This window comes from Rattus norvegicus, chromosome 8 (assembly GCF_021556685.1).
Source record: "Rattus norvegicus strain SHRSP/BbbUtx chromosome 8, alternate assembly SHRSP_T2T, whole genome shotgun sequence".
Taxonomy (NCBI): Eukaryota; Metazoa; Chordata; class Mammalia; order Rodentia; family Muridae; genus Rattus; species Rattus norvegicus.
In genome coordinates this window covers 115006342-116149024 of record NC_141541.1, presented here as the reverse complement: position 1 = coordinate 116149024, position 1142683 = coordinate 115006342, and the positions used below count along the sequence as shown (strand labels likewise).

Sequence of the window (1142683 nt, the reverse complement as noted above, 5' to 3'; positions counted from 1 at the left end):
GGCTCACAACCATCTGAAATGAGATCTGATGCCCTCTTCTGCTGTGTCTAAAGACAGTGACAGTGTACACATATACATAAAATAAATCTTTTTTTTTCTTTTCTTTTTTTTGGAGCTGGGGACCAAACCCAGGGCCTTGCACTTGCTAGGCAAGCGCTCTACCACTGAGCTAAACCCCCAACCCCAAATCTTTTTTTTTTTTTTTTTTGGTTCTTTTTTTCGGAGCTGGGGACCGAACCCAGGGCCTTGCGCTTCCTAGGCAAGCGCTCTACCACTGAGCTAAACAAATCTTTTTTTTTTAAGTAGATTTAATTAAATCAAAATCAGAACATGTTGTACCTCATCACCCTCAAGGAAGCCCTAGTCATTTCTCTTTCAGAGGTTGCACCCCAATTCAAGGGGTCCAGGTCTGGAATTCGCAGACAAAAGCAGATAGGTTCTTCTTCCTCAAGATGGCCACTCAATGCATATGTAATGAGGTATAGCCAACGGTGAGTTCAAGGCCTGGCCCTAGGACTCCACAGATCTCCAATAGTCCAATGGAGGCTTGCTCCCTCAGCCTCGGATGAAAGGTTGGAGACCACAAATGGCATGGGCCCCCATTCATCGTAATCACATCTGAACATCAAGCCCCGCCAGGACAGAGAGGATGCTTGGCTGGGCAACTACATCAAGCATGGAGAGGCAAAGTGAGCCAGGGTCGAGTTAGCTCCCTGCACTCATGCCTGGCACTGGACCTGGTGCCCTGCCACCCTCCAAAGCACAAAGGCTACGCTCTGCAAAGGGGAGGTTTCTCTAGAAGCAGCGTTCCTGGTTGGCCCATCCCATGGCTGCTGTACCTCAGAGGCCTTGTGGAGGAAGCCTCGAAAGTCCCTTGATCAAGGGAGGCTAGGGATCTGATTGGGATGCGTTGGCCTCAGCTCTCCGGAGGGAGAGCAAGGAGGGTGACCTTAAATTGCAATCCCTCTTCTAGGACGACCTGTAGCCAGGCCTTTTGAGGAAGGCCTAATGGCCTGGTGCCCAGTGTCTGTGCACTCGCCCTTCCCCCCTCTTATGGGGGGCTGCCTTCATCTGGGCCCCACTCCCCTGCTGGGAGAGAGGGACTGGGGGGGGGGCGCCACAGCCGCCACCACTGTCACGGAAGGGACATTCCCCAGTCATTTGGAACTAAGTAAGTCCAGATTCCAGCTTGCAAGCCTGGCCGCGGAACCCTCTTTGGGCCCCCCTCCCCCAGGACGGGGCCACACAGACACATGGAGGGAGTGTGCACAGCAGATGCGGTCCTGGGAGGCAGCCAGAAACCTCGCAAGACCAGAGGCTGCCATGGTCTGCTTTGTCAGTGAGCCGCTGGGGTCTCTCCTAGTCCCGAGGTCCACCTCCGCCACGGTGTCTGCCCCTAGAAAGCTCACCGCACCAATTTCTTTGCTAAGACTCTGCTTCTCTGCTTTGTAGAGGTGGAGCAGAGTCTACCTCAAGCCCTCGAGGCTGCTGCTGCTGTTGCTTTCAAGAGAGTTTCTACCGAGGCCGAGGCCGAGGCCAGTTCTTATGGGAGAAGCGTTGAACATGTACCCTTCTTTGCCCATCCCCAGCCCCAGTGCAAGCAGAGGCCCCAAGGTGGGGAAAGCCACTCCCCTGCCCATGGTCAGATGGTGGAACACCTTCTACCCAGCTGAGTCTTTCCCTTACTATCCGGTGACGCAACTTACAAAACAGATCTGCCTGCCTGTCCTCTTGGGGCAGGCTGACCACTGACCATGAAAACAGGGATGTTGGGAGGAGAAGAGGAGGGAGGAGGAAAGGAAGATGGCTGGGAGCATCTTGGTCAGAATGGACCACTGAGGAGCAAGAGCTGGGCACAAGTCAGTGAAGGTGAGGCACTCGGGTGTCTGTGGGAAGAATGTGCAGGAATAGTTACTGTGAAGGTCCCAAGGCTGGGAGGGCCCAGGTATGGAAGGAGAAGTTTGTAGCCAGGAGGACAAGAGTTGGAGGTAAGGACAGGCCGAGACAGAGACAACCATCTTTTTTTTTTTTTTTCTTTTTTCTTTTTTTCGGAGCTGAGGACCGAACCCAGGGCCTTGCGCTTGCTAGGCAAGCGCTCTACCACTGAGCTAAATCCCCAACCCCCAGAGACAACCATCTTAAGACAGCTTTCAAGGACAACTAGAGGGAGACTGTTCTTTGCTTCTACCATGTGGATTCTGGGGAGATCTCTCTCTCTCTCTCTCTCTCTCTCTCTCTCTCTCTCTCTCTCTCTCTCTCTCTCTTCCTCCCTGTTTCTCTCTGTCTCTGTCTCTGTCTGTCTGTCTCTCTCTCCTTTTTGAATCAGGGACTCACTATGGCCAGGGCTGGCTTTGAACTCCTTCCTCAGTCTCCTTCCTGAGTCTAGGATTATAGATGTGTGCTACTAAGCCCAACTTGGATTTGACTTTTAACAAAGTAGGAGCCATGGAGATCTTTGGATAAGCAGAGAAACCAACGCGACCTTGCACCCACCTTACCCTGAGATCTTGCTGAAGCTGTAGGAGGAAGGAACAGTAGCAGGGACAATGAGGGAAGAGGCTTTCACATAGTCGGATAAGAGGTGAACCAGCCTTGGAGGTGGTAGCTGTGGCTGCTATGCGGTGGTAGGGGGAGGTAACCTGTGCTCACCTGGTGGTAGGGGGAGGTAACCTGTGCTCACCTGGTGGTAGGGGGAGGTAACCTGTGCTCACCTGGTGGTGGAAGAGGTAACCTGTGTTCACCTAGCACTTTTTTTTTTTTTCCACGTGGAGAGGTTTAATGAGAGAAGAGTAGAAGAAGAGAGGAAAGGCGGCCGGCCATGGGCACATGGAGGGGGCATGGGGGCAAGAACAGAGAAGAACAAAGAGCAAGGGTAAGAGAGAGTAAGAGAGGGGTTGGGGATTTAGCTCAGTGGTAGAGCGCTTGCCTAGGAAGCGCAAGGCCCTGGGTTCGGTCCCCAGCTCCGAAAAAAAGAACCAAAAAAAAAAAAAAAAAAAGAGAGAGTAAGAGAGGGTAGGAGGGAATAAGAGACTTTTTTTTTTTTTTCCGGAGCTGGGGACCGAACCCAGGGCCTTGCGCTTCCTAGGCAAGTGCTCTACCACTGAGCTAAATCCCCAACCCCGAGACTTTATTTTTTTTTAAAGATTTATTTATCTATTTATTTATTTCATGTATGTGAGTACAGAAGAGGGCGTCAGATCCCATTACAGATGGCTGTGAGCCACCATGTGGGTGCTGGGAATTGAACTCAGGACCTCTGGAAGAGCAGTCAGGGCTCTTAACTGCTGAGCTGTCTCTCCAGCCCATATTCCACACTTAAAAGGTGAAGCTCAACGTATTTGCTAATGTGAGACTCCAGACTGGTTTAGGCTTTGGGCCTGAGCTGCTGAGAGGAAGACCTGCCCACAGTCAGGCAAGGCCAGGCCTACTAGTGCGGCCGGTGGCCTGTGTCCTCCGAAAATTCACTGCCTTGCTTGTCTGTCAACCATCACTGACCAGGTTCTCAGAGGAAATGTCTATGCTATGGAAGCAGAGGGACACTGAGTTCGCACCCCAGCTCTTGTTGGGGGTGTGGTTCTGCAGAGCTAGGTACGATGGAGTTCTAGGCCTGGCTCTTGGCTCCCCATGAAGGCTGGTCAGGCTAGATGGGTTGCAGGAGGGCTTTATGGCCCCTGTCTAAACAGGATATGCTCAGGATGGCCTTCAGTCATGGGTCACTTCAAAGCTGGCGAGCTTAGGTCCTCTCAGCTCCACTTTCCTTACCAACACACGTGCATGCGCGCACGCACGCACGCTCACACACACACACACACACACACACAAGCTCTAACATACACACAAATGAAAGTGTAACACGCAAGGATCTTAGCTCAGCGTGTGTCTGTCTCTGTATTACTCACACTGAACTCACATGGGCAGCAGTTGCTGATAGTTCTCTGGCCTAAAGAATGTGCAGAGTTTAGGATTTTCTCGTATTTGGATGACGGACCACAGGAAATTCTGATTCAGCCATCGTAAGGACTGACTTTCTGGGTGATGGGCCTCTACCCAGGGACCTGAAGGATCTAGAAGGAGACTGGAAAGACATTCTGGATGTAAAGGAACTACATGTGGGAAGGCTCCAATACGAGAGTCCAGGGGTTCTAGAAGAGGCTATGGATGCCTGAGAGGTCCAAAAGCAGAATAAGAGGAGGGGGAGGCGGACAGCCTTGAGGAGGGAGCCTGAGACCCATGTTAATGGGTGAAAGAGATGACCCAGGCTCAGTACTGGAGGAAGTGCAGGACTCCAACTGGCATAGATGTCCGGTAAGAGCATTCCTAGTGAAGGGAACAGGAGTAGAAAGGCTGGTGAACAGCCAGGGAGGTGGGTCACTCCAGCTTTTGATCGGCTCCTTGCCAGCCTCTGGGGCAGGCTGGGCAGGAGGAGGGTGAACCAAACCTCATTCTGGCCCTGGGCCAGGGGTGACTCCTCACTGCCTCCCCCTCTTGGTGCTGCCCAACCGGCTGCCCCACTCCCCCTTCAGGCCCCTTCCCAATTCTCCCCCTCACTGGTTCCAGTTCCGGGGGTGGGGGCTGGGCGAGAGAGCAGGCAGTGGCGCCTGGGGCAGGGGAGATGAGAAAACCAGAAAGTAAGGAAATCTGAGCCAGCAATGCGGGGCGGGCCAGGGCCTGCTCTGCCTGCTAGGCCCGGGAAACAGGTTCCCTGGAGACTGGTGCAGGGGAGGGAGTGTAGACACCACCTTCGTCCAAGGGGCGTGGCAGGTCTCTGAGGTCTTCCAAGTCCAGCCTTCCTAAGCAGAGGGCTGAAGACAGGGTCCCTCTTAGGTTAGCTGGGGCAATGCATCTTCAGGCTTCTGTCTCTAGCCTGCGGTGGGCCTGGCAGCCAGATAGAGGATGTATAGGCAGCAGGAGGCCAAGAGGCTGCAATGCAGTTCCCACAGAACAGCCTGGAAGAGCTAGAGAAAGAGAAACAGATACAAAAGCTGCCAAAAAAACAGTCGGATCAGGTTGAAGGGCTGGAGGACCTGAGGAAGGAGCTTTTCTCTTGCTTTCTGGGAGCGGAGCGCCATCACCCAGGGTGGGGACTAAGCCAGTTCCTGCCCACCTGGAATCCCTAGAAGGGTACAAGAAGCTAAGTCACAAATGCTCTCCCCTGACCCTGTCCTGTGACTGGAGTGGGAACTACAGAAGATGCAGGTCATGTCTGGAGCCTTGGGTCTCACAGAGAAGATGTGTGTCATGACTGGAGCTTAGGGTCTCTCAGATGAGGCAGAGAGGGCTTTTTATTCGCACCTAGGACATCCTTTCACGGGGAACATTAACAGTTAATGGGTATGGGGGGGTGACAAGAAGGCTCTGGGTGTCAGGGGTCATAGGGTGAAGACAGCCAGTCCATGGAGCTAGGTAGGATGTCAGCTCTCTCAGTTCTGTCTGAGCCTCTTGGCTCATGTTATCCTTTGAATGGATCTGGTGCTACTACTCCAGCTTGCTCTCACGGTCACTCAATAATGATTGAGTTCAATCAAAATACTGAACTCTGTAAGTGAGGCTTGGGGCTCCAGCTCTGCCAGACCCAGAGCACCTGTCTGTTGCATGCCTTTGGTTCCGGTAGGTACCATGAGCCTGGCCTTCTGTTCTGGGGCTTTCTCTCAACTCCTGAAGATGCCTGTTCTCTTCAGCCTGGTGGTCACATGTCTTGCCCACTTCTCTCTTCCATTCTATGACCAGGACAATAGGACCACTTCCTTCGCGATGTTGAAGATCACCCAGAGTAAGGAACTGGAATCCTTGCTGGAGTAGGAGTTCTCCCAAAACGTGGTTGCTTTTCCTTTGTTTGTTTGTTTAGCTTTCTGAGATAGAATCTCACTATGTAGCCCTGCCTGGCTTGGATGTTAGAATATAGAACAGGCTGGCCACAAATCCACATAAGTCAGCCTGCCTTTGCTCCCCAAATGCTGGAATTAAACCAGAGTTGGTTTTAAAGGTTCTTTGAATCTCTAAAATTGAAGACAAAGTTGTAGAAAATGATCTACTATTTCGTCAGATAGTATTATATATTAAGACTATAGGCTGGCAACGTCGCTTGGTTGACACAGGCTGAACAGGCATGCACAAACCCCTGGTTTGACCCTCAGTACCACGTGCTGCTACAGGACTGCAACCCCTGCATGGTGGAGGTGGAGGTAAAAGGAAGTTCCGTTCAAGTCATCCTAGGCTACTAGTAAGTTTGAGGCTAACCCAAGATACATGAGACTCTACCTCACTAAGATCTGCTAGCCTAGGCTTCCTGAGTGCTGGGATTAAAGACCTATGCCACACCCCCACCCATACATCCCCTATTTCACTATGTAGCCCCTACCTCAGACTCACTCGGAAGTGTTGGGATTATAGGATAAGCATGTGCTTCTGTGACCAGCTTAGTACTTGGGTATTGGGGGCTTTTTTCCCCCTCTTCCTCCTTTTCCTTTAGGATTTTTTGCTGGGTTTTTTTTTTTCTTCTTCAGAGCTGGGGACCGAACCCAGGGCCTTGTGCTTCCTAGGCACACGCTCTACCACTGAGCTAAATCCCCAACCCCTCCTTTAGGATTTTTTTAAAAAAGATTTATTATATATAAGTGCACTGTAGCTGTCTTCAGACACACCAGAAGAAGGCATCAGATCTCATTACAGATGGTTGCTGGGAATTGAACTCAGGACCTCTGGAAGAGCACTCAGTGCTCTTAACCACTGAGCCATCTCTCCAGCCCTCCTTTAGGGTTTTTGAAAGCTTAGGTTATCTTCCAACTTGCTATGTAGCTGAGGATGACCACAAATTCCCAATTATCCTGCCTCCACCTCTCATGTGCCACCATGCTTATCAACACTCAGTTTTAAAGATAGTTTTTTTTTTTTTTTTGGTTCTTTTTTTCGGAGCTGGGGACCGAACCCAGGGCCTTGTGCTTCCTAGGTAAGCGCTCTACTTAAAGATAGTTTTTATTCACTCCTCTTGACCCATTCAGGGGGACCTGGCCTTCCACTCTGCACATAGTCAGGTTCAGTTCTCGTTCCTGGCTCCCTCCCCATCATCCCATCACCTGAGGCCTTTGTGTATAGACTGTTCAGTGGCTGAGCCATTCTTCACACTAACAGGTTAGTTAAGCGACAGGGGTTCACGGAGCCAGGTGGAGACCGTGCAGTAATGGAAGAGATGGTCCTAGAAGCCGTAGGGATGTCTATAACCACTTATTTATCTTATGTGTGAGTTCTCCGTCTGCACATATGCCTGCACAACAGAAGAGGGCATCAGATCTCATAGATGGTTGTAGTGGCTGGGAATTGAACTCAGGACCTCTGGAAGAGCAGCAGTGCTCTTTCTTAACCACTGAGCCTCTGTCTCCCCAGCCGCTGGGATAGCCTTGTAATCACAGCAAGGAGTCAGGATAGGCCTAAGCTGCCCATGGTGGTGGTGGTGTTGCCGTGATGGTGATGGTGACCACAAAGATGGCCCTGGTGATATCAGTGAGGATGAGGGAGGTGGTCAGCTATGATTTACTTGACTCTGGCGCTACAGACAGAATACAAGCGTTGTGCATGCTAAGTCTATCCTCTACCACTGAGCAACACCCTTTGGCACGTCAGTGTGTGCACGTGTTTTGTTAGTCCGAGCAGGATTTGACTCTATAGGCCTGGTTGGTCTAGAATTTGCCATGCAGGCCTGGAACACAGAGACATGCCTAGATGAAAAGCTAAAGGCACATGCCAGCTCACTTAGCCTCTTGTCAGTGTTCTGAATGAATCGTGACATTAGGGAGAAAATAGGCGCTGTCCCTCACTACAGTCACCACAAACAGCAGGTAGACGTTTGTTTCCTCAACTTGAAAACCCGGTCCTTCTTGGAAGCATAGGTGGTACCCTGCTTGTGAGTCAGGTGATCCTCAGCAGTACCCCAATACCCCTCTGATACCCACAGTCAGCCAGTCAGAGGAAGAGTGGCTCTTCCGGGGGTTGGAGCCAGGAAGGGGAGGATGGAGAAAGAAGAAAAGAGAAATAGAAAAGGAGACAGGAGGAGAGAGGGGGGGGAGGGGGGGATGGAAGAGGACAAATGAAAGCAGGCATAAGAAGAGTGGAAGGCAGAGAGAATGAAAGGGGAAGAAAGGAAGACAGAAGAGAAAGAAGAGGAGGAAATAGGAGATGAAGGACCGGGAGGAAGCAGAGGACAAAGAGGGTCAAAGCCTCCTGGGACAGCAGCAAGACTGTGTGGGGAAGGGCTGAGAAGTGGTTCTGGCTGATGAGGCCATGACCTTGGGGGATGGGCTGCTCAGAGGGACCCTTCCGGGGGTCACAGGAGGCTCTTGCTCAATTGTTGAGGAAATTTGAAAGCAAGTGTCCTTTTCATAGCGGGGAAGTCTCGAGTCGTCCTCGTGTCATCTGGGTTGCCTAGAATATGGCACTGTAAAGGGAAAGTCTGTGAGGGCCGCTGGCTTGAAGGAGACTTACTGGTGTTTGAGGTGGTCACTTGGAGCATTTGGTTAGCTGGACAGAGCTAGTGGCTGGGCTGCACCGACTTGACCTACTCTGGAGGTAGCCATCTGTCGGAAGGTCCAGAAGTGCCAACCGTCCCAAGGGCTGCATCGCCACCTGCTGAGAGGCCTGGGCCGTCCCAGGTCCTTCGCTGCGGGGCCGTGGCTGGCAGCAAGTAGGAAGGAGGAACGCGGAAGGGGGCGCACAGGTGAGTGCAGGTTGGTTGCTCCCTTGCGCTCCAGCCCTTCTCACCAGGGAGCTGAATGCCCGGGTAAACACCAGGCGCGATGTGCGCGGTGTATCCACGGAGAGACAAAGCCAGGGCGGGGCGGGGGCGCCGCCCGCGATGCCAGGGCGGGGGTGCAGGGCGCAGAGCAGCCTCCCCTGGCGCGGGTTGCCCACCGCCTGGGAACCCTGAGCCCAGCCCGCGGACAGGTGGAGCGGGGGCGGGGCGGTGGCCGGGAGGGTCCCGCCCCGGGGGTGGGGCCGGGCGGGCCCGGCGGGGCGGGGCCGTGCTATGCAAATGTCGCCCACGGGCGGCCAATTGCCTGCGCTCCGCGCGCGGCTGCGAGCGTCCTGTCCCGCCAGCGGCCTCGAGACCCGAGCAGCTAGGGAACAAACCGCAGCGGTCCAGGGAGCCCCGAGCGCAGCGTAGAGCCAGGGTACGCTTCGAGGACCCGCGCAGCCCCGCTCGGTCTCCGGGCCCTAGTCAGGCAAGCGCACCACCACCCGGCCGAGCACAGCGCAGCGCTCCGTAGCCTAGCGCGCGCCGCCGCCCGCGCCCCGCACCGGGGAATGCGCCCTCGGCGCGCAGGCCAGGGGGCGCCCGCAGCCCGCCCCGGGGGAGGCGGCCCCGAGCGCCCCTGAGCCTTTCCATGGCCCGGGCTAGGGCCCGGGGCCTCGGCTGCTGACGTGCACGAAGCCAGGGGAACCAGTGAAGCCGAGACCGCGGTGCGGATCCCGGCTCAGGCTCAGAGACAAGAGGGCGCGGACAGGGCCGTGGCCCCGGGGGGCAGCTAAAGCGGACCGGCCGGACGCGGACCTCTTCGCTGCTGCGGCGGCCACCGCTGCCCGGGCGCCCAGGCCCCGTCGCCGTGGACGAGGTGAGTACGGAGGGAACGCGACCTCCCGACCCCACTAGGACCCGCGGCACTGCAACTCCTTAGAAGTGCGCGAGGTCTGGCGAACCGTGCCACACTGTCTGAGGGCACTAGGCGACAGGACTAGGATGTGCTTCATACCTGTCCCGGCGTCCTGAACCCCTCCACTCCCGGGCTCTGTAAAGATGTGTGACTAGGTGATGTGGCCTGCGGGGTCACCGGTGTGTGAATCAACTTTTTCCATCCCCCTAAGGTTTTGGGTGGGTACTCTCACCCTCGCGGAGTGGGAGTTCGGATCCTTCTGTTTTAGTCCTCTGCTGACGCCTGCAGCAGCACTCTTTCCCAAACGGCGCGTTTGCACTGCCTCGGTCTGAAGACCAGGGTAGCCCCAAGGGAAGGTCTAAATTGGAAGCCCCCACGTGGAGGGTCGCCCGGAACAGCAAGACAAGGGGATCTGTTTCGAAATGGGCTTTTCTTCCAGCCATTTGCGGATCTCCTGGTCCCCAGCTGTATCTTGGTCCTGTTTGGATTCAGGGGTCTCCGTGTTAGGTGAGGTGTTGTTAAGTTGGAAGAGCCTGGAGTCAAGCTCCAATTTGAACCACGGGCCCTAGAGGTGAAGTGGGCAAGGGTCCATGGGGTTAGCGGGTTTTTAGAGCAGGTGAGGAAAGGAAAGTGTCAAGATGAAGAGTCCTTTGGAACTATGACTGGGGTCCCACCCGGACCGATGGTAACTCCTTATTCTTGAAATAGGTGCATTTTGCCACCAGTCCGTTAACATCTGGGGAGAGGACAAACTGAAGCCTTCCTGTGTCCAACGTGGAGCTGGGCCAGGTAGAAGGACTCCTGTTTCCCCGAATTTACTCTGTTTCTCCAGTATCCACTACCCTAGTTACAGATATAGGAAAATTGTGCCCAGGGGTGAGATGGAGCCGGGGCTGCTTCTCCGGCTGCTCGGGGGTGTGTGCCTAGACCCAGTGGACTATCTTGTCTGGGCCAGGCAAGAATGCAGTCGTATCTACCCTCGCTGTTTTCCCCCCCTTAGTTCCAAAGGAGCCAGGCCCGGAAGTAGGAAGGTGGGGGTTGGAGAGGCCAGGAGCCCAGCCTCAGCCCCCGCTACTCTGCGTACCTTGGGGGTGGGGATGGAGCCTGGCCCAGGTGACCTTGACTGGGAAACCCTGGCCACAAAAGGGGGTTTCGGTCCCAGCCCGTCTGCTTCCTGGTCTATGAGATGTTGGGGGAGGGGGAAGCTGAGGCTCCAGGAAGGAGTCTTGGGGTGTGTGTGGGGGGGTTAGCTGATGAGCTGATGGGGTGCTGTTAGTAATTTCCTCCGTGTTCCTCCACAGCCCTGTTCTTGCTTTGCCTGCTTTCAATAGAGGCAGTCCTCAGCTAGAGGAGCCAGCCTTCCTTTGCTAAGACAGGCTCCCCCTGACACACACATACACACACATAGACACACACACTATGAGCTTGGGAGGTCTGGATCAGGCTGGACAATTTGACCACCTGGCCCCCCGTCCCGCCCCCAGGTGCCTCTGGACCCCTTCCTCCGTCCGCCCCTTCTCTGCACCCCTTGCCAACCCCAGCTCCTCGTTTCTTTGTTCAGGCGTCTCTCCTCCGTCCCTCCCTCTCTCCTCCCTCTCTCCTCCTCCCGCCTGCTGCCTCCCTCCCTTGTTCCCTCCCGCCAGCTTTCTTCTCCTCCTTTTTCGGGTTTTCTCCTGGTGGGCTCCCAGGTGGCGGTGACTGTTCCTCCCCTGTCCACCTACTCGAGCTTGTTCAGACTTGGGGGCTTTAAGAGGGCTGGGGCTGAATGGAAGGTATCCAGGGGGTAGCCGAAGGGAAAGGACTGTAGCCGCCCCCTCCCCCTCCCCTCTCTGTCCCTCCTTTCCTCTTCATCCTTCTCTTTCCTCTGTCCTCACCCCTGGGTTCCCAAAGAGCGGCCCTGGATTTGGTCTTGAGGCTCTAGCAGACTTCATCATACACACACACACAAACACACACACACCATTGACTCCTTCAAGAGCCAAAGAATTGTGGGAGCTCCCTGTAGGAGCCTCATGGGAAAGGTCCCCTACTTTCTTGGACACCTTGAGTGAGTCCAACACTGGTTTTGGTGACCCTGACCATGTCATTGTGGAAATGGATACGAGGAAAAATGAGGTCACGGGTCGGGGGAGGCTGTTGACTTGAACCCCCTGATCAAAGACCTCAGGGACTCAGACTACATCTTGTCCTTCTAGCTTCCTTGAGCCGCACCCCACTAGCAGGTCAAGTTCTTGAGCAAACTCATGCTTGTGAGGACGTGCGTGGGCATGCAGGTGTGGATGTGTGGATGTATATACAGGACTGCTCATGGGGGCCTCCTGGTGCACCCTTAGGGTGATGGAAACTGCTTAGCCCTTTACCCCTCCCACCTCCGTGCCGGAGCCTGTCTTGAATTCTGTCAGCACTAGCTTTGTGCCCCCAGCCGATGGGGGAGGGGCTGGGCCTGTTTCTCCCCTCCCCCAGTCAGCCAGCCTGGGTTGGGGAGATCTTGGGGAAAGGAGAGGTGTGCCAGGCAGAGCACCGCTGGAGGAGTCAGCTGAAGCTGCACTTCCTGTCTGAGGAACCACCAAGTGGTTTTCCTTGGCAGGAGAGGCAGGGCTCCGGGGCTGGGGGGCTGGGTCTGAGGAGGGCATTGGAGTCTAGGAGTCCACAGTGGAGTCTAGGCCTTGTCTCAGCCCCACAGGCCCGGCTGGGGGAGTAACGAGTCACATCCTAATACACATACCCTGGTGTCCTGGAAATGGGTCTGTCATATTGCTTCCCATGGGGAAGGGGAGAGACAGGGCAGATCTGGGGGGATGAGGCTGTTATTCCTAATGCCCTCACCCTCAGTGCTTTCTGGTTGGGGGGTGGGAGTTGGCGCAGACTTGTATCGGGAGGGAGCAATATGTTACAACAACTGGTGCTGGGCTGCGTTTACCCAACAGCCAGCCTGCCTGGGGAGACAATATTTGAAAAACATGGTATTAAAATTTGGACTTGCCAGGGATATGGGTGACTTTGAAGGGAGCAGTGCATCTGGAGTCCACTCTATCACAGATCTGCCGGCCATTCTAGCATCCTTTCTGACCCCTGAGCTGGTACTTTTTCATGGAGGAAGTCCTTCTGCCTGTCTAACCTGAGTGCTTCCTGCTTCCTGCTCTTTTAGTAAATGTGAGTCCTGTTATTATCTGTCTGTGCTTTTTTGACTGATGCCATCCCTCCTGCGTTGGGCCATCTGTGTGTCTCTTTCCTGCTCCCCATCTTCCCATAATTATCTTCCACTCAAATATTAGGTGCAGACTCTCCTACTCTGGGAGGAGAGCATTTGCTCGAGCAGATCTAGACATGGGAGAGAGCGGCCATTCTATAGGTTGTGAGCAAAGCTTGGAAACTTGCTGTGAGCCACAGAGGGTTCTGCCATCTGCTTGTGTTCCAGCATGGAAGTGAGGGGATAGTAGGGGCAAGGCTTGGCCCTCCAGCTACTCCCCTTAGTTCTACCACTCCCTGGTAGCCCGGTAAAGTGGGCTTAGTGACACTTCCTCAGACAAAGGTAGGCAGAAGAAAGAGCAAGCTTTGTCCTGAGCTGAGGGTTGTGAGCATGGAGACTCCAACATTCTGCTCAGGAAGGGAAACTGAGTTACAAGGAAAGGTAGGCAGGGTGCTGCACTCTCACAGTCTTGGCCCTTAGGAGGCAAAGGCTGGAGGATCTTCGTAAGTTCAAGGCCAGAGGGTTATATAGTGAGGAGAACCTGTCTCAAAATAAAAGGCGGCCTATGGAAATGGCTCACACATTCTAACCTTGCTTTCTTTCCAGGTGTCCACAGAGCTGGAGCCTGCTTCCTGGGCCCCAGGCCCCTCCCACAATGCTTGTCACTGGCTTCATCCTCTGGGCTTCCCTGCTGACTGGGGCCTGGCCAGCTGCCCCCATCCAGGACCAGCTTCCAGCCACACCCAGAGTCCGACTATCTTTCAAAGGTAAGGGACTTCTTTGCTCCTCTCTCAAACCATCCTTTCTTACAGTGCTATTCTCCTGCAGAGGGAAGAGGAGCAGTCAGGGCACAAGGACTGACGACAGTCTCTTGGGGTTTCCTAGGGCAAGCATGAAGAGAGACGCAGAGCTTGCTGGGAAAGGCTGAGACCCAGAGGCCTGAGATATTCTGGGAGAGGGTCCTGAGCCGCATACTGAATTCTTTTTTTTTTTCCGGAGCTGGGGACCGAACCCAAGGCCTTGCGCTTGCTGAGCAAGCGCTCTACCACTGAGCCAAATCCCCAAACCCCGCATACTGAATTCTTTGAACTCTGGGAGATAACTCGGGGGATTTGCTGGTGTCAAGCCAGTCTGTGTCCCAGTAGCTTCCAGGGTGGAGGGTCAGATGATAAGGTAGATTCAGTCAGCTGGAGGAGCCGGAACATTCCACTGGGTATGTTGTGGTACAGGGTGAGTGTTCCACGGTCCCCGAGGAAGGGCACAGTGTTGTGCCTAGAGGATTGTGGGGGAATAGAATCTTTGGTGGGCTTAGGGAGGGCATCTATGTCGTGAAAGGCATTAACGCCCCAAGTCCCCAGTGAGTTCTTTAATCCGTTGTCTTTGTGGCTAGCACACCTGGCAGGTGAACACAGAGAACAGAGAATCCAGCACCTGTGACTTATTTGCTAGACACTTCCTCAAGGGACGTGTGTGTGTGTGTGTGTGTGTGTGTGTGTGTGTGTGTCTGTGTGTGTGTGTGTCTGTGTGTGTGTGTCTGTGTGTATCTGTGTGGTGTGTTTCTCTGTGTGTGTGTGTTTGTGTGTTGTGTGTGTATTTGTGTTGTGTGTGTGTGTGGTGTGTGTCTGGTGTGTATCTGTGTGGTGTGTGTGTGTGTGGTGTGTGTCTGGTGTGTATCTGTGTGGTGTGTGTGTCTGGTGTGTGTCTGGTATGTATCTGTGGTGTGTATCTATGTGGTGTTTATCTGTGTGTGTGTGTGTGTGTGTGTGTGTGTGTGTGTGTGGTGTCTGTGTGTGTATGGTGTGGTGTGGTGTGTGTGTGCTGTGTGTGTGTGTGGTGTGTCTTTGTGTGTGTAGAATGCACCATAGGACTGAAGTGAAGAACAGTGGCTATGCTGGGGTTAGGGGATTTAGAGTTACTGCTGAGTTCTGTCTTGGCTATCCTCTGGCTAGAAGCAACGTTGGCTAGCCTCCTGCCCTGGGTGGGGCCAGTTCAGCCCAGACTAGCCAGATTTCCCAGCAGCCATATTGGGTGAAAGGCTGGGCTGACCTTTCCTTCCTCAGGCTTGGCTGAAGCCCAGCCCCTATCTCAGTACCGTGGCCCCCTGGCAGGGCCCCTGGCCTCATCCCACCCCACCCCCACAACTTGATTAGAGGAGGGGGAAGGACCCGGTTAACTTTCCCAGTCCTGATGGGCAGACAAGAGTTAATGGGTTCTGGTTCTTAAGGGCCTCCTCTCCCAGGCTGGGGAAGGTGAGATATTTATTCGGCTGATACTTCAACCCTTCCCTGGTGGAATTCCTCAAAGCAGATTAATAAATCTTGACGGGGCCATTTTCTCCTCTCACCTCCCTGCCTAGGGCCATTAAGTGTCCCCTCCCCCAGCAAGAGAAGGGAGGGGGCTTGAACAGCACACCTCAGGACCCTGCTGTGTCTACAGCTTTGGATATTGTTATTAACATTCATTCCAGAAAGCAAGCAAGCATAGGGCCGTCTTCTGTGCTCCTTTTAAATTTACTGGACCTGTAGGGGCACAGGCTTCATTCCCGATCGCAGAGAGAGAAACTGAGGCTCAGGCAAGAGCAGGGCCAAGGTCAGGCAAGAGGCAGAGAGGAGGCCAGAAATAGAACCCTGGAGTCCTGGGCTTGCTGGCGCCCACATCGAGTTGGGTCGATTCCCTCTCAATTAGCTCTGAAGCCGACACCCACAGTGACTAAAAGCCCAGCTTCCTGGCAGCCAGCCTACCGTGTTGTTTGCTGTGCCTCTGCCTGCCTAAGGTAGGGCTAGAGGATGCTTGGGGCCACCCCATCCTGGAGCCTAGCACCTTCCCCAGGAAGGGACATCAGCCAGGGTGACCTCTCTGTTCTCACCTGACCTTATGCCATACGTAGCATGGTGCTTAGGTGTGAGCTCAGTTCAGCAGTTACTTGAGCACTTACTGTGCGCTGTACTCTGCCGGAACACTGAAGTAAACATGATGGAGGGCACATGAGACTAACTGTGAAAACTCTTACTAGGTGACCCCACTGTGGAGCCCAGGCCCTGCGTGCCCTCTCCCCTTTAGCTCCTCAGGCCCACAAGAAGTGGCTGTCAGTGAGGAAAAATGTTTGTGGGATTTGAGTGGAGACTGACTTAGAGATGGGGGGCAGGTCTCACAGCTGGCTTAGGGGCTGGAAGGAAGTGGGGGTCTTCCCTTCCAGTGTCCACATTCAGGGTTCATAGAGAGTTGCTCTCAGGAGGAAGCACTGCTGGGCTCCATGACTCTCTTTCTTCTTCATGCTTAGATGGATACAACAGCCGGAAGCCAAGTTTGAGTGAAAAAACCTGCCTTGGGTGTTACAGTGGAAGGTGTCACCTCATGCTGGGTTTAGCTAAACTCTCCTAAGCAGAGGTGCTGGTGTGAGGGGCCCGCACTTCTCGGGAAGATAAAAGAACAAAGACAGGAATCAGACCAGATTCCAGCGTGCAGCCCACCCATCCGCCCAGGCACCCCAGATTTAGAGCCAGGAGGGCCTGAAAGCAAAGGGCTCATTCAGACGGAGAGGTTTCTGTGGTCCATCTCCTGGGCTTCCATTAGCAGCACAGAGAATGCCAGACACAAACAAGGAGCCAAGTAGGACCAACTTCCAGGGCACCAGATGTGTCTTTTCCTCCTGCTCTGTAAGCCGCCCCCCTCCTGATGGTGCCTGGGGTCCCTTTGCCCAGAATAGCAGGCCGAGTTGGGATGAAAAGCTTTTCCATCCCTGCCCTGGGCCACTCTAAGTCCTGGACGCCACCTCCCTCACAGCAGCAGGGAGGTGCCAGGCTCTGCCAGGGCCTTTGTTCAGTGCAAGGAATGTTTACTTTTTGTCAGGAAGCCCCCCACCCCCACCTCCATGCCACTGCCGTCTGGACTAGCTTAGGCCAGGATTTAGGGCTGAGAAATGTTTGGTAGGAGAGAGGGACCTTGTGATGACGTGACACAGCTGGGCTATTAGGGAAACTGAGGTGTAGGAATCCAGAGAGGGAGCCAAGTGGTCACTGTGAGAAGAGAGATCAGGAAGGAGACAAAGAACAGAAAGGAAAGTGGATGCCTTTGCCGAGGTGAGAGCCAAGCAGGGCCCTAGAACCTCAGGTGGAGCTGGGCCCTGACCTCAGGTGCACCTAGCTTCTCAGTGGGGAAGAGTGCTGTACCCTTGGAGGGGCAGAGCTGATGTCTGCCCACACACTTCATTTGCATGTGACATCACCGGTGGACCGGGTTGCCGAATCTCCTGTTGGGATTGATGAAGTTGGAGGTCAGGCGTGCTCACAAGTCATCGGCTTCACCTGGGGGCGGTGAATATAGGTTAAGGTGTAAGGGTTTGAAGCAAGCCTTGACAGAGCCTTGGCCCAGGCTTAACTGGGGGGTAAGGGTGGGGCCCTAAGGGTTCACTGAGTCTCCAAACTTTGAGGAGCTTCTAATTGTAGAGAAATAAGAAGGAGGAAGGGGTCCAGGACTGAGGCCATGGTGCCATCAAGAAGCTGGACAGGGGGTCAGGTGGCTTTGACAGCTACCGTGGGTTCGGAGCTCTTAAACTAGGGAGGGGCGGATGTTCCAGGATGAGCCGGGATGACAGTTGGCTTTGGAAGAAATGGAGGCCTGCTTTGTGTGACTGCAGGAGGCCCAGCTTGAGGCAGTCAAGCCAGGAGCCTTGGCCTTTAACCCAGACCCTTCCCAAGCTTCGGACGGGACGCACTGGTTGGGCCTTCCGAGGCCCAGGCCTTGGCTCAGGCTCTGGCATGCTGCCCACCCCGCCCTGCTGGCTCCAGCTTCCCTTGGCACCAAGTGGGGAGCTGGTGCATGCTCGAGGAGTAAATCATGTTCCCTGGCAGCCCTCACGGCTTCGTAATCGTAAAGAATTTAAAGAGAAACTGCCAAGATACAGATCTCACCCGGGGCCCCTAAAGGCATCTTTTACCCTGTGGCTTGGGAGGCAGCAAACCCCAAAGAAAGGTTCTTGGCTGCTTAACCTGTATGTGTGTACACACCTCTCACCCTTCCCGTTCTCTAGAGGTGAGAGCTCAGAAGATGGCTTCCTGGTCCCTGATTACTAGGGGTCCCGAGTGACCCCCTTCCCTTAGAGAGTATTAATACATATGTGGTCAAACTCCAAACCTACCCCTGTTGGCTCTGTGAATTCCATGAAGTGGCTTAGGCTTCCTGAGCTCTGCTTTCCCCTCTGTAAGGTGGAAATGGTAGTAGCACCCTGAAAACAGCATCAACAGTAGACCAAGCAGTTCTCGGATTTGAGATCCTCTTGCCTCAGCCTCTGGGGTGACTGGGATTAGAGGCCTGTGTTGCCAGGCCTATCCTGCCAGGCCTATCCTGAGGGCTGCCTCGTTTGCATCGTAATTATCAATACACCTTGAACAGTGAACTTGCCTGTTCCCACTGCCTTCTGGAAAGTGGGGCCGGGAATAGTTCTGAGTTCATTGTGGTGTTGAGCAGATTTAATTATGTGGATACTGTCCCCGGCAGAGAAGAGAAGCTCAGTGACCAGGATGGTGGCTGACAGGTGAGGGTTGATGGGGCATGCCCACCTTTCCTCACCTTTCCAGAATTCTGACATTTGGTTAGGGAGGCGGTGCCTGGGAAGGACCTGCTGGGGTAGAGGGGTCAAGAGAGAGAGCATTTCTACCATGGGTGGGTGGAAGGCAGGCAGGCTTCATGGTGGAGGTGGTGCTTCAAACAGGAAAAGAGAGATGGGGAGGAAAGAGATGGGGCAGAGGCAGGGTTCATACCACCCAGCATCCTTTAGTTCTGTTCCTTGTAGCAAAGTCCTAAATATATAAGTGGTGAGGAAACTTCATGGTGGATAGATTGCTGGGAAGCCGGTGTCCTGAAGCAATGGCCTCCCAACGACAGAGGCATCCCGAGCTTGGCTTGAACAGTGGATCCTCTGCAGTGACATCCACCCACCCACCCACCCATCCATACCGACACCACGGAATGGGTGCTGCTCTAGCTTTTGCAGCTTGTCTTAGGGTGGCCAGTCCCAGGCTGCTCAAAGGGGCAGAGAGAAGGTTTGTTGGCCTGGCCCAGTGCTATCCTGGGAATCTGAGCCCTGCCTCAAGGGAGCCCTCGGAGAAGCAGAGAGAATTCCTGCTGCATTTTTCTTAGAAATAGCAAGAGGGCCTTTGCCAGAGACTTGGATGCCAGAAGGCTACAGCCTGAATCCGAAGCCCAGCTCACGCTAGCGCCTGAGCTTGGCAGGCCTGTAGCTCCCACCCAGGCTGCTCAGGCCCCAGGAGAGAATAGATGCTTTCTGGGCTCCAGACCCTGACCTATGGTTCTGACCTAGCAAAGAACAGACCTTGGGCAGTAGCTACTGGTCTGGGATCCAGGGGACCCGTCTGGGGTTGGGCTCAGCTCGGCCCACTGAGGTATTCCCTGCTCTGCTTACCAGCGCCAGCTGTCTAGGGCTCCCTCTACCCAGGCAGGGACAGACACGGCATCAGTGGCTCTCCAGGGACCAGGAATGCTGGGAGTCTGGAGAGTTGAGCTCTAGGAGCTCCAGCTCCATTCTTCTCCCCTGTCCTCCCTCCACCTTTCCTCTTTCCTAACTGCCACCTTGCTGTGACTCTCTAGTTTGACTCCCATCTTTCCTCTGAAGTCTCCATAGTCAAGAACCCAATTTCTTCTCACTTGGGGGCTTGGTGCTGCACCCTCGGTTCCCTCTTTGGGCCAAGTCTTAAGGATTGTACACAACAGGCAGTTAGAATCTGGGGATTTGTGGGTTCCGGAAGCAGTCAGAAGACTAGGTGGGTGGCTCTCTAGAGGGGCCTGCAATGGAGCCGCTGTGATTTTTAACCCTTTCCCAACCTGGCACCACGGTGACTCCTAAGCCTGACCCTGGAGCATCTTCGTCTTCTGTTCTCTGCTCGATTTCCCCATAATATTGTGATGGGGTGGGGGCTCAGGTTGGGGCACACGGTAAGGGTGATGGGAAGGAGCTGCAAGGACTCTGGAGATCTGAGGAGGACAGCAGAGAAGGCTAGGGCCAGGGCAGGGGGGAGGGTCTCTACGCCCACCAGCCTGTTGTCCCATCCTGGCCTGTCTGTCTGAGTGATTTATAGCAGTAAATGAGCCATGGGGAGTTTGTTGTCTTTTGCAGTCATGGGGAAGGAGAAGGAGGAGGAAGAGGTGGAAGAAGAGGTGGAGAAGGAGGAGGAGGAGGAGGAGGAGGAGGAGGAGGAGGAGGAGGAGGAGGAGGAGGAGGAGGAGGAGGAAGAAGGAGTGAGAGGTTTCCGGGCCAGGTCTGGAATGTGGGAGGAGGGGTGAGTCCCTGGGGCCTTTGGAACTGAGACCTCTGAAGACTGGCTCACTCTTTCTACCTGAGGAAAGGAAGAGCGGCCCCCCTTTGTTACTCCTCTCACATTTCTTGAGGCACATTCTGAAAATCCACCACTGACTAGCCCTAGTTGCCCTATCCTGGTCACCTTCTTTGGGCATCTCTGAACTCTTCTGCATCTTCAAGCCGAGTCAGGGTTGGCTTCTGCCTACTTGGCATGCCCACACGTGTTTTCCCATGGCACCTGTGCATGGTAAGGGTCCTGGTAGGACCTCCTGGCCAGTCCCAACAGACCAACGGTCCAGTCGTCAGATATCGTGGGGCCGTGGGAAAGACAGAGGCAATGTGAGAGGGCATCTGGGACCCTCTTCTGGGATGGAGGGAGGGTCAGCAGTGACTGGACATCCTAGTACACCATGCGGCCCTCTGGCTCTGTGCTTTGTGGGTGTCGTGACCTTGCTGTGCCTTCCCTCCGGCTCTTCCCGGATTCAGGATGAGCTGGTTCCTGGTCTCTGGTCTGCCCTCTCCTGGGCGGAGCAGGTGGGCAGTGGGGCAGAACGGCCGTGGGAAGAGCACGCCTGGGCCTGCTGGCCCCAGCCCCCAATCCTGGCCCCTGAAATGGGAAGGAAGAGTGGAGGAGCTTCGTCCATCTGGGTGGCTCATACTCGGTGTGGGTGTGGTGTTTACTGAACTGCTGGGATGTTTACAGTAGCCCTTAAGGAGAGCCCCCTTGTTCTAGAGGATTTCCCATCTGGAGAGACCCACCAGGGGCTCTTCCTACCTTTCTACCTCCCTGCTCCTCTGGGATAGAAGTGAAGTGATGCTCACCCCCCTTTCCCCCTTCCTCTTCCCTCCCCTCCCCTCGAGTCGGTTTCCTGGAAGTGGCAGCTGTAGGTGGTGAAATACGGTAACTGGGTTCCCAGTTCAGACATTTAAATTAAATTCAATCAGAGTGGTTATTGAATATAAACACGCGGAGTCATTTACATGTTAATTATGTTGAACGGACTATGAGGCCATAATTAGTTGCTAATTGGGTGAGAGCGGTTGTAATTGGTTTTGTTGGCACCGACCTGGCTCACCTGCCTGGTGGGGGGCGGTGCCTGAGACTCCTGGGAAGGCTCTGGGCTCCAGTCTCAATGCCTGGTCAGGTTTGGGATGGTCTACTCCCCCAAGGACTTGCACCTTATCACCAGGTCAGAGGAGATCAGCAGTGAGGCCTCCCTGTGCCCAGCCCAAGTGATTCTATCCTGAGCACCCACGGGAGGGCCCATGATGGCAACAGCAGACACCACTGCTGCTGCTGGGCCCAGAGTTGACCTGGTCAGTAGGTGAAGTCTTGACTTTGGTTTGGGTGCAATAAATATGTTGAGCTTGGGGGCAGAACATACTAAGGCCTCTGGGACGCCCTGCCCCCAGCGCAGCCTGGCTGGGGCTCTCAGGGCTGTGGAGCTGTGGCCAGGGGCTGAGGCCTTCCGGCTGGCCGCTCATTAAAAGAGGATTAGGCCGGGAGCCAGGGGGCCAGGCCAGCCCCTGGGCCTTCCTCTGAGGCCCCTCATAGCTTTGGAGGAGGGAAAGATGCTAAGGGCGACCCTTCCCTAGAGTCCATGGGAGTGTTGGGTGGGGATTGCCTGGGCTCCGCCATGCACATCACTGCCACTGTTAATATATGTATGTAGATATTAACTTAATTTAACATATAAGTATACATGTGATGTGTGTATATATACATACATATATACATATAAATATACATACATATATGCGATCTCCTTGTCTACTTGAGCTTCCGTCCTCGGGTCAGGAGGCCTGTCTTCCTTTTGGATAATGTACTGACAAAGATCTAGACTGGCAGCCCCTTCACACCCACTCCCATTTCTCTTCAGCTCAGGGATTAGGGCTGCCACTCGCCCACAGGAGGTCAGAGGTCAGAGCTAGGGTACAAGGACCTGTCTATCACTCCCTCATCCCCAGCCCTTTTAGGGGAGGTCACGCTGTCAGTCAGAACCTACTGCTTTGTGGAGCTGTAACCAAGGGGGCGGGTCACCCACCTCTACTCCAAGATTCCTCCTTTTGCCACAGCCCTGCCTCATTGGTAGCAGGCCTGGTGTCCTAGAGACAGACAGCAGGGGGTGAGGCCCGCTCATTTGGGGGTCTCTGGCGAGGGCTGTGGATATGCCTACTGACTCCTTTAAAGTAAGGCATCAGTATTGCTTCCCACAGATGAGGAAGCAGAGACCCCCCCAGGATCAAGCCCCAAAGGCAGTGGGGATTGTCCCTGCCCCTGGGACCTTGGCCAGGACAGTGTCTAACAGTCATGGGAGAGGTCTGGAAGCTGGGAAACACTGCGGATGCCAGAAAAGGCTCTTCCTTCCCATGACGGGAAAATCCTTCCCGGATGCCACCCCACCCAACCTGTGCCCAGCTTGGGTGGAAGCAGGGGTGTGGGGCTCTCCCCAGGAAGCAGCACCCAGGCCCCCACCCTCCCCTGACGAGCTCAAAAAACGTATTCAGGCTTGAGCCTGGCTGTCACACACTGAGCAGAAGTCAACCCTGGTCTGATGGCATGACCAAGCTGGGTCTGAATCAGTAGTACCCATGTGCCACACAGGCTCCTGGAACTTTTGGGCCCAAGTGTCTTGAAGGCAGTAGTTCTCACCCTTCCTAGTGCTGCCACCCCTTAGTATATATGGCTCCCCATGTCGGGGTGACCCTCAGCCATAACGTTATCTTTTTTGCTATGGTTATAAATCATAACTTAAATGTCCGACATTCTGATGGTCTTAGGCGACTCCTGTGAAAGGGTCATTCAGCCCCTAAAGGGGTCACAACCCACCAGTTGAGAACCAAGGCTTTTAGAGTACTGGGCCCAGGAGGACCTGATGTAGTAGGATCTGCTGAACTGCAGGTGCTGTCTAAGGATACCTGCTTGAGCCCCCTTCCGCTCTGAACCGGGCTTCTTCCGGGATGGACAAAAGCCCCAGGATTCTTTGTCCTGTGGTACACAGGTTAGGGCAGCTAACTCTACTTCCTAATCTTGAGCACAGCTGTCTTCCTGTGTGCAGCTCAGGATGTGAGACAGTCGTGGGCTTCTCGGGACATCTAGCAAGAGTGGCATTAGCACTCCAGCTTCGAGTTAGCAAGGCTAGACCCTGACTTGTGAGTCTCTCGACCCTAGAGAATTACCCAGCTCTGCCTTTCGCTTCTGTAGGCTGCCTGACGAACTGAATTAGGCCTGCTTCTGGCGGGGGTGCTGTAGGATGGGGGGGCTGAGGGAATATGCTGGCGATACGACATGGAGGTTGGACTGAGTCAACAGGAAGCCTCTTCCTTCCCTGTAGCCCTCTCTGCCTGTCTCCCCAGCATTAGGAAACGGGGCGGCAGGGATGTCTGTGACTGGATGTCCTTCAGGTGATGCTGACATCTGGAAGGAAGCCTGCTTCCTCAGGAAAAAGATCTGGGAGCCCCAACCCATTCTCTGGTCCCCCTCAAGACAGCTCTACCAGGGTCACCTCGATGTCAGATCCAGGAGGTCCATGAAATGCTCTGATCTGTAAAATGAGGTTCAGAGAGCCAGGGTGCTTCAACAGTGGGGTTAATGCAGCCCACAATGGAAATGGAACCGTAGCCAAGGGTTCCTGACCTTCCCTCCCACCTCTTCTCCAGCCTGCCTTGCCTCCTGGGGGCTCCCCTCCTCCTCACTATTTTCACAGCAACTAAAGCATCACGTCCTGTGACACCAGAGTGTCCCATAATACCAGAACCATTGACGCCATATCCCGAGGCCATTTAGAGGAGTCCCTGGGGTTCTGAATCAAGTGTCTGGATGATGGAAGACGTCACCTTCTGGCTCTCCATCTCCTGGTAGGCAGTCCCTATCACAAGGACTGGCTTCCACGGCTTCCCCATCTTTCAGCCGTCAATCTTCATGCAGTCTGCCTGTTGCTTCCCGTCCCTGTACCCCAGCTTCCTCACCTGTAAACTGGGTGTGAGCACAAAGCTCTGAGGAGAGTGGGTACGAGGTTGAGAGGCACCCTCTACCGAGGGACAGACTGGAGGAGATAGAGGCTCTGTATGTTGGGTCAAGGAGAGTCTCCTGTCCCTTTTCTAGAACTTTCTTTCCTTCTCTGCTCCATGATATCTCGTCTTTCTCACGGGGAGCTGGGGCCCTGGGAGTTTATTGCTGGTTTGGACTTGGATCTTGGGTCCTGGCAGTCATGGCACAGCATGGAGCGGGGTCTAGACTATGGGGTCAAGAGTGAGTAGGGATATGTGAGCACAAGGCTTTGGGATTATGGCTATGTGTCTGGGGGCTAGCTCTCTGAATCTTCCCCTGCCCACCTAGGTGCTATGTTAGAAGGAGTCCATCTTCTGCCCTCCTCTTCCATTGTCCCTGAGGTGCCCCCCAGTGTGGCAGAGTGAATAAGGGCACAACCAAGGCCATGCCCCCAGCCAGGGTATAAATAACCCTTGGCAGGCTATCCCAGCCTGGGGGGGCTCCACTGGCAGCCCCACTTCCTCTCTGGCCACTTCCCAGGCCTGGGGGTGGGGGAATGTTTACTTTCCTGTTGTCACTATGACTGGGTGGCCAGGCAGGAGACTCCAAGTGACCCAACAACAGGTGCAGGACAGGTGCCCAGGCTGCCCTGCCCAGGACTTCAGAGGCACCGCCGGACAGGCGGGCGAGGCCGAAGCCAGGCAGGGATTGGCCCTTTGATCTTTTGGCGTCCCTGCGTCCCTGTGTCCCAGTGGCTGGCCAAGGTCATCACCTATATTCCCTTGTTGCTACATAATCAGGTCTGAGCAGGGTAAGGCTTCTCTTTGCTCTGCAGCTCTACACACAAACGTCCTGAACCAGACACTAGGGGGACCGTCAGATCATCTGCTGGCATAGCCCGCTCAACCCGTCTCCCCACCACCACCTTGTTTTTTGGCTTTTCAAGACAAGATTTCTCTTGTGTAGTCTGGACTGTTCTAGAACTGACTCTGTAGACCAGGCTGGCCTCTAACTCAGAGATCTAGCCTCCTCTGCCTCCCAAGTACTGGGATTAAGGGTGTGTAGCACCACCAGCCTGCTGGCCTCAGACAAATTGCCTCTAGCTTATCCTAGGGTCTCTACACAGCAGTTGGAATCAGAGCCAGGCCAATCAGGGACAGCCACTTGCTGGTGCCGCCTTCCCGCTAAGTTCAGAGCTTCGGATCTCAGCTGTTCTCTCCCCAGGTGCCTAGTCTGCCCCTCCATTGTCCCATCTGTGAAGTTGGGTGCCAGCTGTGGGATCAGGCAGAGGGTATAACATGCTCCAGTGGAACCTCATCTGTTGTAGGACACATTTGCATACCTACTACACGTATGTGTATGTTGCCACCAAAGCCCCCTGTGCTGGTGAATATTCGATCACAATTTTCTCTCTCCTGAGCTAAAAATAGCTGGGGGGTGGGCAGAGGGGTAAGGGACAGACTTGTCAGGTGAACCGTTCAGCTCCTCCAAAGACAGGTTCACAGCTTCCAGGCGTCCTGTGTGTCACTGGCCTGTTGTTGGCTGAGCTACCTATCGTTCACCCCAAGAAACTTCCTCAATGTCCTGAGGGAGCCAGGGCTGCTGTGGGCAAGCTCAGAGAAAACAGAAGGCCCAGTTGTACGTCTTCAGCCCCTGCTACAGTGCTCCTAGAGTGCTGCTGGGAAGAGCCCCCTTGCCCTCCATGGTTCCTCCTAGGTAGTTCAGAATGGGCTGAATGCCTTGTAGGGTCTGGTGGACCTGAGTTCTGTGGGATATTAGGGCTCCTTCAGGGCTTTTTGGTATCTGGCTAGCCTGTTTCAGGTCAGGTAGAGATACTGGCTATGTCCCCTGCATGGTGGTCAACTAGGGTGAGAGCAGGGTATCCGGCCTCTGTGCCAGCGTTTGTAGCATCTCGTATCCAGTACTGATCCCACCTGCTCGTTAACCCTTCCAGCCCCATATGGCAAGTTGGCCCCACCCTGAGTGGAAGCATCTGCCCCCACCTGAGCAGACTCTTTGATGCCATCACACACCCTGGCTTGCACCCACGGCCCTTTCATTAGGATTAGCTTGGGCTGCCTGTGAATCAGGGTTTAGCTTTGGGTGTGGCCCCTTCTCTGTCCTGCTTACATGTTCCACTTTCTCCTCCATGACTGGCAGCAAATGGACAGGGAGCAAGCAGGCCCTGGGAAAGGGATGGGACGTTTAAGACAGCTGTGGCCTCAGTTTCTCTCTCAGAGGGAATGTGTCCCTCTCCTCTCATTGGTGTCCTGCCTTTCATTCACAGAACTTAAGGCCACAGGTACTGCCCACTTCTTCAACTTTCTGCTCAACACTACAGACTACAGAATCCTGTTCAAGGACGAGGACCATGACCGCATGTATGTGGGCAGCAAGGACTACGTGCTGTCCCTGGACCTGCATGACATCAACCGAGAGCCCCTTATTGTAAGGGCTGGCCTGGAAGTGGGACGAGGCAGGGTGAAGGGCGTGGAGCCCAGGGTCAGGGACCTGGCCAGCAGGCTGCCTTCTCTAACCTCCATCTTTGGCAGATCCACTGGGCAGCCTCCCCACAGCGCATTGAGGAGTGCATATTGTCAGGCAAGGATGGCAACGTGAGTGCAATGGGGTCCACGGAGGGCGAGGCAGTGGCCTCCGAGAGGGACGGACATGGGCGGGTGTTGGGACATCTACACAGCTTTCTATCCGGCCACAGGGAGAGTGTGGGAACTTCGTCAGACTCATCCAGCCCTGGAACCGGACACACCTGTACGTGTGCGGGACCGGTGCCTACAACCCCATGTGCACCTATGTGAACCGTGGCCGTCGCTCACAGGTAAGCGCCTGCCAACCCTGGCCCTATGCTGTCCCCTCTGGTGACTGCACACCAAGGTCCTGATGGGAGGATGGGCTTGAGCCCCATCCTTACCACTTTCAAGCCCCGTGGCCTTGGGTGAGTAAGTCATTGAGCTCTCTGAGCCTCAATTCCCTCACCCGGAAGTCGGGTTCACGGTTCCTTTCGAACAGGTCGGTGTGAGGAAGAGGCAGTGAATTTAGTGCTCTCCAGCTAACACTGTGCCTGGCCCATAGTAAGCATTTGCCCTGCATGGGACCACAGTCCTCTTGGCTATGTCTGTGAAGCTGCCAAGTCAGAGGGTCCGGTGGCATCTTTGGTATTCCAGAAGGCTGGGGGCCTGAGCCAGCTTCCACCCTGGGGCCTGGCGGGGAAGAGCTGTCTTCCTCCCCTGGTCCAGGGCTTGGGGGAAGCTGCTTTTTCCCCAGCTCCGCTCCACCCCGCCTGCTTCTGCCCTTTCATTTCCATGTGGGCATGTATGTGAGTTGATGTGACCTCGTAGGGCATGTGTGAGAGTGACCGGACATAAGTGGCACATGGTGTGCAGGCGTGTGCCAATCCTGTGTGTGTGTGTGTGTGTCTGTGTGTACACATGCATATACGGTCTCTGGGGGCCCATGTGTTCATGTGTGTTCCTGGCCTGTGTGGTATGAGAGGCTGGCAGCCCAGGCCCGCTCCCCCAGCCCCTGCCACCCCCAGCTCTAACGTCTATCGCTCATCTTCCCAGGCCCCACCGTGGACCCAGATGCAGGTGGTCAGAGGCCGAGGCAGCAGGGCCACAGATGGTGCCGACCGCCCGACGCCCACAGCCCCACGCCAGGTGGGCCTCATCCTTCTAGTCTTTCGCCAAGCTAAACGACCTCTGAGCTCAGTTTACCCTGGGCCTGGCCCCAGGGCCAGCCTCCCCAGTGTCTCCCTATACCCTCATGCCCCCACCCCATCCCCACCCTTCCCCTGCAGTGCCCTCAGGTTCTGAAAGCAGTTCCAGCTGGACTCTTGTCAGCCTCAGTGGGACCCCCAGCAGGCAAGAAATCCTGAAGCCACCAGGTGGGGAAGACAGGAGTCCTGGGGACAGTCATGCCTCAGCCCTGAGAATATGTGTGGAGACACACTTGAGCACGTGGCGACTCATGTCTGGGCACGTTTATTGTCCACAGTGGGTCTGGCACATGACTCCTACGTGTCTGTTCCCATGCCTTCCGTGGGTCATGTATGTAGATACAGGTGTCCTGCACACTCACGTATGTGGGGTCTTGAGATAGTGTGTCTGTCCATTAGTCAGGCCTTGGGTAGGGGGATCTGGGCCGGGTAAGGTAAGGTGGGGCTGGGCAGGGGCGGGCAGGGGGGCAGAGGCTGCCGGTGAATGACAGCATGTGAGTATGCGTGAGAATATGTGTTTGTGCGTGACTGTGTATATGTGTGTGTCGTCTGTCTGTCTGATGGGGAGTGCTGAACATCTCAGGCTATCTAGGTTCTGTGTGTGTGTGTGTGCACTTGGGTGAGCAGTGGGCTAGGTGCGCTGGTTGTGTTTGCCGGATCTGTGTGCAGCCCACGTGTGTACAGGAAGTTATGTGAGCAGAGTGTAACTGAAAGCAGACCTGCGTGCACCTTCCCGTCACCATCCTGCCACCTGCTGCCACTTCCTCTGTGCGTCTCTCCTCTTCCCTTTCCCTCCCTCTTCCTTGCCTTTGCCCCCAGGCCTGTGAGCTCATCCTGGTCCCAGGGACTTCGAAGGCCTTCCTTCTAGCATCTTCCGGGGTGAAATGGGCAGTGTGGGGTTGGATTAGCTTTGTGAATTCCATGTGGTCTCAGCTGGATTCCCCCAACTTGGCTGTCTGGGGAGACGTGGAGGGGTAGGAAACCCATGACCTTTTGGTCCATCCTGAGGTCCACAGGTAGAGCAAAAACCTGGAGACATAACCTTGGAGTTCCCTGATTGGACCTGATACTAGGACAGGACCCCGGGCCCTTGCACTATGCCCCCTACCCTACCCAGGTCTGCAGCCCCGCCCCCCACGCCCAAGGTAAACAGCTGTAGCTCAGAGTATCCAGCCTCTGTAGCCCAAGGGGTTTGCTCACACCTTCCAGGCTAGTTGGCCCAGAAGTAGTTTAACCTCTATAAGCCCACCTCTGGTCCCCAAGACCTGGACCTCTGAGGGTTGATTCTTGGGTCTTGCCTGAGGCATAGGATCGGAGTGTAACCCCTTGGAAATGCCATGGACTTCCCCAGGAGACCTGGCTGGCCAGAATTCAAACCGGAGGACCCTGCGAGAGGGGTAGGGGGCGGACTCAGGGTGGCCCTTAAGGCTCGTTCCTGCCCTCGGAACCTTATGAAACATGTCCTTCTTGTCTGTGGGACAGGCCTGGATGTGCTGAGCCCCTCTCTACCCTGCAGGATTACATCTTCTACCTGGAGCCTGAGAAACTTGAGTCAGGGAAAGGCAAATGCCCATACGACCCCAAACTGGACACGGCCTCAGCCCTCATCAGTGAGTGACCCCACTCCACCCCGGTTCTATGGTCCCAGTACGTAGCCCTTACTGCTAGAACGAGGGGGGTCACCCATACTCCAGGTCAGAGACCACGACCATGTCTCATTAGCCCCCAGTGGGGACGTGCCCAGTACAGTCCCTGGGATGTGCTGAGAAGTAGAGACGGTGTAGTCCTCTACTCAGCCCTTTATGGATGGGACACTAAGCAGCCAGGTTTTCCCCTGGGATACCAGGTGTGGTCTTTGCAAACCCTAGAACCCTCAGAGCCAAGGAGAGAAAGTAAGCTGGTTCATACTAAGAGTGGTTGGTATAAAGGGTTTCATACCTCCTTCTTGTGCCAAGGAGACTGGGAGAGGTTCACATAGAACCAGAGAACACCCTTTCAAGCAGGTGTCTGGGTGACTTGGGGGCTCTTCTTAAGGAAGTGTCCTATTCGAGGCCCAAGAGCAGCTGCTGCACCTGTGCAAGGGTTGGGAAACTTGCCCCTGGTCTAGCACTATGCCTGCTTTCCGACTGTCCATCCCCAGGGTCTCATCAAGAAGCTGCGAGGTGCTGTGCCACCTGCCACCATGGTTAGGCCCAGGGTTGCGGGGCTGTGGGGAGCCGGTGTTTTCTCCTTTGGTGAATGAGAAGGTTCTGGCCTGATGACAGAGTTCAGACCAGGGGGTATAACTGGGAGAAGGTCAGGCTCACTACCCTGCAGATTCTCGGAGGGAGGGAGTGGTGTACTGGAGCCAGCTCAGTGGTTAAATTCTCGGGAATTTAGTGATTCAGTTGTTAAACACAGCCATTATTGAAAATTCAATTATAAAGGCTCATAACCAAATAAATTGTATTAAGCCAGAAGTGCTGGCAACAAAATATAATAAACGCTCAAAATGTATTACTTCCTAATCGTTTGACTATATTGCTACATAGTAACCTGTGCTTTTGAGGCTATTTAGGCCTGTTGTGGGGTACAAATCCTAGGGGGCGGCATTGGCATATCTCCCCAGCTCTGTGTAAAGTGACCTCGGGCTATCAACTGGAGTTAAGCAGGGATGGAAGGATCGTAGGAGTCGGCCATTGCCACCGACAGTCTCCTCCCAGTATAGGTTGCAAGCACTTACTGAGAGATAGGATAGGATAGGATCAGATCGGATCCTGCCCTATGCCCCAGGACATCTTGGAGGGAGAGGGTCACAAGGTGGGGGAGGGGGTGTGTGGTGGGGGAGGGGCAGCGGAGTGGTGTGGGGGGTGAGGGACATGGGGAACTTCACCCAAGCAGTCCCCCTGACTGACCCACCAATGCTCCTACAGATGAGGAGCTCTACGCAGGAGTGTACATCGATTTTATGGGCACTGATGCAGCCATTTTCCGTACGCTTGGAAAGCAGACAGCCATGCGCACAGATCAGTACAACTCCCGGTGGCTCAATGGTGAGCGCTGCCCTGCAAGACATTAGGGGGAAGTGTGGCCAGATGTGCAGAGACTTCTGTCAGAACATGCCTGGGGGAGAGTTTAAGCCTGTGACTAGTCCGGGGCAGGGCTGGTTTTCTCTCGGGGATTCTGGTGGGGGGGGAGAAGCCTCGCTAGGGTTCTTGCTGCTGACCCCCTAGCCACCTGTCTACCCACAGATCCTTCATTCATACATGCTGAGCTCATCCCTGACAGCGCTGAGCGCAACGACGATAAACTCTACTTCTTCTTCCGAGAGCGCTCTGCAGAGGCTCCGCAGAACCCTGCGGTGTACGCCCGCATCGGGCGCATCTGCCTCGTAAGTGTCTATAAGGCTCGGCTGCCACTCCCCCGACCTGCCCCGGCTGGTCCTGGGGTGATTGATCTAATGTGTCAACCCGCCCCCGCCCCCAGAACGATGACGGTGGCCATTGCTGCCTGGTCAACAAGTGGAGCACATTCCTGAAGGCACGGCTCGTCTGCTCTGTGCCAGGCGAGGATGGCATTGAGACCCACTTCGATGAACTCCGTGAGTGCTCAGCGAGCAAGCAGGGTCCTGTGGCTGTGGCAGGAGGGGTGGAGGCTGGATCAGAGGTCAGGGTGCCTTTAGGGGACTGCCTCCCGAGGGCGGGAGTGGATGAGTTCATGGGCCTCGTCCTGAGGCAGTGTCCCCAACACCTTCGCCTCTTTTTCAGAGGACGTGTTTGTCCAGCAGACCCAGGACGTCAGGAACCCAGTCATTTATGCTGTCTTCACCTCTTCAGGGTAAGGCTGGAGTTAGGATAAACAGCGGAAGGATTTGGGGGTTATGGTTTATGGACGACCCTGGCCTGGTTCTGAGCTATGAGCTGGGGAGGACTGTGGGTCCAGGCTCTGCCCCAGCCATAGCCGTAACCTCTTTACACACAGCTCTGTGTTCCGAGGATCTGCAGTGTGTGTCTACTCTATGGCTGACATCCGCATGGTCTTCAATGGGCCTTTTGCTCACAAGGAGGGCCCCAACTACCAGTGGATGCCTTTCTCAGGAAAGATGCCGTATCCCCGGCCTGGCACAGTGTGTACCCCTTTCTTCCTCTTCCTTCCTCTCTTCCTTCCTCTTTCGTTCTCTTCCTCCTCTTTGTCCTCCTCCTTCTGTTTTGTATCTTGAGACAAGGTCTCACTGTCTCCCTGGCTGTCCTAGAAGTCCCTATGTAGATCAGGCTGGGCTCCAATTCCAGAGGTCTGTGTGCTTCTACCTCTCGGGTGCTGGGATTAAAGGCTGGGATTATCCTCTGTTTTTGTTGTTCAGTTTGGTTCGGTTTGGTTGGTTTGTTTGTTTGGTGTGTGTGTGGGTGTTTGGCATGTATAGACACATGCATGGGTGTTGGGCATGTATAGACACATGCATGCTTAGAGCCTGCAGAGGCCACAGAGGACATGCCCTGGAGTTACAGAGGTTGTGAGCCTCTGTGTGTGTGCCGGAGACTAAGGAGCCAGTACTCTTACCTGCTGAGCCATCTCTCCAGCCTCTCTCCTACGTGTTTAAGAGGCCCACTCAGGGCTGACCTCTGCAGACAGGAACTCCACTGTAATGAACCTCTAGCCCATAAGGGCAGGGAAACACAAGATACTTAGAAACTACTCCTCACAGCTGGACAGTGGTGCACACTCCTTTAATCCCAGCACTCAGGCAGAGGCAGGTGGATCTCTGTGGTTTCAAGCCAGTTTGGTCTACACAGTGAGTTCTAGAACAGCCAGGGCTATGTAGAGAGACCCTGCTCAAAAAAACAAAACAAAACAAAACAAAAGAAGAAGAAAGAAAACTGTTATTTACACAACACATGCCAGATTGTAAAGAGGGCAGTATCCCAGGATAGAGACGGATAGGGGCCAGGTGTAGTACGCTACTCCATGGAGGGTTCTTGGCAGCTTTCGGGGAGGGGAAGGTTGAGGTAGGCTGAAGTCAGATTGCCTGGCTAATGGCAGGAAAGGAGATGAGAAGTGGGTAGGTCCAAGCTGTGCTCACTCTATCGTCTTGGGTGCCCGTTCACTTGACCCGAGTAATGGCCTGGACCTGCCACAGGAGGCTCAGACAGTGATCTGACCTAATGCGGTGGCCCACGTGACTGTGCGTTCCATACCAGTCAGCATTGGAATTGGAAGGATGACAGGCTGAGCCCAGGGCGTAGGAACAGCATCGGGGAAAGGGGTGAACATGCCCCACTGCACAGGAAAGAGCAGTGAGACCAGAGGGACGAGAGGAAGGAGACAGCTGGGTGGGGATGAGAACATGGGAAGGGAGTGGTCAGCTCAGGCAAATGCTGCCACAGGTCATGATGCGTGACAGCATAGATCTGTGGAGGACAGAAAACAGGAAAGGGTTTGGAGAGAAGCAGGTGGGTGTTGTGTGGAAGCTTCTCGGCGAATGGGTACACAATGCGCCCCACCTAGGCAGCCCAGGACTGACTCCCTCGCCGTCTGCTTGCAGTGCCCTGGTGGAACCTTTACGCCATCGATGAAGTCCACCAAGGACTATCCTGATGAAGTGATCAACTTCATGCGTACTCATCCACTCATGTACCAGGCCGTCTACCCGCTGCAGCGGCGCCCCCTGGTGGTCCGTACAGGCGCTCCCTACCGCCTCACCACTGTCGCTGTGGACCAGGTGGATGCAGCTGATGGACGCTATGAGGTGCTTTTCCTGGGCACAGGTACCCACTGCTGCTCTCAGACCCTCCCCCATTGGGCCCGCCAGATGGGAGGAGCTGATCCTGGGGCCGGATCCTGTCCAGCTAGGGGTTGCTCCCTAGTCAGAATAGCCAAGACTAGGAATGGGAAAACTCCATCTCTCCTCCCATTTTGAGGGGTCTACCCAGGGACCCTTACAAGGACTTAAAAATAACTTGGGATGCAGGGATTTAACTGCTAGCCTGTGTACACACACATGCAAGCGTGCACACGCTTGCTTAAATACATTCGTCGGAATCATAACAGTGTCCAACTCAGTTGCCCATTTCCTGTTCTCAGTAGGGCCCAAAATGAGAGTCTGGGTGCAGGGGCAGACCCTGGCCATGACCCCCTTTGTCCTGTTCTAGTCCCCCCCAAATTCTTCCCTTCATCCAAGGGAGGCCCTTGAACCTCAGCCTGGAAGCCCTGCTCCAATGCCCTAGAGGAGATGGGGCTTTGGTGGGGAAGGGGCTGAGGCTTTGCCCCTTCCCCAGCATCCTCAGCCCCACTGAGGTCCTGCCCGGCCCGTTCCAGACCGCGGGACAGTGCAGAAGGTCATCGTGCTGCCCAAGGATGATCAGGAGGTGGAAGAGCTCATGTTAGAGGAGGTGGAGGTCTTCAAGGTAGGTGGTGGAATGCCGCCCAGGCCTGCCCGTGCCTCCTTGACCCTCTCTGGTCCCATCCTTTGACCTTACACTTTTCTTTTTTGAAAAATTTTTTATTAGATATATTTATTTATTTACATTTCAAATGTTAATTCCCTTTCCTGGTTTCCTGTCTGTAAGCCCCCATTCTCTCCCCCCCCATATGGGTATTCTCCCCCCACATTCCCCTACACTGGGGGTCCAAACTTGGAAGACCAAGGGCTTCCCCTTCCACTGGTGCCCCAACAAGACCATCCTCTGCTACATATGCAGCTGGAGCCCTGGGTCAGTTTTTTTTTTTTTTTTTTTTTTTTTTTTTTTTTGGTTCTTTTTTTTCGGAGCTGGGGACCGAACCCAGGGCCTTGCGCTTCCTAGGTAAGCGCTCTACCACTGAGCCAAATCCCCAACCCCCCTGGGTCAGTTTTGACCTTAGACTTAAGCCGGGGCTGGGAGGGGTCCTGAGCTTCCCCAGGAGCGGATGCTGACCCCTGCTTTCTTCTAGGAGCCAGCACCTGTTAAAACTATGACCATCTCTTCCAAGAGGGTGAGTCCTTGGCAGTGTGGGCTGGAGTGAGGTTGGAGCCTATGTCCCCTTGGGGTCATGCCCTTGGCATAAGGACTAGGAGACAGAAACAGAAAAGGAATCCAGCCCAGCTGGCTGCTGACAGGGCTGTCTGAGAAGGGAACTGACGCTCCCTGCTCCCACTCCCAGCAACAACTGTATGTGGCCTCCGCCGTGGGCGTCACACACCTGAGCCTGCACCGCTGTCAGGCCTATGGAGCTGCCTGTGCTGACTGCTGCCTCGCCCGAGATCCCTACTGTGCCTGGGATGGCCAGGCCTGCTCTCGCTACACAGCATCCTCCAAGAGGTATAGTTGGCCAGAGCCTTGGGAATACCGAGGTGGAGGCGGGAGTGGGTTATGGATAAGACACAGCTCTCCTGGGGCCCAGGACCCTGTTCTAGAATCTTAGGGGTACAGAAGCCTCCCAAGAGCACTCCTTTAAGAGTTACCCTCTTCCAGGCGGAGTCGCCGACAAGATGTCCGCCACGGGAACCCCATCAGGCAGTGCCGTGGTTTCAATTCCAATGGTAAGTTAGCACGTTGCTCCTCCTGTAGGCTGCTTCTCATGGTGTGGAGTCCTATGCAGCCAATGCGCACAGGCACCCTCACAGTCCAGACTTACTTATGGTTCCCTAGGTGGCAGGATCACCTTAGGCCTGGGATTAAAAAGTCCCATGTCACCTCCTCAATGAATAGATACCCATCGATGTTGCCCTGGTTTTGCGCGTGGATGCCCCTTGATGCCTGCCTCCCCCTACTGGACAGACTGCCTTGCAGCAATGCTGCTTCCACTCAGGGTCCTCTTGATCCACAGCAAACAAGAATGCCATAGAGTCTGTGCAGTACGGCGTGGCCGGAAGTGCGGCTTTCCTTGAGTGCCAGCCTCGGTCACCTCAAGCCACTGTTAAGTGGCTTTTCCAGCGAGATCCCAGTGATCGGCGTCGTGAGGTGAGTTCCTGTGTCCCCCAAGGGGCGATGCCGCACCGTGGATATGGGGGTTCTTTTACAGCGGTGAGTCCATGAGAGAAATTAGATAGTGTGGCCAGCCTGGGTCAGCCCTCGTTCTGTGAAGTTCTCTTTTAAGCTCACCCTTAACACCAGAGTCGCTTGAGTCTCATAGAAACTGGGATAGGCTTCAATATGCGGAAACCATTTGTAGACGGGCTTCCTTTCAGACAAATTCCATACCAAGCCATGAGTGGTGGGGCATGCGTTTAATTCCAGCACTGGGGAGGCAAAGGCAGGCGGATCTCTGAGTTCGAGGCCAGTCTGGTCTACAGAGCAAGTTCCAGGACCACCCTGCCAGGGCTACACAGAGAAACCCTGTCTCAAAACAAAACAAAACAAAAAAACCCAAAAGAACAAAAAATTCCATATCTGTCCTCTGTCGGGGTAAACCTCCTTGTTTGGAACATCGTGTGGGTGAGCTCCAGTATATGGAAATTCTGTGGATATTTTCTGGAAAAGCCTTACAGGTGCTCCTCTTTACGTGGAAATGCTATGTGGGTGCCGCAATCGGGTTTTCTCATTAAATGAAAATTCTGTGTGCTCCAAAACTTTCTCATTCATTGTTCAGAAACCACTCCCACCCCACCCCCAGGGTTGTCGCTCCTCCTGAAAGTGGGAATGCTTGGGGGTAGCTTATTCATATCCCTCTCCTGTGCAAACAGCACGTGGGCTTTTTTCTTGGAGTATGGAAATACCACGTGGGTGTCTCTACTTGGAATGGTCACAAACGTGGTGGCCTCACCTGGAAGCTGGCTAGGGCCGTGGAGTGGTGACCCAGCCCCTGAGCCCCACCCCCTGCCCCTGCAGATTCGCGCAGAGGACCGCTTCCTGCGCACAGAGCAGGGGCTGTTGCTTCGCGCCCTGCAGCTTGGTGACCGCGGCCTCTACTCCTGCACGGCCACTGAGAACAACTTCAAGCACGTCGTCACGCGGGTACAGCTGCATGTACTGGGCCGGGACGCCGTCCATGCTGCCCTCTTCCCCCCACTGGCTGTGAGCGTCCCTCCACCTCCTGGCACAGGCCCTCCAACACCTCCTTACCAGGAGCTGGCCCAGCTCCTAGCCCAACCGGAAGTGGGCCTCATCCATCAGTACTGCCAGGGTTACTGGCGCCATGTGCCCCCCAACCCCAGGGAGGCTCCAGGAGCTCTCAGGCCTCCTGAACTCCAGGACCAGAAAAAGCCGAGGAACCGCCGCCACCATCCTCCGGACACATGAGGCCAGCTGCTGGAGGCCTACATAGGACCAGCCTAGCCCCTCATCCCTTTTAATATAAAAGATATATATATATAAATATAAAATATCTATATTCTATACATACCCTGCCCCTGCAAAGACAGTATTTATTGGTGGGTTGTATATAGCCTGCCTGGGTGGCAGCATTATTCCAGAACTTAGACCCAGATTGGTCAGCAACGGCACATGACTGAGCACGCCCATCCTGGCCTAGGGAGTTGCCAGGGCCACCCCAAGACCACACAGTCCCCAGACTCCGTGGAAATCTCCTTGCTGAACAGCTGCCAAGTTCTACAAAACACAGGGAGGGAGCGAGCCCTACTTGTGGGGGCATGGACCATAAACCTTTGGTGACGAGCATTGTCAGCTGTGCCTTGGCATAGACGCGGACACCGGGATTGCTCTGGAGTCTGGGGCGGGGGCTCAGGGCACTCAGAGGCGGGAGAAGGGGGCCATCACAGGATACAGGCCCCTGCCTGGGTCAGAGGTGCCCAGTCAAGGCCAATCTTTCCCAGGTATTTATTCTCTATTTATTGGGGACAGAAGAGAAGTCTGTCTGGGTGAGGCAGAACCTTCTCTTCTCCCTTCCTTCCTTGCCTGTCCTGGAAGGTCCAGCCTATTCTACCTCCTTAGCTTTGCCTGTGCTGCCCCAACGCACGGGCGGGGCTGGGTGCAGGCATGGTTTTAAAGAACCCCCAGTCCTGAGGATAGATGGGCCATGGTGGAGGCCCAGGGCCTGTCTGACATCCCCAAGGCTCACGTCTGCCCACTGCCACAGGTGATGGGTGTAAATAGCTCTGGTGGCAGTGGCGTAGATGGTTGGGGGGCTCCTGCAGCCTCTGCTGCCCAGGCCGCAGTCTCTCTTGGGTTCCATCTTGCTAATAAACGCTGGCTCTGGGACTAGACTTTGGTTTCTCTCCTTGGTGGCTGGAGTGGGAATGGAGGCGGGTTAGGCCCACAACTGCTGAGAGATGCAAGCCAGGTGGAAACTTGAAGGCAATGGATCTGCTACCCTCGGGGAGCAGAGGCAGGCAGATCTCTTGAGTTTGAGGCCAGCCTGGTCTACAGAGTGTGTTCTAGGATAGCCAGGACTACAGAGGAACCCTACCTTGAAGAAACAATCTGTGTAGAGGACAGGTTTGGTTGAATAACGAGGGCTCAGGCATTTCCTAAGCTACAGAGACCACTCAGGTCTCCATTTACACTGTGCCATTGAAGGTGGGTGGAGCCCAAGGGCTGAAGTGACAGAGGGAACTTGCTTCTGAATAGAGCCCTCCTCACTCAGGATGAATGACAAAGATTGCCAGAGTAGGGTATCTACTTCCTACCACCCTTAGGGACAACTCGATGCTCAGTGCTTGGGACCCTAGCACCCACCCCCTTGTAGTCTGTCACAGAGTTGAGTCTGGTTTCAGGAAAGGGGTTCTAGACCAGCAGAGGGAGCCCAAGATAAGGTTTCCAACTTTAGAGTCACAAACCGACTTTAGCACCTTGCTGCTCAGCACAGCAGACTCCAGACTTCAACTGCTACCCCTGACCCCTGAGTAAAGGCTGTCAGGTTATAGTGGCACCCTATGTAGCCCCCACATTATGAGTGAGACCCCACTCTTCCGTACTCTGGGGTGCTCCAAGTCTGCAATAGACTTGCCAAAAATACACTGAATCTAGCCACCTCTATAGTGGTCTTTGTTACACCTAAATGCACATGCACACCCAGACATGTGCATGGGCTGCCACAGACAAGCATGTATGCACACGTAGGGACACAGGTGTGCATCTAAATACTTAGGCAAGTGCACTGTAGTGCGAACACCATAGTTGCCTGTATTTGAACGCTCAGGCACACGTGCACAGCTGTGAATCCACACAAAGCACAGCACAGTGAACACACAAACACCGGTGCCTACACAGAGAAATGCACAAGATGCTGGAGATGCAGCCCGGCAGTGAAGCACATGTGTAGCACGCAGGAATCCCTAGATTTGACCTTCAGCGTGTACACACACAGGGCACCAGTTTACATGCACACATTGCATGCATAGCCATGCAAACAGGTATGTAAGGGCACGTGCACTTAAAAAGCTACTAACAGGTACACATACATGCAGATAACAGGTACACATACATGCAGGTAACAGGTTCACATACATGCGGAATACAGGCCCCAGTGTGTCTACTCATTACTTCGCTTGATCCTAGTAAGGAACGGAAAGACACACACAGGCCTGTATGTGTAGCAGACTCACCCATCCACCAGCAGAGGACATGTTAGAAGGGTCACATTTAACCCTGAGCGTGAGGCAAACAGAAAGTCACCTATTCCCTCCTGGCTCCTGGGAGGCACAGAACCCTCTGATCTGGAGACACCCCACTCTTCTAAGCCACTGCCAATTATGTGACCCTGTCAGCTGCTCCTAATCAGTAAAATGGGGCTGTGATTTGGGCACCACCTTCCTCCAAGTTCATGTAAGCCTACAGCATAAGGAGTGGTGACCTCAGCTGGGCAAGCAGGAGGTCCTCTGGGCCAGCTTCTCCAGTCTCCTGCCAGCCCTGCTCCCAGTCCCACCACTTCTGTGCTAAAGGGTCTGTTCCCTCAATTCCACCAAATAAATGCATATAGGACGGGGGAAGGACTCTCTAGGATCTCTTCTGGAGAACTGGAGGGGGGTAAAGGGGTGCCAAGTCAGCAGTTGATGGATTGGGGCCTTGCCAGACTGATTAAAAGGCTAGGAGACTGAGCTTCACCTGTCCTTGTCTCTGATTGGCCCTCAGGCAACCCTAACTCTCAAATCCCACTGAGCAATCCCACCAGGGCCTGTGCAGGTCTGTGGAAGCGCCAGTTGACTGCTGGCTTTGGGGCCAGAAGGTTGTCTGAGGAGGCCAGAGGCTGCCTACCCTGTCCCTTTGCCTGCTGCTGGGACCATGGGGGCTGGGGCCAGCGCTGAGGAGAAGCACTCCAGAGAGCTGGAAAAGAAGCTGAAAGAAGACGCTGAGAAGGACGCACGGACCGTGAAGCTGCTGCTTCTGGGTAGGGGTGCGGGCCAGTGTTAGAAGGGGACAGCTGTGGGTCAGCGGCCTGGGGCTGGACAAAGAGCCTTTCCTTAAAGCAGGGATTCCTTTGGGGAAGAATGACAGTGTGGTGGGGCAGAGAGCACAGAGCGAGCCATTCCCAGGCAAGGCCTGACAGGTGATGGATGTCCTAGTCCCCCAAGGCGATGTACTTGGGGCAACTTCTTTTTTTTTTTTTTTTTCTTTTTTTCTTTTTTTCGGAGCTGGGGACCGAACCCAGGGCCTTGTGCTTGCTAGGCAAGCGCTCTACCGCTGAGCTAAATCCCCAACCCCACTTGGGGCAACTTCTTGAGGACACCCTGAAGTGTATACCAAACACACCGTTGTATAAATGTGTGTCTTCAGACACATTTTTGCCCTTGAGCTATAGCCTATGGTTTTCCAGGCCTGCTCAGCTCTTCTTTCTCCCTTGGGAATGAGGTCTGAGAATAACTCTTGGATCACCAGGTCCACAAAGGCACTGGGTGCCAGAGCGTGGTCATCGGTAGACCCGTGAAACAGCTTTAAAAAGTGGAACGATGCCAGGCAGTGGTGGTCTATGCCTTCAGTCCCAGCACTGGGAGGCAGAAACAAGTGAATCTCTGAGTCTGAGGCTAGCTTGGAGTTCCAGAACAGCCATGCCTACACAAAAGAAAAAAAGAACGTGGAAAAATAGTGAAGCCTACATGGGATAAATAAAGCTGATCCCATGATCCCATGGATATTGAGGGGAGATGGGGGGACTGCCATTGCTTAATTCAACAGAAAGTCACTGTTTCAGAAGGACAGGCAGAGGTACTAAGCCAGAGCCCTAGGAGAAAGGCCACGGCTAAGCCGGAAATCCCATTAATTGTATCCAGCACCCTTAAGGAGCTGCAGGCTCAGGAAGGATGTCAGTTCTGTCCTCTCCCCCACCTAAGGATGCTAATTCCCTCTGAGCCTCTCAGAGACACCTCCCTAGGAAAAGCAGAGGCTGCCGGTCCCATTCAGATAATCTTGTGCATGCAGTACTGACCAACTCCACAAGGTGGCACTAGAGGGTTCCTTATTTTGGTCTCAACATAATTAAGACTTTATACATCAGAGTCTTGGGAAACCTCCTTCCCTCTGGGCACAGTTGAGGTCACTCAACAGATGTAGGTCCCCTTTGTCACCTACAACCATTTTCTTCAGCGGTCTTAAAGGCTTTACTTTGACTAGAGATGAGGGCAATTGTATCTAGAGATCTAGTTGGCACCCTAAGGCTCTGATCCAAAAGAAGTGGTGGTTAGTGCGGCTCTGAAGCACCACCTCTTTCCTTTCAGGTGCGGGTGAATCCGGGAAAAGCACTATTGTCAAGCAGATGAAGTGAGTGTTCCCTGTCCATCCTAAGGCCCCTGGTGGTGGGCGGGTACATGCACATTAGAACCTGTCCTTTCCTACCGACCCTGGAGACTGACTTTGCTGGTCTTGGCTGTAGGATTATCCACCAGGACGGGTATTCGCTGGAAGAATGCCTCGAGTTCATCGCCATCATCTATGGCAACACTCTGCAGTCCATCCTGGCCATCGTGAGGGCTATGACCACGCTCAACATTCAGTATGGAGATTCGGCTCGGCAGGTGAGGCTGGAGGCAGGCTGATGTTAGGCTTCGAGGGCTCGTGGCACCTGGCTAGGCTCAGATTCACAACCACTACCTTGCCCTACCCCCAGGACGATGCCCGGAAGCTGATGCACATGGCGGATACTATTGAGGAAGGCACAATGCCCAAGGAGATGTCAGACATCATTCAGCGCCTGTGGAAGGACTCCGGTATCCAAGCTTGCTTTGACCGAGCCTCAGAATACCAACTCAATGACTCTGCTGGCTAGTGAGTACACCAGTGGATGCCAGGGGGCAGAGGGGGTGGGTGGGCAGGACCCTGCCGGTGTGAACACCCACGCCACTCACCCACTCATACTGGGTGGTCTTCTTCAGCTACCTTTCAGACCTAGAGCGTCTGGTGACTCCAGGATACGTGCCCACTGAGCAGGATGTGTTGCGTTCTCGTGTCAAAACCACTGGTATTATCGAGACTCAATTTTCCTTCAAGGACCTCAACTTCAGGTAAGACCCCTGCTCTAAGAGCTCAGCTGGCCTGACTGGAACTTCACTGTCTTGAGTGAAGGTCCTACCTTTGCCAGGAGAAAGGCCGGCCATTTCAGATGCCAAGTGGTATGAGGGCTCTCCAGCCAGCTTAGGATGACAAAAGGGTAACAGTGGGCATATCCAGGTGACCTGATACACCGGTCTAAATCTGGATCTGGCTATGCCTGACAGAATGTTCGATGTGGGCGGGCAGCGTTCTGAGCGCAAAAAGTGGATCCACTGCTTTGAGGGTGTGACGTGCATCATTTTCATCGCTGCGCTGAGCGCTTACGACATGGTGCTGGTGGAGGACGACGAAGTGGTGAGTTGGGCCTGAATGTTTGAGAAGGGAGGTGGAGCCTGGGGGAGCCAGTGAGACTCACGAAAACAGAAGTTGTCTGGGAGCGGTTAGTGTCGGGAGGTCAGGGACCAAGGGACAGCAGCGACCTGTGTAGCCTGGTGCCCAACAGCCGCTCCCCTCCCCAGAACCGAATGCACGAGAGCCTGCACCTGTTCAACAGCATCTGCAATCACCGCTACTTCGCCACGACGTCCATCGTGCTCTTCCTCAACAAGAAGGACGTTTTCTCCGAGAAGATAAAAAAGGCACACCTCAGCATCTGCTTTCCCGATTACGATGGTGAGATCCCTAGTCCCGACCGCCAGGCGGTGCCACAGCCCCACGATTCCCGCCGCGCTCTCCTTCCCGCGGGAAAAAGCCTTTCCTCACAGAGAGAATGCTGCCCTCTGCCGCAGGACCTAACACTTACGACGATGCCGGCAACTACATCAAAGTGCAGTTCCTGGAGCTTAACATGCGACGTGATGTGAAGGAGATCTATTCCCACATGACCTGCGCTACCGACACACAGAACGTCAAGTTTGTCTTTGACGCCGTCACCGACATTATCATCAAGGAGAACCTCAAAGACTGCGGGCTCTTCTGAGGTGGGGTGCTAGCTAGCCAGACCTTCCACCATCCTTCGCCTTAATCTCAGGGCCCTAACCCTGCCCCTAGTTCCTCACTAAGTTCACTGCCTCAGACTGCCGCGTTCCCTGTTGCCCACCCCTAAACCCCGCCCCACTACTCTCAGGTTCCACCCACTACCAGAGGCCCCTCCCCCCACTCATTAGTTCCACATCCTTTTTTTTTTTTTTTTTTTTGGAGTTGGGGACCGAACCCAGGGCCTTGTGCTTGCTAGGCAAGCGCTCTACCACTGAGCTAAATCCCCAACCCCGTTTCCACATCCTTTTTATCCCTCCCCAACCTCCGGATGCATAAATTCCAGGGCTGCCCCCACTCCCACCCCAATGCCTAATCCCATTTATTTTGCTGTTCAAGGGGGCTGAGGTCCTATTTCCTGTTCTCTTCACAGATACCTGAATTCATGTCTGCCCCGTACCCTGAGACTCTGTATCCCTACAGCCCTGTAGTCCCCTTAAATAACGTCTATTCCTCAAGCTGCCTCTCCCATAGCCGCACACCCAAAGCTCTGAGGCTTGACGTGCAGACCCTCCCCCAAGTACCCAACTCTACCCTGCTTTTCACCGCCTGGCTGCACTGGCCTCTTGGACCTACGGCAGCCAGCCTCAGCTAGGACACCGCAGGACTTGGGACAGCTGGAGCTCAGAGTGACTCAGCAGTGCCCTAGTGACCGGTCTCCAGCATCATCGGCCACCCCCATCAGCAGCAGCTCACCAGCAGATCCCGGTTCACCAAACAGCCCTCCCTCCCCAGTTTCCACGAAGGGCTTGAGGTCTCCCTCCCTCAAGAAGTAGGCCGGTCCAGCCTGCTGCCTGCATATGACAACTCCAACACCTGTCTACCCAGTGGTCAGTGGCTGTCCCTCCCAGTAGCCTGAGGAGTCCAAAGTCCAAGCTCTGGTCTTTGAAGCCTCGCACAGAGAAATTAGTGACTTTGACTTGGGTGCCAGGAAAAGATTCAAGCCAAACCCATTCCCAAATACTGGGCTCAGGGTTTCTCCTAGTCCCTTCTCCCTCTGGGTCTTGCCCCTCTGTCCTTGGACACTTCCACACCACACCTCGTCCACCCACACACAATACGCAGGGCTTGCTGGTTAAGGTATGCTGTATCGAAGGACAGTGTTATTGACATAGGGATGACCAATAATGAAGCCACACTGAGGGGTGGCTCAGAGCAGAGTCCAGCCCCTATTGATCAACCATGGGTAAAGAATATCCCGTGTAAGGTTACAGGCAATTCCATGTGACCACGTCGTCCCTTCTGATTCAGGCCCTATAGCTTGGGAGGGAGGACTGAAAAACCATGCCTAAACCATTAGAGACAATGCCCCACATCTCCCAGCCACTTCTCCTGCCACCTTTGCTTAAGCCTGCAGACCAGAGACAGTGTTGCTGGTAGAGGCAAGCTCTCCTTCCCTTAGCTAACTACAGATTCAGCAATAAATCTTTGCACCAGGTCTGCTGTCCTTCTTTGAGTCAGTGGGGGAAGTTTAGCCCTCATGCGTTCCTAATACTAGACATCAGTGATGTAGGGATTTCAGTACTAGACATCAGTGATGTAGGAAGAGGACCCCCTTCCAAGGTAAAGTGTCTGGCCTGACCCGGGCTGTGGGATCACAGAAGGGATTAGTGGGTCCAACTCATGAAGTCAGACCGAGTCTGAGAGATACAGGAAACGTGATTGGGACAGGTTCAGATCAACAGGAAGGTTTTGTTTACTTGTTTTATGAGACAGGGCCTTACTGGGTAAACTAGGCTGGCTTTGAACTCACCATTTTCCTGCCTCTGAGTGCTGGGATTATTGGCATGCTTCTTTGATGACACCTAGTGACAGGGAGATGTGAGACAAAAGTTTGTCTGACAGACAGTAGACTGCACTGGCGCTGGCTGAGCACTTGGACCTGTGGGCACAGGAGCAGGAGCAGAGATGGTGGAAGAGGCAGGCAGGGCCAGATTCCAGGAGAAGGTAATGGATCTCAAAGTGTGGATGTGAATGTGGCCAGGACTAGGGTGAGGCAAAGGAGGTATCATCTCCAGAGCAACAGTGATAGCCAAGGGCTGGTGCCTGGCTTTAAACCCAGCACTCAGGAAGCAGAGGCAAGTCTCTGCGAGTTTGAGACTATCTCAATCTACAGGGCAAGATCCAGATCACACACACACACCCCACATGCACACATCCCACACGCACCTTTTTAGGGGAGCTGGAGAGATGGCTCAGCGGTTAACACATAATGCTTTTACAGAGACCTGAGCTCAGTTCTCACAGCTGCCCACAACCACCTGTAGCTCCAAGGCCAGAGGCTCTGATGCCTTCTTTTAGCTTTAGAAGGTGCCTGAACTCACGTCCACATATCCCCGCATACAGACACACACATAAAGATAAATAAATAGGGGCTGGGGATTTAGCTCAGTGGTAGAGCACTTACCTAGGAAGCGCAAGGCCCTGAGTCTGGTCCCCAGCTCCGGAAAAAAAGAACCAAAAAAAAAAAAAAAAGATAAATAAATAACAAAACAGTATTTAAAAAAAAATCAGGGAACTGGAGAGAAATGGTTTGGCATTTAAGAGGCTATGGCTGCTCTTCCAGAGGACCTGGGTTTGGTTCTCAACACCCACATGGTAACTCACAACTGCCTGTAACTCTCAGTTCAAGGGACCCAATATCTTCTTCTGTCTTCTGTGAGCACACAGCACACAGATGGGACACAGACATCCATGACACCCATCCAGGCAAAACATCCATTGGCATAAAGTAAAATAATTGTTTTAAAGATTTATTTATTTCATGTATGTGGGTACACTGTAGCTGTCTCAGACACACCAGAAGAGGGGATCAGATCTCATTACAGATGGTTGTGAGCCACCATGTGGTTGCTGGGAATTGAACTCAGGACCTCTGGAAGAGCAGTCGGGTGCTCTTAACCACTGAGCCATCTCTCCAGCCTGTAACATAATTTTTAACATGGCTTAACCACTGAGCCATCTCTCCAGCCTGTAACATAATTTTTAACGTCTTTAATCCCAGCATTCTGAAGGCAAGGCAGGTGAATCTCTGAGTTTGAGGCCAGCCTGACCTACATAGTGAGTTCTAAGACAACCAGAGCAACATAGTGAAATAATGTCTTAAAAAAAAACAAAAGCAGGGGTTGGGGATTTAGTTCAGTGGTAGAGCGCTTGCCTAGCAAGTGCAAGGCCCTGGGTTCAGTCCCCAGCTCCCAAAAACAAAAACAAAAACCCCAAAAAATTTAATCTTAAAAAAAAAATTGAGCGGGTAATGGTGGCATAAGCCTTTTTTTTTTTTTTTTTGGTTCTTTTTTTTCGGAGCTGGGGACCGAACCCTGGGCCTTGCGCTTCCTAGGTAAGCGCTCTACCACTGAGCCAAATCCCCAGCCCCGTGGCATAAGCCTTTAATCCCAGAGAAGGGGATCTTTGTAAATTTGAGGCCAGCGTGGTCTACAGAGCAAGTTCTAGGACAACCAGACTATACAAAGAAACACTGTATCAAAAACAAAAACAAAGTCACAGCTAAACAAAGGAATCAGGAGGACTGGAGAGATGGCTCAGCCATAGAGAACACTGACTATTCCTCCAGAGGCCCTGAGTTCAAATTCCAGCAACCACATGGGGTGACTCACAACCATCTGTGATGGGATCCGATGCCCTCTTCTGGTGTGTCTGAAGACAGCTACAGTGCAGTCGAATACATAAAATAAATAATTAATTAAAAAAGAAAAAGAAGGGGTTGGGGATTTAGCTCAGTGGTAGAGCGCTTGCCTAGGAAGCGCAAGGCCCTGGGTTAGGTCCCCAGCTCCGAAAAAAAGAAAAGGAAAAAAAAAAGAAAAAAGAAAGAAAAAGAAATCAGGAAGTGGCAAGGTGGTACAAGCCTTTGTGTAGGCTGATTTCCTTGAGTTTACGGTCACCCTCATCTGCACAGCAAGTTCCAGGCCAACCAGGACTACACAGAAAGACTCTGTCAATATATTTTTTTTCTTTTTTACAAATCACGGTCTGGTGTGGTGGCTCACAGCTTTCAAATTGGAAATAGGACTAGCAAGATAGCTCGGTGAATCCATTTCCTGGGTAAGTAGAGTTCCATCCCCAGAACCCACATAAAGGTGGGGGAAGAGAACCGACTCAAAGTTGCCCTCGGACCTCCACATTTCACTGTGGTACGCAACATAACATGCAGACAAACATCTGCTCCTAGATGTGTTTTCTCTCTCTTTTTCTTCTTTTTTCCTTCTCATTTTTGGTAGTGGTGGTGAAATATATATACCATGGAATTTACATATTATTTATTTTTCGATTTGTTTTTGTGACAGGGTTTCAAAACAAAACAAAACAAAACAAAATCTGTGTTGCCCTGGCTGTCCTGGAACTTGCTTTGTAGACCAGGCTGGCCTCCAACTCAGAGATCCCCCTGCCTCTGCCTCCTGAGTGCTAGGATTAAAGAAATGTGCCACCACTGCCCAGCTAAGCTTTACATTAAAAAAATTATTAGTGGGGTTGAGGATTTAGCTCTGTGGTAGAGCGCTTGCCTAGCAACCGCAAGGCCCTGGGTTCAGCCCCAGCTCTGAAAAAAAAAAATTATTAGTGTGTGTGAGAGACAGACAGATAGACAGAGGCAGACAGAGACAGAGAATGTGTGTGTGGGTGTTGGTGCACACATGCCGTGGCCTATATGAGAGGGTAGAGGTTAGTTTTGCCTTCCCACCTTGTTTTTTTTTTTTTTTTTTGGTTCTTTTTTTTGGAGCTGGGGACCGAACCCAGGGCCTTGTGCTTCCTAGGTAAGCACTCTACCACTGAGCTAAATCCCCAGCCCTCCCACCTTGTTTTTGAGGCAGAGTCTCTCATTCGTGGCAAGCCGAGTACTCCATGAGCTTCCCGGCCATTGTGCCTCCCTCCTTGCTACAGAAGCACTCCGAGGCTACAGATGTGAGCTGCTACATCTTCTCCTACAGGTCCCAGCTCAGGTCCACAGGCATGTGCAGCAAACGCTCTTATCCCTCTCCACAACTTCATCTTAACTGTTTTACTTATTTTGTTTTCTAAGACAGGGTCTCTCTGTGTAGCCCTGGCTGTCCCAGAACTCACTCTGTAGACCAGGCTGGCCTCGAACTCAGAGATCCCCTTGCTTCTGCCTCCTGAGTCCTGTGGCTAAAGGCCTGAGCCACCAACCACAGCCTGGCCTCTCTCTTTAAATGTGCGTGTTGGTGACCCTGAATACGTTCATAGTGTCGTTCAGACATCATTACCATCTCTCACTAGAACCTTTCCCATCCTACACATCTGAACATTTTTATCTTTTAGACAGTAACTCCCACCTCAAGCCCCTGGCAATCAGCAGTCTTGTCTCACACAAACAGGATCAGACAACATGTCTGTCTGTGTGTGAGATGTTTGCTTCACTGAGGTAATACTGATGTTTAGCCATACAGTAGCCTGTGTCCGAGTTCCCCTCTTTCTTTTTCTTTTTCTTTGGAGCTGAGGACCGAACCCAGGGCCTTGCGCTTGCAAGCCCTCTACCACTGAGCTAAATCCCCAACCCCAATTCCCCTCTTTCTTATCGCTGAATAATATTCGGATGCGTTTTGTTTTGTTCTGGTTTGGTTTGGTTTCTTCTTCTTCTTCTTTTTTTTTTTTTTTTTCTTTTCTTTTTTTCGGAGCTGGGGACTGAACCCAGGGCCTTGCGCTCTCTAGGCAAGCGCTCTACTGCTGAGCTAAATCCCCAACCCCGGTTTGGTTTCTTGAGCCACTGTTCTCTTAGCTCCGGCTATCCTGGAACTCACTATGTGAACCAGACTGGCCTCAAACTCCCAGAGATCCACCTGCCTCTGCTCCTCAAGCGCTGGGATTAAAGGCGTGTGCCATCACTGGCAGACCCTGTTCCTAATTTTTTATTACATTTATTTATTTATTTTGTGTGTGTGTGGAAGGGGAGGGGGACGCACACACCTCAGTGCACATGTGGAGTCAGCCAACTGAGCGGGAACTGTTCTCTCCCCTTTACCAAGCCATTGCCAAGCGATTAGGGCTTAACATTAAAACCCTTTACCCCTGCTGGGGATTTAGCTCAGTGGTAGAGCGCTTACCTAGGAAGCGCAAGGCCCTGGGTTCGGTCCCCAGCTCCGAAAAAAAGAACCAAAAAAAAAAAAAAAAAAAACCCTTTACCCCTGATCCATCTTGCCAGCCTAATTTTCAGGTTCTGCAGGCCTTGCCACGGCACCTGACTTCTTTTGCTTTTCAGCCTTGTTGTACTGTGTAGCCTAGGCTGACTTAGAACTAGCAACTCTGACTCCACCTATTAAGTGCTAGGAACCCACAAACCACCATGCCTGGCTCCTCTTGCATAACACCCCCATTTTGCTCTTGGCCTTGGGATTAGAGCCAGGATTTTGTCCATGCTAGAAAATTCTCAGCCACTGCTTTCTTTTTGAGATGTGTATATCTGTGTGTATGAACAGTAAAATAGCTTTTAAATTTTTAATATTGATGTCAGGGACAGGGGCTCACATCACTTTAAAAGAAGAGGGTTGGGGGAGGGGTGGGGACTGGAGAGATGACTCAGTGGTTAAGAGCACTGACTGCTCTTCCAGAGGTCCTGAGTTCAATTCCCAGCAACCACACGGCGGCTCACGACCATTTGTAATGGGATCCGATGCCCCCTTCTGGTGTGTCTAAGGACAGTGACAGTGTACCCGCATACATGAAATAAATAAATAAATCTTTTTTTAAAAAGGAGAGCCAAGAAGGTCAGCCAGCTCTACATAGTGAGTTCCAGGCCAGCCTGGATTACAGTTGAGAATTTATTTCAAAAACAAAAACAAAAAATTCAATCAAGGGGCTGGGGAGATGGCTCAGTGGTTAAGAGCACTGACTGCTCTTCCAGAGGTCCTGAGTTCAAATCCCAGTAACCACATGGTGGCTCACAACCATCTGTAATGAGATCTGATGTCTTTTCTGGTGTGTCTGAAGACAGCAACAGTGTACTTATACATAATAAATAAATAAATAAATCTTAAAAAAAAATTCAATCAAATAAATGAAACTCAAAAAACTAGTCATCTAACAGTCATTTCTGTCAGTGGTCGGGATTGAACCTACTGCCTCACTACGAGACAACGTGTCCGTGCTCGCTGAGCTACAGCCATAGCCCAAATGTCACTGCTTTGTTTTGTTCTCCTCGCCTCAGTCATACCTGGCACACATGCTGGGCAAGTACTCTGTCACTGTCTGCCCCCCAACACACACACAGGCACGCACACACACAGGCACGCACACACACAGGCACGCACACACACGCACACATGCACGCAAACACGCGCACACACACACACACACACACACACACACGCATTCCTTGAATCTTAAGAATTTTATTTCTATGCAAAACATAATTTTATTTGCCCTGTTTTAGTGGCAAATAAAAAAAAGCAGTGATATTCATGAGATATACTTCAGGAAAAGTCATTAAATTTTTTTAAACTCTGAATGTGGTGGTACACATGGTTAATCCACGGTATGTTCGTGTAAGGTTCTGGATTAAGTCCCCGGGGAAACACGGGTGCTAGGCAGGTGTGTGTGCACACACTCACATACTTAAAGAACAAACACGGGGTTGGGGATTTAGCTCAGGGGGTTGGGGATTTAGCTCAGTGGTAGAGCGCTTGCCTAGCAAGCGCAAGGCCCTGGGTTCGGTCCCCAGCTCCGAAAAAAAAGAAAAAAAAAAAAAAAAAAAAAAAGAACAAACACACATATTCTAGCAGAGTATATAGTAGTGCATGCCTCGGTATTCAGTTTGGGAGGATCAGGGTTCAGGACCACCTCAGATTCATAGGGAGCGTGAAGCATGTGAAACTCTGTCTTCACAAAAAGATCAAAACATCAAGGATATCACAGGAAGACCTACAGGATCAATTTACCTGGGCCCATGCTCACAGAAATGAACCACCAACCAAAGAGCATGCATGGGCTGGACCCAGGCTCCTGAACATGTATAAGAGACGTGTAGCTTGGTCTTCATGTGGGTCCCCTAACAACTGGAACAGGGGCTATCTCGAACTCTGTTGCCTGTCTTTGGATCCCTTTGCCCTAGCTGGACTGACTGGTCAGGCCTCACGGGGAGAGAAAGGGCTCAGTTCTGCTGTGCCAGGGTGGGTTGGTACCGATGAAGGGTGGGGTGGAGGAGGTGTAAGGGTGGGACTGGGAGGAAAGGAGGGATGGAGATAGGGTGTGATCAGGACATAAAGTGAGTAAATAAATTAATTCGTGAGAAAAAAAGATCTAAACAAGAACAAAGCAGTGATGGTTTAGAAAGCAACCTGGGTTTTCTACTAAGCGCAAGTGCAAACTCTTTTGAAGGAAACAGAGAAAGGCAGGCATGATGGTACAGAGAGAGTTCTCTGAGTCAAAGGTCATCCTGGTCTATATACAGAGTTCTATACAGTGAGGCCCTGTTTCAAAAAGAGAGAGAAAGGGGTTGGGATTTAGCTCAGTGGTAGAGCGCTTGCCTAGCAAGAGCAAGGCCCTGGGTTCGGTCCCCAGCTCTGAAAAAAAAGAAAAGAAAAGAAAAGAAAAGAGAGAGAGAGAGAGAGAGAGAGAGAGAGAGAGAGGAAGAGAAAAGGGTGTAGGGAGAGGAGAGGGACTGAGTGTGATTTTTTTGTTTTTAGTAAACCAGGCTGACCTCAAACTCCTGAGTGCTGGGATTAAAGGTCTGTGTCGGGGTTGGGGATTTGGCTCAGTGGTAGAGCGCTTGCCTAGCAAGTGCAAGGCCCTGGGTTCGGTCCCCAGCTCTGAAAAAAAAAGAAAAAAAAAAATAAAGGTCTGTGTCACCACTGCCCAACAAATGTACAAATTTAGTAAAAATTTTTAAGAAAATTAGAAAGATATATATGTATATATATCCTACCTTTAATCCAGGATTAGGGAGAGGCTGGAGGGTCTCTGTGAATTTGAAATCAACCTGGTCTACAGAGTGAGTTCCAGGACAGCCAGGGCTACACAGAGAAACCCTACCTCAAGCCAAAAAGGGAGGAGGGGCAGACTAATGGTATCTCCCTCATTAGCTGCCCTGTTTTCGGAGAGCTCTTGAGTAAGGAGGAGAGAAGAACTTCAAATCTATACGTGAGCTGGACTCCACCCACCAAGGATGGTCCTGAAGTACAGTGTCTGGGACAGAAGAATAATATTTCTGAGTCTTCTGTGATGGTAACCATGCCTGGCCTTAAGCTGCACTGTGTGTGAGGGAAGTCTTCTAGGCAGAAATCCTTAGCCCCACTTACCGCCGCAGTGTAAACACACGGTGAGGAATCAGCTCAGTTAGTGCCTGGTGGCTGATACATAGTCCAGGGCAGAGGATTGGACAGAACACCACGGTCATATTTGTCATGTAGTGGAGGTATTTACTATGTGCCCTCCAGCCATCCTGTCTGTCCTACAACCTCAGAGTGTCCCTGAGGGCCCTCATGATCTTTCACTCTGGCTCTCACAGGTCTCGCCTGGCCCGGCCACTGACCAGAGATTAGACAAGTGGATGGTTAATGCCACTGACGTCAAGCCTGGCTGGATGACCACTGGGAACCCGCCCATGGGCAGCAGCACGGTCCATGTGACCTGGGCTCATTAAACTGCTTCAGTGGCCAGAGAAGCTAGGGGCCAGATCTCAGGGGAGAGAGAGGGCAGGCATACCAGACCTGCAGAAGCAGGCCTTGGCCTGGAAGCTACCAGCTCTAGGGGCCCAAGCTGGGGAAGACTAGATCAGGGGACTTGTGCATTCTGTGGTGTGACATTCAACTCTGATTATGCCCGGAGAGAGCCTCCTAAACACTGAACAACGAACGAGTGTAGTCAGGAGCACAGCTCTGGGTCTTCCCCTCTGGAGTGTGAAGCGAGATTCCCCTCTTCTGTGAACCCTTTTAAGTCCCCAATTTGTTTCCTTAACAAGTATCTCACCCTTATACATAGCCTGGAACCTACGAGTGCCAATCATACAGTGTACAGGGCTCTCCCTAGAGAGCTCTTGTCCAGCCCCGACTTGTTGCTTCCATCCCCTCGGCTGAGTCTGGTCCTCAGGCTCCTCCTCCACTGCGATGTCATTCATTCATGCACTGATTCCGAAAGACATTTGTCATCTACGTGTCCCACGCAGAGCGCATGAAGATGCTGACGCTAGAACTGAGTGCGTTGGGGGGGGGGGTGTTGATTGGACAGCCACTGCAAGGCCTAGAAGAGCTGGTTCTTTGGTGATTTGGGTACCTTTGAGTGCTAAAGGACAAATCGGAGGTTGCCAAGGACTTAGGACTGTGAGGATCTGAGGCCGGTGAAGCAAGGGCAGAGGCACAGAAGCATGACATTTGGCATGTTCTTAAAAATGGAAGGACCGAGTGTGGTCAGCCAGGCCGTGTCAGGAGTGGGCTGACCAGCAACAGGTTGGGGTGTGTGTGTAAGGGAGGAGCCTGCAGATGCCCCCAGAATGTGTGGATCCAAGATGGCCTAGGTTAGAAGCGAAGATGGGGCATCAATGTTCCAGAGGGTCTGGAAGAAATGGGTAGCATGGTACGGTGAGAAGGGCCTGGCCTCATTGGAGGTTGGCCAGGTAAGGGCTAAGGAAGAGGCAAGGGGGCGGAGCTAATACGATCTAAGGAGACTCTGTAAGATCCTAGGATTCTAGGTTCTATCCCACATGGCTGGCAGTCTTTTAGGCCTGTGTCGGAAATGTGGAAACCAGGGAATACAGGCAAGGGCTGGCCTAATGCCACAGATAATAAAGCTTTGCCTTTCCTGAGAAAGTTACCCCAATATGGCGGTGGGATACAAGGACAGGCATTTTCTCAGAGCTCTGGAAGAAGGTGCCTGGCTGCTCTATCCTGGCTGTGCAGCTAACATAGACTGGGCTGGGAGATTCCGCAGGTGGTGAGGAAGGCCTCAGAGCTCTGTTTACCCTGGCAGGGTTCCAGGCCTAGCAACAACAAACACTGGCCCTTCCCCCAGCTTAAACATGATTGGCCTTACCCAGGGACCCCCTCATCACATTAGTCTCCAGTCCTCCCACAGCAGCCCAGCCCAGCCAGTCTCTGCCTGTTCAGTTTGGACCAAGGACTCCAATGTGCACATGCTGAGTGACCTTGAGCATACTTAGGACCCTCAGGAACTGCTTGTGGGTGCCACTACCCCTTGACAAATATCTCCTTTGAGTATCCAAGGTGAATCTGTCTCAGCCATTTCTTCCTCCCCGCTCCGAGGTGCTGGGATTGCAGGCATGTGCCACCCTACCCACTTTCTCATGCTTTTTTCCCCGAGGTTGGGAGTCTAATGGCCCTTCACAACGTGGTAAGTAAGCTCTGGTCTGGCAATTATGTCAACCTCGGCTAAGGATGCAAATCTTTCCTTCCTGTCATCTAGCTACCGGAAAGGTAGGTTGGATGGCCTGAGTTCCTGGAGCTGTCACCACCCCAGGGCCGTTTCCCGCAGTTCCCTCAGCTCCCTGGCCCTCCTAGGCGGCATCTAGTCTGTTCATGGCTTATAGCTTTCTCTTTACCCTGCTTCTCTCTGGCCAGAGGGCAAGTCAGATATTTCTTTCTGATACAGAGGGAAACTGAGGCACGCTTGGGCTTGGCTGTGGTGGTGCTGTGAGTCAGCAGGAAGGGAATCCAGGACTTCTAGATTTGAGGAGTCCTGACTCCCAGCCCGGGGCAGGGAAGGGCTGAGACCTGGCCTCTGAAGGCTTCACAGCATCCGGAAGTAGATATGACATCAGGAGGTAGATATGACAGAGAAGTCCAGCTTGGTGGAGAACAGCAGAGGCCATGGAATTCAACGGATCAGAGCCAGTGGCTGAGAAACAAGGGGCACAGCTGTCCTGAGAGTCGTCTCCAGCCCCTATAGCCTGAAAGGTCAACACCTCCCCTACCTTCCTACCGGACCACCTGCCTCTGAGCACAGGAGCCCTAGGTGGGAAGCAGGTAGAGGTAGCACTGCCTGCCTGCCAAGAATGAGCCCCCTCCTCCAAAAGTCTCTTCCTCACAAGTCCTGCCTCCCTCTCCCCATTTCTGATGAGCAGGCTGACGGCAGTCACTCACTCCTAGAGTGGAGGGCATAGGGTAGGGCTTGAAAAGAGGCAATGTGCTCTCCCCTTGTTTTTGCTGTCCCAGCCCATATCTGCTTCAGCCTCAAGGATACTATCTCGGGTGAAGAAAAAACTGATTCAGATAGCCCCTCTCCCACCACTGACAAGCAAAGGCGGCCCAGGCAAGGTAGAAAAGGCGTAAGTCTGAAAACCATCCATTCCAAGCCCCTCGCTGAAGTTTTAAGCCTATCGGTATTCCTATTCCTGTTGGTTGAAGATCTCTCTCTTGGGGAGGCGGCCGGGGGTTGGCGGGGGTGGGGGTTGTGTTAGAGAAATGTAGGCAGAGTGTTTCAGGGGTTCAGGGCAGCCGCAGTCCTCACAAAGATATCTGCTTTGACCATCCTTCAAGGCTCAAGCGACCCCAGTCAGGCTTTTATACTTATAGGCTCCGAGGGCACCGAGGGCACCAAGGGCACCGACTGCCCCTTTGAGACAAACCGGCCAGGGCCCCGCTCCTCCCCAGACCAGCCCCTCCTTCCTCGGGCAGCCTGGGATTGGCGGGTCGGGGGCGGGCCAGGGGCGGGGCCGGGAACCCTTCATCCCCTGCCGCTGCAGTTGCTGCTGCAGCCCTGCGCTCAGCCTGGAGCAGAGCAGATCTCACCCTCTGGAACGGAGTGCTGAACGTGCCCACCACGAGGCCAGGTACGGCCGGGGATATAGAGCCACCAGCCCAGGGGTGCTGGGCGGGCCGAACCCACTATAACTCCCCCAGTCCAGAGTGGGCTCTGGGCAGCTTTCCTTGTACCCCGAGACCTGGGCAGGCGTCCCAGCTTTCCGAGAGTCAGAATCTTGCGAGCTCCAGAGCATAGGTTTGTGAGCCTGCCGGTAGGCACCCAGCTCCAAGCTTGCGCCAGAGTGCCGGGAGGGGCACTTCGTTGATTCCGCTTCTTAGAAGAGCTAAGCAGGACAGAAGGGGACAGCAGCCCGGGGTTAGATCCACAAGACGCCTAGTTTGAGGCTCAGTGGACCGACTTCCCGAGTCAGGACCCGCGGGCACCAGCTAAAGAACGGCCGGGAGTAGACTCTGGAGCGCTGCCCCGACGGGCGCCTGAGAGGCAGATCTGCCGGCTGGCACGCCGGCAGTCCGGGTATATTTATCCCGCTCTCTGGGCAGTTTGAGGGCAGATCGGGCCGGGACGCCTGAGGGGCCGCGGGGTACATGCTGGCCCCAGAACCAGTGCCATTTGCAGTGAGGCCAGCGGGCACTGCTTGTGGCTCTTATGGCTCTTTGGCCTGAGGGCGGGGTGCAATGGTCGCTCCTGTCCACCTGTGGACCTGGCTGGCCGAGGTGTGAGTACTAGCCAGGGCCCAGGATTCAGTTTTCACGAACCCGCCCCTGTTGGACTGGCCCCTTCTATTGGCTACAGCGAATGTGTGCCGTTTGTTTACACTAGAGAAGGGGGCCAAGGATGGGCACGTGAGAATTGCGCCCCAAGCCCAGCTCCCCCTCGCCACGTGGCCTGAGACCTGCATGCAGGTCTTCCTTCTCCTGTTTGCAGAGGGAGGGGGCCTACATCAAAGGCTCTTGCACCCTGAGGGTGGAGGACATCTCCAAGGCACCCTTCCTTTAGTCCCCAAGTCCTGTTCTTACCCATTTTGCTTTCTCCATGTCCCGCCATTATTTTGTCCCCTGGCACACAGTCTGGGATGGGGGCTTATTTTCCTGAAGAGAACCCAGGCCCTTAGAGCGCTCGTTGTGTGTTAGAAAGCTGGATAAATCCAAGGATAGTTCGATTTAGAAATAGCGAACATCTGCACAGCTGTGGAAACCTGGGAAGCCCCATCATGGGAGGGATCAGGAGTGCATAGGGCCATGCCTGGCACGTTAGGGAGAGGCTGGGATAGCTGAATCAGGAATGGTAATCTCTGATTTCTTGAGCTTGAGCACGGACCGTGTCTCTAGGAAAGATGAGAACGGTATGTCTCAGAGCTTCGTTCTGCCTGAGTCTGGGGAGCCCACCTCCTCACTGACTCTCGAGCCATCCTGTTGAGTGTGGATTCTTACCCCAGGCTTGCTGTATCCCACAGCCCAAGGCTCCAGAAAGCCAGGCCGAAAGAGTTGCTTAGTCCTGTACTTGTATCATGGTCCTTGGAGCCCTGGCAAATGGGGAAGCAGCCCCAACGAAGGCAGGTAGATCATGAACTCCAGACTGGACCAGGAAAAGATCTGTCTGAAACACACCCTGGGAGTCTGCACTGGGTGTGAGTGGAAGCACAAAGAGTGAGGGCAAAGCGTGTTTGCATGGTAGTGCTTGCTAGGGACTAAATGCCGTGTAGGCATTTGTGTGCACAGCAGGCTGGAATGTGGTGTGTGTGTGTGCGCGCGCGCGAGCGCTGTTGTAGGAAGGGGCCCTGTGGGAAGAGTTCTATTGTAGACATCACCAGGGACCGGGTCTCACAGAGTAGGAAAGTTAAACTGAGAACTTATAGAGAGGGCTTTGAATCCATTCCATTCACTCAGTAATGTTTATTGAGTACCTACTATGTGTCTTACTCACAATGTGATGGGTGGAAGCATACTGAAGAGTTGGGCCTTTGACTTTGTGTGGGAAGACAGACAGACACAGGAGGATAGGGTGGGAGCTCTAAAGGACCAAGCAGCTTTTCTGGGGGCCAACGGGAAGGACCAGCTGCTGGGGCAGGAGGGGCTTTCCTGCCAGTGGCCCACGGTTGCTTGGCTTTGAATTTCCGCTCTGCGGGCCACGTCCTGTACACAGCCTCTCAGCCAGCACGTCTGCACCTGTGTATGACCACTGACAATAGGAGTCACTTCAGCTGACCACCGCTTCTGCTAGTCTTTTCCTTTGTTCAGGTAAATAAAGTCTCAGGAACCAGCCTTGAGGTCTCTGAGCTTTCTAGTAGATCCTGGCCTTGTGACCTTCCTGGACTTGGCTCCACTGGATGTGACATGGCATCTGGTTGGCTGGCTATAACTTGAACTTATGGAGACCTGAAGATGCAGTGGTGGCCTTGTGGAGTCCTTCCTGGGTTCTGCCTAGACACTCCATGATACCTACAGAACCTGACACACACCTGCCTCATACCCTACACATGGCCATGTTGGCGCCCTCTCCTTTCTTGCTCCTTCTAGGACTCTGTCTTTGTTGGAGCAGGGGTTGTTTGATTGTTTGCTTTGGTTTTGTGTGGGGTTTTTTTTGTTGTTGTTTTTTGTTTTTTTGTTATTTCAAAACAGGGTTTCTCTGAATCCTGTCTGTCCTGGAACTTCTTGGCAGACTAGGCTGGCCTTGAACTCACAGAGATCCACCTGCTTTTGTCTCCCAAGTGCTGGCATTAAAGGTGTGTGTCACCGCTGGCCCAGCTCTGTTTCTGTGGTTTTTTAAGACAGAGCTTTGGCTGCGCTGGAACTTGCTATATAGATCAGGCTGGTCCCTAACTCATAGATATCCCCCTGTCTCTGCCTCCCAAGGGCTAGGGTTTAAGGTTTGTGCCACTACCCTTGTGGAGCTCTGTCTTTTGCTGGCCATTTCTTGGCACACCATCTTCTTAACTTCTCTCATTGTCTCTATCTCCCTGGCTGAATAGCAAACCATCTACTTATGTATGATTTTTGATTATTTCTGTTTTCTTTTATCCGTGACCCTGTATATCCACCCATGTTTCTCTAGCTCCCTGGGCCCCTATCTGTCTGGCTGGTTGTCTGTCTAGATCAGTATGCATGGGCGCATGTGTGAAATGTGTGTTTTCTTTTGCATTCTCTCCCCTCAGATCTTTCCTCTATGCCTCAATCCTCCTGACCTTGGATGTCTCCCCTCCTCCAAGCTGACCTTACTTTAGCCCCCCATCAGGGTCTACAATGAGTCCCAAACTGCCCCAGGCCTGTGTTCCAGTTTTCCTTGAGGCCAGAAGCCCGGCTGTCCAAATATTTGGCCACCTCCAGGGGATTCCGGGTCAGCCCGGAGGAAGATGGACTGGCTGGCGTGGGGTCTCCCCTGCCTCTTGGGGGCCACAGTCACGTGATGTTCTGTCCTTTGCCTCAGCAGGACTTCTGGCTACACATCCCTCTGAACAAGCTGGCAATGGGGTTGGGGGAGGGGGCTGCTGCTGGCTCTGGACAGCTTGGACTGAGAGGTGCTGGCAACAGTCTCCCTTAGAGACTGAGCTGCAAGAGTCCAGGTCTCGGTGGGAGATGAGGCCAAGGTGGCTTGTAAGCATCTGCCTTGTCTAGGAAATGTACCCTGTCACAGGAAAGTCTACCTTCCGGCCCCAGCTGGGCTTCTTAGATCCTCCTAGATGCTTCCGGATAGCCAGAACACAGGCACAAGCTACACAGATCCTGGGGCCAAGGAGCTGAGGCATGGAGTGGCTAGGGTGTCAGTGTTCCAGACTGTCACCTTTTCCCTGACTTTGCCTGCTCTTGCACACACACACCTCTTCATGACAGCTGTGCCGGCCACACACTGGCCACATGTCTCATCCTCCTGTTCTATTGTGTCAGCAATGAGGTAGTGGTTAAGTACAGGCTGGGGTCTTCTATCACCAAAGTATGAAGCTGCGGCCTGGGGGAGGAAGGAGGCATGACTGACTGCTCTATCAGTCTACCTGCCCTGGAGCTCAGTCTCCTATAGCAGCGGCTCCCAGCAGTCCCTGTGGCGGTGTGTTAGGGACCTACAATTCAAACATGTCAGCCATGTACTAATTCCCCAGTAATGCACATTTACTCCCAAAATGGAGTCCCCTCTTTAAACCTGGAGAAGCAGGTCTCTAGAGATAATCTGACATAATGGCTAAACTGGAATAGCAGTTTCTCTACCATGAAGCCCCTACTAGGAGGCTCTGTGACCTTTCACCCCAAGCAACTTGCTTCTTACCAGGTCTTCCTTGGGCTAAGGTCAAGGCTACCAAGACGTAGGAAGGCTGAGCTATAGAAGTGAAGTTCATGGGGTTGGGGATTTAGCTCAGTGGTAGAGCACTTGCCTAGCAAGCACAAGGCCCTGGGTTCGGTCCCCAGCTCCAAAAAAAAAAAAAAAAAAGAAGTGAAGTTCATATGACATCCACACCCCCATCAGAACATATGTTTGCAGGACTGGGAGAAGTACTGTCCACCCTGTAGCCAGCCCACACCTGCAAACCCACTTAGGTCCCTGAGAACTGAGGAGAAAAATGGAGCCTAGGGACTCGGATGGGAGAGAACGCTGTGGTTCCCATAGTGGCTGATGCAAGCAACCAGCCCATCCTGGCCTGGATTCCTGGGCCTAGAAGTCTTTAATTAGCCAAAGTCAACACCTGCCGAGGTGTGCCTGATAAATTCTCACTCTGTGATGCCTGCGTGGGCAGGCAGGCATTACTTGATGCACCGTCCTCCTGATGCTCCTCCCTCCCATCTCCCAGCAGAGCAAACAAGCCTCCAAGTGGTGTGCTGGACCAGGCCCTCAGCTAACTGCCCATACTGCTCTGACTGATACCATTCTGGTGGCCTGGCCGAGGGCTCAGCGATCTCCCTATCCTAAGGCTTGACCATTCTTTGGAGTCCTCTGACCAGCCCTTGGAGGTGAAGCCTCACAAGAGCTCCCTCATTCTGTCTTTGGCTTTGGTCTAGCCTCCCAGGACCCTTAGATATCAGGGGGCAACAAGGTCCTGGTTGAGGGTCTCTGCGTTGTGAGGCTGATCCTGGCTGGGGGCTAGTGTGGGTTCTCACCACCATTGGAGACAGCAGGCTTAAGGTAGGAGCCGTGAGACGGGCTGGCAGCCTTAGGAAGTATTTGAGATCCCCCTTATAGGATAAAAGCCAATCTCCACTCTGCAGCTCTGGTCCTGAAACCTGCCTACGCTGAGGTACAGACCTTGACTTAGCCTCTATGGCTCTGGAAGGTTTGCCTATGCTCACAGACTCTTCCCTCTCCCCTCACCGCCTGCTGGTACCACACCTCAGAGCCTATGTGCTCCCTGCTTAAGCCTCTCTTCCTTGCTTCATACTTTGGAGCTTCTGAGTACACTGCCTCTTCCAGGAAGCCTTTCTTGATATCTCTCTCCCCTAACTTTTTTTTTTTTTTTGCACTGGACTTTTAGGGATGGAACCTTTGGTCTTTTGCATGCCAAGGACTCTACCACTTAATTATATCCCTAACTCCCCTCTCTTTTTTAAAGCCCCAGAAGAATTGCCTCACATCCAGTTGCAGCAGAAGATGTAAAATGTTGGCGGTTGGGGTTGGTTGTAGTGGAACATGGAAGGACATCACTTCTACCCGATTGGAGGTCATTTAAGGACAAAGATTCTGCATCCTTCCTGGGATCTCAGGGCAGCCTGAGGCCCGGCAATGACTGGTTATGAATAATAGCCATCAGGACTCAAAGGCTTTAGCCCACATCCTGAAAGGGGACAGGGAACCTAGAGCCAGAACCTTAGGCACCTCCCATAGCCATTCCACAGACTTAGTCTCCCTGGATGCAGTGCTAGGCTGCTCCATATCCCGATGCCAGAATAGAATGAAGCCCTGCACACACCAGCCCAGGCAAGCCCTTGGGGGCCTCTGTCATTATGACAGAAACAGTTGCTTGGTCTAGACTGCTGACTCAGCACACACCGAGGGCTTGTCCCAGCTTGCCCAGGGTGGGGACCGAGCAAGGGCAACCTACTGAGTGTCAGGGGGCTTTGGAGACCTGGCAGTGGTACCTTACACCTAGGTGAGATCCTGGCAAGGTAGCATAGAAGGGCAGCATGAGGACAGCCTAGGGATGATGGGTGATCTACAAGAGAGAACCCTAGAGGACAGGTCCACATGGCCAGGGTCCTGGGTAGGTAGGCTGGGGTGATAAAGGACTCAGAACTGACAACCAGGGAGACAGACATAGGTAATGGTGCTGGGCGTGGAGTTCCCAGAGCTAAGGTATTCGAGGTCTGAGCTCTGGGCTAGGGCAGTGGGTGAGGGTGCTCTCTGGTGGGTGTCGGGAGAGATGTCTACATGGTGTGGGGACCTAAGGCTGAGCCTGGCTCCCTGTAGGATTGAGGATCAATCCTGGGTGTTTATTTGAGCTCCGTGGAGCATCCCACTTCATAGAAGGTCCATTGGGAGCCAGAGTAGGGGGAATGGATTCAGAGCTGCATTTGGGGTACTCCGTTTGCTTCAGGTGCAGCCTCTGGCGTTCCTGCCTTGCAGAGACAGCCCTTTCTGGTCTCCCGTCTGGCTCAGTGCCCCTCCTTGCCACTTTAGCCTTTTAGGATGTCCTGACAGAGCCTGGGTTCAGTTTGCCCAGACATCTGGGCACGGTAGGTAACCCCTGGCCCCAGGGACGGGAGGGGAGCCAGTGAGTTGTCTGGGCAGTGCTCGCTGCGGGGCAAGGAAGCTGGATCATCTGCAGTTCAGCCTGGCCAAGCCCAGAGAGAGAAGGGGCACCCAGCAGTGACATGGGCTTCTCCTCAGCCGGCCAAGCCCTGAGCAACTCCTGGTCCAGGGACATGAGAACTCTGTTCAGAGAGTGGCTTGGATGGCAGGCCCCGTGGATTAGGGGCTCCCTGGCAAGAGAGGAGATGTTAGAAGGAAAGCAGGGCTGTGAGGAGCATGAAGAGCAAGTGGCCCATGAACTGTGTGCCCTGGGGCATCCATTTCCTGGAAGGGCCCCTGAGGGCCTTTCACCACAGCCGGGCTGGATGAGCCCAGGTGTCCAGCCCCAGCACTGCCTCAGGCCTCCTGGCTCTGGAGGGGGCACCCTCTGCGCCTGCTGTCCACAGCGCCAGCACTCAGCCCACAGAGAGCCCTTTGTTCTGACTGCCAACAGAGCCCGCCGGGCAGCTGGGAACAGAGCCCACACCCCTCACCCTCTCCCAAGGCCTCCAGCCGTCGGGTAGTGCCATTCTAGGTTGGCCAGGAGGCCCCTGGCACACAGGACCAGTTCAGGAAACTGTGTCCCAGGACTACTGTGAGGAAGGGGATTCAGTCCAAGGCGCACATGCCAAGTGGGGTCAGAACCTAGGGCTTAGCATTCAGGGCTTCTGGTGCCATTCAGGTATCGGCTCAGATCAGCCAAATGACCCTCACTTCACAGGTAGAGAAACTGAGGCCCCTGCAGCTTGCTTGGACTAGTCGATGTAGGGGACTTATTGTCCCATCAGGATGTCCTAGGAGCTCAGGTGTTCAAGTTCTGCTCCACACCCCAAAGGCCTGGGGAAGTGGCAGGTCTCGGTGAGCTTTCATGCGCCCGTCAGTCCCAAGTGACATCTCAGAGATGTATTACGGCCATTGGCTTCATGTGGGAGACCAGACCGTGACCCCAAGGATAACCAGAAGAACTGATTGATCCACAGATACCTGACGGTGTTTGTGTGAGAGCGGTGCTCTGGGGTGGTTTCAGAGCCATGGAGATACCCCGACAGACAGAGATGGTGGAGCTGGTGCCCAATGGCAAACACCTGGAGGGGCTTCTACCAGTGGGCATGCCCACGGCAGACACCCAGAGGTAAGCAGAAAAGGGAGCTGGTGGTGGCTCAGAGCATCCCTGGGCAGAGGGACAAGACACAGGGCTGGGACTGAGTCCCATGCTCTGGCTTCCTCTTACAGGGCTGAAGACGCCCAACACTGTGGAGAGGGCAAGGGCTTCCTTCAGCAAAGCTCCAGCAAGGAGCCACACTTCACCGATGTGAGCCGGGCAGCCTGAGGGAATTGGGGGGCTGTGGGGAAACTGGCCTCTGGTGCTGAGGTGCTCTGGGGAATGCCATGGTAGGCTGGGAGGCAACAAGGAAGAATACCACAGTGCACCCCGCTTCCGCTAACTCCCCACTTCTCTCCATCCCGCTTTGGTGCCTGCAGTTCGAGGGGAAGACATCGTTTGGGATGTCGGTGTTCAATCTCAGCAACGCCATCATGGGCAGTGGCATCCTGGGGCTCGCCTATGCCATGGCCAATACGGGCATCATCCTCTTCCTGTGAGTGCTTCTGAAAACAGCCCTAAATAGCTGCTGACCAGGACCTTCCAGGACCTTCCAGCTCACTTTCCAGTGGGTGGGCACTTCTTTCCCTGCACCCAGTCCACCGCTGCAAAAACACCCACAGCCAGGCAAAAATACCTCACTGTTCTTCAAACCCACAAGCCCAGGCTTACAGGCCTGACTCTGTTCTACTACGTTTACACTCGATGGCTGAACCCGTGTGGCCAGCCCTTGTGTGGCCACACGAGGCCTTGATTTGGTGGCTCTGCCCTGAAGCCTGACTGGAAAACATATTTGTCCCAAAGACTCAAGAAGAAGAGGTGCTTAGAGGACAGGCACAGGACACTCTTGACCCAGAGTGCCCCGACCCGGGTCGTACTGCACCCTGGGTCAAAGAGAGTAGCGTTCACAATGTCTCTTGACTTGCACCCTCTCCGTCGGGGGAGTTCAGACATTTATGTCACAGACCCCTCCCTCCTAGCCTCCTCTAGCCCATCACTCCTTGTTTGCCAACCCGGTGGCCTTTTTTCCTCCGTGTCCCCTAGGTTCCTGCTTACGGCGGTTGCCCTGTTGTCTAGCTACTCCATTCACCTGCTCCTCAAGTCTTCTGGGATTGTGGGTGAGCTGTTTGTAGGCTTGCAAAGGGGTGGGGCTGAGGTGACGAGGGCCAAGCCCCCCAGCTATCCTGACTTCCTGTGTCTGCAGGCATCCGTGCCTATGAGCAGTTGGGCTACCGTGCCTTTGGGACCCCAGGAAAGCTGGCAGCAGCCTTGGCCATCACGCTTCAGAACATTGGAGGTGAGGCAGTGCTGGGGCAGCAGTAGGCAGACTGGGCAGGTCTGAAGGTTGGTTGGTTCAGCTGACCTCAGCGGCTATCCTCCTGCCTCCTTCCCAGCCATGTCCAGCTATCTGTACATCATCAAGTCTGAACTGCCTCTTGTCATACAGACCTTCCTGAATCTGGAGAAGCCAACCCCGTGAGCATGGGAAATGGGGGTGGATGTAATGGGTACCCAGCTAGCTTGATAGAAACAAGGCAGAAGTACGGCTGGGGAGAGCAGAGGGCTGCAAAGAAAGCTGCATTCAGTTCCTGCTTGTGTGCAGAGCATCCAGGGAAAGCCCGGAGAGACCGAAAGCGGGCCCATGTGACCCAGGACCCTGCATATGAGCAGAAGGGCCTCAGGCTTAACTCTAAGCACCTGCTATTCCTGACCATGGGGTCACCCGCCCTAGCCGCCACTACCAAGAGATTAAACCCAGGGCCTGTGTGGGGGTGCCTGCTACTTAGCTAGCACGGGCTGAACATCAACCTTGTTTTGTATTTAGGGGAAGGGATCAGAGGCTTTCCCCTGCTGTGGACAACACAGTGCCCACAAGCAAAGGGGCTGTGCCTGAGAACAATGCTGAGAGGAAAGGACTGGGGATGTGCACCTAGGGTCCCACTGGCTTTTCCCTAGGAAGGGCCTTGAATTTGCCCAAGTCCTGCTCCTCTTACCCTTATCTATGCCCCGAGTTCATCTCCAGGAGAAAGAAGGGCCAGAATAATGCAAGATGCAGGTGCCGAGAGAGACCACAGGGGGCACACATTACTTGCAAGTTCCTGAGACCCCCACCCCCCCTAGAAAATAAAGATGCTCCCTGAGCCAGGTCCTTTCAGGGGACTGGACCCAGGCCTCTAAGACAACACTACCAGCAACTGTAGTCACAGGGGACCTGCACGAGCTCTGTCCCAGGCCAGCTCACCCAACTGAGGAGTGTGGCCATGGGCCCATTTTAGATAAAGCTTAGGCAGACTTGGAGTTAGGGTTAAATATTCATTTGGGCACACAATGAGGGTCACTGGTGTGCAACTAGAGAAGCTGGTGGCCCCATGGCAGACTGAGGAGCTTCTTTCTGACCAGGGATTCTGTTGTGGTAAAAATATAAAAAATTTAAATAAGTATGGATGTCACTTATCCCGCTAGACCCAGCACCTCAGTGCCCCAAGATATCTGCTAGATATCACATCCCAACTCTACAGCGGCCCAGTATCTCCTGCTGCCGCACACTTTCCTATACTCAAACCGTCACATAAAAGAAAACACAACACAAAAACCTTTGGCCCAATTGATAAGATATAATTGCCCACCTAAACATACAAAGCCTGGTACCACCCATCCCTTAAAAAACATTAACAACAACCTGTAAATACATAGAGCAGAATCTTTTTTTAAAAATATTTTTATTTATTTATTATATATGAGTACACTGTAGCTGTCTTCAGACATACCAGAAGAGGAGGGCATCAGATCTCATTACAGATGGTTGTGAGCCACCATGTGGTTGCTGGGATTTGAACTCAGGACCTCGGGAAGAACAGTCAGTGCTCTTAACCACTGAGCCATCTCTCCAGCCCTTTTTTTTAAACATTTTTATTCTGAAGTGGAATATGTGTACAGGCTCAGGAACTATATGCTGCACAGATCTGAGAAGAAATGGATGGAGTGATGCTGAAACAGTTTTGAGACAGGGTAGTCAGATGCTTCATTTTAAAACAGTTTTTTTATTTTTTTTTTATTCTTTTTTCTTTTTTCTTTTTTTTTTTTTTTCGGAGCTGGGGACCAAACCCAGGGCCTTGTGCTTGCTAGGCAAGCGCTCTACCACTGAGCTAAATCTCCAACCCATAGAGCGGAATCTCAATGTCACCAGCCATGGCTTCTCGCCCTCTCCCTCCAGTCTCTCTCCCTTTTCCAGTCTCCTCCTCTTTCTTCAAACTTCTCTCCCGCCCATCCTTCCTCTCACCCAATGACAGGCCTCCTTCTATCCTGTACCTGCCCCTCACCTGTATTTTACAGATGCAATGGGGAGAAGGTTCTGGTGAAGTCACCTGAGTCCTGAGCATGTGACTAGGCAGCAGTCCTTGGGGCAGTGGAATTAGCATCAAAATACAGATAACTCCAGGGCAAACCACAACAGGATTCCGTCTATTCCTACAGGGTGTGGTACATGGATGGCAACTACCTTGTGATCCTGGTATCCGTCATCATCATTCTGCCCCTGGCACTAATGCGACAGCTTGGTGAGACAGCAGGGTCACACTTTAGGGGGACACCAAGGGACACCGGAGAGGCCGGAGTCTCACAGTTTCCCTCCTTTGCAGGCTACCTGGGCTACTCCAGTGGCTTCTCTCTCAGCTGCATGGTGTTCTTCTTGATCGCAGTGAGCCACCCTCCATGTTGGTCAGAAAGATCAGTGGCCCAAGGGAGTCCTTTATCAGAGGGAGGGGGTCAGGGTCTCTTGGGAAGCTGGAGTGAGAAGACAGCTCTTCTAATCTTGAATATGGTTTCCCAGTCCCGTTGCTGGCAGCTCTGCCTGACTCTGCCGCTCTCGCGTTTCTCCACCCCAGGTCATCTACAAGAAGTTCCAAGTGCCTTGCCCACTGGCACACAACTTGGTCAATGCCACAGGTAACTTCAGCCACATGGTGGTGGTGGAGGAGAAGTCGCAGCTGCAGAGCGAACCTGACACTGCTGAAGCCTTCTGCACCCCAAGCTACTTCACACTCAACTCACAGGTTCCAACAGGCCACACTGGGCCAGGGGAGTGGGGAGGGGCCGGGTGGGCAGGACTGCCTTGACATAATCCTCTGTGTCTCCAGACGGCATACACCATCCCCATCATGGCCTTCGCCTTTGTCTGCCACCCTGAGGTGCTGCCCATATATACGGAGCTCAAGGAGTAGGTGTCTGCGGCTGGGGGAGGGGCAGCGGTTGCCTTGAGTTGGTCTGGAGAGGACAGATGTGCTCTTGGATGTCTGTCTGGAGGGAGATAAGCTGAGACTCAGATCACCGGACCAGAGGTCTCCATGGTTGATAAGAGTGGGAATCAGAGTCAAGAAAGAGACTGGGGGTTGGGGATTTAGCTCAGTGGTAGAGCGCTTGCCTAGCAAGTGCAAGGCCCTGGGTTTGGTCCCCAGCTCCGGCAAAAAAAAAAAAGGAAAAAAAAAAGAGACTGGGGAGCGGGGTGGGGGGACCCTCCAGTATAAACGGGTGTCACCGTATGGCTCAGCATGCTACTAAGTCTTGTCTCTTACTGTCTGCAGCCCCTCCAAGAGGAAGATGCAGCACATCTCCAACCTGTCCATTGCTGTCATGTATGTCATGTACTTCCTGGCTGCCCTCTTCGGCTACCTCACCTTCTATGGTATGGCTGGATCGGCGCGGGTGGGATCAGGGGCCAGGCTGGGAGGCAAGGGCTAGTCGGTGGCCACAGTGACTATAGGCACTCGCTAGGTGTGCAATGCCTGACTGTCCTGCAGCTGTGGAGGTGAGTCTGAGTACCACTCCCCACAGTGTCAGGGTCCACCGCCCCCTGGCCTGCTGACCACCCTCCCTGCCTGCCACAGACGGGGTGGAGTCAGAGCTGCTGCACACCTACAGCAAGGTGGACCCATTTGATGTGCTGATCTTGTGTGTGCGCGTGGCCGTGCTGATAGCGGTCACACTTACGGTTCCGATCGTTCTGTTCCCGGTGAGCCAGCAGGCAGGTGACTGGGCAGGCTGAAGGGAGGGTCTCACGCAGGCCACTAGACTGACGGTTCTTCCCCCTGCCCCAGGTACGACGGGCCATCCAGCAGATGCTGTTTCAGAACCAGGAGTTCAGCTGGTTGCGGCACGTGCTTATTGCCACCGGCCTCCTTACTTGCATCAACTTGCTGGTTATCTTCGCCCCCAACATCTTGGGCATATTTGGGATCATTGGTGAGAATCGGACCCTGCTGTGTGAGCTGAGTAGAGCCACACAGCATTTCACTTCTACAGATCCTGGTAGACCCCTGAGTTCACACCCTACATTTGTGAGAGATGTCCCGCTGTGTACACAGTTTGGCCTCCTGCCTGAAATCTTGTCCTTACTATTATAATCCATTTGGAAGGCTCAAAACCCCCGAGTTGGTACTTTTTAATAGATGATGGTGTGGATGCCCAGGCCAAAGTCTCCACAAAGGATCTCACTGGGTTGGGCATGGTACCATGTACCTGTAGTCTTAGCTTGAGAGGATACAGGAGACTCGCTTGAGCCTGTTTAAAACTACCACAGACAGCATAGCAAGACACTTCGGACAACCACAAAAGATCTCATAATGTCTTAGCCCATTTTACATATGGGGAAGCCAAAGTCCAGTGTGATAAGAGGGACATAAAAGCTACAGTTGATGAGTGGAGAGACCCAATTTAGCTCCAAGACTGTTAGACTCCAAGTTTGATGCTCTGTGACCCAAGTCATAGAACTGATTCCTTAACCCTACTCTTCAGTCCGCCTTACTGATCTGGGGGCTGAGAATTGTGATTCTCTTGGAAAGATTGGCTTCCATATGTTCAAAATCTGAGTCAAACTGAAGTCCACAGATTGAAATGCATTGTTCAAGGGATGGAAAAGTCTTTCAGGAAACTGTTAGTCAGCTCTTTGTCTCTATAACAGAATACCCGAGGCAATTAACTTATAGAGAAAAAAAATGTAAGGCTGATGAGGTGGCTTAAAAGTGCCTGCCACCAAGCCTGACAACTTGAGTTTAATCCCTAGAACTCACATGGTGGAAGAAGAGAACTGAGCCCTGAATGGTTGTCCTCTGATGGCCACATGTGCACAATGGCACACATGCAGCTACACACACACACACATATACCTAGCAATAAATATAAAAACTGAAAACGAGAGAGAGAGAGAAGGTTGAAGGACTGAGGACATAGCTCAGTTAGACTGTTTGCCTGACTATGCATGCATGATGATCTGGTTAGACTTCAGCACATGTAAACAAGCGATTGCAGCGATATTCCCAGCATTGGGAAGGTGGGGACAGGAAGAGCAGGGGTCCAAGGTCATTCCTGGCTATACAGTTTGAGCCTGTCCTGGGATACGTAAGACCTTGTTCCCAAACAAACAAAAAGGTTTATTTTGGCTCATACTTTTACAGGTTTCAGCCATGATTGACTGGTACCAGTTGATTTGGGGACTGTTGTGAGATAGCCCATCCTGACAGAAGTGCATGGCAGAACAAAACTCCTTACCCCGTGGCCAAGAGCTAAAAGGGAAAGAGGAGACAGGGCCTTACAGACAGTCCTCTTAAGGGGCTCATATGCGTGCCTAAGGATCTTCCTCAAGGCTCTGCCTCCTAAAGGTCCCACCCCCTTCCAAACAGCACCAACTTCAGAACCTAGAGACACCCCCAAGCACTTGGGCCTCTGAGAGCATTCAAAATCCAAATTATAAAAAGCTGTGTGAGGAAACCAGTATTCTTGCATGTGTGTGTGTGTGTGTGTGTGTGTATGTATGTATGTATGTATGTATGTATGTATGTATGTGTGTGTGTGTGTATGTGAGTGCTCTGCTGCATGTACATCCAAATGTCACAAGAGGGCATCAGATGCCCTTATAGATGGCTGTGAGACACCATGTGGTTGCTGGGAATTGAACTCACGACCTCTGGAAACTGCTGAGCCAGTTCACCAGCCCCAGGAAAGGGCTTTGTAACTTTCTTTTCTTCATTCATGCATGTTTTCTTTACCCACCAACACCATCAGCCTTGTAGCTGGTGGAGAGAGAGCAAGAGAGAGAGGTTAGTGGGCTCCTCAGAGTCAGGCAGAGCTCTCCCCCAACAAAGAATATTTGACCTCCCTGGGAGTCCACTTCAGACCCTGGCCGATAGGCGAGCGTGAGCGGCTGCCGCTAAGTTCTGCTCTTTGCAGGTGCTACATCTGCTCCGTGCCTCATCTTCATCTTCCCTGCCATCTTCTACTTCCGAATCATGCCCACTGAGAAGGAGCCTGTGAGATCCACCCCCAAAATCCTGGTAGGAGGGGCCTTGAAGCCCAGGGGCTGGGGTAGAGCTAGGGGAAGTGTCCGTATCTCAGGCCTGACTCTCCTTTCTGATCCTCCACAGGCCCTTTGCTTTGCTGCGGTTGGCTTCTTGCTGATGACCATGAGTTTGAGTTTCATCATCACTGACTGGGTCTCTGGGACCAGCCAACATGGAGGAAACCATTAGGATGACCTCCATCTTGCTCTGTTTATTCCTCCTAGTACCCCCTGCCCTCTCTCTCTCCAGCCCCTGCTCCCAGCCAGGGGCTAAGGAAGGGGAGAAAGACAGGGGAGAAAGACTCTGTAAATACTATGGCATTTGGCTCCACCCATATCCTCTCCGTCGGAAGGTTTTTGTTGAAGAGCCAAGGCCCTTGGACCACCCCTGCTGGGCTCCAGAGCTGCAGGGGCTTCCTGCACTAGGAACAGGGTGGGGCTGTCGCCTTAGATCCCACCGAAACCCTCCATCCTCCTCCAGCAGCTGTGTACACTGAGGCCTAGCAGCCACCTCCTGAGGTCACACAGGCTGCAGGGGCACACAGAGCCAGAACCCAGGTCTGAAGACATCCCCTAGTCCTGCTGGGAGCCCACAGTCCCTGGTCTCCAGCTCCTTTTCCAACACTTGGGGCCCCAAGTCTTAGATACAGGGGCCCTTCCTCTTCCATCTCGTCCGTAGGAGACACTGTCCCAACCCATATCTGGGGTCAGCAGGTTCTGCTGAGGATGGGGCTGGTGTGTACCCCCAGAGATCCCTGCTGTTGGACCTTCACCAGTCCTGGGGAGGCTGGGACTCCCACACCTCAAGCCCGAGCTATGACTTACATTCCACTGCTGGGAGAAGAGAGGCGGGGCCCAGAGTATCCTGCCCTTGGGAGTCAAAGACCCTAGGAGCCAGGCTGGCACAGGGATGGGGAGGCTGGCCTTTTATAAATATTATATGCAGACCGATTGTGTTCTATATTTTTGGTCTCCACAGTCGTCGGGTTTCTTGAAAATAGGGTAGGGATCAATAACGATGGTTGGGGGTGGAGGGACTGGAGGTTCTCCTGTTCGCTTGCCTGTGTGAGAGTGGGAACTGAACAAGACCCTCCACCCCCACCCCACCTCCCGCCTGTCAGACCAAGCAGTGGCGTGCTCAGACCCAGTTCTGGGCCTGGGCCAAGTTCAGCACAGACCTGGCTTTCTCACGGGGTGAGGTGGGGAGGAATTAATGAGCTCCAGGAAGTGGGACAGAGAGAAGCCTGCGGAAGGACGCAACGTGAGGTGCATCCCCAGCAGCTCCACGGGGTCTGAGCTGTGGGTAGCTGAGCTGTGCAGAAGCCTCGGGATAGGGCCCGCAATCTACCAGCTCTTGGGCTTCCTGTCAGCTCTCGGTCAGGCTGAAGACAGAAATCCAGGGATCCTTTCCCTTGTAGGACTGATTTTTTTTTTTTTTTATTGATAATCAACACCTCTATGAATGAAGGTAGGCTAGCGAATCTCACTGGAGTTGGGATAGTCCTGAATGGCTAAGTCCGAGGCAAGGCAGGGACTTCGAGGAGGCAGAGTCAGATATCCTGGCCCAAGTGGGACTGGGAAGCTACCCACGGCAACTCGCAGGCCTGAATCAGCTACAACCCAAAGGGATAGAACTGCCCAGACCTTGGCACCAAACCCTCATTAGGAAAGACCCTGAGCTGGGATAGGCCACCAGCGAAAGGACAGCAAGAAAAATCCAGTTTGAACTTGAAAGGCAACTGCCAGCTTGGGAAAGCCCTGAAGAAAGAACTTCTTCAAGCTGGTGGCTGCTTGGCGCACAGCTGTGCCAGCTAGACAGAGGGGAGCTCCTGAGTCCTATTCCCATCGGTTCCAGGGGCCTGACTTCAACCACGAGCCCTGTGGCCACCAGAAACGTCTGGACGCTGACCTAGGGGTAGATGGGACCTAAGGTAGACTGTCAGAAGGGACTGTCCCCTGTGGGCCACCTGTTTCTTCTCCATTAGATGGGGCACATCACATCGTCTTGCCTGGAATGCCTGGTTAGCTCACTCGGGTGCTGGTAATCAAAGGAAGATGCTATCCTGTGGGCAGATCTTAGAGCCTTTTTATATCTCCTACTCAAAGAGGGATGCAGGACAACACAGCAACGAGACATCAGCCAAGCTGAAGGCTTCTCAGTCCAGATGTGATGACAGTAGTCCCCACACAGAGCCAGGGTGGGAAGGAGGACCCACACCCTAGAGCTCCCCTCTGCACGCCCAGCTAGAGCAGGGAGGTAGGCTCCAGTAGGAACGGGGGCAAGTGATGTAGGCACTGTACTAGATTCTGGAGCCATGTATGTATCCCCATGACTGTAAAATGAGGATTCCTGTCGCTGGCCACCAAGTCTGGGGACAGGTTGATTGCGCCTCTGTGAGGATAGGTCCATGGTCCTTTGGGTCTCCTTAAGGATTGTATGTTTTTAATAACTTCTGAGGTTTTCCCCGCTCTTCTTTATGCTTTTGAGAGGGAAAAATGTTCTCTGCTTAGAAGCTTAGTGGTCGAGTATTTGTCTAGCATGGGAGAGGTGCACATAAGCAGAGGCTCTGGAGAAAATTATTTTATTTGAAATATTGATGTTAGACCACCCCAAAAGCCTACGTCTATATTTCCTTTACTCTTTCTTTCCCTGTTGAGGGACAGAAGATGAGATCTCACTGGGTAACTCCGGGCAGACCCAAGCTTCCAGTTCTCCTCCCGAGAGGTGAAACCAAAAAGATAATACAGACTAGGAAAATATATTGGTCCCTCGCTGTCCAGCAGCTGGCTTTACCCACATCTCCTCGCCGATGTGTACACTCCAAAAAAAAAGGACTCACCCATTCATTCTTTGCTTTGTTATCAAGGTGTTGGGTATTGAACCCAGGGTCTCATGTATGTTAGACAAGTGCTCGACAAAATAGCTATATTCCCGGGTCCACTTCTGGGGAGGGTGCTGGGATCAAACCCAGGGACTCACACACAATAGGCACAAGGTCTCATACCAAGCTATATTACAGTCATCCCAAAATATTTTATGGAAACTTTTCCACATGCCAAACACTCTTAGATGACAGTGACCAAGGATGGAGGCACCTTTAGAAGAGAGGCATTAGGGGTTGGGGACTTAGCTCAGTGGTAGAGCGCTTGCCTAGCAAGCGCAAGGCCCTGGGTTCGGTCCCCAGCTCCGAAAAAAAGAAAAAAAAAAGAAAAGAAAAGAAAGAAGAGAGGCATTAATCATGAACACAGTTACCTCACTTGTTAGAAGATACTTAGTATGAGCCTGGGGCTTAGTGGCACACACTTCTAGCCCCAGCCTTCGGGAGGCAGAAGCAGGTGGATCTACAGGCTTGCCTGATCTACAGGGTAAGTTGCAGGACACAGAGAAACCCTGTCTTGACAAATCAAAACAACAACAAAGCAAACAAACAAACCCAAACAAACAAACAAAAAAGCAAGTTCGTGGATTTCTGTAGTCAGCAGGACCAGCCAGTGGAACATACCTTAGCATATGAGGGACAGCCAGGAGTTCACGGAGGCTGAAGCTGAGAGAAGCAGATAAAAGTAGACATGTCCAGTGGGCACTGGAGGGGGACATACTCTGGGCCCTGTCAACCACAGGATGTTTAGATTTTTTTTTTTCCAGCATGAGAACCAATGCCAGGCCCTGAAATGGAAGAGGAGAAAGGTCTGATTTACTGGACTCTAAGGGTTTTTTCATTTTCTTTGTTTTGATTTTTGGTTTTTATTTTTGCTTGTTTGCTTGTTTTCCTTTGTGCTTTTGGTTGTTCTTTTTTTTTTTTTTTCTTTTCTTTTTTTCGGAGCTGGGGACCGAACCCAGGGCCTTGCGCTTGCTAGACAAGCGCTCTACCACTGAACTAAATCCCCAACCCCTTGGTTGTTCATTTTTTTCAAAATAGATGATATATATTTTTTAAAGATATTTATTTATTTATTTTATGTATATGAGTACACTGTAGCTGTCTTCACACACAACAGCAGAGGGCATCAAATCCCATCACAGATGGTTGTGAGCCACCATATGGTGCTGGGATTTGAACTCAGGACCTCTGGAAGAGCAGTCAGTGCTCTTAACTGCTGAGCCATCTCTCCAGTCCCCCGACAATATATATATATATATATTTTTTTTCTTTTTTTCGGAGCTGGGGACCGAACCCAGGGCCTTGCGCTTGCTAGGCAAGCGCTCTACCACTGAGCCAAATCCCCAACCCCGACAATATATATTTTTAAGATTTATTTAGGGGTTGGGGATTTGGCTCAGTGATAGAGCATTTGCCTAGCAAGCACAAGGTCCTGGGTTCGGTCCCCAGCTCCGTAAAAAAAAAACAAAAAAAACAAAAACAAAAACAAAAAACAAAAACAAACAAAGAAAAAAAAGATTTATTTATGTATTCATTGAGTGCTCTATTTGCAAGTGTGCCTACACGGCACAAGAGAGCATCCCATACAAGAGGGCATCAGATCTCATTACAGATGGTTGTGAGCCACCATGTGGTTGTTGGGATTTGAACTCAGGATCTGTGGAAGAGCAGTCAGTGCTCTTTTTTTTTTTTTTTTTTTTTTTTGGTTCTTTTTTTTTTTCCGGAGCTGGGGACCGAACCCAGGGCCTTGCGCTTCCTAGGTAAGCGCTCTACCACTGAGCTAAATCCCCAGCCCCGCAGTCAGTGCTCTTAACCACTGAACCATCTCTCTAGCCTCCCCTGTCCCCCAACCTTTTGAGACAAGATCTCTGATATGTAGCCCCGACTAGACTGGAACACCCTCTGTAGACCAGGCTGACCTTGAACTCATAGACGTCCACCTGCCTCTGCCTCTCCAGTGCTAGGATTAAAGATGTGCACATTTTTTTTTCCAGCTGGAAAATCTAGGTGTTATATAGATCGCTCTGGTTGCTGAGTTGAGAAATAGCCTAGAGGTTTGGAGTCTGTACTGCTCTTCCAGAGGACCCAAGTTTGAGCTCCAGCATCTACATCAGAAGGCTCACGACAGCCTCAAACTCTAGCCGCAGAGGGTTTTTGAGCCTCTGCCCTTCATGGGTCTTGCGTGTATGTGTTTATACACATGTTTTAAAATTTAAATCATGGGATGGAAATGAAAAAAAAGACAGAAGACAGACAGAAACACAGACAGACTGATTGGAAATCACTGCTGAAAGGAGATAAGAGATGGGAGCTTGGCTCGGGGGTGGGCTGGAGTTAGGTAGAAGGAGGCTGGAGGAACCGAGCTAGAAGACAGCAGAGGAAGGGGGAACAGTGACAGCTGGGAATCAGAGAGTGTGATGTGGCTGGGGACCTCCTAACAAGACTGGAAGCCAGCACACACTGAGTCCCAGATGAGCCCAGTCCAGTAAAGGGACAAGTGGGAAGACGCTAGAGGACACAGGATGGGGATCTGCCCTGACCTCAGTGTAAGTCTAAGCAATGCCTTTCTTTCAACAACGTGTAGCAGTGATACTTCATTGCAAGTGAGTGACTTAGAAAGAACAGCCCAAAATCTGAAAGGATAAAATGGCTTTCAGGGAGCTGGAGAAGAAGGCCCAGCAGGTGAGTGCTTGCTGCTCTTCCAGAAGACCTGAGTCTAGTTCCTCACATTTATACCTGGTGATTCACAGCCACACGAAGAAACTCTGGTTGGGAGCATCTGACACCTTCTTCTGACCTCCATAGGAACAGTGGGGGGTGGGGGGAAGAGAGAGAGAGAGGGAGAGAGAGAGAGAGAGATCTGCTCTCAAAATCTCACAAGAGTTTGGTGAGGGAGTGGTAAATTTACAGTCCTAATAGGAGGTAGTCCACATAGGGAGTCCTAGACAAACCAGGTTCTGTTCACAAAGCAAAACAAAACTAACAACTTCCAATCAACAAGCCAAGGCCTTTAGATCCAAGCCCAAGCACAGCCCGCCTGCTCATCCCTAACCTTGAGCCCTGAAGCCCAAATGTACAGCTGGCGGCCTCTGCTGACCTCTGGTGGTCAATAGCCAGAGTCTGGCTTGTGCAGGGACCCAGATAATACCCTAAGAAGCCGGCAGAAAAGGGGGAGAGGGGGTGGAAAAAAAATCCGGCTGATCCCAGAAGGCTTGCATCTCACCAGGGTAGTGTGGACAGGTAAATACCACCGGGATCCAGTTTGGACCCACTTGCTACCTGACCTTGGATGAGACCCCACAATGGACCTTTTCCCCCTGCCTCTGTCTGCCAGATGCTGGGATCACAGGCATGTGGTGACATCGTGTCCAGTTTATGTAGTGCCAGGGACGGATTCAGGGTTTCATGTATGCTACGAAGCCCTCTATCAATTGAGAATTCAGCTATATTCCCAGCAAATACCCAGATCCCCTCTCTCCCTTGGTGGGTGTGGAACCCAGGGCTGTGCACATGGTTGTCAGGCATCGAGCTGCTGAATACTTTCAACCCAGTCCCTCTGAGCCCCTTCAGGTATAACTCAGTTTCTGTCCTTATCCTACCCATGACTTTAGGGTCGAACTCCATGGTGCATTTTTGCCTCCACAATGCACATCTTGGACTGGGTACAGTGACTGACCTGAGCCTCAGTCTTCAGGAATCAGGCAAGAAATCCAGTGGAGATCTACCTAAATCACCTTCTAATCTCCAGTTTCAGCTGTGAAGTAAAAACAGAGAGGGAGAATCCTGAACGGTGTATGAAGCATCAGAAAAGACAGTTGTCACTGGAGGTGTTCTAAGGACCAGTTAATAATGGCTACACAGAAAAAAAAATAATGGCTACACAGGAAGACGGCTTGGATGGATGGATTCTGGTACCAGACAAGGGAAGAGGGACAAGATACCACAGAGGATGTAGGGCAAGCAAGAAGATGCCAAACAAGGGCTGCTCTGTGGAACTAGGCTTCAACGGCGGCCACGTACTGACGCTTCCGCGGAGGGGAGACCAGAGCCCAAGGCAGGAGACAAGAAGACCTGGAAAGGTGGCAACAGCCACAAGTGCTGGCCGAGGCCAGAGTAGGACTACAGAGAGGAAGATGAGGAGCCTGGTCCTCTACGGTTCCTGAGCCGCGTGCGCTCTGAGCCCGCCAGAGGGCGCCGCTCCTCCGCGGAGGAGACCTCCGAAATCGCGCGCTCTGGCCTAGCGATCCCGGAAGAGGCGGGCAACTCTCCAGGAGACCACTTCCGGCTTCAACTCGTCGTGGGCTTGGTTTTGTGGGAATGTAACCAGAGAATCAGGGAGGGAGGAAGGGAGGGAGGGATGTTGAGCGCTGAGATGTGTTAGAGGAGTGTGGTGCAGAGTCTGAAGACAAGCGGCACCCCATGTGGGTGTTCATTGCGCAGATATAAGATCCACGCCAGAGCAGCTCACAGTTTTTTTTACCGAGTGAAGTAGTCTGGTGGACTCCGTCAGGCTGGCAGGAATACTTTCTGTAGATGGAGAGGTTCAGAAAGGTGGAGAAACCATTATGGGGATTTTAGAAGTGTTCTTAGGCCGGCTAGATGGTTCAATGGGTAAAGGCCCTTGCGTGCAAACTTGACAATGTGAGTTAAATCCTTGAAACCTACTTAAAGGTGGAGGGCCAGAACCAACTCTACAAGTTGTCCTTCGTCATCCACATGTGCGCCCCACCACACACCTACAATAATTTAAGACCAGGTATTACCATGTAGCCCCAACTAGCCTGGAACTCATTCTATAGACCAGGCTGGCCTCGACTTTACAGAGATCTGCCTGCTTCTGCCTCCCAAATATTGGAATGACCACCACGCCCGGCCTTAAAAGGTTTTTCTTTATAACCGCCTGTATTTGGAGAAAAGGCTAAGCGGTCAGGGAAGGCCAAAAAGAGACCAACCAGTCCCGGGCTTGCTGGAGGAAGCGAGATAAAAACCAATCTCTGGATGTATTTGTATACACGTACCTAAACTCTTCTCACAGACAGCACAGACTTCACTACATCATTCTCACATGACGGCTACTCCCTGCCTCCCGGCTTTCCCTCCTGTCCTTAGGCTATATTGTTCATAGAAGTCAGAGAGGTGTTTAAAATATTAGATTTGAGGACCGGAGAGATTCCCCCAGCTGTTTAGAGCACTTGCTGCTCTTGCAGAGAACAGAGTTCAGTTCCCAGCACCCAAGTTGGGCTACTCACCAACGCCAATAACTCCTGTTCCTGGGGATCTGACACCCACCTTCTAATCTGCAAGGGCATCTGCATTCCCATGCATGTACTTACACACAGATACTTACACATACACAGAATAATTTAAAAGTGTTAGGAGGCACAGGAAAGCTGACGGCTCAGTGATTAAAAGCTGGTTTTCAGGAGGTCCGGGCTTTGGTCGCCAGCACCCACATGGTAGTTCACAACTGTGTCCAGTGCCAGGGGATCCTACATGGCTCTTCGGACCTTCAAATGCATGCATGTAGGCAAACCCTCATATAAATAATTCTTACTTTTTTTTTTTTTGACAGGGTCTCACTCTGTAGCATTGACCATCCTGGAACTCATTTGTAGACCAAGCTGGCCTCAAACTCAGAGATCTGCCTGCCTCTGCCCCCCAAGTAGTAGGATTAAACGTGTGTGCTACAATGCCCAACTTAGATCTTTTTTTAAAAAAATGTGCATTTATATCTGTGTGAGGGTGTCAGATTCTTTGGAACTGGAGTTATAGACAGTTGTTAGATGCTATGTGGGTGCTGGGAACTAAACCCAGATCCTCTAGAAGAACAGCCAGTGGTCTTAACTGCTGGGCCTGGAGAGATGGCTCACTGGCTGAGAACACTTGTTTTTGCAAAAGACCCACGCTCAGTTCCCAGCACCCACAAGCAACTCACAATCAGAACTCCGATCCCAGGGGATGTGCCAGTTTTCTGGCCTCCAGAGATACCAGGCACATACACATGATGCACATATATGCATGTAGACAAAACATAGATAAATGTTATAAAACAAAAACTGGGGGCTGGAGAGATGGCTCAGTGGTTAAGAGCACTGACTGCTTTTCCAGAGGTCCTGAGTTCAATTCCCAGAACCCACATGGTGGCCCACAACCATCTGTAATGGGATCCGATGCCCTCTTCTGGTGTGTCTGAAGTCAGCTACAGTGTACTCACATATATTAAATAAATAAATAAATAAATAAATAAATAAATTTAAAATGACTGGTAGCACATGCCTTAATACCAGCATTTGGGAGGCAAAACAGGCAGATCTCTGTGAGTTCAAGGCTAGCCTGGTCTACATAGTGAGTTCCAGGCCAACCAAGGCTACGTAGTGAGACATCGTATAAATAATTAATTAAAAAACAAATCTTAAAATATACAATGTCAGGTCTTATCACTCTGCCTAAGGTACTTAGAATTCAGAATACAGTCTGACTCTTTGGTTTCCAAACAGAGTTTCTTTGTGTAGCTCTGGCTGTTCTGGAACTCACTCTATAGACCAGGCTGGCCTCGAACTTAACAGAGAGCCACCTGCTTCTGTCTTGGAGTGCTGGGATTAAAGGTGTACACAACCATTGCCTGGCCTCTTTTTTCCCCCCACCACTAAGAGTCATAGATTTGATTCTTTCTCACCCCATGGCCTTTTATTTTTTTAAAATTCATTTATTTATTATATATAAGTACACTGTAGCTGTCTTCAGACACACCAGAAGAGGGCATCGGATCCCATTACAGATGGTTGTGAGCCACCATGTGGTTGCTGGGATTTGAACTCAGGACCTCCGGGGGAGAGCAGTCAGTGCTCTTAACCGCTGAGCCATCTCTCCAGCCCACCCTGTGGCCTTTTATGATCTGACCTCCCCATTTCTGGTGCTAGTTTGCACGCTGGCCTGCTGTGATGATACTATGATGACTCTGGTCCTCATCTTAGGGCCCTTTTACTGGCGAATGGCTTCCCGGAGGCTGCTTCTCCAGCAGCCTGCATAGCTCCTCACTAGGCTCCTCTCAACTGTCTGATTCACTTTGGTTGTAGTGTTTTGCTTCCTACAGGGCAGCTCAATGGCCTGTCCTTTTCTGGCCCAGTGACCAGACTTCCTCCCCAGACAAGCTCCTCTCTCTTTCTGTTCCGGATCCCCATCCTCAGAAAGCTCTCGTGCCCACATGGCAAGGTGCACACAGCTCTCCCGCTCTTGTTACATCACCTTCATTAGAGCTGTTTTTGCCTCTTCATTAAATTAAATTCCAGGAAGCAGTGCTAATGACCGCACTAACAAGTCACGGGAGAGGCTAGCAGCCATAGCCTTTGGACAGCGTAGAAAAGAGGACAGGGCAACAACCTGAGCAAAGCAGAGGCTCCTGGGATAAGGCTGATTACCATTTCCTAGGCCCTCCGAGGACCCTGGGCGTCCCACAGGAGGTAGCCTTCTGAGTCTGAATGTTGGGCAGGCACAGTGAAAGACTGGGCCATGAACTCTTCCAGCACTAAGAGAAAGGAGTCTCAGTCCTTGGGCGTAAAGCCCTGAGAGCCATCTTGCAAGGTACCAGGGCCATTCCTCCTGTTTATGTCGGACATGTTACTGAATGCCTGAACAAGTGAGACAAAGAGACATTTTTGACACGGGTCCCTAGTTTGGAGATGCTAGGTGTTCTTCCTCCTCAGTGACATCTCTCACATTGATAACCTTACTCATATCTCAGGTCACTAGCCAGGCTCTCTTCTGGTCCAGGAACAATACCTTTTTGTTTGCTACAGGCTGAATCTGTTCCCCCTTCTCTGCTTGTCACAGAACGGATCCCTTTCTGGGATACACAGCTTCCTTCCTCAAGCTGGCATCCGCACATACCTCCCTGTAATTCTGGTGCTACCCTGAAGGTCCCTGTTTACTTGTTCAATGTGTGCTCCTGACGGTGGGGGTTCCCCTGCCTTCCCTGCTCTAGGGTTCTCAACCCCATTTTGACACTCAGTAGGTTCCCAGGGCTTGAGCAGGTGAAAATTCCCATATGTTGGGGGTGGAGGGTGGGAGGAAAGAGGGAGTACAATCTTTTCCTTTTCCATTCCAGAAACTTCTGGGCAGAGTTGGGGTCTTCAGTTCTCTAAGCTGAAGTTAATTATTTGTAAAGAGAAGATCAAGAAGGGGAAATTTAGGGTCTAGGCCCCCAGGCTTGGTCATTCCTTTTGGGAGAAAAGTGTCTTGGCAGGGACTGGGAAGATGGGAAGATAACGCACTCCAATCTCAGAACCAGTGCTAGGCCAAGAAGCACAAAGAGGGAAGTTCAGGGGATAGACCAGGGGGCGGAGCTCCGTGGGGACAGGGGGAGGGCGGTGGCAGCGGGCGGTGGCTGTGTGTGTGTGTGTGTGTGTGTGTGTAGGCAGACAGGACAAGTGTTCTGGACACTGAGATCCTCAAGCAGAAGTTGCTAAGGTCTTGTTTCCAGGTAGTGATTTGATGGTCACAGGTCTTTGTCTGGGATTCCCTGCCACCTAATCGCCATGAAGGTGGGGTATTCAGGATCTTGGACTCTAGACCTCCCTGGGGTCCAGGGCAGCACACACACCCCTTCTGAAACTGTCTTTGGGGAAGTGCTAGCAGCTTCCTCTTCCTGGTGCCTGTAGGCTTGAGTGTCATAGCCCACTGAAGGGGGTCTCTGTTCCTCACCCTGTCAGGACTGTGGCTTGACAGGAACTCAGGACAAGCTGGACACGATCTGTGGCCTGTGGTGAGCCACAAGGCTGCTCTGGCTCAGGGGGTGAGACAACAGTTCCTCTAAGTGCTCCAGCTGGGGGCTGCTCGCTCCCACTGTGGGACCTACGCTCCCTTCTTTCATGATCAAGTCTAGGTGGTGCTGGGCTCACTGGACCGGGGACAATTCAGGTTTCCTCTGGTGCTCAAGACTCCCTCTACACTGTAGCTGTCTTCAGACACACCAGAAGAGGGCATCAAATTTCTTTTTTTTTTTCCGGAGCTGGGGACTGAACCCAGGGCCTTGCGCTTGCTAGGCGAGCGCTCTACCACTGAGCAAAATCCCCAACCCCCAGACAGTTTCAGTTTCTTTACAGGTGGTTGTGAGCCACCATGTGGTTGCTGGGATTTGAACTCAGAACCTCTGGAAGAGCAGTCGGAGCTCTTAACCACTGAGCCATCTCTCCAGCCCCTCCCCCCCCTTTTTTTGAGGGAGAGGGTTGAGACAGGGTTTTGCTGTGTAGCCCTGGTTGTCCTGGAACTCATTCTGCATAGACCTGGCAGGTCTCAGACTCATAGAGTTCCACATACCTACCTCTGCCTCTGGAGTGCTTGGATCAAAGGCCTAAGCCATCACTGCCTAGTTCGAAGCCCATGCTCCTAACTGCTGAGCCACCACTGCAGCTCCCCAGGCCTTTTTCTGTAGTGTTCCCCTCACTGTTCTCTTTTCCACCGAGAAAGTCCCTTGGACTTCCCAGGCAACCTCAGTTTTCTCTTTCTCTGCATGTGCTATAATGGCATTTTTTTTTCTTATTGTTGGGAGAGGATCTGAGACAGGGTGCCCACTCTGTGACCCAGGCTGCTCTCAGATGTGTTATGGAGCTGAGGATGATCTTAAACTTGATACTCCAGCCTCCACCTCTGAATCGCTGGGATCACAGGTGTGGGCACCACAGCCAACCTAGGGCGAACATTTGTATAGTGGTATACACTCACCTCTAAGACAGGGATATCCCGAGTAAGATAGAGTAGATTTGGGGTAATTTATTAACTTAGTTTGACAAATCTCTACCTATGATCCATATACAATCTAGAGACAGGAGCCTGGGTTGGTGAGACCCACTACCAGACTCACTCCAGTACAGAAGAGCTGGAGGAGGGACAGTGAATGAAGAGAGATCTCTTCCACAGCCACGAGATGAAGAAAAGGTTTGGGGATGGAGTTGGACAGTAAGGCAGGATAGGGTGGTGTTGTAGTGGCCTGTTCCTGTAATCCCGGGGACAGACTTCGCCTTGCTCCTGTGATACCATCTCAGTGTCACACACACATCACACACCACACACAGACACAGTAGTTGGAAGCAGGGGGATTGCCACAAGCTTAAGGTCAGCCTAAGGTAAGCCTGATTTATTTTATTATTATTAGTAGTAGTACTATTACTAGTTACTACTACTATTATTATTTTGAGACAGGCTTTCTCTGTGTACTGCCCTGGCTGTCCTGGAACTTACTATGTAGACCAGACTGGCCTAAAACTCAGATCTGCTTTCCTCTGCCTCCTCAGTGCTGGGACTGAAGTCATGAACCGACATACCCAGCCTGGCCCTGATAGACACAGAGGTTGTCCTTTGAGTGGGGACAGCTTCTTCAGAGTCTTATAAAAATCACTATTTTAACAAGTTACCCACATTGAAGTATTCAGTGTCACACACACACACACACACACACACACACACACACACACGAATCCTGAACAATTCACTGACTTCCTCCCTTGACCCTGCGCATTGGGTATAGACCCATTTTGCAGGTAAGGAAGCCAGGATGTAGAAACCATCAGTCACTTGTCTAAAGTAAAACAGCAAGCCTCCCACCCAGAGTCCTTTTAGGCAACGACTGCTCTACCTCTAGCAAAGCTTGCTTGCTTGCTTGCTTGCTTGCTTGCTTGCTTGCTTGCTTGCTTGAGACAGAGTCTCTATGTATCCCTGGTTGACCTGGAACTCTTTTTGTAGATCAGGTTGACTTTGAACTCACAGAGATCCATCTGCCTCTGTCTCCTGAGTGCTTGGATTGAAGGTGTCCACCATTACCCCTCTGACTTCTAGTGAAGTTTAAACCACTCTTTTGCCAGCTTTATCCTCAGGGAGCCAGAGGAGGTTTGTAAAACGGAAGTGATGTGCTTTCCTTCAGTCACGTTAAAGTGTGTATATTTGGTGGCTGTGAAGGGCTAGCTCTGGCTAGTGGGAGGAACCGTGAAGTGACTGCCCAGGAACCTGTACCAGTAGGGCAGGATATACTCAGTTCGAGGCACCATGGGTTTGAGAGAGTCTGAGGTATCTGGGAGAGGCTAAAACGTAGGACTGGAAAAAGTCAGATGAGATAACCATGTGAATAGTTCTGAGTGGATAGGAAAGGAGGGTAGTGACTGGAGGGCAGAGGCCTGGTCATAACCATGGCAGCGACTCACATGGAAACGAGCAGCCAAAGCATTGGAAGTAGGAGTTGCCAGACTCCCTAGGAAGAGCATCAGACTGGGAGGCAGGGAGCTGGCCGCTGGGAAGGGGGCAAGAGCTACAAGCTACAGGGTCTAGCTCAGGCCAGGGGAAAGCAAAACGGCAACGGCTGCAGGGGAAAGGCAACAGCAAAGGCGGCTGCTTGCTCTTCCTCCACAGACTGGGGTCTGTTTGCTGCCCACCTCCCTAGAGTGGGGCCTCCAAGGGGCTGACAGGTTCGCTTGTTGCCTGGCAACTGAGAGAGCTGTTGGCTGTTGCTAGGAGCAAACTAGGAGGCCAGAGGAGCAAAGCTCTGAAGCACAGGGCGGGGCAGAGGGGGAAGGGGCTGGCTGGAAGAGAGATTTGTCTGTAGTCTGTGTGTAGTGGACCATGCTCTGCTGTGGGCTCATATTCATGGTGCGTTCTGTGAATCTGTCGTGTTGGAGGTAAGTCCTACAGGCGGGTAGATATGTAGAGCCTATCACTGTCCATAGGTAGCGATATATGTTCATATCCTATTTATTGCATGCCTAGGGCAAGGCCTGCTTTGGCTTCAGGCAGGTACCCTGAGGGAACCACTGGATGAGCGCAGGCTAATGACTCCTCAACAGGGAAGACAGACATTCTGATGATTGAGACACACAGACACTCCAGAGTGAGCAAGCAAGTTGAAGGGTAGAAACTGGAACATTCTCTTCATCCAGGGAGTGCTGTATTAACAGGAGGCTATGACCAACTCTTGATGGCAATGTCCCTGTCTGCCTTTAGTCTGGGGCCGCTCAGAACACCTTACTGGGTAATGCTTGGAAAACACTTCAATCGTCCAATCGAAGTTGGGGGGCGGGAGGTAGGTCACAGGCCCCTGTTAAAAAGCAGATCACAATTTGAAGCATCTCCACTTCTACCTTCGCCCAACCTCAGGATTACAGCCACTATTCAGAAGAGACACTGGACTGAAGAAGCCTCTAGAAGCTGACCGAGGATGGAAGGAACAGATTTATAAATCATGCATCGTTTGTTTCCCTAAGTCCAATGGCAATTTCTCTTCCGTCTATCTCTCCCGCTAGAGTCCAGTTTCACTGGTCTTTGGGTGAAGCCCCCGACCACTGCTTGCAGGACGATGCTTCCCAACCTATCGGGCAAAAGAACTAAGTTTAGATGACAAAAGATAGTCCACTTAAAGGTGTAAAAGCGGCAGTGAACTGGTTTTTGTTTTTGACGTTGTTCAACCTAGACAGGAATGGGGAAAGAAGCTGCCTTAAAGAAAACCGAGGTCCAGAAAGACATCTTGTGCCCTCCGCGGAGTTTAGGAGATCTTTAAATAAGATTGGTTCACTTTTAAAAAGCAAGTGAAGAAGACACACCTCCTCCATCTTACTCTCATAATTCATAAATGCTGAGAGAGTCCTGGTTTCTATTCGGCCTGTGGCGAGGGCAGGTATTCCTGACCCTTGGGCTACTAGATCAACTGGTCCTTCAGTCCAGAAACAGAGCCCCAGGCTCTCAGCGTCCAATCGGAGACGAGCTCCTCCTGCAGCCCGCCCAGAGGCCTAAGCCTGTGTTAGCTCTACCCCTGGTGTCTTCCCTCGTTGCGGCCCCGCTCTCAGCCCAAGCCTAGACTGAGCTTAACTTCTCCCTTGGCTCCGCCCTCCAACCAATCACCAGTCCCAAATTTCTTTTGGCCCCTCCTCCAGACCCGCCCCGGCCCAGTCGCGAGCTTGGTTCGCCCGGGCCCCACCCCTGGCCCGCCCCGCCGTCGGTGCGCGGCGGCCGGGAAGGCGCCTCCCGCAGTCGCTCGGAACTGCGGACCTGAGAGCTTCCCGCAGAGGGCCGGCGGTGGGAGCGGAGTGGGTCGGGCGGGGCCGAGCCGGGCCGTGGGCCGTGTGGGGGCCAGGCCGGGCCGGCGGACGGCAGGATGGGCTGCACCGTGAGCGCCGAGGACAAGGCGGCAGCCGAGCGCTCTAAGATGATCGACAAGAACCTGCGGGAGGACGGCGAGAAGGCGGCACGGGAGGTGAAGTTGCTTCTGTTAGGTGAGGCAGCGCCCCGTTCTGGGACCCTTGACTCTCAACGCTAATCCCCAGAGAAGGACCTGAAACTACTCAGCCTAGCCTTGGACCCTACACCTGCGCTTGAAACCCCTAGGACCCACCCTTTTAAGATTCGAAACTCCGGATTGGTCTAGATTTATAATCCTAGTCCAGACTCTAGTTCAGACCCTCAACTCATCCCAGATCCCAGACACCAAACCTTGCATGGCTATCCCCCCCCACCCTTACTATCCAGTCTCAAGAGAACTTAACCCCTGCCTTTTAATTCCCCACTTTCTTAGGCTTTACTTAAACCCTCAGTACCCTACAGGTTCCCATCTTCAAGCCCTACCTGTTCTGTTTCTATTGGCATGAGCATTCCTTGGGACCCCTGTCAAGCCTCAACCCACTCCCTCTTTTCCTCACTCTGGAATCTGTATTCTCCCTCTGTGCACTCTGACCCCTTAAGAACCTCTTGAAGAGGGAAACTGACCACTCTCAAGTTCTCTGTAGCAGGATTCCCCTCAGGGCCTCTGTTCCAGGTCACCAGATATCTCTCTCTGCAGGTATCATCTGGCCCTCTTTTAAGTCTTTTCTCACACTCTGGCATTCCCTTGATCTGCACCCTCTTGCTCCAGGTGGACCTTGATAGGAGGGGAACCGGGGGGCTGGAGTGGGCCTAGACTGAGCTGGGCAGACCCTTTCCAAGAGGTTGGACCGAAGCTCTTAATAGTCACACTGGGGGAACGGGGCCAGGCCTCAAGCATCTGTGGGAAGTTCCGTTCTTTGGGAATGTGTTCCCTAGGTCCCAAGGCTTGTCTGGGCCAGGGCCAGGGGAGTCTGGGCAAGAGGAGGGAACATGGAGGAGTTAGGGTTGTAGCCACTTCCAAGGCCAAGGAAGATGGTGGCTGCTGGGATGGGGGGGAAGTGGAAGTAGTGAGCCAACCGACATATTGCTGCCCTCTATGCCTGTAGAGATCTGCTGACGGGTGCTGGGGTTCTCATACTCGGGGCTGAAACGCCTGAGATATGGCCTAGGATACTGAGTGGACCTGTTGGTTCCCTAAAGGAATACTGTGATGGAGAGTGGTGGGCAGGCTGAATGAGGGGCTAGTAGGAGTCAGCTGCCTGTAGCCCCGTGTGCTCTCAAGCATCCCAGTTAGGCTTTGGCAAAGGCAGTGGGCCTGATGCTGTGTCCAGACTCCCACTGGTAGTTAGAGTGGTTCCCTATGGGGGCCTGACTTGAGAAGATTGGGTCCTCTGGATTGTGGAGAGGAAGGCCCTAGCGGTAGCAGAAGCCGCGCAGCAGCGTAATCGGCTGGATAGTATGTGGGGGGGTGTGGCCCCTCAGCCCCAGGGCCGCCTTGGGGCCTGCATGTTGTGAAAAGCCTGGCTTTTTTGCCAGGCCTGTGGCCGAGAAACAACATGTATGTCTTTATGGATCCATCTGTTGACTGTCCCGGCGGACCCGGCCTGGGGGCACAGCCCCGGAGGTTTCAAAATGGCATCCGCTCCACTGCTGCCGCGGGGAGGAAGAGAAGGGGCGGGAAGGGGCGGCGGCCCAGCCTCCTGGGCTGCTTTGCGTTGGGCGCTTGCCTCTTCCTGTCTCTGCTGCGAGTGCGGCAAGCAGTGAGTGGGTGTCGACGCGGCGGCGGAATGTCCGTTACTGCTGGGCCTAGGGAGGGCACTTCCGGGATCGCTACGTCCCGGTGCCCAGCCGGGAGCCCCTTACCAGCCCCTCCCAGGTTTACTGCAGTTACTGTGGTGGCCAAAGAGATGTGGATCTGGACCAGAGAGCAGGGGGAAGGGGGTTGCACAGGACTCCTGGCCTGTTTTTCCTCTATGCTGACAGGCTTGTCCCTTAGAGCTCTGCTCAGCTTTTGGGCCAGGCTGTGTGGGACCGGGTATTCCTTCTTACTTAGCACTTTCTCACGGATCAGCCTATCCCAAGATCCTGTCCCTCTGGCCTTTCCTTCGTCTAAAATGAAATTCCTAGCTTGTGTCACAGGAGTACCCATGGCGAGACTAAGACCCTGCAAAAGGTGTGCAGCCAGGGAGCTCCGCCTGAAGTGGACAACCCAGTCTGCATGACCAGTCTGTCATTGCTACCTGGGAAGGGGTCTTGACTTGAATTAATCAACTTCCCATGAAGGAGTAAGGTGACACTGAGACCCTAGCTGTAGCAGTTTAGAAATTCTGAGCACCAGATCTACATAGCCAGAGACTCTGTCCAGGCAACGGGGACTTAAGCTGGAAAAGTGCCAATCTTCCCTCCCAGCCAGAACCACGCCTGCTGCCCCACCCGCACACTGTCTCCCTCCATACCCTGCATCCCTGCCAGAAGGCGGGCACAGTCACTGTCACCAGGGCTGAGGCAGATGTGGTACACACTGGCAAGCTAGTTTCCCCTGGCAGCTTGGCCGGACAACTAGAGAAGCTGATAGCAGTCTGACTGCAGGTCCGCCCCCTAGGGAATCCCCCACCCAGTTCAAGCAGACCGACTAGCTAAGCCCAGATAGATTTTGGGGGCTCTGGTGACAACCTGAACTGGACACACCAGGAGAAACCGTGTCCATTGTGGGCTCCACGAAGTCTCAAGAGTGTAGATGCTGCATTTGTCTTGCTGTAAGACTTTGTATTTTCCGTACTTAATTGTTCCTTAACATTCCATTGACGGATCTCCTCCCAGAACCCTTCCTGAGGTCCCACCAAGGCTAATGTGGCCTCTTTGCTCCCTGGGTTCCCAATTTCCCACTAGAGCATGGTTTTGGCCCTTGAGGCAACAAGTCAGAGCGGTGTCCTTTTCGTTGTGTGCTGAATGGAGGATGTACTTGGTGAACTTGGGTTGGGGGGTGAGTAGGTGAGTTCACCGAGTTGAGTCATGGTTCGGCACACTGTGAGCAGGTGACGAGTGCTCATTGGAACACTAATGGCCAATGAGGAGATGCTGAAAGAAAAGTTCTTGGGTTCTTGGCCCATCACGGGTTGTGCAGGTGCCTCGGGGCAGTCCTCACCCTGTCTACTGCAGAGCCCCCACTGCCCAGCCTGCAGCCTGTGCCAGGGCGCAGCACATAGTAGGGACTATATGTGAGAGCGTGGCTGTACAGACTCCTCAGTTCACCTCTGATTGGGGACAGCTGCAGAGCTCCAGCCAGTGACAGTCTAGGCAGCTGAGAGCTCTGGGGCTCAACCTGGAACAGTGCTGCAGGAGATCCAGGCTCGTTCATCAAAGCCAGGCCTTTGTAGATTTACAAAAGGAAGAGAGTTTTGTGTAGCCTGTGTCCTATCTGACTAGCAAAAGGCTGGCATGCTGTATGGGTGCATACTTAGTACATGTGTAGAACGTGGAGCTCCTGAACACATCTTGGAGCAGGCCACATCCTTTAGGGGTGGGAGAGAACAGGAGTGAGAGAAGGAAAGGGTAATCCTGGGGCTGCCAACTGAGAGACAGATGGGAGGGCTAGCCTGGGAAACTGGCTAGCTAGGCACTGGGGACAGAAACCCAGTTCACTGAGGGCACCAAGACAGGAGTTGTAGCCTAGATTCCCAAGACTCTGGTGGATGTTTCCTGGCATGAAGTTGGATGCTCACCCTGGTTGGACCACCCGGAGGGCCATGTAGATGTAAGTTAGAATCCTGGGGTTGGAGAGATGGCTCAGCATTTAAGAGCACTGACAACTGCTCTTCCAGAGGACCCGAGTTCAATTCTCAGCACCCACATGGCAGCTCACATCTGTAATTCCAGTTTTGGGGGATCTGGCATCCTCACACAGACATACATACAGGCAAAACACCAGTGCACATTAAAAAAAAATTAGAATCCTGGTCCCATCTTCTGCCTCATTTAGAAATCGGCTTCAAGTGAGAGCCGTGCCTATTCTGTATAATTCAGGGGACCATGGGCATGGTGCACCAGAGCCTGGAGGTAAACAAACAAAAGCCAGATGAGGGACCCTCTCCTATCTCTGACAGAGCTGCCTTGGTACATACATAGAGTATGGGGACCCTCACGGGGAACTCCCTTTCCTGCCTCCAGGAAGCTCACAGCAAGTGGGAGGCCAGGGTTTGTAAAGAACGGAGTAACTGACGGTCCAGAGACTTAAGGCCCAGTCTCTAGGGCCCAGCCTTGGGGGTGTGGCACAGCTCTGCAAGCCAGGTGGGCTGGTACAGAGATGGCCTCCCTTCCCTAACCCACTTCTCCCTGCTGGGGCTCATTAGCACTTGAATGGGGGGCTGGTCCGCTTGGGCTTCCAAGTCTCTTCCCACCCCTCCCCCAGGCTGGGCAAGGCTTTGTCTGCCCAGACTGGCCTGGACGAGCTCCCACGCCAGGGAGAGAGTGGGGCGCGGGGGGGGGGGGTGTTCCCGAGCCATTTCTAACCTCCTCTGTCTGCCTCCTAGCCCTGCCCATCACTCCAGTGCTGGTATTGCAAATAAAAAAAAGCTATACACAGTCCTGGGCAGGCACAGGAATCAGCAGAGACTAAGGGGTATTCCTGAGCTGGTGAATCAGAACATCTCAGCCAGGGTCATCCCTGGTGGGTGGAGGGGGAGGTTGGGGCTTTGAACAGAGTCTAACAGGTGGTCAGTACTGGAATTGAACTGTTGCTGTGGCTGAAGGGTGGTAGTCCAGCCAGCCGAGGGACACAGGCTTCTACACAGGCCCTCAGGCAGCATCAAGCCACCTACTGTTGTCAAGTCAGCCTGAGCTGCCAGGGCTTGGTCAGGGCTCCTTTTGAGTCTGCAATATGGCAGGGCTGGCCCTGGGATCTGAAAAGTAAGGTGATTATTTATTTATTTGTTCACCAAGCGACAGCCGGGGATAGGGCCGTGGCTGCCATGATCTGTAGCAGCGAGGTCTCAAGGCCTCTTTAGCAGTTGGATAGAGGATCGGGCACTCGGACCGCTTGCGAAACACACTGATCCCGTAGATCCTGCCCTCGAGCTTCTGCCCTCACTGAGTCTCTCAGACTGTTTCTAAAAGTTCCTGGTTCACTTGGCAGGAAACAACTTTGTTTACCCAAGTAGCTACCGAGGGACCAGGGCACCCATCACTGCTACTAGCAGAGGTTGACAGGTGACTTGGAGTGCTGCTGCCTGTTCGCTCACCTTCCTGCTGAGACAGGAGGAGGAGTGGGCCCCAGGGATGGGGTACAGGCCTGCAGCAGTCTCAGCCCTGAGGGTTCCATCTGGGATTTGGTAAGAGAGGCAGGAGTCAGTGGGCTCTTGTCAGGCCACACCTACCTAAAAATGTTCTTCAGGGGTGCTTTGGTGTGAGCAAAGGATTGGACCCTTTAGAGCGCCCGGTACCGATGCTCTCAGGAAGCCCCTGCCTCAGCTACAGCTACAGGTGCAGGGTGGGGCCTCCACTGTCTGGCCACACCCTGTCTTTTGCCTAAAGCTCTTGTTCTTACTAAACCCAACCCCGCCCTCACCTTGTTGCCGCTTCAGGGGCCTGATGCTTGGTGGTTTGGGAAGGGCTAAGCAGTGACTGCTGGTCTACCTTTCAGGGTTGGCTCTCAGAATTTGCATACAAGGCCCTGACGGGTACCGGTTTGAGGTTTCTTTGAGCCTTGGAGGATGTGCTCCCAATCCAACTGCTTCAGAGTGTGCCTACCGTGCCTAGGCAGGAGTGGGAACAGTCATGTAGTTGGGCCTCTTAGGGAAATGGTGTCCACATCAGAGAATAAGGAGGAAGCAGCTGGGGGAGGAGGAGCCCGAAAGGGGAAGAGGCTAGAGGGTGCTAGTGCAGAAGGTGGATCCTGAGTCACCCAGGTCTCTGCCAGCCAGAAGGTCTAGAAGGTTCACACCTGCCCAGGCTCACTTGTGAGCTTCTGCCGGCCTCCACACTCCATCACTGAGTTAGGGCCAGTCCAGGGGGTGGCTTCGGCCTTGTCCTGTCCTGCCTTAGCAACTGCTGGGGCCAGGATGTCAGAGGCGGTGCTTCTGAGGATTCTAGGCCCCTCCTTTAGCCACAGGAAGTGGTGGCTGGGAGAGGGACACCAGTGGGAGGTCCAGCAGGAAGGCCAAAAGCTGCTCTTAGATTCCTGAGCGGCCATTGCCCCCCAAGCAGGAAGGCCAGCCACAGGCAGAGATGAATGCCTGGAAGCGGCACAGCAGCCTGTATTAGCTCACTCTGGGTTTCCCCTGCCTGGGGGTTGGTGAGGGGCCTTCAGCCCATCACGACTTCTGAACCCGAATGGATACCGTCAGTGCACCTCAGTTTCCCTTCTCATAACACAGATGCCTCTGATTGAACCTTGGCTCTTTAATCTTGTGAGGCTGGAATAGGCCTTCTCCACCAGTGGAGAGACAGGGCATAGAAGCAGAGGTGCTAGCCTAGGATGCAGCAGCCACTGTACCTGTCCCACCACTGTAGCCCTTGCCGTCTGTGCCCTGCTGCCAGGATTGGTGTTAGGATGACAGGCCGATGCTGGTGCACCTGTTCTAGATGGATGCACGGATGCTCTGTGGGTGCTTGGGGTTCTAGCCTAGAGGTGGAGGAGTCTTATTTGTATGTTTGTTTTCTTATTTTGCTTTTTCAAGACATGGTTTCTTGGTGTATAGCAAATTCTCGGACCTCACTCTGTAGACCAGGCTGGAGTTCCGCCTGCCTCTGCCTCCCGAGGCTAGGATTAAAAGTGCACAACACCGGGGATTGGGGATTTAGCTCAGTGGTAGAGCGCTTGCCTATCGAGCGCAAGGCCCTGGGTTCGGTACCCAGCTCCGCAAAAAAAAAAAAAGAAGAAGAAGAAAAAAAAAAGTGCGCAACACCTCCTGGCACCTTGAGGAGTCTTAAATCCTTTTATGCCCTCAAGGGTGAGACCCATGATTCTGTCTTAGCCTGTCTACTGTTCTGACAGAAGCCTGCCTGCTGCTGTGACTTCTTTCCACAGCTGGCTACTCCGGAATCACTCCCCACCTTCCTCTCAGCCCACCTTCCTTATAACATCCGTGTCACAGTCACTAACTTAGCATTGTGTCTTCCCTGTTGTGCCTCTTCCTCCTGTAACCTCCAATCTGAGGAAAACAGACCGACCAGAGAAATGCTGGGAGGCGCCGAAGTTTCTCGCTGGTGGCCTCAGTTGGGGATTGGCCAGACAGGTGGAAAGGCAGACTGTCTACAAGGCTTGTGGTGACTGTTAGCTCAGTGGTGGCCTCAGTGTTTATGGTACTTACTGTGTGCTGGCTGCTGTGTGGGCTGAGAGCAATGGCACCGGATGCTCGTGCTTCTTGACCCCCAGATCTCGTGTCTGTGGGGCTTCTCCTTCCCGTGGGAGGTTCCAGAGGATTCCGCTGTGTTGTCAGAACGGGCCCTCTTGGTGAGGTGGCCGTGCAGTGTTCCTCCTTATCACCCAGGCCTGGGTACAGAAGGACCCAATCCTTTGTGTGTGTGTTCTCAGGCTGTCCCTGCCTTTGTGCTCAGTACTGGGGCCTATGTGGACACAGACAACTGCTGGCTCCAGCTGGGCCCTCAGGCAGTTTGAAGTTCCTGAAAACCATAGGAAAGCTGCTCTGGGCAGGCTTTGGACTTGGCACATTCCCACGAGGGGTGCATTTTACAGATGGGAACACTGAGGCCTGGGCTACAGGCACCTCACTTCCGTCTGCCACAGTAATTCAGGACAGGCAGCCATTGTTCAGTCTCTTGAAAAAAAAAATATCTAAAGGAGTCTTTTCAAAATGCTGTTAGGAAGAGAGGTGTACCAGTGACCTGTCCAGGCGCTTCACGGGTGGTCAGACCTACAACCTAAGGAGGCATGGCATGGCTGACTTGTTGGGGCATCTGGTGGAAGGTTGGGCCACAGCCTTGGGTGGAAGTGTTATAGGATCCTTCCAAAACCCGTGTCATCCTCCTTTGCCCCAGTGTGAGACTGTGTTGAGCTCCTTGGGGGCTTAAGGGGGTCAGGGAAGTACACCTGGAGGAAGGAAGAGAGGCCTGGGGTGGAGCCGACAGGGCCTTTGTCTGGCTGGGCCCTCTCCCCCTCCTTTCTTCCCTCCTGTTTCCATTGTTCCTGTGTGTTCCTCCGACTCTGAAGCTGGCTGGGGGCTTCCCAGGGAGGAGGTTGTGGCTGAGGGTCTGGGCACCTCCCCCAGCCACCCCCAGCAGGGAAGGCAGCTTTGCTGAAACAAAACATTCCCCATGCTGCCCAGCCTCCATCTCCTCTTTGTCTCTGGCTGCTCGGCTCCCCCTGGTGGTAGCTGAGCCTGAGACCCTCGGCTATGGGGCAAGGAGGTGACAGACTGGATCCAGAGTGGCAGAGATCACACAGCAGTGAGGCCACAGCACCTCTCTAGTGGCTGGGCTACCTGTGGGGTGGGCATACCAGGGCTCAAACCCATCTCCACTGTGCCCCACCGGGTTGGTGGCAGCGTGGGTGTGCCTGGTGCTGTGGCTTTGAGCTGGGCTGCTGCCCAAGCCTACCCTGTGGTCCCAGCTGCTCCTGAGAATCTCTGCCCTCGGGCTGCCACGTCAGCTGCCTATTCTCCTTAGCCCAGGAATGCCAAGGGAGCCCACCAGCCCAGGAGCTGCCTCCAGGGAGGCCGTCTCCCAGCCTTCTGAGGGTGTGGAGTCAGCGGACGGCACCGCATCAGCTGGGGGACCTCTCTCTCTCTCTCTCTCTCTCTCTCTCTCTCTCTCTCTCTCTCTCTGTGTGTGTGTGTGTGTGTGTGTGTGTGTGTGTAGGCTCAGAGCACAGTGCCAGTGACAGGAGAGAGCTCTGACCTCTGACCCATGCCCCCGGGTGGCACTATGGCTCCCCAGGGTGCCCTCCCCACCCTGTATTCGCCTGTTACCCCTGCTCCTTCTGAGTCTTCAGAAGCTGTACTTGAAATGAGTTATTGTGGCACTCCACTCTGTGCCGTGCCATTACAGTGACCAGAGCAGCTGGCCGTTCTGCATGCTGTAAGTAGTGATGTTTGGGGGAAATCTGTATTCTTCCCCAACTAGGAAAACAGTGGCGACTGACTTCCTTTTGGTAAGGTCTCACATGTAGCCAAGGCTTTCCTTACCTTCAACATCCCCTGCCTCACAGCCTCTGGGTGTTGGGATTGTAGGCACGTGCCACCATGCCCAGACACTACCTTCTTAAAAAGTTTTTTTATTTCATTTTTTTTTTCGGAGCTGGGGACCGAACCCAGGGCCTTGCGCTTGCTAGGCAAGTGCTCTACCACTGAGCTAAATCCCCAACCCCACAATGTCTTTTTTAATTATTTTAAGTGTATGCGTGTTTGCCTGCATGCATGTCTGTGTAGTACATGCTTGCCTGATACCTCAGAGGCCAGAAGAGGGCGTCAGATCTGCAGTTGTGGTTACAGATGGTTGTGAACTGCCCTGTGAATGCAGGGAGAGAGTCAACCCAGGATCCTCTGGAAGAGCAGCCAGTGCTCTTAACTGCTGAACCAAGTCCAGCCGCAGTTACAACTTTTATCTGCGTCCTAGCCTTGAGTGAGGCACATGGAGAAGGGCTTTGACTCCAGTTCTCACTCCTTTCCTGTTAGAAGGTAACATCGTTGTTTTACTTCACAAGTGATCTGAAAGGGTTGAAGCTAATGGAAATCTCAGAAAAGATCAGTTGGGCAGCAGAGTTGGACTAGACCCATCTAGATTCCCCTCCCCCCTGATCCTGGGGAGGGAGAAGATCCAAAAGTAAAAAGGAGGCCGGCTGGCAACTTGAAGAAACTGAGGCCTGAAAGGACAAGAGCAGGCCCCAGCTTCCCTGCAGATCAGACCTAAGCATCAGGTAGGAGGTGGAGGGTCCAAGAAGGGCACACAGTAGAGCCCTACATGCTGTGGCCTAGATGAACACCAAGTGTTTGATCGTAATAGGCCCAGTCTGTGGTGAGGTCTTGCCAGGGAGTGAGGTAGAACGGTCTTTCCCTCAGTCTGTTCTCTCCCTGGGAGCTCCGTGCTGCATGTAGAAGCAGATGTTCTGTGCCAAGGAGCCTCTGAGATCACTGCCCTCCTGCAGTGTGCCCAGCAGCTGTACTCAGGGCCAAAGCTACAGAGGTGTTTTCTTTGGTGGGAAGAGATGTAACCTAGTGGGAATGTCAGGGCCACCCCCAGGGACCCTCTGTCGATCCCCACTGGCCTCATCCAGCTGGGGATGGAGCAGCTGGTGGGGACAAGAGAGGCTGACTCCTGCTTCTCTCTGTTTGGCTGGCTTCCCTGCCAGCACCTTCGTCTGCAGAAGTTCTCCCTGAGGTAGGCATGGGGCTATCAGGGAAGGAACCTGGGTGAGTACAAGCACTCTCCAGGCCAGTCGGAGCAATGTGCCATGATGGAGAAAAGACCATGGGGTTGGGGGGGTGGATCAGAATGATGTGGCCCCAGGGCTCCTGAAACACCAAGTCTGGCCTACCTGAGAGCCAAGGTCTTCACCACCTTTCACTGCCCGTCCCACTTCTACTTCCCCAGCTCTGTCTGATGTATCTCTACTTCCTGCTTGGTTGCCAACCACACCCTTGTCCTGCCTCTCACTACTTCCTGCTTGAGTCACAGCTGCTGCCGCAGTGACAAAAGGACCTCCTTAGGTCCCAGGGAAACCCCATAACCTTGTTTTGTTCACCTGTCCAATGGGGCTATTTGCAGTGACCCCTGCTAGGTAGAGAGAATACTACCTAACTCAGAGTTTGAGAGGCCTGAGAAAGGGAAACTGAGGCATTAGGGAAGTGTGGAAGCAGGCCTTCAGCTGACTCAGGCAAGAAATATATGAACCTGGTTCCTGGCTTGGCTTGCTCAGGTGTGATCCTCTTCGTGTCTGCCACTTTGCTAGGGAAATCAAATGCAAAGCAAGTTTGTGCCATCATCCTGGGCACTGGGCAGGGTCACAGGAGCCCACAGTACCTATGAAGAGAGCGGTCAAAGGATTTGATGCCCTCTTTACCCACAATGACCAGTAGAGAAACCAGTGTTTCCCATAGTCAGGAATTCCAAAGTCATGTAAAAGGACAACCTTCATCTAAGGTTTCCTGTGCCCTGGACGTCTACTGCCTCTACCCTTCCCACCTGTCCTTGAGTCTGGTAAGTGGGATTTGTCTGGCTAACCCAAGTTTCATATCTTTAGCCTCTATTCTCTGAATCAGGCCTTGGTCCTGGCCAAGCCTGGTTCTCCCTCGGCTCCAAGATGAATCCCCTTCCTTCTGCCCTGTGGAATCATGTAGGAAGGCTAGCTAGAGCCACTGTGCCCATTCTTCTCTAGGTAGATATTAAGGCCCAATGGCCCTAGTACTCAGTGATCAGGTGGTGTGGGCAGGGTTTACGGACCTTCTGAACTCACCTCTGGGCTTGTAAAATGTGAGGGAGCCTCATTCCACTGCTGTGCACAGCCCCCTTTGGTGGGATGACTGTAACCAAAGAGAACAAATCCCACAGAAGCCTGCCCAAGCCTCAGCATTTGTCCCATAATAGCTCCCGCACCATCCTGGGAAGCAGGATTGGGACAGTTGGATACTTAGTAATTATAGGCACCTGCTAGCATTTGTAAGGGTTCAGACCTTTCCCCTCAGAGAAGCTGCTGGATTGAGACTTACTCTTGTGAGGGTCACAACTGTGCCTCAGTTTCCCCAATGAGATAATGTGTTTGGGTAGAGGAAACTAAAACTTGATAAAGTCTGTCTTCACTTACTTGGTGCCTACCACCTCTCGGGCACCTCAGAGACTGGGGTCAGAGGGAGCACAGTGACAAGTGCAGCTGGGCCCAGGCACATATGAACTCTAGGAGGGATTGTATAGAGCAAAGTGGACGACACTCAGAAAGGACTAACTATATTATGGCATGTGCCTCAGTTTTCTTGGAGATGAGGTCAGAATAGAACCTCCCTCAGGTTTGTTTTGAAGATAAAAGTACCTAGTAAGCCAGGCAGTGGTGGCCTACGCTTTTAATCCCAGCACGCAGAAGGCAGAGGCATGTGGATGTCAGTGAGTACTAGGCCAGCCTGGTCTACAGAGTGAGTTCTAAGACAGCCAGGACTACAGAAAGAAACCCTGTCTCAAACAATAACAAAAGGCACCTAGTAAATTCCGTAGCATTCTACAGGTGTACTAGAGTGCTTATCTGTGTGAACCCCTGGTTCAGTTGAACCCCAGCACCACATAAAAACCTAGGCATGACTTGGCGGGAAAGATGGCTCAGCAGTAAAGGGTGCTTCTTGCTCTTTCAGACGACCTGAGTTCAGTTCCCAGTACCCACATTAAGTGAGCTCTGTGGGTACCTGCATGCATGTGCACGTAACCCCCCCCCCCCCACATACACACACAAGCAAATATATACACATAATTACAAAAATAAATAAAAATTGGGCATGGGAGCTGGTAAGACAGCTCAGCCGGGGCAGGTACTCATTACCAAGCTGGTAACTTGAATTTGATCCCTGAGACCCACGTGATGGGAGGAACTAACTGCTGCAGGTTGGATGCATAAGCACTTACACTTACAAGCATGCATTCACACCTACAAGCATGCATTCACACCTACAAGCATGCATTTTCACTTAGAAGCATGCACATGCACACACATCTTTTTAAATGTGGGGGCTGGAGAGATGGAGGACAGGAATGTGACTCTGGCCCTTGTAGGCTGCTACACAGCTAAATCTCAGGGTTGGGAAAAGGAGGGTTTCCTGCCCTTTTGCAGTATTGAGGGAACCTTCCAGCCAGCCTCCTTGCTCTTGCACAGGGTGGCAAGCCTGTGTGAGAGTACGCAATGTGGGCCTGCGTCTTTGCCAACTTCCTGAACTCATACAGGACAGAGCACTGACTGCTCTCCCAGAGGTCCTGAGTTCAATTCCCAGCAACCACATGGTGGCTCACAACCATCTGTAATGAGATCTGATGCCCTCTTCTGGTGGACCTGAAGACAGCTACAGTGTATTTATAAACAAAAACAAATAAAGAACTTTTTTTAAAAAAAGTATTTGTTTCTCCTATAGAGGAGAGCAGCCAGTGCTCTTAACCACTGAGCCATCTCTCCAGGCCCCAAAATATTTTTTAAAGCCTGTAGAAAGGGCTTCGTATGTGGTGCCTGCCTGCAATCCTAATACTTGGGAGATAGGTATGTCTGTGCGTTTGAAGCCAGCCTGGTCTACATATTGAGTTCTAGGCCAACCAGGGCTACATAGTAGACCCTGCCTTAAATTTATAATACTGAAAAAAAAAAGTGGCTATGTTGATGAACATTTATAATTCCAGGAGGGAAGATCAAAAGTTTAAGGTCATCTTTGACTTCATTGCAAGTTCGAAGCCAACATTATTATTGATGGTGGTTTCGTTAACACGTTAGCCCTATTATATGATCCTAATAGAAGGGCAGATTGCCAAGTTCGACCCATCCGTAGGTCAATTCTGTGAACTGCTTGGAGATGGTTACTGTGAAGAGAACACAGGGCAGGTTTACCCAGGAAAAGGTATAAGCAGGTAGCAAGAAGCAGGCAGTACCTGGAAGGCACAGGACTGAAGCTGGCGAAGGGACAGGAGCAGAGGCTGGGAAGGAGGCTGGGGCCTCATCTTGGCATTGTGATGCCATCTTGAATGCTGGCTGTATGATCCTGCTCCAAGAATGTACGCTTCTGAACCTCAGTGCCCTCTGTAAAGTGAGACCAGAAAAGATACTTGTTTAATGGAGTCGCTGAGGCAAACACAGGAGAGAAAACAAACCACAGACCCAGTCACAGAGAAACGAGGAAGACGGGGCTCTGCCATGCGAGAGAAGCTTGAGTCCGAGCTTGTGTACATGTGAGAGGGAGGAGGTGGGAGGAGTGTGTGAGTGTGTGTGTGTGTGTGTGTGTGTGTGTGTGTGTGTGTGCGCGCGCTTGCTTCTATTTTCCATCTGTTTAGGACAGAACTGGTCCAGAACACAGAGGCTGGGTTTTGGGCCATGTCCAAAGGACAGGAATGTGACTCTGGCCCTTGTAGGCTGCTACACAGCTAAATCTCAGGGTTGGGAAAAGGAGGGTTTCCTGCCCTTTTGCAGTATTGAGGGCACCTTCCAGCCAGCCTCCTTGCTCTTGCACAGGGTGGCAAGCCTGTGTGAGAGTACACAATGTGGACCTGCGTCTTTGCCAACTTCCTGAACTCATACAGGACAGAGGTGGCTGGTGTGACAGGAATCCTGACAGACAGTGGAGCGTAGGGAAGCAGAGGCCTGCAGGGAGCCTGCCAAGGAGCAGATGCTCTAGGTTTCCCTAGCCACTGTGGCCCCTGTAAGCCACAGCTCCCTCTGCCTCACTGTGCTATCGATGTGTGGACGGTAGGAAGGACCTTCAGAGCTAATGGCAGCTAGGCTGTGCCTGGATACGGAGCCCACTGTGCCCGTCCTGATATCTATCCCCTCTGTTCCAGGTGCTGGAGAATCAGGGAAGAGCACCATCGTCAAGCAGATGAAGTAAGTGGTGTGTGTGTTGGGGGGGGCGTCACTGGTGTTTGTCATCTTCCTCTGGACCTGTAGTCTCCCCTGCTTGGTCTCCACTTGTCCCAGAGGGCCTCATTGCTACTTATATCGCTGACCCCATGGGCCAGGGGTTGTTCCCCATCTTTGGAGCAGTCCCCAGCAGTTCCAAGGTAGCCAGGTGATTTCTTGTGGTTTGTGGACCATAACCCTTGGTCTCTGTTTGTCAGGATCATCCACGAGGATGGCTACTCAGAGGAGGAGTGCCGGCAGTACCGTGCGGTTGTCTACAGCAACACCATCCAGTCTATCATGGCCATCGTCAAAGCCATGGGCAACCTGCAGATCGACTTTGCTGACCCCCAGCGTGCGGTGTGTGCATTTCCTCACCCCTTCTCTCTCTGTCTCCCAGAAGCCTTCAGGGCAAGTCTTGTCCTAGGGAGCCTGAGAGTACACCAGCCTGGGCCCTGGTCTAGAGTGTTCCCTTCCTTTAATGGTCAGAGAGGGGTCTGCTTCTTTACCTGTCTTGACTGCCCCCCGTCTTTGTGCCCAGGATGATGCCAGGCAGCTGTTCGCACTGTCCTGTGCTGCCGAGGAGCAAGGCATGCTTCCGGAAGACCTGTCGGGCGTCATCCGGAGGCTCTGGGCTGACCATGGTGTGCAAGCCTGCTTTGGCCGCTCACGGGAATATCAACTCAATGACTCAGCCGCTTAGTGAGTACTGCAAGGGACCGGGCATGTCAGGGTCCCAGGGTACTGAAGCTGATGACTGTCCACTGAAGTTTTGGTAGTGGGTTGGGTGGGAATGCTGGGATTGCTATCCGAAGGTCTGAAGAAATGACAGCCACAGAGGCTTTCAGGCTACTTTAGCCTTATCTGTCTTCACACATGATCGTTCTGAAGAACATTTGCAGCCACCTGCTCTGTGCAAAGTGTCAGGGACACAGTGATGAGTGCAAAAGACAGGTCCTTAAGCAATGACAGCTGAAGGTGTCGGTAGGAAATCAAGAAGTGGGAGGGGTTTGAGGCTGGGACATGGCACATGTTAAACTCCAGACTGTCACTGAGGATGCAGGAAGGAGTTCAGGCCTGCTGCTCAGAGCCTCACAGAGAAGGAAGAGTCTGTCTTTGAGGCGACAGATGTGTGTACAGCTGGAGCCTGGACTTTGCTTCTGACCTTTTCTGGATCCAAGCCAAGCCCAGAGCTCGGCTGGAGAATCACAGAGTGTCCCAGGAATTTCAGAGGCACAACAGACTTGGATCCTTTAGGCCAGAACACAATTCTAAATTCCCCTGCAGACCAGCCATGTGTCAGGACTGAGGCAGGGTGCTGAACTCGTCTTCTGCTTTAGTCAGCCAGCCCAGCCTCCAGCCCTCCAGGTCTCTGTTGCCCATCCGATCCTGAGCCTGCTCAGCAGGACTAGACCTCACAAGAGTTGGGTAGAAGATCTGCCTAATTAGGATTCCCAAGTCCTGCCTCAGTCATGTGACCAGGCTTCTTCTGTCCTCTCTGCACGGCCTAACTTCCCCTGTGTCATTCCTACCCTCGGGTAGTTTTGGGATCATAGCCAAATCTGTAGAGGCCTCTGGGCTTCAGTACTGCTCCACCCTGAAATCACGGGCTTAGCCACCAGCTGAGCTTGTGGATTATAGAGGCAGGGAGCGGGGAACCCTGTCAGCTTCATAGTTGACAACCAAAACTACTTCATTGTCCCCAGTACTCAAGGAAGGAAGGATGGGGCCATGTCCGGGCCCCTTTCCACACCTCCTTGACTTTCCTTTGTCTTTCTTCCCTGAGTATTAAGCTCCTCCTGTTGCTCGCCCGGCTCTGCTTTAGGAGTTGGGGTGGTCACCCCGGGCCTGCTCAGCCTGTGTTGTGTTTGTCCTTACCAGACCCATCTAAAGGAGTGTGGGGTGCTACACTAAGCTGTCCCAGTCCAGCAGGACCACAGGAGAGCAGGGGATCCTAGGGTGAGCCCGCCTGTTGAGAAGAGAGATCTGTGTGGGACTCACCTTGAGGCTTCAGGCTAGGGGCTCTGTCACAGGGTATGGAACACGGTACGCAGGTCACAGCAAGTGCGTCATGGTCCCCTGTGGCCCTTCCTGTTATTCTGTTCTGTCCCTGCTTCTCTGAGGTCATTTCCCTTTGGCCCAGCTTGGCTGGCTGCTGGTCCCAGCACCCCTGCCCCAAGAACAAAAGTCTAAGAGAGGGCAGCCACTTCAAGGCCTGGACCCAGCCTGAAGTCAGCGGGGATATTGAGGCAGATAGAGAGCTGGGCCCTGGACTCTGCACAAAAGGCATTGATACTAAATAAAGAGTGTGTGATGAAGAGCCCCAGGGATCTCTGCCAAGCAGGTGTCTGTGCTCCCACTTCAGCTCAAATCTTACTGAGTGTCAGGCAAAGGACCCACTGGGGCTGGCAGGCTCCAACATGTTTAGTCCCCTATGAAAGGACCACACCAGGTTGCTCTGCAGTGGGTATCTTAATTACACCGATTAGCATCATGATCTCTCCCTGAAGGACTAATTTGCCCCCTCCCACTTTTACCTGCAGTTCCAACATTCTGTCTGACTCCTCTTGAATGCAGGCCAAGTTGAGAACCCTACTGCTAGGGTCACAGAGCCATAACCTCCCAGTCCCATTCTATATAGATGGGAAACAAGGGGACTGAGCCCACATTTCTTAATGAAGCAAGAATGGCAGGCACAGCAGTGATCAAAGTGCTTGGGGCTGAGGCAGGAGGATTATAGGTTTGAGACAAGGTTGGACTTCATAAACTAGACCCTGCCTGGAGTAGAGGGAAGGGAGAAAAGAAGAGAAGGAAAAAAGCAGGCTTTTGTATGTTGGTCAGGATGCTCTTTTTGGGCCTCTCTGATCTCCTCTCTTCCTGCAGCTACCTGAATGACCTGGAGCGCATAGCACAGAGTGACTATATCCCTACACAGCAGGATGTGCTGCGGACCCGTGTGAAGACCACAGGCATCGTCGAAACACACTTCACCTTCAAGGACTTACACTTCAAGTGAGTGTGTGTATGGACAGGGTCAAGGGCAGTATCATTGGACCCAATTCCCCAGTCCCACTGAGGGTCCTCAGGATTGTACTGGGAAGGCAGGTCCTTGAGGTTCATCACCTAGTTATCAGTAGAGACTTCCTACTAATAGCTTCTCCCGCCTCTGTCCCATGTGGCTCCAACCTGTCCCTCTGACCAGCTCAACCAGGATTGTGGTGACTCTGATGGCAGCTGTCCCACCTTGGCCAGGTCTCTGTCCTTGGTCTGCCAGCCTGCAAAATGCAAGGATGCATCCCCTGGGGCTCTGCTCCCTGGGTTAAGTTGACCCAATGTCCACAGGATGTTTGATGTGGGTGGTCAGCGATCTGAGCGGAAGAAGTGGATCCACTGCTTTGAGGGTGTCACGGCCATCATCTTCTGTGTCGCCTTGAGCGCGTACGACTTGGTGCTGGCTGAGGATGAGGAGATGGTGAGAGACTTAGAGCCCTGGAGGTGGAGGCTGAGCCTGGTAGGCAGTGATTGGGGATCAGTACCGACTCGCATCTTTTTCCTTAGAATCGCATGCATGAGAGCATGAAGCTGTTTGATAGCATCTGCAATAATAAGTGGTTCACAGACACCTCCATCATCCTCTTCCTCAACAAGAAGGACCTGTTTGAAGAGAAGATCACACAGAGCCCCCTGACCATCTGTTTCCCTGAGTACACAGGTCAGTCTCCTGGAAGACTATGTCATGGGAGAGGGTTGGCCATCCCAATAGATTCTGGTGGCTCACATATGCCCCCATCTGGACAGAAGGAAAAACACAGGATCTGCAGTACCTCACTCTGGAATATATACTGTCTACACACAGAAGGCTTGTTACCACCCATGGGCCTCTTCCCTTGAGCATACACACATGGGAAATATCCTTCATACTCAACACGCACTTACACATGAACGTGCTGTGTGCGTTATATGCTTGTCTATCGTGCACAGATCTTTGCTGTACATGCACATACAGAATTCTTCATTTGTCTTCCTTAGGGGCCAACAAGTATGACGAGGCAGCCAGCTACATCCAGAGCAAGTTTGAGGACCTGAATAAACGCAAAGACACCAAGGAGATCTACACGCACTTCACATGCGCCACCGACACCAAGAACGTGCAGTTTGTGTTTGATGCCGTCACTGACGTCATCATCAAGAACAACCTGAAGGACTGTGGCCTCTTCTGAGGGGCAGTGGGCCTGGCAGGATGGTGAGTCAGGGGCCTGTCAAACAACATAGTGAGACCGCAGAGTTCAGAGAGGGTGAGGGGCTGGGGACTTAGAGGAGACCCTTGGGGAGTACTCAGCCTGAGAGAAAAGGTGGGACAGGGCAGTCAGGGACCAGAGGACAAGGGAGGGGGGGAAAGGACATGGCCAGAGCTAGAGGAGCGGTCAATGTTCTTTGGAAGAAATTGCCTCCTTGCCACCGTGGTGTACTAGCCTAGTCTAGACGCAGAAGGAGACCCAGCCACCCCACTGCTCACTGACCAGCTTTACACTTGTTCTTAGACGTCTGTGTCTCAGTCCTGAGAGTCCTAGGCCCAGACCAGCCCCACTGGCCCTGGTGTACATTCAATGACCGCAGTGACTGATAGACATCCTGTAACCCAGCAACAGAAGCTGGCCCCTGGGCACAGCTGTGTCCCTGGTAACTAGTAGGTGGGGGAGAAGGTCATTGTTTAGAGAGGCAAGAAGAGGAGCCACATGTAACCCAGGCTGTGTCTGTCCTCCACCTCCAGGGCCACCGCTGACTCTGCTCCCCACTACCTGTGAGGAAGATGGGGGCAAGAAGACCATGCTCCCTGCCTGTTCCCCCAGCTGCTTCTCCCCTGTCTCTTCTCTCTGTTCTCAGCTCCCCTGTCCCCTCCCTCGGCTCTAGACTTGGGGGAGGGGTTGCCACAGGCCTCCCTGTCTAAAACCCACCTTTGTCTGAGGTGCCGGGAGTGGCCATGGTACCTCCTTACTGGGCATCCATTCGGGTTTTCTAACCATTGTCTTGTTCTGGGGTGAGCGGGGAGCGCATGCAGAGTTTCCCAAGGCCTATGTCTGGAGGAGTACCAATTCCTCCAGCCTAGACCCCTGGCTTTGTCCAACACCAGCCCTGACCCAAGTCCAAATGTTTACAGGGAGCCTCCTGCCTACCCCACTCTCTGCCGCTTGGAGGCCCCAAAGGAAAAAGCACAAGAAGCGTGAGAGACACCACCATTCCTGGAGACAAAGCCCACCTGCTCATTCTCGTAGCTTTAAAAAAAAGGAAAAGGAAAGGAGAAAAAAAAAGGAAAACTGCAAATCTAGAAAACTTTTTAGAGAAACCTATTTAAAACTGTCAGGTCCTGACCAGCATCCCTCCCCCCGCCCCCAGCCCCTTTCCAGTGATTCCGTGCCTTGAGTGTGTCTGCCTGTTTACACCCATCCCTCTTTGGGCGGCCCCCTGCCCTGCCCTCCACGGAATTGGATTCCAAGGGCTGTTCCAGACAACTGCCAATGTCACTGAGGGCCCTGCCCTGAAGCCCTGGGCCCAGGCTCCATTAACCTAAATGTAGCTCCTTAGCGCTAATCTAGGAACCGCCGCTGCCTGCTGAGGGTCAGGCCCCTCACGCCCTCGCCCCAGGCCCGGGACCTCCAGCGTTGAACACTTCCTTGCTTTTTTCACATGTTTTATGGAATTGTTCACATGATTTGAAATAATAAAATGTAGAAAGAAAACAAGAACTGCCGGGTGTTCCTTTCTCCTTGGGACGGAGCAAGAAGGTAGCTCAAACCCTGGACATTCAACTTTCTAGGCAGAGTTCCGTCTGTGTCAGTTCTCTGAGCTTTGGTCAGCGTACATGTTAGAGGCTATGCAGCCTCCTGTTCCTAATTTTACAGTTTGCTGACTGGGGCAGCCTTCAGATCTTCGGAACCTTGAGAGGTCTTCTAGAGGGTTCTTGACGTTCGGAGTAGGAGAGGTATCTAGCCAGTCTTTAATGTAAGAGATAATGACTTTTGACTTGCTGGCTCAGAAACCCAGCTTAAAGGGGCTGAAGTCACACAGATAATCAGGCTGCACTCCTTGGCTTAACCAACACTCAGAAGTTAGGAGTGGTGGCTTATGCTCTTAATTCTAACCTGCAGGAGGCTGAGGCAGGAGGTTGACCAAGAGTTCCAGACCAGCTTGTGCTATATATTGAGACTCAAAACACCAAGTCACCTCCAAGACTCAGGGAACTTTGAAAATCAGGACAAAGAATATAACAACCACAGAAAGGTGGAATGTTGTAAAACACTCTTCCAGGCTGGATGGGGCTGGTCAGCATCCTGTCATGGAATGAGGTGGTGGTTCAACAACTGTCCCCCTAACTGGTTGACGAGGAAGGAAGAGACATTTTCTTCAGTGTTGTAGGCCCTGGTAAGGTATTCATATTCCTGGAAACAACCCTGTGGAGCAGCTCAAGTCATTTAAAAATCAAACAAGGTGGAGGAGAGGCTAGTTGGGAAGGGAAGGAGGTCAGTGGAGGTGCAAGAGAGTAATAGGTGTTGGAAAAGAACGCATTTTATACATGCCCGAAACGTTATAATGAAATTCATTATTATCAGTAATTAACATATGCTAATCATTTTGTAAAGGAAAAAAAGGGCCAGAAAACCACGTCGCCAGATCAGGGGTGGGGACCGGCTGTCAAGGCGGGGTTCTTGGGGGTCTGTCATTGGCTGCATTGGAAGGTTGATGCAGGAAAACAAAGCCTAGGGAAGTGCTGAGTGCTGGGCGGAGCGCAGTGCTGAATGCCTGGGTTTTCTCCCAGGAACTGCAGGGGCAGCCTCGGGCTACGTCTGCAATCCGGACGACAAGGCGAAAGACCGGCCCCAACTGGGCGGGGCTCCGAGGCCTCTTTCGCCGGCCGCGAGGGGGCGCCACAGCCCGTCCTCTCCGCAGCTGCTGAGCTGGTCACGCAGACTGACGTCACCGGGTCCCGTGGCGAACGCTTGACACAAAAGCAGCTTTGTGTGGCACTGGAGGCCCCGCGCCCGCGGCCTGACAAAGCGGCTGGATCCTGGGGCGGGCGGGGGTCGGCGCCGCGGAGGCGGGGGAAGGAGGGATTGGACCCGGGACCTGGGACTTCGCCTCCTTACACCTGTCAGTGGCCACAGGCCACCGAGTCTCTGATGCTGGCAGGAGATGAAAGGTTGTGGCGGCGAGTCGGAAGGAGTGCCTGCTTCCTTAGGCCTCTCCCCCGCCCCAGTTCCTCAGGCCATTCCGGCTACCTCTACCAAAGGGTACAACTGACAAGACCAGGATCCTGTGCCATTCCCAAATCCCTGTCTTTCTTTAGAGGCTCAGGCCTGAACCCCAATGTGCGCAGGCGGGCTGGAGCTTTTCCAGAGCCTCCATACCCGCCCATCAGGAAGCAAGCACCGGAGATGGTTCCTTCCTTCTGTCCTGAGGGGAACCCCCGCACAGAGGGCCATTGAGGGACTGGCATTGTCTTCCTGATGCACCCGGTGCCTCCCTGCCTGGGTGGGCCATCTAGGGCTCTGTCCTGTATCCCCTGGGATCTCACTTGGCTCTGGGTCTGGGTGTGGTTCTGGCAAGCAGGGCTTACCATGGTACAGACAGTTAGGCCCCCACCTGCCTTTGGCCCTTCTACTGCGGCTCTGATTTGGAGGGCATAAGGCTCCATTGTCCCAAGACTGGTGGGGGCGGCTTCTCAATTCAGCCTTTCTTTGGCTGGTGGGAAATTCCCAGCCATGCTTGGAGGGCAAGGGGGAGGCAAGAAGGACCTCCCAGGTATCCTGAACACTAACTGGAGGTACCCAGTGAGGTAGGCATCCCCCACTGCTTGGAGCTGTTCTTGGCTGGGTCCCAGCAGTTTCTTATTTCTTGGGAAACAGCTGAGTGAGGAAAGAGAAATTGAGTCCTTTCCCTAGAACTCTCCCCATGTCCACACCCATGGGCAGCTGCAGTATGAGGCCCAAGACCCTTAGCAGGAAGTGCAGAGCCAAGTAGGGGCCTGAGCTGCTGTTTCCAGAGTAGGATGGGCAGTCCCCAGCCTATGAGGACTGCCACGAAGCTGGTCGGCCTTCATGAGTGCTTGGCTCACTTGAAATAGTTGCTGGAACTACTGATGTGGTTGGTGGTGGTAGCCTTGGTATTTTTAACCTATTCGTAGGGCAGTGGAGCAGCTGGGAAGAGAGAGAGGAACAGGCTCTAAGAGTCAGAGGCCCAAAGAAGGGAGCTTATGGGAAACTTTGTAGGGAGGAGGCAGGCCCTGCAGGCAGGTGGAGACAGATGTCCTGTACAGAATAGGAAAGGGTCCCTTCCTGGGATTACAGCTAGAGCTTTTGAGACTGCAGAAGCTACCTCGTCCTGATGGAATCTCAAACTGTCTTTCCAAGCAGACTTTTAGTATTATGGGTATATCTATCTGATAGTATGTGTATGGGCATGTGTGTGCCCCAACATGCTTGTGGAGGTCAGAGGGCAACCTGTGAGATTCGGTTCTCTCCTTTCGCCATATTATGCTCTGGGGACTGTACTCAGAGCATCAGGTTTGGTGGCAAGCCATCTAGACAGCCCTAGAGCCCTAACTTCTCATGTCCCTCAGAAATCATTACCTGTATGCACACCCTTTAGACCAAGATCAACAGACTAACCTAAGGCTAAAGCTTAACAGCCCTGACTTCAGCTTCCTGGCTAGTGGCATGGTCAGCCAGGATCCCAGTGGCTTTGGATGACAGAAAGGGATGAGGATAAGGCTACATTGTCTCAGCTGGGTGGTGGTGGCACATACCTTTAATTAAAGCCCTTGAGGGGCAGAGGCAGGTAGGTCTCAGAGTTCAAGGACAGCCTGGTCTACAGAGTGAATTCCAGGACAGCCAAGGCTACACAGAGAAACCCTGTTTCAAAAAAAATTAAAAAAACAAAAACACTGTAGTTGTCTTCAGACACACCAGAAGAGGGCATCGGATCTCTTTACAGATGGTTGTGAGCCACCATGTGGTTGCTGGGAATTGAACTCAGGACCTCTGGAAGAGCAGTCAGTGCTCTTAACCGCTGAGCCATCTCTCCAGCCCAAAAAAACAAAAACAAAACAAAACAAACACCAGTGTCTCTTGGCTGAATGTGGACTGATGTTTAAGCCCATCCCCCAACACTGACCTGAGTCCCCACGACTAAAAGAAAACCTAGGACCTTCACCACTGTGATGTGGGTCTGCATCTCCCAATTCCGTTTCCATCAGAAGCGAGGGTAATGGCCTCCAGCCGCTTGGGGCGTGTACAGCTGTGTTACAGCACCGACGCGCTTGACTGCCAAACATTCCATCTCAATCACACAGTGAGGTGTCAGGGTTCAAGGGGGACGGAGGTGAAGAACATGGCTCCTCCTACATTTTTGCCCTAATTTCTCACTCAGTGGAGATGCAACCTTGCAGGTAATCTCGGCTGGGAGAGAAAAATCCTGCTTTGGTATCATCTCCCATCTCTGCTTTCTGGTTTCATTAGGGTTGTGGGAAGTCAGCTTTGAGAGGCTGGGGGCAGAGGGAAAGAGGGACCTGCTCTGTGTCTTCCCCATTAATTCCTGAGCCTCCTGGTAACCCATCAGGACCAGGAAAGTGGAAGGGTTTTCTACAGACATGCTCTCTCTTGCTTCTTTATGCTGGGCCTCTCCAGAGCTGTAGGGTCTCCAGTGATGATGGTCTCCTCGTTGCCTCCACAATGGAGAGCCTAAGGCCTGGTCCTGCAGTTCAACAGGAATCTTCTACAGAGGAAGAATGATGGCGGAGGAGGCTAACGAATTGTGACAAGTCCAGCAGGTGACACTAAAGGGTTCAGGGCACAGCCCAGGTAATGTCTTGGCAACAAAAGTTCCACACATTCTAAAACGGAGCCACTGAGGCGCTAGAAGAATGGCAAGACGGAGCTAGTGGGGTGCTGTGGACCCCAGGAGCTTCGGTCTCTATAAGCTCCTGCAAGACAAGTCACAAGAAGGAACTGTGAAGGATGACCCCAGGGACCCAGCCCAGGGGCAGGAGGCAGGTAGAATCTTATCCTATCTTCAACAAGACTTACGATAGGATCACCAGGAGGAATGGGTTTGAGTGCTGCTAGGAGTGGATTGGGGACTTTTAAGAATTGTGGCGAAGGGCTGGGGAGATGGCTCAGTGGATAAGAGCACTGACTGCTCTTCCAGACGTCCTGAGTTTAATTCCCAGCAACCACATGGTGGCTCGCAACCATCTACAATGGGATCTGATGCCCTCTTCTGGTGTGTCTGAAGACAGCTACAGTGTCCTCATATACATAAATAATTTTTTTAAAGAGAAAAAAAAAAAAAAGAATTGTGGCGAATCCCCAGAGGAGGAGCCCCTGAGCATAGTAGTTTGAGGGTGGAGAAAAGTAGCTACGCCACCGGGTAGGAAGTGGAAGCAATAGGTGGGAGCTGAGCCTGAGGCTGGGACAGTAGCCCCTGAAGGCCCTCATCGGAGGATACCCAGAGCCGTGCTGGCAAGAGCACACACCGGCACTGCACCTCTAGCATGCGCGCCCAGCTCCCAGCCTGCTTGGCCAGGGGGCTATAGTAGCGGCTGACCAGGGAGAGTGAGGGAGAGTGAGCTGTAAGGTTGGCGGACAGTGGTGCACGCCTTTAATCCCAGCACTTGGGAGGCAGAGGCAGGCAGATCTCTGAGTTCGAAGCTAGCTTGGTTTACAAATCAACTTCCAGGACTGCCAGGGCTTCACGGAGAAACCCTGTCTTGGAGATTGGGGGTTAGTCGGTCACTAAACAGGTTCTGAACAGTCTCCCCAGCATCTTTAATTCCTACCAGACCATACAGAGGATGCTCCCCCACCCAACCTCAAGTTAAGGTTACCAGGGAGGCTCTCTACATCCGCCTTAGGGAATGTAGCATTTATGCAAATGTCTGTTGAAAGGTACAGAGTGCTATGCAGTCTATTTTTGCAGTTTTCTTGGTATAGCCCCTCCCTCAAAGGCTGTAGAGAACGAGCCCCCACCCCCACCCCATTCCACCACCCCCCCACTCCGCTGGACAATGAAGAAAACAGGAGTGTGGAACTGTGATGTGGCTGGTGGAGGGGGGGGGACTCCCCATCCCAGAGGGGCTGACCTCAGCCTGGGAGGAATGTGCACGAGGGAGGGAGGGAGGGAGAGACGGAGGGAGGGAAAGCAGGGGTGGAGCCAGTAGGGGGAGGGCCACAGGGAAAGGCCTAAGGCTCCTGGTGGTGGCCCCTCCTGCCACCCCTCCACCTCAACTCTGACATGGCCCACTGAAGGGAAGGGCAACAGGCAAGGAGGGGAGGAACTGATCTTTCCAAAAGGTGGGCCGGGGGTCCCCTGGACCATGGAGACCAGGCTTGGGGTTTGTGGGTGGGGAATGTCCTGACAGACCCTTGACTTTTTCCCAGATCTGCTGGGGGCAGGTGGTACACTGTCGGGGGAAGTTAGGCTTCTGTGGGCTCCTCGTGGCAGTGCCTTGCCATCCCCTGGCACCAAGCTTCAGTCCTCAGTCTCATGACCTAGTGCCCACGTGGCCAGTGGGGGAAGGTTGTAAGGTGGAGCCACCAGCCCTGATTGCAAAAGCAGGTGTGAGTAAGGAGCCTGCGATCCCACCCAGCCCAGGACACTGGCATAACCAGCACAATCTTCATCAGATGGGTGCTGGGTGTCCTAGACAGCCACACCGCCACAGGGAGTCCCAGCATGGTGCAGAGGGGTAGGCTGGAGGTGGTGAGGTGAGGAGGTGGGCAGGCCAGTGCTGTGGCTTGATGCAACCACCATCCAGTTATTTCCAAAGGGAAAAGGCAAAGCTTCGGGAGGCTGCGTCATCAATGGGCCGTCTGCAGGAAGAACCCAGGCTGACCTGTGGTAGTGGATGTGCCCAGGACAGAGGTTCAAGCAGGAGAGGGGACCCCAGCTGCCTCTCTGGGTTTCAGACCCAAACCAAGATGGTCTTATTCCAGAACCTTTAGAAAGTCTGATTGTGACACCCGTGTACTAACACCTGAAGTGCTGCCTCTCAGGGGACCCTTCCCCTAAGCCTAACACAACGAAACCCAGGACTAGGGAGCGGAAAGGAGATCTGTGAGGAGCCTGCTGTTCACCTCTTACTCTTGAAGGGAGGAGATAAATCTACAGGAGCAAGTCACCGGCTAAAGAGGGCCAGAGGCAGCTCAGCTCATTCCCTTGAACTGGGAAGTGAATCTCTGGTTGTCAGAAAGAGGGTGGGCTGTTCTGGCGCTGTCTCCGGCTGTGAATACTGGGCATAAAAGAAAAGAGCTTGGGTCCCTGAGTCTGGGGAACTGGAGGCAGTGTGGGCAGACCAGTGACACAGCAGTGGTGGCCAGGGCCTCAGCAGCACTTGCTGCTGGGTGGAAAACCGTAAACAGCCAAAGAATGTTGTTTGCTTGCCTGAGGGCCAGAGGAGGCTGCCCAGGTCCTTGGAGAGAGGCAGCCAGCCCAGGAGCAGGGCAGGGCCTCATCCTAGAAACCTAGGTTCCTTTCTAAACACCCCTGGTCCTTCTCCCACAGCAGCTAGAGAGGTCTAGGAACACTAGATCCTAAAGCATCTGGAGAGATAAGTCTCCCCTTATCTCTGTGTGTCTCCTTACCTCTGATTGGATGACGTCCAACGTATGTAACAAAATTCCACAGTCGAAGTGCCACAGCACCTGTGGCATAGAACCGTGGCCAGAGGCCTCCTGACCCCTGAGGTCAGTCTTGGGGCGATGGAGGGAACAGCCAGCCCTTTAAAGTGCTCCTAAGAGTTCAGACCAGGGAGTGGTTTTCAGAACAAGCTATACAAGACCTTAAGTACTTCCCAACCTGGGCACCGAAGTCAAGTGTAGGAGTCCACCCTGTCTGAAAACTGTCTGCCAGACACCTGGCCCAGTCCCCAAGAAGCAGAGGTAAGTGAAGCAAGAGTCGAAGGCCATCCTTAACTAATGTTAAGTTCGAGGCCAGCCCAAGCTACAGAAGACCCTACCGGCCAACAAACAAAAACTACCCTACAGACCTCCCTCAGATATTGGCTCTGGGTTTGATAGACAGGGCAGCTTGGAAGAGAGTGGGAGTCCATAGGCCATCTGCCCCCCAAACCCCCCGAAATCTGCCCCAAGATCCAGGCTAACTGGGCTCTGAGGAGGGGCCCACACTCTCAGCAGAAGCAACTCCTGAGCCTTCCCCTGTCACTGCAGGGCCAGCAGGCTGAAGTTTTAAGAGGTCCAATTGGTAAGAAAGTGCCTGGGGCTGGGACCCAGAAGAGGAGAGGAAAGCTCCTTCCCTGACCTCTGACCCACTGTCCCAGCCAGCTCCCAGAAACTGAGCTGAGTGTGCAGTCATCCCTTAGCCGTGTGGAGGGACAGGTAAGGACCCAGAGTTCTTACTTAAGGACCTGGCCCACCGTTCCCTCTGCCTCCTGCACAGAGCTTTCAGGGAGGGACCCGGCTGATGCTTCTCCCTGCTTTGCCTTGACCTACTGCCAGGTTTCTGGGACTACCACCTGGGGCACCCTTCACCTTGAGACCCAGCAAAAGAGGGCCATCTCTACCTGCCCAACCCTTGCTCTCTTTCTGCTCATGCGGGGCCACTGTCTCCAGCCAGTTCCAGCTGCTTGTGCCGGTCACCCGATCCACCCTGTAGCCCTGCAAACTTTATGGTATTCTGGGCGGCGGCTGGCCTGGTGGAGGCGGGGGCTTCTACTTAAAGGAGCCATCAGAGGGTGCCCTGTGGGCCCTAGCCTTCTTCCCTTCCTTGACAAGAAGGGTCAAGGTGAGAGACACCTTTGCAGAGTTCTTGGTGGAGAACGGGAAGGCAGCCGTGTCAGCCTCACAGACTTCTAGAACCTGAGAAGAGGCTCAGGCAAGTGCAAGCAGATGAAAGGAAAGGGGGCGGGTGTGTGTGTGTGTGTGTGTGTGTGTGTGTGTGTGTGTGTGTGTGTGTGATACGGGTCCTGGCCTGGGAGGGGTCCAAGGAACTGGTGGGGAGAGGGGGGTATACAGTGAAGGGAGGAGAGGTCTGAGACCTACCCTGGTAGCTAATTTCCTTCTTTAATTCACACTGGGACCTTGGTTCGTGTGCCCCACTTGTCCTGTGTGCTCCTATAAAGGAGGGGCACAGAAGTCAGAGCCTGTCTCCACCTGAGTGTGCCAGGCAAGGCATCTGGTTCAGTGGAGGGGCTCAGAGACGGGGAAACCCAAGGTCCTGAAATGGCAGGGACGTTCAAAATCACTGTTCTACCTGGAGCTTAAAGTGAGTCAGAGTGGTCACCTTGCACTGGCCTCAGTCCTCTCTTGGGTCTCAAGCCTGATGGAGGTCTCTGCATGCCTAGCTCCTTCTTCCCTAGGGCTGCAGAGAGGAAACAGCCTCAAAACTGGACCTGCCAGATTTGGCCTGGGTCTGGATCGGGGTCCTGAGAAAAATAGATAGCGCTTATCAGTGGAAGTGATTGTTACGGCTTGTGTCCACCTGTGTGTCCGCTATGTGTACACATACCTGCCCATGCACACATATGTGAGCCGTGTACTGAACAGGCATACTTATTGCTGGTACGCACTGACTGCATGTAAACGAACATCACATGTAAATATACAGATTCGTAGTCAACTTTTATCTACATAGGTGTGGCACCTGCCTTGCTCCTAGACGTTTATAAATATGTACACGTGCTCATGTACACAGATATAGTTCCTGTATGTGTGTTCACAAAGGGACCCTCAGGAATATATTCATATCTGTAGTCACCCACAACCTTGGATTCAGTCCCAAAAGTACCCCTGCCTTTCCCTGCCAGCCTGTGGGTACACAGCCGTCTCCAGAGGCCTCCACCCCTCCTCCCACTCTCCCTTCAGCAACTGCTTTGCTCTTTGCCCTTGGTGCCCTCTGAAATGACCACAGGCTCTGACTCCGTTGGCCCTTTACTGCCTGGGACCTTGTCTACATCATCAGTATCCTTGTCTCTGCCCCATGCTGGCATGAAGTGGGTGCATAGTGTTTGTGAATTAATGTCTGTGAGTGTGTGCGCAGAGGGGAGGTTACAGAGGAGGGTGACGTGGTGGGGCGGGTGCCTGCCAGTGCAGGGTGACCCTGAGGGTGTGCCCGGTGTGGGTGTGTCTCTGATTGTGGCCAGGCGGGGCACCCTTGGTGGAGAGGAAAACGGTATGCGACCCCCCAGCCTCTATCCCTAGGGGCTGTAATCTGATCCCTTGGGACTCCCCCATGCCCTCCCACCCGCCCTTACCCTCTCTGCTTTGCTGCCGACTCTTCTCTTCCAGATCCCGGGGCAGAGTCCAGGGCTGCCGAAGGCTCCTCCACACGCCTGCTGAACCCTGAGCGCCCTGTGCTGCCGGCATGGGGCGGGCTGAGGCCGCCGCCATGATCCCAGGCCTGGCCCTTCTCTGGGTAGCAGGGCTGGGGGATGCTGCCCCTAACCTTCCCCGCCTTCGGCTCTCCTTTCAAGGTAGGTGCACCTGGCAGATGGAGGGGCCGGCTTGAACAGGAAAAGGGCCCAGGATGGAAAGACTCGCTGGTGCCAGTATGCGTACCCTCATTACTTGTTGGATTTCGGGTATTCTTGGGCCATCTCCAGTTAACCCTGTCCTAGCCTCAGCCCCCCACCTCTCTGCCTACATTCTGCTCATGCTTTCCCAAGGAGGACCCCTACTGTCTCCATAGCAACAGTCCCTGCCTTCGTCTCATCCCCCCCATCCCAAAGCAATCCATGACTCTTTAGTAGTTAAGTCCAGGTTTGGGGGCTGTCAGAGAGTCCTTTTCTTAAACTCCTTGCCCACCGGGCATGGAGTGGCATTTGCTGGTCAACTCTGCTAAATCCAAGCTAGTGATAAGGTGACAGGGAAGGGACCCTCAGCGTGACATTTTAGGGATGGATTCTGTCCTGTCAGTTCATCTTTCCTTTGCCTTTCCTAGGACCCTGGTGTCCACAAGCCTGGCCTTCCCGCATACCAGCTCACTTGTCTACACACGTTTTCCTAAACCTGTTTTCCCCTTTCTGGGGCATGCACGGCCCACCCTGAGACTCTATACATGCACCTGGGTGGGCCAGTCTTCATACGTGTAAGCTCACATCCACATCAGTGTCCATGTGTACATCTTGGGTCACACCTTGGTCTGCAGATAGACAACCAGGCAGGGCCTTGAGGAAGTTTCTGTCACGTACTGAGAGGTATCTCTCCCTGCAGAACTACAGGCCCAGCATGGCATCCGAACCTTCAGGCTGGAGCGGACCTGCTGTTATGAAGCCTTGCTGGTGGATGAGGAGCGGGGGCGCCTGTTTGTGGGTGCTGAGAACCACGTGGCTTCCCTCAGCCTGGACAACATCAGCAAGCGAGCCAAGAAGGTGCCAGGGACCCCTAACCTTACTCAACTTCAGCGCCACCTCAGGAAAAAGCCTGAGGGTCCCAATCCAGATTGTCCAGACTCTAGAGAATCTCAAAGGGGTGGGCAAGTGAATGGAGAAACTCACAAAGTAAAGAGCACCCTGAGTCCCTAACCTGTGTTCCCTCCCCACAGCTGGCCTGGCCCGCCCCTGTGGAATGGCGTGAAGAATGCAACTGGGCAGGGAAGGACATTGGTGTGAGTGTGGGCTACTCAAAGGGGAGCGTGCGGAAGAGGGTTGGGCCCCCATCCCGGTGCTGAGAGAGAGGCTAGCCTGTTATGGCTGGGGTAAGGGCAGAGAGGTCAAGGCTGATGAGAGGGTGAGTCAGGGTGGGAGTTCATGTGATTCTTCTCGGGGGGGGGGCCTCTGAGTCATGGGGGGCGGTGTGTGCATATGTGTACTTGCACGTGTAGTCACCCTGTGAAGGTAGGTTGTTACGAAGGCCAGTCAGGTCCCTGTAACCTGTGTTAGTAGTTCCCTGGGCCAATGCAGAAGAGAGGAAGGGCAGGGGTGCCCCTAGTGAATTGCTCAGGCTGCCTCCTTGGAGAAAGCCTGAGTGCACCCCCACCTGCCCACCAGACGGAGTGCATGAACTTCGTGAAGCTGTTGCATGCCTACAACCACACCCACCTGCTGGCCTGCGGCACAGGGGCCTTCCACCCCACCTGTGCATTTGTGGAGGTGGGCCACCGGCTGGAGGTAAGACCAGGACGGAGGAGAGGCAGGAAGGGTGACAGACAACTTGGTATTAACAACTGCCCTACCCCCAGGAACCCATGCTCCGCCTGGACCTGAGGAAGCTCGAGGATGGCAAGGGAAAGAGTCCATATGACCCAAGGCACCGGGCTGCCTCGGTGCTGGTGGGTGAGTCCAAAGGCTCACACCTAATAGAACTCTTTAGAAGTTCTAGAACTTCATGTGTCCCAAGGGCACCCCCTCAGATGCCCTATAGCCATGACCCCCCAAGCACCATCCCCCCCCCCCCCCGCCCCCAAGAGCGCCCTACACACTTTTACTCTGAGAGCTCATAGCTGGCTGAGCAACCCTTTGCCCTGTCTGCAGGGGAAGAGCTGTATTCCGGGGTGGCGGCGGACCTTATGGGCCGGGACTTTACCATCTTTCGAAGCTTGGGTCAGAATCCGAGTCTCCGAACAGAGCCCCATGATTCCCGCTGGCTCAATGGTGAGATGCTGGTGGGGCCCCTGGGAGGAGACTGCCCTCCTCCGATAGGGAAGGTGAGATGAGAAAATGAGAAAGCAAGAGAGCACTGTTGAAGTCTCTCCGAGTATCTGTTATTATACCTGAGACAGGCACAGAGGCAGAGGCAGGCAAGAGTCTGAGTCCGTGGGTCTCAGAGAAAGCACACGATGAGATACATTCCTGTGGCCATGAAAGATGAAAGAACAGAAAAAGAAAAGGGGAGGGGAGGGGCTGGAGAGATGGCTCAATGGTTAAGGGCACTGACTGCTCCTCTAGAAGTCCTGAGTTCAAATCCCAGCAACCACATGGTGGCTCACAACCATCTGTAATGAGATCTGATGCCCTCTTCTGGTGTGTCTGAAGACAGTGATAGTGTACTTATATAAAATAAATAAATAGATCTTTAAAAATAAGGGTGAAAGAACAGAAAGGGGAAAAAGGTGTCTGGGTTGAATAAGGAAAGCTATTTTTTTAAGGAGCTGTGAGTTATTAGTAGCTTCCAGAACACAAGAAACCCAGCCAAAGAATTGGATGAGCATCTAGGTAAGGGAAACGATTAGTGCAAAGACCCTGAGACAAGAGCCAGCAATGATAAGGCTCAAACAACCAGTATTGATAGGAAACCCAGACTCTCAAGGTCTGGAGTCCTTTACTATGTGACAGACAGCAGGAGGAACTGAAGCAGGAACAGGGAGTATTTGATCTGCCAGGGAGGAAGATTTGTGAATGAAGGTGAAAACAGATACCCAATCTCCCTCTTCTCCTGGCAAATTAAGGAAAAGTGTGGCATGGTCAGAACTCCTGCAGAGGGGAGAGGGGGCAGCCCACTTGCGCTCGAAGCTGTGGTCTCTACTGCCCCCTCGTGGCAGTTTCTTGCTTTGCAGATGCTGATCGTAATGGGGGGGGTGCGGGGTGTGTGTGCGGGGGTGGGGGTGTGTCCTTGTCGAGGAGGACCAGGAACAAGACCCGCTGATACCGTGCCGTCTGTTTTGGCTAGAACCCAAGTTTGTCAAGGTCTTTTGGATCCCAGAGAGCGAGAACCCTGATGACGATAAAATCTATTTCTTCTTCCGTGAGTCCGCAGTGGAAGCGGCACCAGCAATGGGGCGCATGACTGTGTCTCGTGTTGGTCAGATCTGCCGGGTAAGGAGACATTGGGCCAATTCATCCCTTGGCTACCTTTGCCCCTGACCCTTTGCCTGCTATGGTCTTGTTCTCATCCCTTCTGATCCTGTGAGCAGAATGACCTGGGTGGCCAGCGGAGCTTGGTCAACAAGTGGACCACATTTCTGAAGGCGCGGCTTGTATGCTCAGTACCTGGAGTTGAGGGTGACACCCACTTTGACCAACTTCGTGAGTGTCTTGAATGACGGGCGACATCAGGGGAGGAGTCAGGGTGCAGAGTCCAGGAGCCTGAGGTGTATGTGTATGGCCCCACCACCTCCCTTGTCTTTCTCTGCAGAGGATGTTTTCCTTTTGTCCTCCCGAGACCGCCAGACACCTTTTCTCTATGCTGTCTTCTCCACCTCCAGGTGAGGGGCAGGTAGCAGTTCCCTTGGGCAGTCAGTTGAGCCTGCTGGGGTTGCTCACTTCGCTGTCCTTGTTGCCTCCAGTGGCATCTTCCAGGGCTCTGCTGTGTGCGTGTACAGCATGAACGACGTGCGCCGAGCCTTCTTGGGACCTTTTGCTCACAAAGAGGGGCCTACACATCAGTGGGTGTCCTACCAGGGTCGGGTACCCTACCCAAGACCTGGCATGGTACGTTGCTAGGGACTGCCTGCAGTAAGCAAGTCTCAAGGGTAGAGAACTTGACTTGGCCTGGGGGTTTTGGCAGGGGTAGTGATGGTGTTGTGTGATTTCTTTCTTTTGGTATGGGTTGGGGGAAATGCCGCCATCATAGAAGGCTGTGCCCCCTCAGCCTAAGGCTCACCAGGGAAAGGCTCAGATACTCAGCCCCTTTGTCGAGTCCCACCTTTCACATTCCCAGAGGCTTTGAATGGAGGACTGATGACAAAAAGCCCTGTATCTCTGTCTGACGTGCCTTGCCTTCTCTAGTGCCCCAGCAAGACCTTTGGCACCTTCAGCTCCACCAAGGACTTCCCAGATGATGTTATCCAGTTTGCTCGGAACCACCCCCTCATGTACAACTCAGTCCTGCCCATGGGGGGGCGCCCTCTCTTCCTACAAGTGGGAGCTGGGTACACCTTCACCCAGATCGCTGCAGACCGGGTAGCAGCAGCCGATGGACACTACGATGTGCTCTTCATCGGCACAGGTCAGGGTCCCACCACAGTGCCCACAGGACTGAGAGCCCCTCCAGGTTCCTTGGCCCAGAGTAGAAGTTGTTCTTGGTCAATCTAATATCTACATCTTTGTCTGAGCTGTGGCCCCGCTTTCTGAGGTCTCCCCTCATTGTTTCAACCCATAACTGTTACTTTTTCATGACCCAATCATGATGAAGGTAGAGGGCACAGGGCTAGAGCACATGTGCATGCACTCACACACACATGCATGCACACACACACACACACACACACACGCACACACACATGCACACACGCACACGCACATATACACACATGGCTCGTTAGGGAAACCCAATAGTCACTCTTTCCTTTCTTTTCTTCAGATGTGGGCACGGTGCTGAAAGTCATCTCAGTCCCCAAGGGCAGCCGACCTAACTCGGAAGGACTTCTCCTGGAAGAGCTGCAGGTGTTTGAGGTGAGGCCTCAACCCTAGTCACCCTAGGACACATCACCTGAAGCCATTAAGCCCTGATCCATTTGCCCTGCTTCCCTTCCAGGACTCTGCTGCTATCACCAGCATGCAAATCTCCTCGAAAAGGGTGAGTAACTCAACTTGGGGAGGAACTGAATTTGTCCCACAGCACCTGAGTTGTCTTGTTTCTCTTCGGTTTTCAAAGCCCAGAGTTTCAGGTCTAGCTTCTTTTTGCTAGACAATGAGACCTCAGTGTTCCCACATGTCCAATGGGGGGAAATGGCTATTTGACTGAAGGGAGCCAGGTAAGGGATGTCCTCAATCAGACTGGAGACTCTTGTGCCCTTTAGCACCAGCTCTACATAGCATCACCCAGCGCAGTGGCCCAGATTGCTTTACATCGCTGCCCTGCCCTAGGCCGCGCCTGCGCAGAATGCTGCTTGGCCCGTGACCCCTACTGCGCCTGGGATGGATCAGCCTGCACACGCTTCCAGCCTACTGCCAAGAGGTGGGTCTGGAGGCTGGATTGGCTTGGAGTCTGGATTGCGCTACTGGGAGGGAGTCTCTGCTGCCAGCAGAGAAGGGCTCATATAGGTTTTAATGCCTCCCTCAGGCGGTTCCGGAGGCAAGACATAAGGAATGGCAACCCCAGCACCCTGTGCTCTGGGGGTGAGTACCCCATCAGCTCCTACCCCCAGGCCTTGAAATTGCTACATCTAGTCCTGCCTTGTCTGAATTTTTACATTTTTGTCTCAAGACCCCTCTCACTCTGTGCTGCTGGAGAGGAAGGTCTTAGGTGTGGAGAGGGGCAGCGCGTTTCTGGAGTGTGAGCCCCGCTCGCTCCAGGCGCATGTGGAATGGACCTTCCATCGTGCAGGGGAGGCAGCTCACACCCAGGTGTGCCTCACTCCACCCTTCCTAACCAGGCCCATTTAAGAGAAGCCATCCCCTGCCTAAGGAGGCCTTTGACCTGTACCTCTTACCTATGTGAAATCCCATTCGGTGAGGCCCTGTTCAGATACCCTTATCATAGGTCTCATCCTATTCTGTCCTTAGTTGCACTCTACAACCTAGTGACGCCTCACTGTGCCCAACTAGACTCCTGACCCACCCTCTACTATCTGGAGAGAGAAGGCCCCACGCATTGACGTTTCTAATCTACCCCATGCCCCACTCAAGTGATCCCTCTCACCTAGATCGACTCATCCTCTAAAGGCTACCTATTCCTGTGCTCATACCCTTTAAAATGAGTAAGTGCCAGCACCTATTTTCTTTGTCCACCTTTGGCTTCCAATGACCCTTTGTTTCTGTTCCTGCATTCACACATAGGTGCTGGCTGAGGAGCGGGTAGAGCGCACTGCACGGGGGCTGCTGTTGCGGGGGCTGCGGCGCCAGGACTCTGGCGTGTATCTGTGCGTCGCGGTTGAACAAGGCTTTTCACAACCACTGCGTCGCCTGGTGCTGCACGTGCTGAGTGCGGCACAGGCTGAACGACTGGCGAGGGCAGAGGAGGCAGCAGTTCCCGCACCACCAGGTCCTAAACTCTGGTACCGGGACTTCCTGCAGCTGGTGGAGCCAGGCGGTGGTGGAGGTGCAAACTCCCTGCGAATGTGCCGCCCGCAGCCCGGGCCCCACTCTGTGGCAGCAGATTCACGTCGTAAGGGTCGCAACAGGCGGATGCATGTCTCTGAGCTGCGTGCTGAACGTGGACCACGTAGCGCAGCTCACTGGTGACTCGGCTGTCCCCATACTGGGGACCAGGCTGGATATGACACACCGAAGAGGGGGCAGATAGATGCCAGGAAGACAGATGAGTTGTGGCTGGGGCACACTGAGATCGTTGGGCCAACGGAGACAACTAACCCATACATGAACCCTGGCCCAAGTGTAGCTTATTTATTAACAAGATAACCCGTGAATGTATTCCTGGAAGAGTGGCCCAAGCTCAATTCAGGATCTAACCTGGAGGGAGGGGACAAGAAGTGGGGCTCCAGAGTGGAGCGGAACCAGAGAGATGTCTTGGGTGGCAGCCCTGGGGAAAGCATTCTCTTTCTTGGGCATCGAGGAGAAAGCTGTGAACAGATTAGGCTGTCCAGTGTGGGGTGAGGCAGGCCAACTGTACTAAAGTAATACAATAAACACATTATCAGCTGATGTTGGAATGGCCCCAGCAGATAGCAGCTAGTCCTAGACCTTGCTGGGGGTCTCGGACATTGTCCTAGCGGTCTCAAGGCCTGTACTTTTCCCATCCAAGAAGGCTGTAGTGGAGATTAAAAGTGTTAGTAGATGATTACGCTGGTTCTAATGAGCCTCTGGGGCTCAGTGCATTAGCAGCAGGGCCAAGCTCTCTGAAGTAAAAACAAACAAACAAAACAAACAAACAAACAAACAATACTGGATGTTGTGGGCAAGAATGTATTAAGAATTCACTGAGTGGGTGATGTTTGAGCTGAAAGGAGCCAGTCACAGATGTCCAGTGACAGAACATTCCAGACTAGAAGGACCAAAGTCTTGGAGCGGGGGACAAACCCTCTCTGTCTGAGGAACACCAAGGAGGCTGATATGGTATCACACTATGGATTCCGAATGGTTTGGAAGGTAGACCTGCCATGGTCTTGCTTTGCACAGCTGTGAAGAAGCAGAACAGAGTTCACTCACAGACTAAGGCTGCAAGCTGGAACGGCACCCTTCAAGAGTGAGCAACAGGCCTCCACATGGCCTTATGGAGAGGAGACAAGAGCCAAGACCGTTATGTCTAACTCTTAAGCCATTCCTCTGCATTTGTATTCTCAGTACGGTTGGCCAGGAACCCTTGTTCCTATTCTATAGGTAGAAAAGTAAAGGCCACTCTTTTTCCCCATGGTTATAGTTTAATACTAGAAATAGCAGTTTCTAATCCCGGTCTGACCACTGTATGGGTGCCCTTGTAGAGCTGCCAGACCCTTGGCATTGGGCTCCAGTTGCACCCAGTCCACCACCCCCAGTATCTGGTACTAGATGGTCACACAGTGGTGGGTGGTTGTCTCCAATTGCTGGGAGGAGATGGCTAGTCTGTGGGTAAAGGGTCTGAGAGAGAGGGATGGCTGAGCGGACCTGTGCAGGGTTCCTTTGCTACCATGCTGCATGGTGCGTGCTGAGCATTGGGATGAAGGCTCCCAAGTCTGGGTGTGTATAAAGTTGGTGTGGTTTTCCGAGAAGTTCCTTCTGTCCATGTGCTAGCAGAGGCTTGCCCTTGGCTGAGCCCCATCACTAAGTAGGTAGTTTAGGCCGGCCCATCCAGGTCACTCTGCCCCTTTTCATGGTTCAGAGCTGCCCTCTCTAAATATAGTTCAGGGAAAGTGAGCTCAGGCCTATTTCAAGACCAGGTTGGGAGGCAGCCAGGCCTCTCCTAGAATCTGAAAGAAGCCACTGCTGCCTTTGTCCAGTTCTGCTACTGGGCACTCTCATTGGGCCTCTGACTACCTACCAACTGCCATGCCTGAGGAGATCCAAGAAGGTAGGAGAGGGTGGCCACTGGGGAGGACAGGGCTCAAGTCCTATGGGTCAAGGAGAGACCTAGCTTCATGGGGAGAACCCTCAGTCTTTTCTTACCTCAGCCCTAGGGACCTACCCTATGTACGGAGAAAGAATACCTAAGGCTCCTCCACTTAAGGTCCTGGCTCAGGGAGGGGCTCAAAGCTCTCCACTTAGGAACAGGTCAGCTGTAGGCTGTGCCCAAGCAAGTGTGGGCATCTAGGGGGCTCCTAAGCAGCCCTTTCTAGAAGAAGCCAGGATTGGGATGAAGACTGGTTCCAGGGAACATTTGGACACCTGGCCCAGGGGACTATGAGGTAGAGAGGCTGTCCTACACCTCTCAGCCTGGTCAAGGCTGACACTTAGCTAGTCAAGTGCCTTTACCTGCTGAGCCATCCTGTCCCCCCTCAATATTTTATGCTGCAGAGAAAGGGCCTGCTCTCTACTAAGGGAAGGTGTTTATCTTTTTGGGGGGAGACGGGGAGACTTAACTGTAACACCTACCATGTGTCTTTTTCTGTAGCGAATAAAACATGTCCAAATATAAGGTATGGGAGAAGCACAGTGAGGAGCCAAGAGGAGGTTTAATGTGGCTTGGAGTCTACTGCCGGGGCTTAAGGACTGACAGCCTCGGGTTTTTTGTTTGAATTGCTTGTGAGCCTGGCAAGGGGCAGCTTCAAGCATGTCATAAAGGGCTGAGTTACTGTCCTGAGATGGGAGGGCCCAGAGGACCAACAGCCAGCCTTACCCAGTTCTCTGCTACACTGTTACCTAGGTTCCTGGCAGGCATCTGGAGCTCTTGTGGAGTGGAGACAAAACAAAACAAAGTAACAAACATCCAATAAAAGACCTTGGGGGGTTGGGGATTTTGCTCAGTGGTAGAGTGCTTGCCTAGGAAGCACAAGGCCCTGGGTTCGGTCCCCAGCTCCGAAAAAAAGAACCAAAAAAAAAAAAAAAAAAAAAAAGACCTTGGTGGTACACACTCAGGAGGTACAGGCAAGCAGATCTCTGTGAGTTCAAGGCCAGCCTGGTCTATATTCTGAATTCTAGGCGGCCAGGTCTACATAGTCCCTGTTTTGAAAATTAATTAAGCAAACAAACACACCAGCAGAAAGTATAGTTATAGTTATTTAGAAATCACAACTATTTTGGTAGTAGTTGGAATGCTGAGGCAGAGGGATCACATGAATTAACCAGGTACTCAATACCAGTCTGGAAACTTGCTGAGACTGTCTTAAACAGGGGAGGGGGCGGGAGGAGGACGAGATGGCTCAGTAATTAAAAACACTTGCTGTAACCAGGAGATCTGAGTTCAGATCCCAGTACCAGGCGACAAGCTGGGTGTGGTCTTGTGTGCCTTAGAACCCCAGTGCTGTGTGTATTGGGACAGGAAGATAGGAAGGTCACTGGAGCTTGCTGGTTGCTGCCCTTGTCAAAAACAAACAAACAAACAAACCCCCCTGATTTCTGGACTTGGGAAGAGTCCCGTCTCAAGGAATAAGGTGGAGAGTAAGAGATGGGGCAGCTGCAAGCGTCTAAATGGGAGCGAGCATTCACCACGCACATGTCGCTAACACATAACAAAGCTGGGTAGAGAGAGAGAGAGACGCGCACATTTAATACCAGTAATAGGCTGAGGCGAGAGAATTTCGACTTTAAGCCTATCCTAGCTTAGGCAATGAGTTCTGGGACAGCACAGTGAGTCACTATCTCAAAACAAAACCAAATCTGAAATATAACCGCAAGGGAACCGTGGCCAGTGACCACATAGGCAGAACCTGTGAATGGTAATTACACCCGTGGTCAGCCTCCCCAGGCAGCAATCTAGGCAAGCTGTTTCTCATCTTAAATTAGCAAATACAGGTAAAGGTATGTGCATACAGGGTCTGGGGATGGTTCTGTAAAAGATTTGTCTAGCAGGTATGAAGACCTGAGTTCATTTCTCCGGGGACATGATGTGTGTGAGGCTGCCCCATGACATGCTCAGAAGCAAGACAAAAATCAGATGCTGTCTGTCAGTCTTTAAGTCTGGGAGGTAGACTGCAGATCACGGGGTATACACTTCTGATCCCAGGTCTGGTGAGGTTAAGAGTTCCTGGGGCTCCATAGTGAGCCTAGGCTGTTTGTTGAGCTCCCGAGCCAGGTCAGCAAGACCTCTGGCTTCTGTGCAGGCACAATGCACACAAACACACTTTTCCCCACAGTGGGATGCCTAATGGTGCGATGTTGTACTGCTGGGCTCTGGACAGGCCTTTTAGAAGACAGTTTTGATGATAGCTTCAAAGAGAACTCTCTGTTCTTGGGTCCAGTGATTTCAACTTCTGAGAAATGCCCTCAGTAACTTTCAGGAAAGTGGGGAAAACCTTCTTATTTAATGATGGATGTCCTGGGGGTTAATTCCACAGAGAATTGGAAACTACCTAAAATGCCCAGATAGCCTCAGAGGGAAGCCATGGGGAGGAGGCCTCAAAGTTGCATGAAACTGTGGAGAGAGAGTGGACTCCTGCCATGCTGTTGAGTGCAAAACAGCAGGACTCCAACCTTCCTGGAAGAGAGGCAGAACCACTGTCCAGGAAGGCAGAACAGAGGCCAGGAGGAATACGCAGGCAAGGCAAAGCGGGGGAAATGCCCAAATGTGGCCATTGGGAGCCTGTCAAGAGACCCTGTGCACGGAGCCCTGGACCCAAACTAAGAGTCATTCCTGAAACTGTAGGGAATTTGGAACCAAATGCCACAGGTGCAGTCCTCATATCCCAAGTCCCTACAGCCCCAGTTTGCCTACAAAGTAAGGACTCTTTGCTCCAATTGTTCCACTGCCCCTGTAGATACTGTGTTGCCAATGCAGAACCAGAGGCACAGGCCAACACTGGCTCCTAACCACGTGCAGGAGGTGCATCTGCATCGAGTGGAGTCCATCAGTGACCTGCACAGTGGAGGTAAGGGCGTTCGGGGAGGGAGCAAGATGGATGCTTTGGGTGCCACTTTCCAACGAATCGCTCTCCCTGCAGGCTCACTACGGCCCTGTCTGGCTGAAGAGGCGCAGGCCTGGGAGGAGCTTCTGGGTGTCTTACCACCGTCACTGTGCACCCAAGCTGCTTGCAGCCCCATGTGTGGCCGTGGGGGGTTCCTTCTGCTATTGGCACTGCTAGTGTTCACCTGCCTGGCACTAGCCATCGTAGCTGTCTACCTAAGTGGTAGGGACAGGCAGAACTGGGACCCCAGGGCAACTGGAAATGAAGCAACAAAGGGTGGGGCATGGGTCAGTGGGCAACCCCATTGCAGGGCCATGTGGGGATCTGAGGAGGCATGGAGTCTAACAAGGTCCCACAAATGTCTTCCCACCCCCAGTGCTGCAGAGTGAATCCCTGAGGGTGTTGGCACACACGCTGCGCACACAAGAGGAGACTCTGCTCAAATTGCGTCTGGCTAGCCTCAGCCAGCTAAGAAGGCTCAACTCCAGTGAGGCTCGGGCACCCAGCTGAGATACCATCTGTATGTGAGACTGTGATGGGGGACAAAGGGACTTCTGGCAGGTCTCTGTTCTCCCACTGATGGCCTCATCTGCACTATTCCTTGGGGAGATTTCTTCACAAGCCTGACGTTCCTCCACAGCTGCCTGTCTCTCTTGACCGCTTCAGGCCAGGCCTGAGCAAAGCTCTTGGTGCCAAGGCCCTGCTGTGGTTAGCCAAAGGTCAGAGGATGGAGCACCAGTCTTTTCCTGGTCCCCCGTCAGCACCCTCTGGTCACCCCCAGATAGGAAGTTCAGAAGTCTAGAAATAGCTGTCCCAGCTCAGCCACCCACTCTGCCAGGCCTCCTAGCAGGGGGTCCAGCCTCAGCTCAGGCAAGCCAGGCTGAGTTGGGGAACTACATGTCCTGCCATGGAGGACAAAGGTGAGGTAGAGCTAGTCGGGGCCAACCTGGGGTGGCAGACGGAGGGAGGGCAGGCACAAGACTCAGGAGAGAGAGGGGTTGGGGATTTAGCTCAGTGGTAGAGCACTTGCCTAGCAAGCGCAAGGCCCTGGGTTCGGTCCCCAGCTCCGAAAAAAAAGAAAAGAAAAAAAAAAAAAAAAAAAAAAAAAAGACTCAGGAGAGAGGCCACAGGGGGCTAGGTGTTGCTTAATCTCTTATCTTTAATAAATCAGCACACGCATCCATTCTAGGCAGCTTTGCCTACCCTAATGCCACAGTGGCCAGGTGCCAGACCTGAAAGGAAGCACCCAGGGGGCAAGGTCTAAAAGACACAAGGGACAGCCCTTTCTCACCCTCACCACGAGGACCAGCACACATTTGGTTTCACCTGAGACAGGACAGGAAGAGGCCTCAGCCACATGGCTGAGTGCACGTACAAAGGGCTTGAGTCGTAAGTGTCCTGATCCCTCGACCCTCCCACATTTGTCTATTTTTGGTTTCATTATTAAAAAAATAAAGTGACAATTACTGGCAGGGACCAGTTCTTGCACTGTCTTCTGTTAAAAATATGGTAGGGGTATGGGTAGCCTTCTCGTTGGCCAATCTACTTCACAAGATATCCGCCCGCTTGTCCCTTGCACGACTCCGGGCCTTGGTCCGGGCTTTGAAGGCCGCAGCATTGTACAGGTGCTGTCGAAGAGGCAAAGAAGGGAGCACGGTGAACCCAGGAAGCCTACTCACAGCTCCAGACCTCCGGGTAACAGAAGGCAAGATAAAGGTGCCCAAGATGCAAACCTTTTCAAAACGTGAAATCTTGCAGGCCTTCAGGGCAGCAGCATCCAGCACCAGCACAGGGCCCAGGCCGAAGATGTCACGGAGAAGTTCATTATTCTAAAAACAAGGCAGTTAGCTACGGCCAGTCTGAAGCGGTCAGGCTGGGTGGCCCTCCCTGTGTCCCCTCACCTGGAGGTGATAGTGCATGCCGGAGCCCAACACATCTTTGAAGGCTGTGTAGATGCGGTGGCGAGCCCAGCTGTCTATGTAGAGCACTTCCAGTCCAAAGCGGATTGTTTCCTCCTCACATTCACCGCCCTAGAGAATAGAGGGCCCTACTGGGATTGGCTGCCATGCCTGGTGCCTGTGTGTGTGTGTGTGTGTGTGTGTGTGTGTGTGTGTGTGTGTGTGTGTTGAGACAGGGTCTATGTAGCCCTAGCTGTCCTGGAATTTACCACCATGCCTCTGTCTCCTAAGTGCTGGGATTACAGGTGCCTAACCCTCGGGGACATATTTTTATGGGACACTCATGTTCTCACACACACCTCAACAAAGTGCAGCACGGCTCGGAAAATGGAGCGCTGGCGTCGACGGTCAATCTTGGCACGGTACTTATTGCTGTCGGTGGCGAGAGTCCGCAGAGATCCACACAGAGCCTCCATGTCCTCATAGATGAAGTCCTCCTGTGTGGGAACGATGGAGGCACTGGGTGGAAGTTTCTCTTTTGGAACTGAGCGAGGTGTTCCCCAAGGCTTTTCTTCCACTCGCTTCTCTCCTCTTCTCTGCCTAGCCCCTCCTCAGCCTCTCCCTAGCAGTTCACCCCTACACAGAATCCCCACTACAGTAACTAGCATGTGAGTAAGAGTTAGGGTCACCTCCCCTGCAAATGACCCAAGACTGCTGTTATATCCCCACCCCCACCCCACCCCGCGGCATGCGTTGCAAACAGCCTGGGATGGTCGGCAGTGCCAGCCGGCTCCTTCTGCTGTCCCTCGCACCTCGAGATCCCGGGCAAGCTCGAAGAGCAGGGCGATGGCTTCACCAGCAGCAATCCGCAGGTTCACACTTTCACTGGACAGGAGCTGGGGCAGCCGGGGCAGCTGCCTACAGACAGGGAAAGCTAAGCGTCATGAATGGACTGAGGGTCCCTTCCCAAATTCCCTTTCGCTCCCAGGAGGCAGCAGCCCCTACCTGTCAAGGATGTGGTTGATGTGGGTACTAGGGCAGATGGTGAGCAGCAATGCCCAGGCCTGCAGGGTGGCACAGAGCAGGCCATGTAGGCTGGCAGGAACCAGAGAAGCAGCAGAGCCGCCGGTGCCACAGGACCAGCTGAAAACACCTTCCAAGCAGGCCAAGCAAGAGACCAGGTCCTAGGAGGACAGGGAGACAGGCGTGGCTCACAGACAGAGCTACGGAGCTAAGCTGCACCACCACTTGTGTTCAAAGTCCACTTACCTGGACATCGGTGGCAGCCACATAGCAGCCCAAGCCAAGAGCAGAAGCACACTGTTGGAAAGAGGACAAAGCTAGGCCACCGTGGGTCAACACCGGGAACATCGTATTGAGTAGAGAATCTGAAGACAGAGAACCCGACACCCTGCTCGGGGATGAGGGACCAGCGGCGGGGCACGGAAATACTCACATGGAGCCGGGCAGTGGGGCTTGCTGTACTGTCACTGAGCACCGAGATTAGCAGGGGCTGCAGGCTATGGAACAGCTCCTCGCCCTTGGGTCCAGGGCCCAACTGCACACAGAGCAGGCCTAGTACAGCAGCGGCCAGGGCCTGTTCTTCACCCTTCCCTACAGGATGCTTTGCAGTTAGCGCATGCAGCAAGCGTCAACACCTGCCTAGCTAGGGTTCCCCAAGTGCCCAGGACTTGACCTTTCTTAAGGCACTTTTCCAGGGCGTCGGCCAGAGTGAGGCTGCGCTCCAGCAAAAAGTCTGGAAGTAGGCGGGAGGCCAGGGCCACGCGCAGGCTCTCCAGAGCTCCTTGCCGGGTCTTGGCGCTGGGAGGTGAAAAAGGGTTCGTGTGGGTGACGGGAGCCCTTGGTTCCATTTGTCACCGGCTGAACGGGGCCCCAAGTGTAGGAGTTGGCCAGCAGCCAGGGGTACCTCTTGTCAGTCAGGCAGTCCACATAGTCCTTCAGCTTTTCCTCCAGGTTTTCCTGCTGGCTCTGTTCGTCCACAGCTTCCCCACCTGCAAAGCCAGTCGGTCATCACTGGATCCTGCCCTTGTCCAGTGGAGCCGTCCTCGAGCCCCTGCCAAACTTCAACCTGCTCTCACCCAGGCAGTCTTCTGCGGCGGTGCTGAGAAGGCTGGGACATTCACTGGTGGTGCTCCGGGCCTCGCTGGCCGCGTCGTCCTCACTGGAACCCGAGTCAGCTTGAGTACAGCTCCTGGCACCTGGGGAACATAAAGAAGTCCCTATCTGAGCAGTTTCCACTGGTGAGGGATGACTCAGGGTACCTCACTTAACTTCATGAATGCTATCCCATCTCAGAGAAGATGCAAACCAAGGCCTGGTACCTATGACTTGAATTAGGAAGCAGGAGAAAGGGAAGAAAGTCTATCTGCTAGAGGACACAGGAGCTAGGCCTACCCGGGGACAACCTGAAAGACTCTGTGAGGGGGGACCCCAGGAGGGCCCAGCTCCCCCCTCACCAACCCCTAGACAGGGTTTCTTCCTGTAGCTCTGGCTGTCTTAGAACTAGCTCTGTAGACCAGGCTGGCCTCGAACTCACAGAGATTCACCTGCCTCTGCCTCTCCAGTGCTAGGATTAAAGGTGTGTGCTAACACTGGTTGGTGGGCACAGTCTGCTTTAAGGACAGCAGGAACCACATAGTGGCAGAGGGGACTGGGATGAGTCCCAGCGAGGCCTGTGGCCCACTCTAGGGTACGGTCAAAAGGTTAAGACAGTGCAAGGGTTAGGGCTCAGGTTATAGTACCAGACAGACAGGGGTTTAAACTGAGCCAAGGTCTGGTGAACTCCGTTGGGCTGCACTATTAGCACCCCTCCCCCTCCTCGTTTTTAGCAGAGGTATAATTTGATGAGTTGCCCAGCCTTTAAAGTATGGACAGCAAAGTACACCTCTCAGGTGTAGCAAATAAAGTCAAGTAACTCGAAATGGCTCTGCCACAAGCCATCACACTCACTATGCTATCAACTCTGGCCCAGGTCCTAGTGGATGTGCTTGGGCACCTTGTGCTTCAAATACATTGTTTTCTGAGCTTCCTTTGGTCCACTCAGGGCCACCAACTTCAGGTATGGACACAGGGCACCTTTTAGCCTTGGAAGACCAGAAGCTTGTGACTGTGTGAGCATTTGAAAAAGTAAACACAGGGAATCTCAATGTGTCAGTAGGGGCAGAACAGACCGTGTGTGAATTCTCTCCAGGGCTGAGGACTGGCTTTGAATAGGGTAGTTTCTATGATAGGCGCCCTGGGCAGGTTCTGACCTAACAGCAGACCTTACCTTTTAGGGACCACTAACATTACCTGCTTGTAGGAAAAAGTTCGGCCCACACATTGATTTCTGTGCACCTCTTCTCTTACTATCCTACTTGTCAAAACCCCCCCAGACAATCTCATTTGCTGCACTGTATTGTGGTCCCTTTGATTGCCGGGCCTTTGTGCACAGGTTCCCTACCAGAGCGTCTTTATCTTCTCAGGTCTTATCCAAGAGCCCCCTTCACAGGACCTGCCATGATTCTTTCTGAGACCACTCAGTAAATGCTGTCCATTCTAGTCTTTGTGGAACTGTCAGCACCCTATTAAATGCCCCCAGACCCAAGCCACATTAGGGTAGCAGTCAGGTCAAAGGTATGCTCGGCAGGCACTCCTTCTCAGCAGTTGCTTGTTTAGGGCGGCGACGGGACAAGCTTCTGGTTGAGGCTGATAAGAAGTCTCCAGACTGCTTAGGGTTCTTTGATGTCCACCCGGTCTCCAGCCCAATTGAAAGAGCCCCATTCTGTACCTTTCCAATTACACTTCCCCGTTTTACAGGACAGACAAGGTCTCTCTACTAACTTCCTTGTGCAGGCTACCAAATGCACTAGTATTTGGCAAAACGGCTGGCTTCACGCTCTTTCTAGTGTGGTTGTCTACCCCAGTGGCGGTGGGAGAACTTAGATCCTTAATGCTGATCAAATCACCATTGCGGCGCGGGATTTCGAAAAACAGCTGGCAATGAGCTCAAGTGAGGCGCACACGTGGCCAATGCCAGCTGAGGCACGTGCGAGCCTTAGCAGAGTTCTGGGAGGTTACGATGGGCTGATCTGGGAAGATCGTCAACTCAGGACCGTCAATGACATCGAAGGGGAACCACGGAACACCCCCGCTCACTACAGAACAATTCTACTGGAGCCCCCGGACTCACCTCCTCCACGGCGCTGACCGCCCTTGCGGAGCGCATTGCCCTTACGAGCGCGAGGCATTCCTGAACCCGGAATTGGGGACAAGGGAAGGGGGCGCGGGGTCAGGGACCCGGGGGGCGGGGACTCCAAACCAGCGAAACGCTGGTCCGTGTGCTGAGCTGAGACTCGCGAAGACGACAGGAGCCACACGCCGCGCGCGCCACCATCTTCGTGAGGCGCCCCGCCCTGTCAAATGGGGCGCTGGGAAGGTGAGTTCCCGGCCACCAAGTTCAGATCCACATCCACGCGACCGAAACTACTATCCCCAGGCGTCAGCGTACACAGATTAGCACCGCCCGAGTTGCGCGCAGTGCACGACGGGAGTAGTAGTCCACTCTGGAGACAAATTAGCCGACGCCGCTCCAGCTAAACTATGTACCCACAATGCCCTGCGTACCCACTTCGCCCCTCCTTCCTCTACCTCCGCCCGCGCGGCGTCTGGGCTCATAGTTAACTCAGTAGTTTCCTTCCTCCCTAGAAGGAAGCATCTGTAGGCTCTGGTAACAAAGCACCTGTCTTGAGGCGCCAGGGTTTGACGCTAGGCAGAATAGTGAGAACAGACAAACTTCAAGTAATGAAAGTGACTTTATGGATGAAAATACAGATAATAGCTTAGCATTTAGCAGATCTTAGAGCTTAATTTTGGGGTGTGTGTGTGTTGGGAGTGTAGGGGTTGTCTGCCCCTAGATGTTACTTCTCTATAGATACACTGGGGTATAGGAACAAAGCCCTGAGCTAGTGACCTTAGATGCCTGGAACTGACTCTGAAAGCGTCTTTATTGCTTTAAGTCAGATGATCTCAGAGGGCTCTTGAGGCTGGTTTTATATATTAAAAAAAAAAAAGATTTATTTATTTTAGTTGTATGAGTAGTTGTACAAGTAGTTGTCACTGTCTTCAAACACAAGAGGGCATCAGATGTCATTATAGGTGGTTGTGAGCCACCATGTGGTTGCTGAGAATTGAACTCAGGACCTCTGGAAGAGCAGTCAGTGCTCTTAACCACTGAGCCATCTCTCCAGCCCTGGTTTTATATTTTTATTAGGCCCTATCTATTCCTCAGGAATTCCTACGGAAGGTGTGTTGATGGAAGTGGGATATGTACTTGGGGAAGTTCTATAAGCTAAACAAAGCATAAATGGGAATTCCTCTAGGACTAGGAAAGTAGCAACAGGGTCAAGAAGCAAAGACAGGAACTCCTGAATCCATGTTGTTTTCTTGGGCTCAGGGTTTAGGCTCCAGGCAGGTAGGGCCAGACCAGCCCAAGTAACAACGGCATCTGAAGGACTTCCAAGCTCCAAGATTGTCATCTGGCTGCAGATGTAGAAAGGCTTCCATTTGTCCTGGGTCTTTCCAGGAACAGCGACCGTGGCCATGGCATCGCTGGTGACTGCAGGCTGTGGCAGCCTTGGTCACGTTGATCACATAGGGGCCTAAAGTGCCCACTAGGTAGTCATGGAGACGCCAGCACTCTTCCTACAGAGAGAAAAGATAGGTCAACACTCTTTTCTATGACTTGGCATGGTTTCTCCCCTATCTTGGGGCTCCAGTATGTGCATGATAAAGTGGCAATGCTCACCTCAGAGCTAGAAACACTCAGGTCCCCCCAGAGCACTACGCCAGCTGCTCCCAGTGCTGCACTCACACCAATAGTCTGCATTAGGTCATCCTGCAGGCAGAGAGCTGTTAAGCCAAAGCTCAACTGGCCAGATCCATCAGAGCCCAACTTTACCACGACACTGTTTGGTTTACTGCTATGATTCTGCCTCTAGAGTAAAGCCCTTTTAACAGAGTCTCTCAGTAATTTCTCAGGACTTCCGTTCAGAGAGTAACTATCTTAGACCAGGTTCCACTGAAATCTCCCACAACCATACCTCCCTACTCCAGGATAGGGCTTTTTTGTTTTTTTTTCAGAATAGGGTTTTCTCTGAGTAGACCAGGCTGGCCTCAAACTCACAGAAGAGATCTGCCTGCCACTGCCTCCCCAGTATTGGGATTAAAGGTGTGCACCTTTCTAGGACAGGGCTGTTTCTCTGGACTCAGATCCTTAGACCTTAGCTTCTACTTACCAGAGACAAGAATCTCCCAGAGCTCCGGTGTGTGAGGCGAACATAAGCCAGAACAGGTAGGGGATGGGCATGCCCAGTGAGGGCTACACGGAAGGCCTCCTCCAGGCGGTGTCGTACAAAGGTCTGATGGTAGGCAGGTGGAAGTCTGGGTGGGAGGTAGATGCTAGGGAAGAGAGCACTGGAGGCAGCCCAGAGCCAACGCAGCTGGGTGTTTCGGGTAATGATGGCTGGATGGCAGTGGCCTGTGTAGTTGGAAGCCATATTATGCCAGCCATTGCCACAGACTGGGTATCGATAAAAGCCCCAGAGCCCATGTGGGCGAAGCATCTGGCCCAGCCGCAGTGTGTGTTCCATCAGTGCACGGGCAGCCTGCTCAAAGCCAGTTTGGGCTTTGTGGAGCTGTTCCTGAGGGTTCAAGTCAGGGAACATCTGCTGTGCCCAAGCCCAGGAGGCTGCCTGGTAGACTTGTCGATGGGTGCCCCAGTTCCCAGCCCAGAGTGGGTACCATTCTTCCCAGTCCAGCACTGCCAAGCCAGCAAAGCTAGATCCTAGGTTGTGGAGGATCTGGTGGGCAGCTTGTGCCAAGTGGTGGTCTAGGGACACAGCCTGAGGGATTCCCCCATTGTGGGCTGTGCCTCTAGGTCCAAAGTAAGGATAAAGACCGAACTGGTTCTTATAGAAGATGGTGATGTTTTGGCCATGAAAACGCTGGCCATGGTTGGCTATGATGCCAAGAGCATCGAGAGGCAGATGCACACCAAAGCGGGTCTTACATCTTGCTGAGGGTACATTCCACAGCACAGAAAAGGGAAGCTCAGGAACCTGCAGCAAAGCCTGGACGTGTACCAAGCATAGGGTTAACCCCACCACCAGGGTTAGGCCTAGCTGCGTGATCATGCCACAGAGATGGGAACCTGCAGGAAAGAGGGGGTATGGGCTTAGAGTCCATGGCCAAAGACAGGCTGCCTTTTGCACAGCAAGAACAGCCATTAAAGCTTCCCTCCTTGCTCTCCTCAGGAAATGGAGCAGAGCTGGGGATGGGGGTGTAAATATGGCCTCTAAGTATTCCATGGGTCTCCCAGAGAAACCATACCCTTAGCATCCTGGGCTGTTCCCTTCCAGGGTCCTCCAACTGTGTTAGGGCACCATCTTGTTCTCTGAGGCCTTGCAGACTCATGGATGTGATAAGTTCCCTGCCCACATCGTCTCTTTTTCAGGAACACTCAGTTCTTGCCTTCTTGTTTCCCTACCTTAAGCCATACTCAGGTCTCTGACATCATTGTTCTCCCAGATCCCTGAGGGAAGTGAGGGATCCTGGGTTCCTTTCATGAGCCCTGCTACTCTTTTCACCCCTGCCTGTCTCCAGATTCCTCATTGCCCACAGCACCTGACACATTGGAAGTGCTCCATGAGTGGTACTGAGTGAGTGGAAAGGGAAAGGAACAGTTACCCTGGGCCTGAGAGAGGAGGTACAAAAGACAGATATTACCTCATCAATGGCTCTTGAGCCAAGTTGGGTAGCAAGGTTTCTGTCAGATACAGGGGATATGGGAATGGGCGTTAACCAATAAACTGTCACAGCCATACCTAATGGAAGCCTTTATTTTAGCCAAACTGACAGCTCTGAGCCAAAGCTCCAAGTCCACCTCCTGGCCCACTGGTACCCAGAAAAGATACACAGGCTAAGGTTGTCCCCTAGGGGGAGGGGCTGAAGTATATGGCCTGTGGGCTGAGGCTGGCTCTGTTCTGGGCAATCCAGTGTCCCAGAGAGACAGGGCCATCAGATGTCTTTTTCCATCCAGAATATAGGGCACCCCTTCAGATCTCGATATCGTGTCTCTAACGGGCTTTGAGGAAGGGGCTCGGGTGAAGGAGGGGGTGAGGTGGTCAGAGGCAGAGGAGGAGGTGGTGGCAATGGGGGTCCCTTGGAGCTCCTTGGGATAGCTTGGGCAGCTAGGACAGGCGCCTTGCAGGGTGGTTGGGGACAGGGTGGCTTAGAGAAGGCACGTAGGACATTGGTGGGCAGCCGACGGTTGGTAAAGGCCAAACCCTGCACAGGCTCACCCAGTTGGTAGCCCAGATGGGCGTAGAAATATAGCTGATCATGAGTGGTGAGGTGCAGCCGTTGGAAACCCCGGGCTCGGGCAAAGGCCTCCAAGCCCTCCATGAGGCGGCGGCCAAAGCCACGGCCCCTCAGAGCCCGGGCTACCACCACTGTCTCCACTAAGAGGCTGTGGGGATGGTCCAGTACCCGTGATAAGCGGGCATGGCCCACCACAATAGGGGCTGCTCCAGGTGTGGGCTGAGGGCTCAGCAGCATCAAGCAGAGGGGGAAGGCGTCTGAAGACTGGCCCAGGGAGTGGAGACGGGAGGCACGACTACGGGGCCACTGGTCATTGATGAGGTCAGCACAGGCACTCATGAGCTCCGGTCGGCAGTGCACAGGCTCCAGGGTCAATTCAGCCAGCTTGGGGACCAGGCTCTCCTTTGCCTGGTGTTGAGGATCCCCGGTAAGCTCAGCTGGGCCAGGACTGAGGCTCATCTCTGGGTGGCATGTGGAATCCAGGGTCAGCTCAGCTAGTCTGGGACTCAGCGACAGCTCTGACTGGCGTGCAGGATCCAGGGTTAGCTTGGTCAGGTTGAATCTCAGGGTCAACTCTGGCTGGCATGCAGGATCTAGAGTCAGCTTTGCTGGGCTGGTACTCAGGATCAGCTCCATCCGGTGCACGGGGTCTAAGGTAGGGGTCAGCTTGACTGGGCCAGGGCTCAGAGTCAGCTCTTGCCTACAGGTAGGATCCAGGCTCAGCTGTGTCACTTCCTGTTAGGTTTCAGATGGCTTAGTGCCTGGCTGGAGGGTAAGGCCACAGTCCCCAGGCAGTGGCATCTCCTCATAGAAGGGTTTAACCTCCTGTACATAACAGCCGTGCTAGGCTGGGTCAGGAAGACACAGTTGGGGCAGGGAAGGGCTGATGAGTGGAGGAGAGACATGCATCCTAGGACTGGGGAACAGTGTGCTTCACCTTGTCCCACATGCACTGAAAAGTACAGGTGGTCTGGAAGAGACCCAGCCCTACTCTTGTGAGGAGAACTCATGGAGACTAGGTGAGTGTCCCGCCCGCCCCAACACTGGAGGGAAACTGGTGGTATGAGAAGTACTGACGGCTGGGCTAGGGCCCAGAAGTCCTGGCTACAAACCTCTGATCATTTGCCACACCCATTTGCTCACTCTTTTTGCCTGGGTTCCCTACCCCACCCTCCCTACTTGTCCACCGTATGGAGCCTGTGTTTGCCTCAGAGTAGTGACCCAAGTGCCTCAGCCTCCTAGTAGCCCATGACTTTAGCTCAGTCAGTCCTTTGGCAGGCAGTCCAAACCAGTCAGACCTTTAGCTTGCCCCCTTCTGAGTTTTCCTTTTCAGAAGTAGGCTCCCAGGAGTCCCCACCCTCGACCCCTACCCCCACCCCCAACGAGAGAGCGCTTTCCTCTACTTATGAGCTTTTTCAGCTATCTGAGCCACACCTGCTGTCAAGTGGCTCCTGGGACACTCACACCCACCCCAAACAGGTTCAGGTTTCCCTCCCTCTACTGCCTACCTTCCTCAGAACACAGAGCCTATGGCCCTCCTCTCCAGTTCTGTCCAATTCAGGACGCTTTGGACTGGAATCCAACTGTTCCTATATATGGGGCTCAGATGGCACCGCCATGGCTCTTGGCCCCGTCACACATAATGTGGCTTTTGCAAGTCTGCTTGCTTCTGGTCTGAGTTTCATAGTCACCCTGATAAGGACCATAGCTTCCTTCCTAAATTTACAGGTGTCCAACGGCCACTAGGGTGGGGACCTGGGCCTCCATGCTGAAACTCCACTGTTTTTGGATTTTTTGTTTTGTTTTTGGTTTTTGAGACGGGGGTTTCTATGTGTAACGTCCTGGCTGTCCTCGAACTCACTTGGAGGTGTCACTCTGGCCAAAAACTCACAGAGATCTGCCTGCCTCTGCCTCTGGTGCTGGGATTAAAGGCATGGGCCACAACGCTCCAGCTGTTAACCCCATTGCTTACCTACCGTATTCTAGGATCTGCTGCCAGGAGGGTCTATGTTGGGGGATTTCTTGCAGCAGGTTCCATTCCTTTACTTACTCACTCTAGAACGTGCCTCCAGACCCCCTTTCCCAATTTTCCCTGAGCCTGAGGACAGCCCTCTCTCCTCACACAAATCCCACACACCAGGCTTTAAGCCTCTTACCTGCCTCAGTTGACTTAGCAGACGCAGCACCCCCTCCCCAGCTTCCACACCTTCTAAGTAAGGTCAGAAAGGAGGAACCTCAAGGGTCCGCCCCTAGCTCAGAGCGCCAGAGTTCCTCCCCCACCCCCAGACAGATTTAACCCCTTCAGTTCGGACCCCACCACTGTAGGTGGAGCGAAGCTCCGGGTCTTCAGGGAGGGTGTGCACCTGCCCCTTGCGGGACACAGGCCACGGATCTTTTGGGAGTGGGAGGTTTGAAAGCGAGATTATGGGTGGGTGTGGCTCGGCAAGTTCTAAGCGGGAAAGGCCGACATTGGGAAGACTTGAGGAGCAACACAGTAACTTAGGGACCACAGGCGCAGGGAGGATAAACGGGCAGCATGTGAGAGGTGAGGGTGATACTGACATGTTCAAGTCGAGTTCCAAGATGCTCCGCGTCCTGCCTGCGCACGGTTGGTTAACTCGCTGTCTCTGGCTCCAACTCTTCGGTCTGCCTACGCTGGTCCCAGCAGTACGGAGGACTCGTTGCAGTCTTTGCAGGAGACAGCGCACCTCCTCCTATGTTCTCAGTGCCCGGAATGTCACCACCTAGACACCCGCCCCTGGTTCTGAGCGTCACAACAGAACTAGTGTAGGCCCATTCTGTCCCTGACTTCTTCCCTTCCGGTGGCGACTAGGCCCGTAGTTTCCTCTCGTTGGCTCCGCCTCCTCTCCGCTCAGCCTCTGGCTTCTAGCGGCTTTCCTGTGTTCAGCTCCGCCTGCAGCTCTCCCAACTCCAGCCTCAAAGAAATGGGAGTTTCGTTTTGTTTCTGCTCTAGTAGCGTCTCCAATCCTAGTGGGTCGGTGGAAATGGTCCGATCAGGCGGGACTTCCTCCTGATCATGAGAAGCAGTCGTCTTCAGACAACACAATTGGATGAAAGTGTAGAGCTCCAGTACCTTCTGTGTTCTGGGGCCTGCCTATTTTAGGAGCTAATTAAACAGCTAAGTACTATAGGACAGCTTCGTTTGCTGGATTGGGGAATGCTAGTACTCTGAGCAGATTCAGGGACCCTTACAGTGATGTTGTTGTGTTCCCTAATCCTTTTAGGGCACCATCAACACACAGTAGGTGTGCAATGTTCTATCTTTAGAGCTAGATAGCCTAGATTTCAATATGCATCTCTCCTGGCTGTTTTGTTTTGAGACAGTGTCATTTTGTTTTGAGACAGCTGAAATTTGCTCTGTGTAGTCCTGGCTGTCCTGGAGCTCAATATGTAGACCAGGCTGGCCTTGCCTCCTGAGTACTGGGATCAAGGGTGAGCATCATCAATGCCTGGCCTTGCTTGTCTATTCTTGCTGGGCAACATTGGACAGTGGCTGGGAATATAGCTTAGTGTTGGAGCACTTGCCTAGTGTGTGTGAGGTCCTAAGTTTATCTCCCAGAGTAAGTAAATAAAAAAGTACTCATCTTCCCAGCATGTCGATTGTAAAGACTGAATGAGTTGGCCCACTTCTAGTGTTTGCTTAGCACAGGGCTTGGCACAGAGCAAATGTCAGCTTTTGTGACTGCTGACTCATAGGTTCTGGAGGAACTGCCTATGAGTAGGTCCTTATAGATACAGAGTTGATAGTACCTAGCCTAAATTCTGATTCACTATGTGACTATCCCCGTGAATGTGCCCGTGTGATTGCGGCCATGACAGCGCTTGAGTGTACTCCTGACTGTGATTTGTGCGCGTGTGACTGTATGTAAGGAAGTCATAGGTAGGCCCTGGGTATGTCCCGTGTTCAGTATATGCAGCCTGGTGCAGCAAATCACTACATATCCTGCTTCTTACACCACTCTCCACTCCATCCACGGTAGCATCGACACTTGAATTTCATAGCCATCTGTGCCCGATCCTTAAGCGAGAGGGTACCCTTGAGGCTCAGGGGTCTGCCATCATGTGTTGGCTCAATGGAGAAGCTGGCAGGGCTGAGGGTGAGGAGAGCCTCAGGGTAACTGGGATGGCGGACACAACGACCACGGCCAGAACACAGAGCTTCGCTGCACAAAAGAGCTGCACTGGTTACGTTCAGGATAAAGGGTCCGAGTGTGGAATCCATGTATGCTTTAATGGCTTGGCATGACTCCTGAGTGGGAAAGAGCATAAGCAACATGGCAGCCATGTGCTTGCCTGGTGCTTAGCCAGGACCAGGACGGCAGGGGTAGAGAGGAAGCCACTCTCTCCTCATCCCTACCATCCTCCCAGGTCTCCCCTTACCTTGGTACTTGTTTTTTCTGAGCTTATCCAGAGCACTGCTCCTGCCGCTCCCTGGGCTGCACTCTCTCCCAGGCTGTGCTCCAGCTCCTCCTGGGAAGGAGATTGCAGAATTATAGGAGACCTACGGTCCTTCCTCCCTGTGCTGCGAGATCACTGGATGGGACAACTAATCTCTAACCTTCACCTAAGGCCGCTCCAGTGTTGCTGGCCAGGGGCAAGCCTGTGCCCTGTTCTGAATCTCTCATGCTTCACACAGAATTTAGCGTGAAGTAGATGTTCTGAGTATGTGGGAATGAACAGACAAAGCACTGGAGTATTTAAGTCAGTAGTAAACCAATTTGGACAAAGCCCCAAGAACCTCCCCCAATTCCCCCGAAGATATCCTGAAGCTAAGTGGACTCACCTATTACCTAACAAGCAAGGCTGACAAGGTCACAGGACTCACCAGGGGTAGAAGATAATCTGTCTTTTCATAGAAGATTTGGACGTAGGGCATTATGGGCACATGAGGGTCTCTGGAAACTAAAGCCAAACGGAACGCCTCTTGCACACGGTATCGAACATACATCTGTGACTTCCCTGTGCCCATCAGTGCTGCAGGCAAGTAAATACTGGGGTAAAGGGCATAGCTCTGGTTCCACAACCACCCTAGCTGGTCATTCTGATCATGGATGCTCAGTGAGCACTGGCCTGTGTAGTTGGGACTTAGAAAGTCGTAGTTGTAGCAGTCAGGGAAGCCATAGTAGCCCCAGAGGCCACGGGGACGCAGTACCTGCCCCAGTTGGAGGGTGCCTGCCATCCAGGCCTGTGCAGCTTCCTGGAACTGGTCTTGGGCTTCTGCTTCCACTAAAGTTTCTGGCCAGTCAGGGTGTTCTGCCCGGACCAGTTCCATTGAGCGCTGCTGATAAATGTCCTTGCTGTCCCAGTTGAAGGCCCATCGTGGGCGCCAAGCCTCCCAATCAATGACCGCCAGTCCCGAGAAGTCAGGTTCAGGCATGGCAGCCTTGATGTCCTGGAATGCGTGAGCAAGGTGGGTAACCAGGCTGGCATTCTGGGGCAGACCACCAAATACGGGTTCCCCGGTGGGTGTATAGTAGGGGTAGGTGCCCAACTCCTCTCGGTAGAAAATAGTCATGTTGGGGCCTTGGAAATTCTGCTCCTTGTTGGCAACCACGTCGAAGACACTGACATCCACATCCACTCCGTGGTCCTTCAGGCACCAGTGAGTGTCTGCATTCCAAACAGTGATGAACGGCCGGTTGGATACCATGGAACCTCTGCAACCTTGGGCCAACTCCAGCAAGGTCAGGAAGAGCGTGTAGGTGCGAAGCAGGTGGGCTGCAGTAGCAGGGCATGGGTCTGGGGAAACCTGGTCAAGGGAGGGCAGAGTTCAAGGCATATCTCAAACTTCCTGACCCCCACTTGAAGTAGTTGGGTCCAGTCCCTTGATCACAATTTTGTGCCTGCTGTGATTTCAGTTGGACATTGATCTGCAGGGCTCAGCAAGGTCAGAGAGCAGAACAGAGGCTCGGAAAAGGAGCATTGCAGTGAAGGGTACAAGTGAGTCAGTCGCCTCTGTGACCGGAACCCCACCATCTGCTTCCCTCAAGCTTTGCCTTGACCTGACCTTCTCCACCTTCCCCCCAAGCGCGAGAGGAACCATTACGTCTGTCCTGAAAGAGGAGCTGAGAGCTGGGCCCTCAGTCCCAGGCCAACCTGGTGAACAAGGGAGGCTGTTCTGTTTCTTCCACCAGAAAAACTGGCAGCCATTGGGAAAAGGGATGCTCAAGTAGCCAAAACCAGCCCAGCCCTGGAAACCCTCCAGCTGCCCACTCATCCCTGCTGACCTCAGGACTGAAGGGCTTCATTCTCCAAACTTTCTGAGCACACTGTGTAAGCCGGAATATGGCTTGGCTGGATTCTGTCCCACAAGTTGGTCCTAGTTGCACCAGCTTAGAGAGGCTGCTGCTGCTGCCTCTGCTGCTCAGGGAAAGTCTGAGCTTTTGGAGACAGTCACCCCACCCAGCCAATAGGCTGGCCTTGGCACGGGGCGGGACTGGGGCTGGATTAGCAACAGCCCCTCCTACTCAAACACACACTTGGGGAGGTCTTTGTGTGGACAGCCACACACAGAACTGGGCGAGCAAATGTGTGGTCCTGCTGTGTGGTCCCTGAGGACTACCTGCGTGTAGAGTACTTTCTCCACACCACTGTGACAGTTTAGGGCCCCGGGCACTTTTGTGTTTGTGGGACCCCTCCTCATTAAAACAAGTTGGGGTTTTGTTTGTTTTTGGCCTTAGGCAGGCAAGAAAGGTCAGAGACATATCTTCATACAGTGTACAAAATCATTTCTCCAACAGTTAGTTTTTGGTTGTTTGTTTTGGGCTGGGAACAGGACCCAGGATCTCATGCTTGCTAGAGCACTTGTTCTGCCCACCAAGCTCTGTTCCTAATCCCTTCAGCAAGAGCAAGGCCCTGGGTTCAGTTCCCAGCTCCGGGGGGGGGGGGGGGGGGGAAAGGAGAAAATATGAGAAGGGCCAGTAAAAGTACCTGCAGCTGAGTCTGATCACTTGAGTTCAATCCCTGGGGCACACACATTACAGCTCTTACAACTGCCACCCAAACTGCCACACAGACATATAAGTAAATGTAAAATGCTACCTCAGGGAAAAATGTGGGGAGCAGTAGAGGAACATACTGAATTGACCCTTGACTTTTACACCACATATATATGCACACAACACACACACACACACACACACACACACACACACACACACACACACACACACAAATACATAAGCCAAACAAAAAAACCCTTTTGTGGATTTCTAGAAAGAACTCTTACATCCTGTCTGTGCCTGTTATGCCTAATGGTTAAACCGTCCCTATATGTTTCTGGGAGGTTCTGTGTTCGTGACGTTGAGTTGGGTCGTCACGCTCTGTCTATTCTAGGTCAGTGATTTCATCTTTGTGAAGGTCTAGTTGGTACTGGCTACTGCCCAAATTCCCAGGGATTTATATAAGCGAGTGTGGGAGTCAGTGCCTGGGATCATGCTGTTTGGTGACCATGAGACCCTGTATTTGCATGACTATGGAAATGAGCAGGGGCGTCTTAGTGAGTACATGCATAAGTAACGTGTGTGTTCATGCCTTCCTGATTTTACTGGTTCACTGAATCACTGGCTGCTTACCGAGATCTGCCCGGTGCTCAGGCCCGGGCTTGCCTGCCAAGGTTGGGAAAGTAGGAGAAGGGGAGGACATGGCCCTGCCCAGGGTGAAATGTTGTCTGGGCCTGCAGCTGTGTCTGATCCTGAATCGCTGAACCCCTTACTCAATGGCCCCTGAGCTCTGGCATTCACAGTAGGGCTACCCTAGGGGTAGTGAGTGCATTTTTAAAGATTCTATTTTTTTCTTTTTTTTAAGATTTTGTTTATTTCATGTATATGAATACACTGTAGCTGTCTTCAGATACACCAGAAGAGGGCATCAGATTTTTTTTTTCTTTTTTCTTTTTTTTTTTCGGAGCTGGGGACCGAACCCAGGGCCTTGCGCTTGCTAGGCAAGCGCTCTACCACTGAGCTAAATCCCCAACCCCAAAGGGCATCAGATCTTATTACAGATGGTTGCGAGCCACCATGTGGTTGCTGGAATTTGAACTCAGGACCTCTGAAAGAGCAGTTAGTGCTCTTAACCGCTGAGCCATCTCTCCAGCCCCTTCCTTAGCTTTCTAAGGTGTTTGTTTGAGACCGGGTACCTCTGTCCTGGAACTTAAGAACCAGGCTGGCCTCAGACTCAGTGATTCTCTTGCCTCTGCCTCCAGAGTGCTGGGATCAACCACCGTCACCACCACCCCTTGGCAGCTTTCTGAGTTTTATGTGCCTTGTTCAACCTTCTTGGAGGGAATATTTCAAGTTAGAGGAAAGAGTTACAGAATACCTGGGGTTTTGGGGGAAGAAATGTGAAGTGGTGGACATGAATTGCACCAAGAGGGAGTTCATAGGTCACAACTTTGTAGGACAGATTACAGGCATGGAGAAGGTACAGATGTTTCTTCTGTCCTTCCATGCCCATTCTTGGGATGACAGTTGTATGTGTATCCATACATGTTGGGGAGTCCATGTTCACAGAAGGTTGACAGATACCATAGAGGTCATGGCTGGATAGAAAAAGTTACAGCAGCGTAAGTCACAGGCATGGAGGAGACACGAGGTCTCCCTAGTCCTTGCCATTCTTTGCTAAGCTCCACTGCTTTTTTTTTTTTTTTCCTTTTCTTTTTTTCAGAGCTGGGGACCGAACCCAGGGTAGCAAGTGCTCTACCACTGAGCTAAATCCCCAACCTCTTTTTTTTTTTTTTTTAAGACAGGGTTTCTCTGTGTAAGAGCTCTGGCTGTCCTGGAACTCACCTTGTAGACCAGGCTGGCCTTGAACTTTGAGAGATCCACCTGCCTCCACCTCCATGTGCTGGGATTACCCAGGCCTTATTTATGTATTTGTATGTGTGCTCATGGATGCCCCAAGGTGTGTATGGAGATCAGAGGACAATTCTAGGGAGTCAGTCAGCTGTTTCCGGAGTCACGCTCAGGTCACCAAGCTTGATGGCAGATAACCTTTTACTTACTCTTCCTGGCTCCTTGCTTTTTAAAGACAGGGACTCAGAGAACCCAGGCTGGTCTCCAGCCAAGGCTGGGTTTGAGTTCCTGATCTTTCTGCCTCACCCTCCTAAGTCACAGGGATAGCAATAGGTGCACATTACATGGCTGTTGTCCTCACTCACTTTCTGGTTCTGACCAGTGAACTCAGGATCTAGTGCAGAGCCACTAAGTTTCCTGAGGGCAGGGCTGAGGGAGTGAGTCACACTGAGCCTCTCTCTAGTGGTTCTGAGTGAAGGAGAATGATGCCTGTACCACCTGTCAGAGGCAGGCCAGACAAAGCAGCTCAGAGCTGCTCCAACTACTCCGGCTACTGTTTCTCTCCTCTGTGATGCCCATTAGTCAGTTTGTCCCATGGGCAGGAGAGTGAGTGTGTGTGTGTGTGTGTGGTGCTGGTGATTAATCCCAGGGCTTTCACACATGCTAGGCAAGTGCTCTATCACACACACACACACACACACACACACACACACACACACGTGTTCTGGCTCTAAAGCTGACCTTTGAGGATGACCCTGCTCCCCAGACTTGGACAGTTCCCAACAGTACCACTTCGCACTCACATATTGACAGACTGAAATCTCAGTCCCCTGCCAGCCTCCTTAAGTGCCAGACCGAAGGGAAGGCTGTGACCCAGATGGGGAGAGGGGCAAGTCCACTGCCTTTGGGAGCAGGGAACAGAAACAACAGGGAAGATCATGTCCCCTTTCTCTGTGTGCGGTTGAGATAAGGGAACTGGCATTGGCCCTGCCTGGGGTACTGGGGTAGGAGGCAGACACATAGCTAGCTCCATTAGTCGTACGGTGGTGGGCCCAGCTCTTTTCTTCTTCCTTAGGCCCCAGTGAACAAACTGTTGACCAGTTCTAACATACTGTTTCAAAGAGCTGAGCTCACGGACAGCCCTGAGGTCTCACACGAACTAACCCAGAAGCAGAGAAAAGCAAGAAGCGCAGTTGTTTTGTATTTAATTTACAAAAGAGACCCCAAGATTATAAACTATCCAGGAACAGAGAGTAGAGGTAGGCCTTCCCCGGCCTAGCTGTATCCTCGTCTTCTCTGGCAAGATGAGGGCATCTCAGGGGATGTTTCTCTCCCCCTTAGAACAGGGGGGTGACAGGTGGTATGGATGCTCTTCTAGGCATCCTGGGGGTACTGCCCACTCCAACTCCAGACTCATTTGCCTACCCCCTAACAGGCTCCTTGTGCCAAGGAGATCCTTGTGCCAGAGGCCAGCTGGACTGCTATCTGCGGGGAGAGATCCCTTATAAGGTCCAGGTGAGAGTCATAGCTACCAAACCCAGGAGACTGGCGAGGTGGGCTCCAGCCCAGGCTCTACTGGCATCCCCAGCTGCCCGTTTATGGTTCCACTGGCACTGCTCACCACCCCAGCCCAGATAGCAGTGGCAGCGAAAGTGCATCTGCAGGTAGCTGAGGTCATCTTCGCTGAGCTCCCCCTCAGGTCGAAGCTGGGGTTCACTGGGCGTGCGGCCAGGCACCAGGCGGAAGCTGCTGGGACTGAGGTGCAAGAAGGTACTGGCGCTGGGATTGCGGCGCACACAGCGCCCATGGCCATGGCACTGGGTCCAACTGCAGTACTGGGTGGCCCAGGACACATTGACTATGTAGGGGACCAGCGTCTGCGTTAGGTACTTCTTGAGGTTCTGGCAGTTCTCCTGGAGGAAGAGGCCAAGGTTAACGGATGAGCATCTGATGTTAGCTGCCTTTGCCCAAAGCCCTGACAGAAACTGTCTCTATTGCAGTACAACACCTCTTCCTTTTGGTGGTGGTGGAGTTGGAACCCTAGACTAGGCAAGTACTCTGATGTACTGAGGTACATCTCTGGCACACACTTATTTGTATGTATATGTAAACATCGTGCCCAAAGAGTTTCTGAGCCTTTACAGTCCCCTGTCCCTAGTGAGAAGCAGGGTTGAGACAGACTGGAGCCCGGCTGGGTGGATGAGGAAGGGTGGAACTCCAGCTGTTCGGGACTTCATTTCCTCTTCCTGGGAACGGGGTGGGGGTGCCCTTCTTCTCTCTTGGGTCCAGGGACAAAGCCTCTATGCTTAGGAGATGGATAAGCTGTACTCAATTTGTACACCCTGGTGAGGGCGGAAGCCAAAGTATCCATCCCCCAGCAACAAGGTGGGTCTCCCTTACCATACTTGAAGCGTACACTGAGTCGCCCCAGAAGATAACACCAGCTGAGCCCAGGGCGGCGCTCTCACCGATGGTAGAGATGAGGTCCATCTGTGTGGGAAGGGTTGATTACTAAGGAAGACTGACATCAGACAGTCGCACACGAGACTCAGAACAGACCTGCTCTAACCTGCTGACCTTAGCACAGCTCTCCCCTGTGCGCCTCCAGGCAGGCAGAGGCCGCTTTGTCCCCCATTTCAATCCTTACCTTAGTCTCCAAAGCCAAGAGCCCACGCATGAGCCCAGAAAGTCAAGGATTACACATTCTGACTTCAGAGTCAGGATGATTGGCTTAGTCCTGCGTACTTTTCACGGGCTTGCTCGAGGCTCTTGGCTAATTCTCAGCATCTCTAGGCCTCAGTCTTATCTACAGAATGGGGGTGACATCACCCTTTCCACAAGATTAAAACAGGGGCCGAATAGTACTTTTGGTCCCTGATAACCCAAGCATGCAGTGGCTCCCGGAGGAAGGAGGAACACGTACCTGGCTAAGTTCTGTGAGCCCTCGGGTATATGTGGGACGCGTGAAGACATACACGGGGAGTGCATGGTTTGCATGGTGGGTGTGAGCCACACGAAGGGCCTCCTGAACACGGAAGCTGACAAAGTTGCGGCTGTGTTTGGAGGATGCCAGTGTCTCGTCCAGGTACACGGAGGGAAAGAGAGCCGTACTCTCAGCCCAGAGCCAGGCCAACTGGTCATTTCGTGCCACCTCCACGTCAGGACAGCGGCCTGTGTAGCTATCCCAGTTCTGTACGTAATCATGATTATAGCAGTCAGGAAAGAGGTAGAAGCCCCACAGGTGCTGAGGTCTGACTGCCTTGACGTAACGGAGTGTGTTCAACATGAACTGCCGAGCAGCGAACTCGAATTCGTACTGCGCCTGCTTCACTATTCGGTCTGATGGCCAGTCAGGGTGTCGACTGGCCACCAGCTGGCGTGAAGACTGCCGGTACACATCTTTCTCCTGCCAGTTTCGAACCCACACTGGTCGCCATTCCTCCCAGTCAATGACCGCCAGCCCCGCAGGCTCCTGGGTCTGAATGTAGCGTTCCACAGCTTCCTTCAGCATGGGCAGGTGTGCACAGAGGCTACCGTTCTGAGGCACGCCACCATGCACAGACATCCCAGCTGCATCAAAACGTGGATACAGGCCTAGACGGTCATAGTAGAAGGTGGTGATATTCTGGTTGAAAAAACCCTCGTTAGGTGTAGCCTCCACATCGAAGGCCCTAAGGTCCAGGGGCACTTTGTGGCGCGGGGCACATTCTTGTGTGGGTACATTCCATGCTACCACAAAGGGTCGGCCGGTGAAGATGGGCGGCGCTGTGGGCTTAAGCTCCGAGGCCCATGCTACCTCCAGCACTAGGGCCAGTGTGATGATGGGACCCAGTCCTGCCCGCATGCTGGGGGCTACAGGAAGTGTCACCTGCCTGGTAGCAGCTCAGGAACTGAAGAAAGTATGGGAGAGAACAAGTCAGTCTAGAGAATTCCAGAGATGTGTATGTGTGTACTTTAATCCCATGTAAACTCCCCAAACCCATACTGTGCGGCACACCATGCTCCCGCTCAGACCGACAAGGCTGTAACAGGTTTGAGAGATAGCAGGATACTGAAGGACAGGCAAGAGACTTTAGGAACTCTACCAAAACCACAGAGTTCTTTCCAGAGCAGGGAGCTGCCTGTGGTTGGACAAGAATCTCCTTTAGGTCTGTGTCCCTTCTCAAAAAGAGACGGATTAGGCTATGGACTCAACTGCTAGAGTCACTTACATGCCTGTATACCATACAGTAAATGGTTTTGGAACACCCTGAACCCAAGCTCCACCCTATATCACCCCATGTCCCCCCCAACCCCATTACGAACTCAGAATGATTCTGAGAAGGGAGAGCATTGGGCACAACAGCATACAGAAGCTGGAAAGCAGTTAGGTACACTGCAGAGGAACTGGTATCTGTGTAATATGAGCCAAGCAGAAGAGTGAGAACGTCAGGACTTAGTCTCGGGCACCGACACTCTCTTAGGCTAGGAGGAGGCGCCCCGGGGACAAAGGGGCAGCGGACTTCCCACTGCGGTGCTCGCCGACCTGCCCTTCCCTCCACAGCCACCACGAAACTGCAAGCACTCGCGACCGGCCCACACCCTCACTTCCCAGCACAAGGGGTCCGGGGTACAGAGTATTTCACTCTGGTCTTTGTGCGGGACCCCGCCCCCGCCCCGCACGTGGGGCCAGAGTTCAGCCGGGTGGGGGTGGGGTTCCTGGGTCACTTAAGAGGGCGCCCCTAGAGATTCAGAGCCCAGCTCACAGGGAGAGAGTCACCAGGCTTGCACCGCCCGCCCTCACCTCGCACCAGGCGCCGCCAGGACCCACGCCAGGGCCGCCGCCATCCTGGTACCAGCTAAGCCCGCTCCGGCCCTTCGCCCAAGCACTGCCCCAGCTCGAGCCTCTGTTGGCTCCGCCCCGAGGCCCGCGGGCCCTTTAAGAATCCTGCCTCGGAGGTGGGTGGATGGCAGGATTTGCGGCCTCGCAGGGAAGGCGTGTCCGCCTTCCTTTCTGCCAGTGCTGCGTTTTGAGTTCGAGAACCCTTAGATCTTCTGTAGAGGAACATAGTCATATATCTGAGATTTAATACTTCCTGGAATGAGGATTCCCGCTAGTCTTAGCCAGAAGAACTAACCAGCCTGAGACACTACCCCCACAATCTGTCGTCAGTGGTACAATCCACTCTTTGCCGCTGGCCTCTTAAAGGGATAGAGCATTGGAAGGGGCGGGCGCGCGCGGAATGAGTGGGTGGTGGTGGTAATGGTATTTGGAATAAAAGCTTACAGCTGAAGCCTTGACTGGGGGTAACTATGGGTTCAATCCCACCTGTCTGAATATGGATTCTAGCAGTGTGCGCCCTTTGTCTAGTGTAAACGATTTTGATCCGAGTGGATCCAGAACCTCTTGGAACATTAATGACCCGCCTTCTCTGAGCCCAGGTTCCCTCGGCTAGTCTGCGGTCAGAAGGAAGCCCCGCCCCTTGCCCCTCTAGAGGAGAGGAGGGGGCCTAGTACAGCCTCTGAGCCCTCCTTTGGCAAAGCAGGCGAAGTGGTTGTCCTGGTAACCAGGGGGATGGGTCGCTGCCATGCCAAAGAGGAAAGTGGTCTAGCCACTTTCACCGAATCCACGCCAGGGCATGCCAATCCACTGGATTCTCCCTGGAGCAGTCTCTGCGACGAGGTGAAGGTGGGATGGTTGTCCATAGGAGAACCCACTCAACTCCAAATAAAGTGCACTTCGCAGAAGTTTCAGGCCCGACTTCGTGGAAAGTAGGCTTCAGTGTCTCCCTAGTACCTCCATTCCACATTCTGAGCCTTTCTGCCTTGCAATCCCCTTCCGGTGGGGACTAGGCTTAGAACTGTACCCTCGCCTCTTAGATCTGCTCTCCTGTGAACGACTCAACTCTGAAAACCCGCTTCTAGCCGCCAGCTCCATTCCCACCCGCAAGTCTGGAAGCTAGGGAGCGCCGCAAGAGTAAGCGCTTTTATAGCAGCGCGGGTTAACTTGATGTGCTCTACTCTGGGCTCACCTGAGTGGGAGTCCGTCGGCCCAATAGGTCGGCGGTCTCCCTCCTTTCTGAGAAAAGCCTCTCCAGGCAGTTCCTTGCGCCAGCTGCTGCCCTCTGGGCAGTCTGCTGGGGACTTGATAAACCCCATTCCTTCCCACCCACTCCGCCTCCCATCCCTGCCCTTTCTCCTCACTTCCTGCTGACCTCTTGGCGGAAAGGGCCAGGAACAGAGGCGGGAGGAGAGCCCCTTGACCCCTGTTTCCCTTGGTGGCTGGCTGCCCTTTGCACCCTTCCTCTGAGTAGGATCTGGTCCCTACAAGTTGTGCCAGGTGATAGGAAGGATATGGCTAGGAATCAAGGACTCATCTTTCTTGAAGTCTCACATCATCCTCAAATCCAGTAGGGTGTGAGTGAGCTCAAGTGGCTGGCGGCATTCCTGGGAGTCACACAATTTCCTGGGTTGTTTGGCTAATGGTACCCTAGAGCAGGTGTCAAAGAAGAAACCATCCTGCATGAGGGGAAAATGGTTGGGGGTAGGGGTGGTGGGTTCTTCCAGTAGCTGAGTCAACTTTTTTTCCACTGAGAGCGGAAGTATCTGAAGTGTGACAAAGACAATGTGACAATGTGTTGATGCCTGTGGCTGTGTGATATGGAGTGGGGGAGAATGTATGTCCCTGTGGGAGAGGAAGCTCACAACAGGAATTCCTGGAAGACCTCTTTGGAGGTCCGGACAAATTTGCCTACTCTCAAATCAACCTAAACTGCCCACCCCTCACAACCTGAGGTGCTCATTCCCCGCACCCGGCATGCTAGGGAGTCCCTCTGCCAACAGCTGTATGGGAGCTGGGTATACAGGTTTAGGCTGTGGCCTTACCCAGGAGTACCCCTGAACCACTGTGTTGGCTTCGCAAGGGACAAAAGTCTAGGAAGCTCCAAGGGTGGGGACTACTGGGAAAACAAAGGCCAGGCCAGACTGTCCAGGGCAGGGACACTTCCTTAGGCTGCCAGCAGGAAGGAAGTGAGCCCAGCCCAGCCGGATGGAGTGAGGAAACACTGCCCTGACTCGTCTATTGTTCATAGCTTTGGGGTTAGCAAGGTTGGTCCAGAACAGGGAGTCCCCTGGCAGGATGGCGGTGGTGAGAGATAGGATACTGTCTGCTATGGGGAGCCTAGGCCCCTGAACAGGAGCCTAACTCCTGGTTTATTACAGGGGATGACAGGTGCTCTGCTGGACTGCAAATCTATGCTGAACAGGATACTCCTACTCAAGACCTGACAAGTTCCAGCCTTTGAGCAACTTGAAGGTCAACTGCCCTGACCCTGGGCTGATGAACTAATTGGAAGTTTTTTTTGTTTTTGTTTGTTTTGAACTTAGTGAGTTTATTCTGGCCAAAGGCTAGGGGAGGGACAGAGAACCTGTCCAGAGCAGACCTTGAGAAATACAGGCAGAATGTCCGTTGGCAGCACAGAGCTGAGGAAGTGTTGGGCAGAGCCTTTCAATGGAAGGTGCAACAGAAGCCTGAGCTCTCTCCCTTCCGATGGCTGACCGGGAAGTCAGGTGAGTGTGGACTTTGGAGCCTGTAAGGAGGCCAAGGCCAGCAGAAAGTGTCTGTTGTTCCAAGTATAGCTGGGCCTTTGAGGGCTATGGGGCTTAGGTTGTAACCTCACTTTAGATAATCTGGTACTGTTGGGACCAGAACCATTCCACAACTCTATGTGGCTACACTCACTCCTTAGGCAAGGCAGCTAGGCAGGCTAATCTCCAGAAGGACCCCATGACCTTCCGTTTCCAGATTCCTAAACAGAATGGACAGGTGAGTGGACACTGCTGCATCTTGAGGGCTGGAGATGGTGTGTGAACACAGCCACCTGTTGGCCGTGCCTGGTATTGCTACAGGCAATGTTTGGACTCTTTCTAGCCAAGGCTTGTTTTGCTAGCTTTATGGATCAGCTCAAGTGGCAGCCTAGAGTTAGAGCCTCACCCCAAGCCACTCTCAGGTGCAGGGTCTACAAATAATTTTTATTGAAATTGAACAAAGAACACAACAGTCTTCCTATGCTGGGGTTTACTCTCCCCAAGCCATTTCCCACACTCTAGAAGCACAGAGCTTCCACAAATAAGTTTTTTTTTTTAAAAGCCATCTCTGTATAGAAATCAGACTCTGCCCCAACATTATCATAGTCTAGACTATTTACAAACCTTCACATTTTAATTACACCTGTTCTGTATTTCCCCTTCCTTCCTATCCTTACCAAGGAGCTCTGGTACTTTTCCTTAACAGACCCTGAAGGAGTAAGATGCTGTAGAAGGGGTGATGGGCTCCTCATAGCTACTGGCACCAGCCCCAGTTGTTGTGTCTTGCCACTGGGTGGTGGACCGCCTCTCCCCCACCACTGGAGATTTGTAGGACTGGTGCATAGGCAAGGGAGACGACAGAATGCGGTGGTGGGGTGGGGCAAGACCCCACAGCTACAGGCGTCTGTAGCCTGTACCCTCTCGACTTGAGGGTGACTGGTTGAAATCAAGAGAGATCAGTCCAGCCCTGGCTGGGTGAAAGGAGAAGCCTCCCACACTGGTCCCCATTCTCTGTTAACAGCCAGCAAAGTGTCCGTCTTAGAGTGGGAGCACGTGGCAGGTAGGCAGGAAGGAGGAGGCTGGTACATGTCTCCAGTCTGTCCAATACAGGAGGAATCGAGGTAGCAAACGGCTGAAATGCTCTGACTACAGGTAAGGGAATGAGGGAAAGGAAGTTCCCACTTGGGTAGAGCCCCTACAGGCCAGGGGCCGGAAGAAGGCAGACTCTGCTTGTAAAGTGCTGTAGCTTCTAGGAGGGCTGGGCCCTAGCCAAGCTTGGAAGAAAGCAGGTCAGACAAGTAACTAGGAACCAGGCATTCCTGACCGGCATGTGTCCTGCCATGCTTCTTGTAGAAGTGGCTGGGGGAGACAGGCTGGTAATTCTGTCATTAGCTCTCACCAGCCACCAACCACTTATTGTTCAGACATAAACCAATACCAGTTAACACTGAGGGACTACCCCTCTTACAACTGAAGGTTCTGGGCCAACGGAGTTTAGTTTATTCAGGGCTGTGGCGCCAGCCTGGACTCCTGAATGGAAGCTACACCTGGATCCTGGGAGTTTCTTGCTGGGGCAGTGGGTGCTTGTGTCTGCCATGCCACAGGCTCATACTTCATAGAGGATCACGGGGAAATCCACGTGGATTCGGGGGGGATCCAGCTTCACGATGCCCTATTATGGAAACAGAGGCTAGTGAGGATCAGCTCTGGGCCTCTATGCTAAGAGCCTTCCTGTTATTCCCAGCCCCTCCCCCGGAAGCCCCATCCGAACACTGATGTAGGCTTCATAACCACTGCCCAGCCCCCTCACCTGAGGAATCAGATTCTTGTGTACCCGCCTCAGCTTGGCTCGCTTCTGCCCATTCTTGGTGACGATTGTCTCCTCGTAGAATTCGTGAGCCAGGTCCCCATCTTCATCATAGAACATGGAGCTGCGCAGAGAAGGAGACAGGCTGGGTTGGAGCCCCAAACACCACAGAGAAGTATGCTGAACCCCAAGAGAAGAGGCACAATGTTAATCTCCATGGAAGAACAGGATGCCTGAAGAACTCTTCGCTTGGTGCGTGAAAGGAGGCAGGCAGTATGGCAATGCCACTGTTGCCCTGTCATGCCAACAGGACAGCATATCAGAGCACCCTGTCTAGGCAATTAAGCTAGTTCTCATCTCTGTTCTTTTGCACAAAGGTAACGATGCTAGTAGCAGGCCCTTCAAGTAGGGCTTAGAAAGTGGTGGGGTAGTGGCCTGGGCATACTGGTCTCACTTCTAAAGAGACTGCTGATCCAGGGCCAAAGACCAAGATCGAGGATGACTGAGCCAGGAAGGCTGCAACCCAAGTCATTCCCAACTGCTGGTACTAATCGACTGTTTGGTCTCTGGTATTTATGGTCAAATTTCCATCATAGGGAGTGCCAGTCCCTAGGAGCCCACTAGGTCCAGGCCATTTTGTGTGAGCACCTGGGGAAAAAGAGGTTAGGTTAGTGCTCCAGATCTAGAGAACCCAACTGGCTAAGGGCCCTTTATCTGTTGTGGCCCCACCTTCAACATTGAAGCCTATCTCTGCTTTTCCAGACACTATTCTCCGAGGTCCAACTTCACAGTGAGGAGGGCAAGACACCTTAACAGAAGGTCATTTTCCCTTAGATTCTTCTAAGGCTTAGAAGAACAGAAGGAACATAAATGCCTTTAATTTGCAGGCTGAGTTGGATGAAACAAAGATCTTAGACTCTCAGAGGCCGTCTTCGCTGTATTATGGAGGAGCTTCTCCCTAAGAGACAAGCCTTAGCCAATTCTCTTAAAAAGACCATCTGGGCGGTCAAGAGCTGAATGCCGCTTGGTTTTCCCTTCTCCTTGCTTTGACTGGGACCCAAAATATGACAGTCGTTCTGATTCAAGGTAGGGGGGCGTTCCTCATTCCCGGATGTCCTCCCAAAGGCAGATACCCATGCCCTTACCCGCGGCGCGTGAATACGAAGGGAGGCACTGCTCGGGCTCGAGACCGCACCAAAGATTGCTCAGCGCCTGCCGCCTCTGGGCCGCCGCCCCCCGTAGTGGAGGCAAAGGGCCAGAGGCCCCGAGCTTTGGAGCCGCTGGCGCCCATGTCAGCGCCGCCGGCGCATGGCGGACCGAGCGGCCGCTCCGCTCTCACAGCGCTGCGGGCGCGACCATGCCCTGCCCCAGCTTCCACTCGCAGGTGCCGCCGCCGCCGCCGCCTTCCGCAGGCTCTGCTGTCTCCACGGAAACCTCACTTCCGCTTCCGCACGCCCTGCACGCTGCCGCCTCTGAGTGGCTAAAGGTCTCATCAGTCTGTGGAGTTGAACCAATGGCCACTCTCAGAGGCTGAACACCCCAGGATGCGCTGCCTCCAGGTCCCAGAAGCCTATGGATCTCAAGGGTCAGCTGGGACAGCTCCCTCCCAGAAAGGCGGAGGCAATGTGTTGTTGTTGACTTTAAGGTTTGACCCGGTATAATTGCCCCAACGTCCCTGACGCAGCCCAAAACTCAGGCTCAGTAGCAATAGTCAATTAGGTCACTCCTCCATCCCCAAAGAGACCTTAGCCCTGCCCAGGCTAAGGTACAGTTAGCTTGTTTTCACAACTGTCTTTGCAGTTGTCACATTTGCTTGTAAAGAAATTAAAGAACTTGCTAAATGACTTATCTTTTGTTGTTTTGAGACAGGGTCTCAGTATGTAGCCTTAACCGGCCTGTTACTTGCCACATATCAAAGGCTGACCTCAACGCTTATCTATCTGCCTGTGCCTCCTGAATGCTGGGATTAAAGGATTGAGCAACTACACATGGGGCCAAATTTCTTTTAAAAACATCTTGGTCGGGTTGGGGATTTAGCTCAGTGGTAGAGCTCTTGCCTAGCAAGTGCAAGGCCCTGGGTTCGGTCCCCAGCTCCGAAAAAAAGAAAAGGAAAAAAAAAAAATCTTGGTCCATTTCTTACAACTATATTTGAGGTCTAAATTGTGTTGTAAACCCACCAGATAACATACTTCAGGAAAAGAATTGTACCAGCTCTACCCTTGTAGCATGTAAAGTGTAGTTATATGGTGAAGGGGTTATTGCTATGGTTTCTCTGAGTTGGCCTATGAGAAAAATGGTTTCCCTGTGCAGTAACTGTAGCTTAGTCTTGTCTCCACCTTGACCAGAGCCGAGGGTTGAAAGACATCTGAATCCAGGCATACATTTCCTAAACATATTGGCCACTGCAACCTTGGAAAGGATTCACTCTGGATGTGTCAATCATGTTGGCAGTCACTCTCAGTAGGCGTTGCCCTAACTGGGGCCCACATCTATGGAGTCCAAAACCAGAGAAATTCTTACATCTTTATTCAGCCAATTATCTCAGGCATCAGACCCTGATGATGACTGTCACACCCCCATCCCTTTCCCAACAGGAGGCATTCAGTTGAGGCCACAAAACATTACATACATTCATACACTTCCATCAAAAATATCTGAGGGAGACTCTGGCTTTGGCAAACAAGAGGGGGTCTGGTCTGGCAACCTTTCCCGTAGAGAAGGCATTGAGCCACCGCAGTTGTATTGGCCAGCCCTCCCTGACCCCAGGGTGTGTGAGTCAGAAGGCACGGTAAAGAGGGAAACCCAGATTAGACCTTAGTGCTTCTATTATTCTCAGCAGCTACCCTTGGCTCTGACAGGGCTATCCTGAGACTTATTCAGGACCCAAACAATGTTTCTCCATAGGTAAGGGCCCTCACCCTTGAAAACATAACCTTGATCTGTCTGTCTGTAGGGTCATAAGATTCTCACAGCTGCGGCGACCCTGAGGAAAGACTGGAGCAGCTACCCAGAGTATGACCCAGTATAGAAGGACAGAGGGACCCAAAGCCACGCCCCGCCGTGCCGCGCCATATCCACTGGTAGAGGGCCAGCGCCTTCACTGATCTCTGGGCTCATCCCTGTCATCAGAGGAGGACCTTCACGCACACGCACTCCTCAGGCCCCACGGGCCCTGTCACACTCACACGGCACGCTCTTCGCACTGCCTGTTCTCCTCCTGTCACCCAGGGCCACACAAGGTCACCCCAAAGGACAGGCGTGCAAGGCCTCCTGGATCTTCTGGCGACACCGAGAATACTTCTGCAGGATCTGGCGAAGGTGTTCCTCTTCTTCACGCTGCAGGATGCGCAAGAAATTGTGCAGCTCAGGCATGCTGAAGGCATCCCACTGGAAAGGGCAGAGGAGATTCACGGGCTGCAGCAATGCATGGCTAAGTAGGCAGACCCTCCTCAGAGACTGGTCCCTCATGGTCCCCGTAAGCAGGATAGGGCCTCCTGACAGTCCCTTCTTCTGCATCCCTCCTCGTTTTGTTACTATCTCATGTGTTTTGTCATGTATCACATGTATGCATGTCCACACAGAGGTCAGAAGAAGGTATCAGATCCCCTGGAGTTAAGAGTTACACATGGTTGTGAGTGCCCTCTGGGTGCTGGGAATCAAATCCAGGTCCTCTATAAGAGCGACATGTACTCTTAACCACTAAGCCAACTCTTTTTGTTGTTGTTTAAAGGTTTTATAATTTATGTACATTGGTGTTCTGCCTGCATGTATGTCTATGTGAGGGTATCAGATCCCTTGGAAATGGAATTACAGATAGCTGTGAACTGAACCCCAGGTATTGAGCCCATGTCCTTCGGAAGAGCAGCCAGTACTCTTAACCACTGACCCATCTCCCCAGCCCTCCTGAGCCAACTCTTTAAGCCCCTTATTTTTTTGTTGTTTTTTGAGTCATGGTCTTTCCACATATAAGAGGCTGGCCTTGAACTTGTTATGTAGCCAGGTTAGTCTCAAACTTGTGATTCTCCTGTTCTGCTTCCTGAATGCTTGGATTACAAGTACTTATCACTACGCTAGGCTAGATGTTAGGCTCTTGACTAAAGAGTCTGTGCTAGGATCCTCGTGAGCAGTCTGCAGAGAAAACAGTTGCCTTGTAGAGAAATATCTCTATCTGTTGTCAGGTGCACTCTCTCACATATCCTCTGTCTGTCTGTCTGTCTCTCAATACAATGGGCTATGACTCACACCTAAGGTGTCATAAATGTTAGCAGTTACCTTTTACATTTCTTTCCCACTAAGCTACATTCCCAGACAGCCCCCTCACCCGCCCTACATTTTCTTTATCTTTGCTGCCCAGCCTTGTGGATGCTGAGCGTCCATTCTCCCTACTGCGCCACCGCCACAGCTAACCCCTTGGTAAAAATTTTTTATTTTTTGCATTACTGGCAATTGCACTGTGCTGTCTAGTTTTCTGTCAGCTTGACACGAGCTAAAGTTATCTGAAAGTTGGGAATCTTAGTTGAAAAAAAAAATGCGACCATAAGATCTGGCTGTAAGGCATTTTCTGAGTGACTGATAGGGGAGGTACCACCCCTGGGCTGGTGGCCATGGGTTCTATAAGGAAGCAGGCTGAGCAAGTCAGTAAGCAGCACACACCATGGCCTCCTCCTTCAGCTCCTACCTTCAGGTTCCTGTCCTGTTTGAGTTCCTGCCCTGACTTCCTTCAATGATGGACTATGATATGGAAGTGTAAGACAAATCCCCCAACTTACTTTCTGGTCTTGGTGTTTTATCAGAGCAACAGAAAACCTAACTAAGACATGAACCAAGGGATAAGCATGCTGAGTACTTGACCACTGAACTATAGCCCCAGGCCTTTTATGTTTGAGACAGGATCTCATTCAGTTAACCTGGACTGGCCTTAAGTCACTCTGTAGCCCAGGGAGGCTTTGAACTAGTGATCTTCCTGCATTCCAAGTAGTTGAGATTAAAGGAGAGTGTATGTCACTAGGCCTTGCTAGGAAGAATGTCTTGTTTGTTTGTTGGTCTTGAACTCTAGGCAATTCTTCTGCTTTAGTTTCCCCAGTAGATGAGATTACAGGCCTGTGCTGCTAAAACGTCTGTCCAATGCTTCAAAGAGGCCTTTATGTTTTCCAGGTTATACCTGTGAAACTTTGTTCATTTGTTTTAGGGGCTTGAGAGACAGTTCAATGGTTAAGAACATTGGTTGCTCTTACAGAGAACCAGAGTTCAATTTCCAGCACCAACATGGTGGGTTCCAATCATCTGTAACTCTGTTCCAGGGGAGCCAACACCTTTTTCTGACTCCTCTGGGCATGTGTACACCTATATACAAATATATACATACAGGCAAAAGAATCATACACAAAGTCTTTTTTAAAAACTGTTTTATGTGGATAAGTGTTTTGTCTGCAGGCAGATATGTGCACTGTGTGCATGGTCTGGAATTATGGACAGTTGTAAGCTTCTACATGGGTGCTAAGAACCAAATCCAGGTCCTCTGCATGAACGACGAGTGCTTTTAACCACTGAGTCATCGTTCTTGCCCTACTGTTCTAGGTGTGTGTGTGTTAGAGTGGGGTTACATGCACATAAGTACAGGTACCCTCTGAGGCCAGCAGAGGAAGTCAAATCCTTTGAGAGCTGCTGGACATGGTCCTTGGGAAAAGCAGCAAGCACTCCTAACTGTGGAGCCGTCTCTGAGCCCACATAATACGTAGCTCTGAACTTGTCTTGGCTCAGCATGAGTTGGTCAAGTCCTCAATCTTTGGAGTAGTTTTTCTTTTTCTTTTCTTTTTTTTTTTTTTTGGAGCTGAGGACCGAACCCAGGGCCTTGTGCTTGCTAGGCAAGCGCTCTACCACTGAGCTAAATCCCCAACCCTTGGAGTAGTTTTTCAACATCAGGAAACAACAAAGTCCTAAGGCAATTCTTCCTAGCTTGTGTGTTTTTTGTTGTTATTGTTGTTTAGTTTTTGTTTGTTTTGTTTTTTTTTTTGTAGCTCAGACTGATCCCAAACTCACAGCAATCCTCCAGTCTCAGCCTCCCAAGTACAGTGATTAGAACATGAACAACTCACTAGACTCAGCTTCTTCTAGTTTCTTGGGATGGGCTCTAGACCTTGCTTGGGCTCTAGACTTCCACTTGAGGACCTGCATAGTCTTGGAGAAGCTGTGCAGGGTTTGGCCTCTAGGCCAGTTTCTCCTGAAATTCCCACCATAGCTATGCCCCACTAGCTTTGTCTAGTGATAAAAAAGAGTAAGAAAGGCTATGTACTCACATTCACCTCCCCAGAGTCATTCTCCTTCAGGACAAAGCTCAGGGCTTTTTCACTGGGCCCTGCAAGAAGCCGTAGCTTCAAGGGCTGCTCCTCATCTGACAGTTTCCGGAAGTATACTAGAGGTCAGACGGGGTTGGGGGGGTGGAGGGAATAAACAGTTAGAGGCAGAACCTGATGCCTCAGCCCCTTAGTGCACAGATATGTGGTATATACCCCCTTACATAGGGAGACTTAAGACTGGAAACCTACTTTGGCCATGGCGTTCAGTTCGTTCAAAGAGTGCAAACTTGCGAGGATCATCTACTACCATGAATTTTCGAAGCAGGGCCTCAATGACCTCACGCGCGCGTGTTCGTGACAGAACGTGCAGATGCTTAACAGCATCCTTAGGCAAGTAAAAAGAGGTGCGGCGCTTCACAGCTGAGCTCCGCCCCGTGCCCCTCCGGGCATCCTGCAAGGAAGGCGGTTTCTTGCTGGAAGGCACTGAAACAGGGCGTACCAGTTTCAGCTGAACCTTGATGAAGCCGGTGTAGGAGCCATCCTTATTCTAGAAAGAGAGAAAGAACCACGCCACGTGTCAGGAAGTTCTACTGGAGATGGCTGAGGTAGGCTGAGTCCACCTGGGGCAGTGCAAAGACAGGTATGCATAGACTGCTGCTTGGGTCCACCCACAAATACGTGGCTCGGACTCTCTGGACCTCTGGCACAAGGCTGGGCTCCTGTTCCCCCACACTCCTAAGCAGACAACTCACCAGGCTCATGAAGAGGTTGCTGTTGATCTGGCCATTGTAATCCTTGATTTTCTGCTCAGTCTCAGCTTGGGAAAGATCAGGTGTCTCCCGCTCCACAGCCTCATCCTAGAAGACAGGCCAGCATGGACTCAAAGCCCTGGAAAAGCCCAAGGCTTTTTCTTTTTCTTTTCTTTTTTTTTTTTTTTGGGGGGGGGGTGGTCTGGCTTGGAACTTGATTTTGGTCCTGTACCAAACCCATCCATCCTGAAGCCATCACGGCTCCTGGTTTTGCACGATATAGATGGAGACAGCAAAGAAAGGTAGGATCATTTGGCTGCCTGCTGTCTGGGGCCACCTCAGCCTGGCTGTGACCCCTAACAACATTACAGAAACAGACAAATGAAGGCACATAGCAAGGGGCCAGGAAAACATGAAAGCATGAAGGACTATGAGGGAAAATCTTGTTTAAGGATGTTTTTTGGGGATAAAGTACAGCACAAGGATGAGATTACTTGCCTAGTACAAGGTCCTTCCATCCCTGGTAAACCCCCAAATCCCCCCCCCCAACACACACACACACACACACACACGCACAATTATCTCCACTGCATAGCCAATCCCAGAACACGAGTTGGGTCAGTTTGTTCTGGAGAGGGCCATCACTCTCCCATTCTGTACCAGCACAGACTATGACCTACTGCAGGGTGGGAAGCAAGGAGCTTACGCACATCAGCAGTCTACCACTAGACAGGAAAGGCGATCTCTTTAATGTAACATGCCTTAGAGGGGTTCTTGGGGCCAGCCATATTTCAGACAGTGAAGAAATCACTGGGACATAGCATTTACCCCCTGACTCAAGCTAGGTTCCAATCTGCCAGAGGTAATAAGACGATTTCCTGGCAGAGCCTGTCCTACCAGTAGCAAGCAGGTAGGCTTCTGCTCTTCTCCTTGCTGTCTGACTTAACCCAGAGACAAAATTCTTCAGGGACTGGATTTTGCTAGAGGGTGGAGCACTGCTCAGGGCAGTCAGGACTCTGAATTGATTTTCCTCTACCAAACTCACTTGACCTCACTGGTGCAGTTTTGCTTCCGGTTGGTTTCAGAAAGGCCCTAGCTGGAACACAATTGGAATAAACATGGCTGGGATCACTACTAGGCAGTGCCTTGTCCCAGGAGAATTCCCATGAGGTCCCGGCTGGGGATTGAACCTGCAGCCTCACAAGTGCTGAACCACATTCCCAGCCCTCATGCTTTATTTACTCTTTGGGACTTCTCAGCTTCCTTTTTCTTTCTTTCTCTTCTTCTTTTAGTTCCTTAATGGTTGGAAACGAGGCCATCACACATGCTAGCTAAGCGCAATTGAGTTAGCTACAAACTTCAGCTGATTTTAAACAATTCTTTTCTTTACATGCCAATATCCTGTATTTTTTTTCCCCACCTCTCTATAATAAAAGATGACTCAGGCTGAGTGATACGGAGACAATCTCAGAGCCCCACAGTGAATCTAAAGTCTGGACTAAGGTTTTGGCGGTAGCAGCCCACCTATAAGAAATTTGTATCAAATCTTACCTACAGCATCACAGACAATTCCATTTTCTTGGCTCAAATAAGGAGTTCTAATTCTAGGAGTTCTTGCTCAAATAAGTTGCTCAAGTTTTCTAACCTTCCCTCTCACTTTTCTGATTCGAAGGCCTCTGTGCTGTTCTGAGGGATTCTGGCTCCAGAACAAGTTAAGTTATTTGAGCTTGGTGGCCACAACCACAATATTCCCAGAAAAGTCTGATAATTTGGGCACATCTAGATTTTTTAAAGAGGTTCAGCTGCCCTGGTACCACACTTTCGGGCATTTTACAGTTTTCTTGCTCCCTATGGGTAAAATGATCCTAATGATTAAAGTCCAAAACAAGGCCCTCTACCTATGTTCCCCAAATCCCACTGCGCCCTGGAGGGAAGAAAGATAGGGAATCTGTCTACATTCCAGCTGCTGGTGTCAAAGAGTTGGTCCGGTAACGGCTGGGGAACTTTGCTGGCTGATCTATGACCGCATAAGACACGGACAAAGTCCCCTCCCAAACTAACTTCTCACTTCCCGGTGGACTCCTCCTCCACTTCCTTATTTCCCCCAGGGAGGGAGTGGGAGCGCCCAAATGCGAAATCAAGACGCCGGTTTGGATTGTGAGGCTGGCTTTAGTCATGGGTGAATAACGCCCGCCTGTGGTCCACCCTTCAAGCTTCAGAGTTGCTTCCCCTGGCTCAACCGGTCTGAGAATGCAAGGGCAGGGTAGCCTGGGTACTCAGTACCATCGCGCTGGAACTCGGTTTCTACCCGGAACAGAGACCCCTACATACGTTTCCCCGTTTTTGTCTGGACCAACCGAGAGGCTCGCGATGAGAGGTGGGGAGGCTGCCCACCAACTAACTCTCCAGGCCGCAACTTACCGGGGAGGGGCGGGGTTCCAGCGACCGCCCCTCACCCGCCGGCGGCATTCCCGGGCTCCCACCTGGTCCCGGCGCGGCCTGCGGACCAGCGAGGTACGCGCCGTGAAGTACTGCTCGAGCTCTGAGTCCGAGTCCTCCTGGCTGCAGTAGCCACTACTTGTCGTGCTGCTCCAGGTCATTTCGAAGGAAGGTGTTTCAGCCTCGCCCATCGCCTTGCCCGCCCGATCCCTAGTCCACTGCGTGGAGAGCTTCCAACCACCGCCTCGGGCGCGTGCGTGCGTGTGAGCGTGTCAGTACGCGCTTGCGCCGAGGCCAGCGCCGCGCCGCAACCGTTAGGACTGAAACGTAGGCAGCCCGACTCCAGCTCTAGTGTCAAGGGGGGGTGGGTGGGGGCGTTGAGGGGCGGGGACACAACGCTACAGCTGGAGGAATGACCTCATCTCAGAGGCATCTCAACCTGGCTCCGCCCCTCAGGCCCCGCCTCCCAGAGGGCCGGGGCGTGTGCGCATGTGCACCGATGTTGCCTCAGGGCCGGAAGTGGGGTGTGAGAGGCGCGCGAGCACCCTGCCAAGGCGCGTCTTTGCGGTCGGTAGTTTGTGGGCTGTAGATTTGGCGTGGAGTCCGCACCTGGCAAACCCGCAAGCAAAACTAGCGTCTGTGATGCCGAGAAATCGATAATTGGGATGTTCAATGTGCACGGCGTCGGGATTAACCCCGGAACACCTCCTCTGAGCCCCGGCTTTCCTCCCGGCCCGCCCTCCCCCAACCCCGCGCTCACCACGTTCGTGTCCCGCTCCAGTGCAGGGTCCCAGCCCAGGTCTCGGGGCCCGCAGCAGTCCAGGCAGACGAGCGCACGACATCGGTAATGGCAGGTGAACTTACAGTCTGCAGAAAGGACTGGCTGTGAGGCGGGGAAGCTGGGCGAAGTGACCCACTGACTGAGGGAGCCTCTGCCCGACAGATTTTTGGACTTGGCTGGCCTTTTCTCAAGCTGGGTTACCGCCCACTGCTACACAGATCCTCGGTTAGGCACCTCTGGACACTTTAATGGAAGGCCTCAGGCGGTTAGGGATCCAAGCATGCGAAACACTTGTGCTTGCCTTCCGCAGAGCTACTACTTAGCTTTGCCATTAACTTGAAAACAAAGGCATTTAATTTACGACTTCCTGTATTTGTCCTTTGTCCTTGTTGGGTTTCAGACAAATGGCAGAGGTGGCAGAAGTGCCTGTGTAACGTATCAAAGCAGACCTGGCCTCCGAATTCTAGCATCCCTCAGTCTAAACCTGTTGCAGGACATAGCTGGCATACCCTGCCCTTTACCCTGAACTTTTCAGCCCAGGGACTGGGCTTCCCCTCCCCCAAAGGCTCTTCCCTATATAATCCAGACATTTTGTGCTGCCTCCCATCCCAACCACTTTCTCTGTGTGTCTTTCTGTCTCTGCATTTCTTTCTCCGTGCGTCCACATCCTCCCTCTCTCTTTCTCTCCCTTCCTCCCTGTCTGCTTGGCGACTTCCCTAGCCTCCTTCCTTGGAATCAGTGGACCTGCTGCCCCCAATAAACCTACTTTCAAATTTGATTCTGCTTGACTTGGCCTATTTCTTCGGCTGAAAAAAAAAAAAAAAACAAAAAACCTAAAAACTATTAGTCTCCACTTGTTTACAGATTATTTTGTTCAAGTTAGCCCCAAATGGTAACCTTGAACTTGGTGATCCTCCTGCCTCCAACCGCTCCAGTGCTAGGATTATTGGTACATGCCACAGTGTCTAGTGGACACGTCTAACGTTTTCTCTTCTTTACCCATTATCAGGATTGGTAAATCTGTCAGTTTCTGCTTGCTCCCCTTGATTCCCAGGGGTAGCACCCACTGGCCAGGTGTTGTCGTTTCTGCTGCTCCTTGTCAGCAGCCCTTTCCTTAGTTCTGTCAAGCATCCAGGTCTAATAGTTGATGTCCAGGTTTCTGTCCCAGCTCTGTCTACACTCACCTGATCCAGATCCAAGGCAGCACTGATTTGCCTCTTCAGACCAAATCCTATATGCAGTGCCTTCACTTTAATGTCTAATAAAGATTTCAGATGAACGTGGCCAAAAATTCATTTTTTTCCACTTCACTCCACCCCAGGGTTCCTATCTCAACAAGTTATCACTGTAAGCCCAGCTTGAAACTAAACCCCACATTTACCTTTGATTTCTTCCTTATTTCCCAAACTGTCTTCTTTCTTAGACAAGAACTCTAGAGCATGTCTCTGTGTGAATGTTGAAATGCCGCAGCTCTTTCATGTGGTATTGTCACAGACTGCTGTCCTAGCTGAGTTTGTGACATACTCGTGTAGTGAATAAGAAGGTCTAGAGGCATGCACAGGCCTATAGAACCATCCTTAAGTTCCTACGTGGCCTACAGCACTGATTCTAAACTCAAAACTACACATCAGAACTTGGGAGGCAGGGGCAGGTGGGTCGCTTGTCACAGCCTAGTCTGCATAGAGAGTTCTAGGCAAGCCAGGGCTGCATAGTGAAATCCTGTCTTAAAAACCAACCAGCCGGGGTTGGGGATTTAGCTCAGTGGTAGTGCGCTTGCCTAGGAAGCGCAAGGCCCTGGGTTCGGTCCCCAGCTCCGTAAAAAAGAACCAAAAAAAAAAAAAAACCCCAAAACCAAAAAACAAACAAACAAAAAAAACCAACCAGCCAACACACACACACACACACACACACTCTGCACATGCACACACACACACACAGACACTGCACACGCACACACTGCACACGCACACACACTCCTCTCACAAGGCCTTGAGATACTTTCACAGGACAGAAGAAGTAGATCCGAACTTCTACAGCAAAAACACGCTGCTTTTAGGAAAGATATACTTGAAGCTAAACAACAGAAAGCTTGCTGCGTTCTGGCTGGTAAAAGCTAAGAGTTACCCAGCACACGAAAAAGAAGATAAACAGATACAGACAGAAACTGCTCAGTTGCTTACAGGTTTGTGACAAGAACTGAGAACATTGGAGAAGGGGACAGCATACCCGTTACTTTGTATTTCACTGATCTATAAACATGATACATTAACCATCAAAAAACAAAAAACAAAAAAACCCCAAAAAACAACAACCACAACAACAAAACCAACCAACCAAACCAAAGCAAACAAAAACCCAGAATGCCTGAGGTTCACTCTTAACAATGGACTCAACAAGTCTGAGAGAAGTAGGCGTGAGGAGACTGGAGGGTATAAATTGTCCTGGGTGACTCTCTTTGCTGGTAGTTCTTAGGTCAGAAGGACCACTCAATGTATGGCTGTACTCCATGTTTTAGCCTCTCCATTCTTGACTCAAAACAACCTTGAGTGAAGTTTCAGTAGAATTCCTACTTACAAGGAGCCTAACCAAGGTTCTGACTTTTTTTTTTTTTTTTTTTTTTGGTTCTTTTTTTCGGAGCTGGGGACCGAACCCAGGGCCTTGCGCTTCCTAGGTAAGCGCTCTACCACTGAGCTAAATCCCCAGCCCCAGGTTCTGACTTTTTTCTGGCCTCCTGATATGTGGGAGAAGTCACCCAGGAATCTAGAGGGGAACCCAGTGAGCCAATCGTTGGGAAGAGGCGGACCTCGGAATGTAGGCTTAGAGCACAGTAGGCACAAAGGCTTTTCAAGAAGGGCCCAAGCTCTTTAAAGACAAACTTGAAAGCAGCACCTTATTCACAGACAACTAACTCTGCCCAACTATGCACGCACAGAGTGTGACAAGTGATAAATCATTTTCTCAAGCACTCTTCCTGATGGGGCAAGGTAAAGGGATCTGGTCTGCAGGATCATCACTGCTGACCAGCCCTCTGCTGCGGCTTGACCCGCAACTATGGTGCTGCCTTTGACCTCCCGTTCCATAGTCGCTGGTTGTGTGGGGCCGCTACTCACGCGCGCACTGTAGGCCTTTGCGCACGACGCCCCAGATGAAGTCTCCACAGAGGTCGCACCACGTGTGCGTGGTGGGCCCTGCAGGCTGGAAGCGGTGGCCACGACCCGGGACGTGCTGCTGTGACGGATTGCGTGTTGTGCCCGGCGCGATGCGCAGAGCGTTGGCACGCTCCAGCCGGGTACGGCCTGGACCGATGCGCCCGGACGGTGCCAACTCTCGTAGTTCAATGAGTTCTGGCTCCGCCGACATGGCCCGGTCAGGCCGGTGCTGTAGCGGACTAGCAGCTAGTGAGTTCGTAGCGGGCGAGGCCGCAGGGCGGGCCGCGACTTCGGCACCGCCCCCAGGATCAAGGCAGGGCGGCGGGAAAGAGCCGAGGAGGACGCGCTGGAAACCCAGGCTAGCCGACCGTGTGGACTTGTGGGCGGGGCACAGCACAGGGGTGGGCCCTTTCAAAGAGCCCCTTCCCAGTCTTTCCTTCCAGTCTTCGCCCCATCGCCCCTTCTCCCCCGCCCCCAAGGATGACTATCAAGCGCCACACTGATGCGTTTCATGAGTCTGCTTTATTGTGAGAAAGGAAGAGGGTCTCCACATCCGGCCCTTGCTCACAACCCCCCAACCCTGTCTGCTAGTTTGCTGATGCTGTGGCCTGGTCCTCTACGTATTTGCTGGGTGGGGCAGGAAGTGAAGAGCCTTCGCTTCTGTGTAGTGGTTTGCAGCTCTTCTTGACTCAGCTGTGCTCCTCAACCAGGGAAATTGAGGTCTGACAGGGGCCAGGCAAGAGTCCCTGAAGCTCAGAGTCACATTCTGGGTGCACTCTTCTGTCGGCCCTCAGCAGCTACTGGCCTTCACTTGGCTCTGTCACCCTGGGCTGCTAGAACACACGTCTTTCCGTGCTTCTCCCAGTGCTTGACTTGACACTCCCTGCAGCGAGGTGGGTTGCATGACAATGGGCTCGTGGGAAGACCCAGGGTTGGAGCTTAGGGGGAAACTAAGGTCCCAGGATCTTCTCACCTGCAGCAATACCACACTTTCTGGCATCTGGAGCAGCGCTTGGAGGCCTCGGCACTGCAGTAGGCACAGCGGGGCCTCTCCGGAGCTACAGCCTCTAGGACGTCCAGCCTGTAGGTTTCAGCCCACCTGGGGGAGGAGTCAAGAAGATCTGAATGGACCTGGCAGGTTGGAGCACAGAAACCCTCGTGACCTTCCCTTCTTCGTCCTGTGCACGTGACTTGAGCCGCTTAGCGGGACTTTACCTCTGTGCTTGTTGGCGAAGATCCTTCTCGGAGAGGCTGAATACGTGCTGAAGCTGGTGCTTGGCGATAGCCTGCCACTTGCCTTTGTTCTCTCGCTCCAGCCGATCCCAGATTTCTGGGATCTAAAAGAGTGTAATGGAGATAGGAAGGAAGGAACCAGAAAAGTGGACCGTGGTCCCAAGCACTCAATTTCTAGGGGCTCACCTGTTCTAACACTAGGTCCTTCTTAGGGGGTTGAGTTTCAACCAGGGCCAGGTGGGCCAGGAAACTCTTCAGATCAGCAAGGTTGGGCAGCTGGTCAAGCAGTGTGTCGGTGAGGAAGGCCTGAAGCTGCAAGGTATCCAGGGAAGGCCATTGGGAAACTGTTCCTAGCCAGAGGGCCCAAAGACAGGAAGTCCTGAAGTTGGGGCTGAGAGTACTTGGGAGGGTTTGCATCTTTCCAACTCCCTTGTCCTCTGAAGCCCAAGTGGTGGAAAGAGGGCGGGGACAGACAGGGATGCTATGGGGGCGGGGCGGGGCGGGGCTGGGCGGGGCACAGTGGGGATGGGTAGGGTCTTTGAGTTCTCCACCTTAAGCAGCTGTCCCTTGGCAAAGTTTGTAAGGCAGTAACGGGTTCGGGCCTCAGGACTGAGCAGTAGATTGTACAAGGCGATCCATACTTGCCCATCCAGTTTGTTCAGCTTTTGATGCTCTGAGGGGGCCACTGTCTGCCATCGGCCACTCTCAAAATGCTGCAGCTTGCCTGGGGAGGAGAATGAGGTGTTGTGTTCACTTTGAGAGTGTGTCGTCCTGGGGTTGGGGATTTAGCTCAGTGGTAGAACGCTTGCTTAGCAAGCGCAAGGCCCTGGGTTTGGTCCCCAGCACCGGAAAAAAAAAGAAAGAAAGAAAAAAGAAAAAAAAAAAGAGAGTGTGTTGTCCTTACCTGGCATCGTTTGAAAGCCTGGACCACCAGATTTGTCAGAACAAGGTTGATTTTCAATAAATGACTCAGAGGCCTTGCCTGCCTCAGAGTCAAAATCTAGTCCCCTCTAGGGTGAGGCATCCCAGAATCCTCAGTGTGTATGCTGTACACTTCCATTGATCTTGAAGGAGGTTCCGGAAGCAACCAGTTACAGTCTTAGGCAAGTAGGGGGAAGAGAGCCTTACCTCCTTCCCGCCGGCTCCAGGGACTGTGCTCTAGCAGTTCCACCAGGAGGCAGGGCAAGTTGTGTGTGGTAAGCATTCGGTTCAGTGTGCTCAGGGAGAGGCTAGGGGTTCGGGAGAAGGGCGGTTGGTTAGAGAGGCTACGGGCCAGGACGCACAACCCTTTATCGTGTGCCCAGGACCTGGAGGGTGGCCCACCTATCCATGCAATCTGTGATGTATCGAAGCACGGAGAGGGCTTTCAGGGAGATCTCAAACTCCATCATCTCTGCCTGCTTCTGCAGCTCCTGGGGGTGGGGGTGGGTGGGCAGAGGCACACAGTATTCACCCTCCTCCCTGAGGAGGCCAGAGGGAACTCACATCGAGATTTTGCTAAGTCTGGGGAACCTGAGCTTACTTGCATAGGGGTACTGTCCTGGAACCGTTCTTCCTCAGACAGGTCACCACCGCCTTTCCGAGCCACTAGCAGTATCAGCTTGCGGTGGCAGTAGTCTACTAGGTCCAAGACCGTGTCATCTGCTGATTCACACACTTCCTGGGGGGGTAAGGGAGGGAATGATTCTGGGATTTGATGCCTTTCCCGACAGACAAGGAGTAGAGTCTTTCAGGGAGAATGTCTCACCTTGTGGAAGAATACTGTCTCTAGGAGATTGATGATGGAGGCCTCATGATGTACCTGTCGAAGAGAACAGGGCTGGGCTGAGAGGGAGAGGTGGGGCTGTTAACTACCTTTCGTGGCCTAGGACTCCTGAGGGCCCAGCTCACCACCATGTATATGGGGAAGGTGTTCTGGGGCTTGAAGTCCTCCAGCCGGCACAGCACCGGGAACACCTTCTGTTTCCACATCTCCACAGCAATCAGCTCCTCCACCAGCGTTGGGATCTGTGAGGGGCAGGGGAGGGGCAGGGGAGGGGCAGGGGTTAAATGGACTTGCCTTGCCTTCCCAGCTCTCCTGTCTGGATTTTAGACCAGGCTAAGTCTCAGCTCTCTTGGGTTTCCACTGAATGACCTTCACTGTGCCTTCTGCTCCTTACCCCACCTCCATCCAGGCATCTCCCCTTTTAGGGATGCTCTCCTCTTCCTGTCCTTACTTTGGTCTTTGTCACCTGGTCAGCTGGTTGGGTGCCTTGGCCTCACTCTTTTTTTTTTTTTTTTTTTGGTTCTTTTTTTTCGGAGCTGGGGACCGAACCCAGGGCCTTGCGCTTCCTAGGCAAGCGCTCTACCACTGAGCTAAATCCCCAACCCCACTCTTTTTTTTTTTAAGGATTCATTTATTATATATAAGTACACTGTAGCTATCTTCAGACACACCAGGAAAAGGCATTAGATCTCATTACAGATGGTTGTGAGCCACCATGTGGTTGCTGGGAATTGAACTCAGGACCTCTGGAAGAGCAGTCAGTAGTACTCTAACCACTGAGCCATCTCTCCAGCCCTTGGCCTCACTCTTACTGAGACCCTTTACTGCCTTGCTCCTAGACCGACCCCTGCTACCCAGCTCTGTCTTTCTCTTGCAGGGGAGTGAGTACCGCCCTTGGCCCATCCTCCAGCCTGGCATCTTCCTGGCTTGCTTCTACTTTCTCCTCTTGTGTCAGAAAGGCTACCTTCCCCATTTGGAAAGCTGCTTCCTCCTTAGTAAGGAGCTCTTTGGCCTTACAGTCAGTTCAGGCTCATGTCAGCACTTGAGTGCTCCCCCTGGAGTCTAGGATCCACTACAATAGGAAATGTAGCCAGGTACAGTGAGGCACGCCTGCAGCCCCAGCACTTGTGAGGCAGAAACAGGAAGGTAATAAGCTCATGGCTGTCTGGGCAACAGATCGACACCTTACCTCAAAATGAAACAAACATATTTTTCTTTCCCACTTAGGAATGACAGGTGTCTGGGGTCGGAAGGAAGAACAGGGGCCCAGTGTCCCCCGAGAGGTACAGTAGGAAGGTGGAAATCCTGCCTGGGGCCTGGATCTACCTTCCCGTGGGTGACCAACAGTTCCTGGATGGGCTCAGCCTGGCTGACAGTTGCATCGAGGATGGCTTGCATGTTCAACTTCTCCAGGTTCTCATGTTGCTTACTCCACCTGCCCCGGAAGAGATGCATATGTGCATTGGGTGTCCAGATGTGCAGCGGGAGTGAGGGTGGGGCTGGATCCTACTAAAGCCTACCATGATCCTGTCCCCAGGCCCTACGCTTCTATCTCTGAGAGCTTTCCCTACCCACCTGGAGACCCCTCCACACTGGCAACCCCTTCTCCAATGTCAGTCCCAAACTCCTCCACTAAACGACCAGGTGACTCCACCTGTTGCAGCTGCCTCACCCTTCAGATCCCATCTCCCGAAGCTGGAAGCTGTGCAGGCCCTGCACCAGCACCTCAGCCTCCCCAGGCAGCAGCAGCTCCAGGTCACCCATGCCAGGGACCAAGATTCCTTTGGCTTCAGGAAGCAGTCGGAATGGAGAAGGAAAACTGAAATATTTAAGGACGACAGAGTCCAGCGGCAGGACCAAAGTCTTGGGACAGAACAGTTGCTAAGCCGTTGAGGCGTGTGAGTCCTCGTCGCCACGGAAACGAGGGAGCTTGGCGCCTGCGTAGTTTTGTCCCGATGCCACGCCCACCTCACCGCCAATAAGCAGCCCCAATGCGAGACCCACTCACCACATCTCTCTGGGGCTTGCGCAGCTGTGAAGTAACTCGGATCCTCACCAACTCCTGCAGCTGCACTGTCTTAGCCGTTTCTGCAGCCGAGTCTTTTTGGTTGTTTGTTTGTTTTTTGTTTTACTTTATGATACAGGCTGGCGGGGAACTTCCTATTTATACCAAACTGGCCTTCAAGTCAAAGAGCTCCACCAGTCTCTGTCTCTTTAGTGCTGAAATTAAGGCATGCACTACCGTGCTCAGGCCAGGAGCCCTAATGATGTACATCTAACATTCTTCCTGGATCCCAAAATACTTGACCACAGTCACAGTGGTTTGCCAGCTACTCCCAAGAACCTGCCCTCAGCCTCTCTCCTACCCCCGCGCTTCAATTTTTGTCCCACCTCTTTTACTTTAAAAATGTTTGTGTGTGGGCCATCTCCCCAGCACCTCTTCCTCTTTTTTTTGAGACAGGGTCTCATAGCCAAGACCAACATGAGCTCGCTACAGAATCAGGGCTGGTTTACATTTTTCTTTTTCTTGGTCAGCTTCCCAAGTGTTGGGGATTCAGGCGCCCACCGCCATGCTTGTTTCCCATGTTCCAGCCTTGTAGGCTTTCCCTGGACACAGGGTCTGACTGTGTCACCTAACTTGGTTTTAACTCGTTATGTAGTCCAAGCTGTTCTTGAACTTGGGGCAAATCTCTTGTGTCAGTCTCCTTAGTGTTAGTATTATAAGCATGGGCAAACATGTTTGGCCCTTGACTTATTTCTTCTGGAATAGTCTTATTCCTTCAGGGTTCAGCTTAAGTCACCCAGATCTTCCTTGGCAATCAGTTTACAGGCCAGAGCTGAGTACTTGCCTGTCTCGCATGCACAAAGCCTTGTCTTCAATGCCCAGGACTGCATACGTGGGCTGTGGGAACAGAAACCTATAATCCTAATCCCCAGGAGACCAAGGCAGGAGAACCAGAAGTTCAAACCAGGAAGTTCCAGGCCAGCCTGTCTATATAAGAGCCCGTCTCAGCTCTATCGGCTACTCACCACCAAAACAAAAAACCAAACCATTAAAAATCTAGGTGTGGCTAGGCGGTTCAGTGCCTACCTTTAATCTTAGCACTCTGAGGCAGAGGTAGTCAGCTCTCTGAGTGCGAGGCCAGCCTGGGCTAAATAGTGAATCCCAGGACAGCCAGAGTTACATGGTGAGACCCTGTCTCAAAAAAAAAAAAAAAAAATCAACCTCCTTCCCCCTCAAAACAAACAAACAAAAATAAAAATAAAACAAAGCCTCTTGGCCTGTTTATTGACATTTCTGTCCACTAGATGGCGCTCCAGTCAACCCAGTCGGTTGACATAGCTTTCACATTCACTGGCCTTTATATTCCACAGGATGAAACACATGACTTTATTTACAAAACAGAGGCTCACCCCTCCAGACCACATGTACTAGCCTACTTGTCTAGCTCCCATGGACCAATGAGGGCTTAGTAGGGGCAAGTAACCACAGTAATATGCTCCAGCCAGCCAGCCTCACTTCCAGCAGATGATGATGTTTGGGTCATTTTCTAGTCGCTCGTCCAGCTCATGGTAGCTCATGCCTGGGGGTGTGAGCAAAGCAAGGTCAGCAGGCCTGGCATGGCCAGTCAGTCCTCCCCTCCCCCCACCTGCCCTGCCTGCCTCTACCTGTCTTGCAGCAGATCTCATCATAGCTGTGACAGCCTGTGTAGAGCCGGGCAGGGTGGCTTCGTTCCTCCCGAGACACTCGGACTGGATATTTCTGTAGTCTCCGGATGAGGTTCTTCATAAGCCCAAACTGGATCAGCTTCCTGAAGGATTGTGGGGGGATATGTTGATATTCCAGACACACTAACCCTCTGGCGAGTTTATGGTCTAGAGAGGCCTCCAAACTCACCCTCTGCCTGGACAGGCAGGCTTCATACTTCTACTCTCAGGGGATCCCCTACTTCCTATTCGACTTAAGGCTCTTCCAGAGAGACCCAAGACAGTCCAACCCGCCATGCCTGGGAATGCCCCTCTGACCTTTCATCAACATGTTGTAACTGCTGGGGGTGGCGGCCGATGAGGTCTCGAACAGTGGTACCAGGGCTCAGGCTGCAGTACAGCTGGAATACATCTCGGAGACTGGCTCTTTTGTGTCCTGTGGGTGCCAGGGTTAGTCCTACGTGATCATGTCCTTTCCAGATTAGTCTGCCCCAGGGACTGCCATTACCTTGTTTGGTGACGTAGGATAGACATGCCTCCTGCAGGGACTTGTCATCCACCAGGTCCTGGACTTTTGGCGTTGGGCAATACACATTGGAGTACTAGAACACAGCAGGGGCATAAGGGCCTGAGTAACGTGCTTTGGAGACTGGATGGGGCCCAGCCATGTGGCTCTCATTTTACTTAACGGCATCCTTGACTCACCTACCTGGAGAATGGATACCAGTGTCACAACACCATAGTACCTAAGGGGAAAGAGCTCTGCTTAGCTTCCAGACACCCCGTTTCCCTCCCTCATACCCAACATCCTTTGGCTCTCCTCGGGCTGTGTCCCTGCGATGGACAGTAACTGTATCTTCACTCACAGCAGGTTCTGAATGGCAATGCGCACCAGGTTGAGCTCCACGTCTGCCTCAGCGGAGATCTTTTGGACATGACGAAATCCATCGATGTAGGGGAGGATCTGTACAGAGCAAGGCAGGGGCAGCAAGGGTGACACAAGGCTAAGGTCGGGGACAGCTCAAGGTGGTAATCCCTAAGAGAGGGCTGGCATACCTGCTGTGTGGTGAGGTCCCACTGGGAGCTGAAGAAGTCCTCTTTGTCCTTTGTAAAGACAGGCACATCATATTCCTGCGCAACGGGAGGGTCAGGCCGCTGCTCAATCACCTTCAAGTGGATGGTGTTGGATTCATCTGCAGGGGACCCCAGCACATCATCAGTGACATCCTTCCCAAGGGACCCTCAGCTACTCTCTAGATCTCCCAGCGTTAATTAACTGAGGTGGCTCTTGGGAGGATCATTATTCCTCTTTTATGGGGCGAGGAACCGAGGTCCAAAGAGGGCGATGATTGTAGCCAAGAAGTAGAACTGAAGGGAGTTCTGCAGGATGCTCCTCCAATCCTGGCCCCATTATACCCTGGACCCTCAGATGCCACTGTTTCAACCCGTGACTATTTCTTGCCCACCCACTTATTTAAGAATCTTCTCCTCCTCCCGTGGCCATACCGATGGGTAGAGTGCACCGGCCAGAGGCATTTAGCTCTTCCAGTAAGATAGTCATGATGGGCACTAGCTTCTGCTTGCTCTCCTCGGTGGATACAAAGCTACTTTCGAGCTGGGTAGAACACGGACAGCATAGTTGAGTGAGTACACCTTAAGCGCCCGGCTGGACTGGCAGCATTCTGAGCCAGATGCTGGAGGCTGGGGATTAGAAACCCAGGAACTCTTTCCCCACCCGTGCCCATCTTGCTGCAGACCTCCAGTGTGGTTAAGTAGCCGGCCAGCTTCTTAACAATGGGTTCCAGGGCACAAGTCTTAGCCTGAGCATCACACACGAAGCCCAGGTTGAAGAGGAGTGCGTTGCGGCTGTACTTCTTGTGTTCGATGCACACGGGGCAGCCAATCAGCTTCTTCTCCATGGCCGTGCTGGGTGGGTAGAATGGAGTCAGCCTGCACCCCCAAGCCAGCCTGGGACCCATTTGCTCCCACCCGACTAAGGCCTCACACAGTGATAAGCTTGTTCTGTAACTCGGGCTTGGTGATGATGTATACTTGGACAGTGTCAAACAGCTCTCGGGAGATGAAATCCTCAGGGACCTGGAGAAGGCAGCGATGAGAGTTCCCTCAGTGGACATCGGGACTGGGTGGTATGTTCTGGCAAGTTTCCTTGGCTTTTTTGTTTACTATTCCCACTACCTGGAATTTCCTTTTACAGTCATTTGACTCTGAGATAGCATTTATGTCTCAGTCCAGTGTTTCTCTTGGGTCATCTAAATCTTCATGAGACCTAGCACCTCCCCAAAACCTATAGCCTGATTCAGTTTTGGGGCCAAAACTCCTCCCCCACATTAGAAACCAGAGACCATCTATGTACCCTTTCCAATCAAAGTTATCTGTGAATGCAATGGCATGTGTGGATGCACCACAACCCCTCCAGGCAGCCAGCTGAGCTCCAGAGAGCAGCCCCCCCAAGCCCCACCCCCGCCTAGTCCCGGGAGTGTGCAAGGCACCTGATAGGTAATTTTGGGTCCCAGCGTGGGGTGGAACTCGCTGAAGAATATGCATTCGATGCGGCAGCTGCTGCCCATGGCGCTGTCCGGACCCAAGTCTGTAACCCCTGCTTTTCGTGTGGTGGTCGCCTCCACCCCTTAGAATACCTGTCAAAAAGAGAAAGAGGCCTGGCTAGGTCACACAGGTTTGAGAGCTCAAACCAAAAGAGCCGTCAACTCAACGGCGCCTGCGCAGGACGACTCAGGGGGCGTGGCTGCCTCTGTATGGGATGGGAGGGGGCTTGTCCCAGGAAGTCTTGGGTGGGTAGACATCGCACCCGGAAGTGAAGCGCCTCCGTAACGGAGCGGTGGCGCGGCTGGCGGGCCCGAGGGTCCAGTTTATTTTGGAGGAAGTCACTGCGTCGAACCTGAGAAGCAGGTGAGGAAGGCAAAATTCTACGGTGGAGGTACAGCGTGCCAGGTGCACATGGGGAGGCACTGTGCAAAGAGATTCACGCTTAGGTAGGAAAGCAGCTGGGAAATACAATTCCCGTAGTGCTCCACGCCTTCCGTTCCGGCTAGCGATGACGTGCTGCATTCTGGGATTTGTAGTCTTCCTCCTCCCGCTTGGAAGGTGCGATCAGTACCACTTCAAATACAGGTGTTTGACAGGTAGACTCTGCTAAGTTGGGACTGTTGGTGCCGGCATTGTTCTGCTCCTGTCATAACTTCTCCGGGAAAAGGTGCCATTTCTGTCCTGAATTACTGTCCCCAGTGAGAGGCGTGGACAGTGGGCACTCTTGCCAACGCCTACGATGCTTTCAGGCTGTACAGCTATCGGCTGGGCTGACCATGGCCCTTTCTGTGGAGACGGAGTCGCACATCTACCGAGCTCTGCGCACTGCCTCCGGGGCTGCAGCCCACCTTGTGGCGTTAGGGTTTACCATCTTCGTGGCTGTGCTTGCCAGACCTGGCTCCAGTAAGTAGAATTCATAGTCGACTTATGGTAAGGGGAAAAAAGCCAATTCTTTTGGGGAACAGAGAGCAGTAGGAAATGATGGGCTTAATTCCTGGGAACAAGTTTGACTGGCTGAGGAATATTCTTTGTTGAAGGTATTTCACATCCTGGGTAGAGCAGATCAGTGTGGGGGCTCTCTCAGCCTGGCTAAGCTTTAGAGTACATGGCTTCTCTTCCTTTGACTTGACATTTCATTCCTGACTGGAGACGCTGGAGGAAGAAGCCTCCTCCAGAGGAGTGGCAGAGCATGCTTTCTGTGTCAGGGGGATAATAGGGGGTTGGTAAGAGAGGGGGCTCCCATTTTGACACACCCTCAGGTGATGATCCAGTCTATAGACAGCAGTAAGCTGGTTCTTTCCCCTCAGTTCCATGGTGTCCTCTTCTCATTCCAGGTCTATTCTCCTGGCATCCTGTTCTTATGTCTCTGGCTGTAAGTAGTGGCTCTGGGCAGCTTTTAGGGGTAGGATGTGGGCATGGGTGATGACCCTCCTTGAAGGCATTTAATGCCAGTTTAGAGGAGGTGCATGTTCCCACTACTACTTCTAACATATATCCAAGGCTTGAAAAACAGTATTCAAGGCCCAGGACAAATGGGTGATGCTCACCCAAGCACAAATGGAGGCTTCTGTTACCTCCAGCTAGGAAGCTGGGAAATGGCATTTGGAGGTTGCTCTGTCCCTAAAAACCTTAATTTATGGGGATGCATCTAATTTTCCCTGAAACAGTGCACCCATGTGGCCAGCTCATGCCAAGAAATTGTATCCTGCCCCATGGGAGGGAAACAAAGCCGGTGAATCATTTATAACTGCCACGTCTCAAACCTTGTTTGCTGGGTAATGTAGCAGAGGTGACATTTCAGAAAAGCACCTAGGAAGAAGTCTAGAAGAGGCAGCACTCCCCAACTGCTCAGGGCAGCTGCTTCGTGCCACACAGTGCCTTCTACCATCCCACCAAATGCAGCTTTTTGTCCTTGGAGGAAGGCAGTGGAAGGGGGTTGCACCATTGTGGAAGGTTATCTAAAGTGCTCAGAGTTCACTGGAGTTTCTCTGTCTCCTCAGTTCTCCTTCCTGATGACTGAAGCACTCCTGATGTTCTCTCCTGAGAGTTCACTGCTGCGTTCCCTCTCAAGGAAGGTCCGAGCACGCTGCCACTGGGTGCTACAGCTGCTAGCCCTACTCTGTGCTCTGCTGGGTCTAGGTCTCGTCATCCTCCACAAAGAGCAGCTTGGCAAAGCACACCTGGCCACTCGACATGGGCAGGCAGGGCTGTTAGCTGTGCTGTGGGCAGGTCTGCAGTGTTCAGGGGGTGTGGGGCTGCTCTACCCAAAGTTGCTGCCCCGGTGGCCCCTGGCAAAACTGAAACTCTACCATGCCACTTCTGGGTTAGTGGGCTACCTGCTGGGTAGTACCAGCCTCCTACTGGGCATGTGTTCACTCTGGTTCACCGCCAATGTCACTGGTGGTGCCTGGTACCTGGCTGTGTTGTGCCCCATCCTCACCAGTTTGGTAATCATGAACCAAGTGAGCAATGCCTACTTATACCGCAAGAGGATCCAACCGTGAGCACCGGCCAGCTGTTGGAGAGCCTGGAGTTGGACCTCAGCTGGGGACCTGTTGGACTCTCACAGCTGACTGGGTTGGGGGACATTTCAGGTACTAGGGCACTCAGGGGTAGAAATGTGACATTTTTGCTCCTCCCTTTCTTGCTGTCAGCCCAGGGGAGCGTGGGTCACATGTCTGGATAAAGGTGGGGTGCAGCAGTCTCCCAGCCACACAGCTTGTGTTTGTACTGCTGTGTCCAAAAATCATGGAGGAAAGAAGTAAAATAAACAGACAAAACTTGACCGCTGTTGAGAAAATGGTCAGCCGGGTAAGGTGGGAGTCCTCAACCTGCTGTGACCCTTCCTATGACACCCACTGGTGTCATATGACACCCAGTGCACTGGGAGGCTACATGTGGGGCACAGCTGTCTCCAGCTGACCGTGCTGGAGTCTGGATACTATGGTTAGTGACTAGAGATGGACTGTGTCACACACAGGACACAACTTAGGAGTTGAACCAGGGTCAGTTGTGGCAGGGACATCTGTGAGCTCTAGGCCAACCAAGGCTACAGTAAGACCCTGTCTCAAAAGGAAAAAGGGGACTCATGAACAAGAGAGACTCGGCTTCTGTTCTTGAGACAAGGTTTCAAGTCGCCCAGGTGGGCTTTGGACTGTGTAGCCAAGGACGACACCCACCTTCAGATGTTCCTGTTCCACCTCAGTGCTGTGATTACACGTGTATGTATGTACCATGTGTGCACATACCATGGCCCATTTATGTAGTGCTGGGACTCAAACCTAGAGTTCTGAAATGCTAAGCAAGTGCTCTCTCTATCAACTGAGCTATACCTTCAGCGCCTAGTTTCTGTTTGTTTGAGACATGAATTATAGATGTGAGGCACCATGCCCTGCCTAAGCCAGTGCCTAATGGAGAGGCCTTCACGTGCCAGGCCCACTGGCTCAGGTCTTTCTGATAGACTGAGGAGAAGAAGGAGAAAGGGACTCAGGTGATGGCTCAGGCAAGACCACCCAGCAGCAGGCATGCCCTAATAACGGACAAGGTGTGTGGGTGGGGGAATCCTTAGCCAGGTGGAGGTGCTATGGAACTGAGCCCTGGGACCCCGAAAAGTTACCTTTGCACTTGGTAAAGTTGAGAGAGCTGCACAAGGTGGCCTGACAGAGTCCAGGAGCCACACCTCAAAGAACCGCTTTATTGATACTGTGAAGCTGGGCTTGCTGCCCGCTTGGGTGGTCCTGTAGAAAATACCTGGGAACTGTGGCAGCCCCGGCTAGGCACGGTCGTCACTGCCACAGCAGAAGGGCACAAGAAACCCTGATATGAATGCAGTCTGGGGGTGGGTAGGGATGTGCAGACCCACACTGGCTGGGTCCCCAGAATGTTTTTGGCAAATACAAATCCTTGCCTTGGCTCAGCGCTGTTGGCAACCAGTTTCAGACATAAGGGCTGGCCCAGGAGCTGTGGCACCAGTGTCCCTGCAGCCACTTCCTTGGTGAGGAATTGTACCTGCTGAGGTACAATCTTACTGCAAATGGGGTCTGGACGGCTGACGCTCAGAGGCCCCATACCTGGCATTGTGGTTGTCTGGAGTCAGAACCAGGTAGCAACAAGGGTCCTGTGTAGTGTTGTCGAGACACAGCAGAAGGCCACAGGAACCCCCAGCAGACCCTCTCCCCTCTCCTCAGAGCAGTAAGTGCTCTGCAGTAGCTGAGACGGATCAGGGACGGCATGGGAGTAGAAGAACTGCACTCAGAGTGATTTAGAGGAGGGGAGCTGCCTCGAAGGTGATGAGAGTGGATTCTGGGGCAGTCCCCTTCCCCGGGGGTGTGGAGGCTTGTTCTGAGGGCAGAGGACTGTCCGTTTTTGCCCCAGCCTCCTCTTCGTCATCATCCATGCTGGGCCAGGCTGACTGATCCTCCACTCTCTTCAGCCGCTCATTGAGAGCCTTCAGGGCCAGTTGCCTGGAGCCAGAAGAGAAAAGGCGGGTCACAGTGGGTTTGGGAGACCGACATACTCTGCAGCCTTCTTCAACAAGGCCGAATCCTCCCACCAGAGGTTTGTCCCCAAACTCCCACCTTTCCCTTCTTCATGCAGCATCCGAGAGCCTGGTTCAGGATCTGCTCTGGCAACTGGAATGAGGACCCAAGGCCTCTGCAGACCAAGGCACCTTCAACAAGGCTACCTCGATGTTGGCAGCCACCTCCCAAACCAGCCACACGGACACTTCTGAGTTTGCTAGCTAACGATGGGTGGCTGTGGTGCTGCTGGGTGGGAGAGGCATGCTGTCATCCCTAGAAATGAGTGCGTGTGAGCACTGGTGTCATTTCCAAGGATGGGGTTTTTTGCTTTTGTGGAACTAGGGATGAAACCTAGGGCTAGCACTCCACCACACAGCTATATTCCCAGCCCTTAAAACAAACACTTTTTTTTTTCTTTTTTCTTTTTCTTTTTTTCCTTTTTTTTCGGAGCTGGGGACCGAACCCAGGGCCTTGCATTTGCTAGGCAAGCGCTCTACCACTGAGCTAAATCCCCAACCCCCACTTTTGTTTTTTTGAGGCAGTCCATGCTGGTTTCAAGCTACTAGCTCCTGCCTCGGCCTCCAGAGTAGCAGGGATTAGAGGCCTGTACCCAGCTCAGCTCAGGGAAGGGCTATTAATGAGGTAGCTTCAACTTGCATCACCCTTCCTGTGACAATCTTCCTACAGAGACACCCAGACCTTAGCAGAGCCTCTGTAGGAGGAACAGCTATGTGGTGGGCAGGACACCAAATTTCCACAGGGTAGACGTTTGCAGGCATTATTTTGAGAAAAGGTAGGGAATTTTCACAAAAATTCTCAAAAAAGGAGTCTCAAGCTGTAGGGTCCAGAACGGGCCTGAGGTGTGCTTTTCCATACCTTGAACACCAGCTGGAAACTCTTTCAAGGAAGACGTGCCCTACACACTGAGCTACCCAGCCTCAGTGGAGAACAAGGTTCTAAATATTCAGCACTCTGGCCCACAGAAGGTGAAGTGGCCATTTCCGCTGTTTGCTGTGGATCCTGACGACTCACCTCTCTGCTATGCAGGCAGACCAGCCATCCTCTCTCTGGCTTTCCAAGATCTAAACTTCTACCACACCAAGCAAAGAGACAGGGAGGGCAGCAGTGATACAGGCACTGAAAACCCCAACCCCTGTCATTCCACAGGCTACTCTTGGGGGTGTCCTTGCCAGCACTTACTTTGTCACAGGGTCAGAGACCTCTGTGGAATGCTCTTTTCTCCTTGTAGTCCTTTAGGTCTGAGAGTGGCATGCAGTTGGACGACAAATTGTATGGCAGAGTATTAGCCACCCCATGTGAGCTAACAACCTTCAGACTGGGCCGGAAACCCACGTCTTGGGCCAATTCCCACTCTTCCTTTTCCTGATCGAGGATAGAGGTTTTCTGAATGACCAACCAACTGTCACAATGCAAGATTTCTCTCTGGGACAAGGGCAAGCTCTGGCCCAGTCCCATCTGAACAGCTTCAAGGGCAGCTTTGTCCCTCAAAAATTCAGCCCCCCAGCCCATTGCCCCTATTAAGCAAGGTCGAGATGGAGTCGTATCCAGGACATTCCCCCAACACTCAAGTCGTGGGCCCAGAATCAGGCCTGCAGCATGCCCTGGCTGTGTTCCCACACCCACCAACTGGTAACCCCTTCAAGGAAGGGGCCACACTCAGCTCTATAGTCTCAGTGGAGAAGAAGCAGAGAGCTCTTCCACTGAGGTCAGGAACCCCTTTCACAGGTGAGCAGAAGCAGGGACCTTTGACAAATGCTCAGGAATAAGGCTGCTGAGAAACTTCCTGGACAGTCTCAGGAGTAACACTGGACACAGAACTGTGGATCTCCCCGGAGCTGGGAACACTGTAAAGAGTCCACAGGTCTCAGAAAGTAAGGCCTGAATTCAAAAAGCTTTCTCCTGTTTTGGCCAAAGTGCCCAGCGAGTAATGTAGTAAAACTACAGATGCTGCCTGGTAGGTAACACAAAGGCCTCTGACCTGCCCCGTGTGGTCAGTAGGCTCCTGCAGTGGGTCATACGGCCTGTTCCCTCTATTTGGTGACACGTCTGAAACGGGGGTGAATTTAGTAATACCCCAACCGTCCTGCATTAAGATGGGAAAGACGGGTTGGGGATTTAGCTCAGTGGTAGAGCGCTTGCCTAGGAAGCGCAAGGCCCTGGGTTCGGTCCCCAGCTCCGAAAAAAAAAAGAACTAAAAAAAAAAAAAAAGATGGGAAAGACTTTAAGGACAAAGACATCCTTCCCCATCTCCTATCACAGGAGAAAAGGGCCAACAGTTTCTGTCTCTCACAGAACCAGTGCTTAGAATCTGGAAATCCTGAGGCAAGACCAAAGGTGACTGGGTGTTCTGCAGACAGGTTAAGTGGCCCAAGTTATGAGAAACACACACTAGAGCCCAAAAACCTACATACTGAGTTCCCTCAAGGCCAAAACCTGAGTCCTTTTTTCGGAAGCCACCCCTAACACCTGTCGAAGCCACCCCTAACACCTGTCCGTGGCTCTCCAGCCTACGTAGTGCAAACACCTCAATGCCTGGTTATGTGGCCACACCAATAGTCTAGCTAGTCAAGAATTTGGAAAAGTTCCTAGTACCTTCTCCGCTCCGCATCTTGAGGGTCTGTGCCTGGGAGGCTGATAGTGATGGACGATGGTGCTCCGACATCGTAGCGCTTCACTGTCTTCTGACAAATCTTCACCTTCACCAGGAGGCCATGCACCAAGTTCGCTAGCAGTCCCACTACCGGTTGCAGGATCTCAGGGAAGAAGGTGGCAAAAGCAAAATGATCAGCCATGTCCCCTCGGCCTCGGCTGTGCCGCTGATAGAAGCGAAGATACACCCAACTTGATAGCAGCCCAAAGCCGTAGGAAGCCAATGCCGGGCTCTGGAGCAGTGTGGCCAACCGGAGGAGTAGCAGCAACGCCAGCAATAGCATGGGAACTACGCTGACGCGGACCTGGGGCACTCGCAGAACCACACAGTCTCCCATAGTTTGCTTGAGCGCTACCAGGACACCACCTAAGAAGCCCAGGGCGCCGTGGATACGAATAGTGAACAGGTAGACCAAGTTGAAGGAAGCCATGTAGGTGAGGAGGTAGGCGAAGGCCCCCAGAAGCCCCACTGACACATTCACCACCGAGAAGAAGATGAGCAGCTCCAAGGCTCCCCAGAGGGGCTCCAGTAATCGTCCGGCCACAACTACTGTGGCCAGACTAATGGCCACGTCCCACACGTGCTGTTCCATGAGCCCATGGGTGGCCAGGGTCCAGATCCAGAAGTTGGGTGGAAAAAGGTAGCCTGGGGTGACGGCCAGGCAGCCCGTGTCCACAGCGAAGGAAAGCAGATAGAGAAATAGTACCACAGCGCACAGTGCCTTCACTACCACGCTGGCGCTGGCCAGGATGGCCCCCAGATGCTGGCGGGCACCGGGCAGGGCGCGTTGCATCTTCCTGGCGGGCGTTGGCTTGAGGGAAGGTGAGGAAGGTGGCCTAGGGGCCTCCCCGGGGCCTCGTCCCAGTTCGGCCCCGACGGGAGGCCCGGGCCCGGCTACTTCACTGGCTTCTGTTCCGTGTGACGGCTCTGGTTCCGGTCTGATCCGGCTGTAGTTCCAAAGCGAGGAGAAAGCCTTCTTGCCGGGGACCTGACGTTAGGCCCTGGGTGGCTTGGGCACGCCTGTCTGCCGGTTCCGTCGGCCCAGCGGCCAGGCTAGCGTTGATCTCAAGGCTGGGCTTCCTCCATCCACTCTGAGACTCTGCGATCTGCCGGGACTGATGCCTTGTTCCAGTTCAAGTCAAGCCCGTTTAGCTCCGGCTGGGCTAAGGTTTTGACTTGACGGTACCTCCTCCCCTCTCCGGGGCGGACAAACAGGGGCGCCGCGCCTGCGCGCCCCCGCCGGCGGCCGCGACTGTACGCCCTCTGAGCTCTTGCCTTCCGGCTCCTCGGCGTGCTGGGATACGGAGTCCTTGAGACCTAGCCGACCGGTTTTGGCATAGAACCACAAGTCCCAGAAGCCGTGCACCGGACAGGTCTCGTAGAATGTAGAGGCTAGGGCACTTGGGAGTTGTAGTTTTCAGTGCTTATTCCTCTAGTTCTTAGAAGTTAGGGAAGTGGAGACCAGTATTCCTGATCTCGGAAAGCAAGGCATTGAGTGGCCGGGTTCAAGAGGCAGCGCCGCCTTGGGCCGCACACTTGCTGCACTCTTTGGAGGAGGAGATTGGCTCTATTTGTGACTTGTACAGGTACAGCAATGTTTTTGTAAGCGGGTACAAAAGAATGTGAACGGTTCTGATGTGTTGTATCAATGCGCGTGAACTAGCCAGAAATCCTGTCGTCTGGCAAATGGAGCCCAAGGCAGGCCAGAACCCTTGTTCCATCATTTGTAGTTAATGTGATATTGATCAAGTTCCCGAACATTTTTGAAGTGCAATTTCACGAACCTTAAAAATGATGGGGACTGGAGAGATGGCTCAGTGGTTAAGAGCACTGACTGCTCTTCCAGAGGTCCTGAGTTCAAATCCCGCAACCACATGGTGGTTCATAACCATCTGTAATGAGATCTGATGCCCTCTTCTGGTGTGCACTTATATATAATAAATAAATGAATCTTTAAAAATGATGGCGATGGCAGGCTCTTACTATAGTTTTAAGGATCAAAGAAGGCAGCTATCTATGTAAACGACTTGCCATGTTGTGTTGGGTGTTCACATTGCCCTGATTCCAGCCAACTGTACTTGCTACATGAACTTAGGTTTTCCATCTCAGGGGGAATAAGGGGCAAGGCTGTGCTGCTTCAGTGACTCTTCTCCCACTTGATTCCACTTGCCAGAGAAATCTCCCTTGAGCTGGAGAGATGGTTTAGCGGTTAAGAGCACTGACGGCTCTTCTAGAGGATCCGGGTTCGATTCCCAGCAACCACAGGGCAGCTCATAGTTGTAACTCCAGGTCTAGGGTTTCTGACACCCTTACACACATGCAGGCAAAACACCAATGAACATTAAAGAAAAAAGATTATTTATAAGTCTCTCTGTAAGTGCCAGGTTGGCCTAGGCTCAATTTTACGCTTACAGTGGTTATCAGCAGGGTGTTTGAGATTTATTTAAAAGCTATTTTGTTTACGTGTATGTGTGTCTCTGTATGTATATGGCATTAAGTGTGCAGGCCACAGAGGAAACACAGGATGTTGAATGTTGGGAGCTGGACTTCTGAGCCACCAGATGTGGGTGCTGGGGGTACAGGTTCTCTGTAAGAGCAGCAAGCACTATTAACCATAGAGCCATCTCTCCAACCCTGAGATTTTTGTTGTTGTATCTAGATTTTTAAATGTGCATATTTTAAAAATGTGATTAATTATACGACAAGGGACTTTATTATAAAATCCCTTTAAGCTATTGCTCAGTACACCTGCCTATGTGTTCAAAACTACCTTTCACCTTTTATTTTTGTCTGGGGTTAGGGTTCCTACTGTATATCATATACTTGCAGGTTTGCAAGTTTGACTTAGCAAATCAAAATATAGAGTCACTGGGCAGTGGTGGTTCAAGCCTCTAAGGTTGATCTCTGTGAGTTGGAGGCCAGCCTGGTCTGCAGAGTTCGTTCTAGGACAGTAAAGACTACACAACAAAACCCCTATCTTAGAAAACAAACCAAAAGCAAAACTGGAAACAAAATAGAGTCAAATACTCAGTCAGATTTGATTTTTGAATAAGCAATTTTCAGGATAGGGACAACCCATGCAACATTACACACACACACACACACACACACACACACACACACACACACTCGTGCACACACAAAACAAAACAAAACAAAACAAAAACCCAACTCAGTTGTCCCTAAAGAGGCAAGAATAAATTTATTGAGATTACAGTGACAGCACAGATTCTAACGATAGACTGTCACTCCTGATAGTGGGCCACAGGGGTGATAGTAACCATGGACCAAAAATCCTATTGTTAAAAATGTATCAGAGTCTGGGGCTGGAGAGATGGCTCAGCGGTTAAGAGCCCTGTCTGCTCTTTCAGAGGACACGGGTTCAATGCCCAGCATTCACATTGTGGCTCACAACTTCAGTTCCAGTGAATCTGACACCCTCACACAGAAATACATGCAGGCAAAACACCAATGCACATAAAATAAAAAAAGAAATAAGTCATTAAAAAATGTACTAGATTCCAGGTGGTGGTGGTGTATGCTTATAATCCCAGCACTTGAATGGCTGAGGCAGGAGAATTGAGGCCGTTGGTAGTGATACAGTGAGTTCCGAGCCAGGCTGGGCTACATGAGACATCAAACCATGTGTGTTGTTCCAAGACACCGTCTCGTGTGTGTGTGTGTGTGTGTGTGTGTGTGTGTGTGTGTGTGTGTATGTGTGTGTGTATGGTAGCTGAGATGAACATTGGATGTTGTCCTCCATCACTCTCTAACTTGCAGGATCCCACTGCACAGCCATGGGTGGCCTGGAACTCACTATGTAGACTGGACGGTTCCCAAACCCACAGACCTACCTGCTTTGTCTTCCTCCGTGCTGGAATGAAAGGGACATCACCTGCCTCCACCTTATATTTTGAGAAGGGAGCCTCCTTGCTGAGCCTGGAGTTCATCGGCCTAGTTAGGCTATTGGTTTGATGAACTCTGGGGTTCTGCCTGTCCCCGCTCTTCATGCCTCCAACCCCTAGTGCAGAGGTTACGCACCACTGCGCCTGGCTTTTTACATGTGTGCCAAGAAAATGAACTGAGGTCTTCGTGTTTGCAGAGCAAGCCCTTGGCTGACGGAGATATCCTCTATGGCCTGACATTTCAGACTTTGGCTGAACTTACTTTTCTTTTATCTTTCAATTTTGAAGAAGCTCATGTAGCCCAGGCTGCCTACTGTACAGTCCAGGACGGCTGTGAACTCCTGATCCTCCTGCCTCCAGATCCCTCATGCAGGCACCATTACACCCAGCTTTCATTGATGTTCTTAACCCTTCTCACCTAGTGAGGTAGAAGGTGTTTCTCCTCCCTGGTTGCTCATCTGTGCTATGGGAATATACTTAAGATCATGGTGAGGATGTAGCTAGGTAACTTCAGGAACACAGAGTGAATGACTCTCTTGCCCCAAAAGAGTGAGCGTCTAATTCAGGATTGTCTAGGTCAGTTTTCTCCCCATGAAGAGAATGCAGGGGTCAGGCCGGTGAGATGCCCAGTGGGTACAGGCATTTGTTGTCAAGTCTGACAACTGGAAGAGGACAGTGGGAGGAGAGAATGCCTGCAGGCCGTCAGTTCTCTGACCCCTGTGTGCTGTGCCACCTCCGGGCAACCAGGTCAGCCTGGCTGGTGTAGGAAGACATAGTCTCTCTTCAGCACAGCTTGATGTATGCAGGGAGACCTACACACACACACACACACACACACACACACACACACACACACACACACTCTCTCTCTCTCTCTCTCTCTCTCTCTCACATATGTCTGTCAAAAGATTTGCAGGAACTGTGTCCTGGCCTCTGACCTCCCTGAATCATGGTGTAGTCCACACTTACTGGCCGGTGGCCTGATCCTGGCACCCCTCGGGTGTCCGAGCACAGCATCTGTTCGGTTGCTCCAGGGGAAGGATCTGGTTGTCTGGTCCTGGTCCGCTCTCAGGGATGGATCTCAGCCTGACTGGACATCTCTCATCGGTCTCTTTCTTTTGGAGTCCTGACCTTGCCTTGAGGCTCTGGGTGGTGGGGTTTTTGTCCCTCCCCTAGTTTCTTTCTTAGAGTCTTGTGACTTGATATGAAACAAAGTGTGTCAAGGGTAGGAGCCTCTGAGGAACAGGAGTGCGCGGCTTTTCCTCCCAGCAGAGCAGGGTAGTGCTCTGAGGTAAGGCCACCTGTGGTCATAACCACCCAGTCCTCAACCAAGGCCCACACAGTGGATGGAAACTGGTTTGAAGTGAAAATATGAACATTATTTAATAACTGATCTTCTGTAATAAACCATTTGAAAATATTTTACAAGGAATCACACACACAATATTTTACAAAGTTTCTCGACTTTTTTTTTGTCGCTGTTGTTTTCCCAACTTGTCTGTACAAAATAGAATAACAACCAAAACAAAACAAAACAACAACAAAAAAAAAACAAAACAAAAAACGGGGCAAAGGAAATGGCCCCCAAGTCCCCCAGCCCATGGTGAGGGGACAGCTAGGTCAGGTGTGTGATGAGAGGATTGAACCCAGCTGGGGGGGTGGACAACTACCTGATGGGAATTGTTTTGTCTGGTTCCGTTTGTTTTTTTAAACTTAAAATATATATTTATTTTTCTGTATACGTTTGTTTCTTTTTTCGTTTGTATTCTCCGTTGAGCACCTGACTACACTACAGTTACACACACGCCCCCACAGGACACAGCTGACATCCAGGCTGGGCACACATCATGGACACCCACCCTGCCACCAGCATTGGGCATGGACCATACACACACTGAGAAAGCAACACGCAACATGACATTAATTAACGGAGCCATTAATTAATGTACCACCCTCCCACCCTCCTCCCAGTCCATCTGAGCCTCATGGCCACACACCCCCCCACCCTGCCCTCAGTCCCCGCCTGGCCCCCAGGTTACGATGCCTTTGGGAGAAATGACAGAATGAATGGTGTGAAGAGATGTGTCCCAGGCCCAGCCTCTGTGTGTGCAGTATGGTTGACTACACATGTGCTTGGTGCAAGTGTGTGTTCAGCAAGGGAGGGGCAATATGGCCTCCTAGGGGCAGGGACTGTGTGTGTGTGTGTGTGTGTGTGTGTGTGTGTGTGTGTGTGTGTGTGTGTGAAGAGGGAATTAGGCCTGAGTATGTAAGAACCAGATTGGGGATGGGATGGCCCAGCCAGGAGAGACCAAGTCACCCCTGCTAAGGCAAAGTACAATGTCTGGCGGGGTTCTTCTGCCAAAGGGGTTCAGGCAGTGACGTGTGGTCCTACTAGGGGCCTGACACTAGTGAGCAATGGTTACAATGAGCACCTGGCAGGGTGAGGGGCATTTGGGGACACTGGTGGCTAGGGGCGAAACAGAGGCCTTCCCCTAGCATTTGGCACGGTCTGACATTCAGTTCTAGAGATGGGAGGGCCTGCCAGGCTGCATCTCAGAGTGGAGGCAGAGGTGAGCGGAGAAGGAACACACAGGTCAGCCCCTTCACTGACCTCTCGCCCTGTGTAAGGCTTTGTGGGTCCCCCATGGTGTGTGTCTGTTTGTGTGTTCCCTCTCGGGCATGTCTAGTGAGAGTCCAGTTTCTGCTCTCTGAGGTCCAGGTGTCTGTGGGGTGTGCCTAAGCTGATGTCATCGTGAGGCTGTCCTGATACCTGCAAGGCCGAGGTGTGGGTTTGTGGTGTAGCCTGGAACGGCCCGAGGCCTATGGGGAAGGGGTGCCCCCAGAATCTCTCTCACCACTACCATCTCTCCTAGTTTTTTCCCCAGAGAAGGTAAGTTTGGGCCTGGGTGGGGCCAAAGGGCCAGTTAGAGGCGCCCAGCAGTGGCAGGGTTGCCTACATAGAGAAAATCTCCAGGCAGGTGGGTTGGTGGAGGCCTGGTTTGGCATCGGTACTAGTGGCCTCCTGTCCCAACCCACAGGGGTGAGTCCAGGGACTGTGGGCACTTGGACAGTTCAAGGGTGAGATAAATCTTGAGTGCCAAACACCATGGCACCTTACTTTGGGGCTCCCCTGCCCCAAGGCACAGGCTCCGGGGAAGGGGCCCAGTTCCTTCAGGAGAGACTGGCCAAGGATCTAGATTGGGGAATGTGGCATGGGAGGGTGAGCGAAAAGGCTAGGAGGCCAAGGCGGGGTGGGGGTGGGGGCTATGATGTGTGTGTGTGGGTAGTTCAGAGGCGGCGAGAGGCAGCGAAGGAATGGATTTGAGGCTGCGGCCGAGGTGGCAGGCCTAGGAGGAGCAACAGCTGCAGGGAAACCAAGACGCCCAGCGACGGAGGGAAGGAGGCTCCGCGGCCACAGTCTGAGGTATCTTCCTGCAGGGAAGGAAGACGAGGAAGCGGTTGGTACCCAGCGGGTAAAGGCTCGCAGCTGTCAGCAGCGCCGCTCCCCCGACTCACCGTCGCATTGTAGTCAAAACAGATGTGCGGGCCTCTTCGGTATCGCGGTCTCTGCACCAGCTCACACTGCTCCGGGCCGTCCGCTGGGCATGGGTGGGGAGTCAAGGAGAGGGCAGCAGAGATGTTGGGGGGAGGATGCGCGGGGCAGGAGGGGAGCGGGCGGCAGGGAGGGCTGGGGCAGGATACAGTGTGTCTCCTTTTGTAGCAGCCGGCCGACCTCGCACTGGCTGCACAGCGGCTTCTCCGCCACCACGAACAGAAGGTTGGTGTTGGTCAGTCTCTGCGCGTGGAACAGCCTGGAGGAGGGATGGGGGGGCGGAGCCTTGGAGGTTCGCCCCATCCGGGAGTCATCGCCCCGCCCACACCCGCTGCAGACCACGCCCCTCTAACGTGCCTTGCTCCTCGCCCTGCAAGTACCTGCTGCAGTTTCCGCAGTCGATGATGGCGTTATAGGACGCGTTCACCGAGCCGAAGTAGTACTGGGTTTGTTTCATGACGCAGCTGCTCTCGCGCGTCTCGGGGCTGCCCTCGGCTTCTGCCGGGTCTGCGGGGCCCAGACGCCTCAGCCCCGCCCACAGACAATGACACGTCGTCCGCCTCTTCTTGGTGCAGCCTTAAGCCCCACCCTCCCAGTGGTGCGAGCGTCTGTTTCCACCCTGGACTCAGATTTGGGGCTGAGCCTCCCAAGCCCTACTTACCTGCCTGGAACCAGCTGTGATAGATGAGACCATAAAGTAGTTGCTGGAATAAGGACCTGTAGAGCACGGGGCAACCAGTACAGGCGGTCAGCACGTGGCCAGTGCCTTACAGGCCTCCTTAACCAACCTCTCCTCCAGGACTCACCAGGCGGCAGCAGAGGTCCACCAGGCCAAGTTAAGGAAATCTGCAATGGTGGGCTGCAGTGGAGAGAGGAGTGCGGTTGCCTCTGGTTCTAGGTCAACCCTGGCCCTCCTCGAAAATATTAGAGGGGTGTGTGTGTGTGTGCGTGCGTGCGTGCGTGCGTGCGTGCGTGCGTGTGTGTAGTGTCTCAAACTCTAATCTAAATTTATTTCAAGTATGTGAATACACTGTAGCTGTCTTCAGACACACCAGAAGAGGGCATCAGATCTCATTACAGATGGTTGTGAGCCACCATGTGGTTGCTGGGAATTGAACTCAGGACCTTGTGCTCTTAACCACTGAGCCATTTTCCCCCTTTCCCCCAAAACTCTAATCTGGTAGCTTACCACAAAGACACCCCTGGGTGCAGCACCCAGGTTGCCAGGAGGCTGAGGGGCACAAGCTGCCTGATAGTCATAGGACTCCTTTCTGGTGTAGAAGGAGTTATTGTACAGTGCCAGCATCAGGTTGGCATCCACCTCACTGAAGAATCTGCCAACCTGGGGATGCAGGGAGAAAGCCATAGTCATGGTGCTGACCGTGGCATGCTCTAGAAGGCTGTGACCCATACTGTCCTTCCATTTTCTTCCTGACCCTTCTTACCTGGTCCCACTGGTGGTTCTGGTTTGACAGCACCAGGAATCCCCCGTCATCAATGAGGACACAGAGTAGGTCCTAAGAGGTAGGGAAGGGAGATCAAAATGGTGAGGGGGCCTACCCCAGACTATTTCAGGCCCTGGCAGTCCAATGGTTCAGAGCAAGGCAAGACTGAAGTCAGGGTAAGGGGTGTCAAGATCGAAAGACTAAGGGGCAGGCTAGGAGTCACAGTTGAGACCAAGGAGTCTGGGGATGAGGGACACTGGGGTCCAGGTCAGAATCAGAGCACACGCACCTCGTTGTTTACCTCGCAGTCCATCTCACAGTGGCTGCTGGGGCCGCACTGCTGGGCAGAGAATGGGGACTGTAAGGCGCCCACCGGTTTTCCTCATGTCTGTTACCCCTTCATAACGCCAGTTCCCCCAGGTCATTGGCAGCACCCCCTGCCTTCCCACAGGCACTGGAGCCAGTCTGAGGGGCAGGCTTCTTCCTTGGAGACTCCAGAGAGGCCTTACTCCCCTTTCCCTGCCCAAATACCTTCTGAGGTTGGTCCTGATGGGTACGGTTGCTGGCAAGCACCTTGAACTTTTCAGCCCAAGCCTCTAGGTCCAGTTTGACACCCACCACTGTGGGAGAGAGCAATGGCTGTCTGTGCCACCTGCCTGGTCAGTGTCCTCACTATTGCCCCAGTCCCGCCTCAGTCTTAGCATTTACCTGCTGGCCTCAGTGTGCGGCGACCCAGACTGAGCTCTACAGCTGTGCTGACGAGGACGCCTACTGTGTCATTCTCCAGCTCCAGTGGCCTTAACAGGGCTGGGATGGATGGGCAGAGCAGTCAGGAGTGAAGGCTGACCGTACTGACCACTCCAAAACAGGGTTCTACCAAAACTGGACTGGACCCAGCTTAAGTCTATAGCACCCCATACGGTGTTTGGCATAGCCTTTCTCTTCACATGTCCCTGGTCTCAGTTAAGGCCTCCCACCTGCTGCTGGGCTTACGGACAGACACTCACAGTCCTGGTGCGGGGGCTTGAAGATATAACCACGGTTATCCAGGCTGCGGCGGTAGAAGCTGGCATTGAAGGGTTCAGGGTTTTCTGTCCAGTCTTCAGCTGCCCTAGAGCACCCAAGACAGTCAGAGCTCAGTGGTGTGCAATGGTCTTGGCAGTGCTGAGGCTTCTGGGTAGTGAAGTAATAGCAAAGTCCCAGACAGGGAGAGTTATTGCTGCACGGGGCTGGCCACTTACTTGTTCGGGAAGACACGTGTGATGCCACCGTCAGTGGCAGCAAATACAGCTAGCAGGCTGTACCTGGGGGCGACAGGGAGATGGGGTCACGGGCCTGTCTTCTACTGTGCAAGGCCAGGGCCTCTGGGCCAACCCCAGCCTCCTTCTACACAATAGCCATAGCTTGGGTGGCTGCGTGCGTACGTGTTGAGATCTTGGTCCCGCCAGACGCGTTCCACTAACTGCTGCGTAATGCCCGTGTCCAAAATCAAGTTATGCAGAAGGAAGTTATTGCCTGGAATAAGACAGGATGGAAAGGTGTCTTACTGCAGCTCCGTGGCGTCCCTTCCTCTAGTCTCCAGGGCTCTGGTGAAAGCCTTCTCTATGCTCTGGCCCAGGTCCTGCCTGCTTGTCCCCAGACCCCTCACATCTCTATGCCCTGACGCCAGTCCCGATGCCCTGACATATACTCACACTGCTTGGAGTCCGGAGTCACTTTCTCCATGAGCTCAATGAAGTTTTTCAGGAACTCGGTGTTGTTGTCTGAGGCATTCAAATCCTTGCAATACTCTCTGGGGGTGGGGAGGGGCAAGAAGAGTGGGCTTGGGGATCTGCATGGGGCAGAGGGATCCAGGCTTCCCGATCCGGTTGCCTGGACGTTGGGTGAGAAGTCCCAGTTGTGGGGAGGGGCATGAATGTTCTCATAGGCTGTGGTCACCATGAGCCTGAAGGCTGCTGGGGCTTAGTTGGGGTAGGCAGAGTGGGTAGAAGGAAGGATTGCTTCTTCTACCGGATGACTTTTCTCTTTCCTGGTCTTGGCCCTGACAAACCTGCTATCTTTCGTGAATAGTTGGACCCAGATGGCACACCCAGGTGGCCCCGGGAAATGCAAATGCCAGTGGCTGGCTCATCCACCTGTATGCCCTACAATGTTCCCATGGGCATGAGGTAGGGTTGAGTATCAGCACTTGCTGTTGTCAGTGTCTAGGACCTCATCTTGCCTCTTCCTAGCCTTGTGCCTTTGAGCAATGCATTCTGGTCTCCTGGGGTTCACTTTTTTCATCATGACACAGTTGGGGTATCAGCAGAAGTGAGTGGGTTCTTCAGGGTGGGCAGACCTCACCAGGCTCAGACACTGGGTCCAGAAAGCACGGGTATGGCAGAACCTCGAGTGGGTTCTTGGAGAACAATGACTCTCTTTGATGGATGGAGCCATCTCTCTCCCTCAATTCCTTAGTCACTACCCTGCCACCAGGGATCTCCCCAGTAGCCTAGATGACAGCAACTCTGTGGACAGTTTAAAAAACGAGCAACTCTCTCAGGCTGTGGGAAGACCCATAGTTTAGTGTGGGCACCTGGGACTGGATCCGTAGCCACACTGATCCACTGGCCCCAAGTATCTTGGTAAACTGTACTGTCTGGGTGGACATGCCCAGTGACAGCCACACAACTGTGCATAAGATATACCACACACGTGAAATATACATTCACATCTGTTGGGCACTTCGTTCACTCATACACACTTATTCAGTGCTCCTGAAGCAGTTATAAAAATGACATATCTTCCCTCGGCTCCTTCAGGATTATGTCTCCCAGACCATTTCTGATCACTAATTTCTGATCACTAATGCATACGGAGGACCACCCCACATTTACACTTGGCCTCTTGCACATGTACACAATGACTCACAGGTACAAACATCTACAAAGAGTCAGAGCTTTGTGGGTGCATGCACGCAATGTGCCTACGCACAGAGGTTAGGAGTGCCCAGAGCCCCGTGTGGTGCCGGAGTGTGCTCTCATTCCAAACCCAGGTCACAAGAGAGGGCGTCAGCACCAGGGGCCATGGCCTCCTCAGATGTGTGGAGTTCAAAGCAGACCGTGTGCACGCACTAGGGTGCATGTGTTCACACCAAATGTGCACTTCTGGGATGGCTCCGGGTCCTGATCCCTCCCTTGCCAGAGAAGCTCCTCGACTCCTTGCCCTCCTTCCCGTTTCTCCCCCATGCTCAGTGAGCCACCACACCTAAGATGAGCAGCACTGGCAATGGCCACAGGGGCTCTGGCTCTGGCTGGCTCGGCCCTCCGACCCACACAAACACTGACTGACACAGGACAACAACAGGGAGCAGGTCAGGTATGGGCAGGACACCACAGACCAGAGCAGCAGCTGCCCAGCGAGGGTGTGCCGGGGGACAGCCAGCCCAAGGTGGAAAAGGCTCCTCCTTCCTGGCTGCCTGGGAGGGCACAGAAGGTAGCAGAGAATCCAAAGCCCATCTGCCCCAGGCCTGGTGGGGGAGAGTCTGTGGGCTACTGGCTACTGCTGCCTGGTGTGGCTACATGGCCTGGGTATGTACACAGCCGTACATACAGGGCTATGTATCAGGGTTGGGAGCAACACTGCACAGGACATAGACACACAGAGCTCCAGGCAGCAGTGCAGGAGGTAGGGCCAGGACGGTCAGGGCAGGGGAGGACGCCTCAGCAAGGCCACACACAAGCTACCTGGGAGCAATGAAAACATGTCCTTCAGACTCAAAGCTGCTGGGGAGCAGGAACTCAAAATCTGCAACAGAAATGGGGGGGTTATCCGGCGGGGGCTGGGGAGGCAGGAGGCCAGGGGGCTCAGAGCTGATGGGGCTGGTGGGACAGGTGGGGACAAGGCAGCTTGAGGGAGGGGGAGACACTGGCAAAGAGGGAACCCGCCACGTCCGCGTTCAGGTTTGAGCCAGAGAGAAGGGAGGGGCGAGGAGGGTGTAGGGCCTGTGGAGACTACAGCATCGCAGGAGAAGGGCAGTTATAGCCAATATGTTGCCCGGGCCTGGTCCTCTGTCGGCAGTGAGTCCCTTGGCGTGGCTGTATATGCTTCCATACTGCTGTATAGCACATATACACGGACACACACACACACATATATATATACACACACTGCTATATATATGCATGGTCTGGGGGAGGCGCCGGTCTTGTTCTTATCACATCCATAATGGAAAAACCGCATGCTGAGCTTCCTTTGCCTCCAAAGAGACTTCGAGGAAGGGAATTGGCTTTTGGCTGCGGAGTTTTATCTCTCTTTGCCGCAGCTGTTAGCATTTTGGTAGGTCTTGCTTTTGTTCTGTGTCAGGCATCAACATGGCCAAACCGAAAGGGTTTCTTACGGGCACAGACAGTCCAACCAGAGACAGGGTTGAGCAGCTGCTGGTGGTGGTGGTACTGCAGTGCATCGTGGAGGTCTGGGGGTGGAACAGGATGCTGGGTGTCGGGAACCCACAGGGGGACAGGGACTGTTCTGTAGTGTGAGGAGATAGGTCTGCTATCTCCTCTGAGCCCTTGCTTTCCTGGCTGGGAGGAGCAGGGCACCTAAGGAAGGTCTAGTTTCCTCCCTTCCAGGGAGTAGACAGGAGGATGCTGGGAGTGTCTGGGTGGATGGTCTAACAGCTGGGCCTGTGCCTCGGGCTTATGAGCTGTGCACGTGTGCGGAATGGATACATAAGTGTGTGTACGTGTTTGTCTTTATATGGGCTTGTGCTCACAGACCTGAAAATGTGGCCCCAGGGCTCCACTACGGCCCCTCTTTCTGCCCGTCTGGACCAGATTACCCTGCTGTGTGCATGTTCTAATTCTTTTGAGACAAAGCCTGCAGTCCATGTTGGCCTGGGACTCCCTTATATGGCTGAGGATGACTTTGAACTTCGGATTCTCTTGTATATACCTTAAGAGTGCTGGGCTATGGGCATTCGCCATCACACTTGGTTTATGTGAGGCTGGGGACCGAACCTGGGACCTTGTAAATGCCAGGCAGTGACAAGTACTGTTGTGACCGAGCTGTGTCCCCAGCTTTATGTGCATCCGTGAGGGCCCTTGGCTTCTGTAATCCCAGCAGCCCACCTCCCTTTGTTTCTAAAAAGATAGCCTTGGTTACCTTGACTAGCCTCCAATTCTTGCCTGAACCTCTTGAATGCTGGGAGTTTAGGCCTGTGCCACACTCACTTTCTCTACTCCATCCTCACCAACATCCCAAACTCTCATTTACCACAGAGCTTTCATCATTCCCAAAAGAGGGATTTTTCACTGTTCCCAAATACTCCCATGATGCACTGCAAAGTTCTGAACATGGGAAACTAGGGCTGCTTTGAAAGGCTGGGCAGTCACTGGTTGGACTGTTCCTTTCTGATAGGACTGTGAGGCAGGGTTTGAACACAAGCCAAAGGGGAAGGAGTAGGGTGGGAAGAGGGGGGGGGAGAAAGAAAAGAGAGGGAGGAGGGAGGAGGAGGGAAACTATACTATGTTTGTTATGATACCAGGGCTTTGAAGCTCTAGAGTCAGAGGGTGGGAGGTGGGAGACGGTAAAAAAGACAACTCAAGCCAGTGGGATTGGGGTATGCACCCGACCCTAACCCCGGCCAGCAGGGAGAGCTTACTCCCTTTGTTGGACTAGGCTAGACAGGGCCCTGGGTTTCTTGAGCAATCCTCTGCTTCCAGGTTTGGGGACAGCCTCATGTGGTTCTCCATACCTCACAGGGTCAAATGTTCCCTGGAAAGGCAGCCGTCTGCATGCTGAAGGCTGACCTCATCATGTGCCACCCCCTCTAACTCCCACTGTGCTGGGAACTGATTCAGGGGGCCCTTTTCTTTGTCACTAGGCTGTTTTCCTCTAGATTGCTTGGTTGGCTCTTGGGATCCAAAAGATCCCACCCCATGCCTGGAGAAGAATATAGTTCCTGACTCTGCCTTTATTTTCCCAAGCGAAGTAGCCTTCCCATACCAATGGGCCCTCCCTAAGGGCAGAGATAGCCCAAGGGTCCTTAGCAAGGTCTCAGGAGCAGCAGTACACACTTTACCCTGATGGCGGGACAACCTTGTCCTGTGGCCAGGCTGCCTGTCCTCTGAGACCCCCACTAAGGCTTCTGAGCCTTGCCACCTCTCTTCTAGTAGGGCTGTGAGCTCTGGGGCCACTCCAGAACCAAGAGACCTGAGAGAACTTCCTTCCCTGCTGGGTGGGTGGTGATAAAGCATGCAGCTCTGTTCTCACTGTTGAGTTGTCTTGGAGGACCAGAGAAGTTGGGGAGGCAGGGGGCTTCCCATGGGGTCCCACAAGGACTAGGGGATGGGAGGAAGGGGTCTGGGCCCCCAGGACACACTGGAGAACTCTCTGCAGACAGCCCCAGAAGTGGTCTACTGGCTCTAAGAGGGGTGTCAGGATCAGAGGAAAGGCACGAACTGAGGATGCTGGGAGGGAGCCCCAGAGGGCAGGGGTGTGGCTGGTCCTGGGCAGGAAGGGGGGGCAAGCAGGGGTGTGAGGGTGGGTGGGGTGGGGAGAGGAGGGAGCACTGGTTCTGAATATACTTGCCCTTCAGTTTGCTGATTGGCACTGGGACAGTCCACCAAGAGAGAAAGCGAGGAAAACAAAAACACAAACACAAAAACAAACGAAAAGGGGGAGGGGTAGGGGAGGGGCACAAACAATATTTTATTCAATGGCTGTTTGAATGAAAATATTGTGTCTCATCATCATACCGAAAGGAAACTTCTTGCAAAAAAACGACATGAGAGAGAAAGAGAGAGCAAGAAACTCAAAGGAGATGAGCCCCAGTCGGCCAGGCAGGTGGGGGGCGCCCGGTGGGGCCGGAGCCCCAGCCTCCCTCCCAGTGACCTCTGGCATTGGGCAGGCAGGGCCAGGTCTGAGATCCAGGCCTTTCCACAGAGGCCCGTGGTGAGCAGGCATGCATGGGGAGCCACAGGCAGAGGAGTGGGAGAGCTGGAGGAGAGAGAGGGAAGGAGGCAGAAAAGGGAGGGAGGGAGATAGGGAGGGAGGGAGGGGAGAGAGAGAGAGAGAGAGAGAGAGAGAGAGAGAGAGAGAGAGAGAGAGAGAGAGAGAGACACGCCAAGGGGAGGAAGGAGAAGGGTATAAAACAGGAACCAGGGAGCAAAGAGGGAGGGAAGGAGACAGACAAAAGGAAGACTAGAGGGAAGGCAGGCAGGGGTTTCTAGGTTAGGGAGAAGGGACCGAGGGACTTAGCAGATTAGCAGAAAGGAGAGGGGGTTAGGGTGAAAAGAAGGAGAAAGGAGGAAGAGGAAGAGAAAAGTGAGAGGAAGAGACGGAGGGAGAATGTGACCTGAAGGAAGAGGAAGTAGAGGGGGAGGAGGAGAGGGAGGGGGAAGAGGGAGAGGAGGAACAGAGGACAAGAGACCTTGGGACAGAGGTGGTACCACAGAGGGAGGTCTAAGGCAAGGGGACTAGAAGAGAAGGGAGAGGAGGGGGTGTCTTCCAGGAATATAACCCCCAGGAGTGTTCAGGGCAGGCAGGCTAAGGAGGGAAGACACAGGATAGGAAAAACCAAAACAATCCTCAACAGAAACCATGAGAGAATGGTCTAGAACCAAATCTGAGAAAAGGCAAGCATGCAGATTTCCACAGACTTTCGAAGGCTGGTTTCCCCAGCCTGTGGGCACATCTGAGGCTGGGCAGACTGGGCAGGAGGGGCTGCCTTGCCCACAAGCTCGGCTGGCTATGCTGCCTGGGGCCGGCCAAGGGTGCAGGGGCAGAGGCAGGGGTGCAGGACGCAGGCAGGGGCCAGGCCACTTACACTTGACCTGCAGGATCTGGTCGCTGAGGTTGGCTTGGAGGTAGTAGGTGCTGTAGGGTGGGAGCACCAGCCCCAGGCTGGGGAGGAGGGGAAGGGAGAGCACAGGTCACTGATGAGAAGAGGTTCACCACACTCACCCTTCTTAGGGCTTTGGAGCCAAAGAGGCCCAGGGTGTGGCAGCCGCAACTCCCCTGTATAACTTAGTCCCAAAGTGACTCCCCACCGTACTGTCCACCTCAGCACCCACCTGCCCCACCATCTCCTGGCTCACAGGAAGCTTTTGAGGGGCAGAACATGAATCCCATGAGAGCCAGGAAACAGTGTGGGCTGGTCCTAAGGTGTGACAATGCTCTTGGCATTCCAGAATGGACCGAGGAGCAGTTGTATAGGACACAGTGAATACAGCCTGGCACTGAGGCCGCAATGCTGATACCCAGGAGACCCTCCAGGTGGGGGGGAGTTAGGTGCATTGTCCTGTCCTCAGTCCTGTTCTCCCAGGACCTGCTGCTTGTCGCACAGGGGCCAGAGGAGGCCCTGGAGAACCAAACATCTCAGGGTAAATAAATAGTAAGGGGGGGGGGGCGCAAAAGGAGAGAAGCAGCTAGGTTCAGACTTCGGGGTCACTTTCGCCCTTCGCTGTCTGCCCACTCACCTGTAGTTGGTACTCCTTATAGGCACCCAGGTGTAGTTCCGAATCACTTCATCTATGTACCTCTGGGAGAGGAGGCTCCATCAGGTTCTTGGGTGAGCAGGCAGGGGTGGGTGGGTAGGGATTGGGTGCCCATTCCGATGCCCTTGCTCCCTGCCCCGTGCCTTCATACCTCATCCAGGGATTTGACCAAGGTTCTGATCTGCTTGTGGCCTTTGTCTCCGTCAATCATACTACGACGGATCTGCAAGGGCCAAAGGTGTGAACCCCCCTGCTCCGGTGCCAGCCATTCTCTCACTCCTCCCCGCCTTCCGCTCACCTCCTCCTTGTTCTCATCTTCCAGCTCTGCATCCAGGAAGTCCAAGGTCACAGGCTCCCGGAAGTTGGTAGTCTACCGGAAGCCAGATAGAACATCAGGAGTCCTCGTCTCAGAGGGGTTCCCAGGCCCTCGGGGGGCAGGGTTACCTCACTTGGCTCACCTGGGGCTTGAGATTGGGATGTAGCAACACATAGCCATTCAGGTCGATGGCGAACACGTAGCCATTGGCGCCAAGCTGTGGGGTACAATTTGGGGGCTCAGAGGGCTGTGCAGGGATTTCTTAGACTCTGAAGTTCTGAAGTGTCCTCTCTTCTGTTTCCCACACTGCTTGCCTTTGGCCACAGGCCTCCTCCTGCCATAGGGCCCCTAAGTCTGCCTCTGAGGCCAGGACTTACAGGCCGGATGTTCCTCATACACCAGTCCGCACCGAGGTTGACTAGCCCTGTAGGTAGGCGGGCATTCCTCATCTCCCCGTGGAGGAAGCAGCCATCCCTACCTCTGCACCCGCTTGAGGCTCACAATGCTACTGCTTTTGTGCCACTGCGTGGCTCCCTCATACCTACTTTCTCAAATTGTGCTGTCCTGTCTCCATTTTAGTGGTGGTTTACAGGAGGGAGACTCTTAGGCAAGCAGGTGGGAATGGCATCCGGGGACAAGCCTTTGCCTCGGATAGTTTCTAACTGTATGTGGGACCTCTCAGGCCAAACAAAGGTTTCCCATGGTTTAGGCTTGAAGTTGTAACACACATTTTGCAATGTCCTTGCTTTCATATCTGAGACCCAAGTTCTCTAATCATAGGATCGGAATAGCCAAATTGCCATCCCGTCCCTTTCCTGGCTCCAGTTTCAGTCTTCCATTTTCAGGCTTTTATTTGGAAGAGTTCCCTGTGCTTCTGCCCCACCCTCACCCCACTTCCAGCACACTTCTGGGCAGGGCTGAATCTGCCTGCCACCCATTGCTGTTAAATGGGTTTTATGGAACTCCCTCTGTAGACCAAGTTTGCCTCAAACTCAGAGATCCTTGTGCCTGTCTCCTGAGTCCTGGGATTAAAGGATTGTAGCACCATTGCCCACTGGGGTTTAAGTATTTAAAAAGAAAATCGAAAGAGGGAACTGAGGGGTTGGGGATTTAGCTCAGTGGTAGAGTGCTTGCCTAGCAAGCGCAAGGCCCTGGGTTCAGTCCTCAGCTCCGAAAAAAAGGAAAACAAACAAACAAACAAACCACTTTTTATAGGCCACCAGGCATGGTGGTGCACACCTTTCATTCCAGTGTCTGGGAAGCAGAAGTAGGTAGACTACTGTGAGTTTGAGGCCAGCCTGGTCTATGTAGTGAGTTCTGGGATAGCCAGAACTATATAGAAAGACCCTGTCTCAAAAACAAACAAACAAACAAACAAACAAAAAAACACCCCCCAAAACCAAAACTAACCAATGAAAACAAAGCAAATCTGTGTGGGACATAAATCCATGATGTGTCCACAGCTGCTTTCACAGTACAGTGTTAGCATGGAAAATGAATGTTAAGGTCAGCAAGGCTTGAAGTAGTCACAGACTAGTCCTTCACATAAAACTTGCTGTCCCCAGATTTGTCCCCCCCCCTCCTTGGGAAGTCTTTCTTGGTTCTCTGAGTCAAAGGTCCCTGTGAAGGTCTTTCAGTCCCCACATCTCCCTGGCTTGTGTCATTATGGACAGCAAACCAGGGCAAGTGGGTCAGGTGGATACTTACTGTGTAGTTGGGAGTCAGCCTTTTGATGTCATTCAGGGCCACATCTATGCCCATGACACCCAGGATTAGCTGGTTCTGGGCACAAAGGAATGGGACAGTATGCTGTAATGAGTCAAATCTGTAGTGGAGCCCCTGGCCCTGGAGCCCCCTGGCCTAGCCTTCATCCTAAGGTCTAAGCTGCCGACACAGAGAGCTGCTTTGCCAAGTCTGTAGCATGCCCTATCCCTCCCCCATCCCCAGACCTGCTAAAGGCATGCCAACCCCTCCCCAGATAACCCACTGGGCAACTTACCTTCTTTTCCCCAGGGCCATCCTGTGTCAGGTTGAAAACAGGGAGAGTCCCTGTTACCACCAACCCCAGCCCCTGAAGGGAGAGGAGGATGGGGTCTCCTGTGGCCAGCTCTGTCTCCACTCTGAGTGCTCAGAGAAGGGGCTCAGGCATGGGCCACCTGTCACTTTCTTTTACTTGGTCAACACCAGTAAGGGGCCCCTCAAGGGTCTTAGTGTGGGTTCATCCCTTGGGGGAAGGCCGCCAGTCCCCTTTCTTTGCCCAGATGCCTTACCAGCGCATCTTCATACACGTTTGTCCATTGCACTTGCTTGGCGTCCTTGCCTGCCAGGACCATGGGCCTACCCAGCACATCCAGGTATTCCTGGGAGAGGAGAGGTACTAAATGTCCTTTCCAACTTACTGTTGTCTCAACTGCTGCCATGTGCAACAGCAACCACCAGGGGTCGCTTTTGGCCCATGGCTGGAAAGCACGCAGCCACAACCAGAGGGAAGTCAAGCCCTGGGAGGGGCGGCCTCCTCCACAACCTCACCTGTGTGTTGATGCGGATGGCTCCGATGGAAGGGATCTCAAAATAGTAACCTGCAAAGGGAGGAGATATAAGTTTGACTGGCACAGCAAGGCCCACAGCACAGGGGGTAATGTCCCCGGGGGTACACCTGCAGCTCTCTGTGTCGTTACTCTTCCAACTCCTTGATGCTTGCTGTCACTGCTCTGGCACTGTGACCAATGCTACAGGACAGGATGGATTGCAGGGGTCGAAAGAGGCAGCAGAGGTAGGAGTTGTTAACAGAGATGGGGTGGGGGAAGGAGCCTCAATGGAGGATGTCGGTAACCTGAGTTTACCCAAATGCACAGAGAGATGGATTTATCAGCGAACAGATGTAGGAGCAGAAAGGCCGGGAGACAGATGGACAGTGGACATACAGCCAGATGGGCAGAGAGACGCTTTGTCAGACGGACGAGCAAGACAGCCCACCAAATAGACAAAGCAATGGACAAAGGGTATGTATGGAAGGACAGACAGACAGTGAGTGAACAAACAGCTGGACATATGGACGGACAGCTGGCAGTAGGACAGAGCATGCAGATGCCCCAGTGAGGTACCTTTGTTAGTACAAGCCATCCACTGCAGGGGTGTGACATCATAGTTATGCTGTCCTACGGAGAACGTGAAGACGCGTACCTGTGGGGGCAGTGAGGTTAACTGCCGTGGCCACCTGCGGACAGCCCTCTCCCATCCTGAACCCAGCTCAGGGCTGAGCCTCACCGTCCGATTGGGCCAATTATACTTTTCAAAGACGTCCTGCACGCGATCCTCTCCCCCGTCCGTGAACATCATGATCATCTTATTGCAGTTAGCACGGGTGATGTTGGACTAGCGAAGGGTGAGCAGAGTCAGAGAGTCCTTGATCTCTCACAGGCCCAGCATGGGGCCTCCTCCCTCACAGCAGATGGTACTGTCTGTCTAAGCTGCCTGCTGACTATTAACAAGGCTATCCATCTTCATCTTCCCCTGTCACCAATCCTGGTCCCTCGCCCACCCCTGGCTCCCCACTTGCCCACCCGTGGGGCTCACATTCTGTAGCTGGTCAAAGGCATACTCAAAGCCAGCCTTGTAGCCTGTGGTGCCCTTGGCCACCATGCCCTGCACAGCTTCCTTGAACACCTTCTTGTTCCGCACATTGGCCTGCACCAGGTGTGTGAAGCAAGACACAGGCTGCGCCTTCTCGTTGAACTGTGGGGATAGTGGGGGTGGTGAGTGGCCTCAGGCTGGTCACAGCGGACAGCTGTTGTACAAGGCTGATGGTTGTCATGGGAGCGGGTTGGATGGGGGTGAGTGGTACCCAGCCTGCCTGCCACCTTGCCACTCACTGAGGCCACATTCACATAGTCATCATCGGAGAGTGTGTCTAGCATCTCACAGACAGACGTCTTCATCAGCTTCAGCGTCAGGCCGCTCACACTGCCACTCCTGGAAACCAGGCGGGGAGGGGACATGTGTGTATGGGCTCTGGGGTTTTCCTCTCCCTTCCCTCGTAAGGTTCCCAGGTAGCAGAATGCAGTCCTATCCCCACCCCACCAGCCTACAGGGCTCACTCACACATCCACAATGATGACCATGTCCTTGGGTGATGAGGCCCCCTGTATATACCTGCCAGTGAGAAGACTCAGTTAAGGACGGCACCCCTGGGACCTGCGGGGTCTTCCTTCTGATTCATGTGTTTCTACCGACCGCGCACTACTTGGGTTAAAATGGGTCTGGGCACCGGGGAGACCATGCTCAATAAAAAAGACAGTTATTTTTTTCGTGACGTAAGTGATCTGGTTTCCTCATCAAGTAAACGGGGGAGGGGGCAGGTGATGCACAGGGGCAAAAGGCTTCAGTGGCTTGTGTCCTCTGTCCTAGAGACACCCCAGAGAGTCTGTCTGGACATGAATTGGGGAGGGAGGGAAGATCATGGAGACGTGTGAGAAGGGCAGAGCAGAGGGTCAGGGTGTCTAGGGGTCAAATGAGTAGGTGGGGCCGGCAGACTTGACGGAGGCTCTGGCTACCCTTGGAAGCACCCTCACTGGTCTGATCTCTCAGTTCTGAGTGGGTGTGGGGGGACTGGGTAGTGGACGATATGCATGGGGGCAGAGGCAGCTGGGCGGCTTGCCTGGGTGATGGGATCCATTTTCCAGTGGCAGCGATGTGTGAAATGAAAATTGGATAGAGCTGGCTGCGCCCTGCTCGGAGGTCTGGATATTGGGAGGGAGGGGAGCAGGCACTCGAGATGGGGAGCTGAGGGGGTACCTCTCCTCGACCCCTCCTTGCTCACTCACCAGGGTCGTCTTCTGACATCGTACAGGTCAATCTTCTTGGGGGCTCGCCACGGTGTGGCTGTGGAAAGAGAGGGTGAAGGAGTCTGCTGAAGGGTCTGACTGGAGCAGAGGGGATTATGGGAATTCACTTGGTTCATTGTGCCCCATGTACCTCAGGGTGGGTAGGCTTGGAGCAATCTAGGTGCTGGATGGGCCAGGGAGACAGTGGTGCCTACCTGGGTAATAGCGGGTGACTCCCGTGGCACTGCCGAAGACTTGCCACAACAGTGTAGGGTCTTGCCTACGGTTCTCAATGAAGACATTCTCCAGGGCCTCCGTCCAGTTAAGCTCATTGAGGATGACGGTAGCTGGGGGGCAGGGCAGAAGGCTGGGGTGGGGAGTTCAGGCTCACCCCCTGCTAAACCCACCAACGTGACCTTGATGCCCAAGCCTCCCCTGCTTTCTGCCTGCCCAGGCGTTCTTTGACTTCCCAGATCATACCAGCCCTCCCAGGAAGATTTGCTTGCTCTTCCCTCCTCTAAATCATCAAAGGAATGTCTCAGCCTACCCCTCAACCAGGCCTCAGTGAGCAAGCAGGGCTGATGTGGTTTGTGGTCTGTGGAGAAGGGCCGCCTGGGTGGCAGGGAACTGTGAGCTGGGCCCCCATCTAGCATGCTGCCTGGAGCCTGCATCTGGTCCCCAGGGAGCTCACCCACTCAGCATGCACTCCAGGCCGCAGCCACAAGAAAGCAATTAAGGGCCCGCTGATGGGGCTGGAATTATTCAGCTATTAAGGTACCTGATAAGCTGGAAGCCACTCAGCTCCATGATTAATCAACTGGGGCCAGGAGCAGGCAGGGGCAGAGTGGGGGGCTGCAGAGGGGCAGGGGTGGGGCCAGGATCCTATTCCGACACAGGCACATGTACTTGCACACACATGCGGGCACGTACATACAGCCTGCACCCTTGGCGAGTATTGCTTGCTGTCTCTAGTCTCCATGCTTCCAGTCAGATATAGGAGCCCCAGCCCCTTACCCCCAAACCCACCTACCTTAGCAACACAGTTGCTACCATGGGCAAGGGGCACACAGGAGCTCTCATATGCTATCACCAGACCTCCCTAACCCCTGTAGTTACACGTGGGTGACCCCTCCCTTCTGCCAGGCCTACCACTCTACACACTCAGACTCAAAGACTGATCTCTTACTGTTGACCAACCTGGATGGCATTCTTGTCCTATAACTCAGGGTGCCCTTAAGTCTACCTGACGTGCGTGTGGGCACGTTTTTAATCTATGCACTGTATCAGGCCACTATACCCTCTGTGATCCCTATCAGAGATCTCAAGTGACAGGCAGGGAAGGTTCTCTCGGGCCTTTGATTCCCTGAGAACAGATGAGCTGTGCCTGCCAGTGCCCAGGGGTCTGACAACCCTCACCCACCCCCCTGCCTTCCCTTTGTATGTGGGCTCCGCTGTGCCTCTCTGTATCTGGCTCCTTGTGCTTGGCTTTCACCTCTCCCTGTCTCTGTGGTTCTCCTTAACTGACTGCAATACAAACATGAAACCTATTTCTACCATTGGCTCTGCCTATTGAACGGCGTGTTATGGTCCTGTTTCTGATTTAGAAGCCTAGTGAGTTGAACACTTTCTATTTTTCTTTTTAAGGAAAAATGAAGCGTGGACCCCCAAACGTTTCGCACGACACCATTTGTCCTCGAGCCTGCGCGGCATGCCTGCCTATCCTTGGGCCTCAGTCTTCCTGTCTGAGAAACTTGAAGTCCCTTGAAGAGGGGTGAGACTCTTGCTGCATGTGGATTGTCCCTACAGATATCTCTGACCACGAGGACACACGTACATGGCACACTGAAGCAAATGGCCCCACAGGCACCCACACCCGCACCCACACCACACCCCATGTGCGAGCTCTCTCAGATCACACTGAGTTGGGAAATGGGGACCATGCCCCCTCAGGCAGGCGATTACAGATTTAATTAAAAGTGACACAGTAAATAAAAAACATATAAAATGTAATTTGTGTGGGTAGTGAGGGGTGACTGGGGAGGGTGGTGTGGCTCCTGTTTTAATTAGCGTGCTGGCCTGTGATAGTGCCTCTCGACTGGCTCAAGCAGGTGGTCTGTGGGCAGCCTGCCGGTGGGGGGGGGAGCATTTTCCTGAGATCACCCAGAAGACTTGGCTGACGTTGAGGGTGGCAGGAAGGGATCCTAGGATTCCCTTTTCCCCTGGAACCTATACAGTAGCTCTGCTACCTCTCTCCCCATTTCCCCAGCATCCCGGCGCACCCTAGCCCCCACCTCCACCAAACCCAGTGGAATCTGAGGCTGCCTATAGGTAGGTGCTCACACGGTTATGTTGGAACGGGGACCTTCAGTCTACTGCTGGAGGAAATTCCTTTTTTTTGTTTTTCGGAGCTGGGGACCGAACCCAGGGCCTTGAGCTTGCTAGGCAAACGCTCTTCCACTGAGCTAAATCCCCAACCCCGGAAATTCCTAAGGAATTGGCGTAGTACATGGAGAAGATGCCCAGAGCTGAACATCAGATGAGGGGCCCCAGCAGTAGACTGAAGCTATAATGAGTCCGTTTCCCTGTTGTGCAAAACTGCCCCGCCTCTGGGACTTAGAATCTCAACCACATTTTCCTGGTCCCCCTTCACCACACTCTTGGCTATTTCAGGCTAGAAACCCATTTCCCAACTATTTCAGTTCTGTGCCGTAGAGAAGAATGGGTTAATCAGCTCTGTGTCTGTTGCCTATGGCGACTGTCCTGCTGCCCTTAATCTCTGTGTCCACCTTATGCTGGCATTTCCCAGTCCCTCCTAATAGAGTCAGAGAAGGGCAGGGATGACGAGGGGCTGACTAGGGGGAGTTCATCTCAGCAGTGAGAAGCAAGGTACACATGTATGTGTGGGACATGTGTACACGCAGGATCGAGACCATACCAGCAAAGAGGCTGTGTTTCAAGCTCTGCTGAGCATGAAGGCCTATATGTGGGTAGGTCAGAGAAATGAACACGTATGACCTTGGGTCCAGGGGACTGGCTAAAGGTAGGTGGCACTAGCTTTGCATCTCAGGGACCCGGAATGCTTGGGAAGTGGGCCCTGCGCCCATGTGGGTGGGAAGGGCTCCCCCACTAACACGCACACTTACAGCCTTTGTAGATATCTGTGGGGATCTGCACCGCCGTGTATGAATAGTTGACTTTGTTCTTGAAGTTTGGCTCCTCGATGAAGTCCAGCCTTAAGGCGCTGGTCTTGGATCCCCTCTCCATATCCTCACTCTCAGGATCATCCTGCGGAGAGCAACCCCACCCGTGCTCGTCAGGGCTGGAAAGTGGCAAGTGGGTTGGTTAGGCTTGCAGGCGAGGACAGGGAGGGCCAGAGCCCAGGGTCATCTTAAGGGCAGAGGTTATTGCAGAGACAAGGGACAGATGGAGAGGCTCCCGGGACAGGAGAACATGGCTACAGCATACCGACTCTTCACCTAGAAGGCTTCCCTGGGTGAATTTGCCTGCCCTTGTCCACCGCATCCACCATCTGTTTGCCAAATCCCAGTTAAAACCCAAACCGAAATGAGCCCTTCTCTATCTCCTTGCAAGGCAACTGTCAGTGAAGGAGGCAAACGGGCAAGCCAGTTAGGAGTGGGCTGCAGACTTCTGCCTCCAAGGACACGCCTTATGCAAGTACAGCGAAGCCCCCACGGCCTCACACCCCCACAATTCTCGCTGGGTCCCACCCTTCCCCTGTACACAGGTTCCTTTGGTACCAGACAGTCTTAGCCCCATTTGGGGGAACCATCTCCCATAACAGGGTAGTTCTAGAGAGGAGTGGGGGCTAGCACAGAGACCGAGTGACCTACAGAGGGAGGGTCCACCATGCCTGCTAGCAGCAGGACTATAAAGGCCCCCGTTGATTTTCTAAAACAAGCTGCAGCCGGCTGACAGGTGCCAATTATGGTATCTCTTGGCCAGGCAGGCTGGGCATGCGCTGTGCAACGCCCCCAACCCCCAGCCGCCTACTACCACAGGCTGATAGGAGTGGAGCTGTGGCTACAGAGACGATGCTGCAGCCCATGGCGGGGGGGGGAGAGCACAGGCTCCAGTGCAGGTGTGCAAGCAAGGAAGGGAGATGCTGGAGAAAGTACAGGGGAAGAAGAAAAAGCCAGACAGGGAGGCAAGGGAGACGTGTGAAGTGCTCCACACACACCCACACCGTTTCCCCCACCCAAGACCCTTTTGACTAAGCTCAGCAAAGGCTTCATTCATCCTCTCTTCCCAGTGGGTCTCCAGGGTTGCTCCTCTGCTGCTCCCTGAAGCCCAGACACGTCCCTCCTAGTGTACTTCCACCTCTTGGTTGTTGTCCAGGTCATTTCCACCGGGCCACACCCTAGGACACAGCTCTGAAGTGACCAGAGTCTATCCCTATCCATCTTCTAGGGACGGACAACAAAATTCAAGCTATTGTCCTTCATGCCCTCCAGCAGGCACACGCACCTCCTGCCCACTTTGGGAAGCTCCTGGAATGCCCTCGGGTGCTGCTGGGTAAAGCCAGAGTAGGCAGCTGCTGGCTGAGCTTACGGGCCAGAGTAGGGAACTGGCCGTCTGGGAGGCGTAAGCCACGCATGCTCCACTCGGACGGAGAGGCGTGGGAGAAGAAAGCCCCCCAAATGTCAGCGGCAGATGAAGGGCACTGAAAAAATTTAATCTTCCAACTTTCCCAACTAATGTGACATTTGGATTCCATTCTGATAAGCCTTCAGCCGGCGAACTTTTTTCCTTTTCTTCCCTCACCCCCCACCTTCTGGCTGGCAATTTAAAAGTAAATGGTCTAGAAAGATCTCTAACTGTACCTCTGGCAAAGATTAAAACAAAACAAAACAAAACAACACAACACACCAAGCAGGGGACTTGGTGTGTGCGTGCGCTGTTATTTATATCAGGCTTGGAGCTTCTGGCCTCACTGACCCTAGCCCAGGCCTGTCTAGAGCAGTGCCTCCCTACAGGGTAGTTCCAATCCCCCCTACCCCCACAGGGGCTGGGAGGCAGAGCAGCAGGCATTTGGAGCCAGGGTTGGGGTCCTGGATAGAGTTGGGGGCTACTGGAAGCAGGGAACAGTGTCCTGGTTGGGATTTGGGTACGAGGCTGTCCAGGCACCTTCTTGGTGCCAGCCAAACCCAGGAGTTCAGTGCTTTGGGCGACTGTAGTCTCCTGGTTTATATTTAATGTACTGATTGCTAAAATTACAGCCCGCTGCCGAGGGGGGTAAGGAATTAGATTCAGGGTCTAATTAAAGGTTCGCTCTTCATTTGAATTTCAGATTCCAGCTTTAATTTTAGCAACTTCTCCGGGAGCCACGGAGCTCAGCCAAGGGGAAATGCACCTGCTTGAGCCCACCCCCTCCTTCTCGGCCTCCCCCCCCTAAGGCTTCCTAGGCTAACCTAGTACAATGGCCTCCCACACAAGTATCCTTTTCAGCCTTCCCTCCTCTTGGTGTCACAGGCTACCTCTGCTTAGGACAGGAAAGCCTCCAGGCCAGAAAAGGGGATGCTGGACCTTGAGTTTTCTGTATCAGCAAGCGCAGAACAGTACTAGACACTATACCACTGCACCAGCCACCACTGTTTACAGTTAGGCTCAACCACTGTGCTTTGGAGGCAGACACGGGTAAGTTCACAGAACACTAGCTACTCCCAAGTGTTCAAACCCGCAGACACTATTGGCGTTCTCTGTGGCTCTTTGTCACCCCACAGTCATTCTTGCTGAGCCCTCTCATGATGGGGACCTCACCACCTTACAAGCTAACTCAAGCAGACCCAGGGTCATGGGATTTGGAAATAAAATGGTTTAGGTCCGGTGCTGCCACTTCTGGGAGATTATCATGGTTTATCTGAGCCCCGTCTGAAAACAGATGTAGGAACTGGGCTGCCTCTGTGTCTGAGGCCACCAGGCGATGCAGGGCCAAGCAATGATAGTGAGGCCAGGTCATGGGTCCTCTACATAGCTTGATGCAAAGTCCCCCAAATCACAGGGAAGGGAGCCTCTACTGTCCCAGGGCGGGGGGCTTAAATGTCACTGTGTCTCACTCCCATGTACCTACCTCCAGGAGGCCCTAGGGACTATTCCTCTCTTCCCTCCACTCCCATGGTGCCCAGAGAACCCCTCATACTGGGACTGAATTGCCCGATATCCAACACTTTACCACCTTGCCCAGAGAGGGAGACACAGTTTGCTCCACACTGTGCAGGGTAGCTTAGCCTATATTGGTGATGAGGACACAGCCCCGGAGGGTCAAGGACCTCTAGGGAGATGTGAACAATGACAGGCTGACCAAGCCCAATGCAGAATGGTTGAGTTCAGAAAGGTTAAGTATGGATTCGTGACACCCATTTTACAGCTGAGACCGTTGTGGCCCAGAAGGACAGGCGTGGCTCTGGCGGCTCCCTGTCCTCTACTACGAAGGTGGGGGCACTTACCAGCTCGGCGTCAGCCTTGGCGTCATAGTACATGATGTCTTCCTCCTGGTGATGAGAGAGAAGCTTTAGTGCTCATAGCTCAGGGGCTCCCAAGACGCAGCCTGGACCCCTCAGGTCTGCCAAGCCCTAGGACAGGTCTTTGGATTCCTCTAGGTCTGATTCAGTCCCTTCCTCCACCCAAAGCCACCCCCAGGAAAAACGGGGTGAGTCAGTGTGGCTGCTACCCTGCCCCCGCCACCCCAAGGCCTAGCCTCAGGTCCTTCAGTCTCTGGAAGGATGTTGTATTCCAGGTTCCCCTGACACAGTGCACCAAGGCCCTGCCCTGTGGGCCAATTGAGGGCAGGGTCAGAGCCAGCCTGGCTGCTGAGGGGCTGGCTGAGGCAGGACCAGGGAGTGAGGAAGATAGGAAATCAGAGCAGGCCTGGGAGACAGCAAAATAATGACTTCACACTGCATCTTCCAATTTCTTCTATTAAAAAGCCTGCTCATTACGGGCATGTACTTATTAATTATCTGTGATTTGTTGTGAAATGCAAAGGGGTTTACACAACAGGAGCGGGAATAAACAAAGCTGGGCCCGTATGCCTGCCCGTGGCCCTCACTCACATGTGCCTGCCTGCCCATCCTGGCCCGTGCCTGCCTGCCTGCCTGCCTGCCTGCCGCCTGGGTTCTTGGCCATCTGCACGTCATAATCACCCGTCGCCCCGGGGACCCGTAACACAAACGGGCTAATTTCATGTTTAATGATCTTTAATCAGAACCGAGTGCAGCTGATAGAGGCCGCCAGAAGGTGAGCCTGGTGTCAGCAAATGCCACTCGCCCAGAAGGGGCCGTCCCACTTTGCCCTGGTGGGCTCTAGGGCCAGGGCCACTGTCCAAGTCACTCCCCAGGTGTTCCTCAGCTGTTTTCTTTTATACTACAAGATCCTTCCGTGTTGCCCCAGGGGCTCCTTACACAGCTGGGGCTTTTCTTTGTGGCCTGATCTGTTCCCTAGGCCCTGCCCGAAAAGCAGCCAGCATAGAGGCCACACTCACTCCATGAGGGTTGGAAGTCACATAGGCTACCCTGCCCAACGGAGGCCTAGCCAGAACATACTATGTGACCTTATGGTTCCATTACACTTTTTGAGCCTCCCTATGCCTCCAGGGGAGGGTTTGGCCAGATGCTATGTCTGTGGCCAGTGATTTTAGTTGGTCAGTATTTAAGAATGTTTAAGGTGGGGCTGGAGAGATGGCTCAGCAGTTAAGAGCACTGACTGCTCTCCCAGAGGTCCTGAGTTCAATGCCCAGCAACCACATGGTGGCTCACAACCATCTGTAATGGGATCTGATGCCCTCTTCTGGTGTGTCTGAAGACAGCTTACGGTGTACTCACATACATAAAATAAATAAATTAAAGAAAAAAAAAAGAATGTTTAAGGTGATAGTCTCATGTTGCCTTCTTCAGGAGTTCCGGGGTTACGGACAGGCTACTGGCTGGACACACTGATTTAAGTCAAGCATTCTGGATCAGTGACTGAATGCCTGGTACAGTGCTGATATCTCAAGAGATGTCTACCATGTGTGACACTTTTGGTGACTCAAATATACAGAGACAAGAGGGCAGGGACAAAGAAGAAGGCTTTATATCCAGGATTTGACCTGCCTTCCCCACTCATCTCCAGCCTCATCCAGACTTGCCACCCATCCACCCATCTAGGAGGCCCGGGTAGGGGGCTGGGGCAGAGCCCAGGCTCCAGGGGGCTCAGCCTTTCCCTATGCCTGGCTCACACAGAAGCACGTAATGAAAGCTGACATTACATCAAACACAATAAGGAGTTTCGGTTGATGAAGATCATTCCTGAACACACAAACCCATTAAACTGAGGGGGAAAAAATATCAATTCAACACACTCGCAGGCGAAAAGAAAATGTGATTTGTTATCTAAAAGGGGGTTATAAACACGGCTCTGATGCTCTTTCCCACCGTAATGAAAACAGGCGGGCGCAGTGGGAGGACTGCAGATTACGACCTGGGGCTTCACTTGCCAACTTTTGAGGCAAAGCTCCTGCAAGGACAGGAAAGGGCGTGGGTGGGTGGGGGCTGGCCATTGTCAGGCTGTGGAAGGGGGTCCATCTGTACCCTAGTCATCCTTGAAGTGCCTCCTTACTCACTCTGGCCGTCTCTTCAGCAGTTCCCACATTTCTGTTTATTATTATTATTATTTTTTTTGCTGTTTCACAGTCTCAAGATATAATGTTGGTAGCATAAGAGATAAAGGGAAATAGCATATGAGATTGTTGGGTTCCTATGGGTGGGGCCCAGGTCTCTGTATTCTTCCTGCCCCTTGCCTTGGCTGGCAGCCTTGGCAAGGTCGCATGTGAAAACACACAGTACACACAGCTGTGATTTCTATTCGAGATGCGATATGGGGCTGAGAGAGGCAGGTCGAGCCATCACAGTGTGTGGGAGCAGGTCTCTGGGAAGGAAAGCTGGCATCTGCTTTTACCTGAGTAGCACCAGAATGTTGGCTTCCGTGACTCATGTCCTGAATTAAACAAGGAGGCAGACTATCTCGTGAGTGAGCACAGGAGCCTTGAAGAAGAGGCTGTGACTCAAGTTTTGATGAGCACCTCTCAGCGAGTAAATACAGGCTGAGTAAGCTGGATGTGGTGGCCCTTTAGTCCCTGCAATTGGGAGGCAGAGGCAGGTGGCTCTCTGTGAATTTGAGGCTATCCTGGTCTACGTAGTGAGTTCTGAGATAGCCAGAGCTACATAGTGAGACCCTATCTTAGGGTGAAATAGAAACAAAGACATAAAAACCAAAGGCACCAGCCAGATAGATTTGCCCCAGTAGGCCTATGAGGATTTCCAGGATCCACCCCCACGTTCTTGATCAGGCAACATAAGATCATGAAGCCTCCGTGAGCTTTGCGTCCAGGAGTCTGACATCCACCATCAAATTTAGAATCAGAAAGAGAACAGAGAACATCAGAACTGGAGGCCAAGGCCACAGCTCACACGAGGGGTTGAGTGTGGGAAGGACCCTTGGATGACACAAGAGAGGTGACATCAGTGTTGAAAGCATGTCCTGATGACTTTATCTATTCCCCCCTTTTCGGGGGTCTTTTGCTCAAGCTTGGCAAAAGGTGGGTAACTCCCACATATGATCCCTCCAGGAACCTGAATACACAGGCGGCTGGCGAAGGGCTGGACCCAGTGTGTACGGGAGTGTGTAGCACATTCGCTCCTTCGTAGGAGCCGAGCCTGAAAGGACGTGAAGCATATTTGAAGTTGTGGAGCAGGAGAGTGAGGAAGAGTCCAGGATGCATGAGGTGGAGGGCTGTCATTTAGTGTTTTGCAAGGCAGCTGCCAAGGCTGCCCAGACATGACTGTCACCTGCCTACCAGCCCCTGTGCAGAGTCCAGGCAGCCACTCAGCCACCCCAGTGAGGTCGTGTGGCCTTCCTTCCAGGACATACTGCCAGCTCAGTTCGACCGAAAAGGATATTTTTTCCTGAGAGCCGTCTGTTGTTGGCTTGACAGAGACAGGTGGTGAGCCCTATGGCTGGGTTGGACCCTCGGGCCAGGGGGGCCGCCTGTCTTGTCCACCTGGCTCTTCAGGCCTTACTCCTGGCTTCACAGGTCTCCCTCTAAATTCTGTAGCTAGGGTTACCTCCCCCATCAGACAGGAAGGGCCACTACCTCCACCAGACTCCAAGGTCTCCTACTGTAGGTTGAGACAGAGGGTTTGTCGTCTCTCCCCTCTCTCTCCAACCCATGCCCTGGCCCAAATCCTCCCTGGTGGTGGCTTAGGTGGCAAACAATGCTGGCTCAGTGTGATGTTGGCACCGGGCATAGTCCGGCAGGTGGCCCATCTTCATCTAATGTTAAGTGTTATGGGTACCCGACCACCTGCTGCCCATCTGTGTAGAGCCAGGGGAGGTGCTGTCTATAGATCAGTGTCACGGTCTCTCTAGTATTCCCAAGTCTAGGCTGTGGCTACTGGTTTCCTGGCCCTGCCAGGATCAAATGAGTATAGGCATGGCCTAGAATTAGAGAGTGTTTTATCCCCTCCCTCTTCCCTGTCATTTATTGATGGTATCTCAGCTCTGATCTTGTGGATTCAAGGGTTCCCTAAGTCCCTGGCTGGTGCCATTGGTATGTATGTGTGTGTATATACAAATATACCACAATTATCTGTTCCCTGCTCTGTACTGTCCACACTGGGTAACACACACCTTACTAACAATGCAGTGAATTCCTGTCTAGTTCCATGAGCCCAGTACTCTGTGCCCACAACTTCTGGATAACGTGTCCCCCAGAAGGAAGAGTCTGGTCACTTTGCCACCAGAGCACTGGACTGGGGACAAGGTCAGGTGATAGATGGCACTGACACAGGTCTGGCTGCCCCTGATCTGAAGGAGTCATGACTGAGGCAGACAAACAGGACACTGGCCTGGGTATGTCTATGATATAGAGTTTCAAAAGGAGGTGCTGTGGGGGGACCAGCCCCCAGGCTGGGGCTGGAAAGGGGAATCCTGGGCTTTGCCTTATGAATTAGGGGACAAGAATGTCCCTGTGAGAAGCCTGGGCCTGGGAAGGGACTTGAGCTTGAGGCTGGGATTGCGACATGGGTCAGTTGTCCCTCCTGAGCACAGAGGAGGAAGGTGACTCCCTGTTCACTTTCTCAAGGTCACTGGATTTCAGGGTGGACTTTATGCTTGCAAGGGACAACCCACATCCTTTCCCCAGCCACGTTTGCTGCATGGCCTGTCATGGACAGGCCCTGCCAACTCTCCCTAGCAGTGCTGGCTGGCAGGTGGGCTAATGGGCCACCATTAGCACTAATGCCTTTCAGCCTGGCAGTCGCAGCAGCAGCAGTAGCAGTAGCAGATCTTCACGGGAACAGCAGTGACCTTGCAGTTTGGAAGAAACAGGTGACCACAGGCCTTACTCCTGGGGATCTGAGGCATGCGCACTGATGGGCTGATCAGCACAGGGAAGAGGGCACTGAGCGAACAAGGCCCTGTTCTCCCAGTGGCCAGTGCAGCCTGTGGCCACAACCACATCTGTAGCAGCTCAGGTTAAGCAGGAGGGTGGTTAGCCAGAGCCCATTTCTGCTTCAGCGGAGGGCAGTTACAAGCAAGGCAGGCATGGACAGAGATGTTTCGTAAATCACTGGCTCAGCACCCGTGCAGCCTGGTGAACACACCTCAGAGGCCATGCTAAGCTGATAGGTAGCACAATGTCAGCTAGCCAATGGGGCAAAGGATCCCTTGCTTGTGTCCCAGTCATATAGAAGTGGGTTTTTGAGCAGCATCTCTCAGTGCCCTTGGATCCCCCTAAGCTCCAGCATTCTCTCAGACATCCCCGGTGCCTACCCTGGCCCAGAATAAGTGTTGAGACCCATGGACCAGGGGCCTGGCAGAGGATAGCACTGGGAAATACAGGTGTTTCCTTCTTATGAAGAACCTGGAGGAGGAATAGGTTTCGTGCTATGGTAGCCTCTTTGTCTCCCTGTCTGGGGCTTGAACTGGGAGGGAAAGAAAACCAAAGGGAGGGCAGGGCCTGTGTTTATTTCTCAACTCCTGCCCTGCTCAACAGGCTTGCTCATGGGAGAAAACAAGCTGACAGTCAGGGGAACAAAATGAGGAAACGGAGGAGAAGTTGAGGGTCTCAGACACTCTGAGGACAGAGTGAATGGTGGGCTGAGAAGAGATAATAGCTTAAGGTGAACTTTCTAGGAGGAATGAAGGGGATTCCAAGCAGAGGTCAGGAGAAACCAAGGCCCAGGCACAGGAAGGGTGGTGAAGCATGAGAGGAGGAACAAGGCTGTGGAAGGAAGCAGGGAGTGGGCAGATGCGTGGCCTGAGTGTAGCAGGGAGGGGCAGGGGAACTGTGAAGTGGGGTTGTCTGGGTGTGGCAGCACAGTCTGAGTGTCAAGTAAGAGCCTCTGTCTACCTATCTATCAACTTATCTACTACCGATCTGTCTGTCTGTCTAGCTACTTACCTCTCTTCCTGTCTATCTACCTGGTTATCTACCTTTCTTTCTCTCTCTCTCTTTTTTTTTTGAAACAGGGTTTCTCTGTGCAGCACTGGCTGTTTTGGAACTTGCTCTGTAGAAGAGGCTGGCCTTGAACTCAGAGATCTGCCTGCCTCTATCTTCCAAGTGCTGGGATTAAAGGTGTGCACCACCCCCACCTGCTATCTTCTTTCTTTCTCTCTTTTTACTTTTTAAAAAAGATTTATTTATTTATTTATTCTTTATTATGTATATAATAATATACATAATATATAGCATTCTGCCTGCCTATGTGACTGCAGGCCAGAAGAGGGCATTCGATCTCATTACAGATGGTTGTGAGCCACCATGTAGTTGCTGGGACTTGAACTCAGGACCTCTGGAAGAATAGCCAGTGCTCTTAACTTCTGAGCCATCTCTCCAATCCCCATCTCTTTTTACTTTCAAATGTATAAGTGTTTTGCCTGCATGTATGTCTGTGTACCACATGAATGCCTGTGATGCCCATGGAGACCAGAAGAGGGCACTGGACCTTCTAGAACTGGAGACGGTTGTTTGCTGCCATGTTCTGAAAATTGAATCTGGATCCTCTGAAAGAGTAGTCAGTGCTCTATTACAGTGCATGTGCATGTATACCCCTGTGTTTCTGTGTATGTATTTGTGTTTGCATGGATGTGTATGTTCTGTGTTTGTGTGTATGTGTGTGTTTATATTTGTGTGTATGTGTATGTTCTGTGTGTGTGTATTTGTATTTGTGTGTATGTTTCTGTATTTGCATTTGTGTTTGTGTGTGTGTATGTGAATGTTCTGTGTGTGTGTATTTGTGTGTATGTTTCTGTGTTTGCGTGTGTGTGTATGTGTATGTTTTTGTGTTTGCATGTGTGTGTGTATGTGTATGTTCTGTGTGTGTATTTGTATTTGTGTGTATGTGTATGTTTCTCTGTGTGTGTGTGTTTCTGTGTTTGTAGTACTCATGCTGTAAGGCAGGTGTGGAGGCCAGAGGACAACTGTATAGAGCCACCTCTCCCTTTCTATTTTAATGTGGGTTCCTGGTATGACAGAGGTTGCAAGTGCCTTTACCCACTGAGGCATCTCTCTACCCACCCATCTCCATTTTTGAGACAAGGGTCTCATGTAGCCCAGGCTGGCCTTGAACCTGCTATGTAGCTGAGGCTGGCTCATTATTCTCTTACTTCCATTTCCTGAGAGCTGTCACTACAGACTTCCAGAACCATGACTGAGGAGGGACTGTGATGGAGTAGGGTAAGAAAAGGGTTTCTCGGGCTGGAGAGATGCCTCGGTGGTTAAGAGCACTGACTGCTCTTCCAGAGGTCCTGAGTTCAAATCCCAGCAACCACATGGTGGCTCACAACCATCTGTAATGAGATCTGATGCCCTCTTCTGGTGTGTCTGAAGACAGCTACAGTGTACTCATATGCATAAAATAAATAAATCTTTAAAAAAAACATGAATTAAAAAAAAAAAAAGAAAAGGGTTTCTCTTGGTCCTAGGGAGTCCACTTAGTTTAGGGGGTGGGAGCCGGTAACTATTTTACTTGTTCATTGAAAACATCATCTTGGGCTAGGGGCATGGTTCATTCGTAGAGTTTGTCCAGCATGCTCAAGATGCTGGTTTTTGTGAAAGAGTGAAATAGAGAGGAAAGAGAAATAAATTAGCCGTTGTTCCCAGCTCCATGCACCTGTTTAGCTCCTCCCACCTAACCTGTGGTGAAAGAGGCTACTGTGAAGGCAAGGCAAAGACAGGGGAGGGAGTCTGGGGAGACAGAGCATGGGGAGCAGGTTCAGGGGGCTGGATCACAGGGGAATGGTTGGTAACAGCTGTAGATCTCTGTTGCCCATAGGCGACCTCAGCAAGTGGAACTCACGACCCCAGCGGCTTTCTGGGGCACACAGATCTACACCAGCTTGGCTGAGAGCCAGAAGGAGTCAAGATATGTCTCACCTCCATCATATATAGTAGTTCCTAAATCCTGGGGCCAGCTCTTTTTTTTTTTTTAAAGATTTATTTATTTATTATATATAAGTACACTGCAGCTGTCTTCAGACACACCAGAAGAGGGCATCTGATATCATTACAGATGGTTGTGAGCCACCATGTGGTTGCTGGGATTTGAACTCAGGACCTCAGGAAGAGCAGTCAGCGCTCTTAACCACTGAACCATCTCTCCAGCCCCCCCTGGGGCCAGCTCTTGATGCTTCCCTCTGCCTCTCCTCTAGCAAGGAGACTACTGGGAGTCATGGCCCAGACCCACAGAGCCCATTAATTGGTCTGGTTGCTGAGGGCTCCATGGCCCCTGGTTCCAAGGCTTCCCTGAGTCTGGGAACAGTCTTGTCTTAGACACTAGCCCAGCAGGAGGGGTCAGGAGTGTACAGCTCCAGCCTGGCTGGTATGGCTGCTCTGTTTTGCCCGATTCTCTGGGCCCTACAGTGCCCTGCACTTGGCTTCAAGGTGTTTGAGCCTTCTGGATTTTCACTACAAAAGGAAAGGCATGATGACTTCAGCAGGCCGGTCCCTGGGGCCCAGCCAGAGGACATCCTAGGAAGACAGACTGCTGCTCACAATCAAGAGGAGGACACAGGGGGTTGGGGATTTAGCTCAGGGGTAGAGCGCTTGCCTAGCAAGAGCAAGGCCCTGGGTTCGATCCCCAGCTCCGAAAAAAAGAAAGAAAAAAAAAGAGGAGGACACAGACAATGCTCTGTCCTAGGGCCTCTCTTAGGTCAGGATGTTAATGTCTTAGACGAGTCCTGGTGTCAAGAGGCAACTATGACCCTGTGACTCTCTAAGACTCATGGGATCATGGGATCTTCTTGGGAAATGGCCATTTTAGCAAAGCTTCCGAACCCAGGGCCTTGTGCTTGCTAGGCAAGCGTTCTACCACTGAGCTAAATCCCCAACCCCTAGCAAAGCTTTTCTACTCATGAGCCACCCCAAGACTACTCTGGGCTTATTTCTACATTGCATTCCCTAACACTGAGGGAGAGCTGGCTTTTTTTTTTTTTTTTTTTTTTTTTTTGCTGAGGGTTTGACGAAGGATTCTGTACTCCATCAGTGCCCTTCTAGAGTGTGTGCAGCACACACTGCTTCCTCTGAACACCATCCTAGCTCAGGTATCAAGCCTTGGGTGTTTGGAGGGTGGAATGTATTTTGGTTTTTTTAATTACATTTGTTTGTTTGTTTATTGTGTGTGTCTGTATGCACAAATGCCACAGTGCATGTATGGAGGTCAGAGGGCCACATGTGGGAGTGGGTCTTCTCCTCTTACCAAGTGGGTCCTGGGTATTGATGTCACTAGGCTAGAGGCAACCACCTTTATCCACTGAGCCATCTTGCTGGTCCGACATACGCCATGGCCCTTACCTTGATGTTGTCTTGCCAGCGGTGGGCTTTCTGGAAATTCTCTGCAGCGTCAGCCAGTCTCTGAGGGACAGAGCACATAGAAGTCAGAGGCTGAGGTAAGCTGACTGCCCCATGTCTACCCCAAATCCTTCTCCATGCTCCATCCTTCCCAGGACCAACCAGGCTGACTCAGGACCTCCCTCTTCCTCGTGTCATCAGAGCCTCAAAAATCCTAGATAGGGCTCAGCTTGTAGGAGGGACACTTCACTAAGTACAACCGGGTCCCTACAGGAGACAGGAGGCCTGCCTGCCTGACAGTCTAAGAGGCTTTTCCACAGGATTCTCAACACTGACTCTGCAGTCCTTCTAGAAGGTAGGATAGACATCCCTCCTGCCCAAGCTTCAGGGCCACCTTCTGTCCTCCCTCCCAGGGTGTGTGACACCTACAAGTTATTGAGTGTCTCATCATGTAACTGTGCCTTGACCAGGCACTATTCACTTCTATTCATTCAGACTCACTGTCCTCTCCCAGGCTTCCTGAGGCCCTTCCCACAGGGCTCCCAGATCTCCACTCAGAGCCTTTCTTAGACTTTAGTGCTACTTTTAGTGACCTTTGACCATGGAGCCCAGTCCTGAGGGCTTAGTGCCAGACTTTTCTGAGATGTGGGCATGTGACAGACCCAGCCAGCCCTGCTTCTTACAGTGTGTGTGTGTGTGTGTGTGTGTGTGTGTGTGTGTGTGTGTGTTGCAATATATAGGCAGGGAGCTTCACCAGGGCAGGAGTAGCTAAGGCTCAGTTTTACTAGTTTTGGGAACATCACAAAAGCTTACGGTGAAGGCCCTTGGACCTGGCCACCCTCTGGGCTTAAACCTGAAACTCTCATGGATTCTGTGTTCAGGAAGGGCTCCAAGGATGAAACCTTCTCAAGAATTCAGTGCTGTTTTGAGAACTGCAGTGTGTGATGGTTTGTATATTCTCATTCTCGGCTCAGGGAGTGGCCCTCTTTGAAGGTGTGGCCCTGTTGGAGTAGGTGTGTCACTGTGGGTGTGGGCTAGAAGACCCTCATCCTAGCTGCCTGGAAGTCAGTATTCTGCTAGCAGCCTTCAGATGAAGATGTAGAACTCAGTTCCTCCTGTGCATGCCTGACTGGATGCTGCCATATTCCCACCTTGACGATAATGGACTAGATCTCTGAACCTGTAAGCCAACCCCAAGGAAATGTTGTCCTTGTAAGAGTTGCCTTGGTCATGGTGTCTGTCCACAGCAGTAAAACCCTAAGACACAGTCATAACCACCACCAGGAACTGGAGTCCAGCTGGTGGGGTGGACACTGCATGCCAAGCCCTTCCTCTGGCCAGTGACACATGTGGACACTGCAAATTCTCCGGCAAGGATGTACCAGACTTGGGACAGTGAGCAACTTGCTTAGGATGCACAGTGAGCCTGGGTTAACCTGGAGCCCTAGCCCAGCCTCCACTATCACATTCACCTTGCTTAGCCCATGGGGTCTCAAGACCAGTCCTTCACAGGGCTCCCTATACCTAGTGTTCCTCGTTTTGGCCCCATCCATCCCATGTCCTGACTCAAGGTTTCCCACTTGAATTAGAAGACCCCAGTGTCTTGGGTATTCAGGACAACTCATCCTTGCCCATCAGTCCTGTGTGTAGGTCCCAGAGAAGAGGGTCTAATAAAGCTTAAAGAGGCCTACTTCCCTGGGTTGATCTTCAGTCTACCCAAGTTGCCATGTGTCCTCCTGTAACAGGCTCTCTTTTTGTTCCATGGGAGTGAGTGTATGTACATGGAATATATGTGCATGTATGTGACTTTAATTAGGCAGGGTTTCTCGCTGAACACAAGGCTTGTGGATGTGTGGGTCTTGCTAGCCAGCTTGTCCAGGGATCCCATCCTCACCTCCTGAGTGCTGGGAGTACAGGCTGGCTCCCACACCCACCCAGCTTTTATGTGGCTTGAACCTGTGTGTTAATCCTGGGAATTGAACTCTGTTCCTTACACTTGGGTGGCAAATGTTTATACACTAAGCCATCTCCTCAGCCCTGGTATAAACCTTCTTCTCTTGAAACGTCTGCTGCCTGCCTTCCGCATTGCCATCACTCAAATGACTGCTATCCACTGCCCTACTCAGGTGGTCCTGCCCCACACATTGAGTCTTTCTGAATTCACTTCACTCTGAAGACCTGGAGCCTTATCTCAGAGTGTGGATCTGATAATTTGAATGTCACTAGCCCTCATGCCCTTCATCTGAAAGGCTTCTGAGGCTTTGCCAGACTCCTTTTTCTTCTTCTTTTCTTTCTCCCAAATCCTGGATCCCCTTTTTGGCTTGAATCCTTAGAATGGATGAGACCTGCAAACTCACAATCCTGCAGTACCTTTCTGTGAAGGTATGTGTGACATTTTAAGTGGGTTGGGCTGGAGAGATGAATAGCTCATTGGTTAAGAGCACTGACTATTCTTCCAGAGGTCCTGAGTTCAATTCCCAACAACCACATGGTGGCTCGGCTCACAACCATCTGTAATGGAATCCGATGCATCATCTGGTGTATCTGAAGACAGCTACAGTGTACCCATAAAATAAATAGTATTTTTTAAAAAGTGGGCATCACATTGCACCACACCACATGTAAAGCTCTATACTTGGGCTCAAAGATCCACAAAATCCAGGGAGGTAGCCCCTGATGGTACACCTCAGAACAGGAGCCTCGACAATCACTGCATCTCCCTTTCTCTTATCTAGTGGACTTCTATCTTCCCTGGGGTCCCAGATGTACCTCAGAGTGGGACTTGAGGCTATTTGGGGGCCCTGTAGAGGCCCCTGCCTTTCATAAGTGCCGTGTCTAAGGCAATGTGGGAACCAGACTAAGGCTTCTTAGTATAGAAGAGAAGGAGAGAAAATGGGGCTGCAGACCCCACACTGAACCATGGCTCTAAAGAATCTGCTCCCTTATGCTTCTACTTGTGGCCAGTGTGTGTGTGTGTGTGTGTGTGTGTGTGTGTGTGTGTGTGTGTGCGCGCGCACGCGCGCGCGCGCATGCGCTTATGTGCTTACTCTTTCACACTCTTAGCACACAGCTTTGACCCTAGGACTGACTCATGGGTCCCAAGAATATGGGAATCCTCAGACTTCATAACCTAGTGGACAAGGTAAGGGAGCACCCTGGAGGGAGGGTTCAGTCCTTGGTCTCCTTAAGCTCACAGAGTCCCCTGGGCTCAAAGGCCTGGGTCAGCCCGCTGAGTCGTGAATAACGGAGTTGCAATAGCCACAGCAGAAGGATTACTTTTAATCCTCAGTAACGATCAAGCCATTATTATTTTTTCGGTGTTACAGATCAATCAGTCCATCCCCGGGCGCTGGACGTGTGGAAACTGCTAAATAGGCAGGTCTAGTGGTGTGGGAAGGGAGGGCCAGGCAGTGGGATAGGGTGAAGTGGGCAGGCCCCTGCTGCTCAAGGTCCCATCAGGCCTGAGAGTGAGGAGGTGAGGGGTAGGGGGACAACCCCGAAGCCCTGGCCTGCGTTCAACATAGTTTCCTCCAGCAGTGGTTTCACGTCTCTGGCCATCCAGATCTTTCTGTGAACTACAGGAAGTAACTGATCCACATGGAGGGTAAGCAGGCTCTCCGCAGCCCCATTTCTCCAACCCCAGCAGCCCTCGTAGGTAGCCTGTCCATGGGGGTTTTTCTTGCAGGCTCTTGTCCACTTGAGAACTTTCCTCTCGTATCTGCTCCTCTGCCTGATTAGCTGCCTTCTCTGGAAGTTTCCTTTAGCCCTTGTCCAGCCTGTGGGCTTCCTGCTGTCTCCACTAGGTGGGCACATCCTTGTGTATATGTGGGGCTATAAGCTTAGCACCCTCTGCCCTTGTCCTCACTCTTTACAAAGCCCACAACAGTCAGGCCTGTTTTGGGGTATCAATGGTCCTCCCTGCCTCCCAAGACTTACCTTCCTCCCACCTCTCTAGTTCCTTTGTGATGGACCACAGAAAGGCAGGCTACTCTGGGCCAAGCTGGAGCCTCAGTTTTGTCCTGTCCCCAGGGTATCTGCTGTGTATGAGAGACCCATTCTGTTCTGGGCCCTGAGCTTAGCCTGGTCCCTGAGTGACAGTCCTCTGGGAGTGACTCCCTTTTCAGACTCGGGCTGTGCTCTTGGAGTTGCCCTTAGTCCTCCTGCTACCAGGACTCTGCTGCTCCCCCTTCATGTACTTCTGACCCCCTCACCCATGACAAATCCTTACTCCTTCTGGGCACCAGAAGATGTTTCCTTATGACACCCAGGGAACCTTCCTTATGCCTGTCATCTTGATCTCTGAGCTCAGTGAGGGACAGTACCTGGTTGCTATTAAATTTAGGGTAACTCAGATCCTAGCATATAGTGGGTATATAGTAAACATTGTTCAATCAAGGCCAGATCATCTCTGGATCTGTATAGGGGTCTGGGCTTGAGCCCTGTCCAATCAGGGCTGGGATCCCAGGTCTGTGGTTTGGCCTCTCGGGACTTCTTTTCCTTACCCCACCCCACAGGGTAATGGCCTAGGGACCATACTGCTGCTGTGAAGTTGTTGATGGTGTCTTGCCTGGCTTGCAGTGTCCCCACCATGGTCAGCATTGGAGGGAACCACAGTGGGATTCTGAGGAGGGCTGTTCACAGCCAAGTCCATCATGATAACAGCAGGCATTTCAGAGGCAATTATCAGAGAGTTTCACTTAACAATCAATTTCCCTCAGCTCTGGGAGCCATTCTTACAAGAAAAGGCAAGAAAGAAGGGGACAGGCTGTGCGCTGGGCTGGGGACAATACTCTCCTGGGGAGTAGTGGGCCACTGGTACCTTCAAATTTCAGTAAGTTAAATGTCCTTAGCTTAGGGGGACTGAGACAGACGATGGTGTGAGATAAGTGACCCAGGCTGTGGACAATACCTGGAGGGTCAGAGTCCCTACATCCTGGGCTGGGCTGGGCTTGGGTGTAGTGGGGAGGCAAGAGCCCTCAGGTGGGCCACCCTCTTAAAAACCCTGTGCTTTCCCACAGCACCCCACTTGTTGTCTTTTATATCCTCTTTCACCCAGGAGCCCCTCAACCCAGAGCTGATGGCAGCAGGCCCTGGAAGCAACTGCCCACAGGACAGGACTTGTTCAATTGTGTAGCCTAGAGGGAAAGGCTTTAGAGAGTTTTGGGTTTTAATTAGTTACAGCTACTGCTGCTTCCGAGAGGATATGAGAAGCTTAGAGTGGAAGGCCCTGAACTTGGGATGAACAGGATGTTGAGCTCTGGGGTCCAGGGCGTGGGATGAGCCAGGTGGGAGCTGTGGTGGAGAGGGAGCTCTGGGGTAGAGGCCAGGGCCAGTAAGTCCAGAGCAGAGCGGCAGACCAGATAGATGCTCTGAGAAACCAGAGGAGGGCTGTCAGAGTGTTTACAGGCTCAGCCTGGCTAGCATTAGACATGCCCCGCACCTTCCTAGGCTGAGGCTTCCCAGACCAATGCAGTTTATACGCCAGATGGAGGATTGTGGGGTGCCTCAGACAGGATCCTTTTGTAGCTGAGGGGACTGAGGCAGAGTATTAGTGCCACTGTCACAGCCCCCTGATCAGGGAGCGGTAATGGGGCATCTTTAGGTCTACCTAATGCTATAGCCCAGGAGGGATGGGCAATGAGCCCCTCAGGGCAGGGGCTGATGAGGCCAGGTGGGCCTGGCTGGCTAGGTTTACCTGCTGTTCCCTAATTGGTTCCTTTGTCCTTTACCCAAGGGGAGAGACCAGTGAAGTGGTCCTTCAGAAGTGTCCAGAGTTCACCAACTAATCCTGATGTCACCAGGCCAGACCTGATGAGGGCATGCCCAGAAGCCCCACTGAGTTAGCCTGGCCCAGCCCAGCCCTCTCCTGTTGTCTCCTTCCCTGGGGCCCCCACATTAGATCCGTATTGTGCACTGCTAGATACTAAATACAGATTTCCAATTTCCAGAGCTGTTATGGTCTAATGAGTAAATAATATACATATTTAAAACTGTCTAAAAACATATCTGCATAATTAAAATATCTGCATAATAACCAAGCGAGATGCAGTTCAGCATAGGGGGAGTTGGAGACCCAGGGCTGACAATAGGAGCAGAAGGGAAGGCTGAGTTGGGGTCCCGGCACTGCATATTTCTCTTCCCTGCCACTCCGGCCTTGAAGAGGCAGTGGTGTGTCCATCGAAGCACTCCAGTCAGGGAGTAGAAGAAACCCCAGCTCAGACCCATGTCTGCACCTCTCATGGTCTGAGACTGGGCACGTGCAAATGGACAGTGTCCAGTATGTGGCCTGTTGGTGCCTTCACACCTCTTACTGCAGCATCTAATGAGCTCAGAGCTTTGCACACTGACCATGATTTTCTGAGGGAAGGTCTTGTCCCAGTCTCCTACTTTATACAATCCCAAGGGATGAGGAGAAGTGCACCAGTTTGGGCAGAGCAGGCCAGCCAGACCCATAGCTTACATGTCCTGTGATGGGGACACATCAATCCCTCCCTTCATCCATCCAATTCTACTTCCAACATAAAGATAAAAGTGCCACCAGAATGATGGGAAACAAACCCTAAACCCCTCACCCAGATTCCAGCTACCAAAACAGCAAACAGCCCTGGAGGACGGCCAGTGCTGTAGGAAAGGGCCTTGCAGCTCTTGACAGCGACAGGTTTCTTAACCTTTTCCCTCACAGGCCACGCACACACGACACGAGTTGCTAAAAATATATAAAATAGTAGAGTGGGTTTGTTTTCTTATAAAAAGGTCAGAACAGATGTAACACGGGAAAACTCATCAGAGTGGCGGTCTCTCTCTCTGCAGGTGGGAAGCTGCTCCTCTGCTTCTGGCCTAGGCCCCCGAGTCCCCTGTGGGGAGCGTCAGCTTGGTTATCGATTCCTGAACTTCTCTGTGCCATCTGGGAGAGACAGCGTATGTTTCCTTTTCTCAGAACAAAAGGGAAGATATAAAGTGTGGTCTGGGAATGGAGATGGGGGTGGGGTGGGGGCAAGACCATGGCCCTATCTGGTGTCCCCAAGGTGTGACTTTCAGAACACACAAATTTCCCCAGAAAATTACTGGGTCCTTAAAGACTGGGTCCCTAGGGAAGACACACATGCAAAATACCACATTGTTTTGTAACAGGTATGTTGTGAGAAAAAGAGAAAGACGGGGAAAGAGAGAGGGAGAGGGAGAGAGAAGGGGGAGAGGGAGAAGGGGAGAGAGAGAGAGAGAGAGAGAGAGAGAGAGAGAGAGAAGGGGAAAAGGGAGAAGGGGGGAGAGAGAGAGAGAGGGAGAGAGAGAGAGAGAGAGAGAGAGAGAGAGAGAGAGAGAGAGAGAGAGAGAGAGAGTGTGTGCATTTTAACACTGAGAAGAGGAACGTTATTAGCTTGAAGACACTTCTTCCGAGGGAGTGGAGGAGGCAAGCATGCCCACAGGTGGCCATCAGTTCCACTGGTTTGATTGCTTTAACTGGAACTCCAGTTCGCACAGAAAGAGTGGGTTGTATCACTGGAGGACAGCCAAATATATCTACAAGAGGAAAGGGAACTCTGCGGCTTAGCACGTAGTGTTGGGATTAGCTTGTTTCCAAAGCAGGTTCCACAGGACCCAGGGGAAAGTGGACCTTCTGGAGAGTTCCACTCTGGCGAAGGGCTGCCTTAGGAGGGCTGGGTGTAGACCTAGGTAGTCACACAGGGTCAGGGTCTCGAGGTCTTGGGGTCTCTCCTCCTCCTCTTCCTCCTCCTCTTCTTCCTCCTCCTCCTCCTCCTCCTCCTCCTCCTTCTTCTTCTTCTCTCTCTCTCTCTCTCTCTCTCTCTCTCTCTCTCTCTCTCTCTGCATGTGGGCATGTGGGTGACGTTTCATCCCCCACTCCCCCATTGGAGACCTGCGTTTCTGAGGCTCGGCAATTGCCGTCACTTCTCTGGCCTCAGTTTCTCGTCTATATAATGGGAACTCTTCAAAGCTGCGGAGACATGGACAGACTGGGTCTAGACAGAAGACAAGACATGGTTTCATTTGGACACAGGTCCTGACTTTCCTTTTCCCTTGACTCTGATGACTGTTCCCTCCTCCTCCTCAGTGCACTTGACCATCTAACCTTGGCTTGACCTGGCTTCTGCACCTCGTGTCCATGGACTGCCTCTCTCTTTGGCATCACCTTCTCTGAGAGTTGTTATTAACCCCCAACACCCTGGCCTGACCTCTAACCTGGTGCCACCACAGCAAGGGCCCAGAAGAATGTCACCATCCAAACCTACCAAGTTATAATGTACCTTGTGATAGACATCCCAGTGATGACCGTTTCCCCCTCGATCAGACTTACAGAACCCCCAAACCCAACCTTAGACACCCTATACCCACAGCGTCTGGCATAAATGCATCCATCTCTACAGCTCTATGTCACCATGTTGGCCCCTATGTCTACACCAGTGTATTCTGTATTCTCTAATCATGTTTCCTTCCTGTTGCATTTTTGAAATTAATTAATTTGTAGTCTCTGAGAGAGGGTCTTGCTATATGACCCTGGCTAGCTGAAATTCAGCACGTAAACCAGGCAATCTTTCTGTCTCTGCCCCCTGAGTTGAGATTATGGGTAGGTACATATCATCATATTTAGAGCCTGTTGCCATTTTTTCCCCCAAATAGAGGATTTTCCTGTATAGCACTGGCTGTCTTGGAACTCACTTCGTAGGCCAGACTGGCCCCAAACTCACAGACCCACCTGGCTCTGTTGCCATTTTTAATAGGGCTGTCTTAACCTTGTCACTTCCCCACTGTGATGACTTTGAATGCTACCCTCTTTCACACTTAGGTTCTACACTCTTGTTGGTGCCTGAGCCTGGACTGCCCTCTGTATTTCTTTTAGAATTGTGTTTACCAATGCCCTTCAGCAAGCCTGGTTCTCTGGCTAGGTTAGGCTCCAGATCCTTTCAGACTCACACCATGGTATTCTGTGTCTGATTCTATCCCAGATGTTATCCTCTGGGCAGGGACCTGACTCGTGAATCTATGTAGTCTCCGTACCAGCCATGGGCCAGCTCAGCCAAAAGTACTGAGTGACCTCAGGCTACTAGAGTGGTCAGTGGGGTCAGAGGTAGATCGGGAGGTTTCTTAAGGAGGCTGTTGACTCAGAGGCACTGGGTTTCTCTGGAGCAAAGATGGCAGAGACCAAGTCACAGTGGCACTGATGGCAGAACGGAGATCCAAGATGACACAGAAGGGAAGGTGTGGGCAGGGCGAGAGGCTGAGTCACACACAGTGTCACCTGGTACCATGCAGACAGGATTGCTGCTCCTGTCTCTCTGGGATCCAACCCCACTCCAGACTCGAGGGGGTCACCTGCTGCTGTCGAGTCAGTGATGAACAGGAAGGGGAGCCTCTGGAGTCTGTTGGAATCTGAAGCCGTGTGTGTGTGCACGCGTCATGCACACCTCATCAATTCAGTAGATCAGTCCTTGGGGGAACATGGACTCCCTGGGAAGCAGACACCCCATACCCTAATCCAGGACCACTACATTCTCCTGACACATCCCTGACATCCCCCAGTGTCTACTCAGATGTCTCTAATACTCACTGTGGCTCAAGGAAGTGACTGAGAGCTCACTGGGTAGGTTGAGGGTGGTGACTCCTGAAGAAGGGCATTAACGTGGCTCTCTGCTCTCTTGTCATCAAATGTTTACTGAGCACTTCCTGCATGCTTGGCCTGGGCTAGGCATGTGTAGGCTGGTGAGCATGGCTCTGCTGTTGTGCGGCACATGCCCCGGAAGTTTGTCATTACATTCTGCCTAACTTCTCCCAAGTGCACTGAACATGGAACTTGCCTAGGACTCTTACAGTAAGAACAGCCTGGGTTTGAAAACTCACTGGCAGAATTTAGGGTGCTAGGCGGACCTCTTGCTGTGCTTATCGGGAAGCCGAGCTTGGGCCACCAACCCCAGCGAAAGCCCTCACCCAGCCACCGTGTTCTCTTCTCATGATGTTATTTTTATACTTTTCCCTAAAACTCAGCCTGAGCAGGCCCTTCTCAACTCTATTAACATTAGAAATCTAATCAGTAATCAGGCAGCTCATAATTTTCTGATTAGCTCTGATTAGGCCCAACCTCAGGAGAGGGAGTGGGACAGTGAAGAGGGAGGCGGGGCTGGACAGGCTTTGGGATGTGCCTAAGGGGCCTCTGGCTAGGCTGAGGGTGGAGGGCAGAGGTCAGAGGGCAGAGGGGAAGAGCCTCAGTCCCATTACTGCCTGTTAAAAGGGAAGAGGCATGGCTTGAAGTCAGGGCCTATGCTGGATCAGAGGGACTGCAGGCTCAGAGAGCAAGGGCTGCAGGGACCTAAGGCCGGTTCTGAGCAAACGTTCAGTACCCTGGACAGAGACACGAAGCCGGCTGTGTGGACCACAGGGTTGGGTTAGCTATGGACCTGGCAGCCACTGTACCTAGGTCCTTCAGAGTTCACAATCCATGCAGACCGCAGGCAGAGCGTTCAGTGACAGTGACAGTGGCGACATCGTGTTCAGAGGGCTGCAACATGCGATATGGACCTAGGCCACTTTTGCCAAGCACACCACAATGAAGGCCTTGCTGGGTGATCATCATTTTTAATGTGGAGGCCATGAAGTTGGGGCCTACTGGCTCCACTGCACACTGGAGGAGCCAAGGCCTGGGAGGACTGCCAGCCACATGGCCACTTAGGGACAGAACCTGGGTTTATACTGAGGCATGCTAGGCCAGGGCCCGTTTTCTCTCCTACCTCTGGCCTCCGTCAACTTCCTCCTGCTTAGATGCACATAATATTAACCAAAGCAAACCCTCTAGGTCTAGCCCTTGCAGCCTCTTCTTGACTGACCATGAAGCCCCTTAATTCACTGCATTTTCCCACAGCCCCCGACCCTTTGGAACCACATACTGGAGCCCTGTTTGGGTTAGGGTCAGGGTGGCCCTGCACTGGTCCTGTGGTCCGGGATCACCGCCTCTCGTAAACTGTAAGCACACAGGTGACCTCTGGTAAAGTGCACAAGCCCTATTGGAAGAGACGTGTACAGCTAATGCCATGCAAATTGGCACGAAGGCAATCAGTCTGACTCTAGAGGCTGCCCCACCGGCCGCAGGCTGGCTCATTGTCTTTTCTGTCAATTTGCATCTCATTACCCACAAGGCTGTGCTCACGGGAGGTTAAAAGAAAAAGGGAACCAGGCAAGCCCCACCGTGTTCTGCCTTCATCTGGAGCACAACCCACCTATGGGTCAAGGCTGCTTGGGCAACTCTCCCCAGGGGGCCCTACCATCTTCCCAGGGTCACGGCCACCCCACCAACCCTCCCTTTCTGTCTTCACAGTTGTTACCACCACTGCCATCACGATGTCCATGGCTACCGCCGCCACCACTTCTTATTATGGCATCTTTATTGCTATCTTTCCCGTCACCAACACCATCATCATCATTAACTTCATCCCTGTCTGTCACCTTTATCATCCACCACCATTGGCTCTACACCCATCGTCACCATTACTACCTCTACTGCCAGGATCACCTCTGTCACAGCCATCACTCCAGCTCTGTGGCTGCCTTCCCTCTCACTTCACATCTCCTGGTGGGCAGGACCACTGCTGCTAACCCCAGTGACCCAATAACCTCGTCCTCAACCCAAACTGGGCCTGAACTCTATGCTTAGATCTGGTGTCCCGGGAAGGAAGCGCTCAAGGCTACAGTTCAGGCCAGGTGTTCATCCACTCAGGTCCATCCACTCTGGCCTGGAGAGAATGGGGCTCAGTTCCAGCAGAACCTGGGGCTCCATTTATTGACGTGACCACCAGGATGCTCACCCATGGCATGGTTGGCTGATGCTGCTGAGTATGGGTTACCTCACCTCTAAAATGGGGCTTCTGTAAGTTTGATGCAAGACTGAATGAGGGTAAAAGGAGCCGATGAGGAGAAAGGTTGAGCATCCCCAGTAGCTCCAAGGGGGAGGGTGGCTTTGGGAAAGGAGGGCAGCAGACAAAACCTGAGGGACAATGTCAGACAGAGGGGAGGGGTCCCAAGTGGGAGCCTCTGCTGGAACAGAGGTGTGGAGTAGAGATGCATGGGGCAGGTCAGGGTGAGCAGCTTAGTTCTTTGTTCTTGCCAAGGGGCCCCGGGGTGTTGAGCCGCATGGCCACGCCTCTTACACCGAGCTCTTCATTGCTATCCGTGCCTTGCTCCACCCAATCCTTCCTCTCAGCTCTATGAACCCCAGTCAGTATCCTCATTCTACAGACAAGGGGAACCAAGACTCAGAGAGTGTGAGTCACTTGCCCAAGATGACGCAGCGATGGAATGGCAGTGTTCTAACCAGAATATGCCTTTATCCACACCAGCACCAGCCTCTGACCTCTCTGCCTCCCTGCTGGACCAAGGTGAAGACAGGGCTCCCCACAGAGGTCACGGAAGGGTGGGAATTGAAGCCATGTATTTCCACCCAGGATGTGGCTTTGAGTGGATGCCTGAGACTGCCCACTAGCTTTGGTGGCAGCCAACGTGGGTCCTACCCTGGACATAAGGCTGGGCACCAGCTGCCCGGGGGTCATGTTGAGAGCCTTGGCAACAGTGACAACCAGACAAAGGCCTGGAGGTGGAAGGCAGGGTGGGCACAGCCTGGTTGCCAGGTGGAAACGCCCAGTGTAAAAGCCGCTCTGAATACTGGCTGCGTCCCGCTGCTGCAATCAGCCTCGACACTTGGTTATTATGAGGAGTAAAGGCGGCCGGCGGGACAGCTGGAGCCGTGGCGACAACATTTAAGGCGTTTGTCAGAGCTGTGGGACACGGACTGCCAGGCACTAATGGCTTCTGTGTGCTGCTGCCAAGTGAGAGGAGGGCGGGCAGGCGGAGGCGGCCTTGCTCCTGCCTGGGCCTCGTGCCTACCTCATGCTGCGTGGCCGCTCCATGACAGGTAGAGCCCACCTGGGCCCTACAGATGCCTAGCAACCACCACATAGCCTTGGTACCGCTGGAGAGGGTGGGGTGGTAGCTGTGCAGTCCATACCTGCCTATTTAGGGCATCTATACCATCTCCACTTCCATTCAGAACTCAGCTCCCCTACCCACTGGATCAAGGGTCTGGGAATCAGGTCCCCACTATGCTATGCCTAAGGAAGAGACTCCTAAATCCAGGTTGGCTCAGCCTCTGCTTTCTCAGCCCTTTGGTTTGGACTCTGTGTGAGAAAGATCCTCCAGGTGATAGCCCCACACTGCACTCACACCCATCCTAACAGAGAGATTTCAGCCTTTCGAGCCTCCGTTTTCCTTCCCCGTGAAATGGGACAATAGAAGCATCTACTTTTGATTGTATTGACCAGAAAACAGAGGAGCTGCGTGTTGAGCCTCGTGCCGGCAATCCCGGCACTTGGCGTTCATACTGAGAGATCTGTGGGGCTGGGAGTGGCCTCGGGAATTCCTGCACCTGGAAGAACATCGATTGGACTCAGCACCAGCATTGTGCGCTGCAACAAGCGATGACATCACCGGATCTCAGTGCTGCTCACTAAACCCCCAAAAGCAGATCCATCCTCACCCCATTGTACAGATGAAGCTGAGACTCGGAGGTACTCGGAGGCAGTTACCAGTCATAGCTCACTGTGAACAGAGCAGGGGTTCTCCCAGGGGCTGTGTGGGTACGTTCCTCCCCCCACTCATGGATTAGCTCAAGAGATAACTTGGAAACTCCTCAGAGGAAGAAGGGGGTCTTCAGCTGCCCATGGATCAGTAATATGAATATGGAAACACTGTGGATCTAGGAAGAGACCCAAGGGGCAGGAGGAGAGCTTGGTGGCCCAAGCTCTTTGCTAGGATAGACCAAGGCTGAGGTGGCAAGAGGACCCTGAAGGCCAAATGTAGAGGCACACGTCTTTAATCCCAGCACTTGGGAGGTGGAGGCAGGAGGAGCTCTATGGGTTCAAGGCCAGCCTGGTCTACATAGTGAGTTCCGGGACAGTCAGAGCTACATACTGAGACTATGTCTTTATAGAAAGCACTCTAGAGAAGGTACATAAAGCTTTGTGTTCACCCACGGTCAGCCAGAAGACCTCTTCCCATAGTGCCCTGTTGGTAGGCACAGCTTGGGACCCTTGTGGCACAAGAGACTGGGACTGGGGGCACTGTTATAGTTTAGTTGTTGATCACTGACCCTTTGGAAGCAGCTGCAATGGCTCTGTCTTTTTACATTTTTATTTTCTGTGTCTGCTTTTGTCTGCATCTGTGTCTGTGTATCACATGGTACAGGACCAACCGGAGCTAGAGAGAGCCTTAGATTTCCTGAAACTGGAGTTACAGTTAGCAGTTAGCAGTCATGTGACTGAGAGCTGAACCCAGGTCTAGAAGAGCAACGGATGCTCTTAACCACTGAGCCATCTCTCAGCCCCCAGCAGCTCTGTCTTGATAGAGGTCACTGCCTGCAAGGACCTCTTCACTGGAAGAACACAGTGGAGTTGTGGAACGGCTTGGGCAGCATCGGTCATCCATGCACATCTGTAAAGGGCTAAGGGAAAATGCTGTCTGCATCCTTATCCCACTTCAGAGAAGGAGAAACCGAGGCAAAGGGGGAGGGGTAAGGCTTGCCTGGAACATACTCGCTCTTGAGGTCTGTTTGCTTCTTTGAATCCATGGAGCCAGGACCTCTCCATGCCAACTCAGCCTCGGCCCATGCAGAGGTCTCCAGGCTACCTCATTCAGAGCCCACTGCTTTGGGGTCTGGACTTCTCCTGGGGTAAGGTCTTTTCCAATACTCTGGAGCCCTATGTTGCTACCTTATTTCCAAGACCAGCTCCGCAGGAAAGGGGGTGACTATGGTCTCTTGGCTCTCCACTGAGGGACACAAGGGGATGTTGGGGTTGTGGCTAGTTGAGAGTGGGTAAGGGGTTTCATCCTGACTTTGTGACCATTAGCTTTGCCATTCTGGGAGTGATAGGCTTCTAGTTAGAGGAAGAGGTTGTGTGCACATATGAACAGAATATGTGTAGACTTGGGAATCAGCACGGGAGAGCATACAGCCATTTCCACACATGTCCACATGGCATTTGGGTCTTAACATTTGGCCAAGCAATTACCTTTGTGTGCTTGATTGTTTCTAAGGAGCTGGGTGATGGAACTTTCTTCTGGGGATGGAGGTGAAGGGGTTACTGAGCGCTGGCTCCTAGACACACAGGTCTCAGCCCTTGCCACCGAGGCCCAGCCAAGTGGGTTTTCCTGACTAAGGCCTGCTTGGTTCCCACCTCCAATGAGACCTTAATCTGTCCACCGCTTGTCCTCCCTCCTGGCCTTCGTCCTAGCCTTCGGATCATGTTGTTTTGTGTTATCTCATCACAGCCAACACAATGAGGGATAAATGAAATGGTGACACTGAGGGCTCTTCTTCTTTCTGCTACCGGCCAACACTATTTGTGGGGTGTTGGGTGCTGGAGACACAGGAAGGGTAAGTAGGACCTGACCCCAACCTCACAGAACTCATAGTACAGGGGAGGGGCTTCTGCCTGTCTCCATGACACCCCATCACCATCCTGTGAGCCCCTAACCCCTGGGCAAGTTAGATGAGGCTCCCAGGGGAACTGACCTAAATGTCTTCTGGTTAAAATACAAAACCCTGGATCTCCCTTAGCTTTTAGGTGACTCAGTGTCACAGCCTGTCTGCTCAGCTAGGCTAGGTGCCTGATCATGGCCCCGGTGTCTTATCTTGTCCCTTTGCCCTGTCTTTGTTACTCATCTAGTATATGAAAAAGCCACTCGACGTGCTGCCAAACGAACTGAGGACTAGGCCCAGCCAGGCAGCAGAGGCGGCGAGGTGGGGTTGGACTGCCTGTAGGGCCCTGTGCCGAGCCACCACCCTGACTAGACAGGCAGGCAGGCCAGCATCTGGCAGGCACAGCCGTCTCCCTGGAAAACAAGATGCTTCTTATCGAGATAACGAATCGCTCCATTTAGATCCAAATTAGCCTCCCCCATTTCCCCATTCTCCACCGCATCTCACCAGATCGAAACCCCCTCTGCCCGCACAGCTGAGTACCCAGCCCTCCGCAAGGCCAGGTCACGTGTTTCCCAAAGTCAGGACAGCTCGACAGCCTCAGCCCGGCCAGCAGGCACCCTTCCACAGTGGGTCACGTTTCCTTCCCTTTCTTTCTGTTTTTGGGGTGGAGGTGGAAAGCTTGATGCAGCTGCTGCTCTGAGGAGTGGGAATTTTTATTTTATTTTTTTTTTAGCTCGTTCTTTGAAATAAGGATGCAATATGGGATCAATTTTTGATGACAGTGAAGTAAGAGGGGAAAATAGTAGCAATTTTCTCTTCTGAACATGCCCTATTTAATGGAAGGATGTCAAGGTGGAGTTTTATACAGAGGAGAGACTGCGTATTCCCAGGGACACATGGTCAATCAGAAATGCCTGGCACGGTCTAGGTCTCGGCTTGAGGACGGCTGGGAACCCCTCCCTGTTCCCCAGTGTCTTCCATTTAGGGGCTACCAGGGGCCAGAAGTGGGGCAGGGAAAGGCTGAGTTTCTGTCCTGCCTTACCTGGCTTCACAATGGACCTTCCTTACTTTGTGCTCTGCAGGTCTCAGTTTGCATCAGGATTCTAGAGCTGAGACCCCAGGGAATCTTGTGTTAATTAGGGTTATAAAATCCCACCCAGCTGCTGTCGCCTTTATCAAAAACCTAGGAAGCTGAGCTTTAGTTGGGCCTCAGCTTCAGGGTAGGAGGTGGGAAGAAGGTAAGGACCGGGTGGGGACTGGGTAACATCCCTGAGCTGACAGAGATGGGACAGTCAGCACACCCAGCCTATTGTCTGGAGGCTCAGGATCCGGGCTGGGGGAGGGGTGGAGGAAGGGGCTATTTACAGAGGCTACTGTAAGAGACTGCCAAGTGTCAGAGGGGAACTGCCACACCCCCACTCCACCAGTGTAAGGGACAATTCAGTGGATTCAGACTCAGGTGTGTGCAGTCACAGTGAGGCTCAGGCCCAGATTAGAAACAGACCAGAGGTCAGGGCTCTTACCTCGAAACCCATCTCCTAATTCAATTTCCCTCATTGGAATCTGGGGTTCTCTGCAGGATCTGAATGGTGCCATGGCCACTCCTGGCCTATTCCTCCTGAGGTCTAGTCCCCAAGGCCTCCTTCTCCTTGCAACAGCAGCAGAAGTAGTATATCTTGATGCCCATGCCCCACAAATATATATATATATATATATATATATATATATATATATATATATATATATATATATATATATATATCAGATTCACAAAGCCACACCAGCCTGTGTGACTTGAAACAGTGCTCAGGCATATTAAATCTCGGCAGACCTGCACAGAGCTGTGGTTCCAAAGATATGTACACCTCCCCACCCCCACCCCCACCTGTGGACCCACTTAACACAAGCAATTCATATCCCGAATGTGACCTTCTAGTATCTTTGCCATAAGGTCAAAGCAGTGCCGGAACAAAAGGCCTTGCTGCTCTTCCAGAATACCACACAGAACAGAAACCAAAGGGCGGGCAGGGCAGGTCTTAATCCAAAATGTCTGCAGATTTGAGGAGGGCATGCAGGGGCCTCTAGTCTCAGCACCTGCCCATCAACAGACTCCGCCCAAAGCCACGCCTGCCACCTCCTTTCCTTCTTTGGCTGTGGCCAGGCCTCTGAAATAATTAGCAATTCTGCTCGACAAAACGCAAGCCCGATGGGATAATAAACTCCAACATCTGTCAGAAGAGCGAGCTCCTATGGAATTGCCAAGAGAAACATTTTTCTCCTCATTCAATTCACATTTAAATCGAAAACAACCCCTGCAAGTCTGCGCCAGGCCTGCGGCGCGGGGCTCCGGGAGCCCACAAGCTGTTCCTGGGCCTGCAAAGAGGCTTGGACGAGTGGCGATCACTCACTCAAATTAACAAATCATTTTATTTAGAAATGAAGAGAATTTGTAAGTGACGAATGGCTTCAGGGCCACTGAGGAGGAGGAAAAGCCAGCCATTGGTCCACCACACAGGGTAGGCAAGCTCTATGCCCCCCTGAACAGAAAGCTCTTCTGGGGAGCACAGGGCTCTCCACTTTCACAGCGGCCCAGTATGACAGACAGGCTAGGAATCATGTTGCCACTCTATGGGGGTACATGGAAGGCCAGGGGATGCCCTGGGTCCCCAGTTGTACTTACTGGCTTGAAAAAGACACCGGCTTCACTTTGAGGGTGTCTAGCCACATCTGGTTCTACCCCAAAACGAGTCTCTCAGGCCTGCAATTCAACCTTTGGGCTGTAGGAGATGCTGTGCAGAGAGGCAGGAGCCTCTTCAAGGTTGGATTTGGATATGGAAAAGCCTCACCAATAGGATTATATTCCTGTTACAGGAGCACCAGGGACTTGAGTCACAGGCCCAGGGCTGCAGTTCTGCCATTTTTATAATGAAGGGTATACACTTGGATTGTCATGGGCCTTCCCATGTACGAGGATCTCTGAAAGCTTGCTACCAAATACCAAATAAGGGCAAATTGCTGGAAACAGGGCTGGGACCTTGCTAGACACTCCTTAAGGCTCTACACACCTCTGTCATACCTCTGCTCAGGGCTTGTGGAGTGCCTGCATGCTAGCAAGCTCTCACAGGACTTAACTTTTCTCTTTTCTTTTTCTTTTCTTTTCTTTTTTTTTTTTTCGGAGCTGGGGACCGAACCCAGGGCCTTGCGCTTGCTAGGCAAGCGCTCTACCACTGAGCTAAATCCCCAACCCCTTAACTTTTCTCTTCTGCCATTTTTCCAACAGGCAGGACAGCCTTCTGTGGGACACAGGGGTATTTCCCACCCCCCCTACAATCACAATCATCTCAGGGCCCAGTAACTACCTCTTCTTAAATAAACAAATGAATGGATGATAGAAGGGCCTTGGCTGCCTATACAAGCACAAGACAGAGGACACTGAATGTCTGTGTATTCTGATACATTTTCATTCTTATCATTTGTACAGACATGTTCCTTCTGCCCAGAATGCTATTCCTCTCTATCTAATATCTCTTCAGCTCAGTCACCCTCATTGTGGAACCTTGTCACTGCTATGGCTACAGCTCACTCTGAACCAGTCTCCCACCCCCACCCCAGTGTTGGACACTGAATACAGGACCTCAGGCACACTAGACAAGCCCTTTACCACTGTGCTACAGTTCCTTAGACTAGATTTTCTCAAGTCAGCTGGGATCTGGTTCCTCTTTGTCCTTCCTTAGGCCATGGTTGGGCCTCTTCAGATTGAGGGTATGACCCTCCTCTGAGAGTTCCCTGGCTGAAAACAACATCACATGCTATTAAAACAAACCTAGAAACATCTCCAGAAGGTAGAGGGGCTTAAAGAGGAACGAGAAGAGAAGATGGTGTTAAAAGGATGCACCATGGGAGGCAAGGTGTCTAGGAAGGCAGAGGGATGCTGGGGCTGGTGGTGGGGTCTGGAGGCTTCTGGAAATGGAGACCATAGGCACTGGTTTTGTCTATGTGTATGTGGTGCCCAAGCAGGTTCACCTGGAGACTTGTCCGATGTCGGGTTGCTGCAGCAGGAACCTTGAAGGAGCTGAATGAACAGTGCTTTTCCTTGCCTCTCCCAGCTCTCTAGGCTTTTCTAGCATGCTTGGGGAATGAATAAATGATGTGGTTTAGGGAAGACTGAAGTCTGCTACAGTGGGAGGAAGAACACTGCCATCCTTAGGCCGGGAATTAATGGGTCCCCACAGAAGAGCCAGAAGCTGGCGGTACTACAAGAGGCAAGGCCATATCTTTGCTCCTTTGGCCAGAAGAGGGACACTCAGGCTCCTTTCTTATGACTCTACATCTTTAGAACCACAGAAGACCTGCAGTGCAAGCAGGTGCTGCCCAGGGCTCAGCAGGGCTGGACAGCCTGAATGGGCACAAGTCTTTAAGAGTGAACTCGGCCTTCCCAAAGAGGCCGTCACGGTTCCGATGCCTGGATGCAATCCCGAATCTGAGGTTCAGGTCTCCAATTGCCCTCTGCCATCTCACCCTGCACAACCTCTACAATCCCTACTGTGTGCTCCTCCATACCCTTCTGGTTTGTTGTTGTGTGTGTGTGTGTGTGTGTGTGTGTGTGTGTGTGTGTGTGTACCTGTCTTCCTCAATCCCTTCTCTGCCTTATTTTTTTTTTTTGAGATAAATTTGCTTATTGAACCCTGAACCCACCAATTGGCTAGACTGGTTAGCCAGCAAGTTTCAGTGATCCTTCTGTCTCCACCTTCCTGTGCTGGGATTACAGGTATGTGCCACTTTGCCTGGCCTTTCACATGGGTGCCAGGGTCCAGAACTTAGGTAGCTGATGCTTGCACAACGAGCATTTTACCAACTGAGCTATCTCCCTAGCTCCTGTTCATTTATTTATTAGTAGATAAGTAGCTCAGGCTAGCCTCAGATTCGCTATGTAGTTGAGGATGACTTTGAACCTCTAACTGTTCTGCTTCTACCTTTGAAGTCCTGGCACTGCAGGCATTTGCTGCCATGATTGCTTTCTGCCTTTCTGAAATGGCCCCCAAGTTACCCCTATTACCGTGGAGATACCCCTTTAGCATTAACTCGAAGGCTAGCTGGGGTGCTCTCAGAGGTCTGCTAAGCAGGAGGCATGCGGTGTGTCTCAGGAGGGATGTTGAGGGCAGCCTAGAAGGTGTGTGTGTGTGTGTGTGTGTGTGTGTGTGTGTGTGTGTGTGTGTGTGTGTGTGATTCTAGCTCCACAGGGCTGACACATCCATCTCAGCCCCTTCTCTGGGACCTCCTGGCTGTGACTATTGCTATTGCTTCAGACAGAGTAGAAGAGGGGCAGGGAGGGAAGGGGTCCCCTAAAGGCATTCGATCCTTTGGTAATGACTCTGTTCCTCTCATGGCTGGAGCCTGCCAGTCTTGAATCCTGAGTTTTTAAGCATCTAGGGACTTATATGGGGAGGGCCTTTGCCTTGAGGGCAGAGAGATAAACAACCTGTAGGGAACATCTCAGGATATCCCTGGGTAGATCTCTGAGTTTATGAACCACTCAAACTGCAGAAGTGTGGAGTACTAGGAATATGGGGGTGGAGGCTCCATTCCATTCTTGGGGCTACGGGGAGCTTTTGGGAGAGAGTACCTCCTAAAATTCTCTAGAGATGGGGCTGAGGACCTGCTTAGGGTTCAGCAAGAACAACCATGGTTTGACCCAATGAAGAACTTTTAAACAATTCTAATGGTGGAGCAGGGACCTGGAGACATGGTAGCAACTCCCTCTAGAGTCAGTATAGAGTAACAGGTCACTGGCCTGGAGAAAGAGATGGACTAGCCCCCTCCAGTCTTGTGATTAAAGATTCTGTTTTGGTTCCCTGATGTCACGAACCTGAATCTTCCACATCCCTGGGGCCTTGATCTTGTGAGCCAAGATCTGACAACGTGCCCCTGAGCTCTAACTTGGGAATTTGACATGTGATGCTTGGGTGACCTCACTAGTGACCTTGAGACTCCTGGTGTCAGTCCTGGGCTGTAACTTGGTTGGTGGGTACTTGCTTAGTTTGCAACCCGTGGACTCATATATGACCCTGAATCCACCACAGCTAACGGCACCTTCACGGAGAAGCAGGAGGCCCTTTTACTCAGGGAAGTCCTGTTTAATGGGCACATGCTATGTCCCTGAATGACAATGCAAGATGGAGTGGTGGCACACGGGAGGCCCCCAGAAGCTCCACACTGAACATGACTAGACGTTATTCCCCTGGCAGAGTTGGGAAGCTACGGTGAGGGGCGGGGCAGCCTCCTTGGGGCCAGAGCCTGGTTCCCAGGATCCATCACTGGAGACCCAGACAGTTCTGACCTCAACTCCTTGCCTTCCCCCATCCCGTCTTCTAAGAGGAAAATCACAGGGAAGTAAACCTTGAAGGGAGAAAAGAGAATGTTTTTAATTAAAAGTTTAAAAGGATTCACATCCCGAGGGAATCACAGCAAGAAAAGGCGGGGAGACAAGGGGGGCAGGGAGCAGAAAAGTAGGCCATGCCAGCTAAGACTCCAACCAGTTTTTCCAGTTGCCTTGTGCACTGCACAGCATCAGTGGCTTGGACCCTGTGCAGCAGCCTCAGTAGGGGAATGGGTACATGGGGCTCAGCTCTGATGGCTGACCTGGAACAGTTCTGATTAAAAGCTTAACGCCGGGCATGCTAGCACATTAATACTATGAACACTCAGAAGTCTGAGGCAGAAAGATCACCAAAACTGGAGGCCAGCCTGGGTTACCTAGCAAGACCTTGTTTTAAAACAATATCAACACAAAACCAACCAACAACCAATCAACTTTAACTGAGGTTTTAAACCATTCCCTCTGCCTAACCCCAGACATTTCTGATCCCAGGACAATGAGGCTGGTCTGGAGCTGTCCTGTTTGGCTAAGGGCCAAGGTGCATGCACCCCACTTTGGAGTTCTATATGTATCTTGTCCGTAGTCGATGGCTCCAAGTAGCCCCTGCCAGAGGGCTCATCCATCACCTCTGCCCACTCCCGTACACCTAGCTTACCACACCCTCCCCTATCACATGCTGCGTCCTGGGCGAGCAACGCCACCATGTATTTTACTAGTCTGAACCTTGCAGTTGGGCAGTGCCTGGGGGTGAACAAAATGGGTGAATCCTCTTGGGAAGGGGTTCGGTAAGTTCTGTGTAGTCCTTTTGTCCTGGCATGGGAAGAGCTCTGACATCTTCAGGCCCAATCTACTGACTTCCATTTACTTAGTGGGCTGGAGCTGGAATGTATTAAGGGGGTGGGGTGTCACTGCTTGGGGGGTGGGTAAAGCTGACCTATGAGATGTCCCTACACCCAGAAGTCTCTCTCTACCCTAACCCTTTCCTCCTTTCCTGGAAGAGAAAAAGGTGAACAGAAAATATGACAGATGTAATAGTTTGCAAAATGAACTAATTACACGGTAGTCACTCAGAGAGATGAGATTAGCAGAGGAGTCTTGGATAAAAGGAAGCCCAGGTGTGCAGGTCAGTGGTAGGAAAAGGTCCGTGTCATTGTGGAACTTGGTATTCCTGCCTGAGGCTTGGAGAACGGGGGGGGGGGAGGAGTCAGTGGTCCCCTGAATTAGACCATGTTCACAAATCCGGGTTGTCACTGTTCATAGACTGTGGCTTACCTCCTGGCTCCAATTCTCCCAAGTGGCTAGGACCCTGGACCCTATCTAAAAACGGTCTAGAAGCAGGACCCTGAGGTCCCCAGCTCTGGGAGTAAGTAGGGCTGCCAGCCCTGTGAATGGCAGGCAAGGCTGTGTGCATTCACTGCACACAGTTATTACAAGTTATACGAGACCCTGGGATTTGAGAGCGTCTATGCTCTCGCCACTCCTTGCCCATGAGGATCCGACTGCTCTATCCCATAAGCTCCAGGTTTGCCTCTTGGAGAGGAGGCCAGCAAGCATTTGAGGAAGGTGGCTAGGAGAAAGGCAGCAAGTGCCCACTTCTTGACAATGTCTTTAGGTTCTTGGGGGTTTGGTCTCACCATGCAGCCCACACTCATCCAATATCTCCTACCTTTTATATGCCAGCACCAGGAAGTGTCCCAGACTCCTACCTCCCAACCCCACTGCAGTCAATCCACTTGTGCTGTCCCGCTTGATTCTAAGATTCCTCCACTCTTCCACATAAGGCTGTAGGCCTTGAACCCCTCTCTTGACACCTATGATGGTCTTTCCTTTCCCTTGAGTACCCCCACTTCCTGTGAGTCCCCCACTTCCTGTGCTGGAACTAACTGCCCACTCACTTCAGAACTCAAGCACTTAGCTCTGCTCCTCTGTTTCAGTGAAGCCATCCTGGACTCAGCTGGGTTGTCCACTACCTTGAGGCGTTTTCCTCTTTCAGAATCTTTTCTCCTGCTCTCTGAGGGGCAAACATAACACCCCAAGTTAACCTATAAGCCCCACTTGCCCAAGGACCAGGTAACTGCCTGGAATGCTGGAAGTTGTAGACTTTGTATGGACTTTAACAGCAGCTTCAGAGAGAGTATGGTGGCCTATGGGTTTGTGTTTATAACCCCTGCAGCACATGTCTTGGAGCCACTCAGCTGGGAAATTCCAGGGAATGGTCCTGACAAAAGTCCATCTCTTGATCAATATTTAATATTTAATAAAGCTTGCTTCAAATCTGGCCCAGAATGGTGGAATTGTATTTTTTTCCGGTGAATCCCAGGATTAATGGAGGCCCCACAACTGCCTTCTTTTCTCTAGCCTTGGGTTCAGTGCCACCGTTCTGTGCTTCCAAGTAACGGGGATGCCTTTCCGAAGAATCCCAAAGTGAAGTGAGGACACCTTCCTCATCAGGTCCCCGAAGGCAAGTTCAGAAAAGCCCAAGTCTCTCCCTCTAGGCTTCTCTTCCTAGGCACAATTCTATGGAGTCTCAGTCAGAGGGGATCAGTCAGAAAAGCCACTGGACGGGCTTTTCACACCCATCTCCCACGTAAGGAAACCAAGCAGAGAAATGAACCAAACGAGTTAGCAGAATCCCCTGACGCTGATATGACGGGGCTGCACTTGTGACCTCACCTGCCTCTTTACCCAGGTACTGGCCCTGCTCCCAGCACGCCATCTCCAAGACACTTCTGGAGAACCTACTCCTTCATTGCCCTCTGGCCTTCTGTTCCCATCTGCTTCTGAGGACAAGCCTCGGCACCCTCTCTGAGGTATCGGCTCATTCCCACTGCGCTAGGCTGATACAGCTCCTGTATGGACATCGGCTTCCCTGGCTCATGGCCTCCTGGAGTCTCTGTCCCTCGTCCTGTTTCTGCTTACCGCCCATCTATTCCTCTGGTCACCTACCTGACGCTTAGGTTTCTTTTAGGCTGCTGGACTTGGTGACTGGGGACACACAGGCAGAAGAAAGGGTCTTGAGGTTATGGGAGGTTGTGCACAAAAGGCTGGGGACCCTCCACTTAGTCTCACAGCCTGGAAGACTGCATATGCCCAGAAGTCGAAAGTTGTGTACAGGGAGCCGGCCTTCCCCGGCTCCAGGTCTCTGCTTTATTATCTATACTTGGCATTCCTGTGGACCTGCCTGGGTTGTGTGTGGGGAGACCTCACTGACCCTGATCCTGCCAGGTAAGGCTGGAGCCCTGGTCCTGGGCGGCAGGAGGATGAAGCCTCACGTTCAGCTATCTCCACAGCTTGACTCTAGCTGGTGTTGATACGGCCGCTGAGGAACAGAGTGGGCAAACACAGAGAGGCTGCTACACAGAGTCAGTGGCTGTGAACCAGCCTCCCAACACCAGGAGGTGGGAAGCACCACGTACGTAGCCTGGACATTGGGAGCCAGGGAGATGCAAGTTGGGAACAGGGGTTCCTTGTCAAGACCCCAGAAGAGTGAGGGCAGACTGGGTGGGGTTGAAGGTCGACTTCTGGTCCCTGAACTTCTGTGTTCCTTCCTTCTTCTTCCTTCTCCCCTGGCTAAATCTTTCTCTTCCTGGGTCCCTTAGGCTTAGCCCCAGGTACCATACTTTGTGACACAGATCACAACACTGTCACTGCCAGCAGACTGTACTCCCGTAAGTCTATTCACCTTGCTGTACCCGTGGTGACTTAGGACTGGGCCTGCACACAACAGGGCAAGTCCTAGGTACTCACTAAACAGAAGCTGAACGAGGTGTCTGAAATGCTGGGTATCCTGTGACCTGATAAGCCCTTCTTACTGCCCCTATGTCTACCACCCCCAGGGCAGTGACACCAACTTTAGTCCCAGTGCTTTCTCCCAAGGGCAGCCACTGTCACCAGGGAGGTGCTGCCTATTGGACGGCTTTGAAGCTTAGAAAACGGGGTGAGACTGCTCCCAGAGCATGCTGGGAGAACGGACCATGCTTAAAGAGGCACACTCCAGATATCAGGCAGTGAGTGAGTCCTGTCCCTAACTTCACCTCTGCCACATCACCTCTTCCCTGCAGTGGAAACTGAGGCACAGGCTGCACCCTTTGCTCATGCTCCTTATTGGGGCGATATTGGACTAGACATTGCCGGGATATTCCTTCTTTTTGCTTTTGACAGTTGCGTCTGTCTTCTAAGGCCCAGTTTAAATTGCCACCACCTCCAGGCTGTCCTCTTAGACTTCTCAGTCCCATGGTAGCAAATCTGCACGCTGACACCCTAAAGGTGACTGACTGTCTGTCTCCTTGAGATCTGGGGCCCAGAGGGCCAGGATCAGCCTGGCTGGCACACTGCTACCCTCCCCAGCCCTGTCACACAATGACTTCAGAACAAAGGGCCACATGCTATTAAAAATCAATTAAATTTCTCACTTCTGTGATCCTAAATTAGTCTGGTTTGTCCCTGTGGCACCTGTAGGTCCTTTTCCTCTACCTCTTAGGATCTGTCCGTTTGCCAGCTAGGACTCCCTACCCCCACCAGTCCCAGAGGAGTGGGCCCAAGTAGACAGTAGTCGCCCCTGAGCTTAGGCCTTGTCTGGGGAGCAGAATAGAGGGTCTGGCGTCATTTATTTGGTTCTGTCCCTGGGTCAGGGCGACGTTGCTTCCGGATATACATACAAGCCAGCAGTCCCTGTCTGACAACCTTTCGCCAGGAGAACTCAGCTATAGGGTGGAGTGTGCCTCCACCTTTTAGACCTTAGAGCTGTTGCACCCCAAACCAATCAACCTCTTCCTTTGATTGGCAGGTGCTACAGGATGGCAGTAGCCCTCTTCTCGGCAGGTCCCAGGTGAGCAGACTGCTGCAAAAGGCCACTGGAGTCCTGAGGGGACCAGATCCAAACAGGCAACCTGGCATTTCGGGAGGCCCGACAGGTCTGAGTCAGTTGGCAGGTGAAGGCCAAGGAACGAAGGGACATTGGAGGGCCCTTGGCTATGCCCCAGCCACACTATACCTGCATGGTCCTTCTAACAACCTGGGAGACTAGCTCTTGGCTCCACCAGGACAGCATGGAGTCTTGAAGGATTTCAGGATCTCCTGGCCATCCACCCTGGATATAAGTAGGAGAGGAGGGCTCCGCTCTCAATATTCACCGGGAACGTCTTTCTCTTGTTCGTGCTGACCGACTCCAAGGACAGAATGCTTGGGGGTGTGTGGAATGACCATCAGCTTCTACACACATTTAGGTCACCTCCTCTGAGGTGCCTTCTCTGATCTCCATCCCCAAATGGTGGTTTAGAAGAAACCTCACTGCTACCTGGGCCCCTGCTACCACCATCCCTGACCCCACCCTCTCCCTTCCAGCCACACATATGAAAGACATTCAATAGATACCCATTTGCTAATCCAGTCCTTCCCCTGTCCCCAGGGGCCCCCAGCCGGCTCCTCTGGGTGGCACCTTGCCAGGAAGCAGCACTGTTTGGGTGAGGGGAGAATAATCAGCTGTAAACGCCGCAATCAGGGAGAAAAGGCTGCTCAGGCCCTTGGCGCCCACGCGTGCGCCTAATTGGCTCCACGTGTCTGCAGCTCCTTTCAAGAGCAGGAAAGTGGAAGGGTCAAGATCTCTTAATGTTCGTAATGGAGGGGAGGCAGAAGCCACTGCCAGCCCCACATAAACACCTTTTAATTGCTCCGAGAAGGGTGGGCGGAGGCAGTGGGTGCTACAGGCTCCCTCGCCTGTCAGCCCGCCATTACTGTGCCCGGTTCAGCTTCTTGGAACTGGAGTCCGACCCCAGAAGCTGAGCTCCAGCGGAACCTGGAACCACGTGTTTGTTCCACAGATGTGTGCAAAGTTCCTACCAGGGGCCAGGTCTTGGCGGATGACTCTTGGCCTGGATTTCCCAGGAACAACCTATTTGTTGAACCCTCATCAATGAATGCACCACTGGATCCAGCAGAACTGGCCTCTAGCCGCTGCAGTACCCAACCCTCATCCCTTTGCTGCCTCTTCCAGGCAGTCTTCCTTCTTGCCCCTTTAGAAGAAAGGGAACCTTTCTCTTGCCGAAGCTGCCCTACGGCTTCTGCACGTCCCCGCTGCCCCACTGCCTGTCACATCACTCGTGCCATCTGACCTGGGAATGGCGGGCTATACTGTTTCTTAACAGAGACACAACTGTTGGAGTGTTGTGCTACTGGCATCTAGTGGGTAGAGGGTAAGGATGCTACCAAACACCCTCCAGGGCTGGGAGCAGGCCCTGCAGCAAGGACGGATCCAGTTCAAGATTCCTCTGGAGCTGGGAGGCTCTGCTTTAGACAGACAGGAAGCGGTAACTGAGTCAGAGCTGGGAGGAATCTTCTCTTCCTGACAGGGAAAGGAATCTGTCCCTGAGCCCTTGGCCTTTACCTCCTGCCTTTGAACGCCCAGCTCAGAGCTCCATTCCTGAACAGACCGGGCCGCGCTGACAACATGCGTCAGCTTAATTGGGTTAAGTGGCCATTAGTGGCAAAAGCAGGGCGACTGCGCACAGAAGGGTTTTTAATTTTATTCTTTAAATGACGCTAATTCTCCAGAGGCCACTGGCAGCGGTGGTGCTGTCCACTGGAACCCTCAGATCTGAAGGCTACGCTTCCCTCTGCCCCACCCACGTGAGCCTCGTAGGGGACTTTGGGAGGAACACTCATCATCTAAGAAAGAAAGTGAGGGGTTGAGGATATGTCCAAGGCTACTAGGTCATCACGGGTCAAGGTCTTGTCAGAGGAAGCCAATGCCTCATCTTCTTTTTCCTTAGTCCTGGTCTTCTGTAGACAGCTAACGCTTCATGGTCATAAAATGGTGGCACACATGAAGGTGCTGCCAGTTTGTATGGCTTGCTGAATTTCTAGGTTCAGGAGTCCCAGCAAGGCTCCTGCCCTCGGCTTGTGAGTCTGAAGGCAAAGGAAAAGGCCTTCTTGGAGCAGACTGCCAGTTTCCACTCTGATGTGCACAGTAACACTTTGATCTAGGTGCCATGTCCTGAGTTCCCTGGCCCTGACCTTTCCATCCTCTGAGAATCAGCGAGCCACAGTCCCTTAGCTTCGTCTGTGGGTTTGCCTCTCACTTCACCCAAGCCGTCTCCTCTGAGACACAAAGTAAAGATGCCAGGGATGGGTGGTAAGTAACACAGCACTCAAAGACACTTGCTGTCCTTTGTGAATGACAGCCTCCAGAGTTGGGGAACCGAGGTACTGGGCAGGGAAGGGCCTCAAGACCTTACAAGCCCTTGGTTCAATTTATGTTTCTGAGACATGGCCTCTTGATGTTGACAAGTGGTCCTGGGACTCAAGCAGTCCTCTTACCATAGCCTCCCGACTAATAGGCACAAGTCGCACAGAGGAGGGAGTTGGGGCCTGAGAGGGAAAGGTGTGGGCACACGAGGGCGGGAACACGTCCTTCCCTACATGCCTTTGGCACCAACTCACAGAGATTACCACATAACTGGCCACACGTGAACATTGGTGACAGCATTGGGCGGAGGGGGGTGGGACAATAACGAATAAATGACCTTTCCAAGAAAGAGACTGTGTGCCAAAATCCCAGCTGAGAGGATGGGGACCTAACAATTGTACTTCAATTCTGCCCATGTTCTCACGGTGTATCATAGGTACTCGGGTGCCTTCTTGTGCCTTTTGGGATTCAAGTCCCTAGAAAGCCTCATCTCTTTGGGTAGTTGAAGTTTCAAGAAGACAGGGTTCCCAAAGCAGAAAGATTAGCATGGCTCCTGGACCTGGGGACACTGCTCCCCTGTGTTTGTAAGGTCCTGGTCTGGCTGGTTTCTATCTGACTCTTGACTTCAGGTCAAGAGACATCTGCTCGATGCTGATTGGACAACACTGTGAACTTGTGGCCTGCATTGCTCAGTTCCCTCTTTGCAAACCCCAAATTAAGATTCCAGACCGGATCAAGGGATTTTAAATTGGATTACTGGATGGGGTCCAGGGAGGGAGGAACAATGGAATAGAGGATAAGGGTCAAGACCCCCCCCCCAAACTCCTCCCCTCATTTGTGCTCAGGCTGCATACAAATGTGGGAAGGAAGAAAAGGATCAGAACTTGATTAAAAGCAAGTTTAAAACATAATCAAGTTCAAAGCTGGCTTTGAACAATTAGAACCAAGGGGGTAGGCAGTCCTTCTGTCCTCTGGGGGGATAGGGTAAGCCTGGAATCAGGCTGCAGCAGGTAGACCCTGGCCAGGGCAGGGCTGGATGGCCATGGTTGTAGCCTTAGTGCATGCCTCAGGAATGTGGGGGAGCCACAGGCTGGGATCAGAGTTAGGAAGACCTGTGTTCAAATTCTGGTCTCTTGCATCCTGTCCTGACATATGACCTCTCCAAGCCTCATGTCCCCTTCTCTAAATGGAGTAGTATAGACTTCCTATGGGAGGTGCTATGAGAATGGCTCGTGATAGGCTGACCAAATGGTGAGCGCCCTTTCCCATCATTCTTCCGTTGAAAATCATTTGTATTTGTCATTGAGTGAGTGCCAGGGAATGGGCTGATGCTGTTGGTTTAGTGGAGAGGAGGCAGATATCTATCCTGTCTCTCAGCCATGGATGAGTATGTGGGGTACGGAATGAGAGTTACACCAAGACTCCACGTCCCTGGTCATGCCCCAACCTTTTCTGTTTTTACAGTTGGCTGTTCCTATAGTATTGGGTTAATGGGTAGGGAAGGACTCTAATTGGGTGGGCAAGTCAGGTTTGCTAGTCTATGTTTGTAATCTCAGCTCATGAGGCAGGGGCAGGAAGATGGGAGTTTGGGGCCAGCCTGGGCTACATACTAAATACTTATCTAAAATAGAAGTTTGAACAAGTCAGCCATGTTCCATAACTTGGAAAGGGACAGGAAACAGTGTGCAGACTTGGGGTCTGGAGTGAGTGAGGGGAAAGGAAACAGAAGAGGAGACATGTGGGAGAGGCAGTGGGATGGGTGTGATGTGCTGGCTGGGTGGACTTGACATGGCTTGACACTCGTAGGTAGAGACCTTTGACCCCTTCTGTGACAGCCTGTATTCTGACTGACTCCTCATATCTGTGACCAGGAGATCCCCAAATCAGATGAGACTAGGCTTTCTAGGCACAGTTCTGGGTTTGCTGGGTTCATAATTGCAGGGAGATCCTTAGAAACCATTTCCACCAGACTCAGATGCCAGCCCCACCACTCTCTTCCAAGCACATAGGCACTCAAGACAGAGGAACCATGAGGGACAGCAGGGTCCAGCCACTGGAAAAGGGGACGCCTTCTCTATTGGGTCTAAATATGGAGGATCTAGGTTAACTGTCTTGACTGGACCCTGGCCATTGTTGTGGATGGATGTACTAATTTTTTTTTAAAAATTACTTTATTGAGATTTAATTGACAGCAAATCCAGTCACATTAAACACACATTTTAGTGGTTCTTAGTATAATTAGAGTCACGCAACTACCACCATAAGTTAAATTTAGAAATTTTCATTACCATCAAAAGAAACCCTGTATTCACCAGCCCTATCTCCTCCCCAGTAGCCCATAGCAATCAGTAAGCTAGCTTTCCATTTCTGTGTGTTTGCTGAATATTTCATAGAAACGGGATCACGTGCATGGCCTTTGTCACTGGTTTCTTTCACTTGGCGGTATTCATTTGAGTGTATCCATGTTGTAGGGCACATCAAAACTTTTCTCCCTCCCTCCCTCCCTCCCTCCCTCCCTCCCTCCCTCCCTCCCTCCCTTCCTTCCTTCCTCTATTTCAATCAGATGTTGCTATCTTCTATTCTACATGAACTGGGGCAGCTACGATGGTGCTGCTGGTCTAGGGGCAGAATGGATGCTTCTTGCCCATTTATGAATGACTCTGTAGCTCCTGAGGGGCCCTCCCACCTCCTGTCCTTGGAGTGAGCAGGGCTCTGATTGCTTTATCAGGCTAGTCTGGCCACGCATGAAAACCCAATGCCTGCGAGCTGCTACCTCCCTGAGTATAAATGGGAAGACGGAGGCCCGCAACAGACGGAGAAATAGTTAAGATCTGGGCAGAGCAGGGACTCCAGACCCCTTCCTCCATCTGCTTCTATGCCACACCCTCCCCACCAGATCCTGCAGCCCACCTAGTGGCAGACTCTACCAACAAGTCACTGTTCTGACCCGGTACTCATTTCACCATCTACAGACAAGCTGGAGGCCAAGAGGAATGAGAAATCTCCAGGCCCTGCAGGAGGGAGAGGCAAGGCAGCCTAGGTCTGCCAGGTCACTTCGCATGCAGCCAAACCCAATTACAACTGTCACGGCTGCCCACAGCCCCATAGGCACAGCCGACTGCTGATTTTCCTGCTGGAATCCAGGGATTCAAGTGCTCTGTGACAGTGAGGGTTGGAACACTGCCTTCACTCAAGGCCACTCCACCCTGCCTTCCCTTAATGTTCTCAAGCTCCCAACACACTGGCCTACCTTCAAGGCCTGGACCTTTCTGTCCAGCAGGCTCTCAATGTCCCCTGCCACCTTCTCCACTAGTTTCTGTGGTTCATTCTCCTGCACATCAAACAGGTTCCGATTGTCCTTGTAGATCTAGAAGGAAGCAGAGGTTAAGGGTGAGGCCAGAATGGTCCATCACTCATCTACTCACTGCATACATACCTCAGTTCAGCCCCTGTCCCTGTAGGACATTGGTTTTGGCCCCAACAAGCACAGAGTCCAGGGCCTTCATGATCTCAGGGGAGAATGCAGGCCTGGGCTCTGTAGCTTGCATCTGGGTTAGTTGGTGGCCAAGTTTGCCTGATGGGAAGTTTGCCTTGTCTCAGGCCCCTCCGGGGCTGTGACTAGCACCCACTGTGTGCTATGAGCAGCAGCGGGGAAGGGCAGACTGCACAGGAAGCAGAAGACAAGGGTGTGTGGTGAGCGAGGTGAAGCTGAAAAACATGTATCATAAACCACACCCATACATGTACACGTATGTACATATCCACGAATGCATCTCTTCCGTGTGCATACTCACAGCAGCGCCCCCACGCAGCCTCAGGCAGCTGTGCTCCTTTCGTGGGTGCTGCCCCAGGCCATTTGCAGAAACTATGGAGAGTTCTAGGAGCCCCTGGGGGCTCCTCTGACATTCAAGGTGCAGAATATTGATGGAGACCCGGTGGGGAGAATTAATCTGCCCATTCTTCCTCCTTAGGAGGCACAGCCTCAGTACACATGCACGTGTTGGTGTAATCTGATGGTGAGTATGTGACAAGGCCTGACGTTGTCATCTGCGTGCACATGCCGGCATGTGGGCTTTGGAGTGAGTAAGGCTGGGTCCTCTAAGAGGCAGCCTGGGAGCCTGTACGTGAATCCCAGAGGCATCTTTGTTCATGCTTGGGGTCTTGGGTATGTGCCTGCATGTGCGTGCGTTCTACACCAGTGAGTGTCTCCAAGCCTGACCTGGTCTGTGTGCCCATTCAAACAATTCCAGGAAGCCTGTACCCCAAGTTGGCTCCTTCCCCACTAGAGGTCATAGGCCCGGCTACCATGACAGAGCCTTACCGCCAGGCTGTGCCAAAGTGGGAACACTCAGAGACAGGAAAAACTGGTGGTGAGGGGCAATAAGGAGGTGACAAAGGCACCTGATGAGAGACAGACAGGCAGGGAGCGATAAGGTTGAGAATGACAGAAGACGTGCAGAGATAAGGACTCTGCCATCTGACAGGAGGAAAGGCTGGGGGCTGGGGGCTGGGGGCTGCCAGAGCCTCAGCCCTGCCGTCTGCCTAGTGCCTGGCAGTGCGAGGGTTAAAGCAACACAGACCACAGGCTCAGGAATCTTCTCCTTCCATCATCCTCATCCCTCTCTGCTTCTCTTTTCTTTTTGTCTTTCTCTTGGAATAGAATAATTGGGGATGAAGTCTCTCCTTCCCACAGAGCTGTGGCAATTAGGGGGGCGAGTGGCAGGGCCTGGTTGTGCAGCCAGAGAGGAGTGAGGCTCTGAGTGGACACCAGGGCCGGTTGTTCCATAGAACCCATGCTCAGCCTCTGGACCAAGGTCCTCTGCCACAGAGGCAAAGGAAAGGCAAGCAGAGAGCTGCGTTTCCCTACGTTAGGGAAACGGAGAATCAGACAAAAGAACACAATTCTAGACAAAGGACTTAGTGACAAAGCCACGCGCTCCATCCCCCCTGATGTTTCCTTCTCAGGTCTGGAGGTTTAAAATACCCTCCATTCCCTGCTTTGGAGCAGTCTGACTGTGTTGCAGCGGGGGTCTGGGCGACACCGCTGAAGGAGCACCCAGCCTGTTTTGCCAGCAGGGGGCGCAGCTGCCTGGCTTCATCAGGGCCAACGGATGCAGTTCTGACACATTCGATTCACTTGTCAAGGTCATTCCTAGGCTCTGAGGCTGGACTACGCTGGTTTCCTGTGGACTGTGCATGCCTTTTTGAAAAGCCTGGAACCCCCTTTCTCAGGCATAGGGTACACTTTGAAATCCACTTGGCTACTGGGTTGGGGCCAGCATGGGGAAGAGATCTGGTGCCAGGGCCACACTCCAAGGTTCCCAACAGGTGACACAAAACTGGGAGGCTGAGGTTCTTCTAAAAGTCGCCATTTCTGAATCCCCAGTGTTTGATATATTTGTGAGAATGGGAGTCCTTACAAGCCAACGAACTACGGCACAGTTCATGTCTTTGGAACTCTGTGCCCTTGCCACTAACACTACTGCTTACTACCACTCTGGGGCCGAGGGAGTAGTTTCAGTCCCCGCCCTGCCCCCACTCTTCTGCTAGATGTGCCTGCTGAGCTGAGCGCTGTCGAAAGACATCAGCTTTCATTCCCAGCTAGCCAACCTCTTTCTCCTGAGTTTTAGCCAAGTCAGGCCCCACACCCTTAACTCTCTCCCTCAGCCACCCTGTCCTTTTCCCTAACACCTCATTCTGGGCCCTGGAGGTGATAACAGAGGAGCCCAGACACCAGGGAGCCACTGATAGCACACAGAGACAGCTAGCTCTTTGGCTGTCCCCCCAAGCACCATGTCTGTGTGCGGAGGACACTCGACAAAGGCAGATGCCGGATTCCATGTTTAAGAGCAGAGCTCCAGGACATGGGTTTCACCCCTTAGCTTCTGCTCGCAGAGCCTTGTATGCGTCTGGCAGGTTTTTTTCCCATTCCACTTCTACCCAAGGACTTAGCACGGGGTTCTTTTGCTGCCCACCCTGGTGCCTGCATTTGAGGTCTCTTTGGACTGTTGCTAGCGGGCCTCAAAGCCATGCTATCCTGGCTGCTGTGTCTTCCCATGAGCTCTAAATCCTACATGAGTGAGGAAACGGATTGTAAGGGGTTCTGTTGTAATGAAGACAGAATCCTAGTGGCTGCTCAAGCTGCCAGCCTAGTCAGTTCCTATTCCCAAATGAACCCCTGATACATTGACATAGCCACTCCTGAATGGCAGGACCCTGGTGTCTCCTACTTTCAACATTCCTTTGGGCCTGTTCCAGCTCCTCTGTTCCCTGGAAGGGCTCTGAGCTCAGTCTTGAGCCCAAGGGAGATCCAGATGGCACAGTTCAGCAGGTGTCCCTCCCCAGGAGATAGGTCATCTCCACATTGATGTGGTCCAGGGAGCTGATTTCTAGCATGGATCCAGGAGGGAGCCCGGAGAAAGTGCAGTGCTTGGACCCTGCTAGCTAGCCTCCCACCAACACCAACCCCTAATCTTGGGACCAGTTAGGACATGGCAGAAAGGTCAGGGCACAGAGTGCAAAGCCTCAACCACAGCAAGACCACATCCCTGCTGGTTTCCTTGTCCCAGAGAGTTATTTGGGGGGAAAAACCCACAATAGTTCCCATGGCAACAATGCTTTAGTGGTCTTCACCTTTATCTAGATAGCTGGTTTGATTTGAACAAAGGGACCAGTAGGTACCCAGGCTGCTGCAACTCTAAGCCATCCATGTTAGTGGTGCAAAGAGGCTTCGTCCCACAGGGGATGGAAGGAAGGTGCTGGGACAGGGGAGGCAGACAGAGCTGTGCAGGCACATGGAGGAGGGAAGGAGACAGTGGCAGAGGGCCTGAGGAACAGCAGGGATGGTTAAGGCAGGAGGGACAATTTATGGGGTTGTACAGAGTCCCTCGTATCACGAGCTTCTACCATCCTCTACCATGGACTTCCGATCACTACCTTTAAAAATGTGTTTGTATGATGTGCAAGTGTGTGCATGTGGAGGCATGTCCAGTGGTGCTCCACCTTCTCTAGAGGTGGGGGATGTCTCTCACTGTACCTGGAACTCACTGATTTGAGTAGACTGGCTAGTCAGCTAGTCCCAGGGATCCTCCAGTCTCTGCAAGTGTCTCCAATGTTCACAACGTGCTTGAGGTATCTTCTCAGTCCCCACCTTCTTTCCCTTAGGGTACTCATGCTAGCTCTGTGGTCCCTTTGGGGGTTCCAGACCCTCTGCACAACCTCTTGCTTCCCAGGGCAGCTACATAAACGAGAAGTGAGCCTGCAGAACCTCGGATGGGAAACTTGAACACTTGCAGGACGGAAAAATCCAGCCTCATCTCCAAACACCAGGAACCTTTACAAAGCTGCCACAGGAAATGAAAGACCTCCGGACAAGTGGCATGGACAGACTCCATCAGGGGTACTTTATAATGTTCCAGGAAACTGGCAGCAGTGGGGCCTGGACCTGAGCCAGCTCTAACCTGCTCAGGTTAGGTGAGGAGGTTGAGAAGGGAGAGAGAGGAGGGAAAAGAGCAGAAAGGGAGGAGGACACAGAAACGTCCCACTGTGGGGCAGGTGCTTTGCAAGCTTGCCCTCAGTGATTCACATCTTGTCATCCCCACTCAACAGCCAAAGGGAGGTGAAGCCCCACAGCAGAGCTTTTCTAGCTGAGCAGGGCCCATTTGATCCAAAGCCCTCGCCTTAGGGTACTTTGCAGTTCTGTCCTCTGTATCTATCCCTAAACTTGAAGATAAGACTTTTGAGAAAGGGGTCATAAAGGTTTCAAGGAATGAACTGGGAGTCTGACCAACCAGAAAGGAGCTTGAGGCAGAGGAGTAATACTGAAAGGCTCGGGGAGAGGTCGGGGTGGGAGTGGGGTGGGAAGCCAGCCACTCCAGAAGGGAGGGGGCAGAGGACTGGCAGACTTAGCTGGATCCTCTAACCAACCACATAACCCTGGGAGTGAAAACAGGCGCGCTCTTGAGGCTTCTCCGCAGTGAAGGTGAACGGGCCCTAATCTCTGGAAAATTAAATCAGAAAGAAAATGGAACAAGAAAGATTTGATGCAGGCTCGCCTCACTTCTGTTTGTCTCCTCAAAGGCCCAGACTCAGCGTGGGGCCCAGCTAGGTGCGCCAGCATCCCAGCCCCCATTCCGAGCCTGCTCTCCCCTGATGAGCAGCTGTTCCCTAAACCTTCTTTTACTGCACCTCTTGGTGTCTGACATAAAACAGCCAAGGTGGGTGTCTTAACTACCCAGTCCCTCATGCATCCATGCTCCTAATGGGGTGGGCAAGAAGTAGACTGCAAACGGCAGACTAGAGCTATGAAAGGGGTTCCTGGAGTCTGCCACCAAGGATGGGTGTTGACTGCTAGACCAGGCGTTAGACATTAGGGAAGCCATAAATGAGGGTCATAGATAGCCCAAGAGCGGCAGGAGGTTAGAAGAGTGGAGAACACGCTGTGACCAGTTCAAGACTCCCTAAGCCAGGCACTCAGAGCCAGAGTGAACCCCTGGCCTCACCCCCAGTAGGCTGCTTAACCAGCCTCCTTTCTTCATCAAGAGTCTGTACATCCCGCTAATCACCATTGGCTGGGAAGAGTGATGCATGGCCACGCAGCTGGATTCCTTCCCACATAAGCACCTGAGACAGATCTGGTACAGGCACCACCTTATTGGGACTAAGACGGTGCCCCACATTAGGTACATGAAAACCCTGATGCAGGGGATTCTGCAGTAGTGCGTCTATGACTGAGAACTCCCTAGGCTGCTTCAGTTGCCAGGATCGAACTTACAGCCCAGCAAGGGCAAGGGGGCCACTGGAGCCCTCAGAACACAGTCAGTGCCTGGGCACCAGAGTGCGCCACTCACCAGGCTTCCTCACTTGCTCACCGCTGTCAACTGCCACCATTCCATGGAGGGTTGGTTCCATGGTGGTGGGTCCATGTATGGTGTATTGTCACAGTCAGGGTTTGTATACTGTGACATTGGTGGTCACACTGCTAACAAGCAAGTAGAGATTGCCCAGGGAACACTGTCTAGAAGGGATCACAGGCAGATGTAACCAGGGCGTTACAATTCAGTCTTGCATACAAGGGAGGACTTTCTGCCACAGGTGATCCCTTTCTTGGCCACACCCTACCTGCACAGCCCACATCCCCGAGGGGGCAGACCACATTGGTGACATATTCTGCATGAGCCTGGGCAGGGGAGTAGGGCCCAGTGGCTCTGTGGTTTGGGCCCTAAGAGTCAGCTGCTAAGAGCTCTCATAGGCAAGCTCCCCCATCCCCTTCACAAAACTCAAGGAGGGGGGATAAAGTCCCTCTAACCACCCCCAGCAACGCCTCCCTGTTTTTAAAGTTAAAGTTTAGTTGACTGTCATCCATTACTGCAATTAGTACATTATGTCTAATTATGCAATTAGTGTAAAAAGTGCACTTGCCGCTGAGAATGGGAAATTACGCTGCCTCGTTACGCTGTAAAATCCATGTCATAAAAAGGCTCAATCTCTTGTTTTTCAAAAGCACAAAACGAAACACAAAACAATAAACCAAATAAAATAAAATAAAATAAAATCCTCCCAGCCAGGCTGGGGCCAGTGTAAGAAAATGTCCCTAAGGTGGCTCTCGGAAGGTCCCTCTCCCTGTATGTCCAACCCTACACAGGAATAAAGGAAACAGAAACCATTCCTGGGTGTGGTCCTGTCTTTGCTTCTTTGACACAGATGTGGGTTTCTAAAGGGATTCATTTTCAGTTTGTTTCTTTTTTGAGACGGGATCCTTGCTACTTTGTAGCACAGGCTGCCCTGTAATTTATGGTCTTGTTACTTTAGCCTCCCAAGTACTGTGACAGTAGGCATTTACCACCCTTCCTACTCTGATTCTAAAGCCTTGGTAAACCTGATTGTCTACTGAAGCCTGTATTTCATGTGGAAAAAGCTTGGCTTCCACCGCCAAGTTCCAAAATGAAGGGTCCTTTCTCCAGCGTTCCTAGGGCTACTGAGAACAGAGGAACATATCTCACCTCAGGAAAATTAAAGAAACCTTTTTACATCCAAGATTCCCAAATCCTGGAAACATTCATTGCTTAGTGAGTAACAAGTTCCCTGTCACAGGAACTAATGCGAGCCCAGCTGTCAAGGAGGCCAAGGGTTCACACAGAGTCACCCAACACGGTGGCTTGGCTCCAGGCTACTATAATTAGATAACATGTTCCCATGGCCATATGCCTATGTGACACTCGAGTGTGTAACTAAATTTTACCTACATTCTGGCTGTCTGTACTGAGGGAATGTCTGGGACAGGCAAGGGATGAAAGAAACTTGAAAAAATATTTTTTTTTTTGTTTTATGTCTACGGTCTTTTAGTTGCATGTATGTCTGTGTGCCATGTGTGTGTCTGGCCCCACATAGGGCAGAAGAGAGTGAGCCCCTGGAACTAGAGTTACAGATGATTGTTAACCATCATGTGGGTGCCGAGAATAGAACCCAGGTCCTCCGAAAGCGCAACAAGTACTCTTAACCACCTATCCATCTCCCAGCACTGAGAGAGGAATTATGGCTCTCCCTACTAAAATGATAGCAACCTCTCCCAAATGACCCAGTCCGTGAGGAATGGGGAGAGAGTAGACATTATTGTATTTCAATACCAAATTCTTTATTTTTTTTCTGGATTTTTCAAGACAGGGTTTCTTTGTGTAGTTTTGGCTATCCTGGAACTTGCTCTTTTAGACCAGGTTGGCCCCAAACTCAGAGATCCTGCATCCCTCTGCCTCCTGTGTGCTTGGATTAAAGGTGGGAGTCACCACTGCCCAGCTTCAATATCAAATTCTGATTGTCCAAAGCCTCGCATGACCCATCATCAAGGTCACAAGTGATAGCTCCAGTATGGACCACTTACTGCCTGCTAAGGAGGTCCTGGGTACTAAGTCCCCACCACTCTGACTCAAAATTCTCCACTGGGCCGAGAGGTATATGATGAGTGATATGAGAATACCCTCATGATGAATATTTGCCCTGCCTCAAGGGTTGAGCGGATATGTCTTTCTGCCACTACCACTGCCTAGATCATGTTCACAGGGCAGAGAACCAGAAACACACACCCTTCAGCACCCCCAGGACATGGTCCCAACAGAGCCCATGCCACAGGTGACACCTCCTGCACGTACGGCAGCCACAGAGCACCCACTGCAGCACGCACCTTTCTGCTTGGAGTGTGCTGAGATACCAAGAAGGTAGCTGGGGTATAGACGGAGTGGATTTGGACCCCACTGGAGGCCTTCCTGTTGTTCAAACTCAATACAGGGGTCCCTTGAAGCTCTGACCGGGAAAACAGCTCTCACCCAGCCCAGTCATATGACCAACTGCCAAGGAGACTCTCAACACCCTGTCTTCCACATTTGACTTGGGAAAATAATAGTGATTTAAGCCTGAGGTGAACCAAACTGTAGGCAAGATCCAGGGGCCTCTCACACTCCCCTCCCTGAGCTGGGAGCTGCCGGCTGTTGAGGCAGCTGGGAGTGAGGCTGTGCCCAGCATACCAGCTGGCACGGGGGAGTGCGAGTAAACACACCCGCACTTTCCCAACTCGTACAAGTCGCGGTGGCGGCCGGCTGCTGTGGGTGCCCATGTTTATGAGAAACAGATTGTTTGTGTCGGCATCTGTGGCCCCTTGCCACCCACCCTGGCTGCACTCTCTCTCACTGCCTTCCCATCCAGTTGGCTCGTGTTTTCTTCCCATGGGAATCATATCAGCCACAGAAGGACAGTGGCACTGGTGACAAGGTCCTCTGTGCAGCTCCACAGGGCTTGGTGTAACACCCTAAGTCTCCTTAACAATCCCACAGCTACTACTCCCATTTTACAACTGTGGAAACCAAGGATGTGGGAGGTAGAAATTCTGAAGGAAGCCTCTGTGGCAGGGGGTTTCTCCGAACCACCATCATCGCTAGCCCCTGGGTACTTTGCCATTCTCTCGGCTGCCAGAGGAGTCAGGTCTGCTCTGTACCCTCATTCACTTGCATGGCCCTGCCTCTGCTTGTCTCTGCGTGAGGACCTTGCCCTCAGAGGAAGCAATGAGCCTTCTTCCACTGATAGCCTTACCAGAGAGACCAGGCCCCATGACTGCCTTGCTGCCTTGTCTCTTTAACCCTTTCTCTTCTCTGCCTCATTCTTGAGTGTGGGGGGGTGTCTATAAAATGGACTGGAGTGAGGCCTCTCTATGACCTCTTAGGAGCAGAATGCTATGCAGGGTCTGCGATCTGCTGCTTAATGTGCCCTTGGTGGGCTGGGGAGGCTTCTAATTATTTCATAGATCCAAGACGTGACCTCATTCAAAATGACGGCTTTGAGAAGCCCTTTGGCTATACAGATCTCATGGAAGATGCTATCCCCTTTCTTATCCCCTAAAGCGAGCAGAAATTCACCCTGTAAACTCTCCCATGAGATGGGTTAGAGGTTTGGCCTGAAGCATGGTTCTAGAAGCCAGAGAGCAAAGGACAAAAACCTGCTTCGTCTGCCTGCATGACCTCTATTTCAGTGGTATAATCCAGCAGAGAGGGCTTAGTGGCACAGAGGCTGGGGCAGGTCTCTCAGGGACTCCAGAGTGGTTAGAAACAAGCCTTGCTCTGAGAGAGTCCCCTAGTTAGGCTTCCTTGTTCATACTCCATCATAACTGGTGACAAGGCTGGCTGCTTTGTTGTCCCGATGATGAAGAAACAGAGGTGCCACAGGGGTCAGAGCCTGTCCAAAGGTAAAATCTCCCCATCCCTCATACCAGTGCCCTACAATGTTCAGACACATGAGTTTGAATTCCAGCCCTGCTCTTCAGAAGGAACATCCATTTTCCCTCAGCCTGGCTGCTCTAAACATTCCTCAAAGACTGAGGGTCAGGATGTAGGGTCCCGGAGACTTCTTGTGAGGTCCCTCTTTCAGGGTGGCTTCCAAAGCCCTGGGTGTCTTGCTTGCACAGGTTGTCCTCCAAGGACCAACTTTCTGGTCTCGAAGGCTATCCTTTACTGCTAAGACTTACTGCTAAAGGTGTCACCAAACTGTGACCACATCTGTTACAGCCTTGGTCATGAGAGAGGCTGCCAGGGTCTTGGGGCTGGCTGGATTCTGTGAAAATATGAGACCCTCACATGGTGACAGTGGGGCATAAAGGCAGAGACGGCAGTAAGCCTCGGTGTTGACTGTGGCTTCCCACGCTGCGCCAGGAGGTCCCATCCCAGTGTTTTTGTCTCATACCTGTCTCCACAGACAGCTTCAAACACACCTGCTAGGGATGGAGAGATTCCCAAGCATTTGCTGCTCTTGAGGAAGACCCGGGTTCAATCCCTAGCCCTTGCGTGGACGCTTTAACTATTCATAACTCCAATTTCAGGAGATCTAGCCCCTTCTGGCCTCCACAGGCACAAGTCATTCACATGCGACACCAACATAAATGCAGACAAAACACCCATACATGTAAAAAATTGATTAAAAAGTAAAGGAAGAGAAGCACACACACCCAAGACTGTGTCATGCTATCGGCTTTACCTCCTCACTCACACTGGGCACCCAGGAAACCATTGACAGATCCCGCTTGTATCTTGTGTTTAGACTCACAGAGGACACCTGGCGCTGACAGCCCCAGACCTAGGTAAGGCTCTGTGGGTCTTCCATCTGTACCTCAAGAGGTGTTCCGAAGCTACCCTAAAACGTGAGCAATGGGGTTGGGGATTTAGCTCAGTGGTAGAGCGCTTGCCTAGAAAGCGCAAGGCCCTGGGTTCGGTCCCCAGCTCTGAAAAAAAGAAAAGAGAAAAGAAAAAAAAAAAAACCGTGAGCAATGTTTTAAGCAGCAGAGCTTTGCAGCTTCCAGAGGGCCGGGGCTACCTGAAGGTCACAGCCCCAAATCCTCCTGTGGGACACACCACTGGAGAGGCTCCTAATGGTGTGGGGTACCTGGCAGGAGCAAAGACACAGCAGAGTCATCAGTGGTCTCTGAGTTGGGTCCCAGGAGGTACTGGGCTTGCCCCCTAAGTCCCTGACGCAGGTGGATCACATGGCTGGAATCTGAGGTAGCAACAAGGCAGTGGGCACCAGAGCCAAGCTGGCACTGCCCAAGGGAAGGGTGTTAATGAGTGTATGAGGAGCCTTCATGTCTGATACAAGGAGCACTCACGCCTGAACCACTATTGCTTACTTCCTCTGTCAGCATCTCCCAGCTCCGTTTTTCACTTTTCTCTCTTTCCCACTCTCAGTTTATAGCTCTTCTTGAATTTTATGTGTCCCTGTAAGTGCCTTTACATCTTCCGCAGAACAAGTTGGAAGCATAAAGAAACCAACAGGACCCAGACACCGGGGCCTTTCGCACATACGGATGTGCCGAGGATGGGTACACTTTGGGGGCACGAGTGCACTCGGGACACACACACACTGGGGGCACAAACCTAGAGAGGATGCTCTCTCATCACTTATCGCCTTTCTAAGCCCTCACGGAAGCTCCCTACTCTGAATCTGAAAAATGCTGGAGGCCATCGCTCGGAGATTTCCTGAGCTGGGGCCCGTGAGCTGCAGACCCGAGTCAGAAGGCGCTGGTCCTTCTCTGCACCTTAGTCTCCCTTTATTCCACTGCTGACACCTGCGGCTCCAGCTTCCTTCTCTCTAGATGCAAGAACCCCAGCAACCGCAGGAGCCAGCATTTACCTTCCGTGGGCCTGAGCAGTGTTTGCCATGCAAACCAACTGTGCAAACAGGACCGGGAGCCTGACATGCTGGCAAACACTGGCAGGCCCTCAGCCTGAATGGTCATGAACTTCTAAATAAGTGTGCGGTACTCAGGAGAACAGATGCTATGCATGGGCTCCCATTCCATGTGGCCATCCCCTCACCCAGCTTTGGGGACTGCTAAAAGGGGTTGACAATTATCGCAGGGATGCTGGCAGGACTGAAGCAAACCTCTATTCTAGTCACACACTGTATACCGTCCACACAAGCCCCTGTTGCTGTCCCTGCTTCAGAGATGGGACAATGACACACAGAGAGAATCACCTCAATGTTTATGAGATCTAATCATGCATATAGACAGAGACCCTGGCCCAGTCCCAGCCTTATGTTCCCACCAACTAATCTTCAGGAAACCATTCAACTGCCCCCCTCAACCTTAGATCTTGGGCCAATTGTCTCAGGCTATGAAAGTCATGACGACAGCTGTGTCCTGAGTTTCCAAGTACACCCTGTTTTAAACATCCTATGGAGAGCTGTTCCTCAGAGAGAGCTGAAGGAATGATCAACAGAAAGCCAACCTCCTCACATTAAAGAGTCCTTTGTCATCTGCCCCAGGTTGTCCGTTGAGATTTACTCAGGACGTCCACTGAAGCCTTGGTCTGCGCAGTGGCTCCTCCTATGGGCCTCAGGGTGATACTGCATGTGTTCTAGGCTGAGACCCAGAGGGAGTGTTGAAGTTCTGCTTTTTCAGAGGGCTTGTGGGAAAACCCATCCTTAGACAAAGTCAAGTGTCAACTTCTGGAGGGAGGTTCAGGGTGGAGAGGGACATTTTTGTCTCCTACCCCTTGTTGAGACCTGGCATGAGTGTCTGCCAGTGCAAATTCTCTGGGAACGTAACAGGTTACCAGGCAGACTTAAGGCTACTGACCTGAGTCCCCACATATGCTGTGACTTAGCCCCTCCATTTTCTCATGACCTAGACATCTGGCAGCTCTCAGCAGTGACACAGCCTATGGCTCCCACATCCTCTGTTCAGCAACCCCCAGCTGGAGGGAGGGAGGCCTGAGCTTCTCGCTCAATCAAGGACTCCCTTGAGCAAGGAGATGGTGATGGTCATGATGCCAGGAGGACAAGAGTGACACAAATTGCCCCAATTATGTAAGTCGGCCCCATTTCCCCCTTAGCAGGCACAGGAGAATGGACAGCTGTGTCCTTCCTTACTTCATACCAACTGGGCCTGCTGGGAGACCCCCTAAGGTACCCACTAAGAGATGTATTAAGCAGGAGCTGTGACCTGATCTTCCCAGGAGTGCCAGAGAAGGCTCGTGGGCTGAACTCAGCCAATCACTTGGCCATCCTGCCTGTACTCTGAACTGGGCTTCACCTTACACTCTTGCCTCTGCCACCAGAAGACCCAAAGCTCCTCCAGAATGTATCTGTCGTCTGCCCTGTCACACTCCAAACTAGAGAACTGCCCAGGACTGTTCCCAGTACTCTTGTTCTGTCCCCAGAGCCAGGGTAAGAGATAGACCATCTGTGTCCTCTGCATGACCTATAGACTGTCCTGCCTCCAGCCTGAGCTACAGTTAACACTTCCCACTCTAGGACTAGAGATGTCTGAAGCTGGAGTCCCCAGGTGGTGACCACAGCCTGACTCTTTCCCCCTCCCCAGCATTACCTAGGCAGTCCCCGCATAGGCCCCTCTGCCAGTTAGACCTGGTATATTCTGCCGCAAAGCATGCTGGGAAACCCTTCCTGTACAGCGTGTTCTCAGCAAGACTCACTGGAGCCCAGGCTATCCACTCTTTATGGTTATACTCTGGCAGGTTTAGGGCTGCTAAACTGCAAATTTATTTCTACCATAAACCCAGATAATGGAGGAGCCAGTGTGTGTGTGTGTGTGTGTGTGTGTGTGTGTGTGTGTGTGTGTGTGTGTCCCTCCAGTGCCTGTGCTCATGTGCATAAGCTATTCCACATAGGTTGAACGCACACCACAAGGGTGGTACCTAGCAGTATGTACACACTTTTGTGTATATTAGGAGAGCAACAATGTTCCAATGGGCAGCACGTGTCAGACAAATGTCTCAGTGAATGTGTGTTTCCGGGTACTTGGAAGAGCCATTACTCATGTCTCTAGATACATATGTGTTCTAGGGTGTCTGTATCCAGGTTCACATGTGCATGCTGGGAAAAAAAAATCTGTAAATGACCGGTGAGGAATCCTTCCTTCCGTGGACAACTCCTCATGCCCTGGAGTCTTTCTGCTCAAACCCAGGAGGCCTCTATCCCTTCTGCCCGTTGTCTTAGAGACTAGAGTTCTTCCTTTGTCACATGTTCAGCCCCAGGCAACCCAGAATCTCCCACTAAGGATGCCAGGCTGCAAAAGAGCCCCATCACAGAAACTCAAGGGCAGGACACAATAAAGGACCCGTCGGACAAAACGTCCTCCCTACCACCCCCATTTCCAACAAGAGTATCTAGAAACAGCACGGAAATGGCTGACCGCCTGCTGGTGGTGGGCTAGAGAAAACCACCTCTCTCTGAACACCACAAATAAGGACTGCTTCCCCCAAAGCAGGGCCCACCCTGGTCCACAGCTTAGAAGAGGCTCTGTCTCAACTGCAGATGTCACTGAAGTCCATGGGTAGGCTTGTTGAACTCCAGACTGTACTTTTAAAGGTTCCCTCCGATGCCTCACTGAGGGGATCCTCATCTGATTAAGATAAAGCCCCCACCAGCTCATGACAAGCCTGCACTGCAATGAGCGCATCTGAGGCAAGCAGGAAGGCAACACAGGCAGGTAGGAATCAGATCCATATGCTGCTAGTGCCCAGCTAATGGGCTAACAAATTAGCAGGTCTCCCCTCTAAAAGGTGATGAATGAGCGGCAGGCCGGGAGAGCTGGGGGATGGGCCATCTCCTTCACAGCAAGCCTTAGGCTCAGCCCTGTCTAGTCTCTCTGGGGCAGCCAGTTCTGACACACTGAGGGGGGTATGAATTTTGGGTGGAGGATGACTATAGGCTGTGGGCAAGTGGAAGAGAGAATGGGCAGCCCAGTAGAATGGAAGGAAGGTTCTGTCTGTGGTCCTGAGGGTAGGAGTAGCCGGAGGCACAGCCCTCCTCAGACCCTTTGGATAGCTTCCAACACACACACTGTGAACTTATGGCCTTGAAGGGGAAAGCAGGCAAGTGGGAGCCCAGTCCTACGTCATGATCTCTACACTTGATACATGATGACACCTTAGACTCGGGAACTGGTGGGCACAGGGAGAGCCTTGATGCTGGGTCCTGTGGGTCTGCTCATGCTTCTCCTATACAGTGACAGGGCTGTAGCCTTTCAAGTGCATGGACCACAAAGGAGACATGGAGTTGGAGGCATAGGCTGCAGGCAGGGGAAGGAATGACTTCCAGAGATATTAAGCCCACACGCAGAAGCTGGTCGAGCAGAAGTAGACCCTCTGGTTCTATCTAGTCTTCTTTGATTGACAGTTGGGCTGAATGGTCCCTTCTAACTAGAGGTCCTGGTGTCTTCCATTTGTCCCTTAATCATCAGAGTCTTCTTTTATGCACCTGAAATGAGTGGGACTTAACGCATTCTGTGATAGGGGATGATGTGGGTCCTTTTGAGAGCCTCTGGCTAAGGAAGGCAGCCTCAACCCAGGACCCAGGCTCTCTGTGGGCTCCTTGTGCAAACAGCCCCAAGCCCCTGCCTGCACCCTCACCTCCTGCCTGCCTGCCCGCCCTCCGCCCTCCCCGGGTAAACAGAACCCGCCCGCACTCTCTCCCAGGGGCTGCTAATTCCTCGCCAGAACTGCTCGGACGTGAAATTGGAGTGAGACAATGTGTGTTTAAGGAAATGAATCTCGAATCTTAAGAGGCTCGGGGAGCCCGCCCTGCACCCCCATCACCTCACCCACCCACCCACCCAGAGCTGGGAAAGGCACACTTGGCATCCTGGAAGAGATAGGCGGAGGTGACATCCAGTGCCAAATTAACAGCCGCCACAGCCAAATATTGTACTTGCCTCCAATTTTCTTTTATTTTTTGAAAGAAAAGGCTTTTACAAAGTGAGAGAGGCTGTTGGAACACTAAGGCTGATGATGGTTTTTAACTGGCATACCAGCCTGCGCATGCCCGGCTCAGAGCCTTCCTTTTTTTCTGGCATGCCAAGGTTTCCCTACGCGCAGTCACACTCACATAAGGCACAAGTCCTTATGTCCCAGCCCTTCTACACCAGCCATAGGCTGATGCTGCAGGAATACGTAGCCAGTGTGCCAGACATGGACCCAGAATACACCTGTGAGCACAGGGCTCTTTCAAACGAGGAATGTGCTGCGGGCGCTCGGATCTGCCTTGTTCACAAGGCTTCCACCCACCCATGGCCTTGGAAGTGCTCTTTGACCAATCCCTGCTGGCCTTCAGTATCTTTACCACAGACAGTCGCCTGTCTGAGGTGGCCTCATCACCATTGTTCTTCTCCTTACCAGGGTCTCTTTCTAAGCTTACCTCATTGGCTGCCTAACGATTCTTTACTCTTTGGTCACTTTGTTGAGCAAATGTCACTAGTGCCATCCCTGGAGTCCAGCCTGCCCCCATCTGCCATTAATTAATTAACCCACTGAGAACAGGCTGAGCAGACTTCCCCACTCACCCGGTACGCAACACTATTTCCTTCTCAGACTCCTTGCCTGAAGACTCAGACAACTTTTTCTTTGAGCCAGGGTCTTTCTTTATAGCCCAGGCCGGGTGAGGAATTCTATCTGCTTCCCAGTTCCTGGGATGATAGGGCATTCAGACAACTTTGGCTTTATTAGCAAGGACTTGACTCATGTCTCCCACTTCCTCAGACCCAGACTGCCCTTGGCATTGGTTTGCCTGTATGACGCCCAGCTAGATTACCAATGAAGCTCAGCCCTGGCCCGTGTGTGTGCAGCCCAGAGCTCACACCATGCACCAGTACCGCTCTCAGATCTTGCTGTATTCGGGGAACTGGAGCTGTGGCACTGCCCTGCTGAAATGTGAGCCACTGGCTGAGAGGACCCTAGGGGCTCACATGAAGGCTCGGAGCTGGGAGGAGACAACGTAGAATGTGGGTAGGAGTTACATATCAGGTCAAGTTCTTCTTATCCCCCTCTCTGCCCCCAGCTATGCCAGGGGCTGCTGTGGACACTTTCCTTTGAGTCCTTTCCTAGTCCCTGCCGGAGTAGCAGGGGAGCAGCCCCATTGTGCTCTGGGTAATATAAGAAAGGACAAAGGCTTGGTATGCTTGGCCTCAGCTGGGGACACCTCTGAGGGCTTGGTCCATTCTAGGTGGAACCAATTCAGGCTTTGGTCAAGAGAATGTCACAGTCAGACCTACTCAGCTACCCAATCAACCCTGCTGCATTTGTCAAGCAAGTAAACTGCGGACCATCTCCACCTCGGGTTCTGACTCCAGGGAACTGACCCAACACAGCTATGGCGGAAGGCAGATGCTATAGTGGGCGCTGTCCAACTGTCGAAGAGAACCTCACTGTGGAGGTAGGTAGGGGACTAGCAATCCTGGCATGTGACAGGTACAACTGATCAAACGCTCACCCATCAGGAACAGAGGTGAGATACTTAGGAATGGGTGCAATATTTCAGGCAGTTGAGAGGCTCCGGGAAGTGTAATTATAAGGACTGTGGAATGGGATGGCTGTTGCTGTGGGCTATTGGTACTTTGGAGAGACAATCAAAGACTGAGTGCGATTAATCATGAATTTAAGGTGAAATGTGAAAGTCAGAAGCTCCTTTGGCAGGATATAAAAAGACTCTCTCATCTCTTGCAGCCAGAGGCAGAGAAACTGAGGGTCAGGCACAAGGCTTAATTTTAAGAGTCAAGGATCCTGAGGGGGTTACCGTCACAATCCCACCAGGTTGGTGACACAACAGCCAGGACCCTGACTGGAGTCCTGAGTCGTGGGATGGGGGTATTTGGGTCACTGCACTTGGGAACCTTGAGGTCCCATAAACTCTGAGCTTATGGAAGAGACACCTCACCATTCCACAAAAAGCTGAGATTTCCCATGACGGACTTTTGGAAAGGCCTCCTGTATCCATGTCTAAGAGTTAATTTCCAAGGAATATGACCCATAACAAAGGCTTTGCTCTCGTCCTCCCACCCCTCCACACATCACTGCTCCACACATCACTGCGGAACCAACACCATGCTCTCTCCCATCCTCACTCTCAGGCTTCTGACTCTGCTTCTCACTGGAAGTTCTCTTCTCTTTGCCCCAGCTGCCTCCAGAGCCTTTCCTAACCCCTGATAGTGTGTCTATCCCACCTCTTAGCCTCTCTGTGACATACACACGTGTGTGCCTGCATGTACATGTGCACGTGTGCACACAGAGTCTCTAGTGTGTTACAGCTTTGGTCTCTTGACATTCAAATATCACCCGAATTGGGCAGAGACACTGGACTGCCAAACTCTTGGCCAGTCAATAGAGGCTGGAGAGCTGTAGGCTGTGGGATCTCCACACCTCTTCCCAAGGCCTGTGTTTCATGTTTCCCAGCCCCAAACTAAGGTCACGCTGCCTTCAGAGAGGTTTGATTACTAGGCCCTTGAACAGGTAAGGGGAATAAAACTCTGAATTTTGTGATAGGAATTCACCAGTCCATGGCCTCAGGACAGAGGATTGAAAGTTTATCTGATCCTGATGGTGGTGGTGGTGGTGGTGGTGGTGGTGGTGATGATGATGATGATGATAATGATGATGATGATGACAATGACGACAATGATGATGATGACGGCAATTCTTCCTGCACTGAAGATTGGCTCCATGGCGTTGTGCATGTGAGACAAGGGCTCTAACACTGAGCCATATATCCTTAGTCCTTCCCTCCAAGACAGGGTTTCTCTGTGTTGCGCTGATTGTCCTGGAACTCACTCCATAGACCAGGCTGGCCTTGAACCTGGTCTGTGCACCACTACGCCCGCCTCCTCTCTTTACTTTTTGAGACTCAGTCTCATTAAGTTGCCCAGGCTGACCTAGAACTTGGGATTCTCTCTTTTCAGTCTCCCGAGTAACTGGGATTGTAGGTCTGAGCCATCAGGTATATCTTTCTGATTGTTTCATGATTTCTGCAATTGCTGGTGGAGCAAGCCAGAGGGCTGTCAAGGGGGATCTGACACCTTAGAGGAACTGGCTCACGTCTGGTTGGAGAGATGGGTTTCCTGAAGCAAGTCTTAGGTTTAGACATGCAGAGGTACGTGGCAAGGTGTTACAGAAAGAGGGAATCGTGACGACAGTTGTGAGGTGGGAGTGGGTAAGAAGTCCTGGTTTGGGGTGATGAGTCAGGGAATGGGGGTGTGACCCACGTGAAGGTCATGGTGGACGCAGACCAGGTTCGGATCCTGCATCTGTTCCAGAGCTTTCCCCGTCACTAAGTCCCGTATCGTATCCATCCTACCCCCCACCCCCAGGTTCCGGTGCCTGCTCTGAATGGCCAATGAGGCCATCTGATTGGCTCATCAAGGGCAAATAATAGCTTTTGCTGAATTCAGCTGCAGCCAATCAGAGGCAATCAAGCACACAAGAGGCCTGATGGGCCATACGGGCGGGCGCACCCACAGACACCAGAGCTGGCCCCTCTGCCTGGCTGTGGAACCCTCCCCCAACCCTCACGTGTTTGAGAACTAGTGGGGGGTGGGAAGAACAGTGTCCAGGAGGTCTCAAAAAAAAAAAAAAAAAGCAAGAGGAAGGGGCCCAGCTGGACTCCAGAGCATGATCTTGGCACCTGCTGTGCCTGAGAACTGGAAAAGCTGTTAGCTGCTGGGGGTAACTTGGGAAGAAGACACTCCTAAGCCCAGCACAAGGCAGCCTGACTTTCAGGACCCACAGCAGCCTCCCAGGATTTGTCCCTCAGTGTCGGTACAGAGTCCTTGCCTCTTCCCTAAGGAGAGCGGAGCCTCCAATCAGGCCCCGGGAAAGCAATTTTTCAATCTTCAACTGCAAACACTAATACCGCTGAAGCTAATTTTACAGATTTCTACTTCCAGGCCTTGCCTTTGTCCCAGAATCCCTTAGCCTGGGAGATTAGCAGTTTAGAGACTGGAAAAAATAAGGTATTTTAAAATTCAGCATAAAACTCTCTCTTAGACTCAGTGAGCTAAAAAAAAAAATTTTTTTTTTATTGGAAAAGAGCCTGTTAGGGAGGGAGGAGCCAGGTCAGTTCCTGCTGGCATTGGACTAATAGTAGTGGTAGGAGGGATGCTTTCGGAACCCTTGGACCAGACCCTGCGCTGTGGCTCACATCCGCAGCTGTGGATGAGGGGAGAGAGTTGGGAGACCTGCGTGTGGGAAGCCTTTCTGGCAGCTCCCTCAGGCCCTCCGCCTGAGCTCTGCATGTGCTCCTTCTGAAATCTCCCAGGATCTCCCTGACCCTGACTCAGAAGCCTTTCCAGCTGTAAAGGCAGGCTTCCCACACCAGGGCTGAGACAGGCCAGCGGCCTGCTGCCCATTTTGCCAATAAAGTTGATGCCACTCCAAAGCAGACCCTTTCTGGGCCTCAGTTTCCCTGCTAAATCGAAGTTCAATGTGACTGGCCACATGTCCTTCCAGTGCACATGAAGTTCAGGAATGTATATCCCAAGCCCCGCACCCAGGCCCTTGCCAACACAGACAGGCACAGGATGCTCTGGGCGGAACTCATTCTGTGAGGGGCCTTCTATTGCATCTCTTGCAGATGAACAGCGTAATCACTCCGCTCTCCGGGGGCCACAGGCTCAGAAGCATCCTAATGAAAAATAAATGTATTTACAGGGAGACGTCAAAGCCGCCAGGACGAGTCAAAGTAATACGCCTGCGACTGGCACGCGGACTTTTATTTCTTCCCCCTCCATGCTCCAGAGCTGCTCCTGCGGCGTAGAGAGATAAATATTTTAAATAGCGACACTTTGGCAATGCATGGTTATGCAAGACAAGGAATAATTAGAAAATAAATTACTTTTTTTAAACACAGCGTTACAAACATCGGGCGCATCAGATTACTGCTTTATGCGGGCCGAGGGGCAGCGTGGTTTGAGGAGGCCAGCGCAGCGAGGACCCCAGGGAAGATCTTAGCCTGTCCCCAAAGCCCCCAGATGGAATTGCTCCTCCCTCCCTCTCTGGGAGGCTCCCAGAATTGAGCTGAAGACCACACTTGGCAGCCTCCAGAAAATCTCGGCGATAGAAAGGCTTCCTCCGGCGTCTCACCAGCAGTAGGCACGGACTAAAAATAGTTTAATCTCCTTGAAAGCAAAAGGAGCAATCAGCAAAACAGACACTCGGGCCTGCGTGCCCACTCCCCCTCGTGCTCCGCTCCATGCATCCCAGCCTGTCCCCAGTGCCAAGCATTGTCAACTTCTGACAGATTCCAGGAGGGCAGCGTTCCAGCGTCCATTCACCTCCCTCTGGTGACGCCACAGAGGATGTCCATCAGCCACAGACCAGTGCTTCCTCTTGTCATCAGTCCAGACCATTATGTGTTGTTTAAAATCTGAGACACCCCAGGAAAGGATACTGTTAACCCAGCTTTCTAGGTAAAGAAACTGAGGCACAGAGAGATGCACTCACCAGAGAAGGTCCCGTGCAAAGGCGAAGGGCTTGGCAGATGGGAGGGGGTGATGGGTTTTCATAAGCACTGAACCAAAGTCTCCATGGTTGGTTCCCATAAAAAAAAAAAAAAAAAAAAAAAAAAAAAAAAAAAAAGGCAAGGGCTTATTGGGTGGGGGAGGGGAGCAGTTCACAGGATGGGCCAGCTCCCTTCACGGCTGAACGCATCTGTCACACAGATGTAGCTCACCTACAGCACTAGCACAACAGTTTGACTACATCGTTTTCACCCATTGACCTGGGATGTGTGGATCTAGTGTTCTGGCCCCAGCTTGCTGTGTGACTGAGAGCCTGTCTTGACCCTCTCTGGACCCCAATTCTCTAGAAGGACAGTTCCCCAATGTCATGCCAGGACTCATCAGGACTCCTGCTGTCTTCCTAGGTCTGCTCCTATATCTGTCCCTCCTCATACAGTCCCACCTACTTAGACTCTGTCCACCTGTCCTTCCTCCATGGCTAAACACCCCACACCAGGAGCATAGAGCACAGCAGTGGCTTCTATATCACCATCCAACTTTGCAGGAGAAAAAACAAAAACAGGGAGAGAAAGTTCCATGAAGAGGTCAGAATAGGCACAGCATAGTAGAGCCTGGCCTCTCATCGTAACCCTACACCTCCATGACGGCCTCCTCCAGAATATCATGGCTGGGCTGGGGAAGTCACTCGTGTGGAGGACTTGTGTAGTACAGGTGAGGCTGAGTTTTATTCCCAGTGACACAAGCTCTCTCTTGCACACACACACACACACACACACACATATACAACACATATATACACACACATATACACACATTCACATACGCACACATATACAACACAGATACACACATATAAACACATACACACATACACACACACATATACAACACACACATACACACACATACAAACACACATACACACATATACAACACATACACACATACACACATATACACACAGATGCACACATACACACACCCACATACACACATATACACACATATGCACACATACACACACACATATACAACACATATATACACACATATACACACATTCACATACGCACACATATACAACACAGATACACACATATAAACACATACACACATACACACACACATATACAACACACACATACACACACATACAAACACACATACACACATATACAACACATACACACATACACACATATACACACACATGCACACATACACACACCCATATACACACATATACACACATATGCACACATACACACTTACACACACATACACACACATACAAACACACATATACAACACATATACATACACACACATATATACACATACACACACATACACACATACACCCATATTCACACATATACATACACACACATATATACACATACACACACATACACACATACACATACACCCATATTCACACACATACACACACACACATACACATCCTCAACAAACCACACTCAGCACTGACTCGTTACAGGTCTGAAATGCTTCAGTCCCCTCTTCCATCCTTTACAGAACAAAGCTAGGACAAAAAGCAATAAAGTTTGCTCTGGCAGGTGGTCCAGCCAGCCTAGCCTCTGGAAATGCCATCAGAGAAATTGGAAGTGAAGGCTCTTTTCCTTCTAAACATCTTTCCTTGTAACCAGCAGTCGCCTGCAAAAACTCATTCCATTATCTTAGCTCTGAGTTTTTCAAGAACAACCAGCGGCTCCACGTAGAGAGAGTGAGGAATGTCTCCCATCCCCTCCTGGACCCCTCCACCCTGCTCCCACTTGCCCTTGGGCGGTGGGTGCTCCAGTTTAGCTGTATCTTCAGCTCTAGCCTCTGTAGCTCCACGCCCCTTTACACACTTGTAGCTTGGTTCTCTTACCTCTGACAACATCACTTCCTTCCTCGTCTCAACTCAGTTCCAACGGCTGAGACAACCTTCCCTTTTACAGATAAGGAAACTGAGACCTGCGACATCATCTGATCTGAGTGACTGATTTTGCTCAGACCGCCCTTAAAACCCTACCCAGCCTCACTTATTCAGCTTCGGGGTGAGTTCCATTTTAGTAGGCAGGGTTGGCAATGGGGAAGGCTCCCAGGAGGGCAGAATTGTTCAGATAAGGGATGGCTCTGGGTGGGGCTCAGGGAATCCGGACTGCACTGAAAAGAGAACCTGTCCTGGATCACTCAGAACCAGCTGAAGCTTGGGGAACTCCTCCAAAGGGTAATGTCCTCTGGCTGTTGGAGTCTTATTTGCTAGATTGTAGTTACAAAGGTGTTGGGAGCTGGGACATCCCAAGAACAGCTGATGCTTGCCATCCAAAGCACAACGTGCGCTTCCAGGAAAGCCCTGCCCACTGAATGTGTGAACCAGGCCTGTCAGGGCTTTCTCTGCAGATAGAGAACTTAGACTCAGGGTGCAGGACCATAGGTAGGGAGAAACACAAGTTGTCCAAATGTCTCTCTGAGGTTGGCACTGCCCTTCGCCTCCCTTTGTCCTCTCTAACCAACTTTGATCTCGGAAGCTTCTCTTCTGCCAGAAACTGGGGGAATCCCAGTATTATGGAACCATGAGGCCCAAGTGGGATATTGGAAATATCTTCTCTGGGGTGGCAGTGGAGGACCTGCAGCCCAAGATGGCAATTTGACCAGATTTCACTCAAGGAACAAGTCCTTCCACCACACCCAGAACTGCTGCACACAACATTTGGTGGTACTTTGACTTGGGGTCTCTAGGGTTCTGTCCGTGCCATAGTCCTGTATCACACAACCTCCCACATCTGCTTAAAGATGTCCAGAGCAAGGGACACCACAACATGGAGCCGAGGGAACACGCAGACCCTCAGAACCAGAGACCTATCCAGCACACGGAGAGTATGCGATATAAAGTATGCACACTGGGGCTGGACTAACAAGTGCATTATTGTGCATGAGAACTGGGTTCTTGCTGTTGGTGAAAGAATTCTCTAGAAGGAAAGGAAGAAGAATTGAATTAGCCTCTGGGTTGCTACACTGGAGCCAGTCCATTGTGGCTTCACAATTCAGAGATGTAGTGAGGGACAGATACAGGTGTAATTATGGATGTTGTGCTGACTTGGGTGAGTGTGAGTGTGTGTGTGTGTGTGTGTGTGTGTGTGTAATTATATATATATCATATATATATATATATATTAACCTATTCCTGATCACAAGAGGGCCCAGAGGCAGCAATAACACACAATAACTTTAAGCACACACAGCACCTAGATCTTAATGTCTAAATATTCTCCGATAAATATTGGAGTAGTGCACAGTCTAAGGGTGAGACAGAAAAAATACAAAGTGTGCTTTGATCATCTTGTGATGACAGAAATTAAAATAAGGGTTCATGCGAGGATCAGGGCGCTCCCAGAGAGCACAGGAGCCAACCTGAAAGGGCTCCAGAGTGAGCAATGTGCACGACAAAACTATCAACAAGGCTGAGTGGTAATGGCAATGGTGGGTGCCTTTAAGGTATCTGAGTTCAAGGTCAGCCTGGTCTACAGAGTGAGTTCCATGACAGCCAGGGCTACACAGAGAGACCTTGTCTCAAGAAACAAACAAACAAACAAACCAAAAACTAATACCGATCTTATTGGATTATATCTAGAGACTACAGAGCACCCGAGAGTCCGCGCTGAAATACATGACTGAGAAAATAAACAGTAAAGGAGACAGCTCTCCCTTACAGAAGAGTTCCCGCTAATACATGCAGAAGGAATGGAGAAACCGAATAGCACCGTCTGAGCACTCCAGTAATAACCGCTGCAGGCGAGCGGCAGCAATGGGAGGCCGCAGCTGACAGGCAGAAGTTGGAGAGAAATGGGGTGTTTGCACAGCCTCAAAGTATGTCCTCCAAGAAAGGCTTTTAAAATTATAAATGGAAAAGCAGCACGTTCACTATGGAGGAAGCCCACAGAGACCCCCCCTCCCCCGTTATCGAGAGACCAAGACTAATGCCACCAGTGCCAAGACATACTGACATCACGCAGCCCCAGTACGACATGCTGAAAAGGACGAGCGACTCTGTTCTTCTTTAAAATGTAACCCCGCAGTCTAATCCCGAAGGATCTTCAGAGGGAGAAGAGGGGGAGGGGCACTGAACAAAACGGCTGAGGAATAGTTTTTCTGTTTTATTTTTTTCTTAGTTGATGATAATATTATTGAGTTATAACCAATGATGGGTTTTGCTATGTAGCCCAGGTTGGCCTCCAAGTCCCTATCCTCCTGCCTCACCCTGTCAAATGTGGGGACTGTAGGTGTAAGTCACCACACCTAGCTTGGGCTACTACTTTTTTTTTTTAAGTGTTAAAACAGGGGCTGGAGAGATGGCTCAGTGGTTTAGTCTTTCAGAGGACGTGGATTCAGTTCCCAACACCCGCACGGTAGCTCACGACCACTCATGACTCCATTTCTCGGGAATCACATGCCCTCCCCTGATCTCCACAGGTACCAAGAATACACACAGAGCACATACATACATGCAAGTAAAAACCTCCACACACACCAGTTTTTTTAAGTGTTAAGGAAGGATAGGCTGGAGAGATGGCTCAGTGGTTAAGAACACTGGCTGCCCTTCCAGAGGTCCTGAGTTCAATTCCCAGCAACCACATGGCGGCTCACACCTGTCTACGCTGGGATCTGATGCCCTCACATAGGCAAGACACCTGTGAACTTGAAGTAAAAATAAGTACATTTAAAAAAATAAGGAAGGGGGCTGGGGATTTAGCTCAGTGGTAGAGCGCTTGCCTAGGAAGCGCAAGGCCCTGGGTTCGGTCCCCAGCTCCGAAAAAAAAGAACCAAAAAAAAAAAAAAAAAAAAAAAGAAGAAGAACAAGTAAAGATGTGGAATCTGCTACAGATTAGAAGAGGTTAAAGAAATATGACAGCGAAATATAAGGGCTATCTTAAATTTGGTCCTGGAAGAGAAGGTGATGGTAAAACCTAGTAAAGTTTTCCACCAGGTTTTCACTGCGGGCGGAGAGCGGAGTGGCTCGCGTCTTGGTTGACATTTGTGCTGTGGTTCTGCAAAGGCAACAGGAAAAACCCGGGGAAAGCATCAGGGCACTTCTTTGCACTCTCTCTCCAACTTCTCCAGTAAGTGTTTCCTTCCTTCTTTCTTTTTTTTTTTTCAAAATAAAAAGGTTTTCTAAAAAAGGGACACTACTATGAGCTAGCGGACGCCGCAGAAACAGAGAAACAAGAACAAGAGGTTATTTTTAAAAAGGTGCAAAAAGCCTTCGGAGAAACTTAAAATGTGGTGGTAAAAGGTAAAGCTTGATAGCAAGATTAGAACACAAAGCTGAGAAATTGCCAGACAAAGGCACAGACTTGGAAAGCCAGAGAGGAGGAGGGGGAGGGGCAGAGTAAATAATGGAGAGGGGGAGAGGGAGGAGGGGGAGGAGGGGAGGGGAGGGGAAGGGAGGAGGGAGAGGAGGGGAAGGAAGGGAGGAGAGAAAGGAAGGGGGAGAGGGGGAGGGGAGAGGAGGGGAGGGGAAGGGAAGGCTGGAGGGAAAGGAAGGGAAAGGAAGGGGCGGGGAGAGGAGGGGAGAAGAGGGAGAAAGGGAGGGGAGGAGAGAAAGGGAGGGGAAAGGAGGAGGGGAAGAGAAGGGAGGAGGAAAACGGGAGTCTTAGAGGGAGAGAAGTGTCTGAGTTCAGGGGTTTCAAAAACCAAAACAATTAAAGTACAAAGAAAGGAATGAAAGAAAAGTGTAAAAGAAATCATTGAAGAAAACTTAAAAACAAAACCAAAAAACCCCAGAGGTAATGGAGGTGGTGGTGCAGGCCTTTAATCCCAGCATTCAGGAGGCAGAGGCAGGTGGATCTCCCAGTTTGAGGCCAGCCTACAAAGTGGGTTCCAAGACAGCTAGGGCTACACAGAGAAACCCTGTATTGAAAAACCAAAACCAACAACCAACCAAACAAACAAACAAAAAAACCTTCCCCAAAGTAAAGGGCATGAGTATGCAGTTTGTGAGTGTGAGTGTCCACTCAGTGGTAAGAAAGAAAGCAAATAGCATTAAGGGGAGTGTGGAATTGTTTGAACGCTGTGCAGAGGGGACATTTTATCTTTCTGGTTAAGGAAACAAAGCAAAACAGGTCAGGGCTCTGAATGCTTTCAGACTCTGTCTCAGGCTGGAAGGAACTGCTTGACTCTAGTGGAGGCAAAGGGTTTCCAGCTGGACTCTAGACCACCTCTGATCGCTGTGCTGGGCACAGGGGCAAGAAGGCTGAGACCTGCAAGCCAAGAGCCAAGTTCCCTCTAACCTTTCTCAGGAAGACAATGAAAATATTCTCTGTCAGAAAAAGAAAAGAAAAATCAAGAAACCAAGAAAGAAGAAAGAAGTCACAGGACCCAGGAAAGAGGGGACTCATTCTAGAGAAGTCAAGAAAATCCCAGGGGCAAAGGCTTGTAAGCAGAGTGTTAGAGTTACAGGCTTGAAAAACAGCCATTCTTTGTTGGAGTAAGCTGGAAGGCCTCAGACGAGAACTTCTTGTCTTGTGAACAGAACCTAGAAGCGTCGGTTTGAGGGAGAGGAGGGTCAGATAAAATGGCAGGGGTCTGAGATAGAATAAAGTACACATTCCCAGACAACTAAGCAAATAAACAAACCCTCCACAGTTGTCGTCTTTAGAAACAACTGAGAAACTGTATGTGCTATGACGTACAGTTCTGAACAGCATTTGAGAGGTCAGGACAAGGTCAGTAGTGAGTTCAATTCTAATGATCTCACACGGTCACACTGGAGGGCCAGGACTGGGAGAGGGCAAGTTGTCATCTCCCACAGTGGGGCGCCTGTCTAAACCTGAACAGCCATCCAGAGGCAGCGAAAGTGTGTCATTCTGAGATACAGAGCTTGGGGAGCCGAAGTGCCAGCCTCTGGGGAGTTGGCAATGCAGGGTGGGGGGGCTGCCGTGCTAACACAGCTCGCCCGGTGTAACTGACTTTACACCAGGTGCCTTGTAATGCAGACTTAAAAACCCTAAATTTTGAAATCCATCTAGAAATGTCAGGGGGGCAGAGAAGGCGGAAGAGCGAAGGAGAGAAGAAGGCAAAGAATGTAGGTGAAGGACGGGAGATAGGGAATTACTTTGACCTTAGTTTTGGCCTCAGACCAGGGGCCACGGAAGGGGAGGAGCTAACCATTTCCCTCGGCCTGAAAGTGAAGACAGCTTGCCTTTTTAATTCTCTCATCCACAGGTACAGACTAAGCTCTGCGGTCCAAAAGACCAATTTGCTGTTCGTGACCTCTGTTCTGGGGGTTCCTCACCTACGTTTCCCGATGTTGGAAGTAATCAGTAAGGGATAGCAGCCCTGGGAGTGATATGGCAGATAATGCCACCCATCTCAAGGGGCTCAGGGACAGTGCCAAAGAGGGCTAGAGACAACCTTAGTCTTTCATAATCATTGGAGCTTATACCAAAGGCCCATCTCATGTGGACTCATAGGCAATCCTGCCTGGAAAGGGAGGGTTTGGGAAGGAGAGTGGCTGCTTGGGAAGCAGGGAAGTTTGTTAACCCTCATGGCCCTTGTGGAGTGCAAATCCTGTGTAATGTATAGAGAATGTACAAATCACCGTCCCTCAACTTCATGGCCCCTTTCTCAGGGGACAGAGTGAGCGCTCAGGTCCTGGGACAGGAGGACCAGTATGTGGCCTGTACTGGTAGGGCCCTCAGGCCAAGGTCAGGCTCAGAGGAGCAGCTAGGAAAAAACTCAGAGCACTGAGTTCTTCAGACACTGACTTGCTGGGTGGGCTCAGTTCTCCCAGAGGACCGTGTTTCAAAGGGACAGGAATTGTGGCTACACCAGAATCCCATCGTTGTCCTAGCCTTTACGAGGCTTGAACACTTCCACACCCCCATATGCTTTGGTGCCACCACAGCCCCTCCAAGGACCCTCCACAGCTGCTGCTGCCCCAGGATGTTGGTATTGTCCAAACAGTAACCCTTTCACATCACATGGCCACTGGTGGTTCCTAAGGGGCTCCAGGGAATAGGAGCTCCCCTGAGTGAACTCCTTGGCTAGATATGACCTTTAAAATATTACTATAACTATCACCACCACCACCACCATCATCGCCACCATCACCACCATAATCATCATACCACCACCACCACCATCACCACCAACATCACCACTACCATCATCATCACCACCACTACCACCACCATAATCATCATACCACCATCACCACCATCACCACCAACATCACCACTACCATCATCATCACCACCACTACCATCATCATCACCATCACCACCACTACCATCATCATCACCATCACCACCACTACCATCATCATCACCATCACCACCACCACCACCATAATCATCATACCACCATCACCACCATCACCTCCAACATCACCACTACCATCATCATCACCACCACTACCATCATCATCACCATCACCACCACTACCATCATCATCACCATCACCACCACTACCATCATCATCACCATCACCACCACTGCCACCACCACCACCACCACCACCACCATCATCAGTATATGTGTTCATTCATGTATGATAGTACATGTATGTCATGACATATGTATGGAGAAAGAGGACAACCCCAGGTATCAGACCTCACTTTCCATCTTGTTCCATAGTCTCTTTGTTCTTCGTGGCCAGGCTAGTTGGCCAGTGATCCCCCAGGATTCTCCTGTTTCTGCATTCAATCTCCCTGAGATTTCACATCTACTCTACTGTACCCGGCTTTCCGTGGTCTCTGAGAATTCAACTCAGCTCTTTATGCCTGCCTTTACCCACTGAGCTATCTTCCCCGCCCTGAACCTTTCACGGCTCCATGATGAGTTTCTATAGAGGCCCTGTGGATATGGGGTTATGTCCTACCCAAGATGCTACTCTGAGGTAGGAAGTCTCATCTAATGAGGCAGCTCATTCGGCTCCCTGGGAACCCCTAGTTTGTGCCCCCAAAAGCTGTGGCCTGAGGAATAAACGGTGTGCAGGCTCCTGGGGGTCCTAATCAGAAATAGTTTGCCAGACCCTCCTTGATGCAAAGCAATGAGTTTTCAGGGCCCAGTTTCCTCTCCACCTCCCAAGTAGACTCCAGACCCCACCACCTCCCTCCCCCAGTGGATCTCCCCCTCCACTTAGCAATGGAGACAATTTACATAATGCATGGGTGGCGTGGCTGTGTGGTGGCGTGTGAGCGTGATAATGGCTGGAAAGCGGGGTGCCCTAGAGTGGCCCCCCTAGTGGCTCCTAGGGAGGGAAAGTACCTGCTCCCACACCACTGTCTCCTTCCTCAAGGAGCAGGCCTGCATGGCTACTGGGAAGCCGGGCCTCTTAGGTGCTCAGCAGCTGCCAAGAAAGAATGTACCCAGCCCAAGACAGGGACTGAAGCTGCACACGGGAGGAAATTTCCAAAGTACTCAAGTTTGGAACACAAATCCACCCAGCCATGGTCCTGGAGTCCACACCCCTGCTGGGCCCAGGCCCTGTGTGCTGATCCTTCCTGGAAGAGGCCACTCCTCCGGGCAGGAAGCTTTAGCTAGTCTGCCATGGAGCCGGGCTGCAGCTGCCCAGGAGGCGGTCACATTCAAACACAAAGGCATCGATGGAAGGGGGAGAATACATAAAAATTACTGGCATGGTAATTGCTTTTCATATAAATGTTCCTTTTAAAAGTTTTCCCCAGTGGTAAAGTCCCTCTTTAAAAAAGAATAAATTCACTGCACACCAATTTATTCCTCGCCTATAGACGGAGCATAATGAAATCTCTTCTGTCAACACCTGATCAAGAGGCAAGTGGTTGCCTCTTGACCCAGCTACCCAGTCTGACTACGCAATGATGCGGTAGAGTGCCGGGGTGGGGCTGGGGGCTCTTTGAGGAGTGAGGGCAGGAGCCCAGACCGCAGGACTCTCGTACAGAGCTCACCAGTGTCTCAGGAGCTGCATCAACCATACAGTAGAGCGGCTACAACCATAGGAAGGAGGGCGGGGCTATGGTTGCTGGGAAATGTAAGGTCCTCCTTTTGCAGGGATAGGATAGCATAGGCATTAACACAGGGAAGCCATGATGGCTGGTAGAGCTGACCGAAGAATCACCCAGCAATGCCTGCCGACGAAAGAGCCCTCTGCACACATCGGGAGGCACAGAGCCTGTCCCCTCTGACCAGCCACAGTTCCATGGGGACAAGGTGCAGCCTCTGTCCTGGATCAGGGACATCAAGAACTACCGCGCACAAGGTCCCTGATCTCCACTGTGGGGTCATTATATCCTGGGCGCAGACAACTGATGCCATCCTGTCCCACGGCAGGGAAGATGCACACAGTATCGGGGAATGACTGGGGGGTGGGGAGGTGGGAGCATGTGTGTAATGTGTGTTCCTCAGCCACAGCTGAGACTTCTCAGCTTGGATAACGAATCAACTAAGTAGTTCTCACCTGCTTAGGTGACAGCACTCTTGGCATCTGCCTCCTCCAATCCCACCCTGCCCTGTGTACGCCTGCACACACTTCCACAGGCAGCTCTCAGAACCTCACGTTGATCCACATGCACCCTCTTGCCTGGTCACGCCTGCCATGCGGGATACGTGCAGGCATGGCCATTCCCTTCTGTGGACACACACGCACTCATTTGTGCAGTGCTCATGCACAGGTGTCTGTTCAGTATGAACATGCGTGCACGCTCGCACTCCCGCTCGGCATCATGCATATTTTATCCTCTCTTCCGTACACAGTGGTCAACCCAGGTGCCGCTTCATGCCAGTTCAGCATGACGGCACTGTCTCTCAGTGAGTCACCGGGGTCCATGGCCTTCCCGGTTGTTTGGGTGGATTCTGGGAGGCCTGGGCATAACCCTACCCTCTTGCTATGGCTTCCGTACTCCATATGATGAAATCACAAGACTGGGCCTCCCACAGGCTTCTGGCAGCCTGTGTGTAAATTAAAGATGCAAAAGCTGATGGGAGTGGGAAGTCTTAGGCAGCGTGGGCTTTGGCATTGGTCTAAAGGGCTTCCTGGAAGAGGAGAGCTGTGATCTGTGTTTAAATCAGCAGAGAGGTAGGGAAGGTGAATGAGGAAGGATATCAAGTGGATTTGGAAGACAACCCAGTGAGGTTAGGGGCAGGCACAGGGCAGCTAGGAGGCCCAAAGGCCTAAATAAAGTTTCCTGCTACCTCTGCGTGGAGCTTCTACCTTAGCTAAGACTGCACCCTACTCCAGAATGGCCCATAATCCCTCACTTCAGCCAGATGCCAGCTCACCCCTGTGCAGTGCAGCCAGCTCCTCTCCCAGCATGCCTCTCCTGCCGGCGTCCATTTCCTCAGGGGGGTCTCTCATGTAGGGGCTACATGGTGCTTAATTTCTTGTGGGACATTCAGAGCCCAGATGCCTCCTCAGTCTTTAGATGTCTACCTTTGCTTATCCACCCACAGAATAGTCATTAGTTGATCACGTGCTACGTGGTACGTGCATACATAGCACATACAGTAATCATGTATGTGCATAGCTTGTTTCTCATCCTGCTGTGCACCCTGAAGCTAGGCACCCAAGCCTAAGTGCCAGTCATGTGGTTATCTGGCTTATGAGAAGCCAAGGATAGACAAGGACAGGGCCTTAGGGGTCTACTCGGGATCCAGCTACTTCAGTCTCCTCCCTCTGTGTGAAATAATAGGTCAGCCAGCCTCCAGAATCACCAGGTCCCAAGGCCAGAAAGACATGTAGGGAAGACCACATCTGGGGCATCACTTTCTCCAAACGCGATGCCTCTACCCATACAGAAAAGACATCTGTACTCAGGAGAGGTAGAGAAAGGACACCTCCATTTTCAGCTGGATAGTGGGAAACACTGCCTGTGCTACCCCTGGGGCCGGCTGTGGTTTGTCAAAACCAATTACTTCTCTGCTTCTGCCAAGTGCTTGGGGCTCCATGAATCTGAGTCAAGTGTCCCCATGGCTGCCACTGATCCAGCATGGATAAGAAGGGAGCAGGGGGAATATAGACTGGGTCAACTGTCCCCCATGGCCCAAGATAGAAACCCATAGGTCCTTCATCCCATTTCTCATCTCCAATCCCAGACTACCAAGACCAGCCCCTGGCTCTAGACTCATCAGTCCAGTCACTCTTCAAAGACGAGTGCAGAAGTTGGGGGAGGGGGAAAGAGCAGAGTCCCTGGCTACCTCCACAAGCTAGGGCTGGGTCTTCATAGAAGCTGAGCCCTGTTGTTCTGTTACAAAGCCAGCCTCTCTGGGGAATCTCTGAAGGGAGCCCATGTGTTCACCAGAACATTCTTCCCATGTATGTGTGTGTTGGGAGGTGTCTTGCTTTATAAATAGGCAATGGGTAGGCATTCCTTATCTGTAGGCATCTCCAGAATTCCTGAGACAACAGGAATGTCAGGGAAGTGCTGTCTATCTGGAAAGGTTTTTGTCATCTCTCTTCCTTAAGATGAGGGACCCCAGGCAGGAGACCCTGAGATCCCTGGACCATCCACCTAAAAACCCCTGATCCTAGGTGTGGCCTGACCCACCAACCTCCCCATTCCTGGGGACTATCCTAGAGCCTGGTGGCTTTGTACTGTCCCTGAGTCTATGCTAGACAAGTTGCCATAGCCTTCTTATAGGGCTTGGGAGGCAAGCGGGTGACTTGTTGGCTAACTGGATAAATCAAGTCAGAGTCTTCTGGGATGTAAGGGTCCCCTTAACTTCTATCTCCTCCCCATGGTGCCTACGCATTTGGCTCCCTAGGCTTCTGGCCAAGAACATTGCCACCCTTTGTTTGCTCATAGATGCTATTTATTCTGGCCCTACCCAAGCTTGGTGACCGTATGCCTTTCTCAGTAAAACTGTGTTGTGATCAGCTGGGATGAGAAGCCCAATTTTCAAAAGCAAGGACGACACTCTGATATCCAAATTAAAAAAAAAATCTTTGGGGGTTGGGGATTTAGCTTAGTGGTAGAGCGCTTGCCTAGGAAGCGCAAGGCCCTGGGTTCGATCCCCAGCTTCAAAAAAAAAAAAAATCTTTGGCCAACCCTTGGAACTGCCATGAGCTTGTCCTGGACATATAAAAGGAAGACACCCTTTCTTGCAGGGCTCCCTCACAGCTTTCCTTGTCTCTGCTCCCCTGAAGCTTCTCCATCTCCCATGAAGACAGACTGGATCCCCACTTTCCAGGTGGACATGCTCCAGGTTCCACAGTAACAATCCAGTCCTGTCGTTCCAACCCACATTATCCTTCAGGTGCTGCTGATGGCGTAGACCTTAGGTTCAATCCCTGCTCCGCCTGAGTGTGAGCTCAGGGCACGGTCTGCCTTCAGAAGACACGAACCACCTAACATGTCTCTCTCACTCCAAGCTATTCCTCATGCCCTAGAGCTGACCTTGGATGTGCTCCACAGCAATCTCTTGTCAAAAGCTAGAAGCCAGAGATTTCTCTCCCTACGCATGTATCATTGACCAATCCCATCTGAGACTGTTCTTCAAGACCCTTCAGTGCATATGGACTCCCCAGAAACCTTGGCAGTACCTTCCTACAGAGATGTTCAGAATCCTAGAAGCCCCCTAGCAAGGCTCTCTGCCCCCGCCTTTCCCTGTTGAGACTCCAGGGGTGAAGGGCATGTGCATGTTTGTGCCCAGACCTCTTCTGGGTTTTCCTGTCACCATATCTTCCACCTGCTGAGGTAGTTCTGACATGGCGCCCTCACACTCCCAGAAGAAGGAAGAGGGGGAGGGCTGCGCTGGGGGAGGGGGAGGGACTGAGAAAGGTACAGTGCCCAGCCAGCCTTAGCAGACTTGCAGGAACTGCCAGCATCTCGGGAACTTAGGTTGTTGGTGCTTGAAGCAGAAGTTAACAACACAGAAATCCTACCTAGAACAGGTGTCCCGGGGCAGCCACCCTCCAACCTACTTCATGCCCTTTCTAGTGTGTTGTATGAAAGGGTAGGTAGACCTTATCCATAGGCAGCAGCAGATCCTATGATAGACAAGACAGCTTTTAGAAAAACGCTTCCAGTACAGAAACGTTTTCCATTAAGTCTCATTAGAGAGTGTGCATTTCAGGGTGGAGCAGAAGGGCAGCTCTTATCTAACACTGTGCATCCCCACTAGGGAAAGCTCCAGACTCCATGATGTCGCGTGTGGGCTGGGGAGGGGGAGAGTTGCTACACCAAAGGTAGGAAACGGAAGGGAAAAGGTAGGGAAAGGGCTAGGTCCAGACAGGGCTTGGCCAGGCTCTGATGCACCCGCCTCTCTGTAACCAATTATGCTCGAGCAGCGGCCTCATCACGTTTCAGACGCCCTCCCAGGAGCCCCCCCCTCAGCCCCATGCATCCCCGCTGGGTGCCGAGCAAGAGGACCATATGGAGGGAATAATAAGACAATTAACTTTCCATTAAAGAATAATATATGTGGGTTTTTAGGGAGGCAAGCGACAGCAATCCCTACCCAGCGGCATATTTCACACCCGAGCCCCTTACCACCTCCCACAACCACGACAAGCTCCACACCATCATCATCTGCGCCAGAAGAGAGGAGGGTGTCGCTGGGCCCTGATGGGAGGCAGGCAGCTCGGTGGAGGGGTGGGGTCTGTGTGATAAGCAAGTGCAGAGCCACTAGGATGATGCTTCTTTGTGGGTGGTAGCTAGTGAGGATCTGGGAGGGGAAGTGTGGGGTTCCCTCATTGTCCCCCAGCAGACTCTCAGTGTACTGCACACCCAAGGAACTGCCTGCTGCCAGCCTTTCAAAGGCACAAACGAATCAGTTCTTGGCGGAAGGACCCACCGTGGGACCAGGGGTCACAACCTCTGCCTTGCCTGGCCCTTCTTTCTTGGACTTCTTCAAACCCCTGGCACCTCCCCTGACCCAAGCTTTTTCCTTCCTCTTCAGATCCCGCCCTCTGTGATTCTGAGGTTCTGTGTCACCTCAGGGCACTGTTAACCTTGCCCTGGATGCCCAGTGTGCATGCTCCTCAAACGGGGACAGATCACATCTTCGGCAAATGCTAGGGCCAGAGTGTGGCTTTGCAGAGGTGCCAGCTGGGGAGGAGGTGGGGAGGGGACAGAGAGAGATTTCTCAGCGGCATCTACAGAGGACCCCGGATGGTTCCAGACTTTGGTCCCTGCTGATAGCCAGCTCCAGATGTGGCACTCTGCAAATATTAATTACACATTCCTGGGAGCACGGAGCTGATGAGCAGGAGGCATAGCCAGGGGCGGACAAGACGGAACAGGATGGTGCCACTGGCACTGGTTTAGAAATGCTATTTTTGGTTCTCATAAGAGGTTGACACCACAGACACCAGAATCACCTGGTTTGAAGGATGTTAGTTAGTTGGAGGGACCCAGAAGGAGCCTGGGACTGGGGGTTTCCAAACCCAGGGTCCTGCTCTTTGTGGATGAAGGCTTCACAGTTTGGGGAGTTGCTGTCTAAGCTGGTTCATTTACCTTGCCCTCCAGCATTCATGCTGGCCTGTCTGAACTCCAGGACAGGACTGGCTGCTAGAGATGATTGACAGGACCTTGGTTTTCCCTCCTCAATGATAGGCCTGTGACGATAACCCGTAGCATGTACCTGGGCTAAGATCATCATGCTGGTGAAGGCAGTTTGGGCTATAGGCAGGGCCATAGGCATTTCTGCCCAGATCAGCCAATGAGGTACGTGGAGTTTGACATGGGTTTTCAGAAGATAGGCCATAGTCCCCCTGACAGGACCATCTCAGGCCTCTGCTCCAAGCCAGCTGTGTCAACAGTTCCTCCTAATTCTAGTCTAGAGCAAAGGGTCTTCCCTGTAAGGGGGTTTCTTTCTCATCAGGTCAGAAGCTTATCCCAGGACTGGTGAACCGGACGACTGTCCCATGCCTGACGACAACTCTCCCGCTTTGCTTTCCACAAGGACCTCAGAGTTGTTCTCCTTGCACCCTGGCCATCCACTCAGGAGTGGAAATGTCCCTGACCTAGGCTTCAAAGAGGAGAGGCCTGCCCTTCTCCTCATCCTCCCCTTGCACCCCCCCAGGCACCTGATGAATTATTCATTTGATATCCTCATTATGCAAATGAGCTCAGAGCCCAAGCATATGTTCTCCGCTCTCCCCCTAGGATGGGGACAATATGGTGCTGATGGGGGAGGGTGGAGAAGGGGCTCCGGAGACCTCACTGGGTCCTGTGGGCTTAGGAAGGGGGAGGGAGCTTAGAGTTCCTACTTTCATGGACTGCGCAAGGCAAGCTTGGTCACTGGCTGGGGTGGGGGCTACAGAGCGTAACTCAGGGGTGTCTGGCTAAATTAAGGATGCAGAGAGAGCAGAGTAGGTGGCCTAGGGTCACTGGGATGGGGGATCTTCCCAGGCAGCTTCCTTACCCTGGGGTATAGGTTTCTAACCTATAAATGGGCCACAGTCTGCCCCCAGTCATGCCCCCATGGGGTTGTGATAAGGTCGGGAGGAGGAAAATGCCAAGGCAAGGAAAACTCTCCCAAATGCCACTGTCTGCAGTTTCTGCTCTCTTGCAGCTGCCAGCCCTTGAGGCTCCAAGCTACTGGGGGTGGGGCAGCCTGTAGGAGTAGGGCAGGCAAGGAGTGGAGCCATGGAGGGGGCTCTCATCACCCCAGTGGCAGGAGTTTTGGGGAGCTCAGAATGGGCTCAGAAGCCTGAGGAGGGGCAGCCCCAGCAGCACCAGTAAGAGGGTCTGTGGTAATACTGGCAGCTGGGTCACAGCTCTGCGCCAACCGTCCTCCTGACCTGTCAGAGCCCAACGCAAGCAGGGTACACCAGCCCTCACTCAGGCATTGGGAAGAAGGGGAGAGGTGTGAGGGTGGGAGTCAGATGTGAAGTACGGAGCAGGTGGGGAGCTCACTGGTTAGCTCACTGCTGCTTCCACAGGGTTGCTCCCTTCCCCTAGAGCTGTACACCTGTCCCCTCCCCCACAGACACATCTTGGCAGAATATTCTGTGCCAAGAAGCAGTCCCAGAGCTGTCAGCAGGAGGAGGCTGAGGAAGCAGGTGAGAAAAACTGGAGCAGGACAGAGGCCCCGAGAGCTGGCAGCCATGAGCAGCGGAGGGGTTGCCAAGAGAAAGGGACGCTGGGTCAGCACTTCTCTGCCCACCCTGCCACACCAAGCACATCCCTGCCCAGGTCCCCACAGCCCCAGGCACTCCCTGTGCACCCAGAGGACCGGCTGGAGCAGGAATCAGGAGCCCCAGCTCTGCCCTAAGCCAGCTGTGGCAGCCTGTTCACTTCTGGGCTGGTGAGAGTCAGAGATGATACACTCAAACTCCATCCAAAAGGAGAAAAATGTCCTAGGAGAGAAAATGACCGATGAAGAGAACTCTGATGATTTCTAGGGGGTGGAGCGGTATTATCGGCTTGTCACTACCTCATCTTCCAGGCAAACCCCGGATCCAGGTCTCTTAAAGGTGCATACAACAGGCTCGCCGAGTCAGACTCATGCCTGGTGTTCAGCGTCCAGGGAGCTCAGCGGTCCACACAGATCCACATCTCATGCATGGAGTATACATTATTTTTCCATAAACACATGTTCCGAGTTGCCCACAAATGCAAGATCCTGGAGGGCTCTTAACTGGTACATTCAATACCCCCTGGGGAACTTGGAAAAGCAGGCACCACACATTCCAGGGACCCACCGTTCCTCCACTAACCTACGCCATTGCACTTGGCAGTGCCCACTGATAGCCTGGTTAGTGCGGAATGCTATTCCTGAGCCTAAATTGACTTCTGTTCCGGAACAGCTTTTCCTACAGTGCTTTCTCTGGAAGCTCTGGCGGCTTCCAAGTGCAGCTGAGTCATTTAGAGTTCACAGGAAGAGTAGGATGGGGCTACTGCTGATCAAGCCCAGCACCAGGAAAGGGAGGTACAGAGGCCCCAGCGATCTGAGGAGGAACGATGACCAAGCTAGTAGCTCAGACCTTCAGACCCAAGTGCCCCTCCTTACCATGCCACCCCCGAATTAGCCATCTCTGATTAGCATCCCTTATGCCAGGGGTCCCACATCCATAAGCATTGTCAATATGTTCAGTCCAAGTTACCACTTCCTGGTAACTTGAAGTTAAGAAGCTAAGCCTGACAATCTGAGGATGATCCTTGCCTGGCCCCTGCCCCGCCCCCAGGTTACAGCTCCTGACCCTGATACTGGCCAAGGAATGTCAGAAACAATAGTTACTGAACCCTGGGCCTAGACCCTTACTTGAACCCCCAGTGGTAACTGTCTTCTCTGCTGTTCCCAGGCCAACTACGGGAAGGAGAACTCCATTAATTCCTCTGTTGATCCTGGCCAGGGTCTCCCTTACAGGACCCCAGCAGAGATATCGTCCCATTAGTCTTACATTACTGGAAGAGCTTGGCTCTCTGAGCTTCCGCATTCCAGCCTGTAGCCTGTCAGCAACACATTTCGCAGCCTTCTGGGGGTGACGGATGGCCCGCTCTTCACATCGCTATTTCAAACATTAACATAATCTCCCAGGATGAATGTGGTCGCTGGCGCCTAATCAATCACCCACCCCCTGCACCTTGATCCCTCATTCCGACACTTAACGGAGATAGACTTGCCACTTCACGGAGACTATAGTGTCTGGAGTACCGGCCCCCCTCCTGTTTCCTGGGTCTTGCTTGGTTTGGTCATACTATGTACTTGCTGACGAGACTTTTGGGCTTCTGTGCTCCCTGTAGCTATGGCCCCTCAAGGGTCTGGGTTCCCTCTCAAGGCACTACCTCAAATACAGAGCTCACCAAACTTAAAAACTGAAAAGCCCCAACACCCTTTCAGGGACAAGGTTCATGACAGTGGGCCACCATTCCAACAGGTCTCTGAAGGTCACACCGAGACCTAAGGATCACTACTTGAGATCCGGTACTATACCTCACTATGCCAGGACTTCAACAATGTCACCTTCTCCTTACTCCCTCATTATGTACCCTTTTCTCATTCCTGCTGGGAAGTAGGTCTCCACAGGAAAGCAAGTGCACCAGCCTTACCTCTCGGAGCTGCTGCACGCCTCCAAAAATCCGCATCACACCGTCAATCTCCTGCTCCAGGCGCCGGGCCCAGTGCTGCATCCTGCAATCCGGGGAAGAAAGAGATGTCAGGAGGGCCTGCTGGATTTGCAGCTGCAACAACCAATCCTGGCCACCCAGGGGGACCAGGACAGCTACTCACTCAACTCAATTTTCACCAGAGAAGGAACAGACACAGGAACCAGAGTGAGCCTGTGATTTTTTCCCTTTGAAGTCTGGCCTGGTGGCCTAGGCTTTCCTCACATTGACTGGCAGCCAGGGAGGAGAGGAAAGGGTATTGTGGATTAGCCAGAGGGAGTTAAGCAGGTTGGAAGAAGCCTGCAGGGAGACCTTTGTTCACTATAAAGACAAGTCCTTGATGTGGCTGTTCTGAATGTGGGGACTTCCAGACACAAGGGAGGACAGAGACCAGACACTAGGGAGGACAGTGACAAGGCAGGTGAAGGTTGAGGAAAGGGAGGGACACAGCTGTCACCTCCAACCCATTATATAAACAGGAGGAGGTAGAGGTACCTGCCTCCCTGGGCCTGAAGAGAGTACTTCTAACTCAGCTGGATGTTGCCTTTCTAGTTCCCTGCTACGAGATGCTCATCAGAGACCCTAGGCTGGATACCCACCCAGGGCTCCAGGACAAATCATCCAGCCCCTTTCTGGAGGTCTGGCAAGCAGAGGCTCTGAGCCACAAGCCTTGACAGGCCTTCTGTACGCTGGTACCACACCACCACGGGATCATTAAACACCATCTCTGTCTCTCTCGGCTTCCTCTTCTGGAATGTGGAGATAATTGGGGCCATTTCAGAGGGGCACAAGAAAGCACAGGACTTTGGGAGCCAAAGATGCTGGAAAGGAATCTCTGTAAGCGGTAAGATGACCAGGTGTCCCCACGACCTCGTACTCTCAGCCTTACGTCCCGTTTTAGCATGCTGTTGCCCTATATGGAACCCACCACAGAGTTGTAAAGAGGCCATGGGTTCACAGGGCACAGTGGTCTAGGGTGATGTCAGAAAAGTTGTAACAGTCCCCCAACACCCTTCTCAGGCCAACACCACCCCCTAAGGTCACCTAGGGCCAGGACTATCTTCTGGCTCCTTGTCCTACAGGCCTGTGCTGGGGGGGTTGGGCTCATGCCATTGTGTGTGCCCCGGTCGGTTGGCATGGGAACTCAGAGCAGGAGGCAGGCAGATCACTAATTGCAATTTGCCAAGCTGAATGTCAGGACCGTGATGGAAAAAAAAAATCAACATCAAAAGAAAGAGGTATTTGCTTCAGCTTGTTGTGGGCTGAACCACAGCCTGACTCCCCAACTCTGTTCCCCACCATAGAGGAAAATCTAACCTCACATCATGTAGAGGACAGGCTGTAGGCTCAGCTGTCAGTCTGGAGAGAGAGAGTTACAAGAGAGCAGCACCGTCTCAGCCTGACCCCTGTCCACCAGCAATGACGTTATGGCCCTGACGGCACCTGGACAATGTGGCAGATGGCTCTTTTGTTATTTAGTCTTGGGGGCTAATAACGGAACAGAGTCTCACACAGTCATATATCTGGATAGAACGGGCAGGGTCAAGGACCCAGCTTCAAAAAGACCCATCAGCCCTGCCCTGACCCTAAACCTGACCTCAGCCATTCATTGGTTTAGGGAACAAAATACCATCCTGCATGAATCTACAGGAGAGTGCCCACTATGTACAAAGTACAGTGCCCACACGTCCTGTGCTCTCTGGTTTCCATCTTCACAGAGGCAAACAAAATCCCCAAATCCCAGATGAGGAAGCCAAGATACTATCCAAGGTCATTCATCCAGGAGTGGGTGGACACGGGAGTTATTACTGAAGTTTTCTGGAGTCGCAGGAACTGACGCGTGAGAGTCAACTGTGTGCGTCTCTTTCCAGTTCAGCATATCACCTTCAGCACTTGCAAACAGCCGCGGTGGGGACATTTACACCACGGGAATAGGCAAAGGCCCGAAATCACAGCCCCACTCCCACCCCAGAAGCACACTGAGACGCGTTCTAAAATTCTTTGAGAATTTCTTACAATGTGTTCTGGTCACATTTCCCCCCTCCGCCTCCTTCCATGTCTATTCTTAACTCCCAACATTATGACATTTATGTGTTTATTTATGTATTTATTTGATTTTAGACGGAGTCTTGCTATGTCACTCAAGCCAGCCTGGAACTTTCTTTGTAGACCAGACTGGCTCTGACTCACCTGCTTTTACTGCCTAAGTAGAGAGATTAAAGTTGTCTTCCACCAGCCTGGCTCTCCTCTCTCTCTCTCTCTCTCTCTCTCTCTCCCCCATCATTCACTTATTTATAAATAACTCACTGAGCCTCATTTGTGCCGCCCAGATACTCATGAGTGTGGGACCATCTACCGCAGTGTGGTCCACCTACCTGGGGTCATACCTTTCAAGAAAACCAATTCTCCCTTCCTCAAAAGCCAACCATTGCTAATGGCTTTTCTCAAACTGGTCACGGTCACCAATGATTCCACCTGGGTATGGACTCTTTGCTAGTAGGCAGATGGGCCCTTGTTTCTGGAATCTCACAGATCAGTAAAAGACAATTAATTGGAAAAGCAGGCACGGATGCCAAGTTTTTACTCTGCTTAGACAACACACTATTAATGTAATCTCCATCATTTCGTGGAAGAAGGCTATTCCAACACTAAAATAATTTTTAGAAGAACCAAATCTTAGGGCAAAATCAAATTCTCCCCTAAGACATACATATGCACTCCCTCTCTCTGAGTCTCTCCCACCTCAGTCTCTGGGGTTCAGGAATAGCTCTGGTCCTCGTGGTGTGGTGTGGTATCCTGGGCCTCACAGGCGGGCTGTAGGCCCTAGCTTCCTGCCTATCAGGGCAATGCTAAGGAAAACAAGTTCCTCTGATTCTTCACCTAAACCAAGCCAAATTAGGAAGGCAATATCTGTGTCCTGGAGCTAAAAGGGACTTGACAGATAATCCATCTCGTTGTCGCGGGGATATGACTTTGTGGGTTCTAGGGCTTTGCCAGTGACCAGTGCTAGCTGGGAGGGAGGCGGATACACGGCACTGAGGAGCCTGATGAAGTGAGCATGTCTCAAGCATCTCTGTCTGGAGGCCAGAGCAACCACACACTAAGCCACGTTCAACCCTGACAGAGGCATGGTCGAGCTCAATCCCACAGAATGGTGTGGGGGCTTTGGGAGATGTATGAGAATCCATAATCTCACTCGCTCAAAGGTAATTGGAGCAAATCCTGCCAGTGTTCCTGTGGACGTGGACCCACAAGTCCAGGCCAATACCCCCTGGCCAGATAGTGCAGCTCACAGGTCATGCTCCAACAAAGAGGTCCCACTTGCTAGCGCCCCAGATCCTGGGGATTTTCCATCCTCTTCGCTGAAATGCCACTGCTTATCTCTAAGTGCTTGTAAGCGCCGAATTAGCAAGCTGGGGAGTCTGAGGGAGGAGGCTGAGGGCAGTGCAGCCAGGGCTGCAGCACTTCGTGACCAGTGTGAGTCGGAGAGGGTGGGAACTGTGTCTTGTCTTCCCAGGTGCCTGAACTTAGGGGCGGTAAAGACGTCACAGCCCTACTTCACAGATAAGAACAACAAAAAGACACTGGTGAGATGGGTACAGGGACATCCACTTAAAAAGAAGCCAGCTCCATTGGGTCCACCTGCCCTTCCTTCCAGGACAAGGCAGCGCCTGAGGAGCCTCAGGGGAGAGGCTGATACTGCCAGCTGCAGTCTTCGAGAGCTCTGTCCCCTTGGAACCTCAGCCTTCCCACCTGTCAACAAGGATAATAACAATTGTCTAAAAATTGTAATGGGGAGCCCGGGGGTATAATTCAGTTGGTAGAGTGTTTGCCTAGCTTCATATCAACCGGCTGTGGTGAAGCATTCTTGCAGTTGCAGAACTCAGGAGGTGGAAGCAGGAGGATCAGAAGTTCAAGACCAGGCTAGAACACACCCATAGGGGCTCCTTGATAAGCAGTAATCATATGGGACAGTCTCCCAAGGGCTAGACATCCGTACAGTATGACCTTTATTCTCACGATCTAAGGGCCTACTGAGGGCACGGCGGGGCACAAAGGGCGAGCGTGGTGTGGCAGATTGACTCAGATCAGTAGGGAAGAAGCTGGAGTTGTGGAACCTCAGGCCTCAATCTCTAGACCCAAGAGGGAGGAGGAGGAGGAAGGGAGGGAGGGAGAGAGAGAGGGAGGGAGGGAGGGAGGGAGGGAGGGAGGGAGGGAGGTATCCCCATCAGGCAAGAGAACAAAGTCAACCCCATGTGAGGTGAAGAGCTGGTGCTGAGAAGCCTTTCAGTAAACAGAACCATCCAGAAGCCCTTTGGGAAGGCTGGGAGGTTCTAGTTCCAACCGCAGGTGGGGGCATTCCAGCTAAGGGGCCCCGCTGCAAATGCTCACCCCGAGGAGAGGGGAGGAGAGAGGAGGGCATGGGGGAGGAGAGGAGGCAGGGAAGGGACAGGAGAAAAAGAGAAAGAGCCCGTGTGCAGATGCAGCAGCATAGATTAAACTGTTGTTGGTTGTTAATTTTATATGTGAAGTTGTTGATCAGAATGTGATTTAATTGTACAGTATAATCCAGGCTTTTGGAATAAATTATGCAGAAAACTCATCTATAATTAAACAAATCAAAAAACCAGAGACAGGTGACACTGCAGGTTCACCCTCAGAGGGCACGGACAGTGTGGGTAGAGCTTGGACCCGGCAGAGGGACCAGAAAGGAAGGGAGGGAGGGGACTTCGCTCAAGAGCAGACAGAGGCCCAGAAGAGGCCAAGGCCTGCTGGGAGTAAGGGACTCAGACTCCTGAGTTTGCCTCTGCCAGCCTTTCTCACCACACCTGGAGGTATTTTTCCTCCCCATCAAAACCCTGCCGCCCCTGCCAGGCAGCCTGTTTCACCAGGGGCTTTGACTGAGCGGAACAGCCATCCTTCGAAAGGGCGAGGGGTGCATCCTGCGGGTGAGCAGCATGTGGAGCAGGAAGGCAGGTGCTAGGACCAGGCTCAGCTGGTGCAGACAACAGTGTGAGGGAGCAGGCATGCAGCTGAAGCTTCTGGCTGCCAAGGGCACAGTGAACCAAGCTTGGCACTGGTAAAGGCCCCAGGTCTCTTGCCTCTCTCGTGACAGGCTGGCCAATTATTCTCCCAGCTTTGGGGGAGGTAACGATTTAAAATAAAGTGCTATTCAATTATTCTGATTATATTTCAATTGGCCTGCCACCTCCACCTCATCTCCTTCACGGGCTTCTGAAAGAGAGAAAGACAGGGCAAGCCCGCGAGTAGGAGATGGGGAAAACGGACCAAAGATTCCTGAAGAGCCCCAGCCGGGCTAATCTGGCCAGAGGAAGATAAGCTGGTGGTATTCAGGGAGTCTATTACTCCGTGCTGGCCATGAGGGATATGCCTTCCTCAGTGGCATTCAGAGCTCTAATAGCAGCTGCGAACAACCTCCCCTCTCCCAGGCTGCACCCCTACCACAGGCAGCAGAAACCCCAAGGCTGTCTTGAGAATCATAGCATCCTCAGGGCTACCTTTCACACCATGTGTGCGGACGTTCCACTGTACCCTGATGCCTAGGTCCAGCCCTTGCTATTCCTAACTCTTCAGTCAGATGTACGCTCTCAGGTTTTCCCATCTGGAAAAGGAAGATGAAGCCAACTATTCTCTTCTACTTCCAGGCCCAAAGAGAAGGCAAGTGGAAGTTTGCCTCATGCAAGGTGCTCTACCAAGGACAGCTATCCTATACATATATTCAGCTTTCTGGCTGCAGGGCCATCTTCCCATCTTCCAGTCACCCTCAGATGGGCCTCCAGGAAGGCTATACCCTCCCTGTTTCCTGTTTCTGAAAGCCCTAGGGAAGAGAAGGTACTGCTGGGCCCACTGCACCCTTCTTACTACTGGGCTCCTGCATTTTTCAAAGTTCAGCACTGGAGGGGGCCCCACCCCGATCTGATCAGTCTCTCATGGATGACAAAACTGGCAGAGGGCAACAGGCTAAGTCAAAGTGACTAGTTCTCCAGAGGCCTGATGGGCAAAGCCACCAAAGACGGTTAAGACCAGAGATGTGGCACTGGCTTCATACAGGATGTGCCACGGTGGGCACGAGGCCAGAGCAAGATGGGAGCACTCGTGCTGGGCTGATCATGGTGGTGTAAGACTTCCCACCTTACACCCTCCACCCTCGCTCCAAATTCACAAGCAGATAAACTGAGGTACAGGGCTCAAAGAGGTACTAGGCATCATCAACCTGTCTGTGACTCAAGGGGACCTTCAGAGTGAGAAACACAAAGCTCCCCAGGGCCACCCCACCCCCAGCCGGTGCAGCCCATTTGTCACTGGGGACTCACAGACCCTGGGAAGCTGGCAGAGGCTAGAGCCACTGATGCTTGAATTAGTACAAATCCACTGCCTCGTCTACTCATCTACGTGTGTCTTGGGACCCTGCCCAAATACTGCTTCTTAATGAGGTTATTAATTATGGGGCTGTCCCTTCCTTTTCTTTGCTGAAAAAGAACTTTTCCTTCTAATTGGTTGCCTGGCTGGGAGGCAGCAAACTTGTACCCTGCCCCTGCCCCCACCCTTCCCCAGACTAGTCTTTCGGCTTTAATTAGGGCACTGGGTCCATCCAATATTTACTCATAACAGCCTGCTGGGGGCTGGGAGAGGGGCAAAGGAACAAGTGTTGGAGTCAGGGAGTCTCCTCACTCAGGGTCAGGAGAGTCCAGGTGGCCCACTTGGCCCAGACAGGCATGGAGGAGAGCCAGGTCACAAAGCAAATAACCACACCTTCTCTCATCACCAATAGTGAAGAAGCTGGTCCACGAGCAGGAAGAAGCATGAAAGTTGGGTAAGGCTTTAGTTAGGGACAGGGGACTGAGAAAGATTTCCCAGTGGCTGTTAGGGATGCTGTTGAAGGTCTAATTAGGGATGGTGTTGAAGGTCTAGTTAGGGATGATGTTGAAGGTCTAGTTAGGGATGGTGTTGAAGGTCTAGTTAGGGATGGTGTTGAAGGTCTAGTTAGGGATGGTGTTGAAGGTCTAGTTAGGGATGGCATTGAAGGTCTAGTTAGGGATGCTGTTGAAGGTCTAGTTAGGGATGGTGTTGAAGGTTTAGTTAGGGATGGTGTTGAAGGTCTAGTTAGGGATGGTGTTGAAGGTCTAGTTAGGGATGGTGTTGAAGGTCTAGTTAGGGATGGTGTTGAAGGTCTAGTTAGGGATGGTGTTGAAGGTCTAGTTAGGGGAGCTGGAGAGATGGCTCAGTGGTTAAGAGCACTGACTGCTCTTCCGGAGGTCCTGAGTTCAATTCCCAGCAACCACATGGTGGCTCACAACCATCTGTAATGGAATCCGATGCCCTCTTCTGGTGTGTCTGAAGACAGCTACAGTGTATTCACATACAATAAATAAATAAATCTTTAAAAAAAAAAGGTCTAGTTAGGGATGGTGTTGAAGGTTTAGTTAGGGATGGTGTTGAAGGTTTAGTTAGGGATGGTATTGAAGGTCTAGTTAGGGATGGTGTTGAAGGTCTAGTTAGGGATGGTGTTGAAGGTCTAGTTAGGGATGGTGTTGAAGGTTTAGTTAGGGATGGTGTTGAAGGTTTAGTTAGGGATGGTGTTGAAGGTTTAGTTAGGGATGGTGTTGAAGGTCTAGTTAGGGATGGTGTTGAAGGTCCATCTGAGTCTCACTTCTACGTCCCCAGGTGTAGGTATGATCCCCTCTTTCAGGTCTCGATGGGGTTTTCTGTAACACTGAGAGAGCCCTAATGTGGATTGCTCTAGCATCCAGGGGAGCAAATTCTACACAGTAGGGAGATGAGCTGGAGAGACCAGATGGCACAGGGGAGAAGGAAGGTTTGCAGTGGGGAAGAAAACAGGGTGCAGGAGACTGAGGAAGCACTGGTTAGGGGCCCTGACCCTGACAGAGGGCAGGCCAAGGGGATAGCCTGCTGGGTAGAGAACCCAACATCCTCCATATACCAGGCCATTCTCTATGAACCCACGCACATCTCAGTTTTCTGGTCAAACAGGGGAACCCCAAGGTCCCCCAGACCATGAGAATTCATGTCTCAAGAGGTGTGATGCAGTTCTTTCTGCCAGGGGTCTCCCAGGGACTGTGCTGCATTATCTTAATTAACTTCTACAGCCAGATCCTTGTCCCCAGTCCTCGGAGGGGGACAAGACACCAGTCTTCAATGTCCAGCTGCTGGTGTGATATGGACACTTGGGCATCTAGCAGGTCTCTGAATGTGTATGAAGCTGAGACCTTGACCTTGCCTCTGGGGCCACTCCATATCCCTCAACTTCTTACCGCTGCTGATGGTCACCCCTCTGTTTAGGCCAAAATTTTTGGAGTGACTGGGAACCTATTTTCCCCTCACACCCACATCTAACCTATTGTGCAAGTCCTACCAGTTCTCCCTTCTCATTGCGCCCTTCCCATCCCCATTAACCACCTCTGCCTCTACCCTCAGTCTCCACCTCCAGTCCGGCCTGGGTGACCATCATCTCCCCTGGCACTGGATGCAGCTAGCTTACTGGTTGCCAGCTTTTGCCTTGGCGTCTGATCTCCCCAGTTTCTTGATCACACATAGCCGATTCCCTTTGGAATGGTGTTCCTCCCTTCTTACGGACACAGCCTGGAGCTCACAGTATGTCTTAGAACATACTGTTCCCCCCGCCTAGAAGAGTCTCATTGGTAGCATACAGTCCTCTTCCCGTCTTCAGACCTCCACATACACACCACCAGCTCAGCAAAACCCACCTTAATTCCATCTTTAAAAAAAAAAAACGCAATCTCTCCCCTAGCAGCAACTGGTCTCCATTCCTCCTGGAAGGTCAGTGCTTTTAACTAGCCATTTTCTCCTCTGCAAATGCTTCTGCCTTGGGCTGTGAGCCCTGAGGGTAGACACTCCAGATCTCTGGGCTAGAGAAACAGGTCCTTGACTAAGCAAACACACTTCCCCTGAGACCAGCTGACCTCCCGGCTGACCTGCTCCAGCCTGTGAGAGGCCAGCTCTATGCGCTCACGAATGAAGGCTGCCTCAGAACTAACCCAGGAGGCCCTCCCTTCCCCTGGCTCCTCTGTATGAATTATTAAGACTCATTTATGATAGGCCTGCCCAGGCCTGTGGCTTCCCTGCATAATTCATGGCTCTCTCAGAAGGGTGGTGCGCTGGCACGGACACTTCGTCCAGGAAGCAAGAAGAAAAGTGCAGAGGAGTAACCCAGACGGGGCTGTCCTCCATCCTGTGACCCCCGCCCCCAGAGAAGGCCATTCAGGGTCTTCACCGACCCTGTGGCCCGAGGTGCTCTCATGTCCACTTGGGCTCTGGTGCCCTAAGTCAAAATATATTGGCTTTGTGCAAGCATACATTCTTTCCTGTCTGTGCCTCAGTTTCCCATCTGTAGACCGATAAGTTTGGGCCATACAAGTGGTTTTCAACAGCCCTGGCAGTGGGGCCTTTTGTTTTCCAGATAAATTCTACGTAGAGTCCCAGAGTCTTGCTTAGAGGTGTACACACTTTAGTTTCCCTGCACTATGTTGAGAAGTCCTGATGTGTGTTTATAGCTCATTGCGTAAGGGTAGGGTCTGGAATCCTTTCCTGAGGTCCTGGGAAAAGCCAGCCACTTCCCTGGTCGCAGTGACTGCCAGCACTCAGGTATCATTATCTGTGACGGTCCCAGTCCTGAGCTTGGACTCAACAGTGAGCAGGAACAACTTAGGGAATAACTGAGGCCTCGGGACAGAGGGGAGGGCTCCAGCCATGGTACTGGGGATAGGCTATTATTTCACAGGCTTCCTAGGCCTGCAGCTACCTGCACCAGGCACTGAAACCTCTTCTGCTGGTACGTTCTTGGAGTCAAGCTCCACCCAGACCCATTTCACAAACTGGTAAGCTGAGATCCCTCAAATTGGCTCCTAGGAGGTTGCCACATGACCACCACCCTGTGTGCCTAGCTAGGCAGGTGCCAGGATGGAGTAGCCTAGCTAGTCTCTGGAGGTACAGAACAGGTCTGAGACACCTGTAGAGGTCACCAAATAAGCCAGGGACAGCACGTGTGTGACACCTTCCCATCCCTACCCCACTCAGGAGCTCAAGCCTCCCTAGGGGTGTCAGGACAGACCCCATTCACATTTCACCAGCTACTCTGGTCAGATTCTGTGATTCACAGTCCCCATCTCCCCTCCGTGCATTCCTCCCCTCCCCCAGTGTGAGTCAATTCCTCACTGAGCTACAAATAGCCGTCCTGTTTGTCCTCAGTGTGGTTTCATGCCTCAAGGAGGACAGAGACCCCCATCAAGATCCATTATTTCCCCCTCAGTTCCTAGGCCCCCTGAAGGTCTTCAAGTACAGAGGGGAACACAGGCCAAGGCTTCAGAGGCCAAGCTATTAAGGACAGCTCTGTTCCCTAGCTTCGTGCCTCCTCTATCGGGCCCAGTCACCTCTGGCAGAAAGCCCTCCTGGATTTTCCTGGCACACACCGGCACACCACCACCCTACAAATCCACAGTCCTTACCATGTTTTACCAACCTCACCTTAGATTGAGGCTGCAGTCTGGGTCTATAACCGTCCTTCTTGTAGAGCTTAGTTTAGAGCTTAGCAAAGAAGTCTTGTGGAAACGTCTGGGGACGACAGATATCTTCCCAAACTGGTGCCAGGTCTGACCCCCCTCCCCACTGCAGCAGGAGAGAAGCTTCACCCTCAGCAGACACCCACCCAGGAAACAGGGGTGTAAAGCACCCACTGTGTGCTAGGTATTCTCTGTGATTGCTACCAAGATAAACAGGCAGGTGCAAACCAACTCATACCCACTCCACAGACACTTCACAGACTCTGACGCCTAGAGAGGCGGGCCAACTCACCCAAGGACGTCCACCCAGTTGGCACAACCAGATTTGAACCTGGTAAAGTCTGACCTCAGAGTCCTGGCCTTGCCCTGAGACTACAGACCTCTTTACCTGCAAGGTGGATTTCAATAACCAAAATTAGGGAAGAGGGGTGGTCATTTAAAGGCTGTCTTTCCTTGATTACCTTTTCCACCCCTGCAGCAGAGACCTTTGTCACCTCAGGCTAAGCCAAAGCACAATGAAGAAGCCGTTCCTCGTATCCCAGTGGACATACGGGGCTATAGAGTGTTGTCTCTGCAGGGTAGAGGTTGCCCCACAGAGCCTCCAGATCCACAGTAGGAGCCCGATGCAAGGAAGAGTCAAAGACTCACTTCCTCTGATTTCCTTCCTCATAGACTGACTTCTCCAAGTGAGCCAAGCCACCAGCGGCACCTGCCTTGCTTTGTACCCCTGGCCAGTTAGCGACTTGGAAGCTCAGTGTGGGTTTCCCTCTGAGACCTGCATCGATGACGCACACCAGCAGAGGAAGGGGTTTCGCATGAGTTCCTCCTCCTCCGGCATCCCTAGAGTGACCAGGCAGAGAGGAGATCGCTTTGCTTGGTGAACCCACACTGTCCCTCAGGGTTGACTCAAGGACAGGCAAGTGGGTGAACCAGCAGGACTCAGAACTAGCAAATGCTTCACAGGTATCTCCAGCCTTCTGCAAAGCCCTAACTCACCGTTTCACGCCGCACTCGCCATTAATCCGTGCGTCGGGATGGTTAGTGAGCACCTGCTATGGGTGTAAGGGTGGGACTCTGTGGTCAGCAATGCAGGCCTGCCCTTGGGAGCTTGGGATTCAAGCAAGGCGGGAAGACTTCTGACCATGAAGAGGAGCCCCGAAAGCCCTGGGGGACGAGGTGATTACTTAACAGTCTGACTTTAGCCTGGGTCAGGTTGGGATAGTTCCACTGAGCTGGAGGGCGGTGCATAATAGGGCATGGCTTCGCAGAGCTGGGAGTGAGCTCTGTCCGGTGATGCTCATTGGTACCCACCTGCCATTCCTGGCACCAAAGCAGGCTGCTCCCACACAGAAGCCTAAGAAGTCCAACCCTCAAGTACATGCTGAGAAGGGTTGCAGGCTCCCAACAATGCGGTCTTAGGAAAATAGACACGAGCAGAGGGTAGTAAACTCAGGAGTCATGGAGCGGGACCCTACTCAATTCCTGGTCCCCAACGTAGACAGGTAATAGCTGAGCCAGGACCAGGAGGACCAGGAGGAAAGAACAGGCTGGCAGGTAAGGACACCATGTCTCAGGAGTGGACTCCGTTTCTTCTCTCAATCACTCCACAGGACACGAATCTGTGCTCATCACACCCGGGCCCCACTGGTGACCCTGTTGGCCCATGCATTTCAATATTGCAGCGTATACTCTATCACTAGTAACCTTATTCCTGAGGCAGGGGCGTAGGTACTAAGGCTCAGTCCCGGTGGCAGAGGCTGGGTTCAAACTTCATACGTACTTGAGGATGACCTTGAAATTCAGAGCCTCCTGTCTCTACATCCAGAGCTCGGGGTTACAAGCCTGTGCCTCTAAGCCCAGTTCGCATAGTGCTGGGACTTGAACTCAGGACCTTGTACATTCTAGGCAAGTGCTCTACAAACTGAGCTACATTCCAAGCCTAAGGCTAGAGTATTATCCTCCTCACTCTTAGCCCTGCTGCCTTTCTTAGAACAGCCCACAAGGCTCTTAGCATTTTTCTGGTATTTTTTTTCTTACTTTCTGGTTCTCTATGTGAATCCCCTCTGTAGACTTCTAGGGATCCAGAGGTATATCAAGAAGGGGCTTCATGGACCACCCAGAGGCTCCACTTCCTACAGCACCTCCAGGGTGGTGGTCAGGCAGAGAGGAGCTACGTGTCATTAAAACCTCAGCTGTTGAGAACAGGGTTAAATGAACAGGACCAAAAAAACAAAAACAAAAACAAAAACAAAAACACCCCATCCAATCCCCTTTAAAGATGACATAACTACAGCACCGAATAATTGGAAGTCCATAACTTAAGAGGCTGACTTTGTGATTCCTTAGTTCCTTTCCACCCCAGCCCTTGCCGCTGCTTCAGATCTTCTAGCCCATAGTAGGTATACACACCAAAGAAAACAAAAATCAAAGCTACAGGTCCCTCCAGATGGGCACGTGGAATCTCCACCCTTCTTCATTTTAGAGTAATGGCCTCATCCGTACGCCACCAGTCTGGAAATCACCTGTGAAATATATTTCTCCCGGCACTAGCTCAGGAACCATGTAAATCACTCGATTTAATGGCCTCTGGGATTGTTCCCTGCCACCCACTTCCCAGAAGCTCTGAGCTAAGAAACCGGGACTGTGGGGCAGCAGGCTGCCTGGCCCCAGTCATATGGCCTGGCTTCTAGGAACTGCTCAAAGGGGCAGCAGTATCTAAGAGCAGGGGAAGGGAAACGGATCAGCCTGTCAGGGGCTTCAGCACCTGGGTCTGGAACCACGCACAAGGTGCACATCTCTCAGATTCTACTCTTGCTTTCTGCCTGCCCCCACAACAAATCTTCAGGGGAAAGAAGGTCTGTGTGGTTTTCCAGAGCCTCTATGACCTCAGCTGAGGAGGGTCCAGGGCCATTGGAATGGCCAGGGACAATAGGTAACATGGACTATGGTGTCTCCACATTCCCTGGATATTCCATGATGCGCTGGCCAATAAGGCTTACTCCTTGTTCAGTTACACTTATATGTCTTCTTCACTGTCTATCTTCCCCACAGACTGTGAGCAGGAACCCTCCAGAGAGCAGGAACCCATTTAGCTCAACACACAGCGAAGGGCTTAAGTTAGGAGGTGGATGTAGAAAGATAGGCAGGCAGTCCATGAAGTGTTCATCAGGGCAGATGGGACTTGGGCAAGCATCTCTGCAGAGGATCAGAATGGAGGTAGTGGGTTGGCCTTCTCAGGAGGCCAGGACACCCCCACCCCCAGGAAATGTGGAGAGATTTGGGAACAGCATGTCCTCTTACCATGGACAGGGAGACTCTTTGGGGCCAGTTCACCACCCGCTTCACCCTTGTCAAGCAGAAAGGTCATTTACTTGCCTATTTTTTCCTCTAGGCTAACCTGGGCTCTAGCGAAATACTAGTTCTGGTTTGGGAAGGTAGCTCAGTGGGCAGGGCATTTGCCTGGCATGCACAAGGCCCTGTGCTTTGTCCCTGGCACCACAGAAGCCTGGTGTCCTGGCGCATGCTGTAATTCCATTGGAGGTAGAAGTTCAAGGTCCTTCTTAGCTACACAGTGAATTTGAAGCCTGTGGCCAGCCTGGGCTACCTTGTCTCCAAATGAACAAAGAAGGAACCTGCTAATCCACACCCCCACATTAAATGCTATATTCCCCTTTCACCTCTGAGCAGCCACTGCAACAACATCACTGAAAGACAGGAGTGTGGGACGCAAATTGTACAACCAGCAGCCAAATCAGGCCCCCGGGAGGCTCCACCCCAAACTGTGGAGAAACCTGCTCCAGTTTCTACAGACGTGACTGGTTTGCCCTGGGGCCACCCATGCGGATCATGAGCTACTTGCTTTGCAAACATTTATTGAGCACTTGAGAGGCAGGATGTGGGAGCTGAAGGCAGTGGCCATGGGCACACAACCTTGATGGTCACATATGGGACGCAATGGATCCTGAAGTATTCTAGACTGTCGTGACCCTCATACGGAGTTGTGGGGAGGTTTCGGAGGACAACGATTCCTTGCCAGGAACTAAGAAACAAGCAGACATTAGCTGCACCACAGGTGAGCTTGCTTGGGGCTGATTGGACCCTCTGAAGTCCTTCTCAGCTGCCCCCATCTTCATAGTAGGTGGAAAGCCGTATCTGGTACCACAGTGGGCAGAGACTCCCGTGTTAGCCCTGGACAGTATCAGTGTCTTCCAGACTCCTGGACTGTAGGCACCGTAAACATCAGCTTACAGGGCAGGATACAGATGACAGACACACAGATGAGGAGTGTCTTCAGCTGCTGTAGGATTATTGCTTTGGAAGGGCCTGGAAATGGTGAGACCCCTGAGACCCCTGAAGCTATCGAGGCTTGGCAGGAGGCACAGACTGCTGCAGTCAGCTGGGCAAGGCTGAGGCTAAAGTGGTCCAGGAGAAAGGGGGAAGAGGGGATTCCTGAGATGCTCTTACACAAGCCGTTGGGCTTTCTGGGCCTGACCAGGGTTTGGTTTAAGTAAGTGGGTGTGTTGCCTCACACCCTCAGGTCTCCCTGCCTGCCAGATGCTGGGTGCGGCCTGGAGCAGAGGGACTAGAGTGGGTATTTGGGAATGAGCCCTCACAGCTCTTCCCTCTACTCCACATGCACACAGTGCCATGACTTCCAGCAGGTGTCAGAAATAGGTGTGGCTCACAGGACAGAAGAACTCAGGGCTTTGCCAAACAGAGTTCAAGTCCTTCCCTTTCTGGACCCAAGCGGCTCTGGAGGACCATACCCTCATGTGACAGGTGGGGAAGCAATAACCCAGGAGCACCAAACCCAGGAGTTAGAAAGAAGCCACGGATGAGTGCAATGAAGACCCGGGAAAACGGGCATCAGCTCACGGGAGCACAGCTTATCAGAGCATGTGTGATTCATCGGGAGAGCCAATCAGTGATGCCCTAGGTATTTCCTAATGCCTAGGCACTAATACAGTCCCACTATAGGCACAGGTACAGCCCCTCCTGCAGCCACCCTCCCTCTAAAATGAGGAAGAAGTCTCACAGACACTGAAGTCTGGGTGTTCCCTGTGGTCATGGCCGTGGGGTATATATGGCAGCTCATTTAAGCAGACCTGCCGCTTGGCTCTACATCATCAGGATACGCCCCTCTGCTGGTGGCTCTATAATATCCAACAGCTTCCTGCTGTCTAGAACGGACTGTCCTTGCCTTCACGGAGAAACAGAAATGGCCTGAATGACCTCCTCCAGGCCATGACTGACCAATATCAACTGGTACAACATAGCATCTTGGTGGGTTGAAGTCTAGGCTCTGCCTCAACCTCTGGAAGGTTCAAGCATTGTCCCTTCATAGGGCTCTGTTTCTCCATTTATACCTCACAGGAGTTAAAGTAGACAAGCCGGCACAACAAATACCACTGATCCACGGTTACACCGCAGGTGAAGGCAGGGATGTCCTACTGGGTCCGTCAATCTCTGAGATGCCTTCATCTCCAGAGCTGCTGCAGGCCCAGAGAGAGATCCAGAGGCCCCCATGACAAATCTTCCCAGGCCTTCATCAGAGAAGGTCAGCCCTTGCAGACCGCCATAAGTGATGACATAACCCAAAGGTACTGTGGCCAGCGGGTGCCTGGAGTGCTTGGGTCCTGAGTGCAGAGTGGGAACCCTGACCCGCCACTTGCTATCTGTGAGACAATAGCATCACTTAGGCTTGCCGAGAATGCCATCCTCTTGTGTGTGTGTGAACTGGCTTCATTGGACAGCATGTATGAAACACACTACCAGGGCCCCGGCTCTCAGAAACTGATGATGTGGATAAAATAACTACTTCCTCGCTTTCTTGACTACGTCTCCTTTCCTCTTGTCTTTTCTCCACCTCTTCTGCTTTCTTAGCACCTCCCTGCACCTCTTGCCTAACTCCATAGCAGCCACGGTCTTCCTATCTTCCATCAAGCCAGCCTCCTTGCTAACAGAACCCAAGTCTGCCTGCAGAATCTCCTCCTCCAGCCCCAAGGTGACCCCATCCTCAGCTCAAGGGTAAATCCTGATTAGCCTGAACCAATCACAGCATGCCTTCTCCATTGCCAGTGATTGGTTTAGAGTGGGCATGTGACCCAGTGCTAGCCAATGAGGTGTAAGGGAAAGTAGGCTGGGGGGCTTCTAGGCAAGGCTTCCTCTCTTAAGAGAAACTCGAAATTTCTCCTGTTCTGTACATAAAGTCTGGTTCTGATATGATGCCTGGAGCTTTGGCAGCCATCTTGTTGCCATTAGGGAAGTTGACCAAAGATAGCCAGCCGTCGCCAAAGTAAAGCCAGCCAAGCAGAGCACAAGGGGAGGACTCGGTTCTCATTGACAGCCCATATTTAGCAACTTTGTCAGAGGAGGAAAGGCCTCACCACAGGAGAAAACCTCATCTAGGGGTTGCCAAGGTGAACAGAGATGTAGTTTTGTTTCCTCATCCCCATCACCAAATACTTACGTTCCTCGGATTCAGTGTCCAAGGTGGCGACAGTCAGTACAATCCCTTCCTCTTCCACAGATCTCATAAAGAGACCTACTACCGGCACACTACTAGTGCGGGATTATAGGAGAGACAGACAAGGTGTGGGGAGCAGAAGCACGGACATTCAGAAGACCAACTGTCATGGTTACAGAAACCCCCGTAAGTCGAGACGTCTGGGTGAAGGCCAGGAATCGGAGAGGTCAGAAAGCCTACTAGGACCTGCAAGTGGCTCTACCTAGCTGGAGAACAGACATTCCCAGGGTTAGTGGCAGCCTAGGCAAGGATCTGAAGTCCAGGATTGGACTTCTGGAGTCTAGGTCACTACTAATCCTCATGAGGGGACGCTGCAGCATGGGGAGGAGGGGCCCCAGGAAAGAAGGGAGCCCGCCCGGCCCCTGCTCACAAAGAAGACAGGGAAGGGACCTCTGTGAAGGCTCTGCCAGCTCCTTCACAGTTTTAATAACTGAAGTTGGGGGCGGGGCCAGAGTGGTGCCTGGTTGTTTGTTTGTTGGAGCTGATGGCGGCACTGAGCCTGACCTTTAAGGCTTCAAATGCAGCATTTCAGGCAGCGCCAGCGGGAGAACGCAGCTGCGGAAGGAAGTTATCAAGACTGAAATGCCACGTCAGGCTGGAAACTCGAGGCAGAGCAAGGGTCTCTACCTGTCTGCGGCACACGCCTGTCCCTCAGTGCCCACCCTCCCACTTAGTGGCAAAGATGTCCTTCCCAAGGAGACCCAGAAGGCTTAGGTGACCCTTTAACAGCACAGGGACATTGGCGTCAAGTCCTGCCTCCCCCCAACCCCCAAGCTGAATTAGGAATTGGAGCATCACACCACTAAGGCCCTCTACTGAAGTGTGCCCAAGGAGACCTGCTTGGTTCCAACTGCTCCCAGGCCACAGATACGGCTATTTAAGACAAATGATTGCATGTTCCAGTAAGCAGATGGCTATGTGAGGGATCATCCTTTAAGCTCTACGCACTGAGCCTGAGTGCCTGAAGGCTCACTTCCCTCTCCTTGGGCCTCAGTTTCCCTGCATATGAGACCAGGGCATCTGGCTCTCCTGCTTTGGTGGCTGTGACCCTCCTAAGTCCAGGATACATGCAAGGCCCATAGTGCCCAGCTGATGTCACCCAGGTTCCTTGCCCCTTTAGAAACACCCTCTGCCCTACAGGCCCCTGGGCCAGTTGTAAGGACCTCCTTCCTCCCTTACAGAAACCCCTTCTCAAATTGTATAGAACCTTGGGCCATCCCACCTTCCAACATACTGACCTTGAGAACACTAATGAAGTTAAACTTACTGGTCCTTTCAGACACAAGGACCATTGGGTCAGAATCTGGATCCCCTCCAAAGGCCAGTGTCCTAATGTAGGGTACCAGGACAGCCAATTTCACAAAGATTCAGCACATAAAAAAAAATCCATCCTTGGATCTCACTAGAGATACTCTGCATTGAGCACACAGGGTCGACAGGTTCAAGTTTAGATTCTGAATGGTGACTGCTGACTGCCTGGGTATCTTGCATCGGGCAGGCACCTTAACCCTGCTACAGATGTCCCTTGCCTTTCAGTATGCCAATGAGAAGTGTGCAGAGAGGGAAACCTACCATCTTAGGGTCACACAGCAATAGGCCTTCCAAATTGCCAGAACCCTGCCCTTCTCCATGTGACCCCCCTACAGCCTTTCTCCACACCAGGGCTACTTGCAAAGACACTTCACTTCTCAAAGGCCGCACACAGCACAGAGCTCCTCTGAGTTTCGAGTCTTCCAGTGAATCTGAACACTGTTCAGTTTGCAGAAATTTGAATTACAAGGACATAGCCTCTGCGTGTTTTCTTTGCAGACTGTCATCCTGCCAGTTGGTAGATGATCAAACTTTCTAACTCAGCCTTAACTCAGGCTGTTCCTGACATAAAAGTTTGCAAAACATGGGTCTTCACAAGCAGGAGGCTTTGTTTCTCACTGCCAACGTTCGCCCACCAAGTTCTGGCATTCACATCAAAGGCAGGTACAGAAGGTGGGCACTGCGAGCACATTCTGGCTGCAGAGATAAACTGTCATGTGCCTGCACTACGCACACATATGGAGGCGTGAGCACAGGCCACATCTGAGTTCATGTGTGCCTGTATGCATATACCTGCACCTGTGCATATATACAAGCAAGTATACATATATACACGGGCATACAAACCTCACGCTAGCACAAATACACCTAAGCACACACCTACTCACAGGCACACAAGTAGATGTGTAAGCAAGTAAGATGTATGGATCCAATACATCTGCAAAGGCATCCACGAACACAGGGATGTAGACAATCCTATCTACAAGCCTACAAGCTTACATACACACTCAGGCCAAGGTGGGCCCAGGTCCTTATCGGATCTAACTGAATACTGGATGCCGTAGGTAAGGGGACAGGTGCACTCAGGGCAGGCACAGCTGTGTTTGAGTACCCAAGGTCATAAACTACTGGACAGAGCGCTCTCAGGGGCATTTCGAGAGGGCATTCCTCAGAAAGAACTAGCCACCTATCTGGAAAGGAGTAGCCCAGTAGAAACAAGGGGCCCAGGATCTAAGGAAATGGAAGGGAGGTGTATTGGGGTGGGGACGTCCCCTTTCCTGTCCCCTTTGTCTGATGAGCATCACTTTTCAGGTTGGGAGAGATGGTTAATGACCAGCAGGAAAGATTTCCTCTCCTCCTCTTTCTCTGCTAAACAATTAGGCTAATCTGAGCCCAAAGTGGGTCAGTCAGAAGCAGAGAGACTTCAAGGAACCCAAGGCACCAGGCCCAGACAACCTCATGCACACACAAAGAACAGGCCAGCTTGGGGTGGGTCACACTTCATCCCTGCCAGAATGGAGTGTAGAGAGGGGACAGAGAAAGATCCCCACACCTTGTCCTCTTAGAGTGCTGGAACATCAGAGTCATAAAGATCTGAGAGGAAAGAAAACTGAGGCCCAGGAGGGAAGGACCTTTGCCCAAGGTCACCGGGGAAGCTGTCTCCCTGAGTTTGCTGGGTTTGCTCTTGACAGCTGAAACCCAATCAAAGCAAGGAGTCCCACCCCACACACACACACACCTCCCACCCACCCACCCCCAGCTAAGCAAGGTCTCCTAGTAAGCCTCATTCCCACCAGGCTGTCACTAGCGCCAACAGTAGCCGGGGACAAAGAAAATCAGACCAGACCAGATAGCTAAGAGAGTCTGTGGGGTCATAGGGAAGAGCAGAACCAGGATAGGGGGATAGGATCTGGGGTGGGGACAACCACACGAACTGATGAGTCTCACAGGGGCAGGACAGGACTTGTCTGTATAAGGTCAGGCTCAAGCTGTGTGCATCCAAAGGACAGAACTCCTGATTCCTTAAGGGAAGTCCCAAGAAGCCTTCAGAAGCACTTGTGGGCCTTTCAGTCTCAGTGGTCACCTGTATTGACACCCTCCCCACCCCTGAGGTCCTTAGTGACATTAATGTGGTTCTTGAGGTTGCAAAGAATGAGAGGGGAAAAAAAAAGGAAGGTTAAAAAAAATTTTAAAGAAAAAAAAAGTACAAACCACACACACACTTCCCTCGGGGGATCCGAATATTGATTCTGTAGCTTCTTGTTTAGATAGTGGGGACCAGGAAAAACAAACCTGTCATGAGGAGAATCTCCCCAGCAAGTTGCAGGCCTGCATCTGTGACAGGAAGGCCATCACTATTACCTTGGGGACCTTAGGCACCAGTGCCCCTCCTGGGCTACAGCCCAAATCACCGGAAGACACAGATTAAGGATTCCCAGGACATTTTGGAATGGGTCCAGGGCTGTAAGAAAGAACCTTTCCCAGAAAGAGACCCACCCTCATCCCATACACAATGTGACCCTGCAGGGCCCAGGCCTGCCTGCTTTGACCCCTAAAGCTGCAGGTAACCTCTTAATATCAGTGGGCCCTTAAGAACCTAGGGCCTTCCATCCCAACCCCACCTGTTGTGTGCAGACAGCACACTCTCTCGAGCACCCAGAAGCCTGGAGTCTTCTGAAGTCTTGTGGGCCTGGCAAAATAGTGGAGAGGCACCAACTTCGTATATGCATTAAAAAGCAGGCCTTACCAGCCCCCTGACCTTTTTTTATAGAATCATAATAGAATCTGGAAATGGAGTCAACACACACACACACACACACACACTCACACACACACACACACACACACACACACACGCTGCGGCTCAGCACCCTGCTTCGCAGGCTTTGCCACAATTAAAGTACTAGGACAAGGACAATTCTGGGGCCATGCCATGATGGCCAGCATGCACATAAGGAGGGTGGCATGTACAGTAGAGCTGATAGGGTAGCCTTGGCCAAAGATGGCCCCTCAGGCTTGCAGGAGACCCAGAGGAGAAAGAGGGACAAAGCAGGAAAGGTCACAGAGGCACGCTGTGGTTGGGGATGGGGAAGGGGGAGGGGGCGGGGTTGGGGAGAAGGGAGAAGGGAGGGTTTAGGGGAGGGTTCACCCATTCCGCCACATCCTCACCTTTTCATTTTTCTCCTAAAACACTTGGGTCTTTAGCTACTCTTCCCACCTCCTGGGCTCCCATCCTGACGTTCCCTTGGGGTTGACAGAACATCCTCCCTCAGTCCTTTCAGGAAATGTAGGCTTTTGTCAGGTCCTTCTCTCTTTGTGTCTCAGTACCCCAGTCTGGGGATCCTGAGGACAAGCTGGTAATACAGGTGAGCATGGGCTCAGTGAGGGGAACCCCATGAGCCCCGTAACTTCCTCCACCACCAGTCACCAATGATGGTCGGGCATGGGCCAAGGGCGATGTCTATTAGAGACAGGAAGGAAGTCAGAATCAGGCATGGGGGCACACAACTTTAATTCCAGTACTTGAAGGTCTACATAGTGAGACCTTGTCTCAATAAATTAATTAATAAATTAATTAATTTTTAAAAGTTAACCCAGGGGGGTACTCTGAATGACAGCCAGCTGAGGTTCCACGGCCTTGGCTTGTGAACAGTCACAGCCCTAGGGCCCAAGAGAGAGTTGTAGCTGCTCCCCGGAGGCTGCCCTTCCCCCACCGGCTCTCCCTGCTAGCCCTAAGATTGTATTATTTCAGTATGGAAAGATCAAGGCAAGGTCATCCCAAAAGAGAGGCCCAGCTCTAGAGGCCAAAATGGAGCATGGGAGGCTTATCCTTGACACCCAGCACGCCTCCAAACTGTGTCCTCCAAGAAGTTGACAGGGTCGCTGGATGCATTTGAGGCGCTGAGAACCGGCAGCATCTCCCTGCATTCAAGCAGAGTGGAGAAGGAGGCGCTTACTGCTGAAGGGCTCACTTGATCTACTTGTGATTCCCGGGTTACTCTGGAGTCAGTGTCTCCCCAGAGACGTGTGTGGTGAGGAATCTGGAAGAAGATTCCTCAGGCTGTGAAGATACCCATTTTAAAGTGGGTCTCTTCCCTTTCCAGGAGGTTAGCCCCACATTTCCAACCAAGAGGAGTAGCCAGAGGGTATGGTGTGGAGGGCAGAATGGTCGAAGTTCTCCCCCAAATTCTCAACCCCAGGAGGGGTGCAGGCACCTGGCAGTGGTGCATTCTACTGACAGCAGCAGCAGGCCTGGAAGCTTCGACCCTCCCTGAGAAAGCTGAGGCAGGTTGTTGGGAAGATGGGGGGATCCACACATGTAATATTGCCTCCCACCAACAGGGAGAGCCACAGAGAGGTGGAGATTTACTCCGAGGCCCAGACAGACACGCGTCACCCACCATTAACCGTAGCTAGACTGACGCATGCCCCGTCACTGCGCTGTTCCTCATTTGCCCACCCAGAGGAGAAGCACTTATGTACTCTGACAGGTAGTCATTTGTTGGGGGGTGCAAGCCTCTGGGGCCTCTCACTGCTCCCCAACCATGACAGAGGAAGGCAGGCACAAAACCTACCCCATCACTAGAGCAGAGCTGGGTTAAGAGATGCAGCCGGGCGGGTACTCTATTCCACACTTAACCATTACTCCACTAAGCAGGGGACAGAGAACCCAGGGATAGCTCAAGACTGGGTGCAGGGACCCAATAAAAAGGACAAAAAAATGCAAGCAGGCCAAGTTAGGTACAGAGTGGTGAGAGAAGGTAAGACGAGAGGGGGCAGGGAACCCCAAAGCTGGAGTGTGGGGCAACAAAGAGAGACAGAATACATCAGGGTCATTAGCAGCAAGAGCTGCCTCTCAGCCAGCAGCACTGGCTGGCCCGGCCACTGGGGTGGGCATAAATGGGAACAGAATAAAGCAGGTAAGACGGAGTGTGTGCTGTGCTAGGACTCCATTCTCCAAGGCACAAGAATATACACAGCCTGGCATGACACATATATCTGAAACCCCGATGCAGATGCAGGTAGGGTGAGAGAGGCCCCTCTTCCTAAAACCAAAGTCCCCGTTCCCCCTCCAGGGGCAGCTCCTCTGCCCTTTGCAATCTAACGACTTGGTTCATTTCGCCCGATGGCAGACAGCCACGCTGCCAGAGCGATCACAGGGATAATGGCCACCAGATCCTAAACCTGCATTTGATTAAAACCGAGCAGTTGGAAAAGCTGAGCCCCTTCCCACGGCGCCACGCTCTGGAGGGTATTCTTCATCGCCGAGGGCCCTCCCCACGGAAGGCTTGTTACCCCAGACCATAAGGCTGATAATCCTATCTCCCATCTTGAAAATCCACCTGTATCAGTGTCCCCCTAGCCTGGCAACTCTGACCCAAGGAAAGGTTAAGGGATGCCACCCACCCCTGAGCGGCCCTTTTTGCCCTGTGGCCCCAGCAGCAGCAGCAGCCTTTTACGCCAGTTTAACAAAAGCCCTAACTCAGAACTAGCGCAGTCATTGGGAGGGGTCTACAGAGTCCCCTTCCTCCCTCCAAGGACCAATATCTGCATCTGTGGGACCAGGGCAGCTGAAGGGCGCTGCCTGTCATGGCAAATCCTCCTGGATGTCACACATTCGTCACCTCTCCCAAGAGCCTCAACCCCTCTCTCATCCCCTAATTACGGTTTGCAAGACATGTCCCAAACCCTCGAATTAACTCCAACTCCATCAACAAGAGGAGAGTGTTCAGCTGGAAATGTGCGGCTGTAGTCACACCCTCCTTAACATCTTCTGGCTGGGAACAGAGGGGACAGGTGTACCCCGTGGACAGGGTCTTACAATGTCCTAAGGGAGACCCAGCAGCTGTGTGAAGCAGTGCACAGGCAGGGAAGGGGAGAGAGGTCAGAAGAGGCAGAAAGAGATGACTACTTCGAGGAGCTGGGAAGCTAAGAAAGAAAAAAAAATGGCTTGGCTTTGAAAAAAAAAAAGAACAATAAAAACATGCTTTTGCTCTTTTTAAACACTGTAGTTTCGATCCAGCCTCACCACAGCAAATGAAAGACAATACCACAACCCACTAACCCTTAAACTTCCCCACACTCCCCCCATCCACTTGTGAAAAACCCAGACAGCTGACAGAGGACACGTCCGTGCGGCACCTGTAATTTGCCAACTGATCACCCTCCTGAACACGGGCTGTGTGAGGAGAGCGATGGTAAGGAAGAGGACAGAGAGGCAGACTCCGAGCCGAGCATCATCTGAGTTTGTTTTTTCCTCATCTGAGAGAACCTACCAGCTGAAGTAGGCAGGCTCTGTGGCAGAACCGGGGTCTCCTACCCAAGGGCAGAACTGCTCTTATGACGCAGACTAGTCAGGCTCTTTTCTGGGGCCAGACCCTTCCCTCTCGTGCCCAAACCTAGGCCAGGACATTCGTGAAGGAGTCTGGGGACAGGTGTCTCCTCAAAGCCGAGGACAGAAAACAGAAGCACGATGGTTGCCATGCCCCAAAGGGTGTCTGGACACTGGCATATGGCTAAGGCATGGTGTTAAGAAACAGATGTTGTCCTAAAGGCCACATGCAGAATACCCACTCCTTATCCAGACACATCTGCCCGACTTTGCCAGCTCTTGGGGAAGGTGAGGAGGCTCAGACTGACCATAACCACTAGCAGAACCTGGAAATGCTATTACCCAGTTGCTAACAGGAGCGACAGTGTCAGCATCAGGGGCAGGCAGGGGTCCTCCCCACCATTCACCTTCTGACCCAACCCCAGCACCTCCATCTCCTTATTGAGCTCTCCAGGGACGTCCTCTCAGGTGGGTGACCAAGAACAGGTGACATTGGCCAAAGCAAGAAGGTGCTGGTACCCTCTGCATCCAGCATCGCCCCCCACCCCCGCGAAGGAAAAGGCCCAAGAAGACAGGTGTGGATGTAACCCCACGTCTGATTCTAAAGCGCCAGGTTTCCACCAGGGATAAAACGCAGGGCAGATGCGTGGCTCTAAGTCTACCGGGCCCGGGTCGCTGGCCATTCTCTAGACCTACCCCAGGTTCCTCTATCACCGGACAGTGGCAGGAGTATCAGCTAGCAGACTCGACCCCCGCCCCATCTCTAAGCTTGAAGATGTTTTGCTCTGTCCCGTTGCGGGGGGTGGGGGCGATCTATGGGAAGCAGGGGCACCGCAAGGAAGTTTCGCGACGCAGCCAGAAGCTCCGGGACCCTGGCTGCCAGCCCACGGGGGTTTGTAGCCTCCAACCTCACTTGCAGCATGCCATGGGACCCAGAGCCCCCTCCTCGACACCCGGGGTGGAGGGGCAGACGCGGGCTGAGGGGCGCAAGGGAGCGCGGGGCTCCGCGGGGTCCCGCGGCTGGCCGAGGCCACTTACGTGTGCTGCTGGGGGAAGCTGTAGGCAGAGGCGCCGGGGGCGGTGAGCAGCGGTAAAAGCAGCAGAGGCGGCAGCAGTAGCAAGAGCGGGCGTGCGGGCCCGGACCCTGGGCCCCGGGGGTCAGGGCAGGGCCGGGGACCGCGACCGGGCCAGGGGCGAGCGGTCCGCACCGGGCCGGGCCAAGAAGCGCCGCAGGTCCGAGCCGGCACCGCCATGTTTCCATTCAAGATGCGGCGCCGCGGGGAGGGAGGGGGGACGGCGGCGGCGGCGGCGGGATGGAGGGGGGGGCGCGGGCGGCGGGCTGCGGGCGGCAAGCCGGCCTCTTCTCCACCTCCTTCTCCGCGCGGGGCCTCCGGGGCTGCACTGGCCGCAGCGCCTCTGCGGGCTGCGCGCAACGATATCCCCGCCGCGCTGGCTCCGAGCGCTTTGAGCGCCTGGCCCGGGACCTGCGCTCAAATAGCGGCCGCCGCCAACCTGCCGGCGCCGCCCTCCCCTGTCTCTCCCTCCCTCCCTCCCTCTCCTTGGCCGGCCCGCCTCCGCGCGCCCCCGCCGCGGCCACGCGCCCGCCTGTGCCCGCGCGCCCCTCGTCCCCGTTCACCCCCGAGCCTGCCCTACTGGCTCGCGCAACCGATCCGAATCCAAGCTCGCGAGTCCTGCGCCCCAGCCGTGGTCCCAGCGCCCAGTGCACGTCCCTGCCCCCACACCTCAGACCAGGGAACTCCTCTTGGCCCTTTGAGTGGTAACTCTCTCCTAGGCAGTCGCCCATATGACCCTTGTGGGGCTCGACCTTCAACAGGCTTAAGGCCTGGAGTCACAGGTTTAATGGTGGAATGGCAGGCTTCTGCAGACTACAGAGGAGGATGGGAGTACTGTCACACCCACAGTAGCTCCAGCTACCTCAAGATTTCTCCCTGTGGGGATCGGGGTGTATGTGGGGTTGGGGCGGGGGGTAGAGGGGTTGCACTTCCAGCCCTTGGTAGAAAAACGGATCTTGGTTCTCCTGCTTCCTTGGGAGGCAGTCTGAGTCCAGCGGCACAGATGTGAGGACTGAGGGAAGCAGGATGCCTCAGCTCTTGCTTTGCTCCTCTTTATTGACCAGACAACCCGTGCTGGGGAGCCCAAGCCTCAGCTCTCTGGACTTGCACAGCCTCTGGTCAGACTAGTCTAGAGGCAGGGAGCACAGCCTGGCATAAACCACTCCTTTTTGTCCTAGTGGGCCCTGGCACTTCTCTACCGTAGTTATAAGGATGAGGTGTGTGTAACAGTCAGCTCCTCAGCCTGTGGGTCACCTTCTCAGAGCCCGCCTTTTTCTTATGAATACTCCTGTAGGTCCGCAGTGCCGGTTCCAGGATGCAGTGAGAAATGTTTGGTAGCAGAAGTGCTCACAGTTGGGAGGAGCATCGTAAGGACCTGTTCAAGTTGGCTCTTGAGCCCCACTTTGCCGTCCTTCCCCCCCCCCCCCCCGCCCCAGCCCGGACCCACACTGATGAGAATATTCCCTGCCCACCTGACACAGAGCCCCTTTAGCAGTAGCTGCCCACAGACTGCCAAACACGACGGCAAGAGCTTATTAACTGCTGGGTGGCTCAGTTCAGAGATGCCCAGGGACTCCCATCTCATGCCTGGGTAGGTTGCCCATCATCGTTTCATAGCAGACTTTTCAGAGAGAGGAGAGAACAGTGGTCGTTTCTGGACTGAGGAGTGCAGAGGTGGCATCGACTTCGGACAACTCTCATTTGGTTTTCAACCCTGCTGTGGTTGTGCTTTGCCCCGCAGGTTAAGTCTTGACACTCTCTCTCTCTCTCTCTCTCTCTCTCTCTCTCTCTCTCTCTCTCTCTCTAATTTTTTTCTCTTCTCTTGATCTGAGTGAAGTCTCCGGGGACAGGTTCAGTATATTATACTGAACGCCATGAGGCGCCATCAATGACATCAAAGAGGGCCCTAGGTTCTGGGCTCCACATAGTTTCTGGGACTTGATGGTCAGGAAGGACCTAGAGAACTATAGGATGCTGCATCAGGCCAGCTCTCCAGGGAGGTGAGCAGGGGTGTCACTGAGCCAGATGTGGGACTATGTTGAATGCCCACCACTCCTTGTCCCCAGCTCTGAACAGAACAGTTCGTCACCAGGATGGATAAAGAGAGTGTCCTGCACCGGAGACTCAACAAGCTTGGGCTGAGCAGTCCCCTCCTGTCCTGCTGACACCTGCCCCCCTCTGATGACATCTGTACCCCTCACCTGCAGGCAGGATTGGCCTGAGATGTCCACAGCTCCTCCTGGGTGGGTTCTTTCTCATGGCAGACTGTAATGTCCCGACACATGTTAGAGAAGGGCTGGCTGACCTTTGATACAAAGATGCCAGTGCTATCCTTGGAGAAGACCCAGGCCATCAAGCACCTGGGGCCAGTCAGTTCGGCAGGGAGCGCTGGAGGTTGGGCATTTCAGTCTCAGCCTCCGCAGATGTGCACCTAATTGAGGCCGCTGGCGCCCGAGGGAAAGGCGGGAGATTTTGGTTGACAGGCCGTTAAAGGAAGACAAATAAGGAGGGGAGGTAATTAAGAGTAAATGGGTAGTAAGAGTTTACACATTCCAACTTTGGAGGCTCACAGTATCCTCAGCCTCCTGGCAGCTGGCTCCAGCCGCAGGTTAGGATCTGGGGAGGGGAAATTGTGGCTTACCAGAGAATAAGATGTCCACAGCAGGCAGCCGGGCTCAGCAGGAAATGGCTAATACCACCCACCTGGTCAAGGTGCGTATCCCGAATGATGTGGGGTGGCGGAGGGGGGGCATGTAACACTGCAGTCAGCAGACAGGAACCCATCCTTGCCAGGGACCTGGCAGGGGCCATCTCCATGTGTAAGCTTACAGGATGTCAGCTCAGTGTCCAGAGAGGCTGACAGGGCTTTTTGGAGAACCTACTATGTGCCAAAAAGGTCCTAGGCTCAGCCATAGTACCCAAGGGGAGAGGAAGCCTATCAGGAACGTTGTATATCATGCAGGGCAGCAAGATTCCCACTCTAACCTGCCCGGCTTCCAACCTCCCCTTATCCCTCCCTCAAGCCTTAGGACCGGACAGCAACCTGCTCAGTGAAAACCCTTGCGCTGTGGCCTTACTCCTGCAGTTTCTCCTCCCTGGGGCATGCTCCTTCTTTACCATTTGGACCCAGGATATTCATGAGCCCATCAAGCTGTCTATGCCAAGAAGTACTCCTAGAACAGCCTCTCCCCAATCGCATGGGCCTCCTAATCTCTCCTGCTCTCTCTACAACCACACATACATACAGTGGCTTCTGCCTTGGGGTCGCAAGCACACCTATAGTCCCCACTCGGGTCCTATATAGGATAGGGTATGGCCATTTCAGACGGCAAAGACAGTTTGGGATAATTAGTCAAACAGGTGGCAGTTTAAGGAGCCTGGCCAGGAAGAGCATCTGACCTGGGAATGGGACGGATCAACTTTGGCAACAGGCATTACGGGTTATATAGGTAAGTCTACTTTGTCTCTGTAAGCCTGTGTCTTCATCCACCTAGTGCCAAACATGAGCCTCATCTGGCAGTAGGAGACTCAAAACCCAGAGCATGTAATACCCTGAGGGCAAGACCCAGCATTTAGCAAGTGCTTAATGAAGGAAGACATAGGTTCCACACATCCCCTAGGAAGGGCAGGCTCTACAGGGAGGCAAATAGATGTTTCCTGGGAAGTGAGGAGAGATTCCAGCTCAGCCTTGCAAGAGAGTGGGAATATGCTCCCCAAAATGCCCTGGTCTAAGCATGGGGCAGATGAATTGTAACCTCCATGTGTAACCAGAAGAGGGCCTCACCTCTGAATACAGTGGAGAATGCTGGTTAATTAGGTAGGACCTAGGCTTGATTTGTGGTTCCTAGAAACTCCCTTAGTAGGGGAACATGACACACAGGAAAAGACACGACAGACACCTCAAACATTCATGATGAGTTTTAAAAATATGCACATGATCAAATAGGAAGTATGATTATTCAGCATTGTGAGGCCCGGGTCAGGAGAGGCTTCCCAAAGGGGAGGACCCCTAACAAGGTACAAAAGGGCAGGAAAGAACATGGGTGGCTATGTGCTAGGAGGAGGGCAAAAGAGCATACCTGGCAGACAGGTTATACGTATACAGGCTGAGGGAGTAGCGAGCTGGACCCTTTCTCTAGGAAAAGTATGTGTAAGTCACCAAGACTGAGCCCCTAGCAGAGACCGGAAGATGGACAGTGTGGTGTCATGGACAGCATGAGATGAGTATGATAAGATGTCAAGGCAGGCAGTCTACTGTCATACTCAGGGCTCCAGGACCCTGGGTAGTCTCATCCATAAAGAAGGAAAGCAAAAATATGTCAATCATTGTGCGAGCTTAGGGAAGCCATGTCTATGATACTTGTAACTGGGCTCATCCCAGCTCAGGTTCCGTATAAACAGACTTGGTTACACGGCCAGGAAGCTCCTGTCTTGGCTACATGTGTAGTCCTTCAGCAGGTGTTCCTCAGTGAGATCTGGACCGATCTGTTCATGTTACAGATGTGGAAACTGAGGCTTAGGGAAAGGTGGGCTCATCCAAGGGTTCAGTAAACGCAAAGATTGGAGTACCAGACTGGATGTAGGTGTGGTTCAGTGATACAATGTTTCTTTGCTGGTTATACAGCAAGGTAGGGAGTTCAATCTCACCAACACACACACACACACACACACACACACACACACACACAGAGAGAGAGAGAGAGAGAGAGAGAGAGAGGCAGAGACAGAGACAGAGACACAGAGAGACAGAGACAGAGATAGAGACAGAGAGACAGAGAGAGAACAGGATCCCAGGTTTGGGTTCTGTCCTCTACGTCCCCTCCCATAAAGGCTACTGCCTAAGGACTTTGAGTCCTTAGGAGGACATTGAGCACAGTGTCTGCCCAGTGTGGAAGGGGTCCTTGGCACTGTTGCCGAGTCCCACTGCTATGGCAGAAATGCCCTGATGCCGGTCTTGTTCCCTTTCCTCTGACCCTCATCCCACTCTGGAAAGAGAAAATGAGGACAAATAAAAGAGAGAAATTGTCCCCTCAACAGAGCATTAGGTGTCTGAACGGTTTTCAAATAAATAAAAGTCTCCTCGGGGCTCCCTGGCCAGGGCTGACAGCAGCTCTAACTCTTTGCAAGATGTGGTTTTCTGTCTCTAGGTGGAAGTGAAGGGGTCCATGGTAGGCTAAGTCAGGCTCTGACAGAGGCAGCGTTTTATCACTGCCTAATGTCCCATCAGCACCTTCGCCCAGTGGCCACAGCAAATTGCCCCCCACTGCACCAGCTGCCCCTCCATGCTAGTCAGAAGAGGGTGAGGGGCAGGTACTGTCACCATCAAGGGTAAAAAAGATCATTCTGGGCAGGACTGTGTCCCCACTGGGTTGCAAGCACCCAGTCAGTAATTTTGGAAATGATTTGTTCCTAATGTGCTCATTCTGCAAGTGCAGAAATCGAGGCAAAGAGGACCTTTGTGAATTGATCAATTAAGCCAACAAGATAGGGCTGTGTCCCCTGAATGAGCCACCTCTGCACAGTGTGGCAGAAGTGAGGGACCCCTGTTCTATATACTTTTTTTTTTTTCGGAGCTGGGGACCGAATCCAGGGCCTTGCGCTCGCTAGGCAAGCGCTCTTCCGCTGAGCTAAATCCCCAACCCCGGGACCCCTGTTCTAAAAAGGGCTTCTCCAAGACAGAACCAAACCCCATACCAACCACCGTCCCTTTGGCACTGGAGGATGGCACTTGTGTATTGGGCAAAATGGTAGTACGCCTTTAATTCCAAGGCTCGGGAGGCAGATCTCTGTGAGTTTGAAGCCAGCTTGGTCTACAGAGTTCCAGGCCAGCCAGGGCTACATGAGAACCTACAGGGGGCGGGGTGAATAAAAGTGGAGAAAAGGCTCAAGCTGGACTAGCGAACCAAGGTTAAGTGTGAGGAAGGGCAACCTCCAGCAAGAGGTAGAGGACTTGCCCTGGGAAAATTCCTGAAACTGCTTCCTCTGCTGGACCTGTCTGCTGGCCTTTGCTCCTCAGTCCCTTAGTGAATTGACCTCTGACCTCTGATAGCCAGTTAAGGGGAGGGCGGGACCCAGTTCCACCATTATTTCATTTACTGATGATAAGAGAGAAGCTGGCAGAATTTTATTTGTTGAGCATTGGAGATGAACAGGGCTCGAGGCTTCTGTTTTGATTCTGGGCAGAAATTCGAGGCTGTTCAAGATGGTAGCGTGACTAGTAGAAGCCGGGTGTTGTAAAAGGTTGGAGCCAGCCCCGCCCCATTTTGTGAGGTCCCTACTTCTTGGAGTTGGGACTGGCTCCTTTTGTTGTTTTTGTTTTGTTTTGTTTTGTTTTTCGGGGCAGGGCTTCTCTGTGTAGCCCTGGCTGTCCTGGAACTTGATCTGTAGACCAAGCTGCATTTGAACTCAGAAACCCTCTGCCTCTGCCTCTGCCTCCCAAGTGCAGGAATCAAAGATGTGCGCCATCTACCTGCCCAGCTAGGTACTGGCTCTTTTGAACCCTGGACAAAGCAAACAAGGCACATCTCAGCTCGGAACTGTACGTGCTTTCGCACTAAGGTCAGGTACAGCTTCGCACTGCTGGGGTCTCAGTGCCATCTGCAGACCTCACATCTATCCCTGGGACAGGCTAAAGGGAGGTAGGGTAAGGATGAAGCAGGAAGGAGCCTCCTCCTGAGGGGTTGGAATGCCCTCTGAGCCTGATGTGTTGCCCCAGAGCCAGAATACCAAGTTCACGCATGCTCAAGGGAACTTAGGATTCTTATGATTTAGCACTTCCTTGAGCCCTCTTAAGAAGAAAGTGCTTCCTAGCCCCAGCTCCCATGAAATATATTTTGTTCTTGTTGCTGTTGGGCACTAGGGATTAGGCAAGAGCTTCGTGCATATTAGACAAATGCTCTCCCATTGAGTTACATCTCCCAGCTAAGCATGAATTCTTCAGTGATGCTGGTCCAAGAAGGGAATGTCTGACCAGGGCATGCAGGGGAAGGCCATGTCACACTGGGGTTACTCTGTTACCTTGGGGACTTGGTGGAGTTGAGCAACACCAAAGAGAAATGGACTGTCAGGGCAGGTGACAGGACCAGGAGCTCTAATTCTTCAGGCTACATACACAAAAGGGCAAAGCCAACAGTGCTGTGGCTTCCCCGCCCATTTGGAAACACACTTCCCACCCTCTCTGCTAGAGGGAAGCAGCACCCACTTGGGCAAGTGGAACATCTCACTCAGCACGCGTGACAGGAAACAGGGATGAGAGTGGCCAAGTTTAAAAGGAGGGGAGAGGTCAGGGCCTTAGCTCAGCATTTTCCCCAGAGCAGGCTAGCTGACAGAAGGGCCTTGATGCCTCGGAAGGTATGATGTGGGGAAGAGGAGACTGTCAGGGTACAAGCCTGGTAACAGTCATGGCTTGTGAGAATTCTAGGTCCCATCTCCCCTGGGTCCTGAATGTGGGCACACTTGGACCGCTCTAGAGATGACCGTGCCTCAGAATTCCTTTCAAAGAATAGCAGTGCCTCTGTAGATGCTTACTCCGTTCCATAACAGGGCAAACCGGGCCTCAGAGGTTCTGTAGATGGCACCTTAAGTCATACACTAAACAGCGGCATCCCTAAGACCACACCTATGCCACAGATACTGACTTGGGGCTAACCATGGCCTCACCTGATGATCAGAGATGGCCGTGTCATCATGCTCACGAGGACCATCAGAAGATTTCTGTAGCTCCAGGAAGGTAGAAGGTAGGATGGCTGGGTGGGAGGCCTTACTAAGGAAGGAGATATGGGAGCAGAGAGAATAGGGAGGCTTCTACCTATTGATCCTCACTAGCTTGTCAGGAAGTTCTCTCTGGCCCTGTCTGGGAGCCCCACCCTATCTTGGTGAGGGCTTGACTACTAAATGAGAAAGAAGAAGACTTAGGGAGGCAGAAGTGAAGAGATACGCTTTCCGAAAGAGAGGCTTTGGGGAGAAGGACCAGGATACGGACTCAGAAGAATGCAACAACTGAGGTCTTAACCTGAAGACCCAAGCCAGCTGCCAGGGGGCAGCTGACCCTAGACAGGGTTCATTAGCGGTGATTTAGACAGAAGACAAAAAAGGGGCTGGGACTCCATCCAAGGAACAGTAGGTATGCCAGGCATGCCCAGGCCCTTCAGAGGGCAGGGCATTAGCAAGTGTGGATGAATGAATAAAAACCTGGGATAGGGGTTGGGGATTTAGCTCAGTGGTAGAGCGCTTGCCTAGCAAGAGCAAGGCCCCGGGTTCGGTCCCCAGCTCCGGAAAAAACAAAACAAAACAAAACAAAACTTGGGATAATACATCACCTCTTGCTTGCTACTCCTTAGAGGCAGTCCTGGTAGTCCTGCAGATCAGATCCCGAGGAGTGAGGTTGGACACTGTGCTCGGAACCCTGTGTGACCACCTCCTCTAGGTCTGCTCTCAGCAGTGTCTTGAGACCCTACCTACACCTCAGTGAGGTAAAGAGTATACAAGTCAGAGGGGGTGGGGGACACCAAGGAAACAAGGCCTTTAAAGTCAACCGGATCCACACACACACATGAACAGACTGAGGCAGCGCACACAGGGCCTGCACAGGTCTGCACAAGATGGGGTTGTAGAGCTGAGAGGAGAAGTGGACACATGTCCCCACCCCAACCCAGAGACAATTTCTAATTGATAACGACTTGCAAATGAAAAATTAGTTTTCTCCAAAGGAGTCTCACTAGGAAAACGATTTTTTAAAAAGATTTATGTATGAGTACACTGTAGCTGTCTTCAGACACACCAGAAGAGGGCATCAGATCCCATTACAGATGGTTGTAAGCCACCATGTGGTTGCCGGGAATTGAACTCAGGACCTCTGGAAGAGCAGCCAATGCTCTTAATCGCTGAGCCATCTCTCCAGCTCTATCTAAATGGCAGGCCGCATACCCAGGAGTAGATGGTCAACAGAACACAAGTTCACTGACATATTTGGAGGCTCCTGGTTGCACAGGCATATTTTTTCCATTAATTTATTTATGTATCCACTTAACATCCATTCACAGCAGCCCCCGCCACGGGCATATTTTTTAAATGAATCTTAGATGTTGCCTCCTGAAGGAATTTCCAACCACCATTCCTCCACTCTGCTCCAGTGCCTTTTCTACTACTACCGAAACTGAACCAGAAGATTTCCGATTCTCGAAAGAGCCTTCTGAATAGAGAGCATTAGCCCAACTGGGCAGACCAGTAAACTGAGGCACCAATAGTTCTAAGCAACTTATTTCAGCTGGCACTAGATAGGCTGGCTGGCTGTTCAGCTTCTCCTTCATTAATGCAGGAGGAGCATGCTGTAATCTTTTTTTTTTTAATAAGCCCATCTTATCTCAATATGCAAAACTATGCACATAGCATGCAAATTAGCATCTCCTGCCTGCTCCTAGGGTGGCAGTGCAGCCTTTGGGTTTTACCAATGATCTGACAGTCTGCCCTCCCTACATCCCCTTCGTGTAAGCGTCTCTGCTCTGCCTGCTCAAGGTACCTGTAGGCTGGGCTCTGCCAAAGAAAGTTGGGGATTTGATGTCGTGTGGTTGGCAAACGGGTCTTAGCTCCCAGGAATGAGTCAAGAGCCCTCTGAACATCCTACCCCTGCCATTCCCCAGAGCCCAGCCCAGCACAGTTGAACGTCTGCATCCAGAGGAACGTGAACATAAGGATTCCAACTTTTGCTTTCTGGAAGAAGAGGAAAGGAAAGTTCAGGTGATGAGAACCTTGGGCAACTAGTTAAAGGTGTCAAGATAAGACCTGCGCCAAAGAAAGACAGTGAAGCACTTTGAGGCTGCTCTGTTGTGAGGAGCTCAGCTTCTCTGTGATAAAGGAGCCCACCACACTGGAGTTTGACAGCCAGGAGGCTGGGAGGCGAGTGACCGGGCTGCATCTGAGCTGTGGCCACAAATCATGGGAGAAGTGTCCCATGAGCACAGGGTGGAAAGGACAGTCATCTGGTGTTCCTATCTGATTCATGGCCAGGGAAGCACCTTACCGGGCCCAGGTAACCTTGAGCTTGTTGCCTAACTGTACTCCAGTCTCCATGGAGGGAAAGTGGCCTCTACAAGATCCTCATCTTCCTCTCAGAGATGCTGGCAGATTGCTGGGGGTTTGACCTACAGCTAGGTTTGGAAGCCCTCATGGGAAGCTCATACTCACCATGCATTCCAGGGTCATGACGGCATGAACACGGTCCCCAGCCCTGCACACACTGCACGCACGCGCTGAACCACGCACACACGGCGCATGCCAGGCAATGTGGAACTGAACCCCAAGCCAGAGGCAGGACCAGGACGAGGGTGGGGGGTACCCTCACAATGACTGTTCAGTGAACGGGAAGCCACAGGCAGAACCATACAAGTCGCCAAGGCGTACAGGGGAAGGAAACTGGAACACGAAGTTTCCCACAGGGAAATATGAGACTAGAAACGGGTGGTAGGTTCTAGGTTAGTCTAGAATGTTCTGTTAGCAAGGCCCTGGGAGAGTCTCTGGGATTGGTTCTGTTTGCCCCTGGGAACGTAAGCGGATAGAGCTACAGCCAAGCTGTAAGGGGATCTACAGAGATCAGTTCTGCCCCTTCAAAGACCCACCCCCAAGAGACAGGGAAGTTCTTTTAGAACTAAATTTGATGGAGACCCCAATATATGACAGACTGAAATGGGATTGCTCTGATGGAGGAGATGAAGGGGTCTCAAGGTTCCCTGAACAGAGTTAAGTTGAACATCCTGTACCAGACTGGGGGGGGGGGGGGACAAGGAAAGGCTGGTGCTGGGCAGGCCTCAGTCATTTTCAACTTTCCATGATGACCTTGGGGTAACCTTTGTGCATCTGCAGGCTTCACACTCTCATCTGAAGAATGGGGAGGCTCTTGGACCCCGGGGCCTGCTTATCTCTCAGTTGCTGGAACTGATGTTGGGGCTGCACCCCATTATGTCGCAGGGGCTGTTTATTCATCTTCCAGAGCTGAGGCTCTGACTAGCTCATCTGCTTCCTGGCTCAGCTAATTGGAATCACTTTCCCCCCTTTTCCTTCTGACTCTCAGTAAATTATTCGAATTCTCCCAGTCAGAGGCCTGGGTGATGGACAGCCCTGTCACAGCAGCCTAAGTGTTTAGAGAGCAATTGTTCTGTGGAGGGCTGCCATTCTTCAAGCTTGTGGTGTGCAAGGTGCCACCAGGAAAGTCTGCCAGATCCTGTCCTTGCCCCTACCCCGGCCCCTGACTCTGCCCCTGCTCCAGCTACCAGAGCCTGCTTGGCCTAACCCGCCAAGTGCAGGCTTCCGGTACGTGATCCTTGTCATAACAATCAGAGCAGCCGAGAGGTATTGCTCTTAAACCCTCAACACACATTTTTATAACCTTTCTGTTTAATAAGAAAGAGACAGCTCCAATTAGCTGGGAATATTCCACAGAAATGGGATTATTTTAAAAGCTCCGGCAATATTATAATAGCTTCAGTGAGTGAACAGATGTTGCCGGCCCCGCCCGCCATGCGCACTGCGCCTCCCGCCTCCCGCACCCTGACACCAGGGCTGGGGCCTCATCGCTCCCCAGGCACTCTAGCCCTGAAGCTGAGAGCTGTGCTCCTTTGCCTCATAATCCAAGGCTATTTCTTCAAGTAGTCACACGCGAGTCGTGGTATGCAGAGAGCAGGGACCCCCTTGTCTGGACAGTTGAGGGGGAAGGAACAGTTTATAGTTTTCCTGAGGTTGGCTATAACCTTGCTGGAATCCTATTTTTCCAGAAAAGTACACAGGAAGACCCCGACGCACTCCTTAAGGAGCCTCCAGGGGCTGAGATGTAGGTCAGTGATAGAGGTCTTGCCTAGCGTGTGTAAGACATTGCTAACTCTCTGTCCTGAGAGTCAGGAGTGGGCAGGACTCCAGGACTGGGAAAGTATAGGCAAAAGCTGGGGTATGTGGTAGGCAGGGACAAAACCAAGGCAACAATCCAGCCAGTTGGAGGTCTTTGGGGTCCTCAGAGGCCCCACTTACCTATCCTGTCCTGAGTATCCCTGAGGCCAGGCAGAATCGGAAGGTTAAAGGCTCCAGGAGTAGGGCAGCTGCCTCGTGGCCTAGAAATAACTATACAGTGAGTTCCTCTTGGAGTTGGGGTCCTTGCCTTGCTAGGTCGAGGTCTTAGGCACCCTGCCTGAGGAATGGGGACAATTTGGGGGCATTCTTGGGGAGAGACTGTAGCCTAGGAACTGCAGCGGGAGGCAAATGCACCATGTGCTAAATGAGGAAAATGAATTTTACACCCAGACAAAGTGACTTTTATCATGTTAACGACCATGGTTTGCTCATCGTGTCTGGTGCAGTGAAATGGGGCCTGTGGATGTTTTTCTTTTAGTTCTGCTTTTAAATGGGAGCACTCCCCCCCCCACCTCACCCCCTCAGTGCAGGCAAGCCAAGCCCCCTCAACTAGGGAATGACAGAAATGCCAATTCAGCAAAAGTAGAATGTACTTTTTTGTTTGTTTGTTTTGTTTGTTTGTTTCTGCCTCCTACCCCCCTAATTTTCATCTGCGTCTTCCAGTGAAAATTAGAATGAAGTACTTGGATGTGGTGTGAGGTGTCCTGACTGGGAGGCAGGGATGAGGCTCTGGTCCAGCTCCTCCCTGTGTGACCTAGGATCTGCCTCATCCGTTTCTGACCCTAGTTTGCCCATTAGTATCAGGAAGTAGGCTGGACATGGAAGTACAGTCAAAGACCTACTCTGTCGGGCTGGAGAGATGGCTCAGCGGTTAAGAGCACTGACTGCTCTTCCTGAGGTCCTGAGTTCAAATCCCAGCAACCACATGGTGGCTCACAACCATCTGTAAAGAGATCTGATGCCCTCTTCTGGTGTATCTGAAGACAGCTACAGTGTACTTATATATAATAAATAAATAAATGAATCTTTAAAAAAAAAAAAAAAAAGACCTACTCTGTCCCGTCCCTCACTCAGATAACCATGTCAAATGCGTCACTCTGGGTGTGTCTGGTACAGAACTTCCTCCTCTAGTAGCCAGAGAGTTAGGGCAATCATTCCTAAATCCGTGGTGGGCCCCCAGAACTAAGGAGAGATCCTGAGAGGAAAGGACAAAGGTCCTGACGGAGCCAAGGCTGTTTCCCTGAGCTCTGTGAGCAGCTCTGTAAGTAGGCTCTGCTGGCCATCCGCTAGCTGCCCCCACCCCCCACTTCTTCAGTCTGCACACAGAGCACACCATTGGCACATGGCAACTCCATATTGTACCCATCCGTTTTTAAAAAAACACCATCTGATGCCTTGTACAGTTGCCCAGGCGGTAGCACCCAGCTCCCCAGGAAAAGCCTGCCCTGGGCTCACTGGGATATGTGCATCTAAGGAAATAAAGAGGTCTTGGGGCTGGCATTTCTGAAGACCTCTGCCCTGACTCCGAGCGATCCTGCTCTGGAAGGTTTGCCACAACCAGACAAGGAGGGCCCCTGAACAACAGAGATCAGTGGACAATTAGCCAGTCCAGTGGAGGTAATTAATCAATGTTCCAGGCCTTCCGTCCATCCAAGGCTATGGGCACATCTTGTCCTCTTTGCCAGCACAGACAGTATCACCAACTACTGCTAAGAGCTCAGAGCTGCTGTTACTGTTGCACTTAGTGTGAGTATCGCTACCTTGTGTCGCTCTCACAGTGGTAACAGCAAACACCTCCCAACCAGGGCCACTGATCCATTGCCACCTTCCCCACCTACACTGTGTTCACTCTTCCATGGCTCAAGGACTTCACATGGTCCCCTTATCTGTTCTCCTACAATCCCAAAAGACAGACAGGTCACCAAGGGAAAGCCAAGGCACAGGGAGGTATGCCCATTAAAGCCTGGTGAATATATGCTGATTCCTATAGGAGGGTCCTTCTTCCCCCTTATGTCAGCCAGGATGGACTCTGTTAGACTCAGTCACAGTCATCTAAATCTTAGTGACTGAAAATAATGAAGGTTTATTTCTTTTCCTTGCTTCACGTCCTTCATGGGTCAGCTGAGACTCTGCTTCATGACATCTTCACATGGCGGCCAGGCTGACCAAACTGCTAAGCCTGGAAGATTGACTGTTGTCATGGCAGATGAAGACAGGGCCTCTAAAGGACTCATGCCAGCTGATGAATTCCTTGGCCTGCTTAGAAATAGGACAGGTTTTGTTTACAGCTCTCATTGGCTGGATGGCTAGAGCCAGATGTGCAACCCCACCTGACCACCAGGGGGCAGAAAAGTGCACACCTACTTTTAGCTTGATCAAGGTGACGAAGTGACAAGGGCATCAGATGCCACCACCCTCCTTCCTTCTCCCTTTTACACCCCAGCATGTTTATAACAATGTCTCCAGCCCGCTGGTCCAGCAGGATCCTAAGGGTTGCGATGAGATGTCCCCAATCTCCCTGTGTAAGCCTGTTGCTCTCTTCTGCCTCCCAGATGTAAAAGGCACTCAGGTAGACAGACAAGGAGACTCGGGGATTCCTAGAGCAGAGGTCTCTCTGGGCAGAGGCTTATGAGAGAACAGCACTTGAGCACGCTTGAGCACCTGTCCTGTTCCCAAGGAGCCTCCTGGAAGTGGAACTGGCGAAGGCGCAGCCTCACCTGGGCTCAAGCAGGACATTTGGCCAGGATGCTGTGACGGTTACCTACCATGGGAGAGGCTGAGATGGAAATCAGCTGGAAGAGTATAGCGCATTCAAGAGGGAAGTTCACAGAACCTTGCAGTCTGCAGGCATTTGTAACACACCTTCCGGGATACCTTAGTCATACATTGCTCCTCCAAGCCTCTAACTTGGGTAGGGGTCCCCTGAAGTATGAGCTGTAGGAGAAACCCAAGGCTAGAGAGTGGGGAGAAAGAGGGAATTGGGTTGCAGATCTGGGAGAGTAGGACTCAGCCTTGGGGCTCCATTATCATAGAGCAGGGCGAAGTGAGGTGGTAAAACGGGAATGGGACCAAGTAAAACCGTCTCTCGTTCTAGCATGGAGGGTGCCTGCACCGAGAGGATGTGTCTCCTCTCACATCCTCCATCACTGAGCCACAGAAGAGTGGCTGTGATCAATAAAGCAAACAATTATCCTGTCATTACTGATTGCAGGCCTGCGGCCTGTCGGCAGCAAGGGGGTGGAGGGTGGGGTTCGGTGTGGCTACAATCCACAGTCTGATGGAAACCGTGCACTCCTGGGTATTGGTCCAGGGTTGGGGTGCAGGGAATGAAGACTGAAGACTTGAGCTGCCAGGCAGGGCTGCCCCAGAGTGGGAGGAAGGTCCAGGAAGACTGAACTCTATCTGGCAAAACCACCCCTAGAGAAGTAGGGGCAGACCATTCCTCATGTAGCTCTAAGTGGGGTGGGATGGGTCCATCCTCTACCCTTCCCCCCTTTTAACATCTCTCTTTCTGCAGCAGCTCACGCTAAGGGCCACATTAGTTAGATATTAAGAGCAATCTCAGCTGCGAGTTACGCACACTCCTTTGCCCGTCTATCTCACCTCCCTCGTCTCAGGATCCCCAAACACTCAGCCAAAATAATAATTTTTCACTACTGCCCTCTCAAGGCCCTGTATTTGGGCTGCCTAGACAGGGAAGGTATCCAAGGCAGCCCAGAGAAACAGGCAGGAGTTATTATCTTCCTGAAACCTGGGTCCTCCGCTCCTGAAAAAAATGCCTGGAGTCTGAGAATGAGGAAGCTGTGCCCTGTGACCCCGGAAAAGTAGGCTCAATATCTGCCCACTCGGTCGGGAGGAGCTGAGGCCACACAGCCATGGCTACCTCATCCCTACCAACCCTGTTCCCTGCTGTATCCCCAGCCTTGCAGAAGGGAAATCTCTCTCCATCAGAAGGAAGGGACGAGAGAAGTGATTTATTATTCTATTCCATTATGCCTGTTTCCAGAGAAACTAATTATGGTGCATTGTTGTATTAGATACTTTCAGAAAGATTACATTTTCTTACTTTGGCCGATAAAAAAATTAAATCCATCAGTTTTCCTAAACACATTACAGTAAAGACAGACTTGTGCCTCGTAATTATTAATCAGTCGGATTTGGGGACGCAAAGCATTTGACTTAAGCTCAATACAGTCACGAACAATGTCCTGGGATCGCATCTGGTATTGAAACAATTTTTCAATTTATTAAAAAGTCATTAACGCAGTTGGGATGGTAGGCAGAGGGGAAAGCTAGACTAAGACACTGGGTCAGAGTTCTGCACAGGGGAAGAAACCCCAGGTATGTTCCCCCCCCCACCCCCCACCAAGCTTGCTTTAGTTCAAGGAGCTGATTCAAGTTGAAAATGAACCTGGAGAAGTCATCCCCTGCCCCCAGTCCAGCTGCCCCACTAACCTGTCTGTCCAGAGTCTACCCTCCAGGTTATGAACTCTATCGGACAGTCTGGTGGCAGGAACAGGTTACTTATAGGGAAGTTTGCACAGCTGAGCCCTGAGCCTGCTGTTCCATAGTTCCGCACAGAGCACTGAGTTGGCTTGACTCCCACTGTGGTGGGAAGACAGGCCCTCCTGCAGCACAGTTCTTGGTACCCCCACGTGGGGACATGTGGCTATTTGGAAGGACACCTGGTGTGGCCGGGTGCCTCGTTCCAGTCACTGCCCCTGCTCATTCAATCATTTAATTACTCCTCTGACACTTCCTACTCCCAGGAGGGATTTGCAAGGGTTTCAGAGGCTGGCAAACCACAAGCCTGAGTTTAGTCTGAATCCTGGCTCAGGTCAGAGCTGAAAAATGGCAGTGGGACCTGGGCATATGTCACAGCTCAGCCACTCAAAAATTGTTGACCTTGGACAAGTCCTTTAACGCCACAGAATCTCAGTTTTCACTTCTGGAGGAAGAGGGTGCGTCTATCTGTCTCCTCACACAAGACAAGGAGAGGTCACGTGATTGGTGTTTATTCTTCCTCAGCTAGAGTTCTGTCATGCTTTCCCCAAGTCTCATAAACTCGGATTCCTTGAAGAATCCACTCCATTTATGCTGTTCTCTCTGGCTAAGATACCTACCTTTCCCACATGCCCTTCTTCTAGAAAATTCCATCTATCCTTCCTTTAAACCTCTCCCCGAGAAAGCTCTACCCATCCTTCCTTTAGATCTCTCTCTCTCTCTCTCTCTCTCTCTCTCTCTCTCTCTCTCTCTCTCTCTGTTTTGTTTCTTTAGTAATCTCCCTTAAATCTGGGGCAGGAGTCTCAGTACCAAGGAAAGCTTCATTTTCCTCTATTAAGATTAGGTCCCAGAAAAGTCAAGTTTTGTCCCTGATACCCTTCAAGCAGTGTAATCAATGGTCCCCTTCCATTTGAAGCCTGTTTCACTCCAGCTCAGCCCTTGGAGCTCCCCAAATGGAGCAGCCTGGTCTTCCTGCTGGTGCACGGCAGTTATATTATCTGGTCTACTAGCTTAAGTATCTTAAAACCAGAAGACCAAGCCAGGAGGTAGTGGTGTATGCCTTTAATCCCAGAACCCGGGGAGACAAAGGTAGGTGAATCTCTCTGAGTTCAAAGCCAGCCTAATCTACAGAGTGAGTCCCAGGACAGCCCAGGGCTACACAGAGAAGAGGGGGGGAAAGCAAAGCAAAACAAATAATGCTGGGCCAAGAAAGCCTTTGCAACAACTGGACTTTCTGCCTCTGTAATCTACCCTCAGCCTGATGCCACAGAGGAAGTGAGGAAGAGAAGACAGCCTCATTCTCAAGATGTCTATCCCCTGTCAACCTTAATAAGCCCCATCTTCGTACACCTTAGCATCTCAATATAGATACAGTTTCCGCAATTTTTAAACAGAGATGGAGGTAGGAGACGAGCCATCTGAGTAGTGGTAAGACCCCAGAGAAGGGAAGAGGGCCCAAGAGGGTTGTGTTCAAACACCCGTAGCATTTGGGGATGACTGGTGTGACTGCTCTTGAGGGCAGATGCGTTCCAGGCCCGACCTGTCCCCTGCTGTCATAGGCCACAGGCTTCAGAGAGGGACCCCAGGGTACCAGGCTTCTGTCTCCTCCACTCCCCTCTCCCCTGTGCGGGTGGAACAGCATAGGTTACAGGTTCTAGACGCTCTATTTCCTCGGTATTTATGGGGGATTTTATTTTCTCTCCTTGATCACCGGTGAGGGAAAAGAGAGAGCATGCTTGGATCCCTTCCCCTCCAGAGGAGCAAGGAACAGCAGCCTGGCCACCCTCAAGCTTGGAAAATACTGTCTGAACCCCACCTAGCAAACCCTGCTTCCCCCCATGGGGCCTCGTCAGGGCCGGGTGGATATGGGGAGGAGATGGCAGCCATTTAAGCTGTCACCGGCTCCATCAGAGGATTTAAATCACTGACACAGAGTAACTGCGCTGTAGATTACAGTGCGGGAGTCACGAGGGCTCAGCAGCACAGCAGCAGCGTAGAGGCAGAGGAGGGATAGGAGGGGATTAAAGAGATACAGGCCAGAGTTATTGCCCTGGTACCTGAGTGGTGAGTTCTTTGCAGCTAAAGCCAGCCCCAGAGGGGGATCTGAGCGCCCCACCTGTCTCTCCACCAAGATCATAGCCTCACAGGAACCCACAGACCCCTGAGCTTCCCCAGGGTCCGCCCCACTCATAGTCATTCTCCGAGTCTTCCAGATAAGAGTTAAGGGCTTAGCTTGAGTTTCCCCCTGGCTGCCTGTGGACCTCACACCCAGAGGTCTTACAGCGATGGGTACCCCCAAGAGGGGGTAGGGGCACCTGACAGGGAGCCTGTCTGCTCCCCGCTCACAGGCGCCTAGCCATTGTCTCTGATTGCATGGTATTAGTCGTAAATTACAGCCTTTGGGAGGCCGCATGTAAAAATAAAATAAAATAAGTGTCAAAAGACAGAGAAAATATTGATTCTTCAGGGAGAAGAAAGGATGGTTTGGTTAAATTAAAACTTTGAGAGGAAATGGAGTATAGGCAGGTGATCCCTTAGATCCAGGAGCAGCCTGGGGCCCAGTGGAGGTAGCCTGAGGAAATCATCATTCAATACACCCATGAGCCTTGAGATCAAGCCAAGCCAGCGTGAGAAGGGTGAAGATAAGGGGAGGCCTTTTCTTTTGGCCAGACGCGTTTTTTTTTTTTTTTTTGGAGACGTAGGCATTGGCTCACAAGTGGCAGGGCAAGAGAGCTCTGGAGCTGTCCGTGGTGCTGATGGGCATTTCCTAAGTGAGAAACCCATCTGGCTGCTTCCTCTCCACCCCTACTTCACAGACTGAGGTCCCCATCACAGCCCAGTTTACCTTGCTCAGGGACCCTCGACAGTCGTTTCTCTTCTGGTTCTTCCCCACCTTTGTGGTCTTCTCTCCCACTGAAAGATGAGAATTCTGTCCAGGCAGTGTCAGCACAAAGGACAGAGATAAACTAATAGACTGAAGCACTAACTACAGGGCAGACAGATTATGTCCTTTGTACGTGGCACTTCCCATTAGGAAACACTGTCCTCGGACCCACGGCACCTTAAGACCAAGGCCAGGTACTAAAGCAATCATATACTCCTGGATTGAGAGCATGAAGGTATTACAGCCAATGAGACAAAGAGAGTCCCTGAACGTGTTCCTTTGGTAACAAACAGTGGCAGGAAACATCCATATAATCACATGCAGCCTGGGCTCCCTTGGAGGGACTAGGCAATTTTGAGGCTCGTGTCTTTCTAAAGGAATGGTTCTCAACCTTCCTGACCTGATGCTGTGACCCTTTAATAAGGTTCTTCATGTTGGGATAACCCCCCAACCACAAAGCGTTTTTGTTGCTACTTCATAGCTATAAGCTTGCTACTGTTATGAACCATAATATTTGGGGAGATAGAGGTTTGCCAAAGAGGTGGTGCCCCACAGGTTGAGAACCACCTGCAGCCCCTTGATCTTCTCATCTAACAACTCCCACCTCCACAGTCTATTGCTCGGTCCTGATGGACCTTAAACCACGGCAAGATAAGTCACTGAGGTAGGCTGGTTAGATAGGCCCTGGTCTGGCTCAGACTTTGACACCTGCTTACCCATCAACAAGTAAGCTTGGGAGTCCTGTGGCCTGATCCCCTTGCCTGGAAGCAGCTCATCTGCTGAAGGTGCCTACACTGGAGAGAGGAGCAGCCTCTGGTGCCAGGAATTCCTGCTCACTAGCCCCATGGGCTGGTCCTCTTTGAGTCTCTACGAGCATCACACTTGGCGGAGGCTTTGCCCTGGTTTCCTCTCAGTGCCTGTGTTTTCCTGGCCACGCAGCCTGATTACCTTCCCTGGGTATCCATGCTAGATTTGGGAACCTAGAAGTTTCTTAAGATGGATGACTCCTCAAGGATCCACAGTCATTGAGCAAGAACACCCCGCCCCCAATTCCATCACACTCTCTTATATAGCCATACGTCTCTCATGTTCTTAAACTGTCAGTGGTTTGACCCCTAGGGTGGCCTTTCCCTCTGTCCTCTCTCCTCAGGCTCCCTCAGCTCAGTCTACACCTCATAACCTGCTCTTGCTTTGAGCATATCCCCCAAGATGAGGCCCCATGCTGCTAGCTTGAAGCTCCTTTATCCTCTCCACCTCTGCTTGCCCTAGGTGAAGGAAAGTGTTTTCCTTTGTACCTGCTCAAAGGGTACATCTAAATTTGCCAGGATGCATTCCTGTTATGGAGGGTGGAAATTTAGAACCTGAAGCCCAGGGACCTTCTCTGGTCCGTTCATGTCCTATTATATTGGGTGCCAGGCACAGCGTGGCCCTGCTCCCATCAGCTGCTCATGTCTACACTTACTCTATCATCTTGGTTTTACCCAACCTAACAGATCCCTGAGATACCTACATTACCCAGTATGGATAAATGCTCTCCGCCCCATTGATGCAGGTTTTAGACTCAATACATTGCTCTTATGGACTCCATTGATCTCTTCAAAAATTCCATGTACCTACAAACCTGTTCATATTGCTCAAAGAAGCCCAAAAGTCTACCACTGTTTGGTAACCCAGAGTAGGTATCTTACTGTGCAGATAAAGACCAGAGGCCCACAGGAGTGAAATGCAAGTAGTTGCCTTGGTGGGAGTTGGGTTGCAAAGTCGGAGAGATGGGAGTCTCCTGCTTTATTCAAGGCAAACCTCCTACCTAGATCACTTACCTGGTTCCAATCCTGCTTCAGTCTTTCTTCTTCTTCTTCTTCTTCTTCTTCTTCTTCTTCTTCTTCTTCTTCTTCTTCTTCTTCTTCTTCTTCTCCTCCTCCTCCTCCTCCTCCTCCTCCTCCTCCTCCTCCTCCTCCTCCTCCTCCTCCATAGCCCTGGCTGTCCTGGATCTCTTTATGTAGACCAGGATGGCTTCACTCATAGACACCCACCTGCCTCTGTTTCCCAAGTGCTGGAATTAAAGGCATAGGCCACTACCACAGGGTTCATTCTTGCCCAGAGAAAACAAGGCCTCAATCATTCACCTTGGGGAGTACCAGGCTCTCATGATCCCTCAATTCCTTCCCTGCTTTCCCCAATTGATTACCTTCTTCCTTCTAGCTCTCTCCTGCTTCCCCTCTCCTCTTCCTACCACCTTCTCATAGGGAAATCATTTCCAGGTCCAACTGTGCTCCAGTCTCCTGCTGTGTGACCTCAGCCGAGTCACCTTACCTCTCTGGATCTTTGTTTCCTCAGGAAATGGGATAATAACAGATCTGATCATACATGGTGCCCTGGGAAGGCTCGCTTGGAAGGGACTTAGTTCAGAGAGTGGTCCTGTGATAATATGGCAGTAGCAGCAACACTGATAGCAAAATGGCTGCTCTTCTCTAAGTCCTCCTCCTTAATCCCCACCCATGAGGGTGTTTTCTTTATCAAATGTCTTGCAAAAGCTGCCTACATCCTCACTGCTCCTTCTTATCTGAGTTCCTATCCCTAAGCACTTGTGTCTTCCCGTGGGAGCACGCCCCTCACCAGAATAGACCTGAAACCCATTCCCCACGTGGCATACATGCACACAAATACACACACAAATGGTAAACAAAATATAATTCATTTGTAAAGGAGACTCTAGTCGTGCCATCCATCTTAAGCTAAAATTCAATACTTCTCGGCGCAGCCTGCTGCGCCTTGATGAATGGAGAGGACAAAGGCTGCTGAGCCTCCCTCTCTCTACAGCAAAGGAACGCCAGCCACAAGATCTAGTGGGGATAGAAGAAGCCGAGTCCCAGCCATCGCAAGAGGTCAACACCCATCCTATCCTAAGTGGTTCCAACAGGACATGCTCGGGGTTCACTCTCTTATCTGGAGCCTCCCTTAGGTACACATCATCCCTCTATGACGCTGCATGCTTTCCTGGGCACTTCGGAGTTATTGAAGCCTGGCCAAGTGTGGGCTGAGGTACCTCCGACTACCAAGGTGCCAGCTCCCGCTTCAATTCATTTCTCCAATCCGAGCCTCCTTTTCTCTAGCAACACCTCCCCATCCCTGCACAGACACATCGCCTTACAGCCTGTGATCACTTTCCAAGAACCCTTGGCCTCGAGGTCGAGTTTAAACTCTTCTTTCTGGAAAACAGTCTTGACCCTTCTGAGCATAGCCGAGTTCAGGTCAGGATGGCTAGAGTTTTGAGGTCTCTGCCCCACTGGGCAGGCTCCAGTAGGCTAAGAGGGGACACATAGTGAGCAATGGTGGAACATGAAAGGGATTTAGGGGCAAGCCGTGTAGTACACAGGAGGTGCCTAGGCGGGGCTTTGCACTGACAAGAGAGGCCCTTTCCTCCATCTCTGCCTAGGGGAGGAGTCCCGGGCGTCTAGTGTCACAGCACCCGAGTTAGCGCTGCACCCTGCCCGGCCTCACTAAGTGAACATTCCTCCGCTCGGGGGAGTTTTATGGCTCGCTGTGCTTCCTCCGCAATGGCCTGTGCTGTTTACGAACCTCTCTCCGGCTTGGAAATAGACTGTCTTTCCTGAACGATTTTCTCTTTTCCCATTTACTAAACATTGATTTCCCCCCTCCTGCGCCTCTAATAGAGCAGAAACCAATACGTCTTTGTTTGCTTTGCTCGCGCGTTCCGTGCACAGGCGGCGGGGGGCACCGGCTGCTGCGGCAGGGCCAGGCGGTTGCTCCGCGCATGTGCGTCGGTCCAGGTGGTGCTGCCCTCCGCAGCGGCGAGCTCCAGCAGCGCTGCCCGTTGCCCGCAGGAGGCCAAAGTCTGGGACACCGGAATAGTGGGGACGCACAGAGCGGTAGAACCGGGGGCCCTCCTCCGGTCTTCTGGGACTGCTGTGGGAGCCGTACCAGGTATACTAGGAAAGCAACCATACCAGTAGTCTGTGAATTCTTCAGTTCGGCTTGCGATGCCATTAAGTGATGCCTCGCCTCCTCCAGCTCAGCCTTTGAAGTCCAACGGTTTAGGATGAAGAGTGCACGAACACCGGGATGCTTTTAGCAGAGGCCAAGTTGGGGCCAGATGCGCATCTCTTCCCTCTTTGATGCAATCAGCAAACTGTCAAACTACCTGCTCCAAGCCGGGAGCCGGGAGCCGCATCTCTCCACTTGGGGGCTTGGCATGGAGGAGGGCTAGCCTGACAGGCGATGTCTCTGCTCCCCAGGTCCCTTACAGCTTTCTTCTCACAAAGGGTTGAGGGGGAGATGACTCTCTGGCTGGAGCACATACTCCAGTCCTTAGCTGAGGAGGACAGTTCTGGCTGGTACCAAGAGTCCTGGAGCTTGGGACTGCCAGGAATGGGATCAAGATGGGTCACTGCCCCTAGTTGAGCCTGAATCCGCTCCTCTGGCTTTAGGGATTAAATGCTGCCTTGTCCATGCTCAGTAAAAGTGCCTTTATAAACTGAGCATGGTGGCTTACTCCTCCAAAGCCAGGACTCAGGAAGCTGAGGCAGGAGGATTGCTTCAGGCTTGAGGCTAGCCTGGGCTACAGTATGAGATTCCATCTCAAAGCAAACAAAACCAATGAACAAAACACTAATGAAATACCTTTTCATTCTGCCCCTTCCTGACTCTCTGTAACAGCACAGACTAAACAAGGTGAGTCCGACCTCAGTCGTCTATGGTTACAGCCATTCCTCTTTCCTATGCTGGCCACTGGTATGTTCTAGTTCATCTCACCAACAGTAAAGAGGCCTCTTAGATGAAGCCCTATGAGATCAGAAGTCACATTCTTTGGACCTTAGAGTCCCCATTGGGAAAATGACTTCAGGGTCTGCTGACATTTCAGACCAATGGGACTTCCCATCCCAACCCCCAGGAGCACCCATATTCTCCAGCATCCCCTGAACAGTCCCAAAAAGACTGCCACAATCCTGGGTTCAGTCTATCCTGCCTTTCTTAGCAATGGGTTCTGAGCACATCCCATCTCTTTTGGGAGCCAGTGGGTAGTTCCTATTTTATGACTGTAGGGACCCAGTGGCGTATGAGACCTCAGTATCTACCACCCAGTAAGGCCACCGCTAGGGGACAAGACTGAACTTTCCCAGGCACTTGGCTCTAGAACATTTGTGATTAGATGAGATGTGGGAGAGTCCTGCACAGAGTTGTGCTTTATGGTAGAGGAGAACCAGAGGCCCAGGGAAGATGTCTGGGGAAGAACAGGTTAGAGCAGAGGCACAAAGTGTTTGGGCAAACTAAGGGGAAAAAATATCAGGATAGGAGGCCAGATACAGATCATGCAGAGGAAAGCTGAGAGCAACTCTCGGGTTGGAGACAGAGGGTGTAGTTACAGTCATGTTCTAGTCAGTCTCAGAGACCCAAGGCCCCAAGAAAGCAGAGTTAAGGCAGCAGATGGATGGGATATGTCTGTGTCCCCCAGGCCTCCCCCTAAGAGAACAAAAGCAGTTCTCTCTGCACCCTGTACCCCATGGATCCCCTCAGTGCCTCTTAGGAGCCTCTGACCATTTCTAGGACTGAATGCTGGGTGCCCAGTGTATGTTTGGAGGATAGACTAGGCTCAAGTTCTATCGTCGTACCAGGGGGACTGTGTCGTGACCAGTAAAGACTGATACTGGTGGTACCACACCCTAGCTACGGGAAGGGAGCTGGCTATAGCTGCAGGCTTGCCCGGGAGAGGTCTGGACCAACCAGGGAGAAAAGAGGGGTAGTAATAATTAAAAATTAAAAGCCAACATGACGGCAGTTTAAAAATGGGAAGAATGAGTAAAAACAATTAGCAGAGATAAGCAACCGGGCAATCGCGATACAAATGGAACCAATCACGAAGCACTAATGATACCAGGAAACCCAATTTTTACAGTGTCAGGCTTGTGTGATTGAAACACCAAGCCTACTTCTCTGAAACTAGCTGCGTGCTTGTCTGGGGGTGGTGGTAGGGTTCTGTCTCCAACTGAGTGGAGAGGCCACAGGCAGAGGGCAGCAACTGGTGGGAGGGGCTTGTACTCATGGATTCCGGGCGATGGTGTTAGGGGTTGGAGCAGATAGGTTGGGAAACTGAGCAAGGACCAAAGTGGGGTAGATATGTCCCCCCTCAGAGTCCCCATCAGCAACAGCAGTGGTGGCAGTGCCACAGTCACGCAGTCACACATACTTGGTTGCCGCGGAGACCGGGGGACCCTCCTGGCAGAGGGAGGCTGAGGCAGTTTGAGTAATGGCGGAGAACGCTGCCGCTGATGGGGAAAAATACATCTTCATAACAGGGTGAACCTTTTGGAAAATGGAATAAGTAAAATAATTGAGAGAAAGAAAATTGAGTTTTTATTGCTTTTTAAGTGTTTAAGTGGAGGTTTCATTTAAGGAAATTATTGTTGCTTTTATTTTTAGCCACTGGTAGGGTGGGGAGGGGTCGACTTAGGGTGGGGCTCCTGTTTCCTGCACCTCTTCCTGGCAACCGCAGGGTACCCCCATTTCATAGACGGGAGAAGGAGAGCCCCATTGTGAGTCTGAGACAGTTGGCGGCCTGTGCGGACTCCACTAAGTCTTCTGGATCCTCAGCAGCAGGCTGACTTCCAAGCTTCCGCTGGTCCGTCCCCTTACTCAGTCCCGTTCTAACCCCACCCACTACGCCCGTAACCTTTGCCTCTCCAGCCCTTGCTACCTTATAGAGGGATCCTTACTGGCTGTCTAGAACGAGCCCCATCTCACCTTGAGCTGCTCATTTGACTTTCCCCTCCCCCCAATTTCCTGTCTCTTCCTACCTGTTCGCACACATCCTTTCCTTATCCTGTGTGCAAATCAGGGAGGAGCTCAGCAAACACTTTGTTGAGAAACACCCTTCCTTCACTGGGTGGTGGGGGAATGGAATATGGCCCTCAGTCTACATACCTGAGATGCTGACTGAGCTCCACAGCGCCTCCTGCCGACCTGGGCTGCTGAAGCCTGGATTTCTGCCGAACTTGACTGTCCTTTCTGTACCCCAGAAATGGCTCAGGTGAGGGCTCCCAGAGACCACGCTTGAACGATCACACAATGGACAAGGTTCGCCCCCTCCAGACTCCACAGTTCTTCCCTGTGCAGCGTCTGACACCACTCAGAGCCATCTATAGATCCATTCTTGTACCCCCTTTCCTTACTTGAGTTAACATCCCTGACAGCTTTCTTTCATCCAACCCACTTGCTCCGTTTAACCCGAATCCCTTTGCTTTACAGATCACTCCATATCCCGTGGTCTGGGGCATTCCAGTCCCCTCCTCTGCCGCTTCTTTCCTGGACAGCTTCACATTTCTCCCTCCACATGCGCTCGCTTTTCTGATCCCCTCCGCTCAACCTAACCAACCCTATAGTGCAGTTCACCCCTCAGAAGATGAGACTCAAGGCAAGACTCTGACTCGAGTTATTTCGAAAGTGGAATTTGTTGAAACAATTAACTGAAAAAAAGGAAATCCAGATCGATGAATTTCGGGCATTGCTGAATACAGGTGCCCTGGCAGTGTTTGAGCACCTGTACCCAGATTGCCACAACTCACTTAGCCTTTTACTTCTCTTAGTACTTCTTTTTATTTTTTAAAGATTTATCTTTATTTGTGTGTGTGTGTGTAAAACATAGGTTTCCGATTGCCCTGAAGCTGAAGTTACAGAAAATTGGGAACTCCCCAGTGTAGGTCCTGCGTGTTCTTTTAACTACGGAGTCATCTCTCCAGCCTGTGTTTGTTTGGTTTTTGTTTAAAGGCTTTGCTTTTGTTTGCTCAACATAGGCTTTTGCTGTGTAGCCCAAGCTATCTCAGACTTGTGAACCCCCTGCCTCAGACTTTCTAGTGCTGAGATCGCAGCTATAACTTTCTGTTAGCCTCTCTGCTAATACATTTATAAGAGTGTAAACTTCATGGCCAACTTTGCTTGTGGCCTCACTCCCATCCCTAAGCACTGACGCATACACGTTGTTTTCTCAGGGGCGGGGCTGGCCTGTCTCCATTCTCCCCACGGGGTACTTACCCTGGATGTGTCTGAACAGATGGGAACTGGCAGGAATATGACCCCGCAGCTCAGAGTTTGTCCTCAGGCATGCCTACAAAACGTTTCTGGCTCCCTAACTGTTCCTAGGACCAATGCAACAGGCTTTCCCCACCCTGCCATGCTGACTACTCCATCTCCAACCACATGCCCTGGGCTTGGCCTCTAAGCACAGGTGATCTTCACCTCAGCAGGGTGTTCCCTTTAGCCCTGTATTGTGGTCTGGGCTGTCCTCAATACCCAAGTGGCATCTCTCTCCAAACTCTCCTCTAGTTAATTCCTTATTCAAATAGTAACTCAGAGACCACCATCTGCAGTGGTGAAGTATTCTGGGAGCCCTTCACCTGGCCTGCCTCCCCATCTTCCCTCTGCCATAGAAGACTTGTCTGTGTGAGATCTTTTTCTCCAGTGGCACACGGCCCAGCCAAGGGCAGCCTACGTATTACTGCTCAAGTCATCTGACCGTATGCAGCTCTGAGCCTGACGCTCAGTGTCTGGTCTTACAGTTGAGCGATGGCTTTCCATTGTTGGGGCCAGCAAGTCCTCTCACAGGTGTCATGGGGCAAGATCAATTAAAAAGAAATTGAAGGGGCTGGGGATTTAGCTCAGTGGTAGAGCGCTTGCCTAGGAAGCAGAAGGTCCTGGGTTCGATCCCCAGCCCCGAAAAAAAGGAAAAAAAAAGAAATTGAAGAATTAAAAGAAAAATTAAAACTTCTCTGGACTCCCCCTCCTCTGCAGAGCCAACAGGACAGACTCATACCTGCTAAAAGAACCAATTGCAATTATCTCATCTTGCCTCATACTATCATAGAGTCCTCAACAACCTGAGAAGGCTGAGCCCCTCCTCCCTTGCCTCCTTCCTACTCTGTCCACACACAGTCCCACCCGGGTGTCCTGGTCACGCCTTTCCTCCCTGTAGTGTGGCATCTTGACCAACCACTGTTTTCCCTATACACATGCCCAAGGGCTTCCCTAATTCCCAAGAGCAGTCCCTAAGACGCCAGTCTCCGTCGTCCACAGTACAGCTGCTTTACTCCAGGAAGCTAGGTTGACTCAATCTGCTGTGTCATTGCCCTGTGTGCGCGTCACCACAGAGCCTGCCAGCAGAAGTGGGTAGGGCTGGGGGCAGAAGGGCAGCTGGGGTGTCTTAGCATCTCTGTGAGTTCTTACCTGTCCACACGGGAGCACAGGAGAGCAGAGGGGCTTCTCAGAGTGGAAGTGTGTGTACATCCAGTCACATGTGCACAATCACGCACGAACTCACAACCACACACTCCTTGTGTTCCCATAGCATGACACTTGTACCGCCACATCCCACATAGTTAGTGTGTGCACATGCACCTACACACACACACACACACTGTCTCCCACAAGGTCCCGCCCACACCTATACCTGCTGAAATGCCTCCGGCTGCGGCTGACAGCTGTTATTAGCCATCAGAGTCCTAGTCCTACCGTTAGAGGCCTCCGTAATCAAATTTCAACAGACCCTTTCAGCCACTCTGTTTGAGGGATCCCCTGACACAGGAGACATGGGAGTGAAGATGAGGCTGGAGGTGGAGAGTCAGGAGGTGGGCAGAGACAGGAGGTTCTCCATTTCTGTCCACCAGTCTGTCTATGGCTGGGGGAAACATGTTGGCTGCTTTGGGGGATTCCCCTCTTTAGCATCTCAGCCTTCGAGGGTATACAGAGCAAAGAGGCTTTCCACTTGAACATCACTGCTCCTTTTCTGGTGCCCTGACCTAGGTGGTACCTGGACTCTAACCCACGCTGAGCTGATCAAATGCAGCCGAGGTTAGTGCAGGGAGAGCATGTCCTGGAGAGAAGGTGAACTCAGAGGAAAGTGACCCTTTCCTGTGCTGCTGCTGGTCACTGGACCCTCATTGTTTTCCTTGGCTCTTCCCATATTTCCAACCATCCTTACCTGCTCTCCCATCCCCCATTGTCCTCTCCTTAGAGATAAGTAGTCAGCTCCTCAGGACAGCCCTGCTCCTCACAGAGGCAGGAAGGTCCCTCTTCAGTGTGCTCTGGTTGTTTCTGAAAGATCAGGAGTGTACCAGAGGCCACTCTTTTGGAGAGGGGCACTCACTGTCATCCTCCAGTTGTGGCTCGGTGGTCTTGCCTCCTATGGACCCTCCGGGTTCCTCGCCTGCTCTGTGACAGAGACACACTCCAGATGAGGAAAGTTAGGACTTGGCAAGTTGTGATGACTTGTGATGCCTGTTAGAAATAGCAGGCGAGACTTGACCTTGAGGTAGGTCACCAGCTGGGCCTGGCTGACACCCCACTCCCTCCACTGTTGTCCTTGGAATGCTAAGGGGGAAAAGTGCATGGTGGCCCCAAGCACAGTCACACATAGAAAGAATCCTTTAGGTGTGAGATGCATGGCATTCAAAGCTGTTGTCAGGGAAAGGCATCCCAAATATGGCACCTTGGAGGTCATTCTGACCTCTTAGGGCCTACTTTCTTCTGCTTCCATTCTCCTCTGGAAAGGGTCATAAACCAATTTCCTGCTTTCCCAAAGCTGGTCATAAAACCCAGAGAGGCCACTCTGATCGATCCTCTTCTCCCTTAAAGACCTCGTGTGACAGGTGTCTTGCCCCTTATTTGGAAAGGTGGAGAGCTGGGCTTTCACACAGAGGCTGGGGAAGGCAGCACCGAGTCCCTCTAGTTTATCACCTCGAGGTCACACCCCTTCCCTTCCTTTCCATTCGCATTTCTCCACAGCTGTGCACAATACATAAACAAACAAATAGAAATGTAAAAATTAGCATAGAAATTCCATCTAGAAATCCTAGTCTCTGAGCCCTTCCCAGGACTCCCACAGCATGTAATACTGGTTAAAAAGAAAGTCCTGCTTTACTCTGGTTAATCCATCTTTTGTTAGAGGGATATGGGCTACCACCCTAGCGATAGGTAAGAAATCATAGGACATTTTCTCTCCTCGCTATTCTTTCTGGAGCTGCGTGACAGGGCTGCTGCCAGAAGATTTCCTGAAGATTACATTCTGTGCGGTGGGATACAAACGCTTCTAGGTCAGTCCAGCTCACATTTGAAATGGGTAAGCGTGCCCACCCCCCACCCAGTGCTTGCCTCTCTTATCTCCATAAAAAAATAGCCCCAGGTCCTCTCTTTGTCGGGTGTCATTAGCTGCTCTTCCCTCACTTGGCCAGATTAGATTGGGGCTTGTTAAGGAAGTGGCCCAGGGGTCTTTGTCAGCTGGTGATGTTAAGACTGACCTTGGACGGGGGAGTGTAGTGGCTGCTAGCCAGGGTCCCCTCAATTCTCCTCAATCCCTAAGGCTGGGTGGGGGAGTGGGGGAATGAAGGAATGGGGGGAAAGGAGGAGGGAATGAGGGAGGGTAGGGAGTGAGAGAGAAGGAAAGAGGGAGGGGAAGACAGGAAGGTGGGAGGGAGAGACTGACAGGAGGGAGGAGGTAGAAGGGGAGGAGGAGGGTGAAGGGAAGAGGGGGGAAAAGGGAGGAGAGAGGACACAACTGGCTGACCTGCAGGGGCTGGAAGGAGGGGGAGCCTGGGCCGCAGGGGAGTCAACCGTGGCTGCAGGAGACAGATAAGGTTGGGGAGAAAGACTCCTAGTCACAGAGCAGCTGATGGGAGCGTGGGGATTAGGGGCTTGTCTTCTGAGTGGAAACCCAGGAAGAGGAAGGCTGGAGGAAAGGAGAGAAAGCCCCTATTTAAGGGAACCCTTCTGCCCTTGGGAAGAATAAGAAAGCCCCCACCACCGCCCCATCTGTGCAGCCTAGCAGACTAGAAGCAGGGACTATCTAAGCAGCCCAAGTGGCTGGACCTACGCAGGCTTCAGAGGAGTAGGGGCAGGTGCAGAAGAGTCCCTGTGTGGAAGGATGTCTCCCAGCCAAAGAAAAGCTGTAGCTGTGGCCATCCTGACAGGCCTGGCAACCCATTCCAGCCACTGGAACTGTCCCTGCCCCGTGGGGCTTAGCTACCCTTGTGTATCTTGTGTCCCATCTGGCTGTGTCCTGCAGGCCCTCCGCATACAGTCATACTCCTCAGCAGTTTGCCTCAGCCTGGTGCCTGTGGCTCTTACTTGCCACAGGTAGGTAAAGATGGGTCCCAGCCAGCTGGGGTTTGGCTGGGTGCCTGGTGAGGGACAGCCCAGTGTGGCCTGAAGGCATTTTTACTGGCTGGTTTTGTATGTCAATGTGACACAAGCCAGAGTCATCAGAGAGGAAGGAGTCTCAGTTGAAGAAATTCCTCCATGAGACCCAGTTCTAAGGCATTTTCTCCATTAGTGATCAATAGGGGAGGGCCCAAGCCATTGTGGGTGGAGCCATTTCTGGTCTGGAAGTTCTGGGTTCTATAAGAAAGCAGGCTGAGCAAGCCAGGGGAAGCAAGACAGCAAGCAGCACCCTCGATGGCCTCTGCGTCAGCTCCTGCCTCCATTCCTCCTCTGCTTGAGTTTCAGTCCTGACTTCCTTTGATGAACAGCAATGTGGAAGTGTAAGCTGAATAAACCCTTTCCTCCCCAGCTTGCTTTTTGGTAATGGTGTCTCACTACAGCAGCAGAAACCCTAACAAGACAGCATTCTTCGGACCAGATTTTGAATACTCACACCGCCTTACTTTCTAATACAGGAGATGCTCCTGTCCAGGTCTCCAAGACCAGAGACACTGGGCCTTAGGAAAGCCTAGCCTGAGGCTCCCAGAGCCTGCCTTGTTCAAAGGGCTGTGCCTCAGAAACCTAGTCCTTCCTGACCAGTTAATACACTGTGGATGGGTAGGACCCTGGCTTCACTCCTTAACTCTTCCTGATACCAACATGGAGGACAGGCAGCGCTAAGATGTTAGAAGCTAGGGCTTCTGAGATATAGTGGGTGGGAACGCTTCTCTAGGGAACTGAGCAAGGTACTTGCCTGCTGCAGCGTCTTCCTGAGGGAGTCCAGCCAGTGAGAGTCAGAAAGGGCTGCGTGGAGATAGGACCTGTTGGCTGAGTGTCTGGCTCCTGAGAACAGCTGATAGAGATAAATGGTCCTTGTCCCAGGTAGGGGTCAGGGCTGGGTAAGGCAGTATTGGGCCTGATGGATGACTCAGGGCTGGGCCAGGAAGAAAGGGAGGCCTCTTGGAGCAGCTCTGCCTGGATATCAGGGATCCAATGCCACAGCTTTAAGGTAGGAGCTAAGCTTTTGCAAAAACACCTGGTCCCAGGCCCTGTTTGTTCACTCGCTCACACAGTTGTTCTCATGCCTGCTCTTGCTGGCCTACCTCCTTGCCTGCCGTGACCTTTCTCCATCAGAAAGGCCGGGTCATCCGTGTCCCCTTGCACTGTCACCTTTGTGTGCCTCCTACCATATTGGCCTGTTTCTTGTAAGAAGCTTCTGGACTTTTGCTTTTGCCATCTCCAACCTGGTCTAGAACTTTCCCTTGCAATGTCCCCTTGGGGTTAGATTCTGACCATCCGGCTGGTACTGGAGATGGCCTCTACTCCTCCCTTCCCTCCTCAATCTTCCCATCTTGGAAACATCCATACAGCTTGTTTATCACCCCGTCTCGACCAGGAATTGGGGAGCCCCCAAAGAGAAGCCCTCTCTAAAATGTGGGAACCTGGCTGTTTTCCCTGCAAGATCCCTAGGGCATTCAAGTCAGGGCAGAACAAGCTCAACCCAAGGACTGTTGTCCCTCTCTAAGGGACTCTACAGAGGCTTATGGTTTTGAGATCCAGGCTCTAGGAGGGGCTGTCTATACGGTGAGGATCATGAGAATACTGAACAGCCAGAAAGTAGATTCTTGGAGCCCTGCCTTGGCTAGACCCTGTGGCCAGAGCCCAGAAGGGATGTTGACATAAAGTCAGGGCGTCTCCGCCCCAACATGATGGTGACAAATGAGAGGTGTCTGGATCTTTAATAAATGACAGGAAGGCTGGAGTAGTCTGACTGAAGCAGGGCTTTGTGAGGTGGCCAAGGTGAGGTGCATAAGGAGGGGAAGGGAGGAGGAGGGGACACGGGGACAGGACACATGGCAAGATGCTGCAAGATTCCATAAACCCTTCACAACACTGTCCTTGATGGAGAGGGGGGTCCTGGTGGCAAACAACGATGTAAATGTAGGGCCCAACTCAGCCTCAGCCGTGGAGGGGCCACATCGGTCCCCTCAGTGTCACCCTGGTACTGGCAGGGGACAGCAGAGAAACCACACCCACTACTCCTGCCTCCTATTCCATTCTACCCTGCCCTCTTCTCTCTCCTTCTGCCCTTCTAATATCCTTGACCTCCAGAAAATGTCCTTTCTGGGTTACTGAAGGTATCAGCAGGCCTGGTAGATGTGGGTGTCTCCTTAGCCAAGCCAGAGACCCGCCCCAGAACGTCACTACGCTTCCTCCAGCCTGGCTTCTTCTTCGATTCTTTGCTTTAGAGTATATACGTCATCTTTCTTCAACTTTTTTTGGTCCAGACCCATCAGAGACCACCCCACCCCCACCCCGATCTCTTTGGAGGTTGAGTCCACGGAGCCAAAGGGATCAAGCAAGACAGCTTCTCACTGCTGCCACCTGCTGGTTAGAGGAGGTAATACATGTTAAAACAACAATAAACCGAGCTGTTATGACTCCTGGAAGTGAGGTGGGTAAAAGAAGAAATTTCACAGGCTTGAGGTAGAGACATGCAGTTGTGGGGAATAGTATTACAACGCCTCTTCTAGACCAGTATCCTGAGCCTTTACTTGGCTTTGTCTAGGTGTCACCAGAACCTTGCAGAAAGCTATAAAAAGTGGCTTGACTAGGATCAGAGATGGCCTGCCCTGCCTATACTCTATTGAGCTCCAATGGCACAGAGGGCCACACCCTGCATGTCCTGGTGATTGAGAAGAAAGACAAGAATGAGACCAACAAGAGAAGGAACAGGAAGAGCTGCTGGGAGGAGGGTGCAGCCCAGTCAGGCCCTTCCTTTTACCATCCCTTCTTCTTCACAAGACTTTCATCTTATTCCTCTCTCTGAAGGGTCCGAGGTGACCTCCACAGGCCCCGCTTAGCACCTGGCTGTTACCCACTTTTATCATTACAGTGTTGTGCAGGGTTGGTTTTTCTTGTTGCTGTGACCAAAGAACGGACAGGAGTAACTTAGGAGCACTTTTGGTTCACGAGTTTAAGGATACATACAGTCCATCGTGGTGGCAGGAGAATAGCATGGCTGGTCACATTACATTTGCAGCCAGGAGGCAGCTGAATGCTGTCTTCTGCCTGTTTTCTCCTCTGTATCTGGTCTGGGCCCCCAGTCCATGGAATGGCATCACCTCTTATCTCCGACAAGACACTGTCTGGGGTATCACAGACACTCCAGAGGCTTCCCTCCCAGGGGGTTCTACATCTCCTCAAGCTGACAGTGAAGATGAATTATCCTGAGCCACAGACTGCTCAGTCTAAAAAATCACCCGCGACACAAGCCCAAGGTTCTGTGTTCAGATTCCCAGTACCCACGTAGAAAGCCTGGCAGAGTGGCGGGTGTTTGTAACTCCCCGAAGAGAACGTGAGGATAGACGGATCCCTGAAACTCACTGGTCAGCCAGCCATACTGAACCAATAAGCTCAAAAGGTTTAGAGAGCCTATCTCAAAAAAAGAAGGTTGCTTGTCTTAGTCAGTATTGTATTGCTATGAAGAGACACCATGATCACAGCAACTCTAATAAAAAGAAAGCGTTTAATTAAATGGGGATGGCTTACAGTTTCAGAAGTTTAGTCTATTATCCTCATGGTAGGAAGCAAGGCAGCATGCAGGCAGACTCAGTGACAACAGGAAGAGAGAGAAAGTGCCCACCCCCAATAACACACTTCCTCCAACAAGGCCACACCTCCTAATCCACTCCCTAATGAGCAAACATTTAAATATATGAGCCAATGGGAGCCTTTCCTATTCAAACCACCACAGAGCTCTTTTCCCGTCCTGTTGCAGCCGGTCCTGGAGCCCCTCCCCCCATACTGCCTCCATTCTCTGAGGACCCAGGATCTCTCCCCCCCACACCCTTTCACCTTCCCCTCTATTCATTTGCATTCCTTTGTGTCAGCTGACCCTGAGAAACACTCTATCCCGGACCCCAGTGGGCACACAGAGCTGAATGCCGAACAGTGCCCTATTCAACCCTCGTCAGAGAAGCTTCTCACAGTAGATGGGAAGTCACACAAAGAACCACACCTGGACAACGTGCAGAGAGTGAGACTTGGAGCCCTCTGTCCTAAAGGGGATGTCTCCATCAAAGCTTTCCCTCCCCTCTAGGCTCAGGGCTCTATCTATTCAGCACAGGAATAAGAAAGATCTCAAGAGCCTGAGGTAAGTAAGCACAACAGGGCTCATGCATGAACTCACCAAGACTGAGGCAGGGTGCCTCAGGCAGACCTGCTCAGATTGCAGCTAGATGTGCCCAGCTCTGAGAAGGAGAAGTGGGCATGGGTCTCATGCTTACTCAAAGAAGCTCTCTGCAGCTGGTACCCACTGGCAAAGATAAAAATCAGCTTCTCCAATGAGTGTCACTGGGTTTATCAACCACAAGGGCAGACCCCATCCCCAGAAGTCATTGGCCAACACCAAACCAACTCAGTGGCATTCATTTCTGTGGACTCTTTGTTTTGTTTTGACATTTTTGTCTTTTTAGTCTTTTGCTTCTTTGTTTTGATTTTTATTTTTGTGAGTTTTTTTTAAAAAGCTTTATTTATGCACTGTAGCTGTCTTCAGACACACCAGAAGAGGGCGTCAGATCCCACTGCAGATGGTTGTGAGCCACCATGTGGTTGCTGGGATTTGAACTCAGGACCTCTGGAAGAGCAGCCAGTGCTCTTTTTTTTTTTTTTTTGGTTCTTTTTTTTCGGAGCTGGGGACAGAACCCAGGGCCTTGCGCTTCCTAGGTAAGTGCTCTACCACTGAGCTAAATCCCCAGCCCCGCAGCCAGTGCTCTTAATCGCTGAGCCATCTCTCCAGCCCTTGTGGGGTTTTCTTTTTTAAAAAATGTTTCTTATTCTTTTGGGGTGCTTGTTTGTTTGTTTGTTTGTCTTAGAGAGAGAAAGAACATAAAGTTGGAGATGGAGAGGACCTGGGAAGAGTTAGAGGAAGGGAAAGCATGATCAAAACATATTGTATAAAATTTTTTAATAAAAATAAATTTTTTTTTAATTTCTTTTTTTCGGAGCTGGGGACCGAACCCAGGGCCTTGCGCTTCCTAGGCGAGCGCTCTACCACTGAGTCAAATCCCCAACCCCCAAAAATAAATTTTAAAAAGTAGAAAATAGTCTTGGAAGACAATAGCGACTAATCCATAACATACACAGGCATGCACGCACATGCACACTCATACACATGGGAACATGCACTCACACAGGTACAGGCACACACACACACACACACACACACACACAGGCACTCATATGTGTATAGGAACACTCACCTAAACAAACACATATAACACACACACACACACACACACACACACACAAGGGAACATGCACTCACACAGGTACAAGCACACACACATACACACACACACATGCACTCATGTGTATAGGAACACTCACCTAAATGAACACATATATAATACACACACACACACTCTCTCTCTCACACACACCCACACACACACACACACACACACACACACACACACACACACACATCAATTACAGTCTTACACTCCAGCTCAGCTTCTTCTTGGATTCTTTGCTTTAGAACACAGATTCTGGGTCCTTGCTTTTGCTATCCCCAGGCCATTCTGGAAACCTCCTAGGCAAGATCACCTGGTGGTCTATGCAGAAAATTAGGCTACAGAGATGGTGTTTCAAAAACAAACAGAAAGAAAAAAGAGGAAGAGAAATGTGGGTGAAGGAGACCCAAAGGCATACCCTTGAAGACACAACCGCACTCCCCTCCGAGGAGCGGTTAAACAGGCAAAGCTGGAAGCTTTGTGTACCTGCTGACCATGGTGGGGAGGCCGAAATTAGAGCTACTTGTTGGGAGGAAATTGGTCAACTTCCCTGAAAGCAATTTCACAATGTCTGTCAAAATTTAAAATGCACAACCCCCTTGACCCACCACTACCCATTTCTAGGAAATAGCCCACAGATGAACTCACACACGTGTGAAATTATGCCCAAGGGTGTTCACTATGTAATGTTTGGAAGAGTAATTGGAAACAGCCTGGGGAGCATGGCTGGGTAAATAGGGAGCCCTAACTTCATGTATATTTTGCAGCTACTAAAATGGATGAAGGCTGGTGACCGCATGCCGTGACAGAAACACAAGTTGTCCTGAGCCTCTTGGACATTAACCTGTTTGTTTCATTTCACTTTGTTTGTTTTTAAGAAGCCAGTGGATCCTGGGGAGATGGTCCCCTGGGTTAAGTGTCCTTGCTGTGTAAGAATGAGGTTCTGAGTTCTGATCCACAGCCTTCGCATAAAAAGCCGGGTTGCTTCTCCGCACACATCTGTGACCTCCTCTGGAAAGCTGTTGGGGTTTGTTAGCCACCATGGCCACCAACCCAGCTGAAGAAAATGTTCAGCTCCAGGTTCAGGGAGAGACCCCATCTCAAGGGAGTAAGGTAGATATGTTCAGCATCTTCCTGTGAATTGCAACTGCACACAAACATGCATACACATGCATACACATGCATACAAGACATGCACATATAAATACATAAGAAAAAGACCAGCACATTACTTACCAGTGTCCTCTGGGCTTCTCCATCTCTATCCTTACTGTCCTGTTCCAAGAAATCTAACTGCATCTAGTTCTGCAGTCTGGTGGCCAGTGTGCAGGAGTTTAGCAGGCAGGAGACAGAGGCCACATTTATCACCTTGGGCTCCTCCTACACTCCTATCTCCACTCTTTCTAGTCTCTCCTCTCCTTTCCTTTCCCCTTCTCTCCTTTTCCTCCCCTCTGTGTGTGTGTGTGTGTGTGTGTGTGTGTGTGTGTGTAAAGCATTGTGGTTCCCCATTGCCCTGTGGGTGGAGGTCAGAGCTCTGTAAGGCATCCAACCGTCTATTCCAGTCAGCATTCTCTGCACTCTACAGGAGCTGTTCTCAACCTTCCTAATGCTGCAACCCTTAACGCGGCTCCTCACATTGTGGTGGTGACCACCAACCATAAAATTATTTCGTTGCTACTTTGTAACTGTAATTTTGCTACTGCTATGAATTTTTTTAAAGATTTATTTATTATTATATGAATACATTGTAGCTATCTTCAGACACACCAGAAGAGGGATCCCATTAGAAATGGTTGTGAGCCACCATGTGGTTGCTGGGATTTGAACTCAGGACCTCTGGAAGAGCAGTCAGTGCTCTTAACCATTGAGCCACCTCTCCAGCCCCTGCTATGAATCTTAGTATAAATATTCAACATGCAGAATATCTTATATATGATTCCCCAAGGGAGTTGTGACCCACAAAGAACCTCTTCATCCTCCTCTGGCTTCTGTCCTCCTGCCCTCACAATGTCAATCACTGGTCCACTGCCTGTTTCCGATCTGAAAGCAGGAAGTGTGCCCACCCAACTCCAATGTTCCTGCAGTGCAAAGCTGGCTAAATGGACAGAAGTTTTGCAGGACTCCTTATCCCTGAGGCCCTTCAGATTGCACTGAGCAGCCCTGCTTGACTCACCTTGGGAGACCATTTATACAGATGCCATGGGAACCTAGATACTGGCCACCTGACCCACCGAGATCAAGGCTCTGGTGTCCGGCAGGAAGATCCAGTGGCTGAGGCAAGGTGGAAGAGCTTATGTGTGTAATCATTACGATGCTATGTTTTTCAAAACTGACTCTACTGCCCATGATGGTGAAACAATGTACTAAATATGAGAAATAAATCTCGTTACCATGTAATGAGCTGCCTTATTAATGTGTTAAACTTGTAAGAAATACTTAAGTGTTTAATTGGCACCTAATGAGGGTGCCAATTAAGGATCATTATGCATTTCTTTAAAAATCATAATTGGCAGGGGGGGCATTTCAATCAATGCCACAGGGCTGGCTCCACAGGGACCCCATCTTGGCAGTACATCTGGTGGCTATAAATGCGGGCCACCATCTGGTGGCTAGCCCTGTAGGAGCTCACAGCAAGGTCAGGGCCACCTACGTTGGACCTAACTCCTAAACCCCTCCACACACCAAGACTCACTTTCTCCTCTACCACCAAGTCTCGGTATTGATCAAAGCTAATCTGAAACGGACCCTCTACCATTCTTCCTGGAAGGTAGGAATCCTCAGAAGGATGGGTACCCACTGAGGACCAGGCTCAACAGTTCTCCATCAGTGACTGGATCCTGAAAGAAGGTTCCAGAAGGCTGGGCAGGAGGTGGGACAACTACCTCAGGATTAATAACCGATCACGCCTGGATTCAGGCTGAGAAACAGAGCTGAACTATAGCTTGTAGCTCCCTCAGGGCCTCTGGAGGTGGGATTGGGTCGTTCTCCTGCTATATTGAGTTCTGGATGGTTTTGCAGGAGCTGTCGTGTGCCTGCGGTTACTCAGGATCACTCAGAATAAACCAGCCCCCTCCCCACTCTAGTGTTCAGCCCCCCTTGCCAGGAGAACAGAGCTAAACAGATCTATATTCTAGGCCAGGCTACTGAAGAAGAGCATCTTGAGAAGCCAGACCATGATTAATTACTAAATTAATTGCCAAATTAATCACCCAGGTAATTGCCAGAGAGCTGGGTGGAGGGCAGGGAAGAAGGCCACTGCCCACCAGTGGCAAGGCTGGGCCAAAGCCCAGGCAGAGGGTGAGAGGGCAGAAAGAAGAAACTGGGTGCTAAATGGTTTAGGCACAGTGAGAGGCCGCATGTGGAGGACCTTGATGGCCAGACTGGGGTCTTCCTGAACTGACTTGAAACCTCTTGGGTGTGGACTGTGGAAAGGTGAAGCCAGGTGCGGAGGGAGCATGGCAGGGGAGGCTGGGAGGCTCAGGGAAGGGTGAACAGTTGGTCACACAGGTGCTTATCACACCTGAGAGCAGAGAGTGACTGGCCTTTGGGACTGGATAAAGGATGGTGCTTACTTGGGCACTGGGGAGGGAGGGAGTGCCCTAAGCCAGAAGCTGGGGCGCCTTTTGTGAATGCTGTGTTGGCATTGATCTCAGAAGCAGCTGAATGACTCCTACCCTTTGCCAGTGTTCAGGAATCTTAGGACCCTCATCTTTGCCCTGCAAAAAATGTTCTAATGGACTTATGACCCAAGGCTGTTGCTGGAAGCCAGGTCAGAGGGTTCCCGGGCCCCCCTCTCAGGCCCTGCTCAAGAGTTCCCAGGCCGGATCCAAGAACTACTAGGTCAGTCTGAGTTTGAAATAGGGAACTTCCTTGGTGGGCTTTGAGGAACTTAGGGGAATCCATGTTTTCTGTTAATCAGTGGCTATTTATAGCGCTAGGGGTCAAAATTAATCAGGCCTTTGTATGTGGCAAAGAATGTTGTAGTTAGGGTTTAACTTCTGTGAACAGACACCATGATCAAGGCAACTCTTATAAAGGACAATATTTAATCAGGGCTGGCTTGCAGGTTCAGAGGTTCAGTCCGTTATCAACAGGAAGCATGGTGCTGGAGGAGCTGAGAGTTCTATCTACATCTTGTTCCAAAGGCAAACAGAAGACTGCCCTCAGGCAGCTAGGAGGAAGGTTTCAAAGCCACTCCCACAGTGACACACTTCCTCCAACAAAGTCACACCTCCTCTAAAAAGGCCACACCTCCTAATAGTGCTACTCCCTGGGCCAAGCATATTCAAACCACCACAGAGGAGCAGTCTATCTACCCCTAAAGTGTAGCTTAAGTCCCCTTCCCCACTTTGAAGACAGGGAGGGTCTCTCACTCAGTAGCTCAGGCTAGCCTGCCTCAATCTCCCAAGTGCTGGTGGTAGGTAGGAAGCCACTTTAGAACTTGAACCACTTAAGAGAGTCAGAACAGAGGCTGAGTCTGGAGTGTAGCTTAGATCTAGGGGAACCTGTGGCCCAATAAACTGCAGGATTTTCCAAAGACTAAGCCGTGAATGTGGCTCTGAGGTCTTGTCCCTACAAAAGACACAAGATCCCCTGAGCCACCCTTTGGACACCTAGAATGTTATTTATTTACTAAGTATTTATCTAAAGTTCCTCTGTGCCAGGTTCCATCAAGCTCCCTACAAATATGAAGTCTTTTTAACCCCATCAAGGATGGAGAACCTGCCCCATTTTGCAGGTGGGAAAACTGAGGCAAGCCTTTAATCACTTGGTTGGGATTTCATGGTAGTAAGCTAGAATTCAAACCAGATTGTTAATACAGAAAGACACACCCAGAATAATTCAGTTGTCACAGGTCCTTGGACAAGGCCTCTGGGACACCTGGGTTTGGCATCCAGGGAGAATAGTTGAGGTGATTCTTAAGACTCAGAGGACCTCAGCCCATCTTAGCTTCTTTGGTGACAGGCTGCCTCCTGCCTGCTGCTTGTGGCATCGCTTTGACTGAGCTGTTGCCTCACAGAAGGTGATGTACAGGTGACACTGTTTCTGTACCGCTTGGGCATACAGCTCAGCAGGGACATGGGTGTGGTCTCGGAGCAGTGTCCCCACAGATCCATGATCTCTTCTATTGTTGTGACAAGGCATCATGACCAAAAAGCAAGTTGGGGAGGAAAGGCTTTATTTGACTTCAGTTCCATCACTGGAGGAAGTCAGGACAGGAACTCAGCCAGAGCTAGAACCTGAAGGCAGGAGCTGATGCGGAGGCCATGAAGGGATGCTGCTTGCTGGCCTGCTTCCCCTGGCTTCTCAATCTGCTTACTTATAAAACCCAGGACCATCAGCCAATGGGTGGCTCCACCCACAATGAGCTGGGCCCTCCCCTATCGATCAATAATGAGAAAACGCCTTACAGCTGGATCTCATGGAGGCATTTCCTTAACTGAGGCTCCTTCCTTTCTGATGACTAACTTGTGTCAAGTTGACACAACCAAACCAGCCAGTGCACGTATTTACCCGCACTGGTCCCAGTTGGAGGGATTTAGGAAAGGAGGCAGAGTGAATATATCATGTGGTACAGGCCCAGTACAGTGAGGTCTTCACATTTGCAGGCAACAACGGTGAGATCCTTGGCCTGCTTCTGAAGAAGTTCCTCATCCTTTATAACTTGCTGTTTGTTTGTCCTTATCTGAAACCCAATTCACGATGGTGCAAGGTCAACAAATGCCTCTGCCTTTTCTGTTTAGGGAGGCCGGAAAAGAAAGGGAAGACCTCTGATAGGCTGGGACCCCTCTCAGAACAGGCTTAAGCAGAACCCACCCCGAAAGAGGTACAGATACACTATGGGAGTCCAGAAGAATTGAATCTAGATCCCCCATGACTTTGAACAAGTTATTCAACTTCTCTGAAAGTTGACTCCAGTTGGGATAGCTGATCAATGTCAGGGCTCAGTAGAAAGTGGGGTAACACAGATGTTTATTACCATGCTGAGTGGGGCACCAATGATGCCGGACCCCCTGAGCCCAGGACCTTCTCGAACTGTCTTTGCAGAAAGAGCCATCTGCCATAATAAAAGTACAGTAGCTGCATGCATTCCGTGAAGGCTCTCTGATTATTTGAAATGCACTAACTCATCTAGTTCCCATGAGGCAAGAACCACTTATCCAATACTCCACTCGATTAAAAAGCTCTAATCGTTTACTAGGCACCCGGCTCTACTCCGGTGGCTCAGGCTTCCACAGCAACCAATCGCCCTGACCCAGCCCCACTCCAGAACTGCTCCTGGCAGACAATGCAGGCAGCTTTTGTACACCAGCTGCCAGGACCTCTGAAATGCCTTCCAACAATCTCCAGGCTAAATTTCAGTCAAGGAACTCCTCTCCCAGTTCCAACCCCACTCCCACTCATCACCCCTACGCCACCCTTCGACCCATGAACATATACTGCCACCTGGTGGTCAGAGTGGGAATGGCTCCAAACACTATCTCTGTCTAGGAAACTTGATTCTATCTCACCATTTAGAGGATAGGAGCTGGGGACACAGGTGTGGTCTCAAAGCAATGCCCAATAAATACATCTCTACCAGCACTAGTCCCAGGCAAGGTGATTTAGAAGGGTAAGCAGAATGGATATGTTACGTGGTGTGGGTCCCACATCGTGAGGTGGGCCCTGCTGTATGCTAGGCACGCCTATGGTTTTGTGCCTTTGTTTTCCCCTCTATAATCCAGACACACAAAGGATGCTCACCAGGTTCCTGGGAGATCTGATGGTTCTGGTTCTGTCTGTGAGTATCCAGGAGGCTCCCACACTCTCACTATACTATACCCAGGCTTCAGAGTGGCATTTTATCGACTTACTATTGAGCTGATGGTAAATCTCTGAAATGTCTCAAAATCTTGTGTCCTTGGCTTCCTTCAGTGAATGAGTCTTTCAGTGAATGCCAGGCAGGGAAGCTTTGCTCCATTCTGTGACTCTCTGGGCCCTGCAGTCTGCTGGCAGAAGACTAAAATTGGGCCTGCTAGGCCCTGACCAAGAGAAGGGGTGGAAGCATGGGTACTAGGGGGAGGTGAGAGAGGCATTCAGGGCATAGGGGTAAGGGTTCATGCTCTAGTTGGTGGGAAGGCAGTGCCAACTCATGAGAGTGAAGGTCGGGGTTGAGGAGAGGAGAGGAAAGGAGAGGAGAGGAGAGGAGAAGAGAGGAGAGGAGAGGAGAGGGGAAGGGAGGGGAGGGGAGGGGAGGGGAGGGGAGGAGGGAAGGTGATGGGAGAGTAGGGGAGGGAAGGAAAAGTGAGAAGGCAAGGGAGGGGAGTGAAGAGGAGAGGAGGGGAGAGGAGGGGAGGGGAGAGGAGGGGAGGGGAGGGGAGGGGAGAGGACAGGAGAGGAGAGGAGAAGAGAGGAGAGGAGAGAGATAAGGGGATGGGATCAAAGGATTGGGCTAGAAGACAACTTTTGGGCTAACCGAATGGACTTGTCTGATGCTGTAAGTGCCTGAGGCTGCCAGCAGGTGGCATCATAGTTGCTATGAGACACTGTAAGGCAGATTGGGATCTGTGTCCCTGCTGGGGACCTGTCAGGCTCCAGATCCCCTACATCTAGACCTTATCTGTCTGGAATTTCCCAGCCCAGATGGAGGACTGACACTCCCAGTCTGTGGTCAGGATCTCCTGTGCAGTGCAGGTGACCTGCCTCCCAGAGGGGACAAACATGCAGAGTCACAACAATTAGGGGTGACTGGGATCACCACACCCTTCCCTGTGCCTGGATCAAGTACCCTGGGGCCAGAGTGACCAGCTGAAGTCATTGCCAATACCGACCCCATGCACTAGAGTTGAGGGGCACAGTGGATATTTGTGGGTTTCCCCATTGTAGTGAACATAGGTGAGGCTTCTCCTCGGAGCCAACTTTCCAGGTGTAAACTCCGCCTCTATTCCGACCTGGGGCTCAATGTGTTTTTGTGCTCATCAGGGCCAAGTGGAGCCAGCTATCTCTTTGATATTGATGGGGTGGGGAGTGTCTGATTAGAAAATGTCCTGGGGCTTAAGAAGCCAGCAACCTTCCTGGGTATCAACTCTACCAAGAGTCAGGCATGTTCCCAAGCTGTCCCCCTGCCACCCTACTTCCCGGCTGTGTGGCCCTGGATTAGTCCCCAGGCCTCTCTAAACACACCTGTGCTTTTTCTCTGACCAAGCGGCTGAGGGAGAGGACGGGTGGATGTGCATGGTGTGTAGCTGGTGCTATGTGTCGGGCTGGAAGTTGGGTATGGGGCGTGTGAAGTTACTCTCCAGTACTACACCTGGCACCTTTCTCTTCCTTCTCCCTCTCCTTAATTGTGTCTTCCTCCTTGTTTTGGTTTTACACAGGCATTTCCTACAATAGTGCCCAGGTGGGTCTCAAACTCACAGTCCGGCTGTCTCTACCTCTAGAATGCTGGGGTTGCAGATAGACAGACACATCGTGTGCTCAGCCTCCCTTTGACTTGTTTCAGGCAAAAGAGAGAACCTGTTGTCTGGGTCAACGATAAAAAGGCACGTGAGTCTGGAAGAGAAAGGTTGAGGGGACTGAGGGGTCAGGAAGAGCAGCCAGGTGAGGGATGACCAGGGGAAGGTCCCTAGGAGGGTGATCTGTACCAGGATTGTGTGTTCTTCTTGCTGTCCCTTCCAGATCATAAGGCAGCTCCCTGAGTTGTGACACCCTGCAGGTACATGCCCATGGCAAGATAGTATTCCAGGTTCCAGCACCACCAATGCAGGCAGCTGGACTCCAGGCCTTCATCCAACCTCCAGTCTTTGCTAAGCGTGTCCTCTCTCATCATGGGTCAGGCCAGATGGGTGCCCGCGTGCAAGCAGGCAGGTTTCCTAAGTCCCTTCAACAGCTTCCGAGGGGTAAGCCAGCATCTCCAGCTTTAGATTTAAAGGGCTCTGGGACCCAGAAAAAAAAACTTTAATTTGTAGGACTACAGAAGTTTGTCCCCAGGCTGTGGATGAGGGAAGCCTGTGTGACCATCACAAGGGAATCTGCCTAGACTGTGGCATCTTCCAGATACCAACGTGCTTGCCGGGAGAGAGAGCTAACTTCCACAGGATTTCTTGAGGAAAGTCGTAGGTAGAGTCCTGGCCAGAGCCATCCCCACATCCTAGCCAGCAAGCAGAAAGAGAAAGTGACTGGACATGTTTCCAAGCCTCCTCTGGGCAGCCTTCCCTGACGAAAATAGAGCAGCTCCGTTCAGTACCCTTTTTCTAACACAGCAGAGTGGGTCCTGAAAGGCAGGGTGTCCCTTACAGGTCAGACGCTTGCTTCATCCTGTGTTCTCTGAGTGAGGTCTGGGAGGCCCAGGGAAGAAAGGATACCACATGTCAGATGACTCTTGTTTCAGGATCTGAGAGCCACCCACCCAGCCCAGCCCACTGCACTGTAAACAGGCTGTCTGCAGAGGGTTCTTGTCTGAGCACCCGGCTGGACTGAAGGAAGCACTGGGGGCGGAGGGCGTTGTGAGTAGCCTCACCAAATAGAATCTAGCCCAAATCTCAGCCTCTGGGACAGGCGAGGTGGGTGGTGAGAGGGCTGGCTGGAGTCGTGTGACATCAGACCTGAACTCACAGAGAGATCTTAAGGCCTGCCAGTCACCTGAGGAAGCGAAGCACCAATGGGCCTGGTGGCCAGGGGGACCGGAAGAGGCAGTGGGTGCTTGGCCCAGGGACCCTCCTGTCTTGCTCTGGGCCAGGCCAAGCCTCTGATGGGGAGGTCTAGGCTGGAGATCATATGGCAATGGGATCATATGATCATATGGGAGCCTCAAGAAACACCTCCCAGAGACAGAGGGCCATTCTTTTCAGCTGGGTGTTCCAGGAGGAAAGAGAGTCTCAGCTTCTCTCCAAGTTCACCACCCACCAGGCAGATTCTCCGTGTCTTTCAAAGCCTCCACAGCCTGTTTACATCTCTGGCCACTTTGGGCAATGCTTGCTATTGTCACCTTTAGGTCACTGTGAAGATCCGTGTCTCCCCTGTGTGGGTCCACCAGGGAATATTATTTAGAACTCAGAATCCAGAGCCCGGTGAGAAGCTTAATGGGTTCTGGGACTCACTAGTGATATCGGCTGCATCCTGGGTCTCCTCCTGCCCTTCTGGTCCCCTACACAGTCTAGAAACCTCACACTGTGGGGGACACTAGGAAGGAGGTCCTCCTGCGAGTGATTCTCTCTGCTTCGAAGCTCATAGGAGTTCAGGCTCTTTGGAGTTTGCCTCTAAAGGTGAGGACTGAACTATGCTGGGTAGTTTTATGTCAGCCTGACACAAGCTAGAGCCATTTAGGAAAAAGGAACCTCAATTGAGGAAACCCCCCCCCCCATCCCTTTGGTCAGAGGACAAGCCTGTGGTGCCGTTTCCTGACGGATGATTGATTTGGGAGAGCCCAGGTTACTGTGGGAGGTGCCACTCCTGGGCAGGTGGCCATGAGGAGCAAGTCAGTAAGCAGCACCCCATACAGTGCCTCTGTACCGGCTCCTGCCTCCAACTTCCTGCCGTGACTTCTCTCAATGACGGCCTACAATGTGGAACTGTAAACTGAAATCGAACGTGTTCTTTGCCAAGTTGTTTATGGTTGCGGTGTGTTACCATAGCAATAGAAGCCCTAAGACACTAGCCCAGGCAGTGACTTACTGATCAGAGCTAGCCTGGGCTATCAGAGATAGAATCCTGACCACCTCTCCCAGCTTCTCAGCCTTCAGGTTCCAGCTTCTCAGTGCCAGGCAGAGAAACACGGACTTCTGGAGGACCTCCAAGTGCTCTAGCTTCTTACCTCCTACTGACCCGTTTGTCATACAGGGATCTCAGCTCTGCTGTTCAGGGTCCACCTAAGTTCCAAGGATGTCACCTTCCTAGATGTACCGTAAGAACTGGAAAGATCTGAGACGCAGGCTTTTTAACGCACACTCCTGTATCTGGGGCAGGGGTTAGGGAAGGAAACTCCAGAGGCATGGTCAGTCATGTGTGCACAACCCCATGCACACAGATAATTTTACAAAGAACAAATAAATCTTTTTTTTTAAGAATCCCAAGAATCCCATAGTGAAGCCCAGTAAGTCTCAGTCCCTCTGACTCCTCTACCTGCTCTATTAACCCTCTCTTGAATGAAGGCTCTAACACTGGGCTTCACTATGGGATTCTTAAAAAAAAAAAAGATTTATTTGTTCTTTGTAAAATTATCTGTGTGCATGGGGTTGTGCACACATGACTGACCATGCCTCTGGAGGCAAGAAGAGCAGTCCTCTGGAGCTGGAGGTACTGGGGGGTTGTGATCCGCCTGATATCAATGCTGAGAACAGAACTCAGGTCTTCTGCCAGAGCAGTACAAGCCTTAACCACTGAGCCACCCAGTCCTCGAAGATTCTTCTTACCCTGTATGTTTGCTTCCCTTCACCTTGGGGACTTAGAGAAGGAGGGTCATCCAGATGTCCTTAAAGAGTCCTGTCCCCTACCCTGATCTGCCTCTGCAGGACCCAAGCTAAGGAGTAAGGGACAGTAACCACTGCCAACTAGCTCTGAGGGTGAAGGGAGGTGGCATGCCAGGGACAGCCACCCTGGGTGAGATGCCATCTGTTTTTATTCTGCTTGGTCACACCTAAGGGGCCCCACGTTCTTCCCTAACCTCTTCCTCTCCCTGCTCCTGATGCTCACATACTCTGCTTCTTTCTCTGTATTTTATGGCCTTTCATGAGTGTTCTCTGGTAAACCACAGCTGTCTCACCTGTAGTTGTCCCCCAAGTCCTGAGCCCTCAGAGGCCATGATGTCCTGTGGTTTTCCTCAGGTACTCTTAGAGAAGTCCCATCACCTATTCACACACACACACACACACACACACACACACACACACACACACACACACCTGTCAAATGTGCACGGCTTCACAGGCTAGCAAACAGAGAGCTGCCTGAACCCCCCATCACCCCATGCATTCCCTGGCTTAACCCTGAGCCTTTCTTTCTATTTAGCTGTAAATATAAAGATGTGGACACATAGGACCCTCGCTCATAACACTTCTCCTCCTTTCTTTCCCACCAGGCATCTTTCTCTTCCATATAGAATGAAGTACAGTGTGGGTTGCTTCACTGATGGGATGCTAGACCAGAGGGAAGTGTTTCTAGAAGAAGTCTACAGGTCAGAGCACTGCAGGGGTTTCTGAGCTCTCCCCCGGAAGAGCATCCCTTTACATTCTGAAGGCATTCCCACAGTCTGCCTGCAGCCAGGCAACGGGATTACTTCACTCACTCTGGCTCCAAGGTGACACTTCACTGTATTAAACAAGGGAAGGCCTCCTTTGAAGGCACCCATCCACATCCACCCTGATACCACCCACTACCAGCCACTGCTGCTTCTGACCTGAAGCTCTGGTTGCTATTCATAAAGAGAGATTTCATGCATGAGAGAGAGAGAGAGAGAGAGAGAGAGAGAGAGAGAGAGAGAGAGAGAATGTAGAGAGTGGGGAGGGCCTTCTTCAGAGGGACCCAACTGCTAATTTCAGAAGCAGAAACGGGGGGCAATTCTATCTTACCCCATTCACCACTGAGGACAGCCAGGCTTAATTCTTCAAGGAGAATAGAACCACTAAAACCTTTCATCTCAATTGGGAATCTGGACTTTCCTCAGGGAGTAGGAAAAAGAGCTAGAAAACAGGACAATGTGGGTAGAAGGGATGAGGTACTGTGAGGACAGAGTCTATGAGTAGGCGGCCTGTGTCACGATATAGCAGCCTGTGCCCATCACTTAGCCAGGTCCACCCCTCAGAAGGCCTGGATCATGCAGCAGAAGCCGTAGGGCTTCTGCCACATCTCTCGATATCCCTGGACCCTGGGTGTTACCCTTCAGGTGCTTTCTTCAGGATACCAAGAGGTCTTCAGCACCCACACTCCTGCACCAACTAACAATAGGGATTGACTAACAATGTGGAAACACACAGCCCACTTGCTCACCCCACGCCCCTTAGAAGTCCTGCCAATCTTCTCAGAGGCCTTCCCAAGAGCAAATAGGTCACTGACAGGTCCAGCTGTAACCCGGTGGGGTGGTCCCCGGGGTACTCATCCTCAGTCTTACCTACAGTCCTTTCCTACAGCCCCCACTTTCAGCCCAGCCCTTATCATGGAACGTAAAGGCTAAGGCCCTCCACATTTCCTTCACGCTAGTGTGAGAATCAGCTCTCTCACGAGCCTTCAGCATGGACACTGGGGCGTTTCTGGGCACACTGGTCACCTTATTGTCATTCTTCTCTAAATCGTTCTGAGCCAGATTGTTGGATGGTGCACATAACTTTATTGACTCTCCCTTCCATTCCATGTACTTGGTGCTCTATGGAGACCATTTTACGTTTGTGTTTCAGACATAGCTCCAGTGGACCCTGAGACAACACATGTCACCCCATGATCTTTGGGGATCGAGCCCTCTTCCTAATCTGATCTCCAAAGATTCTATCCACTTGACCTCCCCACCCCCAGGTATTGCAGCCATTGCCAGCCCCTTCTCCATGTCAAAGCACGAGGGCCCCAGGCCAAAGCATTTCCAAGGAGAAACAGCTGGGCTGCCTGCCATCTCATAGCCTGGATCCAAACGACTGTCCCCAGGCCTCCCACAGATCCTCACCTCACCCATTGTGTCCCTTCCTGGGGTTTTGTACCCCAAGTGTCACAGACTCCATTCTCTTTGTGTAAACATCTTAATTACATCTTTAATGCTCTCGCACAGTGAGATGCTGGAGTTAAATTACAGCTTTGTGCATCCTAAATTACTCACAGCTTTCCAGTTGCTGGAGTGCGAACATATTTATAGCAGCCAGAGGCAGGAATAAAACCAGAACCTTCCCTGAGGGATCCTCCTAGCCCCTCACCTCCTGACATGTGATATCTGCCCAAAGCACATGTCCACCCCCACATCCCCTCTAACCAGGGGATGACAGTGAAGTTGGGGACACGACTCCGTGCATGCTCAGAGTTCCTTTGTCCTAGTGTAGAAAAAAACGCCCTGTCTTTGTGGTCTACTCTGCCCAGATGCCCCTGGTGTCAGTCCTGCACCTTCAAGACTTCGAGGGAAGGCCAACACAGAGACTCTATTCTATATTCCATGAACTCTGAGTGGCCCTTCCTGCAGATACAGTGGAAGAGAAAAGCTAAAATCAGACTCACTTCCTTGGGGCTTTTCCTCAAAGGACACTCCCTTTCGGGTAACCATAGTTTTCCTACAAGCTTCTGGCCTGTGACCACCTTTAGGCCAGCAGCATCTCCCAGAAGCCCTTATAGGAAGGGAGCCATTTCCGGAAGCAGGTGTGCCCAGCTTTTGGAGCCTGCTGAAGAAACATGGTGAACAGAGGAACCCAGCGTAGTTCCTCGCTTCCGTGGTGTAGCCCTGAGCATTGACGGAGAGGAGGCAGCCTGTGCTAATGCTCCCCTCCCTATCATTGGGTGGGAATTAGCTTGCAAGGTGGAGCCAATGCAGAGAGCCTCTGTCTCACTCTCATGATGGAACAGGTACCTGTCTGTGTGCGGCCACTCCCCACATCTCGGGGAGTTGCATCTTTCCATACCCAGTCTCCCAATTTCATCTTCCTCAGCAGCTACCTTGGCTGCCAGGGATGTGGCAGAGACCTCTGGGAGGCCTCATGCTTACCCATTCACCGTAATATCTTCCCGGGCCATCTACTGGGCATTTCCGGCTCTCTCCCTGGGCCTCTTGGACTTATAAATGGTGTTGCTCTAGCTGCATGTGGAGGCACATGCCTCTAATCCCAGCACTCAAAGAGGTAGACGCAGGTAGATCTCTATGAGTCGGAGGCCAGCCTGGTCTACAACTTCCAGGCTAGCCAAGACCCTGTCTCGAAAGTAAAATAAAATGAACTCTTCCTCCCCTCCCCACACCCACAAAACAAAACAAAACAAAACAAAACAAATAAACAAAAAAAGTGCCCTGCCCTGTCCCAGTCATCTGGCTGTTTGCCTCTCTCTCTACCCTAGAAAAGGCTACAGCTTAAAAAAAAAAAGTCACTCCCCTTCAAGCTTGTGCTCTTCCGCCCCATCAGAGAAGCAGACCTTGATGCAAGGGATACCAGAGACCAGGAAACCGGCAGTGGCTCTTGTCTTCCTGCATAAAGGCTGCCTTCTGTGCCAGAGCCATGGGTTCAGAAGTCAGTGGCCAGATGACTAGCCTGGTCAGGACTCTCTCCGAGAGCTTGAGAGTCAGTGGGCGGGGTCTCAGCACAGCTGGGGTCTGTCGCAGCCCTTTCCGGCTTCAGTGGTGGTGATGGCTCTGGTCCTGAGAATAGGTCTTGACAGTCAGGAAGTGGGCAGCGCTGCCGGCACCGTGGCAGTTGTCTTTTGTAAGAGGTCCAGGCTTGTTCTCGGGCCTCTCACGCGTGGATGGCATTGGCTACGTCGGTAAACACCAGCCTACTGGGCCTCTGCAGTGGGCCCTGGGAAGGGAGAGTGCTCTGCAGGGAGACAGGCAAGTGCATCAGAAACCTTGACCAGGGGCTGGGGATTTAACTCAGTGGTAGAGCCCTTGCCTAGCAAGCACAAGGCCCTGGGTTCAGTCCCCTCCGGAAAAAAAAAAAAAAGAAAAGAAAAGAAAGAAAAAAAAGAAAAAAAAGAAACCTTGACCAAAGGCAGTCTCTTGTCCAGTCATTTCCACCTTCACTTCCTGGTGCCTGCTTTTGATTGGCACCGGCTATGCCTCGTGTCTAGAGTGCCCATCCACCAAGCTCAGTCTAGAAATATGATCTGGCTCAGAAGACCTCCCTCCCCCAAGCCCTTCCCAACTTGCCCTGTCACCTTGGCAGCACTTCCTATGGGCTTAGTATTGGATTAATTATGCATGTATTTTTTTTTTTTTTCTGTCAGCAGGAAGATCTGGTCTTCTTCCCTCCGAGGACAGGGTAAAACACAAGGGTGGATCAAGGACAGGCCCAAGCCTTACATGGAACCACGTTGAGGATTAGGGAAAGTGGTAGCAAGCGGTTTGGTTGGTTAGTGACTCTGACAGGATGAGGGCATGGGTGCCCACTCCCTTTGCATACAGGAGGTGTGTTTGGCTTGGGCCCCCACTTCCCTGGATTGTCAGGGACTCAGATTCATCTGCCAACTCACCTCAGTGGGGTCACTGCTAAAGAGTCTGATCTCACTCACAACCCACTCAGGTCTACGGACCCTCGTGGAGTAGAGAGACTAAGGGTATTTGCCCATCAATCCTGTCTTTTAAGTTTTGTTAGTTTATTTTTCTGCTTGCCCAGCTAGCACACGAGGGCTCACTGGGCAAGAATTAGGATTTCCAACTGTAGATGAGGAAACCGGGTTCTTAACTGGGCCTCCATGATCTACAGGCTATCAGAGCTGAGCCAGACTGAATCCCACAAAGCCCGGCTTTGCACATCAAGTCTGAGAGCCACAGAAGAACCTAGCAGTTTCTGAACTAATCTGAAGAGACCCACGTGCTCGAAAGTGCCACCTCTTCACCTGGCAGGTGCCAGCAAAATGCATGGAGAAAAGGATGGGGGGGTGAGTGTAAGAGAAAGGGCAGCTCCAGGCTGGATGGGAAAATTAGCCAGTGCCCACCTTGCCCTGTGTGGCCTGCAGGGAGGCAGCAGCCTGCAGGGAGGCTGCATCTCGTCCGTGCTCCAGTAGTTCCTGCTCCAGTTCGTCTTGCTCCTCCGTGGGGTCAAAGTTGTACATAGGCATGAGCTGGTGGCGTAACTTCTCCAGCCTAGGGGTAGGACAGAGGCTGTTTAAGCTCTAGCCACTAAGGGAGCCACACACCAAGTTTAAGGTGCCTAAGTCTTCCCTTAGGGTTCACTGACAGACATCTTTGAACCTCCAGTACCAATTTGACTCTCAGAGGGGTAGCCTTAGAATGAGCACGGAGCTATTCCTGGGTCTGGTGGGACCGTCACCCACAGGATCCACAGGGGTTACTTGGGCCAAGATCCTATTGCAATCCTGGGAGGTGGACATAGACCCGGGCAGAAGCAGAGATGGGGAGCCAGTGGCAGTCAACTTAGGACATCAGGACAAGGGTAGCTGGGGTGGCCATGATCCTATCCTTCTTTCCTTTCCCCCCAATACCAGGGCTACACTTGTTTTCTCAGAGTCTTCCTCCCTGCCTGCCTGTGTGTGAAAGTGGCCATCCCCAAACATGAATGGGCAGAAGAGCCTTGATTCCCTGCCCTGCCTCCATGCCCCCAACCCCCCAGAGAAAAGACTTAGTGCTGGGGCCTGTTTCTTCTTTCCCACTCACATCCCCTGGATCCCAGCCCAGCCCTTCCCACAGTTATAGCTTCAGGGCCGTCTGGGCAATTACCTCTTCTTCTTCCTGATGTATAAAACCTGCAAGAGAAGGAACAGCATCAGACGGTGAAGGAAGAAGGTCCCCATTAACCCAGCATGTCCTCATGGTAGGGGAACTGCAGGGAATGAAGCATGGGAACCTGTGGGTCCCCATGTCCTCAGGGTCAGTCCCATCCCACACAGACATCTTACATACATGGGTCATGCTCATTGTCCCTGTTCTTCAATAAAGTCTGGCTAAGCAGCCCAGTCTTGCCTGGAACGCCTTAGGTAATCCAGGCTGGCCTTGAACTCTCTCTCCATCTCCACCCTTCTACTTCATTCTGAGTGCTTGAATTACAGGTCTGCATAACCCCACCCAGCTCCTTTGATATCTTTTGATGCCAGGAGATCCCACACTAAGTCTGGAGATTCAGAGATGGGGGCCAGGCATAGGAAAACGAGTTAGGCCTGTCTGGAATTGGCTGTTTCCGGCTCTCCAAATCCTAACTGCCCACTCAGAATCTGCCTGGGCCTCCTCAGTGCTGAAGGGGAAAGGGAATACTTCAGCATGTCTCCTGCCCTCAATTCTCACCAAAGCCACTTACAGGTAAAAAGAGCAGCAGATCAACACTAGGCAGACATAGCACAGAAAGACTCTAGGCAATGCTCAACACCCCTGAGCCCCACTGAGGATCATCCCTCAGAGCCCTGCACCCCAGGGTCACCCCTCAGAGCCTTGTACCATGAGCCCCAGGGTCACCCCTCAGAGCCCTGCACCATGAGCCCCAGGGTCACCCCTCAGAGCCCTGCACCATGAGCCCCAGGGTCACCCCTCAGAGCCCTGCACCATGAGCCCCAGGGTCACCCCTCAGAGCCCTGCACCATGAGCCCTAGGGTCACCCCTCAGATCCCTGCACTCCTAAATCCCATGGTCACCCCTCAGAACCCTGCAACCCTGAACCCCAGGGTCACCCCTCAGAGCCCTGATGCTAGAGGAACCTAAGAAGGTCCTTCGGACCCTCCATTCCTTGTCAAGGCACAAAAGTAAAGGATTACAACCAAATCCTATCTTGACCCACAGGCAGGAGCAGGAAGCCTTGGAAGTAAGCACCAGAGAGAGGGAGTGGGGGATATTTGGGAGCCCGTGACGGGGCAGGGACTCCGGGACTACTGCCAGCATTTGCTCTTCCCCAAATTGGCGATTTTTAATTATCAAGACTATGACAGCCTGGCTGAGTGGTGGCGGCACAAGCCTTTAATCTCAGCACTCAGGAGGCAAGGGTAGAGCTCTGAGTTTGAGGCCAGCCTGATCTATAATAGTGAGTTCCAAGACAGCCAGGGTTATATAGTAAGACCCTGTCTCAACCACAAACAAAACAAACAAACAAACAAACAAGAAACAACAAAAAATAATATGGCAGCTTCTGCCTAGGGAAAAAACACATCCTTGAGTTTGTCCTAAGACCCTGTGGTTCCCGCAATCTTTGTAGCCCACTCATAGCTTTTTTTAAAAAAACTTTGTGTGTGTGTGTGTGTGTGTGTGTGTATGTGTGTGTGTGTGTACACACTGCAGCCATCTTCAGATACACTAGAAGAGGGCATCAGATCTCATTACAGATGGTTGTGAGCCACCATGTGGCTGCTGGGATTTGAACTCAGGACCTCTGGAAGAGTAGTCAGTGCTCTTAACCACTGAGCCATACCTCCAGTCCCACTCAATAGCTTTAATCTGTTTGTTTAATTCCCAATCTGGCTCAGAGCTTTTCCTATGTGATGTCAAGTGGAAAAATACTGAAGTGTTTCTAGCTCATCTACCTGCTTCAGAGTGACCCCCTGCTGTCCTATGGGTAGAAACAACAGAACCTCAGATCTCTGGGTCATCCCCAGCCCCCTCCCACCCTGAGCTCCAGCCACAGTACCCGAAGCATGCTCCTTGGCCTCATGACTCTTGCTCCAAATGTCCTCCTCCCTCCCCTGTGGCCTGTGACTCAGGATAATCTATAGGAAAAACCAGATGAAAACGCAGTGCCTTTGCCCTGAGGCCCTTCCACCCCAGTCAGGGACAGGCTTCCCTTTCCTTTCCAAACCTCCCTGCCTCTCACTGTCCACCCCACATCTCCCAGGGAGCTTTCCTGCTCTGTCCTGGCCTGCACCAAGGCCTCTTCACGCTCCTGGGTGAGGCATGAGGCTGGCACCGACTTCTCCATGCACCCATGGCATGGCTCAAGGCTGGCACAAGGGAGAAGGAAGAGGCACTCAGGGCACATGTCTAAAAGTCCCCTCTTCTCTGTGCCCTCCCATATCTTTGTCCCATCACCTTCTGCCTCTCTATCTTTGGTGGAAAGGTCATCCACTCTGGCCCGAATGTCCCTTGGGGACAAAGCAAGGCAGCCTTATCAAATTTCCAGGTCAGAATCTTTTGTTCAGAATCAAGACGGATTCTAAGTCATTTGCCCTGAGGTTAGGGTACCTCGAGCTGTTAGTCACCACATAGGTGCCAAGGGGAAGCACTAGAAGTTTGCCTTCCTCCTGCCCCAGGAAAGCTCTCCTTCCTGGCCTCCCTCTGCCTGTCACATACCCTAGCCTTACTTGCTGGTCAGCAGCTGTTCCCTGGCAGCTCTCCCAAGCCTGCAGGGCCCATATGGCAACTCTAGTTTAACACTGGCTCTGGTCAGGCCATGGATGACTTTCCCTGCCCGGCTTTTGTGTTTCTGTTGTTTGTTTTGCTTTGTGTGTCTCTGTGTACGTGCTGTTTGCTTGTTTGTTTGCTTTTAGTTCAGTGCTTAAGATTGAATTTAGGACTTTGTACCTGCTATGCATGCACTTGGCTACTGATCTGAATCATCACCACCCCTCGACCCGTTCCCCCACCCCTCGCCCCATCCAGCCCCATTTGTCAGATCCATATGCTCCTGAGCTCAAGGCTAGCCATCATTGCTTGTAAAGGGCAATGGGCAGAATACCATTATTACCAGCCCCTCTGGGGGGGCTTCAGGTGTACCTCGTTTTTCTTAGTCTTAACTTTATGATCCCTAGTGGCTTTTTAGTGACACCCTCTGTGTCCGTCACTCTTGAAGGCTACCTCTGTTCTGATGGCTGCCTGACCCTGCCCTTTCTCGTGACAATGAGTTCAGGCTCCTACCTGGAGTCTGAGCTCTAATGTTTCTCCCCAGCAGTCTCTGACCATCCAGCCCAGATTAAAGAACCCCTTGCCTATTAACCTAGTCTTCAACAGACACACAAGTCAGGACCCTGTCTCTTCCAGCCCTGTTGTGTCCTAAGGGTGAAGGAAGAAGAGCTGGTATATAAATGAATGCATAGGGGCTGGGGATTTAGCTCAGTGGTAGAGCGCTTACCTAGGAAGCGCAAGGCCCTGGGTTCGGTCCCCAGCTCCAAAAAAAAAAAAAGAACCAAAAAAAAATGAATGCATAAATTAACTGCTAACAGCCTCCCACCCGGACTCTGCATCCCACACAGCATCCCAACTATCTCTGGCCTCTACTGCTATCAAGACCCCCACACTCCTCTGTTTCACTGCTCTGCCTGCTGCTCACAGAACCTCCTACCTGCTTCAAACATCTGCCTGTGTCTGGACCTCAACCCCAATCTTAAAAGTCCCAGACCCAAACACCATGTGTCATTCAGACTCATTTCTGGTTCTCCCAATTAGAATTGCTCATCTGGACCCCAGTAAATAAATCTTAGCGAGGTGGGATGGGAGGGGGTTGCGTTATTGTTCATAGACATTCTAATTCACTTGTCTGTAGATCTAAACACTAATCACCCTCCCGCAAAGGACAGCGTTCCAGACCTTCTCCAGCTTGCCCCGGCTCTCACCATGGCCACAGCCAGACCAATCACTGTGATGATCCCAAAAGACAGAAGCATGGTACCCACACCAGCTGTACCGCCTGCCATATCAGGCATTCTGGTGTCATTGAAGCTTGTGGTTTCGGGGCTGAGGGTGGCGGTCTCTGTGGTAGAGCCTTCGGTGGCAGGCTCCAAGTCAGGCTCAGTGGTGGGCGGGTGGCTGCTGAACCAGCTCTGAGTAGCTGGGACCCTGGAGTTCATGCTGATGCTGGGAGACAGCCAGTGCTCAGTCAACTTGCCCACTGATTTCTGATGCTAGGAGTGTCCAAGGCTGTCGTTCCCACCACGGTGACGACCACTGGCACAGCCAAATTCTTACCAGGAGACCCCTGCCTTTCTCAGTTCTAAAAAGACAAGAATAAAAGCAGGAGTTACAGCTAGGGGGCATGTCTGTGAGATCAAGTCCCTCTAGGATCTGAAGGCACCAAGGAAGTAAAGGTTTCAAGAGCTAAGTCAGGCAGAGCTAAGTCAGGCTCATGGGGTAATAGGACACAGGCTTCTGTAGGGACATAGGGACATGAAAGCAAAGCCCTGTCATCCCTGCACGATGACTACAGTGATCGCAATTGGAAGATAGGAGAAGATGCAGGAGGCCTGGAAGAAAAAGTCCACTCCTTGCACAATTATCTCTGTAACTGCTACTTCCCCTACCCCTATCTTCTCACTCTGCATCCTACATCCCTCATTCTGCTTGGGAATCGCCTGCCTAAGATTCAGAGAGACCTGGTATAGCCTCAGGCAAGTCACCCCTCTTCACTCTGTTTAGTTTTTCTCAAAGTGGGAAATAATGAAGAACAACCCCATGATGTTGTAGGGCTAACGGCATGTCAGAATGAACAAGTCCCCATGGGGGGCGGAACCTAGCCCAGCACAATGCCTGTCCACAAAGGCATCCGGTAAATGTTCCAAATCCCCATCACTACCACTGACAACCCAGGAGGAGTTGAGCACATCAGTCTCTGGACAGAGTTGGCTGTGAGACCCAGGCTGTGGTTGGGGCTAGGGTGGGGCTGGTGTGGAAACACCAAGAGGCAGGAAGGATAGGCTGAGCTAGATCCTCTGGCAAGGCAGTTGGCAGGGGTGGTCCAAGAAGTAAGGCACTGAGTTATATCTTCAGAGGCAATGATGGAATACCCACTTTGAAACACCTATTTCCCTCCTATTTTGGAAGCAGAGGATGGGAGATCACACAGCTTCTGTGGGTCTTGGGTAAAGCGGGGTGGGAATGAGTCTTAGCCGTGCTGCAGAAGGGGCAGACCTAGAAAGAGAAAGGATTGATTACTAGCTTATGGCTACATATATGTTTCTCCTTGTGGCTCATAGGTGTACGCGGGATGCCTCCTCTTGCAGGTGTGCATATATGTGTGAGAAGTGTGCACATATCGTTCATGGTCCCTTAGGAAGGAGCAAAGCTGGCAGAGGATCATGCATGGAGTAGACGCATTCCCTTCTGTCCTCTCCAGCTTGGCTCAGCAAGAAGTCTCAGGTTCTCTTCTGGGCTCTGCCACTGATCCCAGCCATGACCTTGGACCAGACCCTTAATTTGCTCTGAGTCTGTTTATTACTGGCCAAAAAGGAGAGAAGCCATCCTGACGACTATTTTCTTGGCCTGCCTCGGGGTCCAACGGGGAAGGGAAGAACAACCGGAGTACAAGTGGTGGGCACCATGACCTCCAAGAAGATGAATGCCATCAGGTCTTATTCCCCCCCCTATCTCAATCCCCACGCCCGCCTCCACGACCCTGTGATTCCTCCATTCCTGTGAAGCAGCCGATCTCAGCACTTACTTAATCCTCTCCGGGGCGCCGAGCTCAGTCTGAGAAGCTAAGGGTGGTAGCGACGGGCAGGAGGCGTGGGCGCGGGGAACACCCAGGCCCGGGCGTAGGGGGCGACAGGTCCGACTCAAGTAAGGTCCGCCTTGCGAGCGAGCAGGAATCAGCTAGTATTAGCCTGCGCCGGCTGACAACCTGAGCTGGGGTGGGCTGGGCCCCGACCACGGAGGGGGTGGGGCTGGGATGAGCAGCCTCGGGGGATCCCCAGGAGCCGGAGTACCTTGCCTCCCGGCCCTCTCCGCGCCCCCGGACCTTGATTGGCCGCCGCGCCTAAAGGCCGACCAGCATTGGCTCACTCGCCTGTCGCTCGGATATAGCTCCGCTCCCAGCGGGAGCTTGGAGCTGAAACCGGACAGCTAAAAGAGATTCTCTGAGAATACCTCTAACCCTGGTGGCCTGCCGGAAGTTGGGCAGTGGACCGTAGGTAGCCAGGCCCTTTCTGGGCCAGAATTCTGGCTCCCGGACAGCTCCACCCGCACTGGGGCAGACTTGTAAGCAAAAAAATATAGGTACAGAGATTTGATAAGAGCACCACCAGACTTGGAGTATTTGAAACCTAAAACGAACTCAGTTTGATCTTCTATTGAGCTTATGACCTTGAGCAGCAAATTGCTTCTCTTCTTTTGTCTCAGTTTCCTGCCTTATAGGAACTCTGATGAAAGGGCGTTTTGGTAAATGACTCCAACTATGGGGAAGACTCTTCAGTGCAAAGACGCGTTGGGAACAGAATGGAATTATCTGCATGATAGCCCACCTATACCTCTCATAATAGCTTTCATTCACAGCAAAATTTATCTCAGAACAGAAGTACCAATTTCCTAAACCCCAGAGCTGAACCCCCCCCAACCACTTAAAGCTACCCCCACCCAGTCACCTAAACACTGTTGCCCAGGATAGCCTGATACTATGTTGCCCAGGTTGGTCTTGAACCAAGGCAATTCTCCACCTCCTGGGTGCTTGGGTTTTAATGCTTAATTTTATGTGTAAGGATGTTTTGTTTGCATACATATGTGTGCACTACATATGTGTCTGGTGCTCAAGGAAGCCAGAAGAGGGCACTGGATCCTCTGGTACTGGAGTTACAGACTGCTGTTAGCCTCCATGTAGGTGCTCAGAATTGAACCTGGCTTCTCTGGAAAAGCAGGCAGTGCTCTTAACCAATGAAACAACGTTCTGGAACCCCTTGTACTGGGACTTATAGGTGTGCATCAGTACACCCAATTCCCAGCCCCTCTCCCTTTTTACTCCAATATTTTATTTTTTGAAGTAGGGTTTCATGTAGCCCAGTCTGGCCATGAAAAATAAGCTTCTGGTTTCCATGCCTCCACCAGCTGAAAATTGGGACTTATTAGTGTGTGTTACCAAACCCCATTTATGGGCACCAAACCCAGAATTGTGTGAATCTGGATTGGTGAGCACATCAATTGAGCTACTACATAAACTATTATTCTTAAATATTTTATTTTATTTCTTAAAATTATGTGTATGAATGTTTGGATGGGTATGTGTACATGGGTGCTTGGAACTGAATCCAGTTCTCTGCAAGAGCAATATGTGCTCCTCACCACTGAGCCATCTCTTCAAGGTCCCTTCCCATCTTTTAAATTTTACTAAATTACTCAGGGTGTCTTTGAATTTATGATCCTCTTGCTTCAGCTCCTCCAGTAGCTGCGATTATGTGCCCGCACAACCAGGTCCTGTAAAATGTTATGAACATTATAAAAGATACAACTGAAGCCTAGAAGTTCTGGGCATTTACACAAAATTAAGCAACGAGCTGCCAACTGGATTCAAATCCAGTTCTCCAGTATTCGCTGTTTTGCTATCTGCTCCAAATTCTATGTGCGTGTGAGGTCAAGAGGGTCCTTAGATACTCAGTCCCTTTCCAAACAGAGACTGCCCTTAAACACTGAAATTCAACCACATGCTGCTAGAACCAGCTTACACACACACACACACACACACACACACACACACACACACACACTCACTCACTCACTCATACTCCGCCCCAAATAATCTGACTCTCCAAGCACACGTGGGTTCAACCACATGCTGCTAGAACCAGCTTACACACACACACACACACACACACACACACACACACACACTCACTCACTCACTCACTCACTCATACTCCGCCCCAAATAATCTGACTCTCCAAGCACACGTGGGTTCAACCACATGCTGCTAGAACCAGCTTACACACACACACACACACACACACACACACACACACACACACACTCACTCACTCACTCATACTCCGCCCCAAATAATCTGACTCTCCAAGCACACGTGGGTGACACCCTCGCGGTTTATTTTTTGCCCACACACCGCCCGAGCTGGATATGTAAACGTTTGCTTCAAGCAATCAACGCAGGCTGGAGTCATATCTCGGCTGCGATCTTAAGGAAAACTAGTGGGTCTGGGACCCTACAGAGCACCTCTCACATCCCTGCACTTTCCCTTAGTGGGGCTGCAGGTGGCGGTCAGTTGAGTTTCCTCAGCAACCCACAATCTTCAGAGGGGAATCTGGTCACTGTAGGAACCCTAGACCAGGGAAACGCGATTCACCGGAGCTCTTTCTCAACTGCACCGAGGCGGAAGCAAGGTGCTGAGGGAATGCACTGTAAGTAACGCACATCCGGGGGCCGACCCTGGGGCTGTAGTCTGGTACTGGTGTGTGGGCAGAGCAAGCGTGCATGCCCTCTTGCAGGTATTCGCCAGGGGTGGAGAATCCGGGTGGGAATGAATGGGCCGCAACGTTGACTTTTGAGACAGGGATGGTCCTATCTCTCACATTCAGGGGTGGAGAGAGGGCGCGCTCATTTGAATCGCTGATAATGTCCTCGTGGATTTGGCTGTGTAAAGACTTCGAGATTTGGTTCCTTCCGGATCTGGGTACAGGTGGACCCAGTTGCTTCAGGAGTCTGGCAGAGCCGGATTTGTGTTCTGCCCGGGAAATTTTCTACCCGAGTTACCGTGGGCAAGTTGCTTCCCTCTTGTGGACCCCTGTCTCAGGATGTGGCAGTTCGAAGGTTCTCAGCAAATGTTAGTTTGCACATTACTTAGTTTGGAAATAAAGGGGACCACAGATTTTAAGTTTTCAGATAACTTATTTATGCTAACTTAAATGTAACATTGTTGATTTCTTCAGCCTTCGATTTATGCCAATATCTGGGATTATGGGTTAAAATAGAGGAAAAGTTTCAGCTTCTAAACAATAATGATACGTACAGAATGCCACAAGCAAAACTCTCAAGCATGGCAATCTCCTTCCATCTATTAGAGTCCCTGGTGTGCCCCTGGTATTCGTTGGTCAAGGCACCACTCACCAGAAAGCTGGTCTTATTTCTCCCACATTATGAGCAACTGGAAGTCAGAAACAACGACTCACATTGGGGTCTGACCTAGATCTACCCTACTCCCAAACCTACACCTTGACTGTTAACAGGGACAGAGCTATGCCAGGTCAACCTACATCCTATGAAATTAGCAAAACATTACTGGCCAAGACAAGAAGGAATCAGATAGGTGTTTGGGGATATGAATATAGTCCAGGAGGGGACAGACTAAGACCACACCCTTTCCTGGCACATTTTGAATCTTTCCATATCCTTCTTTAGGTTGACAGCAACATCTTAGAAACAAAACGATGGAGAACTGGAACGCATGACTGATTCTTCTTCACCCAGCTCAGGGATCATTCCCAGCCCCTACCTCAGTGACTGATAGCACAAGAGAGACTCAGGAGCTTGGAAAGCTTTCTCCAAGAATGAAGTTCTGGGGACAAATACTTTGGACCCTTCTATCTGGTCCCCGAGGAAGGAGGGGAGCCCCCCAGGGCTGGGCCTTTAACTCATGGAAGACTTATTCATCTCCAGCTGGGCTGTCGAGTGCCACAGGGATAGTCAACCACTGGACACGGGTCTTTGAGGAAAGAGGCATCCCAGAGGCCCGGGAATCCAGTGAGTACATCGTGGCTCATGTCCTTGGAGCCAAAACAGTTAAGTGTAATGTTAGGGGGGACAGGGAGAGGAAGGAGGGTGGTTTCTGAGGAACAGATAGTAATTAATAATTATTATTATTAATTTCATTTTATTTTAATTTTCGCCTCAGTAAGGCTGCTTGAGACTGGTGGAATTTTGCTGAATGAATGTTTTAGGCAGAGATGTATTCACTCATCCAACAAAGCATTGCAGTGTGTTCCAGGCACTGCGAGTTCCGGGCTGATTAAGTGGCTAGGGTTGGGTTGACAGACATTGTCCACACGAGAAACCTGGGTATGTGTCCCTCGACCAGGGGAACCAGCCACTCACATTCTCCATGGGGATAGTTTCAGAGCCTGAGACCAGCACTTTGGACCAAACCATTGACCCCTCAACAGCTGGAGTGCATCCAGGAGCTGTGTAACCATAGATTACAAAGGTAAGCACCCATGGATAGATCTGAGGACTCTATAGAGATCTGTCCTTCGCCAGTTCCACCAAATTATGGTCGGGGAGGAGTAGAGTGTCTAAGGACTAGGGGTCTGTTGGGATAAAGAAGTAGCAAGATGGGGACTGGTGTTGTAAATGGGAAGAAGGAAGGCCTAGACTGTTTGTCTGAGGGTATTGCTGTCAGGACTGTGCCCGATACCCTTAGCTACAGTAGTCCTCAGTACAGCTCTGGCCCTATTAATCCTGGTTCTGGAACTGATGACTCCCTGGATATTCCTCCTGCAGGATGCCGGTGCAGTATATCCTTGGGGAATGGGACTTTCAGGGGCTCAATCTGAAGATGGCACCCCCAGTGTTCATTCCTCGGCCAGAGACAGAAGTGAGTATCACTAGGACGGAATGGAGTTGAGAAAAGTGACAAAGCACCTGTCCTTGCCCCAGACTTCCTCCAGGGGGTGCTGGGGCCCCATGACTGCCATCCACAGCACCCTTCCATACATATGTCTTCTTGCTGGCTATGTTGGCTTAGGATTGAGGACCCTTCTTACCCCCTCCGTTTGACTGTCTTTACATTCCAAGCCTCCACTCCAGCCTCAGTGATCAGAAGTGACATAGAGTGCTCCAAGTATTGCTGTCCCACTCAGTGTATTGTGTTCATTGGGAGCTATCCTATAGGCCCATGGCAAACTCAACCCATGGGAAATAAATGGCCTTCAGCAACATAGAGGGGTCTGGGAGAAGTAGGGAGGGCTCTGCTGGAGGCCTGGTTTGAGCAATGTGATCTTACAGGTGGTTGCTGCCTATTCTGGACTCAGATGGACTGTCAGGGCATGCTCTCTGTGACCTGGGGGTCTGCACAAGTCCATTCTCTGGTCAGGTGATACTTGTGTCAGTCCTTCAGATGACTAAGACTGGCAGTCGTGTGGCCCATGCATGCTGCCCCTTGGGGACACACCCCAATCTTCGAGAGAGGTTTCTCTGTTTTTCTTGGATTTCCCCTGACTTTGTTTATGGCAGAGCTAGAAGTTAGAGAAGGGACTCTAAGGTGAAGTGGGGTTGCATTAGGGGATGCTGAGAAAAATCAGAGGGCACTGGACTCTGAAAAAGATTGATTTCTAGAAAGATATCCTGGCACGTAAACACTCTTGGGAAAAGTCTATCCCCTTCTACCTTTATGGAAATCCCTTGATCATGAACCCTCTGATCTGTCTGGAGAGATGGCTCAGTGGTTAGGAGCACTGGCTGCCCTACCAGAGGACCTAGGTTTAATTCTCAGAACCCACACAGAGTTTTACGACCATTTCTAACCACAGTCCCATGGGATCTTGACACCCTTTTTTGGCCTTTCTGGGCATCGCTTGCTCACAGTACTTGCACATACATACATACAGGCAAAATACTATACACACATTAAAAAAAAAAAAAAACCAAATCCATTGATCACCTGGTTTACCCGTTGCCATGTGGCAGGACTGGGAGAAGTCCTAGGGTTGTCAAGGAAGGGGCACAAGCAGCACATGAACTTTCTGACTCTATCCTATTTAGAACTGGCATGACCTGGGCTAGGGTACAGATACTCCAGACATGATGTGGTCCGTCATCTTCAGGCTTTGGGGGGATTGCCCAGTATCTTCTTCCAAATATATGACACCTGTGACACCTGGCCAGGGAATCACTAGCCATCCTTGGAGACTGTATGGTTCAGAGCATAGAGGGACAGCTGTCATGGTGACCTTTGCATCCCCTTGGAGCTAACCTGGTACGTGCTGTGTGTTTTTGGATTCTGAGTGTGGGGCTTTCAGCTCCTGTGTGACCCACCCACTCAAGGTGGGTCTGGGCCAGGAAGACACCGTTGCTGCTGGAGCAGGGGGAGTGAGGATGCTGTGGTTGGCTGGGAGGCGAGGTCTGCCTCACTGTACAGACATTTCTGAGAACTCCTCAGGTTTGCCCCCATGGGAAGCCACATCAGACGGGGGTGCTTTACTAAGAAATCAAGAGGACGTGGCCTGTGGTCGGGAGTGGAGAGAAGGGGCACAGGGGAGGAGGGGTTCACGGAGTCTGTAGTCTCTGTCCGTCAAAGGGAGGGTTTTGATGGTGGGTGTGAAAGTCTGAAATGCAAAATTGCAAGTGGCTTGTGGGCTGAGGAGTTTGGTTTTCCCTAGAGGGTGAAAGGGTGATAAAGTCTCCAGTGTGGCAGTCTTTACAGTGGGAAACCCACCATCGGGGGTGGGAGCTATTCCATCCACATCTGGTGGTGTGTGACTGTGTGGGCTGGGAGAGGCTCAGTGCTATAATTGTTTTAGGGAGGCAGTATGCCTGACTAGGACCAGCCCACCAGGGATAGGATGGATCCTAACTAGGGTGTGCTTATACCCTTGTATCCTGCTGAGACCTCAGGGCTACCTCTGTAGGAATTGTGCAGTCCCATTCGGAGCAGTGGCCCCATGCAAAACCACCAACTGCCCATTCCCTGTCTCTGTCCTATGTTTCTCTCCTGTCATACCATGTTTTGAATTCTTGCCGGATTCAGTTGGAACAGATGACCTGGGACTGTGGCTGGCTTGACTAAGAGCCAATGGCTTTAGGTAGAAGAAAGATCTTCACTGTATAAGAAAGAACTTTCTAGATTTCCTGGATGTGGTCTCAACATAGATAGTTCCCACGTAGTCACCAGATGCTCCTCCAATTAAATGAGCTTCCCATGGTCTCTGTGGTAAAAGGAAAGGAAGAAGCCACTGTCTCTCAGCCTCACACCCTGCCCCAGAGGGCCATTTACATAGACGGTGTGTGTGTGTCTGAGGTCAGGGATGCCTCTGTGAGGTGGCTAGCCAGTGTGGGCTGGCTGAGGGGTCATCCTCCAGCCAGAGTGGGCCATTTGTGGCCAGGAAACCCATAGAAACTTAGTCACAGCCCTAGATTTGAGAGTTCTTTGCTGGCCATAAGCCCAGCTTGCTGCACACACCCCAGTGTTTCCCACCTATACCTGGCACAGGACTGAATCAAGTTTTCTCACCTATGAGCAGTAGCTCTTTAGTACAGAAGGGGCTTGAAACAGGGAGGGCCGGTCCAGCTCTTCAGCTTCTGTCTGCCTGGGACTTGTTTCCTTTGGTGTGAATAAGCATCACCACTGAGATTGGGGTCCTAGAAGGACAAATGCTTTTTTGAACTCAGCAGGATAGACTTCAAAGAAAAATAGGCTTGGGTGATCTGATACTGTTTGCTCCCCTGGGCCTGGCTGGCCAGTCAAGCCCAAGATTTTCTTATGATTTAATATGACGAGAGGCAAACCCAGTCCTGGATCTTCAAGTCAGGTTAGAGATCCTTGGGTTGTAGAGATGCAACTGGTCTCACAGAAATGAAGATGTTCTAAAGAGACAGCTGTGTCCCTCAATTTATCAGTCTGTTGAAGCAAGGGACCCCAAAGAAGTAGGAATGTCCTGAGGAATCTCATGCACTAGTCAGAGGGAGAGCTTGTCTCTCGCCAAGAGAGACACAGTAGTTCTAATCACTTGTCAGACCACCCAACAGGATGAAAAGACTGAAACCCAGACAGTGGTGGGTCAGTGTGGGCAGGACCACTCCTTGGCCTGCACTGCTCAGATGTGCACATTCTCGCCTGCCTCTTAAATTTTGATCTCCCTTCAGGATCTGAAAACAGACTCGAAGGGTTTGTGGATCTCTTTGTCCTTCCTGTTTGTGGATCTCTTTGTCCTTCCTCCCAGTGTGGCCATGTTGAATACCACCACCCCCCCCCCTTCTGCTTTCTACTTTTTTTTTCTTTTTTCTTTTTTTCGGAGCTGGGGACCAAACCCAGGGCCTTGGGCTTGCTAGGCAAGTGCTCTACCACTGAGCTAAATCCCCAACCCCTGCTTTCTACTACACTGGCTCTTTTTGTTGACTTATTGAGGATGGGTATCTAGGTTTGATTTGGGGGCACAGTTTGTAACCTCCAGGCCTGATAACAGAGATACCTCACAGGGGCACACTTCTTCAAAGTGTGTTTCACACACCACTTCCCTCCCAGTTCCCTGAGCCTTGAAGGGGCCCTCTGCTCACATCCGAGGCACGGGGGGTTGTCTTTGAGAAGAGACCACGTTGCCCTTCCCTGCTGCACATTTGGATCCCCTGCTCTACTCTGGGAAAAACATTTCAGCTCTGGGGCAGCAGCAGCCGCCAGCCTTCACTTCTAGCTCACCCTGTGTCGATGACCGTGTGTAGCCTGCATGAGCAGCAGACTCCAGCTCTTTCACATCCATGCTGATGGTATCTAAAAGTGTCCCCCTGCTGCAGTGGTGGGTACCGTCCAGACAGGCTCTTACCACACTGTGCCCCTCCACCATGTTCTGTTCGTGGCACATCCACCAGCAAGACTTGGGCAGGGCTATCTCCCTGCTCTGTTAAGAGAGTAGCTTGTCCTTTTGGCCTAGGAATCTCCAGGGAAATTCTCACACTCAGCTCTGTGAGAAAGCTCAGGACACACAGCCACCTCTGCTTTATTTATTTTTTTCCCCATGGTACTGGGGTGGAACCCAGTGTCTTACACATGCTAGGCAGTGCTCTACATCTGAGCTATATCCTCAACTCCAAGCCTGGTTCTTGACCACTGGGAACCACAGTTCAGGCTCCAGGTAGGGCCTTGACCCTTGAGTAGTGTCTATATGAGCCAGTGGTGATGACCTCACAGATTAATATAGGTTCTAGAAGCAGGACCAGACACAGAGAGACTGGATGTCAAATATGGCTCTCAGCATTTCTGTGAGTATAAAAATGGGAAAATGTCTGGAAGTGCACAGCTGGGATTTACTGTGCATGTATGCTGTGCATGTATGCTGAGCATGTATGCTGAGCATACATGCTGTGCACGTGTGCTGCAGGTGATGGTTCAGGTATGTGATTCTGATACATCTCTTCTATGTTCCTGAGAGGAGAACTTGGTTTCGAAAATGTGTAAACTGAGGCATGGAGGGGCAGAATGACTCACCGAGGGTCCTTGCTGACGTGAAGATCAGTTTAGCCTTGGCTATCCCCCACTGTTCTTCAGTAGGAGCCAGCTGCCTAGACTTCCTTGTAAAGGTTCCTCAGGAAAAAAGATGGCAGCTAGTCTGATCCAGACCCTTTGCCTTCCAGGAACTGGTTGAATGGGTTTTAGAGGAAGTGGCCCAGAGGCCCCCTGCAGTGAGAGCCCAAGATGGTCCCCTCATTCTGGAGATGGGCTGTGGATCAGGAGCCATTGCTCTCAGCCTGCTGAGCCAGCTCCCTAAGGTAGGCCGTCTCTGCGTCCCCCTGCCATGCCTTTAGCCACTGAGATAGTCGCTCACTGTCCTTTCTGGTATCCCTTCCCCCACATCCCTGTGTAAGAAGCATTGAGGGAAAGTGGCCATATAAGGTCGTGTGCCCAGCCCAGCATGGTCACAGCCTCTAACTTCCATCCCTGTCTGTCTGGCTAAAGGAACCATAGGAAAAATTTGTTACATATTTCTTTCCTCTTGAGAGCTGAGGGAAGATTCTTAGATGGGCATCTCCCAGAGCGCCACCTCTCTTCCTTTGTTCTTGGGGCAGACTCAAGTCATTGCTGTGGATAAGGAAGAAGCTGCAGTGAGTCTGACCCTTGAGAATGCTCAGAGGTACGTGAGCTGGGATGTCCAGAAGGCCAGCACTGGGGAGTTGAACTCTGGGAGTGTCTGACTTCACCCTTGAGGGAGAGATGCCGTGAGGGAGGCCTGGCAGTGGTTTGTGAGTGGATGGACTGTAAACAGTGGCTATTGCTGATCCAAGAAGGGCTCCCTTTCCCTCTGTTCTTGTAGCCAAGGCTCATACCCTATGCTCACCACCATCTCCCCATCTCTCTAGGCTTCAGCTGCAGGACAGGATTCGGATTATCCACCTTGATATAACCTCAGGTACATCTATCTCCTGTACATCTTGGAATGGGGTGCTGCTGGTGGGTGAGACATTACAGAAATGTGGGCCATCTCACACCAACCCTTGCTGAGCTTACTGAGGACTGACAAGGTACTATTGCTTCCTTTGCTAACCTGACCTTGGCCTGTGAAGGGACTAGCCATGAGGCTTCTCTTCTCTTCTCTTCTCTTCTCTTCTCTTCTCTTCTATCTGTCTGTCTTCCTTTCTTTTATTTGTTTTTTGTTTTGTTTTTTGAGACAGAGTTTCTCTGTGTAGCCCTGGCTGTCCTGGAACTTACTCTGTAGACCAGGCTGGCCTTGACTCAGAGATCCACCTGCCTCTACCTCCCCAGTGCTGGGATTTAAGGCCTGCACCACCACTGCTCAGTCACAAGGTCTTCTGGATCCCCTATACCTGATAAACTTAACCAGGATTTGTTTACTGGGAAGAGGTAAACAGGTGTTCAAAGGAAAGCAGTTGAGAGCCAAGTATGGTGGCTTATACCTGTATTCTTAGCAATGATGAGGCAGGAGGATTCCTGTGAATTCAAGATCTGTCTGGGGAATGTGGTGACTCCTAGACCAGCATAGGATGTAAAGCAAAACATCTCAAAAACAAACAAAGGAAACAGCAACAACAACACTGCACATGTGACCTCCCTGCCCCCCTGGCCTGGACAAGCAGGCCCAGCAGTGCCTGGTGGCTGCAGGCATTGTGGTGTCTTCAGGTTTCCAGCTCCAGTTCTGATTCTTTTGTTATCCAAGGAGTCCCCAAGCTCTCTGAGTGTTGGACACCGGCTTTAGCATCTGGTACAGGTGGGACCCAGAAGCAGCCATTAGGGGTTGTGAGGGCATCAGGCCTGCCCTCCCTGTGCATTCAGACTATATCGGTTATAAAGCTAAGAATGGCAAGGCCAGGGATCACAGAGCTGAGGCACCTGCCTTTGCCTTTGCAATCAGGAAGGGCTTACTGGAGGTGGCAGTTGAATGTGGCTTAATCAGGAGGCCTTGACAGGGAGGAGAGAGAACATAGATATTGTAGGTGAACATCTACAAGTCAGATCATGTCCACTCCCAGCCATCCTGCTGACTGGCTCGAGTCTGGCTTATCAGGTCTAAAGAGAGTTTTGGAGAGAGGGACTACCTAAGGGACAAGGTGGCAAATGGAGCTGCCAACTTACACAGCTTATGCATGTATCCTCTTTTTTGCCCACAGAGGGGTGCTGCACACACCTCTTACCCTGGGGCCCCATGGACTTGGTGGTGAGCAACCCTCCCTACATCTTCCGCAAGGACATGGAACAGCTGGCTCCCGAGATCCGCAGGTACAGGCGGGTGAAACAGCAGAGACGCGCTAGCAGGATTGGTTGGGGCTGGAGGTCTTCCATCTGGAGAAGACAGTGCAGTGTAGGTGAGCAGTGTTGAGAGGTGCACTTCAGACTCTGCAGCCTCCCTGGGGAAGCTGTTGCCTTTGCACTCCGACCCTTGAAGGCCCCTCGCCTCTCTGAGCCTCCATTTCCCACTTTGAAAGAGGAGGGAATGGTAGTGCTTGTGGGACTGTGGTGAGGACTTAGTGTTGGGCATAGTGGGGCCTGTAGAAGGTGCTCACCGGGGTGTGTCATTCTGCACAAGACCAAGGCCAGAGGAGGGAAGATGCCTGTTAAAGGTCCCTTGAGGGCTTGGTGGGAAAGCCAGCACTGGAGCCTACTCTGGCTGTGGGAAGCCGTCCTGTGCTCGCATGGATGGAAAACCCAGTGTAACCGCATATCTACATGAGCATGGGTGGTATGGATCAGGCGCTGCCCTCTTTTTCCTGGGCTCAGACCAAGAGCAGGGGCTGCCTTGTGTGAGAGCCTCATGCCCCAAGGGCTTTGTCAGTGGGACTCGGCGAGTCCATCCAGCCCTGCTCTGTGAGGTGCTATCTGCATGAGACATGAGGGACCACTTGCTGATGGATCTCAGCTCACCTCTCAACCCAGAGTCTAAGTCCCACAGGGCCCTTGTGAAGGCCTGCCTGGCTACACAACACTTTCCACACCCCTCCCCCAGCCGATCACCTTCCACTGTTTTCCCGTTTAGTTACGAAGATCTGGTGGCACTGGATGGTGGTGACGAAGGCATGGACATCATCACCCACATCTTGACCTTGGCACCCTGGCTCTTGAATGCCTCTGGGTATGGACACCAGCCCTCTCCACCTCCATTGTGTAATTGATGTGACTTGGCAGTCATTGTGCCCAGGCCTCTGACAGGCCAGACAACCTGCCTTGTTGAGCTGAACCATTTCTTCTTCATGTAGAAGCATCTTTTTAGAAGTGGACCCAAGACACCCAGAGCTTGTCAGCAGTTGGCTTCAGAGCCAGCCTGACCTGCACCTTAGTCTTGTGGGTGTCCGTGAAGACTTCTGCGGGAGGTAAGGCCATTCTCATAGCCATATTGCTTCTGTGTGCTCTCACAGCTCCCACCACATTGCATTCCTCAGAGCTTAGATGCTACCCAGACACTCATCCTGTCTCCTCAGACCCCGGTTCCTGCATGTCCAGAAGTCTGCACCATAGTGTGGCTACTCTGTGAACACCTGGCCAGGATGCTAGCCTGCTGGGTGCCTGACTCACCCTGCATGGAGTGCTGCCCAGGGGGAGGTGTACAACGCTTTCCTGAACCCCTGGCACGGCCCATGGTTCTGTGATTCCCCATCATGGATATTTCTAGGAGACTCAGAAACACAGATGGAGAGTTCTTCTGGGTCAGCAAAGAACAGAGACTCAAGAGCTGGGTTTCCAGCCGAGCTCTGTCACCTCAGTGTAGCAGGCTACTTGGTATTCCTCTTGGTGAAATTGCTGTGTAGATGTTGGGAAGTGTGGCAAGTAAGGTATTGAGAGAGCAATAAATGGTGAACCAGTATTTTGTTATTAACATTTATGGGCCCTTGTTCCCCATGTAGGACTAGGTCTGAGAGCCTCCCCCTACTGCAACAAGTCAAGCAGACTGGTGTAAGGATACCATGTGATGGGGATGGGGGATGGGGAGGCTCATCCCGGCCTTGGACCCCATATGGCTTACACAGAATAGCTCACTCTGGTTAACATCTTCTACCTCCAGCCTGGGAATGCCTTCGTACTCTTTCTTGACTGGGCTTAGGCTGAACGTGGGGACCATATCTGAGGATGAGGATGGGGCTGAGGGTCTCTGACACATGATCTTGGGATTGCATACCTATACTCATGTAAGTTTAGGTTTGAGACAGTAGGGTAGAAAAAACCCCACAGGACTTTTGTTTGCTTTTATTGATCATCCTTTCCAAATGTGGAAATTCAAATTCGGGGTTCAAATAGCCCATGTATGTCTCCCTGGTTGGTGCACCCAACCATGTCTGGGCACTGAATTGTACCTTCACTCCAGCTCTGGGCAGATTGCCAGCTTCCAGGAGACCCAAAGACCAGCCTGTCAGTAGCCGCAACAGGAAGCCTGTCCAGTTGGTGAGTGTGGATACCAGACTGCATCTGGTGGTTCATAGGTGTGTTGGAGACTATGCCCCAGCACTTTCCAGGGCCTGACCTAAGGTGCAACCGCCAGAGGCAGTGTGCTCGGATAGGCAACAGCTCTGCCAGATAGCCGAGCTCCAGAGCAGAGTCTTGCAGTTGGACCTCATGAGTCCAACTTCTATGAGAAGCTGATTCCTCAGCGTCCAGGGCCAGTGCAGGAAATAGCCTCATTCTATTCTGTTCTAGATCACAAAGTGGAATATGCATGCTGGTATCTGAATGCCCACAAGAGGGTCAAGGGGGCAAATCCTGCTTAAGGTCCCACGGTACAAAATAGCTAGATTGAAAAAGGAAGCTAGGTCCTTACCTTCTGGGAGTCTATTTCTGGACTCATCTGGTGTAAGCAATGTCTGCTGCTGTGGTTGAGGGGTGTATTTGTGCTGTCAGAGATCACACTGAAGGTCTCAGAGCCCCAGGATATGGCCCTAGTGACCTGGACATATGGCCCTGTGTCCAGCTTTACATATGTATGTGGCCTTCAAGCTGCCTCTGTCTTCCTTTGAAAGAAGGAGCCTGGTCCTTTGTTCATGACTGTTCCAGAAAGAACCTAGGAAGATAACAGGGTGCAACCAGAGTAAGGCTCCTCACCTCCTAAGCCTCCGATGCCATTTGAACTTTGCTTGCCCAAGCTTGTATGAATATTGCCTCCTCTCTTGCCTTTGCCCTTTGGCTCTGACTCTCTGCAGACATCTCAGGCAGCTGCTCTGACCTCACAGCAGTCTGTTGCCCTCTTCTCTTACTGCGTGGGTTGCCCTTAGTGCTGATTCCCTGACAGCTTTCCCTCCTGGCCTCAGGCCTGCTCCATGGGGAGCTTGTGGGTCTGACACCCAAGAGAGAACAATGGTGGGGAGTGACGGTGGAGGAACAGTTGGGGTCACTGGAACAGGAGCCACCCTGGGGACAACTTCCTTCCCAGAAAAATGTGGGGCTTGACTCCACCGGGATAAAAGTCCAAGCCAAGTAGAATGGCCAGGCAGGCCTCTAGACTGTAGCTACCAGCTTAATTTGACTAGACATTGCATTGCTACGCTGGAGCCATACCAACCCAGGTTTAGATTTGAGTCTGTCCCTTACCAAGGTGTGACCTTGGGTAGATGACTTTGTTTTATTCAGCTTTGGCCTCCAAACCTTCAGAACTGTAGAGAGTGGCGGTGAGATCTTCTTGGTGCATTGTGGGTGTTTCTGTTACCTTGAGGACAGAGAGGGAAGGCCCTGTACCCTGCCGGATCAGCTCAGCACCCACATGAAACAGGCAGAGATACTCACTCAGCAAGGGAAAGATGGCAGGTTTCAGTCCTGGGCTCTGGTGACTGCCCTCTGGAGATGGAGCTGCCAGGAGCAGCCTCCTCCGCCCCTCACTGATTATCCTCACTAGGGCCTGAGTACGCGAGGCCCAAGCCATGGCAGCCAGTGGCTCCACTCTCAGAAAGCCAGGCTCCATGCCATGCCTTCCCCTTTGTCCTGTTATCAGTCAGAAGCTTAGCACAAGGAAGCCTTTGGAAGCCAGTGCAGGAGGACTCGGTGTACACTGTGCAGTCCAGGCTCTGTCCTCTCCAGCAGGTGGAGAAAGTATGGTCTCACCTCACAAGTGGATGCTTTCTGTAGCTCCCTATGAGTTATTCCACGAGGACTATTTAGCTACCTTATAAAATGTGTCCCTAGCTCCAAATATACTCTTTTCTGCATGCTCATTTCCATGGACCCCAGCAGCTTCCCGATCCCTGTTCTAAACCTTCACTGGATTCCTAGCACCTAAGTCCGCTCTCTGTGAGAGTACTGTCAGAAGAGGCAAGGTGAAGACAGCTCTGGGAAGGGCCCCAGGATGCCCCTCCTTTGGCCCCATAAGTGAGCTGCTGTCAGGACACAGGGTTCTACCACTGACAAGTCTGAACTGCTGGACTGAAGCGGGAAGCCCTTTAATCCCTGCGGCCTGTCCTGTCTTCTCCCTAGCCACCTTCAGATTCTTTCCTTCCCTGGACCTCCGCTACCCTCTAGTACCCTCTCCTAAGCACCTCCCCCCGGACACAGCAGGGCATCCATCTGGAGTAAGGCTCTTGCCCACCAAACTAACCCATGTCATACCTGCTGAATTCCAGCACACCTGCCATGACTCTCTTCTAGCCTTCCCTACCCATATCTCTGTCAGTGCCCTACCTATGTATTTGTGCCCTGAATTTGGAAAGCTTCCCGTCTCATTCTGGGAACTCCTATAAGATTGGCACATCAGGTTCAACAAATGTCCACCAATAAACTGACGGGATATCCATTTTCTAGACTTGAGGCTAGAACTTCCTGAGTGGCCCCCCATCTGACCTGACAACAGGGCTCACATACTCCAGTCAGCAGAGAGAGGAAGCCATGAGGTCTGGCCTCCTGCCTGAGCCAGGCAGCTGTTCAAGCTGAGCCATAATCTCTTTGAGGCCCAAGTGCACCTGATCCCCGCCCTGCAGCCATGCCAGGAGGACAAGCTGTACTTGGTGGCAGCTGGAGCAGGCGCCAGATTTCCTGGAGCTCTTGGCCTTAAGCAGCCCCCAGTCAAGGTGGTGACTAGGATGGTGGCCTGATATCTCTTTATGAACCCTGCCCTGAACAAGGCAACCCTAAAGGCAACATAATGAAAACTAACGACACCAATGTCCTCATCCCCCAACCCATGACTATTATCTTATATGGCACAAAGGACTGTGCAGAAAAAAGATCCTCTGTGTGTGTGTGTGTGTGTGTGTGTGTGTGTGTGTGTACATGCACATGGGGACGAGAGGCCTCAATCACCACCTTGTATTTCGTTTGAGACAGGGCCTTTGACTGACCTAGACCTCACCAATTACATAAACCCTAGGGCTCCTCCATGCAAGGCTGGCGTTGCAGGTGCATGCAGCCATGGCTGGCTTCTTCATGCTTGTGTAGCAGGTAGTTTACCCACTGAGTCTTCTTCCCAGACTTGTAACTAAAGACCTCGAGAAGGAAAAATTGTCCTGAGTTGTTCACAGAACGGAATATGACCACAGGTCTACAGGACAGAGACAGACAGTGGTACGAGGAAACGAGTCACTGTAGTGTGATTGTCGTGGACAGTGGTATGAGGAAACGAGTCACTATAGTGTGATTGTCGTGGTCCCTGTGTGTGAGCTCAGGAGGAAGGAGCCACGAGCCAAGGAATGCAAACAACTTTTTCCTAGAGCCTCAGGAAAGAATGTAATCTTGCCCACACCTTCATTTAAGTACTGTGCAATTAATCGGGGATTTCTAAGTTCTACAATCACACAGTGCAGTAGTGTGTATTGTTTTTAAACATATTTTATGATTTATTTAACTTTATTTTATGTGCATTGGTGTGAGAGTGCCAGATCCCTTGGAACTGGAATTACAGACAGTTGTGAGCTGCCATGTGGATGCTGGGAATTGAACTCAGGACCTCTGGAAGATCAGTCAGTGCCCTTAACCACCGAGCCACCTCTCCAGCTCTGTGTGTATTGTTTTCAGTTTCAAAATCTGTAGTAATCTTCTACAGCAACTGCAGGGAACTAATACAGATGTTGGTGCTCTTAGCCACTTTGCAATTTTTCTTTTTTAATTTTTTAAAATTATATATATCATATTATATATTAAACTCAGTTCTTCAGGCTTACCCTTAAGTACATTTACCCAGACTCATCCTGGCTAGCCTGTCTTCTTACAAGGAGGAAAAGTTAGTTTTTAGTTTGGCTCAGAGTTTCAGCCCAAGGTTGGCTGGCTCTGTTGGGCATGTTACAGGCAGAGACATGGAGGAAGGAAAGCACCTCATCTTATGGCAGCCAAGGAAGCAAAGAGAGAAAAGAGTCCATGGACAGTGCATACTGTGATGGCTAATCTAGGTTGTCAATTTGACACACCTAGGAAGAGGAACCCACAAGTGAAGAATCGTCTCCATTAGATTCCATCGGATATCTATGGGCTAATTGATGTCAGAGGGCCTGTCCACTGTGGGCGGTGCCATCCCTAGGCAGGTGGACCTGGGCTGTATTAGAACGGCAGGTAAATGTGAACCTAGGAACAAGCCGGTAAGCAGTGTTCTACCGTGTTCTGTGTGTCAGTTTCTGTCTCGGGGTTCTAACATGAACCTCTGCCCTGGCCTTGCTCGGGGATGGACTATAAGCAGAAGCAAACCCTTCCTGCACAGTTGGAAGGGGGAGTTTCTGATCAGTCTACCTGGGTCCTGGTCCTGGCTTCTCCTGGAGTCATGCGGTTGGTCTGACAGCACTGGAGTGTGAGGAAGGCCCACTCTATATGCATGTCAAGCCTGTGAACTGAGCACAGCAGCATGTGGTGAAGCAGGGAGCCTGACCACACCTCCATGTCAGTGGAGAGTTGGGTTCTTTCCCATTACGCAGGCAGTCTTCAGCTTGGCTAGGACCAAACCACCACTCTGTCCTGGAATTGATAGACGGCATCCTTCCTGTCAGTTTCTCCTGTGTGTCCTGCCCCTGAGGATCTTAGCATTCTGGCTGTCAAACATGGAGTATCGAACTGGTACCTTTGGATCCTGTCCCTGGCCAGTCTGAGGCTGAGACTACACTCAGAATGAGGACTAAGGGACTGTGTGGCAGTCTGAGGCTGAGACTACACTCAGAATGAGGACTAAGGGACTGTGTGGAAGTTATCCGTCATGGACAAAGTGTGGCTGTCCGGAAGCCACAGTCTTTTTTTTTTTTTAAGATTTATTTATTAGGGGTTGGGGATTTAGCTCAGTGGTAGAGCGCTTGCCTAGCAAGCGCAAGGCCCTGGATTTGGTCCCCAGCTCTGAAAAGAAGAAAAGAAAAAAAAGATTTATTTATTATATATAAGTACACTATAGCTGTCTTCAGATACACCAGGGCATCAGATTTTTATTACAGATGGTTGTGAGCCACCATGTGGACACTAGGATTTGAACTCAGGACCTCTGGAAGAGCAGTCAGTGCTCTTAATCACTGAGCCATCTCTCAGCCCCTCTGAAGCCACAGTCTTAAACCAGGTGTCATGAAGAGCTTCTGGAAAGCCAGTGGCCATTCTGGGTTTAAGAGAAGCTGAGGACAGATAGTTCAGATTCTCAGGGTTAAGGGGGTAGGACACAAATCCCTTTGATACACGTTGGATGAAACCTCAAGGACTTGTTGGTACTAGAAAGAGTGAACTATAACAAGACTTGTATCTAATTCTTTTTTTTTCTTTTTTCTTTTTTTTTTTGGAGCTGGGGACCGAACCCAGGGCCTTGTGCTTGCTAGGCAAGCACTCTACCACTGAGCTAAATCCCCAACCCCGACTTGTATCTAATTCTTTATTCTCCCTCTTCCCAAGCGGAAGTCTACATAGCAGACTAGAGGGGGTTGAGGCTGCCACTGAAGCTCATCTGACCATCAGAGACACAGGGATTGGCATAGCTAGGTCCTGAGCCCTCTCTTGCAGAACTCAGTGCTAAAAGCCACCTGTCGGAACAGGAGCAGATGTTGCCAGAGCTGTCCCTCAGTGCTCCCCACGAGCCTTCCCACAGCAGCTGCCTTAATCCTGGCATAGGCAATGCAGAGTCAGGATCTCAGTCTCTCAGGCCAGGCTCCAGAGGTATGGCCAAACTCAAGGTCTTACTTAAGCTCCTGTGTTCGACTCCTGGTTCAGTGCTTTCTGCTTCCGTTGTTTCCTGTAGCATATAGGAGGTGCTTCTATGATTATCTATATAGCTTAGTGGTTCTCAACCACTGTGGTTTGTGACCTCTTTGGTGGTCAAAAACCCTTTCAGGGGTCACCTAACTCCATGGGAAAACATAGATATTTACATCATGGTTCATAACAGTAGCAAAATTACAGTTATGAAATAGCAATGAAAATAATTTTATAGTTGGGGGTCACCACAGCATGAAGCAGGTTGAGAACCACTAATATAGCTCTTGTCTAGGGATTTTGACGCATAAACCCTCTGAGCTAGGTTCATGAATAGACATGAGGCACATTAGCTCAACTGTAGCACCAGGTATATGAATGCCCACACCATGGTCCTATCTGAAGCCCTGACAGTGGTGAGGAGAGCAGATTCCTTCAGTAGACTGTGTGTGTGCCCCCACTCCTGAAGGGACTAGCTGTGTACTCCCACCCTGGTTCTCTGGGCCCCCTGAGGTACTCTGTCTTAGTTAAGGTTAAAACACCATAATCTGGGGGCTGGAGAGATGGCTCAGTGGTTAAGAGCACTGACTGCTCTTCCTGAGGTCCTGAGTTCAATTCCCAGCAAACACATGGTGGCTCACAACCATCTGTAATGGGATCTGATGTCCTCTTCTGGTGTGTCTGAGTATAGCTACAGTGTATTCACATTCATAAACTAAATAAATAATTCTTTAAAAAAAAAACCACCATAATCAAACACAACTTGGGGAGAAAAGGATTTATTTCAGCTTGTAGATTCACCTCATAGTCCATCCTTGAGGAAAGGGTGTTACAGGATATTTAAACCCATTTCTAGTTAGGGTGAGGCTCAGCCCTTAGGACTCACCTTTAATCTCAAACAATGAAGGTAAAGTTAGTTTGTAGAAGGAAGTAGTCATGTTTGAAAGTGACATGTAATTGCGTGCAGACAAAGATCAGAGACAGATTTGACAGAATGGGATAAGCCCAAGTCTCACAAGAAGAGAGGGAAGAAAAGTTACGTAAGGGAGAGACAGACAGTACAGGAGGAAGAGTGCAGTACAGAACACAGTAGCATTCATGGGAAGCAGTACAGTGGAGTGGAGAGGGAGGGTTGAGCAGTCCAGAGGGAGAAGGAGGCAGTTTCACCGGGAAAGTTTTACAGAGACAGGTTGAAGAGAACAAACTAGACATAGGTGAAAACAGAATGAGCCAGAGAATGAAAAGGAGCCAGAAGATCAGGACAGATCGCTAGAGTTAGTTCGAGGCCATTCAAGAGAAAGCAGAGAAGCCAGACTGAATCAGCATGGAGAGGCGTTTTGACCCAGCCAGAGTTAAAAAAAAAAAAAGCTAAAAAGGGTGAGCTTATTCAGCAGAAAGTCTCAAAGGCTGAAAACAGTCTAGGCCTAGATAAGATTGTATGGAGGTGAGAAGCTTCCTGGACTAGGCCTAGGTTAGCAGACAGAGGCAGTAAACCTCAGAGGTGACAATTACAAAGAAGAATTTTTTTTACTTTTACAGAAGGGCAGGTCAGGAATTCAAATAGGACAGTCACCTGGAGGCAGGAGCTGATGCAGTATTATGGAGGGGAGCTGCTTACTGGCTTGCTCCTCATGGCTTGCTCAGCCTGACTTTTTTTTTTTTTTTTTTTTTTTTTTGGTTCTTTTTTTCGGAGCTGGGGACCGAACCCAGGGCCTTGTGCTTCCTAGGTAAGCACTCTACCATTGAGCTAAATCCCCAGCCCCTCAGCCTGACTTCTTATAGCATCCAAGACCACCAGCCCTGGGGAGGCCAAGCCCACAGGGAGCTGGATTCTCTCACATTATCAGTCAAGAAAAAATATCACAGGCCAGTCTCATGGGAACATTTTCTCAAGTGAGGTTACTTTGGTCTTGTTAGGAGCTTGAACTAAGCTCTCTAGAGCCCAGCTGAGACGGCTTAAAGCAGCCCTGGCCTTTGGAAGGCTTGGCCAAGTGGCCACTTTCCCAGGGCCTGGGGCTCCCTAGGGATTCTGCTTCTCAGAGCAGAGGCAGCCACTGCCTCTGTCAGTTCTGCAGCCTTCTCCAGGGGCAGCATCTGGAAGAGCGGACAGACCAGAGGTCCCCACTCTCGGTCCAGGTAACAGGTGCCATTGTTGGGGCTCAGTGTGCCTATAGAGGTCCCTGTGCAGGTGAAGTTAAGGTACAGTAGGACAGGAAACAGGGCTGTTTCTTGGAGTTCCTAATAGCCCATCTTTCCTCCACCCACTAAAAGCTCGTACCCTACCTTGCTTTCCAGCAACAGTCTCTCTCACCTATTGAAGAGGCAGTTAAGTCCCTCTGTCCTTCCAGAAGTTAGAGAGAAGCTGAGTTCTATGCAGAGCAGAACCTGAGCCTTTTGCCTGTCCTTGGGCCTTACACTTCCTTAGTGTCCAGTGTCCAGCTGATCTGTATTATTAGCTATAAATCTCAGGGAACCCAACATGCATTGTAACTGAGAACACCCCAGCTTAGGTTGCACAGAAAACTCGGAGGGAGGACAAGCCCATATAACCACCAGAAGCCCCAAGATGAGCATAAATGGATCTTGGGATGAGCCCTACAGAGCTCAATGCTAAGGTCCACCTTTCAGAGCAGAGGCAGAGGTCGCTGGAGCTGTATCCACGGAGCTTTTCAGAAATGCAGCAGCTCAGTGAGCTCCTCTCTGAGGCATGGGAGAAGCCGGTGCCCCCTCAGAGCCAGGACCTCAGTGTCCCAAGTCCCACTAGGTGCCAGGCTCAGAAGGGCTTTAAAACTCAGAGCTTGAATGGTTCACAGTGGGGCAAGAACATCAGATTATCGTTTTGCATGTATGCTTGTGTGAGGGCATTGGATCCCCTGGGACTGGAATTGAAGGCAGTTGTGGCTGCCTCTTGGGGGCTGGGAATCGAACCTGGGTCCTCAGGAAGAGTAGCCAGTGTTCTTAACCACTAAGCCATCTCTCCAGCCCCACGTTGGATTATCTTAGTCAGACTTAATACTGTCTTGTAAGGTGGAAGCTGTGAAGCCCTCTTTTACAAATAAGAAACTAGAGTACAGTCTAAAGATAAGGCAGGCAGCGGAGAGAGCCTGGGGAAACGCTTAGGGGCCGGAAGGCACATGAGCAGGCATGTGCAACACCAAGTGAGTAGGAATGGAACATCCTGGCTGGGGTCTAAGTGCATGACCGGGGACCAGGGGCTAATTTATTTATTACATATTTTTGTATTAGGAGTGCTTTTGTATGTCTGTGCATCCGGTGCATGCCTGGATCCCCTAGGACTGGAGTTACAGATGATTGTTAGCTGCCATGTGGATGGTAGGAATCGAACTTGGATCCTCTGAAGAGAGTAGCAGTATGCTTAACCATTGAGCCATGTTTCCAGCCCTGGACAAGGGGGGCAGGGCACTAAAAGCAAGGTTTTTGAGCTGAATTACAGGGTCATATAGGCATTGAAGTTGCTCCTTCTTGGTTACAGGAAAAGGGGACTCAGGAAAGTGTCCGCAACTGTCCAATCTCTGGAGTCTGCTAGGGCTACCGTGGAGGAAAAGGCATTCTGATCAGCTGACTCACAAATATTACCGAAGAGCTGAGTGGGGCTGGGGGTGGGATGGTCAAGACCAAGATTCTGATTGGGAATCTGGAGACAATGAGTCTAAGAGTAGAGGATGTTCTAGAACATCCCAGAAGCAGTATTAGGCATCCAGAGATCTAGATGTGACCATATGGGAGCACTGCACCCAGGCCATGGGACTGGTGACAACAATATGACAAGGCATCTGTCATGCATGAGCAGTGAGGAGCACCAGACATCAGCAGGTCCTGCCTGGCCCACTGTCAGGATAGAGTGAGGCCTGACCTGTCCAAGGTCATAGCAGGTGCCCATACTGGGGTTTGTACCTAGCCCCCTACCATCTGTACAGGAGATAAGGTGAACAGGCCCCAGAAGTCACCTGAATCCCAGGCCTTACCTCACCAAAGTTTTGGCAGCTGGTTAGAGGCCCAGAGCCAACATAGGCCAGGCCCTTAGGCAAAGGAGAAAATTGCCAAACCAAACAACACCAGACTCTGGTGAGCTTCCTCTTGGCTGCCCTTGGGTGCCCAGCTTTCATAGCCCACTGCAAGGAGCCCTGGGTGTGGGGAAAGAGGCAAGGCAAGTCATGGGTACTGAAACAGGAGTCCTGTACTCTGGATGTGAGGTGGGGCTGGCAGACATCATGCTCCATTAGTTCTTGACTGGCAGGTGAGTTAAGGAGGTAAGTCCCCACCCATCTCACTGTGAGGAGGAAACATGTCAGGTCCCCAGGCCTGGAAGGTTCTAGAAGAAGGCACTGGATGGATGTGCCTAAAATTTCCTTTGCAGGCACTTCATTGAGGAAGACTTTCTCTCTCTCTCTCTCTCTCTCTCTCTCTCTCTCTCTCTCTCTCTCTTTCTTTCTTTTTAAAGACAGAGTCTCACTATGCAACCCAGGCTGGCCTGGAACTTGCTGTTTAGACTGGACTGGCTTCCAATTCAGCAAAGATCCATCGCCTCTGATTCCTGTTTGCAGGGACTAAAGGCATGCACCACCATGCCTGCTAAAGCTCTCCTTCCTTTCACTCCAGCCCCTTCAGCTCAAGAGCTTATTCCTACAAACTGGAACAGGGCATGAAATACATGTTTTAAAAAGGTAAAAGCAGCATTTTAATAACATACCATTTAGAAGTTGAAACTTTTTTCTTTGCATAAAATCTAGCAAAGAGCACCAGGGCCTAGGATGGGGTGGCATTTTTTTTTTTTAATTTAAAGATGTATTTACTTTGATTTTATATGTACAAGTATTTCCCCTGTATGTATGTTGTGTACCATAGGTATGCAGGATTGTGGAGCCCTGCAGAGAGGCTTCAGATCCCCCGGAAGTGGAGTGATAGGCAGCTGGGCATGGGTACCACGATTCGAGTTCCAGTCCTCTGCAAGAGGAGTTAGACTGTCTCAGATGGGTGCTGGGAACCAAACCTAGGTCATCTGGAAGAGCAGAAATGCCTTCTCACCATCTCTCCAGCCCCAGGGATTAGAATCTTCGAAGCTCCCATATTCTCTCAATGTTTGCTTTTCATAACACAGGACCAACGGACTGAGCTCACAGATTAGTGGTTGGAAACAGTAACAGTGCCTCTGTAGCCTACGTGACAGTCTCTGGCTGTGGTGACAGGAGGCAGCTCACTTCAAGCTCAGATCACTGGGAGGACTCTGATGTGTTATAATTCCAGGCTACACTTATTTGAGTCTGTGGTATTTAGATACCATTACTATTGGTTATTTTTGTGTGTGTGTGAGTGAGGGGGGGGGTCTACATGCTACAGTGGACATGTAGAGGTCAGAGCACAGTTTTGTGGAGCCTGTTCTCTCCTTCCACATTTACATGGGTTCCAGGGCTTGAACCCAGGTCATTAGGCTTGCACAAGTGCCTTATGCACTGAGCACTATCACTCGTCCTAAAATCATTTATCTATTTATTTACTTACTTAATTCTTTTAGTTAGCATACAAAGTAATGAGTTTTCATTTTTGGATTTTCATATATGCATTTTTTTTTCTGGAACAGGGTTTCTCTGTGTAGCCTTGGCTATTCTGGAACTCACTCTGTAGACCAGACTGGCCTCAAACTCAGAGATCTGCCTGCCTCTGCCTCCTGAGGGTTGGGACTAAGGGCATAGAAGGGCACACCTGGCTACATTGTACACCTGGCTACATTGTACACCTGGCTACATTGTATACCGGCTACATTGTATCTTGTTTGTATCCACTCTCCACTGCTCTCCCACCCCTCCCCCTACTTGTTTGTTCTTCCTCCCAAATGGGCCCCTTCTGCTTTCCTGTCATATGCAAATGAGTATGCGGGCATAGATTCTGCATATGAGAAAAAACACTTGATATTTTGTCTTGCCCCTCATTACCCCTTTCTCCCCTCTCATAATCCCTCTTCTTTTTTCTTCTGTGTCCTATGTATATCCTGTCCATGTATTCTGCTTACGAGAAGAAACTGGATATTCGTCTTTCTGAGCCTAGCTTATTTTACTTAGTGTGATGAACCCCGTGCCCCTCCCCCATTCCATCCACTTCCCTATGATGTTTATTTTTCAAAATGATTCATTATTATTATTTTGATGTGAATTGGTGTTTTGCCTGCAGGTATGTCTGCATGAGGGTGTTAGGTCCCCTAGAACTGGAGTTAGAGACAGTGGTGAACTGTCATGTGGTTGCTGGGAATTGAACTCAGGGACAGCAGCCAGTGCTCTTAATCACCGAGCCATCTCTACAGCCCACATAATGTTTATTTTTAAATACGGCGGGGGCGGGGGAGAAAAGGAGAGGTGAGGGGAGAAAAAGAAGGGAAGAGAGAGAAAGGAAGAGGGAGAGAAAAGAGAAAGGAAAGAAAGAGTCAGCAAGATGAAGGTAAAGGGTGCTTGCTACCAAGCCCAATGATCTGTGTTACCCATGAAAGGAGAAAAATGCAAATTGTCTTATGACCTTCACACACACACACCATGGCATTCACATGATTGGCATGCGTGTGTGCACACACACCGTAAATGTTAAAAATTTTCCCTTGAAGGGAGGGAGAGGGGTTGGGGATTTAGCTCAGTGGTAGAGCGCTTGCCTAGGAAGCGCAAGGCCCTGGGTTCGGTCCCCAGCTCCGAAAAAAAGAACCAAAAAAAAAAAAAAAAAAAGGGAGGGAGAGAGGGAGGAGGTTGGAACGTGTGGGCAGGACATTGGGGGTATTTTCTGTGTTGGCTGTTCCGTTCCTGAAGCCTCCAGTCTCCCCAACTCTCCTGTCCCGGGGACACCTCCACCCAGCCTCTGCCACAGCAACTGAATCTGGGCCACCTATTTCTGAAAGGTCCCACGAGTCCTCATCCCAGACCTGACGGCTCGATACGTGTGCCAGGTACATGATCCCTGGTTTGAAGCAGTAAAAATAAGGTCCGAGCAGTAGGCGTGGCCTAGGGGCTTCCCCAGGCTTTATGGTGCCTTTAAGGTGGGCAGGCTAGGGAACCCAGGGCCCCACAAAGCCTCAAGTCTCTCCGGTTCTGGGTACCTTCGTTTCTGGGAACTGACTGTGCTTTGGAAAGAGAGAAATGAGAAGCAAAACCCTTTTGGGGCCCAGCACCCCTCCTCCCCCCCCCCCCCCCCCGCGCGTCTTCTTCCGCTGAGTCACAGTTAAGAGCCAGGCACCTCATCCTCCCTAGCCACCCGGGTGGGGCAGGATTCAGGGTCAGGTGAGGACACAGCATCTGAGTTCTTCTCCCTGCCAGTATCCTCTGCGGGCGGTAGAGGGCAGCTCCCCTCTGGGGCAGCTAAGGGCTGAGACCACCTCCCGAAGCTTAGGTGATGCTTTATGTCCCGTCCCTCCCATTTCCTTCTCACTTTGTTCATCCCACAAGCTTAAGTGCCAAGTGCATGCTGGAGCTAGGAAGATAGGATGGTCCTGGTGGTCCTTAGGTTCCGTGTCTTAAGGAGCTCATGGATGTAGTAGATAGACACAGACCCCTCCTAATTGGCCCCTAGTAAGGAATTCTGGGTCTTTACACTTTTTCTTGTCAGCAACGGGGATCCATGCAGGTTTGTGCTCCAGAGAGAGCCGGCCATGTTATATATGCCTATACAGAGAGCTATACGCATGTCTCTGTACAGAAATGCATGTATATATGCATATGCATGGGTGTGGAACTTGAACAGCGGCTGGCATTTATGATCATAGGTATCTATACAGAACCTCCCTTGGGTGGTGGAGCTCTAGGCTCTGGAAACTGGGTCAGGGCTCTTTGTGTGAATATGTGTGTGCAAGTGTGTGTGTTCCTGTATTATATGAGTATGTATATGTGTGTGAGTGTATGTGCATGTGTGTGTGAGTGTGTGTGTTATTATCCTGTCTCAAAGGCCCAACCACTACTTTTGAGTCATGGCTGCCTGTGGAAACTCCAGCCCATCACTCCCATTTCATAGGAAAAAGGGCTGAAACTCTGAGGATCTCCATAACTTGGCTTCCTTAGTGTTACCCAGTGTTTTGGGGGTATGTCTGGGATGGGGATTACCCAAATCCCTGAACTTTTGGCTTGGTAGTTGCACCCTGACACCATATGTTTGCCAAGGCCATACTAGCCTCCGGGCATCCATACTTTCTATCCCGAATGCCTCCCACTTCTGCTGAAATGTTCCCCACCTTCCCTGGAAACCTCCTGGGAAAGTTCCCCTGGAACTTTCCTGTGACTCCAGCCTTCTCCCTTCTAGCCTTTGTCCCCTTCATGTCTATCCACTAAGGCTAAAACTGGCCCCTGTAAAATCTCCCATCCTGTATATTAAGAGCTGTGTTTGGCCTGGGTTAGATATCTCATTGAGGGAAATGCTTACCATATAAGTATGAGGACTAGTCACACATAAAAGCCAAGCTTGTCGGGGTTGGGATTTAGCTCAGTGGTAGAGCGCTTGCCTAGGAAGCGCAAGGCCCTGGGTTCGGTCCCCAGCTCCGAAAAAGAGAACCCAAAAAAAAAAAAAAAAAAAAAAGCCAAGCTTGTCTGTGCCCCTTTATCATCCCATTGGCTGTGGAGGTGGAGACAGGAGGATTCCTGGGACTCACTGGTCAGTCAGTCTAGCCTACATTGGGAGTTCTAGCCCAGTGAGAGACCATGGTTTCAAAAGAGAAGAGTACCTAAGGAATGACTCCCAAGGTTGACGTCTGTTTTCTACATACATGTACACAAAAGCACACATACACAGACACACACACACATGCTTGTGCACATGTGCACAAACACACCACACACACTCACATACACATGTGCATGCACATATACAAGCACTATAAAAACTGAGTTTGTATCCACCTTGTAAGCAAATGAGTTAACCCACCATGTTCTCAAAGATGCTGGCAGAAAACATAAAAGTTCCAGTTTAGAAACAAAGGACCGATTACCTCAACTTTATTGGGAACAAGGGCTGTCAGTGCCTCAGCTGAGCTGGCAAAGGTACAGAAGTGGGAAAGAACTGTGGCTCTTAGCCTTCCCATAACCTACTGGGGCTCCTTGGCATCACTTCCAAGAGAGCTACTTGCATTAGGGTCCTTGTCGCAGGATATGTACTTCATGGGGATGCGGGGGACTGAACCTCTGTCCTCTAAAGACCAGCAATGTTTGCCAAATATGCCTGATGGGTTCCCAGCACTGTATAAAACCGTGGTGACACATGCCTATGATCCCAACACTACGGAGGTGGGGTCAGGAGAGCCAGAAGCTTAAGGCTCTGTCTCAATAAGTAAAAATAAATAAATATTGATCCTATGTTTAAGATATTTTCAGTTTTTGGTATTTTTCATTTAACCTAACTTTTTTTTTTTTTTTTGGTTCTTTTTTTCGGAGCTGGGGACCGAACCCAGGGCCTTGCGCTTCCTAGGCAAGCGCTCTACCACTGAGCTAAATCCCCAACCCCCTAACTTTTTTTTAATAGTCTTTGGTTATACTGTGCTAATTTAACCTTGAGAGCCATTACTGTCAAAAACAATAATTACATGCAAATCTTATAATAAATGAACTTGCAAATGATTATAATAGCATGATCATCTTTTCTACAACAAATACAAGAGCAACTAGTGCTTCAGGAAAAAAGAGAATGCATTATGAGTTAAGTTTCTCTCTGTTTTCTTACTTAACCATCAGAGAACACCTAGACACAAATATTTACCATGAGGTTCATCTCCTGACTTTCAGACTAAATGTCTGAACTATAAATTACAGATCTATCCATCTGTTGATAGGTACTTTTTCGCTATGGAAGCAGGTTGAGAGGCTAGCATATACTTTATCAGCAGTGTGCAGTTTATGGGTTGTCAGTGCTTAGATTTGTATTAGGACCTCGTTTGTCCCTTTGCCCAGAGCACTGTACACATCAGGGCCTGTGATCCAGAGGGAAGGAAGCACATCCATAAGAGTTCTGGCTGCAAAGGGACCCATGTCTACATGGGCCTCTTGATGGAGGGGAAGCTGGAGAGATGGGGTGGGGCCCAGAGAGAAGACCTCAAAGAAAAATAAAGCAAGCAGATGTACAGTGTATTCAGTACTCACTACGATGGTTCCATTGCAGAATGATGCCCTGTCCTCATTTAACAGAGGGGGGACTGAGTTTCAAAGATGTTTATGACTTACTGAAATCACAACACTGGTGACACAGCTGGCTCTGGAACTGGTCAGCTGGGCATGAGCATTCCCCACAAACCTAGCAAGGCTAGCCACTCTGCTACCTGAATTGAGTGGGCCTCAAGTTCTCCACAAGTCAAGGTCAGCCTACCCAGGGACAGGAACCAGGGCTGCAAGGGACAGAGAAATTGTAGTTCTCTGGCTTTTTGTCAAAAAGGAGTCGGGATGATTGGCCTCTCCAAGGTGAGTGCACATCGAGGGACTGTGTCCTGGGCCACCTGTCCTGCTATTCTACAAGGCTTTAAGAATCTCTTTCTTGGGGTTGGGGATTTAGCTCAGTGGTAGAGCGCTTGCCTAGCAAGCGCAAGGCCCTGCGTTTGGTCCCCAGCTCCGAAAAAAAGAAAAAGAAGAAGAAGAAAAAAAAGAATCTCTTTCTTATAGACAACCTCATGGCTGCCCCCAGGCACTGCCCTGGCTTTCAATCCCAGAACCAGCCTTGGGAGGGGGCTGTGATTTTCTCAGAAACATGTGAGTGGGTAGGTTACAAGGTATGAATGGTGCTGGGGTCGGGGAGGGGCAAACTGGGACTTGCAGAAGTGAGTGGAGAGGCAAGTCTCTGCTCACAACTGAAAACCAAGACACCGGTAAGCACATGCCAGCTCAAGGCTTGCTCTGGGTGACTCCATACTGAAGCTGGGGCTGCACCAGGCTGCAGGGATCAAAAGCCAGGGACAAAACTAACACGGAGGCTGCCTGTTCAACAGGAAGTCCCCTCAGCAAAGCTGGCACTGCTTTACCTCGTCTCGCACCCCCACTCTTTTATACCTCTCTCTCCTCTGAGCTAGCAGTGCACTCATATTTAATATACACACGCCCTTCATCTGTGCACATGCACCCCCTTTTTTGCTATCCACACACATTTCTAGTTATTCCATCTACCCTAAGCTAGACACTAGATACCCTAGAGGTCACATCAGACCTGGGCCTTCCCTAGAAGAGGCCTTAGTGTGACAATGGAGTTGAAGGAAACACCTTCAGTCATGGAGGACTTCCTGGAGGCGGAGACCTAAGCTGAAGCTTTTACACTTTGTCTCTTCCTTGGGTCACTGGATGTCCTCTGAGCCTCTCCCTTGAATGGCCGTCAGGTTCCAAGAAATGTCCCCTGTCTCTGCATTGCTGGTTCCAAGAACAGCAGCTCCTGGCAGCACTTGCCTGGCATTCCTTCTTAGAACTCACTTAGGTTTCCAGAGCCTCAGGACAGGAAGAGTTTTAGGTAGAAAATGGATAGGGATGGGTTCCCTGCCGAGAAGACCCCTTCATGAACTGGATAGTGGGAGGGGGGTGGTCCTAGACTGCCAGACAAGAAGGGATAAACACACTGAGGCTGGGCACAAGAGGGGGTAAACACACTGAGGCTGGGCACAGGGGTCAATGAAGCCCTACCTCCGGGTCAGTCATGTGGACCGGTCAGCCATATCTATCTCCCTGTCAGCCACGTGGACCAGTCAGCCATATCTCCTGGTAAGCCATGTGAATAGCCATGTGTATGAGTTCCTCTAACACACAAAGGAAAATGATACCCTGGGCCCGTCGCTTCTGGACTCTACTCCCCATTCCACTAGTCTGGTACCTAGAGTTCCATCCCACAGAGAATTGTCCGAGACCTTCATCAGAAAACACCCAGAGGCACAGGCCAGGGGACAGTGTGGCTGGTTCTAAATGGTGACGGGGACGAGAGCACACATTCTGGGGCCTTGAAAGAATGTGACACCCGCACTATGGATTCTGTGGTGATGTCACTTTGCATGCTTAGAACTGCCCTCCAAGGCCCCTAGCACATTGGGTGGGTGATTGGGGTCGGGGGAGACAGGCCTTGATGGATGAACAGAGAATGGGTCCAAATTCCCTCAAGGTCAGTTGGGCCTCTGATCTGGGTGTCTTCTACCCACTCCACCTCTGAGCTGGCACCGAGCCTGCCCGCTCGCCTGGGACCTGCCCGAGCACATTGAGCAACCAGTTCCTGAGAAGCGTGGAAAGCTGTTTGGTTTAAAATTAACTCCCCCGCGCACCCTCCCACCCGCCCTCCTCAGAGTTCTTGGAAGAGGTACTCTGCTCTTCCTGGGAAGAGGTCTCTAGCCACAGCTGCTATGATTCTGGCAAAAACACCTCACCCAGGGTGGGGGCGGAGCTGCCTACACTGGGCCTTCTCTGACTTCCACGAGCATCCGCAGGTAACATAACATGCTGGAACCCAGGAGAGAGACTGGGGACCTGGGCACGGTCAAGTTGCTAGAACGGGGTGCTGTTGTTTCCAAAGCCCACACCTCCCAAACCCGAGACTGACTGACTGGCCGACTCCAAGTGAAAAGGTACAGGACTTGCAGACCTAGCCTGGGCACCTCTCGGGTAGGACGCACAGCAAATGGATTCCACAGACAGCGACCCCAGAGAATTTTGTTGACAATGTGTGTCTCAGGAAGATAAGAACAGCCAGCTCAGAGTCACCGGGCTATGTCTGTCAAAGCTGAGCCTACTCAGTCCATGCCAGGCTGATGATGGCAAGATCCGAGGGGCACAGATACACAAGTGCCAGGGTTAACAGGACGCCCTTCCAGGAGGTCTCTCCCTGTGCCCCCCGCCCCCACCATTTCAGACTACCTTGGGAAACAACTCCATCTTCATAGACCTTCAAGTCTCTGAGTTTTGAGGAAAAGTTTTCTGACAACCTGTCTCCTCTATTGCTCCTTCTCCCAAAGTGTCCCTTGGAAGGAGCTGAAGAAAACAAAGGAATGTTGGCCAAGGGGAAAGGTCAGCACCCGGGGCACTCAAGCATGTGCACAGGCACACACACACACACACACACACACTCTCTCTCTCTCTCTCTCTCTCTCTCTCTCTCTCTCTCTCTCTCTAATGTGTTCAGTGGGGAGTGTACAATGCTGAGGGGCACTTAGATCATAGCTTGCCTAATACAGGAACTAACATCTGTATCTCTGGTGGAAAGGGAGCCAATGTCTGGTGACAGGAAAAGTCTAGTCTGGTTTATTGATGCTAGGGCTGGGGAAATCCCCAGGGCAGGGTTCTGCCCCTGGAAAGCATTTGCTAGATGCTATGCCCCCTTCAACCGCACCATCGGAATATCTTTGGGGACAGTACGTTCCTGTGTGGGTGGAGCAGTTCTGGAGGGCTGCCTGGAGGCACTGTGGTAGCCCCAAGTTTCCCCAGCCTTTAGAGCCTACCTGCTGCACCCTGAGCTGCTTGCTTCGACTAGTCTTGGTTTGGAGACCACTGTCTTTCCACTGAGCAGACAGCTTTGGCATCCTTCTGCCTTCAGCCTGCTTCGTCTCCCGCTCATAGATGAGTATTGGCTTCCGGGTACTTGGCTTTCCCCCAAAGCCAGTCACAGACAATCTCCACTCACCCTCTGGTCTACAGTCTGGCCAGAATTAACCCTCCGGGGACGGCCTCTAGCTTGTGTCCCAGACAGGGAGCCCTACTCTGCTGCCCTACAGTGACCACTGGGTGCCCCCTAGTTGGCTGACTGTGCTGTCCTGCCCCACTGTGCCAAAGAGGGATGGGGAGGCCAAGTGTAAGTCTGCTTTAAATTAAAACTGGCCAAACAGGTTGGTGTGAAAAGGGCTGCTCTGGCCTGCCCAGGCTTTCTTTTCTGAATGCGGACAGCCTCGGTGAGGTGGGGGGTTGGGAGGTTGCCCTGTGCACACATCCCAGATCTTACTGCCTTCTGGACTTGATTTTAGGAACCAGACCCCTGGCCCTTCACGTCACCCCAGACACATAAGAGGGTTTCCATCTGAGAGTGAAGACAGCCGGTCTTGTTCTCTCCTGTGTCCCCAGGGCCTTGATGGAGTCTGGCTAATCAGAAGCCAAAGAGCACATACATATGTGAAGGGATTCAATTCGGTAAAGGGTTAGGATTAATTACTGGGTTTTGTGCAGGGTCCTGCATGCCCACTTCATGGCTCAGCCTCTCCCCCTCCCCCAGCTAGTGCCAGCAAGGTTGCTCTTTTTAGTAGCCCAGGGCCATTCAGGGGTAATTACACCAGGCAGCTGATTGTCCTTTCTCTTAGGTTTGAGTCTGGGATCCAATGACGTGTTTTATGGTCTCCCTATCAATCCTATTGATTCCTCTTATGTAAAGACTGAAATGTCAGTAGCTGGCAGTCCTTTCTCAGGAAAGAGCTGGTTTGAGGTGAGTCAGGGATGGCCCACTGCCAGGTCCGTGGCTCCAGAGCTCTCAGCAGTCAGAGCTGAGGTGGATAGACAATTGTCCAAGCAGCCACTCGGCTGCCTATCTATCCCCGTCTCATGGGGCAGTCTGGGACAGAAGCGGCAGTTAGGGTGAGTGCTACTCTGTGCTCAGATCTCTGAACGCCCTGAGCCAGCCCCTGCTCCTCGTATTTGAACACAGGGTAGTATCTGGACCCTGGTCGCATAGCGTGGCGTCCTCAGTGAGAGTCTTGCGGGAAGAGGGGGGTTTTCTGGACTTTCTCTAGTGACAGCGGCTGAGCCTCTAGGTTGTGACAGCAGGTGCAGAGCACCAGCTTCTGACCCCTACGTCCCTACGTGCCCACGACTTTCCTCCTAAATGACTCAGAGCTGGAGGTGGGGGGACAGTAGGGATTACCTCACACATTTTAGGAACCACACGAAGGCTGAGATCAAAGCTGAAGAAAGACCCTACCCAGGCCATGGTGACACTTGGATGAGGTACACTGTGGGCCCACCCCATAGCCAGCAAAAGGTTTTGCCAGCTGCCACCAGCAGTGGGGAGGGTGTCAGGCTGAGGAGGTGGGCTTGAACACTACTCACGGCTTTAAAAAATACCATCCTCCCTTCACCTACCTCTTCACTCTAGCCCAATGTCATTCCTTATCAAAAAAAAAAAGTAGTTACTTTTTGTGCATATGTTTGTGTGCCTCGAGGTGCACAGAGATCTGTAAGAACCATTAGTTTCTCTGGAGCTGGGAACACTGATTCTCTGAAAGAGTAGCAAGCACTCCTAACTGAACCATTTTTCTAGCCCCCACAGTGTCATTCCTATCCTTTGTCAAAGCTGTCTCCTTGTCCCCAGTCCACGGCCTCCCTGATTCTGGTTGTTTACTTTTTCAGCCTCTTCCTTATCGAGATGCCATTCCTTACAGCTTCTGGCTCTCAAGTCACTATGGTTGGCCTCTTGTAATTTGTGACTTTTAATGGTCCGAGGACTAGGAACACGTCCCGTATTGTTTCTAAAACAAGGTTTAAAAGGCTCTGGGCACAATTTGGAGGAGCTTTGCTCTGATACTCTAGCAGGATCCCAGCAGCCTACACAGTCCCAGACTCAGACCATCAACCCCAATAAGGTTTTCATTTTCATTGTATTTCTGGTGTACAAGATCTTGACTAACAGGAGAGCCTGAGCCAGAATTCAGACACTGCCCGGTCCCACCTTACCAGCTCATCCGTCACTATCCCTGCCTGACTCAGCTGATCTACCCACTGCCCTGGAAGAAGCCTGTCAGGCTCTTGTCCGGGATCCTCATCACACTTCAGTACATTTTTACCCACTGTACTTTCTCCTTGCAAGGCTGGCCTGAGTTCTGTGGCTCCTCTCGTCAAGTTACTGCCCGCCATGCCCCACTTGCACTTTGAAAGGACCCTTCCTCTTGGGCTTGGAGCACCTCTGCTGCCTGCTCCCCACGTATCCAGCAGTGCAGTGGATAGCACCCTGGAAGGCACACCAATGGACATTCACCCCTTGTCTTTCATCTCCCAAGAGGAACAAGGGCGAAGGCACCCGGCACTCTCCTGGCAGAGTCTATGGGGTCATTAAAGCTCTAAACATTGGCTTTTCCAGATGCGGAGTGGATCGTCAGGCTAGAATCACAGGGGACGAACTGTGTGCAACTCCAGACACCCCACCGAAGGCTTCATAAGTGGAAGGCATAATTTTATTATCATTACAGAAAAAAATCAGCGGAAAAAAAACTCCCAAACCGGTTCTTGTGTTATAATACTTGTTTTATAAAGTCTAGTTAGGTATGTATTTCTCCCTCTCTCACGTGCAGGCAGTTTCCTGGGCAGGAAGCAGACACAAAAGAGCTGCAGCTGCAGCCCTTGGACTAGCATCCTCTTCCTGACCCAGCACATGCACCTCAGCAGGGGCTGTACCATAGAGAACCCAGCTCTATGAAGCCGTGGCGCTGCCCTGTGAGGAGATGGGTGGGAGCCCTTGTGTTTCTGGCTCCTGTCTGTCTGGTCACTCAGTCTCCCAAAAGAGGCTTGGGAGAAACAAGCAGGCAGGTTGGCAGGCCTAAGGCATTTGGGACTACTTTGGGCCCAACAATGTCTCGGGATGGGGGTCTCCACAGGGAAGAACCAGAGCTGGGGGTCTTTGGACCACCCAGGGCATAGGGCAGAGAAGCGGGATGGCTCACACCATCACCCCACCCCCAAACCCTGCAAGGAGAATAAATAAATAAATAATGTATAACTGTGTAGTCCTCTAGCCCAGCCTGCTCCCCGACAAGGGGCCTTGGCATGATCAACCTGTGGCTGACAGTCTCCCAGAAACAGGCTGGCTACTCTATAGATGGGTAGGGGGCCTGCCCTACTCAGCAGATTGAGAAACCAGGGCTGGGAGAATAGACACAGTTCAAGTGGCTAGGGCAGGCAAGTGAATGGAGGCCTAGGTCCAGCCTCTGGGGAGAGACGAGGCCCTGCCTGTCTCCCTCTGCTCTGATAGGGCTTACCACAAAGCCATATGGGACCTGGAGAGGCACTGGCCTCAGAGTTGTATGATAACCCCTCCTCCACCTGCTTTGTTCTTGCTGGCACTTTCTGGTCCAGCTGTCACATGCATGCAGGCACCAGGATGACTGAGGAAGGGACAGCAGAACCCCAAGTCCAGCTGGGGGCCTGTGTCCCCTCCGGGATGTCACTGTGTGAGGCAGGGCAGGGTGCCTGGCCCAGTCAGAGCTGGAACGGGTACTGTCGGAGGTAGTCGGCCATGCGCCGGGGCAGGGGTAGGCAGTCCACATCGGTCACCAGTCGGTTGATGACTAGCCGACACAGGTGTTGTAAGCTGCGGGCGCTGCTCCTGCGCACAAAGGGCTGCACCAATTTCAGGTGCACAGCAGTAGCCACGGGGATAGGCAGTACTGGGTCACCAGGTGCATCTGGCTTCGACACAGGCAGGGCTGGGGTGGGAGCAGGATCTGGGCTGTCACTCCGGGTGTCAGCCGTACAGGAGGCCACGTAATGCTGCACAAGGCTGACCACATCTGGGAAGGCCAGGATTCGAGGTCTCGACAAGCAATTGGAGTCCAGTCGGAAGCTAGAGTCGGCATACTCGATGCGTACATTGGTGGGGCCACGGGTGGTTTTGACTGACAATGTAAACAGGTAGCTGGGGTGGGTGCTGTCTCGCACGAGGAATGTGCCCTCCGGCATCTTCTGTAGATGCTGCCGGGCCTCACTGGCTGTAATGGAACCCCAGTACCAACCTAGTCGAGTAGAGAAGAGGACCAATCAGAGTGGAAATTACCAAGGGCACCAACCCAGGGTAGGTCAGGATGAAGCGTCCTTTTACATTTCTCTGGAGATGTGTATCTATGCCATCAGTCTTAGGGGCAAGACCATGCTTCCCAAATCAGACTCCAAATCCAAAGCCCTAAGCTCTGCCACAGACTCCCCAGGACAAGGTCTGTGTCTCCCCCAAGACTCACCAGATTCCCGGAGGTAGGAGAACGTCTTGGCTATGCACAGCAGATCTCCCTCAGGGTCTAGCACCTTCGGTTCATTCTCTGACTGGACAGGGGTCTCCTCTGTCACCTCCTCTGGGAATGCCCCAGTGGGTAAGGGCTGCATGGCTGGCCCGGGCAGCTCCAGGGACTGGGCCCACAGAGGCCGCTGCCCAATTTGCTCCACAACCAGCAAAGGACAAGATCTAGAGTAGGCAGATAGGCAACAGAGGTCTTACATGGTCTCCACTTTTGGAAAAGTCCTTTGACTGCTTTCTCCAAATAGACAGATTGGGGTGTGAGGGGGGTGGGGGACAGTCTCACTATGTAGCCCTGGCTGGCCTGGAACTTGTTATATAGACCAGGCTGGCCTCACAGTCACAGAGATCCACCTGCCTCTGTCTCCCAAGTGCCACCACACTCAGCTCCTAGATAAAATTCTTTCTTATTTTTGTGTAGTGTTGGGAATTGAACTTGGAGGCTCGCACATGCTAAGCAAGTGTTCTACCACTGAGCTATGTACACTCCCACTTCCACAGAACCTATTGTAAAGCATTCTTTTCTACTCTCCTACACGTACTATATACAAATTAACCTGAGACCTGTATCGCCAGAATCACAGACAAGCACTTCCAGCATTCCGACCACAAGAGTGAGGAACCTGTCAATTCCAAAGCTGTCTCACCGTTGTGCCCTTCCTGGCTAAGGTAGCCTGCTAACTGCCACCTGTACCTGGTGGAGTCACAGAATGAACTAGGGTGGAATTCTCAGGGAGCCCTCAAGATTACCGTAGAAAGCCTAAGGTTACAGGGTGGCTCTCTGTCAATAGGAGTATCTGTTGGGGGTGGGGGCGCACAGCACTCACTGGCTAGGACTTCAAGATTTAAAACAAGCTCCTACCCATACCAGCTAGATACCCATCCTGGGCTCTACTCCTCCCAGCTGAGGGAAGGCAGTGTCCTCTAAAGGCATTGATGAATTTCATCTCTCATAAATATGAGCTCCCACCACCAAAGGGCAGGGTGCTCAACCCACATTCCAGACTCCACCCTATGGAGTCAGCCTTACTGTTGTATGATTTTCATGTACAGTGCGCTCCTCTCTGAGTTGTGGTTTCTCCTCCATCCAGATGATGGCCTACCTGCCCTGAGGGGTTTGGCAATATTAGAGGGCTGGGGTTAGGGTAACTTAAGTGGCTGAAATCTTCCTAGCAGTCCACCAGCTGGTGATCCAGTGGCTGAAATCTTCCTAGCAGCCCACCAGCTGCTTCTGGGGAAAAAAAGAATCGGCTCTCTCTAACTTCTAATAAAATGTGTCCCCAGAGGTTGGGGATTTAGCTCAGTGGTAGAGCATTTGCCTAGCAAGTGCAAAGCCCTGGGTTCGATCCTCAGCCTAGGCTCAGCCCACATTTGCTGGGGAAAGCAACACTGTATCAGGTATTCCTTGTAGTTAGGAGCTGCCAGCAGTCAGATCTGACAGTGTAAGTGGTGTTTAGAAGGTCATAGTCCTGTGACCACTCAGAAGAAGGGGTGACAGACTCTAGCACCTATACGCTGCCAAGGGTTTTTCCGCACCTGCTCTTGACCGAGCTATGAGAGCTCTGGAATCCCACTTAGTAAGCTACAGGCAGAATTCTGAGGTGACCTGCTTGCTGGGGCCCACAGCTTGATCCAGGCTAGTCAGACATTCCCCAGCCTCTGTGGTAGTTTTGACCAGTCAGTTTAGTTAAGTCCCCTCCACAGGTCCCACAGGTTTATGTAATAGGTACCTCTGGGGCTAGTATGGTGTCTAGGTATAAAATGACTATACTAATCCCTAAAGGTTGCTGGGAGGGACTAAATATCTAGGGAGGGGTGTGTCATCATGGTGACACATGTAGGACTGGTGTGTTCCAAGAACCTGTGTGTGCATGTCTTGGAGTCTAGCCATGAAGTCCTGCCTGAGGACACATGCCAATGAGATGAACCAAGCCCGGGGACGATGGGATATATGTGTGTCTTTTTCCCTACTACCCCAACACTAGTCCCTTGGTTCCCAGGGGCCTTCAGTTAAGGCAAAGTCAAAGAGGCTCTGGGGAACCAGAATGGAGACGTGGGGGCACCCAAGAAGGAAGGCAGTGTGTGTCGTGGGTCTGCTGAAGAGTCCAAAAATTCAGAGACTAAAGGAGCATGGTAGGAACTACTAGGGAAGAGTCTTCCCTACAGCTCTCTTCCTGGGACTCAGGGCTGCTTAGAGCAAGGGCACTTCAGCCTGGCCCCACCTTCCACTCTTCCTCACTTGGCACCATTCCCTTGTGTTATAACAATTGCTACTGGACTTGTAACACACACACACACACACACACACACACACACACACACACACAAAATTCCTCTCTTCTTGGGCTTTCCTGTATTCCTGACTGATCAATGTTTGAAGGGGACCCTGAAACCTAGGGTAAACAGGTGTGCCAAGTTCACTCAGCTGAAACCAAGGCTGTTTTATCAAAGTCTCACTTTCACCATGGTCCTATATTCCCTGTCTTCGGGAAACCTTGGAGAAGGCAGGGTGAAGTCTTTATCACACTGAGATGTCAGTCTGAGCTAAGAGAAGGTATGGGATGCTCCTAAGGGGTGCTGTTTATTCGGTGCCAGCCTGGGGAGAGTCAAAGACCTCAGGCTGGCTTCCCAAGAACCTAATCGCTGGCCTGGGACGGAGGAATGAGCTTCTGAACACAGAGGGGTCTAAGGCTGGCTCAAGGTCACCGATATACGGTCTGGAGCCTGAAGGCCAGGTAAGCTATGAACTCAGCGGTCTAGACTTGTGAGTCCCATCCTGGAGAACCTCCTACACTTTGCGCTAGTGAGATCTCAGGAATGGGGGCTCCTCCCACCGTTTTCCTATCATACTAAGTGTGTGTGTGTGTGTGTGTGTGTGTGTGTGTGTGTGTGTGTGTGTGTGTGTGTCCTAGGCGCACCACCCAAGGTCCTTTCGCACTCCATCTCCAGCCGGTCAAGCCCTCTCAAATCCCGCAGCTAGCTCGAGGCCTGAGACCTCCGGCTTACCGCATGAAGCCAGGGCAGGGAAAGAACTGAGCTTACCCCTGTACGCAGAGGACCATGTCCTAGAGGCAACGGCGGCTCGAGAGTCGGAGTTCGGCGGGACGGAAGAAGAAAGGAGCCAGTGGGTGCCAGGGGTGCGAAGGTCAGGGTCCCGGGGCGTACCGGCGGCGATCGGGGACTGAAAGGCTGTGGTGCGAGCAGCTTGGAAGAACGAGGGGGGACGGACCGGGAGAGTGGGGCGGGGCTAGGCGCCTCCTAATCTTTTGTCCGCTGAGTCCCAGCCCTTCCCGGAAGCCGCATCTTCCTAGAACCGCGGGCTTTGCAGCAGTCGGGAGGGGAACAGGGGCGCAGGCATCTAGTGTTTTGGACTGAGAAAGGAAACACCTTTGACAGATTTCCAAGAACTTTCCAGGAAAACTGGGCGGGAGCTCCTACAGTTGACCAATCGCATCGCTGGACGTGGGACGAGCAGCTGAACAGACCAATTGAAGTGCATGGACCCTGGACTCACGTAACCGGCCGGGGCGGGACCCAGAGACTAGTAGGGAGAAGACTGGGTTAGAAAAAAGTTAAGAAAGAATATAGATGCGACTCCTGCAACTTGAGACCAGATTGTCTTCCCTCTGCTTCTTTGGGGATGGGTGCGCTTATCTCCCCCTTAGAACTTTAGCGCGGAAGCAGGGTCTGGGCCGGTCCTCCTAGCTAGCCGCTCCTAGCCGATCGGACACTGCATGAAGGTGGGTGATATGCTGTGAGAAAGACTTAAGGAGAGGCGCTTAAGAGAACCGAAGAACTAAGCGGGTCCATTGTAGTCATCACAGCTAAAAGCGTTCAGGCTACAACTAATCTTTTGTAATCAAATGAGCTCATCCATCCCATCTTTGCCTAATCTCTGAGTGGACCGCCACTTGGGAAATTACCCTCTTGAGTCACAACCCTGTCTATGGTTTGGTGAGGTCCAACCAAATGCTGCGAGAAACCTGAGTTCAAACAAAGGGAGATCAAACAATAGGATCATAGAACTAAGGGACAGAATGCTGCTTCTCGTACAACAAAGAACTTGCTATATTTTATTTTCAGTAACTAACCAGGGAGGTTTTTTGCTTGTTTTTGTATTTAAATAGAATTCAGACTACCTCGGAGCTCAGTATGTAGACCAGCCTGGTCCCAAACTTCTGAGCAAAAGTTTACAGTGTGAAGTTACAGGCTAAGTCACCAAGTCTGGTTTACCAAGGAACTGTAGGGTCTATGTGAACTCCCTCCAAATCCATGATTCAGGATATGGGGAGATAAGACCTGAAGAGCCGGGGCTGAGGATTTAGCTCAGTGGTAGAGCGCTTACCTAGGAAGCACAAGGCCCTGGGTTCGGTCCCCAGCTCCGAAAAAAAGAACCAAAAAAAAAAAAAAAAAAAAAAAAGACCTGAAGAGCCAGTACACCCACTCCTTCCACACCGTCCACTGTCCAGTATGGGTGTCTCTTCTCTCCACACATGTCACGCCACCCACATTCCTCAGAAAGGGCGGCTGTAAAGTTCTTGGCAGAGATGACAGGCTTCTGGCAGTGTCTAGAATCTGGGCAGTGTCTGGGCTTTCCCCAGCACAGGCTCTGGGTGCCCCACCCAAGATAGAGAACCGAAGATAAAACCCTGAGAAGTGGGAGGAGGACTTAGTGAAGATAAGAGATTACTCTGAGGGACCCAGTTCTCCATAGATGCCTTGGAGGGGAAGTTAAGCTCGGTGTAACCCCATTAGGGCTCGCAGAGTATATCAAGAAGCCAGTTTCTTGGAATATGGATAGGGTGGTGTAGGAGTACCCAGAAATGGGATCCCTGTATGTATGTTAAGAAGATATGGGGGGGGGTTGGGGATTTAGCTCAGTGGTAGAGCGCTTACCTAGGAAGCGCAAGGCCCTGGGTTCGGTCCCCAGCTCCGGGGGGGGGGGGGAGAAGATATGGGGGATGGGGGATTTCACAGGTGTCATGCAACAGAGCTGTATTTTCTTTTTATTTACTTACCCCCCTTTTTTTTTCTTTCTGAGACATGTGTAATCTTGGCTGTCCTGGAACTCACCGTGTAGACCATGATTGGTCTTGAACTCACAGAGATCTGCTTGCCTCTGACTCCCAAGTGCTGGGATTAAAGATGTATGCCACCACTCCCCAGAGTGATTCCCTTTTTAAAATTTTGTGTGTGTGTGTGTGTGTGTGTGTGTGTGTGTGTGTTCAACATCTGTTTATAGCCACAGCACTCACGTGGAGTCAGAGGATGACCTGAGGGAATCACTTCTCTGAGTCCCCTCTGTTGTCAGTCGTAGTGGCAAGCACCTTGATCTGCTGATCTCTTTCACCACTGAACCCCAGAGCTGTGATTTTGGATTTGGATCTTTTTTAAAGGTTTATTTTACACACACACACACACACACACACACACACACACACACACACACGCACGCACAGAATATAGCTATTTTCAGACACACCAGAAGAGGGCATCAGATCCCATTGCAGATGGTTGTGAGCCACCATGTGGTTGCTGGGATTTGAACTCAGGACCTCGGGAAGAGCAGTCAGTGCTCCTAACCGCTGAGCCATCTCTCCAGCCCTGAACTTGGACCTTTATGATGCTACATTTCAAACACTCTACCCCAACACTATATCCCTTTCACGGTGCCTACTGGACACTGAGCGTGTGCTAGACACAGTTACCACAGATAATGCTTTTATGGGAGGACACTAGGACACGGGTTACGTGTGCCTTGGATCTTACAGCTAGCAAAGTGAGGGTTCCAGCCAAGGCCCTGCATCATTCCACATACTTCCTCTCTGGGTCAAGATAACCTGCAAACTCTTAGGCATCCTTATCTGTCCTCACTCCAGTCTGTATCAGAACACCCGGATATCCCCTTGAAAGCATCTCCTACAGAGGTCAGGGATTAGGATGTTCAGTGCAAACCAGCGTCTCAGGGGGTTTGGCTCTCCAGTAGTCTTTTGTGAATTTGACAGTGTTATGTATCTCACCTATGTGCTGGGAATGGTGATGTGCCCTGTTCTGCTCAAACAGCCTCTGACCATTTCCTCATTACCAGTCCAGTTCCTGACCGCGCCCCTTGAAGGGACCCCTCCCTGACTGCTGGGCCCACACTGCCACCCAGTGGCGATCCTTAAGACCTCACTAGCCAACTACCCAGAGCTAGTTCTTCCGAGGGCATTCCATCTCAGGCGCTGCCTGAATTCCTGTTGCTGCAGGAGACTCCGGCCCTTCCCTTCCCAGAACTATCACAAGATGGGTCACAAGAATCCACAGCAATGTAGCCTCAATATATGGCTTCTATCCTTTCATCATGAACTGCTCCCGATCATCAAAGGCAGTTGTGGTAGGAAGCAGGGATTTCCCTCCACCAGCACTTCACTGGATGACCTATTTGGTCATTATAAGCTACTTCAAAGGCTTCAGTTTCTGTTCCCTTGAATACCCAACTACTACTGTTACTGTTACAAAGGCCTAAGTGCCAGAGTCTGCTGTCACAAACCCAATTTGCCCAAACTCAGCATCCTATGTTCTGAATCTTTACAACAGTGTGAAGGTGACATGATTCCAAGTGGTTGCTACAGCATGAGCATTGAGGGGAAGACAGCTATGTATTCTGATTTCCTGGGTCAAATGAACAGCTGGCAAAACCTCTGTTTATGATTGGTATGGGAACTATGTGTGTATAATCATAGAGATTTACATTTACAATTTTATTATTAGTGTGTGCGTGCGCACGCGTGCTTGTGGCACGCACATGCATGCACGCATACACACACACACACACACACGCATGCATGCCACAGTGTGAATACAGAGGGCTGTGGAGTTTATTCTTTTTTTCCTTCCATAGATCCTAGGTAGGTCGCTGAGCTTATGTAGGACGTAAAGCATTTACCCACTGAACCACCCCACCAGTCCTGAAAGGGCATTTTTTTAATGGGGCTACTTGCTTTTTATACTTCAGTATGGCCTGATCACTTGCAGCAAACAAGTTTGACCTCTTTGAATATAATTTTTAAACAAAACGCAGTGTATGGTGGCTCACATCTGTAATCACATCTGTAATTATAACACTCCAGGTCGAGGCAGAAAGGTCAGGAATTGAAGGCCATCCTTGTCTATTCAGTGAGTCTGAAGTTAGCCTGGGCTAAGTAATCTGTGTTGCCCAGGGACAGGTCCATACAGCGTTGTTCTTGATTCCTGTCGTAACTTGAAGGAAAACTTACAGGGTTGGGGATTTAGCTCAGTGGTAGAGCGCTTGCCTAGCAAGCGCAAGGCCCTGGGTTTGGTCCCCAGCTCCGAAAAAAAAAAAAAAAAAAAAAAGAAAAGAAAAAAGAAAAGAAAAGGAAAACTTACACAATGTCTGAAGCCGTTGATGTCCTGAAGGTAGAGAAAGAGGATGTTTCCAAATTCCTTGCCACAGAAACCCACTTAGATAGCCACCAACCTTGACTTTCAGAGGGAGCAACATCTACAGAAGGAAATGGGATGGCATCTACATCGTCAAGCTGAAGAGGACCTGGGAGAGGCTGGTGGTCGAAGCTCGAGCTACAGTTACCATCGAGAACCCTGCTGATATCAGCATCATCTCCTCCAGAAACACTGGCCAGTGAACTGTGCTGAAGTTTGCTGCTGCCTCAGGAACCACTCCCATGGCTGGCTACTTCACTAACCAATCCAAGCAGTCTTCAGGGAGCCACAGCTTCTAGTGGTGACTGATCCCAGGACTGACCACCAGGCCCTCAGAGAGGTGTCTTAAGTCAACCTGCCCACCACTGCTCTGTGTAACACAGATTCTCCCCTGAGCTACGTGGACATTGCCATCCCATGCAACAAGAGAGCTCACTCAGTGGGTATGATGCTGGCCCAAGAAGTACTCCACATGCGTGCTACTGTCTCCTGTGAGCACCCGTGGGAAGTTACACCTGACCTCCATTTCTACAGAGAACTAGAGGAGGTTGAGAAGGAGGAACAGGCTACTCCTGAGAAGGCTGTGACCAAGGACAAATGTTAGGGTGAATGCAGTACACCAGTGCCCAAGTTCACTGCTGCTCAGCCTGAGGTGGCTGACTGGTCTGAGGGTGTGTGGGTAGCCTCTGTGCCCATCCAGCAGTTCCCCCAGAAGACTGGAGCGCTCAGCCAGCCGCTGAGGACTGGTCAGCAGCTCCCACAGCTCAGGCCACTGTGTGGGTTGGAGCCACCTCTGAGTGGTTCTGAGCTGCTCTGCAGAACACCTGAACAAAGGGGAAAAAGGTGGAAGGAAAATAAAACTCCTAAAAGCTGGTAAGTCATTCAGTTAATTAAACACTCAAACTTAGAAACACAATTATAAAAATTTAGAGTAATTAAAATCTAAGCCTGTTTTAAATTTATTTTATCTTTAACTATGTGTATGTGTTTGTGTGGGTGTCTGTACATGAGTGTGGATGCTCAAGGAACTGACATTGCAGGTGGTCGTAACCCACCTGATGTGAGTACTGGGAATGGAACTTGGGTCCTCTGGAAAAACAATATGTGCTCTTAACAGCTGAGTCATGTACGTACATATGTATGTATGTATGTATGTATGTATGTATGTATGTGTATATATGCATGTATGTATTTATGCGAGTATGTGAATATGTGTGTGTATGTGAGTATGTGTATATATATGTATATATGTGGGTGTATGTGTGTATATATTTATGTATGTATGTATGTGTGTATGTGTGTATGCATGTGTATGAATGTGTGTATGTATGTGTATATATGTATGTATGTATGTGTGTATGTGTGTGTATGTGTATGTATGCATTTGTGTATGTATGTGTGTATGTTTGAATGAATGTGTGTATGTGTGTATGTATATATGTATGCATGCATGCATGCATGCATGCATGCATGCATTTATCAGGGCACACACAACCCAGACCCAGCCTCTACTGTCAGTTACCTAACTTTCTGTTCCTTGTGGAGCCATGTAAATAGAGAATGAGGCCTTGCCGAGTCTTGGGCTCATCAGCTCTAAGCTGGTTGCAGTGCCTGCCCCAGCCTCCCGGAAGCAATACTTTAAAAAAAATTTATTTATTTTATGTATATGAGTACACTGTAACTGTCTTCAGACACATCAGAACAGGCATTGGGATCCATTACAGATTGTTGTGAGCCACCATGTGCTCACTGGGAATTGAACTCAGGACCTCTGGAAGAGCAGTCAGTGCTCTTAACCGCTGAGCTATCTCCCCAGCCCCAGAAGCAACACTTCCAGATTGCATGCCTTCCTTCAGTCTCTTAGATCTTGGGTCTGATTGTTATGATCCCACCTGATCCTAGATACAGCTAGGCACAAATGTGTGTGCATACATGTGTCTGTATGTATCTGTGTATGTGACTATCTCTGTGTGTCTCTTGTGTGCACTGTGTGAGCGCATGTATAAGAATATAGTTGCACATGGCAATTCATAGAGCAAAGAAAGAAACTTCATGTGAGGAGGTCATTACTTGACCTCCAACTTTGAGCCCAACTTTGAGGTTGTGCTTTGGGATTGAGATGGGGGGAGGCGGTTCTCTCTTGCTAGTTGCTGACTTCAAGCAGGTCATGTGACTTCTCTGGGCTTGTTTTTCTTGTGTGTTTTCAGTGTGTATCTAAAGGGATGGTCATATCTTCCTTCCTCTGCCTCAGTGAAGCATTCAGGTAGAGCATTTCCTGGTCTGCAGGAAATTCTTCCTAATGGTTAGCTGAGGCTTTTATTTAGGGACCTCTGCTTCACTATGGCTAGCTTGAAGGTTGCCTGGAGAAGACAGAGTTACCAATTCTGAAGAAGACAAGGTACCCATGAATAGTTGAAGCACTCCTCACCAGTGGTTATCAGGAACAGATAGAAGGGCACCGGGTTCCTGCTGGCCTCTGACAGTTGTAGAGTGCAGCCCAGGCACCTTTGTGGGTGTTGTGTGCAAGGTTGGACATAGCTGCCTTTGGGTGGGAGAGATCGATCCTGGTGGCTGCACTTCTGAATGCAGTCTGTAGATGGCAGCAGAGACCTGCTCAGAAGGCGCTTGCCTGTGGCGTCACCTGCTCTGTAAAATCTGAGCTTTGTGGGAAGTGACCTCGAAATATCAGTTACAGGATAAGATGGGATAAGAAGTGAAGGTCTAAGCTCAGAAGGGGAAATTTTTTTATTGTTATTTTTTAATTTTTTTCTTTTATTGGATTTTTTTTTAAATTTACATTTCAAATGTTATCTCCTCTCCTGGTTTCTCCTCTGGCAACCCCTTATCCCAGTCCCCCTTCCCCCTCCTCCATAAGGGTGCTCCCCCACCTACCTACTCACTCCCTTCCTCTCTTCTCCCTGCCCTGGCATTTCCCTACACTGGGACATTGAGCCTTCACAGGACCAAGGGTCTCTCCTCCCCTTGATGCCAGACAAGGCCGTCCTCTGCTATAAATGCAGCTGGAGCCGTCAGTCGCTTCATGTGAACTCTTTTGTTGGTGGTTTAGTCCCTGGGAGCTCTGGGGTGTCAGTTGGTTGATATTGTTGTTCTTACGGGGTTGCAAACCTCTTCAGCTCCTTCAGTCCTTTCTCTAACTCCTCCATTGGGGACCCTGACCTCAGTCCGATGGTTGGCTGTGAGCATCTGCCTCTGTATTTGTCAGGCATAAGCCTCTCAGGTGTCAGCTACATCAGCCTCCTGTCAGCATGCACTTCTTGGGATCTGCAATAGTGTATGGGTTTGGTGACTGTATTTGAGATAGATCCCCAAGTGGGGCAGTCTCTGGATGGCCTTTCTTTCAGTGTCTGCTCCACATTTTGTCTCTGTATTTCCTCCTGTAAGTATTTTGTTCCCCAGAAGAGGAAATTTTAAAGTTAATAGAGAATCTGTCTTTGGGATGGAAGAAAGGAATTTTAATGTTAATATCGATTGATGATTGATTGATTGATTCATTGAGATTTTGGAGACAGTGTTTCTCCATGTAGCAGTTCTGGTTGTACTGGAACATCTCTTTGTAGGCCAGGTTGGCCTCAAACTGACTGAGATCAGCTTTCCTCTGCCTTCAGAGTGCTAGGCTAATTTTATTTTATTTTTAAAAACATAGCCTCAGGGTTGGGGATTTAGCTCAGTGGTAGAGCGTTTGCCTAGAAAGCGCAAGTCCCGGGTTCGGTCCTCAGCTCCGAAAAAAAGAAAGAAAGAAAAAAAAAACCAACCAACCAACCAAACAAACAAACAAACAAAAAAAATAGCCTCACGATGTAGCCTAGGTTAGCCTCCTAATCCTCCTGCCTAAGCCTTCCTCGTGCTGCAATTACTGGTGTTCATCACCAGGGCCAGTGGCTTGAAATAGAATCTAAAGCTCAAATCATGACAAAGTGAAAAGTTGATGCAACTGACCAATGGGAAATCAAGATTTCTGGGTCAAGAACGGCCCAGGTATGTTCAACTTACGGCTGCAGGCTGTAAGAGGTCCAGGAAAGCACGAGTGTGGCCCAATACATTTGCGACAAGTGAGTTGCAAAGTCAAAAGTTTGGTGTATAGAAAGGAAAGCTGGCCAGTGTTAGACAGATGCCCTAAACCACCAGGGAATGAAGAGTTGCGAATTGAACAACCACATGTCCCAGGGCAGACTGACAAAAAAATTCAGAAGTTGAATTCTGAAGCGCTTAGCTATCTGGAAAGTTGGGAGTCTAAACCGCCCCCTGGCAGCAAGCAAAAAGAACACTTCACTCAAGAGCCCTCAAGAGAAACAAAATGTCGTGTGCTGTAACTTTTCAAGATCAGGGATAAAATCCGAGGCTGGTACAACAGTTGGAGGAGTTCCTACCAGTGTCACAGGGCGCTGAGAAAGTTACAGACACTTGAGGAGGCTACGCCCCATTTTGTCCCGACTCAGGGGCGGAGCTTGCCAGGGGCTCTGCCTTGGCCAACCCAGCCTGGACTTGTCTGGCCCTTTAAGGCTGACCTAGCGGGGCCCCAAGTCCAGATGACGCGCCCAGAAGGGGGATGGGGGGTCACGTGGGGCGCGGACCGCGAGACTCTGGGTCCAGGGCTCCCCTCCGCAGCGGACTCCAGGCCTCACTATCTCTTGCCCCTCTCGCCTACAACATGACTTCCGTCTAGTGCTTTGCCATCAAGTGCGCCTTCGCCTGGCACGCCTTTCCTGGGCCCCTATATGGCCGTTTCTCAAGACCTGGCTGCTTCACTGCGCCGGACTCCTCAACTCCACATGTGCCTGGGCTGAGGGATCACCTCCCCCTGCTGTACGTAGGTACTCTCAGGCAGTTTCCAGCTTGTCTTGGCCCAGCAGCCCAGTCAATCTAGTTCTGGAGAAACCAAAGCTGGGGTGTGTCCAAAAAGTCTCGATGGGGAGTGACTCTTTCCCTTTCCTTCAGGTGCCTCTGGACGTGCCAGGCTGGGGCTACCTACAAGCGCCCCGTGGGGGCCATGGATGGCGAGACGGCGGGGGAGAAGGGGAGTCTTGTGCCCCAGCCAGGTGCGCTCGGTGCGCCCGCCTTGGGCGGTGCTCCGGCCCCAGGTGTGCGACGGGAACCCAAGAAGTACGCGGTGACTGATGACTACCAGTTGTCCAAGCAAGTGCTGGGTCTGGGTGTGAACGGCAAGGTACTAGAGTGCTACCATCGGCGCTCTGGGCAGAAGTGTGCCTTGAAGGTTAGTGACCCATCATCTCTCGGAGGGCTGGGATGACCTGGAGGGTCCAACAGCAGATACCTGTGGGTGTATCTATATTCGGGGCCTCTATTAAACATCTACACTCAGCATCATGTTTTATTTTTATACTCTTCCTCTAGCGTCAGACTCATGGTCCTCTCAGCCTCACACATGCGGAAACAGGCTAACACAGGCTGACCTACCTAAGCTCAGGGTGGGTCCCAAAGAGCAAGGGGGAGGAGTCAGTGTGAGTAGAGCTGTTGTACCGGAAGGCAGGAGGGAGTGGCTGTGCGCTCTGGTTCTGGTTTGGGCTTGTGTTTAGGCGCAAAGGATGCTCTTACTCTTAGCCATCCTCTGCAATTAGCTCCTGCTACAGGAATGGGTCTAAGTTTCCCTCTGCTTGAGGGCTGAGCTCCCAAGGCTCAGAATGGGGTTGCTTCCTCCTCACGGCTTCCGACTGCTGAGGCAGGACTATAAGCCTCTTTGACTGCTGGGCTCTTGATGAGTTGGTGGACCCTTGTGGAAAGGGGCAAACTTTGCTCCTAGGCTGACCCACCCCGGGCAGACGATGAGGAACCACTTACCATATCATACTCCCTAGAGGCTGGCACATTGATGTAGGTGGAAGGGGGAGTGGCTTGGAGTAGTTGATCTCACTACCTGAATCTGGTTTGGGCAGTCCAAGAGGCCCTACTCCTACCCGTGTCCTCACCCCACCTCTACCCCGTACTCCAGAACACCTTGAATTTTTTGTCACTGGGAACTAGACTCAATTAGAGGTGGTGCCATTGGCACCTTCCTGGAACATCAAGGTGGAGAGCGAGTAACTCCTGGAAGTTCGTAAAGTTCTGTTTTTCAGGAGCCCAGGGTGCAGAGTCCTGTAGCTGTGGCTGTAATCTCTACCTTGTGTCTGTGCCAGCTCTGTGACCTTGGGCGATAGCCGATTTTGTTCAGGGAGAGAACGGGAGTTGATGTGAACTCAAAATGAGATAAAACACGTGGCGTACTTGATCTAGGCCTGGAAGAGGCCTAGAGAGGAGGCTTCAGCAGTTTCTTCAAGCACAAGATCCAAAAGAATTTTACTGAGCGCCTGGGCCCCGTTCTTTGTCGTTCCCTGGTGTACCAGGCTGAAAGCAGAGGAGGTTGGCTCTCAAGCGGGACCCTAGAGGGGATTATGACGGTGGGTCGAGGGCAGGGTAAGGACTGACTTGAGGGCTGGACCCTAGGTTCTTTATTCGTTAACCCAACAGTAGAATAGCGCTTTGGGGTCCCAGGCAGGGGTGAGAAGGTGGCTTTCCTCGTGGCAGATAGGTCTGAGGAGATGAATAATGAGCCTTATCTTCTCCCTTACCACCAGTTGTCCTGCTTGAATTAAGAGGCAGCCTGCGTGAGGGTGAGCGGGTGATTGAGGCCAGAGAACCTCTTCTCAGGTTTGAGGCTTTGACCCTGACCTTCTGGGGATCACATATTGTGAGCACAGTGGGGATGAGTGAGAGCCTGTAGCCTGTAACCCAGGCAGTTGCAGCTTTAAGCAGGGCTGGGCCTACGCCTCCCCCATAGATGAAGTGTCTGACTAATGACTGGGGGAACTTGTGGCTACAGCAGCTTCCACTCTAGCTCCTCCTATTTTAGGGCCCCACCTTCTCCCTGTCCTGGTCTGGGAACAGTGGAGTTCTGAAGTAGTTTCACCTCTGTTCCCCTTAAGATTATGGGTCAGCATGACTTGAAGGCTCTAGGATCTGGCCCTAAATTTACCCTCCAGGGAGAAAGAGATTAGATGTGGCTCTCATTCTAATTCTTTCTGATCTTGGCTCCTACTCTCCAGAAGGGACCTGCTCTACCTCTGTGTATGTGCTGTTTTAGTGGCTTGGCCTTGGGGAAGGAACTAGCACCTTCTCATTTAACAGTTTCTGTCCTCTGCCCAGGAGAGGAAGGATGTATGGGGAACTTCAGCAGAGTAACAGACCGGAGCCCAAGGAGCTCAGCCAGGCCCTGAGTGGGTCCTAACCCTCTCCTCAGCTGCTCTAGTTCAGCCTAGGAGGTCATGGGCTCTGTGCCTTCCTAGATCCATAACTCAGATAATTAGGCTGGCTTGGCTTGATCGTGTAGCCTGAATTTTTCATGCCCATCTTTGGGCTTTATTGCCTGAGGGGTTAGACAGAACCTAGCAGGAAGCCTAAATGCAGCAGGCATCCATGAAACAGGAAGACTGTGGTCATTGTCCCTGTAGCTACTGTCATTCAGTGGGGCCCTAGCGGAGCAGGTCCGCCTGCCCCCTTCCCCTTTCTCTCAGCTTCCGACCACTGCTCATTCTGGTTGTGTCCCATGCACAGCAAGGCCTCTCTTCCCAGGCCAACTTCTGTGACCACTGGAGCTTTTTGTGGCTCCCCAAGCCCTTTTGCTGTATCATTGGAACTGGAAAGGGGGAGTGTGTTCCTTCCTAGGCCTAACCGATGAAAAGCAGATGTGACCACGGCACTAAGTACCTTCAAGTAAAAACATGGAAGACCCTGGGGAGACCGGGGAGGAGTACACGTAGGAGGAGTAATAGGATCCTTTATTCTGCTTCTACTGCTACACAACAGGACTAGGGACCCTTCTCTTCCCCGCTCTGGGCTCCCAGGGCCTCCTCTTCTCTTCTTTGTTAAAGAGAACAGAATGGCTGGCTGGGTGGGGTATCTTCCAGATGGGGTCTCTCCAGGGAGCATCCTCCTTCTAATCTGAAGATCAGAGGGTGACTGGGCTCCCTCATGCTCTTTCCATTGGTGCTGATGGCAGGTAAGCTAGGCTGATCTAGATGTGTCCTGTGTAGGAAGGACCACAGCGACGTTGTCCGGAAGCACATGCCACAGAGAATCTATTTCCCCTGATAAGATTGGAAATGACACCCTCGAGACCAGGAGAGCTTGCTTGGCGTCACCAGGGTCTTAGATTTGACTCTATATACTTTGAGCCTCTGAGTATGGCAGACAAGACTTGAGCAGTTCAGTCCTTTGGTTTTTGTACCCATAGGTCTTTCCTCTGTAATGGTGCCTGCCATTCCCACCTATGCAGGCTCAATCCTGCTTTCACCTCTCCCAGGAAGCTGACCCAAGTTTGTGAATTTTGGAGCAATGGAGCCTTCTTTGCCCCTAAAGCTATTCTGTCATTGAATCAAAACTACCCCCAGAGCACCTAGGTCCAGGGCTTGGCATATAGCAGTGGCTCATAAATTCTTATTGACATCACCAAACTTGCCCTTCAGGGTTTTGGAAGGAGTTTTTTCCAGTCTCTATTAACCACAGGGAAGGCTGTTTCCCAGCCTAAAGGCCTGGAACTTCACAAAGGAATCAGCAGCTTCACTTTCCCAGTCAGAGGTACTGAGGAGGTCTGCAGAGGAAGGGAGTGTCCTTTTGTATGGTCCTTTCTGTCACCTACCTGCCATTGGGCCACACCTGTGAGCACAGGCTCTCTCCACCCAGAATGGCAGGGAGAAGCCTGAAAGAGAGTCAAAGGCCAAGTGTGTGTGTGTGGGGGGAGTTAGGGTGAAGAGGTAGGGATTACCCCGCCCTATAGATCCATGGGCAGAGATGGCCTGTTGAGGCTGGTGCTGTAGAGGTGGAATTGGGGCTAGGTGGGGCTGCCAGGCAGGCAGGCTTTCTCTCCCTAGGCAGCCACCACCCCCTCACCTACCGTTTCCTTATCAGTCAGATCAGCCCCTGCTCCTTGTTACTTCCTCAACAGGTCAGAAACACATGGATGGGCCAGAGGCCCTGCACAACAGAGTCCCTGGAAAGGAAAGGGGTTCACTGCTCAAAGGTCCTCAGCACTTAGAAGGGAAATATCTGGTAGAGGTTCCTGAACTGGTGGCGCCTACCAGTTTGGTTAAACAGGTTTCAGGAGAGCATCCGGCCTGCAAAGTGTCTTAAAAGAGGGTTCAGATTGGGCTTGAGTGTCCTGAGATTGTTATACTAGGGGCTTCTCAAAAAAAAATTTTTTTTCCCACTTGGCTGGAGAATGTTTTACATGACACTGGATCTATAGATATATAAAATAGGTATACAGCCTATACATTTGCTGATAGTAAATTGTAAGACATCTATTTTAAAATAATTCTTTGTCATGGCTACAATATGACTAGTTACCAAAGATGAATGCAGAATGTCATATTATTGAGATAATGTGCTTTTTAAATTTTTGACATAAAGACATTTTGGCTGAATATTTGATTTCATAGGGCTTGGGGTATTTTCCAGAGCTGATCAATATTGTGATTTTATAGTTGTTAAGGCTTTTTTTTTGGCATAAATATACAAAGTGACAGAGAGTAGTAGTAGCACAGGCCTTTAATCTTAGCTCTTGGGGGCTGAGGCAAGTGGATCTCTGTGAGTTCGAGGCCAGCCGGCGATGCATTGTGAGATCCTGTCTCTAACAAAGAAGAATGGGCTGGCCAGATCGCTGAGCACTCAAGAGCACTGACTGGTCTTACGGAAGGGTGGGAGTTCCGTTCCCAGCACCCACATGGCGGTTTACAACTGTTTATAACTCCAGTTCTAAGGTATCCAATGCCTTCCTCTGTGCTCTATGGGCATCTCACACGCACACACAGGGTGCACATTCATACATGCAGATAAAACACATAAAACAAGAAACAGAAGAAGTATGTTTGAGCCCTTTTCAGAAATTGTTGGAAATTCTGTCCTAATCTCAAGCCAAAATCCATTTTAATGAAATTTTTTTTAAATGTAACTCAAGTCAACTGCTCTAACAGCAGTTCTAAAAATCAAATATTCTAACAATGCGATCCAAGGATGTAATCGTGTAATGCATGCTGAGGGATGCAGGTAGGGAAATAGTAAAGGTCTTGTTTTCTGTAATTAAACCATCGTGTGTCTGTAAGAGCAGACAACTAGAGCAGACAACTTGGTAAACGTGTTCTTTTAAAGCCACTGCCATTCATAATATACGATTGTATTAACTCTCAACAGAGGTGGCTTCAGGCAGGCGGCTTCTGTGTCGCCTGGCATGATGGTGTGCACATCGCAGAGTTGTGTTGTGTTCAGAACCAAGGATGCAGGGAAGGAGTGTGGACAGCACAGGCCACACGGCAGCAAGCACCTTGGCTGGCTTTATGTTCAGGAACCTGTACTGTCGCCAATGTTTTGGCAACTCCCACTTTCAGTTAGGCAACCCCACACAGGGTCTAAGCCACAGTTTTTTGTTTTTTTTTTTTTTTGGTTCTTTTTTTCGGAGCTGGGGACCGAACCCAGGGCCTTGCGCTTCCTAGGCAAGCGCTCTACCACTGAGCTAAATCCCCAGCCCCTCTAAGCCACAGTTTAAGAAGCTATACTTTAGGGGTTGGGGATTTAGCTCAGTGGTAGAGTGCTTGCCTAGCAAGCGCAAGGCCCTGGGTTCGGTCCCCAGCTCCGAAAAAAAAAAAAAAAAAAAAAAGAAAAGGAAAAAAAAAAAAAAGAAGCTATACTTTATATCATGCTCCGATGAAAAGTGGGCTGCCAGCATACCTTTGAGATCCCCCCTGTTCTGCCAGTCTTCCAGAATCTTCTCGCCACTGTACCGTTTCATCTAGGAGCTAATGCCAGCATCCCTTGGTATTATAAACTTAAAGGTTTTCTTTCTTAAAAAAATATTTATTCATTTGTATGTATATGCACACACTTGGTTGTGTGCATGCCATGGCCTGCATGTGGAGGTCAGAGGTCAATATGTAGCAGGAAATTCTTTCCTACTTCCATGTGCAGTCAGGATTGAAGTCAGATTGTCAGTTTGGTGGCTTACTTGCTGAGCCATCTCAACAGCCCTGGCTATATAGATTTTTAAAATTAAGAAACCTCGTGTAGCTAGACAGTGGTGACATTCCTTTAATCCCAGCACTCAGGAGGTAGAGGCAGGCAGATCTCTGGTCTACAGAGCAAGTTCCAGGATCGGATTATAAAGAGAAACCTTGTCTCAAACAATCAAACAGACAAACAGACAAACCCCTATGTATATACATGTGTATCTGTATGTGGGTACCTACGGAGACCAGAAGAGGGTGTTAGATCAGTTGTGAGATGCCTGCCTGACTTAGGTTTTCTGGGAAGTAAACTCAAGTCCTCTGGAAGAGCAATAAGTGCTCTAACCACTGGACTATCTCTCCAGCCCCTGGTTCTGTGGATTCTGTAACTCCTGTGAATAGCTGACAGTTTTGTAGAGAAGTCTATCTGGCAGGTCCTGTCTCCAATGTACAACTATGTATTGTTTTAATGAGTCCTTATCATTTTCCTTTTATGAACGAGGACATTTAGGCTCAGAGAGACCACAGACTTGCCCCAAGTACAGATCTAATAGATAGCAAGACTTGAGCAAAGCCCAAGAAATTTGATGCCAGTCTTGGCACAACTTGCAAGTCCTTGAGGACGGGAAAGTCTCCGAGACCTGACTCTAGAAGGATGCAGGCTTTGCCCTCTATAATTGTATTGGGAATCTTTGCAGTCCCAGTTTAGCCCTGTGTGATAATGCTGGTGTTTGCCTCTATCTCTCCAGTTCACTGACTGGGTGGATGTTTCTATCTGTGAATTCTCAGATGTGATTGGATGAGGTCAGTATACCAAGGTTATAACGAACCTGGGGCTCCTTGGACTGTATCCATCTTGTCTCAGGCCTCATGAAGCTGAGGCCAGTGTATCATAGACACAAAGTCTGACTGTTGAGTGGGCAAGAACTCTCTGCACTGGGGTACAGAGGTGTGGTGGTTTGAATATTCTTGGCCCAGGGAATAGCACTATTAGGAAGTGTGGCCTTGTTGGAAGAAGTGTGTCACTGTGGGGGTGAGCTTTGAGACCCTTCTAGCTGCCTGGAAGCCAGTAGGATGCTGCCATGCTTCCGGCCATGATGATAATGGACAGAACCTCTGAACCTATAAAGCAGCCACAATTAAATGGTGTCCTTTATAAGACTTGCCTCGGTCATGGTGTCTCTTCCACAGCAATGGAAACCCTAACTAAGGCAAGGGGTGGGGTGGGGCTTTCTGGAAGGTGTTACCCTCTTTAATTCAGACCCCTGGTCTGAGAAAGAAATACAGTGACAGAGAATGGTCTGGCGTGTGTGACAGTATGTCTGGTTTAGGTCCTTAGCACTTGCTGTGGGGTACCACTTCCTCACTCTTAGATCAGATCCTGGCAGGATGTGGCTGGTTTCAGTGACCAATGTCACAGGCTTGTGAAACAGTGGAGGGACTGAAGGGTGTTGGGGGGGTGGGGTAACTGGTGAAGCATCATTGCTAAGAGTGCAGAAGAGATGTCTGGGTCAAATGGGCTATTGTTCAGGGTCTGGTCTCCATGGCAACAGGTGTCTCTTTAGCTTCAGATTTGGGGTAGTAGTTTTCCTCTTTGCATTATCACGGGAACTGGATAACCCTGGTTCTCTTGTTCTTCACCCTCCCGTGTCCCCAACCTTGTGGCTGTCAGCGGATGTCCAAGTCTGCCAGCCGGCCATTGCGCAAGAGGTGAGAATGGTAGTAGTTATCTCTGTGGTCGAACCTGGGTTTGTGTGTATGTCAGAGAGCAGGATTTACCCTTGGCTGTATTCATCTTTGCATTGATAAGGAGACGGCTAGCACACACTCTCAGAGGGTAGGGGCTCTGGCACAGTTTTTTTTTTTTTGGTGGTACGTTATTGGCCCATATATGGACTCTACTGAGTTCCCTCTGCATCCGGAGGAACCAGCCCTCACAGGGTGGAGAGAATGGTATGCAGGAAGCTGGGGTTGCCCAGCTCTCCCCTCCCCTTGGCCTTTTGGAACTCAGTGGATTAGATTGCAGGGTTTCAATTGTGATAGGAACCCTGCTGTGTGAGAACCACAGAGGCTTTCCCCTGAGCTGGAATACAGGGCTCTGGAATCCAGGACACCCTGAAAGCCTTCTCAGCACAGGACAGACAGAAGTGCTGAGAGCATGGCTTTCCCTTTTAGTGCAGGTTTGGGGCTAACTTGCCACTTTGTTAAGATCAGGCCTTAGTCTTTGCCACTTCTCTGCAGGTGCCGTTTCTTCACTTCTTTGTCCCTTCCATTTTTCCTTTCTCACCTATTCCTCCCACTGTGGTTCATCCTTCCTTTCTTAGGCCTTGCCACTGCTTATTTCTGGCATTTCCGGCCTGGACAGGCTCCCTCTGCTGCAGACCACAGGCTAAGGGCAGGCTGAGGACAGGGCAGGACAGGTGCTATGGATTCATTCTAGTCAGCCTACCGCTCCCCCATTCTCAGGGGAGGGTGGGGGTGAGACAAGAGCAAAGAGCATCTGGCCGTACCCATGCCACTCCCAAGGTCCCCTCCTGCTGTCAGCTCTGACCAGGTGCTGGCAGAATAGTGGAGTCAGGCGCACTTGGGCTGTAACTTGAGGCGTCCCTGTGGAGAGTGGGAAGCCAACTTTAGCTGCGGCCTCTCCTTATTGGACCTCTTTATGGCCCAACGGTCTAAGATTATTGCTTGGACAACAGTGTGGCTAGGCGCATTATTACTCCTGAGGTTACCTGGCCAAAGTCAGGGAAGGAAAGGACTGGGGTCTTACCAGAACCTCAAAGCTAGCAGAGGATCCTAGGAGAGACTGGGTGGACTTAGAATGTGAGTTACAGCCTGATTCTGTTTCTGCAGGGTGGGACAGAATGTGAGCTGTCCCTACACTATCTGGCATGATCCCCAAGACTTTTTAGACCATATTTAATTACTCCAGTAATCTCAGAGGCTATTTCCAGACTCTTCAGTGGCCTGATCAGTCACACCCATTGCTCCCTTCCCAAGGGGATCAACCTCTACAGAGGACCGAGAACTTGTCTTACAGGTTTCCCCAGCATGAACATGACTCTTCTTGAGATGTGTCTCCTTGGTCTCTGAGGCAGTTAACCAGGTGAGCTGGCTGAGAGCGCCACTTGCAGTCAGCAGAGCGTGAGAATGGTCACCATTCCCTCCGTCATGGCTGCAGCCACAGAAGTTCAGAAAGGCAGAGTAACTCACCCACGTTCACAGAGCAGGGTTGTGTCCAAGCTGGGCCAGAGCCCAGGCGTGGCAGGTGGCCAATTCCTGACTCTCCGCTATCCCTCCCTGTGTGCCACAATCGACCCATCTGTAAAATGAGGGGCTGGGTGCTTTGGTTGGCAAAAGGTCTTCCTTCTGACTGGGGTGCTTCGGGTGGGCAGGGATCATGAACAGTGCCAGGGAAGTGGGCAGGAGGGAGTCCTGCTCTCTGTTGGGGTTACCCTTACAAGCAGTTGAGCTGCAGGGTGGAGGCTGGCCAGAGGATGCTCCAGAGAGGCTGTCCCTATCCACTCAGTGAACACTGCTGCCATAGAAAGTGTCAGATACATGATGCTACCAGCAGGGTCTGTAGACAGTTAAGAGACAGGAAGCTCTGGGGTTATGACTCAGATTTGGGGGACTCCTCTCCTTTCTCTTCCAGGGCTCAGTTAAATATTTGAGTCAGGCTGACCCAGTGCCAGGGAACATTCCCCCAGAAGGCTCAAGAGAGCAGAAATGATTCACTATAGCCCATTCCCTTCACAAGGGTGTCCCTTGGCAGTGCCAATCCACCGTCCTGGTCCCCAAGAGGGTAGGGTCTCTCGCAGTCTCCTGCTCATGGCCATGACTCCATGTATGGCTCTTGGAGATAAGAAAATTCTTCCAGAAGGGTACTGGGGACTTAAGCATACTCTGGATGGACAAAAACAGGACGATAGAGGGCCTGGGAATTGGGGAGGGGGGTCATGGTTTGCAGGAAGCTGGCAGCCTGGACACATCACTGGTGCTTCTGGAGGAATCTGAATGGAGAGATCGCTGCCTACACTCATGCAAACCTGTATGGGGAGCTGCAGAGACATGGACGAAGCCAAGGGAAGAGGGAAAGATGCTAAGCTGAGCGGTTACAGACTTCAGGAACTGCAGGGCTGGAGGATAGGCTCAGAAGGTCGCTTGCTATGCCTGTGAAGGGACCTGGGCCATCTTCTCTGTCATCACTTCATTTTAAAAAGTTTTTTATTTTATTTATGTGCATGGATGTTTGGTCTGCCTGTATGTCTGTGTATCACATGCATGCTTGGTGCCCCAGTAGCCCTGGGAGTGGAGTTACAGACAGTTGCAAGATGCCTGATATGGTGAATTGAACACAGGTCCTCTGGAAAAGCAACCAGTGCTTGAAACCCCTGAGCTGTCTCTCCAGCCTCTCCAGCCTCTCCAGCCTCTCCAGCCCCACGTCTTCCTTCATGTCCGTGACATCCAGAGTACGAGAGACTATCCACCATTCTTCTGGGAGTTACAGATGTACTGGGTCCCTTTGCTTTAGAACTGGCTAGAAGTTGAGTACCTCAGCACATGTCATCTGTGCGTGGCCTCACTTGCCCAGGTCACCCATGCTTAGATGGAGTAGCCACTGTCCCCTCTAACCCTGTGCCAGCTACGTGGTCATGGCTATAACACAACTGACCACTTGAGGCACCTATTTTTGGCCAGGTTTAGATCTGCTTGTGAAGACAGACCACCAGAAAAGGGACATTATTTCTGAGATCAAAACAAAACACTGTACTTACTAAAGTCTCTGCTCTTATGATGAAAACATCCTCTCTTTTATACTGTTGTAGAATAAATAGTACTGGGGTAATGTCTGACAAATGTAGTAGTATATTTTTTGTATAGTTTAAACACACACATACACACACACATACACACATACGCACACACACATTTGTTTTTTTTTTTTTTTTTCTTCTTTTTTTTTGAAACAGAGTTTCTCTGGGTACCCTTAACTGTCCTGGAATTCTCTCTGTAGACCAGGCTGGCCTTGAACCCACAGAGATCTGCCTGCCTCTGTCTCCCAGTGCTGGGATTAAAGGTGTATGCCACCACCGCCCAGTTTAAAAATATAATTTGGGGGGGGGGGCTGGAGAGATGGCTCGGTGGTTAAGAGCACTGACGGTTCTTCCAGAGGTCCTGAGTTCAAATCCCAGCAACCACATGGTGGCTCACAACCATCTGTAATGGGATCTGATGCCCTCTTCTGGTGTGTCTGAGGGCAGTGACACCATATACATATATATACACACACACACACATATATATAATTTTTATTGAATAGAATTTCATCTCTTTCCCTTCTTTCTTTCTATGTATGAACAAATATATAAATACTACTTGCTGAGCTCCCCCCCCACTTTCTTTGTTGTTGTTGTTGTTTTTGAGACAGAGTTCTCTGTATTTAGTTCTGGCTGTCCTGGAACTCACTCTGTAGACCAGCCTGGCCTTGAACTTGGAGATCCGCCTGTCTCTGCCTTCCAAGTACTAGGATTAAAGGCATGTGCCACCACCGCCTGGCCCTGAGTCCATTTTTTTTTTTTTCAGAGCTGAGGACCAAACCCAGGGCCTTGCGCTTGCTAGGCAAGTGCTCTACCACTGAGCTAAATCCCCAACCCCCCTGAGTCCATTTTTATTGTTTGTGTACATACGGTTTTAGGGCTGACCACTTTGCATTGTAGTTCTTTGTCTAAGGGTGGGACCTTGTGAAATTTCTCCCTGCTGATCAGTATTTGTGTTTATTTTTTATGTTTAATTTAATTTTATGTGTATGAGTGCATGTATGTCTACACATGACTTGTGTGCCTGCTGTGCACTGAGGCCCAGACAAGAGCTTTATTACCTGGGACTGCATACAGACAGTTGTGACCTACCGTGTAGGTATTGGGAGTCAGACTCTCTGTCTTTTGGAAGATCAGCCAGAGCTCTTGACTGCTAAGCCATCTCTCCAGCTCCAGTAGAGAGAGAAACACACACACACACACACACACACACACACACACACACACACACACACACACAGAGAGAGAGAGAGAGAGAGAGAGAGAGAGAGAGAGAGAGAGAGAGAATTTTTCCTCTGTGAAGGTAGTGGTAGACATTGGACAGCTGTATGAGTGTAAACTTGTAGGACTTCCAGTCTTGCTTGCCCCTTGGAAGATCCGAGACTGTTTTCTGACCAATTGGATTTCTCCCGGGGTACTCCTAGCTTTCTTTAAGTTCTGGGAAACAGGGAGGAGGGTGTAATTTTATCTCAAGGCAAGGCCTAGAGGAAGCCAGGAGTCATCAAACAAACTTGGAAAGCCATTTCCATCCCTGATACAGTAGTCCCCCAGAGCACCAATATGTGCTTATCCCTGTGCTCATGTGAACTCTGTGTGTCTTGAGACCACCTGGAGAATGAGTTGGCCACACTTTTCAGAGGTATGGAATGGCCTACCGGTGGTAAGTATGGGGATGAATTAGCCTTCAGTGTTCAGGTATGTCACTCCTGAAACTCTGTAGTCACAGCTGCTCTTGCCCTGCATGACCTGAGGCACTGGAACCCCAATTCACCCCAACTAGCACTCACATGCCCGCTCTTGCCTACAAGACGTCTTGTTCTCTTTTTCTGGCAACATTTCTCCCCTTTCTCAGACCCACCAGACCTGGCCCTTTTGTCTTTATTTCTCGATTGTCTGGGACTGGCAGGAAGCAGACGAACTGAGACCGTCAAAATTTAATAAATCAGAGGAGTCTGTTCTGAGACTTGCTGACATCCAAAAGTGCCTTGGCGCTGTCATCAGCTGTGCGTCTTAGGGAGGTTAGAGTTTGGCACTGCAGCTGTTCCTTTCCTCTCAGAACTCGGAGGAATCATGGTCAGAGAGGTCCCCACCTGCCAGGAATCCTGGCCTTGATCTGGAAGGGGAGCTGTCATTTGGAAGCCCTCTGTGCTTCTGGGTTCCCTTGCAGTGGCGAGTCTTCCCCATCTTGCCTGCTCTGCAAGAGTACCGCTCCTAAAAGAAGGTAGAAGAGAGGGGGCCAAGGCCGGTTTCCCAGAGCAAATCTCCTCATCAAACACAGCAGTGACTCAGGCACAGACACCCCCCACCCCCAAACCTTGAGGACAGAGTGTTTGTGACAGCATTGCTTGCCAAGTTTTTGGACTGGCACCAAGGTAGGGCCAGGAAATGTTTGTGGGATCTGGGAATGGACCGGCCTTGGTAGGGAAGAGAGCAGAATCTGGGATCCCAGGGACTTCTCAGACTTGGAGATGGCCTTATACAAATCACGTGACCCAGGGAAGCCACAGAACCTCTGAGCCAGTCTCCTCAGTGGAGCATGGTGGGTAACAGTGCAGCTGACAAAGGGTAAGAGCTAATGCGTATAACGTATCTAGGACAGGGCATGGGATCCGCAAACATCTGCCGCTGTCGACATATCTACCAAGCTTGGTTCCCCCCACTCTGCCCTCAGTATGTATTTATGTGTGTATATGTGTGTACTTAGAAGCCAACAGTTCTGGGTTCAAGTGTCGTCTCGCCAGCTGGCTGTGTGACTTTGGGTAAGTCACTTAACCTCACAGAGAGAGAGCCCCCTTCCCCTGCTCTGTCTTCTCCAGAGATGGTGAGGGAAGTGTGAGATGTATCAGCACAAGTGTGGGGCTGTGCACCAGGGGAGAACAGTTGCTTTGTAAGGGGGTGCTCATGCTGACCCCAAACTGTCCTTCTCTAGGCATCCAGCTTGGGCCTGGACATTTGGGGGTCACTGGTATCATATGGGCTGACCTCCCTGGAACTTTGCATCTGAGGAGGAGAAGGTAAATGACCAGGGTGCGACAGAAGACAAGCTGTGGTCAGAACTTAATGAAGCGCGGCCTGATCTGGAGCCAGGCCAACTAATCCATAGCTGCAAAATTGGTTCCATTAGCTCTCGTAATGAGCTACAAAAGCTGGGAGAATGAGTGTGAGAGAGTAATGGCACATGTCTGAGGCTCTAATTCGAAACTGTGGCTAAGAAGGTAGATTTGACATCACCACCAGCTCTTTAAATAGCAGGGGTACTCTTGAGGATACGGCCGCAGGGAGTGTGTGGGGGGGAAGAGGGGAGTTGTGACGACTTCTGTTTTGTAAGGTCCACGCTTAAAGAAACTCTTGTCAAGCCAGTGAGATGGCTCAGCAGGTAAAACGCTTGCCACCAAGCCCAGTGGTCTCAGTTTGATCCCCAGGACCCACTTGATGGAAGGAGAGAATAGACTCTAGCAAGGACCTACCCTATGTTACTACTATGGCAGTGCACAATCCCACCAGCTTACACACGCACACAAAATAATAGTAAACAAATACTTAAAAATATTTAAAAGAAAGAGGCTCTTGTCTGTGTACCCTGAACTGACCTGGATAATGTTTGCACCCAGCTTTGAGGCTGAGACTGTGGCTTGGGCTGTCAGTAGGCAAAAACAGGAAGCAGGGCACACTGGCAGGTGAAGGCCAAGGGCAAGTGTCTTTTTTTTTTTTTTTTTTTTGTTCTTTTTTTTCGGAGCTGGGGACCGAACCCAGGGCCTTGCGCTTCCTAGGTAAGCGCTCTACCACTGAGCTAAATCCCCAGCCCCTGGCAAGTGTCTTAATAACCCTTCCAGAATGCCAGGCAGGGTGGTCCCATAGGTAGGCTGGAGTCAGGTGTGGTGGCATAGACCTGCAGTGTCAGAACTCGGGAGGGTGAAGATCCTGAGTTTGAGGCCAGCCTGGGCTTCATAGGCTTCATCTTATAAATCAAGCCAAAAGGTTGAAAAATGAATCCCAGTATTCCAATGGCGTCTTTTATAAAAACAATAAAGTAGTCCCTATAGGGGTTCCCAGTCCCCAGTCACTGTAGAATTAGGAGCCAGGGGCCCTGGGAGATGGCTGAGCTGGAAACCTGTCAACAAGGAAGCCTAGGAGGGCTTGTTAAGGCAACACACACATTGGATTTCATTACGGTGTTTTCAAATGTACTTGGTCTTTGTTGCTTCTCCTTCTCCCTCCTTCCCTGTGCTCTTCTCTTCCCCCTCCACCTCCAGGAACTCCCTTTCGGTTTCCATGTCACGTGTGTTCACATGTATTACCCTCAGAGACCTTTCCTGTCCCTTCCTGGTATTAGCAAGACACCAAGACCCTTGCCCATGGTCCCCTTTCTAATTTTTGTGCTATGCTTATCTGTAGCCTCCTCTGGGAGTCAAAAGCTTTTATTCTCCAGAACACTGTTTTGCACCAGTGCTTGACCCTGGGCATACACAGCCCTGGTTCATCAGCAGCTGAGAAGTGTTTCAGCTTCCTGTCTGCCCGAGGCAGGATGAACCTCTTCTGTGGGCAAGGAAGTGTTGGAGGGAATATACCAGTCCTTGGCACTCCCCTCTGTCCTCCTGCCTAGAACACAGCTGGAATCCAAGAAAGTAAAGGGTCTGGCTGGCTGGCTTGGGTGCCAGGCAGGTACAATGTGTTAAGTCGTCTTTATAGGGGAATCCATATTACATATGTCCATTTGTATCTTCCTATACCTTTTTCAAAATTACCATAGAAAGGTGTTGCTAGACTGTTTGACTGTTGACTTTCATGGGAGGGTTGATACCAAATCCCTCTTGGAGTTTGGTCTCTTATAAAACCAGGAGCGCGTACCTGGTTTGTTTCTTTGCCAAAACTTCCAGGAAGCTCAGAAACCTGTCTTTGTTTGTACAAACAAACTTAAATGGGTTTCCAGTAATTTTGTCTTTTCATTCTAGAGACAATTGGAGGGTTTCTTTCTCCCCTTGGCTTCGCTCCGGCTTTGGAATTATATAATGCTGAAATCTTGTGGTCAGTGCCCAAGGTATAGGGAGATAATGGAGTTTGGAGTGCTTCGTGGATAACTGGGAAAAAAAAAGACTCCAGGCTTGTGTCTGTGGAGTTGTGTGTTAGCAAGACACCTAGAGCTTCATCTTGAAAGATTAAAAGTCAGCCCACTTCCCCTGGAACAAGCAGGCGTTCCACCCTAAGCCAGAAAACTATTATGCCTGGGTGAACTGGCTGGGGCACGTGGAGGTGGTGGATTTGTTAGTAGGGATGTCCAAGGAAGCTGTCCGTCCAGACCGATAGTCTTGATGCCTTCTGTGTGTGTGTGTGTGTGTGTGTGTGTGTGTGTGTGTGTGTGTGAGAGAGAGAGAGAGAGAGAGAGAGAGAGAGAGAGAGAGAGAGAGAGAGAGAGAGTGTTGGTGGGATCACTTTGATTTGAGAGAAGCCCAGATCTAGAGTAAGCTGAATCCAGGGACACAGGCTGGGAGGGTGGGTCTCCAGATAAGCGGCCCTCCTTGGGCTACAGGCGACTGGGAAAGAACGTTTAGAGCTGGTTTCCAAGGCTGTTTTTGTTGCTGATGTCTCAGCTTTGTGCAATGATAACTCTGGGAAGATAGAACATATTTCCAGGCCATGGATAATGCAGGCTAACAACTCTCCTGCAATGGAGGACGTCAGTGGGAAAAGTGGGAAGTTTCCAGGCTCCATCTTGGGCAAGGCTATCATAGGTGGAGTTGTGGCCATCATTCTTATTTTGAAAACCTCCTGGTGGCCAGTTCTCTGCTAGTCACTTTGGAGAAATTGACTTTCTGTACACCTTGCATATTGACATGCGTGTGCACACCTCCATTTGCACGCACACATATTTACCTCCACGTGCTTGTACGCCTACTCACACATCTACGTAAGAGTTTAGTCTCCAGAGTCTTAGAGCTGTGACTTTCCAACCCCTTTCTCTCACCTCCCCCTTAGATGCTCTTTCAAAACTCAGTTCTCCTCTCCCAGCCTCCACACTGAGGCCCCAGGGCAATGACTTCATCTTCCTCAGTCTTGTCTCCTTAATCTGAAAATTGAGGCTAATGGTTCCCACCCCGATTGCCTCACAGGGTGGCACCAAGCATTCCCATGAGATAAAGGACAACAGAGTGCTTTCTAAATTGCAAACAAACAGATGCTGCTGTTGTGTTCTGAGCCCTGGAACTCAAGAATCAATCCACCCTCAATTTAGGCCTTCTTTGGGTGGGAAAGGGCAGAATTCTGAGGTTCTATGGGGAGGGAGAGGAGCTAGCTTTTCTGAGGCCCAGTTCCACCTGGGGATGCCAGAAGGGCACCAGCAAGTCCCTAGCTTGCTAGGGTCTGGCCATTTGGCTGCCAGTTCTGAGGGCAGGAGAGAGAATTTGGCAAAGGTCGGTGAGGGAGAAGGCAAGGTGGAAACCGTTGCCTCAGAGGCATAGACCAGAGAAGTGTCATTTATCCAAGAGCATGCTGCTTCAAATTCAGTACTTTGCTGAGCTTCAGTGGGATCCAGACTTCAACAACAGACAGGAGCCTCGATTCCTCAGAAGGAAGCCCTATAGTGTATGTGTACATGTGCATAGAGGTCCCACTTGTGTAGCTGTTTACATCTGTTGGGTGCTAGCTGCCGTGGTGGAGCTGCTCAAGTGTGTCACTGCTGTCACCCAGCTTTGATGGACCACCAGGGAGCCCAGGAGACATAGGACTGATGTGAAGCAAGGGTTCCAGCCTATTGGTTTGCTATAAGCTTTTACCCTAATCATTTTGTTCATCCCACAGCTGTGACTGGGCACACTGTTGCCCATTCTGAATAGACCTGAGTGGGCTCAGGTGTGTGGCTAGGCGGTCCCTCCTTGGGCGGTACTGTAGTAGTGGCTACAACAGGTACTTTGCAAGTAGGCCCTGTTCTCTTTGTTACTAAGGCTTACAGTCTTACAGTTTTACATTTGGGGAAACAGAGGCCCAGAGAGATAAGGACATGCTAGGGATAGAGTTTGGGCCTCCCGTCCCTGGGCCTGTGCTCATCCTCATGCTTAGGGACACCTTTTTTTTTTTTTTTAATTCTGATATAGAGTTTCTTTGTGTAGCCCTGGATATCCCGGAACTCACTCTGTAGACCAGGTTGGCCTCGAACTCAGAGATCTACCTGCCTCTGCCTCCCAAGTGCTGGGACCAAAGATGTGTGCCACCACCACCTGGCTTGGGGACACCTTTTAAGAAGACTCATGTAGAATCATAAATCTGCGTGAATGACGTCTACTTGCTGTAGGGACATGAGTAAGTTCTCCTGGGTCCCTGGAAGAGGAAGTAAACTCTAGTTTGCCAGGGAGAATGGAGGGGAAAGTACAGAAAGTTTGGCCATGATGTCATTCCTGATCTTTTCGGAACCTACCTCTTGTTCTTATCTTGTTCTCATAATGCATTGTGAGAGTTTCCTTCTTTCTGGGCTCCTTTATGGATGTATTCACCTAATTTGCAAGTAATATCAGAGACAGGGTGGGGCTCTGTGGCAGGCCCTGTGCCCCAGGACTGGCAACCCAAGGTGATCAAGCAGACAGACTCTGTTCTATGGCTCACATTGTAAAGTCCAACCAACTCTGTTTTTTTTGTTTGTTTGTTTGTTGTTGTTGTTGTTTTTTTTTTGAGACATTCCATTTTGTGAGAAGGGGCTAAATTCTACTTCTAGGAAGGAAACCATAAAGTCCACTTGAGCAAACATCCTATGGCAACCCACTGTAAGCAGCAGCCAGTCAGGCTACAACAGCAGAGTCAAGGTGTATAGAGATAGCCTAAGACATTCTGTTTGTCAGGTGGTTTTGCCCCCGTGTTTAGGTCTTGCAAATTACACCAGAAATGCAGTTTTAAAAATATTAGCTTGGGGGGCTGGGGATTTAGCTCAGTGGTAGAGCGCTTACCTAGGAAGCGCAAGGCCCTGGGTTCGGTCCCCAGCTCCAAAAAAAAGAACCAAAAAAAAAATATATTAACTTGGGGGTTGGGGATTTAGCTCAGTGGTAGAGCGCTTGCCTAGCAAGCGCAAGGCCCTGGGTTCGGTCCCCAGCTCCGAAAAAAAGAAAAAAAATATTAACTTGATGGCCCATATGGAAATTCCCCAATCTTGCTGTAACCACAATAAATAACCTGCACCCTAGACTTAAGGCTCTCACTTCTGACCCACTGTGACGGTGACAGTGTGAGTTCTTGCTCACGAGCTCATTAATAAAGACCTCTTTGTGTTTGCATCAGAATTGGCTCCACAGGGATATTGGGGTCCCTGTGATTTGGGCATAACATCTTGGTGTGTTCATAGGGAACCCCAAGATCCCCAGGATTGCTAACTGAAGGGTCGGATGACCGTCTGATAAGAAGTTGTCTCATTGTTGATCTTTGTGTCAGTGACTTGTCTGTCAGATTTGTGTCTGTGTGCCTTGGCTATCTGGTTTTTCTTGATTTTTCATGGTGGGAGACTACTAAAGAGGACATGGAACCCCATTACGGCAAACGTGCTGGAGGGTTGTAGCCATGGATGCTTAGAAGATGGTCCAGAGCATGGCATAGGGGACAGAATACCCCTGGTGTTAATTTCTGGGAAGGACAGAGCAAACATGGATCCCTGCTCCATGACTCGCGGCCATCCATGGTCCTGTCTTCATTTTCTCCTCTGTACAAGTGGAGGGATCTGCTGGCTAGCCTTTACAACCCCCTTCCTGCTTTTGAGTGTAGCACTTTACTATTCTGTGACTGAGATGGATGTCTAAGGGAAGTCACGGTCCACAGACACAATTTGTCAGTGAAGATTAGAAAGGGAAGATGGAGATCTTTTTTTAGAAAAAAATCATTTATTTATTATATAAGTACACGGTAACTGTCTTCAGACACACCAGAAGAGGGCATCAGATCTCATTACAGATGGTTGTGAGCCACCATGTGATTGCTGGGATTTGAACTCAGGATCTCTGGAAGAGCAGTCAGTGCTTTTAACCACTGAGCCATCTCTCCAGCCCCCTCCTTCGTAAATATGAATGGCTTGCTTGTAACGTGGGGTGGTCCCCTGAAGGTGCCTTCTAACTGGATATCATCCAGGAAGTCCACAGAAAGGTCTTTGCACATTGGACAGGTCATCCTGACCTACATTGTTATTCGAGAGGACTTAGTTACAAACTCCTTACTTGGGTTAAATCCTTCTGACCAACAGGACCTAGACCCACTGTATTGGCTGTGACAGAACGTTCTCTGTGACAGTGGCCAGGGCAGAACCAGCCTGCAGCTAGACCCTCAGCCCCTCCCTACCTGTTTTATAGGGTGGAACAGACGAAGACCTCATTTTTCCCCTCTCCTTCCCAGCCAGGTCAGGACACTACCATAAAAGGAGCTGGAGAACCATCATGTGATCAGAGCCTACTTATTTCCTTTCTTAGTGCTTCAATTTCTTATCTAAAAAAACAATGATAATTATGTCCTCTTTGCCTAATATTTGTATCATGTTCAGAACAAAGCCAGGCACACTGGAAACACGGTATCTGTGTACATTTGTTTAAGGAGTGATCAAAAGGACAAGCTAATTGTAGGCTGTGAGCATTTCGGCAGAGGAGGTAGAAAGGACTCTGACGTGGGAGCTTTCTGGGGAGCTGGGAATGTTTTCCATCTTGATGGGGGTGTGGCTCCCCGGGTGTGTGGGATTGTCTAAACTCATTGAACCAGACCTGTGAGACCTGTACATTTTAGTGACTGTAAATTATACTCAATAAATAAACAAACAGAAACTATATAGGCAGAAAGAGAAATAAAGGGAGAAAGAAGACTGTTGGAGATCTTTCTTGGAAAGATGATCGGGAGGGCTCATGAAAGGAGGTGACTTTAAGGAGACTCTTAGAGAAGGGGGAAGAGCTGGGGAGAAGGAAGGAGGAGGAAGAGGGAGGAGCTGGGAAAAGGAGGGAGGAGGAGGAAGAGGAGGAGGAAGAGGGAGGAGGCGGAGACTCTAGCTATGGGGAAAGGCGATGAGGAAACTTAGGTTTATGAGATTTGGAGGCTGACAACATAGCTCCAGTTGGTAGAGCTCTTGACCCCTAAGGCTTCCTAAGCCAGGTGTGGTGGCGCATGCCCAACTCTCAAGAGGCAGAGGCAGGAGGGTCAGGAGTTCAAGGTCATTCTTGGCAATAGAGTAAGTTCAAAACTACCCTGGGCTCTATGAGACCTTATTTCAAAAAACAGAAATAACAAACAAACAAACAGATTTGTGGGGCTAGAGAGGTGTCTCAGTGAGCAGGAAAACACTTCCTGGGTAAGCTTGGGCACCTGAGTTGGGAATCCCTAGCACTGGTAACAGAAGGTGGGTGTAGTAGGATTTGTCTCCAAACCCAGCACTGGGCAGGGCTCAGACGGCAGATCCTAGGACTCACTGGCCAGCCAATATGGCTGAAATAGAGAACAGCAGGATCTGAATAGAGACCCTGTCTCCAAGTAGATAGATAGATAGATAGATAGATAGATAGATAGATAGATAGACAGACAGACAGAAAGGATGATAGAGCTGGAAAGATGGCAGCTCCAGGGGGTCTGATACCTTCTAACTCCCTTGGATACCAGGCCCACATTTGGTGCACATACATGTGTGCAAACACTCGTATGCATAAAATAATTTTTTTAAAAAAACAATGGAGAGGAATAGAAGAAAATACCCATTGTTGACCTCTGGGCTTCACAAGTTCACGAACAGACAAGTGTACTCACACATACACATCCATTTACATACAAGACATGCATATAGATTTGAGGTTATGCTGAGGGACAAGTCAAGGTGACAAAAGCAACAGTCTAGGAGATTTCTTGACAGCTGGGCCCGAGTGGGCCTAGGTTCAGGGCTCTGACCCCTGCGGCCTCACCTGCAGAGAGAACAAAGGAAACATTCTTTGATTTACTGGGAATAGCACTGTCCCATGCCTGTGCCCATTCTCAGGGCCTGGGTACTAAAGGACTAGTTAGTCTACTTGGGAAGTAGGGTAGGGCAGGTGCACAGCTTTGTCCCAGAGCTGCCCCACCCCCACCTCTGCTCCTCTGTGTGAGGCCCAACTGTGAGCTTCTGTGGCTCCGCTGTACCACCCTCTTCCCTCCCTCATTTCTCTCTTCCTCCAGCCTCTGCCATCCCACCCTCCTTTGTTTCCTTAGGAGCCCAGTGTTTGCTTTGAGAACAAGCCAGGGAACCCCAGTTTGCCTGCTATAATCTGGCTGGTAAAATGGAGGGAGGGGCTGTTTATAAATAGCAAGTGCAGCCTTCCGGCCTGGATAAATGATTTAGGGCCCAGGGATAGCAGATCTGGGCTCTGGGGTAGGGAGGGTGGGGCACTGTTTACCTAGAGGGTCTGTGGAAAAGAGATCTCTGTCCACAGATGGAGATGAGAAAGGGCCTCGGACCCTACTGGATGCATTTCAGTGGTGAGCTTGGGGTTTCTGAGAAGAAGGAGGGAGGACTTATGTGGGAATGAATGTCAGAGGGAGGCAGAGGGAGGAGGTGTCTAGAGCCAGTCTGGGAGGCCTGAGCAGAGACACATCAGCTTGGGGAGGAGGGATCTAGGGAGCAAGAGGTAGGGGACAGGGAAGATAGATCATATCCCCACCCCGCCCCAGGATACAGAGGGGAGGGTGGCTGCTGCAGTGGTTTCTGGGTCTGAGATAAAGGCCATTAGCTCTGACGGCAGGAAGCTGGTGCTCCAGTGTGACCCCAAAGGTGTTCTGAGAGGCCAAGCTCCATGGTATTCAGACCTTGGCCCACAGCAGTCTCGGGCATCCCTACCCTAGCCAGAGTAGCAGAGTAGGGATATCAGAGCTGCAGAGGGGCGTAGAAAGCCCTGCCTCCCAGTATTTCTGTGCAGGGACTGCCTGTGTTCCCAGGCTGAAGCAGAGAGGAACACCTCCAGAGTTGGGGGAGCAGCCAAAGAGCAGAGGATTCCAGAAACTACTACATTCCTCTCCCTTCCCTGGGGCACTCTTTATCTGAAGACCTTGGTCCCATAGCTATCTTAATTGGGCCCTGTGTAAAGTGGCCTGGCTCCCCCCAATACCCCCTTGTAACTAAGGCCGGATGTCCTGGGTTCCTACAGGTGCTGAGCAGGGCAGAGACGATTGGATCGCTGGTGCATAGCCTTCCTCAAATAAGAAATAAAATATAGCTGGTCCTCGAATGGGCCAGCCTGCTGGGGATGGCTTGTCACTATTGTCCCCATTTTGGGCCCTCTCCCCTCCTGTGCTGACTTCTTTCACGACTCCTTCAGGCTCCCTCGCTGCAGGCCTTTGCTCATTTCCCTCACTCTTGCTCATTCCCGATGACAGCCTTAGGGAAGGCAACCATAGCCCAAGGCTGTTAACCTGAGTGAGATTCCTGACACCCACCTACCTCGTGCCCGCTTTACCTGAGATGAATCTCGTGGGGTGACTCTGTTGTTGCTACATTTTACTGAGTGGTGGGCTGTGGCTTGGAGCTGTGCATACTTAGCTAAGGTCACAGTGAGTCACCGAAGGAATCCAATCCCAAACCTACATCAAACTCCACCAGGCTGTTATTTCCCTCAATTAAGGTCCTCCCTGCCCTGACTTTAAAGCTCTGTGTTATAACCTGGGGTCTGTAGGCCTGGGATGAGGGTGAGATCATCTTGAGGTGGATCCATCTCTCTAGCATCCCTTTCCACAGAGGTCTCAGGGACGCTGCAGAGTTACGGGAAAAGTCCTGACCAGACAACTGATTTTATTTATTTGTGTGTGTGTGTGTGTGTGTGTGTGTGTGTGTGTGTGTGTGTGTGTGTGTGTGTGTGTAGAACAACTTGCAGGGTTTGGTTCTCTCCTTCTACCTTGTAGATCCAGGGATCAAATTTAGGTCACCAGGCTTGGCAACAGGAACCTTTACCCACTGAGCCACCCCACCAGCTCCAAGCAACTCCTTTTAGAAGTGCTTTTCTCGGGAGTGACAGTTTTATTTCTGCACCCACTCCTGGAGAATGTGATGTCTTAATTGCCTTTGCTCCTGCAGGAGTACAGCTTTGTCTGAGTGGAGACCCAGGGCCAGGTCTCAGAGAGTAGACGAATGGACACAGGCCCCGCCCCCCCCCCCCCTTCGGACAGCCTCTGTATGGGTTCCAACAACTTCTCTGTGTTCTAAGCTTTTCCCTTCACCTTTCTCTAACACTCCCACTTTCTCACAGAGAGATGATACGAGAAACAGGGAGTTGCCAAGGGCCTGGCATAAGCAGATCCCAATCAGCCTGGATAACTGGGTAACCCTGTCATCAAGGGTAAAAACGAGGCTCAAAAGATATGTGGTCCCTGGCCCAGCGCCCCGTGACTCATGTGATTCACCACAAACCTTGCTCAATCTCCACTTCATTTCTTTCCCCTGAAAAGAGAAATAGGGACTTTTCTGACCTCTGATCTCTAGCCTGTCACCTACCTCCCAGGGCCATCTAGACTTACCGGCCAAGCTGCTTGTGCCCAGGGCTGACCCCCTCAAGTCTAGAGGTTCACTGGACTGCAAGGCAGGAAAAACTGGATTTGAATGGGGTTCATTCTGCTCCTCACAGATAAACAAATGCCTGCTACTCGGGCAGGTCAGGGTCTCTTTGAGCAAAGGGAGGGAATTGAGTCTGATGCTCTTGGTGCCTGCCTCCCACAGCTCCTGTATGACAGCCCCAAGGCCCGGCAGGAGGTGGACCACCACTGGCAGGCCTCAGGCGGCCCCCACATTGTGCGCATCCTGGACGTGTACGAGAACATGCATCACGGCAAGCGCTGCCTCCTCATCGTCATGGAATGGTAGGCAGGCCCCCTGCCTTCGAACCCCTTTGCTGTCCTTTTGCCCTGGGGTTACCGCTATCCAAGGAGTTCCTCCTTCAGGTAGTGGCGCTAAGTATCACTCCAGCTTGGCTCTGTGGAACTGGCCGCTAGGGCGTTTCCACAAGGGTAGGAAAAATACTACGACAGCTCTCTCTTTCCTTCCTGGACAGGGCTTCCACTCTGCAAGGAGTTGTCAGAAGAAGCTGCCAAGTCCTGAATGTGTGGGCAGGGAGCTTTGGGGAAGAGTGGGATACACACAGCCCTTTGGCTTTCTCCTTTCTGTCGGATGCTGTCAATGAGTCCTGGGACCGCCATGACCTTTCTCTACTTTGGGTTTCTGCTGCCAGCTCTGGGGCTCAACCTTAGCCTTCCTCAGACCCTATGCCTCCTGTCTGGGTTCTTTTCATCTACCTTTCAAGTCTATCCTCCCTCTGTAGGTTAGCTAGCTGTTCACATTGGGGGTTCAGTCCTGGCTCTGCCACCCACCCGTTAGGACTGTGGACACCTGTTAATCCCTTTGCATCTCTGTAACCCCCATGTTAAATGTGGAGGAAGATCCGCAAGGAGGCACATTCACCCCGAGCTTGACTCTGCTCCAAGCTCTCCCTGTATATCACACAGTCAATCTTCATGACGAGTTGGAGGTTGGCGTTATTATTCTTCTTTAACAAAAGGTAGCCGAGGAAAGGAAGCAGACCGGGGTTGTGTAGCCATGTACATGAAGGGTGGATGGAACCCAGGGAGCTGCCCACACTGAGCACTCAGAGAGCAGTGGACTATGAAGATGACAACCGACGTCTCATTATGCATCTGGGGGATACCGTTGGATAGGGTTGGGGGTGTTCAAGGTCTCACAGCCAGGTAGAGCTAGCACTACAGGGAACCTAGGAGTTTCTGGGCAAGGATCCAGGCTCACTATCTTTTCTTAGTTCTGAAAGTTCAGATCAACCCACCCGAGCTGACAGCCATCTGCCAGGTTCTCCATGGTGCACAGACCCAGGCCTCTGATCCAGGGTGGAGTGAGTGAGTTGGGGTATACTCATGTCTCCCCCTTTCTGCTTGTCTTGCAGCATGGAGGGTGGTGAGCTGTTCAGCAGGATTCAGGAGCGCGGTGATCAGGCTTTCACTGAGAGAGGTTTGTGTGGACCCTGGGACCAGTGGGGAGTTAGGGTGGGAAGGCTACACTGGGGTTGCTAAGACATACTAGCCAAGGCCTGCCCCTCGCTGAGCCTCAAGATTCACTTAAGAGCTAAAAGGAGGGAGACAGAATGTCTCATTCCCTCAACGGTTTTTTTTTTTTTTTTGAATCTGTGACATTGAAGATGGACTATCTATGGTCTTGAGACGAGGAACTCAAAGGCTCTCAGTGCTGACCCACTGTGGAATAGCACTGATATAAAGCAGTCTAGGCCTGAGGAAAGAACCCTCAGGACATCCTTGGAAGAAATCGGAATGTCTGGATGGGTATCTAGGACGGAAGACCTGGGTTGTAGGACTGCCATCTAGTGTTGACCTGCTAGGCCATGCTCAAGAGAGATTATAGGTGGGTCCCCCTCAGGTCCCATGACTTAGAACTGACATTGTGTCCCCACTCCTCTCTCTGTGTCTGCAGAGGCCGCAGAGATAATGCGGGACATTGGCACTGCCATCCAGTTCTTGCACAGCCAGAACATTGCCCACCGAGATGTCAAGGTGAGTTGCCCAAACTCAGCCTTGGGGACAAGGAAGGAGTTACTCAGTTGCAGCCTTTGCTGCCCCCCCCCCCCCCAGCACTCACTGAATTGAGGCTAATTTCCTTGCCTCAGCTTCTCAGCTCAGACTGCTCTTCTCTCCTCCCATGGCACAACATACTCATTCTGCTCTCGCCAGATGGACGTCCTTGTTTTCTTCAAACACTGGGCACTCCCAATAGTAATGACAGTAACTGCCTATTTCCAGCCAGTGGGCCCCGACAAGCATCTCTTAATCCTCACCTGGCTTTGTGGGATAGGGGCCACTTACCCATTTCATAGACAAGCAAACTAAGGCTCTCAGAGAAATTAATTGTCTTGCCTTAGGCTGTGAAGTTGCTGCTTTGGGTTTCCTTCATTTGTTCACTTGATCAATGAGAAGATTTATGACCATCTATCTACGTGCCAGGCCTTAGAGAGGGACTGCCTTGTAGCATCAGGTCTTCTGGGAAGTTAGAGATATAATTTAAACACATTTGGCCACCAAACAACAGCATTTAAATAGAACAAAGCCATTCAATGGCTATTTGAGGAAGGAATGAACCCAGGTGGTCCCGGGGCTGGGCCTCCTTGCCTTCTTGGTGCATGAATCTGAAAGACAGGAAGCAAACTGCTCCAAAATTTCTTTCCTGAGAAAACTGAGGTCTCCTAGGCAGCCCTATGAACATATAACTACATGCATGCACACAGAAGCATTTGTGTGCACGCCACTGTTAGCACAGAATCTGTTTGTTCCTCCTCGCCTTTATGCACAAGGTTTATTTCCTCCTAAGCCCAGCCCTAGGAAAGCTGAGAGACTAGCTGTCATGTCTCTCTGGTTAGCCCATGCAGTTACCCTTAGATTCAGGCTACACCCTCAGCCAAAGCAGGCCCACCTTCTAAATCCTTGCTTTATTTTAGCCCCCGAGTTCTCTTCTTCCTATGGGAAGAAAAGCCTTCTTCTAGCAGAGTATGCCAAACTGCTCCTCTGTTTATTCCAATCCAAGGTCAGATTGTCTCAAACAGAGCCTACCAAACAGCTCCCACTGCATCCAAACGGGAGCACCATTCTTCCACCCAAGTTTTGCTTGGGCACCATCCTTTCTGCTCTTTGGCATGGACCTAGAGCCTACCTGTTCACTAAAAGCCAGCTTTCGGAGCTGCCTCTTCCCTGGAACCCTACTGCCTGTCCCCATCTGCCAGCCCCATCTGTGCTTTGCAGCAAGGAAGATTCCTTCTGTGTAGCTCCTGGGGTCTGAGTTGGGGGCACGTGCTTCCTTGAGCAACCTCAGGTGGGCCTGGCCTGCTGCCTTTGTGGGTTTCCTTCTGGGCTTGGTGACACTGGCTCACGAGTTGTCTGCTCTCTACCCCAGCGTTGCCTTTCTGGCATTTCATGGTATTCACACCAACTCAGGAACAGAAGTTTCTGCCTAGGGTCTTTCTATGGTACCTGGTCACTTACGGTCTGGGCTGAGCACCTACTTCGCTTTTCTCTCTGCAACTGAAGGTGTCAGTTCCGTGTTGTTAGTGACTAAAGCCCAGAGCTTTACATAAAACAGAGCTGGCTCATCATGTACTGGGATGGAGGCAGGGAATCTGGAAGAGGGGGCTCCACCACTCCCAGTACCTTCCTTCTTACTAATGCTTCCTTTCTCCTGGATGCAGCCTGAAAACCTACTCTATACATCCAAGGAGAAGGATGCTGTACTTAAACTCACTGATTTTGGCTTTGCCAAGGAAACCACCCAAAATGCCCTCCAGACACCCTGTTACACTCCCTATTATGTGGGTGAGTCTTATGCCTGTGGCTTGTACACCCCCCCCCCCCCCCGTCGCTGTGTACTGCTGTAGTATGGGGTAGCCAGTGGGCTGTGGAAACCAAAGAGTTAAAGCCTTGGTGAGGAGGGAGGAGGGAGCGCTCTTGTCTGCATGGAGGCGGGTGACGTGGGGGGGGGGGGGGCCCGGAGGCTGCAAAAATATTCTTCCAAACTTCAGCTTCTGCTTTTGAAAATAGATCCAGGAAAATTCTGGCTGTGGCCTGTGAGCTGAATGACGTCACAGCAGCTCTAAATATATACGTGATAAAAGGCCGCCATCAGCTCGGGGGACAGAGCCCAACCTTGGTTGTTTTTTCTCCGGTTTTCATCTTCATATTCAGAAAGTGGGCAGGCTGTTTCTCCTACATTAGAGGGATACAGGGTACTAGTAAACTGCCTTGTGGGAAAGGGTCCCTTGAGCCAGGAATTAGGTGGGGGTAAAGGGTATCCACACACTTATACCCTGGCAGCCTCCAATACAGCCTAAGGCCCCTGTAACAAGTGCCCCTTCCTTGAGAGCTGGTCAATGACAGAAGCTCTTTTCTCTTTTGGGAGGGCCGCTAAGGGGTGCAAAGAAAGCTCCAGAAACGGCCCCTGTTTATCTGAGTGTACTCTGCAGTACATGATAAGTCTGGCCTGCTGACCTCACTGCACTGATGGGAAGACTGAGGCCGATGGGTGGGTATCCAAGCTGCCTGGGAACACAGAATCCTGGGATCTAGGCTGTGCGTTCAGGGAGATGAGAGACACAACACAACACAGCTGGCAGACTGAGCTCCTCTTGTCAATGTCGAGGCCTCTCCAAACTTGGGGCTGGCCTTCTCCCTTCCTCTCTCTTACCAAGTTGAGACTGGCAGAGGGGCCGAAGCAACTGGGGTGGGGGGAGTGTCTGAATGCAGTTTTTTTCCCCTGGTAGCTGTCTCTCCTCCCCCTACTTCACACACATGCTGCCTTTCCAGTAGGTGCCAGACACCAGTCTGCTCTGCCCTACCTCCCAGTCTGGGTACCTGTTCCTCACCTTACCCAGGCTTAAGACTCCTTCCTAGTCCCCAAGACCCTTGGGGCTGAAAGATCTTCTATGCCCTCTGCTCTGGTAGCTCCTGAGGTCCTGGGTCCAGAGAAGTATGACAAGTCGTGCGATATGTGGTCCCTGGGGGTCATCATGTACATCCTGTGAGTACCACTCCCCACCCCCCACCCCTGCCTCAACCCTCTGCCTCTACCTTTCTATAAGCTATTTCAGCTTCTCACTCCCTGGGTCCCTAGGGAGGGATTTTTTTTTTATGTGTCATCCCTTGGCCAGGTTGTCTTTTGTTTCTCGTGTTGTGAGAAACAGTCCTTGAAACTGCCTGCAGGCTTCCTCATGTCAAGGCTGTTGGCAGTGTGCAGGAGTCCACAGGGCTCGTATTATCGCTGTGGTGTCTGGCTGCCTGTCTCCCTAGGGAAAGGGAGAGAATGGGTCTGTCTGACCCTTGTGTGCCCAACCCTTGTACCAAATGACCTCTTCTCTTTCTCAGTTTGTGTGGATTCCCACCCTTCTACTCCAACACGGGCCAGGCCATCTCTCCAGGAATGAAGAGAAGGATTCGCTTGGGCCAGTATGGCTTCCCTAAACCTGAATGGGCAGACGTCTCTGAGGATGGTGAGTAAACTTCTCTACCCAACCTGGCCCTTTCAACCTTCATTTTGGCAGATATCCTGTTTTTGTTGTTGTGTTTTATGAAATGGTGGCGTGAGGGGGTGCCTTGGCAGACCCTACCAAGGCAACTCCCTGAACAATCAAGTCACGTGACAGACCTCATGCAAAAGAGAGTTTCTTTGGGACCTGGAGAAGGATAGAGGCAGAGGACAGGGGACAGAGAAGGACAAAAAGAGAGAGGAGAGAGAGGAAGGAAGAAAGAGGGGAAGAGGCCAGCTGGGACACGTGGGGAAGGGGCAGGGGTGAGAGGAAAGAGGGAAAGAGAGAAGCCAGGCAGATTGAGGCTCATACCTGGCAGGTAGCTGTTGCTAGGTAAATGTTGGATGGAGCCTAGAGGAAATGCTGATACCTTTGGCTGTCAAACTGACTTGTGTTCAAATTCTAGCTTGGTGAACCTAGACAAGTCATCTGAACCTTTCAAGGACTCAGTTTCTATATCTGTCAAGTGGGCTCAATATTTGTCTCCCCAGCCAGGAGACAGCTCCAAAGAGTTCTAGTGCAGCCAAGGGTACACAAAGAAACCATGCCTTGAAAAACATGAAAAACAAACAAACAAACAAAACAACAACAACAATATTGACTTCCCAGGACCCCTTCCATATTTTCCCTCCCAAGTAACACATATGATTCTGCCTTCTATTATCTATTGTTGCTTAACAAATTGTCCTGAGCACTTAGTGACCTTGAACGAGAAACAGTTGTTAGCTCTCCATTTCTGATCATGAAGAATGTAGGTGCATGTATAGCCTTGTCTGACAGAGCTTGTGACTCACGTTAAGGAGGAGGAGGGGGGTGAGGGACTGCGACTCACTGCTCTCTCTTTTCTGGGTCCCCTAGCCAAGCAGCTAATCCGTCTGCTCCTGAAGACAGATCCCACCGAGAGGCTGACCATCATGCAGTTTATGAACCATCCTTGGATCAATGTGAGCATGATCTTGACCTGGAGTAGGGCTGGCAGGATGGGAGGGGATAGCCCTGGAGGCAGGCCTTCTACAGTGATGTATGGTAACACCCCACCTGTGGTCTGGCTTTGCCACTGTCCCCTTCGGGCTCCCTCACCTCTCTGAGCTACCATTTTCCCCACTTGAGAATGGGAGCAGGGTATGTGGCAGACGTAGCCTATGTTGTACCACACAGTTCTAGGCAGTAATCCATGGGCTTGCCGTTCCTTCTAGCAATCGATGGAGGTCCCACAGACCCCACTCCATACAGCCCGAGTGCTGGAGGAAGACAAAGACCACTGGGATGACGTCAAGGTGGGTAGATTTTGTCTCAGTCTCTATACATTCCAGGATGGCATCTCCTTAGAATCTATAGAGTTTAGTTCTTCCCCTGTGCCTGGAGGATGTCAGTGACTGCCCCAGTGATCCAGCCATGGGATACCACTGAGCACTGGGCTACTGCACTTTCCCATTTAGGATGACGCTCATGGGTCACTCTTTAGTGAGGGGACTTTAGGTTAGGGGCGTGATGAAAGGATTTGGGGCCCAAGCATTGGTCGTAAACTTTCTTACGACCAATAGGCATTTGAGATAGGAACAGCACAGTTTTAGACATCATAAGTGTCAGGCAGGTCCTATGAGATAGCATCATAGAGCACTAGGGTTTCAAGCTTCAGACTCTTGGAAGTCCAGGGAAATGTCACTGTCTTCAGACCTCGAGGTTCTATACAAATGCCACTGGTTCAGTTCTCTGTCCAAGTAGAACCTTGCCTTTGTGCCCAGGGCCAAGGATGTAGCGGGTTCTGGAGTCACACACACTGTTCCTCCTGTTAACGCTATTATGGAGGGGCTTCCCAGGCATGGAAGTGATGTTTTTTTTTTTTCTTTTTCTTTTTTTCGGAGCTGGGGACCGAACCCAGGGCCTTGCGTTTGCTAGGCAAGCGCTCTACCACTGAGCCAAATCCCCAACCCCAGAAGTGATGGTTTTTAAGGTCAGTCTATACCAACCTCTTCTTTTTCCCATGCTAATGCTATGCAGGAAGAGATGACCAGTGCCCTGGCCACGATGAGGGTAGACTACGACCAGGTGAAAATCAAGGACCTGAAGACCTCTAACAACCGACTCCTCAACAAGCGGAGGAAAAAGCAGGGGGGCAGCTCCTCAGCCTCACCGGGATGCAACAACCAGTAACTCGTGGTGCCTTGGAGGAGCCAGACTGACAGACTCTAACGTCCTGAGGCTCTGGCCAGGAGGGGCTGGAGTCATTCTTAAAACAAAAGGAGAATTTTGTTGTCTTAATGTGTCACATTGAACTTGAGGATAAAGAGCTTGGCCCAAGAGTCCCGGCCTAAGTCTCAGGCTCTAGAAAGCTGTGGGTCCTCGGGGATGGGAGCTCTCTGCTACAGCTGAGGCAACTTTGTACACTGGCTTGACTGAGGCCACAGCTCTGTTTTGCCTTAGGACATAGCCTTACTTCTAGGCCACTGGGAGTTGTGGTGGATCTACCCTTTTTCTATAAAGGATGTATCCTGCTGTGTGGGCAGATGGGTCTGGCCTTGAGGAAAGTATTGGGCCATTGGTTGCTATGGTGACCAGAGGCCATGTTGCTGTCTGAGAATACTGAACAAAGGCGGAAGGAGGGACAGTCAAGGGTCTACCTTCTTGGGGAGGTTTGTCTCTCTCACACTGGCTGTCCTTCCCCAGGCTCACTCCTCTGTGGTCTGCCAGAGGCTACAGAGTCCTGCTTGCTTATTTTCCTGGATGGTCCAGCCCTGGCTTACTATAGCATGAGCCCATGTAACACTCAGAGAGACACTAGGGTCCCTGGCACCAAGCATCCTGTCATTACCCCCTGATCTAAAAGGTAACTTCTCATCTCAACTGGAGAACTTCCCTGTGACAAACGCTCCCATCTCTTCCTACTCACCAGATCTCAGGTAGGAAAGCCTGTCTCTGCGGCTAGCACTGGCTACCCTTGGGTTTACTTTTGTGAAAGGGAGTGCTTGGCTCCCTGTGACCCAGGACCTTTTCCTGTACTCTGGATCAGACCTGGGTGGTGAAGAGCTGCTGAGCCACGCCTTCAAGGGGTCTGGTCCTGGCTGTAGCCTGAGTGGAGCAGAGAGGGTTTTCCTTGGCGGAGCCCAGACTTAGCCAGCTCTGCCCTGTCCTGCGCAGGGTAACATCCAGGTGCTGAGTGGTTGATTGGTGACCTAACAAGTGCCTGGCACCCAGTCTCCTTCCTAGATGATCCTAGATCCTGGCCTTTCTCACTGGCTGGGAAACCTTAGATCTTGTCAGCCACAACAGTGCTGCTGGGTTTTATATTCAGATATTAATAAACACATTTTTAACGTTTTTTCAATGATTCCTGGATTTCTCTTTGTCTACCCAGTTGGACAAAAGTGCTCAAAGGGCAGCTCCACACCCCTACCGGTGACTTTAGCCTGCCTAGAGAGGGTGCCTCTGGCCTGGTAAACACGCCAGGCAGACTCCAGCACCCCTGTCTCATTCATTGTAGAAAGGTCAGAAGGACCGAGGGATGGTAGCCGCCCCATGCCTCCAGCTCTGTGCCGCCCCTGTGCGCTGGATGTGTGACACCCACCCCCGGCCCTGTGCGTGCCAGTGTCTGCCCACAGTGGCCACCCCCAGCTGCGTGCCAGCCTGCTGAAGGGCGGGCAGAGTGCCTGCTGCAGCACGGAGCTATTTTCAGAAGCTGCCAGGTTTCATTTGGCAGTGAGAATATCGGGGAGGGGAGGGGGGTATGCTGGAAGACGATTCACTACTCCAGCAAGAGAGCACCCTTGCCCCTTGGGAGCCCTGAGGGCAGCCTCAAGGGGCCCTCGCTGTGCCATTTCTCCTCCCAGCTTCAATCCTGAAACCTCCCAGTTTTCCAAGAGCTCATCTGGCTCAGGAAGGGGCTCACTCCTCCTCAGCTGCCCCTCTTCCCTCAGGGCACGGGGGTGGGGGGTGGTGAGGGCACAGAGATGTTAGAAGGCAAGTACTCTAGAGATATCCTGCTGCTTCCTAGCTTGGTGACCTTGGACAAGTCCCTCAGCTTCCCTGACTTCAAGTTCCTCGGCTGAATACTGCAGAGGAGGGTGCCCACCTCGTAGTGTCAGCCAGGGGATCAGGGTAGGTGTCATTTGTGCAATACTTTTAAAAGGGTGCCTTGGCCCAGGATGCAAGCCTAGCCCGCTTTAACTAATTTGGCATTCCAATCCATTTGGAAGGGGAGAACCCAGTGTGGTCTGAGGAGGAGGGAAGCCCAGTCCAGACCCACTTCTACCTCTGGGACTGTGCATTTGGGAAATCAGATCTTCCATACTGTGAGATTTCACTTCCAAGGACTTGCACTTCAAGGACATGTAGCAACATGTGGGCTTTGGGGGCCTTTACTGCAGCTCTGGACTTCAAAGGAGGGCAATTAGATGACTTTGAGGGTCCCCAAAGTGCATACAGTTCAGGCCAACATTCCTCGCGTGCTCTCTAAGGCTAGCGAAACGCTGAGCATGCAGGGAGATACAAATAGCACATAACGTATGGACAGATTCTTCGCTTCGGCTGCCGGAGTTCCCACTATGCCTGAGACTAGTGTTAGGTACAGAGTAGGTGCCAGTAACAGCCTCAGGTGGGGTTCTCACCTCAGGAAGTTTACATTCATGGGGGGAGGGGCAGAGGGTGGCTCATAGGAACTGGACATCCGCTGTGTACCAGACATTCCCCTTAAGTACCACACAAATGTATAGAATTGAAGCATGGCTTTCAGGTGGCCTAGGATGAAAATTCATGGGCAGTTTAAATCAAAGAGCGTTTAGGGGACAGGAAGGGTACCTGGTAGGGTTTAAAAGTAGAATAGCTGGGACCAGATACTGCCCTCCGGCTCCCTCTGGACCTATGCTCTTCCAGTTTGGAATGGCTGTTAGAGATCTAGTGTTTTCCCGCTGGCCCTGAGGGAGCATGGTTTAGTCAGTCACACTTGGCCCATCACTTCTTGCAAGGGAAGGAGCTTGCCCTCTTGTGTGACTCTTAGGGAAGAGGTGCTGTAAGGCCAGTTTAAGTTAAAGAAGAGGAGGAAGGCTTATTCCTCTATCCCATGTGTCTCCGGTGGTCACGCACGATCCCATGAGAAAACCTGACTCAGGGACAAACCCGACTCAGTGCTTGCCCCCCTGGCTTCTGGCATGGAGTTCCCACAAGCCAGGACTGAGAGGTTGGAAACCAGGGCCTCCGGGTGGCTACCTGGGAAATGGACAATGGAGAAGGACAATCAGATGGTAGGTATTAGATGAGCTAAGAAATGAACTAGTCACACATTCACATGAGCAAATCTAAACACAGGCATTTATTATACATAGTTACTGTGGTGGCCGCCTTAGGAGCTTTTAGTGATGAGAAGTGTGTGTGTGTGTGTGTGTGTGTGTGTGTGTGTGTGTGTGTGTGTGTGTGTGTGTTGTGTGTGTTGTGTGTGTGACACACAGAGATTTTCATGTGTATGTGTGTGAGAGAGGTGCATGTGTGTGATAGATCTCTCTCTCTCTCTCTCTCTCTCTCTCTCTCTCTCTCTCTCTCTCTCTCTCTCTCTCTCTCTCTCCCTGAGTGTGTGCGCTCGCACGTGCAGGAGCTGGGTGGGGGAGCCCTGGCTCTGTCCTCAGAACCTGAGTCTGGCTGGCTTCCAGCAGTCTGGCTCATTGCTATTCTATCCCAGCCCCTCTCCGCCCTCGCCCTCGATTCAGCCCCTCCACTGCAGCATCAGAACTGAGCCTCAAAATGCAGCTTGCTACAGCCTCTGCAGGGGTCTCAATGTTTCCTAGCCTCTTGAAGCTGCCTCTGGAAGGCTTGAAGGTGCAGTGGGAACTGTGTAGCTGTCTTTAGACCTTGTTGTCTTAGGTGGAGCCTCTGTGCTCTCAGGGATTCTCACAGCTGCCATCTAGCCCATAAGTGTAAAATTCCTCCTTTTGTTCCATTGAGTAGCTGGCCTGCTTACACTTTGGAATCAAATCAGCAGGCAGGAAGCTCACCTCATATCCAATATATAGGATGGGGTCTACCCTTAACCAGACCTGAACTTAGGCCTTGGTCAAGACTGTACTGGTTTTTGGAGGTTCCCTCTCAGGAAAACAAGATGTTGATGAAGCAGGACCAGATTATTCCAGTTGCCACCATTCCAGTTGATAGACTGGGAAGAATGTTGTGTGGTCTCAGGCATGCCATGAGCTTTACTCAGTCTTAGTTTTCTTATCTATTAAATGGGAGAAACCCCTCACAAGGGTAGAGGAGGACTATAGGTAAATGAACCCCCAAAAGACTTGGTCACCAGTATTGGTTGCTGGCTGAGTCCAGCTGCCTGGCATTCTATTACTTCTTGCTCTCTATGTCCCCTGCCCACTGCCCTCCTTTAATGGAGGAGACTAGTTTCTTGGGGCTCAGGGTGCTAGTGAACACAAGAGGTGGGAGGCCTGGTTAAGCATTTCCTTGATCCCTCCTATGTGTCAGAACTTGAAAGAGGGTGCCACCACATCATGATGTGCAGTTTCTGCTTGCTGAATACCTACTGTGTGCTGGGCTTTATCTGGGTCACTTAATTTAGTCCTCGTATTCCTACTGTATAGATGGAGAAAACTGAATCCCATGCTCTTAGCTTCTGTATACTCTCCCCACCTCCATGCTGCAGGAGGCAGAGGAAGGAAATGCTATTCCTGGCCTTGGTTGTAGACAATCACGGAAGGCCTCTGAGATGTAGTAACATTGGGAACTCAAAGGGTAAGCCAGATTTAGATGGAGAAAACTAGGCAAAGGGCACTGCAGTGAGCAGATGCGGGGTGTGGCAAGTCTTTCTGTGAGAACAGAGAACACGTCCGTTGAACAGCTGAGAGGCAGCCGTGGCAAGGAGCCTCTCATTTCTTCATCTGCCTGTAAGAAGTTTGAAGGGCACTCTTGTGTCTGCCACGTTACCCACCCCTACTCCTCACCCCTGTCTCTCCTAGAGGTACACCCATCTTGGATGCCAATTTGTCAAACAAGCCATCCACCTCCTCTTGCTGCTGTGGCATTTCCAGTTCCCTCTAGAGCTGGCTGTCAGAGTTGGAAGCAGGGCTCGTCTATGTTGGACTCCCTGAACTCCTAGCATTTGGTGGAGGAGCCCTAGCTCCTCGCCTCACACCTCCGCTGCCAACAGAGCTATTTTATATACTGGGATTTTCTCTTGAGATTTAAATCGAGCGTGAATTTATGTGCTCTAAAAAAAGTTTATGGACCACTGAACTAGACGTTATCAAAATACATCTTCAATCCTTCAAGGCAAGCGCTACGATCCCTCATTTACATGTGGAAAAACAAAGACTTAGAGTAGTTCAGTGGCTTTGCTAAGGTCCATAGCTGGAGAGGACAGGAGGCAGGCTCTGATATGGCGAAATGACCTCCAGGTCATTCTTTCTCCTACTGTTCCTACCCTCAGAGAGTCCAGATTTCTACAGGGATAAGAAGAGGACAGTTGCCTGCACTCTCTGACAAAGAGACCAGAGATGGCTAGGTGACCTTGGTCATCTTGTGGTGCCACTTTTGGGGAGCATTTCACTCTGGAAAGAGAGAGTTGGGGTGAAGAGGAGTAATGGGCACGAGGAGAAAGCAGGGAAGGTACTGGGGAGTCTGCTTCATTTTGCAAAGGTGGCATCTGCTTCAGGGACTGTAAAGTGTCCACAGCAAACCGGGGGCAGTTGACTCTCACGTCTGGCAGAGAGATTCTTTGTGCAAGAACGAGGCATGCTTCTCAGCTCCCCACAAAGCAGCCTTTCATCCCAGTGTACGTACATATCCCGGTCCAGCTTCCCTTTCCGGTGGTAGGACTTTGGCTTATAGGCTATTCTCCCCGACATAGCTAGTATAAAAGAAGGGTGAGGGGTCTTGAACCACAAAGAAGGCCAATCCATTGAGGGGATGGGCCCATTGCAAGCAGAGTTTTCAGCTCAAGTTTTGTATGCCAGATATATCTCACGTGGCCTTCCTTGTGTTTCTGTTCCTCCAATAGCTTCCAAAGCAGAAGCTATGCCCATATTGCAGGCAAAGTCGCTGGAACTTGAGCAGCTTTGTCAGGGCCAAGGGTGTGGATTTCCATCGTCTCCTCCCAAAGAAGTGTATCTCTAACCAAAGAGGGATGAGTCTCTCTTCCCTTCCCAGGTCCATCCTAGCTGAAGTCTGTCCTCCCCTCCCCTGATCTTTGTTACCTCTGGTTACCAGGAAAAGGTGATCTTCTGTGGCTCTGGCTTCACTCTGGCTATGGGCAAATGGTTGAAGTTAAGGGGGTTCCTTTTTGACTCTCCTTCGAGACTGATACTCCCTCTAGTCACTCTGGTCCATTTCTCACTAGGATATACCAGTGCCAATGCCTGACCCTCATACTATGAGGCCAGAAAAGGTGAAGCATGGTATTCTGTAGAACTCTTGGCTTGTCACAGGACCAGAAAAAATACACGGCGCACGCATCTCTGTGTGGGGCATGGTGGCATTCAGAAACGTTGAGTCACGGGTGAGAGTCTCAGAACGGAGGCAGTCTCTGAGAGAGGAGCTGCATCAGAGCTCCTGTCTGAGGGAGCTGCCCACATCTTTTGGGCCTCTCTGTGAAGGCTCCCTGCCAGGCCTAGTAGGCTGTGTAATGAGGCTGCCAAGGCTGCTAGGGAGACAAGAAAGGCGGCGGGGGTTGGGGAGGTATGGTATGGAGGTCTAGAGACCCTCTCTTGACATAGTTGTAAAGAGAGCGAGAAAAAAGCCTTGCAAGGCACAGGCCGCACATGAATAGAATGAACTGGTTCCAGATGCAGGCAAAGCAGATGGGACTCCGTGTCCAAACTTGGAGCCCACAGCTGAGGAGTCAGGCCACAGATAGGGACAGGAGGGTCAGAGAAGGCTGAGTAGGGGACATTCAGCTAGGGACTAATGATCAAAAGTTGGATAGAAGAAGAGGAAGGACATTACAGAAAGAAGAGGAAGTGCTAAGGCTCAAAAGGTCTTGGGGTACTGAGGGTAGAGCATGTATGCTGCTCCTGGAGAGGGCTGTTTCCTACTAGCCGCTTCTAAACAGGAGAGAACATGTAGCAGCCTAACAGGGCATCAGGAAACAGCTTTTCTTCTTTTGGGGCGGGACATGATGGAAGGGGATGGAATGGGGTTGAGGCAGGGTTTCCTCATGTGATTCTGGTTAGCCTGAGACTTGCTATGTTAGACCGGGCTGGCCATAAATTCACAGAGATCTGCCTGCTTCTCCCCACCCCACGCCCTCTGTCTCCCACCAAGCGCTGAGATTAAAGGTATGGGCCACTGTACCCGGATGGAAACAGCTCTCTGGAGGTGCTTTTCCCTAGGTTCTGCACTGACCACACAGAACAGATCAGGCCCAGGACTTGGGATAGCTTGGCTAAATGAATATCAGTTCTCTTCTAGCCTTCGACCCTACAGAAGAACCTTTGGCTTCTGAAGTGGTTTTACAGTTGTACTGTTGGTAATAAATTGAACTCAGTTACCTGTGGATACACAGTTTTCTGGGGTTGTTGGTATCAGCAAACCCAATGGCTATGTCTTTTTATACCAAGATGTAAAAAAATATAAGAGGTCTGGGGGGAGTGGTGGTTTAGCAATTAAGAGCATGAACTGCTCTTCCAGAGGACCTTCCTTCCTTCCTTCCTTCCTTCCTTCCTTCCTTCCTTCCTTCCTTCCTTCCTTCGGCTTATAGGCTATTCTCCCCGACATAGCTAGTATAAAAGAAGGGTGAGGGGTCTTGAACCACAAAGAGCCAGTGCTCTTAACTGCTGAGCTCTCTCGAGCCCCAGAGAGGATCTGAATTTGGTTCCCAGATCCCAAGTTGGCTTGCTCACAACAGATCGTAACTGCAGTTCCAGTGGAAATCTGATGTCTCTAGACTTTGAGTCTACCTGCACTCAGTCCCACCCCACACACATACAGACATTTGGATATAGATTTGAGTATGTTTTTTCATGTGCATGCATGTGTGGTTGGAGGTCAACACTGGGTATCATTCCTCGATTGCTTCTCCAACCTCTTTTTTGAGGCAGTCTCTGACTAAACTCAAGTTTGTTAACTCACTTCGTCTGGTTGGCCATCAAGCTCAGAATTCTTCCTGTCTGCCTCCCCAACCTGGAACTATGGATGTGCACAACCACACCTAGTTTTACATGGGTTCTGGGGATCCAACTTGGGTCTTCATACTCACACAGAGGACATTTTACATAAGTGAGTCATCTCTCTAGCCCTGGAGATAAAGTCTGTAAAGATAGAATGTGCTGGGCTGGAGAGATGGCTCAGTGGTTAAGAGCACTGACTGCTCTTCCAGAGGTCCTGAGTTCAATTCCTAGCAACCACATGGTGGCTCACAACCATCTGTAATGGGATCTGATGCCCTCTTCTGGTGTGTCTGATGACAGCTATAGCTTACTTATAAATCAATTAAGAAAGAAAGATAGAGTGTGCTCTATCTAGTAGGTCAGGGCTCCTCCTGGTGAGCTCTCAAAATCGGCATTTCATTTTTCCGGAGTTATGTGCTTGGTAGGGAGATGCTCAGCTTGGAATCAGCGAGTCCTCAGTAATAGTCATACATCAAAATCTCAACCAGGTAGAGTCAAGTGCCTCCTTTCCCCAGCTTGTGATCAGGACTCCCTGACTGTACGGTTTCAGCTGTAGAGATGTTGAAAGCCATAGCCCGTCTCTAATGGAGCCTCTTTATCTGAATGAAGATATATGGCCAGCCCCTACAGGTTAGCCTAGGATGTGTTCCTGGCTTCTAGGCTGTGGAGATCAGGGCTTGAGGTAGGTTTAGAAGAAAGAAGGGACTTGAAAAAGGTCCTAACTCTGGTTAGGGGCTCCTGAACCTGGCTATAAGAGGTGTGGCCTTAAGAGGATGGGGGTGTTGTCGGGGGTGTGTGTGTGGGGGGACTAAAAAATGTTGTTACAGAACAGCCACTCCGCCTACACCTGCCTTTCAGAGGTTTTGGTCCTGTGGCTCTGGCAGTCAGGTGGCTTACCTCTTGAGAGCCAGCTTCAAGGAGTAAGTGTTCCCACCTGACATTGCCTGGAGGAGGTAAGGGCGCAGTGAATTCAAAGGAGTTTTAGGAGATTTTATGGGTGTGATGGTTTGTCTTGGTAATCAGCTCTATGGGATTTCGAATTGCCATGGAAACATGGGCATGCCTGTTGGGAGTTTCTAGATTAGTTAATTGGGGTGGGAAGATGCACTATGAATGTGAGCGGCAGTGCTCCATGGATGGTGTTGCTGTACTGAATAAAAGGGAGAAAGTGAGCTGACCACCAGCATTAATCACTTCTGCTGATTGTGGCCAATTCTGCTACCACGCCTTCCAGCCATGTTGGAAGGCAGCCCCTAGCTGTGAGGTGACATCAACCTTTGTCAGGCATTTTGTCACAGCACTGAGAACAGTAACAAATGCAGTGGGTGATGCTATTCCACTGTTGGGTCTGGGGTTCGTAGATCCACAGCCAACCCTAGTGGTTGCCAATGACCCGAGTCACCTTTGCTTTCTCCACCATTTAAGAAGCCATTGGGGTTGATTCTCTGCGTGTAGACATGAGTTAAAGCGTATAGGCTGTGTCCTGCACCGGGAAGGGGAAAGAGAAAATGTCTCTTCCCCACGGTATGTTCCACAGCTTTCAGATTTGTTCTTTATCAGTGCCATAGTCCTAGATGGGGCACATCCCGCTCCAGGTGCTGCAGAATTTCCAGGTCCAGCTCCTTGAAGACTGGCCCTTACCAGGAAATGCTGGCGCTCTGGGACCAGCTGTTACATCATTTCACTTGTTTGTGTGTTTTGTCTTTTTCAAGCCAGGGTTTCTCTGTGTAGCCCTGGTTGTCCCGGAACTCAATCTGTAGACCAGGATAGTCTCGAACTCAGAGATCAACCTGCCTCTGCTTCCTGAATGCTGGGATTAGAGGAGTGTGCTGCCACCACCTGGCAGTTGCATGTGCTCTTAGACAAGCCTCTTTTCTCTGGGCTCTTTTTTATTGCCTGTAAATGACCACAGTGATGCTTCCGGGGTTCTTGGAAGAAGTCAATATGAAAGCACATGAGAGGAAAAACCCCACAGTTTTGAGCTCAATTGTAAGTCTAATAATGGAGGTTACTCCTGGGTTGGGGGATAGTTAGGAGATGGCTCTAAAGGGTGGAGAGGGAAAAAGAAGGTAAATGAAAGTAACAACTGATAGGACCGGAGGACCAGGGCAGTTAAGAGTCTGAAGGTCCTGAGTTCTGCAGAGGACTCTATTGTAAAGACACCGAAGAGGTTCAGGGATTTCTGGGCACACATTGCAGTGAGGCCAGTAGGCATCCTGGCCAGTAGGTATTTGGAGTCCTGTGTTTCAGAAACCACACCTGGGCTCATGAACTTGAATCACCTTCAGATCTTTTGTATGAGGAGTTGGGTCAGACTTCCATCCCTGCCTACAAGGTGGACTGGCAGACAGGGTGAAGAAGCCTCTCAAGCGAAAGACAAGTTCCAAGAGTTTCCAGCTGCCTGTCCCCTTGTGCTCTGGCAGCCCTGGCTCAACTCATCCAGTGCAGATCAAACACATGCTGTCATTTCCAGGCCCGATTCTTCCTGTCCCTTAAGATCACATCTAAGAAGGAGCTACGGGATGTACATGTCCTGGTTCTCACGGGGGCACTTCACTGTTTGGGTATGTTTTGCTCAAGTAAGTGGCTTCTGGAGTTTGTGTTTTGAGATAAAATTTATATAGAATGGTTGGGCATGGTGGTACAGGCCTTTAATCCTAGCAACTGGGAGGCAGAGGCAGATGGATCTCTTGAGTTCAAGGCTGGGTTGGTCTAAGAGTGAGTTCCAGGACAGCTAGGGGTACACAGAAAATCCCTATCTTGAAAACCCAAAACCCAACCCAACCCAAACCAACCCCCCTCAGACAACAAACAAAGAGATATAAAATGAAATTTGAAGTGAAAACGTAGATAATTTTGACCTAACTCATATGACCATGAGACCTAACTCATATGACCTTATCAACCAGGATCTAGAACATCTTCATCATATCAGTTTCTAGTAACTTCTTTTCCCACATCCAGCAAATAGGGTCTGGTTTCTATTATTATAGTCAGGATTTGCCTATTTTAGAAGTTCATATGAAGGGAATTTTACAGGCTGTACTTGCATAGCCCATGGCTTCTCTTGGAGATTTATCCTAATTGCATTAGCAGCTCTCTCCCTTGTATTGTTCCTAGTATTTTTAGTTTTTGGATGCTATCATAAGTGAAATTTAAGAATGTTTTAATTTCCCCAGTCGTTTATTGCTGGTTTACGGAGGTATAATTGTTTTTCTTACGTTGATCTTGCATTCTGTGATACTACTAAGTGTATTTATTTGCTCTTCTATTCCCCACACATAATTATGCTATCTGTGACTAACGACAGCTTTATTTCTTCCTTTCCAATCTTTCCCCCTCTCCATTCCTTTCCTCTCTTGTGCAGTGGGGCCTTGTAGCACAGGCTGGCCTTGAACTCATAATCTTCTTGTGTCTACCTCCTGTGTGCTGATATTAGAGGTCTGTACTACCATTCCTGGAATTTCCTTTCCAGCCTGTATGGCTCTGTTTCCCCTGCCTTGTTGACTTGGTGGCAACTTTAATTCAACACAATGTGCAGGCTGGGACTTAAGCTTTGAGAAGTCATGGTTCCATGCGGTGGTTCACACTTAATTCCTCTGGCTGCCTGGGAAGAATCTCAGGGGACAAAAGGAAGAAAGCAGAGGAGAGCAAGGAGACTGAGGATTCCAATAGAAAGAGGGAGATGGTTTGGCTTGAGAGGATGGAAGAATTGGATGAATTTGGAGTTGGAGTCATAGAACTCACTGTGGATGAATGTGGAGAGGGCGAGGGTACCATGGGTAACCAGTGAAGTCCACGGGAGAGGTGGAAATGCTTCCTCTTGACCTGCGGGCTGGGACGGCAGCTTTACTACTTTCTTTTCAAGATACTGGTAAACATACTTGGTCTTTGGAAGGGGCCATAACCATCAAGTTTAAGACACTGGGAGACAGTCTAACTTAGATGTGGTTCAAAGCTCTGAAAGCAGACAGGAGAGGAGCGAAGCAGGGAAGAGGGTTGAGAGGAGTAAAGAGATAAAAGAAGCCTATGGTGGTTCGGATGAGACTGGCTTCAACAGGCTTATGTATTTCAATGCTTGGTCCCCAGTGGGTGAAACTGTTCAGGACGGATTAGGAAGTGTGGTGTGACCTTGTTGGAGGAGGTGTGTCACTGGGGCCAGGCCCTGAAGTTTCAAAAGTCCATGCCATTCCCAGCAAGCATTCTCTTTGCTTCATGCTTGTGGACTGAGATGTAGGAGCTCAGCCGCTGCTCCAGCGCCTGCTTGCCTGCTGCCGTGCTTCCACCATGACAGTCATTGCCTCCTACCTCGTGGAACTGTAAGCCCTGACAAACTCTTCCATCTACAAGTTGACTAAGGTTAGGGCGTGCTGCCACAGCAACAGCAAAGTAGCTAAGACAGAGCCCCAGTTCTGAACTAGAGACTGCAGAGAGATGTATTCACTGCCCTTTTGTGACCACTGACAAAAATGCAACTTCAGAGAGGAAAGGTTTATTTGGACTCACAGTTCAAGGGATATGCCCACCATGGCAGGGGTAGCGGGGAAGCTGTTCTTTCACATCACAGAGGATCAGCAAACAGAGAGGAGGGAAAACTGTCTCAGCTAGCACCTCTGCAGACACAACCAAGATTGCGTTTTGCTAATGCTCCAGATATGTCTCTTAATCCACTCAAGCCGACACTTAAATCAACCATCACAGGATATGGGAAGGTATCACAAAAGTAAATGAACAGGGAGCAGCCACGTAGAAGGAAACCCAGGGAGAACAATTGTCTTTTGATATCAATGGAGTATTGATTCCGAGATCTCTGCATATACAAAAATCTGTAGATGCTCCCGTCTCTTACATAGTATGACATAGTATTTGCATGTAACTTATGCATACCCTCATGAGTACTTCAAATCTTCTCTATATCAGTTTTTATACTTGGTACAATGTAACGGCTGTGTTAATAGCTGTTAGAGTGTTTTGTTTAGGGAATAATGATGAGAAAAATTTTGTGTTCGTTACAGATGTAATTTTTTTTTAAAAAAAGTCTATTTTTCCAGTGTTGGTTTAAGCCACTGATATGGAAATCCACGAATCTGAAGGCCTGACTATATGGTTTATTATAAGTCTCTAAATGCAAGTGTTTCCAGAAAGGGCTGGTTAATGTGTAAGATGCTGCTGAGTAGGAAAAGTAGGGCAAGGACAGAGAAGCAACTGTGAGAGCCGGCGTTACAAGAATCCTCTTTAGTGTCAAGGAGGGCATTTCTGTGGAGCAATAGAGCTAGAGGCCTGTCTGAGTGATGTGAGAACTACTGATGTGGAGGTAGAGCTATGCAGCACAGCACGGGTGATGGTGATGGCAGTGATGGTGATGGTGCTGGTGATGGTGCTGGTGATGGTGCTGGTGATGGTGCTGGTGATGGTGCTGGTGATGGTGATGGTGATGGCGATGGCGATGGCGATGGCGATGGCGATGGCGATGGCGATGGCGATGGTGATGGTGGAAACCTTTTTCTCCTACCTCCTGAGGAAGCATTGAGGAGCTCTTGGTGATCAAAGGCCTTACTTATCACAAAGAAAAAAATAGGTCCGGTGTCCTTCAAGGCAGGACTTGGGATTGGCAGGCAGGATAGATCAAGCACACTAGAAAGGATAAAGCAAGTGTAGGAATCCCTTCTCAGTGTTGTACTGTGTCTCTATCACAAGACCCTCATTGTGAAAGTTGGTCCTTTTCGTTTCCAGCAGAGGTGAGCACCAAGGAAGGTGGAAGGTGGGCTCCAGTGTTGTTCAATGCCTCTGTATGTTATCATCCTAAGAAAGTTACAGTGCTTTATATACTTGATGGCAACTATGCATACTCATTGGGAAATTGCAGAAAAATGAAGGATTGTCTTTTGACATATTTTACTCTAGTTGGTATCCACATACATTTGTTTTTGCAGAAGCTTTATTATTTTTATTGAATGTTGTATAGCACATATTTTCCATGTTTATGTATGACTTTCATAGTAAAGTTGCATGTTGTAATGCCTGTTGTTTAAGCAATTCCGTTGATGATCGTTTGGGTCATATCTATTATTTTATAAACAGCACCACATTGAATATCTGTAGAAACAGAACTTACTCTTGATCCATTTCCACAAACCTAATAATTGTAGGGCTCTTTTGGTACTTACTAGCCATATTATTGGTGGGAGATTAACTGGAGCCACCACCCTTGGAACCCAGTTCAACACTCCCAACACATTTGCCATTTAATTCTTTAAAAGGTTGATGCACTAAAGAGGGGTCTCATCATACCTTCAATTTGTCTTTCTTTGGTGGTTAAAAAAATATACCCATTTCCCTATCTGTTCATTTACTGATTCTATTTCTCTCTTCGGGAGCAAGGAGCTCCCAGGTAGTGATTCACATTGGTATCTTTCTCATCGAAGTCTCTGAATGGCTCACTGAGCCCTGCCCGGAGTGTCCTCACCTACTGAAGTAAATCAAGTCAAATGATTGTGGCCTTCTGCTTGCCCCCCACCTCCAGCCACTCTCCATAGTCATGTTCTTCCCATTGAAGGCCCCATAACAGCCTTTCTTGGACTCTCCTCTAGGTCACCATTGGCTTTCTCTGTATCCATTTTCCATGGACTTCAGAGAAATGTCAGGAAATATTTCTTAACCAATTTATTAGTCTAGTCTCTATGACTGACCGCTCAGAATTCTTTTGTCTGTCTCTACCTACTGCTACCTCCCCAATTGAAATCCAGGCTTTAGTTTGACTTGTTTTATTTCCCTCTGTAGACCTCTATTTCTTCCTCCCTCCATATCTTGCTTTGAGAGACCCTCTTCCTAGGGTGCCTCTATTCATGACCTATGTCAAATCAAATATTATCTGAGACATAGGTTCCTCAGCCCAGCTTTCCTGAGTTTTTTCTAATCCACCTAGCTTCCAGCATGCCTCTGAGTATTTGAAGCCTTTGCAGAATGTAGGAATCTCTTAAAGAGCCATCAGTACTTCAATAAGTAGTTTTTCCCTCCTTTCATTCAACTTTCAAATAAGTTATGAAAGGAAGTCTATGTAGAGGTCAAAGCATATCTTCTTCCTCTTCTTCCTCCTCCTTCTCCTCCTCTTCCTCCTCCTCCTCCTCCTCTTCTTCTCCTTCTCCTTCTCTTCTTCCTCCTCTTCCCTATCCCCCTTCTCCTCCTCCTCACCACCTCCATCATCATTATTTCAGTGATACAGGTTTTGTGGAGGATGCAGCTTAGTGCGGAGACAAATTGAACTGTGAACTGACCTCAGAATTATTTTTCCCATCTCTCCCCAGTCTCAAGTGCTCTGAGGGGGTGGGGCTCATATTCCACAGTCTCTGGAAACACATGTATGGGAGGGGACATCGGGGATGGGGGGGATGCTCCTCTCCTCGTGGAAGATCCCCCAAGAAGAAATGCTAAATCTTGTCTGCAATTATAATTTTGTCACTTCGTGGATGTTATTGTCTGAGCTATGCATTTATCAACTTAAGGCCCAAAGTATGTAGAACTTCTCTTATCTACCCCATGCTTTTAGGCAGGTGGAAAAGACTCACTTAGCAAGCACACCCACTCCAGCCAAATCTGAGATTCTGTTCTGTTTTGAGGGCCTCATTTCTCTATTGATGACAGCCTAGTTATGTAAGCAGAACTCATGGGACTAGGTTAGGAAGCTTCCACGAAGGTTCAGGAAATGAGGGCACTGTTGTCCTTGCACTAGAATGGGGTGGGGGATACCCAAATGAGAGGTGGCCTAACTCACAATTGTGTCAAGAGCTTCCCAAACCTTTACTGGACTTTATTGGATGATAATCACCCAAGGCACAGGGGAACGGCATATTTTTCACTTGTCAGGGATTCATGGACAAGGCCAGATTACAGATTCTGCTGCTCCACTGGCTGCTGCTTTCTAGAGGAATTTGAGCCCTCACAGGGTTTGGAGCCCACCTGCTAATGCCTGGATTCCAGAGCTGTGGGTGCACACACATCATTGCACCATGTAGACTTAGAAAAAGATCTCTCTAAAAATAACCACCGAGGAATATTTAATTTGATAGCAAGACTGTGACTAATCCATGAAACAGAGAGTCTGTGTGACAAGACACAGTACAATAATGGGGAGAAATTCATGTTTGACCTTTAAGCAAGTGCAAAACGAAACACATCTGTGCCTCAGCAGCTAAGGACCCTGTGGCTATAGGGAGAGTGACTATGAGCAGGGGATTTGATGGTCATGGAGGAGAACGGATGGCATTTATAGATCTCGAGGGTGTTGTATCATGAAAACAGAATGGGGAAATCAATACTTTTGGTGTTAAATAGAGAGAGGAGGCTAGTGCTCAGCTAAGTGCTGGAAGATGTGGATAGCCCAGCTGGGCAGGAGCGTCCAAACCAGTTCTCTCAGCCCAGCTTGGTAGAAAGGCAGAGGCTACAAATTCGAGGAGAGCCAGTGTTTCTGGGTCTAACATAAGGAAGAGGAACAAGATTCCAATGTTGAGTGGACTTTTACCCCGTGCCATGCTCTGTGTTGAAGGCATTATAATTTTCACTTGTTAGAGGTAACTGGGTTCAGAGAGGTTCAACTACTTGCCTAGGGTCACACAGCTTGAACGTGTCCAGAGCTGAACGCGAGCCTGGTTTGGAGTCTAGATCCTTGGTTCTATTCTCTATTGCCAAGTTACCTGAAATTTGAAGCAAGGTTAGAAGTGGGCTTAGCGTAATTGTGGTCGGCCGTGGGTGGCTGGGTGCAGAAATGGCTTTAGCAAAGCCATTCGATGATGAGTTCTGAGAGGATCCTGGCACAGCAGGTTGGTAGACCAATATTACTTCTCTGATTGTTTTATAATTCATGACTGTGCATAATAAAATCTGATCCACCGTCCTCAATGCTAATTGAAGAATAGTGTCTATTTCTTCAAGTTTCTCTTCCTTAGTGGCAACAGGGTGAATACTGTTTCCATTGCTCTCTGGGTCAGGACCTTGGATTTTCTAAGCACGTATTCAAGATCTATTATCATGAAAGAGTCTTTGGCCCTTTTTTTTTCACTCTCTAAAGAATGTTTCTCAAGGAAAGAATGAGCAATGGTCCCTGATTTTCAGGCCCAGTTTTTTCCCAGCATGCTCAGCGATTCTTCCCACCGACCCTTTAGCATGTGCAGAGTTGTAGGAAGATAGACAAATTGCTAAGTCTGCACCTGAAGCAGTGCGTCCCTGAACTCCTCTGCAGCTCTGTAGATTAGGCTGCGTAAGGAGATAGGCCGCCCTTTCCTTCTGAGCCTGGGAAGTGAGAGCTGGAGTCTGTACAGGTAGGCTATCTCCAGGATAAAGGAGGGATGGGCTCAGGGAAGAGAGAGAAGCCTGGGTGAAGAGTGGCCCTAGATGGTTTTACATAGTTAGTCTTCATTGGGTGCTCGGAAAATCAGGAAATGTACAAAGTAAGCTCTGTGCCCAGTACTCAGGCAGATGGGCCTTTTCCTAGGCCTTTCCTAAACACTAAGAATTTCTCCTAAAAGCTTTGTCTCAGGGCCCTACCTTACTCACATGACTCAGAATGGCTTGTTAGGGCCTGACAATGGCTAAAACACAATGTCACAAGACCCACGAGGGCTTATTGCAGACATACCTGTTCCCACACCCCACTTGCCTGCTTTCAGATCACATCCTAGGTATCTTTTTTTTTTTTTTATTAACTTGAGTATTTCTTATATACATTTCGAGTGTTATTCCCTTTCCCGGTATCCGGGCAAACATCCCCCTCCCCCCTCCCCTTCCTTATGGGTGTTCCCCTCCCAACCCTCCCCCCATTGCCGCCCTCCCCCCACCAGTCTAGTTCACTGGGGGTTCAGTCTTAGCAGGACCCAGGGCTTCCCCTTCCACTGGTGCTCTTACTAGGATATGCATTTACATGGACTGACCCTGGACTCTGACCTCATAGGTATCTATGAGGTCAGAGTCCAGGGTCAGTCCATGTATAGTCTTTGGGTAGGGGCTTAGTCCCTGGAAGCTCTGGTTGCTTGGCATTGTTGTACATATGGAGTCTCGAGCCCCTTCAAGCTCTTCCAGTTCTTTCTCTGATTCCTTCAACGGGGGTCCTATTCTCAGTTCAGTGGTTTGCTGCTGGCATTCGCCTCTGTATTTGCTGTATTCTGGCTGTGTCTCTTAGGAGCGATCTACATCCGGCTCCTGTCGGTCTGCACTTCTTTGCTTCATCCATCTTGTCTAATTGGGTGGCTATATATGTATGGGCCACATGTGGGGCAGACTCTGAATGGGTGTTCCTTCAGTCTCTGTTTTAATCTTTGCCTCTCCCCTGCCAAGGGTATTCTTGTTCCCCTTTTAAAGAAGGAGTGAAGCATTCACATTTTGATCATCCGTCTTGAGTTTCATTTGCTCTAGGGATCTAGGGTAATTCAGGCATTTGGGCTAATAGCCACTTATCAATGAGTGCATACCATGTATGTCTTTCTGTGATTGGGTTAGCTCACTCAGGATGATGTTTTCCAGTTCCAACCATTTGCCTACGAATTTCATAAAGTCGTTGTTTTTGATAGCTGAGTAATATTCCATTGTGTAGATGTACCACATTTTCTGTATCCATTCCTCTGTTGAAGGGCATCTGGGTTCTTTCCAGCTTCTGGCTATTATAAATAAGGCTGCAATGAACATAGTGGAGCACGTGTCTTTTTTATATGTTGGGGCATCTTTTGGGTATATGCCCAAGAGAGGTATAGCTGGATCCTCAGGCAGTTCAATGTCCAATTTTCTGAGGATTCTCCAGACTGATTTCCAGAATGGTTGTACCAGTTTGCAATCCCACCAACAATGGAGGAGTGTTCCTCTTCCTCCACATCCTCGCCAGCATCTGTTGTCCCCTGAGTTTTTGATCTTAGCCATTCTCACTGGTGTGAGGTGAAATCTCAGGGTTGTTTTGATTTGCATTTCCCTTATGACTAAAGATGTTGAACATTTCTTTAGGTGTTTCTCAGCCATTCGGCATTCCTCAGCTGTGAATTCTTTGTTTAGCTCTGAACCCCATTTTTTAATAGGGTTATTTGTTTCCCTGCGGTCTAACTTCTTGAGTTCTTTGTATATTTTGGATATAAGGCCTCTATCTGTTGTAGGATTGGTAAAGATCTTTTCCCAATCTGTTGGTTGCCGTTTTGTCCTAACCACCGTGTCCTTTGCCTTACAGAAGCTTTGTAGTTTTATGAGATCCCATTTGTCGATTCTTGATCTTAGAGCGTAAGCCATTGGTGTTTTGTTTAGGAAATTTTTTCCAGTGCCCATGTGTTCCAGATGCTTCCCTAGTTTTTCTTCTATTAGTTTGAGTGTGTCTGGTTTGATGTGGAGGTCCTTGATCCACTTGGACTTAAGCTTTGTACAGGGTGATAAGCATGGATCGATCTGCATTCTTCTACATGTTGACCTCCAGTTGAACCAGCACCATTTGCTGAAAATGCTATCTTTTTTCCATTTGATGGTTTTGGCTCCTTTGTCAAAAATCAAGTGACCATAGGTGTGTGGGTTCATTTCTGGGTCTTCAATTCTATTCCATTGGTCTATCTGTCTGTCTCTGTACCAATACCATGCAGTTTTTATCACTATTGCTCTGTAATACTGCTTGAGTTCAGGGATAGTGATTCCCCCTGAAGTCCTTTTATTGTTGAGGATAGCTTTAGCTATCCTGGGTTTTTTGTTATTCCAGATGAATTTGCAAATTGTTCTGTCTAACTCTTTGAAGAATTGGATTGGTATTTTGATGGGGATTGCATTGACTCTGTAGATTGCTTTTGGTAAAATGGCCATTTTTACTATATTAATCCTGCCAATCCATGAGCATGGGAGATCTTTCCATCTTCTGAGGTCTTCTTCAATTTCCTTCTTCAGTGTCTTGTAGTTCTTATTGTACAGATCTTTTACTTGCTTGGTTAAAGTCACACCGAGGTACTTTATATTATTTGGGACTATTATAAAGGGTGTCGTGTCCCTAATTTCTTTCTCGGCTTGTTTCTCTTTTGTGTAGAGGAAGGCTACTGATTTATTTGAGTTAATTTTATACCCAGCCACTTTGCTGAAGTTGTTTATCAGCTTTAGTAGTTCTCTGGTGGAACTTTTGGGATCACTTAAATACACTATCATATCATCTGCAAACAGTGATATTTTGACTTCTTCTTTTCCGATCTGTATCCCCTTGACCTCCTTTTGTTGTCTGATTGCTCTGGCTAGAACTTCAAGAACTATATTGAATAAGTAGGGAGAGAGTGGGCAGCCTTGTCTAGTCCCTGATTTTAGTGGGATTGCTTCGAGTTTCTCTCCATTTAGTTTAATGTTAGCAACTGGTTTGCTGTATATGGCTTTTACTATGTTCAGGTATGGGCCTTGAATTCCTATTCTCTCCAGGACTTTTATCATGAAGGGGTGTTGAATTTTGTCAAATGCTTTCTCAGCATCTAATGAAATGATCATGTGGTTTTGTTCTTTCAGTTTGTTTATATAATGACATCCTAGGTATCTTAAGCGACTTTTCTATTAGACCCACCTCCCTGGCGCTCCTTCTGTCTGGAAGGCTTTCTCCTTTATTTGGCTGATTCATGTGCCTCATCAGGCTCCAGTTTTAAATACCGTTCCTCCAGGAAGTCTTCCCTGATTTGCAAAGTTCATCAGGCCCCCTGACTGATGCTCCTTTCCCACATTAGTCTTACGTCTCTGATGAGAGATTTGCTTGTGTGGTGCCTGGTTTAATTTCTCTTTCCCATGAAAGACCATAAACCATATGATGAACACGTTCAGTCACAACCCTCGCCCAGAATATGTTCTTAATACATTTCTGGTGAAGGAACGCTGTGAAAATTTCACATCCAACGTGAAAAGCCAAGGAACCGAAGTTCCCTTCTTAGTCCCAGTTCCACAGCCATTCCGATACTGGGTAGACGGGGCTGTTTCAAGCAAGGCGGCTTTGTTTTGCATTCAGTGAGTTGTGGAATGCATTGCAATTGGTTGCTTTTTATGTATAGAGAAATTACCTCTGTCCTGACTTGCAATATCTGTGCTATTTTGGGCTGTTTTTCTCTTTTGGGCCTATTTGTATTAGAGCAATAATTTCACCATTTGGCTACACAGAGGCGCAATTAATATTACAAATATGGTCCCGTAAAATTCACTGCTTGACATTAGAACGTTTTGTTGCTAATTACTCTCCAAGGTTTTTAATTTCAATCCCTCCTTGGTGACTTAGTATAGGAATTCAAGGGCGAAGTTATTTCCCCCAAGAGGAAGGAGAACTAAGCAATGCCAAGTTTCTATCTGTTTGCCCTTCCTTCTGGGGGTATCTCACTTTGTATTCTGTTTTTGCTCATTCCCTTACCTGCAAAATAACAAGCAAGTGAACGCTTTATTGAAACAAAGACACACGTTTCTGAGATAAAATGAGAGCTCTTTTTTTTTTTTCCTCTCTTTTTTCTTTTTTCTTTTTTCCGGAGCTGGGGACCGAACCCAGGGCCTTGCGCTCGCTAGGCAAGCGCTCTACCACTGAGCTAAATCCCCAACCCCCCCCCTTTAAAAAAAAAACTAGTGTATCCATCTAAAGGATATTTCTTTTTACTGAGTGCCTACTATGTGCGACATGCTATGGGTGAGACAGATAAGGACATCATGCTACTGTCTCCAAGTAGCTCAGTGTTGGGTGGGGCAAGAAGCACTTTAGACAGCCAGGCACATTTGTATGCGTCTTAGGGGTGTTCCTCTTGGTGGACTAGATAATTACAGTCCACCCCGAAATGCCCTGTCCATCTTCAGGGGACGAAATCAGAAGAACCTTGACTCTTCCTCGTTTGAAGACACTGGCTAACTGCAAAGAAGCTGCATTTTAATAATATTTTGAATGGGTTGATTAAATAGGAACAGATGGTTAAAGTTTGTCATTTTAGGAAAAATAATGAAATATTGCACTGTTTATTCTGCTTCTCTTTCACACTCTTCCCTATTCCCTCCCCACCGCATAGATATTCATTGCAAAAAAACTCAAGGCAAAATGCTAATGATGCTTTTTTTTTTAGTCACTTTAGGTCTCCTTACCTAAAAGGACCCCAATTTGGGTGGCTATCTCTGTGTGCATGGGTTAGCCTTTTGTTCCTGGGCTGCCTCAGAGGAAGCTTCTTACAGGGTGTCAGTTTGGGTGGGAAAATGGCTACCTTAGGTGTTTTTTTCCATTAGGAAAACTATCTCTGCATGTATTTTCAGCAATCAGAGGAGGCTCATACCCTGAGGGTACCAGTGGAGCAGAGGTTAATTGTGTCCCTCTAGTCCTTTGCTCCAGGGCTTTGTGTAGGTAGAAGCCCTGATTACAGGTTCCTCCTAGTCAAGGGAAGGCAGGGTGACACTTCTGTTACCTGCATTCTATTTGGGTTTGCCTCTATGCCAAATACATTTCTCTGAAGTTTTCTCACCACTCTGTTCAGACAGAGCAGCATATGAGATCAACTGCTGGGAGGGAGAAATGAAAGCTGCTTCTCACTGCTACCAGAAACTCTTGGGAGAATGAGCATCGTGTGCCATATACCCACAGCTTGCCGACTTCAGTAGGGAGAGCCCCCAGAATGCTCCTGGATGAACATCATCTTGGTGGCCACACATTGTTTTATGAGCTGAGTCATCAGGCTGGCTGGCTCCTTAAATGCTGCTGTCTGAATCTTCAGGCAGAAGGAAACGAGAAGGCTTGGAGCCCAAGCTGACAGAACTTTATGGAGGGTCAGTCTGATCTGCCAAAGGTGATGATGGATTTACCATTATAGAGTTTGCTCACGATGAAAGGATTATTGATCAATGGAGGAAACACGATGCTTTTCTGCATTTCTTATACATTATTTAGGAAATCTGTTTCATTATAGCTACTTTTAATAGCCACTAGTGTTAAGGGATTTCCTGCTGAAAAATCTGATTCCTTCCTCAGTCATTGAGTTGCAATTTATCACTTAATGAGGCAAAGCCAAAAGGAAGGGTGGCGCAATGGGTCAAAACTGTTTGCAGACTTTCTTGTTTCTTACACTGTTCTACCATGGTTATCTTTTATAAAGCTGCTCAGAAAGATGTCTCTCAATTAAAGCTGATATTCTTGTGATGGGGAAATTTCTTCTGTGTAATTTGAGCTTTGTGATTGTTAGAGTATCCTGGTTCTCTTTTTCAGCCTAAGTTGATTATGGTTTCAGTAGAAACATAGGTGGAGAACTTACTGGAGAGCATATGTGACGTTTTCATTAGGTGTCAAGTGCTATGTTAGCCTCTGTGTGGGGCTAAACTAAGTGAAATCCTTGTCCCTGAAGAATAAAATGCATTGCTGTCAATGTGCCAAGCAGACACACTCCATTTTTAGCGTAAGGTGGAGGAGTAAATGATGCAGGGAAGAGAGGTCCTGGTGGTAGGAGAAAAAAACAAAACTTCCTTTCAAGGAAGGGCAGTTGGAGAGTCTTCTTGGAGGAAGTGGTCCTGTGGCAATCCTTGGAGGGTGAGAATGACTCACAAGTTTCAAGTGAAAGAGGTTTTGTGGGTTGTGGGTATTGTTCCCAAAGCCCCATCAGATCAAGAAATGGTGGATGCCAACATTTGGAATTCGGATAGCCCTGGTGAATTCTGGGAGAGCAGTTTTCAGGTGATAAGCTTAGAAATCAGATCTTGAAGGGCTGAGAATCAAATAAATTACACTGACATTAAAGGACCCGAGTTACACAGTTCTCTGTCCTAGTCAGATGAAGAGAGGGGGAAGAGGAGTGGGTGTGGCTATGGACACGTTGGTCTTCCAGGGGTGACCTGTGGGGCAGGGCAGGGTGGAAGTGGGAGACAGAGGCTTCCCAAAGCAAGAGCAAGAGCAAGTGCCTGGCTGGGTCCTGGCAGGGATACAAGAAACTGGATCAAGAGGAGGGGAAGGAGAAGGAGGAGGAGGAAGAGGAGGAGAAAGCAGAGGAGGAGGAAGAGGAAGAAGAGGAAGAGGAGGAGGAGGAAGAGGAGGAGGAAGAGGAGGAGGAAGAGGAAGAGGAAGAGGAAGAGGAGGAAGAAGAGGAAGAGGAGGAAGAGGAGGAGGAGGGTGAGGAAGAGGAGGAAGAGGGGGAAGAAGAGGAGGAGGAGGAAGAGGAGGTAGAAGAAGAGGAGGAAGAAGAGGAGGAGGAAGCGGAGGAGGAGGAGGAAGATGGAAGAGGAGGTCAGTGAGGGTTCTGATTTTTCAGATGCACGCTGGAAATCAGCTTATGCCTGGGAGGGTTGTGTGTTGGGGGTTGTCAAGTGGACTAAGAGCCTGAGGAAGGGAAAGCTCGGAGCAGATGCTAGGGACAGAAGAGCAGGTGCACAGTCCTGCTGAGGTCTAATTCTCCACAATATATGCTGTGTCCTTTTGTGTTATTTCAAGAAAACAATCTAAATTTAGTGCAAACAGCTAAAGTAAACGAGTCCAGACCTTAACCAAATGTCCCCTTTATTCTCCTTGGCCCCCTTTCTTCCTTTCTCACCCGTTGGAATTGGTATTCTCTGACCTCAGAGCTGAGATGGACAGCAGTACAATGGGTTGTCTTTGTTTGGAAATGGGAGTAAACTTTGGGAAAACCGGACCTTAGGCTCTGTAACCGTCATATGTACAGCAGTCAGGGGATGGAAACAGTGGGTGAAATGAGAGCTTCCTGGGTGTTCAGAAGACCTGCGCTGCTTGGCTGCTGCTTGGCTGTGCGGGTTGGTCAGAACTCTCTGGAGAGAGCTTCATGGGAACGTGGCTCCATTCTGTGGTATGCTCTTCCTGACTGCCATTTCTGGAAGAACTCGCTAAATAAATAAGGGCATCTCTGCTGTTTTGCTTTTGGTTCCTGATTCTCCCTTCTACTCTCAAAGTGTATCTGATTATTGGGAAATTCAATTGTTCACAGAACAGACATTTTCTCTTGGTAGATGAAAGAGTCCATAGACCATGGGGTGGTGGCAATAATCCAGGTGTGGATGAGGACGGTCAGGATACTTTGAAGGAGGAATTAACAAGGTCAAGCAATTATTAAGATACTTATTTTAAATAAAAAAATGAAAAAGATGTCTGTATGTAGCCTAAGCTAGCCTCAAACATAGGGTTCTTTTGTCTCACCTTTCAGAGTGGTATAATTACAGGTGAGTGTCACCATGCCACTTGCACCAGAATATTCTAGTCTTGCTTTTTCAATTAATGGCCATGAACTAACTGTTGAGTTGGGTAGAGGCTGAGAGGCCAGAAAGATGACTTTAGCCTAAAGCTTGCCTATGGGCCTATATGCTGACAGTTCTAGGGGAGGAAGATTAGAGTTGTTGGATACAAATGGATACCTGAAATCTCAGACAAAAGAGGAGGCTGGAGAAAATGGTGTTGGCTACTGATCTTTCAGGGGGCCTTATTCATATTCTCTCTCTCTCTCTCTCTCTCTCTCTACACACACACACACACACACACACACACACACACACACACACACACGCACGCATGCACGCACACACACACACACACACACACACACTCATTTTAAAATAAGACACAATTTAAAACGAAAGAGAGGAAAAATGTCACTGTATTGACACTTCCTGGAACAGAGATGCTGAGATGGGCTTTGAAGAATAGGACATCCAAGAATGACAGCGAGACAGGGCTGAACTTACAAGGTTTTGAACTTACAGTGCTGGTGACAAGAGATGATTGGATATATGCTGAGTCCAAATATAGAGTTCACAAGTTCCCAATTTTTGCTCAGCAGTTGACGGTAGGGGTTCATAAGGTAACGTTGGCAGCTATCAGAGGGGATAAATTCTTAGGAGACAGAAGAAGAAAGTTCCTAGGAGGGATCCAGACCTCAGGATGGCTGGAGGTGGAGACCTGTGTCCCACAGAGGCTGTGGCATATGGCATAGGTCTGGGGTACACAGATTGAGAACTAGGAGAGGAAAAGAACTGGGGGAGGAAAGACTTCTTTACTAGGAAGGCCACTAAAATTGTTCAGGTCACACACACACACACCACAACAGTCAACTCAACAAAAGAACTCAGGAGATGTTTGAGGCCTTGGCCTATATGCAGCACCCTAGGAGCCCAAGAACTCATGCACATCACTTAGTTGCTTTGAGCTGATCTCATTCTGCCAGCTTCTCCCTCGATACCCACGGACCCTCGGACATGGCAGAAGAGGATCTTATGAAGGATGTGGCTGTGACAGTACTGTGACAATGAGATTAGTTTAATGACGATGCCCCCATTTTTTACTGGTTCTCCTCTCTCTGACCAGAGGGGGAGCGGCCATCTCCGTATGCCTGGCAGGAGACACTGTGGCCTTCCACACGCAGGACCGCGACCCCGTTCTGCGGTAGCTGCAGCCAAAGGCTCTGGGTGGGCGGAGGGACCTGGCCTCCCGGGCCAGGCTATCCAATCGCCTCTCGCAGATTTCCCTCCGCTGGCCCGCAGCGGCGTCTCGTGGATTCGCGCGCGGGCTCGGGCGGGCGGCGCGAGCCCGGGTATTGCGAGCCCCCGCGCGCCAGGGAGCGGCGCATGCGCGGGCGTCCCGCGAGCCCGCTGAGGCGATCCGAGCCGCGGCGGCGCCGGGAAGCCAGCGACTGAGCTGTGAGGGACCGAACGGCGGCGCGGAGACTGTGGCGACGGACAGGTGGTGAGCCTTCGCCCGTGTTGCCAGGGGCTCTTCGGCTGCCCGTGGAATCTCGCGGTCGGTCAGGACGTGGCATCCGGAGGTGGCGGTGGCATCCCGGACGGCCTGTGAGGGATGCGCCGCCTACTGCCCCGCGCCGCCTGACCGCCCCCGCCTTGCCTCGCGGTGCGCCACAGCCGGGCCCGCGGCCGCCCCTGCGGCCGTCCCCTGCGCGCTGTCACCCAGCCGCCGCGCTCGCGGGGCTGTGCCCGGCCCGGCCATGTGGACCCCCACAGAGGAGGAGAAATACGGCGTAGGTAGGTGAGGCTGGGGCCTGGCAGCGACCGGGGTTCAGGGGCATGTACCCGAGTCCCGGGCCCCGCCTCGATTGCTGCCCCGGGCTGGCTCCTCCGCCCCTGCCTGCAGACTGTGCGGCCTCGGCGCGGGGCGGGTGCGGTACAAGCGCGGGGATGGGCCCGGGGCTCTGGGTGCGGGAGGGCGGCAGGGGGCGCTGGCGGTGCGGCCTCAGCAGGTGCGGCGGGCGGGAGGGGCCGCAAGGCTGGGGCAGTTGCGGGAGGTTTGTGGTTGAGGCGCAGGACAGTTTAACCACGAAGCTGCATCTTGAGAATCTGCGTTTCCCAGCAGTCAAAACCTCGATTTTAATGAATTTCTGCACCAAAGTTGATGAGCTTCATGGTTGTTTATTTTCCGATTGGAATCTTACGAAAAGGGATGCAAAACGTTGACATCATTTTCCCAGTCCAAAATGTTGCGGACCTTTGTTTTGCTTTAAGTATTAGAAATAGTTACCCTACTGCCGTGGGAAGTGTTTTGGACATAAATCATTGTTAAAGTTTAGCGTATTTTGTTGACATTGTTTTCTTTAAAAAAAAATCTGTTTTCAAATAAGAACGTTACTCTTTAGTTTCTTCTTACACTTTTAGGTGAAACTCCGGATGATTTCTTTTAATATTCCATTTCTTTAAAAAAAGAATATTCAGTTTTTAAGGGACTGAGTGTTTTTTATTTTTACTTTTACAGTGTTAGTATTTCGTGGTAAGTCACTATGCATTATTGTAAACAACCTATTGGATTTAGTTACAAATGTTTAAAATGTGGAGTGTGCAGGGTTTTTCGTTCTTTCTTAGCTTGCAATGGAAAAATTTTAGAAAATTTATAAGAAATATATCGCTTAAAGGCAAATTATTATTTCAATTATTGCAACAATTCTATTAGTACTTCGTTCATAATTCACTATAAAGTAACTTTGTAAACTGCAGTGGTTTTGTAAAGTGCAGATGTTTTATAATACGGTCAGGTAAGGTATGTAAAAATAGTATTCATAGCAGAGAGGCTCTTTATCTTCTTCTGAAAAGTAACATTCTAAAGTTTGTAATTAGCTATGCTACAGTGGACCTGGTTAAAAAAAAAGTCCCGGAGTTCTAGAGTCTTTTGAAAAGGAATTAGGAAATGGTGCACAGGCTGTATTCACCCCCTAGGGACTCTTTTACCTTTTCTATTTAAAGCATTCCTTGAATACTAAGTTGCTACTGGGAAATGAGGAGTTGATGGTTTTTCTTCTGTGTTACTTGTTATCAGAACTACTTAATTAGAATAACAAGCAATCTGTGCAAGTGGTCAACTGTCCAGTGGTACTTGATAAATTTTTCCCTTCTGGGGAGGTTCTCTCAAGTAAAGCTGATAGTGGGATTCAGAGTGCTGGCTTCTTTTTACTGGTGCTTTGAAAAAATTATGTAAATGATCTTCTTAATGTGTAAATGAGGCTCCTGTTAACATACCTTACAGGGTTGTGAAAACCAAACAAGTACACACTAAGTAGTTTGTAAATGCTAATCTCCCCATTAGTACTTAGAGAATGTTAACACTGTAACAATAGGTATGTTAGTTCTGAGACTGGTAATTCAAACCAATCAGGATAGGTATATGTGAATCTTTAAGTACTAGAATTTGAAGTGTGATTTACCAAAACAGAAGATGGAATGAGATTACTTTTAGAAAAATTGTTATTCCCTGCAGAGGAGCATAGCATTGAGTACAGGGTAGATCTTAAATGCCTGTTGTTATTTGGAAGACAGTTTCTTTGTAGCTGTGATCTGGTATAATTTTGATGCTCTTTCTGCCTGCCTGCCTGCCTGTCTGTCTGTCTTTCTTTCTTTCTTTAAGTAACTACTGTCTTTTTTTAAAGTAAAGAAAGTTTTCCTCAACTGTCTCTTCCTGTCATGATCTAAAGTTTTTGTTTAAATTGCTTAAAACTCTGAACTTTCTCCCCTTCATAAACTTAGGGGCCATACTTCTAGGTGTTTTCTTTTTTCTTTTTTCTTTTTTTTTGGAGCTGGGGACCGAACCCAGGGCCTTGCGCTTCCTAGGTAAGCGCTCTACCACTGAGCTAAATCCCCAGCCCCATAAGTGTTTTCTTAAAATCTAATTCAACCTGTAAGATATCTTCAATTTTGTATTTAATAATGATAAAAATGTCAATCAAAATGATTTTTCTATTAGTCCCATTGTTTGATGGCTTTAAGAAGTAACTTAAAAGTTTTAACGATTACCACTGTTTCTATAAGAAAATGTTTCAAGTTCAGCTTTTTAAAATTAAACATTCATTTATTTGCTTGTGTGGAGAATGGTTGTACCCATGCTATGACATAACATGTGGAGGTCATAAGACACCTTGGGGAGTCTTTTTTTCCTCTTTTTCTTTACCATGTGTGTGTTTTGGGGATTGAACTCATGCCATCAGACTTGGTAGCAGGTGCCTTAGCCCACTGAGCCATCTCATTGAATTTTTTTTTCTTTTTTTCGGAGCTGGGGACCGAACCCAGGGCCTTGCGTTTGCTAGGCAAGCGCTCTACCTCTGAGCCAAACCCCCAACCCCCATCTCACTGAATTTAACAGGGATTTAATGTCTAAAGGTTTGTGGTAGAGCCTGGTGGGTTCATATTTTTTTGAATTCAGGAGATCCAAGGATCAGTATTTTGAGGAGGCATCAGAAGTAGTGAAGACAGAAAGAAAGGACGAAAGAAGGAAGGAATGGGGGAAAAGATCTGTAATACAGAGGAGTCTGAGGTGGAGCAAGAGCCATGTGGGAAAGATCCACTGTCCACAGTAGTTGAGTAAATTTACTGGTCATTAGAATAGCTTGAAGACAGTGGCTTCATTAGTTTTGTTATGGCCCATCAGTCCCAAGAAGGAAGCCTAGTTTTTGAAGCCTCTGAAAGAGAACTAGTACCTCTTTTTGAGGCAAATCCAGAACTTTATTTTGTTCTTAAAAACAAGGATATAGGGGCTGGGGATTTAGCTCAGTGGTAGAGTGCTTACCTAGGAAGCGCAAGGCCCTGGGTTCGGTCCCCAGCTCCGAAAAAAAGAACCAAAAAAAAAAAAAAAAAACCAACAACAAAAAACAAAAAACACCAAGGATATAATCTGCACTTATTATAATGATAGGTTTAATATCAGCAGGGGTTTAATTGAGATTTAAAATTTTACCTGAGCCTTGAGACAGGAGTAAAGTGACAGATCTAAGGTATTTGGCTAGTACCTAAAATTCAAATTTGAAATTTGAACCCAAGATTTCAGAATTCTAAACTATAGAGTCTTCCCTTTTACAAAAATTATTATGGTTATTTGTGTGGGCGTGTGCGTATATATGTATGTATGTATGTATTATATATGTGTCTGAGTGTTAACAGGTAAGGTCCCATGGTGATAGGAAACAAATTTTCCAAGTTTGTCCATCCATCCAACCGTCCTTTTGTCCGTCCGTCCGTCCATCCCTTCCTCCCTCCCTCCCTCCCTCCTTCCCTTCCTTAAAGATTTACTTATTTAATGAATGTGAGTACATTGTAGCTGTCTTCAGACACACCAGAAGAGGGTATCAGATCCCATTACAGGTGGTTGTGAGCCATCATGTGGTTGCTGGGAATTGAACTCATGACCTCTGGAAGAGCAGTCAGTGCTCTTAACTGCTGAGCCATCTCTCCAGTCCTGGTTCTTCTTTCCAACATGGATTCCAGGGACCAAACTCAGGATGTTAGGCTTGGGCAACAAGTGCTGTTTTATTTGCTGAGTTACCTTGCCAGTTCTGCAGATTCTTTTATTACACCCCTTGCTTTTGAATGGAATTTGTCAGTAATATATGTCTAACTTGAAAGTTGAGACATAGTCCAGAGCAGTAGTCCTCAACCTTTCTTTCTTTCTTTCTTTCTTTTTTTTTTTTCTATTTTTCGGAGCTGGGGACTGAACCCAGGGCCTTGCGCTTGCTAGGCAAGCGCTCTACCACTGAGCTAAATCCCCAACCCCGTCCTCAACCTTTCTAATGCTGTGACCCTTTAATACAGTTCCTCCAGACCCCAGCTATAAAATTATTTTTGTTGCTACTTTGTAACTGTAATTTTGCTACTGTTATGAATCATATTGTAAATACCTGTGTTTTCTGATAGTCTTAGGAGACCACTGTGAAAGGGTTGTTCCACCCCCAAAGGGGTCATGACCCATAGGCTGAGAACCACTGCTCTGAGTCTTCATTTTAAACTAGGTAACTATATTAAAGGAATTTTCCTACCTTGGATATTGTATAAGGTTATATAATATTACTATTGCATTAATGAAAATAATGGTTTATTTTGATGGGTACATGGCATGAGTTCAGAAAGCAAGTTTTTAATAATGCCTTGAAGACTATATTAGGTGAAGACTATATTATTATTGTGATGGTGGTGGTGGTGGTGGTGGTGGTGGTGATGGTGGTGGTGATGATGATGATGATGATGATGATGACAGGGTCTCACTTCTTTTTTTTGTTTTTTTGTTTTTTTGTTTTCTTTCTTTTCTTTTCTTTTCTTTTTTTATTAACTTGAGTATTTTGTATATACATTTCGAGTGTTATTCCCTTTCCCAGTTTCCGGGCAAACATCCCCCTCCCCCCTCCCCTTCCTTATGGGTGTTCCCCTCCCCACCCTCCCCTCATTAGGGTCTCACTTCTTAGCTGGCCTGGAGCTCACTATGTAGACCAGGCTGGCCTCAAACTCAATGAGATTTGCTTGTTTTGCTGGAATTAAAGTTGTGTGCCACCATTTCCAGTGTATTGTTCTTTTTTCAAAAGACACTTAGGATAGAGGAAAGAAATTGAATTTAGCAAACATTTATTGAATGGCTTTTTTAAGCTAAAAAGAGTTGTTTTAACCTCTTCTCTAAAGCAAACAGGAACTAACTTGCATGGAATTATCAATTAAAAGTTTGTGTTTGTGTGTGGTATATGTGATGTATGTGCATATGTGTAAATGGAGGTTATCCCCTAGGAGTCTTATCTCAATTGCTCTCTGTCTTATTTTTTTGAGCTTTTCTTGTTGAGCTTGGAACTCAAGGATTCAATTAGATTGGCTAACTGTCCAGAGAGTATCTGGAGATCTCTGTCTTCATCCCTGATTCCAACACTGGTGTTACACATGTGTGCCACCATGTCAGGCTTTAACATGGATCCTAAGGATCTGAAATTATGTTCCCAGGCTTGTGGGACATTTTATTGATTGCCCCCCCTTTATTTAGAAGGGTGTTTTGCTGTATTGTTCAGGTTAGTCTCCAGTTTCTGGCTCCCACCTCAGTTTCCCCTGTAGTTGGACAACAAGTGTACATGAATTACCATAGTCAGCTTCATATTTTAATAGAAAATTTAGCATATAGCAACATTTAGTAGACTTCATATTTACAGATTATTTAATCATGCAGTATTAGATCATACATTAGAAGCATTAAAGTACATTGTAAACATGGTAATGTTTTCAATGTAACATTTAAAATTTTTGTGTCCATATTTTTGGGTCTGCTAAGTGTGTTCCAGTGTTCGCAGAGGGCAGAAGATGGTGTCAGAACCTCTAGAGTTGGAATTCAGGCATTGTGAGCTGCCAGACATGGGTCTGGAAATCTGAACTCCAGGTCCTCTGGAAAAATTGCACATCTCTTTAACTCCTGAGCCATCTTTCCAGGTCCAGATGTAGTATTTTTAGACACATCCTAAAGCATGATAGTCTGAAAAAAAAAACCAGCCATTGAGGTTGGAAGTACCTCATATTCATACCTTGTGTTTATATTGGTGCTGAATATTAATTTTTAATAGCTTTTGAATCTTCCTTTGAATTTTGTCTTTAATTTTGATAGTAAGAATGTTTAAAATTATTCCTACTATGTAAACAAGCAGTTGGTCTGCTATATTAGGGACTTATTTCCAATATTATGATTTTACTGATGTGAACAAGCCTATTTATGATTGTGCTCTCAAGTCTCTTGCATACCTCCCTCTAGACAAATTATGTATAGAGAAGCAATGTTTTGTAAAGGTTTTGCACATAGTCTCTGAAGACATTTTTAATTTTTAAAACATACATAAATACATCACCACTTATTTTAGCTGTGGTCCAGGTACTTGCTATGTTACACAGTAGGATACTTTAGTGAAGATAATGACTTCATTGGGAAATATCTGTCAGAAACATCTCATTTTCCTGTTTGTCTACAGTGCTACAAAATCTCAACCTCCTACTTCCGCATACTTCCCCCTTTCAGTACTCATTTATGTGCTCTTGCTAATGAGTGAGAGCCAACATTTGTGCTGAAATTAAAGCATGATAAACATAGATGTAGAACTATGATGTACATTTTACTAGATGTGTATTTGACCTTCACTACTCAATTGGAGCCCATATTATTATTACACAGCTGTAATAACAAGAGTAACCCCCTCCCTGAGACATGTTCTCTCTGTATAGCTTTGGCTATCCTGGAACTTGCTCTGTAGATCAGTCTGGTCTTAAGCACACAGAGATCTGCCTGACTCTGTCTTCCAAGTGCTGGGATTAAAGGTGTGCACCACCACTGCCAGTTAGAATATTGTTATTGCTGACTAGAATTGATGACTTCATGTACATTCTTATAAATTTTTGTTTTTTTGCCTCCATATAAATTGCTTGGATTATACCTTTCACTAGTTCAATTTAGAATATAAAAAATATGTGTCTGGGTATTTCGACTACATATTTCTGTATACTCTGTGAATGCCTGGTCCTAGGGAGTCACAAGGGGTACCAGATCAGAATTAGAGAGGAATGTGAGCTGCCGTATGAGAGCAGCTAATGAATGCTCTTAGCCATTGAGCTACCTCCAGCCCCACTAGTGTAAATTTTGGCCTTTAACAGATCATAGAGAAAATACTGCTTAAGGTTCTGTAATTTGATCACTAGGAAGGACCCATGTGGTGGAAGGAGAGAACCAACCCCTGCAAGCTGTCCTCTGACTTTCGCACACCTTTCATGGACACGTGTGCTCAGATACACTTGTGCACAGGATAAATAAGAATGTAGTAAAACAATTAAAACATGTTGGGGGTAACTTATTGATTTTTGGTTAAGCCAAACAACCAAAACAGCAACAACAACCACTAGTGTTTCCGTGTAGATTTGAGAGATAGTTTATTAGCTAAGAATATTGGTTGCTCTTCTAGAGGACGCAGGTTTAATTTCCAGCATTCACATGGGCTCACAGCAGTCTATAACTTCAGTTCCAGAGATGCTGACTTCCTCAGGCAATGCATATGTGCAGCATACTGACACAAGGCAGGCAAAATACCCATACATGTGAAATAAAAGTTAAATTTTAAAAAACTATTTTATAACCTTGTTTGTTTTACACCCCCCCCCCCATGCTTGTTAATTTGGTTTTTGGGACAGGGTTTCTCTGTAGCTTGGCTGGCCTGGAACTCATTATGTAGGTTAGGCTGGCCTTGAACTCACAGATCTACTTGCCTCTGCTGAGTGTTGGGATAAGGGCCACCTACCTGGGTATTTTATAAACTCATAAAAGTTGGGAATGTGCCACAGTTACCTCAGTGTTCTTGAAAGGTAGAACTCAGTGTTAGGATATAGAATGGTTCATACATGTACTTGAGAATTAAATTGAATGCTTTTTTAGTGTGGTATTACATTTGATTTTTGGTGACTTTGTAGACATTATTCCATATTGTTCATATTGAACTTAAAACCAGTTTAACTCTAGGACTCATTTCATTTGAACCAACATCAAACTAAATTCTGAGTTTATTCATAATCTTAAACAAAAATGTTAAATGTTATTTTTTTTTTTGGACCTGGGGACCGAACCCAGGGCCTTGGTGCTTGCTAGGCAAGTGCTCTACCACTGAGCTAAATCCCCAACCCCTAAATGTTATTTTAAAATACATATTTCATCACATTTAAGTTACTGTATGTAGCTTATCAGTTCAACTTCTCAAATATTTTTTTTTTTTTTTGGTTCTTTTTTTTTTTCGGAGCTGGGGACCGAACCCAGGGCCTTGCGCTTCCTAGGTAAGCGCTCTACCACTGAGCTAAATCCCCAGCCCCCCAACTTCTCAAATATTTTTGAAGTTTGTGATTTTACACATCTTTCCTCGTTGATCATTTATCTATACAAGTAGTAAGATTTTGTTATGCAAGTGGTTTGTTTTTTTTTCAGCTAGCTAATAAAAGTATTAAAAGACAATATTTAATTTTCAATAAACACCAGAGGGAGGTATTTAGTACATAAAATTGTGTTTTTGCTGTGTTATTTTTTTTTCTTTTTCTTTTTTTCAGAGCTGGGGACCGAACCCAGGGCCTTGCGTTTGCTAGGCAAGCGCTCTACCACTGAGCTAAATCCCCAACCCCTTGCTGTGTTATTTTTTGAATACAAATTATCTGGATGAACATTTCACGACAATGTCAGCTATACCATCTTTGTGAACTGGATAGTGCTTGAGATTAGGGCAGGTTCTAAATTATGGCCTGTGGAAGAAAGATGTAGTTACAGGGCATGTCAAAGAAATGTTAGAATTGAAAAGATTTGTTTTTTTTTTTTAATCTTCATATGTAGGAGAAATTGAATCTAAAATTTTATTGTCCTTTGTTTCTGATACTCTTTCCAAATTCCAAATCGCTATAGTTTGAACTTGGAATGCTCCTAATTCTAATGCTCCTAATTCTAAGGTATTAAAGATGGCGCTTAGCCCACCCAATTAGACAAGATGGATGAAGCAAAGAAGTGCAGGCAGACAGGAGCCGGATGTAGATCGCTCCTGAGAGACACAGCCAGAATACAGCAAATACAGAGGCGAATGCCAGCAGCAAACCACTGAACTGAGAACAGGACCCCCGTTGAAGGAATCAGAGAAAGAACTGGAAAGCTTGAAGGGGCTCGAGACCCCATATGAACAACAATGCCAAGCAACCAGAGCTTCCAGGGACTAAGCCACTACCCAAAGACTATACATGGACTGACCCTGGACTCTGACCTCATAAGTAGCAATGAATATCCTAGTAAGATCACCAGTGTAAGGGGAAGCCCTGGGTCCTGCTAAGACTGAACCCCCAGTGAACGTGATTGTTGGGGGGAGGGTGGCAATTGGGGGGAGGATGGGGAGGGGAACACCCATAAAGAAGGGGAGGGGGAGGGTTTAGGGGGATGTTGGCCCGTAAACCGGGAAAGGGGATAACACTTGAAATGTAAATAAGAAATACTCAAGTTAATAAAAAAAAAAAAAAACGTTGGGGATTTAGCTCAGCGGTAGAGCGCTTGCCTAGCATGCGCAAGGCCCTGGGTTCGGTCCCCAGCTCCGGGGGGGGGGGGGGGGGGGGAAGATGGCACTTAGCTTGGGCTATTGGGAAATGGCAGATGCAAGGCTTTGTGAGTAGTCCTCTGGCTATTGGGGGTGTGTCTTTGAAAAGAGTAGTGGGAATTAAGCTGCTGCTTCCTTTCTGTTTCTTGCTTCCTTGTTTACATAATTTGCTGTGCTATGTGCTCCTGCTTCTCTCTCTCTCTTTTTTTTTCTTTCTTTTATTCGGAGCTGGGGACTGAACCCAGGGCCTTGGCGCTTGCTAGGCAAGCACTCTACTGCTGAGCTAAATCCCCAACCCATGCTCCTGCTTCTTGAGAACACTAGTTTCATTGGCTTAATCATGGGGTAAAAGTTCCAAGATTGTGATTAAAATAAATCTTTCCTGTTTAGAATATATATATATATTTAACTTTTTATTCTTTGTGAATTTCACATCATGCACCCCAATCCCACTCATCTCTCCATTTCTCCATATTCCCCCTCCACTCTTGCAACCTCTCTAAAAGAAAACAAAAACAAAATCTCGCCATGGAAGCTCTAGTATGTCATGGTGTATTGCATTGTACATCCCTTTGCCCAAACAGCTTTACTTGCAAATGTTCATTATAGTGAATTAGTGGTCTGGTTCAAGCCCTCTAGCTTCTGCTATACTGTCAATACTGGATCCTAGCCAGCATTCCTCTCAGATATCCTGCTGGTGCTGCTTTGATTCTTCAGGATTAGCCCCTTCAAGAGCTCCAGCAGTTCATAGGAGGGGTAGATGTTAGGGTAAACCAACTCAAAGTCCTTGAGGGGGCAAGGGGTGGAGTAGCTGAGTTGCTCAACCTGCAGGCTCTCCTGTACCTGTGCCATCAGAGTTTTCCCCAGTGCCCTGGCAAGGGCAGGGCCAGCTCACTCTAGTGTCCCAGCTGGAAAGGGGTGGGGCTAACTCTCCCACCTGCCTCAGGTACTCTTGCCCTCCATACTGTACTGGCCTTTGGTGGTAACATGGACCATGGACATCAACACAGATGGGCCAGGACATCACCTTGACATCAGGTGGCAGTGCAGGTACTCACATCAGGCTGTTCCTTGCCACTCTTGTGTCTACAGTTCCAACTTTCTTCATAGTGCATAGACTGTTATGGATGAGGGCCTCTGGGTGTCTTCTGCCCGCCTGTGCTTATAAGCTAACATATCTCAGATATTTGTTGATTATAATATATCTATGTTCTTGGTATGGCCCTATTCAGAAAGACCTTAATTTCCTACCTTTTTGGCTTGTTCAGGTTATAATATGACCAAGATTCTACGGCTGCCATTTTCTGCTTGGGGAATGCCAGCTGAAAAAGCTCAGATGTCATCTCTTTAGTGCCCTTCACAGCTCTGCCTGATGTACATGAGTGCTGCGTCTGATATGTCCTTACTCATTTACAATACGCTTAATTGCACTTCTTTGCCACAGAAGACTTAGAAGCTTTTGGACAGGGACTTTCTTCATGTTGTTTGTTTGTTTGTTTATTTAATATTGAGGCTGATTTTGAGGGAAGTTTGTGAATCTAGTGTTGTTTTTAGGTATGTGACATTGTGAATATAAATTTTTGCTTGACCCTTTTCTTTCTTGAGCCTGTTAGGAATTTACTGCTTATGACTGAGTTCAAATGACTGATTTTGGGTGGGAGCCTGAGGATTCCAGTTGCAATTCATCTCACCTTGAATAGCAATGATTGCAACAGTGATTAGGAAATCATAAATCAGGTAATTGTAATATAATTTGACTTTTCTCATTACCTTTTCTTCAGCATCTTTAGGGAATTCTGTGTTTTGGATGAGTGGCTTTTCCACTCTTAAAAGCACCACAAAGAGATTTTTGTCTATTTTGGTTGAAGTGTCTTCAAAATTTAATGTATTTTAGTTTTCTCTAAAGTATGGCTTTAGCATGTTGAATTCATTTGATGTTTATTTTTCTGTATTCATTTTTATTATATAAGATACATATTCATTATAGAAATATCAGCTATGGAAAAACACAAAAAGAAATTAACCATGATTTCTTTTACACAGATATAACTCTAGCTAACACATTGATATAACTTTCTAGTCCTTTTTAAAATATGTGTAAATAGTCGTTTAAATTAACTTTGGATCATATTGTTTTACACACACCCACAATTAATTTGAAGTTAGAGCACTACTTGTGGAGTTAGTCTTTATTTCCACCACCATCACTTCCTTGATCAGTTTCTCCTTTGGAGAAAGAGTTTGCTGAACTTCAAGTTTATCAGGTCAGGTAGGCTGACTGGCTAGTGATATTTAGACTTCTGTTTATTTCTGTCCCTGTCTCACAAAGCTGTGATTGCACATCTTCCCTGCTCAGCTCTTGTGCTTGAATGGCAAGCACTTTACCAACTGTTTTCTTCTTGACTTCTTTAATGAACCATTCTTCATTTAATGGTTTGTCATTTAATTTCTGTGAGGTTGTGAATGTTCCATTTTTCTTGTTGTTGATTCTAGTTTCATTCTATTATGGCCAGATAGAATATAAGAAATTCTTTTTTTTTTGGTATTTGTTGAGATTTGTTTTGCGTTCTATTATATGACCTATTTTTGAGAAATTTCTGTGTGATGATAGAAGGCTTATAAGATGTCTGGTAGGTCTATTTGACCTACGACATCACTTAACTCAGATGTTTATTTTTATCAGGCTGGTCTGTTTATTAGGATGATGTATTAACATCACTCATTATTATTGTGTTGTGATTAATCTGTGACTTTACATCTAGTAGTAGTAGTAGTTTCATGAAATTGAGTGAGTATATCAACATTCAGTGCATATATGTTTGAATAAAGTGATCTTTTAGAAAAATACCTTTCTGTTTTTTTTCTAATTTTAATTTGAAATATTTTGTCAAAGTGAGTGCCATCTAAGTGTTGTCTACAAGAAATATACCTCACTGGTAATGTCAAACAAAACCTGGGGGTAAAAGGATAACAATAAAATCTAAACAAATAACACTAATATTTTGTCAGATACTAGAATTGTTGTACCTGCTTGTTTATACAATTTTGTCTCAATGTGTGGACCAGGCTGGTCTTGAACTCAAGATCTACTTCCCTATCCCATCAGGTGCTTGGATTAAAGGGGTATGTCATCATACCCAATGGAACCTGTTTTGTAAATCCATTCTGTTTGTGCCTCTTGGTTGCAGAATTAGGAATATTAACATTTAGGGTTTTTATTGAAAGGTATACATTTATGCCTGTCATCATCTTATTTAAGGACTATTATTACTTTGCATATCTTCATTGCCCTTTTTATGATTCTAGCACATCCCCTCTGTTCCCCATAGTCTCTTGAAATGTGTTTACCTTTCTTTTTTGTGTATAAGATTCCTTTAGTGTCTTCTGTAGTGATAGCTGAGTTGCCAGGAAATTTTTTAGTTTGTAATTATTATGAAAAAGTTTTTCTTTTCTCTTTTGGTGATAAAGGATAGCTTCACTGGGTATAGTAACCTGAGTTGACAGCTACTGTCAGTCATTCAGAGGTTAAAACGTGTCTGTCCTCTTATGCCCTTTTGGCTTTTGGGTTTCTGTTGAGAAATGTGCTGTTACTTTGAAGGTTCGCTTTTATATCTTTGTTGGTATGTCTCTTGGTTTTCATTCAGTAAACTTTATTTATATGTTTAGTTTTAATATTTTTGGTTATTTTAATTGTATTACTGTTAACAGAATTACTTTGGAGTAAAACTCTGTAGACAAAACTCTGAACTGTGTCTGAGGGAATTTGTAGGTTGGGTTACTGGAGGTGGGAGGACATACTCTTGATTGTGTGTAGTGCCATTTCATGGGCTGGGTTCTTAAGCCAAATAAAAAGAGAAAAATGAGGTGGATATCAGATTTGATGTATCTATGCTTCCTGACTACAGATACAATGTGCCAGTTGCCTCATGATCATGAGTTCTCCAAAGTGGTGGGCCGTACTCTCAAACTGTAAACTGGAGAGACTCTTCCATAAGTTTGTGTTCTAGTTTTATTTCTGTTGCTATAATAAAATTCTCTGAGAGAAAACAACTTAGTGGAGAAAGGGTTTATTTTAGCATACAGTCCATTATTTTGGAGAAGTCAAAGTAGCAGAAATTCATATCACATCTCCTGCTTGCTTATGCTCAATTCAGTTTCTCCATTTGGAAACAGTTCAGGACTCCCTGCCTATGGAAGACAGGCACCCATAGTGTACTGGATCCTCCCACATCAAACTAATTAAGACAACCCACCATAGACATCCCCGTAGCCAGTGCAATGCAGGCAGCCTCTCAGACTGTCTGACCAGGTAATTCTACATTTTGTCAAGTTGACATAGTTACCTGTAACTGATTGTCGGGTGTTCTGTCAAAACAATTAGAAAAGTGACTTGTAGTGTTTTAGCAGCAATATGGTATGGGAGATTATTTTCTAGTCTCATTTAGTGTTTTAAATGCCTCCTAGGTCTGGATATATGTTCTTTCCCTAAGTTTGGAAAGTTTTCTGCAAATGATTTTATTCAGGGTGTTTCCATGCATTCTCCCTCAATGTCTGAGTCATAGACTTGGCCTTTTCTTCTTATTGGATTTTTTTATTTACATTTTGCCCCCCACCCCCCAGAGCTGAGAACCGAACCCAGGGCCTTGGTGCTTGCTAGTAGCAAGTGCCTTACCACCGAGCTAAATCCCTAATCCCTTTTTATTCACATTTTGAATGTTATTTCCTTTCCCAGTTTCCTGTCCATAAGCCCCCTGTCCCCTCCCCCTTTCTTCTATAAGGGTGTACCCCTCCTCATCAATCCCCCTCCCCCATCCTGGCCCTCCCCACCCTCCCACCCTGACATTCCCTTACACTGGGGGTCCAACCTTGGCAAGACCAAGAGCTCCTCTTCCTTTGGTGTCCAACAAGGCCATCTTCTGCTACATGTGCAGCTGGAGCCATGGGTCAGTCCATGTATAGTCTTTGGGTAGTGGTTTAGTCCCTGTGAACTTTGGTTGGTGGGCATTTTTGTTATGGGGTTGCAAGCCCCTTCAGCTCTTTCTATCTTCTTCCAATTGGGATTCCCATTCTCAGTTCAGTGGTTTGCTGCCAGCATTTGCCTCTATATTTGACATGCTCTGGATGTATCTCTCAGGAGACATCTATAACCAGTTTGTGTCAGCATGCACTTTTTAGCTTCAACGGTCTTATCGAGTTTTGGTGGCTGTATATATGGGCCACATGTGGGGCAGTCTCTGAATGGCTGTTCCTTCAGTCTCTGCTCCAAATTTTGCCTCCCTATCCCCTCCTATGGATATTTTTGTTCCCCTTTTAAGAAGGACTGAAGCATCTGCGCTTTGGTCATTCTTCTTGAGCTTCATGTGGTCTGTGGATTGTATTTTGGGTAATTCGAGCTTTTAGGCTAATATCCACTTATCAGTGAGTGCATACCACATGCATTTTTCTATGATTGGGTTACCTCACTCTGGATATTTTCTAGTTCAATTCATTTGCCTATGAATTTCATGAAGTCATTGTTTTTGATAGCTGAGTAGTACTCCATTGTGTAGATGTACCACATTTTCTGTATCCATTTCTGTTTTGCCTTGATATTCATAAGGGAAATTGGTCTGAAATTCTCTTTCTTTTTAGGGTCTTTGTATGGTTTAGGTATATGCATAATTGTGGCTTCATAGAAGGAATTGGATAATGCTCCATCTGTTTCTATGTTGTAGAATATTTAGACACTATTGGTATAAGGTCTTCTATGAAGGTCTGATGGAATTCTGCACTAAACCCATCTGGTCCTGGGCTCTTTTTGGTTGGGAGACTTTTAATAATTGCTTCTATTTCTTTAGGAGTTATGGGTTGTTTAGATGGTTTATCTGATCCTGATTTAACTTTGGTACCTGGTATTTGTCTAGAAAATTGCCCATTTCCTCTAGATTTTCCTGAATATAGACTTTTGTGGTAGGATCTGATGGTTTTTTGAATTTCCTTAGATTCTGTTGTTATGTTTCTGTTTTCACTTCTGATTTTATTGATTTTGGATACTGTTTCTGTGCCCTCCAGTTAGTCTGGCTAAGGGTTTATCTATCTTGTTGATTTTTCCAAAGAACCAGCTCCTGGTTTTGTTGATTCTTTGTATAGTTCTTTTTGTTTCTACTTGGTTGATTTCAGCCCTGCGTTTGAATATTTCCTGCCTTCTACTCCTCTTGGGTGTATTTGCTTCTTTTTGTTCTAGAGCTTTGAGATGTGCTGTCAAGCTGCTAATGTGTGCTCTTTCCTGTTTCTTTTTGGAGGCACTCAGAGCTATGATATTTTTCTTAGCACTGCTTTCATTATGTCCCATAAGTTTGGGTATGTTGTGCCTTCATTTTCATTTAAATTCTAAAAAGTCTTTAATTTCTTTATTTTTTCCTTGACCAATTTATCATTGAGTAGAGCGTTGTTCAACTTCCATGTATATGTGGGCTTTCTGTTGTTTTTGCTGTTATTGAAGACCATCCTTAGTCCGTGGTGATCTGATAGGATGCATGGGATTATTTCTATCTTCTTGTATCTGTTGGGGTCTGTTTTGTGACCAATCATATGGTCAATTTTGGGAAGGTACAGTGAAGTGCTGAGAAGAAGATATATTCTTTTGTTTTAGGATGAAATGTTCTATAAATATCTGTTAAGTTCATTTGCTTCATAACTTCTGTTAGTTTCTCTGTCTCTGTTTAATTTCTGTTTCCATGACCTGTCCATTGATGAGAGTGGGGTGTTGAAATCTCCTACTATTATTGTGTGAGGTGCAATGTGTGCTTTGAGCTTTAGTAAGGTTTCTTTTGTGAATGTAGGTGTCCTTGTATTTGGAACATAGATATTTAGGATTGAGAGTTCATCTTGGTGGATTTTTCCTTTGATGAATATGAAGTGTTCTTCCATATCTTTTTTGATAACTCTTGGTTGAAAGTAGATTTTATTTGATATTGGGATGGCTACTCAATGGCTACTGTTTCTTGGTACCATTTGCTTAGAAAGTTGTTTTCTAGCCTTTTACTCTCAGGTAGTGTCTGTCTTTGTCTCCAAGGTGTGTTTTCTGTATGCATCAAAATGCTGGGTCCTCTTTACGTATCCAGTCTGTTAGTCTATGTCTTTTTATTGGGGAATTGAGTCCATTGATGTTAAGAGATACTAAGGAATAGTGATTGTTGCTTCCTGTTATTTTTGTGGTTAGAGGTGTAATTATGTTTGTGTGTCTCTCTTCTTTTGGTTTCGTTGCAAGGAGATTACTTTGCTTTTTCTAGGGTGTAGTTTACATCTTGTGTTAGAGTTTTCCATCTATTATCCTTTCTAGGGCTGGATTTGTGGAAAGATAATGTGTAAATTTGGTTTTGTCATGAAATATCTTGGTTTCTCCATCTATGTTAATCGAGAGTTTTACTGGATGTAGTAGCCTGGGGTGGCAATTTTGTTCTCTTAGGGTCTGTATGACATCTGCCCAGGATCTTCTGGCTTTCATAGTCTCTGGTGAGAAGTCTGGTGTAATTCTGAAAGATCTGTCTTTTATACGTTACTTGACCTTTTTCCCTTGCTGCTTTTAAAATTCTTTGTTTTGTGCATTTGTTGTTTTGACTATTATGTGATGGGAGGAATTTCTTTTTTGGTCCGGATTTGGCTTTTAAGTAGTGTCTGTAGTTCTCACATGTTTGGTTCATACATTGTTATTAATTTTAATATTTGCTGATATTTGAATGTTGTAATTCTTCTTACTTGTTGTCTGTCTGAAGCACTGATATTTGATACTGTTTTCCTGATCCATTCTCTTGGAAGGCTTTCACTGGGTTTTTGTCTTATTGAACTTTTAAAATATGTCAGTAAGACTTTTCTAACGTTTCTATCTCTTTGCTGAAATCCACATTCATATCTTATATTTGTATAGATAGTTTTTGGTTTCCTATAATTCTTAATAAATTGAAATATTTTATATTTTATTACTTGCTTCTATATGTAGTATTAAAGCAATTAAATAAATCCTGATGGCATGTTTCTGCTACCTGTTCTAGTGGCTTACATTCCTGAATGAAAGCACCCACTTTATATTTTGTGATGCCTAAAACAGCTCAGTGGCTGGGATACATTCTAATCTCCATGTGGCTAATCCACCTCCCTCCAATAATCCCAAGTTATCACTTACTACATTCTGTAGTCTACCTTGGCTGCCCTGGACCTATTTGGGCAGCTTTCTGGGGCACTCTCCTTGCTCCTACATGGTGGCTGTGCCTCCCTGTCTTGCACCTTCTCAGGCACAGTGTCTTCCTTTCTTCCTTCTCTGGGCATGGCAGATCTTTTCCTTCAGTCCCAAGCTCAGGAATCCTTAAGTCTCGCCTCTGTCTGCCCTACCCAGCCATGGCATTGTCTTCTCTGCATGTTTCAGGTATCCTATCTACTTTTGTAAATTATTTGAAATTCTTATTATAGAAAAGTATTTTTTTCTTCTTATTCTGACTCTTCCTTCACTGGGTTACTTGAAAGCACCTTCTGGTCTTACCCAGAAGTCTGTATTTCTTTATGATTCAGATTTGGTTGGTTATAGTTTTTAGGAATATTTTCTTATTTCTTCTGAGTTATAAAGTGTGTTTGTCTATAAGTTTCCTAATAGTATCTTATGGAATTTTTGCATTTTTATGGAGCCAGTTGTGATGTCTCATAGTTCACATTTTTTTTTCATATGAAAATCACATGAAATGTCTGCTTTTTTTCTTGGTCTATTTGTTTTTCTTTTCAGTAGTACAAACCTTATTTGCATTTCACTCTTCTGTTTTCTAGTTTCTATTTTTTTCTTTTTCTTTCTTTTTTTTTTTTTTCGGAGCTGGGGACCGAACCCAGAGCCTTGCGCTTCCTAGGCAAGCGCTCTACCACTGAGCTAAATCCCCAACCCCTCTAGTTTCTATTTTATTTTTGCTTATATCTTTATTTTTTTCTCTTATCTATCAAGCCATTGCACTGGTTCTCAAGAAACATTTTCATTTTTCACTTATTTACTTAAAAATTTTGATTTACACTTAGACCCATGGCTTGTTCAGAATGTGCTTTAATTTCCATGTGTTTGTAAATTTTCTAATTTTCTTCCTTTTACTGACTTCTATTTTCATGCAGTTGCAATTAAAGGATGATTATACTTTTAGTCTTGAATTTATTAAAACTTACTTTGTGTCCTAATGTGATGTATTCTAGAGAATGTCCTGAGTGCTTGAGAAGAATATTTATTCTGCTATTTTTGGATGGTTTCTGATTGTTCAAGTCTAGTTTTACTCTATTGTTTTTATATTTGTGTGGTATAGCCATTGTTGAAAGTGGTATGTTTGGATTTAGATCCCCTAATGGAACTGTATTGCTTTCTATTAGACTTCTCTTTAGATTTGTCAATGTTTGCTTTAAGATGTTGTTGGATGCATATATATTTGCTAATATTACAGCCTTTTTCTGAATTAATCCTGTCTCAGACATTTATGTCTCCTGTGACAGATTTTTTTAATCAGATGATTTCGATGCCTCTGCTTTCCTTTTGAATGGATTATCGTTTATATCCTTTTACACTCATCTTGGTTTGTAAAATACAAATACTTCAACTGAAAGTGGTTTTAAAAAATAAATTTTGAGTTTATAATATCATTACATAATTTCTTTTTTCCCTTTCCTCCCACCAATTCCTCCCATGTACCATCGCTTGCTTTCTTAAAATTCATGTCCTTTTTGTTGTTACATGGCATGTGTATATGTATGTGTTTCTAAATACAAAGATATAAATTGCTTAGTCTGAATGAATAATGTTGTCTATATACATATATGTTTTCAGGGCTGACCATTTGATATTGGATAATCAATTGGTGTGATCTTCCCTGGGGAATACTTGAGGCCCTGTGAGAGCTCCTTCTTCCACGTTAGCATGTCTACTGGTGTGGTCCTTGTTCAGGCCATATTTAGGCATCTATGTTGGTGAGACTTCAAGGAGTAGCTTCTTCATATTTCTGGAGACACAATCTCTCAACACTGCCTGCACTCATGTTTGTTTTTTATGCTTTGATAATACCATTAGGATCACTCAAGATAGCTCATAGGTCTATTTAAAACTGGTAAGTAAGAAGTGTCTGTGATAATATCTAAAAAATTCTACACTTACAATATGGTGTGTAGTTTATAGTAATATGTTCTTGAAAATTGCTAAGAGATTTTTAGTGTTATACAAACTATAAATATGTGAGTTAATATATAATTTGAAATAAGATTTTGTACATAACTGAGATGTATACTTTTCCAGTAGTTATAAAATTCAACTCCCCATGATATCTTCTCTCTTTACATTTTAGTTAATAATTTTATCTTTTTTATATTATATGTTCATGAACAGAGAATGGAGATAAGAGTTACTTTTAACTATTGTCTTTTTTTTTTCTTTTTTTCGGAGCTGGGGACCGAACCCAGGACCTTGCGCTCGCTAGGCAAGCGCTCTACCACTGAGCTAAATCCCCAACCCCTTAACTATTGTCTTTTAACTTTTGTACTAGAATGATACATTATATTATTCCCAATTTGATCATATTCTCTCACATTTAGAATGTTTTTCACTTTGAAGAACTTTAATATTTCTTATGAGGTAAGTCCAGCGGTAATGTAGTGTCTCAGCAGTTTTGTCTGGAAATAGAAACTTTTATCTCATATTTCTGAAGGACAGCTTTGCTGAGTAATCTGTTCTTTGTAGCAATTTTTTTTTTATGGATCATTCTACTTGTCTCGTGCTTAGAAGATTTTTGCTGAGAAATTCACTTAAGGCTATAGAAGAACTCTTAGATATGATAAATTGCTTTTGATGCTTTCAAAATTCTGTGTTTGACATTTTAAAATTTGATTATAATGTCTCTTAGTTAAAAGCTCATTATTTTTTAGTTACTGTGTTTCACGGCTCTTTGTTTGTGACAGTGATCAAACTTAGGACCTTGGGGCTGGGGATTTAGCTCAGTGGTAGAGCGCTTACCTAGGAAGCGCAAGGCCCTGGGTTCGGTCCCCAGCTCCGAAAAAAAGAACCAAAAAAAAAAAAAAAAAAAAACTTAGGACCTTGAACATTCTGGGAAAGCACTCTGCTAACTGAATTATACCTCCAGTCCTGTCAGTTAGGTCTTTGTTCTTTTGAGACAGTATCTTACCAAGTACCCAAGGCTTGACTAGAGCTTGTTATCTATTTCAAGTTGACCTCAAACTTGCAATTCTCCTGTCTTTACCTTTCTTTTTTATTTTTAAAAATTAAAAAAAAATATTTTTTTCCTGTCTTTTCAAGTGCCGGAATTATAGGCATGAATCATTTCACACCCAGTTTTCACTCATTCTTTACAATTTTTTCTCTACCCCCTCCTTATGAAATTTCTATAAAGATACATAATTGGTTTACTTTTTTTCATTAGATACTGAACTGATATTGTACTGTTGAAGTTCTTATGAAGTTTTTTTCAGCTTAGTCATTGCTTTCTTCAGGGATAGATTATTATTTTCAGTGGTGTTTATTTGTTGAATTTCTCATCTTGTCTCCTTAACTCATTTCGAGATGTCATTTTGTCCTCATAGCTTACTCTTGTTTTTGTTTTTGTTTTTTGGTTGTTTGTTTTTGGTTTTTTGAGACATGGTCTCTGAATAGCCCTGACTGTACTGGAACTTGCTCTGTAGGCCGGGCTAGCCTCTGCCTTTGCCTCTGCCTCCTGAGGACTGGGATTAAGGCATGTGTTACTACCACTGGGCTTCCTTTTCTTTTGGATAAGATTTTGCTGTGTTCTCTAGACTTACTCTGCTTCTTTATTTAAGATGTGTTTTGGCATGGTGGTGCCATTATTTATTTATATTTTAGAGTCAAATCTTCAAGTTAATTTATTAAATTTTTTCTTTTATTCAAAATAGCTTTTTTCTCTCATATATCCTCATTACAGTTTTCCCTCGCCATACTCCTCCTCTTCTCCCCTCCTATCTAGACCTACCCCCTTTCTATCTCATTAGAAAACAAATGGACTTCTAAGGGGCAATAATATATGATATGATATATGTTGTTGTTGTGGTCTGATTTGCTCCAACCCCCAATAGCTGTAACCATTTTGTTCCATGCTTAACAGTCATTTCATATTGTTGCTGTAATGTGCTTGCTTGCTAGTCTTTGACTCAGAAAAATAACTTGATTCAGAACAAGGTCATGCTGATCACATGTTCTGTTCTGTTCTGTTCTGTTCTGTTCTGTTCTGTATGTCCTGAGGCTTGTTAATCTTAAGGAATTCCACAAAGCTTTACATTGGACCCATCAAATTAAAGGTCAATATGAACTGTTTTAATGTGAGTCAGAGCAGACCACTGGGCAGCCCTTCCTGCACCCGCATATGAGCTCACTGTGGTTTTTGTGGCAGAATGCCACTAATAAGCCAAAAAGTTATGATTATAATACTCATGCTCTGCTATCTCAATGTTGTGAAATTCCCCTTTTGAGCACCTGTTCAGCACCTCTCTAACCTCACTGAGGACCAGTCAGCTTAAAGGTTCACCACCTCTCTAACCTCACTGAGGACCAGTCAGCTTAGAGGTTGGCTGATGATACTTTGTCTAGTAAGCCAAAACACAGCACTGTTCCCCTCCTTGTCTTTTAAACCTTTGAACATGGGTCTTCCTATAAAAGCCTGTCCTGAGAGCATACTGGTACCACAACTAGGTTATTCCTGCTTATGGTCTTGACTTGATCAGTATTAGGGTGTGTGTTCAATAAACCATCCCTGTCTGACTGAGATTGGTGTTTGTGTGGTTTGTAGAGTGGCTTCTAGACCACAACAATGTGATGTGACATGATATATGATAAAACAAAAACTAACACATTGGAATAGGACAAACCTCTCCACCCCAAGAAGGAGCAGCTACCTCCAAAGGCACAAGAAATAGATACAGAGACCTACTGTATATACACTGAGGAATCTTATAAAAACACAAAACTGGAAGTCATAATAAATATGAAAAGAACTTATAGGATAAAAAGAGAAAAATATAGACAGTTTATCCTGTTGGGTTGCCTCATCCAACCTTGATATGAGGACTAATGCCATGTCTTATTGTAACTTGTTATTATATCACTGGGAGGCCTTCTCTTTTCTGAAGGGAAATGGAGGAACAGTGGATCTGGGGGAGAGTGAAGGTGGTGGGCAGGGGAATGGTTGGGAAGGGGGGGATGTATTGTATGAAAAAATAAAGAAAAATTGAAACAAAACAAAGATAAATTAAAAAAAATCAGGTGGGGCTGGGGATTTAGCTCAGTGGTAGAGCACTTGCCTAGCAAGCACAAGGCCCTGGGTTCGGTCCCCAGCTCCAAAAAAAAAGAAAAGAAAAAAAATCAGGCATGGTGGTGTGTGCCTTTAATCCTAGCATTTGGGAGGCAGAGGCTGGCAGATATCTGTGAGTTCGAGGCCAGCATGGTCTACAGAGTGAATTCCAGGACAGCCAGGGTACAGAGAGAAACCCTGTCTCAAAAAAGCCAACCTACCCTCCCCCTGAAAGAAAGAAAGGAAAAAAGAAAGAAAGAAAAGGAAGCCCTGACATACATTGAGAGAAGGAACACAGAGCTCTGTCTGCCTCTGCCTCGCAAGTGCTGTGGTTAAAAGTGTGTGGCACCACTGCACGGCTTCTTTTTCTTTTTAATTAGGTTTCGTTGTATTCCACACACGAGCTGAATTCAGCAATCTTCCCATGTTATCAGACTTCAGAGTCACAGCTTGCCCCAACAAGCCAGGTTCAGCCTCCTATTTTTAATATAACAATTAGAATAGCCAAATTAATGGTGAGAAGCAGAAAAAGAATTATTCAATGTGGCCACATTGGGAAGAGAGACAAAGAGTCTAGTGATCTATCTTTTGGGTTTTGACATGAGGTATAGGTGTCAGAAGAGATCTAGGGTTTTATAGGTATTTGAGTAGTTCCTGTCAAGGTGTGGGTCGTTCCCCCCCCTCCTGTTCCCTCCATTGACCTATCAGTCTCTCTTCTGTAGAGTGGTCTGATAAAAAGTTGTAAATCTCGTTCAGGTACTTGGCTTCCCAAGTGCTGAGATTAAGAGCAAGTGTTACTATGCCCAGTGTGACTTCATTTCAATTCTGACAACTCCCTGCCTTGCCTCTGAAAGCATGAACTATTTGGTAGTTTGATTTTTTTTCTCATGTTGATATGACAAAGTTTATCTCTACTGGTAAGATTTGATCTGATATTGGGGGAAATAAGTTACAGATGTTAAGGAGCTAGTGCCAATATTAATCCTTTACAGCCAATAAGAAAACAACTATGTCAGACAATCCTAAAGTCCATTCTACTTGTCCTGTGGACACTGCAAAAGTATTGTTCAGTTTCTTCACCAGAAGTTGTACTTCTACAGAATGTTCATAATCTAAATTTTTATAAAGCACAACTATGAATTGTGTACTTTCTTAGAAATAGTGTTCAGAAGTTATAAAGCTTTGCGGTAACAACCAATAAAAACAAACCTGATTTGAAAATGAAGTACTTACTTATAGATTTATCAGTGTTCAATATTGCCAAGGAGGAAAGAGGACTCTCTGGCTGGTCCTGTGGAGGAGAATCTTTGACTGGACAGCAGTAGGCTTGAGCTTGGTGGCTGCTGTTGCCACTGGGAGCGCAAGGAGACTTTCTTAGGGGGATTAGATGGCAGCTCTGTAGGAGAAGGTCCTCTCTGTGGCTTCCCACCTCAGATCCAATGAAAAGAGACAGTCCATGGTTTTAAGGCATTTATTGTCATGGTGGAAAGTGGATGAGTAAAACCGTACCCCCCTTCTCAGAATGGGCCTGAGATTAAATACCTTTTGCAGGGAGGAGTGTCTGGGAAGGAAAGGTGATTGGTTAAGCCTCCAGGCCTTTCCGTAGCTCATTATAATGGAGATCTGTCTTGAGCCTACTTGACCTGTGGTCATGTCCTCTACCTATGGAGGGGCTCAGGGTGTTGCCCTTATGTGACTGATGGCAACAAGTTTATGGAGGGCTGCTCTGCAGGCTAGTGACATGTCTGGTTTCCTGGGAGTCAGGCGAAACACCTATCGTCACTTTCAGGGTCACCGGGGTTTCAAACCTCCTCAACCTGGAACCAGGGTGCCTTTCATGGTCCCATAGTTCTGTACCACACATATTGCACATGTACCCAGCACATATTGCAGACAGGACACATTGTAGGTTGAAGGTAGCTGGGTTGGTGTCCCAATCTCTCTGCTGGAAGCATTGCATGGTGACAGAGGTTTGATGGTTCAGGCCAAATCCCCCATCACTAGGAGTTTTTGCTAGAGTCAACCTATAGATTCCTGGGATCTATTACAGTAGGTTTCTATATTGTAGCCCAAATGTTCCCTAATTACAGTTGTCTCTTTCAGTACTTTCTCTCTCTATCATTGCCCCATCTATTCCCTCCTATTCCTGTTTCCAGCTTCTCCCAGTCCACCTGCAAAATCTGTTCTATTTCCCCTTCACAGGTAGATCCATGAATCCCACAGGCCTTTCTTGTTACTTAACCCCTCTGGGTCTGTGGATCGTAGCATGATTATTCCTTACTTTACAGCTAGTGTCCACTTATACGTGAGTAATATCATGTTTGTCTTTCTGGGTCTGGGTTACCTCATTCAGAATGATTTTTTTCTAGTTCCATTATATGCCTGCAAATTTCATTTTTTGAATGCTGATACTCTAATGTAGAAATATACCACATTTTCTTTCTCTATTCCTCTGTTGAGGGACCATCGAGGTTGTTTTCAGTTTCTGGCTGTTATGAATAAAGCTACTGTGAATGTAGTTGAGCAGATGTCCTTGTGGTAGGATGGAGTGTTCTTTGGGTATATATGCCTAGAGTATATCTGGGTCTTGAGGAGATTGAGTCCCAATTTTCTGAGGAACTGCCATGTTGATTTTTATAGTGGTTGTACAAGTTTGCACTCCTACCAGTAATGGAGGAGTGTCTTACTTTCTCCACATCCTCGCCAGCATGAACTATGACTTGTGATCTTTGCCATTCTGATAGGTATAAGGTGGGATCTTAGAGTTGTTTTGATTTGCATTTCTCTGATGTTAAACATTTCTTTAATTGTTTTATTTTTTCAGCCATTTGAGATTTCCCATGTTGAGAATTCTGTTAGATATCTAATCCATTTTTAAATTGTATAATTTCGTTTGTTGATGTCAAGTTTCTTGAGTTCTTTATATATTTTAGATATTTGTTCCCTATTAGATAATGGAATTAGTAAAAATCTTTTCTCATTCTGTAGGCTGCTGTTTTGTCCAATTGCCCATGCCCTCTGCCTTACAGAAAGAAGGTTGTCAGTTTCATGAAGTCTTATATATTAATTGTTGCTCTTAGTACCTGTGATAAGTGCCTATAAATTTTTGATGAGGATTGAGTTGAATGTGTAGATTGCTTTTGATAGGATGGCCATTTTTACTATGTTAATCCTACTGGTCCACGAGCATGGGAGATCTTACCATCTTCAGAAATCTTTAACTTCTTTCATAAAAGTCTTGAAGTTATTTTCATACAGTGCTTTCACTTGCTTGCTTAGAGTTACCCCCAAATATTTTATATTATCTGTGGCTATTGTGAAAGATGTTGTTTCCCTGATTCTTCCTCAGTTTAGTTTGTTTGTCATTTGTATAAAGGAGACCTACTGATTATTTTTTTAGTTAATTTTGTGTCTAGTCACTTTGCTGGAGATGTTTTTCAGGTATAGGAGTTCCCTGGTAGAATTTTGGGGGTTGCTTATGAATAATATCATCTGTGAATTGCAATACTTTGACTTCTTTTTCAATTTGTATCCCTTTGATCTCCTTTATTTGCTCTAGCTATAATTGGAAGTACTATATTGAATAGATAATGGAGAAAGTAGACATCCCTGTCTTGCTTTTTATTTTAGTGAAATTGCTTAGAGTTTTTGTCCATTTAATTTGATGTTGGATATAGGTGTGCATAAACTGTCTCTATTGTGTTTAGGTATGTTCTTTCTATCCCTGCTATATCCAAGACTTTTATCCTGAAGGGCTGTTAGATTTTGTTAAAGGACTTTGTGGCATCTAATGACAGTTTGTTTATATGGAGGGTTACATCCACAGATTTTTGTTTGTTGAACCATCCCTGCATTTCTAGGATGAGGCCTACTTGACTATAGTGGCTGATACACACACACACACACACACACACACACACACACACACACACACATATATATATATTTTTTTTGGTTCTTTTTTTCGGAGCTGGGGACTGAACCCAGGGCCTTGCGCCTCCTAGGCAAGGGCTCCACCACTGAGCCAAATCTCCAACCCCATGGCTGATATTTTTGATATGTTCTTAGATTCAGCTTGCAAGTATTTTATTGAGTATTTGGTATCAATGTTCATGAGAGAAATTGGTCTATACTTCTCTCTCTTTGCTGAATATTTGTGTGGTTTGAGTATCAGGGTGACCGTGGCCTCATAAAATGAATTTGGCAGTGATCCTTCTGTTTCTATTATGTGAAATAATTTGAGGAGTATTGGTATTAGCTCTTATTTGAAAATCTAGTAGAATTCTGCCCTAAAACATCTGGCCTTGGGTTTATTTTTGTTGGGAGACTTTTAGTGACTGCTTTTACTTTGTTAGGGGATATAGGCCTATTTAAATTATTTATCTGATCTTGATTTAACTTTGGTAAGTGGTATTTATTGAGAAAATAAATTGTCCATTCTTTTATATTCTGCAATTTTGTGGAGTACAGGCTTTGAAGTATGACCTAATGATTCTTTGAATTTCTTATCTCTTTTGTTATGTCCCTCTTTTTGTTTCTGATTTTGTTAATTTGTATATTTTCTCTGTCTTTTAGTTAGTGTGGATGGATAAGGGTTTATCTATCTTGTTTATTTCCTCAAAGAACCAACTCTTTTAAAAAATGTTTTTTTTATTTATACTCCATATGTTGCCCCCCTTCCTGATCTCCCTCCAAGAGTTTTTCACCCAATTCTTCCTCCCCATTGCCCCTGAGAGGGTGCTCCCCACACTCACCCAATAACCCCTACCTAACCCCTTTTATTCCCTTTCCCTGGGATATCAAGTCTCTACTGGATTAGGCCCATCCTCACCCACTAAAGCCAGACAAGGCTGTCCTCTACTACATATATGCCAGGGGCCTAGGGTTAACAGATGTATGCTCTTTGATTGATGGCTTAGTCGATGGGAGCTCTGAGGGTCCCAGGTTAGTTGGTATTGTTGTTCTTCTTCCTGTGGGGTTGCAATCCCCTTCAGCTCCTTCAATCCTTCTCCTAACTTCCATAGAGGTCCTCGACCTCAGTCAAGTGGTTGGCTCTTAAGTATCTGCATCTGTCTCAGTCAGCTGAGCCTTTCAGAGGATAGCCATGTTAAGCTCCTGTCTACAAGTACAACATGGCATCAGTAATCGCGTTAAGGTCTGGTGCCTGCCCATAGTTTGGATCCTAAGTTGGGCCGATCACAGGATGACCTTTCCTTCAATCTCTGCTCTATTTTATCCCTGCATTTCTTTTAGACAGGAACAATTCTGTGTCAAAGTTGTGAAGGAAGTTTGGTGACATCATCCTCCACTGTAGGCCCTGTATATCTACTGGAGGTGGTCCTTTCAGGTTCCATTTGCACACTGTTGGGCATTTTGGCTAAGGTCATCCACATTGAGTCCTGAGAGCCTTTCACAACCCAGGTCTCTGGGACGTTCTAAAGGTTCATCCTGCCCGCCACCCCAGGCAGCTGCATATTTCCCTTCCTCCTTCTGGCCCTCTGCGCTTCTTTCTTGTCTCCCTATACCTGATCTTGCTCCCATTTTCTCCTTGCCCTTCTTTTCCCTCTGAACTCCTTTGCCACCCAGATCCCTCCCTTCCTCTGCTTCCCATGATTATTTTGTTTCCCCTTCTAAGTGGAATTGAAGCATCCTCACTTGGGCCTTCCTTCTTGTTAACCTCCTTGAGTTCTGTGGATTATGTCCTGGGTATTCTGTACTTTTTTTGGCTAATATCCACTTATTAGTGAATACATGCAATGCATGTCCTTTTGGGTCTGAGTTACCTCACCCATGATGATATTTTCTTGTTCCATCCATTTGCCTGTCAAATTCATGATATCCTTGTTATTTAATAGCTGAATAGTATTCCATTGTGTAAAAGAGCCACATTTTCTGCATCCATTCTTTGGTTGAAGGATATCTGGGTTGTTTCCAGCCTTTGGCTATTACGAATAAGGTTGCTATGAACATGGTGGAGCATGTGTCCTTATGGTATGGTGGAGCATCTTTTGGGTATATGACCAGGAGAGGTATAGGTGGGTCTTCAGGTAGAACTATTTCCAGTTTTCTGAAGAACTACCAGATTGATTTCCAGAGTGGTTGTACCAGTTTGCAATCCCACCAGCAATGGAGGAGTGTTCCTCTTTTTCTACATCCTTGCCATGTGCTGTTTCTTGAGTTTTTGATCTTAGTCATTCTGATGGATGGATCTCAAGGTTGTTTTGACTTGCATTTCCCTGATCACTAAGGATGTTGAACATTTCTTTAAGTGCTTCTTGGCCATTCGAGATTCTTCTGTTGAAAATTCTCTGTTTAGTTCTGTCCCCCATTTTTATTTTTTTATTATTTATTTATTTTTTTGGAGTCTAAAGTTCTTTATATATATTTTGGATATTAGCCATTTTGGATATTGGATATTATATATTTGGATATTCACTATTAAGATTAGTGATTAGTGAAGATCTTTTCCCAATTTGCCATTTGTCCTATTGACTCTGTCTTTTGCCTTACAGAAGCTTTTCAGTTTGATGAGGTGCTATTTGTAAATTATTGATCTTAGAGCATGAGCCATTGGTGTTCTGTTCAGGAACTTTTTTTTCCTGTGCTAATATGTTCAAGACAGTTTTCCACTTTGTCTTATATTAGATTCACTGTATCTGGTTTTATGTTGAGGTCCTTGATTCATTTGAGCTTTGTATATGAGGTGATAAATATGAATCAATTTGCATTCTTCTACATGCAGATTACCAGTTAGACCAGCACCATTTGTTGAAGATGCTTTCTTTTTTCTGTTGTGCCATTTTGGTTTCTTTATCAAAGATCAAGTGCCCATAGATATGTGGGTTTATTTCTGGTCTTGAACTCTATTCCATTAATTGATTTCTCTGTTTCTGTATCATACCATTCAGGCTTTTTCACTATTGCTCCATAGTACAGCTTGAGGTCAGAGATGGTGATTCCCCCGAATGTTCTTTTATTATTGAGAAATGTTTTAATTTTCCTGTTTTTTTTATATGAAGTTGAGAATTGCTCTTTCCACATCTGTGAAGTATTGTGTTGGAATTTTGATGGGAATTACCTTAAGTCTGTAGATTGCTTTTGGCAAGATGGCCATTTTTACTATGTTAATTCTACTGATTCATGAGCTTTGGAGATCTTTCCATCTTCTGAGATCTCCTTCAGTTTCTTTCTTCAGGGACTTTAAGTTCTTGTCATACAGATCTTTCACTTGCTTGGTTAAAGTTACACCAAGACATTTTATATTATTTGTGGCTATTGTGAAGTGTATTGTTTCTCTAATTTCTTTCTCAGCCCATTTATCATTTGTATAAAGGAAAGCTACTGATTTGTTTGAGTTAATTTATATCCAGCTACTTTGCTGAAGTTGCTTATCAGCTGTAGGAGTTCTCTCATAGAATTTCTGTGGTCACTTAAGTATATTAACATATTATCTGCAAATAGTGATTGCTTGACTTCTTCCTTTCTAATTTGTACCCCAAGAATCTCTTTTTCTTGTCTAATTGCTCTAGCTAGAACTTCTAATACTATATTGAATAGATAGGGAGGGAGTGGGGAACCTTGTCTTGTCCCTGATTTTAGTAGGATTGCTTCAGTTCTCTCCATTTAATTTGATGTTGCCTGCTGGTTTGCTGTATATTGTATTACTTTTATTATGTTTAGGTATGTGCCATGAATTTCCTGATCACTCCACGACTTTTAACATGAAGGGGTGTTGTATTCTGTCAGAGGCTTTTTCAGCATCTAATGAGATGATCATGTGATTTTTTTCCTTTGAGTTTGTTTATATAGTGGATTATGTTGATGGATTTTTGTATATTGAACCATCCTTGCATCCCTGGGGTATAGCCTACTTGATCATGGTAAATGATGATTTTGATGTGTTCTTGGATTTGGTTTGTGAGAATTTTATTGAATATTTTTGTATCTATGTGTAAGCGAAATTGGTCTGAGGTTCTTTCTTTGTGTGGTTTAGTTATCAGTATCTGTGGCTTTGTGTAACAAATTAGGTAGTATCCCTTTTGTTTCTGTTTTGTAGAATAGTTTGAGGAGTATTGGTATTACTTCTTCTTTGAATGTTTTGTAGAATTCTACACTAAAACCATCTAGCCCTGGGCTTTGCCTTTTTTTTTTTTTTTTTTTTTTTTTTGGTTGGAAGGTTTCCTTAGGGGTTATGGAACTGTTAGTTTATCTGATCCTGATTTAACACTGGTATGTTGTATCTGTCTAGAAAATCATTCATTTCATCCAGATTTTCCAGTTTTGTTTAGGCTTTTGTAGTAAAATCTGATTTTTTAAAAAAAATTTCCTTCGTTTTTGTTGTTATGTCTGTTTTCATTTCTGATTTTATTAATTTGGATACTGTCTTTGTGCATTTTAGTTTGGCAAAGGGTTTGTTTATCTTGTTTATTTTCTCAAATGATGGGCTCTTAGCTCTGTCGACTCTTTGTATCAATCTCTTTGTTTCTAATTTGTTGATTTCAGCCCTGAGTTTGGCTGTTTCTTGCCTTCTACTCCTCTTAGGTATGTTTGCTTCTTTTTGTTCTAGAACTTTTCAGGTGTGCTGTTAAGTTCGTAATATAAGATCTCTCCATTTTTTTTTAAATGAAGGCACCTAGTGCTAAGAATTTTCCTTTTAACAACTACTTTTCATTGTGTCCTATAAGTTTGGGTATGATATGCCTTCATTTTCATTGAATTCTAGAAAGTTTTTAATTTCTTTCTTTATTTCTTCCCCGGCCAAGGTATCATTGAGTAGTGTTGTTAGTTTCCATGAGTATGTAGGCTTTCTGTTGTTTTTGTTGTTATTGAAGTCCAGTTTTAGTCCCTGGTTTCAGTGAGTATTGTTCTCTTTGTTTCTATTTCAGCCTCCAGTTTATTTCCTGCTGTCTGCTTGTAGGAGCTCTCTCCAATGTCTTTTTTTTTTCTTTTTCTTTTTTTTTCGGAGCTGGGGACCGAACCCAGGGCCTGAGCCTGAGCTAAATCCCCAACCCCCTCTCCAGTGTCTTTATGCAGGCACTTAGTAGTATGAATTTTCCACCTAGCTCCATTTTCATCGTGTCCCATAAATTTGGGTATGTTGTACACTCATTGAATTGTAGGAACTCTTTTAATTCCTTTATTTCTGTCATGACCCAGTCGTTGTTTAATAGAGAGTTAATCAGTTTCATAAGTTTGTAGGCTTTCTCTTGTTTCTTTTGTTTTCAGAACTTAGTTTTAATCTTTGGTAGTCTGGTAGGATACAGGGGTTATTTCATTTTTTTTCTTGAGTCTCTTGAGAAATGCTTTGTGACCAAGTATGCGATCAGTTTTGGAGAAAGTTCTGTGAGGTGCTGAGAAGAAAGTACTTTCATGTTTGGGTGAAATGTTCTGTAAATATCTGTTAGGTCTATTTGGTTCCTAATATTTGTTAGCTCTATTATTTCTCTGTTTGGTTTTTGTCTGGGTGTCCTGTTCATTGGTGAGTGTGGGGTGTGATTGAAGCTTTATAAATGTTTCTTTTACAAATGTGGTTGCTGTAGTTTAAGTCATCTGTAACCTCAGGCCTTTCCACCCAGGCCCAGGTTCATGAAATAACAACTTCTTATATATGAATATATGCTTAGTAGGCCAACAGCCTTGGCTCTGTTCCCCAACTAGCTCATAACTTAATTACCCATTTGTCTTACTCTAAGTCATGCCATGTGGCTGGTTACCTGGTTCTCAGTTTCATGAGACTGTCTTCTTTTGTGTCTGGGACTAATCTCTTATGCTTGACTGTCTCCCAGAATCATCTCCCTCTGCTAGATGTTCTACCTTCTAATCCTGCCTCAGCTCATTACTTACAGGTGAAGCTTCTATATATTACATAAAAGATCATCTTTTTTTTTTCTTTTTTTCGGGGCTGGGGACCGAACCCAGGACCTTGCGCCTCCTAGGCAAGTGCTCTACCACTGAGCCAAATCCCCAACCCCATAAAAGATCATCTTAATAGGTTGTTTTTGCATTTGGGACATATATGTCAAGAATTGAGATGTCATCTTGGTGGATTTTTCCTTTGATGAGAATGAAGTGTCCTTTCCTGTCTCTTTTAATTTTTGTTGGAAGTCTATTTTGTTAGTTATTAAAATGGCTACACCAGCTTGCTTCTTGGGTTCATTTGTTTGTAAAATCCTTTACCAACCCTTTTCTCTGAGGTAATGTTTATCTTTTATGTTGAGGTGTGTTTCTTGTATGTAGCAGAAGAAGGATCCTGTTTTCCCATCCATTTTGTTAGCTTGTCTTTTTTATTGGGGAATTGAGTGCATTGATACGGAGAAATACCAATGAACAATGATTAATTCCTGTTACTTTGTTGTTGCTGATGGTGGTTTTCTCTCTTTCTCTCCCCTTACCCCTCGTGTGTGTGTGTGTGTGTGTGTGTGTGTGTGTGTGTGTGCATGCATGCATGCACATGTGTGCATATACCCATAGTTTCCTTTGTCTTTTTCTGGTATGAGATTACTTATTTCCTGTGTTTTTATGGGTATTATTAATACTTTTGGGTTGCAGCCTTCCTTCTCATACCTTCTGTAGGTTTGGATTTATAGATATTGTTTAAATTTGACTTTATTGTGAAATAGCTTGTTTTCTCCATCTGTGGTGATTGAAAAAAAATTTTTGGTATACTAGTTTTGGCTGGTATTTGTGGTCTCTTAGAGTCTTGCAAGACATCTTTTTAGCCTCTTCTGGCTTTTAGAGTCTCCATTGAGAAGTCAGGTTAATTCTAATAGGTCTGCCTTTATTTTATTTTTTTTTAATTTTCTTTTTTTCGGAGCTGGGGACCAAACCCAGGGCCTTGTGCTTCCTAGGCAAGCGCTCTACCACTGAGCTAACTCCCCAACCCCCCGGTCCACCTTTCTGACAGTTCCTCATCCCATTCTTCCACCCCACACCTTGTATCCAAGAGGATGCACCCTCCCCACCTCCCGGCCCCATGACAGGCCTCCCCACTCCCTGGAGCCTCAAGTCTCTCTAGGATTAGGCAAGTCTTCTCTCACCGAGGCCAGACCAGGCAATCATCTGCTGTATATGTGTGTGGGGGGGCCTCAGACCAGCTCCTGTATGCTGCCTGGTTGGTGGCTCATCGTCTCAGGGATCTCAGGGATTCAGGTTAGTTGAGATTGTTGATCTTCCTATGGGGTCACTCTTCAGCTTCTTCCAGCCTTTCCCTAATTTAACCACAGGGGTCCCAGACTTCAATCCAATGGTTGGGTGTAAGTATCTGCATCTTTCTTAGTCAGCTGCCGGCTGGGCCTCTTGGAGGTGTCTGTAAGCACACCATAGTATCAATAATAGTGTCAGGCATTGGAGCCTCCCCTTGAGATGGATCCCCATTTGGGTCAGTCACTGGACCTCCTTTCCCTCAGTCTCTTCTCCATTTTTGTCCCTGCAGTTCTTTTAGACAGGAACAATTCTGAGTCAGAGTTTTTGACTGTGGCATGGCAACTGCATCTATCCCTACACTTGATGCCCTGTCTTTTTACAGGAGGTGGACTCTACAAGTCCCTACAATGCCCATGGTTGGGCATTTCATCTAAGGTCCCTCCCTTTGAGTCCTGAGAGTTTCTCACCTCCCAGGTCTCTGGTACATTCTAGAGCCAGCTGCCCCAACCCCCCCAGGTTGCACATTTCCATTCATTCTGCTGGCCCCCAGGGAGCCTCTCCTCTCCCATATAGGTCCCTTCCTCTCTCTGCCCCCATTGATTGCTTTCTTCTCCCTCCCAAGTGTGATTGAGGCATTCTGACTTTGGCCTTTATGCTTGTTAACCTTCTTTTTTCTTTTTTTTTTTTTTTTTTTTTTTGGAGCTGGGGACCGAACCCAGGGCCTTGCGCTTGCTAGGCAAGCGCTCTACCACTGAACTAAATCCCCAACCCCGCTTGTTAACCTTCTTGTGTTCTGTGGATTGTATCCTGGGTATTCTGTACATTTTTGGCTAATAGCTCCTTATTAGTGAGTACAGACCATGCATGTCCTTTTGGGTTTGAGTTACCTCACTCAGGATGATATTTTCTTGTTCCATCCATTTGCCTGCAAAACTCAAGATGTCCTTGTTCTTAATAGCTGAATAGTATTCCACTGTGTAAAAGAGCCACGTTTTCTGTATCCATTCTTTCCATGTGGGGCATCAGGTTGTTGCCAGCTTCTGGCCATTACAGATAAGGTGCTATGAACATAGTAGAGCACTTGCCCCTGTGGCATGGTGGGGCATCTTTTGAGTGTATGCCCGAGTGGTATAGCTGGGTCTTCAGGTAATTTGAGGTCTTCTTCTAATTTTCTGAGGAACCTCTAGACTGATTTCCAGAGTGATTGCAATTCCACCAGCAGTGGAGGAGTGTTGCTCTTTCTCCACATCCTCCCAGCATGTGCTGAGTTTTTGATCTTAGCCATTCTGATTGGTATAAAGTGGAATCTCAGGATCATTTTGATTTGTATTTCCCTGATCACTAAGAACTTTTAACATTTCTTGGTCATTCAGAATTCCTCTGTTGTGAATTCTCTGTTTAGCTTTCTACCTTATTTTTTATTGGGTTGTTTGGTTTTTTTTTTTTTGGAGGTTAGCTTCTTGAATTCTTTATATATTTTGAATATTAGCTCTCTATCGGATGTGGGGTTAGTGAAGAATTTTTCCCCCAATCTGTAATTTGCTGATTTGTCCTATTGACTGTGTATTTTGCCATACAGAACATTTTCAGTTTCATGAGGTCCCATTTATCAATTCTTGATTTTAGGAGCCTGAGACATTGGAGTTCTATTTAGGGAACCCTTTCCCCCAAACTCCCCTTGTCAGGGAGTCTGAGGCTGTTTCCCACTTTCTCTTCTATTTGATTCAGTGTATCTGTTTTTTTTTATTTTTTATTTTTTTTGAGGTCCTCGATCTACTTGGACTTGAGCTTTGTGTAAGGTGACAAATAGGGATCTATTTTCATTTTTTCTGCATACCTATTGCCAGTTAGACCAACACCATTTGTTGAAGATGCTTTCTTTTTTGCACTGTATGGTTTTGGCTTCTTTGCTAAAGATCAAGTGTTTACAAGTGTGTAGTTTTATTTATGGGTCTTCAATTCCATTGATCAACTGTTTGTCTCTGTATCAATACCATGCGGTGGTTGTTGTTGTTGTTGTTGTTGTTTTAATCACTATTGCTCTGTGAGGTCAGAGATGGTGATTCTCCCAGAAGTTATGTTGTTTGCTCTTTTCTCCCTGCAGCGTTTAACAATTTTCTTTGTCCTGTATATTTAGTGCTTTGATTTTTATGTAGAAAGGATTTTCTTTTCTGGTTTAATTTAATTGGTGTTCTATAAGATTCTCGTACTTTTATAGGCATCTCCTTCTTGAGGTCAGGAAAATTTTCTTCTATGATTTTGTTGAAAATATTTTCTGGGCTTTTGAGCAGGGATCTTCTATTTCTATTATTCTTAGGTTTGATCTTTTCACAGTGTCCCAGGTTTCATACATCTTTTGTGTCAGGAACTTTTTAGGTTTAACTTTTTTTTTAAACCAAAGTATCAATATCTTATGTTCTTTTATACCTGAGTCTTCTCTTCCATCTTTTGTATTCTGTTGGTGATACTTTTGTCTGTATTTTCTGTTTGCTTACCTATATTTTCCATCTCCAGGGTTCCCTCAGTTTGTGTGTGTGTGTGTGTGTGTGTGTGTGTGTGTGTGTGTTTCTTAATTGCTTCTATTTCCATTTTCTGGTCTCGAGTAGTTTTATTTATTTCCTTCACCTGTTTGTGTTTTCTTTGCTTTCATTAAGGAATTTATTCATTTCCTCTTTAAAGATCTCTGTCATCTTCATAAAATTGGTGTTAAGGTTGTTTTCTTTTATCTCAGCTGTGTTAGAACTTCAGGGGTTTCTGTAAGAGGTTAGCTGGGTTCTGGTGTTACCATATTGCCCTGGCTGATGTTGATTGAGGTCTTACACTGGTGACTAGGCATCTTGGTTTGGGATGAATATAGATCTCTGTGCTTATTTTTGAAGTTGTTTTTGTTAGATGGGTGTTTTGTTCCTTGATTTCTGTTTTATCTAAAGTCTTTTTGTCCTTGTGGTCTGTATTTCTGGTGGGTTATGTGACTTCTGGTGCAGCAGAGAGTCTCCATTTGAGTTGGGGGCTGGACTTCTGGGAGCTAGTATGGCCTTTCGTTCAGCAGGACATCTCTGTTCTTCTCACTGGTGTGGCCTGCACCTGTTCTGACTGAAATATCCTGTACTTGAGCAATGGATATCTGTCTGTGTACAAGTGGGGTATGGCCATGGGGTTGGGTGTGGGAGTGGGTGGTGGAGTGGAAAATGGTATCAATAGGGTTGGTCTTTGGGCTCCCATCTTAACTGTTTTGACTGGAATGACTTACATCTGCACAGTGAATTGAGCATTCATTCTTTTTTTTTTTTTTTTTTTTTTTTTTTGGTTCTTTTTTTTCGGAGCTGGGGACCGAACCCAGGGCTTTGCGCTTCCTAGGCAAACACTCTACCACTGAGCTAAATCCCCAACCCTCATTCTTATACATAGAAGAATTACAAAGACTTTTAAGAAATTAGTCTTACAAAAATTTATAGAACAGTGTTAGTTATTACAGACAAGTTGTTTACAAGTGTGTACCATATGTATAATAACATTTTATTATATTTTGTTAGGGAAAAGTACATGTATGTCCTCTCTCTCTCTCTCTCTCTTTCTCTCTCTCTCTCTCTCTCTCTCACACACACACACACACACACACACACACACATTCACAGAAAAATGTTTCAAATGATATGATTTTCCAGATGACAGATTTTTTTTCCTGGTACCTTTTAAAGTCTGTAAGACATTAAGATGTTGAAATTATACCACAGGTAATGAATGTTTTAAAAAGTTAAAAAATTATTTTATGTATATGAATTTTGCTTTTATATATATATATATATATATATATATTCATGCATCACATACAGGCAAATGCCCCTGAGGATTAAATCTGGGGGTTGAATCCCCATAAATGGAATTAGAGATGGCTATGAGCCACCATATGGATGCTGGGACTCATGCGTGGGTCTTTTAGAAGAACAGTGGTGGTGCTATTAACCATGGAGCTATTTCTGCAGGATTTCCATTTTAAGCACTTTCCAGTTGGGCAGTAGCAAGTCCAGTGCAGCATGAGAAGATCCCATTGTTTGTATCAGTTAGTACAGCTGCATGGATAGGAGGAATTAACTGATTAGCCTTCCATAATTTACTATCTCCATAGACTGTCATAGGGCTGCCTTGCATTTCTATGTTCCCAGGGTGTAATCTCAAGCTATTTAGCCTGACTCAGGGCCGAGGGAAAGCAGGGCCTTACTCTGGTCTGCAGTGCCCATTGCTGAGGCTGGCTCTGGTTGCAGCTGCTGTTATTGTTGGCCATACTTGGCTTCTGGGAAGGCCCTGGGAACAACAGATGTTACTGGTATTTTGAGTGCATTAACTTTATATGTCTTTGAGTTTGTAAACATTTTTATACTATATAAAGTTCAGATATATAGTTAATATGCTTCTGAAAGTCATATAGATACATAGGGTATTATTTAAAGATAGTTGCTTACAAAGAAGTTATTTAAGAGACTTTAATACAAACAGATACTTAAATGGATTTCAGCTTTGCTAAGTTATTTGCTGTCCAAGCCTGAAATGTTAAAAAAACAAGACAAAACCTTATCTTTTTTCTTTTTTCTATTTTTTCATTCTTTTTTTCCCCCAAAGGTTTCTTTGTGTAGGGCTGGCTGTCCTGGAATTCACTATGTAGACCAGGTGGCCTAGATCTTGAAGATCTACCTGCCTCTGCCTCTTTAGTGCTGGGATTAAAGGCATGCACCACTATCACGTGGCCAAAATCTTTAAGTTAAACATAAACTGTCATTAGAGCAGAACAGTATTTGTACTTAAGTTTTAAAATGTCATAAGATGGCATGTAACTATTTAGGGGCTCAGACTGCTTTATATTTCTCAGGTTTCTAACAGATACTTTTAAAAATAACAACGTCTGTATTTTCAGAGCCAAGAAACTGAATAGTTAACTTTCTAAGCATCCTCATGATTTCTGGGCTGTTTATAATGCGGTTAATGGATAACTAGAAAAGAAAACCCCAAAGTTTGAATTTATTTTGGGCATCCGTTACTTACATTTTGAATTCTTGAAAGCTTGGATTAATCTAATTTATTAAAGTCATGAGTATTTTTAAGAGTCTTATAGATAACAGAATGTTGAAAGGGAACTTGTGCCTAAGGGGGCAGGGAGGTGAAGGAGGGGGGACAGGGGTGGTAGATGAGGGGTGAGAGGATGGATGGAAAGATGGTGGTGGACTGAGGAAGCTGCCTAGGCCTTCCAGGTGCCACTAGGAACAACAAATATGTGATGGAGAGGTGGGAAAGATGGGAGAGAGGAGCAGTGTGTGAGCCATGGAGAGAGGCCACTTGGGAGCTGTAAGCAGTGAGAGGTGTGAGAGGTCTGTGGTTGATTGGAAATGTCTCTTCCTAGTGTGGTTGGTAGGGGCATGCCTATCTGGGCAGCCTGTCCCACCTGGACTGTTTTTGTTGTTATTTTGTTCGGGGAGGTCACAAGTGGGCATGCAGATATGGGAAGATGGGGAAATGAGTGTGATGGGGTGTATGATGTGAAATTCCGAAAGAATTAATAAAAATACTGTATTAAAATGTCTTTAAAGGTATTGTTTTATTCCTGTAACAATAAGCAAATGAAGTTTGTAATTGAATGATGTTTTTTAAGTAGTTTAGCAAAATGGAAACTTGCAAAACTGGTTGAAGTGTTAATTTGTGATTTCTATTGAAATCTCTTAAATCATATATACAGTGAGATGAGAGTTCAAGACACACAGTACAGCAACATTTCCAAACCAATTAACAAGTCAAACTACTAAAATGTTGAGTCTTAGGAAAAGTGATAAAAAAGAAGATAGTATAAAACAAAGAGACAGATTGACAGAAGTTGGATTTTTATGAAAATTTTTGCTTTTCTTCTCCTAAGCTACTTCATATCCAGCTATGTAAACTTGAACTGAATAGTGTATTCAATTCTAGTCATTAGGACATTTCTTTTTTTTGCATTTTAAATAAATTTAATGTAGAAAGACTATTTTATTTAACTTTCTTTTTAGGACATTTCTTTAAAAAAGACTAGGCAGACAGGAAGGAAGGGTGGGCTGCAGCTGTTTCTTAGCAGTATCGATAGTTCTGTTTAAACAGATAGCAGATGAATTTAAGTTAAAACTGTAGATTGTAAAATCAAAGTAAAGGACAAAGGTTAATGAAGATAAATGATAAGTCTTGAAGTGTTTTTATCATTACGAATATTAGTTCCTTTTTAGAAATTGTTTACATATAGCTCATCTAATACCTTAAGCACAGAATCATAACGGAAGGGAGAAGATGCAGCAATGCAGTTTTAAATATGTAAAATAGCAGTCTATGGTAGTACTGCTTTATTTTTTCAGTAAGTTTTATATACCAAGAAAATAGAGCTCTTTGAACAGAGGGGAGTGTGAAGAAAATGCTGAGGTATAAAGATGGGGATGGCTGTTGCTTTAATGCTACAAGATTTGGGTTCTTCTTATTAAAAAGGAATGTGAAAAAACAAGCTCTCAAATTGATGATGAAACTGTTACGTGCTGCTGATAGCCATAGATACATATATGTAAAACCAAAAGGCGAGCAACATCTCCAGTAGCATTTTCTTCATACTGCATTTGTTAGAGTTACACAGTATATTATATCTATATCTATCTAAGACTATTCTGGTACAGATGTAAATATTGAATTTAGTAGTCCAACAGAGACCCTAGATTCAATGTCTTTGTGACCACACTGATTTTCTCCTTTTCCCCAACAACTGCCAACATGTTTACCCTGTCTGCTCCCTTTCCCTTTTCTCTTGGACCCAAACCAAGAGTCATACCCAGACAGCTTGTTTCCATTTTTCCAAACTCCAACATGGTCTTCCGAGTCCATTTCCAAATCCCCCAGCTGCAAGAATAAGAACCTCCCATTATTGTCTTCTGTTTTCTGGAAGAAAACTTTGGCTGCCCAGACTTTAGGCTTTTTCTTTTTCTAGCATGAGATTCCTGGGTAATTGTAGTTTCTTGAGGTCTATTGTTGCAGTAGTCTTATTGAGGGACACAGGGTCTCTTTAGAATTTCTTCATCCACATCTGGCCCAGCACACTTCTACCTCCTGAGTGCCGAAATGGTAAGTGTGTCTCACATGTCCAGCTCTGTTTATTTTGTGAGGTAGTAGTGCTTTGTCTGTTCCCTTGGTGGCAGTTTCATGTTTTGCTGATTACTTGTGATCTTTCTTTGGCTTTAGTGCTTGCATTTGAAAAAATAAATGTTTCTTCTTCCAGTCTTTACGTGTTGGCTTTGTCATGGCAAACACTGTCAAGTCTCTCTGTCTAGAGAGTTTGGGTGGGCCATTTGGCAGGTTCTGCAGGTGGCCTTGATGATGGAGTTCTTGGATTCATGGATGGCCTGGTCTTGTGCTTGGATTTACATGTGGGTAGTCAATTCTTTTTCAAGAGGTTGGTCGTCTGGTGCCTTAGTTCTCAGGTGTGTGCTTGGAGGATGGTACAAGTCTTCAGCCATATGTCTCGGAGGCTGACTTCGTGCTGGGATGATCCCTTAGGTGTTTGGAGGATAGCCTAGCATAAAATGGGTCATCAGGGCTAGTATAGAAGTTGGGCCATTTTGTAATCTACAATAGTGTACAGTAGCTAACCTGTCACAGTAGCTCTTGAGTTCCATCTATAGACACTGTTCTGATACCGGGCCTGAATTCTTTGGTTTGTTGCTTGGTCAGTCTGTTAATCAGGATTACTAACACATTTGTTTAGATAAAGTATGTGAAACTAGGTCATGCTGAGGGACAGGAGGAGTGTTCATACATGAAATATTTTTATATAGGAGCACATACACACCACTCAGGAATGATAATTGTGCCACAATGTACGTAACTTTCTGACTTACTTAATGATATTAACATTCACAATATATTGACTATATTAAAGAGGCTCACATATTAAGCAAGAATCATGAAATAATGGAGAGTTTATATTGAAAATTCAGCGCTTAATTCAGTGACTCTGACTGTATTTAAAAAATTACTGATATGTTTATTCTTGCTTTTCTAGTGATATGCAGCTTTCGAGGATCTGTCCCTCAAGGCCTGGTCTTAGAAATAGGAGAAACAGTTCAGATTCTTGAGAAATGTGAAGGTAAGTGTGCGCCTATAAAACACAGAAATAACGATTAATTACAGTTATGGTTGTTCTAATAGGTTTTTAGCAATCTTTGTTTTTTTTAATATTTTATTTAATGTATATGAGTACATTGTAGCTATCTTGAGATACACCAGAATCTGTTACAGGTAGTTGTGAGCCACCATGTGGTTGCTGGGAATTGAACTCAGGACCTCTGGAAGAGCAGTCAGTGCTCTTAACCGCTGAGCCATCTCTCCAGCCCAGCAATCTTTGTTAAGCCATTATTAAACATACTAAACTCTGTTAAAATATTTCCTAATTTATATTCAACAAAAAGGTGGCTCTAATATAGTAACAAACATTTCTGGTCACCAGAATTCTAATTTTATATATTATGTCATGATCATTTTTAATTTCTACTTGTACTTATCTGCATTTGAGTGAATTATTTATTGGTTCATCTTTGTTTTTCTGTCAGATTGCCTAGATAATCTGTAGTAAGACAAAATAAATGCTCCGGTGAAGTCTGGTTCCACTACTATCCTATTATATATGTATCTCGTTTTATTATGATATTCTTGTATTCTGAAAATACAGTCTTCAAAATTCTACAGTAAAATTAAGTTAGAAATTATACAGAATCAAAGCATTAGCAAAAAGTTAGGGTACTGGGAAGAGAGCTAAGATGTTAGAGTACCTACTGCCCATACAGGGGAATCTGCATTTGGATCCCCAGTGCCACATCCATAACCCTAGCACTGGGGCACAGACCAGCTGGAGCCAGCCAGTTTAGCTAAGTATCTGAGTTCCACATTCAGTGAGGGTTTCTGTCTAAAAAATACAATGTGGCAGGGGCTGGAGATACAGCTCACAGGTTAAGAAGATGCACTGTGCTTTTAAGAGAACTCAAGGTTTTTTTTTTCTTTTTTCTTTTTTTCGGAGCTGGGGACCGAACCCAGGGCCTTGCGCTTGCTCTACCACTGAGCTAAATCCCCAACCCGGAGAACTCAAGTTTTATTCCCAGCATCCACATTAGGAGGTGCACAGTCTTCTTAGGGAGAGCCAACACCTCTGGCCTCTGTGGGTTCCCACATTCACATGCATATTTCCACCCTCATACAAGTAAAAAAAGAAAGGTGTTGAATGATTGAAGAAAACACCCCTGTCAACTCTGGCTTCTACATGCCTGCACACACAGTACTTACAGATTTGCACATACACATGAATACACATCATACACACAAATACACATATAGAAACAGGAAAACAAAAACTAACAAAAAGGCTAACCAAAAGATAAGAACAATTGATGTTGTGGGAAGTAGCTCCATTAGCCTCATCTATCCATTTGGCATGACTAGAGGTCACTTTAAATGAAATAAAGGAGAGGAACTGCTGTGTTGCGGGCATGTGGAAGTGACACTCTGATCTAGTTAGGTTGTTATTATGATGGCTTGTAAATGTAACCTAACATGACTCTATAAACAAATAAGTTAAAAAATTTTTAAATTAGATTTTTAGAAAGCTTATGTATCTACATGACTTGCCTGAGTCCCTAGTATCCTCAAAAGTTGGAATAAGGCATTTAGTCCCATTGAAACTGGAATTATGGATAATTGGGAGCCATTATGTGGGAACTAAACCCCCAGATTTTCTACAGTAGCTACAAGTGTTCTTTATTGCAGAGCCATTTCTCCAGCCCCTAGAAATAGACACGTTTAGTAGTATACTTTGCTGGAAAATTGTCTCCAATGCAGTGCTCATTTTTAAATTTTCTTAAGGGTAAGTCAATTTTCTTCATGATAAAAATAATAAAAAAAATAGGTTATTTTTTTCTGTTATATGTAGTTATTTAATGTTGTGATCAAAATCTAGTTTTTGAAAAAATTAATTAGAAGAGAAAAATCATAGAACTAAACATAACAATCCAAAAGGTATGAAATACAGTAGAGAAAATTCTAAGAGGAAACTATAGTTATTACAGTGCCGACATTAGCAGCAATAACAACCACAACCACCAAGACATATCAACTAAATGCATTCTCAAGGTCTTACAAAAACAAGAACCCAGAATGAGTGCAAAAAATGGGGGGTGGGGAGATGATGAAATGGCTCTGTAGTTAAGAGAACTTACTGCTCTTGCAGAGGATCTAAGTTAAATTTTTCCCTCTCCATCCGTATATGTATATATACTTGTATATATATATATATATATATATATATATATATATATATATATATATATATATATAATAAGGTTTACACAAAGTAAAACTTACCTGGATTTAGATAAATTTTCCCAGTTGGACTCAAAGACATTTGGGTCTCATCCCTAGCACTGTTTGGAAGACAATAGTGATAACCACATCATAAAAACAAGCAAGATATGGAAAGAGGACAGTAACTAAAACAAGAGCCTTTCTAACACCAATAAGAATAGCAAAGCAAAGGACAAAATAATGAACTAAATAGTAATAAAGATGAAAGATTTAAAAAGCTAGTAAAAGATAGCAAGTGGGGATGAGAAGGAAGATGAGAAAGATCTGTCTGAAGAATAAGGGAAAAAGAAAAAGGTAAACAATTTTAAAGAAGAAAAGAGAAAAGAAATATATAAAATACACATCTATATATTCAGGCCAAGTAGGTATAACAAAAAAGCCAATTTTAGTAAAAATATGTGAAATAAAGTAAAAAATCTTTTGTTTGCCAAGAAGGTTAGTTATATGGGAAAGAGTGGATTTTCTCCACCAGGGCTGACCAGATGATGTTTCAGTGACTTCTCAGGCTATGTGCCTTGTGGGAGAACGTAGGTTGTGGCTGACTCTCTTTCTGTAGTGCTTAACACTGCAGCTTGTGTGTTAGTGACTTTTTTTGTCGCTGTGATAAAGTACTTGACAAAATCAGTCTAAAGAAAGAGACAGTGCTTCATGGAGGGGAAGTCATGGCCCTAGGAGTGTGACCAGGAGTGGTCAGATTGCATTGCAGTCAAGAAGCACAGAGTCAGGGCTCTGCTGGCGTTCTTCATTTTATTCACTTCAAGACCCCACAGAATGGTGCCACATTTAGGGTGCGTTTTTATTCTCTACCCTTTTTTGGAAATATTCTCATAGATATACCAACAGGTCTGTTTCCATGGTGATTTAAAATTCATTCAAATTGGCAGTGAAGATTAATCATCACATTGTAATGTTTTGTTACTAGAGACATGTATGACATTTCTCAGTTATTTTGCAAATAGATTTTTCAAATAGTCACTTATCACCCACAGCCCCGACAGCAGTTTACTTTAGTATTGTTTGTTTTTTTCCTTCACGGTCTGATACTGCAAACCTCTCTGTCTGGCACCTTATGGGATGCCTGCTAGGGACAGATAGGGTGATGCTTTCTATAGTGAAATGGGGAGGGTGGTATAATGGCAAGTTTTTTGCACACTACTACTTCACAGACTCTGGAGTTCCTAGGTTTAGCTCCTACACTCAATCACATTTAATCACTTGTTGCCTTACTACCCAGTTCGTACAGCTGGTTTCCTTAGTTTTTTTTTTTTTTTTTGGTTCTTTTTTTCGGAGCTGGGGACCGAACCCAGGACCTTGCGCTTCCTTAGTTTTTTATAGTCTGAAAGTGAAAGCAACCTTTGTGACTTTATGTACCACAGTGTATTTACCTCTACACAGACCTCTTATTGCCTTTTTTGATTTATTTATTTATTTATTTTGGAATTTTTCTATAGGCAAACTAACTTTCAAGGCAGATATCCATTCACTTATTCAGTAAATTGATATTTGCTGTGGGTTCTAGAGATAGAAACATAAAGAGATTTTTGACTCCAGACTAAAAATCTCAGACAAGACCTTTTCAAGATGATTGCTGGGGGCCAGTAATATGACACTTGCCATCTGTTTATACTCTCTGACCTCAACATATACGTGGTATAGCACTTCTAGGAAGGAATTCTCTGTCTGTCTGTCTGTCTGTCTGTCTGTCTGTCAAATGCAACACTCACAAACACACGAAGTGTACATGTGTGTTTAAAAGATATCTCCCTGTTATCTACACTATAAGATACTTTGGGAAGAGAGGAAAATTTGCCTAATCTGGAATGACACATAGATTCCAGGCTTTTGTCTTTTTAGACTGATTGATGATTTATAAGCTATTTCACTTTGATTCTGTTGTGTACTTCTGTAGTGTTTTCACTTGATACTAGTTTCTGCTGAACACTTCTGCCTTTTAATTCTCTTAGTCTGTTTGGACTTAATTCTGTGTTCCCATAGTCTATAGTCTTAAAATTGATGCTGGCTGTTCTGTTAGAATATTTCTACCTTGAAGATGGAGAAAATAAATCTGTTTTTTCCTGAACTATATTGTAGTTAGAATTTTACACAAATTTAATATTCTTTTTAAAAGTAATATTGAAGAAATGGTTCCTTGAGTGAGGCAGTGTTTAAAAAAGTTCTTTTATGGCTGGGCAGTGGTGGTTCATGCCTTTAATCTCAGCATTTGGGATGCAGAGGCAGGCAGATCTCATGAGTTTGAAGCCAGCCTCATCTACAGAGTAAATTCCAGAATAGCCAAGGCTACACAGAGAAACCCTGCCTTAAAAAAATCCCTTATCCAGAGAGATCTAAGCATTATAAATATTGATACATTCTTTTCCTTTTTCTTCGAGCTGAGTAAGCCAAATATTGGCATAATTACTTTGTAGAGAGAGAAAATAAATAATGAGTTTAGTCTTTGTGTTTCTCAGAGTAAATCAGTTAGTGAGCAGATCAAAATTTAATCTTCTAGAAACTTTATGCTTTCCTTTTGAGTTTTTTCTCTTTTGATTCACATATATCCTGCTAATTTCCCATTTGTTTAATTTGTTTTTTTTGTTTTGTTTTGTTTTGTTTTTCTATTTTGAATTACTGTAATGTTCAGGTAACAATCAGTAGCAGAAAAGGAGTTAACTGTCAGACTGGGATATAGAAATGAAAGAAACAGTGTTTATGTGGGTCCACATTCTGCCCATCTCCAGCCTGGTTCTGGGCTTCAGAGAAGTGTGGAGACACCATGCAAGGGGTAAGAAGGCACAGTCTGAGATGTCTGAGATGTGGGAAGTTCTGGGGTCCAAGGCTGGGTCAAGGAGCCCTGGACTCTTGAGCATCCAGGTGCTGCTAGTAGTCACAGAAGATCTGAGAGCTGAGTCGGGGTTGGGGGTGGGGGTTGGGCGGGAACAGTATCAATAGGAGGTGGAGGGCTTGGTGGGGTGGTGGGAGGGACAGGGAAAGGACAACTCTGGCTTGTCTCAGTGGTGATTGTCCTTAGCTTGGTGGAGGCAGGCTGGAAGTGCAGAGAGGCCTTCTATGGGAGAGTTAGCTGTGGCTCTGTAGAAGACCTGCATGTTTCCCATGCCTGTGATAGATGAGAGAGACAGTCCATGTTTATCCTTATTGTTTATTGACTGTTCAATGTAGAAAATGGATGTATACTGAACTGTACCCACTTCTTAGGGTGGACCTGAGATTAAATACCATTTGCAGGGAGGAATATTTGGGAAGAAAAACTTACTGGCTAAGGCCTGAGGGCCTCTACGTACCTTTTTAGCATGGAGAACTCAGTTCTGGGCCTAAGGCCACAGGCCACATTTCCTTACTTGGGGAGTGTAGCACTTGTTCCTGGCCAGGAATCTGGCAAGGAGTGGGGAATCGCCTAAGTCTCAGGTGTGTGCCCACAGTGTCTCCGGGTCTCAACCTGCCTTCCTTACCAATCTAACTGGCATGGCTTTACCATCCCACAGTTATAACTACTAATGTTATAAAAAGATGATATAAGAGAACAATGGATGGATACTGTTTTCATTAGGTGTATTTGGTGGGAAAATATTCCCTGCTACTTACTGGTGGCATATGGATAGTTTACAGCTTTTCAATAAAAAGAAAGGTACTTGTAGCTCTAAAACTTTGTTTATAGTAATACAGGCAATTACTTTATGTTAAAAAATCATGGAATTTGAAGTGGAAGTATTTCAAGTACATTTGTATAATATATCTCTAAGCACTTAAAAACCTATGTCTGAAAAAATTCTATTATTCTAGCAAATTAAGTTTAATGTGTAAAAGAATTAAATTTAATCACAGTTTTCATTTTTTCTATATATTCTGCATAACACTAGAAACATCACTGCATGTGTTCTTAGTTCAGAAAATTAAAATGTAAGGAAATATGAAGTGGTGTCATGCATATAACAAAAGTGTGCAGGTTGCTCAGTGAATACTGAATGATTCTGAATTTGAGGATAGAGGCAGACAGACTGGTCGTAGGATCTTGTTGAGCTAGACTTAGTCCTGTGGGTTTGTAGGTAATTTCTCTTTTACTACTCTTAGGTTTAACAGTACAAGGTGGCTGTGGAAATCTGTATATACCAGGGAGAGACTAGGCTGAGCGAAATATATGCAGTCCCTTAATAACTCTCCAGTTTCTCTGACTTATGTTGCTTGTCCTTGGTTGTCAGGTTGTAAAATCTAGTTTTACATCGCAAGATGGCCAGTTCAGGAGCCAAAACTGGAGATGATCTTCTTGTAGTTACTCATCGCCACCAGTTTTTTATGTTTGTCTCAGCATTCAATTCATAATTGAATATGGAGGCAAAATATGATTTTTAAGAGATCTTAGATCTATTTAGTTGATTGGAACTTGTTCTTTTCCTGGATAGGTTATTTTAAAGCACTTTTTTTTTTTTTTTTTTTTTTTTTTTTTGGAGCTGGGGACTGAACCCAGGGCCTTGCGCTTCCTAGGTAAGCGCTCTACCACTGAGCTAAATCCCCAGCCCCTGGATAGGTTATTTTAATTAAGTATATTTGTCAGATGTAATTTTATAAATAGTGGTAGTTTGAAACCATGGTTCACTGGGCAAAAGGAAAAAATTTCACTCATGTGAATTTTAAGTTAGCAATAGTCCATGGGCTATCATAAAAAGAAGCTTCAGTTTGATGATGCTCCAGTAGGCTTGTGTTTACTTTTCCTTGAAGCTTGAAGATAGACTCTGTTGGGTGGGGGAGGGATTTCATTTGTCTTGTAGTTTTGTGTGTAAAATTTATTAGAGCTTCAAAATGGTAATATCTTATGTCCTGGGAATTGATGAATGGTTTTGGGCAACTCAACCTGATAGCTACCCTTTGTGTTTAGAAGTCTTCACTAGTCACTGTTATTTTGTATTGTATTTACATTGGATATATCCTTGACTTCGTAGAGATGATAGTGAGGTGGATCTTGAAAAACCAGAGTTCTGTATATCCCTTTGTTGTGGAGGGTTAAGGGTAATGGGCATAACCTTGCTAATCCTCTTTCTGTAAGATAATTAAAATAGATATTTGTAATGACTCTGGCATGTTTGTGAGACTGGTTCCAGAGCAGTTTAAGGACTGTACATGGCACCATTCTGTGGTAGTAGTATTCAAATTTGTTTAGAGTTTTCTAAAATAACTAATTTTAAGACAATAATGGTTCATATGGAAAAAATTCCCAGATTTGATTGCATATTTAGTTATTTCTGATTGCCAACTTTATAGTTATAGATCATAAAGATTTATAATAGCAAATTATGTGCATAAACATACAACGTTATTCTTTTTAAGCTTTTCAGTGAAAATAATGGAAATTTTGAAAGTCAGCCTTTTGAATACTTTTGGGGGTTGAATTCTGCTAAAGGTTTCTTAGACTTATAATTGATTGACACTTTCTTCCTTGTCTGTTATTAGCTATATAATTTAAAAAAGACACCAAGAATTTGAAGACTGCATATTTTATTGATATACCAAGTAAGAAAATATTGTTTTAAAGGTTGTAGGTTTTGTTTTTGGCCTACAAATTCACCATTGGTTTCTTATTTCATGGTTTTAGATTGTGCACTCATTATAGTCTGTTCCTCACAAGAAAACAGTTGAAATTCTTTTTATTATTATTTGTATGGATAGCATGTGTGCCCTGGTGCCTGTTTGGAGGTCAGAAACAATGCTGTGGAATTGGTTTTTTCTTTCCAGTTTTACATGGTGCTGAGGATTAAACTTAGGTCACCAAGCTTGTGCAACAAATACTTTTACTTGCTGAGCCATCTTAACCTGAATGATTTTTCAAAAAATTTAAATCAGAATTTAAGTTATGGGATAGAGAAGAGATTGTACTTGGGTTTTTTGTTGTCGTTTTTGTTTGTTCTTTGGGTTTTTTTTAATGTATCTTTTGCTAGACTGTGATCTCTCTCTACCTGGGTGTTTGTTATTAGTTTAAAGACCAGTAAATTTGGATTGTTTTACTTTTTGTCAGTGAGAAATACATGTTTGAGAGAAAAGGCTTGGAATGTCTTGTCAAAGGGTGTAATACCTTGAGCTCCAATTAGTACTTTTGACCTTACTTGCTTGGTTTGTACCTGTTTTGGCTGCTAATTATTGACTCACATGACCTGGTCTTTATAGAGGCTCCATTCTTTGAGATAATACTGCTCACATTGTTCTGCAGCTTCTCAGCCAGCAGCATTTATAGAGGTACTTTTTGCTTCTATGGGATAGTATGGCTTCACTTGGATTGGGTGCCTAGCAAGTTCATTTTACAGTCTCAACAATAATGTCTATTTACCTAAGTGATGTTCCTCGGTGTTGAAATTATAGATGGTAAAACTTCCAGCATAGAATGGGAAACAAGGGAGAACCAAGTCCAGCCAGCTAGGCAGCGTGTGGTAGTATAACCCCAGAGCTCACCTGAGGACCCTGAAAACTAACATTTTCCCACGAGGCAGTTTGGGCACCATGAACAACGCAGGACTAAATCGGAGAAGGTAGCTGCTTTGATCCAGAAACTAAATTCTGACCTTCAGTTCAGACTTGCCCAGAATGTCGGGACCACCCACAATCTGCTGAGCATTTGTCTGAAGAGGGCCACAGTCCAGGGTGCTCAGCATGTGTTCCCGCACATTGTGCCTCAGGAAGGCAAGCCAGTCACCAACCAGAAGAGCTCTGGAGGATGCTGGATCTTTTCTTGTGTTGCAGTTTTCTCTCCAACCCGAATCGGCCCGTACAAAGAAAACGCAACTCAATTAATGTGAAAACAATCCAGCATCTAGATTGGGCAGATCCACCCTACACTGTCCTATTCCTAGCTCTCAAATCCCTCATCCCTTGCACCTTTTATTTGCCAAGTCTCCAGCTTCTCCTTCTCCCACGACAACTCTCCCCTCGCTTCTTTCCTTTCTCCTCCCCTGACTCCTCTCTTTTTTTCAGTTCCCCATCGTCTCTCCAAACTCCCCTCTCCCACTTATCTTCCTTCCTCCTCTCCCCACTCTCCCAACTGTCCAATCCTCTGCCCCCTCCTCAGGTTCTACTGGCTCAACTGTCGCCAACTGTCTTCTCTCACCCTATTCTCTGAATCTCTTCCCCTCTCGCTCCTGACTCCTCCCTCTGCCCAAATCTCGTGCTCTTGCCTTTATTTTACAAATTCAGAGAAAACTCCAAGGCAAACAACAACATTCTTGTTTGAAGGTTATGAGACTTATATTCATGAAAAAAAAACCAACATTGAAGAATTTGAGTTTAGTCAGTCTTACCTGTTTTTTTGGGACAAGGTTAAATGTTGTTATTTCTTCTTGAATGCTTTTTTGCTTCCCTGAATTGCATACAACAGAGGCCACCAGCAGAATGAACAATATCTGAATCACAAGATGACAGAATTCTGTATCTGACTTTGGAACCTGGTACACAGTGGAGCAAACAAAGGAGAAATCTCATCTACACAAGATGCCATGATGGAGGAGATATTCAGAGTAGTGTGCATCTGTTTGGGTAACCCACCAGAGACCTTCACCTGGGAGTAGCAAGATAAAGATAAAAACTACCATAAGGTTGGCTCCATAACACCCTTGCAGTTTTACAGGGAACACCTGCAGCCACTCTTCAATATGGAAGATAGGATTTGTTTTGTGAATGACCCAACAGCCCCAGCACAACTACAATAAATTGTACATAGTAGACTTGAGCAATATGATTGGAGGGAGAAAAACGCTATATAACAACCAGCCCATTGACTTCTTGAAAAAGATGGTTGCTGCCTCCATCAGAGATGGAGGGGCTGTATGGTTTGGTTGTGATGTTGGAAAGCACTTCAGTGGCAAGCTGGGCCTCAGTGGCAAGCTGGGCCTCAGTGACATGAATGTCTATGACCACAAGTTGGTGTTCAGTGTCGTCTTGAAGAACATGACTAAAGCTGAGAGGTTGGCCACAAAGGTTACCTGTGCATGCCGATGAGTGGTTCTCTGAGTATGTCTATGAGGTGGTGGTGGACAAGAAGCATGTCCCAGAAGAGATGCTGACTATGTTAGAGCAGGAGCCCATTGTCCTGTCATCATGGGACCCCATGAGGTCTTTGGCGGAATGAATGAGTGGACCACCTCCAGCTCTTTCCTCCTCCCATGGGATCAGATGTAGTTGCCAAGGACAGATCCAGGAACTGAAACCAAAGTTACATGGGTGGCTGTTCCCACAGGATACAGTCAGACTTTTGGGTTTCCAGTCTCTTCCAGGAACCTCTTTGAGAAAAATGCTTTATGCTAAAACAAAATATTCATAAAGAAAAAAATAAAGGGGAATGATTGGGGCATCCTGTCTGCTCTCCTCATCTCTGAGGGCTCAGGATCTTTTAGCAAAATAATTGGATGTAGCTGTCCACTGTTGTCGTCTTCGTGTTTGTGGTAAGACAGTGTAAGATGAGCGGCTGAGGTGTGCGGAGAACAAACAGTCCTGGGCTCCTTGTTCCTAGAGTAGATTAGGGAGGGTTAGCCAGGATTTGAACTCTCAACACTGCATGCTGCCACACAGGTCACTGTCCTTCCTACCTGGCAGTCGCTGAATTCAACTTCCGCAAGGTTGTTTCATATGACTCATAGTTTGAGAAGGGAAGACTGATCGACACTGACATGATTCCTTCCTGTTCTGAATGGTGGGGCTCACCTGGACCAGGTTAAACTTCATTGGGCCTGAACTGTCATCACTAGGGTCACGCCATTGAATGCTTTTATGTCTGTCTCTGCATTGGGGGTTGGGTGGGGAGAAAAAGTGAAGCTCATTCTTTCTGATAACTGGATGGTGCTGAGAAGCTTTTGAATAAAAGACTTTGCTAGATGAGGAAAAAAAAAGGATGTGGAACGCTTGCTGATCCCGGCCCACAGCTCACTGCTCCCAAACCCCTTGGGAGAGAGAGCTCACCGCCCGGACAGGTGGGCACTCCTAAGACTGCAGAGCAGGAGAGACCACCAATACTGCCCACCCCTGCCCTCATCCCTGGCCCAAGAGGAAACTGTATACAGCCTCTGGGAACCGGAAGATAGGGGCACTCAAGTGGCAGCTCCCCCATGATCCAGATACCGCCCGGACCGGAAGGGATTGATCAACAGTTCTCTGCACGCAAATCCCGTGGGAGGGAGAGCTAAACCTTGAGAGGGGCAGACACGCCTGGGAAACCAGAAGAGACTACACTCTGCCCACATTTCTGACTCCAGAGGAAAACACCTAATGTCGTCTGGGACCCTGGTGCATGGGGGCTCCAGGAAAAGGCGGCGCAGGCCCTCCTGGTTGCCGCTCTCACGGAGAGCTCAAAAGAAGCCCCCCATGAGCAACTTGAGTCACGTGACCACAGGTAAGATCAACTTTTCTGCTCCAAGTGACCTGCCTGGTGAACTCAGGACACAGGCCCACAGGAAAGACTATATGCCCGAAAGCAGAATACTCTGTTCCCACAACTGGCTGAAAGAAAACAGGAAAACAGGTTTACAGCACTCCTGAAACACAGACCTATAGGACGGTCTAGCCACTGTCAGAAATAGCAGAACAAGGTAACATCAGAGACAACCTGATGGCAAGAGGCAAGCGCGGGAACCCAAGCAACAGAAACCAAGACTACATGGCATCATCAGAGCCCAATTCTCCCACCAAAGCAAACACTGAATATCCAAACACACCAGAAAAGCAAGATCTAGATTTAAAATCATATTTGATCATGATGCTGGAGGACTTCAAGAAGGACATGAAGAACTCCCTTAGAGAAACGCAGGAAAACATAAATAAACAAGTAGAAGCCTATAGAGAGAAATCACAAAAATCCCTGAAAGAATTCCAGGAAAACACAATGAAATAGGTGAAGGAATTAATAATGGAAATAGAAGCAATAAAGAAAGCACAAAGGGAAACAACCCTGGATATAGAAAACCAAAGGAAGAGACAAGGAACTGCATATACAAGCATCACCAAAAGAATACAAGAGATAGAAGAGAGACTCTCAGGAGCAGAAGATTCTATAGAAATCATTGACACAACTGTCAAAGATAATGTAAAACGGAAAAAGCTACTGGTCTAAAACATACAGGAAATCCAGGACTCAATGAGAAGATCAAACCTAAGGATAATAGGTATAGAAGAGAGTGAAGACTTCCAGCTCAAAGGACCAGTAAATATCTTCAACAAAATCATAGAAGAAAACTTCTCTAACCTAAAGAAAGAGATGCCCATAAGCATACAAGAAGCCTACAGAACTCCAAATAGATTGGACCAGAAAAGAAACTCCTCCCATCACATAATAGTCAAAAAACCAAATGCACAAAATAAAGAATATTAAAAGCAGTAAGGGAAAAAGATCAAATAACATATAAAGCAGACATCAGAATCACACCAAACTTCTCACCAGAGACTATGAAAGCCAGAAGATCTTGGACAGATGTCATACAGACCCTAAGAGAACACAAATGCCAGCCCAGGTTACTCTCAAAACTCTCAATTAACATAGATGGATAAACCAAGATATTCTATGACAAAACCAAATTTACACAGTATCTTTCTACAAATCCAGCCCTACAAAGGATAATAAATGGCAAAGCCCAACATAAGGAGGCAAGCTACACCCTAGAAAAAGCAAGAAACTAATCGTCTTGGCAACAAAACAAAGAGAAGAAAAGCACACAAACATAATCACACATCCAAATATGAATATAACAGGAAGCAATAATCACTAATTCTTAATATCTCTCAACATCAATGGTCTCAACTCCCCAATAAAAAGACATAAAATAACAAACTGGATACACAATGAGGACCGTGCATTCTGCTGCCTACAGGAAACACACCTCAGAGACAAAGACAGACACTACCTCAGAGTGAAAGGCTGGAAAACAACTTTCCAAGCAAATGGTCTGAAGAAGCAAGCTGGAGTAGCCATTCTAATATTGAATAAAATCGATTTTCAACTAAAAGTCATGAAAAAGATAAGGAAGGAAACTTCATATTCATCAAAGGAAAAATCCACCAAGGTGAACTCTAAATCCTAAATATCTATGCTCCAAATACAAGGGCACCTACATACATAAAAGAAACCTTATTAAAGCTCAAAGCACACATTGCACCTCACACAATAATAGTAGGAGATTTCAACACCCCACTCTCATCAATGGACAGATCATGGAAACAGAAATTAAACAGAGACATAGACAGACTAAGAGAAGTCATGAACCAAATGGACTTAACAGATATTTATAGAACATTCTATCCTAAAACAAAAGGATATACCTTCTTCTCACCACCTCATGGTACTTTCTCCAAAATTGACCATATAATTGGTCATAAAACAGGCCTCAACAGATACAGAAAGATAGAAATAATCTCATGCGTCCTACTAAACCACCTCGGGCTAAAGCTGGTCTTCAATAACAATAAGGGAAGAACGCCCACATATACATGGAAGTTGAACAATGCTCTACTCAACGATAACCTGGTCAAGGAAGAAATAAAGAAATTAAAGACTTCTTAGAATTTAATGAAAATGAAGGTACAACATACCCAAACTTATGGAACACAACGAAAGCTGTGCTAAGAGGAAAACTTATAGCTCTGAGTGCCTGCAGAAAGAAACAGGAAAGAGCATATGTCAGCAGCTTGACAGCACACCTAAAAGCTCTAGAACAAAAAGAAGCAAATACATCCAGGAGGAGTAGAAGGCAGGAAATAATCAAACTCAGAGCTGAAATCAACCAAGTAGAAACAAAAAGGACCATAGAAAGAATCAACAGAACCAAAAGTTGGTTCTTTGAGAAAATCAACAAGATAGATAAAACCTTAGCCAGACTAATGAGAGGATGCAGAGAGTATGTACAAATTAACAAAATCAGAAATGAAAAGGGAGACATAACTACAGAATCAGAGGAAATTAAAAAAATCATCAGATCCTACTACAGAAGCCTATATTCATCAAAACTTGAAAATCTGCAGGAAATGGACAATTTCCTAGACAGATACCAGATACCGAAGTTAAATCAGGAACAGATAAACCATTTGAACAACCCCATAACTCCTAAGGAAATAGAAGCAGTCATTAAAGGTCTCCCAAACCAAAAAGAGCCCAGGTCCAGATGGGTTCAGTGCAGAATTCTATCAGACCTTCATAGAAGACCTCATACCAATACTATCCAAACTATTCCACAAAATTGAAACAGATGGAGCACTACTGAATTCCTTCTATGAAGCCACAATTACTCTTATACATAATCCACACAAAGACCCCACAAAGAGAACTTCAGACCAATTTCCCTTATGAATATGGACGCAAAAATACTCAATAAAATTCTGGCAAACCGAATCCAAGAGCACATCAAAACAATCATCCACCATGATCAAGTAGGCTTCATCCCAGGCATGCAGGGATGGTTTAATATACGGAAAACCATCAACGTGATCCATTATATAAACAAACTGAAAGAACAAAACCACATGATCATTTCATTAGATGCTAAGAAAGCATTTGACAAAATTCAACACCCCTTCATGATAAAAGTCCTGGAAAGAATAGGAATTCAAGGCCCATACCTAAACATAGTAAAAGCCATATACAGCAAACCAGTTGCTAACATTAAACTAAATGGAGAGAAACTTGAAGCAATCCCACTAAAATCAGGGACTAGACAAGGCTGCCCACTTTCTCCCTACTTATTCAGTATAGTTCTTGAAGTTCTAGCCAGAGCAATCAGACAAGAAAAGGAGATCAAGGGGATACAGATTAGAAAAGAAGAAATCAAAATATCACTATTTGCAGATGATATGATAGTTTATTTAAGTGATCCCAAAAGTTCCACCAGAGAACTACTAAAGCTGATAAACAACTTCAGCAAAATGGCTGGGTATAAAAATAACTCAAATAAATCACTAGTTTTCCTCTACACAAAAGAGAAACAAGCCGAGAAAGAAATTAGGGAAATGACACCCTTCATAATAGTCCCAAATAATATAAAATACCTCAGTGTGACTTTAATCAAGCAAATAAAATATCTGTATGATAAGAACTTCAAGCCTCTGAAGAAAGAAATTGAAGAAGACCTCAGAAGATGGAAAGATCTTCTATGCTCATGGATTGGCAGGATTAATATAGTAAAAATGGCCATTTTACCAAAAGCGATCTACAGATTCAATGCAATCCCCATCAAAATATCAATCCAATTCTTCAGAGAGTTAGACAGAACAATTTGCAAATTCATCTGGAATAACAAAAAGCCCAGGATAGCTAAAAGTATCCTCAACAATAAAAGGACTTCTGGGGGAATCACTATTCCTGAACTCAAGCAATATTACAGAGCAGTAGTGATAAAAACTGAATGGCATTGGTACAGAGACAGACAGATAGACCAGTGGAATAGAATTGAAGACCCAGAAATGAACCCACACACCTATGGTCACTTGATTTTTGCCAAAGGAGCCAAAACCATCCAATGGAAAAAAGATAGCATTTTCAGCAAATGGTGCTGGTTCAACTGGAGGTCAGTATGTAGAAGAATGCAGATCGATCCATGCTTATCACCCTGTACAAAGCTTAAGTCCAAGTGGATCAAGGACCTCCACATCAAACCAGATACACTCAAACTAATAGAAGACAAAGTGGGGAAGCATCTGGAACACATGGGCACTGGAGAAAATTTCCTGAACAAAACACCAGTGGCTTATGCTCTAAGATCAAGAATCGACAAATGGGATCTCATAAAACTGCAAAGCTTCTGTAAGGCAAAGGACACTGTGGTTAGGAGAAAACGGCAACCAACAGATTGGGAAAAGAACTTTACCAATCCTACAACAGATAGAGAGCTTATATCCAAAATATACAAAGAACTCAAGAAGTTAGACCGCAGGGAGACAAATAACCCTATTAAAAAATGGGGTTCAGAGCTAAACAAAGAATTCACAGCTGAGGAATGCCGAATGGCTGAGAAACACCTAAAGAAATGTTCAACATCTTTAGTCATAAGGGAAATGCAAATCAAAACAACCCTGAGATTTCACCTCACACCAGTGAGAATGGCTAAGATCAAAAACTCAGGTGACAGCAGATGCTGGCGAGGATGCGGAGAAAGAGGAACACTCCTCCATTGTTGGTGGGATTGCAGACTGGTACAACCATTCTGGAAATCAGTCTGGAGGTTCCTCAGAAAATTGGACATTGAACTACCTGAGGACCCAGTTATACCTCTCTTGGGCATATACCCAAAAGATGCCCCAACATATAAAAAAGACACGTGCTCCACTATGTTCATCGCAGCCTTATTTATAATAGCCAGAAGGTGGAAGGAACCCAGATGCCCTTCAACAGAGGAATGGATACAGAAAATGTGGTACATCTACACAATGGAATATTACTCAGCTATCAAAAACAATGACTTTATGAAATTCATAGGCAAATGGATGGAACTAGAAAATATCATCCTGAGTGAGCTAACCCAATCACAGAAAAACACACATGGTATGCACTCATTGATAAGTGGCTATTAGCCCAAATGCTTGAATTACCCTAGATGCACAGAACACATGAAACTCAAGAAGGATGACCAAAATGCAAATGCTTCACTCCTTCTTTAAAAGGGGAACAAGAATACCCTTGGCAGGGAATAGGGAGGCAACGTTTAGAACAGAGGCAGAAGGAACACCCATTCAGAGCCTGCCCCACATGTGGCCCATACATATACAGCCACCAAACTAGATAAGATGGATGAAGCAACGAAATGGAGGCCGACAGGAACAGGATGTAGATCTCTCCTGAGAGACACAGCCAGAATATAGCAAATACGTAGGTGAATGCCAGCAGCAAACCACTGAGAGCGCGACCCCCGTTGAAGGACTCAGAGAAAGGACTGGAAGAGCTTGAAGGGGCTCTCGACCCCGTATGAACAACAATGCCAACCAACCAGAGCTTCCAGGGACTAAGCCACTACCCAAAGAATATATACCTGGACTGACCCTGGCCTCCAACCTCATAGGTAGCAATGAATATCCTAGTAAGAGCACCAGTGGAAGGGGAAGCCCTTGGTCCTGCCAAGACTGAACCCCCAGGGAACGTGATTGTTTGGGGGAGGGTGGTAATGATTGGAGGATGGGGAAGGGAAGCCCATATAGAAGGGGAGGGGGAGGGGTTCCCGGGATGTTGGCCCGGAAACTGGGAAGGGGAATAACAATCGAAATGTAAATAAGAAATACTCAAGTTAATAAAGATGAAAAAAAAAAAGGATGTGGAACAAAGCTGAGTCATTACCACTTTTTATTCATGTGTTCAAATGTTTTGCCTTTCACATAAATTATCTCATATTTACACCAAGATTAAGAATTTTTTAGGGCTGGAGAGAGGGCTCAGAGTTTAAGAGCACTGGCTGCTCTTCCAGAGGTCCTGAGTTCAATTCTCAGCAACCACATGATGGCTCACAACCATCTATAAAGTGATCTGGTGCCTGTTTCTGGTCTGTGGACATACATAACATCTGCAGGCAGAACACTGTATACATAATAATAAATAAATCTTAAAACAGAGCATTTTCAGCAGTCAGAGAAGATGCACCTAATTCTCAAAAGACTGGAGGCCGCAGGGGGTTTAGAGGTCTGGTGGGGTGGGTGGGGTGGGGACATTCTCCTGGAGATGGGGGGGAAGGAGGTATGGGATGTGGAACAGTTGGAGGGTGGACCAGGTAAATAAACAATAAAAATAGAACATTTTATATACAGTTTTTATTTGTATTTGTCTTATTTACTTGCTTGTTTAATATAACAGAATTAAAGTGAAAAAGTAAACCCTATTTTTTCAAGTTGATTTGAAGTCATTTAATTTATACAAAGTGTTTGGTGTGACTAATGAAGATGTTATGCATAGTTAAGAGGACAGATGTAAATCTCACAACCCTCTGCTCATTCTTACATCAAGTAATCACTGAGCACTTATTAATGGTATTCACAGTTGCAAACCATTGTGCTTTCTTCTTCTCCAGTAATTGTCTTGTGTTCTCAGTTTCTCCCTTTTTTGTAATTGATGACCTTTATGATAATTTTATGTATTTATTGTCTTTGAAAGTCAATCCAGGTCTTCTAAAACCTGTGGCTTGTTTCTTGCTCTTCAGCCTAACATTATTTTGTTTGTTTTTTGTTTTTCAAGATAGGGTTTTGCTGTGTAGCCTTGGCTGTCCTGGAACTCACTCTATAGAACAGGCTGGCCTCAAACCCAGAGAGTAACATGGCTATTTTTGTTTAAAACAACTTCCCATAATATTTTCTTTTCTTTGTGAACCAACTGCTTAAGCAGAATGTGCTGTAATTAACTCTGTCGTGGCTAACCTATCATTTAGGAGATCTCTAGGTATGTCTTCGAAGGCATTGTACAGAGAAGTAATTTAGCTGAGGATGGAAAATTCACCAAAGCACCTTTTCACAGTCTACAAAGTTAAAGAGGAGGCAGATAGCTGAGTGCTGCATGCATCTGTCTTTCTTGCCTTACTTTAGAGAAAGTGTGTGATCAGCTGCCCTGTGCCTGCTACAGTGGACCTGTCTCTTAAAGCCATGAGCTAAAATAAATCCTCCCTTAATCTTCCCTTTGTCAGGATACTTTTAAATTTTAAAATCCCTAGTATAAAAGAGACATTAATATTTATATGTCAGAAATTGAGTTTGATGTCAGACCTTAATTTTTAATGACATTTGATTACATATGACATTTAAATTATTTATTATTGCATATGTCTCTGTGTGTGCTCATATATATTGCGGTATTTGTGTATGGGAACATGTGCCACATGTGTGTAAAGAGGTTAGAGGACAGCTTTGTGGAGTCAGTTTTCTCCATCCACTTTTTTTAAAATTAGATATATTTCTTTACTTACATTTCAAATGTTATTCCCCTTCCCGGTTTCCTGTCCATAAGCCCCACTTATGCATTATGGTGCTGGGCAGGGGTCATCTCAGGCATGGTTTGCTCCCCCAAGCCTGTGTGGTACTGGTTGTCTTAGGCCAGCTCCCTGTCCAGGTCCTACAGTGCAGGTCTGGTAGTTATCTTGTGCTTGCTTTTCCTCTGGTGTGCTCAAGTGGTCCTGTGGGAGGGTCATCTGTCTCAGGCTCACCCCTGCCCTGGGCCCTCAGTCCCAGGAGGGGGGTTCTTTTAGTCTCGGGCTTGCTCCTAGTCCTAGGAGTCTTCAGGGTCTGAGCAGCATGGTATTGGTGATTGTTTCAGGTTAGCTCCCTATCTGAGTCCCTCTTGGACTGGTGGTTATCTCAGGCTTGCTTTTTTCAGGGAGTGTGAAGCTACTAATCATTCAAATGTTCATAGGTCAGAATACTGAGCTTAGACATAATTTCTTTCCTCTCTGCCACCTACTGACACACATGGAACACAGCAGCCACAGCTGCAAGCTTCTAGGGACAGCTGAATGGATTTTTTAAAAAATTGTTTTACTTATTTACATTCCAAAGGTTGCCTCCTTTCCCAGTCCCTTCTCCAAGCATTCTTCACTGGGTCACTCCCTCCCCTTTAAATTTACTTTGTAGCAGCTCTTTGCTTGGCTCTTTTCAGCATAAAATGTTTTATGTATTTCTTGTGTCAGTGAAGGAATTGTAAATGTAAGACGTTTTTGTAAATCTAGTTTAGAGAACACTGTTTGCCTTTTCAAGAAAAATTCCCCCCTCAATAATAAATAGTGTAGACTAAGAACATTTCTTTTTCCTTTTAACCTAGTCTGAGTTTGGGACACCAAATCAAAAGAGACATTTCAGTTTATTTTAGTCTCTCGAATTTCCCAATTTACTCTTTGTATCTTGGTTTTGGCTGGAGTTTCTTTTTAAGCCTTGTTCAAAAAGACAACCAACAGATGGGTAGCTTTAGATAGTATTTTGTGTGAAGATGAGTTATAAGTAAAAGTTAGTTGAAACATTAGAATTATGAGTGATTTTAGTGGTGATAAGGGGTCTATGGGGCTGAAGGTGGCTTAGTCAATAAAGTACTTGCTGTGCATGCAGGAAGACCTGTGTTGGGGTCTCGAGCCCCTACACATATACTCATCCCATCTGGTTTCAGGTCTAGTGGTGTCATTTTGTTATAATAATAAATCTCATTGACAGTGTATTTATCAGCATCTTATTGGTAAGAATAGAACTATAGCTGCTAAATGAATAGATTTGAACCCATTTTTTATTTTATGTCTTAATTTTTTCAAAAAGGGACTTTACATAGATCATTGAAAGTGTGTGTTTTTGGTCTCTTAGAATTTACACTATTTATATTAAGCAATTCTGACTTAACCTATTTCATAATTCTAGTCTTTCCTTGAGAAATTTATAGCAGTAAAAGGCAGACGGAACCTTAGTGTTTCTTATTCCTGTCAACTGCTCTACTTCCATCTTTTGAGTCACTGTGCGGGTGACTGTGTAAAGATATTGTACATGTATTAGTTTAAACCAACAGACTTCTCAAATGGATTCTGTCACCTCATATCTTACAGATTCACTTTTTTAGCCACTATATATTTACATGTCTAATGCAGTTCAGCACGCTTTAGCTACTGGTCTCAGCTAGAAAAGAAAACCCAGTCCAAATTTTCATAAGAAGAATAAGGAATTGTGAAAAAGATAAAAGAACGTTTAGTGATTCAATATGGTGAAAGAGAAGTAAAGTTATGACTTGTATTTTTTTTTCCTAAAAGCAGGGGATAAAAGCCTTACACTACCACCTCCATCACCACCACAACAGTAAAAACAGGAATGAACAAACTTTTGCCCACTGATAACTCTGAACATTAGTGGCCTCAATTCCCCAGTAAAAAGACACAAATTAATAGAATGGATTTGAAACCTAGGAATAATCTTTCTGTTATATCCAAGAAATGTACCTTAGCATAGATAGCAACTCAGAGTAATAGGATGGAAAAAATTCCAAGCAAATAGACCCAAGAAGTTAGCTGGTATAGCCATTTTAATATCTGACAAAATAGACTTCAGATCAAAACTACTCAAAGGAGATAGAGAAGGGCACTATATGTTCATCAAAGGAAAAATCTACTGAGAGGACATTGCAGTTCTAACATCTGTGTACCAAATACAAGGGCACCCATGTTTATAAAAGAAGCACTACACAATTAAATCACACATTGACCCACACAGTGTTAGTGGGTTATAACTTTAATGTTTTCAAAGTCTTTTAATAATGATTCTTAAACACTTTAACCTCCCTTGTAGCCCACAACTCACCAGAAGTAGTGAAAAAGAAAAGATTTTTTTTTTGTGGGAGGCAGTGGACCTGCTTAAAAAGGTTCTCTGAAACAACTCCAATCTGTATTGTCTGGAAATCAGCAGTTCAGTTCATAGGTTAGCAGATAGTGGCAGCTCAGTTCACTCACAAACACCTCATGGATACACCAGCAGTCCAGTTTGGAAGAGGTGGGATAGCAAACACAAATCAGCATCAGTGGCACTACCTAGCAGAGACAGAAAGGACTCAGCCTCAGTATTAGTCAGCAGAGAGAACAGGGCCTATAGGAATGCCAGAAGTTCTTAGCTATGCCTGTCTCAGCCAAGAGAAGATCAGTGAAGACTTGAGACCAATAAGCATTGCACAGCTAGCTCTATGTGCAAGCCAGGCTTAATCTCTGATACTTCGTCAAGTCCTATTTATACCCTCAAAGTGTCCTTCACGTGTCTTGCCTCAGCACGTGCATCTCTCTCAGCTGATATCACACTGCTAACCATCAGCCTGAGTCCACAGAAGAGGCAAGAAACTGCAGTATACCACCATAAGTATTTTGGTTTGTTTCTTTCTATGGAGTCCCAACAAATGGAATTCAACTATGCAATGTAAGGCAGACCAATATATGTGTGTCTGTAGCAAAGAATCTCTCATCACGTGTCCTTTCACGTGCTTGCTTTAGCAGAACATCCTTTCTTCTGGGTCTGCTTCAGGAAAACACTCCTTTACATGTTTGCCCCAGCAAAACACCATCAAACACAAGTGACTTTCCAAAGAATCCTTAGATTCTATTTCAGTGGTTGTCTTAAATACTCCATTCTTACCAATAGACATGATATTCAGACAAAACTTAAATAAAAAAATGCTAGAGCTATCTGATATTATAAGCCAAATGAACCTAACAGTTATTTATGGAACATTTCACCCGAACTCAAAAGAATATGCCTTCTTTTCAGCAGCTCATGGAACTTTTCCTAAAATTGACCATATATTTGGACACCAGGCATATATTTGGGTCTGTTTATAGATGTCATCTTTTGTTCTGTAGACTGGTTGCCTATTTTTTCCCCAATATCCCACAGCTTTGATGTATTTTCATGGGTCCTTCCTTCCTTCCTCCCTTCCTTCCTCCCTTCCTTCCTCCCTCCCTCCCTCCCTCCCTCCCTCCCTCCCTCCTTTCTTTCTTTCTTTCTTTCTTTCTTTCTTTCTTTCTTTCTTTCTTTTTCTTTCTTCCTCAAGGTTTTTAGAGACCCTAATTCTGCCATGTGTTGTCTCTTAATATATTCATGTTAAGATAAACGAAGAGATTGAGACTCAGTTTGTGAAACTAGTTATTGAAATTTATTGTCATAGCTGCTATTACTAAAAGAAACAGATTTTCTATTTTGTAGTGTGTGTTTTTCAAGTGAGAAAATTAGAACTTTCCCCCTTTCATAGCATTGTTGTGAGATTTGAAGATTAGAACATGGAAAATTCCCTAAATCCCAATATGTAAAAATAATAACAAAAGTTTTCAGTTAATATTAGCTGTTATGTGTACTCTCCATTTTTATTTTCCTTTTGTAAGTGCTTTTCTTAGTTTATACTCTAACATGATAGAGCCAAATTGAGAAAGTAATAGATTAGAATTAAGAAAGGTTGCCAATAAGCTTTCCCTTGCCTGAAAATTAAACTTCTGTGTGTAATTGAAACTTTTAGTATATGTGCTGCCGAAGCGAGCACAATAATTGTAACTTTTATTAGTATTGCTGTATATGAATGTTGGAAAGAAAAAGGTTGCTCTCTCTCTCTCTCTCTCTCTCTCTCTCTCTCTCTCTCTCTCTCTAATAGAAGGGATAGGAATGTTAGCAACTAAGCAGAAACAACAACAACAAACAGACAAACAAGGGCTTAGTACAGTATGCTGCATTGAGAGTGAGTGAGTCAGGAAACAGTCTGGGCTGTACTTCCTATCTGCCATATAAAACAAGACTGAATAAAAATAAAAAACTTCTTCCTTCAGGAGTAAACTGCTAGCACAGTTATAGATCCTAATGAAACCAAAATATATTATAGAAAATTTTACATTCACCTGCTTTTAAAAAATGACAATTTTTTTTTCATTTTGTCTCTTACAGAACAACTGTAATGTTTTTTTAATATCTTTTTAGGTTGGTACAGAGGAGTTTCAACAAAGAAGCCTAATGTAAAGGTAATGGAAAATTCATCGTTGTGGTCCTTAATGTATAGGATGTTGCTGTAAAATTATAGAAAAATCAGTCTTTTTTCCTGCTTTAGGTCCAACACCGCAGTGCCCCAAGGTGTCTGGTAGACATCTTCATCTCAGTCAGCAAAGCCTCTGACCCTGCTCTGCTCCATCTCATAACACACTGCCGATGGCTTCTCTCTGAGCCTGGCAGCAATCTCTCTACTCATCCAGTTTCCAAGGCAGACTGCCACCATGCCAGACATACTTGTGTCTCTAGCCAGCACATACTCTCCTGAACTTAAATTGCCACATAAAAGAACACACAACACAATAACCTCTGATCCAATTGATAAGATATAATTTGCTCATCTAGACATACAAAGCCCTGTACACATCCATCCCTTAAGAACAACAATCTGTAAATGTGCGGAGAGGAATCTTAACATCTGCCTCCATGTTCTCTCCCCTGCTTCTCTTCCTCCTCCCATTCCAGTCTCCTCCTCTTCCCTCAAACTTTTCTCCCGCCCATCCTTTTCTTCTTGTCCAGTGACAGGCCTTGTTCTATTTTGTACCTGCCTTCACCTGTATGACATCATCCTACAACAGGATTTCCATCATGTATTATTAACAGGCAGTAGCAACTGTTTCTAGTTTATCTTTAATCCTTTATCGTAGCTCAGCCACCTTTATGACAGAGTTGTCGAAGTCTATTAATGCTCAGGTAATGTTAAAATGATTTTTCAGAAATCACAAAAAATGTAAATGTGATTATAGCTATATGCTTGTTTTGAAGAAGCCTATTCATACTTACAAGTAATTTTTCTTCAAGATTTGACAAAAACTAAATTGACTTATTTATAATTTTAGTGTTGTGGAACCACATGTCTAGTTAGATGAATTTTTTTTTGCTAAGATGCAAAGTGGAAAAAAGCCACTGAGCGATCTCTCCATTCCCTTTACTAATCCATTTTTGACATTTTTTTAGCTTGGTTTTATTTTCTGGTGCTTGGGACCTAAATGACAGGGTATTCTACATACTGGACAAGTGCTACCCCTGAGCTATACCCCTATTCCTGCTTACTCTTTCATAATTAATATTGTTCACATTTCTGATCTTTTGGTAGCATAATATTAAAAGTTTTTTCTTATATTAAAAATATAAACATGTTAATATTTCATTAAAATTTATTGAGAGTTTTAGTCATTAGCTTGCCAGTGAAATTCATTTTTACTACTTTTTAAGGTAATTACTAGAAAAAAACCAGTACCTTCAAATCTTAATTCAGCACTGTTAAGCCTTTTCATTGTTAGCATGATGTTTTGGGCTGTGCACTTATTAGATGTAAGAAACCATCTTGTGCGATATAAGATGTTTAGTATCACATATGGCCTCTTTCCACGAGAAACCTTATCACCCCCACCCCATGTGTCTAGCCCCCTGCCATGTTGAAAGGTTGAAAAAGGATGCAAGGTATTAGTAATGCTATGACGCAAAACTTGCCTTTAATAGAGAACTACCTCAAAGGTAATTTTCTCCACGTATTTCTAAACTTGAAACACTACAGGTTTTACATTTCCTCAAGAATGCTTATATGAGAATAATTTCTACATTTATTTTAAGAATCTTCATTAAATTGTGCCAAAGTTAGAAGTTGGATGAATGTGAATATCAATGGAAAGCAATAATTAGTGATATTACATGTTTTTATTTGTGCTCATTATATGTGAACTTTGCAACCCCTTTGCCTTGCTTCCAGTATTAGTACTTGGTGATTACTGTGCAGACTGAATAATACCTTTCAAATGTTCAATACATCTCCCCACGTGCATTTATATAGAATCCAGAGGACCACCGACCTTGGGTTTGTTTGTTTCTTTTTAATAATTTTATTTTTCTTGGATATTTTATGTATTACATTTCAAATGTTATCCCCTTTCCTCCCTCTTCCTTCCCCCTCACCCCTCCCCCGGCTTCTATGAAGATGCTCCCATTCCCACCCACTCCAACCTCCATGCCCTGCATTACCCTACATTGGGGAAACAAGCATTTTCCTCCCATTGATGATGGACAATGCCACCCTCTGCCATATAATGTGGCTGGAGTCATGGGTCCCTCCATTTATACTCATTGGTTGGTGGTTTAGTCCCTGGAAGCTCTGGTGGGGTCTGATTGGTTGATATTGTTGTTCTTTTTTTTTTTTTCCTGGAGCTGAGGACCGAACCCAGGGCCTTGTGCTTGCTAAGCAAGCGCTCTACCACTGAGCTAAATCCCCAACCCCAATATTGTTCTTCTTATGGTATTGAAAATCCCTTCAGCTCCTTCAGTCTTTTGTCTAACTCCTCCATTGGGGTTCCTTTGTTCAGTCCAATTGTTAGCTGCAAGCATCCTCATCTGTACCAATAGGGCTCTGGCAGAGTCTCTCAGGAAACACCCATATCAGGCTCCTGTCAGCAAGCACTTCTTGGCATCAGTAATAGAGACTGGTTTTGGTGGCAGCATATGGGATGGATCCCCAGGTTGGGCAGTGTGTCTGGAGGTCCTTTTCTTTAGTCCCTGCTCCACTCTTTGTCCCTGTATTTCCTCCCATGAGTATTTTGTTCTTCCTTCTAAGAAGGACTGAAGCATCTACATTTTGGTCTTCCTTCTTCTTGGGCTTCAAATGATCTGTGAATTTTTTTTTTTTTTTAGGCATTTCAAGTTTTTGGGCTAATATCCACCTATCAGTGAGTGCATACCATTTGTGTTCTTTTGTGACTGGGTTATCTCACTCAGGATGATATTTTCTAGTTCCACCCATTTGCCTAAAAACTTCATGTAGTCGTTCTTTTTAATAGCTGAGTTGTGGTAAAAATAAAATACGGATTGGTGGCTACTGGTACCTGTGCATTTACACTGTGTGGATCTGCGGGAGGTGTGTGCTCTGGCAGTTTCTCTGCCAGTTGTTTTCACACACTGTCCCCTTGGCGGATTGTTACCATGCCTGACACATACATCATGTTCAGCAGGCTATTGTAGTGTGGCACCATGCCATGCTAGCCCCACGCATGCTATAGCCTAGCAAGGCTTCCAGAACTGAGACAGGTTGTCTCTCTGCTGGCTGGGAACTTTGCTAACATCCCCTGTAACCCGATAAAATCAAAGCTCTAGAAACTTTAGTTTAACAACTAGATTTATATGTTAAATTATCAATCTATAATAAATCCACAGAATAAATTCACTGCCAATTAATATAGAAACCGCCCACGTACACAAGATAAAAACTGACCTAGACCACCTGGATAGGAATCCTCGTCCTCCTCTGTCTCCATCTTCCTTCTTCCTCTCCTCCTCTTCCTCCTCTTCCTCTCTCTTTCCTAGACTTTTCTTCAGCCACCCTTCCTACTCATTCAGTGATAGGCTTCACCTTATCCTGTACCTGCCTTGCTGCATAATGAGATCATGCTACATAGTACTCCATTGTGCAAATGTAGCACATTTTCTGTATCCATTTCTCTGTTGAAGAACATCTGGGTTCTTTCCAGTTCCAGGCTATTATAAATAAGACTGCTATGAACATAGTAAAACATGTATCCTTGTTATATGTTGGAGCATCTTTTGGGTGTATGCCCAGAAGTGGTATAGCTGAGTCCTCAGATAGTAGTACTATGTCCAATTTTCTGAGGAAATGCCAGACTGATTTCCAGAGTGGTTGTACTGGCTTGCAGTCCCAGCAACAATGGAGGAGTGTTCCTCTTTTTTCACATCCTTGCCAGGATCTACTGTCTCCTGAGGTTTTGATCTTAGCCATTCTGACTGGTGCGAGGTGGTATCTCAGGGTTGTTTTGATAGGCATTTCCCTGATGACTGAGGATGTTGAATATTTCTTTAAGTGCTTTGCAGCTATTTGGTATTCCTCAGTTGAGAATTCTTTATTTAGCTTTTTAACCCCATTTTTAAAATAAGATTATTTGATTCTCTCGAGTCTGTCTTATTGACAGTATTCTTTGTCTTACAGAAGCTTTGCAATTTTTTGAGGTTCCATTTGTCAATTCTTGATCTTAGAGCATAAGCCATTGGTGTTCTGTTCGGGAAATTTTTCCTTATGCCTATGTGTTTGAGGCTCTTCGCCACTTTTTCTTCTATTTGGTTGAGTCAATCTGGTTTTATGTAGAGATCTTTGATCTACTTTGGCTTGAGCTTTTTACAAGGAGATAAGAATGGGTCAGTTTGCATTCTACAGGCTGACCTCCAGTTCAACCAGCATCATTTGTTGAAAATACTATCTTTTTTCCATTGGATAGTTTTAGCTCCTTTGTCAAAGATCAAGTGACCATAGGTATGTGGGTTCATTTCTGGGTCTTCAATTCTATTCCATTGATTTACCTCCTGTCTCTGTACCAATACCATGCCTTTTTTTAAAAATCACTATTTCTTCGTAATACAGCTTGAGGTAAGGGATGGTGATTCCCCTAGAAGTTCTTTTATTGTTGAGAATATCCTGAATTTTTTCTATACTGGGTTTTTTGCTTCTCCAAATGATCCCACAAATTGCTCTTTCTAATTCTATGAAGAATTGAGTTGGAATTTTGATGGGGATTACATTGAATCTGTAGATTGCTTTTGGCAAGATGACCATTTTTATAATATTAATCCTGCCAATCCATGAGCATGGGAGATCTTTCCATCTTCTGAGATGATCTTCGATTTCTTTCTTCAGAGACTTGAAGTTCTTGTCATAAAGATCTTTCACTTGCTTAGTTAGAGTCACACCAAGGTATTTTATGTTATTTGTGGCTGTTATGAAGGGTGTTGTTTCCCTACTTTCTTTCTCAGCCTGTTTATCCTTTGAGTAGAGGAAGGCTACTGATTTGTTTGAGTTAATTTTTTAATCCAGCCACTTTGCTGAAGTTGTTTATCAGCTGCGGTAGTTCTCTGGTAGAACTTTTGGGGTCACTTAAGTTTACTGTTATATCATCTGCAAATAGTGATATTTGACTTTTCCCTTTCCAATTTGTATCTCTTTGACCTCTTTTGTTGTCTAATTGCTCTGGCTAGGACTTCCAGTACTATGTTGAATAGGTAGGGAGAGAGTGGGCAGCTTTGTCTAGTCCTTGATTTTTTTTTCTTTTTTTCTCTTTTTTCTTTTTTTCGGAGCTGGGGACCGAACCCAGGGCCTTGCGCTTGCTAGGCAAGCGCTCTACCACTGAGCTAAATCCCCAACCCCTAGTCCTTGATTTCAGTGGGATTGTTTCAAGTTTCTTTCAGTTTAGTTTAATGTTGGCTACTGGTTTGCTGTATATTGCTTTTTACTATGTTTAGATACGGACCTTGAATTCCTGATCTTTCTAAGCCTTTTATCATGAAGGGGTGTTGAATTTTGTCGCATGCGTTCTGAGCATCTAATGAGATGATCATGTGTTTTTTTTCTTTGAATTTGTTTATATAGTGGATTGCATTGATGGATTTCCATATATTGAACCATACTTGTATTCTTGGGATGAAGCTTACTTGATCATGGGGAATGATCATTTTGATGTGTTCTTAGATTTGGTTTTTGAGAGTTTTATTGGGTATTTTTGCATTGATGTTCATGAAGGAAATTGGTCTGGTTTTCTTCTTTGTTGGATCTGTGAGTGGTTTTGGTATTGTGGCTTCATAGAACAAATTGGGTAGTGTTTCTTCTGTTTCTGTTTCTTGGAATAGTTTGAAGAGTATTGGTATTAGTTCCTCTTTCATTGTCTGATAGAATTCTGCACTAAACCCATCTAATCTTGGGCTTTTTTTGGTTGGGAGACTTGTAATGACAGCTTCTTATTTCTTTAGGGTATATGGGACTGTTTAGATGGTTTATCTGATCCTGATTTAGCTTTGGTACCTGGTATCTGTCTAGAAAATTGTCCATTTCATCTCGATTTTTCAGTTTTGTTGAGTATAGGCTTTTATGGTAGGATCTGACAAGTTTTTGAATTTCCTCAGTTTCTGTTACGTCTCCGTTTTCATTTCTGATTTTGTTGATTTGGATACTGTCTCCTGCCCTCTGGTTAGTCTGGCTAAGAATTTATCTATCTTGTTGATTTTTCTCAAAGAACCTGCTCCTGGTTTTGTTGATTCTTTCTCTTTTGTTTTTTGTTTTTTGTTTTTTGTTTTTTTTTTTTTTTTGGAGCTGGGGACCGAACCCAGGGCCTTGCGCTTGCTAGACAAGTGCTCTACCACTGAGCCAAATCCCCAACCCCTTTGTTGATTCTTTCTATAGTCCTTTTTGTTTCTACTTGGTTGATTTCAGCTCTGAGTTTGATTATTTCTTGCCGTCTAGTCCTCTTGGGTGAATTTGCTTCTTTTTTTTCTAGAGCTTTCCGGTGTGCTGTCAAGCTGTTAGTATATGCTCTCTCCAGTTTCTTTTGGGAGAACTCAGAGCTTTCCTCTTAGCACTGCCTTCATTGTATCCCATAAGTTTGGGTATGTTGTTCCTTCATTTTCATCAAATTCGAAAAGGTCTGTAATTTCTTTTTTATTTCTTCCTTGACCACGTTGTCATTGAGTAGAGCATTGTTAAGCTTCCATATATATGTTGGAAGTTTTTGTTGTTATTGAAAACCAGCTTTATTACATGGTGATATGATAGAATGCATGGGATCCAATCTCCTTGTATCTATTGAAGCTTGTTTTGTGACCAATTGTATGGTCAGTTTTTGAGAAGGTACCATGAGGTGCTGCGAAGAAGGCATATTCTTTTGTTTTAGAATGAAATGTTCTATAGATGTTTGTTAAATCCATTTGGTTCATAATTTCTGTTAGTTTCACTGTGTCTCCATTTAGTTTCAGTTTCCATGAACTGTACATTGATGAGAGTGGGATGTTGAAATCTCCTACCTTTCTTGGGTGTGGTATAATATGTGCTTTGAATTTTAGTAAGGTTTGTTTTTATGAATGTGGGTGCCCTTGCATTTGGAGCATAGATATTCAGAATTGAGAGTTCATCTTGGTAGATTTTTCCTTTGATGAGTATAAAGTGTCCTTCCTTATCTTTTTTGATAACTTTTGGTTGAAAGTTGATTTTATTTGATATTAGAATGGCTACTCCAGTTTTTTTTCTTGGGACCATTTGCTTGGAAAAAAATTTTTTAACCTTTTATCTGAGATAGTGTCTGTCTTTGTCACTGAGGTGCAATCCTTGTATGCATCAAAATGCTGGGTCCTATTTAAGTATCCAGTCTGTTAGTCTATGTCTTTTTATTGGGGAATTGAGTCCATTGATGTTGAGAGATATTAGGGACCAGTGATTGTTGTTTCCTGTTATTTTTGTTGTTAGAGGAAGAATTACGTTTGTATAGCTATTTTCTTTTGGGTTTGTTGAAATTAGATTATTTTCTTGCTTTTTCCAGGATGTAGTTTTCCTCCTTGTGTTGGAGTTTTCCATCTATTATCTTTTGTAGGACTTGGTTTGTTGGAAGATATTGTGTAAATTTGCTTCTTTTTCCATGGAATATCTTGGTTTCTTCATCTATGTTAATTGAGAATTTTGCTGGACATAGTAGCCTGGGCTGGCATTTGTGTTCTCTTAGGGTCTGTATGACATCTACCAGGATCTTTTGGCTTTCATAGTCTCTGGTGAGAAGTCTGGTTTAATTTTGATAGGTCTACTTTTATATGTTACTTGACCATTTTTCCCTTGCTGCTTTTAATATTCTTAATTTGTTTTGTGTATTTGGTGTTTTGTCTTTTATGTGATGGGAGGATTTTCTTTTTTGGTCCAATCTATTTGGAGTTCTGTAGGCTTCTTGTATGTTTATGGGCATCTCTTTCTTTAGGTTAGGGAAGTTTTCTTCTATAATTTTGTTGAAGATATTTACTGGCCCTTTAAGTTGGGACTCTTCACTCTCTCCTATACCTATTATCCTTAGGTTTGATCTTCTCATTGTGTCCTGGATTTCCTGGATGTTTTGAGTTAGGAGCTTTTTGTGTTTTGCATTTTCTTTGACTGTTGTCTCAATGTTTTCTATGGTATCTTCTGCTTCTTGAGATTCTCTTTTCTATCTTGTATTCTGTTGGCAGTGCTTGTGTCTATGACTCCTGATCTCTTTTCTAGGTTTTCTATCTCTAGGGTTGTCTTCCTTTGTGATTTCAGTATTGTTTCTATTTCCATTTTTAGATCCTGGATTTTTTTTTCAATTCCTTCACTCGTTTGGTTGTGTTTACCTGTAATTCATTAAGGGATTTTTGTGTTTCCTCTTTAAGGGTTTCTACTTGTTTACCTGTGTTGTCCTGTATTTCTTTAAGGGAGTTGTTTTTTTGTTTTTTGTTTTTTGTTTTTTGTTTTTTGGTTTTTTTTTTTTTTGGTTCTTTTTTTTCGGAGCTGGGGACCGAACCCAGGGCCTTGTGGTTCCTAGGTAAGTGCTCTACCACTGAGCTAAATCCCCAGCCCCTAAGGGAGTTTTTTGTTTTTTTTTGTTTTTTTTTTTTGATTCTTTTTTTTCGGAGCTGGGGACCGAACCCAGGGCCTTGCACTTCCTAGGTAAGCGCTCTACCACTGAGCTAAATCCCCAGCCCCTAAGGGAGTTTTTTTATGTCCTTCTTAAAGTCCTCCAAAACATCATCATGAGATGTGATTTTAAATCCAAATGTTACTTTTCCATTGTGTTTGGATAGCCAGTATTTGCTGTGGTGGGAGAACTTGGTTCTGATGATGCCAAGTAGTCTTGGTTTCTGTTGCTTAGGTTCTGATGTTAGTTGTTCTTGCTGTCTCTGACTGGAGCTTGTCTCTCCTGCGGGCCTGTGAGCCTGTGATCTTTGGAGTGAGGGAGCTTCTTGGAGACTCTCTCAGAGCAGGTTTTAGGTCTGAGAGCTGTGGGACAGCCCCAGCTCTGGGCACAAAAGGAGATGGGTTTGTTTCTTAGGTGTTGTCCACCCCTATTTTATTTTATTATTTTAATTTATTTTATTATTTATTTTTTGAGACAGTGTCTCTCACTGGCTTGGAGTTCTCCACATAGGTGAACTGCCCGGCAAGAGAACCCGAAGAATTCACTTGGCTCAGCCTCTTCTGCTCTGAGTGTTCATGTGTGCCACTGTACCCAGATGTTCTTATGTGTGTGTGTGTTTATTGTCAAACTTAAGTCCTTGTCTTTGCAAGGCAAGCACCTTATTTCTGGTGAGCTTTCTTCTAGCCATAAATGTAATTATTTTGATTATTTGCTGATTGATAATAAAGTACTTCAGAATATCATAGATATTAGATGAGTAACCATTTTATCTGTCAAACTGTGATTTGAGTGGGTGAACTCCCAATTATTTTGATTCCATTAGGCTATCTGTAGCTGTAGTTGTCTGGGGTTCCACCTGACCACCTTGGCAGATGGCCACCCTTTTCAGTATTTCTTCTTCAGTAAGATATTGAAACCGTATATTGTGCATTAATTTGCAACTGTAGTCATAAGACATTTAATTCAATGATTACTTTCTTCATTTTGATATCAAAATACTACTAGTAGAATTTTTAAAAAAGGTGCCATAGATCTTAAATATTAAGATAAATAGTATATGGTATAAGTTACAGATTTCCATTTTTTTCTAACAGTTATTAATTAATATTTCATTTTAGGTTTTAATAATTTGGTCACATATTCTAAAAGTAATGTGCAAATAGAAACTTCCTGAATTAACTGTTCTCATTTGGACCATTATGATTATTGGGTTTCTCTACATGGTCTTTGGGTGACTTCTTCTAGCTTCTTAACTGATTCCTCCAGAAAGGTGACTAATTTTTATTTTAGAATTACAAAAATTTGCTCATAGCCATACACATGTTTCTAAATTCTTTTCATTATGAGATAGTTATTTGGATTTTGTGAGAGTTATTTTGTGTTTAGTTTCTGAAATAGTTTGATAGCTAATTAAACAGGAATGTTATACTAAGCAGTGTTAGAAGTTTTTTTGTGTCCAATCAGATTTTATTATTTTTATGCAACTATAGAACTTCTGTAATTGTGTATTTTGGTAATATCAACTTTCTAGAATTTTAGGTGGCTATAGGATTTACTAGCAACAGATATTCACATCTTAAGTTTGTATTGGTATTCCCTTTCAAAGCACATTAAAAATAGTTCAGATTAGTTTTTCAATAAAGTTCACACACAGTCTGAATAAAATATTGAAGTTTGCTTATACGTTCAGTGGTTAAAACAGTATTATAAACTTTCAAGAAGTAATTTCTTGTCATCTCATAGTGATATATGTAAGAGTTATGCTTTCATTATTTTGGGGGCTAAAGTTATTTGATAAATGTAGATTTGAGTTTATTTCATTTAAAAAGGAATTATCTGAAAATTTCTCTGAATTATGTAAAGAATTCTTCATTCCTCTCAAGACTTCTAACTTTTTTGCAGTACTTGGGTTCGAATTCAGGGCCTCAGGCAGGCGAGGCAAGAACCCAGTCCCAGCCCAAGATGCTTAACTAGTGATGACTACAATCAGAGTATTAATAAGCTAGCATCTCTCCTTTAGTGGTCACATGTGAGCATCCTCGTGTGGAGGACAAAAACAACTTTGCTTCAATTTACTGGAAAATTTAGTAGAGAATTTCAAATGTTCCTGAAGTACCTATGCCATATATGACTTACAACACTAATGTGTTAACCACCAAATCCTCTCTGTTTAGATGTAGTTTGTGCATCTTTCATTTCCTTGACTTTAGTCTGTTAAAGTTGAGATGAATAGTACCCACCTATTTAATGTAAGGAGGAGACCTAAATCAACCACACCTGACCATATGCTCTCATGTAAACACTGGGAATGAAGGATTTTGAGTTAAATTGTATTAATAATTGCCTTAAAATAAAAAAAATATTTATTTTTATGTTTTGTTTTTTGCATGTGCATGTCTGTGTATTAGCATATCTGGCACCTGAGAAGGTTAGAAGAGGGCATTAAATCCCTTGAAGCTGGAGTTACAGTTATGAGCTGCCATGTATGTGCTTGGAAGTGACCCTGGTCTTTTTGGAATAGCAGCCAGTCCTCTTAACTACCGAGCTCTCTTTCCAGCCCTAATACTTACTTTTCATCAAGAAATGAATAAACAAATAATAAAAAAATAAAATTTCAGAGCAGAATTGTATATTGAATATAACTATAACTCCCAAATTTATCTCTTTCCAGTTTAAATTTGTACTTATATTGCTTATTTTGATCATTCTATGTTATCAGTAACTAAAGATAAAATAGCTAAAGTGTTTTGTCTTTTAATTGTTTTTGCTTTTGACTTTTTATGAGACAGGGTCTCATGTTGCCCTGGCTGTCCTGGAACTTGCTTTGTAGATCAGGCTGGCCTGGAACTAAGAGATTGCCTAATTCTGCCTCCTGAGTGCTAAGACAGAAGGCATGTGCCACCACACCACTAAACCTAGCTAAAAAATTAAATTTTAAACCTAATTAGACCATTTTCCCCATCTTCCCTCCAACTCCTCTCCATGTCCTTCCTGTTTCCTCAAATTCATGGTTTCTTTTTCTTTAATTATTATTATACTACATAAATATATTCATATATATATATGTAGAATTGTTTTTTGAGTAAATATTTTTTATACTCATTCCTGTCCATATTTTTTTCACTTTGAGTTTTCTGGCATTCTCAAAAAAATCCTTTTTGTGTTTATACATTTGAATTATTTAATGTTGAATAAAGTTTGAGTGAAAACTAAAGGCATTGAACATTTTTTCTTTCTTTCTCTCTCTCTTTCTTTCTTTCTTTCTTTCTTTCTTTCTTTCTTTCTTTCTTTCTTTCTTTCTTTCTTTCTTTCTTTCTTTCTTTCTTTCTTTCTTCTTTTTTTTGGAGCTGGGGACTGAACCCAGGGCCTTGTGCTTGTTAGGCAAGCATTCTACCACAGAGCTAAATCCAACCCCGGCATTGAGCATTTAATAGGCTTTTCTTCAAGCACACATTTGCTTAGATACAGTAAAAGACTGATTGAAGTGACACTATTCTGGCTGTTTCTTTAGTCATATAGAAATTGTAAGTAGTGTTTGGGGAGATGGCTTCCCATCTAAAGTGCTTATTGTGCAAGCCTGATAACCAGAATTCAGATCCCTGAACCCATGTAAAAGCCTGTGTGCAGTAGTAGTGCCCATGTCTGTAATCCTAGTATATTCCTATTGGGAGAGGGGAGGTGGAAAGAAGCATACATAGTTCTAAAAGATCAACATACACACTGGCGAACAAGAAAGTACTTGTCTTAAACAAAGTGGAAGCTGAAGACCCGATGGGGTACCTGAGGTGTCATCTGATATCTACGTGTGCTCTGTGGCACATGCATATCTACACACACATACACACACACACACACACACACACACACACGCACATACACACACACACACACACAGAGAGAGAGAGAGAGAGAGAGAGAGAGAGAGAGAGAGAGAGAGAGAGAGAGAGAGAGAGAGAGAGGTGGGATGGGGGGAGAGGAAGAGGGTTCGTGCACCAGCCAGTTGGAAATTTATCGTTCTGTGTTTTGATTGCAAGTGACCATTGATGGGTAGCTATTATAAGCCTCCGTCTTTAAAAAAGTATGTATGTAAGTACGTGTGTATGTATTTGCGTGCTTGCGCGCTCCTGTGTGTGTGTGCACGTACACACAATGGCACACATGTAGAGGTTAGAGGACAATTTGTGGAAGTTAGTACTCTCTTTCTACCACTTGGGCGAAGAGAACTCAGGTTGTCAGACCTGCTGTCAAGTGCCTTTACCCACTGAGTCATCTCTTCTGTCTTCAGCTTTTAGCAGTAGATAGTCAATGGCAGCAATTGTAGTTCCCAAAGCCTTGGGTGATAAACCATGGCTCCTAGTATCTCTTGGACATTGAGTGTCGCTCAGTGTGTACAGTAACTAGTATGTATGTATTGGGCATTGGTGTCAAGATCCTAGAGTTTGACAGTTCTCTGAAACTCCTCCAATAATCATTGCCCATAATCCGATGGCTTTGTCTCTCCGTAGCCATATCTATACTCCTACTATTCTTTGTCCTCTCAGATACCTGTTTTCCACCATTTCTGCCATTGACCTTTCTCTGGAACTCTTCAGCTCTTTAGCCACTTTCTTTCCAGTATTCTGTCTTTGTTAGCACTGCTGTGGCTGTTGCTGTTGTTGCCACTGCCATTGCTACAACTCCATTTTTCTTTTTTGCTTTTATAAGCTCAGCCTTTTTTATTTTGCAGTTCCCATTAGGAAGAAGCCTTTCATTAGGCACAATTTTGCAGCACCACAGGGGCCAGTACAAGAGGGTGTCTTCCAGGTAGTCTATTTATGTAGTCAGTAGAAGGTAACCATTCATGCAGATGAAGGATTGTTTACATTAATCACCAAGAGAAGTGCTCACTCTCTGGTATGTTATGCTGAAAATGACTGTAAAAATCTTTTGGAGTGCTGCTTTCTAAGCAAGGTATCTGGAGTGGTTACTTTTCAGCCATGCTGTGGTTGTGATGGTCCTTTGCATCTGTTGGAGTGTCCTCAGAGTGATTGTGTCTAAAGCATCTAGGCTTCTAAGAGGACAGTGTGGCCAATTGACAGTAAAGGATTTCTTGGCTGACAGTTGCTTTCTTAAGGTTCTATGTATAAAGAAGGGGCCTGTTAATCAATGGTATCAAAATATTAAGTAAAAATGTATAGCTTTTAAAGAACAAACCCAAATATTAAACAATAAGAGCAAAATAAATAAGGAAAAGAAAAAAAAACTACTATTATTACAGTTTTGGTTTCTATAGAGCATATGCTTAAGAGGGAAAACCAAAGGGCTCTCTAAGAGTTGAGATTTATTTCCATTATGTGATATCAGCTACACATTAATTATCAACAGATGCCTAGAACTACATGAGTTAGGAAAGGAGCTTTTGTATGGTAGATCTTACAAGGCATATTCAAGAAACAACAAATAATGCAAGCCAACTAACAACTTAACAGCATTGTTAAGATAATGATGGTTGGTATGATAGGAGAAGAAAGGCAGGCTTGTATTTAGAGTATTACATGCCAAAGGGCACAGATAATGAGGTGGACTTTTGGCTTTCTTGCTGGTCAGCTGAGTTCCACATGTGCCGTTGTCTTACAGTATTCTACCATTCTGTACTACAGTGAAATGCAGAAGATAGTAAAGAAGTTTATTTTGGCATATATTTTTAGAGCTTCAAGTTCACGATCAGGCATTGAGCCTTTGGTTGGCTGTATCAAATGGCATTGACCAGGGGGCATGTGGTTGAGCACTCTGTATACAATATGAACCAGAATTTCCATGGATGCTTGCCCTTAATGACCTCTCAGGAGTTTTGTTTTTTAAAGAACTCATTACTTCCCAGTAGTGCCACTCAGAACCTTCAATACATGAACTTTAGGGGATGTAAACAGTATAAGACCTCAAATTCAGTGTGTAACCAGGCTGAACTCAGATGGTTAGAAGCCCTGCATAAGTACAGTTAAACATTATTGGAATTAGTATTTTATTGTTGAGATTTCTTTAAACCTTTATTGTAAATACCCTTTCAGTGCTTTCTGTGAATCATTTTGTTGAGGTCGTTTTTCTCTGAGTAGAAATTGTATGTAGATAGAGTTCTGCTGGCCTCTGGCAGCCTTTATATCCCTGGGCATTTGACAGGGTAAGTGGCAGCAGCAGACAAGTAGGAGCACCAGTGGCTGTTTCCCTCTACTTTCATAGCCCTTGTTTAAGGTACTAGATACTAGGACTGTTAACTATATGCTGGTAAAGTATCACAACTCGTGTTCAGGCGTAACTTACAAGGCCTGAACTCTCTTATAGAGTTCTAGGAAGTTAGAATTCCTTATATAGCAATAATCCCTTGCTAATGTTACAGTTAATAAACCTAGGCATTGAGACTCAAGTTTTGCTGCATATCTCTTGGGTCCTCCTCTTATGTGGCTATGGAAGCTGTCTGCATTTCCACTGCTGCTTTGTCACCATCTCTGCGGATGTTGTTTTCTTTGTGTTATCTCGGCTCTCTCTATTAAAATTAGGCAAGAAAAACTCTTGATCCCTAATGTTGTATGTGTGTGTGCCATCACTCTTCCCTCAGAAGACATGGGTTATTAAATGAAAATTTATATGCCAGATGTGTGATACTGCCTCACAAGTTATTAGTCAGGGAGGCTCCGAAGTTTGATTTGCATTTCCCCATGGGGGAATCTATTAAGCAAGCTTTAAAATAGTAACAACAGCCAAACCACACCTGAGATGCTGAGATCCCAGAATTGGTCTTGAGGCTGTGTGCCACAGTAGTTGGATTAGTGCCAAAGTAACACTCTCTCTGGGGGAAGGGGGTGACAACTGGTTGTCACTCAGGCCATAAGGTGCGGTGCCTCAGTAATCCCAATCTGGCACTAGGACACTGGTAAATTCCTAGAAAGCAAATCTCTGTTACTCAATGAAAGCTTAGAGATACTGGTTCTGCTGCCATGGAAGGAAGCAGCAGTAACAGCACCAGCAGCAACACCAAGGCAAATCAACCCAGTAGCAAAAGTGAGAGGGGAGAGAATAAACTTTCTCTAAAATATACTTTTTTTATCTAGGATCCTACCAGAAGGTGCTACCCACAATTGGGGTGAGTCTTCCTACAATGATCAGGGTGGTTCTTCAGGTGACACTGCCTATTCAGCTGATTCTAATTTGTGGCAAATTGATATTAAAGCTAGCCATAATAATATCTACAAATATTAAACATGTTTCATATTTTTGTTGACCATTAGTTCTTCTTTTTTTGAGAAAAGGGATTTTTACTTTATACATATTTATGAGTGCTTGCTTGTATTTATGTGCACCATGTGCATGACTGGTGCCCAGGCAGGCCAGAATAAAGTATCAGATCTCCTTGATCTGAAAATTACAGTTATGAGCTGTCACATGACTGAGGAACTGAATCCAAGTTTTCTAAAAGAGCAGCCAGTGCTCTAGACTGTTGAGCGATCTCTAGGCCCTTGCTTTTCTTCTTTTGAGAGCTGTTTACTAAATTCATTTACCTATTTATTGGTTAAATTGATTGGCTTGTGGGTTTTCTTTTTGGTTCTTGAAGTATTCTAGATATTAATCTCATGAGATGAATATCTGGCAAAGATTTTTCTCCATTATGTAGGCTCTTTCTTCACTGGTAACTATTTCCATTTCTGTTTTTACTTTATTTTATTAGGTTTTTGTTTTTCTTCCTTTCTTCCTTCTTTCCTTCTTTGTTTTTCTTTTCTTTTTTCATTCATTCATTCATTCATTCATTCATTTAAAAAAGTTTCTATACAATCTTGGCTGCTCTGGAGCTTCATATATAGACCAAGCTGTCCTCAAACTCACCAAGGTCCACTTGCCTCTGCCTCCAGAGTGCTGGAATAATTAAAGGTAAGCGCCCCCACACCTGGCCATTTTCATTAGTTTTTTTTTTTTAAGGTTACTATACAAAGTAATGGTACTTCACCATAAGATCATCATACATACTTTTTTGAATATTTGATTTATTCTTTGACATTTTTTTACCCATGTAATGTATCTGATAATAACATTGCCCTTCCTCCTCTCTTGACTTCCATCTTCTTCATCTCCTCGTCTTTCTTTTTCTCTTTCTCATCTTCTTCTTTTGTTAAATAACCCATTGAGTTTAGTTACTGCCCCTTGCCTGAACATAGGTATGAGGCCACTCACCGGATCATGGGCCTCCTGTTAGCAGGCACACCGCCCCCACCCAAATATGACTCTTCCTTCTTGTAGTCACAGCCAATAGCTCTTTGACTAAAAGTGGAGCTGCAGGAGTCCTTTCACTTCTCATGCTCAAATGTTGATTAACTTGAATCTTGTATAGATCTTGTGCAGGTAACTACAACTGCTGTGGTTCATTAGTATAAGGCCCATGCCATGTTGCGAAGGCAGCATTTCATGGCACACCTCCTCATCCTCTAGCTCATACATCTTATGTGCCCCATCTTCTGCGATCTTCCCTGAATGATATTTGTGTATATGTGTTCCCCTCCACATCCTGGCATTTTTTGTCTAGCTTGGCATAAGTTATAGTTATCTAAGAAGAGGAAAGCACAATTGAGAAAATGCTTCCATAAGATTGGTTTGTAAACAAGGCTGGGGCATTTTCTTTCTTTTTTTTTTTTTTGGTTCTTTTTTTCGGAGCTGGGGACTGAACCCAGGGCCTTGCGCTTCCTAGGTAAGCGCTCTACCACTGAGCTAAATCCCCAGCCCCATGCTGGGGCATTTTCTTGATTAGCATTTGTTGAGGGAGGTTCTGTCTCTTTGTGAGTAATGCCATTTCTGGCCAGGTGGTTCTAGGATGTGTAAGAAAGTAGGATGAGTAAGCCAGTAAGCAGTGTTCTTACAGAGCTCCTCCTTCAGTTCCTGCTTCCAAGTTTCTGTCCTGCTTGAGTTCCCTGCCCTGACTTCCCTCAGTGAAGGACTATAGTCTGCAAGGTGATAGAAGCACATTTCTACTGAGTTGCTTTTTCATCATGTTGTATACAGCAGCAGTAGTAAGAGAGTGAGAGTGTGTGGGTGCTTTTATTTAGAGCAGAGCAGTCATGGCCACTTATTCTTAACAGTTATGTTAACCAGTTATGTTATATGTCTCTGTATTAACTGTTGCTCACAGCAAAAAGAAATTTCTCTGGCCAAGGTGGATAGCAGCACAAGTGTATAAACATAATTTAGGAAGCAGTTTGAGGACATGTCAGTTTCCTCTCCAGAGGCAATGGGACCTGGGAGAATAGAGCTGATAAATGAAGCAGATAAAAGTTTCATTCGGTAGCCAACTTTATTCAGAGCATCAGACAATTTATACTCTGAGGCTTAAGAAGGGTCATGTGAGTAAAGCTTACAATTACTGGTGGGCAAACCACATGTAGTCGGTAAGCTGTTTGCAGCAAAAACATGTTTTTCTAGAGAGACACATAATAAATAATGAATAATCTGAAATAAGCACACGCTTCTCCCCTATATTTGGGAGGGGCACAAAGCATAATCTAAGAACAATTTTGTGTTTTTTGAAGAAACTGAGGTCACACGACTCTTGGTTTCCTGGAGTTTTTTCACAAGTACAAGTACAAGTTTTTTCATAAATCTCTTATGAGTCCATTCTTGGATTGTGTTTTGACAATGTCAGTTTAGCAAAACATCAGTTTGGCCAAGCCCTTTGATCTCCCGAGGTTTATAGTATCAGACATGAATTCCCTCCTGTGGTATAGGCCTCATCTAATCAGAAAGTGCTTGGTTGCCTGGCAGATTGATATTTTAGCATGCAGGTCTACTGCTAGGCTTGCTGTGATTGGCTGTTATCCCTTGCATAGTACCTTCTGGCTATTAGGGAGGACATTTCAGGTCAATGCCAGTTTGATTTCTCTGTGTCCTGTACAAAAGTGTGTTCCGTCTTCAGCAATTAGGTCTTACCATCTAATTAGGGTATGTAACCAAGACCAATGACAATGACAATAGCCTGTGTTGTGTTGGGGCCTCTGTGTCGCCTCTGAACTAATAACTCATAGAAAGATGGTACTGAAAATTTCCTTTATGAATGCATGTCTTGAAGAAGCATTGAATACCCATGTTCAAAAGTTTTTCTTAAAAAATATTTTTAGATTAACGTTTAAAGTAATAGGTTTCTATAAGGCTTAATTGTAATCTTTGTTTTTGGTTATTCCACTCCCTCTTCTTTCCTCTACCTCCTCATACTTGGTTTCGTTGCTACCTTTCCCTTAATCTTTCTCTGTACCTCAACCCCAGTCCTCTCTTGTTTGTGTTACATGTATTCTATTATCCTGTTTTTCCCCATCTCCAATCTTCCCTTAAGACTTCATTTTCCTTTCTCACGATCTGCTTCTACTCTCATCACCTGTACCCCTGACACATATAGTGCATAAATAAAAATTAAAATCTAGAATCTGCATATGACAGAAAAATAGGGTATTTCTCTTTCTGGGATACTTCACTAAAATACAATTTCCATTCCATCCATTTTCTGTTTATGTCATGGTTTTATTTTTCTTTATGATTCAATAAAATTTATACATCACATTTTCATTATCCAATCATCTTTTATGGACATGTAGTTTGGTTCTTTTTTCTTGTTAAGGTGAATAGTGCATCAGTAAACACAGATGAGACTCATAAGTGTCTCTGTAGTCGGACTTAACCATTTGTATATAAGAGTCCAACCGTACGTTAGGTTCATGTGAGTTTTTGGAAAGATCTACATGCTGATTTTCATAGTGACTGCACGAGTTTGCAGTCCTGTGAGCAGTAAATGCAGGTTCCTATTTTCCGTTGTCCTCATCTGCATTTGCTGCCTCTTGCTTATGATAACTTTTCTCTAACTGGGATAAGGTGAGAATTTTAATTTGTATTTTCCTACTGCATAGAGCTGTAAATCACTTTTCAAATATTTGTCAGCTATATGTTTTTCTTTTGAGAACTGTCTTTTTGGTTCATCAATCCATTTATTGATCAGAAGGACTTAGTCTTTAGTGTTTACTTTTTGCTGTTTTCTTTAAAAATATGTATCTAGTTATTAAATAAGTTTCTTATTTGAGATAATAGCAAGCAAAGATTTCTCCTGTTTTATAGCCAGTCTCTTCACTCTGTGGATAGTTTTACTTGTTGTGAAGATGCCTTTTGATTTCATTTAATTCCACTTGTCAATTCATTTATTTCCCACTCTTGTCCTTTACAGAATTAAAAAAAAAACATATACTGAAGTGATTTCCATAGATTTTTCAGCAGTTTTAGCCTTTGAGGTTTTAGAATAAATATTTTTTGGTTTTGAATATATATAAACATACACACATATGCAGGACAAGAGAGACAGGTTTAACTTCACTCTTATGTATATAAGATACCTGGTTTTCCAATACCCATTTGTATCTCCCACCTCTTGACTCCACCTTACGCTTTTGACACCTTTGTCAAATCTAAGGTGCCCATAGCTGTGTCAGTTTTTTTCTGTATTTTCTTTTTTATTTCTTTGGTCCACATGTCTGTGTGTCAGTACAGTGTCTGTGTCATTTTGGTGAATTTGACATCACTTATTGTGAAATTTAGGGATGCTGTGGCCTTTTGAGATCAAGGTAGTTCTCTATAGTGTAGGATTTTTGTTGCTAGTTCAATGAGGACTGTCATATTTTGATGGGTATTACATTGACTCTTTAGAATTTTTTTTCTTTTTTTCGGAGCTAGGGACCGAACCCAGGGCCTTGCGCTTGCTAGGCAAGCACTCTACCACTGAGCTAAATCCCCAACCCCTCTTTAGAATTTTTTTAAGGAATATTTTTTCACTGTATTAAGTATGAAATGTCTTTATTTTCTAGTTGCTTTATCAATATCATTCTTCAGTGTTTAAAAATTTCATTGTAGAATTTTTAAAAAAAAATCTCCCAATGAGGCTTATTTTTAGCTTAAAAAGATTTATCTTATAATTTATGTTTATTTATGTGTATACATATGTGCCAGTGCTTAGAGAATGTAGGAGAGGGCAGCAGATTCCCTGGAGCTCAAGATATAGAAGGTTGTTAGCCTCTTGACCTGAGGACAGAGGACCAAACTCCATTCTTCTGCAAGACTTCTCTACCTCTTTTAAAAAACATTGAAGATGAATTATTTTTCCTGATTTCTTTTTTGGCCACTTTGTTACTGGTATGTGGAAAAGCTACTGATTTTTTTATGGTACTTTTTGAATTCTGCTGCTTTGCCAAAAGTATTTGTCAGATTTAAGAGTTTTCTGGTGTCCATACTATCCTTTAAGTATAAGATTATGTCATCTGCAAATGGAAATGATTTAACCTCTTCCTGCCTATTTTATCTCTTTTTTTTTCTTATTGCACTAAACTAAAGTTCTGAGCACTAAATATTAGGAGTGAATCGCTTTGTGTCACTTCATATTTTGGAGGAAATAGTCTTAGTTTCTCCATTTAATATACTATTAGCTTATAGGTTTATCACATGTAGCCCGTATTATATTGAGGTATGTTCTGGTCTTGTCTTGGTTTCTTATTTTATCAAGAAATGACGGATTTTTGTCAAAATGCTTTGATGTATCTACTGAGATGATAATTTTATTTCTGTCCTTAAGTCTTTTGGAATAGTGTATTACATTTATTACTTTGCATATGCTGACCCAATCATGCATCTACAAGATGAAGCCAGCTTGATGGGGATAAAACATTGTAATGTGATCTTAAATTTGCAGTGTGAATATTTTGTTGAGAATTTAAAAATCTATGTTCATTAAAGAAGCTAGGCTGTAGTTTTTGTTGTATTATCTAGTTTTGGTATTCATAGTACTGATTTCATAGGAGTTTAGTAGTGTACCTTCCCTTTGTATTTTGTCAAACAGAAGTATTCCTTCAATATTTGGTAGCAATGAATCCTTTTGGTCTTGGAATTTTCTATATGAAAGTTGTAATTACTGCTTCATTCTTATTGCCTCTTATGAATCTGTTTAAATTGTTTATACTTTAAATTTTGTAAAGACTACAGCTGTTTAGAAATTTAATTATTTCTTCTGGATATTCCTTCTTTTGGAGTATAAATTTTTGAAATATTTTCTCATAATCTTGTGAATTTCATTGAAGTCTATAGTAAACCCTTTTCATATCTAATTTATTAATAGCAGCTGTATCTTTTGTTTAGCTTGGCCAAAATGGTTTTTATGTATTTTCATTTAGCCTATATTCATTAATTTTTGCACTGATATATATCTATATCTCTCTATATGTACATACATATATAATATATACATTATTTCTTGAGGTTTGGCGCATTTAGGTTTGGCTTCTTGTTTCTCCTCATCTTTGAGGTATATCATTAAGTTATTTATTTGAGAATTTACTGAATTTTTTTTCAGTGTAAGCGCTTGCAAATATGATTTCCTCTTAGGAGTGCTTTGCTGCATTCCAAAGGTTCTGGGATGTTGTGCTATCTCATTTTAATTTGACTCTAGAAAATTTTTAATTGCTTCCTTGATTTTTTTTTTGTGTTGAGTCAAGTTTGTTGTCCAAGTATGTGTATAATTTCTCTTGCTGTTGATTTCTAGCTTTATTCCACTATAATCTGACAAAATACAAGGAATTATTTTTATTATTTTTGTATTTGATAAGACATTTTTTTCTCTTAAAGTCTTTGTTCTTTATTCCTGTATCAAGAAATCAACAAGTTGTGTTTTCCCAAGTAGTGATTTAGATAGAGAGGTTAAGAAGCACCAGTAAATTTTACAAACAGTAACATTTGGTGACCTCTTTAAATGCAATTTAATTACACTATAAGCTAAGTATAATAATAATTTAATGCACTAAGCTAAGTATACACAAAACCTGCATATTTTGAATTATAAAAGTGGTTTGTTTACTTGATAGAAACCATATGCATAACCAAGTATGCATTTCTACAATGAATGTCCTTACAAATATGTCAAACACTACTCCAAATACTCATCCTGACATCAGCTTCATAAGCGCTGCCATTCCTGCACTGAAAACATTTGTTTTTAGCTTTAATACTACTAAGGAAGATGAGGTCTGCCAAATCTTAGCAAATATGTTGTAAGCACCAAAAGTTTTTAAAGATTCCTCTCAATACAGAAAAATTAATATAAAACTTTTAAGTTTCTTTAAAAACACTTTTTTGTTGTTGTTGTTTGATTTTTGTTTTTTGGTGGTAGTGGGGGTTGTTTAATGGGGAATTTAGTGAAGAAGGATGAGTAACTTTTCAGAAAAATAACAACCCTGCTCTTTAGAAAATAATATTAAAGTAAATGCTTTACTAAGAAACATAAACCAGGTACTGTCTTTAATAATTCCTCAGGCCATTGTTGTCTTAACACTGCAGAATACATAGAGCACAGGTCTCAACTTTCTTGAAGCCAAAAGGATATTTATACTCCTCATGTTATACACCCACGGTATACAGCTTGTCACACACAGTTCTAGCTAACACATAGACTACTTTATCCTACAGATGCAAGTACATGGTTTGTAGTACTTTAACTTGTATATAGTCATCAAAACACAGAAAGCAATTCCACTATGGTCAGATAAGGCAGGCAGTTAAGGATCAAGTTAAGAATCTAAAACAAGAGACCTTTTCATTCCATACCTAGCTGACAGGATATTACTGTAGAAACCATAGTTACAGTGTATGGTTTCCACGGAAAAATCATAGGATTTTAGAATTTACAAAAGGTGTCAAAACCTATAGTTGGCTCTGTTACAAGCTTTTCTAGCCCATTTCAATTTCTAGCCCAATTCATAGTAAATAAGTCTTTAATTGTAGCAAAACTTGGTGGGGCCTTTTGAATAAAGAAGAAAATATCTTCAGCTTGCACTCAGCCTTGGCTTCTAAGTACCATTGCCTTGTGAGTATTTTCAGTGACCGACTCTTACAAGGATCTCCTTTTTTTAATTTGTTTTTTATCCTGAGGATACAGTTTAGTTTCACGTGGTCATAAAATCCCAACCTAATACTCTGCGTTTAATTGTATTCTTGATGTACAAAGTGGTTGTTTTAATAGACTATCGACTGCATTTCAATTCTCATTTAATATATATGAGATGTTAATCACAATTTATATTTTATTAACTGGAATTTTTGTTTTACAGGGGCTCTTTCCTGCGAATTATATTCATTTGAAAAAGGCGATTGTCAGTAACAGGGGGTGAGTAATTAGCCTAAGTTAATTAATTTGTAATTATTAGAGATTTCAGAGGAAGTCTGACTTGGTCCATAGTTTCAAATACATTATTGACAAGTTTTAAAAAATATGCCTTTATTATTACATAGAATTCTGAGCTCTGTTTTTAAAGCCATATTCTGAATAAATACCTCTAACTATAAATTTTGTCAAAGCAACTAACTATATACATGTAGTGTTTTTATAAGTACATTAGGAACAGCTTTGAGATTAATCATTTATAGACTAAGTATTAGAGATAAATTTGTCAATTCACTATTACATGGCAAAGTAAAGGAATCTTGTAAAATCTTTCATTTATAAGTAGAGATTAAAAAATATTTTAAAGGTATACATTATGGGTAGAAAACATGTATACAAAATGGATACATTAAAGCACACATTTGACAAACAAAAATAAATCTTCATTTTGTTTTTGAGACAGCCTCCCTGTGTAGCCCTCATTGATCTGGAACTTGTATGTAAACCAGATTAATCTCAAACTCAGAAACTTACCTGCCTCTACCTCCAGAGGGCTAGAATTAAAGGCACACACCACCACAATTTAGTGTTTTTATAGGATTTCTGAATGTACAAATGAGTGGTCTCTGATTCCTGTGCCTAACTTAGACTCTTTCTTTTCTGTTTGTATTGTCAAAATCTGATGTGTTTTTTTATCTTTACGTTATTTCATTATATTTTATTTTATTCTTATGCCTTAAAAGCCTGTTTATGTTTTAATGAAAGGTAGAACATAGAGGGTATAGCTCTGGATGGGTGGGGAGGTGGGGAGAAACTGGGAGGAGTGGAGGAAGGGGAAACTAATCAGCATATGTGAGTAAAAAAATTATTTTTAATAAATCAAATTTAAAATAGAACATTTAAAAAGACATTTATCCAACAACACAATAACAAGAAAAATGGAAGCAATCTCACAGAAAAGAGATGAGAAATAAATATACCAGATTCTAACATTTGTTGTTTTACATGTTGAGAGTGCTTTTTAAGGTATTTGTTGTGTCCTACTTTATAGTTACTTTACTTTTCAAAATTTATTTTAAAATGTAAAATATAAGATCCTGTCTGTAAGTACACCATAACATCAGTAATAGTGTCAGGCCTTGGAGCCTCCCCTTGAGATGGATCCCCATTTGGGCCGGTCACTGGACCTCCTTTCCCTCAGTCTCTTCTCCATTTTTGTCCCTGCAGTTCATTTAGACAGAAACAATTCTGAGTCAGAGTTTTTGACTGTGGGATGGCAACTGCATCTATCCCTACACTTGATGCCCTGTCTTTTTAAGGAGGTGGACTCTACAAGTCCCTACAATGCCCACGGTTGGGCATTTCATCTAAGGTCCGTCCCTTTGAGTCCTGAGAGTCTCTCACCTCCTAGGTCTCTGGTACATTATAGAGGGTCCCCCCACCCACCATCCTCCAAGGGGGTACATATTTTCATTCATTCTACTGGCCCTCAGGGTTTCTCTCCTGTCCCCCTCAATACCTGATCCTGTTCCCCCTCTCCCTTCCCCCTCCCTCTGTCACCCCACTCCCATGATTGCTTTCTTCTCCCTCCTAAGTGGGATTGAAGTATCCTCATTTGGGCCCTTTTGCTTTTTAGCTTTCTTGAGTTCTGTGGATTGTATCCTAGGAATTCTGTACTTTTTTGGCTAATATCCACTTATTAGTGAGTACATACTATGCATGTCCTTTGGGTCTGAGTTACTTCACTCAGGATGATATTTTCTAGTGAGGATGCTTCACTCCCTCTTTGGAGGAAGAAGAAAACACTTATGGGGGCTCTTCTTCTTCCTTCTTTCCCTTCTCCTCCTCTGCTTCTGCTTCCTCCTCCTTATCCTCCTTATCCTCTTCTTCCTCCTCCTCCTGCTTCCTTCTCTTCTTTTCTTCTTCTCTTCCTGCTCCTCCTCCTCCTCCTCCTTCTGCTTCTTCTTCTGCTTCTGCTTCTCCTACTTTTCCTCCTTCTTCTTCTCCTTCTTTTTGGTTTTTCAAGACAGGGTTTCTTAAGGTAGCCTGGAACTCACATAAATCTGCCTGCTTTTGTCTCCTGAGTGCTGGGATTAAAGATGTACGCCATATGCCATTCCTGCCTGACCCTTTCTTCTTAATTGAAACTTTCAACTGAGAGGTGTGTGTGTGTGTGTGTGTGTGTGTGTGTGTGTGTGTGTGTGTGTGTGTGTGTGTTTTAACAGAAGAAAAAGCATACAGATTTATTTTATGTACCCAAGAACATCATGGAAGAAATGAATATCCAAGGCAGCAGTGAGAATTAAGAACTCATTATACTATTTTAATAGAGGAAAGAAAGGGCAGAGAGGCACTTCTGGAATTATAAATGGTTTTTGTTAGGGGAGCATGGGGGTGGGGAGAGACATATATAAAAGCACAGATGACATCTGAAAAGTAAGTAGGCTTTGAGCATAGTTGGGAAACCTGATAGTTTACAGAAATGTTTATTGGGTGTGTTGTGTGAGCTTTGCCTGGTCTCTTACAATGCATCAATTTTAAGTTGAAACTTTAGTTTTTGAAACGTTATTTTTTACTAAATGGTTGGGTTTTTGTTTGGAGTTTTTAAAAGCAATCATTGTGTATCAAAACTGCTGAGTATTATAATTTCTTATTTTATATGTAACTTGTGGAATTATATAAATAGGATGTAACAAATTTATCAGAATAGAAATATATTTAGGCTGTGGAGATGACGTAGTGGGTAAAAATACTGATTATACAGACATGAAGACCTGAGTTTAAATACTCAGAATCCATGTCAGATCTGAATAGATAGCATCAGCATATAAAATTCCAGTGCCTCTTTAGGCAGATGAGAGATGGAGACAGGAGGATCACTGGAAGCCTGTGGGTCTGTGGCCCAGGTGATGCCATTTCTTGTGGGAAAGGTAAAAAATCTGGTAGTTGTTCAGTCCACAAGACTGGGTATCTCACTGGGTGGTGGTGATGCTAAGTGCACGTCTTTTATCCCAACACTTGGGAGGCAGAAGTAGGAGAATTTCTGGTCTATATAGTCTAGCCTGGTCTCTGTATCAAGTTCCAAGATAGCCAGAACTACACATAGAAATGTTATCTCAGAAAAAAACAAAACAATCAATTAAACAAACAAAAGACTGGAGACCTAGTGGTGGAGACCTGTCAAATTCCTAGAGACCTGCTACTGGTCTTCAGTCTGTGTTAGGAAGTCTGTCTACTTCCTAAAGAAGTAGACTCTGAACCGAGCAAAGGATACCAGAGCAAGTAGATAGTGCACTTGCCAGCAAGAGTGAGGGCAAGCAAGCAAAAATTAAAAGCTTCCTCCTTCCATGTCCGTTTATGTAAGCTGCCACTAGAAACTGGCAGATTTAGGATGAATCTTCCTATCTCAAATGATCCAGTCAAGAAAATCTTTCAGATGCAGGCCCAGCTACTTGGGTTTTAGTTGATTGAAGATATAGTCGAGTTAGCAACCAAGATAGTCATCACACAGCTAGAAAATATCAGAGACTTGTATCAAACATGAAGGGGAAGTTGAAGACTGACACTCCAGGTTGTCTTCACAACCTAATCTCCACATGTGTACTAAGTTATACACTTGCCTGCATTCACAGGTATGAGTGGACACACACAAAATGCACATATTGTATACACACAAAGGACATACTGTATGTGTGTGTATTTGTTAGTGGTAGAGAAATTTAGCTGAGTGTTTTTATTATTTTGAACTTTTCATTTTCAAGATTTCTGTTTCTTTCCTTGTTTGAGACCTCAATGTCTCTCTTGAATTTTTCATATCTTCTACTGTGCTGTGTCATTCAGTTATTTTCCTGTATTGTGATGGATAGGTAGGACAGGTGTTAGCCATAGATCATTGTCTAAGATACAATTCCTATTTAATTAAGGTATCCAGTTGTACAGTACAAAATTGAGCCTGTAATTTATTACAATGGGCCTTTTGGATCAAGTCTGCTTTATTTCTGTTGTTAAATATCACCAAAAGCTTAATTTAAAAGTTTATATGCGAGGATTGACCTAGTGAGTAAGAGTGCTTGCTAAACAGAATGAAGACTTGAGGTCAAATCCCCAGTATCCAGTGAAAATCCTGTGTGATTGTGTGATTCTGCCCCCACTCTGTGCTGCAGTGGAGAGAGATAGTGGGGTGCTTGTTTGGGTTTGCTGGCTGTCAGCCTAACTACAGATTTCTTGAGAGGCTCCATTTCAAAGGATAAGGCAGAGAGTGAAAGCAGGACACTTAACAACCTCCTTTAGCCTCCACCCTCTGTTGGACACCCCAAACATGTGGAAATATGCTATGTACTTACACTATACATACACTTGTAAAATAAATGAAAATTTATTTTGAGTATCTGGAGTTCGTTGTCTTCCTTTTCAGTGTCTTTCTGTTGTCTGGAAAAGATAGTACTACAAGTCTGTAGTAATTCCTGGCCTTAAAGAATAACTAAGTTGTATTTATGCTCTGTCCTTCTTTAAGTTGTATGTTTACAGATCTTATGTGACTGACTGAGAACTGCAATGTGCTCAAGCTTTCTGGCCTTGTCTTTACTTTTTTGTATTTCTCTAATATCTATGTCTGATTAATAGCCAGTTTTGCTTAATGGAAAGCCACAGTACAGCTTCTGTCTAGTCATATATCTCCTCATTCCCACTCATTGTATAGCAATGTTCTCTCGGACACAATGACCTATAGTCTTTTCCTTTTTTCTTTAACCTTCTTTATCAAAAATATATTTTTTAGGTCTAAAAAGTTAAAGCAACACCCCCCCCCCGTGATATGTGTGTGTGTGTGTGTGTGTGTGTGTGTGTGTGTGTGTGTGTGTGTGTGTATTTGTCTTGTGCATGCCGGAAGAGGGTGTTTGATCCTTTGGAATTTTGTAAGTTGTCCAGTGTGGATGCTGGGCAGTGAATTCTGATCCTCTAACAAGTACATTAATATTTAAACTATTTCATAACCTTCTGTATTTTCTTGCATTTGAAGGTTTCTTTCTATATTTTTAAAAAATCATATCTTTTTAAACAAAAACATATTTCAAAGAAAATACAGGAATGTGTAGCTGAAACATAGGCAAAATGTGTTTACTATTTTTTTATGTTTTTTATTTCTTTGTTTTATCAATGGCAGGAAAAAGGTTTTCTAATTCTGTCTCAACTCTGTATCTGTTTCCTCTTGGCTTGTCTGTATAACTCTGTACACAATCAAGTTAGAAGACAGAGCTAGGTCACTGTCCTAATCAATTCAACAAGGTCGAGCAGGCAGAAACAGCTTGTTTTAAAAAGGATAGTGTTGGTTTTTGTTTTGTTTTGTTTTGTTTTATTTTGTTTTGTAATCCCAAATTGGCTAAAATAAGAACATTGAAAAACCTGTTTTTTAAAAGAAAGAAACTCAGGCAGATAGGTTCCTGTACCTTTATTCTATAATTGAAAGTTTAAGAATTATACTAAAGTTTTTATATTTACATATATTATATAGATATATTTTAATTAGACATATCAAGAATGATAATTTCAGCTTGAAATATGTTTAAAAAGTATAAAATGAGCAGTATAGGTTTTGTTAGACAGTTATTTCAAGGGTTCTAGTAGCCGATTGAGGTTCTTGTTCAGTGCTGTTTTAGATATAGAATGACACACAAAAACAATTACCATGGACACATATCACACATTACCTTCACCAGAATATATTCTTAGTAAAAACAAAATAGGAAGTCTACTTAAAACAGACTAGAAATGTCATATCTGTATTATCTTCAAGATACCAGGAAGGTCTACTTAGTGAAAGCAAAAACAGTAACAAGGTGAGGCTTATTATATTACCTTTTCCTGTACAAAGAGGGAAAAACTGAAGGACCCGCTCAACTATGTTTTCTCAAAGCCTCAGCTAGCCTGTGGAGGAAAAGGGCAGTATTTCCCTTCTGTAAATACTCTCTCTGATCTTGTCAGAGCAGATAAGTTTCTTAACACAGTTTTCTTGGGAGGGGGCTCTCAGCCTGGATCTGTTATGGCATGAGAATCCTAAGCAATGGGGTGCTGATCTAGGAAGAGTTTATGTTCTAGGAAGGTGACTATTGAGGGGGGATGAGCAAATAGTATATCTGCATGCCTCCTTGCTTCCTCCCAGGTCTTCTGTTTTACCATCCTGTGTGAGGTAACCCAATCACAGAAAAACACACATGGTATGCACTCACTGGTAAGTGGATATTAGCCCAAAAGCTTGAATTACCCAAGATCCAATTCACAGACCACATGAAGCTCAAGGAGAAGGATGACCAAAATGCAGATGCTTCAGTCCTTCATAAAAGGAGGAACAAAATATTCATAGACGAAGATATGGAGACAAAATTTGGAGCAGAGACTGAAGGAATGGCCTTTCAGTGCCTGCCCTACCTGGGGATCCAACCCATGTATATACAGCCACCAAAACTAGACACTATTGATGAAGCAAAGAGGTGCATGCTGGCAGGAGCCTGATATAGCTGTCTCCTGAAAGGCTCAGCCAGAGTATGACAAATACAGAGACAAATGCTAGCAGCAAAACATTGAACTGAGAACAGAGTCCCCATTGGAGGAGTTAGAAAATGGGTTAAAGGAGCTGAAGGGGTTTGCAAACCCATAAGAACAACAATACCAACCAACCAGAGCTCCCAGGGACTAAACCATTACCCAAAAAGTACACATGGACTGACCCATGGCTCCAGAGGCATATGTAGCAGAGGATAGCCTTGTTGAGCACCAATGGGAGGAGAAGCCCTTGGTCCTGCCAAGACTGGACCCCCACTGTAGGGGAATGTCAGGGTTGGGAGGTGGGAAGGGGGAGTGTTTGGGGATCGGGAACACCCTTATAGAAGAAGGGGGGAGGGGATGGGATAGGGAGCTTATGGATGGGAAACTGGGAAAGGGAATAATTTGAAATGTAAATAAAAATATCCAATAAAAAGAGTTGTATAGAGACAGTTGTAGCTGAAAAAAAAATACACTTTGATGGGAGGAAATGCATTAGAGTCAAGAGAGCTCTGCTTCAGAATTTTTTTAAATGTCAAGTAGTACATTTTAGTAATTTGCTCTTTAGGCCATTTGTATAATGCAAACTTTCTCTCCCATTCTGTTTTACGTGGTTCTATATACAATTTTCTGTTGAAGGCCAGCTTCGACACCATAGGGTAAACTGAGGTGGGGTGTCGAGTTTGTTATTGGGGGCTGCTACTGATAGTAGCCAGCAGGTGGGGCTGGCACTGATAGCAACTGACAATTGTAGAAAAGGAAAAAGGGGAAGAAAAATCATACACACTGAGTGGATGAAGCTAGACTAACAAGCTCCAACAACTTCATATGCATGCATGGATACACACACACACACACACACACACACACACACACACACACACACACACACCCCTTCACACATTGGATGGATGGAGGAACACACACACACACACACACACACACACACACACACACACACACACACACACACCTTCACACATTGGATGGATGGGGGAAAGCTCCAGTCAGCCAAATACATGCACACATGCACAGTGGATAGAGCAAATTCCAACAGCTGGCTGCAACATTTTTTTCTCTCTTAGTTTTTTTTTAAATTGGATATTTTATTTATTTACATTTCAAATGTTATCCCCTTTCGTGGTTTCCCCTCTGCTAAATCTCATCCCATCTCCCCTTACCCTGCTTCAATGAGGGTGCTCCCCTACCCACCCACCCACCCTCGCCTCACTGCCCTTGCATTCCTCTACAGTTGCGCATCAAGCTTTCACAGGACCAAGGGCTTCCCTTCCAATTGATGCCAGATAAAGCCCCTTCAGCTCTTTGTCCTTCCCCAACTTCTCCATTGGGGTCCCTGTGAACAGTCTGATGGTTGGCTTTGAGCATCCACATCTGTATTTGTCAGGGTCTGGCAGATCCTCTCAAGAGACAGCTGTATCAGATTCCTGTCAGCAAGCACTTCTTGGCACCAGCAATGGTGAGTGGGTTTGGTGTCTGCATGTGGGATGGATTCCCAAGTAGGGCAGTCTCTGGGTGGCCCTTCCTTCAGTCTCTGCTCTACTCTTTGCCCCTGTCTTTATTTTAGATAGGAACAATTCTGGGTTAAAATTTTGGAGATGGGTGGGTGGCCCTATCCCTCAACTGGGAAGCCGTGCCTAACCTCTGGATATGGTTTCAATAGGTTCTCCCTCCCCTTTGTGGGGTATTTGAGCTAATGTTATCCCCATGGGGTCCTAGGAAGCTCTTGATTCTCTGACATCTGTGACTTTCTGGTTGCTACTCCTAGTTCCCCATCCCCCATTGTTCAGTTTCCTGACCCTCTGTGCATCTCCTCCATCACCTCCCATACCTGACTCTGCCCCTCTTTTTACCTCCCTCTCCTCTCTTACTCCCAAGTCCTTCCCACCCTCAACTTCCCTTGATTATTTTGTTCCCCCTTCTAAGTAGGACAGAAGTATCCACTCTTTGGTCTTCCTTCCTCTTGAGCCTCATGTGGTCCGTGGGTTGTATCCTGGGTATTCCAAGCTCTTTGCCTAATATCCACTTGTCATTGAGTACATGCCTTGTGTGTTCTTTTGTGACTGAGTTACCTCACTCAGGATGATATTTTCTAGATCCATCCATTTGCCTGTGAAATTCATGAAGTCATTGTTCTTAATAGCTGTGTAGTATTCCATTGTGTAAATGTAACACATTTTCTGTATTCATTTCTGTATTGAGGGACATCTGGGTGGTTTCCAGGTTCTGGCTATTATAAATATGGCTGCTATGAACATAGTGGAGGATGTGTCCTTATTACATGTTGGAACATCTTTCAGGTATATGCTCAGGAGTGGTATAGCTGGGTCCTCAGGTAGGACTATGTCCACTTTTCTGAGGAACTGCCAAACTGATTCCCAGAGTGGTTGTACCAGCTTGCAATCCCACCAACAATGGAGGAGTGTTCCCCTTTCTCCACATTCTCACCAGCATCTACTGTCACCTGAGTTTTTGATCTTAGCCATTCTGACTGGTGTGAGGTGGAATTTCAGGTTCATTTTGATTTTGCATTTCCCTGATGATAAAAGATGTTGAACATTTTCTTTAGGTGTGTCTCAGCCATTCGAGTTTCCTTAGCTGAGAATTATCTGTCTAGTTCTATTTCCCATTTTTAATAGGGTTATTGATTCTCTGGAGACTAACTTCTTGAGTTCTTTGTATATTGGATATTAGTACTCTATCAGATGTAGACTTGGTAAAGATCTTTCCCAATCTTTTGGTTGCCATTTTGTCCTATTGACATTCCTTTTTCTTGTAGAAGCTTTTCAATTTTATGAGGTCCCATTTGTTGATTCTTGATCTTAGAGCATAAGCCTTTGGTGTTCTGTTCAGGAAATTTTCCCTGTGATCATGTGTATGAGGCTTTCCTCCATTTTCTCTTCTATTAGTTTCAGTGTACTGGTTTTATGTGGAGGTCCTTGATCCACTTGGACTTGTGCTTTGTACTGGGCGATGAGAATGGATCAATTTGCATTCTTCTACATGTTACTTCACCTTTATCCCTTACTGCTTTTAATATTCCTTCTTTGTTTTATGCATTTGTTGTTTTGACTATTATGTGACAGGAAGAATTTCTTTTCTAGTCCTATCTATTTGGAGTTCTGTAGGCTTCTTGTATGTTTATGGACATCTCCTTCTTTAGGTTAGAGAAGTTTTCTTTGATAATTTTGTTGAAGATATTTACTGGCCCTTTTAGTTGGGAATCTTCACTCTCTCCTATATCTTTTATCCTTAGGTTTGATCTTTTCATTGTGTCCTGGAGTTCCTGGATGTTTTGGGTTAAGAGCTTTTTGATTTCGCATTTTCTTTGACTGTTGTGTCAATGTTTTCTATGATTTCTTCTGCACCTGAGATTGTCTTTCTATATCTTGTATTCTGTTGGTGATGCTTGCTTGCTTTTCTATGCCCACTGTTGTCTTCCTTTGTTATTTCTTTATTGTTTCTATTTTCATTTTTAGATCCTGGATGGTTTTGTTCAATTCCTTTACCTGTTTGGTTCTGTTTTCTTTTATTCTTTAAGGGACTTTTGTGTTTCCTCTTTAAGGGTTTCTACCTGTTTACCTGTGTTCTCCTGTATTTCTTTAAGGCAGTTATTTATGTCCTTCCTAAAGTCCTCTATTATCATTATGAGATGTGATTTTAAATCAGATTCTTGCTTTTTTCAGTGTGTTGGGGTATCCAGGGCTTGCTGTGGTGGGAGAACTGTCTCTTAGCCTTTTTATACCACCTAAGACAAAGTTCTCTTTATAGGAAAAAAGATTACCTCATAGCCACAAGGTACATACTCTCTAAAACAATTTACATGTTATATATTCTCTAAAACAGTCACCGTAAAAATGTATTTTTAAAAAACAGTTTAAAGTCATTACACAAAAGGAAAGTAGAACAGGATTATTGATGTCTGTTCTTCTTTTGAAACCCATATTAACTAAACATATCCTATCTGCTTTTTTTCCCACAAGTTTATTGGAACCCCAAAGCAATAATTTTTTTGTCATTGTTTAACAAGAGTTTAAGCAAGCTAGTCTACAGTAGCAAGTTTTCCCTATGCTTGGCTGACAACAATTCATATTTACCAAGAAACAGATCATCATCTATCTTAAGTCTTATGTTTTTAAATCTTGTTCAGCTAAAGTGGCTAATTTACTTTCTATTCTTAGATTTATTTACCATTTTTTTTATAACTCTGTTTATTCATGGTGCACAGAGATACTTATTGACCCATCCCTAGATTACGAGATCCAGGAACTTAGACCTAACCTAAAATGAACATTTTCTTTAATTAACTTGTCCCAAGCCTATCTTTCTACAATAATGTGCTTGTAACACATGAAAACTTTTCTCCTTTTCTAATTTATGCAGCGCTCACTTCAAGGGAAGGGGCACAGTCTATTCTTAATTCTATCTAACTTTGTTGTAGCTTAAACCATCTCCTTAAATTTTCTATCAATTACCCTAATTCCTAAAATTATTTAAATTACATCAGAAATTCTGTAAAATCATTAATTCATCTAAAAATATTATGTTTTGAAAGTTCATCTTTATATTGATCTGCAGAAAAATTGCCCCAAAGAACTGCCATCTCAAGAAAGCTCATCTGTCCCCTGCAGCTCATTTTGCTTGGTGTCTGCCAACTTCATGCATTTTCTGATGTAGTGAGGCATAAAATTACATAGACCTTTTAGACCTGTGATTTCCTCATCTGTGGCCACCTGTGAATTTGCTTTCCTGTATTTCTTCTTGGTTTGCTACTCACTTCCATTTGTTAAAGCAAAACCATAAGTCCCAGAGCCCCAGAGTCCTGCTTCAGGACCAAAGAAAACCAGAGGGTCAGGGATGGTCTGTGTGACAGGAGATGGCTCATGTTTATAATCCCAACACTCAGGAGGTTAAAGAAGAAGGGCATAGCAGTTCTTTGAGGCCAACTTAGGCTACATGTGTTCTAGTGTATCCTGGAATATAGTGTGGGACCTGTGCCAAAACAAAACAGGCCTTTTCTTCTTTGTTTCTCTTCATTTCTTTTTTTGGAAGCTGTCCAAAGCTTCTTATGCTTTCCTTGATCTCTGGGCATTCTCTTTGAAGGGCCCTTCCTTCCCCTTCTGCTTATAGATTCTCATTGCCACATTTTCATTTCTCATGAACTCAAAAAAAACTGTTAAACCTGGGGTTCCTTTGGATTTAGTTTAATAATTTGGTGTATTTTGAGAATTTTTTTAGTGTTATATATCATTCTACTTGGTTTATATAATAATGGTTTACATATTATACTATTTCTGAATCTTAAATATATTGATTACATATTATAGCTTAAGGGATATAAACATTAATGTAAGTTGACATTTGTATATATTACAGTATTTTAGAAATTTTGGAACTTTAAAATAGGAAAAAATAAGTCTCCCACAAATGCTGATGATCATTGTAGCTAAAAACCAAGATGTTCCAAAGAAGTGACATTCTCTTATTTATCTTGTGTCATTTCTGTATTACTTTTACTAACATGTCTTTCTTTTTCTGTAGTGTCAAGTTTAAATCTCTCAACCTTTTCATTGACAACGTAGTCTGTCATATCACATGTATTAGTACCATGATGTTCCTTGTATAAATCTTGTTTAACATGCCTTTCTCAATATTTTCATGTCTCTTTTTATAACATGTAATAGTGTAGAAAAGTTTTTTCATACTTGTTTGTTTTTAATTTTTTTATTAATTTATTAATTTACCTTACATAACACTTGCAGCTTCCCTTCCCTCCTCTTATCCCAGTCCCACCTCCCCCATCCCCTCCCCCTCCAGACCAGGAGAGGCTTCTCTTGGATATCAGCCACCTTTTGTATTTCAAATTGCAGTAAGACTTGGGCCTTTTTGTTCTATGGAGCTTAAACAAGGCAGCCCAGTTAGAGGAAATGGGTCGAAAGGCAGGCAACAGAGTCAGAGATAGAGATAGCCCCTGCTGTAATTGTTATTGGTCCTGTGTGCAGACCAAGCTGCACATCTCTTACATATGTGAGAGGACCTGGGTCCATCACATACATGCTCTTTGGTTTGTGATTCAGTCTCAGTGAACCCCTATGAGTCCAGGTTAGTTGATTCTGTAGTTTTTCTAGGGTGTCCTTGACCTCTCTGGCCCCTCCAATCCTTCTCCCTCTTCCATGAGATTCCCCCTATCTCCACCTGATGTTTGGCTGAGAGACTTTGCATGGGTTTCCATCAGCTGCTAGGTGAAGCCTCTCAGAGGACAGTTATGCTAGGTTCCTGTCTTTAAGAACATGTCAGGGTTGGGTTCTCTGTAATAGCATGGGTCTCTAGGTAAAACTTCAAGTACTATATTGAATAGATAGGGAGAGAGTGGGCAGACAGCCTTGTCTTGTCCCTGCTTTCAGTTGAATTGTTTTTAAGTTCCTCTTGGTTTGATTTGATGTTGGCTATTGGATTTCTGTATACCGACCACCTTTATTGTGTTTAAGTATAGGCCTTATGACCCTGACCTCTCCCAATCTTTTTATCATGAAGGAGTATTGGATTCTTTTTTTGTCTGTTTGTTTTTGTTTTGTTTTTACTAATTCTTTAGTATGAAATCTATGACTTTTCTTATAGTTTAATTAATGTGTATAATTAATATGCCTATTACTTAAATTATTTGTGTGTGGTTAGAAAAAGAATACTAAAATCCTTCAGCAAAGTTGAAGTTTATAAGGTATTGCTGTCAATTTTAATAACTATGTAGCCATTAGGTCTCTGGACTGAGGGGTTTCTTAATTTAATAATTAATGGTATTCTTTACTTTTTCTCCATCTCTTTTTGTATATCATGTAGAACTTAGTTACATTTTTTAATGACCATGGATAACCAAGCCCTTTATGGCTGAGCCAACACTTTCGGTCCCTGAGTTTCTCGTGTGTTTATGGTCCTCTCCCTTACTTCATTGACCTGCTTGTTTCCTTCCTTCCTTCCTTCCTTCCTTCCTTCCTTCCTTCCTTCCTTCCTTCCTTCCTTCCTGGTTCAGTTTTTTATTAAAGTCAGAAATAAAAGAGACTCTTTTTATTACCTAAATATATCTTTATAGAATTAGTAAGCACACTTGATGCTTGACTTATTTAGGTCTTCTCTGAAAGTACTGAATGAACACAGTATTGTTGAGGTACATTCCCTGCAGAAGCCTGTTTGGGACCTAATCTCTATTAAGATCATTTGTTCAAATGGCAGCTAAATATATCCTGTGGTTTTGAGCTTAATTCATTAGTAGTATAGCTTGGCACAGCCATTAATTGGGTTCATATAATCTCTGTGGTCCCTTAGGTATAGCAGGAAACATCTTTAGCAGGATGTAAATCTGATGGGAAGTTACCCTCACAACAGCAAGCCCTGCTGGTCAGCTCTTGTTTCCTATTGTAGTTAATTAAAATTCCTTAACATAATCATTTTGATTTTTAAATGAAACTTATAAATCTTCATTTCCTTGATATTGGTTATTAGCATATTATTTTATTACTTCATTTGTGTCATTTTAGCATTTGTGTGTGTTCCTTGAAGCTTTCCATTTCTGTCTTCCCATTTGAATGTAAAGTCACCAAATCCAGTCTTACTTACCTGACTTCAGGAGAAGAATACCATCACCAAACAGTGTACTGGGGAATATGAATCCATTCAGATCTTTTTAGTCTAGCATATGAGCTACATTGCATTACAGAAAAAGGTAAAGGTATAAGTGATTCTAAAAATTTATCGAGGCAAGCTTTACAATGTTACTTTTTTTTAGAGAAAAGAATATTTTAAGAACATGCTAAAAAATAGCAAAATTAAAAAAAACAATGTTTTCTAGGTAGCCCTTCTAAAAGCAATAGGAAATTGCTTTTAGGAAAACAAACCCAAATATTTTTACATTAATTTATCCCAGCTAAACCATTTTATACTTTCACTGTACAAAGTTGAACAGTTAGCTGTATTTCTCTTTATATTTTCATGATTTTAATGTTTGAGTTTAGAGCATTGAAAATTAGAGCAGGTGGCATCTAAGATTTTATCAAACATAATATGGCTACTATGATTTTGGTTCTAGGCAGTATGAAACCGTGGTTCCACTGGAAGATTCTATTGTGACTGAAGTTACAGCAACTCTACAAGAATGGGCCAGTCTGTGGAAACAACTATATGTGGTAAGTAGTTCATTACAATTTAATAGAACAGTAAAGTTCTGTTTTACCAAAAGAAAGTCTGCCTTGGTGCCGATCCTTGAGTTTGAAAATTTAAAATATTGTCAATTTTTAAATGAATGCTCTGACTATCATTGGGATAATTGAAATCATTGAATATTTTGAACCCAAAGAGAACACTTTTATATATATATATATATGTATATGTATATATGTATATACACATATATATATACACACACACACATATATATATATACACACACACACACACATACATACATACATACATACATACATACATACATACATACATACATATGGCACCTTCACCCTGACCTGATGGCTAAAATGTAAGTTCCATAACTAGGAATCTTAGCTGTCTTATAAGTTGTATTATCTATATATGCTTTTATAAACAGGTGTTTACTGAATGAATATAAAAAATTGAGAATTCATTAACTTTATTGTTTATCATCTTTTTTTTCTTTTCTTTTTTCTTTTTTTTGGAGCTGGGGACCAAACTATTGTTTATCATCTTAATAATGGCTTAGGTCAACCAATTAATGGTTTCTTGCAACTACTTCATTAAAAGAACATATACTCCATAACACTGTTACTCTGGCAGATCATTGAAAAGTTATTAGAAACCGTGTTAGTTATTGTCATCTCTGTGATGAGGCAAAGAAAGAAAGGAAGAAAGATTTTTTTTTATAGCTGAATGATTTTTTATATAAATGAAAATAATAAAAATCCTACAGTTTTTCCTCCTTGCTTTTTTAATGACCATACTACTTGGGCTCTTAGCATTATTGACATGTGGTCTCCCCACATGGAAAACATACTGTGTACTGGTGTGACAGTATACATTTTTTTGCCTGTGTTCAATGAGGTGACATTGACCAAGGTATTAATATTTCCACAGAGGCCACTAGTAAACACCACAGACCTGATATGCTACATTTGTTTTTCACTTTCTGCCTTCCTCCTTCCTTTCCGAAGTTCTGGTTGTTAAACATTTACCAACACACCACCACCCAGAAAAGTACAAGAGAGCAGGATTCTAGTAATTCATGAGTCAGAGAGCTGGGGATTTCCCTGGAGGCTCCCTCCTGATTTCTGGTAGCCAAGGTCTGCTATAATAAACTCACCTAGTGAAAAGGACAGAGTCTGAGTCTGTCAGGGAGAAGGGCTGACCTGGTGATTCCTCAAGCTGGATCTTGAGGGGTGACATGCTCCTTGATTTCAGTTTAGGAAAATGTACCTTATTCTCGTGGAAAAGCATTGGAAAAATTTGTCTGGCATATCTTTAACTTTGAATACTGAGGAAAGTTTAAAACAAATCATCAGAGAAACCAATCCTCAAGAGTCTAGCCACCAATATACTCAACTCAGGTTTAAAATAAACTTGGAATTTCCTTCTTAGTCTCAGACTCTCCAGTTTATTCTCTATCTTCAAAAGCTAGGAGAAGGCCTACATATTTTGGTTTACTACCTTAAAAAAAATCACAGGAATACCAGTTTAAAGACTAGAAAACTACAAAACACAAACATATAAAAATAAAAAGGAGATGGGTATGAGCAGACACTTCACAATAGCTGAAAAGAACACATGAAAAAATATTGAACAGTATTAGCAACAGGGAAATGCACAGAATAACCTCAATGATACACTACTCCTATTCAACAAAAATAGCAAATTACTAAGACCGATTCCATCAAGTCTTTGTGAGAGTGTGGCCCAACTGTGCATAAGGAAAACAAGGACATTGACCTCTAAATAGAGCAGACTCATCATAGTTTTAGTGTGTCCAGGAAACACTCTGGCATAGAGCTAGGACACAAAGCCCTTACTGGGGATGAATTGTAAAAACAAGAGGAGGAATCAGGATATTTACACTGTAACATTCCATGAGTGCACATGCCTTAGTGCACAAATCATTAGGCAAGGAAGAAAGATTTTTAAAAGGAAGATTTATCCTGGGTTGTGTTTTAGCATTTTCAGTTCATGGTCCTCTTTGCTTTATTGCATCTGCGCCTGAGCATAACAGTGCCTCCTCATAGAAAGAATAGAGTGGAAGAAAATGGCAGATTGCAGGCAAAAAGAAGCAGATTGGAAGGTGCCAAAACAAGATAAGTCATCCAAAGTGCTCTTCCATTGACTGACTTTTTCAGTCTTTCCTGCCCTCTACTTCATGAATCCATCAATGGATAGCCTATTAATTGGATCAGACCTTATCAGGATCCTCTTACCTCTCAATGAATGAGTCCACCAGCAATAGAACCAGACTTTAAGAACCTTGGCCTTTAGGGATAATACAATCCAATAAAGAAAAACAATAATAAAACCTGTTAGAAACAGAGGAGAGAATGATAATATATGATACAAATAATTATATACCAAAAACATGTAACAGAATTTGAATTCTGGGCAAGATGAGCTAAACACAACCCATTTTAGGTTTGAATTCTAGGCAAGATGATGGTGTAAGCACATTTGTCTTTTAGTGTTGTTTTGGCTGTGCTAATTGTCATGTCTACCAGCTATGTTTATAGTTAACCTTTCCTCCAGATCCTTGCTAGCATTTCGTTGTTGTTTGCTGATGATAGTATTGCAACAGAGAGTTCTGGACAGAATAAATAAACCACAGATGAAAAGACTCCAGACGCTAGGTAACGAAGGGGAGGGGCCTGCTGGGGCAGTAGAAGCACAATTCACAAAGAACAACTTGAGAGTAGACAGTAAAACCTAAAAGTTTCACTCTGAACCACTCTGGCAAATGAAAGATAAAATTACAGGCTAGGAAAAAATTGCAAATCACACATCCCTAAGAGATATATTTAAAATATATAAATCATTTTCTAAGCTGAAAAATAATGAAATTATTCAATTATATGATGAGCAAAAACTAACAGAGACTTTTCAGAGTGCATGTAGATAGCCAGTAATCACATGAATATTTTCCTTCTTATTAATCATTAGAATAATTCAAAGCAAGGCTGTAGTAAAGTGCAGTAAAATACACACGTATTTGAGAAAGTGAAATAAACGGTACTGCCAATACCAAATCCTGGCAGAGATGTAGATCAGGTTCTTTTCTGTATTGCTGATGAAAATGTAAAATGATAGAGCTATTTGGAAAGTTTTTGTATTTTCCTGGAAAATCAGCAAGGATTTAATACATGATTCAGCCTTGTGTATTTTAGAGAAGTAAAAACAATTTACATAAAAGCTAGTTTATGAATGTTCATAACCCCCCTTTTTTAAAGCACAAAACTAGTAAAACACCCAGTATTGTACACTGAGAAATAAATGCCCTGTCTTAGCAGCATTGATGATCAGCCACAATTAGGTTGTTTTAGGAAAAAGGAGAAAGGTAACTTTGTGATTTCAAATGATTTTAGAGTTTTGTTTGTCTGTTTTGATTTATACAGTAGAAAATGAAGAGAAATAAAAAAGAAATTAGTAAATGATACTTTTTAGCAAACTGAGTTGATTTCAAGGGTATCATCTTGTATAAAAATTGCAAGAAAATAGAATTGAATATACTTGGATTCTGCTTATATAACATCCTCAGAGTAGGACATCTAGTGGTTAATTGGGGCTGAGGGGTGACAACATGCTGAGGGAATACAAGGTACAATCAATGGATGAGTTATATAAAATTCTTTATTCTTTATTTATTAACATATCTATCACTTCAGAAGGTTTTCTGTATATAGAAATAAATGAACATGATAAAATCGGTTTCATTTATATAAGGTTATTTGGATAATATGATATATATGAATATAATATGAATTATAAAAGTAAAGCCTCATCTCTCTGAGACATTATACCACAATCTCCCTATTCAGTATTCTTATTTTTATATAATGATTATTTAAGAGATTTCATTTATAGAAAATACATGATTATGCTTTTATGTTACAATAAGTTTGACAGCCAGGTGTGGTGGCTCACACCTTTAATCCCAGCACTCTGGAGGCAGAGACAGGAAAATCCTGAGTTTGAGGCCAGCCTGATCTGCAGAGCCATTCCAGGACAGCCAGAGTTATACAGAGAAACCCTGTTTCAGAACATCTACCCCACCACCACACATACACACACACAAAAACCCCAAACAAAACAAAACACAAGAGTGTCCAATTTTAAGCAGGTATTTATGTTCCAAATAATTTTTTTAAACTATATGCTCCAGCATTTGGGAGGCAGAGGCAGAGGCAGAGGCAAAGGCAAAGGCAGGGGCAGAGGGGCAGAGGCAGAGAGGCAGGGGCAGAGAGGCAGGGGCAGAGAGGCAGGGGCAAAGAGGCAGAGAGGCAGAGAGGCAGAGAGGCAGAGAGGCAGAGAGGCAGAGAGGCAGAGAGGCAGAGAGGCAGAGAGGCAGAGAGGCAGAGGCAGAGACAGGCCTATTTCTGCGTTCCAGGCCAGCCTGGTCTCCATGGTGGTTTCAGGACAGCCAGAGCTACACAGTGAGACTCTGTCTTGAATAAAACAAACAAACAAACAAACAAACAAACAAACAAACAAGAAAAATCCTTGAAAAATATAAGCTCATTTGAAATCCACATGAAGGTTATCTCCTGTTTTCTAAAACAATCTGATTATTGCTGATCATCAATATTACTAGACCAAGGCATTTATTTGCGGGAATTACTTTTATTCTTAATTTTAAAGACTCACCATAGTCCATGCCAGGCTTTGAAGCTACTCCTGTTACCATTTTTATGCAAGATATGGTAAGAAACTGAAGTATTTCTGACTATTGCTTATTCAATTATTTGAAATCTCTAGAATAAGAATTTTAATAAATGTAAATTTATATAATGTTTATATATTTTATATATATTGTTTTCTGATTCACAACATTTAATTCTTTATTGATTTGTTTGTTTATAGATATGTGTTCTATTTAGTTAGGGTCTTGCTATCTATCCCAGGCTGTCCTATAACTTACTAAGTAGCACTGCTTGGTTCTGAACTTCTGATTCTCTCGCCTCAGTCTCATAAGTGCTCGGATATAGGAACAATTCTTGTGTCATTTGTTTCAAACATGATCTTCTCATGGGGACTACTGTCTATAAACTAACAAAGTTCAGAGTTTCTGAGGTGAGAACTTTAAAAGTCAATAAAAGGGCAATTGGAATGGTATTGAGTGGGTCTAGTCCACTTCGACACTTTGATTTTCCAACCCATGTATTTTGACTGTGGAGCAGAGTATAGTTTCATGATCACTCAATGACCAGTCAGTCTACAGGCATGATCTCCTTTGAGCCCATGAATAGTGATGCTGGAGAAATGATTGCCAAGGAAGACAAATCTGTAGAATATGTGCCTGTTCAGTAAGGTTGGATCTGTCCTCCTCACCATAGAAAATCAATTTAATGTACCTCTTACAACAATCCCAAGAGAAATAATGTCATACTAAGGATGCAGTGCTGGTTTTTATTGTTGGTTGACTCAATATTCATCACTAGCATTAGTCATCCCACCTTCAATAAGGAGAAATCAGTGTTCAGACTATGGGGAACTTCTGTCCTTGCCTCCCTGGCCACCTTGCTGTGGGCCATTGAGAAAGCAGTAGGACAGCTAAAGAGAAAAAGATCATTCATTTCCCCAGGATGTGTCATTTCCTACCAGTCATGTGATAAATATCCTAGTAGGACTTTGAATCTCTTCGGGATCATGTTCAAGTCAAATTAATATAGACCCATACACATTGTTTTTACCCCATATTTTCTTTACTGATCTTCATTTGTTTTCCTACAAGTTTCCTTACTGCCCAGCAACACTTTTAAAAGCTTTCATGATCCAGTTTCTGTGTGTATTTCTTCTGATTATCATTCATATCAAATACAGGAGTGTCCCAAATATATCGCTCTCTGTTTACCATGAGGGTCTGTCTGTCTGTCTGTCTGTCTGTCTGTCTTTCTTTCTCTTTTTCTCTCTTTCTCTCTTTCTTTCTTTCTTTCTTTCTTTCTTTCTTTCTTTCTTTCTTTCACCTCATTCTTTTGAATTTATTTTGGAATTTTCTCTTGATAAATGATTGATGGTTTTGGGGTTTTTTTTGATTTTTTTTAAATTTACATTTCAAATATTATTCCCAGACATAAGCCCCCTATCCTATCTCCCTCCCCTTTTTCTAGAAGGGTGTTCCCCTTACCATCTATCCCCGACGTTCCCCTACACTGGGGGACTTCTCCTTTCATTGGTGCCCAACAAGATCTTCCTCTGCTACATACGCAGTTGGAGCCATGGGTCAATCCATGTATAGTCTTTGGGTAGTGGTTTAGTCCCTGGAAGCTCTGGTTGATTGGCACTGTTGTTCTTAGGGGGTTGCAAGCCACTTCAGCTCTTTCAGTCTTTTTTTCTAATTCCTCCAGTGGGGATCCTGTTCTCAGTTCATTGGTTTGCTGCTAGGATTCGCCTCTGTATTTGACATATTTTGGCTGTGTCTCTCAGGAGAAATCTATATCTGGTTCCTATCAGCATGTACTTCTTAGATTCATCCATTTTACTAGTTTTGGTGGCCCTAAACCCTAAACCCTAAACCCTAAACTCTAAACCCTAAACCCTAAACCCTTAACTAGTTATGGGCCACATGTAGGGCAGGCTCTGAATGGCAGTTCCTTCATTCTCTGCTCTAGAATTTGCCTCCATATCCCCTCCTATGGATATTTTTTCCATCTTTATTAAATTGTGTATTTCTTATTTACATTTCAAATGTTATTCCCTTTCCTGGTTTCCAAGCCAACATCCCCCTAATCCGTCCCCCTCCCCTTCTACGTGAGTGTTCCCCTCCCCATCCTCTCCCCATTACCGCCCTGCCCCCAACAATCCCGTTCACTGGGGGGGGGGTCCAGCCTTGGCAGGGCCAAGGACTTCCCCTTCCATTGGTGCCCCTACTAGGCTATTCATTGCGGCCTATGAATTGGGTCAGTCCATGTATAGTCTTTTTTTAGTCCCTGGAAGCTCTGGTTGGTTGAAATTGTTGTTCATATGGGGTCTCAAGCCCCTTCAGCTCTTTCAGTCTTTTCCCTGATTCCTTCAACGGGGGTCCCATTCTCAGTTCAGTGGTTTGTTGCTGGCATTTGCCTATGTATTTGGAATATTCCGGCAGTGTCTCTCAGGAGAGATCTACATCTGATTCCTGTCAGCCTGCACCTCTTTGCTTCATCCATCTTATCTAGTTTGGTAGCTGTATATGTATGGGCTACATGTGGGGCAGGCTCTTCAGTCTCTGTTCTAAACTTTGCCTCCCTATTCACTCCTAAGGGTATTCTTGTTCCCCTTTTAAAAAAGGAGTGAAGCATCCACATTTTCGTCATCCTTCTTGAGTTTCGCGTGTTCTGTACATCTTGGGTAATTTGAGCATTTGGGCTAATATCCACTTATCAATGAGTGCATACCATGTGTGTTTTTCTGTGATTGGGTTACCTTTCTTAGGATGATATTTTCCAGTTCCATCCATTTGCCTATGGATTTCATAAAGTCATTGTTTTTGATAGCTGAGTAGTACTCCATTGTGTAGATGTACCATATTTTCTGTATCCATTCCTCTGTTGAAGGGCATCTGGGTTCTTTCCAGCTTCTGGCTATTATAAATAAGACTGCTATGAACATAGTGGAGCATGTGTCTTTGTTGTATGTTGGAGCATCTTTTGGGTATATTCCCAAGAGAGGTATAGCTGGGTCCTCAGGTAGTGCAATGTCCAATTTTCTGAGGAACCTCCAGACTGATTTCCAGAGTGGTTGTACCAGTTTGCGATCCCACCAACAATGGAGGAGTGTTCATGAGGGCATTTCTTATCATTCTCCTGTACACTGCTCCTTCAAGTGAGCTATAGTTTGCTTCAACATTTTCATTTTGGGTTGGTATAAACATACTGTGAAGACCCATCTGTTTCTTTGTATGATGGGCTTCATTATTTTTGTTCCTCAATTAATTGGCCATAAGAAACATTCTAGGAAGCCATTGGCATGGGTTGAGGGAGAGTAAGCAGTGAAACAGGTTTTGGTATCAAGGAGTCCAATTCACTTATTTTCTCAACCTACTTAGGCCATCTGGACCTGCCCAAGCTTGGTCTCTATATGATGACATGCAGATTATTTTCAAGGCCGACATATTGTACTGGACATGGCTCAGCAGCTAACCCACCAGCTCACACACTTGGGACTCTAGAATGTTTGGGCTCTTTGTCACACATGGGCTCGCTCGCTCTTTCTTTCTTCCTTTTCTTTTCTTTTCTTTTCTCTTTTTCTCTTTTTTTCTGAGACATGGTCACTCTGTATAGTCCAGGCAGTCCTAATATTCTCTGTATAGCCCAGGCTGACCTCACACTTAAGACAGCTGTCTATCTCTGCCTTCCAAGTGCTGGGGTTAAAGATGTCTGATATTATGCCTAGCTCTAGTACCACTCTGAAGAGGAAAACATTATCTTTGAACCAATTACAACCTGTGAATAGGCCCACCATTAAATTACAGTAATAATCAGTTTAAAGAGGGGAGGGAATAAAATTGCAAAGATGGTTTGGCTTTGTCCTAAAGGCATCAGTTTCTCAGCATAGGAATGGAAAGGAAAAAGGAGAGCAGGACTAGTGGTTAGAATTAGAGGGAAAGAGGAAAGAAAGAGAAAAGGAAAGTACAAAGAAGGGAAAAACAGTGAGACAAAGGGAAGAAAGAAGTAAAGCAGCTTCGGCTAAAGGTACAACGAGGGAAAAAAGGTAGAGAAATGCAGTCAACCCTAAGACAAACCTGTGCTTAGGAGGCTGAGGAAAGGGGACTTCCCAATCCAGGACCATCTGTGTACCTCAGAAAATCCCACAAATGGGAGATAGGAGACTAGAACAGGACTAAGTTTATCCAGTAAATTAAAATTACATACTAAGTAAGGGAAGTATAGAAGCAAAGGAGATGGTTTTAGTGAGGAGTATGGAGTCCCTGACATAGACCCAGGGGCTCGCTTTCTTTGTATTGATCTCTCTGGGTTGTGTTCCTCCTTCTGTGCTGTTCTTTGTTGAGGTGAGGTACATGTGCTATTCTGCCCCTGTATATAGTCCAGTGTGTGGACATGCCATTAACTGGGTGGCTCGTAGGTGTGGTACCTTTATTTGTATGCCCTGTTCCAAACTATGGCCTAGGCTAGATTTGCACTTTGCAGAACATACTACAAGTTTCTGGTTAAGTATTTTCCTTCTATGTAGAGAACTGTAGGTCAAGTCTCACCTGTTTTTGCCCATGACACCTGTTCTGGGTTTCCAGAGTGAGCTCTGAAGTTAAATTTTTTTGTCTCTAGAACTACCTAGTTGCTGACTCAGCAGGTAGGGGTTGTTTAAAAATAGCTTTTTTCCACTCATCAGACTGAATGCTAAGAGAGCATTTTCCCAGCATCTTATTTCCCTTTGCCATGCCTCTGACAGCTTTCAGTCATGACTCCCCTCTTCTTCCCTCTTCTTTGAATTATATATCACTGAAAGTACAATGTGGATTTTTCTGAGGCTTTAACTTTCTCAAAAGTTCTGATCCTCTGCAGTTGTACTTTCCCTGGCTGTGGGAGGAGAGCATTTTCTTTCTTTCTTTTTTTTTTTTTCTCTCTACTTTTTTTTGAGAGCATTTTCTAATCAGAGTTAAGGTTTTTGGAATGAGTTTGGCTGCTTCTGTTCTGTTTCTTTGTTTTCCTGATGTCACCCACCACACAGTTTGGTTGTTCTCCAGCTGTCCTTGTGAATTTCCCAGGCACTCTAGCAGGAGATTGCGGTGCATCATCTTTCACATTTGTATCTTTAAAAAAATTCTGGACTCCAGGTGAGACAAAGCATGCAATATTTGTATGTTTTGTAATGTAACCTCCAGTTCCATTTAGTTTTCTGATGTGTTTATTTATTTGTTCATTTATTTTTATATGTATGGGTACTTTGTTTGCATGTACTTCTGCATGCCATAAGGGCATTGCATACCATTATAGACAGTTGTGAGCCATCATGTGGTTGCTGGTAATTTAACTCAGGACCTCTGGAAGAGTCACCAGTTCTCTTAACTGCTAAGCCATCTCTCCAGCCATCTCTTTTTTAAATTTTTTTTCATCTTTTTTTCCCTTCCAAGACAGGGTTTTTCTGTGCAACAGCCCTGCCTGTCCTGGAACATGCTTTGTAGACTAGGCTGGTCTTGAACTCACAGATATATGCCTGCCTCTATCACTGAAGTGCTACGATTAAAGGCATATGCCATCTTACCTGGCTTCCATTTAGTTTTCTGTGAATGCTATAATTCCATTCTTTCTGATATTTTATTAGAGTGTCATTGTGTGTGTGTGTGTGTGTGTGTGTGTGTGTGTGTGTGTATGTATGTATGTATGTATGTATGTATGTATGTATGTATGTACCAAATTTTCTTTATCCACCTAATGGTGGGTTTCTAGGATGCTGATTCTATAACTTGCTATTGTGAGCAGCACTATAACATAATTGTGCAGGTATCTCTGTTGTATGCTACTTCAGATTGTCTTGAGTACATACATAAAAGTGGTATAGTCGGTTCATACAGTGCTATTTTTTTTTTTGGTTCTTTTTTTCGGAGCTGGGGACCGAACCCAGGGCCTTGCGCTTCCTAGGCAAGCGCTCTACCACTGAGCTAAATCCCCAACCCCATACAGTGCTATTTTTAGTTTTGTGACTGTCTTAGGGTTTTATTTTTGTGAACAGACACCATGACCAAGGCAAGTTTTACAAAGGATAACATTTAATTGGAGATGACTTACAGGTTCAGTGGTTCAGTCCAGTATCATGAAGGCAGGAGCATGGCAACATCCAGGCATTCATGGTACAAGAGTTGCTGAGAGTTCTACATTTTCATCTTAAGGCTGCTAGCAGAATGCTGGCTTCCAGGCAGCTAGGATGAGGGTCTTAAAGCCCACACCTACAGTGACACACCTACTCCAACAGGGCCAAACCTTTTTATAAACATTTTTTATTGGATTTTTAAATTTTACATTTTAGATGGTATCCTCTTTTCCTGTTTCCCGTCCATAAACCCCTATGCCCCTCCCCCTTCTTTTTTGAGGGTGTTCCCCAACCCATCCACCCAACCCTTCCGACCTCCCAGCCCTGATATTCCCCTGCACTGGGGGTCCAGCCTTGGCAGCATGTAGGGCTTCTCCTCCCATTGGTGCCCAACATAGCCATCCTCTGCTACATATGCAGTTGGAACCATGGCTCTGTCCATGTGCACTCATTGGATGATGGTTTAGTCCCTGGGAGCTCTGGCTGGTTGGTATTGTTGTTCTTATGGGGTTCTTATTATGGGGTTGCTCCCTCAGCTACTTCACTCCTTTCTCTGACTCCTCCAATGGGGACCCCGTTCTCAGTTCAGTCGTTGACTGTGAGAGAGCTCTAACAGGTTCCTGCCAGCATGCACTTCATGACATCAGCAATATTGTCTGGCTTTGATGGGTGTATGTCTATGGGCTGGACCCCCAGGTGGGACAGTATCTGGATAGCCATTCCTTTAGTCTCTCCTCCAAACTTTGTCTCTGTATCTCCTTCTATGAATATTTTTGTTCCCCCTTCTAAGATGGACTGAAGCACCTGCACTTTGGTCATCCTTCTTGAGCTTCATGGGGTCTGTGGATTGTATCTTTGGTAATTTGAGCTTTTGGGCTAATAACCACTTATCAATGAGTGCATACCATGTGTGTTTTTTTTTTTTTTTGTGATTGAGTTACCTCACTCAGAATGATATTTTCTAGTTCCATCCATTTGCCTATGAATTTCATGAAGTCACTGTTTTTAATAGCTGAGTAGTACTCCATTGTGTAGATGTACCACATTTTCTGTATCCATTCCTCTGTTGCAGGACTTCTGGATTCTTTCCAGCTTTTATAAATAAGGCTGCTATGAACACAGTGGAACATGTGTCTTTGTGGTATGTTGGAGCATCTTTTGGGTATATGCCCAGGAGTGGTATAGCTAGGTCCTCAGATAGTACAATGCCTAATTTTCTGATGAGCCTCCAGACTGATTTCCAGAATGGTTGTACCAGCTTGCAATCCCATCAACAATGGGGGAGTGTTCCTCTCTTTCTCCACATCCTCACCAGCATCTGTTGTCACCTGAGGTTTTGGTTGATTTTGCCTTTGATGAGTATGAAGTGTCCTTATCTTTTTAAATAACTTTTGGTTGAAAGTCAATTTTATTCACTATTAGAATGACTACTCCAGCCTGTTTCTTGGGACCATCTGCTTGGAAAATTGTTTTCGAGCCTTTTAATCTTAGGTAGTGTCTGTCTTTTTTACTGAGGTGTGTTTTCTGTATGCATCAAAATGTTGGGTCCTCTTTATTTACCCATTGTATTAGTCTATGTCTTTTTATTAAGGAATTGAGTCCAGTGATGTTGAGCGATATAAGGGATCAGTGATTGTTGTTTCCTGTTATTTTCATTGTTTGAGGTAGAATTACATTTTTATGGTTATTTTCTTTTGGGTTTGTTGAAATTAGATTATTTTCTTGCTTTTTCCAGGATGTAGTTTTCCTCCTTGTGTTGGAGTTTTCCATCTATTATCTTTTGTAGGACTTGATCTATCCTAATATATTGTGTAAATTTGGTTTTCTCATGGAATATCTTGGTTTCTTCATTTATGTTAATTGAGAATTTTGTTGGACATAGTAGCCTGGGCTGGCATTTGTGTTCTCTTAGGGTCTTTATGACATCTGCCCAGGATCTTCTGGCTTTCATAGTCTCTGGTGCTAAGTCTGGTGTAATTCTGACAGGTCTGCCTTTATATGTTACTTGACCATTTTTCCCTTGCAGCTTTTAATATTCTTTCTTTGTTTTGTGTATTTGGTGTTTTGTCTTTTATGTGATGGGAGGAATTTCTCTTCTGGTCCAGTCTATTTGGAGTTCTGTAGGCTTCTTGTATGTTTATGGACATCTCTTTCTTTAGGTTAGGGAAGTTTTCTTCTATAATTTTGTTGAAGATATTTACTGGCCCTTTAAGTTGGGAATCTTCACTCTCTCCTATACCTATTATCCTTAGGTTTGATCTTCTCATTGTGTCCTGGATTTCCTGTATGTTTTGGGTTAAAGGCTTTTTGATTTCGCATTTTCTTTGACTGTTGTCTCAATGTTTTCTATGGTATCTTCTGCTTCTTGAGATTCTCTTTTCTATCTTGTATTCTGTTGGCAGTGCTTGTGTCTATGACTCCTGATCACTTTCCTAGGGTTTCTACCTCTAGGGTTGTCTTCCTCTGTGATTTCCGTATTGTTTCTATTTCCATTGTTAGATCTTAGATGGTTTTGTTCCGTTTCTTCACCGGTTTGGTTGTATTTTTCTGTACTTCTTTAAGGGATTTTTTTTTCCTTCTTTTAAGGCTTCTACCTGTTTACCTGTGTTGTCCTTTATTTCTTTAATGGAGTTATTTATGTCCTTCTTAAAGTTCTCTAACATCATCGTGAGTTATGATTTTAAATCAAAATCTTGCTTTTCTGGTGTGTTGGGGTATCCAGGGCTTGCTGTGGTGGGGGAACTGGGTTCTGATGATGCCAATTGGCCCTGGTTTCTGTTGCTATGCTTTTGCCCTTGCTTCTCATCATGTGTTTATTTCTGATGTAAGCTGGTTTTGCTGTCTCTGACAGTGACTTGACCCTTCTGTAAGCCTGTGTTTCAGCACTCCTGGAGACCAGCTTTCTCTCAGCAGAATCTGGGTACAGAGAGCTGTGTCACAGGTCAGCTTTGGGTGCAGGCAGAAATCGGAAGTATCCCATCCCAAACTGATCCTTGGTTTCTGTGTCCAGAGGGCTCCAGGTGGTTTCCTCTTGGGCCAGGAATGTAAGCAGAAGTGGTAGTCTCATCTGTGCTCTCAGGATTGTCCGAACTTCTGAGAATCCAGCTCTCCACCCACAGGGTCTGGTTCACAGAGTTGTGTCACAGGGGCAGCTCTGGGTGCACGCAGAAACTGGAAGCATGATTTTTTTTTCTAGTTCCATCCATTTGCCTGCAAACTTCATGATGTCATTTTTATAAACAGCTGAGTAATGTTCCAGTGTGCAAATGTACCACATTTTCTTCATCAGTTCTTTGGTTGAGGGTCATTAGGCTATCTTCAGTTTCTGTTTATTACAAATAAAGCTGCTATGAGCATAGTTGAGCAACTGTTCTTGTAGTAGGATAGAACATCCTTTGGGTATATACCCAGGAGTGGTATAACTAGGTCCTGTTATAGTTATAGTGGTATAACTATAAATGGAGTACTAATTTTCTGAGAAACTGCCATATTGGTTTCCAAAGTGTCTGTATAACTTTTTACTCCCACCAGCAGTGGAGGAGTGTTCCCGTTACTCCACATCTGCACCTGCATGAGCTGTACCTTGTGTTTTTATTTTATCCATTCTGACAGATATAAGAAGGAATCCCAGAATTGTTTTGATTTGTGTTTTTTTGTGGCAGCTAAAGATGTTGAACACTTAGAAGATGTTTTTAAAATTAATTATTTTATGTATATTGGTATTCTGCCTGCAGTTAGGTCTATGTGAGGGTGTTGAATCTTATGGAACTAGAATTACAGACAGCTACCATGTGGTTGGTGTAATTGAACCGGGGTTCTTTGGGAGAACAGCTAGAGCGTTTGACTGCTAAGCCATTGCTTCGACCCCTGTTGAACATTTCTTTAAGTTTTTCCCTGCCATTGAGATTTGTCTTTGAGAAGTCTTTATTTAGATCCCCCCTTTTGTTTTTTCCAGATAGACTTTTTCTGTGTAGCCTTTGCTGTCCTGGAATTCATTCTGTAGACCAGATTAGCCAGAAACTCAAAGAGCTCTGCTTGCCTCTTCCTCCGGAGTGTTGGGATTAAAGGTGTGCGCCATCCACCACTCTGCCTCTACTTCATTTTGTCGATATATAGTTTTTTGAGTTCTGTATATATTTTGGGTATTAGACCTGTCAGATGTGGTGTTGGTGAAATATTTTCCCATTCTGCAGGCTCCTTTGTCTTATTGATTGTGTTCTTTGCCTTACAGAAGCTTTTCCATTCCATGAAGTTTATGAGTTCATGCCTATGCTATCAGTGTCCTATTTAGGAAGTTATCACCTACATCAATTCATTCAAGTCTATTACCCACTGTTTCTTCCATCAGGTTCATTGAGGACTTGATCACCTTGGCCTTGATTTTTATGCAGGGTGATAGATATTGATCTATTTGGATTCTTCTACCTGCAGACATCCAGTTTGCACTCTTACATATTCTATACTTCTTTATGAAAAACCAGGAGTTCACAGATGTGTGGATTTATATCTAGATCTTTGATTTATTCCATTGATCAACCTGTTTGTTTTTATGCCAATACCATGTGGTTTTTCTTACTGTATCTCTGTAATTCAGCTTGAAATGAGGGGTGATGATCCCTGTGGAAGTTCTTTTTCAAAAGTTCTACTATAGAATTCCTACAGCTGATTAACACCTTGAGAAAAGCATCTAGACATAAGATTAACTAAAAAAATCTGTATTCCTCCTACATACAAATGACAGATGGGCTTCAAAAGAAATCAGGGAAACAACACTCTTCACAATAGCCACAAATAATTTAAAATATCTTGGTGTAACTAATCAAGAAAGTGAAAGACTTTTGTGACAAAAAGTCAAGTCTTTTAAGAAAGAAATTGAAAGAGATATCAACAGGATGGAAAGATCTCCCATGCTCATGGATCAGTAGGATTAACATAATAAAAATGGCCATCATACTAAAACAATATATGATCATTTTTTACAAAACTTAGAAAATATGCCATAGTATAACTTGTGGCTTCTATTTCAACTATCACTTGTTTGATATTAAAGAGAACTGCTTTTTTGCTGTAATCAAATGTATTTGTAATCCTGAGTGTTTGAGGAGTGAAATGTCAAAGGTATTCTATAGTACAGCATTTTTACAATGTAGTTCTCTATTAAGTTTCCATTACGTTACTTTTTTTCTAAATTCTAAACTTTCATTTCTATATAATCTGGTTTTATAGGTTATTGGTAATGCTATGGCTTCATGAAACTGCAGTTGGGTCATTGCATAATTTTTTAGCCCCAGTTACAATTTTAAATATTTTAATTTTATCATACAGATCAGCTGCCTTATTTGAGGAATTTCTAAGAGCAATTTAAGAACGATGGCAGAGCCAGGCAGTGGTGGTATACACCTTTAATCCCAGCATTCAGGCAGCAGAGGTAGGTGGGCCTCTGTGAGTTCAAGGTCAGCCTGATCTATGGAATGAGTTCCTGGAAGGCCAGGCCTACACAGAGAAATCCTGTCTTAAAAATGAAAAAGTAAACAAACAACAACAGAATGATGGCCGATGACCATTACGCTAGCACTATAGAGCCCAAGGCGAGAGAATCAGAACTTTGAAGCCACCTAATCTGTACAACTTGGAAGCCAGCTTGGGCCACATGGTGGAACCATTTCAAAAAATTTTTCTTCCGTGTGTGTGTGTGTGTGTGTGTGTGTGTGTAAAGTTGTTAATGTCTCCAAAAAGACTTGTTCAAAATTGGCTTTTGAGGGCTAGAGAAAGGGCTGATCAGTTAAGAGCATGTACTGCTTTTACTGAGAATGAGAGTTTGGTTCTTAGCATCCACACAGGACTGCTTAGCCACCATTCCGGCCACAGGAGTATCTGATACCTGTTTCTTGTGTCTTTGGAGACTGCACTCATATGCACGCACTCACATACACAGACAATTAAAAAAAATAAAATCCTCAAAATAAAAAAAAAAATCAACAAAATGGCATTGGACCAGCTTTATGTATCAGTGTTGTTTAAATTGGCCACTTGGATTTTTTTTTTTTGTGTGTTTTTAATTTCTTTCTTTCTTTCTTTCTTTCTTTCTTTCTTTCTTTCTTTATTTATTTATTTATTTATTTATTTATTTTTATTAACTTGAGTATTTCTTATATACATTTCGAGTGTTATTCCCTTTCCCGGTTTCCGGGCAAACATCCCCCTCCCCCCTCCCCTTCCTTATGGGTGTTCCCTTCCCAACCCTCCCCCCATTGCCGCCCTCCCCCCATAGACTAGTTCACTGTGGGTTCAGTCTTAGCAGGACCCAGGGCTTCCCCTTCCACTGGTGCTCTTACTAGGATATTCATTGCTACCTATGAGGTCAGAGTCCAGGGTCAGTCCATGTATAGTCTTTAGGTAGTGGCTTAGTCCCTGGAAGCTCTGGTTGCTTGGCATTGTTGTACTTTTGGGGTCTCGAGCCCCTTCAAGCTCTTCCAGTTCTTTCTCTGATTCCTTCAATAGGGGACCTATTCTCAGTTCAGTGGTTTGCTGCTGGCATTCGCCTCTATATTTGCTGTATTCTGGCTGTGTCTCTCAGGAGCGATCTACATCCGGCTCCTGTCGGTCTGCACTTCTTTGCTTCATCCATCTTGTCTAATTGGGTGGCTGTATATGTATGGGCCACATGTGGGGCAGGCTCTGAATGGGTGTTCCTTCAGTCTCTGTTTTAATCTTTGCCTCTCCCTTCCCTGCCAAGGGTATTCTTTTTCCTCATTTAAAGAAGGAGTGAAGCATTCACATTTTGATCATCCGTCTTGAGTTTCGTTTGTTCTAGGGATCTAGGGTAATTCAAGCATTTGGGCTAATAGCCACTTATCAATGAGTGCGTACCATGTATGTCTTTCTGTGATTGGGTTAGCTCACTCAGGATGATATTTTCCAGTTCCAACCATTTGCCTACGAATTTCATAAACTCGTTGTTTTTGATAGCTGAGTAATATTCCATTGTGTAGATGTACCACATTTTCTGTATCCATTCCTCTGTTGAAGGGCATCTGGGTTCTTTCCAGCTTCTGGCTATTATAAATAAGGCTGCGATGAACATAGTGGAGCACGTGTCTCTTTTATATGTTGAGGCATCTTTTGGGTATATGCCCAAGAGAGGTATAGCTGGATCATCAGGCAGTTCAATGTCCAATTTTCTGAGGAACCTCCAGACTGATTTCCAGAATGGTTTTACCAGTCTGCAATCCCACCAACAATGGAGGAGTGTTCCTCTTTCTCCACATCCTCGCCAGCATCTGCTGTCACCTGAGTTTTTGATCTTAGCCAATCGCACTGGTGTGAGGTGAAATCTCAGGGTTGTTTTGATTTGCATTTCCCTTATGACTAAAGATGTTGAACATTTCTTTAGGTGTTTCTCAGCCATTCGGCATTCCTCAGCTGTGAATTCTTTGTTTAGCTCTGAACCCCATTTTTTAATAGGGTTATTTGTTTCCCTGCGGTCTAACTTCTTGAGTTCTTTGTATATTTTGGAAATAAGGCCTCTATCTGTTGTAGGATTGGTAAAGATCTTTTCCCAATCTGTTGGTTGCCGTTTTGTCCTAACCACAGTGTCCTTTGCCTTACAGAAGCTTTGCAGTTTTATGAGATCCCATTTGTCGATTCTTGATCTTAGAGCATAAGCCATTGGTGTTTTGTTCAGGAAATTTTTTCCAGTGCCCATGTGTTCCAGATGCTTCCCTAGTTTTTCTTCTATTAGTTTGAGTGTGTCTGGTTTGATGTGGAGGTCCTTGATCCACTTGGACTTAAGCTTTGTACAGGGTGATAAGCATGGATCGATCTGCATTCTTCTACATGTTGCCCTCCAGTTGAACCAGCACCATTTGCTGAAAATACTATCTTTTTTCCATTGGATGGTTTTGGCTCCTTTGTCAAAAATCAAGTGACCATAGGTGTGTGGGTTCATTTCTGGGTCTTCAATTCTATTCCATTGGTCTATCTGTCTGTCTCTGTACCAATACCATGCAGTTTTTATCACTATTGCTCTGTAATACTGCTTGAGTTCAGGGATAGTGATTCCCCCTGAAGTCCTTTTATTGTTGAGGATAGCTTTAGCTATCCTGGGTTTTTTGTTATTCCAGATGAATTTGCAAATTGTTCTATCTAACTCTTTGAAGAATTGGATTGGTATTTTGATGGGGATTGCATTGAATCTGTAGATTGCTTTTGGTAAAATGGCCATTTTTACCATATTAATCCTGCCAATCCATGAGCATGGGAGATCTTTCCATCTTCTGAGGTCTTCTTCAATTTCTTTCCTCAGTGTCTTGAAGTTCTTATTGTACAAATCTTTTACTTGCTTGGTTAAAGTCACACCGAGGTACTTTATATTATTTGGGTCTATTATGAAGGGTGTCGTTTCCCTAATTTCTTTCTCGGCTTGTTTCTCTTTTGTATAGAGGAAGGCTACTGATTTATTTGAGTTAATTTTATACCCAGCCACTTTGCTGAAGTTGTTTATCAGCTTTAGGAGTTCTCTGGTGGAACTTTTGGGATCACTTAAATATACTATCATGTCATCTGCAAATAGTGATATTTTGACCTCTTCTTTTCCGATCTGTATCCCTTTGATCTCCTTTTGTTGTCTGATTGCTCTGGCTAGAACTTCAAGAACTATATTGAATAAGTAGGGAGAGAGTGGGCAGCCTTGTCTAGTCCCTGATTTTAGTGGGATTGCTTCAAGTTTCTCTCCATTTAGTTTAATGTTAGCAACTGGTTTGCTGTATATGGCTTTTACTATGTTTAGGTATGGGCCTTGAATTCCTATTCTTTCCAGGACTTTTATCATGAAGGGGTGTTGAATTTTGTCAAATGCTTTCTCAGCATCTAATGAAATGATCATGTGGTTCTGTTCTTTCGGTTTGTTTATATAATGGATCACGTTGATGGTTTTCCGTATATTAAACCATCCCTGCATGCCTGGGATGAAGCCTACTTGATCATGGTGGATGATTGTTTTGATGTGCTCTTGAATTCGGTTTGCCAGAATTTTATTGAGTATTTTTGCGTCGATATTCATAAGGGAAATTGGTCTGAAGTTCTCTTTCTTTGTTGTGTCTTTGTGTGGTTTAGGTATAAGAGTAATTGTGGCTTCGTAGAAGGAATTCGGTAGGGCTCCATCTGTTTCAATTTTGTGGAATAGTTTGGATAATATTGGTATGAGGTCTTCTATGAAGGTTTGATAGAATTCTGCACTAAACCCATCTGGACCTGGGCTCTTTTTGGTTGGGAGACCTTTAATGACTGCTTCTATTTCCTTAGGAGTTATGGGGTTGTTTAACTGGTTTATCTGTTCCTGATTTAACTTCGATACCTGGTATCTGTCTAGGAAATTGTCCATTTCCTGAAGATTTTCAAATTTTGTTGAATATAGGTTTTTATAGTAAGATCTGATGATTTTTTGAATTTCCTCCGAATCTGTAGTTATGTCTCCCTTTTCATTTCTGATTTTGTTAATTTGGACACACTCTCTGTGTCCTCTCGTTAGTCTGGCTAAGGGTTTATCTATCTTGTTGATTTTCTCAAAGAACCAACTTTTGGTTCTGTTGATTCTTTCTATGGTCCTTTTTGTTTCTACTTGGTTGATTTCAGCTCTGAGTTTGATTATTTCCTGCCTTCTACTCCTCCTGGGTGTATTTGCTTCTTTTTGTTCTAGAGATTTTAGGTGTGCTGTCAAGCTGCTGACATATGCTCTTTCCTGTTTCTTTCTGCAGGCACTCAGCGCTATGAGTTTTCCTCTTAGCACAGCTTTCATTGTGTCCCATAAGTTTGGGTATGTTGTACCTTCATTTTCATTAAATTCTAAAAAGTTTTTAATTTCTTTCTTTATTTCTTCCTTGACTAGGTTATCATTGAGTAGAGCATTGTTCAATTTCCACGTATATGTGGGCATTCTTCCCTTATTGTTATTGAAGACCAGTTTTAGGCCGTGGTGGTCCGATAGCACGCATGGGATTATTTCTATCTTTCTGTACCTGTTGAGGCCCGTTTTTTGACCAATTATATGGTCAATTTTGGAGAAAGTACCATGAGGAGCTGAGAAGAAGGTATATCCTTTTGCTTTAGGATAGAATGTTCTATAAATATCCGTTAAGTCCATTTGGCTCATGACTTCTCTTAGTCTGTCTACATCACTGTTTAATTTCTGTTTCCATGATCTGTCCATTGATGAGAGTGGGGTGTTGAAATCTCCCACTATTATTGTGTGAGGTGCAATGTGTGTTTTGAGCTTTAGTAAGGTTTCTTTTACATATGTAGGTGCCCTTGTATTTGGGGCATAGATATTTAGGATTGAGAGTTCATCTTGGTTGATTTTTCCTTTGATGAATATGAAGTGTCCTTCCTTATCTTTTTGATGACTTTTAGTTGGAAATTGATTTTATTTGATATTAGAATGGCTACTCCAGCTTGCTTCTTCTGACCATTTGCTTGGAAAGTTGTTTTCCAGCCTTTCACTCTGAGGTAGTGTCTGTCTTTGTCTCTGAGGTGTGTTTCCTGTAGGCAGCAGAATGCAGGGTCGTCGTTGCGTATCCAGTTTGTTAATCTATGTCTTTTTATTGGGGAGTTGAGGCCATTGATATTGAGAGATATTAAGGAATAGTGATTATTGCTTCCCGTTATATTCATATTTGATGTGAGGTTATGTTTGTGTGCTTTCATTCTCTTTGTTTTGTTGCCAAGACGATTAGTTTCTTGCTTCTTCTAGGGTATAGCTTGCCTCCTTATGTTGGGCTTTACCATTTATTATCCTTTGTAGTGCTGGATTTGTAGAAAGATATTGTGTAAATTTGGTTTTGTCATGGAATATCTTGGTTTCTCCATCAATGTTAATTGAGAGTTTTGCTGGATACAGTAATCTGGGCTGGCATTTGTGTTCTCTTAGGGTCTGTATAACATCAGTCCAGGATCTTCTGGCCTTCATAGTTTCTGGCGAGAAGTCTGGTGTGATTCTGATAGGTCTCCCTTTATATGTTACTTGACCTTTTTCCCTTACTGCTTTTAATATTCTTTCTTTATTTTGTGCGTTTGGTGTTTTGACAATTATGTGACGGGAGGTGTTTCTTTTCTGGTCCAATCTATTTGGAGTTCTGTAGGCTTCCTGTATGTCTATGGGTATCTCTTTTTTTAGGTTAGGGAAGTTTTCTTCTATGATTTTGTTGAAGATATTTACTGGTCCTTTGAGCTGGGAGTCTTCACTCTCTTCTATACCTATTATCCTTAGGTTTGATCTTCTCATTGAGTCCTGGATTTCCTGTATGTTTTGGACCAGTAGCTTTTTCCGCTTTACATTATCTTTGACAGTTGAGTCAATGATTTCTATGGAATCTTCTGCTCCTGAGATTCTCTCTTCCATCTCTTGTATTCTGTTGGTGAAGCTTGTATCTACAGCTCCTTGTCTCTTCTTTTGGTTTTCTATATCCAGGGTTGTTTCCATGTGTTCTTTCTTGATTGCTTCTATTTCCATTTTTAATTCCTTCAACTGTTTGATTGTGTTTTCCTGGAATTCTTTCAGGGATTTTTGCGATTCCTCTCTGTAGGCTTTTACTTGTTTATTAATGTTTTCCTGTGCTTCCCTAAGTGTGTTCAGGTCTTTCCTGAAGTCCTCCAGGATCATGATCAAATATGATTTTGAAACTAGATCTTGCTTTTCTGGTGTGTTTGGATATTCCATGTTTGTTTTGGTGGGAGAATTGGGCTCCGATGATGGCATGTAGTCTTGGTTTCTGTTGCTTGGGTTCCTGCGCTTGCCTCTCGCCATCAGATTATCTCTAGTGTTACTTTGTTCTGCTATTTCTGACAGTGGCTAGACTGTCCTATAAGCCTGTGTGTCAGGAGTGCTGTATACCTGTTTTCCTCTCTTTCAGTCAGTTATGGGGACAGAGTGTTCTGCTTTCGGGCGTGTAGTTTTTCCTCTCTACAGGTCTTCAGCTGTTCCTGTGGGCCTGTGTCTTGAGTTCACCAGGCAGCTTTCTTGCAGCAGAAAATTTGGTCTTACCTGTGGTCCCGAGGCTCAGGTTTGCTCGTGGGGTGCTGTCCAGGGGCTCTCTGCAGCGGCAGCAACCAGGAAGACCTGTGCCGCCCCTTCCGGGAGCTTCAGTGCACCAGGGTTCCAGATGGTCTTTGGCTTTTTCCTCTGGCGTCCGAGATGTGTGTGCAGGGAGCAGTCTCTTCTGGTTTCCCAGGCCTGTCTGCCTCTCTGAAGGTTTAGCTCTCCCTCCCACGGGATTTGGGTGCAGAGAACTGTTTATCCGGTCTGTTTCCTTCAGGGTCCGGCGGTGTCTCAGGCGCAGGGGTCCTGCCGCTCCTGGGCCCTCCCCCACGGGAGCCCAGAGGCCTTATACAGTTTCCTCTTGGGCCAGGGATGTGGGCAGGGGTGAGCAGTGTTGGTGGTCTCTTCCGCTCTGCAGCCTCAGGAGTGCCCACCTGACCAGGCGGTTGGGTCTCTCTCTCACCGGGTCTGGGAGCAGAGAGCTGCTGCGGGCCGGGATCCGCGGGTCAGATTTTTAAAATGAAGAAATAATTGAATCCATGCTGAAGCATGTACGCTCATGTATTATATGTGGCCAGGTGTCTTGCCATAGTAACTTCAAATGACTTCCCCCTCTCCAGTGATCTGTTAATCAGATGTGGCAGGAGCTGCAGGAGCTGCAGGAGCTGCAGGAGCTGCCACCTCTCCTGGTTCATCACAGTCTGGCTCACATTAGGATTCTCCAAACTAACAAATCTGTGACTAGTGTGCCACCTATGCTTCTCTCTTGGACTTGATTAATTTAGGCCATTCCATGTGTAATTTAGTATTTTTCATATTTTTTTTGGAATTTTCTAGTTTTATCTGGGATAGTCAGGAATATATATATATGTGCATATATATATACATATATACATATATATATGTATATATATATATATGAAATTCAGATATATAGGCAGTAGAACAAAGACACTAGAAAAAACAAGAAAAAATTTGCTGGGTATGATGGTACACAACTTTAATCACTCAGGAGGCAGAGACGGAAAGATGTCTCTGATTTAAATGCCAGTCTGTTTTATGTAGAGTTCCAGGCCAACCAGGCCTACATATACATAATAAGATCCCACCTAAAACAAATAAACAACAACAAAACAGTGTGATTTTTGATGAAGTTTGATAAAGTTTTCAAACATAAAAGCAAAAGGGAAATTAAAAACCATTCCAGAAACTGAAAAGGCAAGATGAATGATTTAGCCTAAAGAGAGGAGACACTATAGAAATAAAACCAGGGCTAGGCAGAGTGCTGCTTACATGTAATCCCAGCACATAGGAGCTAAGGCAGGATCATTGTTGAGTCTCAGGTCAGTATCATGGGCTACATAGTAAGACTCTGAGAAATTACAGTAAATAGATAATATCTGAACAAAACATGTATTATATCTAATTCTACTAAGAAAAAGATAAGGACAGATTATGAATATCTATGTGCTAGTGAACTGGCAAATTGAAGTAGGTAAATCCCCAGAAACATATGATTTCCAAAAACTGGGAAATGAAGTAAGAAAAATAATGAATAGAATAGTAGCCAATAAAAGAGTTTTACAGTGAATTCTGCCAAACTTGTGGAGTAGAAGTAATATAAATCTTTCTTAAATTCTCCCCAAAATCAAAGAAGTAAAAACAGTGAAGTCTTATGCTGGGATGAGAATAGTTTGAAGCCCTTAAGTGTAGAGGAGGATATTATTTTTAAGAAAAAAATTTATCTCAAAGCAAAATTTACATGTATATATTTCTTGCCTTTTCATACACACACACGCACATGCGTGCACACACACAGAAACAGTATATATATTTGAAAATTTCATACATTTATATAATATATCTTGGTCACATCCATCTCTCTACTCCCTCTAGCTATTTGTTTCACCCTTCCCAATGTATTTCCAGCCTCCCTCCCTCCTAAGTTCATGTCTTTTGTTTAATAACCTGAGTCCAGGATGAACATATGTGAGGGTGCCATTCCCTTCAACACCATACCAATGTTCAGCTTCTCTCCAAGAAAAGTGACTTTTTCCCTAAGCAGCTGTCAACTGTCATTGGCCCCTCAGCTAGGGGTAAGGCATCAGGAGCTACCTTTCCTCTTTGCTCGAATTTTAAATGTCCTTAAATCTTGTGTAGCTCTTGAGTGGATAACTGCAGCTGCTGTGGCTCATGAGGAACAGCTTTGTCATATTCAGAGGCCAACATGTCATAGCACTCATCCCTGTCCTCTACCTCATAGATTTGTTGTGCCCACTCTTCTGTGGTGACCCCTGAGCACTGAGGAAGGGGGTTGATGCATTTGTTCCATCTGTGGCTGAGTGCTCACAGCCAATTTATTCTTAGCATCTGTCCTACACCCAGGGCTCTGGGTTAACTACTACCCACTAGAATTAGAAGTTTGTCTGACCAGAGTTGAAAGCAGCACAGAATTTGTTAATATAAACATAAATATTTAGATTGGAGTTTGACAACCTGCCCCTTTAGTAAAATAACAGCAGTAGGTTGTCTCCAAGTGCCTGTGGTTTCCTAGCTATGGGTTCTTATTAAATTTGCAGGGCTAGACATTAAATGGTGTCCTACGGAGCAGACCTCAAATTTAGTCAAGAAATCAGTTGGGCAGAGTCCAATGCTGGGTCAGACCATAGATGAATTTCCTTCCTCTCTCCTAGTAGCCTGCATGGTACTTTCCATCACAATAAAAGCTAGGTAGCAAGGTGGGAGTTTCCCATAGAGTTTAGTATTGATTTCTTTATGTCCTTTGATGAAAATGTGCTGTGTTTTCAGCAAATAGGGTCTTACTATCTATTTATGATAAACAGCCAAGAGCAATAGCAATAATCTGTCTTAGTTAGGGTGCCTCTGAGGTTTCACTGGCCAATAACTCACTGGGAGATAACTGGTGAGTGACATTGAGATTTTCATTAAATAACTCATATCTTGTGGGATATGTCCCATGTTATCAGAAGAAAGAGGAGATTCTTATGGTCATCTCAGATATAAGAAAGACATTTAACAAAATTCAGTACCTTTGAGTTCAAGGTCAGTCTACAAAGCAAGTTCCAGGACAACCAAGCTTACTCAGTGAAAGAGTTGGAAAATAGAAACTCATGATAATATGATAGGACAAGTTCCAACCCCAGCTAGCAGCAGAACTCTGTGGCTTTGATCATTTTTGCTCTGGCTTTATAGTCAAGAAGAGAGGGAACTATTGGGACAATTGATGCTGGTTAGCTGGAGGTAAGAAATTATTGGTGGTTAAGAAGAGATCAGCATCACTGAGGTGAATCTGAGAAATATTTTCTGAGACCACAAAGAAGCTAGAGATAGCTACGATTGTACCTTGTACTTTAGCTGGACTTAGTAATGAGCAAGAATCACCCAGGTGGTACTGCTTTTGAAAGATATGAAGGGGTCATGGAGAGCAGCTGAGGCTTGGGACTGTGAGTAGCCAGGGAAGGCCATTGGTTAATGTAAAGCCTCAGTTGTAGTTGATGGTCCAGGACTGAAGGGATCATGCAAAGAAATTAAGGCTTGGCACATGAAGAGAGCCTGTGAGACGCTATTGATGAAGTCTAGTAGCAGTGGAAGATCCCAGTGTATTGGAGTTGCCAGTACCATGGAAGGATCACCAAGAACCACGGTGACAGTAGAGTGGAGTCAACCAGAGCCTAGAGTGCTTCAGAGGGCAGAACAGGAAAAGTGTCACAAACCTTTTGGAGGAGCCAGAAGATCATGTGTGGTTCCCAGACATGGGGACAAGAAGCTGTGAACATGGAGTTGACCTGGAGACCCTAAGATATTAAAGATGCCAGAGCCTGGGATACCTGCAGAGGAAAGCTGCTAACAGGAAGCAGAACCAGCCAAGGAGAAAGAACTTTGTTATAGTCAACACAGATAAAAAAGGAGCTGGAGATCTGGACACCTCTTTGTCATCAGACATGGACACGCAGAGTTTGGAGTTTGCCCAGCCTGGTTTCCTGTCTTGCTTTGGGGAGTAAAGTTAAGTGATTGACTCTCAGAAGAGATTTTGAACTTAGGACTTTTAACATTGTAAGATTGCAATAGACTGTGGGATCTTTGGAAGTTGGACTGAATGTACTTTTTTATTATGCTATGGCTAGATATCACCCCCATAGACTAATATGTTTGAACAAGCCTATGGGGGCCAGGGAGTAGAATAAGATGGTTTACATATGCTTGGCCCAGGGAGTGGCACTCTTAGGAAGTGTGGCCTTTTTGAAGTAGGTGTGGCCTTGTTGGAGGACATGTGTCACTATGGGTATGGGCTTTAAGACCCTCATCCTAGCTGCTTGGAAGACAGTCTTCTAGCTGCCTTTGGAACAAGAGGTGGAACTCTCAGCTCCTCCAGCCCCATGTCTACCTGGATGTGGCCATGCTCCTCTCTTGATGATAATGGACTGAACCTCTGAACCTATAAGCCAGCCCCATTTAAATGTCCTTTATAATAGTTGCTTTGATCATGGTGTCTGTTCACAGCAGTAAAATACAAAGTACCTTTTATGATAAAAGTTATTTAGTAAAATAAACAAATAAAATTTTTTATTAGTTCTCTCATTGCTCAAAGAAAAAGAAAAGAAAAAAAGTGCTGGTCTAAAGTAACTTAGGGAAGGAAAGAGTTTGATAGGCTCATAGTGAAGTCCATCATGGGAGGGAGGGCATAGCAGCAGGAGCTTGCTGGTCATATTTCAGCACAGTCAGGAAGCAGAGAGAGACTATAGTGGTGCTCAGCTTGCTTTCTTTTTATTTTTTCCTGGTATACCAGCTCATGGAATAGCACTACCCAGATATAAGGTGAGTCTTCTTCCCTCAATTAGTCCAGTCAAGAAACTCTTACAGATAGGCCCAGAGGTTTGTCTCTTAGGTCATTCTCAGTCCTGTAAAGTTTATACAATTAAGCAGTAATTAACAGTAATAAGTGGGAAGTCCCACACCCGCGGATCCCGGCCCGCAGCAGCTCTCTGCTCCCAAACCCCGTGGGAGAGAGACCTCACCGCCTGGTCAGGTGGGCACTCCTGAGGCTGCAGAGCGGAAGAGACCACCAACACTGCCCACCCCTGCCCACATCCCTGGCCCAAGAGGAAACTGTATAAGGCCTCTGGGTTCCCGTAGGGGAGGGCCCAGGAGCGGCAGGACCCCTGCGCCTGAGACACCGCCGGAACCTGAAGGAAACAGACCAGATAAACAGTTCTCTGGACCCAAATCCCGTGGGAGGGAGAGCTAAACCTTCAGAGAGGCAGACACGCCTGGGAAACCAGAAGAGACTGCACTCTGCACACACATCTCAAATGCCAGAGTAAAACTCCAAACGCCATCTGGAACCCTAGTGCACGGAAGCTCCCGGAAAGGGCGGCACAGATCTTCCTGGTTGCTGCCGCCGCAGAGAGCTCGTGGGCATCACCCCGCGAGCAAATGTGAGCCTCGGGACCACAGGTAAGACCAACTTTTCTGCTGCAAGTGACCTGCCTGGTGAACTCAAGACACAGGCCCACAGGAACAGCTGAAGACATGTAGAGAGGAAAAACTACACACCGGAAAGCAGACCACTCTGTCCCCATAACTGGCTGAAAGAAAACAGGAAAACAGGTCTACAGCACTCCTGACACACAGGCTTATAGGACAGTCTAGCCACTGTCAGAAATAGCAGAACAAAGTAACACTAGAGAGAATCTGATGGCGAGAGGCAAGCGCAGGAACCTAAGCAACAGAAACCAAGACTACATGGCACTATCGGAGCCCAATTCTCCCACCAAAATAAACATGGAATATCCAAACACACCAGAAAAGCAAGATCTAGTTTCAAAATCATATTTGATCATGATGCTGGAGGACTTCAAGAAAGACGTGAAGAACTCCCTTAGAGAAACACAGGAAAACATTAATAAACAAGTAGAAGCCTACAGAGAGGAATCGCAAAAATCCCTGAAAGAATTCCAGGAAAACACAATCAAACAGTTGAAGGAATTAAAAATGGAAATAGAAGCAATCAAGAAAGAATACATGGAAACAACCCTGGATATAGAAAACCAAAAGAAAAGACAAGGAGCTGTAGATACAAGCTTCACCAACAGAATACAAGAGATGGAAGAGAGAATCTCGGGAGCAGAAGATTCCATAGAAATCATTGATTCAACTGTCAAAGATAACGTAAAGCAGAAAAAGCTACTGGCCCAAAACATACAGGAAATCCAGGACTCAATGAGAAGATCAAACCTAAGGATAATAGGTATAAAAGAGAGTGAAGACTCACAGCTCAAAGGACCAGTAAATATCTTCAACAAAATCATAGAAGAAAGCTTCCCTAACCTAAAAAAAGAGATACCCATAGGCATACAAGAAGCCTACAGAACTCCAAATAGATTGGACCAGAAAAGAAACACCTCCCGTCACATAATTGTCAAAACACCAAACGCACAAAATAAAGAAAGAATATTAAAAGCAGTAAGGGAAAAAGGCCAAGTAACATATAAAGGCAGACCTATCAGAATCACACCAGACTTTTCGCCAGAAACTATGAAGGCCAGAAGATCCTGGACAGATGTCATACAGACCCTAAGAGAACACAACTGCCAGCCCAGTTTACTGTATCCTGCAAAACTCTCAATTAACATAGATGGAGAAACCAAGATATTCCATGACAAAACCAAATTTACACAATATCTTTCTACAAATCCAGCACTACAAAGGATAATAAAGGATAAAGCCCAACATAAGGAGGCAAGCTATACCCTAGAAGAAGCAAGAAACTAATCGTCTTGGCAACAAAACAAAGAGAAGAAAAGCACACAAACATAACCTCACATCCAAATATGAATATAACAGGAAGCAATAATCACTATTCCTTAATATCTCTCAACATCAATGGCCTCAACTCCCCAATAAAAAGACATAGATTAACAAACTGGATACGCAACGACGACCCTGCATTCTGCTGCCTACAGGAAACACACCTCAGAGACAAGGACAGACACTACCTCAGAGTGAAAGGCTGGAAAACAACTTTCCAAGCAAACGGTCAGAAGAAGCAAGCTGGAGTAGCCATTCTAATATCAAATAAAATCAATTTTCAATTAAAAGTCATCAAAAATATAAGGAAGGACACTTCATATTCATCAAAGGAAAAATCCACCAAGATGAACTCTCAATCCTAAATATCTATGCCCCAAATACAAGGGCACCTACATACATAAAAGAAACCTTACTAAAGCTCAAAACACACATTGCACCTCACACAATAATAGTGGGAGATTTCAACACCCCACTCTCATCAATGGACAGATCATGGAAACAGAAATTAAACAGAGACGTAGACAGACTAAGAGAAGTCATGAGCCAAATGGACTTAACGGATATTTATAGAACATTCTATCCTAAAGCAAAAGGATATACCTTCTTCTCAGATCCTCATGGCACTTTCTCCAAAATTGACCATATAGTTGGTCAAAAAACGGGCCTCAACAGGTACAGAAAGATAGAAATAATCCCATGCGTGCTATCGGACCACCACGGCCTAAAACTGGTCTTCAATAACAATAAGGGAAGAATGCCCACATATACGTGGAAATTGAACAATGCTCTACTCAATGATAACCTAGTCAAGGAAGAAATAAAGAAAGAAATTAAAAACTTTTTAGAATTTAATGAAAATGAAAGTACAACATACCCAAACTTATGGGACACAATGAAAGCTGTGCTAAGAGGAAAACTCATAGCGCTGAGTGCCTGCAGAAAGAAACAGGAAAGACCATATGTCAGCAGCTTGACAGCACACCTAAAAGCTCTAGAGCAAAAAGAAGCAAATACACCCAGGAGGAGTAGAAGGCAGGAAATAATCAAACTCAGAGCTGAAATCAACCAAGTAGAAACAAAAAGGACCATAGAAAGAATCAACAGAACCAAAAGTTGGTTCTTTGAGAAAACCAACAAGATAGATAAACCCTTAGCCAGACTAACGAGAGGACTCAGAGAGTGTGTCCAAATTAACAAAATCAGAAATGAAAAGGGAGACATAACTACAGATTCAGAGGAAATTCAAAAAATCATCAGATCTTAATATAAAAGCCTATATTCAACAAAACTTGAAAATCTACAGGAAATGGACAATTTCCTAGACAAATACCAGGTACCGAAGTTAAATCAGGAACAGATAAACCAGTTAAACAACCCCATAACTCCTAAGGAAATAGAAGCAGTCATTAAAGGTCTCCCAACCAAAAAGAGCCCAGGTCCAGACGGGTTTAGTGCAGAATTCTATCAAACCTTCATAGAAGACCTCATACCAATATTATCCAAACTATTCCACAAAATTGAAACAGATGGATCACTCCCGAATTCCTTCTATGAAGCCACAATTACTCTTATACCTAATCCACACAAAGATCCACCAAAGAAAGAGAACTTCAGACCAATTTCCCTTATGAATATGGACGCAAAAATACTCAATAAAATTCTGGCAAACCGAATCCAAGAGCACATCAAAACAATCATCCACCATGATCAAGTAGGCTTCATCCCAGGCATGCAGGGATGGTTTAATATACGGAAAACCATCAACGTGATCCATTATATAAACAAACTGAAAGAACAAAACCACATGATCATTTCATTAGATGCTGAGAAAGCATTTGACAAAATTCAACACCCCTTCATGATAAAAGTCCTGGAAAGAATAGGAATTCAAGGCCCATACCTAAACATAGTAAAAGCCATACACAGCAAACCAGTTGCTAACATTAAACTAAATGGAGAGAAACTTGAAGCAATCCCACTAAAATCAGGGACTAGACAAGGCTGCCCACTCTCTCCCTACTTATTCAATATAGTTCTTGAAGTTCTAGCCAGAGCAATCAGACAACAAAAGGAGGTCAAGGGGATACAGATTGGAAAAGAAGTCAAAATATCAGTATTTGCAGATGATATGATAGTTTATTTAAGTGATCCCAAAAGTTCCACCAGAGAACTACTAAAGCTGATAAACAACTTCAGCAAAGTGGCTGGGTATAAAATTAACTCAAATAAATCAGTAGCCTTCCTCTACACAAAAGAGAAACAAGCCGAGAAAGAAATTAGGGAAACGACACCCTTCATAAGAGACCCAAATAATATAAAGTACCTGGGTGTGACTTTAACCAAGCAAGTAAAAGATCTGTACAATAAGAACTTGAAGACACTGAAGAAAGAAACTGAAGAAGACCTCAGAAGATGGAAAGATCTCCCTTGACAGGATGTAGATCGCTCCTGAGAGACACAGCCAGAATACAGCAAATACAGAGGCGAATGCCAACAGCAAACCACTGAACTGAGAATAGGACCCCCGTTGAAGGAATCAGAGAAAGGACTGGAAGAGCTTGAAGGGGCTCAAGACCCCTTATGAACAACAATGCCAACCAACCAGAGCTTCCAGGGACTAAACCACTACCTAAAGACTATACATGGACTGACCTTGGACTCTGACCTCATAGGTAGCAATTAATATCCCAGTAAGATCACCAGTGGAAGGAGAAGCCCTGGGTCCTGCTAAGACTGAACCCCCAGTGAACTAGACTGTTGGGGGGAGGGCGGCAATGGGGGGAGGGCTGGGAGGGGAACACCCAATGGAAGGGGAGGGGGGAGGGGGATGTTTGCCCGGAAACCAAAGAATTATTATTAAGTATTAAATAAATTTAAAAAAAAAAGAAGGAAGCCAAAGAGAAAGGCACCTAGCTTCAACATCCGGCTCCACCCAGAGAAGCATGCGCTGTGAGGACCGACGGGGAGGAGCCTGAGCTGCTAGAGCCCATTCCCTGTGAATCCGTGGCTTACTGTACAAAAATAAATAACAAATCTAGACTGTAAAAAAAAAACAGTAATAAGTGTACATCACCTAATGAAATCATGTGTGATAGGTCTCTATGCCACCTCTAATCCACTCTGGGAGAACATGAAGCTTTTCTTCCAAGAATAGGAATAAGACAAAGGTATCTGCTTTTCATAGCTGGACCCAAGTCAGAGCAAATGGGGAAGAGATAGATTAAAAGCACCCCCAGGAACAGAAGCAAAACTGTCTGTTTTTAGAGAACTATCTTATATGTAGAAATCTCTGGTTACTATGTGCATACATATGCTTCATTAGAATTAACACACATTTAGTAAAGTTATATGATAGAACATACTAAAGTCATTCATGTTTCTATAAAGTTAGCAGATGATCTAAAAAGGAAATTAAGAAAACAATCCCATTTTTATATTTTATTATATATTTCTTTACTTACATTTCAAAGGTTATTCCCCTTCCCGATTTCCTGTCCATAAGCCCCCATTCCCTCCCCTCCCCCTCCCCTATACGAGTATTCCCCCTATACATCCCTCTTATTGCCCTCCCCCATATTCCCTTGCTCTGGGGGTCCAACCTTGGCAAGACCAAGAGCTTCCCCTTCCACTGGTGCCTCAACAAGGCTATTCTCTGCTACATATGCATTTGGAGTCCTGGGTCAGTCCATGTATAGTCTTTCGGTAGTGGTTTAGTCCCTGGAAGCTCTGGTTGGTTGGCAACAATCTCATTTATAATAGCATCAAAGAACAGTGAAATGCTTGGGAAAGTGAAAAGTCTGTACACTGAAAGCCAAAACATTGCTGAAGGAAATTAAAGCACAACTTCAAAGAAGAAAAATCCTGTTCATAGTCATTTATAATTGGCTCCAGAATAAATGAGCTCATGTTTACTTGGAAATGACAGCCATGCTATGCCTTTGGATCAGCATATAGTTAAGTATAACCATATGTTCTTTTCATGATAACTGAAAATGTTCTGTTGTTTATTATTGTTATTAACTTTATAATTTTATACCTTATACTTCATCAGACTTTTGATAGCATTTTGAGTTCAAGTTTAGGACTTTATAAGTAACTATCTTTCTTTAAAAGAAAACAACTACCACTGGCTTGTTTACCTTATTCAAAACAACACATACTTCAGAAGTAAAGGTTCATTTAATCAGGAAGATACAGAATATGACATTATACAGTATCTGACAGTTCTTAAAACAGATAAAAATGAGCTACACTTTTAAAAGGAGTTATATACACAAGTAGTTAAAATATAAAGGGACTTTAGGATGCAAACCAAGATTATGATTACCAAGTGGGTGTTAAAAAACATTGTTAGGTAGCGCTGCTTATGTATAAGAAAGATACATGGGTAGAGTTGGCTGGTATTGTTACCCAGCGAGTTGCTGGTGGTCCTGTTTAGAAGCTCATCTAGCAAACTAGGTGGGATTTTGAGACCAGTTCCAGATCAGTGTTGTCTACTGGAAAGAGAACAAAATCAGAGATGTAATAATAAATACAATTTGCTGATAGATTTATTATTTTTCTCCCTTTCTCCCCTCTTTCCCTTCCTTCCTCCAAATGAAAAGACTAAGGCATACCACAGAAGTTCAGGAACTCTTGTGTTTCCTGGGTATTAGGTCCTGGTATGAAATGACTACTGCTGTATTTCTAGAGAAGTGGATGTAAATATGTACCTTCTGCCTTTCTTTTTCTTCACTGCTACAGGGCGCCTGAGAACCTGCAGGGGCTTGGTTGGCAGGGTAGCTGCTACCACTCCAGCTCCATATGTTCTGTCTCCAGTGTGAAAGCTGTCTGTGGACAAATGTCAGGCTGTAGTTAAGACGTGGGGCTTTCTCCAGGGCCACTTTCTGCTGTGGAATGTATTTCATTCCTCATGGGTTCCAGGAATGAGACATATTAAGTGGTCTGGCTTTTGTGTTGATTCTGACAGGGAGTTATTGTACTTAGAAAGATTTGCTAGTTCCAATTATCAATATTTAATTTGGTAAGAAGGAGTGAGGGCTGTGTTCACAGTCAACTTTGTGTCCTGTCATAACTCAGTTGGAGTGAGCAATGGAGGATGGCCTTTCATAGTTGGAGTTATTCAATTTTATCCTTTAAAACAGCCAAAGCTGAATGTAAATCTGAATTTTAAGTTTAGAGACGAAGGACTGCCAGTCATTTAATTAAATTTAGGCCCAGGTGCCATCTCTTCCCACTCCTAATTCCCAGTCTATATTTACTTTTTTCTAGTTCTTTTAGCTATTTCTTCAATGTTTTAAATTTCAAATAATGTTCCCTTAATGGATGCCTTTTCTAAACTTTAAGTATTATTTAACAATTTTTCCTTTTGCAAAAGACAGTAATTAAGCCGAATACTCATGCACCTACATTCCTTTCCTGCCTTGTGTCCAAAATCCCAAATCACCACCAGACTCAGTAGTTACAATGTCTGTGTAACTATTTTCATGAATTTTGTATCACTTCTTTTTGAGTCAACATTCAATTGTTATGCTGTTTGTGTAATTATTCTCATAATTAAACACATAATAAAACACAACTCTGGTTGTGTTTCCTTTCTACATGCTTTCACAGTTACTGACTGCTTGATCTTACTCTGTTTTCTAAAGTCCAACCTCTTAGCAGAAATAAAAATGTCCATTAAGTGTGTTCAATGCACTAGATACTTAATAAATATAATTTTTCTCAGTAATATCTTGTGGAACCCTGCCACTTTCTACATTAACATGAAATATATCCTGAAAATGTCTTTCTTTCCTAGTTCTGATTGTCTCTTAGGCTAAACCACTTTTGCCTTAATTTTGGCTTATTTGTTCATTTGACAAAACACTTTACCAGTAGCTTTCTGAAAAGCAAATCATGTAAAATAAAAACTAACATTTCTTCCCCCCCCCCCCGAATAGAATCTTTTTTTTCTTTTTTTCTTTATTAACTTGAGTATTCTTATTTACATTTCGATTGTTATTCCCCTTTCCGGTTTCCGGGCCAACATCCCCCTAGCCCCTCCCCCTTCCCTTCTATATGGGTGTTCCCCTCCCCATCCTCCCTCCATTACCGCCCTGCCCCCAACAACCACGTTCACTGGGGGTTCAGTCTTGGCAGGACCAAGGGCTTCCCCTTCCACTGGTGCTCTTACTAGGATATTCATTGCTACGTATGAGGTTGGAGTCCAGGGTCAGTCCATGTATAGTCTTTGGGTAGTGGCTTAGTCCCTGGAAGCTCTGGTTGCTTGGCATTGTTGTTCATATGGGTCTCGAGCCCCTTCAAGCCCTTCCAGTCCTTTCTCTGATTCCTTCAATGGGGGTCCCGTTCTCAGTTCAGTGGTTTGCTGCTGGCATTCGCCTCTGTATTTGCTGTATTCTGGCTGAGATCTACATCCGGTTCCTGTTGGCCTGCACTTCTTTGCTTCATCCATCTTGTCTAATTGGGTGGCTGTATATGTATGGGCTGCATGTGGGGCAGGCTCTGAATGGGTGTTCCTTCTGCCTCTGTTTTAATCTTTGCCTCCCTATTCTCTGCCAAGGGTATTCTTGTTCCCCTTTTAAAGAAAGAGTGAAGTATTCACATTTTGATCATCTGTCTTGAGTTTCATGTGTTCTGTGCATCTAGGGTAATTCAAGCATTTGGGCTAATAGCCACTTATCAATGAGTGCATACCATGTGTGTTTTTCTGTGATTTGGTTACTTCACACAGGATGATATTTTCCAGTTCCCTTCATTTGCCTATGAATTTCATAAAGTCATTGTTTTTGATAGCTGAGTAATATTCCACTGTGTAGATGTACCACATTTTCTGTATCCATTCCTCTGTTGAAGGGCATCTGGGTTCTTTCCAGCTTCTGGCTATTATAAATAAAGCTACTATGAACATAGTGGAGCACGTGTCTTTGTTATATGTTTGGGCATCTTTTGGGTATATACCTAAGAGAGGTATAGCTGGGTCCTCAGGTAGTTCAATGTCCAATTTTCTGAGGAACCTCCAAACTGGTTTCCAGCATGGTTGTACCAGTCTGCAATCCCACCAACAATGGAGGAGTGTTCCTCTTTCTCCACATCCTCGCCAGCATTTGCTGTCACCTGAGTTTTTGATCTTAGCCATTCTCACTGGTGTGAGGTGAAATCTCAGGGTTGTTTTGATTTGCATTTCCTTTATGAGTAAAGATGTTGAACATTTCTTTAGGTGTTTCTCAGCCATTCGGCATTCCTCGGCTGAGAATTCTTTGTTTAGCTCTGAACCCCACTTTTTAATAGGGTTTTTTGTCTCCCTGTGGTCTAACCTCTTGAGTTCTTCGTATATTTTGCATATAAGCCCTCTATCTGTTGTAGGATTGGTAAAGTTCTTTTCCCAATCTGTTGGTTGCTGTTTTGTCCTAACCACAGTGTCCTTTGCCTTACAGAAGCTTTGCAAAAACTAACATTTCTTAATTTTAAATGTATTAGCCTGCCCTTAGCTGTGACTGATAGTTTTGATGGATATAGAATTGTTACAAATAAGATATGAATTTTTGCTAGGTGTGGATATATCTACTTGTACAAGCCAGCACTCAGAAGGTTGAGGCAGGAGGATTAAGAGTTTGAGTTCATTCAGGATCTAGCATTCAGTGAGACTTTCACACAGACACAACAACAGCAACAACAACAACAACAGAAGTAGACCCTACAGAACTGTGCAAGACCTCAGCATTTTTCATCTTCCAGAGCTGCTGTCTGTCCGTCTGTGTCAGTCTGTAGTTCTTCGTAGTTGCATGTTGTCTCCCTGAGCAATGCTATGGATCATCACTTTGTCCTCAGTATTGTGAAATTTGACAAGTGTCCATCATTGTATCTGCTTTTTTAATTTTTGTTTTATTTTCTTGTTGGTTATGTTGACTACACATCCAGTTATTCCAGTATGGGAGCTCATTTCTTTACTTCTGGCGCATATAGTTAAGGGCCAGCTTAGTTAAGTAGAGTGTTGAAGCTCTGACTACATAGAATGCCCACTAAGTCAGTGGCTTTAGGTTCTTATCTTGAATTCAAAGAATGAGTTTCACTGATAACAGGTAAGGTAAGATTTTCAGAAGGATGTTACAGGTGAAAGCAATCTAGCAGAGCACCTGCACAGAGGACCAGGGCTTAGAGGATACTACTGAGTTGAGTATAGAGGATTGGAAAGAAATTGACACCATGTCAATTGCGTTAATAATGCTGCTTTCTAATTATATGATGCATTTCATTCTTACTCTATTTTTAAACAAAAGACTAGAGCAAGTTTTTCCACCTTTGCATAGTTAAATGAGAATGGATTTTCTACTAGATAAAAAGGTATAGCAGTTATAGTCCAGTTACCTATATAACAAACCACGAACAGCCTAGACGTTGTAAACAACTATTAATTGTTTCAGTAATTCAGTTGGGCAGTTTTCTCTTATGGTTTCTCCTTTTGTTGCAGTCAGGTAGTTGTAGGGTGGATTTGGCAAGGCTAGGTATATGGTACTAAGAACTAGTTATTAGGATGTCTTCACCTTGTGGCTTCAACTTGTGGCTTGTGCTTTTAAAAGACTGACTACTTTGTTCATTCATTTATTCATGCATGCTAGGAGACAGTAAAAAGTAGGCTAAATTGGGGCTCACAGCTGACTTAGTTCACTTCTTCCATGTTCTATTGCTCAGAGTGGTCTCAGGACCTGCCTAGATTCACAGAGAAAACCCACTGTCTTTCCCTCTGAACTGTTAGTGTTATATTGCAATAGAAGAACAGGGCAAGGGAGCTATTATCATTTCTGGAAATTTTATAAAATTTTATAAAAAGTCCTTATTAAAAAACATAGTGTTTATAATTCTTTTTTAAAAAGTTTTATTATATTTATATGAGTATACTGTCCCTGTCTTCAGACACACCAGAAGAGGGCATCGGGTCCCATCACAGATGGTTGTGAGCCACCATGTGATTGCTGTGAAATGAACTCAGGACCTCTGGAAGAACAGTCAGGGCTCTTAACCGCTGAGCCATCTCCCCAACCCATGTTTATAATTCTTTAAAGGCTATACCAGTATATTCTTGCATAGACATTATGCATATTTGTATGTATATTACATGTGTTTATGATTATAGATGTGTATACCCATATGTATACAATTATACACATATATACTACTCATATACTTAGTTTATTAAGACTGCTATATAAAAATTCTATTAGCTGTAAATAACAGAAGTTTATTTCCCATGGTTCTGGAGTTTGGGAAGTCTTAGATGAAGACACAGAGTTCTTGTCATGGGAGAGCTCATTTCCACATAACTGACACCTTTTCACTCCATCCTCAAGTTGTGTAGTAGTAGAGCAAACTCCATGCACTAGGCCTCTACAAGGATACTAATGCTATTTTTGCTCTGCCTTCATGACTTTAATCATCTCTCCAAAGGTACTGCCTTCTAATACCATTGCCTTAAGGGTTAGGATTTTGATATATAAATTTGGTGTTATACAAACATTGAAATTGTAGCACATGGGCTACAGAGATGGCTCAGCAATAAAAGGCTCTGAGTGCTTTTCCAGAAGCCTTAGGTTCGATTCACAGCACTAGTGTGGCAGATTACAACTGTGTGTAACTCCAGTTTCAGGGATATCCAGTGCCCTCTTGAGTCATCTGTGTGCACCAGGCTTCGATGTGGTACACAGACATACATTTAGGCAAAACATCAATACACATTAAATAGAAAAAATAAACACATCTTTAAAAAGAATAAATCACAGCATTCACACACACACACACACACACACACACACACACGATGCACTGATATCAGCATGCTTCCTCACACTTGGCCTAAAAAACGAACCTTACTTTTAATTATCGTTCATAAATCTCAGAGCTACCTTGAATCTGAAACTATCTTTGATCCTTTAATTCAAGCCAGCATTCCCTGGAAAACTGGTTCATGTTTTCTAAAACTTCAGCATTACTTTGTATCACTCTCAGCTGATGATCTTTCCCTTTTCTGTGAATAGTCATTTCATTAAATTTCCAACTCTCTGTGTCATCTCCTGTATTAGGGATCTTTCCTCTCTGTGGCAATACAGTTGTCCCTTTCAGCCCATGGATTGAAGCTTATGGAATAAAGTACTTGGGAAAACTGCGTCTGTAGTATGTGCTGATTGATTACTAAAGCATTCTTTATAGATTGGTTATACTCCAGTTTCTTCAATAATCATATAAAATCATGTTTCCTTCTCCAAGAAACAGAATCCTAAGTATTCAAAAGTCAAGATTTTGCTTCTCTGAAATAATACTCCAGATCTTAAATTTGTACTCTTAAGAACAATTTTTGAAGCATCAACTGAGTACTTAGTTTTTTGTGTTTTGTTTTTTACTTGCAAGGTAATAAACACTATAATGCCCTTAATTAAGTTCATTATGATGTTTCTACTTAACTTTTGTAATGGTAAGGATCTTTATTAAGCTGAAAGGAGGAGAAACCTCCCACTCTAGGGACACACACTGTTTAAAAGAAGCTAATTAGAAACCTAGATGAGGCCTAGAAACCAAGAAAGAAATCTCACTCCAGAGACTGGCTTTATATGAAACCTTCGTTGCTTCAAAATAGGGCAGTTAATTCCCTTCCCTCCTTCTTTTAACTTGACTATCCCTCCTGATGAAATTGGAGATGTTGCCAGATGGTTGAAGTCTTTGCTGTCAGGGGCATTATTACTTCCGCTGTGAAATCAGCTTTGGGCTCCTGTGTAAGTTGCTTTTCTGATTAAGCTTAATAACTTTGATTTACTTGAGATGAGTGGTCCAGGATTGGGTCAAGGGCTGCTTTCTCAATGATGCAGACTAGTTATATTGCCTTTTTAGATATCACTGTGTACAAGGCTTTAGAAAGTAGTAAGTGCATTTTTGTTTCTAAGTATTCTCCTTCTTATATTGCCTTTACAGTTCAGGGAAATGAGCACTTTCCATAGTTTTAACTATTTTTCTTTCTCTTTTCATTCCCTTTCCATATCCCTTTTATATTTCACCCACACCAAAATACCTTTCAGAAACACAAAGTAGATCTTTTCTACAAACTACGCCATGTGATGAATGAACTTATTGACCTGCGAAGGCAGCTCCTGTCTGGTCACCTGACACAGGATCAGGTGCGGGAGGTTAAGCGGCACATCACCGTGCGCCTGGACTGGGGCAATGAGTAAGTATGACTATTACTTGGGCACCTCTTAGTTCCTTTGTAACTCAGTCCTCATAGAATTTGAACTCCATCTAAGCTTCTCTTTAATGATTAAAAGATAATATATCGTCCATATAGTTTTGCTAGGTATCATTTTTTTCTAGTTATCAGTGGTTCTAGTCTGAAGTTGTTTTAGCCTGTGTTTTTATTTCTAGAAAGAATTAAGGAATTGTACTGGGTTATCCACTGAGCTGTATTCCAGGAGATCAGATTCCTTTGTTTTAAACCTCACTAATTACAGTATGCTTAAAAAGATTTTGTGGTGCTTTAGAAAAAAGGGAAGTCTGTACAGGGAAGATGGCTCAGCAGATAATGGTACTTGCCACTGAACCTTTACAACTGAGTTTGATCTCCAGATTTTACAAGGTGAAAGAGAAACTGATTACTACAAGTTCTTTGACTTCTGCATGGGCATCTGCATGCCTACACACACAACAAATAAACATGTATGTGTGTGTGTGTGTGTGTGTGTGTGTGTGTGTGTGTGTGTGTGAGAGAGAGAGAGAGAGAGAGAGAGAGAGAGAGAGAGAGAGAGAATTAGAGTTCTTTATACATTTTTTACCCATACAGTGAATCTGAGTAAGTATAACCTATAAATGAGGATTTATACTTTAGAATATTCTTTAACTCATTTGTCATTCAGATACATTTGTACAGTGGAGTGATGATTTTCTATGCCCTTAAAATTTGAGAGCTAGAAAGATAGTTCAGTGGTTAAAAGCACAGGCTGCTCTTTCAGAGGGCAGGGGTTCAATGGAGCACCCAACATGGCAGCTCACAGTTGTCTACAACCTCAGTTCTAGGGGATCTGCTGCTCACTTATGGCTTCTGTGGCACCATGCATGCACATGGTGCAAAGACATACATGCAGACAAAACAGAAAATAAAAATAAATGTTTAAAAATAAAAGTTTGAGGCTTGGTCATTATAAATTAATATAGGTTAAAGTTGTATTTCTTCATAAATTTAATAATTGTTTATGTCCACTGAATTTTGAAACAACCAGTTGTTTCCTACTTTAGACATACATGCTTATGTAAAAATAATTAAATACTTACATTCACGTCTTCCAGATAAAGCATTTTGGAATGATAGAAAAGAAACCAGTAAATAAGATATATGAATCTGGGCTGGAGAGATGGCTCAGTGGTTAAGAACTCTGACTGCTCTTCCAGAGGACCTGAGTTCAATTTCCAGCATCAACATGGTGGCTCACAACTGTCTGTAGTGGGATCCAATGCCCTCTTCTAGTGTGTCTGAAGATAGGGACAGTGTATCCATATACATGAAATAAATAAATAAGTCTTTTTAAAAAAGAGATGTGTATCTATTTCTGAAAGGTAGGAAATAAGTTACTGGCAGAAGAAGCTAATGTAGGCAGAGAGAACCTCAGCTGATGTTGGAGCCAGTCTGCTCTGAGGGTCCTAGAATCAGGTGATCTGAGAGGGACCCTGAAAGATTATGGTGATGGTTTTAAAGTCTGTATGAAGAATAATCATCCCTTGAAAAGAATTAATAGCTAGTTGTTTTTCCTTTGTATTAGAAACTAACAGCCTCAAGGAAACTGGGCGACTGGAGGGAGAATTAGGGCCTCATGTATTTGGTGTCATGTAATGCCCAGGAAGGAAAGCTTGCCAGTCATCTATTTATGCACAAAACTCTCTACAATTTTTAGTGCATTTCACATATAAATGAACAAGCAAATTTCACTGATATTTAAATAAATTATTTCTCAGGGAAGAGGGAGACCAAGATTAAAAAAAATATCTGTGCCCAAGGGAAATGACTTATCCTTTGAGAGAAATGGAAGTTCACTAAAAACTTTAAGAACAAAGCAAATTCTTCCAGTATCTACAAAGAGAATCAGAAGGCTCATTATGTAGGGCTAGAGTCAATAAAGAAAGAAGGAAGAATATGATTTCTAAAATAAAACACTCAAAGATTTTATGTAATTTCCTTGAAAATAAAACAAAGAGATGGAAAATAATTTACTGGATAGAGAATCATTACTGAGGAGGTTCAAGATAAATCTAACTTCCAGAAGAAGAGCAAAGACAATGAGGTAGTGTGTATAAAGAAACAGAAGTCCCAAAGCCCAAAATAAGCAGCTTCCAGATAGAAAGGGATCACTATACAGTTAAAATAATGAATGCCACTAATAGTTATACAATTCATCATTTTGGAACTTAACAGCTACCATAAAACCACTTAATAAAGAAGATAAATGATTTTGAAATATCAGTTAACATTTTACTGTAAAGTTTGAAACCCAAACAAAAATTTTGTAGGTCTGTCTCTATTTTTTTGTTACTGTTTTTTCTCTTTTTATTTATTCTTTTCTTATATAATACATTCTGACCACAGTCTCTTCTCCTTCCACTCCTCCCTTCTATATTCCCTATACTTACCCTCTCTTCCAGATCCACTCCTCCTTTTCCAAAGAGCAGGCCTTCCAGTGATGTCAGCCAAATATGGCATAACAAGATGCAATAAAACTAGGCACAAACCCTCGTATCAAGGCTGGGTGAGATAACCCAGTAGGAAGAAAAGGGTCCCAAGAGTAGGAAAAGAATCAGGGACACACCCCTGCTATTCCCATTGCTAGGAGTCCCACAAAACCCAACCTAAAATCCACAACATGTATGCAGAGGATCTAAAGCAGACTCATACAGTGTCCCTGTTTGTCACCTCAGTCTCTGAGCCCATGTAAGTCCTGCTTAGTTGATTCCAAAGGCTGTCTGTGTTCTTGTGGTTTCCTTGACCCCTCTGGCTCCTATAATCTTTGATCCCCCTCTTCTGCTGGGTTTTCCAAGGCATGCTTAATATTTGGCTGTGATTGTCTGCCTCTGCTCCCATCAGCTCCTGGAGAAAGCCTCTTTGATGACAATTGTGCTTGGTACCAATCTGTGAGTACTGCAGAATGTCACTAGGCATTTCATTGGCTTTGTTTTTTCTATTTAAGCAAACATCAAAGGCAAAGCATTTCTTCTAAACCAATAGAACTGTTCTGATACTTGAACTTCTTTTTTTCCTTCATATTTCAAAATAAGAGATGATTTATTGTAAAGATACTGTGCTCCATAAGTTATGTAAAAGCGATTATTCCACACCAAAGCTGAGTTTGGAAAACCATTTTCATCATTCTTACATATACCGGAATATTTCCACATTTTTTATAAGTGCCAGAAAGTATTGACATGTAGCATATATTGGCACGTAGATAGATCTATTGTCAATATTTGATGAACACATTTTAGTGTTTTATTTAATATAATTATTAGTCATATGCTAATCTTTTATGCCTTTTCTATAAGCTTTGACATATAGTTTGCTTTTTCAGAATCAACTTCATAAATAATCTTAGCTTTTTTTTTTTTTTCTCGGAGCTGGGGACCGAACCCAGGGCCTTGCGCTTGCTAAGCAAGCGCTCTACCACTGAGCCAAATCCCCAACCCCCTTAGCTTTTAATAGTATATTTAATTACAGCATTGTGGTAAGTACAAGGACCCATTGGTCCTACTATAGTGAAATGCTCCCTTGACCTTCCAAGACTTAGCTAGTGAGGGAACTATCACCAAGAAGCACTGTTGGGTGGTGAGTGCTGGGACTGGCATTGTGCCTAGGATGGATCCTAAAACCCAACTTTTAGAGAACTGTACCTGTTTGTGTGAGATATAACTCCCCTACTTGTCATCAGTATTTGTAGTTCAGATGCTGTTTTTGCTTTATTTTTCTCAAAGTATTGCCTCTACTCCTTTCCTTCCCTCCCTTCTCACTCATGTTTTTTTTAATTTAAAATAAGTGAATATCTTTCAGGGGAATACCATCCCTTACCTCTAGCTGTAGTATAAAGCAATACTAACAACAGCATGATATTGGTACAGAGGCAGACAAGGCCAATCATGGAATAGAATTGAAGACCCAGAAATAAACCTATACACATTTGAACACTTGATTTTTTGACATAGAAACCAAAAAACATACAGTAGAAAAAGGAAAGCGTCTTCAATAAATGGTGCTAGTCTAACTGGTGGTCTGTATGTAGGAAAATGAAAATAGATCCATATTTATCACCTTGCACTTTTATAGTGCTCAAGTTCAAGTGGATCAAGGACCTCAACATAAAACCAGATATACTGAATTTAATAGAAAAGAAAGTGGGAAAGAACCTCTAATTCATTGGCACAGGGGGAAATTTTCTGAACAGAACACCAATGGTTCAGGCTCTAAGATCAACAAATTCACAAATGGGACCTCATAAAACTGAAAAGCTTCTGTAAAACAAAAGACACCATCAGTAGGACAAACCAGCAATGGACAGATTGGGGAAAAAAATCTTCACTAAGTCTATGTTGGACAGAGGGCTAATATACAAAGGTTTTAAGACAAATGGATGGAACTAGGAAATATGATCCTGAGTGAGGTCACTCTGACCCAAAAGGACATGTATGGTCTGTACTCACTAATAAGTGGATATTAGACAAAAAAGTACAGAATACCCAGGACACAATCCACAGAACTCAATACAGTTAATAAGAAGGAAGGCCCAAGTGAGGATGCTTCAATCCCACTTAGAAGGGTGAAGAAAATAATTATGGGAGGCCAAGGGAGGGATGGGCCTGGGTGGGAGAAGAGAAGGGGAAGAAAAAGGGGAACAGGATCAGATATCAGGGGAGGGGGCAGAGATGAGTGAACTATTCATTCTGTCTTCTAAAGTAAGTCCAATAATTATATCCAGTACAAGGAGCTAAAACATAGTATACCTAGAAATTAATTTTAATTTATTAATTCTTAATACCTTCCATGGATACTTTCAACAACCTCTAATTTCATCACTTATAGTAAATATAGGATAGGTAAATTAAATTGTCCCAATCCAGAATTGGCATGAGTAAACTGATTTTTGCTGTATAAAAATACTCAAAAGGAGAAATATTTTTATTTCTTTTTTTATTTTTGTGAGATTATAATATATTATATCATTTCTTTTCTTTCTTCCCCCAAAACCCTCAGATATATTCCTTTCAAATTCATGGACTCTTTTTTTTTTTCCCCTCGGAGCTGGGGACCGAACCCAGGGCCTTGCGATTGCTAGGCAAGCGCTCTACCTCTGAGCTAAATCCCCAACACCACCCCCCCCCCCCCCCCCGAGCTGGGGACGGAACCCAGGACCTTGTGCTTGCTAGGCAAGCGCCTTACCACTGAGCTAAATCCCCAACCCCTTTATGGACTCTTTTTTAATTAATTGTTGTTTCATATGTATGTACGCTAATATACATATATATTCCTAAATACAACTTGCTCAGTCTGTATGATTATACTTCTGTGTATGTTTTTAGGGCTGCCCACTTGTTGTTACCTAACGTATTACTATGGCCTTCCCTGGAGAAGACTATTTCTCCTACTCTCAGCTTTCTGTTGTTGTCTTTATTTCTTGGTCTAGAGTTGGGCCTTGTCCCTCAGGTACTTTAGCACTTCAGCATGTCTATTGTTGCCTTGCTTAAGTCATGGTTTAGCAGTCATGTTGCTCATACTTTATGGGTATAACTTTTGAGATTACTAGAAAACAATCTCACAGCAAACTTCCTGCTCCTCTGGCTCTTAGAATTCTTATTCCTCCTCGTTTGCTGAGAATTTTTGTTGTTGTTGTTGGGGTTTTTCTATTTTTGTTTGTTGTTGTTGTTTGGTTTTTATTGATGTATCAATTGGGAATGGGCTCCACAACTCTGCGTTTTGATTGGTTGTGGTTTTCTGTAATAGTCCCAGTCTCTTACAAAGAGAAGTCATGATGGCAGGTGCCATGATCTTTTCCAAAGGAGGGAGGCAACCAACAGACCTATCCAGTTATGATGCTTATGAACAACCAGAATGGCATGAAAACCCTAATTGTGCTGAAGTGACATGTACTCTTTTAAAAAGTTATAGAATTTTATGTGTTAGGTTGTATAGGTAGAAAGCGCAGATTTCAATAATATGCAAGTATTAAAAAACTTTTGTTGAATTAAAAATTTTCTGTATATTTTGTTGTAAAATGGTATTGATAGTGGAAGTCGAAAAGAAAAGGGAGGAGAAAAATTATAAATAGAAAGTGAGATTAAGAAAGAACAAAAGATTGGGTAGAGTGGCAGGCACATACAAGCCTAACACTCAGGATGCTGAGTGTTAAGAATAATTATAAATTCAAGGCCAGGCTAAGCTACATTGTGAGACTTTGTCTGACACACAAATAAAATAATTTGAATTATAAACTTATAAATTATTCATTTAAAAATTTCATTTTACAATAAAAATATCATAAGCAGTAAGTTTGGTTTATGACCAAGCCATCTCAGTCAACAGGGTCTCAAGCAAGGGAGTCAGGATTGAAAAGAAAAAGACAATTAGACATCATTATAACATGACTCCAGCCAGTGCTGAGCCTGAAGCGGGTTTATTTTTCTCCAGTCAGCTTTTGTACCATTCTAGGTACTTGCAGAAAATAGGGTCAGTTCTTAGATCAAAGACAAAGTAATCCAACCAGGCAATAAACATAGCCCAGGCTCACAGTTTCTAGGGGCTTTTCAGGATGACCAAGATGAAAGGAATGCCATACATTCCTCAGCTGTGATTTCCTTGAGTTTTGTATTAACCCAATGTAAATACTCTTTTCTGAGCCTACTTCCTTGTCTGGGCCCAATGTCAAATTTTGCCAAATTTCTAGATGTGGCCCCAAAACCTCTCTACAGTTTTATAATATGCAAAAGGTGTCATTGAATGATTTTCTTCTGAATAAATTTATAAGCTAGGATTCCTGGATAGAGGTGTGGGTTTCTTGTTTTTGTTTTTGTTGTTGTTGTTGTTGTTTTTCTCTCAAGACATATGAAACCAGCAGACTACTTAGGTTCTTCTGGGGTTTGAGGCTATGTCCTCAATAGCTGTTATTATTCTGTTTATGAGTTTTGATTTTGTGTGGTCAATACCAAAATTCTTGCAAGAAGGCAAGAGAGCAAGAGAGAGAGGAGGGGGCAGGCAGCCTCTTTTATAGTGAGTTAGGCCCACCTGGCTGTTGCCAGGTAACTGTGAGGTAGAGTTTAGACAAAATGCTAACAGTAGCCATTAGTATTTAGACAATTATCACTAAAAAGCTAATAAATATAATGGAAATACTGCACTTTTAAATCAAGATAGACCATAATTGAGAAACTATCAGCTCTCTTCCTCAAAAGGGTACTTTTAATCTCTCCAAACCTTCATTTTTCTTACTTTAAAAAACAAAACAAAACAAAACAAAAAAATGTGTCTACCTCGATTTCATGGTGCAAGCCTGTAACTGTAATTACTTGGGAGGCTGAAGAATGGGGGAACAAATGTTGTGAGCCCAAATAGCTTATTAAGTCTATTGCAGAAAGAGGGTGGGTAGCAAAGAGGAGAGCTGGAAGGGCTTGATGATGTTACACATAGTAGGAGTAGTTATATTTCAGTAGCTATTCACGCTGCCAGACACTGGTGAGTGTTTATAGGCATCAGTCCCCAAAATAGCCATGAGAATATATCAGTCAATATGGATTACTGGAAAAATTGAGGTACAAACCATGTGATCTGACATTGGTTCCCTTCTTGTTATTCTGCCGTACTGCTCCCTCCCTTTGAATAAAGATAGAAAGAGATCATCTTGACTGTACATTTCAGTTCACAGTTTGTGAAGTAATTTATAGGAGTAAATAGCCAGAAACCTCTTTTTCAGGATGAGACTCGCAGGAAACATATAATAATTACATTTCCATATGCAGTAGCTTTGCCTTCTTCAAATGAGAATAGTTACTAGTTTAACTTTTGCAAACTTTTCTTTTTGAATTGACATAATAAATCATCATAATAGAGCCAGAGAGGTGGATCAACAGTCAAGAATGCTCACAGCCACCTGTAACTCCAGCTCCAGAGGAGCTGACACTCCCTTTTGGCCTCTCCAAGCACCTGCTCTAACATGCATGTATCTTCCAAGCAGACAATGTGTGCATATGCTTACTTAAAAATGAAATAAGGCTTTTATTTTAAACAATGATCATAAGAGCTGTAATTCAGCTTTTGATTGTTTACTAAGTCCTTAATTATTCTCTATTTCTTAAGATAATGAAATTGATGTCCTGAAAAGGCACTTGATTCTGGCTACTGCTAAGAACAGGAAAGCACTGTTCTTAAAGGGGAAGTGTGACAAATAACATTTGCTTGATTCAAAATCGACATGTTCCCTCTATCCAATACTGCTAGTATGATGTAATAGAAAAGAACTTCAGAAGTTTTTGTTTAGTTTAGGTGGGATGGTGTATGATTATGTGGCTGAGTGGACAGCAAGCGAAGGCCTCAGGCCAGCAATTACGAATGTTGCATAATAGCCATTCATTGCCTGCCCCACTTACTTATATACTAGTGGCGATTTTAAGTTTTTGTACCTAAAGTATCCATTTTCATTGAGTTATTTGCTTAGTTTCTTTTTTGTTAATTTTTATAATTAGGCTATTCCATATACATTTGGCCCTTTGTATGTCAGGTTTCATATCCATGGAGTAAGCTGTCCATAAATGCAAATTTTTTTCTTAGATTATATTTATTTTAGTGTTTCCTAAACAATGCAGTACAACTATTTATATAGCATGTAGATTGTAGCATATTACAAGAGATGTAGAGATGACAAAGTATACGGAAAGGTTGTGTAAATTAAATGCAAATTGTATGCTGTTTTATGTAAGGGGCTTGACCATCCTTGGATTTGGTATTCTTGAGGGCACCTAGTACTAATCCCTGTAGGAAATCAAGAGACAGCTGCACATTGTTGTTGTATAATTATATAAAAAAAAATCAGTCTTTTTTCCTGCTTTAGGTCCAACACCACAGTGCCCCAAGGTGTCTGGTAGACATCTTCATCTCAGTCAGCAAAGCCTCTGACCCTGCTCTGCTCCATCCCATAACACACTGCCGATGGCTTCTCTCTGAGCCTAGCAGCAATCTCTCTACCCATCCAGTTTCCAAGGCAGGTTTCCATGCCAGAAATACACATCCCAACTCTGTAGCGGCCCAGACTAGCTGCCACTTAAATCTGCACAAGAACACACAACACAGTAACATTTGATCCAATTGATAAGATATAATTGCCCACCTAAACATACAAAGCCCTGTACACATTCATAATAACCTGTAAAGGTACAGCATGGAATCTTTAACATCCTCTCTCATCCTTTCCGTCCCAGTCTCCTCCCCGTCCCTCAAACTTTTCTCCCGCCCATCCTTCCTTCTCGTCCAATGACAGGCCTTGTTCCATCCTGTATCCGCCTCACCTGTATGATCATCCCACACTTCATTCTTTTTGTCTAATTAAAAAAAATACTTTTCTCTCATATATAAGCGAGTACAACTTTTATCATTTTGTAATTAAAAGCATAAAATATATAACACCCAGTCCAACACTTTACCAGTTAAACAGAACATTTAGTTATCCATTCCAGCTTAAGAAAGGCTTAAAATCTATGCTATGTCCTGGCTAACTTCCAGCAGCTCAAGAATATGTATGAAGCGTTTTGTTCCTCCCACCTATGCTTCCCCTTCCATTTGTTCTTCCCCCTCCGTGGATACAGATGGTATCATGGAACTGAGGCTGGCCTGCAGCCCATTATCCTCTTGCCTCAGTGAGTACTAGGATTTGTAAGACATACTTTTATGTATGGGACTTTTGTTTAGAAAGTTTAAATGGTATGGCTTATAAAGACTTGGAAAATATTTTAAAAGGTAATTTTATAACTCTAGTTTTCTAAGATAAATATTGATGTTCTTTTCATTCTTAATTATAGTAACTGTCTTACTGTTAATGCTTGCTTTTAATGTAATGTTAATATGCTGGCCTCTATCTTTGTCATATAGTTTTGATTTTCCATTTTTATTTTATAATTTGATAGTTTCAGATCAGGTAGCCTTGTCTTTGCTTTCTGATGCCATGATAAATACCACAAGACCAAAAGCAACTTCGGTAGGACAGTGTTTATTTTGTTTTACAGCATATAGTTCATCTTAAAGAGGAGTAGGGATAGAAATTAAAGCAGGGCAGGAAGTAAAGCTGAGATCGTGCAAAAACACTGCGTACTGGCTTGCTTTCATGGCTTGCTGAGCCTGCTTTGCTATAAAACCCAGGACCACCTGTCTAGGAGGGGCACCACCTACAGTGGGTTGACTCTCCCACATCAGTTCTAATTAAGAAAATGTCCAACAGACCAGCTCACAGGCAAATTTGATGGAGACATTTTCTCAATTGAAGTCATCTTCCTAAATGACTCTAGCTTGTGTCAAGTTGACAAAACAAACAAACAACACACACACCACTTAGCACAAGGCTGTAAACTATAGGGAAACCTTTTTTTTTCTTTTCACAGCTCACTTTATTTGAAATGAATAGGACTTTGTGTACCGAAAGAGCTAACACCATTAATTTTGCTGGTGTGTGATGAAAAAGTTCATAGTTTAGTTAAATAAGGTGGTAGTTTTGTTCTTAAACATCCCATGGAATACTTTTGCTAGACATAGATGTTCATGACCTTACTTGAGGTCAGGTGATCATAGACCACCTCTGAAACTCTGATAAGTATAACTCTATTCTTTAGAAAAGAATTCATATATGATCTCCGCCAGTCTGTTGTAACAATCTATTCCATAAGCCCAGTACCCTGTGACTTTACTGATCTTCATGTTTATAGGTAGTATCGTAGACTATGGGAAGGAGGTTAACATTTATTGAATATTAATCATGTCTGGAGTTCTTCCCGTTGCTTAATGCTATCACACAATCAACTGAAAATTATCATCACTTTTTTTTCCTGTCCAAAATGATACTGTATTTTCTAAATTGTGTTGCTTGAATAATAGCATTCCTTAACCCTCTGTCTGATGTTAGAGATACACAGCTTATACATGTTCAGGACTTATCAATGTTAGTATTAAATTAGAAACAATATACACCTAAACTAAAACACATTTCTAGGACATGTTTTTTTGTTTGTTTTGTTTTGTTTTTTGTTGAGATAGATACTCTTTGTATAGGCCTGGCTGACCTGGAACCTGCTTTGTAGCCCATACTGTGCTTAAACTCACTGAGGTCTGCCTGCCTTTGCCTTTGAGTGCTGAGATTAAAGAAGTGTGTCACCATACTAGGTGCTGAGACATGATTTTTTTTCTTTTTTTTTTTTTTTTCCGGAGCTGGGGACCGAACCCAGGGCCTTGCGCTCGCTAGGCAAGCGCTCTACCGCTGAGCTAAATCCCCAACCCCGCGACATGATTTTTATGTGTTGATTTTTCTCTTTTAATAAAAATAATGTATAAATGAACCTTGAACATACCAGTATGGTGGGAGAAATAGAAAAATAAAAATGGCTTATTATTTGTCTAACAAAAAGAATTTTTAATGAAATAAAGTACTCTTATACACATATTGAATGAAAGTTTTATTTTCATATTTACAAAGGGAACTGCTTGGCAACTAGAATTGTATCTTAAAATTCCTTGCTTCATTTATGTGCCCAAAGTGAACACAGCCAGATATTGCTAGGTAGAAGCATATCCTTTCTAGGGCAGTGCCCAAAGCTCTGTCTACAGAACCGTGAGTCACAACAGGCATAGGTTTCCAGTTGCATGGAGAGATGAGCAAACCTGAGGACTTGCAATTCTGAGAGTGGTCTTTGTCTTTATTAGGCATTTGGGCCTGGACTTGGTGCCTCGGAAGGACTTTGAAGTAGTGGATTCAGACCAGATTAGCGTCTCAGATCTTTATAAAATGGTAAGAAATGGTAACAAGGGATGGGTTTTTACATTTCATTTTTCTCTGTTGTTTTCCATGATAATGTTGTAGATTGTGATTATTTTTAAAGCAGCATTTAAAAACTGTCCCTTTACTGTTGGGGGGAGGGCGGCAATGGGGGGAGGGTTGGGAGAGGAACACCCATAAGGAAGGGGAGGGGGGGATGTTTGCCCGGAAACCAAAGAATTATTATTAAGTATTAAATAAATAAAAAAAAGATTTATCAATAAAAAAAACTGTCCCTTTGCTTCTGTCCCCAAATTTAAGAAGCAGCTAGTCATACTTTGATGTCACACTTTACAAATGGAAATAGAAAACAGAGATGTTGAGTACACTGTACTTTCTAGTGATCACTTCTCTGTTAATTCTGCTTTAATGACTTTCTGCCACTTACAGTAAATAACATTGTATATCCGTCTTGTTTTCTATGACAAAAAAGATGATTAAAGTTTCAAAGAACTACTTGTTAATTAAAATAGTGATTGGCAAAAGAATTATTGGCTCTGGAAATAATATACTAATTCTAGAGACAAGCTGTTGTTAAGAAGCATATTCAGGGTCTTGCTCTCAGTCACCATATTCATAGTGCTAGAAAATGGTGGGAGCTAAAGTAATCTTAACATATGAGGGTTTCCATTCTCAGCATGAACACTGTGAATGAGAAAGCCTATAAATATCTGCTTGATCCTTAGGTGTATGTTGGTTATTATAAAAATATATTGAACAGGTAAAATTGAACTCTAATTAATGTGATTTTTTCTAGTTATGAGATTGAATTATAAACTCAGACTAAAATGGGGGCACTCAATGAAAAAGACAAGCCTTAAACCTCCTGTATATTATTTAGTAGTTTGTAACATAGTTAACCATATTTAACCACTTCTAGCAATAGACCATGTGTTCCTGTGTAATATCTAAATAACTATAGGAATATGACATTGTGTGTAACTAAGTGTGTATAACATTTTGGGCATAAAGTAAAACATCAGTGTATCTAAGTAACCATTTTAATGAGAAAAAAATCTATTGGGTTGACTGGTGACCACATTAATTAATATATATATTACACTCTAGGTTTTATTCCCCTCCCAGTCCACCCTCCAACTCTTCCACATCCCATACCTCCTTTCCCTCATCTCCAGGATGATGTCCCCACCCCACCCACCCCACAAGACCACTAAACTTCCTGGGGCCTCCAGTCTCTTGAGGGTTAGGTGCATCTTCTCTGACAACCCAGACCCAGGAGTCCTCTGCTGTATAAGTGTGGGAGGCCTCATCTCAGCTTGTGTATCTGCCTGGTTGGTGATCCAGTGTTTAAGAGATCTCGGGGGTCAAAGTTAATAGAATCTGCCAGTCCTCCTACAGGGTTGCCCTCCTCCTCAGTTTCCTCTAGCTTTTCCCTAGTTCAACCAGAGGGGTCATCAGCTACTGTTCATTGGCTGGGTGCACACATCTGCATCTGACTCTTTCAGCTACTTGTTGGGTCTTTTGGAGGGCAGTCATGATAGGTCCCTTTTTGTGAGCTCTTCATAGCCTTGACAATTGTGTCAGGTCTCAGGGCATCCCCTTGAGCTCGATCCCACTTTGGGCCAGTCACTGGACCTTCTTTTCCTCAGGCTCCTCTCCATCTCCATCCCTGCATTTCTTCCAGACAGGAAGAATTATGGGTCAGAACTTTGACTGTGGGAGAGCAACCCCATCCCTCACTTGATGCCCTGTCTTTCTGCTGGAGGTGTGTTCAACAAGTTCCCTCTCCCCACTGTAGGTCATTTCATCTAAGGTCCCCCCTTTGAGTCCTGAGAGTCTCTGACTTCCCAGGTCTCTGGTACATTCTGGAGGGTCCTCCCAACCTTCTTCCTCCTGAGGTCGCCTGTTTCCATTCTTTCTGCTGGTCCCCAGGGCTTCAGTCCTTTCTCCCAACCCAATACCAGATCATGGTCCCCTATCCCCCAAATCCCCATCCCTTCCCCTCCCCTGTTCCTCCCTCCCTTCTTCTTCCTCCCAAGTGGGACTGAAGCATCCTTACTTGGGCCCTTCAGCTTGTTGACCTTTTTGAGTTCTGTGAACTGTATCCTGGGTATTCTGTAATTTTTTTTTGGCTAATATCCACTTATTAGTGAGACCATACCATACGGGTTCTTTTGAGTCTGAGTTACCTCACTCAGGATGATATTTTCTGGTTCCATTCATTTGTCTTCAAAACTCAGAATATCTTGTTCTTAATATCTGAGCAGTATTCCATTGTGTATGTGGTTCATCTACACAATTATATTTTTACATGCTGGATGATAAGTTCTTTTAAAGCAACATTGTGATGTAAAATATAGTAGAAATGTAAAGTGAGAAGTTTAGACTAAGGGACTTCATGATGAAAACTACAACTTTTAGAAACCCTTAAGAAGATGAAATGCTTTTAGGGAGCATAGTATTGATGATGGAGAGTATCCCCAGTGCTTGCTATCATGAACCTATGTTAGAAGTGCTAATCTAGTGGATAGATCATGAACAGTTACCATTGCATGCACTGCACAGTATAAATAAGGTTTATGTTGATATTATTAGAATCACTGATTAATATTATGGGAACTGGAAAAGGTAAGGAAAGAACTTTTAAAATGGCACACAACTGAAAGAAATGGCAGTTCCAGAAAATGTGGACATTGGACAGTTTTGACTAAGAAGGAGTAAGGAGCTGCACTTTGAAGAGCTTTGTAGGCCCTGATTTATATTCTCTCCAGCAGTTTGATAGAACACAATAGTGAAGTGACTTGGTAAGTTTTTCCAGTCATAAAATGAAATCACAGAAAAGGCATTTAAGTAAAAGATCTTAATTTCAAGTCTTGAGGCTAGAGCCAGGACAGTGGATGTCCTAAGAAGTTGTTGGCTGTTGAATGTACTTTGGCTTTAGAGCCAGAGGTATTGATAGATTGAATTGGTATACATGTATAGAGGAAGAAGAGAGACTAGAAAACAATGCCTCTTGTGTTTGATCTACCCAGATGATAAGGTACAGTGGCACGCTATATGAAAGAATCAGATCTGGGGATAAGCAATGGGGAGCCAAGAATACTGGATATTTTGTTTTCAATTTTGGTGTATCTTCTAAGTTTAAAAAAATGATATTTAAAGCCTGTGGTTCAGGAGTAAAGTTTAGCTATAACAATTCTACATTCATCAGAAAGCTATCTATATTTGAATCTGGAAGAGAAGATTACTTTCTTTTACAAAACATTCTATGACGAAATCCAGTGACAACAGATTCCACATAGTACCTTTAGATAGCCATACATGAACAAACAGAATATTCCCACATAAACATTAGAGAACAGAGTAAGTAATGTATGGGAGATACAGGCAAGATGAAACAGTCATTGTTGTCTAAAAGAGAAGGGAAACACAAGTACAAAAAGAATGTAGTCTGTAGGTTCCAAATTTGAGTAGTTTACCAACTTGTAACAGAAAATATTCAGGAAAAAATATGCTATTTAAACATGTTGTTATTGCAAAGATTGCATCTAAGTTAAGGTTTCTATTGCAGTAATAAAACACCATGATCAAAAGCAGTTTGGGGACAGAAGGGTTTATGTTTCTACTTCCACATCACAATCTTTCATTCAAGAAAGACAAGGCAAGGGGTTGGGGATTTGGCTCAGAGGTAGAGCGCTTGCCTAGCAACCGCAAGGCCCTGGGTTTGGTCCCCAGCTCCGGGAAAAAAAAAAAAAAAAAAGACAAGGCAAGGACTCACGGCAGGAACTGAAGCAGAGGCCATGGAGGAATGCTGCTTACTGGCTGTCGCCCCAATTCTTGCTCAACCTGTCTTCTTACACATCCCAGGACCATCTATCCAGGGGTGGCCCCACCCACAGTGGGATGAGCCTTCTCACATCAGGCACTAATGAAGAAAGTGTTCCATCAGCTTGCCCACGGGCCAGCCTATGGAGGAGGCATTTGCTCAGTTTAGTTCCTTCTTCTCAGATGACTCTAGCTTGTGTCAAGTCAACAAGAAACCCAACCAAGAAGGTATTTCTAAATAGGGTGGTATAGCCACTCACATAACATTTATATTGTATCTGGTATTTTTGGCAGTTGAGTTTTGCAGAATGTGTTTTGGCTGTATCCATCTTACAGGTTCTGGTATCTGTGAGGAGGCCTAGAATAAATTTCTGATTGATAACAAAGAATGACTAAAATTTAAAGAGAAATAATTAATATACCCATTGTAAAAATATAAAACAAGAGAAATTATTGAAGTGTATTTACTTATTTAGTAGTGAACAATATTTAGGTTATATTGTTGTAAACAGTTTTAGATAAAAGTTTTGAGAGGAAGGCAGACGAAGGGAAGAAGATGTAAACAGGAGCTTAAATTTTAAGGTGCTGTAATAAAAAGTTACTATATAATTTTAAAATTGGTAAAGAAAGAACGGTATAATATAGCATTTGGAAGTATTTGACAAGTCCTGGAGAAAAAACAGTAAGGAATTAAAACTGCTTATCTCTATGAAACAAGACAGATGGGTAAAAACTAATAAGTTTTACTGCAAACCTTTAAAGATATTTAGCTTTTAAAATATATTCTTCTATTAATTTTTTGTCAAATACTGACTTATCCTAAAAGCTTAAATTCAGGTCTTTTATTTTCTATTCTGACTTTCTTTTGTGTTGTATATTTGTTTTTACATTGAAGTAATCAGCTATATAATAAATTGTTATAGGGGCATACACTTTTAATCCCAGCATCCAGGAGGCACAGGTAGGCGGATCTCTATGAGTGTAAGTTCAACCTGGTCTTTATGTGAGTTCCAGGACAGCCAGAGACCCTGTCTTGAAAACAGAAATAAACAACCCAACAAAAAAGAATTAGCTAGAATGAAGAAAAATAAGAATTTAAAAATTTACCACTTAGGAATTTTTATGTTAGCTCATATACAGAAATGTAAATAATTTGGGCCTGGTATGTTTAAAAGAATATACATACTGTACTGCTCTTGCAGAAGTCCTAAAGGGTGTTCTTAGCACCCTTGCCAGGCAGCATACAATTGGAGTTACAGCTGCAGCTAAAGAGGATCTGATGTCTGCTCCTGGCCTACATGAGTACCTGAACTCACATGGACATAGTCAGTCAGTCAGTCAGTCAGTCAGTCAGTCTGTCTGTCTGTCTGTCTGTCTCCCTGGTGTGTGCATGCGTACATGCATGAGAATTTCTTAATAAATGAATCCTTTGGGAAGCTAGAAAAATGACTCAGCAGTTAAGAGCAGTGCCTGCTTTTTCTGGGTTTGATTCTCAGCACCCACATGGCAGCTACTTATCGGTAGCACCAGTCCCCGAGGACCTGATACCCTTGGCTGGCCACTGCACGTACCAGGCACATATATGGTACACAGCATGCATACAAGCAAAGCACCTATACACATAAATAAGTAATAAAATAAAAATTATAAAAAGGAAATAGATAATACTAGATACATTTCTGCTAAATCTTAACAGTTATCAATGATCAATGAGGTCCAAAAATGTCTTTTAATATTCAGATTCCAATAAAATTAGAGATTATAAAAACTAAGCATGAAACTTTCCAGTTTTGGTACTCTGTCATACATTTTCTTTCAAAAACACTTTTATACATAAGATAATTTATGTTGCATTTATTGCATTATTGTTGGTTGGCCATTCCCACAATCTCTGAGCTATCATTGCCCCAGCACATCTTGTAGGCAGGACAAATTGTGGAGCCTAGCCTGGTTACAGAAAATAGACGGTTCAGTCTCTGTGTTCTCCATTAGTAAGAGTCCTTCCTAGGGTCACTCTCATAGGTACAATAAACTTGGCACTGCACTAGGTTTCCACATTGGCACCCCAGTTTCAGTTATCTCTCCCCATACTCTCTTCCTCTGTCCCTCCTTCTCCCATCTCCCTCTGCCTACCCTCAATCTACCTGCAAAAATCTATTCTATTTCCCCTTCCCAGAGAAATCCATGTGTTCCCCATAGATCCCTCCTTGTTAGCCTCTTCGGGTCTGTGGATTGTATTATGATTATTCTTTACTTAAAAAGCTAATATCCCCTCATAAGTGAATATATACCATTTTTGTCTCTCCGGGTCTGCTTTGTTTCACACAGGATGAATTTTTCTAGTTCCATCCATTTGCCTGTGAATTTCATGATGTGATTTTTTTAAAAACAGCTAATTAGTCTCTGTTTGCAAATGTACTACATTTTCTTTATCCATTCTTTGGTTAAGGAATATCTAGGTTGTTTCCAGTTTCTGTTAAATGTATTTGTGAAGGAAATGGAGTAACTCTATTGAAATAAAAATGATTTTTATCCATGCTATGTGAAGCACCAAAAGGGTTCTGTTACATACCTTTAAGGGCAAAAAGGGTAGAAACAATGATTAAGAGTTTACTAGAGAGCTGAAGAGATGGCTCAGTGGTTAAGAGCACTGACTGCTCTTCCAGAGGTCCTGAGTTCAATTCCCAGCAACCACATGGTGGCTCACAATCATCTGTAATGGGCTCTTGTGGTGTGTCTGAAAGACAGGGACAGTGTGCTTATATATAATAAATAAGTCTTTAAAAAAAAGGAAACAAAATGAAGAGTTTACTAGCACCAGGCACTAAATGTTTGTGATATCATGATGTTCTTAGACAGGATTTTCTCTTAAACATGAATGACTTTCCCCTGTAATATAGGTATAAGAATAATACCAATTAAAGAAATAATAATAATACCAGTTGTAATTACAATTATCCATTTACAATATGATAGGTGTTGAGTTAATTCATTTACAGTATGATTGCTATTATAGAGTTAATCTGCATAAACTTCTATGAAGTTGATTTAAGCACAAGATTTTATATTCAGTTTATAGATGAGAAAATACTCAGCTAGTAAATATGAGTCAAGATTTACAAACCAGAATCCAACTTTTGTGATTAAGTTTCTAACTTACATTATACTTCCGTCTCCCACTGTATAATGTGAGCATCAAAAGAACTTCCTAGAGGATCCTTGGAGTTCACTGGCCAGCAAGCCCAGTGAGCTGGTGAGCTTTAGATTCATTGAGAGCTCTGTTTCAAAATTTAAGGTAGAGAACAATGGATGAAGAAACTCACTACTGACCTCTGACTTAGACACATACATGGCCATTCCTGAAACAGCATCCTGGGAAAGATGAGACAAGTTCAAAGTTTAGTTTTGTAGTTGAAATCTCTATTGGGAAGATTTATTGTTTTTGTTGTTTTGGGTTTTTTTTTAATTTGGGGTGTTTCTTGTTGTTTTGTTTTTTTTGTTTTTGTTTTTGTTTTTTTAATTTCACAACCTAGGTGCAGAGCAGGAGGCCCCAAGCAGTGAAAGAGCTGCTTCCCTCCTCACTGACATCCTGTTTCAGTTCCTGCTTGGATTTAGTTTGGGCAAAGTAGTTGGAATGTTTCTGGCTCAGAACTATGAGATTCATGGCTAAAAACTTGAAGACATTATGATTTTAAAAGGACTTGGAAGCCAAGAAGAAGCCCCCTAGTTCCTGATGCCCACCCCAGCACTGCCTTCTGCATCCACTCTTTCTACCTCTTGAGGCCTGTGTCCTTTACAGCTTCGTTCCAAGGCTTTAGTCTCAGACCCTGTGTGTTGCCTCAGAGCCAACAAGGGGCCAGATCCTGAGAGTCACCTTCATGTTTCTACCACCTCCTTACTTCCTATACCTTCCTTTCAGCCAGCTAATGAGAGGGTCCAAGACTGAGTTACAGTGCTGGGTTAGCAAGCCCAGCCTTTTATTTGTAGTTGTTCACCTGTGCCTTGAAACTCCCACACACACTGGCAAAAGAAAAGCAGCTTTGGATAGCTGATCCATAAGTGATGCTGATCTCCTTGTCACAGGTACTGTGGGGATTGTTACATAGCTGTTGTTGCAAAGAACTTAAAATTAGTTTCTCAAAAAGAAAAAAATAAAAGGGCACAGCCTAAATGATAGAACTCAAACTGTAGTCTATAATCTTCAGCCAGTGATAAGGGAACAACATAGATGTTTGGAAGACTTTCTTTTTTTATTGGATATTTTATTTATTTACATTTTAAGTGTTATCTATCCCCTTTCCCAGTTTCCCTTCCGCAAACTCCCATTCCATGCCCTCTCCCTCTGCTTCAGTGAGGGTGCTCCTCCATCCACACCCACTCCCACTTCTCTGCCCTGGCATTCCCCTACACTGGGGCATTGAGGCTTCACAGGGCCAAGGGACTCTCCTGTCATTGATGCCTGACAATGCATATTCTCTGCTACATACGTGGCTCCAGCCACGGGTTCCTCCATGTATACTCTTTGGTTGGTGGTTTAGTCCCTGGGAGCTCTGGGGTGTCTGGTTGGTTGATATTGTTGTTCTTCCTATGGGGTTGCATTTGCTCCTTCAGTCTTTTTCCTAACTCCTCCATTGGGATCCATATGCTCAGTCCAGTGGTTGGCTGTGAGCATCCACATCTGTATTGGTCAGACTCTGGCAACTGTATCAGGCCTCTGTCAGCAAGCACTTCTTGGCATTTGCAATAGTGTCTGAATTTGATGACTGTATATGGGATGGATCCCTGGGTGGTACAGTCTCTGGATGGCCTTTCCTTCAGTCTCTGCTCCATACTTTGTCCCCATATTTTCTTTAGACAGGAGCAATTCTGGGTTAAAAATTTGGAGATGAGGGGCTGGGGATTTAGCTCAGTGGTAGAGCGCTTACCTAGGAAGCGCAAGGCCCTGGGTTCGGTCCCCAGCTCCGAAAAAAAGAACCAAAAAAAAAAAATTTGGAGATGAGTGGGTGGTCTTATCCCTCAATCAGGGGCCTTGACTGAGATTTTCTTTCGTTTAATTGGGTATTTTTTTTAAATTTATCTTTCAAATCTTATCCCCTTTCCCAGGTTCCTGATCATAAGCCCCCTATCCCACCCCTCCCCTTCTTTGATAAGGGTGTTCCCCTCCTCAACTACTCCCCCAAGCCAGTCCCCATCCCCAACATTACCTTACACTGTGGGTCCAGCCTTGGCAGGACCAAGGGCTTCTCCTTCCATTGGTACCCAACAAGGCCATCCTCTGCTACATATGGAACTGGAGCCATGGGTCAGTCCTTGGGTAGTGGGTAGTCCCTGTGAGCTCTGGTTGGTTGGCATTGTTGTCCTTATGAGGTTGCAAGCCCCTTCAGCTCTTTGAATCCTTTCTCTAATTTCTCCAACAGAGATCCCATTCTCAGTTCAATGGTTTGCTGCTAGCATTCACCTCTGTATTTGACATGCTTTGGCTGTGTCTCTCAGGAGACAGCTATATCAGATTCCTGTCAGCATGCACTTTGTAGCTTCATCAATCTTACCTAGTATTAATGGCTGTATGTTTGTGTGTGTGTGTGTGTGTGTGTGTGTGTGTGTGTGTGTGTGTGTGTGTGTGTGTATGTGTATGTGTGTGTATGGGCTATATACCAATGTGGGGCTGGCTCTGAATGGCCATTCCTTCAGTCTCTGCTTCAAACTCTGCCTCCATATCCCCTCCTACGAATATTTTTGTTCCCCCTTTTAAGAAGGACTGAAGCACTGCACTTTGGTTGTCCTTCTATTTGAGCTTCACGTGGTCTGTAGATTGTATCTTGGGTAATTCGAGCTTTTGGGCTAATATCCACTTATCAGTGAGTGCATACCATGTGTGTTTTTCTGTGATTGGGTTACCTCACTCAGGATAATATTTTCTAGTTCCATCCATTTGCCTATGAATTTCATGAAGTCATTGTTTTGATAGTTGAGTAGTACCCCATTGTGTAGATGTACCACATTTTTTGAATCCATTCCTCTGTTGAAGGGCATCTGGATTCTTTACAGCTTCTGGCTATTATAAATAAGGCTGCTATGAACCTAGTGGAGCACGTGTTCTTGTTGTATGTTGGAATATCTTTTGGGTATATGCCCAGGAGTGGTATAGCTGGGTCTTCAGGTAGTGTAATGTCCAAATTTCTGAGGAACCTCCAGACTGATTTCCAGTATGGTTGTACCAGTTTGCAATCCCACCAACAATGGAGGAGTGTTCCTCTTTCTCCACATCCTCACCAGCATCTGTTTTCACCTAAGTTTTTGATCTTAGGCATTCTGACTGGTGTGAGGTAGAATCTCAGGATTGTTTTGATTTGCACTTCCCTGATGACTTAAGGATGTTGAGCATTTCTTTAGGTGCTTCTCAGTCATTCGATAATCCTCCACTGAGAATTCTTTGTTTAGCTCTGTACCCCATTTTTAATAGGGTTATTTGATTCTCTGGAATCTGACTTCTTGAGTTCTTTGTGTATTTTGGATATTAGCCCTCTATCAGATGTAGGATTGGTAAAGATCTTTTCCCAATCTATTGGTTGCCGTTTTGTCCTAACAACAGTGTCCTTTGCCTTACAGAAACTTTGCAGTTTTATCAGGTTCCATTTATTGATTCTTGATCTTAGAACATAAGTCATTGGTGATTTATTCAGGAAAGATTAGTGTGAGTGTATCTGGTTTTATGTGGAGTTCCTTGATTCACTTGGATTTAAGTTTTGTACAAGGCAGTAAGAATGGATCAATTTTTTCTTCTACATGCTGACCTCCAGTTGAACCAGCACCGTTTGTTGAAAATCCTTTTTTCCATTGGATGGTTTTAGCTCCTTTGTCAAAGATCAAGTGACAGTAAGTGTGCGCGTTCATTTCTGGGTCTTCAATTCTGTTCACTGATCTACCTGCCTGTCTCTGTACCAATACCATACAGTTTTTATCACTATTGCTCTGTAATACTGCTTGAGGTCAGGGATGGTGATTCTCCCAGGAATTCTTTTATTGTTGAGTATAGTTTTCGCTATCCTGGGTTTTTTGTTATTCCAAATGAAATTGCAAATTGCTCTTTCTAACTCTATGAAGAATGGAGTTTGAATTTTGATGGGGATTGCATTGAATCTGTAGATTGCTTTGACTGAGATTTTATTAAAGGGCTTCATTGCAGAAAGCCTGAAGAAACTGCCTTCAACAGCACAGAAAATTATTCAACGTGAAAGATATTGACAGATCAGAAATCTAGTAACAAGCACCCACCCTCATGTGGCGTGGCTACTAACCAGGAACAGAGCGGCTGGGGTTTTACATACAGACCATGTTACCTTCTCGTGTGACCTTCAGCAAACCAGTCCATTGCGTTGAGCCTTAGTTATCTCTATTGGGTATGAATAACATTTTTAAGTGAGAAATAACTGTAAAAGGCATTATAGGCTGAATGGGTTGGAGGGGACTTAGTCTCCTCCACCACAGAGTGACTCTTTGTATGTTTCTTTTTTCTATAGCATTTATCTAGCCGACAGAGTGTACAGCAGAGCACATCCCAAGTAAGTGATATCCTCAAACTTCCCACTTTTTCTTCAACTCTTTCATTTAAGAGATTATATACATGAAAACATCAAGAAATGACAAACACTATTCACTTTTCAGGGGCCTGCTTTGTAATTATAATTTTAGGGCATATAAAAACAGTTGGCTTTTATGACATTTGCACAACATGTATATTATTTTATTCAACTTATATTTGCTCCTAAAACCCTGATTGTGTTATACCATCATTCTAAGCAACTTTGGCCCTCAAGCAGTTTGGCCAGTTTTTATTCTTCTGTGAAAATTTTTATAAGCACAATTAAAAGAAAATAGATTGGGGAAGAGATAAAATGATATCTAGAATGATAACTATTACCACCTAACAGTATAAATCAATGCATGGGACATTTGCCCAGCTCAGCTAAGTCTGCTGTAGTAGTCCATATTGCCAGAGGACACATCTTCAGTCTACCCATTTAATAATCCCTTTGTCAGTATAATGAGAGTAATTTTTTGTTTCTTAATAGTGAATGTAATGAGCAACTAAAATATAAATCACAATGTTTTGCTCTCCTTAATAGGTAGATACAATGCGCCCACGGCATGGGGAAACCTGTCGAATGCCAGTACCACATCATTTCTTCTTCAGCCTAAAGAGTTTCACCTATAATACCATTGGTGAAGATAGTGACGTCTTCTTTTCTCTGTATGACATGAGAGAAGGCAAGCAGATAAGGTAAGAGTCCAGGGAAGATTTGTTGAAGTTTATATTTATGTTATTTATGTTTATTAGAATGGAATGGGTCAAAGACAGCTCTGGCCTTCAGAGTAAATGCATTTAAGGATAAAATAAAGTAGCTTTGTCTTATTAGCTGGGACTTTCACTCCAGTTCCCAGTAGCCCTTGAAGTTATCTATACTACCCCACGTCCATCACTGTGACAACATACCTGAGGTAGGCAACTTACAAGAAGAAAGGTTTATTTCAGTTCCTGCTTCAAGGGTTTCAGACCATGGTTGGCTGTGTTTATTGCTTTAGGCTTGTTGTAAGGCAGAATTGCACCAGTGACGTACTGAAAGAGTGAAATGCTTACTGTGTGGTGACTAGGAAGTAGAAACGTACAGAAGAAGGGCTACCATCGCCGTGTTCTCTTAAGTGGTTTGATCAAATCACCTTACTTCCTCCAATTAAGCTTGGCTTCCTATTGTTCCACACCACTTTTCAGTGTTATCACCAAGTGGGATAAAACCTTCAACATATGTGTAGTTGGAAGGATAGATATTCCAGAGCATATCTGTAACATGAGTAGCTTCCTTTTCTTCTATACCTAATTCTACGTGCAAGCTCAAAATTAAGTTTTGGTTATTACTCCCTTAGAAAAAGTGTGTTGTGTTTAATTCTAGAAAAAAAGGCAGAGGAGAATCTTAGGAGCAAAGAGACTGTAGCAAAAATGGCCAGTGCAAGAGTACAGAAAGTACTGGGCCCTGGCTTCCTTTGCTCTATGTGAGTGAGAGAGCTCACAGAGAAAACATCTGAGGCAGCTTCAGCCCTCAGTGCGGTGCCGTTGAAGCCCTGTGAGAGGCCTGGCATTGCCACTCACTTTTGCTTTGGTTTGGAAAGAGGCAACAAAGCAGCTGCTTCTCAGTAGATTGTTTTGGCAGAGCTGTGGGTCTGTGAGCTCAGTAACTGCAGTGCTGCCTGCTGACTCCACGATAAGGAACATAAAGGAGACCCTAGGCTTCCTTTTGTATAGAGGGCACAAAGACCTGTTAGCGTAAGGTGCCATTTGTAGCCAAAATAACATTTTAGAGAATTCAGACATTTCTCTGTGGTCATTTACTAAATGGAGCCAAGAGAAAAAAAATCTTGGGGTACTTTATATTACTTGGAAGTTTTCTTGTCAATGGAGTACTTTAATGTAGCTTTTATTTTTGGGAGTTTTGGGGGTCCTTTTAATTTACTTTTAGAATTATATGTTACATATACAATTTTGTTAGTGAAAGTTAAAACCATGTGAAAGAAAATATTAATTTGCACGCTGTACAGTGCTCTGATCTAGACAAAAAATAAAGCACTGCTCCCCTTTAGCATATAAATAATTTTGTTAGACTAATGATCATGCAGTATGAGTAGTGATAGCATCTACAGTTGATAAGACTGGTGGGATTGTAGCTAGGGTTGTATAGATAAAGACAGTGACAGATTTTATTTCATAAATATTTTTGAGCAAATAATTATTTTGATTTTTTTTATTGTTTGGGCATTACATCTTAACTCAGCCTTCCATGTCAGAAGCCATAGACTGGAGGGGTTATATTTCTTACAGTCCTGAAAGCTAGATTGTGAAGGCGCCAGCTCAGCCAGTGCTTGGGGGTAGCATTTGTTCACGTTTACAGACGACCACCTTATATATATAATTTCACATGACTGAAAGAGAAATATGTCTTCCCTTCCCCTGCCACTCTCATTCCTTCTTTTTAAAATATTTTTGTATGTATATGTATTATGTATGTATGTATTTGTGGGCGTATGTATGTATGTATGTATGTATGTATGTATGTATGAATGTATGTATATGGGCATGTGCACCTGTATGCAGGTGCCATGGACACTAGAGGTGTTAGATCCCTGCATCTGGAGTTATGTGCAGTTGTGAGTTACCCCATATGGGTGTTGCCAAGTTTACTCATGTTCTCTGTGCTCTTAACTAATCAGCTTCCTCTCCAGCCCTCCCTCTTGAGGGTTCTACCTTCATGTTTAACTACCTCTTAAAGTCCCCAACTCCTTATATAGACTTAGAATTTCAGTAGTAATTTGAGAATAACAGTGACATGGTTTATAACCTTCTGTCCCTGTCACCCCTAATGAATATCTTTCTGACATATAAAATACATTCACTTCGTCCCAACAGAATTCTTTGTTCTACCATCAACTCTGAAATCCCAAATCACTTCTAAATATCTAAACTAGAATATGGTGAGACTTGAGAAATAATTCATCCTATGCCAAAATTTATCGTGAGCTGTGAACTTATGAAAAAGTTATATACTTCCAAAGTACAGTGATGAGGTAGGCATTCCTACAGGGGAAAGACAGAAAAAGATGTGTGGGATATTCCAGGTAAGTCCCCAAAAGACGAACTCTATGAAATCTAGGGTAAGAATAATTCTTCTTGGTTTGACACTCTTCCTCTGCTTTCTGTGCCCAGTTGAGTAGCACCCACACCCCCAGCAGCTCATCAGAATAGTACCTATCTTTTCTAATATGTGAATTTTCTTATTTACAAAAGAGTATCATTGATTATTTTCTCTGTACCGCTGTGTGTCTGTGTATGGTTTTATAATGCCCAGGTATTTTTACCGAATTTCTGTAAATTTAGCAGTCTTCAGAAGTCACAAGGTGCCAGTGTTTGTTTTATCATGCACTTGACATTCCCTACAAAATCTTTTCTATGTCAGACATTGTAGTTGGGTCTCAAGAGTAAGACCTTGTCCTCAGAAATTTACCTATCTTGATTATCACATGTAAACCCTTATGCTACCCATCTTTATACGGATGCTGTGCAAAGAGAACTAAAACATCCTCATATCCTTCTAGAGTTTGCTCAGCATTCAAAATATCCTTGTGTAACATACTTTTTAAAAAAAATAAATCAGCTACTTCTGTAATTGAAGTAGAGGGCTCTGTCTGAGAATTAAGCTTTCTGCTTAAAAGAGATAATTTGGGCCTGAGAACTCAATAGCTACCAGAGAGAAATTTTCATTTAAAATTATAGGAAAGCAGCCCTTTTTGTTATTGTTGTTGTTTGTTTGTTTGTTTTTCCATTTATTTTTATTTATTTATTTATTTGACTTTTAAAATTTACATTTCAATGTTATCCTCTTTCCCAGTTTCCTGTCCATTAACCCCCATCCTATCCCCCCCCTTCTTCTATGAGGGTGTTCTCCACTCATCCACTGGCCCCTTCCTGCCTCCCTGCCCTGACATTCCCCTACCCTGGGGGGGGGTGGGGGGTCCATTCTTGGCAGGGCCAAGGGTTTCTCCTCCCGTTGGTGCCCAACAAGGTCATCCTCTGCTACATATGCAGCTGGAGCCATGGGTCAGTCCATGTGTTCCCTTTGGGTAGTGGTTTAGTCCCTGGGAGCTCTGGATGGTTGGTATTATTATTCTTACGGGGTTGCAAACCCCTTCAGCTCCTTCAGTCCTTTCTCTAACTCTTCCAATGGGGACCCCATTCTTACTTCATTGGTTGGCCATGAACATCTGCCTCTGTATTTGTCATGCTCTGGCACAGCCTCTCAGCAGACAGTTATATTAGTTTCCTGTCAGCATGCACTTTTTGGAGAAGCCTGTTTATAAAAGTTAACATTTTATGTCCCTCTGCAAAAGAGGCCAGGTGTTACAATGCAACCAGAGCTTATCTGCCAGCACTCAGGCAGATAATTATAGACCATTAGTTAAGTCCTGGTAAACTCTAGCTATCTTAACTGTTCTGGGACATGGGCTCTAGCCCATTTCTCAAAATCTCAGGGAAATTTCCTTTGAGTTCTAGCAGGAGTAAGACAGGAACTATCCTGCCTTTGGTATTTATGAGCATCACCCCTTTTCTTTACTTCACTCCCCTCTTCTCACACAAGCTAGGGATCTGAGACTTGTATATTAAATGTATTTTGTATAATTCTATTATTTTTATTGTCTCATTATTGTATTTTTCATATAATTCCAATCAGAAAGTTAAGACAAAGGAATGCAAATTGGCTTTAAAAGCTCAGTATTTTCTCTACTAGTTGCCAGGCCATCTTTATATGTTCTTCTGTGTTCAGTATCAGATCTTACTTAGAAACATTTAAGTCAGAGACATCCAGAAAAACAAGACATACAGTGAAACTTTGACTTTAGATATGTCCCGTGGCCTATTGTGAAAAGTTTGCCTTTTTTCATCCATGAGTAAGATCAGATGCTGCTGTCCTGTGTTTATCATCTCTATGTTCTGAGTCCACTGCTGAAGTGGGACAGACAATGGCAGTCAGTGTAAAAAGGAGTCGATGTCTCATTCTACAGATAGGGATAAAAACAGTTTAAACTCAGATGTTTTTTTTTAAAGTCTTTTGTTCTTTAAAAGAAAATTTAACTTCTATGCACAGAGCATAAATTAGAGCAGAATGACTCTTCTGACCTAAGTTCAGAAAATTCAGTTGCCAGGAAGGGTATCAAGAGGACACATCCCTTAAAAGTACTTAGGTTCCAACCTTTTAAGGTCCACAGGACCTCTTAATATCACTACTCTAAGAGACATGTCTTCAACATATAGGTCTTTGTATGAGATTCAGTGTCTAAATCATAGCACAGACTAATTTCCCTTAAGTTCTTTTTTCTGAGAATATGATTTATGCAAATAAAGATGTTACTAAACTTGAAATGAGATGAGCAGATGAGATGAACAAACTTGCTATAATCTAACAAGATGGACTCCCAGTGTGAAGTCTATAGTTGAAAGAGTAGCACTCTAGAATCTGGTTAGATTTATATTAAGACATTCTCTCCTTTCCCAGAGTCATAGGCAGAATGATTTAAGTGAGTCCTCATTCCTGCCTGTAATCACAATGTCTCCTAGACTAAATGTCAAATTTGAAAAACTATTAAAGAATACTTGTATGAAAATATAAATATTAAAGTCAAGTCATCAGGGTTTAAAAGTTTTGTGAATTTAGACGGTTTGTTGTTATTAAAATATATTTTGCTAGAAGAGATTTAAACTAATTCATGTTTTTCTGAGACCTGGTACTTAAAGAAACAAGTTTAAGGCCTATGTCTATTGTCTTTGGAATTTTAGTGCTTAAAGGTCTCTGTACCTGGGTTTCCTAAGACACATATACTAGTGATTGGAGGTGGTTTTGTGAAAGGAGAGAATTTTCTCAACAAACTAGAACATGCATTTCTCTTCCCCAAGTAGTGTAAAAAAAATCTGTCAGACCTTAGATCTTCAGTTATTAAAGACCACGTCAGCTGGGTGTGATGGAACATGATGTAATCCCAGCACTCAAGATACAGAGAAAGAAGCAGCCTGGTGGTGCACACCTTTAATCCCAGCATTTGGGGAGCAGAGGTAGACAGATCTTTGTGAGTTCAAGGCCAGACTGGTCTACCTAGTGAGTTCTAAGACAGCTAAAAGCTACAAAGTGAGACATACATCTGTCTTGAAAAATACCAAAACCAACCAAACAAACAAAAAACAACCAGAGGCAGGGGAAACATAAGTTTGAAGCAAACTTGGGTGACACAGGAAGACTGTCATCCGACAAACAAACAAACACAGAAAAGAAAAGAAAAAAGTCTCAAGACAGAACAAGACTTTTAAAAGTGAATATCTGAATCCTCACATGAAAATGGAAGCACTCTAGATACTCAGTTCTGATCAGCCAGTGCATTAAGACTCATTTTGAGGAATATATTGAACAGTGTCTAAAAGCAAAGATAGGGTACTGTGAGGGTAGTGTGTAGCTCAGTAGTGGAGCACATGCTTAGCATGTGTAAACTTGGGGTTCAGTCAACCCCTAATGACAGCTTACCACCCCATGACCCCAGCATCTAGGAACTGATGAGAATGTCAGCATAGTGCAGGGCAGGCCTAGTGCCATAAAAGGAGAGATAACAAGTATTAAAGTAACTAACTGTGGAATAGGTAAGAATGTGGAAATAGCACAAATGATAGGAAACTTCAAGACTAGATATGTCTTTAGCAGTTAACCAGGAACCCACAATTATTGTTTGTTACCCAAAGCAAAAAGTATGAGGGGGAAAAAGAAAATATAATTTCAAAGTGTTGGAGGGCCAGTAGCATTCTGTAACATGGTTTATAGGGTAGCTACATAAGCAAAGTGATGGTCACATCTTTAGATTTGTATGTATGACTATAAATAAACTATGCCATCGTGTTTAGAAAAACAGAGGCATACTAATAGCTTATAAGTTATGCATTGAAAATGGTCATAAAGATATACATTCAAGTGACATTGCCGTAGAAGTAAGAGAAGTGACAATTGACTATTGGGTGCCTGTTGAGTCTATTATAACAGTAATGTAAAAGGAAAGGGCATGTTTAAAAGAACAGGGTTTAGACAAAAGGTTTTATTTTCTCTTATATTGCTGTTAAGACAGCATTTCACTACACCCTGCTTGCCTCTGACTAACCATCTTCCTGCTTCTCTTTCAAATGCTAGGATTACAGGCTGTGCCATACCCAGCTTATGCCAGTATCCTTACCTTTTCTGCGCATTCATTTCAGTTCCCAGTTGCCAATACCCATGCCATTGTCTGGGACAGTTAAATCAGAACTTACATGAGTCTAATGTGTAAGAAAGGTTAAGAACCTTTGTCTACAAGAACTGAATTAAGATACCTGTTGAATATTTAGTCAAACTACTCCATCTAGAATGTAGTTTAAAAATATTGGATATAGATTGTTCATAATATAGTTATAATACTTTTTTAGAACATTTACTTTTAAAACTTGGAATGTAAAAATAAGGTGCTGTGTATACTTTTTAGGTTCCATGAAATTAATACCCACTGAGCAATACCCAAACGAATGGCGTCAGTTGCAGGCTTCCTCAGGCTCTGACTTCTAAGACCTCAGTTACACACTGGTAATGGATGACAAATCCTCCTGGAAGCTGTACAATCACCAAAACTGTTAAACTCTTCAAACATTGATATTCCTGAACAAATGCTAATCCCACAGGCTCCAGAGCTGCTCACAACCCCCAAACTCCCGACATCAAACATACACAACAGCCTTAAACTATGTAAATTGAACTGACTCCTGTTACTGAATACTTAGATACCATAGACTGTCGAGTATTATCACTGGATCCACACAGATGCCTCTACTGCCTTAATATATATGTCATTATTTATGTATTCATTCGTTTGTTTGTTTAGGTTTTTCAGGACAGGATTTCTCTGTGTTCCTGGCTGTCCTGGGACATGATCTGTAGACCAGGCTGGCTTTGTGCCTCAGCCTCCCTAGTATTGGTTTTAAAGGCATGTGTCACCACCCACCTCTATCATTCTTTTACACATTAACACTCATGTTCACTGACCTCCATACCCTTCACAGCCCAAGCCCCCTACAGCCTAAACTCAGTCTAATCCTATCAGACAGTCCTTTCCTCCTTGGTTGTTTATTGTAGCCATCCCAACCAAACACCTTGGCAGTATATCCCTAAGGCTCCCCAAGTTGAATTCTTCCTTGCATTCAAGTCCCAAAATTTACTAATCTCAAATGTAGGCAGGCCCCAACTCAAGATGGTGTCCAGATACAGCACTTCCAATATGTGACAAGTTAAAAAAGGATTTCTTTTCTAGTGCTGGACTGCCAAGAGGAGTAGTAGCTGTTAACCAAATTCCCCCAGTGAATTTAAGGCTTATGAGAATTGTGTATTTACTCTATGTCCAGGAAGGCCAGTCTGCTGCTACCAAGATTACCTGGTTCACCTTATATTCTTAACTTTGCCATCTCCCCACACCCTAGCAAGGTGGCATTGTAGCTGTGAGATATTTTCTGCTTTTCTCCATAACCCGTTTGTTTTTGCTTGTTTCAGCTGTCTTAATTACCTCTTACCACCTCTTACATTTTCTGATGTCCTTCTCTTTATTCTAATTCTTTTTTTAATTTTTAATTAATTAATTAATTTTTTTTCAGAGCTGGGGACTGAACCCAGGGCCTTGCGCTTGCTAGGCAAGCGCTCTACCACTGAGCTAAATCCCCAACCCCTAATTAATTTATTTTTACACTACATATTTTATTACCCTCCCGGTCTAACCCCCCCCCATATCCCATAACCTTCCCCCGTTTCCACAAGGATATCCCCACCCCACCCACCCCACTAGACCACTAAAATTCCTGGGGCCTCCAGTCTCTTGAGGGTTAGGTACATTTTCTCTGATGAACCCAGACCCAGGATCGTGTGGGAGGCCTCATCTCAGCTGGTGTGTCTGCCTGGTTGGTGATCCAGTGTTTGAGAGATCTCAGGGGTCCAGGTTAATTGAGACTGCTGGTCCTCCTACAGGGTTTCCATTCTTTCTGTTGGCCTTCAGGGCTTTAGTCCTTTTTTCCCCTTCCAATACCAGATCATATTCCTTTCTCCTTGTCCCTCAGAACACAGAGGATGTGATGTCTTATCCTGGAAGTCACTATTTGCAATCTAAGTCTTAATTTACCATTTAACTACTATAATATGAAGGACAGTTTAAATGAGTACATGCTTTGGATAAACCAGGTAGGCCAGAATCTTGTTTTTAATAGTGTAATTAGCTGTATTACTGTAATGTTTTAAAATAATATCACCAAAAATTTTAAATTAAGGATGTGTTACTTTTCTTGTTGCTATAATACAATACCCAACAAAAAACAATTAAAGGGAGGAAGGGATTATTTTAGCTCACAGTTTGAAGATGCAACGCATCATGCTTGGGTAGGCATGGCAGATTGAGTATGAGGCAGCCTGTTACCTTGTATCTGTGGGAAGGAATCAGAGAAAGAGAAATGGTTATGCTCAGCTCACTCTCTGCTTTTTACTTTTCCTAGGACCCCAGTCCTTAGACTGGCTCAGCTCATAGTAAACGTGTATCTTCCCATCTTTATTCAGTTTAGAATCTCATAAGCATTCCCAGAATTTGTGACATAGGTGATTGTAAATTTTGTCAAATTGACAATATTTCTAATGAATATATGTGAGTATATACATGCATGTCTTGTGCCTATGGAAGCCAGAAGAGATTGTCAGGTTTTTTGAAAGTGGATTTATGGGGTTTTGCAATCTACCATGTGCTTTCTGTGAACTGACCTGGATCCTCTTGCAAGAATAGCAAGGGCTTTTTACCATTAAGCCATCTCACCAGGCGCTAACAATCCATATTAACTCTGACAAGTGAAAAGTGTGTTAGCATCATTATTACACTAAACACTGAATATAATCAACTTAAACAAAAAACGAGTTTAGTTTAGTTAATAGCTCCAAATTATGATTGATTTTCTCCTACAGTGAGGCTACACATAGTAAAGGTCCATGGTGAAGCAAACCCATTCACCTTATGATGGAAGAGGGGTATATTTGTTTCATTTCACTGTGTTATATAAAAGCCTTGTACATTGAACTCTGGAGGTTAAATGTTTGAAGTTTAATTTATCTTCTTTATGGATAGAATAAGTTTTTGAGATTGTCTTTTTCCGGTTACTATATATCAATAGGAAATGCCATGATTATTTAGAACATGACCTTTTATAAAAGGCACCAGCCATACTTTAGCATTTGTGTAAATCTTCAGTTTTATAGTAAATAAATTTGAAGAGAACAAAAAACTTAATGTGGTGGCTCACACTTGTAATCCCACTTCATGAGAAGTGAGGGCAAGAGGATTGCTGAGACTTTTAGGCCAGCTTTGATTTCATAGTGAGTTCTAGGCTAGTCTGTACTAGTGAGACCCTATTTGAAGAAATAAAAATATAACTAAATAAATAGGAAAAGTTAGATGACATTATCAATGATAGTGATTTTTTAAGTATGTTATTCTTTCTGGGTTAGTACTTGATTGCTTGCTTGTATATACTCAGGAAATTTGAGAGTATAGGATTCTGTATGATTAAAGACGTCTTAGCTAAATTGTTTTCTTCATCATTTATTTATCATTTGCTCATCTGTTCTTTTAGCATTTTGTTCTGCATTGCCATGTCTAGATTACTTGGAGACACTGTAAAGCATTTGTCTAGGAAGGATGCATTTATATGAGGCAAAAGGTCTGTCCCAGAATTAAAGGGACAACTTCTCTTCTAACACTGCTTTTCTGCCTCCCTGCCTCCCTGCCTCCCTGCCTCCCTGCCTCCCTGCCTCCCTGCCTCCCTGCCTCCCTGCCTCCCTGCCTCCCTGCCTCCCTGCCTCCCTGCCTCCCTGCCCCTCCACACCTCCCCCCCCTCTCTCTTATCAAGAGCCAGTGTGTTTACTTTTCTGTCGCTACTTTAGATTGCTTAACTTTTAGCTAACAGACATAAAAGTAATTTTAAATCTTCATTATCATACCATGTAGCTCACAAGGTAACTTGGCTGCTCTGTACACTGCTGTGGATGTTGGAGATTACAAAGATAAATGACTTAGCATTGTGTGGTCCTGTCAGCTGAGCCTCACCTTGTTCCATGACTTTTGACTCATCTGTGTACTGTTGCAGCCAGGAGCTTGATCCTGAGGGAAGAGAATTAATTATTCATGAGTATAAGTAACTATAGCCACAACATAATTGATCAGTAAGCTGCTGTTGAGTTAATTTTCATAAGAAGTATATGATTTCTAAAGAGCAAATAAAGGCAGTTGTTATAATTACAGAAGTATTATAATAACTATAAGTTTATAATAAGAGATATACTCATATGTCATTCCCTTAGAAAAAATTAAAATAACTTGTTTTCTGGCATTGTTTAGCATTCAAGAGTATATTCTAAATAAGGAGCCACCATTATTTCTCTCTTTTAGTGCAGCTGCTGTGTCCTTGTCCTGTCAATAGATGAGGTGCCTCCACAAGTATTGGAGTAGGAAGTGGGCATAGACTTCGTATTTAGAGGAACTGAAGTGTCCCATATAGGTGATAGGCTAGCTAACGTGTTTTCATACTAGAATATAATCTACATTTTTGCTGAACTTCAGGCTGGGGTTTTCTGTTCACCTACATGTCCCACACCTCAAATTCAACATGTATATGAATTTTCTGCCTCTCTTCTTTATAACCTCTTTGGTTGACTCTGCCACATCCAGCCAATTGCTAAATATGGTCAACTCTCTCAACTCTGTCTCCTTAAATATATCTCAGATCTGTTCTCTTTAGTCCTAAAACTACACAGTGGCTTGTTGGGATTGACATGGTTTCCTATGTCACTAACCTGACTTCCATGTTGTCTGTGACACCATTCTAAACACTTATAATTGTGTGCTGCTTCTCAGGGTTGAGCTTTCAAGACTGAGCTAAGACTTAAATATTATTTAAAGTTACCATGCCTAATAATTTTCTAAAGATTTGTTTATTTATTATATATACAGTGTTCTGCCTGAATATGCTTTTATGCCAAAGATGGTACCAAGATCACATTACAGAGGGTTTTGTTCTGGGATTTGAACTCAGGACCTCTGGAAGAGCAGTCACTTCTCTTAACCACTGAACCATCTGTCCAGCCCCCAACAATTTTTAAAATACAAATTGTTAAACAACATTCAGGGTTCATCTTTTGAAGGGATTCTGCTGTAGAATACCTGAGGTGGTACCCCAAGATACATACTTAAAACAAGCTTCCAACTAGTCATAATAAGCAAGTTTGAAGAACCCTCATATATGATTTTACAATGCTGTACAACACCATTGATTACCCTCTGGCTTCCCAGTGCCTTTTAAACTCATGCTCTGAGCATCCTCATGGGACAAGCTACAGCATACTTCAGGGTCTCTTGACTGTAGTCTCTTCAAATCCTTTTCTTGTTGCCATTACTACTTGCCAAGTGATAAAAGGCTAGTGGTGGTTCAGGAGCATGTTTGAATACTTCTTTGTGACTGCCTGTTTTCTCCCCAGCAGTTAGTCTACCCCTTTCTTTGTGAAAGGAAAACTATTTGCTCAGGACCCCAAAACAAAGTTCTCAGCACAAGGGAGATTTATTTGCCCTAAGGGGACAGAGAGCAGGGAATGAGACTAAGACAGGAGAAAAAAAGACAAGATAGAGGGGGAAGGGAATAAGAGAGGGGACAGGGGACAAAAAAAAAAAACTACCTCTGGATGGATGGGAGACAGATGTGGCCATAGGCAAATGGCAGTTTGTAAAGAAAAAGGAGGAAACCCTGTTTTAAGATGAAGTGTTTAATTTTAATTGAGCATATGAACTTGAATGCTTTGATAACTGAAGCTTGGTAGTCATAGTCGACCTTTGGAGGAGGAAGTGGCCAAATAAGGGAATAGACCTTGGTGGCTAGCTTTAGGAATGTAATCTTATGGCAGAGGGAATTGGGAGGAAGCGTAAGGCCATGTTTTCCAGACTGGGCTGGCCAGAGTCCCTTTACTGTGTGTAGCACTTTTACATTATATTTCTGCTTTTGGCTTCTCTTTGTGTCTTATTAGACTCAGAAACTTGATAAAGAATAATTTTGTTTTTATGTTTCTAGCTTAACGTTGATTTTTAAACTAATTTTTTTGAGATTATAATTATATCATTTCTGCCTTCCTTTTTCTCTCTCCAAAACATCCTGTATATCCATCCTTGTTCTTTTTTAAATTCATGTTGTTCTATATGTATGTGTGCACACACATGCACGCAAACACGTGCGCGCGCTCCCCCCCGCCCCAATACAACCTGCTGAGTCTGTATGCTACTTATGTATGTTGGTATTGAGTAACTAATTGATGTTTTCTCTGGGAAAGACTATTTCTCCCATTCTCGGCAATCCGTAGTTGTCTGTGTTCTTTGTTAAGGGTTGGGGCCTTGTATTCTTTCCTTCACCACTTTAACATTCTGTTGTTGTATTTGATTAGCTTATGTCTACTCACTCATGTTAGTAAGACTTTATGAATGTCTCATGACTAGGAGACACAGCTTCACAGCAAGCTTCCTGACCTTCTCTGCTCTTTCTGCAGTGTTCCCTGAGCTTTAGGTTTGGAAATTGTTTTGCAAATGTATGTATTGGGGCTGTGCTCTATAACCTGGCATTTTGATTGGTAATGGTCTCTATGTTTGTTGCAAAGAGATGATGAGAGGTGAGGACCACACTTATCTGTGGGTATAAGGATAGTATTTAAGATGTAGGTAGGGATTATGTTTGTTTAGTAAAGTGGTGGTTGTAGGTTCTTTTTTAAGATCAATGACTTCACAAGCCTGGGTAGTGTGCTAGGTTTCCAGTACCAGCTCTGTTTCCCTCTTGCTAAGCAGGTCTTACATCTGATTAGGGAGTTGTTAGTTATCACCAAAGTGTGTGTGCCAATATTATATTGGAGGGGGAAAGTATGCCTGCCACTACTGTACCCATAGGGTTATTGTGACATGCTAGTTGTAGTTCATAGACATCAGAGCTATGTAAAACTGTTGGTTAATTTTCTCCTTTGGAAGCTTGCATAGCTTCTGGTATCATGAAAGCTAATTCTCAGGGAGAAGCCATTCAGGTCAGCTCCAAATCGGGTCTGTGAACTCTGTGCATGGTATCTTCAGCAGTAGAGACTTACTTTCTGCCTCAGTGGAAACAGCAAAGGATAAAAGCAGTAGCCTACAGTGTTTAGAGCAATAGTACAGTGTCTTTTGGACAACCCTGACCAACACCTCCAGAGGAGGGCTTTACATTCCTCATCTTGTCATCTTTGAATCTTCAAAGGAACACTGTCAACTCAGATGAGAAAATACTGTTTAAACTATGTATTCATATATAAATATATAAACTTATGCTTATACACAGACATATGCATTTCAGTATTTAGGTAGATAGTTAATAGTATTCTTTATGAGTTTATCAAATATCCTTACTGTTATTTTTACCTTCATCACTCCTCTTTCTGTATTTATCTCTCTCCCCCTCCCTACTTAGAACTCCCCTCCTTTCCCAGTCAGATCACTTGCAGCCTTGTGATCTCTCTATTGCTCCTCAACTCACCTATCCAAGGAACAGTCCCTTTTTATTTTCCTGATTTCTGTAGTTATTCCAGGATACGTATGTATATTCTCTCTCTCTCTCTCTCTCTCTCTCTCTCTCTCTCTCTCTCTCTCTCTCTCTCTCTCTCTCTCTCACACACACACACACACACACACACACACACACACACCCAGAAGATTTGGAGCTAGAAGCCTCTGATATTTCTCTGGGTACCGCATAGAAGAGCTGTGCCACAGTTTCATTATCTAGTTATCATTGAAGGATGACTTCTAGGTTGTTTCCTTTTCCATTTCCTAGCTATTTGAATAGAGCAGCTGTGAGCATGGGGGAATAAGTGTCTGCAGAGTAGAATGTGGCATATACCAAGGAGTGATTTCCGTAGTGGCTGCACATGATTGCCCCACCAACAATGATGGAGGGTTCCCTTTCCCTTAAACCCCTTCCAGCATTTGTTGTTGGTTGTTTTGTTAATCTTTGCCATTCTCACTGGGGCAAAATGAATTCTGAAAGTTGATTTGATTTGTATTTCCTTAATCACTAGGGATTGTGAACACATTTTGATATATTTCTTAGCCTCCACACAGCCCCAGCTTTTGTGAACTCTCTTATTAGGTACTGGCCTTTTATTGAAGAGGTCACTTGAATTTTTAGCCTTAGGGTTTTTTTTTGGTTTTTATATTCTTTATAATTGAGAATATTCATCTGTCAGATGTACAGCTGGCAACAATTCTCACTCTGCGGACTTCCTTTCCACTCACTTAGTTGTTTAGTGACACAGAAGATTTTTAATTTTTTTTTTTTTTTGGTTCTTTTTTTCGGAGCTGGGGACCGAACCCAGGGCCTTGCGCTTCCCAGGCAAGCGCTCTACCACTGAGCTAAATCCCCAACCCCAAGATTTTTAATTTTATGAGGTCCTTCTGATCTATTATTGGTTTTAGTTTTTGGGCAAATGGAGCCCTGTTCAGAAAGTTCTTTTCTACACTTGTATCATGTGGGAGAGTCCTTCTGTTTGCTTTCTTCTACCAATGTCATTGTTTGGACTTCACATTTGGGTCATTGATCCATTTGGAGTTAATTTTCATGCAAAGTGATAGTTACTGGCCTAGTTTCATTCTTCTGCATGTGGACATCCGATTTTCCCAGCAGCATCTGTTAAAGATGCTTCCCCCTACACACACACACACACACACACACACACACACACACTTTTTGGGGGGCATCTTTGTCAAATATTTAATGCCTGAATTTATGGATACTCATGTTGGGTCTTCAGTTTTGTTCCATTGATCGATTTGTCTGTTTTTGTGCCAGTACTATATTGTTCTCATTATTCTGCTTCTGTAATTTATTTTAAGGTCAGGAGTGGTAATCCCTCCAGCATTGTTTTGTTTGTTTGTTTATTGGTTGGTTTGTTTGTATCTCAGAATTGTTTTGGCTATCTGGGGTCTTTTGTGGTTCCATATGAATTTTTGGATTGTTTTTTCCATTTCTGGATGAGATTGGGTGTGGGTTTATAGCATTTATTATGTTGAATTATTTTTGCTGTAGATTCACAATTACTAGTAATTTTATCATAAAGGTGTGTTGGATTTTGTCAAGGGCTTTTTTCCTACCTCCATTGAGATGATCATATGATTTTTATCTTTGAGTTCATTTATATGTTTATTATATTTATTGACTAGCATGTGGTGAACCATCCCTGCATTTCATGGTGAATAATATTTATATATGTCCATATTCTGTTTATAAGTATTGCAGGTTCATCAGAGATACTAGACTATGGTTTTCTTTAGTTGTTGTGTCCTTACCTCATTTTGGTATTAGAGTGATTCTGACTTCATAGAAGGAATTTGGGAGTGTGCTGGCAAACATTTCTGCAGTATTGGTAGAGAGAACCTACCAATTGGTTTGATCTTTCATATTGTTCATATATTTGCAATGAGATCTGAGTATGTGAACTTCTTTGTTTTAAGAATTATATAGATAGGGCAGAAAAGATGTGTAGGCAAGTTGGGTCTAATATAGGAAATAGCTTGGGTAAAATGAAGTAGTCAGGTGGACAGAAGGAACTGAACTTGTATACAGGATGTGTCTCCTGGTCCAAGCCTGAAGTGCCTAGGGTAGATCTAACTGTGTGAAGAGGTTAGGTATGGTATTGGAGGTTGTGAAGTTAGAATGTGGATTGGGAATAGAGGAAGTCTAGAAATTAGTTATTGTGCAAGCAGGAATAGCCAGACTAGGCCTAGGCACTAGATATGGAGTCCCAGACAACATACTCAGATGTATGCAGGGGAGAGTCAGATTCAATGGACTAGAACTGGAGAAGGGTATGGTAGTCTGACAGGGTGGATAGGTTAGGTAAAGTGCACCAGTGTGTGGGTCAGTGGTAAGCAGGGTGGGTCCTGGTGAAATCTTAAAGGTAAATTGCTATGCAAATAGGGGTGACCTGAAAAATCTAGGGAACTGGACGTTGACCCCAAAACAGACATGGCTGGTTTAGGGGGGCATGTGGAGGAGAAGGTCAGGGAGAATCACCCAGCTAGACCCTGGAAAAGGATGTGCTAGATTCCAAGCTCTAAAAACATGATGAAAGTCAGTGAAGATTTGTTGAAAAAGTAAAAGGGAAGGGCTGGGAAGATTGTAGGAAGAACCTGCGTTTGTTACAGACATGTTCTGATGCCACCAAAATAACTCTGCTCTTTAGTTTTCCTGTGTTTGCAAACAGTAAGATTTTGTTGAGGAGAAGAGGAAAGCAGAAAATAAAAATGAAACTGGAGGCCATGGCACTGGGCTCTGGTTGCTTTTATGAAACAGACCCTTTGGGTATGTTTGCTCTATCCATGTTAATGCAAAGAGAAACTTAAGGAACTTGAAAAATAAAGCTAAACGATCTAAGTTAAGAAATGAGTCTAGGAGGGAATATTAGATGCCCTAATCTGTTAGGATATACAGCGTAGGACAACCGTGGGGCTACTTGCCAGTTTTCAAATACCTGGCCAGTTATCATGAGAGATGCTAAGTGGTGAGCATCTTTCTCTAGTGACTACCAGACAAGAAGCATAAAAACTAAATTGAAAGCGTTGGGAGAATTCAACTGATTTTCTTTGAGGAAACTGCATTTATTTCTAAAACTAAGTCTTTAAGAAAGACTGCAGTTAGGATGAGCAATTTTTGTCTCTGCTTTGTATACCTCATTCACAGAGCTTTTGCTGTGGGGATGAATTAATTGCCAGCAGTGAGGTATATGAATGCAGTGCCACTCAGGAGTTAACAATGTTCAGAAAAGCAAGTGATCTTAAAATAAAGATACGGGGCTGGGGATTTAGCTCAGTGGTAGAGTGCTTGCCTAGCAAGCACAAGGCCCTGGGTTCAGTCCCCAGCTCCGAAAAAAAGAAAAAAAAATAAAGATACATTAGACTTGTCACAGATTCAAATTATGGACTTAAATTTGTTAGACTTGTTTTAAGATATGAAATTAATGTAATTTCAAACAGTGTCTGTCCCTAGTTCATTGTTATAAAGACAACTAAATGTAGGGTTCTCTTGTAATATATCTCACTAGAGAGAAAATAGGGAAACCCATAGTGCAGGCCTATAATTTGAGCACTGGTCAGACAGAGGCAGGAGGACCATTACAGATTTGCTATGTATATTCCAACCTACATAACAAGTTACAAGCCATCTGGAAATAGTCAACATCCTATTTCAACAAAACAAAGGGAAGAATACTAATCATCTCTCTTCTCTTGAAAGAGATCAAGTAGTAAATCAAAATATTTAACCTGTTGTTTAAGGGAAAGAATGACCTGTTGCTGTCATGTGAATATATTGGTGTTGATCAAAATCTATGTGTAGGGTCAGGTGTGATAGTACATACCTTTAATTCTCTTATGATTTATTTATTTATTCACTTCAAAATGGTGCCCCCTCCCAGGGTCCCCCTCACAGAGTTCTTCCCCCTACATCTTCTCCCCTTTGCCTCGGAGAGAGTGCTCTTACTGCACACTCCCCTCCCTGGGACATCAGGTCTCTATAGGAGTATGCACATCCTCCTGCTCTGAGGCCAGACAAGGCAGTCCTTCGCTACATATTGTACCACGGGCCATGGATCAGTCTATGTGTGTATATTTAGTCTCTGGGAGCTTCTGGGAAGGAGTCCAGGTTAGTTGACACTGTTGGTCTTCCTATGGGATCATCTTCCATAGGAGTCCTGAAACTCAGTCTAATGGTTAGCTGCATCTGTCTCAGTCAGCTGCTGGTAGAGCCTCTCTGAGGACAGCCATGCTAGGCTCCTGTATGCAAGCACAACATAGCATCAGTAATAGTGTCAGGGTTTGGTGCCTGCCCATGGGTTGGATCCCTGCATTTCATTTGGACACAAACACTTTTGTGAAATAATTGAAGATGTGTGAGTGATCCCATCCCTGCACTGGGGGCCCTGTCTAATGACTAGAGGTGGCCTCTTTGGGTTCAATTTCCCCACTGTTGGGCATTTCAGCTAAGGCCACCCCCAATGAGTCCTGGGTGCCTCCCCGATCCCAGGTCCCTGGTACTTTCTAGAGGTACCCCTGCTCCATACCCCTGGCAGCTGCAGATTTCCATTCACTCTCCTGGCCCTGAGTGTTTCTTTCCTGTCTCCTCCATCCCATACATGATCCTGCCCCCCTTTTCTCCTCCCCTTCCCCTCTCTTACCCAGGTCCCTCCCTCCCTCTGCCTCCCATTATTATTTTGTTCCCCCTTCTAAGTGTGAAGCATCCTCACTTGGGCCTCCTTCCTTATTTCACTTCTTAAGTTATGAGATATATCATGGGTATTCTGTACTTTTTGGCTAATGCCTACTTATCAGTGAGTATATACCATGTATGACCTTTGGGACCTGGGTTACTTCACTCAGGATTATATTTTCTAGTTCCATTCATTTGCCTGCAAAATTCATGATGTCCTTGTTTTAAATAACTGAATAGTATTCTGTTGTGTAAATGAACCACATTTTCTGTATCCATTATTCAGTTGAGGGACATTTGGTTGCTTCCAGTTTCTGGCTATTATGAATAAAGCTGCTATGAACATAGTGGAGTACATATCCTTGTGATATTGTGGAACATCTTTTGGGTATATCCTCAGGAGTGATATAGCTGGTTCTTTAGGTCTACATCTCATGAAGACTAATATCCAAAATATATAAACTCAAGAAGTTATACTCCAATAAACCAAATACGCCAATTAAAAAAATGGGCTACAAAGCTAAACAGAGAATTCTCAACAGAGGAATCAAATGTCCAAGAAACACTAAAACTCAGGTGACAGCAGATGCTGGTGAGGATGTGGAGAAAGAGGAACACTTCTCCACTGTTGGTGGAATTGCAAACTGGTACAACTACTCTGAAAATAAGTCTGGAGGTTCCTCAGAAAATTGGACATTGTACTACCTGAGGACCCAGCTATACCACTCCTGGGCATATACCCAAATGATGCTCCACTATGTTCATAGCAGCCTTATTTATAATAGCCAGAAGCTGTAAAGAATCCAGATGCTCTTCAACAGAGGAATGGATACAGACAATATGGTACATCTACACAGTGGAGTACTACTCAGCTATCAAAAACAATGACTTCATGAAATTCATAGGCAAATGGATGGAACTAGAAAATATCATTCTGAGTGAGGTAACTCAATCACAAAAAAAACCACACACACACATGGTATGCACTCATTGATAAGTGGTTATTAGCCCAAAAGCTCAAATTACTGAAGATACAATCCACAGACCCCATGAAGCTCAAGAAGGATGACCAAAGTGCAGGTGCTTCAGTCCATCTTAGAAGGGGGAACAAAAATATTCATAGAAGGAGATACAGAGACAAAGTTTGGAGGAGAGACTAAAGGAATGGCTATCCAGATACTGTCCCACCTGGGGGTCCAGCCCATATACATACACCCATCAAAGCCAGACAATATTGCTGATGTCATGAAGTGCATGCTGGCAGGAACCTGTTAGAGCTCTCTCACAGTCAACGACTGAACTGAGAACGGGGTCCCCATTGGAGGAGTCAGAGAAAGGAGTGAAGTAGCTGAGGGAGCAACCCCATAATAAGAACCCCATAAGAACAACAATACCAACCAACCAGAGCTCCCAGGGACTAAACCATCATCCAAAGAGTGCACATGGACAGAGCCATGGTTCCAACTGCATATGTAGCAGAGGATGGCTATGTTGGGCACCAATGGGGGGAGAAGCCCTACATGCTGCCAAGGCTGGACCCCCAGTGCAGGGGAATATCAGGGCTGGGAGGTCGGAAGGGTTGGGTGGATGGGTTGGGGAACACCCTCAAAAAAGAAGGGGGAGGGGCATAGGGGTTTATGGACGGGAAACAGGAAAAGAGGATACCATCTAAAATGTAAAATTTAAAAATCCAATAAAAAATGTTTATAAAAAGGTTTGGCCCTGTTGGAGTAGGTGTGTCACTGTAGGTGTGGGCTTTAAGACCCTCATCCTAGCTGCCTGGAAGCCAGCATTCTGCTAGTAGCCTTAAGATGAAAATGTAGAAATGTAGAACTGGGAAAGGGAGTAACATTTGAAATGTAAATGAAAATGTCCAACAAAACAAAAAAAATGTTCAACATCCTAAGTAAGGGAAATGTAAATCATGATGACCCAGAGCTTCTACTCTATACCAATCAGAAAGGCTAAGGTCAAAAACTTAAGCAAAAACATACGCTGGAGAAGATGTGGAGAAAGGGGACACTGGTACATAGATGGTGGGATTTCAAAGTGGTATGACTCTGGAAATCAATCTGGTGGTTTCTCAGAAAAATTGGAAATAGTTCTACCTGAAGTCCCAGCTATACCACTACTGGCACATACCTTTAATTCTAACTCTGGAGGCAGTGGAAGTGAATGTCTGTGAGTTCAGTAATATTCCTCTACATAGTAAGTTCCATCCCAGCCAGGAATATATCATGAGATGCTGTTTTTTAAAAAAGAAAATCTCAAGAATCAATTTGTCTTGTGACCATAATTACTTTTAAACCTCAGAGAAATGTAAGCAGTTATTCAGTTTAATGATATTTTTCCCCACTTACTTTTCATTCCTGTTCATTCGTTGGTGAAGGAGCTATTCAAATCTTTTTTTTCATGTTTTTGTCTTTTCCATGTGTATGTGTGTGCAGTATATGTGTTTGCATGTATGTGGGTACAGTTGTATGTGGGGATGAACATATGTGTATAGAGGCCTGAGGTTGAGATCAGTTGAGATCTCTGTCTGTCTGTGTCTATGTCTCTCTCTTTCTGTCTCCCCCCCCCCTCTCTGAGGGAGGAGTACAAAGTCTCTCTCAATTGTTTCTAGAGCCTACTAGAGTCTAGTTAACCATGTTGCTCAGGGATTCTCTGTTCCTGCCTTCTGCCTTCTAAGGCTGGAATTACAGGAGAGGCATATTTATATAGATTCTGCGGATCCAAATCTCTGTCATCTTGCTTTCATAACAAACACTTTAACCATTGAACCATCTCCACCCTTCCTTTTCCATTTTTAAATAGATTTTTCATATCATTGAATTGAATTCTTTATATATTCTCAATACAATTCTTTCTTAGATGGATGTTTGGTAAACATTTTTTCTCAGTACCTCATTATTTCATCCTAGCGTCCTGTTTCAAAAAGGAGATAGTGTATAAAATTTATCATGCCTGTGATTTATAACATCTTCCTAATAATTTCAGGCCACAAAGTGTTTTCAGTTGTATGTTAAACATGAAAACATAAATTTCAGCAGGATATAAGACTTTATTTTTTATCCTGTATTTTGACTTTATTTTCTATTATTTTATAATTTGACCTGTTAAATATTTAAGTATGTAATTCATTCAAGTTAATTGTTATAGATAAGGATGAAATTCATTTTTAATATGAATTATTAAGTACTATTTGTTAATCTACTGTGCTTCTTCCTGGATGTTTATTTATTTGTATATGTTATTTTTGTGTCATATATGTGTGTATGTGCCATGTGTGTTTCCCCTGGCAAAGGGTGGGTGTTAAATCCATGGAACTAATATTATAGGCAGTTGTGAGCTGCTCAACATAATAAGAGTTGGGAACCAGGCTGGAGAGATGTCTCAGTGGTTAAGAGCACTGACTGCTCTTCCAGAGATCCTGAGTTCTTAGCAACCACATGGTGGCTCACAACCATCTGTAATGAGATCTGATGCCCTCTTCTGGTGTGTCTGAAGACAGCTACAGTGTACTTATATATAATGAATAAATAAATCTTTAAAAAGAAAAAAAGAATTGGGAACCAAATTCAGGTCTTTGGCAAGAGCAGCAAGTGCCCTTAACCACTTAGATAATTGTCCAGTCCCATACTTATCTCTTGTAATTGTCTTGGTAACTTTATTAAGAGACATTTGACTATGTCCATGTGGGTTAGACCTTCCTTGACTACATGTGACTATTAACTAAAAATACATACATCACTCTCCATTCACAACAGTGCTTTTCAGAGAGCTGTAGCTTTGTTGTTTGAAGTTCTCTTTTCCCACACAGCAATCCTTCTCTAGTGTTCCACTAAGACAGCTCTTCCCAAAGTCATCACAAGATTCTCTTTTCAAAAACCTTTTTTTTTTTTTTTTGGATCTTTTTTTCGGAGCTGGGAACCGAACCCAGGGCCTTGCGCTTCCCAGGCAAGCGCTCTACCACTGAGCTAAATCCCCAACCCCTTCAAAAACCTTTTTGTTGGTTCTTTGTGAATAACACATCATGTACGCCAGTCCCACTTATTTCCCCATCGCCTTGTACCCGCCCTCCACCCTTGCAACCCCCTCCCTCAGTTTTGTTGTAGAAAGTGCAGTGTGTCCGTGCGTCCCACAGAACCCTTCAGACGCCTTTGCTTGCGGATGTTCACTGCAGTGATTTCCTCATCCGGGCGAGGCCTGTAGCGTCTTGCCACTCTTGATGCTGGAACGCCATTATTCTGAAGTCTGGCACACAGGTCTATCCTTTGCTCAGGTGATTCTCTACAGTCTTGACTGAAATAGCATCCCTTTGTCCTTATTTTTCTTCTGTGTTGATGTTTGTCATCTAGGTTATTTTTAACATCTATTTCTTAAATCCCAATACCTTTAGGATTCTGTAAAAAGTCTCTTTTCTTCTCATTCTGAGGGGATCCCTGCAGGTATCCAGGCAGAGAGTAAATCCTGAGAAGAGAGAAGAATAAAAGCTGGTGCAGATTGACTCCATCAATCTGGATCAGACTTTGGGGAGCTTTAATGACAGGCAGTTTACTCCCAGTGGATTTAAGCCCAGTATAATTTGGGGGGAAAAAGCTTCCTGGTAATACTACCAGTGGTATACAAGGAAGTACAGTTATACATTGAAACTCAACTGTTCATATCTGTATGTCATTTCTTCTAAGAAGATGGGCTCTAGCTTAAGTTGCGAGGGTTAGGCCATCAAGTAGACACACAGAGGTCATTTATGCTTTTGGTCACCTCTGGTCCTGGTTGTAGGAGCTCAATGTGGCTGGCCCAACAGATAACTCAGATCAGCAGACTATTAATCACTTTCTGTTCTTAGCTTTCTGCGTGAAAGAACAGGTTTTTAATCTTTCCCATTGGAAAGACAATCCAGTGTGCTTAACATTTCTGGTTTCTCTAGAGCTCTCTGTAGACTCAAGGACCTTCCATACTATGCTCCCTCATTCTATATGTATTTCTTTCTTATTTTCATCTACTCCTTCTGGAGAAGACCCTCAAATTTACAACTTTTTATACTTGGTTATGGACATCTATCTACTAGGTCCAAAACCTTTGTGTATATATTTTATTCACATTTGTCTTCCCACATAGAACATACTACCTCATAGAAATTTATAACTCTTTTTACTTAGTAAGCAAATAAGTATATGAAAAACTATCAAACTTGAGAGCATATATCTTATTATTCTAAATGTAATATTTTAATGCCACCCTTTTGCTAATATCACCACATTTAATGAGTATAGCTAGGCACATAAAGAGAGTACATTACTTTATAATCACATAGTTTGTTTCCACTGTGGCTTAGTGTTCCCATTACAGTTGGTAAGGAGCCTCAGGAGAAAGAGGCAGGAAGAAGATTTTGATCTGGGATGGGAAGAAGTTTAGAGAGCAAGGGAATATTTCTCTAAATTTTGCAAATGCTGTTTTTGATGTGTTTTATTCCATAATTTCCTACAGGAATAGTCTATATGAATTGAGATATTTACTGGCTCTGTTAAATTCTGATTGCAGGAAGAGGAAAAATACTTACAAAGACTTAAAGGTTAAAAAACAGTATATAATACTTAAAGCCCTAAAAAAATTCTCCAGAGTTATATATATGAAGCTGAAAAATGGATAATATAGCTTCTTTTAGATGTAGTGTGGTACATCTTTTTACAGTGATCTAAGTGCTCAGGTCAAGGAACAAGGCTACTACAATAACAACTGTAGAATTGACCTAAGCTGCTTTTGAGGAGAACTTTTGGAAGAGTCTAAGCTCGTTGCTGCTCTCAAGACGCTCACAACTTTAGAGGACTAGACATACAACCTCAACCCATAGACTAAACATCTATGAGGAGGTTAAGACTATCTCTTGCAAATTGCTTGGCCCAACAAATAAGGTATTTTGCTGATACACATGGTTTTATACTTGCCTAGCATAATAAGCTATTTCCCAAGCCTTTAGGAATTTTTCTGTATATGGCTAGAATATGTAGCTCGTTATATTTTTCTGTCTCTTTCTTTCCTACATTTCAGTGAACGGTTTCTGGTGAGACTGAACAAGAACGGTGGGCCAAGGAATCCAGAGAAGATAGAAAGAATGTGTGCCCTTTTTACAGTATGTGCAAATTCTCTTTACCCTTTATGTGCTGACTCTAACCAATGGCCTTCTGTAGGGATATTGTCACTCTGGAAACAAACATTACTTCATATTGCCCCCACCTCCACTGGTGAGAATAGAAATTGAATTATGTTTCCTTCAAGCTTTAATGAAATATTTGTAGAGACCTTAAATTAGCTATGGATTTTAATTGAAATTTTATTTGAAAAATCAAGTAGTTTTTACTAATGTAGATGTTATAAACTATTGCATACAAAATCTATGATGTCCATGGCATCTGCCAGATCTACAGATTAGAGGAGCCTGTTAGTAAATGCATATAAACTAGCCAGTCCTCTGCTGCATAGCAAATGGAGCATCATTTCCTACTCTCATCTGCACTTTAGATTTTCCCAAATAACCTTGTTTTTACTCCTGGTCTTCACTCATAAAGCCATCATCTCAGAAGGCAAATTTACTCATTTAAACTAAATCTCATACTATACTGCCTTTTGTGTTCTCCAAACCAACTTTATTTATTTTTACTAAATAAAAACTGTCTACATTTATTAATTTGAATTAATTTATTGAGGACGAAAACAGAGTGTGACACAATTTAAAGCACTTGGACCCTTGTAGGTTCTTTGACCTATTTCAGTGATAATTAAGATATTCCAAGCTCACTGGGTAGGCATAGTTGGCTTATGTCTGTTAATAACTATCTAGTTAGAAGACAGAGGTTAGAGGATTGGCAAGATGCTAACAAAAACCAAACACAACAAAACAAAAAGCTTCTTGAGCTCAAGAAGCTGTGATAATCTCTTAGTGTTAGTGGCCTTGCATGTGGCCCTATGACTTGTAGATGGAGAGACATTTTACAACTGACATGATGCCTCTTAAAGGCAAAGAGCGTTCATCTGAAGATCTAACATGTGACTAATTTCTTCACCCGATTTCAGATCATCTACTACAATCTTTCTAAATGTCAAATGAGGGTGCTGCAGAATGAGAAACTGCATTCACAGGAATAGCTTTCAGTGAAGATGCTCTCAGTGCTCTCTATATAGGGGAAACAAATGCTGCAGATGTACTGCAAATCTAGCTAAGCTCAAATAATGTTTTTCCATGTCTGAGCTCAGCATTGAAACCCTACATTATCTCCTAGAAAATGTAGGAAGAAGGAACAGAGAAGGCAAACCCATGATAATTATTGAGGGAGTTAAAATGGCTAATCTGGAAAGAGAAATACATTCTATTAATCACCAAACAGAAAGAGTCTAGATTGTAGTGAAGGAATTTATATTAACTGAGGACTTTGAACTGAGAGTGCCTGACAGAGGTCTTTTTGAGGCCTCATTTCTAAAACAAAGAGAATGTCTCAGAAGAGGCTTTGCTAGACTTTGAAACCCTCATATTTTCTGGTAAAACAAAAACTTTTGGCCTGTTTAAATAAGAGCTAAGTATGTAAGTAAGCTCTTGTTGAATTCTTACAAACGAATGATCCTTGTCTCATGAAAATTGAACTTGATTATGAAGATTTTAATGTAATCACAGTAAGTCAAAATTTTTATTTAGCACTTTAATTTATCTACATGAGCCCAGAGCTCAAACTCTAGTGTTACCTGTATAAATAAAATGTGCATAACACTCATGATATGCTCCTCTTCTGCCACAGTGCTGTTAAGTATACTACTCTATGGTTTCCTTTGGCGTACAGCTCTGGATTCTTAAAGTTCCCATGCATTATTAAAGGAGTATTTACGAAGTTTTAAATAATATTTTATTAATTCCTTAAGAATTCTATACATGTTGTTTTTATCATATTCACCCTGTTCCCTAAATTCCTCCATAGTAATACCCACTCCTTCTCCCAACTTTGGGTCCTCAGTAAAAAACATTGAGTTTAATTTGTGCTGTCTGTATGCTCGTGGGGGTGTGGCCACACGAAGGAGTACTGTTGGTAATGATGCTAAACACTTTCAAGAGTGGGTTACCACTAAGTTACACTACATAGATGGAACTGTTTCCTTTGAAAATATATCCAACCTTCTATATACTTAAGTAATATGTAAATTTTAATCAAAGAATGAACATAAAACATATGGTAATGTTGTGCTTCTAATTTCTAATATTTAGTGTATATGATATTAAAAATAAAAATAGTATTACCTGAAAAGTATCATGTAAAATTCTATTTTTATTTTTATTAAACTTTTTAAAGATTTATGTGTACCAGTGTTTTACATAACACACACACACACGCACACACACACACACACACACACACACACACACACACACACACACACCATGTGAAAACCTAGTATGTGCAGATGGCATTTGATCTCATGGAACTAGAGTTGATATGATTGTGAGCCACCATGTAGGTTCTGAGAAATGAGCTTCATTCTCCGTTAGAACAGCAAATGCTCTTAGCCACCGATCAAACTCTGTAACCCCCAAATTTCCATTTTTAAATTAGAGAAATGTGCAAAATGGAGTTCAGTACATCCATTCAATATTAAAAGATAACTTTCATGTAAAAATATATCTTTGTGATACCAGAGAAACCTATTTTGTTCTGTAGATTTTTGTTACTTAATTCAGTTACTAATTTTTAAGAACTTGGCAATATATGGTAACCATTTAGACTCCAAACTTCACCCTGACCTTTCTCTATGACCTTTCAGTATCTTCCTGGTTCTGTTGTTTGTTCAGAGCCATTCAGCAGGACAGAACTGGGACTAAAGTAAGGCAAGCAACACACAGAATCCCGGGAGTGAGAGAAGCCTCTTTACATCTTGTGCCTTAGGTTGCTTGTTTGTTTCACATTAATTTTAGTTTAATAAAAGGATGTAAATCAAGAAACATGGTGACTCTGCATTTATAAGCTAACCCAAAATCATGTCTACTCTTTTTCCCTTATTAATAGAAAGACAAACATGTGAGACCACCAAAAAACGAAAGATGGACAAGAAATGGTGCTGAGGGGATTTTTTATTATTATTATTATTATTATTATTATTATTATTATTATTATTATTTTAAATTGCTTTATTTATTTACTTTCCAAATGTTGCCATCCTTCCTGGTATCACCTCCAAGAGTTTTCCACCCCATCAACACTCACTCCCCATTGACTCTGAGAGGGTGCTCCCCTCCCACTACCACCCTAACCCACCCCCCACATCTATCCCCCTTTCCTGGGGCATCAGGATTAGGCTTATCCGCGTCCACTGAGGCCAGTCAAAACAGTCCTCTGCTACATATGTCCCAGGGGCCATGGGGCAGCCCATGTGTACTCTTTGATTCGGGGCTTAGTCTCTATGGGCTCCCAGGGGTGCCAGCTAGTTGCTACTGTTGGTGGTCTTCCTGTGGGGTTGCCATCCCCTTCAATCCTTCCCCTAACTCTTCCGTAGGGGTTCCCAACCTCAGGCCAATGGTTGTCTGTGAGTATGTGCATCTGTCTCAGTCAGCTGCTGGTAGAGCCTCTCAGAGGACAGCCATGCTAGACTTCTGTCTGCAAGCGCAACATAGCATCAGTAATAGTGTCAGGATTTGGTGCCTGCCTGCCCATGGGATAGATCCAAAATTTGGTCAGTCACTGGATGGGCCTCCTTCAGTCTCTGCTCCATTTTTGTTCCTGCATTTCTTCCAGACAGGAACAATTCTTCAATTTTTGAAGATACATTGGTGAACCCTGTCCCTACACTGGGGGCCCTATTTAATGACTAACAGTGGTCTCTTCAGGTTCCATCTCCCCACTGTTGGGCATTTCAACTCAGGTCACCCCTATTGAGTCCTGGGAGCCTCTCATATCCCAGGACTCTAGGACTTTCTAGAGGTTCAACCCACTCTCTACCCCCTACCCCTGGCAGCTCCATATTTCCATTCATTCCCTTGGCCCTCTGGACTTGTCTCCTGTTTCCCCCATACCTGATCCCATCCCCCTTTAGCAATCCCCTATCCTTCTTCCACCCAGATCCCTCCCTCCCTCTGCTTCCCATGATTATTTTGTTTCCCCTTCTAAGTGGGATTGAAGCATCCTCACTTGGCCCTTCCTTCTTGTCTCCCTGTGTTCTTAGTTATGGCTGAACACCTGTGAGGCAGTTAGGCTGTGGGAGTTGGGGGTGGGGGAACAGGCACACTGATCTGCAAAGAATTCAGGTAGAGATGCAGACAGGAAAGAAGGTGAGGCTCAGACAGAGCAGGCTCGATGGGCTGGGAAAGGAAGCTAACCTGTATGGTTCTGAAGTCTCAGGTCTAATGGAGGTGGCGGGGGGGTGGGGGTAGAGGCAGCAGGAGCATGGAGGTCCTCCTGAGGTAACAGACGGCTAAGAGCAGCTTGGCTTGGCCCAGAGGACTGAGCCAGCAGGAAACATGGGTCAGGGAAGGGAATTTTACCTGTATGTCTCATGATTCTCAAGGTCTGATTGGGATTTTTCTAGAAGTGAAAGCATGAAAACCTGACTCATGAAAGACAAAGGTCACTCTGTCAGGCATTACTAAGACACAGTAAGCTGCAAGTGGGATACCTGATGGCGAATCTGAAACACAATAGATGGTAGGTAGGTGGGTGGGTAGGTAAGTAAGTAGGTAGGTAGGTAGACATGTATATGAATATGTATGAAGTATAGATACAAGTTTTACTATTTGTAGTGTGATGCTCTAAATAGGGAAATAACAACTGTTATTCACAGTGTGTTCTAAATATAAAAATTTAGACTGATCTTTGTAACTCTAGCTTTAAAGTTTCTGATTTGGAATCAGATTTGTTTGCTTAAAAGATCTTTAAAATTTCCAATAAAATTATTTTCAGGGCCAGTAAGATGGCGCAGTGGATAAATGTACTTGCTGCCAAGCCTGATGACCCGAGTTTGAGTCTAGCTCCCACGTGGTAGGAGGAGAAAACTGACTCATGCAAATCGTTCTCTGACCTCCACATGCCTTCCACCAATCACATGATCCCTCTATAAATAAATAAGTGAAAAAAAGGAAAATATTTTCAACATTATAACTTGGTACCGATAATAACAATAAATATCTAAATTTTAACCCAAATTTTTATCAAGATTTCACTAAGACCAAATTAAACTCATTTACAGAAAATATGGCCAGTGTATAACAATCATGTGGGGACAGTGGAATGAATATAAAGTTAGTATAGTATACATATTTAGTATAATTAGGTATTAATGAGCTTTTAATATCTTGCTTCACTTTATTGCATGGAACATTTATCTTTTATATCACAAAATGTTTTTACATGATGACAGAATAAACATGGATGATTTTCATTGTGAAACTTTTATAGCTACTTTATTAGGTTATCTAAATGAGAGCTAGACGAATACTATCAATAAAAGAATATTTTAAAGGAGTATGATATTCATTTCACTATATAAGTATTTTAAGTTTTTATTTTAATAAAAATTTTCATGCATTATATTTTAGTATTTCTCCCTCCCCCAAAATAGTCTCAAGATTTTTCCCACCTTTCTTACCTATCTTAACCTCATGTTCTTTCTCTCTCTCTCAAAAAAAAAGAAAATTAAAATGAAACAAAAGACCCAGTAAGACAAAAAAAACAAATAACAAAACAAAATGAAACACACATTCCTACACACACACACACACACACACACACACACACACACACACACACACACACACACACACACACAGTTTCTTTTAGAGTGTGGTTCATATACCAGTGACATTCCCATAGGAGAAAACTGATTTTCTCTTCTCTGCCAGATTTCAATTGCAAATAGCCTCTTAATTAGAAGTGGGACTTTGTGTCCACTTCTTCTGAGATTTTTGTATGGTTGAACCTGTGCAGGTCTTATAGGTGCTATGATAGTCTCTGTGAGTTCATAAACACATAAGTTCTTGTTGTGTTTGGAAGATACTCTTCCTTGGAATCATCCAGCATGTCTGGTTCTTACAGTCTTTCTTCCTCTTTGGCATAGATCCCTGAGCCTTGAGGGGAAGGGCTTGATGAAGACATCCCATTTAGGACTGAGTTCTCCAAAGTCTCTCATTCTCTGCACACTATCCAGTTCTGGGTCTCTGTGTCAGTTCCCATTTATTGCAAGAAGGCATTTCTCCTTTGAGGGCTGAGCAAGACACTTACACACAGGTATAGCAGTATGCCATTGGGGATCATTTTATTGCTGTGTTCTTCTAGCAAAATGACAGCAGTAAGTTTTCCCCTAGAGCCCACAACTTACCTAGCTCTTGGCCATTAGAGCAGTGTCAGGAATGAAATGGACCTTAAATCCAATCAGAAAGTGGTTGTTATTTCTAACATTTGTGTCACTGTTGTACCAACATTTTCTGTATACAGGCTGCTGGTGTAAATAATGGGTTTTGTACCTGTTTGATATCGATGATTGTAGCATGTAGAGTACTTCCAGCATCAGGAACACTAGTTAGGAGTGTTAAACGTCTAGTTAAGCACCAGCTTGATCTTTCATTGTAAGTAGTGTTTTCAATAATAGGGCCTCTCCTCTGTATAAATCTCGTATGTATTAAATGTTGAATTCTATAATCTCCCTTCTCCCACCTGTAGTAATATACTGAAAGCAAACTACTAATAAAGTTCAAATGAAATTTGAACTAAAGGAAATTTATGTTTCTGAGCATTATTTGTTGAGATTTACTTATTCTTTTTCTTTCCTTAGGATCTGAGTAGCAAAGACATGAAGAGAGATTTATACATAGTTGCCCATGTGATCCGAATAGGTATTGTACACTTTAGTTGTTCTCGTGATTAAGACTGTCCAAACTTAAGATACATATAGCTATCTATCTGAACTTTGCCTTTCCTGCTATTTCCCAGCTCAGGATTAGAATCTATTTATTTGTTTGTTTGTTTGTTTTAAAGCTTTTCCATTAAGCTCAACTGCAGCAGTAGCTGGATTTGATGCAAATGCATGCATGTTTTCCCATTTCAGATCTTTTGTTCTTTCTTGCTTTTGGACCCAAACTTTGTATTTTAAGTGGTTTGCTTTTTTATTTTCTTCCTGACATGCTGCCTTCTTCCATGTATGTCTTTCTCCTCCAGAGTCTGCAGAGATACTAGAGTGCCTGCTGGTCACATGATGTTTGCCCTGTGTTGTAGTTTCTGTCCAGAATTATGCCCTGTACCATTTCCCTCAAAATCAGAGTCATTGCCACCACTGCAAATGAGTAGCAACTCATTTCTATTCAAACTGAGATGAAAGGACTGGGCTCTTCATTACTGCTCCATTGTTGATTGTCCATACATATTTCAGGTTTGGGTGGCATGACTAACCAAGTTTTCCTTCATAGTATAAGTTCTAGAGTACGGTGCTCAATTTTGTCAAAAATGTTTAATCCTTTGACAATATAACAAGTATTTTGCCTTTATGAAATATTTGTTGAAATCTTGGCTTTTGTAAGTCCTCGTGTCACTGTTGGGACAGACTTGCTCACTTGAAGGAACAAGCAACCACTGACAACCAAGATCTCTCTCATTTCCACAGTGGCTCAGCAGTGACTTCAAGTATTAGAATTTTGTTAGAGGAAGAACACAGTGTCCTCTCTCCTGTGTATACAGTTTATGCTCGCAGCTAAAAATACTGAAGTTTGGGGCTTACAACCCCTTAAAAACAACAGTGCCAACTAAGCAGAGCTCTCAGGAACTAAGTCACTACCCAAAGACTGTACATGGACTGACCCATGGCTTCAGCTGCATATATAGCAGAGGATAGCCTTGTTGGGCACTAGTGGAAGGAGAAGCCCTTGCTCTTGCCTAGGCTGCCCCCCCCCCCAGTGTAGGGGAATGTCAGGCGGGAGGAAAGGAGGTGATTGGGGAAGGGAACACCCTTATAGTAGAAGGGGAGGGGGATGGGATAGGGGGCTTATCTCCGGGAAACCGGGAAAGGGAATAACATTTGAAATGTAAATAAAAAAAATCCAATTTAAAAAAAATACTGACGTTCTTCTGTCATTAGTATGGCCATTAAGTTTAAATCTCTCAACACACTGATTTTTCTAAGAAATTCAAGTCATTATTTTTATTTGATTAATAAATGCACAGTTGGTGTTCATTGACTGATTTTGACACAGAAAACGGGCTTAGACCAGAGGTTAATTTGGTGTACTTGTACATGGATATCCTTAGGTGACTCACTTCTGCTCCTGACTCTTCTTAGAGGATATCCTAGGTACCTGTAGCTCTGATGTCATTGGGTGATAATTAGAAGATGTTAGAAAGGAGCATGGATTCTCTGTGTAATTGCCATTTTCTGCTGTACCCAAGGCCGGATGCTCTTGAATGACTCCAAAAAGGGTCCTGCTCACCTGCACTACAGGCGACCATATGGCTGTGCAGTTCTCAGCATTTTGGATGTTCTACAGTCACTAACAGAATTAAAAGAAGAAAAGGATTTTGTTCTTAAGGTTTACACGTGAGTAATCCTACATATCAGGAATAATGATTTGCAGCATGCCCTGAGATAATAGCAGTTTTCAAGCCTTGTGAACATAGACTTACCATATGGAGTATAGAGAGGTTAGTGGGAGAGCAAAGATTTTGATCTAAAGTTTTAAAGGTTCTGGAAATTTTAACTTTGCTATATTTCTTAGTTACTAAAACACCTGAACTTGGAACCTTCTATCCTAAAGTGAAAGTCTGATAGTACACATTTCTTGTTCATGTTATAATACTCATTTTCTCTGTAGAATAAGTCAACTTTATTATGTATTTTTAGAAAAGCTAACAATATAATTTCTTATGTAACTTAGATACAAAAATCTTCTTTATGTGATACTTGCCTACCTGTTATTGCTTTTGAGGTAGCCAAGAATGCAGATTATTTAAAAGAATTATTGAGTTCAGGTTATGATGTATTTGAAGAAAAGCCAAAACTTTTGAGGATCCAAGATCTTTCTTTTCTGCTACCACAGATATCTTTGTCACATCCAACATGGCATGGGACTGTTTTTTTTTTTTTTGTTTTTGTTTTTTGTTTGTTTGTTTTTTGGTGGTATACTTTTATTTTTTTTTCTTTTTACTCTAAATTTCTTTTTTTTTTAATTTTTCTTTTTTTTTTTATTAACTTGAGTATTTCTTATATACATTTCAAGTGTTATTCCCTTTCCCGGTTTCCGGACAAACATCACCCTCCCCCCTCCCCTTCCTATGGGTGTTCCCCTCCCAAACCTCCCCCCATTGCCACCCTCCCCGCATAGTCTAGTTCACTGGGGATTCAGTCTTAGCAGGACCCAGGGCTTCCCCTTCCACTGGTGCTCTTACTAGGATATTCATTGCTACCTATGGGGACAGAGTCCAGGGTCAGTCCATGTATAGTCTTTAGGTAGTGGCTTAGTCCCTGGAAGCTCTGGTTGCTTGACATTGTTGTACTTTTGGGGTCTCGAGCACCTTCAAGCTCTTCCAGTTCTTTCTCTGATTCCTTCAACGGGGGACCTATTCTCAGTTCAGTGGTTTGCTGCTGGCATTCGCCTCTGTATTTGCTGTATTCTGGCTGTGTCTCTCAGGAGCGATCTACATCCGGCTCCTGTCGGTCTGCACTTCTTTGCTTCATCCATCTTGTCTAATTGGGTGGCTGTATATGTATGGGCCACCTGTGGGGCAGGCTCTGAATGGGTGTTCCTTCAGTCTCTGTTTTAATCTTTGCCTCTCCCTTCCCTGCCAAGGGTATTCTTTTTCCTCATTTAAAGAAGGAGTGAAGCATTCACATTTTGATCATCCGTCTTGAGTTTCGTTTGTTCTAGGGATCTAGGGTAATTCAAGCATTTGGGCTAATAGCCACTTATCAATGAGTGCATACCATGTATGTCTTTCTGTGAGTGGGTTAGCTCACTCAGGATGATATTTTCCAGTTCCAACCATTTGCCTACGAATTTCATAAACTCGTTGTTTTTGATAGCTGAGTAATATTCCATTGTGTAGATGTACCACATTTTCTGTATCCATTCCTCTGTTGAAGGGCATCTGGGTTCTTTCCAGTTTCTGGCTATTATAAATAAGGCTGCGATGAACATAGTGGAGCACGTGTCTCTTTTATATGTTGGGGCATCTTTTGGGTATATGCCCAAGAGAGGTATGGCTGGATCCTCAGGCAGTTCAATGTCCAATTTTCTGAGGAACCTCCAGACTGATTTCCAGAATGGTTTTACCAGTCTGCAATCCCACCAACAATGGAGGAGTGTTCCTCTTTCTCCACATCCTCGCCAGCATCTGCTGTCACCTGAGTTTTTGATCTTAGCCATTCTCACTGGTGTGAGGTGAAATCTCAGGGTTGTTTTGATTTGCATTTCCCTTATGACTAAAGATGTTGAACATTTCTTTAGGTGTTTCTTAGCCATTCGGCATTCCTCAGCTGTGAATTCTTTGTTTAGCTCCGAACCCCATTTTTTAATAGGGTTATTTGTTTCCCTGCGGTCTAACTTCTTGAGTTCTTTGTATATTTTGGATATAAGGCCTCTATCTGTTATAGGATTGGTAAAGATCTTTTCCCAATCTGTTGGTTGCCGTTTTGTCCTAACCACAGTGTCCTTTGCCTTACAGAAGCTTTGCAGTTTTATGAGATCCCATTTGTCGATTCTTGATCTTAGAGCATAAGCCATTGGTGTTTTGTTCAGGAAATTTTTTCCAGTGCCCATGTGTTCCAGATGCTTCCCTAGTTTTTCTTCTATTAGTTTGAGTGTGTCTGGTTTGATGTGGAGGTCCTTGATCCACTTGGACTTAAGCTTTGTACAGGGTGATAAGCATGGATCGATCTGCATTCTTCTACATGTTGCCCTCCAGTTGAACCAGCACCATTTGCTGAAAATGCTATCTTTTTTCCATTGGATGGTTTTGGCTCCTTTGTCAAAAATCAAGTGACCATAGGTGTGTGGGTTCATTTCTGGGTCTTCAATTCTATTCCATTGGTCTATCTGTCTGTCTCTGTACCAATACCATGCAGTTTTTATCACTATTGCTCTGTAATACTGCTTGAGTTCAGGGATAGTGATTCCCCCTGAAGTCCTCTTATTGTTGAGGATAGCTTTAGCTATCCTGGGTTTTTTGTTATTCCAGATGAATTTGCAAATTGTTCTGTCTAACTCTTTGAAGAATTGGAGTGGTATTTTGATGGGGATTGCATTGAATCTGTAGATTGCTTTTGGTAAAATGGCCATTTTTACTATATTAATCCTGCCAATCCATGAGCATGGGAGATCTTTCCATCTTCTGAGGTCTTCTTCAATTTCTTTCCTCAGTGTCTTGAAGTTCTTATTGTACAGATCTTTTACTTGCTTGGTTAAAGTCACACCGAGGTACTTTATATTATTTGGGTCTATTATGAAGGGTGTCGTTTCCCTAATTTCTTTCTCGGCTTGTTTCTCTTTTGTATAGAGGAAGGCAACTGATTTATTTGAGTTAATTTTATACCCAGCCACTTTGCTGAAGTTGTTTATCAGCTTTAGTAGTTCTCTGGGACTGTTTTTAGTATTCTTCAACCAGGGGATCTAACTTATAGATGAATTCCCTCTTCTCATGGCCCTTGTTCAAGAAAAAGTAGAAAAGGAACTAATAGAAGAAACATGGACCATCAGTTTATAGACTGTCTTTGTTTATAGGGAATCCAGAAAGAAATAGTAGTCTTAAAAATGATTAGTGATGAATTTAGTGAGTTTTTGTTTTGCTTTTTTTTTTTTAATAGTGAAGATGTTTTGAAACTGTTTCCAGCTTGGAACTCAGTGTGTGTCCCAAGCTGGCTTCTAGCTAATGACCATCTTCCTGTTTCAACTTCCAGGTTGGTGGGATTGCGGTCACAAGTGACTGTACCCATTTTTTACTGAGTTTTTAAAACAAGTGTATATCTGATAATTGTTAATATTTATCTTATTTCATATGTGTGAATATTTTTCTGCATGTATGCAAGTATACTGTATTATGCCTGCTATTTGCAGAGGTTGGAAGAGGGCTTTGGATTCATCCCCTGGAACTGGATTTATGGATAACAGTGAGCCACCATGTGTGCGCTGGGAATCAAACCCAGATCCTCTGCAAGCATAGCCAATGCTTTTAACTAAAGCCCCTATGTCTGTCAATGTTTTTTATTTTATTTTTCTTGGATATTTTATGTATTTACATTTAAAATATTATCCTCTTTCCCCTTTCTCCCATACCCCCTCCAGGGGGAGGATGAGGATGCTCATCCTTCTATGAGGATGCTCCCACTCCCACCCACCCACACCAACCTCAACATCCTGGCATTACCCTACATTGGGGAAATGAGCCTTCACAAGACCAAGGGCTTTTCCTCTTAATAAAGCTGGACAGTGCCATCCTCTGCTACATATGCAGCTGGAGCCATGCATTCTTCCATATATACTCATTGGTTGGTGGTTTAGTCCTTGGGAGCTCTGGTGGTATCTGGTTGATTCGTATTGCTGTTCTTCCTATGGGTTTGCAAACCCCTTCAGCTCCTTCAGTCTTTTCTCTTAACTCCTTTACTGGGATCTCCTTGTTCAGTCCAATGGTTAGCAGCAACCATCCTCATCTGTATCAGTAGGGCTCTGGCAGAGTCTCTCAGGAGACACCCGTATCTGGCTCCTGTCAGCAAGCACTTCTTGGCATCAGCAATATTGAGTGGGTTTGTGACAGCACATGGGATGGATCCCCAGGTGTGGCAGTGTGTCTGGATGACCTTTCTGTCTACTCTTTGTCCCTGTATTTCTTCCATGAGTATTTTGTTCTCCCTTCTAAGAAGGAATGAGGCATCCACATTTTGGTCTTCCTTCTTCTTGGGCTTCAAATGATCTGTGAATTTTTTTTAAGTATTCTAAGCTTTTGGGCTAATATCCACTTATCAATGAGTGCATACCATTTGTGTTCTTTTGTGATTGGGTTATCTCACTCAGAATGATATTTATGCACTGTGGAATCCTTTCAGGATTAGTAACTTAAATCTGTATCATCTGATTCAGATCTGAGCCCAGCCCTCAGAAGAAGGAGTGTTTTTCAGTACATTTCAGGTGATGTTTGATGGTTCAATTTAATCGTAAACCTAAAGGCTTTACTAATTTCTAATAATGCTTTAGCCTTTGCTAGGGTAGAATTTTCTAAGTATGAAAATCTGTTCTGCAGATTTAATCAGTAATTGGCAAAATTACCTCTTTAATTGTTAGCATTCTCATTTTTTAATATTATGCAGAGTCAATCTTTACTAGAGAAAATTCAAACCTCCTATCTCTTCCAGGGCCAGTACTATGCTTTATTGTATTTTGAAATACCATATTTCATGTTGCAAGATACCATATCTATCTATGTATCTTATCTTTCTTTCTTTCTTTCTTTCCCCCTTCCTTCCTTCCTTCCTTCCTTCCTTCCTTCCTTCCTTCCTTCCTTCCTTCCTTCCTTTCTTTCTCTCTCTCTCTCTCTCTCTTTCTTTCTTTCTTTCTTTCTTTCTTTCTTTCTTTCTTTCTTTCTTTCTTTCTTTCTCTTTTTCACTTTACATCCTGCTTGCTCACTGTCCCTTTCCTGGTCACTCCCTCCCATAATCCTTCACCCCTTCCCTACCTCCCCTTCTCCCCTGAGCAGGTGGATCCACCCCTGGGCATCCCCCCAACCTAGCACTTCAAGTCTCTGCAAGGCTAGAGGTTTCTTCTCTCACTGAGTCCAGACAAGGCAGCCCAGCTAGAACATATCCTACATACAGGCAACAGCTTTTGGGATAGCACCCATTCCAGTTGTTCTGGACCCACATGAAGACCAAGCTGTGCATCTGCTGCATATGTGGGGGAGGCCTAGGTCCAACCCATGTATGTTCTGTGGTTTGTGGTTCAGTCTCTGAGAGCCCCAAGGGTCCAGGTTAGTTGATTCTGTTGGTTTTCCTGTGGATTCCTATCTCCTTAGGGACTGCAGTCCTTTCTCTTTTTCCATAAAAATCCCCAAGAGTAAGTGAGCACCCTCTCAGAGGCCAAGTGGAGGGGTGACAGGATCAAGAATTCTCAGAAGGACTGGGAAGGGGGGCAACATTTGGAATGTAAATAAATAAAATAGTTTAATAATAAAAAAGAAAGAAACATGTTACCTAATATGATGTAGTCATTACTTAGTGTTTATGAACAATAAAACTAAATTTACTACTTGAAAAAAAAGAGTTCCCAAGCTCCATCCACTGTTTGGCTGTGGGTGTCTGCACCTGTCTGAGTCTGTTGAGTTAGGACAGCCTTTTAAGAAACTGAAACATGAAAACTAGGTGCTTCACTGAGTCAAATACCTTACAATAAATAAATAAATAAATAGCCACCATATGCATTTCAGTCTGATAAAAATATCATGTTACTTGTTACTTAGAAGGATAAAGGGTCACAAGCAGGAAAATACAAGCTGTTAGGCTTTAGGAAACTAAAGACAAGGAGTGCCAGGAACTGAAGCCAATATTTGGAAGGGATAGGTATTCATAAATAATGAATTTGACCAAATACAAGAAGATTCTGAGTACATAATGACCACTTTTCAATTTCACAATGATAAAAGCTTAAGCAAACATTTATATAGGGACAATTTTAATAAAATGAATCTTACAAATAAATATTTTATATTATTTGTTACATAAAATTTATTGTAAATGACATACTCTGCCTCATACTGTCAAATTGAAAAGTGTTGCTTATTCTCTATCCTCACATTTTATGAAAAAAATGTTATGAATTCATCATGTGTAGCCATGCCATCATGGCTTTGCTATCAGTAAAACCACTTTCTGCATTAACTGACAAGGTTTTCCAAGGAACACAATTTTTGCTTCCATAGGGCTCCTTTTTGATGTATCCTTTGATTCCTTAATGATACTCTCTCATTTGGGAACACTATAATCTGATCAAAGTAATCATGGGAGGTCCTTATTGTTATTGCCATTTTTATAGAGGAGTAAATTGATGTTAATTGTTTTCTGGAGACATAACAGCAGAAGTTCATAGACTTAGAATTTGAACCCAACTCCTCTTTTTTTTTTTTTCATTTAAATAGGTGTAGTTTATTAATGCACACACCAATACAGTTCAACCAGAGCAACAGCTCACAACTGTGTACTGGACATTGCTAGGCCCAGCACATTGCAAAATCCACATGGGCTCATGCACAAGTGCTAGAAATGCTTCGGTCTATGGGCCGTGACTCAGGCCATTTTACATAATTGTTCCTATTTTCCTTGAATCTATTGGGTCCTATGTGAAGAATACACTTGGGGAACTTGTTAAGATTAACAAACCTCATAACATACAGAACATAACAGGGTATGTGACCAGCACCACACAGTTCAACGTCAGAGTTTTTTGTTCTTTGTTAGTGTTTTTCTTGGCATCCATGATGTGGAGGCGTATTACAGAACAATAGGAAAGAGCTGGCTGCTGTGTAACAAATTTGCTGCTATTAAGGTAGGTATGGGGGGCAAGACCTCAGCAGTAGCCCTTAAGATGGGAAGGAGATGATGTGTTTGATAACTGAAAGGAGCTGCCTCAGCTGTGTTTCTCTGCCTGCTCAGTGCCCATTCAACATCACTCTGTCCCTGAAGAGGAACTCAAGGTCTGCCCCCTGCTGCCTGTGAGCCAGGAAGAGGCACAGAAAGGCAAGGCCACAGCACTGGTTTCCAATCCCTCAGTAATGCTGGATTTCCAATAATGTACTTGTATACACAAATACAGTGTGGTAAGATACAATAGATACTAATCATTTCTCACATAGAGCAGCAGTTGATTGACTACAACTAATTCTATTAAAAAAAGAAACCTGGCTCTTGTAGAAATATACAAAGAAATATCTAGGATGGTGGGGGATGAATTCTGCCATGGACTGAACTCGTGGAAGTGTGAACCCAACTCCTCTTACTTCATTCTGTCAGCACATTTTTCTGTTTCACATTTCAAGTATGCGTGTGTTACACTGGCAAGAACGTACATTTAGAACCTCAATGATACAGATTCATGGGACAGCCGTATGACTTTGAATCTACCTTATACCTCTCTGAACCTCAGTTCTTTCTAAGGTGGAGATCATGGGACCTGTTTCAAAAGACTAAATCTTGTAAGATGATGTCCATAAAATAACCATCATAGGTGACATTGACTATTTTCTACAGTCAAACACTGTGGTAAACATTTGGCGTGTTAACCTACTTAATCTTCACATACACTTGGTGCTCCTCTAAAGTTTCACCTTCTACGCCTAGCACAAAAGGCCTGTTCAGCTAATGGAGTTTCTCAGCAATCTCAGCTTACCAAGAAGGAGTTGCTTTGGTCTCGCACTTCTTGGCAGCCCCTCCAACTCAAAATACTCACATTTCTCATGCAGCATGGCACTAGGTCTGTGAGAAGAGGGTGCTTCAGACTCAACCAGCAGCACAGACGCACAGCCTCTTCCTTTTAGTTGAGACACAAAGATGTGTTTGTGCTCTAAACAATTTCTGTCAGGACAATAGAGGACAGATACATGTCATGAGGACACATCTAAAATCAATTAGATTGGTCAGTTTATATCACCCTGGTCTGAGAGACTCCATTTGATTAGTCAGGTCATTTTTATAAGACTATGGACTTTTTAAATTCATCCTTCTTAATTCATATTTCTCCTTTTACACTAAAAGTAAAGGCATCATGAACTAACTTAGTATTGATGGTGTTCCTCAATATGTAGGTTACCACCCCTTTTCTAACAAGATCTTCAACTAAATAAGATTAAGTAGATCCCAAAATGAATACATAAAATTTTAGTCAGTATTAAAAGTAATTAAGTCAGGCCTTAACCAGAATTTAATAGTTACTATTAGAAGGAGGCAGACAAGATGGGAAGCATGATGTGAGAGTAAGGCTCTCTGGCTTCTCCTGCTCTCTCTATCTGCCTTTGGGACCAACCAGACCTATGTCTGGACTCCTGTTCCACCTTGGTCTCCTTATCTGAAAAGATGGGCAGGTAAAATACCACAGTGCTGTTTTTTTCATTTTGGAAATGAACACAACAGTTATTGGCCTTTCACAGGCACTCTTAAAAATGCAAACTCATTTGTCTTAACAGCCCTTAAAATATTTTAAATGATGTTTTTGGGATACCTAACCAGAGAAATATGAGTGGATATATATCAGAAACCCAGAAATGAAGAGGATAATAAAATAGTAGGGAAGAAATAAATAATAAGTGAGAAGAGTGTTATAAACTCTGTTGAACCTACACACTTGCCTTGTGCTTCTGGATGCTTGGAGAATCCATGTGGAAAGTAGAAGTTTTCTGTTCCTCTAATTTAATCCCTGGACATGCTGCTCAGTTATCTATGCTTGTTGTCCTATTTTGAAGAAAATGGGCTACCACAGCACTACATAGACGATGACATCTTTCATGCATCTTATAAGTGAAGACAAACTATTGACATCAGTAATCAGACTCTACATATTAATTTGATTGGGTATATCATAATCATGTTTGATTTTAATCATGAATCATTTGATTATTTAATAAATGCTCATATTTAAATTCTTTATAAAATATCCTAGTGATTGGATAAAATATACTGATGAAGCTACATCCATCTAAATAAAATGATTTGAATAGCTTCCCTTTATCCTTACCCCATACTTAACGTCACTCATACCCTCATCCTCAGGTACACAGTGAGCATATTTATTACTAGTCATTTGCCTTGAAATATACCCTCAACATGTTAGCCTTTGCTCCTGAATCATAGCAGTGAAATTTGCCCCATACATTACAGATGTCCCTCAGCGCAAGGTCTGCCCTCATTGAAATCCATCATCACTAATGTATAGGAATAGTTTTTTTTTTAATTGGGTAATTTCTGTTTCACCTTCCTCTAGAGACTTGTCTTTGATACTTAAGCATAGAGTACCAGTCTGTTCTGGGTTCTTTGTTCTTCCTTCCTGCCTAGTTTGTTCCGGTTTCTTTTTTAATGCCTTTTTTCTTTTGCCTAGTACTTACTCCTTATATCTGTTCTCATATTTCTGAGGCCTATAATGCTCATATATTCTTGGTGCTTTCTCTATTCTCTTTTATTTTTAAATCATTTTCTTTTTCATAACTCTATGAGTTAGATTTGGTACATGCTTCTAATTCCTCAAGAGAATGAGGAAGGACGATCTTGAGCTGTATGTCAGTCACCCTGAGCTATGGTGTGAGACCTTGTCTCAAAAAAAAAATCATAACAACAAAAGAAGTATAGGCCAGAATTATCTATGTAGTTCTTGAAAACTGAATCCAAGAACACATCAAAATGATCATCCATCATGATCAAGTAGGCTTCATCCCAGAGATGCAGGGATGGTTCAATATATGGAAATCCATCAACATAATCCACTATATAAACAAACTTAAAAAAAACTTTATAATCATCTCATTAGAATCTGAGAAAGCATTTGACAAAATTCAACATCCCTTCATGATAAAAGTCTTGGAAAGATCAGTAATTCAAGGCCTATACCTAAACCTATTAAAAGCCATATACAGCAAACCAGTTGCTAACATTAAACTAAATGGAGAGAAAGTTGAAGCAATCCCACTAAAATCAGGGACTAGACAAGGCTGCCCACTCTCTCCCTACCTATTCAGTATAGTACTTGGAAGTTGTAGCCAGGAATAAAAAGAGGTCAAAGGGTACAAATTGGGAAAGAAGAAGTGACTTAAGTGACCCCAAGAATTCCACCAGAGAACTCATACAGGTGATAAACAGCTTCAATAAAATGTCTGGATATAAAATTAACTCAAACAAATCAGTAGCCTTCTTCTACTCAAAGGATAAACAGGCTGAGAAAGAAATTAGAGAACTGACACCCTTCACAATAGTCACAAATAACATAAAATACCTTGTGGTAACTCTAACCAAACAAGTGAAAAATCTGTATGACAAGAACTTCAAGTCTCTGAAGAAAGAAATTTAAGAAGATCTCAGAAGATGGAAAGATTTCCCATGCTCATGGACTGGCAGAATTAATAAAGTAAAAAATGGCCATCTTGCTGAAAGCAATCTATAGATTCAATGCAATCCCTATCAAAATCCCAAGTCAATTCTTCACAGAGTTAAAGCAATTTGCAAATTCATTTGGAATAACAAAAAACACGGGATAGCCAAAACTGTCCTCAACAATAAAAGAACCTGGGGGTGGGGGGGAATCACCATCCCTAACTGCCAGCTGTATTATAGAGCAATAGTGATAAAAACTATATGGTATTGGTACAGAGATAGGGAGGTAGATCAGTGGAATAGAATTGAAGACTCAGAAATGGACCCACACACCTATGGTTACTTGATCTTTGACAAAGGAGCTAAAACCATCCAATGGAAAAAAGCATTTTCAACAAATGGTTCTGGTTCAACTGGCATGTAGAACAATGCAAATTGATCCATTCTTATCTTCTTGTACAAAGATCAAGTCCAAGTGGATCTTAGACCTCCACATAAAACCAGATACTCTGAAACTAATAGAAGAGAAATTGGGTAAGAGCCTTGAACACATGGGTACAGGGGAAAATTTCCCGAACAAAACACCAATGGCTTATGCTCTAAGAAAGAATCAATAAATGGGACCTCATAAAATTACAAAGTTTTTGTAAGGCAAAGGACACTGTCAGTAGGACAAAACGGCAACCAACAGATTGGGAAATCCTATGTCAGATAAAGGGCTAATATCCAATATATACGAAGAACCCAGTATCCAGAGAATCAAATAACACTTTTAAAAAATGAAGTACGGAGGTAAACAAAGGGTTCTCAATTGAGGAAACTTGAATGGCTGAGAAGTACCTAAAGAAATGTTCAACATCCTTAGTCATCAGGAAAATGCAAATCAAAATAACCCTGAGATTCTACCTCACACCAGTCAGAATGGCTTAGATCAAAAACTCAGGTGAGAGCAAATACTAGTGAGAATGTGGAGAAAGAGGAACACTCCTTCCATTGTTGGCAGGATTGCAAGCTGGTCCAACCACTCTGGAAATCAGTCTGGTAGTTCCTCAGAAAATTGGATATAGTACTACCTGAGGACCCAGCTATACCACTCCTGCGCATATATCCAAAAGATGCTCCAACATATAACATGGACACATGCTCCACTATATCTATAGCAGCCTTTTTTATAATAGCCAGAAGCTAGAAAGAAACCAGATGTCCCTCAACAGAGGAATGGATACAGAAAATGTGCTACATTTACACAATGGACTACTACTCAGCTATTTAAAAAAATGACTTCATGAAATTCTTAAGCAAATGGATGGAAATAGAAAATATCATTCTGAGTGAGGTAACCCAATCACAAAAGAACACACATGGCATGTACTCACTGAGAAGCAGATATTAGTCCAAGAGCTCTGAATACTCAAGATACAATTTATAAACCACATGAAGCTTAAGAAGAATGATGAACAAAGTGTAGATGCATCAATTCTTCTTAGAAGGGTTGGAACAAAAATACTGACAGGAGGAAATATGGAGACAAAGTGTGGAGCAGAGACGAAAGAAGGGCCATCCAGAGACTGCCCCTCCTGGGGATCAATCCCATATACAACCATCAAACTCAGACAATATTGTAGATGCCAACAAGTGCGTGGTGACAGGAGCCTGAGATAGCTGTCTTCTGAGAGGCTCTGCCAGAGCATGACAAATACAGAGGTGGATGCTTGCAGCCAACCATTGAACTGAGAACAGGGTCCCCAATGGAGGATTTGGAGAAAGGACTGAAATAACTGAAAGGGTTTGCAACCTCATAAGAAGAACAATATCAACCAACCAGAATCCCCCAAAGCTCCCAGGGACTAAACCACCATCCCAAGAGTACACATGGAGCCACCCATGGGCTCCAGCCATATATGTAGCAGAGGTCGGCCTTGTCTGGCAGCAATGGGAGGAGAGACCCTTGGTCCTATCAAGGCTTAATACCCCAGTGTAGGGAAATGTCAGGGCAGAAAGGTGGGAGGGATTGAGTGGATGAGTGAGGGAGCACCCTCATAGAAGCAGGGGGTGGGGAGTACATAGGGTAGCAGGTTTCTAGATGAGAATCTGAGAAAGGAGATAACATTTGAAATGTAAGTAAATTCCAATAAAAGTTTTAAAGTAAAAAAAAGTGAAAAAGAAAAGAAAATTACAACAAAAGAAATATAGGCTAGAATTATCTGTATAACTACAGAAATGAGGTTGGAGGTGTCAATATCAATTTGTCTATCTTAATACATAGGCAGATGGTTATATATAAACAATTTATAAATATTTCTGTATACATAGTTTTATATACATTATAAATACATATAAAGAACATGTATCTAAATATATACTTGTACGTATATGCACACATTATTTCCTTATTCTGTCACTTGAAGAGGCCAACACGTATAATTTTTTTGAACTTGATAATACACTTTTTCTTTATACTAATCCAAACTTATGACTTATGGATAAGAGTGGGCATATAAATGACGTGTTTGTCAGCCCAGAGTGGGGTTTTTGTAATTTAAAATTACAGAGTATTTTTGTCTAAATATGCCAGCAATAACAACAACACTGGTTATGACTAAGGGAGTCTGCTAGAGGCTTGGAAAGATAGAAAGTCATGAAGTGATCAAGTCTAAAAAGTACCTGCTAATTTCATAAATCTAGAAAGATGTCAAGAAAAAATGTTATCAAAGCAGGTCTTTTGGGATCCTCATCAGCTGGACACCTTGATGTCTTGACTGCTTGAACCAAAGGCAGTGCATAAGTCAGACAGGAAGGCCTGCAGGCACTGCTGCCAACACCTCTCAGTGTTTGTTACCAGGTGAATTATAAATCATAAACAACCATTCTACAGCACTCTTCTTCTTTGTTTAGAAAGAATTCTGTAAGCAGAAGTGTCCCTCAGAACTCTATTTAATCATTCATCAAAACAGTTGGGAGCATATGAAGCCTAGCGACTTGACTAAGAAGTAAAAAAAAAAAAACAAAACAAACAAACAAACAAACAAAAAACCCCGATTCATTATCAAAATACGTTTGTGAGTGACCTCTGAATAACCCCTTTCATTTAGAACCTTGCGATGCACCATACTTCTAGATGGAATGTTGTTATAATCCTTATATTGTTTTTTCTTTCTGGAAGTGGACACTTCTGAGTGATCCATAAACAATACTAAGATCCTGTGTATTTTCTTTGTTCATGGGTCCTGTTTTGTGCACTCGTTAGTACTATAAACAAGGGCTTAGGGTAGAATTCTAAAGAGTTAAATAAAAAATTCAAGAGATGACCCAAATCTCATTGTGTTTTCTTAGAATCTTCTTTAGGTTTAAGGATTTATTTGTGGTCTTTCTCTTTGAGTTGCCTTTGATAGAGTCACTAAATATCAGGATATAACAGAATCAGGCTCTTCCTCTAGTCTCTTGTATTCTGCAGAAGGAACGTACAAGTTCTCAGATGTTCAGGAGTCCAGCGTATCTGTTAAGCTTTCCATCCCTAGACCATGAGTTCCTCAGCCACTATTCTCACAAGCTTCTCATTGTCTCATACGGTTGAAATGGTGTCTACATTGCCTGACCTCCGAAAGAATTCATCCCCACTAGGGCTAGTATAATGACAACTGGATAACAACAGATGCTTACTCCAGAATAAAAAGTGTTGAGGGAAAAAAATGCCACACAGAACAGAGAAGCTAATTGTTCAAACTGGCAGATGGATTGCACTTTTGGCATATCACTTTTCTAAATAAAATAAATGAGGCCTGGATGTTTTTATTCTTGCAAGGATTATGTGAATACTAGGAAACTCTACAGGGAGGGAAGAGGCGGGAGTGGGACTGATCTAAAAAAAAAATCTTTAAGCTCTTATTTTAGTAAAAGTAAAGCATGACATTGTTTTGCTTTTCTGTTAATAATTTTACTGAGTCTCTTGGACCTGCTGCTGCTCACCTGACTCACTCAAGGGAGGCTCCACTAACCTGTACTGATCAGTATCTAAAGTTCCATATTATCCACTAAAACATCATTGGTCCCTTTTTTCTTACATGGACATTTCGAGGCTTAAATATAAATTGTAAAGGGATATCTGATAACATTGTTTCAGGAAGCAGTCACATTTGGACCATCTAGTAATAAAGTGCCACCAGGATATAACCCTTAACAGACAAACCATTTTGGCTAGAAATGCAGCTCACCTGTTAGGTTTGAGTGTTCAATTACTGACTTATACAAATTGTCACCTCAACTGTTAAATATACCACATTAATGATTCATATGGTAAAGAAATAAAAGCTAACGACATGGATGTTTTAAGCATTAGTATTTGTTGAGAGAAACATTTCTTATCAGGAATTTTATCTCTCTGTTTCTGTGTGTATATGTCTCTGTCTGTCTCTGTCTCTCTGTGAGGTGTGTGTGTGTGTGTTGTGTGCGTGCGCACGCGCATTTGTAGAGTTAGAAAAGAGAACTTATTCTACTTTAAAGATGACAGTATTTTTCCCTCTCAAAAAAAATATGTATACCTGGTGATGTAGCTCAGGGCCAAAAATGTGTTTAGTAGCATGAGGCCTTGGGTTTGATTCTTAGCACCCCCAAAAACGTACGTATGTATGTATGTATGTATGTATGTATGTATGTATGTATGTATGTATGTATGTATATTATATACATATTATATATTATATGATGTTTATGTATATGCATCTAGCAAGCATTCATTTTTTTTTGTTCTTTTTTTTCCCCGGAGCTGGGGACCGAACCCAGGGCCTTGCGCTTCCTAGGCAAGCGCTCTACCACTGAGCTAAATCCCCAGCCCCTCGCAAGCATTCATTTTAAAGTTTCAAAGTTTTATATATTTACATATGTTATATATTAATATGCATATTCTTATTACATATATGCAAGGGTTCATTTTCGTTTCTACTGTTTCCCAAAGTATCAATTTTTTTTTTTTATTAACTTGAGTATTTCTTATATACATTTCGAGTGTTATTCCCTTTCCCGGTTTCCGGGCAAACATCCCCCTCCCCCCTCCCCTTCCTTATGGGTGTTCCCCTCCCAACCCTCCTCCCATTGCCGCCCTCCCCCCATAGACTAGTTCACTGGGGGTTCAGTCTTAGCAGGACCCAGGGCTTCCCCTTCCACTGGTGCTCTTACTAGGATATTCATTGCTACCTATGGGGTCAGAGTCCAGGGTCAGTCCATGTATAGTCTTTAGGTAGTGGCTTAGTCCCTGGAAGCTCTGGTTGCTTGGCATTGTTGTACTTTTGGGGTCTCGAGCACCTTCAAGCTCTTCCAGTTCTTTCTCTGATTCCTTCAATAGGGGACCTATTCTCAGTTCAGTGGTTTGCTGCTGGCATTCGCCTCTATATTTGCTGTATTCTGGCTGTGTCTCTCAGGAGCGATCTACATCCGGCTCCTGTCGGTCTGCACTTCTTTGCTTCATCCATCTTGTCTAATTGGGTGGCTGTATATGTATGGGCCACATGTGGGGCAGGCTCTGAATGGGTGTTCCTTCAGTCTCTGTTTTAATCTTTGCCTCTCCCTTCCCTGCCAAGGGTATTCTTTTTCCTCATTTAAAGAAGGAGTGAAGCATTCACATTTTGATCATCCGTCTTGAGTTTCGTTTGTTCTAGGGATCTAGGGTAATTCAAGCATTTGGGCTAATAGCCACTTATCAATGAGTGCATACCATGTATGTCTTTCTGTGATTGGGTTAGCTCACTCAGGATGATATTTTCCAGTTCCAACCATTTGCCTACGAATTTCATAAACTCGTTGTTTTTGATAGCTGAGTAATATTCCATTGTGTGGATGTACCACATTTTCTGTATCCATTCCTCTGTTGAAGGGCATCTGGGTTCTTTCCAGTTTCTGGCTATTATAAATAAGGCTTCTATGTACATAGTGGAGCACGTGTCTCTTTTATATGTTGAGGCATCTTTTGGGTATATGCCCAAGAGAGGTATAGCTGGATCCTCAGGCAGTTCAATGTCCAATTTTCTGAGGAACCTCCACACTGATTTCCAGAATGGTTTTACCAGTCTGCAATCCCACCAACAATGGAGGAGTGTTCCTCTTTCTCCACATCCTCGCCAGCATCTGCTGTCACCTGAGTTTTTGATCTTAGCCATTCTCACTGGTGTGAGGTGAAATCTCAGGGTTGTTTTGATTTGCATTTCCCTTATGACTAAAGATGTTGAACATTTCTTTAGGTGTTTCTCCACCATTCGGCATTCCTCAGCTGTGAATTCTTTGTTTAGCTCTGAACCCCATTTTTTAATAGGGTTATTTATTTCCCTGCGGTCTAACTTCTTGAGTTCTTTGTATATTTTGGAAATAAGGCCTCTATCTGTTGTAGGATTGGTAAAGATCTTTTCCCAATCTGTTGGTTGCCGTTTTGTCCTAACCACAGTGTCCTTTGCCTTACAGAAGCTTTGCAGTTTTATGAGATCCCATTTGTCGATTCTTGATCTTAGAGCATAAGCCATTGGTGTTTTGTTCAGGAAATTTTTTCCAGTGCCCATGTGTTCCAGATGCTTCCCTAGTTTTTCTTCTATTAGTTTGAGTGTGTCTGGTTTGATGTGGAGGTCCTTGATCCACTTGGACTTAAGCTTTGTACAGGGTGATAAGCATGGATCGATCTGCATTCTTCTACATGTTGCCCTCCAGTTGAACCAGCACCATTTGCTGAAAATGCTATCTTTTTTCCATTGGATGGTTTTGGCTCCTTTGTCAAAAATCAAGTGACCATAGGTGTGTGGGTTCATTTCTGGGTCTTCAATTCTATTCCATTGGTCTATCTGTCTGTCTCTGTACCAATACCATGCAGTTTTTATCACTATTGCTCTGTAATACTGCTTGAGTTCAGGGATAGTGATTCCCCCTGAAGTCCTTTTATTGTTGAGGATAGCTTTAGCTATCCTGGGTTTTTTGTTATTCCAGATGAATTTGCAAATTGTTCTGTCTAACTCTTTGAAGAATTGGATTGGTATTTTGATGGGGATTGCATTGAATCTGTAGATTGCTTTTGGTAAAATGGCCATTTTTACCATATTAATCCTGCCAATCCATGAGCATGGGAGATCTTTCCATCTTCTGAGGTCTTCTTCAATTTCTTTCCTCAGTGTCTTGAAGTTCTTATTGTACAGATCTTTTACTTGCTTGGTTAAAGTCACACCGAGGTACTTTATATTATTTGGGTCTATTATGAAGGGTGTCGTTTCCCTAATTTCTTTCTCGGCTTGTTTCTCTTTTGTATAGAGGAAGGCAACTGATTTATTTGAGTTAATTTTATACCCAGCCACTTTGCTGAAGTTGTTTATCAGCTTTAGCAGTTCTCTGGTGGAACTTTTGGGATCACTTAAATATACTATCATGTCATCTGCACATAGTGTTATTTTGACCTCTTCTTTTCCGATCTGTATCCCCTTGATCTCCTTTTGTTGTCTGATTGCTCTGGCTAGAACTTCAAGAACTATATTGAATAAGTTGGGAGAGAGTGGGCAGCCTTGTCTAGTCCCTGATTTTAGTGGGATTGCTTCAAGTTTCTCTCCATTTAGTTTAATGTTAGCAACTGGTTTGCTGTATATGGCTTTTACTATGTTTAGGTATGGGCCTTGAATTCCTATTCTTTCCAGGACTTTTATCATGAAGGGGTGTTGAATTTTGTCAAATGCTTTCTCAGCATCTAATGAAATGATCATGTGGTTCTGTTCTTTCAGTTTGTTTATATAATGGATCACGTTGATGGTTTTCCTTATATTAAACCATCCCTGCATGCCTGGGATGAAGCCTACTTGATCATGGTGGATGATTGTTTTGATGTGCTCTTGAATTCTGTTTGCCAGAATTTTATTGAGTATTTTTGCGTCGATATTCATAAGGGAAATTGGTCTGAAGTTCTCTTTCTTTGTTGTGTCTTTGTGTGGTTTAGGTATAAGAGTAATTGTGGCTTCGTAGAAGGAATTCGGTAGGGCTCCATCTGTTTCAATTTTGTGGAATAGTTTGGATAATATTGGTATGAGGTCTTCTATGAAGGTTTGATAGAATTCTGCACCAAAGTATCAATCTTTAATATTTAACAATAAAAGAGCTTTATCTAATTGTAAAATATGCTTGTTTCTGCATGAGAGTAAGAAATTTCTTTCTCTTCAAATTTATTAGTACACATTGGGCCACTATACCAGATGGTTTGAATCTTCTTTTTAAAATTAATTTAGTTATTTATTCACTTTACATCCCAATCACTGCCCCCTGGAGCCAACCTCACACAGTCCCTCCCCCATGTCTCCCTCCTCTTCTCTGAGTGGGTTGAGGTCTCCGCCCCCCAGATATCCCCCATTCCATGGCACATCAAGTTTCTGCATGGGTAGGTCCATCCTCAACCATTGAGGCTAGACAAAATAGCCTGGTTAGGGGAATGGATTCCACAGACAGGCAACAGCATTAGGGACAGTTCCTGCTCCAGTTATTGGGGGACCCACATAAAGACTGAGCTACACATCTACTATATATGTATGGGAGTTCTAGGTCCAGCTTGTATGCTGTTGGTTCAGTCTTTGAGATCACCCCAACGGTTCAGGTTTGTTGACTCTGTTGGTCTTCCTGTGGAATTCTTATTCCCTTTGAGGCCATCAGTCCTCTTCCCTCCATAAGAGTTCTGAGCTCTATCCAGCATTTGGCTAGGAGTCTCTGCATCTGTTTCAGTCAGCTGCTGGGTGGAGCCTCTTAGAGGACAGTTATGCTAGACTTCTGTCTGCAAGCATAACAGAATATCACTAATAGTGTCAGGAGTGGTGCTTGCCCATGGGATGAGTCTCAAGTTGTTTTGAGTGTTGGTTGGATGTTTCCTCAGTCTCTGCTCCATCTTTGTCCCTGAGTTACTTGTAGACAAATTATGGTTCAAAGTTTTGTAGGTAAATTGATGTCCTTATCTCTTTGCTGGGCATCCTGCCTGTTTACAGGAGGTCGCCTCTTCAGATTCCTTATCCCCACTGCTATGAGTCTCAGCTACAATCACTCCCATTGATTTCTTAGAGCCTCCCCCATCCCAGGTCTCTGGCACAGCCTAGCAATGATTCCCACCCCAGCTGCAGATTTCCATTCATTCTCCTGACTTGCCCCATACCTGATCCTGTATCCCTCCCATCCCCTTCCCATCTCCTATCCCACCTAGATCCCTTTCTCCATCTGCCTCCTATGACTATTTTATTTTCCTAAGTGAGATCAAGCATCCTTGCTTGGGCCTTACTTCTTGTTTAGCTTCTTTGGGGCTGTGGCATGTAGCATAGTACCTGTATTTTATGGCTAATGTCCACTTATCAGTGAGGACATACATGCATATCCTTTTGGGTCTCGGTTATCTCACTCAGAATATTTTCTAGCTTCTTTCATTTGCCTACAACACTTATAATGTCTTTGTTTTTAATAGCTAAATAATATTCCACTGTGTGAATGAACCACAATTTCTGTGTCCATTTTTCAACTGAGAGACATCTGAGTTGTTTCCAGCTTCTGGCTATTATGAGTAAAGCTGCCATAACATAGTGGACCACATGTCCTTGTAGTATGGTGGAGCATCTTTTAGGTATATGGCCAGGAGTGGTATAGTTGGAGTTCTTTAGGTAGAACTGTTTTCAATTTTCTGAGAAATAGCCAGATTGATTTCCAGAGTAGTTGTACAAGTTTGCACTCCCATCAGCAATGGAGGAGTGTTCACCTTGTTCTACATCCTTGGCAGCATGGGCTGACTCTTGAGTTTTTGATCTTAGCCATTCTGATGTGTATAAGATGGATCTCAGGGTTATTTTGATTTGCAGTTTCCTAAAGACTACAGACATTGAACATGTCTTTAAGTGCTTCTTGGCATTTGAGATTCTTCCGTTGAGTAGTCTCTGTTAAGCTCTGTACCCTATTTTTTTATGAGCCATAAGATGTGTCCTTCTGTTACAGATGTAACAACGAGAGTGAATGGACCCAGATTCATGAGAACATCATCCGAAAGTCAAGTACCAAGTACTCTGCCCCCAGTGCCAGCCATGGTGATGTATTTCTTTGGCTAGAAAATTTGGTGTTGCATTTGTAAAGTGCTAATGTTACACTGCGGTGGTTGGTATTGATTGATTGTGCTGTGTAAAGTTAAATTTCCTATCCACATTGTTTCCTTCCTAGGAAATTTCTAGTTGTAGTTCTTCATATAGTCATTTAAGACATTTTAGTATCTGCTGACTAAAATACAGTTTGACCTTTTTAATAATGACCTCTATACACTTTGCTAACTTCAACTCCAGTCCAGTGAGTAAAGTGTTTTAAGGTTTGTAACATTTCAAAGTCTGTTTTCTTTAACAAAAAGACAAATATCAGTCTCAGTTTTTTTTTCTGTTCCTGTTGGATCTCAGTATCATGAAGAAAGCCTGACAGTAATGAGTTAGTGAAGAGTCTGGAACCAGGAAGAAAGTCTTTCAAAGCAGCTTTCCTCTTAATCAACTTCATTTCTTTTACCTTCCTCTCAACCTGTGTTTAAGTAATTTATATATGGACCTCGGTGAAATTTTACACTGTAGATTGTTTTCTAAGTTCAACACTCATTATTAAATTAGAACTACTACTTAAAAGCCTAAGCACTTTTATATACTGTTGTAGATCCAATTTATATAGAATGGTTTTTTCCCTGAGTTTCTACCTTCAAATCATTTCATAACCTCTTTTATATAAATTCTGTTTTAATCTTCATAGCACCTGTTGAAAATTAAAAATTTGTTTTACATAACAGTATAAAATCTCCACAAAGTCTGGCATTTTTTTCTTGTTGAAAGATACTTCCCAGGTGGGAGGGCCGGCAAAGGAGATTCATATCGGCAGCTACGAAGGTTGAGACCTTCACTGCTGACCAATTAATTTCTCTAAAATCTGTAGTATGTGTGTCCTGAGAACTTTTTTCATGGTTTTATTATTATCATTTGGCAGCCTTGGATGTTGAACCTAGGGCCTTGCAGTTTGTCTACATTGTGCCCTGAGTGCACAACTTGCATTGTTCATCTACAACATCCCAAATTTTGTAGGAGCCTGGCAGTCCCTAGGCAGGATGCTGAAGAGCAGGAAGGAGGCAGCTCAGTCTCTATGACTTTAGACTAGTCTGTGTTTAATGGACTCATTTTGTGTGATGTTGAGATCACCTTAATTTTATAGCTTTCTATTTGTGCTTCAAAATAAGTAATATTTTCTACTTTGATTATTTTTCTAAGAAAACTTTCAGGGCAATGGTATAGATTAATGATAATGTGCTTGCCCAAGATGTAATCTTAAGTTCTATCTCTAGCACTATGGCAGGAGAGATGAAAAAGAGACCAAAATTGGTGTCTTTTTTAGTAATGTTCACTGGGCAGTCTGAATAAGAAAATGTTTTCTTTTTGTAGGTCTTATTATTTCTCTACAGCTTTTTCGTGGTGACATGGAACAGATCCGGAGAGAAAATCCCATGATATTTAATAGAGGACTAGCAATTACAAGAAAATTGGGATTCCCTGATGTTATCATGCCAGGTAGGCAGAACTACTTGGGGATGGGAAGGAAGGTGCATTATTAGCAGGATGGAGTTTAGTGCTCCTTTCTTAAGCAGGTGGTAAGCCATTCAGGTGAGCTACACAGTCATCAAAGTCTCTGCCTTCCAAGTCAGGTAGCTGAGTGTCGTTTCTAGCAGTAGACCTCTGGGTCTTATAAGCATTTGTTCTTACCAGAAGCCCCCACACCATGTTCCTCGGGGCAGTATGACAGTTCAGCAGATAGGCTTGGGGAGTCTTGGTGATAAGAGAATCAACATGAAATTTCTTCATAGAGATGTGTTTTGTAACCACCTCTTCCATCACATTCCCTAGTTAAGGATTACTTTGTAAGAATTTCCTGCTTAAGGGGAAGAATTTATCAAAATATGTGCCTGCACTATCAGAGACTGTCATTTGTATAGGAATTACAAGTACATTTTAATGTAACAAAAAATAGATCACATGAATAGTATATATAGATTTCAGTACTCCACATATTCCTGCCTGGTCATTTCTCAGTATTTCTATGGAAGTCCATAGGCAAATACTAGGCACATGCTTTCTACTAGGTGGACTGAGGTAGATAGATCCAAGTAAACTACTAGAGGTGAAGCAGCTGTTAGATGGGAAAGAGCTGGGTAGAGATTGATGGCAGGCAGTTTGATAATCAAGAAGATGTGAAGGAATGGGGGTCTCAGAACAGACAGATACCTGGTTGTCTGAATATAGTTTAGGAGAGGCAGACCTACCCTCAGCTGAGTTTTAATTCCTTGTACAAGGCTTGTTTTGCTGAGAAAAACCAGATCAGGATGGACTAAATTGTCACTATTCTGGAGGTCATCTGTTAGTTCTTCCTGCTTCTTCAGTCATCCTCTCATTGGGAACATTTGCCAATATTCTCCCAAAGAAGAGTATGACTTAAGCATAAAGAAGGCCCACACAGTGTGTTCTGCTGCCTTTCAGCTACTCCATCTTGCTCAGATTTATTTTATATGGCTTTCATTCTCTCCCCATGGACACTGTGAGTGCAGAGCAAGCTGCTGTGCACAGCCTTTACTTCCTACTGATGAACACAGGGGCTCTTTCGATAGCAAATTTAGGCCAGCTAGGCCAATTATGTTTATTGCTAAGTGCTAGGAGACTTCATGCTTATGAAGGGCCTCCATCTGCCTATTGTACAGGTGAGTATTCCATTGGAAGTTTTTCCTATACTTTTCCTGATCCCATTCTTCAGACCTGCCTATACCCCATAATCAGGGAAAGAAAAGCCCAAACAACAGTCTCTAGCTTTGCAACCATGGTTTAGAAAGAATAGAGGCTTACAAAAATTGACCTAATGACCTTTCAAAATTAGATAACTGAGATGCTAACTGTGGAATCATATGAGTTCTTTAAGTCCTTCCTTTCTTCTAAGTTTTTTGTAGACTATTTGGACATTAATATCCTAATCGCTTCTGGAATTGAAACTTACTAACCAGAATTTGGAAAGAAATAAACTCCAGTTAAAATTATAGGGATAGTTCAGGCAGCAATTAGAGTGCTTCTCTGTCAAGCAGTTCCATGTGTATGTATATGTATACACTTGGGTGTATGTGTGTACATGTGTGTGCATGTACGTGTGTGCGCCCATGAGTGTGTGCACTCATGTGTTTAGGTATTGTGGTCAGTCTGTCTTAGGAACAGTGACTGTAGGAAGAAAAGCCTTGGAGAGAGTTATAAGTCCTAGCCATCCTTCCTTCTGAAACTGGGGCACCCTTCTTCTAAGAGAATATTGCACCTGGATTGCAACAGTCCCTCTGCTTCCGAGTGCTGGCCAACTTACAAGAAGTTGCAGTTTTATCTTCTTGACACATGGACACATGGCACAAGAACAGAAAAGAAACTATGTCAGTAACTGAGCTTATCAACACTAAAGTCTGAGAAATTATAGTAAATGAAAAATTAGAATTACTCGTAAGCTGTGATCCTTATTTTAAAGTACCCAGCATTTGGCAGAAACTACCAGATACTCATATGGAGAAGTCTATTTTTGTCGGGCTGGCCCAGATAGATCCCTGTCAAAACATGTTGCTAGAGCTGCACAGGGGGAGTTAAGCCAGACTCTAGGCACAGGTATCTCACATGTCACTTCTAAAATGGTCTTTCTGACATCTTTTCATTGCTTTCCATGAGAGTTTATACACACGTCAGGTGGCTGTTGAAAGCAGAAGACCTCCTGTGTACCACAGCTGAGTCCCTGACTAAGCCTTCTAACTCTGCTTCTGCCTCTTTAAAGAGTGAGAGGCAACGGTGATACTGCAGAGATTCTGAGAAACATTGCCCTGAAAGCCCTGAAAAAAGGCATGCCAAACAGAAAATGCCATGTTGTATCATAAAAGAACTAATAGATATGGGAATTTTAGCCTTGACTGATTAAGAAATGAAGGCTTTGTGCTCCTTACATAAGTGAGTATAGGTGAGGCTGGCCTTGAACTTTTGATCCTTTTGCCTCTACCTCCCAAATGCTGCTATTTGAGGTCGGCTCTACCATATGTAACTCATAGTTTGTTCTTTGTGTAAGTGTGCAAGTGTGTGTTTGTATTCATATGTTGGTGTGTGTGAGTGTGTGTGAGTGTGTGAATGAGTGAGTGTGTGTGTGTGTGTGTGTGTGTGTGTGTGTGTGTGTGTGACATAGAAGCCAAAGGTTAACACTAAATGTTTTCTGACACTATCTTTTGGAGACAAGGCTTCTCACTGATCCTAGAACTCACTAATTGGCTAGACTAGCTAGTCAAGCCTCTTATGTCTCCATGCTCTCACATGCTAGAGTTACAGATACATGCTGTTATATTTGACTTTGTACATGGTACTGGGGATCTGAACTTAGGCCCTCATATTTATGCAAGTAGCATTGAACTAACCAAGCCATCACTTCATTTATTTTAAACTAACCACATAAAACCTTTTATTGGTTAATCACAATATTTTTTGTTTTCTCCTTTCTTCAAGATTATTTTTATCCAGTACAAAAACTAATGGCTCTATAACACACCCTTAGTCCTCTATGTTTTAAAAAGATGAGTAAGAAAGACTGGGTTAGAACAGATATTCCAGGGGAACAAGCAGATATGCATGTCATTCCCCATGATTCCTGGGTCAGCATTTAGCCACTGTAATGCCACAGAGAACTCTTGTCAGCCAATATATTGTAACCTGCTTCAAAATATCCTGTTGAAGAAGCTACTGTACCCTTCCTCTAGACCACACTTAAGCCAGTAGCAGTGTGCCAACACCTTCTGTAGCCTCTTTCATTTTTCCTGGAAAACCTGTGTGTTGGGGTTAATGGAATTCCAAAATTTTTCTATGGTTCTGTGAGAAGTACAGTGGTTTAACCTGTTTTCAAAGCCTTAAATTTCTTAGGGTATTTAGTCTCTAGTTGATATGGGTCAAGTTTCAATTTAGTTGGTTTTCTATCTTAATATAAAAGTCTACTTATGAATTACTATCTTGTTCTAACTAGAATAAGTCTTCCCCTAAAGCAGTGGTTCTCTGATGTTAATGTGAATCAGAATTACTTGCAGGACTTAGAAAAATAGATTATTGTAGCCACCTCAATAGCTTCTGATTTTTTGAGTCAGGGCCTAGCAGTTTGGCTTTCTTACCAGCTCTTAGGTACTGGTTTGGGAACTTCTTTAAGAATCATATCTTAGGACTGAGAGATGGCTCAGTGGTTAAGATTATTCACTGCTCTTGCAGAATGCCAGAGTTCAGTTCCCAGTTCTCCTATTGTGTGGGTCACAAATACTGTAACCTCAGCTTCTTGGGATCTGACTTCCTCATGTGGGCTTCAAAGACATAAGAGTGTGTGTGTGTGTGTGTGTGTGTGTGTGTGTGTGTGTGTGTGTGTGTGTTTTGAAAGAACCATGTTTTAGGACTACCCAGATGGTTAATAGAGTAAAAGTACTTGCTGTGTAAGTCTGAGTTTGATCCCCAGAACCTACGATGTAACTAGCTCCTGAAATTTGTCCTCTGACCTCTACACTTATATCAGAGCTCCCATAAACCTATACTCATACACACATCATACTTGCATACACACTAACAATAACAATAAATGAAATTTAAATCTAAACTAAAAGAGAGAGTGTACCATAATTTAGAAAGTGCCCTGCATTGGACATGGGTGGTTCGTTCCTGCTTGCGCATTAGAGAACAGCTATACACACTCACCAGGCCTCTTAAGAACCCTCTGATTTTTGCCTTTGTGCTGTAAATACACTCTTGTCATTTTCTTTGATCCTTAATAAAAAGTGCATGTTTCATCACTGACCTACAAGTGATGTTTCTTTCTCTTCCTGTTTGTCTTACTTGTTCCTGTTTTTCTCTGTGCTGTCCCCTCATTCTCGCCCCTTTCTTTCTGATGCAGAGATGAAGATAGTTGGGTGTAAGTTCTTGATTTTGTGTCCTGACTGCTTATTGCCTGCCTTGTTCCCATCACCATTGTCTCATGGAATGTCGTGATCCTGGGGTGGGGTGTCATGGACATTATTAATCCTTCATCAGTCTCACTTTCCTGGGTAACTGACAAAAACTAAAGGAGAAGCTACCAGCCTAATCTAAAACACCATATATGTTTTTTGTTGTTTATTAAGATCTGAGGACATTTAAAAATATCTTAAATTTGCAGTGTGTAGATAGAAGAAAGAACTTTTTTTTTCCTTTTTTTTTTCTCAGAGCTGGGGACCGAACCCAGGGCCTTGCGCTTCCTAGGTAAGCGCTCTACCACTGAGCTAAATCCCCAGCCCCGAGGAAAGAACTTTTAAATGAGACATGATGTGTTACTTCAATTAAAAAGAAAATGAGTAGTTTTTATTCTGAGCCATACAATCAGAAAAGCAAAAATGTTTTCTCTTTAGTTATGCTAAGACATATTTCATAAAAAGGGCAAGCACATACAAACATGATTTTTGGGGAAGGATAATCCACAAGACCTGTGTTAGATTGATTTGCTACAGATGTGTTCATGGGACCATGGTTAGTATTTACCTGATTAGGCTTTGGCCATATCTCTATAGTACAAAATATGAATCAGTTCATAAATACAGATCTGTCTGGTCCTCATGAATCATTCCTACCAGGATGGAATTGCAGAGAGGCCAGAGCGATGTCATCCACAGAACCCAAAACTGCTGAGCAAGCTCAGTATTAACAAGAGACCGTCCGGCTAGCAGAGTGTTCTAGTATAGAACTAGACAGAGATTCTGTTACCAGTGAGGAGACTACTAGAAGAAACAAATTGTAAATGGCAATGCGGTGTTTCTCCGGAGTTACTAGAGTGCACATTTTGGGAGGCCAGACTGTCAGAGTACTCCCCTACCCGCTAATCTTTCTGGAGACTGAACAGCACTGTTGCCTTCTCAGAACTCCTCCTTTATAAGAAGTATTTCAGGCCAGTTCCTATCGTGATAATGTGGCCTCAGGTTCAAACCTTTACTTCCAGAAATTGTTTCTGTAGGTTCACAGAAATCTGGATATTTTTAAATATATAGTAGAAGTTAAATATACATACATTCACACTCACTCTAGTCTCCTGAGCCAAATCTAGCCAGAAGTCCTTTTGTTTTTTGCACACTTGCCAGCCAAAAATGTTTGTATTTGTCTGACAGTTTCTCTCTGTATAATGTAGATTGGTCTTGAACTAGATCTTTCTTCTTGAGAATTTTTTAACATAATAAAGGATTATGAAAACACAATATGCAACAGACCCACCATATCTAAAATACTATCAGATCTGTATTGGAAGCTTGCCTACCCCTGCCTTCTGTTAAGTAACAAGTTCCTTGACCTGCTGCTATACCAGCAGCTGACACTGGCTATTATAAGAGCTGTGAAAGAAGAGGAGCCAATTTATTCTGAGACCCTCTTACAGGAATGAACCCAATTAATTCATATGCAGACCAGAAACAATGTTGCATGGCACCCAAGCACTAAACTCTCAGAGAAATAAAACATGAAGTCCTCTACCATCTTTAGAAAATAGAGAGTACCTAGCAAAGAGAGGTGGGGATGCCCAGCTCCATTCCTAAATTAGGACAGCCCATTAGGAGGGCAACTCTCTGCACTGCAACATTCTGCATAAAAACCTCACCTTCCTAGCACTCTCCAAACTGCCTGCCCAAGGGCTGCTAGGCCTTTGCTCCTAAGAAAACTTTATCACTGCCCTCTCAGCGAGTCACCATGGTATAAATTAGGAAGAATATTAAATTCATCTAGTGATATTTTTATAAATATATGTACACAAGACCCACTATAATCCCAATGGGTAGATGCTAGGAATCCATCTTTTAACATGCTTTGTAGGTGATTAAAATACAATCAGGAAGGCACTTGCAGACAAACATTCAAAACTAGCACTCAAACCTTCTCTTGCCCATTTTCAATACAAAGTGTCTGTCATCTTCCCTCCCTGGAAAAATAGTTTCTTGCAATCAATGAGTGAATTTTTTTCCTGAAGACAGTGCTTTAACCTTGATGCATGATTTCATTGATGGGTTTTGGGAACATACATAGTGCCTTGGGGAACAAGTGGAGAGTGGGAGAACCGTGGGAGAGCACCTGGAATTTGTACTTTGGCTGCTCACACCTGCTTTTTAGGTTTTCTCCTAATTCTAAGACAATTAGAGGAGAGCGTGTTCTTAGTGATACCAATGAGACCTTTTGACATGAAACCTGATACAACTTCTGGCAACATTAACCTTCACAGGGTGTCATTTTTTAAAATGAGATATAATTTGCAAAATTATAACCCATAATCAGTCTGATACCTTTCTGAGATTATCTCTGGTCTAGCATGTCTATTCTTTAAATAAAGAGCAACCAGGGACATTGTTAAATCAAGCTGCTTGAGACTGTACCTCAGAGGGCAGTACTTGCATTAAAACCTTTGAAGGGTATCACAAAGGTACTGTTACAAAAAAGAGTAAAAACAGAAAGAGTATCTACCTTAGCTCCTTATTTTAAAATTGCTAGCACTTTCACATAAAATATCCTGCTCAAAAACTACCAACTCATTAAATAAAAGCACACAGTTGTCATTAACAGTCTGCAAGGTAAGATCAGCTTTTGTGTTAGCATTCTGTATTGTTATTGCTAAGTTTGAAAACATTTGATGCCAGAGTACGTTTATTGTTAACCTACATATAGAACCATAGAGGCGAATAGTGTATATGTGTTGAGGAACATTTCAAGTAGCCAGCAGATTCCTGCTTTTAAGAGCCATGTGGACTGTCTCGAAAATAACTACCGGAAACTGAAAACCAGGGTAAACCAAACACCTAATCTTTAGATTTAGACATTAAAACTATATTATCAGTGAATACTAAGTTATTTTAAAAACTGAATTATTACTTAAATCTCACAGGAAAGCTAATGTCCAACTACAAGGCTTTTGTTAGAGGTAGTTTCAGTTATTAAAAGTTCCATGTGTCATCAGTTCTGACTCATTCCTTGATAGTAACAATAGTCAGTAGTAAATTTCTCAGTTCATTTGAATTTTAGATGTTAGGGGCTTTCAATACACCCAGGACTAATTCTGTTCAGCCTGTTACCAGACAATGACATCTAATGAAGTTGAGTTCCCTTTTTTGTCTGCCTTCCCCATCCTGACCATACACATCAGTACAATTAATGATATGCCAGGAAGGCTGAAACAGAGGAAGCAGATCAATACTCTAGATTCATCAGAATTGAAAGTACAGACTACCAAACCAAAGAGAAAAAATTTGAGAAAACTACAGATGTAGGCGTCCTCAGACCTGCCCACATATGTTCTATTCATGTATGAACTTAGGTATTTTTTCCCTTCATGAGAGCCTTAAGGAACAAGCTGGCTGTCAATACTCAAGAAAGTTCTTCATGCTCCTGAAAAAATATGTCATGGACTACTCTTCTCTACTTAAGCCAAGTTATTTTGAAAACTTTGTGTGTCCATAAGTGTGATTGTTAGGTTGCACTTCTAGAATAGGAAGGTGACCTGAAGAATGGAAGGAAGAGTCATGAAGACCTCAAAAGAACCCTATAGAACAGACCTGGTCAGAGCTTGATGCCCAAGACACATTGAAAGTCAAGAGGGGAGAGACAATTGGTTCAAAAAAGACAGCAGTGCCACTTGTATCTGACCAAACCAGGATGCTCACTTGCTATCCAAAACCAAATTTGTTTCTCTCATTGTGACTCCAGGTAATAAACGTATTTTGATAAGCCTCCAAGAAAGTAGTCTGTTCTTTTATTCAGACTCTGAAGTTTTCAGAGTTATAAAGAGAAAACTAGATGCCTCAGGCAGTAAAGGAACTTCCTGTGTGATAACATTAGTTCCATTCCTGGCAGTCATATGGTGGCAACAAAGAACCAATTTCTGCAACTTGCCATATGGCCTTCACAAGTGCATTACCCCTCCTCATGTAAATAAATATAATTTAAAAATGCATCTAAAATACAAAGTAGAGAGTGATAGAAGAAATCAACTGACTTTAACTTTTGATCTTGAGATAAACTAGGCTGACTCCATGACAGGCTTCAAATTGGCAGTTCAGGAGACTAGGCTTCAATCTCTGTTTCCAAGAACTTGGCAAGTCCAGGCAAGTAAAAACCCCAGGTCTCAGGCAGCCAGTCAGAAATTGCTCTGCCATCAGAAGCTACCTCACCACCTGGCCTGAGGCAAGGGCAATGGGTCAGCAACAGTTTCCAGACTTCCCCAGAAACAGTGTCCAGCCCTCCATACCCCAGCAATGGTTCTGGAATGTCCCTAGAGATAGGGACAAGTTAAGATAGATGTCATCCACCCCTCCCCAGAATTCTCCTAATGTGCTTTAAATTGTACCTGTGAGCTCACTGGAGTACCTCTATCTTGGAAGATGGTAGACCCCAGTATGCTGGACTTCTGCAGAATAAAACGGTCTTTGCTTTTGCAAAAGAAAAAAAAAAGGAAACTCTTAGGAGAAAGAAAAGGGATGAGTAGCAAGACAGACATCATTAAAATAAGTTTTAAAATCTTCCTTCTTTGAGGGGCTTATACTACAGCCATCTTGGAGGGGAGATACTGAGCAATCTGAACACCAGTAATCTGAGCTAGGATTTTGTAAGTAAGCTACAGCAAACACGTTTAGAATTTAGACTTAGAGAATACATAACTAACCTGAGTACTGCTGCACCAGTGTTGGTGGGCAGACCATTGTTATTAACCAAGCTTGGAATGCCCTGAGGACCCAAATGCTAGCCTGATGTCCTATGCAGCTGGGGCACTGTGATGTCTGTAGTTGTGAGCACATTGCATTTTCCCCCTCAACAGGTGATATCCGCAATGATTTGTACCTAACACTGGAGAAGGGGGACTTTGAAAGAGGGGGCAAGAGTGTACAAAAGAATATTGAAGTAACCATGTATGTACTTTATGCAGATGGAGAAATCTTGAAGGTAAGACTTGTTAGTAATGTAGAATGAAAGCTATTGTTTCCATGGACCATCTTTGTCCCTTAAAGGCAGGACTGAATTCACTTGCTCCATATACTTTTCCCTGCCTTCTTTTTTCATCCATTGAAAAACCACACATTTGTACAGTGTGGTTTGAAAAGGATTCCTAATGTCATATAATCCTCACACTAATTCTTCCTAGTGTCTGATCTACATGCCTGTAACCCCAATTTAGACCTATTCTTCTTAGTTCTGCCCTGCATGTTACCTGTTGTCCATTCTGCTAAGCCCAGAACTGCCTATTTTTTTCTGGTGATTACTAAGTCCTACTTTGTCTTTTTACTATTTGAGATAGCATTATGTTTGTAATTGGATTGAGGATATCTTCTTGTTGGTGCCAAGTTTAGAACAGAAAAGGGCAGATTCAGTCCTAGAAAATTATTCCCAGCAATGTATCACATGGATTCTTTGTTATTCTCCCTTGAAAATTGGGTCCTAGAGGACTGATTTCTAAGGCTGTCTGTTTTTTTCCTCAGTCCCGTCATAGTAAAGACCATGGTGAAAAATAGTTAGGCTTCATTTCTAGTGCACGTGTCAGGTCAGCTTTTTTCAAACCTCACTTTGGTGTACTGGCTAAAATTCCATAAGGGAGACAGAACAGAAATTATTAGCTCTACTGTACAGAGGAAAAGGGCAAAATAGTTGAAATCATCTCCCAAAACAGATAGAAGTAAAGGAGAATGTTTACAGGGATAAAACAGTGATCTGTGTGTACTGTAAAACATGAAGTAAACTCAACTCACCGTTGAGATAGGCACAACCATTGCTTACATAAGAAAGTGTCAGTGAAGCAGTTACCAGCCACTCGTGCATGTGTGGAAAGTAAGCTCTCTTTAATTTTGTTGCCCCAAACTCCTTGTAGGGCAAGAGGCAGACCAGTTCTAAGTCTGTATCTTTGTAGTAATGTTTAAAGGCTCAAGTCAGATCAAATCTGATCTTGCCTTATGGAAAGTTAACAGAGATAACCTAAAATAGCTCAACATGGCATTAAGGAAGATTACAAAGCAGTCTGTCTCGTGACTTAGGATTTCTTCTTGGTCTGATAAGGTGTCATGAGTGATGACTTCTCTCATGGAGCTCCTTACTGCCTTCTCAGCAGAATGAGACTTACCACGATGATGCAGATGTACCAGCCAGCTCCTCCAGCTTGTCAGCTTGTGTGGTCACCTCTGAGCCAAGGAGAATATGCGTGCTATGACTGCCACCAGGAATGCCCAGCCTTTTGACATTGTGTTGTCATCTACAAATGTACTGGGCATCATTCATAGCTATCCTAGGATGTATGTGGCCCATGATGGGCCTCAGAGTGGATGTTCCCAGCACAATTATACTGTCTACACAGTTACTTCCAAAAGTACTGAATTTAAGTCAAATGTTATCATCTGGTCAGGTGCAAAAATACAATCTTCATATAGGATAAAATATTCTAATGACTAGAGAGAAATTGAGGTACTTTTTAAAAAAATAATTATTCACTTTACATCCTAATACCAGTCCCTCCACTCCCCCCAAGTACCACCTCACAAAGATCTTCACCTCAGCCCCATCCTCTTTTCCTCTGAGGAGAGCCCCCCTCCCCCGACAGCTCATCAAGTCACTGCTGAACTAGGCACATCCTCTCCCACTGAGCGACAAGGTAGCCCAGTAAGAGGAACAGGATCCGCAGGCAGGCAACAGATTCAGGGATAGCCCATGCTCCAGTTGTTGAGGGACCTACATGAAGACCAAGCAGCACTCCTGCTGCTTATGTGCAGGGGTCAGGGGGCCAGGTGCTTCTTCTATGGCTATAACACCTTATTTTTGCTTCTCTTTTTCAGGACTGTATCAGCTTGGGTTCAGGAGAGCCAAATAGGAGCTCCTATCACTCCTTTGTTCTCTACCACAGTAATAGTCCTCGTTGGGGAGAAATTATCAAATTACCTATTCCCATTGACAGATTCCGGGGCTCCCATCTCCGCTTTGAGTTCAGACATTGTTCCAGTGAGTGAAACCTCCCTTCATATTCCCTTGAGGATAAAAAATATAATTCTTCTCTAGAAGTAGAATTGTGAAATTCTTGTTTTAAGGGCATGAAAATGGGGAAACAGAAATAGGATATAAATGACTATCTTAGATTGTAAAATCAGTGGTTCAAAACCATGGGATTTGAGACTAGAGAGATGGCTCAGCAGTTAAGAGCCAATCTACTCTTCTTAAGGGCCTGACATCAGATGATTCACAACTCCCTGTAACTCCAGCTCCAAAGGATCTGATGTCCTCTTCTGGCCTCACATACACATGTGGAGTGCAAGTGTGCTTGCAGCATATACATAACTAAAAATAATTTTGTAAAAACATCCTTGGGATCTAACACTGGCTTTCCCTAGTATCTGAAGTGTCCAATGTTATTTAGGGTATTTTTGTTTGTACTTTCTGAACTACTTTAAAGAACCCTTTCCTGTCTTATCAAGACCAGAAATTTAGTTTCTGCTGTGGTCATGGTAGCCTGTAATGCCTTAGAATATTAAGTGAAGATGCATACCAGCATATTTCTCATTTCCCTGCTATCAGATTGCTAAGGTTTGAAAGAGTGTGAGTAACGAGCATAAGAGGATTTCTAATAATTGGCTCTGCTTGCAGCAAAGGACAAAGGGGAAAAGAAACTCTTTGGCTTTTCATTCTCTCCGCTGATGCGTGATGATGGCACCACACTCTCAGATGATATTCATGAGCTTTATGTGTATAAGGTATGGACCTGGCTTTCTTCTGTCTCCATTCCTCAGTCCAGCTTGCTCATTCTCAAGTATAATGTCATTTCTGTGGTTTTCATTGGTCATGCCGGAGGATTCAACATGGCCCACTGGTGGGGGACAATAAGACAGCTGTGGTCAGGCTTTCCTTGTCTAATACATTGGTCCTTCTCCCACAACTAATGCCAACAGGCCCAAGAAGTCATTACTACCTCCTCTATGCCGTTATCACTTTAATAATGTTTCAAGTCCTGCTGTCTCAGTTCACGGTGATCGCAGTTGCCACGGCATAGCTGCTAACTAATACTGCTTAAGTATCAGATAGAGGCCACATATCCTTTTGTCTTCTGGGAGATTTATGAGCAGAAAGTACTCAGAGAAACCAAGGTCCAACCTTAGGAAGATAGTAACGAGCATTAATTCAGAAGTCCCCTTGGTTCTGCATATTGTGTGGCATAGGAAATACTCTCTGCTCTCTGTGTTTACCCACAGTGTGATGAAAATAGCACATTTAACAACCATGCCCTGTACCTGGGCTTGCCCTGCTGCAAAGAAGACTACAATGGCTGCCCTAATATTCCCTCCAGCCTCATCTTCCAGCGTAGCACCAAAGAGTCTTTCTTCATTTCTACACAACTTTCTTCTACCAAACTCACGCAAAATGGTAGGTAATGGCACCTACAAGGTACGTTCCATTGTTTCCAGTTGCTGCTTCCACATTGCTTGCATGTGTTAGGATACAAGCTGCTTCTTCAAGACAAAACAGGGAGTTGCTCACAGTAATAGCCCACAGAGTTGTCCATGACTGTATAGTTTTGGGTTCCCATCCAGAGTGCACGGATGTATTTTTCTTCTTTTTTTTTTTTCAGCATTTAAAGAACCTTATCAGATTCTGTCACTAGTTTTGTCTCCTAGATCCCGCCTGTTTAAAAGCTTCTGGGCCTTGCTGAACTTTGTAGAGTTAACTCCTTTAGGGCTTGTTTTCTAGTGGACCTCCTTGCTCTGCTGAAATGGAAGGCCTTCCCAGACCGGATCATGGACATCCTAGGGCGGTTGCGGCATGTCAGTGGGGAAGAAATCGTTAAGGTTTGTCTGTTACCTAATCTAAGCACACTCTCCAAGGCAGAATGTGGGCAGAAGGCCTTCCCTCTAATTCTGCCAGAAGCCTCTAAGACCATGTCTCCAAATACATAAAAGATGAATAGGAATAATTTCAGAGGTTATTTTATTCCTTATTTTATTTATTTACATTTCAAATGCTCTCCCCCTTCTCAGTTTTCCCACCACAAACCCCCTATCCCCTACTCCTTCCCCCTGCCTCTGTGAGGGTCCTCCCCTACCTGCCCATCCGCTCCTCCCTAAGTGCCCTAGCATCCCCTACCCTGAGTCATGGAGCCTCCATAGGACCAAGGGCTTCCCCTCCCAATGATGCCAGATGAGGCAATCTGGAGCCTTCCTACACATCCAGCTGGAGCCACGGGCCCCACAAGTACTCTCTGGTTGGTGTTTAGTCCCGGGGAGCTCTGGGGTATCTGGTTGGTTGATACTTTTTTCTTCCTATGGGATTGCAAACCCCTTCAGCTCCTTCAGTTTTTGTTTTTATTGGGGTCCCTGAGCTCAGTTGATATTTGGCTGCATATCTGCATCTGTATTGGTCAGGCTCTGTCACAGCCTTTCAGAGGACAGCTATACCAGGCTCCAGTCAGCAAGTGCTTCTTGGCATCAGTAATAGTGTGTGGGTTTAGTGTCTGCATATGGGGTAGACCCCTAGGTGGGGCATGTCTGGATGGCCTTTCCTTCAGTCTCTGCTCCACTCTTTGCCCCTGTATTTTCTTTTGACAGGAGGAATTCTGGATTAATATTTTTGAGGTGGGTGGGTAGCCCCATCCCTCAACTAGGGACCGTGAGTTTATTACCTCTTAAGAATTATATGATATATATATTTATAATTATAAAATAATTATATACAGTATCAAAGGGGCCCTTTTTCATTTTAAACAGAGAGAGTTATCAGTAACAGTAACCCACAATTGTCCATGGTTGTGAGCTTAGTTCTAGGGTTCACATTCAGGGTATGCAGTATGGGGGGTGAGAGAGAGAGAGAGAGAGAGAGAGAGAGAGAGAGAGAGAGAGAGAGAGAGAGATATGGATGTAGTTTCTGCTATGGTCATAGTAGCCTGTAATGCCTTAGAATATTATATGTAATATAGTCATATATAAAATAATTTTAATTATTTATAATTATAAACACATATAATTACATCATAATTTAAATTATAAACCTTATTTCATGACTTGTTTTACTTTCCATAGAAAAAGATACTAAAGGATAGCCATAAAAAGAATCTGCTCGGGGTTGGGGATTTAGCTCAGTGGTAGAGCGCTTGCCTAGCAAGCGCAAGGCCCTGGGTTCGGTTCCCAGCTCCAAAAAAAAAAAAAAAGAATCAGCTCAAAGTCAATCCCAGGTTAGGTTGTGCTGTCTGAATTTCTTTACTTCTCTCTAGGTCTTTGTTGTTTTCCTTACTTTATAGCCTTCAACACAGAGACATGGGCTTTTGATTATAAACACTACAAATACTGCCAATCCATTTGTAGCTATTAGTTTTGTCTTATTGCTTACCTGGAGTCTATTCTAGGGAACTTTCTTAGCCTCTAGCATGCTGCATTCTCTGTGTATCTTTGTGATATATATCATCTAATGAGACACTGTCCTTCCTGGTTGTATTCTCAAGACTGCTCAGAGTAGCATGTTTGCCCAGTTGGCTTTAGCTAAAGATTGTACCAAGCACTTCTAGTAGCACAAGGCCAGCAATAAAATACTACACAGTAGACCAAGCTCTACTGGAGAAAGTGAAACAGCTTTGGATTTACCATAAATAGCAATAGAACAACCCTAATTTCCCTCCTATTGTTTTGAAATAAATTGTAAATGTATCATTAATGCGATTTGATTGACAAGATGATAGAGTCTTCATTTTCCAGGTACTCCAAGCACCCTTCGTTATTTACTATTGTATTCCTTAGTTTTGCAGTCTTAAGGGGGAGGTAGATACTTAAAACAGAACAAAAAATAGCAACGAATGACACTGGCAGGTTTTTACCTATGAGAGCCCTCGTTGGCTGCATTTTTCTTTCTCCTGAGATTCTAATTTCTAAACCAAAACATAGCTTTGTGTAGATGAAGCCTAATGTGCTATAATCTCATCCAGAAATCCTCCACATAACTAGGCTGCAGTAAAGAGTGAGAGACAGCTCAACTCTTCCAGTCCCAGAAAAGTGATTATCAAGATGAATATGGTATCAGAACCACTAATTTTATTCCAAAACAGGTATTCTATCTGGGTTTTTTTATAATTGTTTTTTCTTTAGAAGTTTAGCAAAAAATAAAAAATAAAAATAAAGGAAAAATAAAGAAGTTTAGTATTCACCCAATGAGAAGAGTGACTTTAAATCTTCTGCAAGACCCTTAATCTGTATAAAGCCCCTAGCATCCACCTAATTATCCCTTATCTAGGCAGAGTCAGGTACTAGATGTTCTGTCGTGTTTTTAAGATTCTTGGAGATTTTTTTTTTGTTTATTGGGAGCTAAAGTCATTGTTGTATGAAAATTTGACCGTGCATCCTGAGACATGAACCCTTTGTTTCTTGTGTTGTTACAGTTTCTGCAGGATATCTTAGATACACTCTTTGTGATTTTGGATGATAATACAGAGAAATACGGCCTTTTGGTATTTCAGTCTCTGGTAAGTCATTTCCTGAATTTTGATTTATTTTTATTTTTTTCTCTCATACAATAACATCCCAACCACAGCCTCACCTTCCTGCAGTCCTCCAGTTCTCCCCACCTCTCCTTTCCCCCCCGATCTACTTCTTCATCCTCTGGCTCATGCTAGAAAAGAGCCAGGCTTCCAGGGACATCGACCAAACATGGCACAGGATACAGTAAGACCAGGCAGAAACTCTCATCAAGGCTGAACAAAAATACGGTCCCAAGAGCAGGCAAGAAGAGAGTCAGAGACAGCCTTCACTCCTGTCAGGAATCCCCCCCCCCAAAAAAAACACCAAGCCTACAACCATAACATATAGAGAGAGAACCTAATGGAGGTCCATACCAGCTCCACAATTGCCACTTCAGTCTCTGTGAGCCACCACCCCCCATCCCCTGCCACCCCAGTGAACCCTTCTTAGTTTATATCAGTTGTAGTGCTCTCCCATTGTTCTCAACCCCTCTTATTCTCACAATTCTTCCTCCCTCGCTTCAGTGGGTTCCCCAAGCTCCCAGGGGAGGGACATGATGGACCATGCACGCTCTGGTGCTTCCTCCCTTTCTCTCTCCCTTTCCCCCCTCTCTCTCCTCCTCTCTCCCACTCTCTCTCTCCCCCTACCCATCTCCCTCTCCCTTTTCCTCTCTCTACAACGTTGGCCTGTGCTTCTCTGCATCCATTCCCATCACTTGCCAGAATGAGCCTCTCTGATGTTGACTGGAGTAGACACCGATCTATAACAGAACACCATTTCACTTGTGTGGGTTGGTCAACTGGTGGTTTTGTTTGGCCAATCCTATTTGGTTCTACCCTAGGTCTCTGGGCTATTTACCCTCCAATTCCTGCTCATTCAGACCATATTGGGCATGGGCTCCTTATTAATCGTTCCCATCAAGTGTTTCAAAAGAAAATCTAAAGCATGCAACTTTTAGACTGAGTTAGCAGATTTGTTTTCAATAGAAGAGGTATGGAGAATTATCACTGGAAAAAGACTGACCAGCCAACCTAAATGTCCGATGCTTCCAAGATCAGCTTTGAAGAATTGGAATTGAGGGCTAGATGGTTCAGCAGTTAAGAGCACATACTACTAAAAAGGTCCCAAGTTCAGTTGAGTTTGCTTTTAACTCCTAAGGTTGCTTTAGTGAAAATTGATAGTGATATTAGTGTTTGGCACACTTTGTTTAATATGTGCATTCAAGAGGACTCTGTTTTCCAATCTAAGGGATAGGGAATTAAAGCTAAAACTTGAATGGACAAATAGTATTTGCTCCTCTGACTTTTATTCTTTCTTGCTTCCCTGTTCATTAAATTACTCCCTTTTCCAAGTTTTGTAGGACACCTGCGTGTTTACGCCACTTACACAGGTATTGTGTTATGTGTCCCTGATCCATGTTGTACCAGTCATTGCTGCGAATGGAGAGGCTTGGTAACATCGGGCACAGCTCTGCAGTGGAAAGTTAAGGGAAGGAAAAAAACAAGATGTACATACAGACAATGGAAAGCATATGATTGCTTCACATAGGGAACACTAGCAGTTTGTTCTTTGAAGAACACGAATCTGTTCTCTCCTAGGTATCTTTCTGAGGCCTCTATTGAACTATGGTGGCCTTCTTTTTATCTGTCTCAGGTTTTCATCATCAACCTGCTTCGAGACATAAAATATTTCCACTTCCGACCTGTAATGGACACATATATCCAGAAGCACTTTGCTGGAGCCCTGGCCTACAAGTAAGTTGTATTTTATATCATTATTGCAACTTGTATTTGAGTAGAAATTCAGAAATTTAAAAAGTTCAGTTACAGCCAGCACTCATTTACCTGAATTTTTAAATTTTACTTTTGTAATTATGGTAATATCATAATTATGTACACATTTTATAAAATATGTCTATATTTAATATCATAAAATTTACTACCTTAACCATTTTCAAGTTTATGATTCCATGTAGTTAAGACTTACTGTGGATATTGTTATACAGTCTTCACCAGAATTCCATCCATCTCCAAAATTATTTTTATCCCACAAGCCAAAAATCTCTAAAACTCTGTAACATTCAACATTTAACTTCTTAGTCTCCTCAGCTTCTGGAAAACATTGTACTTTTTGCCCTTGAATGTTGACTGCTATTAAGTACCTCATATAAGAGTCAAAGTATTTGTCCTTCTGTGAGTAGCTTGTGTTACTTTGTCATCTATGTTCGTCCACATTATAGCATGTATGAGAATTTTCTTTTTAAGAATGAACAGTAGGAAGCTGAAGAGATGGCTCAATGCTTAAGTGCACTGGCTGCTCTTCTAGAGGACTAAGGCTCAATTCCAAGCACCCACTTGGCACATTCCTTTTCTTTGTCATCCATCAATACCTAGTAGTTTCGCAAGAGGAGCAGGGCCCATGACCCTTTGACTGACTGTTGACATCCCCAGTTTTGTGCATGCCCAGTGCAGACAACAGCCTGTAATGTTAGTTTACTATTTCAGTGGCCCATGGCATGCCCAGAAGATAACATTTTATAGCCTGTCTTGCTATCGTCTGGCTCTTCTTCTTCTTTTTTTTTTAACCTTCTCTTATTTTATGGTTTTTGATCCTTAAAGAGGGTGTTGTAGATGTCCTGTTTAGGGTTGAGCACTCAACAGGCACCTGTTCTCAGCACCTTTGTAGCCACGTGTCTGCATTTAGTGCCATTCACTACAAAAAGAAATTTATATGACCAAGGCATAAACATAAACATAAATACTTATAAGGCAACTTTATACCACGTCCATTTGACACAACAGTAATGAGACCTTCCCACCCATGTGTGTGGCTTTAAATCAGGTTTATAGTATCAAGCCTTGAATTTCTTCTTGTAGAGTGGGCCTCAAATCCAATTAGGGAGTAACCAACTGTTAACCTCAACACTATTGCCTGATGGTCTTGTCTGGCAGGTTAGCATTGTAGCACTTAAGGTCCACTACTGGATGAAAGAGTTGATGGGTTTTCTACCCCTGAAACCAGCCCAGAAAATTCTGTGACTGTGTGTGTCAGGCAGCAGGGAGGGGGTTTCTAGTTTAGTTCCAGCATTATTTCTCATGTCCTGCAACCGAGATGTTTGGTGTCTTCAACAGGAAGGTCTTACCAACTAAAGAGCAGGGCCACAGCCTACCTTGTTTTGGGTCTCTGGACCTCCCTGACCACAACTCACAGGGAGGTAAAGTTATACCTAGCACTGGGATATTTGAATGCCTGTGGCTTCTGAGATTGACCTCCACTCATGCAGATTTCCTCCATTAAAATTTATTTTTAAAATATATATTTTATTTAGCTTATAGAATACTTGGTTTCCACGTAATTCCTTATATTCTTACTTTTAATTAACCTCTCCTTAAACCTTACCAACCCTTATCCTTCTCTATTCACATTTAACCATGTGTTCTACTATCTGCTCCCCTTTCCAGCTGTCTTACCCTGGTTCTGTCTTTTTAACAATGTTGTCGTGAGCTCTTCAGTGACTCCCCCACACTCTCTCTCATGATCATAACCACTAGGAGAGTAATCAGTGAACATATGTGAGATCTAAAAACAGAGATGTTTTTGCTTCTCTGCTTCAGATTTAAATACCTTTATTAAATTATTTTTCTAACCTTATTCTAGGTATAACTTCTAAAAATAGAGAGAGAGATAGATAAATAGATAGATAGTTAAAGATAAGTATTCTTTCTTTTTTCCTCATATTAGAATACCTGTCATTCAGTCACCAATAAATACAATGTGGGCTATGTACCAGCTTTCTGCTTGGAATGTAAAATATACTTTATTTTATAATTTCTGTACTTTTCCTTCTAAGAACTGATGCTAGAACTACTGAAATTGTCTTACTTGCATGAGAAATATGAGAAGCTAATATAGCATACCAAATAAAACAAAAAGATACTTCATGCTAAACAAATTAGCTAAGACCATTGGGTAAATAAGATATTGTCATTTTATGAAATTAGCATAATTTTTGCAACCAAAAATAATTCTTGACAGTGGTTCTGTGAAGTAGTTCTCAGAACTCTGATACTTGGGTGGCACTCTGGAGAGTAAACACTATATGCTTCATGTGTCATCTTCTTAGTTTTCAACAATGACTTTGAGATGTACTGTTATTTCCTCCATATGTCAGGTGAAGAGAGTAAGGCACAGGGGATTAAATAATGTGTTTAAGGACACAAAACTGTTACTAGTTGGACCCCTTTTACCTCTGTAATGTCTTGTCATGTAAATGTATATAGCATCCTGTGAGATCATGGACCTGCATAGCTTCCTGTTAGAGCATAGACCTGCCCCTTTAAAATATGGTACCTTAAGAGATTAGACATGGCAGCCCAGGAGAAATCAAGCTGTATACCTTCTGTAGCCTATTCGTACGAATGAAGAACTGACAGGCACTTTCTGTGACTGTTAGAGGAAACCCAGCCTTCTTTCTACTACTAAGGACAAGATATTCTTAAACTATGATTTTACCTAGTGCCTGACTCCATGTCAGAAGTCATACAGGGTAGACCAAAAATAAATGAAGATTCTCCACTCACTCAGGAAACTGAGAAGACTCAGAGATCCCCCTTCTTCCATAATTTTGAAGGCTCTTTCCCGTGGGATCTCCTTTTACTATACAGTGCTTTTGTCTCTTCTCATGCTTTCCCACTTGGGGGTGGGGGCGGTAGGAGGATGGATGGGAATACCCATATGGGGGAGGGGGGGGAGTGGATGGGTGCTTATGTACAGGAAACCAGGAAAGGAAATAACATTTGAAATGTAAGTAAAGACTCCTAAGACTGCAGAGGAGAAGAGACCACCAATACTGCCCACCCCTGCCCACATCCCTGGCCCAAGAGGAAACTGTATACGGCCTCTGGGAACCGGTAGATAGGGGCACTGGAGCTGCAGGTCCCCTGCGCTCGAGACACCACCAGAACCTGAAGGGACCGGATCAACAGTTCTCTGCATCCAAATCCTGTGGAAGGGAGAGCTAAAACTTCAGAGAGACAGACACGCCTGGGAGCCAGAAGAGACTACACTCTGCCCACATTTCTGACTCCAGAGGAAAACACCAAAAGCCATCTGGGACCCTGGTGCATGGGGGCTCCCGGAAAGGGGGGCGCAGGTCCTCCTGGTTGCTGCCCTCACAGAGAGCTCATAAGCAACACCTCATGAGCAAACATGAGCCTCAGGACCACAGGTAAGACCAACTCTTCTGCTCCAAGTGACCTGCCTGGTGAATTCAGGACACAGGCCCACAGGAACAGCTGAAGACCTGTAGACAGGAAAAACTACACGCCCGAAAGCAGAACACTCTGTTCCCATAACTGGCTGAAAGAAAACAGGAAAACAGGTCTACAGCACTCCTGACACACAGGCTTATAGGACAGTCTAGCCACTGTCAGAAATAGCAGAACAAAGTAACACCAGAGATAATCTGATGGCAAGAGGCAAGCGTGGGAAACCAAGCAACAGAAACCAAGACTACATGGCATCATCAGAGCCCAATTCTCCCACCAAAGCAAACACTGAATATCCAAACACACCAGAAAAACAAGATCTAGATTTAAAATCATATTTGATCATGATGCTGGAGGACTTCAAGAAAGACATTAAGAACTCCCTTAGAGAAATGCAGGAAAACATGAATAAGCAAGTAGAAGCCTATAGAGAGGAATCACAAAAATCCCTGAAAGAATTCCAGGAAAACACAATCAAACAGTTGAAGGAATTAAAAATGGAAATAGAAACAATCAAGAAAGAACACAGGGAAACAACCCTGGATATAGAAAACCAATGGAAGAGACAAGGAGCCGTAGCTACAAGCATCACCAACAGAATACAAGAGATAGAAGAGAGAATCTCAGGAGCAGAAGATTCCATAGGAATCATCGACTCAACTGTCAAAGATAGTGTAAAACGAAAAAAGCTACTGGTCCAAAACATACAGGAAATCCAGGACTCAATGAGAAGATCAAACCTAAGGATAATAGGTATAAAAGAGAGTGAAGACTCACAGCTCAAAAGACCAGTAAATATCTTCAACAAAATCATAGAAGAAAACTTCCCTAAGCTAAAGAAAGAGATTCCCATAAGCATACAAGAACCCTGCAGAACTCCAAATAGATTGGACCAGAAAAGAAACTCCTCCCTCTCTGCTCCCAAACCCCGTGGGAGAGAGACCTCACCGCCTGGTCAGGTGGGCACTCCTGAGGCTGCAGAGCGGAGGAGACTACCAACACTGCCCACCCCTGCCCACATCCCTGGCCCAAGAGGAAACTGTATAAGGCCTCTGGGTTCCCGTAGGGGAGGGCCCAGGAGCGGCAGGAGCCCTGCGGCTGAGACACCACCGGAACCTGAAGGAAACAGACCGGATAAACAGTTCTCTGCACCCAAATCCCGTGGGAGGGAGAGCTAAACCTTCAGAGAGGCGGACACGCCTGGGAAACCAGAAGAGACTGCACTCTGCGCACATCCAGACGCCAGAGGAAAACACCAAACGCCATCTGGAACCCTGGTGCACGGAGGCTCCCGGAAAGAGCGGCACAGATCTTCTCGGTTGTTGCCGCCGAGGAGAGGATTAGGCAGTACCCCACGAGCACACTTGAGCCTCGGAACCTCAGGTAGGACCAACTTTTCCCCTGCAAGTGACCTGCCTGGTGAACTCAAGACACAGGCCCACAGGAACAGCTGAAGACCTGTAGACAGGAAAAACTACACGCCCGAAAGCAGAACACTCTGTCCCCATAACTGGCTGAAAGAAAACAGGAAAACAGGTCTGCAGCACTCCTGACACACAGGCTTATAGGACAGTCTAGCAACTGTCAGAAATAGCAGAACAAAGTAACACTAGAGAGAATCTGATGGCGGGAGGCAAGCGCAGGAACCCAAGCAACAGAAACCAAGACTACATGGCATCATCGGAGCCCAATTCTCCCACCAAAATAAACATGGAATATCCAAACACACCAGAAAAGCAAGATCTAGTTTCAAAATCATATTTGATCATGATGCTGGAGGACTTCAAGAAGGACGTGAAGAACTCCCTTAGAGAACAAGTAGAAGCCTACAGAGAGGAATCGCAAAAATGCCTGAAAGAATTCCAGGAAAACAAGATCAAACAGTTGAAGGAATTAAAAATGGAAATAGGAGCAATCAAGAAAGAACACATGGAAACAACCCTGGATATAGGAAATCAAAAGAAGAGACAAGGAGCTGTAGATAGAAGCCTCACCAACAGAATACAAGAGATGGAAGAGAGAATCTCGGGAGCAGAAGATTCCCTAGAAATCATTGACTCAACTGTTAAAGATAATGTAAAGCAGAAAAAGCTACTGGTCCAAAACATACAGGAAATCCAGGACTCAATGAGAAGATCAAACCTAAGGATAATAGGTATAGAAGAGAGTGAAGACTCCCAGCTCAAAGGACCAGTAAATATCTTCAACAAAATCATAGAAGAATACTTCCCCAACCTAAAAAAAGAGATACCCATAGGCATACAAGAAGCCTCCAGAACTCCAAATAGATTGGACCAGAAAAGAAACACCTCCCGTTACATAATAGTCAAAACACCAAACGCACAAAATAAAGAAAGAATATTAAAAGCAGTAAGGGAAAAAGGTCAAGTAACATATAAAGGCAGACCTATCAGAATCACACCAGACTTTTCGCCAGAAACTGTGAAGGCTAGAAGATCCTGGACAGATGTCATACAGACCCTAAGAGAACACAACTGCCAGCCCAGGTTACTGTATCCTGCAAAACTCTCAATTAACATAGATGGAGAAACCAAGATATTCCATGACAAAACCAAATTTACACAATATCTTTCTACAAATCCAGCACTACAAAGGATAATAAAGGGTAAAGCCCAACATAAGGAGGCAAGCTATACCCTAGAAGAAGCAAGAAACTAATCGTCTTGGCAACAAAACAAAGAGAAGAAAAGCACACAAACATAACCTCACATCCAAATATGAATATAACAGGAAGCAATAATCACTATTCCTTAATATCTCTCAACATCAATGGCCTCAACTCCCCAATAAAAAGACATAGGTTAACAAACTGGATACGCAACGAGGACCCTGCATTCTGCTGCCTACAGGAAACACACCTCAAAGACAAAGACAGACACTACCTCAGAGTGAAAGGCTGGAAAACAACTTTCCAAGCAAATGGTCATAAGAAGCAAGCTGGAGTAGCCATTCTAATATCAAATAAAATCAATTTTCAATTAAAAGTCATCAAAAAAGTTAAGGAAGGACACTTCATATTTATCAAAGGAAAAATTCACCAAGATGAACTCTCAATCCTAAATATCTATGCCCCAAATACAAGGGCACCTACATACATAAAAGAAACCTTACTAAAGCTCAAAACACACATTGCACCTCACACAATAATAGTGGGAGATTTCAACACCCCACTCTCATCAATGGACAGATCATGAAACAGAAATTACACAGAGACGTAGACAGACTAAGAGAAGTCATGAGCCAAATGGACTTAACAGATATTTATAGAACATTCTATCCTAAAGCAAAAGGATATACCTTCTTCTCAGATCCTCATGGTACTTTCTCCAAAATTGACCATATAGTTGTTCAAAAAACGGGCCTCAACAGGTACAGAAAGATAGAAATAATGCCATGCGTGCTATCAGACCACCACGGCCTAAAACTGGTCTTCAATAACAATAAGGGAAGAATGCCCACATATACGTGGAAATTGAACAATGCTCTACTCAATGATAACCTAGTCAAGGAAGAAATAAAGAAAGAAATTAAAAACTTTTTAGAATTTAATGAAAATGAAGGTACAACATACCCAAACTTATGGGACACAATGAAAGCTGTGCTAAGAGGAAAACTCATAGCGCTGAGTGCCTGCAGAAAGAAACAGGAAAGACCATATGTCAGCAGCTTGACAGCACACCTAAAAGGTCTAGAGCAAAAAGAAGCAAATACACCCAGGAGGAGTAGAAGGCAGGAAATAATCAAACTCAGAGCTGAAATCAACCAAGTAGAAACAAAAAGGACCATAGAAAGAATCAACAGAACCAAAAGTTGGTTCTTTGAGAAAACCAACAAGATAGATAAACCCTTAGCCAGACTAACGAGAGGACCCAGAGAGTGTGTCCAAATTAACAAAATCAGAAATGAAAAGGGAGACATAACTACAGATTCAGAGGAAATTCAAAAAATCATCAGATCTTACTATAAAAGCCTATATTCAACAAAACTTGAAAATCTACAGGAAATGGACAATTTCCTAGACAAATATCAGGTACCGAAGTTAAATCAGGAACAGATAAACCATTTAAACAACCCCATAACTCCTAAGGAAATAGAAGCAGTCATTAAAGGTCTCCCAACCAAAAAGAGCCCAGGTCCAGACGGATTTAGTGCAGAATTCTATCAGACCTTCATAGAAGACCTCATACCAATATTATCCAAACTATTCCACAAAATTGAAACAGATGGATCACTCCCGAATTCCTTCTATGAAGCCACAATTACTCTTATACCTAAACCACACAAAGACCCAACAAAGAAAGAGAACTTCAGACCAATTTACCTTATGAATATGGACGCAAAAATACTCAATAAAATTCTGGCAAACCGAATCCAAGAGCACATCAAAACAATCATCCACCCTGATCAAGTAGGCTTCATCTCAGGAATGCAGGGATGGTTTAATATACGGAAAACCATCAACGTGATCCATTATATAAAACTGAAAGAACAAAACCACATGATCATTTCATTAGATGCTGAGAAAGCATTTGACAAATTCAACACCCCTTCATGATAAAAGTCCTGGAAAGAATAGGAATTCAAGGCCCATACCTAAACATAGTAAAAGCCATATACAGCAAACAGTTGCTAACATTAAACTAAATGGAGAGAAACTTGAAGCAATCCCACTAAAATCAGGGACTAGACAAGGCTGCCCACTCTCTCCCTACTTATTCAATATAGTTCTTGAAGTTCTAGCCAGAGCAATCAGACAAGAAAAGGAGATCAAGGGGATACAGATCGGAAAAGAAGAAGTCAAAATATCACTATTTGCAGATGATATGATAGTTTATTTAAGTGATCCCAAAAGTTCCACCAGAGAACTACTAAAGCTGATAAACAACTTCAGCAAAGTGGCTGGGTACAAAATTAACTCAAATAAATCAGTAGCCTTCCTCTACACAAAAGAGAAACAAGCCGAGAAAGAAATTAGGGAAACGACACCCTTCATAATACACCCAAATAATATAAAGTACCTCGGTGTGACTTTAACCAAGCAAGTAAAAGATCTGTACAATAAGAACTTCAAGACACTGAAGAAAGAAACGGAAGAAGACCTCGGAAGATGGAAAGATCTCCCATGCTCATGGATTGGCAGGATTAATAGTAAAAATGGCCATTTTACCAAAAGCGATCTACAGATTCAATGCAATCCCCATCAAAATACCAATCCAATTCTTCAAAGAGTTAGACAGAACAATTTGCAAATTCATCTGGAATAACAAAAAACCCAGGATAGCTTAAACTATCCTCAACAATAAAAGGACTTCAGGGGGAATCACTATCCCTGAACTCAAGCAGTATTACAGAGCAATAGTGATAAAAACTGCATGGTATTGGTACAGAGACAGACAGATAGACCAATGGAATAGAATTGAAGACCCAGAAATGAACCCACACACCTATGGTCACTTGATTTTTGACAAAGGAGCAAAACCATCCAATGGAAAAAAGATAGCATTTTCAGCAAATGGTGCTGGTTCAACTGGAGGTCAACATGTAGAAGAATGCAGATCGATCCATGCTTATCACCCTGTACAAAGCTTAAGTCCAAGTGGATCAAGGACCTCAACATCAAACCTGATACACTCAAACTAATAGAAGAAAAACTAGGGAAGCATCTGGAACACACTGGCACTGGAAAAAATTTCCTAAACAAAACACCAATGGCTTACGCTCTAAGATCAAGAATCGACAAATGGGATCTCATAAAACTGCAAAGCTTCTGTAAGGCAAAGGACACTGTGGTTAGGACAAAACGGCAACCAACCGATTGGGAAAAGATCTTTACCAATCCTACAACAGATAGAGGCCTTATATCCAAAATATACAAAGAACTCAAGAAGTTAGACCGCAGGGAGACAAATAACCTTATTAAAAAATGGGGTTCAGAGCTAAACAAAGAATTCACAGCTGAGGAATGCCGAATGGCTGAGAAACACCTAAAGAAATGTTCAACATCTTTAGTCATAAGGGAAATGCAAATCAAAACAACCCTGAGATTTCACCTCACACCAGTGAGAATGGCTAAGATCAAAAACTCAGGTGACAGCAGATGCTGGCGAGGATGCGGAGAAAGAGGAACACTCCTCCATTGTTGGTGGGATTGCAGACTGGTACAACCATTCTGGAAATCAGTCTGGAGGTTCCTCAGAAAATTGGACATTGAACTGCCTGAGGATCCAGCTATACCTCTCTTGGGCATATACCCAAAAGATGCCCCAACATATAAAAAAGACACGTGCTCCACTATGTTCATCACAGCCTTATTTATACTAGCCAGAAGCTGAAAAGAACCGAGATGCCCTTCAACAGAGGAATGGATACAGAAAATGTGGTACATCTACACAATGGAATATTACTCAGCTATCAAAAACAACGACTTTATGAAATTCGTAGGCAAATGGTTGGAACTGGAAAATATCATCCTGAGTGAGCTAACCCAAACACAGAAAGACATACATGGTATGCACTCACTGATAAGTGGCTATTAGCCCAAATGCTTGAATCACCCTAGATGCCTAGAACACATGAAACTCAAGACGGATGATCAAAATGTGAATGCTTCACTCCTTCTCTAAAAGGGGAACAAGAATACCCTTGGCAGGGAAGAGAGAGGCAAAGATTAAAGCAGAGACTGAAGGAACTCCCATTCAGAACCTGCCCAACATGTGGCCCATACATATACAGCCACCCAATTAGACAAGATGGATGAAGCAAATAAGTGCAGACCGACAGGAGCCGGATGTAGATCTCTCCTGAGAGACACAGCCAGAATACAGCAAATACAGAGGCGAATGCCAGCAGCAAACCACTGAACTGAGAATAGGACCCCCGTTGAAGGAATCAGAGAAAGAAGTAGAAGAGCTTGAAGGGGCTCGAGACCCCATATGTACAAAAATGCCAAGCAACTAGAGCTTCCAGGGACTAAGCCACTACCTAAAGACTATGCATGGACTGACCCTGGACTCTGACCTCATAGGTAGCAATGAATATCCTAGTAAGAGCACCAGTGGAAGGGGAAGCCCTGGGTCCTGCTAAGACTGAACCCCCAGTGAACTAGACTGTTGGGGGGAGGGCGGCAATGAGGGGAGAGTTGGGATGGGAACACCCATAAGGAAGGGGAGGGTGGAGGGGGATGTTTGCCCGGAAACCAAAGAATTATTAAGTATTAAATAAATTTAAAAAAAAAGAAACTCCTCCCATCACTTAATAGTCAAAACACCAAATGCACAAAATAAAGAAAGAATATTAAAAGCAGTAAGGGAAAAAAGTCAAGTAACATATAAAGTCAGACCTATCAGAATCACACCAGACTTCTCGCCAGAGATTATGAAAGCCAGAAGATCCTGGACAGATGTCATACAGACCCTAAGAGAACACAACTGCCAGCCCAGGTTACTGTATCCTGCAAAACTCTCAATTAACATAGATGGAGAAACCAAGATATTCCATGACAAAACCAAATTTACACAATATCTTTCTACAAATTCAGCAGTAAAAAGGATAATAAATGGTAAAGCCCAATATAAGGAGACAAGCTACACCCTAGAAAAAGCAAGAAACTAATCGTCTTGGCAACAAAACAAAGAGAAGAAAAGTACACAAACATAACCTCACATCTAAATATGAATATAACAGGAAGCAAAAATCACTATTCCTTCATATCTCTCAACATCAATGGTCTCAACTCCCCAATAAAAAGACATAGATTAACAAACTGGATACGCAATGAGCACCGTGCATTCTGCTGCCTACAGGAAACACACCTCAGAGACAAAGACAGACACTACCTCAGAGTGAAAGGCTGGAAAACAACTTTCCAAGCAAATGGTCTGAAGATGCAAGCTGGAGTAGCCATTCTAATATCGAATAAAATCAATTTTCAACTAAAAGTCATTTAAAAAGATAAGGAAGGACACTTCATATTCATCAAAGGAAAAATCCACCAAGATGAACTCTCATTCTTAAATATCTCTGCCCCAAGTACAAGGGAACCTACATACATAAAAGAAACCTTACGAAAACTCAAAACACACATTGCACCTCACACATTAATAGTAGGAGATTTCAACACCCCACTCTCATCAATGGACAGGTCATGGAAACAGAAATTAAACAGAGACATAGACAGACTAAAAGAAGTCATGAACCAAATGGACTTAACTGATATTTATAGAACATTCTATCCTAAAGCAAAAGGATATACATTCTTCTCAGCACCTCATGGTACTTTCTCCAAAATTGACCATATAATTGGTCAGAAAACTGGCCTCAACAGATACAGAAAGATAGAAATAATACCATGAGTGCTATCAGACCACCATGGCCTAAAGGTGGTCTTCAATAACAATAAGGGAAGAACGCCCACATATACATGGAAGTTGAACAATGCTCTACTCAACGATAAACTGGTCACGGAAGAAATAAAGAAAGAAATTAAAGACTTCTTAGAATTTAATGAAAATGAAGGTCCAACATACCCAAACTTATGGGACACAATGAAAGCTGTGCTAAGAGGAAAACTTATAGCTCTGAGTGCCTGCTGAAAGAAACAGGAGAGAGCATATATCAGCAGCTTGACAGCACACCTAAAAGTTCTAGAACAAAAAGAAGCAAATATACCCAGGAGGAATAGAAGGGAGGAAGTAATCAAACTCAGAGCTGAAATCAACCAAGTAGAAACAAAAAGGACCATAGAAAGAATCAACAGAACGAAAAGTTGGTTTTTTGTGAAAATCAACAAGATAGATAAACCCTTAGCCAGACTAACGAGAGGACACAGAGAGTGTGTCCAAATTAACAAAATCAGAAATGAAAAGGGAGACATAACTACAGAATCAGAGGAAATTCAAAAAAATCATAAGATCATACTACAAAAGTCTATATTCATCAAATCTTGAAAATGTGCAGAAAATGGACAATTTCCTACACAAATATCAGATACCGAAGTTAAATCAGGAACAGATAAACGATTTAAACAACCCCATAACTCCTAACGAAATAGAAGCAGTCATTAAATATCTCCCAACCAAAAAGAGCCCAGGTCCAGACGGGTTTAGTGCAGAATTCTATCAGACCTTCACAGAAAACCTCATACCAATACTTTCCAAACTATTCCACAAAATTGAAGCAGATGGAGCACTACTGAATTACTTCTATGAAGCCACAATTACTCTTATACCTAAACCACACAAAGACCCAACAAAGAAAGAGAACTTCAGACCTACTTCCCTTATGAATATGGACGTAAAAATAGTCAATAAAATTCTGGCAAACCGAATCCAAGAGCACATCAAAACAATCATCCACCATGATCAAGTAGGCTTCATCTCAGGAATGCAGGGATGGTTTAATATACGGAAAACCATCAACGTGATCCATTATATAAACAAACTGAAAGAACAAAACCACATGATCATTTCATTAGATGCTGAGAAAGCATTTGACAAAATTCAACACCCCTTCATGATAAAAGTCCTGGAAAGAATAGGAATTCAAGGCCCATACCTAAACATAGTAAAAGCCATTTACAGCAAACAGTTGCTAACATTAAACTAAATGGAGAGAAACTTGAAGCAATCCCACTAAAATCAGGGACTAGACAAGGCTGCCCACTCTCTCCCTACTTATTCAATATAGTTCTTGAAGTTCTAGCCAGAGCAATCAGACAAGAAAAGGAGATCAAGGGGGTACAGATTAGAAAAGAAGAAGTCAAAATGTCACTATTTGCAGATGATATGATAGTTTATTTAAGTGATCCCAAAAGTTCCACCAGAGAACTACTAAAGCTGATAAACAACTTCAGCAAAGTGGCTGGGTATAAAATTAACTCAAATAAATCAGTAGCCTTCCTCTACACAAAAGAGAAACAAGCCGAGAAAGAAATTAGGGAAACGACACCCTTCATAATAGTCCCAAATAATATAAAGTACCTCGGTGTGACTTTAACCAAGCAAGTAAAAGATCTGTACAATAAGAACTTCAAGCCTCTGAAGATAGAAATTCAAGAAGACCTCAGAAGATGGAAAGATCTCCCATGCTCATGGATTGGCAGGATCAATACAGTAATAATGGCCATTTTACCAAAAGCAATCTACAGATTCAATGCAATCCCCATCAAAATACTAATCCAATTCTTCAAAGAGTTAGACAGAACAATTTGCAAATTCATCTGGAATAACAAAAAATCCAGGATAGCTAAAACTATCCTCAACAAAAAAGGCTTGCAGGGAGAATCACTATCCCTGAACTCAAGCAGTATTACAGAGCAATAGTGATTAAAAACTGCATGGTATTGGTACAGAGACAGACAGATAGACCAATGGAATAGAATTGAAGACCCAGAAATGAACCCACACACATATAGTCACTTGATTTTTGCCCATGAGCCAAAACCATCCAATGGAAAAAAGATAGCATTCTCAGCAAATGGTGCTGGTTCAACTGGAGTCAACATGTAGAAGAATGCATATCGATCCATGCTTATCACCCTGTACAAAGCTTAAGTCCAAGTGGATCAGGGATCTCCACATCAAACCAAATACACTCAAAATAATAGAAGAAAAAGTGGATAAGCATCTCGAACACATGGGCACTGGAGAAAATTTCCTGAACAAAACACCAGTGACTTATGCTCTAAGAGCAAGAATCGACAAATGGGATCTCATAAAACTGCAAAGCTTCTGTAAGGCAAAGGACACTGTGGTTAGGACAAAACGGCAACCAACAGAATGGGAAAAGATCTTTACAAATCCAACAACACATAGAGAGTTTATATCCAAAATATACAAAGAACTCACGAAGTTAGACTACAGGGAGACAAATTACCCTATTAAAAAATGGGGTTCAGAGCTAAACAAAGAATTCACAGCTGAGGAATGCCGAATGGCTGAGAAACACCTAAAGAAATGTTCAACATCTTTAGTCATAAGGGAAATGCAAATCAAAACAACCCTGAGATTTCACCTCACACCAGTGAGAATGGCTAAGATCAAAAACTCAGGTGACAGCAGATGCTGGCGAGGATGCGGAGAAAGAGGAACACTCCTCCATTGTTGGTGGGATTGCAGACTGGTACAACCATTCTGGAAATCAGTCTGGAGGTTCCTCAGAAAATTGGACATTGAACTGCCTGAGGATCCAGCTATACCTCTCTTGGGCATATACCCAAAAGATGCCCCAACATATAAAAAAGACACGTGCTCCACTATGTTCATCGCAGCCTTATTTATAATAGCCAGAAGCTGGAAAGAACCCAGATGCCCTTCAACAGAGGAATGGATACAGAAAATGTGGTACATCTACACAATGGAATATTACTCAGCTATCAAAAACAATGACTTTATAAATTCATAGGCAAATGGAGGGAACTGTTAAATATCCTCCTGAGTGAGGTAACCCAATCACAGAAAAACACACATGGTATGCACTCACTGATAAGTGGCTATTAGCCCAAATGCTTGAATTACCCTAGATGCACAGAACACATGAAACTCAAGACAGATGATCAAAATGTGAATGCTTCACTCCTTCTTTAAAAGGGGAACAAGAATACCCTTGGCAGGGAATAGGGAGGGCAAAGATTAAAACAGAGGCAGAAGGAACACCCATTCAGAGCCTGCCACACATGTGGCCCATACATATACAGCCACCCAATTAGACAAGTGGATGAAGCAAAGAAGTGCAGGCCGACGGGAACCGGATGTAGATCTTTCCTGAGAGACACAGCCAGAACACAGCACATACGTAGGCGAATGCCAGCAGCAAACCACTGAACTGAGAACAGGACCCCTGTTGAAGGAATCAGAGAAAGGACTGGAAGAGCTTGAAGGGGATTGAGACCCCATTTGAACAACAATGCCAAGCAACCAGAGCTTCCAGGGACTAAGCCACTGCCCAAAGAATATACTTGGACTGACCCTGGACTCTAACCTCGTAGGTAGCAATGAATAGCCTAGTAAGATCACCAGTGGAAGCGGAAGCCCTTGGTCCTGCCAAGACTGAACCCCCTGTGAACGTGATTGTTTGGGGAAAAGGCGGGAATGGGGGGAGGATGGGGAAGGGAGCACCCATATAGAAGGGGAGGGGGGGTTAGGGGGATGTTGGCCCTGAAATCGGGAAAGGGAATAGCATTCGAAATGTAAATAAGAAATACTCAAGTTAACAAAGAAAAAATGGAAAAAATAAAAATAAAAAAAAAGAAATGTAAATAAAGAAATTTATCTAATAAAAAATTTTAAGAATTGGAATCTTAGAACATTTACTGTAATAAACCATATAGACATGTATATTAAACTTTCCAAATGTTTTTAATTTACACAATTCATTTATTAAATGAATTCTATTCAAAGAAAAAAGCTTATTCTGAGGGGTGAGGGGTAATTTGTTCCAGTTCCTTCCCACAAATGTGCTGATTCTTCTCTTCTTAAAATTGTAATACTTCTACAGAGCAATAGTGATAAAAACTGCATGGTATTGGTACAGAGACAGGCAGATAGACCAATGGAATAGAATTGAAGACCCAGAAATGAACCCACACACCTATGGTCACTTGATTTTTGACAAAGGAGCCAAAACCATCCAATGGAAAAAAGATAGCATTTTCAGCAAATGGTGCTGGTTCAACTGGAGGTCAACATGTAGAAGAATGCAGATCGATCCATGCTTATCACCCTGTACAAAGCTTAAGTCCAAGTGGATCAAGGACCTCCACATCAAACCAGACACACTCAAACTAATAGAAGAAAAACTAGGGAAGCATCTAGAACACATGGGCAGTGGAAAAAATTTCCTAAACAAAACACCAATGGCTTACGCTCTAAGAGCAAGAATCGGCAAATGGGATCTCATAAAACTGCAAAGCTTCTGTAAGGCAAAGGACACTGTGGTTAGGACAAAACGGCAACCAACAGATTGGGAAAAGATCTTTACCAATCCTACAACAGATAAAGGCCTTATATCCAAAATATACAAAGAACTCAAGAAGATAGACCGCGGGGAAACAAATAACCCTATTAAAAATGGGGTTCAGAGCTAAACAAAGAATTCACAGCTGAGGAATGCCGAATGGCTGAGAAACACCTAAAGAAATGTTCAACATCTTTGGTCATAAGGGAAATGCAAATCAAAACAACCCTGAGATTTCACCTCACACCAGTGAGAATGGCTAAGATCAAAAACTCAGGGGACAACAGATGCTGGCGAGGATGTGGAGAAAGAGGAACACTCCTCCATTGTTGGTGGGATTGCATACTGGTACAACCATTCTGGAAATCAGTCTGGAGGATCCTCAGAAAATTGGACATTGAACTGCCTGAGGATCCAGCTATACCTCTCTTGGGCATATACCCAAAAGATGCCCCAATATATAAAAAAGACACGTGCTCCACTATGTTCATTGCAGCCTTATTTATAATACCCAGAAGCTGGAAAGAACCCAGATGCCCTTCAACAGAGGAATGGATACAGAAAATGTGGTACATCTACACAATGGAATATTACTCAGCTATCAAAAAGAACGACTTTATGAAATTCGTAGGCAAATGGTTGGAACTGGAAAATATCATCCTGAGTGAGCTAACCCAATCACAGAAAGACATACATGGTATGCACTCAGTGATAAGTGGCTATTAGCCCAAATGCTTGAATTACCCTAGATGCCTAGAACAAATGAAACTCAAGACGGATGATCAAAATGTGAATGCTTCACTCCTTCTCTAAAAGGGGAACAAGAATACCCTTGGCAGAGAAGAGAGAGGCAAAGATTAAAACAGAGACTGAAGGAACACCCATTCAGAGCCTGCCACACATGTGGCCCATACATATACAGCCACCCAATTAGACAAGATGGATGAAGCAAATAAGTTCAGACCGACAGAAGCCGGATGTAGATCTCTCCTGAGAGACACAGCCAGAATACAGCAAATACAGAGGCAAATGCCAGCAGCAAACCACTGAACTAAGAATAGGACCCCCCGTTGAAGGAATCAGAGAAAGAACTGGAAGAGCTTGAAGGGGTTCGAGACCCCATATGTACAACAATGCCAAGCAACCAGAGCTTCCAGGTACTAAGCTACTACCTAAAGACTATACATGGACTGACCCTGGACTCTGACCTCATAGGTAGCAATGAATATCCTAGTAAGAGCACCAGTGGAAGGGGAAGCCCTGGGTCTTGCTAAGACTGAACCCCCAGTGAACTAGACTGGTGGGTGGAGGGCGGCAATGGGGGGAGGGTTGGGAGGGTAACACCCATAAGAAAGGGGAGAGGGGAGGGGGGAGGGCGATGTTTGCCCGGATACCGGAAAGGGAATAACACTCGAAATGTATATAAGAAATACTCAAGGTAATAAAAAAAAATTGTAATACTTCTGACCCAGTAAACTCATTTTCCCCATGTGACTTGGTCCTCTGGAAATGAGGTGTGGAATGGAGTGACATTTAAAATTATATACTTTTATTCAGTCTACTAGTTAGTTTTGTGTGTTCTGGAAATGTTGTAATTTAGGATGAATCAAAATACGTAAAACAATCTAAGTTTTGGGAAAATGAGAGTGGGAATCTATGTTTGTGGTTGCTGGTAAAATTCTGTAGCCCCTTATGGAAAGAGAATGTATCTCTCTCAGATAATATGAGAATTCTACACCTGCGATGGACCCATCACTCTAGCTCATCAACAGAGTATTTTTTCCCACTTGATAGTTTTTGTTGATTTTTTCTATTTGACTAAATACATGTTTATAATTATATAACCTTTTGATTAAAATGGAATTTCTGTAAATATTCTCTTACCAGGGAGCTCATCCGCTGTTTGAAGTGGTACATGGACTGCTCAGCAGAACTGATTCGACAGGACCACATTCAAGAAGCCATGCGGGTAATGTCTTGAGCTTGCCACATGTAAGGGGACCATTCCCTATAGTTGTTTGAGAGTATTGTCATTGGTATCGTGCTCAAGACAACTGTAGTGTGCTGATCTACTTTCAGGAGTGAATGCCTTGATTCATGTACTCTTCTTTCCTCTCCATGGTTGTATTCCGAAAGAGCACAACTGTTGCAGATAAAAAAAGGCAGGGGGTGGTCTTTTATCTCCTACTATTCCCCGCACCATATGTAGGGCCACTTGGCGGCTATGGGATATTTTCATCTCAGTAAACAAAGCGTCTCACCCACTAACCTCCACGTCCCACCACACACTGCTGACAGCTACTCTCTGAGCCTGGCAGCAATCTCTCTACCCATCTAGTTACCAAGGCAGGTTGCCACCACACCAGGCCACCAGGTACAGAGACCACCTATCTTGAAGCTCTCTTGCTGTGGACTCAATTAAATCACTACATGAAAGAACACACCATACAATAACCTCTTATTCAATTGATAAGATATAATTTGCCAATCTAGACAGCACAAAATCCTATACACACCCATCCCTTAAAAACAGTCATATCAACCTGTATCTATGCACAAAGAAGAATCTTAACATCTGTTGCCATGTTCTCCCAGCTTCTTTCCTCACTCCAGCCCCTCTTTCTTGCTTCTAAAACTTTGTTCCCGTCCATCTTTCCTTCTCGTCCAATGACAAGCTTTGTTCTATCCTGTACCTGCCTTCACATGCATAATGACATCAATCTACACACAACTGAATATCAACCCTGATCATTTTACCTGGAAGTAGGAAGTGCACATGGGTCCTGGCTATTCTCTTCTGCCTCATTTCTACCAGTAGTATCAGTTTGCCCTCCCAGTGACCCAACTCTTGATACTACTTATTTGAATTAAGATTGAATACTATTTCCTTCATTGGTGGTTACTATGTATTGTTTTGTGGTACTGTTAAGTAAAAAGAGAACAATGGATAGACATATCATATGAAGATGGTTGAAAGATATCTTTAAAACCTTTGCCTGAAGGAGAACCTGAAGTCTTCTGTAGTATGATGTTTGCATTTTGACTTGAAGAGGGTCCCTGACAATGCAGCTTGGTTTTCTCTTCTGGGTAGCTCCAGGTAATAAGAAGATCCTCACTTTGAGTCTACTTCATTCTGTTTATTCCTTCTCATGTCTACTCTATATACAATAAAGATCTATAGAAGAGAAATTAAACCTTTGTTTTTTCAAATATTTTCAAGAAGCTTACATGTCTTCTAGAAATGCCCTTAAAGCTAGTATCTTTCTTTCTGTATCTGTCCCTGTCTTGCCTTGTACTTGGGTTGTCTTTCCTTAAAGTTGCTTTTTAATTGTGTTTCCCACTCTTTCTACATAGTCATAAAAGGAGAATGGTATCAAAGTTGTTCTTTTTTTCTTGTTTTCTTTTACTATCACATGTCATGTATTGTTCTTCTTGAGTACATGGTGCCATGTAACAGAGAACATGGGTGGAATGAAGTCACAGGTCTCTTTTTGCTTAGCTTGACTCTGAACATGGTTTAAACACCTGAAGCTATAAGATTTTTTTTGTCCTCCTTTGTATAATTGTTCACTAATAGTTACTTTCTCTTCTGGGTGCTAAAAGCATATATACAACCTACCTATCTGCTAAAAGTTGAGCTAAATGCAAAAGATTTTGTATGAATCCATTAATTTATTAATGGTGCTATAGAAATTTTGGAAGATTTTCCTATCCACATTAAGATATCATTATGCAGGTCTTGTTTAGAAAGCCATATTATTAAGATTCCATGGGTGCATCTTCCCTGTCTTGGATACAAGCTACTATGTCACAGCATACACCTTGGTCCTCTGGGTCTTACAATCTTCCTGTCCCTGTTCTGTGATATCCCCTGAGTCTTCGGTGTAGGGACTGTATTGTAAATGTATCCGTTCAGGTTGGGCGCCCCACAGTCAGTTGTTCTTTGTATCTTTATCAGTTGAGGATTTTTTTAATAGTCCCTATAGCCCCTTTTATGAGGGGTGAGACCTACATTTATTTATAGAAGTAAAAAGATATATTCAGACTACAGTTAGAAATTATACTGATTTAGGAAAGTGACAGTAGTTGGTTCTCCTCTAAGATCCATGAACTCTCTAGCCATGAATAGGTGGTTAGGTTTATAATACTTAGTTAGGGTTTCATTGCTATAAAGAGACACAATGAGACCCGCGGATCCCGGCCCGCAGCAGCTCTCTGCTCCCAAACCCCGTGGGAGAGAGACCTCACCGCCTGGTCAGGTGGGCACTCCTGAGGCGGCAGAGCAGAGGAGACCACCAACACTGCCCACCCCTGCCCACATCCCTGGCCCAAGAGGAAACTGTATAAGGCCTCTGGGTTCCCATAGAGGAGGGCCCAGGAGTGGCAGGACCCCTGCGGCTGAGACACCGCCGGAACCTGAAGGAAACAGACCAGATAAACAGTTCTCTGCACCCAAATTCCGTGGGAGGGAGAGCTAAACCTTCAGAGAGGCGGACACGCCTGGGAAACCAGAAGAGACTGCACTCTGCGAACATCCAGACGCCAGAGGAAAACACCGGACGTCATCTGGAACCCTGGTGCACAGAGGCTCCCGGAAAGAGCGGCGCAGATCTTCCCGGTTGCTGCCGCCGCGGAGAGGACTTAGGCAGTACCCCACGAGCAAACTTGAGCCGTGGAACCATGGGTGGGACCAACTTTTCCCCTGCGAGAAACCTGCCTGGTGAACTCAAGACACAGGCCCACAGAAACAGCTGAAGACCTGTAGAGAGGAAAAACTACACGCCCGAAAGCAGAACACTCTGTCCCCATAACTGGCTGAAAGAAAACAGGAAAACAGGTCTACAGCACTCCTGACACACAGGCTTATAGGACAGTCTAGCCACGGTCAGAAATAGCAGAACAAAGTAACACTAGAGATAATCTGATGGCGAGAGGCAAGCGCAGGAATCCAAGCAACAGAAACCAAGACTACATGGTACTATCGGAGCCCAATTCTCCCACCATAATAAACATGGAATATCCAAACACACCAGAAAAGCAAGATCTAGTTTCAAAATCGTATTTGATCATGATGCTGGAGGACTTCAAGAAAGACGTGGAGAACTCCCTTAGAGAACAAGTAGAAGCCTACAGAGAGGAATCGCAAAAATGCCTGAAAGAATTCCAGGAAAACATAAATAAACAAGTAGAAACCCATAGAGAGGAGACACAAAAATCCCTGAAAGAATTCCAGGAAAACACAATCAAACAGTTGAAGGAATTAAAAATGGAAATAGAAGCAATCAAGAAAGAACACATGGAAACAACCCTGGACATAGAAAATCAAAAGAAAAGACAAGGAGCTGTAGATACAAGCTTCACCAACAGAATACAAGAGATGGAAGAGAGAATCTCAGGAGCAGAAGATTCCATAGAAATCATTGACTCAACTGTCAAAGATAATGTAAAGCAGAAAAAGCTACTGGTCCAAAACATACAGGAAATCCAGGACTCAATGAGAAGATCAAACCTAAGGATAATAGGTATAGAAGAGAGTGGAGACTCCCAGCTCAAAGGACCAGTAAATATCTTCAACAAAATCATAGAAGAAAACTTCCCTAACCTAAAAAAATAGATACCCATAGACATACAAGAAGCCTACAGAACTCCAAATAGATTGGACCAGAAAAGAAACACCTCCCGTCACATAATAGTCAAAACACCAAACGCACAAAATAAAGAAAGAGTATTAAAAGCAGTAAGGGAAAAAGGTCAAGTAACATATAAAGGGAGACCTATCAGAATCACACCAGACTTTTCGCCAGAAACTATGAAGGCCAGAAGATCCTGGACAGATGTCATACAGACCCTAAGAGAACACAACTGCCAGCCCAGGTTACTGTATCCTGCAAAACTCTCAATTAACATTGATGGAGAAACCAAGATATTCCATGACAAAACCAAATTTGCACAATATCTTTCTACAAATCCAGCACTACAAAGGATAATAAAGGGTAAAGCCCAACATAAGGAGGCAAGCTATACCCTAGAAGAAGCAAGAAACTAATCGTCTTGGCAACAAAACAAAGAGAAGAAAAGCACACAAACATAACCTCACATCCAAATATGAATATAACAGGAAGCAATAATCACTATTCCTTAATATCTCTCAACATCAATGGCCTCAACTCCCCAATAAAAAGACATAGATTAACAAACAGGATACGCAATGAGGACCCTGCATTCTGCTGCCTACAGGAAACACACCTCAGAGACAAAGACAGACACTACCTCAGAGTGAAAGGCTGGAAAACAACTTTCCAAGCAAATGGTCAGAAGAAGCAAGCTGGAGTAGCCATTCTAATATCAAATAAAATCAATTTCCAACTAAAAGTCATCAAAAAAGATAAGGAAGGACACTTCATATTCATCAAAGGAAAAATCCACCAAGATGAACTCTCAATCCTCATCTTCGGTTCGTTTATATACAAGTGTGCAATTTCTAGGCTTGAAAGTAAAATGATGCTATCTGGTGCTGGATAGAGGAGCCTTATTTTTTATTATGGCAGCTTGCTATTTTTGTAACATGGTGATTTGGTTGAACACAATAAAGTACAGTAGTCACTGATCTCCCCCTCTTCCTGGATGAGTGAGGAGATGATTGAATGTTGATGTCAGCATCCTTGATCATATTCAGATGAGCTTCTGCTTCTGTTGAAAAGGATGCTGTGTTTGATTGTGGTCCGAAGCTTTGAAGCACTACTTGGCATCTCCTTCCTTGGAGGTCTCACTGTTTAAACATAACAGATTTGATAGCTTGTTGGTAAGGTGAGGTCCAGCTTGTCTCCACTAGGTCATCTTCATGTGAATCCGGTAGTTATACGGTTTTGTTTTAGGGATATTTCATTTTTTTAATAACGGTTTTAGCTGACATTCATGGAGAGAATGAATCCTTAGAACTGTGCCACTAGTGAAAGGAAATCCTGTCTAGAGTATGTTTCTTTACAAAGCTGTGTCACACCATCCTTTGGGCCCTCTGCTGGAAAAGTAGAATCAAGTCTCAAATAATGCCTTTTAAATTGTATCCTCTAGTATTGTAGATGTAGGACAGTACTGTATCATACCTCTGTGGATGTAAAATAGCTTGTACCTGCTTTATGATACGTAGTAATGACCGTGCTTTATCAGAGCTCTTTTTAATGATGTTGCTCAGAATGTTTTCTTTCCAGATGATGATTGAGAAGCTAATTTAAAAATAAAAATGGTGCCAGGTACCACAAGAGTAACAGAACTGTGCTGTTTTCTCGGGTTTTGTTTTTTTACTTTTTTTTTTTAATGGAGTGTGCTGGATGTCTCTACAGTTTTGTTCAGATGACTGCAGAACCTGGAAAAGCTGTTGCTGCTGTTGATGCATAACACACTGCTATTATTGGTCTTTTTATATAAATATAAATATATATATACAGATATATAATTTGAATTTTTTGAAACTTTAGCTGTGCTGTCAACTTTGGAAAAAAGTATCCCCGTTTACTGTGTTGAGTTGGCACTGTACAGAAATTAACAGCCATATTGGTCTAGAAATGTTGAACTTAAGTTTTTTCCATTTGTACAGGGGTAACACACTGTATTAAATATGTAAGGTCTTATCTATGTGGGTTTGATTACAAAAACTAATAAAGTATTCTCTAAGTTAAAAAAAAAAAGAGAGACACAATGACCAGGGCAACTCTCATTTTATCGGAGCTGGCTTACAGTTTCAGAGGTTCAGTTCATGATCACCGTGGGGGAAAACATGGCAATGCCTTGGCAGACATGGAACTGGAAGAGTTGAAAGTTGTACATCTTGATCTCAAGGAACCAGGAGGAGACTGTCTTCTCCAGGCAGCCAGAAGGAGGGTCTGGATCACACTGGGTGGAACTTGAGCACTAGGAGACCTCAAAGTCCACCCCCTTAGTGACACGCTTTTTTCAACAAGGCCACACCTATTCCAAAAAGGCCATTTAAAAGGTACTCTTAATAGTACTACTCCCGGAGAGAGAGACCCAACCGCCTGGTCAGGTGGGCACTCCTGAGGCTGCAGAGCGGAAGAGACCACCAACACTGCTCACCCCTGCCCACATCCCTGGCCCAAGAGGAAACTGTATAAGTCCTCTGGGCTCCCGTGGGGGAGGGCCCAGGAGCGGCAGGACACCTGCCTCAGACACTGCCGGAACCTGAAAGAAACAGACCGGATAAACAGTTCTCTGCACCCAAATCCTGTGGGAGGGAGAGCTAAACCTTCAGAGAGGCAGACAAGCCTGGGAAACCAGAAGAGACTGCTCCCTGCACACACATCTCGGCCGCCAGAGGAAAAAGCCAAAGACCATCTGGATCCCTGGTGCACTGAAGCTCCCGGAAGGGGCGGCACAGGTCTTCCTGGTTGCTGCCGCTGCAGAGAGCCCCTGGGCAGCACCCCACGAGTGAACTTGAGCCTCAGGACCACAGGTAAGACCAAATTTTCTGCTGCAAGAAAGCTGCCTGGTGAACTCAAGACACAGGCCCACAGGAACAACTGAAGACCTGTAGAGAGGAAAAACTACACGCCCGAAAGCAGAACACTCTGTCCCCATAACTGACTGAAAGAGAGGAAAACAGGTCTACAGCACTCCTGACACACAGGCTTATAGGACAGTCTAGCCACTGTCAGAAATAGCAGAACAAAGTAACACTAGAGATAATCTGATGGCGAGAGGCAAGCGCAGGAACCCAAGCAACAGAAACCAAGACTACATGCCATCATCGGAGCCCAATTCCCCCACCAAAACAAACATGGAATATCCAAACACACCAGAAAAGCAAGATCTAGTTTCAAAATCATATTTGATCATGATGCTGGAGGACTTCAAGAAAGACATGAACACACTTAGGGAAACACAGGAAAACGTTAATAAACAAGTAGAAGCCTACAGAGAGGAATCGCAAAAATCCCTGAAAGAATTCCAGGAAAACACAATCAAACAGTTGAAGGAATTAAAAATGGAAATAGAAGCAATCAAGAAAGAACACATGGAAACAACCCTGGATATAGAAAACCAAAAGAAGAGACAAGGAGCTGTAGATACAAGCTTCACCAACAGAATACAAGAGATGGAAGAGAGAATCTCAGGAGCAGAAGATTCCATAGAAATCATTGACTCAACTGTCAAAGATAATGTAAAGCGGAAAAAGCTACTGGTCCAAAACATACAGGAAATCCAGGACTCAATGAGAAGATCAAACCTAAGGATAATAGGTATAGAAGACAGTGAAGACTCCCAGCTCAAAGGACCAGTAAATATCTTCAACAAAATCATAGAAGAAAACTTCCCTAACCTAAAAAAATAGATACCCATAGACATACAAGAAGCCTACAGAACTCCAAATAGATTGGACCAGAAAAGAAACACCTCCCGTCACATAATAGTCAAAACACCAAACGCACAAAATAAAGAAAGAGTATTAAAAGCAGTAAGGGAAAAAGGTCAAGTAACATATAAAGGGAGACCTATCAGAATCACACCAGACTTTTCGCCAGAAACTATGAAGGCCAGAAGATCCTGGACAGATGTCATACAGACCCTAAGAGAACACAACTGCCAGCCCAGGTTACTGTATCCTGCAAAACTCTCAATTAACATTGATGGAGAAACCAAGATATTCCATGACAAAACCAAATTTGCACAATATCTTTCTACAAATCCAGCACTACAAAGGATAATAAAGGGTAAAGCCCAACATAAGGAGGCAAGCTATACCCTAGAAGAAGCAAGAAACTAATCGTCTTGGCAACAAAACAAAGAGAATGAAAGCACACAAACATAACCTCACATCCAAATATGAATATAAAGGGAAACAATAATCACTATTCCTTAATATCTCTCAATATCAATGGCCTCAACTCCCCAATAAAAAGACATAGATTAACAAACTGGATACGCAACGAGGACCCTGCATTCTGCTGCCTACAGGAAACACACCTCAGAGACAAAGACAGACACTACCTCAGAGTGAAAGGCTGGAAAACAACTTTCCAAGCAAATGGTCAGAAGAAGCAAGCTGGAGTAGCCATTCTAATATCAAATAAAATCAATTTCCAACTAAAAGTCATCAAAAAAGATAAGGAAGGACACTTCATATTCATCAAAGGAAAAATCCACCAAGATGAACTCTCAATCCTAAATATTTATGCCCCAAATACAAGGGCACCTACATATGTAAAAGAAACCTTACTAAAGCTCAAAACACACATTGCACCTCACACAATAATAGTGGGAGATTTCAACACCCCACTCTCATCGATGGACAGATCATGGAAACAGAAATTAAACAGTGATGTCGACAGACTAAGTGAAATCATGAGCCAAATGGACTTAACGGATATTTATAGAACATTCTATCCTAAAGCAAAAGGATATACCTTCTTCTCAGCTCCTCATGGTACTTTCTCCAAAATTGACCAGATAATTGGTCAAAAAACGGGCCTCAACAGGTACAGAAAGATAGAAATAATCCCATGCGTGCTATCGGACCACCACGGCCTAAAACTGGTCTTCAATAACAATAAGGGAAGAATGCCCACATATACGTGGAAATTGAACAATGCTCTACTCAATGATAACCTGGTCAAGGAAGAAATAAAGAAAGAAATTAAAAACTTTTTAGAATTTAATGAAAATTAAGATACAACATACTCAAACTTATGGGACACAATGAAAGCTGTGCTAAGAGGAAAACTCATAGCGCTGAGTGCCTGCAGAAAGAAACAGGAAAGAGCATATGTCAGCAGCTTGACAGCATACCTAAAAGCTCTAGAACAAAAAGAAGCAAATACACCCAGGAGGAGCAGAAGGCAGGAAATAATCAAACTCAGAGCTGAAATCAACCAAGTAGAAACAAAAAGGACCATAGAAAGAATCAACAGAACCAAAAGTTGGTTCTTTGAGAAAATCAACAAGATAGATAAACCCTTAGCCAGACTAACGAGAGGACACAGAGAGTGCGTCCAAATTAACAAAATCAGAAATGAAAAGGGAGACATAACTACAGATTCAGAGGAAATTCAAAAAATCATCAGATCTTACTATAAAAACCTATATTCAACAAAATTTGAAAATCTACAGGAAATGGACAATTTCCTAGACAGATACCAGGTATCGAAGTTAAATCAGGAACAGATAAACCAGTTGAACAACCCCATAACTCCTAAGGAAATAGAAGCAGTCATTAAAGGTCTCCCAACCAAAAAGAGTCCAGGTCCAGACGGGTTTAGTGCAGAATTCTATCAAACCTTCATAGAAGACCTCATACCAATATTATCCAAACTATTCCACAAAATTGAAACAGATGGAGCCCTACCGAATTCCTTCTACGAAGCCACAATTACTCTTATACCTAAACCACACAAAGACCCAACAAAGAAAGAGAACTTCAGACCAATTTACCTTATGAATATGGACGCAAAAATACTCAATAAAATTCTGGCAAACCGAATCCAAGAGCACATCAAAACAGTCATCCACCATGATCAAGTAGGCTTCATCCCACGCATGCAGGGATGGTTTAATATACGGAAAACCATCAACGTGATCCATTATATAAACAAACTGAAAGAACAGAACCACATGATCATTTCATTAGATGCTGAGAAAGCATTTAACAAAATTCAACACCCCTTCATGATAAAAGTCCTGGAAAGAATAGGAATTCAAGGCCCATACCTAAACATAGTAAAAGCCATATACAGCAAACCAGTTGCTAACATTAAACTAAATGGAGAGAAACTTGAAGCAATCCCACTAAAATCAGGGACTAGACAAGGGTGCCCACTCTCTCCCTACTTATTCAATATAGTTCTTGAAGTTCTAGCCAGAGCAATCAGACAACAAAAGGAGATCAAAGGGATACAGATCAGAAAAGAAGAGGTCAAAATAACACTATGTGCAGATGACATGATAGTATATTTAAGTGATCCCAAAAGTTCCACCAGAGAACTACTAAAGCTGATAAACAACTTCAGCAAAGTGGCTGGGTATAAAATTAACTCAAATAAATCAGTTGCCTTCCTCTATACAAAAGAGAAACAAGCCGAGAAAGAAATTAGGGAAACGACACCCTTCATAATAGACCCAAATAATATAAAGTACCTCGGTGTGACTTTAACCAAGCAAGTAAAAGATCTGTACAATAAGAACTTCAAGACACTGAGGAAAGAAATTGAAGAAGACCTCAGAAGATGGAAAGATCTCCCATGCTCATGGATTGGCAGGATTAATATAGTAAAAATGGCCATTTTACCAAAAGCAATCTACAAATTCAATGCAATCCCCATCAAAATACCAATCCAATTCTTCAAAGAGTTAGACAGAACAATTTGCAAATTCATCTGGAATAACAAAAAACCCAGGATAGCTAAAGCTATCCTCAACAATAAAAGGACTTCAGGGGGAATCACTATCCCTGAACTCAAGCAGTATTACAGAGCAATAGTGATAAAAACTGCATGGTATTGGTACAGAGACAGACAGATAGACCAATGGAATAGAATTGAAGACCCAGAAATGAACCCACACACCTATGGTCACTTGATTTTTGACAAAGGAGCCAAAACCATCCAATGGAAAAAAGATAGCATTTTCAGCAAATGGTGCTGGTTCAACTGGAGGGCAACATGTAGAAGAATGCAGATCGATCCATGCTTATCACCCTGTACAAAGCTTAAGTCCAAGTGGATCAAGGACCTCCACATCAAACCAGACACACTCAAACTAATAGAAGAAAAACTAGGGAAGCATCTGGAACACATGGGCACTGGAAAAAATTTCCTGAACAAAACACCAATGGCTTATGCTCTAAGATCAAGAATCGACAAATGGGATCTCATAAAACTGCAAAGCTTCTGTAAGGCAAAGGACACTGTGGTTAGGACAAAATGGCAACCAACAGATTGGGAAAAGATCTTTACCAATCCTACAACAGATAGAGGCCTTATATCCAAAATATACAAAGAACTCAAGAAGTTAGACCGCAAGGAAACAAATAACCCTATTAAAAATGGGGTTCAGAGCTAAACAAAGAATTCACAGCTGAGGAATGCCGAATGGCTGAGAAACACCTAAAGAAATGTTCAACATCTTTAGTCATAAGGGAAATGCAAATCAAAACAACCCTGAGATTTCACCTCACACCAGTGCGATTGGCTAAGATCAAAAACTCAGGTGACAGCAGATGCTGGCGAGGATGTGGAGAAAGAGGAACACTCCTCCATTGTTGGTGGGATTGCAGACTGGTACAACCATTCTGGAAATCAGTCTGGAGGTTCCTCAGAAAATTGGACATTGAACTGCCTGAGGATCCAGCTATACCTCTCTTGGGCATATACCCAAAAGACGCCTCAACATATAAAAGAGACACGTGCTCCACTATGTTCATCGCAGCCTTATTTACAATAGCCAGAAAATGGAAAGAACCCAGATGCCCTTCAACAGAGGAATGGATACAGAAAATGTGGTACATCTACACAATGGAATATTACTCAGCTATCAAAAAGAACGAGTTTATGAAATTCGTAGGCAAATGGTTGGAACTGGAAAATATCATCCTGAGTGAGCTAACCCAATCACAGAAAGACATACATGGTATGCACTCATTGATAAGTGGCTATTAGCCCAAATGCTTGAATTACCCTAGATCCCTAGAACAAACGAAACTCAAGACGGATGATCAAAATGTGAATGCTTCATTCCTTCTTTAAATGAGGAAAAAGAATACCCTTGGCAGGGAAGGGAGAGGCAAAGATTAAAACAGAGACTGAAGGAACACCCATTCAGAGCCTGCCCCACAGGTGGCCCATACATATACAGCCACCCAATTAGACAAGATGGATGAAGCAAAGAAGTGCAGACCGACAGGAGCCGGATGTAGATCGCTCCTGAGAGACACAGCCAGAATACAGCAAATACAGAGGCGAATGCCAGCAGCAAACCACTGAACTGAAAATAGGTCCCCTATTGAAGGAATCAGAGAAAGAACTGGAAGAGCTTGAAGGGGCTCGAGACCCCAAAAGTACAACAATGCCAAGCAACCAGAGCTTCCAGGGACTAAGCCACTACCTAAAGACTATACATGGACTGACCCTGGACTCTGACCCCATAGGTAGCAATGAATATCCTAGTAAGAGCACCAGTGGAAGGGGAAGCCCTGGGTCCTGCTAAGACTGAACCCCCAGTGAACTAGTCTATGGGGGGAGGGTGGCAATGGGAGGAGGGTTGGGAGGGGAACACCCATAAGGAAGGGGAGGGGGGAGGGGGATGTTTGCCCGGAAACCGGGAAAGGGAATAACACTCGAAATGTATATAAGAAATACTCAAGTTAATAAAAAATAAATAAATAAAAAAAAAATAGTACTACTCCCCATGAGCCAAGCATTCAAATACACTCGTGTCTAAGAAGGGCAAAGTTACTCACACCACAAGTACAGAGCATGAATTCCCCCTGTTGAGTGGGCCTTAAGTCTAATTAAACAGCTGTTGGTTGCTCCTCAGAAGGACCACTTTGCACCAATGGGAATATCTTGCTGGGATAATCATTGTTGTGGTTCGTAGACTTTAAGGTTGGATGAGACTATTGATTGATTGCTTTTCTTCTTTTACAGCTTACATAGCACCTATGAGGGTTAGTCTCAAGGAGATGGCTTCCAGGTCAATTCCAGCTTGTGCCTTCAATTCTTTTGTCTGAAGTTTGTGGTGTCTTCAACAAACTTCAAATTCTGGGAGGCAGCCAAGGCCAATGGCATTAGCTTGTACTGTTTTGAGTGTTTCTTGGATTTCCTTACCTACAACTTGAAGGGACATTTCTCTTGCTTGACACTGAAGGTTTTATTAGCTAATTTATGGCTGTGAGGGAGAGCACCGTGTAGGATATCTTAGTTACTTTTGTATTGCTGTGAAAAGATCATGATCATGGCAATTCTTATCAGGAGAAAGCATTTAATTGGAGGCTTGCTTACAGTTTCAGAGGTTTAGTCCATTATCATCACAAGCAAGCATGGTGGAGATGGTGCTGGAGAAGTAGTTGAGAGCTATATCCTGATCCACAAGCAGAGAGAGATTGGGGGTGTAGGAGGGAGGAGAGGAGAAGAGGGAGGAGAGGGAGACTGGAATTGGCATAGACTTTTGAAACTCTTTAGTGACACACTTCCTCCAACATGGCTGCACCTCCTTATCCTTCCAATCCTTTCAAATAGGGCTGCTGGCTGGTGACTAAGCATTCAAATATATGAGCCTATGGGAGCCATTCTTATTCAAACCACCACATGGCATAACTCTATTAAATACACATGCTGGCATATATATATATATATACACACATATATACACACATACATATATATGTGTGTGTATGTATGTATACACACACATATGCATGTATGTGTGTGAGTGTTTAAGTAAACACAAAATATTATTACACTTTGGCAAATATCCTTAGTCTCATTTATCTTTCTTCCCTTCTCCTTCTCCTCTGCAGTTAGTCTTCTTCCCCATTTTTCCCCATTTCTTTTTCATAGCACCAGTGTCCTACTACCCTTTGCTGTTAAGAGACCATGACCAAGACAATTCTTATAAAAGAAAGTATTTATAAAAAGTTATCCCCCTCATAGTGTTTTTCCTAGTTTTTGGTTACTCCCAAGCTACATACTAACATCTAAGTATTCAGAATTAGGTCTTTGTCTATCTGAGTCTGGGTTACCTCACTCAGTATATTTTCTAATTCCATCCATGTACCTGCAAATTTCACTATTCTTTACAGCTCATTAGTATTCTATTGTGTATACATACCACGTTTTCATTACCCATTCATCAATTAAAAGACGTTCAAGTTGTTTCCATTCTCAAGATTATTGCAAGTAGAGTGGCAATAAAATGACTGAGTAAGCATCTTTCAAATAGGCTAGGAGTGTGGCTTTTGACAAGGGGTTCCACAAATGGAGCCTACTTTCTTTTTTTTTTTTTTTTTTTTTTTTGGTTCTTTTTTTCGGAGCTGCGGACCGAACCCAGGGCCTTGCGCTTCCTAGGTAAGCGCTCTACCACTGAGCTAAATCCCCAGCCCCGGAGCCTACTTTCTACTGCTGAGCTGTGTCACTTCCTTAGCAGGGAGGAATTTGGCACAGTGAATCTTCTTGGTGATAAAACAGTTGTAATAGGGAATGGAGAGATTACTCAGTGGACAAGAGCACTTTCAATGTAAGCATCAGGACCTGAGTATGATTCCTAGCACTCATGGAGCTTGACCTGGCCACAGGCATGCCTATAAGCTTAAGTCTACAGGCAGCAGGAATGAGGAGCACTGGGGATTTTCTGCCTGCCAGCCTCACTCCAGTTCCTATGAGAGACCTTGTCTCTATCCTACACATGCACACAGGTGTGTATACACACCAGTATATACATCACACACATACACACACACACACACACACACAAAAGGGAAAAGTTGTAAAAACTTTCACAGTCTTCTCTCACATTTATTGAGTGAAATAAGGACAGGGTATCTGCTTTAGCCTCAACTCAATGCTTCATTTTCTCCAAATAGAATAGGGAGCAGCCTGTTGAATCAAATACCCTAAGATGTACCCTTTACTTACCACACTATATCTTGGGATCTCAGAAGTAGGAAGCTGGTTATCAGGAATGAGAAAGGGGGAATCAAGTTGTAATAGATTTAAAGTGGGTTGCTTTTCTTACCCATGTCCAGGTTGCACAGGATGTTTTGACACCATCCTGTGTTCCCTGGCACACATATCATTTCATATCATACATAGTAAGATATTCATTATGTGTGAAAAATGCTGGCAAATTTACTATTAGATTCTGCCCTTTTGAACTAGTAAATATTTCTCTTTTAACATTTTTCTTTTATTGTACATTTTTATTTACATTTTAAATGTTATCCCCTTTCCCGATTTCCCCTCCACATACTCCCATCCCATGCCTCCTCCCCCTGCTTTTATGAGGGTGCTCCTCCACCCATGCACCCACTCCCACCTCCCTGCCCTGGCATTCCCTTACACTGGGGCATAAAACCTTCACAGGACCAAGGGCCTCTCCTCCCATTGAGGCCTGACAAGGCTATCCTCTGCTACATATGTGGGTGGAGCTATAGGTCCATCCTTGTGTACTCTTTTTGTGGTAGTTTAGTCCCTGGGAGCTCTGGGGGGGGGGGGGTCTGGTTGGTTGGTTGAATCAATATTTCTTTTTTTTTTTTTTTTGGTTCTTTTTTTCGGAGCTAGGGACCGAACCCAGGGCCTTGTGCTTCCTAGGTAAGCGCTCTACCACTGGGCTAAATCCCCAGCCCCAAATCAATATTTCTTAATGCATCTCTTACAGTAGTCATTTCTGACTGAAAAACAGCTAAACAATTAGGCAGTGATGATAAAATATTTTCTTTTTAAAATTCAAGATGTGTCTAGTATATAACTAGATATAACATACTAGATATCCTATGGTTTTATATTTTTTTAAAAAATTTGTCTGATTCCCATGTTCTCCACAATCACTGATCCTTTGCCTCCTGAGGTTAGGCATCTGATAGTACAACATTTAATGGGCTAACATTCTACTGTAAGCATGTAAAATTTTTGAGAAAATATAAAATTGGAATTTTGTATTTTCTGCTGCACAGGCATGAAGAATCACTGAAATGTAGACATATTGGAATGATATGTCTTGCAAGTATCTAGCTGGATTTATAAATTAACAGACTTTTCAGGTTCTCTAATTACTAGATGTTAAAAGGCTGCTGGAACGGGGCTCTAGCACAGTAAGAGGCCACTGTTTCGTTACTTTTTTCACTGGTGTGATCAAAACCCAATTAAAACTTATTTTGGCTAACAGCCCAGAAGAATGCTGTTCATCATGGCAGGAAGGCATCAGGGGTAGCTCGCTCTCAGGCGTAGACCAATAAATAAGACAAGGAGGACACAAGTCCTTATCGGACTTTCTCCTTACACATCCTTTCAAAAAATTAAGTTACATTTATTTGTTTATTTGGGGTGTTCATGGAATGTGCATGTGGAGATGAGAGAACAACATTTTCCTAAACTAACAATTGCCTGTACGAACTGAACTTTCTGAGATACGCCTATCAGGCGGATTCTAAAAAGAGGCTAAGGGCTTTTCTTCTCTGTACTTCAAGTAACTGGGTTTTGCTTTTTCTGACCCACTGTCTTCACCTTTCTATCATCTGAAATAATATAATGTAGTATTTCTTAGAAAACAGTTTTGGGGCTTGAGTCTATTCTCTTAAAGGAGAATTACTCTGTTGATAAGCATTAGCCAAATTGAAAGAATCCATCTTAATTACATTTTGCTCTTAAATCATTTTTTGAGAACTCTATCTTCTGTGTTACTCATAACTGGTAACAGCAAATGTCATGGCTGGAAGGAACTGGATGTGCCAGGCATACTAGCTGCTGTATAACCTAGGACGAATCCAGAGTTCCTTGACCTTCTATAAGGCAGAAGTCCCTATTTCAGACCCCAACTATAATGTAAAGTTGCAGGAAATTCCTTAAACACCCTTCCCTTCTGTCTTAGTTAGGGTTTCCACTGCTGTGAAGAGACACCATAACCAAGGCAGCATTTATGAAAGATAGCATTGGGGCTGGCTTACAGTTTGAGTCCATTATCATCATGGCAGGAAATGTGGCATCATCCAAGCAGACATGGTTCTGGAGAAGGAGCTGACAGTTCTACATCTTGATCAGAAGGCATCCAGGAGACTACTGTCCACGGGCAGCCAGGAGGAGGGTCCCTTCCACACTGGGTGGAGCTTAAGCCCCAGGAATCCTCACAGCCCGCCTTTACAGTGACACAATTTCCTCCAACAAGGCCACACATCCTAATAGTGCCATTTCCCATGGGCCAAGCATATTCAAACCACCACACCTTTGTACAGTAAACTCAAGTGTATTTATTCCAGATGTGTTGGCACACACCTGTAATCCCAGCACTCCAGGGGATGTACAGGTGGCTTGTGAATTTGAGGCCAGCCTAGGGCATATAGCAAGATCCCACTTCAAAAAATGAAACAAAAAAGTAGTTAAATTATATCCTTGCATTTGGACTTTTCCATTTTCTGTCCTTAAAAAAATGCAGGAGCTAGAGAGATGACTAAACAGTTAAGAGTACTGGCTGCTCTTGCAGAGAACCTGGGTTCAGTTCCCCCCCACCAAAAAAAAAATCATTAAAAATAAAATGCCGGTTCTTTGGAATCACCTGTCACTGGATTTTTTTTTATTTTTTATTTTTATTTATTTATTTTTTATTTGGTTTGGTTTTTATTTTTTTCATTGGTTGGTTTGGTTTGGTGTTTGTTTGTTTGTTTGGGTTTTTATTATTGTTGACATTGGGTTTGTTGTTCGTTTGTTTTGTTTGCACTTACATTCTTGTTATGTGAGTTTCTGGCCATCTTCAATGTCTCTCCATTACTTTTCCTCCCACATTTCTAGGCCCTGGAGTACCTTTTCAAGTTCATTGTGCAGTCACGAATCTTGTATTCAAGAGCCACATGTGGGATGGAAGAGGAACAATTCCGGTCTAGCATCCAGGAACTTTTCCAGTCCATCCGGTTTGTGCTGAGTTTGGACAGTAGAAACTCAGAAACACTCCTCTTCACTCAGGTCTGTGAATTGTGGGAAATAGTGGGAGGTTTGCACTGTTGTTTTGTGTTGTGCTAGGGATTCTCTAAATTATTAAATTATTTCTTAGACAATTTCATATATAGCTTCTGATTACTCTTTTCCCAACCCTCTTTTATCTCCTTTCCATTCTTATCAACTTTCTGCTTTTCCCTACTAGTCATTTTCCAAGATTCTTGACTTTTATTTTAGCTTTGTGGCCCGTTTAGTTTAATCATGACCATCTGTGACATTGGATTGGAGCTATCTATCAATGCCTGGTGGAGTGTCCAGTGGGCACATAACTGAAGGCAGTGATTTCCCTTCTTCTCGGAAGCTATTAGTAGCAAGTAGTTTAATAGTAGGGTAGGACCCACGAGACCCGCCTCTATCCATGCCTTACTGTTAATAGTCACATTCCGGGGCAGCTTTCTCCAGCTGCTGTGTAGAGGAGCTGTTGCTGCTGGGATTCTTTGTCAGAGCAGGTAATTTCTTTGTCTTGATTTTCAGAAATGAAGAAACTGTGACAAGATTTTTTGTGTGTGTGTGTTGGGAAAGAGGTGATTTGCAAATAAATATTTGGTAGAACAAAATGCTGTCCTTTACTTGCCTCAGTTATGAGGAGTGAAAGAGTTTAATGGCTATATACTTGGGAAAACAGGAGAACTTTGTTAATATGAATTCTCTTAGACCAAATTTGTTAGTTATTATTATAGTTATGAACATCATATTCATAGGGAATATTTAAAATATATAGAGCACTTTATTTCATAGATAATATTTATTAAAACTTGTCTAATACAGATGTTAAGAATGGGATAGATTGAAAGCTAATGGGAATAATTGAATGCATTGACTAAGAATTAGAGCTAGATTCTATTAGAATTACCAGTATTTGAAAGAAATTTTCTTCCTCATATCAAAGTTTCCTAACCAGCTAGTCAATTACCTTTATCAAGCCGACTTATGCTATAATAAATCAACAATTCATTACTCCATCCACATAGAGGTTATTTTCTCTTATCAAATTAGTACACGTTTATTCATGGATTATATATAGTTCTTTGGCATCTTGAAGCTAATTATGCAAAAAGATGTCCACAGAGCTCGCATGACCTCTCTGTCTACCCTTTCCACATGGCATGCTCCTGTGTGTTGTTAGTGAAAGATGTATTCAAACCCTATCTTGTTTCCGTTTAGAATAGTATATTTTTTTGTTTTGTTTATTTTGGTCTTTACTTGCCTCTATATTGTCTTTTGGTACCCAAGAATTGCCTTTAGGTTTGTTGGTCAAAGACTGGGTGATCTTTGAGAGCTACAAACCATAAAGGAATCCTGAAAGCTTTCACGAATTACTCCAAGGAAGCTCCTCCCATGATCTCACAAAAGTACCACAAGAAACTCATTGTTTTCTCCCTAACTTTGCTCCAATCTATCTGTTCCTTCTAGTAGGGGCCAAGGATGCTTGCTACTTCTTCCTCCAGCCAACGATAGTTACAGGGAGACTGAAAGTAGCTAACAGAGCAGAGTAGATAGTCAATATTTCCTGGGTATTTAGCAATGCTTTGTACAACAGTGGTATTCCTACTACATCGGGACAAATCGCTTAGACCTGCCTGGTAAACCTGGTATCAGCTTAGATATGTTTAGGGTTCAAATCTGTTTCTTTGCTGCCATGCTTATGTTTCATGAGTTTTAGAACTCTTGGAAATCTTACTATTCAATTAGATTTTTTATCTTTGATCATGACTATCAGAAGTTGTGAGTATGTCTTTCTGTCCTGAGGCATAATCACAGGAAAGTTTACCATTTAAGGGAAGAAATCGGCTATAGTGTTATCACTGAGTAAGATATACTTAACCCACCCATTTTGTCTTTTGTAGCTAAATTGCTTATATGCTTGTATGCTGGTTTTAACTGTAAAACAATTACTGTGATATTTTATTGAAGTATTAACATAAAGACATAATTCATATGAATTTTATACTTTAGTCTGGCTTTAACATAAAGGACAGTAATACAGGCCTTTCCCATGGCATAAATTTTCACTCACTACACTATTATCTAAATCATTTTTGGAAAACCTCCTCCCCCAACTCCAGTTCACTTGGTAAAAGGGAGCTTTTCCCTTCTGTTCTTAAGGTGCCACTCTGTATCAGTGGTAAAGAGTATAAGAAGTACAAGACGTTTCCCCTACAATGCTTTCAATAAATACAGGAAGAAAGTAAGAACCAGCTCATCTTAGCTTCTTTTCTTGCTGCTGTGGTAAAATATCACAAAAGCAACTTAAAAGAGAACTGGTTTATCCTGCTCATTAGTTGAAGGTGCAGTTCACTACGGTGGTGGTCAGGGGAACAGGCGACTGAAGCAGCTGCTCACATGAGATACCTGTCAGGGAGCAGAGAGCAGTGCCTGCATGCTGTTGTTCAGTTCTCATTATTTATGCCGTTCAGGATCCATCCCCTCCTCAGGAAACAGTCCTGCCTACAATAAAGATGGGTCTTCTCACACCAGCTAACAGAAATAAGATAATCTCTCACAGGCATGCCTAGAGCCCCATCTCCCAGGCGATCCTAGACTTTACAAATTGACAGTCAACATCACATAGCATTTATTGAAAACCTGTTGTGTTCTAGACACTCTGCTGGAATCAGTGTGCCAAACCGTTCCCATATGCCAGTAATAGCATTATCTCCATTTAATAGATGAAAACCTAAGGATTAGGGCAAATCATCAAACATAAAGCAGGCAAATGACAAAACTGAAAATTTATTTATTTATATTGAATTTGTTGTGTTTTCCAGGCTGGTCTTAAAGTTGCCACCTCCTGCCTCAAGTTCCTGAATAGCTAAAATTACAGACATGAAACACCACACCTGGCTTAAAGCTGGAATTTGGACTCATATGTGTCTAATTTAAAAATCTATTATTTTTCTCCTATAGTGTTCTGCCTCTCAAAAGTTATGGATCAATATTATCAGATTGGGGCAGCAAGATGGCTCAGCAGGTAAAGGCTCATGATGCCAACCCTGATGACCTGAGTTTCATCTTCAGGTCCCACATGGTGAAACAAGAGAATCAATGCCCATAAGTTGTCCTCTGACCTCCACATGAGCATGATCCCCCCCAATAAATGAATAAATAAATGTAATTTAAATAAATAAAACTACTAATGCCATCATGCTTCCCCCCACCTCATTAAATAAATGATTACATTTTCCTCAAGAGACCACATCTTGCTTCCAGAGCTCAGATCTAGAAGCCCATATGCACATGTTTTCCCTCTCCCTCTCCCTCTCCCTCTCCCTCTCCCTCTCCCTCTCCCTCTCCCTCTCCCTCTCCCTCTCCCTCTCCCTCTCCCTCTCCCTCTCCCTCTCCCTCTCTCTCCCTTTGCCCTCTTCCTCCTTATTCCCCTCCATGTTTGGGCCTTCTGAGTCTCTGTATTCTTAGTTTTCATTAGCAGTATTCCTCAAGAGATTATAACTGAATGAACCTATGTAGAAGAAGAAGAACCCAGTAGACGTTTCTCATACTTTACTGACGGAGATCACATATGAGAAAATAATATACATATTCTTTAGATTACATGATTTTATACAAATAGCACTATTCCTGGAAAATTTTCTAGTTCTCAAAACTGGGTTACTGCTATTAATGGAGTCTACTGTTTCTGCTTGAGGGCACTTGGCTTTTACCTACTTTTCCCTTTCTTAGAGGTTTCTGGCTTGTGTTGGGAACCAAAATTGAAAAGTAGAGAGCTTAGTCATAAACTAAAAAGTTTAAATCTATTTTATGAGGAAAAATAGCTGTTCCTCTTAAGCTACATTATGTGAATTTCTTCCTATATTTCCTTCTATTGCCTGCAAATGCCTGGACAGGTTATGATGAAGGTTTCAGGTGGCCTGAACCCTAGTGAAAACCCTTGTTTTAGTTTTGACTTTTCTTTCCCCATGCTCCCAGAGTTCTATAGGGCTGAGTAGAGTCAAGGGCCAGGGAAGACACCTCTCAAGGCAGGGCCGCTGCAGTGCCTTCTGAAACTCTTTCAACCTCATGCCTTTGAACATACAAGATAAACACAAGCTGAACTTTGAGCTGACCATAGCTTTGCTCCCACAGGCTGCACTACTTAATTCCTTCCCCACCATCTTTGACGAGCTGCTGCAGATGTTTACTGTACAAGAGGTAGCAGAGTTTGTGAGAGGCACACTGGGAAGCATGCCCAGTACGGTGCACATCGGGCAGTCAATGGACGTGGTGAAGCTGCAGTCCATCGCCAGGACAGTGGACAGTCGCCTGTTTTCCTTTTCAGGTAAATTATGTTGAAAAGAGTCAGATTTCATTTCTTCCCTTCCTGGATAGTATCCAAGTTTAAACAGTTCAAAATATTAGTTTAACAACCGCAATGTAAAAAAGCAGTGACCCTGAAAGTGTAGGAGTTTTAGTAAACTATATGAGAAATTTATCCAAGACTTAGGCCTGCTTGCCTTTCTCACAATTTACTCTTAGGAGCCCAGATCTTAGGGCAAGCTCCTAAGGTGTTGCGTTGGTCCATTCATGCTGTGAAAATAAAACTCCATCAGCTAGATGGCTATAAAACAACTGACTGTGGGTATGATACCAAGTGGATCTCTGAGTCTCAGGCCAGCCTAAGATATATAGTAAGACTTTGTCATATGCACACCTAACTAGGACACAGGCCTGTAACTCAGCTTATGAAAAACAAAAGCCGTCCTTGACTCCATAAGGAGTCTGAGGTCAACCTAGCTTACATGGAACCCTGTCTCAAGAAACAAAACAAACAAACAAAAAGCACAGTTCTAAAGGTTCGAAAGTCCAGGACCAAGGTATGTATAGGCTTGATGTCTAGTTGAATCTACTTCCTGTTTCATAGATATCTCTCTTTTCTGTTTTATTGCCTAGCAGAAAGAGCAAAAAAAAAAAAAAAAAAAAAAGACTGTCTCTTCTAAAGGGCGATTAGTTTCAGTCAGGCAGGTGACACACACTTCCAATTTCAGCCCTTAGGAGGCAGAGACAGACAAATCTCTGTGCAGTCAAGACCACCCTGATCTACATACCCAGTTCCAGGCCTATACAGTGAGACCCTGTCTCAAGAGGGGGTGGGGTACTCATTTCATTCATGAGTATAAGGTTCTTATGACTTTATCACTAGGAAGTTATCCCACTTCAAATGCTGTCACACTGGGGATTAGGCTTTGATGTCTAAATTCAGTAACATTATGTGGTGGTCAGCCCTTGGTCTCTGGGCAGAAGTACAGCCAGATGCTGGCTATGCAATCCTGTCTCCACACTAGTCAGATGAGAGGACAAAGGGAAGGAGAGGGCACAAGAGGAAAGTGCCCAGTCCAAGAGGACAAAGGTAAACCAACAGTTAAAAAGGCCCTGAGAGGGGACCTGGGAAACTCTGTGCCTGCTTATTTCTTTGACTCACCAGTCAGATAAATATTCATTCATTCATTCATTCCCTCCTCACCTCTCCAAGAGAGAAGTGGACAGAAAAATGTTTATAGTCCCTAGGCGGTCAAGACTGATACTTCAGGAGTCCAGGATACTTTTAGAAAGAAACTTTGGATTTATCCTTAAAGCTATATTGCTTATGATCAATTTCAATCTTACAGCACCATCAAATAGGAACCTGGTTATTTAAGTAGGATTCCACTGTTCTAAAAGAAACCCCCAATTACAAGAATAAACCTGAAGCATCAGCAAAAAAAACCCAGTTATCTGAATTTTCATAATTATAGTTTTACATATTAATTTTTAAAGTTTGACTTCAAAGCATAGGAGCAACTTATTAGTTCAACACTTGGAATGCTAAGGAGATGCTCCCACTGACTCAGCTCTAGCAGTGTAGAGCAGTGAGGAGTAACATTGCAGTTGAGGAAATCAGCCCTTCTCCAGTAACTGTTGATGATAAATTCCTCCTCCTGCCTCAGCCTGAAAAATGTTACCAGTGATTTGGACACTTTTATTAATCCACTGCTTCCAGCTCTCTCTTTATGTACTGTCCCAAAAAGTTGCTTTCAAAATACAGAAAGACAGCCCCTGCTCTCACTGATATTTTTACTTCTGTTATTTTTGTATGTGTTCAGCTGCTTGACACAATCCCTTAAGAAAACTCATGTACTGTTGGACTATGTAATTAAATTTTATGATAATCTACCACCAAGTTTTCATTTGCATCTTATTCTGGTTTAATGTTCACATTATAGCATCTTCCCTAAAACATGCTTCTTACTAGTGATGTCATATAAGCAAGTCTATTCTCTGGCATACCAGTTGTCTTTGGCATGTTTTAACAACAGACGGCTATTCTATCTGAAAGCAGCGATTGGTCGTTATAAATCCTACTGTGATTTGTGTTTTGATCTAAAATACAGTATTAACTCTTTTTATCTAAACATTTTAAATATAGAACAACTGTCACACTGTTATTTTTTAACATTGTATTTGACAAAACAATGTCAAAACTCGCTTTTTTATTTCTCAGGTCTGGAGAGATGGTTAGGAACACTAACTGCCTTTCCAGATGATCTAGGTTCAGTTTCTAGCATCAACCATCTGTAATTCCAGTCCCAACAAATCCAGTCCCCTCTGACCTCTGTGGATACTGCATATATGTGGTGTGCAGACAAAACACCCATAAGCATGATGAAAATGAAATAAATTATTTCTGAAGTTTATATGAAACTGTTAAATGTGGTCAAATATAAACAATAAATTATATTTTCCATGACTTGTGTTATTGGTAATCTGAGTTATTATGGACAGGTAGGACAGTCTCTGCAGGGGTGCACAATCACTACCACAAGAGTTTAGGGTTTGAGAAACATGTTCACACTTGTATTTTGCTTAGTAAAAAAAGCCATTAACAAATCATTCTATATAAGGAAAACCAAGCCTGTTGGAAGAGGAGTCAGTCTGCTTAAGAAATGGAAATGAATTAGTAAGGGAGCTTGAATATAATTCAACCTGTCTGAATTAGGGTTCCAAACATGATTTTTTTTTCTTCTTGAAATGCTGTTCTGGTAACATGACAAAGAAAAGAAAGATATTTTAATATATCCAGTAGGACTGGTATAAGAGCTCACTAGTTATCAAAAGCCTTGACAGGCTAACATGATATTCCTATTCCATTCATTGATATGAACATAACAAAAGCAGTCTAAAAAGCTTGTGACCACTTGAAGTTATAGAGGAGTCATCGCCCCAATTCCCTGGACTTTGGGGGGCTGAAAGTGGTTATTCTAAAGTTGTTTTTATGAGGAATTTAAAACTGGTTGTAATTTAACAGGGAGGGAATTAGGTAGATTGAGTTATACAGTCGTAATCTTATTTGTTAACTAAGCTAAAATCATATCTTTGCTTTGATATAGAATTTATTTGTTAAAAGTTTAAAAGTACAAGGTTTAGAGCCAGTCCTTCTATTGTCATTACAAACTTCTGAGTTGATTACACCTGTGAGTTAAGGGCTAAATAGCAAACATATTACTGACTTTGTGAGAGAACTTTCAAGATATTATTAAGATATAAAGACAACAGTCCAGATTGTCTTATATAGATAGATGGTTTTCAAAAACCTCAGAAATCCACAAAATTTGAGATTTAAAGTTATTTATCTTTTGTTGAGATATATCTGCTCCTAACAGTTCCCCTTTGGTGGATTTAATGAAGGATTCGAACATCCCTACCTCCAGGTGAGGCAATACTTTGTGGCTAGGCAGCCACTGGACAAAACTGCTTGTTTCATCTATCTGCAGACTAAAACTGTCCAGAAAAGGACAAATTATGCAGAATAGTTGACTGATAAACTCTGCCAAGACAGGGTGATCAGCCCTTCAAAATCTGCATTTCAAGAGTCTGTCAGTTGATTTTGGGCCAGAAGGCTGAAGACTTGAGCTCACATGTTGCTAACAGGGGACTGTGCTAGTGGAGATTTGTCTCTACAACCTCTCAGTTCCAGAAGCCATGTTAGGCTTCCTATGTGTATAGATATTTGGTCATTCTCAGATCTCTGACGGGGTTGAAGATTGATTATAGTCTCATAACTTATCAGGCTATATAACTCTGAATACACATATTATTGGATAGTTATCAGATAGTATACATGCTAGCCAAGATATAATATAGATTTTAAGCCTTTCCTAAGCTGGAATGAAGAACTAAATGTTCTGTCTAACTGATATAGTGATGGACTGGGTGTTGAGTATATCATATGCTTTATAAATTGTAGAATGGTAATAATTGTACTCAATTTATGTATAAGTGAAAAGGCTTTTTTTTTTCTTCTTCTTGGTTCTTTTTTTCGGAGCTGGGGACCGAACCCAGTGAAAAGGCTTTTTAAATGGACAAAAAGGGGGAAATGTTGTGGTTTGCCCTGAAGTTATCTGTATTTTGATGCTAATTGCACTGCCCCAAGGATAGCTGCCTAGTCACATACTCAGACCTCAGGTGACTTCACCAGAACTACCTCCCCATTGAATTTGTAAAGTACAGGTGAGGGGCAGGTACAGGACAGAAGGAGGCGTATCATTGGAGGAGAAGGAAGGATGGGCGGAAGAGAAGTTTGAAGGAAGAGGAGAGACAGGAGACAGACAGAGAAAGGGGAGAAGCCATGACAGGTGGTGTTAAGATTCTGCTCTGTGTATTTACAGGTTGTTACCAATGTTTCTAAGGGATGGATGGTACCAGGCTTTGTATGTTTAAGTGGGCAATTATATCTTACAATTGGGTCAAAAAAAAAGCCTGTGACCAAAAAGAGATAGGTCAGATGGTTTGACATGGTGAATGCATGCCTGGGTAGGAGTGACAGGCTTCGATGACATGGCATCAAGCAGTTAGTAATTCCTAGTAAGCCTACAAATCTAGTCACTGAGGTTCATGATAAATGTGACACATAGATTTTTCTCTACAAACTGCTTTTAATTTGAAGTTTAATCATTAAAACGCTAGCATTTGAAAGCAGACATCTACTTACATCTTATAGCACATGCCATTAGTGTAGGGGTCTAAAATAATAATGGAGGGAAAAAGATAGGAAGAAACCATGTCATAGGATGGGTTATAATTTCTATACACAAGATTTTTAGACTTTTGAAAGCAGGTAACCTCTAATATGTCTTGGTCCTTAACCTCATCTCCTTTAAGTCCACAATACCGTTATCTTCTATCAGTAGTTAGTTGTCCTCCAATGAACGACCTCATCTCTGTTTTCTTTCCTAGAATCCCGCCGCATTCTACTTCCTGTGGTTCTTCATCACATTCATCTTCACCTGAGGCAGCAGAAAGAATTGCTAATCTGCTCAGGGATTCTGGGCAGCATTTTTTCCATCGTCAAGACCAGCTCTCTGGTAGTGACCCCACAGCCCTCCCCAATTACCTCTGTCCTGATCTTATGTTACTGTAGTCAGGAGCAAACCAACAATAATCACTTTGTATACTTCTCAGTCAGATGCCTTTATTGATGAAAGGCAAGTGCCCAAATGAATGTATATGCCTAGCAAGTTTCTCAGTCAGTACATCCATGGTGTGTTAATAGCTATACTACTATAAATGTACACCGATAAACCATTTCTTAGAGTATCAAAAAGGCCAATCACATTTGATCTTCTGTTTCTATCAAAAGGGATTAACTCTGGATTCCTGGGCATTTTCTTAGGATTTAGGAACAAATACCAGGAGGCAAACCCCGACTAGTTGGGGATCTTGCTTATTGAGACTTTGAGCTTTCAGACAGTTTGATTCTGCCCATGCCATCCTTATGTCTTGTGAGATGAGGTCAGGATATGCAGTAGCCGTCTGCTACCTACAAGAGTGCTGAGCCTGTGAAAATGTAGAATGGCTCCTTAGATGGCAGTTTTCAACTAATGTTTTTAGCTATTTTTGTTAGTAAATATGTGGTAGGAGAGATTGGAGTAGAGAAAAAAACAAAGGAATGAATGCATAAGAGTATATTCATTTTATATACTGATAATAGAAGAAATGTATATTCGAGAAAAAAGGAAGCCTATAGGAAATGTATAAAGGGAATGAAAAACAAGCATGGGTTTTATGACAGTTTTTTAAGTTAATTCTCCCAGAATAAAATTTGAAGTATATTTACAATGAAGGATATGACCCAGGGGATATTTACAAAACCAGTCTACTTAGGTGGAGCAAAAGAGGCACCTAAAACAAAGACATGCTTCATTTGGACAAAAGACAGAAACCAAAAATGGAGCTCTAGTGTCCAGGATTAAAGCACCATCTGATAACAGAGACCCAACTTGTCAGAGAGTGTCCGAGATGGTTCTAGCAACCCTATTGTTTGCTCTTTGCTCCAGACAAGACCTGGCAACTCTCCTTCTCACCAGGCCTTGTAGAAGCCAGATCAGGCACATAATGTCTACAGTCAAGGTCATGTGTCTGGCAGCTTATTGATAAAAGAAGGGAATACATTGAAGAAGGGTTTAAAAATTAAAGGAAAAATGAAAGCCAGTGAAAAACCTAAAAGGTATAATTTGATTGCATTTGGGGAAGTACAGTGAATATAATTAATTGACTACAACTGCTCAAACATGTATCAAAGAAAATCACTCTGATTACTTTAGCCCCCAAGAGCCAATTCCTCATGTGAAATGTGGCAGAATATAATTATATTTGGTGGATGGGTAAAAGGAAGATGAAATTTAAGCTCTGTGAGATCAGAGGTCTCTCTAGTGCATCTCAGTATAGTGAGGTCTCAGTGAGTGACACATAGTAAATACTTAGTGATGGTAATGTGGACAGAGACAGGATGAGGATTTTCATCAGTAGTTGTACAAATACTTTGAAGAGCTGTGGAGATGGCCCAATGTTTAAAGTGCTTGCTTTGCAGGCATAAGGAGGATGTGCATTTGGATCTCTAGCACCCACATAAAAACCTTTCATGATGGTGCATGTGTCTAACCCCAACACCGTGGGAAGAGAATGTATGGAGAAATAGGAAAGATCGAGGCTTGAGGGCCAGCCATTCTGGATAAAATGGCAAAGTCCAGGTTCACTTGAAGACTTTGTCTCAAATAATAGTAATAGTGGTGATGGTGATACTGTAGAGAACAATAAAAGACACCTGATATCGACTTCTGGACTCCATGTGTATTCACACCAGCTGTGTGTACCTGTATACATGTGCACCACACATGAATCACACAGACATACAGAATAAAATTTTTATAATATATTTTAGAGAAGGGATAATGGGAATCTCTTTGGAAGATAATTAAAGCCACCCTACACAATTTGAAATGAGTATGTGATGTCTATAAAAGGGAAATATAAATTGTTCTAAAGTTCTAGTAACTGGGAAGTAGCCTATAGTGAGAAGGCATGTTCTACTTTTATAAAGCTGTCAGAGACGTGTGGATTGAGAATAGAGTCTTTCAGATGAACTGAAAATAACAACTGACTAAAGAACTAGGAATGGCCACAGAGGGGGGTTGCAAAAATCAAGAGCGTGGGTTGGGGGAGGACTTTGCCATTTCTCCAACTTCATCATTTCTCAGTGTCAGAAGAGACATGCTTTCTCTTCACTGCACTGGGGAAATCAAAGAAAACCTTTAACTAAGGTCATTCATCTCTGTCCTGTATGTCAAAATTAATGTATCTGCCTGAGATTGAAATTTGTGGCTGGTGTTAGTAAAGGCAAGCCTGGACAGGTGAGGAGGCCTCACCTCCTGCCAAAGCCACTGTCCTGGATTCCTTGCACACTTCATATTGGTGAGTCTACCAGATCAGTGTTAGGTCACTCCTGATGTGGCTTAGTGAGTTCTTCTCCTGAACATCTGCTTAGCCCAATGCTAATGGTGTGCTCTCTAATGCTCACTCCAGGAGGCAGATGTCATGGAGGAGGTAGAGATGATGGTGGAAAGCCTCCTGGATGTGCTCCTACAGACTCTACTCACCATCATGAGTAAATCACATGCTCAGGAGGCGGTAAGAGGGCAGCGGTGCCCGCAGTGCACAGCCGAGATCACTGTTAGTAACTAACACTCAGGTGTTCTTGCTTTCTTTTCTAACCTGGGGTTCCTTCCATTACTCTCATCTCACCACCCACATTTTCATCTCAGCCTCCTCCCTGCATGGTGGTCAGCACGTCATCCTCTTCTTTCTTGACTCATACTCCCCTCCTCTCCATTCTGAACACGCTAGCTTTGTATTCCCAGGAGACTATGTTAGGAAAGGTTCTTCATGTGTGATGTCTCTACCGTAGTTTCCATTGGACTTTGCCTTTAAGCCAAGTTTTGAGTGTTGAGTGAAGCAGTGATAAAACAAAGCTGCAGGCTGAGGCTAAAGGCCATCTCCTGTAGGAAACCTCCAATACCTCTCCTAAATGATACAGGACAGAATAATTGTCTCAGAATTTTCTTGAGTCTACAGATTAGTTGGTTTAGTATATAGTATTTATATCTAAATTTTTAACATCAAGAAAAATATGACTTGGTAGAATGCAGTAGTGTTGTTCAGTAATGCTTTATTTGGACTAATTAGTAGGAAAAACAAACTAGGAAAGCATCTCAGAAAGGGTAGAGAGACAGACCCTTTGGCACTGGATCCCACTTGCATATCCAGAATGAATTTTCCAACCCTCATATGGTATCATGATAAGCCAGTTTGTATGAGCCCTTTCAGTTGGAAGATAAGAGATTATAGAACTCTCTTTTCTGGGACCAAGCCAAGCTCTAGCATGTCAGGGTGAGCATGTATTCTGGAACATTTGGCCTGGGAAAAGTGTCTTCTCTGTTAAAAGCCCCCATTGAATAACATAAGACTTAGTAAAAAAAAATTTTTTTTACTGTAGTTGTTGTCATACTGCACAAGTCTAAGGTATTTTATAGTGTGATGGCATAGGTATAGACAGAATCAGGAACTCACGTGTGTTGAAAGAAGTAGACTGTATTGAAAATCAGACAGTTCATCTGTTCTAAAAACAGATCCTAAAGAAAAAGTCAACAAATTTGATGCCAAATATTTCAGATGGAGAACTTCTAATTTGTCATTAGTGTGTCAGAAATTCAAGTATAGATGAATGAAGCTTAAGTAAAAGAATTTTGAGCTGATAACTGGATTAAGAATCAGTTCTTTTAAAATGGACGGTCTTGAAGAGAGATCTAGAAGTTCATCTCACAGCAGTAATGACCTTGATGAGCAACAAAGTAATCACCGTATGTAAAATCCTTTAAGAAAAATTCACTGAGATTTTTGTTTGAGAGCCCCTGTTGAGGTCACTCTTCAATGTAGGTAAAATAACTGTGTACCCTGACATGTCCTAGTAGTCTAGCCTTCTAATCAACTCTAATTACACAGCCCTCGGCTATGAGGTCTGACCCTGCTTTAAACATTTGACAAGTGTTACTAATGGAGTCATTCATTTCTATAGGTTATTATTATAACCATAATTTATTGGGTACCTTTTATGTATTAGACTTTGTGCTTCAGTGCCTCTCTCTCTCTCTCTCTCTCTCTCTCTCTCTCTCTCTCTCTCTCTCTCTGTCTGTCTCCCTCCCTCCCTCCCTCTCTCCCTTTCTCTCATCTAACCTTTAGAGCAAATTAATTGTGACTTCTTTTGCCCATTTTCAGATAAAACTGAAGTTCATATACGTGTATAGATTTTGTGTAGTTTCAAGGCTCTAGAAAGGATTCGATATTACACTGAAAGGCTATTATCAAATTCCCATGAATTAAAAGACACTTGAAAATCATATAGGTAAAATACTGTTTTCTAAGGAAACAGCCTTTTAAGAGCCATGCCAGTAATGGTCTTCAGAGTCCTTAAAGCTGGTTTGCTGTTGTTGTTTTGTTCTGTTTTATTGTTAGTGTATCCCAATTGGCTTTTAAAAACATTCATGATTATACCTAAATATGTTTTGAAGCTCATAGCCTAGTCCCTCCCAAACGTAAGTTTCAACTTCTTTGCCTTTCTTCTGATCACTTAACATCTCTTTTCCCAGTCAGCTACCCTTCTCCAGCAGATAATTTAGATTTTGTCCAGAGGAGAGGCTCTTTCTCCAAGTAGCCTCTACAGACTTGAGTATGGCATTTTGACAATAAGAGGCTATCTAGCCAAAAACATTGCTCTATAGAAAATGATAGTTCATTTTGCAGTACTGCATGTTGTAAGTAAAGGTTTTCAGTGATCCTGTGATACAGAAACTTTATTAAAACTCCAAAGCATTCTTAAGAAGAAAGTTCATTTTTAGGAACACAGTTGTCACCTTTCTTCATGAACATTTGGGGCCATCTCAAACCCTCCCTTCTCTTCTTACCCTCTGTGATTTGAAGAACAGAGCCCCTGTGGCTGACTGTGCTAAGTGTTTTTGTTTTGTGTTTGTTTGGATTGGTCCCCAGGGTGAATACGTGTCCTGCCTCCTCTCATTGCTCCGTCAGATGTGCGACACCCATTACCAACACCTCTTAGACAACTTCCAGAGCAAAGATGAACTCAAGGTATGCAACAGAGCACTAGCTTTTCACCCAGGAAAGGAAGTAGGCAGCCACAACTGCCTGTAGACTTCTCTCTATCAGAGGGTTTTGTGCAAGTGGCCATCACTGCCTAGGTTTTGGATTCAGCATCCCATTTTATAGCTGAGTATATGATTTCCAGAAGTGGAAATCTGGCAGTGTCCTTCACATAGCCTGACTCAGGCTAACACTTGAAATTTTTTCTGTAACTGATAGCAGGCTTGTGAACATTTTCCTCTATTAGAGAATAACCTGAAGCATGCTGGATCAGGAAGCCAGTACTCTCCCTCTCTTGTTTATTCTGTGCAAACCAGGCTTTCCTGCTTTAATAGCCATACTAATGATGATGCTGACAACGCTTCTTTATTTGAATGTAGTTCTGGAAAATACCCCTAGCCAGGGTTTACCTTGAGCTGTCAGACTTTGAATCTGAAGTAATGAACGGTACATGATACAGCATGTCTGCAGTCTAGACACCAGAAGAACATTGTCCTTGCTGAGCACAGCGTCAGCTGCTCATAGACTGCTAGGGTTTGTGTCTACACTGGGCTAAGGACTATTACAGACTTGGGTCTGTGTTTTGCTTTTATTCAGATCCAACTCACTTGCAGTTTATAGTAACACACCATACCTCCTAAAAGATCAAGTTACAGGACTTTCTACCACTGTGTCTAGCCAATTTTCTGTCTTTTGTATTAAAGACTTTCTTCCTATATAGAGACTCCTTGATTTCAGTGTGTAGCTAAAAGAAAATGCTGCTGTTCATTTGAAATCTTAGTTGCAAACAGGGCTTGTCTTTGTTGTGAATATGTAGATTCATTCTCTTGGACTTGAAAAAAATAATTTGTGTCTTTCACACAAATTATACACACACACACACACACACACACACACACACATGAATGAAAGAAAGCTGGTGGAGTAAGTGAGACAAAGACCAGGAAATGATGGGGGAACAAGATGGAGTAATACAGTGGTGGACAGGTTCAGTGATCATTATCTTTTAAAATGTCATAATGAAACCCAATTTTTTATGGTAACATAAAAACAATAATTTGGAAAAGTAGAATTCATGAGTGTTCCAGTTTAAGATATAAACTTTCTTTCAATGCCTCTTTTCATTTTGCATTTCAGATTTCATTTTTACTGTATTTAAAAACAGATGCAGAGTGATTACCCAACCTCAGAAAGTATTCTGTGTTCTGATAGTATAGGATGCTCTCTGACATGAGAGAGCAGAGAGGATCCTTAGAGACTTGACACTAATTTTCCTGTTTATTTTATCCTTCATACCCTAGTCCCTCAGAAGTTGTGTTCCTTCTAAGAGTCTTGCTTCCTGTTGTCCTCTTCTTTCCTATTGCGCTGACCTACAAAGGCCCCATATTAGCAGGGAATGAAATTTCTCAAGTCTATTAAATCAGTTTCCACAATAGCATTTTTTATTTTTAAAGTATGTGGGGGAGTATTTACATATGTGTGCAGGTGCCCTCAGAGACTAGAGACATTGGATCCCTTGGAGGTGGCATTAAGGGTTAGGTGGCTCCTGTCCTGCATGGATGCTGGGAACAGAACTTGGATCCTATGGACGGATAGTAAGTGCTCTTAACCGCAGAGCCATCTTTCCAGGCCCAATCTCTTCCTTATAAGTTTTCAGTATTTACTGACTTCATTTGATTACTGATTTCCCTCCTGCTTTGTCTCTGAGAACACCTGTATTTCACTTCTTAACATCATTTTCAAAGTGTTGAAAAGATGCATTAGTCTACTACCTTAAATTTGGAGATCTTCTGTTATAAGTTCTTTATGACAGCATTATTTAGCTATCATTTATATACTTTGTGTGTGTGTGTGTGTGTGTGTGTGTGTGTGTGTGTGTGTGTGTGTGTAAGAGATGTGTGTATATGTGTGTGTTCACGAAGCAAGGGGACATGCCTGTGAACCATAGGACAACTTCAGGGTCCATCCTTGCCTTGAAACATTGTTTCTTACTGTGCTCTTGTCCTGCACATGATGGTTGCTGACCCAGGACCCTCAAAGGAGTCTCCATCTTGCCATCTCATTTTTAATATAGGAATTCTGGGGTCATACACACACTAACTCATTTGGATTATGAGATCCCAGCTTAGGTCCCATGATTGCACAGCAAGTATTTTATATGCTGACTCATCTTCCCAGCCTTAAAATTCTTACTTTTAAAGAGTATAGTTCGCTGTTTCTTTGACTATTCATCTTAAAGATTTATTACAACTAGCAAGATCAAGTTATCATTTTAAAACTTGCCATATAATAATGAAGACTAAGAGTAAGACCAGATTTTTAAGTGCTTACTGAGGTCAAGAAAATGACTTCTTGCCCTTACAGTCAGAAAATATTAGCATAGGAGACAGAACAAATCTAACAAAGAGAAGATGATTAAAACATGTTCAAAGCACACACATACGTGTGTGTGTGTGTAGATAGATAGATAGATAGATAGATAGATAGATAGATAGACACATCTGTGTATATGATGTCTATGCACATATACATAGATATGTCTATCTATACATGTGTATATAATATATGTATACACACGTGTGTATGCATGCATTTATAGCACAGTGATTGCCACATAATTTTCATTCTATTGTTACTTCCGTTGTCTTTGAGCAGCCACTGATATTTATTATTAAGCTGAAGAACTTGCCTAAAGCAACTAGGCTTGAGGGAAAAAAGTAAAAGCCATGTCAATTTAAAGGAAAGTAAAAATATTTCTACCTGTGGGTAACATGGCTTTACATATTAAGGCTAAAGTATCCAATGATGACAAAGATCTAACAAACTTAGCTGGGCGATACTGTCACACAGGACTTTAATCCCAGCACTCAGGAGGCAGAGACAGCTGAATCTCTGCTTCAAGGCCTGGCTGGTCTACAGAGCAAGTTCCAGGACAGCCAGAGAAACCCTGTCTCAAAAATCCAAAACCAAAGTCTCAAAACAAAACATGCACATCTCACAAAAGTAACCAAATGACTCTCTTTTTAAGAGTTGCCTTGGTCATGGTGTCTCTTTACAGCAATGGAAACCCTAAGACACTAGAGAAGACAATATTAAGAAGAGCTTGGTGCAGATAAATGGTAGTTTGTCATGAGTGTCAAGTACAAGAGTTTACATTATGACTGTTAACTAGTTTTACTTTAGGAAAGTGTGTTGAAACAAGATTGAAATAAAAGGGGCTGGGGATTTAGCTCAGTGGTAGAGTACTTACCTAGGAAGCGCAAGGCCCTGGGTTCGGTCCCCAGCTCCGAAAAAAAAGAACAACAACAACAAAAATTGAAATAAAAAAGAATAAGTCTGGGCTGAGAAAATGGCTCAGTTGTCAGAGTATTTGTTGCACAGTCTGAGGGTCTGATTTTGGATTCCCAGTACCCACATAAAAAGCTGGGTATAGGTGTATGCCAGTAGTCCAGGTGCTAAGGTGGTAGCCAGGGTCTCCTGAGCTCACTGCCTAGCCAGTCTCACTGAATCATCCAAAAACTGACTGGTGTGTGCACATCTGTATAACACACACAACACACACACACACACACACACACACACACACACACACACACACACATCACTAAATAAAAATATACATTGTATCAAAAGGAATAAAATAATTAAGGAATGAAGTTAAAGCTCAGATAAATGGAAAGATAATCTGTATCTTCATGGATTAGACAGTTTTTGTTGTTAAGAAGGGAGTACTTCCCAAATTGATCCTCAGTTTTGATGTAAGACCTATCAAAATTCCATCTCCGCTAATGCATTTTATTGAATTGAAAGGAACAGACATTGTTTTAAAAAATACAATATTGGAATATTAACACTCACTTCAGAATCTACTACAAAGTAACAAGTTATCAAGGTTGACACTGGCAAGCTGGGCTGTGGTGGTGCAGGTTATTATTTCCTGTGCTTGGGGCAGAGGCAGGCAGATCTCTGTGAGTTCAAAGCTGAACCAGCCAGGGCCACACAGGACCCTGTCTTTAAATATTTATATAATTGACACTGGCAAAAAGATAGACACATAAATCAGTGAAACTGAGCCGAAAAGTTCATAAATAAATCTTTATATTTACACTATTAATTCCCAATAGTAAAACCAAGACAATTTAATGAAGAAAGAGGAGGCCTAAACAAGCTACTGGAATGAGTTGATATCTGCAAGACTGTGCTCCATACATGGCTGTTTTCCTCTTTTCTCCTTTCAGTGTATTTTCCTTGTTGTTTATATTTCATGGTTATGATATGACAAAGGAACATTTCTTTCTGGTCTTGTCTCTTTGGTATTCTAAATGTCTCTCCTATATCTGGACTAACATTTCTTTGCTAAAATTTGGAAAGTTTTTCTGCTATTATCTTGTTGAAAATGTTTTTTTATGCCCTCAGAATGAAATTCTCTGCCTTTTCTATATCTATAACTTTAGATTTGCTTCTCTTCATATTTTCTAGTCCCTGTATCCTGGGGAAAGCTAGACAGTTGTGTAATGTGTCAACTCCGGAAATCAGCATAATCCCACCTCAGAATTTGTTGTGCATTTTTTATTTTTTGCTGTAATTATGTTTCATTTGGTTTGGGATTTGTTTGTTTGTTTTGAAATAGGGTTTCTCTGTATATCCCTGGCTGTCCTGGCACTCACTTTATAGACCAGGCTGGCCTCAAACTCAAGAGATCCACCTGTGTCTGCCTCCTGAGTGCTGGGATTAAAGGATTCACCACCACGATGGCTGTATTGCTTGTTCTTTGTTTACTGATTTCTTTTCCTGAACATTAATTCAGGAATAATTTTTTATTCTAGATTGTTTGTATCCACAGATGTTCCCAATCACTTAGTGATCGTGTAACAATTAGACAAGATGTTCTTAAATGCTCAAAATCAGTAAATCTCTGTACTTTACTAAGGGGCTATGTGTATATCCTGGGGATCACCTTTAATATGCCAGCGTTTTACAACTCTGTTTCTTTGCAGCTCTGTTTGTACAGAACCTCATGTTCAGTCAGAGATGGGAGATTTTAGCTTCTTGGTCTTTCCTGGCAATATGAGCATGTGTGTGGCCTTCTAGAATCCAGGGAATTATCAGATCTCTTCACAGGTCCCTACAGAAAACTCATTCTTCAGAATTTCCTTGAAGCTTTTTGGCAGATCTCTTTTTGTCCCAAGTAATGTGAATGTATCATGTATCTAGAATGTTAAATTATATGTCTGGTTTTTTCCAACAGATGTCCTGTAGATAACTAGATAAGCTCTGAATGACATTAAATAAAGAGAAGCTCCAGCAGTAGACTTGTCCAAAGAGCTGCTGAATTTGCCAGGTCAAATAATAGCAAGTCTCTAGAGAATGGGCTCTTAGAGGCCTCTAAAAATTTTGTCCCAGTGGCTGCTAGGCTCTTGGTTTTTTGTGGCTGCTGTGGTTCTGTAGTTGCATGTTGAAGTAGACAGAGAAGACAGGAATAGGGATGAATGACATAGAACAAGATTCAGTGTTCCTAACCTTCATCCACGTCCTTTATCCTTGTTTGCTTTTTGCTGCTGTGGTAAAATACTGACCAACACCAACTTGGGAGAGGACAGGTTTTATTTAGCTTACAGGTTACAGTCCATCATCAAGGGAAGCCAAAGCAGGAACTAGAGGTAGGAACTGAAGCAGAGACCCTGAAGAAGTACTGGTTAATGGCTTACTTTGCATGGCTTACTCAGTTTGCTTTCTTAAGCAACCAAGACCTCCATCTAGAGGTGGCACCACCCACAATTGCATAGTCCTCTCCCACATCAAACATTAATCAAAAAAAAAAAAATGCCCACAGGCCAATGTGATCAAAGCAGTTCTTCAGTTAAGCTTCTTTCTTCCCAGCTGACTCTACTCAAGTTGGTAAATCTAGCCAGCATATTCTCCTTGAATTATGTAATACTGAACTGTTAAATCAGTCTTAGCCTCTTCATTATTTTTATGGACACAGGTTTTGTTGGGGGTGTATTGGGGATTGAATTCAGCCTGTTGGGTATACTAAGTATACCTTCTACATTAACCTTCAGGAATTTCTGCTGAAGATTTTCTGTGTGTTCAGAAACCTAATGAAGATGAGCGTCTTCCCTCGAGACTGGATGGTGATGAGACTGTTGACAAGCAAGTGAGTGAGGAAAACTCTGTACTGACATCCACAGAGCTCTACTCAAGCAGGGGCACTGTGTATGCGTGAGTGAGAAGAAGATTAAGACCAGGTCTGGGAAGAGAGAGAATTGACAATAGAACATTTATTTGAAGGTATATTCCCCAGGATTTGGCCACCAGCCATAAAGACAGTGAAAGGAAAGAATCAAAGATGATTCAAAAAGCAGAATCTGCAGTAGTGAAGGTAGACGACGGCGTGTGAAAGGTGGGAAATACGAGAGCCGTTAGTTAGCTTCTGTTGCTCTACAGTTTTAGACAGAGCTCTGACTTCTTTGACTTGTGTTATCTACCAGAAAACGCTTGCCTCCTGGAGTTAGTGCTAACTAGCCTGTACGCCCTAGCTGCAAAGCTTTGGCCATTTCTGAGTATAGATATGGAATGTCTGCCCCATTCATATTTCCAGCCTGTGCTTCATCTTGGCAAACTAGTGATACAGGTAGTAACACATTTGTTCATTTTCTCTCCGTCTACTATATATTGTGTGGTCCTCACTCATTAGCCTACTGCCTCCTTCACTGACTTGCCTTTTATGTTAACATTGTATAGAAGCAGTTAAATTATTTATATTAGGTATATTAACAGGACAGCATGATTTTTTTCATGTTTAGCTGTTTATAGGGCCCTTTTTGCCTTAAAACCTTTTGTCCAGAGCAAAAGAATGATAGGAAGTTGCATAAATATTTTCTCAAGTACTTGTTTTTTTGTTTAGATCTTTCATGTTCCTGTCTCTTAGTTTCAGTTTGAAAACTTGAGACTTTCTAGCCTGAAGTGCAGGAGTAACTCATCTCTGACTCTGATCCTGCTATTCTGGAACACTGCTCTCTTTATGGACTAGTTTTGCTTTTCTCTTCTATACTAAGACCCAGATGGCCACTCTTTTTTTTTTCTTTTTATTGAAAAAGGATTATTTTTTCATATAATATATCCTGATTACAGCTTCCTCTTTCTCTCCTCCTCTTAGTTCCTCCCTACTTACCCTCCCATCAGGATGGATGGAATATATATATATACACATATATATATGATTTTTTATAAATATAAAAGAAAATAATAGGCTTCTAGGGGATGATAATAAGACATAACATAGTAAAATAGGGTAAAACACATTGGAGTTGGACAAATGTGAAAAATGGAAGGAAAACCAAAGGAAGAAACAGAGCCCAAGAGAAGGCACAGGATAGAGTCCCACTTATTCACACACTCAAGAATTCCATTAAGAATACTAAACTTGGGGTTGGGGATTTAGCTCAGTGGTAGAGCGCTTGCCTAGCAAGCTCAAGGCCCTGGGTTCGGTCCCTAGCTCCGAAAAAAAAAAGAAAAAAGGAGAAAAAAAAAGAATACTAAACTTGAAGCCATGATATATTAGCAGAGGACCTGATGCAGACCCATGCAGTCCCTTTGCATGCTGCCTCAGTTTCTGTGAGTTCACATGAGTTGACTTAGGATCTTGTGTCCTTGGTGTACTTCTCACTGTCGTGCTCTTACACTTTCTGCCTGCACTTACCAGCTAGGGCCACTCTTAAGCATAGTTCCTTTGCCATATAGCCAAGGCCTTCTGTAATAAAAACCTTACCTACCCATCACACTTTCCTTCCTTTAGATTTAAGCTAACATTCTGAATTCTAATTCCTATTATACCTTATATGTGCCAAGCAGAGATTAAAAGTGATATTCTATGGGTTCAGTCTGGGGGAAAAAAAAGAGTGATATTCTAGTTCAAAGGCTGAAGTCAGATGAAAACAGTACATGAAAAAAGGAAGTATTAAATCTCTATAAATCCCTATTATCTGGTAAAATAATAAAATTATGTTCTGAACCCTATAAAGTGACTATAATCTGTATTGTTATCCAAAGATCCTCAGAATACTTGAATTGCTTTTTGAGCTAGAATAAATCCCAACGATCACAGAGCTTAGAAGAATTAGTGACCCACTGACAGCCTTTGCTGTCTTACCTAGTTGCAGGCATTTTGTAAAACTGGTTTACTGTGTAGTTTGTGCCATTCTCTTTTCTTTAGAGCCATATCTTACAGAAGGGCAGGTTGTCTTCCAGAATTTTGCCTGTAGGCAGACAGCTGATGCTGGGCTATAGCCCTGCTGGACTAACTCTGCGAATGCCTTGTCTCCTCACTGCAGCATCATAGTCACTACAGTCCAGTACCTGTCCTCTGCCCTGCACAAGAATTTCACAGAGACGGACTTTGACTTTAAGGTAGGGGCCCCTAAAAGTTATTGCTGTCACAGTAATCGCATGCTGAAGGCCACATTCACTGCTTTTTTGCTTTAATATATTCATAGTATTGTAGATTTCAAGACTGATGGTTATTATAACATGACCTGAGAGCCTCCTTGGTGGAAGTGTCGGGAGCCAGACATCTATGAAGATGCTTTCCGTTAGCTTCAGAAGGAATCAAGAAAGCAAAAAATGGGGAAAGACTTATTTCTAAAGATAATTAAAAGGGAGAAATCTTAAGAATTTGAAATTATAAAATGGACTCTCTCCTTTATGCATATATTTAATAACTTTCCCTGCAAGGTTAAGGACTTAGGCAGTCACATAATTCTTTTTCTGTCTCTCTAGGTGTGGAATTCTTATTTTAGCCTGGCAGTTCTGTTCATAAACCAGCCAAGCCTTCAGCTAGAAATCATTACTTCAGCCAAGAGGAAGAAGATTCTAGATAAGTAAGACAGATGTCTTCCCTTCATCTCTCTACCACTTGCCCATATGGGAGTATTTTTCTATGATAGACTCTTTCAGAAGTCCACAAGTTTCTCACGTGGCTGGTTTCCCAAGGAGCCAAGTATTCAAAGTTCAGTCAGTAACCAAGTGGCTTAGCATTTTAAGAGCATTAGAAATAACAGTGCTGATATACTGACCTCATTGGATTTTCAGGTCTGTCTCACTGAACCTCCCTCCGCTAACAGTTACTATTTTCAGGTATGGGGACATGCGTGTGATGATGGCTTATGAACTGTTCAGCATGTGGCAGAATCTGGGTAGGTCTTTCCTACTGATCCTTCCCTTTCATATACTGCATATGTAAATAAAAAATTTGAGAGCTAACAACCCTACGAAGCCTTCTGAATATCAGTTCAGTCCCCAAAGAGTCTCACATAACTTTAACATAGCACCTCAGATGAGTGGTGTAGAGTAGCATATGTTCGTAAAACCCATCCTTGGCAGGGACAGTTTGGCTAAGACGATGCTAGTGTGACATTTTGATAACTGAAGTTAGAAGAATAAGAAGAAGGCTCAGTAGTTTTCCAGTTTGGGAATCCATGTCATAAGAGCCTCTACACTATTCATGTTCCTGTCTAAGTGTTACAGGCTCAGAAGTGTAAATCATGGAGACACCACAAAAAAAAAAGGATGAGTATTGATTTTAATAAAGAAAAACTTTGCACCTCAGGTATTCATGTTTCCAGATCACGTATCTGACACCACTTATATGAAATGCAAGAGTGACAAGCCTTGATGAGGCTGACACTGGCTTTCCTTTAGCACTGCTAATAGATGCTGCATTGAATCTAAAGTGGCCTAGATGACTAGCTGGGCCACCTGGAATTCTGGAAAGATATGAGTCCTCTGTCAGGAGGAGATCAGAAATTAGTTATATTTCCAATGAAGTGTGATTTAAGCTAAGCTTATGCATCTTAAGCCATAGGAATAATGTTCATAGAATCTTAAAGTCTCCTGATCCATTCTCACCTTGATCTAGAGATGAAAAGTAAGGTGGGAGACAGCAGTGGGGGCTACAAGGAGACCCAGCAGTTAAAAGCACTAAAAGGCAGCAGTTAAAAGCAGTTAAAAGGCTACTCCTTTGGAGGACCTTGGTTCAATTCTGTCAGCCACGTGGTGACTCATAACCATCTGTAACTACATTTCCAGAGGATCTGCCCTAGCATGGCACTAGGCATGTACATGGTGCACTTAACATGCATGCAGGCAGTACACCCATGCACATAAAAAAAATACTTTAAAAAAGAGCAAGCAATAGGGAGGGCTTTTCATCCCTCAATAGAGATATGTTTCCCCCAAAGAGATCTTCTATATCACTCTCACTGCCAGCCCACAACAGAATTTAGATATATATTTTAACATTGAACTTGACTTTGAAATTCTTAGGAAGACAAACTAACAATTATGCCAGGTACCAAGATCAGAATACGCAGAGTGAGCCTCAGAACTAGCATTTACTTCTTAGACGGGCTTTCAAAACAAAAGGAATAAAAAGGTACTAGCTTGGGTTTAGTCTCCAATACTGCCAATTTTAAAAGATAATTAGATTTGTTCTTTAAAACCATTCATTGCTTTTGAATGAAGTAACAGTCTGCCTCCAGTCCCCCAAAACTAGCTTTACTTGACCGTACTAGTTACTACACATGCAAACGGTTCCTCTCTGCAGTCTCTGGAGGACTGAGAGCAGGCATCTGAATTGGGTTCTTTCTGTTGTACCACTGCTAAGAAAAGTCCCCAAGGCTGGCCCTAGGCTCTAGGAATACTAGCTAGAGAGCAGGCCAATCAGTGGAAGAGCTGTATCACTCAACTTTACATAGGATGACCTCATAAAGGAAATTGGAGGAGAGGTGAGCTGATCTGATGAAAGTGGATATACCCCTACCTTAAGAATACAGTGTGAGGGGCTAGAGAGATAGCTCAGTAGTGATGAAGAGCACTGGCTCCTGGGTTTACTTCCCAATACCCACATGGTAGCTCACAACTCTCTGTAATTCCACTTTCAGAGCTTGTGATACCCTCACACAGAAGTGCATGCGGGCAAAACACCAGTGCACATAAAATAAAAATAACTCATTTAAAAAAAGAATACAATGTAAGTAACAGGGATGGGAAGATAGGAGAGTAGAAAGAGATTCTATATCTTGAAGCCAGTGTATGAGAGTGAAGTTATGCAGTAAGCTCTTGGTAGCTCAGTTAGGGAGTTTTTGGCATACATGAGTATAGACCTTTAAGAGGTCTGTGGACTTCAGGCATTTGGTAGCTTAAGCCTTGGGCTGGACTCCCTGATCTCTAAAATGCCGTATAGAAGTAGAATGGTCAGGAGGTTTTGTCATGTTTAAGCAAAAATGTGCATTTTTCCTTACTAAACAAAAGCTTTAGGGAGATGTCTAAACTTGTAGCCCTAACTCACCTGAACAAATCAAACTCTGTTTCCTTGCTCTGAAGGTTTCCAAGTAGTTAAAAACACTTCACAGGAAGTTTTTGGAAACAGCGATTTTGTGGCCTTTGCATATTTGTTCTAAGTTTACTAGGCCAGTCAATTTAAAACTCTTAAAAAGATGAGGAAGTGGGCCGGAGGTTTGGCTTGGTACTTAATAGCATTAACTGCTCTTCCAGAGCACTCAGGTTTGATTCTCAGCACCAATATGGTGATTCAAACCATCTGTAACACCATTTTCAGGAGATCAGAGGCCCTCTTTTGACACCTGATACCGGGTACCCACATGATACACAGACATGCATGCAGGCAAAACACCCATACACATAAAATGATACATGTTTTTAAAAGATATTAAAATATAATAAAATAAAAAATTTAAAGCAGCAGGAGTATCTCAAAAACCAAAGAACAAATCAGCTGTTAAACTTGGAAGCTTCCAGTATAAATTAGCAATGGAAAGTAGGGTGTGTTGGTTTGGCTCTTTCAGTGCTGAGAAATTCAGCTCCATCTCAGGACCTCATACAGACTAGGCAAACACTGTGTGTGCCACAGAGCCAGTGCTCTGTAGTGTAACATATGCTCGGCCCCATTTGTGAATCTTCCATGTAAAGAACAAAGCAGTAATGAACTAATAGTTGTTGGGTTTTATTGTTCAGGTGAACATAAGATCCACTTTATTCCTGGAATGATTGGTCCTTTTCTGGGTGTGACACTGGTCCCACAGCCAGAAGTGCGGAATATCATGATTCCTATCTTTCATGACATGATGGACTGGGAGCAGAGGAAAAATGGCAACTTCAAGCAGGTAAAATGATAACTATCAGTGTTTGATCTGCTCTCCTCTGACATGAACCTATTCACACCAAGCGGGTAGTCTAGATGGGGAGGCCATGGTTCTAGCAGGAACATTAACCATCTTAAATCCTGTTCTAGAGTTTTTGTATGAATTGCTAGACAAAACTAACATGCAAATTTTCAAGTTAAAGACCAGACCTGGAACCCCCAAAGCTCCCAGGGACTAAACCCCCATCCAAAGAGTACACATAGAGGGACCCAAGGCTCCAACTGTATATGTAGCAGAGTATGGTGTTGTCTGGCATTAATAGGAGGAGAAGCCCTTGGTCTTGTGAAGGCTTGATGCCCCAGTTTAGGAGAATGTCAGGGTGTTGAGGTGGAGCAGGTGATTTGGGAGGGAGAGCATCCTCATAGAAGCAGGGGGAGAGGAGAACTAGGAAAGGGGATAACATTTGAAATGTAAACAATCCAGTAAAAGAAAGGAAAGAAGGAAGGAAGGGAGAAAGAAAAAAAAGTTGTGGTAAGATGACTGCCGTGAGTTGGGGTCATCCCGAGCTACATAGCAAGCACTAAGGCCTGGACTGCATAGCAGCACCTTGTCTCAAGGACAAACAAGCAAACAGAAGGATTAGAGGAAAGGGATAAACTTGCTGAGGAACTTTCTGATGAACAAAGAGTCAGAGAGTCCTGGCAGCTGGTTGTCTTTTCTCTACTGTATGGCCCAGGAATCTCTAAGACCTGAGCCAAACCACATGACTTTACATAGTTTTCAGAGTAACCCAGAATTTCATAAGCTGTCCCCTTGTTCTTTGCCACCACAGCTAGCCAAAATCATACCCACAGTCAAGAACAGAGAAAAATTAATGCATGGGTTCTCAGACCTCAGCCAGCTTTCTCTGCTCTTAGTCCTGCTCCCCAGTCTGGCTTTTGGGGGAGACTCTTTCATAACAACTGAGGCACAGATTTGCCCACGGGCCAGCAATTTCTCATGGAGACCAGGCTGTGTCAAGTTAACATTAACACTAACCATCATAGTTACATGTTTCAAAATGGCCTTTAGAAAGTAGAGTTTAAATGTTCTAGCCCCACCCTCCCAAAGGGTAAGTAGGTTAAGTGACATATATGTTAGCCTTATTTAGTCATTTCATGGTACATTTATCAAAATATCACCCTGGAGCTGGAAAGAGGACTCAGAAGTTAAGAGCACTGGCTGTTCTTTCAGGTGGTCTGGGTTCAATTCCCAGCACCCACATGGGTGGCTCACAACCATCTATAGCTTCAGTTCCAGGGGACCCTTCCTGCATGAGTAGGCACCTGGCATGCATATGCTATACAGACATATGTGCAAGCAAGGTAGTGTAAAGTAAAATAAATCTTAAAAACAAAATGAAAATCATCATCCTGTACTCCATACATATATATAACTATGATTTGTTATTTTAAATTTTTAAATCACTTAATCATGTTTTTGTGGATCTTGGACCCTCCAGCAAACTGAATCATTTTAGGTAAGTTTCTGTTGCTGTGAAAACACATTGTCCAAAACCTATTTGGGAAAGAAAGGGCTTCTTTGTCTTACACATCTCAGTTGAGGCAGGGCAGGAAAGGCACAGCAAGCAGGAACAAAGACAGAAACCATGGAGAGAAGCTGCTTCCTGGCATGTTTCCATGGTTGCATTCAGCTGACTCTCTTATGCCCTTGGACACCTGCCTGGGAGTGGCGCTGCCCTCTGTGATTGTGCCCTCCACGTCAGTCCACAGTCAAGGAAGTACCACACAGACATGCCTACAGGCCAAGCTAAGGGAAGAAGCATTTTCTCAATTCAGTCTCCCTCCTCCTGGGTAACCACAGTTTGTGTCAAGTTGACAAAAACCAGGACACAAATAAACTTTGTTATGCTTAGTTTTAAAATATGTGTATTTCTGTGCTTCCCTCTGCTGTCACATTTTTAAGTGGTCTGTTTTTTTAATCCCATGCTTCCACTTCCTATCCTCTCATCATGTTGGTCTGCTCTGTGTTCTTTACATTTTTAGTGTGTGTGTGTGTGTGTGTGTGTGTGTGTGTGTGTGTGTGTGTGTGTGTGTGTGTGTGTTTGGCAATTAAAGGAGTAACTTACAGGACTTTTCTCCTCCTGTCATTCAGGTCCCCCGGGGTCAAACTCAAGTTGTCAGGCTTGGTGGCCAGCACCTTTCCCCTTTGGGCCATCTCCCTGACCCTCTGTGGTACATTCCACATATCTTTATTGAACATGCCTTTTTAAAGGTCACCTATACCCTGCAAGTCACTGAAATTCAAGGATTTTGATCTTGATTCCGCTGTTCTACAACTTCGGTGTTAACTACTTTCCTACTTTTGCTTCTACACAGATATATTTTTCCTCGTTATAGAACAGTATTTAATGTAAAGGAAATAAAAATGTAAATGAGCCATACTCAAAATGTAAAAGCCCTATTCCTAGAATATTGTTAATTGAAGAAGTAGTTTGTCTTTTTTTAGACTTTCCCAAATACATAGACTTCTATGTTTAAAAACAGAATTGTTGGATAAACTGCTTTGTAATCTTCTGTTTGGGTACTCACTTGTCATGACTCTTCCTTTGTGGCATTTACTGCTCCTCTGTACTAGACTATACCTGTAAGAGTCCTCCCATTGTATGACTAGACTATTACGTATTTAGTCAAGTTCTTACAAATATAGGTTCATTTCAAATTTTTACTCTTAATATCATCAAAACCATCCATTCTTATGTTTGTGTGTGTGGGTGTGTGTGAATATGTGGAGTGCATGTCATGTGGGTGCATGTGGCCGAAGGCTCTTGGAGCTGTTGCTTTCTCAAGGCTCTACATTGGGTTCCTGGCTTCCCACCTGTAAGGAACAGTACTATATTGTTCATATTCTGAGCATGTCTGTAGATCGCTAGATATTGTCTATGTACATATGTTCCTTTGAATGGATAGTTTTAAACTATTTTAAACTATTTAAAACTATTTTATGGATAGTTTTAAAATATTTGGAGCCATTAGAGTGCTCAGAGTGTCTAAAGACTCCTAACAAAGCCTAATGGCCTGAATGGCATCTCCAGGACCCGCATAGTAGAAAAAGATAACCAGTTCTTACGAGTTTTTCTCTGATTTCCACATGTAAATCTCCAGAACACAGAAAATATAAAGATTTTTTAAAAAAAAGAAAAAGAAAAGAAACATTTGGGAACATTGTAAATGAGGTAATGGAAAGATTATAAGAGCCAGTGGTCAGGGAGGGCTGGAATCAAACTCTGTCTTGTGAGCATTACAGGACTATCACCCTCATGAACCCACAGCATCCATGGTTGTCTGCACAAGACCTAGACAGGATCAAGCCTGTCTGCATTCCAGCATGGAGTGAGGAGGGGCTGTAAGCTCTCACCCTGTGGCAGAGGAGCTACTGATGGTTGGTGGCTGCTAGAAGAGGGAGAGTCTGTTTAAGGGTGTAGCTTGGGGCCAGAATAGTGGTTGCAGTGGAGGGTACATGCCTTTAGTCCCAGCACTCCAGAAGCAATCAGGTCAAGTTCTGTGATTTCAAGACTAGCCTGGTGTATAGAATGATATCTAAGACAGCCAAGGCTACACAGAGAAATCCTGTCTCAATCAAATGAGGCCTGGAGGTTCACCTGTACTGCAGAAGATCTCCAGAAGATATCCCAGGATTTATGAACAGCACAAATTGGATTAAGTGGGCTATTTAGGGGATGGACTCAGAAGCTGTTAGGGGTTCAGGATCAAAATAAATTCTACGTGTATATGAACTTCTTAGAGAATTAATAAAAATGCTATATTTTAAAAAGAAACATTTAACAAAGATCTTTCTCTTTCTGAACCAAAACACTTTTCTCTGAAGGAGTCCTCTTCTTTAGCTCTTAGATAGGAAATGGTTATCTGTGACATTCACCTACCTAAACTAAAATCAGAGTGAACACCTTCCTAAGCCAGAGAGGCAGGTTTATTTTTCTTTTTTTTATTGATAATAGATTTTTCCCTCACATATTATATCGTGATTACAGTTTCTCCTCCCATTTGGATCCACTCCCTTCATGTCTCTCATTAAAAAGAAAAGGCTTCTAAGTGGTACACATAAACTAACAAAATTAACACATTGAAGTTGAGCAAGACAAAGAGAAGGCAACAAACCCAAGAGGCAGAAGGATCAGACTCATCTGTCTGCACACTCAGGAATCCCATAAAAACACCAAACTGGAAGCCATAATATATATGCAGAGAACATGGGTGTAGACCCATGCAGGCCCTGTGCATACTGCCTAGGGTCTCTGTTCATATGAACTTTGATCATGTTGACCTAGAGGCCCTTGTTTTTTTGATGTCCTACATCCCCTTTGACTCTTACACTCTTCCAAAGGTTCCCTGCCCCTGAGGGATGGAATTTGATAGAAGTTAGGGCAGAGTGTTCAAAGATCTCACTCACAGGATAAATGTCTGACAATGGGTCTCTATGTATTTGTTCCCTCTTTCAGGAGAAAGCTTCTCTTATGATGGCTGAGCAAAGCATCACTGCTCTATGAGTATATCAGGATGTCACTAAGAGTCATCTTATTGTGTATTTTTGTTTGCTTGCTTGCTTGCTTTTTACAATAGTGGTACTTTGTTTTACTCTAGGTCCCTAGGCTATCTAGTCTCTGGTTCAGAAAACAAGGTTTTTTGAGTGGTATAGGTGAGATATCCTGTCTTTATTGGAATTTACTTGCAACTATGATACAGTATAAAAAAGCAGTTTTCCATGATCCTCACATAGCCACAAGACTGGAGATTTTTCCTTCTCTGTCTCAGTTCATTTGCACTCATGAACTCTCTCTCTGTCTCCTTCTAGGTGGAGTCTGAACTGATTGACAAGCTGGACAGCATGGTGTCAGAGGGGAAAGGTGATGAGAGCTACAGGGAACTCTTCAGCCTGCTGTAAGCTGCTCCTTCCCCAGATGCCCCATGTTGGGAGAAGGGGTGATGTGTGCCAGTGAAGGGTCAAGCACTGGGCAGGCTTCAGGGGTTAGGTACCAGGAGAGACCCTGTTGACTCTGGTGTAGCAGTACTCAGACTCTATCAACAAGAAAGCACGCTCTCTTAGGGACTGTCATGGTTGACTGAAGATGCACAAAGAGATGATAATTCAGTTCCTAAGGTTGCAATAAGAAGCCATTGTATGTTTTCCTAGCATTCACTGCCTCATGCTGGACAAAGCCCATGAGGACTTACTTATTAATAAGTCTGGCATTTCTAGGAGGTAAAGTATGAGTTCTCTTTTAGGAAACATTGCAGCTTGATAAACACTGCAACAGGTTCTTGAATAAACCACACAGGCTTTCTAAGCCATTTTTCAGTTACTAAAATAATTGGGCTATACTGAATGATAGTTCCCCCAGACCTACCTCTTTTTTTTTAAGAACTATGTATTTATTTTATATATGTGAATACACTGTTGATCTCTTTAGACACACCAGAAGATGGCCTCGGATTTCATTACAAAAGCTTGTGAGCCACCATGTGGTTACTGGGAATTGAACTTAGGACCTCTGGAAGAGCAGTCAGTGCTCCTAACCACTGAGCCATTCCAGACCTATCATTTTAATAGCTTTTTTTTTTACATTGATAAAAGCCACCAAACCTCATGAGACATTTAGTTAGAATTTTGCAGTATATAAAATACATTGATATTTTATTTAAGATCATGAGGGATTCTTTTTCTTTTATTGTATATATTTAATTTACATTTTAAATGTTATCCCCTTTCCAGGTCTCCCCTCAAGGAAAGGCTACCCCCTCCCCCTCCCACTGTTTCTATGAGGGTGTTCCCTCACTCACCCACCCATTCCCTCCCACCTCCCTACCCTGACATTCCCCTACACTGGGGCATTGAGCTTTGACAGAACCAAGGGCCTCTCCTTGCAATGATGCCTGACAAGGCCATCCACTGCTACATATGCATCTGGAACTAATGGTCCATCCGTGTGTACTCTTGGGATGGTGGTTTAGTTCCTGGGGATCTGGTTGGTTGATATTCATGAGAGATTTTTTTAATATTAGCAGTTATTATAAAAGTACTGTTAGCTGTGTCAGATCCATAATATAGACTTAATCATAGAAGAGTACTTTTATTGAAATATAATAGGTTCCGTAACATAATTCCTATGTTTGCTTTATTAATCTTACTATATCAAAATGTCAAATTTGACAAAATTATAACTATTTATTGTCTACCAGTAATTTTTAAAAATTTAACTTTAAAAACTTTATAAGTTGATCTTTTTAGACTTGATGCTAACAATACACTTGCGAGAGAGAGAAGTAGTGGGACCGGCTCAAGGAAGTGCTAGCATGCTGTCAGTTAGCTGACTGTAAAGGTCCCTCTGCATGGGGGACCCACAGCTGCAGTTTCAACAGGGGATGCTTTCTGGTATATTATGTCTGCTTTGTTCCTTGAGGGGTCATAAGATTTTTCTTTAATATTTATGATGGAATACATTCATTTTCTAATATTTCCCCTATAACAAAATATTCCCAGTTGTAGGAAAAAAACATTGAATTCTCTTTGTTGTCCACTAATAAATGACTTTATTACAAAGGAAAAAGTATAAAAATAGGTACAATTACTTATTACCTATCCGAATTGTGTTTGTAAACTCTTTTAAAGTCAGTTTGAGATGTAAGAGCTGCTGATACCATGGAATATCATTTCATATTTTTAATTTGAGGATGATGCTTGTAGGTATGGGGAGAAATGAATAAAACTGTGTGCAGATATAGAAAATACTCCCATGTTTGTGTGCTCATAGAACATCTTCCCGAGTGTGAGGTCAATAAAGCTCCACAAAGCAGTTAGAGAGTAGCTGTGTTCTAGTCCATTCAAGTGAGAGGCCAGGTCCTGTAGTCCTCTTCTCTCTTTCCACATGATCATAGAAACCCTCACTTTCCCTTAACCTTTGACACAGGTGTATGTTCTGTGCAAGGAACATAGCAAAAACATAACAGCAATCAAGCTATGAGTTTGAGACCCCTGTGTTTGTTCCCAATCCTGGGCCAGTCAACTCCAGATGACTTAGAAACTTAGAGAGCAAAATATGCTCATAAGGAATCTTAATAGAGTTGTATGGACTGAGCTCTAGACCTAAGCTCACTACTAGATCAAGTATCAGCGTATCAGTGTATCTCGAAAGCCAAAAGCTGCCTCAGAGTGGCAGAAGCATGGTGCTATCATTTTTTTAAATGACTTGAATGTTAAACTTGTATTTGTTACATATTTTGGAAGCTTCTCATTACCGAGGTGATGGCAGAGTATAGCTCCTGAATTACTCCCTGTCCCTCATGCAGGGCTCCTTAGATTTGTGGCAATCTTCAATTTTTATGAAGAGGTGGTTTTTTATATATTTACCAAAAATGTCTCTGGACCAAAGAAGCAGCCAGTTGACAAAGCCAGGCATATCCTACCGTGGGCTCTTAACTCAGATGGTCCTTGGGAACAGACCTTAAAGCAATCACCTCTCTCATCTCCACCTCAATGGAGTCCTTAGGAACTGCCCCGAGAAATGGGAGAGATGTTCATGTGTGGCTGCTGTTCAGTAATGTCCTTGTCTTTGCTTTCTGCTGCGTGGAGTAGAACCCAGCTGTTTGGGCCCTACCCCAGGTAAGACGACAGCGTGACAAGTCTCCTGTCTCCAGATGTCTCACAGTCTCCACAGGCTCATGCACCTCACTCTTGTCACCAGGGAAAACTCATGAGTTATTCTTGCTTCTCCTACCAACAGCCTTCTGGAAAAGGTTGAACAGGAAACATGGCGTGAGACTGGCATTTCCTTTGTTACCTCAGTAACCCGCCTCATGGAACGCCTTCTTGACTACAGGTATTTCTTTAGCTTGAAACTTCTGTAACCTCTCCTTTGGTAGAATATTTATTCTCTTTGCAAAGGCAAAAATGAGACCACAGTGAAGACTGGAGAAGTTGAGAATGCCTGCTGTTTCACAGAGGATGTACTTTCAGTTTCCAGAACCTACATGGCAGCTCATAACTGGCTGTAATTCCAGGTCCAGGATATCCAGTGCTCCCTTCTGCCTTCTGTGGGTACAAGGCATTCACATGATACACATATATACAGGCAGGCAAAACACTCAGACACATAAAAATAAATAAATCTTAAAACAACAACTGCCAGCATGGTGGCTCGTGCCTTTAATCCCAACACCCAGGAGGCAGAGGTGTAGGCAGGTGAATTTGTGAATTCCAGGCCAGCCTTGTCTACATTGGAGTTCCAGGCCACCATGCAAGGCCATAGAGTGAGACCTTGTCTTTAAGAACAAATGTTTAAAAACAAAAATGGGCATTGTGGTGCTTAGCTGTAATCACAGTACTGAGGAGGCTGAAGCCAAAAAATTATGAATATAAAGCTGTCCTGGCCTATATAGCAAGACCATATTTTAAAATCAAAAACCATTGTCTTAACATAGGAAGGACTATTATGGTTCCATTGGCTGTCATTAGGAGTCATCTGATAACCAGGAACAGTAACTTTCTCAGGTATTAGTTAGAGCTTCTTGGGCTCTCCCTGAGACGGGACGGAACGTACCCAGAAGGTATCCCAGGGTCATGCAGCCACAGGCCTTCCATCTAGGGAAGATCATAGGGAAGACATAACAAGAGGGAAGGGGAAACTGTCTTTTGAACAGGTTAGGGAACATCTGTGCTTCCTTAATGAAGACCTTCCTTGGCTATATGGGAGATAAACAAGGAAATGTCATCTGGTCCCAAAATGTGACCAAGGACAACTTTCATTTGCTTCTCCCATAACTGAGGGACACCCTTTTTCCTCACATCTATATTCTTTTGTTAAAATCTATTTATGTCCCTTAATCCTAGCTATGGCAACAAATTAGAGGAAATATTTTATGAACTCTGAGTTCTCTGTTATGTTTATCCTGAGAATCCATGTGGAATTAGAATTTTTTCATGAAATCCTGCCTTTTTTAGTCCTGTCATGACTGTTGAATGGTCTAAAAATAACAAAACCTTAATTATGCTCTCAGACCGACTAGAATAGTCACTAAGGTTATTTTCTGGAAGTCAGGAAGATAAGGAGAAACAGGATGATAAAGAAATAAAATTGATCCCAAACTGTAATGCTGAAAGATTTATAAACGCCCGGAACAAGAAATGACAGTGCTCAGGCTTGCTCCAGTCGCTTCTGAAGAAACTGTGCCTCTCAGCAGACTCAAGTGTCTGTGCGCTAATTTCACAGTGGAAATGGGATTCACAGCCTGAACTCCCTTTTCTGTAGCACACTATGTTTGAACAAATGTCTACCTATTTTTCTTGGGCCTTAAATAGCCAAAGTTGGCCTTCGTCAGCCCCTTCTATAGCAAAAGGCTTCCACTTTACATGTCATATCCCAAGCCCTTCCTATAGCTGCCATCACACAGGAAAGTGGGCTAAAGCCCTTAACTTATTACAGTATTTACTGAAGGTTGTTCATATTCACTGCCATCTACCCTAAACACTGAAAATCACTTTCTTTTTTTTTTTTTTTTTTTTTTTTCCCGGAGCTGAGGACCGAACCCAGGGTCTTGAGCTTGCTAGGCAAGCGCTCTACCACTGAGCTAAATCCCCAACCCCCACTTTCTTAAACTTTTTTTAATTGGATTTTTTTATTTACATTTCAAATGGTATCTCCTTTCCCAGTCTCCCATCCATAAATCCCCTATCCTATCCTCCCACCCGCTTCTTCTATGAAGGTGTTCCCCGACCCATCCACCCACCCCTTCTTGCCTCCCTGCCCTGACATTCCCCTACACTGCAGGGTTCAGCCTTGGCAGGATCAAAGGCTTCTCCCATTGGTGCCCAACAAGGCCATCCTCTGCCTCATATGCAGCTGGAGCCATGTGTCTGTCTATGTGTACTCCACTGTCTTAAACTTAAAAGCCTTCTTTTCACTGATTTTCTTTCTGTCTTCTATAAACAAATGAAACTTATGGCCAGAACCAGTCTTATTTTCAGTGTGGTATCTCTCTATAAAACAGGTACACATGTCTTCAAACATGAACTGACCTTTGCCCTGTGTCCGTCCAGTTCTCAGGGCTTACGTTCATGTTTCTAACCTCCAAGTATTGCTCCTTGTGAACATGGAAGAAAACAGTATGATTTTTTTTGTGGTGGTTCTAGCGACTAAAAACAAACCAATCAACAAACAAACTACCATGTTGATGTGGTATTTGCCTCTATTCTCATTTGCAGCCCTGAAAGGTTATTCTTGTAGTTGTCGATGAAGAAGTATGTTTGAGAAGTCTAGCTGATTCAAAGGCTGTGCTCTAGATCTGCATCCATTGATCTCTTTCCTTCAGGCTTCTTAATGCTGAGTCATCCTTAGATTATCTCCCAGTCCAAACCAGCAGGGAGACTTTCCCTAGCCAGGCGCTCACTTGGCTTTCTGTGCATACCTTGAGTATATATCATTTGCCACTCATTGACTCAACAGAAAAGATTCAATTCCTTGAAGGCGGGATCCTTGAGCTTTTCTTTCTGGTACTCTGCTAATCCCCGGCAGATGTATAGTAAATAATGATCAATCAGATGAACTTTCAGGGAAGACAATGCCAAAATCAAGAGAATCTTTTCCTCTGGCCAAGAACTTAAACAGTTATTGACAAAATATGTGTGATAAAAAAAATTGTATATGTACATAACCTTTAGATATAAGGTATATATAAAGTTTTATATTATTTCCAGTACGTTGTGATTCAGCATGAGTTGGACCTGTGGTTTGAGACTTAGTTTTTAGACTGTCCAAACATTTCAGTCCCCTAAGAAGTGCCTCCTTAGCCTGGACAGTAATGTCTTCAACTCTATGTGAATTCTAGCATAGATTTGTGCTTCTAGGTACTAAGGAAATTGGCAAGTGCTCTTAATGCCCTGATGATATATTTGGGCTCTGTATTCTGCAACCAGCTCAAGGAGCTCAACAGAGATCGTCTAACCTCAGGATTGGGTGTAAAGTTGAGGGAGATCTCACAGTACAGTCCTCTTCTGTTGAAGAGCTTCCTGTTAGAAGGCATACTACTTTTCAATACTTCTTTGTCCATACTAATGTTCCAGTAATGCTAGAACATTAGTATATGTCTTGTCCCAGGAGATAACACTTCTTATCATAGGTAGTCACCTGTGTTCTCTCTTCCAGGGACTGCATGAAGGGAGAAGAAACTGAGAACAAGAAGGTTGGCTGCACTGTTAACCTGATGGTGAGAGGACGTGAGCTCTTCCTTCTGACAGGCACAGCCAGGGTTTCACTAGCTAGAGTTTGCAAATTATCTTCAGAATGGGACAGACTCTAGCATCCTGTAACATAAATCTTACATGTATTTCATTCTCTTGCAGAACTTTTACAAATCTGAGATTAACAAAGAGGAAATGTATATCCGATACATCCATAAGCTTTGTGACATGCACTTACAGGCTGAAAACTACACAGGTGAGTCAGGAAAGGAAGAGCTGTGTCTTTTCATTAGGATAGACAAAATGACTCCAGAATCATCCTTGCCAGAGCTCAGCAGTATTGAGTTCCAAGGTTTCCCTTTACCTCAGTCCTGTCCTCCTACTCCTTTAATGACAGAAAAGCAGGTAAACTGTTAACCTTCCTGGCATGTGCTCCGTGCACATCCTCTGCTGTCTGCAGCTGTCCCACTCACCTTCACTTCTATCCATGTCACCAAGACTCAACAGCAACTTCCAAACGTGGTACATCAGGTTCTGAAAGCTTGAACTTCTGTCTCTCCTCAGAAATAGAATTTCTCTTAGGTCTTGCAGAGCTGAAACCAACCAAGCAAAGGAGTATCTCCTTAATCCTGGACCTTCTAGAACTCACTGGTAGATCTGGCTCCTCCTCTGCAACTGCACACTCTCTCCTACACTGAGCTCCTAGTACAGTCTGGACAGTACTCGTCTTCTTGACAGGCCAGATAAGAGCTTTTCATTATGTCTGCAATCTGTGCACGTGCTGGTCATGATCTGTTTACTGAGAACCGCTCTGAATGAAGAGGAAGGATACATAGACGGATATTCTGTGTTATTCCCTCATACCAGAGTGTCCCCAAAGAACTATCTTTCTTGCTGTCACTAGGCCCTATTTTTATCCCTTAGACTAAAGGACTTAAATTCATCATCTAAATGTGGAAATGTGATCTTTCCTTATTTGTAAATCTTAACTAGAATTAGTAAAAACAGAGAACCCTTCTTCCTTACCCTTGTCTTTACATGTTAGGAAGTTGTATATATACTATTTTGTTCAGTCAACACAACTTGGCAAAATGAACAAGACAGACTAAATGTACACACTCAGGAAACTAAAACATGAGGATCAGGAGTTTGAGGTAGGCCTAGGTTATGTAGTGAGACTATCTTTAAAAATGAATGATGAGACTTGATGTGCCAGGGTGGGTTGATACCCACAGGAGGGCTCCTTTTCTCACAAGGGAATGGGAGAAGTTGGGCGGGAGGTAGGGTTGGGATGTTTAGTGAATAAATAAATATTAATGAAAAAAACAAAATGAGGGCCTGGAAGATGGCTAAACAGTTAAGCACACTGGATACTCTTTCAGAGGACTGGGGTTCCATTTGTAGCACCTATGTGGCAGCTCACAGTATACTTAGCACAAATTATATGACATTGCATAACATGACTAAATTTACCATTCTTTATACCTACTACTCGCTAATAACTCTGAAGGAATGGTGAAGGGAAGAGTTTTATAAATTTCTCGTATTGGGCTGGAGAAACGTCTCAGTGGTTAAAAATGCTAGCAGCTCTTCCAGATGACCTAGGTTTGATTCCTAGAATTCACATAGTAGCTCACATATATAACTGCAGACCCAAGGGATCCCATGCCTTCTTCTGCTTCTTCAGGCACTACATACATACATGCAAAGCACCCATACATATAAAAATAATTAACCAATCAATTAATTAATTAAAATATAAAGGTTTCTGTGTATTAATGTAGACATTTGCCAAGGACTGGGCTGTCACGTAAGCGACTGAGTCGAGGTTATGAACAAAGAAGTGCTATACTTTGACTTTTGTAGCTCTAGGTGTTGCGTAGATGAGCCAGCACAATAAGGAAGAAAAAGATTTCATACGGTTCTTCATGCACCAGAGAGGGCCTGGCAAGGGGTGCCAGTGTGCGGGCATAGGTAGAGAGTGAAAAGTGAGATGCTCAAGGAGTGGACCATGGCTGGGTGCGGATTACAGCTGATTAGAAGTTAGATTCTTCATCAAGTGAGCACTTTTTAGTATGGCTTGAAGATCTAGACAGAAGCTAGAACCTTGCGAGTGAGAAAACACCACTAAAAACTACTAAACAGAAGGAAAAAGAGAATTCCTTAATAGGGCTGTGGGCTATGGCTGTAATTCAGTGTGACTCATCTCTTAGAATTTACACTACCGACAGGTTGTGGTTTTTTTTGTTTGTTTGTTTGTTTGGTTGGTTTTTTTTTTTTTTTTGGTTCTTTTTTTCGGAGCTGGGGACCGAACCCAGGGCCTTGCGCTTCCTAGGTAAGCGCTCTACCACTGAGCTAAATCCCCAGCCCCAACAGGTTGTGTTTTTATGTAACTGTTACTAACTGTTCCACATAAAGTAGCGCTAAGCCTGCAGCCTGAGTCCAGTTTCTCCAGAATTAAGAGTCCCTGGCTCCGGACTCACCACATATTTACACTACTCACATTCTTAGCCCTCATCCTTTTAGAAACGGTAGCAATAAGAGGAAAGAACATTTCCTGGGGCATTAGGCAAGAGTCAGTTGATGAGTGCTGGACAAATCCCTGATGAATTGGTGCTGCCCAATTAGAACCCATTCTAAAAATGTTAGAAAGCTGGAGCCAAGTGAACAGAAAAGAACCCAAGAATTCTCAATTATCTCTGCCATCCAAAGCAAGACAATGTGTGCAATAGCCTTAAAATAGCTAAGCCATTCTTATTTATTAAAAATGCCATTTTATTAAAAAAAAGTTGTATATTTTAGTCACATTCTTTCCATTCTCCCAATTCCTTCCAGATATCTCCCACTTCCCTACCCACCTAACTTCATCCATGCGTGCTCTCTCCTTCCCCCTTTTCTCCCTCTTCTCCTCCCCTTTTCCTTCTCTCTCTTCCTCTCTCACTAAAACAATGAAAACATAATAAAAAAAACTAATAAGACAAAATGATACAAAAAGTTCCTCCTCAAAAATAACGGAGCCTAGGGGTTGGGGATTTAGCTCAGTGGTAGAGCGATTGCTTAGGAAGCGCAAGGCCCTGGGTTCGGTCCCCAGCTCCGAAAAAAAAGAACCAAAAAAAAAAAAATGGAGCCTATTTTGTGTCAGTCAGGTATTTCTAGACATAGGGCTTGGGCTGGGGTGTAGTTGATATACCTAATGAGGTGCTACTTTAGAAAACTAGTTTCCCTTTTCCCAGTAGGTATCAATTGCAGATAGCTTCTTGATTGGGAATGGGAATTTGTGCCCATCTCCCCTTCTCAGAGCTAGAACTTTGTCTGGTTTGAACCTGTTGAGATCCTGAGCCTGCTTTCACAGTCTCTTGAGTTCATATGTGCATCAGTTCTGTTGTGTCTGAAAGATTATGGTCCTTAAAGTCATTTATCACTTCTGCTTCTATAATCTTTCCACTTCCTCTTCCACTTGGATCCCTTGAGGGGAGGGGCTTGATGAAGACATCCCATTTAAGACTGAATCCCCCAAAGTCTCACTCTCTTCATATTGTTTAAGTGTGAATCTCTATGTTAACACCGTCCACTGAAAGAAAAAAACTTCTATAATGAAGGTTGAACAAGGTACTGGTTTATGGTGTTGTTACATGTTGTTAAGAGTCATGTTATTGCTATGTTCCTTTAGAAGAATAATAAATAGTATTAGATTTTCTCCCAAGTCCTATAACTTAGGTAGTCTCAAGTTCTTGGCTACTTGAGTGATATCAGATATGGATTCTGTCTCATGGAATAGGCCTTAAATCCACTCAGAGTAATTGGTTACTCCCCTAATGTTTGTGTCACTGTTGCACCAGTACATCTTGCAGGCAGGTTGCTGTTAGTCACAGTTTGTAGCTGGGTGATAGTGAAGATTACTTTCTACCTCCAGTAACGTGCAAAATAGCTTCTAGTACCATGAACACGAACAAGTCAGTAGAGAGTGAAGCATCTAGTTGGGTTCCAGATCTATTTCTCCAGTATTTGATGACATAAATAAATGGTGTCTTTAGCAATAAGCTGTACCAGGTAATAGAGAATAACCAATGGCTTTAGAAATAGCTTGTGGGGCTGGAGAGATGGCTCAGTGGTTAAGAGCACTGACTGCTCTTCCAAAGGTCCTGAGTTCAATTCCCAGCAACCACATGGTGGCTCACAGCCATCTGTAATGAGATCTGATGCCCTGTGAAGACACCTACAGTGTACTTATATAATAAATATAAATAAATCTTTTTAAAAAAGAAAGAAATACCTTGTGATATTTTTGGCCAACAACTAAACAAGATGTAACTCATTCCTGGCATTAGAGGAGTTACTTGGTGGCATAAAATGTCTCCCGCATTATATAGTGATTCCATTTAAATTTATTTCATATTTGTATATATTTTAAGAAGCTTACACAGTAGTAGGTTTTTATATGTGAACCACTCTTTATTCTTCATCTGGAACTCAAAACAAGTGACCAGGTATTGAGAACATTTATAGTTTCTTCATTGTGTGAGCCAGGTCTATTAGCTTACACTATCTTACCTTTGGTATCTAGTATTCCTGGTTTGTGCTACCCAGCTTTGTTCTGATATCCCTGTTCACCATGGACCTCTAGCACAGAGCTATTTCTGGGCCACCAGAGGAAGCCCTGAGCTGCCATTCTATTCCTACAGAGGCTGCATTCACCCTCCTGCTTTACTGTGAGCTGCTGCAGTGGGAAGATCGACCGTTACGGGAGTTCCTACACTACCCATCCCAGACTGAGTGGCAGCGGAAGGAGGGACTGTGTAGAAAGATCATCCACTACTTCAACAAAGGCAAGGCAGGTATCAGGAAGCAGGCCTCTGAGCCCTCGTGTTCTGCTGCAGTCAGGACATACTTGTTAGAAACAAAGAATAACTGAGGTTGGTGATGGATGTGTACATTCTCCATGCGTAAGCTAGAATTTGGAAGTTGAGGAGAATAAACTGAGTCAAATATCATGTAAACTGATGTTTCCAAGTACCCAAGAGAAAGAAAACACTGTAATAATAATATGAGGAAGGTAAAGGTGTAGTTCAGTGTTAGAGAACTTACCTAGCTTTCACAGAGTCCTGGGTTCAGTCATCAACACCACAAAATAACAACAACAACAACAACAACAACAACAACAATAATAATAATAATAATAATAATAATAATAATGTGGTGGTGGTGGTGGTGGTGGTGGTGGTGGTGGTGGTGGTGGTGGTGGTGGTGGTGGTGAAGGAATTAAACAGTTCATTAGAATGAGGCCCACTGCAGCCTTCTTCAGGCACCTGCTAGATGGGCCTATTGCTGTACCAGGAACTTCATCACACAAATAGTCTAGTCTCCAAGTAGGCAAAAAGAATCTGAAGCCTAAAGTTATAATCTTCTCATAAAAGAAAAGTGCCAGGCCTACTGCCAGGGCTTTGGAAACCCTTTCTGCTTGATTGCCATAATTTTTCATAATTGACCTCAAGTAAAAGGATTACACTCCCTTTATTAACTTAATAAAGAAATACTGAGTATCTGCTATTGTTCTAGGATCTGAAAATAGAGTAAAGAAACATAGCTCTCTTCCTTGTGTAGTCATCATCTAATATAGGTGAATATAATAAAAATAAATATGTTTTAGTGAGATAGCAATAATTGAACAATATATACTGAGAAGTACCTCTTCTTGTGAAGGTAGTTCAGAGAGGAATGGAGGCTGAAACATTTGAGCAAAAACCAGAAAGCTCTGCATGAGGTAGAAAACCACGGTGATGTGTGGTACTCTCTATAAATGATTTTGAAGACTGTGTTTTTTTGTAATATGTGAGGTGGATCTAGCCTTTTGTTTTAGTCATTCATATGTTCAGTGTAGACTTAACCAACCTAAGAATGCCTGAGGTACTAAAGCCCTGTTCCTATTTTTAATACAGAGCTGGGAGTTTGGAATCCCTCTATGTAGAGAGCTGGCATGTCAGTATGAGAGCCTCTATGACTACCAGAGCCTCAGCTGGATCCGGGTAAGCTTTGTCACCTCGACTTTGTCCCTGACCAAAGACTCTGGGGCTTCCTGGCATGAATTTCTAAGTGATTCCTAAAGCCCTTAACTTAGTGCCATGGACAGAGACTAGATTACTGCCCTCAAGATACGTGCAGTCTGATTATGGAACAAAAGCACATACCTGACAAATGACTTTGTGATCTGAACCCTAAAAGCCACTTGTACTCAGGGAAAGAAGGCGGCATGATGGAATAGTGACTTCTGGGGGTAAAAAAACACTTAATTCATTACTTGTGGGTGTTCATGATAGCAGGGGGCATGCACGATGAGGTGCATGTGTGGAGTGAGAAGACTTGTGGCTATTCTCTCCTGCTATCCGTACAGAAGTTGTGGAGATCAAAGCCAGATCATCGGGCTTGTGCTGCCAGCGTGCTTTTACAGCTCACTGGCACCTAAGGCTTATTACAAAAGCTTTCCATCCCCACTGCATCTTATAGTCACTTCAGCACTTTGTCCTTGCTCCCTTCTTTGAGGCAAAATACTCAAAAAGTATATCAAATGTCCAGTGGATTTTTAAAGTCTTTGTAAAATCTTTCTTCATTGCCAATGCTATCTTCTAAATTATATCTTACAATTCTATCAGCAGAGAAAGAGTAGTTTAAGAACATCATCCACTACATCCTTGTCTATAGTTAAGACATTTGAGCAAAGACCAGAGATATCTCTTGTCTAAACTAGGATTTGGAAAGGATTCTCTAAAGTAGATTCTTGGCTAATTTGTAAAGGCTGCTGCCTAAAGATGGTTAAACATGAAGCTAGAATAGCCATACTGAAAAACTTGCTGACTTTGTAATATTGGACAGCATGAATGTTAGTTATCTTTTCAAATTTAAATTCTCCTAAATGGAAACCAGTATCAGTGATACGAACAACTGAAACTTCTCAGTTGTAGTTAATAGCATCTTAGGCCAAACGATAGATGAACAAGAGTGGATGCAGAGAACAGACAGAGTGGTTATGAGAGGATGGACAGAATGGTTATGAGAGGATGGACACAATGGTATTGGGAGAGAGGTATTGGTAGACAGCTGCCAGCAACCCTAGTCAAGGATCAATCAAATCCGTGTTAAATATTTACCTCTCAAGTTAAGGCCTCAGATCTTCATAGATCTGGGCCCATTCCTGGAGGAGATTGAGAACAACCTGACAGGGATGTGTTAGGCAGGCTTGTTTTCATCCAGTCGTCAGATAGCAGTGAAGAAGAAAGGAGGGCTGTCCTCTTTCATAATGCACTTCCCGGAAAGAGGCTGGTAGTGTCTGGGGATTGCCTCCCTGTTAACTAGATTTAATGTCATGCTCCCTCTTTAAAAGACAGTATCTAGTTGAGTCTAGGAGAACTTACTTTGGATGCCAACCATACCTTTATTGTTAACAGAAAATGGAGGCCAGCTACTATGACAACATTATAGAGCAGCAACGCCTGGAGCCTGAGTTCTTCCGGGTTGGCTTTTATGGCAGGAAGTTTCCATTCTTCCTTCGGGTGAGTCCATTCAAATGGTCACAATAATTTTGGTGTGTGTGATAAGGTGGGTAGGTAGGTTGGTGTGTGCATATTCACACATGCATGCAAATCTAAAAATATGTCTATGTATTTTTTTTACTAAAAGTAGATTGATAGGGTAGAATAAAGGACTTTTGAGGCTGGGGAGGAAATGGTTTTCACACTTCCCTGTTACTGCTCATCACCAAAGGAAGTCAGGACAGGAACTCACACAGGGCAGGAACCTGGAGCCAGGAGCTGTTGCAGGGGCCATGGAAGGTGCTGCTTACTAGCTTGATCAGCCTGCTTTTTTTTTTAATTATCTTTAATATTTTTTATAGTCCAGTCATTATCCTCCTCCCAGCCCACCCTCCAACATTTTCTTATCCCATTCTTCTTTCCCCCACTGCTTCCTTCACCCCGCCATCCCATACCACCCCCCACCCAGGGCCTTAGGTCTCTCGAGGGTTAGGTGCATCTTCTCTCACTGAGGCCAGACCAGGCAGTCCTCTGCTGTGTATGTGTCGTGGGCCTTGGACCAGCTAGTTTGTGCTGCCTGGTTGGTGGCTCAGTATCTGAGAGATCTCAGGGATCCAGATTAGTTGAGACTGCTGGTCTTCCTATGGGGTCACCCTCCTCCTCAACTTCTTCAGCCTTTTCCTAATTCACCCACAGGGGTCCCTGAATTCAGTCCATTGGTTGAGTATAAGTATCTGCTTCTGTCTCAGTCAGCTGCTGGTTTGGCCTCTCAGAGGACAGCCATGCTAGCTAGGCTCCTGTCTGTAAGCACATCATAGTGTTAGTAATAATGTCAGGCCTTGGAGTCTCCCCTTGAGCTGGATCCCAATTTGGCCCAGTGACTGGACCTCCTTTTCCTCAGTCTTCTCTATTTTTGTCCCTACTAGACAGGAATAATTCTGTGTCAGTTTTTGACTGTTTGATGGCAACCCCATCCCTCCACTTGATGCCCTATCTTTCTGCTGGACTCTACAAGTTCCCTCTCCCAACTGTTGGACATTTCATCTAAGGTTCCTCCTTTTGAGTCCTGAGAGTCTTTCACCTCCCAGGTCTCTGGTACATTCTAGAGGGTTTGCCCTCCTCCCACCTCCTGAGGTTTCCTGTTTCATTCATTCTGCTGGCTCTCAGGTCTTCACTTCTCCCCACCCCACCCCACCCTCCAATACCTGATCTTGTTCTTCTTTTCCCCTCCCCACTCTCTTCTCCCATTCTGGTTGCTCCCTCCTCTGCCTCCTGTGATTTTTTTTTCTTCTCCCTCCGAAGTGGGATTGAAACATCCTCACTAGGGCCCTTCTACTTGTTAACAGTCTTGAGTTCTGTGGATTGTGTCCTGGGTATTCTATACTTTTTTGACTAATGTTTACTTATTAGTTAGTACAGACCGTGCATGTCCTTTTGGATCAAAGTGACATCACTCAGGATGATATTTTCTTGTTCCATCCATTTGCCTGCAAAACTCATGATGTCCTTGTTCTTAATAGCTGAGTAGTATTCCGTTGTGTAAATGAGCCATATTTTTTGTATCCATTCTTTTGTTGTAGGACATCTGGGTGTTTCCAGCTTCTGGCTATCACAAAAAAAGGCCACTATGAACATAGTGGAACACCTGCTCCTGTGGTATGGTGGGGTATATTTTGCGTATATGCCCAAGAGTGGTATAGTTGGGGGTCTTCAGGTAGATTTACTTCCAGTTTTCTGAGGAACCTCCAGATTGATTTCATAGTGGATGTACCAGCTTTCAATCCCACTAGCAATGGAGGAGGAGTGTTCCTCTTTCTCCACATCCTTGCTAGCATGTGCTGTCACGTGTGTTCTACTGAGTACTTCTCTCCAAAGGACCAGTCAGTCAACAGAAGACATTTGGCTTTATTTAATACTTGCTGCTGCCTTCTATTCTATTCTGAGCTGCAGTATTCTGTGTTTGCTAGTAATGTGTCAGGAAGTGACTAGTGCCTAAAAATATTCTATATAAGTACCTTCCAACTCTGCCTCTAAGGCCTAGTGCCTCCACTGTGGCTCATCTTACCCAGTAGCATTAGTACTGTGTACTCAAAAACAACCTAGAGGACAGTCACTTGGCTCCCATATCCTGTGAGAGCTCCAAGTGCTAAGGTCAGCTGTGAAAAGACAAAGAAGCCTCTTTCATGACACAGGATAGCAACAGCAACTTTTCTCTTTTAGTGGGAGAAAAATCTCCAAAGGACTGGTCCAGGATATACACAATACAGAAGGATGACTTGCCATTGTGAAGTAACGGGTGGAATTTAATCTTTACTTGTGCGTCACCGCGAGATAGGATATTATACATAGAAATAAGAAACCCATTCAGAAGACAGGCTTCACATTGTATGAATAGTTTGTAAAAGTACAGTTTTTTAATGCTACAGTAACAAACTACAGTTTTGAAGGATTGTTAAGACAGGCCTCATGACACACACCTGTAATCCCAGCATTTTGAAGATGGAGACCAGAGGATCATGAGTTTCAGACCAACCTGAACTACACAGATCTTTTATACAACAACAAAAAATGTGTTTGAGAAACAAAAACTTATGCTAAACATCATATATAATACAACAGAAAACTCCATGCCTCAGCTGTAATATTTAAAATTAAGCTCTCTCTCTCAGTGGTCTAGGTTTGGAAAGTAAAGCATTCAGAAGTAGTTTCTGACACATTTTGTTCCTCTTATTATTTTTCTATTTTTGTTTTCAGTTTTGTTTTCTGGTTTTTGTTCTTTATATGATTTTTTATTAATTTATTTATTCACTTTATATCCCTATTGCAGCTCCTCACTCCTCCCAATCCCAGCCTTACAAATCTCTCCCCATTACCACCTTCTCTTCTCCTCAGGGGAGTCCCCCGGGGGTACCATCCCACCATGAGATATTCAGTCCTAGCAGAACTAAGCTTTCCTCTCCCACTGAGGGCCAACTAGGCAGTTCAGTTAGGAGAAGAGGATCCAATGGTAGGCGTGAGAAGTGGCCCCCACTCCAGTTGCGTAGGAGGCCTAGGTCCAGCCCCTGCATGCTCTTTTGGTTGGTGGTTCAGTCTCTGGTTTTGGTTTTTAAGACAGTGTCTTTCTTATAGTCCAAGCTGGCCTTGAACTAGTTATGTAGCTGAGACTGACTTTGAACTCCTGGTCATCCTGCACCTGTCTCATGAGTGCTGAGGGCCTAGTATAATGCAGTGTTAAGAAACCAACACAAGGCTTCATTCATGCTAGGCAAGCACTCATCAACTGAGCTATCCCCAGCTTTTGATCTTACTGTACTCAGAAATATTTCTCAGTGGCACTTGATAGTACCTTGTTAACAGACTTCTTTTTATAAAGTTTGTAGAGCCTCAGTTTTGTCTCCACATACTCTTTAGTCATTTTAGTCATTGTGCCAAGTCTCTCCATAGGGTAGAAGATAATTGGAATGGTTCAGAATAACTAGTTGTGTTTTAAGAATCTTTCACAGTTAAGAAATTCCTCAGTGGATCTACTGTGCCACACTAAATGAAGCAAACAGTATATACAACCCGTCTACCACTTCTGTAGTTGTCCACAGCCTATCCAGTTTCCTTCTGAGAGAATACCAGTGAAAAGTAGGACTAGTTTATATGTGTAGCTCTTGTTTCTGATAGCCATCTGTGATGTTTGACACTGTCCCTGTCACTTCCTTCTGAGCGTGACTAGTTTGGACTTAGAAGGCTGGGAAATAGAGCAGATATCCTGCATCCATCACACCCGTGCCAGCGACAATGTCCTCTATAGCTTTTAGCATGTGAGGTACAGTTGGCAGTTCAGCAGATCCTAGAAGCTCCATAGGTTGAAGTACGACTCCTGTTTAAATGACCGTTCCTTAGTATCTGCTAATGCTTCTGGATCTTCATGATGCCGGAGATGAACTAAAAGTAGGAAAAAGTTGTTAAACGTCTAATGAGAGTGCAGGATTCTTAAAGTAACAAACATTTGAAGGTGTCCAGGTAAGATTATACCAATACTACACACTCAATACAGTATATAGGAACTGCAGAAAACTAAGTGGACCAACTACACAATACTGGTAACTGAGTGTAAGAAAACTAAAGTGTCATCTGCAGTATTCCCTACAACCTATATATAGCTGCTCACTAATGTGAGCATGGAAAGATGCCAACAAACATAACCACAACAGTGGTCTCTTCTGATTTCCCAGAATCAGTCAGTGCTAACACCCAAACAAGATTCAAACAGAAAGGGACTATAATCAGTTCTGACCAAGAGGGACACAATTTTTAGAATCAACCCTGCCTGAATTAGGTTGCAATGGGAATTTTTTTTCCTCTTAGAAAGCCATTTCCTAACAGCTTCAGTAGCTTAGAGCAGATTTTCCAAATTGTTGTTGTTGTTTATGTCTTTGGTGATACCATCTGCAGACCAACTCACAGTGTGGTGGCTGCTGTAGTTTTCCTTCAGGGGAAAATGCCGGCATGCAGAGACAACTTTACGTTTCTTCTTTACAGCACCTGGTTGTCTTTCCTAGCTTTCTTCTTCTCATAGCAACTTGTATCCAGTGGCATCCCCTTCCTACTGTCATTTTCTGGTGAATTAGCATTTTCATTGGCAAATCTAGGAATGAGAGACAAAGGAGAAATCGGCACAAGGGTTTGAAGCGTCCATGAGAAGTGGTGTAGAGGTTAGGCATTACCAGGGCTCACCCCTAAGGCAGTGTATGACTTGACTTATTCAGTGCAGTCCATATGATGCAGAGAGATCCGCAGAGCCTGTGCTCCAGGCTGCATTCCATTGACATTTATTGTTCTCAGATGGCTTAAAGCTGTCCTCATGCATAGAAAGCTGGAATTGTATTTAAAGCCTAAAACTGCTCTGATTATTTCCAGTTCCAGTATCTTAATACATTTCAATGCCTACAAATCTCAGCCAGCAAATGGGAAAGATCACATGACCCCCAATATATTTAAGATCTCATTAGGAAAATTGCTTTAGCCAGTGAGCAATAATAAGTTTAATATATCAAGAGTCTTGTAGTTCCCTGAGAGTTGGAGGGGGATGAGGACTCAGTCTACTAACAGAGTCTAGACATCCACATTTAAGATGTAAAACAGGTCAGCTTTCACTTTTTCTAAGAAGTACTCATTCTTGGCTAAAAGAAAAAAATGTCTATATTATAACAGATAATACAAGAGGAACAGCAAACTCTTTCTACTTAATAATTATAATTCCTAGGAACATTTCAAGGACTAGGCTTCCATGACCTATAATGACCATGCAGCCCAGACATTTCAAAAGCGGTATGTTTGTTACTCCAATGATCAAAGGTACTGTAGTAGTCTGGTGTGATGGTTTATGCTTACAGTCCCAACCCTTTGGATCTATGGCAGGCAAATTGTAAGTTCAAGGTTAGCCTGAGCTACATAGTGAGTTGTAGAGCAATCTAGGCTCCTAAATGGAGAGCCCTTGTCTAATTAAATACAGAGACAGAAGTGGGAGCCAAGTGTAGCAGTGTACCCTTGTAATCCTAGCACTTGGGAGGTAGAGGCAGAAGGAGCAAACAGTGTCATTCTAGGGTACATAGTCAGTTTGAGGGCAGTCTGAGCTACATGAGACCTTGTCTCCAAAAAAAAAAGAAAAAAGAATAGTTGAACTAAAGGTCAATAAAAGAGATGAAAAGAAATATACAGTAACTAGAAACCAGGAGCACCTCAGGAAAGTCCTGAGACAGAGCAGTTTCTTTGGTTCTTTTACAAAGAATGCTTGAGTGTCAATTGTATTCTCAACCCCAATTTGTAAGTCATATCTAATTCATGGTACATTCTAAGACTGCTAGGGTCTGAAAGCCCAAAACAACCTAAGCAGGCTCAAGACTCCACACATAGCAAGATGTTTACTTGGATTAGGAAGCAGAGACTGAGCAGTCAGGGACAATAACACAGACTGTCTGATTGCGTTTTCACCCACTCATCTTAGTAAGGATTTAAGCAGATGACAAAAATGTATGGTGCTCAGTCCCTTCCTGTCCATTGGGGCCACAGAGCAGACTCAGGAGCTGAATTACCATCCAAGCCAGAATGTTAGAGTTTTTAAGTTCAAAACCTACAAATATCTGTGCCAGGTTACAGTTAAATTTTCCATCAATCAGAATCATTCATTCTTTCATGGTTAGGAACAATCATTATGTTTTAGGGAACAAAAGGAGGAAGAAAAAGAAATTGGCTAGGTATCTGGAAAGCTCCCCTGGAGCCTGGGAACTTGAGCTTAATTTTACCTTATGATCAAAATGGAGTCTGAAAACAAAATGGCAGTACTTAGGATAAGCCTGTCCCTCTCCTCCCCCCCCCCTTCTCTCTGATCCCAACAAGACATCATAATTTTGGATGAGGTAAATTCAGTGCCTGTTGTCTCATATTTCTTTCTTCTGAGCAAGAATACCCTGTCAACTTCAAGGTCACTTTTACCTTCTCACATACACCTCACAGAACATGTCAGTGTCTCAGATTCATAGAACTTTTGGACAGGAAGGACTAGGCATGCAAGTAACAGTCTGGCTGTTCAGTGTGGCTTAAAGGCTCCAGTAGTGGAAGAAAAACAAAGAATGATAGGAAGTATCACTTGTCAGTCTGTTCTTCCTGCTTACAGAATGTAACCTACTAGCTGATTCAAGCATACAGAGTCCCCCGGCTAAACCACATGGTGTCTTCCCTTCCTTAAGCTGCTCAGTTCCTCTATGGCCAATGGAAGTAGATCGCACAAAGGGAGTGCAAAGTAGGCAACCACATCATTTTGTGGGGATGCTTGCTTACATGGTCAGCTACTCCTGCAGCACCCCTGAATACACAGGCCATCTACTTCTTTAGTTCACTCAGCTTTATATCCTTGGGACACCTCACAATTATGATTATCTACTAATCTTCAAAGAGACAGGAAAACATCCAGACCTCTTTTCTTGGGGGAGAATCCTGTTTCTCTTCATATGATCCATGAAAAAATTGTGGGGATTATGTGCATGTTAGTGGATGTTGAAAGGCCAGTTCTTCAGAGGTACAGTCAACCCTCTATGTCCATGGGCTAAACATCTGCAGATTCAACCTCCCACAAACAGAACATCTTGGGGGAAATTCATCTGTACCAAATGTATACAGGCATGCTCTTTCTCGTCATCATTCCCTAAATAATACAATAAAACAAGTTTTATAGACTTTACATCCTGGTATCTTAAGTACCCTAAAAATGACTTTAAATGGCTGGGTGTGGTGGTGCATGCCTTTAATTCCAGCACAAGGAAGGCAGAGATAGATGGATCTCTGAACTCAAGGCCAGCCTGGTCTGCAAAGCTAGTTCCAGTACAGCCAGGGCTACACAGAGAAACTCTGTCTCCAAAAAAAAAAAAAAAAAAAAAAAAAAAAAAAAAAACCTTAATAATGACAATAATAATAGTGATGACAATGGTGATGGCTTGCTGTATCCAAGAAAATATGCTCTACCTATAGATGAAGGTATACCATTACATAAGGGGCTTGAGCTCTGTGGCCTTTGGAGTCTTTGCTGATAATAGATTTTCATTCTGATTTACCCAAATATGTGGCTCATTCTTATTTGAGTTTACCCATAATGATAGCTTTGGGTCTCCAAAGGCTGGCCTGTGATCAGCTCTGCCCCAGGAGTATACACCTGCCTCTTATACTGATACACCCTCATTTTCTTTTTTCCCTACCCTTAAAACTCCCCACCCCCACCCCCGTTTGCTAAGGCATGTCAAGACAGGATGCCAGTGTGATGGGACTTGCTGAGATGGGTCTGGTGAGCCAGCTGGGCAGGCAGTATGACTAGTAGGCTTCCTAAAGTTTTTTATTTGTGTAAATATGTATGTCTTTGTGAGTGTATGAACATGTGTGTATACACATTAAAGTCAGAAAGAGGTGTCAGGTGTGCTCCTCAATCCCTCTTTCCCTGATCCTTTGAGGCAGGATCTGTCCTGAACCTGGGTCTCACATTTTCTCCACTAGGCTGGGAGGCAGTAAGTCCCAGTAGTCCTGTTCTCTCTGCTCACCTCAGAGCTGGGATTGCAAGTGTGCATAGGACACCCAGACGTCACATGGTGCAGGAGCTGAGCTCTGCTCCTCTTGACTGTGCAGCAGGCATTCGTAAGCATTGAGGCATCTCCAGCCCCTGTTCTAGGAGATTGTACTGGGGCTTCTAGCTGTTCCCACATGGCCAGCTGCGAGGTACACAGAGCAAAAGGAGTCAAGGGTGTTTTGTTGACAAGGAGACTTTAGTCCACAAAGAGAAAAGCTGAGACCTAACCTTAGCCAAATGTGTGATGCGTGCATCAGGAGACTGATAAAGAAGGATTGTTCTATTCAAGGTAGTCTGGCCTGTGTGATGAGACTGAGGAGGGGGAGAAAGAGAGAAAGACTGAGATTTGATTTGTTCTGTTGACTTGTCTGCAGAGAAATTTGCTACCAAAGTGATTTATCAGTGTAGTAAATAGTAGATACTCACTATGTGTCAGCACCATGGCACTCTCTCCTTAGCACACACGCTAGTCTCTCCAGCCACCCCTGGGCCAGTTCTACAAACCTACATTATTTCCATCTATGCTTTCTTGTGGTTTGGCTGTTGCTTGGATTGTTATCATTCTCATTCATATATATATATATATATATATATATATATATATATGTATATGTGTGTATGTGTGTGTGTGTGTATATATATATATATATATATATATATATATATAGAGAGAGAGAGAGAGAGAGAGAGAGAGAGCTTGCTTGTCCCCATTCTTCTGTAACAGACTTACGAAGTGGGCCTTTTAGTATTTTTTTGATTCTTCTAAAGTCCCTCTCCTACTTTGCTTCCTTTCACAAGTATTCCTCCTTCCCCCAACTTCCTGGTTGTCTGTACTCTCTTCCCAGGACTACCACACCACAGAGATAGTGTTTCTTCCTCTGTCCTTCTTCCTTCTCTCCTGTCATTTCTCTTTAAGTCAGGAACTAAGTACCATGCCCTTTACCTGTACCTTGTTGTGGTACAAAAGAGGCTCCTAGAGTATGTTTATGGGATGAGTAACTGCTAATCTGTAGAGATGGAGACAATGGACATGCAAGGTATAGAATGTACTTGGTTTTGCAGAATAAAGAGTATGTGTGCCGTGGTCATGACTATGAGAGGCTAGAAGCCTTCCAGCAGAGGATGCTCAGCGAGTTCCCACAGGCCGTTGCTATGCAGCACCCCAATCATCCTGATGATGCCATCCTACAGTGTGATGCTCAGTGTATCTTTTGAAACTTGGTAGAGTGGGAAGGGCTGGGATCCTGAAAGGTAAGTTTCACCCAGTCAACCATTCCTCTACCATGTGGCTGGCCTTGTTCCTTTATTTAGGTTACCTGTCATCCTAAACCTGGGTGTCTTTACTATTGAACCCGCATTTAGCAAGACACTCCACCCTCATGAGAGCAGTGGCATGCTATTGGCCAGGGATGGAGATAGAAGCTGAGTTCAGGACCTAGTTGTCAGACCAGTTACTGTCATGAGTGCAGTGTCTATGCTGGACTCCATGGGGCCTGGTGAGGCAGTCAGGACCAGTCGCTGACTTTGAGCATGGGTTTATTCTGCTTTTACCATCTGTTCTGCTTCCCTGTGCAGTTACTGTCCTAGTCTTTGTTAAATTGCCTGTAGCAGAGTGACAGAAAGGAGGAGGATAGAGAATGGCTGTGATTTGATGGCACTTGAAAGTTTCAGTGAAAACACTGGCCTGCTGCTCATTACCCATTTTACACAGCTTTCTTTAAAAATATGTGCTAGTCACCACGTGGCAGACTTGTTCCAGAGAGAAGAGAGCAAATAGACTCCCATTCATGTTCTCTTCACAGAGATGTCAGCATTATAATTAAAAGGTTGTTTTGACTAGGCCTATGACATGGGCCTGTAATCCAAGAGAGGCTAAAGCAGGAAAATACCAAGTTTAAAACCTGCATAAGATACAGGGTAAATTCAATGCTAATCTGGGTAATTTAGTGAGACTCTATGTCAAACTACAAAAGGGGCTAAAGATATAACCTGCTGGATAAGCAGTTATCTATCATTCCCATCCCAGAGTCTTGGTTTTAAGCCCTAATGTCATCAAAAAATAAAATAGAAAGAAAAAATGAAATGAAAAAAACCAAAAAGGCTATTTTCTATTAAAGCCATTTAGCTACAGTGGGTAGTCCCAGACATTTATTCCTACATCGTGGATATTACATCTGCTTGCTCAATGCCACTCTCAAAAAGGCAGCACAGGACACTTGCCATTCTCCTTGGCCCAATGTTCATGACATTCATTGTTGGAGCAGGAAGGAAGGGGGCAGATAGGGAGCTTTGACTAACTGTGCTTAGGTCTGCTCTGCACCTTAGGATGCCTCTACCTCCACCACGACTCACCCTAGTAAGGAACAGGGCTATAATGTACTACATCAAGGAGACAACAAGTGGATACCACTCCAGCCTTTTTCTTTGTCAAGTCTAGATTTCTCCTTCACTTCATGTCCAGATTTACAGATCTATGCAGTGACACCTATTCCAGATTATGTGGATGTTCTACAAATGGACAGAGTACCCGATCGTGTCAAGAGCTTCTATCGTGTCAACAATGTGAGGAAGTTCCGGTATGATAGACCTTTCCACAAAGGCCCCAAGGACAAAGACAATGAATTCAAGGTAAAGGATATGGGAAAGTGAATGCAGTGTCCATAGTAAGTCTGGGGCAAACCTGGTTCTTGGGAACCCAGGTCAAGTGTAACAAAATTTGTCTAGTCTATACTTGTCTGTGCTCTTCCTGCAGAGCCTGTGGATTGAGCGTACCACGCTGACACTGACCCACAGTTTGCCTGGCATCTCTCGATGGTTTGAAGTGGAAAGAAGGGAACTGGTAAGCTAGACCTCAGGAGGTTTAAATTCCCTTTTTCCTTAGCTTCATCTCCAGGGAGCTTTCTCTAAGGACTAAAGAACAAGCTCTGGCCACCTGCCTGGCCTTGGCTCCTTAGCTTTGATATCTTCTTTTATCTGTCATAGGACACTCCTAGGCTTTAGGTATTCTTCAGTTTACAAATGAAAGGAAAAATTCTCTGAGACTCCTGGAGCCAGAAATGACTGATGTCCGGAACTAATCCTCCTCACTATTCTTTGCACTTACAGTCCCTGGAATCAGAAGAGAAATTAGAGAACACCTAGGAAGTGTTCCTCCTAAGGAGGAGGAAGCAGAATTAGCATCACACGTGGTAGCTCTGTTATCAGGAATGTGATGAAGGGTTAGTACGCCTGAGAGGACTCTGTGTTATGCGCCCCCAGGTGGAGGTAAGCCCTCTGGAGAATGCCATCCAGGTGGTTGAGAATAAGAACCAGGAACTGCGAGCTCTGATCAGCCAGTATCAGCACAAACAAGTGCATGGCAACATCAATCTGCTCAGCATGTGTCTGAATGGTGTCATTGATGCTGCTGTCAATGGAGGCATTGCACGATACCAGGAGGTAAGATGGAGACAATGGCCAAACCCCAGACAGACAGCCTGGCTAAGGACATGGCTCATTAGCTCCTTTTCCCAAAATTATAGCTCCTTGGAAAACTTTCTAAGCTAGTCCTCTTCTGGAAGAGGTAGCTAGTTTGAGGTGGTTCTGAGATAAAGGTCACTCACTATTTCTGCAGCACAGATGTTTGGTGGGGGCTTCCCCTCCCCTAATCTCTGTGAGATGAATAATTTATCTGATTATAGAAATTAAGTATCCTCCTGGGGTCCTTCATGAACCAGGTACCTAAGAGACAGGTGCACATCAACAGGCACTGGCTCTGCCTGGCATACCCAGACCATCCAGACTTGGAGAAGCTAGAGCTAGCATCCAGTCTCAGGAGATTAGGCCCCACCTTTAGTCTTTCCCAGGCACAGAAAACACGCATTTCCTTACTGATAAATTTTTCAGTGAGGCCAGGCTGGAGGTGTTGGCAAGACACCTATGAGGAAGCATTCTGGTTCCCTTTTAAGGGCTCCATCTGAATAGTTATCTTAGGAAGAGTCTTCATTACCTGACCTTTCCTTTCACAGGCCTTTTTTGATAAAGATTATATCACCAAGCACCCAGGAGATGCCGAGAAGATCTCCCAGCTCAAGGAACTAATGCAGGAACAGGTATGGCTTGTAAGACATGAAAATGAAAGGTCCATATCAGTGAGAGAAGTCATATATATATAAATGACGCGGTTCTCAGAGGCTGCTCCCTGCTTAACAGAGAGACCTTATCTGGCAATTCCCGTAGGTCCATGTTCTTGGAGTTGGGCTGGCGGTTCATGAGAAGTTTGTGCATCCAGAAATGCGACCTCTGCATAAGAAGCTGATTGATCAATTCCAGATGATGAGGGCCAGTCTGTACCATGTAAGCTGACCCCATACCTTCCCAGATTTAGAACCAGATTTCACTTCCTCTAGGCCTATAAATACAATCAAAGAAAAGGAGGAGGGAGGGTGAGGTAAGAGAGAATCTGTACCTGCCCCAGGGGGCTGGAGAGGTGAGGGTAGTGAGCACTGTACCCTAGTTGTTTAGTTTGGTTCACTGGCTCCCAGAAGGAGTCAGAATCAGAGACAAATAACATTTTTCCTGCCACTGTGTTAATAGAGTTTTTCACATACAGAAAGGGCTCATATGCAGGAGTTTATTTGGAGGTATTTTTCTTTCCAAGGACCTTAAGAATAAAGGTATGACCTGAAAAGGCCCTCTTATCGGCTCCATTCTTTTCTCTTTACCCATTTTCTTCTCCCCATGTGTAGACCTCCTCTTCTTCATTCTTTTCCTCTAATTTCCTTTCTTTCCATCTCAGTTTCCTCCATAATGGGTTGTGACCCAGGATCACATCTAAGAAAGTTTTTGGCTCCAAGTACTTTAATTCTGACTGCTCCTAGAGGTGTAAGACAGTTCTTAGGCTACACCAAACCCCAGATTGCCTACCTAAGTCTACCCTGTCTCTCTATTCTCCATAGCAAGTTTGCCAAAGAACTAACGCACATAGGCAGGACCTGTAACTCAGGATCAGTTTTCCTTGGTGTGATCTTAAAATGGAGTGATAGCTGTTGAAGATAATGTTCAGGTGGTCCTGAGTCCCCGAGTCCCGATTCATATCACATACCCTTACCCAGTTTTTTTTTCTTTTTTTCGGGGCTGGGGACTGAACCCAGGGCCTTGCGCATGCTAGGCAAGCGCTCTACCACTGAGCTAAATCTCCAACCCCACCTTTACCCAGTTTTAACCACAGGGTTGATCGTAAATTATTTCTAGAACAGACTTTGTGTTAAATATTCTGGTTCCCAGACCTAAGTGGCCATGAACCAAATTACCTGCCACTACCTGGCAAACTCTCTGCTCATTTTACTGAAGGCTACCAAATATAAGTATTAGGAAAACAAAGACATATAGCTGTCAGATGGTGGGCCATGCTGTCTTAGACAAGTTCCTCCAGGGATGATGTAAAGTCTCGGGGAAGGCTGAGCCATCCAAGGACTGAGTGAGCAGTCCCTCTTGGAACTGGCCTGCTTTGTTCTTGGATGCTGCAGGTTGTGTTTCTTTTAGTCCCTCAAGACTCCAGGGCAGGCCTCAGCTGTGTCCTCACAAGAGTGGACAGCATGAAAAACAAAATAGGAAAAGAAGCTTGCACAGTATGAGAGACTGACCTACTTTCAAGAGAAATTTCTATAGCCCACAAAATGTCTCCTTCCTGGGAAGGTCCTCCGTGGTGTTTCACGTGAGAGATGCAGAACATAAAGGCTTCCCCTTAAAGCTGAGGTGGCTGATTAGTAAAGAGCTTGAGTAGCATCAGTGAGTCTGATGGGGGTTCTACCTAATTACACTAGCTTCTGCAAATACTGCTGGGCTCTGCTCTTGCAAACTTCTCATCCCAACTGTTAGCTCATGTAACATAGAGCTTGGCACCGCAGGAGGTGCCCTGTCACATCTCTGCAGTCAGAGCACTGCAGCAAAGGCACAGAGTGCTCATCCATATGCGTCCAGGCCCATATTGTGCACATTACAGAAACAGGATAACAGTGTGCCTGCTTTGGAAGAAGAAAGAAAAAATTTGCTTCTCTAAGTCCAGCTCAGAAACATATCCAATAGACAAGAGCTTATATCCATCATATATGAAAAACTTGAGAAAACCTGGAAGATTGTGCTTTAAAATTTTCTCAGTGTCACAGAGACAGAGACCAGTATATTTTCTGTCACCCAGTGGTGAAACTTTAGAAGTTTCTGTCAAGAAGTCTACATACTTAGTAAAAATTTAATTATACTAAAATAGAACTATGCTGTTTTCAGAAATTTACATCAGCACTTAGTTTCCTGTTTCCCTATAGACTGCGTCACAGGCAACTTAACTCAGATCACTAAGAGCTGGGCCACTTAGCAATCCAATGAAACCCAGCACCAGTTCTTATGTAAGAGTTCGCACTGACGGACAGCTGAATAATAAGTTCTTCCTCTCCTCTGTCCCAGCCATTGCTCTATGTCCTCTGAAATAAGGAAGCCTGTTATCACTTTCCTATAAACTCATGTTCAACTTCGGCATGTTCAGATGTATCTGCTAGTGGAGTTTACCTGGGACTCCATAGCATCTGGTCTAGGCTCCCATGTGCTTAGGGGAGTGGTCAGTACTGAAGGTATGACTGTCCAGAAGAACCAGAAGTATCATATGGTTCTCTTTTTGTCCATTTGTTTACATTTTTACCAGCAGACAACTTATCTCCACCCTTTATTTATCTATTCTTTTCTCTCTATGAACAAACATTCATTTCTCAACAGGAGTTTCCATGTTTGGATAAGCTGAGTCCTGCATGTTCAGGCACCAGCACCCCACGGGGAAATGTTCTGGCATCCCATAGTCCCATGAGCCCCGAGAACATCAAGATGAGCCACAGGCACAGGTATGGCCTTAGGGCTGTGAAAGTTTCCTCCAGAGAGGTGAGTGTGGGGGATAAGCACCAGAGGAAAGGAGCTGGAAAGAAGAGCACTTGTATATAATCATGTCCCCTCCTTTCCTCTCCCCTCCACAGCATTGCCTTAAGCAGCCCCTGCACTAGACAGTATCATCTGACCTGCATCTAAGTAGTCACTGTCCTACATCAGAGAAGCATGCACATGGTACTCTAGGTACACAGAGGAGGGGAAATTGAGTAAGTCCTGAAAGACAGTTTGCTAGGCAGGAAGGAGTCCAGGTTAGAAGAATGACATGACAGGATCCAGGCAAAGGAGTGGACACATTCATGTTGTAAACAAAGCAGCCTGGCCTATCCAGCAGGAGGAGTGGAGCTCAAGGACAGAGGTGCAGGATTCCCCAGCAAGTGAGGCAGAGAGGCCAGGCCTGCTCAGCATGGACCTTAGTTATGTGAGCCTTTGGATAGGAGCCCAAAGAGAATGAAGACTTTTGATTGTTTTAAGGAAGAGAGTAATGGTGGTGGTGTGGCCTTCAAGTAATGATTGCACAAAACTCAAGAGTTCTGACCTCAGCAGTCTCAAGTGGGAATACTCAAAGCCTTATGACAGGAAGCCAGGTTTAGGAAAGAAATCCACTACAAGGAGTCTCTGGCTTAGATTTATTTCCCAGCATGCAGCTCAGTAGAGTGGCCACTCAGCTAATGAGAGAGTAATAAATGAATAGAGGGCCTGCTAGTAGTAATAGGGGAAAATTGTTGGGAAACTTGTAGTCATAGATAGTTTACATCTATCTCTTTTGATAGTGTCCTCATATCAGTAAGACGCCTCTGCTCCCAGAGCAAATCTCTCAATAATGCTGGATCAGGCAGTGTTCAGACTGACATTCCATAAAAAGAGTATAGGATCTGTGACCTGACCTGATCTGCCTTTCATTCCTCCTGATAAACTACTATTGCTTTCCTCCTGAATGGCTGTAATCCATTTAACTCTAAAGGGATTGCATTAGTGGAAGCCTTCTCAGGCCAGTGGCAGAGTGAGGCTCAGAACTCCTCTAGGCATCAGACAGGTATGAATGTTAGCTATAGACCCCCGCAAACACATACTGGCTAAGGCTCGGTGTCACTGTCATACACCTCCGTCCTCCTGCTGCCTAGCATGCTTCCTTAGCTGTTCCTGATTCCTCCCTCTTTGCTGTTCTTGCTCACAGCCCCATGAACTTGATGGGCACAGGCCGCCATTCATCATCCTCTCTCTCCTCACATGCATCGAGTGAAGCAGGAAACATGATGATGATGGGTGACAACTCTATGGGTGAAACTCCTGAAGACCTCTACCACCACATGCAGGTACCCGAGCTATGCAAGAATGAACAGGGTACTGTTGCTAGAGGACTCAGCTTTCTGGAGTCTGATCTGATGGCTGGAAACTCAAAATTTCTAGCTTCTGGATTCAGAACACACATCTCTATAGCTAGCAAGGCTGCCTTCTTTCTATATACCACAACGAGCCTTAGGTCCCATGCCTTATTGTACAAGCAGGAAGTCTAGCTTCAGACCTAGCTGCTGTTATGGATTGCATGGCAAAGACCGTCTACCAAACTAGCCTCCTGTTTGGCAGTCCTGATAGCTAAGTCCTTCTTTCTTCTCCATGTGCAGCACAATAGAGTCAATGCTCAATGTGGGTGGTCTGGATAGTCCTGAGTGCATGCCATCAGCCCAGCCTCCAGCAGGGTCTATCACTTGGCCTGGGTCCTCAAGGACATGAGTGCATAAGCCATTTCTCTCTGTCTCTACCAGCTTTACAGCACTGACCTCGTGCTCATCTCTCTTCCTTTGCAGCTTGCATATCACAACCCCAGGTACCAGGGCTCAGTCACCAACGTCTCTGTTCTGTCCTCATCCCAGGCAAGCCCTTCTTCCTCCAGCCTGAGTTCTACTCACTCAGCACCATCCCAGATGATCACCTCCGCCCCATCTAGCACCCGAGGTAAGGATGACGTGATGCTGCTTGATGAAGAACACAAAGTTTCCTGAACTCTATTTGTCTTCCTTTCAAATGTCCTTATATCTTTGAGAGTGGCCTTGTTGTCACCAAAGGATACTGAATTCCTTTTGTAGATTGATAAAGTTAGAGGGAAATATCAGGGCAGGTAAGCTGGAGTTGTCACCAGCAGCCTGGAGGAGAGAGATTAAAGAGGAAGAGAGAGTTAAACTTTCTGAGTTAGAAGTCAGAAAAGCAGATAGGCGCAACGATGTAAACCTACAAGCAGCCGTGAGGATGGCAATCTGCAGGGAGCTTAGGGACAGCACAGGCGCTCTGAGTGCTGGGACAAGCAGGCTTAGAATTGGGTAGATGTCCAGAAACAAACAGAAAGAGAAAGGAGAGGGAGGTTTGTAGTTGAGTGAAGAGTACCAAGGATGTGTTGGAGGACAAGAGGGGACTGGGCAGCTGATGCTTCTGTGATTTGGGGAGGGGGTATTTTGTCTTGGAGTTTTTTGTTGTTGTTTTGAGATAAATTCTCAATTTATAGCCCCTACCTGGTGTAGAACTCAATGTGTAGACCAGGATTACAGGAAATCACAGAAACCCACCTGCCTCTGCCTCCCAAATGTTGAGATTAAATGTGGCCTCCTTGTGCAGGTTTTATTGATGGGCACAAAACTGCCTTCCTAAGGGAATGGCCTTGAGTGTACAAAGGCTATTCCACATTTTAGACTCAGTAAAGAGGAAATATTTAAGTTTGACTTAGCTTTGTGAGTTGTTCTTGGCACACCTATGATAGAGGTAAAAACTACCTGCATTTACCTGCATTTATTGTCAGTTTTACCTTCTAGATTTCTTAGCTTCTAGATTTCTTAGGCCAGTAATGAGTAAACAGCAGCATTTATTGCTGTCAGTTTACCTTTTGGGTTTGTTTGGGGCCAGTTTGGAGCCTTGTTACTGATTTAGGTCTAACCTTAGATACAGCCAGCTTGTACATCTTCATCACTTACTGAAGGGCCGGTATTGTTTATTTTTAATATAGCCACAGAAGGCCAGCACTTGGAAATGTTATATTCATCATGCAGATTCTCCATTTGTGTGTAAAAGTCTGTCTCTCTTTAATTGCCTTCAATCCCATGTTTACCAGGGTATTTACTTATCACTGATCAATCATATTTGTCACAGAGTACTCTGGCATTGCTATTCATATGCCTTAAATGGTGCCTAAAAAGTGATGGCTACTTAGGTTCATTCACTCTCTCTGCCTACCAGCCCCAGTACGGTGTTAGAGAATGCTTATATTGTCAGCACCCAGACTTTGGGGATTGGGTCACCTCTCTAGCTGACTGGAGATCCTGCTCTGGCAGTATTTTCTGTCATTCTGCTACTTGGTAGCCAGTGTTGCATTTCTACAACAGTAAAGGGAGAAAACTTAGTTCTTTCCCACTGAAATGCTTACTAGGCAAAGTGGTCTGATCCTATCAACCAGTCACTGGCTATTGAGTTTAGGCTTCAAAAGGATAAGTTCTGTTTCTTCTGATTATTTTATACACAAAGACAGTATAAACTTATAGCAGTGAGAAAGAGCTCTCTCCAAATCCCTCTTCATACAAATCCGTGAGGCCTGCAGTAAACACAATGGAAAGAAGTGATGTAGTGTGTCCTGGTGGAGAGATGTGATGACCAGTCAGGAAAACCTTGGCAAAGTGAAGAGAAGCAGGTAAGGTTAGGGCAGAGCACTCACAGACTAACTTAACCACCTTTTGACTGTGTTCATATGTCCAGTGAGGAAGTGAATGCTGAATTTGGGCTACATGTCTTCACACTCACCAGCCCTCTACCAATATTGCTTTCCTTAACATGAGCTAAGGGATCCAGACAAGTAGGACCAAACTTTAGGAAATAGTCTATGAAGGTTGCAAACAGACAGGACTGTTTGTTATGTAAAGGGCCTACTAAAAGATGGCTTTGGGTCCAGGGACTAAGCCACTACCCAAAGGCTATGCATGGACTGACCCTGGACTCTGACCTCATAGGTAGCAATGAATAACCTAGTAAGAGCACCAGTGGAAGGGGAAGCCCTTGGTCCTGCTAAGACTGAACCCCCAGTGAACATGACTGTTGCGGGGAGGGCACTAATGGGGGGAGGATGGGAAGGGGAACACCCATAAAGAAGGGGAGGGGGAGCGTTAGGGGGACATTGGCCCGGAAACTGGGAAAGGGAATAACATTCGAAATGTAAATAAGAAATACTCAAGTTAATTAAAAAAAAAAAAAGATGGCTTTGGGAGTAGAAAGGAAGGAAAGCCTAAGACATAGCTGTGAGTGTCTGGACACTGGTATTCATGGTGTCTTTCAGTAAGAGCCATGATCAGAGCTGCAGAAATAGACTCCACACTACTACCCAGACTTTGCCACCTTCTTTACCTCAGGGCTCCTAGATATCCTCAGCAATATCCAATGTTGTGTTTGGCTGTTCTTACCGATTATTAGTGGATATTTTGGCATACTCACTGGCTTCCTCCTAACTTTCTGTGTATTCAGCTCAGGGCTCTGGCCTATGGCCTGGGTCTTCCTTCCCTCCTCCTTACAGCTCTCTATACCCAGAAGTCTGTCTCCTAGGTGATCCTAAATCCACTGGCAGTAAGATTAACCATTACATCATCATGTGTCCCTATAGCAAACTAGTAAGTGATTTGGTCACTCATATGCTTTTATTGAATGCTCAGTGGAAATAATGTGTATGACTGATCTAAGAAGCACATCAGTGTAAAATAGAGGAAATTCTCCTGCTTATCTCCTTATTTCTACTACCTTGTTATCTGTTGCTGCATAATAGAAAGTGTTCTCAAAACTTACATATTTTAAAACAGTTGTCTTAGAATTCTGGATTAAAAGGATGTGTCATGAGGAAAGGAACATAGTTGAAAAAGGAAATCATTGATGATCACCATTTTTAGAAACAAACTCTCCCCAGTGGCTGAACTCCAGAATATTACACAGAGGAAAGTTGAGAAAAACCCCTTCCCTCTCTAAGGCATTAAGTGTTAAATAGAACTTGGCCTAAGGCAGGAAACTGAGCAGAAGCAAGAAGGAAACAAGGGAACCACTACAGCATCCGAATAGTCTATACACAGCCATCGTGCCATTGGAGAAAGTTAGACGCCCACACATCTGTTAAGCACCGTGTAGGACATGTGAAGGAAGCACACTGCATAGGGCCAGTGGGATGGCTCAGTGAGTAAAAAACACTCGACACACAGGCCTACATGACCTGAGTTCCATCCCCATTACCCACAGTGGAAAGAAAGAACTGACCCCCAACTCGCACACTGGCTTATAGGTGCTGTCACTCTCTCACACAGTGTAAAATCAAACAGGTTCTTAAAAGTCCACACATCATCATGGGAAAGACAATGTTTTCAAATGAATGTGGCAGTGTAATAATGGAAGTACTCTTGGCAAGCAAGGCAGTGAGTGGTCTGTTCGTTTATTAATGTCTTCTTGTGACCAGTGAGGGGAAAAGCTTACTTGGATAAGGTCTGGAGTGGAATCATCCTCCTCACTCAGAGATGATTAGATCATTGTCCTTCTTTGGCATACCCACTGACACCCTGTGCTCTGTCTGGTTCCTGTAACTGGAAATCTGTGAAACCAGTGCCTGCAAAGAACAGACTAATTCTTGTAAGTCCATGGCTCCCCCTGGTGATCAAAAAGCAGATTACCTATGAAATAGATTTGTAATCCAGGGGCAGTAGGACCCAACTAGGACCTAGGCTTTATTGGCTTGCACCTGAAGCAGTTCAAACGTCATATGAATGTACAAGCCCTCATGGTATTTAAATGTCTTAACATTAACATCACCCTTGTTCCACCAAGAGACTGGCTACCTAAGGCAGAGACAAGTGAATCATCTGAGTTGAAGAAAATTAATGTACAGTACTCCTTTGTTAGAACACAAGAGGGGCACCACAACTGGAGTTTTAAAAGAGAACATAAATACCAGTGAAGCCACAAAACAAGAGGTTAATATTTCTAAATAACATACTTTAAACACTCCCTTGTCAGTGAAGGCCACTGTAAAAGATAAGTTCTAAAGCCTGCACAGAGGTTCTCTTAGGACAGCAACAGAAAGTTACAAACATAACTAGAAAAAGTTACTTGCTGTATTTACACAGACCTTTTGGACTACAGTGGATGCAAGAATTTTTCAAGGACTCCTATAGTGATCTGGCTGAAGACCTGGGTTTGCTTTGCTTGAATTTTTTTTAACAGTGCTGGCACCACAGGCTCAAGAGAGCCCAGGGAATGGTGTGTTTCAGGGACTCAGAACTCAGGATCTGCAGAGATACCTCTCAGCTGAAGCCAGTGAGCTAGTCTCCACCGCCCAGCTTCTCAGAGCTGAGTGAGTCAGAAGCAGTGGGATCCAGATGACTTTGCCTTGAAGGGACTGGTGGATAGGCTGTTGTCTGATTCAATAAAGTGTGTATTTGCAGAACTGTTCCTACCACTCTACCACAGGAAAGCCAGTGCATTATCTTACTGCTGCTATAGAGTTTTCTTAAGAACTACAGATGGTAAGTCCCTCAGTGCGCTGATAGCACCTCAGCCAGACTTAACTACAGTGTCTTCATAGAAAAGGACATGAAGCTGGATGGTGGTGACACAAACCCTGATCCCAGCAGTCGGGAGGCAGACGCAGGCAGATGTCAAGTTTGATGCCAGCATGGTCTACAGATCAAGTTCCAGGACAGCCAGAGCTGTTACACAAAGAAGCCCTGTCTTGAGAAAACTACCAACAACAACAACAACAAAAGAGCCTAGGTCTAAGTCCCTTAAGTTCTTGATTAGTTATATGCCTATGAGCTCAAGGGCAGGCCAGTATCAAGCCCACCTGTGTGTAGAGTCCTGGGCTTCTAGCTAGACTAGACTGCCTTTAAGAGCTGCAGTAGGGCTGACAGGTAAGCAGAATCAAGGTCTAGGAGCCTACCATCTAGAAGGGATATGCCAAAATGGAAGCCAGCAGAAAATAGAATCACTGGTGTTTGAAGAAGGTAAGTATGTGTAGACCCAGTATGTTGAATCAGAACTTTGTGCTTGTTATTCCAAGTGTCTCTTGTCTTTGTGTTATGGCTCTGTCACAAGCTGGCTTTGGCTCCCACCTGAGCCCTCTAGAAGAGGCTAGTGTGCAGGCCATGCCTCTGCCCTGAGGTTCAGAAACATCAAGAACTCTCTGCATTCAGCCTTCAACTTCCTTATCCTTCTCCTCTGGGTATGGGGGTAGCCTCTGTCAGCCAACATACCAGATCTTCACCATCTATCCACTAAATCTGCCTCACTCCTCTCGTGTTTTGCTGAGTTAGTTCACCCTAACTGTGAGGGATACCTATCCTGGTCCCCAGTCCTAAGGATGCACGACCAATGAGCCTTCCATCTGTGGTTTGTCATCTGTTCGTGATTGTTCTCACTTGGTTACAGGCTCTCCCTCTCTGCCAGATAAGTACCGACATGCCCGGGAAATGATGTTGCTGTTGCCTACACATCGGGACCGCCCAAGCAGTGCCATGTATCCAGCAGCCATCCTAGAGAATGGACAGGTAGCAGACCTCTCGCCCTGACTAACTGTCCTCTGCTACAAGTGTGTTGGCCTGGGCTCCTTCATTGCTTTTGCTAAACCTTTGCACAGTCTTGCATGCCTCCCTCATTCTCCTGTAAGAAGGCTGTTTGACTCCTGGTTTGAGGACAGTGAATCTGAGGGCCAGAATCAAGACAGCGTAGGAATGAGGCAACAGGGCTGAGACTAGACTTGCTTGGGTATCTAACCCTCTGGCCAGCTTTCTCAACTACTCATTCCCCATTCCTCTGGCATAAGAAGTTGGCTTTCATAGCATCTTAGGAAAGCTAGAATGAGCAGAGGTGTGAAGACGTCTGTGTGTTTTGCTAGGGTTGCTCTTCAAACTTAGTTCTATAGACACTGTGCTTGAACCAGCAAGTAACACTTAACCTTAGGCAGTTTGCCCCTGCCTTTCTATCCAAGCCCATAACTGTCCTGGACCCAAAGTGCCAGGAGTTTCTAAGTGGAACCTCTCAGATCTGATGGGAGCTGCTCAGCAGAGCAATGGGACCTTCCAGACTCCAGGTTTGGGTGCTGCTTTCTCTCCCCTTAATGCTAACCTGGATCTGAGTGGGGTTCTCCCAAGAGTTAAGACCTATCAGTGCTCATGAGGCAGACAGGGTCTTTAAACCTTTCTGTCAGTGGAAATGGAAATGGAAAGATGTGACAATAAAATAATGGATACACCTCTGTCCTACACAAGACAACCTTGGTGATGTCTCAGTATCCATGGAAGTGCTCTGATCCATGTACTTGGACTGCGGAATCAGATTTCCTAGGGCTGGTGTGGAGCTCTTGGCACATCTCAGCATGAGCCGTCATACTGCTCTGATATCCTGTGTGAGCTTAGAACGCCCTGCCTCCTGTAGTCCATACACTGCCTCCCACAATGTAGCTGGCTGTTTTCACATTCTGATATTTTTCTCCTTCCCTCAGCCAACAAACTTCCAGCGGGCCCTGTTCCAGCAAGTAGTTGGAGCCTGTAAACCCTGCAGTGACCCTAATCTGTCTATGGCTGAAAAAGGTACTTTCCTCACTCTAGGAACTCTCTTATGTTTGTCCCATCTTGAGTGTCTGACTCTTGTTCTTGAGTTATCAACTGTCCAGTCCTGAGCCACAACCCAATGCCCACCCAGGCCTGTCTACCTAGACACAGTGCTAACCAGTTCCTCCGTCCACTGTTTAGACCCACTGTCATGGATCCTGTTTGTCTATCTGCATCTCTCTCTCCAGGGCCCACCCTCATAGAGGCCCAACTGCCATCTGCCCTGAGTTATTCACTGTAACTCTGGCTGTGTGGGCGTCCACTCTCCTATGCTCTTCCTAATCGCTTCTAGAATTTAGCATGCCTAATGGTCCCTTTGGGGCTTCCAAAACTCCGTGGAGCTCAGGATGTACTATGGCCAATGAAAGCCCCCAAAGGCATGGAAAAGATACACTACAGTGAATTTCCCAAAAGTAAGTTTCACATGGAAAGCTCCGGGCTTCAGTGAAGTCCCGTCATTCCTTAGCCACTCTGGCCAGTGACTACTGGTTCTATCTGTACACCACTACACAATTGAAAATATCTCTAAAACTGCAGCTGTTTACATCAGTATCACATTGCCTGTGCTCCTCAAGCTGACATAGGAGCCAGCATCTAACCTCTATGACCTTGAGCTGAAGCCCCACACACCTGAATTAGGTTTAGCACATCAGTATCTAAATGGAGACCAGGCTGAGCTTGTCTGCCAACTAGAGCCTGGCACCATAGTTCACTCCTCTTCTCCATCTGTTGGGCTCGGTGTACATTCACTTCCCAGCAGTCTAGTGTGTTGTCCCTTAGCCCCTCAGACCCTGTCCCTTCATCCTGTTGTTACTGCACCTGCTCACCAAGTGCTGTCTGCTGTCCCTGCTGCTATTGCTTCCTCTCTTGATTATCATAGAGGACAAAATCTGTGTCCTTTTTAAGGGGTCAAACACTGGGTCCAAATCCTCGGTTCCTAGTGAGAATTAGTGCCAGATGCTCAACCACAAAGAGCCTACTGAAGATGCCTTCCTAACCTCAAGGCTGCGTATCCCAAGAAAGTGGCTTCTTGGATTTCTGCACCAATTACCCGAAAACAATGAGTCTTTTTTGGCCTAGGAGGCCAGAATCCACAATGGGTTTTCTTCACCTAAGATGCAGCTCAATCTCAAAACTAGCCAAGAGTCACGCAGCTCAGAGCTCGAATGAGTGCTGGTGGCCACACCAGGATGCTCCATCAGCTGGACACAGAAGAGCCTCAGACCTCAAGCCATACTGCAGCAAGGAGCTGGACACAGCCACCCTAGGTGTATTAGGGAAGGACAGGTGCCTCCAAACAAAAGCTGAGCCCAGAGCTACCATATCCAAACCATGAGGTCAGCACTTAGTGTCAATAAATTAGACAATTTCCCATTGGGAATACCTAGGCCAGAATAACTCCTGGGTCCCTGTCCCAGGTCCCCTTAGAAACCTACCTTTCATTTGTAGGTTTTTTCCTTTGCCAGTCACTCACAGACAGGACAAGTCTGCCCTATGCCCTGAGACTGGGCACTGGGGACCTCAGGCTAATGCTGTAGATGTGTTAATGCTGATACAAGACAGGACACAGTGAATATTGCTCATCTACTGGGATAAATCATTCTCTTGGCCACTCTACATGGCGAAGGTCCACTGACCTCACTGCAAATTTATGGCTTCAGGTTGACATGGTATGACTTGCTTGGACACCATCTTAAATACACCCTTTCTTCCCCACAGTGTTCCTGACCTCAAGTTCCTTTGGACCCATGGGGTAAACTTTTGCAGATCCTTTTGGAGAAGCTTCTCAGAATCATCTCTAAACTTCTGCTTCCCTGAGATCTGTGACTTTCATTGTAAATGTCTTTCATCTCTTGTTTTGGGGGAAGAGAGAGCTTGGGTGCTCAGAACCAAGAAGCTCCTGTTGTACCCTGGAAGAGGGAGTGCCTGTTCTTGGGCTCAGGCTTTCTGGTGCAGCCATCTGACACAGAGCAGACTCAGAATTCTTTTTTGCAAGTAACAGCTCAGTGGCTGTTCATCAGATTCAGATGCCTTCCTTTCCGCTATTAGCTATCAACAGATCATGAGTTTAAGCAGTTCTTATAACTGAAGTTTTACCTGTGCTGTGCTGCAGGCACATTCTAGTCCCTGAGCAAAGAGAAGGAACATGATATCATTCATGGAATGCCATGGACCCAGCACTTAGGACCATATCCTACTCAAAGACCAAACTCCAGCTCTTTCTGAGGCTGCCAGCTTTTATCAGACCTTGGAATTTGCCATTGAATGTCTGGGCCAAGAAAGCCCAAACTTTGGATATTTTTAGCTCCCTCTAGGTACCACTGCCTTAAAATAGTGCCCATACCAGACACCTAGACTATGTAGGCTGTCCTTCCAAAAAACCCCTTTAGAGCCAAGCTTCTGAACAGAAGCTAGCTTCTTACTAGCATTTGTTCTCTGGAAAGAACTAGATGTGCTCCACATTGCTTTTTCTGCAGAGTGCCCAAACCCCCAAATCACAAACTCTTGCCCTGCTCCTCTCCCCTTTTACAAAGAGCTGTCACCCAGCTGTAGCCAAGAGCCAGTGCTGTTGTGTTGGACTGCTTTGTCTGTGGTCTACTCTATTCTGCATCCCAGGGCTCCATCCTCCTTTTCACCAGGGCATAAGCCTTGATCTAACTCTAACTTGAGAAGAGCTTTTTGTCCTGTGATCTTTGTGGGATCTTCTTAGCTGTCCTGCTCTCCTTCCTGTGGCCTTCTAGTCTTTCTTCTCCTGACAGATCCCAGTGTCTACAGGTGTTTACTTCTTATTGCACTTTCTTTCGGTTTGCCTTAACTTACACACTCTTCAGAAGTCAGCTTACTCTTGCCATCATAGGCAGCTTCAATCTCTGGCCAATCATCTCTCTTTGCCTTGCTTGGCCAATTTTCACCTATAGGGCCTGACATACCACTTGTGTGCTGGCTACACAGAACACACCTAGAGAAGACTCAGGCTATAGGGCAGCTTTTCCAAATAGGAACTTCAGGAAGTAACCTCCATTCACTCCATCTCTTTCCACCCTTCAGCGGTGCCAGCAGCCCCCAGCAGCTGGAGCCTGGATAGCGGAGCCCAAGAGGCCCAGCCCTTCCTGTCTGCCCTCATGGGGCACATCATGGTCCCCCCAGTGCCTCCCCGAAGCCTGCTGCATGGTAAGCGGGTCCCCCAATTAGTTTCTAGTCTCTTAACTCTGAGCAAGGGCTAGATCAGTAGCTATCTAGACCATCTCAGCCAAGGAAAAAGCATCCACACCACAGAGAGGAGCCTGCTGAATATTGAGGCCAGTACGGTTCCTGAGTCCTACAGACTAGCCCAGGAAGGCCATCCCAGTTAGGGAGGCTGAAGACAACAAAATCAACTATGCCAGATACACTAATCACCAGCCTGCCACCAACCGCCAGCAAACTAGAACTACTCCTGTCTGGGGCCTGCTGTTTCATGGGCTCTGAAGCACTCAGATTTCCTGGCCTCCTGTGTGAAATGTGATTATTTTACCCCAGCAATCTCTGTTTTGCAGACTGTCAACATAAAGAAAGGTTTTCTGTGGCCTTCAATGCTGAGATGTTCTCAGGGGACTTTTCCACACCTGCCCAGTGCTCAGCAAGGTGATGCTGCTGTGCAGTCGTACACGGGTCCCCAGCTGAGCTCTGGTTCTATTCCCTTTACAGGTCATTACTCCCTGCACTTTGACGCCTTCCACCACCCTCTGGGTGATACCCCCCCGGCCCTTCCCGCCCGGACGCTGCGCAAGGTAATGTACTGAAGCAACTGTCCCACCGCCTCATCTGCTGTAGAGTCACCCCTGGGGCCTACAAGAGGAACCTGAACCCTCCTCTGCTCCTCTGCCCTGAGAGCCTGAGCTGGCAGAAGCTGGGGGTGGCCAGAGCCACACTAGAGCTGCGGGTGACCCGTGCATCCTGCAACAAATGTGATGAGGACAGGGAGACCAGAGTCGTGCGGACAACCCATGGCAACAAAAGTATATGGGTAGTGAGCACTGAGAAACCTGAGGGCTCTGCCAGTACCACAGGCTCTTAATACACTGTAGTCCAATAGCTAAGTAAGTGTCCCTGCAGTGGACAATAGAGTTTATAAAACTAGTATCAATCAAAATGAGAAATGTTAGGTACAGGAGTTTTATGAAAATTCCAAGAAGTAAAATTTGAATCCTGTTGTTACCTTAATTTTTCTGAAAATGGGAAAAGATAAGTCTGTGACCAATTTTAGCAGCAGAATAGCCTTCATCTGATCTATGGCACACCAGGGTTCCCTCTGCCGATGACCCAACCCTCCTGTCAGTAACTCAGACTACACCCAACCTGGGACTTAGCCCCAGGTGCATCAGTGCCCAGCAGCCAGGGCAGGGGCATTTATTGACCCTCAGAAATAATAGTGATTCTGGGGCTTCACTAGCTTGCTTTTGTTGGGGAGATCCTTAGGGGTCATTACTGAAGAAACAGACGTGAAGCCGATGAGATCCTAACATGCATTGATAAGCAGACTCTTGGCCTCCACATGGCAGGCCAGTCCACCTGTCTAGAGAGGGTTCTAACTCACCCACCCTTTCCTCCACACAGTCTCCTCTCCACCCCATCCCAGCCTCCCCTACAAGCCCCCAATCGGGCCTGGATGGCAGCAACTCCACGCTGTCTGGCAGCGCCAGTAGCGGTGTATCCTCCTTAAGTGAGAGTAACTTTGGGCATTCCTCAGAGGCCCCACCTCGAACAGACACCATGGACTCCATGCCAAGCCAGGCCTGGAATGGCGATGAAGACCTTGAGCCGCCCTACCTCCCTGTCCACTACAGTCTCTCTGAGTCCGCTGTTCTTGACTCCATCAAGTCCCAGCCATGCAGGAGCCACTCAGCCCCAGGGTGTGTCATCCCTCAGGATCCCATGGACCCACCTGCGCTGCCACCCAAGCCCTATCACCCCCGCCTGCCAGCCCTAGAGCACGATGAAGGTGTGCTACTGCGGGAGGAGGCTGAGAGGCCAAGGGGCCTGCACCGCAAGGCCTCACTTCCTCCTGGGAGTGCCAAGGAGGAGCAGGCCCGCATGGCCTGGGAGCACGGCCGAGGGGAACAGTGAGGAGCAGAGAGGCAGCTGCATCACCACCGTCCATGAGCAGCTTGCCCAGGCACTCCAGGTCTGAAAAGCAAGTCCCTCCCAGGGAGCTAGAGGCTTGGCACTCAGGAGAAACCAACAGAGTCTCTGTTCTACTGCCGTGAACTCATGTTTTGCCATGTTCAGAGGCCACAGCAGCATGAAGGGTTGTGGCTTCTTCCACTTTACTTTTGTTTCCACTTTTCTGGTTTTTCTTTATGCAGTAGTTGCTTTCTTCCTCCTGCAGTTCCAGACCACATGGAGCTACATGGAAGGATTGCACAGACATCATTGCTTTGAGGCATTACAGAGCCCAGGAGTAGGAGCCCAGACCCTCCCTCCAGGGTAGAGATTTGGAGAATGGAAATTGCACTAGGGACCTCTTCCTTTGCTGTATGGACAGAAAAATTCTTGATTGCATTCAGGGATTGCAAGGACCACATGGACTACATGTCATGGGTGGACAAAGGGGCCACAAGCCGTTTTGCACAAATGCTTGCCCACCTGCCCACTCTTCCATCTAGGAGTGTGTACCTGAGGGGCTGGTCAGGCACATGACTGGCCTAACTGCATGCCTTGGGCATACTGCCAGGCTTCCATGGGCCAGGCTTGTCTCTTATCTCACTTGGACGTTAATCATCACTTTTATTTCAGACCTTTTGCTCCTTTCCACTCAAAACACCTCATCATCTGCAGAAGCCTCCCTGGCTCGAATGGACTTGAAAGGGTTATCTCTTATGTCCTGGGACTTAATGAAATGAAGCTCGAAGGGCTTTAACTCCTGTGGGGAGTTAGGTCCCTTCGCTTGGATTAGAAAGAGCTGGTATAAGCGTGAGGCTGGAGTGTGCCAGGAGCCAGAAAACCTTTCTGCTTTCACAGGTGGCCCCAAACGTCTGCCATTTAGAGCCTGAATCAGGGATTTTCAGCACTACCTCTGAGCCGTGGGGTTGGCTGCCCAGCCTGGCTTCCAGGCCCTGAGGATGTGTGGTCAGGTTCAGCAAGCTCCTGGGTTTAAAATATATAAACAGCGGGAGGAAACGTCACCTTTTGGAGGAAGAGCCACACAGGTAAAACTGTTATCTTCCAAGCAGCCAAGTACTGAGCCCTCTACTCCAATCCCATAGGGTCTGCCCGCCACTCAGGGTTCAGGACAGACAGAAGGGCAGTTTTTCAAACCTCCCCAGTCTGTTAGGCAGGGCACAGTGGTGACTTTATAGGAAATTCTTTCAAGTCAGGGCACTGACTTTAATCTTGGTATTATGGTGGGGGTATGGTAATATTTCACCAGGGTGCTTCTAAGTTACTTTTTAAAATAACTTGTCTTGAGGCAATTGTTTTCTTTTATTTGCTTACATCCACATTAGCGATGGCCATAAAACTGCCTTCTCCTTGATGAGCAGGTACGTTGCTCCCCTAGTCCCTTTAACTCGTTGGCCTTCTGGCCTGCTATGGCCACATTCTGACCCCTAGCTGCTCATCCCTTCTCCACAATTCTTTCCAAACAGAAAGACCCATGGTCGCAGTGTTTTTCCTTATAAACAAGTTTAATAGAACTGCCAGCAAATAACCTATGGAGAAGGAAGAAGGCCCATTTCCGTTCAGAGTTGGGGCCCAGTTACCAACAGTGTTGGGCTTTCTGATACCCTCAGAATCATTCAGGCAGAGCAGAGCAGAGACTGCTCCAATGGCCCCAGCTCCCAGGGCCCAGACTCACTGGCGAGCTTGTCTCTGGACCATCTGGGTTCACAGGTATGAGCGTCAAGTCTAGCTTTGAATGTGATTCTTAGGTAGGGTGGCTTTAGGTTTCCAGGCATGTCTGACCCTCAGTCCGAGGAGGCAGCCAGTCATCACATGAAGACATCTCCCTTCTCCACTTGATGGCACAGGAGGGAGGGAGGGGAATGTAGGGTGAAGTTCCTTGGCCTTGCTTTACGCGAGGTGAAATATATTTGTGTTGCACCTCTTCATTTTCCCTAACTGGATGAAATGGACCTATTCTGAATACTTTTTATTGAAAAACCAGCCAGTGTGAGGGAAATGGGAGGCCAGAGATCAGAATCCTTTGAAAAGATTGTGAAATACTGATTTTCATTCTTTAAAGCGTATTTGTAAATACCTATTTGAATGCTGTGTATTTGTACAGGAATTTGAGCAAAAAATGTATAGAGTGTGTCTAATTGGTAATAAGCCTATAAATGTGTTTTTAACCTCTGGCATTCTGTGCTTATTTAAAACAAAAAACTTCTAACCATCTCTTTTGTGTATTCATGTCTAAAGAAAAACTGACTTAAAATGATCTTACCTGTACCAGAAAAGTTAAAGAAAAAAATTTGTGCCAGTGTCCCAAGAGGCATTTTACTGTATATATTGTGGTAGCATGTTATAAATCCAACAAGAAATGTGACTTTTAGATGTAAATATCTGGCAATTGACTCGCCCCATCCCTTGACTGCTGTTATGTGAATTAAAGATTAATACCTGATATTGATCCACTGATTTCAATGTATGGGAGCATAAGTGCCCCTCTCAAACCCCTGTCGCCGGGCTCCAAGCCCTTTTAGCTCCAGATACCTTTCTGCACGTAGTCGGCCGCTCTCCGTATTCTGCCTTCCAGGGCGAGTGGCCAAAGCCACTTAAGTTAGCATTAGGGCAGTCTAAGCGGTAACGTCTCCAATTCTCATCCGTGCGTCTCCAAGAGTGGAGAACAAAACCTCCCAAGATCCCATGGCCTCAGTTGGGAAGCTAGACCAACGCCCCTGTTCGCAGCCTTGTCGCGAGGTCCTCAGAAGTCCAGGACAGCAGCCGACTAGGCAGGTCTAGAGCCTTTCGTTTAAGAGGTTTCCGCAGTCTATCCCAGGATAAAGCGGGGTCTGGGCAGCCGGCGAATGAAAGTGGACGCTTTCCAAGATTGGTTCGTCAATTCACGTGGTAGTTCAAAACAAGAAACTGCTTCTGACCCTTGCTCGCGCCGCCTATCCTGCTAGCTATGGGCAGACGCCAGAAATCCTGCTCTACTACTCCCGGGCTTGGGAGGAGAGTGGGTGTGAAACCAAGACTTGGTATTCAGGTCGAGTCAATAGATTGAAAGGGTAAGGGATAAGCAGCCAAAGTAGCTGCCCTTACCCAACATGGCTGGCCGTGCACCTTCCGCCCAACCGCTTCCTATGGACCGCCCAGGCTCAATCAGCAACCGACAACTGTCTAGGGCCCAGACACCACCAGCCAATAAGGGAGAGTAGCGTGGAGTCGCCGGTCTGGGCTCCTGGGCACGTGGACCAATGAGGATGTGGCATATGGGTGGGCGCGGGGGCCGCATGCCAATGGGAAGCTCCGGTTTGTGTTCCAGCCCACTAGGCGGAGCACCGCGCCGGGTGCGGTTCATTCGCGCGGCGGCGGCGGTGGTGGCGACTGCCGAGAAGGATGTGGGCTACGCGCGGGCTGGCGGTAGCGCTGGCCCTGAGCGTTCTGCCTGACAGTCGGGCGCTACGGCCAGGCGACTGCGAAGGTGCGGGGGGCCGGGTGGGGGCGGCCTGGAGGCGCTAAACCCAACGAAACCGAGAGGGTGAGGGCGACGGCCCATCCCGGAGAGTCCGCTGGAGAAAGGGCCTCAGAGTTATTTCCCGGGCCTAGGAACGTTGACCCATTTAGGGGAACGCGACGGTTCAGTCGCGTTGAAAACTTGGCCGGCAGCCCACATCGCGGGAGTTTTTGTCCTTTCCCATCACTTTTGAAATTATAGATAGGGATCCTGTGGGCCGCAACCGCGTCGGGGTTACTAAACTGCACTTAGGGGGTTCAGTGTATTCGGAATAAGGAGCGTTTTGATCGTTTGCTTCAGCCTCCAATCTGTCCCTTATGAGGTCACAGTGAGTTCCCTCAAGGACACGTGTCCACTCTCGGCTTAAACTTGAAAAGAGCAGAGAGGGTTATGTGGGGGTCACTTGGGGAATATTCATTCCCATCATGCACTGGGTTCCAGGACCCCAGCAACCTAAGGGTTCTGTGCACTTGTGAGTACCTGAGAAAAAAACATTTTAATCCCTTCTTTTCAAAACTGCTGACAGGGTTTCTTCCTGGGGAAATAGTAACTATTTAACATCTCCCTCTTTTCCAGTTTGTATTTCTTATCTGGGGAGATTTTACCAGGACCTCAAAGACAGGGATGTCACATTTTCACCAGCCACTATTGAAGAAGAACTTATAAAGTTCTGCCGGGAAGCAAGAGGCAAAGAAAATCGGTTGGTAAGTAGCTGGTGACCTACCCAAGCTGTCCCTGGCTCGTGTGTACTGTCTACTTTATGATGGGACATGTATGTAAACTAATGTGAGGATTAAGTGGTTTTACCCTCTACTTATTAAACATCTACTATAAGCTGAATATTGGTAATACCAGGAGAGAAAAATGGCAGGCAGTTGCAACGCAGTGAATGGCATGGCCATGAAGAAAATGCGCTAGGATCGTTTGGTGGGTAGGTGGGTGTGAGCTATCAGAGAAGTAGCTCTAGGTATCGCAGAAGAAGGGGATCATGAAGGAGTGAGCACATCCAGGCAATGAGTGCCCCAAAGGCCAGAAAGAATTTGGTGTGTTTGGGATCAGAAGTAGTTGGCTAGGTGCCCCAAAATGGCCAGGGCCAAGTTAAGGTCAAGAGCCCTGGTGAAGCATCAGCTTTTGTAGCTTTAGTTTCCATGGTAGTCTCTCATTGGAACGCTAATGACTCCTATATTCCTATACTCATCTGGAAACTCTGGAGCTGACCATGTATCATGTGTCTAGGACCTAGAACAGCTAGATCCGTGCAGTACAAACTAAACTGAACCCTTGGCAAAGAGAGGTTTTCAAGATGACCTAACATTGTCTGGAACTGGCGAGTTGGTTATGAGTGTGGACTGTTCTGTAGAGACCTGTTTAGTTGCCAGCATCCACAGCACCTTGTAACCCAGCTCCAGGGACTCTGCTGCCTCTGGCCTCCCCAACACAAGCACTTACTGATGTGCATAGCTTTTTAAAAAAGGCTTTTGTTCTATTTTGTGCAACAGTGCTACTACATTGGAGCCACAGATGATGCCGCCACCAAGATCATCAATGAGGTATCGAAGCCTCTGGCCCACCATATCCCTGTGGAGAAGATCTGTGAGAAGCTGAAGAAGAAAGACAGCCAGATCTGCGAGCTAAAATACGGTGAGTGTGACTAGGACCATGTGCCTTCTGCCATCTCTGCATGCCCTTTCTGGACTTCACTTTCTAGCCAGAAGAGTCATCAAAAGCAGGTTTGTAGTGTAAAGGATAATACTTTGTGCTGCAGGGATCAGACTTCCACATCGAAGACAGGCGGAGGTCAGAGGGTGAGGAGATGACTTGTGAGAATTTGAAGAAGGATCTCTGATTGACCCAAAGGCCGTCTGATAGAAGAATGATGTAGATAAGAGATTAGAGATTGTAGTGTCACAGGAGGTCAAGTTGGACAGAGTCTTGGGGAGGAATTTGGCTTTTAGTCTACATAAACTCGAAAGCATCAGAAGTTTTTGATCAGAGAAGTGATGTGGTGGGAACTTGAATTCAGTGACTTGTGATGCTCTAAACCCCAATCATGACAGTTACAGCATCACCATGGCAGAGCCCATCTGGTTGCACATAATCCCAGTCCTGAGAAGAGCCAGGCCTCTCCCATAAAGTTTAAACAATGCCAGTGTTTACTGTACCTCAAGTGTCTGGAACCCTTGTGCTTGTGTGCATTTGATTTGGTATCCTGGTTGGCTCTGAGGTAGGTTTGTTTGGGTCACATGGGTTATGGAGTAAGCATCTGACTCCCATGCCTTGTGGGGAGACTGGGGATGTGTCTGCTCTGCCCCAGCCTGGAGCTGTCATTTTGTGCTAACATGTAGGAAGTCGTCGGGGAACTGGAGCTACGTTCCCTGAATCACATGGGCTGTCTGCACTGCATGTCCTGTAGTGGCTACTGATAGCCTGAGGTGGCCTTCCTGGTGAAGAATGTCAGTTTGCTCTTGAGTACAGCATGCATTTGCCTCCCCTACCACAAGTAGGGCTGGTCATCTAAGGAATGGTTTGGCATGCAGCGCAGTTGGGACCTGCAGTCTCTCCTGCCCAGCCATTTACTCTCCTGCTCTCCCTGCAGACAAGCAGATTGACCTGAGCACGGTGGACCTGAAGAAGCTCCGGGTGAAAGAGCTGAAGAAAATCCTGGACGATTGGGGGGAGATGTGCAAAGGCTGTGCAGAGAAGTCTGACTATATCCGGAAGATAAATGAACTCATGCCTAAATATGCCCCCAAGGCGGCCAGCGCACGGACTGATCTGTAGTCTGCCCAGTTCCTGCTGCACCGGAGGGAAACAGCAGTTCATCTGTCTCTTCCCCAAACAACCATTTTGTAATTTATTTTTTAAGTGGGCTCCTGACAATGAGATGTGAAGCCTGGAGCTCTCCTGATGATGATGTTGGCTCTGCCGTGCCCCCCTCACCCCCCCATCCCCAAGTGGGGAGGAATTTACTTCCTTCTTTTGCTGGTTTACTCTAGGACTTCAAAGTTTGTCTGGGATTTTTTTATTAAAGAAAAAAATTGTCTTTGGAGAGTCGAGCTGGCACAGGATTCTGTCCTATAGGTTATTGGTTTATCTTTCCAGTCTGAAAAGATCCCTGAGCCTGCCAGTGCTGAGGGCCACAAACTCCCAAAAGAGGACTGAAGGCTTGGGCAGCCGATGGGTTTTGGGCCTTGACTTCTGGGTGTCCCATACTTCAGCCTGGTGAAGTTAGATCTGGCCCCTGTAGCAGGTGCTGAAGGGAAGCCTGTTCTGGGCGTAGGTTAAGTCTAAAGGACTTTTACATTTGGCTCAGCCTATGCAGAACAAGCAGAATTGTCTGCACTGAGTGCAGGTGGTCAGAACTAGCATTTCTTTACTCTGCCTGGTACTTGTTATTAATTCATTGGGGTTCCAGTCTGGCATCAGACAGGGCCCCTGGCTTTCCTGGATTCTGGCGAGTCTAGCAGGAGTCAGTTTATGGAGCAGTGTGAACTTGTCCCAGAGGGCCTGGAGAGTTGTGCAGCACGGTTTTCAGTTGTTCCCTTGCTGGCATTTGTGACCTGTGCCTCAGTAAGGACACTTTGCTCCTGCTGCCTCGAAAGATCATGTGAAAGGAGCGACTGCTAAGAAGTTACATTTTTCCAAAGAGCGCGTCTTAGCTCTCCTGTGGTCCCCAGTTCACTTTGTATCAACGGGGCCTTACTTTCTGCCATGAAGCCCTCGGCTGTTTCTTCCAAGTTCCTCCTGCACTTTTCTCCTGCTGATTGCTTTTCTGCTTATGGGAGGAGGGAAGGCTGGGTGCCTTCTTCATCATTCTACAGATACATCAATGGATCCGCAACCATCTGTGGAGAACATAAGCCCTAGCAGCCTTTGGGTGCCCTTGCCGGTACTTCACCTCACCTCCTGGATGTGGCCAAGACACTGGCCAGCAAGATGTCAACATGGCAAGAAGTGATAACTAACGCCATTACCTGTGCTTTACCCTTGGTTCTGCCACCCCACCTTTCCAGTCTCCTGTCTGCCCAGACACCTACCTACAGCAGAAATTTGGACCCAGTGGCACCAAGATGCCTGTCTGTGGGTTGCAAACGCATTCTTTCTAGTTTATGTACCTGGACCTAGGGAGGTCTCACCTGTGTGGATAGTCTTCGTTTTCAGAGTCTTGTCAGGACAGTGCCGGAAGAATCTGAATGCACAAGATGGCCTGGATGTGGGTCCTGGACAGGGTGTAGGGATACTTGTGTGTCTACCTTCAAGGATGCCACTTCTGGTCCCAGTCAGAAAACTCCATGGAAGGGAATAGAATTTCTTCACCTAGTGGCAGGTTTGAGTGGGATACAACCCTTGGCTTCCGGCCAAGCAGCCACACCTGCTCCAGTGGGCGGGGTCCCGAGTCCGCCAAAGGTAGGCGGACCTGGTGTAGGAAGCCCTAGAGCACAGAGCCAGAGTGCAGCTGGGGCCTGCTAGGCTCCAGAGGGAATCCGCGCCCAACACGGTAGCCCGGTGCCTACCAACCACGCAGCGGCGCCAGAGCTCGCAGTCAGGCGGGCTCCTCTGTTTGCCAAGATGTCACGTGGTACAGGCCCGCGGAGCCCGGTGATAGGCGGCGAGCGAAACTCTCGTCCCGCCCACCTCGGTCACGTGGTACGGCCGGCGCAGCTTGATAACGCAGCTCCCAGCCCCTCGGCGCCGCTCCCGCCCCGCCCCGCCGCTGCCGCCGCGCCGAGTCCTTTTGTCCAAGATGGCGGCGCCGGGGGCGCTGCCTCCTGGGCTGCCGCCGCTGCCGCTCTGAGGGACCCGCGGGCCGCCCGCCCGCCAAGCCGGCGCAATGAAGCGGCAGAACGAGCGAGACTCCAGCCCGAGCGGGCGTGGCTCGTCATCGTCCGCCAAGCGGCCGCGGGAGCGCGAACGGGAGGCAGAGGCGGGCGGGCGGCGAGCAGCGCACAAGGCCTCCGGCGGCACCAAGCACCCGGTTCCAGCGCGGGCTCGTGACAAGCCCCGCGGCAGTGGCGGAGGCGGCGGACATCGCGACGGGCGCGCTGCTGGGGATGCGAATCACCGAGCAAGCAGCGGGCGCTCCTCAGGCGCGCCCGGAGGCGGAGGACGCACCGGCAAGGCCTCCGGGGACCCGGGTGCTGGGGGCGCGTCGCCCCGCGCATCTCCACTCCCGCCGCCCCCGCCGCCCCCCGGGGCGGAACCTGCGGGTCCCGGTACCACGGCGGCTCCGGAGTACAAGACGCTCCTCATCAGCAGCCTGAGCCCCGCGCTGCCGGCCGAGCACTTGGAGGACCGGCTCTTCCACCAGTTCAAGCGGTTCGGTGAGATCAGCCTGCGCCTGTCACACACACCGGAGCTGGGCCGCGTGGCCTATGTGAACTTCCGGCACCCACAGGACGCGCGTGAGGCCCGCCAGCACGCCTTGGCCCGTCAGCTGCTGCTCTACGACCGCCCGCTCAAGGTAGAGCCCGTGTACCTGCGCGGCGGCGGGAGCAGTCGGCGCAGTAGCAGCAGCAGCGCCGCTGCCTCCACGCCGCCCCCAGGGCCTCCCACGCCCGCGGACCCTCTGGGCTATCTGCCCCTGCACGGGGGCTACCAGTACAAGCAGCGCTCTCTGTCTCCGGTAGCCGCCCCGCCCCTGCGGGAGCCCCGTGCGCGGCACGCCGCGGCAGCCTTCGCCCTGGATGCTGCTGCCGCGGCTGCCGTGGGACTGTCTCGGGAGCGAGCCCTGGACTATTACGGGCTGTACGACGACCGCGGGCGCCCGTACAGCTACCAGGCCGTGTGCGAGGAGGACCTGATGCCGGAGGATGATCAGAGAGCCACTCGAAATCTCTTCATCGGGAACCTGGACCACAGTGTATCTGAAGTGGAGCTTCGACGGGCCTTCGAGAAGTATGGCATCATTGAGGAGGTGGTCATCAAGAGGCCTGCCCGCGGCCAAGGTGGTGCCTATGCCTTCCTTAAGTTTCAGAACCTGGACATGGCACACAGGGCCAAGGTGGCTATGTCTGGCCGGGTGATTGGCAGAAACCCTATAAAGATAGGCTACGGCAAGGCTAACCCTACCACCCGCCTCTGGGTGGGTGGTCTTGGACCTAACACCTCGCTGGCGGCCCTGGCCAGAGAATTCGATCGCTTTGGGAGCATTCGGACCATCGATCACGTCAAAGGAGACAGCTTTGCCTACATCCAGTACGAGAGCCTGGATGCAGCCCAAGCTGCCTGTGCTAAAATGAGGGGCTTTCCCTTGGGTGGTCCAGATCGCAGGCTCCGGGTGGATTTTGCCAAAGCAGAGGAGACTCGATATCCCCAGCAGTACCAGCCCTCACCTCTCCCTGTGCATTATGAGCTGCTCACTGATGGATATACCCGGCATCGAAACTTGGATGCTGACCTTAGGGTGCGGGACAGGACCCCTCCGCACCTTCTGTATTCAGATCGAGACCGGACCTTTTTGGAAGGGGACTGGACCAGCCTTAGTAAAAGTTCAGACCGCAGAAACAGCCTGGAGGGCTATAGCCGCTCAGTGCGAAGCCGGAGTGGTGAGCGCTGGGGGGCAGATGGGGACCGGAGCATAGCCAAGCCCTGGGAAGAGAGACGAAAGCGGAGGAGCCTTTCCAGTGACCGCGGGAGGACAACTCACTCCCCTTATGAGGAACGGAGCAGGACCAAGGGTGGGGGGCAGCAGTCTGAGCGAGGCTCGGACCGCACCCCTGAGCGTAGCCGAAAGGAGAACCACTCCAGTGAAGGGACCAAGGAGTCAGGCAGCAACTCCCTCAGCAACAGCAGACATAGTGCTGAGGAAAGGAGCCACCATCACCACCACCACGAGGCTCCAGACTCTTCCCATGGGAAAAAGACTAGAGAGAGTGAACGCAATCATCGGACCACTGAGGCAGAGCCCAAGACTCTTGAAGAGCCAAAACATGAGACCAAAAAGCTAAAGACTCTGTCAGAGTATGCACAGACACTGCAGCTGGGTTGGAATGGGCTCCTAGTGCTGAAAAACAGCTGCTTTCCCACTTCTATGCACATCCTTGAGGGGGACCAGGGGGTTATCAGTGGTCTCCTCAAAGACCACACTTCTGGCAGCAAGCTGACCCAGCTAAAGATTGCCCAGCGTCTTCGCCTGGATCAGCCCAAGCTGGATGAGGTCACCCGTCGCATCAAGCAGGGGAGCCCTAACGGCTATGCTGTGCTCCTAGCCATCCAGTCAACCCCCAGCGGGCCTGGCGCTGAGGGGATGCCCATGGTGGAGCCAGGCCTGCAGAGGCGGCTTCTCAGGAACCTGGTCTCCTACTTAAAACAGAAGCAGGCTGCAGGGGTGATCAGCTTGCCAGTGGGTGGGTCTAAGGGCAGAGACAGCACTGGCATGCTCTATGCCTTCCCGCCCTGCGACTTCTCACAGCAGTACCTCCAGTCAGCACTTCGGACATTGGGCAAGTTAGAGGAAGAACACATGGTGATAGTCATAGTAAGAGACGCCGCCTAGCCCACCTGGCCTTCCAGCTGTCTGTGTCACAAAAGCAATTATTCTAAACACCTGCTCTCCTCTACCTACCTTACCCTGGTCTGGATTCTCTGCTGGGTTTTTGTGGTTCATTTGGTGGCATCCTGTTCACTGCTAAAACTAAGTTCTTAGATTTGGGGAGAATTTTTGTTTTTATAGGAAGAAACTGTTGTTTTCCGTGTATGAGATTCTGTCTGCTGTATTCTGTATTTTTTTATATTTTATTTTATTTTTTTGACTAACTGTATGGAAAATTGTCAGTAAAGCCTTTGTCAGAGGATGAATTTTTAATCCCGCCAGAGTCCTGGTTTAATCAGGTATTTTTCATAAAGAATGGAAGGCTTCACCCAGTGCATGCTGTATGTCATGGTTTTTGGCACAACTGCTTTTAAAAGTTGTGCTTTGCTGGTCGTGCTCAGCTCTCTGCTGTCAGGACCCTGCTCACACTTGTCACCCTTAGCTGCTGGCCAGCAGGCTTACAAGGCATGGGCCCTGTGATACCACCCTGGGCTGAGCCCACTCAGCAGAAAAGCCCGGGCCTAAGATCTGTGCCAACAGCTGCAGGTAGTTTTGTTGTTTTTCCTGCCCTAAGTGTGTGCTTCAGTTTGAGCTGTAGCTGTTAGACAGAGCACCCAGTTACAAAAGCCTGTTTGACAGGGTAGTTTTCAGTTGTGTAGTCTTGCATTTGAGGGGGAGGAACAGTGCAATATTGATGCAAAGGGCCAAGTGCATGACCTGTCCAAGTACCCTCTGGTTCAGTCTTTTAGTCTTACTGTAGGTTAGGGTCTCCTCTTTCAGTCATCTGCCTAATTCCCAGGGGTCTTGTAGGTAAAATGTTGGCCTGCAGGCTGAGAGGCAGCCAGACTTGTTAACTCTTCAATGTGCTTCCTTTGCTCTCAGGGCTGTGTCAGAGGCCTGTGCTGCAGTCAGACCTCAAGCTTTGTGGCAAACAGACCCCCAACTACAGTGCTCAGTCTGCAAGGGAGTCAGTGCCAGGAGGATGCCCTGGATGAGTGACTTAGTGTTCCGTGTTCTGACCCAGACATGAGGTAAGGAAATAGTACTCCTTTGTGAGAAAGAAGTCACAGTTGTGATGGGATAGAGCCCAAAATCCATTATCAACTCTGTATGAAGGAAAGATTAAGGAGTCCTGTCTGGGAGGGGAAAGTGGCCTAAGGGATCTAGGCTCTGCCTTTGTTGTCTCAAGCAGAAAGCCAGTTCAGGCAACAGTTGTCACCACAGATCACAGCCAGGCTCAGAATGTGGCAACAACCCTGGTTAAAGGTTCTGATCAAAAACCTAGCGCTTAGTGTCAGGCCTGATCCGAACTAGCACCTGTGACCTGTGGGCTCTGAGGTGGACCTTGAAGGTTGTATGGAGTTCATGTCTGTCTACAGGGACAGGGTTTTAAGAGACTGGACAAGAACAGGGAATTTCCACTCACTGGGCTTTGACTGATATTCATGAGAAACTAAAGATGGCTCTAAAACAGGGGTTTTCCTCCTGTGGGTCACAACCCATTTGGCAAACCTGTAGCCCCCAAAGTATTTGCATTACAATTCATAACAGTAGCAAAATTAGTTATGAAATAACAACATAATGTTCTGGTTGGGGTCACCACAGCGTGAGGGAGTGTATTAAAGGATTGCAGTGTCAGAAGTCTGAGAACTCCTGCTCCATGGCATTATGAGAGTCAGTGTTAACGTATCCAACCATGTTTGCTTGAGCCGGGGCCACTTTCTCTAGGGCATGGAGCAAGGCAGGTCGACTTGACAGCAATTCTTTGTCATACCAGCAGAAACCAGAGCAGGCCTCATCTTGACTGCTGCAGTTTTTCTTACAGATCCTGAACAGTGTCATAGAACAGTTGTAGCACAGCTGAGTCCCTATAACAAAGCGGGTTTCATCAGCCATGTGCCCTTCCCAGACAGAACTTTATTAACTCTTTTGGAAAAGGGTACCCTTTGGCTCTAGTGATAACCTGCTTCTTGGTGAACAACCATAGCCCACTGTCACCTGCCACCTTCCTCACTGGACCATCTTACCCACTTCCTTTTAGTTCTTAAGATGTAACAGGATCTGTGGCCTCTCAGCTAGCCCTGCTAGCACTAGAGAAGGTAGGTCAGGTGGCCAAGGCCTTGTTTGATCATGACATTGTCTCCAGTGAGAAAGCTGACAGCAGGTACCCAGCACCTGAGATACTGCATCAAGACAAGAAACGTGAGCAGACAAAAACCCCTAATTGGTAGGTTTCATAGCCTGAGTCTTCTTAAGTGACTCAGGTTTTGAACCCTAGGAAGAATATGGAAGTTGGATGTTTTCTTCTAGTCTCATGAGGCACATTCCTAAGGGAGTGTTGTCAAGTCAACCGAAATTGCTTTCCTATTAAATGTGCTCACCTCTACCTTGGGAGGCCTATGGGTATTCCCGAGAGCCCCTGGCAGAAGCGCTGCACTAGTTTAAGCACAGGGGTTTTAACTGTTTTCAGCTGCATCCATCCAGGACCAGCTACCAGGCTTCTAACTGGCTGGCGTCAGCTAACCATTTAATGCCATGGCATGAAGCAAACAAGGAGCTGAGGCCTTGGCTTTCTTAGAGGACCAAGATGTACATCTGTGATACTGGCCACTTGAGGGACAGGTTGTGTTCTTGGTGTAGCAGGCTCCACCCACCCCTGGAGAGTTTTCACTGTCTTGTGTTGTTTACTTTTTAACCAGTACACCCTTCTCTCAGCAAAGAGAAGTGTTTCTGTGGCTGTGTAATGCCTATGTAACAGAAACAGAAGCTACAATTTGGGCACAATCAGAGAAAAAAAAAATAAACATTTTATATTTATTGTGGGACAGGAGGAGAGTGGCAGGATGAGCAAAGCATGAGCCCTGATGCTGCTTTGTCAGTTTTAGACCTTGTGAGTTTTACTCCAAATCCAGCCTGACCAACCCTCAAGTACCCCTCAACCCCCCCCTAATCTCAGCCAAAGGGTGGCCAGAATGCTCCTTAAAGGTCCCATCCATGGGGATAGAGATGTTTTCCCCTATCCCCGAACCCTTCTGCCCCCTTGTTATCCTCACAAAGCCTTTAGCAACTTCAGGCCAGGCTCAAGTGACTGAGTCACCGTATGTCTGTCCTGGGGTTTGCTGTGGGAAGGCAGTGTTCTCTCACTGTGCAGGCTCTGCCTTCCTTACAAGTCCTCTGGTCTGGCCAAAGCTGAAGAGGAGGAAAGGGAAACCCCACTTTGGTAAAAGAAAACAAAAGGCCATAAACAAAGACAGACTTGTAGTTTATTTTGTATTTTTTTTTTAAATAAATACACTTTACATTAAAGAAAAAGACCTTTGATTTGTAATTTCCACATTGGGGAGAAAGGGAAGGAAAAAAAAGACTTGAAAAACTGAATCACAAAGAGAAAAGAGAGGGAGTGAATTTATACCCCTAAAGTTCTCTCAACTCCACAAAACCAGGGTCCACATGACTGACTGCTGCCTGGCCACCAAGGCAGGGAGCTAGGCATTTTCCCCAGTGCTCAGGCCACAACTTCTTCCCGCACTGGCACAAAGGAAAACAAATTAACTTGACAGCATATGAGGCAACAAAACAGGTTAAAAAATCATATATTATATTTATAATAAAATAGTCTTAATCCTTATCAATTTACGAAACCACGATTTTCCTCTTCATTTAAATACGTATGTAAAAATGCCTCTATATGTTCTTTAAACGTCATTTTCTTCCAAAGAAAATGAAGCGCAGGGGTAGGAGACTGGTGGATATAAGTTCAGACCCTCGTTAGAAATGCCTGGTGCTTTTTTTTTTCCTTTTTAAGTTTTATAAAAAACTATTTCTTGTTCTTTAAGTAAAGAACATTATACAAAGAAAATATATTGTGAAATACCCAGAGACATGTTTGTTTTTCCCTTGAGGAAAGCTATATCCTTCCTAGGAGGAGGGGACACAAACTAGGGCCTAGTCCTTGTAGTGCTGTGTGTGTGTGTGTGTGTGTGTGTGTGTGTGTGTGTGTGTGTGTGTGTGTGTGTGGTGTTGTTGTTGTTATTGTTGTTCTTAGAAGGGCCCTCAGATTCCAGGGAGACTCTAAATCATAGTCCTCTGAATGCAGGGCATACAGTTCCTTAACTGACAGCCCTGGGAGGCAGCAAAGGGCAGGTGTTCTGAATTCATTCAGTTTCTCTCGCCTGCCAAGATTCTCTTCCAAGTGGGGATGGCACATCACTCATTCAGAGATAAGATGATGTCATCTTCCAAATCAGAGTTGTCCGAGCTGTCTGCTGAAAGGTAAGAGAAGGGAGAGACGATTATGTGCTAGGATTGTAGGAAACTCCTACATTCAACACACTTATGCCTGAGCAGGGTTAATTACCACTTTTCAGAAAGTAGAAAACACATCAATTAGCTCCTTGGAGCTGGACTCCAGAGAATACGCCTGTTGCTGGCAACAATGGTCACCCCTGGGATCTCTGGCTCTCTTGCCTTTCAAAAGACCTGAACTTAGAGGTCCTGCTTCCTGCCTGGGATGCCCCAGAGAGATCAAGTAAGTGTCCCCAAGCTTCCTCATGAGGCATGGGGCTGCAAAGGGACAGGGCTGAAGGGAGCGCGGAGGTCCCAGCCCCAGGCCTGTTGCAGGTCCTTGTGGCAGGATCATAGCCTGACCAGAGGAAGCAGTGAAGGGAGAAGCTGAGCTATAGAGAGTTCCAGACTGGCATGGGTTTCAGAGAAAACCCCTTGTCTTTAAAACAAAATGTAACTAGGAAACCTGGAGAAAGTAACAGGAGGAACAAAGTCAACCATTCAAAGTAGCAGGCATGAAGATGATTCTTAAAGAGCCCTAATGTTCAACACAAAGGGTACAGATTATATTCGGGACCAAGTGAGACGTGAGGGTAGGTAGGTGGCATGTTCGTCCTTTCACTATGCAGTCTTTATACATGAATCCCATACTATGATGATGGGTATCTTATGTGCACACACTAAAAGAGAGGCAGGCTGAATCCCTTCCTCCTGTTCTCAAGCCTACAAAGGCAGATGATCCTAGGACTCAGTCCTTGTCATGTCGCTATGGAAAAAAGAGAGCCATCCGCAGCAAACCAGAAGGAGCACAGATACCCAGGGCCCTTGACTCATTTTGCAGGCAAGGAATGAACTCATCAAAACTAAGTGGTCACAAAAGAGCCTCTCAAAGCCAGGGGCACGTCTATAATCCTCGGAAGACTAAAGCTCAGGTTCAAGGCCCGCCAGACTACAATGAAATCCTCAACTAAAGGAACCTGAAGACAAAATATGCCATGCCTGTCTGATCAAAGTCAAAAGAAAACTGGTAAAGGCTTAATGTTTGTTAAAGAAACATGAAAAGGAGCCAGTAAAGTATATCAGTAGGCAAAAATCCTGGATACCAGCTCTCCAGAGAGTTCTATCCATGGAGAGAACCAACTCCTACAAACTGCCTTCTCTAACGTCCACATACTGGAAAGCATGCTCTCTCTAAATGTAATTTAAAACTTTTAAAAAAAATGTATATAGATGTTATGCCTGCACGTGCAACACATTTCTCTGGTACCCAAGGAGGTCAAAAGAGGGCGATATATCCCCTGGAACCAGCATTATGGAGGGTTAAGAGCCACCATTGCAGGTGCTGGGTATCAGACCTGGGCTCTGCAAGAACAGGTGCTCTTAATACTGAACCATCTCTTCCATTCCTTAAATTTTTTTCAAATAACAAGATATTTTGATAAGGTTCCAGGAATACAGACAACACAGCCTGAGCCCTAGAACACCTGGGCTCTGGTGTGTCTGGAGAAATAGCTACCAACAAGTGGGAAGCTTTTTGCCAGCCTCTCCAACATACCTGAAAGAATTCTAAGGCAAGGTGAGGAAGGGAAATCAAACATGGCCCAACATGTCAAGGAATGGGAAACAATGGAATGGTCACATTGAAAACCTGACACTTAGACAATGACCCAACAGTTCCTCTGAAACTAAAACTCAAGAAAGCACTGTCCACTCCCCAGAGCCACATAGCACCTGCCCCTGCCAGATTCCTCTACAGACCTTGAAGGAGCCTATAGAGATTACATTACAGGCAAGCCCACCTGCCTGAGACACACATGCACACCCCAGAAAGGCGAGGGTTGTTCAACCCTTTGCCCCATAGCAAAACAAGTAGCCAAGACTTCACATCACACCTACAGACAGAATACTGCTTGTTGAACACCACAGCAACCTTCCTCACACAGCTGCCAGGAGTATGATGACGGCTCCTTTTATCTACCTGCACTAACCTCTTCTCAGCCCCAAATGTTGCAGTGACCTAATCCCCAGCTTCTGATCACGACCTCCCATTCTGAAAGGTCTTTGCAGCAAAGGCAGATGAACCTCTAATAATCCCTCCAGTGTTTTAAACTGCTGTAGCCTTACAATAACCAGGCTAAGAGCAAGGGCTCCCCAGAAGCAGGAGACAAAAAGACTCCGAATACAACATGCCTCTTTCAAGGACAGGTTTTTATCTTGAGCTCTACCCCTGCTGGACCCAGAGCCTGTGCAGTCACATGGCTGTGGTTTTTATGAATTTCACCATAAACCATCTCCCTAAGTTCAGGAAGGTAGAGCTCTTCCAGAAGAATGAAGCTTGTAATGACAATACTTGTAAATGAGGGGTTTATTTAGTACAGTCTGCTCCACTGACGCTACGGGATAGCAACATCCACAATGGACAGCTCATAAAACAGGAAAGTACAATATAAGACGAGCTGCAGGTGACAGTTCTGCGTCTCTACCTCTGAGTCCAAGCAGAAATGTCCAAATGTCATGTATTTTATGTCAGTATTTATACCCAGGTTATATAGTAACAATAAAGTTTTCCAGATTACCTTTGCTTTGAGAGAAGAAATTTCAGAATATCAAAAGGAGGGTGTACTGTTACCAAATTAAAATTGAGAGGGTTTATATTCAAATTAGGAATGGAAACCCTGAGGCTGGGTGTGGTGGCACATGCCTGTAATTCTAGCACTCAGGAAGTGAAGACAGAAGGACTGGGGAACTTGAGGCCAACCTGGGCCATGCAGCAAACCATGTTAGGTGACCAGGGCAAATTCAGGATCTGAGATGATGACCATGCTGTCCCATATAATAAAGGAAATCCAAGCACTGCTGGCTGAGCCAGTGTCTGTCATGGCAGTGTCATTCATAGCTGAGGATGAAGCACATTAACCATGTGGTCACTGCTGCCCAGGAGCCCCTCAAAGAGACACTTAAATGTCAACTGTCTGCCCCAGTAAGACCCAATAAATGTAGGACTTAAAAGTTGTTTCATGACCAAAATGTACCATCCCCATGCAAGCAAGCTATGATCAGCTAAAGGATCTGGAAGGCAGTAGTCCCCAGCACTGGGATGTACTGGGATGTACAGCTCTACTATGAAAAGAGCCAAGTCCGAGACCTAGAAAAAGTTGGAGCACAGATCAGGCTCCCTGCTTGAGTAACTGTTCAACCCATCTCATGACCACGTGGGTGTCCCTGCTGCTCTGCCAAGACTCCTTCCATTTTGCTTTGTATTTAATGGGTACAGGCTTAGAAACATTACAGAATAAAAAAAGCCCAGATATCTTCGCTCCTCTGGTGATTAAATGCACATTAGCACATGTATGTCTCATTTACTGTTGGAAGTGTCATCTGGATTGTTGGGACACGGTCACTGTAGCGGCTCTGCTCTCATTCACTGCCCCATCATGGAATAAGTACACAGCCCTGTGAATGAAGGCAGTTGTCAGGGTTAGAGGAGGGGGAAGGAAGGTTTCTCTCTTTTATCTTTGATGGGGAAGTAGTTTTATTTTCATTGTCTAGAATGCCCCCTCCCCTTTTTATGGAGACCTCATTTTACTGGTTAAAAGCATGAACTCAGTTCTTCAGATTATTCTGTCTAGCCGCTTCTCGCTGTAAGTAGGCTTGAGAAAAAAGCCTAACCAAACAAAAATGGAACGCCCAATAACAGTACTGCACCCTTGTTGGTAATAGTGTAACTTTGTTACAGGGTCTGTCTTTCAAAAGCAGCTTTTGACTGGTCTGTCTTGTCTATCTGGAAACTTCTTTAAATCTTGGGTTTTGGTAAAATATCTTTAATTTCAAAACAAAAAAAGCATGTCAGACATGCAGGTGGCACCAGCTGCCTGCTGTTCACTAAATCTCTAAAGTGCACTGCTAACCCTTGAAGGGAGATAAAACTTGTCTCTAATACCTCACTATTAAAAATGTCCCTGGGTCATTATCTAGCCCTCAGAGGTCATGGCCTGGGGCTAATCCACAGAATCTCCTCAACCTTTGAATATGATACACTGCAGATAGGGGGATATAAGCAACCCCACTCCCACCAAGACCTTCCTCAGATACAGTAAGAGGAATTACTAATAAGTCTCTCCTAAGGCAATCAGCCGTCAGTCCCAGCTCTACAAGCACATAGGAGATATCTATCCCCCCCAAAAATGAACTTACATCAGGTAGAGGAACAGTATTGTGTTTACACAGTCCACATAATAGGAGTATCTATATTAAACACACTACCACCCACCTCTCTCTCATACCAGGAAACATGATCATAAACAGGAGACCATCTGATGCAGCAGCATGAAGTCTGCTTGACCTAGGCCACCATAACACAACTTTGTCATGATATAAAATGATATAAACCTGTGTTCTTACTGCTCAGCAACATATGCTACAGAGCATTTGGAAATGAGAAGCTAATATTTAATTAGATGTGAACAGCCCTCTTTGATAAGTGTCTGTTATTAATAGACAGAGTACCTACCGTGCCTGTGAGAATGCTTGGCGTATCAGCTAAATGAGACAGGAACCACTCCTCACTCAGGCAGGACAGCAATAAAAATACTCGCACCATGGCCAGCATAACTGCCAACTGTGGCACTCTTGTGGCTGGACAGAGACATGTCAGAGTGCAGTGCTGGTGTCTGCCCAGTCCTAAATTCATAAGCAATGGTAGGAATGGCTTCGGAAATCTGCCAGTGGAAAATTACTATACAAACTGGAGTTTGTTCTTTAGAGTTTAGAACAAGAAGTGGGATAGAGTGAAATGAACAAGACAACGTTGTTCCTTGGCCTTCAGGAAAGAGTACATCTGGCCAAAAGCAGCCAGGAAAGGCTCTCCCACAAAAGCCCTTCCTTAATTGCACTCGGCAGTCACAGAAGCAAAGCAGCCGATAACAGCTGCTTCAAGCTGACTTCGGCCCAACCCTCAGGTGCAGGCTTCCGCCTTCCTAAGCCCAATCCTTTAAAGCTCGAATTAAAAAACTGTAAGCTCACTACCTATTTTGTAAATCAGTTTTATTGTAACACAACTATAAACATCAATTTATGTTTGGCCTGTGACTGCCTTCTCATTACTACAGTGCAGCTGAGTGGCTGTGATAGGGACAAGACACAGGAAGCAAAAAAGCATTGTCTTTGCTCTGACAGAAAATTGTACAAGCCACCTGGCGTGGCTACGGAGTCTGACAGGAGAAGGGGGGTGACTGGTGCCTCAGCGCTTTTCCTCATGCGACCAGAGTGAAGAGTCAGCAAAACCCATTCTTCTGGAATGGGTTGGTACAAGAGGAGGGACCTGGCCCTGGGTGCCAAGGCTCATCCCAAACTCTGTCCTATACTTACTGTCCCCCAGGATCAGTTCCACTTCCTCATCTGCATCAGAGTCTTCATCTTCCCCCTCCTCTCCCTCCTCTAGAAGGTTTGCTAACTCCTCGTCAGAGGGAGAGAAGTCATTGTCTCCATCCTCTCCTGCATTCTCATTGTTGTCATCCTCCTCCAGTTCTGCTTCCAGCAACTGATCAGTATCTAATTCATCTAAATCATCAGTATCATCATCATCATCTTCATCATCCTCTTCCTCCTGTTCTTCCTCTTCCTGGTGAGAGAGCATGAAGTCCATTAGGAGAAACACAAAGCCTTAATCTGTATGGGCCATGTGGTGATTCCTACCCAAGGGGACAGAGGAATAAACTGTTAGCAGAACAGACTTGTCAGTGGGACAGGCACACATGTTCAAGACATTTGAAAACCTACTCTGGAAGGGTTTCTGATCGTCCACAAGCGAATATTGATTATAGAGCCCTTATGCATAGAAACAGAAATTCTGACTCACAGACATCTCAAGCCATTGATAACCTTGAAAGACCAGAGGGACTCTTCTGCTTCCCGCATCAACCAAAGTAAGTGAACTGAGTTCAGACACTGGACAAAGAGTCCTGAAACCCAAAGTCCCACATTCTAACAAAACAAAGGACACAGTGGCTGAGTTGCTAGCTCTTAAACCCCTCCAGTCATGTATTCCACCCTCCATAATAGGTGGATACCTAAAGAGCTGTTAAGCACTGAATAGGAACATTTCAGCAAGCCAGGCACACAAGACAGAGTAAATAGACATCTACCTTTCCTGTTACAAAGTGATGGATGGATGGATGGATGGATGGATGGATGGATGGATGGATGGATGGATGGATGGATGGATGGATGGGCGGGCAGACAGACAACAAATCCATCCATTCTTCTATTCTAAAGTAATTTACCAATGGTATGAAACCTACTAGAAAAACAGTGAAGCATTTCCTGTGGATTCTAAATCTGCCACTCACTTGAAAAATTAGTACCACAACGAAGAAAAAAATTAGAGCTATACTGTAACCCAGACCTATTAACGAGCAACTCTGCTTTGAGGTCTCTGGTGTGTGTGTTCTTTGGTGTTTGTACAGAAGAAAACACATGTGCCCATGTACACATATGTCAGAGGCCTCCATCTTGTTTAAGACAGGATCTCTTGTTCTTCAGTCAAGGTCTGGTCTAAGTCTGGTCTGCAGGCTTTGGGGATTCTCTTGTCTCCACCTCTCCCTTCCCCCCTCATTATAGGAACTATGGACTGCAGTTGCTACCTCAGCCAGCTTGATGTGGGTCTAGGGATCCAGGCTCAGGCCCAGAGAGACTTCCTGATAAGCTGTTCCATGCAGTGACTTAGACTTTTCAACCATTTATGGCGGATACATGGGAAAACTAATGATACCCAGTACTCTTAGAGAGAGAGAGAGAGAGAGAGAGAGAGAGAGAGAGAGAGAGAGAGAGAGAGAGTGTGTGTGTAAAAGTGATCACTTGAATCATGATTCTACAGCTGTGGCTACATATCAATGACTAAACACTGACCCATTTGGAAGGAGGTAAACATGTCTGAAAGAAGCTGACAAGCTCACACAAATAAAAGATAGATAAACAAAAGGAGGCCAAAGTCAGGAAAAACCCGAAATGCTTCTCAGATGATAATCTCAGCCCCACTGCGGCTACTGTCCATGGCCTTGACCAAAATTAGCTCTCATTTATTAACAAAGAACCAACTTAAACTAAACAAAGAGGAACGAACTCAGGACCTCATGTCTCTCTAGTACAAAACCGTTATGTTTAAAATTTATGACAAATCCAACCTGTCAAAAACAAATAGGGGTTTGGGGATTTAGCTCACTGGTAGAGCACTTGCCTAACAAGCACAAGCCCCTGGGTTCGGTCCCCAGCTCCGAAAAAAAAGAAAAGGAAAAAGGAAAAAAGAAAATTACAATAGCGTAACTCTCAAACTTTTTGGCGGATCCGGAATGGGAAGTAGGGGAGGTGTGGTAGAAAATATTAGGCTGGGACACAAACCAGGGTGTCATTTGTACTAGGTAAGCATTCTACCACTATACGCCCCCAGCCAAAGACAAGAAAACTTTTAAATGCTCAACTAAGCATTAAGTTAGTCAAGCAATTCAAGCCTGGCTGACCAGGAAGAACTAAGAAATTCCCAGATCAAGGGCAATGCTGGAGAACAGATAAAGCAGGGCTTAAATTCCAGGCTTAGGATATTGACTCCTTAATTCTGGAAGGCCAGATGGAAGGGAAGGACAGACCAAAGTGGAAGTTAATTGTGTCTACTCTGAATGACCAATGCTGGGGGGTGTGTGTGTGTGTGTGTGTGTGTGTGTGTGTGTGTGTGTGTGTGTGTTAAAGTACTCTGAATGACCAATGCTGGGGTGTGTGTGTGTGTGTGTGTGTGTGTATGTGTGTGTGTGTTAAAGTATGTCCATCTTACCTGCTTAAAATCAAACCTGAAACCTTGGTCATAGATCAAAGGCTCTGTTACAGCAGAATCTAACCCTATATATTGAGCCCAAAAAGATATTCTAAAGCATCAACATTTTTAGAGCAATCTATGAGTCAAAGTCCTAAGATATCATGAGCCTCTCGTCTGTCTAGAAAAGGTCTCCACTGAGTCTAGATGTGAACTCTTGGCTTTTGTTCTTCTAATTCTCTAAGTCTTCACTGAGGATTTAATAAAGACAATTTAGAGGAACTGAGGACCAGGCCATTTTAAAAGCTTCTAATAATGATTATGCAAAGCCTCAAAACCTATAAGCAACAACTTCCTCCTGACAGATCAAAGACAAAAACTCCCTCCACTGGTCTTAAACTTGACTCTGGCAAGCTTCCTCCTCTGGGCCTGAATCCACCCTGGGAACACGTGTGTTTTTCACACCACAGGGGCATTTTTCACATCCCTGCCTCAGACATGTTCACACTTCCTCCACTGCTGCTTACTCCTTACGCAGAGATTCGGCTCCTCAAACCTAAGGATCTCTCATTAGTACTCTACTGTCAGGAGCCTTCTACCTATCTGCTGTTGAAAAGGGACCAAGACCATGACTGGGCGGGCCCCAGAATCTCAGCCACCACTACTCCACTAGTCACTTAGTCTCTCTTCTCACACAGGGACAACTGGCTTCTGCCCATACCACTCCACTGTGTACGATCTGCTCTGGAATCAGGCTGCCTCCATTGAGTACAAACTGCACGGGCATGAAGACCAGCTGTGTTTTGAGCCGTTATTGTTTTGGTTTGTTTGAGACCGTGTATTACTTTGTAGCTCTGGCTGTTCCAATGTGCTATGTTGACCAGGCTGGCCTTAAACTCACAAAGATCCACTTGCCTCTGCTTCCCCAATGCTGGGATTACAGTTATTCTCTGCCATCCCTGGTTAATTTAAGTGTTTTGTGTGGTTTTGTTTAATTTATGTGCATATAAGCTTTGCAAAGTGCTTGGTGCACATGCAATGTTCAAAGATGAGTTCTTGTTATAGGCTTGGAGCCCTTCTTGGAAACTATCAAAACCTGAACCACAACCACTACCTCTGTCGGAAACTGTCACCAACTGACCTGACTTCTAAACTTGACTGCTAGCCTGATTCTTGTTTTTTCCAGACTTTCTTCACCTAAGCACATTTTTATTATTCCTGCCTATATGTATGTATCATCTCACACAAAGAAATGTAGTATTACAACCAAACTCTGGCTGCTTCTAACAGAAGCAGCAATTGAACCTTTTCTCTCAGTTACCAAATCAAACTTTCAATTATCCCACTTACTTGTCTCCCTTCTCCAGTTAACTTCAAAACTGGGAACTCCAACACCTCCTCCTTTCGCCCTATACTGCCCTCAACTGCTCCACTACGCTCATTCCCACCAGGCAGCTGGTGCCCCAGCTCTGTATTATCTATTTCCGTTCATGAGCCGAATATCCCAAGGGCTCTATGACACACCCTACAATACAGGACTGTAATAAAAAAATAAAAAAGCAATGGTCAACTGCTTTTTCTATCAAATGCCATTTCTCTGAATCTCATTAAATGAAGTGCTCTGATTAAATCAGGTCTGCCTCTCAAGTGTGACCATCAGAATCACCTGAGAAATACTTTCCAACACATATACTGCCTAGAAAGCATTATTCCCTTACTCAGACTGTTCTTAATAAATTTTAGGTTAACTGGAATTAACGGGGGGGGGGGGGGGGGGGGGTCCTGGAGAGATGGCTCAGTGATTAAGAGCACTGACTGCTCTTCCAGAGGTCCTGAGTTCAAATCCCAGAAACCACATGGTGGCTCACAACCATCTGTAATGGGATCCGATGCCCTCTTCTGGTGTGTCTGAAGACAGCAACAGTGTATTTATATATAATAAATAAAAAAATCATTTAAAAAAACAGCAATTAACTGACAATAATTAACTTTTTAATATCTAGGGGAAATGATCAATTATTAATCTTTGACTTCATAATATTTTTTTAGAAATACAGACTTCAAACATTAAATGAATATGAACTCTAATGGGTGACAGTCTGGTCCATGCTCTCATGAATTTCATGAAGCCATCCATAGCTGTCTCAGGACCAACTATGCAAGGCTAAGTTGTCCTGCACATTTCATTAACTAACATGATGTACAGTTCATTGGTTTCTGTTAATTATCCAAACTTAATTAAGTCTAAGGATATAGGGCATTTCAGTGTGTGTGTGTGTGTGTGTGTGTGTGTGTGTGTGTGTGTGTGTGTGTTTGTGTGTGTGTGTAAGGAGAGATCAGAGGCCATCTTGTAGATTCTGTTCTCTCCTTCTGCCACATAGTTTTGGGTATTGAATTCATATAATCAGAGTAGGCACCAAAGAACTTTAAATGCTAAACCATCTCAATGATCTAAATGGAAACTACTTTTGGGGTATACTTAGAGAATATGTCAATAATACTCTCTCAATAACTACCATTTTATACAGGCACTTTAAGGTGGACCATTTTAGTGAATACCAACTGACCACTCATTATCCTGAGCTTGTTTTGCTAAGGGGAAAGGCAAATTCAGAGGTGTTGGTCACAGGTGCTTGCATCCCTAAGCCACACGTGACACACCTGGACCATCTGAGAAGACCAAAGAGCAGGTAGCAAGGCCAGGACACATTTTTGAATAGCAAATAACTCATATGAAAATGAAAAGTCTAGTTTAAAAAATCAAGTGAAGCATATGAACCAAAGTGTGCATTTAAAATATTCAGAATCCAATGGGAACAATAAACATATCACACCATTACCACAGGAGTCTGGAAACAATAATGTTACAGAGGAGAGTAATAATAATAATTAATAAGATCCCATCCCAAACATCTCTAAATCCAAAGCACTCGATGATCAATGTCTTTCAAATTTGAAATGTAGCAGATGGTGGACCAGACTAAAAAAGGTAGCATACAGTGAACTTAGCCTAGATCCTGAGAAATCTGAAAATAGCACTAACTTACCCACGCCACACACCTATGCACACAACAAAGTCCCTCCAAACCACACGGGGCACCAGAGCTCCTTGCCACGGCCACCTGAAGCTGCCTGTATGGACACTGGCATCCATGCTGAGATAACCTCTATTTTTCCTCCAGAACCAAAAAGTCAGAAACCCTTACCAATGACCTGTCTGCATTGCAGCATCTTTCTCATGTAATTATTCAACAGTGAAGTTAAGCAGAATCACAGAAAAGGCATGGTCTTTTTCCTAACACAAGTTCCCCAGAGACAGTGGGGACAAGGAGTGCAATACTTAGGTTAAGTTGCTACTTCGTGATGGTCTGATTCCAAAGCCAGCAAGCTATCCTCAGTGCCTCTGCCTCTGTCACTACCCCACATACGCAAGAACGAAGCTGACAATGAGTAACCCCTTACTTCCTAGTGTCTTAGAACAACCCTAGCTTCCTTTCGAGCTCCACCTTGAAGAACAGACACCCGGCCACAATGGCATAGGTAATGATCCCCAAAGAAAACTGCTGCCTGGACCCTTATAAACTTCAAAAATATGGAGGGCAGGGATAACGATGTTAGACGAGTAATTTAAAATACACCTCAAGTTTGTTTCAGACTTCTACTTACATACATCCCAGCCAGCTCAGTGGTAAAGTGCTTGCCTAGCATTCAGCGAGCAGATGACACACTTATACTATAAAGCCTAACAGGGGAACACACACCTGAATGTCAAAGTAGCCCCAGACATCTTTGTTTAGTCAGCACTAAGGTCTGTTAGAGAAAAATGAGTCCTTAGCCCACTGCACTAGGGAAAATATTGGCTTTTGGATTTTGTTTGTTTGTGTTTTGGGTACTGTTGTTTGTTTTGTAAATCTGCTTTGGGATTTGGTTTTGTTGTTTGGGAGAATGAATGAACATGTACAGAAGGGAAGGAAAGAAAAAAGAAAGATTATACTTAAAAACATCCTTGTAAATGTAAAGTACGTGCTATTTGGGACGGGCACTAAAGAAATGTATTCATCAGCCCTGAGCGCAGAGCCTGATTAGCAAAACAGGACAGTCCTGAGGGCAGGAGCCATAGTAATACAACTACTATGACTTCTCATCCTCTGCCACATCTTACCTAAGGACCGTAAAGTCCCTTCCAAAGGACTAGGACTACAGAAATTAAGGTCTGCAAAAGGTTATTTTACTGCCCTCATTATCTATAGTGAGAGGAAGTCAAATGCTAGTCCTTAAATTTCCACTCTGTATCAACACTGCGGCAAATCCTCTGGACACAAGGACAGAGGAGGTGGACTAGAGGCACAGCTCTCAGAGTGCTGTGAGCCAGCATCAGAGAAAGCTGCTGATGCGCTCAGTGGGAGATGCTCTTCAGAACTAACGCATACGAGCATCCACAGCCCAAACTGCTAACACTGGGGGACATAAGTGTAATACAAATAGGTCATAATATGCTTCAATTTCTCAAAACCATCAAAATGATCTTTCGCTGTTCATTCCATCTCCTGCAGGAATGACTGCCTGGATGACAATGACACTGGAATAGGAGAGCTGCTCTTCTTTACTGTTACCACTGTTCTCATGGGAGTGTATGCCACAGTGCACATGTGGAGGTTAGAGGACTTAGACAACTTAGAAAAAATGGTTTTCTCCTTTTTCCATGTGAGTCCAGGGAACTGATTTCATTCAGATCATCAGACCTGACAGCGAGCAATTTTAACCAAAGAGCCATCATGCTGGCCCTACAGGAGCTGCTCACCCTGAAGCCCTAAACAGACACTATAACAAGCATGGAGCTAAAGTCAGAGATGGAAAACCACACCTTATAAATGGAGCACGGTCATGGGTGGTAGACTTGTTGTTGTTGTCGTTACCATTCTGGTGTGAGATTTGTGCCTTGGAGGTGTGGTCTCACCAGGCTCAGGCTGGCCTTGAACACCTCACTGTGCTGACTAGGCTGGCCTCAAACTCACAAGCCTCCATGTGGGTGTCCGCCCTGAGTACTGAGTTGGCGGGTATGCAGTCACACCTTGCTTGTTTAAAACCTTGCCCTGATGAAAGTAGTTTCCTATCTCTTTTTTTGTTTTAAAATTCTTTAATAAAAACCAGTGTCATAATACATCCATTTTCCCAAAAAAAAAAAAAAAGTTTTGTATTAACAAATTTCGCTTTTTTAACTTTCAGATATATTAACAGGTCTTCCAAATACGGCAACATGTAGAAGAATTATCTTAAAAATCCCCTCCAACAAAAAGCGGAGCACATGCTTCTCAAAACTTTAACAGAAAATTCAAAGATCACTGACCTGGTCCTCCTCTTCATCCTCATCCTCTGCCAGACGCTGCCTACCCACTTCATAAAGCCTGCACACTGTGTCCATATTCAGTGCATCCATGCTGCCTTGGTTCTGGAATGGGAACAACGTGCTGAAATAAGCAGTGGTCAGAGGCCACATCCACACTACAGCTGTCTGCTGACCTTTACCTTGACCCTGTAACTAACAAAGCTTCCAGTACCAAAATTATTTGGCTGACTCAAAATGTTATGCCTAGAATAGAGAGGGGGGAAAAAGGATGGAAAAGTTTAGGCAGTAGTACCTATAAGCCAAGGAGAAGCCACTACCACTGGCACAAGCTTACCTTACTCTGATGAGACCAAGAGCTAGGAATGTATAAGTGGATTTTTCCCATTGTTTCTCTTGGACTATACATCTCCCAACCCCTATAGATTGAATAAGGTATCAATAATCTTCCATTGAGATTACTTACTTTAAAATATATTGGTATCAGATAAAATGCCAAAAATACCTTGAAAGTCACCTTAAATACCAGAACAAAAGACTAGAGTCTCTGTAAGCCTCTCTTACCTCAATGACAGCAAGATAACAGTCTTTGGTGTCTGTGCACAAGTCAAAGATGTTCCGTTTCACATCAATAGTTGCTGAAAAATAGAACATGACTGAAAATTAAACTAGTCCTGTGACCTAAAAGCCTGCTTTTTGTTTACAGGAATTAATTATCGGCCCATATTGAGGACTAGATAGACTGCTCAGCTGTTAAGAGGGTATCCTTTCAGAGGACCCAAGTTCAATTCTCAGCACCCATACTAGATGGTTCACAACCACCTGTAACCAAGTCCAGGGGATCTGATGCCTCTGGCTGCTGTGGGCACCTGCATTCGCATGAGCATACCTATACGAATACACACACACACACACACACACACACACACACACACACACACACACACACACGATTAAAAACATATTTAAGGGTCAATAATCAGAGATATTTCCATGACTTCTGTATTTGTCAATTAAGAAATCCTACTAGAAAAATGGGAGATTAAGGAAGGATATGAAAACATGAAGAAACGATGATCACCATCTGCCCTGTCAGACTCACCTATAGGTTTATAATCAGTTGCATTGAATGTTCGGAAGGATGACCCAAAAGGGCTTTTCATCCTCTCTTCCAGTAAGTCATCTTCATCATCTGCCTGCAACATTGCTAATTAGGGCAGAGAGAGGAGTGAAACATTACTAACAATCAGAAACACTGCTGATCCACAAATGAGGAAACTACACAGGTCAATCAAGACTTCAGTGAGAATCCTTCCAATTTTTTTCTGCATTCATTAGTTCTACTCCAGGTGTCCTCATTACAGATCCAGCCCGCTGCAGCGAACAGTAGCTTCAATCTCTCACTAAGTACTGCAGCTGAAGCTTTATAATGTCCCACAGAAACAAATGCAATGGTTTTTAAGATAACAATGTGGAAATTACTGCATACAATTTCTTTCTGTAGAAATTTTTTGTGTTAAAAATTAATAGCCTAAAGGGCCAGAGAGATGGCTCATCAGTTAAGAGCACCAGCTGCTCTTCTAGAGGTTCTGGGTTCGATTCCTAGTACTCACATGGCAGCTCACAACTGTGTGTAACTAACTCCAGTCCTAAAGGATGGGCACCAGAGCCTCCGTGGACACTGCATAAACATGGTGTACAGACATATATTCAGGAAAACTGATAAACATATTAAAAAAAATTAAAATGGAATTTAAGGTCTGTCTAAGCTACCTGAGACCCTGTCTCAAACAAATAAACAAGCAAAAAAAAAAAAATCAGTAGCCTTTTATCTTAAGATTTAAATCAACAAAATGTTCGCCTTCTTTTGTCACCATTTGTTCTTTTTCTTTTAATTCTCGATTTCTAAAAGTATACTTTAAGTGTACGTGTAGGACAGAGTGAAAAGAATGAGGACAATGCTTCTTACCTCCATACATCACTGTCCCAGTGTGGTTAAAGACCACACGACATTGATCCAGAGCAGGAACAGTGTGTAAAAGATGAAAGGTTCGAAGGTCCCACTAGAAGGGGTGTGATTAAGGGAAACTTTTATACAAAAGTTTAGAGATCTTGTTTTACAAGGGTAAGCGTGAACCATGCTTGACAAGCACTCTGCACTACTTCCCCTCAAACCACAACGGTTCTTCTCTAACTTCATGGAAACTCAATTATCACTTCTTTTTCTTCCTTTGCAGATTCTGACAGTTTAAATGTCAAATAGTACTGATTGCTATTCCTGCAAATAATCCCACAAACTAAGTGCTACGTGAGCTCTCTTCCTCCCAATGGTAGAGTCCATCCTGCTCATGTCTAGCAACTGACTTCTACAGAGCAAAAGGGAAGCAGCACTGAAATATTTCTGCTAACAAATCAAGTAACATTCGGAAAGTCAGACAGGAGTATAAGTATAAAGGATCCAATCTCTGTATTGATGATGACTTCCAGTCCGTTTGGATGGAAAACACCACTGATATTCATGTTGAACTTGTCAAACTTGTGGATGGCCTGTGCAGAGCGGACATCCCAGAGGACGCCATCATTTAAGACAAGATCATCTGTAGGATTAAAGGTGGCACAGTTCCTCTTGTAGTTGTTGGCAAGATCTGGGTTAAACAGAGTCAACAGCTTGTTGCCAGTCTGAATATCATAAATCTTTAGGGAAGAAGGGGCAGGAAGAGAAAAAAATCAGACCAATTTACACAGTGGCAGGTTTAAAGAGAGACTGTGAGATAGCTCTCCACGTTCTCAAACCATCAATCATAAAAGCCCTGATGTGCACAACTGAAATGTTCAATGGCACGCCGTCTGAGGAGAGGTTAAGTACTTCAATGCCCAGCTGAGCTTAGAAAACCCTTTCCCCTAGTAAAATGAAAACTCAACCCACAATAAGGATTTAAATAACAAGCAAACCTTTTCTTCTCCTGTTTTGAAGAAACAAAATGTTTCCAAGGTTAAAACCTGAGCTGTTATCAACGATCAGTGACTAACCATAAAATAGTACTCAATAGTGAAATACTTGGTTTTTCCCTTTAAAATTGCAGAGTATATTTTAGCCCTATCATACTATAAAATTCTAAAGTCTATATTTTGCAACTAATGCAGAGACCAGATCATTCCCATCAACTAAAACATACTGTAATATTTCCAGTTTAAAAAGTCCCTCCTTAGATACAAGTAAGGAGACATCATAAAGAAACAAATAAGCCCAGATCATGGACAAAACAAGCAGTCTGTTTTCAAAATTCAAAATTCAAAGTCAGGAACACTGGAATATTAGTAAAGTATCAGCAAGACAAAACCCAGTGACATTACATGAATCTTGACTAGGTCCTGGTTAAAACAAAACAAAAAACAAAAAAAGAACTTTTGAAACCAAGTACATCAGGAATGATAAGAAAGCTAAGTGTAACTAGATAATAGGTAGTTATCTGGGAATATTTGATTATACAATTAAGTATCTGTCATTTTTAGAAGACAAATAGTATACAGATAAAAATGTCACATGATGTCCACAACCCCATTTCAAATAAAAAAAATTTTTTAAGATTTATTTATTATATATAAGTACACTGTAGCGGTCTTCAGACACACCAGAAAGAGGGCATCAGATCCCATTACAGATGGTTGTGAGCCACCATGTGGATGCTGGGAATTGAACTCAGGACCTCTGGAAGAGCTATCGGTGCTCTTAACCACTGAGCCATCTTTCCAGCCCCCTCAAATAAATTTTTTTTTTTCCTGGAGCTGGGGACCAAACCCAGGGCCTAGCAAGCGCTCTACCACTGAGCTAAATCCCCAACCAAATAAATTTTTTAAAAAGGAATTTATATAAAAAATATTGTAGAATATTAAAATTACAAATCTAAGTAATGGGTACGTGTATTACTTCTTTTTTACAATTTTCTATATACTGTTTCCAAAGGGAAAAATCCTGTTTCATCCTCCCTTGCATGACAGTCACACCTCCTTTGGGATTCTGCTTAAACACTACTCTGTTTTTACTCTGCAACACTAACTACTTAATATGTCTCACCAATAAGGCCCCCTAAAGGGAAGGGTTTGTTTCATCTAAAACATGGTAAGAAATCATTAAACTTCCATTCTCAGCTGAGTATGGTTAGCCCACACCTATAATCCTAGAATTCAGTTGGCTGAGGCAAGATTCCTAGACTAGGCCAATCTACATAAAGAAATCCTGTCACAAAGAACAAAAAAGGAAAAGAGACAGGCAGACTGCTGTACTGATAGTCCTTTCCAACCACCAGGGTCATACTTGACATCCCATCCTCACATTTCCCAACGTGGTTTCCTGTTTGTGACAAAGTCTTACTAGTGCTCAGTACTGGTTCCAGAACTGTCTTGATCCTTTTGGCCCCAAAGTGAGGAGTCACAAGTATTCACATCATGGCTGGCTCTTTGTGTAACTTATAACTCTGAATTCTGACTACAGGAGTGGTGGTGTTGTTTTTGTTTATTTTTGGGCTTTACGTCTCTGGTTTTTGTTGTTGTCATCTAAGATACTAGAGACTGACTCTAGATCGTATTAGACAAGAATTTTCAGTGAGCTACATTCCCAACTCAGCTCCCAGCCTTTTAAAATGCACTTTGAAGAGACTTCCTAATTGCTCAGGCAACTCTGAGACTGCAGTTTCCCTGTCTTAGTCTCTGGAATGACTACGATTATAGACATGGACCGCCACACCCACATCACTGTGTGATTTCTAGCTGCCAACAGGACACAAATGCCCACATTACCTCCAGAAGATTTCAATGTGAGAAATTGGGTAAGTCAGCTTAATAGAAATAGATTCTTAATACTTACATGGGCAATGTCTCCTTTTGTGCCTATGACCCGATCCTGGGAGTGCTTACTGAACTCAACATAGTGATCTTCTGTGAAGGAATGCCTACAGACAACAAAATTATTGAGGTAGCATTGTCAGGACATCTTTATTCACCTGAAGATTCAGGTGATTTTCAACCTCCTGCAAACTACACTTACCTAAAGATCCTTGGTTTCCAAAGAAGAAACAATTTGTATACATAGATAAAAGAAAAGTCCCTCTATCAGTCTACCAGAGCAGATCCCGAATAATGGGAATTTACTGATTAGAGAAATGGCTAGTATAGGACGTGTGCTTTTGAAATATCCCAGAAATCAATACAACTGTCAGGTGAACATAATAATAAATGTCCATTTGGGGTTAGTGGACAGTCTACTGTGTAATAGGAATATAAAACATCGTAAGATTATTTGTGAACTAAGACAAATTCTTATTAAATGTGGATGTCAAGTGAGAAAGGAAGAAAATTAACAACAGTTGACAATATTCCTCTTTCCCCAAAGCAGCTTATAATTTAAAATAGGATAGAAAGAAATAAAGTGGGTAAATAAAACACAAAATACAAGATACAATGCTACAATAAATAAATACATACTTCATATCAAATACTGATTTCATCCCCCAAAGTGCAGACAAAGGCTGGCTCCAAGTGGCAGACGTCAGAAGTAAGGACCCATCCTATAAGGCAGAGGAGTTAAAAATCACTAGGATTTTAATTACATGTGCCTATAGGGGACTTGAAAAATATATTTATCACTAGGGGCCTAAAGTTTGGGTTTTTTTTTTAGTTGTCTTCAGACATGCCAGAAGAGGCTTCAGATCCCGTTACAGATGGTTGTGAGCCACCATGTGGTTGCTGGGAATTGAACTCAGGACCTCTGGAAGAGCAATCAGTGCTCTCAACCACTAAGTCATCTATCTCTCCAGCCCCAGGTGGTTCTATTTTTATAATTTATTTATTATGCATGTGTGTATGATATACAGGTACGGTCATGCATGTAGAAGTCAGAAGATAACTTTGCAGAGTTAGCGTTAGTTTCTCCTTCTACCTTTACGTGGGTTCCAAGGAATAAAATGAGGCAGTCAGGATTTGCACAGTAAGCACCTTTCTCCACTAATCCACCTTGCTGGCCTGGACTTTTTTGTTTTGTTTGTTTTTCTTTTGTTGAAATAGATTCTCTGGCTGGAAGAGAACTTACTCTGTAACCCAAACTGGCTTTGAACTCACAATCATTCCTGTTTCCAATGTACACGTAGCTAAAACTCCCCTATCAAAAGATGGCCAAGTATTTCATTTCCCTTCTGAAATCTGATTCCACATCAACTCTAGTTAACCATTCGTATAAAATAAAGTCCAATAAATGGTAAAACTCTTTCAACTCTAGCTCCCCAATCAATCTCAAAATGAGAGCACCCAGGGGTTGGGGATTTAGCTCAGCGGTAGAGCACTTGCCTACCAAGCACAAGGCCCTGGGTTCGGTCCCCAGCTCCAAAAAAAAGGAAAAAAAAAAAAAAAAAAAAAAAAAAAACTGAGAGCACCCAGGAAAGGAATCCTCACCCTCGACGGTTCAAGATGTGTGATGGCAGAATTGTGACAGTTGTAGCTGGCCTCTTCCTGCCCACTAAAAACATTGTAGAGCTTCAGCTGCCCTGTGCAGGTGCCAAGCATCAGGAAGCGCTCCCGGGCCGAGAAAGCACAACAGGTGAAGCCACTTTCATCCTCATTAGCTTCCCGGAACACTGAAATAGGACGGAATCTAAACAAGGGGGGATATAATCAGAAAAAAGAATGTGGGGGAACTCTGAAAAACAAATTTTGCTAGATGTTGTAAGGAAAGAGTATTATGTTTCAAAATGTGGATTCTAAAGAATTACACTGGCATTCAATAATTTAAATTTTCAATTAAAAAAAAAGACTTGTAGAAAGTGTGCAGACAGATAATCTGTATCTATGATTTATAAAGAAAGAGACAGTTTGAGCAATGGCGGGAAACAATGAATTGTTTAAGTCCTAAAGCAGCCTACTGGGTGTGACAACAGCAAAGGTATGTAAGCACTGCCAAGAATCTAAAGAAGTCCATAACTGACTGATCAGCTCACATAGCACATGAAGGACACTGAGTTAATCAATACTGCAGGCCAGCAAATGACTTTAACTAATCACTCAGTGATGATACTAACCAAACACTGATTTAAATAAAAGAATCATCCCAAGGAATTCAGGGAGCCTCTCCTTACCTGCTAAAGATAAGGTGCCTATCAAAGCATCCACCATCCACCCCTCCATATTTTGGAAATGATGCCCTGCGGTTTAGCCTTGAGGTAAAGTTTATTGGCGCCTGCCGCCTCTGTTTTGGCTCAGGACACTGATGAGGAGTAAAGAGAGAAAAAGGAGGACAGGTGGCAACGGGGTTCTTGCATCGAGCATGTTGCTCTCTAAGATACTCTGTGATGATACTGTCCAGCGTAGGTGGGGAAGGAAGATGTCTATCCAATTGTTTTTTTATGGCAGGGCTCTGGCTGTATGCACCATGGTCCGACTTCTGCCGCAACACTCGAATTTTCCTGCCATTGCAAGGTGATGGCCTCTCTCTGATAAAACTGATCCTACCAATCAAAGGAGAGTTGCCTGCATACGATGGGCCAGGCAAAGCCAATGAACCCTGGGGGGGGCGTGGTGGAGGATGGGCCGGGGGAGCAGAAGGGGCAGAAGCACCCACAGCAGCATGGCTGCCCAGTCGACTTGCAATGCCGTTGGCAATCCGAGGGGTCCGGGGAAGAGAGACAGGAGAAGCAGCAGCAGTTACTGGGGTGAAAGCAGAAGAATGTGAGGCAGCAGTCATGGGCAGGTCAGCCTCTCTCGTCAGCACAGTTGCTGTCTCTCCAAGCCCTTTAGAAATGAGATGGTTCCGGATCAACAGGAGCAGCTCTTTCTCAGGGAAGGAGATCCTCGACTGAGCAACAACATCTGCTTTCTGCAGTCGTGCGAGAGACACATCAGTGCCAATGAGAAGAGGCTTTCCTGATACACGCTCAATGAGCTCAGCAGCGTACTTGCAGAACTTGACATGGTCACTACGCTTATCCTGCAGCACAGGCTCCTTCATCAGCTGTTGAATCTGGCAGCTACTGAAAAGGGGAAGTTTACTGATGATCTGCCGAACAGTGCTACTTCGAGAGAGGCCCACAAGGGCCTTGCAGGCCAGGGCCCGGATCTGGTCTGCATCTGTAATGGGCATCTTGATGGACAACAGGGACAGAAGCACCTTGATGCCATTGTTGGACTGGACCACATTCCACATCTTGGCCAGCGTATGCTCACTGCTTTTGGGGGTCTGAGACAGCTTTCTCCGAGGAGTTCCAGAAATAAATTTGCCAATACTGGATATTCGGTTATCTGGGCCACATACACAATTGATGATAATTTGAAGTGCTGACTTCTGAATTTCAGCATCATGGATAAAGAACTCACCCTCAGCCACTCCCAAAATAATGCTGATACCTACAACACAGAAAAAAAAAATATATTATTCTTCATAAAACTAATAGCTAGAAGATCCATGTCAGCATATTACAGGAACACTTTATATATCCATCTTTACTGTGCACTATTAACAACAGCCAAGTTATGGGCTCAGTATAAGCATCCATCAACAGACAGATGGACAAAGAAGGCATTGTGCGCGATGAATCTTACTCAGCAATAAAAAAAGAATGAAATTATGTTATTTTACAAGAAAATAGATGGAGCTGGCATAATGGCTTATTGAGTAAAAGCTCTTGGCATCAAGCCTCCAGATACGAGTTTTATCCTAAGAACTGACATTTGTGGAGAGAACTTACTCCAGTAAGTACATTACCCTCTTATCCTCCACATATACACCATGGTATGCAAGAACACACACAAATCAAATAAGAAAATGGATGGATCTCAAGATATGTTATATATGTTATATCTAAAATATAACATAATCCATATACAAAATCTAGAATTAAAATGAAAAAGAAGAAAAACCCAGACATCTAGGGTGGCAGCATTCGAAAGCCAAGGTAGGAAGATACTAACAATTTCAATGCAAGCTTGGCCTACATAGTAAATTTCAGGTCAGCCTGGACTAGAGTAAGAACCTGTCTCAAAAGAAACTCACACCAAAAATGGCATGGAACTAAAATGGACCCTAACTAAGAGAAAAATGGTGACCCTTTTGGTTTATTTTATTGTTTTGTTTTGTTTATGAGACAGTCTCTCTCTTCACAGCCCTGGCTGTCCTAGAATTCACTCTGTAGACCTGGTTAGACTCCGACTGAGAGATCCACCTGCCTTTGCCTCCCAAGTGCTGGGATTAAAGGCATACACTACCATGTGTGGCAAAGGAGGGGTCTTAAAAAGGGAAAAGATGAGGGTGCTGGGAGGAAGACAAACAAAGTGAAGCATTCTGTCTTATATACAGAATCTGAATTTAAATACGCGTGCACGGGACATGATAGCAGAAGAGGGTGGGAAGGAAGAAGTGGAAAGTGTATGTGAGCAAGGTACCTTTACTTTAGAGAGTTTTAAAAGGGCCAAGGAGATGGCTCAGAGGGTAAAAATGCTTGCTGTGTAACGTACAAGCCTGATGAGTTGAGTTTGACAACCAGAACCCATGTTTTAAAAAAAACAAAATGCTGGATGCTGTACTAATCTGTAATAGCAGCACTTCCACAGGAAGACAAAGATGATGGGCAAACAGACTGCTTAGAAGTTCACAGAATCCACAGCAACAATATAAGAGGAAAGAGCTAACACCCAAAAGCTAGTTGTCTTCTAGTCTCTACATGTGTTTCATCTACAGGAACACAAACACACGAACACACACACACACCCCTCCCTACTCCCTCCTCCCTCCCTCCCTCCCTCCCTCCCTCTCTATTTTTTTAAACAAAAGCTAATGGCTGCCAGGCAGTAGTGGTACATGCCTTTCAGAAGCAGGGGCAGGTGGATCTATGTGAATTTGAGGCCAATCCAGTCTACAGAGCAAGTTCCAGGACAGTCAGGGCTACATAGAGAAACCCTGTCTCAAAACAAAAACAAAAAAAACAACAAACAAACAAAAACATTAATGACTGCTGCCCCCAGTGTTGACACAACTTCATAGTTTGAAATTCTATTCATTTCACTCTACTTAAGAAAGAAAGGAAGGAAGAAGAAAAAAAAAAAAAATGCTAGCCACACATGGTGGTACACACGAATGTATCCAGCGTGCAGTAGGTGGAGGTCGGTCATCCTCAGCTATATACTGAGTCAGAGACCAGCCTGGAATACATGGAACCCCATCTCAACACAAGCCATCCAAATACCAGCCAACCAACCAAAAAATAGTACAAGAATCATTCTGCTACATTCTCTGTGCCTTAATGGTATAATATCTCATGTATACTTTAATACAGAGGGATAATGGGAAGTGTGAAAGTCACCAAAGTCTGTGTGCATATTTCCTAGGTAAAAGGGACAAAAGCAGTCATGATATTAAAACCTTCATGGAAAAGCCACATGCACTCAGCTTAGCCACTATCACAGCTATAGGAACCTTATCCACTATTAAAAGATTAAAAATAGGTGCTTGAGCCTTAGGCAGTGTCATTCCTGGGCATTGGCCTGAGGAGCTCTAGTCATCACTTCACCTTAGCAACCTTCTCATACATGCTTTCTTCTTTGCTGTGTTTCTGAGATAGTCCTCAGTCAGGTTATCAAGCTCTTGTCCTTCATTGTTTGTCCCAATTTAGTAATTATCATAAAGGGAAGTCCTGGGAATTGCACAAACACAAGTGCAGAAATATCTGAACCACTTAGAAAGCCAAATTTTATTAGTATGACTCTCTTTGTAAGAACTGTATGGTGCCAGTTACAGTAGACAAAGTACCCTACTCTAGAACCGTCTATACCAGTGGTTGGTTCTCAACTTTCCTAATGCTATAATTCTTTTTTTTTTTCTTTTTTTCGGGGCTGGGGACCGAACCCAGGACCTTGCGCCTCCTAGGCAAGCGCTCTACCACTGAGCCAAATCCCCAACCCCGCTATAATTTTTTAATACAGTTGTGGTTACCCTCAATCATAAAATATTTTTCATTGCTATTCCAGAACTATAACTTTGCTATTGTTATGAATCAATGTAAATATCTGATGAGCATGATATCTGATATGCGACCCAGGAAAGGGCTTTCAACCTCAAAGAGGTTACAACCCACAGGTTGAGAACCACTGTCCTATTTTAACATCCTGAAATTAGGTTACAAATGAGACCATATGAGCAAAGGCAAATCTACCACACAACAACAGCAATGGCAAGGTACAACTGACAGATAGTTTAGTCTGTAAATTATCTGCCTGGCCACCACAGGACTGAAGTTTGAACCCTAAAACCAACCAGAAAGAGAAAAGAAAAAAAGAAAAAAAAAAAAGCCAGTTCAGTCAATCTATGCATGGTGATGCATGTTTGTATCCTAATACTGGGGAAGAAGAAGAAAACCCATGATCAATGACGAACCAGCCTAGCAGACTTGGTAAGTTCCAGGTATCATCAAGAAAAACAGTTGATGTCTGAAGAATGACAGCTCATGTTGTCCTCTGGCCTTCACACACATGCATATACCTGTATATTCACAAAAACCAGCACAGTAACAAGGTGCAACCCACCTACAGTGGAGACAGTAGAGCCAGCCTCGTCCAGTACATCCACTGACTCTGCCAACTGGAGCTGGATTTTTGGCACCACAGTGAGAATAGCCAGGACATCCAAAGCAAAGCGCACAGTGTCATTCCTAAATAGGAAGAAGAATTGGTCAACAAGGAACTACCATGGCAAAAATAAATAAATAAATTTAAAAAAAAACAAATATATGACAGGTTGAAGCCATTTAAACAGTTCTATTTTTTTAAATACTTAAAACTATGAGAATATGCTGGATACTCTTAAAAATAATCTGGAAGTCAGACAGTGGTGGCACACACCTTTGACCCCAGAACTTGGAAGGCAGAGGCAGAGGCAGAGGCAGGAGGATCTCTGTGTATATGTCACCAGCCTGGTTTACAGAATGAGTTACAGACAGCCAGGGCGACAGAAAAACCAGGTCTCAGGAAATCAAAAAAAAAAAAAAAAAAAAAAAAAAATCTGGAGCTAAGAAACGGTGGTGATTACATTTACTTACTAGTATATTTGCCACAGTCTCCTTCCATCATGTTGATTCCAGAGATCAAAACAGGTCACCAGGCTTGGAGGCAATTTCTTTTCCCATTGAACCAAATCACTTGCCCAAAACAGGAATTTTTCTTTTTCTTTTTTTAAATAATATTTTAAAAAATATTTATTTTATGTATACCAGTACCAGAAGAGGGCATCAGATTCCATTACAGATGGTTGTGAGCCACCATGTGGTTGCTGGGATTTGAACTCGGGACCTCTGGAAGAGCAGTCAGTACTCTTAATCACTGAGCCATCTCTCCAGCTCCCTACCTTCTTGTTTTTAAACATAATTAGAGCCAGGCACAGTGAGCAACACTTAATCCCAGCATTTAGGAGGCAGAGGCAGGCGGATCTCTGTTAGTTTGAAGTTACCCTCATCTATAGAGTGAGCTCCAGAACAGCCAGGGCTATGTAAAGAGACCCTGTGAGCAAAAGAAAATAATGAAGAGGGAGAAACAAGTGTTTGTGTATCCCCTAAAATTCATGATCCAAAATGCTCTGGACCAAAATCACTTCAAATTTCATTTCTTTCTGATTTTAGAGTACTTAGAAGCTATCAGTTGAGAATCACTAATCTAAAAACTTAAAATCTAAATATTCCAAAAGTCAATTGGGGCATACTACCCTGTAACTGCATTTCACAGGAAAAAGTTCAAAATACGACTAAATGAAAGAGAAAATATAGGACACAAAACTAATACAAAGTACCAAACATTTATAAGAAGGTGGGAAACTATTATGATCACTTTGCAATCACATTTACACCTTTGCAACATCTAGTAAAAGTGAAAGTGAAGATATGCTATAACCTGCGTTCTACACACCTCAAACACCAATCATGACTAAACTACAGTACAAAAATACAGCATTTTAAATATTAATGTGAAAAAGCAAACTGTAAAAGACTAACATAGCTGGAAATAGTATTATATGCCTATAATTTCATTACTCAGAGGCAAAGCAGAAAGATTCTAAGCCAAGGCTAACCTGGGCATAATAGGTAGTTCCGAGTCTTTAATTATATATAATAGGACCCTGTTTCAAAAAAATAACAGGCAAGGGCTGAGAAATGACTCAGCAGTTAAGAGCACTGGCTGCTCTTTCAGAGCACCCAGGTTTGATTCCAAGCATATATATAGCATCTTATAACTCCATCTCTAGAGGACCCAATGTCCTTTTCTGGCTTCCATGTACACTGCACACATGTACACAAACATGGATGCAAACTAAATATCCATATACATAAACAATTAAAATGAAGGAAAAAACCAAAAGCCAGATATGTATGTACCTCAGTGGTAGCATGTACAAAGGACTCCAATATACTTATATATTTTAATTTCTAGTATAAAAAACACTAATAATTATAACACAAAACAATTTTTTTGGGTAGTGTATAATTCCTTTTTTGTTTAGATTTTTTGAAACAGGTTTGTTTTTCTCCGCAGTCCTGCCTGTCCTAGAGCTTGCCTTGTAGACAAGGTTGGCCTCTAGCTCAAGAGATCTGCTTGCCGCTACCTACTAGGTGCTGGGATTAAAGGCATGGGCCACCACCACCTGCCTTAGTGCAGCATGGTTTCTAATCTAATATGGTAAAGAGTTCTAAGGCCAGAAAGTTTGAGAATAGCTAGTCCAAAAGAAACCTATTTGATTTAGTATATCTGAATTTAGCAAAAAAGATATTCTCTCAAACAGCCCACCCACCCACCCTTTGGGTGGTGACAAGGTAAGAGGATCCAGCTAGCCAGTGCCAGGCTGACATCATGACAGGCTGCAAACTGGCAGTTTGAGAGACTAGGTCTAAATTTCTGTTTCCCTGAAATGAGAGCCTGGATCCAGAGAACCTGTGGTCATCAAATCACATCCACTGACTGACAATGAGAGAAGACCTTGTTATCTGGCCTGAAGTAAGACTAGGTGGCTAAAATGATTCAGCAATCCCTTGGGGAGGTTGCCCAAGAGCTCACCGATTGGAGAATTAGACCTAGCAATAGAGCTAACCGAGCAAGGTAAAAAGATGCATACCCCTCCCTGGAATTCCCCTAATAATAAAGGCTGGGCCTGTGAGCCCTGTAGGTGCCTCCATTCCCAAATGCATGCAGAAAATTCAGCTAATAAATGTTCTTTGCTTTTGCGTATTATTTGAGTCAGGGCTACCATTCTTTAGCAATTCTTAGACAGTTTCAAGGGTTTCCCTGTTGTAGCCTTGGCTGTCCTGGAACTCCCTCTGTATTGCTTTGTATTGTAATGCGAAGTATGGCTCCCAAGACCTGACTGCCCTAGAAACCAGAGTCCACAGGTAGACCCAAGTGACACTATGTAACTTTGCCCAGAAGTTATTTCTGATTGATAAATAAAGATGCTGACAGCCAATAGTTAGGCAGACAGAGACAGGAGAGGAGGAGGAAGGGAAGAAGAGGAAGAGTAGGAAGAGGAGAAAAGAAAAAGAGGGGGAAGAGAATGAAGAGGAGGAAGGAGCATTAACATTATTTGCAGGAACTGTGAGCCTACCTAGAATCTGTGGGTGTGGCTAGAGACCACTGCCACAGAATCAGGTGACGGCGCGAGTGAATGAGGGAGAAACAGTGGCACATCTGGCTACTTGAGAGCTAGTGAAATGCTGGGAGGAAGTATAAAGTTTTATCGAAGTTCCTGCATTAAACCAGTCTGCTTTTGCCACTTGCCTGACTCCCAGAATCTGTGTTCAATCTGTGCTTTCTTATACCTGCCCCCAAGGATCTTGGTTGGGGTTGCAAGCAACAGAGGAGGAGGAGGAGGTGGAAGAGGGAAGAGAAAGCTACCATGAGTTAGATGAGTTATAAAATAATGGCCACTTGGGTTGGCTAACTGGAGTTAAGAGCAGCCCAAGTGAAACACAACAAATTATATAATGGGATTACTGGCTGGGGAACAGACATAATAGCATAGAGGATACATACCTGCTCAGCTCTTGTGATGATTAAGGCTTAGTATAAATATAAAGGTTGTGTCTTTATTCCTGAAACTAAATGGTTAAAGGCAGAGCAGAAACCACAGATTAGGACTGAACATTTCTACAACACACTCTGCAGACCAAGGACTGGGATTAAAAGTATACCACACTCAGAGATAATACTCCATGATCCCTTTCATTTCCTTCACTGTCTTAATGGCAGAAGCAGGCAACTCTGAGTTTGAGGCCTTCCTAGGCTCCAGCACAGCCAGACCCTGTCTCAAAAAAAAAAAAGTTTAAGACTCAGTTATGGGGACAGATTCTGCCTATGATTCTTAGCATTGGGAGAAAGGCTGAAGCAGAAGGATTTCAAGTTTAAAAAGAACTGGGCCTAACTCTTTAAAAGGGAGAAGGAGGAATGGGAGTGGAGGATGAAGTAGAAATGAATGAGAAAAGGATAGAGAAGAGGGAGGGAGAGAACAAACATCCCTGCTTCCAAATATTCACCTTGACAAATATGCACCCACACAAATAAATAAACAGACTGATAGATAAGATAGATAGGAAGGGAGGGAGGGAGAGAAGGAGGGAAGGATGGTATAGAAATGTTTAAAACAAAAGTCACACTTTGGAGGCAAGGGAGATAGATGAGCAGATATAGTAACTTGCCACCAACCCGACTGTTTGATCCCTGGAACTCACACTGTGAAAGGAGATAAGCAACACCTGTGAGATGACTTCTGACTTACACACACACTCTATATATAAACAAGTAAAGAATTAAAAAAAAAATCACTTTATAACTGGGTATCATGGCATATAGCCTTATTTGTAACCCTCAAAGTGTTCAATGAGGACTCGGGACTATGTAGTGAGATGTCTCAAATATATAACAGTTAAATAAGAGGTTTGAATTAATAGATTAAGGGCAAAGAGCACTGGCTGTTCTTCTAGAGGACAGGGGTTCAAGTCCCAGCACCCACACAGTACCTCACAACCATCTGACTCTAAATTCTAGGTTACCTGATGACCTCTTCAGCTCCTCCAGAACCTGCACGCGAGGCACATAAGCTTATACAACTACACACACAACATTTAAAAAAAAGTTAAATAATAAGAAATTAAAAATCACTTTCATACTTAAGCTACTTCCTTCTCGGTGTCAAATATAAAACTTCAATCCAACAGCAGCTTGTTAATCATGCACTACATGTCATGTATTATGTCTTAGGAACTTCAGGGGAAACCTTTAATCCTACCTTGCATAATAGGTCTTCCAATTGCAGGCGATGGAAATAAGCTGCAGTAAGAGCTGCACACAGGAAAGCTTGAGGAAGACTTCAGCAGGTTCCCAATATAGCTGAGCTGGGCCATATTCTATCAAAAACTCCATCATTTCCACAATCTGCTCATGAGTATATGAGCATGCCTATAAGAAGAAGTGTATATAATTATGACACATAATTGTATCATCTACTTAATAAATGCCTACCAAAAATCTGAAAGGTTAATTTGTGCATATTTATGAAGGTTAAGAGAAAGTAGCACCACTAAAGAGATATCTCTTCAGCTTGTGATTTTGAAACATGCAGACACTAATCTTGATCCTAAACCTATCAAGTAAGTTCCAAACTGACACAGAGCAAGATATATATGGAAACATCCTTTCCAAAAAGAAATTCAGCAGTGCTTAGTACTTTCCACAAAAGCAAGTGGTTTTACTCACAACTCAATCCATCCTTTAGTTCTAGTGTGCGGGACAAGTAATGACTCACAAGTGGAAACAAAAAAGGTCCTTGAAATTCATCTATTCCCTCCGCTTTCAATTGTACAGGGCAGGTAAAAATGCAAAAATGATGTAGATATATATATATCCTACAGACTTGTCTCCAAGAAAGTTTCAGATTACTGCAAGTCATACTAACTTTTAAGACTGCATTTGGAGTCAGGATATAGTTCTATTAACACTTACCTGGCAAATGTAAGAGCATGGTTTTGAACGATGTCTCTCTTTCTCTCTATCTCTGTCTCTGTCTCTCTGTCTCTGTCTCTGTCTCTCTGTCTCTGTCTCTCACACATACACATACACATACACACACACACACACACACACACACACACACACACACACACTAAAAGTTAGCTAAGCATGCAGTATATACCTTTAATCCTAACACTTGGGAGGCAGAAGCACATAGTGCTCTATGAGTTCTAGGCCAGCCTGATCTACATAATAAAGACCTTGTGTGGTAGCTATTCTCAGTTGTCAACTTAACTACATCTGGAACTAACTAAAATGAAATCAGCTGGGCACACCTATGAGATTTTTTTTTTCTTTTTTTCGGAGCTGGGGACCGAACCCAGGGCGCTCTACCACTGAGCTAAATCCCCAACCCCGAGATTTTTTTTTTTTTAATTAAATCATTTGAAGTAGGAAGACCCACTTTTAATCTGGATTTTTTAGAATAAGAAGATATATCATTAATCCAGATCTTTTGAAGTGGTAAAATCCACATTTCATCCTGAGCCTATATACTATATATCCTATATCCTCCTGTCCTCTACATAAAGGACATGGAAAATGGAAGCTTTTGCTCTACCTGCTTGCTCCATTCCTTCTCTGGCATTACGACCTACTTCTGTCATATAGTGAAGACCAGCTGAGGCATCCAGCCTCATGAACTGGACAACTACTGAAATCTGGGACCTTCTGTTGGTAGACAGACACTGTTGAACTAACTGGACCACAGCCTGTAAGCCATTCTAATAAATCCCCAGAGAGAGAGGGTATGAATATGTTTTCACTCAATGTTCTTCTAGAAAACCCAGAGCACAGATTTTGGTATCAGAAATGGTTCTACAGCAATAGAAATGTAAGAATCAACTTTTTAATTATCTGGAACAGGCTTTCCAATTTGTTAACATCTGCAGTTATTGAATCCCCTCAAGTCACTAAAGCCTCTCCTGAAAGCTTGGAGAGACAGATCATGGTATTTTACAAACTTAAGGAGGCAAAAGCATTTGATTATCCTGATTCACCGACTGTGGGAGGTAATGGATTTGGTGACTCTGGATATAAAACTTTAAACGAGCTGCTGGTGGTACACACCTTTCAACTCAGCGCTCTGGAAGCAGAGGAGGTGAATCTTCGTGAGTTCCAGGACAGCCAGGGCTACACAGAGCAACCCTGGTGGTATAAAAACTTCTGACACTTTCTGGAAAATGTAAGGAAAATGATGGTGCTGCTTTGTTGCTCCTAGCATCTCTGAATAAATTAACAAAGGATAGGACTGAGCTCAGTGTTAAAATTAACCAACTTCAGCACCTCAGAATATAGTGCAGGACAACAATTAACTCAGTGATAATAATCAGTTCCAGATGGACATGAACAGGCAATAGAGTTCTAAGTGCCCTGAAAGAGAATCTTCTCTCCAGCAGCCAAAGAGCTTAAGTTGTATAAAATCAAACAAAAGCCCTTATATTAGATTGGCTGAACTAAAGAAAAAAATTCAAGTCCCAGGCTCTGAGGGTGTTAAAGTAAGAGCATTAACTGGTAAAGAATGGGACTGTCTAACTTGGAATAGAGATTTGTGGGAGGACTCTACTGAGACTGGGAATTCTGAATTCACAGATTCTCAAAGTTTATCTAAAACCTAATCCTTCACACAATGGGAAGGCCAGAAGACAGGCCTATCACTAATCCTGTAAGGCACAAAACTGTGAGAGGGGCACCAGCCCATCTGTAGAGCTCTACTGTCACCTTTCCTTACGCCAGGCAATAGGGTTGGAGATACTGCTGCTGGGCTGGATGAACTGAATCCAATGGGTTTAACTGGACCTCAGAGTAGCAGGGCCAGGTGGCAGTACCTTATTGCCAAAGGCGAGGAGCTAATGATTATTGTAATGAGCAGCATAGACAAAGTAAAGTCCATAATGGATTGACCTGTAATGGACAGCAAAGGCAAAGTGATTTTATGCTGACAGGACTCATAGACCTTTAGTACTGGCCAGTCAGTCATGGTGTTTCCAGACATGAAACAGGTAAGAAACATATGACATGTTTGATCTATTCAAGTGGAAAAATTCTAAAACAAATGAAAAACTACATCAGATTGTGGCAAAAGAGAATCTCAGCCCATGAACCAATCCCCCAGCTCGAGTCAGTAAACAGCATCCCTCCATGGCCTCTGCATCAGCTGGTACCTCCGGGTTCCTGACGTCCTACAATGACTAACAGTCAGATGGTAGCATAGCCAAATAAACCCTCTCCACCCAAACTGCTTTGGTAATGGTGTTCATCACAGGAGTGATGTCATCATACTCAAAATAAAATTAAACACATGAATAAATTACTACCCTCTTACCTTGTATGGAGGCTGGGGGTGAACAAGAATACCACCCTCAGTCCTCTGAAGTGACTGCTTGACTTGTTCCAATTTAATGGCCAGGTGAGCCTCAAAATACTTGCGCAGAGCCATGCAGGTATGTTTTCCTGTTTGGCGACTAGCAAATATTTCATCATCACTCAAAAGTGCACCCTGGTCTTCCAAATTTAAAATCTCCAAAGTACTGATCTATTAGTAAACAAGTATAAGATCACAAAGGAGGGGAAAAGAACACAGAAAATAAAAAGATAAGACTTTGGTAAATGTTTCTGCTCAACAGTACTGACATACCAACGTATATCCAAGTACAACATGCTAACAGTCACATGGAACAAACAGTATAAATTATATTAAAATATATTCAGAGAAGGGGGCATTTCCTTGCAGTCCAGCACTTGAGAAGCTGAGCAAGAAAGCATTAATTTCCATGCCAAACAATCTACATAGGAAATTCAAGGCTAAATTGAGCTACAGACAAACTCTTAAAAATCAAAATGAGGGGCTGGGGATTTAGCTCAGTGGTAGAGCGCTTACCTAGGAAGCGTAAGGCCCTGGGTTCGGTCCCCAGCTCCGAAAAAAAGAACCAAAAAAAAAAAAAAAAAAAAAAAAAAAAAATCAAAATGAAAGAGAAAAGAAAGCTACAACAGCCTAAAATTGTTGCCATTTGAAAACATCAAAATTAACCAGGTACATTGTGTGGTAGCCCACACTGGATTCCAGCTCCCAGCACTTGGGAAACAGGAGCAAGAAAAACTGACACAATTTCAAAAAGGTAAGAGATAAATTAAGATTAACACAACAACGCTCCTACAAAATTACTATGTCAAAATTTAGGGGTGGGAGGGGACCCTACAATGGCATGATAAATTCTCCAACCACCAAAGACACAGGCAAGAGGACGGGGCGGAGTGCTGCAGCTCAGTGGAACAGCGAATGTGCGAAAGGTCCTGGGTTCAATGCTCAGCATCAAAAGACCAGAGGAGATAAATAAAAACTCATAAAGAAGAAAACAATTTATACACAGACCACCCAAAACTGCCATCAGAGATGTTCTCCCAGCTGGGGGCGGTATACCTGCGATCCCTGCACTGGGAACTGCAGGCAGGAGAGGCAGTAGTTCAAAGTCATCTTTGGCTACCCAGTTAACACCAGATGGGGCTACATGAGACCTATATGCAAATAACCAAAAAGAAATTTCCCTTCTTCTACAAAATGTCTTTTGGAATAACCTAAACAAGTAGGATCCCTACAGCTAACTGAAGAGCCAATGGAAGAAACTCACCAAATTCACCAGCCGACGAAGACCGTCATAACGGTCAAACAGCTCCAAGACAGCCCGGAATGAGAAGCAAATTGAGAAAAACATAGTCGCATGGCAACATCCTGAAGCATGAGAACATTCCATTAACCATAGGGTATAGTTCACCACATCAGATAGAACATTGTGAGGATGCATGCAAACCTGCAAAAAAATAAAATATAAATATCTTTTAACATCTGGGGCAAAGGTATCTTTGAGAAGGAATGAAAAATTCATTGTAGATACAAATGTTTACAGAATACAGTGATCACTCTAAGTCAATTCTAGAAAATGTGTTCCAAACCTAAAAATGACCTACATTTACTTACTTAGAACCAAAAATTACATCATTTAATGCTTCTAAATAACTCTATATACTGAGCATTTATCTACCAAGTATTTATATACTATATAAATTTATATACTATATTAGTATCTATATACTAAGTAGTAAATCTTGCTTAACAATTATAAAGCGGCTCATGGAAGTTAAAAAGTTAAGGGGTTGGGGACTTAGCTCAGTGGGGTTGGGGATTTAGCTCAGCGGTAGAGCGCTTGCCTAGCAAGCGCAAGGCCCTGGGTTCAGTCCCCAGCTCCGAAAAAAAAGAAAAAAAAAAAAAAAAAAAGAAGAAGTTAAGGACTTTTCTTCTCTTTTGAGATACAATCTCACTTGGTAGCCCTAGCTGACCTGGAACTCACAGAGATCCACCTGTTTCTGCCTCCCAAGTACAAGGATTAAATGATTAAGTCACCACACCCAGCAAGGACATTCTTAAAAGTGGCTGAGTTGTTAGGCAGTCGTGACACAGGCCTTTAATCCTAGTACTCAGAAAGCGAGGCAGGTGGATCTCTGAATTCAAGGACAGCCTGGTCTATAATTAAAGCAAGTTCCAGGACAGCCACCAGGACTACACAGAGAAACCCTATCAAGGAAAAAAGAAAAAACTAGGAGGGTGGAGGGGCTCTGAGCCTATTACTGATACCAAGTCTATAAGTGTTGTGTACGTGAGCACTGACTCATGTGCATGCTTCACATTCGCTTAATCAATCATAAAGCATTCCCTAGAAACATTTGTTTGGTACGTTTTTCTCTCTTTTAGCCATAATTAACTTTGTGCATATAAACAGCTTATTATTCACAAAAAGTAAATTTTAACTAGATTTATCTTAAGAAATGAACAAAGACAACACTCAAAACAATCATCAGCTTAACTTAAGAAGTAATATGCTGGGGTTGGGGATTTAGCTCAGTGGTAGAGCGCTTGCCTAGGAAGAGCAAGGCCCTGGGTTTGGTCCCCAGCTCCGAAAAAAAGAACCAAAAAAAAAAAAAAAAAAAAAAAAAAAAGTAATATGCTGGGCTGGAGAGATGGCTCAGTGGTTAAGAGCACTGACTGCTCTTCCAGAGGTCCTGAGTTCAATTCCCAGCAACCACATGGTGGCTCATAACCATCTGTAATGGAATCTGATGCCCTCTTCTGGTATTCTGGTATGTCTGAAGACAGCTACGGTGTACTTGTATACATAAAATAAATAAGTAAATCTTGGGAGGCAGAGACAGGAGAATCTCTGAATTTCTGAATTTGAGGATGTCCTCTTAGGCCTCAGAGTGAGTCAGGACAGCCATGGTTTTACACACATTTACACACACACACACACACACACACACACAGAGTCATATATTATACAAAATGTGATTCAGAAATAATAAGCCCTCTCTAAGAAAACCCCAGGGGAACCATCACTTTTCAAATATACAACCCACTCACTTTTTAAAAAGATGATCATGAACATGGCAGACTTAATGAAAAAACAAAAGACTCAAATTAAGAATGATAACTGGAATTAGTTATGATCCATCACAAATTATTTAACACATATAAGCACCACCTGTTTTTACAGTTAATTGCCTTAAAAATATAATACAGCTCTACTGCGAGATGGATGGAAAGTGCCCGGCTGCTACTAATAATGCCACAAAGCCACAGAAAGCAAATAAAGCTTGTAGAACATCTGTCTTGCACTTACTCAGTAGAGTCAGAAATTTTCTAAACAATTGTACGTTTTAGGTTACTTTATGAAGACTACACAGTCACATGTCTTTCATAAGAATTTCATCTTTTCAACTACTCATCTTATCCAAACATTGTTCTGTGAATGTGCTGTTTAAACTGATGATCCCCATCAAATCCCAACTCTTCACCTGGATGGACTAGACTTACTCTTTCCATAGCATCCTGGTTGTAGGACAGGTAATACAAGCACATGGACACACCAGTTGCCGCCATAGAAGGACGAGGAATTTCCAGTAATTTCTGTACTCCACCATGTGCAACAAATTCTGTGGCAAATTTGTTATGGAGCAGGAGAGATGCTAGGTGCTAAACAATAAGGACACACCACACGTTACAGTAGAAAAATCAACAACTATCACAAATCTCTTAACGTAATAGTAAGCTGCTATAAAGAGTCACTGAGTAGAAAATCAGCGTCTACAAAAGAAAAGCTAGAATAAAGGGAAAATAAATAGGAAAAAGGAATAAAAGTGAAAAGAATTTAAAACTCTACAACATCCCTCTTTCCTTCCTAACATAAAACATGTTCATCTTTCAAAGACTGTCACGGCATAGAGGAAGAATAGGAATAGAACCCAGGGCCTTGCTAAACATGACCTGCACCAATGAGCTACACCCTCAGCAAACCAAAGGTTAATTAATATGCAGATTGAAAACAAGAAATGTGGGCCACCTGTGGTATTTTTGTTACTGCCTACCATTGTATGGTATGCAGTCAAACAATAAACCTGGTTTGGGGTTTTTTGTTTGTAAGTTTTACTTCTTCTTTTACAGATGTGGGGAGATAAAAAATTCCAGCTATATATTCCTGCTACCATGGAGCTACCTATTGCCATGCCTTGCCTTGTCTTCCCTATGTGATGGACTGTTTTATCCCTTCAAACTGTAAGCTAAATAAACTCTTCTATTGTGGATTTAGTATGACAAGTTAACTGGGTTCCCAGAATTACACAAGAATCTACATGTAAGACGCTGAGGGTCCCTACTCCCAGTTGATTCTGATTGGTAAATAAAGTTATTGGTGGCCAATGGCTGGGCAGGGAGACAGGTGGGACTTTAGGATTTGAGGGCAAAGAGACCAAGAGGGGAAGAAGTTAGAACGGCCATGCAGGAAAAGAATAAAGAGCAGGCCTGAAAAATACAGGATAGAGACACAGCCAACATGTAAGAGTTGGGCACTGTGGCCCAGGAGGGCGTAGTCAGGACGGAATATAGGTTTTACTAAGTAATAATTCAGGAATATAGGGAGTGGGCTAACTGCATGAAGGTTGGGAGTGGTCCAGCCATTGAGCTGCTTAAGGTATATTAAAATATAAGGTTGCATGTAGGTGTTTCATTCAGGAACCCAGAACACTGGGGTAGGCAGCGAAGAATGTTCACATCCACCACTGCCAGGTTAATGTGAATAGCATTAGTTGACTATTGCTGCATCTTCCATTTAAAAAAAAAAAAAGTCAAATAAACAAAAGTAAACTGCATGTAGCAGTGCTAGCCTAATCTCACCAATTTAGTAGGCTAAGACAGAAGAGCCACACTACATGGCCAGCCTAGGGACTTCATGTGAACCTATCTCAAAAGTGAAAAAAAGAGCTGAAGGATGCAGGTTCCCAGTAGAGGACTTGCACAGCATTCTCAAGGCCTAGGTTTTCCCAGTACCCTACAGACACAAAGGGTGATAACCATGGCTCTAAACAATGGCACAATTTTACAATCATTTTATTAGTGCATGACTTTTGCTAACCTTCCCAATTTAATTTTTCATATATACTCACCTCAGTGTTCTAATCCAAGTTTACTGACTTTATAAAATCCAAAATGTTTTCTTTTCTATTTATTTTCAATACAGCCCCCAAAATAAAAAAACTTTTTAGAACAAGGTTTCATTATGTGTCCCAAGCTGGCCTCCACCTCACAGATGCCGGTATTAGACTCCCAAAAAACAACCTTGAGCAAAGTATCAAAAGTGGATTTGGATATATCAGAATGCATTTCAAAATATTAAAACTTCAAAATTTTAGATATTTCGTTATATTTACTTATCATGTGACTGGTTGTGGTGTTATGTGTGGAGGTCGAAGTATAAACTACAGGAACTGGTTCTGTCCGTCCAACATGTGGTTCCCAGAGATCAAACTTAAGTCATCAGGCTTGGCAACACATACCTTAACCTGCCAGACATCTCAGTGGCTCTAGATGCTGTCTTGAACCCTGTCCCTGCCTCCCAGAGCTGAGATTGTAAGAAAAAACTACCACACCCACTAAATTTTTAACTTTTAAGTTTTATTTCCTGTTCAATTCCTACAGCCTCTCAGAGGGGAATGATCTGTGTAATTTTAAGAACACAGAATACAACAAAAGTGTGAGGTTCTTCCTATTTCTGAACACAGGGCCTCAGGAGAACTAGAGCTCCCCCTCCTGTTTCTAGAAGAGAATACAGATTTGTAATTACAGACTTGGAGGGTAAGGTCAAGGGCATCATTAATAGGTACACCCTCTAGAAGTTCTCAACACCTTGACCTGGACTGTCTTACATAAAACTCAAATGCTTTCCTTCCTTCCTTATCCTTTTTTGTCAAACATGCCTCTACCATTCTTCCATCCAACGCATGCCTCAAGAAGCACCTGAACTAGGTATCTGCTTCCAGGAACTTAGGCCACATGGTTTTCTCATGACAATATCATAACAATCACAAAATAAGTATATAAACACAATAAGCAGGCTTAACATTTATCAAGAAACCTAAGCGCAAGGCCCTGGGTTCGGTCCCCAGCTCCGAAAAAAAGAACCAAAAAAAAAAGAAACCTAAATTCAGGGCTGGAGAGATGGCTCAGAGATTAAGAGCACTGGCTGTTCTTCCAAAGATCCTGAGTTCAAATCTCAGCAATCACATGATGGCTCATAACTACCTATAGTTAGGAGATCTGATGTCATCTTCTGGCCTACAGACATACTTGAAGGCAGACAGAATACTAAATAAATAAATATTTTAAAAAAAAAACTAATTTTATTTGGGACCTCACCATCTACAAACCCACTTCACCTCACAATGTGGGCAGATCCTGTCTCCTTTCTTTTTGAATACCGTCTGGTCCTGGAACTTTGCTATGTAAACCAGGCTGGCCTCAAACTCAAGAAATTTGTCTGCTTCTGCCTTCTAAGTACTAATATTAGTAGTATGACTAGCATACCCAGCCTCAATTTTCTTTTAACCCACTTTGTTCCTATTGGACTCAATACCTGTTCCTTCTCTTACAGAACTTGAATCTTCCTTTTGAACAAAATAAACCCAGAGACAGAGAGGATAGATAGATAGATAGATAGATAGATAGATAGATAGATAGATAGATAGATAGATAGATAGATAGATCCATTGATCTTTCTCCCCAAGACAGGGTTTCTCTGTGTAGCCCTGGCTGTCCTTCATCTATAGACGGAGCTGGCCTCAGAGTTCCACCTACCTTTGCCTCCTGAGAGCTGGGATTAAAGGTATGCATCACCAGCCAGCTCACACCCAGAATCTGTGCACCCATGTATGAGTGGGGGTGCACTCGTAGGTGCTTCTGTGGGTGTATGTGTGGATATGTGTTTACTCGAGCAAATGAGAGAGTAAATATGTATTCAACGTATTATGTGGGCGCCCAAGGAGGACATCATTTAGCCTGGAGCCGGAGTTAAAAGCAGTTATAAGCTGCCAACTACGGGTGCTGAAAACCACACTTGTTATTGTCTGATTTGGTTTGGGTTCTTCAAGACAGTTTTCTGTGTAACCCCGGCTGTCTTGGAACTCATTGTAGACTAGGCTAGCATCGAACTCAGAGATCCATCTGCCTCTGATTCCCAAGTATTGGGAAGCACCACCATCACCACCATCACCACCATCACCACCATCACCACCATCACCACCATCACCACCTGGTCAAACTTGGTAGTTTTGACTGCTGAGCCATTGTTCCAGTTCCAATTTTGCTTTTAAGGATCTCTCTTTTTGAGTTGTTTTCTGTTCATACACTGTACACACACACATACACACACACACACACACACACACACACACACACACACACACACACACACACACACACACCTTTGTATAGAAACAGATGCATGACTATACCCATTTTAATTCCAAAGAGAGCAAGTAAACATCCAAAGCTACTCTCCAACTGCATCTTGTTCAAAATCGATGTTGTAAATGAATGTAGCGTTTCTGAACCACCAAACATAGATAGCCCAGACCTCCAATGCCATTACACTGTTAATGGTATAACCACTGAGTGCAAACAGACTGACAGAAACAGACACATAGACAATACACATACACCATCCCACATACTATTCAAATTCTGTTTGATCTCATCCAAACTGAAAATGTCTAGGGACTGAATAAAACTCTGTTTGATACAGAAGACACTAGTGACATATGGGTTCACTTAATTAAAATTAACTAAAAATTTTGAAAAATTAAAGCCAGGCATGTACTAGCTCACACATGTAATCCCATTATCAAAGAAGGTGAGGGATGGTGTAACCTCAAGGCCAACCAGATCTAAATATGAGTTCCATGCTAACCTAGGCCACAGACTGAGACCCAGTATCAACTAAATAAATGAAACAAGTTCATCAGAGACACTTTACTTTCAAGTGTTAGACTGGAACTACTATACCAACAGCACTGCACATAAGTTTCATAAACATCAGTACTAATAAAATACTCGGTGACCTACTCTTTTTGAGAACTTTACCTTGAGTGCCTCAAAAGTAAGCAGGACGTCATTAGTCTGTTTCAGATCAATATAAAACATCATCAGTTCTCGAGATCCAAGTTGCATGAATATGGGAAGTAACTGAAATGAGGACCAAAAAAAGTCTTAAATTGTAGCTTTTTCACATTCTCTGTATTTTAGGAAGAATATCAAAAGAAATTAAACATCCCCTTAAAAATATGTTCCTATGTTCACATATCAGGTTTCTATGAATACACTTTGACCAAACAAACCTTAATCAGGAGTGACCTGCATAAGACCTTATTAATTTAAGATGAAGACCTTTCTGTAGTAGAGTTAGGACTGTGTCGAGGAGTAAGGTCTAATCATAAATGCCCTAGAGGTAAATTTAATAGTCCCAAAATGTCCAACAGTGTGTTATCCCAATAACTTACCTCCTGATACTCTCCTAGAGGGGTCAAATACTGAAGAATAAGTCTCTGCTCAATAGCAGGAGTCATAGGATAGAGGGTATAATTGGTGCCGATTACCCAGGGGGACATTTCTGACCAGCTGCTATTAGACAGCTCAACAAACACACGATCTGGGTCAGAAGATGAGAAGCCTAATTTCTGCTTGGCCTTCCTAAAGTTCTCTCTGTCACCATGCTTTGCTGACTTGTTTTTCTTTAATCCTCCTTCCTCAGGTTTAGTTGCTGAGTTCACTCTACTACTGGTCTTGTGACTTGAATCAAGACGAAAGGAGATCTCCATATCTCTAGAAGCTTCTTGCTCTCCATCCACAACATCCACTGCCATGTCACCATAGTCCATATCCACAGCTTCTTCATCCAGAGGCAGAAGGGGTTCCGAAGAGAGCTTCCGTGGACTTGGACGCTTGTTGTCCTGCCGCAAAGCCACTTCTTGAAGCTGGAGCTCCCTCAGTCTTCTAAGCACTATTGCCACCTAGCAACAATTATTTGAAAAAAAGTATTTATTCTAAATTTTAGTTTACATGATTCTAATTAAATAAGTTTTCTTGTTTGCTTTATGAGGTAAAATCTTACTCCTGCCTTTGCCTCTCAAATGCTAAGATTTGCAGGAACATGCCACTGCAAACAGCCTATTATACATTACTTTCTATTAAAGAAAACTCAAGCTCTAAACCCAATCCATGGGGGGAGAGACCTAGACTCTCAGAAGAGTGAACAGTCCTGACAGCTCAGGGGAGATGGCCACTTCTGCTCACATTCCTGGCCTAAGAGGAACCTGCCTAGTGCCCTCTGGATACAGGAACTATCAGGAGCAGTCAGAGTCAGGAACCTTCTGGTTTCTGCCTGCGCCTAGAGCAGAAAGCCAGTCACCTGGAGCGCAGATACACCAGAGAGCAGAGGTGAGATCAACTCTTCTGCTCCAAGTGACCCGCCTGGAGGCTTCAGGACACACAAACCCAGGAGCAGCTCTCTGTTCCCAGATCCAGCTGAAAAAAAAAAACAGGTCTACAGGAGGGCCAAGCCACTTTCAGAGACAGCAAGACAAGCTAACACCAGAGACAACCCAATGGTGAAAGGCAGCTCAGGAACCTAAGCAAAAGAAAAAGACTACTCGGCATCATCAGAGCCCAGTTCTCCCACCAAAGCAAACACTGGATATCCAAACACACTGGAAAAGCAAGATTTGGATTTAAAATCACATTTTATGATGATAATGGAGGATTTTAAGAAGGACATGAATAACTCACTTAAAGAAATACAGGACAACAACATAAACAAGTAAAAATCCCTTAAAGAGGAAACACAAAAATCCCTTAAAGAATTACAAGAAAACACAACCAAACAGGTGAAGGAAATGGACAAAACCATCCAGGAATTAAAAATGGAAGCAGAAATAATAAAGAAAACACAAAGGGAGACAAGGTTTCTACCTGGAAGTAGAAAACTTAGGGAAGAGATCTTGAGTCATAGATGCAAGCATCACCAACAGAATACAAGAGATAGAAGAGAGAATCTGAGGGGCAGAAGATACCATAGAAAACATCGACACAACCATCAAACATAATGTAAAATGCAAAAAGCTCCTAGCACAAAACAGCCAGGAAATCTAGGACACAATGAGAAGATCAAACCTAAGGATAATAGGTATAGGAGAGAGTAAAGATTTTTAACTTAAAGGGCCAGTAAATATCTTCAACAAAATTATAGAAGTAAACTTCCCTAACCTAAAGATAGAGATGCCCATAAACATACAAGAAGTCAACAGAACTCCAAATAGATTGGACCAGAAGAGAAATACCTCCCCTCACATGATAGTCCAAAGACCAAATGCACAAAACTAAGAAAGATTTTAAAAGCAGTAAGGGAAAAAGGTCAAGTAACATATAAAGGCAGACCTATTAGAATTATACCAGACTAATCACCAGACACTATGAAAGCTAGCCTAGGCAAATGTCATACAGATCCTAAGAGAACACAAATGCCAGTCCAGGCTACTATATCCAGCAAAACTCTCAAATAGCATAAATGGAGAAACCAAGATATTCCATGACAAAACCAAATTTACACAATATCTTTCTACAAATCCAGCCCTACAAAGGATAATAGACAGAAACCCCCAACACAACAAGGAGGGAAACTACCCCCTAGAAAAGGCAAGAAAATAATCCCTTTGCAAAAACACCAAAAGAGACACACAAACATAATTACACCTCGAACAACAAAAATAACAGGAAGCAACAATCACTATTTCTTAATATCTCTTAACATCAATGGACTCAATTCCCCAATAAATAGATATAGTCCAACAGACTGGATATGTAAAGAGGACCCTGCATTTTGCTGAATACAGGAAACACACCTCAAAGACAAAGACAGGCACTACCTCAGAGTAAAAGGCTGGAAAACAATTTTCCAAGCAAATGGTCCCCCAAGAAACAAGCTGGAGTAGCCATTATAATATTGAAAGCAAATGGTACCAAGAAACAGTAGCCATTGAGTAGCCATTCCAATATCAAATAAAATCTACTTTCAACCAAAAGTTATCAAAAAAGATAAGGAAGGACACTTCATATTCATCAAAGGAAAAATCCACCAAGATGAACTCTCAATCCTAAATATCTATGCTCCAAATGCAAGGGCACCTACATACATAAAAGAAACCTTATTAATGCTCAAAGCACACACTGCACCTCACACAATAATAGGAGATTTCAACACCCCACTCTCATCAATGGACAGATCATGGAAACAGAAATTAAACAAAGACATAGAGAAACTAACAGAAACTATGAACCAAATGGACTTAACAGATATTTATAGTACATTTCATTCTAAAACAAAAGAATATACCTTCTTCTCAGCACCTCACTGTACCTTCTCCAAAATTGACCATATGATCGGTCACAAAACAGACCCCAACAGGGCTGGAGAGATGGCTCAGTGGTTAAGAGTACCCGACTGCTCTTCCAGAGGTTATGAGTTCAATTCCCAGCAACCACATGGTGGCTCACAACCATCTGTAAAGAGATCTGATGCCCTCTTCTGGTGTATCTGAAGACAGCTACAGTGTATTTATATATAATAAATAAATAAATCTTAAAAGAAAAAAAACAGACCCCAACAGATACAAGAAGATAGAAATAATCCCATGCATCCTATCAGATCACCATGGACTAAGGCTGGTCTTCAATAACAAAAACAACAGAAAGCCCACATATACATATTGAGCAATGCTCCACTCAATGATAACTTGGTCAAGGAAGAAATAAAGAAATTAAAGGCTTTTTAGAATTTAATGAAAATGAAGGCATAACATACCCAAACTTATGGGACACAATAAAAGCCGTGCTAAGAGGAACACTCATAGCTCTGAGTGCCTCCAAAAACAAACTGGAGAGAGCACACTCTAGCAGCTTGACAGCACACCTAAAAGCTCTAGAACAAAAAAAAGCAAATACACCCAAGAGTAGTAGGCAGGAAATAATCAAAGTCAGGGCTGAACTCATATAGAAACAAAAAAAAAAAAAAAAAAAACATACAAACCCAGGAGCTAGTTCTTTGAGAAAAATCAACAAGATAGACAAACCCTTAGCCAGATTAACCAGAGGGCACAAAGAGAGTATTCAAATTAACAAAATCAGAAATGAAAAGGGAGACATAACAACAGAATTTGAGGAAATTAAAAGAATCAGATCCTACTACAAAAGCCTATATTCAACAAAACTGGAAAATTTGGATGAAATGGACAATTTTCTAGACAAATACCAGGTACCAAAGGTAAATCAGGATCAGATAAACCATCTGAACAGTCCCATGACTCCTAAAAAAAATAGAAGCAGTTATTAAAAGTCTCCCAACCAAAAAAAGTCCAGGACCAGATGGGTTTAGTGCAGAATTCTATCAGACCTTTATAGAAGACCTCATACCAATTCTGTCCAAACTATTCCACAAAATAGAAACAGAAGGAACACTACCCAATTCCTTCTGTGAAACCACAAATATGCTTATGCCTAAACCACACAAAAACCCAACAAAGTAAGAGAACTTCAGACCAATTTCCCTTATGAATATCAAGGCAAAATTACTCAATAAAATTCTAGCAAACCAAATCCAAGAGCACATCAAAACGATTATCCATCACGATCAAGTAGGCTTCATCCCAAAGATGCAGGGATGGTTCAATATACGGATATCCATCAATGTAATCCACTATGTAAACAAACTCAAAGATAAAAACCACATGATCATTTCATTAGATGCTGAGGATGTATTTGACAAAATTTTCAACACCACTTTAAAAGTCTTGGGAAGGTCAAGAATTCAAGGCCCATACCTAATAATAAAAGCACTATATAGCAAACCAGTAGCCAACATCAAACTAAATGGAGAGAAACTTGAAGCAATCCCAAGAAAATCAGGGACTGGACAAGGCTGCCCACTCCCTTGCTACTCACTCAATATTGTACTTGAAGTCCTAGTCAGAGCAATCAGACAACAAAAGGTCAAAGAGATAAAAATTGGAAAAGAAGAGGTCAATATGTTGCAGACAACATGATAGTATACTTAAGTGACCCCAAAAGTTTCACCAGAAAACTACTAAGCCTGATAAACAACTTCAGTCAAGTGGCTGGGTACAAAATTAACTCAAACAAATCAGTAGCCTTCCTCTACTCAAATGATAAACAGGCTGAGAAAGAAATTAGGTTACTGACATCCTTCACAATGTCCCAAATAACATAAAATACCTCAGTGTGGATCTAACCAACTAAGTGAAAGATCTGTATGACAAGAACTTCAAGTCTCTGAGGAAAGAAATTGAAGATGATCTCGGAAGATGGAAAGACCTCCCATGCTCATGGATTGGCAGGATTAATATCGTAAAAATGGCCATTTTGCCAAAAGCAATCTACAGATTCAATGTAATCCCCTTCAAAATTCCAACTCAATTCTTCATAGAGTTAGAAAGAGAAATTTGCAAATTCATTTGAAGAACAAAAAACCCAGGATAGCAAAAATTATTCTCAACAATAAAAGAACTCCCAGGGTAATCCCTATTTCTGACCTCAAGCAGTATTACAGAGCAATAGTGATTTAAAAAAAAAAAATTGTATGGTATTGGTACAGAGACAGGCAGGTAGATCAATGGAGTAGAATTGAAGACCCAGAAATTAACCCAAACACCTATGGTCACTTGATCTTTGACAAAGGAGCCAAAACCATCCAATAGAAAAAAGATAGCATTTTCAACACATGGTGCTGGTTCAACTGGAGGTCAGCATGTAGAAGAATTCAAATCAACCCATTTGTATCGCCCTGTGCAAAGCTTAAGTCCAAGTGATCAAGGACCTGCACAGCAAACCAGATACACTCAAACTAATCAAAGAAAAAGTGGGGAAGAGCTTGAACACATGGGCACTGGGGAAATTTTCCTGAATAAAACACCAATGGCTTATGCTCTAAGATCAAGAATCAACAAATGGGACCTCATAAAACTGCAAAGCTTCTGCAAGGACAAAACAGCAACCAACAGATTGGGAAAAGATCTTTACCAATCCTACATCCAATATTAATATTCTATATATACAAAGGGCTAATATTCAGCATACCATTACTCTATACAAAGAATTCAAGAAGTTAGACTCCAGAGATCCAAACGACCGATTAAAAAATGGGGTACAGAGCTAAACAAAGAATTCTCAGCTGAAGAATATCGAATGGCTGAGAAGTACCTAAAGAAATGTTCAACATCCTTAAAGTCATCAGGAAAATGAAAATCAAAACAACCCTGAGATTCCACTTCATACCAGACAGAATGTCTAAGATCAAAAACTCAGGTGACAGCAGATGCTGGTGAGGATGTGGAGAAAGAGGAACACTCCTCCACTGTTGGTGGGATTGCAAGCTGGTACACCCAACCACTCTGAATATCAGTGTAGAGGTTCTTCAGAAAATTGCACATTGTAGCACCTGAGGACCCAGTTATACCTCTCTTGGGCATATACCCAAAAGATGCTCCAACATACAACAAAGACACATGCTCCACTATGTTCATAGCAGCCTTATTTATAATAGTCAGAAGCTGGAAAGAACCCAGACGCCCTTCAACAGAGGAATGGATACAGAAAATATGGTACATCTACACGATGGAGTACTACTCAGCTATCAAAAACAGTGACTTCGTGAAATTCATAGGCAAATGGATGGAATTAGAAAGTACCATCCCGAGTGAGGTAACCCAATCACAAAAAAACATACATCGTACAAACTCACTGATAAGTTAGCCCAAAAGCTCGAATTACCCAAGATACAATCCACAGACCACATGAAGCTCAAGAAGAAAGATGACCAAAATGTGGAAGCTTCAGTTCTTCTTAAAAGAGGGAACAAAAATATTCATAGGAGGAAATATGGAGACAAAGTTTGGAGCAGAGACTGAAGGAATAACCATTCAGAGCCTGTACCACCTGGGGACCCAGTCCAAATATATACAGCCACCAAACCTAGACAATATTGATGAAGCCAAGATATAGCCAAGATATATGACAGGAGCCTGATATAGCCATCTCCTGAGAGGCTTAGCCAGAGCGTGACCAATACAGAGGCGAATGCTAGCAGTAAAACATTGAACTGAGAATGGGGTCCCCATTGGAGGAGTTAGAAAAAAGGTTGAAGGAGCTGAAGGGGTTTGTAACCCCATAAGAACAACAATGCCAACCAACCAGAGCTCCCAGGGACTAACCCACCATCCAAAGACTATACATGGACTGACCCATGGCTCCAATTGCATATGTAGCAGAGGATGGGAGGAGAAGCCCTTGGTCCTGCCAAGGCTGGACCCCTCCACTGTAGGGGAATGTCAGGGTGGGGAGGCGGGAAGGTGGGGTTGTTGGAGAGGAGAACACCCTCATAGAAAAAGGGGAAGGGGGCTGGAGAGATGGCTCAGCGCTTAAGAGCACCGGACTGCTCTTCCAGAGGTCATGAGTTCAATTCCCAGCAACCACATGGTGGTTCACAACCATCTGTAAAGAGATCCGATGCCCACTTCTGGAGTATCTGAAGACAGCTACAGTGTACTTATATATAATAAATGAATAAATCTTTAAAAAAAAAAAAAGAAAGAAAGAAAAAGGGGAAGGGGGATGGGATAGGGGATTTATGGACAGGGAACCAAGAAAAGAAATAACATTTGAAATGCAAATGAAAAATATACAATAAAAAAAATAAAGAAAACTCAATATTCATAGTTAGCTCAATACCTGGAAATAGTAAAGATCTGATATATAAGCTGATTTGATTTCTATAATTTGATGAAACAAGCCATAGCTAAAAAATCACATTTAAAATATATGTATTTTTCCCCCAAAAAACCCAAACCAAAAGGTTTGCATATAAAACACACCATTTATAACTGACCTCTTTGGGCCAAGGAAGACTAGACTATCCATCATACCTAAAAAGGCAGGAGGCTGAATACAGTTGTAGACCCTTTTTTTTTTAAAGATTTATTTATTTATTTAATATATATGAGTACACTGTAGCTGTCTTCAGACACACCAGAAGAGGGCATCAGACCCATTACAGATGGTTGTGAGCCACCGTGTGGTTGCTGGAAACTGAACTCAGGACCTCTGGAAGAGCAGTCGGTGATCTTAGCCTCTGAGCCATCTCTCCAGACCAGACCTGTTTTTTTTTTTCTAATTGCCTTCGAAAATCAAAGCTGAAGATTTCAAAACCTTATCAAATATACGTTGTATGTCACTAGCAACTGCATAATCTAATTTCCAGGTTTTCCTTTTCAAACCTTTTAGGTACTTATGTTTGGGGCCAAAACTAAAGAGTAGTAGGTACTCTTCGTTACTTGAGTGCAGTGGTGTACACCTGCAACACCAACACTTGGGAAGCTGAAGCAGGATTGCTGCAGTCTTAAGCCAACCTAGGCTACACAGTGAATTTAAGGTCAACACTGGCTACCCAGAGATAAAATCTCTTTAAAACATTTTTTTTCCACAAACAAACAAAATAGCAAAGCAATAAAGAGTGATGCTACAGTTCTACATTAAAAATAAGGAGTTTGAAGCCTGGCAGTGCTAGCATAAGCTTTTACTCCCTCTACTTCAGAGGCGAGGGAGGTGGATCTCTGAATTCAGGGTCAGCCTAGTATGCAAAGCAAGTTCCAAGATAGCCCGAACTACACAGATACAGAGAGAGACCCTGTCTCAAATAAACAGAAGGAGTTTGCATCTGGAGTTCAATCTGAATTGCATTTCTTTTAAAATTTACAAAAGTATCTAAATAGAAGGTAATTTTAATGAGTAAACTAATAATGAATCTAGCAAATAATCCATGTTATTATTGGATTAATATTTCACTAACAATAATTGAATATTAATAATCCATTCAAGTAGTACAGATCCGACCAGTCACTAAAAGTCTTTCAACTTTGCTACATGTTTCAAAATCTTCAAAACACAAAGGTTAAGGGAAGATATGAGAAATGAAGAAAGGACAAAAAGAATGGTTTATATGTCACGTTCCTTGACAAGATTTTTTTAAAAATTTTGAGTGTAAAAAAGAAAAGTGAAATCAAAACTCTTTACTATGGAAAGAAATCTAAGTGCGGATACAACAATGTTCTGATGAGGCTTCTGATAAAAGTGCCTGTTCAGACAGCATGTATGCAACCACTCACTCTAAGAAGGTCCTTACCAACTGTGAGTTTTCATCTCTGTAGTTAGCAGCAATATCTTGATTTTCCATAGCACCTCCCAACAGTCCAGTAGAATATGTCCTAAGTGGCTGATCAGCCTCTCGGGCCCATTTGAAAAGATTTTCAACAATTCCTTCCTATAGTAAAGGAAAAGAAATAGCCCAATTCAGAACAAGCCTATTTTCATGATTAAAATTATAAGCCAAGGTTCCTACCTCATGACAAAAAAAGTTAATGGACATTTCAGTGTTGGGCTAGAGATGATTCAGGCATTAAGAGAGCTTGTTGCAGCCAGGAAGTGATAGCATGAGCTTTTAATCCCAGCACTTGGGAGACAGAGGCAGAGGCAGGGAAATCTTTGAATTCAAGGTCAGCCTGGTCTCCAGAGGAAATCTAGGACAGCATGAGCTACAGAGAGAAACCCTGTCTCCAAAAAACAAACAAAAGAAAAACCATCAACAACAGCAACAGCAACATGATATTCTGAAAAAATATTACATAACCCATATAGCAAGTTAGTATCCAAATAACATACTTTTGTTGTTGATTTGCTTTTGCTTTTGTTGTTTGTAGAGACAATATCTTGTGTATTTTATGGATGCATCACCTGTCAATTAAAAAGCCTATGGCCTATGGCTTAGGCAGGAAATAGAAGGTGGGACATCTGTGAGGAGAAAAAAATTCTGGGATGGAGCCAGGTAGGAGATCCACCTGGAAAATGTGATGAAATGGACACATGGTACCTGGGCACAGGTAGCAGCCACGTGGCGACAGCAGGCTGGAATAAATGGGATATTTTAAGTTATATCTATCAGAGAAGAGTCTAGCTATAGGGCCAAGGTATTTGTAAATATATTTTCAGTCTGAGTCTTATTTCTAAGAGCATGGGGCTGGAAAGAAGAACCGAGGCCTAACTTCAACAACTGTTTTTGGAAAGAGCATCTTCTGTAGACCAGGGTGGCCTTGAACTCCAACTTAGGAGAAAATGACCCTGTACTCCCACTCTGAGATTGCAGCTGTATACCACTGCCTTGATACTGCTTTTTGCATTTTTCTTTTGCCTCTCTATAGCATACTCTGCTAATTGAATAAGAAAAGGGTAACATCTACACAAATCTAACAATTCAATCCACTCAATTTAAACAATGACTTTCCTACTACCAAGTACCTTTTCTTGAAAGACAACTGCAGTTTCTAGACCCGGCATGATGTCCAGTAGCAGTCTGCAAGCTGCAGTATTTAAAGGGGGTTCTCTGCTTGTCATCACATATGCATTCACCAGCTGCAAAGAAAAGGGAGGAAAGGACAATAAAGGAAAGGGGATGAGAAAAAAGAAAAGTGGATTGATATGATCTACCTTTATATAATATACGTATATAGAGAAAGAAATGTTAACATGAATCCCATCAAGTTGTAAAATCATATGTGTTAATAATTACAAGTTTTAAGAAAGGCGTAAAGGAGTACTATTTATCTGAAATTCAATTCAATCAAATTAAGGAAGCTTAATAAATTCTTACTACAGTCCCATGCCTTTTCTGGAGATAGGGAGGGGGTTGAAACAGGATCTTATTATGTAGCAGAATCTGACCTCAAAACTACATCTTTCCCCTTCTTCAGCCAAGTGCTAGAATTGTTTACAGACATAAGCCATCACAATGCCTTCCATCATTTCCCACCTCCAGCTACTAACATCCACAATTTCTTGAGCTAGTCATTTTGAGCAACTAAAATATATACGTAACATGTCTATACACACATGCACTCATTTACTTTTCACAACAGAAAGTACCTTCCTACCCACTCACACCAGAGCACAAAACAGCATTAGTACACAATCATACAAAGCATTCCTTTTCCATTCAAGAATCTAAAAGAACATTATATTCCCAATCAACACAGCCCTGAAGAGTGAGTACAGACACCGTAAAGCCTTTACCAATGCTACACACAGTACACATCAAACAGAATGATTGTATCACAACCAGAACTTTGTCAAGAAAGCTCAATTACTCAACAGCAAAAAATAAAAAAAAAAAAAAGTACACCCTCTAGGCTTGCCTTTAACAAAGTTTTACACCACAGAAAACTATTAAGTAAGTAAGTGTCTAAAAATCTTCTGACAAAAATTTCTGGAAGAAAAAAAGCAAACCTACTGCATTCATGAAATCATCATTCTTGAAGAGTATTCTCAGCAAATGGCCCAGCATACACTCTGGATCAGCTCGACCTACCAAAGTAATAGGGAGACACAAAAGAATAGGTAAGCCAATCCTGTCAAACAAATTAGACCTATGAAGAAACATCTGTGTTCTTGTAACTACAGCTAATAAACTGTCAGCAAAAATAAACAGAAGCAAAGATTTTTAAGATTCTTGTGAGTAAATTTAGTAAGAAACATTTTTAGGGCTAGAAATGGTGGCACACACCTTTAATCCTAACATTTGGGTGGCAGAGGCAGGCAGATCTCTATGAGGCCAACCTGGTTAACACAGTCAGTTCCAAGTCATCTAGAACTGTATTGTGAGACCCTGCCTCAAAAGGAAGAAAAAGAAACAGCAACAATATTTTTTCTGGTTTTTCATGGCCCTGGCTATGCATCACTACCATTCAGCAATTTTTAAAAAAGACTCACTCTCTAGGGGCTGAGTATATAAATTAGCCATTAAAGTGTTTCCCACATGACTGCCAGGACGCTGACTGTCGGGTACCCATGGAAAGCAGCAATCTGGGCCAAGAGCTCATGACTTGGTGATTTGACTCTCTCTAGCTATTCAGGGCCAAAAGCTGATGGCTTCTGACAATTAACTCCTGTTGACAGCAGCAGGGAAAAAGAAAACTTAGTTACTTGGATTCTTTTCTTTGACTCAAGAACCCCTGCCTGGCCAGGCAAGATATTTAGAGTCATTAACTTTTCGTGAGTCAGAGAAGAAGAGGAAAAGAGAAAAGCAAGTCAGGCACACGTACATACTGGATGAAGCAGAAAAGGGGCTCCACTTTATTATTGTTCTTAATTTTTATGCCTTCTCAGGATAATTTAACATATATTTTTAAGCATTTTTTCCATTCTATAATTTCATATTAAGTTTAAGGTCATAGTTCATTTCATAAGCTGATAATGCTTAAGATTGTTCACATCTTTCTTTTTTTTTTTGTTGTTCTTTTTTTCGGAGCTGGGGACCGAACCCAGCGCCTTGCGCTTCCTAGGTAAGCGCTCTACCACTGAGCTAAATCCCCAGCCCCTGTTCACATCTTTCTATTAAGATTAGTACCTGACTAAACATTTATTATGTTTTCTAACCCCCGCATTAAGTTCATTATAAGTTTAAAGTAACAATTTTTATGTCATAAGTTAGCAGGGTTTTTGTCAGAAGACAAATCATCTGCCTTGTGTTTTATTTTGAAATATTATATACATAGACTAGTCCATCATTTATTTTCTATTCTTACACCTACAATAAATCATTCCCAGTTTGTGACCGTTAGTTACCAGAGAGTGGCCTCATTCCTAACTTAGAAGGAATGTTTTCCTTGACTGTAAATTTGTTCCAAGCCTGTTTTCTTTTCCTAGTGCAATTAGTACATGACACATGAAGGTTTACAGAGCTCTATTTGCCATTTTTATTCTATTAAGAGCTTGAAATTACTTGTATCAATTTAGGAGTTCTATAAAATCAGTATCAGGAATGAATTATGAAATCATCAATTTACCTACACAGCATTACTACATAAAAGTACATCTTCATATTGATTCTGTGATAATCTGCCCAATAGGGTAGGCTGATGCCCAGTAATCATTAGTCTATGTGCAAGAAAGGCATATCAACAGTGAGAAGCAATCCTGGAATAAAGTCTCTGAGGATCCTGTATTCTCAGAGCTCACCCATCATAGCCACGCAAAACATTGGGCCATCTCCAGAAAACTCACTTTCTTGCCATAGCCTTTCCTTGATGGCTTCTGACACATTGACAATCTAAGTTTGATCCCTGAAACCCATGCTAAAAAACAGGTATGGTAGTATACACTTGAAATCTCAGCAATTGGTAGATGGAGATAGAATAATCCTTGGGGCTTGCTTACCAGCCATTCTAGCCACACTGGGAGCACCGGGTCCCAGCGAGAGACCCTATCTCATAAAGAACCAGGTAGATGGCTACTGAGAGACCACATCTTAAGGTGATTTCTGGCATCCACATGCACATGTTCCCCAACATAAAAGTACACTCACAAATTAATATATATATAAACATGTGTGCGCGCACACACACACACACAAAGATATTAAAAGTCTTTAAAGTAAATGTAATATAAGTTCTTTAAGATACTGATCTTCCCACTCTCAGTATACTGCCTCCACAACAATACTGAATCAAATAATGGCATTCTGGATCTAGACAAGCATCAAGATTAGATGGGGTTTTTTTTTTATTGTTTTGTTTTTTAAGGGGGGTGGTGGGGCTGGAGAGATGATTCAGTGGTTAACAACAATTGCTGTTCCTGCAGAAGACCCAGATTCAGTATCAAGTACAACATGGCAGCTCATAACTGTCACCTGTATTTCCTTTCAAATACAAGGGTAATTATTATCTCAGATGGAGATACAATGAAATCCTGTTTTGCTTTTTCAAAAGTTAAAAATGGGCAAGGTGGTGGGGTCACACTCTAATCCCAGCACTCAGGAAACAGAGGCAGGCAGAGCTGAGTTCAAGGCCAGCTGGTCTATAGAATGAGTTCCAGGACAGCCAGGGCTACATCTAAAAATCCTATCTTGGGGGAAAAATACACAAAAAAATTAAAAGGTCAGAAAAGAAAGATCCAAGTCTTTTTAAAGTATATCTAATTTAATTCCTTGAGTTAGTTATATTCTATTTGATCTGTAACCATCAAATATTTCAATTTTACTAGATGTTTATTTTTCTTCCTTGTCCCACACTTCAGAAATAGCATAAGGAATTTAAGTTGTTGCTTTGTTTTTTATTTAAGAGGGCGTCAGCACATAATCCAGCCTCCTAACTAACCTGGAACTCCTTGAACTCAGAGATCCACAGCCTCAGCCTTCTGATTGCTGGAATTAAAGGCATGTGCTATCATGCCCAGCAAAAATTTTTTTTAACATTTATTTATTTATTATGTATACATCACACAGCTTTCTGTCTGCATGTATGCACCTGCAGGGCAGAAGAGGGCACCAGACCCGATTATAGATGGTTGTGAGCCACCATGTGATTGCTGGGAATTGAACTCAGAACCTCTGGAAGAGCAGACAGTGCTTTTTTTTTTTTTTTTTTTTAAAAGATTTATTTATTTTGTATATGAGTACACTGTAGCTGTCTTCTGACACACCAGAAGAGGGCATCGGATTCCATTACAGATGGTTGTGAGCCACCATATGGTTGCTGGGATTTGAACTCAGGACCTCTGGAAGAGCAGTTGGTGCTCTTAACCACTGAGCCATCTCTCCAGCCGCCCAACAAAATTTAAGAACTTAAAATATTGGGGATGCTATCTTAATTGAGCAATTTTCTTTTTCCTTTTTTTTTTTTAAAATAAGATTTATTTATGTGAGTACAACGTAGCTGTCTTCAGACACACCAGATGAGGGCATCGGGTCCCATTACAGATGGTTGAGAGCCACAATGTGGTTGCTGGGAATTGAACTCAGGACCTCTGGAAGAGCAGTCAGTGCTCTTAACCACTGAGCCATCTCTCCTGCCCAGCAATTTTCTTTTTAATTGCTTTTTATTATTACTTGTGTTAGAGACATATAATATACAAAGTGTATATATGAACATGCCACAGTGCTCAGGCACATGTGTGGAAATCAGGTGACAATTTTGGGAAATGGTTCTCTCCTTCTACCTTTATGTGTGCTCCAGGGATCAAACCTAGAACTAAAGATATCAGGATGGTGGCAGGCACTTTTACCCACCAAGTCATTTGTAAGGCACAACAATTTTCCTTTCTAAGAAAGAACACATGGGCTCAGTGGCCCACACTTGTATCTCAGCTACTCAGGGGCTATGGAGAATCAAGAGTTTTAGACCTGTCTGAGCAACAAAACACAACCCTCTTCCAAAAGAAATAGAAAATAAAGTCTCAGATGTAAAAGTATACATCTTACCAGGATGTCGATCATCAAACGGATCTGGATCTCCTTTACGATATTCTTCGGTTTCTTTTTCAATTAATTCAGACATCCTAGCAAGAAAGGAAAAGAGTTAACAAGTTAACTCTGAACAAGCACACACAAAAATACTAAGCATAGTAACACATACCTGTAATCCCAACACTCAGAAGACTGAGGCAGGAGGCCTGCCTTAAGTTCAAGGCCAACCTAGGCTACTTAGTAAACACTATCAGGTCAGTTAGAGCCATACAGTAAGACCATGTCAGAAAAAAAAAGCTAAATTAAAATACAAAAAAGTGTATCAGTATTAAAGGGGCATAACACAAAGTTAGAAAAGCATGATTTTTCTGATGAATAATAAAGTCTAAATCACCTCATAAAATAATTTACACTCCGTCTCCTTGCATTACAAAGCACCCTCACCTCAGAAACTTAAGCTAGTAAGTCATCATTAAAACCTTCATTTCCAGACAGGCACGGTAGTACATGCCTGCCAGTCACCACTATCTAAAACCAATTCTCAGCTCTTGTTTCCTACTTCTCTGCTTTACCTAACATAATTTGGTCTCCAGCTTCCATTCCTTAAATTAAGTCCAAGCACTATGATAGCCTGCAATTATCTAGCTTCTACCAATTTTGTAAAAGCTTCTTTTACTCTTCTATCTCTAATATTTTATTAAACTTCAAACACATGGCCCTCTCTGCTATTCAAAATATTCCAGTTCATTCCTGCTTCAGGGCCATTCCATGCCTTAATTTGTTAGCTTATAATGTTCCTCCCACCCTCTAGGCTTCTACCATGGTTCCAACAAGTAAATATTCTTTTGCTTTTATAAAAGATTAGTTTTGCCTGTTCCAGGATTTCACCTAAAGAGAATCATATAAAGTCTTACTATGCCAAGATCCTTCTAAGAAAGCATCCATGTTCCAATAACAAATTCCTTTTCACTCACGAAGTCATTCTTTTTCTTGTGTATGTACAGGTGTACATGTGTACATATGTGTGGAGGCCAGAAAACAATCTCAAGTTTCATTCCTTAGGAATGCACTCCATGTGGTTTTTCTTTGGGGCAAGGTCTCTCACTGGACTGGAACTCACCAAACAGGAGAGGCAGGCTAGCTAGCAAGCCTCAGAGATTGTTCTGTCTCTACCTTCCCAACAATGAGACTACAAGTGCACATCATCGTGCCTAAATTAAAAAAAAAAAAATTCAACCAAGAGGTGGTGGCACATGCTTTTAATCCCAGCACTCCAGAAGCAGAGACGAGCAGATCTTTGAGTTCTATCAGCCTGGTCTACAGACTGAGTTCCATGACAGTCAGGGCTACACAGAAAAACCCTGTTTCAAAAACAAAACAAAACAAAACAAAACAGCAAAGAGAAAAAATAAATCAAAGTCTATCAAAATATTCTTATATTTTCTTCTAAAACCTTTTTTAAGGTGTCTCTGTGTGTGTGTGTGTGTGTGTGTGTGTGTGTGTGTGTGTGTGTGTGTGTGTGTACGTATGTACACACACATGCATTAGGGTACCCACAGAGGTAAGAAGAGGGTATGAGAGCTGGAGTTACAGGCAGTTAAAAGCAGCCCAACATAGATGCTAGGAAACAAACTACATGAATAATAAGTGTTCTTAACTGCTCAGCCATTATGTTAACTCCATTTTTTAAAACAGTTTTGTGTATATGAAAGGACAGGTAAGTTTTCTGTGAATAAAAACAAATAATTCTTACCTGGTAAGGATAGGTACCATATCCTGCCCACTGCCATGGTCCTTTTCCCACTGCTCCAGCAGGGTAGTGAGCTCAGCTTTGGAGTCCACATGTACCACTACTGTAGTCATGACTTGGCCTAAAGAAGTCAAAACAATAAGAAATGAACAAAACAAACGTAAGTGACATAGTTCCCACAAAAAGTGTGAAGGTGAGCAGGTAATGGATAAGCTGGTCTGGGGAGATTGGGCACTTGTTAAAGAGTCTGAGGCTAGCCTGATCTACATAATCAGTTTTACTCCAGCTAGGGCCACACATAGAAATGATGTCAGAATGTGGGAAAAAAAAAAAAATACCTGTCAGGTGGCCATGGTGCACACCTTTAATCCCAGCACTCAGAGGCAAGAGAATCTAAGTTCAAAACCAGCCTGGTCTATAGACTTTCAGGACAGCCAGGGCTACACAGAAAAACCCTGTCTAAATAACAAAAGGCTTGAAACTAAAAAGGTGAGCCTACAATGCATTGTGAATTTACTAAATGCCAGTGGGTTGAAAACTTATAATCTCAGGAAACGGGGAGACAGGCTTTTCACTAGTTCACTTGTAGCCCCAGCTAACCTGGGTCTCACTATGAAGCCACCGTCTAGGTTTACTTTTTTTTTGAGATAGGGTATGTATCCCAGGATATTTTTGAACTCACTCTATACCCAAGAATGACCTTGTTTTTCTTATCCTCCTATCTCTATCTCCCAAGTGTTAGGATTAGGGATACGTAACCATCACAGCAAGTTATGCAGTGCTGAGGCTTGAACCCAGAGCTTCACGAGTACTAGACAGCTGCTCTACCATGTAGTAAACCTGCCCTTTTCACTTTCTCCATATTTTTAAAGTATTATTTATTTTATGTATATAAATATACTTCAGACACACCAGAAGAGGATATTATGGATGGTTATGAGCCACTATGTGGTTGCTGGGAACTCACGACCTCTGGAAAAGCATTCAGTGCTCTTAATCACTGTCATCTCTCCAGCCATTTTTTCCATATTTTTAATGGAGGTTTTTATTTTTAAAAAAAAGGGGGGGTTGGGGATTTAGCTCAGTGGTAGAGCACTTGCCTAGCAAGCGCAAGGCCCTGGGTTCGGTCCCCAGCTCCGAAAAAAAGAAAAAAAAAAAAAAAAAAAAGGCCAGATGTGCTATCACAATGCCTTTAATCCTAGCATAAGGGATGCAAAAGCAGGAGCATCTGTGTAAGTTCCAGGACAACCAGAAAGGACTCTATTAGAGAAAGATCCTGTCTCAAAAAGAACAAGCCAGGTATGGGGGATGCATGCCTTTAGTTCTGGCACTTAGGAGACAGAGGCAGGTGGATCTCTGAGTCTAAGGCCAATGTAGTCTACAAAGAAGAGTTCAAGGATAGCCAGGGATACAGGGCTATGCAGAGAAAATTTCTTGATTTTAAAAAAAAAAAGAGGAAACTATGAAAGAATGCCCTTAAGCCTTCTCAAATACACACACAGTTAGTTTGTGCTGCTTTCACTTACTTCCTTTCACTTGGCACTTGACAATGACAGGGACTGAACCCAGGACCTTGCTCATGTTAAGACCTAATGCTTGATTTGTTTTGATCTTTGATTCTAGGAATTCTAGAGTCAAACATGGTAAGCAATCACTCAAATACTGAGTTACATCCCCAGTGTTTGTTTAGGGTTGTTGATATTTCAGTTTGTTGGGTTTTGTTTTGTTTTGTTTCCTTTCCTTTTCTTTTCTTTTGTTTTTGTGGGAAATTTTTGTTTTGAGACAGGAGATCTGTCCCCCAGGTAGACCTTGAACCTTCAATATTCCTAGTTTAGCTTCCCGAGTCCTGGGCCTTTAGAGCCTGTCACACGAGGACCATGTATCCATGGGATTGGTTTGGTCTGGTTTGGTCTGGTTTTGAGATGGGGTGTTACTATGCGACTTGGAGTTGAACTCATGGCTGTTCAGCTTTAGCCTCCTGAGGACTGGGATAACAAGTGTACCACTATATCTGCTGCGTTAACATTTTGCACTATTTAAACAAAAAAATGTTTATAAAGAACAAGAAAGTTGCTGTAATAAATGTGAACTCAGGGGCATTGAAACAGTAAAATTTGGGGCTGGAGAGATAGATGGCTCAGCTGTTAAGAGCATTGTCTGCTCTTTCCAGAAGTGTTGAGTTCAATTCCCAGCAACCACACAATGGCTCACAACCATCCATACTAAGATCTGATGCCCTTGGTATGTAGGCTTATATAAGCAGAGTCAGCATTTATACACATTAAATAAATGAATAAAATCTTTTTTTTTTTTGGTTCTTTTTTTCGGAGCTGGGGACTGAACCCAGGGCCTTGCGCTTCCTAGGTAAGCGCTCTACCACTGAGCTAAATCCCCAGCCCCATAAAATCTTAAAAAAAGAAAAAAAGTAAAATATTAGAACTCAGAAACACACACAGGAGTTGCAGACCATGATAAAGTATTTGCCCGCCACCATAAAACCCTGAGTCTGAGCTCTAGTGTGTGTGTGTATAATTTTATAATATATAAATAGTATATATATACATACAAACATATATATAACATACTTACATGCATAAGTATATTTATGTATAATATACATAAACACACACACATACACACATTCGGTCTGGTGGTACTATAAACTTTAATTCTAGCACTTGGGAGTGACAGACAGGCAGATTTTCTGAGTTCAAGGCCAACCTTGTCTATAGAGCAAGTTCCAGGACAGCCAGAGCTACACAGAGAAATCCTATCTCAAAAAACAAAGAAACAAACCAAACATGATGGCACACACTTGTAGACAAGACTATAAAGTAGTTCACAGTCTGGGGGCTGGAGAGATGGCTCAGTGGTTAAGAGCACTGACTGCTCTTCCTGAGGTCCTGAGTTCAAATCCCAGCAACCACATGGTGGCTCACAACCATCTGTAATGAGATCTGATGCCCTCTTCTGGTGTGTCTGAAGGCAGCTACAGTGTACTCATATACAATAAAATAAAATCTTAAAAAAAAAAAAAAAGTATAGGGGCTGGGGATTTAGCTCAGTGGTAGAGCGCTTACCTAGGAAGCGCAAGGCCCTGGGTTCGGTCCCCAGCTCCGAAAAAAAAAGAACCAAAAAAAAAAAAAAAAAAAAAAGTAAATTTAAAAAAGTACTTCACAGTCAAAGAAACACACACACACACATACACACACACACACAAAGGGAGTATTAAAGAAAACATGAAAACATACAGGGGGGAAAAAGTCAAGGTTATCTTTGGCTATAGTGAGATTAAATAAAACAAAAGCCTGCTATGTAACTCAGGTAAACGTGCCTGCTGCTGAAACTGATGACCAGTTTGATCCCTGAGACCCACATGGTAGAAAGAACTGAAACCCAAAAATTGTCTTATCTCTAAATGCAAACCACAAATAACAAGTGCCCTCCATTTACATATACTAAAACATATTTTTATGTGTATGAGTGTTTGCTTGTATGTATATATTTGCAAATGACAGAGAGGGCATAGGATATCCTAGAACTAGAACTATGGAGTGGAGTGTTGTGAGCTGCCATGAGTGCTGGAAACTGAACTAGTTCCTCTATAACAAGTGCTTTTTTTTTTTTTTTTTTTGAGCTGGGGACCGAATCCAGGACCTTGCGCTTGCTAAGCGCTCTACCGCTGAGCTAAATCCCCCAACCCAACACGTGCTTTTAAACGCTAAGCCGACTCTCCAGCCCCAGTAATTTAAAGAAAGGCTAGCTTTTGATTAGTGTAATTAAGTGGCTTACCTAGCATATAGAAAACCCTAGGTCCCATCCTGAGTCTGTATGCTACACCTGTGATATTTTCATAATTTCCAATGAAATGTAACTGTAACTGTGGAAAAATGACTTTCCTATGGGAAACATGAACCTAACCTTTATTAATGGAAGGGGAAAATACATATTCCCAAGCTGTTCTCTGCCCTCCACATAAGCATGGCCATACCCATCCATATAGAAACAAATGTTAAAATGTTTTTTAAGCATGAATGTGCTAAGGTAGTACACACATTTAACTTCAGCACTCAGGACACTGAGGCAGGTGGCTCTCTCTGGTCTACACAGTGAAGTTCAGGACAGCCAGTACAATATAGAGATCTTGTGTCAATAAATACCTAAATAAACACATACGTACATAATAAATATAATAAAAATAAATACCCTGCATGTTAACTCATCTTACTATCATCAAAAGACTTTATTAATATAAATTTACAAGGTATCATTTTGTTTGGCATGATATAGTGGGTATGCATCATTTAATTCATCCTTTGTTTTGGAGGGCAGGGATCTAACTATGTATCCCTAGCTAGCCCAGAACTCATAAAAGATCTGCATGTATCTGCCTCCCAAGTGCTTGAAGAATAACCACTAAAGTTTTTTTTATAAGTATCATGCAAAAAGTTATGACACACACCTAATGATGACAGAATCAATGGTCACCAAGATGGAAATATCCAGCCCAGGGCATTGAGCTAAGTAATTAACTTTCAAGCTTAATTTTCACAGTCACACTGTGAGGTGACTTTTACAGATGAGAAAATAAATTATAGAGGTTCTCACGACCACACAAATGACACATGCCAGAAAAGAATTGATGATTTAAAAGAACTCAAATCCCAACTCGCCTGAAATGTCTGTGAATTCTTATTTAACTTCACTAAATATCAAATTTTTGAAAAAAATCTCAACTTCTAATTCTATTAAATAGAAACAGTTGTGGGAAGCGAATGATAATTCCTTATTACAAAATATAAATTCTTAAATATATTTAAAATATATATTTATACGCATGGAATTTCCCTACTCATAAGAATATACGCCAAAGTATTTAGAGGTGATATGCCTACCAGCTCAAATTCCACAAAATTAACATAGAAAAACACAGCAAGCAGTTAACTATTGAAACTGAAGATTATCACTTATTTTCACTTTCCTACTTAAAAAGTTTGAGGGACTCAAGATGTAGCTCAATTGTAAAAAGAACTTAGTCGAGAACACCTGGGTTCCATCCCCAAAACTATTATCACCAAAAAAAAGATTAAAACAAAATGTTGGAACTGAACTCTTTTGTCAAACTGATTCTCAAATATACTGGATATTTGTTTTTGTTTGCAGGGTTTTTTTGGTTGGTTGGTTGGTTGGTTGGTTGGTTGGTTGGTTTAAGACAGGGTGTCTCTGTGTGGTCCTGGCTGTCCTGGAACTAGTTCTGTAGACCAGACTGAACTCACACAGATCCACTTGCCTCTGCTTCCCAAGTGCTGGGTTAAAGGTTTGCACTACCACCACCAAGCTCAAACCCATTGTTAAAAATGAATATCAAAGTGAAAAACATTATGCAGGATTGCCATCTTTGAATTTAAAAGTGTATGCATATCCCCCCTGAAATGAAAAAAATACCTAAAAAATAGGTTAAGTATTGTATGACAAGTAATGAAGTAACTGTGTGTATGATAAATGGTTTTCATTACACTTCACTCTAGTCTACCATTTCCCCACCGTTTTGCTAAGTTAAACCATGAAATAGGTCCTTTTCTAATACACTACATTGAATGGTCAATTCAACAAAAACTGTCCCCATATCTAAAACAAAGGCTGTATTAAAATAGATCCAGGGCAGGGGAGAAAAGGTTGGGGAAACCACTCCTTCAGGAAAGTTTTGAACCTTAAAGGGAAGCAGCTGAGAGGTATAGCTCAGGGGTAGGCCCTTGCCAAGCATTCTTCAGGGCCTAAGGTATTAAATTCAATTCCTAGTGGAAAGTAAAAAGGGAGGGGGGAGGAGAGGGGACGGGCTACGCAGAGACTATTTAAAAGGCCTTAAGGAAGGGAAAGGAGATTTCCTCTGAGAGAGGCCCTAAGTTGATCCTCAACTCCAAAAGGGTAAAGAGGGAGCTTCAAGAAAAAAGTTAACACTATGGCATTCAATCCTATGTAACTTTATTACTGCCAATGACTACTAGCTCCTTTACAAAAACATAGTGGTAATAAACCAACTCCAATCCCTTTAACAGAGTTCCTTTGATCACATTTTATTATTAAATTTAACAACTAACAGTTAGCAGTAAATACGATGCTCAAAAGATGTGTAAAAACTCCTCAAATTACCTTAACACCTAAAAATATATCCTCATTCGAAAATGGTTAATGAATAACTGTTATACACAAACATAAATCTTAAGGTGGGCAGTGCTGGTTTACACCTTTAATCCCAGTACTCAGGGAGGCAGAGGCAGGCAGAACTCTGAGTTCGAGACCAACCTGGTCTAAGCTGAGTTTCTGGGCAACCACGGCTACACAGAGAAACCCTGTCTCAAAAAACAAAAACATAAATCTTGACATTGAACTGAAATGTTTATAAAAGCCTTGAAGGTAAATGCCAGTAACCTCAAGGGGAAAAAGCCTTCAAAGCCCTTCAGGTGACACCATCAGTGAACTTCCTACTATACATTAACAAAGGGCTTGCAATAGGAAGACAGTGCTACAACAAATTAAAACGTGCTGGGTATCTAAAAGGCTTCGCCTCAAAGAGTTAAAAAAAACAGAGCAAACTTGGCATGGGGGCAGACACCTTTAATCTCAGCACTCTGGGTAGGAGGATATCTTAGTTCAAGGCCAGCCTACTCTACAATGAGTTCTGGGAAGGAAAAAAAAAAGAGCAACGTAAGATAAACAAAACCGAGTCATTTGTTACTCAAAAACTACTACTTCACACACTCCACGACTATTTCCTCAACAAATGGAAAAACCAGAGAGTTATCACTGCAGTAAGAGGAAACGGACCGACACCTTCTAGGAACAGAAGACAAAGTATGGCAAACGTCCTTGAAAGCCCAACAAAAACTAACTAAAAGCCCTCAGAACAAGTGCCGGAGAAGCCTGGCAGGCAATCTGGGGTCAGACTCGGCGTCTGGGCACCCACATACCTCTCTCCCCTTCCACTCTACTGCATTGTAGAAGTGGGAGGGGTCCCGGAGAGCTCCGCCCCCTCGCCCGGTCCAAGAGGCGGGAGGGTGCAAGTGGGAGGTGGCTCGGAGCCGAACGAGGGAAAAGCCCGCCCAGGTGATTGAGGTTGGAGGCGGAGACACAGTCCCGGGAAGGGGTCCGTCGTGCGGCAGGGAAGAGGAAGCCCCCTCGTCTCGTGAGGAACAGAGACTTGGAGGTGACGAGAGAAATTCAAAAGAGCACCTCCTTCAGGTAGAGAGCATACCCTGCCCCCCCCCACGCCCGGGCGGAAGAGTTACTCTAAAGAAGCTTCATTACAAGACTGGTGGAAGAACCTGGAGGCCCCGCCCCCTAGCCAGGGGTCGGAAAGCGGAAAGTCTTGTCAGGCCCAGGGCCCAGCCTCCCCGGTGGTCCTGCCCACCCCCTCGCCGCCCGCAGCCGAAGCAGGTGCCGCCCCTCCCCCAGCGCGGCGCCCACTCTCCCGCCCTGCGGGCCGCGCGCTCGGTCTCCTCGTGCCCCTGACAGAGAGCCGGCTCCTTCCTTATCCCGCTCACCTTCGCGAGCGGCTCCGCCGCTTCTCCCCCGACCCCTCCAGCGGCCACGGTTCTCACACACCGCCTCTGGTCCCGCACTCACTCTCCCTCACTCACACACACAGCGCGACCACGGCTCCTGAGCGGCCCACATATTATACGTCACTCGCATGCTACGTACTGTGCGCGCGCGCGTAACGTTGGCGCGAGGCTCCCAAGCGAGTAGGGGGAGGAGCGGAGGAATATCAAAGCGCTCCTGGGAAATGAAGTTCCGCGTTTAAGGGCAGGGATGGTGAAGCTTGACCTACCAGTAAGCACCACTTTAGCGCGTTGACTTCTGGTATTCGTAGTTTTCTTTAATAAACGTGAATTGCTGTGTATTCATTGGCTGCCTCCAAAGGCGGAAGCGAAAAGTAAAGGAAGGAATGAATCTTTCTAAAATCCCCGCTGGCCAGGTAACTTTGTCCGTACCCAAGTCTACCCTGTGTCATCGGAAAGGCTCAGTAAGGCTCTGCCACAACAGCCTTAAAACATGCCAGGGTCAAAGAATGCATTTCGCATAAATGTATCAGAAATTACTGTACTCGTTAGACCGAAACTCATTGGTTTTCCTTTGTCTTTCTGTTAAAAACATATTCGGCAGGAATCAAAAACCATCTGTTACCATGTATTATATGTGAGGCAGAAAAATTAAAAAAAGCCCTTTGGCGAAAATAACTAATCAGAGGCCATCTAATTCAATTTATCAGTTTGAAAGTTGAGGAAAGTGAAACCCACAGTAAATGACTTGCCTAACTTCACAAACCAAAGGGAAGCAGCATCCGAAGGATCTGATTTTGACCCAACGATTCTGTGTGAGAGCATGGAAGATAACGATAACTCCACAATTGAGCAGAATCTTGACAAAACCTGCCCAGACTTATGCAACTCACTATTGTTCTTGGCGTTCTGAGTTGAGTTCTGTGTGTTTCCATAGAGCTCTCACAGCCAATACATTCACGTGGAAATTAGAAAACACTGTGAACCTATTGTCATGATCAGATTCTACGGCTGTTACTAAGCCTGTATCCAAGAAGTGGTAGTGGCGGTGGTGCAAGCCTTTAATCCCAGCACTTGGGAAGCAGAGGCAGACAGATCTTTGTGAGTTCAAGGCCAGCCTCATTTAGAGTGAGTTCCAAAACAACTGGCGCTACAGAGGGAAATCCTGCCTTAAAAAACAAATTAAAAGGGGCTGGGGATTTAGCTCAGTGGTAGAGCGCTTACCTAGGAAGTGCAAGGCCCTGGGTTCGGTCCCCAGCTCCGGAAAAAAAAGAAAAAAAAAAAGAACAAACAAAAAAAAAAAAAAACAAATTAAAAAAGAGAAGCCAGTATCTTAGGTCTCAGCTTAAGTCCATCACCATCCTACCTCACCCACCTGAGTACTCTGTTCTGCTTCCTCACTCAATTGTGTGCTTGGAGTAACAGCCATCCCAGGTACAAATTCTAGAAGGTGATGGTATGTAGCCCATCATCACTTCTTGCTCTTGTGCTATAATGGCCACTATTTAATTAGGCTTTATAGCAGACTTAAATCAAATGTTTTTAATTACACTCATTATTCTCAACACCAGAGCAGATAAGGCTAGCCAAATTTATGGAGGAGAAATCTAAAGTAGTAATGTTGAATGAAGAGTTTTACTAGGCACGGTGGGACTGGTGAGGCAAAGGCAGGTGGATCTGTGAGTTAGAAGCCATCTTTGTCTACACATTGAATTCCAGGATAGCCAGTGCTACGTAATAGATAATGTCTCAAAACAAAAAAGACAGACAAAAAGATACAGATTTGGGGACTGGAGAGGGCTCGGCATGAAAGAGCCCTTCAGAGGACCAGGGTTTGATGCCCAGCACCCACATGGCAGTTCACAACCATCTGTAAATTCAGTTCCAGGGGATCAGATGCCCTCTTCAACATACTTGTACACATAAAATAAATCTTTAATTTCTTTCTTTTTTTTTCAAGACAGGGCCTCAATCGATATCTAGCGCTGGCTGTCCTGGAATCCCCTATGTAGACCAGCCCTGGCATTGAAATCAGAGATTCACCTGCCTCTGCATTCCAAGTGCCGAAATTAAAGGCTTGTACGCTATGACCAGCTACATTTTTATCTTAAGAGAGAGTTCATGGTACCTACAATACTATTTCAGACAGCTCTCCTGCCATAGCTCCCTGGACTATGACACAAAATGTAGAGGGAATCCTCTAGGTATCCTCCCCAATCCCTTGGATACCTTATCTCTGCCTGTGGTTATCATGCAAGAGCCCTTGTGGGAACTCAAAGTCCAGTTCATCAAAGCAGGAGTTGCTCCCTCCTGTCACCAGATGGCACTGCTCCACTTTGGGGGTACTGGGTTGGTGGTCTTAGGGGCATCAAAGGGGATTAGGAAGCTAACTCTGGGACATTGTAGTAGAAGAGCAGAAATACAGGGCCTGTCTAGGAGCAACTCCCCCAAGAATCTCTACCATGCTGGGCAGTGGTGACAGACATCTTTAAACCCAACGTTCAGGAGGCAGAAGCAGGGGGATCTCTGTGAGATTGAGGCCAACCTCATCTATAGTGAGAATTCCAGGACACCCAGAGCTACTCACAAAGAAACCCTGCCTTGAAAAACCAAAATCATCATCATCATCATCATCATCATCACCGTCGCCACCCAGAGCTGGCTATGGCAGTGCAAGCCTCCAATCCCAGCACTTGAGTGGAGAGACAGGGATCACAAGTTCAAGATCATCCTTGGCTAACACACCAACTTTGAGGCAAACCTAAGATACATGAGACCTTGTCTCCAAAAATAACCAGTCTCCACCCTATCACTTTGGCAGTCCTTTCTCCTTCGCTGTGGACACCATGTAAAACCACAACCGCACACCTGTGAGCACCCCACACACCTGGAGAGCAGCACCCAGGTTTCCCTGACTACATAGTCCAGGGGTGATTGTTGGCATGTTTCAAGGAGGGGTATTAACCACGTTGCTAGATATAACAGCACGAGTGTGTGTGTGTGTGTGTGTGTGTGTGTGTGTGTGTGTGTGTGTGTGTGTTAGGCACCCATGTTTACAACCAACACTTTCACACCTAAGCACATAGAAGCACAGAACCATAGATAACCTAGGCCTGCACACCTAGGTTGATTCTGGCACATTGGATCTGAATCCTTAAAAAGAGCATTTTGGGGGCTGGGGATTTAGCTCAGTGGTAGAGCGCTTACCTAGGAAGCGCAAGGCCCTGGGTTCGGTCCCCAGCTCCGAAAAAAAGAACCAAAAAAAAAAAAAAAAGAGCATTTTGTCCTGGATTGTTTGTTTTGGCTTCTTTGGTAGATTACCTGTGGGCTTTGTCCTACCCTGCTCAGCTCATTTCTCACTCCCTGCTGGGCCAACTGAGAAACTAATCCCCAACAGAAATGGGAGGAATCGTACTTATTAAGCTCCCCAGAATCAGAAAAGACAAGAGGAGCAGGGTGCCTCGGTGCATGCCTTCCCCAGCACTCGGGCAGGCAGATCTCTGAGTTCAAGGCCAGCCTGGTCTGTAGAGTGAGTCCCAGGACAGCTAGAACTGTTGCACAGAGAAACCCTGTCTCAACAACAACAACAACCACAAGAAAGATAGTTTTAAAAATAAAGGGTCGGGGGTCTGGAGAAAGAGCTCAGTGCTTAAGAGCACTGGGTATTCTTCCAGAGGACCCAAGTTCAATTCCCAGCACCCACATGGCAGCTCATAACTGTAATTCCTGTTCCAAGGGATCCAACACCCTCACAGACACATATGCAGGCAGAACACCAATGTACATATTTTTTTTCTTTTTTTCAAAGCTGGGGACCGAACCCAGGGCTTTGTGCTTGCTAGGCAAGCGCTCTACCACTGAGCTAAATCCTCAACCCCGTACATAAAATTAAAAAACAAGTTCTTTTTAAAAATGAAGGGCTAGCCTATACTCCCATGCACACATGTATGAATAAAGACTGTTTTAAGACAAAGGGAAAAAAGAAAGGACAGGAGGATCTCCAGCCCCAAGATCAAGGGTAACAGTCTTAGACATAACCTACCTATCCCTGTCATAAGTGTGCCATTATTTTTAGAAAAACCCATAGTAGCATGCTCTGGGCCTCAAGCTCCACCTCCTTCTGTAATGTAACTACTTTTCTCCATGTGCCTCCTCTCTAGGTTCACCCAACCCAAGTGTTCCTACTCCGGTGCTACCCAATATCTTCTGCTTTCTTCTGGAACTCACAGAAGCTAGATGAGTCTTTCATCTGCTTAATTCTCTCTTGTTAATTGAACAAAACTAAACTACCAGCATCACAGATGTTTCTGAGAGTAGCATGAGTGCTTCCAGGCTCTGGGACCCCAGCCTAGGCAAAAAGGAAATCTTAGTCATACACTACTTGACCCACCCAGTAAGCTCCAGCTGGCCTCCAGTTCCCACAATTCCCCTCCACCACACCCCCAAAAATGTGTGCAGAGTGGACATTCCTTCCTGATTATATCTGTGTCCACCAGTTCATTTTACAGAAAAATAGCCTGATGCTATACAAAGATAATAGTTTAATCTTCTGCCTTATCTGAAGAGTTCAACACCACTCCACAGAGGCCAGAAGAAATTAAGTCAGTGACCTCTAGATCTATCCAGTTCCCACATCCCTGGCCCCAGACAATAAGGAGAGCTCTACATCATTATTGAAAACAAATAATATGAAACAATTAGTTTTCCTGAAATTCAAATTGAGCTAAGCATCCTATATTTTATCTGACAGCCCTGGGTCGGAAGCGCTATTCAACCACAGACACCCAAGGATTCTCATTTCTGCTCTTTCTGGAGCCTCATTTAATCTTCTGAAAAATGGGGAGAAACAAATGAGGGCCAGCAAGGTGGCACCTGCCATCAGTGTGAGCACCAAGGCTAAGGCAAGAGTTCAAAGCAGGGCGGGTGGGATGGCTCAGTGGGTAAAGGCTCTTGGTGATAAACCTGATGGTCTGAGTACAATTCCTGGGACCCACACGGAAGGAGATGAACCAAAGTTGTCCTCTCCTTTATAGCCATCCATGTCCATCTCCTACACAATGTAATTACATTTTTAAAGAGTTAAAGGTAAACCTGGGCTATGTGGTAAAACCCTACCTCAAGCCTAGGTGACAGCACAAGCCTTTAATCCCAGCATTCTGGAGTCAAGGCAGGTGAATCTCTGTGATTTCAAGGCCAGTCTGGTCTACAAAGAGAAACACAGGCTACACAGAGAAACCCTATCTAAAAAAAAAAAAGTAGAAGGATATTAAGTTCAAAGCCATCCTGGACTGTACAGAGAAGTTCAAGAACAAAGGCTGGGTGGACTAGATAGCAAGATTCCATCCCGAAACAATCCGGGCTCCCTTATCTAAAACCGGATGATCGATAATCAGGCTCAAATCCTCATCTCTGACTCAACTCATTAGAAATAAGGAAACCGTTTACCCTAGGAGAATTTGGAGAAGTAGATGACTCTACGATCCCAGGCAGCTTTGGAGGCAAACAGACCAATCCCTGTACTTCTTGTGCTGGTTAGTTTTATGGGAGCCTGACACAGCCAGTCATTTAGGAAGAGGGATTCCCAATTGAGAAAATGCCTCCAATAATGGTAGCTGGTAGGCAAATCTGAAATATTTTTTAATTATTGATTGCTACTAAAGGGGCCAGCCCATTGTGGGCGGTGCCATCCCTAGGCTGGTGGCCCTAGGTACTATAATCAAGCCATGGGAGAGCAAGACAGCAAGCAATGTTTCTCAATGGCCTCTGTTCATGTTTTACGTCCAGGTTCCTGCCCTGATTTCCTACCTTGGCTTCCCTTAGTGATAGACCCATATGCTGTAAAGTGAAATGAACCTGTTCCTGTTAGTTTCTGTCAGGGCGTTTTATCTCAATAGAAAACACACTATTATTCCCTTTTACCAGCTCTGGGACTTTAAGTTACTTCATGTCTCTTGAGCTTCAATTTTTCTGATTGAAAAATAAGGCTCTCTAGGGGTTGGAAATTTAGCTCAGTGGTAGAGCGCTTGCCTAGGAAGCGCAAGGCCCTGGGTTCGGTCCCCAGCTCCGGAAAAAAAAAGAACCAAAAAAAAAAAAAAAAAAGAAAAATAAGGCTCTCTCTTTCCCAGCACTGTTAATGAAAATTAAGTATAAAGTGTTTAACCTGTTTTGCATTTAGTACCAGATCCCTAATTCCCACAACCTTTGCTTTGGTTGGTTACTTTGTCCCTTTGATGACTATAGAGAAGTGCTGGCTTTCCATATTTAAATGAGAAATAATCTCCATATCAAAATAGTTCTAGAGCACATTTTCAGCAGCCCTGGGAAGTAATAGAATGCCATTTTCTTTCAAAGGGAAAGTGGATTTTGAAATAGATCTCACATAGCTACCCAGACTGGCCTTGATCTTGTTATAGATAGATTAGATAGATAGATAGATAGATAGATAGATAGATAGATAGATAGATAGATAGATAGATAGATAGATAGATATTGATCGCCAAGGATGACCTTGAACTCCTGACCCTCTAGTCTTTTCCCCCAGAGTTCTGGGATTACAGGACCACACCCAGCAATATAGAATAGCCACTTCTTGACCTGTTCTCCACTCTTTGTCCGAGCAAAGAACTGAAAATAAGTAATAGGGTCAAAAAGCAGAAGAAAGAGAGCCCTCTCTGAGCTTTCTCACCATTGAAAGCCACACTTCTAATCAAAGTTGAAGAATAGTAAAGGCCAAGGAGTCTCCTGGATGTGAAACTAGACCTGTTTACTCTTCCCACAAACCAGCCCATTCATACTGATCTCCTGTTTGATTACTGTCTATATTTGGAATCTTTGCCTAAAGCACACTTAACTCCTTCCCTTGGATTCGATGTCAGAACAGTGATGTCGTAATCAGAGAAGAGGCCAAAGGGCGTGGCCAGAGATAATATACTCTGAGCCATTCTTCACAATGTACTTGTGTACAGTTTCTACAGGGCAGAAGCTGTAATATGAAGGGGACCAAATGTCCTATCAGGTCCTTCCCCATCCACAGTCCACCCTATTTGATTCTCTAGTGAAGCTATCAGTAATCATGCCACTGACTTCTGGAGCTTGGGCATCTCAGAGGCCATGCTACAGGTGCAGGTTTGGGAGAGCGGGTACAGAGAAAGTTTGAAGCAATCATTCCCAGTTTATTTAGCCTCTGGTTCCTTTAAGAGGAAATAGCAGTGGAGCTGACATCAAATAGACAATAGTAGCCTTGCCTTCAAGATACCAGAAGACTATGAATTGTTGATAAATATGTTTATAGTTATAAGATTTCTACAGGGGGCTAGAGAGATGGCTCAGTGGTTAAGAGCACTGACTGCTCTTCCAGAGGTCCTGAGTTCAAATCCCAGCAACCACATGGTGGCTCACGATCATCTGTAAAACTGTAATTAGGTCTGGTGCCCTCTTCTGGTGTGTATAAAGACAGCTACAGTATATATATATATATATATATATATATATATATATATATATATATATATATATATATGTGTGTGTGTGTGTGTGTGTGTGTGTGTGTGTGTGTGTGTGTGTGTGTGGTTTGGTTGGGCAGACCCTATGAAAGATTCATACCATAAGTTCTTTTTTTTAAATATTTTATTTATTTATTATCTATGAGTACACTGTAGCTGTCTTCAGACACACCAGAAGAGGGCATCGGATTTCATCACAGATGGTTGTGAGCCACCATGTGGTTGCTGGGATTTGAACTCAGGACCTCGGGAAGAGCAGTCGGTGCTCTTAACCACTGAGCCATCTCTCCAGGCCCCCATAAGTTCTTTCAATTCAAAATAATAATAATATCCAAGGAGAAGACATCTGGACTTACCTGATCTTCCCCTTCATTCCCTACCCCATTTAGAGACCACCACCATCACCCAGAGTAACCACCACCTACCTCTCTACAAGTCTCAATTATATGAACCTGAATCCCTGACATATTGTCAAATATTGGATAGAATACCTCCTTAGGCCTTGAAACCAAAGCTATTGAGGAGAGACATTGCTGAATGCAAAGGGTATACTGGGCTCTTACCGTAGGGACAGCTCTTCTTCATTCCCTAATTAGCGGGGGTGTACCTCTATGAAAAGTCACATGATGTTCCTGAGGGGAGCCTCTTGTGCCCAGCTCCTGATTCACTGGGATCAGACTTGTCACAAGAGATTTTTGTGAAGTCACAAAGCTAACTCCGCCCACACAGGGCCAAAGACCAGGTCAACCAGGAACAAGTTGCAAATGACTAAGACTTCAGAAAACAGCCTTTGGACTAAAAGGAGAAATGTGAATCCTGAAAGACCTCCCTGGACCAGCCTCAGTTTCAAGTGGGCGAGGGGATCTGTCAGAGACCCAGGGTTGAAGATGATACTCAATGTTCCTCAGTAACTTCTGGGAGCTTCAGATTATGATTCTTACCTGGGTGTCTGACTATTTAGGCTCCTTTGGGGGACACTTCCCCCAATTGAATACATATAAGGACCCTGATTACTGGCATTTAGGGGTATTCCAAAGGAAAGGGAAATTTAAACCTTTGATGTTGTGGTTTACCCTGGAGTTATCTGTGTTTTGATGCTAATTCCACTGCCCCAAGGATGGTTGCCTAGTCTCAGACTCAGGACTCTGGTGACTTCACCAGAACCTTCTCCTCATTTAATTTGTAAAATACAGGTGAGGGTAGGTACAGGATAGAAGGAGGCCTGTCATTAGGAAAGAAGGAAGGATGGGCAGGAGAAAAGTTTGAAGGAAGAGGAGGGGACCGGAACAGGAAGAGGGAGAGACCTGAGGGACAGAGAGGGTAGTCACGGCAGAAAGAAAATGGAAGCTGAGGTTAAGATTACACTCTGTGTATTTACAGGTTGTTATTAACGTTCTTAAGGGATGGATGTGTACTGGGCTTTGTATGTTTAGGTGGACAATTATATCTTATCAATTGGGTCAGAGGTTAGTGTGTTGTGTGTTCTTTCATGTGACGGTTTGAGTGTAGGAAAGTGTGCGGTGGCTGGAGACATTGGGCCACCACAGAATTGGGATGTGTGTTTCTGGCATAGAAACCTGCCTTGGGAACTAGATAGGTAGAGAGATTGCTGCCAGGCTCAGAGAGAGGCCTTCGGCAGTGTGATATGGGATAGAGCAAGCGGGTGACTGAGAATTAAGATATCTAGCAGATATCTTGGGGCACTACGGTGACGGACCTAGTGGGGGATAAAAGACAGCTTTTATTTTTTATATTTTTACAACACTTTGAACCAGAACCACTTCATCCTTTTAATGGGATCCATCTTTGATTATCAACTTCTTTGGTCTGATTCCCAGGCAAGCACAGGCCACCATATTCTGCTACATTGAAAAGCAACCCTGGGGTTGGGGATTTTAGCTCAGTGGTAGAGCGCTTGCCTAGCAAGCACAAGGCCCTGGGTTCGGTCCCCAGCTCCGAAATAAAGAAAAGAAAAGAAAAGGAAAGGAAAGGAAAGAAAAGAAAAGAAAAGAAAAGAAAAGAAAAGAAAAGAAAAGAAAAGCAACCCTGCTGGTGATGGAAATGTACACCTATAATACCAGCACTTGGAAGTTAGAGTCAGGAGGATCAGGAGTTCAAGGTCAGCACTGAATGGAAAAAAAAAAAAAAGAAAAGGAAGTGACTACTGAAACCTCTGTCCAGGCGGAAAGACAAAAGGGCAGTGAGGATGAAAGAAGAGAAAAAAGATAAATCTTGGTGGCCTTTGAGTTCTTTCATTTACCTGCTAGACTATTCAAAGTAAAAGGACTGTTAGCAGAAGAAATGAGTGCCCAGTACCCACTCCAAAATGTACACTCACCTCCTGAAAAGCCAACCCAGAAGAAAAAATACAACGAAAGACAGCACTTAAGTGGGGAAAGGCTGTAATGCTGCGGAAGTCACAGTTTATATGTAGGTCCTGACAAGAGCCACTGATGGTAACCATGTTAGAAAAAACAACAATAACAAATAGCCCAGCGGTTGGGGTACACACCTTTAATCCTTTATGGTTTATGGTGAACCTTTAGAATGTAAAGATGCCCGGAAGACCATGTGATCCATTCTGTAAGAACCAAGAATGACAATAAGCGAGCAGTCGTCGTCTTACCGGCAAGGACACTGCTTCTTTCATTCAATAATAAAAAGGAAAAGGTTTTTTTTCTTTCATCAATAGAAAGGAGTTTTTTTTTAATACTTAGGGTTTTTTTTTCTTACTTCCAGCAATTAAAAGGTAGACACCTTTTCTTCCTCTGAGCAGTAAAGGTTGGAGCTTCTATTTCATCCAGAATGAGTGAGTTCTTTCTGTGTTGGTGCTTGCTCAATGGAAGTTGCTCATGGGGGCTTTTGATCCATCTACCGTGTGTGTGTGTGTGTGTGTGTGTGTGTGTGTGTGTGTGTGTGTGTGTGAGTCTTAAGTATAGGTATGTGTATATAAGTGTGCATGAATACTTGTGGAGTTGATGAAACAGTTCAGGCCCAATCAGAACATGCATGTGTATGAATATATAGGTGTGTCTATGAATATTACTTGTACAAAAGTCTTTCTTTCTGTGAGCCTAAATTATTCTGGCTCACGGGAAGTTAAGAAACTCCAAGCCTCGGGGTTGGGGATTTAGCTCAGTGGTAGAGCACTTGCCTAGCAAGTGCAAGGCCCTGGGTTCGGTCCCCAGCTCTGAAAAAAAAAGAAAAAAAGAAAGAAACTCCAAGCCTCTTGCCTGCAAGAAAAGAATAAAAAGCCAGAATAACCACTTGTTTACTTAATCCCCCACTGTTAAATAACAGGTATTAATCGCCCAAAACCAGTGACTTCTGGCCCCAGCACTGAAGGAATTTAAAAAGATAAATATTATTACTAAGTAACTTTATTCTTGGAACACCAAGTCTTGTCCCCTGAAATCCACCAATGCTATGCCCTCACCACTGCCTTCCAGAGGGAGAGAACAATGCAGACAGGCACCCAGCAATAGCAGTCCATTTTTTTTTTCTAAATACCTGACTCTGCTCTGTAATCCCTGTACTGTAGACACTTGAACTGTTTTTGCTGTGTCCCTACCCCCACTACTGTAGATAAACCCGGGGCCTTACATGTCAGGCAGGTCCTCAACCGAGTCTTCGTCCTCTTTTGGATATAGGGAACACACTTTATTTCAAGAGGTGTCTGAAGAGGCCCATATTGAGAATAAACCCCGTCCTTTTTCTTTCCCCCTAGATGCAAATCAGAAGGGAGGCAGAACAAGTGAATTCCCTACTTTACAAGTTAGACAGGTCTGGATTCTAAAAGCTTCTGTTCCAAAGAATAAACAAGAAGTTAATGGCCTTGGTTCATTCTAAGGGGGCAGGGGGTCAGGAGAGCAGAGCCATAGTGGAATGGATCCTATTTTAGTAGTAGAGAACCTCATGGTAGCTGCTTTGCCCTTTTGACTGCAAAGGCAGGAGACAGAAAAGCAGACATTCCCCAGAGCCGAACACAAACCAGAATGGAACTATGTGGTTGTTTGAATGAGAATGGCTCCATAGCCTCATATATTTGAATAATTGATCCCCAGTTGGTGGAACTGTTCGGGAAGGGTTAGGAGGTGTGGTCTTATTGGAGGAGGTGTGTCACTGCAGGAGGGTGGTTCCAAATCCCTACACTATTCCCAGTTAGTCTCTTTCTGCCTTACACTTATGGAGAGAGGCTGATCAATGGCTTGCTATGGATGGGTTTGAAGTGAGAATTTCTGCTTTCACGCAGTTGTGTCATATGATGTTTTTCTGGAAGGTGTCTGTCTTAGGTTTCTCTAGAGTCACAGAATTTATGGGTAGTCTTTATATAGTAAGAGAATTGATTGATGACTTACAGTCTGTAGTCCAACTCCCCAACAATGATCAGCAGCAGCTGTGAATGGAAGTCCAAGGATCTAGCAGGGGCTCAGTCCCACAAGGCAGGCAGGCAGACAAAAAATAGTCTTCCTTCTTCCAATGTCCTTATTTAAGTTTCCAGCAGAAGGTGTGTCCCAGATTAAAGGTGTGTACCACCAAGCCTGGGTCTGAGACTTGCTCTGTCCCAGGTGACCTTGAACTCAGAGATCTCCTTGCCTTAAGCTCCTGGGATTCATAGCCACTTTGCCTCAAGATCAGGATCAAAGGTGAGCCTTCCAATTCTAGATTGTAGTTCATTCCAGATATAATCAAGTTGGCAACCACTACAGTGTCTTATGAGAGGATGTTTTTGGAGAAACAGACACATGGTGTTTTTCTGCAAGCTGCGTGGAGAAAGGGCATGTGGTGTTTTTCTGGAATAGATGCTTCAGAGAACTAGTGATTTGGAAAGCGTATAAGTATAACTCAACAGACAATAGGCAACACTCTGGCATTGGTTCGCCTTGCTAGTCTTTTCTGATCTTTGCTTGTCCTGATTTTGAAGAGAGAAATGTACCAAAGAACTTCTGGTGGTATTCCAGCTGCTTCTTGCCTCTTCAGCAGATTCATGCCCGGTTGGCAAAGCCTCTTTATTTCTTCTGGATCGAGCCACTGCTGCTGATCTGTGTCTGGCGTATTACTAGTGAACTGGACTGTAGACAACTAAGACTGGAATTTCCCCCAAGGAACTACTTCTAAAGATGTTCATGTGCCCCTTGTCCTATTAGCTATTTTCCTCCCCTACCTTTGGTTGATGGGCTATGAGGAAAGTTAAAGCATTTAAGAACCTGTATTAAAGTAGGTTTTGAAAAAATATGAGCCTACGTGGCATGCTCAACTTGCTTTTCTTATCTAACTCAGGACCTCCTCCCCGGGGGTGGTCCCTCCCAAAGTTCCTCCCCCATCTAGCATTAATCAAGAAAATGCTCCCACAGAAATGCCCACAGGCCAACCTAATAGATGCATGCCTATAATCCAAGCACTTAGAAAGTTGAGCCAAGATCAGGAGTTCAAGTCCAGCCTCAGCTATATATAGTCTGAAAGTAGCATGGATTACATAAGACACTGCTTCACAAAATAAAGAGAGGAAGAAAGAAAGAAAGAAAGAAAGAAAGAAAGAAAGAAAGAAAGAAAGAAAGAAAGAAGGAATAAGTAAATGTTCATAATATTATCAAAACTCATACTGTGATAGAAGAGTGAACCCCGAGGTAGACTGTGAACTTTAGATAATAGTGCTGTCTATATACAAATCCATAGATTTATAAAGGAAAAAAAAATCAAGGCAATGCTAATGTATCCAAGCTGGCTTCAAACACAGTATGTAACCTAAATGGAAAAAAGAAATAAGATAGGTGGTGCACCTGGAAGGCAGAAACAGGCAGATGTATGTGAGTTTGAGGCCAGCCTGATATACGGAGTGAGTTCCAGGCAGCCGAGGCTACACAGAGAAACCCAGTCTCAAAAACGAACAAAAAAAAAAAGAAAGAAAGAAAGAAAGAAAGAAAGAAAGAAAGAAAGAAAAGAAAAAGAAAGGAAAGAAATAAAAAGGAAAAGGAGGGATTGGGGATTTGGCTCAGTGGTAGAGCGCTTGCCTAGCAAGTGCAAGGCCCTGGGTTCGGTCCCCAGCTCCGGAAAAAAAAAGAAAAGAAAAAAAAAAAGGAAAAGGACATGACTACTCCTAGGCATGGTAGGAGAGAAAGTTTTTTTGTAGATAAAAGGGAGAACATAGCCAGAGGCAGACACATCTGGGAGGTTCCAGAATAGACATGACCTTGAGGAATAGTGGGAATAGTGGGTTTTTTTTAAAGATTTATTTATTTATTTTATGTACACAAGTACAATGTAGCTGTCTTCAGACACATCAGAGGAGGGCATTGGACCCAATTACAGATGGCTGTGAGCCACCATGTGGTTGCTGAGAATTGAACTCAGGACCTCTGGAAGAGCAGTCAGTGCTCTTACCCGCTGAGCCATCTCTCCAGCCCTGGTTTGGTTTTTTGTTTGTTTGTTTGTTTTTGGTTTTGAGGTTTTTGTTGTTGTTGTTTTTGTTTATCAAGGTAGGGTTTCTCTCTGTAGCCTGTTCCGGAACTCTGTAAACCAGGCTGGCCTTGAACTCATGGATTGCCTACCTCCACCTCCCGGGTGTTGGAATTAAAGCTCTGTGCCACTCACCACCCAGCTAAAAACGAATAATGTAATTTAATTTTTTTTCAAATAATAAAAACATTGGAAGTTCAGTTGTAGGATGTTTGCTTAGAATGCTTGATTCTCTTGGTTTGACCTCCCCCGCCCCCCCGCCCACCGGGCATTATATAAAACAAAACAAACCAATGTACTGCAGGAGGTTAAAAATGGGAGTGGCATCACATGTAAGGGAGTGAAGACTGATACAATCTGATAAATTCCTCTACAAGATCACATCTCGTGGGTTTGCATGGATCATGTGAGATAATGATAGAAAAGGCTTGATTTGGCCCAGATGAGTTTTCTAAGGGGATGGATACTTGAGCTTGGGACGTAGATGTTGGTGTTATATACAAAGCCCTGGTTCTGCCCCCACAGAACTGCATAATCTGTGTGTGGTGGTAGCTCAGAACTCAGGAGGTAGAGGCAAGGAGGATCAGAAACTCAAGATCATCCTCAACTCATTGTCAGCTTGATGCAAGCCTGAGATAGCTGAGACTCTGTCTCAGAAAACAAGAACAGGGAGGTGTGGTGGTGAATACCTCTAATCCCAGGCAGAGGTGGGTGGATATCTGTGAACCCTGGGTGGGCCACACATACTGTCTTAATTTGGGTGTTATTGCTGTGAGAAGGCACCATGACCATGGCAACTGTTAGAGAAGCAAACATTTAATTGGGGCTGGTTCAGTCCATTACTGTCATAGGGGAAGGCACGTCAGCATACAGACAGACATGGGGATGAAGAAGAAGCTGAGAATTCCACATCTTGATCTGAAGGCAGCAGAAAGAGACTGTGCCACACTGGGAGCACCTTGAACATCAGAAACCTCAACACCTATCCTCACAGTGGCACAGTTCCTCCAACAAGGCCACACCTCCTAATAATGCTACTCTCTATAGGTAAAGCATTCAAACACATGAGTTTATGGGGGCTACACTTATCCAAACCACCAAACACACTGAGTTCCAGGATAGCCAGGACCATGTAGAGGAACTCTCAAACAAAAACATGAAGTAGAGTATTACCAGACATTGTGGTACACATGGAGCCTAGGAGGATGGTGAGTTTGAGGCCAATTAGGACTATATATAGTAAGACACATATACACTTTTTTGGGGGGAGAGGATTTTTCTTTGTAGCCTTGGCTGTCCTAGAACTTGCTTTGTAGACCAGGCTAGCTTCAAACTCAGAGATTCACTTGTTTCTGCCTCTGACATGCGGGAATTAATCCCACTACCACCTCCCATCTTACGACTGAAATAGAAATTTCTGGTTTCCTTGGAGACTCAGTTGTGCTTTCCTGTAAACCATCTTATGAGAGAATGTTATTGCTGAAGCAGACACATGGTAGGATGTTTTGCGGAGAACAAACGTGTTGTTTTTCTGGAAGCAAATTAGAAAGGGGGCATGTGATGTTTTGCTAACGTGGATGCTTGAGGTAACACGTGATGTTTGGAAAGGATATAAATATGAGCCAGCAGACAGTGGACAATGCTGGATGGTATCACTGGGCTTTGTTGATGCTAGTGATGCTGGGTGGTATTGGTTCGCCTTACCATTCTTTGCTGGTCATTGTTTGTCTTGACTTCATAGAGAGAAATGCACCAAAAAACCTTGTGGTGGTGTTCTATCAGCTTCTTGACACTTCTGAGAACCTGGGCTGATTGGCAGAGCCTTGAGGTTTCTTCTGGATCCACCTGCCATTGCTGATTCGTGAATGGTGTTTGCTGAGTGTATTGAACTGTTGCTGTTGATTCATGTGAACTGGACTGCTGATCTCTTGACAATGCACACTGGACTTGCTCCAAAGAACTATTTCTAAACAGGTCCACCTCCTTCTTTGCTCTATTAACCTTTCCTCCTTTCCACTACTTCTGACGAATGGTGGGCTAGAGGGGAGGTTAACGCATTTACGAACCCCTATTAAAAGTAGGTCTTGAATATCTAAGCCTACAAAGACCTTTTTTCAAAAGAGAGAAACAGAAACAGATGGACCACACGCACTCATTTTGCTGCCTAGGCTGGCTTAGAACTCTTGAGTACGAAGCAATCCTATCTCAGCCTGCCAAGCAGCTAGGATTATGGGTGGATGGCACTGTACCTAGCTGGCTTTTTGTTTCATTGCCCTCTCTGACCCATGTTTATTCTCAGCTGCTCCCCATGGGAGGGAAATCCAGAGAATCAGCCTTTTCTCTCGATATGCTGAAGCATCAGAGCTTTTGTCACTACAGCTACGGGGCTTAACTGGTGCTATTGCAAGCCAGGCCTCTGGGAACAACCACTGATCTCTCTCAGGGCCAGGGCTCTATACTCTCAGCTCAAACATCCAAAAGGCATGCGTACCTGCCCATTTTATGCCATCCCGTGCACAGGGTTATGGCTTGAATATGAGGTAATATCATAGTCTCCTGTATCCATCTTTAATTAATTGGAGATTGAACTAAAGACACATTGCTCTACCATGCTCTCCTGGTCTCACCCTCTGAATGGGTGGGTTGTTTTATACAGAGGAGGATGGAGCCAGACACAGTAGTCTAACAGTGTAATTTCAGAAGTCTGGAGGCTGAGGCAAGGGTACCATGAATGCTAGGCTAGCCTGGATTATATTTTAAGACCCTGTCTTAAACAAAGAGGAGAGGGAAGAAAGAAGAGAAATCCACCAATACAGGAAGCTCATTAGCTTTTTATTCTTCCTTAGGTGTTGACTGTGTCTCTTCCCCATTGGCTGGAATCCTCCCTCATAATCTTATTTGATTATCTCGTCTGAAAAGAATTGGCCCACCACACCAAATGGGGGATGGGGAAGGGATCACTACTTCTGGGAGAAGCACGGAGAAGCAGGCCCCTGTGTAAATGAATGCGAGGGGGATTAAAACATTTGCATAAAAGTCTTACAAGATAGGAGAGATAAAGAGTGTACTTCCTTGTCCTAAACACAAGCCTTATAGTATTTGAAAATACTATGACTTCTGCTTGATATTTCTTACACAAGGATAGCCAGGGCTATCGTTGAAATTTCAATTCTCCTGCCTTAACATCCTGAATGCTAAGATTATAGGTATATGCTACCATACCGAGACTTAATACGAGTGAAAGTATTTCCTCCCTCGAGTTCCCGCTGATAGTTATGCTCAAAGAGTTAAGGTTTTATTATAATTAACGTGTGTGTGTTTGTCTCACCCAGAAGCCCCAGGGACTATGTGGCTTTGTCTTTGTGTAACAAATCCCTGGAGTGTGTTGCCTGAAACAGGATCCCTTTAGGGATATGAGGAACAAAATTCTCCCCTAAAATACATGCTGATTAGGCCCAACCCTGTACCAAACTTTCAGGCTACTGAGAGTCACCCAGCTGGTCCCATCTAGAGCAGACAAAATTCTACTAAGAATGAAATGTTGCAACCAAGATAATTGCACATGTGCAGCTGAGTCTGGAGAGGTCTGGGCAGCCTTACACCGATTGCATTTGCATTAAGAGTATAGAGGTTGGCTACATTTTATGTGAACTAATGGACTCGTACATACATTAGCAACTCAAACTTCACATTAAGCGCCCTTTCAATTTTAATATTAGATTCCATAAACCTACTGTTGATAGATTTCATTCTCTTTTAGCTATGGAATCAGATACTTAGAAGTACTAACAAAAAAGCATTCAAAAGGTTCATTTTTGCTTATAACAATAAATAGTTGAAACAGGATATCGCAGTATTTCTAACTTGTGATGTACACGAAGATGACCTTGAACTTACGATTCTCCTGCTGAAGTTATGTTTTAATTTTAAAATACTGTGCTTAAAATATCTATAAAACAAAAATCCTTCTAACCAGTAGGGCAAGTAGGCTGCACTGCCAGACAGGCGAAAGAACCAGTGAGGTGGGGTGTACTCAAACCCCAGGAACCTCAGAGATCCGAGAGTACTAGGAATGGAGCTGCCCACTCCCAGCCTCTCATGCCTGCTGTGGAATACACAGCCACGACCACCATGGGCAGTCGGTCGGTAATGCAGCACCTCACACCCTTCCCCGTGCAAATTCTATCTGCATCACCAGCATCCCAAACTCAGCCAATAGAAAACATTTATCACCCTCCCAAATCCCATCCCACTCCCCAAGATTTATGTAGTCTCTGTCCACGTGGTATTGCTATTACTAAAGTTATTTTACTGAGGATTACCTGAAAGTGGCTGTCTTTACTGAGCTGAAGCACTTGGGGGAGGGTTCTCTCTCCTGAAGCGTTCATCTTGGATCTTGGACTCTGGTCAGCTTCTCCCTACCTGCAGAGGCTCACATTATAGCATCGGGTGCTCAACTACTGCAGTTTCAAGGGGTCCTGGACCTGTCCCCATCTTCCCCAAGAGGCCATTCAAACTTCTTTATTCCTCTTTTAAGAGCTGTAACACCTCCAGCATTCCAGGCTAGACGAGAGTCCTGTGGAACCTACTCATCCCAGACTCTGTTTCGTCCTCCTCAGTCTCGTGTCTCACACCCCAGAGGAAAGTGGGCAGACTTCGGACCATGCTAACCTGTAAGCCCCACTTGCCCGAGGACAAATAACTTCCTGGAATGCAAGGCGCTGTTCATGGAAGATAACACGCCTCACGTTTTCACTTCTGTAAACAAGTTTGGTTGCCCCAACTCCACAGTATGTACTTCATCACGTGTAGGTGGGAGGTACATAGACAGGAAGTACAAGGTGCATGCTTTCTCCTAATTGGACAAAGGCAGGAGAATGCCTGGTGGGTTTTGCCTTTATAAGCACCTAGGTTCTGGTTATTTTCTGGGAATTCTGGGTATGGACCAGTGAGTGTCCATCTTCTTGGCTTGTATTGAATATTCAAATTTTGTTTAAAAACTCTGGTAGTGGTCTTATTTTCTCCTGGTGGGATTAAGTGCTAGGATAAGGATCAATCCCATAATGGCCCAGGGTTAAAGAGGAAGGATTGAGGGAGCTTCAACCCTAGATACCTCAAACATGAAGATGGCAGGAGTTGGCTACTCCCTGCTCCCAACCTGGCACCATAAAGCCAACATCAACTCTAGTAAGAATTATTACCCTACAAGCCCCTAAGTAGAAGATGAAGCAACACCCCTGCCCTAGCCAATGGTATATGGCCACACAAACTTTGCTCCAGAGACCCCAGCCATCTCCCTGACCCCAGTAAGTGGAACCAGTTCTCTGAAGCTGTTCCCTGGTGTGTTCATTGCCCACACACTCATTGCCAACCAAGATCCTGCTCTGCACTCACCTTCGTCCAGCTAAGCATCCTCTCTTCAGTCCAGTCCAGTGCACAATGGACCTGCCTATCCTAAGTGGGAATCGTAACTGGCACTCAATGTGGATGTAACAGGGTCTTTGCTACAAATGGGTGATAGGTGAGGGCCCCGGTCTTCTGGCATTTGCTCCCCACACTGAAAGCTGGCAGTTTATCATTTCCTTCTTTGATTTTGGTTTGCACAGTGGCATTGGGGCATTGGGTTTAGGTACTTCGAAAGGACAACTGACACATTTTGGCCACGGCTGCTCCTTGGTATTGGTAAAATCTCTGTCTAAACCCTGACAATCTGTATGAATATTGACAATAACCCCATAACCCCTGTCTTTTAGCTCCACATATATATATATATCCTTAAATACTACCAAAGTAGTTGCCAGAACTTTAAAAACCGTGGCCAGGTTGTGTCTGGGACTTTGAAGAGTACCCTGTCAGCCATAAGGCTCTGCGAACCTTCTCTAGCCCTGGGGTTTCGTTTCCTCTTCTGTCATGGGGAATACCTTGTCCCATCAAAAGAAACCTCAGATTAGGGAAATATGGGCCCTCTTGAAATCTCATGGAATAAAACTCAACAAAAAACAACCCTTCTTGTTTTGGGAGAAAGTCCTTGAAATAGTGCCATATAAGACCACGGGAGATCCTTACAGCTGTGACTCATGGACTCCAGTCATTTAGTTCATCTGGTATGAAGACACCCAAGAAGGGGTTGGGGATTTAGCTCAGTGGTAGAGCGCTTGCCTAGGAAGCGCAAGGCCCTGGGTTCGGTCCCCAGCTCCGAAAAAAAGAACCAAAAAAAAAGACACCCAAGAAGGGAAAATTCATTCCCCCTACTTTCTCCCTATTATAGCTTCTATCTATCAATGCATATAGAACCCCTAAAATGGGACCCACTGAGGATGCTGCATTCCCTTGATTCAGACAAGTCTGAGATTGATGGTCCTATAGCCGTCTATTTTAGATCTCACAGCCCTTGAATGGGAAGTTAAAGCCATACATGAAGCCATCTCCTCCTCAGCCTCGTCAGCATGCTCTTGCCAGGTCCAATCCAGTTTATATCCCCCACCCTCTACTATATGACTCTTGGAGGAAGCCTACCATAAGACCTTGGCCTCGTCTATTCTTTCTCCCCCTCCAAGCCCCCCCCCACTACCCTAACTCCTATCCTTACCCTAAAGTTTACCCTTACCCTTACCCTTACCTGTACACTAACTGCACCCTTGTCTCTAACCCTAACCCTAACCCTGCCAAGACTGAAGGAAATGTCTCATGAGCCCTCAGCCTCCTCCCCGCATCATACAACAACCTTTTAAATCTCCGTGATTACATTGTAGGGGTAGAGAAAACACCACTTAAGCATCTGGCTAACTCTGCCTCTCCCTCTACTGTTCATAAACTTCATGACTCTCCCACAAGTCCATAATTTCAGACATGACCAGTCAATGTCCACGCCATGTGGACTGAACCACCTAATTAGTGCCCCCTACACTACAGATTTAAAGGAATTCAGGCAAGCAGTCCAGGAAGACAGTATTTATACCTTATACCCCTTGAACTAAGACTCTTCCAAAGTAAAATTGCCAATCTAAACACACCCGAAGATTGGCTGGACATCTGTGGCTTTTCCCTGTTCAGCCTGGTTTTTATCTTCTGGAAGGACACTCACGTCCTAGTGGCAGCACCCGAACCCTGCACCCTCCACAGGCTTCCCTTTCCTTTGTTTGTTATTCTCTAGTCTAACTTTGCTACTACCCAGCCTCTTCCTAACCCTTCCAATACCCACCAATGGAGACTCTTTGCTAGGGAGTCCTACAACCAACACAACAAAATCCTAAGAACCCAGGACTGCCCACTTGAAGGATGCCAAACCAAGACTGGGATTCCATCTCCACTGCCCCCAGTCCTTTCTTCTGCTTTCTTCAACTGAAAAACAGGCGACTGCCTCCAGGACGCCTCCATATATGGATGTTGGAGATGCCAAATTGAGTCCACCAGTCATGGCGGCACCATTCTTGCCGATCTTAATACTCATTTTCAGCTTTCCATTGGGGATCCCTTAGACAAAGGATGACAAGTGGGAGTTGTAGGTAGGCTCTACCCTAATGGTTACACCAAATACCGCGTAGCCGACCTGCACATCTCTCACTTGCTTGTCCCTGCCTCCAAGTTGGTCTTTAACCTCTTTACCCACATTAACATTCTTCAACAAGAGGATCAAACTCAAAAGGAGGTCCAAGCCACCCTCTCCCGGCTACCATACATCTGATATACAGCCACCGTCTTCCCCTAACCATCCCTAACTGCTCTCCATGCCTTTTCTTCTGTGCATCCCTCTTCTAGCCACTGTTGGTAGCTGTTCCCAATAACATCTCATGAAACCCATGGGCCCTCACCCACACAAAACTTATAAAACATTCCTCTCTTTTTAATCTATCCTTCTCCCTTTGCCACTCAGGGCCTTCTTCAAGGTCCCATCCTAAAGATCCCGTAACATCGCTATCACCAAGCCAATATGTGTTACGACCACCACCCTGCTTTCCTCTGGTGCAATATTACCAGTCCCTGCATTAACCCCCCGTTTCAAGGTTTCTGCAGCCCCATAAAGATTGTTCCCCAGAGTTATCTCTATGAGCCCAAAGAGCTCATTTTACAGCTGGGAGGGGACTGGAAGAGAAGGGAGGTCTTCATCCCTCTGCTCATTGGACTGACTCTCACCATCTCACTGGGTGCCATGGGAACTGCTGGAGCAGCCCTCGTCCAAACATACCATCCAGCCTGCGACTTCCAGGATAAGTTTTTCCAGGCCATGGATTCCCTCTTGAGTCCCTCCAGTGACAATCACCTCCCTAGCAGAGGTTTTTCTACAGAATTGGAGAGCTCTGGATTACAGACTGTTGAACAGAGAGGGACTTGGATTGTGTTGGGGGGAGGGAGAGGAAGAATGTTGTTTCCATGTCAGTGAATCCGGATTAGTGGAAGGAAGCATACAAATGCTCAAAGATCTCCAGCGCAATCTCTGGGCGTGCTATGTACCCAGCAACCCTCCCCCATGGTACTCAAATCCCCTGACAGCTTGGCTCCTCCCTTTCTTTGGTCCTGCATTGGCTCTTGGGACTTCCCTCCTCTTGGCACCGTGCCTCATTGAATTTTCTAAAAACAGCAGGCAAGTATCATTGCAACCAACCAGGTTCTGTTTCAATATCAAACCATTTCCAACCTAGATGTGGACTATGATGATACTGTTCCTTTATAAAACAAAAGGGAGGGTTTGTGGGACCATGGTGGCCCAGGGTTATGGAGATACCTCAAACATGGAGAAGACAGGAGTTGGCTACCTCCTTGTTCCCAACCTCGCACCATCAAGCCAGCTCCCCCAACATCGACCCTAGAAAGAATTTATTACTGTGATAGTTATCAGGCTTCTGTGAATGAAACATCTTCCAACACCCTTGCCTTGGCCATGGTACACTCCTGTCGGCGCCAGCACCGACACAGTACCGAGAATCGGGCGAAAGCCTACGGGATGAAAGAAACACACACACACACACACAGGCTATCGTGTCAAGCCAGGAGAGGAAGAGAGGAAGAGAGAGAGAGAAGAAGAGTGGAAGAGCAGAAGGAAGAGTGAGAGTCTCTTGTAGCTTTATTCACCACTTATTTTTTTTTTTTTATAAAAGAAAGCATTTAATTTGAGGTTTGTGGTTCCAGGGTGTTAGTGCTAGACATTAGGAACAGTTGAGAGCTCACATGTTGATCCATAAGTTGGAAGTAGAGAAGGGGGAGGGGAGAAAGACAAAAAGAGAGGGGAGAGAGAAAGAGAATGAGAGAGACAGCAAGAAGGAGAGAGAGACAGACAGACAGACAGAGACAGAGAGACAGACAGAGAAAGAGAGCAAGACAGAGAGACAGAGAAAGAGAGAGAGAGGAGAGAGGAGAAAAGATAGAGGAGAGACAACAAAAGAGAGAGGAGAGAGAGAATAGGAATAGGACCACCACTTATTTTTTTTTTTTTTTTGGTTCTTTTTTTTGGAGCTGGGGACCGAACCCAGGGCCTTGCGCTTCCTAGGCAAGCGCTCTACCACTGAGCTAAATCCCCAACCCCAGGACCACCACTTATATACCCAAGTCTCCAGGTAGAAAATATCTGGGAAGCACAGTGGGAAACCCTGGCTCGTGACTACCTGGCTCTTGACTTCGGTAACAAAAGACCGACTACGAGACCTGAATTAATTAGGGAGAAATCCAAGAAGACCAGCCTAAATCTCAAGGATAAAGGCTGAGGAAGCAAAAGGCAGAAGTAAATTGACCACCACCCAGGTGTGGTCCAGGTGTGTCAGTCCCACATGCATCAGCCGGGCTCAGCAGGGGTCATGCAGTGGAGACACCAGGTGTTTACTACTTGGTCTTTTCTTCCTGTGCCGTAAATACAAGGGAGAGCCTCTGTCCAACAATCCCATGACTTCTTAACTGTGGCCATGCAGTTACAAAGCGGCCAGGCCCAAATCCAATATGGCTCACTACACATTCCCATACAAACCTTGCTCCAGAGACGATGGCCACCTCTCCAGGGCCATAAATTCCTCCCTCCCCAATAAATGGAACCAGTTCTCCGAAGCTGTTCCCAGGTTCGTTCATTGAACTTGCACTGCGCTCATTCTCAATGACTTAGATCCCGCACTGCACTCACCTGCAAGCCGCTAAGCTTCCCTTCCTCCAGTCCAGCTTGCTGCACAAAGGGCCTTGCTACCCCAAGAGGGAAGCAGACAGGACGTAAGGGCGGCACCTTACCATGGTGGGTGATTTGCCAATCTTTCCCATCCCAGAGGTTGACCTTAATAGAATACACTCATTTCTTTTTAGTTCTAACGGAATCCAACTCCCCCCCCCCTTTCTTGTGCTTGTGCTTACATTATAATCCAACAAAGTCTATACATTATTATATATAACAAACGTCCGGTTTATAGACGTCTAACAGCTATATAGCATGAGCCCTTACATTTATTGTGTGCCAGTTAATCTTTGTGTGTTGGTTAAGGTGGAGTTCAGATGCATTCTTTCCCATTCGGATATTCTGATTTGCTCAGCGTCACTGGTTGAAGTCACTGTCTTTCCCTCATAGAGGTATTTTAGCTAGTGTTCCTCAAAAATGTGTGTAGGTTTATCTCTGGACTCTCTATTCTAATCGATTGTTTTGTGGTTTTCATTTGGTGTCTGCACCAGTATCATCCTATTTAGATGACTGCAGCTTTGTAATAATTGCCCAAACAGAAAACACGAGGCTGCCAATTCTATTTTTCGATCTGAGATCTATTAAGTTTATATTGAGCTTTTTGGTAACATGGCCACATTTACATCATCAGTCTTCCCGATCTGTGAATGTGGAAGTAGTTCTATCTCCTGGGGTCTTCTTTCTTCAGTTTTTAAAATTCTTCAACTCATGGATGGCGCAGGAGTTAAGACCACTGACTGCTCTTCCAAGGGACCTGGGTTCAATTCCCAGCACCCACGCTGCCTTTGTAGAATGGACAAATTTGGCAAGGCAGTTCAGCAGGTAAAAATGCTTGCTGATTCTTCTCCACAAAGTTGTCTTCTGACCTGTACACTTGAGTCATGGCACACATGCTCCCCCACATTTTATACAGGCACACATACAAATAATAATAAAAAATATAACACAGGGATTTTTTAAAATTTTTTTAACATTTATTTATTTATTATGTATACATCATACAGCTTTCTGCCTGCATGTATGCACCTGCAGGCCAGAAGAGGGCACCAGACCTGATTATAGATGGTTGTGAGCCACCATGTGGTCGCTGGGAATTGAACTCAGGACCTCTGGAAGAGCAGTCAGTGCTCTTAACCGCTGAGCCATCTCTCCAGCCCAGATGCAGGGATTTTTTTTTTTTTTTTTGATCTTGCGAGCTTTTATTTCCGTGCCCAAAAGAATGCAGTTAATGGAATTTATGACTAACATTCAGGCATGCACCTCTACCTGAATCTGCTGTTAGTTTTAAACTGGCCTAAATAGTTATTTCTTTAGGCACATCTGTGAATGTTTTGTATCCTCATATAAGAAGTAAGTTAACTTCTTCCTGTGGCTATCTGGTCGTAAGAATAATGTTCATGAGCTAGGTTCCTTTAAGACTAAAGCCCTTTGGATTCTCATGCTTCCTGTTCTACCTTGAGACCGTATTTTCAATTTGACACTTAAGTAAGTCACAGTATAGGGCAGAGGGACTACCTAAGAAGGTGGATTTTATGAGTCCTCCATAGGACTTTTTTTCAGCTCTAAGTCAAACTGTGAGAAAGCTCACAGTTCATCAGTGCCAGGGTATTTCCCCACTGCCAATTTTTCTGATATAAAGATCTCCCTTTAAAAAAAATCAGAAATAAACCCATATAAATCGAGATTCACCCTGCGTGGTCCCACTATTCAATTCTAGAAAGCAGTTCTTCTGTCCAAATTCTATAAAGTAGTTAAGGGACCTTGAGAAAGCGCCGTCCCATACACAGCAATACGCGTCTCATACTTCCATTTATCTAAATTTTTACCACATGGTTAGCTTAAAAAACACAACCAAATACATGTGACTCTCAACTCCCATACATAAAAATTGGTCTTTGTTCATTCTCGGGTGACAATGTGTCCCAAGGTGATGAAGAAAATTGGGAGTTTAATCCCCCCCATAGCCATTTCTTCAACTGCCTCATCAGCAGTTCTTCCCTCCTTGAACTACGTTTCCAAAGAGGTAATGCTGAGATCAGTCTGAGAAGACATCAGTCATCAGTCTGAGAAGACAGGTTTGGACTTCAGGGTCTGCTCCAGTCGATTTAAGATGAACTGGCTTGTATCAATGAAGCGTTCAACGCAGTTCACAAAACAGGCCTCAGCCCGACTGTCCAACTTAGGCCCAGGCTCATCCATGCACTTCTCCCAGCAAAGTTCCATCATCTGGTGCACCAGCTGCTGGAAGCGCTGCTTCTGCGTCTCCACCTCGATGAAATGCTGCAGGGTGCATGGCGCCCAAAGCCGAGCCCGAAGAGGACGAGGACTCCAACCCGGCACGACCACGCGGGTCGAAGCGAACACAGCCAAATGCAGGGATTTTAAAAACTATCTAATTTATCGGTATATACAGGCAGAGGGCAGTTGTGGAGTTGGTTCTATTCTTCCACCGTTACATGGGATCTAGGGGTTTGAACTAGAATCACCAGGCTTGTATCACAAGCACCCTTATCCAGCGAGCCATGTCCCTGGTTTGGATTTTTTTTTTTTTTTTTGAAACAGCAAGGGTCCCCTACTTCAGTCCAGGCTATCCAAGACCTCAAGCTGTCCTTGAATTCGTGACAATCCTCCTGCCTCAGTCTCCAGAGTACTGGCTTTAATGATGAGAGCTACCATACCCATCTCTCTAGGATGAGTTTAGAAGGAAGTACTTTTGTTTCTTTTCTTTCCCTCTCACCCTGCAGTAATGAGGGTTGAACTTAGGGCCCCAAGCATGCTAGGCAAGTGCCCTATCACTAAGCTAGAACAATAGCCCTGTTTTCTCTCTCAGTCAGGGTTTATTTGTTTGTGTGTTTGTTTTGCTTATATTTATTTTTTGAGACAAGATCTCATGTTGCCAAGACTGGCTTCAGCCTTGCTCTACAGCTGGAGCTGGCCTTGACTATCCAACCCTCCTTCCTCTCTTAGATAATAGGTATCCACCATTAAACCCTGAGACTCTGGGGAGTAGAAAAGGTATCTGTAGGTTGATGTCTTTATGCAGGTGAAGGCAGACACAAGATAAAAATGAGGCCTGCCATTCGGTGAGAAGGAAGGGAGGCAGGAACAAAGTTTTAGAAGGAAAGGGAGAGGCAGAAAGGACAGAGAAGCAACATGGAGGCAGAGGAAACGATCCTCGCCACGCATCTCTACAAAGATATAAGGTTGTTATGAATTTTTTTTTGACACCAAGAGAGTTTATTGTACACGAGTTACACTTGGCCACAAGAGAGAACAGAACTAGTCCAGAATGCCCAAGGTCCAGGGCAGAGGGCCAGCGGGACTATTTTGATTGTGAGGAAGGCAGTCATTTTCCCAGCTGATTTCGGCGAGGTGACATTCCGGGTCTACTGAGACTTATTACCGACAGCAGCATATAGTCCAACAACTTGTTCCCACGTCCCGGCCTTCAGCATCCCTTACTTCTGTTCCTGCAGGCTTCGTGGGTGCACAAGATGGTTTACTTGGACCTCTGTCTCATCTTCCTTCTCTTGGGCTTCAGCCTGCGCATTCTCTTCTTCTGCTACTTCGCTGTCATGGCACAGGAGTCTCTAGAAAAAAAGGAAAGAAATTGCTGTTAGTCCGCTGTGTTGAGAGTAAATGTGGAGGTCAGATGTTAATGGATTGTACTCGAAGTCGGAACAACAGCTAACACCCATGAATTTTTTTTTTAAAGATTTATTTATTTTATTTTTACGAATCCACTGTAGCTGTTTTCAGACACACCAGAGGAGGGCATCAGATCCCATTACAGAGGGTTGTGAGCTGTCATGTGGTTGCTGGGAATTTACCTTATCTAGGTGGGCGGTTTATATCTTTACCAATTGGTTGTGAGTTTATTGTGTGGATGTATTGTGGATTAAGAATTTAACATATAAATCTGATTATCGAGTTACAGTTTAGTGAGTCATGATTTCACTGGGTAGTTGGGAGTTTATACTTTAACTACCAGGGACGGTTGCTGGGAGTGTGGACAGAGTCTGGGGCAGAGAGCCGCGATAGGCCAGCCCCACGCTGGATTTCTAGAGCCCTGATTTTACCAGGTAGCTGGAACCAGAGAGTTCACAGCTAGTAGAGAGCTGCCAGATACTAACCAGAGATAAATTATAGATAGTTCCATGTGGCCCCACGGGTGCTGGAACTAACTCTAGGCACAGCACGGCAAGGTGGGTCTGAGAGTACTTGGGGGCATTGTGGCGCCACTGAGATAAAAGTACCCCGCATTGCCGTGTGGCGCTACATGTGCCGGCACTAGCACGGGATAAAAGGTTACCAAATTATTTAATATTTACCGCAACAGGTATCTTTTGATTTCTTCTTCTTTTTTTTTTTTTTTTTTCAGAGCTGGGGACCGAACCCAGGGCCTTGCGCTTCCTAGGCAAGCGCTCTACCACTGAGCTAAATCCCCAACCCCTGATTTCTTCTTAAGTCTCACTTCTCATTCCAAAAGTTTGGGTAGTTTTGTTTGTTTGTTTGTTTGTTTGTTTGTTTGTTGTTATTTGCTCTTTGTTTTGGTTTTGGGGTTTTGGCTTTTCAAGACAGGGTTTCTCTTTGTAGCTCTGGCTGTCCTGGAACTCATTCGGTAGACCAGGCTGGCCTCAGACTCACCTGCCTCTACTCCTGGGATTAAAGGCGTGTGCCAGCACTGCCAGGCTTTAACTATTCAATCCCTGATATTTTTTGTTGGTCTACTCTACCGGTGATGCATTCTTTTAACCTCATCATTATTATTTTCCGTTTTTCTCTTAAGTTTTTAAAGTTCCTTAGTTGATTATTAATATTCTCGAGCTTCCGGAATTTTTTTTTTTTTTTTTTTGGTTCTTTTTTTCGGAGCTGGGGACCGAACCCAGGGCCTTGCGCTTCCTAGGTAAGCGCTCTACCACTGAGCTAAATCCCCAGCCCCGAGCTTCCGGAATTTTTGAGACTGTCTTACATCCTTTACCACGTGAACCTCCACTACTGTCTCCCAAATTTTGGGGTTATAGGCATGCTGTACTATGTCTGGCCTTATTCTTTTAAATTTGCTGAATGTCTATGCCTTTAGCATCTCTATTGCTTTGCTGAAGTTGGCTTCATCATTCAGGTCTTTTTTTCTTATTTTTAAAGAACAAAAATACTGTTAGAAACTCTTTAAAACCTTTTGCCATTGTTTTCCAAAGTTACCAGATAGTTTGCACACCAATAGACTTGCCGAGGACCAGTCTTAACTTGGAGAGGGGTCCTGAGATAGCGGTGTTTGGGAGCAGCAGAAGAAACGACTCATCAAAATCAACGAAGGGGTACAAGCTGACAGCTGTGTTCTGCTTGAGATGCCTATCCAGACAAATGTCTAAATAGCTCAGCTCCTGCAGACCAAAGTTCAGTCTTATTTACATATCAACTAAATCATTACCTCAGTTTCCCTTTTGATAGTCCCATAAATCAACATTTTATGACCTTAGCCCCCTGATTCTTAGAAAAAGACAGCAAGTACATCTTTTTTTTTAAACAAAAGTATTCAAAGATCTGCCTGCCTTTGTATTCTCACAGGCTGGCTCATTAGCATTAGTGCAGCTGCCTTTGTTCTTTTAAGTCTGTGAGGTCCCTCATACAATTCATTATTGAATCCTTATATTTTGCATAGGTGGGAAATGATACATTCTTGAACTCATATTTTCAGAGTTATTTCCCACAGCCTTAAGGGCTGTCCTGAAGGTCATAGGATTTACCATTTTTGCTAAAGAACATTAGACACACCCTTGCCCCTCTGATTTGTATTGCTTCTAATTATCATGGAGTAATAACCTCAGCAAGGAGAACATTCCCTGATAACTTTGGCCCGGAGAGCATTCCTGAAGGAGGAACATAAAAGAAATTATGTACATTATTATGCAAACAAGCCCCACATGCACAGCAACAGTCAGCACTGGTGGAGCACTACTGGAGATCCATGTCCTGCTGGCTCTGCTCTAGGAATGGGAAACGTGTCGTGCTGTCCCTTCTACAGCCACGTAGGACTTGGCATAGACTGGTTGCAAACATGGAGAATTTTCACGAAAGAACGATGTGCTTACTGTAATTTGATATTTTACAAAAAGTTATTGCAAGGTCTGCAAGATAACTCAGTGGGTGTAGATGCCTGCTGCCAAACCTGATGATCTGAGTTTGATACTGGGGACCCACATGGTAAAAGTAGAGAACCAGACTCCCACAAGTTGTCTTCTGAACCTTGCTTGTGTACATCTCCAATAAATAATTTTAATGGTTACTATGACTTGTCCATAACACAAATTTTCTTTTACTATATATTATTACTGTGTGAATATGTATGGTGTTGGTGTTGGGGGCATGCACATGTGGAAGTCAGATTCCAAATTTTGGAGTCATTTCTCTCCTTCCATCTTTAAAAATATGTTTATTTATTATATGTAAGTACAGTGTAGCTGTCTTCAGACACACCAGAAGAGGGCATCAGATCTCATTACAGATGGTTGTGAGCCACCATGTTTTTGCTGGGAATTGAACTCAGGACCTCTGGAAGAGCAGTCAGTGCTCTTAACCACTGAGCCATCTCTCCAGCCCCTCTTTGACTTTCTTAAGTCTAATTTTGATAATTCAATCAATGTTTCTACCATTCTGACTCAGGTCCAACCTTGGTGACCTTAGGTCATACCCTTGCTAATTGTGTGAATCAGAAATACAAATGCTGTGGCACGTGTTTTCATTTTTTCCTGTATATTTCACAAGGCAGAGGGAGGACCTGCAGTGGAGGTGTGGTATTAAGCCTTTAAGTTTTTATGAACCAGCTGAGCTTTACCACAGCAATCATGGGGTGCAGGGGAGAAGTACCACATGATCAGGTTACTTGCCTTATCCTAAATCTTTGTTCTGATTCCATTCAGAACAGGTATTGATTCTTCATACATTAAAAAAAATGAAATCTTTAAAAATATTTTAAGTTAAAAAGCAAAGCAAATGAGTTGGAGAGATGGTGCAAAGGTTAAAAGCACTGACTACTCTTCCAGAGTCTCTGAGTTCAATTCCCAGCAACTACACGGTGGCTCACAACCATCCGGAATGGGAATCCAATGCCCTCTTCTGGTGTGTCTGAAGACAGTGACAGTGTACTCACATGCATAAAATAAATAAATATTTAAAAATAAACAAAACAACAAACAAAAAGAATGATAACAACAACAACAACAACAACAAAAACACAGCCAGGTAGTGGTGGCACACACCTCTAGTCCCATCACTCATGAGACAGAGACAGGCAGATTTCTGTTAGTTTGAGGCCAGCCTGGCTAGTTCCAGGACAGCTAAGGCTATTTGGAAATCTCATCTCAAAATTCCAAAGACAACTAATCAAACAAGAAGGAGGAGGAGGAAGAGGAGGAAGAGGAAGAGGAGGAGGAGGAGGAGGAGCAGGAGGAGGAGAAGGAGAAGATGAAGAAGAAGAAGAAGAAGAAGAAGAAGAAGAAGAAGAAGAAGAAGAAGAAGAAGAAGAAGAAGAAGAAGAAGAAGAAGAAGAAGAAAACAAAAATCACACCTTCTGTTGAATCTTCCATAAGTCTCCAGCTGATGACCCCAAACTCATTAAAATGTCTCTTGTCCCACTGGTGGCTGCTTATAATCTTTCCTCTTTTCTTTCAGCAACTGTGACTTGTGAGGCAAAGGCGGGGATAGCACCTGGTTTTAAGACCCCATGTTGGGGGCTGGGGATTTAGCTCAGTGGTAGAGCGCTTGCCTAGGAAGCGCAAGGCCCTGGGTTCGGTCCCCAGCTCCGAAAAAAAAAAAAAAGAACCAAAAAAAAAAAAAAAAAAAAGACCCCATGTTAAAAAGCTAAAATTGGGTAGCCACTTCCGATGCACTATGCCGTCCTGGTTGGGTCTTCTCGGTCTTCACTCAGAAAGGTCTGACTTGCCTGCACTTGCTTTCCGATGCTGGCCAGAGCCTACATATGTATTCTCTGGTCCTTCTGCTTTTTCCCCTTTTCTTTAGCAATCCTCTCTTGCCTATGTGTCTGACTCCATGCTGGCTTAATTCAAAGGACATGACTTTTTCTGTTTTATCTACTCCTGGCAACTGTCAATATTCACAGTTTAGAGTTTTCCTTTTAACTGCCAATAAAACTGCCCTTGAGCTTAAAAAAGAAAAAGAGAACAACAAAAGATCTGTGCAGAGAACTGTCAGTTTGATGATAGCAGGGTTGTGCGGTTTTCCTTTTGACCGGGTAGACCATATTCTACTTCTGTTTGGTCTTTGTTTCTCTCTCTCTCTCCTTACCTTTCTCCCCCATGCCCCCCTTTTTCTCGCTATTTCACTTGCAGCTCAGGCTGGCCTAGTACTCAACATATAACCTAGGCCCACCTCTTACTACGACCTGTTGTGAATTAATTCTAATTCTATTTAAATTAATTCAGCTCTCAAAATCACACAGAAACCTGCACTTCTGCCTGTAAGACACTGAGGGTCCTTGCCCCAGTTGGCTGTAATTGGTAAATAAAGTTTCATGGCTGGGCAGGGAGACAGAGGCAGGACTTTGAGGTTCCTGGACCAGGGAGGAACAGAATCACCATGCCAGGGAAACAGAGCTGCAGGAGAGAAGGCATACAACTATGGTTTGTGAGCCACACCATGTGGTTGCTGGGAATTGAACTCAAGAACTCAGTGTTCTTAATTGCTGAGTCATCTCACCAGGCCCCTCTAGGTTTTTTTTTTTTTTTTTTTTTTTTCTTTTTTTCGGAGCTGGGGACTGAACCCAGGGCCTTGCACTTGCTAGGCAAGCGCTCTACCGCTGAGCTAAATCCCCAACCCCTAGGTTTTTTTTTTTAAGATATACTGTGTGTGTGTGTGTGTGTGTGTGTGTGTGTGTGTGTGTGTGTGTGTGTGTGTGACTATATAGGTAAGAAGTTGGATCCCCCTAGAGCTGGAGTTGCAGATGGTTATAACCTGCCCAATGTGAGCACGGGGAATAGAACTTGGGTCTCTGTGAGAGCACTATGTACCAAGCCATCTCTTCACTGCTTATTTCCTTTGCTGAGATAGATTCTCACTACATAGCCCTACGTGGGCTGGAAATCACTATGTATATCAGTCTGACCTCACATTTGTAGTGGTCCTTCTGTGTCTGTCTCTGCCTCTTTTGAATGCTAGAGGATTGCATTGCAGATATTAGATCCCACTATGAACCCTTAGATTGTGTTATTTACTGAAAAAAAAAAAAGCTGTTTCTAGTGGTGTGGCTTAGCCCTTACCACATACCTTTGATCCCTCTGCCTGGAGTAAGAAAATGGCTTTAGTAAACACCTTTAATCCCAAACAATGAAGGTAAAGTTAATTTGTAGAAGGAAGCAGCCGTGTTTGAAAGTGATGTCTAAAAAAAAAAAAAAAAAGAAAGTGATGTCTAGAGGCCTAGAAGTCGTGGCAGTACAATGGAGGCTGACGTAAAGATTCTGCTCTGTGTATTTACAGGAGGGCTGCCCGCCCAGATGTGAGTTCGTTTGCTCTACTGATCCCATAGGAGAAAGCCTCTGTCTCCACCTGGAAACACCACTGAGAGCCATAGATGCCGGTGTCCACCTACTTTTCCAGCACATGGATTGCTAAAGCATGAACTATAGTTTCACGTCAGTGACTTTTGCATGAGAATAGCCCCCATTGACTTGTACATTTGAACAATTGTCCCCAGTTGGTGGAAATGTTTGGAAAGGATATAGCAGGTGTGGCCTTGTTGGAGAAGGTATGTCACTGGAGATGATCTCTGAAGTTTGAAGAGACTTACCCAATCCCAGTTAGCACTCTCTCTTCGATTCAAGATGTGAGCTCTCAGCTGCTCTGTCGCCATGGACTCTAAAACCTTAGAGCAAATTAAATTCTGCTTTCATAAGTTGAAAAAAAAAGAAAGTGATGTCTAATTGATGAGTCAGAGGAAGATTTGACAGAATAGGATATGCCCAACTCCCATGAGAAGAGAGAAGAAAGAGAAGCTACTCCAGGGGCAGTGCAGAGAAGAAAGAGGCAGCTTTACCAGGGGAGTTATACAGAGACAGGTTGCAGAGAGGGAACAAGCTAGAACACAGGTGAAGACAGAACAAGCCAGAGCATGGGTAGCCAGAAGAGAGACAGAATGAGACGGAGCTAGAAGATGAGAGCAAAAGTTAGTATGAGGCTATTAAGGTTCGTTCTCCCTGGCTATTGTAATGCTAAGTGCAGGCCCCAAAACCTGGAATCTGCACATAGAGTCAAGTGACTTTATCCCCAAGTTATTTCTGATTGGTCAATAAAGATGCCAACAGCCAATAGCTGGGCAGAGATATAAGTGGAGTGTAGATTTCCCAGGCTAGAGGAGAATGATGAGGAGGAAAAAAAAGGTGCAAGAGACAAAAGAGAAGCCACCATGAGTCTGGTGATCTATAAAAACATGGTATATGTACCATACCATTGACACATAGTCAGGGTTTTCTTTTTTTAAAGATTTATTTTATTTATATGAGTACACTGTTGCTGTCCTCAGACACACCAGAAGAGGGCATCAGATCTCATCACAGATGGCTGTGAGCCACCATGTGGTTGCTGGGATTTGAACTCAGGACCTCTGGAAGAGCAGTCAGTGCTCTTAACCGCTGAGCCATCTCTCCAGCCCATACTTGGGGTTTTCAATGGGCAACTGCTTTAGGTTCCAAAAAGACTGATTGTGTAATTACACATTATGATGGTTAGTATATGCTCAGCCCAAGGAGTGACACTATTAGGTGTGGCCCTGTTGGAGTAGGTGTGTCACTGTGGGTGTGGGCTAGAAGACCCTCATCCTAGCTGCCTGGAAGTCAGTATTCTGCTAGCAGCCTTCAGATGAAGATGTAGAACTCTCAGCTCCTTCTGGACCACGCCTGTCTGGATGCTGCCATGTTGATAATAATGGACTGAACCTCTAAACCTGTAAGCCAGCCCCAATTAAATGTGTCCTTTATAAGAGTTGCCTTAGTCATGGTGTCTCTTCACAGTAGTAAAACCCTAACTAAGACACACATTTATTGGAAATAATGGCAATTATGGGGTTACTTCCACAAATTAAAACTGATAGTGTTCCCGCATACATATCCAATAAGATGAAGCAAGTCTTTGCACATTATAATATAAAGTATGTTAATTGTATACCACACAATCCCACAGGACAAGCAGTTATAGGAAGAGCTGATCATACCTTAAAATAGATACTTATTAAACAAACAAAAAAAATACCTCCCCCAGGGACAGACTAAACAATGTGTTGTTAACTCTAAATTTTCTTACCGTTGGTGAAAAAGGAACAACAGCAGCTGAGAGACACTGGGTTATCAGAAAAAACTGAGGAACTGAGCCAACCACCATACTTTAAGGCTGTGTCAACATTAGAATTGAAACCTGCAATAGTTTTAAGATGGGGACATGATTATGCTTATTCATCTACAGGGAATGAAAAAGTATGGTTATCAACCAAACTTATAAAAACTAGATCCAACCAGGGATAACCTCTTATCACTTGAGACATGAATGTCTTCACAAAGCAGATAGAGTGGGTAATTCACAGACTGTCTCAGTTACTGATTTCTCCAGCATATGTGCATATCAACTTCAGAAGGACCAGCCCTAATGACCGATCACACAGAGACTGGATAAACCCAGAGACTAGACAACCAATGCTCCAATATTATGACACGTGTTGGAGACTGTCTAGATAGTCAGCTGTCTCCACCCAGTATTTAAATTCTGAAAGCTATGTCCCTACACTTCCTACATACTCAAATATGTATTCTTTCTTAAATCTCTGACAAGGTTAAAAGCCAGATAGTGATAGCCTCACAATTAAACCCAAGTTGTTTTACATTAAAGAAGATGTTCTAGATTCAAAAAGATGGTTTTTAGATGGTAACACAAGTTACAATCAAAGATGATTGAGGTACAAAACTGTAAACTCATTCAGATAGATGATACTTTATCTAAATTGCCAAACGTAATAGACTAGGTGTTAAATGTACATCCTACTTTATAACTTGCATAATTGATATAATTATATTCGATTTATATCTGAGGGGGAAAAGCCTTTTATTAGACTAAAAAGGAAAACTGTTGAGGTCTGTTCCTGCTGTCTATTGTAATGCTAAGTGCAGTTCCCCAAGACCTGGAGTCTGCACATAGACTCAAGTGACCCTGCTCCCAAGTTGTTTCTGATTGGTCAACAAAGATGCCAACAGCCAGTAGTTGGGCAGAAGAGACATAGGTGGGGTGTAGGTTTCCCAGGCTTGGAACTGGAGGAGAACACAAAGGAGAAGATGGTGTAGGAGGGAGAAAGAGAAGCCGCCATGAATCCATGGTGAGCCATAAAGACATGGTGGCTCTAAGAGCTGGCCAATCGAGTTAAGAGCAGCCCAGATGAAACATAGTAAGTAATAACTCAGGGTTACTGATAGGAAAGTAGATTCTAACAACAGAGAGGGTAGAATCTGCCCAGTTCTCTTGTTGTTAAATGCTTATTGTAAATATAAAGGTTGTGTGTGTGTTTTATCTGGGAACTAAGTGGTCAAAGGCGGGGTAGAAACCCTGGGTCAGAATTAAATAATTTCTGCAACGTTAAACCAAACAGAGCAATTCAGAAGAGGCTAAGAGAGAGAAGCTAGATTGAATCAGTCAGCTTGGAGAGGAGTTAGAGCCAGAACAACTGAGTTAAACCAGCCAACAGAGTTCAGAAAGAGCTAGAAAGGGTGAACTTGTTCAGCAGTTAGTCTCAGAGGCTGAAAACATTCTAGGCTTAGATTAGGTTGTATGGAGTCTAGAAGCTTCCAGGACTAGGCCAAGGTTAGACAAAAGCAGTAAGTTTCTGAGATGATGATTAAATCAGGAGAATAAAAGATGCTTGCTTTTACCGAATTGCAGCCATGAGCCATCTTTCTTGTTTTCTCGTGTTCTTCCTTTCTCTTCTCAGCCCTCAGCCTCTCCTTTGTCATCTGAGGTTCCTCATTTATGTGACATGGAGGGAATTTCTACTCTACCACCTTCCCCCAGAACATCATTACATCTTTTTTTTTTTTTTTTTTTTTTGGTTATTTTTCGGAGCTGGGGACCGAACCCAGGGCCTTGCGCTTCCTAGGCAAGCGCTCTACCGCTGAGCTAAATCCCCAACCCCACATCATTACATCTTTATTTTCCCTTCCAAGCATGCTTTTATTCATGCCTTCGGGTAAGACCTCCTCGTCCATTTCTTAAAATTAAAAGTGAATTATTCATCTTTATATATGTGTCTTCTACGCATGCACTTTCACAGGGCATGTTCACACGGGCATGCCTGGTACTCTCCAAAGTCAGAGGAGAGCATCAGCTCCCCTGGAACTGGAGTTCCGGTTGTAGATGGTTGTGAGCCACCGTACGGATGCTGGGTATCAAACCCAGGTCTTCCGCAAGAGCAACGAATGTTCTTGACTTCTAAGTTGTCTCTTCAGCCCCAAACTTCCTTATACTAAAAGGTTCTTCTTTAGCAAGAGTTTTTCCATTGCTCTACACCTCCAGCTTGTGCCAGAGAGCCTCTTTGCCCCATTTCCCATGGCCCATAGTTTGTAGCATCCTTCGAGAAATGACTTCACTTAGTATCACAATCCACGTGGGATCTGTCAGGCATGTCCCAGGTTCCAAGTGATCATCTGCCCCACTCACCTCATACCCAGTGCCTCCCAAGCCTGCCTCAATAATGGTATTTGCATAATTGCATGAATTCATGCTTGCTAAATATATTTCCTTTGTTTGTTTTGAGACAGGGTTTCCTTCCTGTAGTCCTGGATGTCCCGGAACTTGCTCTGTAGACCAGGTTTGCCTTGAATTCATAGAGATCTGCTTGCCTCAGAGAGATCTCTGCTGGGTAAGGGTGTGAACCAACACTGCCTGGCTATATAATTTAAATATATATATATTATATGAGTACACTGCAGCTGTCTTCAGACACATCAGAAGAATGCATCAGATGTTGTGAGCCACCATGTGGTTGCTGGGAATTGAGCTCAGGACTTCTGGAAGAGCGGTCAGTGCTCTTAACCACTGAGCCATCTCTCCAGCCCCCTAAATATATTTCTTGACCAATCTTCACCTGCTCTAGGTGTTGAGGATTTGTTTCTGGGGATCCCACAATCTTATGGGATAAGAGAAATAATGAGCAGATACGGAACATATCAGATACCTCACGTATGGTAGCCCGTGCCTGTAATCCCAGCACTTGGGAGGCAGAAGCAGGACAATTGGGAGTTCCTGGACAGCTTCCCCCTGCCCTTGCTTTCTTTTTTTCAGGGTTGTGGGTGGGAGCAAGATTTCAAGTATCTCAAACCCCAGAGGGGTGATGTTTTGTTTGTTTCCAGCCCTGGGTTACATAGGGAGACCCTGTCTCAAAAACAAAACAAATTTGACAGATGATAGAAGCCATCTAGGAAAAGATACGGCAAGCAAGTGAGCTTTCTGGAGACCGCACCGTCTTGCATGGCTGCGATGGGTGTACTCTGGAGAGGCATGGCCCCAGAGACTTTGTCCCAGGATTGCTTCCTGCTACTGGTGTGCCCTCTCATGATCGTCATTGCCATACCCCTCATTTATTTGGCGTGGTCTGAATGTACACCAGGAGACCCTCACTGCCTATAGCCTGGTGTGATTATTTCCTGGGTGACAGCCCGCTCTAGTGGGCAAGTTTCCTGTAGATCAATATGAAGATGTACTTTTACAGAATAATGATGTTTAGATGTATTATTGACCATAAAATCCCTCGTTTCATTCGAATAATTTTAGGAGGAAAGTTTAAGGAGATGGTTTTAGTTGTTTTGCCAGAAAGATATAATAAAGTTAGAATCAAGAATAGAATGGGCCCCCTCATAGACTAGTAAGTAAAGGCTGCATAGTAAGGAATGCAGTAAACTCTCATAAATTACACTAAGAAGAGAAAATAGGCTTGGGGCAGATTTGTGATCAAGGAAAAACATGTATATATGTATATATTGTATGTATAATATATATGACTATATGTCTGTCTAATATACGTACAATATGTCTATATGTCCATCTATATGTATGAGTATACAGACATATGTAGGAATATGTGTATGTTTTTAAGTACGCATGTGCACTTGTGAAATTGATGAAACAGGTGGTCAGGCCCCGCCAGAGTGCACATGTGTGGTGTGTGGTGTGTTGTGGTATGTGTGTGTGTGTGTGTGTGTGTGCTTCTGTGTGTTTGTGCACATGAACATGTGTGTGCGTGCATGACTTTCTATCTTTTTCTTTCTCACCTACCTCTTAAGAGTTAAAAGTTCAGAGTTTCTGGCTGCACACTCTCGCCAGCCCCAGTAGGTTAAGTTTTGTTCCGTTAGCAGTGCTGACCCCCTAAATCTTCTGCTGCCGTGTGCATGTGTGTGGGCTCCGTCGGTGACTGTTAGCACTGACTCCAATCATTGCCACCATACCTTGCCGCATTCCTGAGTTACCTGGATGTTGGGACTGGCTTTTGACAGATGGAATTATATACCGGAAGAGAGATTAAAATAGGGCGAGGTGATTGGTGATGGTGATGGTGGTGGTGATGTGACCGTGACTGGATAGCTGCCTCACTTATTTTTTCAGCAGTGTTTCAGATGGACCCCAGGAGCTCATGTATGCTGTTCAAGTAGTCTACCACTTAGTTCTCCTATCAGCCACCATATACAGTGCAACATGCTGCTTGGCTGCAGGTACGGTTCGGTGGTACAGTATTTGCCAAGCACAAAAGAAACTCCGAGATACATCTCTAGAGAGAGCAGGGAATAGGTACATACATGTAATCCCAGCAGACCCGGGTAGAAGCAGGAAGTTGAAGGTTATTCTTGAGTTCCAAGCCAACCTGAGATATATGACTCTCAAAATGAATCAACCGACCCAAGACAGCATATTGCTATGTTTTCCAGGCTGGTCTTAACCTCCGATTTATCCTTTCTCAGCCTCATGAATAGCTGGACCACTAAGCCATGCTTACCACTATGTTTAAGTATCTCCCTTTTGGGAGGCTTTTTTCCTCTTTCTTTCTTTTTCTCTTTTTTCTTTTCTCTTCTTTTTTTTTGAGAGAAGGTCTCCCATAGTCTAGTTTACCTTTGAACTTGTTATGCAGACTAAGCTGGCTTTGAATTCTTGACTCTTCTAGCTCCCAAATTTTGGGATTATAGGTTTGTACCAGTATGCCTAGCTCATCAGTTTTGGTTGTTATCATCATCATCATCATCATCATCATCGTCGTCGTCGTCATTGTCATTATTATTATTATAATTATTATTATTTTGTCTTTAGATGCGGTCTCATTAATTTACCCATACTAGCCTTGAGCTCTCTTTGTAGCCCAAGCCGAACTGGAGCTTCCAGTCTTCCTGCCTCAGCCTCCATAGCATTCGAAGCTTACCACTGGGTTGTAGGTTAGTCAGTTTTTCTATGCTGTCAAACTACCGAGGACTGCCAAATCCTCTGATCATTTATCAGTGCTGTCTGCACTGTTTCTTTAAAACTCTTTCTGTAGCTGGGTAGTAAGCACATCTTTGATCCCAGCCCTGAGAAGGCAGAGACAGGTGGATCTCTGAGTTTAAGGACAGCCTGGTCTACAGAGTGAGTCCTGGGATAGTCAAGGATACACAGAGAAACCCTGTCTCGAAAACCCAAACCCAGGGTTGGGGATTTAGCTCAGTGGTAGAGCGCTTGCCTAGCAAGTGCAAGGCCCTGGGTTCGGTCCCCAGCTCCGAAAAAAAGAAAATAAAAAAAAAAGAAAAGAAAACTCAAACCCAATCTAAACCAACCAACTAACCAAACATCAAAAAACAAAACCCCTTTTTGTAGCATGACATGGTGCTGCATGTCTTTAACCCCAGCACTATGGAGGGAGACGGAGAGAGAGGCAGGCAGACCTTTGCATTTGAGGCTAGCCTGGTCTAGTGAGTTGCAGGACAGTCAGAGTTATAGAGACCACGTCTTAAAACAAACAAATGAAAACCAACCAGCAAACAAAATAAGAGAGAAATGAAAATGGAGAATCATAACTGCTGAATGAAAACCAAGCTGATACAGAGTCTTAGGGTTTCTATTTCTGGGATGAAACACTATGTCCAAAAGAACTTGGAGGAGGAGGAAAGGGTTATAATTCCACCTCATTGTTCATCATGGAAAGAAGTCATGAAAGTAACCCAAACAGGGCAGAAATCAGAGGCATGGCGTACTGCTTACAGCTTGCTTTTTATGGCTTGCTTAACCTGCTCTTTTTCTTTTTCCCTTGAGACAGGGCTTCTCTGAGTGGCCCTGGATGTCCTGGAAGTCCCTTTGTGGACTAGTCTTATGAAACAACTATTTTCTCAATTGAGGTTTCCTTCTTTCAGATGACTGTAACTTGTTGACATCAAATTAGCCAGCATAGACAGATTTCCTTTTCTGTCCTCCACTTTTGTGATAGAGTCTTGCTATAGAAGCCAGGCTGGTCTCAAATTTACAGTCCAGTGTGGCTAGCCTCAAACTAGCGATCCTCCTCTCTCATCCTCTTGGGGTTAGAGGCATGAACCACTAACCCCAGCTCTGGAGACAGATTTCTGTTGGTCACATTTTATAAATTAAATTTCTCAAAAACATTTTGGACAGAGCGCTTTATTTGTTTTAGGACATGGTACATCCACACTCCACCCCTGTTGTAACCCTCCCGCTTTACTTTTCCCCCTTTTGGGTGGGATGGTCTATCCTTTTAACAACATTGATGTAAGAATTAAATGAGCAATGTCTGTAAGATGCATAAAGCTTTGCCCGGCGTGCCTTCTTCTTGGCATCTAGCACACTGCTCAGAGCGAGGGGGAATGTTATAGTCCCACTCTCATTCCAGGCCTTGACTGAATATTGAGATGGATTAAAAAATATCTCTCTTGGGCACCAATGGGAGGAGAAGCTCTTGGTCCTGCCAAGGCTGGACCCCCCAGAATAGCAGAATGTCAGGGTGGGGAGGTGGGAAGGGATGCGGGAATGGAGGGAAGATGGGAAGGGGATTTATGGACAGGAAACCGGGAAAGGGGATAACATTTGACATGTAATTTAAAAAATATTCAATAAAAAATAAAAATAAAAAATATCTCTCAGGAGACTATAATCTGGGTGATGTATGCAGCTAGGAAATAGGGCAGGAGTAGTCCTTAGGTTGGGGGGTGTGGCTCATAGGTAAGGTTGCTTTTCTAGCACACACAATGGCCCTAGGTTTAATCTCCAGCATGGAAAGCTAAAGGCTCCACTTTACAGGAAATAGACCACGTCTTGCTGGGCATGGTGGTGCAGATGGTGTATACCACTAGTCCCAACTACTTGAGGTAGAATTGCTTCAGTTCACAAGTTCCATACCAGCCTGGGCAATGTACTGACACCCCCCTCCCCACCAAAAAAAGACAATAAAACCCAAGAATGGGAATGCTGGATATTTGTTTTATTATTTTACTGGCTTCTTTTTTTTTTAAAGATTTATTTATTATATATAAGTACACTGTAGCTGTCTTCAGACACACCAGAAGAGGGCATCGGATCTCATTACAGATGGGTCTCAGCCATCATGTGGTTGCTGGGATTTGAACTCAGGACCTCAGGAAGAGCAGTCAGTGCTCTTAACCACTGAGCCATCTCTCCAGCCCTTTTACTGGCTTCTTTTTTTTTTTTTCTCGGAGCTGGGGACCGAACCCAGGGCCTTGCGCTTCCTAGGCAAGCGCTCTACCACTGAGCTAAATCCCCAACCCCATAGCTGGGGTTTTAAAGAAACCAAAACTCTCACTACATGGGATGGCTGTTGAAAAAATAATACAATTCTCTGTCACCTTGAAACGTGTTTTAGAGAGACAATGGCTTTGGCATTCAGAAGTGGGGATAGGCCAGAAGTCTAGCTGACATAGGTACTATTTGAGTGGGAGGCTGAGCAAAACACAGGGAAAGAGGATTTTTTCCCTAGGTATGAGTTCATAGCAATGAAAGCCAAGCTCTATCTCTACTCTACTCTATCCTCTTCCTCCCCTTCTTTTTTCTCCTCCTCTTTTCTTCCCTTCCCTTCTCTCTCCCTTTCCCCTCCCCTGTAGGGTGTGTGGGACCATGCTACCAGACTGGCATTAGAACTTGTGAAGCAGGGCGGTCAAACTCTGAGAATCTCAGATCTTAGATGGTAGGAGTGGAGCTGCCCATTCCAAGCCTCCAGTGACTGCTTTTGAGATCACCAACTGAGAGGACCACCGCACTCAGTCACTTAGCTTAGCACCTGCAGTTCTTCTCCATGCTAATGAGGTATCTAGATAGTCTTAACTTTCACCCAGTGACCTTCCCTTCTTGGATGTTCTTACACCTTACTCTCAAACGGACTAGATCCCTGGTTCCACTTTTCCCTTCCTGCCACTTTATTTGTCCCAGATCCGCTTTCTCCTTCTGGTCTAGCTGTGGACTCCTGGACTTTGCCCTGCCTTCTCAGGGCAGGCGAATTGGCAGCTCCTGACATCCATGCAGAGAGGCAGAACTTGATACTACACTCCCCTCTGTTCTCTTCTCTCCTCTTTCCTCCTCTCCCCTTTCCCCCTCCTGTTCCTTTCTCCCCTTTCCTTCTCCTTCCCTCTCCCCTCCCCTTTCCTCATTTCTGCTCCCCACTTCCCTCCCCCTCCTTTCTCTCTTCCTTTTTTTGAGATTGCTAGCCTTAAATTAGGGCTTCTCCTACTGTTGCCTTCTAGATGTCAGGATTCAATTTGAGTTTCCAAAAGGCCCAATCCATTCTTAATTTCATGAGGAAAACAAAGTAAAACTTTCAGAAATAGATCCATTTGTCTAATGCAAGGAAGAAGGTCCCAGCTCTCTTAAAGATTTATTTATTTTATTTTGTATATGAGTATACTGTTGCTGTCTTCAGACACACCAGAAGAGGGCATTGGATCCCATTACAGATGGTTGTGAGCCACCATGTGGTTGCTGGGATTTGAACTCAGGACCTCTGGAAGAGCAGTCGGTGCTCTTAACCACTGAGCCATCTCTCCAGCCCGGTCCCAGCTCTCTTAACCATACTTAAATGAAGATCCATCAATAGACACATATGTGTATAATCACTCCGGGGATGCATCCTAAGCGTACAGACGAATTTGAGGATGTCAGGAACCCCAAAGATGGCGGTGAAGATACAACATCATTTGGGTAGTCAGAGAAGTTCCAGAAGGGCAAAGCAGCAGTGATGTTTCAGAAGAACAGTGGCTTCCTGGGAGGAAGGAATAGAAGAGACTTCTATCACTAGGGGAGCCATTGTTGGCTCTTGTTACTCCAAGCTAAGTCATGGAAGAGAAATAAGTTCTTCACATAAGCTCACTTAAGTAAGTAAAGCTCCTTTTTTGAGTCTCTGGCCAGTTTTACTGGTCTCATCTTTGTCCCTTAGGTCATCTATAGGACTATTATCTGTACATATTTAAACGTTTGTTTTGTAATTTTCGAGAGATGGTTCTAATAGCTGCACTGATGTCACATGCCTTTAATCCAAGAACTTGGGAAGTAGAGGCAGGTGGATCTCTGAGTTAAGGCTAACCTAGTCTACAGAGGGAGTTCCTGGGAGCTGGGGCTACACAAAGAAACTTTGACTTAAAACCGGACACACCACACACGAAAGAAAGAAAGAAAGAAAGAAAGAAAGAAAGAAAGAAAGAAAGAAGGAAGGAAGGAAGGAAGAAAGAAAGAAAGAACAAGCCTAGACTCTGTGACAATCCTCCTACTTCATTCTCCCAAGTGCTTGGGTACTGGGCATATATTATGGTAAGTTTTTGAACCTTTTCAACTTTTTTTTGGTAAGATTTCTCTGTGTAGCAGCTCTGGCTGTCCTGGAACTCTGTAGACTATGCTGGTCTCATTTGCAGAGATCTGCCTGCCTCTGCCTCCAGAGTGCTGGGATTAAAGGCCTGCATCACCATTGCCTGGCCACCTGTGGTGGCTATTCCTGGTTGTCAATTTGACTATTTCTGGAATGAACTACAATCCAGAATTGGAGGGCACATCTGTGATCCTGATCTTGAGGCTGGAAGACCCAAGTTTCTGACCTGGATCTTGACCTGGAGATCTTGAGGTAAGGGGGCCATGAAAAGCTTTGGCCCAGTCAAGGTAGTATACACCTTGAATCCTAGGAGACTGAGGCAAGGAGATCTCTGAGTTCAAGGTCAGCCTGGGACAAAGAAAGTCCCAGATCCAGGTATAGTGGTACACACCTTCTGCTGGAGGCTTACCTAAGGACATTGGAAGAAGGAAAAGATTCACTCTTCTTTGACTGTTTGCACTTACTTGCCAGCACATCTCTTGGGACCTACTTCTACAGAAGAGCAGCTGAAACAACCAGCCTCATGGGACTGAGCAACTACTAGATTCTTGGACTTCCCATCCACAGCTGCCCACTGATGGGTTAATTGGACTACAGACTGTAAGTCATCACAATAAATTCCCTTAATATATAGAGATGGTCTACAAGTTCTGTAATTTTAGAGGATCCTGACTAATATACCACCTCTTCAACTCTTAAAGCCAAGTTTGCTTTATCTTTTTTTTAAATATTTTATTTATTTATTTATTTATTATATATGAGTACACTGTAGCTGCCTTTAGACACACCAGACAAGGGCATCAGATCTCATTACAGATGGTTGTGAGCCACCATGTGGTTGCTGGGATTTGAACTCAGGACCTCGGGAAGAGCAGTCGGTGCTCTTAACCACTGAGCCATCTCTCCAGCCCCGCTTTATCTTTTACCCAACGGATTCCCTACTAGGAAGACGCCGGAGAAAATGAAGGACTGCCCTCAGGCTGCAAAGGGAAGTAAACCAGGTTTGAGGCATGCTTTGTCCATTTATGGCTTAGGATTAAGTTGTTCTTACATCAGCAAAGAACTGCTAGAAAACTGAGTATGTTGCTCTCTAACCCACAGTCCTGCTTTTCAAGGGATACTAGAATGGCTTTAAACATCAGAACCCATTTGTAATATCCAGAAAGATAATCTAAATGAAAATGTATGTGTATGGCACATCAATAAAAACTTAGGTGCAAATGACTGATACTCAGAGCCTTTCAGAAGGGGAAAAGGGAGAAGGGTATCAATGAGTCTCAGAAGTCAAGCAGATGAGTGAGAATGGAAATTTGAGAATATGTTAAATTTATGTTACTTGTTTTGGGGGAGTATCTGCAGCATATCTAAGTTCCAAAATGATAGTTTGGGAAAGTACACTTGTACTTTGATAACCTAATTTGTTCTAAAAATAACCATATATGATATGTGGAGTTGTGAAAGCACAGAATAGAGATTGGCTTGAGAAGGGAAATTTTATACTCTTAATTTCAGGAGGAAAACAAAATAAACCTTAAAAAAAAAGCAGACCCATTTATCCAATATTTTCATCCTGCACCCATATTCAGTTTGGGGGCAGGGAAAGAGCCAAGAGAATATAGTGGAAAGAGACAACAATACAGCTCATATGAAAGTGAAGCTAACAATCTCCAACTTCAGGGAGAAAAATCCTGTAACCTTAACCTGCATTTGAGTGTCAGCGATCCCTCCTCCCCTCCTCAGTCACCCCAAACGGGGCGCCGCCTCTGCTAGTCTTCTAGATAATTCTGCAGACAGCTGCAGCCAACAGGAACTCCGGGCAGGTAGGGTTGAAGGGGAAAAGAACAAGAATTACATGGCATGCATCAATTCAAGGGAAAATAACTTTTGTTGGAGGCAACAGCTGTAGTAGCTAGCATTGACTATGAACAGCACCGGCAACGAACTTAAACCTCATATCCGCACTATCTAGTTCCCGATATGTTTTAACGTTATCCCAAATTGAGGAGTGTAAGAGCTCAGGTTCATTTGTACTGATTAATGTGTGTTTTGAGTAGTTAGTGAATGCAAAAATCCTTTCAGTTGGCTCTACCAATTCCAGGCAGGTTCTAGCATGGGATTGTTTTTGTTTTTGCTTTGTTTCGTTTGGTCTCACTTATTGCAGAAAAGATCTTCTGTAGTAAATACACCTTATTTACACAAGAATCGCCGTTTAGTGTCTTTTCCTGGGAAAGAACAACAGGACTCACAGCGGAACTTTGCTGCGGGTGGCTTGTGTTCCCGTCCGGGTGGCCGGGTGAGAGGGCCGGGAGGGGGAAGCTTTCTGGCGCGGACCGCGAGCGGAGGCTGAGAGCGCCGCCGCCGGAGAAGACCGACCCTCGGCCAGAGCCAGCCTGCGGCGCCCGGGCCTGGCTGGCTGCTTCCCGCCTCAGTCGCTTCTCCGGCTCCCGCCGCCGCAGACACCGTCCAGGCGGGTGCGGCAGAACGCGAGGTCCTACGGCCCAGCCCGGTCCGGTGCGGCCCGGATCCGTGGCACGGGAGGTGAGAGCCCCTGCGGTCCCCTTACTCCCTGCCGGGGCCGCTGGGACCCGCAACAATGGGGACGCGGCCGGAGTCCCCGGCGTGCTGCAGTCGGGGGTAGCAAGCTACTCCTGGCGGCTTGGGCCTTGGGGGAGCTGGGTCGGACCTGGGAAACTCCAGTGACTGGAGGCTTGGAGGGGGTCTTGGCATCCACCCGGGACTTCAGTGGCTTGATATTTGGGGATTTCGTTGTCAAGGAAGGCAGTCGTAATTACCGAGACCGAACTACAGTGGCTATACGCTCTTGATTTTTTATTGTAACACCGGCACCCTAGAAGCTGATCATACCGTGGCGTGGTGTGAGGGAGAGGGGTTGTGCCTCGAATTTTAGGGGCCTCTGTGGCTTGATTCCCTAATGGACATAGGGGTGCGTCTCTGAACTCCCTCGGGCAGTCTGAGAATTTGTTAGGCTGGGTCGGGCTTGGGGAGAAGAGGCATGGAGAGTTTAGCTTCTCAGAGGTAATTGGTGACTAGTTCCTGGAAAGGCACGAGCTTAGTTGGGCACAAAAGAGTTGAGCTAAGAGCTAAATGGACCCTTCACGGCTAAGATGTATCCGAGTTAAGAGTGGTTCTCAGGTAGGAAACTTGTCACCGGAGTAGCGTTAGCTTCCTTGGGTTAGGAAAAGGCCGATTCTAGCTGGGGAAGGAGGGAGAAGATGGCCGGCAGCTGCTGGGGTCGAAGAATTGGCTTTATGTGGGTCATGGTGGCTGTCTGGGAGTAGAACAAGAGCACTTTGCAGAGTGGGCTTACTGATAGAGAATGACCTCTTACTGCGGGGGAGTGTGTGACTCAGATCTGTTAGATTACTGCTCTTGCTGGCGGATGTGGCTGACTGTGTTGGTGCCTGGACTTTGAAGCTGGAATGGGTATTTGGGGGGGCTTAATGAATTTGTTCCAGAGGAGAGGACAGTGTGGACCTTTCCTTCTTACTCCAAAGTCAGTGTGGTGGCTGTCGCCGGCAGTCACTTAAGTAAGGAATTTCTTAGCGGTATCTGACTTTAAAGCTTTTCTCTGTTCATTTTTTCCCCTTTCCCCTCTTTTTGAATTGTGACTCATACTTTGTTTTTTAGCACTGTGGCTATTGTTTGTAATGATCCACAAACTTAGACCCCATAGTATGTTGTAATTCATGGAGCTTTCAGTACAATTCTTCTAAGTCCAAACTAATGTACAAGGCTTCACTAACCTGTTTTTCGTATATTTTAATATATGTAACTATAGAGAGGGATGTGAAAAATCTATCATTTCTGCTTCTCAAGCTCTTTAGACCCCTAAATTCATGAAATTTCATTATCTCTTACTGCCATGAAGTGATTACATAGAATCTGCTAAATCTTTGTCATTATCATTTCAGCATCCTTGCGCTTACGGGATATTATCTTTGCTACCAGTATTATCTGTGCCCACTGCTTTTGATCTGTACATTGTGTTTCTGTGTCACAGTCCATGTCACTAGCGGCAGTGTGTAAACTCCAGCTCGGAGTCTTATAGCTGTGCACCAGAGCTTTGCATGCACTGTTCAGGCAGAAGTTGGTGTGTCACTTATAAATATTTAAGGGAAAGCTATATGTACAAAGCCATATCAGGATCAGTGCACCCTCTGAATTGATCTTGAGTGTATAGGATATGTTACCTAGTTGCAAGCTAGTATTGTCAAGTGAGAAGTGAAGCAGTTCTTTGTGACCCTGTACTGATAGTTCTAGTTCTAGGGATTTTTTCCCCTTAAATTTAAGAATAACTTCTTAAATTATTAATTGCTAGTCCATCATGGTACATGCCTTTTGTCTAGAACTCTGGAGGCAGAGGCAGGTGGATCTCTGTGTATTTGAGGCCAGCCTGGTCTACAAAGTGAGTTCCAGAACAGCCAGGGGCTGTTTGTTACACAGAAAAACCCTGTCTCAAGAAAAAAGATTTCATTACCATTATTATTTTAAATCTGCATATATGTTGGTGTAGACACGTATGTATGTGAGGGTGTATATGGAGACTAGAGGTGTTACTCTTCCAGGAGCTAGAGTTACAGGCAGTTGTGAATTGCGAAGTTGGCGCAGGTCCTCTTCAAGAGCAGGACTCTTAACTCTATCCAGCCTGGAGTTCTTAAAACTCCTTTTTGAGAGAGACTTGGGGTTCGCTATGTATAACTAGGTGGCCTCAAATTCACAGAAATCTGCCTGCCTCTGTCTTCAAGTGCTGGGCTTAAAGGCATGTGCTACAATGCCCAGCTCTGGTTTGTTTTTCGTGACAGGATCTCAAACTGTAGCTCATTTGTGTAGAAAATCAATATGTTGTCCACACTTCAGCTTGACCTTGAACTCATCCTCCTCAGCCTCCCAGTGTTGTGATTAGAGGTTCATACTCTGTAAGTTGTTTGTTTATGCATAAACTGGTGATCTTATGCCAGTAACTGTTAGGCAGCTCTATAGTGGGAGTAATTTTGACATTCTAATAATGCTAGCTTATAGTTAAGTTGCTATACATGTATGAAGAAATGACTTAGGCATAGGAGAGTTTTATTAAATATAGCAGTTAAGTTTTTTTTTTTTTTTGGGGGTTTCTCTGCATAGACCAGTGTGGCCTCAAACTCAGAGATCCTTCTGCCTCTGCTTCACTAGTGCTGGGATTAAAGGCCACCACTTGTCTGGTTTAACTTTTTTAAAAAAAAATAGTACATTGATTTTTCAGTAATGATAACTACTTGTCTTCACAGGCTTTCATGGAAAAGCTTATCATATATCCGTTCTGGTGTGGGGTTGCTTTGTGTTACTTTATTTAAATATACTTGTTAACTCCTAAGTACTTATGTAGTGGGGAGAGCCAAAGGGCAAACACTTGTCTCTGTGTGCTAGGGTGAGCAGTGATTTACAAATACTTTATGTTTAGGCCGTTAAGTATGCCATCACACTGTGGTTTTGAGGGAATGAGGACTTCGTTTACTCTCTATTGATGGCCTGGGGTACTGCCCCCCTGTAATAACGGAGATAAGTTGGGGTAAGGCCCCATCTCGATTTTTCCTGCATCAAATGTAGAGTAAACCAAAGTTTTTCCTTAGTTAACCACCCTAGTAAAGGTTTTCCCTCTGCTCTATTCTGTTTTTGTGTCTTGATGAAAAATAAACTTAAAATCAAGACACTTACATACTAAATACTTGTAGAGTTTTTCTTTCATCTGGGATTACTTGGTGAAAGAAAGTGAAAACCTGCCATACATTGCTCTGAAGGCAAGGTGATTACTTGAAGTATTTTTGGTTACTTGAGTGACTCCATTTCAGCTTTAAAGATATTTCTTTGTTGTGGCTTTTGAGACAGGGTCTCATGTAACCCAGGATTGCCTATAACTCTGGACGCTTCTGTTTCTACATCACAATTGCAGTGATATCAGGCATGTGCCATATCTGGCTAGACTTTTCCTTTCTCTTTAGAATGTCTAGTACAATGGGAAGAGCAATCTTTAGAGTCATTCTCCCTTTGCTTCTTTTGTTTTTGAGATAGCCCAGGCTGGCCAGGGTCTCATATAACCCAGACTAGCCCTCAAACTCTTATGTACTTGATGACTTTAGATCATGTTAAACTTTAGATCCCCCTACCTTTACCACCTGAATACAAGGGTTACAAATGTGTGCCACACTCTGGTCTTGTTGTGCTGGTGATCACATGGCAAGAAGCACTCGACCAACCAAGTTGCACCCCAGCCTTTACATTTGCTTACTGCTTGTTTTTTTGTTCATTTGTTTTTGAGACAGGTCTACTATGTAACCCTGGTTAACCTTGAACTTGCTCTTCTCCTGCTTTAGCCTTCCAAGTGCTGGGATGCACCACCAAACCAATATTTCTTGCCTTTTACCCTAGGTAAGCTTGTGTGTATACATGTGCATGTGTATGCATGTTTATGTGTGGATGTGTGGATGTGGAGGCAAGAGGACAACCTTGGATATCTTTCTTAGGTTCCATCCACCTTGTTTTTTGCGATAGGGTTTCACCAGGCAGTGGTGACACATGCCTTTAGTCCCAGCACTCAGGTTCAAGGCTACCCTAGTTCCAGGCTGTTTCAGAGCAAGTTCTGAGACAACCAGAGCTACACAGAGGAACTCTGTCTCAACAAACAAAACAAGGACCTGGGGAGATGGCTCATCCATTAAGAGCATTGGTTGCTCTTCTAGAGGGCCTGTGTTTAATTCTCAGTATCCACATGGCCCTGCATAGCTGTGTGTAATCTCAATTCCAGTGGATATGGTATCCTCACACAGACATCCAGGCAGGCAAAGCAACAATGTACATAAAAATAAAAACAAAAACAAAAACAAAAACAACGGAAAAAGAAAGGAAAGAGTTGCAGAGACCAGACTGTGAAAGATCATGCCTTTGATCCCAGCACTCAAGAAGCAGAGGCAGGCCAATCTCTGCATTCAAAGTTAGCTTGGTCTACAGAGCTTGTTCCAGGACAGCCAGGGGCTACACAGAGAAACCCTGTCTACACAAACAAACAAACAAGCAAAAATAGTCCCAGAGATAGGGTCTTTCACTGACCTTGAACTTCCTTAAGTAGGTAGACTAGCAAGCTTGGAGATCCACTTTCTGTCTCTCCAGCCTTGGGACTACAATCACATGATACCATATCCAGGCTTTATATATGGGTTCTGGTGATAAAACTCCGGTCCTCATGTTTGCACATCAATCACTTTATCAACTTAGCTATCTCTCTAGCTCTTTGTGTAAGTTCTTACCTCTCTAACCACTATAACCTACAAGTTACAGTGAGGGATGGAGATGAGGGTATAAGTGCTTTAGAGATGATCAGTGCTGTTAATAAAACTTAGCATGAAGCCAGATGGTGGAGGTGGCACATTTCTTTAATCCAGCACTGGGGAAGTGGAGGCATGTGGAGTTTTGAAGTTAGCCTGATGGAGTTCCAGGCCAGCCAAGGCTATACGGAGAGACACTGCAAGTTAGCATGTGTTACTGCTATATAAGGACTGCAGCCATACCACCTCTTCCTCTTCCTCCCCCACCCCCCCCCTTTTTTTTTTTAATTTTGAGAAAGGTTCATACCATAGCCTACCAATGCTCAATTGTAGGTGTCAGCCATTGCACCTGGACTCAGGAGCTGCTGTTGTAAGTAATGGTGGTAAAAAGTAGCCAGGTACTGCGTAGCAATGAGGGACTCAGTTGTGTGGTCTGATGGAAGGTAAGCTGTGCAGTGTGCATCTGCTGGTGCTCAGGTGGGAGGAATCCTGAGATTGTCTTTTCGAGTACTGGCAAGGAGGAGCACATAGAGAGAGCTCAAGGTCATTATTGGCACTTTTAGTTTTCCCCTGGCAATTTCTAGGGAGGATCCAGAAGGAAACTACTTGGCATGCTAAACTTAGAATTTAGCCCTCTGTTTACACATGGCTTTTGTAGTTTTGTTTGTTTAATTTTTAGTTTCAGTCTCTCTCTCTCTCTCTCTCTCTCTCTCTCTCTGTGTGTGTGTGTGTGTGTGTGTGTGTGTGTGTGTGTGTGTGTGTGTGTAGGAGGAGGAGGAGGACAGAGGGGTATCAGATCATCTGGAGCTGGAGTTACAGACAATTGTGAGCTACCTGATGTGGGTGCTGGAAATCCAAGTTGGGTCCCCTGCAAGAACAGTGTGTACTCAGTAACTATGGAGCCAGCTCCCCAGCCCTTAGACATGCTTTTCATAGGCTGAGGTCACAGGCTTTGTTAGAGAATTATTCAGATTTGTTTGTCTGTCTTTTGGGACAGCTTCTCTGTGTAGCCCTGACTATTCCGGGAATTCATAGATCTGCCTGCCTCTGCCTATGAGACCTATGCCCAGTTCAGTTTTCCTGACTCAGTTTTCAAAATTCCATTAATATTCAAGGGGAAAATTAAGGAATGACCATAGTGATTTGAAATAAGTGATCCTCAAATCTTTTGCAGTCCTACCTTAGTGGAATCATCCCTTCATTTGAGAGTGGTCTTCAATTCCAGTTAAGAGTAAATGATTTACTGGCTTGGAAATCCCGTGATCATCTGGCATGTCTGATTCAACATAGTTTGTAAAGATCTTTTGACTTGGCCTCTCATATCTCTTAGTTTCTTTTCTACTGTAATTACCCTGATACTTGAGGCCAAGTTATAATAAAGTTATGAGTGGTTTCGAGACTGACTGACACACTTTTCAGAGGCCTAACTGAACTCATTGTTACCATTATTCAGGAAGTAAGACTATTTGACCAGACTTTATTGGGGAATTTGAATTCAGTGATTACGAAGCTACTTATATCATTGGTCTAATGTACAAATGCTGAAATGTTTAATGTTGTAGTGAACTCTGAATACAACATACTTTTTTTTTTTTTTTAAGTGTGTGGTCAACTTTAAGGCTTGAGTGCTTGAATCAAGAATTCAGACATCTTCTCTCCCTGCACATAGCCCACCTTCCTGAGGGATTGAACTCATGCTTTCTGCATGTGGCCAAGTGTTCTACCATTGAGATTTGTCCCCAGCCTTGCTTTTGTTCTGATTTGTTGTTTGTTTCCCTACATCTGTGCCTAATGAATCTTCCTTGGATGTCTATCTCTCCTTTGTGTATACACTGCAGTTTGGGGGTACTTCTGGTCACACTGAACTGTTCAGTTTTGGTATTCTCCCATGTTTTCTATAACTATGTAATCAAGCCTCATGTGTAAAAAGTGACTGTTCAGTTTGTACCACCAGGTTCAGACAACTGTTGTCGAGCTGTTACTTATTTCAGACTACACAGAGATAGGACTTTAAAAAGATTTAATATGTTTTAAAAATTTATGTATATGTGTGTATATATGTGTGTGTACTACATGTACGGCTAGTGCCCTCAGGTCAGAAGAGGGCATCGGATCCACTGGAAGGGGAATTATAGGTGGCAGTGAGCCAGCTAGTATGGTTGCTGGGAATCAAACCTGGGTCCTCTGCAGGAGCAGTAGGTGGTCTTAACCACTGATTTCTCTAGCCCAAGAACAGGATGTTTAATTTATTCCCTTTAAAAAACCATTTCTTTATGTAAATATGTGTATGTGTTTATTGCGTATGTGCTTGTGAGTGCACATGTGGAGGTCAGTGAACTTGTAAAGAACTTGTGATTCTCTTCCCTCAGTCTTTCAGTGCTGGCATTAAGTGAGCATCACAGTTTTGTTTTCTATCCTTCTATCTCAGGACCTTACCATTACTGGCACAGAGAAGCGACTTGGCAAAGTCTGTTGAGTGAGCAATTAAAAGACCTGTGCTTACGAGTGGTCTGAAGTCGCTTGGTATGCTGGTGGTGAAGGTCCTGATCACGGTCACATGTGACCTACCCTGACACTGAAGCAATGCCTCTGCTTCTGTGTTCTAGGTTACTGAAGGCACTGCCATACTTTGCTGTAAAAATAGTGTTTATTCCATATCTTTTTCTTTAATCAAGGGTCTTGCTGTGTAGCCCAAGCTGGATTTGATCTTGCAATGCTCCTGCCTCAGTCTTCCAAGTGTTGGAAATACTGGCATGTGCTACTAAACCTGACTGTTCATGGGTTTGAGGCTGGGGACTGTTACTTGATCTTTTTGGATCTTACATTTCTGTGGTAGCAAATGTGGCAATTCTTCCTTGATGTGGCTGTTTATTGCTGTAGGCATTTTGCCCTCATGCGTAAAAAGTGACTGGTTTGTCCCACCAGGTCCAGACAACTGTTGCCGACCTGCCACCTATTTGTGAGTGGGAAATGAATTCAGTAGTAAGATACTGTGACTTCTGCTAGCTCTGCTGGACTTTTTGAAGGCCTTGACAGATTCACTGCCACTTTACTCGGGAAATAGGATTATTTTACTAAGCTTTATTATGGAATTTGAATTCAGTGGCTTTGAAACTGTTTGTTCCACCCTGCTAAACCCAGTAGTGAAGTTGATAAGATTCTTTTTCCAAATATTTCAGGTTCTGATTTGTTTACCTAGAAGGTACAGAAGTATGTTGTACCTATATTATCTTGATTATTAAAAATAAAAACATTCTATCTACCTACCTACTGTGTGCAAGCAAACGTGTGTGGAGATGAGAGGACAACGCAAGGGCTTGAGTTGATTTCCTTCTGCTGTCATAGTCTACCTTGTATTCTAGGAATCAGCTGCAAATCCTCAGGCTTAACGCTGGACTTTACCAGCTGACCCATGCTTCCTGTCTTACAATCTTTCCTTCTCTTTCCTTTTTTTCCACTTCGTTTTGAGACAGGATTTCTCTTTGTAATGTTGGCTGTTCTGGAGCTTGTTCTGTAGACCAGGCAGGCCTGGAACTCAGAGTTTCTTCTGCCTCTGCCTCCCAAGTGCTGGAATAAAAGGCATGTACCACCATCACCCTGGTTTTGGTTTTGGTTTTGGTTTTGGTGGTTTTGGTTTTGTGTGTGTGTGTGTGTGTGTGTGTGTGTGTGTGTGTGTGTGTGTGTGTGTGTGTGTTTGTTAAGACAGGATCTCATTGTAAAACCAGGCTGGCCTTGAACTCTTGATCTGCCTACCTGTCTTCCAAAGACTTTCTCAATGTTGAGATTGAAAGCATGTCTCACTACAAGTGACTTTCTTGATTCTTAGTGGTAAAATAACATCATTTAAATTACTGTGGTTTGCTAGCATGACTGTAATCCCTGGAGGCAGGTGGATCTCTGAGTTCAAGACCAGCCTGGTCTATATAGAGTGTTGCAGGACAGCTAGGGCTCCACAGAGAAACTCTTATCTTGAAGAACCACTCCCCTGAAAGGAACTATTGTGATTTAATTTTCATGGCTGATCAGATCATATAGAAATCTTTCTGAAAGCTGAGTGTTAATAAGATTATTGCAATTTCAATAATGTACTCGCTGTTCTCATGCAGGTACCAGACTGCAGGAAAAGAAAGCTTGAAAAAAATTACTGTAATTAGGGTAATTATGAAAATCCTTGCTCTCTTATTAAGTATACCTCGTATATATGTTCTTTTTGTCTGCTGTGTGTCATTTTGAGACAGTCTCATTTCATTCTGTGGCCAAGACTATCCTGGGAATCCTCTGGCCTTCGCCTCCTCCTTGCTAAGATGATGAGCACAGGCTGCTACATCTGTTAGACTGTACTTCTTTATTAGTTAGCAAGATGATATAAGGGTGACATGTCACTGCGCCTGATGACCTGATAGAACCCAAACCAAACCTAAACAATAACTTTTATGTATTTATTTTATGCATTTACTTTATCTTCTCCCAATAACCCAGAGGCAGACACTCCCTCTTTACAAAGAAGCAAATAAAAAAAGATGAAGTAGATTCTTTCATTTTTGTTAATTATTTCTGTTTATTCATTTTGTCTCTTTTGAAACGGTCTCACAGTGTATTTCTGGCTTCAGACTCACAGAGATCCACTTGCCTCTGCTTTGTAAGGGCTCTGGGATTAAAAACCACCAGTCTCAGCCATAAATTAAAAACAATTTTTTTCTTTTTTTCGGAGCTGGGGACTGAACCCAGGGCCTTGCGCTTCCTAGGCAAGCGCTCTACCACTGAGCTAAATCCCCAACCCCCAAAAATTTTTTTAAAAAAGATTTGTTTTATGTATATGAGTACCCTGTTGCTTTCTTCAAATACACCAGAAGAGGGCATCAGATCTCATTACAGATGGTTGTGAGCCACCATGTGGTTGCTGGGATTTGAACTCAGGACCTCTGGAAGAGCAGGTAGTGCTCTTAATATGCAGGAATGCAGGTGTTCACTGAGGTCAGAAGAGGGTGTCAGATCCCTTAGAGCTGGAGTTGCAGGCAGTTTACATGTCCTGTGACTCACAATTACCTACAACTCCAGCTCTAAGGGATCTGATACCCTCTTCTGACCTCAGTGGACACCTGCGTGCTCTTGAAGCCTCTCTCCAAATCTTGCCCTTCAAAGGCAAATAGAGGCTGGCTTTTGGGTGCTAGAGGTAGGCTGCAAAGCCATTTAGTGTCTGAAGCTTTCAATGGATGTCAGGGGGCAGCTTGGTTAACAAAAGCCATGTTCAAAGCTAACTGGTGCTCTCTGGCTTCTGGGTCAAAAGGAGTGTAGGTCTTATAGGCTTCAAAAGATCTTTCTAGATGTTCCCTGGGGCTCTCATTCTTTCCCTGCATTACCTAGCTCACCTTAGATAAATTTGTGGGCCTCTGGTATCCTCTTGGAGGCGCCCATCAGAATCTGGCAGTAGACTCGGATCTGGCCTCTCCCTTACCTTCAGCAGTGTTAAAATCCCAGTCTGGTTGAGTCAGGGGAAGGCTGCATTTTTGTCAACCTGATCTTGGATGGGCAGCCCATTTGTTCCCAGAACCAATTTCCAGGCGGCTCCCACAATCCTCTCTGTTGTGAAGATGACCTGGAGCAACTGCTGACAGGCATCTTAGGTGTGTCGGTGAGTCAGCATGATTGAATCTAGAAGAGTTATGAGAGCTGATGGTCTTTCTAAGAATGGGGAGTTCTGTAACTTCCAGCTGTAAAGATCATTACTGGCAAATAACACATATGTCATGAACTGTCTCCCTTGAGCATCTGGGGGTCCTATAGCCTGAAGGAGTAAGGCTATATAGAGTTAGCCCTCTGGGTAGTGTGGGCCAGTGTGAGGGAGACTCCCAAGTGGAGTCAGGAGAGTTGGGGGAATCAGGGGCTGCTCCTCCTGCCTATGCTGGCTGGGCAGGGGCAGTGGTGGCAGGAGCAGGAACATAAGGAGGGGGACAGAGAAAAGAGGAAGCAAGGAACAGAAGGGGGATCAAGGCAGGGAGCCGAGGCTGACCCTTCTTTAGAGAAAGAAGGGTGGGGAGTGGCAAGGCCTGTGACAAAAAAGTCTCATCCAAACAGGGGGCTTCTCCACCAGGTATTGCCACATGGTGATATATGGCTCCAGGCCTCATAAACTAAACCTTCACCCTGTAAATGATGGAGAGATGGAAATTCTTCTCAGGCCGACCTACTTTACAGTGGGCCATTCATTCTTGCAGAAGATGGTTAGTTTGTCTGATGAACAAGCACACCTAATAGGGTGCTTTGTGCCTGTCCCATTCTAAAGAAAGATTTCTACTGTGGGACCAAAAGCACACACAGAATGCACACAGCCAGATACAGAAGGACATTCCTGGAAGACAAAAGCAAACCGAAAGGCTGTTCCAACTGTTTTCCTCCCTGTGCATAGTAGGCCCACAGACCACAGCCAGTTCAGAGTCCAGATGAGAACTAGCAAGCTCTCCTGCTTCTGGTAGGGGTCAGGAGTATCCTCCATTGTACCTGCCCAGGTGACAAAATACTGCATCCTCCTTATCCCTCTCGGCCTCCAGATTAAATCTGAAACAGAAACACAGATATGGACAAGACAGAAGACAACCAGGGAGCCCAGAACTACTGATTGGCAAAAACACTCCACAATTTGGGTCATGGGGTCTCCGGAGAATCCTGGGCAAGAGCCCCCAAATGTAAGGGTTCATGATTCACCAAAGAATGATACCCCAGACTCAAGTAGTATATAAAAGCAAAGAGTGTTTTATTCTGCAGAAGTTCAGCTTGCTGGGGTCTCTCATTCCAATATGGCAATACCCAAGTGAGCTTGAAGGCTGATTTAAAGCACATTAGGAGCATTCCGGGGAGAGGTAGGTGACCTCTATCATTGACACTATCTCTAGGGACGTTCCAGAACCATTGCTGGGGAGGTCTGGAAACTTACTGACCCATTGTCCTTACCTCAAGCCAGGTGGTGGGGCACCTACTGCAGCCTGGACTTGCCCAGTTCTTGGAAACAGATTTAGGCTTAGTCTCATGAACTGGCAATTTGAAGCCTGTCATGGAGTCAGCTTGTCTCAAAATCATTTCTCATCTAAAGTATCTCCTTTTAACTTCTTAACCAAAATAGGTATTTTCATGCTTGTAATTTTTAAATATCTTTTTCCCTATTTGATATTTCTGTTCTTCCTTGTTCCTTTAAATTTGTAATTTGAAACATAGTTTACAAAATTTCTGCATTAATTAATTAGTTAGTAAAGAATAGCCCAGGCTGGCCTAGAACTTCTATTCCAAGTGTTGGGATTATAGGCATGTGCCATACTCCTGACCTCAAATCAAGGCAAGGCAGGGAAAAGAAAAAAAAAAAAAAGAAACTTCAATAAAATCATTTCCTTCCTTCCTTCCTTCCTTCCTTCCTTCCTTCCTTCCTTCCTTCTTTCCTTTCTTCCTTTCTCTTTCCCCAACTCTAGGCAGGGGGAAAAACTTCAATAAAATAATTTCCTTCCTTCCTCCCCCCCACCCCCTCTCTTTCTCTTTTTCTCTCTTTCAGAGAGGGTCTTTCCACATAACCCTGGCTGCTCTGGAATTCAGACTGGCTTTGAACTCAACCTACTTCTGCTTCCTGAGTGCTAGACTAAAGGTATGCATCATCACATCTGGCAATAAATTGTTTTTTGAGGCAGGGTTTCTCTGTATCCCTGGGTGCCATGGAACTCTATAGATCAGACTGGCCTGGAACTCCCAGAGATCCTTTCTCTGCTTCCCTGAGGTCAGCAGGAGATACTCTTACAAGTCGAAATATCTAAGCAAATGTTAGATGTGCTCTGGAGACTTTTTAAGGTAAATATTTTGTATAAATTATAATATCAGATGGAGCCCTTTAATGACTAGGGCTAAGTATACTTTGACTGTTCACCCAACCTGAGGAAGACTCCTTTGTGTTTTCCAAAGCTATTCCTTCTGTTTTATTAGTCCAGAGCCACAGCAGGTAACACAAAGAACATCAGAGCTCTTAGTGGGTTGGCAATAAGGAGGACTCCAGGCAGTGGCACAGAAGTTCTTCGGCCTAATAGGAGCTTCAGGCCCACAGAGTGGCACCCTTCTGCTTGTTCTCTTAGATCAGAACGGGGCTCAGCAAAGAGCTCTAGAATGTAAGAGTGCAAAGGAGGAAACAATAGAAAGTTCTCAGGTGAGAGAAACATGGAATGTAAGACAGGATGTGGAGTTGGGAAGTAGGAGGCAGGAGGATCAGGACTTGAGAAGTGTCTTAACACTGCTTGTGAAGTTCAGGGCATCCTGAGCTATATGAAACCAGCTCTCAGATAGGGTATGTAGATATAAACACAACAGGACCTACCAGGAACGTATATGATGCCATCCACAAGTCTTATGGACAAGAGGCTTCAGGGGGGTCCTCCAGGGGGAAAGAAGAGAGGGAGGGGTGGAGGAGGGAGAGGTAGTCCAAATGTATTTAAGTTGATAACCAAGAATGGCCACCACACATGGTGAGCATCTTGAAACTTAAAAAAGTCCTCAAAGTAACGAATAGAAGATAACCATGATAGTATTTCTCTCTCCTTCCTTTCTTTCCTTTAAAAAATTACTTTGGTCTTTTGAGACAGGCTTTGCTTTGTAATTGAGGCTACTCCAGATTGTCCTGTCTCAACCTCCTAGATGTTGGCTATAGGCATTTACCCACTGTACCTGGCTTATTTCCATTTCAGAAAGGAAATAAACATAAAAAGACCTAATCACTTGTGAAGTAGCCCCTAGTTCTGGCTGGTGTAACAAAATGACATCAGTTGACCCTCAAGTTCTGGAGGGTGAGGATCCCAGAGCATATGTGCTGGGTCACTTGGTCCCTGGTAATAGCTGTCACCTGGTGTGCAGGTGAGGCCTTTGTATTATATACTCGGATGGCAGATAGATATCTCTTGGTTCTTTTTCTAAAGCACCACTTCTATTTAAGGGAGGCTTGGACCTTTGTGATTGAATTACCTCTCAAATGTCCCATCTCCAGATACATTTAAAGGTATTAAAAATTCAGTGTAAAAACATGAGGGTAGGAACTGGAGAGAAGACCTAACAGGTAAGAGTGCTTACTACTCTCGCAGAGGACCTGGGTTCAGGTGGTCCACAGCCTTCTGTAAGTCAGTCCAGTTGCAGAGAATCTGATGCCCTCTGGCTTCTCTAGGTACCTGCATGCAGGGGTGCACATAAACTCATACGCAGTTATACATACACATAAATAATGAAATAAAATTATATAAAAACCTTGAGGGTTGGGGGGGACACAAAAATATTCAAAACATATCATTAATTATTAGTAGAAATGGGATTTGTGTTTTCAGCCATCCCCAGATTTTGACACATTTAGAAACAGGCAGTCTTCAGCTATTGAAACCCTAACCCTAAGTGCTGCCATTTTCTGCAATCCCAGCAACTCCCCCATCAAATGTACATGCATTGCTTTAGAATTTGACCCTTTTGAGCATACTCACCTGCTGATGGCATTCTTTTTTTTTTTTTTTTTTTTTCTTTTTCTTTTTTTCGGAGCTGGGGACCGAACCCAGGGCCTTGCGCTTGCTAGGCAAGTGCTCTACTGCTGAGTTAAATCCCCAACCCCCTGATGGCATTCTTTTTTTTTTTTTTTTTTTGGTTCTTTTTTTCAGAGCTGGGGACCGAACCCAGGGCCTTGCGCTTGCTAGGCAAGTGCTCTACCGCTGAGTTAAATCCCCAACCCCCTGATGGCATTCTTAAAAGCTGCTCTGGGCTCATTGTCCTTCCCTCTGTGACTTTCTGTGTAGACTCTTGTTCTTTACTCCCGGGTTAGCTCACCTCTGACTATCCTCTCTTCACCACACATCCTCCTGAATAACCCCTACATTTAAGGTTCCAGCTACCAAAACACAGTGAGAACATACCCAGTCTATATTTTATTTTATTTTTCAAAGATTATTTATTTCATGTATATGAGTACACCGTTGTGTCTTCAGACACACCAGAAGAAGGCATCGAATCCTCATTACAGATGGTTGTGAACCACTATGTGGTTGCTGGGAATTGAAATCAGGACCTCTGGAAGAGCAGTCAATGCTCTTAACCTCTGAACCATCTCTGTAGCCCTCCAGTCTATATTTTAACACAGTGAGAACACCCAGGCCTCTGACCACAGTCTATATTTTAGTTGTCATTTCAGTGGTAGCAATCCTGTTGCCATCCTGCTGTTCAAGTTGGAAGCCGAGTCACAGGTCAAAGCTCGGGCTTTGGAGTTGGAAATCTGTCAGAATTACATTCTACTGTTTCCTGTCTGTGTGTATTTGGGCAAGTCACTTAACCTCTAACCTCTAGATTCCGTTTCTATGGAAAGACAATAATATTGCCTCTATTCTGGTTTTGTGAAGAGACAGTGGAAGACAATCGTCGAATATTTATAGAATCTTTGATTTATGCCAGGAACATGGATGCTGGGACTTACTGATGAGCAAGACTGCCACCCTCTTTTTTTTTTTTTTTTTTTTTTTTTTCTTTTTTCTTTTTTTCGGGGCTGGGGACCGAACCCAGGACCTTGCGCTTCCTAGGCAAGCGCTCTACCACTGAGTCAAATCCCCAACCCCGACTGCCACCCTCTTAAGACTCCACATGCCATTGAGGTCCTAGGGTTTTGCTTCCTTAGCCTCTGATGTTTTTGCCTTTCTCTTCTTCTTCTTTTTTTTTTTTTTTTTTTTTTTTTTTTTGGTTCTTTTTTTTCGGAGCTGGGGACCGAACCCAGGGCCTTGCGCTTCCTAGGTAAGCGCTCTACCACTGAGCTAAATCCCCAGCCCCTGTTTTTGCCTTTCTCATTGCCATTATTGTAGTTCAATGTCTCATCACTTGGTACTCGGATGGCCACAGCAGCTTTCTGCCAAATTTAATTTTCATGCAGCCACCGGAGTTCTTGTTTTTTCTTTTAAATTGAAATTTTATATGAAGCTACTTTCTTGAGATCCTTCTGAAAAAAAGGGTTGTGGGGAGGAGTTTGTATATATAACTATGGAGGCAGCTTAAGAGCTCGACAGCATAATTGTTAAATCTGCCAATGCCACAGGCAGGAAAGTGGTACTAAGGACTGCGTATTTGCCAGTCTTTGTTCAAGACAAAGCTCAGGTTCCTTAGCAAGTACCCAGGATACTCACGGTCAGAATGTTTTATGGCACCCTCTGTTGTTTTTCTCTGTTGATGAGCAGTACTTCTGTATATGGTGTCATTCGTAGGTCATCCCTCATCAGTGCACTGAATAGTCTGAGAATCTATCATACATAAATGGGATTGTCCAATGGGTGGCTTTGCGATTTGTTTTTGTTTTTGAGATAAGGGTTCACTCTAAGGCTAGGTTGTCTTGGATATTCTCTATATAGCTGAACCGGTCTGCCAAGTGCTGGGATTACAGGCATGAACCACCATGGTGCCTGGCACTTCATTCTTTTCGCTCCTGAATAAACACTATATTTTCTGTAGATAGTCTGTATTTTAGTTCTCTATCCCGTCAGCCGATAGAAGACCCTTACTGTTTTCTCAGTGCTGTTCTTGCGAAGCACATGTTCTCATATCAGCACCAGTTGACTGGCCATCCTTGGCACCTCCAGTCATCACTCTGTGGCCAGCATGTACTCTGTATATTTTTAGTGTCGGCCCCTGCTAGTTAATAATAGATGTTTAATGTTTATACTCATGAGTAATTCTCTCTTCCAGTCCAGAAAATCTATCACTTTGTATTTTCAGCACTTCTCGGATCTGAGCTTTTGTTCCTACCTGGAGTCTCCTTCCTGCTCTTTGCATCAGTTGTGTAATTTAGCTCTGCCCTGCTTTAGGGGCTGCCTCAGAGTCTGTCTCTACCAGGGGCACTAACCACTATCTAAACCTCAGATTCTCTGGCTTCTTCATTGACCTCTGGTGCAGATGGGTACTGCCACTTATTTTAAGCACTTAATAAATATAGCCTTGAATTGTTTTTGAACTAGACTGATTTTAAACTCATGAATACCAATACTTCCTATTATACCCCTCAGTACAAAAATGTCCTAATTGTTTTTTTTTTTTTTTAAACAGTTTTGCTATGTTGTCCTGGCTGGTTTAGACCTCACTTTGTAGATATTGCTGGTTTGAACTTGAAATGATGGGTTTGCCTCTGCTTTTGACATAGAAGTTATAAGCATGAGCCAATATGCTTGGCACCGTGCTTTGGATATATACAGTACATCTAGCATTCCAATGTACTTAAGTTTTGTGTGCATTTGAGTAAAGTAAGAGGAGAGGTGGGCAGAGAGACAGAAGATTTTTAGAAAGATTTGAGGTTATTTATTTACTTACTTTTTTTCGATTATTTAGACAGGGTCTTTCCATGTAGACCTCACTGGCCTTGAACTTACAGCGATCTTCTGACTCTGCTTCTCAAGCATTGAGGTTAAGGTGTTTGCCAGCCACTGTGCCTGACTATTTACCCTTCTGAGACAGAGTAGTATAGCTGAGGCTGCCCTCCAACTCACTGTACACAACTCACTTAAACTTCCCACTTTCTTGTCTCTACTCCCTATTGTTGGGATTACAGGTGATGATTATAACTTCTTGAGTACTAACTGGAGAAACTGTTTATGTGGTTAGGTGGTGCTCTTGGGGTTGTTTATTATTCTGTAGGGAAAACGAAGGAATAATTGAGGCCTATAGAAAATTATTGACTCATATATAGAGAAATATTGACTTACTAGAATTGATGAAGGGGAGAATCAAGAAGTAGGAACTGCTTACAGACTGGAATATTCATGAAATTACTGTATTGATCCAAGCAGCAAACAACACAAGTAGTTTAATTTCTGAATATTAAATTATTCTGGAATTGCCTTTTCTTTTCGTACTTATTGGAATACTTACATAAAGCTATATTGTATTAGTGTGGGCAATGCAGAAGCTTTTTAAGATTGACTTTAACTTGAATGATGAATACCCTTTTTTTACTTGGAGACTATAACCCCCAGGGCAGCACTGACTAAGAATGGCTTCTGTAATGACCAGTGAACCTTGTTGGCACATGCCAGCCATAGTTGGTCACTGCATGTGGATATGAGTAAAGCAGGCACAGCCTATGAAATAGGGTGCCTGTAAAGATGGCATCTAGCTAAATTTTAGTCAAGGAGGATTTGTTCACTGGTGACTTGGTTTCATAAATAAAGCATACTTGTATAAAGGTAAAATGTCGATTTTATATAGCTATTATGTTATTCATTTACCTTTTTTTTTTAAAAAAAGATTTGTTTATTTATTGTATATAAGTACACTGTAATTGTCTTCAGACACACCAGAAGAGGGCATCAGATCCCATTACAGATGGTTGTGAGCCACCATGTGGTTGCTGGGAATTGAACTCAGGACCTCTGGAAGAGCAGACAGTGCTCTTAACCACTGGGCCATCTCTCCAGCCCCTTCATTTGCTTTTTAAAAATATTTTTAGTTAAAAAAAAGTCGGGGTTGGGGATTTAGCTCAGTGGTAGAGCGCTTGCCTAGGAAGCGCAAGGCCCTGGGTTCAGTCCCCAGCTCCGAAAAAAAGAACCAAAAAAAAAAAAAAAAAAAAAAAGTCATACAACACATCCTGATTATGACTTCCTCTGTCCTGACTACTCCTAGATCTCTCCCACCTCCTTATCACCCAACTCCACGCCTTTTCTTTCTCTAGAAAGCAAACAGGCAAACAAAAATCCAATAAGAAAAATATCTATGTATATATACATAGATATGAAAAACCACAAATGATTTCATGAATACATACATAAAACTTAAAAAAAAACCCACAAAATGCTTTGTTTTATTTTGAGACAGGGTTTTGTTATTTACCGCCGACTAGCCTGAAATTAGCTATGTAGGGCAGGACAGCTTTAAATTCAGAAGGATTCACGCACCTCTACCTCCCAAGTTGGTAAATTTAAACATTAGTTATGTGCACCACTCTGCCTGGCCTTTTTTCTTTTTAAGATTAAAAAAAAATTACATGTGTTCTTGGTGTCTTAGAAGGCCAGAAGAGGGCATCGGTCCCCTGTTTACAGGTGGCTGTGTGCTGTAATATGGGTGCTTGGAACCAAACCTGAGGGTCTTCTGCCATTGAATCATTTCTCCAGCCCCTATAGGGATTTTTGTTTTGTTTTGTTTGTTTGTGTTTGCTTGTTTGTTGGCTTTTTTAGTAAAAGAAAAAGAAGACAACTTATTTACTATGGACACACTGGAAAGAGAGATAAAGAGTCTAATGGCACCCCTCTCCCTCTTTCCTTGCTTCTTCCCTCCCTCCTCCTTCCCTCCCTCTCTTTCTCTTCCTTTCTTTCTTTCCTTCCTTCCTTCCTTTCTTTCTTCCTTCCTTCCTTCCTTCCTTTCTTTCTTTCCTTCCTTCCTTCCTTCCTTCCTTCCTTCCTTCCTTCCTTCCTTCTTTCTCTGGAGATAGGATTTTTCTCTAGCCCTGGAGTGTGTGTGTGTGGGGGGTTAGCCTACTTTTCTATTATCATTCTACTCCTTTTTACTTTCCTAGGACCAGGAATGAAGTTATCTAACAAAAGAATAAAGATGATAATATTAACTTTTAGGTAAAACTACCAACAAGAGATAAAATGGCTTACTTTTTGGATGTATTCAGTCATGTGCTTCCCTCTATTCATATATATGTACTTGTTTTATTATGCTTTTCCTATCCAGGTCAATACCTTTTTGGTAGAGTGTTTGTTTTAGATATTGGTAGTTTTCTTTTCTTTATGTGCCTCACCAGCTTTGTCTTACCTGATCAGATTAGGGTGAAGTAGGAGTCATTGAATGTACCAGTTCAAATTTTTTTTCCTTTTTATTTAGTTAAAAAAAATGTGTATATGTTGTTTGTGCGTGTGTGGGGGTTATGTTGTGTGTGTGTGCATTTGTACGTGCAAATAATGCACATCACAATACAGGGATGAAAATGAAAATCTTTGTGGAGTTAGTTCTCTTCTACCTTTATACAGATTCTTGGCTTCAGGGAATCAAACTCAGGTTGCCAGGTAGGCAAGCACCTTTACTGGTTGAGCCATATTTAATATTAAATGCCAACCTGTCAGAATTTTACATCTCCTTGGAAAAGGATCTCTAGGTATGCTTATAGGGATTTAGATTGGTTGTATTAACTGAGAAGGCAAAGTATGTCAACTGTGGGCGTCACCATTCCCAAGGCTTCCTGTAGTTCTTGTTTTCTGATTCCTGTCAGGGGAAGCAAACTAAAAAGTTGCTGAGAGCTCCTGCTACCAGGACTTCCAGCAACAGTGTACTATACCTGGAACTGTGAGTTAAAATAAATTCCTCCTCCTTTTGCTTTTGTCAGTATTTTATCACAGCATTGTGGAAAATCTAAGATAGCCTTGTTGTTGGCCCTGTTCTCCCATCTTAAGATCTCTGGTAGCTCAGGTTCATTTCTGTTATTCTAAATAATCCAAATGATCTGCAAAGAATACTTTGCCAAGGATACACAGACAGTTATTTCTTAAAAGAAACCAGCCTGAATAGTAGCCACCACCAACAAAATAATCTATTCAATTGAAAAGTGTGACTTTCACATTTACAGTTTCTAAATTGTCTCAGCTGATGCTTCTTTTCTATAGGTTATATTTATTTACCTTGCTAATCTGTCATGAGTAGTCTTGACTCTTAATGTAAGCAAAGCATTTATCTCTTGCTGCTTCTGTAAACTTCCCTTGGCTTGACATAAAAATTATGTTTTAGATGTCTTAAATCTAATGTCGTTGGTGTCTTGCACTTACTCTCTGTTTCTGATGGCTTCAGATACAATTGATACATTCCAGAAGCCCATGTAGAGATTATTTTGGATGCCTCCAATTTCATTTCCCTACAGTATTTTATTCAATCTTTGTAGAATTGGTTTATCTAGTTTTGTCTTAGAAGAATTCCTATTTTCTCATTTTTGAGCCAATTTTGAAACTTAACTTTTGGGTAAAACTTTATTTTAGCTAATGTTCCAGAGATCAGCACCCTGAAACAAATCCTACTTGTTTAGTAATTAGACACACAAACATGTCTCAGATTGTCACATATACAATTGGAAAGAGAAACAGGCTCTCCTTGACTCTACCATTGGTTACCATAAGAGAATCAACATACTGGTGTGTACTAAGCTGTCTCACCCACAGAACTTCCAAATGAGCTGGTGCTCAGCTTATAGTGTGTCTTCCTGAGAGACACAGCTCTGTAGTTGTCTGTGTTGTGCTAGGCCATTGCATTTTCTATTATGTTGCTGGGTCATATGCTCTGGGTATCCTCACAGCCCAGGTTGTAAGTATCGTTATTCCATTTGTACGGATAAGAAGAAGGGGACAGTGCTCCAGAAAAATGGTGTCATTAATTCAGATCTGTGATACCAAAGAGCTCCTGCCCTGGAGTACTACCTTTTTAGAGGTTAAAAGTTGAGGTATGTGTGAAATCTGGTGTCCCGTTATCTGGTGTCACCCTGATAGGGGCACTGTCTGCCCTGGTTACAGAGACCTCCCAAGGAAGTTTGATACTTCTCTAGCTGCCTTCTATCTCTGCGTTTTTGAGACAAGGTCTCATTCAGCCCACAAAGCCTTGAACCCCCTGTGTGGCTGAGCCAGGCCTTCAACTTCTGATGTCTCTGCATCAGTTTCTTGGGGTTGGAGGTTTGAACTACCATTTTCAGCTCTCACTTCCTCGGTTTTCGAGAATTGGGGTTTGTTTGTTTTTAGCTCCAGCTGGCTTTGAGCCACACTTCCTGCTTGAGCCTCCCAAGTGTTTCCTTTGCAGATGTATGCACTGCTCTTGTCTTGGCCTTAGATTCTGTTCCCCATCTTCACCTACATTTCCTCCAATAAATTTTTTTCTTTCTTCTTAATTTTCCTATTTAGAAGTCCTCGGGATTGTACGCAGGGTCTCTGTGCGAGACTGGAGTGCTCTATTACTTTCTACACCACAGCCTCACTGTGTAAGGAGTCACTTAGTTATTTAGTCTCCCCACCCCCCCCCCCCCCCCCCCTCTCTCTCTCTCTCTCTCTCTCTCTCTCTCTCTGTGTGTGTGTGTGTGTGTGTGTGTGTGTGTGTGTGTAGTGTTTGTATGCAAGTGTGTGCATGCTATTGTATGGGCCTGTATGGGGAGGCCAGAGGTTGATACTGGGTAACTTGCTTGACTGCTTTTCTCCCTTTCTCCCTTTCTCTCTTTCTCTCTTTCTCTCTTTCTCTCTTTCTCTCTTTCTCTCTTTCTCTCTCTCTCTCTCTTTCTTTCTTTCTTTCTTTCTTTCTTTCTTTCTTTCTTTCTTTCTTTCTTTCAAGAGATGGATCCTCTCATTGAACCTGGAGATCACAGATATGCTAGATTTGACTGGCCAGCTAGCATTATACTACCCCTCCCCCCATCTTTCCACCTGAGATTTTACTACTGAGATTACAGATGTGCACCACCACTCCTGGCTTTTTACATGAGTACTTGGAGTATTTGTAAGGTCCTGGCACTTGTGCAACAGGCGAGTCACTCTCTGACCTTGAACTTTTTTTTTTTTTCTTGGAGCTGGGGACCGAACCCAGGGCCTTGTGGTTGCTAGGCAAGCACTCTACCACTGAGCTAAATCCCCAACCCTGAACTTCTGGTCCTTACACCTCTGCTGCCCAAATGCTGTGATTAGAGGAGTATGCACCATGCTCAGTTATGCAGTGTTTGGGATCAGACCCAAGGCTTTGTGCATGTTAGGTAAAGACTGGGTGTGGCTATGCACATCTATAATCCCAGCAGGGAGAGTTCTTAGGTAAGACCCTATTGTTTTAGACTGTAGTTTAGTGTCCTTGCCTACAAAGTGAGCTCACAGCAGCCTGGACTGTGTTAGAGAGGGGTGGGGAGGATGAAAAGGAGAGAGGGAGATGTAGAAGGGGAATGCCAGTTTTACAAGTGAAGTTGTAGGGGTTGAGGATTTAGCTCAGTGGTAGAGCTGCCCTGGGTTCGGTCCTCAGCTCCAAAAAAAAAAAAAAAAAAAAAAAAAAAAGTGAAGTTGTAAAACAGAGATTTAAGCAATTTACCTAATGTCATATAGCAGAATGAGCTAAATTTATACATGGAGAGTGGCCATGACCTACACTAGTCAGGTACTTACAAAGACAAACTCCACAAGGCTCTGCAGCTTTCTTCACCTGACTGGGGACAAGCATACATCCAGATGTGTCTCCTGCCTCCATGTGATCAAGCACATGCTGTGCAGCAGTGAGGTAACCAGCCTTGTTTACAGAAGTGAAAACATGTGGCTTGTTATCTTCCATGAACAGCCCCAAGCATTTTAGGAAGTTATTTGTCCTTGGGTAAGTGGGGCTTATATAATAATATAGGTTTATCTGTTCTTGAGCAAGTGGCCTTACAGATTAGAGGCAATATTATTATTATTATTTTTTTTTTTTTTTGGTTCTTTTTTTCGGAGCTGGGGACCGAACCCAGGGCCTTGCGCTTCCTAGGTAAGCGCTCTACCACTGAGCTAAATCCCCAGCCCCGGCAATATTATTTTATAGATCTTTTAAGCACAGTAATTTAAACTTAAAAACATATCTTTAGCTAGCTTTCAAATGACTTTAAAAACATTTTTTTTTTATCAAAGATAAAGTTTCTCCCAATCTGGCCTCAAACTGGTGATGTTCCTGTCTCAGCCTCCTGAAAGTGAGTTAAAAACCTGAACAGAGTGGCTGGAGAGAGATAGCTCAGCAGTTAAGAGAACTGAGTACTCCTCCAGAGGACCTGGGTTCAATTCCCAGCACCCACATGGCAGTTCACAACCATCTGTAATTCTAGTTTCAGGGGTTCTGACCTCACACAGATATGTATGCAGGTAAAAACACTATGCATATAAAATAATAACAAATCATTAAAAAATTAAAGTAAAAAAATCAGAGCAGATTACTGGGATGGTTAACCTAGTTGTAAGAAGTGGATTGCTGATGGTTGTGTCTTGCTTGGCATTGGCCTTTTCCTTTTGTACTTTTGCAGTTTTTCTGGCTGCCATGAGGTGAACAGTTGTGATCCTCCATGTCCTTCTACCATGATGCTCTCATGGAGGACCTTGAACATCTGATCCTCTTGCCTCTATATTCCTCCCGCCCTACCAAGTGCTGAGATTACAGTTGTGTGCCACCATACTATCTAAAATAATTTTTTTTTCTTTTTTTCGGAGCTGGGGACCGAATTATTACAGAGAAAGGAGCCGCCCTTGAGGAAATGCCTCCATGAGACCCAGCTATAAGGCATTTTCTCAACTACTCGTCACTGGGGGAGGACCCAGCCCATTGTGGGTGGGGCCATCCCTGGGCTGGTAGTTTAGGTTTCTTTCTATAAGAGAGCAAGCTGAGCAAGTCAAAGGGAAGCAAGACAGTAAGTAATGTCCCTTCATGGCCTCTGCATCAGCTCCTGCTTCCTGACCTGCTTGAGTTCAGTCCTGACTTCCTTTTGTGATGATAAGCAATGTGGAAGTGTAAGCTGAATAAACCCTTTCTTCTCCAATTTGCTTCTTGGTCATGATGTTTTGTACAGGAATACAAATCCTGACTAAGGCACCGTGCAAGGTATCTTGCAAGAGGATATGAATTTGTTTCCAAGAATCCTTGTTAAAAAGTTCAGTATGGGGGTTGGGGATTTAGCTCAGTGGTAGAGCGCTTGCCTAGCAAGCACAAGGCCCTGGGTTTGGTCCCCAGCTCCGAAAAAAAAGAAAAAAAAAAAAGTTCAGTATGTTGGCATTCTCCTGTAGTAGTAAGTTGATTTGGAGAAAGGTGGATTCTTTGGGTACTCTGGCCAGCCCACCTGGTCTTTCCCTACTGAGCCATTTTGCTGGTCACTGTCCTTGGATTTGTGATACTCTGTCACTGTCACTATTGACTTACTGGGCCTTTTTTTCAGCCTCACTATTTTTTTTTTTTTCTTTTTTTCGGAGCTGGGGACCGAACCCAGGCCCTTGCGCTTGCTAGGCAAGTGCTCTACCACTGAGCTAGATCCCCAACCCCTCACTATTTTGTAACCATGAGTTAGTTACATTCTCACTCTTGTGTGCTGCTGTGACTGGGAGGATCAATTAGCTTGCCATCCCACCCTTTCTCCATCCCTCATACCCCTTCTAATTTTTAGATAGATATTTTTATTTTGGCTACAGTGCTGGTAAAATGTATATTTGAGAAGAGATCATGCGTGTTTAATGACTGACTGTCTGCTGACTGAGTGACAAGGGCTTGTATCTCATTAAGCCTCTTGTTCCAAAGTAGACCTGGAAGGTTTTTGTAAGTTGTGTCTAGTGTCTCACTTCTCCTCTTGACTTAAAAAAAAAAAAAGCCAAGAAACAAAAACCAGTTAATTGTATGTGACATTGTGTGTGTGTGTGCATGTGCACGCGCACATGCAAGTCAAAAGACAACGTAGGACTTGTTTCTTTTCTACTATTCCAATTCTGAGGGTGAAACTCAGGTCTTCAGGCATGGCGGTAGGTGCCTTTACTCACTGAGCTGTCTCACATCGTGCAGTTCACTCTTCAACTCTGTTATCCTACATACAGCCGCTGCTGATTGTAGGTTGACCCAGGGAACACTAATGAGTCAGAAGTAGGTTCAGGGTACTCTTTTTGTGTTGTTGCTGTTTTGAGACAGAGTCTCTTTGTATAGTCTAGGCTGCCCATCCCCCTGCCTCAGCCTTCCACATACTTGAATTATAGGCACTCCCAACCAAATGTCACTATCCTAGGCTGGGGCTTTGAAGGTCAAGGACTGTACCAAAGAAACCCCCCCTACCCCCAGCCCCCTTTTAAAAGATAGGGTCTTGCTATGTAGTCTAGGCTGGACTTGATCCTCCTGCTTTAGCCTCCTAAGTCCTGAGATAGCAGATTTGTGCAATATGCCCTTCCAGATGATGTTTAAACTGTACTAGGATGAACGTGTATCTTTGGGTACCTGGGGGACAAGATGAGAATATGAGTATATTTGGGTAGCTGTTTAGTGTGAGAGGTGAGAGACTGAGCTATAAATTCCCTAGTGGGACAGTAGTATTGTTTTTCATTTTTCTATTAAGGATACGATTTTGTGATATGATTTAGTATTTATTAAATGATACTGGCTGCTTTAGTGGCCCACAAATGACATTTTTGTTGATTGTTTCTACTTTGGGAACACAGACTCTTTGCTCCTTGTTCTACATCTGCATTTTCATCTCTGATGCATGTACCTGTCCACCTCCCAGTGCCTGGCACAGCATCTTTATATAAAAAGGGCTTTGTCTTTGGACTGAGTAAATGCTAGTCTCTTGTTCTTCTTTCTGTCATTCTTTCTCTAAAATAACTGTCAGCCACTTAACCCTCCATCCTTTGTGTATGGGTGTATGTACATGTGTTCATGTGTGTGCGTTACATGTGCTCATGTGTGTTAATGTGTGTGGGCATCCATGCTGGTGTTGGAGGTTGACATTGGGTGTTTTTCATCTTAATTGTTGAGACAGTTTGTTCCTTCCTTCCTTCCTTCCTTCTTTCCTTCCTTCCTTCCTTCCTTTCTTTCTTTCTTTCTTTCTTTGTTTCTTTCTTTCTTTCTTTCTTTCTTTCTTAATTTCCTTCCTTCCTTCCTTCCTTCCTTCCTTTCTTTCTTTTTCTTCCTTCCTTCCTTTCTTTCTTCCTGCCTGCCTTCCTTCCTTCCTCTCTTTCTTTCTTTCTTTCTTTCTTTCTTTCTTTCTTTCTTTCTTTCTTAATTTCCTTCCTTCCTTCCTCCCTTCCCTTTCCTTCTCTTCCCTTCCCTTCCTTTCCCTTCCCTTCTTTCTTTCTTTCTTTTTTTATTGTTATTTATTTCATGTATGTGGGTACACTGTAGCTGTCTTCAGACACACAGAAGAGGGCATTGGATCCCATTACAGATGGTTGTGAGCCACCATGTGGTTGCTGGGAATTGAACTCAGGACCTCTGGAAGAGCAGTCGGGTGCTCTTAACCACTGAGCCATCTCTCCAGCCCAAGACAGAGTTTCTTAGAGCCTGACATTTGGCTAGATTGGCTGCCCATCAGTCTCTGGGGATTCTCCTACCTCTACCTCCCCAGCGCTGGGGTTACAGGTACGTGCTGCTGCACCTGACTTATTTACATAGGTGCTAGGGATCAAACCTAAGGTTTTGGTCATGTGTGACAAGTGCTTTACTGACTTGTCCTCCACAGCTCCTCCGTTTTGAAATGTATTCTTTGACATGTCGTTTTACACATCTATAGAATACATTTTCATCATATCCAACCCCATACCCACTCTTCTCCCTCCCCAATTCCTGCTGCTGATTCTCTCCCTTCCTAACAATTCTCCCTCCTAGTTTCATGGTTTTTGTTTTCCTTTGTTTTTTGTGTTGCTTACATGAACTTCAATTAGGGGTTATTTACTGCAGCTTGGGTAACTCACCAGTGGTTACATTACTGAAGACAGTGACCTTCCCTTTCTGAGCAGCCATTAACTGCCTCCAATAGCTCCTGAGGGTGGGGCCTCATGGGTCCCCTCCTTATTCTTTTTTTTTTTTTTTTTTTTTTTGGTTCTTTTTTTCGGAGCTGGGGACCGAACCCAGGGCCTTGCCCCTCCTTATTCTTGATGGAATGTTGGTAGGTCCCATCTTGTGGAGGTGGCCACAGCTGCTGTGATGTCATAAGTACAAGGTTAGATCATTTCCAGAAACACACACTTCTTCAGTTCCTAATGATTTCTCTTCCGTCTTTTTGATGTCCCCTGAGCTTTGGAGAGGGTGACACAGTGGCTGAGCATATTCAACAGTCACTTTTTCTTGAGCATTGGCCAAGTGTGGGCCTGTGTATAAGTGAGGCCCACTGCAAAGCCTGAGAGCCACGCTTTTTGATAGATTTAACTATAATAAAATGTCTGTTTAGCAAAATGACAGAAGTAGATTTTCCCACAACTTCCCTAGTCATGTTTCCTCCTCACTCCCCAGGGGAGGGACTCTTAGATTTTTGACCAGGTTTATAATTAGTATCAAGTTTTTTATTTTTTTAATTTTCTTAGAGAGGATCTCATATAGCGCAGGCTGGTCTTGAACTCTTCAAGTTCTGAAGATGGCCTGAGTTTCTGATCATCTTACCTCTTTCTCTCAGGTGTGGAGTGCAGGAGTTTGCCACTATGCCTGGATTCATGTGATGTTGAGGATCGAACCCACAGCCTTTATGAGTTGGGCAAGCACTGCCTACTCAGCTATATTTCTAGCCCTAGCTACCAGCTACCCATTTCTTTAAAAAATTTTCTCAAGTTATTCGACTTTTGCTCTTTGTTCTTATGGCTGTGACAGTGTTTTGTGAACTATTTTGAATGTCATTCTTATTTGGCCCAATCAAGTTTGGCCTTATATCTGTGTTCTCTAAGTGAATCAAGGTGGGATTCACATGACTTTCTATATGCAGCTATGTACAAAAGCTATGTTTTCATCTTTGATAACCCTTCTCACGACCTCCCCCCCCCCCCCCAGGGTCTCCTTATGATGAACTCACTATGTAGACCAGAGCTCACTGAGGTCCACCTGCCTCTGCCTCCTGCACACAGTGATTAATGATGTATACCACAATACCACGCAATAAGTGGCTCCTTTAGAATATTTTTTTAAAATCACGTATTATTTATTTAGTTAGTTTGTGCATACACAAGTGTATATGTGTGCCTGCTAGTGTAGGTTGGAAGACAGCTTGTGGATTTAGTTATCTCTTTCTATGATGTAAAACTCAGGGTTCAAAGTTATTTGTTGGGCTTAGCAGCAGGCACTTTTATCTACTGATTTACTCCCAGCCCTACAGCCCTCTCAAAACTGAGTTTTCCTGCAGCACCTTCCCCAAGGGTTCCCCTGTGTAACAGCTCTGGTTGCCTTGGACATCACTCTGTAGACCAGACTGGCCTTGAACTTATGTAGCGATCTGCCTGCTTCTGTACCCTCAGTGCTGGGATTAAAGGTGTGAGCCGTCACTGTCAGCCGGCAACTCCTTTTACTTCCCAAGTTTACAGAGCAGGTTTTGTCTCCCTGCAGTATTTTCCTTAGAGATGTCGAGGATCGGTACGAAAGAGTAGCTTCTCTCTTCTCTGTTACGTTGGTAAGCAAAGTCTCCATTTTCTTTCAGATCTTACAGTCGGTGTCACTGGTTTCTTCAGTATTTATGTCTGTTGTTAAGCCAGATATAGGCATATTGGACAGGTTTATATATCTAGCCTGAGGGAGGATTAGGGAGGGAAGAGAGAGTATAAATTAAAGTATATGAATGAATCCAGAGGAAAGGAGAGCCTGGATTAGAATAAACTTGGCCATAAAATTATAGTGACATTTGTAATCTAGGCAAATTATATAAGTCTCCTTAGACTCCTCAGATCTGGGTCACATCTATATGAAGAATAAAGGAAGCTGATGAATTCAATTTCTGCCTGCTTGTGGGATGCCATTTATTTATGTCACTGATCATGCCTAGAGCCTTTCAGAAACAGCCCAAGTGAGACTCCTGTCTACTTCCTGCTGGGCTCAGGGTAAGAGAAATAGACCCATCTCTTAGCCAGAGGATGGCCTGTCCATATGTGGGGACACCAGAGGACTTGTTTAACCTTTTTAAGCCCCAAGGCATGAAAGTCTGAAAGGAAAGGAAGTGTTTTCAGTTGTTATACTCAACAGGGGAGACAGCTAATGTTTCAGATCTGTACTTTGAAATAAGGTATGTTTATACTGGCTAAAGTGTTTAGACATTTGGAAAAGTAGGAACAAAAAAATATTTCTTCTTTGCTGCCATTATTTTCTAATTTTATTGATTTATTTCTGAGCCTGAAACTTACTGGATAGCTCAAACTAGAATTGGAGTAGCAGTTCACTTGCCTCAGCCTCCTGAGTGCCAGGACTACAGGCGCGAGTCATGATGGTCAGTATTCTTTACAATATTGTTTTGCCTGTGGTGGGATGCTCAGTAATTTTAGCACTTGGGGCACCGAGGTAGGAGAATTGCCAGTTTGAGCTCAGCCTGGGCTATATAATGAGAAACTGCTTACAAAAAAGAGGGCTATTTATTTTTATTAATAAAATTTCCCTGTCATTTGTTTCTTAAGGTCATTTGTTTGTTTTTGAGACAGGTTCTCTCTGTGTAGCTCTGGCTGTACTGAAACTTGCTCTGTAGACTGGGTGGGCCTCAAATCAAGAGATTCCATGTTGCAGTAAATCTCCAACCCCAATAAGCCAGTGCAAAAACACACAACTCAGTTACAATATTTATAAACTGCATGCCTAGACTGGGCAGATTTACCACTACACTATTCTACTCCCCAACTATGAGATCTCTTGTTTCTTGTGGCTTCTTTGGGCCATGTGGTTCTGCTCCATCTTCCTTCCACCTCTTCTTCCTCTGTCTTCTTCCTCTCCCTCTCTTCCCCCACTCTCTAAAATCTTCAGCCTCACCTTTCCCTTCCACTGTCTAATTACAGGATCTAGCCTTTATTTGACCAATTAAAATAGGCAGAAGGTTCACATGAATCACCTGAGTATGTGATCCATTCCTCTGCTGGGCAGCCCCTCTTGAGGAAGCAGAATTAATATCAGAATGCAAACAGCACCAGGGCATTCTACAACATTTCCTCCTTTTTGTCCAATTAAAAGGCTCTTTTAGATATAAATTGAGCACAACTATCACAATCATGCAAACTATAAAGTAAAGGTACACTTAACAACTTAGATAAGATAAGGTCAACTTAGATAAAGTATTCTACCATCTATCCTAACTTAAAAAGCTTACAATTCTATACTTGAATTATGTCCTGGTTTTAGTTTATATACTGTCTGAAAACCATCCTCTCAAATCTATATCATCTCTCTCAATCCTAAACAGCTTGAGTTGACTATGAGACTACAACCAGTCTTCAGCCCCATCAGAAGTCCGAGAATGACTCAAATATTACATAGGAAGCACAAAACATAGCTTCCAAAACAACCAATTTGTAGAGATAGCTGACTACCTGGACAGTTTCTCATCCCTCCAAACATTGGAGCATCATCAGTCTTCAGCCTTTTGGTCCAGGATCATTTGATAGACCTTTGTAAAGCAGGATTATGAAGGACTGCTTACCCCATCTTGGCAGAGCTATGTATGGGTCGACTCAAATAGAAATGATGAAAAATAGTGTATTGGCTGGTTTTGTGTGTCAACTTGACACAAGCTGGAGTTATCACAGAGAAAGGAGCCTCAGTTGAGGAAATGCCTCCATTGAGACCCAGCTGTAAGGCATTTTCTCAACTAGTGATCAAGGGGGCAGGGCCCATTGTGGATAGTGCCGTCCTTGGGCTGGTGGTCTTGGGCTCTATAAAAGACCAAGCTGAGGGTTGGGGATTTAGCTCAGTGGTAGAGCGCTTGCCTAGCAAGCACAAGGCCCTGGGTTCGGTCCTCAGCTCAAAAAAAAAAAAAAAAAAAAAAAAAAAAGACCAAGCTGAGCAAGCCAGTAAGAAACATCCCTTCCATGCCTCTGCATCAGCTCCTGCTTCTGATCTGCTTGAGTTCCAGTCCTGACTTTCTTTGGTGATGAACAGCAATGTGGAAGTGTAAGCTGAATAAACCCTTTCCTCCCCAACTTGCTTCTTGATCATGATGTTTGTGCAGGAATAGAAAGCCTGATTAAGACAAATATTTAAGATGTAACAGTAAAGATATACTTTGCATAGATATAGCCTTCAAAAGCATCGGAAGTCCACCAAATACGACATTTTAAGACCATCTCATTATTATGGATCATTTGACTAGAGACATGTCTGCTTCTTACAGCACTTCCTTCGTGGTTCAAAGAAGAAGTTGAGCAAAAATGGAGTTGCTCCAGTTGTGGCGAGATACCTACTAGGAAGAATTGCCTCAGTTCATCTATAGACAAAAACACTGTCCAGGCAAAGGCCACACTATACAGAATAGTCTCTGCTGTGCTGACTGTAGCCTGGCTGGCCACCCAGCTTCTAGGTGATTCTTCTGTCTATTTCTTCCATCTCGGGGCTAGGAGTGTTGGGATTACAGACGTTCAGCACCACATCTAACTTTTTAATATATGAGTTCTGAAGAACTCAAATATAAGGCTTGTACAACAAGTACTTTTACCCTCTGAGTCATCTTAGCAGCCTCCGTAGTGATAGTTTATTATGGCTTTCTTTTAGGTCCAGTGTCTAACCCAAGATCCTATACTACATTTGTTTCCTCTAATTTGAAATAGTTCTTGAAGGAGTCTTTGGCATATATGGTGCCATGTTTGCAGTCAGTCCCTGGTCCCTTGTCTTGCAATATTCATTCTAATCTTGACTTTCTTTTAACATTTTAGAAGAAAAGGTCCCAATACTTTGAGAAGAAAGGGCTTGCATTTGAATAGAACTTATTCCTTTAATCCTGGCACTTGGCTGTCTGGAGCTGAAGAAGGAAGGAGGATTGCTATTATGAGCTGTATAATGATCTCTTAAAAACAAGACAAATTTTAAAGAAAAATATTGGGTGGATATCAACTAAGGAACCAAATTTAGTAGTGTATAAACAATATAGCTGGCACATGTCTGTATTCCCAGCACCTAGGAGGTAGGGGTAAGAGAATCAGGAGTTCAAGGCAATCCTCAGCTATGTAGTGAACTTGAGATCAGTCTCAGTTACTTGAGACTCTGTCTCACAAAGTACTAACAAAAATAACTTGTATACAATACAGGTGTAGTGATTTAACAATGATTATGCTGCTGGGTGGGGAGGGGTTGCATGGTGGCACATGGCTTTAATCCTGCACTGGGAAGGCAGAACAGGCAGATCTCTGTGAGTTCTTGGCCAGCCTGGTCTACAGAGTGAGTTCCAGAGTCGACAGAGACACAGTGATATCCTGTGTTTAGAAAAATTATGCAGGTACTGGAAAGATGGCTCAGTGGTTAAGAGCACTTGCTGTTCTTGTAGAAGACATGTGTTCAGTTCCCATAACTCATATTGCAGCTCACCAACACCTGTAACCTGACACCCTCTTCTGGCTTCTTCTGTAATTAAGGAGAGTGGTGCACAGGCATTGTCACGGATACATAAAGTTTTAAATTAATGCTTTATATGATTCGTATCAGCTCAGAAATCATTGACTTTTATTTATATTAGTAAAGGATTCATATAGACTTCCTACCACAGTCTTTTTTTATATTTTGTCATATTTATGATTGTTTGGCCTGCATGCATGTGTATACATCAGTCAGTATGCAGAATGTCCATGGAAGCTGGAAAATGGCATTAGAGCCCCTGGAACTGGAGTTAAAGGGGGGTCATGGAGAGTTTTCTGAGACAGAGACTTCCTACATAGCTTAGGCTGGCTTCAAACTCACTGTGTATCCTAGGCCATCTTCCTCCTTCAACCAAGAGCAGAGATTATGATCTGTACTTGGCTAGTCTGGTGTTTTAATGTGTATGTAATGTGAGTAGTTTTTGTTGCTTTTGTTTTGTTTTGAGGCAGGGTCTCACTATAAAGCTTTGATTGGCCTGAAACTCACTTCATAGGCCAGACTGACCTGAACCCAGAAATCCACCTGTCCCTGCTTCCAGAGTTCTAGAACTCAAGGTGTGCATCACTGGGCAATGTGACAAATTTTCAGAGTCTATCATATCTTCTCAACTCCTGTTGTCATATCTCCTCTCTGCTGCTTTTTTCCTGTGGCCATGATTGTGTGGAGAATGAAATATATCCTTGACTGGTTTCTCCTGGTGGTTTCCCAGAGTTTTATGTTGCAATTCATTAAAAAATGCTTCCAACTCATAACATTTTAAGTGAAAAATTACTTTTCTAAAACAAACTAATCCAAACTAGAAGAGCTTAATTATCACTTTTTTGTTGTTCAGAACCTTATTTTTTAATGCTACTGAAGGAAAAGGGCAACTACATACTGCCTTAGGGAACACAGAATGATGATATGAAATGGTTCAGCACGGTGTGTTCTTTTGAGTGTCAAACATTCAACTAAATGTCATTATTGATCATCCATCCATGCCTCTGTCAATGCCTCCGTCAATAAACTAATTCGTAAAACATTTATTCTGAGTAAGATAATGTACTTGGTTATAGAGTCATAAATGGTTTCTATCCTCATGGTGTTCTCAGTTTAATATAGTGGTACAAAGTATTCCCAGTTTAATACAGTGAACATCATGTAATACAGCATGTAAACATTAGAGTACAGCAGCATGTGGCTAGAACAACTGTGTATTTGTAAAAAGGCATAGGAATAACATGAGACAGAGGAGTTCATCTATTAGAGGGTCAGAATTGTCTTTTGGAGAAAATACAGTTTAGCTTGGCAGTGTGTGGATGAATAGAGATAATTGGGAGGAGGACTTTATAATTAGCATGTACAGGTTACAATAGCTAAGTAAAAATCTCACGTGTACCCTCCGAATTCTCTGGACTGCATCTTTAGATCTCGAAGAGCTTAATTATTTTTCACGTTTGAAAGTGTTTATGTAAAGAGACAGCTGAGCTCTTAGTTCTTTGCATCTAAGTGCTTTGTTGTTGGCATTTACATCATTGAATGGCTCAGGCTCTACAGAAACGAACGTGGAGAGGGAGAGTCCTAATGTGTGTGTTCTGACAAGGTGAGGGGTTTGTTTGTTTGTTTGTTTGTTGTTTTGGTGGTTTTTTTGAAACAGGATTTCTCTGTACAGCCCTGGCTGTCCTGAAACTCTGTAGACCAGAGCTGGCCTCAAACTCAGAGATCCACCTGTCTCTACCTCCAAAGTGCTAGATTTAAAAGGTTAGCCTTCAACCTCTTAAGTAGTGGGTTTTTAAAAAATACGCTTTTCAAAAAAAGAATTATATGTGAGTAACTGTTGGAGACACACCAGAAGAGGACATCAGATCCCATTACAGATGGTTGTGAGCCACCATGTGATTGCTGGGAATTGAACTCAGGACCTCTGCAAGAGCAGACAGTGTTCTTAACCGCGGAGACATGTCTCTAGTCCTAAGTAGTGGTTTCTTAAAAGTTATCTATGGTATAGAATTGAACATTTGTCACAGACCTTTCTGTATTCAGTTATACAAAAATTATTGGTGTGTTTTGCACTTTGAATGACGTTTTTAAACTGTGCATGGTTTGACTTTGTGGCTGACTCCAAGCCTCTGGATCCCCTTTGAGAACTGTTTTAGAGTCAGGATGATACCTCGAGGATTGACGTAGGCTGGACTAAGAAAGGTAGCTGAAGCCGAATGATGAGAACAGCCCTCCCTGCATGAGGAGAACAGCTCCCCCTGCATGAGAACAGCCCTTCCTGCAGTCAGGCTGGTTATTCTCAGAGCGGTGGCTCGGAATCTTCACTGACTTATAAGACATCTCTAGTGTTTCTGCTGTGTTTGGGGCCAATTCCCTGGGTATCGCCCTACTTCATTGCCTTTAGAGAATTAGTTGTCTATTATGGCCCTGCTGTTGGGAGTCTTGAGTCTTGCTTTACTGTTCTTCTTTCTTATTTTCTTCTAAGGTCCAGATTGTCAAAAGTCTTCATTCTGTTTCTAAGTAAAATATGTCAAGTGTGTCAGTTTAGCTTTGTGGCTGCCATGATTGTATCTTAGTGTGTTTTCAAGTCACTGATGTTCACTCAAAGGCTATTTAAGCTTAGCAGGAATTTGAAACACACAGCAGGATGATCAGAGCAGTGTTATTTTCCTGTATGAAAAGGTTTTGAGGTAACTAGTGATCCATAGTGAGCTTTTAGCAGGCTGGACAGATTGCTATGACATCCATTAGACTCTTCCTTTGTCTTTGAATTATGTGAATTATTTGCCTAGTGGGTTTCTTTACGGGGTATTGCTCAATGCCATAGACCGAATGTTCCCTTGTAAATTATTAAATCCAGGGTTATGTTTATATTTTATAAGCCTGCATATGTAGTTGTATGTATGTGTATGTAATACATATAAAACTTTTTATTAATTCTTTGTGAATTTCACATCATGTACCCCATTCGCACTCATCTCCCCATTCCTCCATATTTGCCCTCTGCTCTTGCAACCACCCCTCCAAAAGACAACAGAAAATAAAAGTAAAAAATAAAAAATACTAATAAAAAACCCCATCTCACCGTGGAAGCTGTGGCGTGTCATGCTGTGTCACGTAGCACAGCCTTTTGACCAAACAGTTTTACTTGTGGTGACTCACTGCTCCGAGGCCTCTGGCCTCTGTTACACCTTCACTACTGGATTCTCACCTGACTCACTCCTCTCAGATATCCTGCTGGTGCCCTGTGCTCCTTCATGAGCTGCAGCAGTTCACAGATGGGGTGGAAGTTGGGGTGTGCCAACTCCAAGCCGATCTGGGCATGGGCAGTAGCTGAGTTGGACAGCCAGCCAATTCCTCTGGTGCTCCCAGCACTGGGGCCAGGTCTTCAGCACCATCCCGGCAAGAAATGGGGCCAGCTCACCTGAATGCCACAACCAGCAAGGGGCAGAGCCAGCTCTCCTGCACCATGTCACTGGCCATATCACCTGGGCCAGCTCAACCTTGCTGCTTAGGTAAGGTGTGAGGCTATTCTCCGGGCTGCTGCAGCTATTGAAGGGCGGGGCTGGCCCTTTGAAGCCCTTGGATATTAACATGGTCCCAGACAGCAGCCCAGACTAGGGACGTTGGCATGGCCTTTGGTAGTAACACATGGGTCAAGAACATTGGCACAGACCCTGCACTGCTGCAGAGCCATGGACCCAGACATGGTGCTCTGCAGCAGCACTGGGCAGGACCTCACCCTGGCCTCAGATAGCAGTACAGGCTGCTCACATCTGACTGTTCTTGCTGCCCTTGAGTCTCTAGTTCCTCCTCTCTTCACCATGTATACATCATTCTGCTTCTTTCTCTCCCATCTTCCACACCCACCTGCTCATCTTAGTGGTGTCTTGACTGTCTGGGTATCCTCTGCCCCCCCCCAAGCCACGTGTGGTGGTGGCCAGGGGTCCTAGTGTTTATGTTTTTAGTGAAGTCAGTTGCACTTGCTGTGGAATTGCTCTGAGGTCATTTGAGAAAATACTATTCAAAGTCTCCAGAGATAATGAAGTCATGCAATGAAGAGGATGCTCTTTCTAATTCTGGGTTTTGTTTGTATCCTAGGCTGGTCTTGAATTTAGCAATTCTTCTGCTGCTTCTAAGTGCTGGTCCTGTTCACTTGCCACCAGGGCTGGTAGAAAGATTTCTGTCATTTAGACAGGAGCATGTGCTACCATTACTGCACACCTTTGAAATGTCGTGGGCTATCCCAGTGATGGTGTGTGTAAACACCTTTGTCTGCCCTTAATTGGGCTCTCCAACAATGCTCTGCTTTGTGGACAGAGGCCTTGCATTCGAGTGTGTGCATGTGCCTGGGTGTAGGCCAGGGGACAACCTTGACTGTTGTTTCTCAAGCTTTATCCACTTTCTTTTGAGACAGTGTCTTACTGGAGTGAAACTCAGCAAGCCAGCTAGGCTGGCTAGAGAGTCCCAGAGTCTGTCTACCTGTCTAGCTCTGGGATGACAAGTACTTCCACCCTGCTCAACTACATTTGTTGATTTGTTTAAAATCAGGAGTTCTGGAGCTGGAGAAATGGCTCAGTGGTTAAGAGCACTGACTGTTCTTCCAGAGGTCCTGAGTTCATTCCCAGCAACCTCATGGTGACTCACAACCATCTGTAATGGGATCTGAAGCCCTCTTCTGGTGGTGTCTGAAGACAGAGACAGTGTATCCACATACATGAAATAAATAATATTAATATTAAAAAAAAGAGTTCTGGAGATCAAACTCAGGTTCTGTGCTTGCAAGACAAGCATTCTTTTTTGACTGTGCTATCTCTCAGTTACCCATTTGTGACCTTTTTGAAAATCAGCAATAGTTCCTCTTAGTTGGTGCAATTCTAAAGAACTGAGAATAATGTTCATTGTGTCATCTCTAACAAAAACTTAGTGGCCTGTGGAAGAACGGGTAAAAGGAAAGTTGGTGCTGTCTGAGAACTCAGTCACTTCTGATTGTGTTCGTCTAATTGTCTGGGTATCCACACATAATTGTACATATTTGTGTGGCTGTGTGATAATTTGATATATTTATGCAATGTGTAATGATCAAATCAGGGAGTTAGCCTTTCCCCTTCTTTAAAAAGTGTTCTTTCTTTGTATTGGGAACCTTTGAAATTCTCCTTTTCATCTTTTAAAAATAAAATCAATGCTGAACTGTAAACTTTAATTACAATACTGAACTGTGATGTGTGCTATTCATCTTTCCCTGTGCTCCCTCCGTCTAAGCTCTGATTTAAAGAGTCCTGGTTTTCCCTTCTGCTGTTGATGAGGATGATAATGTCAATGACAACACAGGGTCTTGCTCTGGAAGCTTTGTTGGCCTGGAACTTAGGTAGACCAGGCTGGCGTCTCCTGTCTTATTAGCATACGTAGTACTTGGCTATTGATGTTTGACACTGTCAGGAGCTTGAGGGCTGAGGTGGTATTTTGTTTCTTTTTGTTCGTTTGTTTGTTATTTAGACAGTCTCTCTTATGTAGCTCTGGTTGTCTTGGAACTCACAGAGATCCACCTGCCTTTGCTTGAGTGCTGGGATTAAAGGTATGGCCACTACACCCGGCCTTTGTTTTTCTGCTCAGATTGGTTTAAATTAATGTTAAGTGAGGGTATGTAGAAGCCTATTCCTTGTTACTGTGATTGTTACTCTATTGGTATAAACCTTATTTCCTAGAATGACAGCCATCTAAGGTACTAAGGCCAGTTGTGATGATTCATACCTAGAATCCTTGAGCTTGAGAGGTGAAGTTATGTGGATCTGGAGTTCAAGGATAGCCTTGCAGGTTAAAGACCTCCCTGAGCTACATGAGACCCTGTTTCCAAAAAAAAAAAAAAAAAAAAAAAATCTCCACACCAAATAAAAAAAGGAGGAAAGAGATGCCCTTTGTATTTAACAATAAAGTTGTGGGGACTGGGAAGGGATAAAGAAAGAGAAGGGAAAGGACGGGGTGGGGTGGAGAGTGAGTTTTGGTATATATGGTAAGTTTCATAGCAGATTGGCAATGCCCACAGAATAAAGATAATTCCCATTTACACACCTGCCCTGGAAGTTCACCGTTGGTCAGGAGGTGGCCTGTATTAACTAACCCTTTAGGGGAGATTCGTAGTGTTTAGTATAGCTAATGGAATTTAGAAGAGAAGTATGATTCCAGAACTTGAGGGCACTTTGCAAAACTTGTTGGAAAATGTAGAGAAGAGCCTAAAAGGCTATCTGGCCACTGAGGCCTTCGCATGAGGCTTCCTACAAGCTTGGGCACAGTGACAGTATGGCAAACAGCTTCTCACTGTCTGTGTGGTGTCCTGTGGCTGGAGCTACCCTATCCCCAAAGGATCCATTCCTTATATTCTAAGTGTTCCCAGTTCCCTGGATGCTCACTCTGCCTGAAGTTTACACTTCCTGGTGTCCTCTGCTTAGTGAGGATTTCCTTGACACCCAGTGTAAAGTAGCAGCTCCTCCTGGCACACACCAGGCTTCACACTCTCTACGTATTCTTTTTCCTCTTTCTGTACCTGGAGTAGTGCTTGGTATTATAGGTGTGTGTGTGTGTGTGTGTGTGTGTGTGTGTGTGTGTGTGTGTGTGTGTGTGTGTCTCTGTCTGTCTGTCTGTCTGTCTGTCCCCATGTGTCTGTGTCTGTGTGTGGACAGGCAGGCAGGCATGGGCATAGGAAATGGTTTTCAGCAAACTGAAGGAAGCAGCAGGAAGGCGTGAGCAAGTGTGAATTCGAAGACATCAGTTTTTATTTTGTGGCTGTTACTTTCTTGTCAAAGCAGCCCCTGAGACACTTGAGCTGGGCAGACTCATCAAAGTGTGTATTAAGATAGCATTCTCATAGAGAGGATTGAGATCTGGATTTGGTTAGTTTGCCTGGCTTTAAAAAGCTCTAGCATTCTCTTCAGTATGTTTTTCTCGGAAAGGCTTGTACTCCTAAGTAAAACTTTGGTGATTCTGATGCCTCTTGACCTCCTCTTAGGACCCTATTGTGGACATGAGTCGGTAATGCCCACTGAGGACTTCTGGGAGCCATGTCAGACGAATCCGCCTCAGGGAGCGATCCAGACCTGGACCCGGACGTGGAGCTGGAGGATGCGGAAGAGGAGGAGGAGGAGGAGGAGGTGGCAGTGGAGGAGCATGACAGGGATGACGAGGAAGGCCTGCTGGATGGTATGTACCTCTACTAATAACAGAGTGTCATATCCTTTCTTCTGTGGAATTTTTACGGGAGAACATGGTATTTCTAGTTGGTTTTTTTAGAGGGCTGGGGTTAGAGGGCGTTGAGACAAGGTCTTGCTCTATATAGCTGAGGCTGGCCTGGAACTCACTGTAAACCAGGGTTACTATAAACCGTTGCAGTGTTTTTCTTTACCCTTCTAAGTACTGGGACTGTAGGTGTATGTATTATGCCAAGGATTTTGTAGGCCATCTGTAGTGAGAAGAGCAGGCTGAGAATAGTGCCACAGAACTGTGGTCATTCCCAGGGGATGGATGATTGTTCTTTCAAGGAAACCTTGTTTTAGTGGTAGAAAGTTGAGCATTGTTGAGTCCATCTTTGACAAAAAGGTAGGTTCAAATCCAGAGGTGGAGAAGTCTGTGGTAGAGTCCCTGTGCCAAGTTGGCAGCCTTGAAGTGTGAGCTCTCAGGTATAGTGATAGCTAGTGAGTATCCTGTGAGTTTCCTGAAATCATAATTAAAATTCCGCTCGCATGCTTATAATGAGGGAATTATGAGGATAGAGATTCTTAGACAGACTGACAGTCTCAGAATGTTAATCTTCTCTAGTGCTGGCCCCCTGTAAGTTTCTCCAACTAGGAGGCAGCTGCATCTTCGTAGCTGATAGGCTCCCTCCAGATCCCAGATTCCTCTTATCTACGTCCCTGTTTCCTTTGACCTGTGACCTTTTTTTTTTTTTTTTTTTTTTTTTGAGCAGGGTCCCACTTTGTAGCTCAGGCTGGCCTCCAACTGGCAGTCCTCAGGTGCACTAGGCTAACATCTGTTTTTTGAAATAGCATAGAAACTTTCTTTCCTTTTGTGGCATTGGGAATTGAACCCAAGGCCATTGCCTGCTAGCAAAGCCCTTGATGACTGAACTATATCCCCACCACTTTGTGTATTTTGTTTCCAGACAGGGTCTTACTAAGTTGCCAGGCTGGCACTGAACTTGGTCTGGAGCCCAGGCAGACCTTGAACTTGAAATTCTTCGACATTAGCCTCCCAAGCACAAGAGATTCTAGGACTGTGCCACCAGACCAATGAAGCTCTTTTGATATTTGTGTGTACATGTGTTTGTGCATGTTTGGATGTGCACATGGAGGCTAGAAGCTGACATTGGGTGCCTTCTTCAGTTCTCTTCACTTCTTTTTGAAACAGATCTCTCACTGATTGAGTTAGAGGAGCTGGCCCATAACCCCCAAGGATCCTTCTGTCTCCACCTTCTCGGTGCTGAGATGACAGATGAATACTGCCATGCCTGTCTTTTTCATGGGCTTAGGGATCCAAACTCAACTTGTCATGCTTGAGTAGCAAGCAGTGTACCCCCTGGCATTTCTCCAGTTTCCCACTAACCTTTTCTTTTGATCTTCAGTCCATGGTTAAGTTATCTAGTCAGTCTTAGGCCCTCTCAGTTAATTCTGGCCTTTCATGGCCTATAGTACTCACTGGGGAGAAAGCTTTTGGTGATAACAGACTACCATTCGACGACTTGGTGGAAGGGAACAGTGCACTAGACCGTCACTTTTGAGAAGGAGTCTAAGGAAGTGTGCTCCACCCTTCAGATTCTGATCCTGACCAGCAACCCTCTTTCTGCTGCTGCATTCTTCCTTTCTCATTCTCTCTAACCTCACACATGCCATGAGGTTCAGAAGTCAGATTTGCTCTCCATTCCACTGATCACATCTTCTCCATTTAACCTTTGACTCCCTGGGGATCTGCATCACTTCCTGTTTCTCATCTGGGTTCTCAGATTGGTCTTTGTAGACACCTTTAGAACCCTATAAAGTTGAGATGGGTTTTAGATGCTGCTGCTGAGTATGACACGTACACAAATATATACGTGTAATATATATGTGTATATACATCTTCCTTCCTAGCTTCTTGGAATAGTCCAGATCCCTTCCTTCTGTCTCTCCTCTCTTCACTACTCCTCTTCTTTTGAGGCAGGGTCTCTATGAATTTCAGTCTGTCCTCCTACTTCAACTTTGTAAGAAATTGGATTGTAAGTGTGTAGTGTTCCTCTGTACCTGACTTTACTATGACATTTTATATATGAGGCTTGAGTATCTGTGGACTCTGTTATCTGCAGGAGATCTTGGAAACAATTTCCCCAAGTTATAAAAGTATGTCCTAAAAACTACATGCCTTTGAAGCCATACAGTTTCGTTTTGTTTTCCCCCAGAGCCGGGGACTGCTCTACCACTGAGCTAAATCCCCAACCCCCAGTTTTTTGTTTTTTTTTTTTGTTTTTTGAAAGAAGTGACAAGACTTTTACTGTGATTTGTTTAAGAATAGTGTGGTTTTAATGCTGGGTTTTCGCCTTTTTTCTTTCTCTATTTTTTGTTGTCCCAAGAACGGAACCCAGGTTTTGCATTCTTCCAGGCGTGCATTCTCCCACCAGCCAATAACCGTGTCCATAGAGTCCGCAGATCTCAGGTCTCACATATAAAATGTCACTGCAAAGCCAGGGCACATGCATTTTGTTTGTTTGTTTGTTTGCGTTAAAAACCAAATTATTTTGCAGTAGACATAGAAATGTACACCTTTAATCCCTATGAGAGGCGGAGGCATGAGGATCTGTAGTGAAGGCTAGCCAGGGCTACATTGTGAAACCCTGTCTCTAAAAGGTAAAATAGTGCATGTCTTCAAATTGTGCATCAAGGCTTGTTGTGTGGTTTTCTATGCTCCATGATCTCTAGCAGAAGAGAGTATCGAGAATGGTTTGTTTTTTTTTTTTTTTTTTTTTTTTTTTTAAGAATCTACTTAGCAGAAGAATGAATTTGAGAGGCCTTGGATGTAACTGTCAGCATCCCTTTAGAGTATTTCATCATTCTGCTGCATTTTGGGGGAGGAGGGATACTAGATGTTGAGCTCAGGGCTGTAGGAATGCTAGGCAAGTACTTTTACCAGCCGAGATGTGTCTCCAGCCTTCCGTTTTATTCTTTACTTTACATGGCATATCAAGTTGCTGGAATTCTAGTCTGCCAACGGCTTGCTTAGTCCCTTCTGGGAGCTTCTTCATCTCCAAAAGCACTTCATCTACTGAGTGGGGGAAGCTGCTCTCCTCTATCTCTGGGCCTTTGACCCTCTTCAGGAAGTCTGCCCTTTTGCTTTTCATGTGTTCCCCTTCTATTTGTTCTATTTGAAATTTGAAGTATCAGGGAAGTGTTCTAGGCAAACAATCAAGGAAAAGCCTCAGGAACAAACTTGATTTAGAATCAGTAACAATGAGACCCATTGTGGCTGGAGTGTAGTGAGATAGTTACAAGTCAGGGACAGAGGAGTCTGGGATAAGATAGGCAAGGTGTTCCAGTTTGCTTTTCTACTGCTGTGATGGACACCATGACCAAAGGACCCACACAGGAACTAAAAGTTTATTCGACTTATACTTCCAAGTCACAGTTTGTCACTGAGGAAAGTCAGAGCAGAAGCCTGGTGCAGAAACCACAGAGTCATGTTGGCTTTCTCTCAGGCTCATGCTCAGCTACTTTATACAGCCCAGGCCTGCCTGCCTGCCTGCCTAGGGCTAGACCCACTTATGTTAATTAGTAATCAAGAAAATGTCCTGCAGGCATATCCACAGGCCAGTCTAAGGGAGACAGTTTCTCACCTGAAGTTCTCTCTTTCCTAGATATATCAAGTTGGCATCTAAGATTAGCTATCTTACAAGAGGCATGAAGATGAGATAGCTAAAATCCTGAATTAATTTCTATATTTCCACCCCCCTCGTGTGTATGTATGTATGCGCACACACATATACATTTCTGTGTATGTGCTTCAGTTATAGGTATATATAGGTATCAGAGGACTACTTATAAGAGTTGATTCTTTTTCCACAATATGGGCCCCAGGATTGAACTCAGGTGGTCAGGTTTGACAACTGGCACCTTTACCAACTGAGCCATCTGGCTGGCGCCCACAGTTTGGTCACATGGGTTAGTGAGTTCAGACTCTTAGTGAATTCTCACTATGTCAGTAAAAGTAAATAGCAACAGTCTGCAGGAAAGGTCATGCTCTTCAAGTAGCTGGAAGCAGAAAAAGTGCAAGGGGCTCCAGAGTTAACTTAACCAGAAGCAACATGAGTGGGTTTGGGTTTATAAAGTATTACATGCATTCCACTTGAGCTTCTTCAGTCCCTTCCCTAGCTCTTCCTTTGGGATCCCCAGGGTCAAACTGATGCTTGGCTCTGAGTATTTGCATCTATATTGGTCAGATGCTGGTAGAACCTCTCAGGGACCAGCCATACCAGACTCCTGTCAGCAGGCACTTCTTGGCATCAGCAATAGTGTCTGGGTTTGGTTTCTGCAAATGGGATGAATCCCTAGGTGGGGCAGTCTCTGGATGGCCTTTCCTTCAGTCTCTGTTCCATTTTATGTTCCTGTCTTTTCTTTGGACAGGAACATTTCTGGGTTAAAAATTTTGAGATGGGTGGGTGGCCTCATCCCTCAATTGGAGGCCATGCCTATCTACTGTAGGTGGTCTCTACCGGTTCTGTCTCCCCTTTGTTGCTTATTTTGGCTAAAGACCAAGGGGATTGGAACCCCTTAAGAAGAACAGTTATCAACTAACGGGGTCACCCAGAGCTTCCAGAGACTAAAGCACCAACCAAAGAATATATACATGGAGGGATCCATGGCTCCTGTTACATATGTAGCAGAGGATGGCCTTGTTGGGCATCAATGGGATGGGAGATCCTTGGTCCTGTAGAGTTTTGATGTCCCAGTGTAGGGGGATGCTAGAGCGGAAAGGTGGGAGTGAGTGCGTGGGTGAAGGAGCACCTTCATAGAGGCAAAGAGGAGGGGGAAAGAGGGAGGATGGGATGGGGTGCGTGTGGAGGGATAACCAGGAAGGGGGATAGCATTTGAAATATAAATGAATAAAATGATTAATTAAAAAAAAAAAGAATTTCGTGCAATCCCAGTACTAAGGAGGCCGAGGTGCAAGAACCCTGAGACAATCCTGGCCAGATCATGAGACCCTGTGAACTCCTAACTCCTCCACCTCACAGGGTTGGGGTGGGAACTGTTTATTACACCTACGAGGGTTGGACATGACTATCAAGTGGTTGCCTAGCCTGCATGTGTAGAAGACCCTGGGCTCAGTTCCTAGTACCACGAAGCAGAGCAAATCTCTAGGGAATGGCAATTCTTGTAGTGCCAAAATTTGGAGGCTAAGGAGTGAGGATTGGCGTGAGTTTGAAGCCAGCCTGGTCAATGTAGGGAGACCTGTTTTGAAAAACAACAAATAAGAAAGGGTTAAGTATGAACTCAGTGGTAGACTATTTGGCATGCACAGGGTCTTGGACTCGGTCTTTTGTGTTACCACCCTCCAAAAGTCTTCCAAAAAGGGCTGGAAAGTTGGCTCCGTGGTTGGGGGTAATTCTTGTTCTTGCAGAGGACTGGGGTTTGATTCCCAGCACCCACATGTCTTGTCACAACTGTCTGTAACCCCAGTTCCAGGTGGTCCGATTCCCCCTTCTGACCTCCTAGGGCAGCAGACATGCACATGATGCACATACATACACGAAAGCAGGATAATTGTAAATACAAAATAAATCTAAAACTTCAAAAACAAAAAGTCCCCCAACCAAAACTGTACCTCAGTTTTCAGAAATCTCTGCTTTTTGTCACAAATTTTTTTTGTCACAAATTATTAATTTGTATTTGTGTGTGTGTGTGTGTGTGTGTGTGTGTGAGAGAGAGAGAGAGAGAGAGAGAGAGAGACAGAGAGAGAGAGAGAGAGAGAGAGAGAGAGAGAGAGAGAGAGAGAGAGGCAGGCAGGCCTGTGTATTAGTTGGGTTTCTTCTATTGTTCTCGACCTTAAATTTTGAAGGTCCCTCACTATATCCCAGTGTTCTTCATTCTGGTTCGATTGGCTGGCCTGCAAACCTCCAGGATTTATTAGTTAGTTCCCTCTAACACTAAAGGTACAGTCATGCCTCACCGCGTCCAGCTTTTTACACATGTGCTGGGAATCCAAACTGCAGTCCTCATTCTCTCACAGCCCGTTCTTGCTCGCCAAGCCATCTTCCTGGCCCCGCTTTCTAGAATTTTACATAATTGGAATCATGTAGTATATTGCATTATATATTCTTTCTACCAGTTTAACTTCATTTACTCAGCATAATTATTTTGAGATTTATGTGTTTTCTGGTTTGAGATGAAAGTAGGGAAGAATGGACATATTTTTAGGAACGAAATGAGTTAGCAGATGAGCCTGTCATAGTGATGCATACTTTTAATTCTAGCACCCAGGATGGAGGCAGAACTCCGAGTTCAAGGCCAGCCCCCGATACATAGTGACTTCTAGGCCAGCCAGGGCTACATGCAAACAGAAAAGTCCGAAAAATTGAGTGAAAAAAGCCTTGGAGAGTAGTCAGGCCCCTATTAAGAAGGCCGAGTGGAGGCACTAATGTCCCTTAATGACATTACATCTAGTTAGGTTTTAGCATTTCATTCTCTCTAGACAGTCACATTTCTTAAATTACATATTCAAGTCAGATCTTTCTTTATTGATGAGTAGTTAACCTACTGACTGAATGTACCCCAAATTGCTTATATACTTGGTTTCCCCACAACTAAAGGGTTTTTGTTTTGTTTTGTTTTGTTTTTTTGTTTTTTGTTTTTTTTTTTAAAGACAGATTTCCTATAGTCTGGGCTTGCCTGACTGACTGTGTAGTTAAGGTTAGCCTTGAACTCCTGAATTCTTGATCCTTCTGCCTAAGCTTCTGTAGTGCTAAGAATGTAGACCTGTACACCACACCTGCCCCCCCCCCTTTAACCTCACTGAAATAAAGCTTCTATAAGTAACTGTGCAAGCTTCTTATGGATTTGGGCTTTTGTCTAGCTTAGCTAATGGGTTCTGAGCCAGGGGTGTCGCTCCATTGTTGCATAGCAATTGTTGTAGCCCTGCGTTTGTTCCCTAGCACCTCTCCCTCTAATGGGTTGGATTTGTTATCTCTGTTATCTACTGGACAAGTCATGTGGAAAACTGGAATAGAACCTGGAAGTGTTTTGTTGGAAATAGTATTTAAATCATTAAACGTTTATTTGCACATAGTAGCAGGACTCATTGTGATGGTGCCAACGCTGATCATACCCACCCTTTTCTCCTCCTCGTCTTCCTTCTTTGGCTTCCTGAGACAAGGTCTTGGCTACATGGCCTAGGTTGGCCTTGAACTCACTGTGTAGTTCAAATTGACATTAAAATCACTCTGAAGTTCATGCTAACCTTGAACTTGAGATCTTTCTTTCTTAGCTTTCTGAGTATCAAATTCATCATTCTCTTCACTTTCTTTCTGTCTTTGCCTCTTTTTTTCAGTTAAAATATAATTACATAATTTCTTCCCCTTCCTTTTCTCCCTCCAAGAATTCAGGAGTTCAAGACTAACCTTAACTCCTTTTGCTCAAGTCTTGTTAAGGCAGCCGTAAAGATGAGACTTCATAGGTGTAGCTTTTCTGAGAATTCTAGATGAGATTGCAAAGCCAACTTCCTGTTTCTCTAGCTCTTATGGTCTTTCTGTTCCCTCTTTCCTCTATGATTCCCAAGCTTTAACTTTTTACTGTTTTAGATGTATCAATCTGAGTTGGGCACCACACAGTCCAGTCATTCATTCTCTGCATTTTTATTGGTTGTGATTTTCTGTAATTATCTCCATCTGTTACAAGAAGACATTTCTTTGTTGAGGGCTGAGATCTATTTTTATCTGTGGATAATCTCAGTAATATTTGTAAAGCTTTTAAATTTCTTTGCCACGCATTGTCATGGACATTGGGAATTCAGAGAGGACCAAAACATGTTTTCCCCATGAGTTTCTCATTCTTGTAAGGCATTTATAATAAATACATAAATAATGCCTGGTTTTAATTATTTATCTTTGAGATGTGTGTTCTGGCTGGCTCAGTACTTACTATGTAGCCTAGGCTGGCCTCAACTCATGGTAATCTTCTTGTCTCAGCCTCACAAGTGCTAAGATTACAGTGTATAAGAAGATTTTTAAGTGCTATAAAGAAACAGAAACTAGATAAAATCTGAGTGAAATATGAGTGTGAGAACTGCTACTTTATGTGGGGTGTAAAAACAAAACAAACAGCCCGACCACAACTAAAAAACCCTCTTGAGTAGATAAATTTTGAGTTGAGATTTGAACATTTAGGGGTTTGCTGGGAAATTGCCCAGTGGAAAGAGCAATCCAGTCAGCTAGAGACACTGGAGAGTGTCAACAGGACAGCAACAAGATCTGACTTCCATTGTAAATGATCCTTCTGGTTTTTATGTAGAGACTTCGCTACAAGGAAGGACCAAAGCAGAGAACAGCTACAAAGGTTTCACAAAAATCCAGGCAGAAGGTGATGATGGTAGCTTGGTGGAGATGATAAAAGTAATAATTCGATTTTACTATGTTTTAAAGATAGAGTAAATGATTTTCTTCAAGATTTGTTTATCTGTATTTATTTTATATGATGGGTCTTATACCTGCATGGATGTATTATACCATGTGCATGCCGGTTGCTGTGGGAGGCTGGAAGAGGACATCAGGTCCTCCAGAACTGGAGCCACAGTTACTGTGCTCTGCGGAGTGGGCGCTGAGAATCAAACATAGGTCCTCAGGAAGAGTAGCCAGTGCTTTAGACCCTGAGCCTGGCTAGCCCTGTATTTACCTCAGTCTCTTCTTTTTCCTTTTTCTTCTTTTCTTCTTCTTCTTTTTTTTTTTTTTAAATCCAGTGGTTATAGATTTTATGAAAGATTGTGTGGAAGAAATTAAGATGAATTCCAAAAATTGTGGATTGAAAAACTGCTGGAAGATTCCATGTCTGGTCTTTGAGAGGTCTGGGGTGGAGGTAGAGCAGAAACAAATGAGGGCACAAAGGAATTTGGTTTAATAAGCATTAGATTTAGTGTGGATTGTATCTGCAAGTTGCAGCATCTGGAAAGGAAGGGATGGTTAAAGTGGAGAGGACTCTAGATTAGAGTATGAGTTATATTTGAGTTTAAATTGCAAGTAAAGATGGCTCATCTTGTTGGGGTTCAGGAATCGCCCTACAAAACACACAATACCGATCTCAGTCAGACAGGGATGACTGAGACAGGGATGGCTTATTGAACTCACACTCTAAGACCTATCGGTCAGGGCCGTAACTCAGAATTTGGGGGCTGAGGCCATGAACATGAACACTTCTCTATGTCAGCTTATAAAGGCTAAAACTGCAAACCTACAATGAGCTCACACGCAGGTGCTGAAAGTGCTGCCCAGTGGTCGGCCCTGACTCAAGCCATTTTTTTAGACATAACAGTATTGACTTTTAATTTGATGGGTCCTACATGAAGCTTATAGTTGCAGAATTTCTTAAGGTTAACACACCTCATAGCATACAGAACATAATGGTATGTGGTCAGCATGACCCTGCTCTAGTCAAGTTATTTTTGTGTGTCAGTGACTGGCAGGCATATTCTAGCAACAATATAAAATAGCTGGTGGGCAGGGAACAACATGACTACAGCTGTGCTAGGGGGTAGGCCTCAACACACCTGAAGGGTAAGAGAAACTGTGAAAACCAGGTTTTACACGTCAGTATATATAGAGAAGGCTAGAGAAAGATCAGCAAGAAGAAAAGCCTACCAAGGTAGAGGAATCCAGAGAGAAGTGCTGTGAAGGAGGTCAGGTACCTTAGTCAGGGTTTCTATTCCTGCACAAACATCATGGCCAAGAAGCAAGCTGGGGAGGAAAGGGTTTATTCAACTTACACCTCCATGCTGCTGTTCATCACCAAAGGAAGTCAGGACTGGAACTCAAGCAGGTCAGGAAGCAGGAGCTGATGCAGAGGCCATGGAGGGATGTTACTTACTGTCTTGCTTCCCCTTGACTTGCTCAGCTTGCCCTCTTATAAAACCCAAGACTACCAGCCCAGGGATGGCACCACCCACAATGGGCTGGGTCCTCCCCCCTTGATGAGTAGTTGAGAAAATGCCTTATAGCTGGGTCTCATGGAGGTATTTCCTCAAGGGAGGCTCCTTTCTCTGTAATAACTCTAGCTTGTGTTAAGTTGATACACAAAACCAGCCAGTACATCAGATAACAAAGCATTTCAAAGAAGAGTCTTTTGCCAGTAGCTGGGTCAGATTTCCCTGGAGCTAGAGTTACACAGTTATGAGCCACCATGTGAGTGCTGGGACTTGAACCTCAGTCCTCTGAAAGAGGAGCCAGTGCTCTTAACCACCAAGCCATCTTTCCAGACCCCTCCCCCGCTTTTAAAAGGGTCTCATTTGCTAGTCTTGCTGTCCTAGAACTCACTATATAGGTGGCCTTGAGCAGTCTTCTTTTTTTTTTTTTTTTTTTTTTCCGGAGCTGGGGACCGAACCCAGGGCCTTGCGCTTCCTAGGCAAGCGCTCTACCACTGAGCCAAATTCCCAACCCTTGAGCAGTCTTCTTGCTTTGACTTCCCACATGCTAAGATTATCTTTAACATCTTGACAAGTAGTTTCAGGGTAGTGATAGAAGCTTAAAGAACAGGTGGGTAGGAGACCATCAAAACAACTGTGTCTGTCTGTCTCTGTCTGTCTCTGTGTGTGTTATTGGGGATTGAACTTAGGAGATCTTCGGTGCTAGGCAAGAGTTTTACCACTGAGATACATCTTTACCACTCACTCTTCTTACTTTAAAAAAAAAAAGTAATTACTTTTTCTTTACTCCCCCAAGTCCCTGTACCTCCTACTCCCCAAGATCTTATTGAGTTGCCCAGGCAGGCCTTGAACTTTCAAACCTCCTGCCTTAGCTTCCTTGAGTAACTAGGATTACGGGCCTATACCACCAGTCTCACTAAGAATAGATAGCTGAGAACTTTTGCTATATACAGGCACAGATAAAAGAGGCAATAGTGAAGGGGGAAGTTGAGGTCAAAGATTTTTTCTTTTTGGTTTGATGCTTTATTTATTTAAATTGTTATTGCTTAAATTGGCTTGAAACCCCGTGCTTCTATAGTGATTGGGAAGTGTGTGGACCACCATTCCAACAAGGAGGCGTTTGTGTGTGTGTGTGTGTGTGTGTGCGTGTGTGTGTGTGTGTGTGTGTTTCAGTGGGTAAGTTTTGTACTTTTAGTCACATGATAGTAGAGATGATCGGGAAGGGAGAGCAGTTGATGATGCAGGAAAGGCTGGTACAGTCCCTGCTGCCTTGACCCGGGTTGTGACTTGAATGACCTTCCCTGTGAGATGCAATGTTGAATAGTAGACAGGAACATGCCTCGGGCAAGGCAACCAGATACTAAACTTCTGTGATCTTGGCCAAGTCCTCGATAAACCTTTTAGTTCCCAAACACAAATGGAAAACTCTGAAACGCAAACTCTAGATCTTTTATTTTGTTGTTCTATATGAAGATTAGGAAGAAAAGAACCAAAGAAGTTGATGTAGATGAGCCTGGGGTAGCAGCCTGCTCTGAGCAAATCGAAGGTGTTACCAGCTTCCTTGTTGAGTTTTATTGGTGTCTCTGTGGGTGGCCAGTAGCACTCCTTAAGTGACAGTTTGCTGTTTGCTCGCTTGCTTGCTTCTTTGTTTGTTTTGCAGTAGGGTCTCTGTGTAGCCCTGGCTGGTCTGGAACTATCTATGAAGATTAGCCTGTCTTTGAACCCATAGAGATCTGCCTGCCTCTGCCTCAGGAATGCTGGGATCAAAGGTGTCAGTACCCCTCCCTCCCAGCTTAACTACAGTTTCAGACCAGGTCTCTGTTCTGGGTTTGTTCTTTTACCATTTTTCCCACTTACTAGGAAGTTATAACACTTTTTCTTGGGAATGCTTGATTACTTAATTGTTGGGCTGATTTTTCTCAGAATAGCATTTATCATAACTTCTCAGCCTTTTGGCTAAGATCAAATGTCAAATAGCAAAAGTCACAATTTGTGGCAGCTTCCCTGTTTGAGATGAAGCAGTGCCAATTTAGATACGAGTTCCTGTCCTCCCTTTCTCTGCCAGGCTGGAGGCACAAAGGGGCAGAGTGTTTGGGTATGCCAAGGGCATCAGAAAACCATGCCAGACGTTGACCCGTTGTTGAACACGACCTGGTAGGGCCTTTCCCAGTCTTTCTCAGTGATCAGGGAGGGGGCTTTGGGTTATTTGTTGTATTTGCACTTCTCAAATTCTTTAATGTGCTGAGCTCTTTTATGCTCATGGCCATTTTGATATTTGAGAACTTACCATTTCCTATTGATTTGTAAATTTTTGTGTGTAGATAGATGTGTTTTCTTTGATATACACAATATAGCTATTTTCTACCACTTGATTTTTTTTCCCCCTAATCTTCCTGATTTCAGAAATTTTCTGTTTTCAGAAATTTTGTTTTGTTTTGTTTTTTAGAGGTAGTATCTCATGTGAGCTAGACTGGCCTTAAACTTGATGTGGAGCAGAGAGGTTGGCCTTGACCTCCTTATTCTCCTGCCATCCCTTCCCAAGTACTGGGACTCTAGGCGTATGCAGTCCTGGCATCTATATTTTTGACTTTTTTGAGACAGCCTTGCTATTTAGCCCAGGTTAGCAGCTGCTGCTGTTCCTCCTCCCTACTCCCTTTCTCCTCCTCTTTTTAAATAGTTGCATGTATTTTAGGGTGACCTTGAACTTACTGGCCTTATTTCCTGTAAAGAGACATCATGGCAAAGTCAACTCTTAAAAAAGGAAGTATGCTTACTGTTTCTAGGGTTAGTCCATGATCAGCCTGGCAGGAAACATGGCAGCAGGCATGGCAGGCAGGGTGCACAGAGTTTAATTTATATCCTGATCCCAGCGAGGCCAACAGAGAGACTGGGCCTGGCATGGGCTTGTGAAACCTGGAAGTCTACCTCCAGTGACACACCTCCTCCAACAAGGCCACACTTATTTAAAAAGGTCATACCTCCCAATCCTTTCCAAACAGTTTTACTGTGGACTGAGCACTCATACATATGCGCCTATAGGATCCATTCTCAAACCACCAAAATGACCTTGAAGTCCAATTTTTTTTCAGTTACATCCCAGTTGATGTACCTAAGACTTAAGACTTATTTTCTTGGGGGATGGAGAGATAACTCAGCTGTTAAGAGCACTGAGTGCTCTTCCAAAAGTCCTGAACAATTCCCAGCAACCACGTGGTGGCTCACAACCATCTGTAATGGAATCAGATGCTCTCTTTTGGTGTGTCTGAAGATAGCTACATATAAATAAATAAATAAATCTTATTAAAAAAAGACTTATTTTCTTTTTAGTATGGCTAATATGTTCCATATCATTCTCCTGTGTCTTTCTCTGATTAAAGTTTAATTATGTACTCTTTATTAACAGAGTTAACATTTAGGCTTTTCTTTTGGACAGGCCTTTTCCATGTAAGCCTGGCTTTCCTGAAACTTCTTTTATAGACAAGGTTAGCCTGGAATTTAGGGATCTGCTTCCTTCTGCCTCCCAAATACTGGGATTAAAGGGGTCTCTATACTTGGCAACATTTAGGCTTTTAATTAATGAAATAGTTGAAAAAGCTCATCATAATCATGAGTATGTCATTTTGTTACTCATAACTTCAGATGTTGCTCTCTTTAGGGTATAGGGACTTATTATAATTTAGTTTTGCCTTTCATAACATCTCCTTTCAATCTGACTTAGTGTTCCTAAATCAGACATTTTTATCATGATTAAGGGTGTGAAAGAGTCATTTACACTTTTAAAATTATACCTGAATACATTAGATAGAAGAGCTTGTACCTAGTCCTGTGCATGGCAGTCTGGGGTTTTACAGAGTCGTTTCTTCCCATTGGCCTCTTGCTTTCCCAGCATAGCCTCTGCTGCCAAGTCAGATGCTCATGGAACCTTAGTCTTTGCCCACTCCCTTTTCTGAGCTACAAAGTCCTTCTGGGATCGATGAGAGAGCTGTTGTGTTTGAAGCTTAATGCTCCAATATATTCACCAGTAGGAGGAGAAAGTAACCTTGATTCCTGTTGGCTTTTTCTCCTTCCCTTTGGGCTACTAGAATAAATACTGTCTTGTGCTGGGTTAACTCATTAAAAGGTGAACTGTTATAGTTTTTCTTTGTGCCTTGTTTCTTGAAAGGGCAGCAGCTTCTTCTGATGTGTTGTTGTACAAGGCCCTAGTGGAGCTTGTGTCATGCAAAGATTTGCCTGTGCCCTCTTTGCCCCTGGCTCTTTCATGGGATGCAAAGGTCACATTTGCCCCTCTCCTTCTTAGCTCCTATGTTCACTTAAGATTCCATGAGATCGGGTTTGGTTTGTTTTTCTTAATGGTCCCCTTGAGAGAGGCCAGTTGGAGCTCCAAAAGTGGAAAACCCAGGTGGATTGAGGATTGACCTGGCCTTGTACCCTAGCCCTCACCTCTCTCTCTGATTCTGAGACAGGCAACTGTGGGGTGGGGGACTTTTATTATTTGTAGAATTTAATGGTAAATAGAAGAGTATTGATTCTTTAGTGATTCTGCAGTTTCTAGGAATAATGTAAGTCTGTCTTAGTCACTCTTCTATTGCTGTGCAGAGACACCATGGGCAAGTCAACTCTTATACAAGGAGACATTTAACTGGCTGCTGGCTTACAGTTTCAGAGGTTAGTCTGTTACCAGCATGAAGCATGCATGGCTCTAGTGCAATAGCAGAGAGGTTTAAACTCTGGTCCACGGACAGGCACATGGAGAAAGAAAAAGACTGCCCACCCCAGTGCCACACCTCCTCTTTCTAGGGAATACCTCCAGCAAGGCTGCACTTTCTAATCCTTCTAATCCTTTCAAACAGTTCCACTCCCTGCTGACTAACCATTCAAATATGGGTCTATGGGGGCCATTCTTTTTTTTTTATTATTATTAACTTGAGTATTTCTTATTTACATTTCCCCTAATCCCTCCCCCTCCCCTTCTTTATGGGTGTTCCCCTCCCCACCCTCCCCGCATTGCCGCCCTCCCCACAACAGTCTAGTTCACTGGGGGTCCAGCCTTAGCAGGACCCAGGGCTTCCCCTTCCACTTGAAAAGCTCTCAGGGAGAACTTTCCCTCGGGATGGAGACCCTCCAACTCCAAAGACCAGACCGAGACACCACAGGATGCAATCAGCAAGAGGATTTGGTTTATTGTTGGGATACACAGGCACAGGCACCTGCGGGCGCTTCAGTCACTCGGGGGACTGGCGCGCCCCACGGAACCAAGGATGGGCTTTTATAGGATTTTGGGGAGCAGAAGCAAGCATACAGAAGCGGATGCATGGTTACAGGGATATAATTGGTGGATTCTAATATGGCAAGGGTTTAGCCCGGGGGCAAGTTTCCTAGCTACCTTCCTGAAACAGAACGGCTGACTCGGCCCCCCAAGGGTTCAGCCCGGGGGCAAGTTTCTTAGCTACCTTCTTGGAACATAACGACTGACTCGGCCCCCCACCAGGGTGTGGGACCTCTCCCGGGGCTTTTTTCATTGTCAGGTGCTCAACCGAAGTCGTCCTGTTGCCAGGCCTTCAACCAAACACATCTTGCTTGGCAGCCGCTGTGTACTCAGTGTTCTAACCTTTCCCTGAACCAGTCATCTTAAGTACAGCCTTGCAAAATGGCGTTACTGCTGCTAAGCTGGGGTCTTTCACACTGGTGCTCTTACTAGGATATTCATTGCTACCTATGAGGTCAGAGTCCAGGGTCAGTCCATGTGTAGTCTTTAGGTAGTGGCTTAGTCCCTGGAAGCTCTGGTTGCTTGGCATTTATGGGGGCCATTCTTATTCAAACCCCACATCCTCGATTTTCCCCTCTATGGTTAGATTGATCATATTTGGAAGTAAACAATGAAATATTTTATTGCCTTTGTCTTCCTATTCAAATCCCCAGCCCATTCCATCCTACAATTTTTTTTCATTCTACAAATTTTTAACTAAAGAGACAAAGGACTCTTAGAGGTAAAATTCCTAAGGTAGTGCTTGGTAGACAGAGTCACTGTCCTGTTGTGACTACCAGCAAGCTAGCATTGGGTCATTCAGGCAGGACAGGGCCTTGCTTCTCTTCTGAATGAATGAGTGGATGCCACTTTTAGGAATGGCAGTGTAAAATGAATCATTTTAATATAAAGATGTGTAGTAAATTAATCCAACAGCTATGTTTCTTTACTTTTTCTAGTCCCCAATAACCACACAGAGAAAACAAGATTTATTTAAAGTTGCAATAAATACCTGGACAGTTAAATGATCTACTTTAAGTCCCTATGCTAATCTGTCTACCTCCCAGCTCCATCCCCACGATGCCTGCAGCTCAATATTGCTTTAGTTCTCTGCTTCAGATGTTTCTTCCCATGATGTCTTCTCGGAGCCTCTCCCGTAGGTCCACTTCCAACAGCTCTTCTCTCTCCTTCCCTTGACTGGCAGGAGGGAATAGAGTGTCTATTCTCTCTTCTGCCCAGCCATCGGGAGATCAGCATTTATTGACAAAGCAAAGAATAAATGGTAAGACTTGTTTACACAAACTCGAGACCAGAGGTGGTTGATTACAATGTTGTGTCTGGATTGAGTACACTGTTGCTAGAATCTTCAGACACACCAGAAGAGGGCATTGGATCCCCATTATAGATGGTATGAGCTACCATGTGGTTGCTGGGAATTGAACTCAGGACCTGGAAGAGCAGTCAGTGCTCTTAACCACTGAGCCCTGTGTCTGGATTGAAAGAAGATATGAGGGCAGAGAAATCAGCATTTGAACAACACAGGGATGACTTTTACACACTGCACAAACCATGCCTACACCTTAGCTCTCCACTGCTGTGGGCTGTGTAGTTCCACTTTCTTCAAGTGGGATGAGGCTGAGGTGGGCTCGTAGATGGAGAGGAGGACATAACGCTGAGTGTATAATCTGGTGTTGGACTCTTTGGTTAAGGAGAGATAAAACTAGTTGGTCTTTTCTATTTCTTTCTTTTGCAGAGGGCATGGAATGGGGAAGGCATTTGAGACAAGGTGTTATAGCTCAGGTGGGTCCCCAATTTATTATGTACCTGATGCTGGTGTTAAACTCCTGATCTTAATGAGTTCTCCTTTCAAATACTGAGCTTATAAACATGAGTTCACTTACCACCATGCTGTAGTCTGTCTCCTCCCCTCCACTGCCTGCCTTTGTCTTTTTTAAGATTTATTCATTTTATGTGTATGAACGAATGTTTTACTGTATGTATGTATGTATGTATGTATGTATGTATGTATGTATGTATGTGTATCATATGTGTGCCTGGTACCTACAGAGGTCAGAAGAGAACATCCCATCTTCTGGAACTAGAGTTATTCATGGTTACAAGCCACTATGTGGACACTGGGAGTTGAACAAACCAGGTCTTCTCTTTTTTATATAAAATTTATTCTTTCACAGTTTTGTTAGTATCTAATATACTTTGGTCATATTGCCCACATTTTTCTCCTAAATCTTCCCTTCTTCTCTACAAGTTCTCCTTCTTTTTCTCTGCTTCACTTGGTGTGTGTCCCACTACATTGGATTAAAGTTGATTGCTAAGCAGGAGTGGGGATTTTTTTCCCCAGACAGGTTTCTCTGTGCAGCCCTGGCTCTAGCACTCTGTAGATCAGGCTGGCCTTGAACCCAGAGATCCACCAGCCTCTGCCTCCCAAGTGCTAGGATTAAAGGTATGTGCCATCATCACCTAGCCAGTCTTCCAATCTGATGTTTTCTTTATATTTATCCCTACATGGTTTTTAGGGGAGAGGAGGCCTACAAGCAGGAAACCGCTCAGGGAAGAAGGCACTGGGAGGGAAGGGGTCTCACTGATCAGGGTTGAACGTGCTTCTGCCCACTGAGCCTAGGATGGACAGGACCTCACCCGTATGTTTCTAAGAGGCTCTGGTGAGGACAGGAGACAGAATGAGTGAGTACTTGCTGCTTAGTTGGAGCCTCCCCCTGACCTACCCCAGCATCTGTTAAAAGGCGTGGTCCTGCAGGTGCGCTTGGGTGGAGCTGGGCACTGGGCCTCACTTTTGGTCACAGTTTTGTGGAGTAGCAATGGCTTTGCTATGCCAAAGGAATGTCATTTCCCAAGCTGGGTTTCTTGGAGCTCCTAAAATGTTTTTTTTGAGGTGGAGAGGAATATAACTTTCTATGACTAGCCTATAACTTTATATATAAAGTCTCATATTTAGTCTTCATTATCTTGGAATTTACTGTGTAATCCAAGCTGGTTTTGAAGTCACAGAAATCTGCCTGCCTCTGTCTTCCAAGTGCTGGGATTAAAGGCATGCACCACTGTATATGTCTGGGTGGGGAGTTTTGTACTTATCAACAATTAATTATCTATAGCTCTTCAGGGAGGTGTGGGACCTTGTGATCCCTTCCTGTATCCAGGATGGAATGTTGATGAACCCAGTTTTGCACTGGTAACCAAAGTTCTTCTTTTTCTTAAAAAAAAAAAAAAGGATGTATTTTGTTTGGGGTGTGTGTATGAATGTAACGTGTTTGTGGTTACGTACATTGTGGCACTGAAGACAGCTTTGTGGAGTTCTTTTCTCCTTCCACCTTTATGCAGACTCATAAAATTCAGTAGTCAGGCTCAGAGCCAGTTGCCTTTTCCCACTGATCTTTCTCATTGGTAACCTCTTTCTTTCTCTCTGTCTCTCTCTCTGTCTCTCTCTCTGTCTGCCTCTCCCTCTCTCCCTCTCTCCCTCTCTCCCTCTCTCTGTCCCCCCCCCCCCCCCTTTTGAGACGGGGTTTTATGCCAAGAGAGCCCACTACATTATCTATCCCAGGATGGTACCAAACTCATAGCAATATTTCTTCAGTTCCCAAAATGCTGGTATTTGACCACAAAAAAATCTTCATGATGTTATTGGATAGAGTCAGTTCAATCTCTGCAGCACTGGGCCGAAAAGATTCGTTGTGTTTACAAATGATTGTTTCTTTACTATTTTTAGCCTGGATTCTGCTAAAGCTCACAGGGAATGACCTTGGCCCTGAGGGAATGAGACACTGGTTGTTGTGGCTGAAGTAGTAGTACTATAGTGGGTAGAAGTAGGAAGATCGTCAGATACACTGCGGTGCATAGAACAGCATCCAAACCAGTGTACTGGCAGCCCCACCAAGGCTGACAGAACCTGTGAAGCTTTGGGAACATTTACAAAGAATTTGTAGTTGTTCCTCTCTGAGGGCTGAATCTAGAGGACAGCTGTTTCTTTTCTTTGTGTCTTAAGTTGTTTCTTGAGTAGTCAGAGTTGGTATTGAGCCTTTATTTACTCCCTGATCTCTTTTTTAAATCTTTTTATTTAAAAAGTTTTGTTTTGAGACAGGATCTCAGTTTTGTGGTCCTGGCTGGTCAGGAACTATCTATGTAGACCAGGCTGGCCTTGAACTCACAGAGATCCCCCTGCCTCTGCCTCTGCCTCTGCCTCTGCCTCTGCCTCTGCCCCTGCCCCTGCCCCTGCCCCTGCCCCTGCCCCTGCCCCTGCCCCTGCCCCTGCCCCTGCCCCTGCCCCTGCCCCTGCCCCTGCCCCTGCCCCTGCCCCTGCCCCTGCCCCTGCCCCTGCCCCTGCCCCAGTATGGGAAGTAAAGGTATGCTTTATCATGGCTGCTGCTGCTTCAAGACTTATTTTTATTTATTTCTTTTTAAAATAATATATTCAGTCCATTAATAAATCTTCAGTTATTCATCTTATGATATTACATTGCTTTTTTGCTTTCTTTGAAGACTCCTCTATAGATCATCACTATGTGTGTACGTGTGTGTATTTAATTGCAACATCAGATAGATATTTTACTAATTTTTTTCAAATAACTACTAATATTATATAAAAAGTAGCAACAAATGTCTACAATGAGCCAAATATGTTTTATGATCACAAACATTGCTCTAACTTCTAGAAAGCATGGAGCACAACATCACAATAGATTAATAGGATATTATACAGTAATATTTTTTTACTGTTGAAATTTTTTGATTTTGTTTGTTTTTGTGAGAATTTCATAACTGAGCACTGCATCTAAATCACTCTACTTTCTCCTTTTCCCCTGCCAACTCCTTCAGTGCTCTCCAATAAATGAGTGATCTCTTCTTTAAATTATTATCGTTACATGTATATACATACACATATATTATGCATATATGTACATAATGTAGATATTGACACATACATGTATATATGTATATATATGTCACCTATGAAGTCTATTTAGCTTTGCTCATATATTTATGCTTCACGGTTGATCACTTAGGGTTGGACCTCCAGAAGATTTAAAGTGGTTATGAGCACCTTAGAGTGTGCCAGCAAACAAACTGTGTCCTGGAAAAGCAGAAGGTATTCTTATTAAACAGTGAGGCATCTCTCCAACCACATCTTAGATCTTGGTTTTAGAGTTATGTTTAATTTTGAATCTGCTAACGTTGCGTAGTATTAATGTCATAAAGATTTCTTTTTCTTCCTGGAAAATGTGGCAGTTTTGGTCTTTCTATAACCTGTTTTGAAGGTGAACCATATTTTGATTTATATGAATAAAAACCCATACAAGACCTAACGTAGGCCTACTGGCAGACCAGATCGCAGCTTGTTTGCAGTTGGCTCAGGTCCCTGCTGTGTGGCAGGCATTTGTAGTGGGCATTAGATGTATAGTGGAGAGTGAGCTGGGAAGGATTTGAAGGGATCATATTCTAAAGGAGAACATGGATGACAAGTGTTCAGTTACTAAAAACCTCACGGGCTGATGAGATGGCTAACCAGGTGATCTAGTGTGCTTTCTGTTGCTTCGATAGAACATTGACTAAAATCAACATCAGAGGGAGTGTTTATTCCACCTCATACTTCCTGACCTCCAATTCATCAGTGAGAGAAGTGAGGCCAGGAGCAAAGCTGGAATCTAGAGTCAGGAACTAAAGCAGAGGCTGTGGGGACGCTGCTGAATGGATGTTCCTCCGCAATAGCCCAGACTCCATATCCAGAGACGGTGCTATCCACATCAACCGTCATTCAAGAAAAGGCTCGACAGACATGGTTACTGGCCAGTTTGATCTAGGCACTCCCTCACTAGAGATTTCCCCAAATAACTTTGGGTCTAGAAGACCTAACAACCTGAATTTGATCCTGGAACTCATGGTAGAGAGAGAAAACCAACTCCCACAAATTGTCCTCTGACTTCCACATGTAGTGATAGTCTCCTAAAGTAAATCTACAGACTCCCTCCATATTTTAGTAAGAATTATGTAGACAATAAAAGATAGGCCTGAACCCCATTAGTGGGAGGAACGTCCATTTGAGCCAGGGTGGTGGTGTTGGGTGGGGTGGTGAGGTTTGAAGAAGGGAGTGTTTGTAAAATCAACCCTTGTTTTTGATTTTGATCTTAACATTGTATTTCATTCAGTGTTTCTTTCCTTGTGTTTTTGAGATAGGGTGCTATATAGCCCAGGGTGGTATCAAATTCTTTTTCTTTTTTCTCAAATTCTTGGTAACCTCTAAGAGTGACTTTGAATTTCTGATTCCCCTGCCTTCACCTGCGCACTGGCAGTGCAGCCGCGTGCTACCTACCATGCCTTCCACACTTGTTCTACTTTTCTGTTGTCGCTTTTTCCAGACAGTTTCTCTGTGTAGGAATGGGGTTCCTGGCTGTCCTGGAACTAGCTCTGTAGTCCAGACTTAACTCACACAGATCCACCTGCCTCTGCCTCCCAAGGGCTGGGATTAAAGGTGTGCGCTACCATCACCTGGGTTCTTTTATTTATTTATTTTATGACTTCACATTCCTATATAGACGAGACTGGCCTTAAAATCAAGTCAACCCCCAAACCAAGGAGTTTGGAAACACTTATTATTTCTCTTATTTTCAAAGGCTTCAGGAAGGTCCTAACTGACTGACTAACATTCTAGCCTATTAGTTTCTTTTCTTTTCTTTTGTAGGTTCTCATGTAGCTCAGATTGTTCTCAATCTCACTTTGTAGCCGAGACTGGCCTTCAGCTATTAATCTTCTGTCTTTACCTCCACAATGTTGAATCATGGGCATTCACCACTATGCACACACTTCTCTACTTTTTATGGTGATATCTCATTATGTTCAAAGATAGTTTTGAATTTCTAGGCTGAAATGATTCTCCTATCTCAGCCTCCTGGGTAGCTGGGGCTACAGGCACACTACATTTTTTTCTTTACCATAGATCTTATTTTGTGTTTATTTGAATATCCAATGAATTTTGATTAAGGATTTGGTTGGCTATAGTGGCTTACTCTATAATCCCAGAATTTGGGAATCTAAGGCAGGAGGATGCCTTGAGTTCAAGGGTAGCCTGTGAGAGGGAGGGGGTGGGGGTGGGGCTCAGTTTCAAATAACAACAAAATATCCTTTGTACAAATTGTATCATGCAATACTAATGCTTTTTTTCCTCAGAAGATTATTCATTCTAATTTGAGCAAGCAGTTCAGTTACTGATTAATCACCTTAGTTTGAGAATCTTTGGGTTTAAACTTTTAAAAAAGGTTAGGGAGGGACTAGCCTAGGACTTACTCTAGGGTAGTTATTCCTACCGGAGAGCCTTCCTGTTGTCTCAGCTGTGTTGTAGGGGTGTTAATGAGATAGTAAATGAGATCTGGCAGGTCGGGAGTTCCCAAATTCCCACTGCTTCCCCAAGCCCTGTTACTGTTAGTTTCCTCTCCTTTTCTGCTGCCCCTGTCTTCTAAGTCCAGCTTGGTGTGTGCAGGTATAGCCAGGTCTTGCAGTTATAGACTCCTGGCCTCCCTCACTTGGACTTGCAGCTTTCTGTGCTCCAGTAGGAAACTGTCTCCTAGTGTTGGGCAGTCTAGCTCCCTGTGAGCTCCATGGTGCTGTGGCTTCAATGCTTGCCTGGGGCTCTATAGCAGCATATGTCTATGTATTTGGTGTGTGCATGTGAGAGCTGTGCAGAGGTCTGAGGACAAGTTGTAGGAGTTGCTTCTGTCCTTCCATTATGGGAGTCCTGGGATTGAACTCTGCTCGTCAGGCTTGATGGCAGCAGGCCATGTCATCACGTGTTCTTCTCCACACTCCATTTTGTTTTTATTCTGATAAGTGACATACATAAACTTTACTTTCTTATTTAGATGTGTTTGGCAATATGTTTTACTTCAGTTCAGATTTGATGCACTGTATATATGGGTTAATAAAGAATTCAGTATATCTTAGTGAGCCATATGTGCTGATGCACACCTGTATTCCCAACATTCAGGAAGTAGAGACAGGAGAATCAGGAGTTCAAGATCATCCTAAGTTACAGTGAGATTTAAAAAAAATGTAATGAATCATTTATTTTTAAACTTATTATAAAATTTATAAAAGTTGAGGTCACCATGTAAGGCTAGGAGTAGGCTTGATGGAACTTAGAGTGAAACAGAATAGGAATGTTTTTTTTTTTAGTATTTTTAAAATGTATTTTATTAATTCTTTGAAAATGTCATATATGGATACAATCAATGTATTTTTTTTTTTCTTTTTTTCGGAGCTGGGGACCGAACCCAGGGCCTTGCGCTTGCTAGGCAAGCGCTCTACCACTGAGCTAAATCCCCAACCCCCAATCAATGTATTTTGATCATATTCACTCCCTATTCCTCCTCTGACTCCAACCCTATTCTCTTATGCTCTCCTAACTGTCTTTTTAAAAATTTTAACCTTCCAGGTCTAAAATTTTAACCTTTCCAGGTCTGTCTGTTTTGTGTGTGTGTGTGTGTGTGTGTGTGTGTGTGTGTGTGTGTGTGTGTGTGTGTGTGTGTGTTTGAGATGTTTCTCTGTGTATGTAGCCTTGGACATCCTAGAGCTTGCTCTATAGACCAGACTATAAAATTTTAACCTTTCCAGGTCTGTCTGTTTTGTGTGTGTGTGTGTGCGTGTGTGCGTGTGTGCGCGCGCGCGCGCGTGTGTGTGTGTGTGTGTGTGTGTGTGTGTGTGTGTGTGTGTGTGTGTGTGTGTGTGTTTGAGATGTTTCTCTGTGTATGTAGCCTTGGACATCATAGAGCTTGCTCTATAGACCAGACTGGCCACAGAAAAATTCACCTGCCTCTGCCTCTCAAGTATTAGAATTAAATGTGTACACCACCATTGCTAGGTTCTCCAAGTCCAATTTATTTTGTCCTATAGTCACAGGTATGAGGCCAAGCATCGGAGTTTGGGTACATCTACCAGTGTGGCCCTTAAAAATGACTGTAGTCTAGAGAGATGGCTCTGTGGTTAAGCTCTTCCAGAGGACCCAGGTTCAATTCCCTTCACCCATATGACAGGATAGCTGTTTGTAGAAGTAACTTCAGTTCCAGGGGATCTGAAGCCTTCTCTGGCATCTTCAGGCATGTACACTGTTCACAGACACACAGGCAAGCAGAGTACCTATACACAATAAATTAAAATTTAGTAAAACAACAACAAACCCCAAAATCCCAAATGCCTCTCTTTAGAAACCCTCAGTTGTCAATAGCTCTTCAACTAGGGGTAGGGATTCACAGGCTCGTCCTCCTTCCATATTGGAATATTGATCAACTCTGAAACCCATTTAAGATGATCTACATTTTACACTGTTTACTACTATTTTCTCACAGGTATAGAGGCTGGAGGTCAACTTTAAGTGACTTCTTTATTGTTCTCACTTCATTTTGTGAGACTGGATTTCCCTGAACCTAGATCTCTGCTGGGCTGGCTGGTTGGACAGCAGGTCCCTGAATCCATTTCTTTACTATGATGGCATGCGCTGCCATATCTGGTTTTAGGTGGGTATTGGGAATCTGAACTTGGTTCCTCATACTTTATCCAACGAGCCATCTCCTTGGGCCAAGATTTTGTTCTTTATGTAAAAATAAACAAGTATATATACTTCGATGTGCACATTTGCTTAATTTCTCATAGATAATAGTTATATTTACCCAAAAGAATTAAAATTTTAATAGCATATATTGTGTATGCTTGAGAATATCTTTATTATTGTAAAATTTTTTGGAGATAAAGTCTCATCTTATAGCTCAGGCAAACCTAAAAATCACTCTGGTCTGGTTTGTCCTTGAACTCAGTGATCACCCACTTCTGCCTCCTCAGAGCTGCATTACAGGCATGAATCACCATGCTTATCCTCCCTCTCTTCCTCTTCCTCCAGCCATCCCTCCCTCCCAGCCTCTCGGGGGCGGGGCAGGGTTTCCCTATGTCCCCTTGACTGTCCTGGAACGCTCATGTCTTATGGGAGTTTGTTTTCTCTTTTACTCCATTAGTCTTCATGTGTGCTATATGTCAGTGCCTCATGGTTTGATTATTGCAGCTTTGTACAAGTTTTGAAATCAAAAAATGAATCTTCCAACCTTGCACCTTTAAAAAATGTTTTTTGTTAACTTTGTAAATTAAGTATTATTGGAACATTTTTTCTCATTTGTTTATGTGTGGCTTTTTGTGAGATAAAGTTAAATATCTGTGAGGGAGACGTTATTGCCTGTAGAATGTAAAATCTTTATTATCTGATTCACTATTGAAGATATTTGCAGATACCTGAACATTAAAGCACCATTTATTACTCCAGTGGTAATAGATTAGAATAAAAATAAAAGGAAGGGGAAATATGCAAAGACACGTAGACCACTGTAGGTGTAAGTGAAGGAAGAAGGAGCCCAGCATCGGGAAGAATGGCACTCTGTGCTTTTGCTTACAGTGTGCCATGCAAGTGGCAATTGTGCGCTCTATTAAGAAGCACTCAGCTACAGGGTCCGTGACAAGGCTCAGTGGTTAAGTGTGCTTACTGTTACACTTGGCAATCAAGTCTGATCCCCAGAAACCATGTGTTGGAAGAAGAGAACCAACTCCCACAAGTTGTTTTTTTACCTCCACACATACATGCATGTTTGCATATGAACACACACATTCACATGCACACAAAATAAAAATTCAAAAAGAAGTATTTACATATATGAAGCAGCTAACAACACAAGAAGGTATATACTCATCACTATATGAAATATATAAATACGTATTAACAAATGTGGAGAAATTAGCATATAGATAGTTTAGAGTTTAATGTTCATTTATTTTCTTTTCTTTTAAAACTTAAGAAGCTGCACCTGCATATAGCTTAGCAGCAGAGCACTTTCCTAGCACGCTGAGTATTGTATCCTTAACTCCTTGCACTGCAAGAATTAAATAAATAGATAAATAAAATTTAGAAACAAGTTACTATTTAAATTATGGAATTCTGAAAGATGATAAACACAGTGACAAGATGAACTTGCAGTGGTTATTATTCTGGGGTTGTTACACCCACCCCCCCTTGTTGCCTTTAAATATCTATTTGGGATTCTACTCTACTTCAGATTATTCAGTTCCCAAATAAAAGACACAGAGACCTTTCAATTTATAATAAGCCTTAAACCACTAGAGCTGGGTAGATACCAATCCTCTGTGCTATTTTGCCTACTTGCTTGTGATCTTCCAGATATCACTTGCCATGTTCTGCCCGAGCCTCTCCTCCTCCATCAGGCCAGCCCTCATGGCTGTGCGCTCAAGATCAATGGCCCCATGGCCATATTCTCCTCCTTCCTCGGTCTCTTGGTCCTTGCCTGAGACTCCAAAACCGGAAACCTTCACCTTGCCTCCCATTCTTCTGCTCAGCCTAAGCTGTAGGCATCTTTATTAACTAATCAGGGATAACTTGTGGGGCAAGGTTTATATCTGGACAGGATCAACTAGATCTTGGAGGCCAATATTTAGCATTTGAATACATAGCAGCATCAGACCAACCCCCTACACGAACTCTGTCTGCTTCCAGCTCTCCAGTCTGGCATTTGTTCTCAGATCTTCTTTCTTAACATTATAAACTGTTTTTCCCCTTGATATATACACCTCTGGCTGGCTTGGAATTTGCCAGATGGACCAGACCGCCTCACACTTAGCCCAATGCAAACCTCCTGCTTCTGCCTCACTGCTGGGGTCTCAGGCAGGAGCCACTGTGCCTAGCATTCAAATTGCAAAAGGAGCTCCTGGGTCGAGGAAGATGCCTCAGTAGTTGTGAATTTCTCTTGAAAAGGACCTGGGTTTTGTTCCCAGCACCCAGAGCAGGAGGCTCACAGCTGCCTGCTACTCCTGCTGTAGGAGAATTGACACTTTCCCTCTGCAGGCACCCACAGGCTTGTAACATATCCTTCATACAGATGTACACAGAGTTAAAATGTTTTAAATGTCGTTGCTTATATTATGAAATACTGAGATGATCCTCAATTATCTTTAAAATTATTTTTATTGTTTATTTGCATTTTCACAAGGACCACATATGGTTGGTGTCCTTTTACATCACTTTAAATTATTGATTTTTACCTCCCTTATATATTTTTCCTTGAAATTTATTTCTAGAGGAAAAGGATTTACTGGCTCTATAGTTTTATATATTCTGGATTTCACTAATTATACCCATTTGGTCTTTTTTAACATAGTTCTTTGTCCTTTTCAGTTTTGTAAACTTCAAATGTGTTGAGATTAGGGTATAAAATTTTTGGTGCACAATAGCTCATAAATTATAGTGTATGCATAATTTTTATTTATTTGTTTCTTGAGGAAGTGTCTGTGTCTGGGATGTTTTCATTGTCTCTGTCATTTTGCCTCAGTCTTACAAGTCCTGGGATTGCGGGTACGTGCTTCCACTCCTGGCCCTGCATTTATTATTATATAATGCATTCATCATCATGCATTTTATCACAGGACGTTAGTAGAAAATTCTGAGTCTTAGAGGCCACTGGTCTCTCCAGAGCAGAGGGAAAAGGGATGGAGGAGCTCAAGGGTGGGCTTGGGAAGTGGATGTATTTGTGCACTCTTCTCCCCATCCTCCAGGCAAGGTTTATTAGTTGAATTTTTGGTGGTGATGGTGGTGGTGGTGGTATTTCTAACTCATTTCCAAGAAGCTGATGCAAGTGGTCTTTGTTTATATAACTTGTGATTGCTACTCATGGCTTGCTTGAGTGAAAGAGAAAGTTCCAGGCATTCAGGTCAAAGAGAGAGTTCAGAGGTATTTTGTGCCCAGGTCTGAACCTCTGATCTTAGCCAGGGTAGTTATAGCCATTGACTTTTAAGCTGTGCAAATACTAATTACATTTGTTATATGAAAGAATGTGGGACTTTTTACCTTTTTGTTTGATCATAGGCCTACCACAACTGACCAGTGTCTAAGCATTTAACATTTTTTATTGCTACATTGAGCTCCCTGCTAGATCCTAGATAAAATAGGCCTCATAGCTTGGAATGGATATTAAATAGTAAATCTGTCTATAACTCTGAAAGACTAGCAGTGCTATTTTCTCCTCCCAAGAACAGCCCATTCTATGAGGAAGCATGACAGCCAGAACAAGGAAACAACAGTTGGCAACAAGTTCTCACTGTCCAGCAGATTGATTTCAGCTTGCAGAGCTGCCCCCTGTTCTGACTGTCCTGTCTGCCTACTCTTTAACCTTGTCTCCAACTGTTTCTCCAAGTAGTTACTCAATAAATTTGCTTGTGAAATAGAAACAAAACATAGAAAGATTTGGAGAGCATCAAAGGTCACCATCCCTGCATGGGGTATAGCTCAGCGAGAAAACAACAAGGCCATTGTACAACCATGCCAGAGAACCAGCAAACAACACCAAGTTGCCCAGTCCCAGCTCAGCTCAAGTCGTAGGCTGTTCTGCAGTTTTCATCTGCTCTACCCCAATAAACCACCTCTGTAGGTGCTCACTTAGCAGTAGATCCCCTCCTCCGGGATCTGCTATCTAAGCAGCTGTTTATTTGGGGTAGGGTGGGATCAGGATGATGTGTAAAAGTTCAGGGCTTTTAATGCTTGCCCTTGCTCTAAAATAATCATATGGAGACCTGGTAGATTTATTAATAGTTTGCACTATAGCTGGGCAGGGTTCTTTCTCATCTATTGTAACCTGACTATGCTAGTCTGACCTACTTCCCAGCCATGTGGTGTTACCTGCCATCTTGGTCTCACCCTGCTGATTCTGCTCCATCTGTGTCCTCCTCGACTAACCCTCTCGTGGTCACTTGCTCATAGCAAATTCCTCTCTCGTTGCTCTCTACCAGAGACTCTCTCCCTGGGATCAGAGGTCTCTCCTTATTCTCTTCTTGCCCAGATACTGGCTGATCAGCCCTTTATTAAGCAATCAGAGGTGATGGGAAACAATTTTTACACAACATCAAGGTAGGAGATACTTGACAATGCCAACATGTAGAATACAGACAGATTTCTGGACTCATCTGAATACAGAGTGCACAGAAACCCCCCCCCCCCAAGATTGATGGCTCTCTCTCTCTTTTAGGAGATAAGAGTTTAGGGCAGAGTGTTGGACAGTTGTGAAAATGCCACGCATCTATGTTTGAGAGGAAGGGATGCTAAAGGAAAAGGGTTATTGTTGTTTTATTGTTTTTCTTTTTTCAAGGTGCTGTCTAACTATGTAGCTCTAGCCGTCCTGGAACTCAATGTGTAGACCAGGTCAGTCTTGAACTCACAGAGGCCTGCCTGCCTCTCCCTCCTGAGCGCTGGGATTAAAGGTGTGCACCACTATGCCTTGCTGAAGGACAGTTCTTTTAATGACAGACTGCTGCCTGGCTTTTCTTCAGAGATATTTGCAAAAGAAACTAGAGAGGAAAGACTTGGTGTTCTGCTTGGACTCCACTTATTGTCTTAGATTTAAGACAGTGAACTGGTACGAGCTTTGCTTCAATGCAGTGTCATGGTCCAAGGACATATTTCCAAGCATGAAGGAACGCAGGTGATCCTGTTTGATGAGTGCAGCCTCCTGAACTGTTCTGCCTAGAATGACAAGGCAGACTGACACAGCTCTCCTGTGTACACACTTCCCATTCTGTTTCACTGCTTTCAGTAGGGGTCAAAAATCAGTCTGAAAAACCCCCTACATAAGAGCCTTCTGAAGAAAATACTTTATTTTGGGGCTGGAAAGAACATTTGCTGTTCTTACAGAGAACCTTGATTCAGTTCTTAGCACCCACATGACTTGCCCCTTCTTTAATATTTGGTACATATTGCTGTGTTGTATCTCATTATATACATGAGCCATCTCTTATAGAACACAATATTTTTTGATGGGAGAGTCTTAAAACTATCCCTTGATACATCTGGGGCAGAGCTTTCCATTTGTAAATTCGCACTAAATGGCTGGCAAATTGAACTACTCCAAGCACTGAAAGGAGCAGTGTGAGTTGTCTCAGACTCCCAAATGCTGGGACTGCAGGCATGTACCAGCACAGCTAGCACTCTGAGCATTCTGAGGCCAGAGGTCTCCTAGCTCCTATCATATCACTAAATGAATGTTGTCATTTGTTACATGCCGTGCTCTTCTCTGGTCAGGAGCAGGCCTGGGTGTACATACTATCTAGTCCTCATATAGCTCTGAAGTATGGTATCTTCATTTTAGGTACATGTACTGACATTCAGAGAGATATCGCCTTGGGTTGTTGCCTGATAAGGTGCTGAGTTGTAATTTGAACTTTGGGATGTCTGGCATCAAAATCTACTTCCTCCCCCATCAGTAAGCCACTTTTTTCTCCCCCCTTTTTTCTAGACCCATCCCTGGAAGGCATGTGTGGCACTGAGCATGCCCAGCTGGGGGAAGATGGGCAGCGGCCGCCGCGGTGCACTTCAACTACCTCATCTCAGTCTGAGCCTTCAGAGCAGCTTAGGCACCAAGGCAAGATCTTAGCATCTGAGGACCCCAAAAAGAAGCGAGCTCAGAAGCCCTCTCACATGAGAAGAAACATACGGTGAGCTGTGTTCTGGGTAAGGAGAAGTGGAGAGAGTATTACTAGTAGTTATAACAGAAAAATTAATCTGGGCAACAATGCCCTTTCCAATGGTGTCCAACTCTGAACCATCATTAATAGTGCAGATGGCACATATGGTGACACATGCCTGAGATACAGGCACTCAAGAGGCTGAAGCAACAGAGTCATGAGTTCCAGACCAGCTAGATTACATAAGAAGACCCCGTTGCAAAACAGCAACACCACTACAACCCAACCCAACCCAACCCAAACCAACCCAACCCAAACCAAACCAAACCAACCCAACTCAAACCAAACCAAACCAACCCAACTCAAACCAACCCAACCCAAACCAAACCAAACCAAAAACCCAGTAGTAAAGGGGCAGTTCAGACTGCTGAGCTGCCCAGAATGTAGGGAAGATGGGGGTGGGGATGGGGGTGGGAGCAGCAGTGCTTGATCATTGGGAGGCCATAGGTGGCAACTCAGTGACGATAGGGTCCTCTGACTTAGACTCTTCCTTATGTCTCAAACATGAAGTTTAAAGCCAGTCAATGAACATCAACAACAGCAGAAACTCCCCATAAAACTGTTATTGTCACCTCAGAATTCAATTTCAGATGGTAGGAGACTGACCCAAGAATGGGGCGGCTTCCTGACCTAAGAGATAACCAAATATAACTCTTAACTTTCTAAATCCTCAACAACCCTTCCTTCTGCCAGATAACAACTTGATCTATAAGAGGAGATAAATAACATGTTTTCCCGTTTGTTAGACTTTGTTGTTCTTCCTTTGTTTGTTTGAGACAGGGTCGAACCCAGTAGCTCAGGCTGCCCTGGAACTCACTAGGTAGCCCTGGCATTGAACACGTGGTAATCTTCATATTGCCTGTCAAGTGCTGGAATTACAAGTGTGGGCCACTGTGCTTGACATTGCCCCACAGCTTTCAAAACATGTATGGACACTTGAAAGTATTACTCTAAGCTCAGAAAATAATGATACAGAATCCCTATTGCCCTATTTGCCTGCCTGACAACTTTAACTGTGTTTGTGTGTGTGTACCCATGTATTGTGTATTTATAGCATAGTGCATGCACTAGAATGTGTGGAGACTGCAGTAAGACATCAAAATGTTTTCCTCTATTGCTTTCCCCCTTATTGCTGTGTGGTGGGATTTTCTACTGAACTGGACACTCATTTTGGCCAGAAGCTCTTAGGATCAGCCTGTCATTGCACCTGATAGTAGAGTTATAAACATGTTCAGTCATTCCTGACATTTTACATGGGTGCTGAGAATTTGACTTAAGGCCTTATGCATGCAGAGCAAGCTCTCCTAACTACTGAGCCGTCTCTTCCTCCATCTCATAGCAACACACACACTATATCTAGTGTAAACCACACAGTTTTATTTAACTTTTGGTCTTTTAGTTTTTATTTGTGTGTATTTGCAAGGGTGTGGGGGGGGGCGTGAGGTGAGAGGAGGATGTTCATTCAGTGTCTTCCTCTCTTGCTCTCTACATTATGCCCTTGAGACAGAGTCTCTCCCTGAACCTGGAGCTCAGTGTTTTTCAAAAAGCACAGGAGAAAAGCCAGGCATTTGCTGACTAGCAAGCCAAGCACCCTGTCTTTGTCCTGTCCTGTCCCACATCTTGTGTCCATATCACATGGCCAAGCCCAGCTTTGTAGGTGGATGCTGGGAGCTCTCATTCGGGTCCTCATGTTTGCACAGCAGCTGCTCTCACATCTCCAAGTCCCTTGCTCTCTGTCTTTGATATGCAGAGTCAGGTTGCTGGGGCTGTCTGTGAGAAGAACCAGTAATGAGGGAAGGAGGGTAGTGTAGAACCATTTGGGCTTTAGTCTGCTGGCCCCCATCCTGTGATCCCTGGCCTTTGAACAAGGCCCTACTCATTACAGAAGTTGACAGGTGAAGCTTCTCTTCCCTTCTACTCAGCTCTCTGGATGGATGCACATCAGCAATGGTCAGTTCTCTCTTTAGTTACCCAAGACATACCCAAGTCTTTTTTGTTTTTTGTTGGTTTTTTTTTTTTTTTTTTTGGAGCAGGGTGGGGAGTGTTTTAGGGGTTTTGTTTTTTGTTTTGTTTGTTTGTTTTGTTTTGTTGTTTTTGTTTTTGTTTGTTTGGATTGGTTTGGTTTTGAGGCAGGGTCTCACGATGTAGCTTTGGCTGTCCTGGACCTCACTTTGTAGAGTCACTGTGTAGTTCCATGATGTGGAACTCAGAGAGATCTGGCTGTTTCTGCCTCCTGAGTGCTGGGATTAAAGGCTTGCACAACTACACCCAGCTACCTTGCACAAATCCTAAGTTAACTTGAAGGGGTGTCTCTGGTTGACATTTAGAAAGCTACTTCGGGAGGATCAGTTGGAGCCCGTTACCAAAGCAGCACAGCAGGAAGAATTGGAAAGAAGAAAGCGCCTGGAGCAGCAGAGGAAAGAATATGCAGCCCCTATTCCTACTGTCCCTTTGGAGTTCCTACCTGGTAAGCAACCTTCTGCCAGAAATGACCAAGAGTCCAGGAGGAAAGGCCCTTAGCTTGCAGAGTGGTCAGACAGATCTGGATTGTGGTCTAGCAGGAATCCTGAAGCACCTTTGCATGTTGGCAGCCCTCCACTGTCAGAACCGCTGCCACTTAGAAAGTGGAAATAGATGAAAACATTAATTTTATTGAGACTTGTTATTTTCCCTATAGCTTTAGATCTTAGCATGCCAGAAGAACTTGGAAGGGAGACTGGGAGGTTTTTTTTTTTTTTTTAGCTTTCCTCTGTTTCTGGTCTCAATGATCATTCCCCATTAGAGCAGCAAAGGAGAAAGGTGGTAAGCACTTGGGGAAATATGTTTCAGCTAAGTGGGGAGTTTTATTTTTAATTAAACTGTAGTGTGTGTGTGTGTGTGTGTGTGTGTGTGTGTGTGTGTGTGTGTGTGTGTGTAGAGGCACATTTGTGAATTGTGTGTAGAGGCCAGAGGATAACTTGGAAATATTGGCTCTCTTTCTCTATGATGTGGGTCCTAGTGAGTACGTTCAGGTCTCCAGGCTTGGCGCCAAGAACTTTTATCTTTTGAATGAACTCACTGGCCTTAAATGTATTCACTTTCCTCTTTCTTTTTCCAGAGGAAATTGTCTTACGAGCTAGTGATGGTCCCCAGCTCCCTCCTCGGGTCTTGGCCCAGGAAGTCATTTGTTTGGACAGTAGCAGTGGCAGTGAGGATGAAAAAAGCAGTCGAGACGGTAAGAGGGCCAAGGAGCCTCTGTTCACATCCTGATGGTCAGTGTTCATCTGTACTGCAGTCTCTTGTTCGATCTCTCGCTCCCTCGCTCCCTCCCTTTCTTTCTAGTTGTTAGTGGTGGAGGTGTTAAGGTCTTAAACTATAGTCTAGGCTGGAACTCATAGTAATGCCCCTGTCTCTCGGCCGTCTGAGTGATTGTACCATCACACCTGACTTGGCAGTGCTTTTGAAAACCCAGTCCTAGTTCATTTGGTTCGTGGTCTACCTCTAGCGCACATACCTGTGTTAGCCTAGCCTACCTCGTCTCTGAAAGAAAGAAACTTTAAAAACATTTCTTTTGTAAGCGGTGACAAGTTTTAGCTCACTACCTGTCCCTTTCGCTCTGACAAACCGCAGTACTCTGCTCCTTTGGTATTTTTTTCCCTAACTCAGAGGTCATTGAACTGAGTTCTGGAGAGGAGGACACTCTGCACATTGTGGACAGCAGTGAGTCTGTCAGTGAGGAGGACGAGGAAGAGGAGAAGGGTGGCACCCATGTGAATGACGCCTTAAACCAGCATGACGCTCTTGGGCGGGTACTTGTCAACCTGAATCACCCTCCAGAGGAGGAGAATGTCTTCCTGGCCCCACAGTTGGCACGGGCTGTGAAACCTCATCAGGTACAGCCAATCTCCGTCCTAGTCTCCTTTCCTTTTTCCTTGCTGCAGCATTGCATGCTGCTGGTTATCAGTATTATAGCCTGTGAGGTACTTGTTGGCTCCCAAGAGCAGCTGCTGGAAAACCCTGATCCAGGTGATGTTTAAAAAGTCCTTTGGATATGAACAGAGTGGGGAGAGAAAAGAGAGAAGCCTCGGGCTAGCCCTCTCAAGTAGAAGTCACTGCAGGGACTGGAGGAGGCCCAGCCATTCAGAGCACACACTGCTCCTGTAGAGCACTCAGGTTTGGTGCCCAGCTCTGGTGTAGTAGCTCCAAGGGATCTGATGCATCTTGACATCCAAGGGGTGCTGTATGTACATGGTGCACATACATACATGTACTCAGGCATACACACACATACAATGAAATAAATACTGAAAGTGTCACCACATCTTGGTTCTGATAGAGCAACAAGGAACAGCTTGAGAGATATAAATTCAAAAGACATATGAAAGTCAGACATTAGGGAGTTTCTGAAAATTGAGAACCTTATAGTTTGTATTGATCCAGTGCTTGGAACTAGGACAAGTGAATGAACACCTACACAGTCAGAGATCCACTCAGTTTCAGAACTTCTCACAGCAAGACCTATTGGGTTGCCTAGAGGAGACATCCCCTCAAGCACAGAGTAGCCAGGCTGATTAAAAGACCTTATCAGGAGTTTGATGTTGAAGACTCTTTAACTCCTATGGGACCTTATACAACATCAGTGCTATTTTGTGTATTGCCAAGATGACTGTCACCACCCAGAGTGACAGAGAAACTTCTGTAGACAGTCAGGGTACTGGGAAACCTCCATCTCCATACAATATCTGACATAATATATGCTTACTTACTGACCATTTCCAAGTGAGTACAACTGTGTAGCTCCAATCTCTGGTAGTGTTTCTAACATTTATGTGGTTTGTTTCTTGTCAGATTGGTGGGATCCGGTTCCTATATGATAACCTAGTGGAGTCCTTAGAAAGGTTTAAGACCAGTAGTGGCTTTGGCTGTATCCTGGCCCATAGCATGGGTCTGGGGAAAACTCTGCAAGTGATCTCCTTCATTGATGTCCTTTTCCGCCACACGCCAGCCAAAACAGTCCTTGCGATTGTACCGGTAAGAGTTCGTAACTTGCCCCTCTGAACATCTCTGGGTACCTAAAGGCTTGTTGAGTTCAACTTTGAGCTCTTTTGTGTGTGTGTGTGTGTGTGTGTGTGTGTGTGTGTGTGTGTGTGTGTGTGTGTGTGTGTGTGTGTTTGCGTGTGTTTGCGCACGTGTGTGTGTGTATTGGGGCTAGGGGCAGTTTTGTTTAATGGTAAAAGTGATGATGACCTGAATTCAGTCTGGGAACCTGCACGGTGACAGGAGAGTAGAGGACTGGTTCCCACAGGTTGTCCTCTGACCTCCACATGTACATACACAAAATAATTACAAATATTTTTAAAAAAAGAGAGAGAGAAAGAAGGAAAAAGCCAACTCTTTTGGGCTTGTCATAGGTGAACACTCTTCAGAATTGGTTGGCAGAGTTCAACATGTGGCTCCCGGCTCCTGAAGCCCTCCCAGCCGACAGCAAGCCTGAAGAAATCCAGCCTCGGTTCTTTAAAGTTCATATCTTGAATGATGAACACAAGTAGGTGGCCTACCTGTCCTCTCTGTCCTACTCATTTTAGACTTCTCAGGGACTATTGAAGTATGTCTTTCCATCTTTCCAGATTTGATTTCTTGATGTTTCTTTCTCTGTCCTTGCTCACCCCTCAGCCCCAGCACACAGTTGTTCAGTGCATTCAGATGGCTACCGCATAGGAAGAGTGAAGTGTTTTATTTCTGCTCTAGGATGCTTTTCTGTCATAAAATATCTGCAGCCTATACACACTTTCTGGTGCATATGGCTTTTAATAGTGTCTAATCTGGCCTACATCTGTATCACTGGGTATGGCAAAAGCCCACCCATCATAACATGGCACAGTGAGCCAGGAGATTCTGAGTGACCCAGCAGGTGGCTGGTCCCTGCTCTGCTTTGTCAGAGTGTAGGGCCATTAGTTGAAAAGTCCATATGCTGTTATGTGTTAGTGCAGCACGGAGAGGGCTTGGGTGTGAGTAGAGGTTCTGCCAAGGGGCTTTGGTTCTCCACTGTCTTTGCCCTTGTACTTTTTTGTTTTCTTTTCTTTTGTTTTATCACTGGATTCTGGTCAGACAAAAGGTGGAGTGTTGCCTTTCTTGCCATGACTTGTGTTTACCATGGGAATTACCTGAAATGCTTTCTGGAATGTTGTTTTGTAGATATCTGTGCAAGGCATTAGCATTTTCTTTTGCCCTCTTCCATGCAATTACAGATTCTCGCTGTTTAGCCTGCATCAATGGTCCAGTCCAGTATAAAGTAGTATTTCTGAGAGACTAGGAAAGTCCTTGGTTAGCTAATCTACCTTGTGTTTGCTGCCAAATAAAATCTGCCAATAAAGCATTCCAGATATAAATCAATGCAGCTTTGATGAAAAAAATTGTTACTGATTAGCCGCTGAAACAACAATATTTTCTTTCTGTTTTACTTTTTAAAGATGAAAAACCAGCTTTATAGAACAGCTTATATCTCACACAGTTCTTTCTTCTGCAGGACAGTGGCATCCCGTGCTAAAGTGACGACTGATTGGGTTTCAGAGGGTGGAGTGCTGCTGATGGGGTATGAGATGTACAGACTGCTCACCCTGAAGAAGTCCTTAGCCACAGGCAGACCCAAGAAAACCAAGAAACGGTCTCACCCGGTCATCATTGATCTGGATGAAGAAGATCGGCAGCAGGAGTTCCGGAGAGGTGGGTGGCTTATCCTGGAGATGTCAGGGCTGAAAGAGGCCAAAAGCACCAGTTAGGTTTGCAGTGCATTGTTATCATAAACCAGCCAGCTGGGTGGGACAACCTTCAGTCTTCAGAAAGGTACATTTTCTAGAAGCCACACCTGAACTCAAAGGACACTCCCTGCTTTTGTGTCCCTGGAAAGTAACCACTGCCGTTACCAGTTCACAGAGATGAACATGGCTGGGCATGATGGTGTACATACTTAAATCACCTGGGAGGCAGAGGCAGGCAGGTCTCTGAATTTGAGTCCATCGCTTTTTACATAGTAAGTTCCAAGGCCTTCCAGGGCTACATAGTGAGACCCTGTCTCAAACAAAACAAAACAAAACAAAACATCCTCTAAAGCTAATACAGAGACAGAAGAGTAGTGACATTTGTACATTTATAAAAAGGAATAATCTCAGTTGGCTGTTCACAGTTTTATTCTATCTTTAAAAGAACAATATTTAGGGCTCTAGAGATGGCTCAGCAGTGAAGAGCACTTATTACTCTCCTAGAGGACCCAGTTTTTCCCAGCACCTACATGATGGTTCATGACTGTAACTCCAGTGTCAGGGGATTCAGTGCCTTCTTCTGACCTACAGGCATCAAGTATGCACATGGTGTACAAACATACATGCATGCATACATACATACATACATATATACAAACACTCACACATAAATAAAATGCATAATTTAATAAAATTAAAACTTTAATATATGATATATATTTTGGTAATCCTTTGAGAATTTTATATAATGTGTTTTAATCACCCTCCTCCAACTCCCCCCCCCCCCCCACCCCCAGACCTGCCCTCTCCACCCTTACCTCCCTACTCCTATTCCTGCAACTCAAATTCAGTTTAAGTTGCTCTTGGCGGTGTGTGTGTTGGACCCTCTGGGGGTGATATCATTGAAGAAAGTGGACTGCCCCCCTCCACTCCCTGTGAAGCCCCCAAATACTAGTAGTACCTCAGCTAATGTTGAGAATCCCGCCCACCTTCCCTCCTCTATGCTGAGGCTTCACCTGGCTTGAATGTGCCTGGGTTTTTTGCATGCTGTCTTGATAACTGTGAGTCCCTGTGCTTAGCTGCTCTGTTGTGTCCAGAAAACAGATTTCTTGAAATTATTTACCATCTCTTCCACAAAGATCAGAGACAGAGACAGAGACAGAGAGACAGAGACACTTTTTTTTTTTGTTTTTTTGTTTTTTTTTTTTTTTTTTTGGTTCTCTTTTTCGGAGCTGGGGACCGAACCCAGGGCCTTGCGCTTCCTAGGTAAGCGCTCTACCACTGAGCTAAATCCGCAACCCCCAGAGACACGTTTTATTCATGGCTGAGCACATGCATGTTGCTCATTGTGTGTCTCTGTGTTAATTGCCCTCTGTAAGGAGAAGATTCTCTGACGAGGAATTAAGAAATGTACTGACCTATGGGTATCCATTCTATTTTTTTTTTTTTTTAGCTCTCTTTTTTTTCTTTTTCCGGAGCTGGGGACCGAACCCAGGGCCTTGCGCTCGCTAGGCAAGCGCTCTACCACTGAGCTAAATCCCCAACCCCTCCATTCTATTTTTTAAAGAACCTTTGTTTAAAGAAGGTTTTTAAGGATGTTGAAACCATTCATTTTATAAGTCTTCATTCTGTGGTATGTTTGTCCTGGGTTTGCTTCTGTGCAGGGTGAACGTGCCATTTACAAGGACCAGTGAGTGACTGTGAGACCTTGCCCTTAACCAGCCCCTATCAGCCAGCCTTTAGAAGGACCCAAAATGCTGACTGACAAGAGCCCACTGTGGTGTCTAAGTTTTTCATATGGATTTTACCTAGAGCTATTTTTAACCCTAAACTCACAATTTGTACAGGACTCCCACCCCCAATCCCTGTCCCCCAATTTTTTAAATCCCAGAATTGCAAGTAATTTTTACTTTTAGCTTAAAAATGAAAATGCAAAGTGAATAAGTAAAATAAGGAAAGGAATGGGGATGAGGAGACATTAATGCAGGAGTCAGTGGCGAGGGTCGCCTCACGCAGAACGTGTAGGAGCTTATCTGGCTGCTTCCCTTTGGTCAATGGGGGCTGACTCTTGCTTCCCTGCTTCCTTCATTTCTTCTGTCTTTTCCAGGGCTCTCCCCTACTTCTCATATTATTGACTAAGAGCAGGCCCTCTCACCCTCTGACTCCGGATCCTCTTCCCTCCTTAGAGTTTGAGAAGGCCTTATGTCGCCCTGGTCCTGATGTGGTAATCTGTGACGAGGGACACCGCATCAAAAATTGCCAAGCCAGCACCTCACAGGCTCTGAAGAACATACGTTCTCGTCGGCGGGTAGTGCTGACCGGCTACCCTCTACAGAACAACCTCATCGAGTACTGGTGCATGGTGGACTTTGTGCGCCCAGATTTCCTTGGTACTCGTCAGGAGTTCAGCAATATGTTTGAACGCCCTATCCTAAACGGACAGTGTATTGACAGCACACCTCAGGATGTCCGCCTCATGCGCTACCGGAGCCATGTTTTGCACAGCCTCCTAGAGGGCTTTGTGCAGAGGTGAGGCCCAGTTTTCTGACTTCTTCAATGGGAACTATGAAGGGGAAATGTTACCACTAGAGAACTCTTCCTATGAGGCAGCAATAAAATTGAACGAGTACCGATGTATTGTTTGTAGTCCCTGGAAGTGTAGCCTATAAGCTCTTCACTCAGAAGTTGTCTTTGTTGAATGTGATGACACATGTCTCCTAACACTCAAGAGACTGAGTCTGAGGCCAGGAACCTCAAGCTGGTGTCATCTAAAGTTACTGAAGTTGGGGATTTAGCTCAGTGGTAGAGCGCTTGCTTGCAAGGCCCTGGGTTCGGTCCTCAGCTCCAAAAAAAAAAAAAAAAAAAGTTTAAAGTTACTGAAAATACCTGTTTTAACTTGTTTTTTTAAAAGTAAGAATGAGCCAGCATTCTGCTGAATCTTATAAAAGAATATATATTCTAGAATGTTGCTCTACCAGTTGTAGCATTCCCAGTTGATATGGTGTAGGCTGGCTTAAAGCAGCTCTTGATTTCCTCCTGGTAGGATGACAACTGTAGGAAAAGCTCAGAGGGGCATCCCTGAATTGGGGCAAGAACCAGAGTTCCTTTGCCCTAATTACCCAGTTAGTTGTGACTCGGGATGGGATCATTTTGTCAGTATCATCTTGCTCCAACATCAGGAAGCATTGCATGTCAAGAGATTTTCAGAAGAGGTGTGACCAGAGTATAAGGCCATGTTTTTATCCTCAACACAGTTCCAGGGTGTGCTTCCAATAGGCCACCTCTGATCTCTTTGCCTCTGTAGGAGAGGCCACACTGTGTTGAAGATTCACCTCCCTGCCAAAGAAGAGAATGTAATCCTGGTGCGGCTTTCTCAGATCCAGCGGGATTTGTACACACAATTCATGGACCGTTTCCGGGATTGTGGTAGCAGTGGCTGGTTGGGGCTGAATCCTCTGAAGGCTTTCTGTGTATGCTGCAAGGTAAGTGGGGCCCTCAGGGAAATGGATGGAAACTAAGAGTGCACATAAGTCCTAGGACTGGGTCCTCATGGGAATTCTTGGGGAAGGAAGACTAAAGTGGAAAGGGCTGCCCTCATTCACAACATTGGAGTATTCTCTCCAGTTTGGGGGTTCCAAACAAGACATGCTGATTGTATGCCACAAAACTTCTTGGTGCTGCTCATATAATATTCTCAGTGCTTCCTTTTTGTCCTGAACCCCAGAAACCATCCTTTCTTACTGACTTGGAAAAAAAGGGAGCTAGAGGACCATTGTGGGATAGATGTGTTTTTACTACTTTGTGACTGAGGCTGGACCTATTGGTATATGCCTATAATGCTAGCATTCAGGAGGCTGAGTAGAGCATAGTGATTTGGAACAGCTTGAGCTCCATAGGGAGACACTGCCTCCAAAAAGTAGAAAACAAAGAAGTTATACAAAGTACCTTTTTCTTGGTCTGTACTTGATATGTTAAGATCTTTCTCATTCCTGCTGTTGATCATATTTCTTTGACTTAGTGTCTCTGCTTATATTCTTGGAAGACCTGTTAGGTATTGTTCCTGATTCACCACTTAACTGGAGATATATCTCTGGGATCAGGTGGAATTTCTTCACTCACTCGCTTGCCCATCCATCCATCCACCCACCCACCCATCCATCCATCCATCCATCCATCCATCCATCCATTCAATTAGAATCTCATTGTATAGTCCCAACTGTCTTGGAACTCAGATCCTCCTGCCTCAGCCTCCTGAATGTGGGGCTTACTAGTGCGTGCCACCACACCTGGTAATAGATGGGGTTTCAAAATATCTCTTGTCTTTCGAAACAGAGTTCTACCACATTGTCTTGACTGGCCATAAACTCTTGGCAATCCTCTTGCCTCAGCCTTCCAAGGGCCATGACACATGGCTTTCAAAATACTGCTTTTGTAGCCGCTGCCCTGACCAGAGCCAGGAAACAAATGCAAAAGTGTTCTTTCAATAGTAACCTGGGTTATATTTTCTTCCTACTTTCTCCTTTTCCAGGAATCTCAACTTTTCCTACGAGTCGTTCCTGAAATTACACCCAACTGGTTATGTATCAATCAGATTTTTTTCATAGGGATTCATTCGTTTTGTACAGTAGCTGAATGTAGCCACACAATAAAAACAAAGCATTCTTTCCCTGTCTGAGTTAAGAATGAAATGCTAGTGACACAGCCCTTTTGATTATACACCAAACACAATGGCACTTCTGTTCACATGTCATGGTCATCAAACTAGCAGTGAATTACAAGCTTTTTGACTAGAGCGGGTATATTCGGGGGTATTTAGTTTTGGGAATGCAGTGTGAGCTGTAGCAGCTGTTTGTTTGAGCATGTCTCCATACTCCTTGGGACACCCTTGGAATGTTCTCTGCTCTATACTTTTCTTTTGTTTTACTTTAGATCTGGAACCATCCTGATGTGCTATATGAAGCCCTTCAGAAGGAAAACCTAGCCAATGAGCAGGACCTAGATGTGGAAGAACTTGGCTCAGCAGGGACCAGTACCCGCTGTCCACCACATGGCACAAAAGTCAAGGGAGAAGATAGTGCCTTGCCTTCCTCAATGGGAGAAGCAACCAATAGCAAGTTCCTACAGGGAGTTGGCTTTAATCCTTTCCAGGAACGGGGCAATAACATCGTTACATATGAATGGGTGAGTCAAGCAGAGACTCCAGTAACCACAGCTGTTTCTGAGGAGGGATGGTGATGACCAGCCTGGGGAGAGGAGAGTGTACACACACACTGCAGTGAGGGGCCTGTGAAGGAACCCTCAGGGTTACCAGGCAACTGCCAGAGAGGAGAGAACTTTATTTCTACCCATCTAGCCTTGGGCCTGCCCCAATCTTCCTTGCTTCTCTTTTGCAGGCCAAGGATCTTCTGACTAATTATCAGACTGGAGTCCTGGAAAACTCTCCCAAGATGGTACTTCTTTTCCACCTGATTGAAGAGAGTGTGAAGCTTGGGGACAAGATTCTTGTATTTAGGTAAGAAGATGCTTGACATCCGTAGGGAGGATGAGAGCAGCATCTACAGAGTGAGGCCAGGGGGCTTCATACTTGCACTGTGTCTTTCCTGTGCTCTGTAACCAGGCACCTGTCGGTTTTCTTACATCCCAGCACCTGACCCAGGTTCTTCCTCTTCCCCACAGAGAAGACTGAAAACTGTGTTGACATTGGAGATCACATTCTAGATATTCTAGTTAGTCCTTCAGACTGCGGCCCAAAACAAACCTGGCTAGCTTTTACTTTTTTCTTCAGTATTTATCTGTGTATTTACTCTATTTATGTTTAATTTTTTAATTTTATTTTACTTTAAATTTGTGGTGCTTGGAGTTAAGCCTGGGACCTCTTTCACACGAGGCAAGCACTCTAGGCGTGGCAGAAAATGCTTTTTCCTGCTGGGTGTCTCATCAGCCCTCTTCAGGTTTTTGAGACAGGGTTTCAATAGCCAGGCTGGTTTGAATGCCTGATTCTTCTACCTGCATTTGCCAAATGGTGGGATTAAAGGTATTTATTAAAGGTATATAGGTATTTGTATTCCTCTTGGTTCGGCCTTCCACAAAGGTAAGATTACCAACCCAACTAGGTACACTTTTGTTTTTGTTTTTACACTTTTAGTCTTGTAAAAAGAATAAAGAGTATCTGTACTCATCCGGGTGTGGTAGCTTTTAATCCCAACACTTGGGAGACATAGGCAGGTGGATCTCTGTGATTTCTAGGACACCTTGGTTTACATAGTGAGTTCTAGAATAACCAGGACTATGTAGAGAAACCCTGTCTCAAAAAAAACAAAATAAAACCAAACATAAACAAACAAAAGGACCTATATGTGGGCTATAAAACCTAAAATGTTTTCTGTTTTGTCCTTTATAGAGCATGTTTGCTAATCCTTCTTTCTCCCACTCTGCCCTTTAAAAATAAGGTTTTACATATAAGGCCAAGTTAGTGATATTAATTTTTTGCCAGGGTCAATCTGGCTGGGCCTTTCGGTCTTATCAAGACCTGACTATATGCAAGGAAGCAGGAATGAAATAGATTGCTTTTGACCACAGTATATTCCAAGGACCCTGGTTTGGGAGCCTTAGGTGAGGGCCTCCACATGTGACAGTCAGTAGTGATTCAAGCTTGTCCCCCTGACTTTCATAGTGCTTTTCAATAACTCAGCTCTCTAAATGTTTTGAAAACAGTCAAGTGGATCTGTCTCGATTGCCTGTGGCCTACAGTTAGATTCATTTGTATTTCCATGAAGATTGCACTGCTGAATACTGTTAAACCTCAGAATTTTCAATTGAGAGGTTAAGGAACCAGAGAAATAATTGTTTTGTTGTTTGTTTTGTTTGTTTATTTGGTTGTTTTCTGTTTTTTATTTTTTGTGTTGTGCTCATAAATATATGAGTTAGGGAGAATATCTTGGTTGTTAAAGGAGTTCCATCTCACAGGGAGAAGGCTGTAGGAACTCGACGTAGAAGGTTGTGCAGGAGTGTAAGAAAAGGTTCCTTAGGTTTGCGAGCCATCTGAATTACTTTTTCCCTTTCAGCCAGAGCCTTTCTACCCTGGCTCTCATCGAGGAGTTCCTAGGGAAACGAGACATGCCTTGTCCGCCTGGTGCCGAGGGGCAAGGAGCACAGAAGTGGGTTCGAAATGTCAGCTACTTCCGTGAGTTTGTCACTGCTTTATTTCTGGAGTCTTGGCAAGATCTATTTAGGGGCTTCCTTTCTTTCTCTCTTCTCAACTCCATTCTTCTTCAAGTGTATAGAAATAATTGATTAGCCAAGAAAGAGGGAGATAATAATGAGAAGTAGCTTTTAAGAAAGAACCACTCCCAGGGCTAGAGAGATAGCTCAAGAACTGGGACTGAAGCCTTCGTGACCATGCATGGCTCAAAACTGGGTTCTAAGGAGGCTGGAGCCACTGTGTAGGAGTAGCTGAAGGAGCCTCTGGAAAAGATGAGAAGAATTAGAAAGTTTAGAACCACTGGGGCCTAATGACCATCAGGGTCAGAGTGAATGTAAACCTGGGTCGTACTTTCTCTACGAGGGAGCTAAATACCCCAAAGATGAAAAGTTTGTGAGTGTAGTGGGAGGAAATTATTTTTTCACATGTATATTTATAAGTGTATGACATAACCATGTCTACATTATATCATAATATTTATATTTGTGGAAGGCATGGTGTGATTGAGAAAAGGTATCTAAAAGGATTCCTTAACTAAGTGATAATAAAAAATAAAATTTCAGAAATACCATGATAACATTTGGGCCAGACTATTGTAGGATATTCAGTAATATTTGTGGGCTTTTTTCCCAACTTGATGTCACTAGTAGCACCTTCAATTTTGAGAACTAAAAATACTCTAGTCATTGCCAGACTTCCCTGGATGTATGAGGGTAGAGTAATTACCCTTTGAGAACTACTGGCCTAGAGAAGTGATGTGCAGAAATGAAGGGTCAGAGCTTGTATTTCCTAAAGGATTGTCCAATGGGACAGCAGTGAGCTGTGTTTCAGTATTGCAAACTCAGTTGGAATGGGCTGGGATCCTCACTGAGAACACTACACCAGGCAGCTCACCTGGGCTTCCTGTAACAGTCGTAAGTCAGCTCTGCCACCCCCGCCCCTAGGATCTCATTGATTTGTCCTTTACTCCACCTGACAGTTGGTGTCTCTCCCCTCACTTAAGTTGCTTCATAATTAAAGGTGGTTGTTTCTTCCACTTCCAAAAAGAAGTTTCGTCTTTTTCTTAATGAATGACACTGCTTCAAGTATTTTTGTTTTGTTTTGAGACAGGATCTGACTATGTAGCCATGGTTGGCCTGGTCCTCAAAGTGTAGACTAGGTTGGCCTTGAACTCTTGTTAAGGACCATTTTGCTTCTGCCTCCCCAGTGCTGGGATTAGAGTTGTGTATCACCAAACCTGACCTTTCTGGTTGTTTGGTTGTTTGGTTGTTTGGGGTATGATACTGAGTGGTATCCTGAGTCAATATTTTCTAAGTTCCATAGCTGAGTCGAATGCACTCTTTTTTTTTTTTTTTTTTTTTTTGGTTCTTTTTTTTCGGAGCTGGGGACCGAACCCAGGGCCTTGCGCTTCCTAGATAAGCGCTCTACCACTGAGCTAAATCCCCAGCCCCTCGAATGCACTCTTAAGTCTAGAAACCTTAGCCTTAATAAGGTGGTTGCTGTTGAAGATGGGGTTTCTCTGTATAGACCAAGCTGACCTTAAATGCAGAGATCTGCCTGCCTCTGCCTCCCGAGTGCTGGCATTAAAGGTGTGCCCCACCACTGCCAAGCTGTATTTTATAGTATTGTGTTACATGTGAGAATTACTGTGAGTAGTTTCACAGTGCTGATGTCCAGAACATAGACCATAGACCCATGGCATTTTCAAAACACATTTGTAGGGTTGGAAAGATGGTTCAGTGGCTAAGAGCTCAAACTGCTCTTGGAGCACATCAGAATTCAGATCCTACTCCATGTTTAGCAGGTCACAAACACAGCTCCAGCTTCGAGGGGATCTGATATCTGTGACCTCTGCAGGCATCTACGCTCACATGTATACACCTACACTCCCTCACATGTATACAATTAAAATTCTTTTTAAAGTTTTTTGAAAATGCAAACATTTGCCTGGTGACTTTGCTGAGTTTCTCTGCCCTCATCTATTATTTTTTGTTTTTCTCTTTCTTCCTAGGGCTAGACGGTAGCACCCCTGCCTTTGAGAGGGAGCGGCTCATTAATCAGTTCAATGATCCCAGCAACCTCACCACCTGGCTGTTCCTTCTCTCTACAAGGTGAGTTCATGCAATTTGCCATCTGGGCAGGCACCACAAAGCTTATCTTAATCTGAGATGAGATCTACTCAGCTTTGTAATTTAGTTTTTGAGGTCAGAAAGGGAACCCCAGGAGAAGTTGTTATGAAGGTAGTCACCACAGTGTTATAAAGTTCTTTGAGACCTTCATTAGTAATTGTCATAATTAGATATTCTCCCAGGAGAGCTGTATGGCAAGGAGTGCTTTATCACACTAGATAATGTGATCGGCGTACATAAGAATGCTTTAAAAGGAAGTACTCAGTTTTAGCAATCAGGAGGCAGGAGAATTTTGAGTTTAAGGCCTGCCTGAGCTCAATCAGTTAAGTCCTGCCTCAAAACAAACAAAACAAAACAACAGACCAAAAAAAAAAAAAAAAATTAAAATGTAAACTGTAGTGTAAGGATAAAAGGCTGATGTTTTCTGTCTCATGACAAGTATCTTGAAGGCTCTGTAGCTTTCTAGTAAGAAAGTGTTCGACAGCATAGGGGTTATTCTTTAATTTGTTTGTTTCAAATAGGTTCTGATGTAGCTCGTGCTGGTGGTTAGCCCCTCCTGTTCTTCCCGCCCTTACCACCCATATATTGGGTTACTACTCCTAGTATATATGAGCCTTACATCCCTCTTAGGTATTAAAGTAAAATACTGCACACAGTTTACTACAGACATTTCACTCATTAAGGCACAGCACTCTGGAGCTTCTTTACCTTTTGTGGGGCTTTACCTTTTACAGAGAGATGAAGAACTATAGATACTGTCCAATTGGACATCAGAGAACATACTTCTCACTGCTTGAGGAACAAACAGTATCAGGACGTCAAAATTCATGGGTTTATTTTGCTTGAGACAAGGAGTGATACTGGGGTAGGAGTCAGAGAGGGCAAAGCTTACAAAAAAGAAAATAAAAACATCTTTAGGAGTAAGGGACACGTGGTTGTTGGCTTATGTTTTCAAGGGCCGGATGCTTGGGTGTGAATCTGATTGGTGCCAATCGAGTGGTGGTATTTGATGCTTCCTGGAACCCTTGCCATGATGCCCAGGCAGTATGTCGGGTATACCGTTATGGCCAGAAAAAGCCCTGTTACATCTATCGACTCGTGGCTGATTATACTCTTGAAAAGAAGATCTATGACCGGCAGATTTCCAAGCAGGGCATGTCAGGTGGGCCATTTTCCAAGTTAGTCCAGATATACTTCTGTACCAACCTCTGTCCTATAAGGGATCAAGGGTATGAGGGGAAGAGCAGGGCATGGGCACACAGATAGGCTTTGAATCACGGAATGCCAGAAGTTCTTCCCATATCATTCTAATTCAAGTCATTAAGGAGATGGACCTCAAATTGTGGAATGTAGGCTTAGGAATCAGAGCTGGTAGTTTTCTGTGATGTTTCCATTTTCCAGGATCTTCTGTCTGTCCTTTGACTTTGTATGTGGAAGATTTCCATACTGTCAGTTAAGCCCCTTTCTCCGCTGACCTTTGTCATTGTGTTTTCAGGCTTTTTCATGAGTGCTGACTTGTTCTTATCTCTTGCCTTCTAGATCGGGTCGTGGATGATCTAAATCCAATGCTGAACTTCACCCGGAAGGAAGTGGAAAACCTGCTGCATTTTGTTGAGAAGGAGCCAGCTCCCCAAACATCTTTGGATATAAAGGGGATCAAGGAGTCAGTCTTGCAACTTGCCTGCCTGAAGTATCCTCACCTCATCACCAAGGTAAGCATCTCATACGTGTGAAGTCCTTGGCATGGCAGACTCAGTCGGTGAAAGCTTGTATGGTAAACCTGCTTCCTTCTGAAGTGGTATTTAATACACACAACTGGGACAGAAGTGATTCTTTTGCTGATCCCAGCACCTCCAGTCATTGAAATGTTGAGTTTAGTCAGCCATGTACAATAATCTGACCATTATGGATCTCCCTAACAGGAGGAGGGGCAAGGTTCTGAATGCAGTTTAATTCTCTGAACTCTATTCTTTTGGTAAGGGGTGTGTGTGTGTGAGTGTGTGTGTGTGTGTGTGTGTGTGTGTGTGTGTGTGTGTGTGTGTGTGTGTACACGCATATGAATGCCAGGTACCTGTGAAACCCAGAGGTGTCAGATCCCCCTGGAGGTGGAGTTTCAGACAGTTGTGAGCTATCCAATATGGGTGCTGGGAACTTAATTTGAGTTCATTACAAGAGTAATCTGTGCTCTTAACCACAGCCATCTTTCCAGCCCCTTTTCAATTTTTGAAAGTGTGTGTATGTGTTTATATATATGTGAATTCGTGCATTCACCATGGCATGGATGTGGAAGTCAGAGAACAACTTTGTAAAGTTGATTCTCTCTTTCTTCCTGTATATGCATTCTGGGAATTGAATTCATGTCACTAGGATATATCTCACCAGCCCATGAACTTACACTATTGACAGAATATGCTTGTTTGCTTATAAGCAGGGTTTTTGCCAATTTTGGAGACAACCAACCTCTTCTTGGTTTTAAAATAAGGCTCACTGTACGTCAATTGTTGTTGCACAAAGACTGGTAATTAAACACAGATCCCCTGTGTTTTCAGGAGCCTTTTGAGCACGAGTCACTGCTCCTCAACCGAAAAGATCACAAGCTGACCAAAGCTGAGAAGAAAGCAGCAAAGAAAAGCTATGAGGAGGACAAACGCACATCAGTACCCTACACCCGCCCATCGTATGCGCAGTATTATCCTGCCAGCGACCAGAGCCTGACCAGCATCCCTGCCTTCAGTCAGAGGAACTGGTGAGTTGCTGAAAGAAGAGTCTGGCTGCTTTGCACCAAATCCTGTCACTCAGTTCCTATTTCAGTCAAAGAGAGAATCTACAGCCTGTTCCTTGGCCGCTATAGAAAGAAGGTCCTGCTCTAGGGTCACGTGTAAGCGCAGTTCAGCTGCCCTAGTGCTCTGAACGGCTCTGGCCTTGAGAAATGAGCTGCTGATTTTGCCTCTCAGAAGAGCCTTCTGGGAAAATGGTCTAAGACGGTATTCTTATGAGTCAGCTTTGAGTCACATGGGAATGTGTACATGAAGAGGGTTTCTTCCTCACAAAGCTTACTGACAGGTAGGGTGAGATGTTCAGCAGATAGTGTACCCTGTGTGCAAGCCTGAGGATTTGAGTTCGATTCTTGGAACCTACGTGTAAGCGGGAGGAGAAAATTAACTCTACATAAAGCTGTAAACCTCTAACTTCCACACACATACCTTGGCAAGTATGTACCCACATAAACACATCAAGTACACACATGCACAATGATAATTTTTCATTCATTTTTTATTAAACATTTATTATGCATAAAGCACTCACCCATAGCCTGGCAGAGTGCATTTAAGTACAAATAATCAATGAAGCCATTCCAAATCAAGTGTAGGAACACTCTTTAGAAAGTGTACTGGATGGTCAAAATGTCATGAGGTAAGAAATACCAACAAATATAATAAATTTTTAAAGCTCAGGAAAAGGGAGTGTCTTCAGAAATCAATCAAAAGAGTAAATGTGGTAGCGCACACCTGTGACCCCAGCACTCAAGAGGAGGAGAATTTAAGGCTATCCTTGGTGAGCTTGAGGCCACCAGGAATACCTAAGTGTGGTGAGGGGAGGAAGACACTTACACACACACACACACACACACACACACACACACACACACACACACACACACGGGATTGGTGGAAGGACAGACAGACAGACATATATGCAGGTGGAGAGAGAACATGGTGGATGGATGGATGGATGGATGGATGGATGGATGGATGGATGGATGGATGGATGGGTGGGTGGCAATATCCTGGTTTTGTGCAAAGGCTTTGGCTGTTGCTGCTTTTGTGTGGTGGTCATAACTAAAGGGACAGGATGGAGAATGACCCAAACAAGAGCCAGAAGGAGCATCGTGAAACGTAATTTGGAAAAGAGAAGGACAAATGTATAACCTAGTGAGGTTTGAGTATTTGTGTAAGAGATTCAGAGTGAGTAGTTAGGCTAGATGTCCCTGATGGTCACCTGGATGAGTCAGGTAAATTTTCCCCTTCAGATTTCAACTTAAATGGTATCAAGAACTTGCCCTTACTTTTACATTTTTGTAACATCTTCCTTTTAGATCTAGGTCCTGCTGTAGGTGGTCCAGGTTCCAGCAAAGCACATGGAGGCATTGCCCCACTAACATCTGACTGCTTCTCCGCTGTTCAGTCGTGCATCCGGTCTCCTTTGGAATTGTCTGTCTTCTGCGTGTCTTCCAATGCTTCTTTCAGTGACAGCTGAGGGACAGGGCATGACAATCTCTCCTAGGTCAGTGGCTGTTCTGCCCAACTGCAAATGTGCTTGTCTTTTTCTTGCAGGCAGCCAACACTGAAGGGTGATGATAAGCCTGTGGCCAGCGTTCGTCCTGTACAGTCCACCCCCATCCCCATGATGCCCCGGCATGTCCCACTCGGTGGCAGTGTAAGCTCTGCCTCTAACACAAATCCATCCATGAACTTCCCCATCAACTACTTGCAGCGGGCAGGAGTCCTTGTGCAGAAAGTGGTCACCACGACAGGTACCTACCTACCTACCTACCTACCTACCTACCTACCTACCTACCTTACACGCGCGCGCGCGCACACACACACACACACACACACACACACACACACACACACACACACACACCTTCTTCTCCTTTTTTAAAGGATTTATTTACGTGTATGGGTGTTCTGCTTGCATGCATGTAAGTGCACCACATGTGTACCTGGTGCCTCAGAAGAGTATATATTGAATCCCCTGGAACCAAGGTTACAAGTGGTTTTAAGCTGCCAAATGGGTGCTCGGAACCGAATCTGGGCCTTTGCAATAGCAGCAGGTGTTCTTAACCATTTATTTTATGTTCATGTGTGTGTCAGTGCTCATGTAGGCCCTGGGGTCAAACTCAGGATGCAGGCTTGACAATAAAGCACCTTTATTCACTAAGACACCTCACTGACCCAATGTTGTCTTTTGTAACCTAATTGTATTTGTTCAGTAAGTGTTCATTAAACACCTTTTGTGAACACCTTCCCATATTTGGCACTATTGATAAAAATGAAGATTCCCAGATCTTAAGAATTTACATTCTAGTGAATTTACATTCTGTAGACCAGGTTGGCCTTGAACTCAGAGATCTGCCTGCCACCTGAGTGCTAGGATTAGAGCCATGCGCCAATGCCTGGTAAAATATCTTAATATTTGGCTTGGGATTTTGTTATTTTATTGTTTTAGAATGGTTGTGAGTGGAATTCTATGAATACCACAGGAATTCTGGAACTGTTGCTGAAATATGGGTGTGCACTTTGAAGATTTTCAGAGATGTGAATGTGCTGAGCTCTGCCTAACTGTTTGCAGGGTATAAAATGTCAGCTGGGCATTAAAGGGCCAGCCTACAGGGTTAGGAGACCTGGACTGTCATTTGCTTTTTCTGTGTCAGTTGTTGTAGATCGAGTATGGTAGGCCAGGGGGCAATGGGAAGTTGGGCATTTCAGCCAAGCCCTGACGTTAGTTCTGAATCTCAGAGTGACTGGGGAGGAAACATTTCAAGATTTTACCTTTCGTTTTCCTGTTTAGAAATATCCCTGCTATATACATTTTGATGAAAACCTCTTAATTTATTTTTCTGGGAATGAAAGCAATATATGACATTTATTAACAATTTTGAAATAACTAAGCAAAATCCCTGATAATCTTATTTTTCAACTGAATCTTAAAAATACTTGTACTTTTAGGAGTTATGGGGCTGTGCCAGCAAGGAAGATTAGACCACTTTTGTTGCCTAAAATGATATGGAACAAATTTATACAAAAAGTTCAGAGTGAAAAAAATAGAAACAACCATTGGGACTGATTTATTTTTTTTTTTTTAACTAAAAACCCTGTGAGTTTTTAAATTAAAGCCAAGGAAATTGATGAGGAAGATGGCCTGATTTGTAAGCAACTTTGGTGTTAATGGTGTTCTTTGATGAGACAGTTGTGACAGTTTCTGCTTGTTTGTTTTGCTGTCTCTGATTCCAGCTCTAAAGAGAGGCTTTGGGATAGATAGGACCTGGGGTGGACGTGAAACTAAGTTTCCTTCTTTTCTCCAGTCAAGCTCCATGTCATCTAAACGCATGGTCTGTTTTTCACCAGATATTGTTATTCCTGGACTCAACAGCTCGACAGATGTTCAGGCAAGGATCAGTGCTGGTGAGAGCATCCACATCATCCGGGGGACGAAAGGTGAGCCTGGCAGAGGGCGGGAGCGCTAAGCTAAGGATCAGACTAGATACCCAGGGCTTAAGTGAGAGAGGGAATGGATAGGAATTAGCCCAGAAGAGCTTTGCAGTTGGGAGAAACATATTTCTGAGCTAACATTGGACTTAGAGGGATTTGCGGTCTCATGTTTCTGTATGTTTTGCTTTATGGGAAACCTTGGACTATGCATAAAGAGACCAAAACTGAGAAGAGTTGTGGGTTGGTTGTAAGCCATTGTGTCATTTACACACAATTTCCTCCAGCCAGGGTGGTAGTCCCCAGCTTGGAACTATATACTGTACATGAATTAGTGCAGAATTCGTCATGAATTAGTAAGTGGGTTGCACAACAGGACTTTTAGTGTGGTAATTTTTTTTTTTTCGGAGCTGGGGACCGAACCCAGGGCCTTGCGCTTGCTAGGCAAGCGCTCTACCACTGAGCTAAATCCCCAACCCTAGTGTGGTAATTTTTAAAAGCCCAATACAATGCCAGATACAATGGTGCATGCCTATAGCCCCAGCCCTTGGCTGGCCGAGGCCGGTGGATTTCTATGAGTTCAAGACCAGCTTGAGCTATGTACCAAGTTCCAGGGCAGCCAGAGTTACACAGCGAGACTCTGTCTCAAAACAAAAACAAACAAAAAACCCAGTAAATAAATAAATAGCCCAGTATCTTTCTGGTATCCTTACAGAGGAAGATGAGACCATTGAAATGAAAAACGTAGGTTAAATAGTGTCAGGATACAAACAACTGAGCTTGTTTCCATAGTAGGTTTTTTGGGGCAGAGGGTTGTTTTGTTTTGTTTTTGTTTTTGCATAACTACACCCAGCGTCATAGTAATCTGTAACTAAGTTCCATTGCTGAATGAGGCTGCTCGAGACTTTATGTTTAGGGAGATTTTGCCCCAGCCTGCATTGGATCAAGTACCTTTAGACTTAGAGGAAAAGCAGCACAGAGTTGCACGGAGCCACAAATGATTCTACCCAGCCTTACCTGATTCTCCTTAGTGTGGAGCCCAGCCTTTAACTGTGCTCTCCCCAGAGCAGGGATCAGCCAACTGTGATGTGTGTCACACCTCACCTGCTACTAGTACTATACCTGAAAGCTAGCATGTAATATATAGTATTTTATATTTTTAATTAGTGGAAAAGAAAATAAAATCAAGGGGGAAATCCAGAACAATATTTTGTGACATGGAAATTATATGAAATTTACATTTCTCTTTCAAGATAACTTTATTTGAAGTACAGTGATAACGTAGGAGAAGCTAATGAGCTGACTGGGCCAGTGAGCTAACCCACCCAAGACTCACTCCCAGGTCCCACATGACAGGAGCAGCGAATGACTTCTACAAGTTCTCACACACACAATAAATACATAAATAAATGGAATAAAAAGGATTTTTAATTTTTTTAAAAATTTATTTTGCATGTGTGGGTATTTGTCTGCATATATGTCTGTCTGCATACCATATATGTGCCTCGTGCTAGAAGAGGGCATCAGATCTCCTGGAAAAGAACTGGTAGATAACTGGTAGGATAGGCCTTGAATTCTCCCAGCTAAGCAATAGAGGGTACTGAAGCAGTCAGGGTCCATTTTCCAGACCAGGGAAAGGATCCAGGCCCACAGTGCCCGAGAGCATAGAGCGTGTGCTTCACAGGTCCTCCTTACTTCCTTCACTGCTTTGGTACTCTCTGGAGTACTGCATTCCTTTTTAGAGGTTAAGCTCTACAAGACAGGCCCTTTTCTGTTTTAAGTATTCGAGTATTAAAACTGCCTGGTATGTGGTAGGTTAGCAGTTGATGTTCATGGATAGATGAGTCACTGTGGATTCAGACCTCAGTTACCCTCTCCTTATTGTAGGAGGTTTGCCAAGTGGAGTAAATTTATAGGCTTTTACCAGCCCAAGGTACCTGGAGTTTCTCATGGGAAGCTGTATTCCATGCAGTCTCCTGACGGTCTTTCTTGTTGTCTCTTAGGGACATACATCCGTACCAGTGATGGACGAATCTTTGCTGTCCGGGCAACTGGCAAACCAAAGGCCCCTGAAGATGGTCGGATGGCTGCCTCAGGTGTGGTGGCCTATATTTATAATTATGTACTTTTGCATAAGTAAGATATATAAGATTTATAATTTAGAAGATGAAAAAGGGATAAGGTGATGAAAAGTAAAGTTTTTGTCCTTCTCCAAGTCAGCTATTGGTCCTCCCCGGAGGTTTTCTTCTTTTATGTCATTGTAAAGTTATTCTAAGTACATGGTATAGGATTGTTTGTATACATACAAATAATATTGTGTGCATTTTAAATAGATACAGCTTTTTCTTTGCATTTTAAAAATAGATACTATTATACTATACTTTATTCCTTTTTTCACTCCCCATTTCTTATCCTTTGTCCTAGATATGCTTCCGTGAAAGTTTACTATCGATTACATTTAGGCTATTAGGATTGGCATGTGGGTGTGTGGGAGACATACTCCTAGAAGTAGGAATTTGAGCTGGGTGGTGTTGGTGCACACTTTTAATCCCAGCACTTGGCAGGCAGAGGAAGTGGATCACTGAGTTCTCAGCCAACCTTAGCTATATAAAGAAACCCTGCCTCGAGAAGCAAAACAAAACAAGAAGCAAGCATATGAAAAATCAGAAGGATTTTTGGTCAAGGGTATTCATTGCAAATGAAAAATGTTAAGGATTCCTGACAAGTTGTCCTCATAGAAGTGGTTTTTATATATTATCCCACCACTGAGATAGGAGAGCTAGACTGTCCCTAGATTTCTAGCCTTCACTTGAGGGTTGGAAGAAAAGAACTATTGAATATCTGTATTCCCTGCACCTAGACCAAAGGATTTTTAATTTCCCATTAATCTTCTGTCTTTTCCTGCTTTTCTTTTATGTGAATCAGTTGTAAGTGGAAGATACCATGCTATTTTATCCATAAATATTTAATATCTATCTCTTATGAGTGAGGACATTCACCTTCTAGCTATAACTTCATTATCATACTAAAAGAAAAATTAATAATAATCCCATAATCTTGTATAATATCCAAGTTTTACCCAGATTTCGTAGTTTCTCATATTGTCTATAATAGCTAGATTTTGTTTTTCCTTAACTTGCATAGGCTAAATTTTAACTTCATTTGTATATTTTTATCCCTTGATAAAAATCTGACTAGTTAGCTTTACAAAAAATTTCCATCTGGGCATAGTGGTGCACACTTTTAATCCAGTATTCAGGAAACAGAGGGAGAAACAGGCAGATTTCTGTGAGTTTGAGGCCAGTCTGGGCTGCATAGTGAGTTCCAGGCCAGCCAGCTATATACATAATGAGACCTGGCCTCAAAAAAAAATAAGAATTTCCCATTATTTCATGACCATTATTTCCTAGGATTCACTTTGTAGAATTGTCCCATGTCCTTTCATGGGTAGGCTTATGTGTTAGTTTTATTGTTGCTGTGACAAAATACACAAGAAGAAACGTAAGGGAAGAAAGGTTGATTTTAGTGGATAGTTTACCAGGATGTTCAAGTTCATTGGGAGGTCACAACAGCAATTTGTGGCAGCTGGTCACCTGTGTCCACAGTTAGGAAACAGTAAAATGCAAGAGCTCAGCTCTCTTTCTCCCTTTTATTCTGTCTCATGCCTTATCCCAGGAAAGGGTGCTGCCCACAGTTAGGAGTGATGCTTCCACCTCAGTTAACTTAGTCTACAAGCTCTGTCACAGGTGTGACCAGGGATTTGCTTTCTAGGCTATTCTTGATCCTGGTTAAGTTGACAGTCAGAATAAACCCTCACAACTTGTTTCTGGAATCAAAAGATTTTTGTCTTTAAGAGTGGGGCCATTGACTGGATTTAAATAACCACACTATAAGATTTATACTCAACAGGATTGTTGCTCCCTGGTTGCTTCTTTTCCCCTTTCCAATCTTGTTTCAGTCACCTGTATTTTATCTGCAGGTTCCCAGGGGCCTTCTCTTGCATCCACGAGCAATGGCAGACACAGTGCCTCATCACCCAAAGCCCCTGACCCTGAGGGGCTGGCCAGGCCCGTCTCTCCTGACAGCCCAGAAATCATCAGTGAGCTCCAGCAGTATGCAGATGTGGCCGCTGCTCGGGAATCCCATCAGAACTCCCCAAGCATCAGTGCTGCCCTGCCTGGCCCCCCGGCCCAACTTATGGACAATAGCACCATTCCTGGGACAGCTCTTGGAACTGAGCCATGCCTTGGGGGTCATTGCCTCAATAGTTCCCTCCTGGTGACTGGTCAGCCCAGTAGTGGCAGGCATCCAGTGCTGGACTTAAGGGGCCATAAGCGAAAGTTGGCCACTCCATCTGTCTCCCAGGAATCAGTCCGTCGACGGTCCAGGAAGGGCCATCTGCCAGCCCCCGTGCAGCCCTATGAACACGGGTATCCAGTCTCTGGCGGGTTTTCAATGCCACCTGTCTCCTTAAATCATAACCTCACCACCCCCTTCACCTCCCAGGCTGGGGAGAATTCCCTGTTTATGGGCAGTAATCCCTCCTACTACCAGCTGTCCAATTTGCTGGCAGATGCCCGCCTGGTGTTTCCAGTGACTACTGACCCTCTGGTGCCAGCAGGCCCTGTCAGTTCCTCTTCCACGGCTACCTCAGTCACTGCCAGCAACCCCTCCTTCATGCTCAACCCCTCTGTGCCAGGGATACTACCCAGCTATTCACTCCCATTCTCACAGCCACTCCTGTCCGAGCCGAGGATGTTTGCGCCTTTCCCTTCCCCTGTCTTGCCCAGCAACCTTTCGAGGGGCATGTCTGTTTACCCAGGCTATATGTCCCCACATGCAGGCTACCCAGCTGGTGGCCTCCTCCGGTCCCAGGTGCCTCCATTTGACTCGCATGAGGTTGCTGAGGTGGGGTTCAGCTCCAATGATGATGAGGATAAAGATGACGATGTGATAGAGGTCACTGGGAAGTAGCTAGGAAGCCCCTGCCCACCTCACTCGGGGCCCCTAGAAGGTTGCCCACCAAACTGGAAGGCAATGAACCTGGTCTTTCTGAAAATAGGGTACTTGGCAGGAGAGAAGAAAAGACAAAGGAGAGTGGTTGGCCATAATGGTAGGCTCAATTGCTGTTCACCAGAAGAAGAAAAAGAAAACAAAAACAAAAGACCCCAGAAACTCCACAGAGCTGAAAAAGTGGGAAATCAGGGACCGCAAACAGGGATGGAGTGTATGGCAGCCTGCCTCTTCCTTCCTGCCTTTCCTATGCTGTCTGCTTATATGCCCTCTAAGTGCAGAAGCGCATACCCATTCTGCCTTTGGGAACATCTCTCCCAAGAAAGAGTAAAGAAGATGAGGGTGGGCATGGGAGGCAGACTAGGATTCCACCAGAAGAGCGTCTCTTTAGGAGGTTGGCAGGAAGTGAGCCAGGCCCGTGTGTGTGTGTGTGTGTGTGTGTGTGTGTGTGTACGTGTACATGTGAGTACGTATGTGTACCCATGCACGCAAGAGAGAACATGTATGTAGCAGAACAAGGGTGAAAGTGGGAGGGGAGGGAGGGGAAAAACTAAGAGGTAAACTAAAAAGAAATGAATTTATCTTTTTTTGAAGTGTGATCAGAGTGTGGTGGTTTATGGCTACTAAGTTGAACATCAAAATGAGTCCAGGAGAAGAGCCATGAAAGCCAGTTTCATTCTGGCTAGGTGAAGAGAAGGCCGGGCTAACTTGAGTCCCTAGTCCCACATTTGTTTTTTAACTTGGGGGAAATCATGAGAAAGTGAGTGTCTCCAATTTCTTATTCTCTCCACAGTGGCCATCTCTGAGCAGATGTCCCTTTCCACATGGGCTCGAAGTGCACTGCAGTGAGGGTGAGGTTGTGTTGTGGCTGGAAAAGATGTGCTTCACTAGGACAGAGGGAAGCCCCTTTGGCTGCCTGTGCTGGTGGCCTTTCCTCTTCTTTCCCTCCCCATTAGAGAGCTCCATGTTAATTTATTCTTATGGGCAATTATTTATTATTGTCATTTGGGGGAAAGGGTTGTGGGGAAGGGTTATAAAGAAGATAGCTAATAGTAAAGCAAATTCTAAAATATTCCAGACCCCCTGGCTGCTGGTAAAAATAAGCAAATAAAAAGGGTCCCAGGTAGATGGTAAATTAATTGACCAGGGAAAGAGAGTTAGAATTAACCAAAAGTTACAGCTATGTTGTGGGAAAATGGCCTCTCAGGGAAATCAGGGAGCCGTGAGACTGGCTAGTTGGGGGTGGTGAGACTCATTCCATAGAAATTGAAACTTGGGATCATGGACTTGGCTACTGGGAAATAAGTCACCTCCACATTTGGAACTAGTGTCCTCTGATGATTTTACAGGCCAGTTCTCTGCTGAAAAGTGAAACTGTGGACAGGTAGCTGCTGGGTTGAGGTAATAGACTACTGCTTTTGAGTTGGAACTTGTCTTGGCCTCCCTAGCATAACAGGTGATCAGTATAGGCCTGGTTTCTGGTCCCTCCATCTTCTCTCAAGTATCACAGGGAAGCCCTTCCTCTGAGGAGTCTTATATCTGGCTTTTGTTTTAAAAGAATACGAACACATGAGTCATTTTGGTCTCCCTTTTTTGTACCAAATACCACGGCAGGGGTGTCTAGTACTTAAACATAAACACTGGCTGTTTTCTATTATTGGTGTGTACTGTGTCTTGTAACTCTCTGCCCCCCAAGTTTTTCCATGCAGTTCTTTATGATGAATAACTCCTGTCTGGCTTTACCACCTTCCCTTGGCTCCAATCTGAGTGGGCAACTGCTAGATCTGCCTCCTAGTCCAAGAAGTATCTTAACCACTGCCTGTGACTCTTGACTAGCAATTTCTCATTGTTAGGGGAAAGAAGGGAGCTTAAAAGTAGACACTGGGATTGTCCCAGAGATAAGAGATAGATGGTTGATGGGGTGTGTGTACTGTCCAGTAACACCAAAAGTGGACTTGAGCTTTCTGTCTGTTTTCATGTGCACCCGGTCAGACACTTAACTCTTCTACTCATAGAAGCCTTAGATCTACAGTTTAGCTATGCAAATTATTTTTAATAATTCAAAAATAGCAGTTTCAACCAGTGCTTTCTCGGTCATATGTAGTCCAAGAATTGATAGCCAAGGCATTTAATTGGAGTGGGCTCTTAGGTCCAGGCTGGTGCAGTGGGAGTGAGCTAATCCAAATTTCTGTAGTTTGCAAAACACATTTAAAACTTGGCTTACATGGATGCCTCTCAGACTTGGAACACTGAGCTCCCAGAGTTGTATGTCTCTGTGTGTGTGCCCTGCTAACCAGGAAAAGGGGTGTCTCTGTGTTCACAAATGGGAAATTAGTAGAAATAATTTCAGTAGGGAACTGAAACCAGTTTTTAAGCTGCTAGGAAGTAAATGGGAATTTTGAGAGGTAGCACGTGGCTGCTGTATACTCAGCCATTCCAAGCTTGGAACTCACTTCATCTTTGTAGAAGCCATAACTCTAGACAGGTCTCCTGGATGGAGAAGGTTTTGTGAGAACATGCAGTTTCTGGTGTATAAAGGTGGGGTGAGATCATAGGAGACTGAATTGCTTATTAGCTCCATGGGCTTTGGCAACCCACCCCCCCAACCTCCAACAAACCTAAATATCCTACTTTTCATGTGTTACTCGCGGGGAAATGTGCATGCACACCAAGCATGAGCATGTGACAAGGGAAGCAGGAACCTCACAAATCTACTGTGCTTAGATTGTAAACATGAGGTGCTGGGTGGGTATACCAACTTATGCTTATAATCCTAGCCTTCAAGAAGCTAAGTCAGGAAGATCATTTTGGGCTATGTATACAGTAAGACAATGGGGAAAAGGCAAAGGTCAGGACCTGCTTTTTCTCTGTTTGTCTTTCATGGATGTTTTAAGGGTCTCTCAAGAAGTCCAGTTGCTCTGGTATATTCTAAGTTCTTATTGTCTGTAACACTACTAAATGATGCAGATGACACTTAAGATACTTGGTTCCTGTAGGTCTGTCTCTGTGTCCCCCTCTGGTAGGGATGGAGTATCTCTTCAAGAAAGTAAGTGAACCAGATTAGGTCAGATCCTTCTTAATGGCTTATCTGAAGTCCTCGCCTGTTGAGCTACGCTACTTAAGTATCTGTGTTCCTGGCTTAAAGATATTGTCTGGCCTTTGGAACTCTTGTAGGAATTGATGTGTGGATCATATATTTATGTTGCAGAGAGCTGGGGTGTGCTTAGCTGTGTCACGGCTGTCCTGCACTCTGCCCTTATCCATGGGAAGGCTCCCGGGCATTACATTCCTTGTCCCTGCACAGACCTTTGCTTCCCACTTCCCTTTGGTTTCCACAAGCCCAGGTCTCCTGAGCCATCATTCTGTGCATTCTGCTAGGTTGCTCTTTCCCCAGTATTGCTGCTGAGAGAAGCACCCTCCCCTAAAGGATGACTTTCTGACTCCTCTGCTGACTAGTTCCCAGGAAATCAGCACCTTAAAGGCCAACCAAAAAAGTACTGAACTGCCCATTGCTCACCTTCCAATTCTTTCCTTTCCACGGACTCTGCTGCCCCTGTGTATTCAAATTGCTGTAATCCCTCAAAGTCTATTCTGTGCCACTAGCTTGGCTCTAGGCCTTTATGAATACCTGAGTCCTATGATGATGAACTAAAAAGCAGGCAGTGTCCATCCTCTTGGCTTTTCAGGGACCCATGTCTGCGCCTTTCCCCTGCCACAAGTCTGTTTGCTGTAGTCATCTAGTGCGCTGGGGAGAGATAGCCAGGCAGGCTGCATAATCTACAATGTAGAGGGCTGAGGGAGGTTTGGGCACTCTCTGCTACCACTACTAGGATGATATTCAGACAAGAGGGGACCTCATACTGTGACCTGACCCAGGACCCTCCCTGGAAGAGAGCTCAGCCGAGCTGTGTTTGAATGAGTGTGTATATGTGTTTGCATGTGTGTGCTCATGTGCACTGTGGTGTAAAATGACTTATCTGGTTGTGTAACTCAGGGCAGGCTGGGGACTCACCAGAAGATTCCCTCAGGCCTGCCCAAGACAGGTTTTTTTCCTTGTACCCTCTTCAGAGGGATCAGAGAGAGGGTCCAGGTGGGTTGAAGGGGTTGCAACAGATAACCACTAAGGCCACACTGCTGCCAGAGGAGTTGGGGGAAAGGGAGGGAGATGTGGTTGCCCCAAGGCTCTGGTACCTGGCTTTAGTTTTCTGTCTTCTTTCCTCAGGATTCCCCTGAGGCCCAGGACCTGTGCCTGGCTTAGAGGACCATCTGTGGCTGGCTGATCCAGCTACTGGTGTGATCATGGGCTTCCCTCCTCTCTCTCTCAGCAGGGCAGACACTTCTGCCCCAGGGACTGGGCAACTGGCTGTTTCTATGACGTATTTATTTTTACTTGTGTTTCATGTCACTTTTTTAAAAAAAAAAAAGCAAACAGAACAATTGTAAGTCAGTATAACTGCCTATCAGTTTTCTTTATTTCTCTTTTTGTAAAATAAAATTTAAACTCAAAATGTTTGGTCTAGAAATTTTCTGGACAGAGGGCGAGCTGGTAATGAACGTAAAAGAATAATGGCACTTGGACAGCGCACGAGGTAGGATGGGACAGGCTTTGAGCAGGTTCTGTTGGCAGGGTCTCTTTGGGCTTTTCCTGCTTTTGCTCCCCAGGAGAGGGTTGAGTGCCTTGCTGCTACTGCTACATTTCCAGGCTCTTGGTAGAACAATGAAACTGACTTGGAGTTGTAGAAGCAGGTTAAGTCCTTAGCTGTGGGGCAGCCCTTTCTAGGCTGGATGGGTGGATCGAACCAGTTTTAGTTATTCATAGTGGGGCTGGGAGTTGTGGGCAGCGTTTTACACTGCTGGGATATTGGGCTGAGTTGGGGGTTAGGGGAGCGGGGTTCTGACAGGGTTTGGAATGGGGGGGGGGTGGACAGTTTCTTCTAACCCCATAAGTTTATTTTAAGAGGAGCAGCCCCAGGGACGTAATCTCTGGCAATTTACACAGAACTAAAGCACCTCAGTTGGTGATTCCTGGGAAAGAGGAAGGGCAAGTCTGGGCTTACACTAGGGGTATTTGCTATTGAGAGAGGTCTGGGAATGGAAGGTGAGCAGGTCTCCGACCTGTTAGGTGTGTACAAAGGGCCTTGCAAAGAAGTCTACTGCCCCCTAGTGGCCACCTGATAGCTGGCAGTGTTGGAAGCTGATTCCCAGTGACAGGCTGACTCTCCAATACAGTGCTGAAACTCCTTAGGCATACCTGCAACTCTACCAAGATACCAAGTTCTAGAGTTCCCACCCAGACTAAAGGAAGTGATCTGAGAGAACAAGACGAGGAAAGAGTGTCTTCTGACAATGATTTCCTAACACAGACTAATCAATTTCTGAGAGAATTAACGTGCTCTGAAGGTAGAGGCTGTCTCTGAACCTGGGCCATACACCCTTGCCCTTCTTGTGTCTCAAGAACCATATCTAGTGTACAGGCCATCTGCCTGAAGCAGCCAATCATTACCACGTTTGATGTTCAGAGGTAAAACAGCTATAATAACCTCCCTGCTCTCTCTACCTTGAAGACTTTTGAAGAATAGCCAGCTGCCTATCCTTGACAGACTGTCTAGAGCATTGGGACATTTGTCTTGCAGATGAGGTTCAAGATCACATGTTACCCCGTGGCTGCTGGCTTTTTCCAAAGTCATCTTACATGCTCTTGGAGTGATCATCTTTCCAAATAACAACCTTGTCAGAAGTACTGAGATAGTCCTTGGCCCAGCCTGTCTTGCATCAAAATTTATGAACAGAAGTTTACAAGTATAGTTACCTTCCTTATTTCCACCATAAATCTGGACGTCTCGGGAGGTGCCCTTAGTGCAGTGCTTTGAGATTTATAGGTCATCAGATCCTAGCTCAAGCTTGAACCTGTATTGAAGGAGCTTACACTTAGCTTGAGAGCTACCAAGTTTGTATTAAACAAGTAGAAACTCCCAGCAGCCACAGCACTGAAGTAGAAGCTTTGAAGAGAAGGGTTTCCTGGAGTGTTTCCATCTCCTGGATTTATCTTAGTAGGAAATAATAAATACTGGAATGGTAGCTTGTATGCTCACCAAAGAGCTGATGGGTGGATGAGTGGAGACACTTATATTTGCACTCTCCAGAAGTTCAGAGCTTGCTTAGCTGTAAGACCTGAACTAGTGGCCAGACTCTTTTTTTTTTTTTTCCCTGATAAACACCTGTTTACTCAGACCTTTCATGAAGCCAGTGAGAGAAGGTGGCGAGAGTAAGAGTGGTACAATTACTAAGAGGTCGACATTAAAATGCACAAACACCATGCGGTCCAGCTCTGACTTTCTGGGCTTCTGGGGCAAGCAAACAGGCTGACTCTCCCGGTGCTTGGAGCCTGCCGTCACCGTCACCGCTGCTCTTCCCTTCCCTCCCAGTCGGCGGGGATACCTTAAGGTACTGGTTGTTGCTCGGTCACCTTCAGGAGTTCTTTGTCGGACGCAGGAATGTGTGTTGTGGGAGTTGTCCCAATCAGGTGGGGGGGGCGGGGGCGGAGAAGGCTTGCATGTTACCAAGGAGATGGGGCGGGACAGGCCTCCGCCCTCCAAATCTGGAGCGCACGCGCCCACAGCCACGGTCACATCCCGCCGCGAAAGGGGCGGAGCGAGCGTGAGGGGCAAGCGCACGCAGGCTCCGGGACTGAGCCCCTTCTTCCTCTGGCGCCGGTCCGCGTCCGTGGGCCGCCGACGAGGTGAGGGCGGAGCCAGATGCAAGGCGTTCCTGTCGGGGTGTCAGCTTGGGCTCCCCTCGTCCCCTCCCGTCTGCTTCTCCCGGCCTGAGACGCCCTCTGCACCGCGTCTGGCTCACTGCTGGCCCGGCCTGGTTCCTGGGCCTGAAAGCGACGGTGAGGCGGTCCTGACCTCTCCGCGCGGCTCTTGCCTCGGTGTAGGGTGCGGGAACGTCCCGGGTCAGTGGGACTAGAAGGGAGCGGGCGGGGCTCACCTTTCAGCAGCGCTTCCCGCGGCCGCGCGCCTCGTCGCGACTACAAACTTTAGCGTCTCTGAAGTTGCAGAGATGCACGAGGCCGTGAGGCGAGCGGGAGGCTGGAAGCCGACAGCACGAAGCGGCGCCCCACACACCCCAACCCCACGGCTTCTAGCATCCAAGTTTGCCGGCGCAGGTCCCTTTAAGGGTCCGGCCCTCCGCGGAGCGCACGTGAGCAGCCTCCGGAAGCCTGCGCGGAGCCTCAACTCCGACGCTTGCGGGCCAAGGAAGTCATCTGCCCTGCACCTCTGACGTTAGTGGAAACTGAGGCCCAAGAGAGGGCCACGCTGCCCAAGGTCAGCAGCAGGGCTGCGTTGGCGCCAAGTGTGGTAGTTGGGCCCAGTGAAGATCGTAGGCATGACGTTGTGAAGCTGGATTTGGCCTGATTTCCCCGTGCGATCTGAGGGTGGGGTTGGCTCGTTTGTAGACAGTCTCGTTTTGTGTGCTTTCCCTGGAACGGGGTTGCTCAGGGCCTGCTTTGCACACTGCCTGTGTCCAGGGCTGGGATGACTGTTCCTTTCTGCCCCTCCAGCGCCGGAGTACTGGAGCCCTGCTGGACTGGATGCTATGAGTTGCTAAAAGTGAGCCTGGCTTTTTAGGTGAGCCTTCCAATTACCCGTCCTTGCCTGCCTCCATTGGGTGTGGGGAAATTTGCCTTGCTTCTCCTTCCTAGGCTGACCAAAGCTCTGGGAATGGGCAGAAACATATCCCTTCTTTTCTGAACAGTTTTAGAAGTGGAAGGAAGAGAAAGGTTGGGAGCTAAGTTCCCTTACAACAACAGAAGTGTGTGGCAATGCTTGTCACTCCCAAGACAGGCTATGGCCTAGATATTGAGACCTTAGAGCCTTGAGATCAGCGAGGTCCAACATGGAAACCAGAGGAGAGAAAAACTGTCAGTGGACCATAGTTAGACTATTTGGGTTCCCACTGCCTGTGTTTTGGTCCAGGTGGCTCAGTGTACTACCTGTGTGACCTTGGTCAAGCATCTTGACCTCCAACCACTTATTTCCTGATGTGTACCTACCTTATTGGTTTCTTCTGAGGATTAGCGAAGTAGCTGAGTTTCAACATTCAGACAGTGCCTAGCCTATATCAAGTATGAGTGGAAGATTTGGTATCATCATTATCAGAGAAGAATGAAACCAACGGGAGGCAGGATGAGTAGGGCAGAGAGAGCAAACAGAAAAGATAATGAAGCTTACAGGCAGGCCTACAGGATGCATGAGGACACCGGTGGGAGTGGCCTGACTCCAGAGTTGGCTTCTTTGTAAGGCCAGTTCAAAAACAGATTTTAGCACGTCTTATGCTCAGAACATTCATATATCCATAGAGCTGAGTTTTCTGTAGGGCTAAATCAAACATTGCCTTTTCAGCTCTCAAACCTTTTCCTTTTTTTAAATTGGATCTTTAAGCTTAACTTTTCATGGGTATGGGTGGTTGTTTTACCTGCATCTGTGCCTGTATATCACTTGCACGCCAGAGGCCTGTGGAGACTAGTAGAGGGTGCTGCATCCCCTGGAACTAGAATTACAGACAGTTATTGGCCACCGTGTAGGTGCTAGGAATTGAACCGAAGTCCTCTGGAAGAGCAGCCAGGGTTGCTTACTGCTAACTCGTCTCCCCAGCCCCCTGAAACACTGTGTGGGTTGAGTGCAGGTCAGAGAATACATAAGGAAGTAGTGTGGGCTCTCTCCTCACCCCACCCCGTGTGGGCTCTGGGGTTGAACTCAGGTTTTCAGGTTTGGCAGTAGGCCCCCTTACCTGCTATCTGGAAACCCCTTAAGTAGGAATTTTAAATATCTAGCGTAAGACTGTTTCCCTAGTGATGTTTACGTTTCTCTTTCTTTTTAACTGTTCTTCTGTGTGATCCTGGGCTTCTCAAGTGACACCCTCTGTAAGAGTCCACCTGGAGTGTTTCACACAGGCTTCTGTGTTAATCCCCAGCTTATTCCTGTAGACTCTCTCTCTGTCTATTAGGAGTAGCTCCTACTTTTCCCTCTCTTGTGTCTCCACTTCTAACAGCCTTTTCCTCTCATTCCTTTGTTTCTATTCTTTGTGAGCTGGCGAAAGTGGGATCAAGCTTAAGTCTTGGAAGCCCAGGTTGGACTTTGTTCTGGCATCTCGTGCTGTTTTGATCTGGCCTCCTGTAGTCTTGGATAGCTACACAGTTGGAAAGAGAGGTCCCTGGAGACCAGATGGGTTCCCCCACCCCCAAACCAAACCAAACAAAAACCATGAATTTTCTTCCTGTGGCTCATTTCTCCCTGGGGTTTCATTCCTTATGGTACACTGTTATTTCGTGTTTGAACCCTACACCACACCTGTCAGGCCTCTCTCTCTCTCTCTCTCTCTCTCTCTCTCTCTCTGTAGTAGTTCATGAGGCTTGAGGGTGTTGGGCTGGCAGTGTGGCTCAACTGCAGGAAGGAAGAAGCAAAGGAGGGGGAACAGGGCCTGGAGTATGACTCAGTTTCCCCAGGTATGAACAAGGCTGCTAGTACTAGGCAGAGAGCTGTGCCAGGAGCTTCGGTGGCTGTGATTAAGAAATAAAAGAGGCTTGTGGCTTCAGTCATCTTTTGTAGTTCCCTTCTAGGTCACTGTGTGTAAATACCCGTGGCCCCTCCCCCTCCTGGGTCAGAGCACTAAGGCAGAACTGGCAGGCAGGCAGGGTTAGAGCAGGCTACCAGCCTCCTCTCCCTTCTGTCTCCTTTGCAGCTGCCTTGGGGTGCTGAGAGGGAGCCCCAGAACCATGCCGGATCTCCTCCTCCTGGGCCTGATTGGGGCCCTGACTCTGCTGTTGCTGCTGACGCTGCTGGCCTTTGCTGGTTATTCAGGACTGCTGACTGGGGTGACAGTGAGTGCTGGATCACCCCCAATCCGCAACATAACTCTGGCCTACAAGTTCCATGTGGGGCCCTATGGTGACACTGGACAGCTTTTCACGGAGAGCTGCAGCATCTCTCCCAAGCTCCGCTCCATCGCTGTCTACTATGACAACCCCCAGACGGTAAGGAGCCTCCGTGGGCTTCTACCTCTCTGATGAACCTGGGCCAGGGCCTGTTGGGGTAGGAGGCTTTGGCTTTCTGAGTAAAGGACAAGGAAATCTGAGCTGGTCCTACGGTTACCTTCTCTCAACGCTTAAAGCCCCTTCCAGATTTAACCACTGTTTGTAGGCATCTGAAGCCTTGTACTTGCCCACATCTGTGCGCCTCTGCTCATGTCTATTCAGGGGTTTCTGATGCAGTAGGACCCTGGCGTCTGTCTGGACCTTGACTCTCTGTCTTCTGCTCTCCTTCCTTCTCCTGCCTCCATTTTAGGCCGTGCCATCCAGAATCTGCCCATTGTCTAGAGTGAAGTCCTTTTTGTCTACTTTTCATTTCTCAGCTCCTGCTAGGGCTATGAGCTCTTGAGGACCGAGAGGGCAGTTTCTGAGCATGAGGCTTGGAATCCCACCTTTCCCATCAACTTGGTGCTCTCCCACCTAGTGACAGGCTTTTCTGTAGACCTCAAGCTACCTGTTGGGAGAGGGCCAAGTGAAGCTGAATGAGCCACTCAGAAAGCCCAAGGATGCCGGGGTCAGAGATTAATCCAGCATCACTGGTATCTTGTAGGCGTCTGGCTGTACTAAAACCTACAGTGAGTCAGGGCTCACCAATGTAGTTTCCTGCCATGCTATTGGGTGGTGCTGCCCACAGCTGGCTGGGCCGGCAGCTCTGCCAAAGGCTGTTCAGCCTCCATTTTTGAGCCATGCCAAACTAAGCCCTGGGGAATTTTTATTTGGACTCTTCTGCCTGGATTTTCTTGTCTGGAAAGCTCAGGTGAACAAACCCTATACACTGTCCTCGGACAAGGTCCCACAGGGACACAGGTGAAATAAGGGCGAGCTGTTTCCCTCTCTCAGCCATGTCCGGCTCCACACCTGCACTCTGGACATTAGACCATGAATTAGACCTGGCAGTCAGCCCCATGTAGATGATTTGCCAACAAGACCCTGGACTCAGTGTCCGTTCAAGTTTGAGTTGGGGTTTTAGGAAGAGTGCCGCAAGCCTGTGGGGACAATTCAGGGAAGAGAGCCCTCAGCCCTCAGCCTTGCTTGAGGCTGGCAGTCTGGGTTCTGATTGTACCTCAGTGTTTTCTCCTGTGTGATCTTAGGCATATCACAACTTTTCTGCACTTCCATTCTCTCCTCTGCGACATCCTGAGAAAATACTTAACATGCTTCAGTAGATAGGCTGGCAAGGACTTGCACCCCAGCACATAGCTCTCAACAGATGTTTAACAGAAAAGGGTGGTGAGACTCTCATGACAGACCTGGCAGCGGACATCTGGTCAACCTAGAAGATGGATGAAGAGTTTAAAGTGGCTACTTTGACTGTGCAGTTCCCTAACTTGGGTCCCTCCGGAAGATACCCACAAGAGCAGGCTTTACGTTGGCATGCACTTGGGGTGGCACAGAGACACTTGGTACCCTGTGTGCTCCTGAGCTAGGCATTGTCTTCTCCAGTGGCCATTAAGAAGGTCTAGGGAATCATAAACTCCCAGGATTCAGGGATTCACAGCCATCTATCCACCCACCTGGTCCACATTCTGGTACTGTAGGAGGTATAGTAGGTATGCAGCAGTGGGGTTGGGGAAAAGACGGGGGTGAAGAGAGCGTGACTGAGGTACTAATCTTTTTTGCTCTAGTCAAATAGTTGAGTCCTTGCTCAGTGCTTGGCACCCGGGGCACTACGGAGGATGAGGTATAGTTGCTGAACACGTAGGGCTCAAAACCACTTGGGATGAAGGTTTCAGGAACCCAGAGGTGCTGGAGATGAGATCCCGTTTCGTTTCTTAGAAAAGTTGAAGATCCACGTTTGTCACTTGTCTAGCTGCCTGTACTGCCAGTGGCCATCTTGGATGTAGACGTGGGGAAGGAGGATATAGGCTGACCTCTTGGGTGTCCCACCTCCAATCTTCCTGACAACAGTACAACAGGGAGTCAGACGGTCTTTGTGAGTGTGGGCAGGAAGTGACGCTCTTTTGGGCTATGAGTAGAACCGTGAGTAGCTAAATGAGAGATTTGCTTTTAGATATTGCTGAGGTGTGAAGTGACAGCTCCCTACCTAGACATTCCTAGCCCAGGCTGTGCAAAGGGGAAGAGGCTCCCGAGAGAGCCTTAGGGAAGTTCCACTCTGATCGATGTAGTAGAAGAAGCAAAATCTCGAAGGCAGGACAGTGGCATTGGCTGTAAATTCTTTCATCCCATTTGCCACATGAGCCCCGAGTCCTGGAATCTTGCATGGGGGGAAACTGTGAGTTTCTGTGAGGTGGGAGGAAGGATTCCGTTCCGACCCCGAAAGCCTTAACCTAGTCTCGGGTAAAGGGTACAGGGAGGCACCGGGTCAGACAAGCCCTGATAGAGATCACAGGTGTTGCTCTCTCACCATTGGCCAGTGTTCATGGAGTACAGGCCATTTCCTCCTCATGGTAGCTGGTGGGTAGGAGGGAGCTCTTGAGGCTGCACTCCCAGGCCTGCCCCTTCCCATAGCAAATGGTTCACATACCTCGCGTTAGAAAGGGGTCCTGGCTGGGAAGTGCGTTGTGCCTCAGCTGTGGCTCTTTCTTTTTTTCTTTTTTTTTAATATTTATTTTATGTATGTAAGTACACTGTAGCTGTCTTCAGACACAGCAGAAAAGGACATCAGATCCCATTACAGATGGTTGTGAGCCACCATGTGGTTGCTGGGAATTGAACTCAGGACCTCTGGGAGAGCAGTCAGTGCTCTTAACCACTGAGCCATCTCTCCAGACCCCCCCTCCCCCAGCCCTATTTCTAAGTTGGGTACTAGAGAGTTGAAAACTGACTTCAGCCTCCTCCTCCTCTGTGACGGAGGAAAATGAAGAACTGGGAGGACCCTGCATGCCTCACTTCATCCTGACTGCTCTGGCCCGCGCACATAGGTCCTTATGGCTAGGTGCTGTCACCGTTCCTGTAGGTCTGCCCCATCTCCTGCTTCCTGTCATACCTTCCACCTGTCCTCCTCTCCTCTGCTGTTTGCAACTTCTACAGCCTGCCTGTCTACCACCGTGGTGGGTGACGCAAGAGGGTGTGGTAGCTAGTTGTATTTTCTGCTGCTTGGTAGGTAGATTTACTACCTACCAAGCTCCATGCTTTTCCCAGGCATGGAGCGATGGAGGAACGGGTGGCATTCCGAGCTTACAGAACACTCTGCCCTCCCTTTCCATTAGTCCATTGGGAATGAAGGCCTAGAACGAGCAAGTCTGCGGGCCTGAGAGTTTTAAGAGTTCTGAATTGGATCTGTATCACCCTGCTCACTGCTCAGTGGGGTCTGGTGACTACCGTCTCTTATGGCATGTGGGTCAGATAGAGCTGGGAAAGGATAAGGAGGTAGCATTTCCCAGGACTGACCTCTTCAACAGAGCAGTGGAAGTGTGGGTTAGGCTGCTGTTTCCTGAGGGCCCAGGCTGGACCTACTCTGATTAACCTGTGGATGTCTTCTGCCAGGTGCAGCCAGACTGTTGCTCTGTAGTAAGTTAAACGTGGGAGAGGACTGGCAAGGTGAGCTCCTCTCTCCCCAGCAGAGATGCCCTTGGGAGGTAGAGTGAGGGGAGGACTCTGGATTCACCCTCCTAGGTCTGAGTCAAGGCCCCAGCTGATTTGCAGCATGTGACTCTGTGTGAGTCACTTGGCCTCTTGGTGAGTCTGTCTCATGTATCAAACAGGGATGGAAGAATCCTTCCTATCTCAGGCCCTTTTTCATTTTGAGGGGCTGAATATTGAACCCAGGGCCTTGTCTGTGCTAAATACATCTTCCCCCAATCCCAGGTTTTATTTTTGTGGCATCAGATTGATGAGGCAAAGGCCCAATGCTTGAGTCCTGGTAGGTGCACAGCAGGTTTGACAGCAGCCCTGCGTGTGAGCCTGCACCACTGAGCTTTTCTGCCTTCAGGAGCAACTGCTGCAGGGGGCCTGCGTCTGAGAAGACACAGTGCAGGGAAAAGTTGTGTCTTCATAGCTGGGGCTAACTTCTTAAATTCCCAGGTGACCGTGGGTTGTATGTTGCAATTCCAGAGCTTGTCTACTTAGGTTTGAACCCTGACCCCAACACTGCCTCCTGTGTGACATTTACTGAGTAACTTGGTATCCTGGGCCTCAGGAACAAGGTCAAGAACAATACCAACTGACCACACAAAGCCATTTGGCTTTGATGAGCTTATGTGGAAAGCAGCAAATGGCGAGGCCTTGTCAGGTTCCCCGCGATCAGGAGGGTATGCTTCTGGGAGGCAGAGGAAGGTTCCTAAGGAACTAAAGATGGAACTTCCAGAAAGCTCCAGAACCTCTTTTAGGGTTGCGATCCCAATGACCTCTTCCCTCCTTCAGTTTGAGCCCTGTCCTCTGGCCTGGTTGTTAACATCAGCCCAGCCAGCTGATTGCTGTCCCACACCCTTCACACAGCAGAGAAGCTGAACACATGGCGCGTTGAGCTGTACACCAGGTCTGGGTAAGGAGGCCTGTATGCATCTGTAATGGGCAGATACAGCTCTCTGGGCTTGGACTACTAGACCTTATACCCACTCCTATTGACTGTATAGGTTTTGGGCTTGCAGTTGGCCATCTCTACTAAACCCAGTGGGCCAGCTGACATAATTTCTCTTTTATGAATCCTTAAAGAGATCAATCTTGTCCTGTTCCTACACTTCCAAGGTCTCTGTCAGGCGGTACCATTGAGAAGAACTTCTTCATTGTGACCTGATGGTTGTCAGAGACCTCTCTGGTAGGGGCAGTGGGCTAGCCTCAAGATGGACTCATACCTGAAAGATTCAGGTTCCAAGAAATTGCCCTCTTCTAGTACTGGGCTGAGGAAGCCATATACCTCAGAAGAGATGTGCTGAAGCCTGGCTTCCCCCGTCTCTCCCTTGTAGTCTTGGTTTTGATGGTATGCCCTCGGTGAACTTTCCTTTCTTCAAAGTGGTAGTGCTTCTACCACTGTCCTGTCTCCCTAGTATGGTTCTGGTGCAGTTCTGGTCCAGAACTCACAGTGGTCACAGGTACTCCAGAGAAATGTCTGACGTGAGTAGGCGAAGTACACAAATAAGACATGTAGGCTTTTGTCTTGGACTGGATCACTGCTATTGGACCAGCTTTGCCACTTCCTGGATTATCTTCATAGCTGTCATGTCTCCTTGCTGGTGACCTAGTTCTGCTGCTTTCCAACTCTGGCCCTGCATGTACTTCTCAGCAGGTGGTAGGACCGCTGTGCTCTTACTCTACTAAGCACTGGCCACAGTCGGGAGGCGGCCGATAGTGACCTAACTTGTGCAGTTGGGAGAGACCGAGTCAGAGAGTTCTTGTGCTCCACATTACTCTGTCTTACACTGGAGAGGAGCACTTCCCTTTTGCCAGGTTAATTAATTGATTGATTGTGGGCGGGTTTTATGTGAGCAGCTGTGTGCATGCTGGCACCATCAATACACATACCTGAGGAATTTTCTCTGTAGGACCCTAGGCATTTTCTGTGAGGCCTGGAGTGGTAGGGGAGAAATGAGAAGACTCCATTACAGCGCAGTAGAAGACCTGTCCCCTTGACATGTATTTGGGGTCAGAGAGGAGGGGAATATCAAAAGGCTCTGAGGAAAGGAGCTGGGCTGAGTCTTACAGCATGAACTAGAGTTTTCCATTAAGAAGACTCAAAGAAGTTGAAGAGGAACATTTTAGGCAGAGGAAGTAGCTTACGCAAAGGCAGGCAGCATGAGAAGACGTGGCATGTTTGGCTACAAATAGCTCCCTGTGGGTGTACATGGGGGTGTGGTGGGAGAGGAGGCTGGCAAAGCGGGCTGGGCCAGAGCCGGCTTCTGCCCCTCCCTCTGCCACGTACTCAGTGGCTGCGGCTGCTGGCCCATCTGGGTTCTAGCCCTGCTGGTGATTAGTCCTGAGGTGAGTTCAGTGTCACACCTGGCCCGCCTGGCTTGGGAAGTTTAGTTTTGTTGTGGAAGTGAACTGAGAGTCATTGAGAAGTTCTAATTGTAGGTTCAAATGTCTTTCGGAGTCAGAAGAATGTTGAGTTAGTAGTTCCATGGGAGTTGCTGAAGTGATCTCAGGAAAGACCTTGGAGCCCAAATTAAGGCAGGCAGGGGATAAAGAGATCAAGCAGCAAGTGTCCTAACACCCATTTTCCCCTCTAACCTATGTTAACATTTTCTTCTTTTTTTTCTACCTTCTCTCCCGCCTGTCATGCTGTACATTGAGGTCAGCAGGTACAGTCATTTGGCCTGTCAGTCCAAACCTGTGGGAACTTCCTTGCCTGTAAGGCCTTTGCAATTCTTAGGGTATAAGTGGTACAGGTGCACCATCTAGAGACAAGACGTGGTACTGCAGCGTGACATGTTTGAGTGGGAGGGAGGAACTTGAGAAGGACAAGACAACAAAATCTGGAGGAAGTTTCAGGAGAGGAAAGGTGGTACAAAGTCTCATTGAACCTGAAGGATGGGATGATGATGAGGAAGGTCTGTATTCAGAGTTAGGGTAGGCAGACATTCTAGGTCGAGGGGCTGCTGTTGGGGTCATGCCATCGGTACAAATAACCAAAAGTAGTTACGGGGCATTTCACTAATGTCAAGCCTTTGTGAGCTTGTCATTAACATCTCTTTTAACATGAAAGGCCTATAAGGAAATATCAAGGAATTGGTGCTCTGAAAAACCAGGGGAAAGACTTGGGTGGGATCACATGACTCAGGTTTCATTCACTCCCTGGCCAGCCTTGTAGCTATGGTTATGAACGTCACATCACATCACATTACATCACATTACATTACATTACATTGCCTGTCACTGAAACTCCTTAAGCTCTGTTTGCCGCCATTTATTCAAGGAAGCATGGTCAGAGCCTTGGAAGTTGGCCAACCCCCTAGGGTCTGCTCAGAGTTCAGAGCCTGGAACAGGTACTCACGTCCCCTAAAACATGATTCTAAGGCAGGATAGATTGCCAGAGTAGAGGAAGCAGGCCAGGGCCAAGAAAGGCCCCAGAGATTGGCAGCAGACGTGAAAGGGGCTGAAATGGGGAGGTAGAGGCAGATGTGTGAGAATGACTTTGTGGTGCTGAGAAAGTGGGCAGGGGAGGAAGTGAGTGCAGGTAGGGACTGTCCCGTGCACATCAGAGGGCGTGGGCCCTGGATGGGAAGGATTGAATGGTGCAGAGTTGAGGTCTAGATCTGTGGTAAATATCCTAGATTTGGGAGCACCTTCCCCAGGCACCTAGTCTAAGGGCTGCACATAGATGGCAGGAAAATAGACCCAGGAAATAGACGGCTGGAAAGACTGCCACCATCTGCTGCCAGAAGTGAGCACTGGCCTGTCATCCCTGGGTCAGTCCCAGGAAGTGTTGGAAACCTGAGACTCACTGCCTCTGGTTGATGGGAGCCGCAGGATAGAGGATCGGGGGAGAGAGAGATGTAGACTAGAAAGTACATTTGTTAGGGACTGGGAGACATGGTGGGGGTAGGGGTTGGGGCAGGGAGACCAAAGTTTGGAGGATAACCAGGAAAGGATTTAGGAACTGGGCAGGTTTTAGGAGCAAAGGAGCCCTTGTGATGATGACTGCCCCTATCTATGGACCTAGAGGGGATTCCTTCTTAAATTTTTACCTCACATCCTGATTTTCCACAGCAAATGCTAAATCCCTAACCTGGCCCATGTCCTGTGTGTTCTACTGTACACATTCACACATACGTGTGTTTATGGGGCAACCAAGAGACACAGCTGTTTTAGGCTTTTCTCTTTGTTCCCACCCCTCAGTTGTGCTGCCTTGTTTACTCTGATCTCTCTGTTAGTAAAGCTTGCTCCTCTGGGAGGTAGGAGGGAAATAAGCTAATTGGGCTGTGCCACATCCAGATCCTATAGGATCAGCTGTCTGCAGTCCTGCTGGGGCTCTGAGGTTGGGACCCACAGAAGGTAACGTAAGGAGGGCCCTCAGCAGTGCTGCCAGTAATGGGCCGTGTGGAGGGTGATAGCTCAGATGTCTCTTTGTTCTTTCCTCCCCAAGGCTCCCTGCGGGTAGAGACCAAGTCTTGTCTTGCCTTGTCTTTCTTTCTTGCTTGCTTCTTTCCTTTTCTTTCCTTTCCTTTTCTTTCCCTGTCTTTTCTTTTCTTTTCTCTTTTCTCCCTTCTTTTCTTTGACTCTTGAGTTACATGTGCAGCTTAGTTTGTTGGTTGAATGAATGAGAGTCCCACAGCAGGATGCATACACACAAGCCATAGTCGATTTTATAGGGAAATGCCAGTTTCATCCTGATATCTAGAGCTCTGTAGCTTATCAGAGCAGGTGGTTTGTCTGGGCCTGAATTATCCCAGAAGCAGAGCACCTTAGGTCTGAAGGCCTCCGTCCTCTGCATGGCGCTGACCCCGTGCCCTTCTTCCATAGGTGCCTCCCGAGAAGTGCCGCTGTGCAGTGGGCAGCATCCTGAGTGAGGGGGAGGAGTCGCCTTCACCTGAGCTCATCCACCTCTACCAGAAGTTTGGCTTCAAGATTTTCTCCTTTCCAGCACCTAGCCACGTGGTCACGACTACCTTCCCTTACACCACCCCCATATCCATCTGGCTGGCCGCCCGCCGAGTCCATCCTGCTTTGGATGTCTACATCAAGGTGAGACGTAGGTATGACACGTGGGGGGGATACTCAGGTCCCCCTTGGATGGGAACTGAGAGGAATACACATGGTTTGGAGAGAGCAGCTTTCTAAGGCCCTCATGAATCAGGCACCCAGGTTTTAGGCTATATGGCAGAGACTTTTGTCATCTCTTTCAGATGCTTAAGATCTTGGGGTTAGACCATCTCCAAGGGCTTGTTCAGAACCCTGGTGTGGTCAGGTTGACTCTGTCTCTGTCTTCCCTGCCCCTATCCTCCTTGAGGCCTGAAGAGCTTTCAGTGGCCATGTGTCAGCCTGGCTTTGATGCTACTGCCTTCGACAGTGTGCCCCCTCCCTACCCCCAGGACTTGAACAGTAGTGTCAGGGAGTGATGGTGGCAACACAACCTGTCTGTAGGAGAAGGGGAGTCAACCGGGGGGGTCTGTCTCTGTGTCTACAAAAGTCTTGAAAACTTATCTGTATCACTTCTTTGGATGTCTGACAGACTTGAGAGCTAAGGAAAGGGTTGCATGTACAGGGTCCTAGATCCAATCCAGCAACAAAAACCAAACAAAACAAACAGAAAACCGAAGCAGTCAGTCAGTATTCAGTTGAAGCCATCAGTTCAAGATGGGCTGCCCAGTTCCCGAGCGTGCCCTACGGGGCCGTGAATGTGCTGAGGAAGAGTCAGGATCTGAGGGGGAAAGACCCACAGGTTAGGCTGCCACCTCTCAGCGGTTGACACTCCTCCTTCCCTCAGACACATTGGGTTGCCAGAATTACTTTGTCTAGGTCATAAGTCACTGACTCAGTGACTTTAGCAACGCAGAACTAGCACAGAGGTTAGCCCTGTATTTTGTGGTAAAACTGTCAGGCTAAAGCCGGGCTGGCTGTTAGAGGAGAGATAGTGTAAGGGTGTCACAGAGGCTGTGTCCTCTCTTAAGGTAGTTGAAAGCATAGTGCTGCTTCCCACTGAACTGAGAGAATCTAAAAGAGACCCCTGGTTTGGGGCAAAGCAGAGTCTGAGCCAACAGTGGAGCTGCTTAGTGACTGCACTGCCGTGGGCACGGCTGAGCAGCAGTGATAGCCATCATGGTGGCAGGTCAGAGGCTGGGGAAGAGAAGGGGGAACTGCTGGAGAGGGTATGCTTCCAGGTTAGATCGGAGGTGGGAAAGTAGGCTGGTATGGTGGCAGGAAGTGAGACACAGATGTTCTAGGCCCACTCTGCAGGGGGCCCCAGGGGGTCATTGCACTCGAGGGAGAGCTGATGTAGTTTTTTCCATCTTGGTTTGGCTGTGCCATCTTCAGTCTTGATGGCTAATCTGGAGATCCTTCCTGGGTTCCAGACTCAGAACAGGGCGTGTGGCATGGGGTACGGTGGCAAGCGTCTCAGCCACCAAAGCTTTCTCCTGGCTTCGGGGGTTTATTTTTAGACACCTTTGTCCAAATTTCCCGGCCCCTGACTGCTTCACAAGTTGGCTGGTTTTGACGTCACCTCTTTGATGAAAACCCTTTCTCCCTCCTCCCCTCCTGTGGGAGCCTGTTAGCTGTGCTCTGGGCTCTGTTTTACTGAGGTGGGGGCAGGGATAAAAAGCCAGAGGTTCAGGGCAGTGTGAGGGTCATCCCTGTCCTGTGTTTAGCCTGGCTTCGGTTTCTGGAAAACTAAAATGAAGGGAGATGAAGAGGAGGAGGCTGGTTGACCTTAACCTGTGACCTACAGGAGGCCCTGAGCCTCCCAGCACAAGAGATGGAGCAGAGAGTAAGGCTGCCTCCCACCCCTGCCTTTTCCCACGCCCTGTGGTCAGAGAAAGGCTACTAATGAGACTCCAGCACTTACAACTCTCCCAGCCCATCTGACTGCTGTTGACTTTGTGTACACACACACACACACACACACACACACACACACCTCTTTCTCTTTGTGTACACACACACACACACACACACACACACACACACACACACCTCTTTCTCTCTCCCTCCTTCCCACCATCCCTCCCTCTGTCTCTGGACTTGGGATTGCTGTAAATGTTCTTCAGATGAAGTGACAGCAGCCATCAGTACTCTTTCCTGGGAAATAAGGAAGGCTTATCTGATCATGCTGCCAAGATAGGGGAGGACTGACCCAGCAGTCTCACCTGCTGCCCCAGAAGCTGGATGGGACATCGGAGATCTCATGGGACAGCAAAGGACAGCAGTGGGTCACTGCAAGGAACCCAGAGTGAAATTCCCCTGGTTTCTGGAAGGGATGGCTGTAACCGTTCTTTGTGGTATGCGTGACAGCCTCTGGCTCTCTGGCCAGCCTTCCTCAGCTTGACAACCTAGCAGACTGAGCTGTAGAAGCTAGAATTTCTATCTTCAAAAATACTACTAGAAACCTCCAGACTGAGCCCTCTGGGACAGTCTATGTAAGGGCTCCCTGAGTGCCAAGTGGCCATCTTTGTATATAAAGGATGTCCCAGCTTGGCTAGGCTATTTCATTGAAGTACAAGGAGGTAGTCTCTGGGACAAAGTCCCAGGCAAGAGACAGCTTCATGCAGCTACAGGAGGAAACTGAACTTCCTTAAAATCACAAGACTACAGAAGAGATGTGTTCTAGATATGAGCCTAGAGCAATGGCAGTACCCCAAATTCACCTCAGGGCAGAACTAGTCTTTTTTGTGTCCACGGAAGGCTTTGGGCACTTGTAGCGACCAGGACTGAAGGGTGGGAATACGAGTCCTGTGTGTGGGATCGTATGTATATGGAAGGTCCTAGCATGGGCCATGGCCTGCACCTGGCTTAAGCAGTTGGTTAGATCATTGAGAAGATTAGACTGATCCAATCAAACCATCTGACTGCCCTGCCCCATGCTATTCCCCCTTCAGCAAGGTCCAGAGTCTATTCCATAAACCCCCTTCTCTAGTAAAAGTTCCCAGGGGAAGGCTTTATTTTTAAAAATTACATAAGCGTCTTCTCCCAAGTTTAGGGAAACAGAGTGTTGCTCACACAATGGCTAGTAGTAGCCAGGCCCCAGAAGCCAGATGTGCTCATTTCACTATAGTATTAGAAAGAGAAACTATAGGAAGAGTTGCCAAAAAGGGTGGTATCCTTGCAAGAGGGGACCATGGAGGATGAGTCCTGGGACAGCTGGATTGACTGAGGTAGCTCTGATAGGGCCTTAGAGTGGGAAGGAATCCAATACTTCTTACACTGCTCCGGGGTGGGAGCTAAGCGCTGTGCCGAGGTGCCCTGTGGCGGGCAGCTTGGACCCTCCTATTTCAACTGTAATAGCAATGCCTAAGGGTTCTTTAACTCAGCTGATATCTTAGCCTTTGTTCAGAAGAGGGTTTCTGAGCCTCGCCTGGTTTGCAAACTTCTGTACTAGTTAGATGAACTCCTGGGAAGATCCCCCCCCCACCCCTGCCAGAGGCAGTTATTCTGGATCCTGAAGATGCTGTGTAGCTGCAGTGTAGACAGAACAAAGGGACGCCATTTGTTTCTGGAGAAGCATTACTCTGATTGGAGACTGGAACTAAACAGAGAGGCCTTAGGGGCTTCAGGTTGGGGGTGCTGTCTGGAGCGGAGGCAACAACTTCTGAGTGGTGGGTGATTGTTTGACCAGCTAGGCTCTCAGGAGCAGAGGCACAGCGAGGTGTCTGTGGACACGAGTCAGCTTGATAAGCTAGATGAAACTTATAGCAGCCTGTTCAGAACCCTGGTTCTGCCTACTAAGCTCCGAACCCCATGTTTGTGTCCTCTTAGCCTGCCCCATCATCTCTGAGGTAGTGACTGGGGCTGGGTCCAGAACACTAGTGGAGATCTCTTAAGCCCTGGCTGTGGGAATCCAGATGAGGAAGCCTCATGGGAAATTTGAGGTCTGGTCATCTCTCTCCTTTCATACCACCTCGGCCCAGCTAACATAACGAGGTTCCAAGCCCCATTTTAATAAGTACTAGGCTACAGGAAGGCCCAGCGTGGAGCATGTGCTTAGCATACGTAGGCCATTTCCTTCCCTAGCACCAAAAATCAAAGGGTAAGGTGGAGGCCTTCTTGACATCCTAGCTTAGTCTCTTATTCAGGATTATTTGCTGAACCGTCCGTCCTTTGGATGGCACTGTTCCGAGCATGGGGATCAGTTAGAAGACAGTCATGGAGGTCTTAATGAAAGCAAGTATGTCCAAATAGACGGCAGAGGCCTAGAGAAGAGGAGGTGACCGAAGGTCAGGGGATGAAGTATTGGCTGCACCCGGGCATGAGTGGAAGCGGAGCCAAGAGACAGCAGACTTGTGAATTTGGGCTATACTTGGAATGGTGGGCCTGACATGACAGTAACATGTGCCAGCTTGACATTCGGTCTCCAGCACTGATTGTTACTGTTGGAGCCTGAGGGTGCTGGTCTGCCCATTTTCCCAGCAGGCACTCATTAATGGTGGCCTTGCAGCTGCTCCAGGCAGGAAGCAGCTGCTCCAGGCACCTTATTGGACTTGATGTCGTCACCCTCAGTGAGACTGAGCCTGCCACATTCCTGGGCTCCTCTCACTGGTTCTCTAGAGCCAGGTCACCTGGAAGAGCTACAAGCTGCTACCTGGTCTGCTCCAGCATGGAGAGGAGGGTTACTCTTGGAAGCCCAGGACATAGGGTTAGATGACAAACCTCTAGAGTCTTTCATTCCCATCATCGAGAGCTTAGTCATGTCTGGGGGGAGGAAGGAGTGGGGAGAGATAGGCCTTCGGAGAGGCATGGTAAGGATAGACGTTGTTGTTTAGGTGGAAGACAGCTCCAGAAGAGACATTAGAATCCACCTGAGGCTAGAGTGCCCGGGAGGACCACCAGAGTTTATGCCCAAAGAGTCAGGTTGGGTCCTACAAATGCCAGGGAGCCACAAATGTTATCTGAGTATCTACCATCATGCCAAGGATATGTCCTCTGATTGACAGTGTCCAGGCTGGGATTCAGAGCAGGACACTTGGGTGCTGGCAGATGAGAAGGAGTAACTGAATAGTGAGTAAGAAAAGCAGAACTTAGCTGGGAACAGTAGTAACTGTTTACTCTTAGTAGTAACTGTTACTCCCAAGACAAAAACTAAAAGAAGACCTTCCCACATGGGAAGACTTTATGCCTGGCATCCCTCAGGGAACTGTTTGTGGAGACTGAGGCATACAGAGACCATGGCGCACTAGACCTCTCCCTCTTCAGGCTCTCTGAACCTACCCTTTCTTTTCCCCTCCCCTAGGACTGGAAGCACAAAGCCAGCCTTTGCTGGGTTGGGATGGGAGTCAGCACTATGGAAATAGCAGCCTGGACACTGTAGCATGGCCGTCCTGTAGGACCTGGGGGCTGAGGCTGCCTGGGTGGTACTGCTCATCTGGACCACCACCAGTTCAGAGAACACCTTTCCTAGGCAGATGGGACTTACCAAGGAAAAAGTCTGTTACTCTGGTCTAGGGAGGAGACAGGATTCAGAGAAGGGACCTTTTCATAGGACAGAATGAGTGTGCCTTCGATGGCACCCTCAGCTAAGAAGCCACATATCTAGTAAGGCAGGTAGGAAGGGCATCTCTGAGAGATGGAGAGGGCTCAGAGTGCCAGATGGGACTGGGAAACTCAGGGCTGCCTTCCCTTCCCTTCTCTCTAATCTTCTCTACCCCCTTACCCACTCCTCCTTCCCCCTGGTTTCCTGACTCTGACTCCAGGATACTTGGCTTCATGACCCCATGTTCACTAAGCAGCCAAGCAGGACTCCAGGTCCTTGACTGCATAAACACTGCATATGCAGAACGCGCTGAGTCTCAGAGAAACGGTGAGCTCTACGTAGGCTCTGATTGGAGGGTTAACATTAGGAGCATCCAATCTGGAAGGTGGTGCCATGGTCTCCTGTGGCTGACCCACCAAGAGCTCTGGCCGAATGCCCGTGGGCTACTCACTTCCAGACTCCCTAGCCTCTGCTCCCTTTCCACGGGGCCCAGAAACTCCAGCACAGAGCTGAACTAGGCTTTCGTATTGACCGTCTGTGCCCCGGTGAAAGGAAAGGCTGGATATGGCCGCAAGTCCAAGGAATCGTAATTTCTCTCTCCTCAGTCACTAGAACATCCTGATACCTGACTGTATGGAGCACCCCCTCCATGAGCCTCCTAGGAAGCCTGGGTCTGGGTGGCACCAGGGAGAGGAGCAGAAGTGTAAATTGTGTGGCAAGCTGCCGGCTCTGAGGTGAAAATGAAAAGTCTTCAGGCAACAGCGGCAGAGGCACAGCAGCCTGGGGTGCCAGGCACAGCACCCCACCTCCCCACCTCACTCCTTCACACTTCCCCCCTCTGTAGTCTTCCCCAGACTCCTGCTCAGGCCTGGCCCTGCCTGCCTGGCTTCTCTGTCATCCTCTGCCATTCAGATGGGCGGGCCCTGAGAGAAACCTAATTCTAAGGCTTGTTGCTCCTGTTGTGTTTTTCCCGTTTGCTGACCTCTGTTACTGATGTTTATGGCAGGCCTATCCGGCATCCATTCTTTTGTAGTTTTCCACATGTGCAGTGCCTTTAAATAACAGGGTTTTGTTTTTCCTAGTTCTCCCTTCTCTTGAAATTATTTATTCTTTTATTTTATAATTGGAGACACCGAGGCCCAGAAGGAACCCACTCATTTGTCAGTAGCTTAAGCTAAGATTCTAGATACCTGTATGGGGCTTTCTTGGCTACTCTGTCTCTCTTCTCTCCTCTTCCTGTCTTTTTTGCCTGTACTCTTCAAGGCTTTGGACAGGAGCAGGGTAGCATGAAGAGAGGCAGGGAGGGAAGGAAGGAGGTACTCTTCTAGCCCTTCAGTAGGCTCTCCCTGCTGGTCTTGGGCTTCCCCGGGACATGACAGAAAGGTTTAGGTTCTAGGCCAGAAACTGTAATGGAGTCTGGTGGAGATGAGATAGGGAGCCATGGAGAAGGAAGTCAACAGAAGCTCCTGGGCAGAATAATAACAATGTGCTGTGTTGTAGCTGCAACCTCCTGCTGTGCCTCCCCCAAGCACTGTGCACACGCAGGGTAGACCGGCTGCCTGAGGGACCTCTGGGGTCTGCGCCCCCAGTTGTGAGGACTGCTGTGTGCAGGCGGGAGCCTATCGGTGTCTATGTAATTAAAAATGAGCATGCATCACTTCCCCCAGCTCGGAGAAGCTCCCACCTCGGGTGGGGTGTAACAGCTGCTGGCTGGCTGTGTGACTGCTTGGTTGTCCAGCTTGGCACAGAGGGGTAAGACTGGTCAGCAAAGGGTGAGCAAAGAGACCCAGTGAAGAAAGAGGTAAGAAGGATGTATCAGGCAGGACTTATCCTTTATGGGCCTGGAGATGTGTGTATGGGTAAGAGATGTGTGACCTAGTCCTTGACTCGCACCCATGACTTCCCCACCTGAGGCATTTGCCACGGAGCCCTAAGCGGATCCAGCCCTTGAGCAGCCCACAGGTGGGGTCCTCCTTCGGTTTCTAGCCTGGCCTGGCTGCTTCCATCCCTTGCCCTTCCATACCTCTGACTAAAGCCAACAACACACAGGCTGATGCTCTGAGAGCAAAACACAAAATAAAGATTGTTCAGGTCCTCCCTCTTACCTCCATACTCCTGGATTCAGAAAGATCTACCTGTGGCTCCCGACAGAACATCACCATCATACCAGCCCTGGATGGTGCGGGCAGATACTTAACCCTGCCCCAGAGGACTTATCCTGAGATGAAGAGTAAGGCCCCAAGGTGGCTGAGGTGACTCTCAAGACGGTTGCCTTGTGTAATGGATAAGCTGCTCTGTCGTTTGTCTCCCAGCACTTTGGATAGGTGGTCTGTGTTAGTGGAGGGCGAGTGGTAGGAGGGGATGCCCTGATGACTGATGTCTCCCTTTCTTCTTTCCAATTCGGGAAGGCCTGGGTTGGAGAGCAGGCCTGGAGGTGCGTCTAAAGGACTGGTACTCCACTGGCTGACTTCTCCCGTTGGGTGGAGGGCTGTGGAGGTCTGCACCTCTTCCCCCTGGAGAGGATCTGATGGTGTCTGTGTAAGCTGCTCTGGGTGGAAGTTTGTCAGAAATAGCCACATGGCCAAGGAAGATTATTGCCCCCACCCACCTACTCTTGGCTTCTTGGGCTGAGGTACTTCAGGGCTGATTGGGATTTCAGGCTCCATTTTCCAGCCATACCAGGCTGTTGTGGCATTGAGCTGGTGTCCTTGGCCATTGGCAGTCTGTTCTCCAAGGGCTCCCTGGGGCTAGCCGAGGGAGAGGCAGCTGGCCTCATCTTCCTCCAATGGTTTTCCAATATTTCCTGGCTCATCGACATGCTGTTTGGGCAGTAACTCCTGCTGTGGAGTGAGGACCCAGGAGCCAGCCCATGGCTACCCCTTCTTTCCCTGGAGGCTGCACCTGGCTGGAAAGGGAAAGGCTTATTCTCTCTGCCTGATGACTCGGGGAGGGGGCATATGCTGGTTCTGCCCCAGTGCTCTCTATCCCTAGTTCCCATTAGTCTCTCCTGCTTGGTAGAGAGAGCAGAAAGGGGAGAGTGGTCTCCTGGGAAGGACTGCAGGGACAGCTGTAAGCCCCTTCTCTGCCCAAGGGCTAATGTAGAAGTTTTACCCCTTTGCCTTCTTATTGCCCCTTCTCTTCCGCTCCTGAGTCTGAATTTTGACAGGATCCAGAATGTGTTATAATGATTTGGGGTTGAGCAGGCAATGGGATTTTAATTAGCTTCATGCTTCCCTCCAGTAGGGAGGGCCAGGTCTGAAGCAGGCCTGGGCAGCTAGTGCTCTGCTCCCTGTGTAGGAGGCTGCGAAGAGGTAGGGGTGGGCAGAGAACTGAAGCTGGGCCACAGTTTGCTCTCCATCCTCTGTCTCCCCCTTCCCTCTGTTCTCCCGATGGCTTTGAGATGAAGGCGATGGCAAGGATGGAGGATGCAGTTTCCATGGTAACAGGCTGTCCACAGCCAGGCAACTTCAGAGCTGGGCTCTCCGGAGGAGGCAGATGCGCAGAGCAGCCACGGAGCTGCCTGCCAATGAGGGGGCTGGCAGAACAGGTGGCACGGGGTGGCTGCCTGGTGCTGCCCACCCTGATGCCCAGCCCAGAAGAGAGGGTAGAAAGAGCACTTCCCCTCTTCCTTATTACTGTCAGGCTCTTCCCAAAGGAACGGTTGGAGGTACCATGAGTTTGGTAAGGGTCAGGGCTGGGGTATGAGCCTCATCATCTCTGGAATCTGGATGGATGGTCACAGAGAGATGGCCATTGGTCATTCTGATGCTGCCACTTGGACCTTTTAAATGCTCAGAGTTTGGTGATGTTGGTGAATGACATGCTCTGACTGTATTTGGGGACCCCTTCATTCTTTTTAACTGCTAAGGAAGGAACTGGATCTTCTGGGTGCCCCCGTGGCTTTGGCAACCTGGCCCAGATTGTTGAATGGAGCTTAGGTTTGGCAGATACCTGTCCTCAGGTGCCAGCTTTGGAAGGGTCCCAGAGCCTGGTAGCTCATACTTTTTTACAGGGTGATCTGTCCCCTGACAGTACATTGTCCTCAGGCTCCTCCCGAGAACTGGGCCTCTAGTAAGCACGTCCAGAAACAAAGGCAGCCATCAAAAACAACACAAAAAGCTAAAAGGTATATATAGAGAGAGGACATGAGCCTGGCTGTGGAGGAGGCCTGGAGAGCAACCAGAGATCGGCATGAAAGATTGGAGTCAAAACTAGTAAAAATAATGACTCCATTTCACTGACCTTAGAAGCACCAGGGCAAGGGTGTGGTCCTCTGTGTTTGGATACTCAGGAGAAAAGGCTTTGCCTGGATTACTTGTGGAGATTGAATCTGAGCCGTTGCTGACCTACGGTGGGCCACCTACGTTGATTTGGCCTCCTGGATGTACTCTCTCTCTAGCTGGCACTGAGGGTCCTAGCTGCGTCCCCTGTTCAGACTTCTTATCCCTTCATTTTCCTTCCATGGGCTCTTTTTAATTGGAGGAGGTTCCTCAACTCTTGGGTTGGCCAGGCAGGCAGACAAGTGGAGTCCTGGAGTGGCATCTCGAACCAGGTGATAAGTCTCTCATTACTGCTAAGTGGAAGGCTCACTTTAGAGCTCACGGTGAGAGCTTGGCAGGTGCTATAAATAACCATGTTGCGAAGGTTAGCGGGTGAGCAGTGACAGGGCAGGGGCCGCCATCACAAGAGAGGGAGGGCAGAATCTACATCAAGAGACACTGGCTCCCTGTTCGGGTTGTTCCTGCCTGCCTGAGGGTAGCTCTGGCATGTGTCTGCTGCTTTGATGCACCTGGGGGTAAGAAATATTGGTCCGTGTCCAAGTAAAAGGGAGTAGAGTGCCTGTCAGAACTTGGGGACCTAGAAGCTGGTACATTAGCCCATTAGGTAATATTCAGTGTCACCTCATGCCCTACCTTCCCTCCAGCTCAGATTATGCTTCTTCCTCTGGGAGAAACCCTGGGCTCAGGTGTAAAGAAGTACAGAAGCCATATTTGATAGTTTGAAAATTTGACAGAGACCTAGCCATAGGAATGGGGTAAAAGCAGTTTGTGGTAATATATACATAGACAGGGTCTGGAGGCCTCAGCTTCAGGAGTACTGACCTCACCTGATATCTATGTGTCATTGTCAAGGGGACAGACAAGATCAGGCCATAAAGTTCTAGGATAAAAAGTCAGACCTTGGCTTAAGTGTCTAAGGCCATAGTTCATAGGGTTCTTGCCCAGTGCTCTGTGAAACTAGCTATCCCCACACAGGATTAACAGGGCCAGACTCCTGGGATGTTTCAGCATCTGACTTAGCACGCTGATCTGAGGATTCTTCGTCATTAGACCTCTGCTCCTGGAATATAGGGTCTTGCCTTTGGAAGGTTCCTTATGTATCTCCCTCAGTAGGGGGTTGAAACTTAGAAGAGATTGGATTGGAAGGCACAGGACCCTACCTAGGTCCTGAAAGGAGGACCCAGCTAGGACCCTCAGTGCCATCTAGAGAGAGGGTGTATCTAAGAGGCCAGATGGAGGTGGATGGAGCCTAGGTCAGCAGCAACTTAGATTCAGTCTTCACAGGTAACCCAGGCCAAGCCTCTCCTCCTGCGTATCCATGCACCCAAACGCAGAGGACCACACCCTAGCCCAGGAGCTTCTGAGGTCAGTGAAATAGAGCTGACCTTCCAGAAGGACTAGGCAGTAGGCACTTCCCCGGGCTCCCATGGGACAGGTTGGTCAGGCCCCCATAGTGCTTATATTCATTTTGCAACACCAATAGGAGCGGAAGCTGTGTGCTCACCCTCGGCTGGAGATCTACCAGCAAGACCAGATCCACTTCATGTGCCCACTGGCACGGCAAGGAGACTTCTATGTGCCAGAGGTGAAGGAGACAGAGCGGAAATGCTGGGAGCTTGTGGAGGCCACTGACACCCAGACGGATGGCACAGGTACCAAAGGTGGAAAAAGTAGGGGGCACCTATAGCTGCTGGGATCCCTTCCTCTTCTGCACATCTAAGGACACAGTTAAGGAGGCTCCTCTGCCAAGGCTGGCACTGTAGGTAGACTCTACTTGGCAAAGGAAGGAAGGTGACCTTACACCAGGATCCACATGCAGAATTGCCTGTTCCCAGACATGTACATCCACACAGATGCGGATTCACACCTGGTTCTCCAGGTAACACCGCCCTGTCTGAACTCCCTCCAGATGTTAACAGGAATACTTACCATCCTAGGCTGTTGGGTGGAAGGCATCTGAGCAGGGCTCATCAGGAATTGAGACTGGACTATGTCCGAGGAGAAGAGAGGAAGCAAGCTGTTCTCCTGCCTCCGGTACAGGGTTCTTTCTAGAGCCCTTGCCATGAAAGCCAGCCCACACTGGTAGCCAGGATGCCCCAGGTTCAGGCCCACAAGCCACTTGCCATGATCTTGTGACACCCATGGGCAAGGAACCCTGTGGGTAACATGCTAGGTAATCCTAGGGGCCCCAACTTTTGACTATTCTGTTATGTGACTCAGAAAGTCTGGGTTGATACAGGGCTGTGGGAAAAAGAACTATCCTCCTTTTACTTCTCTGGGAGTCTTTCTACCCATCCAGTCTTCAACAGCCAAGGTCACTCTAGAGAGACATGTGTTGGCAGGGGCTGGTGCAGACAGGGTACTGGGAGGCAGTCTCTTCTCCCTTGGGGCTTGTGTCCAACATAGTTAACTTCATCTGCCACTTAATTACCTCCATGGGATACTGCTCCCTTCTGCTTAGTAGTGCCCGGCAGATACTCTTCGTGCCCCTACTGTGGACACTGGACATAGCACAAGGTCAGCAAGCCCAGGCAGCCCCCAGAGTCAAAAGGAGGCGTTCCTTGACCTTCCTGCAACCTTCTTCTGCTTCCTGCCTTCTTGGCCCACCCACCCAGTTCCCTTTCCTCCCAAACACTGCCTGCCAGGAGTGTTAAAGGACGGCTTGGCACTCACTACATACAGCTGGCTGCAGCCACAGCTCCCACACCCCTCAGGTCCTTGGTCTGTCCTCCCCCTAAGCCTGCCCGCCTACTCCCTACTGTGGGTGCTGTGAGATCTGCCCCCTTCTGACAGAGGCTGTCCTGACTCTCAGGGCAGCCACTCTCCAGGTGCATGCCACTTACACAGTAATGCATGGTGGGTGCCTGACCACCCAAGGCTTGGCCTGTCCCTCCTTGCCTCCCTGCTGGGACTCTGACTTGGACTGGGAGGTGAAAGGGGTGATTAGCTGCCTTGTGCCTGTTATTACATTGATGTATTATTTAGCTCCACAGAAGCAATGAATATTTGATCTCCTTGCATTGGCTGTTGGCAGAGGAAGAGAGAGGAACTGGGTAAAGGTGGTAGCTTCACATCCCCTGCCCAGCAGCCCTGGGGACTTAGGTGCTCCTTCGCCTTTCCTGGGGTCCTCTTTCTAGGGACATAGACTTGACAAAGGGACTTTCTTCTGTAGGGCTGTAGGGCTGCCATTCCTCTGCCTTGAAGAGCTCCTTTGTGAGTAGAGTCCATCTGTTCATCTGATGTTCTGAGCCTGGTGAAGGGAAGCTCTATCCTCTGATCACTCTTAGACTCTTAGCCCAGGAGCGCGAAGGGAAGACTCTGTATTCAAGCATCTTGGGTGAGCCATTAGGTGGGTGGGTAGATAGAACTTGACAGTAATGGGGTCAGAGAAAAACTACCCCCACCTGTCAGACCTGCAGCCCTTGGTGAATGAGTGAGGACCTAGAGTCCTGCTCCACGATCAGTGAGATTGCCCATAACTCACTGCTCTTCTGGTGTGCTTCTTCTGTGGGAGCCATTCCAGAGGCCACGGCAAAAGGAGAGCACAGGACCAGCAGTCCTATTCTTCCAGGGCTCGTCTCACCTCTGCTAGCAGGGCCTAGACGTAAAATAGATTAGCAGAGCAGACCTGACCCTCAGATTGCTTCACCCTTAAGCACGCTACCCCCAGCTAAGGCTCCAGGGGCAGCTCTAGGCCAGTGCAGATACCAAGCAGTTCCCAAATTGCTTCTGGCTCAGGACCTTATTACCATGGAGGCAGGAGCTGAGAAAGCCAGCCCACCCTCACCGTCCATGGTATTTAGCAGACTTAACAGCTGGCCCTCTTTACTTGCACTTGAGATGATATGTTAGCCTCTTCAGATCTAGAGCCCTGCACATAGTAGGTCCGAGCTCTTTGTTCTTTCTCACCACCTGCATTCAGTGCCCCTGATTTGTAGAGATGGCCAAGGGATAAGTGCTGGGCAGAAGGCAGATTAAAGAGAGCCTGCGGTTGGAGTGGGCACTTGGTGGGTTGACCCAGGCACATGAAGAGAAAATCCTTCACATGCGTCATCCTAGCTCTCTCCTTTTGTCTGGTTGAGAGTCTTAGGATTTCTTCATCCTCTTGCTTCACCTTCTCCTTTACATGGAGATACAGTGTTGATTAGGGGCAGGAGCCAGCTGATGTCCTGACTATCACAGCTCCTTGGGGAGGCCTTTGTGGGGACACGGACTGGAGAATAGCCCTCTTGGTCCTTTCTTCAGCCCTCCTGCCTCTTGGGCAATGTTCTGTAGCTGTCCCTGGACAAACCACTCTCAAGCCTGAAAATGAATGGTATTTGGGTCTCCTTTGTGCTACCTCAGCTCCTCACCCTGGGGCTGAGTGGCCCTTAATGGATGTGGGGGTAGGGGTCAGTGGCTTTGTGAAAGTGCAAGGACCTCGAACTAATCTAGGGTAAGAGAGAAGTGCACAGCCAGCTGCTCCTCTCTCCTACCCTGCAAACTCCCTCAGCTCTCTCAGTGCAGCCCCAGTCAGGGCAGAGGGCAGAGGGCAGCTGGAATGGGCCTCCTGAGTCAGGGTGGCTATATTATTCATGAGTAGACCATGCATGCTCAGTACTGAGCTGGTGGCCCTGAAGGAAGGGATGGTTAAGAATATGTGATAGTTGGCTAACCAGTGCTCCCTTGTCCTGGCCACAGGAGCTGATACAAGTGACGCGAGTTCCGTAAGCCTGGAGGTTCGCCCTGGCAGCCGGGAGACTTCAGCCACCCCATTTTCTCCTGGGGCAAGCAACCGTGCCTGGGATGATGGCGACAACCGCAGCGAGCACAGCTACAGCGAATCGGGTGCCAGTGGCTCATCCTTTGAGGAGCTGGACATGGAGGGCGAGGGGCCCCTGGGGGAACCCCGACTGAACCCTGAAGCCAAGCTTCTGGCGTCTCCTCGGGAGCTCAGCACCCCCGAGAGGGGTGAGGAGTAATGATAAGCCCTCAACCCTCCGGTGGTGCATTTGCTAAGGAACTGAGCAAACTCTCCAGCCCTCTTTTTCCTTAACCTGCCTAGCTTGGGCTGGGAGCGCAGGAGCCTGAGTCCTCCTGCTCCAAGCCTAAACCTCCTTCCTTACTGCCCTTTTGGCTCCCAGGGCCGAAGGAGCCAGAGACTGTTATCTGCACCAGCCTCCTGGGCTGCCGACCTTGCAGACTCTTATTGGAGCTTCCAGAACCCAGAATAAAGTGAATTACTTTCTTGTTTCACCTGGATTTGAGTTGTCATCTGTTCTATCTTGGGGAGTCTTTTTGGATAGGCTGGGAATGGGCAGGACACCCCACATCCAAAAAGAACATGACTGAGTTCTCGGATCAGAGGGATATTGGAGGCCCTTCATTCCCTGTCCTGTCACCCCAGTGGAGAGTCACCCCTGCATTGGAGCAGCCCCAGGGGATTTTCTTGCTGCTGGATAGCAGAGCAAAGAGTGCCCTCCAGGTCTCAGGAGTAGGGAACTCGGTACCTTTGTGACTGTAGCTTCGGTGTGCCTGTGTCCCTGCTGGGACCTCCCCAGCAGGTGAGGACATCCCTGTTGGGCCTACCCGGTGCCCTTGTTCCTGGGCATGTGCACGTATACTGTGGGTGAGGCTGTGTCCATGTGAGCTTCAGGATGTGACTGCGGTTGGGCATGGCTGTTTAGGTATGTGCGTACGCTCCTGTTCTTTCTGTGTATGGTTGCATTTATAGGCTAGCTAGCTAGAACCATTTATGTGGGTTTTGTATATAAACAGCTCTGTGTGTATGTGTGTGTGTGTGTGTGTGTGTGGTGTGCTTATGTGTAAAGTTGGGTGTTTTACTGTGTCTCCATGTATAAAGCTATGAGTGAAGCTGTGTGTCCATGATTACAGATGTGTTAGCGTGGGCATGTTTGTGTGGCTATGTCCCCATATGTATTTCCTGCCGTGGCTATATGGCCAAGTCCATGTGTACAGGTGTGTGTGTGTGTGTGTGTGTGTGTGTGTGTGTGTGTGTGTACACAGATTTTTGGTGGTTGTCCGCAGGTGTAGTTACGGCTGTGTTTATAGTGTGTAGCTGTGTACGTGTCTACAGCTATGCCTGTTTGGTGAAGTATGTCCTCATGTGCCCAGCCAGGAGTGGTAACTGCATAGCTGAGTGTTGTACATCTGTTCTGCAGTGGGATAGTGCAGCTTGCTTGCTGCAGGCCATGTGACAGGCTTCTTGTGCTGCTTCTGTGGACATTAACATCTGTGTACCAAGTCCTGTGACTTTGGTGAAGGCGCCTCAGTGAGTGGGTTGGAAGTATGGCTGGGCTCTCTCTGTGCGGTTTCTCACCTCAGCACCTCCTGCTGTCAATCCCTCTGCTCCGAGAGCCTGGCCCATCACTCACTCACCCCAGGGAGCAGTCGCTCTGAGCCAGCCAAAGGGTGAGAGCAGCCGGTGGCAGAGCTGGATCTGGAAGACAGTGTGTCTGTCTCCCCAGCTTCGTCTGACAGCTCTGAGCCCCCATCCCGCTGCCACCTTGTCTCCCATTAGCAGTTGGGCTTGTTTGTTTGGGTTTGATCTGTCTGTTTTGTTTAAAAGCTGTGGTCTTTACAGAGCAACAGAGCATCCGGTTTCTGTGTCCAGAGAAAAGGCCTATCTTTGTCATTCCCTCCCCCAAATGCTACATACCCATGTAGGAGGTGCCCGAGGGGTCCTGAGCTGACCTGGCTTTCACTGACACCTGTGGAGACAGGTCAGTGCTAAAGGGTTGAGTAGGGATGATGAGCCCTTGTGCAGGATAGTGCTTGTTAGGGTGTATACATGTGGCGAGCACAGGACAAGCTCTGAGGCCAAATCTCAGCACAGACCCCCCCCCCCAGATCCTTCAGCTCAGCCTGGCTCCCAGCTTATCCACCACCCTCTACCCAGGGGTGTCCTTCCCCATCCTGCTGTGGGAGGAAAGAGTCAAGAGCATCTTCTCAGAACTGTCCTCCCTCTGCTCAGGCTCCTGCTCAGGCTCCAGCTCCCGAGCCATCCTACGCAGCATCCAGTTCCTGGAGCCTTTCCTCAGCCACCTCCCCTTCTAAGCCCCCACTCCCTGCCCTTCTAACCCTTAACCCAGGTTCACTGGGTCCCTCGGGGTTGAGCCTAGTCCTATGCCCTGAAGTCTCTCTACCCCTATGGCCTGATATCTCTACCGTAAATGCCTTTTGCTCATAGGAGCAGAGATCCATGGGGGAGGGGCAGCAGCTTTAAAGGTCATCTTCGGGAAGGAAGGGGAGGCCCATCCCCTGACCTCCCCCTCCTAATCTTTTCTTCCTAGTGACTCAGGCCTTAGCTCTCACATGGGGCCTGTCTACTATATAGACTGAGCTTCAGTCCCTGCGTGGAGAGAATGGATGGGAAAATCGGCAGACTTGCAGCAACAAGCCAAGCACTCCACCAGCCTCCTCTGTACCCTTTTACCTATGCCCCAGTGTTAGCTCTCTTCCCGAGTCCACCTCTTACTCCATGGCATATAGGAACCTATAACACTGTGCTCACTCTGCTAGCTCAGTGACCTTTCCAGGCCAGTGTCTCACACCTTGTTCCTGCCTGGTCGCAGTCTGACTGAGGGGCAAAGGGGGCTGAGAGGCACCTGCTCCAGCGCACAGTGGGAGCGCCCGGGAATTCAGCACCACAAGGTGGACAGCTCCGGGCCCTGCGGACCTGTCAAGAGCGGGATCTGCTGGAAGCTGCTGGAGGCGCTGGGCTGGGAACCCTGGAGAGGTCCGGCAAAGCGAGAGGTGCAGGCCAAATTGGGTGGCGGCGGTGGGGGTGAAAAGGACCGGGAGTCCGGAGGAACAGAGGAGGGGTTGGGGGCGGGCCCGGGCCGGGGGCGGGGCAGGCCGCGATTGAAAGCGGCAGGGCGGGCCGGCAGAGAGCGCAGAGCCAGCGAGAGAGCCAGCAAGCGGGAACCGGAGCCCCGCGCCAGAGCTGGGCGCGCCAGGTAGGGTTAGCCTGTGGTGCCGCCGTCACTGCCAACCTTTTTTAGCCCTGACCCCACAACCCCGGGGCCCCGCGGGTCCTAGAGTTCTGGAGCACCCGGGCCGAGACGTCCAGACAGCGCTTTCTGGGAGCTCCGGGAAGCGGGAAGACCGTCCCAGGCACCCCGCCTTTCTTCCCAAGAGAACGCACGCCCTGCATCGCGCTTTCCAGTTCCTCCTGCTCCAGCGTCCTCTGGTCCTTCTTTCTGTCTGTGCCTCTGTCTTTGTCTCAGCCTCTCGGGCTCGCTTGCCCTCTCATCAGATATTTGTGGTCCTGCCCCTCCGCTGCCCCTGGTTCTGCCTTCTTCCCTGCCTCGGAGTCCATCAGAGCCTCCCCTGGGTTTCTGCCCCATCTGTGTTAATCTTCACCCCTGATTCTCTCTCCCGTTTGCCTGGCCGAGCTGCTTCTTTGGGGTCCTCTCAGGCTTCCTGTCCTCTGCTCTGGCATCAGCAGAACAGTCCAGGAAGAAACCGTAGTCTCTGTGGCCAGGACGGGGGTCCTTGAAGTAGTTACTGTCCTCTTTAGCTGTAGTTCCTTTCCAATCCTGAGGACCGAGAAGCCCCTCTCCCAGTCTGCATGATCTCAAGGACCTGCCTGTGTAGGATTAATGTAAGGTGGATCATTAGGTACAGATGGTCAGATGCAGGGAAAAAAGGGTGGGAGGGGAACTCTAAGGTCAGTCAAAGGCTGAGAAAGGTAGGGCTGGAAACGATTGTCTGCTGGGCTTGGAGTGAGTGGAGAGAGGCAGACACTCAGTCTCCAGCAGCTTCCTATGAAAAGCTAGGGCATCCACAGCTCAGCTCCAGTACTGTTTAGAGAGGTCTGACCAGGTTAATCGACCCCCATCTATGACATGCACATATATCCATCTGTATCTATTTACTCTGCTGACTTAAGACGTTTAATTACATGATACTTTCTCTGGGGTCAGTCCCTCCACCTCACTGGGATGAACATCTCCAGTCTGCTTTCAATTCTTAATCAGGAGACTTTGGGGACTGGCCCTTTAAGAACCATAATCTAGGACCCTGAATGCTCACCTGGGCTTTAGTTTCTCTTGGGCTGGAAACTCTCCCATAGAGACTCTGCTTTCTCTGTGGTGGGTCTTCCAATACCCAAACTCTGGGAATCCACGGCTCAGAATGGGAGCCAGAGCCCTGAGTGTGTAATTGCTATGGCTTCAGCTACTACAGTATTGGTCTCCTAGGAGGTTTGTGTAGGCCCTTTGGTGTATGTGGGATTTGGCAATGGCTAGAACCCCTGACCTCTGCCTGGGTCCCCACTCCTACCCTCCCTGCCTTCTGAGTTTGGTAGGGGCCCAGAGCCCATCTTTAGGCAAGATTAGGGCAAAGCTGAGACACAAACCTCTGGGGGTAGCCCAGGAGCTTCTCAGCCGAGTTAGTGACATCACCCTCCTCACGACTTCGGAGTACCTGGGAAGGGGATGTGGGGAGGTATAGAGTCAGAGGGGAAACTGGAAATAAAGGGGGCAGCCACTCTCTGGTTCTACTCTCTCTTCCCTGTTTGTCTGTCTCTCTATCTCTCTGCAGGAGCTGACCCTCTCCTCATCTCTCTTCCTGTCTGTCCTTTCCTGGCCCCTGTTTCCTCCTCTCTTTGCCTTTGCTGCTTCTGTCCTCACCCCTAGAAGACCCTGGTCTGCTGGACCTAGCCATCCCTTTTGGGGCCATGGAATCACTGCTTGGGTTTCTGGCACTGCTGCTGCTGTGGGGTGCCGTGGCCGAGGGCCCGGCCAAGAAGGTGCTGACCCTGGAGGGGGACCTGGTGCTGGGTGGGCTGTTCCCAGTGCACCAGAAGGGTGGCCCAGCCGAGGAGTGTGGACCTGTTAATGAGCACCGAGGCATACAGCGCCTAGAGGCTATGCTTTTTGCACTGGACCGCATCAACCGCGACCCCCACCTGCTGCCTGGTGTGCGCTTGGGTGCGCACATCCTCGACAGCTGCTCCAAGGATACACACGCCCTGGAGCAGGCGCTGGACTTTGTGCGTGCCTCACTCAGTCGTGGCGCTGACGGCTCACGCCACATCTGTCCTGATGGCTCCTATGCCACCCACAGTGATGCTCCTACAGCTGTCACCGGTGTCATTGGTGGCTCCTACAGTGATGTCTCCATCCAGGTATGTGGAAATCACCCAAACGGGCATTAGGAAGGGGAGCTGGGAAAGGTGAACCAACGTTCCTGATGAGCAGGGACTTCCTGGGCACCATGCATCTTTCTTTCAATCGTTTCTTACAAGACGGCAAGAAAGTTCCCTGGCCATATTGATAGGGTTGGTTTCTAGAGAATATGTAAGAGAAACTTCTCTTGTTGGGAAAGCAGAGAAAACAGAACCATCATGTTACACACACACACACACACACATACACACACACCCCTGATATTCAATGTCCCAAAAGGCTTATGAGGCAGCCTCTGAAATCAGTCTTCAAGACTGAATCCTGGCTCCCATCATACTGACTGCATGACTCTGGACAGGTTCTTTCTTCTTTTTCTATGTCCCAGCTTCCTTTTTTATAAAGTAGGATTAATAATACTTTCTACTTTTAGGTTCCCGGTAGAAATTTAATGAGACACTGAGCGCGTATCAAAGAGCCTGGCGGGTCATAGGGGCATAGTCAGTATGAGTTGCTGTCAGCATTAACCCATTTTATAGTCGAGGATCCCTTTCAGAGGGAAGCAGGTCATAAATCAGTGTGGTTGCAAAGCCAGAATAGGAAATCGAGGCTCTCAAACCTAGTCAGACCACTTCTGTCTGGATTTGACAGCGTCGACAAATAGAAGCCCAGAGCAGTCAAAGAAACAAGGAGGAAGAGAAGTTGCGGGGAGCATAGATGGGAGGGTACCCTAAGATCTTCAGGTGATGCAGAATTTGAGGGAAGGGGAAGGCTAGGGACACCATTGCTATCATTTGCTTTTCCACAAGGGGTCAGCAGAGGGTGCCCTGCTAGGCTCCCGCTATGGGTCTGGCTGACTACTCTCTGAACTGAACTGTGGGCCCACTTGGCAGCTTTGGCCTTGGGATCTTCCCCCTTCCTGACTGGATCTCCTCTCACCCATATCCTCTTCTGTCTGTGCTCAGTGTAGGTGCAGAGAGATCAGAAGAGGCTGGGGGCTACCTGGGGACCTTGGCGAGAGCCTCAATTTCCTTAGGAGACGTAGAGGGGGACTTAGACCCTGGCCTGGGTTGATGGTTTAGGAGAGATGAAGCTGAATCAAGAGTCTCGGGATGTAGGTGGGAACTAAATCATCTGTCTTGCTAATCCCAACTACTAGAGGTGGTTAGGTAGCTTCTGGGATGGGTGTGGCTACGCCAGCGCCTGAATCTGTAGCCCTGGCTTTGACAGGGACGGGTGGGTAGCCTCCTATGGACATCTTCAGAGGACTCTGGAGTGCTTTACCAGCACCCCCTTTCACAATTTCCCCTAGGGCCCCCATGTGTGTGTCTCTAGCAGCATAGTCACCTTGCTATGCTTTCTTAAGCCGCCCCTCTCTCTAGCAGGGCCACCCTTTAGAGTCAAGGCTGCTTTTTTTTTTTTTTTTCCTCTCCTAGCCTGGTCACTTTAGGTCCAGTCTTTAGTCCTTAGGTTATGCTGTCTCGTTAATGTTTGCTTCTCATTCCAGCCCCTCGATCTTGCATGTACTTCTGCAGCTCCCACATGCTAGACACTGATGCATAGTTGATAATCACTTTCAACTACTCAGCAGCCTGTGATTCAAACGTGAGAACCCACAGCACAGGGAAATTTTCATTAGAAGGGTACAGAGAAAGAGAGTGTGTGAGGAAATAGATATTTAAACTCTAGACTGTTGAAGAGCCTATACCCCAATGACAGGGTCTTCGCCCTCTTCTGTAGGGCCTGTGCTTTCATTTACCCATCACCTGGAGCTCTTGAATGAACCCCATTCTCATGGGCTATAAGGACCAAAGGTTAAGAAATGAGGTGTTAGGCAGTCAGCAGCAGAGTAGGGAACCTTGTTCATTTTAGCCTTAGGCATCCAGTGGAGACCAATGTGTGCTTCCAAGGCTATGTGACCCTTGGATCTAAGCCTTTCTTCCTGGAGTGACTTTTGTCCAACTTCTCAGGAGAATTGTCACTCAAGAAGGACTACCTGTAGCAGAGAGAGAGAGAGAGAGAAAGAGAGAGAGAGAGAGAGAGAGAGAGAGAGAGAGAGAGAGAGAGAGAGATTGGCATCTTGAGTATCACAGAGGCATTCTTTGTTCCCCTTGCCCTGCATCTGGTTCAGGTGCAGCACAAGGTCCTGTGTTTTCTCCCACCCAATCAGGGGAGGAGAGACACTATCCTCAGCTAGAAGACACATCCAAGTTCAGACTAGGGTCTTTAGATAGAGACCTCTCAGAACTGACTTGTGGTCCCCAGGTTCCATAAGTATGGGGGATGCACCTGACTCTAATGTTTGCTGTACCTTTCTCCTCCCTACCCATGCCCAGGTGGCCAATCTCCTGCGGCTGTTCCAGATCCCACAGATCAGCTATGCCTCCACCAGTGCCAAGCTGAGTGACAAGTCCCGTTACGATTACTTTGCTCGCACTGTGCCCCCAGACTTCTTCCAAGCCAAGGCCATGGCTGAGATTCTCCGCTTTTTCAACTGGACATATGTGTCTACGGTGGCATCTGAGGGTGACTATGGTGAGACAGGCATTGAGGCTTTCGAGCTCGAGGCTCGGGCACGCAACATCTGCGTGGCCACTTCTGAGAAGGTGGGCCGTGCCATGAGCCGCGCTGCCTTCGAGGGCGTGGTGCGAGCCCTGTTGCAGAAACCCAGTGCCCGTGTGGCTGTGCTCTTCACCCGGTCCGAGGATGCCCGTGAGCTGCTTGCAGCCACCCAGCGCCTCAACGCCAGCTTCACATGGGTGGCCAGCGACGGCTGGGGGGCCCTGGAGAGCGTGGTGGCAGGCAGTGAAAGGGCTGCTGAGGGCGCCATCACCATTGAACTGGCCTCCTACCCCATCAGTGACTTTGCTTCCTACTTCCAGAGCTTGGATCCCTGGAACAACAGCAGAAACCCTTGGTTCCGTGAGTTCTGGGAGGAGAGGTTCCATTGCAGCTTCCGGCAGCGAGACTGTGCCGCCCACTCTCTGCGGGCCGTGCCCTTTGAACAGGAGTCAAAGATCATGTTTGTGGTTAATGCCGTCTATGCCATGGCCCACGCTCTACACAACATGCACCGTGCCCTCTGTCCCAACACCACCCACCTCTGCGATGCTATGAGGCCTGTCAATGGGCGCCGCCTCTACAAAGACTTCGTGCTCAATGTCAAGTTTGACGGTAATAGTGCTGGCCAGTGTCTGTTAGCTTGCAGACCTTCAGTTCCATCGCTTGCCTAAGGAAACAGGATGGACCACAAGAACATAGTCAGAAACTGTGTCAGTTAGGGCAAAGGGACCATAAACAGAGGACCCCAGTTGGAGTCAGGGCAGAGGTTCCACTTTCTGAGAATCTTCCAGAAAGTGGAATCTGATCTGGTCTTGACTCTAGGAACTCTGTCTACTGCTTAGACATTACCTTCTAGTTCTTGGTCTTTATCTGCCTAGGGGAACCCAAGCAATTCGCAGGCAGAGTGAGAGTCCCAATCAGGGTAGGTTGAGGGTGAGCCATAGGGAAAACTTCTATTTAGGTGAAACTTCTATTATTAATCTTGATTTTTTTTAAAGATTTATTTATTATATGTAAGTACTTCTTCAGACACACCAGAAGAGGGCATCAGATCCCATTACAGATGGTTGTGAGCCACCATGTAGTTGCTGGGATTTGAACTCAGGACCTCTGGAAGAGCAGTCGGTGCTCTTAACCACTGAGCCATCTCTCCAGCCCCTAATCTTGATTAAAAAAAAAAAAAAACCTGTTTAGGTCATGCTATGTAGCCCAGGCTTGCCTCCAACTCACTGTGTAGCCCAGGATAGCCCCAAACTCATAGCAATTCTCCTGCCTCAGCCTTCCGAGTGCTGGAACTACATTGTGCATTGCTATTATTTGTCCTCATCTTGATTTTTCTACCAAAAGTAGCCAAAACATTCTCAGAAGCAAAAATTAAAGGACCCTTTAAGAAAACCAACAGCCTCGGAACTACTGTGCTTGGCTTCAGGGAGAATCTTTGAGGGAGAAGCTACTGGGGCTGACAGAGTGTAGAATTAATCACAGGGCAAGACTTAGATCAAGAGGACAGTTGTCCTCAGCATCCTGCCCGTGGAGGTGGCTTCTAGGACCTGCATGGGTACCAAAGTCCGAGGGTGCTGATCCCTTATCTAAAATGGCATAGAATTTCCAAACAACTTTCACTCAGCTTCCTTTTGCCTTAATTAAATCATTCATGCCCCCAGAAATCCAACTTGGGTCATTAGGTTGACAGCAAACACCTTTATTCGCTTGATCCATCTCACCAGCCCATAACTAAATGTTTAAAACAAGTGTTTTTGCCAGGTATGATGGCTCAGGCCTGTAATCCCAGCATTAGGAGGATGACTGTGAACTCAAGGCTATCCTGGGCTACAGAGTGAGACTCTCTCTCTCTCTCTCCATATATATGTATGTATGTATGTATGTATGTATGTATGTATGTATGTATGTATATCTCTGCCCCCATGGTATGGAGTCAGCTACCTCTGTTGCTGTAGAGCCGTGTTGAACCTAATCCCACTAAATAGACACCCAGAGCTATGGTCGGATCAGGCAGTGTTAGGGTTAGTGTCTGGGCTTTCATGGAGCTGACGTGACGTCATTTTCAGCTTGCTGGGCTCTGTTGGGTAGAGATTGGTTGTGAGCACATGGAGGCCAGGAAGAAGAAATAGGGGCTGGGCAGATGGGGATTGGAATCCAGACAGCACTGCTCACTTCTGAGGTCCTCAGCATCTCGTCTGGCTGGACACCTGATTCCTCACTGGGATCGGGGGCGGCTGTAGTCCTGGTTCCTAAGCCTGGCTGGGTGACAGAAGGCTAGGGGATAGAGAGTGGCAGTAGCCATCCTGTGGAAGACTGGTTTCAGGTGACCCCTGAGGTTGGGATTCGGTTTGCAATGGACCAGTTAGGAATGACCGGGACTGAGGTGGGCTTAGTGGACTGTTGCAGCTAGAGGCCGGGTTTGGCTTTGGGATCTCTGTTAAGTTTTGGGGAGAGAGCTGTATTGTGTGTTGTGATACAGTTATTTGAAGACTAAGGTCTAAGATTTCGAGTCCTAGCAGGAGTTGGGCTTAGAGTGGGTGAGATTGAGTTTTATGCTGAAGTCCAGGGGTCATGGTGTGTTATAAAATGTCTTTTAGAAAAGTGGCTTGGGGGTTGGGGATTTAGCTCAGTGGTAGAGCGCTTGCCTAGAAAGCACAAGGCCCTGGGTTCAGTCCTCAGCTCCGGGGAAAAAAAGAAAAGAAAAGAAAAGAAAAGAAAAGAAAAGTGGCTTGGGGTAGGGTGGGGGCTGGAGAGATAACTCAGTGATTAAGAGCACCGACTGCGGTGGAGAAGCCGTGGCAGGACATGGAGGAGGATGTAAAGATCTCGCTCTGTGTATTTACAGGTTGTTATCAATGTTCTTAAGGGATGGATGGTACTGGGCTTTGTATGTTTAAGTGGGCAATTATATCTTACGAATTGGGTTAAAAAAAAAAAAAAGCACCGACTGCTCTTCCAGAGGACCCAGGTTTAAATCCTAGCATCCACGTGGCAATCACGGCTCTCTATAACTCCAAGGTCTGACACCCATACATACATACATCTGACAGGTATACACATACAGGCAAAACACCAGTGCACATAAAATAAAAACTAAATTTCAAAAGGACAAAGTAGCTGGGGCTAAAATAAGATGGGCTTCAGTTTTTCAGTGAGGTAATCTTAGCTCTGGGGTTCAGGTTCCTTCTGAGGGTGAGAGTTGAAGTCACATCAGAGGAACTCACTGGTCTTTCCTTCTCTCCTCCATTCCAGCCCCCTTTCGCCCAGCAGATACTGACGATGAGGTCCGCTTCGACCGCTTTGGTGACGGTATTGGCCGCTACAACATCTTCACCTATCTGCGGGCAGGCAGTGGGCGCTATCGCTACCAGAAGGTAGGCTACTGGGCAGAAGGTCTGACTCTGGACACTAGCTTCATTCCATGGGCCTCCCCATCAGCCGGACCTCTTCCTGCCTCTCGCTGTAGCGAGCCCTGCCTTCAGAACGAGGTGAAGAGCGTGCAGCCGGGCGAGGTCTGCTGTTGGCTCTGCATTCCCTGTCAGCCCTATGAGTACAGGCTGGATGAGTTCACCTGCGCTGACTGTGGCCTGGGCTACTGGCCTAATGCCAGTCTGACTGGCTGCTTTGAGCTGCCCCAGGAGTACATCCGCTGGGGTGATGCCTGGGCGGTGGGACCTGTCACCATCGCCTGCCTGGGTGCCCTGGCGACACTCTTTGTGTTGGGTGTCTTTGTGAGGCATAATGCCACACCCGTGGTCAAGGCTTCCGGTCGGGAGCTTTGCTACATTCTGCTGGGCGGTGTCTTCCTTTGCTATTGTATGACCTTCGTCTTCATTGCTAAGCCTTCCACGGCCGTCTGTACCTTGAGGCGCCTCGGTTTGGGTACCGCCTTCTCTGTCTGCTACTCAGCCCTCCTCACCAAGACCAATCGCATTGCTCGCATATTTGGCGGGGCCCGGGAGGGTGCCCAGCGGCCACGCTTCATCAGTCCCGCCTCACAGGTGGCCATCTGCTTGGCACTTATCTCGGGCCAGCTGCTCATTGTCGCTGCCTGGCTGGTGGTGGAGGCACCTGGCACAGGCAAGGAGACAGCCCCTGAACGGCGGGAAGTGGTGACATTGCGCTGTAACCACCGTGACGCGAGCATGCTCGGCTCTCTGGCCTACAATGTGCTCCTCATCGCGCTCTGCACGCTCTATGCCTTCAAGACCCGCAAGTGCCCGGAGAACTTCAACGAAGCCAAGTTCATCGGCTTCACCATGTACACCACCTGCATCATCTGGCTGGCTTTCCTTCCTATCTTCTATGTCACCTCCAGTGATTATCGGGTGAGCGTGGGCTGCCAAAGTAGGCAGGGTAGAACACAGGACCTGGTCTTTCTGGCTGTCTCATTTTATCTACTGTTAACTCTAGAAGCTCCAAGACCAATGGACCCCAGAGAAAGGTTTAAGGGAGAAAGAAAGCCAGGAAAAATGTCCATGGAGGTGGGAACTTGCTGAGGGGGAAGGATGACAGGTGTCAGTCATGAGTGGTGCCAGGTGTCAGTTATAGGTGGTGCTAGGTGTCAGTCATGGGTGGTGCCAGGTGTCAGTCATGGGTGATGCCAGGTGTCAGTCATGGGTGGTGCCGGGTGTCAGTCATGGGTGATGCCGGGTGTCAGTCATGGGTAATGCCAGGTGTCAGTCATGCATGCTCTAACCTGAGAGACGCTGGGGTTGCAGAAATATGTTCCAGAAAGTGTAGGCTGTGCCTTGCTCCAGTGAAGGGTCATTTGGAGATGGAGGAGGGGATGGTTAACAAATGAAGAGCAGGAAAGGTAGGATGAAGAGATGCAGGCTGAGCTCAGGCTGAGAAAAATTGAAGTAGGTGACAGCTGTACTCCAATTGGTGGCTTTCAAGCAAACAGTTTGAACTGGCACTCAAGGGGTGTCCTCGGCTCCAACAAGCAACAGCTACTTCAGGTGAGATGACCCTGGAAGGTCTCTCTGAGGAGGTGGCAGGTGAGCTGAGCTCTGAATAATAAGAACATCATCTCGGTTAAGCCTCGTGACTCAAACGCCACAGCTCTCCTGTGTAACTGATGAAGACTCAGAAAGAGCTAGTCCCATGCTCCAGCCCTTCAGCTTGGGAGTCCCGGATGGGGTCTCAACAATGAAAGGGACAGGAGAACCATGGCAAAAGCCCTGGTGTAGGTCCATTCCCCAAGACAAAGGTGTCCTGGTACACTGCTGGGGTGGGAATTGCTGAGCTTGGCTGCTCGGTTTGCACCTGCTGGGCCACCTGCTAGGATAGTGGAGGCCAAGGCTGGGGAGGGAATCTGGTCTGACTCAGCCTGCATTTGCATACGATTTGCATTTGCATGCCAATCATGGGCAGCTAAAGACTCACCAGAGATGCACAGTGGTCAACCACTAGTGCACACACCTGTGTAGGAGCACACATGCTTGCACATGTGAAAATGCATACACATTCCTTTAGGTACCTACAAGTGTGGGCACACACACCTTGGCACAACTAGAGCATACACACATCTTGCCCACGCATAAATCCCTCCCCACCTACAAACACTTGCGCATTCTTCTCTGCATGCTCGCTACCACACACATATGCCCACACCGAGATGCTCACAACTACACAAATGCACTCCATACCTGCACCCCTTGCATACTTATGCATACACCCCACGTGCATACACGCACCCTTTCCTGCTCATAACACAGCTGGGATTCTGGCGTGCCTCCGAAAATGATTAACTAGGGCTGACACTGTGGTTGTGATCCTTCTGTGAGGCTTGGTCAAAGGACTGTTCAGTAGATAATACCATCCTTCTCTGCCTCTGCCTAGGCAGGGGTCATAGGCCTAGGCCCAGGCACTTGGGATGTCTTTCTGACCTTCCTTGACCTCCCTTGATCTCCCTTGACCTTCCTTGACCTCCCTTGATCTTCCTTGACTTCCCTTGATCTCCCTTGACCTCCTTTGACCTCCCTTGACCTCCCTTGACCTCCCTTGACCTCCCTTGACCTCCCTTGACCTCCTTTCACCTCCTTTGACCTCCCTTGACCTTCCTTGACCCATGCACGCGCATCCCTCACAGGTGCAGACCACCACGATGTGCGTGTCCGTCAGCCTCAGTGGCTCTGTGGTGCTTGGCTGCCTCTTTGCACCCAAGTTGCACATCATCCTTTTCCAGCCACAGAAGAATGTGGTGAGCCACCGGGCACCTACCAGCCGCTTTGGCAGCGCTGCCCCCAGGGCCAGCGCCAACCTTGGTCAAGGTTAGCATCCTACACCCTCCCCTGCTGGGTCCCCTCTCCTGCCCAGCTCCCAGGCAGGAAGTTCCCTCCCCGGGAATGGGGCACTGTCGAGATAACACTGGACACAAGGGAGAGGCATAGGTGGGTGGTCACCTTCTTGCTGCCTTTTGGAGTCAGTCCCAACCTCCGGCTGCCTTTCCCTAGGGTCTGGATCCCAGTTTGTTCCCACTGTTTGCAACGGCCGTGAGGTGGTGGACTCAACAACGTCGTCGCTTTGAAGATCCCACACTCCTGCCCTGACATGGCTGCTCCCAAACCCAGCATAGACCCTCATCCACGACCAGGAGGAAGTTGGCTGGGAGCACTGCAATAACACCCACCCCATGCCTGCCCCCAGAGCCACTTACCCACCTCCTGGATTCCCAGCCCTTTAGGTCAGAAGCCAGAGTCCTTAGCTGGGGAGCCTCTGCAATGGCCAGTAACTGTCCTTGTAGCTATGCCCCGTGTTTGCCAGGCCTGGGACTCAGAGGGGGAGATGACCAGTGTCTACTGTGTTCTAGAACAGTGTGGCTGAGGACGACAGGCCCAACCCCCATGCAAAGGTGCTTCCAGACCAGCCCCTGCCCCAGGCCTTTTTAATTTTTTATAAGTTACTCTGGGATAGAGAGGATGGTTACTGTGGGGATCATTCCCTCCCCTCCTTACCCAGTAGTTTGTCCCGTGGTTTATTTTGTATTACCTGTAAATAAAGTGTCTTTATTTAAACGGTTTTTTAATTTTATAGACAGAGCCTCGTGTATACCAAGGTGACTGCAAACTTACTATGTAGCTGAGCATGACTTGAAACTTCTGACCTGCCTCTGCCTCCCAAGTACTGGGTGGGATTAAAGGAGTGCACATCGGGGGGGTTGGGGATTTAGCTCAGTGGTAGAGAGCTTGCCTAGCAAGCGCAAGGCCCTGGGTTCGGTCCCCAGTTCCGAAAAAAAAGAGAAAAAGGAGTGCACATCGGGCTTCTGCAGCACATGCATGCAGTGCCCACAGAGACCAGAAGGGGGCGGCAGATCCCCTAGGACAGGAGTTACAGTTGGTTGTAAGCTACCCAGTCAGGGCTGGGAATTAAACCTGAATCCTCTGGAAAAGCAGCAAGTACTCTTAAACGTTGAGCCATCTCTCCAGCCCATTTATTTGTTTGTTTGTTCGTCTGTCCATTTATTTAAAAATAACTCTGACATGAGGATTCCCTCCTCAGTCTTCCACTGTTCATTCTGCTAATGGGTGTCATCTCAGCGCAGCCACCAAGGCAAACCCAACGCTGCTTCCTATGGAGGCCGAAAAGGTGTCAACTATCCTTCCCTTAAAGGAGCCATTGAAGATTGGTCAGCACCCTCTAGAATTGTCTGGTCTTCAGGAGACGGTTTTCCTCAGAGACCCAGCCTACGGTATGGTGTGGGGAGTGGGATACTAACTGTGGACTTTTCATGACAGGCTGACTGGAATTTGGACAAGCCAGAGCCAGGGTGAGTGTTTGACGCAAAAAGGAACCATCAATAACACACTTGGGACTGAATGTTTCCTATTCACAGGTACCATCGATAGCCAGAAGGGGGCCCACAAGGAAATGGTGAGGCAAGGGGCACAGACACTAGGGTGGAGAGGCCATCTGTGGCTGTCATCAGAAAAGGGTCCTTTTCAATCTCTGGAGGACTTCCTGCCTGAAGATTGCCGGCTGAGCTTGGCTGCCGCGGGCATCTCCCACGTTCACCATCTGGAGCTGACCAGTAGAGGGCTCCAAGGTGCAGCCTCGGCTTCGCTCCCTGGGCAGGCCTCTCAGCAGCCTCCCAAGGCCTAGAGGATGCGGAGCAGTAAGCTGGAAGAATATGGCTGCTGCAGGCAGGGGTTCGGTAACTCACGGGGACAGAAGTCCTGTGTGAGAACACCAGCCAGAGACATTGATTTTTCAAGCGAGCTAATTTACATCAGTGGGCTGGTGAGTCTCTGGAAATGTGGGTTAACACGTTTAAAAAAGTAGAAATAAAGACAAGAAAAGAAAACTTCAGGGATGGCTTCTCCCCAGCCGATGTGTGGGACGGAGGGATGAAGGCAAGATGGGATATTTAGCTAGCTGTGGAAGTCATAAACAGAGAACGCCTTTTCTTTCTTTTTTTAACTCTTTTTTTTTTTAAGTATAGATATATGTCCCACATGGCATTTGGGAAATACCTATACTAAAAGTCTTTGTTTCTTAGATAAAATAATAACGTTTTCTCATTTAACCTGAGCCTCTTGCATTTTTATCAGCTCAAATTGCCCAGACCACTCGAGTAACTAGAATAGAGGTGCTTGGCTGCCTGGTCCCAGAGAACCCAGCCTGGTTCCCAAGGACAAGTTACCAGGGTGCCTGGAGCAGCCATCTTTGTTTTCAGTCTGCTGTTTTCGTTTTTTTGTTTTTCCTGAGTCTCCTTGCCGTCCTCCATCCAGAGTGCATTTGATTTCATTTTGAACCCCTGGGAAAGCTATGAGCTCCCTTGTTTCTATTGCTGGTGGATTTTCCCCTCTAAAATAAACACGTAATAAACATATATCACCCCTATTAATGGTAACTAATATGGCTGTGTATTAGTCACAGGCGCACAGCCAGAGAGCTGCAAAGGTCTCCTGTAATGGAGAGTCTCAGTCTATCCACGCTACTGTGTAAGAGGAAAAAGAGCCTGAGGACTAGGAATCTGGAGAGAAACACAAAAATGGGCGGGAAAGCCTACAGCCCAGCTCTCTCTCACGTGCCCACGACACCCTTCTTCCCTCCCCGGCCCTTGTGGGTCAAGCTTCATGATTATAGGGCGACCCCTCCCCACCCTATAGTGTTGTATCGGTGCGTGCGTGCGTGCGTGCGTGCGTGCGCGTGTGTGTTCCGGGGAATAACTTAACCTATAAATCACTGGTTATAGGCTGGCAAGTTCCAAGACCTGCCTGTCTCCACCCCCCATCCCCCACCTCACCCCCACCCCACCCCCGTGCTGGATTAGCAGCACAGCAGCCACCACACTGACTTTTTACGTGGGCTAAGGACTGAACAGAGGCCCTCAGGCTTGCATCCCCAATACTTCCCTGTCTGACTATCTTCCAGCACCCTGGGCAGTGAGTCTTGGTGTTTGCTCCTCAGCTCTCAATTCTTACCACAAATTAAGAGACCAGACCATCTCTCATCCTAAGTCCAGCTTCCAGGCCTTAGCGGCCGGCCGGGGTTTCTGTCTCTCTTATTCTTCACTTCAGTGCCACATCCCACATCCCACAGAGCTTGACACGTCTTCTTGTAAGCACAGGAGCAGAGGTCCCTGCTGGATTTGTTTATGCGACACCATGGAGTCCTCAGAGCAGCCTGCTCATTCTAGGGTCTGAGGGCCAGCTACACCAAGCGCCTGTGACTCATCCCTGGACGTGTCCACCATGGTGAACTGACTGACGGTCTGAATATCACCCCCACAGGCTTTACTTGCAAGCCAAAGTTTGTGAGCGTGGGTGCTTCATCGATGCCTGTGTTCAAAGGCTCTCCCAGATCCACTTCTGTTCTTTATCTGTCCCTTTAATTGGCCTTGTGAAAATATCCAGGAAGCCCTTTGTCCTGTCTTTGTGGACCTGTATCTCACTCAACCATAAGCCACAGAACAGGGAGTCACAGAATGTAAGTCACAGGAAGAGTGACTCAGACATCTTTAGTTCCCAAGTCCTGGTATGTATGGTGAAGCAGGGGGATCGTCACATCACAAGGGCAGCTTTGCTGAGAGAAGCTTCTCCACATGCAAGCCCTGTCCAGGAGCACAGCCTTCAGACACTATCTCTGTCCAGTCAGGGCAGTGACTTTAGGTGGGGGACGGGGCTCTAAAAGGAATGGCAGGGAGTCAGGGACAAGACCCAGCCTCACCCCCGACAGCACCCCAGGGAGAGCATTTCCCTGATTGGCACTCAGGCGCACACCTCTTCAGTGTGCTGACCTGTTCCAACTAACCTGACTTGCCTCCTCTGCTAAGGCGAAGCTCACGGGAGGGAAGCAAAGGAGGTTTCCCAAGGGTCTCAAAGCCCTCTGAAAATGTCTCCACCCCAAGTCTCAACAGAGAAAGGAAAAGGACCCCTGCTTCTGTTCCCATGGACTGGATAATCATGACACGAAGAAGTGTTCTCAGTCACAGGGAGAGGTGAGCTCTGGGGACGATGAGGCAAGGAGAAAGTGAGGGACAAGAAAGGGAGGAGAGGGGCTAGGGATTTAGCTCAGTGGTAGAGCGCTTACCTAGGAAGCGCAAGGCCCTGGGTTCGGTCCCCAGCTCCGAAAAAAAGAACCAAAAAAAAAAAAAAAGAAAAAAAAAGAAAGGGAGGAGAGAGGGAGAGAAATGGACAAGATGTGGGAGGAAGAGGAAGAAAATGAAATCCTGAGGGCTCTTACCAAGAGGTCAGTACTGATGATGGTGATGATGGTGATGATGGTGATGGTGGTGATGATGGTGATGGTGGTGATGGTGGTGATGGTGATGGTGGTGATGGTGATGGTGATGATGGTGATGGTGATGGTGGTGATGGTGATGGTGGTGATGGTGATGATGGTGATGGTGATGATGGTGATGATGGTGATAATGATTGAGACAGATTCTCATTATGTAGCTATGACTATCCTGGAATTCTCTATGTGGGCCAGGCTAGTTCTTGAATTCAGAGATTTGCCTACCTCTGCCTCCTGAGTGCTAAGATTAAAGGATTCGCCACCATTCCTGGCCTAGGCTTGCTTTTTTTTCGTTCCTTTCTTTTCTTTCTTTCTTTCTTTCTTTTTTTTTTTTAGAAAAACGACTTTTCCAGTATATGCTCCCTGTAAACAGTTTAAGCCTTGCATAAAAGTACAAAAAAGAAAAAAGTATTACCTCAAGTTTCGTGATTCAAATATAACCGTCATTAACATTTCTGGTACAGCATGCTAGACATATTTCTATGCATTTCTACAGATAGGGGAGATAGAAATACTCTCATAAAAATGGGATCATGCCATATGTCTATTTTTTTTAGCGGATTTAATTTTACTTGACTCTAATTGAAGAAAATGAATCTGAAGTAAAATTGGAAGGAATTCTTGAACTTTACATACATTTTTTCGCCACAAAAGATCCTCTAAGCCTAAGAAAAGAGCTGGTGTGACATTTGAAGGTAAACATTCCTTTGGTCTCCAAGGTTTACCCATTGTCAACCTTCTTGAAGTCTTAAAGGAATGACTCACTTCAGGGGCCACCCTGGGGGTCTCCTGTCTTCTCAGGTCTATCCACACTGGACACTGGGGTCTCCTGTACTCTCGGGTCCATGTACACAGGACACCAGGACCAGGGCCTGCCCATCCTGTCATTTGGCTGTCATAGTCCACAAGGGGAGTAAGGCAGGCTGGGATTTCATCACTGTGGAGGAATGAGCCACCATCATCACGGTGTCTCTCCTCTTCAGATTTATTCCAGAGACTGGAGAGTTTTGTCATTTCCCATCACGTCTTTGGTCTTTCATGAATTAACTTCTTGGTGTGGCATGAGATAAGAGTCAATATTAATCTGCACGACACAAATATTCAGTTGCTCCGAGGTCTGCAGACTCAAATTGCTCGGCCAGAATCAGGCACCTGTTTCTAGACTCAGTGATCTAAGAGTTTATCCCAGAGAATACCACCCTGTCTGCATCCTACAGCTCAGAGTAAGTCCTCAGACGAGGGAGGCTCAAGCGCCTTGACCTTCTACTCTCTCTGCCTAAGGCTGCCTTGGTCTTTCCAGGTCTTTCCATGTCAACAGAAATTTTGGCACCATTCTTTCTAGCTTTGGGGAAAAAAACAAATTTAGACAATTATAATCTTAACAATATTGTCATTCAATTCACAGGCTTAATGTACTTTCTCCTTTATTTCAGTATTAATTCGGATGCTATTTTTCTAGTCTCCCGTGTAGCGATTTTACAACCACCACACTTTTCCAGATGTTTCCCACTAGTGTATCAATGCACAATTGATTTTTGAAACTGCGGTAAATTATAAATGACAAAAAAATTGCCACTTAAACTATGTTTCATCATACCACATAATTATCCTCCTGTGTGGGGCTTGGAAGATCTCTCTCAGCGATCTTTGAAGAGATGATACATTGTTATTAAGGATCATCAAACATGCTTTTGAACAGACCCCAGTCTCTATATGCTCAAACAGAAACTGTCTACCCGTTAAACATCTGTTTCTAAGTCTTCCTCCCAATCCCAAGCCTTTCCTGACACCGTTTTACTCTCTGCTTTTTGGAGATTTTTTTAAAGGCTTTTTATTTTGTTTTGGTTTGCTTTGTTTAGTTTTTTGAGCCTGGATCTCATGTAGCCCAAGTTAGCCTAAATTTCCTATGTAGCCAAGGTTGACCTTAAACCCTGGATCCTGGGGTTGGGGATTTAGTTCAGTGGTAGAGCGCTTGCCTAGAAAGCACAAGGCCCTGGGTTCGATCCCCAGCTCCGAAAAAAAGAACCAAAAAAAAAAAAACAAACAAACAAACAAAAAAAAAAAAAACAAAAAAAACCAAAAAAACCCTGGATCCTGTTTTCACTCCCCAAGTGCTAGGCTTACAGACAGGCGCAGCTGTGGCTGACCCTGCTTCTGTTTACTGTCGCTGCTTCAGATTCCACTTTCAGATGAGAGTATGCTGCAGTCCTCTGTCTGACTGGTTCTTTGCACCCAGATGTGCTGCAGACTCATCTCATTGTAACAAACAACAGAACCTCATTCCTGCTTGTGGCTGAATAACAGCCTATTGTGTATAAACATCTCATTGGAAAAGCATATTTAACTATTCATTTGTAGATGGTTGGGTTAATTTCATATCTTGTAAATAATGCTGCAGTGAACATGATGCAAGATCCTCCTCCTCTCCTCCTCTCCTCCTTCCTCCTCCTCCCCTCCCTCTTCCTCCCCTCCCTCCCTCCTCCTCCCCTCCCTCTTCCTCCCCTCCCTCCCTCTTCCTCCCCTCCCTCTTCCTCCCCTCCCTTCCTCCTCCCCTCCCTCCCTCTTCCTCCCCTCCCTCCCTCTTCCTTCCTTCTCTCCCTCTTCCTCCCCTCCCTTCCTCCTCCTTTCCTCCCACCCTCCTCCTCCCCTCCCTCCTCCTATCATTCTTTTGTTTGTTTCTTTTGAGTTTCATTTGTTTGGGTTTTTTAGTTTTTCAAAGCAGGATCTCACCATGTCACTTTGGCTGCCCAGCAACTCCCTATGTTGACCAGGTTATCCTGGAACTCACAGAAATCTGCCTGACTCAGCTTCCGGAGTGCTGGGATTGTAGGTGTGTGCCAACATTCCCGGTTTTCAGCTATGTCCTCAATGTACTAATTTTATTTCCCTTGTGTATACATGGAGATGGTGTGTCGCTGATCAGACCTATGGTTCCGGTTTTAGTTCTGGAATACCTTTTTCCACAGCAACTGTACCTTTCACATCCCATCAGTGTGCGAGGAGTCTCTAGTCTCTCCCTTACCGACTCTCGGTGCCTCTTATGCGCCATTCTTACATGGGTGAGGCGGTAACTCTGGATTCGTTTGCATTCCTTGATGATTAGTGAGGTCTGGTACCTGATACGTTTTCATCTGGGAAATACCTGTCCATGCCCTTTGCTCATTTTAAGTCAGGTTATTTGAGGGTGAGGAGTTGGTTCAGTTGGTAAAGTGGCTGCTGCCCAAACAGAAGGACCTGAGTTCAGATGCCCAGTGCCATATAAAACATGAGGCACATCAATTCGTACTGCAATCCCAGGGCAGGGGAGGCAGAGGCAGGGGGATCCCTGGCGCTTGCTGCCCAGCTGGTCTCTCTGAATCAGTGAGACACGCTGTCTCAGCAAACAGGTCAGAGAATGACAGAGGAAGACTATCCAGTGTTAATGTCCAGCCTGCACATAGCCGGCAGCATGTGTATCTGCATATAACCACATGCATGTGCACGGGCACTCACACGTGTGTATTTACATATACCACATGTGCATGCACAGACATGCGCGTGCGCACACACACGCCCCAAATAAATTAAAAAAAAAACTGTAAAGTAAACAAAGGTATTTTGCTTCGTTGCCATCCAAATTTATCTTTTGAGCCCTCTTTTCTGTTCTACTATGTGTTTTTATGCTGGTACCGTACTGTTTTGATTTCTCTCCCCTGAAAGAGTTTTAAATTCAGGTACCGTGATGCCTCTAGCTTTGTTCTTTTTGATCAAGATAACTTTGGGAATTCAGGGTCTTTTGTAGTTTCCTGTGAATTTTAGAACATTTCTTTCCTGTGTCTGTGGGAACTGCCAGAAGAACTCAGGTAGGGATTAGCATTGCGTCTGCGGTTTCCTTTAGCTCGGACGGATATTTCAATGTGAATTCTTCTAATTTATTGAACATGGGTTCCCTTTCTGCCAGAAATCTCTTTGATCAATGATTTATGGCTTTCAATGTACTGCTCTTCCATTTCTTTGATTAAAATTACTCCCAAGGAGGCTGGAAAGACGGCTCAGTGGTTATGAGCACGGGTTGCTCTTCCAGTCGATGGGTTCGATTCCCAGCCCCCACATGGCAGCTCACAGCTGTCTGTAACGTTTTCAGGGAATCCGAAGTCCTCTTTGAGCCTCTGAGGGTGCCAGGGGACCATGTGGTACACAAAATGTATATGCAAGCGAAACATCTGTACATCTAAAATTAAAAACCAAATTTGTCCTAGGAACGAGTCCTACGGCTCAGTGGTTAAGAGCACTGACTGCTCTTCCAGAGGTCCTGAGTTCAATTCCCAGCAACCACATGGTGGCTCACAACCATCTGTAATGAGGTCTGATGCCCTATTCTGGTGTGTCTGAAGACAGCTACAGTGTACTCATATACATAAAGTAAATAAAATTAAAAAAAAAAAGAAATGCTACTGCTTCTCCTATGTTGACTTTGGGAGCTTGCTCTGAGGTCCCAGTGGTGTGTGGATGTTTATAGACTCTTGACGAAAGAAGAATCTTCTGTGGAGGAAAGCTATCTTCTTCACTGAGCACTCGGGGAGTGGTGAGGGAGGAGGGAGACACCTGCCTCATTGGCCAGCTCATCCTGTGCCTGTGCTCAGTGGGGTACTGGATATCACAGCCAGATCTCTCTCTCTCTCTCTCTCTCTCTCTCTCTCTCTCTCTCTCACTCTCTCTCTCTCTCTCTCTCTCTCTCTCTCTCACACACACACACACACACACACACACACACACACACACACACACACACGCCCATATTGTTATAGCCTGCAAAACTGTACTGCATGTTTAATAAGTCTCATAGGGGTTTTTAGCTGTAAGTTGGCTGTTTGGGGGTTTTGTGTATGAGATCACATTGCCTGCAAGCAGAGACAATTCTATTTCTTCCTTCCTGACTCCAAAGCCTTTTAGCTCTTTCTCTAGCTTAACTGCACCCGTGAAGACTTCCGGCTGATTATATTCAGCTGCTGTTCGGTGCTGTGGAGCCCACTCTGCCCTCATCACTTCTGATTCTGGCTCTCCTCGAAGATGAACATTTAAGCCCTCAATTATGATCGTGTGGAGTCATCTTCCCCCCTTGCAGGCCCCTCAGCTTTTGCCTCGTGCACTTTGATGCTCTGTGGTTAAGCCTACACGCATCAAAGATAGCTACATATGTTTTTATTTCATTTTGTTTCAGGACAGGGCTTTAGGTAGCCTGAGATGGCCCCAAACTTGCTACATCATCGTGTCCAGCCTTTTAGCTTGTTTATTCCATTTTTGTCTCAGCAAAAAAAAAAAAAAGAAAAACAAGTCAAATGGTATAGGACATTTACTCAAACAGACCTCAAAGTATGTCTTGTTCTTAGGCAAGCCATTGAGATGGCTCAGTGGGTAAGAACTCACTGTGCTGCAAATCTCACTGACCTGAGTTTAAAGTGCACACACATGTGTGCACACACAGAGTAGTGCATGAGCACTGCCCCTTACCATAGAACACACACACACCAATATAATTAAATTGACAAGATTAGCCTTCACCAAAATACTCCTTGATGTCCAACAAATTCCCTTTGCCATTTCCTTCCTTCTTTCTTTCTTTCTTTCTTTCTTTCTTTCTTTCTTTCTTTCTTTCTTTCTTTCTTTCTTTCTTTTGGTTTTCAAGAAAGGGTCTCTCTGTGTAGTCCTGTCTGTCCTGGAACTCACTCTGTAGACTAGGCTGGACCTGAACTCATGGAAATCCACCTGTTTTTGCCTCTCGAATGCTGGCATTAAAGTCATGTGCCACCACCATCCAGCTTCCCGCAGTACTTTGTAATACAGCTGAATTCAAGCTCATGCTAATCGCCTTGCAACAGCCTCTGAAGTGTCCAAATCCTGAGCAGGACACCTGGTGTGACAAACAAAACAAAACAAAACAAAACAAAACAAAACAAAAAAACCCTCCCTGTCTCACTATCTAGCCTCAGGTTGGCTTTGAACTCATCATACAAATCCTCCCGCCTCGGCCTCCTGAGTGCTGAGGTTACTGGTGCGTCTGACCCCTCCCCTTAGCTCCTGGAACTATGGTTAGAATTGGCTGGCATTTTACTTGGATTTTTACATCTATAGTTATCATTGAGAATGGTCTTGATTTTCCTTTCTCGTGATACATTTGTCACGAAGCACTGCAAAGCTTTCCACCCTAATACTTAGGACCAGCTGCACCTCTCATGTTGTCGATCTTGTCTTGTTAAACTCATTTTCCTTTCTCTCTCTCAGTGTATGTCTATGCCACAGGTGCATACACTGTCCAGAAGAGGATCAGGACTCCTTGGAGATTGGAGGTACGAGTGTATAGGTGGTTACGGGTGCTAGGAACTGAACTCCAGTCCTCTGGAAGAGCAGCAAGCACCCTTAACCACTGAGCCATCTCCCCAGCCCTGTAGTCTCTTGGCAGTAAAAGATGTCATTGCCTTCAATGTCCATTTTACCCTTTCATGGCACATGCTCATGTTTTACTTTCTTTATATATATTATTTTAAAAGATTTATTTATTTATTTTATGTATGTGAGTACCCTGTTGTTCTCTTCAGACGCACCAGAAGAGGGTGTCGGATCCCATTACAGATGGTTGTGAGCCACTGCAGGGTTGCTGGGATTTGAACTCAGGACCTTTGGAAGGGCAGTCAGTGCTCTTGACCACTGGGCCATCTCTCCAGCCCTAAATGTATTATTTTTAAAAATGAAAAAAAAAAACATTAGGCTAGGGCCTTCACAAGTCCCCTTGAGGAAGTGGGTGACAGAGTGCTTAAGAGCCCAGGTCTGGAATCAGATGCTGCCTCTCGGCTTTGGTATCCTCCTCCTCTTGCCCCTCTGGGCATTTAGCTCTATACAGTCCCCTCACTGTCTCACCCAGTCTCCTTCATACTCCCATATCCTCTTCCAGGAGATGCCTCTCTCATCCCTGGAGGCTCTTCTGTTCTCCTTGACTGTGTGAGCTTTTGGGGGAGGAGATTAATTGGTTTGTCTTCATTTTCCTCGGTCTCGAGAGAGATGATTAAACGCGTTTTAGGACAAGCATCTTGCTGTGTCAGCTTTCATGTCTTTAGTTTCAGCCTTGCTTCGTTTCAGGTGTGTCTGTTATAAACAACATATGGTTAGATGAAAAGAAGTAGTGAGACGGGGTTCCGCTAATGGATGAATTTTACCCATTTCCATTTAACACGGACTAATTCCCACTGGGGCGTCTCCTCTCACCTCCTCTCCATTCTGGCAAAAGCTGGTAACCTCTTACCCTCTGCCTCATGCAGAGAACCTGGTGTTCTCTGTTTCCTCAGCCACCAGGGGAGCTGATGAGACCTTTCTCCTTAAGGTTGGGCAGGGCCATGTGGATAACTGAGCCAACGAAGGGAGGATGACAAAGTCATTCTGAGCATGCAGGTTCAATCTCCAGTACTCGAAAAAGAATGACACTAGAGATTTGGAAGATGGCTCGGTTGGTAAAGGCTCTGGGTGTGATCATGGGGTCCTGAGCTCAGATCCCCAGCACCAATGTAAAAAGCTGGGTGCTGAAGAGGGTCTTTGTAGCTCCAGTAACGGGAGGTGGGAGCAGATGGTCAAGTTCAGGGAGAGACTCCATCTCCAAAGACAGGACAGTGATTGAGGAAGGCACCTAACTGACTTCTGCACACATACATGCACCTACACAAACACACGAGTGCACGCACACACACACACACACACACACACACACACACACACACATGCACACAGGAAGTAGAAGGGAAATGTGGCGTTTCCAAATGGCAGGTAAGAATTGGTGGATTCTTTTTTCCATCCCTCCTTTCCCAGCAGCACAGGCACAGTGGCAGGAGCTCAGCGGGCTTCCTGTGAGAAGTGCACTCTGCTAAGACACTGAGATCTGCAGGGCTGTGTCACAGCAGACTCTAGCCTGTTTAGCTATGCCAGCATTCAGTCTCTGGCATCAGTGACAGTCCTCTTGACTGGGAGAGTCATGCAACAGTTCTAGCCAATGAATCTTAAGAATAGGTTGCTGGGCATGTATGTGTGTCTTTTAGGTAGTGTCTTTAAAGGAATCAACTTTGGTTACAAAGCAGTTTCTCTTATTGCCTTCTCTTTCGGGAATATAACACAGGAGCTGAAACTATGGGAATCACCTTGACAGCAAGAGGACTTGGATTTAACCTAGAGGAACCATAGGGTGCAAGGATGGACTGGAACCCTGCAGATACCATATATGGCAGCTACACTTTGAACTTCCTGTGGCTGAGTTTCATTCCGGGAGGGGAAAACAAGCTCCTGTTTCAAGTCAATGCTTTGGAAGGTTTCTGGTCCCAACGGCTCACCCTAGGTTTTTGTGGTGGAAGCGCTCGTCCCCTAACTTCAACAACAGTCAATTGGTGGCTGATTATCTAACCCATATCCCTGGTATTGGTCACTTTCCTTGTTCTGTGACAGATTGCCTGCCTAAAGCAACTTAAAGGGGAAGTGTTTATTTTGGTTCTCAGTCTAAGAGGATACAGTCACCATGGTGGGAAATGCACTGCAGTGGGAGCGATGGGTCTGGTCACAGTGCATCCGAAGTCAGAGGGAGACCAGCCTTCATTTTAGGACCTCAGCACCTGGGATGGTCTGCCCACATTCAGGGCGAAGCTTTCCTCGTCAGTAGAACCTCTCTGGAAACACCAGCACAGAATCCAGTGGTTGACAACATTGACTAGCTTCTCTAACAATGCACAATGCAGTTGGTCTTGCATGTTATCCCCAGGCCACTCTCAACAAATGAAACTGCTGGTGTCTCCCACCCAACCTCTCTCTCTCTCTCTCTCTCTCTCTCTCTCTCTCTCTCTCTCTCCCCTCCCTCCCTCCCTCCCTCCCTCTCTCTCTCTCTCTCTCTCTCTCTCTCTCTCTCTCTCTCTCTCTCTCCCTCCCTCCCAAAGAGATTAATTTCATTTGTTGATATACTTTTTATGTTCTATCTGTATACTCACCTGCAAGCCGGAAGAGGACATTGGATGCCATCATAGATGCCTGTGAGCCACCACGATGGTTGCTGGGAACTGAACTTAGGTCCTTTGGAAGAGCAGTCAGTGCTCTTAACAGCTAAGGCATCTCCCAGCTCCGAAAGGTCTTGTTTGTTTGCTTGAGGCAGGGTCTCTCTGTGTCACCTTGGCTGTCATGAAACTTGCTCTGTAGACCAGGTTGATCTGGAAGTCATAGAGATCCTCCTGCCTCTGTCTCCCGAGTGCTGGGATCAAAGGTGTGTCCACTGCTGCCACCGGTACCCGCTGCTGTCTAGCCCTTAACCCCATTCTCTGTATTGCTCCTGACCTCAGATGGTGAGGTGTGCATATTCTGTTTAGCTACATGGCCTCTTTTAACCATAAATCTTTTTGGCATTTCCTTTCTCCCATGTCTTGGTAGTCTAGGAATCTTGGCTCATATGGAGTCCCATAAGGAAGAAGGGTTCTGGGTTCATGGGAGCAGCTCCCACCCCTACTACCTGGGCACCGTGCAACCTCTGAACCACACAATCCCCAGATTACACACCTAGATTTCCTACTGGGTGATGTAAGTAGGATGAGTGGAGACAGGAGCAAACAGGAGCTGCAGTGACTCAGCTTCCACACGCTCTGTCTTATGCATGGGATTTGGTTTCTCCCTCTGTGACCAGAACATTCTTTCCCTGTTCTTCCTTTACCCCTACCTCCTGCCAACCTCCATGTCCCAACTATGATAATAGCTTCCTTTAGGCCAGAAGTCCCAGTTTTCCCATTATACTTATTAGTGGTGTCCCTTTAACTCGAAGTCGCTCTCTTTAATGTCAGATTCTGTGCTAAATCCTTAATTGCCACATGAATTCACAATCAGTTTTGGCAGTGACCAGAAACCTTTTTTCCCTTTGAATACACCCCAGCTCCTCTACACGATAGACATTTGCTTCTAGACTTTCCACCAGGCAAACTCAGTATTAGAGGCAAAGCTGAGTGTAGAGTTTGTTTAAGGTCTTGTATAACCCAGAACCTGCTTTGTGCCTGGCCTTGAACTTGTGGACGTCCTTCCTCCAGTTCCTGAATTCTGGGATAACAGGTACAGGCTACCAAACCCAGGGCTTTGTGCATGCTGGCAAACACTCTACTGGTTGAGCTGCATCGCCAGTCCTGATCAGAGATTCATTTCTACACACCAAGCTCTTCCACCCTGACGGGATGTGGAAGAATGTGTTCCATCCACTCAGTGTGCCTGGAACAACATGGTGGCAGCTGTGGCCACCTCATCTTGGACTGGCATGTGTTACACAGAAAAGCAGGAGTTGAGACAAAGATGGTGACCTTGGAGCCATGTGATCAGAACTAAGTTTGGTGACGTATCAGGCCAGGAACTTGAGCATACAAGATTCTGGGGACAAATAGACTGGACACCACCCGGGGAGCCATTGCATGATGGGTCTTCGGTGTACAGAACACTTGCTTAAGAATCCTGTGATCTGAGCCAGTCTGAGGGTTAATATCACCTCTTGTTAATAGAAGGGCCATCTGGGGCACATATCTCTTGGAAATGTCACTGGGAGAAGGAGTAAGAGTGAAGTCCCCGGGTCCTCCCCAGCACACTTGTGCTGACCCCTGTCCTGAAGATTCAAGCGTGCCCCTGCCCCCACCTTATATTCTCGAGGTTTTTATGCAGTTCGGTTCTCAGCAGTGGTGAGAAACAGCAGGAGTCATATGGTCCCCCTTTAATAAAAGCCTACCCTTTAACCTCATTCCTGCTGAGGAAAGGGGGCTTATGTTGATGGCTCATACTGGCCACAGATCCCACTGCCAAAGAGGAGCCTCTCTCCTTACTCATCACTCTACCTATTCAGTTCCTCTGTCTTGGGGCTCTCCAACATACCCGTTAGATCCAGACCACCCTTGGTTTCTCAGGACCCCTGATTACTGGCAGGACACCAAACACACCTAGTCAAGACCTCGGATCTCCATTCTTCTGGGTCTAGCCTTTGTCTCCATTGTTTGGACTGGTATGGTTTCATCTTCCTGCTACCTACCTAGTAGGACAAGAGACTCTCTCTACTTCCTCACTTCAAAGCTCATCTTACCCACTACCCAGGGACCAGGGAAAGCTATGTCTTTCTGATGCCAAATGTTTTTGACCCAAAGTGGATCTCCCTCCTGAGCCTCACTTCACTTTGCACTCTTAGGTCACTGGAGAACTCGAAGCCTTGATGACCCTGAGCCTGCTTGATTCGTACTGGAATTCTCTATGACCGTCTCCAAGTCAGAGTACACAGGCTCGGTGAAAAGCATTTAAATCAGCTGTTCCTAGATGTGGCCACACACTCGATGCCCATGCCTCACATCAGCATACTCAAAAGAGAATCTCTGACTGCATGGTATTTTTCTTTTAATGGCTCAGGAGAAGACAATGTTCTCTCCAGAGGAGGATCAGTCTTCAGCCCTTGCCAGCCCAGGTTTTAAACACACATCACTGTTGGGATGGCAACAATAAGGCCAGACTGGAAGAACTTCCCTCACGGTCACCTTCATACCCTACCCATCTCACCTCACTCATGGCTGTGAAGAGTGGGAGGAGAACTGTATCTGGAGTTTGTAGAAGGATCTCTTGGAAGAACAACATCTATTCAGAAAGTCTGATGCCCAGATCCATCACTGCCATCAGCAGCGAATGGAGGTGATGGGAACTACTCCTGCTATGCTGGAATCTATCACATGCACATGCACACACGCACACACACATACAAGAACACATATGCACACATGCACACATATGCATACATACACACTTGGACACACATGCATGTATCCACACACACATATAAGAATACACATACAAGCACACACATATGCACATGCATGCGCATGTGTGCACACACATACAAGAATACACATGCAAGCACACGCACATGTACATGCATGCGCATGTGTGCACACATACGAGGGGAGTTGAGGTTGGAAACAACCTTCTCCAGCAAAACCACCATGAAGACCCCTGACTCCTGCACACCCAATATCTGTCCCTCCTACTCTCCATGAAGGACCAACCACCCCTAGATCCTAGGGAGAGGTAGACCTCAGATGTTTATGTTGGAAGTTTAGACTCCTGAGGGATCTACTTGAAAGGCACCGAAAGCTCAGAAACAAAGCAGAAATGAGAGATGAGCCAAGACTGTGAGAGGTCCAGCAAAGCCAAGGTCAGCAGCAGCCACTGAGGCTGGCCCAGCAGAGGGTGGCAGTCAGAGGAGGGATCAGCATAGCTCCTTCTGAGGACAGTAGAGTCTGAAGGCTATGAGCCATGGCCTCCAGTCATACCCTGCTTGTGTATCCACCACAGCTGCCCCTTTGAACCCCTAAGCCATGTCTGCTTCTCTCAGGGAGTGTCCAGCAGAGGGAGGGAAGCCTTGGTGCTCAGCCTCAGGGGACAGAGGCAGCAGGCACAGCTGCTGCCTCTCCACTCAGCTCTGGCTTTCCCCAGGGGCTGGCTCTGCAAGACAGCCTCCCCCACAAGCTCACGGGACACATGTGTGTCCTGCTGCTGCTCTGCTGAGGTGTGCTGTCCTCCTGGCTCCCTGCCAAGCCCCGTGCTGGCCCCTCGAGTGCTATGGTTCATGCTGTGGAATCCCTGTTTTCCCAGTTGGCCCAGCTGCAGCCAGACTCTCTGGAGCTGGACTCTGAATGGAGATGTTTAGGCAAGAGCTGCAGAAGTGCAAAGCCTAAAGCTTATTCCCATGGTGGAGGGACCCCAATCCAGCTGCTCCAGGCATGAAGACCTGGCCTGAACCCTGCAGTCCTTTTTGCACAGGATTGGCTAAGTATGTCATTAGGAGCAGGGACCTAGGCTGGATCTCTGGGGACAGGGACAGTGCACCACACCAGGGAATGTTTCTGAAAGTAAGGGCTGAATTCTCTATGGGTCCAATATCCACAGGGTGAGTCTGTGGTCAGTTAGTGTCTTTATTGGGAAGGAGATCCAGCCCCCTGGCTTTGCCAGCGCCCTAGGTCATAAGGATTTCGATGTCAAGCTCCAGCCGGCTGGCTTCGACCTCGTAGCGGCCGTGGATCATAGCTTGGCTTTGGCTGGCATACCAGCGCCAGTGAGCCTGGATAGTGCAGGCTGCTTGTCGTGCCTGGAGGAATCGTCTGCGGGCCTGCCACATGCGCACGTATGCCTGAACTTTGACCACTGCCCATTCCTGGCAGGTGTAGAGTCTCAGCGCCAAGCGCCTCTTCTGCTCCACTATCTTGGTTTGCATTGACCGCCACCAGCACTGGATGGCCCACGCTCCAAGTGCTGCATCCAGTAGCGCTCGGCGGACCACGTTGCCTCGCCACCATGACTGTATCTTTATGGCTGTCTTCTCTAACTGATTGGGGTTGGGGGGGGGGTGAGGGAAGAAAAACATGGAGATGTTCAATGGGGCTCTCAGCCATTCCCATCCCCACTTCTGTCCTTGGGAAGAAAGATGGCCTGTCCTGGGCTGTCCTGACCTCTTGTCTCTAGACCCACCCCCATTCTTATTTCTAGCCTCTACTGTACTGGCTGGTTTTGGGTGTTAAAATGACACAAGCAAGAGTCATCGAAGAGGAAATGCCTCCATGAGATCCAGCTGTAAGGCATTTTCTCAATGAGTGATCAATCGGGGAGGGCCCAGCCTATGGTGTGTGGTGCCATCTTTGGCCTGGTAGTCCTGAGTTCTATAAGAGAGCAGGCTGAGCAAGCCAGGGGAAGCAAGCCAGTAAGCAGCACCCCTCCATGGCCTCTGCATCAGCTCCTGTCCTGACTTCCTCCAATGATGGCCTATAATCTGGAAGTATAAATTGAGTAAACCCTTTCCTCCCCCAGCTGCTTTTTGGTCAAGGTATTTTGTCGCAGAAAGAGAAACCTTAGCTAGGACACCTACTCACCTTTACACACTGCTCGTTTGCATCTGCTGGGCAGGTCTCTTTTGAAAGGTCTGTACTCGCAGTTTTTATGTCCATGGCCTTGGTCTTTAGAGTCCACTCATCTGTCATTTAGGCTACCCTAGCTTTAGCCCCGCCCTCAACTATTAGTCACATGGCCATCACTGGACTCCGCCCATCTTCCCAGGAGCCTTCTCATCAGGTCCTGTCTGCCTGCATTTTAACCATAGCGTTGCCTCCTTCTGGATTGGCCAAGTTCTGTATTCATGTACTCCTATCCTTGGGCATGCAGACTTCTGGGGCCTCCAGTTACTTCACAGACTCATCTCTACCTCCTGGTTGCCATGAAGAGTTATGCAACTTTCAGGTAAGATGGTCTTGGGTTAAGGCTGCTAACAGCCATTGTGGGTTTGGGAAGACTTCAATGTCAAGGCTCCTGGAAGGGTCCCAGGCAGCGTGAAGCAACAGAAATGTATGTTTTTGTCCACATGTCTTAGCTTCAGTTAGAGAGGGCCTCTTGTCTCATCTGCCCGAGGCTCCCCCGTCATGCCTCCTGGAGCTTTGTATGGAAAGACAGCCTCTTTGGGGATGCAACGAAGGGGATGCTGAGCTGGGAGGTGGCTGGTTTACATTAACAAGCAGAGCCCTGTATGAGTCACAGGTGCCTGTGAGAGCAGGGACTTCTGCTCCTGTCCTTCTGAAGCTGCTGCATTCATTCACCCTGTGTCACAGCACAAAGACAAAAGGACAGAGGTACTTCTGATGTGACATCCACGTGTCCCATAGAACCTGGCACTAAAAGTAAGGGGGTTGAAAAGGAATACTGTGGACTAGGAAAGTGGGGAGCCAGAAACCTACTGGAGAAAATCCTTCCTGAGGTCAGGCATATAATTAATTCCCCAAGCTGAAGATCCTAATTTTCATCCACATTTTTTAACTTCTGTTCTTACATGTGTGAATACAGGTGCACATGTGCATGCAGGGGTCTATGTAGCTCAGAAGACGGCATCCCCTGAAACCAGGGTTTCAGATGGCTGTGAGCTGCTGCGTCGCTGCTGGGAATCTTACCTGGGTCCTCTGCAGGAACCGTTAAGTGTGCTTAACCGCTGAGCTCTTATCTGTGTTTGACTAAAATTAAGTGCCTTGTTCAGAGCACACTTGGCAGTGCAATGATACAAGCATAAACATATATGGTTCCTTTCTCTTTTTTTCTCCACCTCTCCTTCCCCCCACCAAAACTTGGCAGTAAATCCAGAGCCTTCCACAGGATAGACAAGTGCCCTCTGTGGAGCCATGTCTCCAACCTAATGGGAGTTTGTAAAAATAGAACTTATTAAAATTGGGGTTGAAGATCTAGCTCAGTGGGTAAGATAAGATCTAGCTCTGTGCAAGTATAGGACTGTGGGTCCTCTGCACCTCATGCCCAATGCACCCATAGACCCATAGCTCGGAGAATGGATAAAGATGGGGAATCGTGAGTGCTCGCTGGTCAGCTGGCCTAGCCAGAATGGTAAGCTCTGGTTCGGTGAGAGGCTCTGTCTTATAAAGGGGGTGGTGGTGGGGCAATTAAGGAGGGCATCTGAAGAAGTTGACCTCTGGCCTCCATGTAAGTAAGCAGAGGTAAGCAGCTTTCCCCACATGCACACACATACACAGAACACACGCATGCATGTCCACAAAGATTTTTAAAAGTATTCTCAGAAACTGATCATTGGACCAAACCCAGGAAGTGGAGGTCCACAAGAAAACTCTCAGGCTTTAAGCATCTCAATTGTCAGCAATAACTTTTTTTTTTCAGAAAATGATATAAAATCACCGTATGAAGGAGTACTCAAGGACATATAGCTTAAGAAGTGGGAAAGTATCAGAGACTGGGCAGTCAATATAAAGACACCCTTATATGAAGAGCATGAAACCACCTTTCAAACGCCAGTGACTGGGGGTGATTTCCTGTCCTAAACGCTCAGTGAGCTTTGTGCCTGCGAGTTTGTATGCTTTGTACTATTCTGAAAATTGGCCTTCTAAATGCTATAAGCTTCAGGTCCCACAAAACCCGAATCTGTCCCTTCATGCTGGGAGCGTGTCATTGTGTAGCTAGGTCTCCTGGGAGCTCACCGAGTACTGTGTTTCCAAGACTGAGCTCTGCAGTTGGTCCCCAATGATCCAGGAACAAAGGAACAAACAATACAGAGACGGTGCAAGCCCTTTGGGGTCTGGAAGGCCATTCTGGTTTCAGCGCGACTGCTCTTTTTTCTACATTTTTTTTTTTTTTGAGTGTGGATGGCTATAGGATCATACACCGCCCACAGCTCCTGTTTATGTATCGGAGGCTCCTGCTGCCTCATACACCAGCATGAAAGTGTCCATATGGACGTGTTGCAGGTCCAACCAAGCAAACTCTTTCCATTGCGTTCAAAGTCCTGAAAAGAAATCACCTTTCTCCTGTTAATGGCTATCTAGCTGGGCGAGCAGAACACAGCCGCCAATCATCCCAAAGGCGTTTGTCTTTGTAGCAACCCCACCCATTCCAGGGGGGGCTGTGATCAGAAGTTCGTTCCTACAGAACGGATCGCACAGAGAAGGGCTGTAGACATGACTCTCTTCCTGGACTCAGCCCATCGGACCAGGTTGCTGTGGCCCAAATCCCGCTTCACTCCCCATTTTTCCTCGTGGATCGCCCCGCTCCATTCTGGCTCTGTGGGATGTTACCATGGTATCCTGGCTTTGTCTCCTCTTTGGATGAACTTGAAAAACCTCACTTGTCCTTTTATGCTCACATATTTTTTAGTTCCACAGTGGCAGCCGGTGTGCTGGAGAGTGCTCTGGTCGTCTCTGGTTCCTGTGTGCTCCATCCTCTAGAAAGTTTCTAGGTTGTAAACTTGGTCCCCAAGATGGCGGCACCGCGGATTGAGTCTTAGAGAGAGGTCTTATTACTGAGGTGCTACCCTCTAAACGGACCAATAGAGCAGGAGTCCTGAAAGTTCCCAGTCAAAACTGTTGAAAATGAAACTGATTTCTGAACTAGCCCTCTGACTTTCCCAATAACTCCGCCATTCAGATGGTACCCACCACAAGTTAAGTGAATTTCTTTCTTTACAAAGTTATTCGGCACCGGGTCGTTTATTACAGCAATAACGAAATGGACTAAGGCAAGAAGTATGATGAACCCCTGATTCTTACTAAGGATCACACACCATGATCCTTGCAAGCTCTGTTACCTTATAGCTCCCTCCCGGTATAAATAAATACAAGAGGCTGGAGGATGTCCGCTCTATCTCTCTCCATCTCATTCCCTCGAGACAGGGTCTCTGAACCTGGAGCTAGGCTGGTCGACAGCAAGCTCCAGCAATTTTCCTCTCTGTCCCGGCAGTTCTGTGGTTACAGGTGTATATACAGCCAAGCCTAGCCTGTGATGTAGGTGCTAAGACCTGAGCTCAGGTCCTCATGCCTGTACAGCCACCACTCCTCCTCACAGAGCCATTGCTCCAGCCCCATCTTCTCTGCTTGCTTAATTGTTTTTGATGAAATATATGGTGTGTTTCTTCTGCTAAAAGTTTGATATACAGAAACATTAAAAGGGGGAAAGTGAATTTCGTATGAAATTTGCCCTCAAACGTATTCCTTTATGTCATGTGTATACAGACTTAATTTTCCTATTAAAGCAATTTAAATAACTTAAAACATGAATATGGGGCTGGAGAGATGGCTCAGTGGTTAAGAGCACTGCTGACTGCTCTCCCAGAGGTCCTAAGTTCAAATCCCAGCAACCACATGATGGCTCACAACCATCTGTAATGAAATCTGATGCCCTCTTCTGGTGTGATTTAAGACAGCTACGGTGTACTTCTTTATAATAAATAAATAAATCTTTTTTTAAAAAATGAATATGTTTAAACAAACATATTGACAACCGTTACTTTGTACGCTAACCTGAAAAGTTAATAAAAGACAAAAGCTAAAAAGCTCAACATATTCATTCCTATAAAAATGGACACATTTCATGCCAAACTTTCCCTCCTTCAATTCCTGCTGCTCCTAGCTTAGATGATGTCCTAGACATTTATAAACAGCATATCTGTGTGTGTGTGTGTGTGTGTGTGTGTATTCTTTTATAATCGAAATTTAAAAAAATCTGATGGAATCAACCACTAACCATCTAAAACTGCACCATCCAGAGGGTTTAACGTACTCAATGATATTTAGAAACCACCGCTACTTGTTTTATTGGATTTTTTAAATTTACATTTTAAATGTTATCCCCTTTCCTGGTTTCCCCTCCAGAAACCCGCTATCCCATCCCCCCCTCCCACTTCTATGAGGGTGCTCCCTCACCCACCCACCTACTCACTACCACCTCCCCACTCCGACATTCCCCTACTCAGGGGCATCGAGCCCTGACAGGACTAAGGGCCTCTCCTCCCAACAAGGCCATCCTCAGCTACATATGTGGATGGAGCCATAGGTCCACCCCTGTGTTCTCTTTGGATGGTGGTTTAGTCCCTGGGAGCTCTGGTTGGTTGATATTGTTCTTCTTATGGGCTTGCAAACCCTTTCAGCTCCTTCAGTGTTTTTTTCTAACTCCTCCATTGGGGACCCCAGTCTCAGTTCAATGGTTGGCTGCGAACATCCACCTCTGTATTTGTCAAACTCTGGCAGAGCCTCTCAGGAGACAGCTATATCAGGCTCCTATCAGCATGCACTTCTTGGCATCATCAAAAGTCATTCATTCAAATGGTTAATTCCATTTTTATATAATTTCAAAAAGCGACTTTATGTCTATTGAGCAACCACCCATCATGGCCTCTGGGCCATCCCAGGCCTTCAGTCTCTATATATCTCTAGATATATTCTGGAAACTTTGTGTAAGAGGGCTTCCTTGGCTGACTTCTTAGTTAGTGGAATGATTTCAAGTTTCATCCCTGAGGTCAAGCTTGCCTGTATTCCATTCATTTTCAGGGTTGGACAGCAGTATCCCGCTGCAAGGTCATCCCACATTTTGTTGGGATACTTATCAGATGGTGAGCTCTTGAGTTCTTTCCACATTTTTATGACTGTTAAAGGTGCTTCCACGAACACTCATGTACAGAGTTGGTTTAAACGCTTGTCTCCACATGTTGGAGAGACAGCTCAGCAGTTAAGACCCAAGCCGCTCTTCTTCCAAGAGTTTGGTCCCTACCACCCACATCAGGAGGCTCACGGCTGCTTACGACTGTAGCTACAGAGGGACCCTGACTCTCTCTGGTTTCCACAGGAACCTGCACTCACGTGAGCATGTCCCCATACAGACACATGCGACACAAAACTAAAAATAACACAATGAATTTTTTTTTAAAAATGCGAGCCTGCCTTCCATTTTTATTTTTCAGACGTAACTGGGCATGATCGTTTGGGATCTGACTTTTCGGGAAACCAGAACACTGATTTTTGTTTTCACGCAGCTGAACCATTTTCCATGCTCACCAGTATCTGTATTCTCACATGTAATGGTAATAGTCCCCTATGACATTATAACCATGCTCGAGTGTGCAGTGGTGTCTCACTGTGACCCAGGCTTTCACCTCCCTGGGGTTCATGATGTCGGGCACATTTGCATACACTTCTTGGCCATTTGATAGCTTTTTGTTTTAGAACAGGCTGGCCTTGAACTCACAAATCTGCCTGCCTCTGCCTTCTGAGTGTCAGGATTAAAAGAGTGAGCCACCACCACCCAGTTCATTTGATAGCTTTTTTTTTTTTTTTTTTTTTTGGTTCTTTTTTTTTTTCCCGGAGCTGGGGATCGAACCCAGGGCCTTGCGCTTCCTAGGTAAGCGCTCTACCACTGAGCTAAATCCCCAGCCCCCATTTGATAGCTTTTTAAGTACTATCTATTGAACTTCTCCACATATGTGTCCAGCCATAGTCTCATATGTTTGAATGCTTGGACCCAAGTTGGTGGAACTGTTTGAGAAGGATTAGGAAATGTGTCCTTGTTGGAGGATGTGTCACCGGAAGCTGGCTTTGAGGTTTCAAAAGATTCATGCCATCCCAGTCCCCATACCCCACATCTTCCCCTCCTCCCTTCAGATCAAGATGTAAGCTCTCATCAGCTGCTCCTGACACTATGCCTTTGTTCCCCCATCACGGACTCTAACTCTCTGAAACCATAAGTTCTGAATTAAACGCTTTCTATTATAAGTTGCTTAGTTCATGGTGTTTTATCACAGCAATAGACAGGTAACACAAGATTGAATTATCTATTTTCCCTTTGTTGTTTGTGCTTTGGTGTCGTAACTAAGGGACGTTTGAAAACTCCGAGATCATAAGGGTTTAGTTACATGCTTTCTTTCTTTTTTAAAAAAAAGTTGTTTGTTTGTTTGTTTATATCTGCATTGGTGTTTTGCCTGCATGTATGTTTGTGTAAGGGTGTCAGATCTTGGAGGTACAGACAGTTGAGAAGTACCATGTGGGTGTTGGGAACTGAACCCCAGTCCTCTGAGAAAACAGTCAGCGCTCCTAACCACTGAACTACTTCTCCAGTCCCATTATATGCTTTCTTTTAAGGAGTTTTATAATATTATCTTTTACAGTGACATCTTCAATTAACTTTGAGTTCATATTTGCCAGGTTAGAATCCAAGCACTCACAATCATAATTATACCCAGTTATTATAATGTTTTTGGTAAAATACCACCCCTGCCCCATGTCTTTGTACCCTTGTTAAAAATCAACAGAACACAGCCAAGCTAGGTGGCACATGCCTTTAATCCTAGCACTCACAAGGCCGTCTCTGTGAGTTTAAGACCAGCCTGGTCTACATAGCAAGTTCTAGA

At 46.1% G+C, this 1142683-nt stretch overlaps 30 protein-coding genes, 11 long non-coding RNA genes, 1 other non-coding gene and 4 pseudogenes across 151 annotated transcripts; 22 read left to right on the top strand and 24 right to left on the bottom strand.

Annotated features, from left to right (window-relative positions):
• Positions 1-9041: 9041 nt before the first annotated feature.
• On the top strand, positions 9042-37984 carry Sema3f (semaphorin 3F). Of its 12 annotated transcripts, XM_087562351.1 has the most exons (20): positions 9042-9602; positions 10350-10430; positions 13438-13598; positions 26425-26585; positions 26690-26752; positions 26854-26973; positions 27719-27811; positions 29387-29480; positions 30783-30902; positions 31101-31240; positions 31336-31450; positions 31617-31686; positions 31831-31975; positions 33389-33611; positions 34162-34250; positions 34774-34815; positions 34984-35141; positions 35295-35362; positions 35650-35783; positions 36651-37984. In XM_087562351.1, the coding sequence occupies exons 3-20, from the start codon at positions 13487-13489 to the stop codon at positions 37059-37061; spliced, it is 2358 nt and encodes a 785-aa protein (XP_087418477.1). In that variant the 5' UTR covers positions 9042-9602; positions 10350-10430; positions 13438-13486; the 3' UTR covers positions 37062-37984.
• Positions 37985-39941: 1957 nt separating this feature from the next.
• Positions 39942-44676, top strand: Gnat1 (G protein subunit alpha transducin 1). The gene is given in 9 exon segments (NM_001108780.2): positions 39942-40107; positions 41432-41474; positions 41587-41728; positions 41821-41978; positions 42086-42214; positions 42428-42557; positions 42722-42875; positions 42992-43183; positions 43612-44676. Coding segments are annotated over 8 exon segments (1053 nt in total). The 5' UTR covers positions 39942-40001; the 3' UTR covers position 43183; positions 43612-44676.
• A 9488-nt stretch (positions 44677-54164) lies between these two features.
• Slc38a3 (solute carrier family 38, member 3) lies at positions 54165-72016 on the top strand. 2 transcript variants are annotated; one of them, XM_087560532.1, is made up of 18 exons: positions 54165-54418; positions 54516-54628; positions 63343-63479; positions 63602-63753; positions 63855-63933; positions 64104-64219; positions 64768-64841; positions 64928-65020; positions 65118-65199; positions 67198-67280; positions 67362-67420; positions 67608-67775; positions 67860-67939; positions 68304-68404; positions 68607-68731; positions 68817-68961; positions 70945-71048; positions 71139-72001. In XM_087560532.1, exons 4-18 carry the CDS (start codon positions 63653-63655, stop codon positions 71241-71243), a joined length of 1515 nt encoding a protein of 504 aa, XP_087416658.1. In that variant the 5' UTR covers positions 54165-54418; positions 54516-54628; positions 63343-63479; positions 63602-63652; the 3' UTR covers positions 71244-72001.
• A 14899-nt stretch (positions 72017-86915) lies between these two features.
• On the top strand, positions 86916-107319 carry Gnai2 (G protein subunit alpha i2). 2 transcript variants are annotated; one of them, NM_031035.3, is given in 9 exon segments: positions 86916-87185; positions 101518-101560; positions 101794-101935; positions 102117-102277; positions 104459-104587; positions 104918-105047; positions 105134-105287; positions 105605-105818; positions 106347-107319. In NM_031035.3, coding segments are annotated over 8 exon segments (1068 nt in total). In that variant the 5' UTR covers positions 86916-87067; the 3' UTR covers positions 105796-105818; positions 106347-107319.
• LOC148004349 (uncharacterized) lies at positions 100342-103662 on the bottom strand. The gene is made up of 2 exons (XR_015628059.1): positions 103577-103662; positions 100342-100762 (listed from the first exon to the last, which is right to left on the bottom strand). It is a non-coding gene; the product is annotated as an uncharacterized LOC148004349 (long non-coding RNA).
• Positions 107320-108123: 804 nt separating the features above from the next.
• LOC120094260 (uncharacterized) lies at positions 108124-115226 on the bottom strand. The gene is made up of 3 exons (XR_015628057.1): positions 115149-115226; positions 114211-114359; positions 108124-109767 (listed from the first exon to the last, which is right to left on the bottom strand). It is a non-coding gene; the product is annotated as an uncharacterized LOC120094260 (long non-coding RNA).
• Sema3b (semaphorin 3B) lies at positions 112786-124772 on the top strand. Of its 35 annotated transcripts, none has more exons than XM_087562909.1 (22): positions 112786-112920; positions 114796-114829; positions 114910-114963; positions 115084-115256; positions 115360-115459; positions 116872-117056; positions 117796-117953; positions 118127-118189; positions 118572-118691; positions 118763-118856; positions 119055-119174; positions 120190-120335; positions 120434-120545; positions 120655-120724; positions 120806-120950; positions 121248-121467; positions 121822-121913; positions 121996-122037; positions 122261-122418; positions 122524-122579; positions 122668-122807; positions 123240-124772. In XM_087562909.1, the coding sequence occupies exons 6-22, from the start codon at positions 116948-116950 to the stop codon at positions 123642-123644; spliced, it is 2250 nt and encodes a 749-aa protein (XP_087419035.1). In that variant the 5' UTR covers positions 112786-112920; positions 114796-114829; positions 114910-114963; positions 115084-115256; positions 115360-115459; positions 116872-116947; the 3' UTR covers positions 123645-124772. The 35 variants fall into 35 exon arrangements, with proteins under 35 accessions (XP_087419035.1, XP_087419037.1, XP_087419036.1 ...); XM_087562911.1 differs by having other exon boundaries at positions 114906-114963; XM_087562910.1 differs by having other exon boundaries at positions 114718-114829.
• Positions 124773-125262: 490 nt separating this feature from the next.
• On the top strand, positions 125263-129871 carry Lsmem2 (leucine-rich single-pass membrane protein 2). Of its 2 annotated transcripts, XM_087563774.1 has the most exons (5): positions 125356-125406; positions 127829-128160; positions 128249-128359; positions 128432-128617; positions 128772-129871. In XM_087563774.1, exons 2-5 carry the CDS (start codon positions 127932-127934, stop codon positions 128903-128905), a joined length of 660 nt encoding a protein of 219 aa, XP_087419900.1. In that variant the 5' UTR covers positions 125356-125406; positions 127829-127931; the 3' UTR covers positions 128906-129871.
• On the bottom strand, positions 129535-134769 carry Ifrd2 (interferon-related developmental regulator 2). Its single transcript, NM_001047871.1, is given in 12 exon segments — positions 129535-130023; positions 130129-130224; positions 130297-130425; positions 130653-130790; positions 131106-131211; positions 131299-131477; positions 131563-131613; positions 131750-131907; positions 131990-132114; positions 132221-132305; positions 132393-132512; positions 134486-134769. Coding segments are annotated over 12 exon segments (1326 nt in total). The 5' UTR covers positions 134544-134769; the 3' UTR covers positions 129535-129942.
• A 948-nt stretch (positions 134770-135717) lies between these two features.
• Hyal3 (hyaluronidase 3) lies at positions 135718-141353 on the bottom strand. Its single transcript, NM_207599.2, has 4 exons — positions 141235-141353; positions 136590-137503; positions 136100-136189; positions 135718-135996 (listed from the first exon to the last, which is right to left on the bottom strand). The coding sequence occupies exons 2-4, from the start codon at positions 137484-137486 to the stop codon at positions 135745-135747; spliced, it is 1239 nt and encodes a 412-aa protein (NP_997482.2). The 5' UTR covers positions 137487-137503; positions 141235-141353; the 3' UTR covers positions 135718-135744.
• On the bottom strand, positions 138174-141424 carry Naa80 (N(alpha)-acetyltransferase 80, NatH catalytic subunit). Its single transcript, NM_001304776.1, has 2 exons — positions 141235-141424; positions 138174-139407 (listed from the first exon to the last, which is right to left on the bottom strand). Exon 2 carries the CDS (start codon positions 139306-139308, stop codon positions 138370-138372), a length of 939 nt encoding a protein of 312 aa, NP_001291705.1. The 5' UTR covers positions 139309-139407; positions 141235-141424; the 3' UTR covers positions 138174-138369.
• On the bottom strand, positions 141219-145070 carry Hyal1 (hyaluronidase 1). Of its 2 annotated transcripts, none has more exons than NM_207616.2 (4): positions 144921-145070; positions 143519-144442; positions 143074-143163; positions 141219-142942 (listed from the first exon to the last, which is right to left on the bottom strand). In NM_207616.2, exons 1-4 carry the CDS (start codon positions 144939-144941, stop codon positions 142628-142630), a joined length of 1350 nt encoding a protein of 449 aa, NP_997499.2. In that variant the 5' UTR covers positions 144942-145070; the 3' UTR covers positions 141219-142627. The 2 variants fall into 2 exon arrangements, with proteins under 2 accessions (NP_997499.2, NP_001399428.1); NM_001412499.1 differs by having other exon boundaries at positions 143846-144442.
• Positions 145071-148673: 3603 nt separating this feature from the next.
• On the bottom strand, positions 148674-153591 carry Hyal2 (hyaluronidase 2). 2 transcript variants are annotated; one of them, XM_087563575.1, is made up of 4 exons: positions 153497-153591; positions 150409-151375; positions 149886-149975; positions 148674-149398 (listed from the first exon to the last, which is right to left on the bottom strand). In XM_087563575.1, the coding sequence occupies exons 2-4, from the start codon at positions 151327-151329 to the stop codon at positions 148988-148990; spliced, it is 1422 nt and encodes a 473-aa protein (XP_087419701.1). In that variant the 5' UTR covers positions 151330-151375; positions 153497-153591; the 3' UTR covers positions 148674-148987.
• Positions 153592-154579: 988 nt separating this feature from the next.
• On the top strand, positions 154580-158845 carry LOC148004348 (uncharacterized). Its single transcript, XR_015628056.1, has 3 exons — positions 154580-155033; positions 156941-157110; positions 157746-158845. It is a non-coding gene; the product is annotated as an uncharacterized LOC148004348 (long non-coding RNA).
• Positions 155476-158694, bottom strand: Tusc2 (tumor suppressor 2, mitochondrial calcium regulator). The gene is given in 3 exon segments (NM_001109297.1): positions 155476-156723; positions 156862-156982; positions 158004-158694. Coding segments are annotated over 3 exon segments (333 nt in total). The 5' UTR covers positions 158150-158694; the 3' UTR covers positions 155476-156657.
• Positions 158846-159367: 522 nt separating the features above from the next.
• Positions 159368-170558, bottom strand: Rassf1 (Ras association domain family member 1). Of its 4 annotated transcripts, NM_001037555.2 has the most exons (6): positions 170234-170498; positions 167103-167209; positions 163907-164011; positions 163404-163701; positions 163155-163270; positions 159988-160245 (listed from the first exon to the last, which is right to left on the bottom strand). In NM_001037555.2, exons 1-6 carry the CDS (start codon positions 170481-170483, stop codon positions 160099-160101), a joined length of 1023 nt encoding a protein of 340 aa, NP_001032644.1. In that variant the 5' UTR covers positions 170484-170498; the 3' UTR covers positions 159988-160098.
• A 217-nt stretch (positions 170559-170775) lies between these two features.
• Zmynd10 (zinc finger, MYND-type containing 10) lies at positions 170776-175137 on the bottom strand. 3 transcript variants are annotated; one of them, XR_015626824.1, is made up of 12 exons: positions 174943-175034; positions 174597-174705; positions 173396-173512; positions 173253-173306; positions 173028-173165; positions 172829-172917; positions 172634-172734; positions 172057-172229; positions 171692-171855; positions 171488-171609; positions 171246-171371; positions 170776-171155 (listed from the first exon to the last, which is right to left on the bottom strand). XR_015626824.1 is itself a non-coding variant. In NM_001004284.1 (12 exons), exons 1-12 carry the CDS (start codon positions 175032-175034, stop codon positions 171080-171082), a joined length of 1323 nt encoding a protein of 440 aa, NP_001004284.1. In that variant the 5' UTR covers positions 175035-175137; the 3' UTR covers positions 170776-171079. The 3 variants fall into 3 exon arrangements, 1 of the variants encoding a protein (NP_001004284.1); XR_015626825.1 differs by having other exon boundaries at positions 171692-171849; NM_001004284.1 differs by having other exon boundaries at positions 171692-171817; positions 174943-175137.
• Positions 175138-176527: 1390 nt separating this feature from the next.
• Nprl2 (NPR2-like, GATOR1 complex subunit) lies at positions 176528-179701 on the bottom strand. Of its 3 annotated transcripts, NM_001025744.2 has the most exon segments (11): positions 176528-176854; positions 176940-177082; positions 177297-177414; positions 177487-177580; positions 177688-177724; positions 177845-177942; positions 178035-178171; positions 178485-178593; positions 178736-178904; positions 178984-179075; positions 179489-179701. In NM_001025744.2, coding segments are annotated over 11 exon segments (1143 nt in total). In that variant the 5' UTR covers positions 179567-179701; the 3' UTR covers positions 176528-176786.
• A 106-nt stretch (positions 179702-179807) lies between these two features.
• Cyb561d2 (cytochrome b561 family, member D2) lies at positions 179808-182328 on the top strand. 3 transcript variants are annotated; one of them, NM_001434351.1, is given in 4 exon segments: positions 179808-179906; positions 180293-180446; positions 180878-180915; positions 181544-182328. In NM_001434351.1, coding segments are annotated over 3 exon segments (669 nt in total). In that variant the 5' UTR covers positions 179808-179906; positions 180293-180319; the 3' UTR covers positions 182048-182328.
• An 873-nt stretch (positions 182329-183201) lies between these two features.
• Tmem115 (transmembrane protein 115) lies at positions 183202-188060 on the bottom strand. Of its 2 annotated transcripts, none has more exon segments than NM_001108779.2 (2): positions 183202-184006; positions 186677-188060. In NM_001108779.2, coding segments are annotated over 2 exon segments (1053 nt in total). In that variant the 5' UTR covers positions 187528-188060; the 3' UTR covers positions 183202-183804.
• Positions 188061-188168: 108 nt separating this feature from the next.
• LOC120094259 (uncharacterized) lies at positions 188169-211263 on the top strand. The gene is made up of 2 exons (XR_015628058.1): positions 188169-188320; positions 210898-211263. It is a non-coding gene; the product is annotated as an uncharacterized LOC120094259 (long non-coding RNA).
• On the bottom strand, positions 191997-323686 carry Cacna2d2 (calcium voltage-gated channel auxiliary subunit alpha2delta 2). 8 transcript variants are annotated; one of them, XM_087561397.1, is made up of 39 exons: positions 323211-323686; positions 297389-297470; positions 257382-257498; positions 225101-225160; positions 215718-215762; positions 212397-212538; positions 209469-209600; positions 209254-209311; positions 208532-208582; positions 208303-208402; positions 208007-208165; positions 207698-207805; positions 207535-207613; positions 206960-207009; positions 206701-206790; positions 206430-206501; positions 206138-206212; positions 204573-204647; positions 204413-204484; positions 204266-204337; positions 204097-204158; positions 203445-203521; positions 202208-202228; positions 199363-199423; positions 197332-197429; positions 197062-197152; positions 196879-196941; positions 196645-196748; positions 196346-196444; positions 196169-196257; positions 195927-195977; positions 195638-195709; positions 195382-195534; positions 194999-195051; positions 194854-194909; positions 194573-194699; positions 194343-194451; positions 194156-194245; positions 191997-194071 (listed from the first exon to the last, which is right to left on the bottom strand). In XM_087561397.1, exons 1-39 carry the CDS (start codon positions 323423-323425, stop codon positions 193928-193930), a joined length of 3474 nt encoding a protein of 1157 aa, XP_087417523.1. In that variant the 5' UTR covers positions 323426-323686; the 3' UTR covers positions 191997-193927.
• A 24619-nt stretch (positions 323687-348305) lies between these two features.
• On the bottom strand, positions 348306-358363 carry LOC148004347 (uncharacterized). Its single transcript, XR_015628055.1, has 4 exons — positions 358281-358363; positions 352516-352745; positions 349467-349550; positions 348306-348848 (listed from the first exon to the last, which is right to left on the bottom strand). It is a non-coding gene; the product is annotated as an uncharacterized LOC148004347 (long non-coding RNA).
• A 14942-nt stretch (positions 358364-373305) lies between these two features.
• Positions 373306-383137, bottom strand: C8h3orf18 (similar to human chromosome 3 open reading frame 18). 4 transcript variants are annotated; one of them, XM_087561395.1, is made up of 6 exons: positions 382978-383127; positions 382329-382448; positions 381132-381534; positions 377352-377377; positions 376610-376757; positions 373306-375489 (listed from the first exon to the last, which is right to left on the bottom strand). In XM_087561395.1, the coding sequence occupies exons 3-6, from the start codon at positions 381389-381391 to the stop codon at positions 375429-375431; spliced, it is 495 nt and encodes a 164-aa protein (XP_087417521.1). In that variant the 5' UTR covers positions 381392-381534; positions 382329-382448; positions 382978-383127; the 3' UTR covers positions 373306-375428.
• A 2039-nt stretch (positions 383138-385176) lies between these two features.
• On the top strand, positions 385177-396268 carry Hemk1 (HemK methyltransferase 1, mitochondrial release factors N(5)-glutamine). Of its 11 annotated transcripts, none has more exons than XM_087561390.1 (12): positions 385177-385654; positions 385832-386076; positions 386652-386993; positions 387362-387453; positions 387750-387843; positions 392592-392726; positions 393024-393088; positions 393315-393364; positions 394581-394689; positions 395444-395539; positions 395664-395777; positions 395886-396268. In XM_087561390.1, the coding sequence occupies exons 5-12, from the start codon at positions 387751-387753 to the stop codon at positions 395920-395922; spliced, it is 699 nt and encodes a 232-aa protein (XP_087417516.1). In that variant the 5' UTR covers positions 385177-385654; positions 385832-386076; positions 386652-386993; positions 387362-387453; position 387750; the 3' UTR covers positions 395923-396268.
• Positions 387137-392819, bottom strand: LOC148004346 (uncharacterized). The gene is made up of 3 exons (XR_015628050.1): positions 392446-392819; positions 390478-390605; positions 387137-390172 (listed from the first exon to the last, which is right to left on the bottom strand). It is a non-coding gene; the product is annotated as an uncharacterized LOC148004346 (long non-coding RNA).
• LOC148004345 (uncharacterized) lies at positions 393857-399038 on the bottom strand. Of its 3 annotated transcripts, XR_015628054.1 has the most exons (4): positions 398992-399038; positions 397984-398098; positions 397217-397456; positions 393857-394752 (listed from the first exon to the last, which is right to left on the bottom strand). It is a non-coding gene; the product is annotated as an uncharacterized LOC148004345 (long non-coding RNA). The 3 variants fall into 3 exon arrangements; XR_015628052.1 differs by lacking the exon at positions 397984-398098 and having other exon boundaries at positions 398176-399038; XR_015628053.1 differs by lacking the exon at positions 397984-398098.
• A 15862-nt stretch (positions 399039-414900) lies between these two features.
• On the top strand, positions 414901-418704 carry LOC148004344 (uncharacterized). The gene is made up of 2 exons (XR_015628051.1): positions 414901-415075; positions 418564-418704. It is a non-coding gene; the product is annotated as an uncharacterized LOC148004344 (long non-coding RNA).
• A 5-nt stretch (positions 418705-418709) lies between these two features.
• Cish (cytokine inducible SH2-containing protein) lies at positions 418710-423663 on the bottom strand. Its single transcript, NM_031804.1, is given in 3 exon segments — positions 418710-420211; positions 420434-420654; positions 423529-423663. Coding segments are annotated over 3 exon segments (774 nt in total). The 5' UTR covers positions 423549-423663; the 3' UTR covers positions 418710-419678.
• Positions 423664-424060: 397 nt separating this feature from the next.
• Positions 424061-425644, top strand: Rpsa-ps9 (ribosomal protein SA, pseudogene 9). Its single transcript, XR_015628049.1, has 2 exons — positions 424061-424226; positions 425528-425644. It is a non-coding gene; the product is annotated as a ribosomal protein SA, pseudogene 9 (long non-coding RNA).
• A 2208-nt stretch (positions 425645-427852) lies between these two features.
• On the top strand, positions 427853-428816 carry LOC148004343 (small ribosomal subunit protein uS2 pseudogene; annotated as a pseudogene).
• Positions 428817-432506: 3690 nt separating this feature from the next.
• Mapkapk3 (MAPK activated protein kinase 3) lies at positions 432507-466120 on the top strand. 3 transcript variants are annotated; one of them, XM_087562347.1, is made up of 11 exons: positions 432507-432753; positions 432886-433162; positions 457428-457567; positions 458659-458723; positions 459201-459280; positions 460963-461086; positions 462212-462287; positions 462632-462756; positions 463651-463736; positions 463989-464069; positions 464794-466120. In XM_087562347.1, exons 2-11 carry the CDS (start codon positions 432938-432940, stop codon positions 464944-464946), a joined length of 1155 nt encoding a protein of 384 aa, XP_087418473.1. In that variant the 5' UTR covers positions 432507-432753; positions 432886-432937; the 3' UTR covers positions 464947-466120. The 3 variants fall into 3 exon arrangements, with proteins under 3 accessions (XP_087418473.1, XP_087418474.1, NP_001012127.1); XM_087562348.1 differs by having other exon boundaries at positions 432507-432761; NM_001012127.1 differs by having other exon boundaries at positions 432527-432757; positions 464794-466112.
• A 25304-nt stretch (positions 466121-491424) lies between these two features.
• Positions 491425-846449, top strand: Dock3 (dedicator of cyto-kinesis 3). Of its 14 annotated transcripts, none has more exons than XM_087562337.1 (54): positions 491425-491837; positions 533675-533758; positions 557428-557468; positions 581066-581121; positions 595754-595850; positions 636553-636701; positions 648450-648534; positions 659868-659909; positions 660474-660628; positions 685337-685418; positions 692087-692147; positions 693691-693838; positions 714320-714408; positions 715783-715908; positions 725234-725358; positions 727233-727395; positions 728035-728141; positions 728637-728808; positions 729133-729230; positions 731804-731887; positions 733536-733636; positions 752009-752090; positions 769624-769794; positions 773908-774100; positions 779032-779159; positions 781657-781761; positions 784174-784272; positions 790347-790441; positions 792618-792693; positions 793063-793163; positions 793420-793478; positions 796318-796466; positions 801318-801403; positions 804096-804122; positions 804244-804339; positions 807661-807721; positions 807858-807951; positions 812378-812526; positions 813632-813718; positions 815135-815239; positions 824382-824523; positions 825781-825947; positions 826072-826158; positions 826578-826757; positions 827327-827410; positions 827538-827654; positions 830067-830188; positions 831406-831544; positions 832037-832184; positions 837660-837778; positions 838732-838819; positions 841889-842011; positions 842528-842610; positions 843437-846449. In XM_087562337.1, exons 1-54 carry the CDS (start codon positions 491801-491803, stop codon positions 843944-843946), a joined length of 6174 nt encoding a protein of 2057 aa, XP_087418463.1. In that variant the 5' UTR covers positions 491425-491800; the 3' UTR covers positions 843947-846449.
• Positions 533572-544131, bottom strand: LOC148004342 (uncharacterized). Its single transcript, XR_015628045.1, has 4 exons — positions 543999-544131; positions 543318-543461; positions 536023-536081; positions 533572-533770 (listed from the first exon to the last, which is right to left on the bottom strand). It is a non-coding gene; the product is annotated as an uncharacterized LOC148004342 (long non-coding RNA).
• Positions 542475-544233, top strand: Blmh-ps1 (bleomycin hydrolase, pseudogene 1; annotated as a pseudogene).
• Positions 553336-553466, bottom strand: LOC120094488 (small nucleolar RNA SNORA17). The gene has a single exon (XR_015628327.1). It is a non-coding gene; the product is annotated as a small nucleolar RNA SNORA17 (small nucleolar RNA).
• LOC148004341 (short transmembrane mitochondrial protein 1 pseudogene) lies at positions 651915-656177 on the top strand (annotated as a pseudogene).
• On the bottom strand, positions 817611-846793 carry LOC148004340 (uncharacterized). 3 transcript variants are annotated; one of them, XR_015628047.1, is made up of 3 exons: positions 846440-846793; positions 819752-819854; positions 817611-819151 (listed from the first exon to the last, which is right to left on the bottom strand). It is a non-coding gene; the product is annotated as an uncharacterized LOC148004340 (long non-coding RNA). The 3 variants fall into 3 exon arrangements; XR_015628046.1 differs by having other exon boundaries at positions 818025-819151; positions 819672-819854; XR_015628048.1 differs by lacking the exon at positions 819752-819854.
• A 548-nt stretch (positions 846794-847341) lies between these two features.
• Positions 847342-850548, top strand: Manf (mesencephalic astrocyte-derived neurotrophic factor). The gene is given in 4 exon segments (NM_001401064.1): positions 847342-847466; positions 848076-848203; positions 848999-849140; positions 850096-850548. Coding segments are annotated over 4 exon segments (540 nt in total). The 5' UTR covers positions 847342-847381; the 3' UTR covers positions 850281-850548.
• Positions 850549-852226: 1678 nt separating this feature from the next.
• Positions 852227-855292, top strand: Rbm15b (RNA binding motif protein 15B). The gene is given in 1 exon segment (NM_001399320.1): positions 852227-855292. A coding segment is annotated over 1 exon segment (2664 nt). The 5' UTR covers positions 852227-852330; the 3' UTR covers positions 854995-855292.
• Positions 855293-858271: 2979 nt separating this feature from the next.
• Positions 858272-932743, bottom strand: Dcaf1 (DDB1 and CUL4 associated factor 1). 4 transcript variants are annotated; one of them, XM_087562330.1, is made up of 24 exons: positions 932640-932743; positions 917019-917136; positions 915281-915357; positions 911315-911388; positions 910327-910440; positions 909158-909295; positions 900414-900923; positions 899998-900099; positions 895402-895560; positions 893165-893344; positions 891862-892071; positions 888757-888926; positions 884019-884143; positions 879584-880847; positions 878904-879102; positions 877941-878023; positions 877324-877408; positions 874920-875153; positions 874429-874522; positions 873562-873666; positions 873024-873097; positions 872463-872564; positions 864682-864934; positions 858272-859295 (listed from the first exon to the last, which is right to left on the bottom strand). In XM_087562330.1, exons 1-24 carry the CDS (start codon positions 932659-932661, stop codon positions 859237-859239), a joined length of 4551 nt encoding a protein of 1516 aa, XP_087418456.1. In that variant the 5' UTR covers positions 932662-932743; the 3' UTR covers positions 858272-859236.
• A 17994-nt stretch (positions 932744-950737) lies between these two features.
• On the bottom strand, positions 950738-962446 carry Timm8a1-ps1 (translocase of inner mitochondrial membrane 8A1, pseudogene 1; annotated as a pseudogene).
• Positions 962447-971325: 8879 nt separating this feature from the next.
• Rad54l2 (RAD54 like 2) lies at positions 971326-1074638 on the top strand. 4 transcript variants are annotated; one of them, XM_087562895.1, is made up of 24 exons: positions 975926-975980; positions 980980-981028; positions 984411-984500; positions 1011882-1012072; positions 1042610-1042808; positions 1045166-1045305; positions 1045936-1046052; positions 1046484-1046710; positions 1047666-1047848; positions 1048229-1048362; positions 1049344-1049540; positions 1051762-1052104; positions 1052880-1053057; positions 1054505-1054756; positions 1054969-1055087; positions 1056640-1056758; positions 1058788-1058887; positions 1059862-1060067; positions 1060445-1060617; positions 1061455-1061651; positions 1063240-1063439; positions 1065037-1065126; positions 1067121-1067213; positions 1069097-1074638. In XM_087562895.1, exons 4-24 carry the CDS (start codon positions 1011934-1011936, stop codon positions 1070089-1070091), a joined length of 4401 nt encoding a protein of 1466 aa, XP_087419021.1. In that variant the 5' UTR covers positions 975926-975980; positions 980980-981028; positions 984411-984500; positions 1011882-1011933; the 3' UTR covers positions 1070092-1074638.
• Positions 1074639-1076787: 2149 nt separating this feature from the next.
• Positions 1076788-1103758, top strand: Tex264 (testis expressed 264, ER-phagy receptor). Of its 4 annotated transcripts, none has more exons than XM_087561380.1 (6): positions 1076788-1076869; positions 1077695-1077761; positions 1079875-1080166; positions 1088579-1088800; positions 1100001-1100169; positions 1103198-1103758. In XM_087561380.1, exons 3-6 carry the CDS (start codon positions 1079909-1079911, stop codon positions 1103476-1103478), a joined length of 930 nt encoding a protein of 309 aa, XP_087417506.1. In that variant the 5' UTR covers positions 1076788-1076869; positions 1077695-1077761; positions 1079875-1079908; the 3' UTR covers positions 1103479-1103758.
• Positions 1103759-1106406: 2648 nt separating this feature from the next.
• Positions 1106407-1119508, top strand: Grm2 (glutamate metabotropic receptor 2). Of its 2 annotated transcripts, none has more exons than XM_087560414.1 (6): positions 1106407-1106475; positions 1108159-1108649; positions 1110984-1111821; positions 1114465-1115540; positions 1117307-1117487; positions 1117671-1118231. In XM_087560414.1, exons 2-6 carry the CDS (start codon positions 1108200-1108202, stop codon positions 1117742-1117744), a joined length of 2619 nt encoding a protein of 872 aa, XP_087416540.1. In that variant the 5' UTR covers positions 1106407-1106475; positions 1108159-1108199; the 3' UTR covers positions 1117745-1118231.
• Positions 1119509-1134906: 15398 nt separating this feature from the next.
• Positions 1134907-1135966, bottom strand: Iqcf6 (IQ motif containing F6). Its single transcript, NM_001109362.2, is given in 2 exon segments — positions 1134907-1135336; positions 1135878-1135966. Coding segments are annotated over 2 exon segments (444 nt in total). The 5' UTR covers positions 1135953-1135966; the 3' UTR covers positions 1134907-1134967.
• Positions 1135967-1142683: the final 6717 nt, after the last annotated feature.

What these genes read in the sequence shown, in the direction of transcription:
- Dock3 (XM_087562333.1), top strand. Translation starts at nt 491,801, where the DNA reads ATGTGGACCCCCACAGAGGAGGAGAAATACGGCGTAG. An exon ending in GATTCTTGAGAAATGTGAAG is followed by an intron (nt 533,759 to 557,427) that starts GTAAGTGTGCGC and finishes ATATCTTTTTAG; the next exon opens with GTTGGTACAGAGGAGTTTCA. An exon ending in ACTACTTCAACAAAGGCAAG is followed by an intron (nt 812,527 to 813,631) that starts GCAGGTATCAGG and finishes TTTTTAATACAG; the next exon opens with AGCTGGGAGTTTGGAATCCC.
- Rad54l2 (XM_087562894.1), top strand. Translation starts at nt 1,011,934, where the DNA reads ATGTCAGACGAATCCGCCTCAGGGAGCGATCCAGACCTGGACCCGGAC. An exon ending in CACATGAGAAGAAACATACG is followed by an intron (nt 1,042,809 to 1,045,165) that starts GTGAGCTGTGTT and finishes GTTGACATTTAG; the next exon opens with AAAGCTACTTCGGGAGGATC. An exon ending in ACATCGTTACATATGAATGG is followed by an intron (nt 1,054,757 to 1,054,968) that starts GTGAGTCAAGCA and finishes TCTCTTTTGCAG; the next exon opens with GCCAAGGATCTTCTGACTAA.
- Mapkapk3 (XM_087562347.1), top strand. Translation starts at nt 432,938, where the DNA reads ATGGATGGCGAGACGGCGGGGGAGAAGGGGAGTCTTGTGCCCCAGCCA. An exon ending in GGGGTCATCATGTACATCCT is followed by an intron (nt 462,288 to 462,631) that starts GTGAGTACCACT and finishes TCTCTTTCTCAG; the next exon opens with TTTGTGTGGATTCCCACCCT. An exon ending in ACCACTGGGATGACGTCAAG is followed by an intron (nt 464,070 to 464,793) that starts GTGGGTAGATTT and finishes AATGCTATGCAG; the next exon opens with GAAGAGATGACCAGTGCCCT.
- Slc38a3 (XM_087560532.1), top strand. Translation starts at nt 63,653, where the DNA reads ATGGAGATACCCCGACAGACAGAGATGGTGGAGCTGGTGCCCAATGGC. An exon ending in TGGTGTTCTTCTTGATCGCA is followed by an intron (nt 67,421 to 67,607) that starts GTGAGCCACCCT and finishes TCTCCACCCCAG; the next exon opens with GTCATCTACAAGAAGTTCCA. An exon ending in GGGCATATTTGGGATCATTG is followed by an intron (nt 68,962 to 70,944) that starts GTGAGAATCGGA and finishes TGCTCTTTGCAG; the next exon opens with GTGCTACATCTGCTCCGTGC.
- Cacna2d2 (XM_087561397.1), bottom strand. Translation starts at nt 323,425, where the DNA reads ATGGCGGTGCCGGCTCGGACCTGCGGCGCTTCTTGGCCCGGCCCGGTG. An exon ending in ACACGTGTCTTCCCGAACAA is followed by an intron (nt 196,749 to 196,878) that starts GTAAGTGGCCAG and finishes TGGGTGCTCTAG; the next exon opens with GGCAGCTGAAGACTGGACAG. An exon ending in GTTTTGACTACAATGCGACG is followed by an intron (nt 194,072 to 194,155) that starts GTGAGTCGGGGG and finishes CCTTCCCTGCAG; the next exon opens with GAAGATACCTCAGACTGTGG.
- Sema3b (XM_087562924.1), top strand. Translation starts at nt 116,948, where the DNA reads ATGGGGCGGGCTGAGGCCGCCGCCATGATCCCAGGCCTGGCCCTTCTC. An exon ending in GTGTTGGTCAGATCTGCCGG is followed by an intron (nt 120,336 to 120,433) that starts GTAAGGAGACAT and finishes TCCTGTGAGCAG; the next exon opens with AATGACCTGGGTGGCCAGCG. An exon ending in GGGAGGCAGCTCACACCCAG is followed by an intron (nt 122,808 to 123,239) that starts GTGTGCCTCACT and finishes ATTCACACATAG; the next exon opens with GTGCTGGCTGAGGAGCGGGT.
- Naa80 (NM_001304776.1), bottom strand. Translation starts at nt 139,308, where the DNA reads ATGGAGCTGATCCTGAGTACCAGCCCAGCAAAGCTGACTCTAGATCCT.
- Hyal2 (XM_087563575.1), bottom strand. Translation starts at nt 151,329, where the DNA reads ATGCGGGCAGGACTGGGTCCCATCATCACACTGGCCCTAGTGCTGGAG. An exon ending in GGCTCACAGAACTTAGCCAG is followed by an intron (nt 149,976 to 150,408) that starts GTACGTGTTCCT and finishes CTTCCCACACAG; the next exon opens with ATGGACCTCATCTCTACCAT. An exon ending in CAGTGTACGCTTCAAGTATG is followed by an intron (nt 149,399 to 149,885) that starts GTAAGGGAGACC and finishes CTCTTCCTCCAG; the next exon opens with GAGAACTGCCAGAACCTCAA.
- Sema3f (XM_087562350.1), top strand. An exon ending in CGCCCACAGCCCCACGCCAG is followed by an intron (nt 27,812 to 29,386) that starts GTGGGCCTCATC and finishes TCTACCCTGCAG; the next exon opens with GATTACATCTTCTACCTGGA. An exon ending in CGTATCCCCGGCCTGGCACA is followed by an intron (nt 31,976 to 33,388) that starts GTGTGTACCCCT and finishes GTCTGCTTGCAG; the next exon opens with TGCCCTGGTGGAACCTTTAC.
- Gnai2 (XM_087563898.1), top strand. Translation starts at nt 87,068, where the DNA reads ATGGGCTGCACCGTGAGCGCCGAGGACAAGGCGGCAGCCGAGCGCTCT. An exon ending in GGTGAAGTTGCTTCTGTTAG is followed by an intron (nt 87,186 to 101,517) that starts GTGAGGCAGCGC and finishes CCTCTGTTCCAG; the next exon opens with GTGCTGGAGAATCAGGGAAG. An exon ending in TGGCTGAGGATGAGGAGATG is followed by an intron (nt 105,048 to 105,133) that starts GTGAGAGACTTA and finishes CTTTTTCCTTAG; the next exon opens with AATCGCATGCATGAGAGCAT.
- Hemk1 (XM_087561385.1), top strand. Translation starts at nt 386,801, where the DNA reads ATGAAGTTCTGGGGACAAATACTTTGGACCCTTCTATCTGGTCCCCGA. An exon ending in TTCCTCGGCCAGAGACAGAA is followed by an intron (nt 387,844 to 392,591) that starts GTGAGTATCACT and finishes TTTGCCTTCCAG; the next exon opens with GAACTGGTTGAATGGGTTTT. An exon ending in TGGCTCTTGAATGCCTCTGG is followed by an intron (nt 395,540 to 395,663) that starts GTATGGACACCA and finishes TTCTTCATGTAG; the next exon opens with AAGCATCTTTTTAGAAGTGG.
- Nprl2 (XM_087562897.1), bottom strand. Translation starts at nt 179,566, where the DNA reads ATGGGCAGCAGCTGCCGCATCGAATGCATATTCTTCAGCGAGTTCCAC. An exon ending in GGGACCTCACCACACAGCAG is followed by an intron (nt 177,943 to 178,034) that starts GTATGCCAGCCC and finishes TGCTCTGTACAG; the next exon opens with ATCCTCCCCTACATCGATGG. An exon ending in ATTGCCATTCAGAACCTGCT is followed by an intron (nt 177,725 to 177,844) that starts GTGAGTGAAGAT and finishes CTTTCCCCTTAG; the next exon opens with GTACTATGGTGTTGTGACAC.
- Dcaf1 (XM_087562330.1), bottom strand. Translation starts at nt 932,661, where the DNA reads ATGAAGAAGAGCTGTCCCTACG. An exon ending in TGGAAGACCTATTATGCAAG is followed by an intron (nt 884,144 to 888,756) that starts GTAGGATTAAAG and finishes CTTCCTATTTAG; the next exon opens with GAATGACACTGTGCGCTTTG. An exon ending in CTCTACTGTCTCCACTGTAG is followed by an intron (nt 880,848 to 884,018) that starts GTGGGTTGCACC and finishes TCTGTGTTGTAG; the next exon opens with GTATCAGCATTATTTTGGGA.
- Hyal3 (NM_207599.2), bottom strand. Translation starts at nt 137,486, where the DNA reads ATGATCACGCAGCTAGGCCTAACCCTGGTGGTGGGGTTAACCCTATGC. An exon ending in CTGGGAGATTCTTGTCTCTG is followed by an intron (nt 136,190 to 136,589) that starts GTAAGTAGAAGC and finishes CTCTGCCTGCAG; the next exon opens with GATGACCTAATGCAGACTAT. An exon ending in TGAGTGTTTCTAGCTCTGAG is followed by an intron (nt 135,997 to 136,099) that starts GTGAGCATTGCC and finishes TTCTCTCTGTAG; the next exon opens with GAAGAGTGCTGGCGTCTCCA.
- C8h3orf18 (XM_087561395.1), bottom strand. Translation starts at nt 381,391, where the DNA reads ATGAACTCCAGGGTCCCAGCTACTCAGAGCTGGTTCAGCAGCCACCCG. An exon ending in GCCGGGGCAAGCTGGAGAAG is followed by an intron (nt 377,378 to 381,131) that starts GTCTGGAACGCT and finishes CTTCTCTTGCAG; the next exon opens with GTTTTATACATCAGGAAGAA. An exon ending in TGCAGGCCACACAGGGCAAG is followed by an intron (nt 375,490 to 376,609) that starts GTGGGCACTGGC and finishes GTCTCCCTGCAG; the next exon opens with AGCACTCTCCCTTCCCAGGG.
- Zmynd10 (NM_001004284.1), bottom strand. Translation starts at nt 175,034, where the DNA reads ATGGGTGACCTGGAGCTGCTGCTGCCTGGGGAGGCTGAGGTGCTGGTG. An exon ending in AGGACCTAGTGTTAGAACAG is followed by an intron (nt 171,610 to 171,691) that starts GTGAGCCCCTAG and finishes ACACTCTTTTAG; the next exon opens with ATCCCAGAAATCTGGGATCG. An exon ending in CTTCGCCAACAAGCACAGAG is followed by an intron (nt 171,372 to 171,487) that starts GTAAAGTCCCGC and finishes CTCCTCCCCCAG; the next exon opens with GTGGGCTGAAACCTACAGGC.
- Grm2 (XM_087560414.1), top strand. Translation starts at nt 1,108,200, where the DNA reads ATGGAATCACTGCTTGGGTTTCTGGCACTGCTGCTGCTGTGGGGTGCC. An exon ending in ACAGTGATGTCTCCATCCAG is followed by an intron (nt 1,108,650 to 1,110,983) that starts GTATGTGGAAAT and finishes ACCCATGCCCAG; the next exon opens with GTGGCCAATCTCCTGCGGCT. An exon ending in GCTCAATGTCAAGTTTGACG is followed by an intron (nt 1,111,822 to 1,114,464) that starts GTAATAGTGCTG and finishes CCTCCATTCCAG; the next exon opens with CCCCCTTTCGCCCAGCAGAT.
- Tex264 (XM_087561380.1), top strand. Translation starts at nt 1,079,909, where the DNA reads ATGCCGGATCTCCTCCTCCTGGGCCTGATTGGGGCCCTGACTCTGCTG. An exon ending in ACTATGACAACCCCCAGACG is followed by an intron (nt 1,080,167 to 1,088,578) that starts GTAAGGAGCCTC and finishes CTTCTTCCATAG; the next exon opens with GTGCCTCCCGAGAAGTGCCG. An exon ending in CACCCAGACGGATGGCACAG is followed by an intron (nt 1,100,170 to 1,103,197) that starts GTACCAAAGGTG and finishes TCCTGGCCACAG; the next exon opens with GAGCTGATACAAGTGACGCG.
- Hyal1 (NM_207616.2), bottom strand. Translation starts at nt 144,941, where the DNA reads ATGAAGCCCTTCAGTCCTGAG. An exon ending in TGAAGCCCTTCAGTCCTGAG is followed by an intron (nt 144,443 to 144,920) that starts GTCAGCAGGGAT and finishes TCCCTTGACCAG; the next exon opens with GTTTCCCCAGACCCATGCCC. An exon ending in CAGAAAAAACAAGTACCAAG is followed by an intron (nt 142,943 to 143,073) that starts GTAAGGGGAGAC and finishes TTTCCCACTCAG; the next exon opens with GAGTCATGCCAAGCCATTAA.
- Rassf1 (NM_001037555.2), bottom strand. Translation starts at nt 170,483, where the DNA reads ATGTCGGCGGAGCCAGAACTCATTGAACTACGAGAGTTGGCACCGTCC. An exon ending in GCAACCTCTTCATGAGCCTG is followed by an intron (nt 163,702 to 163,906) that starts GTGAGTTGTCTG and finishes CTCTCTTTCTAG; the next exon opens with AATAAGGATGGCTCCTACAC. An exon ending in AACTGAACGCCATGGCCAAA is followed by an intron (nt 163,271 to 163,403) that starts GTAGGTTTCCAG and finishes TCTGACCTCTAG; the next exon opens with TATACTTCCGGAAACTGTCA.
- Lsmem2 (XM_087563774.1), top strand. Translation starts at nt 127,932, where the DNA reads ATGCTGTTGAGTGCAAAACAGCAGGACTCCAACCTTCCTGGAAGAGAG. An exon ending in CAGTGACCTGCACAGTGGAG is followed by an intron (nt 128,360 to 128,431) that starts GTAAGGGCGTTC and finishes CTCTCCCTGCAG; the next exon opens with GCTCACTACGGCCCTGTCTG. An exon ending in CGTAGCTGTCTACCTAAGTG is followed by an intron (nt 128,618 to 128,771) that starts GTAGGGACAGGC and finishes TCCCACCCCCAG; the next exon opens with TGCTGCAGAGTGAATCCCTG.